The sequence below is a fragment of the Phyllobates terribilis genome, unplaced genomic scaffold (genome assembly GCF_046119375.1).
Source record: "Phyllobates terribilis strain yellow unplaced genomic scaffold, ASM4611937v1 Scaffold_1__5_contigs__length_1240528914, whole genome shotgun sequence".
NCBI classification, from domain to species: domain Eukaryota; kingdom Metazoa; phylum Chordata; class Amphibia; order Anura; family Dendrobatidae; genus Phyllobates; species Phyllobates terribilis.
Genome location: NW_027362761.1, coordinates 556,591,809 through 557,739,989, shown reverse-complemented (window position 1 = coordinate 557,739,989; position 1,148,181 = coordinate 556,591,809). Strand labels below are relative to the sequence as shown.

The 1,148,181-nt window shown below is 45.6% G+C and overlaps 4 protein-coding genes and 1 long non-coding RNA gene across 13 annotated transcripts; 2 read left to right on the top strand and 3 right to left on the bottom strand.

Moving 5' to 3' along the window:
* Positions 1–34,680: 34,680 nt before the first annotated feature.
* On the bottom strand, positions 34,681–78,586 carry ARK2N (arkadia (RNF111) N-terminal like PKA signaling regulator 2N). Of its 3 annotated transcripts, XM_073680455.1 has the most exons (5): positions 78,418–78,586; positions 64,746–65,570; positions 42,015–42,194; positions 39,416–39,542; positions 34,681–39,126 (listed from the first exon to the last, which is right to left on the bottom strand). In XM_073680455.1, exons 2-5 carry the CDS (start codon positions 65,473–65,475, stop codon positions 38,937–38,939), a joined length of 1,227 nt encoding a protein of 408 aa, XP_073536556.1. In that variant the 5' UTR covers positions 65,476–65,570; positions 78,418–78,586; the 3' UTR covers positions 34,681–38,936. The 3 variants fall into 3 exon arrangements, with proteins under 3 accessions (XP_073536556.1, XP_073536558.1, XP_073536557.1); XM_073680457.1 differs by lacking the exon at positions 42,015–42,194; XM_073680456.1 differs by lacking the exons at positions 34,681–39,126; positions 39,416–39,542; positions 42,015–42,194 and adding an exon at positions 56,972–61,648.
* Positions 78,587–78,661: 75 nt separating this feature from the next.
* FDX2 (ferredoxin 2) lies at positions 78,662–88,499 on the top strand. 3 transcript variants are annotated; one of them, XM_073680452.1, is made up of 6 exons: positions 78,662–78,788; positions 81,055–81,236; positions 82,809–82,860; positions 83,576–83,682; positions 85,283–85,370; positions 86,215–88,498. In XM_073680452.1, exons 2-6 carry the CDS (start codon positions 81,068–81,070, stop codon positions 86,369–86,371), a joined length of 573 nt encoding a protein of 190 aa, XP_073536553.1. In that variant the 5' UTR covers positions 78,662–78,788; positions 81,055–81,067; the 3' UTR covers positions 86,372–88,498. The 3 variants fall into 3 exon arrangements, with proteins under 3 accessions (XP_073536553.1, XP_073536554.1, XP_073536555.1); XM_073680453.1 differs by having other exon boundaries at positions 78,725–78,788; positions 81,018–81,236; XM_073680454.1 differs by lacking the exon at positions 78,662–78,788 and adding an exon at positions 78,789–78,880 and having other exon boundaries at positions 86,215–88,499.
* A 16,242-nt stretch (positions 88,500–104,741) lies between these two features.
* SIGLEC15 (sialic acid binding Ig like lectin 15) lies at positions 104,742–140,165 on the bottom strand. Its single transcript, XM_073655076.1, has 3 exons — positions 140,077–140,165; positions 105,529–105,912; positions 104,742–105,214 (listed from the first exon to the last, which is right to left on the bottom strand). Exons 1-3 carry the CDS (start codon positions 140,126–140,128, stop codon positions 104,808–104,810), a joined length of 843 nt encoding a protein of 280 aa, XP_073511177.1. The 5' UTR covers positions 140,129–140,165; the 3' UTR covers positions 104,742–104,807.
* Positions 140,166–272,156: 131,991 nt separating this feature from the next.
* On the bottom strand, positions 272,157–977,951 carry SLC14A1 (solute carrier family 14 member 1 (Kidd blood group)). Of its 5 annotated transcripts, none has more exons than XM_073680464.1 (9): positions 977,208–977,951; positions 297,838–298,000; positions 295,951–296,140; positions 287,396–287,524; positions 287,012–287,204; positions 283,789–283,936; positions 281,568–281,702; positions 276,631–276,680; positions 272,157–274,974 (listed from the first exon to the last, which is right to left on the bottom strand). In XM_073680464.1, exons 1-9 carry the CDS (start codon positions 977,829–977,831, stop codon positions 274,798–274,800), a joined length of 1,809 nt encoding a protein of 602 aa, XP_073536565.1. In that variant the 5' UTR covers positions 977,832–977,951; the 3' UTR covers positions 272,157–274,797. The 5 variants fall into 5 exon arrangements, with proteins under 5 accessions (XP_073536565.1, XP_073536564.1, XP_073536568.1 ...); XM_073680463.1 differs by lacking the exon at positions 977,208–977,951 and adding an exon at positions 776,411–776,722; XM_073680467.1 differs by lacking the exon at positions 977,208–977,951 and adding an exon at positions 354,241–354,441.
* LOC141270139 (uncharacterized) lies at positions 706,120–880,620 on the top strand. The gene is made up of 3 exons (XR_012321575.1): positions 706,120–706,247; positions 880,117–880,257; positions 880,352–880,620. It is a non-coding gene; the product is annotated as an uncharacterized lncRNA (long non-coding RNA).
* Positions 977,952–1,148,181: the final 170,230 nt, after the last annotated feature.

The window sequence follows — 1,148,181 nt, the reverse complement described above, 5'->3', positions numbered from 1 at the left end:
GCTGCACTCACTGTGTACATACATTACATTACTGATCCTGTACTGATCCTGAGTTGCATCCTGTATTATACTCCAGAGCTGCACTCATTATTCTGCTGGTGCAGTCACTGTGTACATACATTACATTACTGATCCTGAGTTACATCCTGTATTATACTCCAGAGCTGCACTCACTATTTTGCTGGTGCAGTCTCTGTGTACATACATTACATTACTTATCCTGTACTGATCCGGAGTTACATGCTGTATTATACCCCAGAGCTGCACTCACTATTCTGCTGGTGCAGTGACTGTGTACATACATTACATTACTTATCCTGTACTGATCCTGAGTTACATCCTGTATTATACTCCAGAGCTGCACTCACTGTGTACATACATTACTGATCCTGTACTGATCCTGAGTTACATCCTGTATTATACTCCAGAGCTGCACTCACTATTCTGCTGGTGCAGTCACTGTGTACATACATTACATTACTGATCCTGTACTGATCCTGAGATACATCCTGTATTATACTCCAGAGCTGCACTCGCTATTCTGCTGGTGCAGTCACTGTGTACATACATTACATTACTGATCCTGTACTGATCCTGAGTTACATCCTGTATTATACTCCAGAGCAGCACTCACTGTGTACATACATTACATCACTGATCCTGTACTGATCCTGAGTTACATCCTGTATTATACTCCAGAGCTGCACTCACTATTCTGCTGGTGCAGTCACTGTGTACATACATTACATTACTGATCCTGTACTGATCCTGAGTTACATCCTGTATTATACTCCAGAGCAGCACTCACTGTGTACATACATTACATCACTGATCCTGTACTGATCCTGAGTTACATCCTGTATTATACCCCAGAGCTGCACTCACTATTCTGCTGGTGCAGTCACTGTGTACATACATTACATTACTGATCCTGTACTGATCCTGAGTTACATCCTGTATTATACTCCAGAGCTGCACTCACTATTCTGCTGGTGCAGTCACTGTGTACATACATTACATTACTGATCCTGAGTTACATCCTGGATTATACTCCAGAGCTGCACTCACTATTCTGCTGGTCCAGCCGCTCCCTCTCTCCTCACACACATATTTTACATATATACACAATAATAACTACTTACACTACTGACTTCTGGTCCGGTTACCAAAAAAAAAATAATAACCACAAACAATAAATAAAATAAACATAAACAAAATAAACAATAGCTGACAAATATGTACAAACTTTTTTTTTTTAATTAATATAAAATAAATACTAACTATACAAATATATACAATACTAAACAAAATATCCCACACTCAAGCCCACCAGTCCCAACCCCGGCACTGACCTGAGAGCTGGTCCTGCGCCTCATGCCTCAGTCCATGTCCAACGTCCATAGGCCAGATCAGGCAGTGCCAGTTTTTCACCCAAATAATCAGTGTCCCAAAGCCCCACAAGATGAACCCACCTCCCCCCTTTTCCCACCACCCAACCTAACACCTACACCCAAATCCATATCCTTATATACAATATATACAGAAACAAACAATACAATAACAAACAATACAATAACCACAACTGACAAAGCCCAAGTTCGGCGCCTGCAGCCCTACATCACTGTCTACTGATCAAAACAAAACAAAAATCTATGGTGTCAGCGGCAGCCCACCACCAGGAGAGGAGATGACCAGACTAGGGCACACTAAAAGAAAAGCCCCTCCAGAGGAGAGCGGCCCTTCGTGTACCCAGTCGCTCATACTCCAGACAACGCACCTTCACCAGGTCACCGAGTATGGTCCTAAACACATCGTCCACTGGGAGGATTTTCCGTTGCGTCGATACTAAGCAACGTGCGTTCCACGTGTGATACCTAACCACTGCGCTAGAAATAAGATGCAGCGGTCCCGACCACCCAGGTCCCCGAATGCTCCATAGGCCCATTCCGCATAAGAGAGACCGGCCAGCCGGGGCCAGCCAATGGAGGCGCCCACCCTGTTGTACACCTCTGTGTTAAAGGGACAGCGAAGCAGGAAGTGGTCCATGCTTTCAAGCATGGTACCACAATGCTCCCGGGGACAGTTCCTGTCCTCAGAGCTCCTACACTTCAGATTATCCCTCACACACAGTTTCCCATGGAAGCAGCGCCAAGTCAAGTCCCAAAACTTCGAGGGGATCCTGAAAGAATTCAAAAGATGCGGACCCACCCCAAGATCCCGACTTGGGCAATCCCTGAGCGCCAGAGGCCTCTGAAAATGGGTCAACAGAACCCTTTTGTCAAGGAGCTTCCTTGGCAGAGTCCTGACCTCCCACATTCCCAGACCCCACCGGCGAATTACCTTCAGAACCACGGTAGCGTAAGCCGGGAGATGTCCATGCGGTGTGTGTAGATCCTTCACTTGCCCTCCTGTCTCCCATTCCTGGAAGAAAGGCTGAAACCATCCCCTACAGGAGAATACCCACGGAGGAGCCCTCTCTTTCCATAGGTTTGCAATATTGATCTTAATGAAGGTATTCACAAGGAATACCACAGGGTTGACCATACCCAACCCTCCTAGTATCCTCGTACGGTAAGTAACCTCCCTCTTGACCAGGTTCAGTCTATTCCCCCATAACAGTTGGAAGAACAAACTGTAGACCCGAGTCCAGAGAGGCTCTGGCAAGATGCACACACTGCCCAGATAGATCAGCAAAGGGAGCAGGTAGGTTTTAATCAGGTTTACCCTTTCCCTTAGGGTCAAAGACCAACCCTTCCATTGGTTCACCTTCTGAGTGGCGATCTCTAGCCTGCTGTCCCAATTTTGTTTGGGGTAATCCCCCTGGCCAAATTCGATGCCAAGAACTTTTGCAGAGACTTTGGGTCCTGGAAGGGTGTCCGGGAGATCAAAACCATGATCTCCTCCTCCCAGCCAGAGACTCTCACACTTATCCCGGTTGATCTTAGACCCGGATACCTCCGAGTAGCGATTTACCTCTGACATCAGCCATTCTGCCTCCCCATCAGAGGAAACAAAAACGGTGATGTCATCGGCATACGCCACCACTCTCAGAGTGGATTCTGGTGCTGCCCAGTCCATCCCGATCCCAGCCAACGATCCACGCTCCAGCCTCCTAAGAAGTGGGTCAATCGCAAACGCGTACAGCAGCGGGCTCAAGGGACAACCCTGGCGAACACCACATCCAACCTCAAAAGAGCTGCCAATCCAACCGTTCACAAGCGGGAAACTCTCTGCCCCAGCGTGCAAGGTCTTAAGCTAATCAACAAACCCCCCCCCGGCAGGCCATACCTCAGAAGGACAGACCAGAGGTACTCATGATTAACCCGATCAAACGCTTTTGCCTGATCCAATGACAGCATGTACCCCTTCCAGTGGCCAGCCCTACCCTGCTCCACAGCCTCTCGGACACAGAGTACAGCACTAATCTTACTGCGGCCCGGAACAGAGCAATGCTTGCCTCCCGAAAGGAGTCGGGGCACAAATTTCACCAGCCGATTAAACAGCACCTTTGCCAAAACCTTCCTGTCTGCATTGAGAAGCGCTATGGGACGCCAATTCTCAATGCAAAATGGGTCCTTACCCTTTGACAAGATGATCAGGGCAGACCTCCTCATTGACTTTGGCAGAGTGCCCGAGGAAAGACACTCATTGAATACCTCAGTCAAGAGGGGAACCAAGGCGTCCTTAAAGGTCTTATAGAATTCAGATGTTAAGCCATCTGGACCGGGAGATTTCTTTAGGGCAAGCCCTTCAATCGCCAACTTAACTTCCTCTTCCCTGATCATCTCTGTCAAAACGCCAAGAGAGGGGTCTATCCCTGGTTCTGGGATGGCTTCAGCCAGAAAAGCCGACATCTCATCCCAATCCAGATCCCTCTTCCCCAAGAGGTGCGAGTAGAAGGATCTGATGACCTCCAGGATCCCTGATCCGGATCTTTTCAGGGAACCCGCAGTGTCAACCAGTCCTGTAACAACTTTACTATTCACTGACATCTTGCAGTTTCTGTAAGGGTCGGGCGAGCGGTACTTCCCGTAATCCCTCTCAAAAACCAAAGATGCGTGTCTATCATACTGACACCTTATTAGCAAAGATTTCATTCTGGAGATCTCCTTGCGGCTACCTCCAGTTGAGACAATATGCTCGAGTTTCCTCCTCAGGCCCTGATACAGGCGGTACCTGTCCAGGCTCCTGAGGCTCGAGAACTGGCGGAAGAATCTCGCCACCCTTTTATTGAACATCTCCCACCACTCTGACTTACTACTACAAAGATCCAGTAAGGGTACCTGGCTCTGAAGAAAATCCTCAAAGGACTGTCTTATCTTCGCTTCTTCCTAGAGAGACGAATTGAGTCTCCAAAAGCCTCTTCCCATCCGGGCGGTCTCTGTAACATTCAGAGAAAACAAAATCAAACAGTGATCGGAGAACTCCACCTCAACAACAGATACTGCTGAAGAGACGGCTTTCTCCTTTAAATAAAACCTGTCTATCCTGGAGCTACAGCTACCTCTATGATAGGTGAACCCCTCGTGGCCTGCGGTGTGCCGGATGTGGACATCCACCAGGCGAGCCTCACTAGCTATACTATTAAGGGCGACTCTATCATAAGTCAGCTTGTCTCTGGAACCTCCTCTATCCCGGGGCCTTGTGACAGTGTTAAAGTCCCCTCCAAAGACGACCTGCCGATTCGTAAAAAGATAGGGCTTGATCCTCATGAAGAGACACTTCCGGTCCCACTTAGATTGGGGACCATAGATGTTAATGAGCCGGAGCTCTTGTCCCTTCATGAGGACATCTAATATCAGGCACCTCCCCATTTCTAGCTCAATAACCCGTCGGCATTCTACCGGTGCGGAAAAAAGACCGCCACGCCGCTATACGGCTCGGCCGCAAGAGACCAATAGGAGGGCCCGACTCTCCACTCCCTCTTAGCTATAAACACCTCTGCCATATTTGGCAGCCTGGTCTCTTGCAAAAAGAAAATGTCAGCTTCAACCCGGCTGAGAAAATCAAAGGCCGCAAATCTAGCCATATTTGACTTAATGCTGGCGACATTAATGGACGCCAGCGTCAACGGAGTGGGTACCGCCATCATTGGTGATTGAGTTAGATGGCTTTCTTCTTCTCACTCCTCTTATTCTCTGCTTCAGACGAGGAATCCTTCCTCCTCTTTAATGACACAGAGGTGTCCATTCCCACATTTTTCCTTTTTTTTTTGGTCCTCGTCTCCGGACTCTTCCCTGTAAGCTCCGCCGAAGCCGGAACCTCACCCTCAGCCTTCTCCTCAGAGGAAGAGATGTTATCAAGGGCTTGGAACCGGTTAGAAAGACCAACCAGAGGGGAGCCAGTTTTACCTGCCTTAGGTACCTTGGTCAGAGCGGGAGAAGATGTTTTATCTCTCTTCTTTCTCTTCTTTTTGGTGCCGAGCTCTTACGCTTGTTCTCTAGCCACCGCTTATTATCCTCATCCATACTTTCATAATGGGAGGATTCCGAGGCAGAGGCGGTTTCCTCCCTGTGGATCCTCCTGACCTCCTCATCCAACTCATTATCTCTCGGGGCCTCCGCAGCAACACTGGCATCCAGGACAGGGGCCGCCCCAGTAGCTCGGGGCTCGCCCCGCTCCCTCTCCTGTCTGCGCTTGTCTAGACGCCTCAGCTGGGCAGGCGTCTTTTTATTGCTCTTCCCTGGCCCCTCTGCTCCCCCACCCCTACTAGTCTCCTCCCCAGCAGAATCGGCCTCATGGCTTTCTCCCACCGGGGTCTTGACTGCATTAGCGAAGGAGCGAGGACAACGGCTGAATGGGTGACCTAACTCACCACACAGGTGGAACCTAATCTCCACACAAGAGGCAGCAAGATGGCCGACATCCCCACACAATGCACATTTCTGCACAGTGCAGTTTGCACTGAAGTATGTGGGGTCGCCGCACCTGTGACAGAGCTTCAGTTGCCCCTGGTAGAAGACCAGGATACGATTCCTACCCAGGAAGGCGGATGATGGAATGTGGGCAACCGTACCACCTGAACGTTTAAGTTTTACCATAAACGTCCAGGCCCCTGACCAGATACCAAACTCGTCGCGGTTTTTCTTTGGCATCTCCACCACATTTCTTCATACCGACCAAGCCACGTCATGATGTCATAACAAGAAAGCGACTCGTTACGAGTCATCACGGTCACTTTCTTGATCTGGTTTTGGCGAGACACTGCCTGAACGGCAAAGTCTCGCCAGCCGGGCTCATTTTTTGCCAACTCATAATTCGTCCAGAAGAGCTCAAGCCCCTCCGGCCGAACAAAGCTGACATCAAACTCAGGTGTGGAATAGGGATGTATCAAGGCGTAGATGTCAATCGCCTTGAAGCCCATCCTCAGCAGGAGCTCCACAACTTTAGACCTTGGAGGACATGCATCACTGCCCCTCCACCGAAGACGGACCACATTCCTACGCACACTGCCTAGCCCGGCTGTTGGGAGGGACCACACTGTATCTCCCCCTTTTTGCTTTCAGAAGGCCCCAAAGCCAAGCCTCTCTATCCAGAAGGATAGATCAACCTCTCGACCCTCTACCATTAGTGATCTCTCCCCCTTCTTTAGAGCCTCCAGAAGGCGCCGTTGCAACATGTCGTCCCCAAAGCCCGGAGATGAGGAGGATGCCCTATTTGCCCCGGAGGTGACACTGGCATAACTCTGGACAGGCGTTGCCACCCCCGGGGGGGCAACCGGACCAGTGACCACATCAGCCCCAACAGCATCACCATTACCCACCTCCATCTCACCCTCCACCAAACCAGCAACCACACCACTAGACAATGAATTGGCCTCATTCACACCCACCACCACATTCATTCCTGCTGGACCAGTAATAATGGTTGTGATGAATGCCGGCCGGTGGGTGCAGCTCTCTGGCGCCCCCTTACCTCTCAGGTGAGTCAAGGTACTGCACCTAGAGTAAATGGTGCCAGGAACCTGCTACCAGCGGGGAAAAACATGGTGGTGTGTTGTCCCTTACACGTCACCAATCCGTGACGCCACGATACAGGCACAACTCTCTGGCGCCCCCTTGCCTCTCAGGTCAGTCAAGATTCTGCACCTAGAGTGAGTGGTCGCCGGAGAGGCCATCCTGTAGCCCTCTGGGTATTTGAGGCCCTCTGCAGTGAGGGCGGTATATATATTCCCCTGGCTGCGCCAGTAATATATATCCACACCTCCGACCGTCACTGCCAGCCTTCCTCAAATCCCCCAGATGGTATGCTGCCACCAGTTCTCGTTTGATACAAGCCCGGTCCGTTAATAGACTTGTATCGGGTCAGGAACCAACCCAGTAGCGTTTCAGCCAAGCGTTTCCGGACCAATGGATTCGTATATGCAGAGTAAAGGATACAGCCCACGATTAATTTATGATTTAATCGATTATAAGAATACACTAGATTACAATGCTATACAATTAACTGTACAACGATATTTGGCCAGAATAAGAGCTATAACAATTTGAAATACAAAACACAGGAATAACAACGATAAATCAGTTACCGTTCTTGTGGTGCAAGGGAGGATTTGCGATCCCACAGGTTCAAGCTTAGTTGCAGTCGTCCAAGCCTCAGTAGCACATGGCAAAGGTGCTCCTCCCACTCAGAGACCTGGACCCGACGTTAGGAGTTGTTCACATCATCTCCTGGGTCAAACTGAAGGGGTTTCTGGCTGTCGGCTATACTAAAGTCCTGTCACGCCCACTCTTGGTGATGTCAGTCCCCCCACCAATGCTCGTTTTAGCTCCATTTTAGAAATGTACCCATAATTTTCCCTGGGGTGATCTCATCGTATCACCAGAGGTCTCGTCATGATCCTCCTCTTGTGGGGAAGCCATTGACTCTAAACATGCCTCCCCTGGGACCTTGTATATGGTTCTTCTAAATATCTAGCTTTCCAGGCCACTCATGGATTTATAAGTCCCATGATTGTGTCCGCGGGCACCTTCCTCACATGATACATTTTATTTGGGTTCCCTAACTTGTATCGTGTGGTTATGAATTGATAATGTATCTTGTAGCTTTTGGTGGCCATTTTCCACAAAGAAAGCACATGGTTCCCGGACAATGGAGAGGTTTGCAGGCTTGCACAAATGGTTTGCTTCTGGTTTCAAGTGACATCCAGGTGCTAATTACCCCCCTGGGGCCTAGCTGACTCTGTCCTGCTTGGACACAGCAAAAACTGGCCCATCTATTTACCATCTCAAAGGAGTTTCTGGAGACTGATCTCCAGAGGTGGGGGCGAATTGCTCTGTTTGCCAGGGGCTGCAGAAATGTGACATGGTAGAAGCTGTGTGACAATAGGGAATATCTTCAGGTATGACGTATCATATCTAAGATGGCGGCTAACTTTCATGACAATGGTGGATGACATTTTGACCTCCGCATCATCAGGCACAAGGGGCTCACTCACCTCCATAGAACTGGAGGCGACCTCACCCCTGGTCTTGTGCGTGCCCTCCACATCATCAGTCGGTAATTTCTGTTTGGCATTCGCTATAATGCGCCGGTGATCTTTAGCTGCTGTGAGGCGCCGCTGATCTTTAGCATCAGGATCTTCCGGACCAGCGACGCCAACACAAAATAGCACTTTCGGGGGAGGACTGGAACTTTCAGCCTCAGCAGCCCCCTCACACTGCCGCCGCTTCTCAACTAAGTGATCAGCGGCAACAGCATTCAGAGGCGCCGAGGTTACCGGAGCCGCCCCCAACACCGGGCTGCTCCCCCCTCCCACTGAGGAGCGCACCACAGCATCGTGGCCTGACCGAACGCCCGCCGCCTTCACTGTCCAGCCTCTCAGCTGATGCACCTTCTGCTGCGTCCCCGCTACTACAAGCAGAGACGGAGTTCTGCGCCTCACTACCACACTGTGTAATCTCCCCGCGCCTTTGCACCGGATCCACAGCAGAAGCCGGGCTGGGCAATGGGGCTTATACAGCGAGCTGACCCTGCTGCCGACTCAGGGGGTACAGGGAGGGGGCATATACGTATCTTACCGCTTCCTGCAGCTTTGGCTTGATCTTCTTAGCCTTTTTGTGGCCCCCAGGTGCCTCTTCTGGTAGATCGTCACCAAGATGGAAGTTTTGGAGGCACACTGGGGACTCCAGGAGCTTAATCTCGGCCATTAGCGCTCCTCCCTGGCCGCTGCTGTCACTGTCCTCCCCAGAGCCGGCAGAACTGCGACCGGATGTCATTGTCGCCTGTCCTGCAGGAAGCTCACTGGACGTGGCCTGCGGGTGACATTTTCAGGCTGCCAGGTGGGGCTTGCTGCTGGTCATCATCACTCTCATCATCCACCTGGCTCTCAGGCTGCAGCCCCATCTGCCTTTGCTCTCTGTTATCAGCCATTTCTCTGAAGCGGTCTTCATTAATTAGTTTTTCCTTAAATGGACCACTCTGCTCTCTGATGGTAGCTTTCCTAAGTTCCAGCACATTAATTTCAGATGTTAGCCTCTTTACCTCCGCCTGGAGTTTAACCTTCCTCGGTTTGGAGGCCCCTGCAGCTTTGGCGCTTGTGCAGCGCTGCTCCTCCCGAAGTCTCCTGACCAGCTTACTTGCATCTTCATACTCACGGAGGTGGATCATGACCCGGGAGGCATAGGTGGACACAGACTCCCGGGAACTTTGCAGCCCCCAACTTTCCTCAGTGAGTTCGGCCTCACCTCCGTTTCCTCCAGAAGGAGCGCCATCATGCATGCTGTCAGGCTTTTCCTCCATTCTGGAAGCCTTGCGGCTTCTAGGAGTCTCCATAGTCCCGGGGGGAGTAGGAGCCATATTGCTGCGACTCCTGGTGCAGCGTCTCACCCCCGTGTCCTCCGATGTGCAGGCTGGTTGCTGGTTTCTCCTGCCCCCCGCCGGCCTGGTTCGGGAAGCAGAAGCCTGGGACTTGGCTCCATCACTCATCCCAGGAAACCCACTCCCTCCCTGGGTAGGAGAGAGAGCAGATCCCCAGGTGGAGAGGTGTTGGTTCTCAGGAGAGCTGGAGCACACAGCAGGATCTGCAGCCACCACACCCGCAATCACCACAGTGAGCAACAGCTGATCAGAGCTGCACTCACTATTCTACTGGTGCAGTCACTGTGTACATACATTACATTACTGATCCCGAGTTACATCCTATATTATACTCCAGAGCTGCACTCACTATTCTGCTGAAGCAGTCACTGTGTACATAAATTACATTACTTATCTTCTACTGATCCTGAGTTACATCCAGTATTATACTCCAGAGCTGCACTCACTATTCTGCTGGTGCAGTCACTGTGTACATACATTACATTACTGATCCTGAGTTACATCCTATATTATACTGCAGAGCAGCACTCACTATTCTGCTGGTGCAGTCACTGTGTACATACATTACATTACTTATCTTCTACTGATCCTGAGTTACATCCTGTATTATACTCCAGAGCTGCACTCACTATTCTGCTGGTGCAGTCACTGTGTACATACATTACATTACTGATCCTGAGTTACATCCTGTATTATACTGCAGAGCTGCACTCACTATTCTGCTGGTGCAGTCACTGTGTACATACATTACATTACTGATCCTGAGTTACATCCTATATTATACTGCAGAGCTGCACTCACTATTCTGCTGGTGCAGTCACTGTGTACATACATTACATTACTTATCTTCTACTGATCCTGAGTTACATCCTGTATTATACTCCAGAGCTGTACTCACTATTCTGCTGGTGCAGTCACTGTGTACATACATTACATTACTGATCCTGCACTGATTCTGAGTTACATCCTGTATTATACTCCAGAGCTGCACTCACTATTCTGCTGGTGGAGTCACTGTGTACATACATTACATTACTGATCCTGTACTGATCCTGAGTTACATCCTGCATTATACTCCAGAGCTGTACTCACTATTCTGCTTGTGCAGTCACTGTGTACATACATTACATTACTGAACCTGAGTTACATCCTGTATTATACTCCAGAGCTGCACTCACTATTCTGCTGGTGGAGTCACTGTGTACATACATTACATTACAGATCCTGTACTGATCCTGAGTTACATCCTGTATTATACTCCAGAGCTGCACTCACTAATCTGCTGGTGCAGTCACTGTGTATATACATTACATTACTGATCCTGCACTGTTTCTGAGTTACATCCTGTATTATACTCCAGAGCTGCACTCACTATTCTGCTGGTGGAGTCACTGTGTACATACATTACATTACTTATCCTGTACTGATCCTGAGTTACATCCTGTATTATAATCCAGAGCTGTACTCACTATTCTGCTGGTGCAGTCACTGTGTACATACATTACATTACTTATCCTGTACTGATCCTGAGTTACATCCTGTATTATAGTCCAGAGCTGCACTCACTATTCTGCTGGTGGAGTCACTGTGTACATACATTACATTACTTATCCTGTACTGATCCTGAGTTACATCCTGTATTATACTCCAGAGCTGCACTCACTATTCTGCTGGTGGAGTCACTGTGTACATACATTACATTACTGATCCTGTACTGATCCTGAGTTACATCCTGCATTATACTCCAGAGCTGTACTCACTATTCTGCTTGTGCAGTCACTGTGTACATACATTATATTACTGATCCTGAGTTACATCCTGTATTATACTCCAGAGCTGCACTCACTATTCTGCTGGTGCAGTCACTGTGTACATACATTACATTACTGATCCTGTACTGATCCTGAGTTACATCCTGCATTATACTCCAGAGCTGTACTCACTATTCTGCTTGTGCAGTCACTGTGTACATACATTACATTACTGAACCTGAGTTACATCCTGTATTATACTCCAGAGCTGCACTCACTATTCTGCTGGTGGAGTCACTGTGTACATACATTACATTACAGATCCTGTACTGATCCTGAGTTACATCCTGTATTATACTCCAGAGCTGCACTCACTATTCTGCTGGTGCAGTCACTGTGTATATACATTACATTACTGATCCTGCACTGTTTCTGAGTTACATCCTGTATTATACTCCAGAGCTGCACTCACTATTCTGCTGGTGGAGTCACTGTGTACATACATTACATTACTTATCCTGTACTGATCCTGAGTTACATCCTGTATTATAATCCAGAGCTGTACTCACTATTCTGCTGGTGCAGTCACTGTGTACATACATTACATTACTTATCCTGTACTGATCCTGAGTTACATCCTGTATTATAGTCCAGAGCTGCACTCACTATTCTGCTGGTGGAGTCACTGTGTACATACATTACATTACTTATCCTGTACTGATCCTGAGTTACATCCTGTATTATACTCCAGAGCTGCACTCACTATTCTGCTGGTGGAGTCACTGTGTACATACATTACATTACTTATCCTGTACTGATCCTGAGTTACATCCTGTATTATAATCTGAGCTGTACTCACTATTCTGCTGGTGCAGTCTGTAAGAAATCCTGCCTACTGTATGAATTACAATGTTTCCCCCCTCCCCTGCATGTCACTGTGCCTGGATCTGGCTGCTGCAACTGCACATCACAGGGCACTGTGACATGCAGGGGAGGGGGGAAACATTGTAATTACCACAGGAGGCGGGGATTTCTTCCAGTCCCTGGAACTGGAACACATCAGAAACTTGTAGGAATAAAAAGACATTTCTTTGCAACCAGACCTCTAATATGAGGCATACTGGTAGGTATAGATTTACATTTCTATCACCTGTATGGCCATATTACAGGTCAGAGAAGTGTCAGGAGATGACCAATTCCTTTTAAAACCTCTCCTTGTGTGAAAGGACCTCAATGTGAATAAGGGCAGTGCAGGACAGGAGAAGACTGTTCAGTCACCTGTCCATGGGAAGCTATACAGATTAAATACTTGGCTCAGAATGTGGGGGCATGCCTCTGTTTGTACAAAATAATTAGAAATGAGTATGTGTAATGTGATTTATTTACAAATAAGCCTTTATGTAGATTTCTATTTTAAATTATCCATAATTCTAGATAGTGATATAATGTGTAGTTACAAGTGGAAATGTTTTTTTTATTAGATAGATGTGGACTCTAGTGAAATCAAACTCTCGGGGATAGCGACTGATGTAAAATATATTGTACGAACAGATAACCGGGTCATATAATAAATGTAGAGCAGAGAAGTGCAACTTCCACTACTTTGCTAGGAGTTGCAAGAAAGTTGAAAAACTTCAAGTTGCTGACGCCATTGCTATAGAGAATTTCTGTAATTGGTGGTTTATGTGGAGTAGATGAATGCAGCATCTGTGTGGCCGGACTAGCCAGATGGATGGAGCATGCCCCATAATATTAATCCATTGCCTGCCGGTTGACCCTCAACCAATACGTCCATCACCATATAAGACAGACACATGGACGTATAGTAGGACGGTTTAGTCATGTCTGAGTTTTGTTTTTTTTTACATTACCCTCTTGAGCCCCTACTCTACTTTAACTAATATTCAGACAATCCTCATACCTGTCTGACTTTTCTTAAAATAATTACTCCCGTTGGTGACAGTTTTCCCCGTTCCATACCATAAGATTATTAAGTAATTTCTTTACAGTGTGACAATTTATCTTGTACACCAGAGCTGCATTCACAATTCTGCAGACTTCACCGCTGAAATCTCCCAATATCTTCTGTCCATCAACTGCAGATGTGTGGGAGGTCGATCTGCAAACACTGTTCTCTAGACCCACAGTGAGCTGCAACTAATAAACTTTATCCAGATGACTGCATATTCCGCTTTACTTCCCCAACTCTTCCAGTCAGCAGCTTGAGGTAGATGACCAGATGGAAGCTAGCCAGTTTTTGCTCTTATTTTATTCCTGTTGCTCCCCTGAGTATTCCGATTTTTTTCTTTTTAAAAATCTGCCATTTTTACGCTCACCGGTGGTGCATGTGGATTAGTGGACCCACTGTGCCACAGGGCCAGGTCTGCCTAGGTAGGGGCGTAGCTAAGCGGCTACCTGGTGTTCATTGCAGCTCCAGATGGTGGAGACAGGCAGGGCTGCAGGTAGCCACCAGGTACCCCTCCTAGGCAGATGCCGGTACTGCATTAGCTGACCCCAGTGGTCAGGTTAGCTGACATAGACTAGGGCTCCGTTCAGACTCATAGGTTCAGTTCAGGATCACCGCAGAACGGTACTGACATGGAAATTCAGATAGAGACAATGTTCAGATACTGGCCGCACCGGGACCAGGGGACTTCGGGAACAGGACTGGCTGCAACAGGACCAGGAGATAATGTTCAGGCACTGGCCGGACCAGGGGACTTCGGGAACATTACTGGCCACACCAGGACCAGTGTTGTCCCACACCAGGGACAATGTTCAGGGCACTGGCCACTCCAGGACCAGGGGAGTTCAGGTTCAGGACCTAACCACACCGGAACTAGAGGACTTAACAACTCACTAGAAGGGGAGACTATATACTAATGAAAGCTGTTGCTTCGGCGACTGCCTAAGGCAGAGGGAGTCTTTTATACAGGATGACTCTCAGCAATAGGCTGAGAGCCATCCAGCAGGTAAACTCATTATACTAAATGCCTCTCAGCAACAAGCTGAGGGCATTTAGTATAATCAGCCACACTTTAAATAGAAACGATTCCTGTGTCTGCCTCTTTAAGAAGCCGAGTGAGTTGATCTACCCCATCTCTTGGATTTCCTTCTACAGCTCTCATCAGTCTGTGAATAATCTTTAATCGATGAGGGCAGAAAAACTGAACCCCATAACTGTAATAGGGAGAAAAATTATCCCTCGGGTTATATTTTTACCTTGCTGATCCTCACATTGTAAAAATCTGGCAGCGGTGCCCTTATCCTACCTGCTCATTAGTTATTAACATGGATCCAGCAGGTACTGTCCTATTGATCAGCTCTGGGTAACGCAAGAATCTGCAGGTATGAAAGCCTCACATCGTACCAGTAATTGCTGAGACAGCTGTCACCACCCACTTGACCAAAAATCCAGCAGAGGGTTAAATGATGAAAGCTCAGGTTAGGCCAGGTTCACACGTTCAGTATTTGGTCAGTATTTTACATCAGTATTTGTAAGCCAAAATCAGAGGAAAAGTTTAATAGAAACACGTCACCACTTCTGTATTTTTCACCCTCTCCTGGCTTTGGCTTACAAATTCTGATGTATAATACTGACCAAAAAAAAAGTTAAAATGTTCATTGCTTTCTTCCACATTCCAAAAATTCCTGTGAAGCACCTGAAGGGTTAATAACCTTCATGAATGTGGTTTTGAGCACCTTGAGGGGTGCAGTTTTTAGAATGGTGTCACTTTTGGGTATTTTCTGTCATGTAGACCCCACAAAGTCACGTCAAATGTGATGTGGTCCCCAATAAAAATGTTTTTGTAAATTTTGTTGGAAAAATAAGAAATCGCTGATCAACTTTTAACCCTTATAACTTCCTAACAAAAAAAATTTTGGTTCCAAAATTGGGCTGATGTAAAGTAGACATGTGGGAAATGTTATTTATTAACTATTTTGTGTGACATAATGTGAAGCCCAGCTGTGCTTGGTATTACAGACCCAGAAGGGTGTATTGAAGGATTCCCCCACAGGAGTCCCCCATAACCATTCACACATCTCCACCTTCCACCTCAGACCACCAGAGGGAGCTCCTTAGGGAGATATATAAGGGAAGGTGGAGCCAGGCAGCCATCAGTCTAGACTAGAACTGACAGAGAGTAAACCTGTTGAGAGAGTTCCTGCAGTGTAAAAGCCTGAGAGAGGTCGGTCTGCAGTGGAGCACGTTCTAGACTCGGTTGCAGCTCAGAGAGGTGAGCTTTAGGTGTGCCGGCGCCATAAGATCGGTGAATCGTGGCACGCTGCCGTTTGTGTGAGTAGCCTATTGAGGGCTTGAGTAGGCCGAAGGTGAAGGAGTAGAGAGTTAGTACATAGGGGGGCAGAGGAGCCTTACTAGCTCACCCCTAAGAAGAAGTTACCGGACACCGGGTCCGAAGCTTGCCGGGATCTCCACGACCCAGTAAGATAAACCGGAATCCCTGGAGAACTACAAGTCCCAGGATCGCTAAAGTGCTGATACGTACCAGAGCCAGGAGACACATAGGCCCCGTAAGTCGGGAGCGTGCACTCCAAGAGAAGGCCCTACCACAAGGTCAGCCAGCGCAGGACAGAGACAAAGTTAGGCCTAGCTCCAGGCAGGTCAGAAACTTATTACGCAGCAGCAAGAACCAGGAGGCCCAAAACCCGCTCATTGGGGAGGATCCGGACATACACCCTTCACCCTACAGTGCTCCGGGGAGTGCCTGATTTTCCATCAGTAAAAGGTACTGAAGTGACTTTTGTGTCCGTCCCTGTTCTTGCTCCAACTTGGCTGAGTCTCTTTGTCCAGCATCCCCATTCTTATACTGCCCTGAGGCCCAGCTCCACCTGTGGGGAGCCATACCATCTAGCTGCCTTATCACCGGCCTCAGTGGACTGCGCAGCGCTGGTGAATATCATCAGAAACCATAGGTGGCGTCACAAACATTTTTATAAACTTAACAGCTAACAACGCCTTTTTAAAGAGTGACCCCAGAGTACGGGCCCAGGAGCCGACTACTGCGACCATCTTAAGGCTAAAGGCCCGGGTAACCGAGTCATCCCCATCCCCTGGGCTTGTCATCTCTTCTGGCGTCACGAACAGGATTGCGTGCCCGCTGCAACGACGAAGTGTTTTGCCCGTTGCCACCGGGTACTGTGCGCCTTTATTTTGAACTGTGTACGTAAAGTTGTGGTGAAGGTAGCCGCCATTGTTGGGCCGTTGAGCGAGAAGAAGGGCGTAACCGCGGGAAAATAAGGGGCGTACCTGCAAAAGAGCGCGAAGTCCTGGACACGCCCCACGCCTTGACGTCAAAGCAGGAAGCGCCAGGTCCTGAAAGGAGCATCGCTGAACGCTCTGACGTAGGACACAAGCGACGCAAGGTCCTGAAGGCAACCGTCACCTGCGGAGCTGCGGCCTATCGGAAGAAAAACCAGAAGGTAGGTGACGGTTAACTAGGGGGGCGCTAAGATGTCCGTCGAGCAGCAGAACGCCGACCTACCGGTCAACGTCCCTGAAGCCCAGCCCGCACCCAATAATGGGCAGGCAGAAGCCGCCGCTCCACCAGCAGCGCCTATAACACCCGTTATCCCTATGACTTTACCGTACATTCCTGGAGCAAAGTGGCTCCCCCAGTACAACGGCAAACCAGATACCCTGTCTGGATTCAAACGCAAGATATGTGGTATTTTGAATATGTACTCTTTGACCGGCAAACAAAGAGCTGCCGTTGTATTAGGACAGCTGACCGGTGCTGCGGAGCGGGAAGTGGAAACATGGTCAGCCGCAGACCAGGAGTCAGTGTCCGCAATATTCCAAAAACTACAGACTGTATTTGAGGACCTTACTGAGGCGGACCTCCGGATGAGGTTCTACAGCTGCTCCCAACAACCAGAGGACAATGTTCGGGACTACGCCTGGCGTCTCCAAGGGGCCCTGCGGGCTCTGAACCAGGTTAGTCCGACCAACTTTGAGAATGAGAACAAAATGCTGAAGGAACAGTTTGTCCGGGGACTGAAGTCTCCAGAGGAGAGCAGGACTGTGCGTTGGTGGTCCCTGGATCATCCTGATGCTACCTTGGACAATCTTAAGGACATGGCTATAAAAGGACTGCAGCCCCTGGAAACTAATGTCATCCAACGTTACCAGGGTGGGGCTACTCCAGTACCTGCAACACCCACCTTTTCTCCAGTGGCAGCTGAAGTTAAAGACCCAGCAACGTCCCCTAAAGAACTGGACAGTCTGCGCTCTGAGGTGCGTCAGTTGAGCAAAACCCTGACCACTGTGCTGAGTGCTCTGCAGCTGCGGACGGAGCCCGAGGAAGAAGGGAAGATCCTGCTAGCCGACAGCCCTGAGGATGTCCCTTGGATGCGGAGAAGGAGGAGGCCAACACCACCCTCGCCAAGGACCAGTGACCAGCGCCGCCCACCAAAGGATCCGACCTGCTACAGATGCCGTAAGACCGGACACCTCGCCCAGAAGTGTCCTTTAAACGAGAAAACCCTGGGTCCGAGGGCCGCCACCCAGGAGTAGATTCACCAGGCCCATCAGACTGGTACAACAGGTTCGTCGGAGGAAGACCTTTCCTGTCCATTATGTTGGACGGGATCCCGACGCATGCCCTGCTGGACACAGGATCTCAGGTAACCATCATGCCTGAAGTCCTCTACAAGAGGTCCTGGTCCATGGACGATCTACGTCCGCCAGCTCCAAATTTGTCTGTCTATGCCTCAAATGGACTCCCCCTTAACCTACTCGGGGTTAAGAATGTGACTGTAAAAGTGGGGAGAGTGGAGCTGAAGGACCAGGGACTAATTGTAGTGGAGACTAACCCTGATGACAGCAACCCATATATGGTACTTGGCACAAACATTGTTGGTAACTGTTGGGAGAGGTTGTGTTCTTACTCCAACAGATCGCCAACACTGCCAAACCAGGACAGAGGAGGGCACTGCAGAAGGAGATCCGCGTCCTGATGTATCAACAGCAAGTAAGGTTGACAGATGGTGAAATCGGTAACGTGAGGGTAACAGACCCCATACCCATTGTCATCCCCCCAATGAGTGAAATGCTCATCTGGTGTAGAGCTGCCATAGGTCTTAGAGGACAGAGCTACCAGGCGGTAGTAGAACCCCTTTGCTCCGAGTATAGACCCACGCTCTTAACCGCCAGGGGAGTGGTAGATGTACGTAATGGGAGGGTGCCTGTCCGTCTCCTCAATTTAGGGGAAGATGAGGTCAAACTGCCACGTTATGCCACTGTTGCCAAATTACATGCTGTCAACAACAACTGCATCCATGAGGCAGAGTCCTTAACTTCACCAGAAGAAGTGGAGGATAATGACCCTGCAACCCAGGTGGAGGATTGGTGTCAACAGCTCCATGTTGGGACAGACACCACTCCTGCCCATCAAAAACAGGGTGTACACCGGGTGGTACAAGAATACTCGCAGGTGATCAGTAAACATCCACTAGACTTCGGGAGGATTAAGGGGGTTCAACATCATATCCCCACAGGCAACCATTCCCCAATTAAAGAACGTTATAGGCCTATACCCCCAGCTCACTACCAGAAGGCAAAAGAAATGCTGCATGACATGAGGAAGGCGGGAGTAATTAGGGATAGTTGTAGTCCCTGGGCAGCTCCCCTAGTGCTGGTTAGGAAAAAGGACGGGAGCATGAGAATGTGTGTAGATTACCGTCAAGTAAATCGCATTACACATAAAGATGCATACCCTTTACCACGCATAGAGGAGTCCCTAGCTGCCTTAAAGTCTGCAAATTACTTTTCCACCCTTGACCTCACTAGTGGGTACTGGCAAGTCGCTGTGGCTGAGGAGGATCGGGAGAAGACGGCCTTCACCACCCCGATGGGACTCTGCGAGTTCAATAGCATGCCGTTTGGACTCTGCAATGCCCCCGGAACGTTCCAGAGATTGATGGAGTGCTGCCTGGGACACCGGAACTTCGAGACTGTGCTACTTTACCTGGATGACGTAATTGTGTACTCCAGAACGTACGAGGACCACCTGAAACACCTGGCTGAGGTATTTGAGTCACTGTCCCGGTACGGGATGAAGTTGAAGCCCTCAAAGTGCCACCTGCTCAAGAAGAAGGTACAGTACCTGGGACACATTGTCAGTCCGGAAGGGGTAGTACCAGACCCGGAGAAAGTCACAGCCATCCAGAAGTGGCCGGAGCCGAAGAACCTCAAGGAGGTGCGTCAGTTCTTGGGACTAGTAGGATACTACCGGAGGTTCGTAAAGGACTACATAAAGAAAGCAGCTCCTCTGCAAGACCTCCTGGTAAGGCAGTCCCCCAAAGGCAAAAACCCTCCATTCCACTGGGGTAAGGAGCAAGCAGAGTCGTTTCAGGAGATCCTGACAGGTGATGAGATCCTAGCCTACCCTGACTGCAGCCAACCGTTCCTGCTGTATACGGATGCCAGCAACGAAGGCCTGGGCGCTGTTTTAAGTCAGAAGTAGAATGGGCAAGAGAAAGTCATCGCATATGCAAGCAGGAAGCTCCGTCCGACTGAGAGGAACCCAGAGAACTATAGCAGCTTCAAGTTGGAGTTCCTGGCCTTGGTCTGGGCCATCACTGAACGGTTCAAGCACTATCTGGCCTCCAGCAAGTTCACTGCCTTTACTGATAACAACCCCTTGACCCATCTTGAAACAGCTAAGTTGGGGGCTCTGGAACAACGATGGATGGCTCGGCTGTCAAACTACCAATTTACAATTAAATACCGGGCGGGCCGCAAGAACGCCAACGCCGATGCCCTGTCTGGGATGCCTCACCAGTCAGACACAGAAGAAGAAGTGGATGACCTGGAAGAGATAGAGCTACCTGCCTTTCACCGGAGTGGGATGATCCATGAGCAACGAGCCTCCAGGAAGCCGCGTGAAAAGACGTTAAACCCCCTTCCTCACCACAGCTGGAAAGAGACCCAGGACAGCGACCCGGTTGTCAGCCGCATCAAACAGCTGATAACCCAAGAAGGTGCCTCCCTGGAGAAAGATGCGTCTCTGCAAGCAAAGCAGCTGTGGAACGAGAGAAGCCGGCTGTTTATCTACCGTGAGAAGCTGTGCCGGAGGTACGTTAATCCAAGAACCCATGAGATGGTATGGCAGATAGTGGTCCTGAAGACAGACATCCAGATGGTATTAGAAGCTTACCACGATCAGGCGGGGCACTTTGGCTGGAAAAAGCTAGAGACCCTGCTGAAGTGTCGATTCTACTGAGTAGGAATGCGCAGCTCCATTGAAAGGTGGTGCCAGGACTGTGGACCCTCCGGCCTAAGAAGGAAAGACTTCAGCAGCCAGAAGGCGCCCCTGCAGCCTATCAAGACGACTCGTCCTCTGGAGATCGTGGCCCTGGACCATGTCAAGCTGTCCCCCAGCAGGTCAGGGTACTCCTATGCTCTGACTATGGTGGATCATTACTCACGTTTCCTGGTGGTCGCCCCTGTCAAAGACCTGACAGCAGAGACAGCAGCGAAGACGTTCCAAGCGTACTTCTGCAGACCCCATGGTTACCCTTAGCAGGTACTGACGGACCAAGGCCCGGCCTTTGAGGCTGAATTGTTCAAAGAGTTCTGCCATCTCTACGGGTGTAAAAAGATCAGAACTACACCATATCACCCACAAACAAACGGTCTCTGTGAAAAGATGAACAACATCATCATCGACCTACTGAAGACCATACCACTTGAGGAGAGAAACCAGTGGCCAGACCTACTACCTGACTTAGTGGATCTGTATAATCATATACCAGTCAGTTCCACCAACTGCACTCCGGCATATCTCATGCGGGCAAGGCCAGGAAAGCTGCCCATGGACTTGGAGCTTGGTGTTGTTGAACCTGAAGCTGATATGACCACTGAGGACTGGGACACCACCAGACAAGAGCAGTACAGAAGGGTACAAGCTTGTGTCAAGGACAGTCTTACTCGGGTGAGAGAAAAGCAGGAAATGCACTACAACAAAAACTCACCCGCAGAACCTTTCACACCTGGTGAAACCAGTACTAAAAAGGAAAAGACGCAACCACAAACTCGACGACCAGTGGGAAAAAGACCCCTACACTGTGTTACCGTCAAGGTTTGACAACAAAAAGACCTGTATAATTAGTCGTGATGGAGGAAAAACATCTGCTACAGTGTCCAGGGACCACTTAAAGTTGTGTCCAGATGTACTGAAACCCCAAGATGAAGTGTCTTTCACAACCCAGGAAGAACCTAAAGAAGCGGTGATACACACTGACCTAGGAGACTTCCCAGCGGATTGGCCTCAGATCGGAGGTGCAGTAATCATTCCAGTACTCCAATTCTATGAACAGCCAGAAAACCCTCCACAGCAAGTTGTACCTGTAAGTGCTGTAGAAGAGCCAGCTCAAGAAGCATCCCCGGATGAAGGATCCCCGGCAGGAGTGGAGCAAGAGGGCCCAGCCAATGGTAGACTTGCCAGTCCAAAAGAGAGGTTAAGGCAGTTTTACAACATGGTTACACGTAGAACTGGTAGAGTAACTGAGGATACAGATACTGATACTCCACCAACCACAGCACTACGCAGATCAGTACGCAGCACAAGAGGTAAACCTCGTGTTAGGTACACTCAGTAAATAGTCAAAGTTTCTGAAATATATATAGTTACCCCTGCAGTATTGTATATTAAATTGTGATGTACTGCATAATTGTGTGTTGTCATGCATGCTAATTAATTTGTGCTTTTTCCTATTTGAATAATGAACTGCGTGGCTGAGGACTGTGTGCAGCCCAAAAAACTGCTTTTGTATATAATTGCACTCCCTGCAGTGCACCTTTAGGTGACCTCAGAAGGAAAACCTGTCTGGAGTGGCACATGTGGAGGTCCAATTCAGATCTTCATGCCCTGTAGCCACCCCAGGGCCTACGTAGAGGGTTTAGGACAGGTCCCTCAAAACCACCAAAGTAGTCTACCTTGTGAGATGGACATCCTTGCTGGGAACCTCACCAAAGGAGACTTTGATTCCTGAGGACACTCTGTATTTGTTTTGGTTATGCAACGTTTAAGATTCGTGCCTCCCATAAAGGGAAGAATGTTCTAGTATTGCTTATGTTTACTATTGTTATTGTTTTTATAAAATGTACTTCAGCCCGGGAGTGTTGAGTTTAACTAGGGGGGAATGTGACGCCCAGCTGTGCTTGGTATCACAGACCCAGAAGGGTGTATTGAAGGATTCCTCCACAAGAGGCCCCCATAACCATTCACACATCTCCACCTTCCACCTCAGACCACCAGAGGGAGCTCCTTAGGGAGATATATAACGGAAGGTGGAGCCAGGCAGCCGTTAGTCTAGACTGGAACTGACAGAGAGTAAACTTGTTGAGAGAGTTCCTGCAGAGTAAAAGCCTGAGAGAGGTCGGTCTGCAGTGGAGCTTACCCAGATCAAGGCTCGGTGTAGCTCAGTGAGGTGAGCTTTAGGTGTGCCGGCGCCATAAGATCGGTGAATCGCGGCACGCTGCCATTTGTGTGAGTAGCCTATTGAGGGTCCGAGTAGGCCGAAGGCGAAGGAGTAGAGAGTTAGTACATAGGGGGGCAGAGGAGCCTTACTAGCTCACCCCTAAGAAGAAGTTACTGGACACCGGGTCCGAAGCTTGCCGGGATCTCCACGACCCAGTAAGATAAACGGGAATCCCTGGAGAACTAAAAGTCCCAGGATCGCTAAAGTGCTGATACGTACCAGAGCCAGGAGACACATAGGCCCCGTAAGTCGGGAGCGTGCACTCCAAGAGAAGGCCCTACCACAAGCTCAGCCAGCACAGGACAGAGACAAAGTTAGGCCTAGCTCCAGGCAGTTCAGAAACTTATTACGCAGCAGCAAGAACCAGGAGGCCCAAAACCTGCTCATTGGGGAGGATCCGGACATACACCCTTCACCCTACAGTGCTCCGGGGAGTGCCTGATTTTCCATCAGTAAAAGGTACTGAAGTGACTTTTGTGTCCGTCCCTGTTCTTGCTCCGACTCAGCTGAGTCTCTTTGTCCTGCATCCCCGTTCTTATACTGCCCTGAGGCCCAGCTCCACCTGTGGGGAGCCATACCATCTAGCTGCCTTATCACCGGCCTCAGCGGACTGCGCAGCGCTGGTGAATATCATCAGAAACAATAGGTGGCGTCACGAACATTTTTATAAACTTAACAGCTAACAACGCCTTTTTAAAGAGTGACCCCAGAGTACGGGCCCAGGAGCCGACTACTGCGACCATCTTAAGGCTAAAGGCCCGGGTAACCGAGTCATCCCCATCCCCTGGGCTTGTCATCTCCTCTCTGATTTAAGGGCATGGAAATTTAAAGTTTGAAAAATGTAAAATCGACAAATTTCCGATTTTTTTCACAAAGTAACGCAAGTCATATTAAATAAATTTTACCACAATCATGAAGTACAATATGTCACAAAACAAACAGTCTCAGAATTAGCGGGATAAGTTGAAGCGTTCCAGCGTTATTACTTCATAAAGTGACAGTGGTCAGAATTGTGAAAATTTGCCTGGCCATTACAGTGCAAAACACCTTTGGAGATAAAGGGGTTAAGCACACGGCAGGGTATAAAAAACCAAACAAAAAAACCCTCAGTGGCCCATTACAGCATATACACTTCTCAACATTGAAATTACTACACCAAGAAGGAGAATGGTCTGAGCCGGCAGAGATGAGTGTCAGGCAGGTAAACACCAACTACCTGCCTGTAGGTTCTTCACCCCTTAAGAGAAAAGATACAAAAGTCCTGGACAACCTCTTTATTGGTCGTCTGAGGAACCTTGTATCACGCTGGATGCACCTGGGCAAATCATCAAGATCTGCTGCTGGCAGCTCCCTATTCAATTGCTGACCAATGACGTCCAGATGTGCGTAGACGCTGCAGAACACGAGAGCATGTTTAGGCCACACCGGCTGCTTCCAGTAACATGAGTAACATGCGGCCCGATGTTGTGTTGGAAAATGGCTCGACACTTTGGAGAAATGGTCGCAGCACTGGTTCCACCACCAAATCAATGTAACGCCTATTTGTTAGTGCACCTGAAGACTAGAGGGGTCTACCATACATTATGCGACCCACCTAGGAGTAGAACCTGTGTGATGTTCCCTCATTAAGGAGTCTTCATGGTGTTACCTACGTGGTCTCCAAATGGAGACCAGAGGCAGGAATGGAGGTTTGTCCTCTTCAGCAGAGTTCCACTTTTATTTTAGATGCCATAATAAGTGGAGATTGGTCTGGAGACCACGTGGGCACCGCCATGAAGAAGCCTTCACACTGGTCCTACTCTCTGGAAATGTCTTGAAAATGTTTCCATTTTTTTTTATATTCTTACCATGTCTATCCATCCTGCGTCCTCCATAATTCCACGACTTCACCTTCATCATGTTGAAATGTCAATGTTGATGTGTTTATATAGCACCATCATATTCCGCAGCATTTTACAGACATCATCATCTCTGTCCCTATTGGGGCTCACAATCTAGTTTCCCTATCAGGATGTCTTTGGAGCGTGTGAGGAAACCGGAGAACCTGGAGGAAACCCACGAAAACACAGGGAGAACATACAAACTCCTTGTAGATGATTTTCTAGGTGGCACTTGACCCCAGAGTTAAAAAGTGTGTGTGTATAAATTATATATATACAGTATATATATATATATTTATACATATAGAAATTTCATTTTTCCATTTATTATTTGATGGCATCTCAGTTTTCATTCCATAATGCCATTAAAATGACCTTAGGTGTTCACATGATCGCCGCCACCATGTGCAATGCAGGTGCCGGAATGCAACGCACAGAGACACAAGACGAGAACAGTCAGGGGTCCATACAACCACTTTGTATGTATAACAACTATTCTACAAAGTGAGTTAGTAGCAAGGGTAATAAACAGCAACTTGGAATAGCAATGAGAAATATTTCAGTGAATAACAGTACAGTCCTTTGCAACAGTCGTGAGAGACACCACATGAGTTCTCTTTCTCTTTGTGTGGCCCTAGCGGGGGTCGCCGGTTATTCCCGTTAGGCCACAAGTCTCTTCCGTATAAAGTCTATCAGATCCCGTTTAGCCTCCCACGCACCAAATGGCCCCCACCCAGCCTGAGATCCTAATCCCAACTGTCCCCTGTACCATAGGTAACAGCTGGAAGTGACGGCTCTGTTCCCTTGCGCGGTTCCTCCGCTGCTGTCGCGTCTCTCCTGTCGCGGCCCTCTCAGCAATCTGGCACACACGACCTTTATACCCAGGAAACTCTCTTGGTCACATGATCAGGTCCATCACACAAAAGTGTCTGCCCCTGCAAAAACTGCTAGGAACATTTGGTTCCAGCTAGCACAATTCTTTGTTTACTTTCATTTTCAGTTTGTTCCAGCAGAGGGTGGTGTTCGCTTACAGTTACTTAGTTTCTCTTGTCCATCTCTCTACACATGTGCCGTATAAGCTTTGTACACACCGGAGAATGCGTCTAGCATGGGCCGGATGAACAGAATGGGTGACATTGGCTGCAAACAATTCCTTTGCACCCAATCAGAGGACCTTGATGGGGTGCATTATGGGTAGTGTGCCTACAGCCTTGGAACATCGTAATGCCTCATTGTGATATCTTCATAGGTTGGACATCCATTATTTATCTCCTGTGCTCCAGGCTTTGTACAATACTTTGTTGATAAATTTATTTTACAGAAAAAAATAACTTCATCTGCAAGGTGGAAGCAAATAAAAGAGCGAGCGGCCCCCAGCGGCAACCTTGTGGGGGTCAGGAGGATGGAGGCAAATAATAATCTCATGGGTAAGGCCATGTCTCTTGGTAATGTGTGCATGATGGGGAGGGCTCACTTTACACTGTAAGGCTATGTGCCCACGATGCAGAAATGCTTCGGATTTTTCCTGAGCGTTTCTGCATCTCCCTGGCAGAAAAAATGCATGCGGATTGTACATGCGGATTGTACATGCGGATTGTACATGCAGATTGTACATGCGGATTGTACATGCGGATTGTACATGCGGATTGTACATGCGGTTTCCTGCCAGGGACCTGCGGATGTGAAGCGTTCTTCACTTGCATTTCCGCATGCGGGTTGACAAGCGCTTTCCAAGAGATTTTAGCATCACTTGGAAAGTGCTTGACAACTTTGTCACACTATATAAATCCCTGCAACCGGCATGAATTTATATAGTGTGACCGAAAGAATGGTAAAAAATAAATCTATACTTACTTTCCAATGGCCCCCGCAGTCTTTATTCGCTCCGTTCTCCCTTGTCGTCAGATCGCGGTACAATGCACTGAAGGACCTGCTGTCACATGACTATGACGTCAGCGCAGGTCCTTCACTCCACCGCGATCTGCTGGCAAGGGAGGACGAGCGCACCGGGGGCCATCAGAAGGTAAATATAATATTTATTTTTTATTTTATTCTTTTTTTTACAGGTTCTTTGGTACCCAGGTCCGGAGGAGAGTCTCCTGTCCTCCACACCCGGGTACCATCTGCACATTGAAACGCGTGGAATGTACATCTACATATACAGTGATGCGTAATCCATGCGTTTCAATGCAAGTCAATGGCGGCGAAAACGCAGCGCTTCCGCAAAATAATTGGTTGTGCTGCGGATTTTTCCGCAATGATAATCCGCAGCGGAAATATCCGCAGCATGTGCACAGCACATGCGGATTATCATTGGGGAACATGGCAGACCTTCTACCAAGCGTTTTTTAAGCGTTTCTGCAGCGTTTTTCCTGCTGTGGAAACGCTTAAAAAACGCACCGTGGGCACACAGCCTTACACTCTGTTAAATGTGCATGCAGTGTGCTCCCCCTAGTGGTGGCCCAGGCAATTAACACTATATCCCTTAAAAGGTCTGTCTACCATCAGGGGCAATTTTTTTCTTTCTTTTAAGGTAAATGCATGTATTTGGGGTTAAAAAAAAATTGCAATCGGGTTTCATTAAAACGTTTGCACTGTTTGGCTTTTACATGCTCTTTGCTTCCCTGCGCATTTAACTTTGATGTGATCTGTGGTGATAAATCAGCTGAGAAGAGCTCAGAAAAACACAGATAAAAGATCTGAATGAGCTCACAGATGGAATCTCAGTTAACTCATTCTGCGGCCAGCGATAGACAGTGCAACACAGAGACTATAGAAGTTAAATGGTGCAAAATAGTTAATGAAACCCATTTACTACAATTATTTTTTTTTAGCACAAAATGCATGAGTAGATTATCATTATGAGATCGAGGGGGGTCCAAAATCCATCACCCCCACTGATTAGCTAAAAAACCCTCCAGTCGCAGAGTGAATGGGAGAAAAAGTGCAGTGCTCAACAATGGCCACTGAACAATGTACAGGGCTGCAGTTTTCAGCTGAACGGTGTACGGTGCCGGGTGTCGGACCCCCACTGATCTCATATTGATGCCCTATATATACTGTATAACCCCCTTTAAACAATAAAAGGATATATTACTAACGTAATGATACTCTCTAGTTCTCTGCCCACAATATGGCCATCACTGGAGTGTGATGGTGACAGAAAGAGCAAGGTTTATGTAAGGGCTTAAACATAACCAGAAATATTAGCAACTATACAGTATATACAGTACAGACCAAAAGTTTGGACACACCTTCTCATTTAAAGATTTTTCTGTATTTTCATGACTTTGAAAATTGTACATTCACACTGAAGGCATCAAAACTATGAATTAACACATGTGGAATTATATACTTAACAAAAAAGTGTGAAACAACTGAAAATATGTCTTATATTCTAGGTTCTTCAAAGTAGCCACCTTTTGCTTTGATGACTCTTTTCACACTCTTGGCATTCTCTTGATGAGCTTCAAGAGGTAGTCACCGGAAATGGTCTTCACTTCACAGGTGTGCCCTGTCAGGTTTAATAAGTGGGATTTCTTGCCTTATAAATGGGGTTGGGACCATCAGTTGTGTTGTGCAGAAGTCAGGTGGATACACAGCTGATAGTCCTACTGAATAGACTGTTAGAATTGGTATTATGGCAAGAAAAAAGCAGCTAAGTAAAGAAAAACGAGTGGCCATCATTACTTTAAGAAATGAAGGTCAGTCAGTCCGAAAAATTGGGCAAACTTTGAAAGTGTCCCCAAGTGCAGTTGCAAAAACCATCAAGCGCTACAAAGAAACTGGCTCACATGAGGACCGCCCCAGCAAAGGAAGACCAAGAGTCACCTCTGCTTCTGAGGATAAGTTTATCCGAGTCACCAGCCTCAGAAATCGCAGGTTAACAGCAGCTCAGATTAGAGACCAGGTCAATGCCACACAGAGTTCTAGCAGCAGACACATCTCTACAACAACTGTTAAGAGGAGACTTTGTGCAGCAGACCTTCATGGTAAAATAGCTGCTAGGAAACCACTGCTAAGGACAGGCAACAAGCAGAAGAGACTTGTTTGGGCTAAAGAACACAAGGAATGGACATTAGACCAGTGGAAATCTGTGCTTTGGTCTGATGAGTCCAAATTTGAGATCTTTGGTTCCAACCACCGTGTCTTTGTGTGACACAGAAAAGGTGAACGGATGGACTCTACATGCCTGGTCCCCACCGTGAAGCATGGAGGAGGAGGTGTGATGGTGTGGGGGTGCTTTGCTGGTGACACTGTTGGGGATTTATTCAAAATTGAAGGCATACTGAACCAGCATGGCTTCCACAGCATCTTGCAGCGGCATGCTATTTCATCCGGTTTGCGTTTAGTTGGACCATCATTTATTTTTCAACAGGACAATGACCCCAAACACACCTCCAGGCTGTGTAAGGGCTATTTGACCAAGAAGGAGAGTGATGGGGTGCTACGCCAGATGACCTGGCCTCCACAGTCACCAGACCTGAACCCAATCGAGATGGTTTGGGGTGAGCTGGACCGCAGAGTGAAGGCAAAAGGCCCAACAAGTGCTAAGCATCTCTGGGAACTCCTTCAAGATTGTTGGAAGACCATTTCCGGTGACTACCTCTTGAAGCTCATCAAGAGAATGCCAAGAGTGTGCAAAGCAGTCATCAAAGCAAAAGGTGGCTACTTTGAAGAACCTAGAATATAAGACATATTTTCAGTTGTTTCACACTTTTTTGTTAAGTATATAATTCCACATGTGTTAATTCATAGTTTTGATGCCTTCAGTGTGAATGTACAATTTTCATAGTCATGAAAATACAGAAAAATCTTTAAATGAGGCGTGTCCAAACTTTTAGGTCTGTACTGTATGTCTAAGAAAACAGCTCTTCCTCCTCTCTCACAGCATGCAGCCTCATCAAGGAACAGCAGCTACACCCCCCTCCGCTCCCAATTCACTTTAGACACATTTCAGTGGCGAGTTCTGAAGTGTCTGAACTTTTATAGAAAGTCCACAGAAAAAAGTTGAGGAAGATGAAACTCTAATATCACATAACCTTTTTATATTACCGCCCCGATTCATCGATGCTTTTGCGTCTTTTTTGTCTATTTTTTTGTCTTTTGCTCCATATTTATCTTTTTGATTGCATCATTTTGAAAGCCACTTTTTTATATGTTTCTCTGTTTTTTTTTCTACTAGTTTGTCAATTTGGGCTTCTCAGATATTTTTGCTTGATTCATTTGCAACTTTTTGAAAAGTGACAATGTTTTTTTTGCGCATACATATTTCAGACCCACCCTGGAGTGATTTTTACGCCAATTTTTTTACGACATTGTGCAAGTTACTGTTTGAGCTAAAATGTCTCAAAAAACCCCCCCAAAAAAACGACAACGAATTCCACAAGACAAAAAAGAAAAGTGGCTTCAAAACAACAAAAAGTAATAAATCGGGAACAATATGTACAATATATTTTGGTCCAAATGGGTTCCAAAGTGGAAAAGTCGCCCAGAGCTAAAATATGAAGGCTCATAGGAAAGCAGAGTTTTCTGTGCTTATTTTTCGCCTCTTTGGTCCCACCTGTTTTTCAAGGTTAATAAAAGCACAAATTTACACTGCACCATTTACTCGTAAATCTCCCCACAATTTATCATTATTTCCAAGATCTCTGCTTGTTGTCAACTTTTATGACTTCCATAGACTAGAAATTCAAAAAAAAAAAAAGTACACTGGAAATTTTCCGCCCAGGCCGCCGGTCTGAACGCGGAGTATATTAGACGGCTGTATTCTCAGACACTGCGCAGGTGGCAGGCTCTCCAGTTTTGTAGTCAGGTTGTGGCAGGGCGGCTTCTGCTTGCAGGCAGCTCTGGTGTCAGTGACATAGCGGGAATCCTTCTGGCTACAGATCTGCATTGCGGAGACTGAAGGATGAATCTCATCACGTCACTAAACTGAAATAATCAATGTAACCTCCCGGAAGAAGGGGGGTGGCTGATGCTGCCAGGGATCAATACTCCGTCTCTCTCCACAGACGGTCATCACTTTGGGTGTAGTTAGCGCTGCCTCATGTAGCACCAGGGTACAATTCTAACCAGGGGAAACCATCAACATGAAGTTTGTATGTTCTCTCCCAACCCCCCAAAATAGAGTAAGAGGTAGGAACGATCAAAAAGATTTACAGGACCCTGATCCGGCGAACTCCTCGGTAGCCCGTTGCAAATCTCCTCCCAAATGCCGGAATCCTCGGCGCTTCTTCTGACTTGTGATGGCGGCAGGTAGGAGGTGGATCGCAGGGCTAATGTCCGCTGGATCAGGGGCTAATGTCCGCTGGATCAGGGGCTAATGTCCACTGGATAACGGTCCTACGTATCTTTTTGATCATCTTCAGCAACTGGTTTCCGGTGACTACGCTCTTAGATTGCCATAGTTGGAGAAGAGGGCACTGTAAGTGGAATATGGTCACTTATCATTTCTGCTACTTGGCTCTTAAGGGCATCAATTCCTAATGATTCCACAAGTCCCGTCCTGTTATATTAGGCAACAGTTGCTCATCGGGGCCATGCCATGATGGGATCTCCCCGTAGTCACCTCTTCCAGGTGGACATCTTTGCCGCAAGAAACCAAAACTGAAGTCACGTTTTCTTCTACTGTAGATCCATGGTTTGTATCGTGTACACTCCAGTATCCCCCAAGGATCTACAACTTGCCTCACTTTATCTGGGCTGAGGCTTAGATATCGAAGGGTGAGATGCACATATTCCTTTTTGATAGCCTCTCTGTCTCCTTGGTGACTCACAGCAGGAAACCAACCACTGAATCTGTTCTGAAGGAGGATATTTTCAGATCAGTGCGTTGAGCGCAATTTGGCAGAGAAACTCCATATGAATAATTCATAATTTTATTTTAATCTTTAAATCTGTTCTAAGTGTTAAACCCCCAGGGAAAAAACTGATGAGAGATTTGCTTCATATGGCATTTGATTTAGTCATTTTTGGTCTTTTGACAACGCTGAGACTGATTGTAAAGAACTGCTCCTATGTACAAGAATATAACTACTATAATACTGCCCCCTATGTACAAGAATATAACTACTATAATACTGCTCCCTATGTACAAGAATATAACTACTATAATACTGCTCCTATGTACAAGAATATAACTACTATAATACTGCCCCCTATGTACAAGAATATAACTACTATAATACTGCTCCTATGTACAAGAATATAACTACTATAATACTGCCCCCTATGTACAAGAATATAACTACTATAATACTGCTCCTATGTACAAGAATATAACTACTATAATACTGCCCCCTATGTACAAGAATATAACTACTATAATACTGCTCCTATGTACAAGAATATAACTACTATAATTCTGCCCCTATGTACAAGAATATAGCTACTATAATACTGCCCCCTATATACAAGAATATAACTACTATAATACTGCCCCTATGTACAAGAATATAACTACTATAATACTGCCCCTATGTACAAGAATATAACTACTATAATACTGCTTCTATGTACAGGTATATAACTACTATAATACTACCCCTATGTACAAGAAAATAACTACTATAATACTGCTCCTATGTACAAGAAAATAACTACTACAACACTGCTCCTATATACAAGAATATAACTACTATAATACTGCTCCCTGTGTACAAGAATATAACTACTATAATACTGCCCCTATGTACAAGAATATAACTACTATAATACTGCTCCCTGTGTACAAGAATATAACTACTATAATACTGCTCCTATGTACAAGAATATAACTACTATAATACTGCTCCTATGTACAAGAATATAACTACTATAATACTGCCCCCTATATACAAGAATATAACTATAATACTGCCCCCTATGTACAAGAATATAACTACTATAATACTGCCCCCTATATACAAGAATATAACTACTATAATACTGCCTCCCATGTACAAGAATATAACTACTATAATACTGCCCCCTATGTACAAGAATATAACTACTATAATACTGCTTCTATGTACAGGTATATAACTACTATAATACTGCCCCCTATGTACAAGAATATAACTACTATAATACTGCTCCTATGTACAAGAATATAACTACTATAATACTGCCCCCTATGTACAAGAATATAACTACTATAATACTGCTTCTATGTACAGGTATATAACTACTATAATACTGCCCCCTATGTACAAGAATATAACTACTATAATACTGCCCCTATGTACAAGAAAATAACTACTATAATACTGCCCCTATGTACAAGAATATAACTACTATAATACTGCTCTTATATACAAGAATATAACTACTATAATACTGCCCCCTATGTACAAGAATATAACTACTATAATACTGCTCCTATGTACAAGAATATAACTACTATAATTCTGCCCCTATGTACAAGAATATAGCTACTATAATACTGCCCCCTATATACAAGAATATAACTACTATAATACTGCCCCTATGTACAAGAATATAACTACTATAATACTGCCCCTATGTACAAGAATATAACTACTATAATACTGCTTCTATGTGCAGGTATATAACTACTATAATACTGCCCCTATGTACAAGAAAATAACTACTATAATACTGCTCCTATGTACAAGAAAATAACTACTACAACACTGCTCCTATATACAAGAATATAACTACTATAATACTGCTCCCTGTGTACAAGAATATAACTACTATAATACTGCCCCTATGTACAAGAATATAACTACTATAATACTGCTCCCTGTGTACAAGAATATAACTACTATAATACTGCTCCTATGTACAAGAATATAACTACTATAATACTGCTCCTATGTACAAGAATATAACTACTATAATACTGCCCCCTATATACAAGAATATAACTACTATAATACTGCCCCCTATATACAAGAATATAACTATAATACTGCCCCCTATGTACAAGAATATAACTACTATAATACTGCCCCCTATATACAAGAATATAACTACTATAATACTGCCCCCTATGTACAAGAATATAACTACTATAATACTGCCCCCTATGTACAAGAATATAACTATTATAATACTGCTTCTATGTACAGGTATATAACTACTATAATACTGCCCCCTATGTACAAGAATATAACTACTATAATACTGCTCCTATGTACAAGAATATAACTACTATAATACTGCCCCCTATGTACAAGAATATAACTACTATAATACTGCTCCTATGTACAAGAATATAACTACTATAATACTGCCCCCTATGTACAAGAATATAACTACTATAATACTGCTTCTATGTACAGGTATATAACTACTATAATACTGCCCCCTATGTACAAGAATATAACTACTATAATACTGCCCCTATGTACAAGAAAATAACTACTATAATACTGCTCCTATATACAAGAATATAACTACTATAATACTGCCCCCTATGTACAAGAATATAACTACTATAATACTGCCCCCTATGTACAAGAATATAACTACTATAATACTGCTCCTATGTACAAGAATATAACTACTATAATACTGCCCCTATGTACAAGAATATACCTACTATAATACTGCCCCTATGTACAAGAATATACCTACTATAATACTGCCCCCTATATACAAGAATATAACTATAATACTTCCATGCAAATGATATAAGAATATAACTGTACCACCTCTCATTTACACTTGGGACTGTCCACATTACCGCCCACATGCCCCAATAACCACAAGGAACGTTTTTTAAATAATTCACTCTATTTTATTCGGTCTTAAAATAGTTGTAACTTTTATTCTACAGACTTGTTTGAAAAACAGAAGTTCTCATCTCGCACCAAAAAATATATGTATTTATAATAACACTCTTATTATCTCACCTCCCTGCCCCCGACGACCAAAACTAAAGAAAAAGTACAACTGAGGAAACGGTTAAAAGGAAAAAAGAAGAAAAAAACAACAAAGCACATTGTGAATTTTATACTTTAACCTCCTTAAATATTTATCGGGTGATAACGGGGCAGGAAATAGAGACTTTTCGACATTCCCTGAAATGTTGAATAAACCAATGTACAACGGATCAGCAAGACAGGAGAGCGAGGTCCATGTCTGGAGACCGGTGGGACGGGACAGCGAACAAGAGAAATGAGCGGGCGGACCACGGCAGCACTCCCTGAAATTTGATTGGTTACTGTGACCCAATTTTTACTTTGCCCCCCATGTTGCCCCCTCAGGTTGTCTCTAGACTGTAGATGCAGCCATAATGCGGACTAGAAAGGAGCAAAAATATCACCGTCACATACTGGGGCGAACTCATCTCTGTAAGTGCCAGAATTACGGTATCATTTTCACACACACAAAAAAAAATAAAAAAAATAGTCTTTCATGACTTGTGTCATTTTTATGATGATCCTCGTGGGCGTGACCTATCTGAAAAGGGGCGTGGCTTAGTGTGAGACAATGCACTAAAAAATACGTGGCACACAGTAAGTCAACTAATAGGTGGTGTAAAGCACCTATTGCGATAACTTTCCGATTGCTGGGGGTCCGTTCGCCGTGGCCTCCACCGATCCGGAGAAGGGTTCTGAAGAGCCTCGGCTGAATGGAATAGAGGTCGATCATGCACACTACTGCTCTAGGCTTTCTAATACATACATGCCAACCTCTGGCCCGCAGGGCGATTATATTTGGCCCAACAACTATGTGGGGCCCATTATACTGTATGGAGGACTATGTGGGGCATTATACTGTATGGAGGACTATGTGGGGCCCATTATTCTGTATGGAGGACTATGTGGGGCCCATTATACTGTATGGAGGACTTTGTGGGGGCTCATACTGTATACTGGTTGTTTTGGCCCTCTGTGTGTATGAGTTTGACATCCTTGTTCTAATAGGAGTGCTGAAGACCAGTCGAATGCTGCGCTCTGCAATCTTTCCGCACTCCCATTAGAATGAATGGAGCGGCGGATGCGTATGCTCAACATCTACTCCATTCAGCTGGGGCTCTTCGAAGACCTGCTTTTCTGAATCGGTGGGGGCCATGTAGGTCAAACTCTGAGCAATCGGAAAATTATCCCTATTATATATGACCAATATTGCCGGGTTTCGCCAACAGTCTAATGTGTATGGGGGCACTCGCTCCTGTGTATGGGAGAGATGGCCAAAATATGGATACCCTATAACCTCCCCCCTCTTTTGAGGGTCTGTTCAGGAAGAACAGCACCACCTTTAACCAGAGGCTGTGTCAGGTATTGCAGCTCCGCCCCATTTCATTTGGATGAGCTGCAACACCAGGCAAAAGCCCATGGACGAGGCTGGAGCTGTATATGGGGAAAAGAAAGTATTTTATCAATGGCCCATGTCTCGTCTTCCCACGAGTCGGCCGCTTCCCCTCCGAGCGCGCAACCACAGAACCGTTAAGTGCATTGACCATAGAGCCTTAAAAAGGGGCTAAAAAAAAAAAGATAAAATATTAGACAAAAAAATGTGTAAAATAATAAAAAGTAAAAGCTAGGCGTCATTTCTGTAGTTGTCCGGCCCCCGCGTATATCCAGTGATTGTGTCCGCTCGTCTACTACACTCTTAAAATGAATATAAAGTAGTGTCTGAAAGTTAAAAAAAAAGAAAAAGACTAAAACATGTAAAAATTCTGAAAGGACAAGAACAAGAGTTCCCGAGCCGGAGGAGCCTCTGTGTGCACAGCGCCAACCTGTGGTCACACCAGGCAACACAACCTGACAAGAGATTGGTCCGTCTGTCCACCCTAGAGGGACTGGGCGACTACAAACATGGCGTCGGGCCTGGGGGGCGATATAACCCATGAGCCGGTTTGGCATATGAAACAGAAAATTCCCCATAAATGTCAGTGGTTTTTTTTTTTTGAAAACTGTGGGACTTGGGGGCAATAAAGGAGGCGGCACTGCTATGGTAGAAGGGGCGAAATGTGTGGCAAGGATGAAGATACCGGTCACTTAAAATGCCTCTCTGCTAATAGTTTGGAGTGGCGGGGGGGGGGGGGGGGGGGTCCACCATTAAGGACCCTCATATGTATAAGCCAAAGTGGATAACAGCTACGAAGTCCCCCCCTTTGGAGGACCCAACAAATCCCTGCATTCCAAGGAAAGTTTACTGATGTGAACAAGCACCAAGTAATGCTTCATTTCCCCTCTGGAGGCGCTACAGGGAAACTAAACACTTGCTACCAGGTTCTCTAAGGGTCCCCATAAGTGGTGCACCCCCTCGTTGTAGACACTGATGACAGGAGAGAGGCGAGTGGTAGAGGAGCCATATTCACCAACAAGGAGCACCCTTATTTGAGGAAAATGGAGTAGACCACCACTAGCATTGAGGAGCTGTCATAAATTGGAAAGTAATTGCTTTTTGAGACCCTCACCCCTACTGGCAAGTCACAGCCCTTTAAGACCCCTTTTTGGATTTTTTTTTAATATATATATTTTTGTGCCTAAAATACAAAGGAAATATGTCATCTTTAACTTTAGGCCTTTTCGAGATCATTTCATCTTCAACTTGCTTAACTGTTCATAATAAGAGTCATTTTCGTCAGGGGTGCCCAAACTTTTACATGTCACTGTATAGTACGAGTGTCATCTAAACTACAGTGTGGTCTCCGGAAAAAGCGGGCGTCCAGTGTCAGACGATGTGCAGCAGGGGGGTGAGGATGGAGAAGACGACTCCCAGATGTAAGTTATGTTGCTTGTCAATGTAACCACACACCCCTAGGGGAACAATAACCGCCCGCCTGTACTACACTTCAGAGCTGCAGTCACAATACTGCACACTCAAGAGCTGAAATCTCTGAACAGTTTCTGCACATTCATTTCCTGTGGGACTCCAGATGTCATAAAACTACAACTCCTGGTGTGTCATGACATTGTGCCGCAGTCAGAGGATCACGAGAGTCATTCTTTCCCGATCTGGAGTGCCGCGGGTTGCCGATCCCTGCCCTGGTAACTTGTTCTTCTGGAAAATGTTGTCCATGAACCAGATGCTGTGGGACGATGTTATTAGTAGCTCAGATAAGGAAGGTAAAGAAGGCCAGCAGAAAAAGAAGGCCGGCAGAATTGTGAATACAGCTCCGGAGTACAAAACAGGCAGGAACCGATTTACACAGCTACTCCCATTCGCTTTCATGTAACATATACGAGTATAAACTGTTACAGATGGACATGCCCTTTAATTTCAGGCCCCGTGTGGTTTTCTTAAGCCTTTGCCATGAATGTATATACAGTATTAGGGAACTGTTATTTAAGCAATTGCTTAAAGGGATGATTTCTAATCAGATCTAAACTTCATATAAAAGGGGCGATGAGTCCTGGTGTAGTGGTTGTGATTGCAGCCGGCACGTTGGAGGCGACTACGTATGTGCTTGCGACTTAATTCAAGCTATAGCTTCCATCTCTCGGTCACGGCGGCCGCCATTTTTGTCAGCCCTACGTCCAGACTATCAATTCTGCAGTCATTACTGATCATTACTGGCAGTGAATAATGACTGCGCGCACAATGTGGCTACTTCCCCCTGGAATCAGGCTTGTGAATACTCCCTGGCCCGGCTTTCCTCTCTGCGGAGGGGCTCAGTATAAGTCTCCGGATCTAAGGATACAGTATAAATATTTATGCATATATTATTATTATTTTTTTTTTACCTTTTTATCAAAGAATTTAAATTAACTAAGCACAAAAAAATAAAAGATGAGGGAGGGAAGGAAATAAAAAACCCCAAAACAACAGAAAAAAACCCCTAAAATATGGAAAGTGCTTTATCTCATGATTTTTCTTTTTTTGGGATAGGTATCTCAATGGTGAGGGCAGGAAGCGATTTGGCTGGCCGCAGCCATGAATGATCGAAATAAAGTTACCCATGGGCTCGTTAATTCGAGATGCGTTTCTGGCCTCCTGGAAGAGAGCGACGGAAACTTCACAAGAGACGGTTGTGCCGTGGGGAAGAGGCAAGGACAGACCCGGGGAGGGGTCAATGTTACAGTAAGTATTTGCGCCTGGAGTCCTCGTCCAGCGTTAGGTCCACTACTTCTGGGGGTGAAGTCCACGTCTGCTGGGCGCTGACGTTTGTCCATGACGGAGTTTGGTGCGAGCTGTGGTACTGAGAGCCGGCGGCGTGCTTCCAGGAAGACACACTCTGTATGACGCCCCCCCGGGGATGGACGAACCTGTGTTGATAGACAACATACGGCAGCGTTATCCCCTGCGCAGACATGTTATGCATTGGACACTATGCTAAATCTGTATGCAATCAGCTCCCCCTAGTGGTGACTGCATGAAGTCACAATCCTATTATTTCACCCTCCAACAAAGAGGTGGGCAGCCGTCCAGATACGTGGAGCCTTTCCTCTCCTGTGGACGTCCTAATGACATCTGTGGGATCTACAGACTGACATGTAACGTTTCTGGCCATTTACCGGATGGATCACCGGCAGGTGTATGTAGTGACGGACGTACCTGGCTTGTTCCTGCACCCCCACAATCTCCACCTCGCTGCCGGAAGATGCAATGTTAATTTCATCATTGTTCTGTGCAGTCCCGGGGGGTAATTTATCAGAGGATGGCAGCCCTGAATCTATGTGACCTGCAAAGAAAAGAGAACATTATAAGGACCGATGTGTATGGACCGGCAAAGTAATAACCACGTAATACCAATAATCACAGCGTGGGTCACAGCGCGGCCGGTCAGCGACAGATCCTGAATAGGAGCTTTTCTCTGATGTGAGGTCCCCTGATTTCTGTAGTAGAACATTTCGGAGAAGGGTCTTATCAAGACTTTGCTGCTCAATCACATCACCATAGTCCAGAGAGGCACAAACTGCGACCTACAATGCCAGTTTGTGCGGCCCCTCAACTACCAGAACACAGACGGGATTGTTTTGCAGCAGAGGAGGCAAGAACTAATCACACAATGTCTGGCTCACACCAATGGAAATCACAGTGGGCTTGGTACTGATACGGGGAGCAAATCTGGTGTCTCCCACAGAAACGGGAGGTACTGAAAGCTTGGCACTGTTACACGAGGCAATGAGCGGCACCGGGAGCCTGGCACCGTTACGCGAGGCACCGGGCGGCACTGGGAGTCTAGCACTGTTATGTGTGGCACTGAGAGTCCTGCACTCTTACGTGAGGCACTGAGCGGCACTGGGTGTATGGCACTGTTACACGAGGCACTGATTGTCACTGGGAATCTGGAACTGTCACGAGAGGCACCGCTAGCCACCGAGTGGCACTGGCAGTCTTGGCACGGTTATGAGAGGCACAGAATGCCACTGGGAGTCTGGCACTGTTACTGAAGGCATCAAGTTGCACTGGAAACCTGGCACGGTTACACGTGGCACTGGCAGTCTTTAACTGGTATATGGACCAATGGATGTCAGGCACTGTTTTTGAGTGAGGAACTGTTGAGAAGGGGTGTAAAGGGGGAAAGCTGTTGTATCGTATGAATATGGGAAGGAACCTGGGTATTTGGTTGTGTCACAGGGAGTGGGGTGGTGTACATAAGCCCAATGCCTACCACAGTGACCGGAGGAACGATCGGGAGTCTGACATGATTAAAAGGGTCATGCTGCTCTCTCCACTGCAGTTTGTGAAATGCTGGGGAATTTCCTTTTCAGGCTGCATTCACACATCGGTGTGTCACTGTCCGTGATCTATGGACCGGCGGCGGTGTGTCTGTAGTCATATAAGAGGCTGCCCGGTGTGAACCTGGCCTTAGACTCTTGTAAAGCTGCAATTCATCACGACCACCGATGACCCCAGGGAGAGGCAGAAACTTCCATGAAGCAGAAGTCAATTTTCCAATGCCAAATCTGGCAATCTGAATTTAGACATACAAGTTTAGAATTTTTTTTTTTTAGCAATTCAGTGCGTACATGTCCAATGAGCTAGAATATATAATATATATATATATATGATCTGACGAGCAATATTACTATTAACCAGGCCCATATTGAACTGCAATCAGTGATTTCATCATTACAATTTCTAGTGTCACTGCTCTTACTGTAAAGATCCCTTCCATGTCTTTTCCTCTAGATGTGGAGGATGTTCCCTGGTTATATATAAAGTGTATATACATAGCGATTAGGCCACCACTCGGAGCTTGGACAACCCAAGGTAATGTAAGTGATGGGTCTCTACACTGGCGCATTATGGCCACCAGGACAGCCATGCTGCGAGTGTCAATGTGCCGACGATGGGCAATCCCACGAGCCGGTATCCAGCCATTGAGATTTCTCACTTTCTGGCTCCCGACAAACCAATATCTTGTTGCCAGCTGTAATCCTTTCCCGTTCTGACGGACAGGCGAGGGTCTAAGGGGCTAATAGTGGAGGGGGGCTTCTGCTGCAGTCAGTTGCCTTAAGGCCAGGAGGAGCTTCTATGTGAAGTTTTTGAGAAAAGGGAACGCCCGGCAATATTTAAGCACATATTGTAGACTTTAAAGGGAATCTGTCTTCTCTTTTTGTTTTAATTTCAACCTCCCTTGTCCAATTAAAGGGAATCTGCCTCCAGGTTTTTGCTATCTAATCTAAGAGCAGCATGATGTAGGGGCAGAGACCTTGATTCCAGCGATGTGTGCATTACTGGACTGCCTGATACAGTTTTGGTGATGTAGCAGTGCTATGAATGCTGAGCTGTGTATAACCCCGCCCACACCACTGATTGATTTGTCAGCAAGCAGCCACAGTGTACACTGGAAGCTGCCAGTCAGTAGTGGGGGCGGGGTTACAAAGCTGGACTCGTCTGCATGGGAGACCTAGTCCTGTAGTGATAATCTCCTGCTGATAAAACACTGATTGTATTGAAGCTCCAGCCCACAGCCTGATAAGTGAAACATTGCTGGAATCAGGGTCGCTGCCTCTACATTATGTTACTCTCAGATTAAATCGCAAAAACCTGCTGACAGATTTCCTTTAATAATTTCCATTTGGTCACCCCAAGACTACCCCCCCCCCTCAACTAAGCAACAAACCCCTTAAATGACATCCATGCGCCCTAATAGGGAAAACGGCATTAAAATCGGTTATCCCGGTAAATAGAGCCACAGGTGTACCAGAATCGGCGTTGAGTTCTTGAAGTAGCCCCCTTGTGCGCCATGATGCAAGGGGTTCCTGCTTGGACACAGAATTATGCTCCTTGACAACTGTGGCGGCCAGCATGTTGTCAACGTTCAGCACCTCTGGGTCGGAGTTTGTGTCGGAGATGTCATAATGGGTGACAACTGGTGGACCGTCTGTAACGAGAGAGGAGTATACAGTAAACCCAAGGGGCGCAGCACACTGTAAACCTCCGCCATATAAAATGCACATGACTGTAAATCCCTAATAACGCCCTGCAGGGTCAGCATCATACAGATCTCCAGTAACTGCATCTTGAATTCTAGTCGCATCCAGAGCAGCATTCATAATTCTGACACCCCCCCCCCGCCCCCCAATGCTGTCATACAATGTACTCTGGTGTAATGCATCTCCAACGATGCAATACAACGTGGCATATTACGTATGAAGACACTGAACCAGCAGGGAGATTTAAGCTTAGATGCCGGAGTAATCACTGTACGACAAAAAGTTGTGTCTTCACGCCATTTTCAAGATCTCTGTTTGCTGTCTGTGAAGTGTAGAATTCACGTTTACTTTTAAAGGATGAAAACTCTTCTTGGCCTAGAACGTCACGCAGCTGAGGGTGCGTTACAATTTCATCTGGTGTAAAGAGCTTTTTCTATCTTTTGATGAGTCCAAGATGGGGGTTCGATTGTATTTTAGGAGAACTTGATGTCATATTCTGAGGGTATACCACAAATGGTGGTCCCAAGAATCCCCCAGATCCAAGCTGCTCCATTCACTCTCCACCCCTGTGTACATAAATGGGGGGCTCTGAGGCTGAACTACTGATGGCAGATACTGGATTAAGGGGCTGCAGAGCTCTGGTGAGTGTCGCACCCCCCCATACGTCTTACTAGGAGCTGAACAGGCTCAGTCATTCTTTATGGGACAAGATTCAGCGGGTGGTCCTACTCGGTGATTGACAGCCATCTCGGACAGTCTTCCCTGTATGATTATGTATGCAGAGATAGCCGTCAATCATACAGGGAAGACTGTCAGATTTAGCTGTCAATCACCGAGTAGCGCCGCCCACTGGACTTGCATACAAACACCAGGGATTACAATGAATAAAAACGCAGGTTATACTGGATCTTTTCCCACAAACCTTTATATCCTTCTGCTCAGCTCCTTCTCTATACCGTGCTGTTCACAGATCGGGCTGCACACGCTATGCGGCAGGTTCCCTTTAAGTGACCATTTTAGGGGGAGAGGATCTGAATGGGATTTCGATGCAGCACCAGAACCTGCAATAACTGACTGGACAGACATGGTGCCTAGGAAACTATGAGGGGTGGACGCCTGCTGGAGCATCGTGGCCCATTATACAGCAGTTTGGAGGGAGTGCCAGGAGGTCACCCTTCACTGATCACTGATAGACCAGTCCTGGAATCTGCCAGCAGATTTTTACTATTTAATCTAAGTGTAGCACAATGTAGAGGCCGAGTCCCTAATTTCAAGTATGTGTCACTTATCGGGCTGTGTGCTGTAGTTTTAATACAATCAGTGTTTTATCAGCAGATTATCAATGCAAGACTAGGTGTCTCATGCCTCATGGTCCAGCCACGCCCCCATCACTGATTGGCTGACATGGCACAGGGTGCTGCCAATCAGGGGTGTGGGCGGGGTTATACACAGCTCAGCAGTCTGAGCATTGCTACTTCTACAGCAGAGAAAACAGGGATTGTATCAAAACTGCACTAAACAGCCCAGTAAGTAACACATTGCTGGAATCAAGATCTCAGCCCCTACATCATGGTACTACCAGATTACATAGCTGACAGATTCCTTTTAATTGGAGGTGAATAAGAGAAAAAAAAAACCTTCATACTCACCTAATGACCTGGTGCATCTGACTATTGCCCAGTAGGCTCCTCTCTTCCGGCAGAGATGGACGTCACGTGAACACTGCAGCCAAATCAGTGACTGCTGATAAGCTGCAGCTTTGACATTTTTTTTTCCTCTTCATTTTTCCACACTTTTGGCCTAATAAGCCAAAGTTGTAAATTTATGGACAACCCCATTAAGGATACTTTCCCCAGTCTAGAGGATTTGCTACAATGTATCAGAGCAGGTAAAAGAGGTCATCCCCCAAAATGGAGATCAAAGTAACTAGCTGCGGATACATTTAGATTTTTTGCGAACAAAATATTTTTCCATTTTGCTAACAGCAAGAAGAGATCTTAAAAGGTGGCAAGAAACTAAAAATGATTTCACAAAGTTCTGAAACTTTTCAGAATACAGCAAGTTTTTATTCGCATAGCAATAGAAATCCCCTTTAATTGCACAAATAATGGCGCCCCATCGTCAGGAAGAATTGTTACAATTTTTCATTAACCGATACCCTTGTGGTATAGTAATCAGTGCACATACATAGGATAAGCACATGAGCAGGGTCTATGATGTGGGTGGGGGGTCCGCGTACTATAATTTACGGTCCCATGATACGTGTCACCTCATTAATACACGATGCCCATCAGGTCAGACAGAAAACGAGACCTCGTTTAGCTCGTTACATAGGAAAAAAATAAAGACACCCACAATGCCTCAGTACAGAACATAAGAAAGCACATGGACACAAAGGAGAATATGACATGGGTCATTAGTGCAATACATAACATGATGTTAATACCACGGTCAAAAAAAAAAAAAAAAAGAGCCAACTCTGAGGTCAACGCCACGGCCGCACAATACTGGCACCCGGAGGGGGGTTTGATGATAGATATTGGAATTTGTACTGGTGACGGCTCAAGTGGAACAGGCAAATTTCAAGAACATTGTGCACTCATATTTTTCTTTCCTGCAGCTCCCCCGCAGGAAACAAAAGGTATAACCATAGGCAAATAAAATCTTTTTAAAGGGAATCTGTCAACAGTTTTTTGCTATGTAATCTGACATTAGAATGATGTAGGGGCAGGGATCCTGATTCCAGCGAGGTGTCAATTAGTTTACTGGGTGCAGCAGTTGTGACGGTCACATTTTTCTCTGCTGTGGAGCCAGCAGAGCTCAGTTGTGGGGAGCCAGCAGAGCTCAGTTGTGGGGAGCCAGCAGAGCTCAGTTGTGGGGAGCCAGCAGAGCTCAGTTGTGGGGAGCCAGCAGAGCTCACTTGTGGGGAGCCAGCAGAGCTCACTTGTGGGGAGCCAGCAGAGCTCACTTGTGGGGAGCCAGCAGAGCTCACTTGTGGGGAGCCAGCAGAGCTCACTTGTGGGGAGCCAGCAGAGCTCACTTGTGGGGAGCCAGCAGAGCTCACTTGTGGGGAGCCAGCAGAGCTCACTTGTGGGGAGCCAGCAGAGCTCACTTGTGGGGAGCCAGCAGAGCTCACTTGTGGAGCTCTATATAAGGCGCCCACACCAAAGCTTTCTTTCTGTATGGTATAGTTACATAAAGTTTCTAATCAGTGCTGGGGGCGCAGTTGGACTAATAGTCACAAGACACCTAGTCCTGTAGTGATAATCTCCTGCTGATAAAACACGGATAGTCTTGAAACAGCAAAACACAGCCTAGTAAGTGACACATCCCTGAAATCAGGGTCTCAGCCCCTACATCGGGCTGCTCTCAGATTACATAGCAAAAAACTGCTGTCAGATCTGCCTGGTGTGAGGGATGAAGGTTGGGGAAAGTTTATGATAAACTTTTTGGCAACATTTTGGTGAATGGATAAGCTGATTAGGAGGTTGACAAGAGGTCGTTAAAAATTTAAAATCTAAATCAATAAGACTGAAAAAAGAAAAATTGCTAACAAAAGAAGAACTTTTGGATTATTTTCTACCATCTGAGGCAACACAGATTTGTCTGCTCAGGTCCACTCTGGTCATCAAACCAGTCTTTTTTTGGCCCACCAACTCCATTTTGGAAACTTTCATTTTCTGCAAAATCACATGATCTACTCCGCTCACATCCAAAGCTGCATTCACAAATCTGCCATTGCTTTGACTTCTTGCAACCAATCAGCATGGAACCGACAATCATCAGCTCGGGGGCTGTAGTGCATCCCCCCAGGGAGAAGGTTTGTGCACATTTTATACTGTACATTGACATTGTTTTCTCCATTCAAGTCCAAAGCTAAACTGGCTTCTGGTTTGCAAAGCAGTGCATTGTGGGAGGTTAGCTGTTGGGTCACATGTCTGGTGGGGGTGGAGCTAAACTGCTGACCGTTTCCATGAGCTGCCAGCAGTAAGGTGAGAGCAGAAAAAAAATAAAAATTGACTCCTCGGCTGCAAATTTATGCCAATTATAACGAGTGAATATTCCAGAAGGGGAAGCTGCGTGCATTATGTGGCCGGATAGTGACTGCCGACCTCAGAATTGCCAATGTAAACTAGCGTTAACATCCAATACAGCGACATTAGCTCAGTGCAGAAGATACAAGGGTCAAGTACAATATTGACAATCCGATCGTGACTGCGGCGCCCGCCGTCTGCTCAGCGGTGTAGCCCCCCGACCTGGATTACAGGCTGCGGTTACACCTTACATGCAGGAATTTATTCTTCATTTTATAGCGAAGATTTGATAAATTCAGCGTCCTGAGTACGGAATTGATTGAGAATATTGGATTACTCTGCATGTTATATAGAAAAGGCAAAGATCAAGTCAAAATTGTACCACTCCTACATGTACAATCATGCAAAAGATGTATCCGAAATGTATATACATGCAGAGTGATTGAGATTTTACCACCTACCCAGAGGATAGACTCGGAAAGGGAGGGGGCTACGTCAAATCTTCATCAGTATTAACTGCACTCTGGTATCTTCCACACTCCCAAACAGAAAAGCTCATGACTTATCATAAATCACGTGTACAGAGGAAGCAGACACTTCTATACAATGCTATAACATGCGCCCCCCAAAGTGCAAGTTCAGGAAAAACATCAGAAAGTCAGGACCACGATCTCTGTGTAAACAGGGTTTAAAGGGCATGTCCACTTTTCAGAATTTTACAGATGAATAGCAGAGTAATGTGAATAATATAGTACCTAACCTATATTGTACTCTAGAGCTGCGCTCACTATTCTGCTGGTGCAGTCACTGTGTACATACAATACATTATTGATCCTGTACTGATCCTGAGTTACATCCTGTATTATCCTCCAGAGCTGCACTCACTATTCTGCTGGTGCAGTCACTGTGTACATACATTACATTACTGATCCTGTACTGATCCTAAGTTACATCCTGTATTATACTCCAGAGCTGTGCTCACTATTCTGCTGGTGTAGTCACTGTGTACATACATTACATTACTTATCCTGTGCTGATCCTGAGTTACATCCTGTATTATACTCCAGAGCAGCACTCACTATTCTGCTGGTGCAGTCACTCTGTACATACAATACTTATCTTGCATGCACACAGTGACATCACTAGGGGTTACATATAAATAACAGGTGGACATGCCCTTTAATGTTATAATTAAACACCATCTTTATAATCAATAATAGACATAATATATAACATTAATGCAGCAGATACAGCATCAGGATAGAATACATCATAACATTTGAAGACATTATTCTCGGTACATAAAATACAAAACAAGTGAAATCGTCCTCTAAGGAAATAGTCTAATCTGTAGTCATAAATAAAGCCACAGATTGTGGAGCACCGCTTTACAGGACGCGGAGCACCGCTTTGCAGGAAGTATCACTTAGATTAAGTCACATGTATAATGTTACACAGCCATGAATTATCACATCATAGAGCAGAGTTATAACCCATCATTATAATACTTCCAGGATTGTAATACACGGATGTGAATATTCAAGGATCTCTTAAAAAGGGTGTACCAACTATAGTGCTTTACGTCAAATATCTGATTGTTAGCTCCAGCTACTGCAGACCATGCTGCAGGGGGTCTGATATCAGCCATCATGTCCTAGGGAGCTGCTCCGTGCCTTCTCTGGGAAAGGTAAAGTAGCACTCCAGTAATGGCAAATTACCAGCAATAGTCTGACTTTGTGATTTATTTTATCCAAGCAGTCCCATTTTAACATTGCTAAAACTACATTTCCCAGCAGCACCCCTCTTCTCCTCAGTGCTGTACACTACTCCCTCACTCTACAGTGTGCTCCTGACAAGCCTCTCTGGATTGATGACTCAGAGCACACGTCTCCAGCACAATTCTGTTATATCTGCACCCATCACATATCTGGCACAATCAGCGTTTAATACACTCTATTCTTCTATCTGCTGTATGGTTCTGTACACAACTCTGCCTGACGGATATTATCTTCTGTCATATGTAACAGAATAAGCAACCTGTGAGGTCATTCTTTTAGTTCACAAGTCGTCAGACTGGCTACCTGTCTACACATAGAAGAAGCATGTACTTTGCTGCTCTGTTAATGCATATGGCAGAAGATAATCCTCTGCCATATGCTTTAAATGAGTAGCATTTGCAGTTCTGTCAGTACAAGGAATGAAACAGAGTTCATCCCTGCTGACATCAGCTCTATTGAATGCAGGACTGTTGATCTCTGCTGGAACCCAGCTGACAGAGCAATGATTTAAAAACACACAGGCTGCCATGTTGATGCAGAAGATAAAATCAGGCTTACAAACTACTGTACAGGACCATACATTACACAGAAGAATGAAGCATATTCCAAATAAAGAATACACCGGCAGATGTAGTGGTATGCTGGAAACTAGAACGACCCAGTGACAACTGGAGGGTAAAAAGAGCCTGAAGAGACACCATTGGAGAGGATGGATGGTGTAGGGTAATGTGTGCAAAAAGTAACAGATTTAACAATAAGTTATGTTCGCAAAAAATGAATATCTATAGATGTCCATTATTATAAGACCACATTGTGATTTTGAGAATTACTCTTTAAGGCTGGCTGTGTCAAGAGCTCTCCAGGCTGACCTCCAATCTGGTACATGCTCCTGACAGGAAGTCAGTCTCTAACTTCCTGTGAACTAAAAGGAGGACCTCACTTATGAAATCCCCCTAGCAGCTCTCTCAGGCTCCTACGTTTTCCACCCAGCTCCACATTCCCTGTTCTTCAGAAAGTTCCCATGCGACTGTAGCTCTCATTTCTACTCTCTCCCTACCTGCTGAGCTGACGGGGAGAAACCTTTCACAAGCAAGAGGCAGGGGAGAGAGACAAAAACTGGATCACATCACATACTGAGATTCAGTGGTGTGAAACAGCAACTCATAGGGTAGTCTGACACTAGGCAGTATGAGCATACATCATGTAGGAGGCCCTGAGACTGCAGATGATTGTTACTGATCTATCACTGTCTGCCACTAGATAGCAGCAAATACATGCGATATGACTCTCCCACCCTATGCAAAGCCAAAAGCATCATGGGAGGTTGTAATAAGCCTTAGATATGATGCAAAATGAAAGGGAAGTGTCACTTGCCACAGATATGTAATTACCCGCTGTAAATGCTGATGTTCTCCTGAATTTGGAGTAGTTTTTTCTTTTGTCCCTGTGCCTCTTCATTTCCGATACGGATGGGTCGTATGCAACCAATCCGAGACAAAGAGCCGACTCTCTGGTGGGAACAATGGGAGCAGACATCCCAGAAAGAGCCATTCATTTTCTAGGTAGTTTGTCCTAAAGAAATGTGTCACTTATTGACTAATAAAGGCCCCGTCACACTTAGCGACGCTACAGCGATCCCGACAACGATACAACCTGTCAGGGATCGTTGCTGCGTCGCTATGTGGTCGCTGGTGAGCTGTCAAACAGGCAGGCTCACCAACGATCAGGGGAGCAGCGACATCGTGGAAAGAATCTTTCCACGATGTCCTGCTCCTGGTTACCAGCCTGCTGAAGCAGGAGCAGGCTGGTAACCATGATAAACAGCGGGTTACTAAGTGCGCGTGTGGCCCTAGTAACCCGCTGTTTATCATGGTTACCAGCCTGATCGTTGGTCAAGCTGGTCACACACAGCGATGTGTGCTGACCAGCGGGAGGGCAAAGACCAAAAAATGGTCCAGGACATTTTGCAGCAATCAGCGACCTCACAGCAGGGGCCTGATCGCTGCAAAGTGTCACACATAGCGACATCGCTGGTGAGGTCGCTGTTGCGTCACCAAAACCGTGACTCAGCAGCGATCTCGCTATGTGAGACGGGGGCTTAAGCCACATTTCAACTATTCCCATCTCCTGCTCATCACTGGACCACTGGCAGCACGGATTTTTAACCACTTATTTCCAGCCTCACAAAAGAATGCCCTGCATTACTCTCGCTGGGAGCAAAATGATGGTGCTCGGAGGCCAAAACCCCACCCGAACCAAACCCCGCCAATACATCAATTTCAATTGCTGCAAGTATGTGGGGTTTTCGACTGCATTAAATTCATCTCAAATGTGTGTTCACCTATAGGGATTTATTTAGGATCCAAAAGAGACTGCTCTTTTTGGTGAGCGGAGCCCAAGTGATCCAGATCACCAAAAACAAAAGACTGTATCTATAGTTCCCAAGATCCTAAGATAAGTCAGAGACTGACTACTTGTCTACATATAGAAGCATGTATTTTGCCCTCTGTTGATGCATATGGCAGAAGATAATCCTCTGCCATATGCTTTACATGAGTAGCATTCCCTGTAAGCAAATCAGGTCACATAAGGGTGCTTTCACATTGCGTTCCGGCACCCATTCGGTGGCTCTGTCGAGGCTTACATCTGAACCCCAAGCAAAACGGGATTCAGATGTATGCACTGAGGGGGCCATAGACTATAATGGTGCAGGCAGAGTGAGTGAAAGTGTGCTCTGCCGTGAATCATTTTTGGACGTACTGGAGGCGGAAACCTAGACGCAGTCTACTATCTGAGTTTCCGCCTTCAGTAGGCATAGACACACAAAAGATGCACGACAGAGCACACATTCGCTCTGCTGGCACCATTATAGTCTATGGCCCCGTCAGTGTATATGTCCAAATCCAGTTTTGCAGGGAGTCTGAACATAAGCCCGGACGGGACCAATGAAAGGGTGCCATAACCCATTATGAAAGCACCCCAAGCCAAGGGGTGTTGTCCTCATGAAGACAACCACAGAAGAGTTGATGACTGTACCCCCCTAGGCTATTTACCTAGAGGAAAGAGGGGACTATATCTCAGGAACGGTGAGGCGCTAGAAGAAGAAAATGTCAAATTCAAGAGAACAGTGGCATTTAGACTAGACAAAAGAGAAACAACGGGGACATTTATGGCAGGTGACGGGTCCTCTTTAATTTTAGCCTTTACCCCCAAAAAAAAAATTGCTGGAGTGCTACTTTAAGCTTTAACTTGTCTTTATGAAAAAAAAAAAGGTTACGTGTACAATGAATGGATGGGTCAACAAAAACCAGGGATTCAAGGCTGACGTGCGGTGCCCCCTAGCTGCTGCTTGGTGCCAAACAGGTGGACCCACTGTTTTTGCCCTGGAATTCTGAATTACATAAGAAATAAAACAAACAAAAAAAAAAGGCAAAGAAGTGCAGAGCCCCTGCCAGAAAAGCACCGACACAATGCAGACACAATGTAGATTTCTTTATTTATACTAAGGTACACTCGTTACATTGTCACATGGCGGCAGGTTATACAATGGAAATGCATTAACACTTTCTTCTCCGGCAGATAATGTTAGATAGCTCCATTTTAACCCATTCTTCCCCTGATTTACACACAGCGTGGGAAGAGGAGGCAGTCATACTCAGCCCCCAGGACTGAAAGCTTCACACGTTTGCATTATTTTGTGATCCCCTTGGCAATGACGGGGTCAGCCAAGTCCAAGGTTGTATTGGTAATATATATCTATATTTTATTCCCCCCACCTTCCAAAAGTAAGCAGGTGTCTTGTTTTTGACGGAGGAGATCCACTACAATTTTTGGCATGGATATAACCAGGACTGATATAATGACTGTGGGAATAAGCCCTTAGGGGAGTTATCTGGTCGTGGAAGAAAAGTCTGCAGTCACTATTTCCTGATATTTCCTGAGTGGCTGGGAGGGGGGGGTCACATGACCACATATATGTGATTTGTGTACTTGCGGTCACATGCCGACTAGTCTCACCCCGCTTCTCTCAATAGAAGACAAGTGAAAGTGTCTAGTTGGCATGTGACCACGTGTGTGAAAAATCACACACATCTGGTCAAGTAATTGGGAGGGGAATACAAGAGAATCGTATCAGTGTGCGCTCTGCACACGGTCACGATTCAGCAGTCTACAGTAAGAGTATATTATTTATATATATATATATATATATATATATATATATATATATATATATATTTATTATATAATATTTTCACTCCCTGCAAATAGTACAGTGTATACGAAAGTATTCAGACCCCTTTAAATGTTTCACTCTTTGTTTCACTGCAGCCATTTAGTAAATTCTAAAAAGTTCATTTTTTTCTCATTAAAGTACACTCTGCACCCCATCTTGACTGAAAAAAAACAGAAATGTAGAAATTTTTGCAAATTTATTAAAAAAGAAAAACTGAAATATCACATGGCCATAAGTATTCAGACCCTTTGCTCAGACACTCATATTTAAGTCACATGCTGTCCATTTCCTTGTGATCCTCCTTGAGATGGTTCTACTCCTTCATTGGAGTCCAGCTGTGTTTAATTAGACTGATAGGACTTGATTTGGAAAGGCACACACGTGTCTATATAAGACCTCACACCTCACAGTGCAAGTCAGACCAAATGAGAATCAGGAGCTCAAAGGAACTGCCCAAGGAGCTCAGAGACAGAATTGTGGCAAGGCACAGATCTGGCCAAGGTTACAAAAGAATTTCTGCAGTATTCAAGGTTCCTAACAGCACAGTGGCCTCCATAATCCTTACATGGAAGAAGTTTGGGATCACCAGAAGTCTTCCTAGACCTGGCCATCCAGCCAAACTGAGCAATCGTGGGAGAAGAGCCTTGGTGAGAGATGTAAAGAAGAACCCCAAGATCACTCTGGCTGAGCTCCAGTGATGCAGTAAGGAGATGGGAGAAAGTTCCACAAAGTCAACTATCACTGCAGCCCTCCACCAGTCGGGCCTTTATGGCAGAGTGACCCGACGGAAGCCTCTCCTCAGTGCAAGACATATGAAAGCCCGCATAGAGTTGGCTCAAAAACACATGGAGGACTCCCAGACTATGAGAAATAAGATTCTTTGGTCTAATGAGACGAAGATAGAACTTTTTGGTGATAATTCTAAGCGGTATGTGTGGAGAAAGCCAGGCACTGCTCATCACCTGCCCAATACAATCCCAACAGTGAAACATGGTGGAGGCAGCATCATGCTATGGGGGTGTTTTTCAGCTGCAGGGACAGAACGACTGGTTGTAATTGAAGGAAACATGAATGCGGCCAAGTACAGAGATATCCTGGATGAAAACCTCTTCCAGAGTGCTCTGGACCTCAGACTTGGCCGAAGGTTCACCTTCCAACAAGACAATGACCCTAAGCACACAGCTAAAATAACAAAAGAGTGGCTTCAGAACAACTCTGTGACCATTCTTGACTGGCCCAGCCAGAGCCCTGACCTAAACCCAATTGAGCATCTCTGGAGAGACCTGAAAATGGCTGTCCACCAACGTTCACCATCCAACCTGACGGAACTGGAGAGGATCTGCAAGGAAGAATGGCAGAGGATCCCCAAATCCAGGTGTGAAAAACTTGTTGCATCATTCCCAAGAAGACTCACAGCTGTACTAGCTCAAAAGGGGGCTTCTACTCAATACTGAGCAAAGGGTCTGAATACTTATGACCATGTGATATTTCAGTTTTTCTTTTTTAATACATTTGCGAAAATTTCTACATTTCTGTTTTTTTCAGTCAAGATGGGGTGCAGAGTGAATTCTAATGAGAAAAAAATGAACTTTTTAGAATTTACCAAATGGCTGCAATGAAACAAAGAGTGAAACATTTAAAGGGGTCTGAATACTTTCCGTACCCACTGTATGTAATGTATATATGTATGTAGTCAGTATTATGCGCACACAAAAAAACAAAACACCACACTTCTTATACAAAGACTTTGTTCAAGTTTGCATTACTTAAAAACATATGGGATTCTCTATTTTATATTTATGTAATTTGGGCTAAAAACATTTTTTTGCAGTTGGGTTTCACATAAAAAAATAAATAAAATAGTACTGTTTGCCTTCATGTTGCACAGTCTATTTGCTGGCTGTAGAAGGACCCATCTAAGAATCCATGAGTGAGCTCGTTCTGACAAGGAGTTTTTAACGCTTGCCTTTCCTCAAGCTTCTCTCAGCTCATTTATGATCACAACTTTGAGGTGGTCCATGGTAATCAGCCGAGAAGCTTGGTAAAAAGACATAAGAGCTACAAACTCTTTTAGAACTCACTGAAGGATTCTTAGCCAACTCATTCTGCAGACAGCAACTTACAGTGGGAAAATAGAGTCTGTAGACGCCGAATGGTGCCAAATTTTTTTTTTACTGAAACTCAATGGCAAAAATTTTCAGTCCAAAATACATATATTTATTTAGGTAAAAAGCCCATGAGTGGGTCCAAATTGCTATATAGAGTACTGCTCTTGTCCTATACTGCAGCCACATCCAGAGCTGCGTTCACAACTACAATACAGACTGGTGCAAAGATGACACCTGCTCTTAAAGAGGTTGTCCACTTATGGAGATAGTTTTTTTTTTCTTCTTACTGAAACATATGTACCGTAATTGGGGCTTTCATTTAGCACCATTTGACTTTTAAAGACTCTTTGTTTCCGGGCACATTCAACTATGATGTGATCTGTGAGAGGAGGTGAGAAAAAGACAAGTACAAAATGGTTACAATCTAACTGGATCCTCAGAATGAGCTCACTGATGGATTCTCAGTTAACTAATTCTGCAGCCAGCAATAGACCGTGCAACACAGAGGCTGTAGAAGGCAAACGCTGCCTTTTTTTTTTTTTTTTTTAAATATATAATGGGACTCCGCTAGAAAAATGATTTAGCAAAAAAAAAAAAAAAAAGTCCTCAAAAGGGTAAAACCCCTCTAATACAATAGAGCATGAAATGGGGCTGAGATGCGGCTCTGGATCCATTGCATCATTATTAAGGACCTCTATAGGAGGGGTATTGAGAAGATTTTGGGATCGGCTTTTTGGGCTTGTAAACCCCTCCTTATCTGTCCACATATTGGATCCGTCAAAAGATTTCACTATACAAACTACATACACAACTAGATCTCGAAGTGTATTCAAGCCACGCTCATCCAGCCTCAACTGCGGCGTGTACGGAGCAGTGTGAGATCTCAGCAGCAGGGAGGAAGGACACGGAGGAGCTGCCAATCAGATCAGGTGGGCAGAAATTCAGCAGCAGGGAGGAGGGACACTGAGGAACCATCAAGCAGGCAGGGTAGGTGGATATTCAGCTAAAGGGAGGAAGGACACTGAGGAGCCGCCAATCAGATCAGGTGGGCAGATATTCAGCAGCAGGGAGGAGGGACATTGAGGAACAGTCAATCTGTCTGGATGGGCAGAGATGGAGTTTAAACTTTGAAAAAGTATTTCACAGCCATTCTTACATGGATTTTAACACCCAATTCAGTAGCTTCATCAAGTCCAAGAACTATATAATAATTTTTGCAGTTTTTATTATGAAATCTGGTGACAGATCCGCTGTAACACTGACGGCCTTTCCTTAGCATAGGTTATCAATATCTTGCCGGTGGGGGTGCGACACCCACAAACCCGCCAATCAGCAGTCGCCAGATTCAGGAACAGCTGGAACTGCTCATTTGAGAGGCACAGTTCTGTCAACTACATAGTGGCTGCAGCTGCCTTATTCGAATCAATAGGGGGGCAGATGTGCAGTACCTGACCGTGACCACTATTCCAATGATGGAGCGGTGCTGAGCACATCTGGTTGACGCCGGCACTGGAAACCACTGATCGGCAGGGGGATTTGGCTGTCGTTGATGATTCTAAGGACAGGCCATGAAGGTTAAAATCCTGGACAATCCCTTTAATATTCTGAGCCTCTTGGCTCTTCTCTGCTGGGCGGAAAGTCTGACTAGCAAATAAAGGTCTAAGAAATCAGGGATGTGGATTCCTTGGGGGACTCTAAAAAAAAAAATCTGCTTGTTACGCAATGTATTCCTAGACTGGACTGGGAGAAAAAAGAAAGAAAGAAAAAAAAAAAAAAAAAAAAGGGATTGCTGCCAAGAGAGACTGTCCTAATCATACTGCAGACTTCACCTATAAATGTGCAGCCATATTGTGCCTTCTTGTCTTCGGTTTTCTGGTAATACTGACATCAGGAGCTTGCCGGGATATTACATTGCCTAGATATAATAGCTTTTAGCTGTAGCCTGAATAAGCTCAGTTCATTGGACTCCATGCAGAAACAAGGACATTAAAGGGGAACTGTACTTTCAAGACACTTTGCCAGTGAATATGGGGAGGAGAGAGGAGCAGAGTAAGGAAACAGGCAGAGGGAGATAGATCGTGCTGAGCAGTCTAACAAGTCTCATCTCACTCCAGAGCTGGATTCACAGCTACACTGATCACTACTGCTGTGTAATGTCCTCCATGTTGTCGTTTCTCTCCTGTGCTAAAAAAAAAAACCCAAACTCCCTCTGTGTGCTGTGCATATGATGCATCATAACAACTAGTCTCCACTCACCAGCTCAGAGTGGATTGCAAGTTAGAGCCGGCAGAGGGGAAAACTGGTGAAAGTGCAAAATTCAAGTGATATAATGGCCAGAAATAGTGTTATTCCTCATGTATACAAAGTTTTTTTTTCTTAAAAAGTACCTTGTAAAGGACAGTTACCCTTTAATGCAAAGTTGATTCACTTTGTACTGACCACCAGTTATAGTCTCAGTAGCGAACCACGTAGTGTGTAGTTTCTTTTTCTACATCAGACTGCTGTAGTTCTGTTTTGGGGGGATGTGAGAACAAACTCCGCTAACACTTTCCAAAATAAAGCAGAGGTCTGTCCACCTTTACACAGTATTTAATAACTTTACGTAGATTATATTTATATAAAAAGTGGAGTTATTCCATAAATGTTTATATGAACCCTGAGTTACATCCTGAATTATACTCCAGAGCTGCACTCCCTATTCTGCTGGTGGAGTCAGTAAGTACATACATTACTGATACTATATTATACTCCAGAGCTGCACTCACCGAGCCAGCAAGATTAATATATAGGGACAAGTGCAATCATGACACTTTCCGAAAATTCAAGACACCAAAGCAAGTTAAACCAGCAGGAGATTTCAGCTCTGAAGACAGAGGAATTATGAATGCAGCTCTAGATCGCAGGCTTTAAAACGGATCGTGTATCTTATGAAGTGATGTCATAACACATCACATTAGGAGTAGAGGGGCCACAACACTTTTTCCTCCAGACAGTGGGCGCCCCACTCACCGCCTGTGTAAGGGTCACTTGACATGAGTCGACCTGGGGCACTACACAACCACTGATCAGCAGCTTGCTTGCAGATCAGCGGTTGTTTATTAGCCATTTACACCGGACGACCTGGATTCAGATCCATGCTGAATGATCTGCAGCATGAATCCTGTTTTACACAGGATGAATGTTTTTTTTTTTCCTGCACAGCACAAAAAAAAAAAAAAAAGCTTTTTTGTCAGGTGATCTGCGCCCTGTTTAACATGCTAGATTAATCGAGAAATCCCAGGAATGCTAGTTCACTATAATTTTGCAGTGAAAACGGACCTTAAAGGAAATCTCTCAGGAGTTTTTTTTTTGCTAAAGTAATCTGAGAGCAGCATGATGTAGGGACAGAGACCCTGATTCCAGCAGTGTCACTTACTGGGCTGTGTGTTGCTGTTTCAATGCAATCAGTGTTTTACCAGCAGATTATCACTACAGGACTAGGTGTCTTGTGCCTCCTGGTCCAGCCATGCCCCCAGCACTGATTGGCTGCTTTCTGTGTACGGCTGCTGATCAGTGATCAAGGTCTGAGATCAGCAGCAGAGAGAACTGTGAATGTGCAATTCCCGCAAAGTCAGGTGTGTTGCGGTGCAGGGAAAACTTCGAGAACATTAACGCTACACAAGTGATGGGACACCTTCATTCTGAGGATTCGACCGCCAGGAACCCTATACGTTAAAGAAGCTGTCCACTGCTTGGACAACTCCTTGTCATTCCCCACGCTTGGCCCCAATAAAATAAAAAAGCCTATACTCGCCTCCCGTGCTGGCGCCATTCCCGTTGTGTCAGCACTCTCCTCCCGTGCTGGTGCCGGTACCGCGAGTATAAGCTTTTTTATTTTATTGGGGCCAAACATTTTTTATCAAGAAGAGGTCGCCCTATTTATTAGTGGACATTTTAATCATCCTAATGATGTGCCAGATCCATGTTTTGTGGTCCGAGTGGTGTATGAGGCGGTCGAGATCGGGTTAGGGGAGTCGCGGCTGATCCGTACAGCACCGTCCAAGTACGGAGAAACATGGATGTGTGAATGGTTTTGTAGTTTATGGCTCCTGCACTGCAACATTTTGGGAGAGCAGTAGCGTAATTAAAGTCTTTTAAATAGGGACCTAGTATAGAAGTTATAGTACTATCTACACAGGGCAGCATTCCACTTGTATTCCACTCTGAAGTATGACAGGCATGAACATCAAGGGGGTATAAAAGAGAAAAATAACAGTGTATGGCGCTTGTAGCAAGTAGACAAGATGAGATGCATCTGTTCTCCCTTCTCCTGTCCGGCATACATATAAACATGCAAGCATGGCAACCTCAGCATGAATGTTTATGGAGGGTTTATTCAATGCTTCGCATTCTCCAACCTATCAAGAATGCGCATATATCTATAATAATCTATATTATTAAATTTTAAAAAAAAAGAGTCTAATTAACTGAAATATCTCTATCTCGAGTGTTAAAGTTTATCTAGCCTAGAACAAAGTAATAAAAGCAAATAAACAAAAGCTGCCCATACCATAATCAGTGTATGGTAGATCCGGGCATTCACACCTGATAGACAATGTTGTATAAGGATTTCTCGGGATCTACTTTGATTAATGGGTAAGTGGGTTAAAAAAAATAAATTATATCACAAATGGTGAGGAAACTAATGCAACTAATGGGAGGGGGAGCTCTGCTCAGACCACTGCGGGGGAGCTCTGCTCAGACCACTGCGGGGGAGCTCTGCTCAGACCACTGCGGGGGAGCTCTGCTCAGACCACTGCGGGGAGGGGAGGGGAGGGGGAAGGACAAAACAGACGTGTAAGGCCAGTCCAGTATGGGCTTTCCAGGACTACGACACTGATTACCTCTTTTTCGGATAGATCATGAAAGACGGGGCCCAACACCTGTGAGCAGCCAATACCCAGTGTTTGGATCTTCACCTACAGGGACCAATCATCGAGGGTCTGGCACCTAGAACACCCACACTCCGATAATGAGTGCCTATCCTAAAAATAGGTTGTTTTCTATATATTAAGGGATGAACAACCCCTATAAAGGTGTCTGCCAAGATATCGAAAAAGGGTTTAGTTCCCCCCTCCCCAAACACAGCACATTGGCCGCATGTAGTATTACAGCTCAGTCTCCTATTTTAACAGGGAAGAAGCTGCCATATCAGACAGCCCGTAGTCAAACTTTCCTTTACCAGGCAATATGGACATTGTATAAATGGAATCGGTCACCAGGTTTTTTGCTTTGTAATCTGACAGCAGCATGATGTAGAGACGGAGACCCTGATTCCAGTGATGTGTCCCTTACTGAGCTGTCACAGTTCTCTCTGCTAAGCTCAGAATACTGAGCTGTGTATAACTCCGCCCACACCACTGATTGGCTGCTGTGTACATTGTGCATAGACAAAAAGTTGCAAGTCAGTGGTGGGGGCGGGGTTACACAGCCCAGAAGGACTAGATGGCACGGGATACGTAGTACTGTACTGAATCTCCTGCTGATAAAACACACAGCCAAGTAAGTGACATTGCTGGAATCAGACTCTCTGCCTCGACATCAAGCTCCTCTCGGATTACATAGCAAAACCAGCTGACAGATTTCACTTACCAATATAATATCTGGCCCCATGACATGCCAGAAATGTTTGATTTTTTTTTTTTTTGGGGGGGGCTCCATCGCTTGTTACTCTCAGCTTGGTCATGGTCACATTAGAGGGACTCTCTTGATCTGTATGGGAATTCCAATTTTAGGAACAAGACAATGGAGAAAGTCCCTCGTGTTTTCCCATCTCTCCTTTCCTTGCCGCGTGCCATGGAGGCAGATGTGTGACCCGTTGTCGCGTCTGTAGGACATGTATGGTGGATACGCCATAAATGTCTAACATGGGAATGCCGCAGACGAGAATCCAGACTCGGTACAAGAGTAGGCAATCTGGCCGTATCTCCCACATGAGGCAGAACAAGCCTAATAGTAGCACACCGATGTCATGTCAAGTGCACCGATTTTGGAGGAAATGGCTGATGGTCACTTGGCTGGTGATGAGGGGAAGAAAAGGTTTCGCCCTGAATAGCTTCTTCAAGGGAACTGGGCTGCCGCCAGAAGGAGTCTGATAGGGGCTTACTCCTGAGAACACGTGCACCCACTGAGACTTCTCTGGCCATTTCTATAAACATTTACATGGAGCATAACCATTTCTTTTGTAGGTAGCAGAAAAATTACAGACAGTAAATGTGAGAAGAAAGCAGGTTACAGCATAGTCAGGAAATCCTTTACACAGGTATTTCTAATACAATTCATACAATTGTAAAAAAAAAAAAAAGAAAAAAAAAAAAAAGAAAAAAAAAAAGGGAGGCACACGCTGGGGTGAGGACGTCAGTGGGGGCATATAGACGCGTACAGCAATGCATGGCCCATACCCTACAGCACCCGGAGCATTATCTTGCATATAAATTATAATACTTTTGTAGGGTTTGAATTCTCTGCCAAAATATTACATCCGCAATATTAGAATAATAGCATATATCTGTATCAATAGTGTAAAAAAACAAAACATAAACAGGTTAATTCGCACCGATATATAAGATTGCTTTTCCCTTCCATCGGGTGGGCCGGCATGCAAAAGGCGCAGACAAGTATTGGACAATCAGCCAAGCAAAGGACTTGGTAATCATCGGCCTCAAAAAAAAAAAAAAAAAAAAAAAGAAAGGGCCCCCTCTTCCCCCAGTCTAGTGCATTTGGAGAAGAAAGATAATTCGGGATGGGATTAGGAGGGATTGGTTTCCTGGTCGGCTATGTTGTTACCGTTCTCTGGGAAGTTGTCGGGCAAGTTGTTGTTATTTAATGCAGATGGCGGGAACTCTAAGGTGTCGACGTTCTGGTAACTGACGTAGGAGCTGAGAGCTTGCTGGGGGAAGGTGGGACTGTCTCGCCCCGCCACGAATGTACTGGATGAGCTGCTTGGGGTAAAGGTCTGGCCGCCTAGACGGAGCTTGGTTTCGCCGGGCTCCAGCTGTTGCTTACTCTCCTCGTCAGTGTCTAGTCGGGTCAGTTTCTCTATCCACATGCGGAACTTCTCCTCTGTCTGTCTCTGCATCTCTGCAAAACAGTTCATAGCTTCTTCCAGGACATTGCCTATGCAGTTCCTATCCCACACGGTGCCCCTTTCAAGCAATCTCGGAATATCCCTGGGCGTTCCTGCAGATCCCCCAGCGCGGATGAAGCCAGCTTTAAAGACATTGAGGCCATTGGGTAAGAAAACATAAAAGCAAGCAAGCAGACAACATATCAAGCTGTGTATCCAGAGTAAGCATGCCTTAAGTACAGACACTGATGGGACGCACAGAGGGGGGGGTCCGCTTTGGGACATCAATTTCTCATGTGACACAGTCATAAAATGCAACATCTAAAAAGGCAATACTATAATAGACTCTAAGATGTAAGATCTCACAGCGCACAATGACGTTACGGACCGTTCACATCGCAACCGGTTCAGCTGAACGGACTGCAGAGTCAACCAACTGCATCCAGAGAGATGATAGGATCTGTTCAGGTTTTGAACAATTATGGGCCGTGCATAAAGACCACATACACCCGCACCAATCTACCCAACATGGCAAGCGGGCACCAGGTTTTCAGATAAGGTGGTACTTCCATAGAAAAGAACTGGGAATTTGTAAATGGCCATAGACTAAAGGCCTCCATACACATTAGACTACAGTCAGCCAAACCTGACGATATTTCCAGGTTCGGTCAACAGTCTAACATGTACGAGGGACCTAATGGATGATTGTCGGGGGAAAATGAGGGTCCAGCGTGTCCAATTTTGGACAGCTAATCCCTATGTCCTGTAAGACATAAGACGCCAGCAGTCTAATAGAGCACACCAGAGCGCTCGAGAGATCAAGTGCTACTGTGTATAAGGGCAGTATTATAGTAGTTATATTCTTGTACATAGAGGGTAGTATTATAGTAGTTATATTGTTGTACATAGGGAGCAGTATTATAGTAGTTATATTCTTGTACATAGGGGGCAGTATTATAGTAGTTATATTGTTGTACATAGGGCAGTATTATAGTAGTTATATTCTTGTACATAGGAGGCAGTATTATAGTAGTTCTATGGTTGTACATAGGGGGTAGCATTTATAGTTTCTGAACAAGTTATTAAATGTTGCATTACACATCTCAGCATGTAAACGTGCCATAACAGGTAAATGACGTCTGCAGGAGATGCAGACACGCTGTCTGGAATCTGGTCGCTCTGGTTGAGCGGCAGCATAAACAAGCAGCTATAAGTCATTCGGAGCCATCTTGTGTTACTAGACCTTTAAATTAATTAAATAATTACATTGTCACGTAATTCATAAACTCTTTTCCTGAGGCAACGTTTCACCTTGTCTATTGGGGCTTTGCATTTACTAGACCAGAGTGACACGTTTGCTATGTGACTGATTTTTCATTTTTTTGTTTTGAGAGCTTCGTTTAAATACTATTTTAGGGATTCGTCGGTACAAAAAGTCTCACGCTCTGAAGGACGTGGTCTCTGTTTTATCGCACGATGGGCAGTGAACCAACGCTGCAGGGCCAGACATCAGTCGTGACGGAATGAGAAGGAAAGGAAAGCGTATACCCTTCCTCGGCAGCGACACTTCAATTCCCCGGATGCCTGGGGAGTCGTGTAACGCATTCCTCATCGCTCACAGCCGCTGATGCAGATTGGAAGGCATTTTATTTAGCAAGTGCTCGAGTCCAGTCCTGTCTTACTGCCTCCATGAAGCCTACTTGATAGTAAGGGGGTCTTTTGTACCCACTCAACAGTCCTTTTGGACTAAAGTGGTCCCATATACAACAAGTTAATCTAATGCTTATAGAATATCATCTACTCCCCCCTACAGCATGGAAACGGTCTAACTCCAAGCTAAACTGATGAGGGGTAGGCACTGCCCATGCCTTCAACCATCTACAGAGAAGCTGCTGATTAATGGTAGTGCCATCAATATCTAAATACCGATCAACACCTTTAAAGGGAACCTATCATGTCGAATTACACCATTAACCTGCAGATATAGGGTTAATTGTGTTAGAAAGGTGCCCAGCCGCCATACTGAAAAAGTGTGCCACCCAGAAAAAAAATTAACTTTATTACTCCTGGGAGCCCCTGGCTTTCAGTCATGCAGGCGTGGCTACAGACAGGGCATGTGAGTGGCAGCTGTGCAACACCAGCTGTCAGTCAAAGTGCTAGGTAGTGCTTACCGGGACAGCTACAGTCACCGCTCAGTACTAAGCAAGTGGTGCCGGTAAGCATACCCAGTCTGTATGACTGAAAGCCGGTGATTCCTGGGAGGAATAAAGTTAGTTTTCTCCTGGGTGCCATGCTTCCAGTCCAGCCGCCGTGCGTGCGTATTGCTATTGATCTGCAGGTTAATAGCCTTATCTGACCTGATAAGGTTCCCTTTAAAGGAACACAAACCATTTTTTTTATTTCCCATTCATTCCATTTTTTAACGGCAGATGTATGAAGTTTCCTAATTGCATCCGCAGCACTGGGGAGAGGCTCCTGCTGCAGCCAGAAGCAGCTGATCTTCTGGGACACATACACTATTATTTTTTTTTGTACTTATTTGACCACAAATGACTAGAAAGTTGTTTTTTTTTTTTTTTACATTTGTAGTGATTGATAGTGTCTTTATTTAGTATCTGCCCCCCCCTCCTTTTTTTATTTTTCTACTGCCCAAGGCATTTCCTAATGCATTTAAGGAACTAATAGTAGCCTGAGGAAGCACGAGGTGATGGATTAGGGATGAGTGGACTGCTGGAAGTTCGGGTTTTGGTGCCGGACCCAAACTTTAAAGTTCGGTTCGGGTACTAGAACTTCAACCAGAACCCCAGTGCAAATAAAGGATGCCTGTACGCTGAAAGAAAATCTCTCTCGCTCAGGTGTAGTAAGAAGTAATGGCTGATAATAGTTGTGTCGTGGGCAGTACCATTAATTCCTCTCATTTGTTACTATATACGTGTGTCGGTCGTAGTGAGGAATGATCTCATCTTCGATGCAGACAGCTTATGGTGTATGGCCCTTTAAATGATTGGCGTCAATCAGTGGATGCAATATGGTTGAGGCAGCAAATAATCCGTTCAAGCGTGAAACCAATTTGTGAATGGGACTCAAGCGACCGGAATAAGACGCCAGTCGTCACTAGGCAGGAGAACGTGTTACCACCGGCCATCTCGATGCAATCAGACTAAGGGACATCGGCATAAACCATACAGGGTTAGATTGTCAGCTCTGCTGCCCAGCTGAGAAGCAGGGACATCATCTTACCTGGAATCTCCGCTGTGATTGTCTTACTGCTCCCTGAAACCTCTTCATCTTCGTCCGACGAACTGGTACTGGAGTCACAAGTGAGGTCGCTGTCGCTGGTACTACTGTCCTGCAGCAAGTTATACTTCTTCCGAGCGGCCGCCTCTCTCTTCTGCCTCAGCAGCCGGATCCGCTCTTTGTGCTTTTGGCTTCTGTGACCTTTGATCTTGGTGACTCGACCGTTCTGCTTATCGCTGGACTGGCGGTTTTTCTTGGCAGCCATAGTGGAGGTTTCGCTCTCTGATCGAGACCTCCGGGACTTGCGAGCCACTGCGGCTCCTTGGCTGGCAGGATCGCAGCCTTCGCTTATTGCTTCGGGACGTCGCGCCTGATTCTCGTCTGCGGAAGACAATGTGTCGGAGTCGGCCAGGTGTCCGCTGGAAGAAGGAGAAAGCATGCAGTGGTTAGAGGAGTCGCTCTCGTACACCCGGCCGCTCGGGGGTTTGTCGCTCTCGGTAGACGCCAGCTGGGACTCCGAGGAGTCTCTTCTCAGTTCCATCAGCAGGCAAGGCATGGAAGCAAGCCCGGAAGAGTCTGGGACGTCTTCGGCGCCATCTTTTAGCGAAGGAGACTGCAGGTCTAGGGCTCCTTCTTCTGCTTCAGCCTGAGAGTCCGCTTTCTCCTGGGCGACGTGAGGAGGCACTTCAGAGTCCAGAAGTTGTTCATCCTTGCTGACTGCCTCCATCTTCATGACAAATACACAAGTGTGTCCAGTTTTCAAAGCATGGAGTATGAGCTGGAAGACTTCTTGTCAGATTGCTCAGCAGCAATAAACGCGGGCATATACTAAAAAGAAGAGAAAAAAACAAGTTTAAATGCTTCAAAAGTAGAAAATAAATGTTCTTACATAAACCCATTTTCACCACCCCTCCCCCTACAAAAGGGAAATAACAGCGGGGATGGGGGGGTGGAGGGAATCCTCATCTCTTGGCCAAAAGCAGTGATGAGCGATGACGAGTGCGTCACTCTGTTATGCTCTACGTCACCTGTAGGGGCGCTGCAGGAAAACTGATCACCAGCTAATAATTTTAAAGAGGTCGTCCACTACTTTTACATTGATGACTTATCCTTAGAATAGGTCACCAATGTCTGATTGGGCAGGGTCCGACACCCTCGCTGGTCGGCGGGAGTGCCAGGTGTCGGACCCCACCCAATCAGACATTGATTACTTATCATACGGATAGGTCATCAATGTAAAAGTAGTGGACGACCTCTTTAATCACAGAACACAGCTGATAACTGGGTTTCCCAACACAAGACGTGCTGTCATGCGATCCATTTGGTAAACTAGGACATTCACTATGGGAATAACCCTCTAATTCTGCAGAATAAGTTACAGTCTAACTTAAATGGATGGTCTGTCACTGCAAATAGAAAATGGTTATTCAAAAAACAACTTAAGACATTAGGAGTAGTGTTGAGCCACCCCCGTAGTGTTCGGGTTCGGTTCGGTTCGTCGAACACCGGGATGTTCGAGGAACTGTTCGTCGAACTGTTCGTCGAACACCTTAGAACACCGTCGAACACCGTTAAAACCAATGGCAGGCAAACAAAAACACATAGAAACACATAGAAAACACCTGCAAAGGTGTCCAAAAGCTGACAAACTGCTCAGAAGACACTCTCTTTAAAAAAGCCGGCCGGCAAATTCAGCAGCGGCATACACCGGTACCCGACAATTTAGACAAGAAGGAATAGAGCATCACACATAGATTAGATAGATAGAAACATGTCAGTCACACATATAAGAAGCACAGTGACAGTGTTGGTTACTGCACTTGTCATTTAGTGTAAAGGATTTATTAAAAAAAATATTAGTGTTTTCATGCACCGTCTCTTTAAAAAAGCCGGCCGGCAATTCAGCATCTGTACCCGACAATTTAGAACAGAAAGAATAGAGCTTCACACATAGATTAGATAGATAGAAACATGTCAGTCACATATATAATAAGTACAGTGACAGTGTTGCTTACTGTACTTGTCATTTAGTGTAAAGGATTTATTTAAAAAAATAATAGTGTTTTCATGCACTGTCTCTTTAAAAAAGCCGGCCGGCAATTCAGCAGCGGTACCCGACAATTTAGAACAGAAAGATAGAGCATCACACATAGATTAGATAGATAGAAACATGTCAGTCACATATATATGAAGTACAGTGATAGTGTTGGTTACTGTACTTGTCATTTAGTATTAAAATAAAGGATTTATTATTAAAAAAATTGGCGTGGGGTTCCCCTTAATTTTAGGCTCTAGCGGAGGTTAAGCAGACGGCTGGGGCAGATGTTTGAAGCCTGGGAAGGGGGTAATACCCACGGAGCTTCCCAGGCTACTAATATCAGCCCCCAGCTGAATACATAGCCTTTACTAGCTATTAAAATGGGGGACCCCCCCAAAAAAATGACGTGGGGTCCCCCCTAATTTAATAGCTAGCAAAGGCTAGGCAGACAGCTGGGGGCTGATATTAATAGCCCAGGAAGGGAGCCATGAATATTGGCCCCCTCCCAGGCTAGAAACACCAGCCGTCAGCCGCCCCAGAAATGGCGCATTCATAGGATGCGCCAATTCTGGCACTTAGCCTCGCTCTTCCACGCTGCCCTGGTGCGGTGGCAGGGGGTAATAGGGTTGGGGTTGATGTCAGCTTATAATGCCAGCTGACATCAAGCCCAGGTTAGTAATGGAGAGGCGTCTATAAGACACCCCCATTACTAACCCCATAGTCAAAGTTAAAAAAAACACAAACACCCAGAATAAAGTCCTTTAATTGAAATAAAGACACAGTCCTTTATTGTTCTAAATTAAACCATACTTACCGTCACGCCCATTCCAGCTGAAGCCAACGATCTCCTGCAATAAAAGAAAAATAATAAAGCAACCTCATCCTTACCTTTCCATGGTTCCCACGACAGCTTCAGCTCTGCTACATCGAGATGACAGGCTGGACCGCAGCAGAACGCTGCCATCCAGCCTGTCATCCCGCAGACACTGAGAAGCGCAGGCTTGCTTGCGCTGCTCAGCGTCTCTCTGTGACGACATCCAGATGAGCCGAGTTCATGTCCAATGAACTCGGCTCACCTCATTCACGTCACTGACAGCGTGGGAAAATTCTCACGCTGAAGCGCTGATTGCAGGAGAATTTTCCCACGCTGTCAGTGACGTGCAGGAGGTGAGCTGAGTTCATTGGACATGAGCTCACCTCATGCACATCACTGACAGCGTGGGAGAATTCTCCTGCACTCAGCACTTCAGCGTGAGAATTTTCCCACGCTGTCAGTGACGTGCATGAGGTGAGCCGAGTTCATTGGACATGACCTCGGCTCATCTGGATGCCGTCACAGCGAGACAGTGAGGAGCGCAAGCATGCCTGCGCTTCTCAGTGTCTGCGGGATGACAGACTGGATGGCAGCGTTCTGCTGCGGTCCAGCCAGTCATCTCGATGTAGCAGAGCTGAAGCTGTCGTGGGAACCATGGAAAGGTAAGGATGAGGTTGGTTTATTATTTTTCTTTTATTGCAGGAGATCGTTGGCTTCAGCTGGAATGGGTGTGATGGTAAGTATGGTTTAATTTAGAACAATAAAGAATTGTGTCTTTATTTCAATTAAAGGACTTTATTCTGGGTGTTGTGTTTTTTTTAAATACTTTACTAGAAATTCATGGCGGTCATGTCTAATACTGGCGTGACCCCATGAATTTTGGGCTTGGGGCCAGCTGATAATACCAAGCTGGCCCTAACCCCTTTATTACCCAGTGAGCCACCGCACCAGGGCCCTGGATGAGTTGGGTACAGCGCCAGAAGATGGCGCTTCTATGAACGCGCCATTTTCCGGGGTGGCTGCGGACTGCAATTTGTAGCGGGGGGGGGCCCAGAAAGCTTGGGCCTCCCTGCGCTGCAGATTCCAGCCCCCAGCTGCCTAGTTGTACCTGGCTGGACACAAAAATAGGGCGAAGCCCCACGTACTTTTTTTTTAATTATTTCATGAAATTCATGAAATAATTAAGAAAAAAAGGCCTTCCCTATATTGTTGTGTCCGGCCAGGTACAAATAGGCAGCTGGTGGTTGGGGGCAGCCCGTTCCTGCCTGCTGTACCTGGCTGGACACAAATATTGTGCGAAGCCCCACTTCAATTTTTTTTAATTATTTCATGAAATTCATGAAATAATTAAGAAAAAAAGGGCTTCCCTATATTGTTGTGTCCGGCCAGGTACAAATAGGCAGCTGGTGGATGGGGGCAGCCCGTTCCTGCCTGCTGTACCTGGCTGGACACAAATATAGTGCGAAGCCCCACTTAAATTTTTTTAAATTATTTCAGGAAATTCATGAAATAATTTAAAAAAAATTGATGTGGGGCTTCGCACTATATTTGTGTCCAGCCAGGTACAGCAGGCAGGAACGGGCTGCCCCCAACCACCAGCTGCCTATTTGTACCTGGCCGGACACAACAATATAGGGAAGCCCTTTTTTCTTAATTATTTCATGAAATAATTTAAAGAAAATTGACGTGGGGCTTCGCCCTGTTTTTGTGTCCAGCCAGGTACAACTAGGCAGCTGGGGGCTGGAATCCGCAGCGCAGGGAGGCCCAAGCTTTCTGGGCCACCCCCGCTGCAAATTGCAGTCCGCAGCCACCCCGGAAAATGGCGCGTTCATAGAAGCGCCATCTTCTGGCGCTGTACCCAACTCATCCAGGGCCCTGATGCGGTGGCTCACTGGGTAATAAAGGGGTTAGGGCCAGCTTGGCATTATCAGCTGGCCCTAAGCCCGAAATTCATGGGGTCACGCCAATATTAGACATGACCACCATGAATTTCTAGTAAAGAATTTAAAAAAAACACAACACCCAGAAAAAAGTCCTTTAATTGAAATAAACACACAATTCTTTATTGTTCTAAATTAAACCATACTTACCATCACGCCCATTCCAGCTGAAGCCAACGATCTCCTGAAATAAAAGAAAAATAATAAAGCAACATCATCCTTACCTTTCCATGGTTCCCATGACAGCTTCAGCTCTGCTACATCGAGATGACAGGCTGGACCGCAGCAGAACGCTGCCATCCAGTCTGTCATCCCGCAGACACTGAGAAGCGCAGGCTTGCTTGCGCTCCACAGTGTCTCTCTGTGAGGGCATCCAGATGAGCCGAGTTAATGTCCAATGAACTCGGCTCACCTCATGCACGTCACTGACAGCGTGGGAAAATTCTCCTGCACTCAGCGCTTCAGCGTGGGAGAATTCTCACACTGAAGCGCTGAGTGCAGGAGAATTCTCCCACGCTGTCAGTGACGTGCAGGAGGTGAGCTGAGTTCATTGGACATGAGCTCACCTTATGCACGTCACTGACAGCGTGGGAAAATTCTCCTGCACTCAGCGCTTCAGCTTGAGAATTTTCCCACGCTGTCAGTGACGTGCATGAGGTGAGCCGAGTTCATTGGACATGAACTCGGCTCATCTGGATGTCGTCACAGAGAGACGCTGAGCAGCGCAAGCAAGCCTGCGCTTCTCAGTGTCTGCGGGATGAGAGGCTGGATGGCAGCGTTCTGCTGCGGTCCAGCCTGTCATCTCGATGTAGCAGAGCTGAAGCTGTCGTGGGAACCATGGAAAGGTAAGGATGAGGTTGCTTTATTATTTTTCTTTTATTGCAGGAGATCGTTGGCTTCAGCTGGAATGGGCGTGACGGTAAGTATGGTTTAATTTAGAACAATAAAGGACTGTGTCTTTATTTCAATTAAAGGACTTTATTCTGGGTGTTTGTGTTTTTTTTAACTTTGACTATGGGGTTAGTAATGGGGGTGTCTTATAGACGCCTCTCCATTACTAACCTGGGCTTGATGTCAGCTGGCATTATAAGCTGACATCAACCCCAACCCTATTACCCCCTGCCACCGCACCAGGGCAGCGTGGAAGAGCGAGGCTAAGTGCCAGAATTGGCGCATCCTATGAATGCGCCATTTCTGGGGCGGCTGACGGCTGGTGTTTCTAGCCTGGGAGGGGGCCAATATTCATGGCTCCCTTCCTGGGCTATTAATATCAGCCCCCAGCTGTCTGCCTAGCCTTTGCTAGCTATTAAATTAGGGGGGACCCCACGTCATTTTTTTTGGGGGGTCCCCCATTTTAATAGCTAGTAAAGGCTATGTATTCAGCTGGGGGCTGATATTAGTAGCCTGGGAAGCTCCGTGGGTATTACCCCCTTCCCAGGCTTCAAACATCTGCCCCAGCCGTCTGCTTAACCTCCGCTAGAGCCTAAAATTAAGGGGAACCCCACGCCAATTTTTTTAATAATAAATCCTTTATTTTAATACTAAATGACAAGTACAGTAACCAACACTATCACTGTACTTCATATATATGTGACTGACATGTTTCTATCTATCTAATCTATGTGTGAAGCTCTATTCTGTCTGTTATAAATTGTCGGGTACAGATGCTGAATTGCCGGCCGGCTTTCTTAAAGAGACGGTGCATGAAAACACTATTATTTTTTTTGATAAATCCTTTACGCTAAATGACAAGTACAGTAAGCAGCACTTTCACTGTACTTCGTATATATGTGGCTGACATGTTTATATCTATCTAATCTATGTGTGAAGCTCTATTCTTTCGGTTCTAAATTGTCGGGTACCGGTGTATGCCGCTGATGAATTGCCGGCTTTTCATGTTTCACTGTTGGCACTGTTCCCATCGATTTGGGCAATCACTGTAATGCCACAACCACCATGGCTGTGGCATTACAGTGAGTGGCAGACAATCCATGCAGGACACGCTTTTGGTGTACGAACAGTTATCGAACATAACCTCGAACAGCCGAATTTTTTGCAAATCGTTCGGGTTCGTCGAACAACTCGAACACCGCCCAAAACAGCTCGAATTTGAGATTGGCGAACAGTTCTAGTCGAACACCGCTCATCTCTAATTAGGAGCGATTGATATGCAAAGTATGATCATAGATCTCTGCCTGCAGTCAGTGAATGGACACATTCATTATTGTCAGACTATTCAGGAGGGCTCACACAGCTGCACTTTGTTACAATGTTTCATTGTATGTAGTGGGCTTGTAGCACTAGATACAGGATCTGTTACACCTCTTATGTCAGACTGTTCCCATCTAACCGATCCGAGACTCCCCAACAACTCCTGAGAATAAAGGGTGTAAGCGCAGCGTCCTCTTCACTTTCTTCGTCCTCCCTTGCGGCTCTTCAGCCGCCTAACGTGCGGGGAGCCGCAGTATGGCCGTCCAAGTGAATGTGGTCAGACGCAGTCGAGGAACAGAAAATAGATCTTCATGACATAAGATTTAAGGGGCGTCTGATCACACTGTAAGGCTATGTTCACACTGATACAGATTAGGAGATACTGAGGACATTGTGTGTGTGTGGGGGGGACACAATGCTGCTGGTGACCCTTCACAATCACAATCCTATCCTCATAATAGGTGACTTATTTCTAAGAGACACTTAAAACCTCTGTGCTGCTGTATGCTCTATCCTCCCTGCCCCCCACCCCCCCCATACATCAATATAATGCAGGATTTGCCTCGCTCGGCCGGTGGTGACGCAGGGCGCGCGGTGGAGCTGTTTGCATTATCCGGCACATGCTGCCGACTAATAGGACCAGAGATGAATATCTCCTCGGGGAAATGAGTCATCCGGTGACAGATGTGGGTTCTGCGCTCTCGGTAACGAGCAGAGATGTAGTGACAGGCTGAGACAGGGCGGGTGAATGTGTGCTGACACGCTCCGCGCACAACAGCCGCCTTATGCTTCATTACATGCAGAGATGATGCAAAAAACTGACAAGCCCTTGGTAGCCCTGCTGGTGGTCAGCAGTTCACCGGCCCCCTGTGATAAGCCATATACGGTGTATCTACAGGAGGTGCGGGACCTGCATGTATCTCACACATAGAACTGACTCAGGAGCAAGGTTTCCACTCTCCACCTTGAGACAGACGCCACCCGCAGGTATCGGACATGTATGGCATCTCCAGCGCAGGTGGGAAGAGCCTTTAAGGCTATGTTCACACGTTGCGTTTTTTCTCTGCAGGCAAAACCTTCTTTCTTGGCAGGAAATAAACTGCTTACAAAATGGACACTTTGCTGCGTTTTTCAGGATCCCATAGTTCAGCTTTCTTCCACCACAGATGCATGAACACAGGTCACCAATGCAAGACAAACTATTTTTGGAAAAAAGGGCAAATTATGTAATAGAAAATATTTTTATGTCTGAAAAAAAAAAAAAATAGTGACTATTCATGAGTTCATGAAAAAATACACAATTACAAATGTCACAGCAAGGGGAGGCGAATTGGTCGGGAATAGTTTACCTAAGACATCGACTAAGGCGCTCACTTGTTGCTTTCTATGGGTGAAAAAAAACACACTGCAAAAACGCTGAAAGAAGCGACATGCTGCAGTTTGCAAATATGCAGCCGTTTTCCAAACCATTCAGGAAAACAACCCAAAAACAACGTGTGCATGAGATTTCTGAAATCTCAGACTTTGCATAAAAAAACCACAGCAAAAACACAACGTGTGAACATAGCCGAAGAAGCTTTCCCAATGATCAGTTGATAATCAGGTGTCTAGATGATGGATCGCTTTATCAGCCACTAAGTGATTCGCCGTCAGGACTAACACAGTATATGGTTGTGCATCCTGGGGTCTCACTCTAAGAAACACGCACCCTAGGGGGGTCCCTAACATGTGTACATTGCGACAGTCTGGTTTACTGAGCACCAGTCAACAGTTGCCCACTTCGAGAATAAAAGGAGGGTCCTCAGTTGGTGAGACACAGGAGAGAACCTGCAGCTGCACCCCCCTCCTCTCCAGCTGCCATTTACGGATCTCCTCTAGACATTGTGAGGAAGGCCTAGTAATCTAGCTCCATGGGCAGCTCGTTGCTCTGGAGTCCTCCAAAGAACATTTTCCCATATCTCAGCTCTTCGGACCTCAGAGGATGGCATGGCTGGAGGCTATAAAGGGGTTAATTGGCTTCACCCCTGAATTCTTGGGGTTTACAGCAGAGTTGGCACCGAGCTGTGCAGTCTATGAGGACCTCCTGCAATATTCATGCACCCAGGTCTGTGCCCGGAGCGGCTCCATTGTGGGTATCACAGGCAGGGCGCCCGCCTCCCCTGGCAGCTGTGACTACAAGATACTGCATTTAGGCCTAGTGGGAACGCGAGAAGAGACCTAAGGTTACAGCGCTGGGTTTCATGAAATAAATACACTCCAGATACAGAAACTTCACAGCCAGAGGGACATTGCAGCGCGCCGCTCCTCCCAGCGCTCCCTTTATAAAACATTCAGCGGGGAGATTTTCATTGCAGTCCATGCACGGAGCGAAGCGGCCGCGGCTCAATTAGCTAATCTGCTTGGTTTCCTATTTTGAGATGTGATAGCTCCTGCTGCATGTGATGTTAAGCTGAGGCCAAAATGTCTACAAATGTGACAAATGCTATTTACAGCCGTAATATAGCAGAGCGGCCCCCCCAAGGGGATGACATATGGGGGCAGCCAGAGCCGAGGACGCTCAGTACCAAAGACATTTATTATATCGTAGGGGCTGATAGGGCTTTGCCACTTGTAGAAAAGGCAGCAGTTGTTTGTCACCTCTAGGTGGCGATCACTACAGACGAATCCCACCATTCACATAACCTGCCCCCCACTGGGACTGATCTAATGCCCCTTCCCCAGACTCACTGTAGGGCCAGTAGATGAATGGAGTATTGGGACAAACTGGAAAACCCACACAAACATGATGGATAAGTAACTCAGACCACCCAAACAATACTCAGCCCCCCCATCCAGTTTTTGTCTTGACTGTGAAACATTTCATCAAGGCCGCCCGATGTGAGATCTGCAATAAGTGTGAAAGTTACGGCCGGACCCCTGGGATGTGAAGAGATGTGGAAACTAAAACAGAGGGGTGTGGGCTTCCCCTCACAAGAAAGAAATATATGGAGAGGTGGTGTGTGCCCGATTCTATGGGAGGAACAGAATCAGCCAACTCCCACGCAGGCACAGCCGAGACCCCCATTTATCACCATGCAGGCAAAGGCGAGACACCCCACCCCCCCATTTACCACCACGTAGACACAGGCGAGTCCCCCCCCCCCCCATTTACCACCGCGTAGACACAGGCGAGTCCCCCCCCCCCCATTTACCACCGCGTAGACACAGACGAGACCCCCCCCGCATTTACCACCGCGTAGACACAGGCGAGACCCCCCCCCCCCCGCATTTACCACTGCGTAGACACAGGCGAGACCCCCCCCCGCATTTACCACTGCGTAGACACAGGCGAGACCCCCCCCCCCCCCCGCATTTACCACTGCGTAGACACAGGCGAGACCCCCCCCCCCCCCCCCCGCATTTACCACTGCGTAGACACAGGCGAGACCCCCCCCCCCCGCATTTACCACCGCATAGACACAGGCGAGACCCCCCCCCGCCCATTTAACACCGCGTAGACACAGGCGAGACCCCCCCCCCCCATTTACCACCGCGTAGACACAGGCGAGACCCCCCCATTTACCACCGCGTAGACACAGGCGAGACCCCCCCCCCCCATTTACCACCGCGTAGACACAGGCGAGACCCCCCCCCATTTACCACCGCGTAGACACAGGCGAGACCCCCCCCCCCCATTTACCACCGCATAGACATAGGCGAGACCCCCCCCCCCATTTACCACCGCGTAGACACAGGCGAGACCCCCCCCCCCCATTTACCACCGCATAGACATAGGCGAGACCCCCCCCCCCCCCCATTTACCACCGCGTAGACATAGGCGAGACCCCCCCCCCCCCATTTACCACCGCGTAGACACAGGCGAGACCCCCCCCCCCCCCCATTTACCACCGCGTAGACACAGGCGAGACCCCCCCCCCCATTTACCACCGCGTAGACAAAGGAGAGACCCCCATTTATCAGACACTTATGACATCTCCCACAATTTGATAAGTGTATGAGTGTCAGCAACTCCCTAATAACAGGGACCAGATCCCATATACAAGCGGTTTCCCACAACTATTAAGACTACAACTCCCAGCGGTAGAGTAACCTGTGAATGCTTAGTGGCTAGTGGATTGTGGTAGCCACGAGTCACCATGAAGTCCTAAATGATAGCCACATGCACTGGATCCATCCTTCCTGGTGATAAGGACAACTACACGGAGCAAATTCTGGGATTTTACAATCCACGTCAATTCCTGGATTCTCATTCCTCCACTGCAAATATGTTTTGCCTCCATTTCTGCTTATTAGAAGCAGGGCTGTGGAGTTGGTGTCCATTTTGGTGGAGTCCGAGTCGGTATAAAATGGACCGACTCCTAAAATATATAATAAATTGGGTACAGTAGTTCAATGCAGTTTGTGGGGAATATTTTTTCATAAGAATTTGGGAAAGTTATGAAATGTCCTATAAATGGCTGTCCTATTCCTGATCTAAGGGTCTGGACTTTTAGCTGAGATGAATCTGTGCTACAGTAAATTTATCACTTAAACATGAGCCATGTATGAGGGAGTCGGAGTCGTTGACATGGAAATCGAGGAGTCGGAGGTTTGGCTTACCGACTCCACAGCCCTGATTAGAAGTTGTCCCCCGACTGGCTCACAAGGTATGAAAATATGGCCTCCAATGCAATCACTTTCCTGAAAGCCTTGGATAAAATGATCCTACCATTTTGCGTTTACAGCTCCTTTGCAGGCCTATGACTACAGACGACATCATCCGATCCTGCAGTCTCAGGGATGGTTTACAGTGGCCGACGGGCTGCTGATAGCCGGCATAGAAGCCGGCTCACGGTCCTTTAGCAGCCGGTTTGCACTGATCGCTATGTCCTGTGCACATAGGCTGCCAGCAGCACAGATCCGGTTTGCACAGGAACAATGTGCTGCCGAGAACGATGACTCGTTTGCACAGGAACAATGTGCTGCCGAGAACGATGACTATCTTTAGACAAACCAAATGGTCATTTTGTTCATTCATTGGGCGATAGGAAACCTGATTGCACATTTACAGGAACGCATGTGCATGACCATCGGACAGTGTAAGGGCATCTTTGCTTCTTAGGTACTGGGGCATTTAAAATTGTTGCAAAGGCCTAGATTCCTATTACAATGGAAGAAATTCTGGGAAGACATCTGTGCACAGCCCAGCCAGGACCTTCCTCCTCAAGCACTAGCTCCTGTAGCACAGCGGGATTGGAGTACGGTCATTGTGGAAGGGTGACGATGGGAGGACACACATTAAGGCCAGTTTCATAAGTCCAACACTCAGAGACTGATGTCCGGACCGGCCGCGGGGCTCCTTATTGGAGACTCATACATGTAAGTGGGTCAGGAGACCCCCGTCAGATCCGGACATCGAGGGCGGTACTCAAGACAGTGGAGCTGGACTGTGTGGCAGAGCAGTGCGGGTCCAGCTGACATTCACGCAGGATTGCAGGCTGGGGAACTAGTCAGCAGACATAAGGGATACTGGGCAAAGCACACAGATTGGAGAAAAAGTACCCCAAACCTGAAAAAAACCGACCTTCTAAAGATTACAGCCATTCTCAAAGCTCCCCATAATATAACAATCCAATCTCATTAATCACTGGTTCTCCCCTTCCACACCACAGTTTCCCATAAATATGGCTCATTGGGCAGCTTTCCCGGTAGATACTGAATATTGTAGCCTCCGGCACGACAAACCCACCTACATACAGTGCCATAGGGGCAGATAATCAGATGGTTTGCAGGGGGGGGCGATAAAAGCCAGTGATGGAGGGGGGCAGCCGCCATAGTATTGAAGAACACAAAGACACTAGACGCCTGATAACTGGGCAAAATACTGCATTTAATGGCCCTTCAGCCCTGCGCTCCGTAACCTAAAACGGCTGATAACAGGGAGCACAAAACTGCACATCAGTCACAGTCAGCCATAACTTGGCCACATTGGCTGATAACAGGGAACGCTAGACTGCATCCACCTATCCTATAGTCAGCCATAACTTGGCCTAAGTGGCTGATAACAGGGAACAACAGACTGCCCTATAGTCAGCTTTTACCTAAGCAAAACTGGCTGATAACAGGAAACACCACCCTATAATCTGCAGCCCTACAGTCCGCCACCCCTAAACTGAAGTGGCTGATAACAGGGAGCAACAGACTGCACTCATCTGTCCTGCAGGCAGTCTGCTTTTACCTTGGCTGATAACAGAATAGTGGACTGTCTTATAGCCACCAATGATCTAAGCTTATTGGCTGATAACAGGGAACAACGGCCAGTAATCCGCTCTCCACTAGGCAGAAACGGCTGATAACAGGGGACAACAGACTGCCTTCCTCTGTCCTATAGTATGCCAATACCTTGGCTGCAGTGGCTGATAACAGAGAACAACACACTGCATCAACATGACCAAGGCAATTTTTACCGACACTAAATTGGCTGAAAACAGAATTGTGTCCCTGTAATCCCCATCTGGCTGATAACAGAGAACAGATTACGTGTGATCGCCGTCACCCTGATAACAGGGAGCAGCAGCTGTCATCCAGCAGAACAGTGTACGTGCAGCAGCCGCAGGCCCCTCCATCCTGTGTCATCCTCCCCCTCACTCTCCGCCCGGCTGAGGCCTTGACGCCGCCCGCTCTACAACTCACCGACTCAGGAGTCAGTCAGTGTCCAGACTCCTCCGCACACCGCCGGCCAGACGCATCTCCCTCCGCCACAGCCCCCTCCGGACTCTTAGCTCCGCCAAGATGTCATCGCACTGCCGCTCGATCCTCTCTAGCAGTCTCTTCCGGTGCAGAGGGAAAAGGCGGAGCTAGCAGGACGCCGTCCAATTAAATTACAGTAAGTGGGCGGGGCGTAGGGCCTTTCACCACAAAGGGCATTCAGGGACGACTGTCTCCAACTCTATGGTATTAACCGTCAAGTAAGACGCTTACGTTTGGATGACGTAAGTACGTTTTGGAAGGACGAAGGCGCCATATTGGAGGAGGCAAAGTAGAAAACCGGAAGTGATTCCTAGGTGAGTGCCGTATGTTATGGGTCTGACAACCTTTTTTTCCTGTTGTACGTCACTGTCTGTAGTCAGGACGGGGCTGCACCCTCACCCTGCGGGTAATGTGGCCCTTTCCCAGGCTATAGAGTGACCATTTAGCAGCGGGTCACTGCAGAGTCACGTGACTGCACTTCCGTCTGCTGCCGGTTCTGCACCTCAGGTCACGTGACGATGGAGAGTTTTGGGGGGTTTTCGATAAAAAAAAAAGTTGTGATAAAAATGAAATTTTAGTTCAAGAATGAAAAATATTAAAAAATTTCCCGAATTAAGTTCTGACCTCCACATCCCCCTCCAGGAGCTTTCCTAACCTCCCATCCTCCATCCATAGACATTAATATGGGGTCATCTTCTGCAGTTATAATGGCCCGCACTCTTCTGGGGAGGATTTATAAGATATTTGGGGAATTTTTGCCCCTTCATCCAGAAGATCATTAGTGGGGTGAGACCCTGATGTTGGGGGAGGCCGGGCTCATAATCTCCATTATAGGATGGGGCTGAGGTCCGGCCTCTGTGCGGCCGCTCATGTTCTCCCCCATGTCTGTATGGAGCTTGTGCACTGGGCTCAGTCATGGGGAACAAAAGGGTGAACCCCAAACTGTTCCCACAAAGCTGGAGGCTACAATTGTCCACAATGTCTTGTGCTGAAGGAATAAGATTTCCCTTCACTGGAACCAATAAGCTGAGGCCGCCCCCTGATAACAGCCCAGAGCATTATCCTCCTCCACCATCTGTACAGGGGCACAATGCAGTCAGGGGGGGAACGTTCTTCTTCACCAAACCCAGACTCCTCCATCAGACGCAGAGAAGTGTGATCCATCACTGCACAGAACACGTCTCCTCCAGAGTCCAGTGGTGGCGGCTTTACACCACTCCATCTGATGCTCGGCATTGTGCTTGGTGATGTACGGCTGCATGCAGCTGCTCGGCCATAAAGCTCCTGGCAGGGGCGCAGTGTTTGTGCTGATGTTATACCAGAGGAGGTCTGGACTCTGCAGTTATGGGGTCAGAGCGGTGGTGACGTTTCTGCCCTCTGCTTCTCAGCACTCGGTGACCCCGCTCTGTTTTGTGTCACATGTTAGTAAAGACAGACAGCATGGCGGGGAGCCTGATGTCTGGATAAAGAGAATTAAAGGGGTATTCCCAACTCCAAGATCCTATTCCAATATGTAGTAGGTGTAGTAATAATTGTATTAGCAAACACCTCCAATTAGAAATACATTATAGTTTTTCTGATTCGCTATGTCTCTTTCCTCATGTGCAGGCTTTGCAGGACTTTAGGTATCCATGGTTATGACCACTGATATAGTGACAGTTATCTAGTTGCTAGTGAACCTAACCATGGATACCTAAGGTCCTGCAAAGCCTGCACATGAGGAAAGAGACATAGCGAATCAGAAAAACTAAACTACATTTCTAATTGGAGGTATTTGCTAATATTATTTTTACACCTACTACATATTGGGATAGGATCTTGGAGATGGGAATACCCCTTTAATGTAAAACCTGAATTCAAAGATTAAGACATGCTGACCAATACTTTTCTCCATATAGTGTATATTGTATTACTTTTCCTTTATTGATTCTGAGTGCAGCTCTGGAGTATAATACAGGATGTAACTCATGATCAGTACAGGATAAGTAATGTAATGTATGTACACAGTGAGTGCACCAGCAGAATAGTGAGTGCAGCTCTGGAGTATAATACAGGATGTAACTCAGGATCAGTACAGAATAAGTAATGTAATGTATGTACACAGTGACTGCACCAGCAGAATAGTGAGTGCAGCACTGGAGTATAACACAGGATGTAACTCAGGATCAGTACAGGATCAGTAATGTAATGTATGTACACAGTGACTGCACCAGCAGAATAGTGAGTGCAGCTCTGGAGCATAATACAGGATGTAACTCAGGATCAGTACAGGATCAGTAATGTAATGTATGTACACAGTGACTGCACCAGCAGAATAGTGAGTGCAGCTCTGGAGTATAATACAGGATGTAACTCAGGATCAGTATAGGATAAGTAATGTAATGTATGTACACAGTGACTGCACCAGCATAATAGTGAGTGCAGCTCTGGGGTATAATACAGGATGTAACTCAGGATCAGTACAGGATAAGTAATGTAATGATATATAATAATTAATATCTTCCAATACTTTATTTTTTGTTGCACATCTGGATTTGTTGAAGGGTCTGGATCAGGACATTCACCTCTTTGCTCCCCCAGATCTGTCAGACACATGGCTGTCTCCCTGATAAGAAGAGGCATGAGAGCCGTCTGTGTGACATCCTGGTGCTCCAGGAGTAATGGAGCATGGAGGATGTCCCAGGTCTCTGCAGGTTTTAGGCAGCACAGTCCGAGGAATCTGCGGAGTGACGAGGACAGAGGCAGAATGGATCAGAGCACAGGTGAGATTTGTATTATTGAGTGTTTGGATCCCAGGATAACCCATCAGTGTGTAATTCGTGAGGGGTCTGACTTCCTGGGAGCTGCTCAGCAGCCCGATAGGGAATGAATGGAGAGGCAATTAGGTATGCGCACAGCTTTCTTTTTTAACGTGGATCAAAGCCCCCCCGTCTTGCCAATCGATGCGAGTCCCAGTGGTTGGACCACCAGTGATCAGTAAGTGATCACCCATCCTGTGGATGGAGTTAACTTGTTTTCACTGTAGAAGTCCTTTAACTTTATGAGATAAGAATGTCCTTTTAAATGGTGTTTTCGTACATGTAGGAGAATATATTATTACTATTTATTATTATAGCACTATTTATTCCACGGCGCTTTACATGTGAAAAGGGGGTATACATACAAGAACAATTACAATAATCTTGAACAAAACGATTGGTACAGGAGGAGCGAGGGCTCACAGTCTACAAGGCATGGGTGAGGATACAGTAGGTGGGGGTAGAGCTGGTCGTGCAGTGGTATGGTGGAGCGGTGGTTACTGCAGGCTGTAGGCTTGTCGGAAGAGGTAGGTATTCAGGTTCCTTTTGAAGGTTTCCACGGTCGGTAAGAGTCTGATGTGTTGGGGTAGAGAGTTCCAGAGTAGGGGGTGCACGGGAGAAATCTTGTATGCGATTGTGGGAAGGGGAGTAGAGCAGGAAATCTTGTGAGGATCGGAGGCTGCGTGCAGGTCTGTACCCGGAGACTAGGTCAGAGATATATGCAGGAGACAGGTTGTGGATGGCTTTGTATGCCAGGGTTAGGGTTTTGAACTGGAGTCTCTGGGCAATGAGGAGCCAGTGCAGGGATTGACAGAGAGGAGAGGCCGGGGAATAGCGGGGGGACAGGTGGATTAGTCGGGCAGCAGAGTTTAGGATAGATTGGAGGAATGCAAGAGTTGTAGAAGGGAGGTCACAGAGCAGGAGGTTGCAGTAGTTAAGGTGGGAGATGATGAGGGCATGCACTAGTGTTTTTGTAGATTCTTGGTTAAGGAATCTGCGGAACCGGGAGATATTTTTGAGTTGGAGTTGTCAGAAACTGGAAAGGGCTTTGACATGCTCACAAATGACAGTCCATCCCCACCGAACGGTCCAGTGGACTTTAGTCCTAAGCCAAATTCAGTAGTGACCCAGTAGGTCCATTCTCTCCAGACGCCTGACCCTGCTAATTGTGAGTGTAGTAAATTATTTACTTGCCTCCCAGGACACTAAACTTACACTGTGACTTGTAAGAAAAACTAATCTACCCTCTTGCTCCCCGGCTGTGTTACCTATAGTAACACAGTATCTATAGTATGGACAGTGGAGGAGTGAGCAGGGACTGTGCATTTCTATAGGACCTGGTTGACTCTGTGACTAAACGACAGCTCCGCAGCGGCTACAAATGGCTTCTGCAATTCAGCTACTAATTTTCTGACCCAAGTTTAAGTGAAGACGCGTTCTAATATTTATTATATGTACGGAATAAAAGGATCCGTCTCATTCTGATATCGTTTTGCCTTTTATAACTTCTTTTGACCCGAGTTATTTTCTGTTTAGCCGCCCCCCAGGCTGACGAGGAAGGAGCAGCAAAAGAGCCCAAAGAGGAGACGTAAGTAAAAAAAAAAAAAAAATTGTCAGGAGGAATAGTAATGGTTGATTTAGTTTAGATTCCCAGGAGGAATAACTGAGGAACGATACAGGAAAGATGCTCTGGTATTGGTACATGTGCTCAGGACCTGGAATCTGTTAAATCATAGTAACAATAGTAACTTTCTGCCCCGTCCTGGTTTATTAACTTTTTTTTCTTTAACCACCCTCAATTCTCTAATATAATAGTAAAGAAAATTCCTCACTGCTTATTTTCTAGCTTATTGGTTCAGGATGGGATTGTGACCGCTGCACCCAATCACTGACCGCAGTGGTGTATCGGTCACATACCCGTCGGGAAGCATGGAGACCTAAGTGTTAGAAGAGGAGTCGCGGGGGATTATTTAAGCCATTATACTTTATTATTTTTGGCCATTCTGAATGTTATAAAATTAAAAATAAAATAAAAAATCAATGGGGAACAGCCCCTTTAAGGCTACTAGTGAGGGGTCCGCGTCCCACCTTTGGCATCCAGACTCGACATGACTCCCTGATGCATATAGGAGACACAACTGGTCTGTAAGTATTAGGGACAATCACAACAACGTCACATGAAATATATGCCAGGTGCCATCCCTGGAGTCATAGGAAGTCAGCAGAATTATGAGTGCAGCTCTAGAGATGATGGGAGTATAAAATGCCAAAGTCTTGATATTCCGTATCCTGTGTAACCGCAGGGTGGATGTCATGTTTGTGGACCGGGAAGGCAAGAGAATCCCTGTGAAAGGGAAGATCGGGGAAAGCGTCTTATACCTTGCTCATAGGTACGGCATCGACTTGGAAGGTACGTATAAAACGTCCCAGAACTGGGGCGGACTGGGGTTATTGTTTTTTTTATCCCATAGTCCATAATACAGGAACGTTCCCACAGTCTGAGACGGATTATTCACTTCTGTCACATGGGCCTTTCTATGGTAGCAGAACTGTAATACCAGGCACGGCCATTAGGCAAAGGTGGCGCTGTTGCTGCTTTTATACTTTATAAACCGGGAGGATTATTTTGAGCCAACCATAAATAAGACACTAATTTTGCCAATTCTCACCCATTTTTCCCGCCATCATGCGACCTCTGCCCTCACATGCTATGGTGTATACAGTATATATGCTGCAGGCTATAACGGCACTACGGGTGAAAGGTCATTGCGGATCGATGGCAACTGGTACTCGCCACTACAGCGGTCATGTGATGACTATAGCGCACGTCACAGCTGCAGCCAATCACCGAGCTCAGCGGCCGGTGCCGTCTGAATCAGCCGAGCCACGGTTTAGTTTTCCCCCCACCCTTCTTCCAAGAGGCATGACCTTTGCGTTTCTTTTTTCCATCGACGTAGGACTTTTTAAAAAATAAAATTTTTACAGGACGGGTCGTAGTTTTGAATGACCCCGGCCGCTTTATCATATAATGTAGTGGAAAAATGTAAAAAAAAATCAAAGATGAAATGGTGAAAAATAAAAAAATAAATTCAATTGTTTTTTTTTTGGGTGGGGTTTATGGCATTCATTATGCCTGAAAAATGACCCGGTGACGTCACCCTCCAGGTCTGTAGATAGCGGTTAAAAAAAAATAATTTAGTAATTAAAAAATAATTAGATTGTGTCACCATTTTCTGAGACCCCTACTGGAAGGAGCAATCCTAAAAGTCAATATCGACCCTTTAACGAACCTTGCCAAACGAGAATCTCAATTTGCAGACACTGTGTTTCGGGGTACTGCTCCTCATTAGTGCAAAGTGTGAGGTCTGGTTTGGCTGGGTGAGAGGCGTCTGACAGAGTAACATTTCTCCTTGAAGAGGGACACATCAAGCCTGACATGCCAAGGTGAGGAGACTTTTTAAGCCTCTCACCCAGCCAAACCAGATCTCACACTTTGCACTGACGAGGGGCAATACCCCAAAACACAGTGTCTGCAAACTGAGATTCCTGGTTTGGCTTTTATCCTAAGTCATGTGGCTCACTAAAGGATCCATGTTGACTTTTAGGATTGCTACTTCCTATAGGTGGCGCTAGAGTTCTAGTCCTTCCTCTCTGAAGAGACAATTTGCATATTTAATTTCCCAGAGGAGCATTGCATGGCTTACGTCTCCTCACCTTGGTATGTCAGGCTTGACATGTCACTCTCCTCAAGGAGAAATGTTACCCCCTGGATCTGGGTAAATATAACAATGATTATTTTTTTTCTGAGCAGTCGGACCCCCTTATGTCCTTTGGAGGGGTGATAAGGGAGGCTGTTGGGAATAACCCCGCAGGCTCCGGCCGGCCTCGTACTCACCGCAGCCTTTTCCTTCTTATTCCTGGTTTCTGCTGCTTTTATTACAGTTCAGTTCCTTATTTTTGCTTCTTTCCTCTGCGCCTGTCCAGTAGCTTCTCCCTTGTGTCGCCCACAGGAGCCTGTGAGTCGTCTCTCGCCTGTTCCACCTGTCAGGTGTACGTCAGCACCGAGCATTACGATAAACTCCCCGATCCGGACGAAAGGTGATTCTTTTATATTAATACACGGGGTTGGGGGGGTACATGTATCATAACAAGAGACGTGGTCCTGAGAAATCCATTAAAGGATCCGTTCTGCCTCTTGAATTTATGGACAATCCCTTTAAGTTGCACTTTTTTATTTTTTTTTATTTTAGACCCAAAATGCACAATAAATAATAGCTGGGATCTGATTGGTCGCTCCACTTTTCCTTTGCATTTCTGTATTTGTCCCTGTCCTGAGAGATTGGATATTATTAGAATATACAGACGCGTGGTCCTGGGATGATCTTGGTGGAATGGCACCATCTTTACATGGGCGGCCATTATTTTGAAAGGTCAGGGTGTAATACTACATTTGTCCTGTAGCGGCCGCTGCAGCTTCAGAATTGAAGCGATCAGCTGATCACCAAAACCTCAGATGGAATAGTGAATACTGTAGCCAATCAGTGGCTGCTGTTTGGCTGCAGCGGTCACTTGATTGGCTGCAGCGGTCACTTGATTGCTGGGAGATTGGATGAAATGTACTGGTCTGGTAGGTAAGAATTTTTTTTTTTTACATTTTTGGGCTGGCCAGGAGTGGTCAACTCCTTCAATCGCTGAGGATCTCTCCTCTGGGACGTCCACTGCTCTTTGCGTTTCTTGCGCCCCTTTTCACTTGAATAGATCCCTGCGGCAGGTGGCCAAAAAGCCCCTTAAACAGGATATAGCGCCAAATTCCATTTTTTTGGGGGGACGGTTAGAACTATTCCTTCACTTGCATTGCACAAGCGCTCTCTAGTGGTGATAAGTGGAACTACATTCCCTCTGCACTAGCCACAAGTGTTTCACAGTCTTTCTGCTTTCTCAGGGAGGACGACATGCTGGACATGGCACCGATGCTCCAAGAAAACTCCCGCCTCGGATGCCAGATCATCCTCACTAAAGAACTGAATGGAGCGGAGTTCACGCTCCCTAAAATAACTAGAAACTTTTACGTGGACGGCCACGTGCCGAAGCCGCACTGAGGACGATCCAAATGGTTGATCCAGAACGTAACGCACAAGAGGAGATGTAGCTGGTGAAGTCTCTGCAGTCCGGGGAAGATGTTTTTCATTCATCCACCAGGGGGCGCCTTCATCATTATATTCCTCAGCTGACATTTTGCCTTTAACCAAAGTCATTTTTATTACCTACTGCCTAATTATCGACTACCTGACGACGCACAGATCGGTAGAGGAAAGTGCTGGACACCTGAATTTATTGTACACAATGTGAGAATAGGACCATCCTGCAGCTCATATGGTCGTTTCTTATTTATTAGGGGAATGCAGCAGTGTCATTTAAGGGTTGTCCACCTTATTTAATGCCTGTATTTAGGGCTAAAAAATATTAGAATTTTACACCATTTACCTTTTATAGCCTCAACGTTAACACCGTCTATTGCTGGCAGCAGAATGAGTTAACTGAGAATCCATCAGTGAGCTCCTTCATATTATATGACGGAAAGTTTGTAACTTTTATCTTTTTCTCCTAATTTATGACCACAGACGGTGTCAAAGATGAATTTTGCAGCCTGTAAAAGCCTAACGGAGCCAACTTTTCCAATGAATCTCAATTGCAAATATCATTTTAGCTACCAAAATACATGCTTTTAAGTAAAAAAGAAATGTCCCCAAAAGTGGATGACCTGTTTAATACTCCACTTTGGTAAAATGAGAACGTTTTTAATTGTATTAAAGGGGTATCACAGTCTATGTAGAGTGACAGGCGATAACTGTGAGCTCAGTGTGGATCCCGCTACTGGCAGTAAGACAGTGACTAGGAGAAGTGTCATGGAGCAGCTGGTCGCATGAGCATCCTGTCACTCCCTTGCATGATGCAGCAGGGCGCACAAGCAACCTGCTGCTTCTTTCAGTATCTCCTCTTGTGGCCAGGAGAGAACAGAGAATGGTTGGGTTACAGTGGTGGGACCCGCACCCATCTGTCCAGTGGTTAGCCAAGACCAGAATACCTCTTTAATATAAATAAATATATATATAATGTCTCACTCGTTTTTTGTATACAGCTCTTATGCAGGCGGATGTGTCACGATTAGAAAAGTACAAACAGGTTATTGAAGCTGCTTAAAGAAAAACAGATTCATTAAGGGGGGGGGGGGGGGGCAAATGTGCCACATTTTCGTAGATTGCTGCTCCTCTTTTCTGCTGTATTTTGGTCCAAAATCTTGGCGCCGAATTTCAGATTTATGTTTTGTGCCAAAGTAATAATTCTGTGTGCCGTACTCAACACTTTAGTTTTCTAAGCTCCAAAACGATCGGAATCACAATTTACATGAATCACCTTATTGGCGCTTTCCAGTTTTCTGGTGTGTAGTAGGTCAAAAGATGGCGTAAATCTGGCGGCTGCCCGGACATTGGTTTCCCATATTGCATGGACTATTGCAATGATTTTTCACTTTGGCCAACTTTCAAAGTAATCAGATCTCCCTCCCACCTCCTAATATGATGAGTGTGGAGCATAAGACATAATTAAAGGAAGTGGCAGAGATTTGGGAAAATGTCCAATTTTGGGAGAAAATATGAAAGAAACGCACCCGCTGATTTTCACCACTTTCATTACAATGAGGCTCTTTCTGGCCTCCCTTTTATGAGGCAGATACAAAAGGGCGGTCACATTTCTCACTCATCTGATTTGGAGGAAAAGCAAGTAGAATTAACACGTGACCCTTGGATCGGAGCATATGCATAGTTCAAAATTAGTTGTAAAATTGCTGCTTAGTTCCTATTAGATGCATCGAAGCAGTTAAAACCGTCTGCACTTGCCTACATACCCCCCCCCTTTTATTAAGCCATGGTAAAGCTTGCAGCATTAATTAACGGCCGCAGGATTAAAATCCCGCACCCCAGGTCACTTTCTGCACCTGGTGGATAAGATTTGGTGCAATTTCATCCACTTTGTAATGCCCAGCTCATCCGCCACGTGCTTTTTTTAGGGCTTATTACTGCCTTGACGAACCTCAGACGTCACTGTGCGGGGGATGGGATCACACTGAAATATTGTGGATGCCTAAATATGTGTTATAACTGTAAATATAACGCGTGAATAAGATTTCCGGAGGCTGCTAGACAGAATGGATACTGACTATTTTCTGTTTTAGACTTTTAGGTCACGGTGATGAATAAAGCTATTTTATGCAGTATGATAAGTGGTAGATAACAGCGATATCGTCCTTTGTATGTGCAGCTCCTATGCGCCGTATACCTGCTAGCTAGGTGACCAATATTCGCTGCCTATGATCTTTTTCAGTATATGGAGCATCTGCAATCCAACAGCACTGATCTCTTGTAAATGATAGTAAATTTGGCTGGGCTGGAAAAAACTCTGCCCATCCTATTAATGTCACATTAACCCTTTTCCAACATATGGCATAATAATACGTCCTACATCAGGTGCAGATGTATGTAGCAGGCACAGAAGGGTGCCAGCTACATTATACAGCCAGTACCTGCCTCTACTAAAAGTGACCGGAACTAGTTCAGATCGCTGCCGCCAGTCTCAGGAGGGTGCCAGCTGCATTATACAGCCAGTACCTGCCTCTACTAAAAGTGACCGGAGCTAGCTCAGATCGCTGCCGTCAGTCTCAGGAGGGTGCCAGCTGCATTATACAGCCAGTACCTGCCTCTACTAAAAGTGACCGGAGCTAGTTCAGATCGCTGCCGTCAGTCTCAGGAGGATGCCAGCTGCATTATACAGCCAGTACCTGCCTCTACTAAAAGTGACCGGAGCTAGCTCAGATCGCTGCCGTCAGTCTCAGGAGGATGCCAGCTGCATTACACAGCCAGTACCTGCCTCTACCAGCAGCCACCGGAACTAGCTCAGATCGCTGCCATCAGTCTCAGGCGGAAGCCATTTGCATTATAAAGCCAGTGCCTGCCTCTACCCGCAGCCACCGGAACTAGCTCAGATCGCTGGCGTCAGTCTCAGGATGATGCCAGCTGCATTACACAGCCAGTGCCTGCCTCTACTAAAAGTGACAGGAGCTAGCACAGATCGCTGCCGTCAGTCTCAGGAGGATGCCAGCTGCATTACACAGCCAGTACCTGCCTCTACTAAAAGTGACCGTAGCTAGCTCAGATCGCTGCCGTCAGTCTCAGGAGGATGCCAGCTGCATTATAAAGCCAGTGCCTGCCTCTACCAGCAGCCACCGGAACTAGATCAGATCGCTGCTGTCAGCCTCAGGAGAATGCCAGCTGCATTATACAGCCAGTACTTGTGTCTGCCAGCAGCAGACCGGAGCTAGTTGAGATCGCTGCTGTCAGTCTCAGGAGGGTGCCAGCTGCATTACACAGCTAGTACCTGCGTCTGCCAGCAGCAGACCGGAGCAAGCTCAGATTGATGCCGTCAGTCTTAGGAGGGTGCCAGCTGCATTTTACAGCCAGTACCTGCCTCTACCAGCAGCGACTGGAACTAGCTCAGATCGCTGCCGTCAGTCTCAGGAGGATGCCAGCTGCATTATACAGCCAGTTCCTGTGTCTGCCAGCAGCAGACCGGAGCTAGCTGAGATCGCTCCTGTCAGTCTGTGACCGGCATTTATATGAATGTGACGGGCTTGTGCACAAAGATTACGCATTGACTGCTGAAGGATCCAGTTGTCATCTTTACACTTTATATATGAGAACTACACCCAGCATACACAGCTCCACAATATATGTTACAAACCACTATATACACAGCTCCACACTGTATACTATGTGCGTGGACTATATTGCAGTATGTACTGTGAAGTTGTGTATATGGTATTCACGTCTGTAATGATATAAGTCTCTACAGGTTACATGCCAATTTGCAACTCAGAACTGATAACAGTCTTGATTTTCCAGGTGCTGAAGTGGTGTGAGGTTTGATAATGGCTCCAGTAGAATACAGAGCAGTCATCAAGTTCTTTTACTGGAAAGGCCGCACACCAAAGGAGATGTGCGATGAGATAAAAGAGGTTTATGGTGATGATTCCCCATCATATGATGTAGTCAAGAACTGGCAACGTCAATTGAAATGTGGTCGGACTTCGGTGAAAACAGCTCCAATTCCAGGGCGACGCCACTCTGCTATTGATGAACACACCATCCCGTAAGTGGAGGTCGCCATTTTGGAAAGTCGACACCTAGCCCAAAATGTCAAGATTAATGTAAGGTCAGTGGAAAAAATCCATGCATAAGGTATCCGCTCGCTGGGTTCCCCGGCTGCTCACACCATCCAGAAGCAGGAACGAGTCGAATGCTCTCAGGCCCTATTGATGATGTGTCATGGAAACCAGGAGGACTTTTTCAACAGACCAATCACACAGGATGACAGCTGGGTCCATCACTGTGATCCTGAGACTAAAGTCCAGTCGATGCAATGGAAGCATCATGACTCGCCACCTCCAAAGAAGGCCCATGCCCAACCCTCGGCAGGCAAGGTCATGCTCACAGTATTTTGGGACCAGCACAGAGTAGTATTCATGGATTTCCTAGCAAAGGGTACCATGATCACTGGGGCATACTATGCTTCACTGCTGCGGAAATTGCCAGAGGCCATCAAAACTAAGAGACGTGGCATGCTCACCAAAGGTGTCCACCTTCTGAAAGACAATGCACCAGTTCACAACTCACATGTTGCCCAAATGGAAGCTGCTCCTGTGGCCTTGAAATTCTACCTCATTCAGTTATTTTTGAAGGGCAAGCGTTTTCCAGATGAAGAGACTCTGATTTCCGAAGTCACAACGTGGTTTTTGGAGCAGCCTGTCGACTTCTACAAGCGAGGTGTTTACAGCTGCTTAAAGAGCTGGGAGAAGTGTGTGTTCCTAGGTGGCACCTATATAGAGAAGAACTAATAACTGTGCCAAGTTTCATTGCTCTCAGTTCACAGGAAGTGGGTCAGGGGAAATCTTTTATGAATGGTTTAATCCAGGGCATGAGGAGCACGTTATCCGAGGCAGTCACAGTCCTTGGGCGGCACCACTTGTCCTCGAGAGGAAGAAAGACAGGAACATGTGCTTCTGTGTGGACTATAGCAAGCTGAATAGAGTCACCCACAAAGATGCCTATCCCATGCCATGTATTGAGGAATCCTTCACAGCCTTAAAGTCTGCTACATTCTTCTCAACACATGAATTGACCAGCGGGTATTAGCAAGTGCCTGTAACCACAGAAGAATGAGAGAAAACAGCCTTCACAACACCAATGGGCTTGTTTGCATTTAATTGTATGCCATTTGGGTCGTGCAATGCTCCAGGGACCTTCCAAAGGCTAATGTAATACTGCCTAGGTCACAAGAACGTTTTGATCAGGGGTCTCAAACTCGGCTGGGTATATGGGCCGCACACGGAAAAAAATTTCATTTGGGGGGCCGCATTCTTTGCAGGACAAAGTGACATTTTTAGTGATACCATTTTTTTTTTCTATACACCTTTTGAACATTTTTGCTGTTTTATTTTTTATAGCTTGGGTCGTTATGGATGTGGCGATAATAAAACATGCCCTTTTTTTGTTTACTTTACTTTAGATATAAAGCAGCATTTTTAGTGGCAAAATATTTTTTCATGCTTTATTTTGAAGTTTTTCTGCCAAAATCTTGTAGTAATGTGCCCCACCCTGGTCTGCATCTTGTAATGTCCCCCATCTTTGTCCCCATCTTGTCGTAATATTCCATACTGAGCCCCCATATTGTCGTAATATCCCCATATTGTAGATATGTCCTCATCTTGTAGTAATGCCCCATCCTGGTCCCCATCTTGTTGTAATGTCCCCATCTTCTAGGAATGTCCCCATCCTGGTCCCCCTCTTGTAGTAATGTCCCCAGCCTGGTCCCCATGTTTTAGGACTGTCCCCAGCCTGGTCCCCATGTTTTAGGACTGTCCCCAGCCTGGTCCACATGTTTAAGGACTGTCCCCAGCCTGGTCCCCATATTTTAGGACTGTCCCCAGCCTGGTCCCCATGTTTTAGGACTGTCCCCAGCCTGGTCCCCATCTTTTAGGACTGTCCCCAGCCTGGTCGCCATCTTTTAGGACTGTCCCCAGCCAGGTCCCCATCTTTTAGGACTGTCCCCAGCCTGGTCCCCATCTTGGAGGACTGTCCCTTGTGCTGTTCTACACATACAAGAGAAAAAAAAAAAGATTCTTCTCACCTGTCCTCCGTTCCCTCGGCGTCCTTTCTGCATCTGTGGCCCGCAGGCACCATAGACCCCGATCGCGGCCCGGTCCAGGAGCTGCCGGCAGCTGTGCTTCAGTTTTTGAGACCCCTGGTTTAGATGGTCCTGATTTATCTGGATGATGTGATTGTGTTTTCCAGCACCTATGAAGAACATGTCAAGCACCTGTCAGATGTCTTCAAGGATCAACTATGGCCTGAAAGTTAAGCCCTCCAAGTGCCAGTTATTGAAGCCCAGAGTGCAGTATCTAGGCCACATAGTGAGCGCTAAAGGAGAAGGCTTGAATCTCTTTATATCTGACATCTCATTGACTCGCTTTTACAGATACAGGTTGTAAATTAACTGGTAAAGTGTCTAGCATTATTTATTTTGTTTGGGACATTTATGATTAACTCTTTAAAAAAATACCTATTTCCTCTGGAGGCCTTCTGCCCTGTCTTTTTAATTGATTTTTTTATATATATTAATAAAAATCATAATTTTAAATATTTGTCTTGAATCTCTTTATATCTGACAGCTCATTTACTTGCTGTAACAGATACAGGGTGTAAATTCTTTCAAAGAGGCCTGCTTGTGCGAAGTACCATTGACCTAGCTACCCATGAGTGAGTAGTCCTGATCATCGTACCTAGACAAGATGGCAACATTCTGTTAGGAGCCTATCAGGACCAATGCGGACATTTTGGCTGCCGAAAGACTGAGGCTGACATTCGAAAGAGATTCTATTGGATTGGGATGAGAAGTGATATAGAAAAATGGTGCCATAAATGTACCTTGAGAAGAGGAGAAAGTTTTGACCAGAAAGTACCTTTGCACCCAATAGTCCCTCACAAGCCTTTGGAGTTAGTTGTATTGGATCATGTGAAACTACAGCCTAGTGCAGCTGGAGTCTCCCATGCCCTGACTATCATCAACCACTATAGAAAATTTGTTGTTACAGTGTCAGTCAAAGACCTTACTGCGAAAACGACAGCCAAAATCTTCTGGAAGACTTTTGTCCAACTTTATGGATACCCAGAGAAGATCCTAACTGATAGAGGTGCTGAACTTGAACCCGAATTGTTCCAATAACTGTGTACCCTCTATGGCTGTGAGAAAGTGCGAACAACTTCATATCATCCACAGTGTAACGGCCTGTGTGAGCGGATGAACCAGACTATAATTGACATGTTGCGTGCCATACCTGCTCAGCAGAGAACTGATTGAACAAATCTTTTGGCAGAGTTGGTCTATCCCTACAATAACAAGGTCCATTGTTCCACCGGATCTGTGCCTTATTATTTCATGTTTAGTCGACAAGGAAGACTACTAGCAGATGTTGCCTTGGAGGTGCGAGTTTCAGAGACAGTCAACCCTCTACCACACACTGATTAGGTCACAGAGCATCAGTGATGGCTAGAAGAAGCTAATGTCATTGTGAAAGAGAGAATGAAATCCGTTCGTCAGAGACAAGAAGAGAACCACAACTTGAATGCCAAGGCGAAATCCCTGACTGTTGGAGATCGAGTCTGACTTAAAAGGAATCATCGCACCAGAAAATTAGATGAGAAGTGGGAGACTTGCCCATACATCATAGAAAGTTACCCCTCTGTCTGGAGTAGAAATCTACAACATCTCTCAAGACTACCAACATATAGAGCATGTACATTAAATATTAATTGCTAAAGATCTCTCTCAAGAATGAAGAGACAACCAAAGTGGTATACTGCAGGAAACTGAAGGTTTGCCTGACAGATGACATCCAAGATCCCTCCAGAGATGACAGCGGAGATGACGTCACCAACCATCCACAAGATGACTTCAGAGCTGATCCAAGGAAGAAACCTGCAGAGATGAGGTACCCCCTGACAAAAGGTTAGAGACAGCTTCAGGATGTAAAGGAAATATGTTTCCTGTTGGATGGCTATTTGGTCGTTGCTTGCAGTGATCCATCCTATAACCTGTTTACCCATAGTATAAACTTGTTGTCTTTCAGTCACCCCCCTGTTCTCTGTGTTCCTGTGTTTTATCTTTGTTGCCTGACCATGGACTTTGCCTGTGACCATCCGTTTGCCTTCCCCTTTTGTCTTGATTGGCTACCTTCCTGGAATTCTGACCTCGGACTATGACCTGACTACGCCTTTGCCTTATCCCTTTGTATATGATGAGCCCTCTTGGTATCTGCCCCCAGACCTCTTGACTACCCAGCCTCATGGCTTGTCCGTGAGTAACGTCACACTGAGGAAGCAGGTAGGAGGGCAGCCATAGCTCCTATATATGAGGAACCAAAGCCTCCGCTGTCTGCAGATAGTTGTGTGATAAGGATTGCGCATACAAGCAGAATGTGAAGCTGAAAAATCAGTGCACCTGATTTATATCTACATTACTCCACTGGATAGTAACTGTGATTGCTGGGTAAGGATTGAGACTTTGTTAAAGCTTCATTAATCTGGATGTACCTATGTAATCTTACAACAAGTAAATGTTATCAATTGCCCCTCTGGCCTCCCTGTTTTCTGGACTATTTGGAGTGCACCACACTGCAAGGAAGCAGAGATTAATTAAGTTCACCCTGTCGTCATAAACATTCTTTTCTTTCATTTTTGTCATTGCCATGGTGAAGTGGTAACTTCTGTACACCACATAGTACATGGTATTACAAAACAACCTCAATAATCAGAACCTCCCAGCCCTGTCTCCAGGACTTCTCTCATGCTGCTTCATTATCTGGAATGTATTACCCCAGACAATCTGGTTAAATCCCAATAGCCACAGTTTTAAGTGTATTCTAAAAGCACATATCTCAAGACTGGCCTATAACCTCACCTTACTAATCTAACTATTCCATGCTCTTCTTTCCTAAATTTTCATCAGAAATCTGGTTCCTTTTATCAAGTGTTCCCACTGCTTCCGTGCACCCAATTGGACATATACGGATACTGTCTGATGACTGGTTTCATGTAGAATTATGAGGTCTGAGATGCTTGCTTTGTGCGACCGGTCATGTTCTTATACACCAAACTCCTCCAATTATTTTTTATGGACCTTGTGCAAGGGGCACAGTCATGGGGAACAGAAGAGGGCATTTCCCCAACTTCCCACAAAGCTGAAAACTACAATTGTCCACAATGTCTTGTGCTGAAGCATTAAAATTTTCTTTCCCTGGATCAAAGGGGCCGACCCCTGAAAAACAGTCCCATAGTATTATCCCTTCTTTACCAAACTGTACAGCGGGCACAATGCAGTCAGGCAGGCAACGTTCTCCTCTACAAGACCCAGAATCATCCATCAGATGCCAGATAGAGAAGTGTGATCCGTCACTACACAGAACATGTTTCTTCCAGATTCCAGTGGTGGTGGCTTTACACCACTCCATCCGACACTCGGCATTGTGCTTGGTGATGTACGGCTGCATGAAGCTGCTCGGCCATGAAGCTGCCGGCAGGGGCGCAGTGTTTGTGCTGACATCAGAGAAGGCAGTTATGGAATCAGCAGAGTCAATATCGGCACAGATCAGCTGGGCTCCCTCTCCCACAGACCCCTGTGCAGATGACTTCTATCCTGCATTTTTAACCATTTTTCCTCTACAGGCTCTCTCTATAATTTTCAGTTGTCTCTCAGCCGGTGGGAGGAAAATAGCTGCTATGATGTCTCTCATACACAACACACACAGACATGAGGGATTCCTGCTCTCCGGTCTCTATGTATCACATGAAATAAAAAAAAATAGCATCCATCTGGGTTGCGAAAAAAGAAAAGGACTTTATTCCTCCAAATACATCACCACTATGTTTGATCCCAGAATACTGTAGGTCTTTATCAAGCTATGTGTTTATAAGTGGCAGTAACCTGTGGGACATTATACATCAGTACTGAGCAGTGTAGCTGTGAATCCAGCTCTGAGATGAGAAGACATTTACCAGAGAGCAGCAGCAAAATGTGTACATCGCTCTGCCTCTCTCTGACACTGTTTCTCCATCCTCCTCCCTCCTCCATAGATTTCAATATAAAGCTGTAATCTGATCCCTCAGTGAGCTGGCAGTCTGCCTTTTAGCTGTTTGTTTTTTTTAGAGTGAATGATTAATTCAGTAGAAGTGGCTCCTAAGTGGAGAAAGAAGCAAAAGTCTTTCATAAGCTATATCAAAAAAGTTTCTTATATTTGCTTGTACTATTGTACAATTTTGTTGAAAACACTATAGAGGAGAATTGCATGAACTTAAAGTGCTAAAAATATGAGATAACTGAAAAGCTGAAAAGGAAAAAAAAAATGTTAAGTTTTATCTCATATACAATATGGGTCTGGGTTGGGACCGGGTGATTGGCAAATGTTACTGTTGAGTTATGAAGATCACTGAGAAGTCTGGTTATAATTCTCATACGTGGACTCCTGTGTGTTCCTGCAAGACAAGAACCATTTCTTGTAGTATCATCACAAGTATAAACAGGAGAAACAACATCTGCTACAATGTATATACATAACAGTGCCATAATAACATTATCATTACAGACGAGTGAACATCCCCTAAAACGGTATTCACTATGCTCTGTGGTCTCTCCAGCTTCCAAAGCAAAGTAAATGGAAAGTAAGAAAAGGATAACAACATTTGTACAGTGCCTTGAAAAATTATTCATACTCAGTGAACTTTTCCATATTTTTTCACGTTACACCCTCAAACCTAATGTATTTTATTGGGATTTTATGTGAGATACCAACACAAAGTAACAAGTATTTGTGAAGTGTAAAGGAAATGATACATGGGTTTTTAAATATTTAAAAAATATAATTCTGAAAATTGTGAGATGCATTTCTATTCAGCTCCTGTAGTCTCATAATAAATTCCTGTGTGACTAATTGCCTCCAAAAGTCACATAATTAGTAAATTTAGTTCACCTGTGTGTACTTTGCAGTGTTTTGCAAAAGTTTTTACTCCACTTGGCTTTTTACCTATTTTGTTACATTACAACCTGTGTTTAAATATTTTTGTTATCCAATTTGTGTGTGATGTATCAGCACTAAATAGTTGGTGAAGTGACAAAAATATAGGTATAAATTATATATATGGGATCAAATAACTAAAAATTGGCATGTGCGTATGTATTCACCCCCTTTCAGCCCCCAAAAATCTCTAGTGCAAGCATTTATCCTCATAAGTCACAGTGACAGGAAGTTCACCTGTGTGCAATCTAAGGCTATGTGCCCACGATGCTGAATTGATGCAGATTTTTCCTGAGCGTTTCTGCCTCTTCCTGGCAGAAATTTTTTTTAAGCGTTTTTGCATGCATTTTTTCAAGCGTTTTTCCAAGCGATTTTGAGCATCACTTGGAAAAGAGCTTGACAAGTTGGTCACACAATATAAATCCATGCAACCTGCATGGATTTATATTGTGTGACCAACTGATGCTGCTTTAAATGCAGCATCAATAGTAAAAAAAAAAGAATTAAAACGTAAAAAATAATTAAAAAACAACAACATTATACTTACCTCTCCGGTGGCCCACGGTCCTCTTCCTTCAACAGTGGCGTGCTCTGTCCTCGGCATCCCGCGATGTTCAGAAAGGACCTGCGGTGACGTCATTTAGTCAGCTTACAGGTCACGCGACCGCCGACGTCAGAGGTCGCGTGACCATCACATGACTAAATGATGTCAGCGCAGGTCCTTTCTGAACATTGCGGGAAGCCGAGGACAGAGTACGCCACCAGAGAGGAGAATGTTTTTTTTTACGTTTTAATTCTTTTTTTACTAATGGTACCCGGGTCTGGAGGAGAGTCTCCTCTTCTCCAGAACCGGGTACCATCCGCGCATTGAACCACATAACATTCGCATGCGTACATGTATACATGCAGATGTTATGCGGTTCAATGCAAGTCGATGGCAGCGATTTTGCTGCGATTTCGCACAATAAATGGTAGTGCTGCGGATTTTTCCGCAATGATAATACGTAGTAGAAATTGCTGCAGCTTGTGCTCAGCACATGCGGATTATCATTGGGGAACATGGCAGACAACTTAACAAGCGTTTTTAATGCGTTTTCACGGCGGATCCGCATCGTAGGCACACAGCCTTAGCCAGGGGCGGACACAGACTGTAGTGGGCCCCTGTGCAAGAAATTTTTGGGCCCCCCCCCTGCCCTTCATAGGGCAACAAAGTTATGTAAACATAACCCCCCATGTGCATCTCTCATCCCCCCATGTGCAGCTCTCATCCCCCCCATGTGCAGCTCTCATCCCCCCCCGTGCATCTCTCATACCCCCATGTGCATCTCACCCCCCCCATGTGCAGCTCTCATCCCCCCATGTGCAGCTCTCATCCCCCCGCAACTCTCATCCCCCTATGTGCAGCTCTCATCCCCCAATGCGCAGCTCTCACCCCCCCCCGTGCATCTCATCCCCCTCGTGCATCTCACCCCCCCATGCATCTCATCCCCCCATGTGCATCTCATCCCCCCCATGTGCGTCTCATCCCCCCCGTGCATCTCTGATTCCCCCCACACCTAGTTAATTAATTGTATTTAAAAAAAATAAAACATGTTATTCTTACCCCCATGCGATCTCTGCAGAATCCTGGCGCTCCTCCACGTCGCTGCCACCAGGTTCTCCTGACTTCCGGCCATGTGACCGCGCCGTCACATGACCGGAAGTCAGGGGAATCATGAAGGCGCTGCCGCAGCAGCGCTGCGCGCCTACACAGAGGAGGCAGTGCTGAGATGTCCCGGCACTTAGCGCTCAGCATAGGGCCGGGGGCCCAGGGCCGGCTCCAGGTTTTTGTGGGCCCCGGGAAAAAAAAGAGTCCCTTTAACACATACCACGATTCATGATGCACAGATACCAAAGAGAAATATATATATAGTACAATGCAAAGATTTCACTTCTTACATTACATGAGTGATATCTATTGTAAATTCCACAATAGCTCAGAAACCAGCGAATCGCTCCACACAGTATACTGGCCCCCATAAAATGCTCCATACAGAAGACTGGCCCCCCAAAAATGCTCCATATAGAATACTGGCCCCCATAAAATGCTCCATACAGGATACTGGTCCCCATATAATGCTCCATACAGAATACTGGCTCCCATATAACGCTCCATACAGGATACTGGCCCCCATATAATGCTCCATACAGAATACTGGCCCCCATATAACGCTCCATACGGAATACTGGCCCCCAAATAACACTCCATACAGGATACTGGCCCCCATATAACGCTCCATAAGGAATACTGGCCCCCATATAACGCTCCATACAGAATACTGGCTCCCATATAATGCTCCATACAGGATACTGGCCCCCACATAATGCTCCATACAGAATACTGGCCCCCATATAACGCTCCAAACGGAATACTGGCCCCCAAATAGCACTCCATACAGGATACTGGCCCCCATATAACGCTCCATACGGGAATACTGGCCCCCATATAACGCTCCATACGGAATACTGGCCCCCATATAACGCTCTATACAGGATACTGGCCCCCATATAATGCTCCATGCAGAATACTGGCCCTCATATAATGCTCCATGCAGGCTGTTCCCCCCACATAATGCCACACGCAGGCTGTTCCCCCCACATAATGCCACACGCAGGCTGTTCCCCCCACATAATGCCCCACGCAGGCTGTTCCCCCCACATAATGCCCCATGCAGGCTGTTCCCCCCCATATAGGATGTCACCCCACCTTATAATGCCCCATGTAGGATGACACCCCCCCTTCCTTATAATGCCCCATGCAGGATGTCACCCCCCCCCCTCCCTTATAATGCCCCAGGCAGGATGTCACCCCCCCCTTCCTTATAGTGCCCCATGCAGGATGTCACCCCCCCCCTCCCTTATAATGCCCCATGCAGGATGTCACACACCCCACCCTTATAATTCCCCATGCAGGATGTCACCCCCCCTTATAATGCCCCATGCAGGATGTCACACACCCCACCCCCCTTATCATGCCCCATGCAGGAAGTCACCCCCCCCTTATAATGCCCCATGCAGGATGTCACACACCCCACCCCCCCTTATAATGCCCCATGCAGGATGTCACACACCCCCACCTCATCCCCCTCCCTTATACTGCCACAGGCCTCCATACAATAAAAAAAAAATCAAATACTCACCTCACGTCTCACCTGCTGCTGCTGCTCCGGACTCCTCAGCGTCGCCGGCCTCATTCCGCTCTGCGCTGTGACTGCTCAGGAGAGCCCGGTGTAAAGACATCACTGCGCCCTCTGACCTGAGATGTCACAGTGCAGCAGCCGCGGAGGATGCAGGAGCTGCTGCGGAGGCCCGGGTTGGGGTAAGTATTGTGCCGGGTGCCGGGGCCCTGAGCAAGCGGGAGGGAGCGGGCGCTGACACCGCTCTCCTCCGCTCACGGGTCCCATAGCGTGCGGGGTGCCCGACGGTGAGGGCCCCCTCGCCTGCTCAGGGCCACGGCATTTGCCCGGGTGCGCCGGGTGCTGACGCCGGCCCTGCGGGGGCCCCATGAGGGGACGCACAAGAGGGGGGCTCCGAGGGGGCCCCGACCGGCCGGACCCCATACTGGAGTCAGGACAGTCATGCCCTGATGGCGGCCCTGCTGGAGGCTGGAGGGGCCCCCTCTCCCTCGGGGCCCCCGTTCAATGAACGGGTTGCACGGGCGGTAGGTCCGCCCCTGGCCTTAGCGTCACATGGTCTGTCAGTATATACACTTCACCTTTTCTTAAAGGCCACAGAGGCTGCAACACCATTAAGCAAGAGGCACCACTAACCAAAGACCACCATGAAGAGAAAGGAGATCTTCAAACAAGTCAGGGACGAAGTTGTCGAGAAGTACAAGTCAGGGCTGGGTTATAAAAAAATATCCCAATCTCTGATGATCCGCCGGAGCACCATCAAATCCATTCTCATCAAATAGAAAGAACATGGTACCGCAACAAACCTGCAAAGAGAGGGCGCCCACAGTTGCAGAGTTCCCAAGCAGAGACTGGAGTATCTATCCATACGACCACAATAAGCCGTACACTCCATAGACCAAAATTTAACTTTTTGGCCACTAAGGTAAACGTTATGTCTGGTGCCAAACCAACACAGCTTATCACCCCAAGAACACCATCCCCACAGTGAAACATGGTGATGACAGCATCATGCTGTGGGGATATTTTTCGGCAGCAGGGAGAGGGAAAATGGTCTGAATCGAAGGGAAGATGGATGGTGCGAAATACAGGGATATTCTTGAGCAAAACCTGTTTCAGTCTGTCAGTGATTTGAGACTGGGATGGAGGTTCACCTTCCTACAAGACAATGACCTAAAGCATACTACTAAAGCAACACTCGAGTGGTTTAAGGGGAAACGTGTAAATGTTTTGGAGTGGCCTAGTCAAAGCCCAGACCTTAATCCAATGGAGAATCTGTAGTCAGAATTGAAGATCACTGTTCACCAGAGGAAACCATCTAACCTGAAGGAGCTGGAGCAGATTTGCCTTGAGAAATCCCAGTGGCAAGATGTGGAAAGGTGATAGAGACTTATCCAAATTGACTTGCAGTTGTAATTGCCGTAAAAGGAGGCTCTACAAAGTACTGACTTTAGGGGGGTGAATAGTTATGCACACTGAATTTTTCAGTTATTTTGTCCTATTTGTTATTTGCTTCACGATAAAAAGAAACCTAAATGTTCACAGTTGTAGGAATGTTCTTTACATGAACTAATGCAAACTTTAAAAAAAAAAAAAAATAGTGAAATTCCAGGTTGTGAGTTAGCAAAACACAAAAAATGCCAAGAGTGTTTAATACTTGCACAAGCCACTGTAGATATATCTCTTATACTCACCTGTCTCAGGCCTTCATATGACTTAATGCCACCTCCTTGGGCTTCTACTTCGCGTTTTTGGTTCTTCCAGTGCTGAGGCCAGTAGCATTCAGATAGGGGGGGGGGGGCGGCACTGGTCATCGACGTCAATGATGTATGAAGTCCTCCCACTTGACCACATGAGACCAGTCACTGGTGTCAGCACTGGAAGAACCAAAAGACCGGAGCAGAGGACCACAGCTTTAGGACTGGTGAGTAGAACATGTTTGTTTTATTCACAAGCTCTCAAAAGAATTTAGCAAAATGTTGGCCGTCGTTTTTATGGATCTCGATGAATCAAATTCCCAAACATTTTGGGGGAAATTCGGAACAAGTTTGATTCGTTATGGAAAGATTCGCTCATCTCCAATTATCATCTATTGTTATTGCCATGGAGGCATGGATCCTCATATAGGCATCACTAGTCCATACAGGGAGAGTTGTGTAGATTATTGGGCACCGGTATATAAGGAAGGACATAACTAAACGGTAACTTCTTAGGAAAATCACAGAGAACACATACATTTCCCATGTTACCATAATTTGAACCAAGTGACAAACTCAGCTCTACTACATCTGTGCAATCTCATTGACTGGCTACACTGGTTATATGAAAGTTATCAGAATTAATAGCAGGATGGATTTTCATGAAATGACAGAAGTTTCTTACCGTGAGGCATCAGCAATGGTTTTTCTATCATCTGTTAGAGATAGAAAAATGAGAAAAAGTTCAGTGTTTTCGGTGTCTTAACCCCTTATTGACGCCGTCAAGATTAATTTCTGTGCTTTCATTTTTTCCTCCCCTTCTCGTAAGAACCATAACTTTTTAATATTGAGAGCGTTCTTTTTTTAACCGGACAAATTGTAGTTTTAACTAGCACCATTCACTTTACCATATAATATCCTGAAAAATAGAAAAAAACAAAATTCCACCATTGTTTTTTTAGGTTTAATTTTTACAGCGATCATCAGACCAGGCAACAAGATTCGTCAGGTCAGTACGACTTCAGCAATACTAAAGTTAACGCTTTTCTTATTTTTTTTTTATATATATATATATATATATATATATATATATATATATTTATATTTATTTTAGTGGTTAGAAAAAATTCAAAATACTTTTTAAAAAAATAATTTGGTTTGTGTTGCCATTTTTCAAAACCCATTACTTTTTGGGTGTGATTTTGCAGTAATTCCAACATTTTTTATGTTTTTTTATTGCAAGTTTTGGACAATTTTTCCATTTTGACTTCGTTTAATTTGCATACATTTACTGTATGGATTAATTAATTTTATATTTTAATAACAAAAAACGTTTATGGATGTGGAGATATCAAATCTATTATTTTATTTATTTATTTTTTAAATTGGGAAAAGGAGAGGGGTGTGACTCTATGTGACTGCAGACTTTTGAATCGTCACTTCGCGCTCACCGCATGCTGTCAGGATTCTTCGGTGACGCCGGCGAGAGTGGGCGGTCATGTGATCGCAAGTATGGGATTTGTACGGCCACATTCCGAGTAGACATGCGCGGCCTCGCTCTATACATATGAATTGAGCGAGGTTTAACACGTCTAGTCAGCACATGACTGCATGTCTGCAAATACTTGCGGTCACTTGACCGCTTGCTTTTGTCATCGGCACTGGAGAATCCTGACAGCGAGTGGTGTGCTCGCTGTGAGAACTCAAAAGTGTGCAGTCACATAGAGTGACTACAAACTCTCATCTCAAACCCAAACAACCCCTTTAAAGGTAATCTGACACCAGGTTTTTGCTTCCCTAGATGATAGCAGCATAATGAAGGGGTAGAAACCCTGATTTCAGCAATGTGTCACTTACTGGGCTGTGTCTTGCTGCTGTTTTGATAAAATTCCTATTTTAACTACTGCAGTTCTCTGAATGCTGAGCTCTGCATATCCATTCCTCGCCCATACCACTGATTGGTAGTTTTCTGTGTACACCGTGCATAGGCAGAAAGAAGCCAATCAGTGGTGGGGGCAGGGTTGTAGAGAGCTCATGAATATGGAGAACTGCACAGTAGCAAGTTTACTAGTCCTCTAGTGATAATCTCTTGTGTAGTTTTTTTTTAAATCACTGAACTGTCCAGTAAGTGACACATCACTGGAATCAGGGTCTCTGCCCCTACATCATGCAGCTCTCAGATTAGGTGACAAAAACCTGGTGACAGATTCCTCCTGACAAATATCATTATTCAGATCTAAGTTTAGACCCCATAATTTCAAACATAGACCAGAACCTATAATTCAGACTCAAGATCAGACTCCCTAATTGAGACCTCAAGGCAGATCTCATAATGGAAGACCCATACAAACCGCAGACCCTATATTTTTGTGCGTAGTCCAAACTACAAAATTAAGACACAATTTTGCATTTGAAGGAGGCCTGGTAAAAAAAAAAAAATTGACAGGATGCCCCATAAACAATAGGAACAATCTCATCAAAGTCTGGACTATTGGCTACTATGAAATAGCGCACACTCACCTCTGCTGTAATAGCTGACCGCCCCAAACATCAGGAACAGCAGTAACAGTTTGGCTCCAAGTGCAGCGCACAGCGCAATGTACCCCATTCTGCTGCTGCCCCCCACCGCTATAAATTTAAAGAAATACACAGATCCTTCCACTTTTCCGTGACTATTTGTGGCCACACAGGTGTACTTTCCATCATTTTGGAGGTGTTGAAGTTCTGTGGTCCGCTGATGCCTTAAGGTGGTGCTTGTAAGAATTGGATCTTCATGAGCGTTCACCGGGTCAGTCCAGATCAAAGACGGCACAGGCTCCCCTTCAGCTGTACAGACCGCGTGGTACCCCCGAGCCTTATCAAATGCCACTGAGATATTAACAATCCTAGGAGGGGCTGGAAATATATAAATATTAATATACTGTATTTTAATAATATATTGACTTGTATTGTAAAGTATAGAGTGTTTTCAGCACGAAATGTGCCTGTAGAATGGACTGTTCACTTCTTTTAACTGCTTAGAATTTTTGAAAACCTGAAGCTGTTAAAAGATGCCCAAAAGACTGAACATAGGATCAGCCAGTTGTTTATATAAGAAATGGTTATGTTCATAATTTTCAGTGTTTAGCTAACGCTTTTTCAGGCGGTTTTCAAAGCGGAATCCGCCTGAAAAAGACATACCCTAAGGTCCAGTAATATGGACTTCTTACCAGATAAATGCAGAAAAGTGCCGGATTTTGTTTCATATTTGTCATGCTTGTCACTGGACAACTCCACCCGGCAGTAGTATCTGTTACTATCCTCCCAGGTCAGATTCTCAATGCTGATGGAGATGTTGTTGTTACGAAGGTTTCCAATCATTCGGAACTTGTTCATGTAGTTGATGGTAGTTTTACAAGAGTCACTGCTCGTGTCGCTCACACACTTAAAGATCACCGTGCCGTTATAAGGATGTTTAATTCTCCAAATAACTGTTAACCCGCTGTCATGGCTCTTGTGAGGGTGACTAAACCAACACGGCAAAGAGGCCGATTTACCAATCTCACCAGAAACATCTTTTGAAACTTGTAGAGACCAAGAATTTCCAAGCGTGCCTAAAATAAACCCAAAACCGAAATCGGTATCAACAAAAGCTGAAAAAGCAAAGGATTATTAAAGAGAGACAACGAAGTTCAGAATGTAGCCGCTTCTGATATCATCTGTGGAAAGATGCAGAAAGTTAAACATTCCCAAAGTGGCAGCTCTGTGTTAGTGGATGTGGTATATAGTAGCTATATAAAATAATAATACCTATAATACTGCCCCCTATGTACAAGAATATAACTACTATAATACTGCCCCCTATGTACAAGAATATAACTACTATAATACTGCCCCCTATGTACAAGAATATAACTACTATAATACTGCCCCTATGTACAAGAATATAACTACTATAATACTGCCCCTATGTACAAGAATATAACTACTATAATACTGCCCCCTATGTACAAGAATATAACTACTATAATACTGCCTCTATGTACAAGAATATAACTTCTATAATACTGCCTCTATGTATAAGAATATAACTACTATAATACTGCTCCTATGTACAAGAATATAACTACTATAATACTGCCCCCTATGTACAAGAATATAACTACTATAATACTGCCCCTATGTACAAGAATATAACTACTATAATACTGCCCCTATGTACAAGAATATAACTACTATAATACTGCCCCCTATGTACAAGAATATAACTACTATAATGATCTTTTTATTTAAAACTGACAACCAAATATTACAGAATAATTACATTAAAATCACAAAATAATAAATATTAAAGAAAATAAATGCTGTGTTGTTACATCACTTACACAATAACATTAGATAACATTGATAAATCCCGCCACATGAATGTTCCTCCAGTTCACATTATCTGAGTTAATCTTTATGTCCTTCTTATACACTGACTTGAGACTTTCCAGGATCTTATACCTGACACTATCACAGGACAGGACCTCCTTATTGATGAGCAGGCAGCACCGTGCACACCACAGATGATAGATGGTCACCACATTTATTACATATAGTGAGCTTCGGTTATACGCCCTGAGCTCAGGCTGGAAGTCTCCGTACAGCTGCTGACCATACGACTGTCCCACCAGGTGCGGTAACTTTAGGGACAAGGACACACACTCCCATACCTGCATACTAAAAGGACACTCTAGCAGCAGATGCTCCATAGTCTCCTGTATATGGGGGCACTCTTCTCTAGGACAGGATCTGTCTGATACATTCCTGCACTTTAGGTTGTCTCTGACGTACATCTTACCATGGAGCCCCAGCCAAGCCACGTCTCTCATATGAGGGGGAACTCTGGGATCTAGTACATTTTTTGCAGCCTGTTTTACATCTAGACTTGGGGCGCCCCTCAATTGAACATGGACACTAAAGTGAGATGACAGCACGTTCTTATACAACTCCTTCCTACTGAGCTGCCTGACGTCCTCATACAGGATCCTCCATCTAATAACCTTACTTATTACATGGACACCATACCAAGAAACATTATTCTTTAGTCGGCCTGAGATTCTCTTGATGGGGTCCCCTACCGACCACACGGACACAAACTGCTGGATCTGGCTCTTAAACAAACAAGATCATGGCGTCTTCTCTGAATTCTTACAAAAAGAGAAATTCTTCATAAGAAACATGAGATTAAAGAAGAGCTCAGGACAGGGCATGGAGAGACCACCCTCCTTATGGGGGAGATAGACAATGTTTCTCCTGACCACATTCACTCTGTTAACCCACAAGAAGTGAAAGAAGACATTGATAAGTCTGGGGAGTAACACATCGGGCACAGGGAACACCACACTGATATAGAGGAAGAGTGGCAGCAGGAAGGTCTTCAGCAGGCGGACCTTCTCGAGATACGTCAGCTTCCAGTGTCTCCAGCTCTGCACCTTCTGCTCACACACCACCAGCTTCTCCTCCCAGTTCACCTTCCCATCATCTACAGCAAAAAACACTACTCCCAAAATCTTTATCTGACCCTGAACTGTTCTGAAGGGCACAGAGAAGACATCACTGTCACCCCCCAACCATAACGCCTCGCTCTTCTCCATGTTCACAGAGGAGTTAGACACATTGGAGAAGGCCGTCATCTCCTGCTGTAGAGCCGCACAGTCATCTCTAGACGACACCACCACCGACACGTCATCCGCATAGTGTCACGGGTGTGTCGCCACGAAGATCGTCACGATTACACAGCCTGACTTCTCGCAGCTGAGTTTTTGGTGCTTTGTGTTTTTCGGCAGTGAGGGAGTTAACTCTCTCTCTCTCTGTGCTAGACGAGGTCCAGCCTCGCCCAGCTGCAATCAATGTTGCTGTAGTGGGACTCCTTCAAATGCCTGCCGGTCTGTTAGGGAAGTGTCGGTGAAAGCATTTCATGCAGACTAACAGAGCGGATCGTGGTATTTGGAGTTTCAGAGCTAAGTGTATTTGGAGTGTTTTTTCCCTTCCTCGCTTTATCATTTATCTCCTTTCCCATTGGTGTTCCCTCTGTTGTAGTTGTGTAGTTTTAGTATGCAAGGTGGTTTTGGTTTTACCCTTGTACTGTCTCGTTCGTCTAAGTACTGAGTGTGGGCATATTATTTCCTGTCCCCTTTTGTTGTGATCAGGGGTCCTTCTCAGGACTAGATTACTTAGGTGCAGGGATCCTCAGGAGGTAGGGGTTACGCTGGCGGCCTGGACCTCTGTACCTTTAACAGTACCTCCAGGTAGAGAGATTAGTCAGGGCCCCAGCTTAGGGTCAGCTTAGGCCCCCTACCTCCAGTACACAGAGACAGCGTGACATTTTCACCGACCACTTAGATTTTCTCCAGCTACCATGGATCCAGAAGCCGGTCTAGCTCGGCAGTTGCAGAGTTTGTCCATGGAGCTGGCGGACGTTAGGTCCAAGGTTTTGTATCCTCAGGAGCAAGCCGGACCAGAACCTAAAGTAGCTCTCCCTGACAGGTTCACTGGGGGGCGGGACAAGTTTTTTGTTTTCCGGGAGGCATGCAAGTTGTACTTTCGGCTGCGGCCTCGGTCATCGGGGAGTGAAGAACAAAGGGTGGGAATTGTCATCTCGCTCCTACAAGGGGACCCACAATCTTGGGCGTTCTCTCTTCCCCCGGGCTCCCCGGCTCTCCAGTCAGTGGATAGGTTTTTTGCTGCTCTGGGTCTTGTATATGATGACCCGGATCGGATCTCCCTTGCTGAATCTAAGTTACGTAGGATCCAGCAGGGAGATCGTCCGGCGGAGGAATTCTGTTCGGAGTTCCGTAGATGGGCCACTGACACCCAGTGGAATGACCCGGCTCTTAGGAGCCAGTTTTGTCAAGGTTTATCCGACCAATTACAGGATGTGTTGGCACAGTATGACTCTCCCGCGTCACTGGAAGCCGCTATGGCCCTTGCTATTCGCATTGACAGACGGCTTCGGGAGAGGTGCGGGATAACTCCACCCCCTGTGATGACTCCACCTCCTACAAGGTCCCCTCATATGGTGGTTCCCCTGGTCAGTCCAGAGGAGCCTATGCAATTAGGAGGGACATCATTTCGGGGGAGGGGACCGGTGGTGCGCCATAAGACAGGAAGGTGTTTCTTCTGCGGGAGAAAGGGACATTTTATTGGGGGTTGTCCATCCCGTCCCTTGCAGAGTGAAGAGTCGTCAGAAAACTGTTGATCCCAGGTTGTGTGGTGGACGGCAATCTGGGAGTAGGTATTTCGTCCCTAGGTTCGTCTCAGTTTCTCGTTCCGGCGGAGGTGGTGGTGGGTACGAGAACTGAGAGGATATCTGTTCTTCTGGATAGTGGGGCCGGGGCTAATCTGGTGGACGCTCGGTTTGCCCGGGTTCAAGGTATGCGATTGAGTGAGTTGGCTAAACCCATCCCCATATTCTCGATCGATGCCAGGCCTCTCGGTCAGGGAAGTTTTTTGCAAGCTGTGCATAACGTAAAACTTCAAGTGGGGGCGATACATAAAGAACTGTTGTCTTGCTTCGTGTTGGAGGGTCTTCCCACTCCTATAGTGTTGGGCCTTCCTTGGTTAACTAAGCATAACCCGGTTATTAATTGGCAATCCAGAGAGATAAGCCAATGGAGTAAATTCTGTAATAAAAACTGCATGAATACGGTCATCGGTGCGGTTACTCCTAGGGTCTTACCTCCATTTCTGGCGGACTTTGAGGATGTATTCTCGGAGAAAGGGTGTCAGGAACTACCTCCTCATCGCGAGTATGACTGTTCTGTAAAACTGCTCCCTGAGGCCAAGTTACCTAAAGCTAGGTTGTATAACCTTTCTGGTCCTGAGAGGCAGGCCATGAAGGATTATATTTCAGAAAGTCTGGCTAAGGGGCATATTAGACCTTCATCTTCACCGGTGGCCGCAGGGCTCTTCTTTGTTAAGAAGAAAGATGGAGGCCTACGCCCTTGCCTGGATTTCCGTGAACTTAATCGGATTACGGTCCGAGATCCGTATCCGCTCCCACTTATTCCCGATCTCTTTATTCAGATCGTGGGCGCCAAATGGTTCTCTAAGTTGGATCTCAGGGGGGCGTACAATCTGATTAGGATGAAGGAGGGGGATGAGTGGAAGACGGCGTTTAACACTCCGGAGGGGCATTATGAGAACCTTGTCATGCCATTCGGTCTGACTAATGCCCCGGCGGTGTTCCAACACTTTGTTAATGACATTTTTCGCCGCCTGGTGGGACAGTTTGTTGTCATATATCTGGATGATATCTTAATTTACTCGCCGGATCTGGTGTCTCATCAGAAGCACGTTAGGCAGGTGTTACAGATCTTGCGGGATAATAAACTGTATGCCAAATGGGAAAAGTGTGTGTTCGCCGTACAGGAACTCCAGTTTTTAGGCTTCCTGGTTTCAGCGTCCGGTTTTCGTATGGACCCTGGGAAAGTGCGAGCAGTTCTTGAGTGGGATCGGCCAGAGAATCTTAAGGCACTACAACGTTTCCTGGGGTTTGCTAATTATTACCGGAAGTTCATTCGTAATTTCTCGTCCATGGTTAAGCCTCTCACAGACATGACTAAAAAGGGGACGGATTTTTCTAGGTGGTCTGACAAGGCTTGTCAAGCATTCTCCTCCTTGAAAAAAAGTTTTGCCTCGGCACCCATACTCATTCAACCTGATGCGTCACAGCCATTCATTGTAGAGGTAGACGCTTCCGAGGTAGGGGTGGGAGCAGTATTGTCACAAGGTTCGTCCCCTGGTAAGTGGCATCCGTGCGCCTTTTTCTCTAAAAAATTGTCGTCCGCTGAGAGGAATTACGATGTCGGCAATAGGGAACTCTTGGCCATTAAGTTAGCTTTTGAGGAGTGGCGCCATTTTTTAGAGGGGGCAGTCCATCCGGTCACCGTCATCACCGATCACAAGAACCTGCTATATCTGGAGTCCGCGAAACGTCTGAATCCCAGACAAGCTAGGTGGTCATTGTTTTTTACCAGGTTTAATTTTGTCGTTACATATCGTCCTGGGTCAAAAAATGTAAAGGCGGATGCCTTATCTCGTAGTTTCCCTGGGGCCGGGAATACGGACGACCCGATTCCTATCCTTCAGGAGGGGGTGGTGGTTTCGGCAGTATGCTCTGAGCTTGAGGAGGAGGTATTGGAGGCTCAGGGGGACGCCCCTGTTGGACCTCCGGGGAGACTGTTTGTTCCAGATCAGTTGCGACAAAAGGTGATCGAGGCACACCATAACTCAGTTTTTGCAGGACACCCGGGGAGTAAAGCAACTGTGGATCTCCTCTCGCGTCGGTTTTGGTGGCCTAACTTACATAAGGAGGTGGTAACTTTTGTCGCGTCCTGTGGGGTTTGTGCGCGCTCTAAGACCTCACATACCCGTCCGTCTGGGGCCCTCTTACCTTTGAAGATCCCGGAGCGTCCTTGGACTCATCTGTCTATGGACTTTATTACGGACCTCCCTCCGTCTTCGGGTAAAACGGTCATACTCGTTGTAGTGGACAGGTTCAGCAAGATGGCACATTTTATCGCTCTTCCTAATGCTAAAACTCTTGCGCAGGTGTTCATTGGGGAGATTGTGAGGCTTCACGGGGTACCCTCCGAGGTGGTGTCAGATCGGGGGTCTCAGTTTGTGTCCAAATTCTGGAAGGCGTTTTGTACACGGCGGGGGATGCATTTATCGTTCTCATCGGCTTTTCATCCTCAGACCAATGGTCAGACGGAACGTATGAACCAGAGCTTGGAGACATATCTCCGGTGTTTTGTGTCAGAGAACCAGGAGGACTGGGCTTCTTTCTTACCTCTGGCAGAGTTTGCTCTTAATAATAGGCGGAGCGAGTCCACTGGTAAGTCCCCGTTTTTTGGGGCATATGGTTTTCACCCCCAGTTTTGTACTTTCAGTAGGGGGGGGCTCTTCGCCGGTTCCTGAGGAGGAACGATTTTCCTCATCACCCGCTTCAGTATGGAGAGGGGTGCTGAAGAATCTGAATACTATGGGGAACCGATACAAACGTATGGCTGATAGGAGGAGAGTGTCTAGTCCGGACCTAAGTGTGAACGATCGGGTATGGTTGTCTACCAGGAATATAAAACTTAAGGTTCCCTCCTGGAAACTGGGTCCCAGGTTCATCGGGCCGTACAGGATCCGTTCTATAATTAATCCGGTGGCATTCCGTCTTGACCTCCCCCCTACGTTTAAAATTCACAACGTGTTCCACAGATCATTGCTTAAGAGGTATGTGGCGCCGGTGGTACCGTCACCTTTACCTCCCCCTCCAGTGGTGGTCAATGGTAACTTGGAGTTCCAGGTATCGAGGGTCATCGATTCACGCTTTAATCACCGGTCCCTTCAGTACCTGGTTCATTGGAAGGGGTATGGTCCTGAGGAGAGGATGTGGGTTCCTGCGTCGGATATTAACGCAGACCGATTAGTTCGGGCCTTCCACACGACTCACCCGGATAAACCTGGCCCTGAGGGTCCGGAGGCCCCTCGTAGAAGGGGGGGTACTGTCACGGGTGTGTCACCACGAAGATCGTCACGATTACACAGCCTGACTTCTCGCAGCTGAGTTTTTGGTGCTTTGTGTTTTTCGGCAGTGAGGGAGTTAACTCTCTCTCTCTCTGTGCTAGACGAGGTCCAGCCTCGCCCAGCTGCAATCAATGTTGCTGTAGTGGGACTCCTTCAAATGCCTGCCGGTCTGTTAGGGAAGTGTCGGTGAAAGCATTTCATACAGACATACAGAGCGGATCGTGGTATTTGGAGTTTCAGAGCTAAGTGTATTTGGAGTGTTTTTTCCCTTCCTCGCTTTATCATTTATCTCCTTTCCCGTTGGTGTTCCCTCTGTTGTAGTTGTGTAGTTTTTGTATGCAAGGTGGTTTTGGTTTTACCCTTGTATTGTCTCGTTCGTCTAAGTACTGAGTGTGGGCATATTATTACCTGTCCCCTTTTGTTGTGATCAGGGGTCCTTCTCAGGACTAGATTACTTAGGTGCAGGGATCCTCAGGAGGTAGGGGTTACGCTGGCGGCCTGGACCTCTGTACCTTTAACAGTACCTCCAGGTAGAGGGATTAGTCAGGGCCCCAGCTTAGGGTCAGCTTAGGCCCCCTACCTCCAGTACACAGAGACAGCGTGACACATAGGAGCAGAACTTTACATCCTCCACTCTACTCTGCAGGCAACACTTCAGCCCTGTGAAACCTCTATGATCCTGCACTTTTCTGAGGAAAGGATCCAGACTGAAAACGTACAACAATGGGCTGAGAGGACAGCCCTGCCTCACCCCTGACATGATCCTGAAGGGCTCGGCCAAGTGACCATTAATCAGCAGCAGGCTTACAGCCTCCTTATACAGAACCTGCAGCCACTGCACAAAACGCACCGGGAGGCCATAGTGTAACAGCACCTGGAACAGGTAGTCATGATGGACTCTATCAAAGGTTTTACTCTGGTCAATATACGCCCCCACATTGTGCTGCTTAATGTACGTCACAGCTTCTCTCACCAGCAGCAATGAGTCCTCTATCGTCCGACCCTTCACACCACACGTCTGGTTGGCGATGATCAGCTCACCCGCCACCTCGCTCAGCCGATAATACAAGATCTTGGCCAGGATTTTATAGTCAGTGTTTAGCAAAGACAGTGGACGCCAGTTCTTTACATCTTTTAGATTTCCCTTCTTTGCTAAGAGAACCAGAACAGATCTATACTGGGACTGTAGGAGCTTCCCTGCAGAGAGGCAATCATTATAAACCTGCACCAGGTCCGGAGCCAACAAGTCCCTGAACTCTTTGTAAAACTCGCTGGTCAGGCCATCCAGTCCTGGGCTCTTGTTGGCCTTTAAGGAGTCAATGCTCCTGTTCACCTCATCCTCAGTTATGGGATCGGCCATACTATCTGCCTGCACCAGGTCTAACGTTGGTAGAGACAACCCCTTCAGATAGGCTTTAATGTCATCCTTATCAATATGAGCCCCTTTATACAGATCTCTATAATAATCCCCAATGATCCTGTGGACTTTCTCCGGCTCTGACTGCTCCACCCCATTCTCATCTAACAAGCCAGTGATCAGCTTCTTACTGACCCTGTTCTTACAAGCAATAAAGGGATCTGGGTTATGGACGCCCCAACTATCAAACTGTCCCTCTGCCTTGAGAGACTTGAGGCGATCGTACAGCAGCTCCCTCATCCGCTGCTTTATATGGCTGACGCTCCGTCCGTCCACCTCCTCACCACCATTCATCCTGCTGTATAGCCGGTTGAGGTGCAGTCTCAGGGCTGTGTATCTCATATAATCCATATTGCTACGTCTCCTGGCTGATCGTATAATAAACTGCTTGATGTCACTCTTCATGATCTCCCACCACTCAGCTGTGTCATCACACATACACTGGGTGGTCCTACGTTCATTATAGAATGTGGTGAAGGCCTCTCTGAACCGAGGATCTAGGACTACAGAGCTGTTCACCTTCCAGTACCCCTTTCCACAGACCACAGCTTGGGCCAGATCCAGCGTCACGCTCACCATACAATGGTCCGAATCCTCCAGGGGGCTGATCCTGTACTGAGAGCATCTCACCTCCCTCTTTATATACACCTGTTCTATCCTGCTGGCATTACCACCCTTATGGTAAGTGTACGTCTTACTGGTATGATGAGACCCATAGGGGTCTACTAGGTGGGCCTGCTGGACTATATTATTAAGGAACGTCTCATCATATCTTAGTTGCTTATGACTGCTGGATCTGTCCACATTACAGGACACATTATTAAAGTCCCCACAGAATATAAATACTTTAGATGTAAAGCACTATGGTTTCATGTGGTCAAATAGTTCCCTCCGCTCTTTCCTGGTCTGCGGAGCATAAATGTTTATCGCTCTATAATGGATGGAGTCCAATGTAAAGTCCAGCATCAGACAGCGGCCCAGACAGATCTCCAGGACTCTGTCCACCTGGACATTCATGGTATTAAAGAGGACCCCCACACCGTCATTTCTCTCCAGACCGAAGGACCAGTATAACGGCCCAAGTCTCCAGTCTCTCTTGGCTGCATACACATGAGCATTGCTCTTCAGATACGTCTCCTGCAAGAAGAAGACGTCAGATCTCTCATCAGACAAACGCTGGTAAATCGCCTGCCGCCGGCTCACAGTCCTCACACTTTTCACATTTATGGAGTTTATTCTCAGCCGCATCCTGATCACTTAGACTTTTTGGTCTTCTTACTCCTTCCACTGCTGTCACCTGTAGTGCCCCATCTCTTTGTGGACACGGGAGGGTCAGGATCCCCCTCATCAGAGATGTTTTCGAGGACACATGAAGGACTTTGCTCCATTTGTGACTCTTCATCTTGGTCTTCTCCCAGCACATTGTAACGTCCAGGACTTATCGCCAGCACTGGAGGTTCAGAGGTTTTCTGTACTGTTGTGACTTTTCTGGTGGGATCCACAGATGCATTTTTCCTTTTTACGGTCACAAAGCCTTCCTCATCCACACTGGACAGTGCAGGCAGATTAACTGCTTCCACAGATGTACTGGGCTGATGCTTGGTTGGTTTGGTGGCAGGCTTTCTGGACACCTTAGGCCTCTCTTTAACAACTGGCATTTTAGGCCCTACTTTAGTGGCTGATCGAAGCTTAGGTCTTATTATATTGGCTGATGGCGGTTTAGGTCTTTCTTTAGTGGCTGGTGGGCCTTTAGGTGGTTCTTCAGTGGCTGGTGGTCCTAGTAGTGCAGAATCTGTTAATACATGAGACTCTGGAGCAGGTTCACTGATACTGTGACTTCTGTCCTCATCCATACCGGCTTCTGGGACAACATCAGAACCTCTGGTGACATCTTCCTGTATAACTTCTGAGGAGGTCTGGCCATTATATTTATTTTGTTCTGCATGCCAGCAATCCCGGAACGTATGCCCTGGTTCTGAGCACAGATTACAGATGACGGGTCCCGTGCATTTGTCCTTTGTATGACCTGACTGTCCACATAATGAGCATGTGATACGAGAGCAGTTTATGGCGAGATGCCGGCCCCCACATCTATGGCACAGACGTGGCTGACCAGGGTAGTAGCAGATCCCCCTCTCTGAGCCCAGGTAGAAGGAGTGCGGCAGGTGTCTGGTCACACTGCTCTCTTGTATCAGCTGGATTTTCACTGTATATCTGCTATTCCATATCTGCTCCTCATCATAGATCTTGTCGGGATGACTTCTCACTATGCACTGCCGGTTCAGCCAGTGCTGCAGATCCGCCACCGCCACCACCTCAGACTGGAACAGGACAGTGGCCGTTATCTCCTGCGGCTTAGACAGCTGGATACAATGGAGGTGATCCCAGATCTTATCTTCTCTGGTGTCATTATAGATGTTCCAGAACAAATCCAGATTGCACTGGAGCTTAAAGCTGATGTCATAGATCCTGCTGGATGGGATATGGATCAGAGCGTAGACCTCAGACGCATTGAACTTCATGAAGTCTTTTAGGAGAACTTTCCCTATGTAAATTCTGGATGGGATGTTCTCCTCTGGTCCTGTGTATTTTATCCTGACTGCGTTCCTCCTCTGAGGTGGGGGGTTCACTGGTCTGGTGACATTAGAGAACAGTCTCCTGAACTGATGGTCAGCAGATGGGTCAGTGCCGGAGCTTTCACCAGCCGCAGATGGGTCAGTGCCGGAGCTTTCACCAGCCGCAGGTGGATCAGTGCTGGAGATTTCCACCGCTGCTGGAGGATTAGTGCTGGAGCTCTCCCTAGCTCCATGATTACTGACACCTGACTGTGCTGCAACAACACCCAGATCTACTACTGATTGTTGCACAGTATTGTCTCCATTCACTGACATGGATGGTTCAGAGTCCATTATAATATTTGTATTATCTGCTGTAGACAACATTCACTAGCACCAGTGAGTCTCACTCACAGCGCAGAGGGGGGTCTCACTCACAGTATCAGTATGACGCACCCCCTGGGCCATATTCTTTAGGGGGAATATCCGGAGCCGGATCAGATGGGAGTTGTAGTCTTCCGAGTGGCTGTGACCCGGTCTGTGCCCAGGGTGTCAAACTCAGTTGTATGTGGCAGTCCTACAGATGTTAATAAGTTCTTAATGTCGACTACGCCACCCGTTGTATTGCGGTCACTATGGCCGCCGCTGCAGCAGGGTCCGCTGAGGCTGGTGGTGTAGGTGCAGCTTTGGTGATATAACCCCCAACGGGTGGGGTATAGCCTCAGGGGGATCAGGTGCAGAGGATGGGAGTTGTGGTGATGCAGTGTAGACGGCAATCAGAGACAGAGTCGGGTTATGCAGTTTAGGATGTTTACTCACTGCTGATGTTCTGGTCACTCCAGCTTCGAGTGACCTCCCGAGCCGTGCTGCGTCCACCAGGTTCTGGATCCAGCCAACCCCCAAATAAGTCCGGAGCGTGACCCTGAGCTCTCCTTCTGTCCTTTCTCTGGCCGTCCCCACTATTGATCCACCCAGGTCCAGCTCCCTCGGGCCTTCTGTTGGGAGACCCTTGGCCTTGGGTTCCCTGACCCTCCACGTGGTATGCCTTCGTGGTGGATGTGGTGGGTGGCCGTGGCAGACGCTGCCCACGGCCTCCGGTCTCTGGCTGGGGTGTGTTTTTGCCCCCACCAGCTTGGGTTCCGGTACCCTGATGCCGACTCTTCACCCGGGGATTTAAGTTGGGTTCTTGGAGTCCTTTTCTTCTGTTTCCCCCTCTGGGTCTCTCTCTCTCCTCTCTCACTCTGGGTCTCTCTTCTCCTCCGCTCGCTGACTTTCTCTCTGCAACTGACCCTGTTCTTAGTTGGTGCCCACCTTATATACACCCTCTATGTGTGAGCTCAGGTGACCAGCACCCAATGAGCTCCTATCTTTACCCAGGCTGCTCCCCCTATCTGCCCCTACACTACTTGGGATGTACCACCCCCCTCCCACTCCAGCCAGGAACAGACTCGGTCGTACCTGCACATTTCTAAGTGGGAGTACCGTCGGTCTGCTCCTCGGAAATGGGATGTGTGTAGTGCATGCAGCCTACCGAGCTCAGTTTCACACTCCTTCCTTACCCGGGAGTGGAATATCACACCTCTGGGTTGAGGTGCAATACCCCTGTAGCAGCCGAATCCTCAGGGTGCTACAAGTACAGGGTGCACTTTCTTTCTCACTCTCAGGAGCTGTGCTCACTTCATTGCTGCATACAGAGGTCACTGCAGTTAACCCCTCGTTTGCTGGCACACTTTTCTCTGCAGCACTTTCTGCAGTCTCGGACCCCTCACATTGTGCCCCTGATATCAGCGCTGCACTTCTCACTGGGCTTCCTTGCTCCACAATGCTGTACACAGTTTTATATTTAATGTCCTTATTCCCTATGAAGCGTTTTCTGCTCACAGAAGTCTGGGCTCTGGATTCTTTTTTTTCTCTTTAGCTCAAGTCTCCTTTCTGGGCAGAGTTTAAACCTTTCTCCAGTTTTTCTTTCCTGATCAGCAGCTCTCGGCTGCAATCATCCAGACACTCGCACTTCATCAGTTTTACCTTAGGATCAGTCTCTTTCTTAATTTCTTCTTTTAGTTTGCTGATATGCAATTCCAGCTTAAATATACTTTGACTTGTTACTCTAGCATTTAATCCTCTAAAACATAACAAGCAAATTTAGAAGACTCACCAGCCACCATCTCCAGCTTTCCATTACCATCAGGTGCAGGCTGCAGGCCAGACTCCAGACCAGGGGCTTTCCCTGGATCATCAGCCCAGCTCCCCTCCCCTCCACCTGGGTCAGAAGCCATGCCTCCGCCCTGCTGAGAGCTCACAAGCACACGTCTATCCTCTCCTATGGACAAGAATAGAACTACTATAATACTGCCCCTATGTACAAGAATATAACTACTATAATACTGCCCCCTATGTACAAGACTATAACTACTATAATACTGCCCCTATGTACAAGAATATAACTACTATAATACTGCTCCTATGTACAAGAATATAACTACTATAATACTGCCCCCTATGTACAAGAATATAACTACTATAATACTGCCCCCTATGTACAAGACTATAACTACTATAATACTGCCCCTATGTACAAGAATATAACTACTATAATACTGCCCCTATGTACAAGAATATAACTACTATAATACTGCCCCCTATGTACAAGACTATAACTACTATAACACTGCCCCTATGTACAAGAATATAACTACTTTAATACTGCTCCTATGTACAAAAATATAACTACCATAATACTGCCCCCTATGTACAAGAATATAACTACTATAACACTGCCACCTATGTACAAGAATTTAGCTGCTATAATGCTGCTCCTATGTATAAGAATATAACTACTAAAATACTGCCCGCTATGTACAAGAATATAGCTACTATAATACTGCCTCTATGTACAAGAATATAACTACTATAATACTGCCCCCTATGTACAAGAATATAACTTCTATAATACTACCTCCTATGTACAAGAATATAACTACTATAATACTGCCTCCTATGTACAAGACTATAACTACTATAATAATGACCCTATGTACAAGAATATAACTACTATAATATTGCCTCCTATGTACAAGAATATACCTACTATAATAATGACCCTATGTACAAGAATATAACTACTATAATACTGCCCCTATGTACAAGAATAGAACTACTATAATACTGCTTCTATGTACAAGGATATAACTACTATAATACTGCCCCCTATGTACAAGAATATAACTACTATAATACTGCCCCCTATATACAAGAATATAACTACTATAATACTGCCCCTATGTACAAGAATATAACTACTATAATACTGCCTCCTATGTACAAGAATATAACTACTATAATAATGACCCTATGTACAAGAAAATAACTACTATAATACTGCTCCTATGTACAAGAATATAACTCCTATAATACTGCCCCCTATGTACAAGAATATAACTACTATAATACTGCCCCCTATGTACAAGAATATAACTACTATAATACTGCCTCTATGTACAAGAATATAAATACTATAATACTGCCCCCTATGTACAAGAATATAACTACTATAATACTGCCTCCTATGTACAAGAATATAACTACTATAATACTGCCTCCTATGTACAAGAATATAACTACTATAATAATGACCCTATGTACAAGAATATAACTACTATAATATTGCCTCCTATGTACAAGAATATACCTACTATAATAATGACCCTATGTACAAGAATATAACTACTATAATACTACCACCTATGTGCAAGAATATAACTACTATAATACTGCCTCCTATGTACAACAATATAATTACTATAATATTGCCCTTATGTACAAAAATATAACTACTATAATACTGCTCCTATGTACAAGAATATAACTACTATAATACTGCTTCTATGTACAAGGATATAACTACTATAATACTGCCCCTTTGCATAAGAATATAACTACTATAGTACTGCTCCTATGTACAAGAATATAACTACTATCATAGTGCCACATATGTACAAGAATATAACTACTATAATACTGCCCCCTATGTACAAGAATATAACTACTATAATACTGCTCCCTATGTACAAGAATATAACTACTATAATACTCCTCCCATATACAAGAATAAAACTACTATAATACTGCCTCTATGTACAAGAATATAACTACTATAATACTGCTCCTGTATACAAGAATAAAACTACTATAATACTGCCTCTATGTACAAGAATATAACTACTATAATACTGCCCCCTATGTACAAGAATATAACTACTATAATACTGCCTCTATGTACAAGACTATAACTACTATAATAATGACCCTATGTACAAGAATATAACTACTATAATATTGCCTCCTATGTACAAGAATATACCTACTATAATAATGACCCTATGTACAAGAATATAACTACTATAATACTGCCCCTATGTACAAGAATAGAACTACTATAATACTGCTTCTATGTACAAGGATATAACTACTATAATACTGCCCCCTATGTACAAGAATATAACTACTATAATACTGCCCCCTATATACAAGAATATAACTACTATAATACTGCCCCTATGTACAAGAATATAACTACTATAATACTGCCTCCTATGTACAAGAATATAACTACTATAATAATGACCCTATGTACAAGAATATAACTACTATAATACTGCTCCCGTATACAAGAATAAAACTACTATAATACTGCCTCTATGTACAAGAATATAACTACTATAATACTGCCCCCTATGTACAAGAATATAACTAGTATAATACTGCCTCTATGTACAAGACTATAACTACTATAATAATGACCCTATGTACAAGAATATAACTACTATAATATTGCCTCCTATGTACAAGAATATACCTACTATAATAATGACCCTATGTACAAGAATATAACTACTATAATACTGCCCCTATGTACAAGAATAGAACTACTATAATACTGCTTCTATGTACAAGGATATAACTACTATAATACTGCCCCCTATGTACAAGAATATAACTACTATAATACTGCCCCCTATATACAAGAATATAACTACTATAATACTGCCCCTATGTACAAGAATATAACTACTATAATACTGCCTCCTATGTACAAGAATATAACTACTATAATAATGACCCTATGTACAAGAAAATAACTACTATAATACTGCTCCTATGTACAAGAATATAACTCCTATAATACTGCCCCCTATGTACAAGAATATAACTACTATAATACTGCCCCCTATGTACAAGAATATAACTACTATAATACTGTCTCTATGTACAAGAATATAACTACTATAATACTGCCCCCTATGTACAAGAATATAACTACTATAATACTGCCTCCTATGTACAAGAATATAACTACTATAATACTGCCTCCTATGTACAAGAATATAACTACTATAATAATGACCCTATGTACAAGAATATAACTACTATAATATTGCCTCCTATGTACAAGAATATACCTACTATAATAATGACCCTATGTACAAGAATATAACTACTATAATACTACCACCTATGTGCAAGAATATAACTACTATAATACTGCCTCCTATGTACAACAATATAATTACTATAATATTGCCCTTATGTACAAAAATATAACTACTATAATACTGCTCCTATGTACAAGAATATAACTACTATAATACTGCTTCTATGTACAAGGATATAACTACTATAATACTGCCCCTTTGCATAAGAATATAACTACTATAGTACTGCTCCTATGTACAAGAATATAACTACTATCATAGTGCCACATATGTACAAGAATATAACTACTATAATACTGCCCCCTATGTACAAGAATATAACTACTATAATACTGCTCCCTATGTACAAGAATATAACTACTATAATACTCCTCCCGTATACAAGAATAAAACTACTATAATACTGCCTCTATGTACAAGAATATAACTACTATAATACTGCTCCCGTATACAAGAATAAAACTACTATAATACTGCCTCTATGTACAAGAATATAACTACTATAATACTGCCCCCTATGTACAAGAATATAACTACTATAATACTGCCTCTATGTACAAGACTATAACTACTATAATAATGACCCTATGTACAAGAATATAACTACTATAATATTGCCTCCTATGTACAAGAATATACCTACTATAATAATGACCCTATGTACAAGAATATAACTACTATAATACTGCCCCTATGTACAAGAATAGAACTACTATAATACTGCTTCTATGTACAAGGATATAACTACTATAATACTGCCCCCTATGTACAAGAATATAACTACTATAATACTGCCCCCTATATACAAGAATATAACTACTATAATACTGCCCCTATGTACAAGAATATAACTACTATAATACTGCCTCCTATGTACAAGAATATAACTACTATAATAATGACCCTATGTACAAGAATATAACTACTATAATACTGCTCCCGTATACAAGAATAAAACTACTATAATACTGCCTCTATGTACAAGAATATAACTACTATAATACTGCCCCCTATGTACAAGAATATAACTAGTATAATACTGCCTCTATGTACAAGACTATAACTACTATAATAATGACCCTATGTACAAGAATATAACTACTATAATATTGCCTCCTATGTACAAGAATATACCTACTATAATAATGACCCTATGTACAAGAATATAACTACTATAATACTGCCCCTATGTACAAGAATAGAACTACTATAATACTGCTTCTATGTACAAGGATATAACTACTATAATACTGCCCCCTATGTACAAGAATATAACTACTATAATACTGCCCCCTATATACAAGAATATAACTACTATAATACTGCCCCTATGTACAAGAATATAACTACTATAATACTGCCTCCTATGCACAAGAATATAACTACTATAATAATGACCCTATGTACAAGAAAATAACTACTATAATACTGCTCCTATGTACAAGAATATAACTCCTATAATACTGCCCCCTATGTACAAGAATATAACTACTATAATACTGCCCCCTATGTACAAGAATATAACTACTATAATACTGCCTCTATGTACAAGAATATAACTACTATAATACTGCCCCCTATGTACAAGAATATAACTACTATAATACTGCCTCCTATGTACAAGAATATAACTACTATAATACTGCCTCCTATGTACAAGAATATAACTACTATAATAATGACCCTATGTACAAGAATATAACTACTATAATATTGCCTCCTATGTACAAGAATATACCTACTATAATAATGACCCTATGTACAAGAATATAACTACTATAATACTGCCCCTATGTACAAGAATAGAACTACTATAATACTGCCCCCTATATACAAGAATATAACTACTATAATACTGCCCCTATGTACAAGAATATAACTACTATAATACTGCCACCTATGTGCAAGAATATAATTACTATAATACTGCCTCCTATGTACAAGAATATAATTACTATAATATTGCCCTTATGTACAAAAATATAACTACTATAATACTGCTCCTATGTACAAGAATATAACTACTATAATACTGCCCCTTTGCATAAGAATATAACTACTATAGTACTGCTCCTATGTACAAGAATATAACTACTATCATAGTGCCACATATGTACAAGAATATAGCTACTATAATACTGCCCCCTATGTACAAGAATATAACTACTATAATACTGCTCCCTATGTACAAGAATATAACTACTATAATACTGCTCCTGTATACAAGAATAAAACTACTATAATACTGCCTCTATGTACAAGAATATAACTACTATAATACTGCTCCCGTATACAAGAATAAAACTACTATAATACTGCCTCTATGTACAAGAATATAACTACTATAATACTGCCCCCTATGTACAAGAATATAACTACTATAATACTGCCTCTATGTACAAGACTATAACTACTATAATAATGACCCTATGTACAAGAATATAACTACTATAATATTGCCTCCTATGTACAAGAATATACCTACTATAATAATGACCCTATGTACAAGAATATAACTACTATAATACTGCCCCTATGTACAAGAATAGAACTACTATAATACTGCTTCTATGTACAAGGATATAACTACTATAATACTGCCCCCTATGTACAAGAATATAACTACTATAATACTGCCCCTATATACAAGAATATAACTACTATAATACTGCCTCCTATGTACAAGAATATAACTACTATAATAATGACCCTATGTACAAGAAAATAACTACTATAATACTGCTCCTATGTACAAGAATATAATTCCTATAATACTGCCCCCTATGTACAAGAATATAACTACTATAATACTGCCCCCTATGTACAAGAATATAACTACTATAATACTGCCTCTATGTACAAGAATATAACTACTATAATACTGCCCCCTATGTACAAGAATATAACTACTATAATACTGCCTCCTATGTACAAGAATATAACTACTATAATACTGCCTCCTATGTACAAGAATATAACTACTATAATAATGACCCTATGTACAAGAATATAACTACTATAATACTGCCCCTATGTACAAGAATAGAACTACTATAATACTGCCCCCTATATACAAGAATATAACTACTATAATACTGCCCCTATGTACAAGAATATAACTACTATAATACTGCCACCTATGTGCAAGAATATAACTACTATAATACTGCCTCCTATGTACAAGAATATAATTACTGTAATATTGCCCTTATGTACAAAAATATAACTACTATAATACTGCTCCTATGTACAAGAATATAACTACTATAATACTGCCCCTTTGCATAAGAATATAACTACTATAGTACTGCTCCTATGTACAAGAATATAACTACTATCATAGTGCCACATATGTACAAGAATATAGCTACTATAATACTGCCCCCTATGTACAAGAATATAACTACTATAATACTGCTCCCTATGTACAAGAATATAACTACTATAATACTGCTCCTATGTATAAGAATATATCTACTATAATACTGCCCCTATGTACAAGAATATAACTACTATAATACTGCTCCTATGTAGGTAGGAAAATATAGACCTGAACTGGTGGAACTAACCCTATAATACTATGTAATACTCTTTGGAATAAGTCATATAAAAAATAATGTGTAACATAGAACATAGAGGAATATTTAGCTCACCCTTGAAGGACTCCAGATGGGTTCCACAAATCGAAGCACAAGATCACGTCTCTGCCAGACGTAGAAGCAAGATGCACGAATCGCAGTAAGGATCAAGCTTCAGCGTGTAAAAATGTAAAGTCTTTATTAGAACAATTTAAAGCCAGTTCGGTTCTCGCGCCCATTTTTTGCACCTTCCATACCCCAACTACACCTAATCGGCGTGTCACAATAATGCTGCTGTTTTAAATTGTTCTATTAAAGACTTTACATTTTTACACACTGGAGCTGGATCCTTACTTTGATTTGTGCATATAAAAAAAGAATAGATTATCTAACAAGCAATTGGCTGCTGCGGTCACACATCTGTGTTTGGACACCATTGCTAAACCAGGAAGTGCCGAGATCAGTGAGAGAAAAGTCAGAACCAAAGTGCTGGGAACCAGTAAGATGAATATGACTTCTTTTGTTAGTTTGAAAAACTGTGAATTGTTTTTAAAGTATCCTTTAGCCCCTTCACGCCTGTTTTCACCTTGTTGACTTGGCCAAATTTTTTCAATTCTGACCAGTCTGTCTTCATGTGGTAATAACTTTGGGATGCTTCAACATATCTCAGTGATTCTGGTACTGTTTTTTTTTGTGTGACACATTGTACTTTATGAAAGTAGTCAATTTAGGTCTAGAGTATATGATGTGCGTTTTTTATGAAAATATCAAAAATTTCACAAAAATGTTGTGTGTAGTAATAGTCATATCGCACAAAATAATTAGTAAATAACATTTACCATATGTGAACTTTACGTCAGCATAATTTTTGAAACATTTTTTTTGTTAGGAAGTTAGAAGGGTTGAAAAATAAGCGGTCATTTTTCATTATTCTAACAAATTTTATAAATCCTAGTTTTTCAGGGACCACTTCACTTTTGAAGTGATTTTGACGATCCTATATGTAAACTGTAAAAACTGCATCCCTCAAGGTATTCAAAACCGCGTTCAGGAAGGTTGTTAACCATTTAGGTGCTTCACAGGAATAATAGCAATGCGGAAGAAAATAATGAATAAGTGTTTCTGAAGAATATTGGAGATTATAATCCCATGTCAATCATTGTATCCTATTTGGCAGCAGATTATCAAGCTATTCGGTGTACAGTGGTAACCGGACACTTTTGCAGCTGCAGGAGGAGGGAGAGGGCCAAGGGACAGTGAGTGACAAATATCTCACATAGCGGCTTCAAGCCAAGGCGTTACACCCCCACCAGCTAGCTAGTGGGCTGCAACAGGAAGACCTCCTGTGAATCCAAGCCATGCGACCTCCCTTTGTGTCAGATATCTATAATTCAATACTGAGTTATGGAAATACTATACAGTTATATGAAAAAGTTTGGGCACCTCTATTAATCTTAAGCATAATGTTTTATAAAAATTGGTGTTTTTGCAACAGCTATTTCAGTTTGATATATGTAATAACTGTTGGACACAGTAATGTTTCTGCCTTGAAATGAGGATTATTGTACTAACAGAAAATGTGCAATCTGCATTCAAACTAAATTTGACAGGTGCATAAGTATGGGCACCTCACCAGAAAAGTGACATTAATATTTAGTAGATCCTCCTTTTGCAAAAATAACAGCCTCTAGTCGCTTCCTGTAGCTTTTAATGATTTCCTGGATGAAGGTATTTCTGACCATTCCTCTTTACAAAACAATTCCAGTTCAGTTAAGTTTGATGGTCGCCGAGCATGGACAGCCCTCTTCAAATGATCCCACAGATGTTCAATGATATTCAGGTCTGGGGACTGGGATGGCCATTCCAGAACATTGTAATTGTTCCTCTGCATGAATGCCTGAGTAGATTTGGAGCGGTGTTTTGGATCATTGTCTTGCTGAAAGATCCATCCCCTGCGTAACTTCAACTTTGTCACTGATTCTTGAACATTATTGTCAAGAATCTGCTGATACTGAGTGGAATCCATGCGTCCCTCAACTTTAACAAGATTCCCGATGCTGGAATTGGCCACACAGCCCCAAAGCATGATGGAACCTCCACCAAATTTTACTGTGGGTAGCAAGTGTTTTTCTTGGAATGCTGTGTTTTTTTGCCGCCATGCATAACGCCTTTTTGTATGACCAAACAACTCAATCTTGGTTTCATCAGTCCACAGGACCTTCTTCCAAAAAGAAATTGGCTTCTCCAAATGTGCTTTTGCATACCTCAGCCGACTCTGTTTGTGGCGTGCTTGCAGAAACGGCTTCTTTCGCATCACTCTCCCATACAGCTTCTCCTTGTGCAAAGTGCGTTGTATAGTTGACCGATGCACAGTGACACCATCTGCAGCAAGTTGATGCTGCAGCTCTCAGGAGGTGGTCTGAGGATTGTCCTTGACTGATCTCACCATTCTTCTTCTCTGCCTTTTTGATGTTTTTTTTGGCCTGCCACTTCTGGCCTTAACAAGAACTGTCCCTGTGTTCTTCCATTTCCTTACTATGTTCCTCACAGTGGAAACTGACAGGTTAAATCTCTGAGACAGCTTTTTGTATCCTTCCCCTGAACAACTATGTTGAATAATCTTTGTTTTCAGATCATTTGACAGTTGTTTTGAGGAGCCCATGATGCCACTCTTCAGAGGAGATTCAAACAGGAGAACAACTTGCAAGTGGCCACTTTAAGTAGCTTTTCTCATGATTGCATACACCTGGCTATGAAGTTCAAAGCTCAATGAGGTTACAAAACCAAAAAAAGTGCTTTAGTAAGTCAGTAAAAAGTAGGTAGGAGTATTTAAAACAAGAAAATGATAAGGGTGCCCATACTTATGCACCTGTCAAATTTTATTTGAATGCAGATTGCACATTTTCTGTTAGTACAATAAGCCTAATTTCAAGGCAGAAACATTACTGTGTCCAACAGTTGTTACATATATCAAACTGAAATAGCTGTTGCAAAAACACCAATTTTTTATAAAACATTAAGCTTAAGATTAATAAGGGTGCCCAAACTTTTTCATATAACTGTATGTTCTAGTCCTTCATAACATACATTTTCGAGATCTCAAGAGAATGGGGAATGTCAGCCTGGCTCCCAGCCCAGTGAAACAAAAAGGGATGGGGAGATACCCGGCACAGCCTTTTGGAAACCCTTAGGGCCACTGTGTTTGGTCTCCACGCATAGCAGGGGCCCAGCGTCCATTAAGGAATTATAACCCATTTTAGTTTCTAGAGTTTATGGCTGGTGGAGGCTGATGGAGGCCAAGGGTGGATATTTAGGTCCAGCCCAGGGAACAGGAGGGGGTGACCCAGAGGGGTTAAATGCTCTTGCAGCTCTGGCCTTGGGCTTTCTCTCTGGGAGGGCGCAACGACACATCATGTGAGGGAAGTCACCTCAAAGAGGGACCCACAAGCCTCCCATGTGGCAGCCCCCACCCCACAAGCCAGGCCTTCCATCTGACTGGTAACTGACTCTTAATATCTGCTTATATCTTTTGTACCAATACTATTGTGTTTGCATCTCTGACCATTATGTATGTATAACCATTATGTATATAGTGTATTGTCTAGTGTGCCCTTAAGGCAATTAAATTTATAATTTAACCTTTGTCTGCTCTTTTATTTCGACCCACGAATCCGCACGTCCATTGCGTTGTTCGGTTCAACTAACACGCTACCGGGGCTGGTTTCTGGCCCAATATAATTACCGTTAACGTACCAGGGGCTTATATATAATAGAAACTGGTGGCAGCTCTACCAGGCTGAGAAGGTTCTGTTTCACTGAGGCTAGTAGAAGGAGCCTCTCAGCCTGTCAGGGGTGTGAGCGAGTGTAGTGCCACGTCAGTGGCTAAGTGGGCCACCTCTTCTCACTCCCAGTACCTTCCTGTACACATGTGGACAGGGGGGGTTCTGTGTAGAACTGTATCAATCTGACCGAGGGGGTGCAGAACGTCACGTTGGTGCAAAGTGCAGATCCGTCTCACGTGATTCGTCTGACATAGTTGTGACGTCAGGCAGGTGGCGAGGTGTGGATCCCTCACAGTGTTTTTCACAAAAATGTTGCTTTTGACAAGGGTAATAGGAGAAAATGGACCGTTCAATTTGTTGTGCAATTTCTCCTGAGTGCGCTGATGCCCAATATGTGGTGGAAAACTACAGTTAAGTCACACGGCAGGGCTCGGAAGGAAAGGAGCAGTATTTGACTTTTCAAGAGTTGATTCGGCCGGAATAGACTGCGGACACCATGTCGCTTTTGAAGAGCAACTATGGTGCCAAAACAGCAGAACCGCCCCAAATTGACCCCATTTTGGAAACTACACCCCTGAAAGAATTTATCTACCTGTGTGGTGACCATCTTAAACCCATAGGGACTTCCCAGAATTTTAAAACATTGGATGTAATAATGAAAAATTATGTTCTTTCCTCAAAAATGCTGCTTTTGCCCCAAATTTATCATTTGCAAAAGGCTAAAAAGTGAAATTGCACAACAAATTGGGTGTTCCATTTTTTCCTGAGTATCCTGATGCCCCATATGTGAGGTAAAACTATTGTTTGGGTGTAAGGCAGGGCTTGGAAGGGAAGGAGCACTGTTTGACTTTTTAAGCGTAGATTTGGCAGTGATAGACTGCGGATGCCACGTTGCATTTGAAGAACCGCTATGGTGCCAAATAACATAAACCCCCCAGACGTGAACCATTTTGGAAACTACTACACCTATTTAAGAATTAATCTACATGTGTAGTAAGCATTTTAAACTCACATTAAATTAACAGAATTGTGTGGCATTGGGTGTAGAAATGAAAATATATTTTTTTCCCACTAAAGTGTTGTTTTAGCCCCAAGTTTTTAATTTTCAAAAAGTCTGTAGGAGAAAATGGATCACAATTTTTACGCAATTTCTCCTGAGTGCACCAATATCCCATATGTGGTCGGAAATTTCTTGTCAGGCACAGTGCAAAGCTCAGAAATGAAGAAGAACCATATTAGGGTACAGATTTTTTGCTGGGATGGTTTGCGAGTACCATGTCACATTTGCAACGCCCATGAAGTGGCAGAACAGCAGAAACCCCTTCAAGTGACCCCATTTTACAAACTATACCCTTTAATTAATTCATTTAGGGGTGCAGTGATCAAATAGACACCACACGTGTGTCACTAAATTTTATACTATTGGGAAATGAAGTAAAAATAATTACATTTTTACCACTAAAATGTTGTTTTAGCCCCAAGTTTTTAATTTTCAAAGCGGGAAATAGGAGAAATTGTATGATTAAATTATGTAGTCTATTTTCACCGAATACGCCTATACCCCATATGTTGTTGGAAACTATTTTTCAGTAGGCAGAGTGCAGAGTTCAGAAGGGAAGGAGAGTCATATTGCTGTTATGGTTTGTGGGTGTCATGTCAAATTGGCAGAGTTCTTGAGGTGCCAGAACAGCAGAACCCCTCCATAAGTGACCCCATGTTACAAAATTTTTTATAACATTGGGTGTTGAAGAAATAATAATTACATTTTTATCACTAAAATACTGTTTCAACCCCAGATTTTTCATTTTCACTAGGATAAATGGGTGAAATAATTTAATCATACTTTGTTACATAATTCCTCCTGAATGTGGCAATACCCCATATGTGACTGTACAGTACTGTTTGGCTACACGGCAGGGCTCGGGAGGGAAGGAGCACTATTTGACTGTTGCGGCACAGATTTTTCTAGAATAATTTGTGGATTCCATATACTGAGCCTCTAAGTGCCAGAACAGCAGAAACCCCCTTTAACTGACCCCTTAGGGTATGTGCCCACGATCCTGAGTAGCAGCGGTTTGGACGCAGCTTACCTTTGCTACTCCAAACTGCTGCATTGTACAGTACAAGCACAGTGGATGGGATTTATAGAAATCCCATGGCCACTGTGCTTCTATTTGCCACGGCGTAAACTGACCAGCAGTGTGGCTTTAGGAGCTGCAGCATGTCAGTTACTGTTGCAGAGACACTAGTCTCAGCAACAGAAATTTCCACAATAGAATGGATAGGATGTGTTAAATCCGCATGGTTCAATGAACACATGGGGATTTAACTGCATGATTAGAACACAGCGCTTTGGACGCAGCGAATATACGCTGCTTCCAAAGCACGGCTACTTCCTGATCATGGGAACCTAGCCTTATTGCAATGTACACCCCTCTTGAACTTCATCTACTGGTGTAGTCACAATTTTGACTATCAGTATTTTCCAGAAACAAACATGCAGTGGAAGTTGCAGAGTGAAAATTGCAAATATGCCATTGTAGTGCCCAGTACATTGTAATGCCCAATACATTGTGCCCAGCTTTTGTTTTTGGAACCACATACCTGTAAATTAAGTGGGATCTCTTAACTACATTAATGGCAAACATGGGGACGCTAACTGCAGTTTAGGCAAATGGTGGGACATTTGGATTTTGGATTGCAGATTTCGCTGGATTTCTTTTCGTGGGAGTCATGTTGCTTTTCCAGAGGCTTTGTGCTACTAGTAACATGGACATCACCTATATTTCTGTTAATATGTGACGGACCCGAGTGAGAACTTGTTTTTTGTGGGTTGAGTTGAAGCTTTTATTGCTGGCATTTTGGGGTACAGAACATTTTGTATCAGTTCACATTTATCCTGTGCTCTATGCTGAGCACTTACATCAGAGTTTCCTTTATAAACCTCTGAAATATGTGTTTCAGATGAAACCCTCTACGGATCCATTCAATAATGAGGCAGCAGAGTGTTACGCTCGCTAACTAATTGGCGTGAGCGTGATTAGTGATCCCACTGGACCATGAACCGAGGAGTGCCTGGAGGGGCGTAACTAAGTATCAACCCGGTCCGACCAAGGTCGCACGGCAGCTCAGTCGACTCCGTGAACCAGTGAGGAACCGAGCAGAGGGACCAGGTGCTACTCCAGGTCAGACCCCGGTCACAGCTGTTGACCCACACCGGGGAATGCAGGAAAAGGCAGGTTAGCTGGTATGCAGATGGGTGGGTACTGGCAGGCATGGCTGGTATGACGGCAGGTGGGTACTTAGCAGGCACGGCTGGTATGAAGGCAGGTGGGTACTGGCAGGCACGGCTGGTATGCAGACAGGCGGGTGCTGACATTCACGGCTGGAATGCAGACAGGCAGATACTGGCAGGTATGAACGCAGGCTGGATAGGGACCAGTACAGACTGGGATACAGGAACAGAGCCGCAGGTGCGGTGGACTAGCAGAGCAAAACCGCAGGAGCGGTGAACAAGCAGAGCGGAGCAAAACCGCAGGTGCGGTGAACAAGCAGAGAGGATCAAAACTGCAGGAGCAGTGAACAAGCAGAGCAGAGCAAAACCGCAGGTGCGGTGAAAAAGCAGAGCGGAGCAAAACTGCAGGTGCGGCGAACAAGCAGAGCGGAGCAAAACCGCAGATGCGGTAAACAAGTGGAGCAGAGCGGAAACGCCAGAGCGGTGAACAAGCAGAGCAAAACAGAAAAGCAGGTGCGGTAAACAAGTGGAACAGAGCGGCACTGCCGGAGCAGTGAACCAGCAGAGCAGAACAGAACCGCAGGTGCGGTAAACAAGCGGAGCAGAGCGGAAACGCCGGAGCAGTGAACAAGTGGAGCAGAACAGAACCGCAGGTGCAGTAAATAAGCGGAGCAGAGCGGAACCGCCGGAGCAGTGAACAAGCAGAGCAGAGCGGAACCGCAGGTGCGGTAAACAAGCGGAGCAGAGTGGAACTGCAGGAGAGGTGAACAAGCAGAGCAGAACAGAGCAGAAGGTGAAGGCAGACAGGACAGGGCTCTGTTCACATGGAACAGACTGGAAAATACAGGAAGATGGTTAGAACAAAGGAGGTAGATACGGAGGCAGGGAAAGGGGACAAGCAGAACCAGATACACACAAAGTACTTACAATGAAGTAGCGAGTGGACACAAAACTCACAAACAGAAGTACAGAGATAACGAGTTGGAGTTAGGTGCAGGTTCAGACACCGCAGGAAAAGGGAAGGTACGGACATAGAGAGAAACAAGTAACGGGCTAGGACACTGTTCATACAGGAACTGAACCGGGAACAAGATACAGGAACGAGCCTGGGAACTCAGGCCCCAGGGTGGTGGAAACAGACTAGAAGTCAGAGATACAGGTAGCGGCCCTGGGTACTCAACCCCAGGGTGGCAGAACAGACTAGATACAGGACAGGACCTGGCAACTCAGTTGCAAAAGACAAACTGAGTGAAAGTGTTGTCCAGGCACCTCCTACTGGGTGGAGGGGGTTTAAGTATCCAGTGACTCACAGCAATAGGCTGGGGACGCATTAGGACTGTGCACACAGTAGCTATAAGAAACAAGCAGAAAGCCGCGCCAACGCCCTAAGCAATCAGACAAGAGACATGGACACAGCAGGTACTGGAGCCAAGAGTGCAGCATGGACTGACAGGTAAGATTGCGGTCTTGCATGGTGGGAGGTGGTGCACCATGCAAGCACGCCGCCAATGATGTTACAGTAGGTGGGTACTGGCAGGCATGACTGGTATGCAGACAGGCGGGTGCTGACAGGCACGGCTGGAATGCAGACAGGCAGATACTGGCAGGTATGAACGCAGGCTGGATAGGGACCAGTACAGACTGGGATATAGGAACAGAGCCGCAGGTGCAGTGGACTAGCAGAGCAAAACCGCAGGAGCGGTGAACAAGCAGAGCGGAGCAAAACTGCAGGTGTGGTGAATAAGCAGAGCGGAGCAAAACCGCAGGCGCGGCGAACAAGCAGAGCGGAGCAAAACCGCAGGTGCGGTGAACAAGCAGAGCGGAGCAAAACCGCAGATGCGGTAAACAAGTGGACCAGAGCGGAACCGCCGGAGCGGTGAACCAGCAGAGCAGAACAGAACCGAGGGTGCAGTAAACAAGCGGAGCAGAGCAGAACCGCCGGAGCGGTGAACAAGCAGAGCAGAACAGAGAAGAAGGTGCGGTAAACAAGTGGAGCAGAGCGGAACCGCCGAAGCGGTGAACAAGCGGAGCAGAGCGGAACCGCAGGTGCGGTAAACAAGCGGAGCAGAGCGGAACCGCCGGAGCGGTGAACAAGCAGAGCAGAACAGAGCAGAAGGTGAAGGCAGACAGGACAGGGCTCTGTTCATATGGAACAGAATGGAAAATACAGGAAGATGGTTAGAACACAGGAGGTAGATGCGGAGGCAGGGAAAGGGGGCAAGCAGAACCAGATACACACAAGGTACTTACAATGAAGTAGCGAGTGGACACAAAACTCACAAACAGAAGTACAGAGACAACGAGTTGGAGTTAGGTGCAGGTTCAGACACCGCAGGAAAAGGGAAGGTACGGACATAGAGAGAAACAAGTAACGGGCTAGGACACTGTTCAGACAGGAACTGAACTGGGAACAAGATACAGGAACGAGACTGGGAACTCAGCCCCCAGGGTGGCGGAAACAGACTAGAAGTCAGAGATACAGGTAGCGGCCCTGGGTACTCAGCCCCCAGGGTGGCGGGAACAGACTAAAAGTCAGAGGTACAGGTAGCGGTCTTGGGTACTCAGCCCCCAGGGTGGCAGAACAGACTAGATACAGGACAGAACAAATAAAGTAGCACACTGTAACACTGAGTATATAGATATGAAATATGAATAGCATAACTGCTGTAGAAAATAGAAATAAATGGAAAAGATTTTTTGAAAATTTTTTTAGCGCATGTAAATATGAAGTATGGAAAATGAATAGCATTACTGCTGTAAATAAATGAGAAATCTTAGCGCATAAATTGGCCAATTCATGTGTACTTGACAGCCGCGGTAAGGCGTTTCTCGATGTCAGGACCTATCAATGTGAATACCTCTCTAAGAGACCTCCGTCTACTTATGTGTGGGAAAGACAGATCCTGATGCATTTAAAACCACCTGCAGCATGGGGGTGGGGGTGGAGTGCTCAGTCAGCGCTGAATCTAGTAACAAAGAAAATGACGGCACTTCCACTACAAAAACTAGGTGTGAACAGGTGCTTACTAAGAGCAGCTACCTCCATATATAATGAACAAATAAAGTAGCACACTGTAACACTGAGTATATAGATATGAAATATGAATAGCATAACTGCTGTAGAAAATAGAAATAAATGTAAAAGATTTTTTGAAAATTTTTTTAGCGCATGTAAATATGAAGTATGGAAAATGAATAGCATTACTGCTGTAAATAAATGAGAAATCTTAGCGCATAAATTGGCCAATTCATGTGTACCTGACAGCCGCGGTAAGGCGTTTCTCGATGTCAGGACCTATCAATGTGAATACCTCTCTAAGAGACCTCCGTCTGCTTATGTGTGGGAAAGACAGATCCTGATGCATTTAAAACCACCTGCGGCATGGGGGTGGGGGTGGAGTGCTCAGTCAACGCTGAATCTAGTAACAAAGAAAATGACGGCACTTCCACTACAAAAACTAGGTGTGAACAGGTGCTTACTAAGAGCAGCTACCTCCATATATAATGAACAAATAAAGTAGCACACTGTAACACTGAGTATATAGATATGAAATATGAATAGCATAACTGCTGTAGAAAATAGAAATAAATGGAAAAGATTTTTTGAAATTTTTTTTAGCGCATGTAAATATGAAGTATGGAAAATGAATAGCATTACTGCTGTAAATAAATGAGAAATCTTAGCGCATAAATTGGCCAATTCATGTGTACCTGACAGCCGCGGTAAGGCGTTTCTCGATGTCAGGACCTATCAATGTGAATACCTCTCTAAGAGACCTCCGTCTGCTTATGTGTGGGAAAGACAGATCCTGATGCATTTAAAACCACCTGCGGCATGGGGGTGGGGGTGGAGTGCTCAGTCAACGCTGAATCTAGTAACAAAGAAAATGACGGCACTTCCACTACAAAAACTAGGTGTGAACAGGTGCTTACTAAGAGCAGCTACCTCCATATATAATGAACAAATAAAGTAGCACACTGTAACACTGAGCACTCCACCCCCACCCCCATGCCGCAGGTGGTTTTAAATGCATCAGGATCTGTCTTTCCCACACATAAGCAGACGGAGGTCTCTTAGAGAGGTATTCACATTGATAGGTCCTGACATCGAGAAACGCCTTACCGCGGCTGTCAGGTACACATGAATTGGCCAATTTATGCGCTAAGATTTCTCATTTATTTACAGCAGTAATGCTATTCATTTTCCATACTTCATATTTACATGCGCTAAAAAAATTTTCAAAAAATCTTTTACATTTATTTCTATTTTCTACAGCAGTTATGCTATTCATATTTCATATCTATATACTCAGTGTTACAGTGTGCTACTTTATTTGTTCATTATATATGGAGGTAGCTGCTCTTAGTAAGCACCTGTTCACACCTAGTTTTTGTAGTGGAAGTGCCGTCATTTTCTTTGTTACTAGATTCAGCGTTGACTGAGCACTCCACCCCCACCCCCATGCCGCAGGTGGTTTTAAATGCATCAGGATCTGTCTTTCCCACACATAAGCAGACGGAGGTCTCTTAGAGAGGTATTCACATTGATAGGTCCTGACATCGAGAAACGCCTTACCGCGGCTGTCAGGTACACATGAATTGGCCAATTTATGCGCTAAGATTTCTCATTTATTTACAGCAGTAATGCTATTCATTTTCCATACTTCATATTTACATGCGCTAAAAATTTTTTCAAAAAATCTTTTCCATTTATTTCTATTTTCTACAGCAGTTATGCTATTCATATTTCATATCTATATACTCAGTGTTACAGTGTGCTACTTTATTTGTTCATTATATATGGAGGTAGCTGCTCTTAGTAAGCACCTGTTCACACCTAGTTTTTGTAGTGGAAGTGCCGTCATTTTCTTTGTTACTAGATTCAGTGTTGACTGAGCACTCCACCCCCACCCCCATGCCGCAGGTGGTTTTAAATGCATCAGGATCTGTCTTTCCCACACATAAGCAGACGGAGGTCTCTTAGAGAGGTATTCACATTGATAGGTCCTGACATTGAGAAACGCCTTACCGCGGCTGTCAGGTACACATGAATTGGCCAATTTATGCGCTAAGATTTCTCATTTATTTACAGCAGTAATGCTATTCATTTTCCATACTTCATATTTACATGCGCTAAAAAATGTTTCAAAAAATCTTTTCCATTTATTTCTATTTTCTACAGCAGTTATGCTATTCATATTTCATATCTATATACTCAGTGTTACAGTGTGCTACTTTATTTGTTCATTATATATGGAGGTAGCTGCTCTTAGTAAGCACATGTTCACACCTAGTTTTTGTAGTGGAAGTGCCGTCATTTTCTTTGTTACTAGATACAGGACAGGACCTGGCAACTCAGTTGCAAAAGACAAACTGAGTGAAAGTGTTGCTCAGGCACCTCCTACTGGGTGGAGGGGGTTTAAGTATCCAGTGACTCACAGCAATAGGCTGGGGACGCATTAGGACTGTGCACACAGTAGCTATAAGAAACAAGCAGAAAGCCGCACCGACGCCCTAAGCAATCAGGCAAGAGCCATGGACACAGCAGGTACTGGAGCAAAGAGTGCAGCATGGACTGACAGGTAAGATTGCGGTCTTGCATGGTAGGAGGTGGTGCACCATGCAAGCACGCCGCCAGGGATGTTACACAGAGTTACTCCGGACTCTATTTGGCCTCTTTTCACTGGTGTTCTTCTTTTCGGAGGTGCACACAACTGTGGCTGACTGTAAACCCCAATGCAAGCGCTCAGCGCAGAGAGCAGGATAAATGTGAGCCGAGCCTTACTGCGATTTTTAGCAGACAGAATGAACAAACCAACAGCAGTTCAAGAATTGGTTTCATTTTAGTTTTTTTTACACCGTTAAACTTGCGGTATGTAATAAGACGACTGTATTCATTGGGTTACTACAATTACAGCGATACCAAATTTATATATTTTTTTTAGATTTTGTTACTATCACACACTAAAAACTAAAATAAATTGTTTCGCTATGTTCTGACTGCTGTAGCTTTTTTTTATTTTCCCCCTGCAATAGCTGTATGAGGGCTTGTTTTTCGTGAGACAAGATGACATTTTCAGTGATAACATTTCTATATACATACAGTATGTCTTTTTGATTACATTTAATTCTACATTTTGTTTAGCTGTATGATGATAAAACATAATTTTTGCTACATTTTTTAGTTATTTTTTTTACTGTGTTCACTGAAGGGGTTAAATAGTGTGCCAGTTTTATAGTTCACGTTGTTCCGGATGCAGCTATAAAAAAATATGTGTACTTATTTCTTTAGTTTTGTTTTTACATAAATATGCGTATTTATTGGCGGAATATTTTTTTAACGATTTTTTTTGTTGTCTATTTTGTGTTGTTTTATTTTTTTATTTAAAAACACAAACAAACTAATTTTTGTTTTTTTACTTAGTCCCTCTATGGGACTTAAACTTTTTACTACTTTGATTACTGTTGTAATGCCAACGCAATACACATGTAGTGCAATGCATTATAACTGTCAATGTTACACTGACAAAGCGCCTTTTAGACCATGCTCATGGCATGGTCTAACAGGTCACCATAGCTGACAGTCCAGGAGATCATTAATGGACCTTCTGCTGCCATGGCAACCACCGGGCCCCTGTGGTCACATTGTGGGGTGTCAATCAGGTGAGAGAGGGAGCACCCTCCCTCTCCCAGCTTTCCAAGTGCTGCATTTGCTATTGATCACATCATTTAAGGATTTAAACAGCAAGGCGGTGGGGGCACCTCCCCTGGCTGTGACTGCAGGGGCTCAGATATCATTTGAGCTCCCGGCAGCGATCGTGCGGGAACAGCTTATGTACCCGCATGATTGGTATGGCATACCGGTACGTCCATTTGGGGGAACCCCTTCTCGATCATGATGCACAGTTATGTCATATGTCATGAAAGGGTTAAAGGAGTCAATTATTTTCTCTTAAAAGTGGAGAATATAAAATACAAGTGAATGACAATAAAGCCATGATGTCTTTGTAGTAGTAAACTTTGTTTAAAATAATGTATTCATTAAATAAAGGTTTAATATGTCACTACCTTGCATCTGCTTTGTGGAGGGAGCTTGTTTGGGAGAAAGAGTTTAATCTTTTAAATGTTAAAATACTTGGGTATAAATACTCACTGTTAGATGGAAGACAGAGGCAACCAGCAAATAAGAGGAGTAATGCTCTCATCTTCTTTATTGATCAGACTTATGTGCAAGATAAAGTTTTTGGGAAAAAGGGAAGTAAGGATGATGTCGGAGGCCATGTGACGCTGCACTAGATGTGTTTAGGCGGCATACAAAAATGTTCCACTTGGTCATATGTTCCTGAGGAAGATGCCACAAATAAAGATAAATATTGTATTACTTGTGGTAATAAGTGTTAATATGGCTCTATCCATCATTTTATACTACCCCTGGGCAGACATACAGTATGGACACAAATAAAAAGCTACATTGATCTAAATAGGTGCAAAAGTAATTTCTTTCACTTTTATAGACCCATTGAACTGAGAAAATTTCTGCATATTTAAGAATATAACTACTATAATACTCTAAATACAAAAAATATAATACTGATCCTATGTACAAGAATATAACTACTATAATACTGCCCCCTATGTACAAGAATATAACTACTATAATACTGCTCCCTATGTAAAAGAATATAACTACTATAATACTGCCTCTATGTACATGAATATAACTACTATAATACTGCCCCTATATACAAGAATATAACTACTATAATACTGCCCCCTATGTACAAGAATATAACTACTATAATACTGCCCCCTATGTACAAGAATATAACTACTATAATACTGCCCCCTATGCACAAGAATATAACTACTATAATACTGCCCCCTATGCACAAGAATATAACTACTATAATACTGCTCCCTATGTACAAGAATATAACTACTATAATACTGCCCCTATGTACAAGAATATAACTACTATAATACTGCCCCCTATGCACAAGAATATAACTACTATAATACTGCCCCCTATGCACAAGAATATAACTACTATAATACTGCTCCCTATGTACAAGAATATAACTACTATAATACTGCCCCTATGTACAAAAATATAACTACTCTAATACTGCTCCTATGTACAATAATATAACTACTATAATACTGCCCCTATGTACAAGAATATAACTACTATAATACTGCTCTCTATGTAAAAGAATATAACTACTATAATACTGCCTCCTATGTACAAGAATATAACTACTATAATACTGCCCCCTATGTACAAGAATATAACTACTATAATACTGCTTCCTATGTAAAAAAATATAACTACTACAATACTGCCCCTATGTACAAGAATATAACTACTATAATACTGCCCCTATGTACAAGAATATAACTACTATAATACTGCCCCTATGTACAAGAATATAACTACTATAATACTGCCCCTATGTACAAGAATATAACTACTATAATGCTGCCCCTATGTACAAGAATATAACTACTAGTGTTGAGCGAGCACTAAAATGCTCGGGTGCTCAAAGCTCGGGCCGAGCTCACCGTGATACTCGGGTGCTCGACCCGAGCAACAAGTTCAATGTTAATCTATGGGAGACCCGAGCATTTTTGCAGCGGCACACCTGGCAGTCTGTAGAAAGCCTAAAAAGTGCCGAAAACGATAGCGACAGTGCTCAAATGACATGGGGACAGCATGGGGATCGCCCCAGGAAGCATTTCTGAACCCCAGGTCACTGCTGTCAACAACGTGGTCAGAGGTATTAAGCCACTTATACGGACTCACAATAAAACGTTCAAAAACGAAACTGAAACTTTTCCTGTGAAATATGTTAAGGAACTTCCTTTCCAGGGTAAAGACTTGTGTATAAGATAAAATAAATAACCAAAAACCAAAATACTCCTCTACACCTTGGGCTATGTTCACAAGGAGCATTTTTTATGCGTTTTTGCACTTTTGTATTCCTTTCAACCGTGACAAATGCATTCACCGGGAAAAGTCATTTTAACATTTTACAACCCTATCTGGCCATGTGCTGTGTGACACATGCATACAGTGCTGAAAAGACATGGGAACAGCATGGGAAAGACCCCTGGAAGCATCTCTAACACCCAGGTCACTGCCTAAAAGTGTGCTCATCAGAAGTGATCCTTGCCGCATCAGAAGATGCAGACTTGCAACTATCCTCGTGCAAGTCCTTGTCCCAGGGCAGTGTTCAATTGTACCTCCCCCATTCCTTGCAAAGCAAGCGCAAATATGCAGCCAACCACCCACCCACTCGCAGGCTGCAATACTATACTGCTAGCTTGCACTTGAAATGGGGCCTTTTTAGTTTGGAGGAGGCCGAAGCTGGCCACTACATCATGGCTGCTTCGGCAGCGAGGTCTCCATACTCAGTCCCCAGCCGCCACTATTTGTCCCGGGAACCTTCCCCACACTTTTCTTAGCCTGGCCTGCTTTAGGGCAGCATTGGACGAGCCCACCAGACAACCAGAGGCTTCTCCATCAGGGGAGTTGAGAGTGCTAAGGTGAGGAGCATGATGATAATGATAGTGACTCGCCCCCTGGGCCGTGGGGCACTCGGATCCGGGCAATAGGGGAACGATGGGGGTAGTTGTGGTGACCCGGTCCGTGGCTCAGGGTGGTCAGACCAGTGGTAGTCCCTTTATAAGTTTTAAGCGATGTCTGACTACGCCACCCGTGGATTGTGGTTATTAGGAACCGCCGCTGCAAGGCAGACCGCTGGGGCTGATGATGTATGCAGCTGAGATAGTGTGACTCCCCACGGGAAGAGTGCGGCCCCAGGGCAGTATAATGGAAGATGGGGGTGATGGTGTAGGGCGTCCCAGTACCGTTAGTGCTGGAGGAGCAAGGAGCACGCAGACAACAGGTTGCAGTCCAGGGTCTTTACTAGAACAGGTTAACTGACCCACAAACAGTCCCGGCTAGGAAGGGACCTGGATGTCTGAGAGCAATTGGGAAATTGGCCCTGGTCAGGGTGAGGGTGTAGGCCTACCGTGCTCTCTGCGCTCCTTCTGGCTATCTCCTCCTGATAGGGTAACAGCCCACGGTCCGAGCTCACCGTGTATTCTCGCCTGTATGGCCTGCAACGTGGGTCCCTTTCTACTCCCAGCCTGGTACGGCTTTGCTGGTCCCTTCTGTTGTGGCAGAGCCTCCGGGCTTCTCAGGCCAAGGAACATACAGTCCCCTGCGGACTGGTTATCTGCTGCAGGACGTGGAATCCTCACAGCCTCAGACACCAAAGTCTGGTAAAATGGAGTTCTTTGTCTGCCAAGACAGGCTCACTTCGCCTCTTGTCTCTGGCTTGTGGCTCTTCAACTGCCACACTTCCTCTTAGGGTGCAATACAACTGTCCCTCACTGCTCTGGGACACTTCTCTATCCAGAGACAGGTTGTCCAGTTCTCCCTAACCCTGCCCTCAGTTCCAGCTTTTATAGGGGCAGCCTGCTCCCCCTACTGGCCTGAGACAGGAGGTATTGCATGCTAATGTTCCCCTGACTAGAGAACCTCCCCCTTGCTCTCAGACACAGCTTTATTATATTTGTGGCATCCAGGCCAGGGTGACTCATTCCCCCCTAGTAAAATTTAGTACTCCGGGACTAAACAGCAAACAAAGACAATATACATGACTATAAAACATTATCAGGAAAGTGACGCACAGATTGAGTTCTTAAGGTCACAGTGTGGTCTGTGACCGGGTGTCCATCTCACCAACACAACGGGAAGCCTTAACCAGGTGGGGGTCTGTCCTACCCCAAGTCCTTTACAGTCTTAGTTCATTCCTTGGTTAGGCTCCGAATGCAGTCCATACAAAGTGCCGGTTATTAAAAGTCCATAACCTTTGAGTCCGTACGGTAACTGCAAGAAACTGAAATACACTATTAATAATCACGCAGGTAACTTGGCAAACATTTCAACACTTGGCAACAGGGTTATTTACAATTTTAGTGCACCCTATATTCTCCAGCGAGTGGGTATCTGCCCCTTTGTGGTCCTGGTTGACCTCCTTAACCCACTGTCTGGTGGTGGACCGACCTGGCTTTCCCCACTAGCGTTAGGGGTACAGCTACCAGCTGGACTTACAGGCAGGGCAGGCAGCTGTCTGCGGGTCCTTTGGCTTACCGCAGGCATGGCAGGCTCACTGTCAGCAGAGGGTTGACTCTCCTGGGCTGCTGGTACAGGCTCTTCTGCCTCTGGAACTGCTTGCTCTTCATCACCTTCCGGCTCTGGTGCAGGTTGTTGCTGAGTCGGTTGCAGGAAATGCAGGAAGGGTACCACTATGGCATCGTTTATTCAAGTCCAGGACTGAGGGAACTCTCCGAGAACGGTGCTGATCATTTCTTCCTTATCCTCTGCGGGTTCAAGGTCACTTTGATCCTCTTCTGCACTACGGAGTTGCTCGGGGCACCTTTTTAGGTGGTCTCTGGAGACGGTACTAGTGGTTTCTCCTCCGTCCTTGGTGATCACGCACACCTTCGGGTTGTCGTGATCAGACTGCAGTACGGTGTAGCGATTCCTTTCCCACTGGTCGTCCAACTTGTGAAGCCTTCTCTTTCGCTTCAGGACCTGCTCACCAGGTTCTAGGGGACCAGCAGGGGCATGTTGGTTGAAGAGTTTTTCTTGCTTCTCTCTCACCTGGGCCAGGCTCTTCTCCACACTCTCCTGTACCTTCTTGTACTGCAGTTGCCTTTCCGTATCCCAGTCCGCATCCGGGGAGGTGTCCTCAGGTGTTAGGACTCCCATCTCCAGGTCTACGGGCAGCTTACCTGGTCTAGCTCGCATCAGGTAAGCCGGGGTGCAGTTTGTAGCATTCACCGGGATATGGTTGTACAAGTCTATTAGGTCCGGCAGTTTTTCTGGCTACAGGCTGCGTTCCTCCAGGGGCAACGTCTTCAGGAGATCAATGACTATGTTGTTCATTTTCTCACACATCCCGTTGGTTTGTGGGTGGTAAGGCATTGTCCGAATTTTCTTACAGCCATAGAGGTTGCAGAACTCTTGGAAGATTTCGGCCTCGAACGCTGGACCCTGGTCTGTCAGGACTTGTTCTGGATACCCGTGTGGACGGCAGAAGTATTGCTGGAAGGCTCTGGCCGCCGTTTGGGCTGTCAAGTCTTTTACCGGGACCACCACTAGAAAACGGGAATAGTGGTCCACGATGGTCAGGGCATAGATGTATCCTGACCGGCTTGGAGCCAGTTTGACGTGGTCCAGAGCTACCAGCTCAAGAGGCTGCTGGGTGACGATGGGCCTCAAGGGTGTCTTCTGGCTGGCACGGTCCTTCCTCCTTAGGTGACAAGGGCCACAGTCTCTGCACCACTTTTCTACAGCCCCTCTCATGCCGACCCAAAAGAACCGTCCTCTTAGCAGGAACTCCAGTTTCTTCCAACCGAAGTGCCCCGCTCTGTCATGGTAAGCCCCCAGGACCATAGCTGCATCCTGCCTTGGGACCACGACTTGCCAGGTCAGCTCGTGCGTCCGGTGGTTGACAAGCCTTCTGCACAGCTTGCCTTCATAGAGGAACAGCTTGCTCTTCTCTTTCCATAGCTGCTTGGCTTCCTCTGGGGCATCCGGATCTAAGCGGGCATCTTCCCGGGTCAGCAGATCTTTCACCAGGCGGATGGCAGGGTCACTATCCTGGGTCTCGGCCCAGCTGTGGTGAGGTAGGGGATTGATCATAACGGTTGTTAGATCTTCCTCCTTCACGTGGTGGGAGTATTGAGCGGCTCCATACCGGTGAAACGCGGGGAGTTCTACCTCCTCCAGCTCTTCTGGGTCTTCGTTACCTTCAGGTAAGTGAGGCATTCTCGATAGGGCGTCAGCGTTGGCATTGGTTTTACCTGCCCGGTACTTGATCACGAAATCATAATTGGAGAGACGGGCCATCCACCACTGTTCCAGGGCACCCAGTCTCGCATTGTCCAGGTGTGTCAACGGGTTGTTGTCCGTGTACACGGTGAACTTTGCAGAGGCCAGGTAATGCTTGAAGCGTTCTGTTACGGCCCACACCACCGCCAAGAATTCTAGCTTGAAGGAGCTGTAATTCTCCGGGTTCCTCTCGGTGGGCCTCAGCTTCCGGCTGGCTTACGCGATCACCCTTTCTCTGCCCTGTTGGTTTTGCGACAGTACAGCTCCCAGTCCCACATTACTGGCGTCTGTGTGGAGAATAAAAGGCTGGCCATAATCAGGGTAGGCCAGGATCTCATCCCCTGTGAGGGCCATCTTCAACTGGCGGAAGGACTCCTCTTCCGGTTTATCCCACTTGAAGGGTGGCTTTTGGCTTCTGGACTTAGACTGTCCTATCAGGAGGTCCTGCATCGGAGCTGCCATCTTAGTGAACCCGGGGATGAACCTTCGGTAGTAGCCTACCAACCCAAGGAACTGCCTTACTTCTTTGATGTTCGAGGGGCTGGGCCAGCTCTTGATGGCCGTGACCTTGTCAGGGTCGGGGGCTACTCCTTCCGCACTTACCACGTGCCCTAGGTACTGGACCTTTGGTTTCAGCAGGTGACACTTCGATGGTTTCACCTTCAGGCCATAGCCTGCCAGGGCTTCGAACACCTCAGCCAGGTGCTTTAGATGGTCCTCGTAAGTCTTCGAAAAGACGATCACGTCGTCCAGGTAAAGGAGGACCGTCTCGAAGTTTCGGTGCCCTAGACAGCATTCCATCAGCCTCTGGAAGGTCCCTGGTGCGTTGCAGAGCCCGAAGGGCATACAGTTGAACTCGCTCAGTCCCATCGGGTGGTGAAGGTGGTCTTCTCCTTGTCAGCCTCTGCCACAGGAACCTGCCAGTACCCGCTAGTAAGGTCCAAAATAGAAAATAAGTTAGCTGATTTTAGTGCGGCTAAAGACTCCTCTATTCTAGGCAGCGGATATGCGTCTTTGTGGGTGATACGGTTGATTTGTCTATAGTCCACGCACATTCTCATGGTGCCGTCTTTCTTTTTTACCAGAACCAGGGTACTGCCCAGGGGCTACAGCTATCTCTAATGACCCCAGCTTCTTTCATTTCCCGCAGCATACCCTTGGCGTTCTGATAATGTGCAGGGGGTACAGGCCTGTGTCTCTCTTTTATTGGTGGGTGGCTCCCCATGGGGATATGGTGTTTTATCCCTTTTACTCTGCCGAAGTCTAGCGGGTGCTTACTAAAGACTCTCTCGTACTCCTGTACCACCCGGTAGACTCCTTGTTTTTGGTGCAGCGGAGTGGAGTCAGCACCCACATGGAGTTTCTGGCACCAGTCCTCCTTTTGTTTCTGGGAGCCATTGCCCTCCGCCTGTGGAGATGGAGGCAAAGGCTTCACGGCCCTGATAGCTTTGTGTTCGACAACAAACAGTTTGGCAAGTGTAGCGTACCTGGGTAAGTGTACCTCTCTCTCCCCAATGTTGAGGATGTGAACGGGCACCCTCCCATGACGGACATTAACCACCCCCCGGGCTGTCAAAATGGTGGGCCTGCTGTCCGAGTACATGGGTTCTACCATGGCTTGGTAGTCCCTATCTCTCAACCCGATTGCAGTCCGACACCAGATCATCATTTCACTTTTGGGAGGCATGGAAATGGGGAATGGGTCACTCAGTCTTACGCTACCGATCTCACCACCAGACAGTTCTACCTGCTGCCGTCTCATCAGGGCTTTTATCTCCTTGTTGAGGACTCTCTGTTGGCTGGAACTAGCATTCACCGCCACCTGTTGTAGAATTACAATTACCTCTGAAAGACAATTTTCAATCACGTTAGTACCCACAGTTATTTTAGGGTGACTCTCACGACGGTCAATGTCCGCAATAATTACTCCCTGTGCCGGTAGTTCAACATTACCAATTTTAATGGTCATCTCCTTGAACCCCATCTGCGGCACGGGTAAGCCATTACTGGCGATGATGCTCAAGTTACTGTCTGGATACCGTGTGATATCAGCATCAGTCCAATACTGCTTAAAAAGTACATAAGGGATAGTGGTTACTTGCGACCCGGTATCCAGCAAGGCGCTCATGGGGATACCATCCAGCACCACGGGTAAAACCGGGCGTCCCCCAACGTACTTATTGCGCCAATTGTAAGGGCCTGGTGATCTTATGCCTGGGGGTTGTCCCTCTGCCCCAGGTTGGACCCATTTAAATTACAGTACCTGGAAATGTGTCAGGGCTGGTTGCATCGACGGCAAATGGGCTGTCCATCCTCTGCGTAGCGGTCTGTGGGCCTCCCTCGGAACGACAGGATCCGACTCTGTTGATGCCACGGGACATCCTCCAGACTTGAAGCTAGCTCGATGGGTCTCGACGGGTCCACTTGTAACGCCTGGACGGTCCTGGTCAACGCCGCGACGCTCCTGGTCAGCTCCTGGACTTGGTGATGCAGATCTTTCGACTGGGCTTGGTTCAGGGCCTGTGCATCGGCCCCCACAGAGTCCATAGAGGAGGGCGCCGCCTCCTGGTGGTAGGTGAGAGCAGGGCGCCGGGGGTTTATAGCGCCACTTGTTGCGGGTTCACGGAGCACCCTTATGGCCCTGTCCTTAAATTGGGAAAAGGTCAGATCAGGGTTCTGAAAGAACATGAGGCGCAGTTGGGTCCTGTGGGCGCTAGACAACAGACCTTCTATAAACTGTTCTGTTAGTAGCTTATCCATATCCTGCACGCTGCCAGGGTCAGCTTGTTGGATGGCCCTCAAGGCTTCCTGCAAATTTAGGGCATAGTCTCTGATGCTGTCCTGTGCCCGCTGCTTACATCCATAGAACCTCATTTTAATTTCAGCGGAGGTACGTGTGTCAAAGGTACCCCGCAGCCGGGCCAGAATACCCTTCACAGTTCTTTTCTCCTCAGCGGGCCATGACTTTACCTCCCGCTGGGCTGCGCCAGTTAACTGCCCTGTCAGTATGCTAACCTTCTGTTCCTCTGTCAGGGGGTAAACTTGGAATAAACTGTACAGCCTTTCCTTAAAGTCAGTTAGGCCATGGGGCTCCCCTGAATACTTAGGCAGCCAGGCCACTCCAGGGATGTAAGGCAGGGAAAATGGCATCACCGCTGCTGCAGCTGCGTTGGTGGTAGTGGGCTCCTCCGTGTCCGACATCTTCCTCCCCCCTAGTTAAGCGTGGCCTACCTTCCGACGATCCTCATCTGTAGGCCGCGGCTCCGCTGGTGCTGCTCTGGACGAGGACCTTGCGTCGCGTCCTGATGACGTCAGCGTTGCTCTCTCTCCCTTCCAGGACCTTGCGCAGCGTCGGCGCGTGGGGCGGAGCTTCGGGTCTCGCGCGGTTTGGACATCCACGCCCCTCTTCTTCCCGCGCGGCATCCTGAAGATGGCGTCCGATGGAGGGAAAACGGCTGAAGATGGCGGGAACCGACGGAAGATGGCGGGAGACGGCTGGAAATGGCGGGAAACGGCTCCGGATGGCGGGAAACCTCTTTTCAGGTACGTGTACAGTCTTTTTCAGGCACGCAATACCCGTTTGTGGCGGGTTGGTCTCAATCCTGCCGACTACGCCAAAGCTGACTCGCCCCCTGGGCCGTGGGGCACTCGGATCCGGGCAATAGGGGAACGATGGGGGTAGTTGTGGCGACCCGGTCCGTGGCTCAGGGTGGTCAGACCAGTGGTAGTCCCTTTATAAGTTTTAAGTGATGTCTGACTACGCCACCCGTGGATTGTGGTTATTAGGAACCGCCGCTGCAAGGCAGACCGCTGGGGCTGATGATGTATGCAGCTGAGATAGTGTGACTCCCCACGGGAAGAGTGCGGCCCCAGGGCAGTATAATGGAAGATGGGGGTGATGGTGTAGGGCGTCCCAGTACCGTTAGTGCTGGAGGAGCAAGGAGCACGCAGACAACAGGTTGCAGTCCAGGGTCTTTACTAGAACAGGTGAACTGACCCACAAACAGTCCCGGCTAGGAGGGAACCTGGATGTCTGAGAGCAATTGGGAAATTGGCCCTGGTCAGAGTGAGAGTGTAGGCCTACCGTGCTCTCTGCGCTCCTTCTGGCTATCTCCTCCAGATAGCGTAACAGCCCACGGTCCGAGCTCACCATGTATTCTCGCCTGTATGGCCTGCAACGTGGGTCCCTTTCTACTCCCAGCCTGGTACGGCTTTGCTGGTCCCTTCTGTTGTGGCAGAGCCTCCGGGCTTCTCAGGCCAAGGAACATACAGTCCCCTGCGGACTGGTTATCTGCTGCAGGACGTGGAATCCTCACAGCCTCAGACACCAAAGTCTGGTAAAATGGAGTTCTTTGTCTGCCAAGACAGGCTCACTTCGCCTCTTGTCTCTGGCTTGTGGCTCTTCAACTGCCACACTTCCTCTTAGGGTGCAATACAACTGTCCCTCACTGCTCTGGTACACTTCTCTATCCAGAGACAGGTTGTCCAGTTCTCCCTAACCGTGCCCCCATTTCCAGCTTTTATAGGGGCAGCCTGCTCCCCCTACTGGCCTGAGACAGGAGGTATTGCATGCTAATGTTCCCCTGACTAGAGAACCTCCCCCTTGCTCTCAGACACAGCTTTATTATATTTGTGGCATCCAGGCCAGGGTGACACAATAGAAGTTAGCATCTGCTTTGTTTTCTTGGAATGCAAGCGTAAGTGTGCAGCCTGCTTTTGTGTTTTTGCTCTGCTCAGCTTTGTCTACCGCGTCTGCAGTTTCGCTCTGCTCAGCCTTGTCTACCGCGTCTGCGGTTTCGCTCTGCTCAGCCTTGTCTACCGCGTCTGCGGTTTCGCTCTGCTCAGCCTTGTCTACCGCGTCTGCGGTTTCGCTCTGCTCAGCCTTGTCTACCGCGTCTGCGGTTCTGCTCTGCTCAGCTTTGTCCACCGCGTCTGCGGTTTCGCTCTGCTCAGCCCTGTCTACCGCGTCTGCGGTTTTGCTCTGCTCAGCCTTGTCTACCGCACCTGCGGTTTCGCTTTACTCTGTTTGATTACCGCATCTGCGGCTCTGAACTCGTCTCCCAGTCTATAATGGACCCTACCCAGCCTGCACTCTAGCCTGCCTGTTCCTGTATTCCCCAGTGTGGGTCAACAGCCGTGTCCGGAGTCTGACCTGGAGTAAACCCTGGTCCCTCTGCTCGGCTCCTCCCTGGTGCACTGGCGTCGTATGCCGTCGTGCGACCTTGGTCGGATCGAGCAGATACTTAGTTACGCCCCTCCAGGCACTCTCCGGTTCATGGCACAGTGGAACCACTAAACACGCACACGCCAGTCAGTCCGGGCGTGTGCATTACAACGTGGAGGTCCCAGTGGAATAAAAAGACAATATCAATGCCCCTTGGAAGAGTGGTGGAGGTCCCAGTGGAATAAAAAGACAATATCAATGCCCCTTGGAAGAATGGTGGAGGTTACAGTGGAATAAAAAGACAATATCAATGCCCCTTGGAAGAGTGGTGGAGGTCGCAGTGGAATAAAAAGACAATATCAATGCCCCTTGGAAGAGTGGTGGAGGTCGCAGTGGAATAAAAATACAATATCAATGCCCCTTGGAAGAGACATGGAGGTCACAGTAGCTTAACAAACCAATTTTAATGCCCCTTGGAAGAGACGTGGAGGTCACAGTAGCTTAACAAGACGGTTTTAATGCCCCTTGGAAGAGACGTGGAGGTCACAGTAGCTTAACAAGACGGTTTTAATGCCCCTTGGAAGAGACGTGGAGGTCACAGTAGCTTAACAAGACGGTTTTAATGCCTCTTGGAAGAGACGTGGAGGTCACAGTGGAATAAAAAGACAATATCAATGCCCCTTGGAAGAGACGTGGAGGTCCCAGTGGAATAAAAAGACAATATCAATGCCCCTTGGAAGAGACGTGGAGGTCACAGTGGAATAAAAAGACAATATCAATGACCCTTGGAAGAGACGTGGAGGTCACAGTGGAATAAAAAGACAATATCAATGACCCTTGGAAGAGACGTGGAGGTCACAGTAGCTTAACAAGACGATTTTAATGCCCCTTACAAGAGCCATGCAGTACAGCATATTAAAAACATTATTCCCATTATTGGGGAGTGGGTCTCCCATAGTCTTTGCCTATGCCTTCCAAGCAAAAGCTGCCAAAAATTAGGACAGAGGAACTTGCAATGCTGGCAATACGGACCACGGTCACCCTGGTGGTATAGTGGTGGTGGAGGCTGAGGATAAAGAGAAGAGCAAAAAACAGCCGAAATGAGGAAGCGTATACCCATGTGTGGGTGTGAGGCGGTGCATGGGAATACACCTCCCGAAATAACACAGTGGATTTGACTTTATGTTACTCTGCTGTCATTTGGTGGTGATGAGAAGTCTGGCCCAATCCAGCCCTTGTTCATTTTGATAAGGGTCAGCTTGTCAGCATTGTCAGTTGACAGGCGAGTGCGCTTATCAGTTATAATTCCCCCAGCGGCACTAAAAACACGCTCCGATAACACGCTAGCGGCAGGGCAGGCCAGGACCTCCAAGGCGTACAGAGCGAGTTCATTCCAAGTGTCCAGCTTGGATACCCAATAATTAAAAGGCACAGAGGAATCACGGAGGACGCTGGTACGGTTGGCCAGGTACTCCCTCACCATCCTTTGAAACTTTCCACTCCTTGTGAGAGTACCCCGCGCCTCAGGGCCTGTAAGCTTGGCGGGTCTCAGAAAACTGTCCCAGAACGTTGACAGTGTTCCCCTGTCTCTGCTGGATTGGAGTTGCGTCTCTCTCGCCTGTACGCCTTGGTTGGGAAACGAACTGTGACCTCTGCCACTAACGTGTTCAGATGGGAATTTTTTTTAACAGTTCTGCAGCAAGGGCCTTCTGGTACTGCCCCATTTTTGTAGACCTCTCCACCTCAGGAATAAGAGAGTGAAAGTTCTCCTTGTAGCGGGGGTCTAAAAGTGTCACCAACCAGTAATGACTGTCACCCAATATTTTTACAACGCGAGGGTCACGGTTAACCCTTTCACAACAGACTGATTTTCCGTTTTTGCATTTTCATTTTTTGCTCCCCTTGTTTCCAGAGCCATAGCGTTTTTATTTTTTGGTCAATATGGCTGTGTGGGGCTTATTTTTTGCGGGACGAGTTGTACTTTTCAACACCATTACTAGTTTTACCATATCGTGTACGGGAAAACGGGAAAAAAATTCCAAGTGCTGTGAAATTGCAAAAAAAGTGCAATACCACAGTTGTTTTTTATTTATTTTTTTACCACGTTCACTGAATGCTAAAACTGACCTGCCATTATAATTCTACAGGTCATTTCGAGTTCGTAGACACCAAACATGTATAGGTTCTTTTTTATTTAAGTGGTGAAAAAAAATTTCCAAAGTTTGATAAAAAAAAAAATAAAAATAGCGCCATTTTCTAAGACCAGTAGCGTCTCCATTTTTCGGGATCTGGGGCTGGGTGAGGGCTTAATTATTGCGCACCGGGCTGACATTTTTATTGATACCATTTTGGGGTAGATCCGATATTTTGATCGCCTGTTATTGCATTTTATTGCAATTTTGCAGCGACCAAAAAACGTAACTCTGGCGTTTAGAATTTTTTTCTCGTTACGCCATTTACCGATTGGATTAATTCTTTTTTTATATTGATAGATCGGGTGATTCTGAACGCGACGATACCAAATATGTGTATGTAGGTTTTTTTTTAAATTATTATATTTTGAATGGGGCGAAAGGGGGGTGATTTAAACTTTTATATTTTTTTTAATTTTTTTAATATTTTTAAAAACTTTTTTTTTTTCACTTTTTGCATGCTTCTATAGTCTCCATAGGAGACTAGAAGTAGAAACTGTCCGATCGCCTCTGCTACATACAGGGGATCAGCAGATCCCCTGTATGCAACAGAAATGGTCCTGTGCTATGAGCGCCGACCACTAGGTGGTGCTCATAGCGACCAGCTCATGACAACCCCAGGCGTCTGATGCAGACACTGGGTTGTCATGGCCACCTATCGGTGACCCGCGATCACGTGACGGAGTCGCCGATGGGCACGGCTTAGTTGAATGCCGCTGTCAGAGATTGAAAGCGGCATTTAACATGTTAACAGCCGCGGGTGGATCGCGATTCCACCAGCGGCTGTTGCGGGCACATGTCAGCTGTAATAATCAGCTGACATGTGCCCGGTTCAGTGCGGGCACTGCTCTCTTCTGCTCACAAATCCTTTGCAACATGTGGAGGGTAGATTTCCAACGTGTGGGGACATCACACACCAGTCGGTGTGCCGGAAGCTGCAAACGCTGCTGCAACACAGCAAGGGTGGCGGAAGCTGTAGCCGACTGCCGAAAATGAGCTGACAGACGGCGTACTATGAAGAGCAGATCTGGCAACTCGGGGTACGATTTAAGAAACCGCTGAACCACGAGGTTAAGCACATGAGCCAGGCATGGTACGTGTGTGATCTTGCCTCGCCTCAGAGCCGCCACCAGGTTACGGCCATTGTCACACATGACCATGCCTGGATGTAGGTTCAGTGCTCTCAGCCACAGATCTGCCTGCTCTTTCACAGCTGTCCACAACTCACAAGCAGTGTGAGGTTTATCACCTAAGCTTATGAGTTTCAGCACAGCCTGTTGACGCTTGGCTGAGGCAGTACTGCAGTGCTTCCAGCTTGTAACTGATGTGGTGATATCTGAGATGGAGGCTGAACATGAGGAGGAGGATGATGCGCAGGAGCTGTACACTGTGGGGGCAACTCTGACTGACATAGCGCCCGCAATCCTTGGTGTGGGGAGGATGTGTTCCGTCCCATGGTCTGACTGGGTCCCGGCTTCCACTATGTTTACCCATTGTGCAGTCAGGGAGATGTACCGTCCCTGGCCACAAGCACTTGTCCACGTGTCCGTTGTCCGGTGGACTCTCCCAGTAACTGCATTGTTGAGGGCACGGCAGATGTTTTGGGACACGTGCTTGTGTAGTGCGGGGATGGCACACTGGGCAAAATAGTGTCGGCTGGGGACCGAGTACCGAGGGACAGCCACCGCCATTAGGTTCCGTCTCCACCAGCCTTAAAGGCAGCATTTCCAATGCAAACAGTCGTGAAATGTGCGAATTTAGGACTGTGGCCTGTGGGGCTTTGGCTGCGAATTTGCGTTTTCGTTCAAAGATCTGGGATATGGACAATTGAACGCTGCGGTGGGACGTGGAAGTGGACGTTGATGCTGTTTCTTGAGAAACTGCCATAACAAGTGAAGACTGAGAGGAGGGGGCATCTTTGCATGCAGTATGGACAGGGGATTGCCTTGTATGCACAACAGGGGGTTCTCTTACACGCACAATAGCGGAAGAAGCAGTGGTGACACCCGCTGACACTGGTCGTGGACCCTGGGGTTCACCCCACAAAGTCAGGTGCATTGCTGACATGTGCCTGATCATGCTGGTGGTGGTCAGGCTGGTAGTTTTGTCACCCCTGCTGATGCTGGTCTGGCAGGTGGTACAAATGGCCTTTTTGGGGTTATCAGCAGAGTCTTTAAAAAAATTCCAGACTATGGAAGACCTACCGGTTGTACTGGCAACGTCCCTCGTGTTGGTGTAACGGGGAACGGTTGCCCGCCTTCTGTCTGCGGCCACCACACTGCTTCTTCCTGCCTGTTGGGGTACTCTGCCTCCCTCCCACTGTGTGCTGCTGGCCTCGCTCTGCGTGTCCTCCTGCCACGTTGGGTCAGTTACTAGATCATCCACCACCTCCTCCCCTTCCACTTCCGCACCACGGTCCTCCTCCTCACTTCATGGCAATTGTGTCTCGTCATCGTCCACCTCTTGTGACAAATTGCCAGCGTCGCCTTCCTGTGGCCGTGGCTGTTCAAATATTTGGCCATCGCTACACGGGATCTCCTCTTCCACCACTTCAAGCGGAGCAGGCGAGGGGCCCAAATATGGAAATGGACCAGTGAACAGCTCTTCAGAGTGTCCAAGTGTGGGATCAGTTGCTGTCTGACGACACTCGGCATGGTGGGAGGAAGGAGCATCAGAGTGAGGAGGAGTATGCGGTCGAGACTCACGGCTACTAAAACTTGACCGTGTGGAAGACAGACTGGAGGTGGTGGTGCCCAGGTGCCTGGAAGTATTATCTGCTATCCAATTAATAACCTGTTCACACTGATCAGTTCGCAATAGTGGTGTTGTTGTGTGCTTCCCTAGTAATTCGGTCAAGAACTGGAAGCGAGAAGATGTGGCTGTTGGTTGTGGCACATTTTCACCTTGGCCACGGCCCCGTCATCTGCATGCATCATCACCAGAACGTCCAGTTCCACGTCCCTTGCCACGCGCCTTGCCCATTGGAAATGAAGTAAAATAGCTTACACTCGCACTATCAATGGCAAAAGGGTAATAAAAAGGAGATTAGAACCGTGGAAGAGGAAAACCACAGTTCTATTTCTCTGGCCTACACCAGAATCTTTTAAACAGATATATTTGTGTCTGAACAGTCAGCGAGACACTCAAACTGTTTTTTTTTTATGTAAAAAAGGCAAAAAGGTGGATTACACCCAGATTAGAGCCGTGGAAGAGGAAAACCATAGTTCTAGTTCTCTGGCCTACACCAGACTTTTTTAAATAGATATATTTGTGTCTGAACAGTCACCGAGACACTCAAACTGTTTTTTTTATGAAAAAAAGGCAAAAAGGTGGATAACACCCAGATTTGAAACGTGGAATAGGAAAACCACAGTTCTAATTTCCTGGCATATACCAGACTTTTTTAAATAGATACATTTGTGTCTGAACAGTCAGCGAGACACTAAAACTGTTTTTTTTTATGGGAAAAAATTCAAAAAAGTGGATAATACAGAGATTTGAACCGTAGAACTGCAAAACCACAGTTCTAGTTATCTGGGCGAAACCAGACTCTTTTAAACAGATATATTTGTGTCTGAACACTCACAGACACACTCAATTATTTTTTGGGGGGGGGGTGGAAATACCAAAAGGTTAATAAGACGGGTATTTGTACAGTCTGACTGAGGGAGAAAAAAAAAAAAAGAGGATTTAGATGTAAATGCAATGGACCAGGCAACTGTTAGGTGGATTCATAACTGGCTTAGTGATCGGACTCAAAGGGTGGTTGTAAATGGCTTCACATCCAGCTGGGTGAATGTCTCAAGTGGGGTACCACAGGGCTCCGTCCTGGGACCTGTATTGTTCAACATCTTTATCAATGATTTAGATGAAGGAATTGAGGGTAAACTGATTAAATTTGCTGATGACACAAAGCTAGGAGGGATAGCTAATACTAGAGAAGAGAGAGAGAGGATTCAAAAAGACCTAAATAAACTGGAGCAGTGGGCAGCAACCAACAGAATGGTTTTTAACAGGGAAAAATGCAAAGTACTACATCTGGGCAATAAAAATGAAAAAAGCATATACAGAATGGGAGGAATAGAGCTAAGCAACAGTACATGTGAAAAAGACTTAGGTATACTAATAGATCATAGACTGAACATGAGTCAACAGTGTGATGCAGCAGCAAAAAAGGCAAATACAATTCTGGGATGTATTAACAGAAGCATACAGTCTAGATCACGTGAAGTCATTATCGGTCTTTACTCCTCTTTGGTCAGACCTCATCTGGAATACTGTGTACAGTTTTGGGCACCACATTTTAAAAAAGACATAGACAAACTGGAGCAAGTTCAGAGAAGAGCGACCAGAATGGTGACTGGTCTGCAAACCATGTCCTATGAGGAACGGTTGCAAGATTTGGGAATGTTTAGCTTGCAAAAAAGAAGACTGAGAGGAGACTTAATAGCTGTCTACAAATATGTCAAGGGCTGTCACATTGTAGAAGGATCATCTTTATTCTCATTTGCACAAGGAAAGACTAGAAGCAATGGGATGAAACTAAATGGGAGGAGACACAGATTAGATATTAGAAAAAACTTTTTGACAGTTAGGGTGATTAATGAGTGGAACAGGCTGCCACGAGAGGTGGTGAGTTCCCCTTCAATGGACGTCTTCAAACAGAGGCTGGACAGACATCTGTCTGAGATGATCTAGTGAATCCTGCTTTGAGCAGGGGGTTGGACCAGATGACCCAGGAGGTCCCTTCCAACTCTACCATTCTATGATTCTATGAAAAAAAGGATTTTTCCTGGCACCTGAGACCTGGGGCTAAGTCTAGCAATTTGAGCAGCAGCAGCACACAGGACTGTAATGCAGTGTTTGTTGGTATAACCACTGCGTCTCCTATACAGCCTGCCTGATATCTGGGATGGATATTAGTCCTCAGTAGGACTGTTTGTTTGATTTTGCAGGCTTTAGAGACCCTACACTACCTATTTTGCACTATATATCTCTCCCTAGCTCAGCAGCGCTCTCCCTACACTGTCTGATCCGGAGCGACTGTGTCCAAGATGGCGGCGCCCGGTTTTAAATACTCAAGGTGACTCTGTGCGGCCAGCCAATCACTGTAATGCCCACAACCAACATGGCTGCGGCATTACAGTGACTGGCTGGCAATCCCTGCATGTTCATTGGCTCTGTAAAGAGCGCCAAACGTGCAGGGCGGAGACCCGAGCTCCCGCCCGAGTAATCCGAAAATGCTCGGTGCTCGCCGAACATCACAAGTAGTGAGATGCTCGGGCTAGTACCGAGCAGTGTCGAGCATGCTCGCTCAACACTAATAGCTACTTTAATACTGCTCCTATATACAAGAATATAACTAATATAATACTGCCCCCTATGTACAAGAATATAACTACTATAATACTGTTCCTATGTACAAGAATATAACTACTATAATACTGCCCCCTATGTACAAGTATATAACTACTATAATACTGCTCCTATGTACAAGAATATAACTACTATAATACTGCCCCTATGTACAAGAATATAACTACTATAATACTGACCCTATGTACAAGAATATAACTACTATAATACTGCCCCTATGTACGAGAATATAACTACTATAATACTGCCCCCTATGTACAAGAATATAACTATTATAATACTGCCCCCTATGTACAAGAATATAACTACTATAATACTGCCTCCTATGTACAAGAATATAACTACTATAATACTGCCCCCTATGTACAAGATTATAACTACTATAATACTGCCCCTATGTACAAGAATATAACTACTATAATACTGCTCCTATGTACAAGAATATAACTAATATAATTTTGCTCCCTATGTACAAGAATATAACTACTATAATACTGCTCCCTTTGTACAAGAATATAACTTCTGTTAGGCTATGTGCCCACGATGCAGAAATGAAGCAGAAAATTTCTGCAGCATTTCTGCATCTCCCTGGCAGAAACAACGCATGCAGATTGTGCATGCGTTTTTCCTGCAGAATACATGCGGAATACATGCGGATTCACATGCGTATCCACATGCGTTTCCGCATGCAGAATGACAAGCGCTTTCCAGGCGATAGCATCACTTGGAAAGTGCTTGACAACTAGGTCACACTATATAAATCCATGCAAACGGCATGGATTTATATAGTGTGACCGTAAAAATAAAAAAATAAAGCTATACTCACCCCCGATGTCCCGGCATGTGCTGCAGCTCTGCTTCCTCGCTGGTTCCTGGCTGCCGGCATATCGCGAGACAGAGCGGTGAAGGGCCTGCGGTCACATGACTGTGACGTCACCGAAGGTCCTTCAGCGCTGCCGGCATGCAGAGAGAGCCTTAGGAAAGGTGACTATAAACTTTATTTTTTATTTTATTCTTTTTTTACAGGTACAATGGTACCCAGGTCTGGATGAGAGTCTCCTCTCCTCCAGAACTGGGTACCATCCGCACATAGAGACGCATAGAATCCGCTTGTACAAATGTACAGACGCGCTTTCTATGCGTCTCAATGCAAGTCAATGGCGGGGCTTCCGCTGCGCTTCCGCAAAATTAATGAACATGCTGCGGATTTTTGTACGCAGCATAAACGCTGCGGAAAAATCCGCAGCATGTGCATAGACCATGCGGAATCCCCTTGGGGACCATGGGGTGCGGATTACCTAGCGTTTCACAAGCGTTTACGCTGTGGAAATTCCGCAGCATAAACGCTTGAAAAACGCTACGTGGGCACGCAGCCTAATACTGCATCCTATGTACAAGAATATAACTACTATAATACTGCCTCTATGTACAAGAATACAACTACTTTAATACTGCCCCTATATGCAAGAATATAACTACTATAATACTGCCCCCTATGTACAAGAATATAACTACTATAATACTGCCTCTATGTATGAGAATATAACTAATTTAATACTGCCCCTATATACAAAAATACAACTATTTTAATACTGCCCCCTATGTACAGGAATATAACTACTATAATACTGCCTCTATGTATGAGAATATAACTAATTTAAAACTGCCCCTATATACAAAAATACAACTATTTTAATACTGCTCCTATGTACAAGACTATAACAACTATAATACTGCCCCCTATGTACAAGAATATAACTACTATAATACTGCTCCCCTATGTACAAGAATATAACTACTATAATACTGTCCCTTATGTACAAGAACATAATTACTATAATACTGCCCCTATGTACAAGAATATAAATACTATAATACTGCTCCTATATACAAGAATATAACTAATATAATACTGCTCCCTATGTACAAGAATATAATTAATATAATGCTGCTCCCTATGTACAAGAATACAACTATTTTAATACTGCTCCTATGTACAAGAATATAACAAATATAATACTGCTCCCTATATACAAGAATATAACAAATATAATACTGCTCCCTATGTACACGAATATAACTACTATAATACTGCTCCTATGTACAAGAATATAACTATTATAATACTGCTCCTATGTACAAGATTATAACTACTATAATACTGCTCCCCTATGTACAAGAATATATCTACTATAATACTGCCCCATATACAAAAATACAACTATTTTAATACTGCCCCCTTTGTACAAGAATATAATACTATAATATTGCCTCTATGTAGAAGAATATAACTACTTTAATACTGCCCCTATATACAAAAATACAACTATTTTAATTCTGCTCCTGTGTACAAGAATATAACTAATATAATATTGCTCCCTATTAACAAGAATATAACTAATATAATACTGCTCCCTATGTACAAGAATATAACTACCATAATACTGCTCCTATGTACAAGAATATAACTACTATAATACTGCCCCCTATGTACAAGAATGTAACTACGATAATACTGTTCCTATGTGCAAGAATATAACTACTATAATACTGCTCTTATGTACAAGAATGTAACTATTATAATACTGCTCCTATGTACAAGAATATAATTACTATAATACTGCCCCTATGTACAAGAATATAATTACTATAATACTGCTCCTATATACAAGAATATAACTAATATAATACTGCTCCCTATATACAAGTATATAACTAATATAATACTGCTCCCTATGTACAAGAATATAACTACTATAATACTGCTCCTATGTACAAGAATATAACTACTATAATACTGCTCCTATGTACAAGAATATAACTAATATAATACTGCTCCATATGTACAAGAATATAACTAATATAATACTGCTCCCTATGTACAAGAATATAACTGCTATAATAATGCTCCTATGTACAAGAATATAACTACTATAATACTGCTAGTATGTACAAGAATATAACTAATATAATACTCCTCCCTATGTACAAGAATGTAATTACTATAATACTGCTCCTATGTACAAGAATATAACTACTATAATACTGCTCCTATGTACAAGAATATAACTAATATAATTCTGCTCCCTATGTACAAGAATATAACTAATATAATACTGCTCCCTATGTACAAGAAAATAACTACTATAATAGTGTCCCTATGTACAAGAATATAACTGCTATAATACCGCCCCCTATGTACAAGAATATAACTACTATAATACTGCTCCAATGCACCAGAATATAACTTCTGTAATACTGCATCCTATGTACAAGAATATAACTACTATAATACTGCCTCTATGTACAAGAATATAACTAATTTAATACTGCCTCTCTGTACAAGAATATAACTACTTTAATACTGCCCCTATATACAAAAATACAACTATTTTAATGCGGCCCCCTATGTACAAGATTATAACTACTATAATACTGCCTCTATGTACGAGAATATAACTAATTTAATACTGCCTCTCTGTACAAGAATATAACTACTTTAATACTGCCCCTATATACAAAAATACAACTATTTTAATGCGGCCCCCTATGTACAAGAATATAACTACTATAATACTGCCTCTATGTACAAGAATATAACTACTTTAATACTGCCCCTATATACAAAAATACAACTATTTTAATACTGCTCCCATGTACAAGACTATAACTACTATAATACTGCCCCCTATATACAAGAATATAACTACTACAATACTGCTCCCCTATGTACAAGAATATAACTTCTATAATACTGCCCCCTATGTGCAATAATATAACTACTATAATAATGTTCCTATGTACAAGAATATAACTACTATAATACTGCCCCCTATGCACAAGAATATAACTACTATAATACTGCTCCTATGTACAAGAATATAACAATTATAGTACTGCTCCCATGTACGAGAATATAACTACTATAATACTGCTCCCCTATGTACAAGAATATAACTTCTATAATACTGCCCCTATGTACAAGAATATAATTACTATAATACTGCCCCTACGTACAAGAATATAATTACTATAATACTGCTCCTATATACAAGAATATAAGTAATATAATACTGCTCCCTATAAACAAGAATATAACTAATATAATACTGCTCTCCATGTACAAGAATATAACTACTATAATACTGCCCCCTATGTACAAGAATATAACTACTATAATACTGCTGCTATGTACAAGAATATAACTATTATAATAGTGCTCCTATGTACAAGAATATAACTACTATAATACTGCCCCCTATGTACAAGAATATAACTACTATAATACTGCTCCTATGTACAAGAAAATAACTCTTATAATACTGCTCCTATGTACAAGAATATAACTACTATAATACTGCTCCTATGTACAAGAATATACAGTTATATGAAAAAGTTTGGGCACCCCTATTAATCTTAAGCTTAATATTTTATAAAAATTGGTGTTTTTGCAACAGCTATTTCAGTTTGATATATGTAATAACTGTTGGACACAGTAATGTTTCTGCCTTGAAATGAGGTTTATTGTACTAACAGAAAATGTGCAATCTGCATTCAAACAAAATTTGACAGATGCATAAGTATGGGCACCCTTATCATTTTCTTGTTTTAAATACTCCTACCTACTTTTTACTGACTTACTAAAGCACTTTTTTTGGTTTTGTAACCTCATTGAGCTTTGAACTTCATAGCCAGGTGTATGCAATCATGAGAAAAGCTACTTAAAGTGGCCACTTCCAAGTTGTTCTCCTGTTTGAATCTCCTCTGAAGAGTGGCATCATGGGCTCCTCAAAACAACTGTCAAATGATCTGAAAACAAAGATTCTTCAACATAGTTGTTCAGGGGAAGGATACAAAAAGCTGTCTCAGAGATTTAACCTGTCAGTTTCCACTGTGAGGAACATAGTAAGGAAATGGAAGAACACAGGGACAGTTCTTGTTAAGGCCAGAAGTGGCAGGCCAAGAAAAACATCAGAAAGGCAGAGAAGAAGAATGGTGAGATCAGTCAAGGACAATCCTCAGACCACCTCCTGAGAGCTGCAGCATCAACTTGCTGCAGATGGTGTCACTGTGCATCGGTCAACTATACAACGCACTTTGCACAAGGAGAAGCTGTATGGGAGAGTGATGCGAAAGAAGCCGTTTCTGCAAGCACGCCACAAACAGAGTCGGCTGAGGTATGCAAAAGCACATTTGGAGAAGCCAATTTCTTTTTGGAAGAAGGTCCTGTGGACTGATGAAACCAAGATTGAGTTGTTTGGTCATACAAAAAGGCGTTATGCATGGCGGCAAAAAAACACAGCATTCCAAGAAAAACACTTGCTACCCACAGTAAAATTTGGTGGAGGTTCCATCATGCTTTGGGGCTGTGTGGCCAATTCCGGCATCGGGAATCTTGTTAAAGTTGAGGGACGCATGGATTCCACTCAGTATCAGCAGATTCTTGACAATAATGTTCAAGAATCAGTGACAAAGTTGAAATTACGCAGGGGATGGATCTTTCAGCAAGACAATGATCCAAAACACCGCTCCAAATCTACTCAGGCATTCCTGCAGAGGAACAATTACAATGTTCTGGAATGGCCATCCCAGTCCCCAGACCTGAATATCATTGAACATCTGTGGGATCATTTGAAGAGGGCTGTCCATGCTCGGCGACCATCAAACTTAACTGAACTGGAATTGTTTTGTAAAGAGGAATGGTCAAAAATACCTTCATCCAGGATCCAGGAAATCATTAAAAGCTACAGGAAGAGACTAGAGGCTGTTATTTTTGCAAAAGGAGGATCTACTAAATATTAATGTCACTATTCTGGTGAGGTGTCCATATTTATGCACCTGTCAAATTTTGTTTGAATGCCGATTGCACATTTTCTGTTAGTACAATAAACCTCATTTCAAGGCAGAAACATTACTGTGTCCAACAGTTATTACATATATCAAACTGAAATAGCTGTTGCAAAAACACCAATTTTTATAAAACTTTATGCTTAAGATTAATAGGGGTGACCAAACTTTTTCATACAACTGTAACTAATATAATACTGCTCCCTATGTACAAGAATATAAATACTATAATATTGCTCCTATGTATAAGAATATAACTACTATAATACTGCCCCTATGTACAAGAATATAACTACTATAATACTGACCCTATGTACAAGAATATAACTACTATAATACTGCCCCTATGTACGAGAATATAACTACTATAATACTGCCCCCTATGTACAAGAATATAACTACTATAATACTGCCCCTATGTACAAGAATATAACTACTATAATACTGCCCCCTATGTACAAGAATATAACTACTATAATACTGCTCCTATGTACAAGAATATAACAAATATAATTTTGCTCCCTATGTACAAGAATATAACTGCTATAATACTGCTCCTATGTACAGGAATATAACTACTATGATACTGCTCGTATGTACAAGAATATAACTACTATAATACTGCCCCCAATGTACAAGAATATAACTACTATAATACTGTTCCTATGTACAAGAATATAATTACTATAAAACTGCTCCCTATATACAAGAATATAACTAATATAATACTGCTCCCTATGTACAAGAATATAACTACTATAATACTGCTCCTATGTACAAGAATATAACTACTATAATACTGCCCCCTATGTACAAGAATATAACTACTATAATACTGCTCCTATGTACAAGAATATAACTAATATAATTCTGCTCCCTAGGTACAAGAATATAACTAATATAATACTGCTCCCTATATACAAGAATATAACTACTATAATACTGTTCCTATGTACAAGAATATAACTGCTATAATACTGCCCCCTATGTACAAGAATATAACTACTATAATTCTGCTCCAATGCACAAGAATATAACTTCTGTAATACTGCATCCTATGTACAAGAATATAACTACTATAATACTGCTCCTATGTACAAGAATATATCTACTATAATACTGCCTCTATGTACAAGAATATAACTACTTTAATACTGCCTCTATTTACAAGAATATAACTACTTTAATACTGCCCCTATATAAAAAATACAACTATTTTAATAATGCCCTCTATGTACAAGAATATAACTACTATAATTATGCCTCTATGTACGAGAATATAACTAATAATGACCCATATACAAAAATACAACTATTTTAATACTGCCCCCTATGTACAAGAATAAAACTACTATAATACTGCCCCCTATGTTCAAGAATATAACTACTATAATACTGCTCCCCTATGTACAAGAATATAATTTCTATAATACTGCCCCCTATGTACAAGAATATAACTACTATAATATTGCTCCCCTATGTACAAGAATATAACTACAATAATACTGCCCTGTGTGTACAAGAATATAGCTGCTATATAACTACTATAATACTGCTCGTATGTACAAGAATATAAGTACTATAATACTGCCCCCTATGTACAAGAATATAACTACTATAATACTGTTCCTATGTACAAGAATATAATTACTATAATACTGCTCCCTATATACAAGAATATAACTAATATAATACTGCTCCCTATGTACAAGAATATAACTACTATAATACTGCTCGTATGTACAAGAATATAACTACTATAATACTGCTCGTATGTACAAGAATATAACTACTATAATACTGCCCCCTATGTACAAGAATATAGCTGCTATAATACTGCTCCTATGTACAAGAATATAACTACTATAATACTGCTCGTATGTACAAGAATATAACTACTATAATACTGCTCCTATGTACAAGAATATAACCAATATAATTCTGCTCCCTATGTACAAGAATATAACTAATATAATACTGCTCCCTATGTACAAGAATATAACTACTATAATACTGTTCCTATGTACAAGACTATAACTGCTATAATACTGCCCCCTATGTACAAGAATATAACTACTATAATATTGCTCCAATGCACAAGAATATAACTTCTGTAATACTGCATCCTATGTACAAGAATATAGCTACTATAATACAGCCTCTATGTACAAGAATATAACTACTTTAATACTGCCTCTATGTACAAGAATATAACTACTTTAATACTGCCCCTATATACAAGAATATAATTACTATAATTCTGCCCCTATGTACAAGAATATAACTACTATAATACTTCCGCCTATGTACAAGAATATAAATACTATAATACTGCTCCTATATACAAGAATATAACTAATATAATACTGCTCACTATGTACAAGAATATAACTAATAAAATACTGCTCCCTATGTACAAGAATATATCTACTATAATACTGTCCCCTATGTACGAGAATATAACTACTATAATACTGTTCCTATGTACAAGAATATAACTAATATAATACTGCTCCAATGCACAAGAATATAACTTTTGTAATACTGCATCCTATGTACAAGAATATAAATACTATAATACTGCCTCTATGTACAAGAATATAACTAATACTGCCCCATATACAAAAATACAACTATTTTAATACTGCCCCCTATGTGCAAGAATATAACTACTATAATACTGCCTCTATGTACAAGAATATAACTACTTTAATAGTGCCGCTATATACAAAAATACAACTATTTAAATACTGCTCCTATGTACAAGACTATAACTACTATAATACTGCCCCCTATGTACAAGAATATAACTACTATAATACTGCCCCCTATGTACAAGAATATAACTACTATAATACTGCTCCTATGTACAAGAATATAACTACTATAATACTGCTCCTATGTACAAGAATATAACTAATATAATTCTGCTCCCTATGTACAAGAATATAACTACTATAATACTGTTCCTATGTACAAGAATATAACTGCTATAATACTGCCCCCTATGTACAAGAATATGACTACTATAATACTGCTCCAATGCACAAGAATATAACTTTTGTAATACTGCATCCTATGTACAAGAATATAAATACTATAATACTGCCTCTATGTACAAGAATATAACTAATACTGCCCCATATACAAAAATGCAACTATTTTAATACTGCCCCCTATGTGCAAGAATATAACTACTATAATGCTGCCTTTAGGTACAAGAATATAACTACTTTAATAGTGCCGCTATATACAAAAATACAACTATTTTAATACTGCTCCTATGTACAAGACTATAACTACTATAATACTGCCCCCTATGTACAAGAATATAACTGCTATAATACTGTTCCCCTATGTACAAGAATATAACTACTATAATACTGCCCCTATGTACAAGAATATAATTACTATAATTCTGCCCCTATGTACAAGAATATAACTGCTATAATCCTTCCCCCTATGTACAACAATATAAATACTATAATACTGCTCCTATATACAAGAATATAACTAATATAATACTGCCTGTAACGGGTCCGGGAGGCGGACTGTAACGGGTCCGGGAGGCGGAACCTCTGAGCTACTATACAAGGGGGCGGCCCTTGTAAGGGAGCGGGTGGCAGTCTCTGGGTGAACGGACAGGGAGTTACGGCAAGTGATCAGGGCAGTCTCTGGGTAAGGGGTAGGTACGACCTGTGATGGCAGAGCCTCCGGGTAGGCTAGCAGGCAGGTGGTAGATGTGTGCTCCCAGGTGAGCAAGCGAGAGTCTCTGGAATAGCTGATGGTCACCGCACGTGACAACGGGACCTCCGGGCTGGCAAGCAGGCAGGTAACGGAGATGCGCTCCCAGGTGAGCGGGCAAGAGTCTCTGGAATAGCTGATGGTCACCGCACGTGACAACGGGACCTCCGGGCTGGCAAGCAGGCAGGTAACGGAGATGCGCTCCCAGGTGAGCGGGCAAGAGTCTCTGAGATAGCTGGTGGTCACAGCACGTGACAACGGAGCCTCCGGGCTGGCAAGCAGGCAGATAACGGAGAAGCGCTCCCAGGTGAGCGGGCAAGCTGGTCCATAGACAGACTGACCGGAGTAGTAAGGCAGACCGTCGGACCTCAGGCAAGCAGGCAGGTAGCTGACATGCGCTCCCAGGTGAGCGGGCAGGCTGGTCCTTAGACAGACTGACAGGAGAAGTAAGGCAGACCGTCGGACCTCAGACTGGCAGACAGGTAACAAGTATTCAGGCAGGAATCAGGCAGGTAACTGGCAGGTACTGGCAGGTAACTAGCAGGAAACTGGCAGGTAACTGGCAACGGGACCTGAGGGCTGAAGCACAGGTGAGACACAGGTGCAAACAACATTGCTCGGGCACCTCCATTTTGGAGGAGGTGCCTTATATATGATGAAGTCCTCCGGCCATTGGCCGGGGACTCTTTAGGGCGGCGCGCGCGGCCCCTTTAAGAGGAGGGGAGCGCGCGCGCGCGCGCCCTAAGCACAGGGGCCGGGAAGGAGCGCGCGCTGAGAGCAGAGCAGGAGGAGGACGCCGGGACGGAGCGCGCGCTGACAGCAGAGCGGGGGGAGGAAGCCGGGCACGGAGCAGAGCGGTGAGAGGAGCAGCGTCCCTGCCTAGCAGAGGGCAGGGACGCCGGCACTACAGTACCCCCCCCTTTAGGCCCCCCCTTTTTTAGGCCAGACAGAAATTTAGCTAGGATGAGAGGGGCATGGATGTTCTCCCGGGGCTCCCACGTTCTCTCCTCAGGACCAAACCCCTTCCAATCTACCAGGAAAAAGGTCTTTCCTCTTACCCTTTTGGTGGCAAGAATGTTCTCTACCTCAAACTCGTCCACAGCAGAAACCGGAGCAGGAGGCGTACCTGTAGACTTGGAAAAAGAGTTAAGTACCACAGGTTTGAGGAGAGACACATGGAAGGAGTTAGGGATCCGTAAGTTGGCCGGGAGTTTCAATTTATAGGCCACCGGGTTGATCTGACTGATGACCTCCAGTGGGCCGATGAACCGAGGCCCTAACTTATAGGAAGGGATCTTGAGCCGGACATATTTGGACGAGAGCCAGACTTTATCCCCAGGGCGGAATTGAGGAGGGTCCAGACGTTTTTTGTCAGCGTGTCTTTTCATACGCTCGGATGACAGAAGAAGTGCGGACCGGGTACTCTCCCATATGGAGGAAAATTTGTTAACAAGAGATTCCGCAGCCGGATTGTCCGCCGAGGTGGAGACGGGAAACGGGATCCGAGGATGCTGACCGTAGACTACAAAAAACGGGGATTTGGAGGAAGACTCGCTCTCGTGATTGTTGTACGAGAATTCGGCCCATGGCAGGAGATCCACCCAGTCAGAATGGTGGGCATTAACGAAGTGCCGAAGGTAACTGGTCAGGTTCTGATTGATCCGCTCCACTTGACCATTAGACTGTGGGTGGTAAGCGGAGGAGAAGTCCAGGGTGACGTCCAGCAATTTACAAGTGGCTCTCCAGAAACGGGAAGTGAACTGTACCCCACGATCCGACACGATGTGACGGGGCAGGCCATGAAGACGGAAGATGTGGCGGATAAAGTCTTTAGCCAGCTCGGGTGCAGACGGAAGACCTGGCAGTGGAATGAAGTGAGCCATCTTGGAGAAGCGGTCAGCGACCACCCAAATGACCGTACAACCGGCAGAGACAGGCAGATCAGTAATGAAGTCCATCGCTATATGCTGCCAGGGGGCAGCAGGTACTGGCAGAGGTAGGAGGCGGCCGGCCGGCAGGTGTCTCGGAACTTTGTTGCGGGCGCAGGACACACAGGCAGAAACAAAGTCTATTACATCCTTGTGCAGGTTAGGCCACCAGTAGTGCCGGGTAATAAGCTGGAGGGTCTTTTTCTGACCGGCGTGGCCAGCTAGTTTAGACGAATGACCCCAGTGTAGAATCTTCTCCCGATCAGGTACTGGTACGAACGTCTTACCAGGAGGAAGACGATTTAGACTCACGGGAGCCACCTGCATTACTCTGGCGGGATCGATGATATGTTTCGGATCCTCCTCGAGATCAGACACCAGAAAGGATCGAGACAAGGCATCCGCCTTGACGTTTTTGTCAGCCGGGCGAAAATGAAGGACAAAATCAAAACGAGCAAAAAACAAGGACCACCGGGCTTGGCGCGGGTTAAGTCTCTGGGCATGCTGGAGGTAAGCCAAGTTCTTGTGGTCAGTGTAAATTATTACCGGGTGAAGAGCCCCCTCGAGCAGGTAACGCCACTCCTCCAATGCCAGTTTGATGGCCAATAACTCTCGGTCTCCTATGGAATAGTTGCGCTCAGAGGAGGAGAAGAGTTTAGAGAAGAAGCCACAAGTTACCATCCTCCCGGAAGATGATTTTTGAGTAAGTACCGCTCCGGCTCCAGAGGAGGAGGCGTCAACTTCCAGGAAGAACTGCTTGTTGCCATCTGGGCGATGCAGCACCGGGGCGGAAGAGAAGGCCTGTTTAAGGGAAAGAAAGGCCTCCTCTGCTTCGGGTGGCCACTCTTTGGGATTAGTACCTTTACGGGTGAGCGCAGAAATTGGGGCCGTCCGGGAAGAGAAGTGTGGTATGAAGAGGCGGTAGTAGTTGGCGAAGCCCAGGAAACGCTGAATGGCCTTCAACCCCTCCGGTCGGGGCCATTTCTCGATGGCAGACAGTTTCTCAGGATCCATTTGAAGGCCGGTCTGAGAGATAATGTAGCCCAGAAACGGAAGCGAGGTCTGCTCAAAGAGGCACTTCTCAAATTTAGCGTAGAGATGGTTCTGCCTTAGCCTGAGCAGGACCTGACGAACGTCCCTCCGGTGAGTCTGGAGATCCGGAGAGAAGACCAAGATGTCGTCCAGGTACACCACTACGCAGGAGTAGAGAAGGTCCCGGAAGATGTCATTGACCAACTCTTGAAAGACGGCAGGAGCGTTACAGAGACCAAAGGGCATTACCAGGTATTCATAGTGGCCGTCCCGGGTGTTGAATGCCGTCTTCCATTCATCCCCCTGACGAATACGAACCAGGTTGTACGCCCCACGAAGGTCCAGTTTGGTGAAGATCCTAGCCCCCCTCAGACGATCAAATAATTCTGGAATGAGCGGAAGGGGGTACTTATTCTTCACCGTGATCAGGTTTAGGCCTCTATAGTCTATACAGGGACGGAGAGAGCCGTCCTTCTTTTTGACGAAAAAGAAGCCTGCTCCCGCCGGGGAGGTAGATTTCCGGATGAATCCTCTGGCCAGATTCTCCTCAATATATTCGGACATTGACCGGGTCTCAGCAGCGGATAAAGGATAGATACGCCCACGGGGAGGAGTAGTACCGGGTAGCAGATCGATGGGACAGTCGTATGGTCTATGTGGTGGTAATGTCTCTGCCTCCTTTTTATTAAAGACATCTGCATAAGACCAATAAGGAATCGGAAGTCCAGGTAGATTAGCTGGGGTAGGAGAGGGACGAACGGGATGGACGGGAACCAGGCAGGTCTTATGACAGTCTTGTCCCCAGCGAAGGACCTCTCCGGTTTGCCAGTCTAGCACGGGTGCATGTCTCTGGAGCCAGGGCAGACCTAGCAAGAGGGCGTGAGAGAGTCCAGGCAGAACATGAAAGGAGATACTTTCAGAATGCAGCATTCCCACCTGCAGGGTAATGGATTCGGTGATGAGTTGAATGGGGCGAGGTAAGAGGCCCCCATCCACGGCAGCGACAGACAAGGGTACAGCCAGAGGTTTGGTGGGGATGCGGTATTTCTCAACCAGGGACTGTGAAATAAGGTTCCCGGCTGCTCCAGAGTCAAGTTGGGCTAGTTCGAAATAACGGTTCTCCCCGTAGATGATCGAAACTGACAACAGCAGGGATGGAGAGGATTTATTCTTGTCTAGGTGGACCTCTCTGAGCGAACCTAGACACAGGCGTTTCCCGACCTCTCCGGGCAGGCACGGATCCGGTGCTCCTTACTGCCACAGTAGAAGCAGCTCCCCTCGGCACGGCGTGAGTCCTGACGGGTTTTGACCATCTTGGTCTGGTCGACCTGCATAGGCTCAGGAGAGTGTACCTGGGGAGAGATGGAGGGAATGACGGGTTTCTGGAAAGTAGGAGCTAAACGTGGAATCCTTCTCTCACGGGTGACCTCTTTGGCACGCTCCTGAAACCGTAGGTCAATTCGGGTGGCAAGAGTTATTAAGTCATCGAGAGTGGTAGGAATGTCCCGACCGGCAAGTTCATCTTTAATACGGCCGGACAGACCCTCCCAGAAGACGGAAACCAGAGCGTCGTTATCCCAGGCCAGCTCCGAGGCAAGGGTACGGAACCGTATGGCATATTGGCCCACGGTGAGACTCCCCTGACGGAGGCGTAGCAACGATGATGCAGATGAGGTCTTCCGTCCGGGTTCGTCGAAGACTTTCTGGAAAGCCGTGAGAAAAGCAGGCAAGTTGGACACCAGGGGGTCTCCTCTCTCCCATAGAGGATTCAGCCAGGCCAGGGCCTCCCCGGTGAGATGGGACATGATGAAGGCAATTTTGGCCCGGTCGGAGTTAAACTGGTAGGACAAAAGTTCAAAATGCAGGGTGCACTGATTCAAGAAGCCCCGAGCCTGGACGGGGTCGCCTCCGAAGCGAGGAGGTGCAGAAAGCCGGGGTCCGGGGTAGGATACCATAGTATTAGTGAGCAGCGGAGCCGCCGGATTGCAAGATATGGCACTGGCGGAGGTTGTTGGTGGATCAGACAGAGTGTTCAGGCGAGTATTAACATTCCGCAGGTGACCCAGGATGGCCTCCTGTTGGGACCTCTGACGGGACAGTTCAAGAGCGAGGTCCGAGAGCGAGGGAGCTTGGGTGCCACCGGGTTCCATGGCCCGAGCAAACTGTAACGGGTCCGGGAGGCGGACTGTAACGGGTCCGGGAGGCGGAACCTCTGAGCTACTATACAAGGGGGCGGCCCTTGTAAGGGAGCGGGTGGCAGTCTCTGGGTGAACGGACAGGGAGTTACGGCAAGTGATCAGGGCAGTCTCTGGGTAAGGGGTAGGTACGACCTGTGATGGCAGAGCCTCCGGGTAGGCTAGCAGGCAGGTGGTAGATGTGTGCTCCCAGGTGAGCAAGCGAGAGTCTCTGGAATAGCTGATGGTCACCGCACGTGACAACGGGACCTCCGGGCTGGCAAGCAGGCAGGTAACGGAGATGCGCTCCCAGGTGAGCGGGCAAGAGTCTCTGGAATAGCTGATGGTCACCGCACGTGACAACGGGACCTCCGGGCTGGCAAGCAGGCAGGTAACGGAGATGCGCTCCCAGGTGAGCGGGCAAGAGTCTCTGAGATAGCTGGTGGTCACAGCACGTGACAACGGAGCCTCCGGGCTGGCAAGCAGGCAGATAACGGAGAAGCGCTCCCAGGTGAGCGGGCAAGCTGGTCCATAGACAGACTGACCGGAGTAGTAAGGCAGACCGTCGGACCTCAGGCAAGCAGGCAGGTAGCTGACATGCGCTCCCAGGTGAGCGGGCAGGCTGGTCCTTAGACAGACTGACAGGAGAAGTAAGGCAGACCGTCGGACCTCAGACTGGCAGACAGGTAACAAGTATTCAGGCAGGAATCAGGCAGGTAACTGGCAGGTACTGGCAGGTAACTAGCAGGAAACTGGCAGGTAACTGGCAACGGGACCTGAGGGCTGAAGCACAGGTGAGACACAGGTGCAAACAACATTGCTCGGGCACCTCCATTTTGGAGGAGGTGCCTTATATATGATGAAGTCCTCCGGCCATTGGCCGGGGACTCTTTAGGGCGGCGCGCGCGGCCCCTTTAAGAGGAGGGGAGCGCGCGCGCGCGCGCCCTAAGCACAGGGGCCGGGAAGGAGCGCGCGCTGAGAGCAGAGCAGGAGGAGGACGCCGGGACGGAGCGCGCGCTGACAGCAGAGCGGGGGGAGGAAGCCGGGCACGGAGCAGAGCGGTGAGAGGAGCAGCGTCCCTGCCTAGCAGAGGGCAGGGACGCCGGCACTACACTGCCCCTATGTACAAGAATATAACTACTATAATACTGCCCCCTATGTACAAGAATATAACTACTATAATACTGCTCCTATATACAAGAATATAACTAATATAATACTGCTCCCTATGTACAAGAATATAACTACTATAATACTGCCCCCTATGTACAAGAATATAACTACTATAATACTGTTCCTTTGTACAAGAATATAACTACCATAATACTGCTCCTATGTACAAGAATATAACTATTATAATACTGCCCCCTATGTACAAGAATATAACTACTATAATACTGCTCCTATGTACAAGAATATAACTACTATAATACTACCTCCTATGTACAAGAATATAACTACTATAATACTGTTCCTTTGTACAAGAATATAACTACCATAATACTGCTCCTATGTGCAAGAATATAACTATTATAATACTGCCCCCTATGTACAAGAATATAACTACTATAATACTGCTCCTATATACAAGAATATAACTACTATAATACTACCTCCTATGTACAAGAATATAACTACTATAATACTGCTCCTATGTACGAGAATGTAACTACTATAATACTGCTCCTATGTACAAGAATATAACTACTATAATACTGCTCCTATGTACAAGAATATAACTACTATAATACTGCCCCCTATGTACAAGAATATAACTACTATAATACTGCCTCCTATGTACAAGAATATACCTACTATAATACTGCCCCCTATGTACAGGACTATAACTACTATAATACTGCCCCCTATGTACAGGACTATAACTACTATAATACTGCTCTACTACTATACTGTAATACTGAGTAAAATCGTAGAAATAGGTCAACTCACCCTTGAAGGAGTCCTGCGCCCGGAAGCATGAAGGTGCGTCATGGGATAAACAGAGAAATGGATAAATCCAGCGTCCAGACATCCTTCTTAAAAACCTGTCTTTATTAAATGAGTTCCATAAAAATCACATTCCAGTTAAAATGTCAGGGAGACGCGTTTCGGTTTCTCGACCTTAGTCATTGCAAGTTTGGCTGTTTGCACAAGACCGGTGAGTGGCAGCATTATTTCTTTCTCCATACACGGACTATGTGTTTCTTCTTATTGATGGTAAGCGCCTGGTCATCCTGAATACCTCTGTTGATCCGGATTTGATTGCTTAGAGCTGGGACTCGACGGTGCAGTGGTGCCGACTTTCTCCCTATTTTTGCTCTTTTATAAACTGATACATTGTATCTAATACATATTTGTCTCTGAAATATAATTCACACTTAAACTACTAGTCTTGGCCATACTGGCAAAGATACAAAAAAATATTCTATCCATGAATTAGCGGTGTGGTGGATACAGAATACGATGACCATTATGAGGCAATGGATGATATTCCTGCTCCGTATCACAAGCCCAAGTCAATACGAGATTCCAATTCTTTTTATATGATTCTAATGCCAGACACTTAGATACAAAATCAATATTTCACTCATTGAGCATCTAGTCATCCAATTGTGATACTTCATATAACGTAGAACCTCCAGATTATTGGATTTTATGGTATTTGGACCAGAACAAAAATAAGCATCCTTATTATTTTATGGATTTATATTATAGATGATCAAAAAGTTTTTTCAATATTCTGGTCTATCAATGACATCATTAGTCCACGGACAATGTATCAGTTTATTCCTGTTTTTCTTTTAATTAAAACAAATCAACAAATATTGCAATTCTCTATTGTAACCGCTAGAGGGAGACAAAACTCAAAGAATGAAGTTCATGTATCCCAGTGTCTACACCTGAGGCGTCAGCTCTTCAGACCATTAATTTACAACATGTAGCTGCTGGAATGTCGCTGCTCTGTATCTGAAGATGTTCTAAGATGTCATGTAATAACACATATAGCTGGAAAGCAGGGGAGTACTCTCCATAGTGGAAAGTCATACAGATGCAATTAGGTTTGTGAGTTGGGGGTACTAGGTGCCAAGTTGCACCACCCAGCCCATCTCCCATCGCCAGTTGCCATCTAAATGGTATCTGCATCCATAGGACAGTATGGCGGAATAGAGTGGTGCAGCAGGGAGCCCTCAGCTCTCTGTTCCACCATTCTGCCTGTGCGTCTGAGTGACTCAGTACAGCAGGTGTGATGGCGTCATTACACCGCGCCTCCTGTGCCGATGAAGCCTCAGTCGAGAGACTGAACCAAGGAAAAAAGGACGGATAGGTTCAGGCGCTGCAATGGAGGAATCCAGCCAGAGAAGGAGATTGAAAATCGTTTAAGGCACAATGCGTTTCTGGGATGGAGCCTCAGTTGGCACAGTGCACTGACAGTGGCAGACATTTGGGGGAATGGCAGAAAGTGAGTAGCTTGTATTTTTTTATTATTGTCAATATTTGTGAAGGACATGATACCTTGTTGGGGACCGTGATGGGGGTTGCAGGGACGCTTATACTGAATGGAAGTCTGCGGAGGCCATCATATTGTTCGCAGGGGCCCTCATACTGTGTTCAGGCCCCTAAACTGCATGTTGGGTCTGCAGGGGACATCAAATTCTGTGTGGGGATGTGGGGTGAATTCACTGTGGGGGTAGTATGGGGGGACACTAAGGAGCTCCAATAGTGGCATAATTACTGTGTACCTGCCAAAATACGTGTCCCTCTCCCTGATTTTAAAAATTGTGAGGTATGACCCTGCCTACTCGTTTTTTCCAGCACATCCCACAGATGATCGATGTGATTGAGCTCTGTAGAATTTGGAGGCAAGTCATCACCTTGATCATTCTGTCATGTTCCTGAACAGCATCTTGATAAGCCTTCACTTATCACACATATCAGTAAGTCATGACCACCCATGACTCTGTCGCCAGTTCATCAGTTCTTCATCCTTGTGTAAGGGGATGAAGGAGTAAAGAGACATACACAATAGCGCTTAAGCCGAGTGTCTCCGAGTAAACATCGCCATCTGCTGACCAAAGATAATAAGACTAGGGAACTCGAAGAGAATAACAATAGTAGGAACTGAAGAGCGAAGTACATGTCCCCTGAGGGATGAGATTAGAGGAGACACCAGGTCAGGTGACAGCTGTGGTACAGTTAATAATTACCCAAAAGAAGGGAGGAGATGAAAACCCAATTGGTAAAATATGATATTTTTTATTAGAAAATATATTAAAAAGGGAGAAAAATGGCAAGAAAAAATCCCTGGCATACACGACCAAAGAATAAATATATATAATCATTTGTAATATATTATCCACAACCTCATAATGTATTGAATAAATAATGAATAAGAGGAAATAAATTCTAATAGTAAGATGCACAGTTGCAATTCATAAATATGGTGTGGAAAAAAGAGCTAATCTACAGCCACAAAATGCATGGAAATATAATATGAAACAATATTGACCTCTGGTGGTCAAAGTGTGAAATAACAGTTTGTACTATGAAATATGAAACAAGTTCAATACAGCAATATAAGTACATCCATGACACCTAGTGGTCAAGTAAATAATTACATGCTGTGATGAGGTAGATGGACAACTAGTGCAGTATAGAATGTATAACGTACTTCAAAAATTGGTTACATGAACAAGTTTATCACATACATGGGACAGAGGTGATACAAAACAGCCCACCATACAAAAATTGATAATTGCTAATACAAAAAATGACAAGGATAAGAATAATATGCAAAGGAATAATATGCAAAGTGCATGTGGAAGTATAAATGAATGAGGGTGTTAGGGACATCAATGACCCAAGTATGCAACACTGTTGCGTGGCACATCTACTGATCATTCTAACCAATTTACATCATCAGATCACCTGTCAAAAGCCACCAAGGGGTACTAACACCCTTAACACACCCCTCATAAAAGTGGGGGGCGTTGGGGCATTTTGGACACATTCAGCATGGATTGTGCTGTGTAATGCATGCCCCACATTTTTGTGGCCCTACTGGCACCCCAACCCTCATTTTGGGGGGAGGAAACACAAAAATGACCCCAAATTTCAACCCCATGAAATTAAATTTCGTAATGGAGTGAAAATTTCTAAACTTGGGTCAAAAGGTGGTGTAAGCCTCCTCTCCATCCTCCCAATACCCCATTACTGTACGAAAGAAGAAACCACCCCTTGCAACTCGTTGTCATGTCCGTTTCTGCTGAACGTGCGATTTTAACCATTGTTTCAGGTGTCTGTTGGGTTTTCGTTGTTCTTTACAGATATACCTTAAAAAGAGTTGTTAGCCCTTGCACAGGGGTGGGAAAGGGCACAAAATAATATATACATAATCAGTGACTCTGTGTCCACCAAACTAACTATACCATGTGAGACATAGTCAAATGAATATAAAATTACCATTTATTGAATAATATAAATAAGAACAACTGAAAAATACAAAAAAAGGAAAAAATTGCCCAGTACCACGGCACCAGGGGATCGGCTGGTACAAAATCACAGGATGAATACAAAACAGATAACAACATACAAAATATAGTTAGGGGTGGGAAAGGGTTGAAAACCCCTTGGAAGCAATACCTACTTTCTTGGGGAGTTTTCTTGTTTTTTTTTGGCCAATATGGCAAGACTAGCATTCTGTCAGGTTGTCCTCGTGCATTCACATGAGCATTTGAACGTGAAAACATATTCACATTTTCCTGAATATCTCTGTGTGAAGAAATCCATCCTCTCCTTTGAAGATCCAGGTATCAAGGAATTCAGTACAGGACTGATTGTGTTTGCAGGTAAGATTAACATTGATGTCATTTTGATTGAGATGTTGAGTGAAGGAGAGTAGCTCTTGCTCAGTTCCCTGACAAATAATGAGAATATCATCGAATCCAGGTGGAAACCTTTACAATAAGGGGTACAGTGTTAAAAAGAAATATAGATCTTTCCCATTGGCCAAAAAGAAAGTTTGCATATGAGGGTGCAAATGCTGCCCCCACACAGGTACTTTGAAGTTGGAGATATAGGGTTTTTTTGAAAGTAAAGAAGTTATAAGTGAGGGCATATTCAAGCAGAGCCAGAAGAAACTCAATAAAGCGGTGGTCCAAGGAGGTCATCTACAAAAAAGTTCCAGATGATAGATGTATATAGTGGCTCGACATCTAGAGTTGCCAGCCACATATCACCCTCTAGAAGGATGCCTTTCATTTTCCTAAGGACATCTCCAGTATCCCAAACATAGGAGGGGAGAGAGTCTACCAAAGGTTTGAAGTGAAAATCTAGGTACTTACCTATGTGTTCACAGAGGCCTCTGTTCCCAGTAACAATCGGGTGGCCGGGTGGAGTGATTGATGATTTATGAATCTTAGGAAGCAAAAACAAACTTTCAGGAATCAATCCATTCATAATTTCTAAAGTGATGATACCATTGTAGAAGGCCCGTTCGACGATATCCTGTAGTCACCACTGAAAGAGAATGGTAGCATTGAACGACAGTCTTTTGTAACAATTCTGATCTTTTAATTGCCGTAAAGCTTCTCTATCATACAAGTAAACATTGCCATCTGCTGAGCAAAGATGATAAGAATAGGGAAAGCGAAGAGAATGACAATAGTAGGAACTGAAGAGCGAAGTACATGTCTCTTGAGGGATGAGATTAGAGAAGACACCAGGTCAGGTGACATTTGTGGCTCAGATAATAATTCTAAAAGCCCGGGAAGGCAGAGAAGGGCAGGAATCGGCGCCTAGACCTGCAGCAGGATGGACGTGTGAGCAGCAGAGTTGGCTTATAGCCGCTATTGCGAGAGGCCAGACTAGAGGGAAGAATCGAGAGACCAGACCAGAGGGAAGAATCAAGTAAAGACACCGAGACGAAGCCGCCACAGAGAGATGTTCGTGTGAGCCATTACTTCCAGCATAGATGTGCGGTACAGAGTGGGAACCGGGGCCGTGCTTCATGGAACGAAGGCGGCCAGTGTGACAGATGTCTGAATGAGACCTAAAGCTGTGTTATATGTTGCACTTTTTGTTGTTTCTTTTTTTTTAACGCAATGCTGCTGCGATGTGTGAATGCAGCCCAATTGAAAGCTAATCAGAAACCTTACAGTGTGTCTCTGCTGGTTAGTAATGGCTTTTTGCAAATAGTGAGTCTATTTGCACATAGGGTCCTTTGGGCATTGTCCGCCTGAAAAAGTGCCGCAAAAGTACCCCATAAATTGAACAAAATGCAAAGCAATGTCAAAACAATGTAATTTCTTTTAATTGCTTCAAGGTTTCCGAACCCTGAAGTGGTTAAAGGGAACCTGTCAGACTAGCCATACCTGTATGTCTCATATCTGCGGTCTTGTTCTTCAGAAATCATCTTTTAATCCTGCGTTCTTCTAGGCTCTAGCAAATGCGGTGCCCGGAAGGAAACTCGGCCTTCATTTGCATGCCTATCGCCTCCCATCAGCGTCACAGGGCCCTGTGATATCTAGTAGTTGTCCTGCGCTTGCGCCCTGCAATTGTGATATTCCAGATTACTTTTACGCCCTCCTATGGGCATTGGCTTCTTGTTTCTTCTGTGCAGGTGCCGGCGCCTACGAAAGAATTATGCAAATCCACTCTGACCATAGTCTGATCAAAGTGTGGTTTTAGTGTGATCTGATTTTTTCGGATGAGAAAATGGAGAAAAAAATGTCTCCATCTTCTCCATTCTGCAAGGCCGTGGAAATCAGACTGCACTCAGATGTCATCCGAGTGTGGTCTGATGATTTCCACGCACTCATTGACTTGCATGCCCGAGTGCGATCCAAATATCGTATTAAACTCGGGCATGGAGCGATTTTTTATTTTTTCGGAAAAACTTTGTTCGAGGAAAAAATCTGACATGTGCACGGCCCCATAGAATAACATTGGTCAGAGTGTGACCCGATGGTTTGTTGGATCGCACTCGGACCAAAAATATGGTCATGTGCACGAGGCCTTAGGCAAGTATTTTCCTCAAGATTATGGGGAAGTATAAGTTCAGTGTATCTGTTATTTTTTTAACTGAGCTATTCAGATGTATGCAGCAGAGCAGTACGGTCACTGAGCGTTTACCTGGGACTCTGGAACAATCATATGAATGTCAGGGATGGCCTTTTGGTGATGCAGCACAGCAGCTCACAAACTTAACGAAATGACCCTATTGGTGGGTAAACGAGTACTGCTCAGCAGAAGTTGGCACATGTGGAGGAGGGTGGGAAACCCTCCTAGGTAGAATCCAGCCCTGCTCTGAACCATGTGTCCACCTAGAGGATGTGTTAAGTGCGGGAAAATTCACATCAAGAAAGATTTCTATACCGTGATGTTCACTTTAAGAATCACCTGAGCATGATGGGGCCTCTCCCCAGAACACCTGTATACTCCGGTAGATTCCGCTTTACTGCTGTGGTGTCATGACACAGCTGTCGGGTGAACAGGGACTAGGGGCTCCTAACCTGTCCTTAACACTAGGGGGCGCAATAGCTTGCCCTATTCCCCGAGATACCTCTGAAGGTGAGGATGCTGGGGCCTCCACCCTTGCCCTAACTCCTGAGTAAGCCCTCCATCTGTTCACTCCCCACACCCAGAGAAGGAGGTGCTACTGTGCACCGTAGTACACCAACCCGACAAACAGGGTTACACAGACAGGGGTAAACAGAAAACTCCAGGCACATGAAATATTCACTCACACATAACAGAGGAAAGCACCGGGGTGTGAAGGTAGGGGAATAAACCAAAAATGGAGAAGGATAAGGAATTACCACACGTACAAACCAGACTACGGTCTCAAATTATTCCTTCAACACTCCTTCTCATAAGAACTCCTTTCATTCCGTTAGCCATGCAGCAAAAGCTAGCTCTGACAAGGATTTGTATCAGAGCCCAGATTATAAAGGGAAAAGGAGTGGCTAACCGAGCTCAACTGTGAGCACAGGAAATTCCAACATGGCCGCTTAACCCCTGTTTTGTCAGAAGAAATAAACACACATTTAAAATGACGGAGAAGTGCTTCTTCTCAGAGCTGGAGTAGGAGCCATCCGACGCTGAGGTCTTCTGGCTTCAAACTGTCGTGGTAACCCCATGACATGTGGTCTATAAAGCTCAGGAAGCCGAGTCTGATATACACTGGTGCTATCAAATGCCTGTATCTGCCTGTCTTAAGTTTGGCGCCAAACCAACTGTGTGTGCATGCACGCTCCACTGTGATCCCTGCAGTGGGCCTGAGTACAGGACTTACCGACCTGTGTCTGGTCGTTGTAACTTTGCAGAGTTGAGTCCGCCCGGCCGATGACTGTGTGAGCAGGGGATGGCGAGTCTCCAGCCGGCACGTGATAGCACTTCTGACTTGCTGGAGGGCCTGATACTGGCTCCTGGGGATTTCGGCTCCGCTCTCTCCTGCTGACGTCGTCACTGCAAACTTCTCACCTGTCAATCAAACTGGAACTGGATGGTATCCTCTGTCATCCGGTGCTGTCTTCACCTCCCTAGGACAAATGGCTCTGCAGATGGCACTGGATGGAGATGCAACACGTTCTCCCTCTTCTAGCTCTCACCTTCTTCTTTTCAAGATGACAACGATCAGCCCTTTCCTGTGATGCACTTCCTCCTTGTTGCTTGCACTGTCCCCCCTGCCCGGGCTCCTTGTTTTGCTGTCAAAGTACAGCCAAACCAACAGAACAGAGTCAGTTTAGCATGGCATAAGTCTCTGCCAACAGAGGAGCTGTATTTATGTCTCCTCCCTGAACTGGGTATATACAGTTGAAACCAAAACCTTACATACGCTATATAAAAAGACACATGCATGTCTTTCTCAATATCTGACATGAAATGAGAATAAACCTTTCCCGTTTTAGCTCAATTAGGATCACCATAATTTTTAATATTTGCCAAGTGCCAGAATAATGAGAGAGAGAGAGTGTTTTAAGGCATTTTTATTACTTACTGCAAAGTCAAAAGTTTCCATACATTTCATTAGTATTTGGTGCCATTGCCCTTAAACTGAATGACTTGGGTCAAACGTTTGGCATATCCTTCCACAAGCTTCTCACAATAGTTGGTTGGAATTTGGGCCCATTCCTCCTGACAAAACTAGTGTAACTGATCCAGTTTTGTAGGTTGCCTTGCTCACACCTGCCTTTTCAGCTTTGCCCATAAATTTTCAATAGGATTGAGATAAAGGCTTTGTGATGGCCAATCCAAAACACTCGTATGCATCTGCTTGACCACATCTCTTCCCTTCTTTAGCAATCACTGGTGTTTTGGACGCCACCCCCTGACGAAGGTGTGCCGAAACGCGCGTCGGGGTCAGGCGTGCATCACACGGAGTTACGAACCACCAGGAATTGAGACTCTTCTCCTTTCCATGCTGTGCCTATTCAGAGTTTTTGATTTATGCGACACAGCATATGTACCAACATGCACTAATATTTTACATACATTCATTTGGCTATTACACATGCTCGTATCATTACTCTGAGCAATTCATTCGTGGCTGCAGCACCTTATGTTTATGAATATTGCAGCATTACCTGGTCATTGACCTTATGTTTATTTTGAATAGTGACAGAGCTGCAATTTATTTTGGAGTAAGAGCATGTCTATACAGTATAAAATATGTGTTTATATTTTGTGTACAGCAGTGATGTACTATGGTTTAGCCTGGTCTTTTGTTAATTACTGATATTTCATACTGTTCATACTGATGTACTATGTATTTCATTTTGTTTTTACACCCTTGTGTGCACTTTTGTTTCAGTGCCACCAAGAACCATGGACTTTTTGAATAAAGGTTTTTTAGTTGGATACAATGTTTGGCTAGTTCTTTACTCTAGTTTTGTGACCAATGTGTTTGGTTTCTTTTGTTTTGGGTTCATGGTAATTTTCCGAATGGTCTTCCGTGTCTAGTGTCTGAGGCATGTATGTGTCATATATTGATCCCGTAATTACACTATATGGGGAAATTTACTGTGTGGACATATAATATATGCTGATTCCAAGAATTGTTCTAATGTCTCACACTGGTAACGCCTCTTTTCATTTAAAATAAGCAGGAATCTGGAGGCAGATTCTCAGGGAGATCTATGTCCAGCCCATAGATCTTAGCAGCTCATTTACATATTAAGAAAAATATGAATTTCTCGGGAATAAGACATCGGATCTCGGTTATGAATGTATCATTTTATTACGCTTCCTATGACCTACATGCCCATATAGACGGCTTAGGAGGGTCGATCTACTGACAGATTCCCTTTAAATGATAAAAACACAATTTATACTGGATCTTTTCTCAAAAAACTATGTATCAATCTGCTCAGCTCCCCCTACTCTATAACATGATGCCTGTAGATAGGACTGCATTATCATGGTGATAGGTTCCCTTTTACTTGGTAATGTTTTTGTTTAGGAGTTTTCATTTAACCCTCTCCTTATTTTATTAAATAATGTACTGAAAAATGGAAAAACAAATTGAAAGTGGTGTTAATTTTGTAGACAAACTGAAATATTATCATTTTTTTCTGGTGATACCAAATGTATAGAGGGTTTTATAATTGAACTACGTACAAGAACCAAACTTGCAAAACAAATGGGTATGTCAGTCACGAAATACTGCGAGCCATAACTTTTTTTCTTTTTCAGCGTATTTAGAATTGTTTTTTGCATGTTCACCGGAACTTTTTATTGATAAAATTTTGGTGTCCATAAGACTTTTCTGACCATTTTTTCGGGAGGCAAAGTAATTTTTTTTTTATCATTTCAATTTTGGTATTAACTTTATGGGATAAATATTTTAATATTTTATTACTAAAGGTCAAAATTCCGCACTCCAAAATATAGAATGGTGCTTAGAAGGAACAAGTAATAACTGTATAGTAGGAACCCTTCTGAAGGCTTCCTACCATACAGTTAATATTTTATTAGTTTGGATTATTACTCCTGCAGCAATACCAAATATGTTCATTTTTTTTGTTTTTCTCTATTCATTTGGTCTATTTGCAGTCTGCTGTATAATTAGTGGTCTTCTATGAAGCCCAGCCTCAGTCTGGTCTTTATAGGATTTTAGCATGGTAACCAGAAATAAGCACAGGGGCATAACTATAATAGGTGCATGGCAGGGGCATACATAGAAATCATGGGGCTCCATAGGAGAAGTTTTAATTGGGTCCCCCCCAACAAATAAATAAATAATTAATATTCGATGGGGTTACAGAAGAGCATATCTCACAACTCTGCAGTCCTAACAAAGTAATTTTCCCTGGATTCCACTTACATTGCACCCATAAAGTATGATGCAAACAAACGTGCCCCCAAAACAAAGTATGATACCCCCACAGTGAATTCCTCCACATGCACAGTATGATGGCCCTACTGTACCCCACCTCAACTCCCCTGGCAAGGTATGGTGACCCCAACACAGTATGATCCCCCAACTGTGACCCCCACACAGCCCTCCGTGCAGTATATTGGGCCTACATATAGTATAATGGCATCCACACCTTTCCACACTGTATAATGGCCCCCACAAGCCCTTCAAACAGTATAATGGCCCCCACACAGCCCTCCATGCAGTATGATGGACCCCACATAAACCGTCACATTGTATAATTGCTTGCATACAGTATAATGACCCCCACATAGCCCTCCATAAAGTATAAATACTCCCACATAACCCTCCAAATATTACAACAGTCCTCCATATAGTATAATGGGTCCCATAGTCTTCCATATAGTATGCTGAACCTCATAGTCCTCCATACAGTACAATGCACTCTCCATAGTCTTCCATATAGTATAATGCACTCTTCATAGTCCTCCATATGTTATAATGCACTCTTCATAGTCCTCCATACAGTATAATGCACCCCATAGCCCTCAATATAGTATAATGCTCTCCCGATAGACCTCCAAACAGTATAATGCACCTCATAGTAATCCATATAGTATAATTCATTCCCCATATACAATTCAGTATAATGCACCTCATAGTCCTACATACAATATAATGCACCCCTCATAGTCCTCCATACAGTATAATGCACTCCCCATAGTCTTTCATACAGTATAATGCACTCCCCATAGTCCTTCATATAGTATAATGCACTCCCCATAGTCCTCCATATAGTATAATGCACTCTTCATAGTCATCCATATCGTATAATGCACTCCCCATAATCCTCCATACAATATAATGCACCCCATCGCCCTCCATATAGTATAATGCACTCCTGATGGTCCTCCATACAGTATAATACACTCCCCATAATCCTCCATACAGTATAATGAATCCCATAGTCCTCCAAACAGTATAATGCACCTCATAGTAATCCATATAGTATAATTCACTCCCCATATACAATTCAGTATAATGCACCTCATAGTCCTCCATACAGTATAATGCACTCCCCATAGTCCTCAATACAGTATAATGCACACCCCATAGCCCGTAATACAGTATAATGCACTCCCCATAGTCCTCCATACAGTATAATACACTCCCCATAGTCCTCCATACAGTATAATGCACTCCCCATAGCCCGTAATACAGTATAATGCACTCCCCATAGTCCATAATACAGTATTATGGCCACCACAATGTACTCACTGATTTAAAAAAAAATACAATACTCACTTCTCCTCCTCGTTCTCCCGCTGCTCTGGTCTCTGCAGCGAGCATTCTGGATTGTCACACATTGGAGGGCAGCGAGCGCTAAGTAGTGACGATATCGCGCTCGCTGTACTGACACGTCTGACGCCATGGGGGAATGATGAGAGAGGGAGTGTCAGCTGATGCTCCCTCTCTCATCATTGCTTTCATCTGTATCCACATCCAGGATGAAAATACAGTTTAATGTACAATGATAGGTGGGGGGTGGTGCCAGCGCTAGCACCCCCCCCCTGGTTCACGGGCCCCATAGCAGCTTCATGGCCTGCCACCATTGGTGGTATGACACTGGTACAGGGGTTGCAATCTCACCCAGGCCTGGAGACTAGGGGGGACCCAAAGGTCCCTTTGCCCCATATGAAAAGACTATTACTATTGAAGACCTGTGTTAGTTGGGTGCCTTGTTGGAGATTTTGCATTGGGGCCCACAAGCTTCAAGTTACGCCACTGGTTAAGTAATTAATTTCTCAGCACCCAGGTATCCAGTAGCCAGGCCAGTTTCTTATAGCCGCTGGTCGGGAGCCCTGGGAACCACCTTCCAGCTACTGGCATCACCCAGCTCCTCTATTGTTTAGTTGGCCAAACACAATGTCCTATGTATCTCACACTGTAACCATGATGTCACTCCAAGATGACTAATCAAAAGGAGGAGCCGCGGATACCATCAGGTCAGAGTTGATTCTCAGTGCTCCCATCCAGCAGCCATGAGATACTGACCTGGCCACGGGACCAGGGTCCTGAAAATCAAATCACTTATTTCTGATGGCAAAATATCAGCACCCCATGATCTCATTGCATCAGGGAGTGATGGGCTCGGAAGTAACGAAAGACACGTTGGAGGCCTTCTAAACGCTATTGTCAGTATGCCAATATGAAACTTTTGAAGTATATACAGTTTAGGGAAGGCCCTTTTCTGTTCCCCATGACTGTGCCCAGTGCACAAGGTCCATAAGGTCATGGAGAGGGACTTTTGTTGGAAGAACATGACTGGCCGCACATGGCTTGGAACCCTACTCCATCTAAGATTGGGGAAACTGTGAGCCCGGTCTCCCCCCAACATCAGGGTCTGACCTCACAAATGCTCTTCTGGGATGAAGTGACAAAAACTCCCACAAACGCCTCCAAAATCTTGTAGAAATCCTCCCCAGAGGAGCGGGAACTGTTATATCTCCAGAGGGGTCAGCTCTTTATTAGTACTCAAAGTTTTGTGCCGATGCTGTACATGAGTATCACAGTCATTCCTCGTGGCCTGGTTTGCTGCAGTGTTTCAGTGTTTTAACCTCTCTGCTTGTTTTCAATAAAAGGGAACATCATGTCCAACTGTCTGAGGTCCATTTCCTTCATTTACTAGCCCAGCCTTGTACATTTTGCTTTCTTCAGATGCGGCTGTTTATTCACAGATGTCTCCATCCTCGACTGATACACGATTGTACATCTTTTGCGTGTTCTCTCTGCCTCTTGTTGACATAATAAGGAATTATGAGATTATTATGGAGGATATAATGAGAGGAGATAAGGGGTCTGATGATTTTACTACGGGACAGATTGTGAACATTTTGCTCAAGTTGGAGGTTACTCCTCAACCTTGGGGTCAATAAACTTAGATATAAGCATTTTTAAAGAGGGGAGTCAACTTAGTGGTCACAATAATGATGGACCATACAGTCCTGCTCATTGTTATTGGCACCCATGAAGTTTAAGTACATAATGTAGAATATCTCCTGAAAAAAACTAATCCAGTAAAACAGTTTTTTCTGTATAGAGCACTTGTGTTAAATACAAAAGAGCAAATGATAAACAATAATTTAAAACAAAAAACAATGGGAGGGAAAAATAGAAAAACCTAAAGCTTGCTGTGCACTGGTATTGGCACCCTTTATATTAATTAAGTATGGAAACACATTTTGACTCGCTTGTGGTAAATCACAAAAGAGATTCACCTGTGATTAATTGTCAGTGCCCATGTAACATGAATTAGCCAATGAATGATGACTTTAGTGTTTTAAAAAGCCACATGGTAGGCCCTGTTCTTTTGTCACAATGGTGAAGACAAAGGAGCTGTCTGAAGACATCAGAACTGCTATTATAAGCAAACACAAGACTTCCAAAGGGTATAAGGCCATCTCCAAAGACCTTGGTATCCCATTTTCAACAGTGCGAAATGTTATTAAGAAGTTTTCCCAGCATGGAACCATCAAGAACCTCCTTGGCCGTGGGGGGAAAGAGGAAAATTCATGAGACATGTATTTGAAGGTTGGTGGGAATGGTGGAAAAAACGCCACGTCAAGATATTTCATGGATATTTCATCTTCAAATGTTCTTTTTCACCTTACAAGCACATGCTATAGGATACAATAATATGTACAGTGTCTTGAAAAAGTATTCATACCCCGTGAACTTTTCCATATTTTTTCACATTACACCCAAAAATTTAAATGTACTTTATTTGGATTTTATGTGATAGACCAACATAAAGTAACAAGTATTTATGAAGTGTAAAGTAAATAATACATGTTTTTTAAAAATATTTTCAAAATATAAATCTGAAAATTGAGGACCACCTTTCGCTGCCAACACTGCTGCAAGTGATTTGGGGTATATCTCTACCACATTTGCACATCTAGAGGTAACATTTGTGCCCCTTCTTCTTTGCACACTTACTCTCGCCCAGTGAGATTGGATGAAGGTGTCTGTGAACAGCAATTGTCAAGTCTTGCCACATATTCTCAAGGGGATTTAGGTCTGGACTGCGACTGTATATATATATATATATATATATATATATATATATATATATATATAGTTATATGAAAAAGTTTGGGCACCCCTATGAATCTTAAGCTTAATGTTTTATAATAATTGGTGTTTTGCAACAGCTATTTCAGTTTGATATATGTAATAACTGTTGGACACAGTAATGTTTCTGCCTTGAAATGAGGTTTATTGTACTAACAGAAAATGTGCAATCTGCATTCAAACAAAATTTAACAGGTGCATAAGTATGGACACCTCACCAGAAAAGTGACATTAATATTTAGTAGATCCTCCTTTTGCAAAAATAACAGCCTCTAGTCGCTTCCTGTAGCTTTTAATGATTTCCTGGATCCTGGATGAAGGTATTTTTGACCATTCCTCTTTACAAAACAATTCCAGTTCAGTTAAGTTTGATGGTCGCCGAGCATGGACAGCCCTCTTCAAATGATCCCACAGATGTTCAATGATATTTAGGTCTGGGGACTGGGATTGCCATTCCAGAACATTGTCATTGTTCCTCTGCATGAATGCCTGAGTAGATTTGGAGCGGTGTTTTGGATCATTGTCTTGCTGAAAGATCCATCCCCTGCGTAACTTCAACTTTGTCACTGATTCTTGAACATTATTGTCAAGAATCTGCTGATACTGAGTGGAATCCATGCGTCCCTCAACTTTAACAAGATTCCCGGTGCCGGCATTGGCCACACAGCCCCAAAGCATGATGGAACCTCCACCAAATTTTACTGTGGGTAGCAAGTGTTTTTCTTGGAATGCTGTGTTTTTTTGCCGCCATGCATAACGCCTTTTTGTATGACCAAACAACTCAATCTTGGTTTCATCAGTCCACAGGACCTTCTTCCAAAAAGAAATTGGCTTCTCCAAATGTGCTTTTGCATACCTCAGCCGACTCTGTTTGTGGCGTGCTTGCAGAAACGGCTTCTTTTGCATCACTCTCCCATACAGCTTCTCCTTGTGCAAAGTGCGTTGTATAGTTGACTGATGCACAGTGACACCATCTGCAGCAAGTTGATGCTGCAGCTCTCTGGAGGTGGTCTGAGGATTGTCCTTGACTGATCTCACCATTCTTCTTCTCTGCCTTTCTGATGTTTTTCTTGGCCTGTCACTTCTGACCTTAACAAGAACTGTCCCTGTGTTCTTCCATTTCCTTACTATGTTCCTCACAGTGGAAACTGACAGGTTAAATCTCTGAGACAGCTTTTTGTATCCTTCCCCTGAACAACTATGTTGAATAATCTTTGTTTTCAGATCATTTGACAGTTGTTTTGAGGAGCCCGTGATGCCACTCTTCAGAGGAGATTCAAACAGGAGAACAACTTGCAAGTGGCCACTTTAAGTAGCTTTTCTCATGATTGCATACACCTGGCTATGAAGTTCAAAGCTCAATGAGGTTACAAAACCAAAAAAAGGGCTTTAGTAAGTCAGTAAAAAGTAGGTAGGAGTATTTAAAACAAGAAAATGATAAGGGTGCCCATACTTATGCACCTGTCAAATTTTGTTTGAATGCAGATTGCACATTTTCTGTTAGTACAATAAACATCATTTCAAGGCAGAAACATTACTGTGTCCAACAGTTCTTACATATATCAAACTCAAATAGCTGTTGCAAAAACACCAATTTTTATAAAACATTAAGCTTAAGATTAATAGGGGTGCCCAAACTTTTTCATATGACTGTATATATATATATATTTGTTTATATTTAACTTTTAACCCCTTCCTAGTCATGTAGAATTTAGCAAGATGGCAGTCACCATTTTTCTGTATTCTCATAGATGGAATTGCAAAAAAATTGTATTTCTAGTGAAAATTGGTTTGACTTAGGGCTCGTTCACACAATCGTATTTTCGGCTTGAGTGCTGTTCGTGGAACAAACGTACATGAGCGATTTTTTTCACTGACCGAATCTGCATGTGAAAAAAAAAAATCGCAGTGTGCACTACTTTCTTCCGTAACTCAGATGAAATTCATGTCTATGGGTGCACAAATGAAATCAGATGCCATACGGAGCCACAGTATAGCTTCCAATTTTTATGGATACATTGCAATTCTGGGACATAGGAAACTGTAAATGGCCTTATAAATCATTAATATCTGAAGCTGTAAAAAAAAAACACGGATTGTATATGGATGGCAAGTGAGAAAAAAATTGTCCCATGTTTCTCGATAAAACTCTGACCGATTTTTTTAAGACTCTCATGTGAACCTATCCTTAAACCGATTTTCTCATCATTGATAGTGTGGCGCCCCTGAGGGTTCGACCGCCACAGGAATGCTGCACTTCACCAATGGAGTGTGGTGTTCCTCCTCTGAGGTAAGGCCAGTGTGATGGTAGTGACCTAGCCTTTTGCATCCAACACCACATTTCCACCAGAGGGAGCTAGTATGCACTAGGTGCTGCTCCCCTGGTTACAGGGAGACTGGGGAACACAAAGTGGTAGGAACCAGTTAGTGGGTGTGGGTGGAGGAACACTAGTTAGTTACACTTCAAATTTCATATTTAATAGAATGCCAACTTTGATCTTGGTCCTTAGGTTCTTTTTGGTCTTTTCTGCTGGTTCTTCTCTGGTCCATCAGTCTAGCCCTTGCTAGTCTGTCGGCTGTCACTGTGCTGTCAAAATACTGTGTGCAATGTGACTTCCCTCCGGGAGCGCAGATCCTGTGTGGGCCTGCACCGGCATGGGACACAGCCCTCGTACCCCTATCTTTGGCATGAGAGGTAGGTTGCAGACAAGGAATGTCTCAACCCGGCCGAGGACCAGAATCAAGAAGGCCCGGGAGCTTTAGAGTGTGGCTCCCTAGCAAATGGGTCCCGGGGAGGATGCAGACGGAGCGGAGCACGCCACCTGTCCTCGCCTACCTGATCTATTCAGAGGGATTCCGGCTGCAAGAGGGGTACCGGCCCCCGACACCCGACCTCGTACTCTACGTCCAGGACGGGAAAGCCCGGTTAGGCCCTGAGGATCCCACCGGGCGTCGGATGGAGAGGAATTGCCACCCGACCCCTACACCTGAGAGGAGCTCAGAGGAAGACCCGACCTATCTACACACGCACAGACGGGAAAGGGTGAAGTCTGTAGTGCAGGAACACTCTGGTGCAGGGTCGCTACCAAACACTGGACTTCCTCGGAGGTAGTCGGACCCCCGTCCCTGGTGGCCGCAGGACTCCACGAGGAGCAGGGAGGCGCCTTCCCGCTAACATTTCTGAGTGAGTAAAGCCTTGGAAGTTCACCCCTATGGCCTCCGGACTGTTCATTACGCACCATACCACGCGACACGGTGCCCGTACTCCCCGCACTACTACCCCCCCTTCATCCTGTCTTGCCTGCCCTGAGGCCTTGCTCCGCCTGTGGGGAGCAGTGAGAACTTTAGCCGCCATGACACCAGGTCTCAGCGGACTGTAGCGGCGCTGGTGGCCCTTCACCAGACACCACAGGTGGCGTAGTCGTTAATCAGCCACTCAACCCGGAATAGCCCACACCATCTCTTTCTAATGTGACGGCCCTGAGCACGGGTCGGGCCCGGGCCACGGCTGCATCCCATCTCTTCAACGCAGAGCCCGACACCGAGTCCCCCAACACCCAGGGTAAAACACGGGCTTTCTGAGTAGAGGCGTCACAATAGTATTCACATTTTTTTCTTCTTCTTAGGCCACTGCCCCACTATCAGTATTCGGTCAGTATTTTTTCTCAGGAGTGGGAGCCAAAACCAGGTGAGGAACAATCAGAGAAAAGGTATAATAGAAACAAGTCACCAATTCTGCATTTATCACCCACTTTTGGTTTTGGCTCCCACTCCTGAGAAAAAAAAAAAGACCGAATACTGATAGTGGGGCCATGGTCTTACTGAAACATTCATCAAAAGTTGGAATAAACATCAATTATGAATGTGCTCTTGCTATTGGACCGAGTAACTTGACGTATTTCAGAGTTCAGTATATACACGCCTACTGGGCTGAATTTAGTCGCAGTTTTTGACCTTTTTAGGGCCTGCAATTACTTCTGAACTCTTCCTGTATTTCCTATTTGTAGCCACAAGATGGAGCGCTCTTCACATCGTTTTCTAATAGACGTGAGCAAAAAAATTCAAACTACCCATTTGTGATGCAATGCCCAAATGATGTTGCGGTGGCCTAGGAAGCAGCAGAGGATGCCAGACAGGGGATTGCTGGCACAAAGAGAACACTGAACTGGTCCGGCTGACAGAGAGGACCGAATTGAACACCAGAACAGGGTGATTTGAATCTTTTTGCTTTTCTCGGTTCAAAAATAAGAGATAACAAACATCAAAGACTTGATCTTCCCTGAACCGCGAGCCAATGTGCTTTAAGACAAATCCCTCACAGAGGTTTCACCTTTTTTCGAGAGTCATCTGAACATTTTGGGAAAGTTGGAAAGTTGGGATTAACATTAAGCTTAAAGGAGCCATCTGGCCTCATGGTACAAGTCTGCAGTCGCTCTATGTGACTGTAGACTTGTGAATCCTCATACTGCGCTCTGTGCGGATTTTCTGGTGCCGGCACTGGCGCAATTTACATACTTCCGGCCACATTCTGACTAGACATGTATATAGTGAGGCTGCACATGTCTAGTCGGCACATGATTACATGTATGCAAATCACATACTTGCAGTCACGCTACTGCCGCTCCCGGGGCCGCACTGGAGAATCCTCAGAGCGCGCAGTGCATATGACGTGAGGATTCACAAGTCTGCAGTCACACATAGTGTATCCTAAGGCTGGGCAACCCCTTTAAGGGGTGGGCATTTTGTGATGGTCATTTACTTAGGGATCATGTGAGAGGAAACAACAAAGGAGATAATATAGAGGAGCATGACTATAGGCAGAGATCTTCTGTAATTTTTATTTTTTTGCCCCTTCTGCACACTGACCGCAGCTCTGGAATTCTTTATCTTCTGCTTAGCAGCACGAGATTATTATCTTCAGCAGCAAAGGACCTGGTAAGTGAAGGAATGTATGATTTATAATTGTACTCATTTAATACATTTTTCCTCCTTTCCAGCACAAATGGTATACATTAATAGATTTTTTTTCTCTTTAGCTTGGCTGATGAAATCTTTCAGAGACAAACATCATAGCATTCCAGTAAAAAAAAAGTATGTGAAAAAATTATGTGTCAAAGATTGATGGATGGCCTACAAATGGTAAGGCATCTGTTGGACGTATTTTTTTTTCACATTTGATAAACTTCTCATGCCTTACATACTTGTGAATCCTCATAGATGTATCGGAATCGAAATGTACAGTAGATGTATCGGAATCTGATATCTTCCAGCAGAGAAAGAGTTAATCAGAGGACTAATGGCGAAATATATGTAGTCTTGTATCTTCCAGCAGGGATGCAGTTAATCAAAGGGACACAGAAAAGTATGTGCAGTCACATATTAGAAAAGGGGTATATACAAACTGGAACTTGCAGAACAGGTGTCATACCCTGATTGGTGTAACACCTACAGATGCTGGAATGAGTTTGAAAGTACACGCTGGAAGCTAAATTAAAGTCAAGAGTAGCTAGGAGATACACGCCATGCTGGATCTAGAGCATGGATGTGAAACTCAAACACACAGAGGGCCAAAATAAAAAACTTGGACAAAGTCGCAGGCCAACCAGTATACAGAATAATGTGCCCCACATAGTCTTCCATATAGAATAATGGGCCCCACATAGTCCTCCATACAATATAATGGCCCCCACCTAGTCCTCCATACAGAATAATGGGACCCACATAGTCCTCCATACAGTATAATGGGACCTACATAGTCCTCCATACAGTATAATGGGCCCCACATAGTCCTCCATACAGAATAATAGGCCCCACATAATCCTCCATACAGAATAACGGGCCCCACATAGTTCTCCATACAGAATTATGCCCCCCACATAGTTCTCCATACAGTATAATGGGCCCCACATAGTCCTCCATACAGAATAATGGCCCCACATAGTCCTCCATACAGAATAATGGGCCCCACATAGTCCTCCATACAGAATAATGGGCCCCACATAGGGGTGGTGATTCTGGTGTCAAGGGCAAGAATGTGACATGTGTGATCTAGAGCAATGTAGAAGGTAAAGCAACTCCTTAAAGCATGTGGTTCTTGAGAATAATGCTATCTCAATACTCAGACAACACAAGACTGCCAGAGCCAGCCCTAAAAGTCCTTTGGTGATGTTGACAGAGCTGTTAGCTGAGCTACCACTGTAACCCAGCATGGACTAGTACAAAAGTGGGCCATAGGGGAAGGAAGCAAGTGCTGGTGTCTGAGCCGGGACAGGTGAGTAACAGGTATAAATACATTTTATCTGTCGACTATGACAGCACCACGAGAGAGGGGACCCACCCACCAAGGACAGGAAACCTACAGGCTTAAAAGGGGCAGCCCTCTCTCCTGAGTTTGGTTTCCTGTCCTTGATGGAGGGATCCTATAGCAGGCTCATGGAAGATCTCTGCATGAAGCTGGATGTGGCGACGTGGCTGGACCAGCTTGAATCCCATCTGAAGAATAACACACCCAGGAAAGAGATTTTATCAGATATGTCACTTTTACAGGGGGCAGCAGCTTTCTTGGCGGATGCCTCCGCGGATTCAGTCAGGTTGGCCTCCATGTCCAACGCAGCCCGTAGAGCCCTATGGCTTAAATGTTGGCCAGGTGATATTCAGGCAAGAACGAGACTCTGCACTATACCGTGTGAAGGGGAACATCTTTTTGGGCCTGTTCTGGACGAGATTTTGGATAAAGCTAGTGACAAAAAGAAAGGGTTCCCTAGCTTGCCCGTTCCAACTTATAAACGTCCTTTCCATAGAAGAAGATTTCTACAAAAAAGACCGCAGAAGGGTCAGGAGAAGTGGGAAGACCGCAGGCCGAAAGGTAGAGGGCTCTTATTCGCCTCTTCTTCTTCTACTAGAGGGCCCCGGAAACCGAGACAATGACTCGTAGCCCAGGTAGGAGGGAGGCTGTTGGGCTTCTTACCTGCCTGGACAAAAATTTCTGCCAGTAAATGGATTCTTGATCTGGTAGGTTCGGGTCTGAGGTTCGAGATTCAGGAGATTCTTTGTGGGAGATTCATCTTGACCCCAGCCCATTCCTCAATGTTAGAGCAGGCGGCCCTACAAGTGGAAGTCCTGGACTTGGTTCGTAATCGTAAAGAAGTCCTGGTGGAAGTCTCGGCACCGGAAAGGGGGCTAGGTTTCTACTCGCCTCTCTCTCTGGTTTCTAAGCCTGATGGTTCACTTAGATGTATCATTAACTTGAAACCCCTTAATAAGTTTTTGCTAGTCCCCACCTTTAAGATGGAATCCGTAAAAGCAACAATAAAGTTGCTTTTTTCAGGCTGTTACATGGTAGTGTTAGATTTAAAAGATGCCTATTACCATGTACCTATACATAAGGATTTCTAGAAGTACCTTAGGATAGCCTTGATCATAGATGGAGAAATTAAACATTTCCAGTTTAGGGCCCTGCCGTTCGGTCTGGCCATAGCTCCCCGGGTATTTACTAAAGTTATAGCAGAGGTCATGGCTCATGTTAGGGAACATGATATTATCCCTTACCTGGATAATTTCTTGATAGTTGGAGACTCGGCCTCCCAATGTGATAAACACCTGAAACTAGTAACCTTCATGTTAGAGAATCTGGGCTGGATTCTGAATCTGGAAAAATCTAGGATAGTGCCTTCAAAAATTCAGCAGTTTTTGGGTATTATGCTGGATTCAGATAATCAAGTATGTTACCTCCCGGAAGCCAAAAAACAAAAGGTTAAGATTCTGGTAGGAAAAGCAATATCAAACCCGGTCATGTCCCTTAGAGCAGCAATGTCCTTGTTGGGTACCCTGTCATCTTGCCTTCCCGGGGGTTCTGTGGGCACAATACCACTCCAGGGTTCTACAGTGGGACGTTCTACATAATGAAGTTTTGTTAAATGGGCACTTAGAAGGATGAATATTCTTGTCACCCCGGTCAGTTGAGTCCTTACAGGGGTGGGTGAACGAAGCGAACCCATCTTGAGGGGTTCCCTGGGTGTTTAGAGTCACTAACATAATTACCACCGATGCAAGCTCCTGTAGGTGGGGGGCACATCTGGGGGATATGGTAGCCCAGGGGACCTGGTCAGATACGGAAAAGGGTCTTTCCTCCAACACTATAGAAATGTTAGCAGTGGACAAAGCGATTAATCATTTTCTGTTTTTCCTTCATGATAAAAACATTAAAATCCTTTCAGATAATAGGATTGCAGTAGTTTACGTGACCCACCAAGGGGGTACACGTTCAAGATCGCTGATGAGAGTGATGGATCATCTTTTTCAGATTTTGGAATGTTATCTCCTTTTCTTAACGGCCCTCCACAGCAAAGGAAAAGAAAACATAAAAGCATACTACTTAAGCTTCTATCCTCTGAGGCAGGGAGAATGGGAGCTAAAACAGGACATTTTTTCCCAAATAGTCCGAAGATGGGAGCCTCCGGTGGTAGACCTCTTTGCCACGAGACTAAATCGAAAGACAGAGTTCTTTTGTTCCCTAAATCCCAGAGAAAACCCCTGGCAGTGGACGCCCTCCAAGTAACTGGGGATTGCAGCCTGGCCTCTGCCTTTCCCCCGTTGAATCTTCTTCCCATGGTCCTAAGAAAGATCAAAGAGGACAAGGCGAGAGTTCTTCTGGTCGCACCCTTTTGGCCCAGGGGGCTCTGGTTCTCATGCCTGAGGAGCATGTCCATCTCCGATCCTTGGGTCCTGCCCGAGATTCCGGATCTCCTCGTCCAGGGCCCAATAGTCCAGCCTCAAGCTTCTGGCCTCCACTTGATAGTGTGGAACTTGAGAGGTCACTGTTAGAACGTAAAGGGTTCTCTCGGGACCTAGTAGCTACACTAATGCGTAGTAGAAAACCTATCACTACTAGAATTTATGCTAGAACTTGGAAGAAATTTTTATCTTTTTCAGGTTCTAAAGTTGGTGAGGGGGCACCAATTGGTAAAATTTTAGAGTTTTTACAGAGGGGCCTTGAGTTGGGGTTGGCGACAAGTATCCTAAAAGTCCAAGTCTCTGCCTTGGGTGCCATATATAACTGTCACTTGGCGGGCAATTACTCGGTTTCTCGCTGTATCAAAGCCGTGTTTAGATCCAGACCTGTTATCAAAAGCAATTTAGTACCCTGGGATCTAAATTTAGTTCTAAAAGCACTAACTAGTTCACCCCTTGAACCAATAGATTTAGCAACCCTTAAGTCCATCTCCCTTAAAAGGCGCTTCTAATAGCTCTAACATCAGCTAGGAGGATCAGTGATATCCAGGCTCTGTCTTCGGCTTCACCTTTCACTCAGATTCTGGACGATAGAATAATTCCTAGAACTGACCCAGCGTATCTTCCTAAAGTAGCTTCCCGTTTCCATAGACTCCAAGAAATAATCCTACCCTTGTTCTGTCCTAATCCGAGTAACCAAAAAGAGTTAGAATTTCATACTTTAGATGTAAGAAGATGTGTGATTAGGTACCCAGGCTTTCAGGAAAGATAGTTCTTTGTTTAGTTCCCTACCAAGGGGTTAGGAAGGGACTTAAGGTTGCTAAGTCCACCATAGCTAGGTGGATCAGGGAGGCTATTACTCTAGCTTATGGTTCCAGCGGTGAGGAAGCGCCACAGGGGTTGAAGGCTCACTCTACCCGGGCAGTGGCGACCTCGTGGGCGGAGAAGACGGGTGTCTCGTTGGAAGACATATGTAAGGCTGCTACCTAGTCTTCTCCGTCAGTCTATAGGCATTATAGACTGGATTTGGGTGTTTCATCTGACCTCACATTTGGAAGAAGGATGCTACAGGCTGTGGTCCCTCCCTAGACTTCTTCATCTCTGCAATTCTCTCATGGTGCTGTCATGGTCGAATGATAAAGTCATAACTTACTTACCGGTAACGGGATTTTTCGGAGACCATGACAGCACCCTTATATTCCCTCCCTTCACATTGAGGGATCACCCCTTATTTATTAATTAGAGATTTCACACTTAGTTTGTGTTGTATAAAAATATTGTTTTTATGGTTGTTTGCTATGTCTACTAACCTGGTGGTCCTCTCAATGCTCTGTAATCCAAATTTAGGCGGGAGAGAGGGCCGCCCCTTTTAATCCTGTAGGTTTCTTGTCCTTGGTGGGCGGATCACCTCTCACGTGGTGCTGTCATGGTCTCCGAAAAATCCCGTTACCGGTAAGTATCTTATGACTTTTTTTTTTATTAAGGACTAATGGTTTTGGGTAGAGTTGAAGGTGAAATTATCTCAAAATTAGATAGAATCTTAGAGTTTGGGTTAATAAACCTTCTACTTCTTTTGGCAAAATGAATAGTATAAAAATGTTAGTATTGCCAAGAATACTTTACTTTTTATAATTGTTTAGCAGTTCAACATTCAAGATTATGAATTTACAAAATTATATTATGAAACCCATTCAGGATTATACATTTTCCAAAGTATCAAGGAAAACAATGGTTCAGCATAACAGTAAAAGTTGTTTTTTGGCACAAAATTGGGAAAATTTTTATAAAGCAGCAGGCATATTGGAACTGGTAAAAATAGAAAAACCTCATGACACCATTTAGCTGGAGAGTGCTATAAGAGAGAAAATAAGTATACAACCCCCCTTCCCTTTGAAAAAATGTGAAAGCCTACAATTAGTCTGATTATAAAGAAACTATATTTGATTTTAAGAAGAAATAAATAAAAAGGTAAATTCAAATAAAAAATAAAAAACACCATGACATTAGAAATATTCCAACCTGTCAGAAATATTTTTTTTTTTTATAAAGTTGGAAACCATGGATATTTTTTAAGCGTTGGATTGAGTGTGTTATTCTGAACATGCAAATGCCTAATTCTAAGTAAAACTTTTAAGAAAAAAATATTTAAAAAAAAATGTAATTTCAGTCATTAATTGTCCAAAAGAAACCGATGCCAGTGAGCTAGATGTGACTTACAAACATTCAGTTTACGAGGCTGTCTTTACAATCCCACCTATCGCCGTGTAGAAAACACTAAATACAAAAAATCATGAAAAGAATAAAAACATAATAAAGTGGAGGAGGATAATGAGAGAACAATTGGTGCTGAAATGTATTTGTAAAATGAGTGTAGATAACAGGTCCTTAATTTTTTGAATAGCCTATAAACTGTTGTCAGACTTTGTGGCATGTGCTAATTAATTACAAAAAGTTTTCTCTCTTTATAGTGGATATACCTGATGGAACATCCAGATTTTATGCCAAGGATATAGAGGTCATTTTCGAAAAAACAAAAAAAAATTGTTGGCTGGTGATGATCAAATTACGTTATGGCCATGAAATACATTTTTGAAAACTGTTCCAACTTTTTGTTTGACGGTTGTTTCAGAAAATTGAAACTACACAGAAAGCAGTGAAAGTATTCATCATCAAAGCCCAAGTTATTTCCTTTCTTGTGCTTGTAAACCAAATGTAAACCATCAGAGTCAGATGTTTTTTTTTTAAAACCCATACACCATAAAGTTTAAGGTTGTGGTCACATCGACTTCAGGGTTTTTAATTTATACCTTCTTTCGAAAGTTCCATCAATCTTAAAGAGGTTGTTCTATCTTCTGTCTGCAGGAGCACACAGCCAACCAGCTTTCTGCTTGTTGGAGTGGGGGTGGGGACAATGCGTTCCTGATTGACAGTTCAGTCCAGCAGCATTGTCATCACTTGTCATCAACTTTGCCTCTGCAGCATCGGTAGATCACAAGTAACACCGAAGCTGACCAGATCCAGTAATGACATGATACATCAATATATCATATTTCGGCAAACTGAACTTGCTTTTATAATAATTGATTATAATTATAATTGATTGATGATGAATTACCATATTACAATGTGTAGCGCCGGCGTCCCTGCCCTCTGCTAGGCAGGGACGCTGTTCCCCTCACCTCCCTGCTCCGTGCCCGGCGTCCTCCTCCCGCTCTGCTGGCAGCGCGCGCTCCTTCCCGTCCACTGTGCTTAGGGCGCGCGCGCTCTCCCTCCCTCTTAAAGGGGCCGCGCGCGCCGTCCTAAGGAGTCCCCGGCCAATGGCCGGAGGACTTCACCATATATAAGGCACCTCCTCCAAAATGGAGGTGCCCGAGCAATGTTGTTGCACTGTTCACTACTCTGCTTCAGCCCTCAGGTCCCGTTGCCAGTTACCTGCCAGTTACCTGCCAGATTCCTGCCTGATTATCTGCTACCTGCCTGCTAGTCTGAGGTCCGACGGTCTGCCTTACTACTCCTGTCAGTCTGTCTAAGGACCAGCCTGCCCGCTCACCTGGGAGCGCACATCAGCCACCTGCCTGCTTGCCTGAGGTCCGACGGTTTGCCTTCCAACTCCTGTCTGTCTATGGACCAGCTTGCCCGCTCACCTGGGAGCACACACCTGCTACCTGCCTGCTAGTCTACCTGGAGGCTCCGCCGTCACGTGCTGTGACCACCTGCCTGTCCAGTGACTCCTGCTCGCTCACCTGGGAGCGCTCATCTGCTGCCTGTCTGCTAGCCTACCTGGAGGCTCTGCCGTCACATGCTGTGACCACCCGCCTGTCCAGAGACTTCTGCCCGCTCACCTGGGAGCGCTCATCTGCCGCCTGTCTGTTGGTCTTCCTGGAGGCTCCGCCGTCACATGCTGTGACCACCCGTTCATCCAGAGACTCTCGCCTGCTCACCTGGGAGCTCACGTCTATCATCAGCCGCCACAGGTCGCACCAACCCTTTACCTAGAGACTGCCCCGGTCACTTGCCGTGACCATCTGCCCGTTCATCCAGAGACTGCCCCGGTCACTTGCCGTGACCATCTGCCCGTTCATCCAGAGACTGCCCCGGTCACTTGCCGTGACCATCTGCCCGTTCATCCAGAGACTGCCCCGGTCACTTGCCGTGACCATCTGCCCGTTCATTCAGAGACTGCCCCGGTCACTTGCCGTGACCTCCAGCCCGTTCACTCAGAGACTGTCCCGGTCATCTGCTGTGACCTCATGGCCATCTTCCCTGGTCGCCACCCGCTCCCTTACAAGGACTGCCCCCTTGTATAGTAGCTCAGAGGTTCCGCCTCCCAGACCCGTTACAGTTTGCTCGGGCCATGGAACCCGGTGGCACCCAAGCTCCCTCGCTCTCGGACCTGTGTCATGAACTGTCCCGTCAAAGGTCCCAACAGGAGTCCATCCTGGGTCACCTGCGGAATGTCAATACTCGCCTGGACACTCTGACTGCTCCACCAGCAACCTCCGCCAGTGCCATGTCTCGCAATCCGGCAGCTCCGCTGCCCCCTAATACCATGGTATCCTACCCCGGACCCCGGCTTTCTGCACCTCCTCGCTTCGGAGGCGACTCCGCCCAGGCTCGGGGCTTCATAAATCAGTGCACCCTGCACTTTGAACTATTGTCCCACCAGTTTAACTCCGACCGGGCCAAAATTGCATTCATCATGTCCCATCTCACCGGGGAGGCCCTGGCCTGGCTAAATCCTCTATGGGAGAGAGGAGACCCCCTGGTGTCCAACTTGCCTGCTTTTCTCACGGCTTTCCGGAAAGTCTTCGACGAACCCGGACGGAAGACCTCATCCGCATCATCACTGCTACGCCTCCGTCAGGGAAGTCTCACCGTGGGCCAATATGCCATACAGTTCCGTACCCTTGCCTCGGAGCTGGCCTGGGATAACGACGCTCTGGTATCCGTCTTCTGGTAGGGTCTGTCCGGCCGTATTAAAGATGAACTTGCCGGTCGGGACATTCCTACCACTCTCGATGACCTAATAACTCTTGCCACCCGGATTGACCTACGGTTCCAGGAGCGTGCCAAAGAGGTCACCCGTGAGAGGAGGTTACCATGTCTAGCTCCTACTTTTCAGAAACCCGTCACTCCCTCCGTCTCTACCCAGGTACACTCTCCTGAGTCTATGCAGGTTGACCAGACCAAGATGGTCAAAACCCGTCAGGACTTACGCCGTGCCGAAGGGAGCTGCTTCTACTGTGGCAGTAAGGAGCACCGGATCCGTGCCTGCCCGGAGAGGTCGGGAAACGCCTGTGTCTAGGTTCGCTCAGAGAGGTCAACCTAGACAAGAATAAATCCTCTCCATCTCTGCTGCTGTCAGTCTCAATCGTCTGCGGGGAGAATCGTTATTTCGAACTAGCCCAACTTGACTCTGGAGCAGCCGGGAATCTTATTTCACAGTCCCTGGTAGAGAAATACCGCATCCCCACCAAACCTCTGGCTGTACCCTTGTCTGTTGCTGCCGTGGATGGGGGCCTCTTACCACGCCCCATCCAACTCATCACTGAATCCATTACTCTGCAGGTGGGAATGCTGCATTCTGAGAGTATCTCCTTTCATGTTCTGCTTGGACTCTCTCACGCCCTCTTGCTAGGTCTACCTTGGCTCCAGAGACATGCACCCGTGCTTGACTGGCAGACCGGAGAAGTCCTTCGCTGGGCACAGGACTGCCATAATACCTGTCTGGTTCCCGTCCATCCCGTCCGTCCTTCTCCTACCCCAGCTAATCTACCTGGACTTCCGATTCCTTATTGGTATTATGCTGATGTCTTTAATAAAAAGGAAGCCGAGACACTACCCCCTCACAGACCATACGACTGCCCTATCGACCTGTTACCTGCTACTACTCCTCCCCGTGGGCGTATTTATCCTTTATCCGCTGCTGAGACCCGGTCGATGTCCGAATATATTGAGGAGAATCTGGCCAGGGGATTCATCCGGAAATCTACCTCCCCGGCGGGAGCAGGCTTCTTTTTCGTCAAAAAGAAGGACGGCTCTCTCCGTCCCTGTATAGACTATAGAGGCCTTAACCAGATCACGGTGAAGAATAAGTACCCCCTTCCGCTCATTCCGGAGTTATTTGATCGTCTGAGGGGGGCTAGAATCTTCACCAAACTGGACCTCCGTGGGGCGTACAACCTGGTTCGTATCCGTCAGGGGGATGAATGGAAGACGGCATTCAACACCCGGGACGGCCACTATGAATATCTGGTAATGCCCTTTGGTCTCTGTAACGCTCCTGCCGTCTTTCAAGAGTTGGTCAATGACATCTTCCGGGACCTCCTCTACTCCTGCGTAGTGGTGTACCTGGACGACATCTTGGTCTTCTCTCCGGATCTCCAGACTCACCGGAGGGACGTTCGTCAGGCCCTGCTCAGGCTCAGGCAGAATCACCTCTTCGCTAAATACGAGAAATGCCTCTTTGAGCAGACCTCGCTTCCGTTTTTGGGCTACATTATTTCTCAGACCGGCCTACGAATGGATCCAGAGAAACTGTCTGCCATCGAGAAATGGCCTCGACCGGAGGGGTTGAAGGCCATTCAGCGATTCCTGGGCTTCGCCAACTACTACCGCCTCTTCATACCACACTTCTCTTCCCGGACTGCCCCAATTTCCGCGCTCACCCGTAAGGGTACTAATCCCAAAGAGTGGCCGCCCGAAGCAGAGGAGGCCTTTCTTTCCCTAAAACAGGCCTTCTCTTCCGCCCCGGTGCTGCATCGCCCGGACGGCAACAAGCAGTTCTTCCTGGAAGTTGACGCCTCCGCCTCTGGAGCCGGAGCTGTACTTACTCAAAAATCATCTTCCGGGAGAATGGTAACTTGTGGCTTCTTCTCCAAACTCTTCTCCTCTTCTGAGCGCAACTATTCCATAGGAGACCGAGAGTTATTGGCCATCAAACTGGCATTGGAGGAGTGGCGTTACCTACTCGAGGGGGCTCTTCACCCGGTAATAATTTACACTGACCACAAGAACTTGGCTTACCTCCAGCATGCCCAGAGACTTAACCCGCGCCAAGCCCGGTGGTCCTTGTTTTTTGCTCGCTTTGATTTTGTTCTTCATTTTCGCCCGGCTGACAAAAACGTCAAAGCAGATGCCTTGTCCCGATCCTTTCTGGTGTCCGATCTCGAGGAAGAACCTAAACATATCATCGATCCCGCCAGAGTAATGCAGGTGGCTCCCGTGAGCCTAAATCGTCTCCCTCCCGGTAAGACGTTCGTATCAGTACCTGATCGGGAGAAGATCCTACACTGGGGTCACTCGTCTAAACTAGCTGGCCACGCCGGTCAGAAAAAGACCCTCCAGCTTATTGCCCGGCACTACTGGTGGCCTACCCTGCACAAGGACGTAATAGACTTTGTTTCTGCCTGTGTGTCCTGCGCCCGCAACAAAGTCCCGAGACACCTGCCAGCCGGTCGCCTTCTTCCGCTTCCTGTGCCTGCTGCCCCCTGGCAGCATATTGCTATGGACTTCATAACTGATCTCCCCGTCTCTGCCGGTTGTACGGTCATTTGGGTGGTCGCTGACCGCTTTTCCAAGATGGCTCACTTTATTCCCCTGCCTGGTCTCCCGTCTGCACCCGAGCTGGCTAAAGACTTTATCCGCCACATCTTCCGTCTTCATGGCCTGCCCCTCCACATCGTGTCGGATCGTGGGGTACAGTTCACCTCACGTTTCTGGAGAGCCACTTGTAAACTGCTAGACGTCACCCTGGACTTCTCTTCCGCTTACCACCCACAGTCTAATGGTCAAGTGGAGCGGATCAATCAGAACCTGACCAGTTACCTCCGGCACTTCGTTAATGCCCATCATTCTGACTGGGTGGATCTCCTACCATGGTCCGAGTTCTCCTATAACAATCACGAGAGCGAATCCTCTTCCAAATCCCCGTTTTTTGTAGTCTTCGGTCAGCATCCTCGGATTCCTTTTCCTGTCTCCACCTCTGTTGACAACCCGGCTGCGGAATCTCTCGTTAGCAAATTTTCCTCCATTTGGGAGAGTACCCGATCCGCACTCCTCCAGTCGTCCGAACGGATGAAAAGACACGCTGACAAAAAACGCCTGGATCCTCCACAATTTCGTCCTGGAGATAAAGTCTGGCTCTCGTCTAAATATGTCCGACTCAAGATACCTTCTTACAAGTTAGGGCCTCGGTTCATCGGTCCTCTGGAGGTCATCAGTCAGATCAACCCGGTGGCCTATAAATTAAAACTCCCGGCCAACTTACGGATCCCTAACTCCTTCCATGTATCTCTCCTCAAACCTGTGGTACTTAACTCTTTTTCCAAGTCTACAGGTACACCTCCTGCTCCGGTTTCTGCTGAGGACGAGTTTGAGGTAGAGAACATTCTTGCCACCAAAAGGGTAAGAGGAAAGACCTTTTTTCTAGTGGATTGGAGGGGGTTTGGTCCTGAGGAGAGAACGTGGGAGCCCCGGGAGAACATCCATGCCCCTCTTATCCTAGCTAAATTTCTGTCTGGCCTAAAAAAGGGGGGGCCTAAAGGGGGGGGTACTGTAGCGCCGGCGTCCCTGCCCTCTGCTAGGCAGGGACGCTGTTCCCCTCACCTCCCTGCTCCGTGCCCGGCGTCCTCCTCCCGCTCTGCTGGCAGCGCGCGCTCCTTCCCGTCCACTGTGCTTAGGGCGCTCGCGCTCTCCCTCCCTCTTAAAGGGGCCGCGCGCGCCGTCCTAAGGAGTCCCCGGCCAATGGCCGGAGGACTTCACCATATATAAGGCACCTCCTCCAAAATGGAGGTGCCCGAGCAATGTTGTTGCACTGTTCACTACTCTGCTTCAGCCCTCAGGTCCCGTTGCCAGTTACCTGCCAGTTACCTGCCAGATTCCTGCCTGATTATCTGCTACCTGCCTGCTAGTCTGAGGTCCGACGGTCTGCCTTACTACTCCTGTCAGTCTGTCTAAGGACCAGCCTGCCCGCTCACCTGGGAGCGCACATCAGCCACCTGCCTGCTTGCCTGAGGTCCGACGGTCTGCCTTCCAACTCCTGTCAGTCTGTCTATGGACCAGCTTGCCCGCTCACCTGGGAGCACACACCTGCTACCTGCCTGCTAGTCTACCTGGAGGCTCCGCCGTCACGTGCTGTGACCACCTGCCTGTCCAGTGACTCCTGCTCGCTCACCTGGGAGCGCTCATCTGCTGCCTGTCTGCTAGCCTACCTGGAGGCTCTGCCGTCACGTGCTGTGACCACCCGCCTGTCCAGAGACTTCTGCCCGCTCACCTGGGAGCGCTCATCTGCCGCCTGTCTGTTGGTCTTCCTGGAGGCTCCGCCGTCACATGCTGTGACCACCCGTTTATCCAGAGACTCTTGCCTGCTCACCTGGGAGCTCACGTCTATCATCAGCCGCCACAGGTCATACCAACCCTTTACCTAGAGACTGCCCCGGTCACTTGCCGTGACCATCTGCCCGTTCATCCAGAGACTGCCCCGGTCACTTGCCGTGACCATCTGCCCGTTCATCCAGAGACTGCCCCGGTCACTTGCCGTGACCATCTGCCCGTTCATCCAGAGACTGCCCCGGTCACTTGCCGTGACCATCTGCCCGTTCATTCAGAGACTGCCCCGGTCACTTGCCGTGACCTCCAGCCCGTTCACTCAGAGACTGTCCCGGTCACCTGCTGTGACCTCATGGCCATCTTCCCTGGTCGCCACCCGCTCCCTTACAAGGACTGCCCCCTTGTATAGTAGCTCAGAGGTTCCGCCTCCCAGACCCGTTACACAATGTATGTCAAATATTGCAACTTTATGGTTCTCCCACAGAATTTCTTAAAAATGGGTATGTCCTAGCAGACAAAGGAGTGGTCAATCACAGCTTGATGAATAAATTAGAATTCTACTCTAATTTCTGATTCTGGAGCACAACAGCTATGAAAGATGTGTTAGTAAGTTTATTAAGGGACTTGCTCCTCTTCATGAATTTGGTGCTTCTTACTCTAGCGTCCTAGTCTTGAGGAATCCATTCTTTTGTTTTTTTCACTTATGAACATCAAAACCTGACAATGGCAATTGTATTAAACTCGGTGTGAAACGCCATTTTCAATTCACAACAGTCTTTGCACAAAAAATCCCGACGAGCCAAAACACTGATTAAGAAACCAGTCACTTACGTACCTTTTGAAGGATTTACATATACTTATATTTATATGATGTAAAAAGTCAAACAGGCAAAATAGTTAAAGACAGATTGATTTTCTGTATAGACCAGTCCTGTAGATTGTAAGCCCGCAAGGTCAGGGCCTTCTCCTTTCTGTACTATTATGTCATTGTTAGTTTATTCACTGTATTTTATATCTGTAACTTGTATGTAACCCATTCTCATGAACAGCACTATGGAATCAATGGTGGTCTAAAAATAAATAATAATAATATTAATAATAATATATGACTCCAATGTAGTAGCATATCATATTGTTTCCAGGCTAGATTAAGTAGACGCCCCCCCCCCAAAAAAAAGCAAGAAATAAAAATTAACATATGCCCTACAGCATGTAAATAAGTAAATAGTAATAGTATATGGGAATAGCATAGGGTACTTAGTTAATGCTATATTGATAAAAATAAAGCATAAAAGCTATCCCACCACGACAAGGCCATTGGGACAGTCCTAACCTGTTTCTAGTATTAAAACCTTACCATGTGTCAAACTAAATCAATCTGAATAAAGGCAGAGCAGGACAGGGCCCGACTGAGACACCCATCCACAGGAAGCTATACAGATGAAATATTTAGCTCAGAAAGCAGAGCCATGCCAAAGTACAAAAGATTGCAGCAAAACCAAAAAATTGAGCTGGACTATAATCTGGTATACGTGCAAAGTGTAAGAGGACATTCACACTGTGGCTATTTCACAGACAAATCCCAAGAAAAAAAAATATATAAATATAATCTAAAAATGAAAATTACATGTACAGAATCGGAGGAATAGAACTAAGCAGGTGCAAAATTTAAAGATGTGTCTGACAGGATATCAACACTCTTCAGACCTACAGATCACTACTAGTGTTGAGCGAGTATGTTCTATTAACCCTTTCGCCGAGTATGCTCCGGCCGAGCTCCGAGTATTTACAGCTGCTCGGTGATATGTTTAAATCGCTCCCGTGTGCATGATTTGCGACTGTTTGACAGCTTTATTAGATGTGAGGAATGTCTATTTCTTACACATTCCTCACATGTAATAAAGCTGTCAAACAGTTGCAAATCATGCACACGGGAGCGATTCAAGCATATCACCGAGCAGCTATAAATACTCGGAGCTCGGCCCAAGCATACTCGGAACAGAACATACTCGCTCAACACTAATCACTACCCATTCCTGCTAATACATGTGGGGACAAATGACACCGCAAGAAAGGACCTGGAAACCATCTGCAGTGACTTTGAAAACTTAGGCAAGAAAGTGAAAGAATTGGGAGCGCAGGTGGTCTTCTCATCCATCCTCCCAGTGGATGGCCATGGAACAATGAGGTGGAATAAGATTCTACAGGTGAACAACTGGCTACGTCGATGGTGCCATCAACAAGGATTTGGATTTCTGGATCACGGAATGAATTACCTATATGATGGACTACTTGCTAGAGATGGGGTGCACCTTACGAAGACTGGAAAACATGTATTTGGAAGTCGCCTTGCTATACTCATCAGGAGAGCTTTAAACTAGAACAATGTGGGAAGGGAAGCAAAAGGCCAGAAAAAGCCATACAGCTGACAAATACTATTGAGATCTCTGCTATTGGAAGTGGAAAGAGAGAACAAAGATAAAAAATTCTAAATAATAAAAATATGGGAGGAAGAGAAACCAATCACAAACTAAAATGTTTTTATACAAATGCACAAAGCATGGGCAACAAACATGGAGAATTGGAACTACTAACGCAGGAAAAGAAATATGATGTCATTGGAATCACTGAAACTTGGTAGGACGATACACATGATTGGAATACAAGGCTAAAAGGATACAACTTATTTGCAAGAAACAGACTTGATAAACGAAGAGGAGGTGTCGCTTTGTATGTTAGAAAAGCATATATCGGCACAGAGATTGAAGCTTCTGAGACTGGGAGTTCTATGGAAACTATTTGGGTAAGAACACAAGGAGAGAACAACGGAAAGGACACCATTGTAGGCATTTACTACAGGCCACCTGGGCAAACTGAAGATATGGATGAACTCTATGTATCAAATGACCAAGTTCTCCAAAAAATATGACGTAGTGGTCATGGGAGATTTCAAATATCCAGACATTTGTTGGGAATCTCTCTCAAGTAAAACTAACAAGTCAAGCAAATTCTTATCCTCTCTTGCTGACAACTTTATCTTCCAAAAGGTAGGGGAGAAAACAAGGGGATCTGCTACTTTGGATCTAATCCTTATAAACAGGGAGGAAATGGTTGAGGAGGTAAAAGTGGCTGGGACCCTAGGAGGCAGCGATCATGCTATTATAGAATTTTGGATAACTAGAGGAGGAAGACATGTGAAGACTCAAACTTCAAGGTTAGATTTCAGAAAGGCAGATTTTAAGCGACTCAGAAAGAGAATAGGAGGGATCCAATGGCTGGATGTCCTTAAGGACAAAAATGTCCAGGAAGGATGGGAAATTTTTAAAAATGAGATTCTCAAAGCACAATCGTTAACAATCCCGAAAAGTAGGAAGAATGGGAAGCATTTAAGGAAACAAGGATGGATGAACACAGAACTTAAACACATGCTAAAAAGAAAGAAAGAACTGTTTATCAAATGGAAAGAGGGAGGCATATCTAAAGAAGATTATAATGCAGTCTGCAGAACCTGTAGGGCAAGTATCAGGTTAGCTAAAGCTGACAATGAATTAAGGCTTGCAAGAGATGTCAAAAGCAATAAAAAAGGATTTTGGGGGTATGTCAAAAGTAAAAGAAAAGTCAAAGATGCTATAGAATTATTACAGGATGAAAATGGTGAAATGGTAAGAAAGGATGTTGAGAAGGCCGAACTTTTTAATTCCTATTTTGCATCAGTTTTCTCTCAGAAAAAAATGTAACATCAACTGATCTTCACTGTCCTATTAAAGGAATAGAAGAATCCAGGTTATCTGTAAACAGAAAGATTGTGAGGGAATATTTAGCTAACATAAATGAGTTCAAGTCTCCAGGTCCAGATGAATTACACCCCAGAGTACTGAAGGAGATCGTAGAAGAAATTTTAGAACCACTCTCCATAATCTTTGAAAATTCTTGGAGAACAGGAGAAGTCCCAGAAGACTGGAGAACAGCAAATGTTGTTCCTATCTTCAAAAAGGGGAAGAAGGTGGACCCAGGGATCTATAGGCCGGTGAGTCTGACTTCTATACCCAGAAAGATCTTTGAACAAATTATTAAACTACATGTATGTAAGTACCTGGATAAGAATGAAGTGATTAACCAGAGTCAACATGGGTTTGTAACTAACAAGTCATGTCAGACTAACTTAATTTCCTTCTATGACAGAATCACTGACTGGGTGGATCAGGGAAATGCTGTAGATATAGTAGATCTTGACTTCAGCAAAGCATTTGACAAAGTATCTCACACCATCCTTATTGAAAAAATGACCAAGTATGGAATGGACAAGGCAACTGTTAGGTGGATTCATAACTGGCTTAGTGATCGGACTCAAAGAGTGGTCATAAATGGCTTCACATCCAGTTGGATGAATGTCTCAAGTGGGGTACCACAGGGCTCTGACCTTGGACCTGTATTGTTCAACATCTTTATCAATGATTTAGATGAAGGAATTGAGGGTAAACTGATTAAATTTGCTGTTGACACAAAGCTAGGAGGGATAGCTAACACTAGAGAAGAGATCACGTGAAGTCATTATCGCACTTTACTCCTCTTTGGTCAGACCTCATCTGGAATACTGTGTCCAGTTTTGGGCACCACATTTTAAAAAAGACATTGACAAATTGGAGCAAGTTCAGAGAAGAGCAACCAGAATGGTGACCGGTCTGCAAACCATGTCCTATGAGGAACGGTTACAGGATTTGGGAATGTTTAGTTTGCAAAAAAGAAGACTGAGAGGAGACTTAATAGCTGTCTACAAATATCTCAAGGGCTGTCACATTGTAGAAGGATCACCTTTATTCTCATTTGCACAAGGAAAGACTAGAAGCAATGGGATGAAACTGAATGGGAGGAGACACAGATTAGATATTAGAAAAAACTTTTTGACAGTTAGGGTGATCAATGAGTGGAAAAGGCTGCCACGAGAGGTGGTGAGTTACCCTTCAATGAACGTCTTCAAACAGAGGCTGGACAGACATCTGTCTGAGATGATTTAGTGAATCCTGCTTTGACAAGGGGTTGGACCTGATGACCCAGGAGGTCCCTTCCAACTCTACCATTCTATGATTCTATGAAGCAACAGCACGTGTGAAAAAGACTTGGGTATACTAATAGATCATAGACTGTACATGAGTCAACAGTGTGATGCAGCAGCAAAAAAGGCAAACACAGTTCTGGGATGAATTAAGAGAAGCATAGAGTATATATCACGTGAAGTTATTATTCCCCTCTACTCCTCCTTGTTCAGACCTCATCTGGAATACTGTGTCCAGTTCTGGGCACCACATTTTAAAAATGACATAGAAAAACTGGAGCAAGTTCAGAGAAGAGCCACCAGGATGGTGAGCGAACTGCAATCTATGTCCTACGAGGAACGGTTAAAGGATCTGGGAATGTTTAGCTTACAAAAAAGAAGGCTAAGAGGAGACTTAATAGCTGTCTAAAAATATCTGAAGGGCTGTCACACTGTAGAGGGATCATCCTTATTCTCATTTGCACATGGAAACACGAGAAGCAATGGGATGAAACTGAAAGGGAGAAGATACAGATTAGATATTAGAAAAAAAACTTTTTGACAGTGAGGGTGATCAATGAGCGGAAGAGGCTGCCACGAGAGGTGGTGAGTTCTCCTTCAATGGAAGTCTTCAAACAGAGGCTGGACAGACATCTGTCTGAGATGGTTTAGTAAATACTGCATTGAGCAGGGGGTTGGCCACATTGACCCTGGAGATCAATTCCAACACTAACATTCTATGATTCTTTGATTCTATGATACTGTAGCTCCACTCCCCTCTGGTTCACAGCTGAATGCATTCTGTTACAAATATATTGTGAGCCAGGAGTCTGTGTCAGACTTTAGTCTGTGTCCATCACCTTAAGTGTCCATTGCTGAAGTGTGAGAAACATGAATTAATCCTGAATAATATGATGCATGCAGACTGTACCTTACCTGCCACCACCGCACTCTAATCAGCATCTCTGTTTATCCATTCCTCTTACAGGTACGTGACCCAACTTTCCTGTCCTGATTTCCATGCAGCCTTCTCTATACCTCTCTGCTCCTATTTACTAATGGTACGTGACCCACCTTTCCCGTCCTGACTTCCATGCAGCCTTCTCTATACCTCTCTGCTCCTATTTACTAATGGTATGTTCTTCAAGTTACACCAGCTACCCCCCACTTTCATTTATGACCTTGTTTACTTAGTCTTTGAGTATCCAGCATCTGGTTTAGCCTTAATCAGCTGATCAAGATGAGCACAGACCACTCCCCTCTGGTTCACAGCTGAATGCATTCTGTTACAAATATATTGTGAGCCAGGAGTCTGTGTCAGACTTTAGTCTGTGTCCATCACCTTAAGTGTCCATTGCTGAAGTGTGAGAAACAATGTTTGTGTTTGCTTTAACTCTCACCTCCTTAATCCTTCACCTTTTCCAACCACCCCTAATCCCTACACCTAGTAAGGAACTCTTCATCTCTCCCTCCATTCTCCCTACCCATCTCACCTCCTCCTCAGAGCTATTCCTCAACATACAATCCTTTGTCTCCAAACACAGACAGCCACTTCATGTCCTCTCCTGCTCCCACCTACTAACGCTTTCTCTGCTCCTCCTCACTGCCGGCGACATCTCTCCACATCCCGGCCCTCCTCACCACATCCCTACGATCACTTCCACCTCCTACCCATGATCTATCCCAAACTCTCGTAACCCTTCTAACCTTATACCCATCCGCCCATCCCCCTCTTCCCCAGTCACTCTAACAGGAGCTCTATGGAACGCTCGCTCCGTCTGCAGCAAAGTTTCCTACATTCACGACCTCTTCATCACTAACAAGCTTTCCTTCCTCGGCATCACTGAAACCTGGCTCACCCCCTCCGACACGGCCTCTCCTGCTGCACTTTCGCATGGCGGATTCCACCTCTCCCATACCCCCCGCCCCACCGGCAAGCACAGTGGAGGAATAGGTTTCCTCCTCTCAGATAACTGCTCCTTCACCCATATCCCACTGCCGCCCTCAATTACTCTCCCCTCTTTTGAAGTGCACTGCGTGCGCATCTACTCCCCCTCCAACTGGCTGTCATCTACCGCCCCCCACAATCAACCATCACTTTCTTTGACCACTTCACCACATGACTACTTCATTTCCTCTCCGTTGACATCCCCACTATCCTCATGGGCGACTTTAACATCCCCATTGACACTTCCCTCTCAGCTGCCTCTAAGCTTCTATCCCTCACTTCATCCTTTGGTCTTACCCAGTGGTCTTCCACACCCACCCACAAAGACGGCCACACACTGGACCTCATCTTCACCCGCCTCTGTTCCCTATCAAACCTCTCTATCTCACCTCTCCCTCTCTCTGACCACAACCTGCTTACATTCTCTACCCTCTCCTCTCCAGGGCATCAATCCCCACTCCACAAACTTGCACACCCTCACAGAAATCTCAAACACCTTGACCTACACTCACTCTCTGAATCCCTCCTCCCTCTTACAGACATCAGTTCCTTACATGATGCAGATGTTGCTGCCACTTTATACAACACCACAACAACTGCAGCTTTCGATTCGGTCGCCCCCCTCACACATTCCAAGGCTCACACAATCAACAGACAACTCTGGCACATCAGCCTTACTAAAGAACTGCGACGGGCCTCCAGGGTTGCTGAGCGTAGATGGAAAAGGTCCCACTCCAATGAGCACTTCGTCGCATTCAAACAGTTCCTCACTACCTTCAAGTCCACACTCACTGCAGCAAAACAAACATTCTTCGCATCTCTCATATCCTCCCTGTCTCACAACCCCATCCCTCTCCTCTTATTTCAGCCGAAGACTTTGCCTCATTCTTCAAGCAGAAGATTGACACCATTAGACACAGCTTTTGCCTAAAACCCCCACAGCCCCTCCCCACACCTACGCAACCCTCTTCCTCTTACTCTCCAAATCACACCTCACCACCTGTAAACTTGACCCAATCCCGTCCCACCTCATCCCAAATCTTACCACTATCATCATCCCACCCCTAGCCCACCTCTTCAACCTGTCACTAACAACTGGTGTTTTCCCCTCATGCTTCAAACACGCCTCAATCACACCCATCCTAAAAAATCCCTCCCTTGACCCATCCTCTCTGTCTAGCTATTGCCCCATATCACTTTTCCCCTATGCCTCAAAACTACTGGAGCAACACGTCCATTCTGAGTTGTCCTCCCACCTCTCCTCCTGCTCCCTCTTTGACCGCCTACAATCTGGTTTCTGACCGCACCATTCTACTGAAACTGCACTGACTAAAGTCACCAATGACCTACTAACCGCCAAATCTAAGCGACACTACTCTGTCCTCCTCCTCCTAGACCTGTCATCTGCCTTCGACACAGTAGACCATTCCCTCTTACTACAAACTCTCTCATCTCTCGGCATCACAGACTTGACCCTATCCTGGATCTCCTCATACCTAACAGACAGGACATTCAGTGTCTCCCACTCACACACCACCACCTCATCTCGCCCCCTATCTGTCGGTGTCCACCAAGGTTCAGTTCTAGGACCCCTGCTCTTCTCCATCTACACCTTAGGCCTGGGACAGCTCATAGAGTCTCATGGCTTTCATTATCACCTCTATGCTGATGACACACAGATCTACCTCTCTGGACCCGATATCACCTCCTTACTAACCAAAATCCCACAATGTCTGTCTGCTATTTCATCCTTCTTCTCTGCTAGATTTCTAAAACTTAACATGGACAAAACAGAATTCATCATCTTTCCGCCATCTCATTCAACCCCCCCAACTGACCTATCTATCAATGTCAATGGCTGCCCACTCTCCCCAGTCCCTCAAGCTCGCTGTCTTGGGGTAACCTTGGACTCTGAACTCTCCTTCAAACCACATATCCAAGCCCTTTCCACTTCCTGCCGACTCCAACTCAAAAATATCTCCCGGATCCGCACATTCCTCAACCATGAATCTGCAAAAACACTAGTACACGCCCTCATCATCTCCCGCCTTGACTACTGCAACCTCCTGCTCTGTGGCCTCCCTTCCAACACTCTCGCACCCCTCCAATCCATCCACCTGTCCCCCCGCTATTCCCCGGCCTCTCCTCTCTGTCAATCTCTTCACTGGCTCCCCATCGCTCCAGTTCAAAACCCTAACCATGACATACAAAGCCATTCACAACCTGTCTCCTCTATATATCTCTGACCTAGTCTCCCATTACATACCTGCACGCAACCTCCGATCCTCACAAGATCTCCTTCTCTACTCCTCTCTTATCTGCTCCTCCCACAATCGCACGCAAGATTTCTCCCGTGCTTCCCCCCTACTCTGGAACTCTCTACCCCAACACATCAGACTCTCGTCGACCGTGGAAACCTTCAAAAGGAGCCTGAAGACCCACCTCTTCCGACAAGCCTACAACCTGCAGTAACCACCGCTGCACGACCAGCTCCACCCTCACCTACTGTATCCTCACCCATTCCTTGTAGATTGTGAGCCCTCACGGGCAGGGTCCTCCCTCCTCCTGTACCAGTCGCTGTCACATTGTGTTCAAGATTATTGTAATTGTTCTTGTATGTATACCCCTTTTTCACATGTAAAGTGCCATGGAATAAATGGCGCTATAATAATAAATAATAATAATAATACTGTATTGTCATAGAGAAAAATTTAAATCCATAAGACATCTCTGGTGAGGGGACATATCACCCTCACATTGAACATATGGGATTAATTAACACCTCCACTTCCATTGAAGTATAGGTCTCCTGCAGTGACCAGGTAATTGCAACAGGATTTCTACTCTGGTGGCTATACACCAAAGCTGGGATTCATTTATTCAGAGGCGGATAAGCACAGGGACTTCCTCTGTTCAAAGAATTTTTCACAGATGTTTTGGAGCCAGTGGTCAGTGGTGTATATTGGAATTTGCAAAGATCTGATTTTTATGGGCGACATATTTTTGGCGTTGTAGCGAAGGGACGGACATAATGCATTCACTCACATCACCGTAAGGCTGGCAGAACCCCTCCAACTTAATATTGGTCTGATGGATGGTACTATCCATGCCATGTTTCATCTCTATAGACAGGAAACATGACTATATTATCTACAGCCTGGGACATCCAGGTGGCAAAGGTATCCTGTAAGTTGAGGATCACATAAAATTCAAAAAGACATAGCACATTCCACAACCAACTCCCACATGAGCTCACCAAGGTGAGGTATGTGGGAATAAGCTTGATTTAATAAAAATGAGAATTTGGGTGACTGTCTGTGTTCATTCTTGAAGACATAGTTCGCTGTGACAGTGTTCCATTTTCCAGAGTGCTTCCCTCCATAAAGATAAGGGCCATTCCTGCAAAATCGGGTTTAGCAATTTTCTTTTGTTATTCCCTTTTATCGTATGCAATTGTATATACCATATTGTGATGTTCCTAATTTGTATCATCTTTTTATATTTTTTTATAAACGCTGCCTACCGTTCCAGATTAGACATACTGTATAAAATTGAATAGCTCTGTAAACCGCACCCTTGATGCCATACGCTGCCTGTAACAGGTGTCTAATCAGCCTGAATAAATGATTGGTGGTGGCAGCTAGTATTTTTTTGTGTTATTGTGGAATTGACAGTGACCGTAACAGGGTATATATGTTCCATGAGCTGGAATCTGAGGAGTATATACCTTACGGTCACTGTGAGTTCTCCAATAACTGGCCTAATAGGGGAAGCAGCTGTGGCCTCGTCCATCACTCGTCAGTCAATTGCTTTATTGCCCTGACGATTGGAAGCAGTTGTGTTCCCTTGACAAATTGGCGATGGCAGTGGGATCTCTCCAGTGTCATCTTTGACATATTTATACAGTATGTTCATTTTTGTTTTTTTGTTTTTTTCTTGGGTGTCCGCAGGTGGACACATTGCTGAGGTACTGTAATCCACAGGGAGACAGTTGCTGAAGGACTGTAACCCACAGTCAGGCAGGTAACTGAGGGACTGAAAGCCGCAGGCAGATGTACTGGGGACTGCAGAAAGGGAACTGTGTACAGACAAAGTAAAAGTCTTAGTTCCACAACACAGGTCTAGGAAGCTCAACACGTGGGAGCACGCCGGGCTAAAACCTGGTGTGGATTACAAGATAGTTTAGCGGACCGTGATGTAGGGAGCAGAGCCCCAACAGGTATGTAGCAGTACCCCCCCTCAAAAGCACCCTCCCCAAAAAAGTCTGTAACCCACAGCAACGGTGTTGTTATTGCTGTGCTTTTGGGAGCCATGGTCTTGGTGTTTTGTTAAATTGGTCTCGCTAGATGAGGTGCATCCTGTAAGCCCAAGGTCCATGTGGGCACACAGGCCAAGGGCATCAAAGCAGCAGATGTGTGAGGTACGCAGGACACAGAAAGCAGACAAGAGACCATTAGTAGAGGTACTGAAGGCCACAGGCAGACAGGCAACTTAGGGACTGGAAGCTGCAGGCAGCTAAGAGACATCCTGGAGACCGCAGACAAGTTGCAGAGGTACTGAAAGCCGCAGGCAGCCCAGAGACATCTTGGAGACCGCAAACAAGTAGCAGTGATACTAGAAGCCACAGAAACACAGGCGATACAGTGGCTTGTGAAAGTATTCACCACCTTGGCTTTTTGCCTTTTTTGTTACATTACAGCCTGTGTTTAAATATTTTTGTAATCCAGTTTGTGTGTGATGCATCAGCACTAAATAGTCTAAGTTGGTGAAGTGAAATGAGAAAAATATAGGAATAAATTTATGGGATCAAATAACTAAAAATTGGCATATGCATGTGTATTTACCCCTTTTGCTATGAAGCCCCTAAAAATTTTTGGTGCAAGTGTAGCACCCTGAGGATTCGGCTGCTACAGGGGTATTGCACCTCAACCAGAGGTGTGGTATTCCACTCCCGGGTAAGGATGGAGTGTGGAGCTGAGCTCAGAAAGCTGCATGCACTACACACATCCCATTTCCGAGGAACAGACCAACGGTACTCCCACTTAGAAATGTGCAGGTACGACCGAGTCTGTTCCTGGCTGGAGTGGGAGGGGGGTGGTACATCCCAGTAGTGTAGGGGCAGATAGGGGGAGCAACCTGGGTAAAGATAGGAGCTCATTGGGTGCTGGTCACCTGAGCTCACACATAGAGGGAGTATTTAAGGTGGGCACCATCTAAGATCAGGGTCAGTCTGTGAGAGGTCGGTCAGTCTGTGAGAGGTCGGTCAGTCTGAGAGAAGTCAGCCTTTTGCAGAGAAGCCAGAGGAAGAGAGGAGAAGAGCAGCTCTAAGGCCCAGAGAGAGAGTGAGAGTGGAGCAAGAAAGACCCAGAGAGGGAGACAGAAGGAACTCTGAGAACCCACATACAAACACAGGGTGAAGAGTTGGCAATAGGGTACCGGATCCCAAACTGGTGGGGGCTAAAGCATACCTCAGCCAGAGACCGGAGGCCGTGGGCAGGATCTGCCACGGCCACCCACCACATCCACCCTGAAGGCAAACCACGTGTAGGGTCAGGGAACCCAAGGCCAAGGGTCTCCCAACAGAAGGCCCGAGGGAGCTGGACCTAGGTGGATCCCTGGTGGGGACGGCCAGACGAAAGGACAAGAAGGAGGGCTCAGGGACACGCTCCGGACTTGCTTAGGGGTTGGCTGAATCCAGGACCTGGTGGACGCAGCACGGCTCGGGTGGTCACTCAAGGCCGGAGTGACCGGAATATCTGCAGTAAGTAAACACCCTGAACTGCACAACCCGACTCTGTCTTGACTTATCATCTACGCTGCACCACCACAACCCCCATCCTCTGCACCTGACCCCCTGAGGCCATACCCCTCCCGTTGGGGGTTATACTATCTAAAGCTGCACCAACACCATCAGCCTCAGCGGACCCTGCTGCAGCGGCGGCCGTAGTGACCGCAATCCAACGGGTGGTGTAGTCGACATAAAGAACTTTGTAACATCTGTAGGACTGCCACATACTCTGAGCTTGACACCCTGGGCACTGACCGGGTCACAGCCACTCGGAGACTACAACCCCCATCTGATCCGGCTCCGGGTATTCCCCTAAAGAATATGGCCCAGGGGGTGCGTCACAAGCAATTAACTTCAAAAGTCACATGCTTAGTGAAAGGTAGTTCACCTGTGGGCAATCTAAGTGTCACGTGTCGTAGTATATACACTTTACCTTTTCTGAAAGGTCACAGAGGCTGCAACACCATTAACCAAGAGGCATCACTAACCAAACAACTTGAACTTTTTGGCCACCAAGGTAAATGATATGTCTAGCACCAAACCTGAGGTACTGAAAGCTGCAGGCAGACAGGTAACTGAGGGACTGGAAGGCCCATTCAGCCAGGAGACATCCTAGAGGCTGCAGACAGTGAAATGTGCAGACAAACTAAAATTCTTAATACCAAGACACAGGTGCGTGTCTTTGTAGGCCTCATATAGACCTAGGAATCTGAACACATGGGAGCACACCGGGCTACTTACAAAGCAAGACGTGGAACACAAGAAAGTATAGTGGAACGGGGTATATGAAGCAGAGGACAGGTGTGTATCAGAGAAGTAGTTAAAGCATAAATTTTACTTATAGAAAATAAACTAAAAGAGCTGTGTTCAATCCTATATAGTGTAGAAACAACTCAACGATTCGCTGGAGACCAGTGATCTGGTCCACATATAAACACAAAGACAGGTGATAAAAGTACTGATGAATCGTACTGTCCATCAGTGAGGTTCAAAAGACATTATAATTATAAGTAACATTAGTTTCCTTTTGACTTAATTAAAATATGTAAAACTAAGATTGTAGTCCTTTAGCATTATGAATACATTGGACATCTGAAAAAAAAGAAAGGAACTTTCTTACCTATCTCGGACAATCCATCACCAAATTTACCAATGCTCTCCCATAGGCATTTCTGTATCTCCACTACAATATCAGGGCGGTACCTACATATATGCCCCAAAATGGTTGGTGCAAGCTAACAAGCCCTAGGTTCCCTATTGACTCCCACCCTAATTAGGCCAGTCCCTAAAGTCTCATAATGTTCTTCCCGACATGTTTCCTCCACTCAGATTCATCAAAGGAGTCTATTGCACGCATCAATCTATAGGGCAACTTGAGCTACTGTGCTGAGGTTTCAGTTATGGGATGTACGCCTATAAAAATTGCCCCAATTAGTGTGGAAAGACATTTCATAGAATCATAGAATGTAGAGTTGGAAGGGACCTCCGGGGTCATCTGGTCCAACCCCCTGCTCAAAGCAGGATTCACTAAATCATCTCAAACAGATGTCTGTCCAGCCTCTATTTGAAGACGTCCATTGAAGGGGAACTCACCACCTCTCGTGGCAGCCTGTTCCACTCATTGATCACCCTCACTGTCAAAAAGTTTTTTCTAATATCTAATCTGTGTCTCCTCCCATTTAGTTTCATCCCATTGCTTCTAGTCTTTCCTTGTGCAAATGAGAATAAAGATGATCCTTCTACAATGTGACAGCCCTTGACATATTTGTAGACAGCTATTAAGTCTCCTCTCAGTCTTCTTTTTTGCAAGCTAAACATTCCCAAATCCTGCAACCGTTCCTCATAGGACATGGTTTGCAGACCAGTCACCATTCTGGTCGCTCTTCTCTGAACTTGCTCCAGTTTGTCGATGTCTTTTTTAAAATGTGGTGCCCAAAACTGTACACAGTATTCCAGATGAGGTCTGACCAAAGAGGAGTAAAGACCGATAATGCTCTGAGGTATCTCTAGACCCCATAGCTAAATAAACAGATGGGAAGATAGATGTAAAAAAATAAAAAAACACAGTATACTCACTTGTCCTGGGCCCTCACCTGACTCCTTACTTCATAGCTGCAGATCCCCAGTTCTCCTCGCTGGTCTTTGGGTTCTTCTGGCACTAAAGCCCGGGAGGTCACATGAGGAGCCCACTCTGTGACTTTTCAGCAGTGTGTGAAATAGCACTGGGTATTTTTCCTTTTTTTTTTTGCGTAAATCGAATTGCAAACGTTTCGATTTTGCGAGGAGCTACAAATTCGATCGTCTCCTGTAGCACTGTAATTTTGACGAATTTGTGCTGATGGAATTCTGAAAATTTTGTATTTTGAATAAATTAGTAAAAAATTTGATTTATTAGATTGATTCGCTCATCTCTGAAGAGAACACAGTACCTGAGGAGTCTCAGAGGTATCCCTGACTTTTCGGGATACTTTACATGCTTAAACCTTCATGAGAAGTATCTATACACATTGCTTGTCTACCAGATACTTGAATGTAAAAAAGTCAATAAGACAGAATCCCAAGTGCCTCATTATTTAAAATACATTGTCCTGCAATTCTAGAATAAGATTAGAAATTCCACTCGATTTTACACAATTGACCTTTTGGACTGGATGTTTGCTGAGAACTGACCTGCATTTTCAATTAACATGCTCAGGATGCCAATGTGACTTCCCTGCTGTAAATATCGAGTGTGACAGGGCCGCTGATTATTAATTTGGCTGTGAGACAAGTTTTGATTTCAAAGGCTTTTTAGGGGAAGTTTTGGCTTTGAATGAACAAACAGATGGAGACTAGTGATCTACAGAACAGCGGTCTAAGGCAATAATTTTATATTGTAGTCATGTTTCCTTGGTTTGTCACATAAACAGGAAAGCAGGTCATTTGGCCAAAATGAATGCTGTTTAAAATGGTTGTATTGTGTGAATTGAAAGGGTGGCGGGACCGGGCGATCTTGGCTTGGTCTTAGACCATCTTTGACTTTCATGTCATTTAGTATAACTGTCTGGATGATAATGACAGGGGTCTCAGAATGTGCCCCATACCAACGCTTAGGCTGTGTGCCCACTATGCTTTTTTAAGCGTTTCCGCAGTGGCAATTCCGCCGAAGAGACGCTTAAAAAAACGCTTGGTAGAAGGTCTGCTATGTTCCCCAATGATAATCCGCATGTGCTGTGCACATGTTTCCGCTGCGGATTATCATTGCGGAAAAATCCGCAGCACTACCAATTATTTTGCGGAATCGCGGCATTTTCGCCGCCATTGACTTGCATTGAATCACTTAATATCCGCATGACTACATGTGCACATGCAGATATTAAGCGATTCAATGTGCGGATGGTACCCGGGTCTGGAGAAGAGTAGAGTCTCCTCCAGACCGGGTTCCATAGTACCTGTAAAAAAAAAAAAAGATTTTAAAAATAAAAAATAAACATTATACTCACCTTCTGATGGCCCCCGGTCTCCTTAAAGATGCGTCCTGGCTCCCCAGCAGCTCGCAATGGTCTAAAAAGACCTTCCATGACGTCATTTAGTCATGTGACAGGTCACGTGACCGCTGACGTGGGCAGTCGCGTGACCTGTCACATGACTAAATGACGTCATGGAAGGTCCTTTTACACCACCACGAGACACCGGGAAGACCGGAGAAGGAGACCGGGGGCCATTGGAGGTGAGTATAATGTTTTTTAAAATTTTTTTACCATTGTTATTCTTTTTTTTAACTGACTTGGTCACACTATATAAAATCCATGCCGGTTGCATATAGTGTGGCCAAGTTGTCAAGCACTTTCCAAGTGATGCTAAAATCACTTGAAAAGCACTTGACAACCCGCATGCGAAATCGCATGCTAAAAACGCGTGACAAACGCTTGTCCCTGGCAGGAAAAAACGCATGTAAAATCTGCACGTGTTTTTTCTGAGATGGAGATGCAGAAACGCTCAGGAAAAATCCGGAGCATTTTTGCATCGTGGGCACATAGCCTTACACATACGTTAGGGTCACATGACTGTTTTCTCTCAATGTGAGAAAATCCATCCGATTATGCTAATCACACTCTGATCAGAGTTTAATTAAAGTGGGATCCAATTTTCTCGGACGTCGAGAAAAAAAAAGTTTCTCCACCTTCTCCATTATGTCAGTCCCTGAAAATTGGACTGCTAATTGTCAAAACCACGGATAGCATTCATCCAATTAAAAAGGTCGTCTGCACGAGCCCTTAGTGAAAGTTTATTCTATCACCAGTGCTTTGACAAGAAGGTTTCTTCAGACCTTGGTTCTTACTCCATTATCAGTAGTTAGGATAAACTTTTATAGGGAATGTATTACACACACATATATATATATATATATATATATATATATATATATATATATATATATATATATATATATATACACTGCACAAAAAAATAAAGGGAACACTCAAATAACACATCCTAGATCTGAATGAATGAAATATTCTCATTGAATACTTTGTTCTGTACAAAGTTGAATGTGCTGACAACAAAATCACACAAAAATCATCAATGGAAATCAAATTTATAAACCAATGGAGGCCTGGATTTGGAGTCACCCCCAAAATTAAAGTGGAAAAACACACTACAGGCTGATGCAACTTTGATGTAATGTCCTTAAAACAAGTCAAAATGAGGCTCAGTAATGTATGTGGCCTCCACGTGCCTGTATGACCTCCCTACAATGCCTGGGCATGCTCCTTATGAGGTTGCGGATGGTCTCCTGTGGGATCTCCTCCAAGACCTGGACTAAAGCATCTGCCAACTCCTGGACAGTCTGTGGTGCAACGTGACGCTGGTGGATGGAGTGAGACATGATGTCCCAGATGTACTCAATCGGATTCAGGTCTGGGGAAAGGGCGGGCCAGTCCATAGCTTCAATGCCTTCATCTTGCAGGAACTGCTGACACACTCCAGCCACATGAGGTCTGGCATTGTCCTGCATTAGTAGGAACCCAGGGCCAACCGCACCAGTATATGGTCTCACAAAGGGTCTGAGGATCTCATCTCGGTACCTAATGGCAGTCAGGCTACCTCTGGCGAGCACATGGAGGGCTGTGCGGCCCTCCAAAGAAATGCCACTCCACACCATAACTGACCCACTGCCAAACCGGTCATGCTGAAGGATGTTGATGGCAGCATATCGCTCTCCACGGCGTCTCCAGACTCTGTCATGTCTGTCACATGTGCTCAGTGTGAACCTGCTTTCATCTGTGAAGAGCACAGGGCGCCAGTGGCGACTTTGCCAATCCTGGTGTTCTGTGGCAAATGCCAAGCATCATGCACGGTGTTGGGCTGTGAGCACAACCCCCATCTGTGGACGTCGGGCCCTCATACCACCCTCATGGAGTCGGTTTCTAACCGTTTGTGCAGACACATGCACATTTGTGGCCTGCTGGAGGTCATTTAGCAGGGCTCTGGCAGTGCTCCTACTGTTCCTCCTTGCACAAAGGAGGAGGTAACGGTCCTGCTGCTGGGTTGTTGCCCTCCTATGGGTCTCTCCACATCTCCTGGTATCTGCTCCATGCTCTGGACACCGTGCTGACAGACACAGCTACCCTTCTTGCCACAACTTGCACAGGTGTGCCATCCTGAATGAACTGCACTACCTGATCAACTTCTGTGGGTTGTACTGTAGACACCGCCTCATGCTACTGTACCTCTAGGGGTGAGAGCAATGGCAAAATGAAAAAGTGACCAAAACAACAGCCAAAAAGGATGAGAACAGAGAAGTGGTCTGTGGTCACCACCTGCAGAACCGCCCCTTTATAGGGGGTGTCTTGCTAATTGCCTATCATTTCTTCCAGTTGTCTGTTCCATTTGCGCAATAACAGGAGAAACTGATTCACAATCAGTGTAGCTTCATAACTGGACAGGTAGATTTCACAGAAGTTTGATTTACTTGGAGTTATATTCTGTTGATTAAGTGTCCTCTTTATTTTTTGAGCAGTGTATATATATATATATGTGGCACCCCAGGGGTCTGGTTTCCACAGTAACAGCAATGTTATGTCTGAGAGCAGGTGGGAGGTCTCTTGGTCAGGGATCCTATGCATGCCACACCTCCTGCCCAGTCCTGGGAGGGGAAGAACTTCCCCTATATAAACCTGGGGCTGAGGCAGGGTTAGGAAGAAGAGTAGAGAGAAGAAGAGAAGCAGTAATAGGAAAGAAAGACCAGGAGCTCTGTGGGAATCGTGCTAAGAAGAGGTCAGGGGCTGGTAGCTGTAGAGCTCGCCCTGATCGAAGCTTTCTCACCGGACCCGGAGTCCGGGGCTGTGGGGACTAACTTTTACCCAGCAGCAGAATCCGTCAGGCAGGGGATTTCCGGTCCTCTGGCCAAGAAACCCGAAGGCACGGTCACACGCGTGGGACCAGCACCGCCATCGTGGAGCGGAAGCAAATAGAAGGCCCCGAGTCACCGGCCATACGGGTGAGCACCACACGGTACACTCAGGGACGTGGGCTACTTTTACCCGCCTCTAGCAAGGTAGCCAGAAGAGTACAGTTAGTTGGGAAGGCCTACAGCTCCGCCTGGCCAGGGGAAATCCCATCTGCTCAAGGACTGACCAGGCCCCATTCGCTAGCCAGTACTCCGGGAGGGTCTGTCTTTGTCACCAGTAAAGACCCTGAACTACACCGTACCGTCTCCGAGTGGTTCCTGCTACCCCCATCATCCACGTCGGCTGCCCTGAGGCCATACCCCTCCCGTTGGGGGTTATACCATCTCCGCTGCACAACTGTGTCACCGGCCTCAGCGGTCTGCCCTGCAGCGGCGGCTCCATAGCTGCATTCAACGGGTGGCGTAGTCGTCCAATATCTACTGCTACGTACACCGCCACTCAGTCTGACTCCCTGGGCACGGACCGGGTCACCGCCACAAGGACTACCACCCCTAATACATCCGGCTCCGGGTAACCCCTGCGTGCGCAACGCTACACCAGAAAGCAGGCCCAGGGGCGCGTCAGCTTTTGGCGTAGTCGCCAGGATCTCATGCCCGCAACCACCGGGTACTGCGTGCCTGAAAAAGAGACTTTTTAACTTACCTGTGGTGAAGATTCCCGCCATCCGGCGCCATCTTCGGCCTTCTTCCCGCCATCCGTGGAGTTTTCCCGCCATTGGACGCCATCTTGAGGACGCCGCGCGGGAAGAAGAGGGGCGTGGACTCCGAAAGCGCGCGAGAACTGAAGCCCCGCCTCACGTCCGGACGCTGCGTAAGGTCCTGGAAGGAGCCCAGCCGACGCCGACGTCACAGGAGCGCGACGGAAGGTCCTCAACCCTGACGATCCACTGCGGAGCCGCGGCCTACGGAAGAGGATCATCGCAAGGTAGGCCACGGTCCACTAGGGGGGAGAAGGATGTCGGATACGGAGGAGAGCTTCACCGCTCCAACCCCCGCCAGCGCCACCGCTGTTGCGGTCATGCCTTTCACCATGCCCTATATCCCGGGGGCAGCCTGGCTACCCCAGTACTCAGGGGAGTCACATACCCTGCATGACTTTAGAGAAAAGCTGGATAGCCTCTTCCAGGTGTACCCCCTCACAGAAGAGCAAAAAGTGAGCATTCTGGTGGCCCAATTAACCGGGGCAGCCCAAAGGGAGGTAAAGTCCTGGCCACCTGGGGGGAGGACTGTCGCAGGGATACTAACCCGGCTGAGGGACACCTTTGATACCCGCACCTCAGCCGAGATCAAGCTTAGATTCTACGGGTGCAAGCAGCGAGCACAAGAGAGTATAAGGGACTATGCTCTGAACCTACAAGAGGCCCTGAGAGCCATTAAGCAGACTGACCCTGACGGCGTGGGAGACGAGGACAGGCTGTTGACTGAACAATTTATAGAGGGTTTATATTGCAATGCCCACCGAACTCAGTTGCGGGCAATGGCCTTACAGGACCCTCATCTGGGATTTGCACAGTTCAAGGACAGAGCCATCCGGATGCTCCGAGAACCAGCACCAGGTGGCGTTGTGACCCACAGACGCCCCACTACCACTTACCACCAGGAGGCGGCGCCCTTGTCGGCAGGGCCTGTGGGAACTGATGCGCAGGCTTTGAGCAATGACCCGGCTCCAGACCTGCACCATCAGGTCCAAGAGCTAGCTAAAAGCGTTGCTGCGCTAACCCGAACTGTGCAGTCTTTACAGGTTTCCACTTCGGGGAAGATCCAGCTGGCATCCGGACCGGAGGACATCCCGTGGCGTCGACCAAGGAGGACCCCACCGGCCAGAGGAAGACCCAGCGACCGATACAACGAGGACGGACAACCCATCTGCCGCCGCTGCAATCAACCCGGACATATGGCAAGGTACTGTCCTTTAAACTGGCCCAACCTAGGGTAGAGGGCCAACCCCTAGGAAAAAGATCATCAGGCCCATCGAACTGGCGTGACAAATACGTGGGAGGACGTCCAGTCTTGCCTGTGGTACTGGATGGCATTCCTATGAGTGCCCTACTGGACACCGGGTCACAGGTCACCACCATCCCGTACGTGCTCTTCAAGCAGTACTGGAATGACTCGGATATAACCCGCTACCCTGACGACGACTTGAGTATCATCGCCAGCAATGGTCAGCCCGTGCCACAGATCGGATTTAAAGAGGTGACCATTAAAATCGGTAGAGTCGAACTGGCAGCACAGGGACTGATCATTGTAGACATTGACAAACACGAGAGTCACCCAAAGATAACTCTAGGAACTAATGTGATTGAAAATTGTCTTGCAGAAGTGATTTTCATTTTACAGCAGGTTGCCAAGAACGCCAGCTCCGGCGAGCAGCGAGTGCTCCAGAAAGAGATCCGGGCACTGATGCGACAGCAACAGGTGGAACTCTCCGGTGGTGAGATTGGTAGCGTGAGAATGTGTGACCCTTTCCCTATTGCCATGCCCCCAAAAAGTGAAATGATGATTTGGTGCCGGGCAGCTATTGGTCTGAGAGGTAGAGATTACCAGGCAATGGTAGAACCAGTTTACTCAGACAGTAGGCCCACCATTTTGACAGCACGGGGGGTGGTCAATGTACGCCATGGGAGGGTGCCCGTTCGCGTAGTGAATATCGGGAAGAGGGAAGTGTACCTGCCCAGGTATGCCACGCTGGCCAAATTGTATACCATCAATCGAAATTCCATACAGTCCATAGAACCCTTGCCTCCATCTTCTCCGGAGGAAGGTAACGGCTCTGAGAAGACAATGGAGGACTGGTGTCAGCAACTACATTTGGGTACTGACTCCACTCCCTCACACCAGAAACAGGGAGTCTATCGGGTGGTTCAAGAGTATGAGAGAGTGTTTAGTAAACACCCGTTAGACTTCGGGCGAGTCAAGGGGGTAGAACACCACATCCCCACGGGAGATCATCCTCCCATAAAGGAGAGATACCGACCCGTACCCCCTGCACATTACCAACACGCCAAGGGGATGCTCAGAGACATGAAGGAGGCTGGGGTAATCAGGGATAGCTGTAGCCCCTGGGCAGCTCCACTAGTCTTGGTTAAAAAAAAAGACAACACCATGAGAATGTGTGTAGATTACCGGAAAATCAACCATATCACACACAAAGATGCGTACCCTTTACCAAAGATAGAGGAGTCTTTGGCTGCTTTAAGATCTGCTAATTTCTTCTCCACTTTGGATCTTACTAGCGGGTACTGGCAGGTTCCTGTAGCAGAGGCGGACCGGGAGAAGACCGCATTCACCACCCCGATGGGACTTAGCGAGTTTACCTGCATGCCGTTCGGACTCTGCAACGCACCAGGAACCTTCCAACGGTTGATGGAATGCTGTCTGGGACACCGAAACTTCGAGACGGTCCTGCTATACCTGGACGATGTCATCGTCTATTCCAAAACCTACGAGGATCACCTGAAACACCTGGCGGAAGTGTTCGAAGCTCTGGCAAACTACGGCCTAAAGGTGAAACCCTCCAAGTGTCACCTCCTGAAACCAAAGGTGCAGTACCTGGGACACGTGGTGAGCGCTGACGGAGTGGCTCCCGACCCTGATAAGATCACCGCAATTAAGGAATGGCCAAGTCCCTCCAGTGTAAAGGAAGTGCGGCAGTTCCTAGGGTTGGTAGGCTACTACCGCAGATTCATTCCCGGTTTCACCAAAAAGGCAGCTCCTATGCAGGACCTCCTGATAGGCCAGTCCCGGAAGGCCAAGAACCAGAAGCCGCCCTTCAGATGGGAGAAGTTAGAAGAAGAGTCCTTCCGCCAGCTGAAGATGGCCCTCACGGGGGATGAAATCCTGGCATACCCTGATTACAGCCAGCCCTTTATCCTCTACACACGACGCCAGTAACATTGGGCTAGGAGCCGTACTGTCCCAGACCCAGCAGGGGAAAGAACGGGTAATTGCTTACGCCAGCCGAAAACTGAGACCCACCGAAAGAAACCCTGAGAATTACAGCTCATTCAAGCTGGAGTTCCTGGCAGTGGTGTGGGCAGTGACCGAACGCTTTAAGCACTACCTCGCCTCTTCCCGGTTCACCGTGTACACGGATAACAACCCGTTGACGCATCTGGACACGGCAAGGCTCGGTGCCCCGGAGCAGAGATGGATGGCCCGCCTGTCCAACTATGAGTTCACAATCAAATACCGGGCAGGACGCTCCAATACCAACGCGGACGCCCTGTCTAGGATGCTAAACCTACCAGACGAGGGTGAGGATTCAGAAGATTTGGAAGAGGTCGAACTCCCTGCGTTCCACCGTCATGGGACTGTCCAGTATTCCCACCGTGTAAGGGGTAAGCAAGCCGCTACGTTCAACCCCTTACCTCACTACAACTGGGCGGAAACGCAAGACAGTGACCCTGCCGTCCGGCTGGTGAAGGAGATGCTGACTGAGCCAGAAGCTCGCCTTGACCCGGACGCTCCGGAGGAGACCAAGCAACTGTGGGCTGAGAAGAGTCGACTGTTCCTTTACAAGGGGAAGTTGTGCCGCAGAATGGTTAACTCCCGGACGCATGAACTGGTCTGGCAAGTAGTGGTGCCAAGAAGGGACGCAGCTATGGTGATGGAGGCATACCACGACGGGGCTGGGCACTTCGGATGGAAGAAGCTGGAGTTCCTGCTGCGCGGGCGGTTCCATTGGGTAGGCATGAGAGGAACCATCGAGAGGTGGTGCAGAGACTGTGGCCCATGCAACCTAAGAAGGAAGGACCGTGCCAGCCAGAAGACCCCCCTTCAGTCCATCGTCACCCGGCAGCCGTTGGAACTGGTGGCCTTGGATCATGTAAAACTGACCCCAAGCAGAAGTGGCTACGTCTACGCATTAACCATCGTGGATCACTACTCCCGGTTCTTGGTTGTCGTCCCCGTCAAGGACTTAACGGCTCAAACAGCAGCTAGAGCCTTCTGCCGTCCACACGGCTACCCAGAGCAGGTGCTGACGGACCAGGGACCTGCCTTTGAAGCGGAGGTCTTCCAAGAATTCTGTACTCTGTATGGCTGCCGGAAGATCAGGACGACACCCTATCATCCGCAAACTAATGGACTTTGTGAGAAAATGAACCAGGTGGTGATAGATCTTCTAAAAACATTGCCCCTGGAAGAACGCAGTCTGTGGCCTGAGAAGCTGCCCAACCTGGTGGACCTATACAACTACATCCCTGTAGGTTCCACCAACTGTACCCCGGCTTACCTAATGAGGGCAAGGCCTGGTAAGCTACCTGTTGACCTGGAGATGGGAGTCCTGACACCCGAGGACACTTCACCGGAAGCAGACTGGGACACAGAGAGGCAGCAGCAGTACCGGAAAGTACAGGAGAGCGTGGAGCGAAGTCTCTGTCTGGCTAGGGAAAGACAAGAGAAAACTTACAACCAGTATGCCCCCGCTGTTCCCCTGGTACCCGGAGAGCAGGTCTTGAAGAGGAAGAGACGGCTCCACAAGTTGGACGACCAGTGGGAGAAGGACCCGTACACCGTACTGCCCTCAAGCCACGACAACCCAAAGGTTTGTACCATCAGTAAAGACGGAGGGGAAACCACAGCCATTGTATCCCGGGATCACCTGAAGAAGTGTCCTGAACAGCTACGGAACCCAGAAGGGGAACAAGAAGACCCTCGACCCGTAGAGGAAAGGGAAGATATGGTTAGTACTGTGCTCGGAGACTTCCCTCGGTCCTGGACTCAAGTCAATGGTGCAGTTGTGGTACCCGTCCTCACGTTCCTCCAACCAGCATCCCAAGTGCCTACGGAGCAACAGGTAGAGCTGGGAGAGCAGCCGGTCCAGGAGGCAAGAGACTCCACACAAGCAGAACAGGAGGATCAACCCTCTGCTTATAGTGAGCCTGCCGTACCCCTAGTGAGCCAAAGAGCCCGTAGACAGCTGCCCAGTTTACCCTTGACAGCTCCTACACCCTGTAGTTCAGGGCCAGACAGTCAGCTCCGTAGGTCCACTAGGGCCACTAGAGGCCAGTTACCCGCACGTTGGAGGATTTGAAGTGTTTAAATTGTTTTATTTGTGGTCACGTGTCTGTTACTTGTAAATAATTATGTGTTTCTAGTTATTTTTAGGAGTCCTTGGTGGATTTACCGGGAATCCTTGTACAATTGGTTGGAGCGTAACCTAGGAATGGACTAAAGACTGTTAAGGACTCGGGGCAGGACAGACCCCTACCTGGTTACGTCTCCCTGTTTGGTGAAATGGACACCTTGCTTTTCTTCAAAACTGCACCCGGTTGCGGACACGCCGTAACCATCTTTATGTGTTTTTCTTATTGTATTATTATTGTTTATACCTTGTTATGTTTTTCTAAAAATATGTTTAGTCCCGGAGTACTAAATTTCACTAGGGGGGAATGTGGCACCCCAGGGGTCTGGTTTCCACAGTAACAGCAATGTTATGTCTGAGAGCAGGTGGGAGGTCTCTTGGTCAGGGATCCTATGCATGCCACACCTCCTGCCCAGTCCTGGGAGGGGAAGAACTTCCCCTATATAAACCTGGGGCTGAGGCAGGGTTAGGAAGAAGAGTAGAGAGAAGAAGAGAAGCAGTAATAGGAAAGAAAGACCAGGAGCTCTGTGGGAATCGTGCTAAGAAGAGGTCAGGGGCTGGTAGCTGTAGAGCTCGCCCTGATCGAAGCTTTCTCACCGGACCCGGAGTCCGAGGCTGTGGGGACTAACTTTTACCCAGCAGCAGAATCCGTCAGGCAGGGGATTTCCGGTCCTCTGGCCAAGAAACCCGAAGGCACGGTCACACGCGTGGGACCAGCACCGCCGTCGTGGAGCGGAAGCAAATAGAAGACCCCGAGTCACCGGCCATACGGGTGAGCACCACACGGTACACTCAGGGACGTGGGCTACTTTTACCCGCCTCTAGCAAGGTAGCCAGAAGAGTACAGTTAGTTGGGAAGGCCTACAGCTCCGCCTGGCCAGGGGAAATCCCATCTGCTCAAGGACTGACCAGGCCCCATTCGCTAGCCAGTACTCCGGGAGGGTCTGTCTTTGTCACCAGTAAAGACCCTGAACTACACCGTACCGTCTCCGAGTGGTTCCTGCTACCCCCATCATCCACGTCGGCTGCCCTGAGGCCATACCCCTCCCGTTGGGGGTTATACCATCTCCGCTGCACAACTGTGTCACCGGCCTCAGCGGTCTGCCCTGCAGCGGCGGCTCCATAGCTGCATTCAACGGGTGGCGTAGTCGTCCAATATCTACTGCTACGTACACCGCCACTCAGTCTGACTCCCTGGGCACGGACCGGGTCACCGCCACAAGGACTACCACCCCTAATAGATCCGGCTCCGGGTAACCCCTGCGTGCGCAACGCTACACCAGAAAGCAGGCCCAGGGGCGCGTCATATATATATATATATATATATATATATATATATATATATAGTACATATATATATGTAGATATATATATTGTGACAAAGTCACTAGCAAAATACTAGAGGGGAGATGTGTAGCACTGAGGTTGTTAGCTTCAGTAATATAAACCTAGGAAAAATGATCGAGCAAACAAACTGCTGAGAGGGGTTAATCAGCCATGTTTAGTGTTAGGATGATTGGACAGCTGTAGAGTGGGAGGAGTTCAGAGGATAAATACCCAGCTTTCTAGAGTAATGTCTGTGGGGTGGACCTGGAGGTGAAAGCTCAGGAGCTGTATTGTCATGTGAAGAAAGCTAAACTTGTGTTTTTGTTCCTGAAGTGGGCGGTTACCTGTAGCAACAATGACTGTGCCATACATTATGTTTTGTTTTTCCTGTTAGGCAGGGAAGGCCGTGTTTGCTTTGCTAACATTGTTATGCCATTTATTCGTCATTGTTATTGGTTTATATAATAATCTTAATAAACCACCGGAAGATTTAAAGAAACAGTGTTTCTGTGTCCACCTCTATGTGCAGCCTAGTGAGCCGATCTACCACAATATATATATTTATATATATTTATATAAATATATATATATATATATATATATATATATATATATATATATATACAGGGTGGTCCAAAAGTAGGTGGACAGAAAGTGTAATAAGGTTATGAAGGGGGAGATTTATCAAACACTAAATTGCAGCCGCCTGTCTGGATCATCCTCCAATAAACCATGAATTAGACGTGGACGATAAGCTTTCCACCCAATAGATTTCAGGATTCGCATGATAGAAGCTCGTGAAATTCCCAATTCCAAAGAGGTTCTTCTGGGGACTTTTTTGGACTCTGAACAAATGTTTCAGCAACAAGTTGTTTCTTATCTTCTGTACAGACTGTTTTGGGTCGACCAGTTTTTGGAGCATTAAGGATTGAGCCAGTGGCATTGAATTTGTCATGAATGCGGTAAATGGTTTGTCTCTTTGGGGCTTGAGTACCAAATGTTTCAACCCAATTTGCTCTAACGGTTTCAGCATTTTGAGATTTCCAATATTCTGTTAAAATCCATTTTCTTTGATCTGTATTTAAATTATTTGCCCTAATGTGTTATCTGAATTATCTGAAAAGAAAACATATTTGGGGGAGATCTATCTGTGAAAACTAGATCTGTGAAACTGGCTCAGTTGCCCTTAGCAACCAATCAGATTCCACCTTTCATTTTCCAAAGAGTCTGTGAGGAATGAAAAGTGGAATCTGATTGGTTGCTAAGGGCAACTGAGCCAGTTTCACTTTACACCATGTTTGATAAATCTCCACCTTCATAACCTTATTACACATTCTGTCCACCTACTTTTGGACCACCCTGTATATTATTATTTTACTCACTTATATAGCGCCATTAATTCCACAGCGCTTTACAGACATTATGGGCACTGTCCCCATTGGGGCTCACAATCTAGATTCCCTATCAGTATATCTTTGGAGTGTGGGCGGAAACTGGAGAACCCGGAGGAAACCCACACAAACACAGGGAGAGCATACCGACTCCTTGCAGATGTTGTCCTTGGTGGGATTTGAACCCAGTGTGTATGTATATATACACTTCTCAAAAAAGTAAAGGGAACACTAAAACACCACATCCTAGATATTACTGAATGAAATATTCCAGTTGCAAATATTTATTCATTACATAGTAGAATACGTTGAGAACAATAAAATATAAAAATGATCAATGTAAATCAAAATTAATATCTCATGGGGGTCTGGATTTGGAATGATACTGAAGATCAAAGTGTAAAATCAAATTGCAGGCTGATCCAACTTCAGTGGGAATACCACAAGACAAGGAAATTATGCTCAGTAGTCTGTGTGGCTTCCATGTGCCTGTACGACCTCCCTACAAAGCCTGGGCATGCTCCTGATGAGCCGGCAGGTGTTCTCCTGAGGGATGTCCTCCCAGACCTGGATTAAAGCATCAGTCAACTCCTGGAAAGTCTGTGGTGCAACGTGGCGTTGGTGGATGGAATGAGACATGATGTTCTAGATGTTCTCGATTGGATTGAGGTCTGGGGAATGGGCAGGCCAGTCCAAAGCATCAATGCCTTCATCATTCAGGAACTGCTGACACACTTCAGTCACATGAGGCCTAGCATTGTCATGCATCACAAGGAACCCAGTGCCCACTGCACCTGCATATGGTCTCACAATGGGTCTGGGGAGCTCATTCCGGTACCTAATGGTAGTCAGGGTACCTCTGGCTAGCACATGGCGGACTGTGCGGACCTCCAAAGAAATGCCTCCCCACACCATTACTGACCCACTGCCAAACCGGTCATGCTGGAGGATGTGGCAGGCAGCAGAATATTCTCCATGGCGTCTCCAGACTCAGTCACGTCTGTCATATGTGTTCAGTGGGAACCTGCTCTCAATTTGCCAATCTTGGTGTTCTCTGGGAAATGCCAGTCGCCCTGCACGGTGTTGGACTGTAGGCACAACACCCACTTGTGAATGTCAGGCCCTCATACTACCCTCATGAAGTCTGCTTCTGACTGTTTGAGCAGACACATGTATGTTAGTGGCCTGCTGGAGGTCATTTTGCAGGGCTATGGCACTGTGCCTCCTGTTTCTCCTTGCACAGAGGAGGAGGTAATGGTCCTGCTGCTGGGTTGTTGCGCTTCTACGGCCCCCTCCATGTCTCCTGGTGTACTGGCCATCTGGTGTCTGCTCCATGCTCTGGACAATGTGCTGACACACACCCTTCTTGCCACAGCTTGCATTGGTGTGCCATCCTGGATGAGCTGCACTACCTGAGAAACATCTGTGGGTTGTAGACACCGCCTCATTCTACTGTACCTCTAGGGGTGAGAGCAATGACAATATGCAAAAGTGACCAAAACAACAGCCAAAAAGGATGAGAACAGAGAAATGGTCTGTGGTCACCACCTGTATTACCACTTCTTTGCAGGGGGTATAATATTTTTCAAGTAAAAACTCGATTTATCCACACCTAGACTGTCTATTTTGACTATAAATGTCTGGGCAATTCCACACACTTAACATTTACAAAATGTGAATTCAGAAAAAGCAGCTTGCAGGAAATAGTTCAGCTTTAGTGGTGAACAGTTTGGTGTCAGACCCAACCAGACTCCCCAGTGAGAAATGTGTTGGGAGGGACCAGCAGCTGCCATGTTAGACCCAGTCAGCTCTTCTATGCAGCCAGGAGACTGAACTTCCCCTGTAACTGGGGATATTATACCTGTCCCAGTTACAGAGGAAATCAGCAATAAAAATAATATATTATTATATTAAACTACCCCCAACATTCATTTAAGACCTTATGGGGGTACAGCATTTGAAATAAATGAATAGATAAATAAAAAAAAAAAAAATAATGAACAAGTCAATACCTAAAACAAAATGAAATAAAAGATATTGTCAATCTAAATTGATGTTTCTAACCTTGCTGTAACATCCCTGGTGGCGTACTTGCATGGCTTAACACCTCCCACCATGCAAGACCGCAATCTTACCTAGCAGGCCAGGCTGCACACTTTGCTCCAGTACCTGCTGTTGTATGTCTCTTGTCTGCTGGCTTAGGGCGGCGGCGCTGTTACTTCTTGATTCTTAAAAGCTACAGTGTGCGCAGTCCCAATGTGTCCCCAGCCTATTGCTATGAATCACTGGATACTTAAACCTCCTCCACCCAGTAAGTGGGGACTGAGCATCACTTTCATTTAGTGTGTTCTGTGCAACTGAGTTGCCCGGTCTTGTCCTGTATCTAGTCTGTTTCTGCCACCCTGGGGGCTGTTTACCCAGGCCTGTTACCTGTACCTGTGACTTCTAGTCAGTTTCCGCCACCCTGGGGGCTGAGTTTCCAGGCTCGTTCCTGTATCTTGTTCCTGGTTCAGTTCCTGTCTGAACAGTGTCCTAGTCCGTTACCTGTTTGTCTCTATGTCTGTACCTTCCCCTTTTTCTGCAGTATCTGAACCTGCACCTAACTCCAACTCGTTGTCTCTGTACTTCTGTTTGTGAGTTTTGTGTCCACTCGCTACTTCATTGCAAGTACCTTGTGTGTATCTGGTTCTGCTCGTTCTGTTTCCCTGCCTCTGTATCTAACTCCTGTGTTCCAACTATCTTCTTGTGTTTTCCAGTTTGTTCCATGTGAACAGAGCCCTGTCGTGTCTACCGCACCTGCGGTTTTGCTCTGCTCTGCTTGTTCACCGCATCTGCTGGTTTTGCTCTGCTTTGCTTGTTCACCGCATCTGCGATTTTGCTCTGCTCTGCTTGTTCACTGCACCTGCGGTTTTGCTCTGCTCTGCTTGTTCACCGCATCTGCGGGTTTTGCTTTGCTCTGCTTGTTCACCACACCTGCGGGTTTGGTCTGCTTTGCTTGTTCACCGCATCTGTGGTTTTGCTCTGCTTTGCTTGTTTACCACACCTGCGGTTTTGCTCTGCTCTGCTTGTTCACCGCATCTGTGGTTTTGCTCTGCTCTTCTTGTTCACCGCATCTGTGGGTTTTGCTTTGCTCTGCTTGTTCACCGCATCTGCAGTTTTGCTCTGCTCTGCTTGTTCACCGCATCTGCGGGTTTTGCTCTGCTCTGCTTCTTTACCGCACCTGCGGTTTTTCTCTGCTCTGCTTGTTCACCACATCTGCGGGTTTTGCTTTGCTCTGCTTGTTTACCGCACCTGCGGCTTTGTTCTGCTCTGCTTGTTCACCGAACATGCGGGTTTTGCTCTGCTCCACTTTTCTACCGCACTTGCGGGTTTTACTTTGCTCTGCTTGTCTACCGCATCTGCGCCTCTGTTCCTGTATCCCAGTCTGTACTGGTCCCTATCCTGCCTACGTTCCTAACTGCCAGTACCTGCCTGTCTGCATGTCAGCCGTGCCTGCCAGTGCCCACCTGTCTGCATACCAGCTGTGCCTGTCAATATCCACCTGTCTGCATACCAGCCGTGCCTGTCAGTACCCACCTGTCAATATGCCAGTCTAACCTGCCTGTTCCTGCATTCCCCGGTGTGGGCCAACAGCTGTGACCGGGGTCTGACCTGGAGTAGCACCTGGTCCCTCTGCTCGGTTCCTCCCTGGTTCACGGAGTCGACTGAGCCGCCGTGCGACCTTGGTTGATACTTAGTTACGCCCCTCCAGGCACTCCTCGGTTCATGGTTCAGTGGGATCACTAATCATGCTCACGCCAGTCAGTCCGGGTGCGAGCTTAACACTTGCCCTCATAAAAAAAATGTTGAATATATAAAAATAATTTCCACTTAAAGGGGAAAGCATTTTAAAATGTTTTTAACAGTTCTTTCTGGACCTTGCAAAAAATAAAAGAATGTTAAAAATTGTCGCATATTTCCTATTTTTTACATTTCCCCCTATTGCCAGTAGTGATGGGCGAGCACTAAAATGCCCGGGAGGTCGATGTTCGGGTCGAGCACATTGGAATACTCGGGTGATCGACCCAAGCAACAAGCCCAATGTAAGTCCATGGGAAACTCAAGCATTTTTCAGGCGGCTCCCCCCGGCGGTCTGCAGAGGGCCTAAAAATTGCCCAAATCGATGGGAACAGTGCTCAAATGACATGGGGACAGCATGGGGAAGACCCCTGGAAGTATTTCTGACTACCAGGTCACTTCTGTTAACAACGTTGTCAGAGGTATTACGCCACTTTTATGGACTCACAATAAACCATACCAAAACGAAACCAAAATGGATTTTCCTGGTAAATATGTTAAGGAACATCCTTTCCAGGGTAATGACTTGTATATAAAGCAAAATAAATAACCAAAAACAAAAATGCTCCTCCACACCTTGGGCTATGTTCACACGTAGCATTTTTGATGCGTTGTTGCACTTTTGCATTGCTTTCAACAGTGACAAATGCATTCACCAGGAAATGTCATTTTAATATTTTACAACCCTATCTGGCCATGTGGTGTGTGAAATATCATCAGACACATCGTGTTTCATTTATGAAGGCGGGACTCTGAAAGTCACAAAGCCTATTTTTATAGGGCCATCAGGCGGCCTTTACTATTCTTAAAGGGCCAGCAGTCGGCCCTCACTATTCTTAGAGAGCCATCAGCCGGCTATGTTTTATTGTTCCCATTACGAAAGAGTGGGTCTCCTATACTGTTATTGCGTATACAGTGAATGGCAGGGCTGCCCAAAATTTGGATGCACCCCAATACCCCTTTGAAGCGACTTAGAGGAGGGCCTCCTGAAAACAATGTTCCCATTATTAGGAAGTGAGTCTCCCATTGTGTTTGCCTATGCAGTGAATGCAAGGGCTGCCAAAAATTGGGAGGCACTCCAATGCCCCTTGGAAGAGACGTGGAGGTCAGAGGGCCTCCTCAAAATAATGTTCCCATTATTAGGAAGTGGGTCTCCCATTGTGTTTGCCTATGCAGTGAATGCAAGGGTTGCCAAAAATTTGGAGGCACTCCAATGCCCGTTGGAAGGGACGTGGAGATCAGAGGGCCTCCTGAAAACAATGTTCCCATTATTAGGAAGTGGGTCTCCCATTGTGTTTGCCTATGCTGCGAATGCAAGGGCTGCCAAAAATTGGGAGGCACTCCAATGCCCCTTGGAAGAGACGTGGAGGTCAGAGGGCCTCCTCAAAACAATGTTCCCATTATTAGGAAGTGGGTCTCCCATTGTGTTTGCCTATGCAGTGAATGCAAGGGCTGCCAAAAATTGGGAGGCAATCCAATGCCCCTTGGAAGAGATGTGGAGGAGGGCCTCATAAAAAAATGTTCCCATTATTAGGAAGTGGGTCTCCCATTGTGTTTGCCTATGCAGTGAATGCAAGGGCTTCCAAAAATTGGGAGGCACTCCAATGCCCCTTGGAAGAGATATGGAGGAGGGCCTCATAAAAAATGTTCCCATTAGAAAGGAGCGGGCCTCCTATACTTATAATGCCCATGCACTAAGTGTATGGGCTGACAAACATTTAACCCTGGGGGGTATACATGAACATACTGTATACAATTTTTTTTACGAGCATCATAAACACCCTTTAAAAAAATTATGTGGGTGTTGCATCACTTACCACGGTCACCCTGGTGATATGGTGGTGGAGAATGAGGAGAAGGAGGAGGACAAGAGCAAATAGCCAAAATCAGGAAGCGTATAGCTATGTGTGGGTGTGAAGAGGTGCATGGGAATACACCTCCCAAGAAAAGACACTGGATTTGAGTTTATGTTACGCTGCTATCATTCGGTGGTGTTGAGAAGTCTGGCCCAATCCAGCCCTTATTCATTTTTATAAGAGTCAGCCTGTCAGCAATTTCAGTTGACAGGTGGATGCGCTTAGCAGTTATAATTCCACCAGCAGCACTAAAAACCCGCTCTGATAAAACTCTGGTGGCAGGGCAGGCCAGGACCTCCAAGGCATAGAGAGCCAGTTCATTCCACGTATCAAGCTTGGATACCCAATAATTATAAGACACAGAGGAATCACGGAGGACATTGATACGTTCGGCAAGGAACTCCTTGTGAGAGTACCCTTTGCACTCCTTGTGACAGTACCCCGCGCGTCAGGGCTTGTGCGATGGCAGGGGCTGAGAAAATTCTCCCAGAACTTTGACAGTGTTCCCCTGCCTCAGCTGGATTGAAGTTGTGTCTCTCTCGCCTCTACTCCTCGGTTGTCCAATGAAGTGTGCCTTCTCCCACCAGCGTTTTCAGATGAGAATTTTTTTAATAGTTCCACAACAAGGGCCTTCTGGTACAGCCTCATTTTTGTAGACCAGTCCGCCTCAGGAATAAGAGATATAAAGTTCTCCTTGTAGCGTGGGTCTAGAAGTATCATCAACCAGTAATGACTGTCACCCAAAATTTTAAGAACGCGAGGGTCATGGGAAAGGCAGTGTAACATAAACTCAGCCATGCGTGCCAGACTACTAACAGGCAAGACTTCCGTGTCCTCACCAAGAGGATGACTGACCATGCTCTCCTCCTCCTCCTCCTCGCTGTCCTCTGGCCATCCATGCTGAACAGACGGTGTGACAGCTGTGCAGGTAGTACCATCTATAGCGCATGAAACTAGCTCCTGTTCTTCCTCTTCCTCCTCCTCTTCCTCATTGTCACTCAATCCACGTTGGGATGAGATGAGGCTGGGCTGTGTGTAATCACCCTGTATGGTTCCTTGCTCCATCTCATCGTGCTCTGCCTGCAATACATTCTCTTTGATTGTGAGCAGAGAGCGTTTTAGAAGACAGAGAAGCGGGATGGTGACACAAAAATATGGCGTCATCGCCGCTCACCATCTTGGTGGAGTCCTCAAAGTTTTGGAGGATAGTACATATGTCTGACATCCATGTCCACTCCTGAGGTCTTATGTGTGGAGTCTGAACTGAATACAGACGGCCTTGTTGATGCTGCCCTCTTCTGATCACAAATCCTTCCCAACATCTGCAGTGTAGAGTTCCAACGCGTCCGGACATCACACACCAGTCTGTGAGCCAGAAGCTGCAAATGCTGCTGAAACACAGCAAGGGCAGCAGAAACTGTAGGTGACTTTCTAAAATGGGCACACAGGCGGCGCACTTTAACAAGCAGATCCGGCAGCTCCGCGTAGGATTTGAGAAACCGCTGAACCACGAAGTTAAGCTCACGGGCCAGGCATGGTACGTGTGTGAGCTCGCCTCGCCTCAGAGCCGCCACCAGGTTCGGGACATTGTCACACACGACCATGCCTGGCAGTAGGTTCAGCGGTGTGAGCCACAGATATGCCTGCTCTTTCAGAGCTGTCCTCAACTCTTCAGTATTGTGCAGTTTGTCACCTAAGCATATTAGGCTCAGCACAGCCAGTTGCCGCTTAGACGAGGCAGTGCTGCAGTGATTCCAGCTTGTGACTCATTTCGGAGATGGAGGCTGAAGAGGAGGAGGAGGCTGAGGAGGATGAGGTGCAGGAGTTGTAGACCGTGGGGGCAACCCTGATTGACCTAGGGCCCTTGGCGTCGGGAGGATGTGTTCCGTCCCAAGGTCCGACTGGGTCCCGGCTTCCACTATGTTAACCCAGTGTGCCGTCAGCAAGATGTTCCGTCCCTGCCCACAAGCACTTGTCCACGTGTGCGTGGTTAGGTGGACATTGTTATGTTCTGCTACCAAAGCTAAGGAAAGAGAGGAGATCTGTCCCTACTATAAGACTCAGCTGAATCCCTACGATGTAACAGGGAACCTGATCCTGCGATCAGACCTGCTAAAGTCCTAATCTAGTCTGTACGGAGACCTATAGATGTGAGGAGGGAATCCCTACAAGTACTAAGGACTGGGAGGAATATGGGACACCTCCTAACAGAAATAGTAGCAGACAGACGAACAAACAAAATAGATAGAACATAGAGGTCCGTAGACCAAGCAAACTAACAGAGTTAGATACAGAGCACAGGCTAGCTAGAAAGTAGATATACAATGAAGTCCAGCAAAGCCAGAAGGGCGGAGCAGGATTAAATAGGCCAACAAGGTCATGTGACCAGCAAAGGAAAAAAAACCTAACAGCAAGGTTCTAACAGTACCCCCCCTTCTAAGAGGATCCTCCGGATCCCCTAGGACCAGGCTTATCAGGAAATCTCCTGTGAAACGCTCTGATAAGTCTGGACGCGGAAACATCATCTGACCTCACCCAAGAGTTATCCTCGGGTCCGAAACCTTTCCAGGCCACAAGATACTGCAAACTACCTCTATACCGTCTAGAGTCAAGGATGCGAGAAATTTCATATTCCCCCTCCTCCACCACCGGAGGAACAGAGGCAGAGGCGTCACCATCCGACACAACAGCTTTTTTTAACAGAGAGACATGAAAGACCGGATTAATTCTCCAGGAGGTAGGAACCTCCAACCTAACAGCAGATTGGTTGACAACCTGAAGCACCTTAAAGGGCCCTACAAACTTGGGACCCAATTTCTTAGAAGGAATCCTCAACCGCAGATTCCTAGAGGACAACCAAACCATGTCACCAACAGCGAACAAAACCTCCTGTCGTTTCCTATCAAAGTAGTCTTTAGATTTTCTGTTGGCCTCCTGAAGATTACCACGCACATCCGTCCAAACTCTTTCCAAATCACCGGAAAAATTCTCCTCCTCAGGCACGGCAGATCCCAACTTGGAGAACGACCCAAACGACGGATGTCTCCCAGAACAACAAAAAAAAGGCGAACAACCAGCAGAAGAAGATGTATGATTGTTCAGAGCAAATTCGGCAAGTGGCAGAAACTCAGACCACCCCTCTTGATTGTCTGCCACAAAACAACGCAAGAACTGCTCAACATCCTGGTTTTTCCTTTCTGTCTGGCCATTAGATTCAGGATGATATCCGGACGAAAACGACAAATGAATTCCCAACCTGTCACAAAAGGCACGCCAAAAACGAGCCACGAACTGAGGACCCCTATCAGAAACAATGTCAGTAGGAACGCCATGAAGTCTGACAATTTCCTTGACAAAGGCCTTAGCGAGAGTTTTAGCGCAGGGCAGTTTGACGAAGGGAACCAAGTGACACATCTTGCTAAAACGGTCCACGACCACCCAGATGACAGTAAAACCCTCAGAGGAGGGAAGGTCAGTTATAAAGTCCATAGCCAAATGTGTCCAAGGAGCACTGGGGACCTCCAAAGGACAAAGCAACCCCGCAGCAGGAGTATGTGAGGACTTAGATCTAGCACATATAGTACATTGGCGCACCCACTTAATGACTTCCTTCTGCCATCCAGGCCACCAAAAACTGCGACCCACCAGTCTCTTGGTCTCAGAGATTCCGGGATGACCTGCCAACCGAGATTCGTGACACTCAACAAACAAATCTCTCCTAAAGGTCCCAGGCACAAACAACCTCCCATGAGGAGTGTTAGATGGGGCATTCTCCTGTGCTTTAAGAATCTCATCTTCCAAAACGGAGTCTAAAGCAGCTATCACAACACCTTCTTGTAAAATGTTTTCCTCTTTCTCAGCACCGACTATGGGAGAAAAACTGCGAGACAAGGCATCCGCCTTAACATTCTTAGTACCAGGGATGTAAGTAACGGAGAAATTAAACCGCGAGAAAAACAGTGCCCACCTAGCCTGACGGGCATTCAGGCGCTTGGCAGCATCAAGATATATCAGATTTTTATGATCCGTAAGAACCTGAACGGGAAATTCCGCACCTTCCAAGAAGTGGCGCCAGTGTTCAAATGCGAGTTTAATAGCCAATAATTCCCGATTACCAATATCGTAATTCAGTTCAGTCTCCGAAAATTTTTTTGAAAAAAAGGCACAGGGATGTAATCCATCCCCGTTATCCTGAGACAATACTGCGCCAACCCCCACAGAGGAAGCATCAACCTCAACCAAAAACGGCCTAGTAACATCAGGCTGCATAAGGATGGGAGCAGAGGTGAACCTCTCCTTGAGATACACAAAAGCTTCAATGGCCTCAGAAGACCACTGAACCGCATCAGCACCTTTCCTGGTGAGATCAGTCAGAGGTTTGACAATACTAGAATTTTTTTTTATGAATTTTCTGTAGTAATTGGCGAAACCCAAAAACCTCTGTATCGATTTCAAACCAATAGGCCTAGGCCATTCCTGCACAGCCTGAACCTTAACCGGATCCATCTCAAAACCTTTGCTGGAGATAATGTAGCCCAAAAAACTAATTCTCTGTACAGCGAACTCACATTTCTCCAGCTTAGCAAAAAGCGAATTGTCCATTAATAACTGTAATACCTCACGCACGCTCCGCCAATGAGACTCCAGATCTGGCGAATAAATCAAAATGTCATCCAAATACACAACCACACAAGGTCTAAGGATGTCATTAATCAGATTCTGAAAAAATGCAGGAGCATTAGTAAGACCAAAAGGCATAACCAGATTCTCAAAATGACCCACAGGAGTGTTAAAAGCAGTCTTCCATTCATCACCCTCCTTCATGCGCAACAGATTGTATGCCCCCTTAAGGTCAATTTTAGAGAACCACTTGGCCCCCAATAACTGGTTAAACAGATCAGGAATCAATGGCAGTGGGTAAGGATTGCGTACCGTAATTTTGTTAATCTCACGAAAATCCAGACAAGGACGTAAACCGCCGTCCTTTTTTTTTACAAAAAAAATCCAACCGCCACAGGAGACTTAGAGGGCCTAATGTGATCGGCGGCCAAACTTGTCTGTATGTATTCCTCCAAAGCCTTCCTCTCAGGAATGGTAAGGTTAAATAAACGACTTTTAGGAAGAGTCGCTCCAGGGACAAATTCAATAGAACAATCATAGTCTCTATGGGGAGGCAAAACCTGCGATTCCTTCTCAGAAAAAACTCTCCAAAAATCCTGAATAGGAACAGGCAATTCTCCCCTATCCAAAGCTGCAATACGCCCGTTACAACACTTGTCATAACATTTATGGCTCCAGGATTTAATTTCACTGGTAGACCAATCCAGTACAGGATTGTGAAATTTTAACCAGGGCAAACCCAATATTACTGGAGAAGGCAAGTTATTCAACACTACCAAATCCAATTTCTCATGGTGAACACCATTAATAGTGAGAGGAAATTCACTGACCTTGAGAGTAATATTCTTCAAAGGGGAGCCATCCACAGAAACCACAGCAATGGGGGATGATAAAGGTTCAGGTTTTAAATTGAGTTTTTCCACGAATCCCCCATCAATTACATTCAGTGTAGACCCGCAATCAACAAACACCCGAAATTCCATTAATTTTTCCTGAGCAATCGTGGAAGCAGCTAAAAATATACCCTTGGAATTTAAACAGGCAATACGGGCGTGACTGACCATTTTTTTTTTCTTTCTTCATACGAAGCTCACAGCCTTTAATCAAATGACCAGATTTTCCGCAATAGAAACACAAGCCTTCTGAAAAACGACGGTCTTTTTCTTGAGAGCGAGGTGCCACCGATCCAATCTCCATCGGTTCACCACTGTTAGTACACACATTATCATAACCAGAAACTGACATAGCAGAGGATTTGCTCTCATTAACCCTAGCACGCAGTCTTCTATCCACCCGTATAGCTAATTGCATAGCCTGTTGCAAATCCTCAGGTGTAGGATAAGCAATTAGCAGGTCTTTAACCCTTTCACTGAGCCCAGCAAGAAATAGACTTTTCAGAGCAGAATCGTTCCACCCTGTTTGAGTGGACCAACGACGAAAATGAGTACAATATTTTTCGACATTACCTGATCCTTGTTTTAAACGTCTCAGCTCAGTCTCAGCTGATGCCACACGGTCAGGATCATCATATAATAGTCCTAAAGCAGAAAAAAAACTATCCACTGATCTGAAGCATGTATCACTAGGTTGCAAAGAAAAGGCCCACTCCTGAGGCTCTTTGCGCAAAAGTGACATTATGAACCCTACGCGCTGGGATTCATCCCCAGAGGACTTGGGTCTCAAACGAAAATACAATAAGCAAGCATTTTTAAATGAAAAAAATTCTCGATGTTCACCAAAAAATAAATCCGGCAAACATACCTTAGGCTCCAAGAAATATGCTCCAGGACAGTTACTCACGTGCTGACGGAGCTCGGCCACTTCCAGAGAGAGTCCCTGCAGGTGTTTAGCCAAATCCTGAACCGACACCATGATGGAACAAAAAAAAAAAAAAAAATCTTTCCTTAGAGAATTTGCAGGCTGGACTTACTGTTATGTTCTGCTACCAAAGCTAAGGAAAGAGAGGAGATCTGTCCCTACTATAAGACTCAGCTGAATCCCTACGATGTACCAGGGAACCTGATCCTGCGATCAGACCTGCTAAAGTCCTAATCTAGTCTGTACGGAGACCTATAGATGTGAGGAGGGAATCCCTACAAGCACTAAGGACTGGGAGGAATATGGGACACCTCCTAACAGAAATAGTAGCAGACAGACGAACAAACAAAATAGATAGAACATAGAGGTCCGTAGACCAAGCAAACTAACAGAGTTAGATACAGAGCACAGGCTAGCTAGAAAGTAGATATACAATGAAGTCCAGCAAAGCCAGAAGGGCGGAGCAGGATTAAATAGGCCAACAAGGTCATGTGACCAGCAAAGGAAAAAAAACCTAACAGCAAGGTTCTAACAGACATTCCCGGTAACTACATTGTTGAGGGCACGGCTAATGTTTTGGGACACGTGCTTGTGTAATGGGGGGACTGCACACAGGGAGAAATAGTGGCGACTGGGGACCGAGTACCGAGGGATGGCCGCTGCCATCATGTTGCGGAATGCTTCCGTCTCCACGAGCCTAAAAGGCAACATTTTGAGCGCAAGCAGTCGTGAAATGTGAGAATCTAGTAGTGTGGCCTGTGGGGCGTTGGCTGCGTATTTGGCCTTGCGTTCCAAGGACTGGGGTATGTACAACTGAACGCTGTGCTGGGACAAGGACGTGGACTTGCTTCCTGATGCTGCTACTTCAGAGTGTGCAACGACAGGTGCAGGGCAGGAGGCATCTTCACATGCACCATGGACAGGGGATTGGCTTGCATGCACAACAGCGGAAGAAGCAATGGTGCCACCTGCAGACACTGTTCCTGGACCCTGTGGTTCGGCCCACAAAGTCAGGTGCTTTGCTGCCATGTGCCTGATCATGCTGGTAGTGGTCAGGCTGGTAGTTTTGCCACCCCTGCTGATGCTGGCCTGGCAGGTGGTGCAAATGACCTTTTTGGGGTTATTGGCAGAGTCTTTAAAAAACAGCCAGACTCGGGAAGACCTAACAGTTGTACTGGCAACTTCCTTCGTGTTGGTGTTACGGGTAACTGTTGCCTGCCTTCTGTCTGCAGCCACCACACTGCTTCTTCCTGCCTGTTGGGGTGCTCTGCCTCTCCCCCCCCACTGTGTGCTGCTGTCCTCGCTCTGCATGACCTCCTGCGAGGTTGGGTCAGTTATTATATCATCCACCACCTTGTCTTCCACTTCCGCACCCTGGTCCTCCTCCGGACTTTCTGGCAATTGTGTCTCATCATCCACCTCATGTGACACTTTCCCACCATCGCCTTTGTGTGACCTTGGCTGCTCAAATATTTGGGCATCGCTACATGCAATCTCCTCTTGCCACGCTTCAAGTGGACCGGGCGAGAGACCCGAATCAATAAATGGAAAAGTGAACAGCTCTTCACAGTGTCCAAGTGTGGGATCAGTTGTCTCCGGGCACTCAGCATGGTGGGAGGAAGGAGGATCAGGGTGAGGAATATGCGGTCCAGACTCACCGCTACTGAGACTTGACCATGTGGAAGACAGGGTGGTGGTGGTGGCTAAGTGACTGGAAGCATTATCCGCTATCCAACCAACAACCTTTTGACACTGCTCTGGGTTCAATAGTGGTGTGCTGCGGTCCCCTAGAAATTGGGACAGGAAGGTCAGGCGAGAAGATGTGGGTGTTTGTAGTGACACAATTTCAGCTTGCCCACGGCCTTATCCTCGGCCTCTGCATGCACCATCACCATCACGTCCAGTTCTCCGTCCCTTGCCACGTGCCTTGCCCATTTTAAATGGAGGACAATATCTTCCACGCTCACTACAAATGACTGAATTTGGAGCGAACTTATATGTGATCCGTGTGATGGAGAAAACAGAGTTTTAAATACCTGGCCTGTAGGTAACTATTTGGAAAAGCAAACTGGTGTCAATTGTTTCACTGACAGACTGAAACAAATTTTTAATGGAGGCCAGAAATGGCAGTATTTCCTGAAAACGTATATGTGATCTGTGTGATGGACAAACCACAGTTTTAAATAGCTGGATTTTTAGCACTGTAATATGGAAAGGACCTAGCTGTATTCTGCAGTGCCAACAAGCAAATGGCGCAGAAAAATGGTGTTCTCTGGATTGCTTTTTAAGCAAATAATGAGGATTAAGATCCAAAAAAAGTATTCCTGGCCCCTGAGACCTGGGCCAGGAAATATCTGGGTCTATAAATATCTAACAGCAGCAGAAGGCAGAATTGGAATGGAGCCTCTTGTGCTATATGAACTGCAGTCTGCTATATACACTGCCTGCCTGCCTATATGCACTGCCTGCCTGATATCTCTGCAGATGGATTAGTCCTCAGAAGGACTGTTTGTTAAGATGGATATGTGTAATGTACTTGTTTTCTCCCTTCACTACCTAATACACAACCAAATCTCTCCCTATCTCAGCAGCAGCTCTCCCTACACTGCCTGATTCCGGAGTGACTGTGCCAGGTATGATATAGACCTGATGACGCTGTGCGGCCAGCCAATCACTGTAATGCCCACAACCACCATGGCTGCGGCATTACAGTGAGTGGCAGGCAATCCCTGCATGTTGATTGGCTCTCTAAAGAGTGCCAAACATGCAGGGAGGGGACCCCAGCATCCGCCCGAGCATCTCGCAAGTACTCGGCGAGTTCCGAGCATCTCGAGTACTGAGATGCTCGGGCGAGTACCGAGTACTTGCGAGTATGCTCGCTCATCACTAATTGCCAGCAAAAAATAAAGGAATATAAAAATGACGTAAAAATAAAGCCACATGTATTGGGAAAAGAAGATGCAAAACTGTTTTCAATATCTGAGCTAGAATTCTTTTTCGAGTCATTAAACCTCATGTACAATAGATGTCAGAAAAAGGGGTCTGGTCAGAAACGGGGACAAATTTGAGGTCGTTGCCCCCATACCATTCACAATACTGCTGTTATTTTCTGGACAAGTCTGGAATATGCAACCGAAAAGTGGTAATGTTTCCCAATCGCTTTGTGACTGTAGCAGTTGAAAGCATTTGATAACAATGAAATGTTCCACAAAGACTATTTTTTCCAGTATATAAGTGACCCCTGGATCATATTTTCAAGGATGTCACCAGTTTCTTGAGAATTGATAATCTTTGAACCGTTAGATTTTCCCTATTGTATAATATCCGCAGCTACTCTTTAATCATGTCTTGCTTGGACATAACCTAAAACCGTCTAGACAGCTCAGCACCAGTAATTGTATGAATGTTTTGAACATCAGTTTTTCCACATATTGAGCCAACTTCTCTATGGCTGTGACCTTTACATGGAGATGTCAGTAACTCCCCGCTAATGGGAAAAATGTGTCTACAGAAATAGATTTCTGTGTTTGGAGAAGTTATGTTATGTCACATAAATAGTTTTATCTAATAATATTCAGGTATTGCTCCATGATTTTGAAGTCGGTACTGACTATGAATTTAGGCTTTGTTCACATATGAGAAGTTTTTTAAGTGTTTTTTTTTTCCTGAAAAAGTTTTGAAAAATACCTGGTTGGAAAAAAAAAGTGATCCTTTTCTGCTGTCCTGTCATATTTATCACGGCTTACAAATATCACTAGGACATACATATAATACAAAAAAAACAAAATAAGAGGAACAAATCCCTATTGTGCCAATTTCGCTATTTAGAAATGGAGGATACAGCATGCAAAACGAAGCTAAAACATAACTTTTACTAGAATAAGTTAAAAAAGGCAAATATCTCATAAAATTTCTTATCACACACAACACACATAAATAAATCAAGGCCAAATCCCTGTTCAGGACTATTTTTGAAAGTGGTCAAACAATAAAGGGGCAATAATACCAATTATTATAATAATGTACTCATATAAAAACATGTAAAGTGTTTTTAGGTCCTCAAACCAACAATGCCATATATTGTACTGCTTATATGAAAAGAAGAAGTAGGTAAAGGAACAATCTCACCAGTTCTAGTAGTTTAAACAGAGAGAATGATGGTTACATTCACTAGCCACCAACTCCAAAGAAGACCTGGTTAATGCCCCTGTCAGTCCCTGTTGTACAGACTGACCCTGGCAACCCCAGACTCCTGCGCTTACAAGGGCAGTCCACAGCTTACTCTGTCCAACTAGGCAGCCCTGGACTAGCCCTATGTGCCTCCCAACATGTAAGGAAATAACTCTTCAAACCCTATTCAAAAGCAGCTTCAGGAAAATAAAAACTGAAGGGTATGGGCAGACAACGTCTTTTTCATGCTTTTTCCATAGCCTCGCCTGAAAAAGTGCAAAATAAATCCAAAAAATAATGAGTATATGCACTGCAATGTAAAAAAGACTTCGGTCTTTTGAGATTCTTTTAAGGACGTCAAGCTTCCAAAGTTGCAAAGTGGTTAAAACAAGTGACCTGAACAATGTTGCTTTGAAGTCTCTCACTATTTTATACATATAAATAATAATAATTTAAAAAAACACCCTGGTGGTAAAGCTGCAAAAAAAATTGACCGAAAAGAGGTAAAAAAAAGACATTTCAGGAAAAACATTGTGAGGAGCTGCCCACACATTAAAGACTATGAGACTTTTCCAGCACGGAGCACTGGTGCCATAGATATTATTATGTTTTATTTGAGATTTGCTTGCTGTGTTTTATTACTGTTCTGCTTGCTCGTCATTTTATGTACACTAATTTTACTTGTAAATTGTAATCTCGTTAGTATCTCAGGAGCTTCTAACCATTGCTCAAAAAGCGTCTAGGCCCATTGTGTGAGTGTTGAAAGAAGATCAGAATGAGCCATCACCACAGGGAGCCTCACATTGAGACCCAGATGATGGGTTTAAGAAAAATACCTCCATTAATGCACATTTAGCTTTGGGAGGGAGGGTGAGAGCAGGTCTGCCCATTCAAGGGGCTGATCCCAGGGAAGGAGAAAAGAAGCCACATGTTTAGTGTGGAGTTGGTGGAAGGACGCCGGAGGGATAGGATCGATGGTTGTGGATGTGGAGCCGAGGGATGGATGGCTTACTGAGTGTTGGAGATCAGTTACCGACTAAGCTGGATAAACATGCTACAGTTGTGGATATGTTGTTTGGATTTAAACTTTCTTAAAGGACTGTTGCTACTGGATATCTGTGCTTCCATTGTTTTATCTGTCGTCTGAAGGATCATGGACTGTGGCTACAGACTATACTGGCTAGAGATACGAAATCTGTGGGCCAGCCAAAAGTTGGGAGACAGTGAGTATGGCCTGATACAAAGTCAGTGGAACTACTGATCCCAGGTTGGAAACTTGAGGACTGAGACAACTGTATTTTGGTCATTTACCTGAAATTGCTGTATTACCATGGATGTGAGGATTAAAATATTGTTGCATTGTTAACCTGCCTAGGTGATTATTATAACCCACAACCTCAGATCTTCACAAACACCACCGGTGTTTTCTTGAAGCATCTTTTTCTTGAAGAACCCTGTGGACACCAGTGTATTCAAGACGTCATGCGTACATACCCTAAAAGCTCACTCACCAAAAAGTCAGAAGTTTCTGAAGTGGTTTTGTGACAACACAGCATTTCTTCTTAACCCCTTCGCAACCCTGGGATTTTCCGTTTTTGCATTTTCGTTTTTTGCTCCCCTTGGTCCCAGAGCCATAATGTTTTTATTTTTTGGTCAATATGGCCGTGTGAGGAATTATTTTTTGCGGGATGAGTTGTACTTTTGAACGACATTACTGGTTTTACCATATCGTGTACGGGAAAACGGGAAAAAAATTCCAAGTGCGGTGAAATTGCAAAAAAAGTGCAATACCACAGATGTTTTTTTTTTATTTTTTTTACCACGTTCACTGAATGCTAAAACTGACCTGCCATTATTATTCTCCAGGTCATTACGAGTTCGTAGACACCAAACATGTATAGGTTCTTTTTTATTTAAGTGGTGAAAAAAAATTCCAAAGTTTGCTAAAAAAAAAAAAAAAATGGTGCCATTTTCCAAGACCAGTAGCGTCGCCATTTTTCGGGATCTGGGGCCAGGTGAGGGCTTATTTTGTGTGCGCCGAGCTGAAGTTTTTATTGATACCATTTTGGGGTAGATCCGATGTTTTGATCGCCCGTTATTGCATTTTATTGCAATGTAATTCTGGCGTTTAGAATTTTTTTCTCGTTACACCGTTTACCAATTTGATTAATTCTTTTTTTATATTGATAGATCGGGCGATTCTGAACGCGGCAATATGAAATATGTGCATGTGTTTTTCTTTATTATTTTATTTTGAATGGGACGAAAGGGGGGTGATTTAAACTTTTATATTTTTTTAAACTTTTTAATATTTTTAAAAACATTTTTTTACACTTTTTGCTTGCTTCAATAGTCTCCGTAGGAGACTAGAAGCAGCAATTACCTGATCGCATCTGCTACACCTCTATGTAGCAGAAATGCTCCTGTGCTATTAGCGCCGACCACTAGGTCAGCACATGACAACCACTGGAGTCTGCTGCAGACCCAGGGTTGTCATGCCCATGCATCAGTGTTCCACGATCACGTGACGGGGTCACCGATGAGCGGGGTAAGTGACGCGCTTCCGGCGCGGTGATGTTAAATGCCGCTGTCAGAGATTGACAGCGGCATTTAACATGTTAACAGCCGCGGGTGGATCGCGATTCCACCCGCGGCTGTTGCGGGCACATGTCAGCTGTAATAATCATCTGACATGTGCCCGGTTAAGTGTGGGCTCAGCGCCGGAGCCCCCGCTGAACAGGGGGTGACAGCCTGGTGCGTACTATTACGTACCAGGCTGTAAAGGGGTTAATTATCCAGACATATAAATTCGGTAAACCAGGAGAAATATGCTCTAGGCACCATGGAGGACGTCCAAAATAGTCTGAGGATGTCTCAAGATGTGAAACAGTCTAAAAGATAAAGTATGATGTAGACATCACAAGATGAAAATAAGTAGAGATGAGCGAACAAATTTGAGCTGAAACGAATTTTACAAAAAATCGGAATTGCCCAAGCCCATTTTTTTTGTTAATCACTGCTGTCAAATCCCATAAAGTTGCGTCCGCTATCTGCTTTCTGGATCACAGAGAGACAAAAAAGAGTTAAAAAATGTTTACTTGTCTCTCCTTGGCCCTCCCCATACCTGTACCACTGCTGCAGGTCCTATGATCGAGCCGATCTGTATTATATCTTTTGTCTTCTATCTTCATTCAGGACCTCTTGTCACTTCCGGCCGGGTCCTCCTCTTACCAGTTTCATGCCAACATGAGGGGCTCGACACATGTGAGTGACATCCATCATGCCCCACATGATCACACATGGCATCATGTGACTTCCTGGAGCCTAGTGAATGGAAGACATTACCGGAAATGGTGGCAACCTTGAACGAAGGTAAATGACAGAAGGTAGAAGACAGAAGAACCTCTTGAAAGATATGTGGTGTGAGGGGGTCTGAGTAGAGATGAGTATAAGATTTGTTTCATGAAAATAGAAGGCAGAAGCTAGAAGAGCCGATCGGAAGTAGGATAATTGTACAGGTATGGGGATGGCTCGTTTTAACCCTTTTTTAACTCAAATTTACTCAATGCGAATTGAATTTCCCCATTGATTTAAGTAACTCTGCCCAAATCGAATTTCAGGAGATTCGTTCAACTCTGTAATGGTGTCAAAAATTATCCAAGAGTCAAACTTACAAAAAGAAATCAAACACGGCACAAATGGTCAAGAGCACAATGGCGTGAGGACAACTGGATACAACGCTGGACAAACTGATGCCTGGGTGAAATGCCATAATGAAAATATTAAGTGATAATAATGGTGCACGCATGAATATCAAGATGAATGAGTGAAACTTGGTTCTGGTTTTGATCCGCCGTCTGCTTTCCAAACTGCACACACTGTCTTCTTGGAAAACATCTCCAGTTGTTCTGGAAGCATTGAGTAAACGCAATTTTAATTAGTATTAATTCTTTAGCAAGTAAAGTAAGAGCTAGAGCGATAATTATTCTTATTGTGCAGTTATGTTTGCTATCAGTCACTCCAAAGTTACAAAAATTCCATAGTAATTACTAATCCTGAAAACATTTTCTATTTTTTTGTTATACTTTATTATATTTAATAATACATACAATAACAAGATGACATTAGTCCATTTTTCCACAATAAGACACTCAGAAGAAAAAAAGAAAAAAAAAAAACACTCAAAACTTTGCATAGTTAGAATTTCTCTCCTTTATAACCCCTCAAGAATTTTTAGATTATTTCTCTTACATTCTTTAAAGACTAACCATCTTTTAATTTTTATTTATTGTTTTCATAAATTATTAATACACATGAAAATAAGAAACTACACTCAGAACATTGCATGGTTAGAATTTCTTTCCCCTACTTCCTACATGGCCCCTCAATAATTTTTAGATTATTTCTCTTACATTCTTTAAAGACTAACAGTCCTTTTATTTTTTTTATTTATTTTCCCATAAATTAATAATACACATGAAAATAAGAAACGTTGTAATATATCTTATTAGAGAAATCTTCTTCTTTCTCCTCCTGGACTCATCTTTCATTCTCAAAATTCTCAATTCATAGGGAAAATGTGTCTCCAGTGATCACAGACTGTCCAATTACTGCGATAGGAAAGAATAGTTGGTGCTCATAAAGTTCTATGGAGAACTGCAACTGTCATTTCAGCAGAATATGCAGCAGAATGTTTGTGTCTGTCGATAGCTCCTCCCTCCTCCATGGAATTAAAAAGCACCAACTGTCATCTCCTATCTCAGTAATGGGAAAGTCTGTCTTCACTGAAAACAGATTTTAACCTTGAAATAAGAGTGACAGATCAATCCGGGAGGAGAAAGAAACTAATCTTTTCTGATAAAATATATTACAAAGTTGCTTATTTTCATGTGTACTATTGATTTATAAAATAAAAATTAAAACAATGGTTACTCTTTAAGTCAGGGATATAAATTCTTAAAAGCCTCAACAAAATTGTTTGGTTTCCATATTGTATCCATATCTCCAGACCTCCTTGCTAATCCATAGTTTAGAATACATTTCCTTACCAAAAAACGTAATTTCCTAATTGCCAACATTATATCTTTTTTTTTTTTACTATTTGCCAAAACTTTCATCTAGAAAGCAAGTTGTCTAATCCAGTTGAACCTTCAATTTATAAAGACATACTACAACCCAAAACCACACACCCTTGTTGATAATTTAATGACCCGTTTAGACAGGGAGACGCAATTCTATACACACAGAACAATTGTTAATGAAATCATTCGGTGTAGCAGAACACCATGTTATCTTCAGCACATCACCTTTGTATACAGAATAATGTATTGTCAAGAGAAAAGTTTCTTAAGTTTACTTAAAAATCATTTCACCCGACGAACGAGTATTTTGTTCATCTGGTGATTGCTTGCCTTTTTTTAGGCAGGCTTATGATCATGAAATGAACATTCCTGGAAAAATTTGTTCTTGATTATTGACTTGTCCCAATGGGCCCTAACTCATTCTTCCTTTCAGTTTTATCTAGGCTAGGGTTATACAGCAACATGTGTTGCATGCAGAGACGGTACAAAGGGATCTGTAGGATCCGATCACATCAGTAAACTGTGGTTGCTGGACAGAAGCACTGAGAAGCGCCTCCTACCTGCAAATATACAGTATATGCAGTGCTGAAAGTATGTATTTGATACATTGCCGATTTTGCAAGTTTTCCCACCTACAAAGAATGGAGAGGTCTGTAATTTTTATTTTAGGTACACTTCATCTGTGAGAGACAGAATAACGAAAGTTATATACAGTACAGACCAAAAGTTTGGACACACCTGCTCATTTAAAGATTTTTCTGTATTCTCATGACTTTGAAAATTGTACATTCACACTGAAGGCATCAAAACTATGAATTAACACATGTGGAATTATATACTTAACAAAAAAGTGTGAAACAACTGAAAATATGTCTTATATTCTAGGTTCTTCAAAGCAGCCACCTTTTGCTTTGATGACTGTGTGACGCCTCTCCTCAGAAAGCCCGTGTTTTACCCTGGGTGTTGGGGGACTCGGTGTTGGGCCCTGTGTCGAAGAGATGGGATGCAGCCGTGGCCCGGGCCCGACCCGTGCTCACGGCCGTCACATTAGAAAGAGATGGTGTGGGCTAATCCGGGTTGAGTGGTTTAATTAGTGACTGCGCCACCTGTGGTGTCTGGTGAAGGGCCACCAGCGCCGCTACAGTCCGCTGAGGCCTGGTGTCATGGCGGCTAAAGTTCTCACTGCTCCCCACAGGCGGAGCAGGGCCTCAGGACAGGCAAGGCAGGATGAAGGGGAGGGGGTAGTAGTAGTAGCGCGGGAAGTACCGGCACCGCGTCGCGTGGTATGGCGCGTAATGAACAGTCCGGAGGCCATAGGGATGAACTTCCAAGGCTTTACTCACTCAGAGATGTTAGCGGGAAGGCGACTCCCTGCTCCTCACGGAGTCCTGCGGCCACCAGGGACGGGGGTCCGACTACCTCCGAGGAAGTCCAGTGTTTGGTAGCGACCCTGCACCAGAGTGTTCCTGCACTACAGACTTCACCCTTTCCCGTCTGTGCGTGTGTAGATAGGCCGGGTCTCCCTCTGAGCTCCTCTCAGGTGTAGGGCTCGGGTGGCAATTCCTCTCCATCCGACGCCCGCTGGGATCCTCAGGGCCTAACCGGGCTTTCCCGTTCTGGATGTGGAGTACAAGGTCGGGTGTTGGGGGCCGGTACCCCTCTTGCAGCCAGAATCCCTCTGAATAGATCAGGTAGGTGAGGACAGGTGGCGTGCTCCGCTCTGTCTGCATCCTCCCCGGGACCCATTTGCTAGGGAGCCACACTCTAAAGCTCCCGGGCCTTCTTGATCCTGGTCCTCGGCCGGGTTGAGACATTCCTTGTCTGCAACCTACCTCTCGTCCCAAGATCAGGTTACGAGGGCTGTGTCCCATGCCGGTGCCGGCCCACACAGGATCTGCGCTCCCGGAGGGAAGTCACATTACACACAGTATTTTGACAGCACAGTGACAGCTGACAGACTATCAAAGGCTAGACTGATGGACCACAGAAGAACCGACTAACTAGGACCAAAAGACCAAGATCAAAGATGGCATTCTATTAAATATGAAATTTGAAGTGTAACCTACTAGTGTTCCTCCACCCACACCCACTAACTGGTTCCTACCACTTTGTGTTCCCCAGTCTCCCTGTAACCAAGGGAGCAGTACATAGTGCATACTAGCTCCCTCTGGTGGAAATGTGGTGTTGGATGCAAAAGGCTAGGTCACTACCATCACACTGGCCTTACCTCAGAGGAGGAACACCACACTCCATAGCAGAAGTGCAGCATCCCTGTGGCGGGTCGAACCCTCAGGGGCACCACAACTGCTTTGTCACCGGAAATGGTCCTCCAACAATCTTGAAGGAGTTCCCAGAGATGCTTAGCACTTGTTGGGCCTTTTGCCTTCACTCTGCGGTCCAGCTCAACCCAAACCATCTCGATTGGGTTCAGGTCTGGTGACTGTGGAGGCCAGGTCATCTGGCGTAGCACCCCATCACTCTCCTTCTTGGTCAAATAGCCCTTGCACAGCCTGGAGGTGTGTTTGGGGTCATTGTCCTGTTGAAAAATAAATGATGGTCCAACTAAACGCAAACTGGATGGAATAGCATGCCGCTGCAAGATGCTGTGGTAGCCATATTGGTTCAGTATGCCTTCAATTTTGAATAAATCCCCAACAGTGTCACCAGCAAAGCACTCCCACTCCTCCTCCTCCTCCATGCTTCACGGTGGGAACCAGGCATGTAGAGTTCATCCGTTCACTTTTTCTGCGTCGCACAAAGACACGGTGGTTGGAACCAAAGATCTCAAATTTGGACTCATCAGACCAAAGCACAGATTTCCACTGGTCTAATGTCCATTCCTTGTGCTCTTTAGCCCAAACAAGTCTCTTCTGCTTGTTGCCTGTCCTTAGCAGTGGTTTCCTAGCAGCTATTTTACCATGAAGGCCTGCTGCACAAAGTCTCCTCTTAACAGTTGTTGTAGAGATGTGTCTGCTGCTAGAACTCTGTGTGGCATTGACCTGGTCTCTAATCTGAGCTGCTGTTAACCTGCGATTTCTGAGGCCGGTGACTTGGATACACTTATCCTCAGAAGCAGAGGTGACTCTTGGTCTTCCTTTCCTGGGGCGGTCCTCATGTGAGCCAGTTTCTTTGTAGCGCTTGATGGTTTTTGCAACTGCACTTGGGGACACTTTCATAGTTTGCCCAATTTTTCACACTGACTGACCTTCATTTCTTAAAGCAATGATGGTAACTCGTTTTTCTTTACTTAGCTGCTTTTTTCTTGCCATAATACAAATTGTAACAATCTATTCAGTAGGACTATCAGCTGTGTATCCACCAGACTTCTGCACAACACAACTGATGGCCCAACCCCATTTATAAGGTAAGAAATCCCACTTATTAAACCTGACAGAGCACACCTGTGAAGTGAAAACCGGTGACTACCTCTTGAAGCTCATCAAGAGAATGCCAAGAGTGTGCAAAGCAGTCATCAAAGCAAAAGGTGGCTACTTTGAAGAACCTAGAATATAAGACATATTTTCAGTTGTTTCACACTTTTTTGTTAAGTATATAATTCCACATGTGTTAATTCATAGTTTTGATGCCTTCAGTGTGAATGTACAATTTTCATAGTCATGAAAATACAGAAAAATCTTTAAATGAGAAGGTGTGTCCAAACTTTTGGTCTGTACTGTATATATATATTACAGTGGCATGTAAAAGTTTGGGCACATCTGGTCAAAATTATTGTTGTGAGCAGTTAAGCAAGTTTAAAATGACATGTTTCCTTTGTATTTTAGGCAAAAATATATGTTTTGTCTTTGATATTTTAAAAATTACAAGAAGGAAAATGAGCCAATGCAAAAGTTTGGGCACCCTGCATGTTCAGTACTTAGTAGCACCAACTTTTGAAAGTATCACAGCTTGTTAACGCTTTTTGTACACAAACAAGTCTTTCTATTCTTGTTTGAGGGATTTTCATACATTCTTACTTGTAAAATTCTCCCAGTTCTGTGAGATTCCTGGGGCGTCTTGCATGCACTGCTTTTTTGAGGTCTAGCCACAAGTTTTCAATGATGTTCAGATCAGGGGACTGTGAGGGCCATTGTAAATCATTCAGCTTGCGCCTTTTGAGGTCGTCTATTGTGGATTGTAATGTGTATTTACGATCATTATCTATTAATAGAAGCCATCCTCTTTTCAACTGCAGCTTTTTTACAGATGGTGTTATGTTTGCATCAAGAATTTGTTGAAATTTCATTGAATCCATTGTTCCCTCTACCCGTGAAATGTTCGCCATGCCATTGGCTGCAACACAACCCCAAACCATGTTTGATCCACCTCCATGCTTAATGGTTGGTGAGATGTTCTTTTCCTGAAATTCTGTGCCCTTTTTTCTCCACACATACCTTTGATCATTGTGGCCAAAGAGATCTATTTTAGGCTATGTGCTTGACTCGCCCCCTGGGCCGTGGGGCACCCGGAACCGGGCTTCAGTGCGATGATGGGGGTAGTAGTGGCAACCCGATCCCGTGGCTCAGGGTGGTCAGACCAAATTGTGTGGCAGTCTATTTATCAGTATTTTGAATGTCCGACTACGCCACCCGTGGATTGCGGTCAGAGATAACCGCCGCTGCGAGGTAGACCACTGAGGCTGGTGTTGGTGTGCAGCACAGGGAAGAGTGTAGCCTCAGGGCAATGTAGGTGGATGCTAGGGGTGATGGTGCAGTTCAGGCCTTTTACTCACAGTTGTTATCCGAGTCACTTCCGTCGGCAAGGACTGCCTGAGCCGTGCTGCGTCCACCAGGTGAGGGGCTCGGCCAACCCCCAGGCAGTTCCGGAGTGTGGCACAGGACCCCCTTCTATCCTTTCTCTGGCCTCTCGTGCCCCACCAGTGACCACGCTTCTGTCCAGCTGCCTCGGGCCTTCTCTGGTAAAACTTGGCGCCAGTTTCCCTGATCCTATGTGGTGTCTTCCTAGCGGGTGTAGCAAGGGGTCGCACCAATAGATGATCACGACCTCCAGTTTTTGGCTGAGGGATGATTTACCTCCACCAACTTGGGAATCCGGTACCCTTCTGCGGCCTGACCCTTCACCCGATATAACGCGGGCTTGCAACGGTTGCTGTCCGTTCTGCTCTCTTAGGGTCCCTTCTGCCTTCTTGTTTCTGGAGCCTTTCTACTCCTCTGTCTCTCCTCTTTCCTTCCTTCTCCTTCTTCTCTCTTCCCTCAGGCTCCGGCCTCTGTGCTAGGCCTGCCCAGGGAGCAGAGCCCATGCAGCAGCTCTGCTCCCTGCCTTCTCCTCTTACAGAACTCCCTCCTAAGATGGCCCCCACCTTTTTATCTGCTTCTCTGTGTCTGAGCTCAGGTGACGTGCACCCAATGAGCTCCTTCCTATGCTCCAGAAACCGTCCCCTTCTGCTCCTACATCACTGGGTTCTCTCCCCCCTCCCCACTCCAGCCAGGGACATGGTTAGTTGTGCCTGCAATTATATGGGAGCACCGTCGAGCTGTCCCCCGGAAATGGGGAGTGTGTATGTGTGTGTATGCAGCTAACTGAGCCCTGGTCCACACTCCATCCTTACCTGGGAGTGGAATATCACACCTCTGGTTGAGGTGCAATACCCCTGTAGCAACCGAACCCTCGGGGTGCTACATGCCCTGAGCGTTTCTGCATCTCCCTGGCAGAAAAAAACGCATGCGGATTGTACATGATGATTGTACATGCGGATTGTACATGCGTTTTTCCTGCCAGGGACATGCGGAAATGAAGCGTTCTTCACTTGCATTTCCGCATGTGGGTTGACAAGCGCTTTCCAAGCGATTTTAGCATCACTTGGAAAGTGCTTGTCAACTTGGTCACAGTATATAAATCCATGCAAACGGTATGGATTTATATAGTGTGACCCCAAAGAATGGTTAAAAATAAAAAAATAAATATATACTTACCCTCCGATGGCCCCCGGTGTCCTGCTTCACTCCGTTCTCCCTTGCCGGCAGAGGTGGATTGAAGGACCTGCCGACGTCAGCGTCGCGTGACCCATCACATGACTCTGATGTCAGCGCAGGTCCTTCATTCCATCGCGAAGTGCCGGGAAGCAAGGAGGAGCGCACCGCGGGCCGCCGGAAGGTAAATATATATTTATTTTTTATTTTATTCTTTTTTTACAGATTTTTTAATGGTACCTGGGTGTGGATGAGATTCTCCTCTCCTCCACACCCGGGTACCATCCGCACATTAGAACGTGCCATTTACGCAAGTACAGATGCAGTCTTGCGGAATTGGCGCGTTCTAATGCAAGTCAATGGCGGCGAAAACGCAGCACTTCCGCTAAATAATTGGTAGTGCTGCGTTTGTTTCCACAATGATAATCTGCAGCGGAAATTTCCGCAGCATGTGCACAGCACATGTGGATTATCATTGGGGGACATGGCAGACCTTCTACCATGCGCTTTTGCCGCTGCGGAAACGCTTAAAAAACGCATCGTGGGCACACAGCCTAAACCTCATCAGTCCACAGGATTTATTTCCAAAATGCATCAGGCTTGTTTAGATGTTCTTTTGCATACTGACACTGAATTTTATGGTGAGGACGCATTTTCATTTTCAGAATGCTAGGCAGCTGCTTAGAAGAACCCATGGCTGCTGTTTTTTGGCATAAAGTTAGAGGAGGCTGGGATTTTATAAAGCTGGGACATTTGCATCACTTGGCCTTTCCAAACGATGGTAGTGAACAAGCCATAACCCTAACAGGCTAATTAAGGTCTGAAACCTTTGTCAAAGTTATCTGAGCACACAAATCTCCAAGGGTGCCCAAACATTTGCAACACCCATTTTCCTTTTGTAAATATATACTGTATATACATGTATATATATATTTTTTGCCTAAAATAAAAAGGAAATATGTTATCTTTACCTTTAGACCTTTTAGAGATCATTTCATCTTCAACTTGCTTAGCTGTTCACAATAACAGTAATTTTGACCAGAGGTGCCAAAACTTTTACATGCCACTGTATATATACTTAGGACTATAGAAGTGTAACCTTGCAGCTCTGGTGTTCTGGGTTCAAATCCCACCCAGGACAACATCTGCAAGTAGTTTGTACATTTTCCCTGTGTTTGCATAGGTTTCCTCCGGGTTCTCCGGTTTCTTCTCACACTCCAAAGACATACTGATAGGGAATGTAGATTGTGAGCCTCAATGGGGACAGTGATGATGACATCCATAGATATATAGACTTTAATTAATTATAAAAATGTACATTGATTCTGTTTCAGTGACAGCTTTTTAACAATGCACGCTATGTATTCAGTCTTTTGACTTGCACTTTGAATAAGTATTGATGGTGATAATGAACATCATATTCATTGCGATTGAGGACCGGCACTCATACTAGATAGACCGATTGACATGTCATTCAATACTTGTGGACATGTGGATGTATGAGTTCATGTGTAAAGGCAGATTGGTTGCAGAAGAGGAATCTCAAGCTTTTTAGACACCAGTTCCCTGTGATCCCTTGAGAACATCAGTATCTGGCGAAACATGTTGGTGACTGAGGCATTAGGTGCAGGTGTTTCAAGGTGTAGGTGCAGAGGAGGAATCTCTTTACTGACATCACACCAAAACTTTTATAAGCTCTAGATGAGCTTTCTGGACAACAGTGCCCTTTGATCCTTTGAGAACGTCAATACCTGGCGAAACATGTTGGTGAGGCATCAGGTGTAGGTATTTTAAGGCATCGGTGCATCTTTACTCACATTACGCCAGAAATGTTATAAGTTCTAGATGAGCTTTCTGGGCACCAGTGCCTTGTGAACCCTTCAGAATGTCAGTAGCTGGCGAAACATGTTGGTGAGGCATCAGGTGTAGGTGTTTTAAGGTGTCGGTGCAAAGGAGGAATCTCTTTACTCATATTACGCCATAAATGTTATAAGTTTTAGATGAGCTTTCTGGACATCAGTGCTTTTTGAACCCTTGAGAATATCAGTACCTGGCGAAACATGTTGATGAAGCATCAGATGTAATTGTTTTAATGCTTTCCTTTATTACACAATTAATGCTATCAATTGCAGTCACATCTAACATACAGAACTAGTGAGATTTTACATCCATCCATGAACTCTGCTCATTTATTTTAATAGCAACTAGATTAAGAGTAATAAGTCACAAATAGAGGATCCCAATGTTATTTATTTGCACTATTGCTTTTACTTATTTACTTACAGCAGGGTATATGTTCAATTTGTTTCTGTATTGGGTTAAACATTGGAGAAACTTGTGCAGCTGCAGAGGGTCCCAAGAGGTAAGGGGGCTCACGTCTACCTCCAATGAAGGAGGGATTGTGCATTATGATGAGCTATTAGACTGCAAAAGACCTAAATATAGTTCTTGCAAAAGAGCCCTTTTCTATTTCTCTCCGCCAGTAGATTACTCATATAGTCTCAATACATTTTCTTTTAACTATTTGCACTATATACTGTACATCAAGACTTTATTACTTAATTATAAAGTGTACAAAAGACCACACATGTATGTTAAATACCTAGAGGTACTTAATAAACACCATTTTTGTTAAAAAAAAAAAGTGTTAAAGCCATCCAACCAGCTTCCAGGTCTACCACAGTCGGGATGGCCTTAACCTCTAGTATTAAAACCTTACCATGTGTCAAGGTGACGTCAATGTGAATAAGGACCAAGCATGGCCGGTTCCCGAATGGATACCCAGCAAATGGGAAGCTATATAAACGTTATGTTCAGCTCAAAGAAAGGGAGGCCACACTCTTACTTGCACTGAATGCAGAAACCTGAAACTTAACCTTAAAAAATAAGCTGGAGTATAAGTTGGTATACATGCAAAATAGGAGCATGTTCACACTGGGCACTAAACAGACAAGACCTCATACAAAAACAATGCCCCAGTGATATGTCTGCCCTGGGGGTGATTTATTGCCCAAGTAGTAAATTGATAAATCGCCGTATAGGTTGACCTCGGTTTTTTACAATGAAATTGGATACATAAATAATTTTTTTCATAAGCAAAATATTTTAAAATCCATGTATAGTGATTTTTTTTCATTTAAAATTTTTATTGAACTGTAAATAATAGGACAAAAATTCTGCTCATACTTGTCAACTCTGTGTTACGATACTGGTGTAATACTGCTGGAAACCAATGGCAGAAGGAGAACAAGCAGGAACAGCAAGTGGTAGTAAAAGTTCTTGGAGTCAGCAAGGAGTTATAGGAAACAATCCATAGATGAATAGAACAGTCTGGGTAAGAATGTTCAGGAGCTGGAAACTGAAACTAGGCTAACAACTAAACACAATACTCAAACAATGAGTGAGAGATCCATGCAGCTTTAAGTAGGCCCAAGCAGGAAACCAGATGGATTCCATATATTCAGAATCCACCATCTTGGTAAAGGGCAATTACAGAACACAACAGCAGTCTCCAGTGGTAAGGAGTGAAACGACAGCACAATATTAAAGTGAACAATAGCGGCCACAAGTGGTCAAACTGTAGAAAGGCAACAGAAATCCTGACACTCTCCTGGACAAAAAGGTGACCTCGTGGACATCAATAAAAATTGTCAATCTCCTTGGGTACTGTAGAAGCCTCCCGTAAAGTCAGAAGAACTGGGTGCCAATCTAGTCTTCCCAGGAATCAATTATATCTTTCTCCTTAAAGGGAACCTGTGAGGTTGTACATGCAGTCTGATATGTGGAAAGCAAGGTGTAGGGAAGGAGAAATTGAGCAGAATAATATATAGGTTTGTTGGTTTAGTATAACTTGTATTTTATTCATTGAAATTCCTGGTGCTTTTGTACATAGTCAATGGTTGGTTCTACTCAGTGATTGACAGCTACTATATCTCTGCTTGCTCAGTGATAAGGGAAGATTGGCAATCACTGAATAGAACCGCCCACTGGACTCCTAAGCATCATCCTCAACATAAATGATTTCAAGGGATAAAATGCAAATTTTATTGACATTTTCCAACAAAAATATATATAATTCTGATCAGCTCCTCCTGCTCTATAACATCCTACCTGTAGATCAGATACCATTTTCAGGTATCTTTAACATGTCGATGCAATTAAATATGACTATTTTACTTAGTTGCCGTAGATCAATGTATAATTAATGGATGTGTGGTTCATGCCTTTTTTCTGCAGATATGTTATATGACATAGTCTGTCCCCTCATTTTTTCTTTAGTTTTCTTTGGTACCGACACTTGGTCCAGATGTTTTTGAATTAGCGGGAGACTACAAAAATGGTCCCTCCTATTTTGTTCAAGTTTGTTGTCTTGAACATGAAAAGTGAGTTTGCTAGATCAGTTCACTTGGTGTGGGTAATGACTGGTGGTCATTGTTGTTGGGGTGCTGTGTCCATAGGATGGTGTGACTCAGAAATGGTGGGGGTTTGACTGGTAGGATGTCATGGCAGTGGAGGTCATCGCTCAGCGCTGGAGGATCACCGTGATGTGGCAGTGGGCTTACACATTCTGATCAAAATCTTAGCTAAGTGTGGTCAGTTGTATATTCAGGGGCAGGTGTTGCTTGTTTTTTACGAGGAATGCATTTTTTTCACATTTTTTTAAGCTTTCATCTCACACTGTTGAGCCTAGAGAATAAGTAATAAAGGACACATCAATACTTATTGGATATCTAGAACATTTTATGAAATTGGCTAATGTATGTAAACAAAGAAGTTGGGGTTTGAATCGCTAATATCATGTGTGACTCTTCTTAAAAATTTCATTTTTTCAAAAAAAGTCGGAGCAACAATCCCAGACAGATCCTGCAGATGGGTGTAGGCTTGGACTGGCCGACAGGAAAACAGGAGAATCCTCCGGTGGGCCCCTGTGCAAGATTGGGCCACCATGAGTAGTTTAGCTACTTGTGGAGTAGAAGGGGCGGTTGCCTCAGGCTCTGCGCTCTGAGGGGCCCACCAGGAGCTATGCTAGTGCAACTGTATCAGCGTGCGCAACACGCCGATACAGTTACACTCTGGGGCAGAGCAGGGAGACTCGATGTCCCTGCATTGACACCCAGCCGCTATTGGGCCCTTGAACAGGAGGGTGGGAAACACCCAGTGCCAGCACCAAGCCCCCCACCGTCATTGCAAGTTCAGTGATAAGAGAGAGAGTGTGACGCTCCCTCTCCCATGAATCCCCCTCTGCGTCTGACGTCACTGACACAGATACTGACAGCAAGCATGGTGACATCATCATTTGGCACCCACTGATCTGAGATGTGCGGGTGCTCGGAGCAATGGGGGAACGAGGAGGAGAGGTGAGTATTGTATTTATTTATTTTATGAGGTGCATTATACTATATAGACTCTGCCTATGGGGGTGCATTATATTAGATAGAGTCTGCCTATGGGGTGCATTATACTATATAGAATCTGCCTATGGGGGTGCATTATGCTATATAGAGTCTGCCTATGGGGGTGCATTATACTATATAGAGTCTGCCTATGGGGGTGCATTATACTATATAGAGTCTGCCTATGGGGATGCATTATACTATATAGAATCTGCCTATGGGGGTGCATTATACTATATATAGTCTGCTTATGGGAAGTGCATTATACTATATAGAGTCTGCCTATGGGGAGTGCATTATACCATATAGAGTCTGCCTATGGAGAGTGCATTATACTATAGAGGCCTATGGGGAATGTATTATACTTTATAGAGGCCTATGGGGAGTGCATTATACTATAGAGGCCTATAGGGAGTGCATTTTACTATAAAGGCCTATGGGGAGTGCATTATACTATATGGAGGCCTATGGTGAGTTCATTATACTATATTGAGGACTGTCTGGTGCATTATATTATATGGAGGCTATTTAGGAAGCCATCATAATGTGTGGGGATTACAGTGAGGGCCATCATACAGTGTGGGAGATAATGTGGGGTCTTTGTACAGTGTGGGGGCCATCATACAGTGTTGGAGCCATCAGTTTGGGAGCTACAAAGGGGTCTGTATACTGTGTGGGGCTTACTATACAGTGATGGGGCATTATACTATGTATAAGAGAGCATCATACTGTGTATAGGGGAGCTATACTGGGGGAATGTAACATCCCTGGTGGCGTGCTTGCATAGTGCACCACCTCCCACTATGCAAGACCGCAATCTTACCTGTCAGTCCAGCCTGCAAACCTTGCTCCAGTTCATGCTGTGTGCATGTCTCTTGTCTGATTGCTTAGGGCGGTGGCCCAGTTACTTCCTGATTCTTATAGCTGCTGTGGGGGCACTCCTAATGCATCCCCAGCCTATTGCTGTGAGTCTCTGGATATTTAAACCCCCTCCACCCAGAAGGAGGGGCCTGAGCAACACTAACTATCAGTGTGCTCCTTGCCGCTGAGTTGCCAGGTCTTGTTCTGCTTCTTGTCTGTTTCTGCCACCCTGGGGGCCGCATACCCAGGCCTGTTACCTGTGACTTCTAGTCTGTTTCCTCCACTCTGGGGGCTGTATACCCAGGCCTGTTACCTGTGACTTCTAGTCTGTTTCCGCCACTCTGGGGGCTGTATGCCCAGGCCTGTTACCTGTGACTTCTAGTCTGTTTCCGCCACTCTGGGGGCTGTATACCCAGGCTCGTTCCTGTATCTCGTTGCAGTATCAGTTCCTGTCTGAACTGTCTCCTAGCCTGTTACCTGTTTGTCTCTATGTCCGTACCTTCCCTTTTCCTGCAGAGTCTGAACTTGCACCTAACTCCAACTCGTTGTCTCTGTACTTCTGTTTGTGAGTTTTGTGTCCACTCGCTACTTCATTGTAAGTACCTTGTGTGTATCTGGTTCTGCTTGTCCCTTTTCCCTTCCTCCGTATCTACCTCCTGTGTTCTAGCCATCTTCCTGCATTTTCCAGTCTGTTCCATGTGAACAGAGCCCTGTCCTCTCTGCCTGCACCTTCAGCCCTGTTCTGCTCTGCCTTGTCCACTGCACCTGCGGTTTTGCTCCGCTCTGCTTGATCACCGCGTCAGCGGTTTCTCTCTGCTCTGTCTTGCCCACCGCTCCTCCGGTTCCTCTCTGCTCTGCCTTGTCCACCGCACCTGCGGTTTCGCTCTGCTCTGCTTGCTTACCGCACCTGCGGTTTCGCTGTGCTCTGCCTTGTCCACCGCTCTTGCGGTTCCTCTGTGCTCTGCCTTGTTCACCGCACCTGCGGTTTCGCTCTGCACTGCCTTGTCCACCGCTCCGGCGGTTTCGCTCTGCTCTGCCCTGTCCACCACACATGCGGTTTCGCTCCGCTCTGCTTGCTCACCACGTCAGCGGTTCCTCTCTGCTCTGCCTTGTCCACCACACCTGTGGTTTTGCTCTGCTCTGCTTGCTTACCGCACCTGCGGTTTCGCTCTGCTCTGCCTTGTCCACCGCTCCAGCGGTTCCGCTCTGCTCTACCTAGTCCTCCGCTCCGGTGGTTTCGCTTTACTCTGGTTGTCTACCGCATCTGCGGCTCTGTTCCTGTCTCCCAGTCTGTACTGGACCCTTCCCAGTCTGCATACCAGCCGTGCTTGCCAGTACCCATCTGTCTGCATACCAGCCGTGCTTGCCAGTACCCACCTGTCTGCATACCCACCTGTCTGCATACCAGCCGTGCTTGCCAGTACCCACCTGTCTGCATACCAGCCGTGCTTCCCAGCACCCACCTGTCTGCATACCAACCGTGCCTGCCAATACCCACCTGTCAGTATGCCAGTCTAACCGACCTGTTCCTGCATTCCCTGGTGAGGATCAACAGCTGTGACTGGGGTTTGACCTGGAGTAGCACCTGGTCCCTCTGCTCGGTTCCTCCTTGGTTCACGGAGTCAACTGAGCCGCCATGCGACCTTGGTCAGATCGGGTTGATACTTAGTTACACCCCTCCAGGCACTCCTCGGTTCATGGTACAGTGGGATCACTAATCATGCTCACGCCAGTCAGTCCGGGCGCGAGCGTAACAGGGGAGGCTCGGGCCATTATTAAATGTTAAGTGGACACTTATTGTTATAGGGGAACTTAGGTTATTGTGATTGTCTAAGGGGCACACAGAGGGCATTATTACTTTCTAGGGGGCAAAATATGGGCACTGTTTTCCAGGACACTTGCACAGGACATTAATATATTCAAGATGTCTGTTTTACCAGAGGGCACACAATGCCACACAGCAGGTGCAGTAATAGGGACACATACGACAGCAGCCGCTCAGTATTGGGGTATTAGCAGGATGAGGAGTTTGTGCAGGTTGGGAATAGATGGGCACATTCCTTGGATTGTGCGAAGTCAGATGTGTCTATGCTATAATGTCTGCAGACGAGTCCTGGCTGGAGAAGTTGTTGTGTCGGTCTGGGCCAGATGGAAAAGATGGGAAAAGTGAATGACTCCATGAGAAAGAATGTCAGCTGTAAGTTACTATATATAACTGTACTGCAATCTCCTATATGTTCTGCAGGACTGATATCTATTAATATATGGTCACCATATGGCTGTAATAGCAGTGTTGGTCTTTATATAGAGATTTTTTTTAGTAACAGCCCGGTCATCTGCTGAGGATCTCCTACATCCACTATTAGGGGGCACCACCATATTTGTAATCAGGGTTACCTGGTTAGGAGCCCACTCAAAGTTTTGCACCCCCTGAACCAAAGCCCTAGCCACCACCCTCTTATATGAGCAGTACTTGGCACAATATGCTTGAATCAGTATGTACAAACAAAGGGAGAATCTTATTCATTTGACAATCTACCCAGATCATTATTATATACATTTGTGAATGAGGATAATGTCACATTTGTATGTAGTTGAAAATTGGGGCCCTGGAGTTGGTTACTGGTGGGCTCTTGGCACCCCAGTTCGACACTGCATGGGAGGTGCTATTTGTGGAAGAAAGCAGCCATGTTTTTCAAATCTTTGACAACCCCTTTAATATGAGATAAAGAAAGCAAAGCAAAACATCCAGATTGTTAAAAAATATTTTTTGTTATTTTTTTCAGTGCATTTCACACAAAATTAGTGAAAGTATACAATGTATTCTGCATGTACAGCACATAGCATTTTGATATAACATACATAGTATACAGTGTGAACACACACAAAAAAGTAAGTGGCATTCATTGGTCAAGTGTTTTAATTTATTTTTCATAAAATAAGCTCGATATACACTTGGCATCAGAATTTTCATTATTTTATCACACACACACACACTCACTATTTACATAAGTGCTTCAAGCCTTTTATATTTGACTGTTGATTTACTAAAAAATTTATTTGTCACAATTATATGACAGCACATAATTAATAGGACATTTATTTTAAATAAAACTTTGATAAAAGGAAATTACTTCTATTTTTTTAACTAATGAGTCCTTAAGTGAATCTGTCAACACATTTCACAACTCAAGCTGCATACATTATTAAATTGATTTCTTAGACCTCATGAGGCTGGTGACATTAATATATATATATACAGTACAGACCAAAAGTTTGGACACACCTTCTCCTTTAAAGATTTTTCTGTATTTTCATGACTATGAAAATTGTACATCCACACTGAAGCCATCAAAACTATGAATTATATACTTAACAAAAAAGTGTGAAACAACTGAAAATATGTCTTATATTCTAGGTTCTTCAAAGTAGCCACCTTTTGCTTTGATGACTGCTTTGCACACTCTTGGCATTCTCTTGATGAGCTTCAAGAGGTAGTCACCGGAAATGGTCTTCCAACAATCTTGAAGGAGTTCCCAGAGATGCTTAGCACTTGTTGGCCCTTTAATTTCACACAAAACCCCAAAAATGAGCTGGACAAAATTATTGGCACTTTTTCAAAATTGTGGGTAAACAACTTTGTTTCAAGCATATGATGCTCACTCAAACGCACCTGTGGCAAGTAACAGGTGTGGGCAATATAAAAAATGACACCTGTGTGGGCAATATAAAAACTGACACCTAAAACCAGATAAAAAGGGGAGAAGTTGACTCAATATTTGCATTGTGTGTCGGTGTGTGTCACATTAATCATGGAGAATAGAAACAGGAGAAGAGAACTGTCTGAGGACTTGAGAACCAAAAATGGTGAACAATATCAACAATCCCAAAATTACAAATCCATCCCCAGAGATATTTATGTTCCTTTGTCCACGGTGCACAACATAATCAAGAAGTTTACAACCCATGCAACTGTAGCTAATCTCCCTGGACGTGGACGGCAGAGAAAAATTGAAGAAAGGTTGCAATGCAGGATGGTCCGGATGGTGGATAAGCAGCCCCAATAAAGTTCCAAAGAAATTCAAGCTGTCCGGCAGGGTCAGGGTGCATCAATGTCAGCACAAACAATCCGTCGACATTTAAATTAAATGAAACGCTATGACAGTAGACCAAGGAGTAGTGTTGAGCGAATTTGTTCGGCATTTCAAATTCGGGTTATCTGTGTGACAGTGTGGCAAATCAGGGATGTTAATGGGCGGAGCCGATTTTTTGGCGCGAACAAGCTGGAACTCCGAACACGATCCTGAATTTGAAATGCCGAACAAATTCACTCAACACTACCCAGAAGGACCGCACTACTAACACAGAGACATAAAAAAACTAGACTGCAGTTTGCCAAAATGTACGTGAGCCAAAATCCTTCTGCATCTTGTGGACAGATTAGACCAAGACAGAGGGTTTTGGTAAAGGACATAATTCTACTGTTTAGTGAAAATGGAATGAGGCCTACAAAGAAAAGAACACAGTACCTACAGTCAAATATGGTGGAGGTTCAAAGATGTTTTGGGGTTATTTTGTTGCGTCTGTCACTGGATGTGATTTGCCTTTTTTTCAGGTTTTTTTTGTGTTGTGCCAATACACACAAAGGAAATAAACATGTATAAAAAAACATGTGTAATTGTAATAATTTTCTCGGAGAAATACTTCATTTTCTGGAACAATTTTAAGAGACCCAACACTTTTGGCCATGACTAGACAGAACATATGGGCAGGTGTGGTGCTATTACCAGTTGTTACTCCTGTATGTCCCCTTTACAGACACAACAAGCTGTATTTCACTCAGACCTCCGTAGAAAGTTCTATGGCTATTATTTATGATTTGTTATAATAGTCCTCAGTGGTAAACATATTGCTATGCCCTATGCTCAGGCTTCAACTTACTGGTGAAAGAGTGGGAAACAGAGCTAAAAACATAAAGGTGAAGCTTCCTGCATCTATTAAAGGTTTTGTTCTGTGATCCATCGGTTAAGGATATCATCTAGGTAATTCTTCCATTTTGTCCTTTTCGTCTAAGAAATAAATAGCTTTATGATTACATAGTCTTCGTAGATCAACTACCAATCTACATGCATCGATCCTGTAAACTGTACACCAGTCTACTCATTGCACCCACGTTGGGCCACCCAAGAGTCTTGGCATGTCTGACATAGCAAATGCTATACCAACATGGCTGAACGTTCTTGTACGATAAGCATTTCAGTGGATTTAGCTAGAGTAAAAAAGATTTTGTGACACAGGAAAATATTAAAAAAAATAGTAGAAACATCTGATTGTCCCTTCTTTGGAGTATTCAAATGTTACATTTCTCCTTTCTGTTCTTCTTCAGGTTCTGGAAATAGACTCTATTGACCTCTGGGTAGGTGACCTTCGATAAGGGCAGTTTATAAATGCCCGGATTGTTTGTAGTGATTAAAAGGAAGGTGAGCGCTGATAGGCAGAATGGCCAAGTACAACATGGCAGCCCGACCTACAAAAAGAAGAACATAGGATTATAAAAGTAATGAAACTAATAAAATATGGCCAAAGCAAACAGCTCTTCTGAGCCAGCCCTTTAAAGAGTAACTCAAAATATAAATAATTTTGATATTTTGCTAAAAGGGGTTGTCCGGCCTTAGGCTTTAAGTCTGAAGTCACTCTATAAGACTTGTGAATCCTCAAGTTGCACTCTCTGTTTGCTGTGAGGATTCTCCGGAGTAGCGGGCGCGTGACCGCTAGTAAGTGATTTCCATACATGCGATCACATACAGACTAGACGTGCACGGCCTCGCATAATGCAAGTGAGAAAGGCCGGGTACAGTCTAGTCGGTATGTGGGGGTTAAATGTGCAAATCGCACACTTGCAGCCACCGCTCCCGTCGCTGGTAGTACGTGCGATTTGAGGATTCACAAGTCTGCAGTCACATAGAGTTAATGCAGACTTGTAGCCCATGGCCGGACAACCCCTTTAAGCTCTTTTGATTGGAGGTGGTCCAGAGACTCCCACGAATTGCTCAAACCAAGGGGCGATGTATAAGTTCAATAGACTCTACAGGTCAATGCTCCACTCTGCTGAGTACTTCTGTCCCTTGCTTTGAGATATCAGGACCAGGACCCCCACAGATCATCAGTGTTGTCATGGGGCTACAACATATCAAAAAATAATTAAACGTTTAGTTACCATTTAAGCAAATAATTGTGCTTAAGGGGAGTCTGTCAGCCCAAACGGATAGTATAAACTAAGTACTTATTCTTATAGGGAATATGACCCTAAAAATATTTGCACATTAGTGTTTTAATTGCTGCCTTAGTTCTGCTAAACTGAAGTTTAATAAAATATGCTAATTAGGGTGCTCTGTGCACCCTGTGTGTGGCCAAGAGGCTCAGTGCATTGCTCCACCCACTTGTTTTCACTGGTCATTGACCGAACTGGCTTAAATGAGCTTTCTCTGTAGCTTTCTCTTTCTCTCCAGGCAGTGCTGTCATTCACCAGTGACAGAGGCGGTGCATACAAAACCAGAGGGTGGAGGGGAGCATTTCACTGAGCCTCTTGGCTACACCCAGGGCGCACCTAGTAACCTAATTAGCATTTTTTTAATAATTTAACTTCAGTTTCTCCAGAACGTGGATGCAATATTTATAGGGGCTGTATCCTATCCTGAAAAAATATAACTACCATATTTGAATAAAATTAGACTACAACAAGTAACTGCAATTAATGTTACTGAAGTCAAGTCCTAATGATCCCTTTAAAAGTTTTCTTTTCTTATGATATCTGGTGTATTCTATTTAAAATGTACCCTTTTAGGGCTAGCTCGCACTAAAGAACTATGTTTCTCCAAGTTACTGATTGACAAAAAGGTTTGGGATGTTGACTCAAAAGATCAATGTTACATGGATGGTGGCGCTGCTTGTATGATGACCATTGTAAATATAAAGTATGGTATTGTCAAAGTGGTAGAAAATGGCTCATGATATTCTGTATCCACCAGATCATCAGTACTATGGCCGTAGCCTAATATAGGGCTACACTGTGTCCTTGTAAAATCAATTTGATTGTGTGCACGTCAGGCCCTGGGCAAGTACAGGGTATTTTGGACTCTGGAAATAGATTCAGATATTTGTACATTTCTTTAAAAACACTTACCACAGACATCATGTTGCTCAGTGCAGCTCCTAAGTACGCACAAAAGAGAGCTGGGGTGGAAGTAAAAAGGGAAAGTAGAATAATAAATATTGAACATTGCATACATAGAGATGTCAAACTTTGTTCATCTAGGATTTGCAACCTATGAACAACACCTTCAATTTACATATTAATGGTATCTACATTACATTGTGAGCCACTTTGTACTATACCACATGCATATCCTAAGTTACATCTTGTATTTTACTCCAGAGCTGCACTCACTATTCTGCTGGTGCAGTCACTGTGTACATACATTACATTACTGATCCTGTACTGATTCTGAGTTACATCCTGTATTATACTCCAGAGCTGCACTCACTATTCTGCTGGTGCAGTCACTGTGTACATACATTACTGATCCTGTACTGATCCTGAGTTACATCCTGTATTATATCCCAGAGCTGCACTCACTATTCTGCTGGTGCAGTCACTGTGTACATACATTACATTACTGATCCTGTACTGATCCTGAGTTGCAGCCTGTATTATACTCCAGAGCTGCACTCACTATTCTGCTGGTGGTGTCACTGTGTACATGCATTACATTACTTATCCTGTACTGATCCTGAGTTACATCCTGTATTATACCCCAGAGCTGCACTCACTGTTCTGCTGGTGCAGTCACTGTGTACATACATTACATTACTGATCCTGTACTGATTCTGAGTTACATCCTGTATTATACTCCAGAGCTGCACTCACTATTCTGCTGGTGCAGCACTGTATACATACATTACATTACTGATCCTGTACTGATCCTGAGTTACAGCCTGTATTATACTCCAGAGCGGCACTCACTATTCTGCTGGTGCAGTCACTGTGTGCATACATTACATTACTAATCCTGTACTGATCCTGAGTTATATCCTGTATTATACTCCAGAGCTGCACTCACTATTCTGCTGGTGCAGTCACTGTGTGCATACATTACATTACTGATCCTGTACTGATCCTGAGTTGCAGCCTGTATTATACTCCAGAGCTGCACTCACTATTCTGCTGGTGGTGTCACTGTGTACATGCATTACATTACTTATCCTGTACTGATCCTGAGTTACATCCTGTATTATACCCCAGAGCTGCACTCACTGTTCTGCTGGTGCAGTCACTGTGTACATACATTACATTACTGATCCTGTACTGATCCTGAGTTACATCCTGTATTATACTCCAGAGCTGCACTCACTATTCTGCTGGTGCAGTCACTGTGTACATACATTACATTACATATCCTGTACTGATCCTGAGTTACCTCATGTATTATACCCCAGAGCTGCACTCACTATTCTGCGGGTGGAGTCACTGTGTACATACATTACATTACTGATCCTGTACTGATCCTGTACTGATCCTGAGTTACAGCCTGTATTATACTCCAGAGCTGCACTCACTATTCTGCTGGTGGTGTCACTGTGTACATACATTACATTACTTATCCTGTACTGATCCTGAGTTACATCCTGTATTATACCCCAGAGCTGCACTCACTGTTCTGCTGGTGCAGTCACTGTGTACATACATTACATTACTGATCCTGTACTGATTCTGAGTTACATCCTGTATTATACTCCAGAGCTGCACTCACTATTCTGCTGGTGCAGTCACTGTGTACATACATTACTGATCCTGTACTGATCCTGAGTTACATCCTGTATTATATCCCAGAGCTGCACTCACTATTCTGCTGGTGCAGTCACTGTGTACATACATTACATTACTGATCCTGTACTGATTCTGAGTTACATCCTGTATTATACTCCAGAGCTGCACTCACTATTCTGCTGGTGCTGTCACTGTGTACATACATTACTGATCCTGAGTTACATCCTGTATTATATCCCAGAGCTGCACTCACTATTCTGCTGGTGCAGTCACTGTGTACATACATTACATTACTGATCCTGTACTGATCCTGAGTTGCAGCCTGTATTATACTCCAGAGCTGCACTCACTATTCTGCTGGTGGTGTCACTGTGTACATGCATTACATTACTTATCCTGTACTGATCCTGAGTTACATCCTGTATTATACCCCAGAGCTGCACTCACTGTTCTGCTGGTGCAGTCACTGTGTACATACATTACATTACTGATCCTGTACTGATTCTGAGTTACATCCTGTATTATACTCCAGAGCTGCACTCACTATTCTGCTGGTGCAGCACTGTATACATACATTACATTACTGATCCTGTACTGATCCTGAGTTACAGCCTGTATTATACTCCAGAGCGGCACTCACTATTCTGCTGGTGGAGTCACTGTGTGCATACATTACATTACTGATCCTGAGTTACAGCCTGTATTGTACTCCAGAGCGGCACTCACTATTCTGCTGGTGCAGTCACTGTGTGCATACATTACATTACTGATCCTGTACTGATCCTGAGTTATATCCTGTATTATACTCCAGAGCTGCACTCACTATTCTGCTGGTGCAGTCACTGTGTGCATACATTACATTACTGATCCTGTACTGATCCTGAGTTGCAGCCTGTATTATACTCCAGAGCTGCACTCACTATTCTGCTGGTGGTGTCACTGTGTACATGCATTACATTACTTATCCTGTACTGATCCTGAGTTACATCCTGTATTATACCCCAGAGCTGCACTCACTGTTCTGCTGGTGCAGTCACTGTGTACATACATTACATTACTGATCCTGTACTGATCCTGAGTTACATCCTGTATTATACTCCAGAGCTGCACTCACTATTCTGCTGGTGCAGTCACTGTGTACATACATTACATTACTTATCCTGTACTGATCCTGAGTTACCTCATGTATTATACCCCAGAGCTGCACTCACTATTCTGCGGGTGGAGTCACTGTGTACATACATTACATTACTGATCCTGTACTGATCCTGAGTTACAGCCTGTATTATACTCCAGAGCTGCACTCACTATTCTGCTGGTGCAGTCACTGTGTACATACATTACATTACTTATCCTGTACTGATCCTGAGTTACATCCTGTATTATACCCCAGAGCTGCACTCACTGTTCTGCTGGTGCAGTCACTGTGTACATACATTACATTACTGATCCTGTACTGATTCTGAGTTACATCCTGTATTATACTCCAGAGCTGCACTCACTATTCTGCTGGTGCAGTCACTGTGTACATACATTACTGATCCTGTACTGATCCTGTACTGATCCTGAGTTACAGCCTGTATTATACTCCAGAGCTGCACTCACTATTCTGCTGGTGGTGTCACTGTGTACATACATTACATTACTTATCCTGTACTGATCCTGAGTTACATCCTGTATTATACCCCAGAGCTGCACTCACTGTTCTGCTGGTGCAGTCACTGTGTACATACATTACATTACTGATCCTGTACTGATTCTGAGTTACATCCTGTATTATACTCCAGAGCTGCACTCACTATTCTGCTGGTGCAGTCACTGTGTACATACATTACTGATCCTGTACTGATCCTGAGTTACATCCTGTATTATATCCCAGAGCTGCACTCACTATTCTGCTGGTGCAGTCACTGTGTACATACATTACATTACTTATCCTGTACTGATCCTGAGTTACCTCCTGTATTATACCCCAGAGCTGCACTCACTATTCTGCGGGTGGAGTCACTGTGTACATACATTACATTACTGATCCTGTACTGATCCTGAGTTACAGCCTGTATTATACTCCAGAGCTGCACTCACTATTCTGCTGGTGCAGTCACTGTGTACATACATTACATTACTTATCCTGTACTGATCCTGAGTTACATCCTGTATTATACCCCAGAGCTGCACTCACTGTCCTGCTGGTGCAGTCACTGTGTACATACATTACATTACTGATCCTGTACTGATTCTGAGTTACATCCTGTATTATACTCCAGAGCTGCACTCACTATTCTGCTGGTGCTGTCACTGTGTACATACATTACTGATCCTGAGTTACATCCTGTATTATATCCCAGAGCTGCACTCACTATTCTGCTGGTGCAGTCACTGTGTACATACATTACATTACTGATCCTGTACTGATCCTGAGTTGCAGCCTGTATTATACTCCAGAGCTGCACTCACTATTCTGCTGGTGGTGTCACTGTGTACATGCATTACATTACTTATCCTGTACTGATCCTGAGTTACATCCTGTATTATACCCCAGAGCTGCACTCACTGTTCTGCTGGTGCAGTCACTGTGTACATACATTACATTACTGATCCTGTACTGATTCTGAGTTACATCCTGTATTATACTCCAGAGCTGCACTCACTATTCTGCTGGTGCAGCACTGTATACATACATTACATTACTGATCCTGTACTGATCCTGAGTTACAGCCTGTATTATACTCCAGAGCGGCACTCACTATTCTGCTGGTGGAGTCACTGTGTGCATACATTACATTACTGATCCTGAGTTACAGCCTGTATTGTACTCCAGAGCGGCACTCACTATTCTGCTGGTGCAGTCACTGTGTGCATACATTACATTACTGATCCTGTACTGATCCTGAGTTATATCCTGTATTATACTCCAGAGCTGCACTCACTATTCTGCTGGTGCAGTCACTGTGTGCATACATTACATTACTGATCCTGTACTGATCCTGAGTTACATCCTGTAGTATACTCCAGAGCTGCACTCACTATTCTGCAGGTTCAGTCACTATATATATACATTACATTACCTTTGTTACTCTATGCCAACTTGGTTACTGCTATTGACTTAATCAATTTACAGAGAACCCAAGATAACAAAAGTTTTGAGCAACCTGGTGAATTTTAATGGCATTGTATTATTCATTACCCTACTAGGGGGAAAGGTGGCTGCTAAAATAGAGTACTGACTTTGTACATTACTGGGCTATTGGTATTAAACTTTTACCAAAATATAATCCCAAATAAATACGTACCACACGCTATAGCGAGCAAGTGAGTCTGCCAGGTGAGAGCATAAAACATTCCACCCACTGCAATACAAGCCAAAACCGAGTTATAGCCCCACAGCCCAAAGTAGATCTTCTCGAACGGAGCCGCCAGACTTAACCCTAAAAATGAAGAAGAAATGCGCTTAATAGATCCAAGAAGTCATGCAAAAGTTTTAAGACTGATCTTCAATGAATGAAATACAAATTATAGACTTGGTATTCCAAGTGGAGTGCCAAGTCTATAATTTGTATTACATTCGAAATGGAGCCCTACTGAGCATCCACCAGTGAAAGGAGTGCCGCGCTGCCATTTCTACTTCAATGAATGAAGACACCTAATATGAAGACATATTGATCTAGACAGGGCAGAGTCCTGGGTCAACTAGTATACAGTTTAATGGGCCTGACATAGTCCTCCATACAGTATAATGATCCCACATAGTCCTCCATACAGAATAATGGGCCCCACATAGTCCTCCATACAGAATAATGGACCCCACATAGTCCTCCATACAGAATAATGGGCCCCACATAGTCCTCCATACAGTATAATGGACCCCACATAGTCCTCCATGCAGTATAATGGGCCCCACATAGTCCTCCATACAGAATAATGGGGCTCACATAGTCCTCCATACAGTATAATGACCTCACATAGTCCTCCATACAGAATAATGGGCCCCATATAGTCCTCCATACAGAATAATGGGCCCACATAGTCCTCCATACAGTATAATGGGCCCCACATAGTCCTCCATACAGTATAATGGCCCCACATAGTCCTCCATGCAGAATAATGGGCCTCACATAGTCCTCCATACAGTATAATGACCCCACATAGTCCTCCATACAGAATAATGGGCCTCATATAGTCCTCCATACAGAATAATGGGCCTCACATAGTCCTCCATACAGTATAATGGGCCCCACATAGTCCTCCATACAGAATAATGGGCCCCATATAGTCCTCCATACGAATAATGGGCCTCACATAGTCCTCCATACAGTATAATGACCCCACATAGTCCTTCATACAGAATAATGGACCCCATATAGTCCTCCATACAGAATAATGGCCCCACATAGTCCTCCATACAGAACAATGGGCCTCACATAGTCCTCCATACAGTATAATGGGCCCACATAGTCCTCCATACAGAATAATGGGCCCCACATAGTCCTCCATACAGAATAATGGGCCCACATAGTCCTCCATACAGTATAATGGGCTCCACATAGTCCTCCATACAGAACAATGGGCCCCACACACGGGTGGTGGTTCTGGTGTCGAGGGCCAAATATAATCACTATGTGGGCTAGATCTGGCCCACGGGCCAAAATTTAACATGTATGATGTAGAGTGAGAATAATAGGTAATCAAACTGTAGTCAAAAGATTAGATAGAAAAAAAGGGGGGGGGGGAGTTGAAACTAGTGAACATAAATTCCCTTTAAAAATAGTTTTTTATTGAATATCATTAAAATTCACCAACGAAAAACCCCAAATGTGTAAACCAATAAATACCGGTTTCCCTTTTGTTAAAATTATGGAAAACACCTCTGACCTCAATGTGTCCCTAGTCCGTACGTAATGCTGATCCTGCCTGACAGCAGAAGTTGGCACCCTTGATCACGAGAATGGCGCCCCCGCTCCTCGGCGTCTCTCCCTTATGTCCCTGTCAATAATCTACTACTGATATTCAAATAGAGGTGAAAAAAACAGATATATAGGTTTCCCTCAACTTTAGACCACAGTTGGAGATTCTTGATGTGTTTGTTGATCTCTAATAGCTGTTTTGTGCCATTTTCTTTGGTTATGGCAGTTTAAGTCACAGCATTTTTAATGATATTTAATAAAAAGATATTTTTAAAGGGAATTTATGTTCACTGTAATCAAACTGTAGTTTATCTTTTGGTGCAGCTTGATGCCACCACACCCTTCCATACGGGACAGAAAAGTTCCAGAGATAGTTTAACTTTCCTTCCCTTGTTGGAAAAAAGTGCAAATGAGCCCACATTTGTTTACTTTGTAGTGCCCATGTTTTAGGAAATGCAAATACTGGCTCTGATAGGGCTAATCTGGGTGGATCCCTTCCACAGTGTCACAATGATACAAAACTTATTTAGTCGAGACCCATTCATTGAGAATGAGCTAACTCCATGGGGAACATGTCTATTAGCAAGAGAGTCCACCCAGTAACATTTACCTGCTATCATCCCCAAAGCTGATCCAATTGCCGCGTGCATGCAGATGATTGGGGAGGATACAAACAGAGCCAACAGGAAGATCCCTCCGGTCCAAGGGTTATCACATCCATACACTTGACCAACACCAACTGGGACGGCTTTCAATAGCTGCAAGACAAACAGGAAATGATGTTACATTGAATTAATCAGGCTCATGATATTTACACCCACAGGAACTCAAAGTACTAAGTATGGAAATAAAATAAGGCTTAGCTGGCACCATAGTTTAAAAGTGCTTATACATATTCAATAGCTCTTGGCCTCCTGATTCCTCTTGGGTTGATCGCATTTGTAATTATTTACTGTGAGGAGTGGGGATTTAGAGTCTCTTTACACTGGCCTACTGAGGCTGTTAAATGACCTCCGATCGTATACATGTAAGCCTGTTTAGAAAGGGTGACCACTCTTGTTTAATGCAATCTTTATGTGTGCATAGAATATCATCGGCAGCACCTGTTTACACAGGATGATGTTCTGCCAAGAATGATTATTTTTAAGCAAGCTTTAAAACGATTTAGCCAATGAACATGCATTTTGCTGGTTTGTCAGGTGATTGGCAACCTATTTAAACAGGCTGATCATTGGGAATGAGCATTCTTAAGAAATGATTATCGTCCAAGTAGAAGCACCTTAAAAAGTTTCCAGACACCTTAGTAGGCCGCTTAACTTCTCTTAGAACAAGTGGATTAGTTCACATGCCGAATCCTTCCCCTTCCACCCTTCCCCACATCACCGGTTAGGGTAGAATTATAACCTCTCCCATGAAATTGGCAGGTTCGGAGAACTTTAATATACATGGGAAATTAAGGCAGATCAGTGGGTCTAAGGAGAGGTGAAACATGATAAATGAGCTTTTAAAGTGCAGTAGACTGACCAAGAAGACTCCAGGGTCAAGAAAGGTATTTAATGAATTGGATTTAGCTTGATAAATATACTTAATTTTGAAAAATTATATGATTGTAACCCATCAGTAATAAGAGAGTGAATACAATCTAAATCATAGTGAAGTGCCACCAACACATAAAAGCAATATATTTTATCTTGTAAGTTTTATGATTTCTTCCTTAGAACTCAACGAGGCTGGCCTGTGAAGACAGTTCTGAAACACATATATTTTACTGCTTATGTTCAAAGCTGGGGAGTGACCGCGCCGTGTGAAAAACAAATCTGTCGTCATACTTTTTATGAGTTCTCAGCCCAATAAAGTCCACCACAAGCCATTTCAAATAATTGCTTTACTTTAAGACAAATGAATGAATGCCAGATGATAAAACCATCACAGTGCGAGACAAGCGATACATGGATGAGCGATATTTCTACATGGAATATACAGAAGATCTGAAAATTCATTATGTACCTGTATATACTGCGGGGAACACAGTTACAGTGAGACCTATAGACAATTAACTATGTAATAATAAAATATCCCAAAATCTAGAATTCTAGATAGTTTACTATTATGTCATTTATCATAGGCAGGGAATATTGCCTCCAGATCCAAAACGCAGTAGAACTTATTAAAGGAACATTAAACTCCAAAGATGCATACAACTTAAAAAAAACAATAGCTCAATAATTACTTCCTTTATCTTCTCTTTGCCTTTAATCCTATTTTGTAATAAATATTTCAACAAATGGTCTGTTTCAGGAGCACAGACCTGTCCTCCTCATCCTCCTCACTGCTCTGTGCCTGGCGATAATACAAATGGCTCCACCTCATGTTGCGCAGACTGGAGTAGCGCATCATGGGAATGGGGTTAGATGACTAGTTTCTTATTTATTTTATGAGTTGATACTTGTATGAGTCTGTGGGGGCCTTCATACTCTGTGTGGGCTATGGGGACTTCATAATGTGTGGGGGGTCACTATTGGGGTATCATTTTGTGTGTGGGACTGTGGTGGCATCATACTAAGTGGGTATCACATTGTGTGGGGGGACTGTCGGAACATCATACTGTGTTAGGGTCATTGGGGCCTCATAATGTGTGTCTGAACTGTGGGACAGAGGTCACTTTGGGCGCATCGCACCGTGTGTGGATGAATTTGTGAGCATCATGCTTAGTTATGGGCTGTGGGAAAATACTGTGTGTGGACGAAGTGTGAGGACATCATGCTGTGGGCACTATAGGGAAATCCAACTGTGTTGGGGCACTGTGGGACATTATATTGCTTTGGGGGCACTGTCGGGACATCATGCTTTGCTGGAGGCACTTTGGCATCATGATGTTGTGTTTTTGGGTGTACTCAGGGTTCATTCACTATTCGAGTATTATGCTATGTGTGGGGTAATTTTTGGGAACATCATACACTCTGGGGCCATGAAATCGGTATTATAGTAGGTGAGAGCATTAAATATTTCAATAGGGGAAAAATACTGTGTAATGCTGTAATACATGTCCCTCTCCCTGTCTTTAAAAGTTGGGAGGTTTGATCTAATGTGTCTAATGTCTAAAATGGCAGCTGGCATTTTTTTTGGGCAAATTACACTAATCGAGTCACAAATTGTTTGAGTTCGTCGGTATTTGTGAATTTCCTAAAATTCTTCAAGAATTCAATTCACATCAAGTCGATTTTCTCATCTTTCTAGAATATACATTATACACAGAGTGCCAGAAAAAAAACACATTATGATTCCTCCCAGATTACTCCTCATTGGTTAAATGGTTGATACAGTTGAAAAAAAGACCGATTCATCAAGTCCAACAACCTACAATGTTTATCCTGAGGAAGGCAAAAAATCCTTTGAGGAATGTACCGATGGGTATTAAATGTCCCATAAAAAAGGGAAATTCTAATCCAATTTCCCAGACACATGCTGACTAAGGATAATTACACAAGAAGAGAATAGACCAAGTCATTTTTGGGACATTTGGAAAGAATGAAAGGTGATAATAATGGTAACCATTGGGCCCAGATCTTGACATGGGGTCCAACTTGGACTGCAGGACATTCTGAGTACCCCTACATAAAATATATGCTTTATGCACATAATGTCCTGGTCATAGTGGTACTCTTGTCCCCAGCAGTTTAATCCTCTGGACCATCAGCCTTCCACCATGAAATTATCTTCTCTGGTCTCAGTCGAGTCAGCCATTTATTCTGTCTTTTAATTGTACATTAAAATTTTTATTAGTCCCCAAAAAGTTCACTTTTTTAACCTTACACATTTTCCATCATTCTTACCGAGGGTATTTGGACATCAGTCCAGGTGATGTTTGGAATAGCATCAATAGGTTGGATATCAACAGTAGGGAAGAATATATTGTAGGGACCGGTGGCGGCTATGTGCAGACATACCGCAATGTTGAAAGGCAGGGTGAAGACCGGCAGGTCCCATTTGCTGAAAATAGAGCCCAGAGCACTGGACAAGACAGGGCTGAAAAAAAAGATATAAAAAAAGACCAAAGGTAATCTAAATGTGATCATTAGGTAAAGAAGATTCAACATGTTGATTGTCTGACATATGAAGGACAGTATTTTAGCAGTGAAAAATTACCATGATAATTAAATTAATATTTAGTTTCATTTCTGGTATCAGTTTTAATAATTGTCAAAACTATGACTTACCAAGTCATCGACATGACAGTCACAGGGATAAGAAGCCACCAATAGTAATTGTCTTTCCCTGAAAACACAGCCATCAACAAGCCAACCAAGATCCCGTTATACCCATGTAACCCCGCAGCAATTGCAGATCTGTTGTATGAAAAATAGCTATGAGACACCAATATATCACACTAAATTATTATTTTATATACATTCTAAATACTAAAGATAAAATGTCTCATCATAATAGGCCCTAGGATAATCCATGAACAATAATATAAGTTTTACAATTCTTGTCAGTAGGATATAAATACTAGAATTCCACCTTCTGTGTCCAAGAATATAACTACTATAATACCGCCCCCTATGTGCAGGAATATAACTACTATAATATTGCCCCTATGTACAAGAATATAACTACTATAATACTGCTCCTATGTACAAGAATATAACTACTATAATACCGCCCCCTATGTACAAGAATATAACTGCTATAATACTCCCCCCTATGTACAAGAGTATAACTACTATAATACTGCCCCTATATACAAGAATATAACTACTATAATACTGCCCCCTATGTACAAGAATATAACTACTATAATACTGCCCTTTATGTACAATAATATAACTACTATAATACTGCCCCTATATACAAGAATATAACTACTATAATACTGCCCCCTATGTACAAGAATATAACTACTATAATACTGCCCCCTATGTACAAGAATATAACTATTATAATACTGCTCCTATGTACAAGAATAAAACTACTGTAATACTGCTCCTACAGTGCTGGCCAAAAGTATTGACACCCCTGCAATTCTGGCAGATAATACTCAGTTTCTTCTTGAAAATGACTGCAATCACAAATTCTTTGGTATTATTCTCTTCATTTAATTTGTCTTCAATGAAAAAAAAACAAAAATAATTGTCCTAAAGCCAAATTGGATATAATTCCACACCAAACCTAAAAAAGGGGGTGCACAAAAGTATTGGCACCCTTTGAAAAATCATGTGATGCTTCTCTAATTCGTGTAATTAACAGCACCTGTAACTTACCTGTGGCACCTAACAGGTGTTGGCAATAACTAAATCACACTTGCAGCCAGTTAACATGGATTAAAGTTGACTCAACCTCTGTCCTGTGTCCTTGTGTGTACCACATTGAGCATGGAGAAAAGAAAGAAGACCAAAGAACTTTCTGAGGACTTGAGAAACCAAATTGTGAGGAAGCATGAGCAATCTCAAGGCTACAAGTCCATCTCCAAAGACCTGAATGTTCCTGTGTCTTCCGTGCGCAGTGTCATCAAGAAGTTTAAAGCCCATGACACTGTGGCTAACCTCCCTAGATGTGGACGGAAAAGAAAAATTGATGAGAGATTTCAACGCAAGATTGTGCGGATGGTGGATAAAGAACCTCGACTCACATCCAAACAAGTTCAAGCTGCCCTGCAGTCCGAGGGTACAACAGTGTCAACCCGTGCTATCAGTCAGTGTCTGAATGAAAAGGGACTGTATGGTAGGATACCAAGGAAGACCCCACTTCTTACCCCGAGACATAAAAAAGCCAGGCTGGAGTTTGCCAAAACTTACCTGAGAAAGCCTAAAATGTTGTGGAAGAATGTTCTCTGGTCAGATGAGACGAAAGTAGAGCTTTTTGGGAAAAAGCATCAACATAGAGTGTACAGGAAAAAAAACGAGGCATTCAAAGAAAAGAACACGGTCCCTACAGTCAAACATGGTGGAGGTTCCCTGATGTTTTGGGGTTGTTTTGCTGCCTCTGGCACTGGACTGCTTGACTGTGTGCATGGCATTATGAAGTCTGAACACTACCAACAAATTTTGCAGCATAATGTAGGGCCCAGTGTGAGAAAGCTGGGTCTCCCTCAGAGGTCATGGGTCTCCAGCAGGACAGTGACCCAAAACACACTTCCAAAAGCACTATAAAATGGTTTGCGAGAAAGCACTGGAGACTTCTAAGGTGGCCAGCAATGAGTCCAGACCTGAATCCCATAGAACACCTGTGGAGAGATCTGAAAATGGCAGTTTGGAGAAGGCACCCTTCAAATATCAGGGACCTGGAGCAGTTTGCCAAAGAAGAATGGTCTACAATTTCAGCAGAGCATTGTAAGAAACTCATTGATGGTTACCGGAAGCGGTTGTTCGCAGTTATTTTGGCTAAAGGTTGTGCAACCAAGTATTAGGCTGAGGGTGCCAATACTTTTGTCCGGCCCTTTTTTGGAGTTTTGTGTGAAATGATCAATGATTTGATTTTTGCTTCATTCTCTTTTGTGTTTTTTCCTTGCAAGCAAATGAAATGAAGAGAATAATACCAAAGAATTTGTGATTGCAATAATTTTCAGGAAGAAACTGAGTATTATCTGACAGAATTGCAGGGGTGCCAATACTTTTGGCCAGTACTGTATATACAAGAATATAACTACTATAATATTTCTCCTATGCACAAGAATATGTACAAGAATATAAGTACTATAATACTGCCCCTATGTACAAGAATATAACTACTATAATACTGCCCCCTATGTACAAGAATATAACTACTATAATACTGCCCCTGTGTACAAGAATATAACTACTATAATACTGCTTCTATGCACAAGAATATAACTACTACAATACTGCTACTATGTACAAGAATATAACTACTATAATACTACCCCCTATGTACAAGAGTATAACTACTATAATACTGCCCCCTATATACAAGAATATAACTACTATAATAATACCTCTTGTGTACAAGAATATAACTACAATAATACTGCCCCCTATGTGCAAAAATATAACTACTATAATACTGCCGCTATGCATAAGAATATAGCTACTATAATACTGCTCCTATGTACAAGAACATAACTACTATAATACTGCCCTATGTAAAAGAACATAACTACTATAATACTGCCCCCTATGTACACGAATAGAACTGCTCTAATACTGCCCCTATATACAAGAATACAACTACTATAATACTGCCCCTATGTGTGCAAGAGTATAACTACTATAATACTGCCCCTATGTAATATAATATAACTACTATAATACTGCCCCCTATGTACAAGAATAGAACTGCTATAATACTGCTCCTATATACAAGAATATAACTACTATAATACTGCCCCTATGTACAAGAATATAACTACTATAATACTGCCCCTATGTACAAGAGTATAACTACTATAATACTGCCCCTATCTACAAGAATATAACTATTATAATACTTCCCCTTATGCACAAGAATATAACTACAATAATAATGACCCTATGTACAAGAATATAACTACAATAATACTGCCCCCTATGTACAAGAATATAACTACTATAATACTGCCCCTATGTATAAGAATATAACTGCTATAATACTGCCCCCTATGTACGAGAATATAACTATTATAATACTGCCCCTCTGTATAAGAATATAACTACTATAATACTCCCCCTATGCAAAAGAATATAACTACTATAATACTGCTCCTATGTACAAGAATATAACTACTATAATACTGCCCCTATGTAAAAGAATATAACTACTATAACCTTGCCCCCTATGTACAAGAATAGATCTTCTATAATACTGGTCCTAAATACAAGAATATAACTACTATAATAGTGCCCCTATGTAAAAGAATATAACTACTATAATCTTGCCCCCTATGTACAAGAATAGATCTTCTATAATACTGGTCCTATATACAAGAATATAACTATTATAATACTGCCCCTATGTACAAGAATATAACTAATATAATACTGCCCCTATGTACAAGAATATAACTACTATAATACTTCCCTTATGTACAAAAATATAACTGCTATACTACTACCCCTATGTACAAGAATATAACTACTACTATAATACTGCCCTTATGTACAAGAATATAACTACTATAATACTGCTCCTATGTACAAGAATATAACTACAATAATACTGCCCCCTATGTACAAGAATATAACTACTATAATACTGCTCCTGTGTACAAGAATGTAACTACTATAATACTGCTCCTATGTACAAGAATATAACTACTATAATATTTCCCCTATGTACAAGAATATAACTACTATAATACTGCTCCTATGTACAAGAATATAACTACTATAATACTGTTCCTATGTACAAGAATATTACTACTATAATGCTGCCCCTATGTACAAGAAGACAACTACTATAATAATGCCCCTATATACAAGAATATAACTACTATAATACTGCCCCTATGTACAAGAAGACAACTACTATAATACTGCCCCTATATACAAGAATATAACTACTATAATACTGCCCCTATGTACAAGAAGACAACTACTATAATACTGCCCCTATATACAAGAATATAACTACTATAATACTGCCCCTATGTACAAGAATATAACTACTATAATACTGCTCCTATGTACAAGAATATAACTACTATAATACTGCTCCTATGTACAAGAATATAACTACTATAATACTGCCCCCTATGTACAAGAATATAACTATTATAATACTGCCCCCTATGGAAAAGAAAATAACTACTATAATACTGCCCCTATATACAAGAATATAGCTACTATATTACTGCACCTATATACAAGAATATAACTGCTATAGTACTACTCACATATAAAAGAATATAACTACCATAATACTGCCCCTATGTACAGGAATATAATTACTATAGTACTGCCCCTATGTACAAGAAGACAACTACTATAATAATGCCCCTATATACACGAATATAACTACTATAATACTGCCCCTATATACAAGAATATAACTACTATAATACTGCCCCTATGTACAAGAATATAACTACTATAATACTGCTCCTATGTACAAGAATATAAATACTATAATACTGCTCCTATGTAGAAGAATATTACTACTATAATACTGCCCCTATGTACAAGAAGACAACTACTATAATAATGCCCCTATGTACAAGAAGACAACTACTATAATAATGCCCCTATATACAAGAATATAACTACTATAATACTGCCCCTATATACAAGAATATAACTACTATAATACTGCCCCTATGTACAAGAATATAACTACTATAATACTGCTCCTATGTACAAGAATATAAATACTATAATACTGCTCCTATGTAGAAGAATATTACTACTATAATACTGCCCCTATGTACAAGAAGACAACTACTATAATAATGCCCCTATATACAAGAATATAACTACTATAATACTGCCCCCTATGTACAAGAATATAACTACTATAATACTGCCCCTATGTATAAGAATATAACTGCTATAATACTGCCCCCTATGTACGAGAATATAACTATTATAATACTGCCCCTCTGTATAAGAATATAACTACTATAATACTCCCCCTATCCAAAAGAATATAACTACTATAATACTGCTCCTATGTACAAGAATATAACTACTATAATACTGCCCCTATGTAAAAGAATATAACTACTATAACCTTGCCCCCTATGTGCAAGAATAGATCTTCTATAATACTGGTCCTAAATACAAGAATATAACTACTATAATAGTGCCCCTATGTAAAAGAATATAACTACTATAATCTTGCCCCCTATGTACAAGAATAGATCTTCTATAATACTGGTCCTATATACAAGAATATAACTATTATAATACTGCCCCTATGTACAAGAATATAACTAATATAATACTGCCCCTATGTACAAGAATATAACTACTATAATACTTCCCTTATGTACAAGAATATAACTGCTATACTACTACCCCTATGTACAAGAATATAACTACTACTATAATACTGCCCTTATGTACAAGAATATAACTACTATAATACTGCTCCTATGTACAAGAATATAACTACAATAATACTGCTCCTGTGTACAAGAATGTAACTACTATAATACTGCTCCTATGTACAAGAATATAACTACTATAATATTTCCCCTATGTACAAGAATATAACTACTATAATACTGCTCCTATGTACAAGAATATAACTACTATAATACTGTTCCTATGTACAAGAATATTACTACTATAATGCTGCCCCTATGTACAAGAATATTACTACTATAATGCTGCCCCTATGTACAAGAAGACAACTACTATAATAATGCCCCTATATACAAGAATATAACTACTATAATACTGCCCCTATGTACAAGAAGACAACTACTATAATACTGCCCCTATATACAAGAATATAACTACTATAATACTGCCCCTATGTACAAGAAGACAACTACTATAATACTGCCCCTATATACAAGAATATAACTACTATAATACTGCCCCTATGTACAAGAATATAACTACTATAATACTGCTCCTATGTACAAGAATATAACTACTATAATACTGCTCCTATGTACAAGAATATAACTACTATAATACTGCCCCCTATGTACAAGAATATAACTATTATAATACTGCCCCCTATGGAAAAGAAAATAACTACTATAATACTGCCCCTATATACAAGAATATAGCTACTATAATACTGCACCTATATACAAGAATATAACTGCTATAGTACTACTCACATATAAAAGAATATAACTACCATAATACTGCCCCTATGTACAGGATTATAATTACTATAGTACTGCCCCTATGTACAAGAAGACAACTACTATAATAATGCCCCTATATACAAGAATATAACTACTATAATACTGCCCCTATATACAAGAATATAACTACTATAATACTGCCCCTATGTACAAGAATATAACTACTATAATACTGCTCCTATGTACAAGAATATAAATACTATAATACTGCTCCTATGTAGAAGAATATTACTACTATAATACTGCCCCTATGTACAAGAAGACAACTACTATAATAATGCCCCTATGTACAAGAAGACAACTACTATAATAATGCCCCTATATACAAGAATATAACTACTATAATACTGCCCCTATATACAAGAATATAACTACTATAATACTGCCCCTATGTACAAGAATATAACTACTATAATACTGCTCCTATGTACAAGAATATAAATACTATAATACTGCTCCTATGTAGAAGAATATTACTACTATAATACTGCCCCTATGTACAAGAAGACAACTACTATAATAATGCCCCTATATACAAGAATATAACTACTATAATACTGCCCCCTATGTACAAGAATATAACTACTATAATTCTGCCCCTATGTACAAGAAGACAACTACTATAATACTGCCCCTATATACAAGAATATAACTATAATACTGCCCCTATGTACAAGAAGACAACTACTATAATACTGCCCCTATATACAAGAATATAACTACTATAATACTGCTCCTATGTACAAGAATATAACTACTATAATACTGCCCCTATGTACAAGAATATAACTATTATAATACTGCCCCCTATGTACAAGAATATAGCTACTATAATACTGCCCCTTTGTACAAGAATATAACTACTATATTACTGCTCCTATGTATAAGAATATAACTACTATAATACTGCTCCTATGTGCAAAAATATAACTACTATAATACTGCCCCCTATATGTAAGAATATCACTACTATAATACTGTGCCTATGTACAAGAATATAGCTACTATAATACTGCTCCTACATATAGGAATATAACTACTATAATACTGCTCCTGTGTACAAGAATATAACTACTATAATACTGCTCCTATGTACAAAAATATAACTACTATAATACTGCCCTCTATATACAAGAATATAACTACTATAATACTGCCCTTATGTACAAGAATATAACTACTATATTACTGCTCCTATGTACAAGAATATAACTACTATAATACTGCTCCTATGTACAAGAATATAACTACTATAATACTGCCCCTATGTACAAGAATATAACTACTATATTACTGCTCCTATGTACAAGAATATAACTACTATAATACTGCTCCTATGTACAAAAATATAACTACTATAATACTGCCCCCTATATGTAAGAATATCACTACTATAATACTGCTCCTATGTACAAGAATATAACTACTATAATACTGCTCCTACATACAGGAATATAACTACTATAATACTGCTCCTATATACAGGAATATGACTACTATAATACTGCTCCTATATACAAGAATAGAACTACTGCATACCACTCACTATAATATAATTACTATAATGCAGCCCTCTTTGTACCAGAATATAAATACTGTAATCACATAGAGAGGAAAAAAGTCAGCTCAGCTTACTCAGAAATCAGATGCACCGAAGAGCCGGCAGTGCCCCGGGAGATAAACAGAAAAAAAACAAGGAGTGATCCAGCATCCAAAAGTCTTCTTTAAAATCAATAATCCTTTATTGAAAAAATATTTTAAAAATCATATGCAGAAAAGTCACAGCCCCCACGGGAGGAGGTGTGTAATGATTAAGGACCATAAGGTCTGAAACGCATCTGTACATGACCTCCTCCCTTGTGGGCTGTGACTTTTCTGCATATGACTTTTAAAATATTTTTCCAATAAAGGATTATTGATTTTAAAGAAGACTTTTGGATGCTGGATCACTCCTTTGTTTTTTTTTTACTGTAATCACATAGCCTCATTACATGGCTGTGTAACATTTCTACATACCTGTCTTGGCTGAGAACAAGCGCTGTGATGGTTGACACAACAGTCCCCAGGCATCCGGCAATCGCCCACCAGGGATTTTGAAGGAAAAGTCCAGCAATGATGAGGAGACCACTAATAGGATTACTGACGAACATCACTTGTGAAGTGCCACGTAAAACCCAGTCAATGAACTGGAATGGGACAGGTTTATCTGGAATGGATAGAATTGTTTTATAGCATTAGCTGATGGATATTCTATGTTGCACATTATACACTTTTGATCTGTATTACATTTACTTTTAGTTCTCTGAACCCTTTTGTGTAGAGTTTACATTACTTTGCTACCTTTAAAGATCTTCAACAAACCTACAATTTTCTGATTGGAAATTGACTTGCTGGGTTGATTTTAAAATGTGTATTGTCAATTTTTGGTGCAGATTTTACCCTTTGCCATCCAGAAGAGAGCAATCTGTGATGAATTATACTGCAAAATTACGAGTGAATTTTGTTATGGATTTACAGCATGTGCACAGGTACTTTTATCCTGGATTCTTCCCTCCTATCTGGACATGTCCTAATTTATTATGGCTCCATGTATTTTACTATCAGATGCTTTTGTTTGGAGCCCCCATGATCAGTCTTGGCTGATTTGACTTACAAAATAGTGCAATGATGGAAACTACAATGGAACCTGCAGTGGACCCCAATTATAAATCAGGGGATATGATGAATCTAGCAGAGCTTTGTGTCCTCCGCTCTAAACGTAAGTGACTAGACTAGTGAACATAGCTATACTGCTATCTGTGGTTCAACAATTCTGGTAACCGATAGTCTTCCAAAAGTAGCTTTAGACAAGAATGGAAAAGAATTCATCAGATTGCTTAGTATGAGAGAAATAAAGCCAAGAGTTTACAAAGTTTTTTGATATCCTGTGAGAATGAGATGCCATGATGGTGGCATAAGGGCCTGATGCCCAAAAGGTCCTGTGCTTATAGCTGAGCAACATGCAGCTTAATTTGTATGCCCTAGACAGTTCCAGAATTGGCCATTGGTTCAAAGATGAAAACAGGTTCAAATTGAGTCAGGACTCAGGAGAGGACATACCATTGGTGCAACCTAAGCAGCCACAAGGAGACCCAGATTTGAGGAGGCCCAATTCTATCCTCAAAACAGGTGTAATTGTGCATTATGATGAGCTATTGCACTGGCTAATTGATGGTCTGGGAAGGAACATTTTTGGACGTTGATACAAACCTTCACGTGATGGCCAACACTATCCTGGCGGCTGTTATATACTTGGAGAAAATCCTCAGAAACACTGGTGGTGGTCAATGTCCAGTCTCATGTGGCCAAAGTGTGTAGGCAGTTACTGGATTACTAAAGTATGGATGTCATTGACTAGACTTGATGTTCCCCAGACCTGAATTCAGTAGAGAACCTCTGGGACCTTATGCATCAGTTAATTCGATGCCATCAAGTAGCGCCACTGACTGTCCAGGAGGTCACTGATGTCCTAACCCAGGTCTGGGAGGAGATCCCTCAATATACCATCTACTGTGTGATCATTATCATCCCAGACATTGACAAGAGGGCATGCAGGTACCTGGGGGCCACACACACTAGTAAGTCACAACACGAAATTCACGCAAATTGGATCTCAATGTGACTTGAAACTTTTACTTTTATTTTCTGTGAAATTTGGAATCCAGCCCTCAATCGGTTGATGATTTTGGTTTCCACTGGTCATTGAAACGTCATTTGATTCTTAACAAATAACACCATTTTACGTTAGTAAAGATTTTGAACTTGAATCTTCTATTCATCGACATCCAAAGTGTGATTTTCGTGTTCCCTTAATTTTTGGAGTATTTTATGTGCAGTATATACCATATTATAGATGACACTCACCTCTCAACCAGTCTCCAAATTCCTTCATTTCTCCGGAGATGTAATGAAGGGCAGTGCAAAATATTCCAAGTCCATGGGAACAACGATCTGGACTCTCCTTCTCCTCTATTTCTGTCTTGTCCATGGTGATTTGACTTTCCATGGTTTTGACTCTTATATAATGCTAAAAGAAACACCAGACATTATTAATTTTTGGAAATGCCCAAGCTTTAGAGTGATTTATATATCAATTTTTATTCATTCAGATGCTGTTAGGAACAGAAATGAAACATATTTCTACCTGTAGGTGGAACAGACTGAATTAAGAAACTTGTGTAGGTTGTGCTGGAGTGATATTCTAAAAAAATATAATAAAAAAAGACCCATTGGGTGTGTGAAATGCTAGTCTCAACCTTACCACAACTTTGCTGAGTTTTCAAAAACTCAGTCCTACCAACTTACACCAAGCAACTTACATTTGTTGATCTTTCAGGCTAATGGTGGACTGAGCTCGGATATGTGATCTAACTTAGGTTTGCTATATGAGACAACCTGGAATTTAGTCTTCTATTACTCATCTCCATTTCTGACAAATGTAGGTCTGTTGCATGGACATTATACAGTCCCACTTCATCAGATGGCTCAGCTCTACTGCATCCACGTACGAATGTATTATATTGCCCTTACATGTGAGATGTCACGCGGATGCACAATCACAGTTTGATGCATGAATAGTCGCGTGCCAATAAAAGTATCACATGTAGCCATGCTAAGAAAAGTAAGGCCAACAAAATTGGACAATTTTCACATGAGCTATTTCCACAAGTAAAGAATACATGAATAATGAAATTTGATCAGAATATTGTATTTCTTTGACCCCTTCTTGCTCTCAATTTTCTTTTTCCACTCTTAATTTTTACTCAAGAAAAAAAAAACACTTAAAAACTCTTCCAAACTTCTACTAAAAACACTTCAGGAATAGAAAATATTAAAAAAACTCACAAAAAAGCAGCCATTCCAATGGGTATGTGCACACGGTGACTTTTAGACACCAGCATACCCGCTTTTCCAATAAGGAGACACTTCTGCTTTTTGTCCTGAAGTATCTCCTTTTGTGTCTTCTTGATCATTTCCTGAGCGCTTGTGTGAAGACCCGGGGTCTTCCGTGGGCGTAACGCTACTCAGACAACAAAGGGTGCGGGTAAAACAGCGTGGCAATACTTTATTGAACCACAAAGCGGACAATAAACACACAGAACAGTCCCAGCAAATACCCAAGATGGTGCGACATTACAGTCTCACCCTTCCGCTGACCCGCCTGGGATAGAACAGCTGTGACTTTGGAGACTTCCAGGGCCAACTACCTCAACCAGTGGCCCCCACTTCTGGCGGGCCCCCACAGAGAGGAGGTAGTGGCAAGCTTAGGAAGCTAGCAGTCCATCGAGGTACAAGACCAGGAGACCGGAGGGTCCCAACTTGGCCTCTCCGAGAGTTTCCATGGGGCCAGGCAACCGGTGGGTCCCTCCTGGCAACCCGAAAACAACATATCCATGGGGCCATGTGACTTCTTCGTCCTCTCCTGGTCTCCCCAAAATGTATCTGTAGCACCCCGAGGACTCGGCTGCTACAGGGGTATTGCACCTCAGACCAGAGGTGTGGTATTCCACTCCCGGGTAAGGATGGAGTGTGGAACTGGGCTCAGATAGCTGCATGCACCACACTCACCCCATTTCCGGGGGACAGATCAACGGTACTCCCACCAGATAGATGTGCAGGTACGACAGCTTCTGTCCCTGGCTGGAGTGGGGAGGGGGGAGGAACATCCTAGTGGTGTAGGAGCAGAGAGGGGAGGGACTCTGGGCAGAGGTAGGAGCCCATTGGTTGCTCGTCACCTGGGCTCGGGTGTCAGAAGGGAGTATATAAGGTGGGCACCATCTTAGATCAGGGTCTGTTCTGTGCAGAGAGGAGCTCAGCCAGAGAGGGCTGACAGGGAGCTGTGGCTCAGTCTGGGCCCAGCTCCAGAGTCAGGCCTGGATTGGAGGCCTGAAGCTGAGAGAGGGAGAGAGAGAGAAGTCAGAGGAAGAAGGAACAGAAACACCAGGAAAGGCCCAGAGACGCAAGAGAGAGGGAACCCTGAGATCCCACGGAATAACGGGTGAAGGGTTGGCAGAACAGGGTGCCGGATCCCAAACTGGTGAAGGCCAATTATCCTTAGCCAGGAACCGGAGGTCGTGGACAAGTTTTGGCGCGACCCCTCGCCATATCTACCAGGAAGGCATACCATATAGGGTCAGGGAAACCGGGAAAGGTTTCACCACCAGAAGGCCCGAGGGAGCTGGACAAAGGTGGATCCCTGGTGGGGACGGCCAGTAGAAAGGAAGAGAGGGGAGCTCAGGACCACGCTCTGGAACTGCCTGGGAGTTGGCCGAGTCCCGGACCTGGTGGACGCAGCACGGCTCGGGTGGTCCTAGCTGTACACAAGGGACCTGATAAAGAACTGTGAGTAAAGCTGTGAAAACTGCAATTGCACGTCTCTGAGCTTCCTTGTCACACCACCACTACCACTATCATCTTTTCCTGCTTCATCAGCTGCCCTGAGGCTATACCCCTCCCGTTGGGGGTTATACCATCCACGCTGCACATCCGTACCACAGGCCTCAGCGGACTGCCCTGCAGCGGCGGCTTCATAGCCGCATTCAACGGGTGGCGTAGTCGGACACTAATACCATCATATCAATAACGCCACTTAGTTTGACACCCTGGGCACGGACCGGGTCACCGCCACAAGGACTACTACCCCTATCGGATCCGGCTCCGGGTATTCCCCGCGTGCGCAACGCTACACAACATGGCCCAGGGGGCGCGTCATATCCATGTCTCTCTGATGGTCAATGGAGCAGATCCGAATCTTTCCAGTCAGGGCTGCTACCCTTAGACTAGAATCATGTAGAATGCAAATCTGTGTCTCATTGGATGCCATGCAATCCATCTACTTTCTTGAAGGATGTCTCTCATTCTCCTTCTAAGGTCTTTCTGATGTTCCTTGATTCTCTGTCACAAGTCTCATTCTGTCTCAGAAACACATGTCCCTTCTTAAATACACATTCACAGGTTAAGAATTAGGGATGATATTCTTCAACAGGACTTGAGTATCCACAGCTCATCCCCCAAGATTAACTGGCAAACACCCTACCATGGTGTTTAACATATCTAGAAAACATTCATTGTTCTACCTAATCTATTTACATAGTTGGTATCACAGGGGCTCTTGTAAATGCACATCATTGTTTCAGAATCAAAGAGCAGATAACATTCACGGTTATACAAATAATAGTCTGTGTTAATCAACTAAAGAAGTACATAGATAAAAGAGTCAACATAAAAATAAAGGTATGCTGCTCTTGCCACCAGAAAGTATGTCTGGCATAATTAAGATTTTACTCTGTATCGTCACAGCTTGCTTTGATGTTTTTAACCAACGGTTATTTCTACTGTTTTTTTTTGCATCATTAATGAGCCGTCTTTTTGTCTGGTGTTTTTCAGTATTTTTTTTCCTTCATTCTACAATGAAGAAACCAATAGAGGTTTATGAAGCAAAAACACTATGAAAACGGTCATAAAGATGCCCAGGCATTTTCTGGGGTCTTTCGATTCTTCCCACTGACTTGTGTTGTAAAGTATACAGTAGAGAGTCCTCAGAGTAGAACATGCCTGAAGAACGGTCAACTCACTTCTTTTAGCCGCTTGATGTTTTTTGAAAGTTCAAGCTGTTAAAAGATGCTTAAAATACTGAACATATAAGTCGTATTTACATAGAAATGCATATGGTCATTCTATTGATTATTTTCTGAGCGTTTTCTTAAAACACCGCTCCAGTATTTTTTTTTTATTAGCGCTGGCGTGGTGCTACTAATCTAAGTTCCCTGTCCTTAGTCTCATAATTACCAGCCACCGCCTTCATCTGTTTTTGGTGCCACTCTGGTCGTCTTCTGCAGGTTGTGACCTGCTGGATTGCTTCAGTGCTTGTTGGTCGATCTGGAAGTCTCAACTCAATGTAAGCCTATGAGAGCCAGAACAAGGCCAGAACAAAGATCTCATAGACTTACATTGAGAGCTTGAGACCGTTACCTCTGAATCTCTGTCAGTCAGAAGTTAGGGACACAATATGGTGGCGTGGGACCAGAGAGGCACCAAGAACAGCTGAAGACTGCGACTGGTAAGTATAATACTAGGGGCAAGGAACTTAGATTGGCAGCACCATTTAAGCACTAAAAAAAACAAACTCTGGAGTGCTGCTTAAGGGGTATTTCAGGCGAAATCCACTTCAACATAATGTTGTGTGCACAAGCTCAAAAGGTGGTTTCTGTTAGAAAGACTTGTCAATTTTGACCACATCTAAGAAAACCTCCATGTTAATCATAACCTGAATTGCCAAACAGGAGTCTTGGGTAACATATTGGGACTCAAACATTTAAGAAACCTAGTCCACATAAAGGGCAACCAATAAGAGCGCGGCTTTAATTATCTAACCTGCCCTGAGAAGGAATCTGCTTGGTTTTAATGGGCCAAGCTTATAAATTTTTTTCTGTTCAAATTGCTCACCTTTTTCCACATCTCTGCTTACTGGTATTGATGATGCCTACATACTTTGGGAACTAAACCATTTAAATATCACTGTCAGTAATTGACGGCAGCATCTAAACAGTTAGAAAACAGGGTTTAACTCCGATGACCACTGTTAGGTGAAGATTCCAGCTGTATAACACAGCCAGCACCTGCCTATTATGGAGTGAGCCAAGCTCATGAGCCCATTCCATACATACACTCTGTCTATGACATACTATTTATTTACGGTATGCAAAATGTAGATTTGGAGTTATAACTGCCATAATAGCCAGCAAATTATTTTGTGGCTTTTCAGTTTCAAGGGTAATGGCTACATCTTGCATGGATTGGAGACCAAATGAGCAGCCTGAAACAGGGCAACTCCTTGTAAAATAGGTTGAGTTGACATATCGGTATCTCTACAGCCCCTAGATCTACCTACTTGATCCGATTAACTTAAACACCATCAGATAAACTTGGAGATCAAAAAAAATTCATTGTTAAAGGAATACAATGCTTCTTGAAGACTGTTGGGATCTTCTAGGTCATAGGCCCCCACTTCAGATCTCAACATCACAATATTTTCCAAGATGCCCATACTCTTTAGAAAGTATGGCACTAAAAATATGGACCGGATTGTTGCAGAATGATGCAGGAGATTATGCCACAATGGATGGAGGAATCTCAGCTGACGTTTTGCATAAAATCATTTATGGCTGCCAGGCCAGCTTCTAGTTTCTAGAAACATAGATTTACAAACATATTCTTGTTCTGACTGGTCAACCTGTCAGATAAAGTAATGGTGCTATAAACCAATAAATTCATAGCATGAGAAGAGTCAGTAAAAATAGCTTTGTGTGAGTCTTGAGTAGAGGACCTGGTTATACAACATTCCTATTAAGTTCAAAGAAAGACCCAGAAAAGTCTTTATTTTAGCAAAGTTCATTCTATTAATTGCTTACAATGTGTAACCCAATAGTCCTAATACTGTGTATGGCAAACACCAGCAGTGAATCCACTTTACTGGTAGCTTTTGATGCTCAACCTTTAAATTGGTAGAGAGACCAACATTAGAGTTTTCCTGGATAAGGATCTAAATGAGGAAACTCAATGGTATCATTCTTCTGGATGACCTAAATCATATATGTATGAAGACTATGTCCATTTTTCCAAGATGTGAAAGTGGACGATGGTCCCAACAGCATTCTTGCATTGAAATTTTTGGGTGACCCAACAAATGGATTGTGGCTCTTCACTAAGGACTAGGCAAAGCTTAGGTGTATGAAGACTATGTCAACTTTTCCAAGATGAGAAAGTGGATGATGGTCCCAACAGCATTCTTGCATTGAAATTTTTTGGTGACCCAATAAATGGATTGTGGCTCTTCACTAAGGACTAGGCAAAGCTTAGGTGTATGAAGACAATGTCAACTTTTCCAAGATGAGAAAGTGGATGATGATCCCAACAGCATTCATGCACTGAAATTTTTTGGTGACCTAACAAATGGATTGTGGCTTTTCACTAATGACTTAGGTGTATGAAGACTATGTCCACTTTTCCTAGATGAGAAAGTGGATGAGGGTCTCAACAGCATTTTTGCATTGAAAATTGTGGATTCTGGCTCTTCACTAAGGACTAGGCAAAGCTTATGTGTATGAAGACTATGTCCACTTTTCCAAGATGAGAAAGTGGATGAGGGTCCTAACCGCATTCTTGCATTGAAAATTTTTGGTGACCTAAGACATGGATTGTGGCTCTTCAATAAGGACTAGGCAGCTTTGGTCAATAAGACATACTAGTAAAATGTGTTCAGTTGTGTGACTAATCACTAGAAACTATTCTAGATCCAAAAATATGGAGGTACTATTCTCAGAAGAGTGAGGTCTTTATGGATGACCATCCATGATAGAAATATAAAAGGGAGATATGGAAACAGCCAGGAGATCAACAATTTAAGAAGAATTCACGTCACCATGTTGGCATGGTGATATTTCTTGGGGTAGGTCCTGGATCGGACCAAATTCCAGGCTTTATGGCATCTATCACAAGCTGCACCCAAACTCAAGACTAATTACCATTACATACAACTGTGATTAGTGGGTAATTTTTTTTTCTCCAGGATGTAAGACTCCTATAAATCAGAATAAACTGCACATGGCTCCTTTAATATAAGGAGAGGCTCAAGTTAATTATTCTTGATTGATTTTGGTATTTTGTTTCAGTAAACACACAGACAATGTGGAGTCACCAAAAGGTGAAGTCTGCAATGCGTCACAAGGAACAGATGATATTTCAATATTTCTTTACCTTTTGTAAACCAGCTTTGCCCTCTTGCATGGCATTAAATATTTTGAAAGTTTTCCATATTGAGCCGAACGCACCCAGATTTCTGAATCTCATGTATCACGGTGATTTTGTATTGTATCCTAACAATAGAAGGAGTTTACTGGAAAGAAGAAACATTCCCGTAGAATACCAGAGAAATACGGGGGGAGCCACGCTGAATGGAAGACACTCAATTATTTACTTATTGTTGCCTTTTTTTTATTATGAGAACTATGGAAGTTGCCATTGAAGTCACAATCATTATGCAGACAGTAGTGTGCCGCTGCCTTGGCTCCCAAATTGGATAGGGAGAGGGGATAACCAGCCACATAGCAGACGGGTGCAGGAGCAATCCTTTAAGAACCCAGACATTTTTAATGTTTGAGACATAACTTTTTACTTATCCATTGACATATTTTTTATGCAGGACAAGTTATAGTTATGAATGGCTCCATTCAGCTCACGCACAGTGACGGAAAGACTAAGTGCAACACAAAGGGATGAGGGGAAGGATGCCCAGACACTAGGGAAAGGGGGAGTGGAGACTCCTAGGCCTATCTAATGACACCCTGCCTACCCTACCATTCCTATATTGGTTCCACACCAATCGCTGAGCAGGAAACCTAAGCCCTGGATATCCCTACAATTAGGCTCTACATAGGGAGGGGGTGAGCACTAGTCAGTCCCTACTACAAACTAAAGACAACACGGGAGACAAACAAAGGGGGAAAACTTAGCTTGAGCAGACACCAGAGAGATAACACCAAACGTTCTCCAAGGGCACCAGAGAGGAAGCTAGCCAACTACTGTAGCTCCAAGCCTTCACAAGGGGAATTATGAATATCACCGTCGACTCCCTGCAGCATACTGAGAGTTTATAAACACCCAGATCAGGTGTGTCAATCAGAGCAGGAGGGATGTTGCCGCTGGATCCAAAAGTGAGAGGGAATTAGGAAGACGTCTGCAATGCCAAGCGCAGTGACCTTCTGCAGCCAGATGCAGAGCGACTGTCTGTCACATCTGACACACCCGTGACAATTCATTTTACCATTTAATATACTGAAAAATGGGTAAAAATTTCCAAGTGGGGTGAGTTGGTGACAAAAAAACGCATTTCCGACTTTTTTTCTTCTGGCGTTCACTCTGCAGTAAAAATGACTAGGCAACATGATTCTCCAAATTCGTACTATTACTACAATTCCAAACGTATTTTACTTTTTTTTCATTTATTTAGTTTGATATATTTCTAGATATATTACTGCTTGAAAAAAATTCAGAACCTTGTAAAAAAAAAAAAAAAAAAAAAAAAAAAAGGTGTCACCATTTCTAAGATACGTAACTTTTTTATTTTTCTATTTATGGAGCTGTGTGGTACCAGTTTTTTGCGCACTGAGCTGACATTTTTTATTGATACCATTTAGAGGTGTATACAACATTTTGATCACTTTTATTGTATTTTCTTGGGAAGTCCAAAAAAATGACAATTTTGCCGTTTTGATATTTGATTTTCTTTTCAGCGTTCAACATACAGTTGAAAAAAAACATTGATTGGACTTTTCTGGACACAGCAATGCTAAATATTTTTATTTTTGAAACATTTTTTTTCAATTCTTTATTTTTAAAGCGGTTTGAGGGGTGATTTAAACTTTTATATATCTTTATTTTTAAATTAATTTTTTTTTCAAATATTTTTTTCATTTTATTCTTAGTCTGTTTAGGAAACTTGAATCATTCAATCTATTATATTATATACTGTATTTTGTATCAGTAATGACGCTTTACCGTACACGTATAAGTGAGCATGAACGGCTCGACCTGTGACTGTGCCCGTTTTGTTAACACTGTTGAAACGTTCACAGTATACTCTTAAAAATGGCGCAGGAGAAAAAAATTATTTCTAAAAATGACCCCTTTCTTGAAACACCTGCCCCCAAACATATGGCACTGAGGCCACACGGTCCTAGGACCAACATTGACTTACTGTGTCCTCCGCATTGGAAGATCCTTCAAGGTGCAGATGGCCGTGGCCAAGGAGTCAGTACTAGATGTGATGGCTCTTGTTATCTTGTGCTACATTCTCAGTATACAGAGCGGCTGGAGCTGCGCCAATAACTTAGCAAATTAGCAAAATCATCACCAGCTTTATAAAGTAGGCAGAAAAGACGTCACAGTACATCATCATCATCATCCTCCACCGCCTCTTAAGAAGTCACATGAATGAAAGACGGCTGCAGTCACTGAAATAGAGCGAAGTCCTGCAGCAGCTGTCATGTCAGTCACCCTGGAAAAGTATAGTAATATACAGCCGCTATGGACGCTATTATTATGTATCGTGATGGGGGGAGGGGAATGATCTGCGAGAAATAATAGGAAAACATCGGTCTCATTTCTGTTATTATGGATCCAGTTCTGCAGAGATAAGGCAGATCGTCTTATCTGCGTCTGACCGGCTGCTGTGGTCAAAAAAGATAAAGACGTGCTACAAAGTATAGCACACCCTAAAACACAAGCACACAAAAAATACATTATTAATGTATTTGCGTCTTCTTTTTTTTTTTAAATCCTTTTGTGGCTGTTCACATTTTCTGCAATTTTTTGTTTGCACTTTCATTTTATCCTCCCTTTGTTCCAAGAGTCATAACTTTTTCTTTTTTTTAAAAAAAAACAAACCTTTTTAAAGTAAAATCCAAATGCGGTGACTTGGTGAAAAAAAAAAAATAGATAAAAAAAATTATTTCACTTTTTTTTTGTGTAGTACAAAGGATTGGGCCATTTGATTCTCCAAGCAAGTACGATTACGGTGAAAATTTTTTTTTTAATATTTATATATAGTTTTTTTCTTATTTTATTGGTTTAAGAATTTCAAAAGTTTGAAACAAGGTAAAACATTTTGGTTTGTTTCTCCATTTTTTTTGAGACCAGTAGCTTTTTTTTTACTTTTCTGATGAGAGAACGGGGCTAGCTCCCAGTTATTGATACAATTTTGGGTGTTCATCCAATGTTTTCGATTTTTTTTTATTCTATTTTTTTTTAGGGTGGGGGGGAGAATGCGAGAAGACTCAAAAGTGTAATTTCTGGTGTTTAGATTTTCTTTTCTTATGTGACAAAGTCACTGGCAGAATACTGGAGGGGAGATATGTTTCACTGAGGTTATTAGCTTCAGTGATGTGAAATGTGGAAGTCTTCGCCTGCATGGTAGGTGCAGAGAGGGTTAATCAGCCATATTTAAAAGGACATGTTTTGTTGTGAATGGCCATAGTGCGGGCAGGAGGCCATTCACCATATCTCCACCCCAGGGTGTGGTCTGGACAGTAAATAGCCAGCTTTGGGATTCAGCTGTGGTGCAGTATCCAGAGAGGCTTTCTCTAGAGAGGAGCTCACATGTGTTGTGCTGAACCGTGTGTGGCTAACCCTGAGTGACCGGACCCCGGCTGATATATGGACTGTGCTGCATCTTTGTATTTTGTTTTGCCGTTATGCCGAGTGGGCTGTGTTTACTTTTCGAAGTCTAGGTTGGTTTATGATGTTTTAATAAACCAACCTGAAACTTAAAGAGACAGTTTTCCGTGTCTACCTCCGTGTACAGCCGAGCAAGCCGCTTTACCACACTTTGCAGCATTTACCCGTTAATTAACATTATAGCTTGACAGATCGGATGTGTGTCAATATATATATTTTTGAATTTCTGTAGTTTTAGATTGGGAAAAATAAAATAAAAACAGATTTAAACTTTAACTATTTTTGTTTTATTTTTTGTATTTTTAAAAACATTTTGTAGCACAGAATCACAATTTAGACCAGACTTCTTTCCCCATGCACCACACCTGCTCCTAACAGCAGTTTCTCCTCATACATAACTTAGTGGGCAGTCTCAAAAATAACTGTGAAAAGTAAACTATGGGACGATGTTACTGTCCAACCTGAGGCTTAGATCTCAGGCAGTCTTGGAATCCACTTGTGGCCTCCTTCCGGTGGTCCATTGTTAACGGCTCGGTTGAACTCATCGGATTGTGCTCCGCATTGTCTGACATGTTTATCAAGCGCTTATTATGCCAGAAGATGTACTAGCAATCATGGAAATCCCTCAGTGCCTCCAGCACTGACCATAAATATCTCCCCTTACTGCATAATTCACATATTATTCCAAAAATGTAAGGTTACACCTATCCACTCACATGTTTACTGCACGAAAGTAGTGCAAAGATTTCCTGTTCTTGGGGCCTTGGGTATTTCTAAATGGGGCCTTCTGAGTCCATGAAAGTTCAAGGTAAAGTTCTTTCAAGGATTACAAAAAATGGCCACCAAAAACCCCTCTACACATGCTCATAGGTTGTGTGTTGCATTGCACCTTAGCAGACACAAATCACGGGCAGTAGGAGTGGCTATGATTTTCTAATCTGGGACAACTATTGTATAATATAGAGTTTTCCAATTTTTTAATACAGTTTCTGTTTCAGTTTCTTATCATTTTCAAGATTCCTGTTCGCTATTTTTGAATGGAAATACTCTTCACGACTTCCAAAGAATACAATTTTATAAAATTTTATACTGGTACAACTTCTTAGTTAAAGACGATTACAGGGAAGTTCTCACCAAAAATGACTTACTGTTTGGACAACTGGAGACTGCAATATGTTCTCTCATCTGAGATAATCGAGTCGATTGTGTAACTGACACTCTGATCCGAGCGTGATCATAGTGTGATCCGATTTTCTTGGATGAGGAGAAAATGAAAAAAAAATGTCTCCACTTTCTCCATTGTGTCAGTCTGTGGAAATCAGACCATAATCAGATGTTATCCGAGTGCAGTCCAATGTTTTCCATGGACTCATTGACTTTCATGACTGAGTGTGATCCGAATATTGGATCAAACTTGGGCATGCTGCGATTTATTCCTTGGACCGGCTCTGTTTGGGGAAAAAAATTGGACATGTGCAAAGCTCCATAGAATAACATTGGTCTGAATGCGATCCGATGTTTTTTTCGGATCGAATGCGGAACGAAAATACGGTCGTCTGCACCTAGCCTTTAAATGAGGTTTTTTTTGTCTTACATGTGTTTTGTTTTGTTTTAAATCAAGCATTTTTTTAATAAATACTATATATAAATATAAATACATGTATGTGTATGTATGTATATGTATGTATGGGCATGTATTTGTATGTATACGTATGTATATCTATATGTATGTATGTATATGTATGTGTATGTATGTACGTCTATGTATGTACAGTGGGTACGGAAAGTATTCAGACCCCTTTAATTTTTCACTCTTTGTTTCATTGCAGCCATTTGGTAAATTCTAAAAAGTTCATTTTTTTTCTCATTAAAGTACACTCTGCACCCCATCTTTACTGAAAAAAAAACAGAAATGTAGAAATTTTTGCAAATTTATTAAAAAAGAAAAACTGAAATATCACATGGCCATAAGTATTCAGACCCTTTGCTCAGTATTGAGTAGAAGCACGCTTTTGAGCTAGTACAGCCATGAGTCTTCTCGGGAATGATGCAACAAGTTTTTCACTCCTGGATTTGGGGATCCTCTCCGATTCCGTCAGGTTGGATGGTGAACGTTGGTGGACAGCCATTTTCAGGTCTCTCCAGAGATGCTCAATTGGGTTTAGGTCAGGGCTCTGGCTGGGCCAGTCAAGAATGGTCACAGAGTTGTTCTGAAGCCACGCATTTGTTATTTTAGCTGTGTGCTTATGGTCATTGTCTTGTTGGAAGGTGAACCTTCGGCCAAGTCTGAGGTCCAGAGCACTCTGGAAGAGGTTTTCATCCAGGATATCTCTGTACTTGGCCGCATTCATGTTTCCTTCAATTGAAACCAGTAGTCCAGTCCCTGCAGCTGAAAAACACCCCCATAGCATGATGCTGCCACCACCATGTTTCACTGTTGGGATTGTATTGGACAGGTGATGAGCAGTGTCTGGTTTTCTCCACACATACCACTTAGAATTATCACCAAAAAGTTCTATCTTCGTCTCATCAGACCAGAGAATCTTATTTCTCATAGTCTGGGAGTCCTTCATGTGTTTTTGAGCAAACTCTATGTGAGCTTTCATATGTTTTGCACTGAGGTGAGGCTTCCATCGGGCCACTCTGCCACAAAGACCTGACTGGTGGAGGGCTGTAGTGATAGTTGACTTTGTGGAACTTTCTCCCATCTCCCTACTGCATCTCTGGGGCTCAGCCACAATGATCTTGGGGTTCTTCTTTACCTCTCTCACCAAGGCTCTTCTCCCGTGATTGCTCAGTTTGGCTGGACGGCCAGGCCTAGGAAGAGTTCTGGTGGTCCCAAACTTCTTCCTTTAAAGGATTATAGAGGCCACTTTGATTTTAGGAACCTTGAGTAATGCAGAAATTTTTTTGCAACCTTGGCCAGATCTGTGCCTTGCCACAATTCTGTCTCTGAGCTCCTTGGGCAGTTTCTTTGAGCTCATGATTCTCATTTGGTCTAACATGCACTGTGAGCTGTGAGGTCTTATATAGCCAGGTGTGTGACTTTCCAAATCAAGTCCTATCAGTTTAATTAAACACAGCTGGACTCCAATGAAGGAGTAGAACCATCTCAAGTAGGATCGGAAGGAAATGGACAGCATGTGACTTAAATATGAGTGTCTGAACAAAGGGTCTGAATACTTATGACCATGTGATATTTCAGTTTTTATTTTTAATAAATTTGCAAAAATTTCAACATTTCAGGTTTTTTTTCAGTCAAGATGGGGTGCAGAGTGTACCTTAATGAGAGAAAAATGAACTTTTTGGAATTTACCAAATGGCTGCAATGAAACAAAAAGTGAAAAATTTAAAGGGGTCTGAATACTTTCTGTACCCACTGTATGTGTATGTATATGTATGTATATATGTATGTGCATGTATGTGTGTATGTATATGTGTAAATGTATATATGTATATATGTATGTGTATGTAGGTATGTATATGTATGTATATTTATGTATGTATATATGTGCATGTATGTACAGTATGCATGTGTATGCATGCATGAATATGTGTATGTATGTATGCGAATGTATGTATGTGTGTGTATGTATGTGTGTATGTATATACAGTACAGACCAAAAGTTTGTCATCAAAGTCATCAAAGCAAAAGGTGGCTACTTTGAAGAACCTAGAATATAAGACACATTTTCAGTTGTTTCACACTTTTTTGTTAAGTATATAATGCCACATGTGTTAATTCATAGTTTTGATGCCTTCAGTGTGAATGTACAATTTTCATAGTCAAGAATATACAGAAAAATCTTTAAATGAGAAGGTGTGTCCAAACTTTTGGTCTGTACTGTATGTGCAATATTATAGTATTTATATTCTTGTACATAGGGGCAGTATTATAGTAGTTATATTCTTGTACATAGGGGCAGTATTATAGCAGTTATATTCTTGTACATAGGGGGCAGTATTATAATAGTTATATTCCTGTATATAGGAGCAGTATTATAGCAGTCATATTCTTGGACATACACACGTGGTCAAAACTGTTGGTACCCCTCGTTTAATGAAAGAAAAACCCACTATGATCACAGAAATAACTTGAATCTGATAAAAGTAATAATAAATTAAAAATCTATGAAAATGAACAAATGAAAGTCATACATTGCTTTTCAACCCTGCTTCCACAGAATTTTTAAAAAAAGTAAACTCATGAAATAGGCCTGGACAGAAATGATGGTACCCCTGAAAATAATGCGACAAAAGGGACATGTTAAATCAAGTTGTGTCCACTAATTAGCATCACATATATATATACATATACACTGCTCAAAAAAATAAAGGGAACACTTAAACAACAGAATATAACTCCAAGTAAATCAAACTTCTGTGAAATCAAACTGTCCACTTAGGAAGCAACACTGATTGACAATCAATTTCACATGCTGTTGTGCAAATGGAATAGACAATAGATGGAAATTATTGGCAATTATCAAGACACACTCAATAAAGGAGTGGTTCTGCAGGTGGGGACCGCAGACCACATCTCAGTACCAATGCTTTCTGGCTGATGTTTTGGTCACTTTTGAATGTTGGTTGTGCTTTCACACTCGTGGTAGCATGAGACGGACTCTACAACCCACAGAAGTTCCATAGAAGAAAAAAGCGATCAAGATCACCCAAAAGAATGTTCTTAATATAAAAGACAAATTTTATTGTATGAATATAAAATGAAAAATGCAATACACATGCTTGACAAAAATGGTGCAAATACATACACTATAAAAAATCCATTGTAATGTAGGACTGACGGGGTCCGTTCTGTGAGAATCACAGCAGCTCAGTGGCCATGTGCACTGTCATTAAGTGACCCACCTAGCCATACTAGAGTTCAAGTAAATGTACAAGTATTTAAAGATGTCCAGGAAAATAATACTGGTCTATAGTAAACAGTTCATTGAATAGTCACCAAATAGTTAAGCATCAAACTATCCACAAGAGATAGATGTATGGACAATTAATTCACACTTGGACATAGGACCATATGGTTTGGGAGCTCACAGAGGGGCCACGCGTCCACCCCAACGCGCGTTTCGGCGCTGCCTTCTTTAGGGGGCGTAAACCATCTCAGGAGGTGTGTCTCTTTAAATGATAGCCCAGCCAATGGGTGAAGATGGGAGGACCATGAGTGACGCATGTAGCTTCGCGGTTTCCGGGTCGACCCGTGACGTCGGCGTCATGCAGCGGATCATGAGAAAGTCACGTGGGCCCATGTGACTCCGCAGGTCCTTGCAGGTAGATGCCGAAGACCACGGGGCGCTGTGCCAGCCCGCAAAGCGCATGTGTGCAGGTCCTATCGGCCCCAAGCACTATCCCAGTGACAGTGACAGTGCACATGGCCACTGAGCTGTTGTGATTCTCACAGAATGGACCCCGTCGGTCCTACATTACGATGGATTTTTTATAGTGTATGTATTTGCACCATTTTTGTAAAGCATGTGTATTGTATTTTGCATTTTATATTCATACAATAAAATTTGTCTTTTATATTAAGAAACATTCTTTTGGGCGATCTTGATCGCTTTTTTCTTCTATGAGTCTTTATGGGTGGCTATTTACCCTCACTAGCATCCTCAGGTGTGAGTTATTTTGTCTCATTTAACATTTAATATGCACCAGTTGAGAATTATAAGTAAACACACAGAAGTTGCTCAGGTAGTGCAGCTCATCCAGGATGGCACATCAATGCGAGCTGTGGCAAGTAGGTTTGCTGTGTCTGTCAGCGTATTGTCCATAGACTGGAGGCGCTACCAGGAGACAGGCCAGTACACCAGGAGACGTGGAAGGGGCAGTAGGAGAGCAACAACCCAGCAGCAGGCCCGCTACCTCCGCCTTTGTGCAAGGAGGAACAGGAGGAGCACTGCCAGAGCTCTGCAAAATGACCTCCAGCAGGCCACAAATGTGCATTTGTCTGCACAAACGGTTAGAAACCGACTCCATGAGGGTGGTATGAGGGCCCGACGTCCACAGATGGGGGTTGTGCTCACAGTACAACACCGTGCAGGATGCTTTGTGTTTTCCACAGAACATCAGGATTGGCAAAGTTGCCACTGGTGCCCTGTGCTCTTCACAGATGAAAGCAGGTTCACACTGAGCACATGTGACAGACGTGACAGAGTCTGGAGACGCCGTGGAGAGCGATCTGCTGCCTGCAACATCCTTCAGAATGACCGGTTTGGCAGTGGGTCAGTAATGGTGTGGGGTGGCATTTCTTTGGAGGGCCGCACAGCCCTCCATGTGCTCGCCAGAGGTAGCCTGACTGCCATTAGGTACCGAGATGAGATCCTCAGACCACTTGTGAGTCCATATGCTGGTGCGGTTGGCCCTGGGTTCCTCCTAATGCAGGACAATGCCAGACCTCATGTGGCTGGAGTGTGTCAGCAGTTCCTGCAAGATGAAGCATTGAAGCTATGGACTGGCCCGCCCGTTCCCCAGACCTGAATCTGATTGAGCACATCTGGGACATCATGTCTCGTTCCATCCACCAATGTCACGTTGCACCACAGACTGTCCAGGAGTTGGCGGATGCTTTAGTCCAGGTCTGGGAAGAGATCCCACAGGAGATCATCCGCAGCCTCATCAGGAGCATGCCCAGGCGTTGTAGGGAGGTCATACAGGCACGTGGAGGCCACACACAATACTGAGCCTCATTTTGACTTGTTTTAAGGACATTACATCAAAGTTGGATCAGCTTGTAGTGTGTTTTGCCAATTTAATTTTGGGGGTGACTCCAAATCCAGGCCTCCATTGGTTAATAAATTTGATTTCCATTGATGATTTTTGTGTGACTTTGTTGTCAGCACATTCAACTTTGTACAGAACAAAGTATTCAATGAGAATATTTCATTCATTCAGATCTAGGATGTGTTATTTGAGCATTCCCTTTATTTTTTTGAGCAGTGTATATATATATATATGCATACAGTACAGACCAAAAGTTTGGACACACCTTCTCATTTAAAGATTTTTCTGTATTTTCATAACCATGAAAATTGCACATTCACACTGAAGGCATCAAAACTATGAATTACCACATGTGGAATTATATACTTAACAAAAAAGTGTGTAACAACTGAAAATATGTCTTATATTCTATGTTCTTCAAAGTAGCCACCTTTTGCTTTGATGACTGCTTTGCACACTCTTGGCATTCTCTTGATGAGCTTTAAGAGGTAGTCACCGGAAATGGTCTTCCAACAATCTTGAAGGAGTTCCCAGAGATGCTTAGCACTTGTTGGCCCTTTTGCCTTCACTCTGCGGTCCAGCTCACCCCAAACCATCTCGATTGGGTTCAGGTCTGGTGACTGTGGAGGTCAGGTCATCTGGCGTAGCACCCCATCACTCTCCTTCTTGGTCAAATAGCCCTTACACAGCCTGGAGGTGTGTTTGGGGTCATTGTCCTGTTGAAAAATAAATGATGGTCCAACTAAACGCAAACCGGATGGAATAGCATGCCGCTGCAAGATGCTGTGGTAGCCATGCTGGTTCAGTATGCCTTCAATTTTGAATAAATCCCCATCAGTGTCACCAGCAAAGCACCCCCACACCATCACACCTCCTCCTCCATTGTTCACGGTGGGAACCAGGCATGTAGAGTCCATCCGTTCACCTTTTCTGTGTCACACAAAGACACGGTGGTTGGAACCAAAGATCTCAAATTTGAACTTATCAGACCAAAGCACAGATTTCCACTGGTCTAATGTCCATTCCTTGTGTTCTTTAGCCCAAACAAGTCTCTTCTGCTTGTTGCCTGTCCTTAGCAGTGGTTTCCTAGCAGCTATTTTACCATGAAGGCCTGCTGCACAATGTCTCCTCTTAACAGTTGTTGAAGAGATGTGTCTGCTGCTAGAACTCTGTGTGGCATTGACCTGGTCTCTAATCTGAGCTGCTGTTAACCTGCGATTTCTGAGGCTGGTGACTCAGATAAACTTATCCTCAGAAGCAAAGGTGACTCTTGGTCTTCCTTTCCTGGGGCTGTCCTCATGTGAGCCAGTTTCTTTGTAGCACTTGATGGTTTTTGCAACTGCACTTGGGGACACTTTCAAAGTTTTCCCAATTTTTCACACTGACTGACCTTCATATCTTAAAGTAATGATGGCCATTCGTTTTTCTTTACTTAGCTGATTTTTTCTTGCCATAATACAAATTCTAACAGTCTATTCAGTAGGACTATCAACTGTGTATCCACATGACTTCTGCACAACACAACTAATGGTCTCAACCCCATTTTTAAGGCAAGAAATCCCACTTATTAAACCTGACAGGGCACAACTGTGAAGTGAAAACCATTTCCGGTGACTACCTCTTGAAGCTCATCAAGAGAATGCCAAGAGTGTGCAAAGCAGTCCTCAAAGCAAAAGGTGGCTACTTTGAAGAACCTAGAATATAAGACATATTTTCAGTTGTTTCACACTTTTTTGTTAAGTATATAATTCCACATGTGTTAATTCATAGTTTTGATGCCTTCAGTGTGAATGTACTATTTTCATAGTCATGAAAATACAGAAAAATCTTTAAATGAGAAGGTGTGTCCAAACTTTTGCTCTGTACTGTATATATTCTTATTTTTAAATATATTTATACTTTATAAAAAAACGAAACTTTTTAAAACTCATACTTCTTGTCTTTTCAAGAAAATTTTTCAATAGACTCATCATCATCTTGTTCTAGAACTCAGACCAGACTAGTGCTGGCTGAAATATTTGGCCAGCGCATGGACCAAAAAATACATTTGTTTTTTTCAGTGTTAGATTATATAGCAAAAGTTCTACAACTTTCTAATATACTTGTGTCCCGATTCATCAATCTTTTTGCGTTTTTTTATTTTTAATAAAATTTAGATTTTTAGGTATTCTAATTTTTTTTAACCAAATTAGTTTTCGTTATCCAAATGTTTTCGGCTAATACATAATTTTGAGACTTTTTGAAAGCAAATAAAGCAAAAGAGGAAAAAAAAAAAATGAAAAAAGTCTTTGAAATTTCGAAAAAAATCATCAAAAATTGTGTGCCATTTTGAGGAATTTGGTGCAAACTCTACTGACACAAACACAAAGACAAAATAATAAATAAATAAGCAATTTAATAAAAAATGCAAATTATGAATTGGGGCCTTACAGATTCAGGTCTCCACCATTTTCTTGATCTCTGTTTTCCATCGGTGAATGAGAAGACTTTTGCTTCCAATCAGTGGCAATAATCCCATACACAGCCAGTCCTGCTCTTGGCTGAGAAGTTGGTAGAGTGGCATCCAGTCTGGTCAATGCTCTGTGAGCTAAACTACCTGGACTGCAGATTGATACATTGTAGCAAACTGTGTTTAGCTCACAGAGCATTGTCTAACCCGGATACAATGAATCAATTTCAGAACCATTTACAGTTTCCTGTGTTACAGAATGGCAACGTATCCGTAAAAAATTGGATGCCGCACTGATGGTCCGCATGGAACCCAAAAACTTGAATGGGTGAGTGTCATCCAATTTTTGGAGGAAAATTGTGCATGCTGAGATTTTTTTTTCCCATGCAAATTTTTTTTCCCATGCTAAAAATTGCTCATCTGCACGGCCCCATTGACTAACATTGGTCCGAGTGTTTTTCGATTTTTGTAACAGACAGCACTCGGACCGAAAATATGGTCGTGTGAATGAGCCCTTATGGTTATTTGTATAAAACAGAGATGGTCACTAAACTCCAGTACATGGACCTAGGGTGACTCCTATATGGAAACAGCTCCAATGTCACAAAATCTGGCTCAAACTCACGGCATCCAGTCTACACATTATAGAGCCGTGAATGTCTGTGTGTGATAAAGGTGAGATGTTATAACTTGCAGAATTGCCGCCAGCAGTATATTTTCATTAGTATCTAAACTTGGTTTCACAAGGCTCATTGCCTGATACAATACGGAGAAACAATAAAATTTGCACCTTTTATTGTGGGTGTATAGCGGCAGCGAGACCACCTCCGAAATTCTTGCAATATTAGAATTAAAACTGTGTTCGAAGGAAAAAAAAAAATGAGGCAAAGTCCACACTGATTTTTTTTTACGTGAACTTTGGTTCAAGATTTGATTCAAAACACAAATCAAAAACCGCTTCAAATACTTTCTGGGTCGGTTTAGGTTACATTTAAAAGATTGTATGAATTTCATCTAGACAATCCAAAAAAACATCGGATCATACTGGGATCAATGTTATTCTATGATGCCGTGCACATGTCAGATTCTTTCCTCGGATTGAGCCGGACCGAGGAAAAAAATTGCCTGAGTTTGATCTTATATTCGGATCGCACTCGGCCATGCAAGTCAGTAGGTTCATGGAAACCGTTGGACTGCACTTGGAGGACATCTGAGTGCAGTCTGATTTCCACACACTGATAGAATGGAGAAGATGGAGACATTTTTCTCTCTGAGAGAATGTACGCTCGTCTGCACCTAGCCTTAAAGAGGGCGTCCGCTCCAAATCGATAAGTCTGCCGTCACTCTATGTGATTGAAGACTTATGAATCCCCCCACACAGAGTGACTGGAGACATCGATTTGGAGCGGAAAACCCTTTTAAGCTACTGAATTTCAGAATTTCTCAGAGTACAATCTAGGTATTTCTACATGGTATGTTCAGATAGTCAGAGCTGACCCCGCAGGTGCGGCAACAGGTAATTCTTACATCAGTATTACCCTTAAAAGACCCAATCCTATTTTTATGTCAAATTTGTTCCTTATTTTGTAATTTAATATGAATTTAATTATCTCTGCTCGCTGCAAGTGAAATTTTGTACACCCAGAGGCTGAAACCTATCCCGATCAGTCCTTGCTCCCATAGCACTACCTGAACAAGTTGTGGACTGAATGGGATTCCAGCGAGCAAAGATCTGGAAGTTGTTAAGGAATTGAAGCTCAGGATATATCAGAAGATTGCAGAAGAATGAATGAGCTTTATTTGCATAAATAAAGAAAGGAGAGGATATGACCGCCGTAAAATCACCTGAATGATGATATAAGAAGGTGGTAATAGATGTTATAACCATAAACGATATTTACTTATAATCATCACTACTTCTCTGCCTAGGAGCAGAGCGTTTTATACGTCACATCAGGATCGTAGTGACATTATAAAGTTTTGCATTGTGTTATTCCTCTGTTATTCTTCTGGGAAGTGTTTGAATCAGTTGACAATTGGGTATTACCATTCTCCTTGTCAATGGGGCTTGTCACATATACATTCTGACAGAGTCAGATCTGAGCCGGCAACGTCTGGCTGTGTGAGGTGAGGACACGCCATGTCGACAAGGGGAATCGTACAATCCAGGTGTCAACTTATGAAAGGTTTAAAGGAGGAATAACAAATGAACATCACATTGCAGAATTGTAAAAAAAAGATGCTCCAGAATTACTGATCTCATGGGGACTACAAGTATTTGCTAAACCAGACATGTCACGCCCCCAGAAGAAGCTTGTGGCAAAACACGCATCGGGGTGTGGAGACGTCGCAGTCATCCATCCTGACCCACACAGGGCCTGATTAACATTTGACTTATAATGTGATTAATAGTATATATTAGAGGAAACTGTGAATTACCATTTAAGTACCTTTACACTATTTTGTATGCTCTTTTTTTTGGGAGAATTGTAGTTAGCTGTGTCAATTGGTCTGTCCTCTATTAATACCATACCTGGTCTTAGGTGTCAGTATGCACTGCTGAAATTCTATTCTTATTTTTCTCTAGGATTATATTAACATAGTAGAGATTCTGTCTCTCAGTTGATTGCTACCAACTATATGAGGGGTCACTGGACAGGATCTATATAGAACCTCATCCTTTGTATTACATATTGTATTTAGGCAGTGGTCTTTTTGGCCATGGCGCAGTGGCGTCCCTTATACGAAGCACTCTGTATTTTTTTTATTTATTTTGTACTTGTTTTTATATTGACTCTAATAAAGATTTATCCACTTTTTAACTATGGTTCTCTTCTTTCCTGTGGCTAATCATCGTTGGCCAGGAATCGGATTTGTTAGATATGTTATATTAAGTGCAATTAATATGATTTATTGGACATTTGAGCTTTACTAAATGTCAGGGGAATTGACAGATCTTCTTCTTTAAAGTGCATCTGTCAACAGATTTAAAGGGGTTGTCCGGTGAAGATAAATTATCAACCATAACCAAGAAAGGTGATAATGTAAAGATCAGTGGGGGTCTGACCACTGGTACATGCACCGATTGTTAGAACTTTTTTCCCTATCAGAGCAGAGTTTGCAGTGAGCATGTCTGATTGCCGCTCCATTCCAGGCACTGGGCTTTTCCAGTGGCCCCATACAGAATGAATGGAGCAGCTGGCCAGCTGGCGGTCCCAGAGGTTGGACCCTCACTTTTCACCTATCCTGTGGATAATGTGATGACTTACTTTTACTGAACAACCCCTATAACCATACAAACTATATGTGTTAATAAATCTCTTAGAACTCATTAGATTTGAGCCCTTACTTTAAAAATCCATGTCAGAATGGCTGCGTTTGTTCATTTATATATTTTACTCACTTATACAGCGCCATTAATTACATAGCGCTTTACAGACGTTATCATCACTGTCCCCATTGGGACTTACAATCTACATTCCCTATCAGTCTTTGAATTGTGAGAGAAAATGGGAAAACCCGGATAATCCTTTTTTGAAAGTTTAACTCAATCTCCTCCCACCTGGTCTGATTGACAGCTCCTCAGTGACCCTCCTCCCTGCTGCTGCTGAAATCTCACAGTGCTCAGTACAAACTGCAGCTCTCAGTCAGACGTTGGAGACTGAAAACACTTGGATTTATGAGCTCTCTCACTCATCATTGTATTATCAGAATTATGCAGCCATTCTGACATAGATTCATAGTAATTATACCTGCCTCATTAGGTCTAAGATAGTTAGTTAGTATTTTATGTAGATTGTATTGTGGAATCAGGTGACAGTGGATAGTAATAATAATGATTGATAATAATAAATATCTTGTCAGTATTTGATTGGTAATACCCTATATTGCCCTCTAGTGGTTATTAGTGGAATTTTTAAAATTGAATTGCAAAAGCGGTGCCCAAAGCCAGTGCCTAAATAATAAGCCCATTCAGTGGGCAGAATTATTGGCAAGTGACTGGTTTAACCATTTGTTTTAAAGCCCTTGGATTTTTTCCATGTGTTCTGTACTCTTCTGGCACGCAGGCAAAAGTGTGTGTACCACTCTTTAGTCTGCTCAAGGGTGAACAATACTGTATTAATAGTGAGGAAATCCTCTGCCGTGTGTCAAGGAACTGATGTAATTCTTATGCAATAATCATGTTCTATTATATCCTGAGTTATGACTAACAAGCTCCGATTTGCTGCAGTGCTCAGGTGCCATTTCTGCCAGAAGAGAAACCAGAGACCCACGGGAGACCTGGGCCGAGCTATGGAGGTGAAGTGGAAGGACTGGTTTTTGGTCAAGAAAGGCCGGAGCCCCAGCCCTGACGTGGGCGGAGGCCGGAATGACGATGGGTTGGAGGGAGGCGGAGTTATTATCAGGCGGGTGGTGGGGTCAGGGTACAAAGGGTTTATATGGAATAAAAGGGAGTGGGGTTCTACATTATCCCGCTCTCAGGACTATTAACAGTCCCACCCTCCTTTATTTTGAGTGTTAGAGATTTGTGCTATCTAGGGACAATTTTGGGTCATGGTGGCTAATAGCGGTTGGGAGGGTCCTTGAAGTTGGCTCTAAATTGGTCCGGGGGATTCATTATGATATGGATTCCCCGATTGGCAAAAGTTTGGCCTTGGGTCTGCTAGTTTTTGGGGGGACTTGCGGCAATGTAAAGTCCGGTCCCCGGAAGTTTTGATATTGAAAGGAACCCTTTTGGTTATGGTGCTCCCAAGTCAATGGAGTAACAGCTGGGAGTTTTTATGGTTTCTGAGTTTCTTTTAGTAATCACCAGATTTTGGTGGCTTCAATAACCTTAACAATCTTATCATTGAACGTTTTGAAGTTTAATTATTTGTTTGCTTGAATAAAGGCTGCTGTGGCCAAATTATCCACATTTATGTGTCATGTCTTAATTGGGGTTTTTGGTAGGGGTGGAGGTTGGAGTGGAGGATAACGAGGGAGAGGGGATGCAGGCATTACTCTGGACTGATCAACAATGCCAGAGTCATGATTACATTGAGTCCAGTTTATATTAATAGGAGCTGCGCTACACCACCTAAATCCTGGGATGGAGCACTTCTGATTGGAGAGGGTGCCGGGTGTTGGACCTCCATCAATCTGATATTCATGACCTATTGTAAGGTTAGGCAAATTCATTTCAAAATAGTGGAAAAGTCCTTTAAGCTTTCCAATAGAAAAGGGATATTGTTTGGGAGATATATCCAAATTTTTTTAACGTTTTCAAAATTACCTTCTCAAATTGGAAAAAACATTTTACTTTTTTGAGGCTGAAATAAATTATCATTAAAGAGGTTGTCCAATACTTTTTCATTGATAATCTATCCTTAAGATAGGTCATCAATGTCTGATCGGTTAGGGTCTGACACCAGGCATCCCCGCCTAACAGCTGTTATTGTTGTCGGCAGCCACCAACTAGAACTGCTCGATTGTGGAGCTGCTCCGTCTTCTGGCAAATCAATAGGAGGTGAAAGTGCAGTACCAAACTGAGAATTTCCTGCCGCCGCCGGCACCAAGAGCAGCTACCTATAGGTAGCTATCCTGTTAGTCAGTGTCCAACCCATAACAGCGCCTTGAAGCAAGATGAGAGATATTAGCCAAACCAGAGTCTTTGCTAAAAGTAAGATATTTATATCTATAGGCATTTGTCACGGTATTGTTGGATATACTGGGGCTAGGGGTGCCTTCCCTATCCCTAAAGATAGGGTCACCCTAGCTATCCCTGCTCCTTGGATTTCTTCTGATTGTGAAGATGCCAGGGCCATGTGCCTTCCTGAGCTCCTAAGTCAGCCCTTATATGTCCCCTCCCCCACCCTGGGAAGTGGGAAGTTGTAATGTATAAGAATACACAAACCAGACTAACAAGGGAAGATGTACAGGGATAAATGAAAATACCAATCATACAAATAAGCACTCACAAACAACAGAGTGGAACACCAGGAAGCAAAGGAAGGAAACACCAAATATTAGAGGATGAGGATGTGCACACAGACAAATCACCAAACAACAGTCTTTAGAACAACACTCCAAACGCCTCCTCAAACAACCAACCCCTCCAACCCCAGAACCAGGCAGTATAAAACTAACACTGGCAATCCCTGATAGCCAGAGGCGAATATATATAGCAGAGGGGAGTGGCCAACACTGAACAGCTGAGATCATCAAAGCAGGAAAGCTCCAGGAGCTCTCAACCAAACAGATTAACTCTTGCACTGCTAGCAGAAACCTGCACTGTTTAATATGATGATGTAGTGCTTCTAATCAGTGCAGGAGTATGTGATATCAGACACCGCGGTCTTCTGGCCCCTCTCTGTCGTGGTATACACATGACAGCTTCAGGGTTATTCCCCTTTATCAGTACAAAGAAAAGGGTTTTTCTTGGCTGCAGATAAGTGAATCTTTCATTTGGAGTAGACTATGGTTGTGTTTTTTGGGTCAGACATTGACTTAGAAGGTAGCGACCTATAGATAGCACCAGAGATACAGTTGATTTCCTTATAGTAGGGAGCTACTTTGCATATCTTTCCCATTGAGCATTGCTGTAAGAATTTTTATGCCTGCTGGATTTCTAATCAAATAGATTTGGCGCTATTCTGTTTCACTTTTGACAGTGGGTGTTGAGGGGAATAAGCATCAGACATATTGGATTTTAACATGTCCAATCCTTTACACAGGAGAAAAATCCACTGCTAGAAAAGTCTGGCAGCAGCTTAGTCCTTATTTGCTAGGCTAGACTAGAATCAGGATGAGGTCCAGAGGAATAGCTGTTGGCTGAACAAGAAAGTGCTGAGTAGGGGCTTAGTGTAAATCACTTTTGTGATATTTATAGGAGATATCTACTTTACAAAGAAGGGAGGAAGACCGTGCTCTGTGTGTATTACACCAAGGCAAGAATGAGAAAATGCAATCTACCATACAGGAGCAGGCATAACTGTGTTATTGGGGCTATTGAAAATGTGAAGAGCCACAGATTGCAGACCACTGATATAAATGTATAAACTAATAATTGGTTACATCTATACAAAAAACATAAATAATACAGATATACAGTATAGACCAAAAGTTTGGACACACCTTCTCATTTAAAGATTTTTCTGTATTTTCATGACTATGAAAATTGTACATTCACACTGAAGGCATCAAAACTATGAATTAACACATGTGGAATTATATACTTAACAAAAAAGTGTGAAACAACGGAAAATATGTCTTATATTCTTGGTTATTCAAAGTAGCCATCTTTTGCTTTGATGACTGCTTTGCACACTCTTGGCATTCTCTTGATGAGCTTCAAGAGGTAGTCATCGGAAATAGTCTTCCAACAATCTTGAAGGAGTTCCCAGAGATGCTTAGCACTTGTTGGTCCTTTTGCCTTCATTCTGCGGTCCAGCTCACCCCAAGCCATCTCGATTGGGTTCAGGTCTGGTGATTGTGGAGGCCAGGTCATCTGGCGTAGCACCCCATCACTCTCCTTCTTGGTCAAATAGCCCTTACACAGCCTGGAGGTGTGTTTGAGGTCATTGTACTGTTGAAAAATAAATTATGGTCCAACTAAACGCAAACCGGATGGAATAGCATGCCGATGTAAGATGCTGTGGTAGCCATGCTGGTTCAGTATGCCTTCAATTTTGAATAAATCCCCAACAGTGTCCCCAGCAAAGCACCCCCACACCAACCCACCTCCTCCTCCATGCTTCATGGTGGGAACCAGGCATGTAGAGTTCATCCGTTCACCTTTTCTGCGTCGCACAAAGACACGGTGGTTGGAACCAAAGATCTCAAATTTGAACTCATCAGACCAAAGCACAGATTTCCACTGGTCTAATGTCCACTCCTTGTGTTCTTTAGCCCAAACAAGTTTCTTCTGATTGTTGCCTGACCTTAGAAGTGGTTTCCTAGCAGCTATTTTACCATGAAGGCCTGCTGCACAAAGTCTCCTCTTAACAGTTGTTGTAGAGATGTGTCCGCTGCTAGAACTCTGTGTGGCATTGACCTGGTCTCTAATCTGAGCTGCTGTTAACCTGCGATTTCTGAGGCTGGTGACTCGGATAAACTTATCCTCAGAAGCAGAGGTGACTCTGGGTCTTCCTTTCCTGGGGCGGTCCTCATGTGAGCCAGTTTCTTAGTAGCGCTTGATGGTTTTTGCAACTGCACTTGGGGATACTTTCAAAGTTTTCCCAATTTTTCGACTGACTGACCATTTCTAAAGTAATGATGGCCACTCGTTTTTCTTTACTTAGCTGCTTTTTTCTTGCCATAATACAAATTCTAACAGTCTATTCAGTAGGACGATCAGCTGTGTAACCACCTGACTTCTGCACAACACAACTGATGGTCCCAACCGCATTTATAAGGCAAGAAATACCACTTATTAAACCTGACAGGGCACACCTGTGAAGTGAAAACCATTTCCGGTGACTACCTCTTGAAGCCCATCAAGAGAATGCCAAGAGTGTGCAAAGCAGTCATCAAAGCAAAAGGTGGCTACTTTGAAGAACCTAGAATATAAGACATATTTTCAGTTGTTTCACACTTTTTTGTTAAGTATATAATTCCACATGTGTTAATTCATAGTTTTGATGCCTTCAGTGTGAATGTACAATTTTCATAGTCATGAAAATACAGAAAAATCTTAAAATGAGAAGGTGTGTTCAAACTTTTGTTCTGTACTATACATTAAAAAGACTCTCTGATTTAGACATAGTCATTGATATATTGGGTACACTTATTTTTCAGCACATTATAAAAGTCAGCAATTCCACTTTATAGATATTTCAGAGGGTAACGTGGCCCAAGTGCAGGTGTCATTTCACTATTATATATCTGGTTTTAGAGGCAGTTGTTCGAGACTTTTACATTGATGGACTATCCTCAGGATAGGTTATGAATGTCTGACTTGTGGGGGGTGCGACACCCGGCACCTCCGACGATCAGCTGTTTTCAGTGGCCGAAACTACTCAGTTCAGTACTACACATCCACCCCTTTTTGATCAGTAGCCAGCCACTTAAATTATACATGTTGCAGCTCCACAACTGAGCAGTTCCTACCGCGCTGCCAACATCGGGAACAGCTGATCGGCGTGGGTGCTGGGTGTGGCACCACCACCGATCAGACATTGAAGATGTGGCGCCCCTGTGGGCCCAGTTGCCACAGAGGTACTGCATCTCAGCCAGAGGTGTGGTACCCCACTCTCAGGTAAGGAGTCAGCACTACCCGGGACCCAACCGCGCACATCCAACACTACACCACTTCATAAGGGAAGGTCCAGATAGCTCCTAAGGAAGAGCACAGGCCTGGTCCCTGTTAGGAAGGTGGAACTAAGTAGAGGAGTTGGGTGGAGGAAGTAGTTTAGGGGAGCACTGAAAGAATAGTATAAATGGAGGGTGGAAACAGCTAGAAGTCGTCAGTTCTGCTCAGGGGAGCAAGGGAGGACCGTGTGGAGTAAGGTCCAGACGGCGAGGGGGCCCAGTAGGAGAGTGAGGAGAGAACATCGGAGCAGTGAGAGGGGCTCCACAGAGAGAAAGGAATCCTAGGGGCACGGGAAGTGCGGAGTCCACCCGTGCACCCGAGTTCACGCTGACCGTGAAGGGATCAGGCCGCAGTAGGGGACAGGCTTCAGACTAGTGGAGGTTGCTGTATCTTCATGTGCCATAGCCAAAATCCACACTCAATCGCTGAAAAGGTTGCCATATAGGACAAAGGGGACAGACAGGACATCGCCCAACAAGGCCCGCGGCCACTGGCTCGGGACACTGTGTGTGAGGAGCAGGGCAGGAGGGCGACAGCCTGCTCAGAGAGACGACCTGGAAAGGTACACAAGAAAAGGGTCCCGTTCAAGTGCACCTAAGTCATCTGAGAGTTGGCTGGATCACTTCCCCGGAGGACACAGGACAACGTGGGTGGTTGTAATCTGGCAATTGTAACCTGGAGCATCTTAATAACTGTGAAGGCTGCACCCCACTGTGTCCTTGACTTAATTGCTGCATCACCGGGCCTGCACTACACTGTCCCTGCCAACAACATCTACCTCATCAAGTCCTATATACTGCCCTGGAGCTTAGCTCTGCCCATGGAGAGCTGAACCATCTCTGCTGCGTCACCATCAGCCCCACTGGATCTTCACCGCAGCGGCGGCCCCCTTTTGCTGCATACCACGGGTGGCGTCACAAATTTTATCCCCAAAAACTTTATTCCCCAATTGACTTTTCTTTATTTGACCGCCCTGGGCCACTGCCACTGTGACTACCCCAAAAAGGACCGGCCCAGCTACTGAGTACCCCACGGCCCCAGGGGGCGCATCAATGACCTATCCTAAAGAATGTTAAAGTCCTGGACAATCCCTTTAAAGATTAACCGTCATTTAAATTTTTATTTCAGAAATCAATAAAACTCATCAAAAGAAGCAACTTTGTAATATATCTTATTAGAGAAACCTGCTTCTTTCTCCGCCAGGACTGATATTTCATTCTCAAAATTCTCAATTCACAGGTAAAATCTGTATTCAGTGAATACAGACTTTCCCATTATTGAGATATGAGGTGACAGTTTGTGCTCATTAGACTCTATTGTGGGGGAGGGTGAGGAGGAGAGAAGAAACAGAAGCAGAGCTCCTCCCTCTTCCTCCCTTCCTTCTACATAGAACTTTGTGAGCACCAACTCCCATCTCCCATCTGAGTATTTTACCTGTGATTTGAGAATTTTGAGACTGAAAGCTCAGTCCTGGCGGAGAAAGAAGCAGATTTCTCTGATCAGATATATTACAAAGTTTAATATTTTCATGTGTAGTATTGATTTATGGAATAAAAATTAAAACAACGGTTACTCTTTAAACCCCTCTAACACAAGGACCACAATTTAGACTACCGCCTATAGTACCCCTAGTTGTATCTTGATACTGATACAAGCCACTTCCCTGTGTGCTACATAAAAGCCGTATCAAATACATTGGTCTATTAATGCGCTTCTCCAGCCGATGCCAGAAGCTGTATACCTGCCAATAACTTCATTGTAAGGCTGTGGGAAGGAGGCCAGGAGCACGGCTGCCAAGACTTCTAAATAGTTTCCAAGATGAAGTGTAGCTGTGTTGGTTTATGTAAGCCGAGGGCCGAACAAGGTATTTTTGTGCTCCAAAAGATGAGGCAAATTGGGCCCTCCACTCTCGCCCCCCATCCATAGGAACATGCCTTCTTTCAGGATGGTGTTTCTTAGCATTTCTTTTTTCTGCCTTTGTTTTCCATACAGAAGCATGCATTTGTGGGTTTTTTTTAAATTTCTTTCTCTTTTTTTGTCTTGTTGTATTCATTACCGTAAAATTCTTCAACATTTCATACATTGTTCATGAATTTAGCGCAAAGTCAAAAAAAGTCTATATTTTTTATCTTTAACCTTTTTTTGTGACTCTTTAAGCTCAAAAAATAGCATTTTTTTTGCAAAATGGAGCAAAGAATGAAAAAAAAAAAATGGAGTAAAAAAAAAGGCTTGACAAAGGTTCACACTTTGAACCGAAACATCACCACATGGGTCATTAAAGTCCTATACTTTGCACTATTTTTGGAGTTCACAAAAAAGAATGCCATGCCATGACATATTTTTAGGTTCAAAACGCATAGGAGTTTTTGCAAGATGTGCACGACTCCGTTGTCGGGTATTCCGGGGCCAGTGGCTTCTTCCCTGTCCCTAGCGCTAGGGGCATCCTAGCTATCCCTGCTTCTCGGATTACTTCTAATGGTGAAGACGCCGAGGCCATGCACCTTGCTGAGCTCCTGAATCTGCCCTTAGTCTGTTCCCTCCCCACCACCAGGGAAGAGGGGAGCAGTAGTGTATGGTTATACACCAACCAGACTTACAAGATAATACGTACAGGGATAAAGGAAAATACCAATCATACAAATATGCACTCACAAACAACACCGGGGAACACCGAGAGTGACGGAAGGGAAAAATCAAAGTATGAGAAGAAGAGGATTTGCACACAACCAAAAACAAGCAACAGTCTTTAGATAAATCCATCAAACTCCTCCTCAAACAACAAAACTCCACCAACTCCTGAACAATGCAGCATGAAGCTAACCTTGGCAATGCCTGCTTGCCAGAGGAGAGTATATATAATAGAGGGGAGAAGCCAACACTGAACAGCTGAGAGCATCAAGCAGGAAAGCTTTCAGGAGCTCTCAGCTGAACAGATTAACCCCTGCATTGCTAGAAGAAACCTACATTGTTTAATATGAAGGTGAAGTGCTTCTAATCAGTGCAGGAATAGGAGAAATCAGACAGCGCCGTCTTCTGGCTCCTCTCTGTCACTGTAAACCAGTAACAGTGCTGTTTTTAAAGTTGTGTGTTTTTTGTATCTTTTTAAATGATCAATAAATCTCTTTTTTTATTTGGAAAATCTGGAGATTGAGTGTTCAACAAGATTATCGTTTTTTCACATGTCAACTATATTTGGAGTGCTGCTTCCATTTTTTGTTTCTGCTATTCAGGTTAAGATTATGTCTGGGAAGTCTTGCAGCCCCATTTGCTCTCTTTTTTTTGTTACTCAACTGGTGCTGCTTTTTTTAACTTTTTCTACTGGTGTAAAATATATATACACTGCTCAAAAAAATAAAGGGAACACTCAAATAACACATCATAGATCTGAATGAATGAAATATTCTCATTGAATACTTTGTTCGGTACAAAGTTGAATGTGCTGACAACAAAATCACACAAAAATCATCAATGGAAATCAAATGTATTAACCAATGGAGGCCTGGATTTGGAGTCACCCCCAAAATTAAAGTGGAAAAACACACTACAGGCTGATCCAACTTTGATGTAATGTCCTTAAAACAAGTCAAAATGAGGCTCAGTATTGTGTGTGGCCTCCACATGCCTGTATGACCTGCCTACAATGCCTGGGCATGCTCCTGATGAGGTTGTGGATGGTCTCCTGTGGGATCTCCTCCCAGACCTGGACTAAAGCATCTGCCAACTCCTGGACAGTCTGTGGTGCAATGTGACATTGGTGGATGGAGCGAGACATGATGTCCCAGACGTGGTCAATCGGATTCAGATCTGGGGAACGGGCGGGCCAGTCCATAGCTTCAATGCCTTCATCTTGCATGAACTGCTGACACACTCCAGCCACATGGGGTCTGGCATTGTCCTGCATTAGGAGGAACCCAGGGCCAACCGCACCAGCATATGGTCTCACAAGGGGTCTGAGGATCTCATCTCGGTACCTAATGGCAGTCAGGCTACCTCTGGAGAGCACATGGAGGGCTGTGCGGCCCTCTAAAGAAATGCCACCCCACACCATTACTGACCCACTTCCAAACCGGATGTTGCAGGCAGCAGATCGCTCTCCACGGCGTCTCCAGACTCTGTCACGTCTGTCACATGTGCTCAGTGTGAACCTGCTTTCATCTGTGAAGAGCACAGGGCGCCAGTGGCGACTTTGCCAATCCTGGTGTTCTGTGGCAAATGCCAAGTGTCCTGCACGGTGTTGGGCTGTGAGCACAACCCCCATCTGTGGACATCGGGCCCTCATACCACCCTCATGGAGTCGGTTTCTAACCGTTTGTGCAGACACATGCACATTTGTGGCCTGCTGGAGGTCATTTTGCAGGGCTCTGGCAGTGCTCCTCCTGTTCCTCCTTGCACAAAGGCGGACGTATCGGTCCTGCTGCTGGGTTGTTGCCCTACTACGGCACCCTCCACATCTCCTGGTGTACTGGCCTGTCTCCAGGTAGCGCCTCCAGCCTCTGGACACTACGCTGACAGACACAGCAAACCTTCTTGCCACAGTTCGCATTGATGTGCCATCCTGGATGAGCTGGTCTGTGGTCCCCACCTGCAGAACCACTCCTTTATTGAGGGTGTCTTGATAATTGCCAATAATTTCCATCTATTGTCTATTCCATTTGCACAACAGCATGTGAAATTGATTGTCAATCAGTGTTGCTTCCTAAGTGGACAGTTTGATTTCACAGAAGTTTGATTTACTTGCAGTTAATTGTTGTTTAAGTGTTCCCTTTATTTTTTTGAGCAGTGTATTTATATCAGGCATAATATTATTCTGGGAGACCCATAGACTTGTATTGGCACTTTTCATCTATGATACCAGAAAAAAAATGGACATGTCTATGTGAGTCTTGCACAGACACACGTTCCATGAAAAAAACAAAGACATGTGAACAACCCCATAGACTATAATGGTCTTCGTGTTCAATCTGTGAAAAACACAGAGAGAATATGTAAGTGCAACACTGTCGTCTGAATGAGTCCTTAAATGGTTGCCAATAATTTGTCTGTGGAAAATAAAAGGAGTCTGAAGTGATCTACATATCTGACCCAGATGTTACCTCTCTTTTGTCCAGAATCGCAGCTTGTCTATCAGCCATATCCTCCTTCTTCTCTTCTCGCTTTCTAAAACTCAATGTGGACAAAATGGAACTCATCATCTTTCCTCCATCTTACCTATCCCCCTATCCGATTTATCTATCACAATTAACAACACTAACCTTTCCGCAGTACCAGAAGTCCGCTGCCTTTGAGTTATCCTTGACTCTGCCCTGTCCTTCCAACAACACATCAAAGCTCTCACTGCCTCCTGTCACCTCCAACTCAAAACTATATCCAGAATACGTCCTTTCCTCAACCCTGAATCTACTAAAATGTTAGTGCATGCCCTCATCATCTCCCGCCTCGACTACTGCAACATCCTCCTCTGTGACCTCCTTGCTAACACTCTTTAATCTCTACAGTCCATCCTGATTGCTTAATTCTGCCTCCCGACTAATCCACCTCTCTCTGGCTAATCCTCTGCTTCTCCACTCTGCAAATCCCTTCATTGGCTCCCAATTCCCCAGCGTATCCAGTTCAAACTGCTAACTGCTGACCTAGAAAGCCATCCATAATCTGTCTCCTCCATATATTTCTGAACTAATCTCCCGATATCTTCCAACACGTAATCTCTAGTCCTTCCAAGACCTCCTTCTCTCCTCCACACTCATACGTTCCTCACCCAATTACCTCCAAGACTTCTCCTGAGTGTCCCTCCATCTTCTAGAAATCTCTGCTTTAATACATCCAACTATCCGCCACACTCGGAACTTTCAAGCAGAACTTGAAAACCCATCTCTTCAGGAAAGCTTACAGCCTGCAATGATCCCACTGCCGCCTCACCAACACCGGAGCTGCCGCCTCACCAACACCGGAGCTGCTGCAACTCCCCAACCTACTGTCTCCTTTCCCATTATCCTGTAGACTGTAAGCCCGCAAGGGCAGAGTCCTCTCCTTTCTGTACCTATCTGTCATTGTTAGTTTGTTCACCGTGTTTTATATTTGTATCCTGTATGTAACCCCTTCTCATGTACAGCACCATGGAATCAATGGTGATCTAAAAATAAATAATAATAATAATAAAGTAAATGAAACTGTCCAATTAGTTCTGACCCAGTGTATAATAATGAAGGATATATCCAGACAGTTCAGTCAGATCACCACAAAAGCAATGGTTTATGTGACGCTATGGCCAAACTAGCTCTAAGCAATATAGCTTTGGACCTCATTCACACATCTGTGAGTGACATGCGTGTTTTTCATGGATAGAACATATACCCACTATAGTCTATATTGGATGCTCACATTTTTTTGTTTTTTTTGGAGACCAAAAAATTATTACCCATTCAAGTCTATGGGTCTGTGAAAATAACTGACAGCGCACATTGTCATCTGTGAGCAACGTGATGATCCGGCAATGCGAATTGCACATCACAGGGCACTGTGATGTGCAGGGGAGGGGGGAAATATTTTAATTCAAACAGTAGGCGGGGATTTCTTCGTGTCTCCCGGACGGGAACATGTCATAAACTGGAAAGAATAAAAAGACATTTCTTTGCAACAAGACCTCTAATATGAGGCATACAGGTAGGTATAGATTTACATTTCTATCATGTGTATGCCCATATTAGAGGTTTGATAAGTGGCAGGGGCTGACAGATTCCCTTTAACATTTAACTTTTACATAGAGAATTGCTCTGTCATTTAAAGATAGTTTTCTAAGTAAATATTCTTCAATACATTGTGACAGAGTCACTGGTATGATCTATGAGAGGAGGTACAGTACAGACCAAAAGTTTGGACACACCTTCTCATTTAAATATTTTTCTGTGTTTTCATGTCTATGAAAATTGTACATTCACACTGAAGGCATCAAAACTATGAATTAACACATGTGGAATTATATACTTAACAAAAAAGTGTGAAACAACTGAAAATATGTCATATTCTAGGTTCTTCAAAGTAGCCACCTTTTGCTTTGATGACTGCTTTGCACACTCTTGGCATTCTCTTGATGAGCTTCAAGAGGTAGTCACCGGAAATGATGTGTCTGGAGAAAACTTTGGGACTGCTCAAGTTCGGAACCTGACCTTAAAGGGGGCGTTTGACCTGGTTACTGTATGTAATGGGGTTGCCCAAGAGCCCGGGGCCGATACCAGGTTCCCCCACTTTGCAGTTCAGGGGGAGTTGCTATATCGGGTGGCTAAATTAAGGGGCGGTGAGACAGTGGAACAGCTGTTAGTGCCAGAACCATACCGACGGAGGGTACTTGATACGGCACACTCACATATTCTGGGGGGAATAGTGAGGAGGTTTTATTGGCCAGGATGTTATCGGGAGATCTTAAACTATTGTAGGTCCTGCCCCACCTGCCAGATAACCTCACCCACCTCCCACTTCCGTAGCTCCTTAGTTCCCCTACCTGTGATAGAAGTTCCCTTTGAGAGAATTGCCATGGACCTTGTGGGCCCCTTAGTTAAATCGGCCCGGGGCCACCAATATATCTTGGTCATCATGGACTATGCGACCCGGTACCCGGAAGCGGTACCCTTAAGGAACTTGTCCAGTAGGAGCATAGCTCGGGAACTTGTCCACATCTTTGCCAGGATCGGCCTGCCAAAGGAAATCCTGATGGACCAAGGAACCCCATTCATGAGCAAGGTGATGAAGGAGCTGTGTAAAGTGCTTCGAATTACCCAGCTGCGAACCTCCGTTTACCATCCGCAGACCGATGGCCTGGTGGAGCGCTTTAATAAGACCCTGAAAGCAATGCTCAAAAAGGTCGTCGAGTATGATGGTCGAGACTGGGACTACCTGCTTCCGTTTCTACTGTTTTCCGTCAGGGAAGTTCCCCAAGCCTCCACTGGCTTCTCTCTGTTTGAGCTTCTGTATGGCCGGCATCCAAGGGGTTTCCTAGATATTGCCAAGGAAACCTGGGAGGCCGAAGTCACCCCCCACTGGAGCATCATCGAACATGTCGCCCAGTTACAGGAGAGAATGGCGAAAGTGATGCCCATCATTAAGGAACATCTCCTCCGGGCACAGGAAGCCCAGGCGAGAATGTATAACCAGTCGGCAAGGCTGAGACAGTTCCAGCCTGGGGATTGCGTCCTGGTTCTTGTTCCCACTATCGAAAGTAAATTCCTGGCCAAGTGGAAAGGCCCGTATGAGGTGGTGGAGAAACTCAGTGTAGTGAACTACCGAATCCACCAGCCTGGCCGAAGAAAGCCGCACCAAGTATACCATGTGAACTTGCTCAAGCCATGGCGGGACCGGGAAACTCCTTGCCTAGGAGCCGCACCTGAAGGCAAAGTGGAAGAGGTCACTATAGCAGAGACTCTATCGCCGGCCCAGAAGCAACAATGTCGAGAACTACTACAGCGAAATCGGAAGTTGTTCTCAGAGTTGCCGGGGCATACTCAGGTGATATAGCATGACGTACTTACAGAGCCACATGTAAGAGTGAATCTAAAGCCATACCGGATTCCGGAAGCACGCCGGAAGGTGATATCCGTCGAGGTAAAGAGGATGCTAGACCTCGGGGTAATAGAGGAGTCAAAGAGTGGGTGGTCGAGCCCAATCGTCCTCATGCCAAAACCCAACGGAGAGTAGAGGTTTTGTAATGACTACCGCCAGCTGTATGAGGTATCCAAGTGTGATGCATACCCGATGCCCCGCGTCGACAAACTCATAGAGAGACTTGGACCGGCAAGGTACATCACCACTCTTGACCTGACGAAGGGCTACTGGCAGATCCCCATGTCCCAGACGGCCAAGGGGAAGGCGGCTTTCTCGACACCTGATGGGTGCTTTCAATATACTCAGATGCTGTTCGGACTACAGGGGGCCCCAGCCACTTTCCAGAGAGCTATGGATCGGATCCTAGTCCCACATAAGAAGTATGCCACAGCCTATCTTGACGACATTGTAGTCTTTAGCCCAGACTGGGCTAGTCATCTATCTAAGCTGCAGGCTGTTCTGGATGCTCTAAGGAAGGCGGGATTTACTATAAATCGGAAAAGAGGAGGCCAAGTACTTGGGCTATGTCAAGTTAATAAAGTGGAGGCAATCCAGACCTGGCCGAAACCACTCTCCAAGAAGCAAGTGAGAGCGTTCCTGGGAATGGTGGGATATTATCGATGGTTTAACCCAAATTTTGCCATGATGGCCGCGCCACTGACGGATCTCCTAAAAGGCACCTGATCAACCATGGTGAAGTGGACGGAGGAAACAGAGACCACGTTTCAACTGTTGAAGCCAGCACTGTGTAATGTGTAAACAGCCGGTTCTGGTCGCACCAGACTTCAAGAAAGAGTTTGTGGTCCAGACAGATGCTTCAGAGGTTGGTCTAGGAGCCGTTCTATCTCAAGAGATAAATGGGGAAGAACATCCCATTCTCTATCTGAGCCAGAAGCTTTCGTCCTATGAGAAAAACTATGCAATAGTAGAAAAAGAGTGTTTAGCCATAAAGGGGGCCGTAGATACACTAAGATACTACCTGCTAGGCCGAAAGTTTAAGTTGGTGCCAGACCATGCCCCGTTGAGATGGTTGAGGGAAAAGAGGGGTAAAAATGCCAGTGTAACTAGATGGTTCCTAGCTCTTCAGGACTTCAACTTTCACGTAGAGCATAGGCCCGGGAAGTTACACGGGAACGCTGATGCCCTTTCTAGAATTCCCTGTCTGGTATCGGAAGGTGCCCTAACCCCCGGCTTTGGGCAGAGGGGGGGAATATGTGACAGAGTCACTGGTATGATCTATGAGGGGAGGTATGTGTCGCACAGGTTACTAGCCTGTGTGAACTGAAACCAATGGACTTTCTGCCAGCATGTTATATGCTGATGGGTTAACTCACTTAAAAGGCGTGGTTTTAGGGGAATGACATAGAGATGGGAGGGACGTCATTCCCCATACCTCCACCTCCGGGTGTGGCTGAGCAACATTTAAATGTTCAGTCCTGTTTTTTTTTCACTGAGTTGTGTTTGGAGAGGCAAGGTCTCCAGACTGGACAGCCATAGTTCAAGAGGGAGCTGAAGGCTGGACACGCACACACATATATGGACTGTGCTATAGTTTATGTTTTGTTTTTTAGCCAAGTAAGGCTGTGTTTATTTTGCTGGAGTGCAGAGCTTTATGCTGTTAATAAAGCCTGCAAAGAAAACCCTGAGTCAGAAGTGGCCGAGCGAGTCATCCTACCACAACATATATATACATATATATATATATATATATATATATATATATACATATATAGATACAGTCATATGAAAAAGTTTGGGCACCCCTATTAATCTTAAGCTTAATGTTCTATAAAAATTGGTGTTTTTGCAACAGCTATTTCAGTTTGATATATGTAATAACTGTTGGATACAGTAATGTTTCTGCCTTGAAATGAGGTTCATTGTACTAACAGAAAATGTGCAATCTGCATTCAAACAAAATTTGACAGGTGCATAAGTATGGGCACCTCACCAGAAAAGTGACATTAATAGTTAGTAGATCCTCCTTTTGCAAAAATAACAGCCTCTAGTCACTTCCTGTAGCTTTTAATGAGTTCCTGGATCCTGGATGAAGGTATTTTTGACCATTCCTCTTTACAAAACAATTCCAGTTCAGTTAAGTTTGATGGTCGCCGAGCATGGACAGCCCTCTTCAAATGATCCCACAGATGTTCAATGATATTCAGGTCTGGGGACTGGGATGGCCATTCCAGAACATTGTAGTTGTTCCTCTGCATGAATGCCTGAGTAGATTTGGAGCGGTGTTTTGGATCATTGTCTTGCTGAAAGATCCATCCACTTTGTAACTTCATATTTATCACTGATTCTTGAACACTATTGTCAAGAATCTGCTGATACTGAGTGGAATCCATGCGTCCCTCAACTTTAACAAGATTCCCAGTGCCAGCATTGACCACACAGCCCCAAAGCATGATGGAACCTCCACCAAATTTTACTGTGGGTAGCAAGTGTTTTTCTTGGAATGCTGTGTTTTTTTGCCACCATGCATAACGCCTTTTTGTATGACCAAATAACTCAATCTTGATTTCATCAGTCCACAGGACCTTCTTCCAAAAAGAAATTGGCTTCTCCAAATGTGCTTTTGCATACCTCAGCCAACTCTGTTTGTGGCGTGCTTGCAGAAACGGCTTCTTTCGCATCACTCTCCCATACAGCTTCTCCTTGTGCAAAGTGCCTTGTATAGTTGACCGATGCACAGTGACACCATCTGCAGCAAGTTGATGCTGCAGCTCTCTGGAGGTGGTCTGAGGATTGTCCTTGACTGATCTCACCATTCTTCTTCTCTGCCTTTCTGATGTTTTTCTTGGCCTGCCACTTCTGGCCTTAACAAGAACTGTCCCTGTGTTCTTCCATTTCCTTACTATGTTCCTCACAGTGGAAACTGACAGGTTAAATCTCTGAGACAGCTTTTTGTATGCTTCCCCTGAACAACTATGTTGAATAATCTTTGTTTTCAGATCATTTGACAGTTGTTTTGAGGAGCACATGATGCCACTCTTCAGAGGAGATTCAAACAGGAGAACAACTTGCAAGTGGCCACTTTAAGTAGCTTTTCTCATGATTGCATACACCTGGCTATAAAGTTCAAAGCTCCATGAGGTTACAAAACCAAAAAAAGTGCTTTAGTAAGTCAGTAAAAAGTAGGTAGGAGTATTTAAAACAAGAAAATGATAAGGGTGCCCATACTTATGCACCTTTCAAATTTTGTTTGAATGCAGATTGCACATTTTCTGTTAGTACAATAAACCTCATTTCAAGGCAGAAACATTACTGTGTCCAACAGTTATTACATATATCAAACTGAAATAGCTGTTGCAAAAACACCAATTTTTATAAAACATTAAGCTTAAGATTAATAGGGGTGCCCAAACTTTTTCATATGACTGTAGATAGAAATATGTGAGTGTGATGTATAATCAGTGCTTTAGGTGTGTAGCTTGCTGTACATGTATTTAAGTCATAAGTAAATAAATTAAAGAAAAGAATGGCATAGGATTACCCACAATTTTGTTAACCAGCTGAGGGAAAGCCGACAGCTGCGGACTGATGTTTATAGCCTGGGAAGGGAGTAATAAACATGGAGCTTTCCAGGCGATTAATATCAGCTCACAGCTGTATACTTAGACTTTACTGGTTATTTAAATGGGGGACCCCCCAAAAAAAATGATATGGCGTCTCCCCTATAATTACTAACCAGCAAAGGCTAGGCAGACAGCTGCAATCTGATATTAATAGGCTAGGAAGGGGCCAAGAACATCAGCTCTCAGTCGAGCCAGAAATGGTGCATCCATAAGATGCACCAATTCTGTCACTTAGCCTCCGCTCTTCCCACTTGACCTGCTGCGGTGGCAAGTGGGGTAAGAGTATTGGGGTTGATGTCAGCTTTGTATTGGCAGTTAACATCAAGCCCAGGGATTAGTAATGGAGAGATGTCTGTAAGACGCCCCCAATACTAACCCTGTAGTTAAATTGTAAAAAAACACAGCCAGAATAAAGTACTTTATTTGATAAAAGACACTAACACCTTTATTTGAAATAAACACTCAAACCTCCTTTTACCCATTTATTATTGTAAAATGCAAAATAATTAACAACCATATTCCTCACCTGTCCAACGAGAAGATAATACATTTGTTCTGGGATGAGTTTGACACTGCTACATCTAGATGCCTTACTGAATGGTGGTATGATGGGACCATTCAGCCTGGCATCCAGAAGAGACACTGAGCTGTGCCTGTTAGCGCAGCATCAGTGCCTAGCGGTGATGTGACTAAGGTGAGCGGAGTTCATAGCCAATGAACTCTGTTGACATTACTGACGTCAGCGCTAGCGGCATGAAAAAGTTCTCACGACACTAGTGCTGACGTCAGTGAGGTGAACAGAGTTCATCGGCTATGAACTCCGCTCACCTTATTCACATCATCGCAAGGCACTGATGCTGCGCTATCAAGCGCAGCTCAGTGTCTTTTCTGGATGCCAGGCTGAATGGTCGCATCATGCCACTGTTCAGTAAGGCATCTAGATGTAGCAGTGTCTGACTTGTCACGGGACAAATGGATTATCTTCTCATCGGACAGGTGAAGAATATGGTGTTTTATTATTTTTTATTTTTCAATAACAAATAGGTAAAAGGGCTGTCTTCCTAGCCTTTGCTGGTTATTAATTATAGGAGGGACCCCAAGTCATTTTGGGGGGTCCCCCATTTTAATAACCAGTAATGGCTAAGTACACAGCTGTGAGCTGATATTAATAGCCTTGGAAGCTCCATATTTATTACCCACTTCTCAAGCTATAAACATCAGTCCCCAGCTGTCTGCCTTCCCTCAGCTGGTTTTTAAAATTTCAGGGAATCCCACGCCATTTTTTCTTTAAGATTTATTATTTAAATACATGAACATTAAACTACACACCACTGCAATAATTATATATGTCACTTACATCTTTCTATCTATTTATTCTATGTGTATACTTTATCTCTTCTATGTATTTTATTCTGACGGGTCACACTGTGAATTTACTGTACTCAGCTAATGATATGCCATTTGAAATCGTTTTTTGTAGTATGGACAAAAAAAATGTGTTTATTATATAGGAACTCCGAGAAATATTGCATCCTAATAATCCATTCCTATGAATGTATAAAACAGTTAGGGCAGGTGTAGAAAACAGTTTATTCTGTCATCCAAGAGAATTGTGCCGATGATGAAAATCACCCTCTGATCAAGCTGTGATCAGTGTCAGCACAGTGTGATCCGATTTTCTCAAATGAGGAGAAGATGGAGAAAAAAATTGATTCTGTTCTGCTGAGATGGTGTTTCTACCCTGCTTTGCTAGTGTTTCTATAATGTGTGATTTTATCCTGCTGAGCTAGTTTATCTATAATGTATGATTCTGTCCTGCTGAGCTAGTGTATCTATTATGTGTGATTCTGCTCTGCTGAGCTGTTGTTTCTATCATGTATGATTCAGCCCTACTGAGCTGGTGTATCTATAATGATAATGTGTGATTCTGCACTGCTGAGCTGGTGTATCTATAATGATAATGTGTGATTCTGCACTGCTGAGCTGGTGTATCTATAATGATAATGTGTGATTCTGCACTGCTGAGCTGGTGTATCTATAATGATAATGTGTGATTCTGCACTGCTGAGCTGGTGTATCTATAATGATAATGTGTGATTCTGCACTGCTGAGCTGGTGTTTCTATAATGTTGATTCTGTCCTGCTGAGCTGATGTATCTATAATGTGTGATTAACCCATTTCTATGATGGTGTTTCTATAATGTGTGATTCAGCCCTGCTGAACTGGTGTTTCTGTTATGTGTGAATCAGCCCTGCTGAGCTGGTGTATGTAATTATATGTGTGATTCGGCCCTGCTGAGCTGGTGTATATGTATGTGTGATTCAGCCCTTCTGAGCTGGTGTACTATATTTGAACTGTCTATAATCTTAGGGTAGTTTCCCTCTAGCTTTTGGCATTTTTTTCTAACATATCCAAGTAAAGAAAAAAGCAGAAGGGAAAAGAAAGAGATCCCAACAGAAGACAAACAGAAACCCACATTTAAGCTATTTTTTAACATATCTTTTTGACGGATCGTTTACAAAAATGGAAACGTTGGGTTCCGTTTGCACCCACTATTGTTCCATTTTGAACACCTCTAGTCTCCTCGGCAAAATTACATAGACTTCAATTTATTGAAAAATGTGTCTGTTCTGTATGCTATCCATCTTTTAGGAAAGGAAAAAAATTGGGAAAGGAAAAAAATTGTGCATGTTTTTTTTTTGTCCATCCCCAAAAAATAAGAATAGGATACAGAATAGATGCAAACTGCTGACAGTTTAGAAAATGATGTGAGGTATCTAACCCATTAATATACAATATTACCCAGCTCAGTCCTCAGTCTTATTCTTTCCAGATTTTGGTAAAACAATATAATCTACACTTGACCCTGGAGCATTGCAAACATTTCCATGTGTCTCCCCCGCAGTATAGACCCTATAATACTATGCATTGTACTGATTATTATTATTATACTATTAAATCATGGTGCATTTTCTGCCTGATTTTGGACTACAACTTCTAGTATATGTTGAAAGTTGTAGGTGCAAAAAATTAGAGGGTTCAAGAACATTGCCCTTAATAATGATAAGGGCATTCAATAGCGACCAATTTACTCTAAAAACATAGAAATGAAATTACAAATGAGTGAACCTACAATAAACTGACAGTTATCACATAATAGTCCATGATGTAGTACCCTTACCTGGTGCGATGCCTTCGCTGGGACCTCAGGACCTCTCATCAGTTCTGAGCATATACTACAGTCCATAGGGACTTTATATAAGGGGATTGGAGATCAGTATCCCGCCCATTACTAGGGTCTGGTGATGGAGATGTCAGAAGCTCCTACCTCCAAAACAGGGGCAGGACTCATGCCAAAAATTCCTAATAAAAATGTTATAATCGAGTCTTATATGTGAAATAGCCAGAGGCAGAAGTGAGAGTCAGAATGTCCTGTACTGTACAGCAAAGCACGAACCTGCACCTCACAACATAGTATATCATCTATATATCATACTGTGCATAGTATAGTAAAAGAATATGTATAGTATATCATCTATCCATCATATTGTACATGGAAGGTAGTATAGCAAAAGAATATATATAGTATATCATCTAGTCATCATACTGTACCTGGAAGGTAGTATATAGTAAAATAATATGTATAGTATATCATCTATCCATCATACTGTACCTGGAAGGTAGTATAGCAAAAGAATATGTATAGTATATCATCTATCCATCATACTGTACCTGGAAGGTAGTATAGCAAAAGAATATGTATAGTATATCATCTATCCATCATACTGTACATAGAAGGTAGTATATAGTAAAAGAATATGTATAGTATATCATCTGTCCATCATACTGTACATAGAAGGTAGTATAGCAAAAGAATATGTATAGTATATCATCTAGCCATCATAATGTACATAGAAGGTATTATAGTAAAAGAATATGTATAGTATATCAGCTAGTCATCAGACTGTACATAGAAGGTAGTATAGTAAAAGAATATGTATAGTTTTTCAGCTAGTCATCAGACTGTGCATGGAAGGTAGTATAGTAAAAGAATACGTATAGTATATCATCTAGCCATCATAATGTACATAGAAGGTATTATAGTAAAAGAATATGTATAGTATATCAGCTAGTCATCAGACTGTACATAGAAGGTAGTATAGTAAAAGAATATGTATAGTATATCAGCTAGTCATCAGACTGTGCATGGAAGGTAGTATAGTAAAAGAATATGTATAGTATATCAGCTAGTCATCAGACTGTACATAGAAGGTAGTATAGTAAAAGAATATGTATAGTATATCAGCTAGTCATCAGACTGTGCATGGAAGGTAGTATAGTTAAAGAATATGTATAGTATATCATCTAGTCATCAGACTGTGCATGGAAGGTAGTATAGTAAAAGAATATGTATAGTATATAATAGTCCAATATAGACCAATATCATAGTACTGTATATAGTTTGTAATTTTCCAGCAAAGGTGGTCTCTCAAGTCCTGATCAAGGGCTCCCCTTCGAGGATGCAGCGGCACAGAAAATGCAGACTCGGTGGTACAGTAAAACAAGTTGTTATTTATTAACTACATACAGGTCAATAAGTAAGAACGCAATATCTTGTAGATGGTAAGTAGCAAGTTACTGACAATAAATTTCAGCACAGTTCTTGTAATCTTTCTGTGGTCTAACAGCTATCCTCTGTCCCTAACTCTACAGCCCTGGGCACTGCCCTATAAAATAATAAACCCGGTGCTACCGCACTTAGAGATGTGACATCGATAGGTGTTGACGAAGGATTCCCTAACTACACTCACACTATCAGTATGTGGTCAGTATTTCACATCAGTGTTTGTAAGCTAAAATCAGGAGTGGAACAATCAGAGGAAAAGTATAATAGAAACACGTCACCACTTCTGTATTTTTGACCCACTCCTGACTCCTGGTTTTGGCTTACAAATACTGATGTAAAATACTGACCAAATACTGAAAGTGTGAACGTGTCCTTATACAGAGAACTTATTTCTTTGTGCATTCACAAACTGGCTTATAAAACACAATTTGGGTCATTAACTTCAACAACATAATACACCGAGCGATATTGAGAAGGATATGCTGATCCGTCCACAGTCAGCGTCAGAGCTGAATCGATGGTCTTTACTGCAACAGGCCCTAATAGAAGCCAATTCCTCACTCCTGTCAGGCCACAAATCATGTACTGTAGTCTGTGGTCAGTTCCTTTCATTACTGACCTGTTCTCCTTGTCCCCTATTCCTACGATTCAGCTCAAGTCCTTTTCCTTTCCTATAACCAGGCCTCTGGGCCTGCTACTCATGCGATCGGGTGGTTCCCCTACCGTCAATATGGAATATGCGCCTTCTGCTCATTCAATAAGGTGGTTTCGTTAATCAGGCCTCCGTGCCTGCTGCTCACACGATTGGGTAGTTGAGTATTGTGGATCAGGCCTCCATGCCTGCTACTCACGTGATAAGGTGGTTCCACTAGGGGTAATCAGTCCTCCGTGCCTGCTGCTCACTATATCAGATGCTTTTGTTATTCAGGCCTCCATGTCACTCACAGTGTGGGAAAGACTGAGTGCAGCACGAAGGGATGAGGGGAAGGAAGCCCAGACACTAGGGAAAGGGGGAGTAGAGACCCCTAGGCCGATCTAATAACACCCTGCCTACACTACCGTCGCTATATTGGTTCCACACCAATCGCCGAGTAGGAAACCTACGCCCTATTCCTAGCGCGAGGCCCTAGATAGAAGGGGGAGAGCACTGGTCAGTCCCCACTATAAACTAAAGACAACAAGGGAGACAAACAAAGGGGGGAAATCTTAGCTTGAGAAGACACCAGAGAGATAACATCAAACATCCTCCAAGGGCACCAGAGAGGAAGCTAGCCGACTGCTATAGCTCCAAGCCTTCACAAGGGAAAATGAGAATATCACCGGCGACTTCCTAAAGCAGACTGAGAGTTTATAAACGCCCAGTCCAGGGTGTGTCAATCAGAGCAGGAGGGAGGTTGCCTCTGTGTCTAAAAGTAAGATGGATTAAGAAGGCGTCTGCAATGCCAAATGCAGTGACCTTCTGCAGCCAGATGCAGAGCAACTGTCTGTTACATCTGACACACCTGTGACACTCTGTGCCTGCTGCTCAAACGATTGAGTAGTTCAGTACTATTGATCATGCCTCCATGACTGCCGCTCACGCGATCAGGTAGTTCCCCTACCATTAATCAAACCTCTGTGCCTGCTGCTCACTCGATCAGGTGGTTCAGTTAATCAGGCCTGCGTGCCTGCTGCTCACACAATTGGGTAGTTCAGTATTGTTGATCAAGCCTCCATGCCCGCTGCTCACACGATCAGTGGTTCAATTACCGTTAATTAGGCCTCTGTGCCTGCTACTCACTCAATCAGTTGGTTCCATTAATCAGGCCTCCGTGCCTGCTGCTCACACAATTGGGTAGTTCAGTATTGTTGATCAAGCCTCGATGCCTGCTGCTCACATGATCTGTGGTTCAATTACCGTTAATCAGGCCTCCGTGCCTGCTGCCCACTCGATCAGGTGGTTTCATTACTTAGGCCTCCGTGCCTGCTACTAACACAATTGGATAGTTCAGTATTGTTGATCAGGCCTCATTGCCTGCTGCTCACACAATCAGGTGGTTCCCCTACTGTAAATCAGGCCTCCGTACCTGCTGCCCACTCGATCAAGTGGTTCCATTAATCAGGCCTCCGTGCCTGCTACTCACACAATTGGGTAGTTCAGTATTGCTGATCAGGCCTCCATTCCTGCTGCTCACTCGATCAGGCGGTTCCGTTAATCAGGCCTCTGTACCTGCTGCTCCCACGATCGGTTAGTTCTGTACCGTTATTTAGGTTTCCGTGCCTGCTGCTTACATGATCAGGGTGGTCCCGTTAATCAGGCCTCAGTGCTTGCTGCTCCCGCAATCAGGTAGTTCTATACCGTTAATCAGGATTCTGTACCAGCTGCTCACAACAATTAAAATTCCTTGTTCTTCAGAGAGGTTCTGCATTGGGTTTGACTGTAAATTAGTGCAGGCCTTACTCCACATGAGACTTGGTACAAGTCTGAGCAATCACTCAGCTCTGCCCCATGGGGCTTTTTGCATTTTCACGCCTCGTCGCTGCAGATCACATGTCCCCTGTTCATCTGGCTTCTCCATTCCTCCCTGCATTAACATTCCTCTCTATGTGGTTCCTAAGTCATTATTAGTTTCTACCCCATAGTCAGTGGTCGCTAGATAGCAGCATTTGTTCACACAAGCTTTAGGCTATGTGCCCACGTTGCGGAACTGAAGCATATTTTTTACGCTTCTCCCTGGCGGGAAAATCGCATGCGGATTTTACATGCGGTTTTCCCGCCAGGTAGAAGCATTTGTGAGGCGTCTTTGCAGCATCTTTGCATGCATTTCCGCATGCGGGTTATCAAGCACTTCTCCAAGTGATTTTAGCATCACTTGGAAAAGTGCTTGACAACTTGTTCACACTATAAAAATCCATGCAACCGGCATGGATTTATATAGTGTGACCAAGTAATAGTTAAAAAAAAAGAATCAGAATGGTAAAAAATAAAAAAATAAAGTTTATACTCACCTTCTGATGCATTCTCTGCCCCGTCCGGAGTCTTGAGCGGCTCACGCTGTTGTGTGCAGGACCTGCGGTGAAGTCATTGAGTCATGTGATGGGTCACATGACTCAATGACGTGGCAGGTCCTTCACACAACAGCGCGACGGAGGGAAAACATCAGAAGATAAGTATAAACTTTATTTTTTCTTTTTTTTACAGGTTATTTGGTACCCAGGTCTGGATGAGAGTCTCCTCTCCTCCAGACTTGGGTACCATCCGCACATTGATTCCGCATGCGGAAACGCAAAATTAATGAACATGCTGCGGATTTTTGACCGCAGCATATACACTGCGGAAAAATCCGCAGCATGGGCATTGACATTGCGGAATGCCATTGGGGACCATGGGGTGCGGATATACATGCGTTTTACAAGCGTTTACGCTGCGGAAATTCCGCAGCATATACGCTTGTAATACGCAACGTGGGCACGCAGCCTTACTGTGCATTCCTATTGTATGAGTCACTCCCTTTTTTACACTACAAAAAAAACATAAATCTGACCTTCACCTCCTAGCAGACTGAAGCAAATGTGAACAGGTGCAAGCTGCAGTGACTGCAGTATATACATACCAAAGAGGGCAGCAGACACTGTGTGCACTAAGATATATGCAAACATTGAATATATGAAATGTAAACTGCATTACTGCTCTGTAGACTGCACTTATAAAATTGAGGTACTTAACGTAGGAATTTGCCTATTTATGCTCTAAGTACCTTCATTTTATGAGTGTAGTCTACATATAATTTGAAGGAAGTATATGACTGTAATGTAAACTACAATGTCAATAGATAAACTGGTTAATATGCATCCATATATCGCCTCCACACAAAGGACATAGCATCTGCCTGCTCTTATGCAGGACTTAGGACCATAGGGGTCATCCTGGGAGCATGCTAGAGGTGTCGAATATGGCAGCTTCACAGAGCTAGTAGATGTTTGTAACTAGAAGGAATATTTTCTATTGTATGTATATAGAGAGGAAGGAAGGGGGAAGACACAGGTATTTGAAATGCCACAACTTGGCTCATCATTCCTTCACAGACAGCATCTTTAAAATAGACAAATCCTGGAAATATGAGCCTATGGTCAGGACTATAAAAAGCTGTGTGACACAAAGAGAAAGTATTCACATGTGGGGGCTGCCTAATGGCTGATGTAGTCCATAATTCACTTCTCCTTCCCTCAGGAAACAGGATAACTGCAGATGGAAATGTTTAGGTATTTCTGTTATTTTATAATTGCTTTGCATATTTGTGTGTCATTTTATTTTTACCTTTTTATATATTTATTGCAAGCACTGTATATTTCTATATTAAAGCTTAAAATCTTTAATAAGTTGATCCTTTGTTGCTCTAAAGAACCTATAGCCTTTAAGAGAGTATGTGACCTTTTTGATTGTCAGACAGTAACCTACATTGGGGACTCATCACTCCATGTGTTTGATGAGTGGTGGCAGTGAGTTAAGAAACCGAGGTGTGCTGAATGCCTCAGAGTGTGATTTATGCTCACTTTATAGCCTAAAACAGAGGTTGAGTGCTGGATTGAGTGAGAGGAGATAAACTAACTCTTGCATGCACACTCCACATCACGTGCTGAGAAGTGTGTACGTGACATATAATATATGCAATGTGTGCATAAATCTTGGCGCACGCAGTGCGCAGCTTAACTTTTTGATTGAATAAACAAATTATAGCACTGGACACATATTATAAAGTGCTTTACCCAATTCTACTGACCAATATGGCATTTGGAGCACCCTAGAAGTGGAAGTTATTTTTCAAAGTTTCCCTATGATATTACGTTTTGGAATGATCGGTCTAATTATATGCATAATAGGACTACTGTAGAAGACCTGCATTGCATAATATAGTAATATTTAATAATGAGCTAAAGTACAGTATATATAGATGGCTAGTATGGCATAAAGAATAGGATAGTATAATTTATAATATACAGATAGAAGTGGCGTAGCTTGGGTAGTGCCAGGAGGGGAGGGGCAGTTGCCTCAGCACTTTACCATGCAACCTGCATTTGTAAGCGAATAACTGCCTGCCTGGCACTGGTTATGCAAAGCGCAACAAGAGACATGAGTTTATCATCAGCTACTGTGCGCTGCATAGGCAACAGGCGAAATGACAAAGCTCAGTATAATGAAGTGAGTTTTGTCATCTGTCACTGTGTAAGGAAGTGAGTGACTCATACAATGCATAGTGAGACATGTGTGAATGGATGTTGCCATCTAGTGGCCAAAACAGAAGAGCTGGGAATTAAAACAACTTTGGAATCAAAGAAAAAGGATTGGTTACCCAGGATAAAATGTGAAGCCAGATGCACAGGGGCAAGTGATCTGCAGTGATGCAGCAAGAAAACATAAAATCCCCACGGCAACAGCTGAGTGATCACTCAAACTTGTACCAAGTCGCATGTGGAGTAAGACCTGCACTAGTTTACACTTGTATCAAGTAGCATGTGCAGTGTCACTTGAACTGGCTTACCGTTGAATGCTAGAAGAGTGTGACTAGAGACTTATGACTATCTGCGGTAGTGGACTTGTACAGTGGTGAAGATCCCCTTCAAGGAATATTGGGGGTCCTGATTAACGAGACTTCACAGAACTGCGCTCAGGTGAGCAGAAGGCCATGAGGCCTAGTTAACTGAACGGAATGCCGCTCGGGTGAGCAGCAGGCCAGGAGGCCTAATTAAAGGGAAGGAACTTTGTTCTGGTGAACAACGAGCTAGAAGGCCTAATTAAACAGACAGAACTTTGCTTGGGTAAGCAGTAGGCCAAGGCCAGGAAGCCTTATTTAAAAGAATGGAACTTCACTTGGGTGAGCAGTAGGCCAGGAGGATTAATTAAAGGGACAGAACTTCTCTCAGGTAAGGAAAAAGACAGGAGCCCTACTTAATAGGCCGGAACTTCACTCAGGTGAGAAACAGTCCAGGAGGCCTTATTAACTGCTTCACCACCGGGCCATTTTCCATTTTTTTTGTTTTAGTTTTTTCCTCCCCTATTTCCAAGAGCCATAATTTTTTTACTTTTCCTTCAATATGGCCATGTGAAAGCTTGATTTCTGTGGGACGAGTTGTACTTTTGAATGGCACCATTGATTTTAACCATATAGTGTACTGGAAAACAGCAAACAAATTCCAAGTGCGTTCACAGGAGTAGCTTAATGATAGGCACTGGGGTCTTCTGCAGACCTCCGGCTGTCATGACAACCCATCAGCGCCACATGATCACGTAACAGGGGCGCTGATGGCCGGCCGGAATGACGTGCTTTCGGCCGACGCGTGTTAAATCCCGCTGTCAGAGATTGATCCAGCTGTGGCTGTTAAAGGCACATGACAGATGATTAAATCAGCTGTTATATAAGGGAAAAATTGCGGGCTCAGAGCCGGAACCCACATTAAAGTAAGGGACACGACATATGACGTAAACATAATTAAAGGGACGGAACTTCTCTCATGTGAGCAGCAGGATAAGAGGCCTAATTTAAGGGACGGAACTTTTCTCGGGTGAGCAGTAGGCCCGAGGCCTAATTAAAGTGACAGAATTTGGCTCGGGTGAGCATAAGGCCAGGAGGCCTTGTTAACTATATGATACTTTGACCAAGTGAGCTAAAGGCCAGGAGGCCTGGCGAAAGGAAAGGGAATGGACTTGAGCTGTGCTTTAGCTATAGGAGACAGCAAGAACAGGTTGGTAGTAAAGGGGACTGGTCGCAGCCTACAGTACAAGACTTGTGGCCTGCCAGAGGTGCAGAGCTGACTCCTGTTAGGGCCTGTAGCGGTAACTGCAATTGGAAGACAGAGGCACTGGGTGAAAGCCATTATTGATGCAATTTGGATTCTGAAAGCCAAAGGATCAGAGCATCTTTCTCAATATCGCTCGGTGCATTATATTGTTGAAATTATTAATCCAGATTGTTATGTCTGTTTGCTAGTACACGAAGAAACAGTTAACTGTATTAAAGAACATGAGGGAATTTTAGTCTACGATTAGCCGATTGGTGTCACACTTCTAATTGCGTTAGTACCAGGTTTATTACTTTATTGCACAGCGTCTGTGGCCAGGGCTCTAGGGACAGAGGATAACGGTAGAGCAAATAAAGATATGAAAAACTGTGCAAAAATGTATTGTCTGTAACTTGCTGATTGCCAGGCATCCATCAGTTATTGCATTTCTACTTGCTGGCCTGTAAATAGTTAATAATAACTTGCTTCACTGTACTACTGAGTCTGCACTTTCTGTGCTGCTGAATTCTCGCACCTATCAGCTAGAACGCCATCAGCTAATGATAAACTCATCAGCACTGCTGCACTCGGAATAAGCAGTGAACGAGAGACTGAAGATTAGCACGTAATGAATCCACACGTTATTGAATCAAGTGCGGCGCACAATACGGTCTTTATTCATTACTAACAGCTGCTTTTACATTTTTACACTTCTTCTAAATAGGGTTAGAGTTAGAGATTGGGTTAAGCTTAGGGCTATTCTTAGTCTTAAGGCTAGGGTTGGTCTTAGAGCTAGCAATTGGGTTAGGTTTAGGGTTAGGGTTAGACTTAGGGTTAGGGATAGGGCTAAGGTAAAAATTACATAAAAAAAATGTAATAATAATAAAACGCAAAAAAATATATAACAACGTATAACTTTTTATTTTTTAAATTTTTATGTCCAGCAAAAATCCAGAAAAAAATCAATATGGTAAAAGGGCAAACTATAATTACGTTAGTTTTCCTTAAATTACAATTCATGTGATTGGAGATAAGGGCTTCAGTACTGGACGAGTGTAAGGAAATCTGGTAGCGTTAATGGTTCACAGTTTTGGGGGCGCAAAATACTTATTTTTCCCTGGGGACTGGCAACCTTCACTATGCCACTGATAGTAATGGCAAAGGTGATAGATAATAATGAAAGCCGTCTAGTATAGAATATAGACTACTTATATAAAGTATCACAATTAAAGGGTTTGTTTAAAAAAAAAAGAAAAACGGGCTGTACTTACCTTCCTCAGGTCCAAGTAACTGCTCCAGGTATGTGTTGTTAGCTGTGGTGCTGACAACAGGACAGCCAATCAGTCAGCTCAGCGGCTCTGATTGGGATACTCCAATGTAGATGGTAGCTGTTGAGCTCACTGATTGAGGTGACGTCAGAACAGCAGCCATCGACACATACCGGGATCAGTGAGTAGGACTTGTCGGTGGACCCAGGGAAGGTGAGTACAGCGCCGTTTTTTTTCTTTAAAACAAAATGCAGAAAGGGACGAATTATATTTAAAAGACAACAGCCCCTTTAAATATATGGGTACCAAATATACTAAAGTAAATTGGAGAGTTTTGATATAGTATTTTACAGTATAGTAAAGAAAAGGGAAAATAAGTTGTACATAGCACATAGTATAAACCCTATTTACAACGCAGTATCACATTAATGAATCATTAAAGTACATGACAAAGAGAAAAAGGCTAATATGTTGTAGGTGAAATGTTTTAATTTGTATCGTATAGTATCCGCTACAGAACAGAGGCGTATTGTATCACAGAGGATGGTAAATCACACAAATCCCTGCTATGTACACAGTATGGTGTCATATGTTATAGCATATTGTAAAGACTACTGTATTGTATATATACAGAGCTTGCAAAAGTGTTCACCTCTTTGGAATTTTCCTTGTTTTGCCACCTCACAACCTGGAATTTCACTGTTTTCTTTGAGGGTTTGCATCAGTTCATGTAAAGAACCTGCCTACAACTGTGAACATTTGGTTTTCTTTTTTTTTTGTGTTAAGCAAACAACAAATAGCACAAAATCACTAAAAACTTCATTGTGCATAACTATTCACCCCCCTAAGTCAGTACTTTGCAGAGCCTCCTTTTGTGGCAATTACAGCTGCAAGTCGCTTAGTATAAGTCTCTATGAGCTTTGCACATCTTGCCACTGCGATTTTTGCCCATTCCTCAAGACAAAACTGCCCCAGCTCCTTCAGGTTAGATGGTTTCCTCCGATGAATCGCAATCTTCAAGTCTGACCACAGATTCTCAATTGGATTAAGGTCTGGGCTTTGACTAGGCCACTCCAAAACATTTACACATTTTCCCTTAAACCACTCGAGTATTGCTTTAGCAGTATGCTTTGGGTCTTGTTGGAAGCTGAACCTCCATCCCAGTCTGAAATCACTGACAGAATGAAACAGGTTTTGCTCAAGAATATCCCTGTATTTCACACCATCCTTCTTCCCCATGACTAGAACCATTTTCACTGTCCCTGCTGCTGAAAAACATCCCCACAGCATGATGCTGACGCCATCATGTTTCACTGTGGGGATGGTGTTCTTGAGGTGATGAGCTGTGTTTGATTGGCGCCAGACAAAGTGTTTACCTTGGTGGCCAAAAAGTTCAATTTTGGTCTCCTCTAAACACAGCACCTTCATCCATACATTTGTGGAGTCTCTCTCATGTCTTTTGGCAAACTAAAAACGAGCCTTACAATTTTTGTGTGTAAGTAAAGGCTTTTTCTGCCCACTCTTCCGTAAAGGTCACAAAGGTCACCTCTATGGTGTATACGACTTATGGTGGTCGTATGGACAGATACTCCAGTCTCTGCTTGGGAACTCTGAAGCTCCTTCAGGTTTACCTTTGGTCTCTTTGCTGTCTCTTTGATTAATGCCCTCCTTGCCCGGGCTGAGAGTTTTGGTGGGTGCCCTCTCTTGGCAGGTTTGTTGTGGTACCATGTTCTTTCTATTTGATGAGAATGGATTTGATGGTGCTCCAGGGGATCATCAGAGATTGGAATATTTTTTATAACCCAACCCTGACTTGTACTTCTCGACAACTTTGTCCCTGACTTGTTTGGAGATCTCCTTGGTCTTTATGGTGTTGTTTGGTTAGTGGTGCCTCTTGTTAATGGTGTTGCAGCCTCTGTGGCCTTTCAGAAAAGGTAAAGTGTATATACTGACAGACATTTGACACTTAGATTGCACACAGGTGGACTTCCTTTCACTAAGTATGTGACCTATGAAGATAATTGCTTGCACCAGAAATTTTTAGGGTCTTCAAAGCAAAAGGGGTGAATTCATATGCACATGCCAATTTTTATTTATTTTATCCCATAAATTTAATTTTTGTCTTTATTTTTCTCACTTGACTTCACCAACAGACTATTTAGTGTTGATGCATCACACACAAATCGGATTCTAAAAATATTTAAACCCAGGTTGTAGTGTAAAAAAATGGGTAAAAAGCCAAAGGGGTGAATACTTTCTCAAGCCACTGTAGTATAGAAAACATATTCCATTACAATAGTATGGCATATACTATATCGTAGTATAATGCTAGTATAGTATAAGTTATAGGCTACATTAATGGGCCAGATAGTGATTCATACTATATAGTAAAAAAAATCTATCTATAATCTATCTATCTATCTATCTATCTATCTATCTATCTATCTATCTATCTATCTATCTATCTATCTATTATTCTACCATACAGAACACCATGAAGGAATCATACTATACTATATGCCACTATACATACCACAGTCTGCTATTTTTAATAGAGAACTCCTACCCCCAGCATTTTCTAGAGCCTTCAGGCTGGCAATGCCTGCTGGTGTTAGTAGTCCCACCAGCTTTAATTTTACAATAATCACCACACTACCATTCATTGATTATTGACCACATATCGATGACATTACCATCTGCAGTGATAAATACATGAAGTCACATCACCTCCTACCTGAACAGAAAAGTGACAAAACTTCCAGTAACTTTCTCAAACTTTCAGAGCAGTGATTATGATAGGGTCCATGGCTCCAGACCAGCAGAAGGTAAGGAATAACAGCTCTTCATTGATAAAATTCACTTCCTTCACTCACAGCCAGCCTTTTTAGGATTCCTTTTCACACTCTGTGCAGCGATGGAGAATTTCTTGTTACTGCCAAGTTTAGCTGCTCCTGTTACTTGATGTTTGGTAGAGCCGGATCACATGGCAGGCATTTCTCACCAAATCTCCAACAATGCACTGTTGTGCACCCAGATAGGAATGTGTCATCTGTCTCAACCAAAAAATCATAAAATATCTGTCACCAGGTATTATATCGTAAATTAATAGTTATTTTTTGGGTGCGTATGCTAGATATTGTAAAGGTAGATCATATTTTCTGAAAGAAGCCAAGCATCTCTCCTGTGATCATTAACATTTTTGTCATTCCAGTGATACGGAGCCTCATAAACATTGAGACTTGATAAAGATCTGAATGGAGACGTGAACAAAAAACTCAGATTGCTCTAAATCCTGTTATTAACTCTGAATGTGACTCCGACCATGCTTCAGTACCGACTAAGCGCTGGAAAGAGAACCTGTCATCAGGTCAAAATGGACCAGTTTTTGAACTTGTATTTTTTTTTAAATCCACCATGCACTTCCAGAGATATAGACTTATTATTATTACTACCCTATCATGACTTATTATTACCCTAGCGCTAGTGTTTGTGGTTAGGGATGAGCAGACCCATGGATGTTCAGGTTCATCAGGTTCAACAAAACTTTAGTCCAAAGTTAAGATCGGGTACCATAACTCTACCTTAACTTGTCTCAAACCCCTTAGAAGTCAACGGAGACCCGATTGGTGCTGTAAAATGGTCATAGTAAGAGCTAGGGGCAGAGTATTCCCACAGAATATCACGCTCTCCTTCCTCCGAACACTAAAAAGGACTTCCGGGAGAAGTTGCAGTTTGGGTTCGCCCATCTCTATTTATGATCTTTAAAATAGTGTGGCATGTTGGATTTTTTGGGGCCATGTCCTTGACCCACAAAGTCTTAAAAAGGCCATAGAAATTAGCACTAAATTAAAATTCCCATATTTTTGGTGAATAAAAAAAAGCAAATAAACAGAAAAATGGAATAATCACTGAAGAGGTAACATAAGATCAAAAACTGGCCACTTTTGAATCTGTCGCCAGGTTTTTGCAACCTAATCTTTTGCCACCTAAGCAGTATGATGTAAAGAGAGAGACCCTCATTCCAGCGATGTGTCACTTACTGGGCTGCTTGCTGTAGTTTTAATAGACAAAGAGGCTTAGTTGGGCACCATGAAAAATAGCGCATATAGTGCACAGGAAAGGGTGTATACTTAGAAGAAAAAGACCAAGAAGATACACTTACAAAAATCCTGGCACATCCAAAAATTTAACTTTTATTATTCAAAGAAAATTGAACAACAATGAAAAATCTCATTACAAACCTGAAAAATAGCAAATAACTAAAGAAATTTCTATTTTAGCAAAGGATGATGCCAAAAATTGGAAATTAACTCTTTATTAGCTCCACCACAGCTGTCCTGATTTGCTTTGTGCTTTCCTTGAGAAAGCCTCCCCTTGAGAAAGCACAACGCAAAACGCGCGTCGGGCCAGCTGTGGTGGGCTCATCAAATCCTCCCTTATCATGGGTAAGCGCTACATCATACATTGAACAGCATATGGCACTTTAGATCATGGTTACTCTTTTGCTATTATAATATGCATTTTTTTGTTTATTTCTATATGTCACTATTGGGAACTGATTTAAATGGTGCTTACTAATAGTATTTATATGTTCCGCATTGGATTTTGGTGTTCCCTCCAACCTTATCCTCCTCATTTGACCTCTATTGTATATTTCTATTGGTGATGAATTTTTTTCCCTGGATTGGCTCTGTCTGAGGAAAAAATCGGACATATGCATGGCTCCATAGAATAACATTGGTCCTAATGCGATCCGATGTTTAGTCAGATTGCACTCAGACCAATATAGTCATATGCACAAGCCCTAAAGTACTTGCCAAAATACCCAATCCTTGCCTATTGTCACTTTTCTTTTGCCTCTGAACATAATGGAATTTGAGCTGCTGCAATGTAATCTGTCCTTAACCAAGTTTCAAGTTTTTCAAGCTTCTGGACTTTCTTGTGGAGCATGTACAGCTGTACCCTCTGGATATACAACATCAGTACACTCTATATTTTTGGCAATTGTCTTGTAATTTTTTTGCTTTACATTTTCCCTATAGGATGTTGTTTAAAAAGTTAAAAGGTTTGCAACTCTGTATTCTTGCAGCCATTTTAAAGGGAAAGTTCCCAGAAAGTGATCACTCATTTAAAAGTATTTGTATGAAATATATATTTTATGTATAGTCATTTTTTCCACGTCAATATGTAAAAATCTATGTGAAATCTTTCAGTTTTCACTTTGACCACTAAACTTTTATGCTATTTTTGATCAAAAACAGTGTTACTAAGAACCCTATGTTATTTAAATTCACTTTTGCTTTTTACTTTTATAGTTACTGGAGGGTTTATGATCATTTTGTTTGTTGTAGGCGTTGTCTGTTTTATGGCCAATGTGAACAAGCGTTTATATGTTGCATGTATACCAGCTTATACTCCAGCTCAACATGTGTGATTTTTCTTGGATTTTTGCATTTTGTGCAAGTGAGGGTGTGGCCTCCCCTCTTTGACCAGGACATTACATTTAAAAAGCTTTCCAAGGATGAGGTGTCCAGAGTTGGAGACCCAGTCATTTATCTGCCCTTATTCACACAGGTCACTTCTGACATATGATACGGTTTTAATATTAGACAGGACTGTATAGGACCGTCCTGAATAGGGTCACCTTGTCGTGGTGGGACGGTTTTTGCGCTATTTTTGATCAAAAACAGTGTTACTAAGAACCCTAAATTATTTAAATGCACTTTTGCTTTTTACTTATTTAGTTACAACAGGGTGTATGTTCATCTTGTTTCTTGTAGGCTTTATCTGTTTTATGGCCAATGTGAACATGCGTTTATACAGTTAGGTCCATATATATTTGGACAGAGACAACATTTTTCTAATTTTGGTTCTAGACATTACCACAATGAATTTTAAACAAAACAATTCAGATGCAGTTGAAGTTCAGACTTTCAGCTTTCTTTTGAGGGTATCCACATTAAAATTGGATGAAGGGTTTAGGAGTTTCAGCTCCTTAACATGTTCCACCCTGTTTTTAAAGGGACCAAAAGTAATTGGACAGATTAAATAATTGTAAATAAACTGTTCATTTCTAGTACTTGGTTGAAAACCCTTTGTTGGCAATGACTGCCTGAAGTCTTGAACTCATGGACATCACCAGACGCTATGTTTCCTCCTTTTTGATGCTCTGCCAGGCCTTCACTGCGGTGGTTTTCAGTTGCTGTTTGTTTGTGGGCCTTTCTGTCTGAAGTTTAGTCTTTAACAAGTGAAATGCATGCTCAATTGGGTTGAGATCAGGTGACTGACTTGGCCATTCAAGAATATTCCACTTTTTTGCTTTAATAAACTCCTGGGTTGCTTTGGCTTTTTTATTTTGGGTCATTGTCCATCTGTAGTATGAAGCAACGACCAATCAGTTTGGCTGCATTTGTCTGGATCTGAGCACACAGTATGGCTCTGAATACATCAGAATTCATTCGGCTGCTTCTGTCCTGTGTCACATCATCAATAAACACTAGTGACCCAGTGCCACTGGCAGCCATGCATGCCCGCGCTATCACACTGCCTCCGCCGTGTTTTACAGATGATGTGGTATGCTTTGGATCATGAGCTGTACCACGCCTTTGCCATACTTTTCTCTTTCCATCATTCTGGTAGAGGTTGATCTTGGTTTCATCTGTCCAAAGAATGTTCTTCCAGAACTGTGCTGGCTTTTTTAGATGTTTTTTAGCAAAGTCCAGTCTAGCCTTTTTATTCTTGATGCTTATGAGTGGCCTGCACCGTGCAGTGAACCCTCTGTATTTACTTTCATGCAGTCTTCTCTTTATGGTAGATTTGGATATTGATACGCCTACCTCCTGGAGAGTGTTGTTCACTTGGTTGGCTGTTGTGAAGGGGTTTCTCTTCACCATGGAGATTATTCTGCAATCATCCACCCATGGGCGTATCCACGATCAAAACTAGGGGGGGGGGGGTGCAAGCCATGGTCACACATACCGAAGAGAAATATATATATAGTACAATGCAAAGATTTCACTTCTTACATTACATGAGTGATATCTATTGTAAATTCCACAGTAGCTCAGAAACCGGCGAATCGCTCCCCACAGTATACTGGCCGCCATAAAATGCCCCATACAGGATACTGGTCCCTAGATAACGCTCCGTACAGGATACTGGCCCCCATATAATGCTCCATACAGAATACTGGCCCCCATAAAATGCTCCATACAGAATACTGGCCCCCATATAACACTCCATACGGAATACAGGCCCCCATATAACACTCCTTACAGGATACTGGCCCCCATATAGCGCTCCATACGGAATACTGGCCCCCATATAACACTCCATACAGGATACTGGCCCCCATGTGATGCTCCATGCAGGATACTGGCCACCATGTAATGCTCCATGCAGGATACTGGCCCCCATATAACGCTCCATGCAGGATACTGGCCCCCATATAATGCTCCATACAGAATACTGGCCCCCATATAACACTCCATACAGGATACTGGCCCCCATATAATGCTCCATACAGAATACTGGCCCCCATATAACGCTCCATACAGAATACTGGCCCCCATATAATGCTCCATACAGGATACTGGCCCCCATATAATGCTCCATACAGAATACTGGCCCCCATAAAATGTTCCATACAGAATACTGGCCCCCATATAACACTCCATATGGAATACTGGCCCCCATATAACACTCCATACAGGATACTGGCCCCCATATAACGCGCCATACAGAATACTGGCCCCCATATAACACTCCATACAGGATACTGGCCCCCATATAATGCTCCATGCAGGATACTGGCCCCCATGTAACGCTCCATGCAGGATACTGGCTCCCATATAACGCTCCATGCAGGATACTGGCCCCCATATAACGCTCCATACAGAATACTGGCCCCCATATATTGCTCCATACAGAATACTGGCCCCCATATAACGCTCCATACAGAATACTGGCCCCCATATAACGCTCCATGCAGGCTGTTCTCGACACATAATGCCTCATGCAGGCTGTCCCCCCCCACATAATGCCCCACGCAGGCTGTTCGCCCCACATAATGCCCCACGCAGGCTGTTCCCCCCACATAATGCCCCATGCAGGCTGTCCCCCCCATATAATGCCCCATGTAGGATGTCACCCCACCTTATAATGCCCCATGCAGGATGACACCCCCCCTTCCTTATAATGCCCCATGCAGGATGTCACACCCCCCCTCCCTTATAATGCCCCATGCAAGATGTTACACCCCCCCTTATAATGCCACATGCAGGATGTCACACCCACCTCCCTTATAATGCCCCATGCAAGATGTTACACACCTCCCCTCCCTTATAATGCCCCATGCAGGATGTCACCCCCCCTTATAATGCCCCATGCAGGATGTCACACACCCCCACCTCACCCCCCTCCCTTATATTGCCACAGGCCTCCATATAATAAAAAAAAAAAATCAAATACTCACCTTACATCTCACCTGCTGCCGCTGCTCCGGACTCCAGCGTCGCCGGCCTCATCCCGCTCTGCGCTGTGACTGCTCAGGACAGAGCGTGGTGTAAAGACATCACCGCACCCTCTGACCTGAGACGTCACAGTGCAGCAGCCGCGGAGGATGCAGGAGCTGCTGCGGAGGCACGGGGAGGGGTAAGTATTGTGCTGGGTGACGGGGCCCTGAGCAAGCGGGGGAGGGTGGGCGGGCGCTGACAGGCCCCCCCCGCCTGCTCAGGGCCCCGGCATTTGCCCGGGTGCGCCGGGTGCTGACGCCGGCCCTGGTGTGCGGCTTGTGTGCCTGCTTCTAGGGGCGGAAGCTGCCCCCCCCTGCCCCATGCATCCACCACTGTTGTCTTCCATGGGCGCCCAGGTCTTTTTGCATTGATGAGTTCACCAGTGCTTTCTTTCTTTCTCAGGATGTACCAAACTGTAGATTTTGCCACTCCTAATATTGTAGCAATTTCTCGGATGGGTTTTTTCTGTTTTTGCAGCTTAAGGATGGCTTTTTTCACCTGCATGGAGAGCTCCTTTGACCGCATGTTTACTTCACAGCAAAACCTTCCAAATGCAAGCACCACACCTCAAATCAACTCCAGGCCTTTTATCTGCTTAATTGAGAATGACATAACGAAGGGATTGCCCACCTGCATTACACAGCCATCATTATAATACAAAGGGATATTCAAATAACGATGCATGAACCAGTCACCGGCCAGTTTCTTTATAAGTACAAAGTGCTATTAAGTGCATGGAGGGAGTAGGAATACAGAGAACATGGAATAGATATATTAGTGAGGTGCGGTTATAGGACTGTCTAAAGAAATATGTATTTTAAGGGCATGCATAAAACTGTGGCTACTGGGAATTAACCATATTGTTTTGGATAGTTTATACCAGAGAACTGGCTCAGCATAAGATACATCTTGGAGATGGTGTGGGAAGTTAAGATTATAGAGAATGTTACTCTTAGGCCATTATCTGAATGGGGAGCATGAGTAGGATGGTAGACAGAGATAAGAGTGTAGATGTATGGAGGTGTGTGACGACACAGCATTTATTCTTAATTATGGCAGACATATTTTCCAGTAGACCATTGTTCATATGAGCCTGAATATTGACTCTTGAATTGATGTTTAGCCTTTATAGACAGGGACGCAGGGTAACTGAACAATTGAAGTTTGCTAAAATGTTGATTACCCATTGTATCAGTCCCTGAAGCTTGTTGACCTGCAACATTGACGGACAAACTATGCAGATTGATTGTCGAACAATGAGAGTTGACCTCATCCCAGTTTCCCCTGATCTGTGGATGATGGCCAGAAGGACAAATGTGGGTGTAAAAAGGGACTGCTATCTTTCTGCAGAGTGACTCTACAGAACAACAGTCAGAGAACCATGGCTCAAACATACAGATTTGCTACTCTATAGGATGCTAGCTTAAGGGACCATAGCTCCAGCTGGAGGGATACAGATCTGCTCCATTGCCAAACACTGAACCCATGGAGATGTTCGGAGAAGCCAGGTTGGGCCCATCCGGTCACCTGAACCCATGGAGACGTATGGAGAAGCCATGCTGAGACAGTTAGGTCACCTGGCCCCATGGAGATGTTTAGAGAAGCCAGGTTGGGACAATCTGGTCACCCGGTTCCATGGAGACCTATGTAGAAGCCAGATTGGGACCATCTGGTCATCTCAACCCATGGAGAAGCCAGGTTGGGACAATAAGGTCACCTGGCCATGTACCTCAATGTACTGTCAGCTTCCTAAACTTGTTGTTACCTCCTCAAAAATGGGGTGCCACTGGTGGGGGCCCTGGAAGCCCTGAAGTCGCATCTGCTCTAATCTCGGTGAGCAAGCGGAAGGGTGAGACTCTGTCATTTACACTATCTTGTATATTGGCTGGCACTGTACTATATAATATTGTCTGTTGGTGGTTCAATAAAGTATTACCACACTGTTTTACCCTCACCCCTGTGTTGTCTGAGTAGTATTCTGCTCACAGTAAAGGGGTATGAGCATTCAGTGGGATGAGTCCTTACCCATCCGGTCTTTCTAAAGACAGTCGGGCCAGCGGATGAGAATACCCACTGACCCTCGTGTCTCCACAAGGTGCATAACTATGGAAAGCTTTGTGAGTGAGAGTGATAAGTTTATAATATACCTTGCAGCAGATAGGCAACCATTGCAATGACTGGTACAGAGTGGAGGCTTCAGTGTAGCCTGGACCAAAACATAACCCTGGCTGCTGCATTCAGTGTAGACCAGGTCCATATATTCCTATTTGTGCACTATTTTCAAGGTGCACTAATCTTGGGTGTGTACTACTAATATGCTTGTGTGTATATTAATTAGATTTCATTTTTCTGCCTAGATTTTTTTTTTCATTTTTAACTTAGAACTTAAAAGCCCTCTAAGTACTAACCTTTCACATACGTTAAAACAAAATTTCTTAATTGAGGTCTTTAGGGTACTGCCATGGGTATCATCATGTCCCCAAATCCCCACTTTATCCTAACAGGAACTACTATCAGAGTTACTGTCTATGAGGTTTTTTTTTTAATAACATATTAAATACTTTTCATTTAATTCCTTTTTATTAAGTTAAGTCTGTTACCATTCCAAGTTTACACTAAGATTGTCATGATTCTATAATCTGGCAGCAAAAAAGTACATTTTGTGTTATGTTTTCACAGATTTTATCTGGATTCTTTCAAAAATTTCCACTCCACAAAGCAGGCTTACATGACATGCTTAAATTGTTCCTAATGTGTACACACGTCAGGCTTCATTACAATAAGACTTTGCAACCTAAGCAAATACAGCATTTGAACAATTCAGTAAGAAAGTTTTGAATACATTTCATAGCATAAATGAGAGATGTCACATGATGCTATGTGAATAAATTCCTGTACAAAACAAGTCTTTCTAGGGGAAATGGAGCATTGAATTAAAATATTAAATTGAATAAAAAAAATGAATAATATACTTCTTCATGGTTTGAAGAGGGTTCGCAATATTTTTATATTTTGTGTGAATTGTAATTCGATGAGATTTTTAATCATATTTTTCATTCTTTGGCAAAATTATAGTTATTGTATATTTGCATATAGCCATCATCACATAATTTTATTTTATGAGGTAGAATTGAAATGTACCTGTGACATCCATGTTGGTGCCTGTCCCCTCTATTTCTGGTTCTGCCACCGGACAGCACTGTGCATTCATTGCGGCTAGAGCAGTGTGACAATGCTACTGTCCTGTGTATTCGCTGGGATTGTGGTATAGTCCCTACTATTAACCCTGAGCAGAGCTGCTAACTAGTTATACTTCTGAATCAGTATAATAGTATAAATCTTGGTAAGATGTCTGAATGGGCAAACACATGTCAGATAAGGTTTAATATTAATAAATGTAGAGTAATGCACTAAGGTTGGAGTAATCCTACTATTGCATATACATTAAATGGAAATATACTAGTTATTACAGAACAGGAGAAGGACTTGGGTATTCGGGTTACAAATGCAGCAGTACTCAATGTCAGGCAGCAGCTGCAAAAGCAAACAAGATTTTAGGGTATATAAAAAGAGAGATAAAATCCCATTACCCCCCTATAAATTACTTGTAAGGCCAAATCTAGAATATAGGATCCAATTTTGGGTTCCGCATTTTAGAAATTATATTCAATTGTCGGAGTCAGTTCAAAGGTGGGCAACTAGATTATTACATGGGATGGAGTACTCTCGTATGATGAGAGGCTAGAAAATTTGGGCTTGTTTAGCTTAGAAAAAAGACACCTAATAGGAGATCTAATTTACTGTATATGTATAAATACATGTGTGGTCAATGCAAAGGACTGGCACATGACTTATTCCTTCCAAAGACCATACTAAGGACCAGGGGGCACTAATTTCTTATTGAGGTAATAAGAAAGGGTTCTTTACAGTTAGAGCACTCAGACTGTTAGAATTCCCTACCACAAAAGGTAGTAATGGTAGATACTACGTCAGCATTTAAAAAAGGGCTAGATGCTTTTCTCACAACAAGTAAGATTGTGGGTTATAAATAATGTACTGATAGAGAATGTATAACTGGTGGAGAAACGTTGAGCTAGATGGATCTATGTCTTTTTTTTCAACATAAATAACTATGTAACTATATATGTAATAAATCCTTGTCTTCTCCGCCAGTTATAAACTCTGCTTGACCTGGTTTACACATGATTTTCAGCCTCTGCCCTGATTATTTTATCCCTGTTGTTAGACCTTGGTCTCTATATTGAACACATTTCTGCCTAATATTACCCCTGTTCCAAACCCCTTTTATTTATGTGAATTCCTGACCATTCTCTCAACCCACTCCACTGGATAGCAGATCTCTGTATAGAGAATAGAGATGAGCGTTGTTCTACTCGAACTGTTCGCCAATCTCAAATTCGAGCTGTTTTGGGCGGTGTTCGAGCCGTTCGGCGAACACGAACGATTTGAGAAAAATTCGGCTGTTCGAGGTTATGTTCGATAACTGTTCGTGCACCAAAATCATAACTGGATTTTTTCTCAGTAATGATGAAAATTAATGTTAATACGCAGTTTGAGTGTACAGCGGGGTGGGGGGAGGGGCAGGGGATGGATCTCTGCAGGAATAATGAAGATCTCCATTTTTTTTTCTCTTTCCCGCATTTGCAGTGGGGAGGTGCAGTCTGTCAGCCTATCAGCAGCGCACACACGGAGCGAACTGCTGTTTTTCACACAAGCAAGGGCATGTGTCATTGGCAGTGTATGTCACATGTCCTTGCCCTATAAGACCAAGCCATTTTCCCCGTCGCCACCATTTTCTCACTGCTGCAGCTGCGTGTTAGACGGCACCGCTGTTGCTGTGTGCGCTATACCTTGTTAATTTCAAGCCAATTTTCGCACAAATCTACAGATAGCTTGGGAGTAGGGAATAGTTGTGATTGCAGTCCTTTTAAGGACTAGGGTACAGCATTTCCTACGACTTTTATCAGGCAGGTCTGTGCTCTTAAATAGATAGATTGTGGGAGTAAAGACTAATTGTAATTGCAGTCCTTTTCAGGACTAGGTTACATCAGTTCCTATCAGTTTTTGCCAGGCAGGTCTGTGCCAGTGCTGTGCAAGTTTTTTTCACAGCATTTGGCTGAATCTAGCAAAGCTAATCCTTTTTGGCCTATTGCAGAGTGTGTTAGTCAGTGGAGTAGCCTATCTGTGTTGCAAGATATACCACCTGTGTATAGAATACCAATTTTTTTACTGCACCTAGTGAAGTAAAATCTTTTGGGCATAGCATCATTCTATTAGTCCATCTATACTGACCTCCATCAGGTTGCAAATTGAATATATTTTTTTTCTGCATCTAGCTCTGAAAAAATATTTGGGCTTCTAGCAGTGTGTGGGACTTGTTCTATTAGTCCATCTATACTGACCTCCATCAGGTTGCAAACTGAATATAATTTTTTTCTGCATCTAGCTCTGAAAAAATATTTGGCCTTCTAGCAGTGTGTGGGACTTTCTCTATTAGTCCATCTATACTGACCTCCATCAGGTTGCAAATTAAAAATAATTTTTTTCTGCATCTACCTCTGAAAAAATATTTGGGCTTCTAGCTGTGTGTGGGACTTGTTCTATTAGTCCATCTATACTGACCTCCATCAGGTTGCAAACTGAATATAATTTTTTTCTGCATCTAGCTCTGAAAAAATATTTGGCCTTCTAGCAGTGTGTGGGACTTTCTCTATTAGTCCATCTATACTGACCTCCATCAGGTTGCAAACTGAATATATTTTTTTTCTGCATCTACCTCTGAAAAAATATTGGGCTTCTAGCTGTGTGTGGGACTTGTTCTATTAATCCATCTATACAGACCTCCATCAGGTTGCAAACTGAATATATTTTTTTTCTGCATCTACCTCTGAAAAAATATTGGGCTTCTAGCTGTGTGTGGGACTTGTTCTATTAATCCATCTATACAGACCTCCATCAGGTTGCAAACTGAATATAATTTTTTTCTGCATCTAGCTCTGAAAAAATATTTGGCCTTCTAGCAGTGTGTGGGACTTTCTCTATTAGTCCATCTATACTGACCTCCATCAGGTTGCAAATTAAAAATAATTTTTATCTGCATCTAGCTCTGAAAAAATATTTGGCCTTCTAGCAGTGTGTGGGACTTTCTCTATTAGTCCATCTATACTGACCTACATCAGGTTGCAAATTAAAAATAATTTTTATCTGCATCTACCTCTGAAAAAATATTTGGGCTTCTAGCTGTGTGTGGGACTTGTTCTATTAGTCCATCTATACTGACCTCCATCAGGTTGCAAACTGAATATAATTTTTTTCTGCATCTAGCTCTGAAAAAATATTTGGCCTTCTAGCAGTGTGTGGGACTTTCTCTATTAGTCCATCTATACTGACCTCCATCAGGTTGCAAACTGAATATATTTTTTTTCTGCATCTACCTCTGAAAAAATATTTGGGCTTCTAGCTGTGTGTGGGACTTGTTCTATTAGTCCATCTATACTGACCTCCATCAGGTTGCAAATCGAATATAATTTTTTTCTGCATCTAACCCAGCCAATAGTTTTGGCCTAATACCACAGTTTGGCCACTCAGCTCTGCTCGGTTCCCATCCATTGTTTTTTTTGTGCAAACAACTCCAGAGTTGTGAATTAGTTAACCACCAAAATGAGTGGAAAAAGGCCTGCTGCTGGTGGAAAGGGGAATAGGCGTGTTGGGAAGGGGAAAAAAGGTTGTGTCCGTGGGGTAGGTGTTAAAGCAACAGTAACATCTGCAGAAGAAAGACCATCTTCCAGCCAAACTAAAATGTCTACTTCTTTTAGCGGACAATGTGATAAGATCCCTTTCTTACGGCCACGCCAATCGCTACAAATTCCAGATGAGGCACAAAAACAGCAGGTGCTTCAACGGATATCAAGTTCTCCTTTAAGTGGGCTCTCCTCCACATCAACTTCAACATCACAAATACTCCAGTCCTCAAAGGTGTCACCCCAATCGCACTTGCTTCCTCACAGCTCCCAAATCTCCAGCTGCCCATCTGAATATGAGGTAGAACAGATGGTTGAGTCTGCAGAGCTGTTTACTCATACTATAGCCTGGGAATCAGAGGTCGACTCCAGCGCTTCTGTGAATCCAGACGAGGAAATGATCTGCACTGATGCCCAGAATCTTTATGAGTCGGATCCAGGACCAGACGCAGAAGGTTCTGACCATAATGTAGACCCTCATTCCCAAACTGTAACTCCTGTTGGTGGAGACAATGAGGAAGATGATGATGAGACTCAAATACCTGATTGGAGCGACAACTTTAGTTTTTTGTCAGGGCAGGAACAGGTTGGCTCTGAGGACGACGGGTGTGATAACGCACAGGGTGATGATGATGAGGTTGGAGATCCCACTTACTGTCAACCCACAGTCAGCCAAGAGATGAGGTCAGCAGAGGAGGTGGAGGAAGATGCTAGTGACGACGAGGTCAGGTTGCGCCTTCCTGGACAGAGACGTAGTACTGGAAGCACGTCAACAACTGCATCCTCAAACACAACTCTGCCTCTCACCACAAGTCGTGGTGGCTCTTCAGGTCGCATGGGTGCTAAGCCTTGCATAGCCTGGGCATTTTTTCAGATCGATAAAGATGACCCAACTCGTGTTATCTGTAACATTTGTCAGCAAAAGCTAAGTAGAGGCCAAAAAATACATAGTTTGAGTACTTCATGCATGAACCGGCACATGGACATGAAGCATAAGTTGCAGTGGGAAGCTCAGTGTGCTACAATGCGGCCTAGCCGGCCGGGCCAACCATCATCTGCCATATCTTGTGCATCCGCGGCCTCTTCATCCTCTGTGACTGGGGGGACAGCAGTCACACCTGTTTTGGGGCGCAGACCTGCCACCTCTTTACCCGCAACAGCCAGCGTGATTGGCAGGTCATCATTTTCTTTGGAGGTGGTAACACCAGCTGGTGTTGAGCGCTGTCCGACATCGATAGCACCACCTTTGGATCAAGGCAACCTAACATGTCCGCCTGCATCTTCCTCACAGACCGGCAGTTTGCCGGGGACACCCTTATCAACCCCGTCTAAGCACAATAGCCAGCCCTCGGTCCCTCAGATGTGGACAAGTAAAAGACCATTTCCCCCTAGCCATGAGAAAGCTAAGAGGTTGAATTTCACCATCTGCAAGCTCTTGGCTACAGAAATGCTGCCTTTCCGCCTGGTTGACACAGAGGATTTTCGAGACCTTATGTCCGTCGCAGTGCCCCAGTACCAGATGCCCAGTCGGCACTACTTCTCAAAGAAAGGTGTGCCTGCGCTCCACCAGCATGTCGCACACAACATCACCGCTTCTTTGAGAAACTCTGTGTGTGACAGGGTGCATTTCACCACAGACACTTGGACGAGTAGGCATGGACAGGGGCGTTACATGTCGCTGACTGGGCACTGGGTAACTATGGTGACAGCAGGACAAGGGGCTGCTGTCCAAGTCTTGCCGTCCCCACGAGTTGTGCATCAATCCTCTTTATGTCAAAGTTCCTCCACTGCTTCTGCCTCCTCAACCTCCTCTCGGTCTTCCACCTGCACCCAAAGCCTGTCTGGTCATGCCACAAGCTTTCTAACTGCGCAGAAGGGATCCTGCACACCTCCTTACTATGCTGGCAGTAGGGCTCAACGTCATCAGGCGGTTTTTACTTTGAAATGTCTGGGAAATGTGAGTCACACAGCTGAGGAGTTGTGGTCAGCTCTGGAGAACCAATTTCATGAATGGTTGTCTCCACTGGACCTGAAACCAGGGAAGGCCGTGTGCGACAATGCTGCAAACCTGGGTGCGGCCCTTCGCCGGGGCAATGTCACACACGTGCCTTGTATGGCTCACGTGTTGAACCTGGTTGTCCAGCAATTTTTAGCCCACTATCCCAGACTAGATGGCCTTCTGCAGAGGGCACGGTCGCTGTGTGCTCACTTCCGCCGTTCGCATCCCGCAGCTCAGCGACTTACATCTCTACAGAAGTCGTTGGGCCTGCCACTTCACCGGCTAAAATGCGATGTTCCTACCCGGTGGAATTCAACTCTGCACATGTTGCAGCGACTGTGGCAGCACCGACAAGCCCTGGTGCAATACGTTCTGACCTATAGCCTGGGCCAACGAGATCCAGAGGTGGGGCAAATCACGCTGGAGGAGTGGTCTCAGATCAGGGACCTATGCACCCTTCTGCACAGTTTTGAAATGGCGACGAAGATGTTTAGTGCTGACGATGCCATTATCAGCATGACTATTCCGGTGATTTACATGCTGGAGCACATGTTAAACAGAATTCGGAGTCAGGTGGTGGCACAAGAGGAGGTGGAGGAAGTAGAGGAGGAGGAGTTGTATGCGGAAGGGCTAACATCTGCAAGGTCCAGACGGTCGGCAGCACCAAGGCGGCAGGCATGTGAGGGTGGGGGAGATGGTTTTAACAGGGTGCATGGTAGCAGCCAAGCTAGTGAGGAAGGTGCAGGAGCCCAGGAAGAAGTGGAGGACGAACTGATGGAAGACTCATCAGATGAGGGAGACCTTGATCACATTTCTGTTGTGCGAGGTTGGGGGGAGAGGACAGAGGAAGGAAGCATGATTGTTACCTCGCCACCAACACAACAGGGACTTGGTGCTCCTGGATGCGCAACACACATGAGTGCCTTCTTGCTGCACTACCTGCAACATGACCCTCGAATTGTGAGAATTAGAAATAATCCTGACTACTGGGTTGCCACACTGTTAGATCCCCGGTACAAAAGTAAATTTGCCGAAATTATTCCTGCCATAGAAAGGGATGCACGCATGCAGGAGTATCAGCAGAGACTGTTGCAGAATCTTACATGTGCTTTTCCACAAAACATCAGTGGTGCACGTAGTGAATCTCACAGTTCCAACTTGCCAACCGTGGGACCGTCAAGTGTTCAGCACTCAAACCGTAACAGAACCACAGTATCTGCTGGTAACATCAATTTTGCGGAATCATTTCACCACTTTTTTAGCCCATCCTTTGCAAGGCCACAGGAGACAAGAAGTCTGACACATAGTCAACGCCTAGAGACGATGGTACAGGAGTATCTCCAAGTAAACATTGAAGCCATGACTGTGTCACTGGACCCTTGCTCTTTTTGGGCTTCCAATCTGGATAAATGGCCGGAGCTAGCCACTTACGCCTTGGAGATCTTGTCATGCGCCGCAGCCAGCGTTCTGTCTGAACGTGTGTTCAGCGCTGCTGGTGGTGTGCTGACATATAAGTGACGCGCCCCTGGGCCTGTGTCGCGCTGCGTTGCGCACGCGGGAGCTTACCCGGAGCCGGATCTCTTGAGGGTTGTAGTCTCGTGGCGGTGATCCGGTCCGTGCCCAGGGAGTCAGACTAAGTGGCGCTGTATCAGCGCTAGATGATGGACGACTACGCCACCCGTTGAATGCAGCTATGGAGCTGCCGCTGCAGGGAAGACCGCTGAGGCCGGTGGTAGGATAGTGCAGCGTAGATGGTATAACCCCCAACGGGAGGGGTATGGCCTCAGGGCAGCAGATGTGGATGATGGGGGTAGCAGGAACCACTCGGAGACGGTACGGTGTAGTTCAGGGTCTTTACTGGTGACAACGATAGACCCTCCCGGAGTACTGGCTAGCGATTGGGGCCTGGTCAGTCCTTGAGCAGATGGGATCTCCCCTGGCCAGGCGGAGTTTTAGGCCTCCCAAACTGACTGTACTCTTCTGGCTACCTGGCTAGAAGCGGGTATAAGTAGCCCACGTCCCTGAGTGTACCGTGTGGTGCTCACCCGTATGGCCGGTGACTCGGGGCCTTCTAATGGCTTCCGCTCCACGATGGCGGTGCTGGTCCCACGCGTGTGACCGTGCCTTCGGGCTTCTTGGCCAGAGGACCTGAAATCCCCTGCCTGACGGATTCTGCTGCTGGGTAGGAGTTAGTCCCCACAGCCTCGGACTCCGGGTCCGGTAAGAAATCTTCTCAGTCAGGGCGAGCTCTGCAGCTGCCAGCCCCTGACTCGTAGTAGTATTGCTCCCACTGAGCTTCTGCTGTTTCTTGTCTCTACTCTCCTTGACTCCTGGCATGGCCCGGGAGCTGGGCCCAGCCGGAGCCACAGCTCCCTGTCAGCCCTCCTGGCTGAACTCTCCCTCTCAACTCTCTAACCCTGCCTCAGCCCCAGGTTTATACAGGGGAAGTTCTTCCCCTCCCAGGACTGGGCAGGAGGTGTGGCATGCATAGGATTCCTGACCAAGAGACCTCCCACCTGCTCTCAGACATAACATTGCCGTTACTGTGGAAACCAGACCCCTGGGGTGCCACATAAGCGCACGCGGCTCTCCACTGATAATATAGACAGACTCACGTTCATAAAGATGAACAAATCATGGATCCGAAACGACTTTTCTACCCCTGTGTCACCCTGGGGAGAGTAAAAGCTTGATGATTGGTTAAAATCACCCTACCAACCGTTTTAAGCTTTCAAATTACTAATCATGTTTATCTGTATCTTGGCTGGAAAATAATTTGGGCTTTGTAGCAGTGTGCAGCACTGATTCTATTAGGCCATCTATAATAAGCTCCACCAGATTTAAAATTACTAATCATGTTTATCTGTATCTTGGCTGGAAAATAATTTGGGCTTTGTAGCAGTGTGCAGCACTGATCCTATTAGGCCATCTATACTAAGCTCCACCAGATTTAAAATTAATAATAATTTTTAGCTGCATCTAGCCCGGAAAATAATTTTGGGGCTCCGAGATGCGCAAGACACATAAGTGCCTTCTTGCTGCACTACCTGCAACATGGCCCTCATATTGTCAGAATTCGAAGTAATCATGACTACTGGGTTGCCACACTCTTAGATCCCCCAAACTTTTCGATCAACCTTTTCATTTTAATAAAGACCAAAAAAATTGTCATTTTTGAAATTATAAGCATTAGCAGGTTATTAGAAACTGAAATCAAACAGTTTTCAACTCAAAACTTTATTCTAGGTGATGTTACATTTTCACATAGGACCCCTTGTTCGAAAGGAGCTTCTGAACTCTCTCGTCCATTGAATTTGTCAGGTTTTGGATGGTTTCTGCTTCAATTGTTTTGCATGAGGACAGAATACCCTCCCAGAGCTGTTGCTTAGATGTGAACTGCCTCCCGCCATCATAGACACTCCTTTTGATGATGCTCCAGAGGTTCTGAATGGGGTAGAGGTCAGGGGAGCATGAGGGTTACACCATAAGTTTGTCCCCTTTTATGCCCATATCAGCCAGAGATGCAGATGTTTTATGTGCAGCATGAGATGGTGCATTATCATGCAAAAAAATGATCTTGCTGTGAAATACACGGTTCTTCTTCTTGAACCATGGCAGGAAGTGCTGTTTGAGAAAATCCACATACATTATGGAGTTCATCTTTAGCGCCTTCAGGGATCCTAAAGGGGCTGACAATCTCTCTCCCCATGATTCCAGCCCAAAACATTACTCCACCTCCTCCTTGTTGGCGCTGTAGCCGTGTTTGCGTGGGGTGTCCATCAACCAGCCATCCTCCACTCCATCCATCTGGACCATCGAGCGCTGCACGGCACTCATCCGTGAACAAATCAGTTTTGAAATCAGTCTTCATGTAATGTTTAGCCCACTGGAGCCGTTTCTGCTTGTGTGAAGTGGATAGAGGAGGTCGACAGGATGGCGTATGCACAGCTGCAAACCTCTGAAGGACCCTGCATCTTGTTGTTTGGGGGACGTTGGAGGCACCAGCAGCTTCAAAAACTTGTCTGCTGCTATGACAAGGCTTTTTTGCCGCTGCTCTTTTAACCTGACGTAATTGCCTGTAGGAAAGAGTCCTCAATTTGCCCTTATCAGCACGCACACGTGTGTACTGTGAATCAGCTACATACTTCTTGATTGCCAAGACACTTCATCCTGATCATCGCACAATGTTGATTGTAGTCATGCCTTGACCTAAACACTCCACAATTTGTTGCTTCTCAGCAGCCGACACATCCTTTTTCTTTCCCATTTTGGCAGAAAATGTAGGCTGCTTAATAATGTGAGACAGCCTTCTTAAGTAGTCTTGCCTTTCATTGGACACACCTGCCAAACTAATTAGCACAGGTGTCTGCAATTGCTTACAGTGATATAAAGAGCCCTGACACACATCACCAACAATGAGTTTAACTGACAAACAAACAAATTCTTCCCTTATCACTCCTAAACACTTTTTGCATAATAATTTGGAACACAGTGTACATGTGCTTTTCCACAAAACACCAGTGGTTCACGTAGTGAATCTTACAGTTCTAACTTGCCAACCGTGGTCTGTATGGAGTTGTTCAATAAAGGGCCCAAAATTAAGATAACATAGATGGGAGAGGTCTCTATGAATAGGAATTCCTAAGTATTTGATACCCTGTGAGGGCCAGGCAAAGGGAAAGTTGGACTGGATGGAATCCTATATGGATTTGGGGAGGGAGACATCGAGGGCCTCAGACTTCGCTGCATTGATTTTAAAATTTGACCATGTAACAAAGTGATCTATTTCAGCCATAACAGCATGGATGGATATATGTGATTGAGTGATATATACTAGGACATCATCAGCAAATAGAGAGCACTTGTACTCGGTGCCTCCCTCCTCAATCCACCTAATATTGGGGTTATGGCGAATTGATGAGAGCAGGTGCTCCGTCACTAGGATGTATAAGAGAGGGGACAGAGGACATCCCTGCCTTGTCCCATTGGTGATTGTGAAAGGTGATGAAAATGTTCTGATGCACCCCCTGGGCCTTGGGACACCCGGAGCCGGACCCTTTTTGGTGGATGCTGGTGGTTGTAGTCTTCGTGGCGGCGACCCGGTTCCGTGGCTCAGGGTGGTCAAACCAGTGGCGGAACTATTTATGTGGTTTTGATGTTTAAATGTCTGACTACGCCACCCGTGGATTGCGGTCAGAGTGAACCGCCGCTGCAGGGCAGACCGCTGAGGCTGGTGTTGTGGGTGCAGCAGAACGTAGCATAACTCCCCACGGGAGGAGTATAGCCTCAGGGCAGTGTATGCGGAGGATGGGGGTGATGGTGCAGGGCAGCAGCAGTAACGACACGGAGTCAGTGATGCAGTCCAGGGCCTTTACTCACAGTTCTTATTATCCAGATCACGTCTGCAGGTAACGGCTGCCCACGTCGTACTGTGCTCACCAGGTGAGGGGCTCAGACAACTCCCAGATAACTTTGGAGCGCTTCACAGGACCCCCTTTGTGTGTCGTTTGTCTGGCCTTTCTTACCAACCCTTCTGTCCGGCTGCCTCGGGCCTCCTCTTGGTAAACTTGGCGCCAGTTTCCCTGACCCTATGTGGTGCCTTCCTAGCGGGTGTAGCGAGGGGCTGCGCCACATAAAATGTCACAGCCTCCGGTTTCTAGCTGAGGGTCGTTTCCTGCCTCCACTAGTTTCGGGGACCGGTCTCCCCCTTTGGCCTGACCCCTCCACGCAGGTGGATTCGGGCGTGCGGTGGCGACTCGCCCGTCCGCACCCCTGGGATCCCTTCATTCCTCATTCCTGGAGCCTTCTCCGCTCCTCTTCCTTCCTTCTCCCTCTTCCAGGCCTGGGCCTCTGTTACTAGGCCCGCCTCCGGAGCAGAGCTCATGCAGAGCCCCTGCTCCCTGCCACTTCTGCTCAGACTTCTCTGCACTGAACTAAGATGGTGCCCACCTTTTATACTCCCTTCTCAATGCACCCAGGAACTGCTTCCTCCCTGCTCCTGCACTACAGGGTTCCCCTTCCTCAGTGTTCTTTCCCCCCACTCCAGCCAGGGACAGGGACTGTCGTGCCCATCTCAGAGGCATATTGGTCGCCCTGCCCCACGGCAATGTGGTGTAATGCATGCAGGTGTCGGGTCCTGATCCACACTCCATCCTTACCTGAGAGTGAGATATCACACCTCTGGGTGAGGTGCAATACCTCTGTAGCAACCGAGCCCTCAGGGTGCTACAGTTCCATTTATCTTCAGCCTAGGTGACGTATTGTGATACAGGGCCGTGATTTTGGCTATAAAAGGGTCCCCTAGACCCCTACCCCAAGCTTTTTAAGAGAATCATATATGGCGTGTCAGGAGACTCTATGGAATGCTTTCTCAGCATCCAACGAGAGTATCTAATTACAAATTTTTAACTGCATCTAGCCCAGGAAATACTTTGTGCCTAGTAGCAGTGTCTGCTAGTCAGCGGATTATCCCGGCTGTTAAGCAAGCTACACCACCTGTAGTTTGGACACTTAATTTTTTCAAAGGAAATGCTTCGGGACCACGGGATACTCAGTGAAGAGCATCAGGAGGCACCCCAAGGCATAGGGGCTGGGACTGGCAGTAGGATGCCTTGCGGTGGACAGCCGAGCTCGATCCTTATAAAAGCTTTTTAACTGCAGCAGCTTTAGTGGACGCTACTGGAGCTGGAATTACGCGGCTGCTGGCATGAGACTTGCCCTCCAATAGATCCTTGTAAATGGATTTAAAGTGTATTCATTCAAATTAGAGAGACAATTTAAATTAAAAAGCTTAGAGCTGCCTCCACCACAGGGGGGCTCGCTCGACCCACCAGCGGACAGGCACCAGTATTGGGAGAGGGGGGCTGGCCGTCAGGGTTTGCCGTGGCTCTGGCACAAACCCGGCGACACGGAGGTGGCACGGGCAGGAGCGGACTGAACGTGTCGGCTTCTCACTTTTTGGATTTTAGAAGGGCATGACATGCCTATATCTGTGTCTCCCCCTCCTTTTACTCCTCCACCTCTTTTCTTTTCGCATGACTATATGTACTTGTCACTTTTCCATGTGTTAGTTGTGTCTTCTGAGCAGTTTGTCAGCTTTTGGACACCTTTGAAGGTGTTTTCTATGTGTTTCTATGTGTTTTTGTTTGCCTGCCATTGGTTTTAACGGTGTTCGAAGGTGTTCGACGAACAGTTCGACGAACAGTTTGGCGAACACACGGGTGTTCGACGAACCGAACCGAACTCGAACACTACGGGGGTGGCTCAACACTAATATAGAATAAAGGGGGAAAGCCACGACAACGCCTGGGATCTGGTAGATGGAGTGACTGGTGCTAAGCTTGTCCATGAAAACCCTATTTAGAGTTGCCAGGCTACCATGCACAATGCTTGGTGACTCTTGATGACACAGTAGCACTTTTTGTCATCATCAGACCACAAAAAAATTACATGACAGATAAAATACAACCTGATAAAAATGTATATTTCTTACTGTCACTCAGAGTTCTCTAAAAGTATATATAAGAGCTACCATCAAGGTAGGACAGGTGGTACTGCTATCTATTTATTGCTGTAATGAATGGGGCAAAGCTTTTGACCAACAGTTACCCCTTTAGTTTTCTAGGCATTTTCCAACCTACCGTATTTCTCAGACTATAAGACGCACCTAGGTTTTAGAGGAGGAAAATGGAAAAAAAAATGTAAGCAAAAAAGGTGGTCTTGATGCCCTTTTAAGGGGGAGGGGTTCTGCTGATGACACTGTTATAGGGGTAATGTCCCCCAATTCTGTTAATATCCTCCATCCTGGTATGTATGGCCCCCTCCTTCCTGTTATTCGTGGCCCTCATCCCCATCCTGATATGTATGGCTCCCCAATCCACCATCCTGGTATGCATGGCACCCCAATCCCCCATCCTGGTATTCATGGCCCCCTCATCCCTCTTCCTGGTATGTATGGCACCCTTCATCCTGTTATGTATGGCCCCCCTCACACCCATCCTGGTATGTATGGCACCTTAATCCCTCTTCCTGGTATGTATGGCACTCTTTATCCCTGTATGTATGGCCCCCCTCATCCTTCATCCCTGTATGTATGGCCCCCCTCATCTTGGTATGTATGGCCCCCTTCATACCTGTATGTATGGCCCCCTTCATCCCTGTATGTATGGTCCCCTTCATCCCTGTATGTATGGCCCCCCTCATCCTGGTATGTATAGCCCCTCTCATCCTTGTATGCATGGCCTCCTTCATCTCTGTATGTATGGACCCCTCATCCTGGTATGCTTAGCACCCCCTGATCCCCGTCACGCTGCACAGAAAAAAAATAAACAATCATACTCACCTCCTCTCTCCTCCACCGTTGTGTTCCGCTCTGTGCCGGAATAGTCACTGCTCCCCACGCCGGGACTGTGAGCAGTGACCATTCACTCTCCCTAATAGCACGCACGCTGTAGCCGCAGCACGGCTCCTGCTGCGCTCAGCGGTCAGCGTGCCTGCTATTAAAGGCCATGAATATTCACCACACCCATGGGTGTGGCAACCGGACCATGGGGCGCCACATTCCCCCCTAGCGAAGCACAGTATTTCCCGGACTGTAAAGACATAAGGGTGCAAGTTAAACAATGAACAATTTCTTCCCTTTTGGGGAGGCGCATTTCTTAAACGTTACATTATTATCAAAAATTCAAAAAGTACAAAAAAAATCTGAAAAATGCAAAATATAAACCATTCAACAGGGTGCCCGTGATAACGCCTATCTGGGGCGTCACCTCACAGGTTTGTAGTGCAGCTCGGTGGAAACCGCCCCAAACCACCTCAAACTTCGTCCCTGGGCGTGGCTACACGGCACAAAGACCATGGCTTGACCTGGTTCTTCGGACACGCCAACGTTTTTTTTGACGTCAGGGTTGGATGTGAACCCCCCCCTTTTTTTTCATTGTCCTGGCCACACCTAGTCCTATGGCCTAATTGTCCATTAACAGGTTAGTATGTACACTTATTCAATTTAGCTTAGAAGTTTATACAGTGGTCTCTGTAGGTAGTTTACGCGTAGTGATTACTGGGTCTCACATTACTTAGTCCGGGTGGGCACAAGCTTTTTCAACATTTTAACCTGATCATATGTACATTTACTAACTCTTATAATACTCTATAAACCATGCTTGTAATGAACTGAGGTCTGACCTAGTGTACTACGCTGCGATCTACGTAACACTGGTGGTTCTGTTGACCTTTCTTGATTTGAGGTGTCTACTGCAGGTGTAGTAGACTCACTGTGGACTACACTACGGTTAGTCTGACGTAGCACAGGTAGGCTTGGTAGTCTTCTACGACCTCTTTGACTCACCATGGGTACAACAGATTCACCACTAGCAGGGGGGAGATTCTCCTGATCCGCTTCTGATGATGCATCTGTTTCTGGGGTCGACTGGTCTTCACGAGGACCCAAGGTCTCTGCTGTTTCTCGTGTAGTAATCGGTGGAAATGTCAAGACTGGTACCACCACTGCCTGGTTTACCTGAGTCCAAGACTGAGGAAATTCTCCTAATACGGTGTGGACCTTCCCTTCAACCTCTTCTATCTGTTGAGAAGGGTCTTGACCTCTACCTCTTTCACGCAGTTGATCTGGGCACACCTTCAGGTGGTCTCTAGATACAGTCGCAGAAGTTCTCCCTCCATCTTTAGTAATAAGGCAAATCTTACTGTTGTCAAAGTGAGAGGGCAAGATGGTATACGGCTCAGCCTCCCACTGGTCATCTAGTTTATGAGTTCTCCGCTTTCTTTTCAGCACCTTTTCTCCTGGTGACAAAGGAGTGGCAGGGGCTTGCTGATTGTAATCTTTCTCTTGTTTCTGTCTGGATCGCAATAGACTCTCTTCCACGCACTGTTGGACTTTACGGTACTGTAGCTGTCTTTCAGTGTCCCAGTCTGTGTCTGGCTGTACTGCTGCTGGTGTTAGGACACCCATGTCCAGGTCGATGGGAAGTTTACCCATTCTTGCCCGCATCAGGTAGGCTGGGGTATATTTGGTCGAATTCACCGGAATGTGATTGTACAGATCCCCCAAGTCTGGTAACTTCTCTGGCCACCGGTTGTGCTCTCCCAGAAGTACGGTTTTCAACAAGTCAATCACCACCTGGTTCATCTTTTCGCACAGACCGTTGGTTTGCAGGTGATAAGGTGTTGTCCAAATTTTTTTACAGCCATACAGGTTGCAGAATTCTTGACATATATCCACTTCAAAAGCTGGGCCTTGGTCTGTTAGGACTTGCTCAGGATAGCCATGAGGTCGACTGAAGTGCTCTTGAAAGGCTTTAGCAGCTGTCCTTGCTGTCTGGTCCTTGACTGGTACAACCACTAGGAAACGGGAGTAGTGGTCCACAATCGTCAAGGTGTAGGTGTATCCCGACCGACTGGGAGACAGCTTCACATGGTCCAGGGCCACAATTTCAAGTGGTTGTCTTGTGATGATGGGTTGTAAGGGGGCTCTCTGGCTACCACGATATCTTCGTCTTAGATTGCATGGGCCACACACTCGACACCACCTCTCGATGGACCTTCTCATGCCCATCCAGAAGAAACGCTCACGGATCAGGACCTCCAACTTCTTCCACCCGAAGTGTCCTGCCCCGTCTGCACAATTTACCTTTATAAAAGAACAACTTGGCTCGCTCCTTCCACAGCTGCAAGGCTTCTGGTGGTGCATCCGGGTCTGGGGACAAATTAGCTTGGCTCAGCAGTTCTTTCACCATGCGGATGGTCGGGTCACTGTCCTACGCTTCTGCCCATCCATGGTGGGGCAATGAGTTGAAAGAGACTTCTTGAACGGTCGACTGCTTGTTTTTCACACAATGGGAGCATTGGGAAGCACCCTGGCGGTGGAAGGCCGGCATCTCAATTTCTTCGAGGTCTTCCAAATCTTCTCCCGAGTCTGGTAAGTTCGGCATGCGGGACAAAGCATCGGCATTGGTGTTCTTGTTTCCTGCCTGATATTTGATCACAAACTCGTAGTTAGACAGCCGAGCCATCCATCGCTGTTCTAGGGCACCAAGCTTCACAGTCTCCAGGTGCATCAGCTGGTTGTTATCCGTGAAGACTGTAAATCTGGCGGAGGCGAGGTAGTGTTTGAACCTCTCAGTCACTGCCCAGACTATGGCCAGGAACTCCAGCTTGAAGGAACTGTAGTTGGTGGGTTTCCTTTTGGTAGGGTGAAGCTTCCTACTGGCATAGGCGATGACCCTCTCTTTGCCTTTCTGCATTTGAGACAACACGGCTCCCAACCCAACGTTGCTGGCATCTGTGTACAGGATAAACGGCTGATCGTAGTCGGGGTAAGCCAGGATTTTGTCTCCCGTGCGAGCTAGCTTCAAGCGGTTGAAGGATTCTTCCACCCTGTCGTCTCACTCAATCGGAGGGCTCTTGGTCTTCGCCTTTTTGGAGTGGTCCACCAAGAGGTCCTGAAGGGGAGCGGCTATCTTGGTAAAGCCCTTGATGAATCGTCTGTAATAGCCAACCAACCCTAGAAATTGTCGTACCTCACGAACGGTAGTTGGCTTTTGCCAGTCCTTGATGACGATGACCTTATCCGGGTCTGGTGCTACGCCTTCTATGCTCACAACATGGCCTAGGTATTGTACCTTGGGTTTCAGGAGATGACATTTGGACGGCTTCACCTTGAGACCAAAGTTGGATAGGGCTTCTAATACCTCGGCCAGGTGTTTCAAATGGTCTTCGTAGGTTCTGGAATAGACTATGACATCGTCCAGGTATAACAGTACCATTTCGAAGTTCTTATGCCCAAGGCAACACTTCATTAACCTCTGGAACTTTCCAGGGGTGTTGCACAGCCCGAATGGCATACAGTTGAACTCGCATAAGCCCATTGGTGTAGTGAATGCGGTATTCTCCTTGTCTGCCTCTGCAACAGGAACCTGCCAGTACCCACTGGTGAGATCTAGGGTCGAGAAGCATTTAGCTGATTTCAGGGCAGCTAGCAACTCCTCGATATGCGGCAAGGGATAGGCGTCTTTATGCAATTGATCTGCTTATAGTTGACGCACATACGCATGGTACCATGCTTCTTTTTGACTAGTACCAAGGGGGCTGCTCAGGGGCTACAACTATCCCTGATTACTCCTGCCTCTTTCATTTCTCGCAACATGCTCTTGGCACACTGGTAGTGAGCTGGAGGGATAGGACGGTATCTCTCTTTAATGGGGGGTAGTCTCCCGTAGGAATATGGTGTTGGATCCCTTTTACTTGCCCAAAATCCAGGGGGTTCTTACTGAATACTCTTTTGTATTCCTGGACTACCCGGTAGACCCCATCTTTCTGATGTTAAGGGGTGGAATCAGTACCAATGTGCAGTTTCTGATACCAGTCCTCCAACCGTCCCGAGGAGCCGTTGTCCTCCGTCGTTTCAGACGGGTCCAAGGGTTCTACTACCTGGATTGCGTTATTACTAACAGTAAAGAGCTTGGCTACTGTAGCGTACCTGGGTAAGTTGGCCGCTTTTTCTCCACAATTTAATACTCGTATGGGTACCCTCCCCTTTCTGACATCCACCACCTCTCAGGCTGTTAGGATAGTGGGTCTGCTGTCAGAGTAAATGGGTTCTACTATGGCCTGGTAGTCTTGGCCTCTGATGCCCATGGCTGCCCTACACCATATCATCATTTCACTCTTGGGGGTAGCACAATGGGGTATGGGTCACTCACCCTTACGCTGCCAATCTCTCCACCGGACAACTCTACCTGTTGTCTTTGCATGAGTACTCTAATCTCTTTGTGCAGGACTCTTTGTTTTCCGGAGTTGGCGGTTTCAGCTACCTGCTGTAACAACACAATTATCTCACCAAGACAGTTTTCAATAATGTTTGTACCTAGGGTGATCATGGGATGGCATTCACGTTTATCAATATCCACAATTATCAAACCCTGCGATTCAAGTTCCACTCTCCCCACCTCAATGGTCACCTCTTTATACACCACCTGAGGCAAGGGCTGACCGTTACTTGCTACTATAGTCAAGTCACCATCAGGGCGATGGGTAAGGTCAGTGTCAGCCCAATATAGTTTGTAAAGGATATAAGGCATCGTAGTCACTTGGGAACCAGTGTCCAAGAAAGCGTTCAATGGAATGACATCAATCACGACGGGCAGGATCGGCCGTCCCCCTGCGTACTTGTCCCTCCAGTTGTGTGGACCAGGTTACTTTACTCCTGGTGGTTGGTTCTCTGCCCCAGGGGTCGTTCATTTAATGGACACCATGATGCGATGTAACCCACCTTGTCACAGTGTCGGCAGATGGGCCGCCCGGTCGGGTCGTAGCAGTCAGTGCCTCTTCCTTTGGTGCGGGTGGATGGGATCCTCTTCTGTCGTCGTCACGGCAGGTCATCCGGACTCGAGGCCAGCTGGATCTTCTCTGTAGGGGAAGATACTTGCAGAGACTGCACTGTTTTTGCCAACGCAGCCACACTTCTGGTTAGTTCTTGCACCTGTAAGTCTGCAGAAGGTTCGTTACTCAGTGTCAGGGCATCAGCCTCAACAGGTTCCTGGGGCAAAGACACTGCCTCCTGGTGTTAGAGTATTGCTGGGCGTTTAGTGGGAGCAGTATCGCTAGGGGTCGTCTCTCGTAGCACATGGATTGCGCTGTCCTTAAATTGAGCAAATTTCATGTCAGGATTTTGTAAGGACATTATACGCAATTAGGTCTTATGCATGGTAGACAGCAGTCCTTCTATAAATTGCTCTGTTAATAGCTTGTCCTCCTTCTGAACGCTGTCAGGATCAATCTGCTTAATGGCTCGCAGCGCCTCCTGGAGGTTGAGGGCATAGTCTCTCACACTGTCCTGCACCCTTTGTTTGCAACCAAAGAACCACATTTTATTTCTGCCACGGTGCGGGTATCAAAAGTGTCTTGTAGCTTTGTTAAGATGTGCTTGACTGTCCGTTTATCAGTGTCCGGCCAGGACTTGACTTCCATCTGCTCAGCACCAGTTAGCTGACCGATTAGAATGCTGACCTTCTGCCCTTCGGCCAAGGGGTAAACGCCAAATAGGCTACGCAGTCTCTCTTTGAGATCGCTAAGGGTATGCGACTCCCCTGAGTATTGTGGTAACCAGGCCGCTCCTGGGATATATGGCATAGACAGTGGCATTATGGGGACTGCGGCATCACCCGCTGTTGGATCTTCGCCTAAGTTGGGCAACCTTCTCCCCACCCTAGTTCACCCTTGCCGGGGTAGGACTCACCGCTCCAGATGCTTATGTCGTCGCTCCTTGCACAGCCGGTCGCCGAGACTGCTCTGCTGGTCACTATACAGCCGCACTCTTGCTGCACAGCTTCTCACACTTGTATTGTATTCACAGGGCTGCAGGAGCTGGGATCGTAGGATGGGTGGATGGATTACACAGCACAGGGCTGCAGCAGCTGGGTGGATGGGATCACACAGCACAGGGCTGAAGCAGCTGGATGGATGGGATCACACAGCACAGGGCTGCAGCAGCTGGATGGAGGGGATCACACAGCACAGGGCTGCAGCAACTGGATGGATGGGATCACACAGCCCTCTGCAGGGGGAGGCGACAATCTCCCCCCTTAGTCTGATACAAAGGGGAAGGCTGGCACCTTTCAGCCTGAGTGACAGACAACTCTGGTACAGTCTATTCAAGGGGGAGGGGCCTATGTTGGTGCCGTTTCTGAGGCTCCGCCCATGATGAGACACCCCACATATCATTAACTCCGCATGTGCTACAGTAATGGCTGCAGTTTATACAGTTATGCACAGTCTTTGCGGCACACAGGACCCTGTTAACGGGGTCCGTAAATCCTGTAAAGCCAGTTGCAGTGGCCGTAAGGGCCTAGGGTACTCGGTAGCCAGGCCGGCAGTCTTCCAGGGAGGTCACGGTGGCAGTGGCCCAGCTCGGTGGCCCTGGCCGAGCAGATGAAGGGAGTATTTACAGGGGATTCATAGTCTTTATGTGACGCCACCTGTGGTGCCTGGTGAGGGATTACCAGCGCTGCTGTGTGGACCCTGGGGGATCGATAGTATAGCAGCTGGGATGAAACACTTCCCACTGGTGAAGCGGGTCCCCAGGGATTGAGAAAGCTTATATGAAGGATGGCGGCGGGGGAAATAGGGTGCGGAGAGCAGGGCGGCAGCAGTTATGATAGCCGCGGTGGTAGCACAGCTGTGGGGAGGCACAGAAGAAGAAGACAGACACGAGGAATGCAGTCCGGTTACCTTTACTGCAGAGAAAGCTATGGAGTCTGGGGCACTGGTCACTAGGTCTAGGAGGGTCCAGTCAGCCTGGAAGCAATCGGAGTCCACCCCGTCAGGTGGGTTGGGAGACCTGCCTGCTGCGCTTCTCCATTGTGGGCCCCGCTGCCTGTGAGCTATCAAGCGGTCCCTTTTCTTCACTCCTGCCCTAAGCTCAGTACTAGCAGGCGGTGGGAACCTATAACGGGTATTGCCGTCTTGGGTGCAGCTCCGGGCTCTAGTTATGCCGCTGTGCTGCTGGGCCTCTGCTTGTGGCCAGGAAACTTGCAATCTCCTGTCCCCCATATTCGGTTGCCGGGACGTGCAATGCCCGTAAAACCCAGGACTCTGGCATCCTCTGCTCCGCTGCCTGGGGTGAGCTCTTCACTTGTTCTGCTCCCCAGAACTTTCTCCTTCTCCCTCTGCAGCTTTCTCCCCCTCTCCCTTCCCTCTCCCACTCACTGACTAACTCCTCCCCCCAGCCGGAAAAGGCAAATCTCAAGGTGGGAATCAGTCAAGGGGGACAAGGAGAGCTGGCCATGTCACACACTGTCAGCCGAATCAGGGAAGACAATGATGATGATAATTCTGTGGTGGACCAGACCTGGGAACCTGTTGGCAGCAGATCATTCAGGATACTCTCAAAGCGTGTTGACAACAGAACAAAGCTTTAATTAGCTATAAACAGGTTCAGATATGATAGGCTTTGTGGAATCAGGAATATACATATCTTAAGTGTCTCTGTGCAGCATCAGCAGGCTGCTTCTCCTCTCATGCACAGACACAGGAAACTGAACACAGTCACATGGTCTTTTCTGTGTGTGAGCCTCTGGGAGTTTTTTTTTCTTAACTTTATAGACAATACACAAACCTAGCAATAGAACATTTACATACACAGGAATGGAGTTGTTGCACTAAACATATTCCAACAGAACCAGACAAGGTAATGTCATCAGAGGAAGACAGTATTGGCCTTGGTGATACACAATGCAGGAGGCTACAAGAACCTCTGGGTCAAAATATGTTTGTTCTGATCTATTCTGAGTATCACTATTATGTTAAACAGGAAAGAAAAACGTTAAAATTAGCACTAGCTCTACCTCTGTGTTCAATGATTAGAAGCTGTGTACCAATGCACTTGTTGCCCGCGTACGTGAACTAATGTTAGTACAATAATGGGAAAATTGTACTCGTTAAAAATCACTGGGTAGAGCACCTTGTATCTACCTTGTATCCCCTAAAAATCACTGCGTAGAATACTGAAGCCTACCTCGTTCAGTGCGGTTCGAGAAATGGTCCTGATACAGAAGCAAATGCTTGATCCGGCAGTCCAAAGACAAATATGCAGGATATTCCTGCTTGATGTGCTTCACACTCTACAAGTTGTATAGACAGGGTGCTGGCCGGCCACGTCTGTGCTAACGCTGGCTTGAAAAGATCTGCCATTCTGTGTCTTTGTGACGTCACCAAACTACGGGCTCTCCTTACAATGCAAAAGAGTGCCAACAGTTCATCCAACGCGTTTCTGAGGTTGCGACCTCCTTCATCAGAGATTATTATTATTATTTATTGTTATAGCGCCATTTATTCCATGGCGCTTTACATGTGAAAAAGGAGTATACATTGTGGTAAAGCGACTTGCTCGGCTCTCCAGAGGCAGACACACGGTTTGGGTAAACTTCCTGCATGTTTATTGTGCGACATAAACTCCAGCAGAGTCCCATAAAAATAAACAGTCCCTCTTGGGGTTAACAGGAGAACAAAAGATGAAATATAACAGAGTCCTCTAGCCAGCAAGGCCTTTGCCGGCTGTAGATAGCCCTGAGAAGTTTCAGCAACACCAGTCCTCCGGTGTTGATCTCTGGCGTCAGCCACACACGGCCTGGAGACTTCAATCTCCAGACCACACACTCCACCCAGGAAAACAAACTGACTGAACATTTAAACCCCTGTTCAGTCACACCCTGAAGGGGAGGTATGGGGAATGACTTCCCTCCCATCTCTACGTCATTCCCATAAAACCACACCCTTTAAAAGAGGTAACCACCAGCATATAACATGCTGGCAGAAATTCCGTAGGTCTTAGTTCACACAGGAGAGCATCCTGAGTGACACATACCTCCCCTCGCATATAAAACCAGTGACTCTGTCACAACATACAAAATCAATTACAATAATCTTGAACAAAACTTGACGGCGACTTGTACAGAAGGAGCGAGGACCCTGCCCACGAGGGCTCACAATCTACAAGGGATGGGTGAGGATACAGTAGGTGAGGGTAGAGGTGGTCTTGCAGCGGTATGGTGGAGCGAGGGGTTACTGCAGGTTGAAGGCTTGTCTACATACTGTATCTCTAGCTTTCATGACTGCCAATAGTCCATGTTCAGCTGGGAATCTACTTCCTGTCCAACGTCATCTATACTGTAGTACTGCTGCTGCGGGGGCTGCTATTGTTGACTCTAAACTGCCACACATCTCCTGGCCGCTCTTGTCCTAATATTCTATTGTGTAGCTTCTGTCACTGCCACTGCACAGCCACACTAATCACAAATATCCTGGTTGCTCACTGTTCTTATAAAGCCATACTATACTTCTCCTGCTAGGGCTGTCCAGACTGGAGCTTTACTGCCACACATCTCCTTGCATGCTCTGTCCTAATTCTCTACCTTGCAGCTTCTGCCACTGCCATTGCCATGCCAAGCACACATCTCCTGGATGCCCACTTTGTTTAATAGTGCTAGCCAGTACTACTGCTGCTTGAAAACGTACTCTCACTGATACGCTTACCAGAGGCAAAGGCTAATTCTGACCTGCATTTGGCACTGCTACTGCTGATACAGTTGCTGCCAACAGTGCCCTTGGTGCTGCTGGTAGCTTTTATTCTCTTTCGCACTATTTGGTTTAACATACATTTTGGACACAAGTATAATGTTAAATTAATTTTAAAAATGTTTTACCATACTTAGCTAAGGAAGGAAAAATATGAAATTAGCGAGAAATTCCAGGCAGGGCCCATGTAATGAACATAAAGACTAATACAGCAAAAATCTGCCCATAATATTGGTGTGGCTTGTATGTGTCTCCAATTTGACAGTATTTAACAGTATAGTTATGTGTTGTACCATTGCTAAATTGGAATATTAAAACAGGTATGCAGAAAGAAAAATGTGTGTAGAATGTTTTTGCATTTTTAATTATTATTTTTAAATATTATTTTAAAATATGAAACCTAGAATGCTCCATTGGTTAGTAGGGCATGCATAGAAAGAAACTTGTGGCATAGACAGCAGTATTTTTGTGGCACGTTTGCTTCTTAAATTGCGCTACTAAACCATTTAACAAAAAATACCTTTTTTATCTTATTTTATAAACATTTTTTGTTTTAATTTTCCCCTTCCTTAAAAAAAATCCTAAATAACATAACCCAAAATGAACCCTTAAAACAATGTGACTATGTAGGTACACGCACAGAAAGTAAGTTGCTGCAACAACCAGCAGCATTTTTGTGACACACACGCTTGTTAAAGTGGACTAGTAAAATATTTGTGCAAAAACATAACTTTTTTTTAAATTTTTTTACATATATATTTTTATTTATATTGTCTCCCTTTTTAAAAAAAAATCTGTAATGCAAAAAGACTATATTTTTTGGTAGGTACATGCATGTAAAGTAATTTGTAGCAACATCCAGCAGTATTGTAGCACATACAATTGCTAAATTCGACTAGTAAAAGAGTTGCAAAACTTTCACTTTTTTTGTTTTTTATTTCTTTTTTTATATAGATTTTTTAAAATCATTCCTGTTTGAACAAAACTGCAAGAAGTGAGAGAAGTCTTGCTAAAACATCACAATAGAGAAAAGTCCTTCACGAATTTTATTGAGTGATCAAAAAATTATGTTTTACTTTAGGGGCAGCTGTCTGACACAAGGTCTAACCTTAAGCTTTCTCTTTCAAGGGGTTGTCCAGGTTTGGCAACAAAGTCTGCATCACTCTATGTCACTCCGATGCCATACAAGTGAATTGAGCGAGGCTCAGTCGGTATGTGACCGGAAGTAAGCATAACATCGCCAACACCAGAGAATCCTGACAGAGCGCATCGGGCATGCTGTGAGTGTTCAAAAGTCTGCAGTCACATGGAGTGACTGCAAAATTTTGTGCCAAACCTAATAAAACCCCTCTAAGGTTATATCTGGAGTGTCACCCAATTAAAAAGGGTATTTATTTTACATTAAAATATTATAAGATACATTTGTGAGAAACAATAATCTTATCTCCAAATTTCTTTTAGGACCATGAAAAACAATTCGAGAGAGATTTCTATGAAGAAAACCCACTCTTACAAAACATGACTACTAACTAAATTCATGCATATTTCCCTGGGTGCATTTGACTCGTCGTATTTTGTTTAATTTCACTGACTGCCAAAATGTGGAAGTCTATGTCGAGGCAACTAGAAGAGTTAACGCAGGGAGAAGTTTCTGTTATGTAGTTTGCTTTAAGCATTAATAGGATCTTTAAATCCCTTAAATATTTATTCCTGTGCTACTTTCTGCCACCTTTCTTCATGCTATATCAAAAAGCAGATCTGTAATTCGCCAAGTGGATAATTTATTAGGTACAAAACGCTATAAATTTCACAGCTATTGACTTTAAATAGGCAGGACAGACTTTATTCTGCCAGCAGAGATTTACAGCTCTGAAGATGGTATTTAAAGATAGCAGTGAAAGAAAGCAACACGAATACAAAGAACACGCGAACAGGAAAACAGCAGACGAAGTAAAGTAAAGCTGAGGTGAAATATCCTGGTAGCTTCCCTCTTTGATAAAAGGTGTTGATGATGGAGGGAGAGATCGGATGACTATGACCTCTTGACTATTGATATGGAAACACCATGTTTAAACAATTTCACTCATTAACTTACTGAGAAGTGTTACACCCAAATTGAACACTTTAGAAATTTGTATTTTATATCAACACCTGTTAGACTTGGATCCTACGTATATTAATCAGTTACTTTTATTTTCTTTATTACTTTGTACAAATGAAATCACTATTTGGTTTCCTTGGGTCATGATTTTACCTTGGAAAGAACAATCATGACCCAAGGTCATGATTGTTGACATGATTTTTGACAATGTCTGAGATGGTTTAGTGAATCCTGCATTGAGCAGGGGTTGGACACGATGACTCCGTAGGTCCGTTTCAACTCTAACATTCTACGATTCTATGAACAATATTTGCTGTTCAAGACAACTAGAACAATCTTAAACATTTGTTTGTTCTGCTTCTTGGTTACTAGTGATGAGCGAGCACTAAAATGCTCAGGTACTCGTTGTTCGAGTCGAGCAAATTGGAATACTCGGGTGCTCGACCCGAGCAACGAGCCCAATGTAAGTCTATGGGAAACTCAAGCATTTTTCTTGCGGCTCCCCCCGGTGGTCTGCAGAGGGCCAAAATATTGCCCGAATCGATGGGAACAGTGCTCAAATGGCATGGGAACAGCATGGGGAAGACCCCTGGAAGCATTTCTGACTCCCAGGTTACCGCTGTCAACAACGTTGTTAGAGGTATTATGCCACTTTTATGGACTCACAATAAAACATGCAAAAACAAAATCAAAATGGATTTTCCTGGGAAATATGTTAAAGAACTTCCTTTTCAGGGTAATTACTTGTATATAAGGCAAAATAAATAACCAAAAACAAAAATGCTCTTCCCCACCTTGGGCTATGTTCACACGTAGCATTTTTGATACGTTTTTGCACTTTTGCATTCCTTTCAACCAAGATAAATGCATTCACTAGGAAATGTCATTTTAACATTTTACAACCTTATCTGGCCATGTGGTGCGTGACACATCATCAGACACATACATACAGTGCTGAAATGACATGGGAACAGCATGGGGAAGACCCCTGGAAGAATCTCTGACTACCAGGTCACTGCCTAAAAGTGTGCCCATCATAAGTGATCCTTGGCGCATGTGAAGATGCTTCCCGCCATGCACCTGTTGTTGCAGACTTGCAACAATCACCGTCCACGTCCTTGTCCCAGCGTTCAGTTGTCCCTACCCCATTCCTTGGAATGCAAGCGCAAGTATGCAGCCAGCCACCCACCCACCCACAGGCTGCAATACTATACTGCCAAATTTTTGACAGCTGCTTGCACTTGAAATGTGGCCTTTTAGGCTCGTGGAGGCGGAAGCTGTCCACAACCTCATGGCGGCGGCGGCCGGGTGTCCATACTCGGTTCCCAGCCACCACTATTTCTCCCGGTGTCGTCTCCGCCTTCCACAAGCATGGGTCTCACAACATTACCCGTGCCCTCCCCAGTGGACTTAGGTGGGAAGTACCGCCTAACCACAAACACGTGGATAGGTGAATGTGACCAGGGATGGTACGGAACCAGTAAACATTAAAAATGCAGCCATAGAGTGTCCGGGATCCTTCCCAAACACATTTCTTAACCAGGGCTGCTTCTTGGCAGGGTTGGACGGACACACCAGAGAATCCTCAGGTGGGCCCTGGCTTCTCCATCACGAGAGTTCATGATAGCGCAAACCTTGCAGCTATGGGACTCTTGAGCGGGGTAGAAAGTTGAGCCCTCAGAATCAAATCCTCTGATGGGCCCAATGTTTTTCAGTTTGAAACTGCTTCTCAGTGGAAGTTGTATTTCACCACAGCCATATTCTTTAGCTCGGTGAAAGTACTGGCATAGACAGAAACTGTATCTACTCCGGCTGTCATTTCTCCATCACCACCAGGTTCCGCCCATTGTCACACATGACCATGCCTGGCTGTATGTTCAGCGGTGAGAGCCACAGATCAGGCTGCTGTGTTACAGCTTTCAACAACTCTGCAGTGGTGGGCGGTTTGTCACCTAAGCATTAAGCATGTTATCTTCAGCACAGCCTGTTGCCACTTGGCCAAGGCAGTGCTGCAGTGCTTTCAGCTTGTGACTGATGTGGTCATTTTGGAGATGGAGGCCGAACTGGAGGGGGAGGTGCAGGAGCTGAACAATGTGATTACATTGAGGTTACATTGGCGAGTCTGGTTTTTATACTAAACAAATATCCTACTGTGTTTTTATTATTTTTTTATTTTTATTTTTTACGTTATTTTTTAAGACAAATCCATTCACCGCGAAATGTCAATTTAACATTTTACAACCTTATCTGGCTATTTGGTGTGTGACACATCATCAGACACATCCGGTTTCATTTATGATGGAGGGACTCTGAAAGTCAGAAAGCCTATTTTTATAGGGTCATCAGGCGGCACTTACTATTCTTAAAGGGCCTACAATTGGCCCTCGCTATTGTTAGAGAGCCATCAACGACTATGCTTTGTTGTTCCCATTATTAACAAGTGGGTCTCCAATACTGTTATTGCGTATGTAGTGACTGCAAGGGCTGCCAAAAATTTGGACGCAACCCAATACCCCTTTGAAGAGACATAGAGGAAGGTCTCAGTAAAAAAATGTTTCCATTATAAAGGATCGGGTCTCCTATAGTGGTAATGCCCATACTGTGACTGCAAGGGCTGCCAAAATTTGGGGAAAACCGCACTAACAATTTAAAGACACATAGAGCTGGGCCACAGTAACGACATGTTCCCATTAGAAAGGAGAGGGTCTGCTATACAGTTAAAGGGTATGCAGTAAATGCAAGAGTTGCCAAAAATTTGGAGGAACTCCAATGCCCCTTGCAAGAGACATAGAGATTTGAGGGCCTCCTGAAATAATGTTCCCATTATTAGGAAGTGTGTCTCCCATACTGTTTGCCTATGCAGTGAAGCAACGGCTGCCAAAAATTTGGAGGAACTCCAATGCCCCTTGCAAGAGATGTAGATATGTTGATATGGTACATATGGTGATGATATGGTGGTGAAGGATGAGAATGCGGAGAAGGAGGAGGACAAGATCAAATAGACAAAATCAGGAAGCATATACCCATGTCTGGGTGTGAAGACAGAGGTGCCTGAAAATAGAGCTAGACCTCCCCAAAAAGCCCCACTATATTTGAGTTTATGTTACGCTGCTATCATTTGGTGGTATTGAGAAGTCTGGAGCATTCCAGCCCTTGTTCATTTTTATAAGAGTCAGCCTGTCAGGATTTTCAGTTGACAGGCGAATGCGCCTATGGGTTATAATTCCACCGACGGCACTAAAAGCCCGCTCTGACAAAACGCTAGCGGCAGGGCAGGCCAGAACCTCCAAGGTGTAGAGAGCCAGTTCATGCCACGTGTACAGCTTGAATACCCAATAATTATAAGCCACAGAGGAATCATGGAGGATGCTGTTACGGTCGGCAAGGTACTCCCTCACTATCTTCCGAATCTTTGCACTCCTTGGGAGAGTTTTCCACGGCTCAGGGCCTGTGAGATGGGAGGATCTGAGAAAACTGTCCCAGAACTTTGACAGTGTTCCCCTGCCTCTGCTGGATTGCATTTGAGGCTCTCTAGCCTGTACTCCTTGGTTGTCCAACAAATTGTGACCTCTGCCGCCAGCGTTTTCAGATGGGAATTTTTTAATAATTCCGCAACAAGGGCCTTCTCATACTGCACCATTTTTTTAGGCCTGTCCTGCAAGGGAATAAGAGACAGTAAGCTCTCCCTGTAGCATGGGTCTAGAAGCGTCACCAACCAGTAATGACTGTCACCCAAAATTTGGACAACGCAAGGGTCACGGGAAAGGCAACGTAGCATAAACTCAGCCATGTGTGCCAGACTGCAAAGAGGCAAGACTTCCGTGTCCTTACCAAGAGGACGACTAACCATGCTCTCCTTCTCATCCTCCATCTGTTCCTCCTCTGCCCTGTCCTCAGGCCATCCACGCCACATTGTGCAGGTAGTACCGTCTATAGCGCAGGAAACTAGCTCCAGTTCTTTCTCCTCCTCCTCTTCCTCATTGTTACCCAATCCACGTTGGGATGAAATAAGGCTGGACTGTGTGTAATCACCCTTGCTCCATCTCATCGTGCTCCGCCTGCAATGAAACCTCTTTAATTGCGAGCAGAGAGCATTTCAGAAGACAGAGAAGCAGGATGGTGACGCTAATTATGGCGTCATCGCCGCTCACCATCTTTTTGGAGTCCTCAAAGTTTTGGAAGATGGTACAGATGTCCATTTCTGAGGTTTTATGTGTGGATTCTGACCTGAATACCGACGGCCTTGTTGATGCTGGTAGTCAACAACTGCCCTCTTCTGCTCACAAATCCTTCCCAACATCTGCAATGTAGAATTCCAACTCGTGGGGACATCGCAGATCAGTTGGTGAGCTGGAAGCTGCCAATGTTGCTGAAGCACGCCAAGGACAGCGGAAGTTGTAGCTGACTTTCTAAAATGGGCACTCAAGCGGCATACTTTGACAAGCGGATCCGACAGATCCGGGTAGGTTTTGAGAAATAGCTGAGGTTAAGCACATGGGCTAGGCATGGTACGTGTGTGAGCTTGTCTCGTCTCAGAGCCGCCACCAAATTCCGGCCATTGTGACACACGACCATGCCTAGCTGTAGGGTCAGCGGTGTCAGCCACAGATCTGCCTGCTCTTTCAGAGCTGTCCACAACTCTTCAGTGTTGTGTGGTTTCTCACCTAAACATATTAGCTTCAGCACAGCCTGTTGCTGCTTGGCCGAGACAGTGTTGCAGTGCTTCCAGTTTGCGACTGATGTGGTAATTTCAGAGATGGATGCTGTAGAGGAGGAGGAGGTGCAGAAACTGTAGAATGTGGGGGCAACCCGGATTGACCGAGGGCCCGCAATCCTTGGCATCGGGAGGACGTGTTCTGTCCCAAGGTCCGACTGGGTCCCGGCTTCCACTATATTAACCCAGTATGCCGTCAGTGAGATGTACCGTCCCTGCCCACAAGCACTTGTCCACGTGTCTGTGGTTAGGTGGACTTTCCCAGTAGCTGCGTTGTTGAGGGCACGTCTAATATTGTGGGACATGTGCTCATGTAATGCGGGGACAGCACACCGGGAGAAATAGTGGCGGCTGGGGACCGAGTACCAAGGTACAGCCGCCGCCATCAGGTTGTAGAAAGCTTCCATCTCCACGAGCCTAAAAGGCAATATTTCAAGCGCAAGTAATAACCTTTTCACACTGTAATGTGTTCAATATTGGTGCTCTGTGGTCCCCTAGTAATTGGAACAGGAAGGTCGAGCGACAAGATGTGGGTATTTGTTGTGGCACAATTTCACTTTGCCCATGGCCACGTCCTCGGCCTCTGCATGCACCATCACCATCACGCACACTTCCCCGTCCCTTGCCACGCACCTTGGCCATTTTAAATGGAGAAAAATATTTTCAATGTTCACGAGAAATGGCTGATTTTGGAACGCAGTTATATGTGATACATCTGACAGAGAACCACGATTTTAAATAGCAGGTCTGTAATTTACTAATATTATTCTACACAGAGAAGTAGTGTGCATAGCTTCACCGACACACTGCAGCGGAATGAAAATGGAACAAATGTGTGATTTTTGAACAGTCTTTTAGGTGATATGTCTGACAGAGAACCACAGCTTTAAATTATAGGCCTGTAATTTACTAATATTATTCTACACGGAGACCTAGTGTGAATAGCTTCACCGACACACTGCAACGGAATGAAAATGGAAGAAATGTATGATTTTTTAAGTCTTTTCAGTGATATGTCTGACAGAGAACGACAGCTTTAAATTGTAGGCCTGTAATTTACGAATATTATTCTACACGGAGACCTAGTGTGAACAGCTTCACCGACACACTGCAACAGAATGTTAAAGGAGGCCAATATTTTCCACGTTCAGTCCAAATTTCTGGATTTTTATCACTGAAATATGGAACAGATCTGGCTTTATTCTGCAGTGAGCCGAAAAATGGTGCACTCTGGATTACTTTTTAAGCAAATATCCAGGATTAAGATAAAAAAAATTGCCTTTCTATGCCTAGAAATATCTGTAGTTCTTACAGAAGCATCAGACAGGACGTTCAATGGACCCTCTTGTGCTGCATCATACACTGCAGTCTGCCACATACACTGCCTGCCTGCCAAGCACTGATTATATTCAGCTGGATTAGTCCCCAGAAGGACTGTTAGTTCAGATGGATATATATATATATATATATATATATATATGTTGTGGAATACCTATAGTAACAGGACATTCAATGGACCCTCTTGTGCTGTATCATACACTGCAGTCTGCAACATACACTGCCTGCCTGCATTGCACGGATTATATGCAGCTGGATTAGTCCTCTGAAGGACTGTAAGTTCAGATGGATATAGATATATGTTGTGGAATACCTATACTAACTATCAAAAATTAAATCTCTCTCTGACGCAGCAGCTCTCCCTACTGATTCCGGGGTAGACTGTGATGAGCATGGCAGCGCCCGATCTTATATAGACCTGATGATGCTGTGTGGCCAGCCAATCACTGTAATGCCCACAACCAACATGGCTACGGCATTACAGTGTGTGTTCATTGGCTCTCTTTGAAGAGCGCCAAACATGCAGAGAGGGGACCTGAGTTCCCGCCCGAGCAACCCGGAAATACTCGCTGAGCTCCGAGCTCGTCGAGCACAGTGATGCTCAGGCGAGTACCGAACAGTGACGAGCACGTTCGCTCATCACTATTGGTTACAATTAAGTATCTGTTCTTATCAGTGGCCTTGACTTGGGCTGACTCAGGTTCTATGCCATCGTCTAATTTGTTTTAAAGCCCGAAGTGCTGAAGTACCACTTCACTTTCTTCCATTTTGAGAGCACATACCTCTATTTGCCTGAATTACTAACCAGGTCGATAGGAGGAATTTTTATGATTTTGATTTGATTTCTAGACCATCATCACGGTGCATAAACTTTTATTTTATTTTTTACATTCACTGCAAGTTTACTTGTCCACAGTTGTTTGTCACAAGTACCAAGCATCACCCAGTGCCTTTATGAGATGTCAATCCTGTGGTTTGGGGTGGGGATTTGTGCAGCTAGCAGGTCTACATCCTCCAGCAACTCCTTATTCTCTGCTGTTCTGTCATAGGTAGATAAAGGAGATTCTGAAGTCGTGAAAATGTCAAGACTCATGGAGAAAGTCTGTGAATCCTGTGGCTTCACTTGTCATAGAATAGGGGTTAATTAAGTATAAGTATTATCACATTTTAGAAAGCAGAAGAAGGGATATTTCTATTGACTGGGTATACTTGTAAAGGAGTTGGAGATGACTGACACGCCCTGAAGAGCTGTTTTTGCTAAACTCATTTTACAATCTGTTTAATTGTACTGTAGAATTGTGATTGTTAGTTCAGTTCAGTTCACTGGGCAGGAAGGACTTACAGCTGGCTCAATATGTAGTTAGGAGGGATTTTGTAAGCAAAAAAGGGGTACTACTGCTACCTGGTTATTGAGTTCAGTTGTAGTTGTGGTTAGCTGAAGACAGATAAGCAAGCCTGTAACTGAATTAAGAAGTGATGACAGAGACAGCCAGAAGATCCTTGACGTCATGGATCATGGAGTAGATAGAAAGGAGAGTTCAGGTGTAGTGGATATAGAGCCAGGAGCTTAGAGGGGTATACCTGTTGGTTTGTTGGTTTGTGGGGACCCTGCAACAGCAAGGGCAATGTTTGGGATTGAGGAAAATTGTAGGCCTGACCTTGAAGTGTTACTGAAGGAATACTGGATATTCCAGGCAGTGGCATGTGTACTGTATCGGGATGGGCAGTAGACAGTGGAAAGATAGCTGAAAAAGATGGTCCAAGTCATCTATGCTGTTGTAACAGGGTCACTGGCAATGTATATGAGGGGAGATGTGTTTCACTGCAGCTGTTAGCTTCAGTGAACTGAACCTAAAAGTTTTCTTCAACATGTTAGGAGCTGAAGAGGTTAATCAGCCATTTTGAGTCTGGTTCTTTGTGCATAGGTCTGAGATGGGCGGGGTGCCTACTCACCATATCTCTACCTCAAGGGTGTAGCTGGAAAAGGTAAATCTCCAGCAGTGTGCTTTTTTTCCAGTTGTGTGTGTTTGGAGAAGGGAGTCAGCTCAGGTGGAGCTGAAGTGTGCTGCAACCTAAGCAGGTGAATCCCACATACTATGGACTGTGCTATCGTTTATCTTTTGTTTTGCCGTTATGCCAGTGTGTCACCCTGGCCTGGATGCCACAAATGTATAATAAAGCTGTGTCTGAGAGCAATGGGGAGGTTCTCTGGTCAAGGACCATTAGCATGCAATACCTCCTGTCCCAGGCCAGTAGGGGGAGCAGGCTGCCCCTATAAAAGCTGGAGCTGGGGGCAGGGTTAGAGAGAACTGGACAACCTGTCTCTGGATTGAGAAGTGTCCCAGAGCAGGGACAGACAGTTGTGTTGCAGCCTAAGAGGCCGTGTGGCAGTAGGAGAGCCACAAGCCAGGGACAAGAGGCGAAGCGAGCCTGTCCTGGCAGATAGAGAAACTAATCTACCAGACTTTGGTGCCTGAGGCTGTGAGGATTCCAAGTCCTACAGCAAATAACCAGTCCGCAGGGGATTGTATGTTCCCTGGCCTAAGAAGCCCGGAGGTTCCGCCACAGCAGAAGGGACCAGCAAAGCCGTACCAGGCCAGGAGTAGAAAGGGACCCAAGTTGCAAGCCATACGGGCGAGAAGACACGGTGAGCTTAGGAACGTGGGCTATTACACCACGAGGAGGGAAATAGCCAGAGAGAGCGCAGAGAGCACGGTAGGCCTACACCCTCACCCTGATCAGGGCCAGCTTCCCACTTGTTCTCAGACATCCAGGCCCCCTCCTAGCCGGGCCTGTTTTTGGGTCGTTTCACCTGTTCTAATAAAGACCCTGAACTGTATAAGAGGCCTCCGTTTCCTGGCTATTGCGGTCGGAATCATCCCCTCCATCATCCATTATATACTGCCCTGGGGCCATACTCCTCCCGTGGGGAGTTGTACTATTCAGTGCTGCACCTTTACATCTGCCCCAGCGGTCTGCACTGCAGCGGCGGTTAGCCCTGACCGCAATCCACGGGTGGTGTAGTCGGACATTGCAAAACATATAGAAGACTGCCACTGGTCTGACCACCCTGAGCCACGGACCGGGTTGCCACTACTACCCCCATTATTGCCCTGTTGCCTGGATCCGAGTGCCCCACGGCCCAGTGGGCGAGTCAGCTTTGGCGTAATCGGCAGGATTGTGACCAACCCGCCACAAACGGGTATTGCGTGCCTGAAAAAGACTGTACACGTACCTTAAAAAGAGGTTTCCCGCCATCCGGAGCCGTTTCCCGCCATTTTCAGCCGTCTCCCGCCATCTTCAGCAGCTTCCCGCCATCTTCAGCCGTTTTCCCGCCATCGGATGCCATCTGCAGGACGCCGCGCGGGAAGAAGAGGGGCGTGGACGTCCAAACCGTGCGAGACCTGAAGCTCCGTCCTACGCACCAGGACGCGACGCAAGGTCCTCGTCCGGAGCAGCACCAGCGGAGCCGCTGCCTACAGAAGAGGATCGTCGGAAGGTAGGCCACGCTTAACTAGGGGGGAGGAAGATGTCGGACACGGAGGCGCCCACTACCACCAGCGCAGCTGCAGCAGCGGTGATGCCATTCTCCCTGCCTTACATCCCTGGATTGGCCTGGCTGCCCAAGTATTCAGGGGAGCCCCATGCACTAACTGACTTTAAGGAAAGGCTGTACAGTTTATTCCAAGTTTACCCCCTGACAGAGGAACAGAAGATCAGCATACTGACAGGGCAGTTAACTGGCGCAGCCCAGCGGGAGGTAAAGTCATGGCCGCTGAGGAGAAAAGGACCGTAAAGGACATTCTGGCCCGGCTGCGGGGTACCTTTGATACACGTACCTCCGCTGAAATTAAAATGCAGTTCTACGGATGTAAGCAGCGGGCACAGGACAGCATCAGAGACTATGCCCTAAATTTGCAGGAAGCCTTGAGAGCCATCAAACAAGCTGACCCTGGCAGCGTGCAGGATACGGATAAGCTACTAACAGAACAGTTCATAGAAGGTCTGCTGTCTAGCGCCCACAGGACCCAGCTGCGCCTCATGTTCTTTCAGAACCCTGATCTGACCTTTGCCCAATTCAAGGACAGGGCCATAAGGGTGCTCCGTGAACCCGCAACAAGTGGCGCTATAAACCCCCGGCGCCCTGCTCTCACCTATCACCAGGAGGCAGCGCCCTCCTCTATGGACTCTGTGGGGGCTGATGCACAGGCCCTGAACCAAGCCCCGTCGAAAGATCTGCACCACCAAGTCCAGGAGCTGACCAGGAGTGTCGCGGCGTTGACAAGAACCGTCCAGGCGTTACAAGTGGACCCGTCAAGACCCATCGAGTTGGCTTCAAGTCCGGAGGATGTCCTGTGGCGTCGACAGAGGAGGACCCCGTCGTTCCGAGGGAGGCCCACAGACCGCTACGCAGAGGATGGACAGCCCATTTGCGTCGATGCAACTAGCCCGGACACATTTCCAGGTACTGTAATTTAAACGGGTCCAACCTGGGGCAGAGGACCAACCCCCAGGCATAAGATCACCAGGCCCTTACAATTGGCGTAATAAGTACGTTGGAGGGCGCCCGGTTTTACCCGTGGTGCTGGACGGTATCCCCATGAGCGCCTTGCTGGATACCGGGTCGCAAGTAATTACTATCCCTTATGTACTTTTTAAGCAGTATTGGACTGATGCTGATATAACACGGTATCCAGACAGTAACTTGAGCATCATCGCCAGTAATGGCTTGCCCGTGCCGCAGATGGGGTTCAAGGAGATGACCATTAAGATTGGTAAAGTTGAACTGCCAGCACGGGGAGTGATTATTGTGGACATTGACCGTCGTGAAAGTCATCCTAAAATAACTGTGGGTACTAACGTGATTGAAAATTGTCTTTCAGAGGTAATTGTAATTCTACAACAGGTGGCGGTGAATGCTAGTTCCAGCCAACAGAGAGTCCTCAACAAAGAGATAAAAGTCCTGATGAGACGGCAGCAGGTAGAACTGTCTGGTGGTGAGATCGGTAGCGTAAGAATGAGTGACCCATTCCCCATTTCCATGTCTCCCAAAAGTGAAATGATGATCTGGTGTCGGACTGCAATCGGGTTGAGAGATAGAGACTACCAAGCCATGGTAGAATCCGTGTACTCAGACAGCAGGCCCACCATTTTGACAGGCCGAGGGGTGGTTGATGTCCGTCATGGGAGGGTGCCCGTTCACATTCTCAACATTAGGGAGAGGGAAGTACACTTACCCAGGTACGCTACACTTGCCAAACTGTTTGCTGTTGAACACAAAGCTATCAGGGCTGTGGAACCTTTGCCTCCATCTCCACAGGCGGAGGGTAATGGCTCCCAGAAGCAAAAGGAGGACTGGTGCCAGAAACTCCATGTGGGTGCTGACTCCACTCCCCTGCACCAAAAACAAGGAGTCTACCGGGTGGTTCAGGAGTACGAGAGAATTTTTAGTAAACACCCGCTAGACTTCGGCCGGGTAAAGGGAGTGGAACACCACATCCCCACGGGGAGCCACCCACCAATAAAGGAGAGGCACAGACCTGAACCCCCTGCACATTTTCAGAACTCAAAGGGCATGCTAAGAGAAATGAAAGAAGCTGGGGTCATTAGAGATAGCTGTAGCCCCTGGGCAGCCCCCTTGGTTCTGGTAAAAAAGAAAGACGGCACCATGAGAATGTGCGTGGACTATAGACAAATCAACCGTATCACCCACAAAGACGCATATCCGCTGCCTAGAATAGAGGAGTCTTTAGCCGCACTAAAATCAGCTAACTTATTTTCTACTTTGGACCTTACTAGCGGGTACTGGCAGGTTCCTGTGGCAGAGGCTGACAAGGAGAAGACCGCCTTCACCACCCCGATGGGACTGAGTGAGTTCAACTGTATGCCCTTCGGGCTCTGCAACGCACCAGGGACCTTCCAGAGGCTGATGGAATGCTGTCTAGGGCACCAAAACTTCAAGACGGTCCTACTTTACCTGGACGACGTGATCGTCTATTCGAAGACCTACGAGGACCATCTAAAACACCTGGCAGAGGTGTTCGAAGCCCTGGCAGGCTATGGCCTGAAGGTGAAACCATCAAAGTGTCACCTGTTGAAACCGAAGGTCCAGTACCTAGGGCACGTGGTAAGTGCAGAAGGAGTAGCCCCCGACCCTGACAAGGTCACGGTAATCAAGAGCTGGCCAAGCCCCTCAAACATCAAAGAAGTGAGGCAATTTCTCGGGTTGGTAGGCTACTACCGAAGGTTCATCTCCGGGTTCACTAAGATGGCAGCCCCTATGCAGGACCTCCTGATAGGACAGTCTAAGTCCAGAAGCCAAAAGCCACCCTTCAAGTGGGACAAGCCGGAAGAGGAGTCCTTCCGCCAGTTGAAGATGGCCCTCACAGGGGATGAGATCCTGGCTTACCCCGATTATGGCCAGCCTTTTATTCTCCACACAGACGCCAGTAATGTGGAGCTGGGAGCCGTACTGTCGCAAAACCAACAGGGCAGAGAAAGGGTGATCGCGTATGCCAGCCGGAAGCTGAGGCCCACTGAAAGGAATCCGGAGAATTACGGCTCCTTCAAGCTAGAATTCTTGGCAGTGGTGTGGGCCGTCACAGAACGGTTTAAGCATTACCTGGCCTCCGCAAAGTTCACCGTGTACACGGACAACAACCCGTTGACACACCTGGACAATGCAAGACTAGGTGCCTTAGAGCAGCGGTGGATGGCGCGACTCTCGAATTATGACTTCACGATCAAGTACCGGGCTGGCAGAACCAATGCCAACGCTGACGCCCTATCGAGAATGCCTCACTTAGCCAACGGAGGCGGAGACCCAGAAGAGCTGAAGGAGGTAGAACTCCCTGCGTTTCACCGGTATGGAGCCACTCAAGACTCCCACCGCGTGAAGGAGGAAGACTTAACCACCGTCATGATCAATCCCCTACCTCACCACAGCTGGGCCGAGACCCAAGATAGTGACCCTGCAAGCTGCATGGTGAAAGACCTGTTTACCTGAGAAGACGCCCGTCTAGATCCGGACGCTCCAGAGGAAGCAAAGCAGCTATGGAAAGAGAAGAGCAGGCTGTTCCTCTATGAAGGTAAGCTGTGCAGAAGACTCGTCAACCACCGGACGCACGAGCTGACCTGGCAAGTCGTGGTCCCAAGGCGAGATGCAGCTATGGTCCTGGAGGCTTACCATGACAGAGCGGGGCACGTCGGCTGGAAGAAACTGGAGTTCCTGATAAGAGGCCGGTTCTTCTGGGTCGGCATGAGAGGGGCTGTAGAGAAGTGGTGCAGAGACTGTGGCCCTTGTAACCTAAGGAGGAAGGACCGCACCAGCCAGAAGACACCCTTGAGGCCCATCGTCACCACGCAGCCTCTTGAGCTGGTAGCTCTGGACCACGTCAAATTGGCTCCAAGCCGGTCAGGATACGTTTAAGCCCTGACCATCGTGGACCACTATTCCCGATTTCTAGTGGTGGTCCCTGTAAAAGACTTGACAGCTCAAACGGCGGCCAGAGCCTTCCAGCAATATTTCTGCCGCCCACATCCGGAACAAGTCCTGACAGACCAGGGTCCAGCGTTCGAGGCTGAAATCTTCCAAGAGTTCTGCAACCTCTATGGCTGTAAGAAGATTCGGACAACGCCTTACCACCCACAAACCAACGGGATGTGTGAGAAAATGAACAATATAGTCATTGATCTCCTGAAGACGTTGCCCCTGGAGGAACGCAGCCTGTGGCCAGAAAAACTGCCGGACCTGATAGACTTATACAACCATATCCCGGTGAATGCTACAAACTGCACCCCGGCTTACCTGATGCGAGCCAGACCAGGTAAGCTGCCCATAGACCTGGAGATGGGAGTCCTAATACCCGAGGACACCTCCCCAGATGCGGATTGGGATACAGAAAGGCGACTGCAGTACAAGAAGGTACAGTAGAGTGTGGAGAAGAGCCTGGCCCAGGTGAGAGAGAGGCAAGAGAGACTCTTCAACCAACACGCCCGTGCTGGTCCCCTAGAACCTGGTGAGCAGGTCCTGAAGCGAAAGAGAAGGCTACACAAGCTGGACAACCAGTGGGAAAGGGAACCCTACACAGTACTGCAGTCTGATCACGACAACCCGAAGGTATGCGTGGTCACTAAGGATGGAGGAGAAACCATTAGTACCGTCTCCAGAGACCATCTAAAAAGGTGCCCTGAGCAGCTACGGAATGCAGAAGAGGATCAAAAAGACCTTGAACCCGCAGAGGACAAGGAATAAATGATCAGCACCATTCTCGGAGAGTTCCCTCAGTCCTGGACTTGAATAAACGATGCTATAGTGGTTCCTGTCCTGCATTTCCTGCAACCAACTCAGCAGCAACCTACACCAGAGCGGGAAAGTGAAGAAGAACAAGCAGTTCCAGAGGCAGAAGAGCCTGTACCAGCAGCCCAGGAGAATTAACCCTCTGCTGACAGTGAGCCTGCCATGCCTGCGGTAAGCCAAAGGACCCGCAGACGGCTGCCTGCCCTGCCTGTAAGTCTAGCCAGTGACTGTACCCTAAATGGTAGTGAAGAAAACCAGGTTAGACCACCACCAGACAGTGGGTTATGCAGGTCAACCAGGAGCACAAAGGGGCAGATACCCGCTCGCTGGAGAATATAGGGTGCACTAAAACTGTAAATAACCCTGTTGCCAAGTGTTGAAATGTTTGCAAAGTTACATGCATGATTAGTAATTGTGTATTTCAGTTTCTTACAGTTGCCGTACGGACTCAAAGGTTATGAACTTTTAATAACCGGGACTTTGTATGGACTGCGTTCGGAGCCTAACCAAGGAATGAACTAAGACTGTAAAGGACTTGGGGCTAGGACAGACCCCCACCTGGTTAAGGCTCCCCGTTGTGTTGGTGATATGGACACCCGGTCACAGACCACACTGTGACCTTAAGAACTCAACCTGTGCGTCGTTTGTCTTTACTTGCCTTGTAATGTTTTTATGGTCATGCATGTTACTCTTGTTTCTTGTTTAGTCCCGGAGTACTAAATTTTACTAGGGGGGAATGTGTCACCCTGGCCTGGATGCCACAAATGTATAATAAAGCTGTGTCTGAGAGCAAGGGGGAGGTTCTCTGGTCAAGGACCATTAGCATGCAATACCTCCTGTCCAAGGCCAGTAGGGGGAGCAGGCTGCCCCTATAAAAGCTGGAGCTGGGGGCAGGGTTAGGGAGAACTGGACAACCTGTCTCTGGATTGAGAGGTGTCCCAGAGCAGGGACAGACAGTTGTGTTGCAGCCTAAGAGGCCGTGTGGCAGTAGGAGAGCCACAAGCCAGGGACAAGAGGCGAAGCGAGCCTGTCCTGGCAGATAGAGAAACTAATCTACCAGACTTTGGTGCCTGAGGCTGTGAGGATTCCAAGTCCTACAGCAAATAACCAGTCCGCAGGGGATTGTATGTTCCCTGGCCTAAGAAGCCCGGAGGTTCCGCCACAGCAGAAGGGACCAGCAAAGCCGTACCAGGTCGGGAGTAGAAAGGGACCCAAGTTGCAAGCCATACGGGCGAGAAGACACGGTGAGCTTAGGAACGTGGGCTATTACACCACGAGGAGGGAAATAGCCAGAGAGAGCGCAGAGAGCACGGTAGGCCTACACCCTCACCCTGATCAGGGCCAGCTTCCCACTTGTTCTCAGACATCCAGGCCCCCTCCTAGCCGGGCCTGTTTTTGGGTCATTTCACCTGTTCTAATAAAGACCCTGAACTGTTTAAGAGACCTCTGTTTCCTGGCTATTGCGGTCGGAATCATCCCCTCCATCATCCATTATATACTGCCCTGGGGCCATACTCCTCCCGTGGAGAGTTGTACTATTCAGTGCTGCACCTTTACATCTGCCCCAGCGGTCTGTACTGCAGCGGCGGTTAGCCCTGACCGCAATCCACGGGTGGCGTAGTCGGACATTGCAAAACATATAGAAGACTGCCACTGGTCTGACCACCCTGAGCCACGGACCGGGTTGCCACTACTACCCCCATTATTGCCCTGCTGCCCGGATCCGAGTGCCCCACGGCCCAGGGGGCGAGTCACCAGCAGGGCCGTGTTTATTTCATTGAACCTGCAGTGCTTTTTGCCAATTTAAATAAACCTGCAAACGAAAACGTTCCTGTATCTATTTCTGGAAGCAGCCAAGTGAGTCAATCTACCACAATTGGTATGTCGAATTCATGCAAGATTCCAGGAACACGTGTAGCTGTCACAGAAAACTTTGTATTTCCTGGGTAAAGGCCGTCAGCCAGTGAGAGATGAGAGAGAGCTCATCAAGCATCTGGTCCAAAGACAACAACAGCAGCACCAGCAGCACCTGCAGCAGCTACAGCAGCACCAAGAGCAGCAGCAGAACCCACAGCACCTGCAGCAGCAGCATCGAGAGCAGCAGCAGGTACAGCAGGAGACAAATAAACTCCAGATGCAGCAGATCCTCAGCAGCAACGGCAGATGGAACTCCTAGCAGGGGATGTACGCAGCAGAGAAACCACCTGTCCCCCAACTCCAGGTGATGTCTCATACATCCGGAAGGCGGTAAGACGAGCTATGCAAAAGACAACCTCAGGTGATGATGTTGAGCCATTTTTGACTGTGTTTGAAAGGGTAGTGACTCGCCCTCAGGGCCGTGGGGTACTCGGCAGCCAGGCCTCTGGTTGCCGGGGGATATCACGGTGGCTGGCCCGGTCCGTGACCCAGTGTGGTCAGTGAAAAGGGGAAACTTCTATTGTATGGGGTTTTGGGTTTTTTCATTTGTGACGCCACCTGTGGTGTTTGGTGAGGATCACCAGCGCTGCAACAGTCCTCTGAGGCAGATGTCAGGGCAGCAAATGATGGAACAGCTCCCCACAGGTGGAGCAGGCCTCAGGGCAGTGTAGGGGATGTACTGGATGGTGGTGCAGGGGATAGACGGCTGGTCAGTCCCGGAGGAAGGATGGACACTCACACAGGGGTAAGCTTCAGTACCTTTACTGGTGATGCTGCAGGCACGGTCCAGGGTACTCCAGGTGAAGGGCACACTTCTGGACTCTCCCCAGTGAGCGGGTATAGGGCCTCCTGATCCGTTGCTTTACTCTCTAGGCTTCTGGCCTGCCTGGAACTAGGCCTAGCTTGGTTACTGTCTCTCTCTGCACCTGCTGACCTGGTGGTAGGGCCTTCTCTTTGGAGATCACTCTCCCTGGACGCTGGGACCTCTGTGACTCCTAGCCCTGGTACTACAATCAGCATTTGGTGGACCTGGGACCTGTAGTTCTCCAGGGGTTCCGGTGGTTCCTACTGGGTGTAGAGAGTCCCTATAGGCACGGACCCGGTGTCCGGTATATATATATCGGGGTGAGCTTACTATGCTCCTTTGCCCCCTGAGTTCCAGTCTCTCTTTCTCCTCGCCGTCGACCACACTCGGGGCCCTTACTACTTGGCAGCTAGCGTGCTGCATCTTCACCGCTCTCTGAGCGTCGGCACGCTCTCAGCTCACTCAGAGCAGTGTTCCTGTCTGGACACTCACAGACTGAACTGAAACTAAACTCTAACTGAGCTGCCTGGCTCCACCTTCCCTTTATTTATCCCTAATGGGCTCCCTCTGCTGGTCTGAGGTGGAAGGTGGAGGTGTATGAATGTAGTGAGGGCCTCTTGTGGAGAAGTCCATCCATGCACCCTTCTAGGTTCTGTGGCACCAATGCGCAGCAGGGGCGCCACATTCCCCCCTAGTAAAACTCAGTACTCCTGGACTGAAGCATTTTTTTCAAAAACAGGTTAACAAATAACAATTCTTCCCTTTATGAGAGGCACTTTTCTAAAACGTTACAGGTATAAAAACATAATAAATATATACAGATATAGAGCGTCCTAAGAGTCTTATAAGTTAATGGTGTCCATCTCACCGGTGAAAGAACATGAGGCACATGAGGGACCCGCCTGAAAACCCTCAATGTAGGCCCTGGGCGTGGCTACAGGGCATAGGTGATCCAGGTGCTGGACCACGTCTTCGGCCACGCCAAACGGGTTTTTGTTCTGTGATCAACTAAGGGGCACTCCAGGGAGTGCAACTACATACATAAGAGTTTTTGGGCTGCTCACAGTCCTCAGCCACTGAGTCCTTTATATATATACCCTTACGGGTAACTAATGTTCATATAAATTGTCCATTGTAAGGCAAAATACATTAATAATTAAATACATGAAAATCACACAAGAATAACATACCCCAGGGGCAACTATTTATACTATCATAGTTTTCCTTTCTTATTCTCTATATCTGACAGGGGTCTGACCTTGCGTGCTACGTGTCGACCTATGTAGTACTGGGATGCGTGTGGTACTGGTGTTTGTACTACCTCCCATTCTGTCAGTTCTAGGTGTGGAGGGGGTGCAAGACTGCCTTAACCTCTCTACGGGACTGGCAAGTGTACCATTGGCTGGGCCTTCTTACTCTTCTCCAACCGGGGATCCTTCTTCCGGGGATTCTTCCTGAGCAGGCTCTTCTGGGGCACTTACAGGTTCTACTTGCTGTGGAGGGTCTTCTGGCTGTTGGTAAAAGTGGATCACAGGTATTATCACTGCTCCATCCAATTGAGGCCAATCTGCCGGGAAATCTCCTAATTCAGTATGTATTACTGCTTCTTTAGGCTCCTCCGGTACGATGAGAGGCACTTCTTCCTGGGGCTTTAGCAGACCTGGACACAACTGCAGATGGTCTCTAGATACCGTTGCAGTCGTTCTTCCTCCGTCCTTGGTAATTAAACAGGTCTTCCTGTTATCAAATCTTGAATTTAACACAGTGTAGGGTTCCCTCTCCCACTGGTCATCAAGTTTGTGGTTTCTTTTTTTTTCTCTTTAGCACGATTTCTCCAGGTGCTAAGGGTTCTGCTGGCACACTCTTGTTGTACTGTGCTTCCTGCTTGTCTCTTACCCTATTCAGACTGTCTTCGACACAGGCCTGTACTCTCCTGTACTGTTCCTGTCGCGTCGTGTCCCATTCCTCAGTGGACATATCTGCTTCGGGTTCTACTACACCAAGCTCCAGGTCCATGGGCAACTTTCCGGGTCTTGCTCGCATGAGATATGCTGGAGTACAATTGGTGGAACTCACAGGTATGTGGTTGTACAAATCTACCAGGTCAGGTAGCTTGTCGGGCCACTGGTTTCTTTCTTCTAGCGGTAAGGTCTTCAACAGGTCGATGACGATGTTATTCATCTCTTCACATAACCGATTGGTTTGGGGGTGGTACGGTGTAGTCCGGATCTGCTTACACCCGTACAGATGGCAGAACTCCTTGAACAATTCGGCTTCAAAGGCTCAACCTTGATCTGTCAGCACCTGCTCCGGGTATCCATGGGGCCTGCAGAAGTATGCCTGAAACGTCTTCGCCACAGTTTCTGCCGTCAGATCCTTGACGGGGGCGACCACCAGGAACCGGGAGTAGTGATCCACCATGGTCAGGGCATAGGAATATCCTGACCTGCTGGGTGACAGCTTGACATGATCCAGGGCCACGATCTCCAAGCGTCGAGTTGTCTTGATAGGTTGCAGGTGTGCCTTCTGGCTGCTGTAGTCTTTTCTTCGGAGACTACAGGGTCCACAATCCCTGCACCATCTCTCTATGGAACTGCGCATTCCAACCCAATAAAACAGACCTTTCAGCAGGGTTTCTAGCTTCTTCCTGCCATAGTGCCCTGCTTGATCGTGGTAGGCTTCCAACACCATCTGGATGTCCGTCCTGGGCACTACGATCTGCCATACCATCTTATGGGTCCTCAGGTTGATGTACCTTTGGCACAGCTTCTCTCTATAGATAAACAACCGGCTTTTATCATTCCACAGTTTCTTGGCCTGTGGAGACGTGTCCTTCTCCAGGGAGGAACCTTCTTGGGTTATCAGTTCTTTGATACGGCTGACAACCGGGTCGCTGTCCTGGGTCTCCTTCCAGCTGTGGTGAGGCAAAGGGTTTAACGTCTTACTGCGATGCCTCCTGGAGGCTCGTTGCTCATGGACCATCCCATTACGGTGGAAGGCAGGTAGCTCAATCTCCTCCAGGTCATCCACTTCTTCTTCAGTGTCCGACTGGTGAGGCATCCTGGACAGGGCATCGGCGTTGGCATTCTTGCGGCCTGCCCAGTACTTAATGGTGAACTGGTAGTTTGACAGCCAAGCCATCCATCATTGTTCCATGGCTCCTAACTTGGCTGTTTCCAGATGAGTCAAGGGGTTATTATCAGTGTAGGCAGTGAACTTACTGGAGGCTAGGTAGTGCTTGAACCGCTGGGCCAGGAACTCCAACTTGACAGACCAGGGCCAGGAACTCCAACTTGAAGCTGCTATAGTTCTCTGGGTTCCTCTCTGTCGGGCGGAGCTTCCTGCTTGCATAGGCGATCACCTTCTCTCGGCCATTCTGCTTCTGACTCAACACAGCTCCTAATCCTTCGTTGCTGGCATCAGTGTACAGCAGGAATGGTTGGCTGTAGTCAGGGTAGGCTAGGATCTCTTCGCCGGTCAGGATCCCCTTCATCACCTCAAAGGATTCAGCTTGCTCCTTACCCCACTGGAACGGGGGGTTTCTGCTTCTCCTGGACTGTCCTACCAGGAGATCTTGCAAAGGCGCCGCTTTCTTGATATAGTCCTTCACAAACCTCCGGTAATACCCGACTAGTCCCAGGAACTGACGTACCTCCTTGAGGCTCTTCGGCTCTGGCCATTTCTGGATGGCAGTGACCTTCCCCGGGTCCGGTGCTACTCCTTCTGGATTGACGATGTGCCCCAGGTACTGTACCTTTTGCTTGAGCAGGTGGCTCTTGGAGGGCTTCAGCTTCATCTCATACTGGGACAGCGACTCAAATACCTCTGCCAGGTGCTTCAAATGGTCCTCGTACGTTTTGGAGTACACTATCGCATCATCCAGGTATAGCAGTATGGTCTCGAAGTTACGGTGTCCCAAACAGCACTCCATCAATCTCTGGAACGTTTCGGGGGCGTTGCAGAGTCCAAACGGCATACTGTTGAACTCGCAGAGTCTCATCGGGGTAGTGAAGGCAGTCTTCTCCCGATCCTCCTCAGCAACAGCTACTTGCCGGTACCCACTAGTGAGGTCAAGGGTGGAGAAGTAATTTGCAGACTTTAATGCAGCCAGGGATTCCTCTATACGGGGCAAGCGGTATGCATCTTTGTGTGTTATGCGATTTACCTGTCTGTAATCTACACACATTCTCATGCTTCCGTCCTTTTTCCTGACTAGGACCAGGGGAGCTGCCCAGGGACTACAGCTATCCCTTTCTACCCCTGCCTTCTTCATGTCGTGCAACATCTCCTTCGCCTTCTGGTAGTGTGCTGGTGGTATGGGCCTGCAACGTTCTTTGATGGGTGGATGGTCACCTGTGGGTATATGGTGTTGTACCCCTTTAATCCTCCCAAAGTCAAGTGGGTGTTTACTGAATACCTGCTCGTATTTTTGAATGACCCGGTGTACACCCTGTTTCTGATGGGCAGGAGTGGTGTCTGTCCCAACATGGAGCTGTTGACACCAATCCTCCACCTGGGTTCCTGGGTCATTATCCTTCACTTTGTCTGGTGAGGCTAAGGACTCCGCCATGTGTATGGAGTTGTTATCTACTGTGTACTGTTTGGCAACAGTGGTGTAGCTTGGTAATCTAACTTCGTCCTCCCCATAGTTTAGGAGGCATACGGGCACCCTCCCATTGCGTACATCCACTACCCCTCTGGCAGTCAAGAGTGTAGGTCTATGCTCCGAGCTAACAATATTTGTGCCAAGTACCATATACAAGTCTGTATCATCAGGATTAGTCTCTACTACAATTAGTCCCTGGTCCTTCAGTTCCACTCTTCCCACCTTTACTGCCACATCCTTAACCCCGACTAGGTTAAGGGGGGGGGGCATTAGAGGCATACACGGAAAGGTTGGGATCTGGCGGGTGAAGTTCGTCTATGGACCAGAACCTTTTGTAGAGGACATCAGGCATGATGGTTACCTGAGAGCCTGTGTCCAGCAAGGCAGGTGTCGCGATGCCGTCCAGCACAATGGACAGGAAAGGTCTTCCTCCCATGAACCGGCGGTACCAGTTTGATGGGCCTGGTTGGTCTACTCCTGGGTGTTGGCCCTCGGCCCCAGGGTTTCCTCGTTTAAAGGGCAGGTCCGCGTGGTGTGGCCTGCTTTATTGCAGCAGTAGCAGATGAAGTCTTCTGGAGGGCGTCGTTGGTCCTCCCACGGGGTGGCGTTGTCCTCCTACGGGGTGGCATTGTCCTCCTTCTTCTTCTCATCCAGGGGACATCCTCAGGGCTGTCGGCTAGCAGGATCCTTCCTTCCGGCTCAGGCTCCATCCGTAGCTGCAGGGTGCTCATGACAGTGGCCAGGGTTTTACTTAGCTGGCGCACTTCAGAGCGTAGGCTGTCCAGCTCACTAGGGGGCACTGTTTGCATCCTTGTTTCGGCCGTTAGTGAAGGAGCGGTGGGTGCTGCAGGCACTGGGGTGGCCCCACCCTGGTAACGCTGGATAGCAGTGTCTGTGTTTTCCAGAGGCAGCAGGCCCTTTATAGCCATGTCCTAAAGGGTGTCAAAGGTGGCATCTGGATGGTCTAAGGCCCACCACCGTACAGTTCTGCTCTCCTCCGGGGACTTCAACCCCCGGATGAACTGTTCCGTCAGCATTTTATTTTCCTCATGGATGCTGGCTGGACTAACGTGTTTCAGGGCCCGCAGGGCCTCCTGTAAGCGCCAGGCATAGTCCTGGATACTGTCCTCGGGTTTCTGGACACACTGGTAGAACCTCATCCGGAGATCTGTCTAAGTGCGGTTTTCAAACGCTGTTTGCAATCTTTTAAAGATGATGGACACTGATTCTTGGTCTGCGGCTGGCCAGGCTTCAACTTCTCGCTCAGCGGCACCAGTCAATTGTCCTAACACTACAGCGGCTCTCTGCTTGCCAGTCATATAATACATATCCAGTATGCCGCATATTTTCCTCTTGAATCCGGACAGTGTGTCCGGTTTACCATTATACTGGGGGAACCACTTCGCTCCAGGGATATACGGCAGGGCCATAGGGATCAACGGAGTTACGACCCCTGATGGTGGAGCGGCCGCTCCGGCCTTTGCGGCGCCGGGCGCAAGTTCTGCATCAGGAGCGTTAACCGGTGCTCCGGCGGCTTGCTGGTTGTCGGCCTTTGTTGCGCCCCCCTAGTGAACCGGAGCCTACCTTCTTCCACTGGTGGGCCGCAGCTCCGCAGGCGACGGTCTTCTTTCAGGACCTTGCGTCGCTTGCGTCTGACGTCAGAGCGTCCTACGGCTCCTTCCAGGACCTGACGCTTCCTGGTTTGACGTCAGGGGCGGGGCGTGTCCTCAACTTCGCGCGCTACTAGCGGTTACGCCTCCCAGGTTCCCGCGGTAACGCCCTTCTTCTTCCCGCGCTGCAGCGTGATAATGGCGGCGTTCCTCACCACAGTTTAACACACAGTTCAGTTCAATAAAGGCGCACAGTATCTGATGGCAGCGGGCACGCAATAATGTTCGTGACGCCAAAACATGACTCGCCCCCAGGGCCCTGGGGTACTCGGCAGCCAGGCCTCTGGTTGCCGGGGGATATCACGGTGGCTGGCCCGGTCCGTGACCCAGGGCGGTCAGTGAAAAGGGGAAACTTCTATTGTATGGGGTTTTGGGGTTTTTATTTGTGACGCCACCTGTGGTGTCTGGTGAGGATCACCAGCGCTGCAACAGTCCTCTGAGGCAGATGTCAGGGCAGCAAATGATGGAACAGCTCCCCACAGGTGGAGCAGGCCTCAGGGGATGTACTGGATGGTGGTGCAGGGGAGAGACTGCAGGTCAGTCCCGGAGAAAGGATGAACACTCACACAGGGGTAAGCTTCAGTACCTTTACTGGTGATGCTGCAGGCACGGTCCAGGGTACTCCAGGTGAAGGGCACACTTCTGGACTCTCCCCGGTGAGCGGGTATAGGGCCTCCTGATCCGTTGCTTTACTCTTTAGGCTTCTGGCCTGCCTGGAACTAGGCCTAGCTTGGTTACTGTCTCTCTCTGCACCTGCTGACCTGGTGGTAGGGCCTTCTCTGTGGAGATCACTCTCCCTGGACGCTGGGACCTCTGTGACTCCTAGCCCTGGTACTACAATCAGCATTTGGTGGACCTGTAGTTCTCCAGGGGTTCCGGTGGTTCCTACTGGGTGTAGAGAATCCCTGTAGGCACGGACCCGGTGTCCGGTATATATATATCGGGGTGAGCTTACTATGCTCCTTTGCCCCCTGAGTTCCACTCTCTCTTTCTCCTCGCCGTCGACCACACTCGGTGCCCTTACTACTTGGCAGCTAGCGTGCTGCGCCTTCACTGCTCTCTGATCGTCGGCATGCTCTCAGCTCACTCAGAGCTGTGTTCCTGTCTGGACACTCACAGACTGAACTGAAACTAAACTCTAACTGAGCTGCCTGGCTCCACCTTCCCTTTATTTATCCCTAACGGGCTCCCTCTGCTGGTCTGAGGTGGAAGGTGGAGGTGTATGAATGTAGTGAGGGCCTCTTGTGGAGAAGTCCGTCCATGCACCCTTCTGAGTTCTGTGGCACCAATGCGCAGCAGGGGCGCCACAGTAGCAGAGCGGAAAAATGAAGGAACAGTGGGCAGAGGTGCTGGCCCCCTATTTAACTGGTGAACCCCAAAAGGTTTATTATGACCTGGCCCTAAAGCATGCACAGGAATATGCCAATTTAAAAACTGAGATATTGACACGCTCATGAGTGACTATGTCTGTTAGAGCTCAAAGGGTCCACCACTGGGCATATGCTGGCTACAAACCCCTTCACTCACATGTTTGACTTGTTACATCTAGCGCAAAAGTGGTTACAGCTACAGTCGTCCACTCCTGTCCAGATGGTTGAGTGTGTGGTGATGGATAGATTCATCCACACTGTAACATCCCTGGCGGCGTGCTTGCATAGTGCACCACCTTCCACTATGCAAGACCGCAATCTTACCTGTCAGTCCAGCCTACAAACCTTGCTCCAGTTCATGCTGTGCGCATGTCTCTTGACTGACTGCTTAGGGCGGCGGCCCGGTTACTTCCTGATTCTTATAGCTGCTGTGGGCTCACCCCTAATGCGTCTCCAGCCTATTGCTGTGAGTCACTGGATATTTAAACCCCCTCCACCTAGAAGGAGGGGCCTCAGCAACACCTTCACTCAGTTAGTCCTTGCTACCGAATTGCCAGATCCTGTCCTGTTTCTAGTCTGTTTCCGCCACTCTGGGGGCTGCATACCCAGACCTGTTATCTCTGACTTCTAGTCTGTTTCCGCCACTCTGGGGGCTGTATACCCAGGCCTGTTACCTGTGACTTCTAGTCTGTTTCCGCCACTCTGGGGGCTGTATACCCAGGCTCGTTCTTGTATCTCATTGCAGTAGCAGTTCCTGTCTGAACTGTATCCTAGCCTGTTACCTGTTTGTCTCTATGTCCGTACCTTCCCTTTTCCTGCAGTATCTGAACCTGCACCTAACTCCAACTCGTTGTCTCTGTACTTCTGTTTGTGAGTTTTGTGTCCACTCGCTACTTCATAGGAAGTACAGTACCTTGTGTGTATCTGGTTCTGCTTGTCCCTTTTCCCTTCCTCCGTATCTTTCTCCTGTGTTCTAGCCATCTTCCTGTATTTTCCAGTCTGTTCCATGTGAACAGAGCCCTGTCCTCTCTGCCTTGTCCACCGCACCTGTGGTTTCGCTCCGCTCTGTCTTGCCCACCGCTCTGGCGGTTTCTCTCTGCTCTGACTTGCCCACTGCTTTGGCGGCTTCCCTCTGCTCTGCCTTACCCACCGCTCCGGCGGTTTCTCTCTGCTCTGACTTACCCACCGCTCCCGCGGCTTCCCTCTGCTCTGCCTTACCCACCGCTCTGGCGGCTTCTCTCTGCTCTGACTTGCCCACCACTCCAACGGCTTCTCTCTGCTCTGCCTTGCTCACCACACCAGCGGTTTCTCCCTGCTCTGACTTGCCCACCGCTCTGGTGGCTTCTTTCTGCTCTGCCTTGCCCACCGCTCCAGCGGCTTCTCTTTGCTCTGCCTTGCCCACCACTCCGGCGGTTCCGCTCTGCTCTGCCTTGTCCACCACACCCGCGGTTTCTCTCTGCTCTGCCTTGGCCACCGCTCCGGTGGTTCTGCTCTGCTCTGCCTTGCCCACCGCACCTGCGGTTTTTGCTCCGCTCTGCTTGCTCACCGCACCAGCAGTTCCTCTCTGCTCTGCCTTGTTCTCCGCTGCGGCGGTTTTGCTTTACTCTGCTTGTCTACCGCATCTGCGGCTCTGTACCTGTCTCCCAGTCTGTACTGGACCCTATCCAGCCTGCGCTCCAACCTGCTAGTACCTCCCTGTCTGCACTCCAGCCGTGCTTGCCAGTATCTCCCTGTCTGCATACCAGCCGTGCTTGCCAGTGCCCACCTGTCTGCATACCAGCCGTGCTTGCCAGTGCCCACCTGTCTGCATACCAGCCGTACTTGCCAATACCCACCTGCCTGTATGCCAGTCTAACCTGCTTGTTCCTGCATTCCCCGGTGTGGGTCAACAACTGTGACCGGGGTCTGACCTGGAGTCACACCTGGTCCCTCTGCTCGGTTCCTCCTTGGTCCACGGAGTCGACTAAGCCGCCGTGCGACCTTGCTCGGATCGTGTTGATACTTAGTTACACCCCTCCAGGCACTCCTCGGTTCATGGTACAGTGGGATCACTAATCACGCTCACGCCAGTCAGTCCGGGCGCGAGCGTAACACACACCCTTCCCAGGCCGGTGGGTTGCCCTGGGTGATCCTTGGAACACAAATGACCTGGTTGGACTAGTAGAGAGTTACCAGGTTGTCAAGGAATCCCTCGAGAAACTGAACATTGTCACTTCCCCGTACTGGAATACCAAGAGGGGGCCAGGCTCACCACAGAGGGGGTCTAGAGCCACAAACCGGGAGCGTCCCAATCCCGCTGAGAGTCCACCAAAGGCTGTCGTTAAAGACATGGTCTGTTGGCGATGTCACAATCCTGGACACATAGCTGCCCAGTGTCATATGTCCCCTGAAGCAATGGACTTCAGCCCAGGCCAAAATTGTTCCTATTACGCCTATCTGGCCTGAAGTGTGGACTGTCAACCTGGCGAGGGGCCGCAGGCCTGTGCCGTGTCCATTAATGGGGTGAAGGGTGCTTGGACTGTTGGACTCGGGAAGATGCCAATGACTACCCTGTGGCCATAGTATCTGTGGGAACAGACTGCGGTACCCAGTCCCATGAGGTCTGGTTAATCAAGGACTTGATACATCCGGTCATATTGGAGCGAGACATTTACTTGTTCTGGGATTTGTGGCAAAAAGGGGTCGTACTGAGTGTCTCTGACAAAAGCCAGATCCCTTGGGAAGAAATCACATCAGAAACAAAGATGGGGGAGTTTCCCCTGTGTGTCCTAGTCTGTGAGGAGGACAAGATAGTGACTGAGGGGGCCAACCTCCTTGAGTTAGAGGTGTCCGGAGAGAACATTGGGACTGAACAAATTCTGGACCTGACCTTAAAGGGGGCGTTTGACAATATTACTGTCTGTAATGGGGTTGCTCAAGAGCTGTGAGAAAGATATCAGATTCCCACACTTTGCAATAAATGGGGCGTTATTGTATCGGGTGACAAAAATGAGGGGTGGTGAGATAGTGGAGCAGCTGTTAGTCCCAGGGCCCTACCGGAGGAGGTTGTTAGACATGGCCCATTCACATGTACTGAGCGGACATCTGGGGGTCGAAAAAACTCAGGAGAGGATAATGAGGAGGTTCTATTGGCCCAGATGTTACTGAGACATCCTAGAGTATTGTAGATCCTGCCCCATCTGCAAATAACTGCTCCCTCCTCTCACCTCTCAGTCCTTTAGTCCCGTTACCTGTGATATAGGTCCCATTTGAGAGTATTGCCAGGGACCTAGTTGGTCCCTTAGTTAAATCAGCACGAGGGCACCAATACATCCTGGTGGTCATGGACTATGCGACCCGGTACCCAGAAGCGGTACCACTAAGGAACTCGTCAAGCAAGAGTATAGCCCGGAAACTTGTCCATAGTTTTGCGAGGACCAGCTTGCCAAAGGAGATATTGACAGACTAGGGAACCCCCTTCATGAGCAAGGTGATGAAGGAGCTGTGTAAGGTCCTCCAGATTGCCCAGCTGCGAACCTCAGTTTACCATCCTCACATGGACGACCTAGTGGAGCTCTTTAATAAGACCTTAAAGGCGATGCTCAAGAAGATCATTGAGAAAGATAGCCGAGACTGGGATTACCTGCTTATGTTCCTGCTCTTCTCCGTCAGGGAAGTTCTGCAGGCTTCTTATCTTAATCAGCCAGACATCTGGATTTGTTAAGCCAAGAGAAATACACCATAGTGTTTGAATTGACTTGTGAATGTATGTGTATTTTTTGGCTGGTTAAGAAGGACAGTGACTCAGTGTTTGGGAACAATGATGTTTGTTACTATGCTAATTGCATATTCTACTAAACCAGCTAGTTTATTTACAAGAGCAGGGGGATTAGCGCAAACAATGAGACCTGAACGCTGCACCTCTACTCCCCCCCACCTTTGACTGATGACCTTAGCCACATATGTAAATATAAAAAGGGTTTTATATCCTGCTGCAAGGAGAATCAGAGAATCAGAAAGACATTCTTCAGGACAGCAGATGGATAGCATGGCTCGATCCAGAGAGACACAGATTTGCATTCTACATGATTCCGGCTTAAGGGTATATGGCCCTGACTGGAAAGATATGGATCTACTCCATTGACCATCAGAGAACCCACGGATATGTAGCACCCTGAGGATTCGGCTGCTACAGGGGTATTGCACCTCAACCCAGAGGTGTGATATTCCACTCCCGGGTAAGGATGGAGTGTGGAACTGAGCTCAGTTAGCTGCATGCACTACACACATCCCATTTCCGAGGAACAGACCGACGGTACTCCCACCAGTTTATGTGCAGGTACGACAGTGTCTGTTCCTGGCTGGAGTGGGAGGGGGGTGGAACATCCCAGTAGTGTAGGGGCAGATAGGGGGAGCAGCCTGGGTAAAGCTAGGAGCTCATTGGGTGCTGGTCACCTGAGCTCACACATAGAGGGAGTATATAAGGTGGGAACCATCTTAGATCAGGGTCAGTCTGTCAGAGTTGAGTCAGAGAAGCAGAGCAGCTCAGCCAGCTCCAAGGCCAAGAGAGAGAGAGAGAGAGAGGAGAAAGAAGGACCCAGAGGGGGAGAAGAGGGAACTCCAAGAACCCAAAATTAGATCAGAGGGTGAAGAGTTGGCACAAGGGTACCGGATCCCAAGCTGGTGGAGGGCCCTAATCCTTAGCCAGAGACCGGAGGTCGTGGGCAGGATCTGCCACGACCACCCGCTAAATCCACCCGGAAGGCAAACCAAGAATAGGGTCAGGGAACCCAGAGACAAGGGTTTACCAACAAGAGGCCCGAGGGAGCCGGACTTAGGTGGATCCCTGGTGGGGAAGGCCGGAGAGGAGGACAAGTCAGAAAGGGAGCTCAGGACCACACTCCGGAGTTGCCTGGGAGTTGACCGAGTCCAGGACCTGGTGGACGCAGCACGGCTTGGGTGGTCACTGCTGTACACAGTGACCCGAGCAACACCAGTAAGTAAAACCCTGGAACTGCATTTTATGCCTCTGAGTCTCCTTGCTGCACCTTCACAACCACCATCCTCCACGGCTGACCCCCTGAGGCTATACCCCTCCCGTTGGGGGTTATACTACCGCAGCTGCACACACACCACCAGCCTCAGCGGACCATCTTGCAGCGGCGGCCTTTTGACCGCAAATCAACGGGTGGCGTAGTCGACACTAATAACATCTATAAGGACTGCAGCACACTGAGTTTGACACCCTGGGCACGGACCGGGTCACAGCCACTCGGAGACTACAACCCCCATCTGATCCGGCTCCGGGTATCCCTAACAACATGGCCCAGGGGGCGCGTCAGATACATTTGGGGAGACCAGGTTGGGATGGTGAAGTCACCTGGCCCCATGGATATGTTGTTTGGGGTTGTCAGGTGGGACCCTCCGGTCGCCTGGAACCCATTCAGGCATTCGGAGAAACCAGATTGGGACCAGCTTGTCATCTGGCCCCATGGATACTCTCGGAGAGGCCAGGGCAGGGTGGGACCCTTGGGTCTCCTGGCTTTGTACCTAGATGGACTGTCAGTTTGGTAAGCTTGCCGCTACCTCCTCTTTGTGAGGGCCCGCCAAAAGCGGGCAGCCACTGGGTGAGATAGTTGGCCCTGGAAGTCCAAAAGTCACAGCTGTTCTATTCCCAGGCGGGCCAGTGGAAAGGTGAGACTGTGTAATGTTGTACCATCTTGGATATTTGCTGGGACTCTTCCATGTGTTTATTGTTCGCTTTGTGGTTCAATAAAGTATTGCCACACTGTTTTACCCTCACCCTGAGTTGTCTGAGTAGTATTATGCCCACGGAAGATCCCGGGTCTTCACAGCCTCTACTGACTTCTCCCCGTTTGAGCTACTGTATGATCAACATCTGCGAGGGCTCCTAGATATCGCCAAGGAAACCTGGGAAGCCGAGGTTACACCCCATCGGAGCATCATAGAGCATGTCGCCCAAATGCAGGAGAGAATGGCGAAAGTGATGCCTATCGTGAAGGCGCATCTCCTCTAGTCACAGGAGGCACAGGCAAGGGTGTGCAATCAATCAGCAAGGCAGAGGCAGTTTCAGCCTGGACATGGTGTTCTGGTGCTTATCCCCACAGTCGAGAGCAAGTTCCTGGCCAAGTAGCAAGGTCCGTATGAGGTAGTGGAGAAGCTCAGCGAAATGAATTACCAAGTCCACCAGCCAGGACAAAGAAAGCTGCACCAGGTATATCATGTGAACTTGCTCAAGCCGTGGCGAGATCGGGCAGCTGCGGGAGCTCCTGGCCTGGGAGCCAGTCGTGAAGCCAAAGTGGAGGATGTCACAATAGCGGAGACTCTGTCACCAGCCCAGAAGCAACAGTGTCAAGAACTTCTGCAGCGGAACCGTGACCTGTTCTCTGAGTTGCCAGGGTATATGCAGGTTGTGGAACACGACGTTCTGACAGAGCCACATATAAGGGTGAACCTTAAGCCCTATAAGATTCCTGAAGCATGCCGTGAGATTATCTCAACTGAGGTGAAGAGGATGTTAGACCTCGGGGTGATCGAAGCATCAAAGAGCAGATAGTCGAGTCCCATCGTTCTCGTACCAAAGCCCGATGGGGAGTGGAGATTTTGCAGCGACTACCGCAGACTGAATGAAGTATCCAATTGTGATGCATGCCCGATGTCCCGCGTCAATGAACTCATTGAGAGGCTTGGACCTGCGAGGTACATTACCACCCTCGACCTGATGAAGGGCTACTGGCAGATCCCCATGTCCCAGAGTGCCAAGGAGAAGACTGCGTTCTTGACATCTGATGGGTGCTTTCAATACCCCAGAATGCCGTTCGGACTGCATGGCCACCTTTCAGACGGCCATGGATCGGATTCTAGAACTGCATAAGAAGTATTCCACAGCCTACGTTGATGACATTGTGGTCTTCAGCCTAGACTGGGGTATTCATCTACCAAAGGTACAGGCAATTTTGGACACTCTGAGAAAAGCGAGATTTACTATAAATCCGAAAAAAAGAGGCCATTGGGAAGGAAGAGGCCAAGTACTTAGGCTGTATTCTCGGGAAAGGCAAAATCAAGTCCCAGGTAAATAAGGTTGACGCAATCCAGAAGTGGTGTTACGGGTCCGGGTGGTGGAACCTCTGTGCCGTGGTGCAAGGAGGGACCCAGAGGGGCGTGACTAAGTATCAACTCAGACCGACCCTGATCGTACGGCGGCTAACGACTCCGTGACCAGGGAGGGACCGAGCCGAGGGACCAGGTGCTACTCTGGGGACGACCTTGTAAGAGAGCAGGTGGCTCCCACGGGTCAGATGACTGGGACTGACCGGTATAGCGGGTAGGCACGACAAGCAGGTAGAAGTCTCTGGGTTAGCTGACGGGTGGTCACGGCACGTGACGACAGAGCAGGCTAAAGTCTCAGGGTTAGCAGATGGGTGGTCACGGCAAGTGACAGCAGGAGCCTCCAGGTAGGCTAGCTGGTAACAGGCAGGTAACAGGCGAGTGCTCCCAGGTGAGCAGGCTAGAGACCGAAGGGCATCACACGGTATTCATAGTGACCGTCCCGGGTATTGAATGCCGTCTTCCACTCGTCTCCTTGACGGATACGGACCAGGTTATATGCTCCACGTAGATCCAACTTGGAAAAGATCCTGGTGCCTTTAAGGCGGTCAAACAACTCGGAGATGAGTGGCAGGGGGTATTTATTTTTTACAGTGATCTGATTGAGTCCTCTATAGTCAATACAGGGGCGTAGCGTGCCATCCTTTTTTTTGACAAAGAAGAATCCGGCTCCAGCCGGGGAGGTAGACTTCCGGACGAATCCCCTAGCCAGATTCTCTTCAATGTACTCAGACATGGCCCGGGTTTCGGCCGCAGACAACGGGTAAATACGCCCACGGGGAGGAGTGGCGCCAGGTACCAGGTCGATCGTGCAATCATATGACCTATGAGGTGGCAATGTCTCTGCTTCCTTTTTACCGAAGACGTCTGCATAGGGCCAATAAGGAGCCGGGAGACCGGGTAAATTAGCTGGGGTAGGTGGTGGACGAACCGGGCGAACCGGAACCAGGCAGGTCTTATGGCAGTCTGGCCCCCACCGGAGTACTTCACCGGATTGCCAGTTCAGCACGGGTTCATGTGTCTGGAGCCAAGGTAGGCCTAGCTATAGGGAGTGAGAGAGTTCGGGTAGCACATGGAAGGAGATTTTCTCAGAGTGCAGCATTCCCACCTGCAGGGTTATGGGTTCCGTGACGAGCAGGATGGTCACCGGAAGGAGTCTTCCATCCACGGAGGCGACTGACAATGGTTCAGCCAGAGATTTGGTGGGAATATGGTATTTCTCAAACAGGGACTGGGAGATGAGGTTTCCAGCAGCTCCAGAATCCAGGTGGGCGAGTTCAAAGTGACGGTTCTCTCCCCAGGAGATAGAGACAGACAAAGTCAGGGATGGAGAGGGCTTACTTTTGTCTAGGGCGACCTCTCCGAGCGGACCTAGACACTGGAGTTTCCCAGCCTCTCCGGGCAGAAACGGATTAGGTGCTCCTTACTGCCACAATAGAAACAGCTCCCATTGGCTCGGCGTGACTCTAGGCGAGATTTGACCATCTTGGTCTGGTCGATCTGCATAGGCTCGGGTGAGTACACCCGGGGATTGACAGATGAGGAGACAGGTCTCTGGAAAGTAGGAGCAAGGCGGGGAAACCTTCTCTCACGGGTGGTCTCTTTGGTGCGTTCTTTTAACCGGATGTCAATCCGGGTAGCTAGTGACACCAGGTCATCCAGGGTGGTAGGAATGTCCCGACCGGCTAGCTCGTCTTTAATATGACCGGAAAAACCCTCCCAGAAGACGGACACCAGGGCCTCGTTTTCCCAGGGAAGCTCAGAAGCGAGGGTGCGGAACTGTATGGCGTATTGGCCCACGGTGAGACTTCCCTGGCGGAGACGCAGCAGAGAGGAGGCTGATGAGGTCTTTCGTCCCGGTTCATTGAAGACTTTCCGGAAAGCAGAGAGGAAAGATGACAGGTCGGACACCAGGGGATCCCCTCTCTCCCACAGGGGATTTAGCCAAGCCAGTGCCTCCCCAGTGAGATGGGACATGATGAATGCCACTTTGGCCCGGTCGGAGATAAACTGATGTGCCAAGAGTTCAAAGTGCAGGGTGCACTGGTTTATGAAACCTCGAGCCAAGGCGGGGTCTCCACCAAAACGAGGCGGTGCAGAAAGCCGGGGACCGGGGCCGGATACCATGGTATTGATGGGCAGCTGTGCTGCCGGGGTGCGAGTCGTGCAACTAGAGGCGGGTACTGGTGGAGCAGTCAGTGTGTCCAGGCGGGAGTTGACATTCCGCAGGTGGTTCAGGATGGATTCCTGTTGGGATCTCTGATGGGAGACTTCGTGGTATAGGTCAGAGAGCGTGGGAGCTCGGGTGCCACCGGGTTCCATGGCCTGAGCAAACTGTTACGGGTCCGGGTTGTGGAACCTCTGAGCCGCGGTGCAAGGAGGGACCCAGAGGGGCGTGACTAAGTATCAACTCAGACCGACCCTGATCATACGGCTGCTAACGACTCCATGACCAGGGAGGGACCGAGCCGAGGGACCAGGTGCTACTCTGGGGACGACCTTGTAAGAGAGCAGGTGGCTCCCACGGGTCAGATGACTGGGACTGACCGGTATAGCGGGTAGGCACGACAAGCAGGTAGAAGTCTCTGGGTTAGCTGACGGGTGGGCACGGCACGTGACGACAGAGCAGGCTGAAGTTTCAGGGTTAGCAGACGGGTGGTCACGGCAAGTGACAGCAGGAGCCTCCAGGTAGGCTAGCTGGTAACAGGCAGGTAACAGGCGAGTGCTCCCAGGTGAGCAGGCTAGCAGGCACGGCAGGTAGCAGGCGGGTAACTGGCAGGTGCATCCTGGTAAGCAGGTGGGCTTGCCCATAGACAGACTGGCGGGTAGAGCGGAAGGCAGACTGTCGGGCTGGAGAGTAGTCAGGCTGGCGGACTGGAACAGTAGTCAGGCTGGCAACGGGACCTGAGGGCTGAAGCAGAGGTAATATACTGTGCAACAACTTTTGCTCGGGCACCTCCATTTTGGAGGAGGTGCCTTATATATGGGAGGTCCTCCGGCAATTGGCCGGGGACTCCTTAGGATGGCGCGCGCGGCCCATTTAAGAGAGAGGGAGCGCGCGCGCGCCCTAAGCACAGTGCCCGGGAAGCTGCGCGCGCCGATAGCAGCAGGAAGAGGAGCGCGGGAGGACGCCGCGCGGGGAGGTGAGAGGGACGGCGTCTCTGCCTGGCAGGGGGCAGAGACGCCGATGCTACAAGTGGCCACAACCACTCTCCATGAAGCAGGTGAGGGCGTTTCTGGGAATTGTGGGATATTACCGGCGGTGTATCCCAAATTTTGCCATGATGGCTGCAGCACTTACGGATCTTCTTAAAGGCACCAAATCAATGATGGCCAAATGGACGGCTGAAACGGAGACGGCGTTCAAAGAGCTGAAGCTGGCACAATGTAAGCAACCGGTCCTGGTCGCACCAGATTTTAATAAACAATTTGTGGTCCAGACAGATACTTCACAAGTTGACTGAGGAGCCGTGCCATCGCAAGAGATAAATGGGGAGAAGCATCGCATCCTATATCTGAGCAGGAAGCTCTCATCTTGTGAGAAAAATTATGCCATTGTGGAGAAAGAATGCTTAGCCATAAAATGGGCCATAGATACGCTGAAATATTACCTACTAGGCCGGAACTAGTGTCAGATCATGCCACTCTAAGATGGTTAAGGGAAAAGAAGGGTAAGAATGCCCGGGTGACTAGGTGGTTCTTAAGTCTCCAGGACTTTAGTTTTCACGTGGAACATAGACCAGGGAAGTTATACGGTAATGCAGATGCCCTCTCTAGAATTCCCTGTTTAGTGTCTGAAGGTGAAGTAGGTCTCAGATGGGCGGGATGACTACTCACCATATCTCCAACTCAAGGGTGTGGCTGGAGAAGGTAAATCTCCAGCAGTGTGTTGTTTTTTTCTGGTTGTGTGTGTTTGGAGAAGAGAGTCTCCAGACCGTGTAGAATTCTGGCTCAGGAGGAGCTGAAGTGTGCTGCATCCTAAGCGGGTGAATCCCACATACTATGGACTATTCTATCGTTTACCTTTTGTTTTGCCATTATGCCAGCAAGGCCGTGTTTATTTCATTGAACCAGCAGTGCTTTATGCCAATTTAAATAAACCTGCAAACGAAAACGTTCCCGTGTCTACTTCTGGAAGCAGCCAAGTGAGTCAATCTAGCACACGTATATAAGAAATGTTTCTTACAAGATATGTTCTGCCACATGTAACTGATAGGTCTGTTCCTCAGTTGAGTCCAGAAAATGATTAACGAGCAGTGTTGGATGGGGGTGCCAAGTTCCCACCAGTAACCAATTCCAGGAGCCCATTTTTCAACTACATGCAAATGTGACATTATCCTTAATCACTAATTTATATAACAATTGTTACGCCCAAAGGTGGTGCAAGTGGATTTGTTGACCCACTGTGCTACAGGGCCGGGCCTGCCTAGGTAGCTAAGCAGATACCTTGTGTTCACTGAAGCTTCTGATGGTGGAGACAGTCTGGGCTGCAGGTAGCCATCAGACAGAACCCGGTACTGACCCCAGGGATCATGTTAGCTGACAGTGATTAAGGACAAGGGCACTGTTCAGAAGAATAAGTTCTGGCTGATTTAGAGACTGATTTTAGCAGACTGGGATCATATGAACCGGGGGCCGCACTCAGACCAGGGGAGCAGGTTCAGTCACTGGCCACACACGGACCAGTGGAGCAGGTTCAGGATCTGGCTGCACATGGACCAGGGGAGCAGGTTCAGGCTCTGGCCGCACATGGACCAGGAGAGCAGGTTCAGGCGCTGGCCGCACTCAGACCAGGGGAGCAGATTCATACTCTGGCTGCACACGTATCAGGGGAGCAGATTCAGGCTCTGGCCGCACACTGACCAGGGGAGCAAGTTCAGGCACTGGCCGCCCAAAGACCAAGGGAGCAGGATAAGACTCAGGATGCACATGGACCAGGGGTGCAGGTTCAGGAACTGGCTGCACTTGGACCAGGGGAGCAGGTACAGGGACTGGCAGCCCTCAGAGCAGGGGAGCAGGTTCAGGCACTGGCCGCACTCGGACCAGGGAAGCAGGTTCAACTACTGGCCGCACACAGACCAGGTGAGAAGGTTCAGGATGCACATGGACCAGGAGTGCAGGTTCAGGAACTGGCTGTACTCAGACCAGGGGAGCAGGTTCAGCCACTGGCCGCACTTGGACCAGGGGAGCAGGTTCATGGATTGGTAGCCCTCGGACTAGGGGAGCAGATTCAGGCACTGGCCGCACTTGCACTAGGGATTCGGGTTCAGGACACTGGCCACATGAGGACCAGGTAACCTAACAAATCACTAGTAGGAGAAACGAAACAAATCACTAGTAGTAGAAACTAAACACTAATGAATATTGTTGCTTCGGTGACTCCCTAAAGGGGAGGGAGTCTTATTTACAAAATGCATCCCAGCAACTGGCTGGGAGCCACCCTGCAGGGGCACTCAGATACTAAATGCCTCCCAGCTATCTGCTGGGGGCATTTTACTATGTGCGCTCACTGCCCCTTCAAGAACGGGGGAGCGCATGCGCGCACACTAGGAGAGAGACATGGGGCTTGCACAAGCTGAAGACATGCCAGCAGAAGGAGACAACACTGCGGGGCCGGACCAGTGTCCTTGCATGGATGGGGTAAGGAAACCATGCAAGGGCGCTAGCAATAGTGTTACAACAATGAGCTGGGTAGATTGTAAAATGAATAAGATGCTGCCTTTGTCTGTACATAATGATTCAATTCAAGTATATTGTGCTAAGTACTGCTCATATAAGAGAGTGGTGGCAGGGGCCCACCGGAGGATTCTCCTGTTCTTCTGTGGGCCAGTCTAAGCCTGTTAACAAGTCATGTACCTGCTACCGAATGTATATAAGTTCCATCTAGTTCACAAATAAAATTGAGTTAACTTTTATAACCTGGACAAAATACTTCCTTGCCTATATGGTAAATCTGGGGTTTCTGTGTAATCAAATAAGGTGTGCCCCTACACGGAAACATCCAAAGAAAGAAACAGAGGTGCTCCTATGTGTGAATCAGTCCAGACTGGCCCACTGGAGCCCAATACTGTAAAGGCTCATCTGGAATTGGTGTGCAATCTCAGGCACAATTCTGATGTTAGCAGACTGCAGCCCTCGTCATCAGCTCCCAGATCCAAAATAAAAAATAAAAAAAAGACGATCCAATGGGGCTGTCACACCAATGAATATTTAAAAACAGTGTTTTAATTAAAACAATGTGTTTCTGGAGTGAACTGCTCTCTTCATCAGGTACAAATAAAAACATACATTCAAATTAACCAACATTCCTTATAAAACCCCCTAACCAGGTATGGGTATTCAAATCCTCTTATCATTTAATCCTTTAATCCTATCCCCACTGCTCTTTAGCTCCACAGCAAACGTGCCCCATTGTCAATGCAATGCATACAGTATCTTGACCCAAGTATGGCCCACTTTTCTTGTATATTGTATGGCAGCTTAGAAACTATTGGGTTTATCCGACGAACAGTGTCCAGGTAGCTGAGGCCAGGTAGGTGAGTGTCTGCCTTGCCCAGCCATAGCTTTAACAGTAGGTCACTGAGCTCTTGGAATTTTGAACTGTCCTGGATATTTTTGGAAAATCCTGTAGTCGCTTGAACAGTGCATTTTCTATGGCTGCTGAGCGGCCAAAGCTTCGTTCTAGTCTCTCCGATGCAGCCATGAGACCAGTCGCTGAATTACTGGTTTGGAGAGATCTGAGTCTCTTGACCCACTCTGTGGATTGTAGCCCGAGCCATCTGATCATCAAATCTAGAAATCTAGCGCTACAGCTTCAGCGATGCCAAGCTCACGAATTACGGATCTAACACCATATTTCCAACCTATATAGTTCTCAGGTTAATCATCCAACCTTGTGAGACCAATCTTAGCCAATATTTTGGCTTAATACATAGTCTCCTGTTAGATACAAAGGATCTTCTGTATCAAAATCACTTAAACTGATGCTGTCTCTTTGACTCCCATTGATAACTTGTTCCAGGACCTTTAACCTTTCCTTGGCTGTGGCATGCTCACATTCATTCTCTAGACGCTCTATTTCTGCCCTGCGTGCTGTGCTTGCTTCCATTTTCTGCCTTCTCATGCACTGCTTTGAACTCCATTTCTACCTTCTCACGCGATGCCTTGGCTGCTCCTTTTGCTTTTGTTTCTGCCTTCTTGCATGCTTGCACTATCTTAGTAGTCTCAGCTGCTCGCTGAGAGTTGAAGATCTCGAAGAGCATGATTTAAATGATCATTTTTACCGCTTGGTGGACCCAGAAATTTAAGATGATGTCTCTGGTATTTGTGTGTTTCTAGCCTCTGTCATAGACTTAATACCATGTACTATGCGGCTTTTCTCAGAATTAAGTTGCTTGAAACCTTGCAGTTCCTCAAGAGAATCATGTGTATTAAGCCTCTGCAGAGTTGTAATGTATTCATTTGCCTTTCTGGTACAAATCTCATAAACTGAACACAGTTTTCCTAGTGCCCCCTATAGTGTTTCATGAGGAGCAGGCTGAGAGATGATGTACAGGGTGGGCCATTTATATGGATACACCTAAATTAAATAGGAATGGTTGGTGATATCAACTTCCTGTTTGTGGCACATTAGTATATGGGAGGGGGAAACTTTTCCAGATGGGTGGTGACCATGGTGGCCATTTTGAAGTTGGCCATTTTGGATCCAACTTTATTTTTTTCAATGGGAAGAGGGTCATGTGACACATTAAACTTATTGAGAATTTCATAAGAAAAACAATGGTGTGGTTGGTTTTAACGTAACTTTATTCTTTCATGAATTTTTTACAAGTTTATGACCACTTCTAAAATGTGTTCAAAGTGCTGCCCATTGTGTTGGATTGTCAATGCAACCCTCTTCTCCCACTCTTGACACACTGATAGCAACACTGCAGAAGAAATGCTAGCACAGGCTTCCAGTATCCGTTGTTTCAGATGCTGCACATCTCGTATCTTCACAGCATAGACAACTGCCTTCAGATGACCCCAAAGATAAAAGTCTAAGGGGGTTAGATCGGGAGACCTTGGTGGCTATTCAACTGGCCCACAACTACCAATCCACTTTCCAGGAAAGTGTTCATGTAGGAATGCTCGGACCTGACTCCCATAATGTGGTGGTGCACCATCTTGTTGGAAAAACTCAGGGAAGGTGCCATCTTCAGTGCATAAAGAGGGAACACATCATCATGTAGCAATTTCATATATCCAGTGGCAATGAGGTTTCCATTGATGAAGAATGGCCCCACTATCTTCCTACCCCATATACCACACCATACCATCAAGATACGAGATGTGCAGCATCTGAAACAACGGATACTGGAAGCCTGTGCTAGCATTTCTTCTGCGGTGTTGCTATCAGTGTGTCAAGAGTGGGAGAAGAGGGCGGCATTGACAATCCAACACAATGGGCAGCACTTTGAACACATTTTATAAGTGGTCATAAACTTGTAAAAAAACTCATGAAAGAATAAAGTTATGTTAAAACCAAGCACACCATTGTTTTTCTTATGAAATTCTCAATAAGTTTGATGTGTCACATGACCCTCTTCCCATTGAAAAAAATAAAGTTGGATCCAAAATGGTCGACTTCAAAATGGCCACCATGGTCACCACCCACCTGGAAAAGTTTTCCCCCTCCCATATACTAATGTGCCACAAACAGGAAGTTGATATCACCAACCATTCCCATTTAATTTAGCTGTATCCATATAAATGGCCCACCCTGTAGATGTGACTCAGCAATTTTTGTCATAACACATTCAAGGTTTTCTTTAACCTTTCCATGTAAGCTTGGAAGAGCGTTTATCTTTCTCACTGGAATGTGGATTAAACTCTACAGACTCTTTGTCTGATTGTGGGTTTTACAAAGACCTCGTAGTCTTTCCCTCAGCCATTGTGACTCACAGGCAGAATGGATCTGTATAGTGATGACAGCTGCTGGATTCTAGCAGGGTGAAAGCTGGGGGAGGAGGCTGTGCAGGGTGGTAGTTATGGGTGAGGAGATGCTGTTCTCCCACACCCTAGCACCCCACAAATAAACAGTGTCCCAGTTCCCAAGTGCTATGGGTGTAGTGCATAACACTCATGTTTCGGCTGGAGGCCTCTGCTGTCTCCTCGATTCCGGATCCAGGAACAGCCACACATAAATCTGGGGACACTTGCTTCATAACCAACAGTTCAACTTTTCTTAGCAGTCCACGTTCAATTGATGTTACAGCACAGTATATTTCCATGTTCTTTGCACATTCAGCCTGAGCTATCCCTTCAGTTAATGGCTCCCGTGGCCCCTGGCATAATCCATCCGGCTCCGCAGCTCCCATGAGTCCCATGTCGTTTCCTTCATACGTCTCCCTATCTGGCTTCCCCTTGTGGGACAGGAATAAGACATACTTCTCAGTGTCTATTTCTGGCAGTAGGCCCCGAACATTGCAGGGAAGTCCGCAGAAAACAGTGGTTGACATTGTCATGCTGCCTGAACAGTCAGTACTTGTCGTGCCCTCTAGCCCTCTGGCCTTGAACTACTGCTATCACTTCTTCTATCTAATCTCCAACTCTAGCTCACTCAATCTCCCTAAAACCAGGACGTGCTCCCCTTAATAACTAACCCTTCCCCTTCCCATGTTGAGGCTGTTCCCGAACGTTTAACTGTATCCTAACCTGTGCAATTTAATTTCTATATCTAATATGCCTACAAGTGAATCTTTCCCTTCTATAACTTAATTCCTAAGTCCTATGCTAGACCTATGTTCTATACTCAACCCTAGACTTTCCCTATATGTTACACATAGAGAACATTATACATTCATCACATTAAAGTACATTAACTGCACACATTAGTGCCTATAAGATTCAATGGAGTTTCACATTTTACATTACTCATACAATATAATAAAACCATGTTCTAACATATATTCACATACAGTTCCTGCAGATGTTGTTTTTAGTGGGAGAGACGTATGACAGCTCCTGTCACACCCTTACATTGTGATGCTTTACACACACACACACTGATTACTTATATGCTGTGAAAAGACGTTCTGAAGACTGTGCTGTATATGTATAGGAGCTGTAATCTGGTTTATTGATGTATCTAGCAGAAGTCTTGTTTACTATTCAGACACCATGACTAGGCTGCAAGTGTGGGGGGCTTTGGGACACCGTTTCTAGGCTGCCTCTATGTACCATTTACTCACACAAAGTGACTTCATCAGATAGCTTGAACTCGACTGCAGGGGCATGTATGAAGATTCCAGAAGAAGGTTTATTTTCCAGCTGAATTCTTGTAGATATGCACAAATACAGTAGATAAAAAAAGACTTCTCTGAACAAGAGATGCAAACACATGAGATTTTATGATGGCTGACAGTGAATGAAGAAGAAAAATGAGAAAGAAGGGAGAGGTTACTGACATCAGAGTTACATCAGAGTCACATGGAGAGAGGGAGGGCAACTTCTAAAAGGGGCAAAGCCTATTGCAAGGCAGCAAAACAACAACACAATCAATAATACAATGCTGTCTCTATAATTCCTAAATCTAGGGTCATGACAGATATTCCAAGTCTTCAACACTCTTTATGGATTCTCTTCCCTCTCACTTTTAAATAGGAGTTAATAATTTAACATATCCTTCTACAAGGCTTCAGGACCCTTCTTAATATTGAATTTTCTAAAATTGGATGCCCCTTTCCACTTTATCTAAGGATAGATCTTGCCATCTAATGAACACAATGTAATTGTAATAATAGAAAGACTAAATACACTGGAGGATATGGAAATAATTGGATGAATAGAGGAGCACTATGTAAATGCTGGGGGCAAAACAGTGCATTGGTTTAGCACTTTAAGGGAAAATGTGCTACTTAATGTTTTTAGGGTTTTAGAAAAACTATAAAGTACACGTAGTAAAAGAAGAGTCAATTCTTGCAATTAAAGGGGTTGACCAGGCTTGGGGTGCACATATGCAGTCACTCTATATGACTGCAGACTAGTAAATCCTCACAGCGTGCAGTGCACGTGCTGTCGGTATTCTTCAGTACTGGCGCCAGGAGCAGGTGGGTGAATGACCGCAAGTATGCGATTTGCATACATGTGGTCACGTTCCGACTAGAAGTGCGCAGCCTCGCTCAGTGAATTGAGTGAGGCCAAGAACTTCTAGTCATAATGTGGCTGGAAGTATGCAAAATGTGTACTTGCGGCCACATGACCGCTCCCTCCAGGCACCAGTACCAGAGAGTCCTCACAGCTTGTACCCCAAGTCTGGACAACTCCTTTAAACTTTGCACACTTTGCAGGGCTGGATATGCCTGGTGGCCAAATGTTTTGCTGCTTATGTTAATACCAAAGTCTTATATTTTGTTATGGGCACTATTTGATGACATTCAGCACTTTGACATTTCACAACCTGTGCTAAAATCAGATTAAGACTGATTTCCATAATTTGGCAGGCACAGAAGCAATAACCTTAAGCCTGGGCTGATATTTCTTCATAGATTGACATAATTCTCAATTCAATACAAACATTGGTCAGAACATTTGGAACTGGACAGTGTCTAAGAAAAGAGAACACAGATTATATACATGTAGAATTGCATGTTCTAACTATGTATATAGTACAGGTGCATCTCAAAATGTGAAACTCATATATTATATATAGTCATTACAAACAGAGTGATCTATTTCAAGTGTTTATTTCTGTTAATGTTAATGATTATGGCTTACAGCCAATGAAAACCCAAAAGGCATTATCTCAGCAAATTAAAATAATTAACAAAAAACACCTGCAAAGGCTTCCTAAGCATTTAAAAGCGCACCTTAATCTGTTTCAGTAGGCTCCACAATCATGGGGAAGACTGTTGACTTGACAGATGTCCAGAAGGCAGTCATTGACACAGTCCACAAGGTCCCAGATTTCCAATTTTCATTTGGAAATCAAGGGCCTAGAGTCTGGAGGAAGAGTGGAGAGGCCACAATCCAAGCTGCTTGAGGTCTAGTGTGAAGTTTCCACAATCAGTGATGGTTTGGGGAGCCATGTCATCTGCCGGTGTAGGTCCACTGTGTTTTATCAAGACCAAAGTCAGCGCAGCCATCTACCAGGACATTTTAGAGCCCTTCATGCTTCCCTCTGCCGAAAAGCTTTTTGGAGATGGAAATGTCATTCTCCAGCAGGACTTGGCACCTGTCCACACTGCCAAAAGTACCAATACCTGGTTTACACACAACAGTATCACTGGGCTTGATTGGCAGCAAACTCGCCTGACCTTAACCCCATAGAGAATCTATTATAGAGAATCTATGGGGTATTGTCAAGAGGAAGATGAGAGACACCAGACCCAACAATGCAGACGAGCTGAAGGCTGCTATCAAAGCAACCTGGGCTTCCATAACCCCTCAGCAGGGCCACAGGCTGATCGCCTCCATGCACATTGCCGCATTGATGCAGTAATTGATGCAAAAGGAGCCCGACCAAGTATTGAGGGCATTTACTGAACATACATTTCAGTAGGATAACATTTTGGATTTTAAAAACATTTTTCAAGCAGGCGTTATAAAGTATTCTAATTTAATGAGATAATGCGATTTGTGTTGTCATTGGCTGTAAGCCATAATCATCGACATTAACAGAAATAAACAGTTGGAATAGATCACTCTGTAATGACTCTATATAATATAGGAGTTTCACTTTTTATATTGAAGAACTGAAATAAATTAACTTTTTGATGATATTCTAATTTAGTGAGATGCACCTGTATGTGTTCTTGATACTTTCTTGTAGCAGTAAGCATTGCAATGACCTCTTAAGCTAACTGTCAATGAGTGCAATGTTTTCACATTGTGACGATTGATATTGCAATATTCCATTAAACAGGAGGTCTCGTTTATGGGTGTATGGGTCTTCTGCTCAGGATTCTTATCTACTGGCTAGAGTGAAGAGCAGCTGAGGTGGACCAACAGTGTTATAGTGGTAGGCAATATAACAGGCATTTTCTTTTTTTTAGTTTTAGCATTAGCATTTTTTATGACCCTTTTAATTTCGCAAGTAAGAAAATTTACTTATTTCGTTGTCTTGACCGATTACTGTTTGGGTCACTTATGTGTCCAGCAGGAGAATACTTAATGATCAGTTTATAGACATGTGATTTTTCTAACAAGTAAGAATTGTTCAGTGTGGAGAACCCTGAGAATTATTTGAAGAAATTTGGGACATATTTCACAAAAATAACCTCTATAACCAATGCCAACTTGACAGACGTTGCATATTGACAGAATGACAGACATTCCTACACTATGCCAACACTATTTCATTATTGAGCCTTCCATAGGGAAAATATGGGAATTGAACAAAGCATGTAAAGACTGCCATATTAAAGGGAATTGTCATCAGAATTGACCAATTGTTTAAATCAGATTTTTGTGTTAAATGTTTATTTTTTCCATATCATAATTGGTATTAAAAATAAAATGTAGAGTTCCACATTGCCAACTGAAGCTTTTTTTAGACCGACTCCCTTTTGTTTCAGGATATTCATATTTACAGCAGCAGAAATAGACTGTTTCAGGCCCTATCTTTTATATACACTGCTCAAAAAAATAAAGGGAACGCTGAAAGAACACATCCTAGATCTGAATGAATGAAATATTCTCATTGAATACTTTATTCTGTACAAAGTTGAATGTGCTGACAACAAAATCACACAAAAATCATCAATGGAAATCAAATTTATTAACCAATGGAGACCTGGATTTGGAGTCACCCTCAAAATTAAAGTGGAAAAACACACTACAGGCTGATCCAACTTTGATGTAATGTCCTTAAAACAAGTCAAAATGAGTCTCAGTATTGTGTGTGGACTCCACGTGCCTGTATGACCTCCCTACAAAGCCTGGGCATGCTCCTGATGAGGTTGCGGATGGTCTCCTGTGGGATCTCCTCCCAGACCTGGACTAAAGCATCCGCCAACTCCTGGACAGTCTGTGGTGCAACGTGACGTTGGTGGATGGAGCGAGACATGATGTCCCAGATGTGCTCAATCGGATTCAGGTCTGGGGAACAGGCGGGCCAGTCCATAGCTTCAATGCCTTCATCTTGCAGGAACTGCTGACACACTCCAGCCACATGAGGTCTGGCATTGTCCTGAATTAAGAGGAACCCAGGGCCAACCGCACCAGCATATGGTCTCACAAGGGGTCTGAGGATCTCATCTCGGTACCTAATGGCAGTCAGGCTACCTCTGGCGAGCAAGGGAGGGCTGTGCGGCCCTCCAAAGAAATTCCACTCCACACCATTACTGACCCACTGCCAAACCGGTCATGCTGAAGGATGTTGCAGGCAGCAGATCGCTCTCCATGGCGTCTCCAGACTCTGTCACGTCTGTCACATGTGCTCAGTGTGAACCTGCTTTCATCTGTGAAGAGCACAGGGCGCCAGTGGCGACTTTGATAATCCTGGTGTTCTGTGGCATTTCTTTGGAGGGCCGCACAGCCCTCCATGTGCTCGCCAGAGGTAGCCTGATTACCATTAGGTACTGAGATGAGATCCTCAGACAACACAGACTGTCCAGGAGTTGGCGGATGCTTTAGTCCAGGTCTGGGAGGAGATCCCACAGGAGACCATCCGCAACCTCATCAGGAGCATGCCCAGGCGTTGTAGGGAGGTCATACAGGCATGTGGAGGCCACACACAATACTGAGCCTCATTTTGACTTGTTTGAAAGACATTACATCAAAGTTGGATCAGCCTGTAGTCTGTTTCTCCACTTTAATTTTGGGGGTGACTCCAAATCCAGGCCTCCATTGGTTGATAAATTTGATTTCCATTGATCAATTTTGTGTGATTTTGTTGTCAGCACATTCAACTTTGTACAGAACAAAGTATTCAATGAGAATATTTAATTCATTCAGATCTAGGATATATTACTTGAGTGTTCCCTTTATTTTTTTGAGCAGTGTAGAAACATCCAGGGCTGGACTGACCATCTAGAAATTCTGGCAAATTCCAGATGGGCCAGTCCGGCTGTTGGCCGCATCAGTTGCGACTCAGTTAACAGTATTGGTGTCCACTGTAAGACAGGATAGAACAGGAGGCAGCAGCTGCGATGGACTCGAAGGATGGATTAGGTGAGTATAATTTGTTTTTGTTTTTGTTTTTGTCAACTGTGGTGGCCATAATACTGTGAGGGGAAATCATACAGCTCTGGGGCTGAGATGGGGACCATCATACAGTATTGAAGCTGTGAGTGAACCATCATACAGTATTGGGGCTGTGAGGGGGGCCATCATACTGTATTTGGGCAGTAAAGGAGTTCATCATACTATATGGGGGCTGTAGGGAACCATCATACTTTATTGGAGCTGTGAGGGGGACCATCATACTGTATTGGAACTGTGAGGGAGACCCTCATAATATATGGGGCCTCAACATACTGGATTAAGACTATGGGGAACAATCGTAGTGTATTTGGGCTGTGAAGGGCTATGGGGGCCAACATACTGTATTGGTGTTTTCACACTATATGGGGGCTGTGGAGGAACATCATACAATATGGGGGCTGCTGGGGACCATCATAGTATATGGAAGGCTGTGTGTGGACAATCATACTGTATTGGAGATGTGGGTTACCATGATATTATTTGAGTGACTGTGGGTGGACTGTCACACTGTAATGGAGCAATTGGGACCATCATACTGTGTTGGGGCTGTGGGGGGACCATCAAACTGTATTGGGGCTGTGAGCAGCCATCATACTATGTTTGGAGGAACCATAATTCTGTGTGGGGGGTTGTAGAGACCATCATACTCTGTAGTGGACTGTGATGGAACCATCACACTTTGTGGAGGGCTGTGGAGAGCATCGTGCTGTTCGGGGACCATCATACTTTGGTGGAACCATAATACTGTGTGGGGACCTTTGAAGACCATCATACTGTGTGGGGTACTTTAGTGGGACCACCATGCTGTGTGGGGGAACCATAGTAACATAGGTTGAATAAAGACCTAGGTCCATCAAGTTCAACCTTTCTCCCCCAGTTGTACTCCCTACACTAATCTTACTAACATACTGGAACTAGGCCTCACTAATGAATTACCATTTTTATTATTACTGCACTATTACAATTACAAATGAACCAGTTTATAATTTTTTAATTAGTTTTATTTTTGTATTACTGTTATGATATTACTAAAATCCCTGTACCTAAATCTGTTGATCCAGAAGAAGGCAAAAAGCCCTGGACACATTCAGCCAATTTGCAATTCCTTCTTGACCCCGAGAAAGGCGATCAGTTCAAGAACTCTGGATCAATTATACTACTATAGGGGTAATATTTTGTCTAATTTAACTGTAACTCACAATGTTATGTGTATTGAGGAAGTCATCCAGCCCTTTTTTGAAATCTCTTCTAGTGTCTGCCATTACTGCCTCTTGTAGACGGCATTTCACAGCCTGACTGCTCTGACTGTAAGGAACCCTTTCCTGTTTAGGTGCCGGAATCACCTTTCTTCCACCTGTAATGAGTACCCCCTGGTCCTTAGTATAGTCTTTGAAAGGAATAAGTCATGTGCTAGACTTTTGTACTGACCACACATATATTTATACACATTATACTCTGTGGGGGACTGTGGTGGGACCATTATCCTGTGTGGGGGAACCATCATAGTGTGTGGGGGCTATGGAGACCCTAATACTTTGTGGAGGGCTGTGGAGACCATCATGCTGTGGGCGACCCATCATACTGTGTGGGGGGCAGTGGTGATTATCAATATGTGGGAGGACCATCATACTGTATTGGGGCTGTGGGGGACCATCCTACTATGTGAAGAGCTGTGGAAGGACCATAATACCATATGGGGGGCACCATCAGACTGTATCTGGGCTATGAGGGGACCATAATACTGTGTGGGGGGTTGTGGGGTAACCATTATACTGTTTAGGGGACTGTGTGAGAACCACACACAGTCCCCCACACTGTGGGGGGTTGTGGATACTATCATGCTGTGGAGGGACCAACATACTGTGTAGGGAGATATGGTAAACATTATACTTTGTGGGGGTCAGTGTTGGAAATAATAATGTGTGGGGGGCTGTGGTGGCCATCATACTGTGTGGGGATTGGATTGACCATCTTATTGTGTGAGGTTTGTGGGGCCATCATGCTGTGTAGGTGAAAAACAATGGAACATCATTCTGAATGGGGTATGTTTTGGGGCATCATACTCTATGGGAACCATTGAAGGGGTATCATAGTACTCGTGAACACTAAGGAGCTTCAATAGGGTCAAAATAACTGTGTAAGTCTGGCATCACATACCCCCCTATATGTCTTCAAAGTTTGGAGGTATGACCTTCTGTGATTGCGCCTATGAACTGTGATAGGACTTTTGCAAAGAGGTCCTGTATGTAAACCCCTTCAGAGAGGCATTATTATAAGGAGGCACAGTAGGGGGGGTTATAAGGAGGCACAATGGGGAATCATTATCATTATAGGGAGTGCGTAACATTGGAGTTCCTGCTTGCTTCTTCTCCCACCTTGCAGCAGGGACACAGTTATGCTCACTGCTCCGGCAACCTAGCCACATCCTTTGCTTTGGCTCTAGTGTCTCAGGGCCTGCACACGCCATGCAGGTCTCCTGACAGCTAAGAGACACTTAGTACTTAAGGCACCTTCACCTGTTGGAAGGTGCCTGAGCAACTTTAGTATATAGTTAGTTTGTACTTGCTTCTTTGTTGTTAAGTCCCTGAGTCCTTCCTGCCTGAATCTTATCCTGTACTGTCTTGTCAGAATCTGTTCCTGTACCTGACTTACCAGTTCCTAATCTCAAACCTGAAACTGCCTTGTCCAATCCAGTCTTCTATCCAGAAGCCGCACAGTCTGAACCCGTACCAGTGGCCATCCTGTCTTCTATCCAGAAGCTGCACAGTCTGTACCCATACCAGTGGATGTCCTGTCTTGTATCCAGAAGCCGCACAATCTGAACCTGTACCAGTGGCCATCCTGTCTTCTATCCAGAAGCTGCACAGTCTGTACCCGTACCAGTGGATGTCCTGTCTTGTATCCAGAAGCCGCACAATCTGAACCTGTACCAGTGGCCGTCCTGTCTTCTATCCAGAAGCCACACAGTCTGAATCCATACCAGTGGCCATCCTGTCTTCTATCCACTAGCCGCACAGTCTGAACCCGTACCAGTGGCCGTCCTGTCTTCTATCCACTAGCCGCACAGTCTGAACCCATACCAGTGGGCCATCCTGTCTTCTATCCACTAGCCGCACAGTCTGAACCCGTACCAGTGGCCATCCTGTCTTCTATCCACTAGCCGCACAGTCTGAACCCATACCAGTGGCCATCCTGTCTTCTATCCACTAGCCGCACAGTCTGAACCCGTACCAGTGGCCGTCCTGTCTTCTATCCAGAAGCCACACAGTCTGAACCCATACCAGTGGCCATCCTGTCTTCTATCCACTAGCCGCACAGTCTGAACCCATACCAGTGGCCATCCTGTCTTCTATCCAGAAGCTGCAGTCTGTACCCATACCAGTGGCTGTCCTGTCTTATATCCAGAAGCCACACTGTCTGCACATGCACACATATCCAGTCCTGTCTGGAACTTTGAACCTGAACCAGACCCTTGGGCTCAGCTGCTGCAGTTCTGGATACTGCACTGGAGTGGTACCTGACAGCTACCTGCATCTGAAGCCTGACCTCACCATCAGAGGCTTCAGTGAAAACCAGGTAGTCGCTTAGTTACGCCCCTCCAGGGTAAGCACTGACCATGGCACAGTGGGTCCAACATCCAACAGCGTGACAGACAGCACAAGATGCATTATGATTATAATATTGCACTGGGGAGTTTGTATTATTATAAAAAGGTTTGTGGTCATTGATATAAGGTGTCTAGGGGGATTATTATCATAAGGAGGCACGGGGGGGCACTCTTATTGTGTGGGGCACAAAAGGAGGGTACCATTACATAGGGGGCATTATTAATGTTTAGGGCACTGGTTATAGTGCTTTATGGTTTGTTAAGAGGTGGTGGAATGTGAGAAGGGGGCTGGAAATGTAGGAAGCCAAAGATTTCTCTATGTTACATCTTGCAGGGACAAATTAAGGATGGAAGAAGAGGTCATGGCGGTCTGAAAAAAGCAGATTATAAGACGCACCACCATTGTATTAAACATTTTTTTTCCTATTTTGCTTCTCAAAATTTGTGGTGCTTCTTATAATCCGCAAAATATAGTGGGTTTTTATTTTCTTTCTTTTTCAGAAAAAAAAGTATTTTATTTGTTTTTCAAAATCCGGTTCACCCCTAATATTGCCAAGGGCTCAGTTTACCCTTCCACCCACTTTCTCACCGTGTCATGCACCTCTCCTTATGTTGATTGACAGTGCTTGGCTGGCTGAGCTGAATTCCAGATCATGCATGTAATTTGCATGAAATATTTATTCCCTCCAAGTTTCAACAGATGTTTGACACTGAACGTTTGACATTTGCTAAGTCTGTTCTATGGATCCTTGTCCCTTCTTCTGTTGTGCCCTCTGCCTAATGAATTTTGATGACTTCTCTCTTCTTCACAACTAATTTTCATGGACATCCCCTTTCATTACCTTCTTTTTGTTTCTTTTTTTTTTCTTCTTATTTTTCTTGTATCTATGGCTCTCACTTTCTAGCCCCTGTATCAAGAGATGCAAATTGGTGATCCTAGTATTACTAAAGCTCTCAAACCATTTTTTACTCAAAAGTTTGAGTTGGGTTTTTCACATTTTTGTGATAAAAAATAAACATGGAAGTTCTAACTTTAACTTCCAATGACCCTCAATTCTCATGGAAAATGGACAACCCCAAGCAACAGGAGATAGATACGAGTATGTGTGTGACTATTTATAAATCTAGTGATGTTGCTGTCTAAATCTTCCATAAACTTTTGGGGAGAGGGCAACGCACATGGTTCAGGTTCTAGAGGTGGGTTCCCACCAAATTTTTTATCCAGGACTCTTAACTAACTCAAATCAATTTCTAAATATCTCCCTTTTTGTTTTGTTGGGAGATTTTTTCCCTTAGTATTTGCAGTGGTTTTAGAAAACTGCAAGTCTTTTGTACTACTTTGTGTTCCGCTGCTTTAATTCTTGGGGTCTTTGGGAGGATATACTCAGGCACAGCGCACATCACCCTTATGCAACTTGCCAGACTTGTACCAGTTGCTCTGATGTGGCACTACTCCAGTTCATGTTTCCAATACCCCATCTTTTATGGATTATAACTTTATAGACCCTTGACAGCTTGGCAGAATGGGCTGCCTTTTTTTTAAAGGAAAGCTCAATATAAGCTGCAAAAACAGTATCACAGTAGAAACCTCTTAGAACTGGATGTTTATTGAAAGCAGAGTGCAGAATAACTCTCATACAGTGGGTACGGAAAGTATTCAGACCCCTTTAAATTTTTCACTCTGTTTCATTGCAGCCATTTGGTAAATTCTAAAAAGTTCATTTTTTTTCTCATTAAAGTACACTCTGCACCCCATCTTGACTGAAACAAACCAGAAATGTAGAAATTTTGCAAATTTATTAAAAAAGAAAAACTGAAATATCACATGGTCATAAGTATTCAGACCCATTGCTCAGTATTGAGTAGAAGCACGCTTTTGAGCTAGTACAGCCATGAGTCTTCTTGGGTATGATGCAACAAGTTTTTCGCACCTGGGATTTGGGGATCCTCTGCCATTCTTCCTTGCAGATCCTCTCCAGTTCCATCAGGTTGGATGGTGAACGTTGGTGGACAGCCATTTTCAGATCTCTCCAGAGAAGCTCAATTGGGTTTAGGTCAGGGCTCTGGCTGGGCCAGTCAAGAATGGTCACAGAGTTGCTCTGAAGCTACTCCCTTGTTATTTTAGCTGTGTGCTTAGGGTCATTGTCTTGTTGGAAGGTGAACCATGTTTCACTGTTGGGATTGTATTGGGCCGGTGATGAGTAGTGTTGAGCGAATTTGTTCGGCATTTCCAATTCATGTTCGGGGTTCCGGCTTGTTCGCGCCAAAAAATCGGCGAACACGAATTTGAAATGCTGAACAAATTCGCTCAACACTAGTGATGAGCAGTGCCTGGTTTTCTCCACACATACCGCTTAGAATTATCACCAAAAAGTTTTATCTTCGTCTCATCAGACCAGAGAATCTTATTTCTCATAGTCTGGGAGTCCTTCATGTGTTTTTGAGCAAACTCTATGCAGGCTTTCATATGTCTTGCACTGAGGAGAGGCTTCCTTTGGGCCACTCTGCCATAAAGGCCCGACTGTGGAGGGCTGCAGTGATAGTTGACTTTGTGGAACTTTCTCCCATATCCCTACTGCATCTCTGGAGCTCAGCCACAGTGATCTTAGGGTTCTTCTTTACCTTTCTAACCAAAGCTCTTCTCCCACGATTGCTCAGTTTGGCTGGACGGTGTAGCGCCGGCGTCCCTGCCCTCTGCTAGGCAGGGACGCTGTTCCCCTCACCTCTCTGCTCCGTGCCCGGCGTCCTCCTCCCGCTCTGCTGGCAGCGCGCGCTCCTTCCCGGCCACTGTGCTGCTCTCCCTCCCTCTTAAAGGGGCCGCGCGCGCCGTCCTAAGGAGTCCCCGGCCAATGGCCGGAGGACTTCACCATATATAAGGCACCTCCTCCAAAATGGAAGTGCCCGAGCAATGTTGTTGCACTGTTCACTACTGTGCTTCAGCCCTCAGGTCCCGTTGCCAGTTACCTGCCAGATACCTGCCAGATTCCTGCCAGCTTGCTGTCTTATTCCTGCCTGATATTCTGCTACCTGCCTGCTAGCCTGAGGTCCGACGGTCTGCCTTACAACTCCTGTCAGTCTGTCTAAGGACCAGCTTGCCCGCTCACCTGGGAGCGCACATCTGCTACCTGCCTGCTAGCCTACCTGGAGGCTCCGCCGTCACGTGCTGTGACCACCTGCCTGTCCAGTGACTCCTGCCCGCTCACCTGGGAGCGCTCATCTGCTGCCTGTCTGCTAGCCTACATGGAGGCTCTGCCGTCACGTGCTGTGACCACCCGCCTGTCCAGAGACTTCTGCCCGCTCACCTGGGAGCGCTCATCTGCCGCCTGTCTGTTGGTCTTCCTGGAGGCTCCGCCGTCACATGCTGTGACCACCCGTTTATCCAGAGACTCTCGCCTGCTCACCTGGGAGCTCACGTCTACCATCAGCCGCCACAGGTCGTACCAACCCTTTACCCAGAGACTGCCCCGGTCACTTGCCGTGACCATCTGCCCGTTCATCCAGAGACTGCCCCGGTCACTTGCCGTGACCTCCTGCCCGTTCTTCCAGAGACTGTCCCGGTCACCTGCTGTGACTGCCTGCCTGGTCGCCACCCGCTCCCTTACAAGGACCGCCCCCTTGTATAGTAGCTCAGAGGTTCCGCCTCCCAGACCCGTTACAGACGGCAAGGTCTACGAAGACTTTTGGTGGTCCCAAACTTCTTCCATTTAAGGATTATAGAGGCCACTGTGCTCTTAGGAACCTTGAGTAATGCAGAAATTCTTTTATAATCTTGGCCAGATCTGTGCCTTGCCACAATTCTGTCTCTGAGCTCCTTGGGCAGTTCCTTTGAGCTCATGATTCTCATTTGGTCTGTCATGCACTGTGAGCTGTGAGGTCTTATATAGACAGGTGTGTGCCTTTCCAAATCAAGTTCTATCAGGATAATTATTGAAAATAACCTCGGCACTCAATGGATATGAAAGAATATGATATTTTAATATCAGGTAAGAGATACACCATCAAAGACTATTTTACATGCGACAGTTCATTTGTGGTCTATCTTATCAAATGCCCATGCGGCATGATCTACATTGGTGAAACCACGCAATCGGTGAAAGATCGTATCTCTAAACACAAATCTACCATAAGATGTAAAAATATGCTACTACCCATTCCCCACCATTTTATTACAAAAGGACACAATATCTCACAAGTAAGGTTCCAAGTTCTGGAACAGGTACCACCACCACGCAGAGGTGGTGATCGTATCACACTCCTAAAAAAGAGAGAAGCTTTCTGGATCCATGAGCTGGAATCCAGAACCCCTAAAGGCCTGAATAGGGAATACGATTTATCGGCTTTTATGTAAGATTGCATCCACTAGGCATAGTTTCCCTTTTTTTTCACACATCATTATAACCTTATATACAGCCCCCCCCTGGGATTTATCCAGGTATTATGATCATAAATTGGGAACTCCTTATTATTATGCTCCATTATTGCTGTTTTGACTTGCATAAAATGTTGCACAAATGCTGTATTTTCCCCGTATTATCTTATGTCAATATTACTGTACTCTGTCTACGATTTGCTACTGTATTGGTATGCATTTATTTATTCTTTGTTTCCTTCCCTCTTAGATCTCCTTGCCCTCTGTTCCTGCCCTCCTATCCAGTCCCTCCTCCGTTTCCACAGCGGCAGCGCACGCCCAGTTACTTCCTATTAGTGTGGTACGCAAGCCTCTGGACCGCACGCATCACCCATATCGTCACATCCAGTGACGTCACTTCCGCTTCCGCGCCGGCGCGCTCTGCAGCGTTCTATTCAATTAGTTTTGCCTCATATATAAACATGCCCTCCATACCTTATGGCAGCGCTCTCTACTAGCGGGGATACTGCGTAGTCCAGGCCATACACAAGTCACCGCTCAGGTATAGTACTCCTTGTCTCTCTCTCTTACACTTCAGTACTACCAGCCTCTCACCTTGGCATTTGTATGCTTCTAGGTAGCCTTAGAGACTCATTGTCCGGGCCGTTCAGCCACGCACACTTTCACTGGCAGTCTGGTAGGTCTCCCCTAGTTGCTTGCTTCCGCGATCATAGGCAGCACCCTATACCTTCTCCCATTCCCTTTTTTTCCTTCCCCTTTTTGTTCCCATCCAGCTCGATTTATGTTCAAATGTATGTTTTATTTAATCTCTATACTACATTACTTGTATTTTGCAGCAATACTGATGAAGGTCAATGTGGACCGAAACGTTTTAATTTGGACTGCATATTATAATAAAATATCATATTCTTTCATATCCATTGAGTGCCGAGGTTATTTTCAATATAGTATGGGTTCGGCCCCTACTCGTGCACCACTTTAAACAGCTGTGCAGTGTTTTTTGCTTCTATCAGGATAATTAAACACAGCTGGACTCCAATGAAGGAGTAGAACCATCTCAAGGAGGATCACAAGGAAATGGACAGCATGTGACTTAAATATGAGTGTCTGAGCAAAGGGTCTGAATACTTATGACCATGTGATATTTCATTTTTTCTTTTTTAATAAATTTGCAAAAAATTCTACATTTCTGTTTTTTTCAGTCAAGATGGGGTGCAGAGTGTACTTTAATGAGAAAAAAATGAACTTTTTAGAATTTATCAAATGGCTGCAATGAAACAAAGAGTGAAAAATTTAAAGGGGTCTGAATATTTTCCATACCCACTGTACATCCACTCCTAAATACAGGAATAATACACATAAACTTGCTTTTTTTTGACTTACAAAGTTCTGGATGACTTTGAATTGGTACCTTCACAATCCACACTACTAAGCAATAGCTTCCAATGCATATTAGTCTCTGTTTTTTTTCAGGGCAGCTGTACACAGCTTGGTCAGGCCCCATCTGGATTACTGTGTCCAGTTCTGGGCACCGCATTTGAAAAAAGACATTGAAAAGCTGGAGCAAGTTCAGAGAAGATCTACCAGGATGATGAGTAAACTGCAAACTATGTCCTACAGGGAACGGTTAGAGGATTAGGGAATGTTTCGCTTGGAAAAAAAGAAGTCTAAGAGGAGACTTAATAGCTGTCTACAAATATCTGAAGGGCTGTCAAACTCCAGAGGGATCATCCTTATTCTCAATTGGACATAGAAATACGAGAAGCAATGGGATGCAACTGAATGGGAGAAAATACAGATTAGATATTAGAAAAACTTTTTGACAGTGAGGGTGATCAATGAGTGGAACAGGCGGCCATGAGATGTGGTGAGTTCTCCTTCAATGGAAGTCTTCAAACAGAGGCTGGACAGACATCTGTCTGAGATGGTTTAGTGAATCCGGCATTGAGCAGGGGGTTGGACACGATTACCCCGGAGGTCCCCTCCAACTCTAACATTCTAGGATTCTGTAATCCTATGATTTTATGGAAATGAGAGGTTTCAGGTGCTTACCCGTCATTACAGCTTAGCATCTATCTGACCATCCATATATAACGAAACACAAGGAACCAGGCCAGCAAAGGCATCAAAGTATAGTATGTTAGATCCACCACGCAATCCAGCATTTCTTAAAATCTAAAGTACTACTTTATTTCTTTCCAATTAAAATATCATGTGCAGACAAAAATATTGTAAGAGGACATTCAAAAGCCTACGTGTTTCAATCTAGACATTTTTACTCATTGACACTCTGAACGAGCTTGAAAAAGTCATTGTCACAAAGAAACCGTCCTATAGTGTTAAAGTTGAATAGACCTGAAATAACCAAGTCTATGAATATTTATTACCTACCATGTCTCTTTAGTATAATAAACACATACAAGTTATACGATATATAAATACCGTAAATAAGTGAATTTAAATGTAAGCAAATATGAATGTCGATAAATATATAAAAATGAATTCTTGTAATTCATACGGAGGGCACCCTGTTGGCGAGACGTAAAATCCAGAATGCCTTTTTTTGCAAGGATTCCGTGTGGAATTGCCATCCCAAATTGATTTATGCACCTGTTCAATGCCAAAAATGCAAAATATTTTAAATGACCTTGCAATGTACTTCATTTAAATGCCTGGCAGCTCCAGATGCTATTAATTCTGTATTGATTTTTTTTTTATTACGTTCAGCTGTACATAGACCTGCTGATCTACATTGCACACAGCAGGTCCCTGGAGCACAACCTTTATTCCTTCCCTATGAATGAACACCGCGGTAGCTGCCACATAGAACTGGCAGCCATGAGATCAGGTTTTCAGGGGACACCACCAGCGGGCCTCGCAGCGCAGCCACATTCAGTGGTACCAGTCCACTGTGCACAAAGGCAAAAACATCAACGCATGGAACCAAGAAAATTGGGGCGTCAAGTGGGGATATAAGAACAAGGCAACAACAAAAACTCATAGATATTGTAAGGAATTTAAGAAATTAGATAGACACCTGTTTTCTACTCACATGCGAAAGTATCATTATCAGAATCATCATCACTCAGATATTATGGGAGACATTTGGGACTTACAAGCAACCATTTTCTGCAATTTCATCACAACATGGAGGAAATAATTGACAAAACCTATTGAAATGAGTCATACAGTACAGTATTAACAAGATCTAATAATTAAGACAGCTCCATCTGCTGTCAGCTCAATGCAGTCACTCTATAGCATAACCCTGCAGCTGTTGTATTCACCAACATAAATTTGAATGCCTTCTGTTGTACAATTTACAGCACAATAAATTGTGGCATATTGATCAATACTGTCTTATTTCTAGTGCAAACTTAAAGGGGTTATAGAGGACTATTGAATTTTTTACAATGTGCCTAAGAGCTAACAGGCAGGTTATTGCTACGTAACTGCCTGTTGTGCCTGGCGCCGATCTCTGCCGGCACAGAGCAGTCACAAACCACTTCTGCCAGCGATTTAGCGGCTTCTGCTGACGCCATGTTGACAGGGCAGCTACTTCTTTTCCACTCTTCTCTGTTGAGGGGGCGTGACTGCCGACATCATGCTGATTAACAGCTGACTCCCCACTGCCTAACTGCGGGGAGCCATTTGTCGATCAAAATAATATCAGCAGTTATGCCCCCTCAACAGAGCAGCCTGGAAGAAGAGCTGATCTGTTGAGGTGAAGCAGCAGAATCACCAGCAGGAGTGGTCATTGACCTCTCTGAGCCGACGCCGGTAAGAGCAGGCGGGTAGTTAGTTGCTTCTGTTAGTTTCTAACTGATTGTTAGTTTTTTAAGTGATAGTAAAACAAATTAAAATAGTCTAGGACAACTACTTTAAAAAGTAACATTTTTTTTTAGATATTAATTTAGAAATTAATAGTGCACAGGAAAATACAGTAAGCATCTTAAGCATCTTTGTAATACGTATGTTATCAGAGGAATTTGCTTTTTTTCTCCTCCTGGACTGATCTTTGCTGTTTCTCTTCAAGAAGTAAGGTCAGGTCTTTGATTCTCAACAAGAAGTAGAGGAAGGTCTTTGTCTCTCTATAGCACACATGTCAAACTCTGGCCTGCGGGGTGAGTATATTTGGGCCGTGATGCCAGTCGGGGCCATTATGCTGTATGGAGGATTATGTGGGGCCATTATTCAGTATGGAGCACTTTGTGGGGTTAATTATACTATATGGAACACTATGTGGGGTCCATTATACTGTATGGAGGACTATGTGGGGCCATTATTCTGCATGGAGGACTATGTGGGGCCCATTATTCTGTATGGAGGACTATGTGGGGCCATTATACTGTATGGAGGACTATGTGGGGTCCATTATACTGTATGGAGGACTATGTGGGGCCATTATACTGTATGGAGGACTATGTGGGGTCCATTATACTGTATGGAGGATTATTTGGGGCCATTATACTGTATGGAGGACTATGTGGGGCCATTATACTGTATGGATGATTATGTGGGGCCATTATACTGTATGGAGGACTATGTGGGGCCCATTATACTGTATGGAGGACTATGTGGGGCCATTATACTGTATGGAGCACTATGTGGGGCCATTATACTACATGGAGCACTATGTGGGGCCCATTATACTATATGGAGGACTATGTGGAGCCATAATACTGTATGGAGGACTATGTGAGGCCCGTTATTCTGTATGGAGGACTATGTGAGGCCATTATACTGTATGGAACACTATGTGGGGCCATTATACTGTATGGAGGACTATGTGAGGCCCGTTATTCTGTATGAAGCACTATGTGGGGCCATTAAACTACATGGAGCACTATGTGGGGCCATTATTCTGTATGGAAGACTATGTGGGGCCTTTATACTGTATGGAGGACTATGTGAGGCCCGTTATTCTGTATGGAGCACTATGTGGGGCCATTATACTACATGGAGCACTATGTGGGGCACATTATACTATATGGAGGAATATGTGTGGCCATTATACTGTATGGAGGATTATGTGAGGTTCATTATTCTATATGAAGGACTATGTGAGGCCATTATACTGTATGGAGCACTATGTGGGGCCATTATACTATATGGAGGACTATGTGAGGCCATTATTCTGTATGGATGACTATATGGGGCCATTATACTGTATGGAGCACTATGTGGGGCCATTATACTATATGGAGGGCTATGTGAGGCCCGTTATTCTGTATGAAGCACTATGTGGGGCCATTAAACTACATGGAGCACTATGTGGGGCCATTATTCTGTATGGAAGACTATGTGGGGCCTTTATACTGTATGGAGGACTATGTGAGGCCCTTTATTCTGTATGGAGCACTATGTGGGGCCATTATACTGTATGGAGCACTATGTGGGGCTATTATACTATATGGAGGGCTATGTGGCGCCATTATACTATATGGAGGACTATGCGTGGCCATTATACTGTATGGAGGGCTATGTGGGGCCCATTATACTGTATGGAGGACTATGTGGGGCCCATTATACTGTTGGAGGACTATGTGGGGCCCATTATTCTGTATGGAGGACTATATGTTGCCATTATACTGTATGGAGGACTATGTGTGGCCTATTATTCTGTATGGAGGACTATGTGTGCCATTATACAGTATGGAGGTTGGCCCTCGACTTTGTCCAAGTTTTTAATTTTGGCCCTCTTTATATTTTGAGTTTGACATCCCTGCTCTATAGGGAGTGAAGGCAGGTCATTTTTTTCTGTACAGGAAGTGGAGACGTGACTTTTCTATCTATTTTCCTGTTATAAGGTCTGTCATAGTGCAAACAGGCATAAAAAGAGGCAAGCTTTTAGATGAGGGCAGGAAATCCATTAGACAATGTCAGGAACAATGCATGGTGGAACGTGCAGAAATGAAACTTCCAGCACCAATAATGCTGGCAGAATGCTAATGATAATGAAACTCCCATGTAAAAAGAATGAATGGAAAGTTATATTGCATGAGAATTAGAACAGTTTCTGGAAATATTAGACTGGGATGTGCACCAAAATCCATTTTTAACTTGTGTGGGATGTGGCCATACCTCTACAGGTATTATGAGAGAGTACAAGAACACTATAAATGGTATTTACACAATTTCTCTGATCATTGCCATTGCTACCATGTTGTTTTAATCGCTATTTAACAATGTACGTGACAGTGCAGAAAGTCACATCTTGTCTTACATTTTGATCACTTCATTGTAGAGATAGAGAAAATTCCTTTTTATATGAGTGGGATGTTTTACAGCTTCTACGCGATATGAAGGTCTCAAGTGTAGAAATACTAGGAAGTAATCAGTTATAAGTAAATTTACTTAATGCTAATACCTAGAAGAAACATCAATCTGCATGACTTGAGGGTTAAGGAACCTCATCAGTGTTGCGGCTGCTGTTTCCTTAGGGTGATGCCCTTTTCCTTTGTGAAGCTTTTATGTTTGTGAACTCATTGTGTTCAGTTTCCTTATATTGCATTTAAGATAATCATTTCCATAGCACATACTAGGCTTGCAAGTCAAAATGAATATTTCATAGTATTATTTTAGTTGTATAATTAAAAATATTGAGCCATTCCAATCCAAATTTTACACGTTTAATTCAGTTTATTTAGGAATTGCAGAAATTTTAACCTGTCATGGTATTGAGTGCATTACAGGGCTACAGGAAAAGTGTTTGATGATATGTACCTTTCTCCTAGGTTCCTGTCTAAGGGCTCGAGCAGACGACCTTATTTCCGCTTTTAAAACAAAAAACAATGGGAGGAAAAAATAGAAAAAACTAAAGCTTGCTATGTCACTGGTATTGGCACCATTTACATTAATTTAGTATGGAAGCACATTTTGACTCACCTGTGGTAAAGCACAAAAGAGATTCACCTGTGATTAATTGTCAGTGCCCATGTGGCATGAATTAGCCAATGAATGATAACTTCAGTGTTTTAAAAAGCCACATGGTAGGCCCTGTTCTTTTGTCAAAATGGTGAAGACAAAGGAGCTCTCTGAAGACATCAGAACTGCTATGATTTGCAAACACAAGACTTCCATAGGGTATAAGGCCATCTCCAAACACTTTGGTATCCCAGTTTCAACAGTGTGCAATGTTATTAAGAAGTTTGCCAAATATGGAACCGTCAAGAACCTCCCTGGACGTGGGGGAAAGAGGAAAATTGACGAAAGTTGGTGTAAATGGTGGAAAAAACACCACATCAAACATCCAAAGACCTGAAGGCCAACCTGGAACAGTCTAGGGGAATTGGTTTCAACAAGTACCATATGCAGCAAACTAAACCAAGCAGAGGTTTATGGGCAAAGGCCAAGGAAGAAACTATTGCTGAAGAAAAAACATAAACAAGGTACGATTTATCTTTGCCAAAGAGTATCTTGACAAACCACAAATTCCTCCTTGGAAAATGTTCTGTGGACAGATGAAACAAAAATGGAGCTTTTTGGCAATGCAAAACAAGTTTGTTTACAGATGGCTCAATGAAGCTTATAAGGAAAAGAACATCTTACCAAAAGTTGAGCATGATGGAGGATCCATAATGCTGTGGGATTGTTTTGCTGCATCCAGAACTGGAGGCCTTGACCGTATCACAGGAAACATGAAATCAGAGAATTATCAAGATATTTTAGAGCGAAATGTCCTACATAGCGTAAGAAAACTTGGTTTGGGTCGAAGATTATGGGTCCTCCAGCAAGACAATGACCCAAAGCACACATCCAAAAGTACACATGATTGGTTGAAAAAGAAAAAATGGACTGTTTTAAAATGGCCGGCAAAGAATCCTGACCTCAATCGCAATGAAAATCTTTGGGGTGAGCTGAAATCTGCCATTGGGGAAAAAGAACCCTGCAAACATTCAAGAGCCTGAACAAACTGCAAAGGGAGAAAATTCCAACTGAGAAGTGCAAGAAGCTTATAGATGGCTACAAGAAACGTTTGAAGGCTGTCAGCAACGCCAAAGGGTGTGCAACCAAGTATTAATTAGGTGTGCCTTTATTGCTGCACATGCTGTTAATTCTGTTTTTTCTTTGGAATGTGAACATGGAAGTTGAAAAACAATGTTTTATTGTTGTATTACTTTGGACCACTAATTAAAAAATCTTGAGGATATAACTTTGGTAGATTTCCATTTATTTCTGAAGATATTGTACAGTACATGAAAAAAATGAAGGAGTGCCAATAATGGTGAGCAGCACTGTAGTTATATTTTTAATAAAGTGGATTTTCTTTAACCCCTTAATGCAATGTCGCATACATTTTACATGATTGCGGGACTGAACGCATGTGGAGAGAGCTCAGGAACTGAGATCTCTCCACACACAGCAGATAACGGCCATATTACATAGCCGGAAATTAGCTCAGGCCACTGCTGTTAACCATTTAAATGCTGCTATCAATCTCTGATAGCGGCATTTAAATTAAGCATGTATCACTGCTTGCAGTTACCGTCTTCCATTGGCTCCCTGTTATGTTATTGCGGGGTGCCAATGGGTTACTATGGCAACTGGGGGTAGCCGGAGGCCTGCTAAAAACCCCCGCTGCTGCCATCTTGGTCCTTGGCATATAGGTGAGCATCAGAAGAGACCAATATTTATTTTTCATACTGCAATACTGTGATATTGCAGAATATAGTATAAGCGAGCGGACGATTGCAGGTTCCAGCCACCTGTGGGAACTAACAAATAATGTAATAAATAAAAAAAAAGGATTTAAAAATATTAAAAAAATGTAAAAATATTTAAAAGTTTCACTCACCTCCCTTAAAAATAAGTTAATTAAAAACAAATAAACATATTTGGTATTGACGCGCCCCCTGGGCCGCGTGGGGAACCCGGAACCGGGCCTTTTTGTAGATGCTGGGGGTTGTAGTCACCGTGGCGGTGACCCGGTCCCGTGGCTCAGGGTGGTCAATATAGTGAATGTCCGACTACGCCACCCATGGATTGCGGTCAGGATGAACCGCCGCTGCAGGGCAGACCGCTGAGGCTGGTGTTGTTGGTGCAGCAGAGTGTAGTATAACTCCCCACGGGAGAAGTATAGCCTCAGGGCAGTGAGTGCGGATGATGGGGGTGATGGTGCTCGGGAATAATGACTCAGAGTCTCTGTAATGCAGTCAAGGGTCTTTACTCACAGTTCATTACTCCACGTTACTCCGGCCGGCTGTAACTTCCTGCGTCGCACCGTGTTCACCAGGTGAGTGGCTCGGCCAACTCCCAGATAACTTTGGAGTGTTTCACAGGACCCCCTTTGTGTGTCCTTTCTCGGGCCTGTCATACCCCGCCAGTGACCTCGCTTCTGTCCGGCTGCCTCGGGCCTTCTCTGGTAAACCTTGGCGCCAGTTTCCCTGACCCTATGTGGTGCCTTCCTAGCGGGTGTAGCGAGGGGCTGCTCCACATGAAATGTCACAGAATCCGGTTTCTAGCTGAGGGTAGTTCCCCGCCTCCACTAGTTTCGGGGACCGGTCTCCCCCTTTGACCTACCCCTTCTACGCAGGTAGATTTGGGCGTGCGGTGGCGACTCGCCGGTCCACACCCCTGGGGTCCCTTCGTTCCTCTTTCCTGGAGCCTCCTCCACTCCTCTTCCTTCCTTCTGCTTCCTCCAGGCCCTGGCCTCTCTCTTAGGCCTGCCTGCGGAGCAGAGCCTAGTCTGAGCCTCTGCTCCCTGTCTTCTCCTCTTACTCTCTCCTTGCTCTTTCAGTGCTGGCTGGGCCTCACAGGCTAGGCCCGCCTCCGGAGCAGAGCCCCATGCAGAGGCCCTGCTCTGTCACTTCTTCTCTCAGACTGCGCACTGTTCTAAGATGGTGCCCACCTTTTATACCTCCCTCTAGGTGCACCCAGGAACTGCTTCCTCCCTGCTCCTGCACTACAGGGTTCCCCCTTCCTCGGTGTTCCCTCCCCCCACTCCAGCCAGGGACAGGGACTGTCGTACTCTACTTGGAGCATATCGGTCACCCTGCCCCCTGAAAATGTGGTGTAATGCATGCAGGTGTCGGGGTCCTGAGCCACACTCCATCCTTACCTGACAGTGAGATATCGCACATCTGGATGAGATGCAATACCTCTGTAGCAACCGAGCCCTCAGGGTGCTACAGTATCACCGCATTTATAAAGGAAGGAAGTCATTAAGTCGTCAGCATGCGCAGTGTGCGTATGCTAAATGCTAAATAGCTATCCTTGTCTTAAGCATTAATGACAAATATAAAATATATAAAGAAATTGTATGATAGTATATACTGTACCATAAATGTCAAGAATACTTGTCAAGAGATCAGGGCCCCCAACCCATTTTATAGGGGCATTTACCTCTTTCGGGCTTATTATAAAGTTACAGCCAAAGGATTAGAGACCTCTCGTGACACTTATCTCTGGTGGCAAAATAATTAACCCCTTCATGCTGCAACCAATTTCCATTATTTGTGTTTTCGTTTTTTCCTCTCCTCCTTCCCAGAGCCATAACTCTTTTATTTTTCTGTCCACATAGACATATCAGAGCTTGTTTTTTTGCCGGACAAGTTGTACTTTTGAATGACATCATTCATTTTACCACATAGTCTACTTAAAAACAGGAAAAAAATTCCAAGTGCGGTGAAATTGTGAAAAATACACAATTCTGATATTTTTTTAGGAAATGTTTTCATGGTCTACATTTTATGGTAAAAATAACCTTGCAATGTGATTGTCCTCATAAATCAAATTATGGTGATTCCCAACATGTCCAGTTTTTGTTTATTATTTTAGTGACAAAAAAAAAATCAAAAATTTTCCCCCAAAATTTTTTGGGGGGTCATGTCGCCATTTTCCGACCTGTAACATATTTACTTTACGTCCGATGGAGCTGTGCGATGGCTTATTTTTTGCGGGGCTAGACATCATTTTTATTAGTACCATTTTTGGGATAGATGTGACTTTCTGATTGCTTGTTAAAGCATTTTTTGTGGAGTTACGGTGATCAAAACAACCTTAATTTTGGCGCTCTTGAATTTTTCCCGTTTACGGTGTCTACCGATCCGGTTAATTGTTTTTATATTTTGATAGAATGGACAGTTTTGAATGTGGCAATACCACATATGTTTATTTTTTCAATTTTGTTTAATATCTTTATTCTCAATGGGAAGAAAAGGGAGTGATTTGAACTTTAAGTTGTTTTTTTTTTTCATATTTACATTTTTTTGTTTTTTTTTACTGTTTTTGTTAGCCCCCTTAGGGGACTTGAAGAAGCAATAATCAAATTGCTTGTGCTATATACAGTGATGCCACAGCATCGCTGCATATAGCAGAAATCACGGTCTCCTTTGAAGCCCAGCCATAGGCAGGGTTTCAAAGGAGCTCCATAATGACTAGCATGGGGGTCATCAGCTGACCCCCGGCTCTCATGACAACACACGAGTGACCCACGATCACGTCACGGGCGCGCCGATGGGCGGAGTTAATGACACACATGCACATCGGCGCAGAGCATTGCTCCACCTGCGATTGTTGGGATAGGTCCTGGCTGTAATACACAGCCATCATCTGCTGGATATGGAGCGGGCTCGCTGTGAACATGCACTGTACATATACGGTGGATGTCATGAAGGGATTAAAAAGTGTAAAGTCCAATTATCATAATGGGGTACTCCATCGACAAATATGTAATGTATATTAACAGTTTTACAAATAAAGTGACGTAAAGGGGCCATTAGGCTTTACTTAGAATTTTACAAAGTGGGAGCAATACTTGCCCTCGGCATTTGCCCCTGGACTCATAGAGCCAATGAAATGAGTCTAAATGTATGAAGATCAGGAGCAGCAATTACGGTGTCAGCTTTGGATGCCCTTCAAAAATATTCTGATACTTTTCTTTATTTGTTTAGTACTAGCTGTTATCTGCCACTTATCTTCTTAACGGGCAGAATGACAGGAGACATTGTTCGTTATGATGTTTACCATACACAGAGCATTCAGACATTTATGAGACGGCGGCCGCTGCCGCGAAACATCTATAAAATGATTATATTACTGTTATTATGATGTATTATAAATGTTATGTAAAACAACCGTCAGATGGTTATCAGAGACATGATTATGTCTTGGCTACAAAATGTACTTCTGGGATCCCAGGGTTATTAATTAACGCCTATTAGGGTCATCCTTTGAAAAACATGTTATATCGGGGGACAATCATCACAGAGACCCCAGATGATCAATTGATGGCTGCACTCGGTTGTCTCTGTCAGTCCCATAAACATGTGGTTGACCACTGATCCATCCAAACTGGAGTCCTGTAGTAAGTAGATACAGGGGTCTTGAGATCCCTTTTATAGTGATTGGTGGGAGTCCGACTAGTGAAAACTAGATGGTTTTTGACGGATACCTCCTTCAAGAATAAAACCCATTTTGATGTGTTGACCAATATTGGAAAATATAATCTTTTTTTTTTTTATTTAGGGATAACCTGCTATACCAATTTGGTAATGTCGGATATAGAGACCTAATGGGTAAACTAAGATTTATGGGCTTAGAAAGTAAGGTGAGCAACTGCATCAAAAACTGGCTTTAAAACTGCACCCAGAGAGTTGTCGTGAATAACTGTTATTCTGAATGTTTTTTTAGAAGTAGTGACCACAAGATTCATTGCTACGAATGATAATATTCAACATATTATTAATGATATAGAAGATGGAATTAATAATATGGTTCCTATTTTTGCAAATGACATCAAGCTGAGTTTTATTGTGCTTTCTATGGAAGATTTTCATAACTTACAAGCTGACTTGAACAAACTGAGATTTGGGCATCCATTTGGCAAATGAGGTTTATTGTGGAAATATGTAAAATTATGCACCTGGGCAGTGTCGGACTGGGGTGCCAAGGGCCCACCAGTAACCAACTCCACTTTTCAACTACATACAATTGTGACATTATCTTCAATCACAAATTTATATAGCAATGAACTTGGTAGATTGTTAAATGAGTAAGATGCTGCCTTTGTCTGTACATAGTGAAGTGATTCATGTATATTGTGCCAATCACTGCTCACATAAGAGGGTGGTGGCCCACTCTTGCACAGGGGCCCACCAGAGCATTCTCCTGTGGGCCAGTCCAAGCCTGCACCTGGGTATTAATAATATACAAATGTGGCGCCCCTGAGGGTTCGATCACCACAAGTGGGGATACTGCAGCCTGTCAGCAGGTGTAGTGTCTCCTCACCCAGGTAAGGAAGGTGCACTGGTCAGGACCCTGAATCTACATTCAACACTACACACTCCTGACCTAAGGGAGGCAAGTATGCACCATAGTGCTGCCTCAGCAGGATCACAAGTGAGGGGAACCAAAAGTTAGGGGAACCAAGTAGTGGGTGAAGGGTAGAACACAGTTTTAGTTTGCACACATAGTTTCATATATAATAGCCAGCCATCTTGAGCTGGAGGTTCTTGACAAGGTTCTTGATTCTTAGTTCTTGGAGTGTGATCTTCACAGCTGACAGCGGCCTTGTGTAGGAGCCTGCAGTGTGCTGAAGATGCACGGTCCTCGTGCTCTGACCTTGACACGAGGAGCGGGTATGAGTTAACAGTGTCTCTATCCCGGTCAAGTTCCCTTGCTTAAGAAGGTCGGGAGCTATAGTGACAGCTCCACAAGCAAAAGGATCCCAGGGAGCACGGACGGAGCGGCGTACGTCACCTGTACTCTCCATTCTGGCCCTGCCAGACGGACTCCTGCTGCAAGAGGGGTACCGGCCCCCGACATCTGACTTTGCCACTTCACGTCTCTGTCAGAGAAGCCCGGTAGGCTTCAGTGGATCCCGTCGGGTGACGGGCGGAACGGAATTGCCGCCTTGCCCTATATCTGTGCATAGTCCAGAGGGAGACCCAGCCTTTGCACACACACGGACAGGAGAGGTTCAAAGGGGACTGTTAGGAACACTCGGAGGGTCCTGAACGAAGTACCTGAATACCTTGGGTGCGCTGAGCCCTCATCCCTGGTGGCCGCAGTGATCCGTGAGGAGCAGGGAGAAGCCTTGCTGCTGCTTAAAAGAACTGTGAGTAAAAGACCTGGAAGACTATCCCTATGGCCTCTAGTTCCTTCATTTCTGCACTGCACCACACAGTACCTGAGTGACCCAGGACTACTCTCCCCATCCTCCTGTCACATCTGCCCTGAGGCCCTGCTCCCCCTGTGGGGAGTTATAACATCGCCTGCTGCCGCTACATCCAGCCTCAGAGGACTGCTAGCAGCGCTGGTGGCGCATCACCAGACACCACAGGTGGCGTAGTCGATAAATACCACTCAACCCTGAAAGCCCTTACATCCTTTTTAATGCGACGGCCCTGGGCACGGAATGGGTCCAGGCCATGACTGCCTCCCCAAAATCTGACCCGGCTCCGAGTACCCCATTTCCCAGGGAGGGCTGTGAGCATCACACAGACATCACATGTTCTACAGGGATTAAAACTAGGAGAGTCACTTATAGAGAAGGATCTGGATGTACTTGTAGATCACAGACTAAATAACAGCAATAAAATGTGAATCAGCAGTTTCTAAGCCCAACAGGATATTGTCATGCATTAAAAGACTCATGGACTAACTGGACAAGGATTTAATACTGGCACTTTACAATGCGTTAGTGCGACCTCATCTGCAGATTAGTTCTGGGCACCAGTTCATAGAAAGATGCACTGAAGCTAGAAAAGGGACAGACAAGAACCTCAAAACTGATAATTGACATGAAAGATCTTAGTTTAAAAAAAGACTTAACCCCTTAGTGATCAGACCAATTTTTTTTTAAATCTGACCAATGTCACTTTATGTAGTAATAACTCTGGAATGCTTCAACATATCCCATTGATTTTGAGACTGTTTTTTGTGTGACACATGATACTTTATAATATTGGTAAATTTAGGTTGATATGTTTTGAGTTTATTTATAAAAATATCAGAAATTTGACAAAAATGTTTTAAAAATTGCAATTTTCAAACTTTAAATGACTGTCCCTTTAATCCCAATAATTATACCACACAAAAACATGAATAAATAACATTTCCCTCATCTCTGCTTTACATCAGCACCATTTGTAAAATGTTGTTTTATTTTGTTATCATTTTAGAAGGCTTAAAAATGTAGCAGTAATTTTTCATTTTTCCAAGGAAATTTACAAAACTTATATTTTTATAGGGACCTGTTCAGTTTTGAAGTGACTTTGGGGGTCCTATATGTTGGAAACCACACAAAAGTCATACCATTTTAAAAACCGCACCCCTCAACGTATTTAAAATTGCTTTCAGGTAGTTCATTAACCCTTCTGGTTCTTTTCAGGAAGTAATGGAAAGTGGCATGACAAGAATGAAAAAGTTTATTTTTAACACCTAAATTTTGATAACTTCTGTACAGGCTGCTATAACCGGCAGACTTTAAGGTCGTTATTTGGCCATTACCAGCTATGGCAAACAACAGGACCACACAATCAAGATCTCAGGGTGCCGATGAGGTTAAAGAGGAATCCCCCACACTCTGTTAACTATTTAGATTCTGTAGTCACTATTGACAGCAGAATCTAAGGGGTTAAACGTCCATGGTCGGTGCCAACACTGATGGTGGCTGATGCAGCAAGTTGTCAGCTATAATGTACAGGTGACAGCTACAGGATTGTCACCTGTCGGGAAATGCTAGTCTCTTATATCGCAGGTCAGTAAAAAGACGTCTAGTGGTCACTATGGGGTTAAATACTAAAATTTATTTAGAACAGATATTGATATGATTAACTTACCTAAATGGCCCATACAAAAAAAATGGTAGAAAGCTATTACTTGAGAAAAATCCCTCAAAAACAAGAGGATATTTCCTCTTTCTGAAGAAAAAAAAGGTTCAGTGTCTGTAAAAGACAGGCTTTCTTCACCATGAGAACTATTCATCTGTAAAACAACCTACCTCAGGTGTGGGTCAATGTGGGAACCATGGATGGTTTCAAAAAGGACTTAGATGCTTTTTTAGACAAAAATAATGTAAATACTTAAGAACTTAATGATGGGATGCATTAAAGGAGGCATAGATGCTCATGACAGGAACATAGTTTTGCCTCTATACAAGTCACTAGAGCAGACACACTTAGAATACTGTGTACAGTTCTGGTCTCCGGTGTATAAGAAGGACTTGAGCGGGTGCAGAGAAGAGCGACCAAGGTTATTAAGGGAATGGGCGGACTGCAATGCCAAGAAAGGTTATCAAAGTTGGGGTTATTCCGTTTGGAAAAATTAAGTCTTAGAGGCGATCTTATTACAATGTACAAATATATGAGGGGACAGTACAGAGATCTGTCAATGATGTCTTTACACCTAGACCTATGACAGAGACAAGGGGGCATCCTCTACGTCAAGAGGAAAGAAGGTATAATCATCTTTACTGTAGGAGCAGTGAGACTATGGATTCTTTACTGTAAGAGCAGTGAGAGTATGGAACTCTCTGTCACATGATGTTGTAATTAGAGATGAGTGTTGTTCTACTCGAACTGTTCGCCAATCTCAAATTCGAGCTGTTTTGGGCGGTGTTCGAGCCGGTCGGCGAACACGAACAATTTGAGAAAAATTCGGCTGTTCGAGGTTATGTTCGATAACTGTTCGTGCACCAAAATCATAACTGGATTTTTTGTCAGTAATGATGAAAATTAATGTTAATACGCAGTTTGAGTGTACAGCGGGGCGGGGGGAGGGGCAGGGGATGGATCTCTGCAGGAACAATGAAGATCTCCATTTTTTTTTCTCTTTCCTGCATTTGCAGTGGGGAGGTGCAATCTGTCAGCCTATCAGCAGCGCACACACGGAGCGAAGTGCTTTTTTTCACACAAGCAAGGGCATGTGTGATTGGCAGTGTATGTCACATGTCCTTGCCCTATAAGACCAAGCCATTTTCCCCGTCGCCACCATTTTCTCACTGCTGCAGCTGCGTGTTAGACGGCACCGCTGTTGCTGTGTGCGCTATACCTTGTTAATTTCAAGCCAATTTTCGCACAAATATACAGATAGCTTGGGAGTAGGGAATAGTTGTGATTGCAGTCCTTTTAAGGACTAGGTTACAGCATTTCCTACGACTTTTATCAAGCAGGCCTGTGCTCTTAAATAGATAGATTGTGGGAGTAAAGACTAATTGTAATTGGAGTCCTTTTCAGGACTAGGTTACATCAGTTCCTATCAGTTTTTGCCAGGCAGGTCTGTGCCAGTGCTGTGCAAGTTTTTTTCACAGCATTTGGCTGAATCTAGCAAAGCTAATCCTTTTTGGCCTATTGCAGAGTGTGTTAGTCAGTGGAGTAGCCTATCTGTGTTGCAAGATATACCACCTGTGTATAGAATACCAATTTTTTTACTGCACCTAGTGAAGTAAAATCTTTTGGGCATAGCATCATTCTATTAGTCCATCTATACAGACCTCCATCAGGTTGCAAACTGAATATAATTTTTTTCTGCATCTAGCTCTGAAAAAATATTTGGGCTTCTAGCAGTGTGTGGGACTTGGTCTATTAGTCCATCTATACTGACCTCCATCAGGTTGCAAATTAAAAATTATTTTTTTCTTCATTTAGCTCTGAAAAAATATTTGGGCTTCTAGCAGTGTGTGGGACTTGTTCTATTAGTCCTTCTATACTGACCTCCAGCAGGTTGCAAATTGAATATAATTTTTTTCTGCATCTAGCTCTGAAAAAATATTTGGGCTTCTAGCGGTGTGTGGGACTTGTTCTATTAGTCCTTCTATACTGACCTCCAGCAGGTTGCAAATTGAATATAATTTTTTTCTGCATCTAGCTCTGAAAAAATATTTGGGCTTCTAGCGGTGTGTGGGACTTGTTCTATTAGTCCTTCTATACTGACCTCCAGCAGGTTGCAAATTGAATATAATTTTTTTCTGCATCTAGCTCTGAAAAAATATTTGGGCTTCTAGCAGTGTGTGGGACTTGGTCTATTAGTCCATCTATACTGACCTCCATCAGGTTGCAAATTAAAAATAATTTTTTTCTTCATTTATCTCTGAAAAAATATTTGGGCTTCTAGCAGCGTGTGGGACTTGTTCTATTAGTCCATCTATACTGACCTCCATCAGGTTGCAAATTAAAAATAATTTTTTTCTGCATCTAGCTCTGAAAAAATATTTGGGCTTCTAGCAGTGTGTGGGACTTGGTCTATTAGTCCATCTATACTGACCTCCATCAGGTTGCAAATTAAAATAATTTTTTTCTGCATCTAGCTCTGAAAAAATATTTGGGCTTCTAGCAGTGTGTGGGACTTGGTCTATTAGTCCATCTATACTGACCTCCATCAGGTTGCAAATTAAAAATAATTTTTTTCTTCATTTAGCTCTGAAAAAATATTTGGGCTTCTAGCAGTGTGTGGGACTTGTTCTATTAGTCCTTCTATACTGACCTCCAGCAGGTTGCAAATTGAATATAATTTTTTTCTGCATCTAGCTCTGAAAAAATATTTGGGCTTCTAGCGGTGTGTGGGACTTGGTCTATTAGTCCATCTATACTGACCTCCATCAGGTTGCAAATTAAAAATATTTTTTTTCTGCATCTAGCTCTGAAAAAATATTTGGGCTTCTAGCGGTGTGTGGGACTTGGTCTATTAGTCCATCTATACTGACCTCCATCAGGTTGCAAATTAAAAATAATTTTTTTCTTCATTTAGCTCTGAAAAAATATTTGGGCTTCTAGCAGTGTGTGGGACTTGGTCTATTAGTCCATCTATACTGACCTCCATCAGGTTGCAAATTGAATAAAAAAATTTTCTGCATCTAGCTCTGAAGAAATATTTGGGCTTCTAGCGGTGTGTGGGACTTGGTCTATTAGTCCATCTATACTGACCTCCATCAGGTTGCAAATTAAAAATAATTTTTTTCTGCATCTAACCCAGCCAATAGTTTTGGCCTAATACCACAGTTTGGCCACTCAGCTCTGCTCGGTTACCATCCATTGTTTTTTTGTGCAAACAACTCCAGAGTTGTGAATTAGTTAACCACCAAAATGAGTGGAAAAAGGCCTGCTGCTGGTGGAAAGGGGAATAGGCGTGTTGGGAAGGGGAAAAAAGGTTGTGTCCGTGGGGTAGGTGCAGAAGAAAGACCATCTTCCAGCCAAACTAAAATGTCTACTTCTTTTAGCGGACAATGTGATAAGATCCCTTTCTTACGGCCACGCCAATCGCTACAAATTCCAGATGAGGCACAAAAACAGCAGGTGCTTCAACGGATATCAAGTGCTCCTTTAAGTGGGCTCTCCTCCACATCAACTTCAACATCACAAATACTCCAGTCCTCAAAGGTGTCACCCAAATCGCACTTGCTTCCTCACAGCTCCCAAATCTCCAGCTGCCCGTCTGAGTATGAGGTAGAACAGATGGTTGAGTCTGCAGAGCTGTTTACTCATACTATAGCCTGGGAATCAGAGGTCGACTCCAGCGCTTCTGTGAATCCAGACGAGGAAATGATCTGCACTGATGCCCAGAATCTTTATGAGTCGGATCCAGGACCAGACGCAGAAGGTTCTGACCATAATGTAGACCCTCATTCCCAAACTGTAACTCCTGTTGCTGGAGACAATGAGGAAGACGATGATAAGACTCAAATACCTGATTGGAGCGACAACTTTAGTTTTTTGTCAGGGCAGGAACAGGTTGGCTCTGAGGACGACGGGTGTGATAACGCACAGGGTGATGATGATGAGGTCGGAGATCCCACTTACTGTCAACCCACAGTCAGCCAAGAGATGAGGTCAGCAGAGGAGGTGGAGGAAGATGCTAGTGACGACGAGGTCAGGTTGCGCCTTCCTGGACAGAGACGTAGTACTGGAAGCACGTCAACAACTGCATCCTCAAACACAACTCTGCCTCTCACCACAAGTCGTGGTGGCTCTTCAGGTCGCATGGGTGCTAAGCCTTGCATAGCCTGGGCATTTTTTCAGATCGATAAAGATGACCCAACTCGTGTTATCTGTAACATTTGTCAGCAAAAGCTAAGTAGAGGCCAAAAAATACATAGTTTGAGTACTTCATGCATGAACCGGCACATGGACATGAAGCATAAGTTGCAGTGGGAAGCTCAGTGTGCTACAATGCGGTCTAGCCGGCCGGGCCAACCACCGTCTGCCATATCTTGTGCATCCGCGGCCTCTTCATCCTCTGTGACTGGGGGGACAGCAGTCACACCTGTTTTGGGGCGCAGACCTGCCACCTCTTTACCCGCAACAGCCAGCGTGATTGGCAGGTCATCATTTTCTTTGGAGGTGGTAACACCAGCTGGTCTTGAGCGCTGTCCGACATCGATAGCACCACCTTTGGATCAAGGCAACCTAACATGTCCGCCTGCATCTTCCTCACAGACCGGCAGTTTGCCGGGGACACCCTTATCAACCCCGTCTAAGCACAATAGCCAGCCCTCGGTCCCTCAGATGTGGACAAGTAAAAGACCATTTCCTCCTAGCCATGAGAAAGCTAAGAGGTTGAATTTCACCATCTGCAAGCTCTTGGCTACAGAAATGCTGCCTTTCCGCCTGGTGGACACAGAGGATTTTCGAGACCTTATGTCCGTCGCAGTGCCCCAGTACCAGATGCCCAGTCGGCACTACTTCTCAAAGAAAGGTGTGCCTGCGCTCCACCAGCATGTCGCACACAACATCACCGCTTCTTTGAGAAACTCTGTGTGTGACAGGGTGCATTTCACCACAGACACTTGGACGAGTAGGCATGGACAGGGGCGTTACATGTCGCTGACTGGGCACTGGGTAACTATGGTGACAGCAGGACAAGGGGCTGCTGTCCAAGTCTTGCCGTCCCCACGAGTTGTGCGTCAATCCTCTTTATGTCATTTTTCCTCCACTGCTTCTGCCTCCTCAACCTCCTCTCGGTCTTCCACCTGCACCCAAAGCCTGTCTGGTCATGCCACAAGCTTTCTAACTGCGCAGAAGGGATCCTGCACACCTCCTTACTATGCTGGCAGTAGGGCTCAACGTCATCAGGCGGTTTTTACATTGAAATGTCTGGGAAATGTGAGTCACACAGCTGAGGAGTTGTGGTCAGCTCTGGAGAACCAATTTCATGAATGGTTGTCTCCACTGGACCTGAAACCAGGGAAGGCCGTGTGCGACAATGCTGCAAACCTGGGTGCGGCCCTTCGCCGGGGCAATGTCACACACGTGCCTTGTATGGCTCACGTGTTGAACCTGGTTGTCCAGCAATTTTTAGCCCACTATCCCAGACTAGATGGCCTTCTGCAGAGGGCACGGTCGCTGTGTGCTCACTTCCGCCGTTCGCATCCCGCAGCTCAGCGACTTACATCTCTACAGAAGTCGTTGGGCCTGCCACTTCACCGGCTAAAATGCGATGTGCCTACCCGGTGGAATTCAACTCTGCACATGTTGCAGCGACTGTGGCAGCACCGACAAGCCCTGGTGCAATACGTTCTGACGTATAGCCTGGGCCAACGAGATTCAGAGGTGGGGCAAATCACGCTGGAGGAGTGGTCTCAGATCAGGGACCTATGCACCCTTCTGCACAGTTTTGAAATGGCGACGAAGATGTTTAGTGCTGACGATGCCATTATCAGCATGACTATTCCGGTGATTTACATGCTGGAGCACATGTTAAACAGAATTCGGAGTCAGGTGGTGGCACAAGAGGAGGTGGAGGAAGTAGAGGAGGAGGAGTTGTATGCGGAAGGGCTAACATCTGCAAGGTCCAGACGGTCGGCAGCACCAGGGCGGCAGGCATGTGAGGGTGGGGCAGATGATTTTACCAGGGCGCATGGTAGCAGCCAAACTAGTGAGGAAGGTGCAGGAGCCCAGGAAGAAGTGGAGGACGAACTGATGGAAGACTCATCAGATGAGGGAGACCTTGATCACATTTCTGTTGTGCGAGGTTGGGGGGAGAGGACAGAGGAAGGAAGCATGATTGTTACCTCGCCACCAACACAACAGGGACTTGGTGCTCCTGGATGCGCAACACACATGAGTGCCTTCTTGCTGCACTACCTGCAACATGACCCTCGAATTGTGAGAATTAGAAATAATCCTGACTACTGGGTTGCCACACTGCTAGATCCCCGGTACAAAAGTAAATTTGCAGAAATTATTCCTGCCATAGAAAGGGATGCACGCATGCAGGAGTATCAGCAGAGACTGTTGCAGAATCTTACATGTGCTTTTCCACAAAATACCAGTGGTGCACGTAGTGAATCTCACAGTTCCAACTTGCCAACCGTGGGACCGTCAAGTGTTCAGCACTCAAACCGTAACAGAACCACAGTATCTGCTGGTAACATCAATTTTGCGGAATCATTTCACCACTTTTTTAGCCCATCCTTTGCAAGGCCACAGGAGACAAGAAGTATGACACATAGTCAACGCCTAGAGACGATGGTACAGGAGTATCTCCAAGTAAACATTGAAGCCACGACTGTGTCACTGGACCCTTGCTCTTTTTGGGCTTCCAATCTGGATAAATGGCCGGAGCTAGCCACTTACGCCTTGGAGATCTTGTCATGCCCCGCAGCCAGCGTTCTGTCTGAACGTGTGTTCAGCGCTGCTGGTGGTGTGCTGACAGATAAGCGCACGCGGCTCTCCACTGATAATGTAGACAGACTCACGTTCATAAAGATGAACAAATCATGGATCCGAAACGACTTTTCTACCCCTGTGTCATCCTGGGGAGAGTAAAAGCTTGATGATTGGTTAAAATCACCCTACCAACCGTTTTAAGCTTTCAAATTACTAATCATGTTTATCTGTATCTTGACTGGAAAATAATTTGGGCTTTGTAGCAGTGTGCAGCACTGATCCAATTAGGCCATCTATAATAAGCTTCACCAGATTTAAAATTAAAAATAATTTTTAGCTGCATCTAGCCCGGAAAATAATTTTGGGGCTCCGAGATGCGCAAGACACATAAGTGCCTTCTTGCTGCACTACCTGCAGCATGACCCTCATATTGTCAGAATTCGAAGTAATCATGACTACTGGGTTGCCACACTCTTAGATCCCCCAAACTTTTCGATCAACCTTTTCATTTTAATAAAGACCAAAAAAATGGTCATTTTTGAAATTATAAGCATTAGCAGGTTGTTAGAAACTGAAATCAAACAGTTTTCAACTCAAAACTTTATTCTAGGTGATGTTACATTTTCACATAGGACCCCTTGTTCGAAAGGAGCTTCTGAACTCTCTCGTCCATTGAATTTGTCAGGTTTTGGATGGTTTCTGCTTCAATTGTTTTGCATGAGGACAGAATACCCTCCCAGAGCTGTTGCTTAGATGTGAACTGCCTCCCGCCATCATAGACACTCCTTTTAATGATGCTCCAAAGGTTCTGAATGGGGTAGAGGTCAGGGGAGCATGGGGGTCACACCATAAGTTTGTCCCCTTTTATGCCCATATCAGCCAGAGATGCAGATGTTTTATGTGCAGCATGAGATGGTGCATTATCATGCAGAAAAATGATCTTGCTGTGAAATACACGGTTCTTCTTCTTGAACCATGGCAGGAAGTGCTGTTTGAGAAAATCCACATACATTATGGAGTTCATCTTTAGCGCCTTCAGGGATCCTAAAGGGGCCGAAAATCTCTCTCCCCATGATTCCAGCCCAAAACATTACTCCACCTCCTCCTTGTTGGCGCTGTAGCCGTGTTTGCGTGGGGTGTCCATCAACCAGCCATCCTCCACTCCATTCATCTGGACCATCGAGCGCTGCACGGCACTCATCCGTGAACAAAACAGTTTTGAAATCAGTCTTCATGTAATGTTTGGCCCACTGGAGCCGTTTCTGCTTGTGTGAAGTGGATAGAGGAGGTCGACAGGATGGCGTATGCACAGCTGCAAACCTCTGAAGGACCCTGCATCTTGTTGTTCGGGGGACGTTGGAGGCACAAGCAGCTTCAAAAACTTGTCTGCTGCTATGACAAGGCTTTTTTGCCGCTGCTCTTTCAACCTGACGTAATTGCCTGTAGGAAAGAGTCCTCAATTTGCCCTTATCAGCACGCACACGTGTGTACTGTGAATCAGCTACATACTTCTTGATTGCCAAGACACTTCATCCTGATCATCGCACAATGTTGATTGTAGTCATGCCTTGACCTAAACACTCCACAATTTGTTGCTTCTCAGCAGCCGACACATCCTTTTTCTTTCCCATTTTGGCAGAAAATGTAGGCTGCTTAATAATGTGAGAGAGCCTTCTTAAGTAGTCTTGCCTTTCATTGGACACACCTGCCAAACTAATTAGCACAGGTGTCTGCAATTGCTTACAGTGATATAAAGAGCCCTGACACACATCACCATCAATGAGTTTAACTGACAAACAAACAAATTCTTCCCTTATCACTCCTAAACACTTTTTGCATAATAATTTGGAACGCGGTGTACATGTGCTTTTCCACAAAACACCAGTGGTTCACGTAGTGAATCTTACAGTTCTAACTTGCCAACCGTGGTCTGTATGGAATTGTTCAATAAAGGGCCCAAAATGAAGATAACATAGATGGGAGAGGTCTCTATGAATAGGAATTCCTAAGTATTTGATACCCTGTGAGGGCCAGGCAAAGGGAAAGTTGGACTGGATGGAATCCTATATGGATTTAGGGAGGGAGACATCGAGGGCCTCAGACTTCGCTGCATTGATTTTAAAATTTTACCATGTAACAAAGTGATCTATTTCAGCCATAACAGCAGGGATGGATATATGTGATTGAGTGATATATACTAGGACATCATCAGCAAATAGAGAGCACTTGTACTCGGTGCCTCCCACCTCAATCCACCTAATATTGGGGTTATGGCGAATTGATGAGAGCAGGTGCTCCGTCACTAGGATGTATAAGAGAGGGGACAGAGGACATCCCTGCCTTGTCCCATTGGTGATTGTGAAAGGTGATGAAAATGTTCTGACGCACCCCCTGGGCCTTGGGACACCCGGAGCCGGACACTTTTTGGTGGATGCTGGTGGTTGTAGTCTTCGTGGCGGCGATCCGGTTCCGTGGCTCAGGGCGGTCAAACCAGTGGCGGAACTATTTATGTGGTTTTGATGTTTAAATGTCCGACTACGCCACCCGTGGATTGCGGTCAGAGTGAACCGCCGCTACAGGGCAGACCGCTAAGGCTGGTGTTGTGGGTGCAGCAGAGCGTAGCATAACTCCCCACGGGAGGAGTATAGCCTCAGGGCAGTGTATGCGGAGGATGGGGGTGATGGTGCAGGGCAGCAGCAGTAACGACACGGAGTCAGTGATGCAGTTCAGGGCCTTTACTCACAGTTCTTATTATCCAGACCACGTCTGCAGGTAACGGCTGCCCACGTCGTACTGTGCTCACCAGGTGAGGGGCTCAGACAACTCCCAGATAACTTTGGAGCGCTTCACAGGACCCCCTTTGTGTGTCCTTTGTCTGGCCTTTCTTACCAACACTTCTGTCCGGCTGCCTCGGGCCTCCTCTTGGTAAACTTGGCGCCAGTTTCCCTGACCCTATGTGGTGCCTTCCTAGCGGGTGGAGCAAGGGGCTGCGCCACATAAAATGTCAGAGCCTCCGGTTTCTAGCTGAGGGTCGTTTCCTGCCTCCACTAGTTCGGGGACCGGTCTCCCCCTTTGGCCTGACCCCTCCACGCAGGTGGATTCGGGCGTGCGGTGGCGACTCGCCCGTCCGCACCCCTGGGATCCCTTCATTCCTCGTTCCTGGAGCCTTCTCCGCTCCTCTTCCTTCCTTCTCCCTCTTGCAGGCCTGGGCCTCTGTTACTAGGCCCGCCTCCGGAGCAGAGCTCATGCAGAGCCCCTGCTCCCTGCCACTTCTGCTCAGACTTCTCTGCACTGAACTAAGATGGTGCCCACCTTTTATACTCCCTTCTCAATGCACCCAGGAACTGCTTCCTCCCTGCTCCTGCACTGCAGGGTTCCCCTTCCTCAGTGTTCCCTCCCCCCACTCCAGCCAGGGACAGGGACTGTCGTGCCCATCTCAGGGGCATATTGGTCGCCCTGCCCCACGGCAATGTGGTGTAATGCATGCAGGTGTCGGGTCCTGATCCACACTCCATCCTTATCTGAGAGTGAGATATCACACCTCTGGGTGAGGTGCAATACGTCTGTAGCAACCGAGCCCTCGGTGCTACAGTTCCATTTATCTTCAGCCTAGGTGACGTATTGTGATACAGGGCCGTGATTTTGGCTATAAAAGGGTCCCCTAGACCCCTACCCCAAGCTTTTTAAGAGAATCATATATGGCGTGCCAGGAGACTCTATGGAATGCTTTCTCAGCATCCAACGAGAGTATCTACTTACAAATTTTTAACTGCATCTAGCCCAGGAAATACTTTGTGCCTAGTAGCAGTGTCTGCTAGTCAGCGGATTATCCCGGCTGTTAAGCAAGCTACACCACCTGTAGTTTGGACACTTAATTTTTTCAAAGGAAATGCTTCGGGACCACGGGATACTTAGTGAAGAGCATCAGGAGGCACCCCAAGGCATAGGGGCTGGGACTGGCACTAGGATGCCTTGCGGTGGACAGCCGAGCTCGATCCTTATAAAAGCTTTTTAACTGCAGCAGCTTTAGTGGACGCTACTGGAGCTGGAATTACGCGGCTGCTGGCATGAGACTTGCCCTCCAATAGATCCTTGTAAATGGATTTAAAGTGTATTCATTCAAATTAGAGGGACAATTTAAATTAAAAAGCTTAGAGCTGCCTCCACCACAGGGGGGCTCTCTCGACCCACCAGCGGACAGGCACCAGTATTGGGAGAGGGGGGCTGGCCGTCAGGGTTCACCGCGGCTCTGGCACAAACCCGGCGACACGGAGGTGGCACGGGCAGGAGCGGACTGGCCGTCTCGGCTTCTCACTTTTTGGATTTTAGAAGGGCATGACATGCCTATATCTGTGTCTCCCCCTCCTTTTACTCCTCCACCTCTTTTCTTTTCGCATGACTATATGTACTTGTCACTTTTCCATGTGTTAGTTGTGTCTTCTGAGCAGTTTGTCAGCTTTTGGACACCTTTGAAGGTGTTTTCTATGTGTTTCTATGTGTTTTTGTTTGCCTGCCATTGGTTTTAACGGTGTTCGAAGGTGTTCGACGAACAGTTCGACGAACAGTTCGGCGAACACACGGGTGTTCGACGAACCGAACCGAACTCGAACACTACGGGGGTGGCTCAACACTAGTTGTAATGAGTGATTCACTACAAAAGCTCAGGAAGGACCTGGATGCCTTTCTTGAAAAATGTAATGTTACAGGTTATGGGTGCTAGTTTCTATGATGGGACATTGATCCAGGGAACCAGTCGTATGTGGAGTCGGGAAGTTAGATTTCCCCTAATATGGAACAATTAGCATCTAGCTCATGGGGTTTTTGTCTTCCTTTGGATCAATATGTTAGGCTATAGGTTGAACTAGTGGGCTTAAGTCTACCTTCAACCTTAAAAACTCTAAAAATAATAATTATTTAAAAAATAGGCCCATGGTTGCCATGAATGGCGGGTAAGACAATTCCTTGTACAGTATGTGTCATCAGACCTATTGTTTCAATCAGGTTATTACATTAACTGTATTTTTTAAAGATACTCAGTTATATATATTTACAGTTGAAAACAGAAGTTTACATACACTATATAAAAAGACACATATGCAAGTCCACAATTCTCTTCCTGATATCTTGGCTGATTTCTTTAGACTTTCCCTTGATGCTACACAAAGAAGTAGTGTGTTTTAGGTGTGCATTAAAATACATCTACTGGTGTGTCTCTAATTAACTCAGATGTTGCCAAAAAACCTATCACAAGCTTCCAAACACATGACCTCATCATATGGACAGTCCCGAATTGTTTAAAGACATAGTAATCTCAATGTATGTAAACTTTTGACGTTGCAGTAAGTAATAAAAATGCCTCTCTCTCATTATTCTGGCATTTGGCAAATATTAAAAATAATGGTAATCCTAACTGACCTAAAACGGGAAAGGTTTATTCTGATTTCATGTCAGATATTGAGAAAAACCTGGATATGTGTCTTTTTATATCGTGTATGTAAACTTTAGATTCCAACTGTATGTATGATGAATACAGTACACAGCATAAATGTGTACACCCCAATAGATTTGTAAGGAAACCTTTAGTTTTCTTTCAGAATCAACATTTTTTTATGGGATCACATCCTAAATAAAGTATACTGTATACTCCCACCAAAGTGCGCCATTGATTACAAATAAGATGTGCTATTTTGCACACCCAAAAAGTATGACCATGTTGCACCGCAATGAAAGTCTTAGGAAAAAGCTAAAGTTTAGAATATAAAATTCAAATTAACAAGAAATCAGCCACAGGTAAAACTAATTGTTAATTAAACTGGTGTTCAGCAGACAGTTGTCCACAAATGAAGCCTCTAATAAGCCCATGCACAAAAATGCTTCCTACAATTTGCCAAGGCCCATGCTGAAAAATATGAAGAATACTGGAACTCTCTACTCTGGAGTGATGAGACCAAGATAAATGTTTTTGGAACTGATGGCTTCAAAACTGTATACTGTCACAAAGGTGAGGAGTACAAAAAAAAATGCATGGTGTCTATGTGGCACCCTGCTACCCACAGGTACCACAGAACCCAAAAGGGTGCATGGACGGACTTCTCCACAAGAGGCCCTCATTACATGCAGACACCTCCACCCTTCGACCTCATACCACCAGAGGGAGCCCTGTCAGGGATATATATATGGAGGGTGGAGTTAGGCAGTGAGCAGAAAGTGGGAGAGCGTGCTGACGCTGAGACCAGTGAAGGAGCAGCATGTCTGCTGCTGTGTTCTGAGGGCCCTGAGTGTGGCCGGAGGCAAAGAGGAGAGGAGAGAGGAGTTGAGGGGGTAGAGGAGCATCATAGGCTCACCCCAAGACACAAACCGGACACGGGGTCCGCGCCTACAGGGTCCTCTATACCCAGTAGGGACTACCGGCTTACCAGGAGGCTTCCAGACCCCTGGTCATCCTGAAGCTACCAGCAATAACTGGACTAGGAACCACGAAGGCCCCGGCGTCCAGGGATAGTGGTTGCCAAAGAAAGGTCCTACTACCAAGCAGTCAGGTGAGAGAGCAACACAGCACAGAAGCTAGGCCAAGTTTTAGGCTGGCTAGAAGCTTAGAGAGAGGGAGACACGGATCAGGAGGCCTTATACCCGCTCACTGGGGAGAAGTCCTGAAGTGAACCTTCCTAGCAAGTACCCTGGACCATACCTGCCGTTACACCAGTAAAGGTACTGAAGCAAATCCCCTGTGTGCGTGTCCGTCATTCCCCCTGACCTGGCCATCTCTCACCTGCACCCCTTCCATCTACACTGCCCCGGGGTCTCGCTCCGCCTGTGGGGAGCGGAAACATCCCAGCTGCCATACCATCACCCCCGGAGGTCTGCAGCAGCGCCGGTAACCATTACTGGAAGCCACAGATGGTGTCACGAAACAAACTTTACACTAAAGAGCGCCCTTTTTCAAGAGAGACCCCAGAGTACGGGCCCAGGAGCCGTTTGCCGTGACATCCTAAACAAAGTAAAAGGCCCGGGTACCGAGTCCCCTATATCCCCCTGGGTGACACATCTCTCTTCCTGGCGTCACAAACAGGATTTTGTGTCCCTTGCCACCGGGTACTGTGTGCCATAATTGAACTGTGTTTAAACTGTGGTGAACATCGCTGTCATTGCCGCGTCGCTACACGGGAAGAAGAGGGGCATAACCGCGGGAACCAGAGAGGCATGACTGTTGGTAGCGCGTGAAGCTCAAGCCCCGCCTCGTGCCTCGACGCCGAACCAGGAAGCGTCAGGTCCTGGAAGCAGACCGTCGTCTGCGGAGCTGCGGCCTACCCGAAAAAGAAAGAGGAGGTAGGCTACGGTTTACTAGGGGGGCGCAACCATGGCCGACGACCAGCATGACGCCGGAGCACCAGTTAACGCTCCTGATGTTCAACTCGCGCTCGGCGCTGCTCAGGCCGGAGCAGCCGCCCCACTAGCAGGGGTCGTGACTCCGTTAATACCCATGGCCCTGCCGTATATCCCTGGAGCAAAATGGCTTCCCCAGTATGATGGCAAACCAGACACCCTGTCTGGATTCAAAAGGAAAATATGCGGTGTACTGGATATGTACTCAATGACTGGTAAACAGAGAGCCGCTGTTGTGCTGGGACAATTGACTGGTGCCGGAGAGCGGGAAGTTGAAACCTGGCCAGCCGCAGACCAGGAATCAGTATCCATTATCTTTAAGAGACTGCAAACTGTGTTTGAAAACCGCACTGAGACAGATCTCCGGATGAGGTTCTACCACTGTGCCCAGAAACCTGAGGACAGTATCCGGGACTATGCCTAGCACTTACAGGAAGCCCTGCGGGCCCTGAAACAGGTTAGTCCAGCCAGCATACATGGTGAGGACAAAATGCTGACAGAACAGTTCATCCAGGGGTTGAGGTCCCGGCAGGAGAGCAGAACCATACGGTGGTGGTCCTTAGATCATCCAAATGCCACCTTTGACGCCCTGAAGGACATGGCTATTAAGGGTCTGCAGCCCCTGGAACCATCAGATACTGCTATCCAGCGTTACCAGGGTGGGGCCACCCCAGTGCCCGCAGCACCCACTGCTCCTTCATTAATGGCTGAAACAAAGATGCAAACAGTGTCCCCTAGCGAGCTGGACAGCCTGCACTCTGAAGTGCATCTGCTAAGTAAAACCCTGACCACTGTCCTGAGCGCCCTGCAGCTACAGGCGGAGCCCGAGCCGGAGGGAAGGATCCTATTCGCCGACAGTCCTGAGGATGTCCCCTCGATGAGGAGAAGAAGAAGGACAACGCCACCCCGTAGGAGGACAACGCAACCCCGTGGGAGGACCAACGTCGCCCTCCGGAAGAATTCATCTGCTACCGTTGCCACAAGGCAGGCCACACTGCGTGGAACTGTCCTTTAAATGGGCAAACCCTGTGGCCAAGGGCCGACACCCAGGAGTAGATCAACCAGGCCCATCCAGCTGGTACGACCAGTTTGTAGGAGGAAAGCCTTTCCTGTCCATCGTGCTGGACAGAATAACAACACCAGCATTACTGGACACCGGCTGACAGGCAACCATCATACCTGATGTCCTCTACAAAAGGTACTGGTCCATAGATGAACTCCACCCGCCAGCCCCGAACCTCTCTGTGTATGCCTCTAACGGCCTTTCTCTTAACCTAGTGGGGGTTAAGGACGTGACAGTGAAGGTGGGGAGAGTGGAACTAAAGGACCAAGGTCTAATTGTCATAGAATCTAACCCTGGTGATACCAATCCGTATATGATACTTGGTACAAATATTGTTGGTAACTGTTTGGGAGAAGTGTTGTTTTTACTCCAACAGATTACTGACACTGCCAAACCAGGGCAGAGGAAGGTGCTCCAGAAAGAAATTCGAGCACTCCTGTACCAGCAACAGGTAAAACTAACAGGTGGTGAGATTGGTAATGTACGGGTGACAGACCCGATACCCATTGTGATTCCCCCAATGAGTGAAATGCTGATTTGGTGTAGGGCAGCAATAGGTCTCAAGGAACAGAACTACCAGGCGGTAGTGGAGCCCATCAACTCAGAGCACAGACCTACATTCCTAACTGCTAGAGGGGTAGTTGATGAACGCAATGGAAGGGTACCTGTACGTCTCCTAAATTGTGGGGAGGAGGAAGTTAAATTGCCAAGATACGCCACTGTTGCCAGATTGTATACTGTGAATAATGATGCCATACACACATAGAATCATAGAATCACACAGTGGAATCCTTAACCCCACTAGACACAGTGGAGGACAATGACTCCGAAGCTCAGCTGGAGGATTGGTGTCAACAGCTCCATGTTGGGACTGACGCCACTCCTGTCCATCAGAAACACGGTGTTTACAGAGTGGTTCAGGAATATGAACAAGTGTTTAGTAAGCACCCACTTGATTTTGGAAGGGTTAAAAGGGGTACAACACCACATACCCACCGGTAACCATCCACCCATTAAGGAGCGTTACAGATCCATACCACCAGCACATTACCAAAAAGCCAAGGAAATGTTGCATGACATGAAAAAGGCAGGGGTAGTAAGGGATAGCTGTAGCCCCTGGGCAGCTCCCCTGGTCCTGGTCAGAAAGAAGGACGGTAGCATGAGGATGTGTGTAGATTATAGACAAATTAATCGAATAACACATAAAGATGCATACCCTTTGCCCTGTATAGAGGAATCCCTGGCTGCACTAAAATCTGCCAATTACTTCTCTACATTGGATCTCAAAGAACATAATACATAAGAATGCAAAGTTTATTGTCAATACAAAGTTAAAACTGACATACTTGTTAGACATGATGAGGCAAATACATTAGTAGTGGGCTATATAAAAAGATGCTCAGGGCTGAACAAAACACATGGTGCAAAGCTAGTATGAAAAATGATTTAGCATGAATATTTATATATTGTCTTATGTGCAAATATATCTATAATGTACATATATATTCATTCTATTTGTCTGATTAGGTTGTATATTTGCTTGTCTATATCGGATATTTAATTGGTTTTATTTCTCAATGCCTCTCTCTGTGGGGGCAAAGGTACCATTCCTCCTGCGGACAGTAGCATTCTAACATAGACATATGGTCTAACAATAATAGGATGTATGGGAGCTGTTACATAGTAAATATTAATATACCAATCCAATATAATGACATTGTGAGTGTGTTGTGTCTTCCTTATCATTTATTTATATTTTGATATACTATCTGTTTTTTTTATTTTTTGATTATCCGATTTTTCTATTATCCATAAGATATATGAAAAAATCATTGCTACCTATGGTCTAGTTCAATACTGCGTTATATGTGTAATTGTGGTTGTGACCACAAATTTGTATTTTTTTATTTAATCAGCCCCTTAGGCGTCAACTATGTCCACCCACCGCACCGCTATTATGCGCTTCTTATCTGGTCTTCCCCCTTTAACTATACTGCGATGACGTAGGGATTCCTGTCCATCTGATCTGGGGGTGTGACATATGACCATGTGATGCTGGGGGCGGCACCAATGACTTGCGATCACGTGATGCGAGGGGCGTTACCAGCTCCTCGCAATCACGTGAGGCGCGGGGCGATTTCTGTCCATCTGACCTAGGGGTGCTACACATGGCCATGTGATGCTGGGGGCGGCACCAATGATTCGCGATCACGTAATGCGAGGGACGTTACCAGCTCCTCGCAATCACGTGATGCGTGGAGTGGTTCCAATGTTGCGTTCATTCTGTGCATATGAACAGCAACATATACTTCCGGAGGGGAGGGTCCAACATGCGGATATGCGTCCATCTGTTAGGATGTATTATGATCAACGATTGGTCAGTTACTAAATTCACTTTGCATCCTTTATACTGATTGGGCTAATTGCACTATATAAATGATACCGGTCTTAGTATGTCATTACCCCCAGAAGAAGGCACAGCGCCGAAACGCGCGTAGGGGTGACGATACCTGGGCTGACATTTTTGACAACACATGTGAGTAATACTACCTTGTATGTATCTCTCTATGCTAAATGGTGATTGTCTTTTTTGTATTTAGCTATGCACTGTGCACTTTAGCGGCTCATTGGAGCCTTCCTGATAGTCTTTATACTACCAGTTTGGTTATGGTATATGTTTGACATACCCATACTTGCATATGTCCCATTTTAGCGATTTTTCATACTAGCTTTGCACCATGTGTTTTGTTCAGCCCTGAGCATCTTTTTATATAGCCCACTACTAATGAATTTGCATCATCATGTCTAACAAGTATGTCAGTTTTAACTTTGTATTGACAATAAACTTTGCATTCTTATGTATTATGTTCTTGTACATCATTTGCTCTATATGAATTACTATTGGAGATGTTGAACAGATTTGGATTGTCTGATATGTGACCTGGTTGGTCAATAACTTTGTCTCATTGGATCTCACTAGCGGATACTGGCAAGTCTCTGTTGCTGAGGAAGACCGGGAGAAGACAGCCTTCACCACCCCGATGGGATTATGCGAGTTCAACAGTATGCCGTTTGGGTTCTGCAACGCACCCGGGACGTTCGAGAGGCTGATGGAGTGTTGCTTAGGACACCGGAACTTTGAGACAGTGCTGCCGTACCTGGATGACATTATCGTGTACTCGAGGACGTATGAAGACCATCTGAAGCACCTGGCAGAGGTATTTGAAGCATTGTCCCAGTATGGGATGAAACTAAAACCTTCCAAGTGCCACCTGCTCAAACAGAAGGTTCAGTACCTGGGACAAGTAGTCAGCTAGGAGGGAGTAGAACCAGACTCAGAGAAGGTCACTGCCATCCTCAAGTGGCCTGAACCGAGAAACATCAAGGAAGTACGTCAGTTTCTGGGACTGGTCGGGTACTACAGGAGGTTCATAAAGGATTACACCAAAAAGGCAGCACCTTTACAAGATCTCCTGGTGGGACAGTCCAAGAGAGGTAAAAATCCCCCATTCCAGTGGGGTAAGGAACAGGCTGAATCCTTTGCAGTAATGAAGGAAGTCCTAACTGGTGAAGAAATCCTGGCTTACCCTGACTACAGCCAGCCTTTCCTGTTGTATACTGACGCCAGCAACGAGGGACTGGGAGCTGTGTTGTCCCAGAAGCAAAACAGCAGAGAGAAGGTAATTGCCTATGCCAGTAGGAAGCTTCACCCTACTGAGAGGAACCCGGAGAATTACAGTTCCTTCAAGCTGGAGTTCCTGGCCTTGGTCTGGGCTATCACTGAAAGATTGAAGCATTACCTAGCCTCAACTAAATTCACAGCCTTCACCGACAATAATCCCTTGACACACCTGGAGACAGCCAGGTTGGGAGCCATGGAACAGCGTTGGGTAGCCAGGTTGTCGAATTATCAGTTCACAATCAAGTACCGGGCAGGTCACAAGAATACCAATGCTGACGCCTTGTCAAGAATGGCCCACCAGTCAGACACCGAGGATGAAGTGGATGATCTCGAAGAAATTGAACTACCTGCTTTCCACAGAAATGGAATGGTCCACGAGCAACACGCCTCTAGAAGATGTCATGGTAGGATTCCAAACCCTCTACCTCATCACAGCTGGAAGGAGACCCTGGACAGTGACCCGGTTGTCAGCCTCATCAAAAGACTGATAACCCAAGAAGGTTCTCACCTGGAGAAGGATGCTCCCCCACAAGCCAAGCACCTGTGGAATGAGAGAAGCCAGCTGTTCATCTACAGAGAGAAGCTGTGCAGAAGGTATGTCAACCCCAAGACCAATGAAATGGTGTGGCAGATTGTTGTACCTAGGACAGATATCCAGATGGTGTTAGAGGCCTACTACGACCAAGCAGGTCACTTTGGCTGGAAGAAGCTGGAAACCCTTCTGAAGGACCGGTTCTATTGGGCTGGAATGCGGAGTTCCATAGAAAGGTGGTGCCGGAATTGTGGACTCTGTAGCCTCAGAAGGAAAGACTACGGCAGCCAGAAAGCACCCTTGCAGTCCATCAAAACAACCCAACCCCTGGAGATTGTCGCTCTGGATCACGTAAAACTGTCACCCAGCAGATCAGGCTACTCCTATGCCTTGACCATGGTGGATCACTATTCCCATTTCCTGGTGGTAGCCCCTGTCAAGGACCTGACAGCAGAAACTGCAGCAAGAACGTTCCAAGCCTACTTCTGCAGATCCCATGGATATCCGGAAAAGGTGCTCACCGATCAAGGCCCCGCTTTCGAAGCTGGAGCTATTCAAGGAATTCTGCCACCTGTATGGATGCAAGAAGATCCGGACTAAGCCATATCATCCGCAAACCAACGGTATGTGCGAGAAAATGAACAACATCGTTATAGACCTGTTGAAAACCCCTACCTTTGGAAGAAAGGAACCAGCGGCCAGAAAAGCTACCTGACCTAGTGGACCTGTATAACTACATACCCGTGAGTTCTACTAATGGTACCCCAGTGTACCTTATGACAGCAAGACCTGGAAAATTGCCCATGGACCTGGAGCTCGGAGTGGTAGAACATGCTGCAGATACGTCCACTGAAGATTGGGACACAAGTCGGCAAAAGCAGTACAGGAAGGTACAGGCCTGTGTCGAAGACAGTCTAAACAAGGTGAGGGAAAGACAGGAAGAGCAGTATAACAAACATGCACCAGCAGAACCCTTGGAACCTGGAGAGATAGTGCTAAAGCGGAAAAGAAGAGGTCACAAGCTCAATGACCAGTGGGAAAGAGAGCCCTACACTGTGTTAAACTCCAGATTTGACAGCAGTAAAACCTGCCTGATTAGTAAGGATGGAGGTAAGACAACCGCAACAGTCTCAAGAGACCACTTGAAGGTGTGCCCAGGTCTACTGAAGACAACGGAGGAAGAAGTACCTCCTATAGCACTGGAAGAACCCAAGGAAGATGTGCTTCACACAGTTCTAGGAGATATCCCTGCGGACTGGCCTCAACTTGATGGAGCAGTTATTATACCAGTAATACACCTCTATCAACCACAAGAAGAACCTGTGGGCACCCTAGAGGAACCTGCTCAGGAACAGGAAGAGTCCCCAGTCAGAGGAGGATCACCCTTTGAAGCAGAGCCTGAAGGCCCAGTAATCAGTGCACTTGCCAGTCCTATAGAGAGATTGAGGCAGTTTTATAATCTACCAGCACGTACACCTGATAGGTTAGCAGAGAGTGCATGCACAGACACCAGTATCACCCCAGTGCTACGAAGGTCCACACGCAGCACACAAGGCCAAATCCCTGCCAGGTTTAGGGATTAAAATACAAAATGCCTAAAGTATAAATAGTTACCCTGTTGGGTATTGCCTATTGTTTATTGTGTAAACTGAAATTACTGTGTGCCTGTAGTTACCCGTCAGGGTACAGAGACTTGTAGGTTGAGGACTGTGAGCAGCCAAAAACTGTCCTTGTAAATAGTTGCACTCATCAAAAGTGCCCCCCTTATTTGACCACTGAACAAAAACACGTTTGGCGTGGCCGAAGACGTGGTCCAACACCTGGATCACATATGCCCTGTAGCCACGCCCAGGGCTACGTTGAGGGTTTTCAGGCAGGTCACTCATGTTACTCATTTTTACGCTTTCTTCGGTGAAATGGACACCGGGTTACGGGACTTACTGTAACTTTATTATTGTTATTATAATTATTGTTATTGTTGTTACCTGTTTTAAAAATGCTTCAGTCCAGGAGTACTGAATTGTACTAGGGGGGAATGTGGCACTCTGCTACTCATAGGTACCACAGAACCCAAAAGGGTGCATGGATGGACTTCTCCACAAAAGGCCCTCATTACATGCAGACACCTCCACCCTTCTACCTCATACCACCAGAGGGAGCCCTGTTAGGGATATATATATGGAGGGTGGAGTTAGGCAGTGAGCAGAAAGTGGGAGAGCGTGCTGACGCTGAGACCAGTGAAGGAGCAGCATGTCTGCTGCTGTGTTCTGAGGGCCCCGAGTGTGGTTGGAGGTAAAGAGGAGAGGAGAGAGGAGTTGAGGGGGTAGAGGAGCATCATATGCTCACCCCAAGAAACAAACCGGACACCGTTTCCGCACCTACAGGGTCCTCTATGCCCAGTAGGGACTACCGGCTTACCAGGAGGCTTCCAGACCCCTGGTCATCCTGAAGCTACCAGCAATAACCGGACTAGGAACCATGAAGGCCCCGGCGTCCAGGGATAGTGGTTGCCAAAGAGAGGTCCTACTACCAAGCGGTCAGGTGAGAGAGCAACACAACACAGAAGCTAGGCCAAGTTTTAGGCTGGCCAGAAGCTTAGAGAGAGGGAGACACGGATCAGGAGGCCTTATACCCGCTCACTGGGGAGAAGTCCTGAAGTGCACCCTTCCTAGCAAGTACCCTGGACCATACCTACCGTTACACCAGTAAAGGTACTGAAGTGAATCCCCTGTGTGAGTGTCCATCATTCCCCCTGACCTGGCCATCTCTCACCTGCACCCCACCATGCCCTGGGGGCTCGCTCCGCCTGTGGGGAGCGGAAACATCCCAGCTGCCATCCCATCACCCCCGGAGGTCTGCAGCAGCGTCGGTAACCGTTACCGGAAGCCACAGGTGGCGTCACGAGACAAACTTTACACTAAAGAACCCCCTTTTTCAAGAGAGACCCCAGAGTACGGGCCCGGGAGCCGACTGCCGTGACATCCTAAACAAAGTAAAAGGCCCGGGTACCGAGTCGCCTATATCCCCCTGGTTGACACATCTACAGTGACACATGGTGGTGTCTGTGTCCTTATGTGGGGCTGCATGAGAGCTGCTGGTGTCAGGGAGCTACATTTCATAGATAATATAGTGAATTCACAGATATACTGCTCTAAATTGAAAGAGAAAATACTTCCCTTGGTAGACATGCACTTTTCCAACATCAAAATGATGCAAACACAAATCTAAGGCCATTGTTGCATTTCTGAAGAAGAACAGAGTGAAAGTGATTCAATGGCCAAGTGTCTCCTGATTTGAACCCTACCAATCGCCAATAGGGAATTCTGAAGAGACAAGTTGTCATCACTCTTCATCCAGCAACCAGGCTCTAAAAGAGGTCATTATTGAAGAATAGAAAAAGATAGATGTTGCAATACAGTATGTCTCCAACTTCACAAAAAAAAGAAAAGAAGAAAAAATGAAGAAGAAGAAGAAGAAGAAATAGTGCCTGCAGACCTTTAGTATTCAATTAATGCACAGGTGCACAAATACGTTAAGTGGCCAATATATTAACATATTAATACCCGATGCATCAGCACACTGTAATTAATTATTAATGAATACATAAGCTTCAATATTGCTGCAAACGTTAAAAACGTAAAGGTACTTAGTTAGCTTTTTTTGATCAAAGAGCGCCAAAGCCATACAACTAGAGATGAGCGAATGTTTCAATATTCGATTTGGATTACAATCGCCGAATTAGCGATATGAACCGATTTATTCGTCGAATGATCGTTGAACGTTGCCAAACGCAATAGGATTCAATGGAGGGACAAAAAAACCACATACACGACACTTTAAAACAGGTCCAAAAGCTGACAAAGCACATCAAATTAGGTGTAGACATCTGGAAAGTGCCATTAATTGACCCAGAGTACAAGTACTATAATTATTATTACTATTAGGCTATGTGCACACGATGCAGAAATGCTCAGGATTTTTTCCTGAGCGTTTCTGCATCTCCCTGGCAGAAAAAAACGCATGTGGATTGTACATGCATTTTCCTGCCAGGGACATGCGGAAATGAAGCGGTTACCCACTGACATTTCCGCATGTGGATTGACAAGCGCTTTCCAAGCGATTAGCATCACTTGGAAAGTGCTTGTGACAATTAGGTCACACTATATAAATCCATGCAAACAGCATGGATTTATATAGTGTGACCCGAGAGAGTGGTAAAAATAAAAAAATAAATGTATACTTACCCTCCGATGGCCCCCGGTGTCCCGCTCACTCCGTTCTCCCTTGACGGCAACAATGAATTGAAAGACCTGCCGACGTCAGCGTCACGTGACCCGTCACATGACTCTGACGTCAGAGCAGTTCCTTCAACTCACTGCAAAGTGCCGGGAACCAAGCAGGAGAGGTGCGCGGGCCGACAGAAGGTAAGTATACATTTATTTTTTATTTTATTCTTGTTTTTACAGCTTTTTTATGGTACCTGGGTGTGGAGGAGAGTCTCATCTTCTCCACACTCGGGTACCATCCGCACATTAGAACGCACCAATAACGCAAGTACAAATGCAGTCTTGCGGTATTGGCGCGTTCTAATGCAAGTCAATGGCGGCGAAAACGCCGTTTTTCCGCAAAATTAATGGACATGCTGCGGATTTTTGAGCGCAGCATAAACGCTGCGGAAAAATCCGCAGCATGGGCACAGCACATGCGGATTATCATTGGGGAACATTGCTGCCCTTCTACCATGCGTTTTTAATGTGTTTCCGCAGCGTTTCCACAGCTGCAAAAACGCTGCGGAAACGCATTAAAAACGCATCGTGTGCACACAGCCTTACAGCGACATTTATTCCGTGGTGCTGTCAAAAGGGATCACCGACGGGTACAAGTGGAGAGAGGACCCTGCCCGTGAGGACGCACAAACAATTTACAAGGGATAAGTGAGGATACAGTAGGTCAGGGTAAAGCTAGTCGTGCAGCAGTATGCTGGAGCGAGGCTTACCGCACATTGTACGCTTGTCGCAAAAAGTGGGTCTTCAGCTTCATTTTAAAGGTTTCCACGATAGGCGACAGTCTGATGTGTTGGGGTACAGCGTTATCACAGTAGGGGAGATGCACGGGACAAATCTGTCGAGAGCCTAAATCATGTTAAACTTCCAGGAGCACACAACTGAGCAGATTAACCCCCGCACCGATTAATATGAAGGCGAAAGGCTTCTTTTTAATGACTGCAGAAGTGGGAGGAATCAGACGCTGTGGTCTTCGGGCTCCTCTCTGTCACGGTAAACCCGAAAGCTTCAACACAATGTTCACAAGGTAGACAGCAGCGTTGGTCGGTCTCCTAGACAACGAGTAAACTCCTTTATGATGATAGAGGACAACATCCGCAAGTAGTTTATATGTTCTCCCCGTGTTTGCGGGGGTTTCCTTCAGGTTCTCCGGTTACCTCCTCAGTAAAAAAGCAGGCATGCTGGAGTGTTCACAGTTCAAAAAATTAGGGCCTTACACCACCATTTCCGTGGCCAACAGATTGGAGATGGTGGATTTCTACCTCTTAGCTTTATCATGTGTGGGAGGAAACAATCTTTTACGTGACCACAAATGCGGGACCGAGGGCTGGCTGCAGTGCTGAGAGAGGGCAGAGTATGGTGAAACGGACAAACTGCTGGACCGTGAGTGAGGTGCAGGGGGACATGTTACGGTGGATTGAGAAACATGTGGTGTGCTCAGTGAAACAAACACACCATGTGTAGCGCCCCAAGGGTTCGGCCGCTACAGGGGTATTGCACCTCAACCAGAGGTGTGGTATTCCACTCCCGGGTAAGGATGGAGTATGGACCAGGGCTCAGTAAGCTGCACACACACACTCCCCATTTCCGGGGGACAGCTCGACGGTGCTCCCATTAGTATGCAGGCACAACTGACTATGTCCCTGGCTGGAGTGGGGAGGGGGGAACCTAGTGATGTGGGAGCAGATAGGGGTTGGTTTCTGGGCATAGGTAGGAGCTCATTGGATGCAGGTCACCTGGGCTCAGACACAGAGGAGGAGGTATATAAGGTGGGCACCATCTTAGTTCAGTGTTCAGTCTGTGAGGAGAAGACAGGGAGCAGAGGCTCTGCAGGAACTCTGCTCCAGAGCCAGGCCCAGGGACTCGGGCAGGGCGAGAGAGAGAGGAGAAAGAAACAGAACAGAAAGAGAAAGGAACAGAACAGAAAGAGAAGGAACCAAGAAGTAGAAAGGCTCAGAAACACGAAGGTAGAAGGGACCCTAAGGACCCAGGAAATTACGGGTGACGGGTCAGGCAAGAAAAAGGTACCGGATCCTAAGTTGGTGGAGGCAAATAATCCTCAGCCAAGAACCGGAGGTCGTGATCATCTATTGGTGCGACCCCTCGCTAAACCTACTAGGAAGGCACCACATAGGGCCAGGGAAGCTGGCGCCAAGTTCTCCCAGAGAAGGCCCGAGGCAGCTGGACAGCAGTTTGGCCACTGGTGGGGCACGGCCATACTCCCTAATTGCCTGGGGGTTGACCGAGCCCCTCACCTGGTGGACGCAGCACGGCTCGGGCAGTCCTACCTGTACAGAAGTGACTTGGATAACAACTGTGAGTAAAAGACCCTGGACTGCAACACATTGTCTCTGTGTTTCTTACCGCGCCAGCACTAACGGTACTGGGACGCCCTGCACCACCACCCCCAGCATCCTATTACACTGCCCTGAGGCTACACTCTTCCCGTGGGGAGTTGTCCTACCCCTGTGCTGCATACCAACATCAGCCTCAGCGGTCTGCCTTGCAGCGGCGGTCATCCCTGACCGCAATCCACGGGTGGCGTAGTCGGACATTCAAAAACCCTACAAATAGACTGCCACAGCATTTGGTCTGACCACCCTGAGCCACGGGATCGGGTTGCCACTACTACCCCCAACATTGCACTGAAGCCCTCTTCCGGGTGCCCCACGGCCCAGGGGGCGAGTCACATGCATGTCCGCTTCCGTTACAGCTGAAGGGCTCTCACTCAGCCTGACTGGAGCAGGTAGAGAAGCAGAGGTTCTGCGGTGGGAGACCTGCGTGCCAATACTTGGCATGGTAACAGAGGAGGAAGAAGAAGCAGCGGATGCGGTTGATGGGGCAGCTGATGGTTGTTGAGGTCCGCTGGTCCGCATTTTATCAGTGAGATTGCCAGAGTAAAGCATGTTGATTGCGCATGTGAAGGTTCATGCATGTAGTAGTCAAATTATTGCACTTTTCCCTCTACTGAGTATTTTATCGCAAAGTTTGCAGACATGTGAGCTGGCTCATCCTTTGCTGTCCCAAAAAAGATCCAGGCTAAGCTGTCACGCCAGGTGTGGGAAAGACTTAGTGCAACACAGAAGGAAGTGGGAAAGGGAGCCCAGACTCTAGGGAGTGGAGACCTCCTAGTCTGGTCTAGTGTCACCCTGTCTCAACTACCATCCCTATATTGCCTCTTCAGCAATCGCCGCACGCGTGCCCCGCCCTGTCTTTCCCTGGCTTATGGCTAAGGGTAGGGATGGGAGGAGATGAGCACTAGTCGATCTCCACTAAACTCTATAGACAACAAGGGTAGACAAACAGGGGGAGATTGCTTAGCTTTAGATGACTCCAGACAAATGCGAACTCGGCCTCAAGCTCCAGTGAGGACGAAGTGCTGCTCTTGCTAAGCCTTCACAAGTAGAAATGAATATAGCCGGCACCTCCCTCTCAGACACACTAGATATTTATACACCCAGGCCAGAGAGCTAATTAGCCCAAGGGAGGTAGCTGCTGGGTCCTAAAGACAGCCTCTCATCTAAGAAGATGTCTGTAATGCTAAACTCAGAGATCTCCTGTTACCAACTGCAGGGCGACTGTCTGTCACTTCTGACATACCAGTGACATAGGCAACCCTTGCTGCCCCTGCGAACTGCATCACTGCGACCACTGCTGGTCACTGCCACGGTTGTGGCTAAGGATGCAGTGCTCCTCATGCTTGCATCACTCCGTGTCTGCACCATAAGACGCAACGTATCCTCCTCATCTTCCTCCTCCACCTCCTCAGTTGAGCAACTCAGCTCCGTGCCTCTGGGTTCACAGCAAGTTGGATGTGCAAACTCATCATCATCCAATGTGATATCCTATTCCTCGCTCTGAGAGTCACCCTCCTCTTCTTCTTGCCCTGACAGCACAGTACTGTTGAGGGTCAGGAAGCTGCTCGGACCCAACCTTTTTTTTCCCCGTGTGGAGAAGAATATCTGACCCAAACAATTTTAAGCTGAGATGCAGTCTGCTTTATATACCCATGTTGAGTTTATTGTGTGGAGAACAATACCTGCACCAAAAAATTATTTTCACTAGAGTATAACTATTGTAAAGGAGACCAAAACCTCTTCCACTGCAACCAACCCAGCACATGGAGACCCAATCAGGAGTGTTCACATTTCCCTAAATTAGGGCCTAATACCACTGAAGTGGTATTAATTTCAGTACAGTAGAAATAGTATAATTAGGACCGACACTTCTTCCTCTACAGCCAACCCAGTAGATGGATACCCTATCAGGATTCCCCACATTTCCAAAAATTACTGGCAGACACCAACAAAGTGTCATCAATTTCACTACAGTAGAAATTGTACAATTAGGAATGACACTTCTTCCCCTACAGCCAACCCAGTAGAAGGAGACCAAGTCAGGACTGTTCCCATTTGAAAACATTTAGGCCTAAAACCACCAAAGTGGCATCAATTTCACTACAGTATAAATAGTATAATGGGGACCGACACCTCTTCCACTACAGCCAACCCAATAGATGGAGACCCAATCAGGATTCCCCACATTTCCAAAAATTAGGGCCTAAAACCTGCAGCCGCAGCAAGAGCAGGCACATAAGACATATCACAGACTGCAATTCTGCAAGATCAATGCAGCACACTAAAACTACAACATTGCCTACTATGTACAGTCTGCAGTTGGCGTGCAAAAGTCTTTTGAGATCCATGACTTGTTCATCTTGATGAAAGTTAGGCGGTCAACACTTTCATGGGACAGCTGAGTGTGCTTATCAGTCAGGACACCACCAGCAGCAGTGAACACACGTTCTGAGAGAACGCTGGCTGCTGGCATGATAAAACCTCCAAGATGTAACAGACGAGCTCAGGCCATTCATACATTTTTGAAGGCCAAAATGTAAAAAGGTCAAAATCCTCACTGATGGTATTCGTATTGTGCTCTAGATAGTCCTCCACGTGTCAGACTTGTACTCTGTCATGCTAGTGCACGAGTTGGTCTAAAAAATGTGTGAAAGGATTCACAGTAATTGCTTCTGCCACTTACTCTGCTGCTGCTAATGTTTTGGCGTTGACAAACTGACGTGCGGGAGGTTGAAAGACTACAGCTGCGATGCACACTGTGTGCCTCACTCCTATATTGGAGAAAAGCTCTATTAAGGTTTCTTAAAAGCTTGTTTCGATACTCCACCATAAGCGGGTCCCTTTCTAGGGCGGGAGGCATCTGGAAAAATTTACTCTTATACGTGGATCAAACAGAGTGGCAATCCAGTAGTCAGCATTATTTTGAATCCAAACTATACGGGGATCATGTTGCAGAAAGTGCAGCAAGAAGGGACTCATATGTCGGGCTCCTCCAGGTGGTCCAAAGCCAGACTCTATTGTTGGCTGTGTAACACTGATGCATGTTTCACCCGTTCCCTCCTGCCAACCACGTTCAACAGAGAAGGGAGGATTATCCTATTCATCTTCTGACTGTTGCTCGCCCATCAACTCTTCCTCCTTCATTTGTTCCTCAGCTCTTGCACCTTCACTAACCGTATGTCTGATATCATCAAACCCCCTCGATCACAGGAAGCCACCGTCACTTGGCATCTGCCTGTGTGACAACAGTCTAGAACTTGAAGAAACACACAAAAGGAGGGCACCAAAGGTTCAATGAATATTCAATGAATGTTGCTTGCTCAACCCGTCACATACCCTGAAGGCAAGACCAAAGACATACAGCAAGAAAAAGTGGTATGTATAATTAGACAGGGAGCGTATGGATAAAAAATATCATAATTTTTATTGAGTGAATACAGAACTAGACACAACATAGAAATTTAAAAGCATTATGTTTCACTAGAAACCACATATCAATAGCTTCAGTTTTCTTTTTTATTATTATTTTTTTGTTCCTTTTTGTCAATTTTTCTACAGACTTGGCTTGGTATTGAACCAGTGTCTCTAGAGCACGACACAGTCAAGTCCTATACCTATACCTCTACTCCATTGCACTCTTGGGTAATAGAATGAGTCTGGTCTGAGCCTTTCCCTTGATATATGTCTTTGACGCAGCTGAGCACCTCCTCTAACATGCCACACATTGTGGCTCCCCGCAGCTGACTCCAATTCAGGTAATTACCACACTATTTAGAGTATAAATACAGGACTGGTCCAACTGTCCTCACACCACATCTTTTCCCCTGATGAAGCCACAGCGTTAGTGGCGATACGCGTGGGGCAATGGCCCTCTATTGATCCTCCCACCCTCTGCACACTGTGACAGCCCCTCTTCTAACCCACAGGCTGGATTTTTGGAGGTATTTATTCCTAACTCCAGGGATTTACATTCCCTTTATTTTTGGGTTTATTTCTTTAGATGCCCCCCCCTCTGTGAGTTTTTCTATTGAATTTAATAGAACCAGGATAGACTGGTAGCTTATTTTGAGAGCATAGAGGCGGACACGGGTTAATTTGCACTGATAGATGCACTTTAATGTTTCAGACACCCATTTATGGTATCTTTGCTTTGGGATAGGAGGTTTTACTATCATCATATTTTGGCTATTGTTGGTACATATTGATATGTGATACTTTTTTGTGGTTTCTACTGAAGCATCATGCTTTTTTAAATGCTTTTAAATTTCTATGTTGTGTCTAGTTCTGTATTCACTCAATAAAAATTATGATATTTTTTATCCATATGCTCCCTGTCTAATTATACATACCACTTTTTCTTGCTGTATGTCTTTGGACAGTCTGGAACTTTGAGACATTCTTAACCCTTCCGCATCCTCCTCTTCTTCTGGGACAACCACCTCCTGCCGCACGCTATTCAAAGTCTTCTCCAGCAAGTAGATGACCAGAATAGTGATGCTGATGATGGCATTGTCAGTGCTAACTAGTTTAGTAGCCATTTCAAAACTGTGCAGAAGGGTGCAGAGGTTCTGAATCTGGTCCCACTCCATAAAAGTGATATGCCCCACGTCCATACTGCGTTGGCTTAGGCTATTGGACATGACATACTGCATCAGGGCTCGCTGCTGCTGCCACAGTCTCTGCAAGATGTGCAGAGTGGAATTCCACCGCATCGGCACATCGCATATCAACCTGTTAACTGGCATGGAGAAAGACCTCTGTATCGATGCAAGTCGATGACATGAGGGATGCGAACGGCGGAAGTGAGCACACAGCTTCTGTACTTTCTGAAGCAGCTCATCCAGGCCGGGATAGTGGTGGAGAAATCGCTGTACCACCAGGTTGAGGACGTGAGCCATGCCAGGCATGTGTGTGAGATCGCCTCAGCGTAGGGCTGCCAACAGGTTCGCACAGTTATCGCACACGGCCTTCCCTGGCTCCAGATTCAGCGGAGACAGCCATTGCTGAAACTGAGCCTGGAGAGCTGTCCACAACTCTTCAGCTGTATGATTGCGATCTCCAAGGCATATTAATTTGACGACGCCCTGACTGCGCAATACGGAGGTGGTGTGGATTCGCTCTGCACTGTTGGAACTCGTGTCTCATTAAGGCAGAGATTAATTGCGCAGGTGGAGGCCCTAGAGGAGGTGGAGGTCGCAGAAGCAGTGGATGAAGTGTGAAATACAGAGGTTTGTTCTGCAAGCCTTGGGGATTCCAAGATTTGTGGAGCAGCCCCTTCCCTGCCAGTCCCCACAGCCACCAGAGTCACCCAGAGATGTAACGTCCTTGGCATGTCTGCTTCCGTTACAGCTGACGGGCTCTAACTCAGTCCGACTGGAGTGGATAGAGAACCAGAAGTTTTGCGGTGGGAGACCTGCTTGCCAATACTTGGCACGGTAACAGAGGAGGAGGAAGAAGCAGCAGATGCGGTGGATGGGGCAGCTGATGGCTGTTGAGGTCCGCTGGTCTTCATTTTAGCACAGTGAGACTCCCAGCATAATGCATGTTGTGTGCGCATGTGAACGTTCATGCATGTAGTACTCAAATCATTGCACCTTTTCCCTCTACTGAGTTTTTTATTGCAAAGAGTGCAGATAACGTGAGTTGGCTCATCCTTTGCGGTCTCAAAAAATGCCCAGGCTAGGCAACCCTTGCCACCCCTGCAAGCTGCAGACCCGTGACCACTACTGGCCACAGCCACAGTTATGGCTAAGGATGCAGTGCTCCTCGTGCTTTCATCACTCCGTGTCTGCGCCTTAGGGCGGAAGGTAACCTCCTCATCTTCATCCTCCACCTCCTTAGATGAGCTACTCGGTTGCGTGACTCTGGGTTCACACCAAGTAGGATCTTCAACCTCGTTATCATCCAATATGTTATCCCATTCCTCGGCCTCAGAGTGACCTTCTCCTCTTGTTGCCATTGACGCGCCCCCTGGGCCGTGTGTGGGGTAACACCCGGAGCCGGGTCTCTGTGTAATGCTAGGGGTTGTAGTCTCCGTGGCGGCGACCCGGTCCCGTGGCTCAGGGTGGTCAAACCAGTGGCGGATATGTTACTTGGTTTTGTAATGTTTAAATGTCCGACTACGCCACCCGTGGATTGCGGTCTCTGAGAACCGCCGCTGCAGGGCAGACCGCTGAGGCTGATATTGTGTGCGCAGCAGAGGGTAGTATAACTCTCCACAGGAGGAGTATTGCCTCAGGGCAGCGTCTGTAGATGGTGAGGGTTGTGGTGCGTGGGCGCAGCAGAAATGACTCAGAGTCCGTGCAGTGCAGTTCAGGGTCTTTACTGTTGGTAATGAAGAAGGCCCTGCCGGGAGTACTGGCTAATAATAGAGGCCTGGTCAGTCTGTGAGTGAACAAAAGTCCCCCTGGCCAGGTGGAGGTATAGGCCTTCCCGTCTGACTGCACTCTTCCTGGCTACCCTGCTGTAGTCGTGCAGTAGCCCACGTCCCTGAGTGTACCGTGTGGTGCTCACCCGTATGGCTGGTGACTTGGGGCCTTTGGTGCCTTCCGCTCCTCGATGGCGGTGCCGGTCCCTTGCGTGTGACTGAGCCTCCGGGCTTTTCTATGGCCAGAGGACCTGAAATCCCCTGCCAGGTGGTTTCTGCTGCTGGATGTAGATATCCCCACAGCCTCGGACTCCGGTGTCCGGTTCTCTGCGTCTTCTGCCAGGACGAGCTCTGCTCCAGTCCCTGGTCTTCAGCTCCTGGCTCCTACAGAGCTCCTTGCTGCTGCTCTGTCCCTTCTCTGGAACTAGACTCCTCTCTGCTAACCCCGTCCCAGATCCAGTTTATAAAGGGCAGGTTCCTCCCCTCCCTGGACTGGGGCAGGAGGTGTGGCTTGCAATATTGCTCCTGACCAGGAAAACCCATGCTCGCTCTCAGACATGGTATTTCTACCACTGTGGCAACCAGACCCCTGGGGTGCCACACCATGACTGCACAGTACAGTCCGCATGAGCCTCATGTATATGAGTCTCATCAGGATCACCTCCCTCTCCGGTGGTTAATGTCTGCTGATGAGGGTCAGGAACCTGCTCGGATCCTACTCCATCCTGCCCTGAATCCAACCTAAAAAAATTTTGGGCATCGGTGCAAATGCTTTCCTCCTCTTCTTGACTCTGTGAATGTCTGGAGTACACTTCTGATGCCCATGGTATAGAATGGGTGAACAATTCTACAGACTCGCCCATCTGTGGTTCGCTACAGTCAGTTGGGCGCTTCGACAGTCGTGACACAGGGGGAAGCAAGGGTAATAGGGGTGCCACCTCTGTGGACTGTACTGTGTGTGATGTTGTGGTGGAGGAAGAAGAGGAGAGGCCACTTGAAACAGTGCTTGCCATCCACTGGAGCACCTGCTCTTTCTGGCCCTTATCAACAAGGCGTACCACTGTGCAGCTGCCAAAGAAAAGGAGTGGAGTAACCCGTCCAGTAACAAGTTGTCAGTTGTCTTTGGATAGGACATAGAAAGAAACCAGCTCACCCACACACCTTGGCGTCCTGAAGCACAGAACCCAGCAGACCTCTTGCAGCAATGGAAAAACTAAAAATGTATTCCAGCTTCTTCGCTGTTTTAAACGCAGTCCTGCGTTCTTTATCAAAGCTTTGATAAAGAATGCAGGACTGTTTGCTATGCCCCCTATCCCCATGAAAATCCTTTTTATCCAATAAAGTATTTTTTTGCAATCTAAGAAGCTGGAACAAATTTTTAGTTACCCCACGTATACCTTGAACACCAAGCCTATTCCCCCTTCCACCACAACCTCTTTTTCCCACTCACGTTGCTCAGATACTGTAGTAGAAGCACGCTATTAGCAAAACAAAATTAGATTTTTTTCCTATGCAACAGCTCTGCACACACCTGAATTTCAGCGGCACTAAATGACAAGGTTAGATATGGCTTGCTGTATAACGTTGATAACCGAACAAAGTTTTTTTTTTTTTTTTTTTACTGTGGATGACGCCTATATAACATAGGAGATATTCTCCAAACTATTTCAAACTCAGATCTAGGCTGCTGTGTAACGTTAGGAACAGCAAAATATAGATTTTTTTTTGACTCTGCACAAGCTCTGAATACAGCTGAATTTTACTGCCACTAAAAGCACTAGGTGGCTTATAGTCGAGTGTAACACGTTTGCGAAAGAAAAAATATTTTTTGGACTCTGTCTAGCAACAGAAAACCCCCCAATTTTTTTTACTAAGAAAACAGATGAATTTCACCACCACTAAAAGCACTAGGTGGCTTATAGCAGAGTGTAACACGTCTGCGACACAAAAAAAATCTTTGGTGGACTGCGGCTAGCAACAGCAAAAAAATATTTGTATTACTGTGCATAAAGCTGATGTTCATCCACTAAAAAAATGTCAAACTGGGCTAACACAGCTTGCATTATCATATTAGCAAATGAAAAAAAAAAATTTTTGTGCTCTGCACTGACAAGCTCTGCAGATAGCGGAATTTCAACCCACACAAAAACAAAAAGTGGCCTACAAGGGCTTGCTTGCTTGCTTTATCACATTAGTAAGTGCAAAAATAGATTGAAGGTCTGCATGGAGCACAGTACAACTGATGCACAGCACTGTTCTGAGCCATAGGCCCGGCTGTTTGTGTCAGAATCTCAGTAATTGCACAAAAAAAGTGCTGCAAGTTCGATTGAACATGTACACAGCACAGGACTTATCTACACTATCTGACTTCCACAGAAGCACCCATCTATCTAGCTAATATATCTCATTACACAGGACACAGCACACACTCAGCAGCGTCTATCTCCTTCAGTGACATGCATAAAATGGTGCTGAGGATCATGGTCGGTTTTTATATGGAAAGTAAATGTGATTTCAGCAGCCAATTACAGAAGCCCTTGTGTCTGGGACATTGTGGATGCTTCCTGCGCTCTGATTGGCTAGCCACGCTTTCCTGAATTAAAGTTACCACCTAGAGGAAGAAAATGAAAAAAACAGCGCTCCGCTGATCTGACCTGTTCTGAGCTTTCACCAGCCCCCCCCACTCATCTGCCACTTCTCCCCGCTCATCATACGCAACCACTATGGTAGCAAAACTGTAAAAAACGCAGCAGTTGCCCCGCAATCACGTAACCACGTAAATTCGCTGAACGTTACCGATTTTTCCCGAATATAACAAATTTTGCTCGCCTTTCCGATCACGAATCCGAATATGCCACATTCGTATCGAACTTAACATTTGAGATCAGATTTCGAACATATTCGCTCATCACTAGTGTTGAGCATTCCGATACTGAAATATCGGGTATCGGCCAATATTCGCGGTATCGGAATTCCGATACTTAATTCCGATACTTTTGCAATATCGCATACCGGAATCGGAAGTTCCCATAATGCAATGAGCCAGTTTCATTTTATTCAGCCAATGAGGATCCTAAGAAGTGTGGGCACATCCTGTTAGGCATGTAGGCATCTTAACTAACGGCATGGCTGTGATTGGCTGCTGAAATGATGTCATGATGTACTATAAAAGCCGCCGCCGCCATTTTCAGCTCACTCTGCTGTGAATTCAGTTAGGGATAGGACGCTGTTGTTCTGAGGGACAGTTTTAGCTACCTATTTGGTCTATTCTGCTTTACCCAAGCTACTTTATAAATCGCTGTGCCTTGCAGCGCTAGTGCACAGTTCTCTGTGCTGTTCACCGCTTTCTGCAAGGTCTGTGTGTGTGAGTGCAGCTCACCCTGTAGTGTGTGCTTCAGCCACGTCTGGTTGTAGTGCACTCAGTGTGTGTCACTGCCTCATACATTGTCCTTTTTTGCCTATTCATAATTTTTCCTGATATCTCCTATTAGTGTGGTGGTTCCATCCGTATTCAGCTACATTGGTTCCAAACACACTATATAGGAGTAGTTAGAGGAGCCTTTCTGCAGCATTGTGCCCTGCAGCCCCAGCCAGACTTGTATTCGCCTATTTTTTGTAGCCTCATCTATTGCATTGTAGGTTACCTTCCTACATTGTAATAGCTACAAAAAGTTTGTGACAATATCGGTATTACATCTTTGGGCACATCCAGTGTCTTTTTGTGACAAAAAAAACCTAAATAAAGTTCACCAAACACTCCACTTTACAGTTGTGTAGGCCACATTAGCTCATATTAAAGTCTAGTCCACACTTTATAAAATTAGTGTTTCTTATACCTGTTAGCAGCTGTTCAGGAATAAGCACACTAAGCCCTTAGTACTTTTCTGCCTATCTTTATCAGTCTACGAAAAGATGAAGAAGGCAGGGAGTAAGGCATATGGTCGTGGGCGTGGGCGTGGAGTTTCTGCAGGGAGAGGACGTGAGGATTCTGTGCCTGCAGGGAGAGGACGTGGGGATTCTGTGCCTGCTGCGGGCACCAGTGACTCCGCATCCCCCAGTTTTACCAGGGAACAGTCCTTTTATGCGCAGCTTTGTAGGAGCTAGCCGTACCCCACTGCTGCGGGAGGACCAAATTGAAGCCGTTGTCGGATGGATGGCAGCTAACGCATCGACTTCAATTAGTTTCAGATCCTCTCAGGTCCTGAGCACTGAAGAGCACCCATCTGTCTCTTCACCACCTGCCAAATTGCCCAGGCAGTCAGAGAGCCCTGGACAGGAGCCATCTCTACTTCTGTTCTCTGAATCTCTTGGCTTGGAAAGAGGGGGGCCAGCCAAGCAGAATTCGAGAATTTGAAGAAGAGGTAGTATGCAGTGATGCGCAACCGTTTTGTCTCTCTGAATCTGAAGAGGCGGGTGGGCCAGTGCCTATGGTCAGCAGCACACCTCAGTATGCATCTGATGATGAGACTCAGGTGCCACTTTCTGGTGCGTACTGTGCTGTCGAGACTACCCAGGAGAAGCAGTTGTTTGAAGAGGGTGGTGTAGATGATGAGGTCCTTGACCCATCATGGTGTGAGGGACAGGAAGGTGGTGGGAGCAGCTCTGAGGAAGAGATTGCCCAAACAGCCCAAAAAGGAGGGAGAGGGAGGGGGCAGACTTGGTTGCCTGTAGCCTCCACTTCGGCACCCATTAAGAGCATGTCTCTTCCAAAATCCAAAGCGGGCGCTCCCAAGACTTGCAGTGCCTGGTCCTTTTTTGACACAGTTGCTGATGACATTTGCTTTGTCAAATGCAAGCTGTGTAATCAGAAGGTCAAAAGAGGGAAAAGTGTCAGCAACCTCAATACCACAAATATGTGGAAACATGTGCGGACCAAGCATGTGGTGGAGTTACAAAAACACACTGAAGACCTAGGCCAACCTACAGCGCCACCTACCACCTCTTCAGCTCGTGTTGTAGCCTCTTCCTCCAGCTCACACACAGCTGGTTCGGCTTCCTCACAGGATCGCCATGGAAGAATCTCTGGCACATGTGCTCAACTTGGTCGTGCAGAGTTTTTTGAGGGACTATCCGGATCTTGATGCACTGCTTCACAAGGTCCGCATAGAGTGCGCTCACTTGCGGCGTTCCAGCAACGCAAGATCACGCATTGCAGCTCTGCAGTGCCGATTACATCTTCCGGAACATCGCATCATATGTGACCTACCCACCAGGTGGAATTCAACGTTACATATGTTGGAGAGGTTGTGTGAGCAGCAGGCAGCAGTAATGGAGTACCAGCTGCAGCAGGCGCAAACAAGTCGCAGTGCGCGCCGTTCACACTTCACCACCACTGAGTGGGCCTCTATGAAGGACATTTGCCACGTTTTGCGTGCCTTCGATTATTCCACGCGGATGGCGAGTGCAGATGATGCACTAGTCAGCATGACTATCCCCCTTATCTGCCTGCTTGAAAAAACACTGCAAGCACTAAGGGACGAGGTTTTGGAAGAGGTGGAGGATGAGGAGTCACAAATGCCATCTGCTTCTCTACAGTCTGCGCAACGTGGTTCCTCACAAAGGCCTAGGCAGGGGACACTTTGTGAGGAGGATGAGGAGGAGTCAATGGATGAGGAAGACATCTGTCCAGAGGAGGGAGGTGCACAATGCTCTAGTAGTCAGTATCTAGAGCGAGGGTGGGGTGATGCAGAGCAGGCAGAGATCACGCCTCAAGCAAGGGACAGCGTTTCTTGGCCAGTTGGCAGTCTGCAGCACATGGTTGATTTCATGCTGCAATGCCTGAGAAATGACCGCCGCATCGCCCACATTCTCAACACGGCTGATTATTGGGTGTCCACCCTCCTAGATGCTCGCTACCGGGACAACTTACAAAGCCTCATAACACCGTTGAACCGGGAGCGTAAAATGCGGGAGTACCAAGACGCATTGGTGCATTCCATCATGTTCTCCATTCCAACCGAGAGCAGTGCTGCTAGTGCTTTACAAAGCAACTCAGTGCGTCGAGGCAGTGGAGGAAGCTCTGCACAAAGAGGGAGCAGAAGCAGCGCCTCAGCACAAGGCAAGACCAGTATGGCCGAAATGTGGCAAAGTTTTGTGTCCCCGCCGCCACAAATGTCTACACCATCACAGACGGCTCCAGTCAGCAGGAGGCAACGTTTCCGTCAGATGGTGACAGACTACATGTCTTGCCCTCTTAGTGTACTCCCAGATGGCTCTTCTCTCTTCAAGTTTTGGGTCTGTAAGCTGGATACATGGCCAGAGCTAAGTCAGTATGCATTGGAGGTGCTAGCTTGCCCTGCTGCTAGTGTATTATCGTCTTTAGTGCTGCAGGTGGTGTACTAACAGACCGTCGCATGCGACTATCCTCCGATAACGTTGACCGGCTTACTTTTCTCAAAATGAACAAGGCCTGGATCTCTCATGAATTTGCCAGTCCTCTTCCAGAATAAATAATTGGTTGGCAACAGTATCCAGGTCTCCTGTTGTGTTCATGTTTCTACCACCTGAACAGTAATCCGTGAGCTCCAACACCGCCAGTTGGCGCTCGGAAGTGCCGTCTGCACAGTCAACACTTGCTGCCGTGTTATTGGGGTTCAGTAACGTCAGCTGTTCCCCTGCTGTGCGGACGGCAATTTCTCCTGCTCTGTCCACATTCTCACCACTACAGATTTTAAAGTTGCTCCAATTACACCTCTGGCTCCTCTGTTTTCAGTATTATCCCTGAGCTCCAACACCGCCAGTTGGCGCTCGGAAGTGCCATCTGCACAGTCAACGCTTGCTCCAGTGTTATTGGGGTTCAGTAACGTCAGCTGTTCCCCAGCTGTGTGTCTGGCAAATTCTCCTGCTTTGTCCACATCCACTGTACTACTGATTTAAAACTTTCTCCAATTACACCTCTGGCTCCTCTGTTTTTAGTATTTACCTTGGGTTCCAGCACCGCCAGCTGTTTCCTAGCAGTGTCTTTGGCACGGGTACTCCCTCCTGCCCAGCCTGGTTCCAGCACGCCAGCTGTTTCCAGGTAGTGTCAACGTCACTTTGCCTCCAATGCATTGTCCTGTCGTGTTGCGGTCGGGTTAGCCGACTCTATGGTGCCTGCAGTTTAGGTGACTCCTATGTGGGCCGCGGGATCTGGCAATGAAGGCTGGTTCCATAGTGCCAATAGGACAAGCACCCCCTGTAGGACTGTGGGTTTTGGTAACTGCGGCCGGCTCGCGGTCTTGAAACTTTTTTTTTTACATGGGTACCTTCTGCTACCCATCCGGGTTCCAGTACCGTCAGCTGGTTCTCGGTAGTTCCTCAGCCTTCTTGTACCTTCTGCTACATTTCCAAGTTCAAGCTTTTGGAAATGGTTCTTGGTAATCACTCTGGATCTCCCTGACGAGGACCCTGAAGACCAACCCGAAGAAGACGACGACCCTGAAGACGAGGACCCTGAAGACCACCCCGAAGAAGACGACGACCCTGAAGACGAGGACCCCGAAGACGACGACCCTGAAGACCACCCTGAAGAAGACCAAGAAGATGACCCTGAAGAAGTTGACCAAGAGGACAAAGAAGAGAAGACAACCACCAAGATACAGAAGAACAAGAGACAGAAAACCAAGAAGCAGAAGTACAAGAAGCTGCAGAACAAAAAGCGGAAGAATATTAAGCATAAGACTAAAAATCAGAGCAAAAGATAATATCTAAATTATAAGCAGAAGATGACTAAGCAGTGTATGGGGGTGAGTCCGTTCCTCCTCGTGGTGCCCCTGGAAAAGACCTGCTGCTGCAGGCCAAACTGAACGCGGACAAATCCTGTTGTAAATCTTTTGTGACGGGCAGAACGAAAGGTGTAATGTTCAAACTTTTATAGATAGCAACTTAAGGAATGCCTGTCACAAATAAGAATATGATGAAGAAGAAGAAGATGAAGAAGTAGAATAAGAAGAAGAATAATAGTTGAATATGAAGAATGTAAAAAAAAAAAAAGAATAATACGAAGAAGGTGAAAAAGAAGAAGATGAAGAAGTTGATGAAAAAGATGCTGATGCTGAGTATGATGAAGGAGAAAGTATGGGAGAAGTAAAAAAGAAGGTGAAGAGCATGGAAGTAGTGAAACATAAATATCTGACAAAATATAAAAATACTTAACATAGTCAATATTTCCATAACTCAGAACGTCTTAAAAAAAATATTAATTCCTGCTATTCCATTTGATTGGGCTAAACCTCTATGCCTTTATTGTCTCCCCCACCTCCCCCAATACATTCTACATTATTCTTAGTTGTTTTCCTTCATGTAGAATTAACCTACAAGGAAAGAAAGGGTTTATTTTCATTCCGATATTTCTGTCCCATTGACTTGCATTGGTTTCCGGTATCGGAATCGGCGATATTCGATACTTTTTGGGTATCGGTCCGATCCAATCCGATCCGATATTTCCCGATATCGGAAGGTATCGCTCAACACTACTCATCACTACATACAACCACCATCCGACGCATTGTGTATTTATATGTTAATATATTTGCCACATAGCAGATTTGTGCACCTGTACATTAATTTCATACTATAGGTGTGCAGTCCCTATTTTTTCTTCTTTTCTTTTTTTGTAGTACATGTTGGGGTGTATATATACTGTGTTAAAAAAAAATGATGTGAGGGCTTGCTTTTTGCATAACATTTTTCTTAATACCATTTTGGGGTACAGAGAGTATGATGATTTGCTCCCATTTTCTTGCATTTTATTGGGGGATATGATTTTTCTTTCTCTATACATCATTTACTATATATTTTTGATAGATCAGATTTTTACTGACATATTGATATAAAAAATGCTTATTTCTTATATTTCTTTCTTCTTAAAATCGAAAAGGGGAGATTTATGAATTTTTTTTCTATTTTTAAAAACTTTTTTTATACAGTATATTTTTTACTTTATTTTTTAGTTCACCTTGAGCCTACCATCACTTGTTCTACTTAGTGCAACACAACTGTATTGTAGTTAATAGTCAAAATGGCGTTCTATGAAAACCAGGAAAAGGCTAAAATAACAATAACATTATTTTTTTAATATACAACTAATTATTTCCCATTTATTGGTGTGCAATTCCAGTTCTGGCATTTTTCTTTTTCTTTATCTCCATCATAGGAGGAGTGGAATGGCAGCAATGGGGACCTATCGTGTGGCACCCTGCTACCCACAGGTACCACAGGACCCAAAAGGGTGCATGGACGGACTTCTCCACAAGAGGCCCTCACTACACACAGACACCTCCACCCTTCCACCTCATACCACCAGAGGGAGCCCTGTTAGGGATATATATACTGGAGGGTGGAGTTAGGTAGGGAGAGAGTGCTGGCACTGAGACCAGTGAAGAACCAGCACGTGAGCTGCTGTGTTAAGGGCCCCGAGTGTGGCCTGAGGCAAGGAGAGAGGAGTTAAGGGGGCAGAGGAGCATCTAAAGGTCACCCCAGGACACAAACCGGACACCAGGTCCGCGCCTACAGGGTCCTCTACACCCAGTAGGGACAACAGGCATACCAGGAGGATTCCAGACCCCTGGTCAACCTGAAGCTATCATCATTTTACAGAACTAGGAACCACGAAGGCCCCAGCGTCCAGGGATAGTGGTAGCCGAAGAAAAGTTCTATTACCAAGCAGACAGGTGTGAGAGTGAACCAGCATAGAAGCTAGGCCTAGTTCCAGACTGGCCAGAAGCTTTAGAGAGAGGAAGAAACAAACCAGGAGGCCTACTACCCGCTCACTGGGGAGAGTCCAGAAGTGCACCCTTCCTACTAGGTGCCCTGGACCATACTTGCCATTACACCAGTAAAGGTACTAAAGCGAATCCCCTGTGTGCGTGTCCGTCATTCCTTCTGACCCGACCGGGCCACCTCTCACCTGCATCCCTTCCATCAACCCTGCCCCGGAGGGCCCGCTCCGCCCGTGGGGAGCAGAAACATCCCAGCTGCCATCCCATCAACCCCGGAGGTCTGCAGCAGTGCTGGTACCCATTACCAGGAGCCACAGGTGGCGTCACGAGTCAAAACTTTTAACAAACCCCTTTTAAAGAGTGACCCCTGGGTACGGGCCCAGGAGCCGACCGCCGTGACATCCCAAGAAGGTACAGGCCTGGGTACCGAGTCCCCCCCTCCATATCCCCCTGGGCGAGTCAACAGCAGGTCCCCGACTACCATGATAACCCATCAGCATCATGGTGGAGCCAGTGCATGAGTGCATTGGTATTTATGCCATTTAAATGCCGCTGTCAGTGACTGACAATGCCTGAGAAAAGAGAAAAAAGTGCTCCTAGTGCAATCAACAGACATAGGGAGGTGGAAAATGTGAGCTGTAAATTCACCTGGTAGTGTTGTGCTGCAGGTACAACATTGACATTGGCGTGGATGATCTCCCTCCAACGGCTGCAGCTGTGTCTGTGACGCGCCCCCTGGGCCGTTTGTGCACGTGTGTGGGTTACCCGGAGCCGGGCCTCTGGGGGGTTGTAGTCTCCGTGGCGGCGACCCGGTCCCGTGGCTCAGGGTGGTCAAACCAGTGGCAGTCTTTATAGGGTTTTTGTGGTTTAATGTCCGACTACGCCACCCGTGGATTGCGGTCAGGATGAACCGCCGCTGCAGGGCAGACCGCTGAGGCTGGTGTTGTGGGTGCAGCAGAGTGTAGTACAACTCCCCACGGGAGGAGTATAGCCTCAGGGCAGTGTAGAGTGATGATGGTGGTTGTGGTGCGGGGCGTCCCAGTACTAGTAGTGCTGACGCGGTGAGAAAGCACAGAGACAAGATGTTGCAGTTCAGGTTCTTTACTCACAGTTCTCATCCAGGTCACTTGTGCACAGATAGGACCGCCTGAGCCGTGCTGCGTCCCCCAGGCAATTCCGGAGTGTGGCACAGGACTCCCTTCTATCCTTTCGTCAGCCGTGCCCCACCAGTGGCACTACTTCTGTCCAGCTGCCTTGGGTCTTCTCCTGGGAGGACTGGGTGTCCACTTCCCTGACCCTATGTGGTGTGCCTTCCTAGTAGGTGTAGTGAGGGGTCGCACCAGTAAATGATCACGACTAACGGTTCTTGGTTAAGGATTAGTCACCTCCACCAACTTGGGATCCGGTACCCTGTTCTGCCAACCCGTCACCCGTAATCTCCTGGGTCCTTAGGGTTCCTTCTGCCTTCGTGTCTCTGGGCCTCTCTTGGTGTTCTGTTCCTTCTTACTTTCCTTTCTGTTCTCCTCTCTTCTCTCGGGCCCCGGCCTCTACTCTAGGCCTGGCCCTGGAGCAGAGCTCCTGCAGAGCCTCTCCTCACAGACTGCACCTCTTCTCTGCACGACTGAACTCTCTCTCACTAAGATGGTGCCCACCTCTTATATACCTCCCTCTCTGTGTATGAGCCCAGGTGACTTGCAACCAATGGGCTCCTACCTATGCCCAGAAACCGTCCCCTCCTGCTCCTACATCACTGGGTTTTCCTCCCCCCTCCCCACTCCAGCCAGGGACATGTTCTGTCGTGCCTGCATTACTGTACTAATGGGAGCACTGTTGAGCTGTCCCCCGGAAAAGGGGTGTGTGTGATGCATGCAGCTAACTGAGTCCTGGTCCACACACCATCCTTACTCGGGAGTGGGATATCACACCTCGCTACATCTGCAAAGCCCTTGATACATCCCCATGACTAAGAAAGGTAATGTGAGGAAGAAAAAAGTCACAGACTTGATGAGCGCTGCCAGGAAACTGACCAAAAGAGATTAGAGATGAGCGAACCCGAACCTAAAAGTTCGGGGTTCATACCGGACAGTTATTGTCCATAGCTAAACGTCGAACACGGACTTCTCCCAGAAGTCCGTTGCAATGTTTGGAGTTCCGGAGGAAGTCAGTTGCAGAAATAGAGAGTGAGAAAATTTTGCAGCTCAAAAGCCAGGGTTCCCATTATTTTTAATGTGGTTCGGGTTCTGGTTGAAGTTCGGGTACAGTTCTGTTACCCGAATCGAAATTTGGAATAAAGTTTGGGTTCTGGTACCCAACCTGAACTTTATTCAGTTTACTTCATCCCTGGTAAAGATAAAAACCTTTTAATCGGACTACGCGTTTCGAGGCCGATCTGGCTCCTTTATCTGGTATATGGTGACAGGATATTGATCATGACTTTTTTAAGGAGGTCAATGATGACGTATTAAAGTCATAAAACAAATAGTGAAACAATGTGAAAAATGAAAGACATACAGTACAGACCAAAAGTTTGGACACACCTTCTCATTTAATGATTTTTCTGTATTTTAATAACTATGAAAATTGTACATTCACACTGAAGGCATCAAAACTATGAATTAACACATGCGGAATTATATACTTAACAAAAAAGTGTGAAACAACTGAAAATATGTCTTATATTCTAGGTTCTTCAAAGTAGCCACCTTTTGCTTTGATGACTGCTTTGCACACTCTTGGCATTCTCTTGATGAGCTTCAAGAGGTAGTCACCGGAAATGGTCTTCCAACAATCTTGAAGGAATTCACAGAGATGCTTAGCACTTGTTGGCCCTTTTTCCTTCACTCTGCGGTCCAGCTCACCACAAACCATCTCGATTGGGTTCAGGTCTGGTGACTTTGGAGGCCAGGTCATCTGGCGTAGCACCCAATCACTCTCCTTCTTGGTCAAATAGCACTTACACAGCCTGGAGGTGTGTTTGGGGTCATTGTCCTGTTGAAAAATAAATGATGGTCCAACTAAATGCAAACCGGATGGAATAGCATGCCGCTGCAAGATGCTGTGGTAGCCATGCTGGTTCAGTATGCCTTCAATTTTGAATAAATCCACAACAGTGTCACCAGCAAAGCACCCCCACACCATCACACCTCCTCCTCCATGCTTCACGGTGGGAACCAGGCATGTAGAGTCCATCCGTTCACCTTTTCTGCGTCGCACAAAGACATGGTGGTTGCAACCAAAGATCTCAAATTTGGACTCATCAAACCAAAGCACAGATTTCCACTGGTGTAATGTTCATTCCTTGTGTTCTTTAGCCCAAGCAAGTCTCTTCTGCTTGTTGCCTGTCCTTAGCAGTGGTTTCCTAGCAGCTATTTTACCATGAAGGCCTGCTGCACAAAGTCTCCTCTTAACAGTTGTTGAAGAGATGTGTCTGCTGCTAGAACTCTGTGTGGCATTGACCTGGTCTCTAATCTGAGCTGCTGTTAACCTGCGATTTCTGAGGCTGGTGACTTGGATAAACTTATCCTCAGAAGCAGAGGTGACTCTTGGTCTTCCTTTCCTGGGTCGGTCCTCATGTGAGCCAGTTTTTTTGTAGCGCTTGATGGTTTTTACAACTGCACTTGTGGACACTTTCAAAGTTTTCCCAATTTTTTGGACTGACTGACATTCATTTCTTAAAGTAATGATGGCCACTCGTTTTTCTCTACTTAGCAGCTTTTTTCTTGCCATAATACAAATTCTAACAGTCTATTCAGTAGGACTATCAGCTGTGTATCCACCAGACTTCTGCACAACACAACTGATGGTCCCAACCCCATTTATAATGCAAGAAATCCCACTTATTAAACCTGACAGGGCACACCAGTGAAGTGAAAACCATTTCCGGTGACTACCTCTTGAAGCTCATCAAGAGAATGCCAAGAGTGTGCAAAGCAGTCATCAAAGCAAAAGGTGGCTACTTTGAAGAACCTAGAATATAAGACATATTTTCAGTTGTTTCACACTTTTTTGTTAAGTATATAATTCCACATGTGTTAATTCATAGTTTTGATGCCTTCAGTGTGAATGTACAATATTCATAGTCATAAAAATACAGAAAAATCTTTAAATGAGAAGGTGTGTCCAAACTTTTGGTCTGTACTGTATATAAAAAGGAAAAATAAGAAAAATATATAAGCAAGATATATGTACTGCATAGCATATGTGAGGTAAATTGTAAAAACTGTTTTTTTCCTTAATGCTAATACATATAAAAACACAGAGATGAAACACACCTCTCACTTGTTATTCAATTGAGAAAAAATGGACAAAAAAAAACTCCTTTTAGAATTTGTGTTTTCAATACACTCATTTAGACCATCAGGAATTAGTGTAGATAATTTAAAAATCCAATAGGATTCTATATTGTTAAGTTTTTGGTATCGACTAGGGGTGTTTTCTGGTATCTATTCTATTGTAATTCATTTTAAGCCAATGGGATCTTTGTGATGTTCTGTTAGTAAATATCTTGATAAACGATGATTAGTTACCCCATTTCGAATATTGTGTCTGTGGCTGTTCATTCTGTTGGGCGCTGCTTGAATGGTCCTTCCCACATATTGTAAATTACATTCGCATTGTAATAAATAAATGACATAATTTGAATTACAGTTGAGATATTGATTTATGTAATACATCTCCAGTGTGACTGCAGACCTAAGTTCCTTAGATTCTGGTACTATCATCTTGCAGCATAGACATTTTGCTCCCCCACACCGATACGATCCTACAATGTGAAGTGATGTCAATGATCTAACAAAAAGTGGATTAGATTTTATAATTGGTTTTATTTTACTTGGTGCAAGTTGGTTTTCCAAATTCATACTCCTACGGAATATGATATTGGGTCTCTCAGGTACAACCCCAGATAAAATGGGATAATTTTTTATGATGGATCAAAATTTAACTAAAATAGCCCTGATGACTTTGGGGCGTAGCCTTGCTGCTCTGAGGAGAAGACATACTCTCCATGAGCTCCTGCCTAAATATAGGAAAAATCAAATTTATTTCCTTCTAAACCCCCCAAAGTCTAGCTCGAACCCCTCAGTACCTTCTGGGAAAGACTCTGGGGTCATGAAAAGCATACCTCGGACTTTGCAGACTCCGGATGAGCTGAATAAAGAGAGCCCAAGGAGCAAGAGTAGACGCCATCTCCATCCCTCAAATCCTTGGCGGAGAAGATGACGGAGAGGAGACAGAGACTTTCACCGGACATTAAAGGTGCTGCCGCCGAATAATAATCCCAATCTCCCTCTCCCACACACCAGAACAACTATCCCCTCTCTCCTTCAGATCTCCAGTGACTGTGAGCCGGCAGTGCGGGCCCTCCCCGCGAGCCATCAGCCCCCTCCTGAAATAGACAGAAGTGCACACGCCACACTTAGTCTGGATGCTCTGGACCCTGTCACGGCTGGGACACGGGACATCTTCCCTTGCCGCTCCCCTCCTCCACTCCCCAGGGTGAGATATCGGGTTATCTGACCCGTGGCTACGATGTCCCGGGGTCCCTGCCTCCGGTCAGCGCCGTCTTGAAGAGCCAGGATCTGCGGCGCTGCGGGGCGCACCAGGTCCTGTCACCGCCGGGGCATGAGACATCTGCCCTTGCTGTCCCCGCTTCCTGGGACGGAGTACCAGGTACTGGACTTGCCTGATCAGCGCCCGGAGTCCCCTCCTTCCGGTCGGCGCCATCTTGGGGAGCTGAGACCGGCGGTGCGGTGGGGAGCTTGGTGCTTAGGCGAAGGGGTCCTGCACCCTGCTCTGTTACTGCAGGGGATGCGGGAAGCCTCGCACTCTCCCTGACTACGCCGAGCAGGGTGCCAAAAGAGAGAGGGGAGGAAGAAGATAAATTAAACTAAAAGAAGGGGGTGAAAAAGGAGAGGAGAAAAAAGAAAAGAGAGCCAAGAATAAATAAGAGAAATACAGGAAAGGAATAAAGAGGAAAAGACCCAAGACATATAAGAGATACTATACAGTTGAAGGAAAAAAAAAGAGAGAATTTTGAATAAAGAGGAGGAAAGAAACTCATTCAAATATTACACCATTTCTGGTCCTTATTACACAAATTGTCTCTTCAGAGAGGAAGAGGACTAGAACTCTAGTGCCACCTACAGGAGGTAGCAATACTAAAAGTCAATAGCGGCCCTTTAACGAACCTTATCACATGACTTAGGACAAAAGTCAATACCAGAAACTCAATTACAGACACTGTTTCAGGGTACTGCCCCTCATCAGTGCAAAGTGTGAGTTCTGGTTTGGCTGAATGAGAGGCGTCAGACCGGTATCGGGGGAGTAATATTTCTCCTTGCGGAGAATGACGTGTTAAGTTCGTCAGGTGAGAAGACTTTAAAACCATAAAAGCTATAGAAATGGGACAGATAGTGCACTCAACATCAGTTTTAACTGGTGCCTTACTATCTCTCTTCATATGCTGGAGAAGACTTTTAAAGCTGCAATGCTCCTCTGGGAAATATGCAATTTGTCTCTTCAGAGAGGAAAAGGACTAGAACTCTAGTGCCACCTACAGGAAGTAGCAATCCTAAAAGTCAACAGTGACCCTTTAACGAGCCTTACCACATGACTTAGGATAAAAGTTAATATCAGAAACTCAACTTGTAGATACTGGTCCTTATTGCACACTTCTAGTAAGCAATTGAGGCTTGAAGAGCTTGTAACCACTACTTAACCCTATCATTTCCACAGAACAAGTAAAAGGAACATTGCTGCCATCTACTGAACAGCTCGAGTATAGCAAGCACAGTTAGCCCTGATTCAATTATATCTCTTCATACGTTTTTAAATAAAATATTCTTTTATGTACATATGGCTAGAAGCGATAAGGAACATTCTATCTAAAAAAAACATATTCACAAATTTCCCCCAGTTCAATAATATTAAGACCAGATTTAACAATGGGCAAATCCATCAAACCAAATGTGGAAGAGGTAGTAATAATTACGAAAACTCCAAAAAAAACCGAGAAAGAGAAAAATCTAGAAAACAACTATCCCTTGACATGCAAATCAGCAAATCAAATAATTCCTCACAATCACAGGTACACACGAGATTACAAACTCTAGAAGATACCTGTGATCAAATATCTACACACTCTGAACATGTCACATAAATTCTAATTGATAAACAGAAGGAAAACATCCTCCAAAAAATCCACATAGATGATCTCGAAAATACACTGCTCAAAAAATAAAGGGAACACTTAAACAACAGAATATAACTCCAAGTAAATCAAACTTCTGTGAAATCAAACTGTCCACTTAGGAAGCAACACTGATTGACAATCAATTTCACATGCTGTTGTGCAAATGGAATAGACAATAGATGGAAATTATTGGCAATAATTGGCCACAGAACACCAGGATTGGAAAAGTCACCACTGGCGCCCTGTGCTCTTCACAGATGAAAGCAGGTTCACACTGAGCACATGTGACAGACGTGGCAGAGTTTGGAGACGCCGTGGAGAGCGATCTGCTGCCTGCAACATCCTTCAGCATGACCGGTTTGGCAGTGGGTCAGTAATGGTGTGTGGTGGCATTTCTTCGGAGGGCCGCACAGCCCTCCATGTTCTCGCCAGAGGTAGCCTGACTGCCATTAGGTACCGAGATGAGATCCTCAGACCCCTTGTGAGACCATATGCTGGTGCGGTTGGCCCTGGGTTCCTCCTAATGCAGGACAATGCCAGACCTCATGTGGCTGGAGTGTGTCAGCAGTTCCTGCAAGATGAAGGCATTGAAGCTATTGACTGGCCCGCCAATTCCCCAGACCTGAATCCGATTGAGCACATCTGGGACATCATGTCTCGCTCCATCCACCAACCTCACGTTGCTCCACAGACTGTCCAGGAGTTGGCGGATGCTTTAGTCCAGGTCTGGGAGGAGATCCCACAGGAGACCATCCTCAACCTCATCAGGAGCATGCCCAGGCGTTGTAGGGAGATCATACAGGCACGTGAAGGCCACACACAATACTGAGCCTCATTTTGACTTTTTTTAAGGACATTACATCAAAGTTGGATCAGCCTGTAGTGTGTTTTTCCACTTTAATTTTGGGGGTGACTCCAAATCCAGGCCTCCATTGGTTAATAAATTTGATTTCCATTGATGATTTTTGTGTGATTTTGTTGTCAGAACATTGAACTTTGTACAGAACAAAGTATTCAAAGAGAATATTTCATTCATTCAGATCTAGGATATGTTATTTGAGTGTTCCCTTTATTTTTTTGAGCAGTGTAGATCAAGGAGAAACAACTTAAGAGTCAAAGGACTACCCGAAAAAATACAAGATAAAAATGAGGCACCCCAGAAGGTCTGGTTGCCACAGTGGTAGTAATACCATGTCTGGGAGCAAAACAGGGGTTTCCTGGTCAGGAATACATGACATGCAACACCTCCTGCTCCAGACCGGAAAGGGGAGGATCCTGCCCTTTATAACTGGGTCTGGAGCCGGGGTTAGGTTAGTCTGGAGTCAGAGTCTAGTGATGAGTCAAGTAGGACATGAAGGAGCAAGGAGCTGAGGACTGGAGCTGACAGAGCTCGTCCTAGCCGGAGTACATACAGAGAACCGGACACTGGAGTCCGAGGCTGTGGGGATTGTATACCCAGCAGCAGAAACCGCACGGCAGGAGATTGTAGGTCTCCTGGCCCCATCAGAAGCCCGGAGGCTCAGCCACAGGAGAGGATCAGTGCCGCCACAGAGAAGCGAGGAATTCACGGGATCCGAGTCGCCAGCCATACGGGTGAGCACAGCACGTTACACTCAGGGACGTGGGCTACAACACGACTATAAGCAGGATAGCCAAAGAGTACAGTCAGAACGGCAGGCCTACAACTCCACCTGGCCAGGAGGATTCTAGGATTGCTCCCAGACTGACCAGGCCCTCATCCCTATCAAGTACTCCCGTTGGGGCCTATATAATTGCCACCAGTAAAAAACCTAGGACTGCACTGCAACAACTCCGTGTTGTCATTACTGATCCCGGCACTATCACCACCATCATCTATACACGCTGCCCTGAAGCTCCACTCTTCCTGTGGGGAGTCACATCACCTTGCTGCACCCACCATCAGCTTCAGTGGACTGCTCCGCAGAGGCGGTTCCCAATAACCGTGACGCGCCCCCTGGGCCTGTGCTGTGCAGGGGGATACCCGGAGCCGGATCGCTGGGGGTTGTAGTCCTCCGTGGCGGTGACCTGGTCCGTGCCCAGGACGGTCAAACCAGTGGCAGTCTATTGGTATTGTAATTGTCCGACTACGCCACCCATGGATTGCGCTGCAGACCGCTGAGGCTGATGTTGTTTGCGCAGCCGAGTATGGGATAACTCCCCACGGGAGAAGTATTGCCTCAGGGCAGCTAATGTGGATGATGGGAGTGATGGTGTGAGCGTCCCAGTAGTAATGGTGCTGGTGCGGCAAGGAAATCACAGAGACGTGTGGTGCAGTTCAGGTTCTTTACTGATGGTATAAAGCAGACCCTCCCGGGAGTACTGGTTAGCAGTAGGGGCCTGGTCAGTCTGTGAGCAAGCAGGATCTCCCCTGGCCAGGTGGAGTTGTAGGCCTCCCCGACTATCTGCACTCTTTCCTGGCTACCTTGCTCTATGCGGGTAGAAGTAGCCCACGTCCCTGAGTATACCGTGTGGTGCTCACCCGTATGGCCGGTGACTTGGGGCCTTCCGTCAGCCTTCGCTTCACGATGGCGGTGCTGGTCCCTTGCTTGTGACCGTGCCTTCGGGTTTCTAAGGCCAGAGGACATGGAATCCCCTGCCGGTTGGATTCTGCTGCTGGACCTGGATGTCCCCACAGCCTCGGACTCAGTGTCCGGGTTAGTGTCTTCAGCCAAGGCGAGCTATCTAGCTTCCAGCCTCTGGCACTCACTCCTGCTCCTACAGAGCTCCTGTTGTCACTTTCCCTGTGTCTGGAACTTCACTCCAGGCTCTGACTGACTTAATCCCGCCCCAGACCCGGTTTATAAGGGCAGATTCCTCCCCTCCCAGGTCTGGGTGGGCCGTGTTGCATGCTTAGGGCTCCTGACCAGAGAAACCTCCCACTTGCTCTCAGACATAATATCTCTATTACTGTGGTAACCAGACCCCTGGGGTGCCATATTCCCCCCTAGTAAATTTTAGTACTCCGGGACTAAACACATTTTTTAAAGAAACATAAATACAGGGTATAACAATAATACAATAACATATTTACAAGAAGCATTAGTTCTTTAAAGGTCACGGCGTGTCCGCAACCGGGTGTCCATATCACCCAAGGTGAAGCTTTAAGCGAAGTAGGGGACCTGTCCAAAGCAAACCCCTTGCGTTGTCCTTGGGCGTGGCTGCAAGGCTGGAGCTAGCTACTTTGGGCCGCAAGTAGGCCACGCCAGACAGGTTTTCTCTTCCGCGGCCATCTTCACAAGAGGCACCAAGGTGCAACTATCTACAAGAATGTTCCGGTTATCTAGTGTCCATAACCTGTTAGTCCATAAAAATCTGCAGGGTAACTGGAGAAAAATAATTAATAACAGGCAACAAACATAAACCATAAACATTTAAACAGATAAATTCACAGTGCATTAGTTTAGATTCTCCAGCGAGCGGGCATTTGACCTCTAGTGACTCTAGTGGACCTACGGAGCTCACTAACTGGTCCTGCACTACAGGGTGTAGGAGGTGTTATGGGCAAGCTGGGCAGCTGTCTGCGCACTCTTTGGCTCACTAGGGGCACGGCAGGCTCACTACTAGCAGAGGGTTGATTCTCCTGTGCTGCTGGTGTGGATTCTTCTGCCTCCTGGGCCGGCTGCTCTTCCTGCTCTACCTGGTCTTCTGTAGGCACTTGAGGGGCTGGCTGGAGAAAGGTGAGGACGGGCACCACGATAGCGTTGTTTACTTGTGTCCAGGACCGGGGAAAGTCTCCGAGTACGGTGCTGATCATTTCCTCCTTTTCCTCTACGGGTTGAGGGTCTTCTTGATCTTCATCCGTGCTTTGCAACTTCTCGGGGCACTTTTTCAGGTGGTCTCTGGAGACAGTGGCTGTGGTCTCTCCTCCATCCTTGCTGATGACGTACACCTTTGGGTTATTGTGGCTTGAGGGCAGTACGGTGTACGGGTCCTTTTCCCACTGGTCGTCCAACTTATGGAGCCGCCTTTTTCTTTTCAAGACCTGCTCTCCAGGTACCAGGGGAACAGCGGGAGCATGTTGGTTATAAGTCCTCTCCTGGCTTTCTCTTGATTGACAGAGACTTCGCTCGACGCTCTCCTGTACTTTCCGGTACTGCTGCTGCCGTTCTGTGTCCCAGTCTGTCTCTGGCGAGGTGTCCTCGGGTATCAGGACTCCCATATCCAGGTCAACAGGCAGCTTACCAGGTCTTGCTCTCATTAGGTAAGCCGGGGTACAGTTGGTGGAACCTACCGGGATGTGGTTATACAGGTCCACCAGATCGGGCAGTTTCTCAGGCCACAGACTGCGTTCTTCCAGGGGCAATGTTTTTAGCAGATCTATCACCACCTGGTTCATCTTCTCGCAGAGTCCATTGGTTTGGGGGTGATAGGGCGTTGTTCTTATCTTCTTGCAGCCATACAGGTTGCAGAACTCCTGGAAGACCTCCGCTTCGAAGGCTAGTCCTTGGTCCGTCAGCACTTGGTCCGGGTACCCGTGTGGGCGGCAGAAGTGCAGCTGGAAGGCTCTAGCTGCTGTTTGTGCTGTTAAGTCTTTGACAGGGACCACCACCAGGAACCGGGAGTAGTGATCCACGATGGTTAGGGCGTAGACATACCCGCTTCTGCTTGGAGCCAGTTTAACATGGTCCAGAGCGACCAGTTCCAGCGGCTGCCTGGTGATGATGGGCTGCAGGGGAGTCCTCTGGCTGGCACGGTCCCTTCTTCTTAGATTGCACGGGCCACAGTCTCTACACCACCTCTCAATGGCTCCTCTCATGCCTATCCAGTAGAACCGTTCACGCAGCAGGAACTCCAGCTTCTTCCATCCGAAGTGCCCTGCCCCATTGTGGTAGGCCTCCAGCACCATAGCTGCGTCCCGTCTCGGTACCACAACCTGCCAGAACAGCTCATGTGTAGTGTTGAGCCACCCCGTAGTGTTCGGGTTCGGTTCGGTTCGTCGAACACCGGGATGTTCGAGGAACTGTTCGTCGAACTGTTTGTCGAACACCTTAGAACACCGTCGAACACCGTTAAAACCAATAGCAGGCAAACAAAAACACATAGAAACACATAGAAAACACCTTCAAAGGTGTCCAAAAGCTGACAAACTGCTCAGAAGACACTCTCTTTAAAAAAGCCGGCCGGCAAATTCAGCAGCGGCATACACCGGTACCCTACAATTTAGACAAGAAGGAATAGAGCATCACACATAGATTAGATAGATAGAAACATGTCAGTCACATATATAATAAGTACAGTGACAGTGTTGGTTACTGTACTTGTCATTTAGTGTAAAGGATTTATTTAAAAAAATATTAGTGTTTTCATGCACCGTCTCTTTAAAAAAGCCGGCCGGCAATTCAGCATCTGTACCCGACAATTTAGAACAGAAAGATAGAGCATCACACATAGATTAGATAGATAGAAGCATGTCAGTCACATATATAATAAGTACAGTGATAGTGTTGGTTACTGTACTTGTCATTTAGTGTTAAATTATAGGATTTATTAAAAAAAAAATTGGCGTGGGGTTCCCCCTATTTTAATAGCTAGCAAAGGCTAGGCAGACAGCTGGGGGCTGATATTAATAGCCCAGGAAGGGTGCCATGAATATTGGCCCCCTCCCAGGCTAGAAACACCAGCCGTCAGCCGCCCCAGAAATGGCGCATCCATAGGAAGCGCCAATTCTGGCATTTAGCCTTGCTCTTCCCACTGCCCTGTAGCGGTGGCAGTGGGGTAATAGAGCTGGGGTTGATGTCAGCTTATAATGCCAGCTGACATCAAGCCCAGGTTAGTAATGGAGAGGCGTCTATGAGACGCCCCCATTACTAACCCCATAGTGAAAGTTAAAAAAAAACACAAACACCCAGAATAAAGTCCTTTAATTGAAATAAAGACACAATTCTTTATTTTTCTAAATTAAACCATACTTACCGTCACGCCCATTCCAGCTGAAGCCAACGATCTCCTGAAATAAAAGAAAAATAATAAAGCAACATCATCCTTACCTTTCCATGGTTCCCACGACAGCTTCAGCTCTGCTACATCGAGATGACAGGCTGGACTGCAGCAGAACGCTGCCATCCAGCCTGTCATCCCGCAGACACTAAGAAGCGCAGGCTTGCTTGCGCTCCAAAGTGTCTCTCTGTGACGGCATCCAGATGAGCCGAGTTAATGTCCAATGAACTCGGCTCACCTCATGCACGTCACTGACAGCGTGGGAAAATTCTCCTGCACTCAGCGCTTCAGCGTGAGAATTCTCCCACGCTGTCAGTGACGTGCATGAGGTGAGCTCATGTCCAATGAACTCAGCTCACCTCATGCACGTCACTGACAGGGTGGGAAAATTCTCACGCTGAAGCGCTGAGTGCAGGAGAATTTTCCCACGCTGTCAGTGACATGCATGAGGTGAGCTGAGTTCATTGGACATGAGCTCACCTCATGCACGTCACTGACAGCGTGGGAGAATTCTCCTGCACTCAGCGCTTCAGCGTGAGAATTTTCCCACGCTGTCAGTGACGTACATGAGGTGAGCCGAGTTCATTGGACATGAACTCGGCTCATCTGGATGCCGTCACAGAGAGACGCTGAGGAGCGCAAGGAAGCCTGCGCTTCTCAGTGTCTGCGGAAGACAGGCTGGATGGCAGCTTTCTGCTGCGGTCCAGCCTGTCAACTCGATGTAGCAGAGCTGAAGCTGTCGTGGGAACCATGGAAAGGTAAGGATTATGTTGCTTTATTATTTTTCTTTTATTGCAGGGGATCGTTGGCTTCAGCTGGAATGGGCGTGATTGTAAGTCTGGTTTAATTTAGAACAATAAAGAATTGTGTGTTTATTTCAATTAAAGGACTTTATTCTGGGTGTTTGTGTTTTTTTTTACTTTCACTATGGGGTTAGTAATGGGGGTGTCTTATAGACGCCTCTCCATTACTAACCTGGGCTTGATGTCAGGGCTGGGGTTGATGTCAGCTTATAATGCCAGCTATTACCCCACTGCCACCGCTACAGGGCAGTGGGAAGAGCGAGGCTAAGTGCCAGAATTGGCGCATCCTATGGATGCGCCATTTCTGGGGCGGCTGACGGCTGGTGTTTCTAGCCTGGGAGGGGGCCAATATTCATGGCACCCTTCCTGGGCTATTAATATCAGCCCCCAGCTGTCTGCCTAGCCTTTGCTAGCTATTAAAATAGGGGGGACCCCACGTCAATTTTTTGGACGGTCCCCCATTTTAATAGCTAGTAAAGGCTAGGCATTCAGCTGGGGGCTGATATTAGTAGCCTGGGAAGCTCCGTGGGTATTACCCCTTCCCAGGCTTCAAACATCTGCCCCAGCCGTCTGCTTAACCTCCGCTAAAGCCTAAAATTATGGGGAACCCCACGCCAATTTTTTTTTAAATAAATCCTTTATTTTAACACTAAATGACAAGTACAGTAATCAACACTGTCACTGTACTTCATATATATGTGACTGACATGTTTCTATCTATCTAATCTATGTGTGATTCTCTATTCCTTCTATTCTAAATTGTCGGGTACCGCTGCTGAATTGCCGGCCGGCTTTTTTAAAGAGACGGTGCATGAAAACACTAATATTTTTTTTTAATAAATCCTTTACACTAAATGACAAGTACAGTAATCAACACTGTCACTGTACTTCTCATATATGTGACTGACATGTTTCTATCTATCTAATCTATGTGTGATTCTCTATTCTTTCTGTTCTAAATTGTCGGGTACCGGTGTATGCCGCTGCTGAATTGCCGGCTTTTCATGTTTCACTGTGAGCACTGTTCCCATCGATTTGGGCAATCACTGTAATGCCACAACCACCATGGCTGTGGCATTACAGTGAGTGGCAGACAATCCCTGCATGATTGGTGCTCTAAATAGCGCCAGACATGCAGGACACGCTTTTGGTGCACGAACAGTTATCGAACATAACCTCGAACAGCCGAATTTTTTGCAAATCGTTCGGGTTCGTCGAACAATTCGAACACCGCCCAAAACAGCTCGAATTTGAGATTGGCGAACAGTTCTAGTCAAACACCGCTCATCTCTACTCATGTGTCCGGGAATTGACCATTCTGCGGCACAACTTCTCTTTGTAGAGAAACAGTCTGCTCTTTTCCGTCCACAGTTGCTTGGTCTCTTCCGGAGCGTCTGGGTCCAGGCGGGCGTCAGCCTGGGTCAGCATCTCCTTCACCAGACGGACTGCGGGGTCACTATCTTGCGTCTCCGCCCAGTTGTAGTGGGGTAAGGGGTTGAACGTAGCGGATTGCTGGCCCCTCACACGGTGGGAATACTGGGTAATCCCATGACGGTGAAACGCAGGAAGTTCGATCTCTTCCAATTCTTCCGGATCCTCCCCTTCGTCCGGTAGGTTTGGCATTCTGGACAGGGCGTCCGCGTTGGTATTGGAGCGTCCTGCCCGGTATTTGATCGTGAACTCAAAATTGGACAGGCGAGCCATCCATCTCTGCTCCAGGGCACCCAGTCTTGCAGTGTCCAGGTGTGTCAACGGGTTGTTGTCCGTGTACACGGTGAACCTGGAAGAGGCAAGGTAATGCTTGAAACGTTCGGTTACTGCCCACACCACTGCCAGGAACTCCAGCTTGAACGAGCTGTAATTCTCAGGGTTTCTTTCCGTGGGTCGCAGTTTTCGGCTGGCGTAAGCAATTACCCGTTCTCTCCCCTGCTGGATCTGGGACAGTACGGCTCCTAGCCCGATGTTGCTTGCGTCCGTGTGGAGGATAAAGGACTGGCTGTAATCAGGGTACGCCAGGATTTCATCCCCCGTGAGGGCCATCTTCAGCTGGCAGAAGGACTCCTCTTCCAGCTTTTCCCATTTGAAGGGTGGCTTCTGGTTTTTGGCCTTCCTGGACTGGCCTATCAGGAGGTTCTGCATAGGAGCTGCCTTCTTGGTAAAACCGGGAATGAATCTTCGGTAGTAGCCTACCAACCCGAGGAACTGCCGCACTTCCTTTATGCTGGATGGTCTTGGCCAGTCCATAATCACGGTGATCTTGTCAGGGTCGGGGGCTACTCCGTCAGCACTCACCACGTGTCCCAGGTACTGTACCTTTGGCTTCAGTAGATGACACTTTGAGGGTTTTACCTTTAGGCCATAGTTTGCCAGGGCTTCAAAAACTTCTGCCAGGTGTTCCAGATGGTCCTCATAGGTCTTGGAATAGACGATTACGTCGTCCAGGTATAATAGGACCGTCTCGAAGTTCCGGTGTCCCAGACAGCATTCCATCAACCGTTGGAAGGTTCCTGGTGCGTTGCAGAGCCCGAACGGCATACAGTTAAATTCGCTGAGTCCCATCGGGGTGGTGAATGCGGTCTTCTCCCGGTCCGCTTCTGCTACAGGAACCTGCCAGCACCCGCTAGTGAGATCCAAAGTAGAGAAGAAGTTAGCAGATTTTAATGCAGCTAAGGACTCTTCTATCCTTGGTAACGGGTACGCATCTTTGTGTGTGATACGGTTGACCTTCCTGTAGTCTACACACATTCTCATGGTGTTGTCTTTCTTTTTCACTAAGACTAGTGGAGCTGCCCAGGGGCTACAGCTGTCCCTAATTACCCCAGCCTCCTTCATGTCTTTTAACATCCCCTTGGCGTGTTGATAGTGTGCAGTGGGTACGGGTCGGTATCTCTCCTTTATGGGAGGATGGTCTCCCGTTGGGATGTGATGTTCTACCCCCTTTACTCGTCCAAAGTCTAGCGGGTGTTTGCTAAACACTCTCTCGTACTCCTGAACCACCCGATAGACTCCCTGTTTTTGGTGTGAGGGAGTGGAGTCAGTACCCAAATGCAGTTGCTGACACCAGTCCTCCATTGGTTTCTTAGAGCCATTACCTTCCTCTGGTTGAGATGGAGGCAAGGGTTCCATGGCCTGTACAGAGTTCTGGTTGATGGTGAACAATTTGGCTAGCGTGGCATACCAGGGCAGGTATACTTCTCTCTCCCCGATATTGATTATGCGGACGGGCACCCTCCCATGGTGTACATCGACCACCCCCCGTGCTGTGAAAATGGTGGGCCTACTGTCTGAGTAGACGGGTTCTACCATTGCTTGGTAGTCTCTACCTCTTAGACCAATAGCTGCCCGGCACCAAATCATCATCTCACTTTTTGGGGGCATGGCAATAGGGAACGGGTCACACATTCTCACGCTACCTATCTCACCACCAGATAGTTCCACCTGTTGCCGTTTCATCAGTGCCCGGATCTCTTTTTGGAGCACACGCTGCTGGCTGGAACTGGCGTTCTTGGCAACCTGTTGCAAAATAAGAATCACCTCTGCAAGACAGTTTTCGATTACATTAGTACCTAGGGTTATTTTTGGGTGACTCTCGCGACGGTCAATGTCCACAATGATAAGTCCTTGTGCCGGCAGTTCAACTTTACCGACCTTGATGGTCATTTCCTTAAATCCTATCTGTGGCACGGGCTGACCATTGCTGGCGATAATGCTCAGGTCGTCATCTGGCTAGTGGGTTATGTCCGAGTCATTCCAGTACTGCTTGAAGAGCACGTACGGGATGGTGGTGACCTGTGACCCGGTGTCTAGTAGGGCACTCATAGGAATGCCATCCAGTACCACAGGCAAGACCGGACGTCCCCCTACGTATTTGTCACGCCAGTTTGATGGGCCTGATGATCTTATGCCTGGGGGTTGGCCCTCTACCCCAGGTTGTGCCCGTTTAAATGACAGTACCTTGCCATATGTCCGGGTTGATTGCAGCGGCGGCAGATGGGTCGTCCGTCCTCGTTGTATCTGTCGCTGGGTTTACCTCTGGCCGGTGGAGTCCTCCTCAGTCGGCGCCACGGGACGTCCTCCGGTCTGGATGCCAGCTGGATCTTTTCTGGAGAAGAGACCTGTAAAGACTGCACAGTTCTGGTTAGCGCGGCAACACTCTTAGTCAGCTCTTGGACCTGGTGGTGCAGGTCTGTTGCCGGGTCATTGTTCAAAGCCTGCACATCAACTCCCACAGGCCCTGCAGACAAGGGCGCCGCGTCCTGGTGATAAATGATAGCAGGGCGCCTGTGGGTCACAGCTAGAGATGAGCGTTGTTCTACTTGAACTGTTCGCCAATCTCAAATTCGAGCTGTTTTGGGCGGTGTTCGAGCCGTTCGGCGAACACGAACAATTTGAGAAAAATTCGGCTGTTAGAGGTTATGTTCGATAACTGTTCGTGCACCAAAATCATAACTGGATTTTTTCTCAGTAATGATGAAAATTAATGTTAATACGCAGTTTGAGTGTACAGCGGGGTGGGGGGAGGGGCAGGGGATGGATCTCTGCAGGAACAATGAAGATCTCCATTTTTTTTTCTCTTTCCCGCATTTACAGTGGGGAGGTGCAATCTGTCAGCCTATCGGCAGCGCACACACGGAGCGAAGTGCTTTTTTTCACACAAGCAAGGGCATGTGTCATTGGCAGTGTATGTCACATGTCCTTGCCCTATAAGACCAAGCCATTTTCCCCGTCGCCACCATTTTCTCACTGCTGCAGCTGCGTGTTAGACGGCACCGCTGTTGCTGTGTGCGCTATACCTTGTTAATTTCAAGCCAATTTTCGCACAAATATACAGATAGCTTGGGAGTAGGGAATAGTTGTGATTGCAGTCCTTTTAAGGACTAGGTTACAGCATTTCCTACGACTTTTATCAGGCAGGTCTGTGCTCTTAAATAGATAGGTTGTGGGAGTAAAGACTAATTGTAATTGGAGTCCTTTTCAGGACTAGGTTACATCAGTTCCTATCAGTTTTTGCCAGGCAGGTCTGTGCCAGTGCTGTGCAAGTTTTTTTCACAGCATTTGGCTGAATCTAGCAAACCTAATCCTTTTTGGCCTATTGCAGAGTGTGTTAGTCAGTGGAGTAGCCTATCTGTGTTGCAAGATATACCACCTGTGTATAGAATACCAATTTTTTTACTGCACCTAGTGAAGTAAAATATTTTGGGCATAGCATCATTCTATTAGTCCATCTATACTGACCTCCATCAGGTTGGAAACTGAATCTAATTTTTTTCTGCATCTAGCTCTGAAAAAATATTTGGCCTTCTAGTAGTGTGTCGGACTTTCTCTATTAGTCCATCTATACTGACCTCCATCAGGTTGCAAATTAAAAATAATTTTTATCTGCATCTACAGTACCTCTGAAAAAATATTTGGCCTTCTAGTAGTGTGTGGGACTTTCTCTGTTAGTCCATCTATACTGACCTCCATCAGGTTGCAAACTGAATATATTTTTTTCTGCATCTACCTCTGAAAAAATATTGGGCTTCTAGCTGTGTGTGGGTCTTGTTCTATTAATCCATCTATACTGACCTCCATCAGGTTGCAAACTGAATATATTTTTTTCTGCATCTACCTCTGAAAAAATATTTGGCCTTCTAGCAGTGTGTGGGACTTTCTCTGTTAGTCCATCTATACTGACCTCCATCAGGTTGCAAATTAAAAATAATTTTTATCTGCATCTACAGTACCTCTGAAAAAATATTTGGGCTTCTAGCTGTGTGTGGGACTTGTTGTATTAGTCCATCTATACTGACCTCCATCAGGTTGCAAACTGAATATATTTTTTTCTGCATCTACCTCTGAAAAAATATTGGGCTTCTAGCTGTGTGTGGGTCTTGTTCTATTAATCCATCTATACAGACCTCCATCAGGTTGCAAACTGAATATAATTTTTTTCTGCATCTAGCTCTGAAAAAATATTTGGCCTTCTAGCAGTGTGTGGGACTTGTTCTATTAGTCCATGTATACTGACCTCCATCAGGTTGCAAATTCAAAATAATTTTTTGTATGCATCTAGCTCTGAAAAAATATTTGGGCTTCTAGCTGTGTGTGGGACTTGTTGTATTAGTCCATCTATACTGACCTCCATCAGGTTGCAAATTGAATATAATTTTTTTCTGCATCTAACCCAGCCAATAGTTTTGGCCTAATACCACAGTTTGGCCACTCAGCTCTGCTCGGTTCCCATCCATTGTTTTTTTGTGCAAACAACTCCAGAGTTGTGAATTAGTTAACCACCAAAATGAGTGGAAAAAGGCTTGCTGCTGGTGGAAAGGGGAATAGGCATGTTGGGAAGGGGAAAAAAGGTTGTGTCCGTGGGGTAGTTGTTAAAGCAACAGTAACATCTGCAGAAGAAAGACCATCTTCCAGCCAAACTAAAATGTCTACTTCTTTTAGCGGACAATGTGATAAGATCCCTTTCTTACGGCCACGCCAATCGCTACAAATTCCAGATGAGGCACAAAAACAGCAGGTGCTTCAACGGATATCAAGTGCTCCTTTAAGTGGGCTCTCCTCCACATCAACTTCAAAATCACAAATACTGCAGTCCTCAAAGGTGTCACCCAAATCGCACTTGCTTCCTCACAGCTCCCAAATCTCCAGCTGCCCGTCTGAGTATGAGGTAGAACAGATGGTTGAGTCTGCAGAGCTGTTTACTCATACTATAGCCTGGGAATCAGAGGTCGACTCCAGCGCTTCTGTGAATCCAGACGAGGAAATGATCTGCACTGATGCCCAGAATCTTTATGAGTCGGATCCAGGACCAGACGCAGAAGGTTCTGACCATAATGTAGACCCTCATTCCCAAACTGTAACTCCTGTTGGTGGAGACAATGAGGAAGAAGGTGATAAGACTCAAATACCTGATTGGAGCGACAACTTTAGTTTTTTGTCAGGGCAGGAACAGGTTGGCTCTGAGGACGACGGGTGTGATAACACACAGGGTGATGATGATGAGGTTGGAGATCCCACTTACTGTCAACCCACAGTCAGCCAAGAGATGAGGTCAGCAGAGGAGGTGGAGGAAGATGCTAGTGACGACAAGGTCAGGTTGCGCCTTCCTGGACAGAGACGTAGTACTGGAAGCACGTCAACAACTGCATCCTCAAACACAACTCTGCCTCTCACCACAAGTCGTGGTGGCTCTTCAGGTCGCATGGGTGCTAAGCCTTGCATAGCCTGGGCATTTTTTCAGATCGATAAAGATGACCCAACTCGTGTTATCTGTAACATTTGTCAGCAAAAGCTAAGTAGAGGCCAAAAAATACATAGTTTGAGTACTTCATGCATGAACCGGCACATGGACATGAAGCATAAGTTGCAGTGGGAAGCTCAGTGTGCTACAATGCGGCCTAGCCGGCCGGGCCAACCACCGTCTGCCATATCTTGTGCATCCGCGGCCTCTTCATCCTCTGTGACTGGGGGGACAGCAGTCACACCTGTTTTGGGGCGCAGACCTGCCACCTCTTTACCCGCAACAGCCAGCGTGATTGGCAGGTCATCATTTTCTTTGGAGGTGGTAACACCAGCTGGTGTTGAGCGCTGTCCGACATCGATAGCACCACCTTTGGATCAAGGCAACCTAACATGTCCGCCTGCATCTTCCTCACAGACCGGCAGTTTGCCGGGGACACCCTTATCAACCCCGTCTAAGCACAATAGCCAGCCCTCGGTCCCTCAGATGTGGACAAGTAAAAGACCATTTCCTCCTAGCCATGAGAAAGCTAAGAGGTTGAATTTCACCATCTGCAAGCTCTTGGCTACAGAAATGCTGCCTTTCTGCCTGGTGGACACAGAGGATTTTCGAGACCTTATGTCCGTCGCAGTGCCCCAGTACCAGATGCCCAGTCGGCACTACTTCTCAAAGAAAGGTGTGCCTGCGCTCCACCAGCATGTCGCACACAACATCACCGCTTCTTTGAGAAACTCTGTGTGTGACAGTGTTATGTTCTGCTACCAGAGCTAAGGAAAGAGAGGAGATCTGTCCCTACGATAGAACTCCGCTTAATCCCTATGATGTAACAGGGAACCTGATCCTGTGATCAGACCTGCTAAAGTCCTAAGCTAGTCTGTACGCAGACCTATAGATGTGGGGAAGGAATCCCTACAAGTACTAAGGACTGGGAGGAATATGGGACACCTCCTAACAGAAATAGTAGCAGACAGACGAACAAACAAAATATATAGAACATAGAGGTCAGTAGACCAAGCAAACTAACAGAGCAAGACACAGAGCACAGGCTAGCTAGAAAGTAGATATACAATGAAGTCCAGCAAAGCCAGAAGGGCGGAGCAGGATTAAATAGGCCAACAAGGTCATGTGACCAGCAAAGGAAAAAAAAACTAAGAGCAAGGTTCTAACAGTACCCCCCCTTCTAAGAGGATCCTCCGGATCCCCTAGGACCAGGCTTATCAGGAAATCTCCTGTGAAACGCTCTGATAAGTCTGGACGCGGAAACATCATCCGACCTCACCCAAGAGTTATCCTCGGGACCGAAACCTTTCCAGGCCACAAGATACTGCAAACTACCTCTATACCGTCTAGAGTTAAGGATGCGAGAAATTTCATATTCCCCGTCCTCCACCACCGGAGGAACAGAGGCAGAGGCGTCACAATCCGATACAACAGCTTTTTTCAACAGAGAGACATGAAATACCGGATTAATTCTCCAGGAGGTAGGAACCTCCAACCTAACAGCAGATTGGTTGACAACCTGAAGCACCTTAAAGGGCCCTACAAACTTGGGACCCAATTTCTTTGAAGGAATCCTCAACCGCAGATTCCTAGAGGACAACCAAACCATGTCACCAACAGCGAACAAAACCTCCTGTCGTTTCCTATCAAAGTAGTCTTTAGATCTTCTGTTGGCCTCCTGAAGATTACCACGCACATCCGTCCAAACTCTCTCCAAATCACCGGAAAAATTCTCCTCCTCAGGCACGGCAGATCCCAACTTGGAGAACGACCCAAACGACGGATGTCTCCCAGAACAACAAAAAAAAGGCGAACAACCAGCAGAAGAAGATGTATGATTGTTCAGAGCAAATTCAGCAAGTGGCAGAAACTCAGACCACCCCTCTTGATTGTCTGCCACAAAACAACGCAAGAACTGCTCAACATCCTGGTTTTTCCTTTCTGTCTGGCCATTAGATTCAGGATGATATCCGGATGAGAACGACAAATGAACTCCCAACCTATCACAAAAGGCACGCCAAAAACGAGCCACGAACTGAGGACCCCTATCAGAAACAATGTCAGTAGGAACGCCATGAAGTCTGACAATTTCCTTGACAAAGGCCTTAGCGAGAGTTTTAGCGCAGGGCAGTTTGACGAAAGGAACCAAGTGACACATCTTGCTAAAACGGTCCACGACCACCCAGATGACAGTAAAACCCTCAGAGGGGGGAAGGTCAGTTATAAAGTCCATAGCCAAATGTGTCCAAGGAGCACTGGGAACCTCCAAAGGACAAAGCAACCCCGCAGCAGGAGTATGTGAGGACTTAGATCTAGCACATATAGTACATTGACGCACCCACTTAATGACTTCCTTCTGCCATCCAGGCCACCAAAAACTGCGACCCACCAGTCTCTTGGTCTCAGAGATTCCGGGATGACCTGCCAACCGAGATTCGTGACACTCAACAAACAAATCTCTCCTAAAGGTCCCAGGCACAAACAACCTCCCATGAGGAGTATTAGAAGGGGCATTCTCCTGTGCTTTAAGAATCTCATTTTCCAAAACGGAGTCCAAAGCAGCTATCACAACACCTTCTTGTAAAATGTTCTCCTCTTTCTCAGCACCGACTATGGGAGAAAAACTGCGAGACAAGGCATCCGCCTTAACATTCTTAGTACCAGGGATGTAAGTAACGGAGAAATTAAACCGCGAGAAAAACAGTGCCCACCTAGCCTGACGGGCATTCAGGCGCTTGGCAGCATCAAGATATATCAGATTTTTATGATCCGTAAGAACCTGAACGGGAAATTCCGCACCTTCCAAGAAGTGGCGCCAGTGTTCAAATGCGAGTTTAATAGCCAATAATTCCCGATTACCAATATCGTAATTCAGTTCAGTCTCCGAAAATTTTTTTGAAAAAAAGGCACAGGGATGTAATCCATCCCCGTTATCCTGAGACAATACTGCGCCAACCCCCACAGAGGAAGCATCAACCTCAACCAAAAACGGCCTAGTAACATCAGGCTGCATAAGGATGGGAGCAGAGGTGAACTTCTCCTTGAGATACACAAAAGCTTCAATGGCCTCAGAAGACCACTGAACCGCATCAGCACCTTTCCTGGTGAGATCAGTCAGAGGTTTGACAATACTAGAAAAAATTTTTATGAACTTTCTATAGTAATTGGCGAAACCCAAAAACCTCTGTATCGATTTCAAACCAATAGGCCTAGGCCATTCCTGCACAGCCTGAACCTTAACCGGATCCATCTCAAAACCTTTGCTGGAGATAATGTAGCCCAAAAAACTAATTCTCTGTACAGCGAACTCACATTTCTCCAGCTTAGCAAAAAGCGAATTGTCCATTAATAACTGTAATACCTCACGCACGCTCCGCCAATGAGACTCCAGATCCGGCGAATAAATCAAAATGTCATCCAAATACACAACCACATTTTTACCGATCAAAGGTCTAAGGATGTCATTAATCAGATTCTGAAAAAATGCAGGAGCATTAGTAAGACCAAAAGGCATAACCAGATTCTCAAAATGACCCACGGGAGTGTTAAAAGCAGTCTTCCATTCGTCACCCTCCTTCATGCGCAACAGATTGTATGCCCCCTTAAGGTCAATTTTAGAGAACCACTTGGCCCCCATTAACTGGTTAAACAGATCAGGAATCAATGGCAGTGGGTAAGGATTGCGTACAGTAATTTTGTTAATCTCACGAAAATCAAGACAAGGACGTAAACCGCCGTCCTTTTTTTTTTACAAAAAAAAATCCAACCGCCACAGGAGACTTAGAGGGCCTAATGTGACCGGCGGCCAAACTTGTCTGTATGTATTCCTCCAAAGCCTTCCTCTCAGGAATAGTAAGGTTAAATAAACGACTTTTAGGAAGAGTCGCTCCAGGGACAAATTCAATAGAACAATCATAGCCTCTATGGGGAGGCAAAACCTGCGATTCCTTCTCAGAAAAAACTCTCCAAAAATCCTGAATAGGAACAGGCAATTCTCCCCTATCCAAAGCTGCAATACGCCCATTACAACACTTGTCATAACATTTATGGCTCCAGGATTTAATTTCACTGGTAGACCAATCCAGTACAGGATTGTGAAATTTTAACCAGGGCAATCCCAATATTACTGGAGAAGGCAAGTTATTCAACACTACCAAATCCAATTTCTCATGGTGAACACCATTAATAGTGAGAGGAAATTCACAGACCTTGAGAGTAATATTCTTCAAAGGGGAACCATCCACAGAAACCACAGCAATGGGGGATGATAAAGGTTCAGGTTTTAAATTGAGTCTTTCCACGAATCCCCCATCAATAACATTCAGAGTAGACCCACAATCGACAAACACCCGAAATTCCATTAATTTTTTTTGAGCAATCGTGGAAGCAGCTAAAAATACACCCTTGGAATTTAAACAGGCAATACGGGCATGACTGACCATTTTTTTTTTTCTTCATACGAAGCTCACAGCCTTTAATCAAATGACCAGATTTTCCGCAATAGAAACACAAGCCTTCAAAAAATCGACGGTCTTTTTCTTGAGAGCGAGGTGCCACCGATCCAATCTCCATCGGTTCACCACTGTTAGTACATACATTCTCATAACCAGAAACTGACATAGCAGAGGATTTGCTCTCATTAACCCTTGCACTCAGTCTTCTATCCACCCGTATAGCTAATTGCATAGCCTGTTGCAAATCTTCAGGTGTAGGATAAGCAATTAGCAGGTCTTTAACCCTTTCACTGAGCCCAGCAAGAAATAGACTTTTCAGAGCAGAATCGTTCCACTCTGTTTGAGTAGACCAACGACGGAAATGAGTACAATATTTTTCCACATTACCTGATCCTTGTTTTAAACGTTTCAACTCAGTCTCAGCTGATGCGACACGGTCAGGATCATCATATAATAGTCCCAAAGCAGAAAAAAAACTATCCACTGATCTGAAGCATGTATCACTAGGTTGCAAAGAAAAGGCCCACTCCTGAGGCTCTCTGCGCAAAAGTGACATTATGAACCCTACGCGCTGGGATTCATCCCCAGAGGACTTAGGTCTCAAACGAAAATACAATAAGCAAGCATTTTTGAATGAAAAAAATTCTCGGTGTTCACCAAAAAATAAATCCGGCAAACATACCTTAGGCTCCAAGAAATGTGCTCCAGGACAGTTACTCACGTGCTGACGGAGCTCGGCCACCTCCAGAGAGAGTCCCTGCAGGCGATGAACCAAATCCTGAACCGACACCATGATGGAACAGAAAAATCTTTCCTTAGAGAATTTGCGGGCTGGACTTACTGTTATGTTCTGCTACCAGAGCTAAGGAAAGAGAGGAGATCTGTCCCTACGATAGAACTCAGCTTAATCCCTACGATGTAACAGGGAACCTGATCCTGTGATCAGACCTGCTAAAGTCCTAAGCTAGTCTGTACGCAGACCTATAGATGTGGGGAAGGAATCCCTACAAGTACTAAGGACTGGGAGGAATATGGGACACCTCCTAACAGAAATAGTAGCAGACAGACGAACAAACAAAATATATAGAACATAGAGGTCAGTAGACCAAGCAAACTAACAGAGCAAGACACAGAGCACAGGCTAGCTAGGAAGTAGATATACAATGAAGTCCAGCAAAGCCAGAAGGGCGGAGCAGGATTAAATAGGCCAACAAGGTCATGTGACCAGCAAAGGAAAAAAAAACTAAGAGCAAGGTTCTAACAGACAGGGTGCATTTCACCACAGACACTTGGACGAGTAGGCATGGACAGGGGCGTTACATGTCGCTGACTGGGCACTGGGTAACTATGGTGACAGCAGGACAAGGGGCTGCTGTCCAAGTCTTGCCGTCCCCACGAGTTGTGCGTCAATCCTCTTTATGTCAAAGTTCCTCCACTGCTTCTGCCTCCTCAACCTCCTCTCGGTCTTCCACCTGCACCCAAAGCCTGTCTGGTCATGCCACAAGCTTTCTAACTGCGCAGAAGGGATCCTGCACACATCCTTACTATGCTGGCAGTAGGGCTCAACGTCATCAGGCGGTTTTTACTTTGAAATGTCTGGGAAATGTGAGTCACACAGCTGAGGAGTTGTGGTCAGCTCTGGAGAACCAATTTCATGAATGGCTGTCTCCACTGGACCTGAAACCAGGGAAGGCCGTGTGCGACAATGCTGCAAACCTGGGTGCGGCCCTTCGCCGGGGCAATGTCACACACGTGCCTTGTATGGCTCACGTGTTGAACCTGGTTGTCCAGCAATTTTTAGCCCACTATCCCAGACTAGATGGCCTACTGCAGAGGGCACGGTCGCTGTGTGCTCACTTCCGCCGTTCGCATCCCGCAGCTCAGCGACTTACATCTCTACAGAAGTCGTTGGGCCTGCCACTTCACCGGCTAAAATGCGATGTGCCTACCCGGTGGAATTCAACTCTGCACATGTTGCAGCGACTGTGGCAGCACCGACAAGCCCTGGTGCAATACGTTCTGACGTATAGCCTGGGCCAACGAGATCCAGAGGTGGGGCAAATCACGCTGGAGGAGTGGTCTCAGATCAGGGACCTATGCACCCTTCTGCACAGTTTTGAAATGGCGACGAAGATGTTTAGTGCTGATGATGCCATTATCAGCATGACTATTCCGGTGATTTACATGCTGGAGCACATGTTAAACAGAATTCGGAGTCAGGTGGTGGCACAAGAGGAGGTGGAGGAAGTAGAGGAGGAGGAGTTGTATGCGGAAGGGCTAACATCTGCAAGGTCCAGACGGTCGGCAGCACCAAGGCGGCAGGCATGTGAGGGTGGGGGAGATGGTTTTACCAGGGCGCATGGTAGCAGCCAAACTAGTGAGGAAGGTGCAGGAGCCCAGGAAGAAGTGGAGGACGAACTGATGGAAGACTCCTCAGATGAGGGAGACCTTGATCACATTTCTGTTGTGCGAGGTTGGGGGGAGAGGACAGAGGAAGGAAGCATGATTGTTACCTCGCCACCAACACAACAGGGACTTGGTGCTCCTGGATGCGCAACACACATGAGTGCCTTCTTGCTGCACTACCTGCAACATGACCCTCGAATTGTGAGAATTAGAAATAATCCTGACTACTGGGTTGCCACACTGTTAGATCCCCGGTACAAAAGTAAATTTGCCGAAATTATTCCTGCCATAGAAAGGGATGCACGCATGCAGGAGTATCAGCAGAGACTGTTGCAGAATCTTACATGTGCTTTTCCACAAAACACCAGTGGTGCACGTAGTGAATCTCACAGTTCCAACTTGCCAACCGTGGGACCGTCAAGTGTTCAGCACTCAAACCGTAACAGAACCACAGTATCTGCTGGTAACATCAATTTTGCGGAATCATTTCACCACTTTTTTAGCCCATCCTTTGCAAGGCCACAGGAGACAAGAAGTCTGACACATAGTCAACGCCTAGAGACGATGGTACAGGAGTATCTCCAAGTAAACATTGAACCACGACTGTGTCACTGGACCCTTGCTCTTTTTGGGCTTCCAATCTGGATAAATGGCCGGAGCTAGCCACTTACGCCTTGGAGATCTTGTCATGCCCCGCAGCCAGCGTTCTGTCTGAACGTGTGTTCAGCGCTGCTGGTGGTGTGCTGACAGATAAGCGCACGCGGCTCTCCACTGATAATGTAGACAGACTCACGTTCATAAAGATGAACAAATCATGGATCCGAAACGACTTTTCTACCCCTGTGTCATCCTGGGGAGAGTAAAAGCTTGATGATTGGTTAAAATCACCCTACCAACCGTTTTAAGCTTTCAAATTACTAATCATGTTTATCTGTATCTTGACTGGAAAATAATTTGGGCTTTGTAGCAGTGTGCAGCACTGATCCTATTAGGCCATCTATAATAAGCTCCACCAGATTTAAAATTAAAAATAATTTTTAGCTGCATCTAGCCCGGAAAATAATTTTGGGGCTCCGAGATGCGCAAGACACATAAGTGCCTTCTTGCTGCACTACCTGCAGCATGACCCTCATATTGTCAGAATTCGAAGTAATCATGACTACTGGGTTGCCACACTCTTAGATCCCCCAAACTTTTCGATCAACCTTTTCATTTTAATAAAGACCAAAAAAATGGTAATTTTTGAAATTATAAGCATTAGCAGGTTGTTAGAAACTGAAATCAAACAGTTTTCAACTCAAAACTTTATTCTAGGTGATGTTACATTTTCACATAGGACCCCTTGTTCGAAAAGAGCTTCTGAACTCTCTCGTCCATTGAATTTGTCAGGTTTTGGATGGTTTCTGCTTCAATTGTTTTGCATGAGGACAGAATACCCTCCCAGAGCTGTTGCTTAGATGTGAACTGCCTCCCGCCATCATAGACACTCCTTTTAATGATGCTCCAAAGGTTCTGAATGGGGTACAGGTCAGGGGAGCATGGGGGTCACACCATAAGTTTGTCCCGTTTTATGCCCATATCAGCCAGAGATGCAGATGTTTTATGTGCAGCATGAGATGGTGCATTATCATGCAGAAAAATGATCTTGCTGTGAAATACACGGTTCTTCTTCTTGAACCATGGCAGGAAGTGCTGTTTGAGAAAATCCACATACATTATGGAGTTCATCTTTAGCGCCTTCAGGGATCCTAAAGGGGCCAACAATCTCTCTCCCCATGATTCCAGCCCAAAACATTACTCCACCTCCTCCTTGTTGGCGCTGTAGCCGTGTTTGCGTGGGGTGTCCATCAACCAGCCATCCTCCACTCCATCCATCTGGACCATCGAGCGCTGCACGGCACTCATCCGTGAACAAAACAGTTTTGAAATCAGTCTTCATGTAATGTATGGCCCACTGGAGCCGTTTCTGCTTGTGTGAAGTGGATAGAGGAGGTCGACAGGATGGCGTATGCACAGCTGCAAACCTCTGAAGGACCCTGCATCTGTTATGTTCTGCTACCAGAGCTAAGGAAAGAGAGGAGATCTGTCCCTACGATAGAACTCAGCTGAATCCCTACGATGTAACAGGGAACCTGATCCTGCGATCAGACCTGCTAAAGTCCTAAGCTAGTCTGTACGAAGACCTATAGATGTGGGGGAGGAATCCCTACAAGTACTAAGGACTGGGAGGAATATGGGACACCTCCTAACAGAAATAGTAGCAGACAGACGAACAAACAAAATATAAAGAACATAGAGGTCAGTAAACCAAGCAAACTAACAGAGCAAGACACAGAGCACAGGCTAGCTAGAAAGTAGATATACAATGAAGTCCAGCAAAGCCAGAAGGGCGGAGCAGGATTAAATAGGCCAACAAGGTCATGTGACCAGCAAAGGAAAAAAACCTAACAGCAAGGTTCTAACAGCATCTTGTTGTTCGGGGGACGTTGGAGGCACAAGCAGCTTCAAAAACTTGTCTGCTGCTATGACAAGGCTTTTTTGCCGCTGCTCTTTCAACCTGACGTAATTGCCTGTAGGAAAGAGTCCTCAATTTGCCCTTATCAGCACGCACACGTGTGTAATGTGAATCAGCTACATACTTCTTGATTGCCAAGACACTTCATCCTGATCATCGCACAATGTTGATTGTAGTCATGCCTTGACCTAAACACTCCACAATTTGTTGCTTCTCAGCAGCCGACACATCCTTTTTCTTTCCCATTTTGGCAGAAAATGTAGGCTGCTTAATAATGTGAGAGAGCCTTCTTAAGTAGTCTTGCCTTTCATTGGACACACCTGCCAAACTAATTAGCACAGGTGTCTGCAATTGCTTACAGTGATATAAAGAGCCCTGACACACATCACCATCAATGAGTTTAACTGACAAACAAACAAATTCTTCCCTTATCACTCCTAAACACTTTTTGCATAATAATTTGGAACGCAGTGTACATGTGCTTTTCCACAAAACACCAGTGGTTCACGTAGTGAATCTTACAGTTCTAACTTGCCAACCGTGGTCTGTATGGAATTGTTCAATAAAGGGCCCAAAATTAAGATAACATAGATGGGAGAGGTCTCTATGAATAGGAATTCCTAAGTATTTGATACCCTGTGAGGGCCAGGCAAAGGGAAAGTTGGACTGGATGGAATCCTATATGGATTTGGGGAGGGAGACATCGAGGGCCTCAGACTTCGCTGCATTGATTTTAACATTTTACCATGTAACAAAGTGATCTATTTCAGCCATAACAGCAGGGATGGATATATGTGATTGAGTGATATATACTAGGACATCATCAGCAAATAGAGAGCACTTGTACTCGGTGCCTCCCACCTCAATCCACCTAATATTGGGGTTATGGCGAATTGATGAGAGCAGGTGCTCCGTCACTAGGATGTATAAGAGAGGGGACAGAGGACATCCCTGCCTTGTCCCATTGGTGATTGTGAAAGGTGATGAAAATGTTCTGACGCACCCCCTGGGCCTTGGGACACCCGGAGCCGGACCCTTTTTGGTGGATGCTGGTGGTTGTAGTCTTCGTGGCGGCGACCCGGTTCTGTGGCTCAGGGCGGTCAAACCAGTGGCGGAACTATTTATGTGGTTTTGATGTTTAAATGTCCGACTACGCCACCCGTGGATTGCGGTCAGAGTGAACCGCCGCTACAAGGCAGACCGCTGAGGCTGGTGTTGTGGGTGCAGCAGAGCGTAGCATAACTCCCCACGGGAGGAGTATAGCCTCAGGGCAGTGTATGCGGAGGATGGGGGTGATGGTGCAGGGCAGCAGCAGTAACGACACGGAGTCAGTGATGCAGTCCAGGGCCTTTACTCACAGTTCTTATTATCCAGACCACGTCTGCAGGTAACGGCTGCCCACGTCGTACTGTGCTCACCAGGTGAGGGGCTCAGACAACTCCCAGATAACTTTGGAGCACTTCACAGGACCCCCTTTGTGTGTCCTTTGTCTGGCCTTTCTTACCAACACTTCTGTCCGGCTGCCTCGGGCCTCCTCTTGGTAAACTTGGCGCCAGTTTCCCTGACCCTATGTGGTGCCTTCCTAGCGGGTGTAGCGAGGGGCTGCGCCACATAAAATGTCAGAGCCTCCGGTTTCTAGCTGAGGGTCGTTTCCTGCCTCCACTAGTTCGGGGACCGGTCTCCCCCTTTGGCCTGACCCCTCCACGCAGGTGGATACGGGCGTGCGGTGGCGACTCGCCCGTCCGCACCCCTAGGATCCCTTCATTCCTCGTTCCTGGAGCCTTCTCCGCTCCTCTTCCTTCCTTCTCCCTCTTCCAGGCCTGGGCCTCTGTTACTAGGCCCGCCTCCGGAGCAGAGCTCATGCAGAGCCCCTGCTCCCTGCCACTTCTGCTCAGACTTCTCTGCACTGAACTAAGATGGTGCCCACCTTTTATACTCCCTTCTCAATGCACCCAGGAACTGCTTCCTCCCTGCTCCTGCACTACAGGGTTCCCCTTCCTCAGTGTTCCCTCCCCCCACTCCAGCCAGGGACAGGGACTGTCGTGCCCATCTCAGGGGCATATTGGTCGCCCTGCCCCACGGCAATGTGGTGTAATGCATGCAGGTGTCGGGTCCTGATCCACACTCCATCCTTACCTGAGAGTGAGATATCACACCTCTGGGTGAGGTGCAATACGTCTGTAGCAACCGAGCCCTCAGGGTGCTACAGTTCCATTTATCTTCAGCCTAGGTGACGTATTGCGATACAGGGCCGTGATTTTGGCTATAAAAGGGTCCCCTAGACCCCTACCCCAAGCTTTTTAAGAGAATCATATATGGCGTGCCAGGAGACTCTATGGAATGCTTTCTCAGCATCCAACGAGAGTATCTAATTACAAATTTTTAACTGCATCTAGCCCAGGAAATACTTTGTGCCTAGTAGCAGTGTCTGCTAGTCAGCGGATTATCCCGGCTGTTAAGCAAGCTACACCACCTGTAGTTTAGACACTTAATTTTTTCAAAGGAAATGCTTCGGGACCATGGGATACTTAGTGAAGAGCATCAGGAGGCACCCCAAGGCATAGGGGCTGGGACTGGCAGTAGGATGCCTTGCGGTGGACAGCCGAGCTCGATCCTTATAAAAGCTTTTTAACTGCAGCAGCTTTAGTGGACGCTACTGGAGCTGGAATTACCGCGGCTGCTGGCATGAGACTTGCCCTCCAATAGATCCTTGTAAATGGATTTAAAGTGTATTCATTCAAATTAGAGAGACAATTTAAATTAAAAAGCTTAGAGCTGCCTCCACCACAGGGGGGCTCGCTCGACCCACCAGCGGACAGGCACCAGTATTGGGAGAGGGGGGCTGGCTGTCAGGGTTCACCGCGGCTCTGGCACAAACCCGGCGACATGGAGGTGGCACGGGCAGGAGCGGACTGGCCGTGTCGGCTTCTCACTTTTTGGATTTTAGAAGGGCATGACATGCCTATATCTGTGTCTCCCCCTCCTTTTACTCCTCCACCTCTTTTATTTTCGCATGACTATATGTACTTGTCACTTTTCCATGTGTTAGTTATGTCTTCTGAGCAGTTTGTCAGCTTTTGGACACCTTTGAAGGTGTTTTCTATGTGTTTCTATGTGTTTTTGTTTGCCTGCCATTGGTTTTAACGGTGTTCGAAGGTGTTCGACGAACAGTTCGACGAACAGTTCGGCGAACACACGGGTGTTCGACGAACCGAACCGAACTCGAACACTACGGGGGTGGCTCAACACTAGTCACAGCGCCACCTGGGGCTGGTTCTCGGAGCACCCGGATGGCTCTGTCCTTGAACTGTGCAAAGTCCAGGTCAGGGTCCTGTAAGGCCATTGCCCGCAACTGGGTTCGGTGGGCATTGCACAGTAGACCCTCAATAAATTGTTCGGTCAACAGCTTGTCTTCATTTCCCACGCTGTCAGGGTCTGCCTGCTTAATGGCTCTCAGGGCCTCTTGTAGGTTTAGAGCATAGTCTCTTATACTTTCATGTGCCCGTTGTTTGCACCCGTAAAATCTGAGCTTTATTTCGGCTGAGGTGCGGGTGTCAAATGTGTCTTTCAGACGGGCTAGTATTTCTCTGACAGTCCTCTTCTTCCCAGGTGACCAGGACTTTACCTCCCTTTGGGCTGCCCCGATTAACTGGGCCACCAGGATGCTCACTTTTTGCTCTTCTGTGAGGGGGTATACCTGGAAGAGGCTATCAAGTCTTTCCCTAAAGTCACTTAGGGTATGTGACTCCCCTGAGTACTGGGGTAGCCAGGTTGCCCCCGGGATATAGGGCATGGTGAATGGCATGACCGCTGCAGCGGTTGCGCTGGCGGCCGGTGTGGCGGTGGAGCTCCCCTCGGTGTCCGACATCTTCCTTCCCCCCTAGTGGACCGTGGCCTACCTTGCGATGCTTTTCTTCCGTAGGCCGCGGCTCCGCAGTCGATCGTCGGGGTTGAGGACCTGGCGTCACGCTCCGATGACGTCAGCGTCGCTCTTCCTTCCTTCCAGGACCTTACGCAGCGTCGGAGCGTGGGGCGGAGCTTCGGATCTCGCGCGCTTTCAGCGTCCACGCCCCTCTTCTTCCCGTGCGGTGTCCCGAAGATGGCGTCCGAAGGCGGGAAGCAGCTGCGGATGGCGGGAAGAAGGCAGAAGACGGCGGGAAACGGTCCAAGATGGCGTCTGATGGCGGGAATCGGCTCCGGATGGCTGGAAATGACTCCGGACAGCGGGAAACTTCACCACAGGTAAGTATAAAAGTCTCTTTTTCAGGCATGCAGTACCCGGTGGTTGCGGGCACGAAATCCTGCCGACTACGCCAAAGTTGACGCGTCCCCTGGGCCTGTGCTGTGCAGGGGGATACCCGGAGCTGGATCGCTGGGGGTTGTAGTCCTCCGTGGCGGTGAACCGGTCCGTGCCCAGGGCGGTCAAACCAGTGGCAGTCTATTGGTATTGTAATTGTCCGACTACGCCACCCGTGGATTGCGGTCAGTGGGGACCGCCGCTGCGCTGCAGACCGCTGAGGCTGATTTTGTTTGCGCAGCCGAGTATGGGATAACTCCCCACGGGAGAAGTATTGCCTCAGGGCAGCTAATGTGGATGATGGGAGTGATGGTGTGAGCGTCCCAGTAGTAATGGTGCTGGTGCGGCAAGGAATCACAGAGACGTGTGGTGCAGTTCAGGGTCTTTACTGATGGTATAAAGCAGACCCTCCCGGGAGTACTGGTTAGCAGTAGGGGCCTGGTCAGTCTGTGAGCAAGCAGGATCTCCCCTGGCCAGGTGGAGTTGTAGGCCTCCCCGACTATCTGCACTCTTTCCTGGCTACCTTGCTCTATGCGGGTAGAAGTAGCCCACGTCCCTGAGTATACCGTGTGGTGCTCACCCGTATGGCCGGTGACTTGGGGCCTTCCGTCAGCCTTCACTTCACGATGGCGGTGCTGGTCCCTTGCTTGTGACCGTGCCTTCGGGTTTCTAAGGCCAGAGGACATGGAATCCCCTGCCGGTTGGATTCTGCTGCTGGACCTGGATGTCCCCACAGCCTCGGACTCCGTGTCCGGGTTAGTGTCTTCAGCCAAGGCGAGCTATCTAGCTTCCAGCCTCTGGCACTCACTCCTGCTCCTACAGAGCTCCTGTTGTCACTTTCCCTGTGTCTGGAACTTCACTCCAGGCTCTGACTGACTTAATCCCGCCCCAGACCCGGTTTATAAGGACAGATTCCTCCCCTTCCAGGTCTGGGGGGGCCGTGTTGCATGCATAGGGCTCCTGACTAGAGATGAGCGGTGTTCGACTAGAACTGTTCGCCAATCTCAAATTCGAGCTGTTTTGGGCGGTGTTCGAGTTGTTCGACGAACCTGAACGATTTGCAAAAAATTCGGCTGTTCGAGGTTATGTTCGATAACTGTTCGTGCACCAAAAGCATGTCCTGAATGTCTGACGCTATTTAGAGCACCAATCATGCAGGGATTGTCTGCCACTCACTGTAATGTCACAGCCATGGTGGTTGTGGCATTACAGTGATTGCCCAAATCGATGGGAACAGTGCCAACAGTGAAACATGAAAAGCCGGCAATTCAGCAGCGGCATACACCGGTACCCGACAATTTAGAACCGAAAGAATAGAGCTTCACACATAGATTAGATAGAAACATGTCAGCCACATATATACGAAGTACAGTGAAAGTGCTGCTTACTGTACTTGTCATTTAGCGTAAAGGATTTATCAAAAAAAATAATAGTGTTTTCATGCACCGTCTCTTTAAAAAAGCCGGCCGGCAATTCAGCAGCGGTACCCGACAATTTATAACAGACAGAATAGAGCTTCACACATAGATTAGATAGATAGAAACATGTCAGTCACATATATATGAAGTACAGTGATAGTGTTGGTTACTGTACTTGTCATTTAGTATTAAAATAAAGGATTTATTATTAAAAAAATTGGCGTGGGGTTCCCCTTAATTTTAGGCTCTAGCGGAGGTTAAGCAGACGGCTGGGGCAGATGTTTGAAGCCTGGGAAGGGGGTAATACCCACGGAGCTTCCCAGGCTACTAATATCAGCCCCCAGCTGAATACATAGCCTTTACTAGCTATTAAAATGGGGGACCCCCCCAAAAAAATGACGTGGGGTCCCCCCTAATTTAATAGCTAGCAAAGGCTAGGCAGACAGCTGGGGGCTGATATTAATAGCCCAGGAAGGGAGCCATGAATATTGGCCCCCTCCCAGGCTAGAAACACCAGCCGTCAGCCGCCCCAGAAATGGCGCATTCATAGGATGCGCCAATTCTGGCACTTAGCCTCGCTCTTCCACGCTGCCCTGGTGCGGTGGCAGGGGGTAATAGGGTTGGGGTTGATGTCAGCTTATAATGCCAGCTGACATCAAGCCCAGGTTAGTAATGGAGAGGCGTCTATAAGACACCCCCATTACTAACCCCATAGTCAAAGTTAAAAAAAACACAAACACCCAGAATAAAGTCCTTTAATTGAAATAAAGACACAATCCTTTATTGTTCTAAATTAAACCATACTTACCGTCACGCCCATTCCAGCTGAAGCCAACGATCTCCTGCAATAAAAGAAAAATAATAAAGCAACCTCATCCTTACCTTTCCATGGTTCCCACGACAGCTTCAGCTCTGCTACATCGAGATCACAGGCTGGACTGCAGCAGAACGCTGCCATCCAGCCTCTCATCCCGCAGACACTGAGAAGCGCAGGCTTGCTTGCGCTGCTCAGCGTCTCTCTGTGACGACATCCAGATGAGCCGAGTTCATGTCCAATGAACTCGGCTCACCTCATGCACGTCACTGACAGCGTGGGAAAATTCTCACGCTGAAGCGGTGAGTGCAGGAGAATTCTCCCACGCTGTCAGTGACGTGCATAAGGTGAGCTCATGTCCAATGAACTCAGCTCACCTCCTGCACGTCACTGACAGCGTGGGAGAATTCTCCTGCACTCAGCGCTTCAGCGTGAGAATTCTCCCACGCTGAAGCGCTGAGTGCAGGAGAATTTTCCCACGCTGTCAGTGACGTGCATAAGGTGAGCTCATGTCCAATGAACTCAGCTCACCTCCTGCACGTCACTGACAGCGTGGGAGAATTCTCCTGCACTCAGCGCTTCAGTGTGAGAATTCTCCCACGCTGAAGCGCTGAGTGCAGGAGAATTTTCCCACGCTGTCAGTGACGTGCATGAGGTGAGCCGAGTTCATTGGACATTAACTCGGCTCATCTGGATGTCGTCACAGAGAGACGCTGAGCAGCGCAAGCAAGCCTGCGCTTCTCAGTGTCTGCGGGATGAGAGGCTGGATGGCGGCGTTCTGCTGCGGTCCAGCCTGTCATCTCGATGTAGCAGAGCTGAAGCTGTCGTGGGAACCATGGAAAGGTAAGGATGAGGTTGCTTTATTATTTTTCTTTTATTGCAGGAGATCGTTGGCTTCAGCTGGAATGGGCGTGATGGTAAGTATGGTTTAATTTAGAACAATAAAGGATTGTGTCTTTATTTCAATTAAAGGACTTTAGTCTGGGTGTTTGTGTTTTTTTTAACTTTGACTATGGGGTTAGTAATGGGGGTGTCTTATAGACGCCTCTCCATTACTAACCTGGGCTTGATGTCAGCTGGCATTATAAGCTGACATCAACCCCAACCCTATTACCCCCTGCCACCGCACCAGGGCAGCGTGGAAGAGCGAGGCTAAGTGCCAGAATTGGCGCATCCTATGAATGCGCCATTTCTGGGGCGGCTGACGGCTGGTGTTTCTAGCCTGGGAGGGGGCCAATATTCATGGCTCCCTTCCTGGGCTATTAATATCAGCCCCCAGCTGTCTGCCTAGCCTTTGCTAGCTATTAAATTAGGGGGGACCCCACGTCATTTTTTTTGGGGGGTCCCCCATTTTAATAGCTAGTAAAGGCTATGTATTCAGCTGGGGGCTGATATTAGTAGCCTGGGAAGCTCCGTGGGTATTACCCCCTTCCCAGGCTTCAAACATCTGCCCCAGCCGTCTGCTTAACCTCCGCTAGAGCCTAAAATTAAGGGGAACCCTACGCCAATTTTTTTAATAATAAATCCTTTATTTTAATACTAAATGACAAGTACAGTAAGCAACACTATCACTGTACTTATTATATATGTGACTGACATGTTTCTATCTATCTAATCTATGTGTGAAGCTCTATTCTTTCTGTTCTAAATTGTCGGGTACAGATGCTGAATTGCCGGCCGGCTTTTTTAAAGAGACAGTGCATGAAAACACTATTATTTTTTTAAATAAATCCTTTACACTAAATGACAAGTGCAGTAACCAACACTGTCACTGTGCTTCTTATATGTGTGACTGACATGTTTCTATCTATCTAATCTATGTGTGATGCTCTATTCCTTCTTGTCTAAATTGTCGGGTACCGGTGTATGCCGCTGCTGAATTTGCCGGCCGGCTTTTTTAAAGAGAGTGTCTTCTGAGCAGTTTGTCAGCTTTTGGACACCTTTGCAGGTGTTTTCTATGTGTTTCTATGTGTTTTTGTTTGCCTGCCATTGGTTTTAACGGTGTTCTAAGGTGTTCGACGAACAGTTCGACGAACAGTTCCTCGAACATCCCGGTGTTCGACGAACCGAACCGAACCCGAACACTACGGGGGTGGCTCAACACTACTCCTGACCAGAGAAACCTCCCACTTGCTCTCAGACATAATATCTCTATTACTGTGGTAACCAGACCCCTGGGGTGCCACAACCGCATTCCACAGGTAGCGTAGTCGGACTATATATAACAGACACCCATAGACTACCCTGGTTTGACCGCCCTGGGTCACGGACCGGGTCATCGCCACGGTGACTACAACCCCCAGCATCTACAAGCCCGGCTCCGGGTATCCCACGGCCCAGGGGGCGCATCAACTTTGGCGTAGTCGGCATGATTTCGTGCCCGCGACCACCGGGTACTGCGCGCCTTCACAGACTGTGTCGCATACCGTGGTGAAGATTTCCCACCATCTGCTGCCGTTTTCCCGCCATTGTCCGCCATTTTCGGGTCGCCGCGCGGGAAGAAGAGGGGCGTGATCGCTGAAAATGCGCGAAGTCCAAAGCTCCACCCCACGCACTGACGCAGCGCCAGGTCCTGGAAGGAGCCACCGCGAACGCTGACGTCAGACGCGTGCGACGCCAGGTCCTCAACGGAGACCATCACCTGCGGAACTGCGGCCTATGGAAGGAAAGAGAAGGAAGGTATGCCACGGTTCACTAGTGGGGAGGAAGACACCCGATATGGAGGGAACTTCAACCACCGGCGCTGCCTGTGCCGCCGTAATGCCATTCACCATGCCTTATATACCGGGGGCAGCGTGGTTGCCCCAGTACTCAGGAGAGTCGCACACCCTGAGTGACTTCAAGGAGAGACTAAGCAGTTTATTTAAAGTATACCCCTTGTCCGAGGAGCAGAAAGTGAGCATCCTTATAGGCCAGTTGATTGGTGCAGCCCAGAGAGAAGTAAAGTCCTGGTCAACCAGGGAAAAAGGGACTGTAAAAGAGATACTGGCCCGCCTAAAGGACACTTTTGACACCCGTACTACAGCAGAGATAAAGATGAAGTTTTATGGGTGCAAACAACGGGCACACGACAGTGTACAGGACTATGCTTTAAACCTGCAGGAGGCGCTGAGGGCCATCAAACAGGTAGACCCTGACAGTGTGCGTGATGAAAACAGACTGTTAACTGAGCAATTTATTGAAGGTTTACATAATGGCTCTGCAAAACCCTGATTTGGACTTTGCTCAATTTAAGGACAGGGCCATCCGGGTGCTACGAGAACCAGCACCAGGTGGCGCTACAGCTCACCGCCGCCCAGCTATCACCTACCACCAGGAGGTGGCACCCTTTTCCCCGGAGCCTGTAGGAGCTGATGCACAAACTCTGGACAATTCCCCGTCTACAGACCTGCATCATCAGGTCCAAGAGCTAACTAAAAGTGTAGCTGCATTAACCAAAACTGTGCAGTCCTTGCAGGTGTCTCCCAAAGGAAAGATCCAGCTGGCTTCCAGTCCGGAGGACGTCCCGTGGCGCCGACAGAAGAGGATTCCACCATCCCGAGGGAGGAACAGCGACCGCTACGACCAGGATGGACAACCCATCTGCCGCCGCTGCAACCAGCCAGGACACTGGATCCCAGGTGACCACCATCCCCTACATTCTTTTCAAACGGTACTGGACTGACTCTGACATTACCCGCCGTTCAGATGAACATTTGAGCATTTATGCCAGCAATGGTCAACCCGTACCTCAGGTGGGGTTCAAAGAAGTGACCATAAAGGTTGGCAAAGTCGAACTGCCAGCACAAGGACTGATTATTGTCGACATTGATCGCCGAGAAAGCCATCCTATGATAACTTTAGGCACTAATGTCATTGAAAATTGTCTTGCAGAAATAATTGTCTTGTTACAGCAGGTTGCGGAGACTGCCAGTTCCAGCCAGCAGCGGGTTCTACAAAGAGAGATCAGAGCCCTGATGAAAAGACAACAGGTAGAACTGTCTGGTGGTGAGATTGGCAGTGTTAGGATGAGTGACCCATTCCCTATTGCCATGCCCCCAAGAAGTGAAATGCTGATATGGTGCCGGGCAGCCATCGGTCTAAGGGGTAGAGATTACCAGGCCCTGGTAGAGCCCGTCTACTCTGACAGTAGGCCCACCATTTTGACAGCCAGGGGGGTGGTTGATGTCCGCCATGGAAGAGTGCCAGTCTGCATCCTGAACATTGGGGAAAAAGAAGTCCATTTGCCCCGGTATGCCACCCTAGCCAAGCTATTCACCGTCAATCAAAATTCTATAAAGACAGTGGAACCCTTACCTCCATCCAAACTGGCGGAGGATAATGGCTCCAAGGGATAGATGGAGGACTGGTGTCAGAAGCTGCATGTGGGCACTGACTCCACCCCTCCACATCAAAAGCAAGGAGTATACTGGGTGGTCCAGGAGTACAAAAGGGTCGTCAGTAAACACCCACTTGACTTCGGGCAGGTAAAGGGGGTTCAACACCATATCCCCACGGGAGACCATCCACCCATTAAAGAAAGATACCGGCCTGTACCGCCAACACACTACCAGAATGCCAAAGGGATGTTACGAGAGATGAAGGAGGCTGGGGTAATAAGAGACAGTTGTAGCCCCTGGGCAGCTCCATTAGTTCTTGTAAAGAAAAAGGATGGCACAATGAGAATGTGTGTAGACTACAGGCAAATCAATCGCAGAACTCATAAAGATGCATACCCGCTACCCAGGATAGAGGAGTTACTAGCTGCGTTAAAATCTGCTCCTTATTTCTCTACTTTGGATCTTACTAGTGGGTATTGGCAGGTTCCTGTAGCAGAGGCGGGTAAGGAAAAGACCGCATTCACCACCCCGATGGCCTCAGCGAGTTCAACTGCATGCCATTCGGGCTCTGCAACGCCCCAGGAACCTTCCAGCGGTTGATGGAGTGCTGTCTAGGACATAAGAATTTCGAGACAGTCCTCTTGTACTTGGATGACGTCATAGTATATTCCAAGACATATGAGGATCATCTGAAGCACCTGGCGGAAGTGTTTGAAGCCCTGGCTGGCTTTGGCCTGAAGGTGAAGCCATCAAAGTGCCACCTGCTGAAGCCCAAAGTACAGTACTTAGGACATGTGGTAAGTGCTGACGGTGTAGCACTAGACCCCGACAAGATCACCGTAATCAAGGACTGGCCGAGACCTTCCACTATTAAAGAAGTGCGGCAGTTCCTCGGGTTGGTAGGCTTCTACCGAAGGTTTATACCAGGCTTCACCAAGATGGCGGCAGCTATGCAGGACCTCCTGATAGGCCAGTCCAGAAAGGCCAAGAACCAGAAACCACCATTCAAATGGGACAAGCTGGAAGATGAGTCATTCACCAGGCTGAAGATGGCTCTCACAGCAGACGAGGTCCTGGCCTACCCTGATTATGGACAACCCTTCATCCTTCACACAGACGCGAGCAACGTGGGACTGGGAGCGGTGCTGTCCCAGATCCAACAAGGCAGAGAAAGGGTAATAGCCTACGCCAGCAGGAAGCTCCGGCCCACAGAAAGGAACCCAGAAAACTACAGCTCCTTCAAGTTGGAGTTCCTCGCCGTAGTCTGGGCCGTGACAGAGCGCTTCAAGCATTATCTAGCCTCCTCCAAATTCACCGTCTTCACGGATAATAACCCGCTGACACACCTGGACACTGCAAAACTTGGTGCCCTGGAACAAAGATGGATGGCCCGACTGTCTAATTACGAATTCACCATCAAGTACCGGGCTGGGCACAAGAATGCAAACACAGATGCGCTGTCCAGAATGCCTAACTTGCCAGACGGGGGAGACCCAGAGGAGCTGGAAGAGATAGAGATCCCCTCTTTCCACCGCCATGGGTTAAAGCAGTGCTCCCATTGTGTGAAGAACAGGTGCTCTGCCGAAAGAGAGGCCACATTTAATCCATTGCCCCACCATGGATGGGCCGAAACACAAGACAGTGACCCGGCTGTCCGCCTAGTCAAAGAGTTGCTGACCCGAGCTGATGCACACCCTGATCCAGAAGCTCCTGAGGAGACCAAGCAGCTGTGGAAAGAAAAAGGCAAGCTGTTCATCTATGAAGGGAAGCTGTGTCGAAGAGCCATCAACTCCCGGACACATGAGCTGGTCTGGCAGGTGGTAGTCCCGAGGCGGGATGCGTCAATGGTCTTGGAAGCGTACCACGATGGAGCAGGACACTTCGGATGGAAGAAGCTAGAAGTCCTGCTACGTGAATGGTTCTATTGGGCTGGCATGAGGAAAGCAATCGAGAGGTGGTGTCGAGAATGCGGACCATGCAACCTGAGAAGAAAAGACCGTGACAGCCAGAGGACTCCCCTGCAGCCCATCACCACCAAGCAGCCACTCGAACTGGTAGCCCTGGACCATGTGAAGCTATCCCCAAGCAGGACAGGCTATGTCTACGCTCTCACCATTGTAGACCACTACTCCCGGTTCCTGGTAGTAGTGCCAGTCAAGGACCAAACGGCTCAGACAGCAGCCAGAGCTTTCCAACAGCACTTCTGCCGCCCGCATGGTTATCCAGAACGTGTGCTAACTGACCAAGGTCCGGCCTTCGAAGCGGAGGTATTCCAGGAATTCTGCAACCTGTATGGCTGCAAGAAGATCCGGACAACGCCTTATCACCCCCAGACCAACGGGATGTGTGAAAAGATGAACCAGGTGGTGATAGACCTACTGAAGACATTGCCCCTGGAGAAACGCAGTCTGTGGCCAGAAAAGTTGCCAGACCTGGTGGACATCTACAATCATATCCCAGTGAATTCCTCCAACTGCACACCTGCTTACCCGATGAGAGCAAGACCTGGTAAGCTGCCCATCGACCTGGATATGGGAGTTCTGACGCCAGAGGACACCTCACCAAATGCAGATTGGGATATTGGACGGCAACAGCAATGCCGCAAGGTACAGGAAAGTGTTGAAAGAAGTCTGTCCCAAGCAAGAGAAAGGCAAGAGAAGACTTACAATCAACATGCACCTGCTGTTCCCCTGTCACCTGGAGAGCAAGTCCTAAAGAGGAAGAGGCGACTCCACAAGTTGGATGACCAGTGGGAGGAAGAGCCATACACCGTTCTACCCTCAAACCATGATAACACCAAGGTGTGCCTCATAAGTAAGGACGGAGGTGAGACAACAGCAACAGTTTCCAGAGACCACCTGAAGAAATGTCACGAGCAGCTGCAACACGCTAAAGAAGACCAAGATATCACTCAACCCGCAGAGGAAGCAGACACCCATAGACTACCCTGGTTTGACCGCCCTGGGTCACGGACCGGGTCACCGCCACGGTGACTACAACCCCCAGCATCTACAGGCCCGGCTCTGGGTATCTCACGGCCCAGGGGGCACGTCAAATACATCTCAGCAACTCTTACCAGAATATTTAATGATTTACTGGGAAAAGAAGACACAAATATTATAAGTTTGGAAAGAGCCCACAGAGTATATAGACCAAGGAACATAAACCCAGACAAACCCAGAGATGTACTTTGCTGCCTACAGAGCTTCAAGGTCAAAGAGGAAATTTATAATAAAGCCAGGCATGCTACTAAAATTGAAGATCTCTTTAAACTAACTCTTGACCTTAGAAAACTCCAACCTTTAGCAAGGATTCTGAGAGATAGAAACATAATCTACAAATGGATGTTCCTGTTTGTACTGGCTATCTCCTTTGATATTAAAACATTAATCATCAAAACTCCAGAAGATTTACCCTTTGTCCTTAACAAGCTGGACCTTCTTCAACTTCAAATCCCAGACTGGACATCAGCAGAGGACTCTCTTAGCCTTCCACCATTACCAAAACATGAGAAATGGACTACGGTTACACCAAACAAGCCCAGGAAAAGTAGAAGAATGAACTCTGACTCCAATAAAATTCCAGGCAAGACCAACAAAGGAGAAGAAGGCTGAGTCAACCCAATACATAAAGATGTTTTGATAAGTGGAAAAAGACTCTAGCAAAAAACCCCAAAAACCTTTGATTACCTAGATGGCCACTTGGTTATATTGTTCTAAAGTTCAACAAGCTACTCTTTGTAACAAAGAATTATTGTTTACATAGAATGACTTTCCGTCGGAATTATTCTTCTAGTTCATCTTTATCCGTAATGTAATTAGTCTAGTAATAAGGAACTTATGTTACATATATTTGCTACATCCTGGTTCTATCCCCTCTTACATTTAAGATTTAACTGGGGGATTGTTCCCTTACCTTCTTCCATCACTACTATTATTTTTTTCGACCCGCAGGTCCATGCCCCCACATGGATGTGTTGATCATACTTTTCTGCGACCCCTGGTTGGAAATAATACCAGCTTTCTTTTCCCAACCAGCTGCAAACAGAAAATTCCACCTAAAATGTGCTGCTTATGTTTGAGCACCCTGGAAAAAAATGTTCACCCTACCCATGCTAACCATAATTACCCCAACCCACAGGTTGAGTACCCATAGTCCTGTCGTGAGCCTTGATAAAAACCTATGATTACGAACCCAATTTATGGCCAACTTAAATATCGTAACGTTTAATGTAAAAGGCATAAACATTCCACAGAAGATATCTGGAAAAAAACAAAATTGATATAGCCTTTCTCCAAGAGACTCACTTTAAAAAAACATATACCCCTACAACCAAAAATCAAACATATACTAAATTGTACAACTCTACCTCCCCAGCTAAAAAAAACAAAGGAGTCTTCATCATCATTAATAAAAAACTCCCATTCACCTTAAAGGATATTGTGCATGATGAAGATGGGAGATATATCTTCTTGAAATGCATGATCCATAACACATTATATATAGTGATGAGCGAGCATACTCGCAAGTACTCGGTACTCTCCCAAGCATCTCAATACTCAAGATGCTCGGAGTTCGCCGAGTACTTGCAAGATGCTCGGGCGGATGCTCGGGTCCCCTCCCTGCATGTTTGGCACTCTTTAGAGGGCCAATCAACATGCAGGGATTGCCTGCCTCTCATTGTAATGCCGCAGCCATGGTGGTTGTGGCATTACAGTGATTGGCAGGCCACACAGCGTCATCAGGTCTATATCAGACCTGGCACCGCTGTGCTCATCACAATCACTCCGGAATCAGGCAGTGTAGGGAGAGGTGCTGCTGAGTCAGGGAGAGATTTGCTTGTGTATTAGGTAGTGTAGGGAGAAAAACCGTACATTACACATATCCATCTTAACAAACAGTCCTTCTGAGGACTAATCCATCTGCAGAGATATCAGGCAGGCAGTGTATATAGGCAGGCAGTGTATATAGCAGACTGCAGTGCATATAGCACAAGAGGCTCCATTCCAATTCTGCCTTCTGCTGCTGTTAGATATTTCTAGACATAGGCCCAGGTCTAAGGGGCCAGGAATACTTTTTTTTTGGATCTTAATCCTCATTATTTGCTTAAAAATCAATCCAGAGACCACTGTTTTTCTGCGCCATTTGCTTGTTGGCACTGCAGAATACAGCCAGGTCCTTTCCATATTACAGCGCTAGAAATCCAGCTATTCAGAACTGTGTTTTCTCCGTCACACGGATCACATATACGTTTTCAGAAAATACTGCCATTTTTGGCCTCCATTCAAATTTTTTTTCACTGTGTCAGCGAAATTTTTGACACCGGTTTGCTGTTCAAAATAGTTACCTACAGGCCAGGTATTTAAAACTCTGTTTTCTCCATCACACGGATCACATATACGTTTTCAGAAAATACTGCCATTTCTGGCCTCCATTAAAAATTTGTTTCAGTGTGTCAGTGAAGCAATTCACACCAGTTTGCTGTTCAAACTAGTTACCTACAGGCCAGGTATTTAAAACTCTGTTTTCTCCGTCACACGGATCACATATAAGTTTGCCCCAAAGTCAGTCATTTGTAGTGAGCGTGGAAGATATTGTCCTCCATTTAAAATGGGCAAGGGACGGGGAACTGGACGTGATGATGATGGTGCATGCAGAGGCTGAGGACAAGGCCGTGGGCAAGCTGAAGTTGTGCCACAACAAACATCCACATCTTCTCGCCCGACCTTCCTGTCCCAATTCCTAGGGGACTGCAGCAGCATACCACTATTAAACCCAGAGCCGTGTCAAAAGGTTGTTGGTTGGATAGCGGATCAAGCTTCCAGTCACTTAGCCACCACCATCACCATCCTTTCTTCCACACGGTTAAGTCTCAGTAGCCGTGAGGCTGGACCGCATATTCCTCACCCTGATCCTCCTTCCTCCCACCATGCCGAGTGCCCGGACACATCTGATCCCACACTTGGACACTCTGAAGAGCTGTTCACTTTTCCATTTATAGATTCAGGCCTCTCGCCCGGTCCACTTGAAGTGGGGCAAGAGGAGATCGCATGTAGCGATTCCCAAATATTTGCGCAGCCACAGTCACACAGAGGCGACGGTGGGAAAGTGTCACAAGAGGTGGACGGTGATGAGACACAATTGCCAGAATGTCAGGAGGAGGACCAGGGTGTGGAAGTGGAAGACGAGGTGTTGGATGATATAGTAACTGACCCAACCTGGCAGGAGGACATGCAGAGCGAGGACAGCAACACACAGGGGGAGAGAGGCAGAGCACCCCAACAGGCAGGAAGAAGCAGTGTGGTGGCTGCCGACAGAAGGCAGGCAACCGCTCCCCGTAACACCAACATGAAGGAAGTTGCCAGTACAACTGTTAGGTCTTCCCGAGTCTGTTTAGTCTGTTTTTTTTTTTTAAAGACTCTGCCAGTAACCCCAAAAAGGTCAATTGCACCACCTGCCAGACCAGCATCAGCAGGGATGGCAAAACGACCAGCCTGACCACCACCAGCATGATCAAGCACATGGCAGCAAAGCACCCGACTTTGTGGGACGAACCCAGGGTCCAGGAACAGTGTCTGCGGGTGGCACCATTGCTTCTTCCGCTGTTGTGCATGCAAGCCAATCCCCTGTCCGTGGTGCATGCGAAGATGCCTACTGCCCTGCACCTGTCGTTGCACACTCTCAAGTAGCAGCATCAGGAAGCACGCCCATGTCCTTGTCCCAGCGCACGCCCATGTCCTTGGAACGCAAGCACAAATATGCAGCCAACGCCCCACAGGCCACACTGCTAAATTCTCACATTTCACGACTGCTTGCTCTCAAAATGTTGCCTTTTAGGCTCATGGAGACGGAAGCATTCCGCAACCTGATGGTGGCGGCCATCCCTCGGTACTTGGTCCCCAGCCGCCACTATTTCTCCCGATGTGCCGTCCCCGCATTACACAAGCACGTGTCCCAAAATATTAGCCGTGCCCTCAACAACGCAGTTACTGGGAAAGTCCACCTAACCACGGACACGTGGACAAGTGCTTGTGGGCAGGGACGGTACATCTCGCTGACGGCACGCTGGGTTAACATAGTGGAAGCTGGGACCCAGTCGGACCTTGAGACGGAACACGTCCTCCCGAAGCCAAGGATTGCGGGCCCTAGGTCAATCAGGGTTGCCCCCACGGTCTATAGCTCCTGCACCTCATCCTCCTCAGCCTACTCCTCCTCTTCAGCCTCCATCTCCGAAATGGCCACATCAGTCACAAGCTGGAAGCACTGCAGCACTGCCTCGGCCAAGCGGCAACAGGCTGTGCTGAAGCTAATATGCTTATGTGACATACCGCACAATGCTGAAGAGTTGTGGACAGCTCTGAAAGAGCAGGCAGATCTGTGGCTCACACCGCTAAACCTACAGCAAGGCATGGTCGTGTGTGACAATGGCCGGAACCTCTGAGGCGAGGCGAGCTCACACACCTACCATACCTGGCCCATGTGCTTAACCTTGTGGTTCAGCTGTTTCTCAAATCCTACCTGGAGCTGCCAGATCTGCTTGTTAAAGTACGCCGCCTGTGTGCCCATTTTAGAAAGTCAGCTACGCTTCCGCCGCCCTTGCTGTGTTTCAGCAGCGTTTGCAGCTTCTGGCTCACAGACTGGTGTGTGATGTCCCCACACATTGGAACTCTACACTGCAGATGTTGGGAAGGATTTGTGAGCAGAAAAGGACAGTTGTTGAGTAACAGCATCAACAAGGCCATCGGTATTCAGTTCAGACTCCACACATAAGACCTCAGGAGTGGACATGGATGTCAGACATATGTACCATCCTCCAAAACTTTGAGGACTCCACCAAGATGGTGAGCGGCGATGACGCCATAATTAGCATCACCATCCCGCTTCTCTATCTTCTGAAATGCTCTCTGCTCACAATCAAAGAGGATGCATTGCAGGTGGAGCACAATGAGATGGAGCAAGGAACCATACAGGGTGATTACACACAGCCCAGCCTCATCTCATCCCAACGTGGATTGGGTGACAATGAGGAAGAGGAAGAACAGGAGCTAGTTAACAGGAGCGCTATAGATGGTACTACCTACAGCTGTCATACCGTCTGCTCAGCGTGGATGGCCAGAGGACAGAGAGGAGGAGGGGGAGGAGGAGGAGAGCATGGTCGGTCATCCCCTTGGTGAGGACACGGAAGTCTTGCCTGTTAGTAGTCTGGCACGCATGGCTGAGTTTATTTTATGCTGCCTTTCCCATGACCGTCGCGTTCTCAAAATTTTGGGTGACAGTCATTACTGGTTGGTGACACTTCTAGACCCATGCTACAAGGAGAACTTTATATCTCTTATTCCTGAGGCGGACAGGTCTACAAAAATGGGGCTGTACCAGAAGGCCCTTGTTGCGGAGCTATTAAAAAAATTCCCATCTGAAAACGCTGGTGGCAGAGGGCACACTTTGTTGGACAACCAAGGAGTACAGGCGAGAGAGACACAACTTCAATCCAGCAGAGGCAGGGTAACATTGTCAAAGTTCTGTGAGAATTTTCTCAGCCCCTCCCATGGCACAAGCCCTGAGGCGTGAGGTACTCTCACAGGGAATGCAAAGTTTGGGAAGATGCTGAGGGAGTACCTTGCCGATCGTACCAACGTCCTCCGTGATTCCTCTGTGCCTTCTAATTATTGGGTATCCAAGCTGGATACGTGGAATGAACTGGCTCTCTATGCCTTGGAGGTCCTGGCCTGCCCTGCTGCCAGCGTTTTATCAGAGCGGATTTTTAGTGCCGCTGGTGGAATTCTAACTGATAAGCGCATCCGCCTGTCAACTGAAAATGCTGACTCTTATAAAAATGAACAAGGGCTGGATTGGGCCAGACTTCTCAACACCACCGAATGATAGCAGCGTAACATAAACTCAAATCCAGTGTCTTTTCTTGGGAGGTGTATTCCCATGCACCTCTTAACACCCACACATAGCTATACGCTTCCTGATTTTGGCTATTTGCTCTTGTCCTCCTCCTTCTTCTCATTCTCCTCCACCATATCACCAGGGTGACCGTGGTCCGTGATGCAACACCCACATAATTTTTTTAAAGGGTGTTTATGATGCCCTTAAAATTTTTTTTTTATACAGTATGTTCATGTATACCCCATAGGGGTAAATGTTTGTCAGCCCATACACTTAGTGCATGGGCATTACAAGTATAGGAGGCCCGCTCCTTTCTAATGGGAACATTTTTTTATGAAGCCCTCCTCCACGTCTCTTCCAAGGGGCATTGGAGTGACTCCCGATTTTTGGCAGCCCTTGCATTCACTGCATAGGCAAACACAATGGGAGACCCACTTCCTAATAATGGGAGCATTGTTTTGAGGAGGCCCTCTGACCTTCATGTTTCTTCCAAGGGGCATTGATGTGCCTCCAAATTTTTGGCAACCCTTGCATTCACTGCATAGGCCAGCACTATGGGAGACCCAACATTGTGCTTATACAGGGCCGACTTGTGTATACTAATTTCTTGGGGTAGAGCATTCCAAAGAATAGGTGCAGCTCGGGAGAAGTCTTGAAGCCGGGAGTGGGAGGTACAGATTAGTGCGGATGTTAGTCGAAAGTTGATTGGGGGGAAAGGGTAGGCCGATAAACAGAAATGAGGGAAGAGATGTAGGGGGGTGCCACACTGTGGAGAGCTTTGTGGGTAGAAACAAGCTATTTAAATTGGATCCTATAATTCATGGGCAGCCATTGCAATGACTGGCACAGAGCGGAGGAGTCTGAGTAACGGTTAGCCAAATAGATGACCCTGGGTGCAGCATTAAAGATGGACTGGAGAGGGGAAAATTGAGTGAGGGGGAGGCAAATGAATAGAGAGTTACAGTAGTCAAGGCAGGAGTGGATCAGGGCAACAGTGAGGGTTTTTGTTGTTTCCAAGGTGACAAAGGGGCGGATCCTAGAGATGTTCTTCAGGTACAAGCGACAAGATCGGGCAAGAGATTGTATATGGGAGGTGAAGGAAAGATTGGTGTCAAACATAACACCCAGACAGCAAGCCTCCTGGCTCAGCGTTATTGTGGTGTCACACACGGAGAGAGAGATGTCAGATTTAGGAAGGTGAGTAGATGGCGGGAGCAGAAGAAGTTCAGTTTTGGAAAGGTTGAGTTTCAGATAGAGAGCGGACATGATGTTAGAAACTGCAGCCAGACAGTCACTGGTGTTCTGTAGTACAGTGGGGGTAAGGTCAGGGGATAGTTGTGTGTCATCAACATAAAGATGGTACTGAAAACCAAATTTGCTGATGGTCTGTCCAATTGGGGCTGTGCAGAGAGAGAAGAGGACCAAGGACTGAACCCTGAGGAACCCCAATATTGAGAGGAAGGGGGGAAGAAGTGGAGCCAGCGAACAATACACTGAAAGAGCGGTCAGATAGGTAGGAGGAGAACCAGGAGAGAACAGTGTCCTTTATGCCGATTGAGTGGATCATAGACAGTAGGAGGTGGTGGTCAACGGTGTCGAAAGCTGCAGAGAGGTCAAGAAGAATGAGTAGAGAGTAGTCACCATTATGTTTTGCTGTTAGAAGGTCATTGGTTACTTTGATGAGTGCAGTTTCTGTAGAATGTAGGGGGCAGAAGCCAGACTGTGATGGGTCTAGAAGAGAGTGAGGTAACTGGTAAGGCAGGAGTAGACCAGGCACTCCAATAGTTTAGAGATGAAGGAAAGATTAGAGACTAGTCTGCAGTTGTTTGTGCAGGAAGAGTCAAGGAAGGGTTTGTTTAATAATGGAGTAATGATGGAGTATTTGAAGAAGGAGAGGAAGATACCAGAAGAGAGGGAGAGGTTGAAGATTTTAGTTAGGTGAGTAGTGATGACTGAAGAAAGAGACTGGAGTAAATATGAGGGGATGGGGTCAGTGGTGCATGTTGTGGGATGAGAAGAAGAGAGGAGCCTGGAGACTTCTTCTGTGACTGGGTCAAATGTGGAGAGTGATCCAGAGGGGATGTGGGGAGGGATGGGAGTCATGGCACTTGGTGGCTGGGAGATGATTTCCTGACGACTGTTGGCTATTTTCTCTGTGAAGTAGGAGGCCAAGTCCTTAGCACAAATGTCCGTGATGGGGGCCTGGGCTTTAGGACTGAGGAGGGAGTGAAAGGTCTCAAAGAGTTTTTTGGGGTTGTTGGATAGTGAGGATATCAGGGTGGTGAAATAGGTCTGTTTGACGAGGTGAAGGGCAGAGTTAAATGATTTTAGCATAAATTTATAGTGGATAAAGTTTTCTAGTGTGCGAGTTTTCCTCCATAGGCATTTGCCACTTCTAGAGCATCGCTAGTGAAATCGGGTTTGCGGTGTGAGCCAGGGCTGTTTTACTCTGTGTTTAGACCTTTTGAGGGTGAGGGGCACTACTTGGTCCAGCGTGCTTCTGAGAGTGTCATTGTAGTGGTTTACTGCCAGATCAGGACACGAAAAAGAGGAGACTGGAGATAGTGATGAGTGAAGGGAGTCTGTAAGTGTATGAGGGTTAATGGCTTGTAGATTTCTGAATGTGTGATAGGTAGGAGTGTGCTAGGGTGGGCGAGGATTTGTGAGCGTGAAGGAGAGAATGTTATGATCAGAGAGGGGAAGAGGGGAGTTATGTAGGTGGGGGATTGAACAAAGCCGGACAAAGACCAGATCAAGGGTGTTTCCGTCTTTGTGTGTCTCAGAGGATTGAAAGCTGTGAGAGGCCAAGAGAAGTGGTTAAAGATAGAAGCTGGGATGCGGATGAGGAGAGGAGGTGGGGCTGTTTATGGGGATGGTGAAGTCTCCCAGGATAAGGGTTGGTAAATCTGAGGACATGAAGTGCGGCAGCCAGGCAGAAAAATGGTCAAGGAACTGGGTGGGTGAGCCTGGGGGACGGTATTCGACCGCTACTCTGAGGGAGTGGGGATGGAAGAGCCTGATGGTGTGGACCTCAAAAGAAGGGCATGAGAGTGATGGAACTGGGAGGATTACCTGGAAGGTGCATTATGGGGACAGGAGTATGCCGACTACACCACCAAGTCTGTTTGCAGGTCTCAAGGAATGGGAAAAATGCAAGCCGCCATGAGAAATAGTGGCAGGGGAGACAGTGTCAGAATCCTGGATACAGGTGAGGGCCAGCAAATTGAGAGAGTTGGTCAGAAAGTAATTGTGCAGGAAAGGAAGCTTGTTGCATACAGACCGTGGATTCCACAGTGGACAATTGAAGGAGGGAGATGAAGGAGTACAGCTGATGTTAATAAGGTTAGCAGGGTTTCGATGTGAGGTGGGGGAGAGGTTGAGGTTGGCGGAGGGTGGACCGGGGTTAGGAGAGATATCCCCTGAAATGAGTAGTAGCAGTAAAAAGAGAAAGAGCAGATAGTTTTTGGATTTGTGACATGGTTTCTTGTGCAATACATTTGGATGAGACAGAGTGAGATTTTTCAGGAAGTTCAAAAGAGCATCAGAGTTGTACATGGGAGACGGAAGGAGAGAGGGGCAGATATGGATGAGTGGTGATGGAGGGGGGATGGGGCGGTGAATGTGGATGAAGAAAGCACTCAGGCATATGGACGTAGGAATAAATACTATAACATTTTCAGAGAAGAGCTCTCTCCACATTTGATAAAATATTTAAATAACATAAACAAAACAAATCCCTTTTAAAAAAGAAGCACTCTGCCCACATCACACTTATTCCAAAAGAAGGAAAAGACCCGGCCCTGTGCGGTAGTTTCTGACCTATTTCTTTGATAAATAATGACATAAAACTTTATGCAAAAATTCTGGCCAATTCACACATTTGGACTAGTGTCAAACTTTAAAATAAGCTTTACCAAGTCTGAGTTATTAAACATTAACATAAAGTTGAAAAATTGGCTCCTCCTATCCAAAATATCCCCGTTTAAAAATAATTGTTCTCATATCACATACCTGGAGACCAAGATCAGTAATTCCATTGCATCTCTGTACGACCTAAACTTTATACCACTACTTCACAAGCTAGAACGTGACATCTCCTCGTGGAAAGAGGCCCCCATTTACTGGTTCGGTAGAATCAACTTGATAAAAAAGATTGCTCTACCCAAAATCTTATATTTTCTACAAGTTCTGCCTATCAACATTCCACAATCTTGAATTAAGTGTTCCACACGAATATCCCCACCTAAGAAACTATGGGTTAACCTGGACCTCAGCTCCTTTAATGGTAGCATTAACAACTATCTTTGGCCAACTCCATACAATAAATTCAAATATTGTGAAATAATAAATTTAGTTTGGTTGGTTAGTGAGTTTAAGTCTCTGGAACAAGACTAACAAAAAATATGATTTGATCCCTAATATTTGCATTTATACTCCCTTACTATACCTGATTCCAAATAGATACAGATCTATTAAAAATCAAATTAAATCCTCAGGAAAATCTTCTAGCATACAAATTGGCCAATTGATTCAGGAAAATAAAATTCTTACCACAAGCAAACTTAAATCTTTATTTAATGACATTAAACTGTCAGACCCTGAATTGTCAATTCTCAAAGAAACAGACAGAATTCACCTACCGGACATCTCTAATGAGTCAGTAGATAACCCAACACAAAATGTCTTTATAAAAATGAACGAAAATAAAAAAAGAATTTCCAAAATACACTGTGTTCCAAATTATTATGCAAATAATATTTTCTCAGATTTTCCCAAATTACCTATATGAATTGCAGTCATTGTAATTTTCCAGTCAAATAATTATTAGAGTACAATTGAAAGGTTTTTGTACAAACTGCCTATGATAACAGTATATTTTTAAAAAAATAAAAAACTCAAACTGCACTCAAAATGCATGTTCCAAATTATTATGCACAGCAGAGTTTTCAACCTTTTCATTTTAATAAAGAACAAAAAAATGGTCATTTTTGAAATTATAAGCATTAGCAGGTTATTACAAACTGAAATCAAACAGTTTTCAACTCAAAACTTTATTCTAGGTGATGTTACATTTGCACATAGGACCGCTTGTTCGAAAGGAGCTTCTGAACTCTCTCGTCCATTGAATTTGTCAGGTTTTGGATGGTTTCTGCTTCAATTGTTTTGCATGAGGACAGAATACCCTCCCAGAGCTGCTGCTTAGATGTGAACTGCCTCCCGCCATCATAGACACTCCTTTTGATGATGCTCCAGAGGTTCTCAATGGGGTTGAGGTCAGGGGAGCATGGGGGCCACACCATAAGTTTGTCCCCTTTTATGCCCGTAGCAGCCAGAGATGCATATGTGTTATGTGCAGCATGAGACGGGGCATTATCATGCATGAAAATGATCTTGCTGCGGAATGCACGGTTCTTCTTCTTGAACCATGGAAGGAAGTGCTGTTTGAGAAACTCAACATACATTATGGAGTTCATCTTTACCCCTTCAGGGATCCTAAAAGGGCCGACAATCTCTCTCCCCATGATTCCAGCCCAAAACATTACTCCACCTCCTCCTTGTTAGCGCCGTAGCCGTGTTTGCATGGGGTGTCCATCAACCAGCCATCCTCCACTCCATCCATCTGGACCATCGAGATCATTTCATGCATGATAATGCACATAAGAAAGTGGGGTTCTGACAGGTACACCCGAGCTGCCTGAGGAAGGATTGAACCCCTGCCCGGTGAACGCAGTGCGATGCGGGAGGCTTGCACCAGTACAGTGCACCTGTGGACTGTCTAAGAACTGTGAGTAAATCTTGGATGACTGCACTGAGCTGCCTCCGCTCCTTTATTTCGCCGGTGCCATTTCCATCCCTGCACTACAGCGCCCAGTGCACCTCCATTCATCTACACTGCCCTGAGGCCTGCTCCACCTGTGGGGAGCCGTTCCATCTCAAGCTGCCCTAACACCTGCCTCAGAGGACTGTCGCAGCGCTGGTGATCCTCATCAGACACCACAGGTGGCGTCACAACAAATCCCCTATAAATATCCCCTTTTTGCACTGACCGCCCTGGGTCACGGACCGGCCAGCCACCATGATATCCCCCGGCAACCAGAGGCCCGGCTGCCGAGCACCCCACGGCCCTGGGGGCGAGTCACTAGTATACCTGACAAGTGGACCCCTGCTTGCTTCCAGGCATGGCATCACCTCTTGTGAGGGAGGCAATGCCACTGTGGCAACCGGATCCCTGGGATGCCACAAATCCAATACTATATATTCATTCGAAAAACTTCGCTTAACCCATACCAAACATGGCAAGCTCCTTGAAAACTGGCACCAATGGTACGAATACCAAAACAAGATTATATTATAAAACATGGAAACAAACAATGATGTTTATGCTACATATACTTCTACTCATTTCTAGTTCCTCAACTGTAAAGGTGATTATTTGCTATTTCTCAATGGGACTTCCTTATCCTCATCCCTCCTCCCCATCTTTCCCTTTGATTACACCCTTCTTTCCCTTGTTTTTTTGCTCCCATACTCCCCAAGTATTTGTGGCTCATATATAAAACAAATGTTGTTCTCGCTACTATTTTTGCTGTAGCATTCAATGTACACACCTACTATTATATATGTGTGGCGCCCCTGAGGGTTCAGTCGCCACAGAGGTACTGCACCTCACCCAGAGGTGTGGTGCCTCCTTCTCTCAGGTAAGGAGGGGGTGCTGCCCGGAACCCCAACACCCGCATTCAACACTACACTGCTCCAGGCCGGCTGGAAGGACAAGATGCACTGTGTTTCTGCTGAGCCCTGTCCCTGGCTGGAGTGGGGGGAACCAAAGAGAGGGGGAACCAGTAGTGGGTGTGGGTGGAGGATATAGAGTAGGGGAGCACCATTGTAGGAGGTATATAAAGGGAAGCCATCTTAGGGAGGTCAGTCAGTCAGTGAGTAGTAAGGAGAGGAGGGGAGCAGAGTCTCTCTGCTCCATAAGTGGGGCCTAGTAATAGAGGCCCAGGAGGGAGCGGAGGAGAAAGGCTCCGTTTTACAGAAGGGATCCCAGGGGGTGCGGTGAGTGCAGGATGCTCTGAATCTGCCAGGTGTCAGAGGGATCAGGCCGCAAGAAGGGACCGGTCCCTGGCCCTGCCTTGTTACTCCAGGTCTCGGCTGGAAAAACCGGAGGCTTCTGCGCTTCCATGGTGCAGTCGCCACAGTCTCACCCTAGTCACCGTGAGGGTCAAGTAGGTCTGGGAACTCCAGGTTGCCCAGAGGGACTTCAGAGCACCCGATCGGGACAGTGTGTTGGAAGCGCAGGGCAGGAGGGAGAAGACCCAGCTCGAGAAGTCGGTCTAGTAAGGAACATAAAGAAAGTGGGGTTCCGTCAAGCGCTCCTGATCAATTTGAGAAAGGGCTGAACCCCTGGTCTGGTAGACGCAGTGCGACGTGGGAGGCTGACACCCGTACAGTGTACCTGAGGAACTTGAATAGAACTGTGAGTAAACTCGGATGACTGCACTCCCCTGCCTCCATCAGTTATTTCCGCTGCGCCATCTCTCTCTTCTGCACTGCAACGCCCAGCATCACAACCTGCACCTACACTGCCCCGGGGGCCCGCTCCGCCTGTGGGGAGCAGAAACATCCCAGCTGCCATCCCATCACCCCCGGAGGTCTGCAGCAGCGATGGTAACCATTACCGGAAACCACAGGTGGCGTCATGAGACAAACTGTACACTAAAACCCCTTTTTAAAGAGAGACCCAGAGTACGGGCCCGGGAGCCGACTGCCGTGACCTCCTAAACAAGGTAAAAGGCCCGGGTACCGAGTTCCCTATATTCCCCTGGGTGACACATATACCTGTGTTTTGCATTTCTCACATCATTCTTTAATAAAGAATTTACAAAACAAAATAGCCCTGATGCCTTTATGGGATTGATTGAAGGTGGTAATGATTATTTTGTCCGTTTCAGAATCTTGGCATTCATTTTTTCCTTTCTTACTGTTACCAGTTTTTCCATATAGGTGATCATTTTGGCAGAGTATTTTCATCTGTTTATATGCATCTTTAAAAATCTGTGAAGGGTATTTTTTCTCTTTGAATCTTCTTTGTAAATTCTGGCTTCTTTTTCAAAGTCATCATCATATGTACAATTTTTCCTAATGCTCCTGAATTGTCTATGGAATATTGTGAATCCACTTGGGATAATGCTCACTGAAATATTCCAGATAACTAATGACATATACAATCTTGAACTGAGTGCTGGTGACAATCTGGCCCTCTTCGGCCGTGATGAGAAACAGGTGCAAGAATTTGATTCTGGTTTCAGAGAAAAATAGAGAGAATTCTAAACCTTAAGGGTTATTATTGAGATTGTGTACAAATAGTTCTGCCTCATGGAACGTGCCTGTCATAGTCCAGAGCCCCTGCCAGCGGGCCACTTCTTCTGTTATAGAAGATACATTGATGATTTGTTCTTCCTCTAGACAGGGGGTATTATACCAGAATGGGGGACATTATACCAGGAAGGGGTCCCAGATGGGGGACATTGTTAGAGCATGGGGCCCAGGATGGCGGCATCATTACTGGAAAGAGCAAGGATGAGGGAGATTATTACAAGGAGGAGCCAGGACGGGGGACATTATTACATGGGGGGCGAACATGCATGTCTTTATAGGATCAAGAACGCTATAAGAGCCCATACATCTGCCCAACATGCAGGTGGGGGCCATGGTCCAAATTTAGCATCGGGGGCCATCAGAATCTACTTACATCACTCCCTACATGCCCATATAGATGAGTTAAGAGGGGTGAGCCTACTGACAGATTCTCTTTAAGATACAAATGTAAAAAAAATCAACCTGAATTTTTGACTTTGTAAATATTTTTCTGAAATCGTTTTGCAAAAAAAATGTTGGAGCTTGGATAGGGATTTTAACCTGGTCGCCAAAGCATAGGGATCAATTGGGGTTGATTTCTCCTCTCCTGCAGCAAACTGCCTACAAGCAAAAAACAGCCCCCTTCCTTTCTCAAGCTTCTTGTGTTTCACAAATTCAAACACAAGGCATGGCCAAAAAAGAAAAAAAAATACTTTTTTTTTATTGTAGAAAAGAATGTTTGTTGGAATAATATTACTTTTTTAACTTATGTGAAAGTCTTAGATTGCATGTCTTGGATTGTGGCTCCACCTGGTGCCATTTCCAAATCATAGCAAAGGAAATTTGTACAAATCATTAGCACAGTGTTTGCAAATAAGTTCATATAATTGCTTAATGGAATGGAGAAATAAAGCTTCTTTCTTACACACACAGCTCCACACCTGTCCACTGGTTCTGTCTGATATTGCAGCTCAGCTCCAGTTCTATTCACTTATTTAATGTTCAATCTACATTCACTGCAAATAGAATTATACATATTCATCTAGAATCAATGTCTTAGGTTGTATGTCTTACATTGTAGCTCCACTGAGTGCCAAATCTCAATCAAAACAATGTGTTACATTCTTTTGAATGAAATCTGTAAAAAGAAATGCAGTTGCTTAAAGCTGTCAAGGATTAGAGATTTACGACTGCTTTCTTCCAGAAACAGTGCCACATTGGTTCACTGATTGTTTCTGGTATTACAGCTCAGCACACCTCTTCAGTGGAGAGATCAGTTGCAATCTCGCACACAACCCATGGACATTTATGTCATCAAAAGTGGAAGGCGCAGGCACATTTTTCTAATTCTGTACAACCTCATGAATAATGGATATGTAGCACCCCGAGGGCTCGGCTGCTACAGGGGTATTGCACCTCAAACCAGAGGTGTGATATTCCACTCCCCTGTAAGGATGGAGTGTGGACTAGGACTCAGTAAGCTGCATGCACCACACACACCCCATTTCCGAGGGACAGGTCAACGGTGCTCCCACTAGACAGAAGTGCAGGCACGACAGCATCTGTCCCTGGCTGGAGTGGGGCGGGGGGTGGAATACCCAGTGGTGTAGGAGCAGATAGGGGTGGGTTTCTGGGCATAGATAGGAGCCCATTGATTGCTAGTCACCTGGGCTCGGGTGTTAGAAGGAAGTATATAAGGTGGGCACCATCTTAGGACAGTAGTCAGTTTGAGACAGTTCAGAGAGGAGTTCAGCCAGAGAGGGCTGACAGGGAGCTGTGGCTCAGTCTGGGCCCAGCTCCAGAGACAGGCCTGGAGTGGAGGCCAAAAACAGCAGAAAGAGAGAGGAGAAGGAACGGAAAGGAAAGTAAGAAAGGAACTGGAACAGAGGAGAAAGGAAGCAAGGAACACAGAGAAAGGCCCAGAGACACGAGGACAGAAGGAACCCCATATGCCCAGGAGATACAGGGTGAAGGGTTGGCAGAACAGGGTACCGGAACCCAAATTGGTGGAGGCAACAGATTCCTCAGCCAAAGACCGGAGGTTGTTACCACATCTTGGTGCGACCCCTCACTACATCCACCAGGAAAGCATACCGCATAGGGTCAGGGAAACCGGAGATAGGTTCCGCCAAGAGAAGGCCCGAGGGAGCTGGACAAAGGTGGGTCACTGGTGGAGATGGCCAGAGAAAGGAAAGGAAGGGAGCCCTGTGCCACGCTCTGGAATTGACTGGGAGTTGGTCGAGTCCCTTGCCTGGTGAACGCAGCACGGCTCAGGCGGTCCCTCATGTGCACAAGTGACCAGAATAACAACTGTGAGTAAAGCATTGGAAACTGCAATTACAAGTCTCTGTGTTTCATCGCCGCACCAGCACCATCAGTACTGGGACGCTCACACCATCACTCCCAACATTCACTCTAGCTGCCCTGAGGCAATACTTCTCCCGTGGGGAGTCATCCCATTCCTGGCTGCGCATATAACATCAGCCTCAGCGGTCTGCAGCGCAGCGGCGGTCCCCACTGACCGCAATCCACGGGTGGCGTAGTCGGACAATTACAATACCAATAGACTGCCACTGGTAAGACCACCCTGGGCACGGACCGGGTCGCCGCCACACGGAGACTACAACCCCCAGCATCTTACAGAAGGCCCGGCTCCGGGTATCCCCTGCACAGCACAGGCCCAGGGGGCGCGTCAGATACAATTTAAATGAGATATTGTTGGTAAATTTAGACCCTCTCAAAATTGGACAATTAGATTGTAACTCACGTGGTAGTGGAATCATTGTGCTGTGGACCAAGGAAAGCCTGGAAGGGCATCATTAGGCAAACACCTGACTCTTCGCTAGAGCCTCTGGTGGTGTGGTTAGACTTGGCTCCAGATGGATGCCAGATACTACTCCAGGACAGACCTTGGACACACAGCAGCTGACCCCCAAAGGGGAAGGAAGCTGGAACGGCCAGGAATGGATGGCACAGCAGGCACAGACAGGCATTGGACAGATACTTGCAGACTCGGCAGGTATACAGGTGGACATGGCTGGTACAGGGAAGCACAGATGATATTCAGGAAGGCACGGCAGATACGGACAGGTATGGTTGGTATACAAAAAAGGACAGACAGGTACACGGAGGAGCAGGCAGGGGTAGGCTGGTATACAGTAAAGGACAGACTAGGACAGGAAGGTGCACAAGAACAGGGGACCTGACAACTAGTAATTGTGCAAACAAGCATATAGCTCAGGCACCTCCCAACAGATGGAGGTGCCTTAAATAATCTGTCTCCCAGCTATTGGCTGGGTATACTTTAGGACAGTATGTGCTGTCTCTTTAAGAGACAAGAGGCACGACACGCATCCTAAGTGCAATGGCCAGGGATCTGTCAGACGTGTGCAGACCCTAGGAGACCGCAGCAGCATGAGGAAGCGTGGGGCAAGGGCTGGGGCGCTGAGTGAATCGGCATCCCTGCCGGGGTAAAGGAGGATGGGAATCATGAAGGGATGTCGGTGCTGCAGGAACCACCCCCTTTATTCCGCCTCTTCTTTAAACCCATAAAAAATCTCTCTAGCATGTGCGGGGCATGGATGTTCTCCTTGGGATCCCACAACCTCTCCTCAGGAGTGCACCCCTTCCAATCCACTGGAAAAAGTTTTTTCCACTCATCCATTTAGTGGCCAGAATATTCTCTACCTCAAAGACATCCTCAGAGCTGACTGGAGCTACCCTAATCCTTGAAGAAGGAGTTTAAGATGATAGACTTGAGAAGAGATATGTGGAAGGAGTTGGGGATAGTAAAGAGGCCGGGAGCTTGAGCATGTAGGGTACAGCATATCATGGCTCGTGGCTGGCTAGGGGGGTATCTCCTCTTTCCCTCGAGGGTTTGGGTAATGGAAAGCTGAACACTTCCATGGGACAGTGTGGAGATGGTCGGTGACACTGGTGGTGCTGTCATTTCCTCTTTTTGCAGAGAGGCAGGTGGCCCTGTTGATCATGAGTGGGAGAAAGAGGCTGAGACAACAGCAGAATAGGGAGCAGGAGGAGGCTTAGATCTGTTATGCTTTTTAAGGTGTGTACTCCTCTGCAACTCATGCTTGGAATTCAGATGCCTCGCCATGCACGTTGTGCTAAGGTTCAGAAGATTTATGCCTCGCTTCAGACTCTGACGGCACAGCATGCAAATGACCTGTCTCTTGTCATCAGCACATTCCCTGAAGAAATGGGGAGCTGCCTTTGGTGTGCTGACTTCAGGGGCGCGATGGGCAGAAGCAGCCGATGTACTGGCTAGGGGCGACCCTCTGTGCCTTTGCCCTATGCTTCCTCTTTTGTTGTTCTGCTGGAGCTGCATGGCCACCTACTCTTCCTCCAAACTGCGCACATCAATAGGATGGCCTCAGCTCTATGTGGGGTCTAGGACCTCATCATCCCCCACATCATCTTCCACCCACTCTCTACCCCTGCCTTCCTTGCCGGTCTGCACACTGCAGAAAGACGCTGCAGTTGGCAACTGTGTTTCGTCATCCTCTGACATGTCCTGTGCTGGTCCACTGACCATGTGCACTAGCCATCCCACGTACTTATCCCCCAGCCTAGCAAGTTAAGCATCAGTGCACTCAGTCTCTTCTTTTTTGGGGGCAGGGCCAGGTGGATGGACCACGGAACTCCAGCCAGCAGAGTCATCAAAAAGCAGAAGAGACTGATGCATAATTTGGGGCTCAGACTGCTTGGCTGATTTGCAAGGGGGTGAGTTGAAAGCAGTGGACTGGGTGGAAGATAATGTGAAGGAACTGGAGGTACTCTCAGCCATCCAATCTAACACCTTTTCAACATCTTGTGGCCTCACCATTCGTGCAGTGGTATAACGTACTGTCACCTGCGTGCACCAGAGGAAGGTGTTGTATTTGGGCACGTAGCAGGTACAGAATGACCACATCCTCTCCCTGCACTAGTTACACCACCACCACCATCAACAGGTACACCAGCACCACCACGACAATGTCCACTATGTGATGCTCTCCCCATTTCTGGAAGTGGGTTTTCTGCACACTACTAGAAAACACAAAGCAATCCAGAAAAATTATTTGTTATGGCAACGAGACGGCTGATGCAAATTATTTATTTGCCATACTACTAGAAAACACACAGTGGTCCAGAAAAATTGTTTGCTTGGCCTACGAATAGCAACGAGACAGGTGATGTGATTTATTTGCCACACTACTAGAAAACACACAGTGGTCGAGAAAAATTATTTGTTCGGCCTACAAATGGCAATGAGATGACTGATGAGTAGAATTATTTTTTATGCACAATGCTCGTACAGACATAGATACAGAGTACACACAGCTGCTTTTAGCACAGTACTCCCACAGGAAGAGTTGTTGAGTACACACAGTGGCTTACAGGAAGAGTACTACCACAGGCTGGGTTGCAGAGTATACATGTGGCGCCCCTGGGGGTTCGACCGCCACAGAGATGCTGCACCTCTTTAATGGGGTGTGGTAACTCTCCTTCGAGGTAAGGATGGTGCAATTGTCAGGACCCCACCTCTACATCCAACACCACACTTCTCCCACCAGAGGGGGGGCAATAGGCACCAGTGTGCTTCCCCAGCCGGGAAAATGGGAGATTGGGGAACCAAAAGATAGGGGGAACCATGTAGTGGGTGAGGGTGGAGGACGCACATATAGGTTACACTTAATAATTCATATTTAATAAACAGCCATCTTGGGCTTAGGGTCCTTTGATTGTGATCTTCATCGCTGAACGTGGCTTTCTGTGTGAACCTGCAGATGATGGGGACACGGTCCTCGTACTCTGGCCTTGAGTCGAGGAGCGGGTTCAAGTTAACGGCTGTCTCAACCCGGTCAAGGTCCCTACCCAAGAAGGCCCGGAGCTTAGGAGTCTAGCTCCACCGCAAAAGGATCCCAGGGAGATGCAGACGGAGCGGTATACGCCACCTGTCCTCGCTATTCTGGCCTAGTCAGAGGGATTCCGGCTGCAAGGGCGGCACCGGCCCCCGACACCTGACTTTGCTACTCTACGTCCTAGTCAGGAAAGCCCGGAAGGCTCAGTGGATCCCACCAGGTAGCGGGCAGAGCAGAGTTGCCACCCGTACCCTTGTTCTGAGCGTAGTCCAGAGGGAGACCCGGCCTTTGTACATACACACGGACAGGAGAGGACTCAGTTTGAAGTCTAGGAACACTCTGGTGCGGGGTCCTGACTAAAGCACTTGAATTACTCGGAGGTTGTCGGACCCCCGGTCCTGGTGACCGCAGAGCCCCGTGAGGAGCAGGGAGAAGCCTTGCAGCTGCATGCTCTACCGTGAGTAAAAGCCCTGGAAGTCAACCCCTATGGCCTCCGGACTCTTTATTTCTGCACCGCACCGCACGGCACCAGACCTCCTCCACTACGACTCCCTCCATCCTCGTCTCTGCCCTGAGGCCCTGCTCTGCCTGTGGGTAGTAGTATCAACTTCGGCTGCCACAACATCCCGCTTCAGAGGACTGCAGCACCACTGGTGGCCTTCACCAGGTACCACAGGTGGCGTAGTCGATAGTAACCACTCATCCCTGATAGCCCATTATTTTTAATGTGACGGCCCTGGGCACGGAGCGGGTCCGGGCCACGGCTACAACCCCACCAAACATCTGACCCAGCTCCGAGTACCCCCATCTTCCCAGGGAGGGCTGCGAGCATCACATACTTGGCGTAGTCGGCAGGATCGCGAGCAACGGAAGGAGATTGCCCATTGCTACCGGGTACTGTGCGCCTTTCACCTTAGACTGTCGTTTCCACTTAAAATGGCGCCCGCCCAAGAAGAACAGATGCCATAACGCGCAGAAAGGACAGTTTCCTTGCACATCCTATCGTGGGCCAGGCTCCCCCATGGCAACAAAAGAGCAGACCGCCCCTTCCATCAAAGACTATCCATGGGGTAGTGCCCGTCAAAACGGAGGGGATGTCCAAAGGGGTGCCTGTCAGCCCACTGTCCAGGAGCCGCCCCGAAAAGAGGAGGGAATGGAAAAACAACAAGGTGCGGCCATAACAGTCGGAGACTTACTATCCTCAGGAGTGGACATGGACGCTGCTGAGGGGAGTCTATCGGAGCCTTCCAAACCCGGCCCAGGTTCTTCTCCCATTGGCGAGGAGAGTGGCGTGTCCCTGACATCGGGAGATATAGAGTTTCTCCGCCAAGAAACCCCGGACCTTGCTCGAAGAGTGGCTTAGGCCCAGCAAGCGGCATCCGCTGCAAGGTGGGAAGAAATGCTGCAGTGCATCCGGGCCCGCCGCCAAGGAGCAGCAACTCAGGAGGAGGCAGCAACAGAGGTCGCGTGCAGCCCAGGAGCGGGTGAGTGTGATACCCCTGTCCCGGCTGCTGAGCCCACCGCGCACCTCCTGGATCTCATGAATTAGTACCTGTTACCTGGCGCAGTCACCTGGGAGCAGGTCTTTGCCCCGGAGCTAGAGGCCTCCGCTATTGGCGGGGACCTGCATTGCCTCCCGTCTCGGAAGAACCTGAGTCTGCTGGGGTATCCACCGACCTTAACCCGGACTGGTCTGCACTTCCGGAGGACCTGCAGCAGCCCCTGCTGTCACCACTGCCCGTGACCAGCCCAGGGGATGGGGATGACTCGGTACCCGGGCCTTTGCCTAGCCTTGGGGATGTCGCGGTGGTCGGCTCCCGGGCCCGTACCCTGGGGTCAGCTTTTAAAAGGGGATTGTTTGTTAATTTTATGAAAGTTTGTGACGCCACCTGTGGTTTCTGGTGAGAATAACCAGCGCTGCGGCAGTCCACTGAGGCCGGTGATAAGGCAGCTCGATGGTATAGCTCCCCACAGGTGGAGCTAGGCCTCAGGGCAGCGTGCGGAGAGGGGGATGCAGGACATACGAGACCCAGCTGGGTCAGAGCGAGAACGGGGACGGACACGGTAGTCACTTCAGTACCTTTTACTGATGGAAATTCAGGCACGTCCCGGAGTCTCTGCGTAGTACGTTTCTGACCTGCCTGAAGCTAGGCCTAACTTTATCTCTGTCCTGCACCGGCTGACGTTGTGGTAGGGCCTTCTCTTGGATTGCACGCTCCCAGCTTACGGGGCCTATGTGTCTCCTGGGTCTGTTACGTATCAGCTCTCTGGTGAACCTGGGACCTGTAGTTCTCCAGGGATTCCGGTTATGCCTTACTGGGTCGTAGAGATCCCGGTAAGCTCGGACCCGGTGTCCAGTATATGTTTCAGGGTGAGCTGGGTAAGCTCCTCTGCCCCCACTGATACTCACTTTCCACTCGCCTTCGGCCACGCTCGGGCCCTCACTAGGCTACTCACACTAACGGCAGCTTGCCGCTCTTCACCGATCTTATGGCGCCGGCACACCTAAAGCTCCCTATTCTGAGCTACAACTAAGTCTAGACTGGGCTTGCCTCTGCAGACAGACTTCTGCAGGAGCCGAATTGAGAACTCTGTCCCTCTCTGCCTGTGAGCAGGAACTCTGTTCTAGCTAGGCTGCAAACTGAAACTAGACTGAACTGCCTAGCTCCACCTTCCCTATTTATATCCCTAACGGGCTCCCTCTGCTGGTCTGAGGTGGAAGTTGGAGATGTGTGAATGTTTATGGGGGCCTCTTGTGGAGGATTCCATCAATGCACTCTTCTAGGATCTGTGGTACCAAGCGCAGCTGGGCGTCACACCCACACCTACAGTTACCTGGCTGGCAGCTGAAGAGTGGGCCTGGGATAACCAGGGGGGGACCTGATGGGCTTCCCCCGGGAGACCCGGGCTGAAGCGCGGAGGAGGAGCGAGCTGTGTCGCCAGCAAATCCTGCAGCTCGATCGGGAGCAACGACAAAGGGAAGTTCGCTGCGAGCGCCTCGAGGTGCGCGCCAAGGCTGCAAAGTCCAGGGCCCACCAGGAGGAGGTTGCCCGTCCAAGCCCCCGTGAGGAAGGGCAAGTTGTCCGCTTCCACCATGAGGTGGGATGGGGCTTCATAAGGAGTCCCCAGTTTGTGCAAGACGTCTTCGTCAGCCGGCGGGACGTCGAGTCGCGGCTGAAGAAGGGACACCCTGGCCGGAACCTCTTCCCAGGTGACTTTGTGTCTTACACCCGCCACCACGGGGTGCGGGGGTGGTACGCCTTGGATGTACATAAGGTGTCCAGGAGTGATGCCCCCTTGCGCTCGACAGTGGAGGACCGGTCAGCCTCCGTTGGGAGGAATGAGCCTTTTCCCCGGTGGGGACCCGTGGATTAAGCGACCCTGGCGGCTGTAACCTGTTTGCAGTTATAATGTTATGTTTTATGTTTACCATGTTTTCCTCCTGGATTCTAGAGACATTTGTGCCTGCGGACTTGCAGTAGGCAGACTCTTCCACTGTATATAGTTTGCATCTCTTCAGGTGCTCCTTATTGGTTTTATGTAAAACCGCGGCTATTTCTACCTCAGACCTCAGAAGAAAAACCTGTCTGGAGTGGCTCTCTTGGAGGTCCAACTCGGGATCTTCATGCCCTGCAGCCACCCCAGGGCGTACGTTGGGGGTTTGGGACAGGTCCCTCGCGCTTCTGAACTGACTCTTCTTATTTGTACTTTAACCCGTCTGTCTATGCATAATGTCTCTTGATGGTTTTATATTTTTATACTACCCATATTGGGAAGATTGTTAACTGTTATCAAAAATATAAAAAAAAAGCTGTACTAGCTTTTACTCTCTTTGCAGCCCGCGGACGTGCTGTGTTTCACCAGGGGGGAATGTGGTGCCCCTGGGGGTTCGACCGCCACAGAGATGCTGCACCTCTTTAATGGGGTGTGGTATCTCTCCTTCGAGGTAAGGATGGTGCAATCGTCAGGACCCCACCTCTACATCCAACACCCCACTTCTCCCACCAGGGGGGGCCAATAGGCACCAGTGTGCTGCCCCAGCCGGGATAATGGGAGAATGGGGAACCAAAAGATAGGGGTAACCATGTAGTGGGTGAGGGTGGAGGATGCACATATAGGTTACACTTAATAATTTATATTTAATAAACAGCCATCTTGGGCTTAGGGTCCTTTGATTGTGATCTTCATCGCTGAACGTGGCTTTCTGTGTGAACCTGCAGTTGATGGGGACACGGTCCTCGTACTCTGGCCTTGAGTCGAGGAGCGGGTTCGAGTTAACGGCTGTCTCAACCCGGTCAAGGTCACTACCCAAGAAGGCCCGGAGCTTAGGAGTCTAGCTCCACCGCAAAAGGATCCCAGGGGGATGCAGACGGAGCGGTATACCCCACCTGTCCTCACTATTCTGGCCTAGTCAGAGGGATTCCAGCTGCAAGAGGGGTACCGGCCCCCGACACCTGACTTTGCTACTCTACATCCTAGTCAGGAAAGCCCGGAAGGCTCAGTGGATCCCACCGGGTAGCGGGCAGAGCAGAGTCGCGACCCGTACCCTTGTTCTGAGCGTAGTCCAGAGGGAGATCCGGCCTTTCTACATACACACGGACAGGAGAGGACTCAGTTTGAAGTCTAGGAACACTCTGGTGCGGGGTCCTGACTAAAGCACTTGAATTACTCGAGGTTGTCGGACCCCCGGTCCTGGTGACCGCAGAGCCCCGTGAGGAGCAGGGAGAAGCCTTGCAGCTGCATGCTCTACCGTGAGTAAAAACCCTGGAAGTCAACCCCTATGGCCTCCGGACTCTTTATTTCTGCACCGCACGGCACCAGACCTCCTCCACTACGACTCCCTCCATCCTCGTCTCTGCCCTGAGGCCCTGCTCCACCTGTGGGGAGTAGTATCAACTTCGGCTGCCACAACATCCCGCCTCAGAGGACTGCAGCAGCGCTGGAGGCCTTCACCAGGTACCACAGGTGGCGTAGTCGATAGTAACCACTCATCCCTGATAGCCCATTATTTTTAATGTGACAGCCCTGGGCACGGAGCGGGTCCAGGCCACGGCTACAACCCCACCAAACATCTGACCCGGCTCCGAGTACCCGCATCTTCCCAGGGAGGGCTGCGAGCGTCACATACACAGTGCCTTTTTGGCACAGTACTCCCACAGGCGAGGTTGCAGAGTACACACAGTGGCTTTTTTTGCAGAATGTGCAGTCTAATTCTGTCCCTCACTCCAGCTGCATCCTGTACTTAAACTAATAAGAGCAGAATGGCGGTGGCACTCGTGATCCGGTCTTTATGCATGCTGGGTCACGTGGTTTCTTCGGCCAATCACAGCCATGCCAAGTAGGCATGGCTTTGATGGCTCCAAAAGTGTCCACAGTCTAAAAGCTTGTTGATTGGCTGCGCCATTCGGGTTCGCTCATCCCTATAAACTGGCACCTTTAAATTAATCAGATCCAAGACTAGAATTTAACAGGTAAGTTTCAGAAGCAAAAATGTCACAGTACTGATTCAACAATACTTTGCAAATCCTCTCAGTATCTGACCAGATTCAGCCACTCCATGTGAATAATCTGGATAGAAAACATTTACACCATTGACATTTTGGCTACAGTTTTTGTAAACTTTTATCAAACTGGAGTATACAAATTAGAAGCATTTACAATGAATTCAAATGAAAATACCATTCTCTAGAACACTGCTATCTATTTTTCTTAATTACTTATACCAAGGTGCTGATTTTGACTTTGTTCAGAACACAGTGGCCTTATCAAAAGAAGACGAGAGAGAGTGAGGAATGGTGAGATATGTCAGTCTAGCTCATTGCTGGCACATCTTTCTGTTGGGTTCACCTGGTGAGGTAGATCCACACGGAAGGCACATGGACCCTGGGTGTTGGTGCAGTAGGCAGGAAGGCACATGGGGAGCAAGGGCTTGGCACCGGAGACCACAGAAGGAGAGATGTAGGGGGGACACAGCCAGTCAGAGATAGGCAAATGAGCCACAAATCTAAAGCGTGGCTGAGAGTATAGTATGAACAAAGTCCAACAGTCTATGAGTTAGTGGGGTTTAAGGATAATCCAGAAGATGGCAAATGACAGGTAGCCGGCAAGGCCAAAGGTGTGCAGGAGCTTAGAGGTCTTGCAAAATTAGAGCACAGAAGGAAGAGAGAATGAAGCACACTAAACACAGGACTATGAGTCTAGACTCTTAATCCTAAAACACATGTGTGTGTCTTAGTGGGCCATAAATAAGCCTTGGAAGATGAAGTTATTGAGCCACATGCTGGGCAGCTGCATAACCTGATATGGAGCACAACAGAGGGCAGCGGCGCCAGAGGAAGTGAGCAGAGCCGGGACAAACACGTAACAATATCAAGCCTTCAGTTTTGTGAGATGGCTCCCTATGGATTCACCTACCCCTCATTCCTATCTTGGGTCTATTGATGGATGAACCCTCTTTTGTGGGTACATTCACCGTATTTTTTAGGTGTTTTCCCTGAAGTGTGTTTTCTGACCTATTTTTGTGTCAGTTTTGCCTCTGACATTTTGTTTTTTATTTCCATACATAACATAGTGGTGGCTTCCAAGAGGAAGCCACCAGTGAAATGGATTGGTCACTGCTTTTAGGCTTTGGAGGCCTGAGCAGTCAAAGTTGTGAAAAAAGATGGAACATATGCAAAGGAAGTCATTTGGAGATTACTGTACATATGTTCATTTTTTTGGAAGGTTCCAAACGGAATGCAATGCGCCTGGAAAAGACATTGTGTGCACATGCCCTAAGGAAAGCCACTTTATCTTAAGCTGAACATTTCCTTACAATTGTGCTATTTTTTTGTCATATATATTTTGCACCAATTCGATATTTTAATGTAAAACGCTTTAGCCGGAAACTTTTCCTTTCCCGTTTTTCTAAAGACATTTACGAGCAATGAGCTGATCATCCTAGCTTTAAATACATGCTTCAGGGCATATTATTTCCTGTTATTGCTTTTTTCTTGGGCTTTTGAACAGAGCTGTATTGTTGGCCTTTGCATTAGTAGATGATTTGAATGGCTGCTCTACAGTTTATTACTTATATGGTATAAAAAAAGATGAGGAAAAGGAAGATTAACCACTGGGATTTTTGACCTTGAAATGTGTAGAAGTTCATTTTATTGAATAATCCTTTCATACTTTATAACTTCCAGTAAGTGACAAAATCCATAAATGTGTAATAAAATGTTTGCGATGGCTGCTTTTATGTCTGCTCATTTGGCTTTATGGCTGAGCTTTTAAGTGTCCATTTCCATACAATTTAAAAAACATTGCAAGGGTAGACAAAGTGCTCGATCAGACCACAAAACTGCTGAAGGAAGTGTCAACAAGCGGTGGCTTGGGTCAATCATCACCGTTCACTAAACACCCACTGTCAAGTGCTCATGGAAAGGAGGCATTGATTATTATCCTTCTCTTGCAAGGTTACAGCCATCAAATCTATCACTGAGTAATAATTTTGGATGTTTTTGGTGTCATAGAAATGCCAAACTTGACATTTCATCAAAACCCTTCTTATTTGTCAACAAAAGCATATACTGTAGGTATGTGAAGGAAAGATTGAAAAATCCTTCTGAGGCTATTTATCTGAATGAGTTGGTGCAAATCGATTTGCAGGACTCAGTCCATTGGCCACATCAGTAATCTGTAGCCACCGGATGGAAGCATGAGAATCATTTCTTACGTGATGACATCTGCCGCTCTTCTTTATATTAGCCAGGCTGGATCAACTTTTTTATTGTGGAGTGGTCGCACATGTGATCTCGCGACAGCCATGTAATCAAAAGAAGATCCGCAGATGGCGTCAGGTAAGAGGTGGTTCTTAGGGCTTGTATCCAGTGACCACAGATTACTGATGTGGCTGATGGACTGGCTCATGCGAAGCAATTCGCACAAACTCTATCTGAATCAAACTCCATTGTTGATGTTCACTAGAAGTTTAGATTTTTTTTTAATACATTCAGTGTTCAAAACCTTTTGAACCCCAATTTATAAGGTATGCAAACGTGTTGGGTGCATGAGTGTATTTTCTTGAGATGATAGGAAGATACAATACGGTCATGTAGGAACGATCGAGATTAGTGAAGTGATTAGAGGTGAACCAAATTCACTTTGAATGTTACAAAGATTGGGATTAGACAAAGTTATTTGACCATCCAGGTCACATATCAGATAAACCAAATCTGTTCAACGTCTCCAACAGTAGTTCATATAGAGCAAATGACGTACAAGAACATAGTAATATAAAAAGTACAAAGTTTATTATGAATCCAAGATTAAAACCTGACATATATATCAAACATAATGACGCAGATACATTAGTAGTGGGCAATATAGTGGGGTATCTGGGGTAATCACTAGCCCCAAAAGAAGGCACAGGGCCGAAACGCGCGTATGGGTGACAGTACCTGGGCTTATATTCTTGACATCCACACATGTAAGTTTTACTATCTTGTGTCTATTTTTGCTGTTCAACGGAGATCATCTCTTTTGTATTTAGCCATGTACTGTGCACTTTAGCGGCTCATTGGAGCCTCCCTGATAGTTTGTACACTACCAACTTGGCTATGGTATATGTTTGACATATCCATATTCATATATGTCCCATTTCAGCGACTTTTCATTACTACTTTGCATCATGTGTTTGATTGAGCCTTGAGTACTCGCTTATATTGCCCACTACTAATGTATCTGCGTCATTATGTTTGATATATATGTCAGGTTTTAATCTTGGATTCATAATAAACTATGTACTTTTTATATTACTATGTTCTTGTACGTCATTTGCTGTATATGAACTAAAGATTGGGATTAGTCTGAAACAGAATTCTTTTTGTGATTTGATTTAGTTGAATGAAGCAAAATGGTAACCTGATGCCTGAACTGGTGCCATAACTCCTCTCTGAGTTCTCCACTGGCTTGTTCCCTCCAGCTCTGGCCTTCTCTTACATCTTCACTCTTTGTCGCCTCTGGCATTGACCTGGCTTCAAGTGACGTCATTACATCACAGCCTGATGCAGGACATGTGACTACTAAAGGCATAGTGAGTAACAGAAGTGTCGAAGAGTCAATAAAACTGGAGAATAGAGATGAGTGAATGTTTTAAAATTTGAATTCTCCAGATTCACCAAATTTTGCCGAGAACTTTGATTTGTGGCACATCGAAAGTACTCTAAAATCTCTAATTGCACTGAAAAACATGTATGATACTATTCTCTTTTCCTCATACACTAATATTTTTCACTAGTGTGCTTCACACACTATTTTTAGACTGTGTTCACACATTGCCACCTTGTTGTGCTCTTTTACTGCGATCATGGTAGAACTGAAATGTTTTTATGCAGTATTTTGTGTCTTTCACTCTCTAACTCTATGACTAAGTTGTGAGATGAGCTATTACATTCTCTCACTGTTAGGATTCACCCAAAAATAACTGCTGCATTCCCTACCTCTGCTTTTATAGAAGCCATGATAGTCTTTCTTGATTGGCTGCACTATATCATGTGATATGATAGCCAGAAAGCATTATGAGAAAGCCTACCCAAGGTCATGATATCCTTCTCTGACTGATGCAATATTCAGTCATTTTAGACAGTTCACACAAAGCGAATTGCAAATTGTTCAAATTCACTGTAAAATTTTAAATGAATTTGAGTCACATCTCACGATTTGCATATCTCTCCTGGAGACTGGAGACTAGAGCTGGAGAAAGGAAGTGAACAAGCAAAGGATCAGGTGGGAAATTGGACAGGGCAGGTAAGGGATGAGATGACTATAACATTTTTTACATTTTTAACCCTCTGTTCGGTTTAGAGACCTCAAAGTGTAATAACTGTCCTTTATTAGCGTTTTGAATTGTGTCAAATAAATTTGATGCAAATCAAATTTCGGCAGATTTGTTCATTTCTAATGGAGAATTTTCTTGACCACATAAAATCATATGAAGGTGTTTGGTGAAAAATGTAAAAAAGTAAGCACATCAAAAAGTTTATTAACTTTTTTTCACTTGTACAATATTTTAGAGTTTACTTGAATTTATAATGATTCTGTAATTCTGAGTTGCCAAGGCCTTGATTTATCAAATCATTTACACCATTATTCTTTATGGTATTGGTTTTCTGGTGTCCTTTTTTTCGGGCAAATAACCTTGTCTTGTCTTTGTCTATCCAGATCACATTGCTTTGGAAGTCATGATGATTACCTAGATGTTCATAGGAAATCTTTAGACTTGCTTTGATGTTCTTTTTTTCCCTGTGCCTCCTAGTCTGTGAAGCTAATTTGTGTTTAATTCCTTCCAGACATATGACATATTGGTATGTCATAAATCAGGTCTCTATCTTTCAAGCAGGCTCAGAAGCTGAGTCCACATCTTTCCCTGCAGATGATGGCAGTGTTAGTCAGCAATCATCTGTCTCTAATGGTGAAGCAAAGCTCCACCTTCTGCTGTTAACTCCTTAAATGTCATTATCAATCTCTGTCAGAACGTGACCAGGGGTTACACTGCTCCAAGTGCCCATCGTCACACCCCCATTACATGATCCCGGGGTGTCAATGAGTAGCCATGACAGCCAAGGGTTTGCTGAAGACATCTGTGACTTTCATGATGGTACTCAATATGAGCCTGTGGCTGGCTTTCACAGGAGACTGTGATTTTTACTATATACTGAAATACTGTGGTTTGATTGATGGTTCAAGTCCCCAAAGGGGATTAATATATAAAGTAAAAAGTGTAAAAAAAAGTTTTAAAAATATATGTTTATAAATATATAAAAAATGTTGAATCATCTCCTTTTTCCCTGATTAAAAATAAAGAAATTTTAAAAATTAAATAAACATGATTGGTATCTCCATGTCAGTAAAAGTCTATTTCATAAAAATCTAAAATTAATAAGCCTAATCGGTAGTGATGAGCGAGCATGCTCGTTACTCGAGATTTACGAGCATGCTCGGCTGTTTTCCGAGTATCTTCAGCATGCTCGGCCGTTATGTTTGAGTCACGCCGTGTGCATGATTTGCGACTGTTAGACAGCTTTAATACATGTGAGGAATGCCTGTTTCTTTGGCATTCCTCACATGTATTAAAGCTGTCAAACAGTCGCAAATCATGAGCACAAAGTGGCTAAAACATAACGGCCGAGCATGCTGAAGATACTTGGCAAGCACCCAAAAGCCCCTACCTGGCATTCATAGGAAATTGTGATTCTCCCTATACACAACAGTGCTGATGCACTTATATGTACAGTATAGCATGTAAGCGTTTGGACGATCACAGTTTCAAGTTCCCTAATGGGACTATTAAATACAGTTAAAAGTGAAAAAAATAAACGTTTTTAAAAATATGAAAAAAATAAAAAAAAAACACAAAAGTTCAAAAAACACATATGTGGTATCGCTGTGTTTGTAAGTCCGATCTCTAAAAATATAAATGAATCCAATTGGTAGATGCAAAATGTAAAAAAAAATGCAGAATTACGTTTTTTTTGGCCGTCGTAACACTGCAATAAAATGCAATAAGAGGCGTTCAAAATATCATATCTACCCAAAAATGGTATCAATAAATACATCAGCTCAGGGTGCACAAAATAAGCCCTCACACAATTCCATATGCTGAAAAATGAAAACATTATGGGTCACGGAAAATGGAGACAAAAGCAACATTTTTCCTTTCTTACACATTTATAAAAAATTTTTTACCACTTAAATTTAAAAAAAACTATGCATGTTTGATATCTGTGTACTCATAATGATCTGGAGATTCATATTACCTGATCAGTCTTGCCATGTAGAGAACATGGTAAATAAAAAAAACCAAAAACCATTGTGGATTTGCACTTTTTTGCAATTTCAATGCACTTGGAATTTTTTTCCCGCTTTCCATTGCATCACATGATAAAATCAACGGTATCATTCAAAAGTACAACTTGTCCCACAAAAAACAAGCCCTCATACGGCTATATGGATGGAAAAATATAAAGATATGGCTCTTGGAAGTAGGAAAAGAAACATGAAAATGGAAAAAAACAGAAAATTGCCCGGGGTGACGGGATTAAGAGCCTTCTTCAGGTGCCTATGTATATTTGATGGGTACCTGAATATGGTGGTTATATATTTTCTCTAGCAAAGACACACAATAGTTTTGAAATGATGGAAACAAGTATGATTATTTTTGCAACGTCTCATACCCATACCCAGGGGTGCAGGGGCATCAGTTGCCACCCTACTCTGAAGCATTAGTTGACCCAAAGAGTTTTGAACCCAGCTATAATGTCAGAAGACGCTATTATTTTAAATGGCATATGGTAGGTGGGGGGTACTGTTCATAGGGGCCTAGGACCTTCAAGCTTTGCCCACACTATATACAAAGTGGATCAATTTTGCAAGGACAGCAGTATGCTATTTGTGCCCTTCACTTTTGTAAAATATAGGTAAGAAAATGTTGTTCCAGGTTTACACCTTATAGGGATTAATGAGGATTAATTATTGTTTTTACTATGGTCCTAAGAAATAACAAGCAGGTAGTTACTGCCTACCTGCCTGTTGTGACCGGTGCTGATCGGTCACAGACCACTCGTGCCAGCGATTCATCGGCTTCTGCTGGCATCACGTTGACAGAGCGTCTTCTCTTCCATTCTGCCTAGTAACGTTCATGACTGATTGACAGTTGACTCCCTGCTGCCTAAGTGCGGGGAGCTGTCAGTCAATCAGCATGACGTTAGCAGTCATACCACGTAGACAGAGCAGCCTGAAAGAGGAAGAGCTGCTCTCAATGACCGTTCTGTGTCGGCACAGAGTATAACAGGTAAGTAGTTAGCAGCAGTTTTTAGGCCCGTAGTAAAATTTTTTGTTATGGATACACCCTTTGTTGCCCATTTATTAGAGCTATTTGTTTATAATTGAGACTTTCTCACTCCCATGGGGTGACTGGTGGATACCTGGTGGTTAAGTTTGGACCATATTTTTGCCCAGGACCTTGATATCAGTACCACCTGTGTTGACCTGGTGGATCCATTCATGGGTACATTGCCCCCAGCAAAAGCAATCGATAAATGAACCTTAGTTGTTTTTATTATTAAATTATTATTTTTATCAATCCTTTAAATCATTATTTTTTTTTACTATTGAAAAATAGTTATTTAAAATGATTTTTTTCCCCTAAAATAAAAAGTATTTTCTGTTAAATTCAATAATAATATATCTAATTATAAAAAATCTCTGACTCTATTTCCATCAAAAACACCATCAATAATCTGTACCACCATCATGTTGATGTTTTATATCTGTGTAACCTTTTTGTTCACAAACCGTGTGAAATTTAATCACCCAAAAATTGGAAAGATCCATAAAAGCTGTTCCTCATTGTTTGCTCCAAAGTAAACTTCAAGTTTAATGATGTGAATTATAGCTCAATAGGAAATGACCTAAGTGCATAAAACTCCAGATTTTCAGTTCTACTGGAAAGTGTTTTCACCCCTTTTCTTTTCTTTCCTTGATTTAAGCAGACGAGGAGAGTGGTCCCCCGGGAGATGAACTACCTTTCCACAACGCAGTCATCGAACTCCCTCCTGTGATTTAATTACGCTTGGGTCAGTAAAACAGCCATCTGAATTAAATTAAGCGAAAGAAACTAAAGACAACGTGGGCTGTCATGATCCGTTTCCTGACATGTAGCTGTGAATTGACAAGAAGCAAGAAAAAAAATTTTTTCAAAAATTCTTTCGACTCAAAGTGCAAAAGGACATTCGGCAACAAGTAAAACACAGCTCGGTTTATGTAACATTTCCAGTTAAAATCTATCTTTGTAGACAGTTAGGTGGAAAGTTAGTCTGGAAAAAAAGGAACGTATCATATATCATGAATTTAATAGGGTTTTTAGGATTTTCACAAAGTGCCTTGACCAGACTTGCACAGCTGGAGGCTTCGCAGCAGGAGATCGAAAACACTGTATCTGTGTTTTTGAAACTCTTGCCAAAATCTATTGAATTTGATCTGGAATGACTATGAATCTTGGGAACGTACATTCACTTTTCTCCATACTTATTCAAATAAAATATAAATAAATAAAAATCGTCCTGGGAGAATTCCAGATGGAAACACTAAAGGTGCTTTATTAAGGATTTCCTATGAACAAAATTATGGTCTAAGATTCTGAATTTCAACTGTAGTCTGAACAAAGGACCTTTTAGTAAATGTAAAAAAAAAAAGAAAAATCCCAGATTAATTTACTTATAAATCTATACAGTTCAGAATTTTTCTAAATGTTTTGCATGCCAAAGAAAAGCAGATATGAAGAGGAAACCGAACAAGCCTGTGCCATAAATCCATCGTTTATAAATATCCTGCATGACATGAAAGAGTTTTTAATTAGAAGCACATGTGTGCCGCAACAAATTCCCGGCAAAGCTGGTAAAGTTGTAATTTAATGTTATGATCTGAAAAAAAATGTTCTGTGCAGCGATCAGACTTTGTATAACACTTCTGTATGTCAGAGAGAGGTGGATTTTGTCTGTTTTAATGCAGTCATAAAATTCCAGGTTTACAAATTAATCTTTCATTCATTTAAAGGTTATTATTTTCGCTTCCATCAATGTGGAAATGAGGACAATGTATAAGTGATCTGCAAGGAGTGTAAAGAGCTCAGAGAAAAAAGACCTGTCATATGTTTCTCTACATGCATGGCTCATAAATGTAAATTACAGAGCAAGCCCAGTAATATAAATAATGTCCATAATTGGCAGTATTATAGTAGTTATATTCTTGTACAAAGAGGGCAGTATGACAGTAGTTATATTCTTATACATAGGAGCAGTATTATAGTAGTTATATTCGTGTACATAGGGGGCAGTATTATAGTAGTTATATTCTTGTACATAGGAGCAGTATTATAGTAGTTATATTCTTGTACATAGGAGGCAGTATTATAGTAGTTATATTCGTGTACATAGGAGAGCAGTATTATAGTAGTTATATTCTTGTAAACAGAGAGCAGTTGTCACGGGGTTACCGCGACACAGAGGTTCCAGAGAACTGCAGCTTCTGGGCTTAGTTCACACACACTGTGCCGAAGCTCCTCTCCAGTTTAATAACCTACTGCTTTTTGCCAGCAGTGCATGAGTTAACCTGGGTTGCTGGGTTTTCCTGATATTCTGGTCTCTCAGCTGATTTGGGTTAACTACTCTTCCCTTCTATATAGACTCAGCTCTGACTTCCTGGAGTGTCAGTGATCAGTTCTTCTGCCTGACTTGAGAGTGAAGGAGGAGCATTGTGTATAGGAGCTTGGAGGTTTACTTAGCTATTATTGTTGCTGTTTTGCTGCGTGTTTACCTGATTTCTCTCCTTTTTGGTTTCCCCTCCTTAACTCCTTTGTGTCTCCTCTGTGGCTAAGTGAGCATTTTGTATGACTGCTATTTCTGTTTACCCTGCCTATATTTCCCTGTCTTGTCACCGTATCATTATTTTGTACTGTGTTCCTCCCCGGGAGGAGAGGGGGTCACTGTCAGGACCTGCTCAGGAGATAAGGAGACGCTGGTGGCTCAGTCCTCCTCACCATCAGAGGTACCCCTGAGATAAGGGAGAGTCAGGGCCCCCCTAGTGTGGCAGGGACACGTGCGGGTCCCAACACTCAGCCAATTCCCGATTTTGCCGTTTACTGCGTGACAGTATCACTGACCTTTAAAAATTTTTAAGGCCCAAAATGGACCCCATTGCTGCTTTGGCTGGACAATTGCAACAACTCAGCTTAAAGGTGGCAGACCTCCGCTTGGCGATCAGACAGCGCCCCCCCCCCCCACAGCCACTGGGGGGGTTGTTACACCTCCACAAAATCTGGTGGAGCCTAAGATTGCTTTACCAGACAGGTTCTCTGGGGAGTGAGACAAGTTTGTAACCTTCAGGGAGGCCTGACAGGTTCTCTGGGGAGTGAGACAAGTTTGTAACCTTCAGGGAGGCCTGTAAGCTGTTTTAGGTTGCATCCCCACACTTCAGATTCGGAGGAGCAGAGGGTTGGAATAGTAATCTCGCTCCTACAGGGTGATCCTCAGGCCTGGGCATTCTCTCTTCCCACAGGCACCTTACTGCTACGGACTGTGGAGGAGTTTTTTCATGCCTTGGGTCATGTGTATGATGATCTTGGCCGCGTCACTCTGGCCGAATCCACAATACGCCACCTCCGGCAGGGAGACCGGCAAATAGAGCAGTACTGCTGAGTTTCGGAGGTGGGCCACTGATACGAGGTGGAATGACCCCGCACTTCACAGTCAATTTTATCAAGGACTGACTGCGAAGATGATAGAAGCCTTTGCTCTACAGGAGGCACCGGCCACACTGGAGGCAGCTATGTGTCTGGCGATCCGTGTGGACCATCGCCTGTGCCAGAGACATAATGAGGCGCTGTTGTTTAAGGGAAATTCGGATTCAGCAATACGGGAACCCGAGACCCCAGGGGAACCCATGCAACTAGGTGGTGCTATTCGTCTATTTGGGCCCACAGCAATACGGTGTAAGTGAATTACATGTTTTTTTCTGTGGCAGGATGGGTCATTATGCGAATGTGTGTCCTAGAAAACAGCCACCGGAAAACTGATGAGCCTGAGTTGTGGGGAGGCTGGCAACTGGGGTGTACTAGTTTCCTCCCTAGGTAGGCCGCAATTTTTTTTACCGGCCGAGATTCATCTTGGCGAAAGCAAGATCGTCATTTTGGCTATTCTGGACTCAGGTGCGGGGATTATTTAATAGATGTCGGGTTCATCCAGGCCCAGGAGCTTAAACCTCAGGAGTTGTCTAGGCCGATACCAATTATTGCAATAGACTCCGTGCCTTTGAGCCAGGGTACGTTCACTCAGATCGTCCGTGGGATGAGTTTACAGATTGGGGCCATGCATTCCGCATCTATTGATTGTTATGCGTTGGGGGGATTGCCATCTCCTTTTGTTCTCAGTCTACCCTGGCTCACGTTACATAACCCAGTGCTTGACTGGCGAACTCGAGAGGTGACTAATAGTGTTGAGCCACACCCGTGTGTTCGCCGAACTGTTCGTCGAACTGTTCGTCGAACACCTTCAAACACCGTTAAAACCAATGGCAGGCAAACAAAAACACATAGAAACACATAGAAAACACCTTTAAAGGTGTCCAAAAGCTGACAAACTGCTCTGAAGACACAACTAACACATGGAAAAGTGACAAGTACATATAGTCATGCGAAAAGAAAAGAGGTGGAGGAGTAAAAGGAGGGGGAGACACAGATATAGGCATGTCATGCCCTTCTAAAATCCAAAAAGTGAGAAGCCGACACGTTCAGTCCGCTCCTGCCCGTGCCACCTCCGTGTCGCCGGGTTTGTGCCAGAGCCGCGGTGAACCCTGACGGCCAGCCCCCCTCTCCCAATACTGGTGCCTGTCCGCTGGTTGGTCGAGCGAGCCCCCCTGTGGTGGAGGCAGCTCTAAGCTTTTTAATTTAAATTGTCTCTCTAATTTGAATGAATACACTTTAAATCCATTTACAAGGATCTATTGGAGGGCAAGTCTCATGCCAGCAGCCGCGTAATTCCAGTTCCAGTAGCGTCCACTAAAGCTGCTGCAGTTAAAAAGCTTTTATAAGGATCGAGCTCGGCTGTCCACCGCAAGGCATCCTACTGCCAGTCCCAGCCCCTATACCTTGGGGTGCCTCCTGATGCTCTTCACTGAGTATCCCGTGGTCCCGAAGCATTTCCTTTGAAAAAATTAAGTGTCAAAACTACAGGTGGTGTAGCTTGCTTAACAGCCGGGATAATCCGCTGACTAGCAGACACTGCTACTAGGCACAAAGTATTTCCTGGGCTAGATGCAGTTAAAAATTTGTAATTAGATACTCTCGTTGGATGCTGAGAAAGCATTCCATAGAGTCTCCTGGCACGCCATATATGATTCTCTTAAAAAGCTTGGGGTAGGGGTCTAGGGGACCCTTTTATAGCCAAAATCACGGCCCTGTATCGCAATACGTCACCTAGGCTGAAGATAAATGGAACTGTATTACCCTGAGGGCTCGGTTGCTACAGAGGTATTGCACCTCACCCAGAGGTGTGATATCTCACTCTCAGGTAAGGATGGAGTGTGGATCAGGACCCGACACCTGCATGCATTACACCACATTGCCGTGGGGCAGGGCGACCAATATGCCCCTGAGATGGGCACGACAGTCCCTGTCCCTGGCTGGAGTGGGGGGAGGGAACACTGAGGAAGGGGAACCCTGTAGTGCAGGAGCAGGGAGGAAGCAGTTCCTGGGTGCATTGAGAAGGGAGTATAAAAGGTGGGCACCATCTTAGTTCAGTGCAGAGAAGTCTGAGCAGAAGTGGCAGGGAGCAGGGGCTCTGCATGAGCTCTGCTCCGGAGGCGGGCCTAGTAACAGAGGCCCAGGCCTGGAAGAGGGAGAAGGAAGGAAGAGGAGCGGAGAAGGCTCCAGGAACGAGGAACGAAGGGATCCCAGGGGTGCGGACGGGCGAGTCGCCACCGCACGCCCGAATCCACCTGCGTGGAGGGGTCAGGCCAAAGGGGGAGACCGGTCCCCGAAACTAGTGGAGGCAGGAAATGACCCTCAGCTAGAAACAGGAGGCTGTGACATTTTATGTGGCGCAGCCCCTCGCTACACCCGCTAGGAAGGCACCACATAGGGTCAGGGAAACTGGCGCCAAGTTTACCAAGAGGAGGCCCGAGGCAGCCGGACAGAAGGGTTGGTAAGAAAGGCCAGACAAAGGACACACAAAGGGGGTCCTGTGAAGCGCTCCAAAGTTATCTGGGAGTTGTCTGAGCCCCTCACCTGGTGAGCACAGTACGACGTGGGCAGCCGTTACCTGCAGACGTGGTCTGGATAATAAGAACTGTGAGTAAAGGCCCTGGACTGCATCACTGACTCCGTGTCGTTACTGCTGCTGCCCTGCACCATCACCCCCATCCTCCGCATACACTGCCCTGAGGCTATACTCCTCCCGTGGGGAGTTATGCTACGCTCTGCTGCACCAAAAACACCAGCCTCAGCGGTCTGCCCTGGAGCGGCGGTTCACTCTGACCGCAATCCACGGGTGGCGTAGTCGGACATTTAAACATCAAAACCACATAAATAGTTCCGCCACTGGTTTGACCGCCCTGAGCCACGGAACCGGGTCGCCGCCACGGAGACTACAACCACCAGCATCCACCAAAAAGGGTCCGGCTCCGGGTGTCCCAAGGCCCAGAGGGCGCGTCAGAACATTTTCATCACCTTTCACAATCACCAATGGGACAAGGCAGGGATGTTCTCTGTCCCCTCTCTTATACATCCTAGTGACGGAGCACCTGCTCTCATCAATTCGCCATAACCCCAATATTAGGTGGATTGAGGTGGGAGACACCGAGTACAAGTGCTCTCTATTTGCTGATGATGTCCTAGTATATATCACTCAATCACATATATCCATCCATGCTGTTATGGCTGAAATAGATCACTTTGTTACATGGTCAAATTTTAAAATCAATGCAGCGAAGTCTGAGGCCCTCGATGTCTCCCTCCCCAAATCCATATAGGATTCCATCCAGTCCAACTATCCCTTTGCCTGGCCCTCACAGGGTATCAAATACTTAGGAATTCCTATTCATAGAGACCTCTCCCATCTATGTTATCTTAATTTTGGGCCCTTTATTGAACAACTCCATACAGACCACGGTTGGCAAGTTAGAACTGTAAGATTCACTACGTGAACCACTGGTGTTTTGTGGAAAAGCACATGTACACTGTGTTCCAAATTATTATGCAAAAAGTGTTTAGGAGTGATAAGGGAAGAATCTGTTTGTTTGTCAGTTAAACTCATTGATGGTGATGTGTGTCAGGGCTCTTTATATCACTGTAAGCAATTGCAGACACCTGTGCTAATTAGTTTGGCAGGTGTGTCCAATGAAAGGCAAGACTACTTAAGAAGGCTGTCTCACATTATTAAGCAGCCTACATTTTCTGCCAAAATGGGAAAGAAAAAGGATGTGTCGGCTGCTGAGAAGCAACAAATTGTGGAGTGTTTAGGTCAAGGCATGACTACAATCAACATTGTGCGATGATCAGGATGAAGTGTCTTGGCAATCAAGAAGTATGTAGCTGATTCACAGTACACACGTGTGCGTGCTGATAAGGGCAAATTGAGGACTCTTTCCTACAGGCAATTACGTCAGGTTAAAAGAGCAGCGGCAAAAAAGCCTTGTCATAGCAGCAGACAAGTTTTTGAAGCTGCTGGTGCCTCCAACGTCCCCCGAACAACAAGATGCAGGGTCCTTCAGAGGTTTGCAGCTGTGCATACGCCATCCTGTCGACCTCCTCTATCCACTTCACACAAGCAGAAACGGCTCCAGTGGGCCAAACATTACATGAAGACTGATTTCAAAACTGTTTTGTTCACGGATGAGTGCCGTGCAGCGCTCGATAGTCCAGATGGATGGAGTGGAGGATGGCTGGTTGATGGACACCCCACGCAAACACGGCTACAGCGCCAACAAGGAGGAGGTGGAGTAATGTTTTGGGCTGGAATCATGGGGAGAGAGATTGTCGGCCCCTTTAGGATCCCTGAAGGCGCTAAAGATGAACTCCATAATGTATGTGGATTTTCTCAAACAGCACTTCCTGCCATGGTTCAAGAAGAAGAACCGTGTATTTCACAGCAAGATCATTTTTTTGCATGATAATGCACCATCTCATGCTGCACATAAAACATCTGCATCTCTGGCTGATATGGGCATAAAAGGGGACAAACTTATGGTGTGACCCCCATGCTCCCCTGACCTCTACCCCATTCAGAACCTCTGGAGCATCATCAAAAGGAGTGTCTATGATGGCGGGAGGCAGTTCACATCTAAGCAACAGCTCTGGGAGGGTATTCTGTCCTCATGCAAAACAATTGAAGCAGAAACCATCCAAAACCTGACAAATTCAATGGACGAGAGAGTTCAGAAGCTCCTTTCGAACAAGGGGTCCTATGTGAAAATGTAACATCACCTAGAATAAAGTTTTGAGTTGAAAACTGTTTGATTTCAGTTTCTAATAACCTGCTAATGCTTATAATTTCAAAAATGACCATTTTTTTGGTCTTTATTAAAATGAAAAGGTTGATCGAAAAGTTTGGGGGATCTAAGAGTGTGGCAACCCAGTAGTCATGATTACTTCGAATTCTGACAATATGAGGGTCATGTTGCAGGTAGTGCAGCAAGAAGGCACTTATGTGTCTTGCGCATCTCGGAGCCCCAAAATTATTTTCCGGGCTAGATGCAGCTAAAAATTATTATTAATTTTAAATCTGGTGGAGCTTAGTATAGATGGCCAAATAGGATCAGTGCTGCACACTGCTACAAAGCCCAAATTATTTTCCAGCCAAGATACAGATAAACATGATTAGTAATTTTAAATCTGGTGGAGCTTATTATAGATGGCCTAATAGAATCAGTGCTGCACACTGCTACAAAGCCCAAATTATTTTCCAGCCAAGATACAGATAAACATGATTACTAATTTGAAAGCTTAAAACGGTTGGTAGGGTGATTTTAACCAATCATCCATCTTTTACTCTCCCCAGGATGACACAGGGGTAGAAAAGTCGTTTCGGATCCATGATTTGTTCATCTTTATGAACGTGAGTCTGTCTACATTATCACTGGAGAGCCGCGTGCGCTTATCTGTCAGCACACCACCAGCAGCGCTGAACACACGTTCAGACAGAACGCTGGCTGCGGGGCATGACAAGATCTCCAAGGCGTAAGTGGCTAGCTCCGGCCATTTATCCAGATTGGAAGCCCAAAAAGAGCAAGGGTCCAGTGACACAGTCATGGCTTCAATGTTTACTTGGAGATACTCCTGTACCATCGTCTCTAGGCGTTGACTATGTGTCAGACTTCTTGTCTCCTGTGGCCTTGCAAAGGATGGGCTAAAAAAGTGGTGAAATGATTGCGCAAAATTGATGTTACCAGCAGATACTGTGGTTCTGTTATGGTTTGAGTGCTGAACACTTGACGGTCCCACGGTTGGCAAGTTGGAACTGTGAGATTCACTACGTGCACCACTGGTGTTTTGTGGAAAAGCACATGTAAGATTCTGCAACAGTCTCTGCTGATACTCCTGCATGCGTGCATCCCTTTCTATGGCAGGAATAATTTCTGCAAATTTACTTTTGTACCGGGGATCTAACAGTGTGGCAACCCAGTAGTCAGGATTATTTCTAATTCTCACAATTCGAGGGTCATGTTGCAGGTAGTGCAGCAAGAAGGCACTCATGTGTGTTGTGCATCCAGGAGCACCAAGTCCCTGTTGTGTTGGTGGCGAGGTAACAATCATGCTTCCTTCCTCTGTCCTCTCCCCCCAACCTCGCACAACAGAAATGTGATCAAGGTCTCCCTCATCTGATGAGTCTTCCATCAGTTCGTCCTCCACTTCTTCCTGGGCTCCTGCACCTTCCTCACTAGTTTGGCTGCTACCATGCGCCCTGGTAAAACCATCTCCCCCACCCTCACATGCCTGCCGCCTTGGTGCTGCCGACCGTCTGGACCTTGCAGATGTTAGCGATTCCGCATACAACTCCTCCTCCTCTACTTCCTCCACCTCCTCTTGTGCCACCACCTGACTCCGAATTCTGTTTAACATGTGCTCCATCATGTAAATCACCGGAATAGTCATGCTGATAATGGCATCGTCAGCACTAAACATCTTCGTCGCCATTTCAAAACTGTGCAGAAGGGTGCATAGGTCCCTGATCTGAGACCACTCCTCCAGCGTGATTTGCCCCACGTCTGGATCTCGTTGGCCCAGGCTATACGTCAGAACGTATTGCACCAGGGCTTGTCGGTGCTGCCACAGTCGCTGCAACATGTGCAGAGTTGAATTCCACTGGGTAGGCACATCGCATTTTAGCCGGTGAAGTGGCAGGCCCAACGACTTCTGTAGAGATGTAAGTCGCTGAGCTGCGGGATGCGAATGGCGGAAGTGAGCACACAGCGACCGTGCCCTCTGCAGAAGGCCATCTAGTCTGGGATAGTGGGCTAAAAATTGCTGGACAACCAGGTTCAACACGTGAGCCATACAAGGCACGTGTGTGACATTGCCCCGGCGAAGGGCCGCACCCAGGTTTGCAGCATTGTCGCACACGGCCTTCCCTGGTTTCAGGTCCAGTGGAGACAACCATTCATGAAATTGGTTCTCCAGAGCTGACCACAACTCCTCAGCTGTGTGACTCACATTTCCCAGACATTTCAAAGTAAAAACCGCCTGATGACGTTGAGTCCTACTGCCAGCATAGTAAGGAGGTGTGCAGGATCCCTTCTGCGCAGTTAGAAAGCTTGTGGCATGACCAGACAGGCTTTGGGTGCAGGTGGAAGACCGAGAGGAGGTTGAGGAGGCAGAAGCAGTGGAGGAAAAATGACATAAAGAGGATTGACGCACAACTCGTGGGGACGGCAAGACTTGGACAGCAGCCCCTTGTCCTGCTGTCACCATAGTTACCCAGTGCGCAGTCAGCGACATGTAACGCCCCTGTCCATGCCTACTCGTCCAAGTGTCTGTGGTGAAATGCACCCTGTCACACACAGAGTTTCTCAAAGAAGCGGTGATGTTGTGTGCGACATGCTGGTGGAGCGCAGGCACACCTTTCTTTGAGAAGTAGTGCCGACTGGGCATCTGGTACTGGGGCACTGCGACGGACATAAGGTCTCGAAAATCCTCTGTGTCCACCAGGCGGAAAGGCAGCATTTCTGTAGCCAAGAGCTTGCAGATGGTGAAATTCAACCTCTTAGCTTTCTCATGGCTAGGAGCAAATGGTCTTTTACTTGTCCACATCTGAGGGACCGAGGGCTGGCTATTGTGCTTAGACGGGGTTGATAAGGGTGTCCCCGGCAAACTGCCGGTCTGTGAGGAAGATGCAGGCGGACATGTTAGGTTGCCTTGATCCAAAGGTGGTGCTATCGATGTCGGACAGCGCTCAACACCAGCTGGTGTTACCACCTCCAAAGAAAATGATGACCTGCCAATCACGCTGGCTGTTGCGGGTAAAGAGGTGGCAGGTCTGCGCCCCAAAACAGGTGTGACTGCTGTCCCCCCAGTCACAGAGGATGAAGAGGCCGCGGATGCACAAGATATGGCAGACGGTGTTTGGCCTGGCCGGCTAGGCCGCATTGTAGCACACTGAGCTTCCCACTGCAACTTATGCTTCATGTCCATGTGCCGGTTCATGCATGAAGTACTCAAACTATGTATTTTTTGGCCTCTACTTAGCTTTTGCTGACAAATGTTACAGATAACACGAGTTGGGTCATCTTTATCGATCTGAAAAAATGCCCAGGCTATTCAAGGCTTAGCACCCATGCGACCTGAAGAGCCACCACGACTTGTGGTGAGAGGCAGAGTTGTGTTTGAGGATGCAGTTGTTGACGTGCTTCCAGTACTACGTCTCTGTCCAGGAAGGCGCAACCTGACCTCGTCGTCACTAGCATCTTCCTCCACCTCCTCTGCTGACCTCATCTCTTGGCTGACTGTGGGTTGACAGTAAGTGGGATCTCCAACCTCATCATCATCACCCTGTGCGTTATCACACCCGTCGTCCTCAGAGCCAACCTGTTCCTGCCCTGACAAAAAACTAATGTTGTCGCTCCAATCAGGTATTTGAGTCTCATCATCGTCTTCCTCATTGTCTCCACCAACAGGAGTTACAGTTTGGGAATGAGGGTCTACATTATGGTCAGAACCTTCTGCGTCTGGTCCTGGATCCGACTCATAAAGATTCTGGGCATCAGTGCAGATCATTTCCTCGTCTGGATTCACAGAAGCGCTGGAGTCAACCTCTGATTCCCAGGCTATAGTATGAGTAAACAGCTCTGCAGACTCAACCATCTGTTCTACCTCATACTCAGACGGGCAGCTGGAGATTTGGGAGCTGTGAGGAAGCAAGTGCGATTGGGGTGACACCTTTGAGGACTGGAGTATTTGTGATGTTGAAGTTGATGTGGAGGAGAGCCCACTTAAAGGAGCACTTGATATCCGTTGAAGCACCTGCTGTTTTTGTGCCTCATCTGGAATTTGTAGCGATTGGCGTGGCCGTAAGAAAGGGATCTTATCACATTGTCCGCTAAAAGAAGTAGACATTTTAGTTTGGCTGGAAGATGGTCTTTCTTCTGCAGATGTTACTGTTGCTTTAACACCTACCCCACGGACACAACCTTTTTTCCCCTTCCCAACACGCCTATTCCCCTTTCCACCAGCAGCAGGCCTTTTTCCACTCATTTTGGTGGTTAACTAATTCACAACTCTGGAGTTGTTTGCACAAAAAAACAATGGATGGGAACCGAGCAGAGCTGAGTGGCCAAACTGTGGTATTAGGCCAAAACTATTGGCTGGGTTAGATGCAGAAAAAAATTATATTCAATTTGCAACCTGATGGAGGTCAGTATAGATGGACTAATAGAACAAGTCCCACACACAGCTAGAAGCCCAAATATTTTTTCAGAGGTAGATGCAGAAAAAAATATATTCAGTTTGCAACCTGATGGAGGTCAGTATAGATGGACTAATAGAGAAAGTCCCACACACTGCTAGAAGGCCAAATATTTTTTCAGAGCTAGATGCAGACAAAAAATTATTTTGAATTTGCAACCTGATGGAGGTCAGTATAGGTGGACTAATAGAACAAGTCCCACACACTGCTAGAAGGCCAAATATTTTTTCAGAGCTAGATGCAGAAAAAAATTATATTCAGTTTGCAACCTGATGGAGGTCAGTATAGATGGACTAATAGAGAAAGTCCCACACACTGCTAGAAGGCCAAATATTTTTTCAGAGCTAGATGCAGAAAAAAATTATATTCAGTTTGCAACCTGATGGAGGTCAGTATAGATGGACTAATAGAGAAAGTCCCACACACTGCTAGAAGGCCAAATATTTTTTCAGAGCTAGATGCAGACAAAAAATTATTTTGAATTTGCAACCTGATGGAGGTCAGTATAGGTGGACTAATAGAACAAGTCCCACACACTGCTAGAAGGCCAAATATTTTTTCAGAGCTAGATGCAGAAAAAAATTATATTCAGTTTGCAACCTGATGGAGGTCAGTATAGATGGACTAATAGAGAAAGTCCCACACACTGCTAGAAGGCCAAATATTTTTTTAGAGCTAGATGCAGAAAAAAATTATATTCAGTTTGCAACCTGATGGAGGTCTGTATAGATGGATTAATAGAACAAGTCCCACACACAGCTAGAAGCCCAATATTTTTTCAGAGGTAGATGCAGAAAAAAATATATTCAGTTTGCAACCTGATGGAGGTCAGTATAGATGGACTAATACAACAAGTCCCACACACAGCTAGAAGCCCAATATTTTTTCAGAGCTAGATGCAGAAAAAAATTATACTCAATTTGCAACCTGATGGAGGTCAGTATAGATGGAGTAATAGAACAAGTCCCACACACAGCTAGAAGCCCAAATATTTTTTCAGAGGTAGATGCAGATAAAAATTATTTTTAATTTGCAACCTGATGGAGGTCAGTATAGATGGACTAATAGAGAAAGTCCCACACACTGCTAGAAGGCCAAATATTTTTTCAGAGCTAGATGCAGAAAAAAATTATATTCAGTTTGCAACCTGATGGAGGTCTGTATAGATGGATTAATAGAACAAGTCCCACACACAGCTAGAAGCCCAATATTTTTTCAGAGGTAGATGCAGAAAAAAATATATTCAGTTTGCAACCTGCTGGAGGTCAGTATAGATGGACTAATACAACAAGTCCCACACACAGCTAGAAGCCCAATATTTTTTCAGAGCTAGATGCAGAAAAAAATATATTCAATTTGCAACCTGATGGAGGTCAGTATAGATGAAGTAATAGAACAAGTCCCACACACAGCTAGAAGCCCAAATATTTTTTCAGAGGTAGATGCAGAAAAAAATTATATTCAGTTTGCAACCTGATGGAGGTCTGTATAGATGGATTAATAGAACAAGTCCCACACACAGCTACATGCCCAATATTTTTTCAGAGGTAGATGCAGAAAAAAATATATTCAGTTTGCAACCTGATGGAGGTCAGTATAGATGGACTAATAGAGAAAGTCCCACACACTGCTAGAAGGCCAAATATTTTTTCAGAGCTAGATGCAGAAAAAAATTATATTCAATTTGCAACCTGATGGAGGTCAGTATAGATGGACTAATAGAATGATGCTATGCCCAAAAGATTTTACTTCACTAGGTGCAGTAAAAATTTGGTATTCTATACACAGGTGGTATATCTTGCAACACAGATAGGCTACTCCACTGACTAACACACTCTGCAATAGGCCAAAAAGGATTAGCTTTGCTAGATTCAGCCAAATGCTGTGAAAAAAACTTGCACAGCACTGGCACAGACCTGCCTGGCAAAAACTGATAGGAACTGATGTAACCTAGTCCTGAAAAGAACTCCAATTACAATTAGTCTTTACTCCCACAACCTATCTATTTAAGAGCACAGACCTGCCTGATAAAAGTCGTAGGAAATGCTGTAAACTAGTCCTTAAAAGGACTGCAATCACAACTATTCCCTACTCCCAAGCTATCTGTAGATTTGTGCGAAAATTGGCTTGAAATTAACAAGGTATAGCGCACACAGCAACAGCGGTGCCGTCTAACACGCAGCTGCAGCAGTGAGAAAATGGTGGCGACGGGGAAAATGGCTTGGTCTTATAGGGCAAGGACATGTGACATACACTGCCAATGACACATGCCCTTGCTTGTGTGAAAAAAAGCACTTCGCTCCGTGTGTGCGCTGCTGATAGGCTGACAGATTGCACCTCCCCACTGTAAATGCGGGAAAGAGAAAAAAAATGGAGATCTTCATTATTCCTGCAGAGATCCATCCACCCCGCTGTACACTCAAACTGCGTATTAACATTAATTTTCATCATTACTGAGAAAAAATCCAGTTATGATTTTGGTGCACGAACAGTTATCGAACATAACCTCGAACAGCCGAATTTTTCTCAAATCGTTCGTGTTCGCCGAACGGCTCGAACACCGCCCAAAACAGCTCGAATTTGAGATTGGCGAACAGTTCGAGTAGAACAACGCTCATCTCTAGTGACTAAGTGGAGTGAGTATTGCCAGGAACATTGCTTGGGCACTCAGATAGCCGGGGTGGGTGTCCATATTTTGCCGAAGTTCATTTCGGATTTTGGGGATGTGTTCTCTGAGGAGGGAAGTCAGGAGCTACCTCCACATCGCCCATATGATTGCGCCATAAGTCTTGTTCCTGGTGCTAAGCTGCCTAAGTGTAAACTATATAACATCTCTGGGCCAGACAGGCCATGAAGGAGTATATCACGGAGAATCTGGCAAAGGGTCATACCAGGCCCTCGTCATCACCCATTGCTGATGGGTTATTCTTTGTGAAGAAAAAAGATGGGGTTTTACGCCTGTGCCTTGATTTCCGTGAGTTGAATCAGATCACAGTCCGGGATTCATATCCCCTTCCACTCATCCCGAACCTCTTTAATCAGATTGTGGGAGCTAAATGGTTCTCCAATTTGGACCTCAGGGGGGCATATAATCTTATTCGCATGAAGGAGGGGGATGAATGGAAGACCGCTTTTAATACTCTGGAGGGTCACTACAAGAACCTTGTTATGCCTTTTGGATTCTGTAATGCCCCTTCTGTATTTCAACATTTTGTCAATGACATTCTTAGTCACCTGATAGGCAGTTTTGTGGTGGTATACCTCGATGACATCTTAATTTATTCTTCGGACATCGAGTCCCATCAGCTTCATATTAGGCAGGTCCTCTAGATACTCAGGGACAATAAATTATTTGCCAAACTTGTGAAGTGCATGTTCACAGTTCAGGAGATTCCTTTCTTGGGTTATTTCTTATCCTTCAAGGGTTTTCGTATGGATTCAGCTAAAGTCAAGGCAGTTCTGGAGTGGGATCGTCCAGAGAACCTTAAGGTCTTACAGAGGTTTTTAGGTTTTGCTAACTACTATCGTAAATTTATTAAAGACTTTTCTGTAGTAGCCTTACCTTTGACAGACATGACCAAGAGGGGTACAGACTTCTTTGTATGGTCCAGTGGGACCTGCAAGGCTTTTGAAACTTTGAAAAAAATGTTTTGCCACTGCTCCCATAGTAATTCAGCCTGACATCACACAGCCATTTGTGGTAGACGTGGATGCCTCTGAGGTGGGGATCGGGGCTGCATTGTCACGGGACTTCTCCAAGTAAGTGGCGTCCGTGTGCGTTCTTCTAAAAGAAATTGTCTCCTATCGAAAGGAATTATGATATTGGTAACAGAGAGCTGTTAGCAATTAAATGGGCATTTGAAGAGTGGCGCCATTTTTTTGGAGGGGACACTTCACCCTGTCATAGTGATCATGGATCACAAGAACTTGTTGTACTTAGAATCTGCGAAGCGTCTTACACCTAGGCAGGCAAGGTGATCTCTGTTCTTCGCCAGGTTCAATTTCTTCATTACATATAGGCTGTTAGAACCCTCCTGTTTGTTTTTTCCATCTTGTGCTTTGCGGTCACGTGACCATCTGCCTTTATATTCCAGCTCCGCCCTTCTGGCTGTGCTGGACTTCAGTGTTTGACTGTTTCTCTAGCCATGTGCTTCTGTGCCTTTCTCTGTCAGTTCGCTTGGTCCTTCCGGGACCTCTAGTACTTTTTTGTCAGTTTGTCTTTTTGTGTTCTGCAACTTCTTTTCTGTTTAGGAGGTGTCCCATTTTTGTCCCAGTCCTTAGTTCTTTTAGGGACCCCTCCCATTATGCTATAGGTCTTCGTTCAGACTAGCCAAGGACTAAGGCTGGTCTGTTCTCTAGGAACAGGCAGCCCGCTACATCGTAGGGATTCAGCTTAGTCTTACTGTAGGGACAGCTTTCCCCTATCTTTCCTTAGTTCATGTTGCAGATCATAACAGTAAGTCCAGCCCAAAAAACTAAAAGGAAAGAAATTCGGGGATCAGTATGGTTTCCGTCCAGGATTTGGCTCAACGTCTGCAGGGATTGTCTCTGGAGGTGGCCAAGCTTCAGCAACACGTGAGTAGCTGTTCTGGAGCGCATTTTGTCGAACCCAAGGTAGGACTGCCTAATGTTTTTTATGGTAAACAGCAAGATTTTTTTTCCTTTAAAAATGCTTGTTTGTTATATTTTCGTTTGAGACCTAGGTCCTCTGGGAATGAATCACAGCGCATTGGTTTTATTATGTCACTTTTGCGCAATGAACCACAGGGGTGGGCCTTTTCTCTCTAACCTAATGATCCGTGTTTAAGGTCTGTTGAAGAATTTTTTTCTGCTATGGGGCTGTTATATGACGATCCTGATTGAATCTCATGTGCCGAAGCAGAACTCTGGCGTTTGAATCAGGGGTCAGGTGATGTTGAAAATTATTGCACACACTTCAGGAGATGGGCCTCAGAAGTTAAATAGAATTATCCTGCGCTGAAATGTTTATTTCTTGCTGGTCTGAGTGAAAAGCTTAAGGATCTGCTAATTGCATTCCCTGCACCTGAGACTCTGCAGGATGCCATGCAATTAGCTGTTCGTGTGGACAGGAGGCTGAGGTGCAGGCTGAATGAGGTAAAGACTCCTGTAATGTCAGTTCCTAGTCCCCAGAAAATCTGCTCAGACGGCGGAGAATCGATGGAGGTTGGGGCGATGTTACTCCGCTCTCAGGAAAGAGACCGGAGGTTCGCCGAGGGATTGTGTCTTTATTGTGGTAAAGCTGACCATTTGATCAAGTATTGTGAGCGTCGTTTAAGTAAAGATAAAAAAAAGGTCAGTTACGCCCATATACCTCGTTTACGCTCTGCAGGAGTATTTCTTTCTGGGAGTACTACTTTGCAGGGAGATTTGATTGAATTTCAGGTATTTGTGGATTGTGGTTCAACACTTAATGTGATTGATAAAGGGTTTTTGGAAAACCTTAAATTGAAATCCAAACATTTGTCATCACCTATTTCTGTGATTGCAATTGATAACACTCCCTTTAAATGTATTACTCACAAGGTTGCTGCATTTCCCCTCACTATCAATGGAGTTCACCAAGAAATTTTGGACTTGGTTGTTTTAGATAATTTACCCTCTCTGGTTGTTTTAGGATTGCCTTGGTTAAAACTGCACAATCCTTTACTGGACTGGTCTACTAATGTGATTAAGTCTTGGAGTCCGAAGTGCTATAATAAATGTTGTAATGGTCGCATTGTGGCTGTGGAAAAAGGGGAATTACCTGTACCTATTAAAGATTTTTGGAGGGTTTTTTCGGAGGAGGAGTCGCAAGTTTTTCCTCCTCATAGGGATTATGATTGCGCCATTGAGTTTGTTCCGGGAGCTACTCTTCCCAAGAGTCGCTTGTTTAATCTGACTATCCCTGAAAGAAAGGCCTTGGAGGAATATGACGCACCCCCTGGGCCGTGGGGTACTCGGTGCTGGGCCGGTCGTTGCTAGGGGAGACGTCACAGTGGCGGTGACCCGGTCCGTGACCCAGGACGGTCAGTAAAAAGGGGATTTTATAGTTTTTATGTACAAAGTTCGTGACGCCAGCTGTGGTATGCGGCTAAAGGGAGCCGCCGCTGCGGAGCAGGTCCTCTGGAGCTGATGTTAGTGCAGCAAAGCTGGTGTGGCTCTCCACAGGTAGAGCTTAGCTCCAGGGCAGTGTAGATGTTATAGGTGATGCTGGGCATTGTAGTGCAGGGGTTGATGGCACAGCAATAATCAGTCCACAACTAAATGGCGGTTTCCTCTTATCTTTACTGGCGGTGATTAGGCAAACCGGGACTAGGGTACTGGCTAGAAGTGGAAGTTCGGACAGCCTGGAAGCAAGTAAGGAATCCACATCACCAGGTGAAGTTGGAGGCCTTCACTTTCCACTAATCTCTTTGGCCCTGCTGCTTGTAGCTGTGCGGTGACCCTCGTCCCTGAGTGCAACGTCTTTCTGCTCACCCGTGTGGCTGGCAGCTCGGGCCTTGCTGATGCGTCGCTCCCACGTGGCGGTGCTGGGCCCTGCGGTGCTGCTGAGCCTCCGGGTGTCTGCTGGGGCCAGGAGACCTGCAGTCTCCTGCCCTCCGGTTTCTGCTGCTGGGCCTTCAGTGCCCACAGCCTCGGACTCCCATTGTCCGGTTCCTCTGTGTTGGTTCCTTCTGGGGTGAACTGCCGCGCAGCTCCCCTCCCCAGCTCCTCTCTCGTCGACGTCCTCACTTCAACTCCTCACACTAAGTCTAACTAACCCTGCCCCCAGATCCCAGTTGCCAAGGGGAGGTGCTCCCCTTGCTGGTCTGGAGCCAGGAACGTGTTGCATGTTAGCATAACCTGATTAGAGGACCCCTGCTTGCTTCCAGGCATGGCATCACCTCTTGTGAGGGAGGCAATGCCACTGTGGAAACCGGACCCCTGAGGTGCCACAAATACATACAGACTAGCCTGGCTGCTGGTCACATTAGACCTTCTAAATTGCCTGTGGCAGTTGGATTTTTCTTTGTTAAAAAAAAGGACGGGGGTTTATGTCCATGTCTGGATTTTCGTTAAATTAATAAGATTACCGTACGCAATTCCTACCCATTGCCGTTAATTCCTGACTTGTTTAACCAGTTAGTGGGGGCCAAGTGGTTCTCTAAAATTGATCTCCGGGGGGCATACAATTTGTTACGAGTGAAGGAGGGTGATGAATGGAAAACTGCTTTTAACACCCCAGTAGGTCATTTTGAGAATCTGGTGATGCTTTTGGTCTTACCAATGCACCTGCATTTTTTCAGAACCTTATTAATGACATCCTGAGACCTTTGTTTGGTAAGAATGTGGTTGTGTATTTGGATGACATTTTGATTTACTCGCCAGATCTAGAGTCCCATTGGCAGAGTGTACGTGAAGTTTTGCAGTTATTGAGTGATAATTCACTCTTTGCTAAGCTGAAGAAATGTGAGTTCGCTGTGCAGAAAATTAGTTTTTTTGGGCTACATTGTCTCCAGCAAGGGCTTTGAGATGGACCCTGTGAAGGTTCAAGCTGTGCAGGAATGGCCTAGGCCTATTGGTTTGAAATCTATACAGAGATTTTTGGGTTTTGCCAATTATTACAGGAAATTCATTAAGAATTTTTCTGTAATTGTTAAACCTCTAACTGATCTCACCAGGAAAGGTGCGAATACGGTCCAGTGGACTACTGAGGCCATTGAAGCATTTGAGTATCTCAAAGAGAGGTTCTGCCCCTATCCTTATGCAGCCTGATGAGACCAAGCCTTTTTTTGTCGAGGTCGATGCTTCATCGATGGGGGTCGGAGCAGTTTTGTCTCAGGAGAACAAGGGTGGAGTACATCCTTGTGCCTTCTTTTCGAAAACATTTTCGGAAACCGAACTGAATTATGATGTTGGAAATCGGGAGTTGCTGGCTATTAAACTCGCGTTTGAACATTGGCGTCATTGTTTGGAAGGTGCTAGATTTCCTATTCAGGTTTTCACAGGTCATAAGAATTTGATCTATCTGGATGCTGTCAAGCGCTTGAATGCCCGTCAAGCTAGGTGGGCACTTTTTTTTTCTCTGTTTCATTTTTCTTTTACCTATATCCCTGTTACTAAGAATGTTAAAGCCGATGCTTTATCTCGCAGATTCTCTCCTACGGTCGGTGCCGAGGAGGAGGAGAGCATTTTACAGAAAGGAGTTGTGGTGGCGGCATTGGACTCCGTTTTGGAGAATGGGATTCTGAAAGCTCAAGATGATGCTCCATCTAACACTTCCCCTGGGATGTTGTTCGTGCCTAGAGCCTTTAGGAGAGATTTGTTTGTGGAGAGTCATGAGTCTCGGTTGGCAGGTCATCCAGGAATTTTGGAGACTAAGAGACTTATCAGTCGCAGTTTTTGGTGGCCTGGATGACAGAAGGAAGTCATAAAGTGGGTGCGTCAGTGTACTGTGTGTGCTAGGTCAAAGGCTTCACATACTCCTGCTGCGGGGTTGCTTTGCCCTCTGGAAGTTCCTAGTGCGCCTTGGACGCATCTCACAATGGATTTTATTACTGATCTTCCTGTGTCCGAGGGTTTTACAGTCATCTGGGTGGCCGTGGACCGTTTTAGTAAGATGTGTCATTTGGTTCCATTCATTAAGTTGCCCTGCACCAAGACACTCGCTAAGGCATTTGTTAAGGAGATTGTCAAGCTCCATGGCGTTCCCACGGATATTGTTTCTGATAGGGGACCTCAGTTTGTGGCTCGCTTTTGGCCTGCTTTTTGTGACAGGTTGGGAGTCCATTTGTCATTTTCATCTGGTTATCATCCTGAGTCTAATGGACAGACTGAAAGAACCAGGATGTTGAACAGTTTTTGCGTTGTTTTGTGGCGGACAATCAAGAGGTGTGGTCTGAGTTTCTGCCACTCGCAGAATTTGCGCTTAACAATCAAACATCCTCCTCTGCTGGGTGTTCTCCTTTTTTTGTTGTACTGGGAGACATCCGTCTTTTGGTTCGTTCTCCAAATTGGGGTCGGCGGTGCCGGAGGAGGTGAATTTTTCCGGTGATTTGGAGAGAGTTTGGACTAATGCACATTGCATCCTTCAAGAGGCTAACAAGAAGTCCAAGAAGTATTTTGACAGGAAATGTAAGGAGGTTTTGTTTTCTGTGGGTGACATGGTTTGGTTGTCCTCAAAGAACCTGCGGTTGAGGATTCCCTCTAAAAAACGGAGTTCTAAGTTTGTTGGTCCATTTAAAGTGCTTCAGGTTGTTAACCCGTCTACTGTTAGGTTGGATGTCCCTACTTCCTGGAAGATTAATCCTGTGTTTCATGTTTCCTTGTTGAAAAAGGCTGATGTATCTGATAGGGACGCCACTGTCACAGTTCCTCCTGTGGTGGAATACGGCGAATATGAAATTTCTCGTATCTTGAATTCTAGATGGCATAGAGGGATATTACAGTATCTTGTCTCCTGGAAGGGTTTCGGTCCCGAAGACAACTCCTGGGTAAGGAAGGAAGATGTCTCTGCTCCTAGGCTTGTTAAAGCTTTTCACAGGAGGTTTTCGGATAGGCCTGGGCCTGGAGGATCCTCATAAAAGAGGAGGTACTGTTAGAACCCTCCTGTTTGTTTTTTCCATCTTGTGTTTTGCAGTCACGTGACCATCTGCCTTTATATTCCAGCTCCGCCCTTCTGGCTGTGCTGGACTTCAGTGTTTGACTGTTACTCTAGCCAGGTGCTTCTGTGCCTTTCTCTGTCAGTTCGCTTGGTCCTTCTGGGACCTCTAGTACTTTTTTGTCAGTTTGTCTTTTTGTGTTCTGCAACTTCTTTTCTGTTTAGGAGGTGTCCCATTTTTGTCCCAGTCCTTAGTTCTTTTAGGGACCCCTCCCATTATGCTATAGGTCTTCGTTCAGACTAGCCGAGGACTAAGGCGGGTCTGTTCGCTAGGAACAGGCTGCCCGCTAAATCGTCGGGATACAGCTTAGTCTTACTGTAGGGAAAGCTTTCCCCTATCTTTCCTTAGTTCATGTTGGAGATCATAACATAGGCCATAGGAGGCACTATTATATTAGTTGTATTCTTGTCAATATAGGTAGCATTATAGTAATTATAATCTTGTACATAGGAGCAGTATTATAGTAGTTATATTCTTGTGCATAAGAGCAGTATTATAGTAGTTATATTCTTATAGATATGGGCAGTATTATAGTAGTTATATTCTTGTAGATATAGTTAGTATTATACTAGTTATATTCTTGTAGATATAGGTAGTATAGTAGTTACTGTATATTCTTCTGTATTATAGTAGTTCTATTCTTGTACATATGAGAGAATTATAGTAGTGTGGTAAAGCGACTTGCTCGGCTCTCACAGAGGCAAACACAGGACCCAAATCTTGGGTTAACTTCCTGCATGTTAATTAATATGCGGCATAAACTCCAGCAGGGTTCCACAAAAATAAAAGTCCTCTCCGGGATAGCGGGAAACAAAAAGATAAAGTAAAGCACAGTTCATAGGTGAGCGGGTTTCGCTCTCGGTATCACTAACAGTCCAGCAAAGTCCTTCAGTGGAGCTCTCTGGCCTCCACTCACAGCCTGGAGACTTCCTTCTCCAGACCAGACTGCCGAAAAAAAAAAAAAGTAACTGAACATTTAACACTGCTCAGCCACACCCTGAGGGGAGGTAGGGTGAATTACTTCCCACCCATTTCTATGTCATTCACACCAAACCACTCCCATCACTCCCAGGGTGATTAAAGCATCCAACATATAACATGCTGGGGAATTGCTGTAGGTTCAGTTCACACAGGCTAGCAGCCGTAGTGACACATACCTCCTGGTACATATTGAGCCATATTATAGTAGTTATATTCTTGTACCTAGGGGCAGTATTGTAGTAGTTATTCACTTGTACACTCATGGCATTCTCTTGATGAGCTTCAAGAGGTGTTCACCGGAAATGGTCTTCCAACAATCTTGAAGGAGTTCCCAGAGATGCTTAGCACTTGTTGGCCCTTTTACCTTCACTCTGCGGTCCAGCTCACCCCAAACCATCTCAATTGGGTTCAGGTCTGGTGACTGTGGAGGCCAGATCATCTGGTTTAGCACCCCATCACTCTCCTCCTTAGTCAAATAGCCCTTACACAGCCTGGAGGTGTGTTTGGGGTCATTGTCCTCTTGAAAAATAAATGATGGTCCAACTAAACGCAAACCAGATGGAATAGCATGCCGCTGCAAGATGCTGTGGTAGCCATGCTGGTTCAGTATGCCTTCAATTTTGAATAAATCCCCAACAGTGTCACCAGCAAAGCATCCCCACACCATCACACCTCCTCCTCCATGCTTCACGGTGGGAACCAGGCATGTAGAGTCCATCCGTTCAACTTTTCTGCGTCGCACAAAGACACGGTGGTTGGAACCAAAGATATCAAATTTGGACTTATCAGACCAAAGCACAGATTTCCAATGGTCTAATGTCCATTCCTTGGGTTCTTTAGCCCAAACAAGTCTCTTCTGCTTGTTGCCTGTCCTTAGCAGTGGTTTCCTAGCAGCTATTTTACTATGAAGGCCTGCTGTACAAAGTCTCCTCTTAACAGTTGTTGAAGAGATGTGTCTGCTGCTAGAACTCTGTGTGGCATTGACCTGGTTTCTAATCTGAACTGTTGTTAACCTGCGATTTCTGAGGCTGGTGTCTCGGATAAACTTATCCTCAGAAGCAGAGGTGACTCTTGGTCCTCCTTTCCTGGGGTGGTCCTCATGTGAGCCAATATTTTTGTAGTGCTTGATCTTTTTTGTAACTTCACTTTGGGACACATTCAAAGTTTTCCCAATTTTTCGGACTGACTGACCTTCATTTCTTAAAGTAATGATGGCCACTCGTTTTTCTTTACTTAGCTGCTTTTTTCTTTCCATAATACAAATTCTAACAGTCTATTCAGTAGGACTATCAGCTGTGTATCCACCTGACTTCTGCACAACACAACTGATGGTCCCAACCCCATTTATAAGGCAAGAAATCCCACTTATTAAACTTGACAGGGCACACCTGTGAAGTGAAAACCATTTCCGGTGACTACCTCTTGAAGCTCATCAAGAGTGTGCAAAGCAGTCATCAAAGCAAAAGGTGGCTACTATGAAGAACCTAGAATATAAGACACTAGATGGTGGCCCGATTACAACGCATCGGGTATTCTAGAATATGTCTCCCGACGGTGGCGTACTTATTTTAAATCTGCCGCCAATTGACCGGAGACCGTGTTTAAATTTGTCGCCACAATCGCAGATTGGTCGCGACGGACGGCCGTGAGCAATCAGCAGAGCGGTGTTTAAATTTGTCGCCAATATCGCTGATTGGTCGCGGCCAGCGGCTACGACCAATCAGCGAACCTTGTTAGTGAGGACCGGGGAGCATCCACCTGCCTTATAATGCCCCATGCAGGATGTCACTTCCCCCCCCATATAATGCCTCATGCAGGATGTCACATCCCCCCCCCTCCATTATAATGCCCCATGCAGGATGTCACTCCCCCCCATATAATGCCTCATACAGGATGTCACATCCCCCCCTCCCTTATAATGCACCATGCAGGATGTCACATCCTCCCCTCCCTTATAATGCCTCATGAAGGATGTTACATCCTCCCCCCATATAATGCCCCATGCAGGATAATGCCCCATGCAGGATGTCACATCCCCCCCTCTATATAATGCCCCATGCAAGATGTTACATCCCCCCTCCCTTATAATGCCCCATGCAGGATATCCCATCCCCCCTTCTCTTATAATGCCCCATGCAGGAAGTTACATCCCCCCTATATAATACCCCATGCAGGAAGTGACATCACCCCTATATAATGCCCCATGGAGGAAGTCACATCCCCCCCATAGTGCCCCATGCAGGATGTCACATCCCCCCCTCCCTTATAATGCCCAATGCAGGATGTCACTCCCCCCACCATATAATGCTCCATGCAGGATGTCACATCCCCCCCTCCATTATAATGCCCCATGCAGGATGTCAAATCCCCCTCCCCTCCCTTATAATGCCCTATGGAGGAAGTCGCATCCCCCCCTCCCTTATAATGCCCCATGCAGGAAGTCACATCCCCCCTATATAATGCCCCATGGAGGAAGTCATATCCTCCCCATAGTGCCCCATGCAGGATGTCACATCCCCCCTCCCTTATAATGCCCCATGCAGAATGTCACTACCCCCCTCACACCATATAATGCTCCTTGCAGGATGTCACATCCCCCCTCCCTTATAATGCCCCATGCAGGATGTCACTCCCCCCCTTTCTTATAATGCCCCATGCAGGAAGTCACATCCCCCCCCATAGTGCCCCATGCAGGAAGTCATACCCCCCTCCCTTATAATGCCCCATGCAGGAAGTCACATCCCCCCTATATAATGCCCCATGGAGGAAGTCACATCCCCCCATAGTGCCCCATGCAGGATGTCACATCCCCCCTCCCTTATAATGCCCCATGCAGGATGTCACTACCCCCCCACTATATAATGCTCCATGCAAGATGTCACATCCCCCCTCCCTTATAATGCCCCATGCAGGATGTCACTCCACCCCCTTCCTTATAATGCCCCATGCAGGAAGTCACATCCCCCCCATAGTGCCCCATGCAGGAAGTCACATCCCCCCCTCCCTTATAATGCCTCATGCAGGAAGTCACATCCCCTGCCATAGTGCCCCATGCAGGAAGTCACATCCCCCCTCCCTTATAATGCCCCATGCAAGATGTCACATCCCCCCCCTCCCTTATAATGCCCCATGCAAGATGTCACATCCCCCCTCCCTTATAATGCCCCATGCAGGATGTCACATCCCCCCTTTCTTATAATGCCCCATGCAGGATGTCACATCCCCCCCTCCCTTATAATGCCCCATGCAGGAAGTCACATCCCCCCTATATAATACCCCATGCAGGATGTCACATCCCCCCCATAGTGGCCCATGCAGGATGTCACATCCCCCCTCCCTTATAATGCCCCATGCAGGATCTCACATCCCCCCTCCCTTATAATGCCCCATGCGGGAAGTCACATCCCCCTTATATAATACCCCATGCAGAAAGTCATATCCCCCCCATAGTGGCCCATGCAGGATGTCACATCCCCCCCTCCCTTATAATGCCCCATGCAGTAAAGTCACATCCCCCCTATATAATACCCCATGCAGGATGTCACATCCCCCCCATAGTGGTCCATGCAGGATGTCACATCCCCCCTCCCTTATAATGCCCCATGCAGGATGTCACATCCCCCCCTCCCTTATAATGCCCCATGCAGGAAGTCACATCCCCCCTATATAATACCCCATGCAGGTGTAGAACGGGCAAGAAAGATTGTAAAAGAACTTCAGCATGACGTTTCAAGGATGGAGCGAGACTGCCATCTACTGGCCAGATACAGTCAAGCGGAACTAAAATATACAAAGGAAGTTGCATGGGGAGCTGGACCCGATCAGGTGACTTCCAGGAAGGAGTTCAGAGAGATAAGAGGCCAGCGCGCCAAACCTGAGGGGTCTTTGGCGCCAAGCAGCAGAGAGGAGCAGACGTGCTCCCTGCGTCCTGAGAAACCCCGCGTGGCAGGCCAAATCCAGAGGCCTGAGAGGTGCTCCAGCCGGGCACCGATAAAAGAGCTCCGGATCCCTCACAGTTGTGACCCGAGTGCTGTGCCTGCTGAGGATACTAGGAACCTGATCGCGGTGCTCAGTGAGTTCGCGGAACCCGACGTCGGCCGCTGACAGACGAGCCCTGGACCCCCCTATCCAAGGCTTGAGAGACTGCCTCCAACGGCCAAGCAGAGAGGAGCTGCATATGTGAGCAGGGCCGTCACTTCCACTGCTCACCCACGGTACCGGGGACAATTGGGTTTAAGTACTCAGGTTGGGAGGGGAACGGTTGGGGCTAAAGTAGCACAACGTGATTTAATTGAATTTATCCGGAAAGAGACTCACGGCCTAGTGGGAACAACCGGTGACCCCCCTAGGGCCAAATTCACGGTTAAAAAACTTGTGTGGTGTCTCTCATGCCTGAGGGCATCACCTTACTTTAAGAGACTGCGCCTTATTTTAAGAGACTGCGTCTTATTTTGAGAAATTTCGTATTTTTCTGATATTTCAAACCACTGTTCATTACCCTTGTTGCTAATCCCTTGTTTCAGTATACCTGTTGTATAAAACTGTTTACAAACATCTCTGACTGTTCTCGCCTTGTGTCTCTGTGCGTTGCATTCCGGCACCTGCATTACACAGGATGTCACATCCCCCCCATAGTGCCCCATGCAGGATGTCACACCCCCCCTCGCTTATAATGGCCCCTCCACGATGTCACACACCCCCACCCCACCATTTAATGCCCTATGCGCCCATACAATAAAAAAAAATAATCCAATACTCACCTCACTTCTCAGCTGCTGCTCCGGACTCCAGCGTAGCCGGCATCTTACCGCCATGCACTGTGACCGCTTAGGAGAGAGCGCAGTGTAAAGACGTCACCGCACCCTCTGACCTGAGACGTCACAGAGCCGCAGCCGCGGAAGACACAGGAGCTGCTGCGGAGGCACGGGGAGGGGTAAGTATGGCGCCGGGGCCCTGAGCAAGCGGGGGGAGGGGAGGGGAGGAGAGGGGAGGAGAGGGGAGGAGAGGGGAGGGGAGAGGAGGAGAGGGGAGGGGCGTCACACTTGCCGTCGGGAGATTAGCGGCCGTAGTCGCTGATCTCCCGACGGTAGCCGGCATGGAGGTCAGCGGCGCCTCCGGTCAGGGGACTTATGCTGCGAGCAGCCGGCTACATCTTCCGGCTGCATCGCCGCTGACCTCCATGCGGCAGATGGGCCGCTAACGGCCGCCATCTTTTTCTGAAAAACCAATCAGCGACGCGGGATTTCCTGGACAGAAGGACAGACAGACAGACGGGATAAGACAATTATATATATTAGATATTTTCAGTTGTTTCACACTTTTTTATTAAGTATATAATTCCACATGTGTTAATTCATAGTTTTGATGCCTTCAGTGTGAATGTACAATTTTCAAAGTCATGAAAATACAGAAAAATCTTTAAATGAGAAGGTGTGTCCAAACTTTTGGTCTGTACTGTAGGTAGTATTATCCTAGTTATATTCTTGTAGATATAGGTAGCATAGTAGTTATGTTCTTCTACATATAGGTAGTATTATAGTACCTCTATACTTGTACATATGAGAGAAATTATAATCTTGTACATAGGAGCAGTATTATATTAGTTATATTCTTGTACATAAGGGGCGGTATTATGGTAGTTATATTCTTGTACATAAGAACAGTATTATAGTAGTTATATTCTTGTGAATAGGAGCAGTATTATACTAGTTATATTCTTGTAGATATAGGTAGTAAAGTAGTTATATTCTTGTGCATATAGGTATTGTGCATATAGTATTATAGTAGTTCTATTCTTGTACGTAGGAGAGTATTATCTATAATATAATCGTCCAAGCGTCCCTCTGTCTGAAGCCTCTATAGACTGCGCAAGCGCGACATGCCTGCGCAGTCTGGTTCCAGACAGAAGAACGCGTGGAGCCGTTACAGGTAAGAGAAGTGTATGGCGCCGGAGATCACGGTATGTATAGACACTGAACTCATACCACAATCTCCAGCGCCATACTTACATACTTACCTGACCGGGAGGAGCATTGTTTCGGCTCCTCTCTTCTGGCTGGAGACCGGGGGCGGAGTGAAGGCGTCAGAATCGGCGCGTGCGCATAACGCTATCCGGCGCCATTTTACTGAAGACACATTTGCAGTGTGTCTTCAGCAAAATGGCGCCAGACAGCTCGGTGCTCCGGCGCCGCACTCCTCCCCCGGCCTCCGGCAGAACAGGACACAGCAGCGCTGGAGCACAGGGAAGAAAGGTGGGTATAAGTGTTTATATTTTTTGTATGTGTGCAGCGTGAAAGGGATGAGGAGTACCATGCATACCAGGATTGGGAGTGAGGGGTACCACGCATACCAGGATTGGGGGATGAGGGGTACCACGCATACCAGGATTGGGGGATGAGGAGTGCCATGCATACCAGGATAGGAATGAGGGGGCCATACATACCAGGATTGGGGATGAAAAAGCCATGCATACCAGGATGAGGGATTGGGTACCATACATACCAGGATTGGGATGAGGGGTGCCAGGTATATCAAATTTGGGATGGTGGGGTGCCATGCATACGAGGATTGGGGATGAGGGATGCCATGCATACTAGGATTGGGGGAAGAGGGGTGCCATGCATACGAGGATTGAGGATGAGGGGTGCCATGCATACTAGGATTGGGGGAAGAGGGGTGCCATGCATACCAGGATTGAGGGGTGAGGGGTACCATGTATATCAGGATAGGGATGAGGAAGTCATGCATACCAGGATTGGGGATGAGAGGTGCCATGCATACCAGGATTGGGGGATGAGGGGTACCATGCATACCAGGATTGGGGGATGAGGGGTACCATGCATACAAGGATAGGGATCTTGGGGGGCCATGCATACCAGGATTTGGATGAGGGGCCATGTATACCAGGATAGGGATGAGGGGTACCATGCATACCAGGATGAGGGATGGGGTGCCATACATACCAGGATAGGGATGAGGCAGCCATGCATACCTGGATGAGGATGAGGGGCCATGAATACCAGGATAGGGATGAGGGGTGTCATGCACACCAGGATAGGGATGAGGGGTGTCATGCATACCAGGATGGGGATTGCTGTGCCATGCATAACAGGATATGGATGAGAGGTGCCATGCATACCAGGATGGGGATTGCTGTGCCATACATATAATGCACCCCCTGGGCCGTGGGATACCCGGTGCCGAGCCGATTGATGCTGGGGGTTGTAGTCACTGTGACGGTGACCCGGTCCGTGACCCAGGGCGGTTAATTTATATTCATAGGTGTTAATGTCTGACTACGCCACCTGTGAAATGCGGCCAATGGAGACCGCCGCTGCGGAACAGTCCTCTGAAGCTGGTGGTTTTGCAGCAAGGGTGGTATAACTCCCCACAGGAAGAGTTAGCTTCAGGGCAGTGTGTGGATGATGGTGGTTGTGCAGGGTGTCAGTAATAACCACAGAGTCAGTATAGTGCAGTCCCAGGGTCTTTACTGATGACAATTAGACAAGCCTGGACTGGAGTACTGGCTAGAAGTAAGAGTCCGGTCAGCCTGGAAGCAAACATAGAGTCCTCCTTGCCAGATGGAGTTGTAGGCCTGCCCTTCTCACTATACTCTTTGGCTTTACTGCTTGTAGCTGTGTTGTAGCCCATGTAGCTGTGTTGTAGCCCATGTCCCTGAGTGTGACGTTTTGTGCTCACCCGTATGGCTGGCAGCCCGGGCCTTGTGCATGCGTCGCTCCTCCGTGGCGGTGCTGGTCCCTCTGTGCTGCTGAGCCTCCAGGCGTCTGATGGGGCCAGGAGACCTGCAATCTCCTGCCCTACGGTATCTGCTGCTGGGCCTGCAGTGCCCCACAGCCTTGGACTCCGGTGTCCGGTCCTCTGTGTATCTCTGCTAGGACGAGCTTCCTCAGCTCCAGTCCCTAGCTACTCTCTCCTCGATGTCCTAATCTCAACTCCTCACACTAAGACTCACGAACCCCGCCCCCAGATCCCAGTTGCCAAGGGGAGGGGACTCCCCTTGCTGGTCTGGAGCCAGGAAAGTGTTGCATGTGTAGTGTACCTGACTAAAAGGACACCTGCTTGCTTCCAGGCATGGCAATACCTCTTTTGAAGGAGGCAATACCACTGTGGCAACCGGACCCTCTGGGGTGCCACACATACCAGGATAGGGATGAGGGGTGCCATACATACCAGGATGGGGATTGATGTGCCATGCATACCAGGATAGGGATGAGGGGTGCCATGCACACCAGGATGAGGGATGGGGTGCCATGCATACCAGGATAGGGATGAGGGAGCCATGCATACCAGGATGAGGGGCGCCATGCATAACAGGATAAGGATGAGGGGGTCATGCATACCAGGATAAGGATGAGGGGGCCATGCATACCTGGATAGGGATGAGGGGTGTCATGCATACCAGGATGGGGATTGCTGTGCCATGCATACCAGGATAGGGATGAGAGGTGCCATGCATACCAGGATGGGGATTGCTGTGCCATGCATACCAGGATAGGGATGAGGGGTGCCATGCATACCAGGATGGAGATTTATGTGCCATGCATACCAGGATAGGGATGAGGGGTGCCATGCATACCAGGATGGGGATTGATGTGCCATGAATACCAGGATAAGGATGAGGGGTGCCATGCATACCAGGATAAGGATGAGGGGTACCATGCATACCGGGATTGGGGATGGGGGGTGCCATGCATACCAGGATTTGGAATGGTGGGGTGCCATGCATACCAGGATTGGGGATAAGGGGTGCCATGCATACGAGGATTGGGGATGAGGGGTGCCATGCATACCAGGATTGGGGGGTGAGGGGTGCCATGCATACCAGGATTGGGGGGTGAGGGGTGCCATGTATACCATGATAGGGATGAGGAAGCCATGCATACTAGGATTGGGGATGAGGGGTGCCATGCATACCAGGATTGGGGATGAGGGGTGCCATGCATACCAGGATTGAGGGGTGAGGGGTACCATGCATCCCAGTATTGGGGGATGAGGGTTGCCATGCATACCAGGATAGGGATCTTGGGGGGGGCATGCATACCAGGATAGGGATGAGGGTACCATGTATACCAGGATAGGGATCTTGGGGGGCCATGCATACCAGGATTCGGATGGGGGGCCATGCATACCAGGATAGGGATGAGGGTACCATGTATACCAGGATAGGGATGAGGGGTGCCATGCATACCAGGATTGTGGGTGAGGGGTGCCATGCATACAGCATTGGGGATGAGGGGTGCCTTGCATACCAGGATTGGAGGTGAGAAGTGCCATGCATACCAGGATAGGCATGAGGCATGCCATGCATACCAGGATTTGGGGTGAGGGGTGCCATGCGTACCAGGATTGAGGGTGAGGGGTGCCATGCGTATCAAGATTGAGCGTGAGGGGTGCCATGCGTACCCGAATTGGGGGTGAGGGGTGCGATGCATACCAGGATAGGGATGAGGCGTGCCATGCATACCTTGATAGGGATGAGGACAGCACATAACAGGATGGGGAACAGGATGGGGGCAGCACAAATTCCAGGATGGGGGCAGCACAAATTCCAGGATGGGGGCAGCGCAAATACCAGGATGGGGGCAGAACATACCAGCATGGGAGACCATATACCAATAAAAATGCTCGCCACCCAGGCATAGAATGGGCTCAATAGCTAGTAGTAACTATAATCTTGTACATAGAAGCAGTATTATAGTAGTTATATTATTGTATTTAGGGGGGCAGTATTATAGTAGTTATATTCTTGTACAAATTGGGCAGTACTATAGTTTATAGTAGTTATATTATTTTACATAGGGGCCGTATTATAATAATTATAATCTTATATATTGGAGTAGTATTATAATAGTTATATTCTTGTACATAATGGCAGTATTATATTAGTTATAATTTTGTACATAGGGGCAGTATATGTACATTGATTATGGTAATGTAATAATTATAGTATTGTACAAGAAGAGAAGTTTTACATTAGCTATATATTATGCTAAAATGAACAATATCATGATATATCTTAGAACCTTTAAAATCATGCACATTTACTTTTCCTTTTGAGCATTATAGATGTATATTGCGCTTTGGAATTGTCCCTTTTATGACTGATGTGGAAGGTTATATAAATTTTAACATGAGCCTGTCAATGAAAACAATTATTGGATCAATTTATTGTAATAGTTATTTTATATCCGAACATTGACAATTTTACTCTAGTGTTACTTGTACTCAAGAGAGTCAATCTTCATGTCAGTGCATCAAGCCCCAGAAACGAACATATAAACTCAGTGAATCTATACTATTTAGTGACATCGTTGGAGCAATAAAACTGGTCCATTTGTTAAATGGTTTCCTGATCCTATAAATCCTACTTTCCTCCACATCACTGTGAGAAAATTCTCTGCAATCTAAATGGAACCAGTTTTTTTGCAATTTTTGTAATTTTTCCCACAAAACCAACATTGAAGCAAATCAAATTCGCTTATAATTTCACAAAATATTTGCATTTGCCAGAATCTATTTTATTGCAAGAAAGTAGTGTGAGGCAGTGAGGAAATCATATATGAAGGTCATTATGTGTCCCCCAGGATGTGTATAGATGCATACTAAACCCGCTGGTGTGCATTGTAATTACAGCCACAGCTGTGGTTACAATGAAACATGAAAGCGAATGTGGACTTGGTCTAACTATTTGACCAAGTCAGATTTAAGAAAACCTGACATGGGCTTTAATTTTTGGGGAGATCTGTAGGATTGGTAGTGGGATGGATCTTTCCCTGCACTCCGAATCTTGGGAGTGGCCCAAGTCCACAAAACCCATTTAAACTTTCAGTTGAAATTTGGGTGGTGTGTCAGTGTTTTGTCTGCAAGCAGCAGAGCAGGAGGCTCTGTGCAGGACAAGTCTGGTTGAGTCTGGACTCAAGCCAGAGAAGGCTACTGACACATCCAGGAATGATACAGTGGTGTAGTCGTCCACAGCAAAGGACTATTCTGGACAATCCGGCTGCGAACCATAGGATAAAGTCCTGGATTTTGTTTGTGAGTTTGAAAATAAAGACATTTAAGTTGGACTAATCTGGGTCATTGCCTCTTTATCACACTGTCGTGAAAACCACTGTGTTACATATGGTGGAGAATGCGGACGGTGTAAACTAAGGCATACCCCTAAAGAAAATTGCATGTTGGTGGTCAAGCCTGCAAAGCTACAGCTCAGGCCTGCCGATAACATGGAGGAGCTACTAAGGCAGTTGGTCTTCACATAACAGCAGCAGCTGCAGATTCAGCTCCAACAGCAGAAGCAGGAGCAGCACCATCAGCAGCAAGAGCAGGACCAGCAGTACCAGCAGCAGACGAACAACCTGATTCCGCAGCAGATTGCGGCTCTGCAAGAGACACCCCCCATTGCTGACCCTGGTCTGTCCCGACGTCGGGACAAAGTCAGAGTGGCGCTGAGGAAAATGAGTCCAGATCAGGCCCTGGAAGCCTTCCTCACTGTCTTCAAAAGAATCGCGGGACAGGAGAACTTGCCAGCTGATCAGTGGGGTGAAGTGGTCGCCCCATTCCTGATGGGAGATGCCCAGAAGGCGTACTTTGAGCTCAGCTGCAAAAGGTGAGATTCTTGCCTGGATGGGTGTCAACACATATATACTGATGCAGTGGGTATATCAGTAGATCTTTTGTGGAGGCCCGACCCGCTAGGTCTCAGGCATTTGACTTATTGCACCTGAAAAAAAAATGGCTCCAGCCTGAGACCTTGACCCCAACTCAGATGATAGAGAGGGTGGGGGTCGAATGGTTTGTGAGAGCTTTGCCAGCAGTTGTACAGCATTGGGTGGGGCAAGGGGACCCGGGCAACCTAGACCAGGTGGTTAGCCTGATTGAGTGCTATACACCCAACCAGGACTTTGTACGAGACTCTTCTCCACTGCGGCTATCACACTAGCCACTACAAGCCCATTAGCCTGGAAAAGTGACACGACCCTCTGCTGGGATCAGTCAGAACTGAGTCCATACTGATGGGGTACCCCGGAGTGAGGGTGGCAGGAGTCCAATCTCCCACAAACCGGTCTCGGAAACTAGTGTTGCCGCTGATATCAGGTGCTGGCGGTGCCAAGGGCAAGAACTGGAGGCTGCCAATGACCCCTTGACTGCTAAATCCATGGACTAAGAGTTTAATTGCTGGGTATCAATGTATGCCCATCCCCCCAGAGGGTGAACCCCATCTGTGCCAGGTGTGCGTCAATGGACACCGGGCAGAGGCTCTCTTGTAATCTAGTGAGCCTAGTGTCACATGTCCATGGGTCATTGAGCTCCGGGTTAGAGCCCACTGGGGGAAAAGTCGGGGTCATCTGTATACACGGTGAACTCAGCAAGAATTCAATGGCAGAGGTTACCTTTTCCACTCCATGCGGGGAGGTTAAACATGTGGTAGGAGTGGTGAAGACCCTTTCTTAAGGGACTGTTTTTGGGAAGAAATTTGCCCCTATTCTGGTCCCTGTGGGAGAGTGAAATTAACCCTCCCAGGGTAAATGTCTGTCAAAGCGCAGATCCCAAAGATCCTGAGTCAGGAATACCTGCTGCAGGGGTCACTCTCATAGGGAAAGAGTGTAAACCCGACAGGTTTCCCCTAGAGGTGTTGGCAGGAGAGGTTGAGGAGACCACATCAATCCCGGAGCTAGAAGTCTCACACTTTAACTTTTGGGACAACCCAGCTCCAGGATCCCATTCTGACCCAGGCACGGGAAGGGTGATAGAGGTAAATAGGGTGGCTCAGCAACCGGGAGCAGAAGCGTTTTTTCCACGTATAGCGGTCAACCAGGAGTTGCTATATCGGGTTGACTAAATTTGGGACGAAGTAGTGGAACAGCTGGTAGTGCCCCAATCGTATCGCTGGGTGGTACTCGAGATAGCCCACAAACACAAGCTGGGTGGTCACCTAGAGGTAAAAAGACGTAAGAGCATATTTTTCAACGGTTCTTTTGGCCCGGGATTTATGCTGAGGTTCAGAGGTACTGTGAGTCATGCTCAGCTGACCACACCCACCTCAAATTTATGTAGTCCATTGGTTCCTCTGCCTATTATAGAGATACCTTTTGAGCGGATTGCTATGGTTCAGGTAGGACCCATAGTAAAGTCAGCCCATGGCTACCAACACACATTAGTGGTAGTAGACTATGCTACTCGTTACCTGGAGGCAATTCCGCTTCATCACACCTCGGCTAAACTTATTGCCTGAGAGCAGTTTTCCAAGTTCTGTCACCTTGGGCTACCTAAGGAGATCCTTATGGATCAGGGGACTCCTTTTATGTTCAAGGTGACAAAGGAACTGTACAAGCTGCTCCAGATTAAGCAATTGAGCATGTCGGTGTACCATCCACAGACCAATGGCCTAGTTGAAAGGTTTCACAAAATCCTTGAATCTATGCTCGAAAAAATGGTCTCCAAAGAAAGAAGGAATTGGGATATGTTACTGCTCTATTTAATGTTTGCCATCCAAGTGGTACAGCAGTCTTCATTGGGGTTCTCTCCATTCAAGCTTTTATACGATAGACATCCCAGGGACCTGCTTGATGTAGCCAAGGAGAAGAGGAAAGAGGAACCTACTCCCCATAACAGCACATGATAGAGCACGTGACGAGTATGCAGGTATTAGTTTTAGTGCCCACCACAGAAAGTAAGCTCATGGCCAAGTGGCAAGGGCCATATGAAGTCTGGGAAAAGGTTGGGGAAGTGAATTACAGAGTATATCAGCCCGGGAAGAGGAAACCCAAACAACTATATCATGTAAATCTGCTAAAAGCATCGAAAGACTGGGAATGTATGATTATGGATGCGACTCTGGTTGTATTGTCTGTGGACCCTCTGACACCGGCCCAGTAGGAGGCCGGGGGAGAGGTGAAGATAAGCAATGCTCTCTCTTAACAGCAGAGTTGGGAGGCTCGGAAATTGGTGCAGCAGAATACGGACGTATTCTCGGAACTGCCTGGCCGAACATTTGTAATCCAACATGACATTGTCACTGAGCCTCAGGTAAGGGTACTAATTAGTGTTGAGCGAGTGTGTTCTGTTAACCCTTTCGCCGAGTATGCTCGGGCGAGCATGGAGTAGTTACAGCTGCTCGGTGTTATGTTTAAATCACTCCCGTGTGCATGATTTGCACAGCTTTATTACATGTGAGGAATGATTGTTTCTTTTGCATTCCTCACATGTAATAAAGCTGTCAAACAGTCGCAAATCATGCACACGGGAGTGTCACTGATGATGCTTCATTTTAGGGAGGGGCAGAGGCTGCAGCAGTGACCCCAGGATCTGCCCTCTGATGACGCTTTGCTTGAGTATCCCAGCATGCACTGGTATTCTCAAATGAAGTGTCATCAGAAAGGAAGTAGTGAAAAAAAGGAAAAAAAGCAGTTAGTGTAGTGAGGGCAGGATCGGGAATTTTTAATGCAAGTATATTAGAATTAAGTTTAGATTATGGCACTAAATAGATAGGAAATTAGGATGAAATTTATTTTGACTTTGGACCACCCCTTTAAGTAAAAACTCAACACAGAATTTGAGATATATTTGATTATTATCATTGTGCACACAACTGGAATGTGTAAGCAATAGTAAATAGCTGTTCAGTATAGTGTTATACTGTATATAATGCAGCCTGAAAACAGTCAAAGCTGAATCATATGTGAAAATGTAGAGACTGTTTGAAAACCTCTTTAACTATTACCCCCCCTTCCTTTAAATAATTAAGTATATTATTAATTTAAAAAAAGTATAGTATATGGAGTTCCTGAACATTTGACCCTATAATACCCAGATATTTTGAATGACGGCCCATGGTAAGTTATATACTCATGGCAGATTTTAAGAATTTAAAATATACATAAAATTATAGGAAAAAAATTAAAATTCCTATACATGGATTTGTATATAAAGTCCAAAATATATCACCCCTAATCAACATTTCTGCTTCTATGGAGTGGTGCAGTACCTGAGAGTGACCACGAGGTGTCAGTATTTGACAATATTAATTATAGTATTATGTTCTGATGCAGAACGCGCCATAATCCTTTGATCAAATCATTGTAAGTTGATGAAGCTGGTATTTATTACACAGGAAAACTGCAGAATGGCATATGTCCTAACAGCAATGTTTGTTGATTTCTGAAATCTGTACACTGCCTTATTTTTCATTCTGTGCACAAACAAATGTGTTGGTTAAAGTATTTAAACATAGTTTGTGACAAGAACATATGTAGCAGATATGATTTTACATTAATCAATTCCTTTTTGCAACATATATTGTCTGAGGTGAGATAATATGCATCATACATTATTGTATGCATCTCCGAGTACTGATGAGGCTGGTGCACTTGCTTTAAACTACCTTTAGAATCTCTGAATTATCCTATAAAATTTTTCCTGCATAATAATAAAAAAAGAAATTGGGCAGCGTAGCTGAACTCTTTTTATGACATGGAATTTCAAAGTAAGTACACCAATTTCATCAGCTTTAACATATCTGTTTAATTATTTGCGCAGTATGTATTTTAACATCTAGTGACTACAGATGATTGGATCTTTTGAAATTCAAATTCAGTCTTGTCAAATTTTCCCCCAAATTCTGACTTGCTGAGAATACTGTTGCCAATCTCTAAACTGCAAAGCTTATAAGCAGCTAGGAAACTCTATAATGAGCCCCTTTTGTGCTCTTTAATGTAAACACTGCCTAATAATGTCCAAGTGACCACATCATATCTGACTGGGGTAAAACAGATGGTAACCAGTGATAACCTACAGTGTTTTTTGGGTGGCATGTACAGGTCCTTTAATTTTTTTCACTACATGTACACTCCGTGACGTAGGCTGTTGTGTTTCAGTGCTGGATATAGATACAGTGTGTGTGTGTACATATATATATATATATATATATATATATATATATATATATATAATTATATATATATATATATATATACATATATATAGTACAGACCAAAAGTTTGGACACACCTTCTCATTTAAAGATTTTTCTGTATTTTCATGACTTTGAAAATTGTACATTCACACTGAAGGCATCAAAACTATGAATTAACACATGTGGAATTATATACTTAACAAAAAAGTGTGAAACAACTGAAAATATGTCTTATATTCTAGGTTCTTCAAAGTAGCCACCTTTTGCTTTGATGACTGCTTTGCACACTCTTGGTATTCTCTTGATGAGCTTCAAGAGGTAGTCACCGGAAATGGTTTTCACTTCACAGGTGTGACCTGTCAGGTTTAATAAGTGGGATTTCTTGCCTTATAAATGGAGTTGGGACCACCAGTTGTGTTGTGCAGAAGTCTGGTGGATACACAGCTGATAGTCCTACTGAATAGACTGTTAGAATTTGTATTATGGCAAGAAAAAAGCAGCTAAGTAAAGAAAAACGAGTGGCCATCATTACTTTAAGAAATGAAGGTCAGTCAGTCCGAAAAAGTGGGCAAACTTTGAAAGTGTCCCCAAGTGCAATTGCAAAAACCATCAAGCGCTACAAAGAAACTGGCTCACATGAGGACCGTCCCAGGAAAGGAAGACCAAGAGTCACCTCTGCTTCTGAGGATAAGTTTATCCGAGTCACCAGCCTCAGAAATTGTAGGTTAACAGCAGCTCAGATTAGAGACCAGGTCAATGCAACACAGAGTTCTAGCAGCAAACACATCTCTACAACAACTGTTAAGAGGAGACTTTGTGCAGCAGGCCTTCATGGTAAAATAGCTGCTAGGAAACCACTGCCAAGGACAGGCAACAATCAGAAGAGACTTGTTTGGGCTAAAGAACACAAGGAATGGACATTAGACCAGTGGAAATCTGAGCTTTGGTCTGATGTGTGCAAATTTGAGATCTTTGGTTCCAACCACCGTGTCTTTGTGCGACACAGAAAAGGTGAACGGATGGACTCTACATGCCTGGTTCCCACTGTGAAGCATGGAGGAGGAGGTGTGATGATGTGAAGGTGCTTTGTTGGTGACACTGTTGGGGATTTATTCAAAATTGAAGGCATACTGAACCAGCATGGTTGCCACAGCATCTTGCAGCGGCATGCTATTCCATCCGGTTTGCGTTTAGTTGGACCATCATTTATTTTTCAACAGGACAATGACCCTAAACACACCTCCAGGCTGTGTAAGGGCTATTTGACCAAGTAGGTGAGTGATGGGGTGCTACGCCAAATATCCTGGCCTCCACAGTCATCAGACCTGAACCCAATCGAGATGATTTGGGGTGAGCTGGACCGCAGAGTGAAGGCAAAAGGGCCAACAAGTGCTAAGCATCTCTGGGAACTCCTTCAAGATTGTTGAAAGACCATTTCCGGTGACTACCTCTTGAAGCTCATCAAGAGAATGCCAAGAGTGTGCAAAGCAGTCATCAAAGCAAAAGGTGGCTACTTTGAAGAACCTAGAATATAAGACATATTTTCAGTTGTTTCACACTTTTTTGTTAAGTATATAATTCCACATGTGTTAATTCATAGTTTTGATGCCTTCAGTGTGAATGTACAATTTCATAGTCATGAAAATACAGAAAAATGTTTAAATGATAAGGTGTGTCCAAACTTTTGGTCTGTACTATATATATATATATATATATATATATATATATATATATATATATATATATATATATATATAATATATACATATGGCTTTCCTCACTCACAAATCAGGGAGCACTCTTTTTGGGACACACAAGCCTTGGCTTCAGGATTTTTCTTTAGTACCAAAACTAGAACATATGAGTATTAAACTGCTTTCTGTATTTGCAATGTATTGAAAAAATGCTATTATTAAGGTGCTGTTATTGCAGAATATCACAAATCTATCAATTCACAGTCACACTGACTATACAGGTACAGCACCTCCCTATGTCACATGAAATATCTTATCCACAAACTGAGGCTACCACTCCCATTTTCAATGTGATCAGCTCTGCAATAATATACCACTTTCAGATAAGTATTTTTGTATCCCTTTGTGCAATAAGCTGTGCAATCTGACCTCCTATCCCCATGCTATAAAATCCTAAAATGACTGCTGCATAGCTGGCCCTCATTTTTTTTGGTGGCTGTGATAGTCACCCCTGATTGGCTGCACTAGGCCTTGGGAGTTAATAGCTGCAAGGCATTATGTGCATGTCCGTGCGACTGCGCCTAATGTCATTAGTAGTGTTGAGTGAGCATGCTCGACACTGCTCGGTACTCGTCTGAGCATCTCACTACTCGGGATGCGAGCACCGAGCATTTTCGGGTTACTCGGGCGGGAGCTCGGGTCTCCGCCCTGCATGTTTGGCGCTCTTTACAGAGCCAATGAACATGCAGGGATTGCCAGCAAGTCACTGTAATGCCGCAGCCATGTTGGTTGTGGGCATTACAGTGATTGGCTGGCCGCACGGCATCACCTCGAGTATTTAAAACCGGGCGCCGCCATCTTGGACACAGTTGCTCCGGATCAGACAGTTTAGGGAGAGTGCTGCTGAGCTAGGGAGAGATTTATACTGTGAAATAGGTGGTGTAGGGTCTCTAAAGCCTGCCAAATCAAACAAACAGTCCTTCTGAGGACTAATATCCATCCCAGATAGACAAGGACTTGCACGGGGATAGTTTAAGTCTGCATCTTCTGATGGAGCAAGGATCACTTCTGATGGGCACACTTTTAGGCAGTGACCTGGCTGTCAGAGATGCTTCCAGGGGTCTTCCCCATGCTGTTCCCATGTCTTTTCAGCACTGTATGCATGTGTCACACAGCACATGGCCAGATAAGGTTGTAAAATGTTAAAATGACATTTCCCGGTGAATGCATTTGTCACGGTTGAAAGCAATACAAAAGTGCAAAAACGCATAAAAAATGCTACTTGTGAACATAGCCCAAGGTGTGGAGGAGTATTTTTGTTTTTGGTTATTTATTTTACCTTATACACAAGTCTTTACCCTGGAAAGGATGTTCCTTAACATATTTCACAGGAAAGCAGTTTCAGTTTCTTTTTGAACGTTTTATTGTGAGCCCTTAAAAGTGGTATAGCATCGGCGTCTCTGCCTCCTGCCCGGCAGAAACGCCACCCCCCTTACCGCCACGGTCCTGCTCCGGCGTCTTCTGGCCTCCCTGCAGCTGCTGCTGGTGCACGCAGCCTCCCCAGCTCTGTGCTTAGGGCGCGCGCACTCCCTCCCTCTTAAAGGGGCCACGCGCGCCATCCTAAAAAGTCCCCGGACAATGGCCGGAGGACTTACCCTATAAAAGGCACCTCCTCCCATGCAAGGTTGTAGCTTTGTGTGTGATACTCTGCTTCAGCCTTCAGGTCCCGCTGCTAGCCTGACTACTAGTCCAGCCCGCTAGCCTGACTTCAAGTCCAGTCCGTCTGCTTGTCTACTCTCCAGCCCGACAGTCTGTCTACAGTCCAGTCCACCAGTCTGTCTATGGGCTCTGTCCGCCTGCTTACCTGGAAGCACCTGCCTGTTACCTGCCGTGCCTACCTGCCAGCCTACCTGGAGGCTCCTGCCTGTTACCTGCCCTGCTTGCCAGCCCACTTACCTAGAAGGACCTGCCTGTTACCAGCCGTACCTACCTGCCAGCCTACCTGGAGGCTCCTGCCTGTTACCTGCCGTGCCTGCCAGCCCGCTTACCTAGAAGCACCTGCCTGTTACCAGCCGTACCTACCAGCCAGCCTTCCTGGAGGCTCCTGCTTGTTACCTGCCGTGCCTGCCAGTCCGTCTGCCCGGATCACCCGTCAGCCTGCCTGCCGTGCTCATCTGCTGTACCAGTCAGTCCCTGCCTTCTGACCCATGGGAGTCACCTGCTCTCATACAAGGTCGATCCCCAGAGTAGCACCTGGTCCCTCTGCTCGGTCCTTCCCTGGTCACGGAGTTGATTGTGCCGCCATACAGCCTTGGTCGGTCTGAGTTGATACCTAGTTACGCCCGTCTGGTCCCTCCTTGCACCGCAGCAGAGAGGTTCCACCACCTGGACTCGTAACAAGTGGCTTAATACCTCTGACCACGTTGTTGACAGCAGTGACCTGGGGGTCAGAAATGCTTCCGGGGGCGTACCCCATGCTGTCCCCATGTCATTTGAGCACTGTCACTATCTTTTTGGGCACTTTTTAGGCTTTCTACAGACTGCCGGGGGTGCCGCGGCAAAAATGCTCGGGTCTCCCATAGACTAACATTGGGCTCGTTGCTCGGGTTGAGCACCCAAGTATCACGGTGAGCTCGGCCTGAGCTTCGAGCACCCGAGTATTTTAGTGCTCGCTCAACACTAGTCATTAGCTCGAATCATTTTCTGAAATGGTACCGGTCATGTTTTTTGTTATCCTCGTAATTCAGATTAGAAATTGTTTGAATTTGCTGGAACCTGAAAATTTACTCTGCAGATTAATCCGCTTATCTCTTTTGAAAGATCAGATTTAAAGAATTTAAAGAGGACCTATAACCTCCTTAAATTTTTATGAAATGGAGCTAAAATGTAAAACCTTATTAAACCTTTCTGAACTACACTGTGTGCAGAAATATTAGGCAAATGCGTATTTTGATCACTTCGATACTTTTTATACATGTTGTCGTACTCCAAGCTGCATAGGCTTGAGAGCCAACTACCAATTAAGTAAATCTGGTGATGTGCATCTCTGTAATGAGGAAGGGTGTTGACTAATGACATCAACACCCTATATAAGGTGCTTAATTATTAGGCAACTCCCTTTCCTTTGGCAAAATGGGTCAGGAGTAGAGATGAGCGGTGTTCGACTAGAACTGTTCGCCAATCTCAAATTCGAGCTGTTTTGGGCTGTGTTCGAGTTGTTCGACGAACCCGAACGATTTGCAAAAAATTCGGCTGTTCGAGGTTATGTTCGATAACTGTTCGTGCACCAAAAGCGTGTCCTGCATGTCTGGTGCTATTTAGAGCACCAATCATGCAGGGATTGTCTGCCACTCACTGTAATGCCACAGCCATGGTGGTTGTGGCATTACAGTGATTGCCCAAATCGATGGGAACAGTGCTCACAGTGAAACATGAAAAGCCGGCAATTCAGCAGCGGCATACACCGGTACCCGACAATTTAGAACCGAAAGAATAGAGCGTCACACATAGATTAGATAGATATAAACATGTCAGCCACATATATAATAAGTACAGTGACAGTGTTGCTTACTGTACTTGTCATTTAGCGTAAAGGATTTATCAAAAAAAATAATAGTGTTTTCATGCACCGTCTCTTTAAAAAAGCCGGCCGGCAATTCAGCAGCGGTACCCGACAATTTATAACAGACAGAATAGAGCTTCACACATAGATTAGATAGATAGAAACATGTCAGTCACATATATATGAAGTACAGTGATAGTGTTGGTTACTGTACTTGTCATTTAGTATTAAAATAAAGGATTTATTATTAAAAAAATTGGCGTGGGGTTCCCCTTAATTTTAGGCTCTAGCGGAGGTTAAGCAGACGGCTGGGGCAGATGTTTGAAGCCTGGGAAGGGGGTAATACCCACGGAGCTTCCCAGGCTACTAATATCAGCCCCCAGCTGAATACATAGCCTTTACTAGCTATTAAAATGGGGACCCCCCAAAAAAAATGACGTGGGGTCCCCCCTAATTTAATAGCTAGCAAAGGCTAGGCAGACAGCTGGGGGCTGATATTAATAGCCCAGGAAGGGAGCCATGAATATTGGCCCCCTCCCAGGCTAGAAACACCAGCCGTCAGCCGCCCCAGAAATGGCGCATTCATAGGATGCGCCAATTCTGGCACTTAGCCTCGCTCTTCCACGCTGCCCTGGTGCGGTGGCAGGGGGTAATAGGGTTGGGGTTGATGTCAGCTTATAATGCCAGCTGACATCAAGCCCAGGTTAGTAATGGAGAGGTGTCTATAAGACACCCCCATTACTAACCCCATAGTCAAAGTTAAAAAAAACACAAACACCCAGAATAAAGTCCTTTAATTGAAATAAAGACACAATCCTTTATTGTTCTAAATTAAACCATACTTACCGTCACGCCCATTCCAGCTGAAGCCAACGATCTCCTGCAATAAAAGAAAAATAATAAAGCAACCTCATCCTTACCTTTCCATGGTTCCCACGACAGCTTCAGCTCTGCTACATCGAGATGACAGGCTGGACCGCAGCAGAACGCTGCCATCCAGCCTCTCATCCCGCAGACACTGAGAAGCGCAGGCTTGCTTGCGCTGCTCAGCGTCTCTCTGTGACGACATCCAGATGAGCCGAGTTCATGTCCAATGAACTCGGCTCACCTCATGCACGTCACTGACAGCGTGGGAAAATTCTCACGCTGAAGCGGTGAGTGCAGGAGAATTCTCCCACGCTGTCAGTGACGTGCATAAGGTGAGCTCATGTCCAATGAACTCAGCTCACCTCCTGCACGTCACTGACAGCGTGGGAGAATTCTCCTGCACTCAGCGCTTCAGCGTGAGAATTCTCCCACGCTGAAGCGCTGAGTGCAGGAGAATTTTCCCACGCTGTCAGTGACGTGCAGGAGGTGAGCTGAGTTCATTGGACATGAGCTCACCTCATGCACATCACTGACAGCGTGGGAGAATTCTCCTGCACTCAGCACTTCAGCGTGAGAATTTTCCCACGCTGTCAGTGACGTGCATGAGGTGAGCCGAGTTCATTGGACATGAACTTGGCTCATCTGGATGTCGTCACAGAGAGACGCTGAGCAGCGCAAGCAAGCCTGCGCTTCTCAGTGTCTGCGGGATGAGAGGCTGGATGGCAGCGTTCTGCTGCGGTCCAGCCTGTCATCTCGATGTAGCAGAGCTGAAGCTGTCGTGGGAACCATGGAAAGGTAAGGATGAGGTTGCTTTATTATTTTTCTTTTATTGCAGGAGATCGTTGGCTTCAGCTGGAATGGGCGTGATGGTAAGTATGGTTTAATTTAGAACAATAAAGGATTGTGTCTTTATTTCAATTAAAGGACTTTATTCTGGGTGTTTGTGTTTTTTTTAACTTTGACTATGGGGTTAGTAATGGGGGTGTCTTAGAGACGCCTCTCCATTACTAACCTGGGCTTGATGTCAGCTGGCATTATAAGCTGACATCAACCCCAACCCTATTACCCCCTGCCACCGCACCAGGGCAGCGTGGAAGAGCGAGGCTAAGTGCCAGAATTGGCGCATCCTATGAATGCGCCATTTCTGGGGCGGCTGACGGCTGGTGTTTCTAGCCTGGGAGGCGGCCAATATTCATGGCTCCCTTCCTGGGCTATTAATATCAGCCCCCAGCTGTCTGCCTAGCCTTTGCTAGCTATTAAATTAGGGGGGACCCCACGTCATTTTTTTTGGGGGGTCCCCCATTTTAATAGCTAGTAAAGGCTATGTATTCAGCTGGGGGCTGATATTAGTAGCCTGGGAAGCTCCGTGGGTATTACCCCCTTCCCAGGCTTCAAACATCTGCCCCAGCCGTCTGCTTAACCTCCGCTAGAGCCTAAAATTAAGGGGAACCCCACGCCAATTTTTTTAATAATAAATCCTTTATTTTAATACTAAATGACAAGTACAGTAACCAACACTATCACTGTACTTCATATATATGTGACTGACATGTTTCTATCTATCTAATCTATGTGTGATGCTCTATCTTTCTGTTCTAAATTGTCGGGTACCGCTGCTGAATTGCCGGCCGGCTTTTTTAAAGAGACAGTGCATGAAAACACTATTATTTTTTTAAATAAATCCTTTACACTAAATGACAAGTACAGTAAGCAACACTATCACTGTACTTATTATATATGTGACTGACATGTTTCTATCTATCTAATCTATGTGTGAAGCTCTATTCTTACTGTTCTAAATTGTCGGGTACAGATGCTGAATTGGCGGCCGGCTTTTTTAAAGAGACGGTGCATGAAAACACTAATATTTTTTTAAATAAATCCTTTACACTAAATGACAAGTGCAGTAACCAACACTGTCACTGTGCTTCTTATGTGTGTGACTGACATGTTTCTATCTATCTAATCTATGTGTGATGCTCTATTCCTTCTTGTCTAAATTGTCGGGTACCGGTGTATGCCGCTGCTGAATTTGCCGGCCGGCTTTTTTAAAGAGAGTGTCTTCTGAGCAGTTTGTCAGCTTTTGGACACCTTTGCAGGTGTTTTCTATGTGTTTCTATGTGTTTTTGTTTGCCTGCCATTGGTTTTAACGGTGTTCGACGGTGTTCTAAGGTGTTCGACGAACAGTTCGACGAACAGTTCCTCGAACATCCCGGTGTTCGACGAACCGAACCGAACCCGAACACTATGGGGGTGGCTCAACACTAGTCAGGAGAGAGATTTGATGGGCTCTGAAAAGTCCAAAATTGTGAGATGTCTTGCAGAGGGATGCAGCAGTCTTGAAATTTCCAAACGTTTGAAGCGTGATCACCGAATAATCAAGTGTTTCATGGCAAATAGCCAACAGGGTCGCAAGAAGCGTGTTGGCCAAAAAAGGCGCAAAATAACTGCTCATGAATTGAGGAAAATCAAGCGTGAAGCTGCCAAGATGCCATTCGCCACCAGTTTTGCCATATTTCAGAGCTGCAACGTTACTGAAGTATCAAAAAGCACAAGGTGTGCGATACTCAGGGACATGGCCAAGGTAAGGAAGGCTGAAAACGACCACTTTGAACAAGAAACATAAGATAAAACGTCAAGAATGGGCCAAGAAATATCTTAAGACTGATTTTTCAAAGGTTTTATGGACTGATGAAATTAGAGTGACTCTTGATGGGCCAGAGGCTGGATCAGTAAAGGGCAGAGAGCTCCACTCCGACTCAGACACCAGCAAGGTGGAGGTGGGGTACTGGTATGGGCTGGTATCATCAAAGATGAACTTGTGGGACCTTTTCGGGTTGAGGATGGAGTGAAGCTCATCTCCCAGACCTACTGCCAGTTTCTGGAAGACAACTTCTTCAAGCAGTGGTACAGGAAGAAGTCGGTATCGTTCAAGAAAAACACGATTTTCATGCAGGACAATGCTCCATCACATGCATCCAACTACTCCATAGCGTGGCTGGCCAGTAAAGGTCTAAAAAGAAGAAAAAATAATGATATGGCCCCCTTGTTCACCTGATCAGAACCCCATAGAGAACCTGTAGTCCATCATAAAATGTGAGATCTACAGGGAGGGAAAACAGTACACCTCTGGGAACAGTGTCTGGGAGGCTGTAATGGCTGCTGCACGCAATGTTGATCGAAAACAGATCAAGCAACTGACAGAATCTATGGATGGAAGGCTGTTGAGTGTCATCATAAAGAAAGGTGGCTATACTAATCACTAATTATTTTGGTTTTTGTTTTTGCATGTCAGTAATGTTTATTTCTAAATTTTGTGCACTGATATTGGTTTACCTGGTGAAAATAAACAAGTGAGATGGGATTATATTTGGTTTCTATTAAGTTGCCTAATAATTCTGCACAGTAATAGTTACCTGCACAAACAGATATCCTCCTAAGATAGCCAAATCTAAAAAAAACCCCACTCCAACTTCCAAAAATATTAAGCTTGGGTATTTATGAGTCTTTTGGGTTGATTGAGAACATAGTTGTTGATCAATAATAAAAATAATCCTCTAAAATACAACTTGCCTAATAATTCTGCACACAGTGTATATTGAGCATAATTAGGAAAAACATAAAAGGAATACTGTTTAATTAAGTCAATAAGCTCTGGCACTTTAAGAAGGGGAGCCGGGAGTTACGTGAAAATGGCTCCCCACTGTCTCACTATTGGGAGATTGTGAATGTGCAGCATGTAAACACAGGGGAGATCTGTGCTGCTGTCTTTTTTCATACTGGATACACTTACATAAGATGAAACTTAAGATGGATTCCTTGGTATTGTAGAGGACCAAGGAGAAGAGGAAAATACAAGCAGAAAAGAACAGATGTAAAGCCTGAAATTATTCTGTTCCCTTTATCTGTTAACTCTGTATTTATATAGGGAAAGACTCAGATTAACCGCTTATAGTCAGCTTTCCCTGTTTTTGCAGATTAAAGCTTTAGAAGCAGTTGTGTCCTCTTTTAGCAGAGTAACCATTTAAATACAGCTATATCTTCCATAAAAGGAACTTTTTAGTTGAACTCCTCCATTATCGTGGCTCCATAACACAAAGACAGATCTTATTACATGTCTGCTAGTGATGAGCGAATGTGCTCGCAACTGCTCGGTACTCACCCGAGTATTATGGTGCTCAACAAGTTCGGCAAGTATTTCCGGGTTGCTCGGGCGGGAACTCGGATCCCCGCCCTGCATGTTTGGCGCTCGTTAGAGAGCCAATGAACATGCAGGGATTGCTTGCTACGCACTGTAATGCCGTAGCCATGTTGGTTGTGGGCATTACAGTGATTGGCTGGTCTCACAGCGTCATCAGGTCTATATAAGACCTGGTGCCGCCATGCTCGTCACAGTCTACCCCGGAAGCAGGCAGAGTAGGGAGAGGTGCTTCTGAGTCAGGGAGAGATTTGCTTGTTTATAGTTAGTAAAAGTATTCCACAGCATATCTATATATCCATCTGAACTAACAGTCCTTCTGAGGACTAATCCAGCTGCATATACACTACCGCTCAAAAGTTTGGGGTCACCCAGACAATTTAGTGTTTTCCATGAAAGCTCATACTTTTATTTATCAAATGAGTTGCAAAATTAATAGAAAATATAATCCAGGAATTGACAAGGTTTTTTATTTGAAAGAATAATTTTCTCCTTCAAGCTTTGCTTTCGTCAAAGAATGCTCCCTTTGCAGCAATTACAGCATTGCAGACCTTTGGCATTCTAGCTGTTAATTTGCTGAGGTAATCTTGAGAAATTTCACCCCATGCTTCCTGAAGCCCCTCCCACAAGTTGGATTGGCTTGATGGGCACTTATTGCGTACCATACGGTCACGTTGCTCCCACAACAGCTCAATGGGGTTGAGATCTGGTGACTGTGCTGGCCACTCCATTACAGATAGAATACCAGCTGCCTGCTTCTTCCCTAAATAGTTCATGCATAATTTGGAGGTGTGCTTTGGGTCATTGTCCTGTTGTAGGATGAAGTTGGCTCCAATCAAGCGCTGTCCACAGGGTATGGCATTGCAAAATGGAGTGATAGCCTTCCTTATTCAAAATCCCATTTACCTTGTACAAATCTCCCACTTTATCAGCACCAAAGCAATCCCAGACCATCACATTACCTCCACCATGCTTGACAGATGGTGTCAGGCACTCTTCCAGCATATTTTCAGTTGTTCTGCATCTCATAAATGTTCTTCTATGTGATCCAAACACCTCAAACTTTCATTCGTCTGTCCATAAAACTTTTTTCCAATCTTCCTCTGTCCAATGTCTGTGTTCTTTTGCCCATGTTAATCTTTTCCTTTTCTTAGCCAGTCTCAGATATGGCTTTTTCTTTGCCACTTTGCCCTGAAGGCCAGCATCCTGGAGTCGCCTCTTCACTGTAGACGTTGACACTGGCGTTTTGCGTGTACTATTTAATGAAGCTGCCAGTTGAGGAGCTGTGAGGCGTCGATTTCTCAAACTGGAGACTCTAATGTACTTGTCTTGTTGCTCAGATGTGCAGCGGGGCCTCCCACTTCTCTTTCTACTCTGGTTAGAGCCTGTTTGTACTCTCCTCTGAAGGGAGTAGTACAAACCGTTGTAGGAAATCTTCAGTTTCTTGGCAACTTCTTGCAAGGAATAGCCTTCATTTCTAGCTCAAAGGAAGGTGAATTTTATAGCTTCTCAAATCAGCCAAACCGTTTTCAGCTGGGCTAACATTCTTGTGCAAGGGTTTTCTAGGGTTTTCCAAACATCCATTAGCCTTCTAACACATTTAGCAAACACAATGTACCATTAAAACACTGGAGTGGTGGTTGTTGGAAGTGGGCCTCTATAAACCTATTTATATATTGCAAAAAAAACAAGACGTTTGCAGCTAGAATAGTCATTTACCACATTAACAATGTATAGAGTGTATTTCTGATTCATTTAATGTTAGCTTCATTGAAAAAAAATGTGCTTTTGTTTCAAAAATAATGAAATTTCTAAATGACCCCAAAATTTTGAACGGTAGTGTATTCAGTGGTGATAGCAGGAGTTAGGCAGGCAGGCAGTGTATGTGGCAGACTGCAGTGCAAGAGGGTCCATAGTACGTTCCTGCTGCTGTTATTACAGATATTTGTAGACATAGCCCCATATATCAGGGGCCCGAGCAATTTTTTTTTATTTTAATCCTGGTTATTTGCTTAAAAAGCAATCCGGAGTGCGCCATTTTTCTGCTCCATTTGCTTGTTAACACTGCAGAATACAGCAAGACCTTTTCCATATTACAGCGATAAAAATCCAGAAATTTGAACTGAACGTAGAAAATATTGGCCTCCTTTTCCATTTCTTTGCAGTGTGTCGGTCAAGCTATTTACACTAGGTCTCTGTGAAGAATAGTATTGGTAAACTACAGGCCTGCTGTTTAAAACCATGGTTCTCTGTCAGACGTATCTTACATATAACAGCGTTCCAAAAACAGTCATTTCTGCCTTCTATTTTGTTGCAGTGTGTTGGTTAAGCTATTCACACTAGGTCTCTGTGAAGAATAGTGTTAGTAAACTACAGGCATGCTATTTAAAATCTTGGATCTTTGTCAGACGTATCTCACATATAACTGCATTCCAAAATCAGCCATTTCTGCCTTCCATTTCCATTTTGTTGCAGTGTGTCAGTCAAGCTATTCACACTAGGTCTCTGTGAAGAATAGTATTAGTAAACTACAGGCCCGCTATTTAAAACCATGGTTCTCTGTCAGACATATCACATATAACAGCGTTCCAAAATCAGCCTTTTTTAGTGAACATAGAAAATATGTCCTCCATTTAAAATGGGCAAGGTGCATAGCAAGGGACAGGGAAGTGGACGTGATGGTAGTGGTGCATACAGAGGCCGAGGACGTGGCCGTGGGCAAGCTGAAATTGTGCCACAACAAACACCCACTTCTTGTCGCTTGACCTTCCTGTCCCAATTACTAGGGGACCGCAGCACACTACTATTGAACCCAGAGCAGTGTCAAAAGGTTGTTGGTTGGATCGCAGATAATGCTTCCAGTCACTTTGCCACCATCACCACCACCACCACCACCCTGTCTTCGACACAGTCAAGTCTCAGTAGCCGTGAGTCTGGATTGCATATTCCTCACCCTGATCCTCCTTCCTCCAACCATGTTGAGTGCCCGGAGACAACTGATCCTACACTTGGACACTCAGAAGAGCTGTTCACTTTTCCATTTGTAGATTCGGGCCTCTCGCCCAGCCAGTTTCAAGCGAGTCAAGAGGAGAATGGCGCGTGTAGCGATGCCCAAATATTTTAGCAGCCACGGTCACACGAAGGCAACAGTGGGAAAGTGCAATTACTGTAGTATCGCAAGAGCTAGATGATGATGGTGAGACACAATTGCCAGAAAGTCAGGAGGAGGACCAAGGTGCGGAAGTGAAAGACAGGGTGGTGGATGATATAGTAACTGACCCAACCTGACAGGGGGACATGCAGATCAAGGAGAGCAGCACACAGAGGGAGGGACGCTTAGCACCACAATAGGCAGGAAGAAGCAGTGTGGTGGCCGCAGACACAAGGCGGGAAAGCGGTCCCCGTAACGCCAACACAACTATTAGGTCTTTCCGAGTCTGGTTGTTTTTTAAAGACTCGGCAGATAATTCCAAAAAGGCCATTTGTACCGCCTGCCAGGCTAGCATCAGCAGGGGTAGCAAAACTACCAGCCTGACCACCATCAGCATGATCAGGCACATGGCAGCAAAGAACCCTACTAAGTGGGCCGAACCCCAAGGTCCAGAAACCTTGTCTGCAGGTGACACCACCCCTTCTTCCGCTGTTGTGCGTGCACACCAATCCCCTGTCTACAGCTCAAAGCGAAGATGCCTCCCTCCCTGCACGTGTCGTTGCACACTCTCAACTAGCACCATCAGCAAGCACATCCACGTCCTTGTCCCAGTGCAGCGTTAAGTTGTACCTACCCCAGTCCTTGGAACGGAAGCGCAAATACACAGCCAATGCCCCACAGGCCACACTAATAAATTCACACATTCCGCGAATGCTTGTGCTCTTTATGTTGAGGCTCGTTTTAGGCTTGTGGAGATGGAAGCTTTTCGCAACCTGCTGGCGGCCACCATCCCTCAGTACTCAGTCCCCAGCCGCCACTATTTCTCCCAGTGTGCCGTCCCCGCATTACACAAGCACGTGTGCCACAACATTAGCTGTGCCCTCAACAACGCAGTTACCGGGAAAGTCCACCTAACCACAGACACGTGGACAAGTGCTTGTGGGCAGGGACAGTACATCTCGCTGACGGCACACTGGCTTAATATAGCGGAAGCCGGGACCCAGTCAGACCTTGGGATGGAACACATCCTCCCGACGCCGAGGATTGCGGGCCCTGGGTCTATCAGGGTTACCCCCACATTCTACAGCTCCTGCACCTCCTCCTCCTCGTCTTCAGCCTCCATCTCTGAAATTACCACATCAGTCAGAATCTGGAAGCACTGCAGCACTGCCTCAGTCAAGCTTCAACAGGCTGTGCTGAAGCTAATATGCTTAGGTGACAAACCGCACAATGCTGAAGAGTTGTGGACAGTTCTGATAGAGAAGGCTGATCTATGACTGATACCGCTGACCCTATGGCCAGGCATGATTGTGTGTGCCAATGGCCGGAACCTGGTGGCAGCTCTGAAGCGAGGTGAGTTCACACACGTACCATGCCTGGCCCATGTGCTTAACCTCGTGGTTCAGTAGTTTCTCAATACCTACCCAGATCTACCGGGTCTGCTTGTCAAAGTACGCCGCCTGTGTGCCCATTTTAGAAAGTCAGCTACAGTTTCCACTGCCCTTGTCATGCTTCAGCAGCATTTGCTGCTTCCAGCTCACCAACTGGTGTTCGATGTCCCCACGCGTTGGAACTCTACATTGCAGATGTTGGGAAGGATTTGTGAGCAGAAGAGGGCAGTTGTTGAGTACCAGCATCAACACTGCCGTCGGTATTCAGGTCAAACTCCACACATAAAGAGTGGACATGGATGTCAGACATCTGTACCATCCTCCAAAACTTTGAGGATCCCACTTTGTCTGGTCTGGGTAGGTCTCTGGGCCCCATACTTCGCCACCATACAGCAGTATAGGGGTGATGACGTTGTCAAGTATCTTGAGCCAGACTCTCATCAGTGGTTTAAGGTGGTATAGTAGTCTTCTGATGGTGTAGAAGGTTCTGCACACTTTTCTTTTCAGGGCTTTAGCTGCTTCCTTGAGGCTCCTGGTTTGGCTTAGTTCCAGACCGAGGTAGGTGTAACTGCTGTTCTTCTCCAGTGTGGAGCCATTTAATGTGAAGGAGGAGTGGGGTTTTTGTTCTGGTTCCTTCTCTGAAGCACCATGACTTTTGTCTTCTTTTGATTGATGGGCAGCACCCATGTGGTGCTGAATGTTTCCAGCACTATCAGGCTATCTTGGATGCCTCTCTCAGTTGTGGAGAGCAGCAGGAGGTCATCTGCATACAGCAAGAACTTCACCTCTTGGTCGTGCAGACTGAGGCCTGGGACGGAGGAGGATTCCAGAGCTGCAGCCAGCCCATTTATGTAGATGTTGAATAGGGTTGGGCTCAGACTGCATACCTATCTGACCCCGTGGTCCTGTCCGAAGAAAGCTGTCCTTTTCCCATTCACCTTCACCCTGCAGTGGTTCTCAGTGTATGAGCTCTTGAAGACATCATAGGTTTTGCCGCCTATTCCACTCTCTAGGAGTTTCAGGAACAGGCCAAGGTGCCACACTGAGTCAAAGGCCTTCTTGAAGTCCACAAAACATGAAAATATTTTACCTTGATTTTTGCTGTGGAAATGGGTCTTAATGAGGCTCTGCAGGGTCTGCTGATGATGTCATGCTGGGTGAGGAAGGTAGTCATCCTTTTATTAATGATGCTGTTAAACAGTTTTCCCAGAATGCTTTTGACACAGATCCCTCTGTAGTTTGCTGGATCGTATCGGTCCCCATTCTTGTAGATGGGTGTTATGAGATCTTGATTGCAGCTTTGAGTTCCCTGGCACTCAGGACGTGGGTGAATAGTTTTTACAGTGCTGCATGTATGTCTGGGAAACTGTATTTGATCATCTCTGGCAAGATGCCATCACTGCCCCCAGCCTTCTTGCATTTCATCAGTTTGATTCTGTCCATCACCATATCACCACCATATCTACCATACCACAATATCTACGTCTCTTGCAAGGGACATTGGTGTTCCTCCAAATTTTTGGCAACCGTTGCATTCACTGCAAAGGCAAACAGTATGGGAGACCCACTTCCTAATAATGGGAACATTGTTTTCAAGAGGCCCTCCAACCTCTACGTCTCTTGCAAGGGGCATTGGAGTTCCTCCAAATTTTTTACAGCGTTGCTTCACTGCATAGGCAAACAGTATGGGAAACCCACTTCCTAATAATGGAATCATTGTTTTCAAGAGGCCCTCTGACCTCTACGTCTCTTGCAAGGGCCATTGGAGTTCTCCAAAGTTTTGGCCACCGTTGCTTCACTGCATAGGCAAACAGTATGGGAGACCCACTTCCTAATAATGGGATCATTGTTTTCAAGAGGCCCTCTGACCTCTACGTCTCTTGCAAGGGACATTGGAGTTCCTCCAAATTTTTGGCAACCGTTGCATTCACTGCTTAGGCAAACAGTATGGGAGACCCACTTCCTAATAATGGGAACATTGTTTTTAAGAGGCCCTCTGACCTCTATGTCTCTTGCAAGGGACATTGGAGTTCCTCCAAATTTGGGGCAGCCGTTGCATTCACTGCATAGACAAACAGTATGGGAGACCCACTTCCTAATAATGGGAACATTGTTTTCAGGCGGCCCTCCGACCTCTACATCTCTTGCAAGGGACATTGGAGTTCCTCCAAATTTTTGGCAGCCGTTGCATTCACTGCATAGGCAAACAATATGGCAGACCCTCTCCTTTCTAATGGGAACATGTTGTTACTGTGGCCCAGCTCTATGTGTCTTTAAGTTGTTAGTGGGGTTTTTCCTCAATTTTGGCATCCTTTGGACTCTCTACATACCCTATAATTGTATAGCAGACCCTCTCCTTTCTAATGGGAACATGTCATTACTGTGGCCCAGCTCTATGTGTCTTTAAATTGTTGGTCGAGTTTTTCCTAAATTTTGGCAGCCGTTGGACCCACTGCATACCCTATAACTGTATAGCAGACCCTCTCCTTTCTAATGGGAACATGTCGTTACTGTTGGAATCTATTTTGTTTTACTATTGGCCATCTTGTTGTGGTTTGCTGGCTTCTAGTCTTTTCCTCTGGTCCTGTGTTTCTTGGTCACATGATCTCTGCACTCTTTATTACTCAGCACCTGGCTCCCATTCCCCGCTGGAAATCAGTGTTATGCACTGGCTAATTAGCCTTGTTTAGTTCTTTGGACAATTGTTATCTTGGGACTTCTTGCTCCACCAGTTTTTTTCCCTTTAATCTTCGTTTCTGCAACTAACTTTTCTGTTAGGAGGTCTCCTGCTTTTGCTCCCAGTCCTTAGATCTTTTAGGGAGCCCTCTTTCCCCTTCCTACAGGTCTTCGTTTGAGTTCAGTGCAGGAGTTTTGGTGGGGCTATTCATAAGGCATAGGGCACCCAGCCCAGCGTAGGGTTAAGCTGAGTCTCAGTGCAGGGACAGCTTTTCCCACCTATTCCTTAGTTCTAAGTTGCAGAACATAACAGTATGTCCAGCCGCGTTTAAAAAGAAAAAAAAAATAATTTTTCTTTTTATTCTTCTCCTCTCCTCTTCCTGGATTTTCTTCAGTATGAGTACCATCCAGGACCTTGCTCAATGCTTGCAAGGGTTGACTCGGGAGGTTGCCGGTCTTCAGCAGTACGTGAGTAAATACCATGCAGAACGCTATGAAGAACCTAAGGTAGGATTACCTGAGTGTTTCTCGGGCAAATGGAGTGGCCGATTCCTGAGGGTTTGAAGTCCGTACAGAGGATTTTGGGGTTTGCCAATTATTACAGGAAATTCATAAAGAATTTCTCTGTCATTGCTAAACCCATTAGAGATCTCACCAAGAAGGGTGCTAATACAGTCCAATGGTCCACTGAGGCTATTGAAGCTTTTGAGTATCTCAAGGAGAGGTTCAGCTCTGCTCCTGTTCTTATACAGACGGATGAGACTCAGCCATTTTTGGTTGAGATGGATGCCTCATCTATAGGTGTAGGGGCAGTTCTGTCCCAGGAGGGTGAGGATGCGGTGCATCCCTGTGCTTTCTTTTCAAAAAAATTTTCTGAGACAGAGCTCAACTATGATGTTGGGAATCGTGAGTTGTTGGCTATTAAACTCGCATTCGAGCATTGGCGACATTTTTTGGAGAGATCTCGACATCCTATACAGGTTTTCACTGATTATAAGAATTTGATTTATCTGGACACAGCTAAACGTTTGAATGCCCGTCAGGCTAGGTGGGCACTGTTTTTTGCACAGTTCGATTTTTCCGTAACCTTTGTCCCGGGGACAAACAATGTTAAGGCTGACGCTTTGTCTCGTAGCTTCTCTCCAGCGGTGAATGCTGAGAGGGAGGAGTGTATTTTGCAGAGAGGGGTGGTGGTGGCCGCATTGGATTCTGAGTTGGAGAATAGCATCCTAGGAGCTCAGAGTGTGGCACCAACTAACACTACGTGTGGTAAATTGTTTGTGCCTAGAGCCTTGAGGAGAGCGTTGTTTGTTGAATGTCATGAGTCTCGGTTGGCTGGTCACCCAGGGATTTTGGAAACTGGGAAATCTATCAGTCGGAGTTTCTGGTGGCCAGGGTGGCAAGGGGAAGTCATCAAGTGGGTGCGTCAGTGTTCTGTGTGCGCTAAGTCGAAGGCCTCTCACGCTCCGACTGCGGGGATGCTATGCCCCTTGGAAGTTCCTAGTTCGCCATGGATTTTATCACCGATCTGCCTTTATTGGAGGGTTTTTTTGTCATCTGGGTTGTTGTGGACCGGTTTAGTAAAATGTGTCATCTTGTTCCGTTCAACAAGTTATCTTGCGTCAAGACTCTTGCTAAGGCTTTTGTGAAGGATATTTTCAGGCTCCATGGTGATCCCACAGACATTGTTTCTGATAGAGGACCACAGTTTGTGGCTCGCTTTTGGTGTGCTTTTTGTGACAGATTGAAAATTAATTTGTCATTCTCAATGGGGTATCATCCAGAGTCCAATGGACAGACTGAAAGGAAGAACCAGGATGTCGAGCAGTTTTTGAGATGTTTTGTGGCAGATAGTGTTGAGCATTCCGATACTGAAATATCGGGTATCGGCCGATATTCGCGGTATCGGAATTCCGATACTTAATTCCGATACTTTTGCAATATCGTATACCGGAATCGGAAGTTCCCATAATGCAATGAGCCATTTTCATTTTATTCAGCCAATGAGGATCCTAAGAAGTGTGGGCACATCCTGTTAGGCATGTAGGCATCTTAACTAATGGCATGTCTGTGATTGGCTGCTGAAATGATGTCATGATGCACTATAAAAGCCGCCGCCATTTTGAGCTCACTCTGCTGTGAATTCAGTTAGGGATAGGATGCTGTTGTTCTGAGGGACAGTTTTAGCTACCTATTTGGTCTATTCTGCTTTACCCAAGCTACTTTATAAATCGCTGTGCCTTGCAGTGCTAGTGCACAGTTCTCTGTGCTGTTCACCACTTTCTGCAAGGTCTCTGTGTGCGAGTGCAGCTCACCCTGTAGTGTGTGCTTCAGCCACGTCTGGTTATAGTGCACTCAGTGTGTGTCACTGCCTCATACATTGTCCTTTTTTGCCAATTCATAATTTTTCCTGATATCTCCTATTAGTGTGGTGGTTCCATCCGTATTCAGCTAAATTTGTTCCAAACACACTATATAGGAGTAGATAGAGAAATTTTTTTGGTCTTGCAGCGCTAGTGCACAGTGCTCTGCACTATATAGGAGTAGTTAGAGGAGCCTTTCTGCAGCATTGGGCCCTGCAGCCCCAGCCAGATTAGTATTAGCCTATTTTTTGCAGCCTCATCTATTGCATTGTAGGTTACCTTCCTACATTGTAATAGCTACAAAAAGTTTGTGATACTATCGTTATTACATCTTTAGGCACATCCGGTGTCTTTTTGTGACAAAAAAAAACTAAATAAAGTTCACCAAACACTCCACTTTACAGTTGTGTAGGCCACATTAGCTCATATTAAAGTCTAGTCCACACTTTATAAAATTAGTGTTTCTTATACCTGTTAGCAGCTGTTCAGTAATAAGCACACTAAGCCCTTAGTACTTTTCTGCCTATCTTTATCAGTCTACCAAGATGAAGAAGGCAGGGAGTAAGGCATGTGGTCGTGGGCGTGGGCGTGGACGTGGAGTTTCTGCAGGGAGAGGACGTGAGGATTCTGTGCCTGCAGGGAGAGGACGTGGGGATTCTGTGCCTGCTGCGGGCACCAGTGACTCAGCATCCCCCAGTTTTACCAGGGAACAGTCCTTTATGCGCAGCTTTGTAGGAGCTAGCCGTACCCCACTGCTGCGGGAGGACCAAATTGAAGCCGTTGTCGGATGGATGGCAGCTAACGCATCGACTTCAATTAGTTCCAGATCCTCTCAGGTCCTGAGCACTGAAGAGCACCCATCTGTCTCTTCACCACCTGCCAAATTGCCCAGGCAGTCAGAGAGCCCTGGACAGGAGCCATCTCTACTTCTGTTCTCTGAATCTCTTGGCTTGGAAAGAGGGGGCCAGCCAAGCAGAATTCGAGAATTTGAAGAAGAGGTAGTATGCAGTGATGCGCAACCGTTTTGTCTCTCTGAATCTGAAGAGGCGGGTGGGCCAGTGCCTATGGTCAGCAGCACACCTCAGTACGCATCTGATGATGAGACTCAGGTGACACTTTCTGGTGCGTACTGTGCTGTCGAGACTACCCAGGAGAAGCAGTTGTTTGAAGAGGGTGGTGTAGATGATGAGGTCCTTGACCCATCATGGCGTGAGGGACAGGAAGGTGGTGGGAGCAGCTCTGAGGAAGAGATTCCCCGAACAGCCCAAAAAGGAGGGCGAGGGAGGGGGCAGACTTGGTTGCCTGTAGCCTCCACTTCGGCACCCATTAGGAGCATGGCTCTTCCAAAATCCAAAGCGGGCGCTCCCAAGACTTGCAGTGCCTGGTCCTTTTTTGACACAGTTGCAGATGACATTTGCTTTGTCAAATGCAAGCTGTGTAATCAGAAGGTCAAAAGAGGGAAAAGTGTCAGCAACCTCAATACCACAAATATGTGGAAACGTGTGCGGACCAAGCACGTGGTGGAGTTACAAAAACACACTGAAGACCTAGGCCAACCTACAGCGCCACCTACCACCTCTTCAGCTCGTGTTGTAGCCTCTTCCTCCAGCTCACACACAGCTGGTTCGGCTTCCTCACAGGATCGCCATGGAAGAATCTCTGGCACTGTTGTACAGAGACACAGTGTAATTCCACCCACAGCACCACTTTCCCAGTCATCCTCACACTCCCAGGCCAGTCTACAGCCATCGTTAGCACAGGCATGGGAGAAAAGGCGCCCATACTCGGCAAACCACCCCCGAGCACAGGCTCTGAATGCTGGCATTGCTAAACTACTGGCCCTTGAAATGCTATCATTCAGACTCGTGGAGACTGACACATTCTGTAACTTTATGGCATTGGCAGTCCCACAATACAACGTGCCCAGCCGATTTTATTTCAGCAGGCAAGCCGTCCCTGCCCTGCAACATCATGTGGAGGGAAAAATTAAACATGCGCTACAAAATGCCGTTAGTAGCAAGGTCCACCTGACCACCGATGCGTGGACCAGTAAGCATGGACAGGGACGACACCTTTCCCTCACTGCCCATTGGGTAAATGTTGTGGAGCCGGGTACAGATCTTGAGAGTGGCGCTGTACGTGTTTTGCCAACTCCAAGGATTGCAGGAATCCAGTCTGTACACATTGACTCCTCCTCATACTCCAGTTCCTCTGAATCAGCGCTGCAGGAGCCGTCACGGTCTACCTCCACATCGACCCGTGAACGGTTACCTGTTATGGTGACCAATATGAGCACAGCCGTGGTCAAACGTCAACAGGCCGTATTAAAATTAATTTCTTTGGGGAATCGAAGCCACACAGCGCAGGAGCTCTGGAATGCCATCAAGCAGCAGAGCGACGTGTGGTTTGTGCCAGCGAATCTCCAGCCAGGCATGGTAGTGTGTGACAATGGCCGAAATCTGGTGGCAGCTCTGGGCCTAGGCAACCTCACTCACATCCCATGTCTGGCACATGTGCTCAACTTGGTCGTGCAGAGTTTTTTGAGGGACTATCCGGATCTTGATGCACTGCTTCACAAGGTCCGCATAGAGTGCGCTCACTTGCGGCGTTCCAGCAATGCAAGATCACGCATTGCAGCTCTGCAGCGCCGATTACGTCTTCCGGAACATCGCATCATATGTGACCTACCCACCAGGTGGAATTCAACGTTACATATGTTGGAGAGGTTGTGTGAGCAGCAGGCAGCAGTAATGGAGTACCAGCTGCAGCAGGCGCAAACAAGTCGCAGTGCGCGCCGTTCACACTTCACCACCACTGAGTGGGCCTCTATGAAGGACATTTGCCACGTTTTGCGTGCCTTCGATTATTCCACGTGGATGGCGAGTGCAGATGATGCACTAGTCAGCATGACTATCCCCCTTATCTGCCTGCTTGAAAAAACACTGCAAGCACTAAGGGACAAGGTTTTGGAAGAGGTGGAGGATGAGGAGTCACAAATGCCATTTGCTTCTCTACAGTCCGCGCAACGTGGTTCCTCACAAAGGCCTAGGCAGGGGACACTTTGTGAGGAGGATGAGGAGGAGTCAATGGATGAGGAAGACATCTGTCCAGAGGAGGGAGGTACACAATGCTCTAGTAGTCAGTATCTAGAGCGAGGGTGGGGTGATGAAGAGCAGGCAGAGATCACGCCTCAAGCAGGGGACAGCGTTTCTTAGCCAGTTGGCAGTCTGCAGCACATGGTTGATTTCATGCTGCAGTGCCTGAGAAACGACCGCCGCATCGCCCACATTCTCAACACGGCTGATTATTGGGTGTCAACCCTCCTAGATCCTCGCTACCGGGACAACTTACAAAGCCTCATAACACCGTTGAACCGCGAGCGTAAAATGCGGGAGTACCAAGACGCACTGGTGCATTCCATCATGTTCTCCATTCCAACCGAGAGCAGTGCTGCTAGTGCTTTACAAAGCAGCTCAGTGCGTCGAGGCAGTGGAGGAAGCTCTGCACAGAGAGGGAGCAGAAGGAGCGCCTCAGCACAAGGCAAGACCAGTATGGCCGAAATGTGGCAAAGTTTTGTGTCCCCGCCGCCACAAATGTCTACACCATCACAGACGGCTCCAGTCAGCAGGAGGCAACGTTTCCGTCAGATGGTGACAGACTACATGTCTTGCCCTCTTAGTGTACTCCCAGACGGCTCTTCTCCCTTCAAGTTTTGGGTCTGTAAGCTAGATACATGGCCAGAGCTAAGTCAGTATGCATTGGAGGTGCTAGCTTGCCCTGCTGCTAGTGTATTATCGGAACGCGTCTTTAGTGACGCAGTTGGTATACTAACAGACCGTCGCATGCGACTATCCTCCGATAACGTTGACCGGCTTACTTTTCTCAAAATGAACAAGGCCTGGATCTCTCATGAATTTGCCAGTCCTCTTCCAGAATAAATAATTGTTGGCAAAAGTATCCAGGTCTCCTGTTCTGTTCATGTTTCTACCACCTGAACTGTAATCCCTGAGCTCCAACACCGCCAGTTGGCGCTCGGAAGTGCCGTCTGCACAGTCAACACTTGCTGCCGTGTCATTGGGGTTCAGTAATGTCAGCTGTTCCCCGGCTGTGCGGACGGCAATTTCTCCTGCTCTGTCCACATTCTCACTACTACAGATTTTAAAGTTGCTCCAATTACACTTCTGGCTCTTCTGTTTTCAGTATTATCCATGAGCTCCAACACCGCCAGTTGGTGCTCAGAAGTGCCGTCTGCACAGTCAACACTTGCTGCCGTGTTATTGGGGTTCATTAACGTCAGCTGTTCCCCTGCTGTGCGGACGGCAATTTCTCCTGCTCTGTCCACATTCTCACTACTACTGATTTTAAAGTTGCTCCAATTACACCTCTGGCTCCTCTGTTTTCAGTATTATCCATGAGCTCCAACACCGCCAGTTGGCGCTCGGAAGTGCGGTCTGCACAGTCAACACTTGCTGCCGTGTTATTGGGGTTCAGTAACGTCAGCTGTTCCCCTGCTGTGCGGACGGCACTTTCTCCTGCTCTGTCCACATCCACTGTACTACTGATTTAAAACCTCCTCCAAATACACCTCTGGATCCTCTGTTTTCAGTATTATCCCTGAGCTCCAACACCGCCAGTTGGTGCTCGGAAGTGCCGTCTGCACAGTCAACACTTGCTGCCATGTTATTGGGGTTCAGTAACGTCAGCTGTTTCCCTGCTGTGCGGACGGCAATTTCTCCTGCTCTGTCCACATTCTCACTACTACAGATTTTAAAGTTGCTCCAATTACACCTCTAGCTCCTCTGTTTTCAGTATTATCCCTGAGCTCCAACACCGCCAGTTGGCGCTCGGAAGTGCCGTCTGCACAGTCAACACTTGCTGCCATGTTATTGGGTTTCAGTAACGTCAGCTGTTCCCCTGCTGTGCGGACGGCAATTTCTCCTGCTCTGTCCACATCCACTGTACTACTGATTTAAAACCTCCTCCAAATACACCTCTGGCTCCTCTGTTTTCAGTATTATCCCTGAGCTCCAACATCGCCAGTTGGTGCTCAGAAGTGCCGTCTGCACAGTCAACACTTGCTGCCGTGTCATTGGGGTTCAGTAACGTCAGCTGTTCCCCTGCTGTGCGGACGGCAATTTCTCCTGCTCTGTCCACATTCTCACTACTACAGATTTTAGAGTTGCTCCAATTACACCTCTGGCTCCTCTGTTTTCAGTATTATCCCTGAGCTCCAACACCGCCAGTTGGCGCTCGGAAGTGCCGTCTGCACAGTCAACACTTGCTGCCGTGTCATTGGGGTTCAGTAACGTCAGCTGTTCCCCTGCTGTGCGGACGGCAATTTCTCCTGCTCTGTCCACATTCTCACTACTACAGATTTTAAAGTTGCTCCAATTACACCTCTGGCTCCTCTGTTTTCAGTATTATCCCTGAGCTCCAACACCGCCAGTTGGCGCTCGGAAGTGCCGTCTGCACAGTCAACACTTGCTGCCGTGTCATTGGGGTTCAGTAACGTCAGCTGTTCCCTTGCTGTGCGGACGGCAATTTCTCCTGCTCTGTCCACATTCTCACTACTACAGATTTTAAAGTTGCTCCAATTACACCTCTGGCTCCTCTGTTTTCAGCATTATCCCTGAGCTCCAACACCGCCAGTTGGCGCTCGGAAGTGCCGTCTGCACAGTCAACACTTGCTGCCGTGTCATTGGGGTTCAGTAACGTCAGCTGTTCCCCTGCTGTGCGGACGGCAATTTCTCCTGCTCTGTCCACATTCTCACTACTACAGATTTCAAAGTTGCTCCAATTACACCTCTGGCTCCTCTGTTTTCAGTATTATCCCTGAGCTCCAACACCGCCAGTTGGCGCTCGGAAGTGCCGTCTGCACAGTCAACACTTGCTGCCGTGTCATTGGAGTTCAGTAACGTCAGCTGTTCCCCTGCTGTGCGGACGGCAATTTCTCCTGCTCTGTCCACATTCTCACTACTACAGATTTTAAAGTTGCTCCAATTACACCTCTGGCTCCTCTGTTTTCAGTATTATCCCTGAGCTCCAACACCGCCAGTTGGCACTCGGAAGTGCCGTCTGCACAGTCAACACTTGCTGCCATGTTATTGGGGTTCGGTAACGTCAGCTGTTCCCCTGCTGTGCGGACAGCAATTTCTCCTGCTCTGTCCACATTCTCACTACTACAGATTTTAAAGTTGCTCTAATTACACCTCTGGCTCCTCTGTTTTCAGTATTATCCCTGAGCTCCAACACCACTAGTTGGCGCTCGGAAGTGCCGTCTGCACAGTCAACACTTGCTGCCGTGTTATTGGGGTTCAGTAACGTCAGCTGTTCCCCTGCTGTGCGGACGGCAATTTCTCCTGCTCTGTCCACATCCACTGTACTACTGATTTAAAACCTCCTCCAAATACACCTCTGGCTCCTCTGTTTTCAGTATTATCCCTGAGCTCCAACACCGCCAGTTGGCGCTCGGAAGTGCCGTCTGCACAGTCAACACTTGCTGCCATGTTATTGGGGTTCGGTAACGTCAGCTGTTCCCCTGCTGTGCGGACGGCAATTTCTCCTGCTCTGTCCACATTCTCACTACTACAGATTTTAAAGTTGCTCCAATTACACCTCTGGCTCCTCTGTTTTCAGGATTATCCCTGAGCTCCAACACCGCCAGTTGGCGCTCGGAAGTGCCGTCTGCACAGTCAACACTTGCTGCCGTGTTATTGGGGTTCAGTAACGTCAGCTGTTCCCCTGCTGTGCGGACGGCAATTTCTCCTGCTCTGTCCACATCCACTGTACTACTGATTTAAAACCTCCTCCAAATACACCTCTGGCTCCTCTGTTTTTAGTATTTACCCTGGGCTCCAATACCGCTAGTTGCTGCTCAGAAGTGCCGTCTGCACAGTCAATGCTTGCTTCAGTGTTATTGGGGTTCAGGGTTCAGTAACGTCAGCTGATCCCCTGCTGTGTGTCCGGCAAATTCTCCTGCTTTGTCCACATCCACTGTACTACTGATTTAAAACTTGCTCCAATTACACCTCTGGCTCCACTCTGTTTTTAGTATTTACTCTGGGTTCCAGCACCGCCAGCTGGTTCTCGGTAGTTCCATTTGCTCTTGTACCTTCTACTACCCATCCGGGTTCCAGTACCGTCAGCTGGTTCTCGGCAGTAGTGTTGAGCCACCCCCGAAGTGTTCGAGTTCGGTTCGGTTCGTCGAACACCCGTGTGTTCGCCGAACTGTTCGTCGAACTGTTCGTCGAACACCTTCGAACACCGTTAAAACCAATGGCAGGCAAACAAAAACACATAGAAACACATAGAAAACACCTTCAAAGGTGTCCAAAAGCTGACAAACTGCTCAGAAGACACAACTAACACATGGAAAAGTGACAAGTACATATAGTCATGCGAAAAGAAAAGAGGTGGAGGAGTAAAAGGAGGGGGAGACACAGATATAGGCATGTCATGCCCTTCTAAAATCCAAAAAGTGAGAAGCCGACACGTTCAGTCCGCTCCTGCCCGTGCCACCTCCGTGTCGCCGGGTTTGTGCCAGAGCCGCGGTGAACCCTGACGGCCAGCCCCCCTCTCCCAATACTGGTGCCTGTCCGCTGGTGGGTCGAGCGAGCCCCCCTGTGGTGGAGGCAGCTCTAAGCTTTTTAATTTAAATTGTCTCTCTAATTTGAATAAATACACTTTAAATCCATTTACAAGGATCTATTGGAGGGCAAGTCTCATGCCAGCAGCCGCGTAATTCCAGCTCCAGTAGCGTCCACTAAAGCTGCTGCAGTTAAAAAGCTTTTATAAGGATCGAGCTCGGCTGTCCACCGCAAGGCATCCTACTGCCAGTCCGAGCCCCTATGCCTTGGGGTGCCTCCTGATGCTCTTCACTGAGTATCCCGTGGTCCCGAAGCATTTCCTTTGAAAAAATGAAGAGTCCAAACTACAGGTGGTGTAGCTTGCTTAACAGCCGGGATAATCCGCTGACTAGCAGACCCTGCTACTAGGCACAAAGTATTTCCTGGGCTAGATGCAGTTAAAAATTTGTAATTAGATACTCTCGTTGGATGCTGAGAAAGCATTCCATAGAGTCTCCTGGCACGCCATATATGATTCTCTTAAAAAGCTTGGGGTAGGGGTCTAGGGGACCCTTTTATAGCCAAAATCACGGCCCTGTATCGCAATACGTCACCTAGGCTGAAGATAAATGGAACTGTAGCACCCTGAGGGCTGGTTGCTACAGAGGTATTGCACCTCACCCAGAGCTGTGATATCTCACTCTCAGGTAAGGATGTAGTGTGGATCAGGACCCGACACCTGCATGCATTACACCACATTGCCGTGGGGCAGGGCGACCAATATGCCCCTGAGATGGGCACGACAGTCCCTGTCCCTGGCTGGAGTGGGGGGAGGGAACACTGAGGAAGGGGAACCCTGTAGTGCAGGAGCAGGGAGGAAGCAGTTCCTGGGTGCATTGAGAAGGGAGTATAAAAGGTGGGCACCATCTTAGTTCAGTGCAGAGAAGTCTGAGCAGAAGTGGCAGGGAGCAGGGGCTCTGCATGAGCTCTGCTCCGGAGGCGGGCCTAGTAACAGAGGCCCAGGCCTGGAAGAGGGAGAAGGAAGGAAGAGGAGCGGAGAAGGCTCCAGGAACGAGGAACGAAGGGATCTCAGGGGTGCGGACGGGCGAGTCGCCACCGCACGCCCGAATCCACCTGCGTGGAGGGGTCAGGCCAAAGGGGGAGACCGGTCCCCGAAACTAGTGGAGGCAGGAAACGACCCTCAGCTAGAAACAGGAGGCTGTGACATTTTATGTGGCGCAGCCCCTCGCTACACCCGCTAGGAAGGCACCACATAGGGTCAGGGAAACTGGCGCCAAGTTTACCAAGAGGAGGCCGGAGGCAGCCGGACAGAAGGGTTGGTAAGAAAGGCCAGACAAAGGACACACAAAGGGGGTCCTGTGAAGCACTCCAAAGTTATCTGGGAGTTGTCTGAGCCCCTCACCTGGTGAGCACAGTACGACGTGGGCAGCCGTTACCTGCAGACGTGGTCTGGATAATAAGAACTGTGAGTAAAGGCCCTGGACTGCATCACTGACTCCGTGTCATTACTAGAGATGAGCATTGTTCTACTCGAACTGTTCGCCAATCTCAAATTCGAGCTGTTTTGGGCGGTGTTCGAGCCGGTCGGCGAACACGAACAATTTGAGAAAAATTCGGCTGTTCGAGGTTATGTTCGATAACTGTTCGTGCACCAAAATCATAACTGGATTTTTTCTCAGTAATAATGAAAATTAATGTTAATACGCAGTTTGAGTGTACAGCGGGGCGGGGGGAGGGGCAGGGGATGGATCTCTGCAGGAACAATGAAGATCTCCATTTTTTTTTCTCTTTCCCGCATTTGCAGTGGGGAGGTGCAATCTGTCAGCCTTTCAGCAGCGCACACACGGAGCGAAGTGCTTTTTTTCACCCAAGCAAGGGCATGTGTGATTGGCAGTGTATGTCACATGTCCTTGCCCTATAAGACCAAGCCATTTTCCCTATCGCCACCATTTTCTCACTGCTGCAGCTGCGTGTTAGACGGCACCGCTGTTGCTGTGTGCGCTATACCTTGTTAATTTCAAGCCAATTTTCGCACAAATATACAGATAGCTTGGGAGTAGGGAATAGTTGTGATTGCAGTCCTTTTAAGGACTAGGTTACAGCATTTCCTACGACTTTTATCAGGCAGGTCTGTGCTCTTAAATAGATAGATTGTGGGAGTAAAGACTAATTGTAATTGGAGTCCTTTTCAGGACTAGGTTACATCAGTTCCTATCAGTTTTTGCCAGGCAGGTCTGTGCCAGTGCTGTGCAAGTTTTTTTCACAGCATTTGGCTGAATCTAGCAAAGCTAATCCTTTTTGGCCTATTGCAGAGTGTGTTAGTCAGTGGAGTAGCCTATCTGTGTTGCAAGATATACCACCTGTGTATAGAATACCAATTTTTTTACTGCACCTAGTGAAGTAAAATCTTTTGGGCATAGCATCATTCTATTAGTCCATCTATACTGACCTCCATCAGGTTGCAAACTGAATATAATTTTTTTCTGCATCTAGCTCTGAAAAAATATTTGGGCTTCTAGCAGTGTGTGGGACTTGGTCTATTAGTCCATCTATACTGACCTCCATCAGGTTGCAAATTGAATAAAAAATTTTTCTGCATCTAGCTCTGAAAAAATATTTGGGCTTCTAGCGGTGTGTGGGACTTGGTCTATTAGTCCATCTATACTGACCTCCATCAGGTTGCAAATTAAAAATAATTTTTTTCTGCATCTAGCTCTGAAAAAATATTTGGGCTTCTAGCAGTGTGTGGGACTTGGTCTATTAGTCCATCTATACTGACCTCCATCAGGTTGGAAATTAAAAATAATTTTTTTCTGCATCTAGCTCTGAAAAAATATTTGGGCTTCTAGCAGTGTGTGGGACTTGGTCTATTAGTCCATCTATACTGACCTCCATCAGGTTGCAAATTAAAAATAATTTTTTTCTTCATTTATCTCTGAAAAAATATTTGGGCTTCTAGCAGCGTGTGGGACTTGTTCTATTAGTCCATCTATACTGACCTCCATCAGGTTGCAAATTAAAAATAATTTTTTTCTGCATCTAGCTCTGAAAAAATATTTGGGCTTCTAGCAGTGTGTGGGACTTGGTCTATTAGTCCATCTATACTGACCTCCATCAGGTTGCAAATTAAAAATAATTTTTTTCTGCATCTAGCTCTGAAAAAATATTTGGGCTTCTAGCAGTGTGTGGGACTTGGTCTATTAGTCCATCTATACTGACCTCCATCAGGTTGCAAATTGAATAAAAAAATTTTCTGCATCTAGCTCTGAAAAAATATTTGGGCTTCTAGCGGTGTGTGGGACTTGGTCTATTAGTCCATCTATACTGACCTCCATCAGGTTGCAAATTAAAAATAATTTTTTTCTGCATCTAGCTCTGAAAAAATATTTGGGCTTCTAGCAGTGTGTGGGACTTGGTCTATTAGTCCATCTATACTGACCTCCATCAGGTTGCAAATTAAAAATAATTTTTTTCTTCATTTAGCTCTGAAAAAATATTTGGGCTTCTAGCAGTGTGTGGGACTTGTTCTATTAGTCCTTCTATACTGACGTCCAGCAGGTTGCAAATTGAATATAATTTTTTTCTGCATCTAGCTCTGAAAAAATATTTGGGCTTCTAGCGGTGTGTGGGACTTGGTCTATTAGTCCATCTATACTGACCTCCATCAGGTTGCAAATTAAAAATAATTTTTTTCTGCATCTAGCTCTGAAAAAATATTTGGGCTTCTAGCGGTGTGTGGGACTTGGTCTATTAGTCCATCTATACTGACCTCCATCAGGTTGCAAATTAAAAATAATTTTTTTCTGCATCTAACCCAGCCAATAGTTTTGGCCTAATACCACAGTTTGGCCACTCAGCTCTGCTCGGTTACCATCCATTGTTTTTTTGTGCAAACAACTCCAGAGTTGTGAATTAGTTAACCACCAAAATGAGTGGAAAAAGGCCTGCTGCTGGTGGAAAGGGGAATAGGCGTGTTGGGAAGGGGAAAAAAGGTTGTGTCCGTGGGGTAGGTGCAGAAGAAAGACCATCTTCCAGCCAAACTAAAATGTCTACTTCTTTTAGCGGACAATGTGATAAGATCCCTTTCTTACGGCCACGCCAATCGCTACAAATTCCAGATGAGGCACAAAAACAGCAGGTGCTTCAACAGATATCAAGTGCTCCTTTAAGTGGGCTCTCCTGCACATCAACTTCAACATCACAAATACTCCAGTCCTCAAAGGTGTCACCCAAATCGCACTTGCTTCCTCACAGCTCCCAAATCTCCAGCTGCCCGTCTGAGTATGAGGTAGAACAGATGGTTGAGTCTGCAGAGCTGTTTACTCATACTATAGCCTGGGAATCAGAGGTCGACTCCAGCGCTTCTGTGAATCCAGACGAGGAAATGATCTGCACTGATGCCCAGAATCTTTATGAGTCGGATCCAGGACCAGACGCAGAAGGTTCTGACCATAATGTAGACCCTCATTCCCAAACTGTAACTCCTGTTGGTGGAGACAATGAGGAAGACAATGATAAGACTCAAATACCTGATTGGAGCGACAACTTTAGTTTTTTGTCAGGGCAGGAACAGGTTGGCTCTGAGGACGACGGGTGTGATAACGCACAGGGTGATGATGATGAGGTCGGAGATCCCACTTACTGTCAACCCACAGTCAGCCAAGAGATGAGGTCAGCAGAGGAGGTGGAGGAAGATGCTAGTGACGACGAGGTCAGGTTGCGCCTTCCTGGACAGAGACGTAGTACTGGAAGCACGTCAACAACTGCATCCTCAAACACAACTCTGCCTCTCACCACAAGTCGTGGTGGCTCTTCAGGTCGCATGGGTGCTAAGCCTTGCATAGCCTGGGCATTTTTTCAGATCGATAAAGATGACCCAACTCGTGTTATCTGTAACATTTGTCAGCAAAAGCTAAGTAGAGGCCAAAAAATACATAGTTTGAGTACTTCATGCATGAACCGGCACATGGACATGAAGCATAAGTTGCAGTGGGAAGCTCAGTGTGCTACAATGCGGTCTAGCCGGCCGGGCCAACCACCGTCTGCCATATCTTGTGCATCCGCGGCCTCTTCATCCTCTGTGACTGGGGGGACAGCAGTCACACCTGTTTTGGGGCGCAGACCTGCCACATCTTTACCCGCAACAGCCAGCGTGATTGGCAGGTCATCATTTTCTTTGGAGGTGGTAACACCAGCTGGTCTTGAGCGCTGTCCGACATCGATAGCACCACCTTTGGATCAAGGCAACCTAACATGTCCGCCTGCATCTTCCTCACAGACCGGCAGTTTGCCGGGGACACCCTTATCAACCCTGTCTAAGCACAATAGCCAGCCCTCGGTCCCTCAGATGTGGACAAGTAAAAGACCATTTCCTCCTAGCCATGAGAAAGCTAAGAGGTTGAATTTCACCATCTGCAAGCTCTTGGCTACAGAAATGCTGCCTTTCCGCCTGGTGGACACAGAGGATTTTCGAGACCTTATGTCCGTCGCAGTGCCCCAGTACCAGATGCCCAGTCGGCACTACTTCTCAAAGAAAGGTGTGCCTGCGCTCCACCAGCATGTCGCACACAACATCACCGCTTCTTTGAGAAACTCTGTGTGTGACAGGGTGCATTTCACCACAGACACTTGGACGAGTAGGCATGGACAGGGGCGTTACATGTCGCTGACTGGGCACTGGGTAACTATGGTGACAGCAGGACAAGGGGCTGCTGTCCAAGTCTTGCCGTCCCCACGAGTTGTGCGTCAATCCTCTTTATGTCATTTTTCCTCCACTGCTTCTGCCTCCTCAACCTCCTCTCGGTCTTCCACCTGCACCCAAAGCCTGTCTGGTCATGCCACAAGCTTTCTAACTGCGCAGAAGGGATCCTGCACACCTCCTTACTATGCTGGCAGTAGGGCTCAACGTCATCAGGCGGTTTTTACATTGAAATGTCTGGGAAATGTGAGTCACACAGCTGAGGAGTTGTGGTCAGCTCTGGAGAACCAATTTCATGAATGGTTGTCTCCACTGGACCTGAAACCAGGGAAGGCCGTGTGCGACAATGCTGCAAACCTGGGTGCGGCCCTTCGCCGGGGCAATGTCACACACGTGCCTTGTATGGCTCACGTGTTGAACCTGGTTGTCCAGCAATTTTTAGCCCACTATCCCAGACTAGATGGCCTTCTGCAGAGGGCACGGTCGCTGTGTGCTCACTTCCGCCGTTCGCATCCCGCAGCTCAGCGACTTACATCTCTACAGAAGTCGTTGGGCCTGCCACTTCACCGGCTAAAATGCGATGTGCCTACCCGGTGGAATTCAACTCTGCACATGTTGCAGCGACTGTGGCAGCACCGACAAGCCCTGGTGCAATACGTTCTGACGTATAGCCTGGGCCAACGAGATTCAGAGGTGGGGCAAATCACGCTGGAGGAGTGGTCTCAGATCAGGGACCTATGCACCCTTCTGCACAGTTTTGAAATGGCGACGAAGATGTTTAGTGCTGACGATGCCATTATCAGCATGACTATTCCGGTGATTTACATGCTGGAGCACATGTTAAACAGAATTCGGAGTCAGGTGGTGGCACAAGAGGAGGTGGAGGAAGTAGAGGAGGAGGAGTTGTATGCGGAAGGGCTAACATCTGCAAGGTCCAGACAGTCGGCAGCACCAGGGCGGCAGGCATGTGAGGGTGGGGGAGATGATTTTACCAGGGCGCATGGTAGCAGCCAAACTAGTGAGGAAGGTGCAGGAGCCCAGGAAGAAGTGGAGGACGAACTGATGGAAGACTCATCAGATGAGGGAGACCTTGATCACATTTCTGTTGTGCGAGGTTGGGGGGAGAGGACAGAGGAAGGAAGCATGATTGTTACCTCGCCACCAACACAACAGGGACTTGGTGCTCCTGGATGCGCAACACACATGAGTGCCTTCTTGCTGCACTACCTGCAACATGACCCTCGAATTGTGAGAATTAGAAATAATCCTGACTACTGGGTTGCCACACTGTTAGATCCCCGGTACAAAAGTAAATTTGCAGAAATTATTCCTGCCATAGAAAAGGATGCACGCATGCAGGAGTATCAGCAGAGACTGTTGCAGAATCTTACATGTGCTTTTCCACAAAATACCAGTGGTGCACGTAGTGAATCTCACAGTTCCAACTTGCCAACCGTGGGACCGTCAAGTGTTCAGCACTCAAACCGTAACAGAACCACAGTATCTGCTGGTAACATCAATTTTGCGGAATCATTTCACCACTTTTTTAGCCCATCCTTTGCAAGGCCACAGGAGACAAGAAGTCTGACACACAGTCAACGCCTAGAGACGATGGTACAGGAGTATCTCCAAGTAAACATTGAAGCCACGACTGTGTCACTGGACCCTTGCTCTTTTTGGGCTTCCAATCTGGATAAATGGCCGGAGCTAGCCACTTACGCCTTGGAGATCTTGTCATGCCCCGCAGCCAGCGTTCTGTCTGAACGTGTGTTCAGCGCTGCTGGTGGTGTGCTGACAGATAAGCGCACGCGGCTCTCCACTGATAATGTAGACAGACTCACGTTCATAAAGATGAACAAATCATGGATCCGAAACGACTTTTCTACCCCTGTGTCATCCTGGGGAGAGTAAAAGCTTGATGATTGGTTAAAATCACCCTACCAACCGTTTTAAGCTTTCAAATTACTAATCATGTTTATCTGTATCTTGACTGGAAAATAATTTGGGCTTTGTAGCAGTGTGCAGCACTGATCCTATTAGGCCATCTATAATAAGCTTCACCAGATTTAAAATTAAAAATAATTTTTAGCTGCATCTAGCCCGGAAAATAATTTTGGGGCTCCGAGATGCGCAAGACACATAAGTGCCTTCTTGCTGCACTACCTGCAGCATGACCCTCATATTGTCAGAATTCGAAGTAATCATGACTACTGGGTTGCCACACTCTTAGATCCCCCAAACTTTTCGATCAACCTTTTCATTTTAATAAAGACCAAAAAAATGGTCATTTTTGAAATTATAAGCATTAGCAGGTTGTTAGAAACTGAAATCAAACAGTTTTCAACTCAAAACTTTATTCTAGGTGATGTTACATTTTCACATAGGACCCCTTGTTCGAAAGGAGCTTCTGAACTCTCTCGTCCATTGAATTTGTCAGGTTTTGGATGGTTTCTGCTTCAATTGTTTTGCATGAGGACAGAATACCCTCCCAGAGCTGTTGCTTAGATGTGAACTGCCTCCCGCCATCATAGACACTCCTTTTAATGATGCTCCAAAGGTTCTGAATGGGGTAGAGGTCAGGGGAGCATGGGGGTCACACCATAAGTTTGTCCCCTTTTATGCCCATATCAGCCAGAGATGCAGATGTTTTATGTGCAGCATGAGATGGTGCATTATCATGCAGAAAAATGATCTTGCTGTGAAATACACGGTTCTTCTTCTTGAACCATGGCAGGAAGTGCTGTTTGAGAAAATCCACATACATTATGGAGTTCATCTTTAGCGCCTTCAGGGATCCTAAAGGGGCCGACAATCTCTCTCCCCATGATTCCAGCCCAAAACATTACTCCACCTCCTCCTTGTTGGCGCTGTAGCCGTGTTTGCGTGGGGTGTCCATCAACCAGCCATCCTCCACTCCATTCATCTGGACCATCGAGCGCTGCACGGCATTCATCCGTGAACAAAACAGTTTTGAAATCAGTCTTCATGTAATGTTTGGCCCACTGGAGCCGTTTCTGCTTGTGTGAAGTGGATAGAGGAGGTCGACAGGATGGCGTATGCACAGCTGCAAACCTCTGAAGGACCCTGCATCTTGTTGTTCGGGGGACGTTGGAGGCACAAGCAGCTTCAAAAACTTGTCTGCTGCTATGACAAGGCTTTTTTGCCGCTGCTCTTTCAACCTGACGTAATTGCCTGTAGGAAAGAGTCCTCAATTTGCCCTTATCAGCACGCACACGTGTGTACTGTGAATCAGCTACATACTTCTTGATTGCCAAGACACTTCATCCTGATCATCGCACAATGTTGATTGTAGTCATGCCTTGACCTAAACACTCCACAATTTGTTGCTTCTCAGCAGCCGACACATCCTTTTTCTTTCCCATTTTGGCAGAAAATGTAGGCTGCTTAATAATGTGAGAGAGCCTTCTTAAGTAGTCTTGCCTTTCATTGGACACACCTGCCAAACTAATTAGCACAGGTGTCTGCAATTGCTTACAGTGATATAAAGAGCCCTGACACACATCACCATCAATGAGTATAACTGACAAACAAACAAATTCTTCCCTTATCACTCCTAAACACTTTTTGCATAATAATTTGGAACGCGGTGTACATGTGCTTTTCCACAAAACACCAGTGGTTCACGTAGTGAATCTTACAGTTCTAACTTGCCAACCGTGGTCTGTATGGAATTGTTCAATAAAGGGCCCAAAATTAAGATAACATAGATGGGAGAGGTCTCTATGAATAGGAATTCCTAAGTATTTGATACCCTGTGAGGGCCAGGCAAAGGGAAAGTTGGACTGGATGGAATCCTATATGGATTTAGGGAGGGAGACATCGAGGACCTCAGACTTCGCTGCATTGATTTTAAAATTTTACCATGTAACAAAGTGATCTATTTCAGCCATAACAGCAGGGATGGATATATGTGATTGAGTGATATATACTAGGACATCATCAGCAAATAGAGAGCACTTGTACTCGGTGCCTCCCACCTCAATCCACCTAATATTGGGGTTATGGCGAATTGATGAGAGCAGGTGCTCCGTCACTAGGATGTATAAGAGAGGGGACAGAGGACATCCCTGCCTTGTCCCATTGGTGATTCCATCCAGTCCAACTTTCCCTTTGCCTGGCCCTCACAGGGTATCAAATACTTAGGAATTCCTATTCATAGAGACCTCTCCCATCTATGTTATCTTAATTTTGGGCCCTTTATTGAACAACTCCATACAGACCACGGTTGGCAAGTTAGAACTGTAAGATTCACTATGTGAACCACTGGTGTTTTGTGGAAAAGCACATGTACACTGTGTTCCAAATTATTATGCAAAAAGTGTTTAGGAGTGATAAGGGAAGAATTTGTTTGTTTGTCAGTTAAACTCATTGATGGTGATGTGTGTCAGGGCTCTTTATATCACTGTAAGCAATTGCAGACACCTGTGCTAATTAGTTTGGCAGGTGTGTCCAATGAAAGGCAAGACTACTTAAGAAGGCTGTCTCACATTATTAAGCAGCCTACATTTTCTGCCAAAATGGGAAAGAAAAAGGATGTGTCGGCTGCTGAGAAGCAACAAATTGTGGAGTGTTTAGGTCAAGGCATGACTACAATCAACATTGTGCGATGATCAGGATGAAGTGTCTTGGCAATCAAGAAGTATGTAGCTGATTCACAGTACACACGTGTGCGTGCTGATAAGGGCAAATTGAGGACTCTTTCCTACAGGCAATTACGTCAGGTTGAAAGAGCAGCGGCAAAAAAGCCTTGTCATAGCAGCAGACAAGTTTTTGAAGCTGCTTGTGCCTCCAACGTCCCCCGAACAACAAGATGCAGGGTCCTTCAGAGGTTTGCAGCTGTGCATACGCCATCCTGTCGACCTCCTCTATCCACTTCACACAAGCAGAAACGGCTCCAGTGGGCCAAACATTACATGAAGACTAGTGTTGAGCCACCCCCGTAGTGTTCGGGTTCGGTTCGGTTCGTCGAACACCGGGATGTTCGAGGAACTGTTCGTCGAACTGTTCGTCGAACACCTTAGAACACTGTCGAACACCGTTAAAACCAATGGCAGGCAAACAAAAACACATAGGAACACATAGAAAACACCTTCAAAGGTGTCCAAAAGCTGACAAACTGCTCAGAAGACGCTCTCTTTAAAAAAGCCAGCCGGCAATTCAGCAGCGGCATACACCGGTACCCGACAATTTAGACATGAAGGAATAGAGCATCACACATAGATTAGATAGATAGAAACATGTCAGTCAAATATATATGAAGTACTGTGACAGTGTTGCTTACTGTACTTGTCATTTACTGCAAAGGATTTATTAAAAATAATAATAGTGTTTTCATGCACCGTCTCTTTAAAAAAGCGGCTGGCAATTCAGCATCTGTACCCGACAATTGAGAATAGAAGGAATAGAGAATCACACATAGATTAGATAGATAGAAACATGTCAGTCACATATATATGAAGTACAGTGACAGTGTTGCTTACTGTAATTGTCATTTAGTGTAAAGGATTTATTAAAAAAAATAATAGTGTTTTCATGCACCGTCTCTTTAAAAAAGCCGGCCGGCAATTCAGCATCTGTACCCGACAATTTAGAACAGAAAGAATAGAGCTTCACACATAGATTAGATAGATAGAAACATGTCAGTCACATTTATAATAAGTACAGCGACAGTGTTGGTTACTGTACTTGTCATTTAGTGTAAAGGATTTATCAAAAAAAATAATAGTGTTTTCATGCACCGTCTCTTTAAAAAAGCCGGCCGGCAATTCAGCATCTGTACCCGACAATTTATAACAGACAGAAAAGAGCTTCACACATAGATTTGATAGATAGAAACATGTCAGTCACATATATATGAAGTACAGTGACAGTGTTGCTTACTGTAATTGTCATTTAGTGTAAAGGATTTATTAAAAAAAATAATAGTGTTTTCATGCACCGTCTCTTTAAAAAAGCCGGCCGGCAATTCAGCATCTGTACCCGACAATTTAGAACAGAAAGAATAGAGCTTCACACATAGATTAGATAGATAGAAACATGTCAGTCACATTTATAATAAGTACAGCGACAGTGTTGGTTACTGTACTTGTCATTTAGTGTAAAGGATTTATCAAAAAAAATAATAGTGTTTTCATGCACCGTCTCTTTAAAAAAGCCGGCCGGCAATTCAGCATCTGTACCCGACAATTTATAACAGACAGAATAGAGCTTCACACATAGATTTGATAGATAGAAACATGTCAGTCACATATATATGAAGTACAGTGACAGTGTTGGTTACTGTACTTGTCATTTAGTGTAAAGGATTTATCAAAAAAAATAATAGTGTTTTCATGCACCGTCTCTTTAAAAAAGCCGGCCGGCAATTCAGCATCTGTACCCGACAATTTAAAACAGACAGAATAGAGCTTCACACATAGATTAGATAGATAGAAACATGTCAGTCACATATATAATAAGTACACTGATAGTGTTGGTTACTGTACTTGTCATTTAGTATTAAAATAAAGGATTTATTATTAAAAAAAATTGGCGTGGGGTTCCCCGTAATTTTAGTCTCTAGCGGAGGTTAAGCAGACAGCTGGGGCAGATATTTGAAGCCTGGGAAGGGGGTAATACCCACGCAGCTTCCCAGGCTACTAATATCAGCCCCCAGCTGAATACCTAGCCTTTACTAGCTATTAAAATGGAGGACCCCCCCCAAAAAAATGACGTGGGGTCCCCCCTAATTTAATAGCTAGCAAAGGCTAGGCAGACAGCTGGGGGCTGATATTAATAGCCCAGGAAGGGAGCCATGAATATTGGCCCCCTCCCAGGCTAGAAACACCAGCCGTCAGCCGCCCCAGAAATGGCGCATCCATAGGATGGACACAACAATATAGGGAAGCCCTTTTTTTCTTAATTATTCCATGAATTTCATGAAATAATTTAAAAAAAAAATGCGTGGGGCTTCGCCCTATTTTTGTGCCCAGCCAGGTACAACTAGGCAGCTGGGAGCTGGAATCCGCAGCGCAGGGAGGCCCAAGCTTTCTGGGCCCCACCCGCTGCAAATTGCAGTCCGCAGCCACCCCAGAAAATGGCGCGTTCATAGAAGCGCCATCTTCTGGAGCTGTACCCAACTCATCCAGGGCCCTGGTGCGGTGGCTCACTGGGTAATAAAGGGGTTAAGGCCAGCTTGGCATTATCAGCTGGCCCTAAGCCCGAAATTCATGGGGTCACGCCAATATTAGACATGACCACCATGAATTTCTAGTAAAGTATTTAAAAAAACACAACACCCAGAATAAAGTCCTTTAATTGAAATAAACACACAATTCTTTATTGTTCTAAATTAAACCATACTTACCATCACGCCCATTCCAGCTGAAGCCAATGTCTTCTGCAATAAAAGTAAAATAATTAAGCAACCTCATCCTTACCTTTCCATGGTTCCCACGACAGCTTCAGCTCTGCTACATCGAGATGACAGGCTGGACCGAAGCAGAAAGCTGCCATCCAGCCTGTCATCCCGCGGACACTGAGAAGCGCAGGCATGCTTGCGCTCCTCAGTGTCTCGCTGTGACGGCATCCAGATGAGCCGAGTTAATGTCCAATGAACTCAGCTCACCTCATGCACGTCACTGACAGCGTGAGAAAATTCTCCTGCACTCAGCGCTACAGCGTGAGAATTCTCACACGCTGTCAGTGACGTGCATGAGGTGAGCTCATTCATGTCCAATGAACTCAGCTGACCTCATGTACGTCACTGACAGCGTGGGAGAATTCTCACGCTGAAGTGCTGAGTGCAGGAGAATTCTCCCACGCTGTCAGTGACGTGCATGAGGTGAGCTGAGTTCATTGGACATGACCTCGGCTCATCTGGATGCCGTCACAGTCAGACACTGAGGAGCGCAAGCATGCCTGCGCTTCTCAGTGTCTGCGGGATGACAGGCTGGATGGCAGCGTTCTGCTGCGGTCCAGCCTGTTATCTCGATGTAGCAGAGCTGAAGCTGTCGTGGGAACCATGGAAAGGTAAGGATGAGGTTGCTTTATTATTTTTCTTTTATTGCAGGAGATCGTTGGCTTCAGCTGGAATGGGCGTGACGGTAAGTATGGTTTAATTTAGAACAATAAAGGAATGTGTCTTTATTTCAATTAAAGGACTTTATTCTGGGTGTTTGTGTTTTCTTTTAACTTTGACTATGGGGTTAGTAATGGGGGTGTCTTATAGACGCCTCTCCATTACTAACCTGGGCTTGATGTCAGCTGGCATTATAAGCTGACATCAACCCCAACCTATTACCCCACTGCCACCGCTACAGGGCAGTGGGAAGAGCGAGGCTAAGTGCCAGAATTGGCGCATCCTAAGGATGCGCCATTTCTGGGGCGGCTGACGGCTGGTGTTTCTAGCCTGGGAGGGGGCCAATATTCATGGAACCCTTCCTGGGCTATTAATATCAGCCCCCAGCTGTCTGCCTAGCCTTTGCTAGCTATTAAAATAGGGGGGACCCCACGTCATTTTTTTGGGGGGTCCCCCATTTTAATAGCTAGTAAAGGCTAGGTATTCCGCTGGGGGCTGATATTAGTAGCCTGGGAAGCTCCGTGGGTATTACCCCCTTCCCAGGCTTCAAACATCTGCCCCAGCCGTCTGCTTAACCTCCGCTAGAGCCTAAAATTATGGGGATCCCCACGCCAATTTTTTTTAAAATAAATCCTTTATTTTAACACTAAATGACAAGTACAGTAATCAACACTGTCACTGTACTTCATATATATGTGACTGACATGTTTCTATCTATCTAATCTATGTGTGATTCTCTATTCCTTCTATTCTAAATTGTCGGGTACAGATGCTGAATTGCCGGCCGGCTTTTTTAAAGAGACGGTGCATGAAAACACTATTATTTTTTTTTTATAAATCCTTTACACTAAATGACAAGTACAGTAAGCAACACTGTCACTGTACTTCATATATATGTGACTGACCTGTTTCTATCTATCTAATCTATGTGTGATTCTCTATTCTTTCTATTCTAAATTGTCGGGTACAGATGCTGAATTGCCGGCCAGCTTTTTTAAAGAGACAGTGCATGAAAACACTATTATTTTTTTTAATAAATCCTTTATACTAAATGACAAGTACAGTAAGCAACACTGTCACTGTACTTCATATATATGTGACTGACATGTTTCTATCTACCTAATCTATGTGTGATTCTCTATTCCTTCTATTCTAAATTGTTGGGTACAGATGCTGAATTGCCGGCCGGCTTTTTTAAAGAGACGGTGCATGAAAACACTATTATTTTTTTTAATAAATCCTTTATACTAAATGACAAGTACAGTAAGCAACACTGTCACTGTACTTCATATATATGTGACTGACATGTTTCTATGTATCTAATCTATGTGTGATTCTCTATTCCTTCTATTCTAAATTGTCGGGTACAGATGCTGAATTGCCAGCCAGCTTTTTTAAAGAGACGGTGCATGAAAACACTATTATTTTTTTTAATAAATCCTTTACACTAAATGACAAGTACAGTAATCAACACTGTCACTGTACTTCATATATATGTGACTGACATGTTTCTATCTATCTAATATATGTGTGAAGCTCTATTCTGTCTGTTATAAATTGTCGGGTACCGCTGCTGAATTGCCGGCCGGCTTTTTTAAAGAGACGGTGCATGAAAACACTATTATTTTTTTTGATAAATCTTTTACACTAAATGACAAGTACAGTAATCAACACTGTCACTGTACTTCATATATATGTGACTGACATGTTTCTATCTATCTAATCTATGTGTGAAGCTCTATTCTTTCGGTTCTAAATTGTCGGGTACCAGTGTATGCCGCTGATGAATTGCCGGCTTTTCATGTTTCACTGTTGGCACTGTTCCCATCGATTTGGGCAATCACTGTAATGCCACAACCACCATGGCTGTGGCATTACAGTGAGTGGCAGACAATCCCTGCATGATTGGTGCTCTAAATAGCGCCAGACATGCAGGACACGCTTTTGGTGCACGAACAGTTATCGAACATAACCTCGAACAGCCGAATTTTTTGCAAATCGTTCGGGTTCGTCGAACAACTCGAACACTGCCCAAAACAGCTCGAATTTGAGATTGGCGAACAGTTGTAGTCGAACACCGCTCATCTCTAATGAAGACTGATTTCAAAACTGTTTTGTTCACGGATGAGTGCCGTGCAGCGCTCGATGGTCCAGATGGATGGAGTGGAGGATGGCTGGTTGATGGACACCCCACGCAAACACGGCTACAGCGCCAACAAGGAGGAGGTGGAGTAATGTTTTGGGCTGGAATCATGGGGAGAGAGATTGTCGGCCCCTTTAGGATCCCTGAAGGCGCTAAAGATGAACTCCATAATGTATGTGGATTTTCTCAAACAGCACTTCCTGCCATGGTTCAAGAAGAAGAACCGTGTATTTCACAGCAAGATCATTTTTCTGCATGATAATGCACCATCTCATGCTGCACATAAAACATCTGCATCTCTGGCTGATATGGGCATAAAAGGGGACAAACTTATGGTGTGACCCCCATGCTCCCCTGACCTCTACCCCATTCAGAACCTTTGGAGCATCATTAAAAGGAGTGTCTATGATGGCGGGAGGCAGTTCACATCTAAGCAACAGCTCTGGGAGGGTATTCTGTCCTCATGCAAAACAATTGAAGCAGAAACCATCCAAAACCTGACAAATTCAATGGACGAGAGAGTTCAGAAGCTCCTTTCGAACAAGGGGTCCTATGTGAAAATGTAACATCACCTAGAATAAAGTTTTGAGTTGAAAACTGTTTGATTTCAGTTTCTAACAACCTGCTAATGCTTATAATTTCAAAAATGACCATTTTTTTGGTCTTTATTAAAATGAAAAGGTTGATTGAAAAGTTTGGGGGATCTAAGAGTGTGGCAACCCAGTAGTCATGATTACTTCGAATTCTGACAATATGAGGGTCATGCTGCAGGTAGTGCAGCAAGAAGGCACTTATGTGTCTTGCGCATCTCGGAGCCCCAAAATTATTTTCCGGGCTAGATGCAGCTAAAAATTATTATTAATTTTAAATCTGGTGAAGCTATAGTATAGATGGCCTAATAGGATCAGTGCTGCACACTGCTACAAAGCCCAAATTATTTTCCAGTCAAGATACAGATAAACATGATTAGTAATTTTAAATCTGGTGGAGCTTATTATAGATGGCCTAATAGAATCAGTGCTGCACACTGCTACAAAGCCCAAATTATTTTCCAGCCAAGATACAGATAAACATGATTAGTAATTTGAAAGCTTAAAACGGTTGGTAGGGTGATTTTAACCAATCATCAAGCTTTTACTCTCCCCAGGATGACACAGGGGTAGAAAAGTCGTTTCGGATCCATGATTTGTTCATCTTTATGAACGTGAGTCTGTCTACATTATCAGTGGAGAGCCGCGTGCGCTTATCTGTCAGCACACCACCAGCAGCGCTGAACCCACGTTCAGACAGAACGCTGGCTGCGGGGCATGACAAGATCTCCAAGGCGTAAGTGGCTAGCTCCGGCCATTTATCCAGATTGGAAGCCCAAAAAGAGCAAGGGTCCAGTGACACAGTCGTGGCTTCAATGTTTACTTGGAGATACTCCTGTACCATCGTCTCTAGGCGTTGACTATGTGTCAGACTTCTTGTCTCCTGTGGCCTTGGAAAGGATGGGCTAAAAAAGTGGTGAAATGATTCCGCAAAATTGATGTTACCAGCAGATACTGTGGTTCTGTTACGGTTTGAGTGCTGAACACTTGACGGTCCCACGGTTGGCAAGTTGGAACTGTGAGATTCACTACGTGCACCACTGGTATTTTGTGGAAAAGCACATGTAAGATTCTGCAACAGTCTCTGCTGATACTCCTGCATGCGTGCATCCCTTTCTATGGCAGGAATAATTTCTGCAAATTTACTTTTGTACCGGGGATCTAACAGTGTGGCAACCCAGTAGTCAGGATTATTTCTAATTCTCACAATTCGAGGGTCATGTTGCAGGTAGTGCAGCAAGAAGGCACTCATGTGTGTTGCGCATCCAGGAGCACCAAGTCCCTGTTGTGATGGTGGCGAGGTAACAATCATGCTTCCTTCCTCTGTCCTCTCCCCCCAACCTCGCACAACAGAAATGTGATCAAGGTCTCCCTCATCTGATGAGTCTTCCATCAGTTCGTCCTCCACTTCTTCCTGGGCTCCTGCACCTTCCTCACTAGTTTGGCTGCTACCATGCGCCCTGGTAAAACCATCTCCCCCACCCTCACATGCCTGCCGCCTTGGTGCTGCCGACCGTCTGGACCTTGCAGATGTTAGCCCTTCCGCATACAACTCCTCCTCCTCTACTTCCTCCACCTCCTCTTGTGCCACCACCTGACTCCGAATTCTGTTTAACATGTGCTCCAGCATGTAAATCACCGGAATAGTCATGCTGATAATGGCATCGTCAGCACTAAACATCTTCGTCGCCATTTCAAAACTGTGCAGAAGGGTGCATAGGTCCCTGATCTGAGACCACTCCTCCAGCGTGATTTGCCCCACCTCTGGATCTCGTTGGCCCAGGCTATACGTCAGAACGTATTGCACCAGGGCTTGTCGGTGCTGCCACAGTCGCTGCAACATGTGCAGAGTTGAATTCCACCGGGTAGGCACATCGCATTTTAGCCGGTGAAGTGGCAGGCCCAACGACTTCTGTAGAGATGTAAGTCGCTGAGCTGCGGGATGCGAACGGCGAAAGTGAGCACACAGCGACCGTGCCCTCTGCAGAAGGCCATCTAGTCTGGGATAGTGGGCTAAAAATTGCTGGACAACCAGGTTCAACACGTGAGCCATACAAGGCACTTGTGTGACATTGCCCCGGCGAAGGGCCGCACCCAGGTTTGCAGCATTGTCGCACACGGCCTTCCCTGGTTTCAGGTCCAGTGGAGACAACCATTCATGAAATTAGTTCTCCAGAGCTGACCACAACTCCTCAGCTGTGTGACTCACATTTCCCAGACATTTCAATGTAAAAACCGCCTGATGACGTTGAGCCCTACTGCCAGCATAGTAAGGAGGTGTGCAGGATCCCTTCTGCGCAGTTAGAAAGCTTGTGGCATGACCAGACAGGCTTTGGGTGCAGGTGGAAGACCGAGAGGAGGTTGAGGAGGCAGAAGCAGTGGAGGAACTTTGACATAAAGAGGATTGACGCACAACTCGTGGGGACGGCAAGACTTGGACAGCAGCCCCTTGTCCTGCTGTCACCATAGTTACCCAGTGCCCAGTCAGCGACATGTAACGCCCCTATCCATGCCTACTCGTCCAAGTGTCTGTGGTGAAATGCACCCTGTCACACACAGAGTTTCTCAAAGAAGCGGTGATGTTGTGTGCGACATGCTGGTGGAGCGCAGGCACACCTTTCTTTGAGAAGTAGTGCCGACTGGGCATCTGGTACTGGGGCACTGCGACGGACATAAGGTCTCGAAAATCCTCTGTGTCCACCAGGCGGAAAGGCAGCATTTCTGTAGCCAAGAACTTGCAGATGGTGAAATTCAACCTCTTAGCTTTCTCATGGCTAGGAGGAAATGGTCTTTTACTTGTCCACATCTGAGGGACCGAGGGCTGGCTATTGTGCTTAGACGGGGTTGATAAGGGTGTCCCCGGCAAACTGCCAGTCTGTGAGGAAGATGCAGGCGGACATGTTAGGTTGCCTTGATCCAAAGGTGGTGCTATCGATGTCGGACAGCGCTCAAGACCAGCTGGTGTTACCACCTCCAAAGAAAATGATGACCTGCCAATCACGCTGGCTGTTGCGGGTAAAGAGGTGGCAGGTCTGCGCCCCAAAACAGGTGTGACTGCTGTCCCCCCAGTCACAGAGGATGAAGAGGCCGCGGATGCACAAGATATGGTAGACGGTGGTTGGCCCGGCCGGCTAGGCCGCATTGTAGCACACTGAGATTCCCACTGCAACTTATGCTTCATGTCCATGTGCCAGTTCATGCATGAAGTACTCAAACTATGTATTTTTTGGCCTCTACTTAGCTTTTGCTGACAAATGTTACAGATAACACGAGTTGGGTCATCTTTATCGATCTGAAAAAATGCCCAGGCTATGCAAGGCTTAGCACCCATGCGACCTGAAGAGCCAACAAGACTTGTGGTGAGAGGCAGAGTTGTGTTTGAGGATGCAGTTGTTGACGTGCTTCCAGTACTACGTCTCTGTCCAGGAAGGCGCAACCTGACCTCGTCGTCACTAGCATCTTCCTCCACCTCCTCTGCTGACCTCATCTCTTGGCTGACTGTGGGTTGACAGTAAGTGGGATCTCCAACCTCATCATCATCACCCTGTGCGTTATCACACCCGTCGTCCTCAGAGCCAACCTGTTCCTGCCCTGACAAAAAACTAAAGTTGTCGCTCCAATCAGGTATTTGAGTCTTATCATCGTCTTCCTCATTGTCTCCACCAACAGGAGTTACAGTTTGGGAATGAGGGTCTACATTATGGTCAGAACCTTCTGCGTCTGGTCCTGGATCCGACTCATAAAGATTCTGGGCATCAGTGCAGATCATTTCCTCGTCTGGATTCACAGAAGCGCTGGAGTCGACCTCTGATTCCCAGGCTATAGTATGAGTAAACAGCTCTGCAGACTCAACCATCTGTTCTACCTCATACTCAGACGGGCAGCTGGAGATTTGGGAGCTGTGAGGAAGCAAGTGCGATTGGGGTGACACGTTTGAGGACTGGAGTATTTGTGATGTTGAAGTTGATGTGGAGGAGAGCCCACTTAAAGGAGTACTTGATATCTGTTGAAGCACCTGCTGTTTTTGTGCCTCATCTGGAATTTGTAGCGATTGGTGTGGCCGTAAGAAAGGAATCTTATCACATTGTCCGCTAAAAGAAGTAGACATTTTAGTTTGGCTGGAAGATGGTCTTTCTTCTGCAGATGTTACTGTTGCTTTAACACCTACCCCACGGACACAACCTTTTTTCCCCTTCCCAACACGCCTATTCCCCTTTCCACCAGCAGCAGGCCTTTTTCCACTCATTTTGGTGGTTAACTAATTAACAACTCTGGAGTTGTTTGCACAAAAAAACAATAGATGGGAACCGAGCAGAGCTGAGTGGCCAAACTGTGGTATTAGGCCTAAACTATTGGCTGGGTTAGATGCAGAAAAAATTATATTCAATTTGCAACCTGATGGAGGTCAGTATAGATGGACTAATAGAGAAAGTCCGACACACTGCTAGAAGGCCAAATATTTTTTCAGAGCTAGATGCAGATAAAAATTATTTTTAATTTGCAACCTGATGGAGGTCAGTATAGATGGACTAATAGAGAAAGTCCCACACACTGCTAGAAGGCCAAATATTTTTTCAGAGCTAGATGCAGATAAAAATTATTTTTAATTTGCAACCTGATGGAGGTCAGTATAGATGGACTAATAGAGAAATTCCCACACACTGCTAGAAGGCCAAATATTTTTTCAGAGGTAGATGCAGAAAAAAATATATTCAGTTTGCAACCTGATGGAGGTCTGTATAGATGGATTAATAGAACAAGTCCCACACACAGCTAGAAGCCCAATATTTTTTCAGAGGTAGATGCAGAAAAAAATATATTCAGTTTGCAACCTGATGGAGGTCAGTATAGATGGACTAATACAACAAGTCCCACACACAGCTAGAAGCCGAATATTTTTTCAGAGGTAGATGCAGAAAAAAATATATTCAGTTTGCAACCTGATGGAGGTCTGTATAGATGGATTAATAGAACAAGTCCCACACACAGCTAGAAGCCCAATATTTTTTCAGAGGTAGATGCAGAAAAAAATATATTCAGTTTGCAACCTGATGGAGGTCAGTATAGATGGACTAATACAACAAGTCCCACACACAGCTAGAAGCCCAATATTTTTTCAGAGGTAGATGCAGAAAAAAATATATTCAGTTTGCAACCTGATGGAGGTCTGTATAGATGGATTAATAGAACAAGTCCCACACACAGCTAGAAGCCCAATATTTTTTCAGAGGTAGATGCAGAAAAAAATATGTTCAGTTTGCAACCTGATGGAGGTCAGTATAGATGGACTAATACAACAAGTCCCACACACAGCTAGAAGCCCAATATTTTTTCAGAGGTAGATGCAGAAAAAAATATATTCAGTTTGCAACCTGATGGAGGTCTGTATAGATGGACTAATAGAACAAGTCCCACACACAGCTAGAAGCCCAATATTTTTTCAGAGGTAGATGCAGAAAAAAATATATTCAGTTTGCAACCTGATGGAGGTCAGTATAGATGGACTAATACAACAAGTCCCACACACAGCTAGAAGCCCAATATTTTTTCAGAGGTAGATGCAGAAAAAAATATATTCAGTTTGCAACCTGATGGAGGTTTGTATAGATGGATGAATAGAACAAGTCCCACACACAGCTAGAAGCCCATTATTTTTTCAGAGGTAGATGCAGAAAAAAATATATTCAGTTTGCAACCTGATGGAGGTCAGTATAGATGGACTAATACAACAAGTCCCACACACAGCTAGAAGCCCAATATTTTTTCAGAGGTAGATGCAGAAAAAAATATATTCAGTTTGCAACCTGATGGAGGTCTGTATAGATGGATTAATAGAACAAGTCCCACACACAGCTAGAAGCCCAATATTTTTTCAGAGGTAGATGCAGAAAAAAATATATTCAGTTTGCAACCTGATGGAGGTCAGTATAGATGGACTAATACAACAAGTCCCACACACAGCTAGAAGCCCAATATTTTTTCAGAGGTAGATGCAGAAAAAAATATATTCAGTTTGCAACCTGATGGAGGTCTGTATAGATGGATTAATAGAACAAGTCCCACACACAGCTAGAAGCCCAATATTTTTTCAGAGGTAGATGAAGAAAAAAATATATGCAGTTTGCAACCTGATGGAGGTCAGTATAGATGGACTAATACAACAAGTCCCACACACAGCTTGAAGCCCAATATTTTTTCAGAGCTAGATGCAGAAAAAAATTATATTCAATTTGCAACCTGATGGAGGTCAGTATAGATGGACTAATAGAATGATGCTATGCCCAAAAGATTTTACTTCACTAGGTGCAGTAAAAAAATTGGTATTCTATACACAGGTGGTATATCTTGCAACACAGATAGGCTACTCCACTGACTAACACACTCTGCAATAGGCCAAAAAGGATTAGCTTTGCTAGATTCAGCCAAATGCTGTGAAAAAAACTTGCACAGAACTGGCACAGACCTGCCTGGCAAAAACTGATAGGAACTGATGTAACCTAGTCCTGAAAAGGACTCCAATTACAATTAGTCTTTACTCCCACAATCTATCTATTTAAGAGCACAGACCTGCCTGATAAAAGTCGTAGGAAATGCTGTAACCTAGTCCTTAAAAGGACTGCAATCACAACTATTCCCTACTCCCAAGCTATCTGTAGATTTGTGCGAAAATTGGCTTGAAATTAACAAGGTATAGCGCACACAGCAACAGCGGTGCCGTCTAACACGCAGCTGCAGCAGTGAGAAAATGGTGGCGACGGGGAATATGGCTTGGTCTTATAGGGCAAGGACATGTGACATACACTGCCAATGACACATGCCCTTGCTTGTGTGAAAAAAAGCACTTCGCTCCGTGTGTGCGCTGCTGATAGGCTGACAGATTGCACCTCCCCACTGCAAATGCGGGAAAGAGAAAGAAAAAATGGAGATCTTCATTGTTCCTGCAGAGATCCATCCCCTGCCCCTCCCCCCACCCCGCTGTACACTCAAACTGCGTATTAACATTAATTTTCATCATTACTGAGAAAAAATCCAGTTATGATTTTGGTGCACGAACAGTTATCGAACATAACCTCGAACAGCCGAATTTTTCTCAAATTGTTCGTGTTCGCCGAACGGCTCGAACACCGCCCAAAACAGCTCGAATTTGAGATTGGCGAACAGTTCGAGTAGAACAACGCTCATCTCTACTCGGCAGTGCCTTTGGATTAGGTGCCTCCTTCTCGGTATCCAAGTTCCACCAACGTCTGCTGGTCCTTGGTAGTGCTTTCTGGCACAGGTACCTCCTGCTTAGTAACCGAGTTCCAGTACCATCAGCTGGTCTTCGGCAGTTCCATTGGCTCTTGTACCTTCTGCTACCTATCCGGGTTCCAGTACCGTCAGCTGGTCCTCGGTAGTTCCATTTGCTCTTGTACCTTCTACTACCCATCCGGGTTCCAGTACCGTCAGCTGGTTCTCGGCAGTGACTTTGGCACGGGTACTCCCTCCTGCCCAGCCTGGTTCCAGCACGGCAGCTGTTTCCGGGTAGTGTCAACGTCACTTTGCCTCCAATGCGTTGTCCTGTCGTGTTGCGGTCGGGTTAGCCGACTCTATGGTGCCTGCAGTTTAGGTGACTCCTATGTGGGCTGCGGGATCTGGCAATGAAGGCTGGTTCCATAGTGCCAATAGGACAAGCACCCCCTGTAGGATTGTGGGTTTTGGTAACTGCGGCCGGCTCGCGGCCTTGAACTTTTTTTACATGGGTACCTTCTGCTACCCATCCGGGTTCCAGTACCGTCAGCTGGTTCTCGGCAGTGCCTTTGGATTAGGTGCCTCCTTCTCGGTATCCAAGTTCCACCAACATCTGCTGGTCCTTGGTAGTGCTTTCTGGCACAGGTACCTCCTGCTTAGTAACCGAGTTCCAGTACCGTCAGCTGGTCATCGGCAGTTCCATTGGCTCTTGTACCTTCTACTACCCATCCGGGTTCCAGTACCGTCAGCTGGTTCTCGGCAGTGTCTTTGGCATGGGTACTCCCTCCTGCCCAGCCTGGTTCCAGCACGCCAGCTGTTTCCGGGTAGTGTCAACGTCACTTTGCCTCCAATGCGTTGTCCTGTCGTGTTGCGGTCGGGTTAGCCGACTCTATGGTGCCTGCAGTTTAGGTGACTCCTATGTGGGCTGCGGGATCTGGCAATGAAGGCTGGTTCCATAGTGTCTATAGGACAAGCACCCCCTGTAGGACTGTGGGTTTTGGTAACTGGGGCCGGCTCGCGGCCTTGAACTTTTTTTACATGGGTACCTTCTGCTTCCCATCCGGGTTCCAGTACCGTCAGCTGGTTCTCAGCAGTGCCTTTGGATTAGGTGCCTCCTTCTCGGTATCCAAGTTCCACCAACTTCTGCTGGTCCTTGGTAGTGCTTTCTGGCACAGGTACCTCCTGCTTAGTAACCGAGTTCCAGTACCGTCAGCTGGTCTTCGGCAGTTCCATTGGCTCTTGTACCTTCTGCTACCCATCCGGGTTCCAGTACCGTCAGCTGGTCCTCGGTAGTTCCATTTGCTCTTGTACCTTCTACTACCCATCCGGGTTCCAGTACCGTCAGCTGGTTCTCGGCAGTGACTTTGGCACGGGTACTCCCTCCTGCCCAGCCTGGTTCCAGCACGCCAGCTGTTTCCGGGTAGTTTCAACGTCACTTTGCCTCCAATGCGTTGTCCTGTCGTGTTGCGGTCGGGTTAGCCGACTCTATGGTCCCTGCAGTTTAGGTGACTCCTATGTAGGCTGCGGGATCAGGCAATGAAGGCTGGTTCCATAGTGCTTATAGGACAAGCACCCCCTGTAGGATTGTGGGTTTTGGTAACTGCGGCCGGCTCGCGGCCTTGAACTTTTTTTTTACATGGGTACCTTCTGCTACCCATCCGGGTTCCAGTACCGTCAGCTGGTTCTCGGCAGTGCCTTTGGATTAGGTGCCTCCTTCTCGGTATCCAAGTTCCACCAACGTCTGCTGGTCCTTGGTAGTGCTTTCTGGCACAGGTACCTCCTGCTTAGTAACCGAGTTCCAGTACCGTCAGCTGGTCTTCGGCAGTTCCATTGGCTCTTGTACCTTCTGCTACCCATCCGGGTTCCAGTACCGTCAGCTGGTTCTCGGTAGTTCCTCAGCTTTCTTGTACCTTCTGCTACATTTCCAAGTTCAAGCTTTTTGAAATGGTTCTTGGTAATCACTCTGGATCTCCCTGACGAGGACCCTGAAGACGAGGACCCTGAAGACCAACCCTAAGAAGACGAGGACCCCGAAGACAATGACCCCGAAGACGAGGACCCTGAAGACCACCCCAAAGAAGACGAGGACCCTGAAGACCACCCCGAAGAAGACGAGGACCCTGAAGACCACCCCGAAGAAGACGAGGACCCTGAAGACCACCCCGAAGAAGACGAGGACCCCGAAGACGAGGACCCAGAAGACCAACCCGAAGAAGACGAGGACCCCGAAGACGACGACCCCCGAAGACGACGACCCTGAAGACCACCCCGAAGAAGACCAAGAAGATGACCCTGAAGAAGTTGACCAAGAGGACAAAGAAGAGAAGACAAGCACCAAGATACAGAAGAACAAGAGACAGAAAACCAAGAAGCAGAAATACAAGAAGCTGCAGAACAAAAAGCGGAAGAACATTAAGCATAAGACTAAAAATCAGAGCAAAAGATAATATCTAAATTATAAGCAGAAGATGACTAAGCAGTGTATGGGGGTGAGTCCGTTCCTCCTCGTGGTGCCCCTGGAAAAGACCTGCTGCTGCAGGCCAAACTGAACGCGGACAAATCCTGTTGTAAATCTTTTGTGACGGGCAGAACGAAAGGTGTAATGTCCAACCTTTTATAGATAACAACTACAGGAATGCCTGTCACAAATAAGAATATGATGAAGAAGAAGAATATGAAGAAGATGAAGAAGTAGAATATGAAGAATGTAAAAAAAAAGAATAATACGAAGAAGGTGAAGAAGAAGAAGATGAAGAAGTTGAAGTAGAAGAGGATGAAAAAGATGCTGAGGATGATGAAGGAGAAAGTGTGGGAGAAGTAAAAAAGAAGGTGAAGAGCATGGAAGTAGTGAAACATAAATATCTGACAAAATATAAAAATACTTAACATAGTCAATATTTCCGTAACTCAGAACGTCTTAAAAAAAATATTAATTCCTGCTATTCCATTTGATTGGGCTAAACCTCTATGCCTTTATTGTCTCCCCCACCTCCCCCAATACATTCTACATTATTCTTAGTTGTTTTCCTTCATGTAGAATTAACCTACAAGGAAAGAAAGGGTTTATTTTCATTCCGATATTTCTGTCCCATTGACTTGCATTGGTTTCCGGTATCGGAATCGGCGATATCCGATACTTTTTCGGTATCGGTCCGATCCAATCCGATCCGATATTTCCCGATATCGGAAGGTATCGCTCAACACTAGTGGCAGACAATCAGGAAATGTGGTCAGAATTTCTACCACTTGCGGAGTTTGCCCTTAATAATCATACCTCTTCCTCGGCTGGTTGTTCTCCTTTTTTTTTGTTGTACTGGTAGGTATCCATCTTTTGGTCCATTTTCCAAAGTTGGGGCTGCTGTACTGGAGGAGGACAATTTTCCTGGTGATTTGGAGAGGGTTTGGACCAGTGTACGCCTGAATCCCTAAAGAAGCTAACAGGATATCAAAAAGGTATTTTGACAATAAAAGAAAGGAGTCCTTGTTTGCTGTTGGGGATATGGTTTGGTTGTCCTCTAGGAATCTTCGTTTGAAAATTCCTCTTTAAAACTGCGGCCTAAATTTGTGGGTCCTTTCAAAGTGGTTCAGATTGTCAACTCGGCAGTGGTGAAGTTGGGCATTCCCTTGTCCTGCAGGATTAATTCTGTATTTCATGTGTCGTTACTTAAGAAGGCGGACACGCCTGATAAGCAGGCGAAGCCTACTGTTCCTTCTGTTGATGAGGATGGTGAATTTGAGATTTCTTGCATTTTGGATTCCAGGTGGCATAGAGAAAGATTACAGTATCTTGTGTCCTGGAGAGGTTTCGGCCTGGAGGATAATTCCTGGGTGAAGGCCGAGGACATCTCGGCCTGAAGGCTAATTAAGACTTTTCACAGGAGATTTCCTGGTAAGGCTCGGCCTAGAGGATCCAGAGGATCCTCGTAAAAGGGGAGGTACTGTTAGAATCTATTTTGTTTTACTATCGGCCATCTTGTTGTGGTTTGCTGGCTTCTAGCCTTTTCCTCTGATGCTGGGTTTCTTGGTCACGTGATTCTGCACTCTTTATTACTCAGCACCTGGCTGCCATTCCCCGCTGGACATCAGTGTTGTTACGCTTGTGCTCTGGCTAATTAGCCTTGTTTAGTTCTTTGTGCTTTGGACAATTGTTATCCTGGGACTTCTTGTTCCACCAGTTTTGTTCCCTTTAATCTTTGTTTCTGCAACTAACTTTTCTGTTAGGAGGTCTCCTGCCTTTGCTCCCAGTCCTTAGATTTTTTAGGGACCCCTCTTTCCCCTTCCTACAGGTCTTCGTTTGAGTTCAGTGCAGGAGTTTCGGTGGGGCTTATGATAAGGCATAGGGCACCCACCCCAGCTTAGGGTTAAGCTGAGTCTCAGTGCAGGGACAGCTTTTCCCTCCTATTCCTTAGTTCTAAGTTGCAGAACATAACAGTCACTATGACCCAGCTCTATGCATCTTTAAATTGTTATTAGGGTTTTCCTAAATTTTGGCAGCCGTTGGACTCACTACATACCCTATAACTATATAGCAGACCCTCTCCTTTCTAATGGGAACATGTCGTTACTGTGGCCCAGCTCTATGAGTCTTTAAATTGTTAGTGGGGTTTTTCCTAAATTTTGGCAGCCGTTGGACTAACTGTGTGTCACCCTGGCCTGGATGCCACAAATATAATAAAGCTGTGTCTGAGAGCAAGGGGGAGGTTCTCTGGTCAGGGTAACATTAGCATGCAATACCTCCTGTCTCAGGCCAGTAGAGGGAGCAGGCTGCCCCGATAAATGCTGGAACTGGGCGCGGGGTTAGAGAGAAACTGGACGACCTGTCTCTGGATTGAGAGGTGTCCCAGAGCAGGGAGAGACAGTTGTATTGCACCCTAAGAGGACGTGTGGCGGTAGGAGAGCCGCAAGCCAGGGACAAGAGGTGAAGTGCGCCTGTCCTGGCAGACAAAGAACCCAATTTACCAGACTTTGGCGTCTGTGGCTGTGAGGATTCCACGTCCTACAGCAGATAACCAGTCCGCAGGGGACTGTATGTTCCTTGGCCTAAGAAGCCCGGAGGTTCCGCCACACCAGAAGGGACCAGCAAAGCCGTACCAGGCCGGGAATAGAAAGGGACCCAAGTTGCAGGCCATACGGGCGAGAAGACACGGTGAGCTCGGGAACGTGGGCTGTTACCCTATAAGGAGGAAATAGCCAGAAGGAGCGCAGAGAGCACGGTAGGCCTACACCCTTATCCTGACCAGGGCCAATTTCCCGTTTGCTCTCAGACGTCCAGGCCCCCCCCTCCTAGCCGGGCCTGTTTGTGGGTCAGTTCACCTGTTCTAGTAAAGACCCTGGACTGCAATCTGTTGTCTGTGTGCTGGGATGCCCTACACCTTCACCCCCATCTTCTACTATACTGCCCTGGGGCCGCACTCTTCCCGTGGGGAGTCACACTACCCCAGCTGCATACACCATCAGCCCCAGCGGTCTGCCTTGCAGCGGCGGTTCGCACTGACCGCAATCCACGGGTGGCGTAGTCGGACATTACCAACAGCGCATGGCAGACTACCAATGGTCTGACTACCCTGAGCCACGGAACCGGGTTGCCACTACTACCCCCATCGTTTCCCGATTGCCCGGCTCCGAGTGCCCCACGGCCAAGGGGGTAAGTCAGCTTTGGCGTAGTCGGCAGGATAGTAACCAACCCGCCACAAACGGGTATTGCGTGCCTGAAAAAGACTGTACACGTACCTGAAGAAGAGGTTTCCCGCCATCCGGAGGCGTTTCCCGCCATTTTCAGCCGTCTCCCGTCATTGGACGCCATCTTCAGGACGCCGCGCGGGAAGAAGAGGGGCGTGGACGTCCAAACCGCGCAAGACCCGAAGCTCCACCCCACGCACCGACGCTGCGCAAGGTCCTGGAAGGGAAAGAGAGCGACGCTGACGTCACCAGGACTCGACGCAAGGTCCTCGTCCAGAGCAGCACCAGCGGAGCCGCGGCCTACAGAAGAGGATCGTCGGAAGGTAGGCCACGCTTAACTAGGGGGGAGGAAGATGTCGGACACAGAGGCGCCCACTACCACCAGCGCAGCTGCAGCAGCGGTGATGCCATTTTCCCTGCCTTACATCCCTGGAGCGGCCTGGCTGCCTAAGTATTCAGGGGAGCCCCATGCCCTAACTGACTTTAAGGAAAGGCTGTACAGTTTGTTCCAAGTTTACCCCCTGACAGATGAACAGAAGGTTAGCATACTGACAGGGCAGTTAACTGGCGCAGCCCAACGGGAGGTAAAGTCATGGCCTGCTGAGGAGAAAAGAACTGTGAAGGGTATTCTGGCCTGGCTGTGGGGTACCTTTGACACACGTACCTCCGCTGAAATTAAAATGAGGTTCTATGGATGTAAGCAATGGACACAGGACAGCATCAGAGCCTATGCCCTAAATTTGCAGGAAGCCTTGAGGGCCATCCAACAAGCTGACCCTGGCAGCGTGCAGGATACGGATAAGCTACTAACAGAACAGTTTATAGAAGGTCTGCTGTCTAGCGCCCACAGGACCCTGCTGCGCCTCATGCTCTTTCAGAACCCTGATCTGACCTTTGCCCAATTTAAGGACAGGGCCATAAGGGTGCTCCACGAACCCGCAACAAGAGGCGCTATAAACCCCCGGCGCCCTGCTCTCACCTACCACCAGGAGGCGGCGCCCTCCTCTATGGACTCTGTGGGGGCCGATGCACAGGCCCTGAACCAAGCCCCGTCGAAAGATCTGCATCACCAAGTCCAGGAGCTGACCAGGAGCGTCGCGGCGTTGACCAGGACCGTCCAGGCGTTACAAGTGGACCCGTCAAGACCCATCGAGCTGGCTTCAAGTCCGAAGGATGTCCCGTGGTGTCGACAGAGGAGGATCCCGTCGTTCTGAGGGAGGCCCACAGACCGCTATGCAGAGGATGGACAGCCCATTTGCCGTCGATGCAACCAGCCCCGACACATTTCCAGGTACTGTAATTTAAATGGGTCCAACCTGGGGCAGAGGGCCAGCCCCCAGGCATAAGATCACCAGGCCCTTACAATTGGCATAATAAGTACGTTGGAGGGCGCCCGGTTTTACCCTTGGTGCTGGACGGTATCCCCATGAGCGCCTTGCTGGATACCGGGTCGCAAGTAACCACTATCCCTTATGTACTTTTTAAGCAGTATTGGACTGATGCTGATATAACACGGTATCCAGACAGTGACTTGAGCATCATCGCCAGTAATGGCTTGCCCGTGCCGCAGAAGGGGTTCAAAGAGATGACCATTAAGATTGGTAAAGTTGAACTACCGGCACAGGGAGTGATTATTGTGGACATTGACCGTCGTGAAAGTCATCCTAAAATAACTGTGGGTACTAACGTGATTGAAAATTGTCTTTCAGAGGTAATTGTAATTCTACAACAGGTGGCGGTGAATGCTAGTTCCAGCCAACAGAGAGTCCTCAACAAAGAGATAAAAGCCCTGATGAGACCGCAGCAGGTAGAACTGTCTGGTGGTGAGATCGGTAGCGTAAGAATGAGTGACCCATTCCCCATTTCCATGCCTCCCAAAAGTGAAATGATGATCTGGTGTCGGACTGCAATCGGGTTGAGAAGTAGAGACTACCAAGCCATGGTAGAACCCGTGTACTCGGACAGCAGGCCCACCATTTTGACAGCCCGGGGGGTGGTTGATGTCCGTCATGGGAGGGTGCCCGTCCGCATCCTCAACATTGGGGAGAGGGAGGTACATTTACCCAGGTACTCTACACTTGCCAAACTGTTTGCGGTTGAGAACAAAGCTATCAGGGCCGTGGAACCCTTGCCTCCATCTCACAGGCGGAGGGTAATGGCTCCCAGAAACAAAAGGAGGACTGGTGCCAGAAACTCCATGTGGGTGCTGACTCCACTCCCCTGCACCAAAAACAAGGAGTCTACCGGGTGGTACAGGAGTATGAGAGAGTCTTTAGTAAGTACCCGCTAGACTTCAGCAGAGTAAAAGGGATAGAACACCACATCCCCACAGGGAGCCACCCACCAATAAAAGAGAGATACAGACCTGTACCCCCTGCACATTATCAGAATGCAGAGGGCATGCTAAGAGAAATGAAAGACGCTGGGGTAATTAGAGATAGCTGTAGCCCCTGGGCAGCCCCCTTGGTTCTGGTGAAAAAGAAAGACGGTACCATGAGAATGTGCGTAGACTATAGACGAATCAACCGTATCACCCACAAAGACGCATATCCGCTGCCTAGAATAGAGGAGTCTTTAGCCGCACTAAAATCAGCTAACTTCTTTTCTACTTTGGGCCTTACTAGCGTGTACTGGCAGGTTCCTGTGGCTGAGGCTGACAAGGAGAAGACCGCCTTCACCACCCCGATGGGACTGAGCGAGTTCAACTGTATGCCCTTCGGACTCTGCAACGCACCAGGGACCTTCCAGAGGCTGATGGAATGCTGTCTAGGGCACCGAAACTTCGAGACGGTCCTCCTTTACCTGGACGACGTGATCGTCTATTCGAAGACTTACGAGGACCATCTAAAGCACCTGGCCGAGGTGTTCGAAGCCCTGGCAGGCTATGGCCTGAAGGTGAAACCATCGAAGTGTCACCTGTTGAAACCGAAAGTCCAGTACCTAGGGCACGTGGTAAGTGCGGAAGGAGTAGCCCCCGACCCTGACAAGGTCACAGCAATCAAGAGCTGGCCAAGCCCCTCAAACATCAAAGAAGTGAGGCAATTCCTTGGGTTGGTAGGCTACTACCGAAGGTTTATCCCCGGGTTCACTAAGATGGCAGCTCCTATGCAGGACCTCCTCATAGCACAGTCTAATTCCAGAAGCAAAAAGCCACCCTTCAAGTGGGATAAACCGGAAGAGGAGTCCTTCCACCAGTTGAAGATGGCCCTCACAGGGGATGAGATCCTGGCCTACCCTGATTATGGCCAGCCTTTTATTCTCCACACAGACGCCAGTAATGTGGGACTGGAAGCCGTACTGTCACAAAACCAACAGGGCAGAGAGAGAGTGATCGCGTATGACAGCCGGAAGCTGAGGCCCACCGAGAGGAACCCGGAGAATTACAGCTCCTTCAAGATAGAATTCTTGGCGGTGGTGTGGGCTGTAACGGAACGCTTCAAGCATTACCTGGCCTCCGCAAAGTTCACTGTGTACACGGACAACAAGCCGTTAACACACCTAGACAGTGCAAGACTTGGTGCCCTGGAACAGCGGTGGATGGCCCGTCTCTCCAATTATGACTTTGTGATCAAGTACCGGGCAGGCAAAACCAATGCCAACGCTGATGCCCTATCGAGAATGCCTCACTTACCTGAAGGTGACGAAGACCCAGAAGAGCTGGAGGAGGAAGAACTCCCCGCGTTTCACCGGTATGGGGCCGCTCAATACTCCCACTGCGTGAAGGAGGAAGATTTAACAACCGTTATGATCAGTCCCCTACCTCACCACAGCTGGGCCGAGACCCAAGATAGTGACCCTACAATCCGCCTGGTGAAAGATCTGCTGACCCGGGAAGATGCCCGCTTAGATCCGGATGCCCCAGAGGAAGCCAAGCAGCTATGGAAAGAGAAGCGCAAGCTGTTCTTCTATGAAGGCAAGCTGTGCAGAAGACTTGTCAACCACTGGACACACGAGCTGACTTGGCAAGTTGTGGTCCCAAGGTAGGATGCAGCTATGGTCCTGGGGGCTTACCATGACAGAGCAGGGCACTTTGGTTGGAAGAAACTGGAGTTCCTGCTAAGAGGACGGTTCTTTTGGGTCGGCATGAGAGGGGCTGTAGAGAAGTGGTGCTGGGACTGTGGCCCTTGTAACTTAAGGAGGAAGGATCATGCCAGCCAGAAGACTCCCTTGAGGCCCATCGTCACCACGCAGCCTCTTGAGCTGGTAGCTCTGGACCACGTCAAATTGGCTCCAAGCCGGTCAGGATACATCTATGCCCTGACAATCGTGGACCACTATTCCCGTTTTCTAGTGGTAGTCCCGGTAAAAGATTTGACAGCCCAAACAGCGGCCAGAGCCTTCCAGCAATACTTCTGCCATCCACACGGGTATCCGGAACAGGTCCTGACAGACCAGGGTCCAGCGTTCGAGGCTGAAGTCTTCCAAGAGTTCTGCAACCTCTATGGCTGTAAGAAGATTCGGACAACGCCTTACCACCCACAAACCAACGGGATGTGTGAGAAAATGAACAATATAGTCATTGATCTCCTGAAGACGTTGCCCCTGGAGGAACGCAGCCTGTGGCCAGAAAAGCTGCCGGATCTAATAGACTTATACAACCATATCCCGGTGAATGCTACAAAATGCACCCCGGCTTACCTGATGCGAGCTAGACCAGGTAAGCTGCCTGTAGACCTGGAGATGGGAGTCCTGACACCTGAGGACACCTCCCCGGATTCAGACTGGGATACAGAAAGGCAACTGCAGTACAAGAAGGTACAGGAGAGTGTGGAGAAGAGCCCTGCCCAGGTGAGAGAGAGGCGAGAAAAACTCTTCAACCAACACGCCCCTGCTGGTCCCCTAGAACCTGGTGAGCAGGTCCTGAATAGAGATGAGCGTTGTTCTACTCGAACTGTTCGCCAATCTCAAATTCGAGCTGTTTTGGGCGGTGTTCGAGCCGGTCGGCGAACACGAACAATTTGAGAAAAATTCGGCTGTTCGAGGTTATGTTCGATAACTGTTCGTGCACCAAAATCATAACTGGATTTTTTCTCAGTAATGATGAAAATTAATGTTAATACGCAGTTTGAGTGTACAGCGGGGCGGGGGGAGGGGCAGGGGATGGATCTCTGCAGGAACAATGAAGATCTCCATTTTTTTTTCTCTTTCCTGCATTTGCAGTGGGGAGGTGCAATCTGTCAGCCTATCAGCAGCGCACACACGGAGCGAAGTGCTTTTTTTCACACAAGCAAGGGCATGTGTGATTGGCAGTGTATGTCACATGTCCTTGCCCTATAAGACCAAGCCATTTTCCCCGTCGCCACCATTTTCTCACTGCTGCAGCTGCGTGTTAGACGGCACCGCTGTTGCTGTGTGCGCTATACCTTGTTAATTTCAAGCCAATTTTCGCACAAATATACAGATAGCTTGGGAGTAGGGAATAGTTGTGATTGCAGTCCTTTTAAGGACTAGGTTACAGCATTTCCTACGACTTTTATCAGGCAGGTCTGTGCTCTTAAATAGATAGATTGTGGGAGTAAAGACTAATTGTAATTGGAGTCCTTTTCAGGACTAGGTTACATCAGTTCCTATCAGTTTTTGCCAGGCAGGTCTGTGCCAGTGCTGTGCAAGTTTTTTTCACAGCATTTGGCTGAATCTAGCAAAGCTAATCCTTTTTGGCCTATTGCAGAGTGTGTGGAGTAGCCTATCTGTGTTGCAAGATATACCACCTGTGTATAGAATACCAATTTTTTTACTGCACCTAGTGAAGTAAAATCTTTTGGGCATAGCATCATTCTATTAGTCCATCTATACTGACCTCCATCAGGTTGCAAACTGAATATAATTTTTTTCTGCATCTAGCTCTGAAAAAATATTTGGGCTTCTAGCAGTGTGTGGGACTTGGTCTATTAGTCCATCTATACTGACCTCCATCAGGTTGCAAATTAAAAATAATTTTTTTCTTCATTTATCTCTGAAAAAATATTTGGGCTTCTAGCAGCGTGTGGGACTTGTTCTATTAGTCCATCTATACTGACCTCCATCAGGTTGCAAATTAAAAATAATTTTTTTCTGCATCTAGCTCTGAAAAAATATTTGGGCTTCTAGCAGTGTGTGGGACTTGGTCTATTAGTCCATCTATACTGACCTCCATCAGGTTGCAAATTAAAAATAATTTTTTTCTGCATCTAGCTCTGAAAAAATATTTGGGCTTCTAGCAGTGTGTGGGACTTGGTCTATTAGTCCATCTATACTGACCTCCATCAGGTTGCAAATTGAATAAAAAAATTTTCTGCATCTAGCTCTGAAAAAATATTTGGGCTTCTAGCGGTGTGTGGGACTTGGTCTATTAGTCCATCTATACTGACCTCCATCAGGTTGCAAATTAAAAATAATTTTTTTCTGCATCTAGCTCTGAAAAAATATTTGGGCTTCTAGCAGTGTGTGGGACTTGGTCTATTAGTCCATCTATACTGACCTCCATCAGGTTGCAAATTAAAAATAATTTTTTTCTTCATTTAGCTCTGAAAAAATATTTGGGCTTCTAGCAGTGTGTGGGACTTGTTCTATTAGTCCTTCTATACTGACGTCCAGCAGGTTGCAAATTGAATATAATTTTTTTCTGCATCTAGCTCTGAAAAAATATTTGGGCTTCTAGCGGTGTGTGGGACTTGGTCTATTAGTCCATCTATACTGACCTCCATCAGGTTGCAAATTAAAAATAATTTTTTTCTGCATCTAGCTCTGAAAAAATATTTGGGCTTCTAGCGGTGTGTGGGACTTGGTCTATTAGTCCATCTATACTGACCTCCATCAGGTTGCAAATTAAAAATAATTTTTTTCTGCATCTAACCCAGCCAATAGTTTTGGCCTAATACCACAGTTTGGCCACTCAGCTCTGCTCGGTTACCATCCATTGTTTTTTTGTGCAAACAACTCCAGAGTTGTGAATTAATTAACCACCAAAATGAGTGGAAAAAGGCCTGCTGCTGGTGGAAAGGGGAATAGGCGTGTTGGGAAGGGGAAAAAAGGTTGTGTCCGTGGGGTAGGTGCAGAAGAAAGACCATCTTCCAGCCAAACTAAAATGTCTACTTCTTTTAGCGGACAATGTGATAAGATCCCTTTCTTACGGCCACGCCAATCGCTACAAATTCCAGATGAGGCACAAAAACAGCAGGTGCTTCAACGGATATCAAGTGCTCCTTTAAGTGGGCTCTCCTCCACATCAACTTCAACATCACAAATACTCCAGTCCTCAAAGGTGTCACCCAAATCGCACTTGCTTCCTCACAGCTCCCAAATCTCCAGCTGCCCGTCTGAGTATGAGGTAGAACAGATGGTTGAGTCTGCAGAGCTGTTTACTCATACTATAGCCTGGGAATCAGAGGTCGACTCCAGCGCTTCTGTGAATCCAGACGAGGAAATGATCTGCACTGATGCCCAGAATCTTTATGAGTCGGATCCAGGACCAGACGCAGAAGGTTCTGACCATAATGTAGACCCTCATTCCCAAACTGTAACTCCTGTTGGTGGAGACAATGAGGAAGACGATGATAAGACTCAAATACCTGATTGGAGCGACAACTTTAGTTTTTTGTCAGGGCAGGAACAGGTTGGCTCTGAGGACGACGGGTGTGATAACGCACAGGGTGATGATGATGAGGTCGGAGATCCCACTTACTGTCAACCCACAGTCAGCCAAGAGATGAGGTCAGCAGAGGAGGTGGAGGAAGATGCTAGTGACGACGAGGTCAGGTTGCGCCTTCCTGGACAGAGACGTAGTACTGGAAGCACGTCAACAACTGCATCCTCAAACACAACTCTGCCTCTCACCACAAGTCGTGGTGGCTCTTCAGGTCGCATGGGTGCTAAGCCTTGCATAGCCTGGGCATTTTTTCAGATCGATAAAGATGACCCAACTCGTGTTATCTGTAACATTTGTCAGCAAAAGCTAAGTAGAGGCCAAAAAATACATAGTTTGAGTACTTCATGCATGAACCGGCACATGGACATGAAGCATAAGTTGCAGTGGGAAGCTCAGTGTGCTACAATGCCAACCACCGTCTGCCATATCTTGTGCATCCGCGGCCTCTTCATCCTCTGTGACTGGGGGGACAGCAGTCACACCTGTTTTGGGGCGCAGACCTGCCACCTCTTTACCCGCAACAGCCAGCGTGATTGGCAGGTCATCATTTTCTTTGGAGGTGGTAACACCAGCTGGTCTTGAGCGCTGTCCGACATCGATAGCACCACCTTTGGATCAAGGCAACCTAACATGTCCGCCTGCATCTTCCTCACAGACCGGCAGTTTGCCGGGGACACCCTTATCAACCCCGTCTAAGCACAATAGCCAGCCCTCGGTCCCTCAGATGTGGACAAGTAAAAGACTATTTCCTCCTAGCCATGAGAAAGCTAAGAGGTTGAATTTCACCATCTGCAAGCTCTTGGCTACAGAAATGCTGCCTTTCCGCCTGGTGGACACAGAGGATTTTCGAGACCTTATGTCCGTCGCAGTGCCCCAGTACCAGATGCCCAGTCGGCACTACTTCTCAAAGAAAGGTGTGCCTGCACTCCACCAGCATGTCGCACACAACATCACCGCTTCTTTGAGAAACTCTGTGTGTGACAGGGTGCATTTCACCACAGACACTTGGACTAGTAGGCATGGACAGGGGCGTTACATGTCGCTGACTGGGCACTGGGTAACTATGGTGACAGCAGGACAAGGGGCTGCTGTCCAAGTCTTGCCGTCCCCACGAGTTGTGCGTCAATCCTCTTTATGTCATTTTTCCTCCACTGCTTCTGCCTCCTCAACCTCCTCTCGGTCTTCCACCTGCACCCAAAGCCTGTCTGGTCATGCCACAAGCTTTCTAACTGCGCAGAAGGGATCCTGCACACCTCCTTACTATGCTGGCAGTAGGGCTCAACGTCATCAGGCGGTTTTTACATTGAAATGTCTGGGAAATGTGAGTCACACAGCTGAGGAGTTGTGGTCAGCTCTGGAGAACCAATTTCATGAATGGTTGTCTCCACTGGACCTGAAACCAGGGAAGGCCGTGTGCGACAATGCTGCAAACCTGGGTGCGGCCCTTCGCCGGGGCAATGTCACACACGTGCCTTGTATGGCTCACGTGTTGAACCTGGTTGTCCAGCAATTTTTAGCCCACTATCCCAGACTAGATGGCCTTCTGCAGAGGGCACGGTCGCTGTGTGCTCACTTCCGCCGTTCGCATCCCGCAGCTCAGCGACTTACATCTCTACAGAAGTCGTTGGGCCTGCCACTTCACCGGCTAAAATGCGATGTGCCTACCCGGTGGAATTCAACTCTGCACATGTTGCAGCGACTGTGGCAGCACCGACAAGCCCTGGTGCAATACGTTCTGACGTATAGCCTGGGCCAACGAGATTCAGAGGTGGGGCAAATCACGCTGGAGGAGTGGTCTCAGATCAGGGACCTATGCACCCTTCTGCACAGTTTTGAAATGGCGACGAAGATGTTTAGTGCTGACGATGCCATTATCAGCATGACTATTCCGGTGATTTACATGCTGGAGCACATGTTAAACAGAATTCGGAGTCAGGTGGTGGCACAAGAGGAGGTGGAGGAAGTAGAGGAGGAGGAGTTGTATGCGGAAGGGCTAACATCTGCAAGGTCCAGAAGGTCGGCAGCACCAAGGCGGCAGGCATGTGAGGGTGGGGGAGATGGTTTTACCAGGGCGCATGGTAGCAGCCAAACTAGTGAGGAAGGTGCAGTAGCCCAGTAAGAAGTGGAGGACGAACTGATGGAAGACTCATCAGATGAGGGAGACCTTGATCACATTTCTGTTGTGCGAGGTTGGGGGGAGAGGACAGAGGAAGGAAGCATGATTGTTACCTCGCCACCAACACAACAGGGACTTGGTGCTCCTGGATGCGCAACACACATGAGTGCCTTCTTGCTGCACTACCTGCAACATGACCCTCGAATTGTGAGAATTAGAAATAATCCTGACTACTGGGTTGCCACACTGTTAGATCCCCGGTACAAAAGTAAATTTGCAGAAATTATTCCTGCCATAGAAAGGGATGCACGCATGCAGGAGTATCAGCAGAGACTGTTGCAGAATCTTACATGTGCTTTTCCACAAAATACCAGTGGTGCACGTAGTGAATCTCACAGTTCCAACTTGCCAACCGTGGTCTGTATGGAATTGTTCAATAAAGGGCCCAAAATTAAGATAACATAGATGGGAGAGGTCTCTATGAATAGGAATTCCTAAGTATTTGATACCCTGTGAGGGCCAGGCAAAGGGAAAGTTGGACTGGATGGAATCCTATATGGATTTAGGGAGGGAGACATCGAGGGCCTCAGACTTCGCTGCATTGATTTTAAAATTTTACCATGTAACAAAGTGATCTATTTCAGCCATAACAGCAGGGATGGATATATGTGATTGAGTGATATATACTAGGACATCATCAGCAAATAGAGAGCACTTGTACTCGGTGCCTCCCACCTCAATCCACCTAATATTGGGGTTATGGCGAATTGATGAGAGCAGGTGCTCCGTCACTAGGATGTATAAGAGAGGGGACAGAGGACATCCCTGCCTTGTCCCATTGGTGATTGTGAAAGGTGATGAAAATGTTCTGACGCACCCCCTGGGCCTTGGGACACCCGGAGCCGGACCCTTTTTGGTGGATGCTGGTGGTTGTAGTCTTCGTGGCGGCGATCCGGTTCCGTGGCTCAGGGCGGTCAAACCAGTGGCGGAACTATTTATGTGGTTTTGATGTTTAAATGTCCGACTACGCCACCCGTGGATTGCGGTCAGAGTGAACCGCCGCTACAGGGCAGACCGCTAAGACTGGTGTTGTGGGTGCAGCAGAGCGTAGCATAACTCCCCACGGGAGGAGTATAGCCTCAGGGCAGTGTATGCGGAGGATGGGGGTGATGGTGCAGGGCAGCAGCAGTAACGACACGGAGTCAGTGATGCAGTTCAGGGCCTTTACTCACAGTTCTTATTATCCAGACCACGTCTGCAGGTAACGGCTGCCCACGTCGTACTGTGCTCACCAGGTGAGGGGCTCAGACAACTCCCAGATAACTTTGGAGCGCTTCACAGGACCCCCTTTGTGTGTCCTTTGTCTGGCCTTTCTTACCAACACTTCTGTCCGACTGCCTCGGGCCTCCTCTTGGTAAACTTGGCGCCAGTTTCCCTGACCCTATGTGGTGCCTTCCTAGCGGGTGGAGCAAGGGGCTGCACCACATAAAATGTCAGAGCCTCCGGTTTCTAGCTGAGGGTCGTTTCCTGCCTCCACTAGTTCGGGGACCGGTCTCCCCCTTTGGCCTGACCCCTCCACGCAGGTGGATTCGGGCGTGCGGTGGCGACTCGCCCGTCCGCACCCCTGGGATCCCTTCATTCCTCGTTCCTGGAGCCTTCTCCGCTCCTCTTCCTTCCTTCTCCCTCTTGCAGGCCTGGGCCTCTGTTACTAGGCCCGCCTCCGGAGCAGAGCTCATGCAGAGCCCCTGCTCCCTGCCACTTCTGCTCAGACTTCTCTGCACTGAACTAAGATGGTGCCCACCTTTTATACTCCCTTCTCAATGCACCCAGGAACTGCTTCCTCCCTGCTCCTGCACTGCAGGGTTCCCCTTCCTCAGTGTTCCCTCCCCCCACTCCAGCCAGGGACAGGGACTGTCGTGCCCATCTCAGGGGCATATTGGTCGCCCTGCCCCACGGCAATGTGGTGTAATGCATGCAGGTGTCGGGTCCTGATCCACACTCCATCCTTATCTGAGAGTGAGATATCACACCTCTGGGTGAGGTGCAATACGTCTGTAGCAACCGAGCCCTCGGTGCTACAGTTCCATTTATCTTCAGCCTAGGTGACGTATTGTGATACAGGGCCGTGATTTTGGCTATAAAAGGGTCCCCTAGACCCCTACCCCAAGCTTTTTAAGAGAATCATATATGGCGTGCCAGGAGACTCTATGGAATGCTTTCTCAGCATCCAACGAGAGTATCTACTTACAAATTTTTAACTGCATCTAGCCCAGGAAATACTTTGTGCCTAGTAGCAGTGTCTGCTAGTCAGCGGATTATCCCGGCTGTTAAGCAAGCTACACCACCTGTAGTTTAGACAATTAATTTTTTCAAAGGAAATGCTTCGGGACCATGGGATACTCAGTGAAGAGCATCGGGAGGCACCCCAAGGCATAGGGGCTGGGACTGGCAGTAGGATGCCTTGCGGTGGACAGCCGAGCTCGATCCTTATAAAAGCTTTTTAACTGCAGCAGCTTTAGTGGACGCTACTGGAGCTGGAATTACGCGGCTGCTGGCATGAGACTTGCCCTCCAATAGATCCTTGTAAATGGATTTAAAGTGTATTCATTCAAATTAGAGAGACAATTTAAATTAAAAAGCTTAGAGCTGCCTCCACCACAGGGGGGCTCGCTCGACCCACCAGCGGACAGGCACCAGTATTGGGAGAGGGGGGCTGGCTATCAGGGTTCACCGCGGCTCTGGCACAAACCCGGCGACACGGAGGTGGCACGGGCAGGAGCGGACTGGCCGTGTCGGCTTCTCACTTTTTGGATTTTAGAAGGGCATGACATGCCTATATCTGTGTCTCCCCCTCCTTTTACTCCTCCACCTCTTTTCTTTTCGCATGACTATATGTACTTGTCACTTTTCCATGTGTTAGTTGTGTCTTCTGAGCAGTTTGTCAGCTTTTGGACACCTTTGAAGGTGTTTTCTATGTGTTTCTATGTGTTTTTGTTTGCCTGCCATTGGTTTTAACGGTGTTCGAAGGTGTTCGACGAACAGTTCAACGAACAGTTCGGCGAACACACGGGTGTTCGACGAACCGAACCGAACTCGAACACTACGGGGGTGGCTCAACACTAGTCCTGAAGCGAAAGAGAAGGCTTCACAAGTTGGATGACCAGTGGGAAAGGGAGCCCTACACCGTACTGCAGTCTGATCACGACAACTCGAAGGTGTGCGTGATCACCAAGGATGGAGGAGAAACCACTAGCACCGTCTCCAGAGACCACCTCAAAAGGTGCCCAGAGCAACTCCGTAGTGCAGAAGAGGATCAAAGTGACCTTGAACCCGCAGAAGACAAGGAAGAAATTATCAGCACCGTTCTCGGAGAGTTCCCTCAGTCCTGGACTTGAATAAACGATGCCATAGTGGTACCCGTCCTGCATTTCCTGCAACCGACTGAGCATCAACCTGCACCAGAGCCGGAAGGTGAAAAAGAGCAAGCAGTTCCAGAGGCAGAAGAGCCTGTACCAGCAGCCCAGGAGAGTCAACCCTCTGCTGACAGTGAGCCTGGCATGCCTGCGGTAAGCCAAAGGACCCGCAGACAGCTGCCTGCCCTACCTGTACACCAAGCTGGTAGCTCTACCCCTAACGCTAGTGAAGAAAACCAGGTCGGTCCACCACCAGACAGTGGGTTACGCAGGTCAACCAAGAGCACAAAGGGGCAGACACCCGCTCGCTGGAGAATATAGGGTGCACTAAAATTGTAAATAACCCTGTTGCCAAGTGTTGAAATGTTTGCAAAGTTACATGCATGATTAGTAATTGTGTATTTCAGTTTCTTACAGTTACCGTACGGACTCAAAGGTTATGGACTTTTAATAACCAGGACTTTGTATGAACTGCGTTCGGAGCCTGACCAAGGAATGAACTAAGACTGTAAAGGACTTGGGGTAGGACAGACCCCCACCTGGTTAAGGCTCCCCGTTGTGTTGGTGAGATGGACACCCGGTCACAGACCACACTGTGACCTTAAGAACTCAACCTGTGCGTCTTTTGTCTACTTATGTTTTATAGTCATGTATATTATCTTTGTTTACTGTTTAGTCCCGGAGTACTAAATTCTACTAGGGGGGAATGTGTCACCCTGGCCTGGATGCCACAAATATAATAAAGCTATGTCTGAGAGCAAGGGGGAGGTTCTCTGGTCAGGGGAACATTAGCATGCAATACCTCCTGTCTCAGGCCAGTAGAATAGAAAGGGACCCAAGTTGAAGGCCATACGGGCGAGAAGACACGGTGAGCTCGGGAACGTGGGCTGTTACCCTATAAGGAGGAAATAGCCAGAAGGAGCGCAGAGAGCACGGTAGGCCTACACCCTCACCCTGACCAGGGCCAATTTCCCGTTTGCTCTCAGACGTCCAGGCCCCCCCCTCCTAGCCGGGCCTGTTTGTGGGTCAGTTCACCTGTTCTAGTAAAGACCCTGGACTGCAACCTGTTGTCTGTGTGCTCCTTGCTCCTCCAGCACTAACGGTGCTGGGACGCCCTACACCATCACCCCCATCTTCTACTATACTGCCCTGGGGCCGCACTCTTCCCGTGGGGAGTCACACTACCCCAGCTGCATACACCATCAGCCCCAGCGGTCTGCCTTGCAGCGGCGGTTCGCACTGACCGCAATCCACGGGTGGCGTAGTCGGACATTACCAACAGCGCATGGCAGACTACCAATGGTCTGATCACCCTGAGCCACGGAACCGGGTTGCCACTACTACCCCCATCGTTTCCCGATTGCCCGGCTCCGAGTGCCCCACGGCCCAGAGGGTGAGTCAACTGCATACCCTATAACTGTATAGCTACCCACTCCTTTCTAATGGAAACATGTCATTAGTGAGGTCCAGCTCTGTGTCTTTAAATTGTTATTGTTTTTTTCCCAAATTTTGGCAGCCCTTGCAGTCACAGCATGGGCATTACCACTGTAGGAGACGTACTCCTTTATAATGGGAAATTTTTTTTACTGAGACTTTCCTCTATGTCTCTTCAAAGGGGTATTGGGGTGCATACAAATATTTGGCAGCCCTTGCAGTCACTGCATACGCAATAACAATATAGGAGACCCAGTCGTTAATAATGGGAACAACTAAGCATAGCCGACTTGTGACCCTTTAAGAATAGTAAGGGCCGCCTAATGGCCCTATAAAAATAGTGTTTGTGATTTTCAGAGTCCCTATTTCATAAATGAAACAGGATGTGTCTGATGATGTCTCCCACACCACATGGCCAGATAACGTAGTAAAATGTTAAAATGACATTTCCCGGTGAATGCATTTTTCACTGTTGAAAGCAATGCAAAAGTTCAAAAACGCATAAAAAACGCTACGTGTGAACATAGCCCAAGGTGTGGAGGAGCATTTTTGTTTTTGGTTATTTATTTTGCCTTATATACAAATTATTAGCCTGGAAAGGATGTTCCTTAACATTTCTCCCAGGAAAATCCATTTTGGTTTCGTTTTTGTATGTTTTATTATGAGTCCGTAAAAATGGAGTAATACTCTGACAACGCTGTTGACAGCAGTGACTTTGGAGTCAGAAATGCTTCCAGGGGTCTTTCCAATGCTGTTCCCAAGTCATTTGAGCACTGTTTCCATCGATTTGTGCAATTTGTGGGCCCTCTGCAGGCCGCCCAGGGGGGTGCCGGAAAAATGCTCGAGTTTCCCATAGACTTACACTGGGCTCGTTGCTCGGACCGAGCACTCAAGCATTTCAATTTTTCTCGACCCGAGCAACGAGCACCCAAGCATTTTAGTGCTTGCTCATTACTAATGTCTGCTAAATAGCAACATTCTTGATCTAGTAAAATTTAGGCTCATAGTGGAGTGTGAGTGAAATGTATGTATGATTTTCCCATCACTTTACTTTTGGAGAATATATAAGAAAAATAAATAAACTGATTTTTCCTTTTGTATTTTATATATTAGTGACTAGAGATGAGTGAACCCGAACTGTGAAGTTCAGGTCTCCCACCGGACACCTAGTCTCTGGTGCTGAACTCCAAACAAGGACTTCTCCTGGAAGTCCGTTTCACAGTTTGGGAGTCCAGGAAGAGAGAGATTTTCCAGCTACAAAGTTTGGGTCCCCATTGATTTCAATGGAGTTTGGGTTCAGGTTGAAGTTCAGGTCGAGTTTGGTCGGGTACCAGAACCCAAACTTCCACTGGGCCACTTATCCCTATAAGTGATTGTACAAAATAGGAAATCAAGCAAATTGACTTGATTTCATCCTAAATCTTCCTAGATTTCATCATTTTTGGATGATGAATTGAACAGTGCTCTTTGACATGTTCAGAGCTTGGGCTATTTTTTTATAACCTAACCCTGCTGTACTGTTCCCCACAATTTATCCCTGACCTGTCTGGTGTGTTCCTTGGTTTTCATGATACTGTTTGATCCTTGATGTTCTCAAACAAACCACTGAGGCCTTTACAGAACAGCTGTAGGTGTGCTGAGAATAAATTACACACAGGTGGACTCAATTTACTAATTATGTGACTTCTGAAGGTAATTGGTCACTCATGATTTTATTTAGGGCGATCAGATTACAGGGGGCTGAATACAAATGCACCGAACAATTTTCAGATTGATATTTTTAAAATATTTATTTTACACTTCACAAATACTTACTACTTAGTCTTGGTATATTACATAAAATCCCAATAAAATGCATTTAAGTTTGTGGGTGCAACGTGAAAAAATGTGGGAAAGTTCATGGGGTATGAATACTTTTTCAAGGTGCTGTATAGCAGTTATCAATATATATTATATATAAAGCAAGATTTCTGCTATATACAGAATTGTTTTAGTTAGAGATGAAATTTCTTCTCATGATAGAAACTTTTTTAAATGAATGGGACAAAATTAGTGGCAATTTTTTAAGTTTTTTTTGCAATTGGCTTTTCATTAAATATTTTGCACTGTTCAGCTTTAACAATTCAGCTAAATTTTGATATTATTCAAAGTAAAGAATTGCCGTATTTTTCGGACTATAAGACACACTTTTTTCCTCCAAAATTTTGGAGGGAAATGGGGGGTGCGTCTTATAGTACGAATGTTGGGGGGGTATATATTTATACAGTGGGGGAAATAAGTATTTGATCCCTTGCTTATTTTGTAAGTTTGCCCACTGACAAAGACATGAACAGTCTATAATTTTAAGGTAGGTTAATTTTAACATTGAGAGATAGAATATCCCCCCCAAAAAAAATCAAGAAAATCACATTATATAAATTAGATACATTTATTTGCATTTTGCAGTGAGAAATAAGTATTTCATCCCTCTGGTAAACAACACTTAATGCTTGGTGGCAAAACCCTTGTTGGCAAGCACAGCAGTCAGACATTTTTTGTAGTTGATGATGAGGTTTGCCCAGTGCAGTCATCATATCCCTTTGCAGAAAAGCACCCCCAAAGTATAATGTTTCTCCCACCATGCTTCATGGTTGGGACGATGTTCTTAGGGTTGTACTCATCCTTCTTCTTCCTCCAAACACGGAGAGTTGAGTTAAAGTCAAAGAGATCAATTTTTGTCTCATCTGACCACAGCACCTTCTCCCAATAACTCACAGAATCATCCAGGTGTTCATTGGCAAACTTCAGACGGGCCTGCACATGTGCCTTCTTGAACAGGGGGACCTTGCAGGCACTGCAGGATTTTAAACCTTTAAGGCGTAATGTGTTACCAATGGTTTTCTTGGTGACTGTGGTCCCAGCTGCATTGAGATCATTAACAAGTTCCCCACGTGTAGTTTTAGGCTGATCTCTCCCCTTCCTTATGATCAAGGATACCCCACGAGGTGAGATTTTGCATGGTGTCCCAGATCGATGTCGATTGACAGTCATTTTGTATTTCTTCCATTTTCTTACTTTTGCACCAACAGTTGTCTCCTTCTCACCCAGCATCTTAAGTATGGTTTTATAGCCCATTTCAGCTTTGTGCAGGTCTATGATCTTGTCCCTGACATCCTTAGAAATCTCTTTGGTCTTGCCCATGTTGTAGAGGTTAGAGTCTGACTGATTAATTGAGTCTGTGGACTGGAGTCTTTTATACAGGTGACTATGTAAGACAGCTGTCTTTAATGGAGGTAACGAGTTGATTAGGAGCGTCTACCTGGTCTATAGGAGTCAGAACTAATAATGGTTTGTAGGGAATCAAACACTTATTTCTCACTGCAAAATGCAAAAAAATTATCTAACTTATACAATGTGATGTTCTTGTTTTTTTCTGGATATTCTATCTCTCAATGTTAAAATGAACCTACCCTTAAAATTATAGACTGTTCATGTCTTTGTCAATGGGCAAACTTACAAAAACAGCAAGGGATCAAATACTTATTTCCCCGACTGTATATGTATATATATATATATATATATATATATATATATATATATCTATAATATAACCGGGGATGCGTGTCTCTGTCCGAAGCCTCGATAGACTGCGCATGCGCGACGCACAGTCTGGCTCCAGACAAAATCACGCATCCAGCCGTTACAGGTAAGAGGAGTGTGTATGGTGCCTGAGATCACGGTATGCGTAGACACTGAACGCATATCGTGCTCCCCGGTGCCATACTTACATACTTACCTGACCAGGAGGAGCGTTGCCGTGACGCCTCTCTTCGCCGGAGACTGGGGCAGGAGTGAGGTGTCGGATCGGCGCATGCGCATAGCGCTATCCGGTGCCATTTTACTGAAGACACATTTGCAATGTGTCTTCAGCAAAATGGAGCCTGACAGCGCGGTGCTCCGGCGCCGCACTCCTAGCCAGCAGAACAGGACGCAGCAGCGCTGGAGCACAGAGAAGAATGGTGAGTATAACTGTTTATTTTTTTGTATGTGTGTACAGTGTGAAAGGGATGAGGGGGCCAGACTTACCAGGATTGGTGTGTGAGGAGGCCACACATACCAGGATTGTGGGGTGAGGGGTCCATGCATACCAGGATTGTGGGGTGAGGGGATCATGCATACCAGGATGCGGGATACCACACATACCAGGATTGGGGGGTGAGGGGACTATGCATACCAGGATTGCGGGGTGAGGGGACCATGCATACCAGGATTGGGGGGTGAGGGGTACCACACATACCAGGATTGGGGGGTGAGGGGACCATGCATACCAGGATTGGGGAGTGAAGGGTACCACACATACCAGGATTGGGGGGTGAGGGGATCATGCATACCAGGATTGGGGGGTGAGGGGTACCACACTTAACAGGATTGGGGGGTGAGGGGACCATGCATACCAGGATGAGGGGTGCCACTCATAACATTATTGGGGGATGAGGGGCTCATGCATACCAGGATTGGGGGGTGAGGGGACATGCATACCAGGATTGGGGGGTGAGGGGACCATGCATACCAGGATTGGGGGGTGAGGGGACCATGCATACCAGGATTGGGGGGTGAGGGGACCATGCATACCAGGATTGGGGGGTGAAGGGTGCCATGCATACTAAAATAGGGATGAGGGGTACCATACATACCAGGATAGGAATGCGGGGTACCATGCATACCAGGATGAGGGATGGGGTGCCATGCATACCAGGATGAGGGGTATCATGCATACCAGAATAGGGATGAGGGGTACCATGCATACCAGGATAAGGATGAGGGGTGCCATGCATACTAGGATGAGGGATTGGGTGCCATGCATACTAGGATGAGGGATTGGGTGCCATGCATACCAGGTTTCTGGGATGAGGAGGCCATACATACCAGAATTGGGATGATGGGTGCCATGCATACCAGGATTGGGGATGAGGGGTGCCATGCATACCAGGATTGGGGATGAGGGGTGCCATGCATACCAGGATTGGGGATGAGGGGTGCCATGCATACCAGGATTGGAGGTGAGGAGTGCCATGCATACCAGGATTGGGGATGAGAGGTGCCATGCATACCATGATTGGGGATGAGGGATGCCATGCATATCAGGATTGGGGATGAGGGGTGCCATGCATACCGGGATTGGGGATGATGGGTGCTATGCATACCGGGATTGGGGATGATGGGTGCCATGCATACCGGGATTGGGGATGAGGGGTGCCATGCATACCGGGATTGGGCATGAGGGGTGCCATGCATACCAGGATTGGGGATGAGGGAGCCATGCATACCAGGATTGGGGATGAGGGGTGCCATGCATACCAGGATTGGGGATGATGGGTGCCGTGCATACCGGGATTGGGGATGAGGGGTGCCATTCATACTGGGATTGGGGATAAGGGGAGCCATGCAAACTGGGATTGGGCATGAGGGGTGCCATGCATAGCGGGATTGGGCATGAGGGGTGCCATGCATACTAGGATTGGGGATGAGGGGTGCAATGCATACCGGGATTGGGGATGAGGGGTGCCATGCATACCGGGAATGGGGATGAGGGGTGCCATGCATACTGGGATTCGGATGAGGGGCCATGTATACCAGGATAGGGATGAGGAGTGCCATGCATACCAGGATTCAGATGAGGGGCCATGCATAAAAGGATGGGGATGAGGGGTGCTATGCATACCAGGATGTGGGTGAGGGGCCCATGCATACCAGGATGAGGGATACCATACATGCCAGGAAAGGGATGAGGGATGGGGTACCATGCATACCAGGATTAGGGATGAGGAGTACCACACATACCAGGATTTGGGATGAGGGGTGCCACACATACTAGGATTGGGGGTGAGGGTGCCATGCATATCAGAATTGGGGGTGAGGGGTGCCATGCATACCAGGATAGGGATGAGGGGTGCCATGCATACCAGGATAGGATGGTTGGGACAGGATGGGGGCAGCACAAATACCAGGAGGGGGGCAGCACATGCCAGCATGGGAGACCATATACCAATAAAAATGCTCGCCAGCCAGGTGTAGAGCGGGTTCAATAGCTAGTATATATATATATATATTGTATAGGTATATATATATACATATACCTATACAATGGGGGGAGCGGGAGCGGTGGAAGAGCGGGGCACAGGAGGCAGCTGCCTGCTGCAGCCTACACTGTCCGGCTGCTAAAGAAAATTAATATTCACTGCTTTCCACGCCCATGGGCATGGGGAGCACTGAATATTCATTGTCCTCAATAGCCGGCACACAGTGTAGCCACAGCGCGGCTCCTGCTGCTGCCGGGCGATCCCGTGTGCCCGCTATTAAAGGGCATGAATATTCACCCCCTCTCAATGCCCATGGGAGTGGAGAGGGGTGAATATTCATGCCCTTTAATAGTGAGCACACGCAATCGCTTGGCAGCAGCAGGAGCCGCACTGCAGCTACCCTGTGTGCCAGCTATTAAGGAGCATTAAGTCACTGCTCCCCACGCACACAGTCCCGGCATGGGGAGCAGTGACTTTTCAGCAGCTGATCTCACCTTGTGACTTGTCACTGCCATGCGCGGCTCACATGGCAAGATCAGTGCGGGCAGACAGGACGCAGCGCTGGAGGAGAGAGAAGGAAGGTGAGCAGGAGTGTTTTATTTTTTTATGTTCAGCGTGATGAGGATTAGGGGTGCCATGCATACCAGGATAAGGATGAGGGGGCCATGCATACCAGGATAGGGATGAGGGGGCCATGCATACCAGGATGGGGATTGCTGTGCCATGCATACCAGGATAGGGATGAGGACCATGCATACCAGGATGGGGATTGCTGTGCCATGCATACCAGGATAGGGATGAGGACCATGCATACCAGGATGGGGATTGCTGTGCCATGCATACCAGGATAGGGATGAGGACCATGCATATGTGGCGCCCCTGTTGGTTCAGTCGCCACAGAGGTACTGAATCTCATCCAGAGGTGTGGTATCCCACTCTCAGGTAAGGATGGAGTACTGCCCGGGACCCAAACACCTGCATCCAACACTACACTACTCCAGACCAGCAGGAGGGGCAAGATGCTCTGCTCCTCTGCTGAGCCCTGTCCCTGGCTGGAGTGAGGGGAACCAAGAGAGGGGGAACCATGTAGTGGGTGTGGGTGGAGGAAGGAGTTTAGGGGAGCACTTCAACAGGTGTATAAAAGAGGTGGAACCATCTAGAAGGGTTCCAGTCAGAGGAGGACAGTGAGTGGGAGCAGGAGTTCTGCCGGAGCTCTGCTCAGGCGGAGTGGGCCTAGTGAGAGGCCCAGGAGGTGAGACTGACTGAAGAGAGGAGAGGAGCAGGAAGGAAGACTCTAAGAAGAAAAGAGGGGATCCTACGGGTATGGGAAGTGCTGGAGACCACCCATACGGCCGAATCTACCAGGATGTGGAGGGATCAAGCCGCAGAGGGGACCGGCCCCTAACTAGTGAGAACTGCAACGTTCAGCCAGAAACTGGAGGCTTCTGTACTTTTAGGGTGCAGTTGCCACAGCCACAATTACACCACCGAAAAGGTGGCCACAGAGGATCCAGGGGGACTGCAGGTCGCCTGACAAGATCTGAGGCAACCGGCTTGGGACACTGCTTGTGAGGTGCAGGGCAGGAGGGCGAGAGCCAGCACAGGAAGACGACTGAGAAAGCCACACAGAAGGGGGTCCCGTTATGTGCTCCTGAATTATCTGAGGGATTGCTGAACCCCTTCCTTGGTGAACACAGGATGACGTGGGCGGTTATAATCTGAAAAGTGTAATCTGAGAAATTTAAGAACTGGGAGTAAAACCCTGAAGACTGCACCCCACTGTCTATGTGAATAATTGCTGCGCCATCACCTGCCTGCGCTACACAGCACCCGTCACATCTACCTCATACAACATCTACACTGCCCTGGAGCTAAGCTCTACCTGTGGAGAACTGAACCAACTCTGCTTCTTTAACAACAGCTCAAGAGGACCTGCTCCGCAGCGGCGGCTCTCTTTAGCTACATACCACAGGTGGGATCACGAACATTATCTCTATAACCTTTATTCCCCTTTCTCTAATCCCCTTTTATTGACCGCCCTGGGTCACGGACCGGGTCACCGTCTCTGTGACATCTCCCCTAGCAACGACCGGCCCGGCACTGAGTACCCCACGGCCCAGGGGGCGTGTCATATTTTGGCATCACGAACAGGATATGAACCCACCCGTTATCAGCGGCTATTGTGCGCCTAGAGACTGTGCTCTATACTGAATGTGGCGCCTGCCCCAGAAGAACGGGCGCCATTATGTGCGTTATTAAGGACAACAAAGAACCTCCTATCGTGGGCCGGGTCCCAAAATGGCACCAAAAGCGCAACCCGCCCCATGCTCCTGTGGCCATATACCTGGATCTGTCCATCAGTCTGGGGAAGCCGCCCCAGGTGTGGCTGACAACAACAAGCAGCCATGGGACCGCCCCAGAAAGGGGAGAGGAGAGAAGAAACCTTGGAGACAGGGCGGAGTCTTCAGCAGTCTAGACAGAGCGCACCCGGCAGGCAAGATGAATGGAGGTCAGCCTGAAGCTCCATCTTGTGGCCTGCAAAGGAGTGCATCACCCCTCACCCTGGAGGGAATGCTGTTGAAATTGTCCCTGGAGGATACTGGATTCCTCCGGGATGAGATGCAGGAACTGGGCAGAAGAATGGAGGAGGCCCAGCAAGCTGCAATTGCCTTCTGGAGAGCGGAGCTAGTGGAGAAATTTGTGACCCGGCAACAGTCGGCGTTGCAAGTGACTGGCAGAGCGCCGGCCCCGGCAGAGCCGCACACAGACCAGGAGGTGTCAGTCGCGGGAGCAGGTAGGAGAGATCCCCCTGTCCCGGACGTGGCAGGCGCTGCTCCGTCCCTGGTCCCCCTGCCGGAACCTCCATCCCCGGGTGCTCACACCTCAGATCTGATCCTGGGCCCGGAACCATCAACCCTGGGTGCTGGTGATGCAGACCTGCTCTTGGGCCCCCTGCTAGAGCCACCTGCCCCTACACCTGAATGGGTGTATGGTCGCGCGGTCTGGGACTGGTTCACGGAGGTTGAAGACCAGAGCCTCACTTTACTGCCTGCTCCTGTGCCCTCAGTCACCCATAGGGAAGAGGGAGACCAGTTCCTATGGGATAACTCGGGGGGGGGACCTCATGGGTTTTCCCTGGGAGACTCGGAAGAAGGCTGCACGTGGGGAAGAGCACTGTTGGCGGTAGCTCCTGCAGCTGGAGAAGGAGCGGCGCACCCGTCGGGTGCGCTGGGAGAGAATGGAGGCAAGGAACATGGAGGAGAAGGCCTGCAAGGAAAAGTTGGCCACGCCCGCACCACGTGCTGAAGGAGTGGTGGTCAAGTTTGACCTGGATGTATGATGGTGGTTCATCCGTGAGTCACAGCTTGGCACTGACCTCTTCGTTAAACGGCGGGACGTGGAGTCCCATCTCCAACAGGGACATCCCGACCGAGACTTGTACCCCGGTGACCGAGTCACCTACACCCGGCACAGAGGGGAACGGGGCTGGTACGCTCTCCGTGTGCACCGGGTAGAGGAGGATATGCCCCTGCAGGTTGAGGCTGATGCCCCGGCTGGGTCAGCCTGCAGCAACCAGGTGTTTCCCAGGAGGGAGCACCACTATTGAACTCCCTGTTTAAAAATGTGTGTATATAATTACCCGGAAGGGTACAGCAGCAGTGCAGAGTTAAAAGTGTGTGTTTAAAAAGTTTATGCTTATTTGTTTAGTGTACCCGGTTAAGGTACATGGATTGATAGGTTGTGGACAATGAGCAGCCAAAAACTTTTAAACTGTAAATAGTTTGCACTTATTAACGTGCCTGTTATTGGTTTTATATAAAAGAAAGACCACAGAACAAAAACCCGTTTGGCATGGCCGAAGACGTGGTCCAAAACCTGGATCACCTATGCCCTGCAGCCACGCCCAGGACCTACGTTGAGGGTTTTCGGACGGGTCCCTCATGTTCATCAGGTTGCACCTTCTCCAGTGAGATGGACACCCGGTTATGGATCTCACTGTGTTGAGTTGAAAGATGTGTTTTATGAAAAAAAAAAAAAAGTGTTTTATAAATGTGAAGAAAATTGCTTTGAAGAAAGTTTTATAATGTTTTATAGAAATTAATAAGAAACCTGTAAAGTTTAAGAAATGTGCCTCCCATAAAGGGAAGAAAAAGTTTGTTTATGATCTTATATGCGAATGCATTCTAAAAATTGCATGTCTTTAAAATACTTTGTGTTTTTACTCTGTTTCAGCCCGCGGACGTGCTGTGTTTTACCAGGGGGGTATGTGGCGCCCCTGCGGGTTCAGTCGCCACAGAGGTACTGCAGCTCATCCAGAGGTGTGGTATCCCACTCTCAGGTAAGGATGGAGTACTGCCCGGGACCCAAACACCTGCATCCAACACTACACTACTCCAGACCAAAATGAGAAACCGCGAAAATGAGTAATGATGGCATAAAACAGCAAAGTTTATTAGTTAATTAGAAAGGGTATACAGAAGTGATACAAAAATTGTATAAATACTTATAAACATTAAGACAATGGGTAGATATTGGATCAAGACAGGGCCCCTGGTGGATGTCCTTTGTTCTCCTCTCTTTGCCCCACACACTCGGGAGAGTTAGCAATCAGCTTGGTGAGTGCCCTGACCTACCCATTACTATGGTCCCCCATTTGGGAACTACATTTAAGGGTTATATTACCTCGCCTCTCTGTTTGTGATCTAATACTCTCCTGTTGGTTCTACCCTTACTGTTTACTCTTGCTTGTCTTCTCCCCCTTTCTGTTTTATCCCTCTTTACTCTTCCTCTTGTGGATTATATTGGGACATATTGTACCCTGGTACATATATATCTAAGGGGGCTTTGAAGTTGTTATGGGAGTTTTTCCTGTCTTGATCCAATATGTACCCATTGTCTTAATGTTTATAAGTATTTATACAATTTTTGTATCACTTCTGTATACCCTTTCTAATTAACTAATAAACTTTGATGTTTTATGCCATCATTACTCATTTTCGCGGTTTCTCATTCTGTTTTCTGAGTAGGCAATTTTTCACTCACGGTCATGAGTGGTGAACCGGTCCTTGTTGTCACCACTGACCCGTGAGTCTCTGAATATGTTGGCCCAAGTGTTTTCTACTACTCCAGACCAGCAGGAGGGGCAAGATGCTCTGCTCCTCTGCTGAGCCCTGTCCCTGGCTGGAGTGAGGGGAACCAAGAGAGGGGAAACCATGTAGTGGGTGTGGGTGGAGGAAGGAGTTTAGGGGAGCACTTCAGCAGGTGTATAAAAAGGGATGGAACCATCTAGAAGGGTTCCAGTCAGAGGAAGACAGTGAGTGGGAGCAGGAACTCTGCAGGAGCTCTGCTCAGGCGGAGTGGGCCTAGTGTGAGGCCCAGGAGGTGAGACTGACTGAAGAGAGGAGAGGAGCAGGAAGGAAGGCTCCAAGAAGGAAAGAGGGGATCCTAGGGGTACGGGAAGTGCTGGAGGCCACCCGTACACCCGAATCTACCAGGATGTGGAGGGATCAAGCCGCAGAGGGGACCGGCCCTAACTAGTGAGAACTGCAACGTTCAGCTAGAAACCGGAGGCTTCTGTACTTTTAGGGTGCAGTTGCCACAGCCACAATTACATCGCCGAAAAGGTGGCCACAGAGGGTCCAGGGGACTGCAGGTCTCCCGACAAGATCCGAGGCTACCGGCTTGGGACACTGATTGTGAGGCAAAGGGCAGGAGGGCGAGAGCCAGCACAGGAAGACGACTGAGAAAGCCACACAGGAGGGGGTCCCGTTAGGTGCTCTTGAATTATCTGAGGGATTGCTGAACCCCTTCCTTGGTGAACACAGGGCGACGTGGGCGGTTATAGTCCGGAAAGTGTAATCTGAGGAACTTAAGAACTGTGAGTAAACCCTGAAGACTGCACCCCACTGTCTATGTGAATAATTGCTGCGCCATCACCTGCCTGCGCTACACAGCACCCGTCACATCTACCTCATACAACATCTACACTGCCCTGGAGCTAAGCTCTACCTGTGGAGAGCTAAACCAACTCTGCTGCATTAACAACAGCTCAAGAGGACCTGCTCCGCAGTGGCGGCTCCCTTTAGCAGCATACCACAGGTGGCGTCACGAACATTATCTCTATAAACTTTATTCCCCTTACTCTAATCCTCTTTTATTGACCGCCCTGGGTCATGGACCGGGTCACCGCCTCTGTGACATCTCCCCTAGCAACAACCAGCCCGGCACCAAGTACCCCATGGCCCAGGGGGCGCGTGACATACCAGGATGTGGATTGCTGTTGCATGCATACCAGGATAGGGATGAGGACCATGCATACCAGGATGGGGATTGCTGTGCCATGCATACCAGGATAGGGATGAGGACCATGCATACCAGGATGGGGATTGATGTGCCATGCATTCCAGGATAGGGATGAGTACCATGCATACCAGGATGGGGATTGCTGTGCCATGCTTACCAGGATGGGGATTGCTGTGCCATGCATACCAGGATAAAGATGAGGGGTGCCATGCATACCAAGATGGGGATTGCTGTGCCATGCATACCAGGATAAGGATGCGAGGTGCCATGCATACCAGGATAGGGATGCGGGGTGCCATGCATACCAGGATAGGGATGAGGGGTGCCTTGCATACCAGGATGGGGATGAGGGGTGCCATGCATACCAGGATAAGGATGAGGGGCCATGCATACCAGGATAAGGATGAGGGGTGCCATGCATACCAGGTTGGAGGGGTGCCATGCATATCAGGATGGAGGGGTGCCGCACATATCAGGATGGAGGGGTGCCATGCATTCCAGGATACGGATGGGGGCCACATATAATAGGAAGGGGGACATATATACCAGGATGGGGGATATTAACAGAATTGGGGGACATTACTCCTATACCAGTGTCAGCAGCTGACTCCCTCCCCCTTAACAGGGCATCGTGACCACATTTTGTGCTTAAATTTGTTTTTCTATTTTCCTCCTCTAAAACCTAGATGCGTTTTATGGTCCAGTGCGTCTTTTAGTCCAAAAAATACAGTACTGTCTAGTTTGGGAGTAAAATCATCTTCTCTTAAGAAATAGAGGATGGCTAAATGTCTACAAACAACAAGATCAATACACAAATATCTATACTACGGTCATAATTCAGCACAAAAAAAGTTCATAAAAAGAGAGGTCATTACATTAAACTCCCTGTCAGAACGAGCTCACTGAATTATTATTTATTTTAAAATGGAAAGTGCTACGGAATATGTTGGCGCTATAGAAATAAAAATTATTATTATTATTATTGGTTGACTCATGAAGGAAATCAAAGATCCTGTAAAAGCCAAATGGTGCAAAATGTTTAATGAAATTCACTAATATGTCCGCCGAAGATGTTCACTGGCATATTTTCACAATGTATAAAGCAATTGTGAAATACCTAATAAGGGCCTTTTCGTTTCTTTTGATCAACACCCTAAGATTTTTAACCATATCAACATGTAACCTTTTTAATTATGTGATTGTGTCATGTATGTTATACAGTATTTGCTTTTGCAGCTGCTGCTAGACTTTGAGTAAAGCTACTGTACATATCTAAGGCCTTGCTCAGATGGCAGCATGAAAAACAGATTGAGCCATCTCTTCCTAAAATTGCAAATTGGTCAGCAATATGAGCAAGGCTCAAGCTTTTCTACTTCTTTTCCTCTTGATCATCTTTTTGATTGCCTACAGCATTTTCAAGTAGCATCATCATCACCATGTACTGCTTTCCATACTGTAACTCATTTTCCTTCATTGCATTGTTATTTATCCATATGTGTTGTCAGGAAACATCAAATATTGAAAAAACATCATCAGAGAGGAAGAGGACTTCAACTTGTCCTTCAACTATTATAAGTAGCAATTCTTAATGAGCCTTGCCACATGACTATGATAAGAAGCCAAACCAGACACTTATATGCAGACATATGTTTCGGGGTGTTTGCCCCTCATCAGTGCAGAGAAGGAGATCTGATTTGGCTAAGTGAGAAACCTCAGACTTCAGGTCTAAGGGGGAACATTTCTCCTTGTGGAGAATGCTGAGCCGGCTTAATGAGACTTATAGACCATGCAATGCTCCTGTTGGAAACTAAATATTCTTGGAACTCTCCATAAGGAGAAATGTTTCCCTTAGACTCCCAGTCAAAGGCCTCTCTCCAGCCAAATCGGACCTCATGCTTTGCACTGAAGAGGGACTCCATGCGTGTTATGCTTCAAACACGTTAGAAAATGTGTCTACCTGTATCCTGTTTTGCTGCACAATGAAGCTTTTATGAAGAAACAATAATTAAGTTTTGGCCACATGGGAACGCTGGATTTTACTACTTTATTTGCTGGTTCATGTGGCTTAATCCTGGTTTGTCCAGGTGGTCTAAGTCTAATGTCATGTAGATGGAATTTGCATTGTTACCTGCTTAACAGCATAATATTAGTTATATTCTTGTACATAAGGGCAACATTATAGTAGTTATATTATTGCACTACATGCAGATATGGTTTGGTTCCAAGTTTATTCTGCAGAGCACAACGATCCCAACATCACAACCAATGCTGTTAAGAACTGTCTTCAGCATAAATAAAAACAATGAGTCCTGGAAGTTACAGAGCCCTGATCTCACATCATCCAGTCTGTCTGGGATCACATCAAGAGACAGGATGATGTGTGGAGAAGGAATCTATAGAAGATCTGTGGTTAGTTCTCCAAGATGTTTGGAACAACCTTGCTGACTTCCTTAAAAAACTGTGTTAGTACAAGAACCCAGAAGAACTGATGATATTTTGAAGGCAAAGGGCGGTCACCGAATATTGATTTCTCTTTTGTTTATTCAATTTGTATTCTGTTATTAAAAATAAGCTAATAATACTTCTCTTTATTGAAGCATTATTACTTTGCAGCATTATTTTCCCCTCCTGACGAAAATTTGTGCACAATAGTGTAGGTATTACCAATTATGTGTTTTGAACAAAAATCATTGTCCTTAGTTGTATAGTTATTAGTAACTACTAGTGTTGACCGAGCACTAAAATGCTCGGGTGCTCGAAGCTTGGGTTGAGCTCACCGTGATACTCGGGTGCTCGACCCGAGCAACGAGCCCAATGTTAGTCTATGGGAGACCCGAGCATTTTTGCAGCGGCACCCCCGGCAGTCTTTTAAAAGCCTAACAAGTGCCCAAAACGATAGTGATAGTGCTCAAATGACATGGGTACAGCATGGGGATCGCCCCAGGAAGCATTTCTGACCCCAGGTCACTGCTGTCAACAACGTGGTCAGAGGTATTAAGCCACTTTTAAGGGCTCATAATAAAACGTTCAAAAACGAAACAAACTGCTTTCCTGTGAAATATGTTAAGGAAGTTCCTTTCCAGGGTAAAGACTTGTGTATAAGGTAAAATAAATAACAAAAAAAAATAATACTCCTCCACAACTTGGGCTATGTTCACAAGTAGCATTTTTATGCGTTTTTGCACTTTTGTATTGCTTTCAACCGTGACAAATGCATTCACCGGGAAATGTCATTTTAAAATTTTACAACCTTATCTGGCCATGAGCTGTGTGAAACATGCATACAGTGCTGAAAAGACATGGGAACAGCATAGGGAAGACCCCTGGAAGCATCTCTGACACCCAGGTAACTGCCTAAAAGTGTGCCCAGCAGAAGTGATCCTTGCCGCATCAGAAGATGCAGACTTGCAACTATCCCTGTGCAAGTCCTTCTCCCAGAGCAGTGTTCAATTGTACCTCCCCCATTCCTTGCAATGCAAGCACAAGTATGCAGCCTGCCACCCACCCCCAGGCTGCAATACCATACTGCTTGCTTGCACTTGAAATTGGGCCTTTTAGGCATGTGGAGGCGGAATCAGGCCACCACGTCATGGCTGCGTTGGCGGCCTGGTATCCATACTCAGTCCCCAGCCGCCCGGCGGCCAGGTGTCCACACTTGGTCCCCAGCCGCCAGGGGGCGGCCTGGTGTCCATACTTGGTCCCCAGCCGCCCCGCGGCCGGGTGTCCACATGTAACATGTTGACATGTCTTTCTAGCAATGAGCTCATATTTATGACAGTGTAAATTTCTCCTGCAATGACTTAGTCCGGCCATTAGGGGTCAGCAAGAAACAAGTAAAGAAAAAGCCCGGGAAAAGACTGATCCAGGAAGTCCAGAAAGAAGGCGACGTGCGGACTGATGCTATTTTGACGTTGGAGAGCTTATACAGACTGGAGCCAGACTTTGTCTTCAAGGAGAAGCTGTGCCCTGTGAGTAACTGAGATATGTGACCGGTCACCAACTGTGTAGTCAGTTAGGGAAAGCTAGTAAGTGATTCCAGTGTGCTGAGAACTGCCTGGTGTATATCACTGCTGATGGACTGAGCAGGCTTGATCCAGAGATTGTGAAGGAACTGGTATACTAAGACTGTGCACGTGGATACTACTAAGGAGCCCTGTTGTGAACTACACTTTGAGACCTGAGATTGATTCTAATTCCTGCTTACACCCAGATGTGCTAGAGAGCTTGGTGAGAAGGAGAAGCTGATCAAACCCTGTGGCCGGAGATCAGAGTTTAGTTAAAGGTTTAGTTTGATAACTGTTTGCATATGTATTAAGTCTGAGAGATTTCTCTTTGCTCTTGTAAGAAGAGAAACTGTACACTGCATAGGTAATGCGTTGGTAAAATATATATGAGTGCTCTCTAAGGGGAAAACAAGGGTACCCAGATCTCATTGTATTAGTGTGGGAGGGGGGTGTTAGGTTATATTCCTGGGAGGACCACATGCCACGTCCGCCGTAACATCCTGGGTAGGCCCTGTACTGAATAAGTGTGGGAGCGGCATAACCCAGGGGTAGATTGGCTCATCCCCGCGAGATTGGCACTTGGGCTCTCTCGGGCTGCATAACTTGTATTTTGTGTTAGTGGCTGTTGTGGCCCATATTTTGTAGAATTGTTTAACCCTGTCAGTTTTGTGACCAGTAAAAAGAAAGTTATTTGCCACTATACAAAGGTCGGAGTCATTCATAGCAGCGCCGTATTCCTCATACACATTCGACCGGCATTCTGGTCGTTACACACACACGGTCCCCAGCCGCCTGGGGGCGGCCGGGTGTCCGTAAATGGTCCCCAGCTGCCCCTATTTCTCCTGTCACCTGCTTTAGGGCAGCATTGGACGAGCCCACCAGAGAACCAGACTCTTCGGGTAGGCCCTGGCTTCTCCATCAGGGGAGTTGAGAGTGCCAAGGTGAGGAGCATGATGATGATGATAGAAGTTAGCATCTGCTTTGTTTTCTTGGAATGCAAGCGTAAGTGTGCAGCCTGCCACCCACCCACCCCCAGGCTGCAATACCATACTGCTAGCTTGCACTTGAAATGGGGCCTTTTAGTTTGGAGGAGGCTGAAGCAGGCCACTACCTTATGGCTGCTTCGGCAGCGAGGTATCCATACTCAGTCCCCAGCCGCCCGGCGGCCGGGTGTCCATACTCGGTCCCCAGCCGCCCCACGGCCGGGTGTCCACACACGGTCCCCAGCCGCCTGTGGGCGGCCGGGTGTCCATAAACGGTCCCCAACCGCCCCTATTTCTCCTGTCACCTTCCCACACACTTTTCTTAGCCTGGCCTGCTTTAGGGCAGCATTGGACGAGCCCACCTGAGAACCAGACTCCTCCGGTAGGCCCTGGCTTCTCCATCAGGGGAGTCGAGAGTGCCAAGGTGAGGGGCATGATGATGATGATAGAAGTTAGCATCTGCTTTGTTTTCTTGGAATGCAAGCGTAAGTGTGCAGACTGCCACCCACCCACCCCCAGGCTGCAATACCATACTGCTAGCTTGCACTTGAAATGGGGCCTTTTAGTTTGGAGGAGGCCACTACCTCATGGCTGCTTCGGCAGCGAGGTATCCATACTCAGTCCCCAGCCGACATGGAGGTCAGAGGGCCTTAACTAAACAGTTTTTTCCATTTATAGCAACTATGTCTCCTGTACACTGTTGGTCTAAGCAGTGAATGGTAGGCTTTCCAAAAATTATGAGGAACTGCAATGCCCCTTGAAACAGATGTGGATTACAGCATACTAAAAACCTTCTACCCATTATTGGGGAGTGGGTCTCCCTTAGTTTTCGCCTTTGCATTGAAAAGCAAAAGCTGACTAAAATTAGGAGGAAATGCAATGCCCGTTGGAAGAGTCGTGGAGGTTAGAGGTAATTAAAAACAACATTTCAATGCCCCTTGGAAGAGCTGTGGAGTTCAGAGTGGCTTAAGAAGATGCTTTTAATGCCCCTTTGAAGAGACGTGGAGGTCACAGTAGCTTAACAAGACGGTTTGAATTCCCCTTGGAAAAGTGGTGGAGGTCACAGTAGCTTAACAAGACGGTTTGAATGCCCCTTGGAAGAGACGTGGAGGTCCCAGTAGCTTAACAAGACGGTTTTAATGCCCCTCGCAAAAGTGGTGGAGGTCGCAGTAGCTTAACAAGACGGTTTTAATGCCCCTCAGAAGAGACGTGGAGGTCCCAGTAGCTTAACAAGACGGTTTTAATGCCCCTTACAAGGGTCATACAGTACAGCATCTTAAAAATATTATTCCCATTATTGGGGAGTGGGTCTCCCATAGTCTTTGCTTATGCCTTCCAAGCAAAAGCTGCCAAAAATTAGGAAGGAGGAACTTGCAATGCCCCTTACAAGAGCCATGCAGTACAGCATATTACAAACATTATTCCCATTATTGGGGAGTGGGTCTCCCATAGTCTTTGCTTATGCCTTCCAAGCAAAAGCTGCCAAAAATTAGGACGGAGGAACTTGCAATGCCCCTTACAAGAGCCATGCAGTACAGCATATTACAAACATTATTCACATTATTGAGGAGTGGGTCTCCCATAGTCTTTGCTTATGCCTTCCAAGCAAAAGCTGCCAAAAATTAGGAGGAAATGCAATGCATGTTCGAAGAGTCGTGGAGGTTAGAGTTAATTAAAAACAACATTTCAATGCCCCTTGGAAGAGCTGTGGAGTTCAGAGTGGTTTAACAAGACGCTTTTAATGCCCCTCAGAAGAGACGTGGAGGTCCCAGCAGCTTAACAAGGTGGTTTTAATGCCCCTTGGAAAAGTGGTGGAGGTCCCAGTAGCTTAACAAGATGCTTTTAATGCCCCTTTGAAGAGACGTGGAGGTCCCAGTAGCTTAACAAGACGGTTTTAATGCCCCTTGGAAAAGTGGTGGAGGTCACAGTAGCTTAACAAGACGGTTTGAATGCCCCTTGGAAGAGACGTGGAGGTCCCAGTAGCTTAAAAAGACGGTTTTAATGCCCCTCGGAAAAGTGGTGGAGGTCGCAGTTGCTTAACAAGACGCTTTTAATGCCCCTCAGAAGAGACGTGGAGGTCCCAGTAGCTTAACAAGATCGTTTTAATGCACCTTGGAAAAGTGGTGGAGGTCACAGTAGCTTAACAAGATGCTTTTAATGCCCCTCAGAAGAGACGTGGAGGTCCCAGTAGCTTAACAAGACGGTTTTAATGCCATTGGAAAAGTGGTGGAGGTCACAGTAGCTTAGCAAAACGGTTTGAATGCCCCTTAGAAGAGACATGTAGGTCCCAGTAGCTTAACAAGACGGTTTGAATGCCCCTTGGAAGAGACGTGGAGGTCCTTGTTAGAGATGAGCGGTGTTCGACTTGAACTGTTCGCCAATCTCAAATTCGAGCTGTTTTGGGCGGTGTTCGAGTTGTTCGACGAACCCCAACGATTTGCAAAAAATTCGGCTGTTCGAGGTTATGTTCGATAACTGTTCGTGCACCAAAAGCGTGTCCTGCATGTCTGGCGCTATTTAGAGCACCAATCATGCAGGGATTGTCTGCCACTCACTGTAATGCATCAGCCATGGTGGTTGTGGCATTACAGTGATTGCCCAAATCGATGGGAACAGTGCCAACAGTGAAACATGAAAAGCCGGCAATTCAGCAGCGGCATACACCTGTACCCGACAATTTAGAACCGAAAGAATAGAGCTTCACACATAGATTAGATAGATATAAACATGTCAGCCACATATATACGAAGTACAGTGAAAGTGCTGCTTACTGTACTTGTCATTTAGCGTAAAGGATTTATCAAAAAAAATAATAGTGTTTTCATGCACCGTCTCTTTAAAAAAGCCGGCCGGCAATTCAGCAGCGGTACCCGACAATTTAGAATAGAAGGAATAGAGAATCACACATAGATTAGATAGATAGAAACATGTCAGTCACATATATAAGAAGTGCAGTGACAGTGTTGATTACTGTACTTGTCATTTAGTGTAAAGGATTTATTTAAAAAAATAATAGTGTTTTCATGCACTGTCTCTTTAAAAAAGCCGGCCGGCAATTCAGCAGCGGTACCCGACAATTTATAACAGACAGAATAGAGCATCATACATAGATTAGATAGATAGAAACATGTCAGCCACATATATACGAAGTACAGTGACAGTGTTGCTTACTGTACTTGTCATTTAGCGTAAAGGATTTATCAAAAAAAATAATAGTGTTTTCATGCACCGTCTCTTTAAAAAAGCCGGCCGGCAATTCAGCAGCGGTACCCGACAATTTATAACAGACAGAATAGAGCTTCACACATAGATTAGATAGATAGAAACATGTCAGTCACATATATATGAAGTACAGTGATAGTGTTGGTTACTGTACTTGTCATTTAGTATTAAAATAAAGGATTTATTATTAAAAAAATTGGCGTGGGGTTCCCCTTAATTTTAGGCTCTAGCGGAGGTTAAGCAGACGGCTGGGGCAGATGTTTGAAGCCTGGGAAGGGGGTAATACCCACGGAGCTTCCCAGGCTACTAATATCAGCCCCCAGCTGAATACATAGCCTTTACTAGCTATTAAAATGGGGGACCCCCCAAAAGAAATGACGTGGGGTCCCCCCTATTTTAATAGCTAGCAAAGGCTAGGCAGACAGCTGGGGGCTGATATTAATAGCCCAGGAAGGGAGCCATGAATATTGGCCCCCTCCCAGGCTAGAAACACCAGCCGTCAGCCGCCCCAGAAATGGCGCATTCATAGGATGCGCCAATTCTGGCACTTAGCCTCGCTCTTCCACGCTGCCCTGGTGCGGTGGCAGGGGGTAATAGGGTTGGGGTTGATGTCAGCTTATAATGCCAGCTGACATCAAGCCCAGGTTAGTAATGGAGAGGCGTCTATAAGACACCCCCATTACTAACCCCATAGTCAAAGTTAAAAAAAACACAAACACCCAGAATAAAGTCCTTTAATTGAAATAAAGACACAATCCTTTATTGTTCTAAATTAAACCATACTTACCGTCACGCCCATTCCAGCTGAAGCCAACGATCTCCTGCAATAAAAGAAAAATAATAAAGCAACCTCATCCTTACCTTTCCATGGTTCCCACGACAGCTTCAGCTCTGCTACATCGAGATGACAGGCTGGACCGCAGCAGAACGCTGCCATCCAGCCTCTCATCCCGCAGACACTGAGAAGCGCAGGCTTGCTTGCGCTGCTCAGCGCCTTGTGACGACATCCAGATGAGCCGAGTTCATGTCCAATGAACTCGGCTCACCTCATGCACGTCACTGACAGCGTGGGAAAATTCTCAAGCTGAAGCGGTGAGTGCAGGAGAATTCTCCCACGCTGTCAGTGACGTGCAGGAGGTGAGCTGAGTTCATTGGACATGAGCTCACCTTATGCACGTCACTGACAGCGTGGGAGAATTCTCCTGCACTCAGCGCTTCAGCGTGAGAATTCTCCCGCTGAAGCGCTGAGTGCAGGAGAATTTTCCCACGCTGTCAGTGACGTGCATAAGGTGAGCTCATGTCCAATGAACTCAGCTCACCTCCTGCACGTCACTGACAGCGTGGGAGAATTCTCCTGCACTCAGCGCTTCAGTGTGAGAATTCTCCCACGCTGAAGCGCTGAGTGCAGGAGAATTTTCCCACGCTGTCAGTGACGTGCATGAGGTGAGCCGAGTTCATTGGACATTAACTCGGCTCATCTGGATGCCCTCACAGAGAGACACTGTGGAGCGCAAGCAAGCCTGCGCTTCTCAGTGTCTGTGGGATGACAGGCTGGATGGCAGCGTTCTGCTGCGGTCCAGCCTGTCATCTCGATGTAGCAGAGCTGAAGCTGTCATGGGAACCATGGAAAGGTAAGGATGATGTTGCTTTATTATTTTTCTTTTATTTCAGGAGATCGTTGGCTTCAGCTGGAATGGGCGTGATGGTAAGTTTGGTTTAATTTAGAACAATAAAGAATTGTGTGTTTATTTCAATTAAAGGACTTTTTCTGGGTGTTGTGTTTTTTTTAAATACTTTACTAGAAATTCATGGTGGTCATGTCTAATATTGGCGTGACCCCATGAATTTCGGGCTTAGGGCCAGCTGATAATGCCAAGCTGGCCCTAACCCCTTTATTACCCAGTGAGCCACCGCATCAGGGCCCTGGATGAGTTGGGTACAGCGCCAGAAGATGGTGCTTCTATGAACGCGCCATTTTCCGGGGTGGCTGCGGACTGCAATTTGCAGCGGGGGTGGCCCAGAAAGCTTGGGCCTCCCTGCGCTGCGGATTCCAGCCCCCAGCTGCCTAGTTGTACCTGGCTGGACACAAAAACAGGGCGAAGCCCCACGTCAATTTTCTTTAAATTATTTCATGAAATAATTAAGAAAAAAAGGGCTTCCCTATATTGTTGTGTCCGGCCAGGTACAAATAGGCAGCTGGTGGTTGGGGGCAGCCCGTTCCTGCCTGCTGTACCTGGCTGGACACAAATATAGTGCGAAGCCCCACGTCAATTTTTTTTAAATTATTTCATGAATTTCCTGAAATAATTTAAAAAAATTGAAGTGGGGCTTCGCACTATATTTGTGTCCAGCCAGGTACAGCAGGCAGGAACGGGCTGCCCCCATCCACCAGCTGCCTATTTGTACCTGGCCGGACACAACAATATAGGGAAGCCCTTTTTTTCTTAATTATTTCATGAATTTCATGAAATAATTAAAAAAAATTGAAGTGGGGCTTCGCACTATATTTGTGTCCAGCCAGGTACAGCAGGCAGGAACGGGCTGCCCCCATCCACCAGCTGCCTATTTGTACCTGGCCGGACACAACAATATAGGGAAGCCCTTTTTTTCTTAATTATTTCATGAATTTCATGAAATAATTAAAAAAAATTGAAGTGGGGCTTCGCACTATATTTGTGTCCAGCCAGGTACAGCAGGCAGGAACGGGCTGCCCCCAACCACCAGCTGCCTATTTGTACCTGGCCGGACACAACAATATAGGGAAGGCCTTTTTTTCTTAATTATTTCATGAATTTCATGAAATAATTAAAAAAAAAGTACGTGGGGCTTCGCCCTATTTTTGTGTCCAGCCAGGTACAACTAGGCAGCTGGGGGCTGGAATCTGCAGCGCAGGGAGGCCCAAGCTTTCTGGGCCCCCCCCCGCTACAAATTGCAGTCCACAGCCACCCCGGAAAATGGCGCGTTCATAGAAGCGCCATCTTCTGGCGCTGTACCCAACTCATCCAGGGCCCTGGTGTGGTGGCTCACTGGGTAATAAAGGGGTTAGGGCCAGCTTGGTATTATCAGCTGGCCCCAAGCCCAAAATTCATGGGGTCACGCCAGTATTAGACATGACCGCCATGAATTTCTAGTAAAGTATTTAAAAAAAACACAACACCCAGAATAAAGTCCTTTAATTGAAATAAAGACACAATTCTTTATTGTTCTAAATTAAACCATACTTACCATCACACCCATTCCAGCTGAAGCCAACGATCTCCTGCAATAAAAGAAAAATAATAAACCAACCTCATCCTTACCTTTCCATGGTTCCCACGACAGCTTCAGCTCTGCTACATCGAGATGACTGGCTGGACCGCAGCAGAACGCTGCCATCCAGTCTGTCATCCCGCAGACACTGAGAAGCGCAGGCATGCTTGCGCTCCTCACTGTCTCGCTGTGACGGCATCCAGATGAGCCGAGGTCATTTCCAATGAACTCGGCTCACCTCATGCACGTCACTGACAGCGTGGGAAAATTCTCACGCTGAAGTGCTGAGTGCAGGAGAATTCTCCCACGCTGTCAGTGATGTGCATGAGGTGAGCTCATGTCCAATGAACTCAGCTCACCTCCTGCACGTCACTGACAGCGTGGGAAAATTCTCCTGCAATCAGCGCTTCAGCGTGAGAATTTTCCCACGCTGTCAGTGACGTCCATGAGGTGAGCCGAGTTCATTGGACATGAACTCGGCTCATCTGGATGTCGTCACAGAGAGACGCTGAGCAGCGCAAGCAAGCCTGCGCTTCTCAGTGTCTGCGGGATGACAGGCTGGATGGCAGCGTTCTGCTGCGGTCCAGCCTGTCATCTCGATGTAGCAGAGCTGAAGCTGTCGTGGGAACCATGGAAAGGTAAGGATGAGGTTGCTTTATTATTTTTCTTTTATTGCAGGAGATCGTTGGCTTCAGCTGGAATGGGCGTGATGGTAAGTATGGTTTAATTTAGAACAATAAAGGATTGTGTCTTTATTTCAATTAAAGGACTTTATTCTGGGTGTTTGTGTTTTTTTTAACTTTGACTATGGGGTTAGTAATGGGGGTGTCTTATAGACGCCTCTCCATTACTAACCTGGGCTTGATGTCAGCTGGCATTATAAGCTGACATCAACCCCAACCCTATTACCCCCTGCCACCGCACCAGGGCAGCGTGGAAGAGCGAGGCTAAGTGCCAGAATTGGCGCATCCTATGAATGCGCCATTTCTGGGGCGGCTGACGGCTGGTGTTTCTAGCCTGGGAGGGGGCCAATATTCATGGCTCCCTTCCTGGGCTATTAATATCAGCCCCCAGCTGTCTGCCTAGCCTTTGCTAGCTATTAAATTAGGGGGGACCCCACGTCATTTTTTTTGGGGGGTCCCCCATTTTAATAGCTAGTAAAGGCTATGTATTCAGCTGGGGGCTGATATTAGTAGCCTGGGAAGCTCCGTGGGTATTACCCCCTTCCCAGGCTTCAAACATCTGCCCCAGCCGTCTGCTTAACCTCCGCTAGAGCCTAAAATTAAGGGGAGCCCCACGCCAATTTTTTTAATAATAAATCCTTTATTTTAATACTAAATGACAAGTACAGTAACCAACACTATCACTGTACTTCATATATATGTGACTGACATGTTTCTATCTATCTAATCTATGTGTGATGCTCTATCTTTCTGTTCTAAATTGTCGGGTACCGCTGCTGAATTGCCGGCCGGCTTTTTTAAAGAGACAGTGCATGAAAACACTATTATTTTTTTAAATAAATCCTTTACACTAAATGACAAGTACAGTAAGCAACACTATCACTGTACTTATTATATATGTGACTGACATGTTTCTATCTATCTAATCTATGTGTGAAGCTCTATTCTTTCTGTTCTAAATTGTCGGGTACAGATGCTGAATTGCCGGCCGGCTTTTTTAAAGAGACGGTGCATGAAAACACTAATATTTTTTTTAATAAATCCTTTACACTAAATGACAAGTGCAGTAACCAACACTGTCACTGTGCTTCTTATATGTGTGACTGACATGTTTCTATCTATCTAATCTATGTGTGATGCTCTATTCCTTCTTGTCTAAATTGTCGGGTACCGGTGTATGCCGCTGCTGAATTTGCCGGCCGGCTTTTTTAAAGAGAGTGTCTTCTGAGCAGTTTGTCAGCTTTTGGACACCTTTGCAGGTGTTTTCTATGTGTTTCTATGTGTTTTTGTTTGCCTGCCATTGGTTTTAACGGTGTTCGACGGTGTTCTAAGGTGTTCGACGAACAGTTCGACGAACAGTTCCTCGAACATCCCGGTGTTCGACGAACCGAACCGAACCCGAACACTACGGGGGTGGCTCAACACTAGTCCCAGTAGCTTAACAAGACGGTTTTACTGCCCCTCGGAAAAGTGGTGGAGGTGGCAGTAGCTTAACAAGATGCTGTTAATGCCCCTCAGAAGAGACGTGGATGTCCCAGTAGCTTAACAACACGGTTTTAATGCCCCTTGGAAAACTGGTGGAGGTCACAGTAGCTTAACAAGACGCTTTTAATGCCCCTCAGAAGAGACGTGGAGGTCCCAGTAGCTTAAGAAGACGGTTTTAATGCCCCTTGGAAAAGTGGTGGAAGTCACAGTAGCTTAACAAGACGGATTGAATGCCCCTTGGAAAAGTGGTGGAGGTCGCAGTAGCTTAACAAGACGGTTTGAATGCCCCTTGGAAGAGACGTGGAGGTCCCAGTAGCTTAACAAGACGGTTTTAATGCCCCTTACAAGAGCCATACAGTGCAGCATCTTAAAAATATTATTCCCATTATTGGGGAGTGGGTCTCCCACAGTCTATGCTTATGCCTTCCAAGCAAAAGCTGACAAAAATAAGGACGGAGGAACTTTCAATAATGGCAACACGGACCACGGTCACCCTGGTGGTATAGTGGTGGTGGAGGCTGAGGATAAGGAGGATAACATAAAACAGCCGAAATGAGGAAGCGTATACCCATGTGTGGGTGTGAAGCGGTGCATGTGAATACACCTCCCGAAATAACACAGTGGATTTGACTTTGTGTTACTCTGCTGTCATTTGGTGGTGATGAGAAGTCTGGCCCAATCCAGCCCTTGTTCATTTTGATAAGGGTCAGCTTGTCAGCATTGTCAGTTGACAGGCGAGTGCGCTTATCAGTTATAATTCCCCCAGTGGCATTAAAAACACGCTCTGATAACACGCTAGCGGCTGGGCAGGCCAGGACCTCCAAGGCCTACAGAGCGAGTTCATTCCAAGTGTCCAGCTTGGATACCCAATAATTAAAAGGCACAGAGGAATCATGGAGGACGCTGGTACGGTCGGCAGGGTACTCCCTCACCATCTTTTGAAACTTCCCACTCCTTGTGAGAGTACCCCGCGCCTCAGGGTCTGTCCGAAGGGAGGGTCTGAGAAAACTGTCCCAGAATGTTGACAGTGTTCCCCTGCCTCTGTTGCATTGGAGTTTCTCTCGCATGTACGCCTTGGTTGGGCAACGAACTGTGAACTTTGCCGCTAGCGTGTTCAGATGGGAATTTTTTTAACAGTTCTGCAGCAAGGGCCTTCTGGTACTGCCCCATTTTTGTAGACCTCTCCACCTCAGGAATAAGAGAGTGAAAGTTCTCCTTGTAGCGGGGGTCTAAAAGTGTCACCAACCAGTAATGACTGTCACCCAACATTTTGACAACGTGAGGATCACGGTTAAGGCAGCGTAACATAAAGTCAGCCATGCGTGCCAGAGTGGTAACGGGCAAGACTTCCGTGTCCTCACCAAGATGATGACTGGCCATGCTCTCCTCCTCCTCCTCCTCCTCCCCCCTGTCCTCAGGCCATCCACGCTGAACCGGCGGTATGACAGTTGTACAGGTACTACCGTCTACAGCGCATGATACAAGCTCTTGTTCTTATACCTCCTCCTCTCCCTCATTGTCCCCCAATGCACGTTGGGATTTGATGAGGCTGGGCTGTGTGTAATCGACCGCTACGGCTTCTTGATCCATCTCATCATACTCTGGCTGCAATGCCTCCTCTTTAATTCTCTGCAGAGAGCGTTGCAAAAGACAGACAAGTGGGATGCTGACGCTAATGATGGCATCATCGCCACTCACCATCTTGGTGGACTCCTCAAAGTTTGTCAAGATGGTACATATGTCAGACATCCAGGTCCACTCCTGAGGTCTTATGTGTGGAGTCTGACCTGAATATCGACGGCCTTGTTGCAGCTGGTACTCCACAACTGCTCTCTTCTGCTCACAAATCCTTTGCAACATGTGGAGGGTAGAGTTCCAACGTGTGGGTACATCACACACCAGTCGGTGTGCCGGAAGCTGCAAACGCTGCTGCAACACTGCAAGGGCGGCGGAAGCTGTAGCCGACTTGTGAAAATGAGCTGAGAGACGGCGTACTTTGACGAGCAGATCTGGCAACTCGGGGTATGATTTAAGAAACCGCTGAACCACGAGGTTAAGCACATGAGCCTGGCATGGTACATGTGTGATCTCGCCTCGCCTCAGAGCCGCCACCAGGTTACGGCCATTGTCACACATAATCATGCCTGGATGTAGGTTCAGCAGTCTCAGCCACAGATCTGCCTGCTCTTTCACAGCTGTCCACAACTCACAAGCAGTGTGAGGTTTCTCACCTAAGTTTATGAGTTTCAGCACAGCCTGTTGCCGCTTGGCGGAGGCAGTACTTCAGTGCTTCCAGCTTGTAACTGATGTGGTGATATCTGAGATGGAGGCTGAACATGAGGAGGAGGAGGAGGATGATGCGCAGGAGCTGTACACTGTGGGGGCAACTCTGACTGACATAGGGCCCGCAATCCTCGGTGTGGGGAGGATGTGTTCCGTCCCAAGGTCCGACTGGGTCCCGGCTTCCACTATTTTTACCCAGTGTGCCGTCAGGGAGATGTACCATCCCTGGCCACAAGCACTTGTCCACGTGTCCGTTGTCAGGTGGACTCTCCCAGTAACTGCGTTGTTGAGGGCACGGCAGATGTTTTGGGACACGTGCTTGTGTAGTGCGGGGATTGCACACCGGGCAAAATAGTGTCGGCTGGGGACCGAGTACCGAGGGACGGCCACCGCCATAAGGTTGCGGAAGGATTCCGTCTCCACCAGCCTAAAAGGCAGCATTTCCAACGCAAGCAGTGGTGAAATGTGCGAATTTAGGACTGTGGCCTGTGGGGCGTTGGCTGCGAATTTCCGCTTTCGTTCAAAGGTCTGGGATATGGACAATTGAACACTGCGGTGGGACGTGGACGTGGACGTTGATGCTGTTTCTTGAGAAACTGCCATTTCAAGTGAAGACTGAGAGGAGGGGGCATCTTTGCATGCAGTATGGACAGGGGATTGCCTTGCACACACATCTGGGGGTTCTATTGCACGCACAACAGCGGAAGAAGCAGTGGTGACACCCGCTGACACTGGTCGTGGACCCTGGGGTTTGCCCCACAAAGTCGGGTGCTTTGCTGCCATGTGCCTGATCATGCTGGTGGTGGTCAGGCTGGTAGTTTTGTCACCCCTGCTGATGCTGGCATGGCAGGTGGTACAAATGGCCTTTTTGGAGTTATCAGCAGAGTCTTTAAAAAAATTCCAGACTCTGGAAGACCTACAGGTTGTACTGGCAATGTCCCTCGTGTTGGTGTTACAGGGAACTGTTGCCTGCCTTCTGTGTGCTGCCACCACACTGCTTCTTCCTGCCTGTTGGGGTACTCTGCCTCCCTCACCCTGTTTGCTGCTGGCCTCGCTCTTCATGTCCTCCTGCCACGTTGGGTCAGTTACTAGATCATCCACCACCTCCTCCTCTTCCACTTGCGCACCACGATCCTCCTCCTCACTTCCTGGCAATTGTGTCTCGTCATCGTCCACCTCTTGTGACAAATTGCCAGCGTCGACTTCCTGTGGCCGTGGCTGTTCAAATATTTGGGCATCGCTACATGGGATCTCCTCTTCCACCACTTCAAGCGGAGCAGGCGAGGGGCACAAATCTGGAAATGGACCAGTGAACAGCTCTTCAGAGTGTCCAAGTGTGGGATCAGTTGCTGTCTGACTACACTCGGCATGGTGGGAGGAAGGAGCATCAGGGTGAGGAGGAGTTTGTGGTCGAGACTCACGGCTACTAAGAGTTGACCGTGTGGAAGACAGACCGGAGGTGGTGGTTCCCAGGTAACTGGAAGTGTTATCTGCTATCCAATTAATAACCTGTTCACACTGATCAGTTCGCAATACTGGTGTTGTTCTGTGCTTCCCTAGTAATTCGGTCAAGAAGTGGGAGCGAGAAGATGTGGCTGTTGGTTGTGACATATTTTCACCTTGGCCACGGCCCCATCCTCTGCACGCACCATCACCAGAACGTCCAGTTCCACGTCCCTTGCCACGCGCCTTGCCCATTGTAAAGGAAGTAAAATAGCTTACACTCGCACTATCAATGGAGAAAGGGTAACAAAAAGTAGAATAGAACCGTGGAAGAAGAAAACCACAGTTCTATTTCTCTGGCCTACACCCGACTCTTTTAAACAATCTGAACAATCAAGGAGAAACTATTACTGTTTTTCTTTACGGAAAAAATACCAAAAGCTGAATAATAGAGATTTTTTGCCATGGAATGGCAAAACCACAGTTATTGTTTTCTGGGGTATACCAGACAATTTTAAATAGATATATTTGCAGCTGAACAGTGAGCGACACACTCAAACTGTTTTTTTTTAGATACAAATGGCCCAAAAGTGTATAATACAGAGGTTTGAACTGTGGAATTGCAAAACCACACTTCTGTTTCTCTGGCCTACACAAGACTATTTTCAACAGATATGTTTGTGTCTGAAAATCAGGGAGACACTATTAGTTTTTCTTTACAGCAAAAAATGCCAAAAGCAGGATAATACAGAGATTTGACCCGTGGAACTGCAAAACCACACTTCTATTTCTCGGGCCTACACCAGACTATTTTCAACAGATATATTTGTGTCTGAACAATCAGGAGACACTATTACTGTTTTTCTTTATGGCAATTAATGCCAAAAGCAGGATAATACAGAGATTTGACCCGTGGAACTGCAAAACAACACTTCTATTTCTCGGGTCTACACCAGACTATTTTCAACAGATATATTTGTGTCGCAGTAGCTTAACAAGACGGTTTGAATGCCCCTTGGAAGAGACGTGGAGGTCCCAGTAGCTTAACAAGACGGTTTTAATGCCCCTTACAAGAGCCATACAGTGCAGCATCTTAAAAATATTATTCCCATTATTGGGGAGTGGGTCTCCCACAGTCTATGCTTATGCCTTCCAAGCAAAAGCTGACAAAAATAAGGACGGAGGAACTTTCAATAATGGCAACACGGACCACGGTCACCCTGGTGGTATAGTGGTGGTGGAGGCTGAGGATAAGGAGGATAACATAAAACAGCTGAAATGAGGAAGCGTATACCCATGTGTGGGTGTGAAGCGGTGCATGTGAATACACCTCCCGAAATAACACAGTGGATTTGACTTTGTGTTACTCTGCTGTCATTTGGTGGTGATGAGAAGTCTGGCCCAATCCAGCCCTTGTTCATTTTGATAAGGGTCAGCTTGTCAGCATTGTCAGTTGACAGGCGAGTGCGCTTATCAGTTATAATTCCCCCAGTGGCACTAAAAACACGCTCTGATAACACGCTAGCGGCTGGGCAGGCCAGGACCTCCAAGGCGTACAGAGCGAGTTCATTCCAAGTGTCCAGCTTGGATACCCAATAATTAAAAGGCACAGAGGAATCATGGAGGACGCTGGTACGGTCGGCAGGGTACTCCCTCACCATCTTTTGAAACTTCCCACTCCTTGTGAGAGTACCCCGCGCCTCAGGGTCTGTCCGAAGGGAGGGTCTGAGAAAACTGTCCCAGAATGTTGACAGTGTTCCCCTGCCTCTGTTGCATTGGAGTTTCTCTCGCATGTACGCCTTGGTTGGGCAACGAACTGTGAACTTTGCCGCTAGCGTGTTCAGATGGGAATTTTTTTAACAGTTCTGCAGCAAGGGCCTTCTGGTACTGCCCCATTTTTGTAGACCTCTCCACCTCAGGAATAAGAGAGTGAAAGTTCTCCTTGTAGAGGGGGTCTAAAAGTGTCACCAACCAGTAATGACTGTCACCCAACATTTTGACAACGTGAGGATCACGGTTAAGGCAGCGTAACATAAAGTCAGCCATGCGTGCCAGAGTGGTAACGGGCAAGACTTCCGTGTCCTCACCAAGATGATGACTGGCCATGCTCTCCTCCTCCTCCTCCTCCTCCCCCCTGTCCTCAGGCCATCCACGCTGAACCGGCGGTATGACAGTTGTACAGGTACTACCGTCTACAGCGCATGATACAAGCTCTTGTTCTTATACCTCCTCCTCTCCCTCATTGTCCCCCAATGCACGTTGGGATTTGATGAGGCTGGGCTGTGTGTAATCGACCGCTACGGCTTCTTGATCCATCTCATCATACTCTGGCTGCAATGCCTCCTCTTTAATTCTCTGCAGAGAGCGTTGCAAAAGACAGACAAGTGGGATGCTGACGCTAATGATGGCATCATCGCCACTCACCATCTTGGTGGACTCCTCAAAGTTTGTCAAGATGGTACATATGTTAGACATCCAGGTCCACTCCTGAGGTCTTATGTGTGGAGTCTGACCTGAATATCGACGGCCTTGTTGCAGCTGGTACTCCACAACTGCTCTCTTCTGCTCACAAATCCTTTGCAACATGTGGAGGGTAGAGTCCCAACGTGTGGGTACATCACACACCAGTCGGTGTGCCGGAAGCTGCAAACGCTGCTGCAACACTGCAAGGGCGGCGGAAGCTGTAGCCGACTTGTGAAAATGAGCTGAGAGACGGCGTACTTTGACGAGCAGATCTGGCAACTCGGGGTATGATTTAAGAAACCGCTGAACCACGAGGTTAAGCACATGAGCCTGGCATGGTACGTGTGTGATCTCGCCTCGCCTCAGAGCCGCCACCAGGTTACGGCCATTGTCACACATAATCATGCCTGGATGTAGGTTCAGCAGTCTCAGCCACAGATCTGCCTGCTCTTTCACAGCTGTCCACAACTCACAAGCAGTGTGAGGTTTCTCACCTAAGTTTATGAGTTTCAGCACAGCCTGTTGCCGCTTGGCGGAGGCAGTACTTCAGTGCTTCCAGCTTGTAACTGATGTGGTGATATCTGAGATGGAGGCTGAACATGAGGAGGAGGAGGAGGATGATGCGCAGGAGCTGTACACTGTGGGGGCAACTCTGACAGACATAGGGCCCGCAATCCTCGGTGTGGGGAGGATGTGTTCCGTCCCAAGGTCCGACTGGGTCCCGGCTTCCACTATTTTTACCCAGTGTGCCGTCAGGGAGATGTACCATCCCTGGCCACAAGCACTTGTCCACGTGTCCGTTGTCAGGTGGACTCTCCCAGTAACTGCGTTGTTGAGGGCACGGCAGATGTTTTGGGACACGTGCTTGTGTAGTGCGGGGATTGCACACCGGGCAAAATAGTGTCGGCTGGGGACCGAGTACCGAGGGACGGCCACCGCCATAAGGTTGCGGAAGGATTCCGTCTCCACCAGCCTAAAAGGCAGCATTTCCAACGCAAGCAGTGGTGAAATGTGCGAATTTAGGACTGTGGCCTGTGGGGCGTTGGCTGCGAATTTCCGCTTTCGTTCAAAGGTCTGGGATATGGACAATTGAACACTGCGGTGGGACGTGGACGTGGACGTTGATGCTGTTTCTTGAGAAACTGCCATTTCAAGTGAAGACTGAGAGGAGGGGGCATCTTTGCATGCAGTATGGACAGGGGATTGCCTTGCACACACAACTGGGGGTTCTATTGCACGCACAACAGCGGAAGAAGCAGTGGTGACACCCGCTGACACTGTGTCACGCTGTCTCTGTATACTGGAGGTAGGGGGCCTAAGCTGACCCTAAGCTGGGGCCCTGACTAATCCCTCAACCTGGAGGTACTGTTAAAGGTACAGAGGTCCAGGCCTCCAGCGTAACCCCTACCTCCTGAGGATCCCTGCACCTAAGTAATCTAGTCCTGAGAAGGACCCCGATCACAACAAAAGAGGACAAGTAATAATATGCCCACACACAGTACTTAGACGAACGAGACAGTACAAGGGAAAAACCAAAACCACCTTGCATACAAAAACTACACAACTACAACAGAGGGAACACGAACGGGAAAGGAGATAAATGATAAAGCGAGGAAGGGAAAATACACTCCAAATACACTTATCTCAGAAACTCCAAATACCACGATCCGCTCTGTAAGTCTGTATGAAATGCTTTCACCGACACTTCCCAAACAGACCAGCAGGCATTTGAAGGAGACTCACTACAGCAGCATTGATTGCAGCTGGGCGAGGCTGGACCTCGTCTAGCACAGAGAGAGAGAATTAACTCCCTCACTGCCGAAAACACAAAGCACCAAAAAGTCAGCTGCGAGAAGTCAGGCTGTGTAATCGTGACGATCTTCGTGGCGACACACCCGTGACAGTACCCCCCCTTCTACGAGGGGCCTCCGGACCCTCAGGGCCAGGTTTATCCGGGTGAGTCGTATGGAAGGCCCGAACTAATCGGTCTGCGTTAATATCCGACGCAGGAACCCACACCCTCTCCTCAGGACCATACCCTTTCCAATGAACCAGGTACTGAAGGGACCGACGATTAAAACGTGAATCGATGACCCTTGATACCTGGAACTCCAAGTTACCATTGACCACCACTGGAGGGGGAGGTAAAGGTGACGGTACCACCGGCGCCACATACCTCTTAAGCAACGATCTGTGGAACACGTTGTGAATTTTAAACGTAGGGGGGAGGTCAAGACGGAATGCCACCGGATTAATAATAGAACTGATTCTGTACGGCCCGATGAACCTGGGACCCAGTTTCCAGGAGGGAACCTTAAGTTTAATATTCCTGGTAGACAACCATACCCGATCGTTCACACTTAGTTCCGGACCAGACACTCTCCTCCTATCAGCCATACGTTTGTATCGGTTCCCCATAGTATTCAGATTCTTCAGCACCCCTCTCCATACTGAAGCGAGTGATGAGGAAAATCGTTCCTCCTCAGGAACCCCCGAAGAGCCCCCCCTACTGAAAGTACAAAACTGGGGGTGAAAACCATATGCCCCAAAAAACGGGGACTTACCAGTGGACTCGCTCCGCCTATTATTGAGAGCAAACTCTGCCAGAGGTAAGAAAGAAGCCCAGTCCTCCTGGTTCTCTGACACAAAACACCGGAGATATGTCTCCAAGCTCTGGTTCATACGTTCCGTCTGACCATTGGTCTGAGGGTGAAAAGCCGATGAGAATGACAAATGCATCCCCCGCCGTGCACAAAACGCCTTCCAGAACTTGGACACAAACTGAGACCCCCGATCAGACACCACATCGGAGGGTACCCCGTGAAGCCTCACAATCTCCCCAATGAACACCTGCGCAAGAGTTTTAGCATTAGGGAGAGCCGGAAGAGCGATAAAATGTGCCATCTTGCTGAACCTGTCCACTACAACGAGTATGACCGTTTTACCCGAAGACGGAGGGAGGTCCGTAATAAAGTCCATAGACAGATGAGTCCAAGGACGCTCCGGGATCTTCAAAGGTAAGAGGGCCCCAGACGGACGGGTATGTGAGGTCTTAGAGCGCGCACAAACCCCACAGGACGCGACAAAAGTTACCACCTCCTTATGTAAGTTAGGCCACCAAAACCGACGCGAGAGAAGATCCACAGTTGCTTTACTCCCCGGGTGTCCTGCCAAAACTGAGTTATGGTGTGCCTCGATCACCTTTTGTCGCAACTGATCTGGAACAAACAGTCTCCCCGGAGGTCCAACAGGGGCGTCCCCCTGAGCCTCCAATACCTCCTCCTCCAGCTCAGAGCATACTGCCGAAACCACCACCCCCTCCTGAAGGATAGGAATCGGGTCGTCCGTATTCCCGGCCCCAGGGAAACTACGAGATAAGGCATCCGCCTTTACATTTTTTGACCCAGGACGATATGTAACGACAAAATTAAACCTGGTAAAAAACAATGACCACCTAGCTTGTCTGGGATTCAGACGTTTCGCGGACTCCAGATATAGCAGGTTCTTGTGATCGGTGATGACGGTGACTGGATGGACTGCCCCCTCCAAAAAATGGCGCCACTCCTCAAAAGCTAACTTAATGGCTAAGAGTTCCCTATTGCCGACATCGTAATTCCTCTCAGCGGACGACAATTTTTTAGAGAAAAAGGCGCACGGATGCCACTTACCAGGGGACGAACCTTGTGACAATACTGCTCCCACCCCTACCTCGGAAGCGTCTACCTCTACAATGAATGGCTGTGACGCATCAGGTTGAATGAGTATGGGTGCCGAGGCAAAACATTTTTTCAAGCAGGAGAATGCTTGACAAGCCTTGTCAGACCACCTAGAAAAATCCGTCCCCTTTTTAGTCATGTCTGTGAGAGGCTTAACCATGGACGAGAAATTACGAATGAACTTCCGGTAATAATTAGCAAACCCCAGGAAACGTTGTAGTGCCTTAAGATTCTCTGGCCGATCCCACTCAAGAACTGCCTGCACTTTCCCAGGGTCCATACGAAAACCGGACGCTGAAACCAGGAAGCCTAAAAACTGGAGTTCCTGTACGGCGAACACACACTTTTCCCATTTGGCATACAGTTTATTATCCCGCAAGATCTGTAACACCTGCCTAACGTGCTCCTGATGAGACACCAGATCCGGCGAGTAAATTAAGATATCATCCAGATATATGACAACAAACTGTCCCACCAGGCGGCGAAAAATGTCATTAACAAAGTGTTGGAACACCGCCGGGGCATTAGTCAGACCGAATGGCATGACAAGGTTCTCATAATGCCCCTCCGGAGTCTTAAACGCCGTCTTCCACTCATCCCCTCCTTCATCCTAATCAGATTGTACGCCCCCCTGAGATCCAACTTAGAGAACCATTTGGCGCCCACGATCTGATTAAAGAGATCGGGAATAAGTGGGAGTGGATACGGATCTCGGACCGTAATCCGATTAAGTTCACGGAAATCCAGGCAAGGGCGTAGGCCTCCATCTTTCTTCTAAACAAAGAAGAACCCCGCAGCCACCGGTGAAGATGAAGGTCTAATATGCCCCTTAGCCAGACTTTCTGAAATATAATCCTTCATGGCCTGCCTCTCAGGACCAGAAAGGTTATACAACCTAGCTTTAGGTAACTTGGCCTCAGGGAGCAGTTTTACAGAACAGTCATACTCGCGATGAGGAGGTAGTTCCTGACACCCTTTCTCCGAGAATACATCCTCAAAGTCCGCCAGAAATGGAGGTAAGACCCAAGGAGTAACCGCACCGATGACCGTGTTCATGCAGTTTTTATTACAGAATTTACTCCATTGGCTTATCTCTCTGGTTTGCCAATTAATAACCAGGTTATGCTTAGTTAACCAAGGAAGGCCCAACACTATAGGAGTGGGAAGACCCTCCAACACGTAGCAAGACAACAGTTCTTTATGTATCGCCCCCACTTGAAGTTTTACGTCATGCACAGCTTGCAAAAAATTTCCCTGACCGAGAGGCCTGGCATCGATCGAGAATATGGGGATGGGTTTAGCCAACTCACTCAATCGCATACCTTGAACCCGGGCAAGCCGAGCATCAACCAGATTAGCCCCGGCCCCACTATCCAGAAGAACAGATATCCTCTCAGTTCTCGTACCCACCACCACCTCCGCCGGTACGAGAAACTGAGACGAACCTAGGGACGAAATACCTACTCCCAGATTGCCGTCCACCACACAACCTGGGATCAACAGTTTTCCGACGACTCTTCACTCTGCAAGGGACGGGATGGACACCCCCCAATAAAATGTCCCTTTCTCCCGCAGAAGAAACACCTTCCTGTCTTATGGCGCACCACCGGTCCCCTCCCCCGAAATGATGTCCCTCCTAATTGCATAGGCTCCTCTGGACTGACCAGGGGAACCACCATATGAGGGGACCTTGTAGGAGGTGGAGTCATCACAGGGGGTCGAGTTATCCCGCACCTCTCCCGAAGCCGTCTGTCAACGCGAATAGCCAGGGCCATAGCGGCTTCCAGTGACGCGGGAGAGTCATACTGTGCCAACACATCCTGTAATTTGTCGGATAAACCTTGACAAAACTGGCTCCTAAGAGCCGGGTCATTCCACTGGGTGTCCGTGGCCCACCTACGGAACTCCGAACAGAATTCCTCCGCCAGACGATCTCCCTGCTGGATCCTACGTAACTTAGACTCAGCAAGGGAGATCCGATCTGGGTCATCATATACGAGTCCCAGAGCAGCGAAAAACCTATCCACTGACTGGAGAGCCGGGGAGCCCGGGGGAAGAGAGAACGCCCAAGATTGTGGGTCCCCTTGTAGGAGCGAGATGACAATTCCCACCCTTTGTTCTTCACTCCCCGATGACCGAGGCCGCAGCCGAAAGTACAATTTGAATGCCTCCAGGAAAACAAAAAACTTGTCCCGCCCCCCAGTGAACCTGTCAGGGAGAGCTACTTTAGGTTCTGGTCCGGCTTGCTCCAGAGGATGCAAAACCTTGGACCTAACGTCCGCCAGCTCCATGGACAAACTCTGCAACTGCCGAGCTAGACCGGCTACTGGATCCATGGTAGCTGGAGAAAAACTAAGTGGGTCGGTGAAAATGTCACGCTGTCTCTGTATACTGGAGGTAGGGGGCCTAAGCTGACCCTAAGCTGGGGCCCTGACTAATCCCTCAACCTGGAGGTACTGTTAAAGGTACAGAGGTCCAGGCCGCCAACGTAACCCCTACCTCCTGAGGATCCCTGCACCTAAGTAATCTAGTCCTGAGAAGGACCCCGATCACAACAAAAGAGGACAAGTAATAATATGCCCACACACAGTACTTAGACGAACGAGACAGTACAAGGGAAAAACCAAAACCACCTTGCATACAAAAACTACACAACTACAACAGAGGGAACACGAACGGGAAAGGAGATAAATGATAAAGCGAGGAAGGGAAAATACACTCCAAATACACTTATCTCAGAAACTCCAAATACCACGATCCGCTCTGTAAGTCTGTATGAAATGCTTTCACCGACACTTCCCAAACAGACCAGCAGGCATTTGAAGGAGACTCACTACAGCAGCATTGATTGCAGCTGGGCGAGGCTGGACCTCGTCTAGCACAGAGAGAGAGAATTAACTCCCTCACTGCCGAAAACACAAAGCACCAAAAAGTCAGCTGCGAGAAGTCAGGCTGTGTAATCGTGACGATCTTCGTGGCGACACACCCGTGACACACTGGTCGTGGACCCTGGGGTTTGCCCCACAAAGTCGGGTGCTTTGCTGCCATGTGCCTGATCATGCTGGTGGTGGTCAGGCTGGTAGTTTTGTCACCCCTGCTGATGCTGGCATGGCAGGTGGTACAAATGGCCTTTTTGGAGTTATCAGCAGAGTCTTTAAAAAAATTCCAGACTCTGGAAGACCTACAGGTTGTACTGGCAATGTCCCTCATGTTGGTGTTACAGGGAACTGTTGCCTGCCTTCTGTGTGCTGCCACCACACTGCTTCTTCCTGCCTGTTGGGGTACTCTGCCTCGCTCACCCTGTTTGCTGCTGGCCTCGCTCTGCATGTCCTCCTGCCACGTTGGGTCAGTTACTAGATCATCCACCACCTCCTCCTCTTCCACTTGCGCACCACGATCCTCCTCCTCACTTCCTGGCAATTGTGTCTCGTCATCGTCCACCTCTTGTGACAAATTGCCAGCGTCGACTTCCTGTGGCCGTGGCTGTTCAAATATTTGGGCATCGCTACATGGGATCTCCTCTTCCACCACTTCAAGCGGAGCAGGCGAGGGGCACAAATCTGGAAATGGACCAGTGAACAGCTCTTCAGAGTGTCCAAGTGTGGGATCAGTTGCTGTCTGACTACACTCGGCATGGTGGGAGGAAGGAGCATCAGGGTGAGGAGGAGTTTGTGGTCGAGACTCACGGCTACTAAGAGTTGACCGTGTGGAAGACAGACCGGAGGTGGTGGTTCCCAGGTAACTGGAAGTGTTATCTGCTATCCAATTAATAACCTGTTCACACTGATCAGTTCGCAATACTGGTGTTGTTCTGTGCTTCCCTAGTAATTCGGTCAAGAAGTGGGAGCGAGAAGATGTGGCTGTTGGTTGTGACATATTTTCACCTTGGCCACGGCCCCATCCTCTGCACGCACCATCACCAGAACGTCCAGTTCCACGTCCCTTGCCACGCGCCTTGCCCATTGTAAAGGAAGTAAAATAGCTTACACTCGCACTATCAATGGAAAAAGGGTAACAAAAAGTAGAATAGAACCGTGGAAGAAGAAAACCACAGTTCTATTTCTCTGGCCTACACCCGACTCTTTTAAACAATCTGAACAATCAGGGAGAAACTATTACTGTTTTTCTTTACGGAAAAAATACCAAAAGCTGAATAATAGAGATTTTTTGCCGTGGAATGGCAAAACCACAGTTATTGTTTTCTGGGGTATACCAGACAATTTTAAATAGATATATTTGCAGCTGAACAGTGAGCGACACACTCAAACTGTTTTTTTTTTAGATACAAATGGCCCAAAAGTGTATAATACAGAGGTTTGAACTGTGGAATTGCAAAACCACACTTCTGTTTCTCTGGCCTACACAAGACTATTTTCAACAGATATGTTTGTGTCTGAAAATCAGGGAGACACTATTAGTTTTTCTTTACAGCAAAAAATGCCAAAAGCAGGATAATACAGAGATTTGACCCGTGGAACTGCAAAACCACACTTCTATTTCTCGGGCCTACACCAGACTATTTTCAACAGATATATTTGTGTCTGAACAATCAGGAGACACTATTACTGTTTTTCTTTATGGCAATTAATGCCAAAAGCAGGATAATACAGAGATTTGACCCGTGGAACTGCAAAACAACACTTCTATTTCTCGGGCCTACACCAGACTATTTTCAACAGATATATTTGTGTCTGAACAATCAGGAGACACTATTACTGTTTTTCTTTACGGCAAAAAATGCCAAAAGCAGGATAATACAGAGATTTGACCCGTGGAACTACAAAACCACAGTTCTATTTCTCGGGCGTACACCAGACTATTTTCAATAGATATATTTGTGTCTGAAAACTCAGGGAGACACTATTAGTTTTTTTTTAACGACAAAAAATGCCAATAGCAGGATAATACAGAGATTTGACCCATGGAACTGCAAAACCACACTTCTATTTCTCGGGCCTACACCAGACTATTTTCAACAGATATATATGTGTCTGAAAAATCAGGGAGACACTATTAGTTTTTCTTTTCGGCAAAAAATGCCAAAAGCAGGATAATACAGAGATTTAACCCGTGGAGCTGCAAAACCTCACTTCTATTTCTCGGGCCTACACTAGACTATTTTCAACAGATATATTTGTGTCTGAACAATCAGGAGACACTATTACTGTTTTTCTTTACGGAAAAAATTGCCAAAAGCAGGATAATAGAGAGATTTGACCCGTGGAACTGCAAAACCATACTTCTATTTCTCGGGCCAACACCAGACTATTTTCAACAGATATATTTGTGTCTGAACAATCAGGAGACACTATTACTGTTTTTCTTCATGGAAAAATATGCCAAAAGCAGGATAATAGAGATATTTGACCCGTGGAACTGCAAAACCACACTTCTATTTCTCGGGCCTACACCAGACTATTTTCAACAGATATATTTGTGTCTGAAAAATCAGGGAGACCCTATTAGTTTTTCTTTATGGCAAAAAATGCCAAAAGCAGGATAATGCAGAGATTTGACCCGTGGAACTGCAAAACAACACTTCTATTTCTCGGGCCTACACCAGACTATTTTCAACAGATATATTTGTGTCTGAACAATCAGGAGACACTATTACTGTTTTTCTTTACGGCAAAAAATGCCAAAAGCAGGATAATACAGAGATTTGACCCGTGGAACTGCAAAACCATAGTTCTATTTCTCGGGCGTACACCATACTATTTTCAATAGATATATTTGTGTCTGAAAACTCAGGGAGACACTATTAGCTTTTTTTTAACGACAAAAAATGCCAAAAGCAGGATAATACAGAGATTTGACCCGTGGAACTGCAAAACCACACTTCTAATTCTCGGGCCTACACCAGACTATTTTCAACAGATATATATGTGTCTGAAAAATCAGGGAGACACTATTAGTTTTTCTTTTCGGCAAAATACAGAGATTTGACCCGTGGAACTGCAAAACCACACTTCTATTTCTCGGGCCTACACCAGTCTATTTTCAACAGATTTATTTGTGTCTGAACAATCAGGAGACACTATTACTGTTTTTCTTTACAGAAAAAAATGCCAAAAGCAGGATAATAGAGAGATTTGACCCGTGGAACTGCAAAACCACACTTCTATTTCTCGGGCCAACACGAGACTATTTTCAACAGATATATTTGTGTCTGAACAATCAGGAGACACTATTACTGTTTTTCTTTACGGAAAAATATGCCAAAAGCAGGATAATAGAGATATTTGACCCGTGGAACTGGAAAACCACACTTCTATTTCTCGGGCCTACACCAGACTATTTTCAACAGATATATTTGTGTCTGAAAAATCAGGGAGACCCTATTAGTTTTCCTTTATGGCAAAAAATGCCAAAAGCAGGATAATACAGAGATTTGACCCGTGGAACTGCAAAACTACACTTCTATTTCTCGGGCCTACACCAGACTATTTTCAACAGATATATTTGAGTCTGAAAAATCAGGGAGACACTATTATTTTTTTTTTACGGCAAAAAATGCCAAAAGCAGGATAATAGAGATTTTTTTACCGTGGAACAGCAAAACCACAGTTATAATTTACTGGTGTATACCAGACTTTTTTAAATGTATATATTTGCGGCTGAACAGTGAGCGACACACTCAAACTGTTTTTTTTTTATACAAATGGCCCAAAAGCAGGATAATACAGGTTTGACCCGTGGAACAGCAAAACCACACTTCTATTTCTCGGGCCTACACCAGACTATTTTCAACAGATATATTTGTGTCTGAAGAATCAGAGACACACTTTTTTTTTTTTTTCTGGTGGGGGGGCGGGACACCAAAAGGTTAATAAGACGGGTATTTGTACAGTGTGAAGGAGGAAAAAAAAGAGGATTTAGATGAAAAAAAAAAGGAGTTTTCCTGGCCCCCGAGACCTGGAGCTAAGTCCAGCAATTTCAGCAACAGGAGCACACAGGACTGCAATGCAGCATTTGCTGGTATAACCACTGCGTCTCCTATACAGCCTGCCTGCCTGCCTGATATCTGGGATGGATATTAGTCCTGAGAAGGACTGTTTGTTTGATCTGGCAGCCTTTACAGACCCTACACTAACTATTTCGCAGTATATATCTCTCCCTAACTCAGCAGCGCTGTCCCTACACTGTCTGATCCCAGCCCTCTGTGTCCAAGATGGCGGCGCCCGGTTTTAAATACTCGAGGTGACGCTGTGCGGCAAGCCAATCAATGTAATGCCCACAACCAACATGGCTGCGGCATTACAGTGACAGGCTGGCAATCCCTGCATATTCATTGGCTCTGTAAAGAGCGCCAAACATGCAGGGCGGAGACGTGAGCTCCCGCTCGAGGAACCCGGAAATGCTCGGTGCTCGCCGAACATCCCGAGTAGCGTGATGCTCGGGTGAGTACCGAACAGTGTCGAGCATGCTCGCTCAGCACTAGTAACTACCATTTAGTTGGAGTATATAGTATAATAATCACACATATCGCATACAATTAAAAACAATAATGGAGAACACCTGAGAAAAATTTACATAAATCAACCTTTCCATGGCCAAATCAACAGAGGATTTATTGTTGGATTTATTATGGGGTGTTCGTTTTAACATAAAGGAAAAGGTAAACATATATATTAAAAAACAACTGGATAATATACACCCACAAGACAAAAATAGAGCTCCATTTGGTAAAAAGAGGGAATAAGCTTTTTATTTTATCCCTAAGGTACACGGTTTTCAAGCTGGAAAAATACAGTAGGGTTCACTACTAATCAGTTTCCACATATGACCTCCACCTCTTAGGAGTTCTGACCTCATTTACCTTTACAGAGAAACCAAGACGTCTTGCTTTATGTACCACTATAAAGTAAAAACGTTATCATATGTTTCTGATTGATTGATACTATATATTCTTAACAGACATTAGTTAACAATAGCTGTGACTAAGGAAAACATTTTTTGTTCGAAACGTGCCAGTGGAAATACCTACTGCATGTCTGGAATGGATCTTAAAAGACTTTTAGAATTAAGACTGAAGAATTTTAGCTTCTAAACATTACTAATCCAGTTTTCTTTATGAACCAACTTGATAGAGTGTAATATTAGCTATAGTTGTAGAGAGCTATATTGTACATCATGGACATGCTTTATGCAGTTACATACAGTACAGACCAAAAGTTTGGACACACCTTCTCATTTAAAGATTTTTCTGTATTTTCATGACCATGAAAATTGTACATTCACACTGAAGGCATCAAAACTATGAATTAACACATGTGGAATTATATACTTAACAAAAAAGTGTGAAACCACTGAAAATATGTCTTTTATTCTAGGTTCTTCAAAGTAGCCACCTTTTGCTTTGATGACTGCTTTGCACACTCTTGGCATTCTCTTGATGAGCTTCAAGAGGTAGTCACCGGAAATGGTCTTCCAACAATCTTGAAGGAGTTCCCAGAGATGCTTAGCACTTGTTGGCCCTTTTGCCTTCACTCTGCGGTCCAGCTCACCCCCAAACCATCTCGATTGGGTTCAGGTCTGGTGTCTGTGGAGGCCAGGTCACCCCATCACTCTCTTTCTTGGTCAAATAGCTCTTACACAGCCTAGAGGTGTGTTTGGGGTCATTGTCCTGTTGAAAAATAAATGATGGTCCAACTAAACGCAAACCGGATGGAATAGCATGCCGCTGCAAGATGCTGTAGTAGCCATGCTGGTTCAGTATGCCTTCAATTTTGAATAAATCCCCAACAGTGTCACCAGCAAAGCCCCCCCACACCATCACACCTCCTCCTCCATGCTTCACGGTGGGAACCAGGCATGTAGAGTCCATCCGTTCACCTTTTCTGCGTCGCACAAAGACACGGTGGTTGGAACCAAAGATCTCAAATTTGGACTCATCAGACCAATGCACAGATTTCCACTGGTCTAATGTCCATTCCTTGTGTTCTTTAGCCCAAACAAGTCTCTTCTGCTTGTTGCCTGTCCTTAGCAGTGGTTTCCTAGCAGCTATTTTACCATGAAGGCCTGCTGCACAAAGTCTCCTCTTAACAGTTGTTGTAGCGATGTGTCTGCTGCTAGAACTCTGTGTGGCATTGACCTGGTCTCTAATCTGAGCTGCTGTTAACCTGCGATTTCTGAGGCTGGTGACTTGGATAAACTTATCCTCAGAAGCAGAAGTGATTCTTGGTCTTCCTTTCCTGGGGTGGTCCTCATGTGAGCCACTTTCTTCGTAGCGCTTGATGGTTTTTGCAACTGCACTTGGGGATACTTTCAAAGTTTGCCCAACTTTTCGCACTGACTGACCTTCATTTCTTAAAGTAATGATGGCCACTCGTTTTTCTTTACTTAGCTGCTTTTTTCTTGCCATAATACAAATTCTAACAGTCTATTCAGTAGGACTACCAGCTGTGTATCCACCAGACTTCTGCACAACACAACTGATGGTCCCAACCCTACTTATAAGGCACGAAATCCCACTTATTAAACCTGACAGGGCACACCTGTGGAGTGAAGACCATTTTCGGTGACTACTTCTTGAAGCTCATCAAGAGAATGCCAAGAGTGTGCAAAGCAGTCATCAAAGCAAAAGGTGGCTACTATGAAGAACCTAGAATATAAGACATATTTTCAGTTGTTTCACACTTTTTTCTTAAGTATATAATTCCACATGTGGTAATTCATAGTTTTGATGCCTTCAGTGTGAATGTACAATTTTCATAGTCATGAAAATACAGAAAAATCTTTAAATAAGAAGGTGTGTCCAAACTTTTGGTCTGTACTGTATACATTGCAAAACTATTAAAGAAATATTGTTCAAAGGAAGTAATATATAAGTATATATTATATATATATATATATATATATATATAATATCAATATATATACAGTACAGACCAGAGTGCCAGAGTGACACATCAACTCTGGCACGTCAAGGTAAGGAGGCTTATTCGCCATGCAATGCTCCTCTGGGAAATAAGCCTACTTACCTTGACATGCCAGAGCTGGTGTGTCACTCTCCATAAGGAGAAACGCTACCCTTTAGACCTCAGTCCAGAGCCACTCACCTAGCTAAATCAGTTCTCATACTTTGCACTGACGAAGGCCAACAGCCCGAAATACCGTGTCTGCAAATTGAGATTCTGATTTGGCTTTTATCCTACTTCATATTGCACGACTCGTTAAAGGGTTGATTGTGACTTGTAGGATTGCTGTTTCCAATAGGTGGCGCTGTAGAGTACAAGTCCTCTTTTTCTCTGAAGAGGCAATTTGCATGTAGAAATATGGAAATTTCAGAAGGGTTAATAAGTGAATAAGATTTGAAGAGGAAGCGAAATTCCTGTAGAGGGGAATGCTTTAAAATGTAGATGTTTATTCTAAATTCATAAAAAAAATCCTATCCAGCATGGTGAACCGCAGAAGCATTTCAGACTTAGTTTTTATTCATTGCATATATGATGTGATAAGCAATAAATAAAGACTAAGTCTGAAACGTGTCTGTGTTTCACCATGCTGGATTGGATTTTAATGAATTTGGAAGAAACTTCTATATTTTAAAGGTTTCTCTCTTTGTTGGATATTCTTTTCCTCTTACAAGTATACTTGCCATACTACGAGGTTTTGTGCATGTGGGATATCCTATTTTGGGCTAGCTTTTTTTCCATATTTTTCAATCAGATTTAAAGTTACATTGTTGAGTTAATTTTATTGTTAATGTCATGCAAAGTCTATTGTCTTTCTTCTTTTCACTTGTCCTCTTTCTTTTATTCAACTTTTCACTTTTTCCTACTACATAATTTGGAAGGTGGAAGAATGAAAAGTTAATTAGGAGAGGTTGACCACAAGGACTCCTTCTATTGGAATCCCATTATAGTTATGGAAATCTCTCTATTTTAGTTTTAGAGCCTAGATACTTCATAAATTAATTGATCAGATGCAGAAGAATATATTAAAACATCCAAAAAGACCCAAATCATTTAATAAAAACTTGTGATGGATGATGTTGTGGTCATAACAAGTGGTATGGGAATTAACATCAGTAAGAGTTCTTGCCAGAACTTCTTTCTTTGTGATGTTATGATGTTATTAATGGAGTTAAAATTCCAGTTTTTCTCAGAATTGGAAGTTCAAGTTCCCTTTAGGATATACACTAGAGTGATAGAGTAGAAGACCACCCAAAAGTGTTCTTGACATTTCCTGCTGTGTTCTTTCCAAAACCTATAAAAAGAGTACAGTTAATTGAATGTCAATTGGAGAGTAGATAAAATAATTTAGACTAAAAAATCTAGAAATTCTAGTGAAACTAGAATATCCTGACCCAGCACTAAGGTGCATTCCAACTGTGGAGTTCCTCATAGTAGATATTTAAGTAATATACAGTGCTCAGCATAAATTAGTACATCACCTTTGAAAAGTTAGATTTTAATCAATATCTCACTGAACAAGAAAAATGTTGAATGTTTTGAAAAGACTGAGTTTTACAGACATTTTTTAACACATAACATGAAAGTAAGGTTAATAGCATAATTTTCATTACAAAACCTTCAGTTTTACTCAAATTAGTTGATGAAAAAATGAATACACGCCACATCAAAAACCACTACATCTAGTGCTCCATGATTTTTAGAGACAACACCAAGTCTTCGAGGCCTGGAATGAACAAATTGGCGACATATTGCAACAACTATCTTTGTCCATTCTTGAAGAACGACCTCTTTTAGACCCTGGATGCTGGATGGAGAGCGATGACAAGTCGTCTCTTTAGAATTCCCCATAGATATTCGACTGGGTTCACTTGGTCACTGAATCACTTTCACCCAGTAAATCTCTGAATTTATGATACCATCAATGAGATGTACATAAGGACACTGCCACCACTATGTTTCACTGCATGTGTGTCACCCCAGGCCTGGATGCCACAAATATTAAAGGCTGTGTCTGAGAGCAGGAGGGAGGTTCTCTGGTTAGGGACCATTAGCATGCAGCACCTCCTGTCCCAGGCCAGTAGGGGGAGCAGGCTGCCCCTATAAAAGCTGGAACTGAGGGCAGGGTTAGAGAGACCAGGACCCACTTCTGAAGCATCCAGAAGGGTTCCCAGAGGAAAGGGACAGATCAGCAGCAGCTGAGGAGTCCGGGAGGCAGAGGAGGAACAGCAAGCCAGGGACAGAGGCGACGAGAGCCAGTCCTGGCTGAGAGAGAACTACACAACCGGACACTGGGGTCCGAGGCTGTCAGGGTTGCAAGCCCGGCAGCAGATAACCAACCCCCAAGGGATTTCAGGTTCCTTGGCCTAAGAAGGGACCGGTACAGCACGGAGAAGCAACAGGTACCTAAGGCCCGAGTCGCAAGCCATACAGGCATAGTACACGGCCAGCTCAGGGACGTGGGCTATCACACCACGAAAAGGGGGATAGTCAGCAAGGGCAGAGAGAGAAAGGTAGGCCTTCACACTCACCTTGACCAGAGGGGCTCGCCCGAATGCTCTCAGACGCCCAGGCCCATTCCTACCTTGTACTCCTGTTGGGTCATTAGTACTAACTACAATAAAGACCCTGGACTGTTTGAATCAGACTCTGAACCCTTATTGCTGCGCCTGCACCATCACCCCCAGCATCCTATTACACTGCCCTGAGGCTACACTCTTTCCGTGGTGAGTTATCCTATCCCTGTGCTGCATACCAACATCAGCCTCAGCGGTCTGCCTTGCAGCGGCGGTCGTCCCTGACCGCAATCCACGGGTGGCGTAGTCGGACATTCAAAACCCTACAAATAGACCGCCACAGCATTTGGTCTGACCACCCTGAGCCACGGGATTGGGTTGCCACTACTACCCCCATCATCGCACTGAAGCCCGGTTCCGGGTGCCCCACGGCCCAGGGGGCGAGTCATATGCACCATACATTTTTCTTTGTACTCCTCACCTCTGTGATGCCATACAGTTTTGAAGCCATCAGTTTCAAAAACATTTATCTTGGTCTCATCACTTCAGAGAATAGTGTACCACTAATCTGCATATTTTTCAGCATGGGCCCCGGCAAATTATAGGCTGGCAATTTTGTGCTTCGGATTTAGGAGAGGCTTCCTTCGGGGATGACACCCATACATTCTGTTCCTTTTCTTTGTACTCCATATTGTGTCACAGGAAACACTCACCCTGGTTTATCTTTTTACTTCTTTAGTTAACCGCAGTGAACTTGCATGTCAATTTTCTTCCACCCTTCTCATCAGAAGATGCTACATAACAAATCTTGTTTGCAATCAATGATTCACATTTATGGGAGCATTTTGTAGTATGATATATAATAGAAAATGTTGATTCTGTAAGAAATCTGTTGGGGTGTACTCATTTATGCTGAGCACTATATGTTATTTGAATTTTGAAGGTTCCTATAAAATACCCATCTGATTTATCTTACCAAATCTAGTATGCCGTCACAATTTGGCCAACATTCCAAGGAAATACATCTTTTCTGTATAGTTAAACCAGCTTCCCTTAGATTTTAAAGAACGTGTGGAAACGTATTCAATCCAAAAATTATAGCTTATTTGGTGAGAACTTGTGATGAGCGAGCACTAAAATGTTCGGGTGCTCATGATATGGGAACAGCATGGGGAAGACCCCTGGAAGCATCTCTGACTCTCAGGTCACTGCTGTGAACAATGGTGTCAGAGTATTATGCCCTTTTACGGACTCACAATAAAACATACATAAACAAAGCCAAAATGGATTTTCCTGGAAAAAATGTTAAGGAACATTCTTTCCAGGGTAATGACTTGTATATAAGGCAAAATAAATAACCAAAAACAAAAATGCTCCTCCACACTTTGGCCTATCTTCACGCATAGCATTTTTGCACTTTTGCATTGCTTTCAATGGTGGAAAATACATTCACCAGTGAATGTAATTTTAATATTTTACTACCTTATCTGGCCATGTGGTATGTGAGACATGATCAGACACATCCTGTTTCATTTATGAAGGAGGAACTGTGAAAAGTCACAAAGCCTATTTTTACAGGGCCATCAGGCGGCCCCTACTATTGTTAGAGGGCCAGCAGTTGTCCCTCACTATTGTTAGTGGGCCATCAGCCGGCTATGCTTTGTTGTTCCCATTATTAAGGAATGGGTCTCCTACAGTGGCTACTGAAAGAATTCAGACCCCTTTAAATTTTTCACTCTTTGTTTCATTGCAGCCATTTGGTAAATTCTAAAAAGTATTTTTTTTTCATTAAAGTACACTCTGCACCCCATCTTGACTGGAAAAAACAGAAATACAGAAATTTTTGCAAATTTATTAAAAAAGAAAAACTGAAATATCACATGGTCAAAAATATTCAGACCCTTTGCTCAGACACTCATATTTAAGTCACATGCTGTCCATTTCCTTGTGATCCTCCTTCAGATGGTTCTACTCCTTCATTGGAGTCTAGATGTGTTTAATTAAACTGATAGGACTTGATTTGGAAAGGCACACACCTGTCTATTTAAGACCTCACAGCTTACATTGCATGTCAGACCAAATGAGAATCATGAGCTCAAAGGAATTGCCCAAGGAGCTCAGAGACAGAATTGTGGCAAGGCACAAATCTGGCCAAGGTTACAAAAGAATATTTGCATTACTAAAAGCACAGTGGCCTCCATAATCCTTAAATGGAAGAAGTTTGGGACCACCAGAAGTCTTCCTAGACCTGGCCGTCCAGCCAAACTGAGCAATCATTGAAGAAGAGCATTGGTGAAAGAGGTAAGGAAGAACCCCAAGATCACTGTGTCTGAGCTCCAGAGATGCAGTAGGGAGATGGGAGAAAGTTCCACAAAGTCAACTATCACTGCAGCCCTCCACCAGTCAGGCCTTTATGGCAGAGTGGCCCGACGGAAACCTCTCCTCAGTGCAAGACATATGAAAGCATGCATAGAGTTTGTTCAAAAACACATGAAGGACTCCCAGACTATGAGAAATAATAATAATAATATTCTTTATTTATATAGCGCCAACATATTCCGCAGCGCTTAACAATTCACAGGTTCATGTACAACAGTCATAAGTAACATAGCTAAAGATAATACAATAATTACAGCAAAAATAATGACGACCCTGCTCCTAAGAGCTTACAATCTACAATGAGGTGGGGGTGACACAAAGTAATAAGATTCTCTGGTCTGATGAGATGAAGATAGAACTTTTTGGTCATAATTCTAAGCAGTGTGTGTCTAGAAAACCAGGCACTGCTCATCACCTGCCCAATACAATCCCAACAGTGAAACATGGTGGTGGCAGCATCATGCTATGGGGGTGTTTTTCAGCTGCAGAGACAAGACGACTGGTTGCAATTGAAGGAAACATGAATGAGGCCAAGTACAGAGATATCCTGGATGAAAACCTTTTCCAGAGTGCTCTGGACCTCAGACTTGGACAAAGGTTCACCTTCCAACAAGATAATGACCCTAAGAAAAACAGCGAAAATAACAAAGGAGTGGCTTCAGAACAACTCTGTGACCATTCTTGACTGGCCCAGCCAGAGCCCTGATCTAAACCCAATTGAGCATCTCTGGAGAGACCTGAAAATGGCTGTCCACAAACGTTCACCATCCAACCTGACGGAACTGCAGAGTATCTGCAAGTAAGAATGGCAGAGGATCCCCAAATCCAGGTGTGAAAAACTTGTTGCATCATTCCCAAAAGACTCATTGCTGTGCTAGCTCAAAATGGTGCTTCTACTCAATACTGAGCAAAGGGTCAGAATACTTATGACCATGTGATATTTCAGTTTTTCTTTTTTAATAAATTTGCAAAAATTTCTGCATTTCTGTTTTTTTCAGTCAAGATGGGGTGCAGAGTGTACTTTAATGAGAAAAAAAAATGAACTTTTTAGAATTTACCAAATGGCTGCAATGAAACAAAGAGTGAAAAATTTAAAGGGGTCTGAATACTTTCCGTACACACTGTATACTGTTATTACATATGCAGTGACTGCAAGGGTTGCCAAAAATTAGGATGCACTCCAATACCACTTTGACGAGACGTAGAGGAGGGCCTCATTAAAAAAATTGTTCCCATGATTAAGGAGTGGGTCTCTTATAGTGGTAATGCCCATACAGTGACTGTAAGGGCTGCCAGAAAATTGGACGCACTCAAATACCCCTTTGAAGAGATGTAGAGGAGGTCCTCATTAAAAAAATTGCTACTATTGTTAAGGAGTGGCTCTCCCATGCTGGTAATGCCCATTCACTAAGTGCATGGGCTGAAAAACATTTACCCCTGGGGGGTATACATGAAAATATTGTATAACACCCTTAAAAAAAATTATGTGGGTGTTGCATCACGTTCACCCTGGTGATATGGTGGTGGAGGATGAGGAGAAAGAGAAGGAGGAGGACAACAGAAAATAGACAAAATCAGGAAGTTTATATCCATGTCTGGGTATGAAGATGTACATGGAAATAGACCCCCCCCCAAATAAACAGTGGATTTGACTTTATGTTCCGCTGCTATCATCCGGTGGTGTTGCGAAGTCTGGCCCAATCCAGCCCTTACTCATTTTGATAAGAGTCAGCCTGTCAGCAATTTTAGTTGACAGGCGGATGCGCCTATCAGTTATAATACCCCCAGCGACACTAAAAACCCGCTCTGACCAAACACTAACAGCAGGGCAGGCCAGGACCTCCAAGGTGTAGGAACCAGTTCATGCCATGTGTCCAGCTTGGATACCCAATTGTTATAAGGCACAGAGGAATCACGAAGGACATTGGTACGGTCGGCAAGGTACTCCTTCAGCATCTTCCAAAACTTTTCCCTCCTTGTCAGAGTACCCTGCGCATCAGGGCCTGGGCGCTGGGTGGGTCTGAGAAAACTGTCCCACACCTTTGACAGTGTTTCCCTGCCTCTGCTGCATTGTATTTGTGTCTCCCTCGCTTGTACTCCTTGGTTGTCCAACAAACTGTGGTCTCTGCCACCAGCGTTTTCAGATGGGAATTTTTTTAATAATTCGCCAACAAAGGCCTTCTGGTACTACAACATTTTATTAGACCTCTCCGCCATGGGAAGGAGAGATAGAAAGTTCTCCTTGTAGCGTGTGTCTAAAAGTGTGACCAACCAGTAATTACAATGCGAGGGTCACGGGAAAGGCAGCAGAACATAAAGTCAGCCATGTGTGCCAGACTGCCAACAGCCAAGACTTCCCTGTCCTAACCAAGGGGACCACTGTTTATTCTCTCCTCATCCTCCTCCTCTTTCTCCCTCTCCTCAGGCCATCCATGCTGAACAGACGGTATGCATGTTGTGTGGATAGTACTGTCTGTAGTGCAGGATACCAGCTCCTGTTCCTCCTCTTCCTCTTCCTCCTCCTCCTCATTATCACCCAACTCATGTTTTACCATGAGATGAGGCTGAACTGTGTGGCATCACCCTGCATAGTTCCTTGCTCCATCTCGTCGTGCTGTGCCTGCAATGCCTCTTCTGTATTTGTGAGCAGCGTTCGTCTCAATAGACAGAGAAGTGGGATGGTGATGCTAAGTATGGTGTCATCGCTGCTCATCATTTTGGAGTGGAGTCCTCAAAGTTTTGGAGGATGGCACAGATGCCAGACATCCATGCCCACTCATCAGCTCTTATGTGCAGAGGCGGACCTGAATACTGACGAGCGTGTTGAAGCTGGTACTCAACAACTGCCCTCTGCTACTCACATATATACAAGGTTGAGTTCCAATGTGTGGGGACATCGTACACCTGTCAGTGAGCTGGAAGCTGCAAACACTGCTGAAGCACGATGAGGGCAGCAGAAGCTGTAGCTGACTTTCTGAAATGGACAGACACATGTCGTACTTTGACAAGCAGCTCAGGCAGATCCGGGTAATTTTTTAGAAACCGCTGAACCACTAGGCTGAGCACATGGGCCAGGCATGGTACGTGTGCAAGTTTGCCAAGCTCCAGAGCTGCCACCAGGTTCCGACCATTGTCACACACGACCATGTCTGTCTGTAGGATCAGCAGTGACAGCCACAGATCTGCCTGCTCTGTTACAGCCGTAAAAAATTCCGCAGCGGTGTGTAATTTGTCTCCTAAGCATATTATCTTCAGCACAGCCTGTTGCCATTTGGCCGAGGCAGTGCTGCAGTGCTTCCAGCTTCTGACTGATGTGGTAATTTCGGAGATGGAGGCTGAAGAGGAGGAGGAGGTGCAGAAGCTGTAGAATGTAGGGGCAACCCTGATTGACCCAAGGCCCGCAATCCTTGGCATCGGATGGATGTGTTCTGTCCCAGGGTCCGACTGGGTCCCGGCTTCCACTATATTAACCCAGTGTGCCTTCAGCGAGATGTACCATCCCTGCCACAAGCACTTGTCCATGTGTCCGTGGTTAGGTGGACCTTCGAGTAACTGTGTTGTTGAGGGCATGGGTACTGTTCTGGGACACGTGAGAAATAGTGGCGTCTGGGGACCGAGTACCAAGGGACGGCCATGAGGTTGCGGAAAGATTCCGTCTCTACGAGCCTAAACGGCAACATTTCAAGTGCAAGCATTCTAGAAATGTGGCAGTTTAGCGCTGTGGCCTATGGGTGGTTGGCTCCGTATTTGCGCTTGTGTTCAAAGGACTGGGGTAGGGACTAGAGATGAGCGGTGTTCGACTTGAACTGTTCGCCAATCTCAAATTCGAGCTGTTTTGGGCGGTGTTCGAGCCGTTCGGCGAACACGAACGATTTGACAAAAATTCGGCTGTTCGAGGTTATGTTCGATAACTGTTCGTGCACCAAAATCATAACTGGATTTTTTCTCAGTAATGATGAAAATTAATGTTAATACGCAGTTTGAGTGTACAGCGGGGCGGGGGGAGGGGCAGGGGATGGATCTCTGCAGGAATAATGAAGATCTCCATTTTTTTTTCTGTTTCCCGCATTTACAGTGGGGAGGTGCAATCTGTCTGCCTATCAGCAGCGCACACACGGAGCGAAGTGCTTTTTTTCACACAAGCAAGGGCATGTGTCATTGGCAGTGTATGTCACATGTCCTTGCCCTATAAGACCCAGCCATTTTCCCCGTCGCCACCATTTTCTCACTGCTGCAGCTGCGTGTTAGACGGCACCGCTGTTGCTGTGTGTGCTTTACCTTGTTAATTTCAAGCCAATTTTCGCACAAATCTACAGATAGCTTGGGAGTAGGGAATAGTTGTGATTGCAGTCCTTTTAAGGACTAGGTTACAGCATTTCCTACGACTTTTATCAGGCAGGTCTGTGCTCTTAAATAGATAGGTTGGGAGTAAAGACTAATTGTAATTGCAGTCCTTTTCAGGATTAAGTTACATCAGTTCCTATAAGCTTTTGCCAGGCAGGTCTGTGCCAGTGCTGTGCAAGTTTTTTTCACAGTATTTGGCTTAATCTAGCAAAGCTAATCCTTTTTGGCCTATTGCAGAGCGTGTTAGTCAGCGGAGTAGCCTATCTGTGTTGCAAGCTACACCACCTGTGTATAGAATACCAATTTTTTTACTGCACCTAGTGAAGCAAAACCTTTTTCCATCATTCTATTAGTCCATCTATACTGACCTCCATAAGGTTGCAAAATTGAATATAATTTTTTTCTGCATCTACCTCTGAAAAAATATTTGGGCTTCTAGCTGTGTGTGGGACTTGTTCTATTAGTCCATCTATACTGACCTCCATCAGTTTGCAAATTGAATATAATATTTTTCTGCATCTAGCTCTGAAAAAATATTTGGCCTTCTAGCAGTGTGTGGGACTTGTTCTATTAGTCCATCTATACTGACCTCCATCAGGTTGCAAATTGAATATAATATTTTTCTGCATCTAGCTCTGAAAAAATATTTGGCCTTCTAGCAGTGTGTGGGACTTGTTCTATTAGTCCATGTATACTGACCTCCATCACGTTGCAAATTGAAAATAATTTTTTTCTGCATCTAGCTCTGAAAAAATATTTGGGCTTCTAGCTGTGTGTGGGACTTGTTCTATTAGTCCATCTATACTGACCTCCATCAGGTTGCAAACTGAATATAATTTTTTTCTGCATCTACCTCTGAAAAAATATTTGGGCTTCTAGCAGTGTGTGGGACTTGTTCTATTAGTCCATCTATACTGACCTCCATCAGGTTGCAAATTGAATATAATATTTTTCTGCATCTAGCTCTGAAAAAATATTTGGCCTTCAAGCAGTGTGTGGGACTTGTTCTATTAGTCCATCTATACTGACCTCCATCAGGTTGCAAATTGAATATAATATTTTTCTGCATCTAGCTCTGAAAAAATATTTGGCCTTCAAGCAGTGTGTGGGACTTGTTCTATTAGTCCATCTATACTGACCTCCATCAGGTTGCAAATTGAATATAATATTTTTCTGCATCTAGCTCTGAAAAAATATTTGGCCTTCTAGCAGTGTGTGGGACTTGTTCTATTAGTCCATCAATACTGACCTCCATCAGGTTGCAAATTGAATATAATTTTTTTCTGCATCTAGCTCTGAAAAAATATTTGGCCTTCTAGCAGTGTGTGGGACTTGTTCTATTAGTCCATCTATACTGACCTCCATCAGGTTGCAAATTGAATATAATTTTTTTCTGCATCTACCTCTGAAAAAATATTTGGGCATCTAGCTGTGTGTGGGACTTGTTCTATTAGTCCATCTATACTGACCTCCATCAGGTTGCAAATTGAATATAATTTTTTTCTGCATCTAGCTCTGAAAAAATATTTGGCCTTCTAGCAGTGTGTGGGACTTGTTCTATTAGTCCATCTATACTGACCTCCATCAGATTGCAAATTGAATATAATATTTTTCTGCATCTAGCTCTGAAAAGATATTTGGCCTTCTAGCAGTGTGTGGGACTTGTTCTATTAGTCCATCTATACTGACCTCCATCACGTTGCAAATTGAATATAATTTTTTTCTGCATCTAGCTCTGAAAAAATATTTGGGCTTCTAGCTCTGTGTGGGACTTGTTCTATTAGTCCATCTATACTGACCTCCATCAGGTTGCAAACTGAATATAATTTTTTTCTGCATCTACCTCTGAAAAAATATTTGGGCTTTTAGCTGTGTGTGGGACTTGTTCTATTAGTCCATCTATATTGACCTCCATCAGGTTGCAAATTGAATATAATATTTTCAGCATCTAGCTCTGAAAAAATATTTGGCCTTCTAGCAGTGTGTGGGACTTATTCTATTAGTCCATCTATACTGACCTCCATCAGGTTGCAAATTGAATATAATATTTTTCTGCATCTACCTCTGAAAAAATATTTGGGCTTCTAGCTGTGTGTGGGACTTGTTCTATTAGTCCATCTATACTGACCTCCATCAGGTTGCAAACTGAATATAATTTTTTTCTGCATCTAACCCAGACAATAGTTTTGGCCTAATACCACAGTTTGGCCACTCAGCTCTGCTCGGTTCCCATCCATTGTTTTTTTGTGCAAACAACTCCAGAGTTGTGAATTAGTTAACCACCAAAATGAGTGGAAAAAGGCCTGCTGCTGGTGGAAAGGGGAATAGGCGTGTTGGGAAGGGGAAAAAAGGTTGTGTCCGTGGAGTAGGTGTTAAAGCAACAGTAACATCTGCAGAAGAAAGACCATCTTCCAGCAAAACTAAAATGTCTACTTCTTTTAGCGGACAATGTGATAAGATCCCTTCCTTACGGCCACGCCAATCGCTACAAATTCCAGATGAGGCACAAAAACAGCAGGTGCTTCAACGGATATCAAGTGCTCCTTTAAGTGGGCTCTCCTCCACATCAACTTCAACATCACAAATACTCAAGTCCTCAGAGGTGTCACCCCAATCGCCCTTGCTTCCTCACAGCTCCCAAATCTCCAGCTGCCCGTCTGAGTATGAGGTAGAGCAGATGGTTGAGTCTGCAGAGCTGTTTACTCATACTATAGCCTGGGAATCAGAGGTTGGCTCCAGCGCTTCTGTGAATCCAGACGAGGAAATGATCTGCACTGATGCCCAGAATCTTTATGGGTCGGATCCAGGACCAGACGCAGAAGGTTCTGACCATAATGTAGACCCTAATTCCCAAACTGTAACTCCTGTTGGTGCAATGAGGAAGACGATGATGAGACTCAAATACCTGAATGGAGCGACAACTTTAGTTTTTTGTCAGGGCAGGAACAGGTTGGCTCTGAGGACGACGGGTGTGATAACACACAGGGTGATGATGATGAGGTTGGAGATCCCACTTACTGTCAACCCACAGTCAGCCAAGTGATGAGGTCAGCAGAGGAGGTGGAGGAGGATGCTAGTGACGACGAGGTCGGGTTGTGCCTTCCTGGACAGAGACGTAGTACCGGAAGCACGTCAACAACTGCATCCTCAAACACAACTCTGCCTCTGACCACAAGTCGTGGTGGCTCTTCAGGTCGCATGGGTGCTAAGCCTTGCATAGCCTGGGCATTTTTTCAGATCGATAAAGATGACCCAACTCGTGTTATCTGTAACATTTGTCAACAAAAGCTAAGTAGAGGCCAAAAATACATAGTTTGAGTACTTCATGCATGAACCGGCACATGGACATGAAGCATAAGTTGCAGTCGGAAGCTCACTGTGCTACAATGCGGCCTAGCCGGCCGGGCCAACCACCGTCTGCCCCATCTTGTGCATCTGCGGCCTCTTCATCCTCTGTGACTGGGGGGACAGCAGTCACACCTGTTTTGGGACGCAGACCTGCCACCTCTTTACCCGCAACAGCCAGCGTGATTGGCAGGTCATCATTTTCTTTGGAGGTGGTAACACCAGCTGGTGTTTAGCACTGTCCGACATCGATAGCACCACCTTTGGATCAAGGCAACCTAACATGTCCACCTGCATCTTCCTCACAGACCGGCAGTTTGCCGGGTACACCCTTATCAACCCCGTCTAAGCACAACAGCCAGCCCTCGGTCCCTCAGATGTGGACAAGTAAAAGACCATTTCCTCCTAGCCATGAGAAAGCTAAGAGGTTGAATTTCGCCATCTGCAAGCTCTTGGCTACAGAAATGCTGCCTTTCCGCCTGGTGGACACAGAGGATTTTCGAGACCTTATGTCCGTCGCAGTGCCCCAGTACCAGATGTCCAGTCGGCACTACTTCTCAAAGAAAGGTGTGCCTGCGCTCCACCAGCATGTCGCACACAACATCACCGCTTCTTTGAAAAACTCTGTGTGTGACAGGGTGCATTTCACCACAGACACTTGGACGAGTAGGCATGGACAGGGGCATCACATGTCGCTGACTGGGCACTGGGTAACTATGGTGACAGCAGGACAAGGGGCTGTTGTACAAGTCTTGCCGTCCCCATGAGTTGTGAGTCAATCCTCTTTATGTCAAAGTTCCTCCACTGCTTCTGCCTCCTCAACCTCCTCTCGGTCCTCCACCCGCACCAAAAGCCTGTCTGGTCATGCCACAAGCTTTCTAACTGCGCAGAAGGGATCCTGCTCACCTCCTTACTATGCTGGCAGTAGGGCTCAATGTCATCAGGCGGTTTTTACTTTGAAATGTCTGGGAAATGTGAGTCACACAGCTGAGGAGTTGTGGTCAGCTCTGGAGAACCAATTTCATGAATGGTTGTCTCCACTGGACCTGAAACCAGGGAAGGCCGTGTGCGACAATGCTGCAAACCTGGGTGCGGCCCTTCGCCGGGGCAATGTCACACACGTGCCTTGTATGGCTCACGTGTTGAACCTGGTTGTCCAGCAAATTTTAGCCCACTATCCCGGACTAGATGGCCTTCTGCAGAGGGCACGGTCGCTGTGTGCTCACTTCCGCCGTTCGCATCCCGCAGCTCAGCGACTTATATCTCTACAGAAGTCGTTGGGCCTGCCACTTCACCGCCTAAAATGCGATGTGCCTACCCGTTGGAATTCAACTCTGCACAAGTTGCAGCGACTGTGGCAGCACCGACAAGCCCTGGTGCAATACGTTCTGACGTATAGCCTGGGCCAATGGGATCCAGAGGTGGGGCAAATCACGCTGGAGGAGTGGTCTCAGATCAGGGACCTATGCACCCTTCTGCACAGTTTTGAAATGGCGACGAAGATGTTTAGTGGTGACGATGCCATTATCAGCATGACTATTCCGGTGATTTACATGCTGGAGCACATGTTAAGCAGAATTTGGAGTCAGGTGGTGGCACAAGAGGAGGTGGAGGAAGTAGAGGAGGAGGAGTTGTATGCGGAAGGGCTAACATCTGCAAGGTCCAGACGGTCGGCAGCACCAAGGCGGCAGGAATGTGAGGGTGGGGGAGATGGTTTTACCAGGGCGCATGGTAGCAGCCAAACTAGTGAGGAAGGTGCAGGAGCCCAGGAAGAAGTGGAGGACGAACTGATGGAAGACTCATCAGATGAGGGAGACCTTGATCACATTTCTGTTGTGCGAGGTTGGGGGGAGAGGACAGAGGAAGGAAGCATGATTGTTACCTTGCCACCAACACAACAGGGACTTGGTGCTCCTGGATGCGCAAGACACATGAGTGCCTTCTTGCTGCACTACCTGCAACATGACCCTCGAATTGGGAGAATTAGAAATAATCCTGACTACTGGGTTGCCACACTGTTAGATTCCCGGTACAAAAGTAAATTTGCAGAAATAATTCCTGCCATAGAAAGGGATGCACGCATGCAGGAGTATCAGCAGATACTGTTGCAGAATCTTACATGTGCTTTTCCACAAAACACCAGTGGTGCACGCAGTGATTCTCACAGTTCCAACTTGCCAACCGTGGGACCGTCGAGTGTTCAGCACTCAAACCGTAACAGAAACACAGTATCTGCTGGTAACATCAATTTTGCGGAATCATTTCACCACTTTTTTAGCTCATCCTTTGCAAGGCCACAGGAGACAAGAAGTCTGACACATAGTCAACGCCTAGAGACGATGGTACAGGAGTATCTCCAAGTAAACATTGAAGCCATGACTGTGTCACTGGACCCTTGCTCTTTTTGGGCTTCCAATCTGGATAAATGGCCGGAGCTCGCCACTTACGCCTTTGAGATCTTATCATGCCCTGCAGCCAGCGTTCTGTCTGAACATGTGTTCAGCGCTGCTGGTGGTGTGCTGACAGATAAGCGCACGCGGCTCTCCACTGATAATGTAGACAGACTCTCGTTCATAAAGATGAACAAATCATGGATCTGAAACGACTTTTCTACCCCTGTGTCATCCTGGGGAGAGTAAAAGCTTGATGATTGGTTAAAATCACCTCACCAACCGTTTTAAGCTTTCAAATTACTAATCATGTTTATCTGTATCTTGGCTGGAAAATAATTTGGGCTTTGTAGCAGTGTGCAGTACTGATTCTATTAGGCCATCTATACTAAGCTCCACCAGATTTAAAAATAATAATATTTTTTAGCTGCATCTAGCCCGGAAAATAATTTTGGGGCTCCGAGATGCGCAAGACACATAAGTGCCTTCTTGCTGCACTACCTGCAACATGACCCTCAGATTGTCAGAATTCGAAGTAATCCTGACTACTGGCTTGCCACACTCTTAGATCCCCCACACTTTTCGATCAACCTTTTCATTTTAATAAAGACCAAAAAAATGGTCATTTTTGAAATTATAAGCATTAGCAGGTTATTAGAAACTGAAATCAAACAGTTTTCAACTTAAAACTTTATTCTAGGTGATGTTACATTTGCACATAGGACCCCTTGTTCGAAAGGAGCTTCTGAACTCTCTCGTCCATTGAATTTGTCAGGTTTTGGATGGTTTCTGCTTCAATTGTTTTGCATGAGGACAGAATACCCTCCCAGAGCTGTTGCTTAGATGTGAACTGCCTCCCGCCATCATAGACACTACTTTTGATGATGCTCCAGAGGTTCTGAATGGGGTAGAGGTCAGGGGAGCATGGGGGGTCACACCATAAGTTTGTCCCCTTTTATGCCCATATCAGCCAGAGATGCAGATGTGTTATGTGCAGCATGAGACGGTGCATTATCATGCATGAAAATGATCTTGCTGCGGAATACACGGTTCTTCTTCTTGAACCATGGCAGGAAGTGCTGTTTGAGAAACTCCACATACATTATGGAGTTCATCTTTACCCCTTCAGGGATCCTAAAGGGGCTGACAATCTCTCTCCCCATGATTCCAGCCCAAAACATTACTCCACCTCCTCCTTGTTGTCGCTGTAGCCGTGTTTGCGTGGGGTGTCCATCAACCAGCCATCCTCCACTCCATCCATCTGGACCATCGAGCGTTGCACGGCACTCATCCGTGAACAAAACAGTTTTGAAATCAGTCTTCATGTAATGTTTGGCCCACTGGAGCCGTTTCTGCTTGTGTGCAGTGGATAGAGGAGGTCGACAGGATGGCGTATGCACAGCTGCAAACCTCTGAAGGACCCTGCATCTTGCTGTTCGGGGGACGTTGGAGGCACCAGCAGCTTCAAAAACTTGTCTGCTGCTATGACAAGGCTTTTTTGCCGCTGCTCTTTTAACCTGACGTAATTGCCTGTAGGAAAGAGGCCTCAATTTGCCCTTATCAGCACGCACACGTGTGTACTGTGAATCAGCTACATACTTCTTGATTGCCAAGACACTTCATCCTGATCATCGCACAATGTTGATTGTAGTCATGCCTTGACCTAAACACTCCACAATTTGTTGCTTCTCAGCAGCCGACACATCCTTTTTGTTTCCCATTTTGGAAGAAAATGTAGGCTGCTTAATAATGTGGGACAGCTTTCTTAAGTAGTCTTGCCTTTCATTGGACACACCTGCCAAACTAATTAGCACAGGTGTCTGCAATTGCTTACAGTGATATAAAGAGCCCTGACACACATCACCATCAATGAGTTTAACTGACAAACAAACAAATTCTTCCCTTATCACTCCTAAACACTTTTTGCATAATAATTTGGAACACAGTGTACATGTGCTTTTCCACAAAACACCAGTGGTTCACGTAGTGAATCTTACAGTTCTAACTTGCCAACCGTGGTCTGTATGGAGTTGTTCAATAAAGGGCCCATAATTAAGATAACATAGACGGGAGAGGTCTCTATGAATAGGAATTCCTAAGAATTTAATACCCAGTGAGGGCCAGGCAAAGGGAAAGTTGGACTGGATGGAATCCTGTATGGATTTAGGGAGGGAGACATCGAGGGCCTCAGACTTCGCTGTATTGATTTTAAAATTTGACCATGTAACAAAGTGATCTATTTCAGCCATAGCAGCAGGGATGGATATATGTGATTGAGTGATATATACTAGGACATCATCAGCAAATAGAGAGCACTTGTACTCGGTGCCTCCCACCTCAATCCACCTAATATTGGGGTTATGGCGAATTGATGAGAGCAGGTGCTCCGTCACTAGGATGTATAAGAGATGAGACAGAGGACATCCCTGCCTTGTCCCATTGGTGATTATGAAAGGTGATGAAAATGTTCTGACACGCCCCCTGGGCCATGGGACATCCGGAGCCGGACCCTTTTTAGTGTATGCTGGTGGTTGTAGTCTCCGTGGCGGCGACCCGGTTCCGTGGCTCAGGGCGGTCAAACCAGTGGCGGAACTATTTATGTGGTTTTGATGTGTAAATGTCCGACTACGCCACCCGTGGATTGCGGTCAGAGTGAACCGCCGCTGCAGGGCAGACCGCTGAGGCTGGTGTTGTGGGTGCAGCAGAGCGTAGCCTAACTCCCCACGGGAGGAGTATAGCCTCAGGGCAGTGTATGCGGAGGATGGGGGTGATGGTGCAGGGCAGCGGCAGTAACGACACGGAGTCAGTGATGCAGTCCAGGGCCTTTACTCACAGTTCTTATTATCCAGACCACTTCTGCAGGTAACGGCTGCCCACGTCGTATTGTGCTCACCAGGTGAGGGGCTCAGACAACTCCCAGATAACTTTGGAGCACTTCACAGGACCCCCTTTGTGTGTCCTTTGTCTGGCCTTTCTTACCAACCCTTCTGTCCGGCTGCCTCGGGCCTCCTCTTGGTAAACTTGGCGCCAGTTTCCCTGACCCTATGTGCTGCCCTCCTAGCGGGTGTAGCGAGGTGCTGTGCCACATAAAATGTCACAGCCTCCGGTTTCTAGCTGAGGGTCGTTTCCCGCCTCCACTAGTTTCGGGGACCGGTCTCCCCCTTTGGCCTGACCCCTCCATGCAGGTGGATTCGGGCGTGCGGTGGCGACTCGCCCGTCCACACCCCTGAGATCCCTTCGTTCCTCGTTCCTGGAACCTTCTCCGCTCCTCTTCCTTCCTTCTCCCTCTTCCAGGCCTGGGCCTCTGTTACTAGGCCCGCCTCTGGAGCAGAGCTCATGCAGAGCCCCTGCTCCCTGTCACTTCTGCTCAGACTTCTCTGCACTGAACTAAGATGGTGCCCACCTTTTATACTCCCTTCTCAATGCACCCAATAACTGCTTCCTCCCTGCTCCTGCACTACAGGGTTCCCCTTCCTCAGTGTTCCCTCCCCCCACTCCAGCCAGGGACAGGGACTGTCGTGCCCATCTCAGGGGCATATTGGTCGCCCTGCCCCACGGCAATGTGGTGTAATGCATGCAGGTGTCGGGGTCCTGATCCACACTCCATCCTTACCTGAGAGTGAGATATCACACCTCTGGGTGAGGTGCAATACCTCTGCAGCAACCGAGCCCTCGGGGTGCTACAGTTCCATTTATCTTCAGCCTAGGTGACGTATTGCGATACAGGGCCGTGATTTTGGCTATAAAAGAGTCCCCTAGACCCCTAACCCAAGCTTTTTAAGAGAATAATATATGGCGTGCCAGGAGACTCTATGGAATGCTTTCTCAGCATCCAACGAGAGTATCTAATTACAAATTTTTAACTGCATCTAGCCCAGGAAATACTTTGTGCTTAGTGTCTTAGAGAGACAATTTAAATTAAAAAGCTTAGAGCTGCCTCCACCACAGGGGGGCTCGCTGGACCCACCAGCGGACAGGCACCAGTATTGGGAGAGGGGGGCAGGCCGTCAGGGTCCACCGCGGCTCTGGCACAAACGGAGGTGGCACGGGCAGGAACGGACTGGCCGTGTCAGCTTCTCACTTTTTGGATCTTAGAAGGGCAGGACATGCCTATATCTGTATCTCCCCCTCCTTTTACTCCTCCACCTCTTTTCTTTTCGCATGACTATATGTACTTGTCACTTTTCCATGTGTTAGTTATGTCTTCTGAGCAGTTTGTCAGCTTTTAGACACCTTTGAAGGTGTTTTCTATGTGTTTCTATGTGTTTTTGTTTGCCTGCCATTGGTTTTAACGGTGTTCGAAGGTGTTCGACGAACAGTTTGACGAACAGTTCGGCGAACACAAGTGTGTTCGACGAACCGAACCGGACTCGAACACTGCGGGGGTGGCTCAACACTAGTTGGGACAACTGAATGATGCAGACACTGTTTCTGGACCCTAGCGTGCGGCCCAACTAGTCGGGTGCTTTGCTGTCATGTGCCTGAGAATGCTGGTGGTGGCCAGGCTGGTAGTTTTGCTGCCTCTGCATGATGCTGGCATGGCAGATGTTACAAATGGCCTTTTTGGGGTTAACTGGACAGTCTTTAAAAAAGAGCCAGAAGCTGGAAGACCTAACAGTTGTACTCGCAACTTCCCTCATGTTGGTGTTCCAGAGGACATTTGCCCACCTTGTGTCTGTGGCCACTCCACTGCTTATTCCTGCCTGTTGAGGTGCTAAGCCTCCCTCCCCCTCTGTGCTGCTGTTCTTGCTATGCATGTCACCTTGCCAGGTTGGGTCAGTGACTTCATCATCCACCACCTTGTCTTCCACATGCGCACCCTGGGCCTCCTCCTGAGTAATTGCACTTTCCCACCATCGCCTTCATGTGACCATGGCAGCTCAAATATTTGGGCATCGCTACATGCATTCTCCTCTTGCCCCACTTGAAGCAGGCTGGGCGAGAGGCCTGAATCTATAAATGGGAAAGTGAACAGCTCTTCGGAGTGTCTAAGTGTTGGATCACTTGTCTCCGGACACTCGGCATGATGGGAGGAAGGAGAATCACGGTGAGGAATATGGGGTCCAGACTCACAGCTACTGAGACTGGACAGTGTGGAAGACAGGGTGGTGGTGGTGGCAAACTGACTGGAAGCATTATCTGCTATCCAACCAACAAACTTTTCACACTGCTCTGGCTTCAATAGTGGTATTCCGCGGCCCGCTACAAAGTGGGACAGGAAGGTAGAGTGACATGATGTGGGTTTTTGTTGTGCTCCCTCAGCAGGCACAATTTCAGCTTCCCCACGGCCTCGTCCTCTGCATGCACCATCACATCCACTTCCCCGTCCCTTGCCACGCTCCTTGCCCATTTTAAATGGAGGGTAATATTTGGCACAGTCAAAAAAATGTCATGATTATTACCGCTGCAATATCGGATCACGTCTGATGACCACGGTTTTACGCAGTGGCCTTATAGATGTGATTTTGGTCAGTGACCAAGCGTGAATAGGATGAGCAACACACAAGTGGCAGACTTTAAATGGAGGGTAACGCTCCTAAAAATGTCATGATTATTACCCCAGTAATATCAGATCACATCTGATGCCCACGGTTTTAGGCAGTGGCCTTATAGATGTGGTATTGGTCAGCGACCAAGTGTGAATAGGTTGAACAATACACAACTGGCAGACTTGAAATGGAGAGTAATATTTGGCATGCGCCAAAAAATGTCAAGACAGTAATATTGGCTCACGTCTGATGACAACGGTTTTGGGCAGAGTGTTAAGTGCCAAGAGTGTGCAAAGCAGTCATCAAAGCAAAAGGTGGCTACTTTGAAGAACCTAGAATATAAGACATATTTTCAGTTGTTTCACACTTTTTTGTTAAGTATATAATTCCACATGTGTTAATTCATAGTTTTGATGCCTTCAGTGTGAATGTACAATTTTCATAGTCATGAAAATACAGAAAAATCTTTAAATGAGAAGGTGTGTCCAAACTTTTGGTCTGTACTGTAGATATAAATGATCAAAAAAAGAGCAAAAAAAAAATTAGTCCTGATATCTAGCGCTATGGATATCTGTAACAACAGCAAACAGAATGTGCAATGGACCCTATTCTGCTCTATAAACTGTCCACAAACTCTGCCTGCCTAACTCCTGCTATCACCAGGAATAATATATGCAGCTGGATTAGTCCTTAGAAGATCTTTTAGTTCAGATGTGCATACATATATTGCTGTGGATGTGGAATACCTATACCTAGCTAATAAACCGCCAATTCTCTCCCTAGCTCAGCAGCACCTCTCCCTACTCTGCCTGTCTGAAGGGTAGACTGTAATGAGCATAAGGTCACGGGGTCTGATATAGATCTGATGATGCTATGCGGCCAGCCAATCACTGTAATGCCACAACCAACATGGCTGCGGCATTACAGTGAGTGGCAGGCAATCCCCGAATGTTTATTCGCTGTTAAAACAGTGCAAAACATGTGGGGCGGGGACTCGAGCTCCCGCCCGAGTATCCTGGAAGTACTCATCGAGCATCTCGAGCAGTGAGATGCTCGGGCGAGTATAGAGCAGAAGAGAACATGCTCGCTCATCACTAGTGAGAATACAATGTCTCCTGACATACTTCTCCAAAAGAACCCGCTTTAGGTAGATGTAGCAATAACAACCTCCTTAAAGGGAATCTGTCAGCAGGTTTTTACTATGTAATCTGAAGACACCATGAAGTAGGGGCTGAGACACATATTTCAGGGATGTGTCACTAATCAGGCTGTGTGCTGTTGTTTCCATACAATTAATATTTTATCACCAAGAGAATATCACTGCCTGGACTACAATTTGTGTGGCCCTGGTCATTCTATGCCCCCTTCTCTGATAGGCAGCTTATTGTCAATAGACAATGTACACAGAGAGCCTGGTGTGGGTGGGAGAAGCTTTTTAGTTCTGCTACATGCTAAATTTAAGATCTCTGATTGTGTCACGACTGGTGCACCCAGTAAACTAAGTGATTAATCGCTGGAATCAGGGTTTCTTTTCCTAAAACAAACATGAGAACATGTCCACCACAAAAAATTCAAAGCATATTGAAAGTAAAGTTAAAGCTTCACTTCCACATTGTACCCTCTTAAACACAAGAACCCTGGTGCAGCGGCTACGTTTACAGTCCCAATAGTTATGTGTATGACCATGCATTTGACCATGTGGAAGAAGTATTTGAATGGAGCAGTGGTTAAGCATGACTTATCTTTTTCCCATACACAAATGTATTTTTTTTTTTTGCTTCCCCAGGAAGAACCCCAAAACAATGACTGCACCTGTGCGGATAGACAGACAAAGGAGATTGGCTGCTTGCTAAGCATCTTTCCTGTTTATATCCCAATCATAAGTATATACCGTAAGCGTAAAGATCCATTAAACTCACTGAGGGAATTAAACCCTATAAAATAAATAAATCATTATTTATGAATTTTGCCGTAAAATATTTCTTTATTTATTTTGTTTTATTATTATTTTTTCCTCTTTTTCTTCTTCCAGCTGCAGCCGAGTAATAAACATTTTATATATCTCTGGTGATTGCATTAAAAAATCCCAGACAATGTGATAAAGCTTATGTCATCTGCATGTGCATCATGTAAAGCAGATGTTTCAATCATAAGGGTAAATACATTATATGAAGTTGAGGTCCTTCCTTGCACTTCACTTTATGAGGATTCACATGTGTTTACGCTAGAAAGAATTGAGATCATCATTGTGCTGTGGAATAGGAGACATTTATAGAACATCTGCTGTTACATGCAACTAAAAATTGAAAAGCTGAGGGAATATTATGGGATCCTTCACGTGCTGTTCAACGCCAATTTTACATCTACTTACACAGCTTACAGGCAACATGTGGATGAGTCAATATCCACCGTCTTTGCCAATCCTGACAGTAAATATCTTGTAGAATGAGCTGTCTGAAATCAATAAAGAAAATTGGTCTCCAAAAATGAACAATTTTGGTCCAATTTTGCCCATATAGTATTAGAAAGATAAAAACTATATATGAGTGTATGTATGTTATCATATTATAATATATATATATATATATATATATAGTAAAGACCAAAAGTTTGGACACACCTTCTCATTTAAAGATTTTTCTGTATTTTCATGACTATGAAAATTGTACATTCACACTGAAGGCATCAAAACTATGAATTATTATATATTTACACTGCTCAAAAAAATAAAGGGAACACTCAAATAACACATCCTAGATCTGAATGAATGAAATATTCTCATTGAATACTTTGTTCTGTACAAAGTTGAATGTACTGACAACAAAATCACACAAAAATCATCAATGGAAATCAAATTTATTAACCAATGGAGGCCTGGATTTGGAGTCACCCCCAAAATTAAAGTGGAAAAACACACTACAGGCTGATCCAACTTTAATGTAATGTCCTTAAAACAAGTCAAAATGAGGCGCAGTATTGTGTGTGGCTTCCACGTGCCTGTATGACCTCCCTACAACGCCTGGGCATGCTCCTGATGAGGTTGCGGATGGTCTCTTGTGGGATATCCTCCCAGACCTGGACTAAAGCATCCGCTAACTCCTGGACAGTCTGTGGTGCAACGTGACGTTGGTGGATGGAGCGAGACATGATGTCCCAGATGTGCTCAATCGGATTCAGGTCTGGGGAACGGGCGGGCCAGTCCATAGCTTCAATGCCTTCATCTTGCAGGAACTGCTGACACACTCCAGCCACATGAGGTCTGGCATTGTCCTTCATTAGGAGGAACTCAGGGCCAACCGCACCAGCATATGGTCTCACAAGGGGTCTGAGGATCTCATCTCGGTACCTAATGGCAGTCAGGCTACCTCTGGCGAGCACATGGAGGGCTGTGCGGCCCTCCAAAGAAATGCCACCCCACACCATTACTGACCCACTGCCAAACCGGTCATGCTGAAGGATGTTGCAGGCAGCAGATCGCTCTCCACGGCGTCTCCAGACTCTGTCACGTCTGTCACATGTGCTCAGTATGAACCTGCTTTCATCTGTGAACAGCACTGGGCACCAGTCCTGTTGTTCTGTGGCAAATGCCAAGCGTCCTGCACGGTGTTGGGCTGTGAGCACAACCCCCATCTGTGGACGTCGGGCCCTTATGCACATTTTTGGCCTGCTGGAGGTCATTTTGCATGGCTCTGGCAGTTCTCCTCCTGTTCCTCCTTGCACAAAGGCGGAGGTAGCGGTCCTGCTGCTGGGTTGTTGCCCTCCTACAAACCCCTCCACATCTCCTGGTGTACTGGCCTGTCTCCTGGTAGCGCCTCCAGCCTCTGGACACTGCGCTGACAGACACAGCAAACCTTCTTGCCACAGCTTACATTGATGTGCCATCCTGGATGAGCTGCACTACCTGAGCAACTTCTGTGGGTTGTACAGTCCGTCTCATGCTACCACGAGTGTGAAAGCACAACCAACATTCAAAAGTGACCAAAACATCAGCCAGAAAGCATTGGTACTGAGATGTGGTCTGTGGTCCCCACCTGCAGAACCACTCCTTTATTGAGTGTGTCTTGATAATTGCCAATAATTTCCATCTATTGTCTATTCCATTTGCACAACAGCATGTGAAATTGATTGTCAATCAGTGTTGCTTCCTAAGTGGACAGTTTGATTTCACAGAAGTTTAATTTACTTGGAGTTATATTCTGTTGTTTAAATGTTCCCTTTATTTTTTTGAGCAGTGTACTGTATATCTTCCATCTGGGATGTATTCACCTTCCATATCAGCAAATTAACCCACTGTGGCTTCCTCCTATCCTCGTCCACTGATGAACCCCAATTAAGGAGGGGGTGAAACGCTTTGGGAATAATGAATTTACTGGGACCATCAATGAGTTAATATCCGATAAGTCTGCTGGTTACAATTAATAATTTTCCACCTTCCTTGATTGAAATGTAAAGGTTAATTCATACATCATCTAGCTAGTATGGTTCATGCTGTATGGCAATTTGTATTGTATGTAATTGTTTGCTAGTTGTTGTGCCGGTATCGGCATCAAAGAAGATCCCCTGATATGAAGGCTCAAATGTCTGATTATATAGTGGTGAGGTACTAGGGGGTAATACCTCTTATAGCTGGCTATTGAAACATCACTTGGCCTTCTATAAGAACGTTCAATAAACTTGGCTGTCTCTCTTTGTATTTATTATAATATTGGGAACCCGGCACACGAGACAATCATTGAGAATCAATCTTGATATATATGATATATATTTCATACTTTATCTTCCCCTTTTTGCCAACATAATTGGTGCATGATTTTAAATAGATTTTTTCATTCAGCATATTAACTGTGACATGGCTGTCTGGTTATTCACTAGTTTGATATTTTTTCTGTGTGTGTATGTCTGCATAGGTGTGGATAGGGATAGGAAAGGAAAAGCCTCCGTGGAGCGGGGACACCACTTCGATTTGTTAGGGTGAAAACTCCTCTGTCAGGCAGGATATTAACCCCATTAGGGCTCTATAGGCTAAACCTAACTTTCTTTGATATTTTACCTTGTCAATCCTTCCTCCATACTTTTATGTGAATAATTGTCCCTTTATATTATTATTGATACCATGAAATATATCTATTAAAAGTTAAATTTTATAGGGTGTATATTATTTTCCTTGGTCTATGATTAATTGATATACCCGAGTCTTGTCGAATTCTAGTCTGTAGCTGTTGTTTTTTTCCTGTTACTAATACCATGCGCTGTTCTTTATCATGTACAGGTTCTATGCTAGGGACGAGCTGCACCTCAATGGGGATGGTGCAGCTGTGCTGGGGGAGAAAATGGCTAAAATGTTGGAGGAGTGTTTAAACCAGGGATTGGGGGGAGGGTATTCATTTTATAGGTGGGGAAGATAGTGCAGATAGTGACCTGGGCACAAATAAGGAAATTGGGGGTGGGGTTGGAACAATCAATATAGTAAGAAGGAGTACAGAGTACAGGAGTACAGAAGTACAGAGAGATACATAAAATGCATGTACACTAATGCCAGAAGCCTCACCAACAAAATGGAGGAATTAGAATTAATTTTGTTGGAAAATAATTATGACATGGTGGGGATATCTGGGACATGGCTGGATGAGAGCTATAACTGGGCAGTTAATTTACAGGGCTATAGTCTGTTCAGAAATGACCGTACAAACAAGCGAGGGGGGGTGTTTATATGTAAAATCATCCTTAAAACCCATCTCGCATGAGAATATATGTGAATCTAATGAAAATGTAGAATCCCTGTGGGTGGAGATAAGGGGAGGGGGAAAATAATAAATTACTGATAGGGGTTTGTTATAAGTCTCCAAAAATAATGGAAGCAGTGGAGAATATCCTCATAAAGCAAATAGATGAAGCAGAGACTCAAGGAGAAGTCATTATTATGGGGGACTTTAACTACCCTGAAATACATTGGGGAATAGAAACCTGTAGTTCCAGCAAAGGTAATATATTTTTGACAACTATGAGAGACAATTACCTTTCACAGATGGTTCAGGACCGAACAAGAAGGGGGGCACTGCTAGACCTAATATTAACCAACCGGCCAAACCACATATCAAATATACGAGTTGGGGGTCACTTGGGTAATAGTGATCACAAAATAATAAGTTTTCATGTATCCTTTAATAAGATGTGTAGTAGAAGGGTTACAAGGACACTAAACTTCAGGAAGGCAAATTTCCAACAGTTGAGAGATGGTCTTAGTACAATAAACTGGGACGATATCCTGAGACATAAAACTACACAAAGCAAATGGGAGACATTTATTAGCATCCTGAATAGGACCTGTGCACAATATATACCTATGGGAGTAAACATGCTAGAACTAGGAGGAAACCACTATGGCTAAATAGAGCTGTAAGGGGCGCAATAAGTGACAAAAAGAAAGCATTTAGAGAATGAAAGCAAGTAGGTAGTGATGAGGCATTAAATAAATACAGAAAATTAAATAAATTCTGTAAAAACCAAATCAAGGCAGCAAATATTGAGACAGAGAGACTCTTGCCAGAGAAAGTAAAAATAATCCCAACATATTTTTTAACTACATAAATAGTAAGAAACTAAAAATTATAGTGTTGGCCCTCTTAAAAATAGTCTGGGTGAAATGATGGATGAGGATGAGGAAAAAGCCAATATGCTAAATGATTTTTGTTTAACAGTATTTACGCAAGAAAATCACATGACAGAAAACATGATCAGTGATAACAAAAATTCTCCATTAAATGTCACTTGCTTAACCCAGCAGGAAGTACAGCGACGTCTAAAAAATCACTAAAGTTGACAAATCCCTGGGCCCGGATGGGATACACCCGCGAGTACTGCAGGAATTAAGTAATGTCATAGATAGACCATTATTTTTAATCTTTAAAGATTCCATAATAACAGGGTCTGTACCACAGGACTCGCGTATAGCAAATGTGGTGCCAATGTTCAAAAAGGGGACAAAAACCGAACTTGGAAATTATAGGCCAGTAAGCTTAACCTCTACTGTGGGTAAAATCTTGGAGGGTTTCCTAAGAGATGCTATACTAGAGTATCTGAAGAAGAATAACCTCATGACCTAATATCAACATGGATTTACAAAGGACTGTTCCTGTCCAACTAATCTGATCAGCTTTTATGAAGAGGTAAGTTCCGGACTGGACCAAGGAAATGCAGTGGATGTTGTGTATATGGACTTTTCAAAAGCTTTTGATACGGTTCCACACAAAAGGTTGATACATAAAATGAGAACAATGGGGACAGGGGAAAATATATGTATGTGGGTTAAGAATTGGCTCAGTGATAGGAAGCAAAGGGTGGTTATTAATGGAACACACTCAGACTGGATCACAGTTAACCGTGGGGTACCACAGGGGTCAGTATTGGGCCCCCTTCTTTTTAACATATTTATTAATGACCTTGTAGGGGGAATACAGAGTAGTATTTCAATATTTGCAGATGACACTAAACTCTGCAGGGTAATCAATACAGAGGAGGACAATTTTATATTACAGGAGGATCTATGTAAACTACAAGCTTGGGCTGATAAATGGCAAATGAGCTTTAATGGGGATAAATGTAAGGTAATGCACTTGGGCAGAGGAAATAAAATGTATAATTATATTCTTAATTGTTAAACACTGGGCAAAACTGTCACTGAAAAAGACCTGGGTGTATTGGTGGACGACAAGCTCACGTTTAGTGGCCAGTGTCAGGCAGCTGCTGCAAAAGCAAATAAAATAATGGGATTCATTGAAAGAGGCATAGACGCTCATGAGGAGAACATAATTTTAACTCTATACAAGTCACTAGTGCGACCACACTTAGAATACTGTGTACAGTTCTGGTCTCCGGTGTATAAGAAAGACATAGCTGAACTAGAGCGGGTGCAGAGAAGAGCGACCAAGGTTATTAGAGGACTGGGGGTTTGGCAATACCCAGACAGGTTATTACACTTGGGGTTATTTAGTTTGGAGAAACAAAGGCTTAGGGGTGATCTTATTACTATGTACAAATATATGAGGGGACAGTACAAAGACCTGTCTACTGATCTTTTTTACTCTGAGGCCAGAGACGGGGACAAGGGGGCATCTTCTACGTCTGGAGGAAAGAAGGTTTAATCATAACCACAGACTGGGATTCTTTACTGTTAGAGCAGTGAGACTGTGAAGGTTTCAGCAATTTAAGATACACTAGGTAACTGTTCTCTTCCAAATTAAAGATGTCCGAGTGCATGCAAAGAAGCTAATTAACCAAATCTGCTAATCTGGTTGAAAAACTTCACTCAGAGACTGAACCACGCAAATGGCATACTTTATTATGTAGACATGGGGTTAAATAGCATTCTCCTTTTGGTGGGATTAGTAAAATTTATTGCTCTTTTCTGATAACTCGGCACGCTGTAATTTGTTCATCCATGTATCTTTTGACCTTAGTAACGCCTTAGGAATTCTGATGGGAGGGGTGAGTTTGTCTCTCAGCGCCATCTTTGCCAACTCGACATGAATCTCTCTGTTATCAGCCATGCACATGCATACGTCATTCCCAGGAAATCATTTAGTTGTTCGTGTCTACAAATTAGAACAGAAGCTGTTAGTTATATATTCATTAACTATTAACATAATCCATGTGCATATACACATTTGCATACATACATACACATAGATTATTCCATCATCTCTATATTGATTCACACTGATTAGGTAATCTATTAAAAGAAACTAATTGATTTTCTATAAAATATATTTTACCTTGACAAGACTATGGAACTCTCTGCCGCATGATGTTGTAATGAGTGATTCACTACTAAAATTTAAGAAGGGCCTGGATGCCTTTCTTGAAAAGTATAATATTACAGGTTATATATACTAGATTCCTTGATAGGGCGTAGATCCAGGGGACTAGTCTGATTGTCGTATGGAGACGGGAAGGTATTTTGTTCCCCAATGTGGAGCTTAGTGTTTGCCATATGTTTTTTTTTTGCCTTTCCTCTGGATCAACATGTTAGGCTATGGGTTGAACTAGATGGACTTAGTCTTCCTTCAACCTTAAAAACGATGTCACTATGTAGGCAGAAGTGTTTCCCTCTCCTGTAGGTGGTGGTCCTCTGTTAGATGGGTGACATGGCACTTAAGAGAGCCTGCCTTGATGACTTATTGCTGAATGAGACCATCACTGGTCCGCTATTAGAGATGGGCCTAATGTGACATGACTTTATCACACAAAGAAAATTGTCACCGTGTGGGGCAAAACAATAGTTTATGTAAAGGGTCTTATTTTGGTGAACTTGTGGAATAAAGTGTTAACCTGTAAAGGGTAAAGTAAGACCAATGCGGATATGAATCAGAGGCCATGCTGGAGCTTCCATCATATTGCTGTATGCATACCTATAATGGCGGCAAAAAAACTGAAGTGTTCTTTGGACAACAGGTCTGGAGCAAGAGCCTCCCTGTCCTAGATGCACGGGGAAACTGGAGTGAGAGTTTCCCTGCATGCTGACTGTGAGGCAAGGCGGGTGAAGAATGGAGTCACCCCATGTTGTAAAAAGTGAGGTCTAAGAGATGAGTTACATTGGAATTGTTTGGGAGAACCAGCGTGTAATGGCCTAAAAATCATAATGACCTGAATGAGGAGGTTACAACAATGGAGCATTACAGTGTTTCAACTACACAGGAAGTATTTTGCCTCCCTGTGAGTACCACTATGCTTGAATACCTTCATGAGGTTCAACTTCTATGTTGATATACCTCATGGAAGTGTAATAATTTTGATTGTGTGGCTCATGGAAATGTAACTGATACTTTTCAGAGCTAAATGGAAGTGTAACCACTAAGCTTCTCTATACCTTATGAAAATGTAATCATTATGCTTCTAAGAACTAATACTGCAATTTGTAAGAACTTGGTGAAAGTGTAACCACCACTTAAGCTTCTCTTAGCTCCTGTGGCCAACAAAATGCCACTACACAAATATAGCCACAGCTTGGGTGCCCTACTTTGCTTTAGAGCCCCTACTTTTGTTAAGTCCAAGTGGGTTGTTGCATATGCCTTGGCTCTGCAGGGCTTCATCCCATTATCCTATGGCCACTGAATTCTGCTGTTCTCTATGCCGTGTTTTGCAAGTGGCCCAGCGTGCTCTCATGCATAGGCGGATTATAATGAGGGCAATCCGGGCTACCGCCCGGGGCCCCGAGCTTGCAGGGGACCCGCGGCTCCGGGCGGGGTGTCTAATGCCGGATTGCCCTCATTATATGTGCGGGCCGCTGCGGCACATACCGGTAGCAGTGGCAGGAGGGGGGCCCCGGACCGCTCCCCCAGCAGCGGCGCACGGCCGCTACTTCTTCATCGGCCGGGCCAGCACTGCAGCAGTTAACTTCCCTGTGCTGGCCCGGCCGCATCACTGCTAGGAGACACGGCCCTATGCGTACCCGTGTCTCCTAGCTGTGACGTCACGCAGTGCGTGCCCGGCCTGCACTGCTGCAACGGAGAAGTCAGAGCAGGCAGGAGGAATGGAGCCGGGGATGGTGAGTCTGTGTGTGTATGTGTGTGTATGTGTGTGTGTGTGTGTGTGTGTGTGTGTGTGTGTGTGCGTGTGTGCAGGCAGATATCATTATGTGATGTCTGTTTATATGTATTTTTGTGTTTCAAATGTGTTTATGCGTGTATGTATATGTCTGTATATGTTTGTGTGTGTGCATGACTGCATGAGTGACTGCGTGCAGCCTCCTGCTGAGTATAGTTGGCGCCATGCGGCCTCCTGCTGTCTCTGGGGGGGCGCCGTGCGGCCTCCCACTATGCATAGATGGCGCCGTGCGGCCTCCTGCTGTGTATAGATGGCGCCGTGCGGCCCCCTGCTGTGCATAGATGGCGCCGTGCGGCCCTCTGCTGTGTATAGATGGCGCTGTGCGGCCCCCTGCTGTGTATAGATGGCGCCGTGTGGCCCCCTGCTGTGTATAGATGGCGCTGTGCGGCCCCCTGCTGTGTATAGATGGCGCCGTGCGGCCTCCTGCTGTGTATAGATGGTGCCGTGCGGCCCCCTGCTGTGCATAGATGGCGCCGTGCGGACTCCTGCTGTGTATAGATGGCGCCGTGCGGCCTCCTGCTGTGTATAGATGGCGCCGTGCGGCCTCCTGCCGTGTATAGATGGCGCCGTGCGGTCTCCTGCTGTGTATAGATGGTGCAGTGCGGCCTCCTGCTGTGTATAGATGGCACCGTGCGGCCTGCTGCTGTGTATAGATGGTGCCGTGCGGCCTCCTGCTGTGTATAGATGGCGCCGTGCGGCCCCCTGCTGTGTATAGATGGCGCCGTGCGGCCTCCTGGTGTGTATAGATGGTCCCGTGCGGCCCCTGCTGTGTATAGATGGTGCCGTGCGGCCCCCTGCTGTGTATAGATGGCGCCGTGCGGCCTCCTGCTGTGTATAGATGGTGCCGTGCGGCCTCCTGCTGTGTATAGATGGCACCGTGCGGCCTCCTGCTGAGTATAGATGGCTACGTGCGGCCTCCTGCTGAGTATAGATGGCGCCATGCAGCCTCCCGCTGTGTATAGATGGCGCCGTGCGGCCTCCTGCTGTCTCTGGGGGGGGCGCCATGCGGCCTCCCGCTGTGTATAGATGGTGCCGTGCGGCCTCCTGCTGTGTATAGATGGCTACGTGCGGCCTCTTGCTGAGTATAGATTGCGCCGTGCGGCCTCCTGCTGTCTCTGGGGGGGGCGCCATGCGGCCTCCCGCTGTGTATAGATGGTGCCGTGCGGCCTCCTGCTGTGTATAGATGGCTACGTGCGGCCTCCTGCTGAGTATAGATGGCGCCGTGCGGCCTCCTGCTGTCTCTGGCGGGGGCGCCGTGCGGCCTCCAGCTGTGTATAGATGGCGCCGTGCGGCCTTCTGCTGTGTATAGATGGCGCCGTGCAGCCTCCCGCTGTGTATAGATGGCTACGTGGGGCCTCCCGTTGTGTATAGATGGCTACGTACAGCCTCCCGCTGTGTATAGATGGCTACGTGCGGCCTCTCGCTGTGTATAGATGGCACCGTGCAGCCTCCCGCTGTGTATAGATGGCTACGTGTGCTCAATATTGAGTCATACAATTAATGTAAGGCTATGTGCCCACGATACAGAAATGTTCCGAATTTTTTTTGAGCGTTTCTGCATCTCCCTGGCAGAAAAAACGCATGCGGATTTTACATACGGATTGTACATGCGGATTTTACATGCGGATTGTACATGCGTTTTCCTGCCAGGGACATGCGGATGTGAAGCGTTCTTCACTTGCATTTCCGCATGCGGGTTGACAAGCACTTTCCAAGCGATTTTAGCATCACTTGGAAAGTGCTTGACAACTTGGTTACACTATATAAATCCATGCAACCAGCATGGATTTATATAGTGTGACCGTAAAAGAATGGTAAAAAATATATACTTACCTTCTCCTTTTCAGACCATCGCGAGCTGCCGGCAAGCCAGGACGCATAGGATAAAGACACCGGGGGCCATCAGAAGGTAAGTATAATATATTTTTTTTATTTTATTCTTTTTTTACAGGTTCTATGGTACACGGGTCTGGAGTAGAGTCTCCTGTCCTCCACACCCGGGTACCATCCGCACATTGAAACGCATGGATTCCGCATCTACAGATGCAGGGATGCGGATTCCATGCGTTCTAATGCAAGTCAATGGCGGCGAAAACGCCGCGCTTCCGCAAAATAATTGGTAATGCTGCGGATTTTTCCGCAATGATAATCCGCAGCGGAAATTTCCACAGCATGTGCACAGCACATGCAGATTATCATTGGGGAACATGGCAGACCTTCTACCAAGCGTTTTTTAAGCGTTTCTGCAGCGGAATTGCCGCTGCGGAAATGCTTAAAAAACGCATAGTGGGCACACAGCCTAAAAAAAAATATTATAATTAATATTGTGCCAAATTAATTTCACGTGAACTATCACATGATCTATCACAGGGGATCATGTGACATGTCATGTGATAAATCAGGTGTGTGTGTGTGGGGGGGACCGCGCCTTCTAAACTGCCCGGGGCCCTTGCTACTCTTAATCCACCCCTGCTCTCATGTGATCATCTGCCTAGGCCTGTGACCTCCACTGGTTTAAGTACTTGCTTCATATTTGCTTTCCTGTGTCCTGTCTGCCTGCGGTTTCCAGTGCTTCAAATCCTTACTTCACACCTGCTTTCCAGTGTCCTGTCTGCCTGCAGCCTCCAGTGCTCGTTCCATATGTGCCTTTCTGTTGCTGCATCAATGCCTGGGATCCGTGTGTTCACCCAGACTCGGGAAGAAGCATTGGAGGGGAACCTTTTTCTAGCAAAGGGCCATTTGGATATTTAATCTATACCATACTTCGAGGGACATACAAAATTATCAATTTGAAATTTACCCTGCTATATTTGGCCAAACATTAAATTAACTCACCTCTAATGTGATGGCTGGAGCTGCTTCTCTTTGGTGTGGCGGTGATGCTAGGTGGTATGAATGATGTTGCTACTCATAACTGCTTTTCTAGATTTGTATTAGTCTGGAGCGCAGTGGACTCTTTGAGATAATAAGTTTTGTAAACAACTTGCAGCAGTAAGTTGTACAGAACACAGATGTATATTACACTGCAGGTCTCTTCACAGTGGGAAACACATAACTGATCACATTACATTTATAGAACTCAAGCAGTGGGAGATGTGCAGTATACATAACATAGGAGACACCTAGACTCCTGTATATACATCATATAGGAGACACAGAGAGAGTTGTATACATGACATACAGCGGGAGACATCGAAACTACTGTATACATCATATGGGTGACACAGAGTCTGCTGTATATACATCACACAGAAGACATCAAGTCTGGACTATATACATTACAGGAGATATGGGTGATGCAGTATATAACTCACATAGGAGACACAGGGGCTGGCGTATATACATCACAGTTAACATGGGGAGGCAGTAAATACATCACAGGAGACATGGGGCTGCAGTATATACGTCACAGAGGACATGGAGCTGTGGTATAGACATGACAGGAGAAATGGGGCTATGGTATAGACATTACAGGAAATGGTATGGCTGCCACTGCCACCTTCTTCTGTGGGATAGTAGCGCATCCTGTGCTAACGCTGCCCACAAAGTATGTTGGGACGTAATCTTTCATTACAAGTGCCGCAGCATTCAGTAGTGAAAATTGCGTGCACGTGCTCGCAGATCAAGAAGAAGTTAAAGGCCTGGCAGCTGTCTAAACAGAGCTGCAGGCCCAAGCCCAAGGACTGCAGTACCTCAGAAATCTGCCCATAAATGGCCCACTGGCCTGAGGTTTCCCACCCCTGGCTTAGAGGATGCATCTCACAAGGCCAGCCCATGGGTCCCAAATGTACAGTGGCTACAACATAGTTGACATTGGATATGGAGGATTTATCAGCACCAGTTTTGCAACTTGCCATGAGTCAATAGGAGCTTGTCCAGGCTATGCAGTGCCTCACAGCCCGTATGAACGCACTCAGACACCTGTAGCGCCACCACCAGTCCCTCAACACCTGCCACAGCCTAGTGTGCATCTGCAACATTTAGCTTGGGAAACATCACCACATTTGCCCAATCCTGCACATTTTGATGGAGACATTAAGGCCTCCTTGGGCTTTATAAGCCAATGCACTGTACATTTTTATTTATGTCCCCGGCAATTATTTTCTGACAGATACAAAATGGCATATGCTTTTCCTTTATTGTCTGAAGATGCCTTGGCATTGGAAAGAACGGGAAGACCTTATGATGCATTCTCTACCCTCTTTCCTGTCTGCGTTCCGTAAAAGCGTTTGACAAACTGGGTTGTGTTCACTCAACTGCTGATTCCATACTGCGACTCAGATAGAGGACTAACGCTGTAGAACTTTATGCCCTCCAGTTCCATACCATGTTTGCTGAATTGACCTGAATCAATGACGCTCTCCTGGCTGTTTTTTATGCAGGTTTATCTAGTTGGATCGAAGATGAAAGTGCAGGGTTAGATTTGCCTTCCACCCTTGAGGACTTGATTTCTCTTGTCATCCGAGTTGACTTGCGTCTTAAAGAATGGCCTAAGGAAAAAATGCTTGATGTCACATTCTGAAACGTCACCAAAATCTCCTCCCAGAATGACAGAACCGGAACCCATGAAGATCAGTTAGTAAAATTATCTCCAGCTGAAAGATTTCATTGCCTTACTGATGGACTCTATTTGTATTGAGGTGAACGGAATCATTATCTCACAAATTGTTACAAACTGAAGACCAAACAGGGAGAACTTCAGACCATAGGGGAAGATGGAGGTATCACCCTGGCAGGGGTGGATTAAGAGTAGCCAGGGCCCCGGGCAGTTTAGAAGGTGTGGGCCCCCCCCCAGGTACCAGATGTATCACGTGACATGTCACATGATCCTCTTTGATAGATCATGTGATAAGTCATGTGAGTAACACACAGATGGTCTGATCATATCTATAGACGGAAAATGACGAAATTATTTTTCCATTATGTACAACCCTATACATAATATAGCACTATATATAGCAGAGCAGGGGTGAGAGATTAATGTTCCTGAGGGGCCACATGATAGCCTGTGACTGTTGTGGAGGTTGAACCAATTGGCTGAAATTAATTCTGCTCAATATTAATATTAACAAAATAATAAAAAAAAATATATTAATTGTATGACTTAATATTGAGCAGAATTAAGTATTCTCACATCCTCCTATATACAGTATGAGTCCCCACATAACTCTCTATGCACAGTATAAGCTCCACATAGCCTCCTATATACAGTATGAGCCCCCAAATAGCTCCTTATATACAATATGAGCCCATACATAGCTCCCTTCTCTGATCGACAGTCAGTTACCAGCCAGCTCAGAGAATGGTCGAATCCCACTCTGGGGGCGGCAAAATGCAGCTACCTGGGAGACACCTCTGACCACCACATGAGGTGGTCCGAAGGCACCCCCCTGACGGCTGTACCTAGTCACATGCCCCTCCTCTTCCCCTAGGTACGGCCATATACAGTCTATATGAGAATTCATGACTGGTATCTACTGTATAATATAATCGGAGATGTGTCTGTCTGTTCGAAGCCTCTATAGACTGTGCACGCAATGTGCCTGTGCAGTCTGGCCAGAGACAGAGGAACACATCACACGTTACAGGTGAGAGGGAGGAGGATGAGGATAAAAGATTGTGATGTCGGAGAAGAGCTGACTGCATACCGCTATCTCCGGTGCCATTAGGACACATAACTTGATCTCCATTTTGTTGAAGACACTGTGTGCAAATTTGTCTTCAACAAAATGATGCCGGAGATCGCACTATGTGCAGGCACGAACTCTGGCGCCACACTCCTTCAGCCCCGCCCGAGATCGATGATGCACTGCAAGGGAGAGGGGAAATGGTGATGAGTCAGAGTGTTTTTTTTTAATGGATGGAAGAACAGCAGAACAGGCAGGATGGGGGAGCATATGCCAGGATGGGAGACCTGGATGGGGGAGCATATACCAGGATGGGGGAGCATATACTAGGATGGGGGACCAGGATGGGGGAGCATATACCAGGATGGGAGATCTGGATGGTGGAGCATATACCCGGATGGAGGAGCATATACCAGGTTGGGAGACCAGGATGGGGGAGCATATACCAGCATGGGGGAGCATATACCCGGGTGGGGGGCATATACCAGGATGGGAGACCTGGATGGGGGAGCATATACCAGGATAGAGAAGCATGTACCGGGATGGGAGACCGGGATGGGGGAGCATATTCTAGGATGGGGGACCTGGATGGGGAAGCATATACCAGGATGGGAGATCAGGATGGGGGAGCATATACCAGGATGGGGGAGCATATACCAGGATGGGAGACCTGGATGGGGGGGCATATACCAGGATGGAGAAGCATGTACCAGGATGGGGGACCCGGATAAGGGGACCATATACCAGGATGGGGGACCCTGATGGAGGAAAATATACCAGGATGGGGGAGCATTCGGTTTCAGTCATGGGGTCTGGTCCGGCGACGGTTCAGTAATTGCTTTGAGAATACAGAGCGGCCATGAAACCCCGGCCCTGACTGACAGTTGGCCTCCATGTAGAGCCAGTGTCAGTCAGTGCCAGGGGCTCGGTAACAGCGGACGCTCTGTATACTCAGAGTGGTGACCGAATAGTCACGCCCCCACCCCCATATCTGAAACAGAATGCTGGCGAGGAGAACAAAGTTCATTTTCTCCCCGCTGCATTCAGCTGCTGGGCAGCATAATAACGTTGTTAACCTGCAGATTAACTGTTATATATGCAGGTTAATAGCATTATTTCTGATGAAAGTATTTCTTTAATTTTGTAGCACAATACTTCAATGAAATGGTGCCGGAGTCAGCGCATGTGCTAAGAAAAAAGCTCGCCAACTGGGTGTAGAACGGGTTCAATAGCTAGTACGATATACTGTGATACAGACATTAGATGTTACATACTATACACATTGTTATATCCCATCTGATGTCTGAACCACAGTATACCATACAGTAATCTGTATAATGGATATGACACATTTTGCACAGGGATATACACTGTACTGATCACACCTGGACCTGCCTACAGAAGCTCACATATCATATATGGAGCAGTATAGTATGTGATGTCCTGTAGGGTCAGGGTTGATCAGTAAGTGTAGGATCCTGTTTGCTGATGTCTGTGGTCTCTGCTGGGGCTCAGTGTGATTTATTGCAGGACTTTGAATTTTCCTGCAGATCTGGTGATGATGGAGCCAATGACCTGGCACTGACAGCGCGACCTGATCTGCAGCAAAGGTCAGAGTCCTGCAATAACTTATACAGAGCCCGAGCAGAGCGGCAGCAGACCTGACAGTATGGAATCCTGTGTGCACTCATCAGGAGGGGAGCAGCGTCCTGCAGCCCCCTCCACACTCCAGACATCCTCCCCGGACCTCATATTTACCGCCATCCACTGAGGTCTGCTGCACGAGCTCCTCTCCGGCAGGTTGATGCAGTTCCAGGTACCGCTGTGTGATGTCAGTCCTGGAGATGCAGCACACAGCATGCAGTGCAGGGGGCGTGTCTCCCTCCCTGTGATGTCACCGGCCGGCGTCTAGCAGCATGTAGGTACAGTGCGGTCCTCCTGCCTCTGCCCTGCAGGAAACATTATAATGAGGGCAATCTGCCCAGGAGCCTCAGATCCTGGGCGGTAGCCCAGATTGCCCTCATTATAATGCGTCCTGGTATTAACGCTTTCCTCCAATAAAAAAAAATTACCCTATGTCCATTCTCCACAGTTTCTCTTTGTTCACTGAACAAGTTCTTATTGATTCCGAAGCAGCAGAAAATATAATGGACTTCTTTCTTGCCAAAAGGTTGAAAAATTCCTTTTGTTTATTTGTAGACGGACCTGAAGCTAACCATGAATAGCTCAACAATTGATGGTGGTCATATCCAATTCCGAAGAGTGAATATAACTCTTTGGATTGGTGCGCTACACTTTAAGGACATTTCTTTTTTTAGGTTTGCCACTTTCCAATGCACTGTTGATTTTGAGACTACCAAGGCTATGGCTACACGCTCCGGTCTACTTCAAAAGTTTACCTCAACTACCTTCTCAGAAACTCTGTTCTTCATCTGCTGACTCTAATATTCCTGCCTCCTCTGCAGATGTCTTCTCCAAGCATTGGGCCAAAGTGAACCGCAGGGAAGATGTGACTGAGAATGAGCGTGTCCTTGCTTCTGTTTCTTTGTTTTCCAATTCGCCATCTGCAGGTCATCGTCTGGCCTTCAGCAGTTCCTCTTTTACAGTCAAAAAGTTCCAGCTCTTGCTTCTGAACCAATCACATAGTATGAAATCATAGAATCATAGAATCATAGAAATGCAGAGGTGGAGGGGACCTCCTGGGTCATCTGGTCCAACCCCCTGCTCAAAGCAGGATTCACTAAATCATCTCAGACAGATATCTGTCCAGCCTCTGTTTGAAGATGTCCATTGAAGGGGTACTCACCACCTCTCGTGGCAGCCTGTTCCACTCATTGATCACCCTAACTGTCAAAAAGTTTTTTCTAATATCTAATCTGTGTCTCCTCCCATTCAGTTTCATCCCATTGCTTCTAGTCTTTCCTTGTGCAAATGAGAATAAAGATGATCCTTCTACAATGTCACAGCCCTTGAGTTATTTGTAGACAGCTATTATGTCTCCTCTGAGTCTTCTTTTTTGTAAGCTAAACATTCCCAAATCCTGTAACCGTTCCTCATAGGACATGGTTTGCATTCTGGTCACTCTTCTCTGAACTTGCTCCAGTTTGTCAATGTCTTTTTTAAAATGTGGTGCCCAAAACTGGACGCAGTATTCCAGATGAGGTCTGACCAAAGAGGAGTAAAGTCCGATAATGACTTCACGTGATCTAGACTGTATGCTTCTGTTAATACATCCCAGAATTGTATTTGCCTTTTTTGCTGCTGCATCACACTGTTGACTCATGTTCAGTCTATGATCTATTAGTATACCTAAGTCTTTTTCACATGTACTGTTGCTTAGCTCTATTCCTCCCATTTTGTATATGTTTTTTTCATTTTTATTGCCCAGATGTAGTACTTTGCATTTTTCCCTGTTAAAAACCATTCTGTTAGTTACTGCCCACTGCTCCAGTTTATTTAGGTCTTTTTGAAATCTCTCTCTCTCTTCTCTAGTATTAGCTATCCCTCCTAGCTTTGCGTCATCAGCAAATTTAATCAGTTTACCCTCAATTGGTTCATCTAAATCATTGATAAAGATGTTGAACAATACAGGTCCCAGGACCGAGCCCTGTGGTACCCCACTTGAGACATTCATTCAACTGGATGTGAAGCCATTTACGACCACTCTTTGAGTCCGATCACTAAGTCAGTTATGAATCCACCTAACAGTTGCCTTGTCCATTCCATACTTGGTAATTTTTTCAATAAGGATGGTGTGAGATACTTTGTTAAATGCTTTTCTGAAGTCAAGATATACTATATCTACAGCATTTCCCTGATCCACCCAGTCAGTGATTCTGTCATAGAAGAAAATTAAGTTAGTCTGACATAACTTGTTAGTTACAAACCCATGCTGACTCTGGTTAATCACTTCATTCTTATCCAGGTACTTACATACATGTTGTTTAATAATTTGTTCAAAGATCTTTCCTGGTATAGAAGTCAGACTTACCGGCCTATAGTTCCCTGGGTCCACCTTCTTCCCCTTTTTGAAGATAGGAACAACATTTGCTCTTCTCCAGTCTTCTGGGACTTCTCCTGCTCTCCAAGAATTTTCAAAGATTATGGAGAGTGGTTCTAAAATTTCTTCTACGATCTCCTTCAGTACTCTGGGGTGTAATTCATCTGGACCTGGAGACTTGAACTCATTTATGTTAGCTAAATATTCCCTCACAATCTCTCTGTTTACAGATAACTTGGATTCTTCTATTCCTTTAATAGTACAGTGAAGATCAGTTGATGTTACATTTTCTTTCTGAGAGAAAACAGATGCAAAATAGGAATTAAAAAGTTCGGCCTTCTCAACATCCTTTCTTACCATTTCACCATTTTCATCCTGTAAAAATCCCATAGCATCTTTGACTTTTCTTTTACTTTTGACATATTCCCAAAATCCTTTTTTATTGCTTTTGACATCTCTTGCAAGCCTTAATTCATTGTCAGCTTTAGCTAACCTGATACGTGCCCTACAGGATCTGCAGACTGCATTATACTCTTCTTTAGATATGCCTCCCTCTTTCCATTTGATAAACATTTCTTTCTTTCTTTTTAGCATGTGTTTAATTTCTGTGTTCATCCATCCTGGTTTCCTTAAATGCTTCCCATTCTTCCTACTTTTCGGGATTGTTAACGATTGTGCTTTGAGAATCTCATTTTTAAAAATTTCCAATCCTTCCTGGACATTTTTGTCCTTAAGGACATCCAGCCATTGGATCCCTCCTATTCTCTTTCTGAGTTGCTTAAAATCTGCCTTTCTGAAATCTAACCTTGAAGTTTGAGTCTTCACATGTCTTCTTCCTCTAGTTATCCAAAATTCTATAATAGCATGATCGCTGCCTCCTAGGGTTCCAGACACTTTTACCTCTTCAACCATTTCCTCCCTGTTTATAAGGATTAGATCCAAAGTAGCAGATCCCATTGTTCTCTCTTCTACCTTTTGGAAGATAAAGTCAGCAAGAGAGGATAAGAATTTGCTTGACCTGTTAGCTTTACTTGAGAGAGATTCCCAACAAATGTCTGGATAGTTGAAATCTCCCTTGACCACTACGTCATATTTTTTGGAGAACTTGGTCATTTGATACATAAAGAGTTCATCCATATCTTCAGCTTGCCCAGGTGGCCTGTAGTAAATGCCTACAATGGTGTCCTTTCCGTTGTTCTCTCCTTGTATTCTTACCCAAACAGTTTCCACAGAACTCTCAGTCTCTGAAGCTTCAATCTCTGTGCAGATATACTCTTTTCTAACATGCAATACGACACCTCCTCCTCGTTTATCAAGTCTGTTTCTTGCAAATAAGTTGTATCCTTTTAGCCTTGTATTCCAATCATGTGTATCATCCCACCAAGTTTCAGTGATTCCAATGACATCATATTCCTTTTCCTGCGTTAGTAGTTCCAATTCTCCTTGTTTGTTCCCCATGCTTGACCTGTTAGCTTTACTTGAGAGAGATTCCCAACAAATGTCTGGATAGTTGAAATCTCCCATGACCACTACGTCATATTTTTTGGAGAACTTGGTCATTTGATACATAAAGAGTTCATCCATATCTTCATATTCCTTTTCCTGCATTAGTAGTTCCAATTCTCCTTGTTTGTTCCCCATGCTTTGTGCATTTGTATTAAAACATTTTAGTTTGTGATTGGTTTCTCTTCCTCCCATATTTTTATTATTTAAATTGTTTTGTCTTTGTTCTTCCTTTCCACTTCCAGTAGCAGAGCTCTCAATAGTATTTGTCAGCTGTATATCTTTTTCTGGCCTTTTGCTTCCCTTCCCACATTGTTCTAGTTTAAAGCTCTCCTGATGAGTGTAGCAAAGCGACTTCGAAATACATGTTTTCCAGTCTTCGTAAGGTGCACCCCATCTCTAGCAAGTAGTCCATCATATAGGTAATTCATTCCGTGATCCAGAAATCCAAATCCTTGTTGACGGCACCATCAAAGTAGCCAGTTGTTCACCTGTAGAATCTTATTCCACCTCATTGTTCCATGGCCATCCATTGGGAGGATGGATGAGAAGACCACCTGCACTCCCAATTCTTTCACTTTCTTGCCTAAGTTTTCAAAGTCACTGCAGATGGTTTCCAAGTCCTTTCTTGCGGTGTCAATCAATCAAGTTTTGGACTGTAAAATGACTTGTGGTCCTGAGCAGAGATGCTGAGTGCATAAAAAGTACATAGATGCTCCAATTCTGCTTAAGAAATTTTGTGCAAAGCATTTTGTTCAAATATTACCAACTCATCTGGGAGCTGCTCTAAAAAGGAGGCTACTGTTACATATCTGCCTCGGCAGGGCTTCATCACCTTCTCCTGTGGTCATTGCTGACTGCTGTGCTCTATACTGGGTTTTGCAAGTGGCCCATCATGCTCCCCTGTGATCATCTGCTTAGGTCTATATAAGGCCCACCAAGACACACACCTGTTTCTTGGTGTTAAGAGTCTAGGTTCTGTTTGTTTTACTGTGAACCCCTACCTACTCCATACCTGTTTTTTTGTGTCCTATTTGGATGTGGCCTCCACTGCTTCAAGTTTTTTCTCCATACCTGCTTTACTATGTTGTGTCTGCGGCCTCCAGTGTTTCTAGTCCTCATTCAATACATGTCTTTCTGCTGCTGCATCAAGGCCCAAGTTCCATGTGTCCACCTGGAACTGAGCTTAGAATATGTACCGCACAACGTGAACCCAATAACATAGTTTTCACTGAGAACACATACATCTCTCTAAATATTGCCACATCTGTGGACAGGTAAAGTGGGAGGACAGGCAGTACAGCATAGGTGACTGTGCTATGAGAGGAGGAGAGCTGATAGAAAGATTTGTAATGTGACACATCTAAACTAAGCTGTGCTGCCCATTCCCCCAACAAAGACCTTATCTGAAAGGTTAACCAATATACTGTATTCTCATAGACAAGTTTTTTAAGTTGCCACTTAAAAAAAATTATGAACTAAATAATATAAAAATGCATATTTTTATTATTACATGATCAATAATTACGTGTTAGTTGCATACAAAAGAAAAGTTTTTGAAAGGAAGAGAAAGGTGGGCTAGATGGATCTAAGCCTCCTTATCATACAGCATACGTGTTGCACAAAAACACAAACTCCACATGCAGAACCTTATAAATGACAATATGTTATCTAGTCAATGATATAAAGTCAATGATATAAAGTAAATTCAGTATCAATGCATAATATATGTCAAAAACTTATATCGATGTGTGCAGCCACTGTTAATTATAACCAATAAGGTAGAATAAAAGTATCAGCAGTTTAGTATCATGATAACAATTCACATCATGATCACGTTGCACATCACGATCACGTTGCCCAAGGCCAGTTAACAAAAAGGAGCAGGGGATGTCATCAACTAAAAGTCAGTTCAGAGGACTCCTGTCTGGTGGCCACAGATTACTGACTTGGTCACCAGACAAGGTCCTGCGTATCAATTCGAGGTTTATCTGAAAGTTGTTAGTCACCTGTGCTTTCTAATCATGCAGGAGGTTAAAACAGGATTCCGTTCTGAATCATTACATCTCACACTGAGAAGCTTGCTCTAAGCAATGGTGGGGGTGTGTTCTTTCCTTTGAGTGTTGCTGCCTACTTATGATTGGTCAGCATCTTACAGGAGGAAGAATAACACACCCCCAGTGAAAACTGTCTGATAACACCCTTTTTGACTTAACAAAAATTAACTCATTAGGTGCTGTGACAAAGTCACTGGTAAAGTGGTGGAGGGGACATATGTTTCTCTGAGGCTATGGGCATCAGTAAATTGAAACAGTTAAGTTTCCTCCAGCATGTTATGTGCAAGGAGGGGTTAAGTCTCCATTTCCAAAGGGCGTGTTTTTATGAGAACAACCATAGAGCAGGTGGGAGGTTGTTCTCCATATCTACTCCCCATGGTGTGGTCTGGGGGAGGTTTAAATACTTGGTCAGCTGAGGCATTCAGAGTTCAATGTCTGGATAAGTAAGCTCCAGAAGGGAGCTTGTGTTTGAACCATATGGAATTGCTGAACTCTCAGCAGGTGAATCCCTGCTACTCCAAGGACTGTGTTCTATGTGTTACCATTTTTGCTTTGTTTTCCTGTTTTGCCCAGCGGGCTGTGTTTATTTTTATGGACTAAAGGTTGGTTTATGGAGCGTTAAAATAAATCAACCAAAGATTTAAAGAGACGGCGTACCTGTGTCTACCTCCGTGTGCAGCCGAGTGAGCGATCTACCACAGTGCCAAATATTTTGCTATTTGCAACGGAAAGGCAAGAAAAAAAAGTTTTATTCTGCTCTGCAGTCACTCTTACATCTTGTGTCAAGTTCAACATGAAAAAACTTGGTGAAATGTCTTCTTTCAATTCCTAATTATGTATTATAATATTCCAATGTGTCTGTAAAAAAATGTTGGCTGTCCTTGCTGTTTGGATAAGTTGTCCAGAAAAAATATAAAAAACAAACTGGCAACTCTTGCCCTAATCTTAGCTGTTATGAAAATATTCTTAAACAAAACTGCTGTCTCCTATAACAACCAGCAGTATTGAGATTGAAACTCTATAAAGCAGAGTGTAACTCAGGATGAGTAAAAAATAAATAATGAAATTTATTGAAAACTTCTATTCAATTCAAGCAGATTAATTCTCAATAGTTACAGATAAAACCTCCAATTTAGTCTCAAATTCTGGGTTGGTTGATTCATTAGCTATTACATCTTCAGAGGGACTGGATTTCGAATGGCAGTGGAGATCTTGGGCAGAAAAAGATCAACAGTTACGTCAGGACAAGTGTTGAGCGAATTTGTTCGGCATTTCAAACTCGGGCTCGTGTTCGGGGTTCCGGCTTGTTCGCGCCAAAAAATCGCTCAACACTAGTCAGGACTGATGAGAGGACAGTGGTGGTTATCTGGTTTGTGCACCATGTAAGCCAGAGCAATGTAGCCGGCATTTACTAGTTCATACCAAGACAAAATGAGTCTCTAAAGTGGAGCCAGAAGTTAGAGACTCCAAGGAGGGCCAATGTGGAAAGAGCAATAAAGAAACTACTGTTTATGTCAATGGAGGCGTCAAATAAGAAATAGGCACCTGGTGTACTAATGGTATGCTTAAAGGGACATCTATCAGCATGATTTTGTTATGTAATGTGAGAGCAGCATGATGTAGAAGCTGAGATGTGTCACTTACTGTTTTAATAAATTCAGCGTTTTATCATCAGGAGATTAGCACTGCAGGACTAGTGCCTCCTAGTCAACTGTTCTGTGTAACCCCACCCTAATAACTGATTGGCAGTTTTCTGCCAATGTGTAATATATGCAGAAAGTTGCCAATCTGTGGGATGGGCAGGGTTATACAAGGCTCAGCATTCTGAGCACTGCCAGATCTACAGCAGAAAAAATATTGATGCGGACCAACAAGTGACACATCGATGGAATCAGGGTCTCAGCCCCTACATTATGCTGGTCTCAGAAGACATAGCAAAACTTGCTGATGGATTCCTTTTTACTAAGACAGTAGAGACTGTGTTGACCTAATTGAGCACAGAGACAGTCCTATATAAAGATTTACGAAGTCATATTCAACTTCCCAGCCAAAGCAATCTGGAGTACGCTGAAAACACTCAGCTAAACCTAAAATCTACACCTGCGTGCAATAATATTAGAGGACTGGAAAGTTCAAGCATAATTCAATTCCATTCAAATATATTCGCCGATCTCTAATTAGCGTGGCATATGCCACTGGCCAGGAATGTTCAGAGTTTACCAAAAATAATAACCATTGGCATAATAGCCTTAGATAAGCACTCAGAGATCAATGGTCGATCCCGACCATAAACAATATTTTGGGAAATCTGACAAGTTAAATATTCATGCATTTTCATTGTGGGCAGGCAAAATGCCAGAGAAAAGTTTTATTTTATATTTGCATTTGTCTGATATACCTATGATAAGTGTAAGTCATAAAGAAGACTTCCTCCAAATTCTGAACAATGTTGACTTTCACCAAAGTGGGCATAATACTTTTATTACTACTTGGATCAAGTATAAGCTGCCAAGTCTCACCAATTACCACGTTGTATTACAGATCACACCTACAGAAAGTATTCATCAAAATCACAAAGCCTATTCACTAAAGTGCATGTTGTCCACCAAAGCAAAGTATTTACACAAGACTCTCCCAACCTCCTTCTTCTTCCAAAGCAAATCCAAGAACTCACAAATCTGTTTTCCTAGGATTCCATCCAAAATCATGATTTTTTTTTAACTTTATTTCCTAACATATTGCCTTAGTTTGACAAGATTTATTCTTAACATAGATTTATACTCCATGATGGCATATGATACAGTACACTTTTATGCTTCTCTAAAAATATTTTTTTGGGTTATTAAAAAGAACAAAAAAACAGTATTTTGTATGAAACTCCTGTACAAGCTAAATGCACCAGATGGATGCAAATGTTACTCCATTTCATGCTTAAAGAGACTGACTTATCAAAAAAATCTTTCAAATGTTAGTGATGGCATTTTCACCTGATCTAACCTTCCAGGATAAAGTACTGGCCATTACGGTTGGATGCACTAGGACTGGAATCGATGATGTCCATGACTGGAATGGGATGTCTTCTGTTGCACGTCCGGACAATTACTTTGATTCTTGTTGATGGCAGAAGTCCTCGAACATTCTGCGTTGCAATCCATCGGCTAAATTGGGCACCTGCTCAGCAAGTAAAGAACACAAAAAACCCAAAGTGATCACAAAGGTTTTTCAATAAAATAAATTGAATTAAAAGCAAACATTCTTTATTGTGCCTTCATTAAAATAGTAGCATGGGAATAGAAAAAATACTGACACGTTTCGAGTCTGGCTGATTCTTAATTGTAGGTTACCTATGATTAAGAATCAGCCAGACTCGAAACATATTAGTATTTTTCTGTGCAAATGCTACTGTTTTAATGAAGTCACAATAAAAAAGTTTGCTTTTAGTTTACTTTGCTGAATTGAAAAACCTTTCTTATCACTTTGAACAAAGCTGCTTGATACTTCAAAAGCCTTATCCATACACAGTGGAGTGGATTGCCCAGGAACCAGATTTAACAACATACATAATATTGGATGGGGTGAGCTGTAACCACAGGCTTTCTTATATCACAGAAGACCCAAACTTTGCCCTAATTACTTTAGGCTGATTACTTCTTGTAAGTGCTAAGAAAACTTACTACACTTTAAGGATGGCACCACTTCTGTTAGGAATCTGCTTTATATGGTGCTTTTTTATTCTTTTGAGGAGTTCCTAAAAATCTTTCAACTTCTTCCTTACTGAGACACACTATATGTAGCCAATGCAGATTATAACACATTCACCTACCGAGCAAGGCACTGCATTTTTTTTCCACAAAATTCAAAATCTTTCAATCAATTTGGTGAGCGAAAGCTAGGGAAAGGAAGGACAGATCAAAGTCTGTAGAGAAGAAACCTTTAGAAGAACCCTAATAGGGAGAGAGGGAAGAAAGACAAGTGCGGCGCTTCCTCTGAGCGTAATATGTTTTTACCAACAGTAAAAAATTATTTTCGTTGTGGTTATGCTCACCTTTAATCAGTAAGAAATGCACGTTGAGATTCTCAAGGAATGAATTCTTTGGGCACCTCTCCTCCATGTCTTGTATACTCAAATACGGTGTGCAGCTCACTTTGGAGAACTATGTACTGATCCTGATTAGGATCTACAAAGGTAGAAAATTCTGAGTGAAAAAAAAATGCCAAACGAATGTGGCGATAGTCACCTTAGGATTTCTTAAATACATCCAATTTCAGTGAAAAATCTGTTCCAAAAAATAAATTTAATTTCTCAGCTGAAAAAAGAATAAAAAAATGTTTGCATGAATCTATCCTGACAAATGATTTTCTACACCTTCCCTTGTTCATTCTTTATTCACTCATGTACATGAGTAAGATAATGCATTATCCATTTAGTTTCCTAACATGTGTCTTTGGTATCTGATATTTTTTCACTATTCTGCTCATGATTTTTGCCTTGTTCCTGGTCCCCACAGTGATCCTTTTCTTGATGCCCTGGGTGCCTAATTTGGCTACTTAAAGTTCTCAAACTGGTGCCTTGTTTCTGATTCTCTTCATGCTTGTCTTTATTGTTGCTAGGTTTTGGTCTTTTGATTGTTTCTACTGGAAGACTATTTGCTTCAGTTTCATATACAACCTAAATGTAAAGAGTCCACATTTCTGAATTATTCTGCCTTAGTCATATAGACACTAATAAGTCAGTTAGTCTGAAAATCCTCTTGGAGTTTGGCTGGAAGCTGGAAACCCACATGGGTACACCATACAAACCCCATGATTATGGTTGAATTTGAAACCAGGATACCAGTGCTACAAGGCAGTAATGCTAACCACTAAGTCACTATGGTGCCACAAAATAATAGAAAGTTCCCTAAAATTGATTTTCTTTGCAAATAGTATTGGAATTATTTACAAGATGTCTGCAAGAATTCTGCAATTTTACCAGAGTTGTATATTGGTTGTTGATGAAAAACAAAGACTTCCAACACCCTATTCATTGGCCAATATTGTCATCATATCACAATGTACGTTGGTTTGCATATCACACAAGTGTATACAATTAATCTATTAGCACACCTACACAACAGCTTTAATACTCCAGTTTCTTGGCATAAACTGTTTGATTAATTCTCCCCAAAGTTTTGGATGAATGTTCGATATGGATCTGAACCCTTGGGACAGGTTCCTGTTGCAATATATTATTGCTTGATTTCTTTGTTGCTTCTTTTATTTTCATCACTTGCTTTCTCTGCCATATCTGCTTGTGCAGCTGCAGGTATAGAGTTCAGTGGGCATTCCCTATGAAATTGCTCTTTCTCCTTTTCTCTACAGTCAAAAAAAGAAACTCCAAACGAATGTGGCGCTAGTCACCTTAGGATTTCTTAAATACATCCAATTTCAGTGTAAAATCTATTCCAAAAAATAAATGTAATTTCTCAAAGAAAAAATGTTAAAATACAGTACAACGCGTTTCGGCTGCTATTTTTACAGTGCAACCTTCATCAGGTAACAAAAACAAACAACATACAAAAAGCACTATAAAATAGTGTTACAACCTCAAAGCTTTCTTATTTATGAGGGTTCCCAGAAGGGATTAGCAGGGTGGGACCCAGAGGCTAACCTCCTCCCTGACAAATATCGACATAGTTGCTTCTAAAGGGACTCAGTTTCCTTAGATATATAAAATAAAGTGTTATGACAGTATAGTACCTGTATTCTATCCAAAATGAGCTTTTAAATACTTGGGGCTACATTGTTGCAAACAATCATAAAAATACTTAAAAATATAAATATAATATAATTCTAATACTTTCGTAAAAACACTACTATCATCTCTACATAAATCAATTCATCCCATTGGAAAGCGAGTGATTTTGTATGTTTACATATGTAAATTGCTATACTTTTAACTCGTTTTGTATTGTATATATTATTAGGTTCTAATCAAAATTTGATGAATTTTTGTAGAAATTTTGACTCTTTTTGCTCACTTTTTTTGACTCTTGGGATTTGATTTTTACTGTTATTTTTCAGTATTACTGTGAAGTTTATGTAGCAGATATGGTCCAGTTCACAACGGCAATGTGAAAAGTCAACATTTGTGGAAATGAACCCCTTCTGGGGATGACATACAAACCAATATTTAAATTATAATTTATATGATCTTATATGCTCCACCCTCGTTTCAACTTTGACCTCCCGCAAAAAGCCCCGAAATGTCCATTTTTATGCTATTAAAGGTATCACGTTTTATAGAGAGAATCACTAGTGGACACTCTGCAATATAACTTCATTTTTAACTCCCATTGAGCATATTATTTTTTAATCAGTGTTTCCTATCTGTCATGCCAGCTTATATAACTTTTCTCCCCTTTGATCCATTTAAGAACAGCTCTCCAGTCTGTGCAGGCATGTTTAACGTTGTTTCAAATGCTTGCAAAGATTGATTTTCCAGATGTGCATCAGCACAGGAAATAATTACACTTCTGATCACTTCCAGCTGCCCAAAAGCCTTGCCAGCATTTTCCCAGGAATGAGAGATTGTTTTGTGTTGCAAGAGCCCCGAAAACACTGTAAACTAATAATGTGTGACTCTACGTGCTATAGAAGGTCCGAAAAAATATGGACTCAATAACTGATGTAAAGCACCAATGAAGCCAATCATTGTGGTCAACATTGTACAAAAATGTCGCTTTCAAGAGTCTTTTATTTAATTGAAAGATTATGGAAAAATATAAAAAAAATTCAAGAAATGTTTTAATTATTAATTATTTAAATGATCGCATTACATTTTTCTTTTTTTCCATTATTAATAATAAATTTAAAGGAGATGTCCAGAACTGACTTCTCTTGAATAGGAGAAAAAGTGCAGTACTTAGGAACGGCCACTAAACAATGTACGGGGCTGCTGCACCCCTCCTGCACTTTGCATACATCCTGCCACTGCTATAGTGGTTTTCAGCTGATCGAGGGTGGTCCTTCATCTTAGACCCCCATCAAAATCATATTGATTCCTTATTCCATGGATATAATTTAAACAAAACTATTTCCAATAAAATAAAAAAAAATATTTTTTATTTTATTTATTTACAATTATTATTTTTTTATCAATTTTTTTTTTTACCACCAGTGTAGTCTTTTCCTACATAAATAAGTACATAAATTAATCAATAAATGTTATAAAATCAACATACTATTTAAAATAAAATATATATTTTGAACATTTTTTCATTATTAAAAATCAATTTTTTAAGTAATTTGTATTTTTTCCCTATAACTATAGGTTTACTTAAATGAAGAAATACATGAAATAAATAAATAAATAATTTCAACTAAAATAAAAAATATGTTTTATTTTCAAATTATTTTAATTAATTATTTATGTAACAAATTATTCTTTTCTTTTCTTTTTGCCACCATTATAGGCTATAAAAAAATAAATCGATAATAAAGAAACAAATGCTTGAATACATCAATAGATATTATAAAATAAACAAAATATAAAAAATAAAATAAATAAAAGTAAAATGATTGAAAACATTATTACAGGAAATGTTAAAAAACAAAAGATTTCAAATAAAATAAATGCTTTATTTTTTTTAATTATTGTAATGAATTATTTACAGTATTATTATTTTTTTTACTTTTTGCCACTATTGTTTGAATAAGATAAGCAAATAAATAAATGAGTAAATCGATAAATATTATGAAATAAACTAAGCATTAAAAATAAAAAAATAGTTTTAAAATAATTGAAAAGATTATTTAAAAAATATTTAAAATGTAACTGGTCTGAGAAAACGTATTTTGAGATATAAAAGCAAACGTTATTTTTCAAGATGCAAAACATCTGGCTCTTCGTTCTAAGTTTCCATTCACCTAACCCTCAGACGCTAATTCTCACCTAGTCTGTGTGTACTAAATTATGGACAGCCAGCTAGACAGATATTACACAAGCATGACAGGTTTTCAATTACTGTAGCTAATGGCTTTCGTCCAAGGAAAATTATTAAATGTAAATGTAAAAAAGTTTACCCCAAGACAATCAGTCTAAGGAAAAATCTATAACATTTTTGTATGAATTGTAAACATTAACATGAAATTGGTCTGAATATAATTAAATTCATATGTCCATTGAGTTGTCTTGGCCCGCTCATAACATCTGTATTTGCTTGAATAAACCTGGGGATTTAAAAGTATTTTGGAATTGAATCAAGCTGAGGCCTTTATGTGAGAACATAGTAGATTTTTAGAGAGATAGGCAATTATACATGGACTGAATTCTGTCTAGAACAACTATTTGTTTAGCTACCAATGGCAACGGAAGGTGTACGATAGCCAACATCATTTGCTGGCTGAACACAAATATAAAAAAAGTTTGCTTTTTTTTTTTTGGCTGTTACTTTGCCTGTTTTTTATTACCACACTTCTCCTAGCAAACAAGTCATCTTCTACATCTTCATTCCCCTGTAGTGAATATTTTTCACTTCCGGTCACATACAGGCCTGTGCTTGTCCTTTCTGTTTCCACTTAGGTCACTGGGAGGTGCCGTGCCTTTGTTGCAGGTAATCTGTGGTGGTGGGGTGGCGTTCATGTTTAATTCCTGGCTCTGTTGGGTGCTACAAAGTCCAGGAGCTATGGGGTTTATTTCTGGCTCCTTTCTATGAGTCCTGGGTGGGGCTGTCATCTATTTAAACATCTGAACCTCTGACTCTCACTGCCAGTTATACGGGGTGGGCCATTTATATGGATACACCTAAATAAAATGGGAATGGTTGGTGATATCAACTTCCTGTTTGTGGCACATTAGTATATGGGAGGGGGAAAACTTTTCCAGATGGGTGGTGACCATGGTGGCCATTTTGAAGTCGGCCATTTTGGATCCAACTTTATTTTTTTCAATGGGAAGAGGGTCCTGTGACACATCAAACTCATTGGGAATTTCATAATAAAAACAATGGTGTGCTTGGTTTTAACGTAACTGTATTCTTTCATGAGTTTTTTACAAGTTTATGACCACTTATAAAATGTGTTCAAAGTGCTGCCCATTGTGTTGGATTGTCAATGTAACCCTCTTCTCCCACTCTTGACACACTGATAGCAACACTGCAGAAGAAATGCTAGCACAGGCTTCCAGTATCCATTGTTTCAGATGCTGCATATCTCGTATCTTCACAGCATAGACAATTGCTTTCAGATGACCCCAAAGATAAAAGTCTAAGGGGGTCAGATCGGGAGACCTTGGTGGCCATTCAACTGGCCCACGACGACCAATCTACTTTCCAGGAAACTATTTCCAGGAAACCGAGTTTTTCCAACAAGATGGTGCACCACCACATTATGGGTGTCAGGTCCGAGCATTCCTACATGAACAGTTTCCTGGAAAGTGGATTGGTCGTCGTGGGCCAATTACTCTTCCACTTTTCTTGCAAAAAGAAAAATCGCTTATTATGAATTAGCCATTCAGTATAATTGAAGTGCCTGTTACGGAACCTGCAGGTTTTGTATTCTGCTTCTCCCAGGTAGAACTGTTTTTGTGCATTAGTGATATATTACAGTTTACTGGTTTATTAAACCACAGTAGTCCAACAAATAGCACAAGGCACAAAGTTAAAAAAAAAAACACAAAAAAAGCTAAGAAAAGCATCTGCAGCTCCCAGGATTAACAGGGCACTAAAAAAATCCAGAAATGTACATGAATGAAAAAATGTATTTATTATTGTTGATTACGAAATGAAATAAGCTTATTGAGGATGCTATTTATAAGGTTTAGAAAGGTTGTAGTAAAAAAAAAAAAAAAAGTATAAAATAAAGTTATAATCAAGAAAAATAACATAATGCAAGTTTTTTTTTTACCAGACCAGCATTAGATATTCACTTTGGGGCTGCACCAGAAACTGAACAGTAGTTTTCTGTTATCCAAGTAAAAGGTCCATATATATCTAGGATAATATGAAAAGAATAAAGTTGATTTACCAAGTATTGTTGATTCTACTACATCGTAAAACTGCCAATAACATTTGCTTTTTCTTCGTTTTTTGCTTTTCTTGCTGTAACAAAATAATGACAATATTAGACCTTAATGGAATACAAGTTCATTTTTTTTTACATAAATTCTATTTTAATTTATCTTTTAAACTCCTTTGGTTACTCCTGAGGCCCTTGGGTTAATTTTTCTTATTTTGAGTGAATAGAAAAAGGAAATTCTGTTAGAACCTTGCTCTTAGGTTTTTTCCTTTGCTGGTCACATGACCTTGTTGGCCTATTTAATCCTGCTCCGCCCTTCTGGCTTTGCTGGACTTCATTGTATATCTACTTTCTAGCTAGCCTGTGCTCTGTGTCTTGCTCTGTTAGTTTGCTTGGTTTACTGACCTCTATGTTCTTTATATTTTGTTTGTTCGTCTGTCTGCTACTATTTCTGTTAGGAGGTGTCCCATATTCCTCCCAGTCCTTAGTACTTGTAGGGATTCCTCCCCCACATCTATAGGTCTTCGTACAGACTAGCTTAGGACTTTAGCAGGTCTGATCGCAGGATCAGGTTCCCTGTTACATCGTAGGGATTCAGCTGAGTTCTATCGTAGGGACAGATCTCCTCTCTTTCCTTAGCTCTGGTAGCAGAACATAACAGTAAGTCCAGCCAGCAAATTCTCTAAGGAAAGATTTTTCTGTTCCATCATGGTGTCGGTTCAGGATTTGGCTCATCGCCTGCAGGGACTCTCTCTGGAAGTGGCCGAGCTCCGTCAGCACGTGAGTAACTGTTCTGGAGCACATTTCTTGGAGCCTAAGGTATGTTTGCCGGATTTATTTTTTGGTGAACATCGAGAATTTTTTTCATTTAAAAATGCTTGCTTATTGTATTTTCGTTTGAGACCCAAGTCCTCTGGGGATGAATCCCAGCGCGTAGGGTTCATAATGTCACTTTTGCGCAAAGAGCCTCAGGAGTGGGCCTTTTCTTTGCAACCTAGTGATACATGCTTCAGATCAGTGGATAGTTTTTTTTCTGCTTTAGGACTATTATATGATGATCCTGACCGTGTCGCATCAGCTGAAACTGAGTTGAGACGTTTAAAACAAGGATCAGGTAATGTCGAAAAATATTGTACACATTTTCGTCGTTGGTCCACTCAAACAGGGTGGAACGATTCTGCTCTGAAAAGTCTATTTCTTGCTGGGCTCAGTGAAAGGGTTAAAGACCTGCTAATTGCTTATCCTACACCTGAGGATTTGCAACAGGCTATGCAATTAGCTATACGGGTGGATAGAAGACTGCGTGCTAGGGTTAATGAGAGCAAATCCTCTGCTATGTCAGTTTCTGGTTATGATAATGTGTGTGCTAACAGTGGTGAACCGATGGAGATTGGATCGGTGGCACCTCGCTCTCAAGAAAAAGACCGTCGTTTTTCGAAAGGCTTGTGTTTCTATTGCGGAAAATCTGGTCATTTGATTAAAGGCTGTGAGCTTCGTATGAAGAAAGAAAAAAAAATGGTCAGTCATGCCCGTATTGCCTGTTTAAATTCCAAGGGTGTATTTTTAGCTGCTTCCACGATTGCTCAGGAAAAATTAATGGAATTTCGGGTGTTTGTTGATTGCGGGTCTACACTGAATGTAATTGATGGGGGATTCGTGGAAAAACTCAATTTAAAACCTGAACCTTTATCATCCCCCATTGCTGTGGTTTCTGTGGATGGCTCCCCTTTGAAGAATATTACTCTCAAGGTCTGTGAATTTCCTCTCACTATTAATGGTGTTCACCATGAGAAATTGGATTTGGTAGTGTTGAATAACTTGCCTTCTCCAGTAATATTGGGATTGCCCTGGTTAAAATGTCACAATCCTGTACTGGATTGGTCTACCAGTGAAATTAAATCCTGGAGCCATAAATGTTATGACAAGTGTTGTAACGGGCGTATTGCAGCTTTGGATAGGGGAGAATTGCCTGTTCCTATTCAGGATTTTTGGAGAGTTTTTTCTGAGAAGGAATCGCAGGTTTTGCCTCCCCATAGAGACTATGATTGTTCTATTGAATTTGTCCCTGGAGCGACTCTTCCTAAAAGTCGTTTATTTAACCTTACTATTCCTGAGAGGAAGGCTTTGGAGGAATACATACAGACAAGTTTGGCCGCCGGTCACATTAGGCCCTCTAAGTCTCCTGTGGCGGTTGGATTTTTTTTTGTAAAAAAAAAGGACGGCGGTTTACGTCCTTGTCTGGATTTTCGTGAGATTAACAAAATTACGGTACGCAATCCTTACCCACTGCCATTGATTCCTGATCTGTTTAACCAGTTATTGGGGGCCAAGTGGTTCTCTAAAATTGACCTTAAGGGGGCATACAATCTGTTGCGCATGAAGGAGGGTGATGAATGGAAGACTGCTTTTAACACTCCTGTGGGTCATTTTGAGAATCTGGTTATGCCTTTTGGTCTTACTAATGCTCCTGCATTTTTTCAGAATCTGATTAATGACATCCTTAGACCTTTGATCGGTAAAAATGTGGTTGTGTATTTGGATGACATTTTGATTTATTCGCCAGATCTGGAGTCTCATTGGCGGAGCGTGCGTGAGGTATTACAGTTATTAATGGACAATTCGCTTTTTGCTAAGCTGGAGAAATGTGAGTTCGCTGTACAGAGAATTAGTTTTTTGGGCTACATTATCTCCAGCAAAGGTTTTGAGATGGATCCGGTTAAGGTTCAGGCTGTGCAGGAATGGCCTAGGCCTATTGGTTTGAAATCGATACAGAGGTTTTTGGGTTTCGCCAATTACTATAGAAAATTCATAAAAAATTTTTCTAGTATTGTCAAACCTCTGACTGATCTCACCAGGAAAGGTGCTGATGCGGTTCAGTGGTCTTCTGAGGCCATTGAAGCTTTTGTGTATCTCAAGGAGAGGTTCACCTCTGCTCCCATCCTTATGCAGCCTGATGTTACTAGGCCGTTTTTGGTTGAGGTTGATGCTTCCTCTGTGGGGGTTGGCGCAGTATTGTCTCAGGATAACGGGGATGGATTACATCCCTGTGCCTTTTTTTCAAAAAATTTTTCGGAGACTGAATTGAATTACGATATTGGTAATCGGGAATTATTGGCTATTAAACTCGCATTTGAACACTGGCGCCACTTCTTGGAAGGTGCGGAATTTCCCGTTCAGGTTCTTACGGATCATAAAAATCTGATATATCTTGACGCTGCCAAGCGCCTGAATGCCCGTCAGGCTAGGTGGGCACTGTTTTTCTCGCGGTTTAATTTCTCCGTTACTTACATCCCTGGTACTAAGAATGTTAAGGCGGATGCCTTGTCTCGCAGTTTTTCTCCCATAGTCGGTGCTGAGAAAGAGGAAAACATTTTACAAGAAGGTGTTGTGATAGCTGCTTTAGACTCCGTTTTGGAAGATGAGATTCTTAAAGCTCAGGAGAATGCCCCATCTAACACTCCTCATGGGAGGTTGTTTGTGCCTGGGACCTTTAGGAGAGATTTGTTTGTTGAGTGTCACGAATCTCGGTTGGCAGGTCATCCCGGAATCTCTGAGACCAAGAGACTGGTGGGTCGCAGTTTTTGGTGGCCTGGATGGCAGAAGGAAGTCATTAAGTGGGTACGCCAATGTACTGTATGTGCTAGATCTAAGTCCTCACATACTCCTGCTGCGGGGTTGCTTTGTCCTTTGGAGGTCCCCAGTGCTCCTTGGACACATTTGGCTATGGACTTTATAACTGACCTTCCCCCCTCTGAGGGTTTTACTGTCATCTGGGTGGTCGTGGACCGTTTTAGTAAGATGTGTCACTTGGTTCCCTTCATCAAACTGCCCTGCGCTAAAACTCTCGCTAAGGCCTTTGTCAAGGAAATTGTCAGACTTCATGGCGTTCCTACTGACATTGTTTCTGATAGGGGTCCTCAGTTCGTGGCTCGTTTTTGGCGTGCCTTTTGTGACAGGTTGGGAATTCATTTGTCGTTTTCGTCCGGATATCATCCTGAATCTAATGGCCAGACAGAAAGGAAAAACCAGGATGTTGAGCAGTTCTTGCGTTGTTTTGTGGCAGACAATCAAGAGGGGTGGTCTGGGTTTCTGCCGCTTGCCGAATTTGCTCTGAACAATCATACATCTTCTTCTGCTGGTTGTTCGCCTTTTTTTTGTTGTTCTGGGAGACATCCGTCGTTTGGGTCGTTCTCCAAGTTGGGATCTGCCGTGCCTGAGGAGGAGAATTTTTCCGGTGATTTGGAGAGAGTTTGGACGGATGTGCGTGGTAATCTTCAGGAGGCCAACAGAAAATCTAAAGACTACTTTGATAGGAAACGACAGGAGGTTTTGTTCGCTGTTGGTGACATGGTTTGGTTGTCCTCTAGGAATCTGCGGTTGAGGATTCCTTCTAGGAAATTGGGTCCCAAGTTTGTAGGGCCCTTTGGGGTGCTTCAGGTTGTCAACCAATCTGCTGTTAGGTTGGAGGTTCCTACCTCCTGGAGAATTAATCCGGTCTTTCATGTCTCTCTGTTAAAAAAAGCTGTTGTGTCGGATGGTGACGCCTCTGCCTCTGTTCCTCCGGTGGTGGAGGACGGGGAATATGAAATTTCTCGCATCCTTGACTCTAGACGGTATAGAGGTAGTTTGCAGTATCTTGTGGCCTGGAAAGGTTTCGGACCCGAGGATAACTCTTGGGTGAGGTCAGATGATGTTTCCGCGTCCAGACTTATCAGAGCGTTTCACAGGAGATTTCCTGATAAGCCTGGTCCTAGGGGATCCGGAGGATCCTCTTAGAAGGGGGGGTACTGTTAGAACCTTGCTCTTAGGTTTTTTCCTTTGCTGGTCACATGACCTTGTTGGCCTATTTAATCCTGCTCCGCCCTTCTGGCTTTGCTGGACTTCATTGTATATCTACTTTCTAGCTAGCCTGTGCTCTGTGTCTTGCTCTGTTAGTTTGCTTGGTTTACTGACCTCTATGTTCTTTACATTTTGTTTGTTCGTCTGTCTGCTACTATTTCTGTTAGGAGGTGTCCCATATTCCTCCCAGTCCTTAGTACTTGTAGGGATTCCTCCCCCACATCTATAGGTCTTCGTACAGACTAGCTTAGGACTTTAGCAGGTCTGATCGCAGGATCAGGTTCCCTGTTACATCGTAGGGATTCAGCTGAGTTCTATCGTAGGGACAGATCTCCTCTCTTTCCTTAGCTCTGGTAGCAGAACATAACAAATTCTATATAAACACAGCTGGTGGAAGCCAAAAGGTGAAATAGTTTATGGTCACTGTGACAAAGCAACCACAATCCTTCAAACAAAATTTGTGAAAGGCTGTTTGAAAGTCCATAACTGAAAATTGACTGCTCTATAATTTACCTTTTAAATTGAAAAATGGCAAAAATGAATTTTCTTTTTGTAACTTTTTTTTGTAAGAATTTGCATTTTTTTCTCAATGAATAGACATTTAAAGGGGACTTGTCATTAGATCAAACATGGATAATTTTTGTTACTATTTTGTTCTCGCTGATCGTCTCAGTATTTCTAATGGAACCATATGGCAGATTTAAAGAAAAAAAAAGGAATGCTCAAGGTGGTAAAGGGGGTAAAATAATGGCAAAAATTGGCCATTTTTGACCTGGTGATTGGGCATCTTTAAGGATAAGTTTTGATGCCAGTTTGCACATGATTATTGCAAAATAGAAACCATGTGTAAAAGAGATCATTTATGCAAATGTAACCAGAGGGGCCCCATATATTATTATGGGGTTTTGTTTGATGTTTTCTTCAAAAAGGAAGAAAAAAGTTCTGTATGCACCTTTTTTTCTGTTTAAAAAATGGAAACCAAATTTAAATTGAGATGAAAGATATTTTAATTAGCGAGACCCCTGCGTTTCAGTTTGCAGATGCAACAAATCACCTAAAAACGAGCAGATAAACAGAATGTGTAATTCGGGCCTGCACAACATATGGCCCATGTTATGTTGCTGTCCGGGAGACGCAGCTCCCTTCTTCCTATATTTAGACACGAATACATGAATAATACTGCTCCGGCACTGGGGCAGAGCAGCGCGCGTCAGTCCCAGCGCTGACTTGCATAAGCGTGATGAGGTCCTCACGTTGATGACGTCATCACACTGCTGCCGGCGCTGGGGCTGCACAGACTTAGGAAACATTGGGCTGGTAAGAGCTCCACAGAGGAGTTGAAGAATTGTGGCGATGGAGGACATTATGGGGCATTTGGCATTGTGAAAAGGGGGATAGTATACTGAGGATCACGGGGGACAATATGCCGAGAGGCATTGTGGGGGAGATAGGGAAAGTTTGGGGTGATATTTTGGAGAGGGGTGTGGGGACTTTATTATATAGAGGGGCTTTGCGGGTGTATAACATGGAGACAGGCAATGTGGGGATATATAATGTAGAGGGGCTGTGTGAGGGTATATTATGAAGAGGAGCAGGGTGGGGTATATTATGGAGAGAGGCAGTGTGGAGGTATATTATAGAAAGGGGCTGTGTGGGGGTATATTATGGAGAGGGGCTATGAGGGTGGACTTGATGGAGAGGTGCAGTATAGATGTATAGTATATGGATGGGCAGTGTGGGGGATAATATAGAGAGGCGCAGTTGGGGGGATATTTTGTTAGGAAGCACAATGAGGGGCAATTATTTATTCAGTGGCGCAGCAGGAGATATTTATATTTATGAGGCAGTACAATGATACTTTTATTTTTAAGGGCACCATGTCGGCAAGTTCTGCTGAACACAGAGAAGAGGGAAGTCTGCAGAGACGCGCTTTGGGTATGAAATCTCATCATGGCATCTGAACAAAATGGAGAAGAAAAGAAGAACGATTTCAATCAGAATAGATTTCTCCTATAAGGTACCTGGAAGTAAATATGTGATACTGCCTGCGTTTCATCAGTAATGTCGTTCTTGTATTATGAGGAGGATTTGGCGAGTTTCATTTTAAGTTAGCGTGTGTTCACACTGATTTTATTTTAGCAGAAACTCTCGAAATCCTTCTCAAATACTCAAAACTTGGGCCTGGGGATGTATTAATGTACTAATGGTTGTTTTGGTGATGCATTCATGTAATTATGCGGCCCTTGGGATTGGTTCAGTATGGCAATATGTCCCTTGGACCAAAACAAATTGTGCACTCCTGGTGTAAATGGAAGTGTGAGAAAAAGCTTAAGAATTCAATAATGAAATTTTACTTTGAAACTTTACCTTTTTGGTTTGAAATTATTTTTTTTTCATTTTTGAGTAAAATGAACAATGAATAGGAATTTAATTTTACTAGTAGCTCATTCAGTGTTTGAAGAATTTTACTGATATTTTCAATTAACTTACATGGATAAAATCTGACTCCTTTTAATTTAATGTTAGTTCTTAAAATTTTTTGAAATAATATATCTGTAAAAGTGGAGAAATCGGCTGAACAAGATCTTTGTAGACTTCTCATATATACTCTTGTATTGACCTGCTGTTTTATGTGTCTTGTTTCATGTGAGCTGCAGTTTCCTGGTTATTTAAGGTAATGCCAGCCAAGGTTGGGAGGAGTTAAGTGGCCATATAGGAACTTAGTTCCTGTTTGATTAGTAGCTATTGAAGAGATAGGAGTCATTGTTGATTAGGAGAAGGCCACAGTTTGGAAAGTGTGTTTAGTGACATAAGTTTTAAAAAGAATAGCAAGTTCCAGAGCAAGTGTTCCGGCAAGTGATTACCTAGACGTCTGGAGTGCTGAGATTGGAGGAGGAATAAGAAGATTCCTTTCACTGTCAGTGAGTACCAGACTTAGAAATAACCAGAGTAGTGTGAGGCAGAATTCCCCTAGGCAGCTAGAAGGAGTGGGCTACACAAAGGCATTGAATATACCGGTTCTGTAGGTTTAGAGAAATCTTATTCTGACCAGGAAAGAACATGAGGTACCCAATGCAGTGAAGGATAAAGAAAGTAACAACAGAGCTTGAAAGATTGAAAAGTACTCTGCTACTATTGACTTGTACCTATACTATCGAAATGCCATATTTAATTATCGCAAAGAAGGAGCCTCTGCATGATGTTGAAGAAATGTATAGAAAGTGTTGTGCCGGCTATCAATTGTTGGGATCTTGTTTAAAGAGTTCCAGTAAAGAAGTTTTAATCTTTTTAAAATGGATCCTTGTCTCACTGATTTGTCACATATTTACAAGGTCCCCATACCATCAAATCACCTGTGAGCTAAAAACGGGTAAGCAACAAACCACCAGATCTCAAACACACACCCAGGGGTATAGTAAATGGGTGCTTTGGGACCACAAAGCAAACTTCACTGCGACAGTTCCCTTACACCTAAATTGGTGTAGTCGGCAGGATTGGTTTGCTCTTCAGGATAATCTTTTGGGGAAGGCATATGGTGCAGTAAAGATGATGCCTGAATAGTGTCAAAATGGTGAATGGTTTTGTACTGTGGAAAAAGAAGAACCACCTATCGTGGGAGTGGAAAGAGCAGAAGAGCGCAAAGATTTGCCAATTTAACTAGAAGTCCAGCTCAGAGAAAGAAATGCCATATGGAGGAAACCCAACCTGCTGTGGGAGGTGCAATTGAAAGAAAAGTCCTGCTCATAGGGATGTGATAAAAAAAACACTGGAAGAATAAAAAAAAGAGCCCCTGGGAGGGTGGAACCGAAGAAAAAAGACCGCAAGGAAGACAGAGTTGGCTTCATTACCCTGCTATATGTTGTGGAGGAAGTAGCACGTAATGTGAGGTCGTGATTAGTGAGGAGCGAGCACTAAAATGCTCAGGCACTCGTTGCTCGACTCGAGCAAATTGGAATGCTTGAGTGCTTGGTCCGAGTAATGAGCCCAATGTAATTCTATGGGAAACTCGAGCATTTTTCCGGCGGCTTTCCCCCAGCGGTCTGCAGAGGGCCTAAAAATTGCCGAAATCGTTGGGAAAAGTGCACAAATGACATGGGAACAGCATGGGGAAGACCCCTGGAAGCATTTCTGACTCCCATGTCACTGCTGTCAACAATGTTGTCAGAGTATTAAGCCACTTTTACAGACTCACAATAAAACATATAAATAGGAAACCAATATGGATTTTCCTGGGAAAAATGTTAAGGAACATTCTTTCCAGATGAATGACTTGTATATAAGGCAAAATAAATAACCAAAAACAAAAATGCTTCTCCACACCATGGGCTATGTTCACACCTAGAGTTTTTGATTCGTTTTTACACTTTTGCATTGCTTTCGACAGTGAAAAATACATTCACCGTTATCTGGTCATGTGGTGTGTGAGAAATCATCAGACACGTCCTGTTTCATTTATGAAGGAGGGACTCTGAAAATCACAAACACTATTTTTATAGGGCCATCTGGTGGCTCTTACTATTCTTAAAGGTCCAGCAGTCGTCCCTCACTATTGTGAGAGGGCCATCAGCCGGCTATGCTTTGTTGTTTCCAATATTAAAGAGTGAGTCCCCTATACTGTTATTGCGTATGCAGTGACTGGAATGGTTGCCAAAAATTTGGACGCACCCCAATACCCCTTTGAAGAGACATAGAGGAGGGCCTCAGTAAAAAAAATGCTCCTATTGTAAAGGAGTGGGTCTCCTATAGCGGTAATGCCCATGCAGTGACTGCAAGGGCTGCCAAAAATTGAGATAAAACCCCACTAACAATATAAAGACACATAGAGGTGTGCCACAGTAAGAAGTACAACATGTTCCCATTAGAAAGGAGAGGGTCTGCTTTACAGTTATAGGGTATGAAGTGAGTCCAACGGCTGTCAAAATTTAGGAAAAACCTCACTAACAATTTAAAGACACGTAGAGCTGGGCCACAGTAACAAGTACGACATGTTCCCATTAGAAAGGAGAGGGTCTGCTTTACAGTTATAGGGTATGCAGTGAGTCCAACAGCTGCCAAAATTTAGGAAAAACACCAATAACTATTTAAAGACATATAGAGGTGGGCCACAGTAATGAGTATGACATGTTCCCATTAGAAAGGAAAGGGTCTGTTATACAGTTATAGGATATGCAGTGAGTCCAACGGCTGCCAAAATTTAGGAAAAACCCCACTAACAATTTAAAGACACATAGAACTGGGCCACAGTAACGAGTATGACTTGTTCCCATTAGAAAGGAGAGGGTCTGCTATACAGTTATAGGGTATGCAGTGAGTCCAACGGGTGCCAAAACTTAGGAAAAACCCCACTAACAATTTAGAGACACATAGAGCTTGTCCACAGTAATGACATATTGACATTAAAAAGGAGAGGGTCTGCTATCCAGTTATAGGGTATGCAGTGCGTCCAATGGCTGCCAAAACTTAGGAAAAACCCCACTAACAATTTAAAGACACATAGAGCTTGGCCACAGTAATGACATGTTGCCATTAGAAAGGAGAGGGTCTGCTATCCAGTTATAGGGTAAGCAGTCCAACAGCTGCCAAAATGTAGGAAAAACCCCAATAACAATTTAAAAATGCAAAGAGATGGGCCTCAATAATGACATGTTCCTATTAGAAAGGAGTGGGTCTCCCATACTGTTCTTGCCTATGCAGTGAATGCAACGGCTGCCAAAAATTTGGAGGCACTCAAATGCCCCTTGCAAGAGACGTAGAGGAGGTTCTCCTGAAAACAATGTTCCCATTATGGCTGCCAAAAATTTGGAGGAACTCCAATGCACCAGCAAGAAACGTAGAGGTCGGAGGGCCTCCTGTAAAAAATGTTCCTATTATTAGGAAGTGGGTATCCCATATTCTTTGCCTATGCAGTGAACAGCTGACAAAAATTTGGAGGAACTCCAATGCCCCTCGCAAGAGACGTAGATATGGTGATGTGGTGATATGGTGGTGGATGATGAGGTTGAGGAGAAGGAGCAGGTAAAGAGCAAATAAACAAAATCAGGAAGCATATACCCATGTCTGGGTGTGAAGACAGCAGTGCATGGGTGTCACAAACCGATCGGAGCCACGTGCCCCTGATCCTTCCTCACAACTTCCGTGAGTTCCGGGTTTAGGATAATGTGAAGCGAGCTTATAAATTTTATATATTTATTTACTCAAAAGAGCGATGCTAGGTACAATATATACAAGCGGTTACAAGATATATATATATACAGTAGTCAGACAAATACAGTAAGGAAGCAGTAATACGATACAGTAAAATTAAAAGGAATAAAAGTGAATATACCACACTTTCATCAAACGTCTCTGGACACGGCAGGAAGGGTGCTGTCTTGGGTCCAGGGCGGTTCCTTGTGTCTTTCTGCCCATCTGTAGTGACAGGTGACCCTCAACAGAAGACCCCTCCTCTCTCACAGAGGGACACATTTATACGTAACTTGGGCAGGGCAGAAAATAGGCGATTTACATGTAATCTCCTCTTCCCTTCTATCAGACATTTCATAATCCATTTCCTAGCAATATTCTCATTGTAAGGTGCGCATGGTAATTGATCTAACACAGGAGATTCCCCTGACTTCAGAGGTAATTCAATTAGCTATTCCTCATTGCCATAATTCAATTAGCTCCCCCATACTCTTGTCAGGAATAGGCGTTTGCACTACAAAGGTATATATCCTAGCTGACCTGTATTCAATTCTCTCCTGGGCAATAGCATCCTTTTGGAAATTGCCTTTTGGAGCCGGCATAGCAATGTAATGATAATTAAGTCATATCCTGACTGTGGGGAATACACCATTTCCCCTGGGGTCCTTTGAAGTCAGACAGACTAGCATTCTTGCTGAGACCTTCATAACTGGGAATATGAATTTCCAGTCCCTGGCCTCACCACAATGGGAATAGAGTTAGACCTCCCAAAAAAGTGTTTCAGAATTCAGAGAAGTGGGATGGTGATGCTAATTATGGTTTCATCGCCGTTCACCATCTTGGTCTTGGTGGAGTCCTCAAAGTTTTGGAGGATGGTACAGATGTCTGACATCCATGTCCACTCCTGAGGTCTTATGTGTGGAGTCTGACCTGACTACCGATGGCCTTGTTGATGCTCGTAGTCAACAACTGCCCTCTTCTGCTCACAAATCCTTCCTAACATCTGCAAAGTAGAGTTCCAATGCGTGGGGACATCACACACCAGTCCGTAAGATGGACCTGCAAACGCTGCTGAAACACGGCAAGGGCGGCTGAAGCTGTAGCTGACTTTCTAAAATGGGCACACGCACACACTTTGACAAGCAGATCTGGCAGATCTGGGTAGGTTTTGAGAACCCGCTGAACCACGAGGTTAAGCACATGGGTCAGGCATGGTACATGTGTGAGCTCGCCTCACTTCAGAGCCGCCACCAGGTTCCGGCCAGTGTCACACACGACCATGCCTGGCTGTTGGTTCAGCGATGTCAGCCACAGATATGCCTGCCCTTTCAGAGCTGTCCACAACTCTTCAGCATTGTGCAGTTTTTCTCCTAAGCATATTAGCTTCAGCACAGCCTGTTTTCGCTTGGCTGAGGCAGTGCTGCAGTGCTGATGTGGTTCGGAGATGGAGGCTGAAGAGGAGGAGGTGCAGGAGCTGTAGAATGTGGGGACAACCTTGATTGACCCAGGGCCCGCAATTCTCGGCGTTGGAAGGACGTGTTCCCAAGGTCCGACTGGGTCCCGGTTTCCGCTATATTAACCCACTGTGCCATCAGCGAGATGTACTGTCCCTGCCCACAAGCACTTGTCCACATGTCCGTGGTTAGGTGGACTTTCCACAACATTTTGAGCACAAGCATTCGTGAAATGTGTGAATTTTGTAGTGTGGCCTGTGGGGCCATAGCTGCATATTTGCGCTAGCATTCCCAGGACTGGAGAAGGGACAACTGAACGCTGCACTGGGACAAGGACATGGACATTGTTGCTGATGGTGCTAGTTGAGAGTGTGCAACAATAGGTGCAGGGTGGGAGGCATCTTCGCATACACCATGGACAGGGGATTGGCGCGCACGCACAACAGTGGAAGAAGCAGTGGTGTCACCTGCAGACATTGTTTCTGGACCCTAGATTTCAGTGCACTTAGTCGGGTGCTTTGCTGCCATGTGCCTGATCATGCAGGTGGTGGTCAGGCTGCTAGTTTTGCTACCCCTGCTGATGCCGGCCTGGCAGGTGGTGCAAATGGCCTTTTTGGAGTTATCTGCAGAGTATTTAAAAAACAACCAGACTCGAGAAGACCTATCAGTTGTCGTTGCAACTTCCGTTGTGTTGGCGTTACGTGGAACACTTTCCCGCCTAGTGTCTGTGGCCACCACACTGCTTCTACCTGCCAGTTGTGGTGCTATGCCTCTTTCCCCCTGTGTGCTGCTGTCCTCGCTCTGCATTACCCCCTGCAAGGTTGGGTCAGTTACTATATCATCCACCACCTCATCTTCTACTTCCGCATCCTGGTCCTCCTCCTGACTTTCTGGCAGTTGTGTCTCATCATCATCATCCACCTCTTGCGTCAGTAATTGCATTTTTCCACCGTTACCTTCATGTGACCGTGGCTTCTCAAATATTTGGACATCGTTACACATGTTCTTCTCTTCACCCGCTTGAAGCTGGCCTGACGAGAGGCCCGAATCTATAAATGGAAAAGTGAACACCTCTTCTGAGTGTCCAAGTGTGGGATCAGTTGTCTCCGGGCACTCAGCATGGTGGGAGGAAGGAGGATCAGGATGAGGAATACGTGGTCCAGACTCATGGCTACTGAGACTGACCGTGTGTAAGACAGGGTGGTGGTGGTGGTGGCACAGTGACTGGAAGCATTATCTGCTATCCAACCAACAACCTTTTGACACAGCTCTGTGTTTAATAGTGCTGTTCTGCGGTCCCCTAGTAATTTGGACAGGAAGGTCGAGCAACAAGATGTGGGTGTTTGTTGTGGCACAATTTCAGCATGGCCATGGCCTCAGTCTGCCTCTGCATGCACCATCACATCCACTTTCCCATACCTTGCCATGCATCTTTTCCATTTTAAATAGAGGGCAATATTTTCCACATTCGCTTCAAATGGCTGGATTTGAAACGCAGTTATATGTGATAGGTCTGATGGAGAACCACGGTTTTAAAAAGCAGGCCTGTAGTTTACTAATACAATTGTTCACTGCGACCTAGTGTGAATAGCTTTGCTGACACACTGCAACAAAATGGAAGCCAGAAATGGCTGATTTTGGACCGCAGTTATATGTGATATGTCTGACGGAGAACCACGGTTTTAAAAAGCGGGCCTTTAGTTTACTAATACTATTCTTCACAGCGACCTAGTGTGAATAGCTTCGCTGATACACTGCAACAAAATGGAAATGGAAGACAGAAATGGCTTATTTTGACCGCAGTTATACGTGATACGTCTGATAGAGAACCATGGTTTTAAATAGCGGGCCTGTAATTTACTAATACTATTCTTCACCGCGACCTCGTGTGAATAGCTTCGCTGACACACTGCAACAAAATGGAAATGGAAGCCAGAAATGGCTGATTTTGGAATGCAGTTATATGTGATACGTCTGATGGAGAACCATGGTTTTAAAAAGCGGGCCTGTAGTTTACTAATACCATTTTTCACAGCGACCTTGTGTGAATAGCTTCGCTGATATACTGCAACAAAATGGAAATGGAATCCGAAATTGCTGATTTTGGACCGCAGTTATATGTGATACGCCTGACAGAGAACCACGGTTTTAAAAAGCGGGCCTGTAGTTTACTAGTACTATTCTTCACAGCAACCTCGTGTGAATAGCTTCACTGACACAGTTCAACAAAATGGAAATGGAAGTCAGAAATGGCTGTTTTTGGACCGCATTTATATATGATACGTCTGACGGACAACCACAGTTTTAAAAAGCAGGCCCGTAGTTTACTAATACTATTCTTCACAGCGACCTCATGTGAATAGCTTCACTTATACACTGTAACAAAATGGAAATGGAGGCCAATATTTTCCAAGTTCAGTTCAAATTTCTGGATTTTTATCACTGTAATATGGAAAAGATCTGGTGGTGGCAAAGTAACTGGAAGCATTAACTGCTATCCAACCAACAACCTTTTGACACTGCTCTGTGTTCAATAGTGGTGTGCTGCGGTTCCCTAGTAATTTGGACAGGAATGTCGAGCAACAAGATGTTGGTGTTTGTTGTGGCACAATTTCAACTTGCTCATGGCCATGGCCTCGGCCTTGGCCTCCGCATGCACCATCACCATCACATCCACTTCCCTGTCCCTTGCCATGCACCTTGACCATTTTAAATGGAGGGCAATATTTTCCACGTTCACTACAAATGGCTGGATTTGAACCGCAGTTATTTGTGATACGTCTGATGGAGAACCACGGTTTTAAAAAGCAGGCCTGTAGTTTAATAATTCTATTCCTCACAGCGACCTAGTGTGAATAGATTTGCTGACACACTGCAACAAAATGGAAGCCAGAAATGGCTGATTTTTGACCGCAGTTATATGTGATACGTCTGACGGAGAACCACGGTTTTAAAAAGCGGGCCTGTAGTTTTCTAATACTATTCTCCACAGCGATCTCCTGTGAATAGCTTCACCTATACACTGCAACAAAATGGAAATGGAGGCTAATATTTTCCAAGTTCAGTTCAAATTTCTGGATTTTTATTGCAGTAATATAGAAAAGATCTGGTGGTGGCAAAGTGACTGGAAGCATTATCTGCTGTCCAACCAAGAACCTTTTGACACTGCTCTGTGTTCAATAGTGCTGTTCTGTGGCCCCCTAGTAATTTGGACAGGAAGGTCGAGCGACAAGATGTGGGTATTTGTTGTGGCAAAATTTCAGCTTGCCCATGGCCATGGCCTCTGCATGCGCCATCACCATCATGTCCACTTCCCCATCTCTTGCCACACCCCTTGCCCATTTTAAATGGAGGGTAATATTTTCCACGTTCACTACAAACAGCTGGATTTGAACAGAAGTTATATGTGATGAGTCTGACGGAGAACCACGGTTTTAAAAAGTAGGCCCGTAGTTTACTAATACTATTCTTCACAGTGACCTAGTGGAAATGACTTTGCTGACACACTGCAACAAAATGGAAATGGAAGCTAGAAATGGCTGATTTTGGTCCGCAGTTATATGTGATAAGTGTGATGGAGAACCACAGTTTTAAAAAGTGGGCCTTTTTAAAACCGACCTTCACCGACCTATTCTTCACAGCGACCTAGTGTGAATAGCTTCACTGATACACTGCAACAAAATGGAAATGGAAGCTAGAAATGGCTGATTTTGGACCGCAGTTATATGTGATACGTCTGACGGAGAACCACGGTTTTAAAAAGCGGGCCTATAGTTTGCTAATACTATTCTTCACAGTGACCTCGTGTGAATAGCTTCGGTTAAACACTGCAGCAAAATGGAAATGGAAGCCAGAAATGGCTGATTTTCGACCGCAGTTATATGTGATATGTCTGACGGAGAACCACCTTTTTAAAAAGCGGGCCTGTAGTTTACTAATACTATTCTTCACAGCGACCTCGTGTGAAATAGCTTCGCTGACACACTGCAACAAAATGGAAATGGAAGCCAGAAGTGGCTGATTTTGGAATGCAGTTATATGTGATACGTCTGACAGAGAACCACGGTTTTAAAAAGCGGGCCTGTAGTTTACTAATACTTTTTTTCACAGCGACCTCGTGTGAATATGACTAGCCCAGGGGGATGGGGATGACTCAGTACCCGGGCCTTTTGCCTGACCTTGGGGATGTCGCGGTGGTCGGCTCCCGGGCCCGTACCCTGGGGTCACTCTTTTAAAAGGGGGGTTGATAAATAGAAGAAAGTTCGTGACGCCACCTGTGGGTTTCTGGTGAGAATCACCAGCGCTGCGGCAGTCCGCTGAGGCCGGTGATAAGGCAGCTTGATGGTACAGCTCCCCACAGGTGGAGCTTGGCCTCAGGGCAGCGTATGAAGGGGAATTCAGGACAGGAGAGACCCAGCTGGGCCTACGGAAATACAGGCAAACAAACAGTTCTCTTCAGTACCTTTTACTGGTGGTAATTCAGGCACAGCCCGGAGCACTGTAGGGTGAAGGATGCATTTCAGGATCCTCCCCAATGAGCGGGTGTAGGGCCTCCTGTTTCTTGCCTTTGCGCAGTAAGTTTCTGACCTGCCTGGAGCTAGGCCTAACTTTGTCTCTGTCCTGCACCGGCTGACCTTGTGGTAGGGCCTTCTCTTGGAGTACACGCTCCCAGCTTGCGGGGCTTATGTGTCTCCTGGATCTGGTACGTATCAGCGCTCGGGTGATCCTGGGACCTTTAGTTCTCCAGGGATTCCGGTTATGCCTTACTGGGTCTTGGAGATCCCGGTAAGCTCGGACCCGGTGTCCGGTAAATTCTTCGGGGTGAGCTGGTTAAGCTCCTCTGCCCCCTAAGTTACTAACTCTCCACTCGCCTTCGGCCTACTCGGGGCCCTCACTAGGCTATACAGACTAACGGCAGCTTGCCGCGCTTCACCTATCTTATGGCGTCGGCACACCTTAGGCTCACTAACCTGAGCTACAACTGAGTCTGGACTGTGCTCCACCGCAGCTAACTCCTCTCAGGCACGTTCACTGCAGGAACTGTCTCAACAGACTGCCCTGCCTAGCTCCACCTTCCCTATTTATATCCCAAATGGGCTCCCTCTGGTGGTCTGAGGTGGAAGGTGGAGGTGTGTGTATGCTGTGGGGGCCTCTTGTGGAGGAATCCTTCCATGCACACTTCTAGGATCTGTGATACCAAGCGCAGCTGGGCGTCACATTCCCCCTAGCAAAGCTCAGCACTCCCGGGCTGAAGTACATTTTGGAAACAACAATAATAAACATGAACAATAACAATCTTCCCTTTATGGGAGGTACCAAGCTTAAACGTTACATAACAAAACATAAACAGATATAAAGCGTCTTCAGAATTCAAGTCTCTTGTGGTGAGGTTCCCAGACAGGATGTCCATCTCACAAGATAGAGTACTTGGTGGTTTGAGGAACCTGTCCCAAACCCTCAACGTAGGCCCTGGGTTGGCTGCAGGGCATCAAGATCCCGAGTCGGACCACCAGTAGAGCCACTCCAGACAGGTTTTACTTCTGAGGTCACCTAAAGGGGCACTCCAGGGAGCGCAATTATATACAATAAGTAGTTTTTGGGCTGCACACAGTCCTCAGCCACGAAGTTCTTAGATAAACAATAAAGGAAGTTATTAAGCAAAGTGTCCATATCACTTGAACTGTTCAATAATAAAGCAAAGCACAAAATAATGTACATATACATGAAAATACACAATAATACAGTACAAAAATATACAATACTATATAATACCCCAGGGGTAACTTTCTACATTAATAGAGTTTTAACTATCTTACTGAGTATACCTGACAGGGGGTTGACCTTTAGTACTACTCGTGGACCTGCGGGGGACCGGAATGCGCGAGGCACTAGTAGTGCACTACTTCCCAATGTGTCAGGACTGTGTGTGGAGGGGCTACAAGGCTGCATTGACCTCTCTACTGGACTAGCAAGCATACCATTGGCTGGGACTTCTCGCTCCGCTCCTTCCGGGGATCCTTCTTCCGGGGACTCTGCTTGAGCTGGCTCTTCTTCAGCACTTACTGGTTCTTCTTGCTGTGGGTAGAAGGTGATTACAGGGATGACCACTGCTCCTCCTAGTTGAGGCCAATCTGCCGGGAAATCTCCTAAGTCAGTGTGTATCACTGCTTCTTTAGGCTCCTCCGGTACTGTGAGAGGCACTTCTTCTTGGGGTTTCAGTAGATCTGGACACAACTTTAGATGATCCCTGGATACAGTTGCCGATGTTTTCTCTCCGCCTCTACTAATTAGGCAGGTCTTCTTATTATCAAATCTTGACTTCAACACAGTGTAGGGTTCTTTCTCCCACTGGTCATCAAGTTTGTGATTTCTTCTATTTCTTTTCAATACTGTTTCACCAGGTGTGAAAGGTTCTGTGGGCGCACTTTTGTTGTAGTGGGCCTCCTGCTTATCCCTCGCTCGAGTGAGACTGTCCTCGACACAGGCTTGTACCCTTCTGTACTACCCCTGTCGTGTCCCAGTCCTCAGTGGTCACATCCGCTTCTGGTCCTACTACACCAAGCTCCAGGTCCATGGGCAACTTTCCTGGCCTTGCTCGCATGGGATATGCCGGAGTACAGTTGGTGGAATTTACTGGTATGTGATTGTACAGATCCACTAGGTCAGGTAGTAGGTCTGGCCACTGGTTTCTCTCCTCAAGTGGTATGGTCTTCTGCAGGTCGATGATGATGTTATTCATCTTCTCACAGAGACCATTAGTTTGGGGGTGGCATGGTGTAGTTCTTATTTTCTTACACCCGTAGAGATGGCAGAACTCTTTGAACAATTCAGCCTCAAAGGCCGGGCCTTGGTCCGTCAGCACCTGCTCAGGATAACCATGGGGTCTACAGAAATACGCTTGGAACGTCTTTGCTGCTGTCTCTGCCGTCAGGTCTTTGACGGGGGCGACCACCAGGAAACGTGAGTAGTGATCCACCATGGTCAGAGCATAAGAGTACCCTGACCTGCTGGGCGACAGCTTGACATGGTCCAGGGCCACAATCTCCAGGGGTCAAGTCGTCTTGATAGGTTGCAGGGGTGCCTTCTGGCTGCTGTAGTCTTTTTTTCTGAGGCCACAGGGTCCACAGTCCCGGCACCACCGCTCAATGGAGCTGCGCATTCCTACCCAGTAGAATCGACACTTCAACAGGGTCTCTAGCTTTTTCCAGCCAAAGTGCCCCGCCTGATCGTGGTAGGCCTCCAACACCATTTGGATGTCTGTCTTCGGGACCACTATCTGCCATACCATCTCATGGGTTTTTGGATTAACGTACCTCCGGCACAGCTTCTTACGGTAGATAAACAGCCGGCTTCGTTCATTCCACAGCTGCTTTGCTTGGAGAGACGCTTCCTTCTCCAGGGAGGAACCTTCCTGGGTTATCAGCTCCTTTATACGGCTGACAACCGGGTCACTGTCCTGGGTCTCTTTCCAGCTATGGTGAGGCAGAGGGTTTAACGTCTTCTCATGCTGCCTCCTGGAGGCTCGTTGCTCGTGGATCATCCCATTCCGGTGAAAGGCAGGTAGCTCAATCTCTTCCAGGTCATCCACTTCCTCTTCTGTGTCTGACTGGTGAGGCATCCTGGACAGGGCATCGGTGTTGGCGTTCTTGCGGCCCGCCCGATATTTAATTGTAAATTGGTAATTTAACAGCCGAGCCATCCATCGCTGTTCTAGGGCTCCTAGTTTGGCCGTTTCAAGATGGGTCAAGGGGTTATTGTCTGTGTAGGCAGTGAACATGCTGGAGGCCAAGTAGTGCTTAAATCTTTCGGTGATGGCCCAGACCAAGGCAAGGAACTCCAACTTGAAGCTGCTATAGTTCTCTGGGTTCCTCTCAGTCGGGCGGAGCTTCCTACTTGCGTATGAGATCACTTTCTCTTGGCCATTCTGCTTCTGGCTTAGTACAGCTCCCAGCCCTTCATTGCTGGCATCTGTATACAGCAGGAACGGTTGGCTGTAGTCAGGGTAGGCTAGTATCTCATCGCCCGTCGGGATCTCCTTCATCTCCTGAAATGACTTGGCTTGCTCCTTACTAGAGATGAGCGTTGTTCTACTCGAACTGTTCGCCAATCTCAAATTCGAGCTGTTTTGGGCGGTGTTCGAGCCGTTCGGCGAACACGAACAATTTGAGAAAAATTCGGCAGTTCGAGGTTATGTTCGATAACTGTTCGTGCACCAAAATCATAACTGGATTTTTTCTCAGTAATGATGAAAATTAATGTTAATACGCAGTTTGAGTGTACAGCGGGGTGGGGGGAGGGGCAGGGGATGGATCTCTGCAGGAACAATGAAGATCTCCATTTTTTTTTCTCTTTCCCGCATTTACAGTGGGGAGGTGCAATCTGTCAGCCTATCAGCAGCGCACACACGGAGCGAAGTGCTTTTTTTCACACAAGCAAGGGCATGTGTCATTGGCAGTGTATGTCACATGTCCTTGTCCTATAAGACCAAGCCATTTTCCCCGTCGCCACCATTTTCTCACTGCTGCAGCTGTTTGTTAGACGGCACCGCTGTTGCTGTGTGCGCTATACCTTGTTAATTTCAAGCCAATTTTCGCACAAATATACAGATAGCTTGGGAGTAGGGAATAGTTGTGATTGCAGTCCTTTTAAGGACTAGGTTACAGCATTTCCTACGACTTTTATCAGGGAGGTCTGTGCTCTTAAATAGATCGGTTGTGGGAGTAAAGACTAATTGTAATTGCAGTCCTTTTCAGGACTAGGTTACATGAGTTCCTATCAGTTTTTGCCAGGCAGGTCTGTGCCAGTGCTGTGCAAGATTTTTTCACAGCATTTGGCTGAATCTAGCAAAGCTAATCCTTTTTGGCCTATTGCAGAGTGTGTTAGTCAGTGGAGTAGCCTATCTGTGTTGCAAGATATACCACCTGTGTATAGAATACCAATTTTTTTACTGCACCTAGTGAAGTAAAATCTTTTGGGCATAGCATAATTCTATTAGTCCATCTATACTGACCTCCATCAGGTTGCAAATTAAAACTAATTTTTATCTGCATCTACAGTACCTCTGAAAAAATATTTGGGCTTCTAGCAGTGTGTGGGACTTGTTCTATTAGTCCATCTATACTGACCTCCATCAGGTTGCAAACTGAATATATTTTTTTCTGCATCTACCTCTGAAAAAATATTGGGCTTCTAGCTGTGTGTGGGTCTTGTTCTATTAATCCATCTATACTGACCTCCATCAGGTTGCAAACTGAATATATTTTTTTCTGCATCTACCTCTGAAAAAATATTTGGCCTTCTAGTAGTGTGTCGGACTTTCTCTATTAGTCCATCTATACTGACCTCCATCAGGTTGCAAATTAAAACTAATTTTTATCTGCATCTACAGTACCTCTGAAAAAATATTTGGGCTTCTAGCAGTGTGTGGGACTTGTTCTATTAGTCCATCTATACTGACCTCCATCAGGTTGCAAACTGAATATAGTTTTTTCTGCATCTACCTCTGAAAAAATATTGGGCTTCTAGCTGTGTGTGGGTCTTGTTCTATTAATCCATCTATACTGACCTCCATCAGGTTGCAAACTGAATATATTTTTTTCTGCATCTACCTCTGAAAAAATATTTGGCCTTCTAGTAGTGTGTCGGACTTTCTCTATTAGTCCATCTATACTGACCTCCATCAGGTTGCAAACTGAATATAATTTTTTTCTGCATCTAGCTCTGAAAAAATATTTGGCCTTCTAGTAGTGTGTCGGACTTTCTCTATTAGTCCATCTATACTGACCTCCATCAGGTTGCAAATTAAAACTAATTTTTATCTGCATCTACAGTACCTCTGAAAAAATATTTGGGCTTCTAGCAGTGTGTGGGACTTTTTCTATTAGTCCATCTATACTGACCTCCATCAGGTTGCAAACTGAATATATTTTTTTCTGCATCTACCTCTGAAAAAATATTGGGCTTCTAGCTGTGTGTGGGTCTTGTTCTATTAATCCATCTATACTGACCTCCATCAGGTTGCAAACTGAATATATTTTTTTCTGCATCTACCTCTGAAAAAATATTTGGCCTTCTAGTAGTGTGTCGGACTTTCTCTATTAGTCCATCTATACTGACCTCCATCAGGTTGCAAATTAAAACTAATTTTTATCTGCATCTACAGTACCTCTGAAAAAATATTTGGGCTTCTAGCAGTGTGTGGGACTTGTTCTATTAGTCCATCTATACTGACCTCCATCAGGTTGCAAACTGAATATATTTTTTTCTGCATCTACCTCTGAAAAAATATTGGGCTTCTAGCTGTGTGTGGGTCTTGTTCTATTAATCCATACTGACCTCCATCAGGTTGCAAACTGAATATATTTTTTTCTGCATCTACCTCTGAAAAAATATTTGGCCTTCTAGTATTGTGTCGGACTTTCTCTATTAGTCCATCTATACTGACCTCCATCAGGTTGCAAATTAAAACTAATTTTTATCTGCATCTACAGTACCTCTGAAAAAATATTTGGGCTTCTAGCAGTGTGTGGGACTTGTTCTATTAGTCCATCTATACTGACCTCCATCAGGTTGCAAACTGAATATATTTTTTTATGCATCTACCTCTGAAAAAATATTGGGCTTCTAGCTGTGTGTGGGTATTGTTCTATTAATCCATCTATACTGACCTCCATCAGGTTGCAAACTGAATATATTTTTTTCTGCATCTACCTCTGAAAAAATATTTGGCCTTCTAGTAGTGTGTCGGACTTTCTCTATTAGTCCATCTATACTGACCTCCATCAGGTTGCAAATTAAAACTAATTTTTATCTGCATCTACAGTACCTCTGAAAAAATATTTGTGCTTCTAGCAGTGTGTGGGACTTGTTCTATTAGTCCATCTATACTGACCTCCATCAGGTTGCAAACTGAATATATTTTTTTCTGCATCTACCTCTGAAAAAATATTGGGCTTCTAGCTGTGTGTGGGTCTTGTTCTATTAATCCATCTATACTGACCTCCATCAGGTTGAAAACTGAATATATTTTTTTCTGCATCTACCTCTGAAAAAATATTTGGCCTTCTAGTAGTGTGTCGGACTTTCTCTATTAGTCCATCTATACTGACCTCCATCAGGTTGCAAATTAAAACAAATATTTATCTGCATCTACAGTACCTCTGAAAAAATATTTGGGCTTCTAGCAGTGTGTGGGACTTGTTCTATTAGTCCATCTATACTGACCTCCATCAGGTTGCAAACTGAATATATTTTTTTCTGCATCTACCTCTGAAAAAATATTGGGCTTCTAGCTGTGTGTGGGTCTTGTTCTATTAATCCATCTATACTGACCTCCATCAGGTTGCAAACTGAATATATTTTTTTCTGCATCTACCTCTGAAAAAATATTTGGCCTTCTAGTAGTGTGTCGGACTTTCTCTATTAGTCCATCTATACTGACCTCCATCAGGTTGCAAATTAAAACTAATTTTTATCTGCATCTACAGTACCTCTGAAAAAATATTTGGGCTTCTAGCAGTGTGTGGGACTTGTTCTATTAGTCCATCTATACTGACCTCCATCAGGTTGCAAACTGAATATAGTTTTTTCTGCATCTACCTCTGAAAAAATATTGGGCTTCTAGCTGTGTGTGGGTCTTGTTCTATTAATCCATCTATACTGACCTCCATCAGGTTGCAAACTGAATATATTTTTTTCTGCATCTACCTCTGAAAAAATATTTGGCCTTCTAGTAGTGTGTCGGACTTTCTCTATTAGTCCATCTATACTGACCTCCATCAGGTTGCAAACTGAATATAATTTTTTTCTGCATCTAGCTCTGAAAAAATATTTGGCCTTCTAGTAGTGTGTCGGACTTTCTCTATTAGTCCATCTATACTGACCTCCATCAGGTTGCAAATTAAAACTAATTTTTATCTGCATCTACAGTACCTCTGAAAAAATATTTGGGCTTCTAGCAGTGTGTGGGACTTGTTGCATTAGTCCATCTATACTGACCTCCATCAGGTTGCAAACTGAATATATTTTTTTCTGCATCTACCTCTGAAAAAATATTGGGCTTCTAGCTGTGTGTGGGTCTTGTTCTATTAATCCATCTATACTGACCTCCATCAGGTTGCAAACTGAATATATTTTTTTCTGCATCTACCTCTGAAAAAATATTTGGCCTTCTAGTAGTGTGTCGGACTTTCTCTATTAGTCCATCTATACTGACCTCCATCAGGTTGCAAATTAAAACTAATTTTTATCTGCATCTACAGTACCTCTGAAAAAATATTTGGGCTTCTAGCAGTGTGTGGGACTTGTTGTATTAGTCCATCTATACTGACCTCCATCAGGTTGCAAACTGAATATATTTTTTTCTGCATCTACCTCTGAAAAAATATTTGGCCTTCTAGTAGTGTGTCGGACTTTCTCTATTAGTCCATCTATACTGACCTCCATCAGGTTGCAAATTAAAACTAATTTTTATCTGCATCTACAGTACCTCTGAAAAAATATTTGGGCTTCTAGCTGTGTGCGGGACTTGTTGTATTAGTCCATCTATACTGACCTCCATCAGGTTGCAAATTGAATATATTTTTTTCTGCATCTACCTCTGAAAAAATATTTGGCCTTCTAGTAGTGTGTCGGACTTTCTCTATTAGTCCATCTATACTGACCTCCATCAGGTTGCAAATTAAAACTAATTTTTATCTGCATCTACAGTACCTCTGAAAAAATATTTGGGCTTCTAGCAGTGTGTGGGACTTTTTCTATTAGTCCATCTATACTGACCTCCATCAGGTTGCAAACTGAATATATTTTTGTCTGCATCTACCTCTGAAAAAATATTGGGCTTCTAGCTGTGTGTGGGTCTTGTTCTATTAATCCATCTATACTGACCTCCATCAGGTTGCAAACTGAATATATTTTTTTCTGCATCTACCTCTGAAAAAATATTTGGCCTCCTAGTAGTGTGTCGGACTTTCTCTATTAGTCCATCTATACTGACCTCCATCAGGTTGCAAATTAAAACTAATTTTTATCTGCATCTACAGTACCTCTGAAAAAATATTTGGGCTTCTAGCTGTGTGCGGGACTTGTTGTATTAGTCCATCTATACTGACCTCCATCAGGTTGCAAACTGAATATATTTTTTTCTGCATCTACCTCTGAAAAAATATTTGGCCTTCTAGTAGTGTGTCGGACTTTCTCTATTAGTCCATCTATACTGACCTCCATCAGGTTGCAAATTAAAACTAATTTTTATCTGCATCTACAGTACCTCTGAAAAAATATTTGGGCTTCTAGCAGTGTGTGGGACTTGTTCTATTAGTCCATCTATACTGACCTCCATCAGGTTGCAAACTGAATATATTTTTTTCTGCATCTACCTCTGAAAAAATATTGGGCTTCTAGCTGTGTGTGGGTCTTGTTCTATTAATCCATCTATACTGACCTCCATCAGGTTGCAAACTGAATATATTTTTTTCTGCATCTACCTCTGAAAAAATATTTGGCCTTCTAGTAGTGTGTCGGACTTTCTCTATTAGTCCATCTATACTGACCTCCATCAGGTTGCAAATTAAAACTAATTTTTATCTGCATCTACAGTACCTCTGAAAAAATATTTGGGCTTCTAGCAGTGTGTGGGACTTGTTCTATTAGTCCATCTATACTGACCTCCATCAGGTTGCAAACTGAATATATTTTTTTCTGCATCTACCTCTGAAAAAATATTGGGCTTCTAGCTGTGTGTGGGTCTTGTTCTATTAATCCATCTATACTGACCTCCATCAGGTTGCAAACTGAATATATTTTTTTCTGCATCTACCTCTGAAAAAATATTTGGCCTTCTAGTAGTGTGTCGGACTTTCTCTATTAGTCCATCTATACTGACCTCCATCAGGTTGCAAATTAAAACTAATTTTTATCTGCATCTACAGTACCTCTGAAAAAATATTTGGGCTTCTAGCAGTGTGTGGGACTTGTTCTATTAGTCCATCTATACTGACCTCCATCAGGTTGCAAACTGAATATAGTTTTTTCTGCATCTACCTCTGAAAAAATATTGGGCTTCTAGCTGTGTGTGGGTCTTGTTCTATTAATCCATCTATACTGACCTCCATCAGGTTGCAAACTGAATATATTTTTTTCTGCATCTACCTCTGAAAAAATATTTGGCCTTCTAGTAGTGTGTCGGACTTTCTCTATTAGTCCATCTATACTGACCTCCATCAGGTTGCAAACTGAATATAATTTTTTTCTGCATCTAGCTCTGAAAAAATATTTGGCCTTCTAGTATTGTGTCGGACTTTCTCTATTAGTCCATCTATACTGACCTCCATCAGGTTGCAAATTAAAACTAATTTTTATCTGCATCTACAGTACCTCTGAAAAAATATTTGGGCTTCTAGCAGTGTGTGGGACTTGTTCTATTAGTCCATCTATACTGACCTCCATCAGGTTGCAAACTGAATATATTTTTTTCTGCATCTACCTCTGAAAAAATATTGGGCTTCTAGCTGTGTGTGGGTCTTGTTCTATTAATCCATCTATACTGACCTCCATCAGGTTGCAAACTGAATATATTTTTTTCTGCATCTACCTCTGAAAAAATATTTGGCCTTCTAGTAGTGTGTCGGACTTTCTCTATTAGTCCATCTATACTGACCTCCATCAGGTTGCAAATTAAAACTAATTTTTATCTGCATCTACAGTACCTCTGAAAAAATATTTGGGCTTCTAGCAGTGTGTGGGACTTGTTGTATTAGTCCATCTATACTGACCTCCATCAGGTTGCAAACTGAATATATTTTTTTCTGCATCTACCTCTGAAAAAATATTGGGCTTCTAGCTGTGTGTGGGTCTTGTTCTATTAATCCATCTATACTGACCTCCATCAGGTTGCAAACTGAATATATTTTTTTCTGCATCTACCTCTGAAAAAATATTTGGCCTTCTAGTAGTGTGTCGGACTTTCTCTATTAGTCCATCTATACTGACCTCCATCAGGTTGCAAATTAAAACTAATTTTTATCTGCATCTACAGTACCTCTGAAAAAATATTTGGGCTTCTAGCAGTGTGTGGGACTTGTTGTATTAGTCCATCTATACTGACCTCCATCAGGTTGCAAACTGAATATATTTTTTTCTGCATCTACCTCTGAAAAAATATTTGGCCTTCTAGTAGTGTGTCGGACTTTCTCTATTAGTCCATCTATACTGACCTCCATCAGGTTGCAAATTAAAACTAATTTTTATCTGCATCTACAGTACCTCTGAAAAAATATTTGGGCTTCTAGCTGTGTGCGGGACTTGTTGTATTAGTCCATCTATACTGACCTCCATCAGGTTGCAAATTGAATATATTTTTTTCTGCATCTACCTCTGAAAAAATATTTGGCCTTCTAGTAGTGTGTCGGACTTTCTCTATTAGTCCATCTATACTGACCTCCATCAGGTTGCAAATTAAAACTAATTTTTATCTGCATCTACAGTACCTCTGAAAAAATATTTGGGCTTCTAGCAGTGTGTGGGACTTGTTCTATTAGTCCATCTATACTGACCTCCATCAGGTTGCAAACTGAATATATTTTTTTCTGCATCTACCTCTGAAAAAATATTGGGCTTCTAGCTGTGTGTGGGTCTTGTTCTATTAATCCATCTATACTGACCTCCATCAGGTTGCAAACTGAATATATTTTTTTCTGCATCTACCTCTGAAAAAATATTTGGCCTCCTAGTAGTGTGTCGGACTTTCTCTATTAGTCCATCTATACTGACCTCCATCAGGTTGCAAATTAAAACTAATTTTTATCTGCATCTACAGTACCTCTGAAAAAATATTTGGGCTTCTAGCTGTGTGCGGGACTTGTTGTATTAGTCCATCTATACTGACCTCCATCAGGTTGCAAACTGAATATATTTTTTTCTGCATCTACCTCTGAAAAAATATTTGGCCTTCTAGTAGTGTGTCGGACTTTCTCTATTAGTCCATCTATACTGACCTCCATCAGGTTGCAAATTAAAACTAATTTTTATCTGCATCTACAGTACCTCTGAAAAAATATTTGGGCTTCTAGCAGTGTGTGGGACTTGTTCTATTAGTCCATCTATACTGACCTCCATCAGGTTGCAAACTGAATATATTTTTTTCTGCATCTACCTCTGAAAAAATATTGGGCTTCTAGCTGTGTGTGGGTCTTGTTCTATTAATCCATCTATACTGACCTCCATCAGGTTGCAAACTGAATATATTTTTTTCTGCATCTACCTCTGAAAAAATATTTGGCCTTCTAGTAGTGTGTCGGACTTTCTCTATTAGTCCATCTATACTGACCTCCATCAGGTTGCAAATTAAAACTAATTTTTATCTGCATCTACAGTACCTCTGAAAAAATATTTGGGCTTCTAGCAGTGTGTGGGACTTGTTCTATTAGTCCATCTATACTGACCTCCATCAGGTTGCAAACTGAATATATTTTTTTCTGCATCTACCTCTGAAAAAATATTGGGCTTCTAGCTGTGTGTGGGTCTTGTTCTATTAATCCATCTATACTGACCTCCATCAGGTTGCAAACTGAATATATTTTTTTCTGCATCTACCTCTGAAAAAATATTTGGCCTTCTAGTAGTGTGTCGGACTTTCTCTATTAGTCCATCTATACTGACTAGAGATGAGCGTTGTTCTACTCGAACTGTTCGCCAATCTCAAATTCGAGCTGTTTTGGGCGGTGTTCGAGCCGGTCGGCGAACACGAACAATTTGAGAAAAATTCGGCTGTTCGAGGTTATGTTCGATAACTGTTCGTGCACCAAAATCATAACTGGATTTTTTCTCAGTAATGATGAAAATTAATGTTAATACGCAGTTTGAGTGTACAGCGGGGCGGGGGGAGGGGCAGTGGATGGATCTCTGCAGGAACAATGAAGATCTCCATTTTTTTTTCTCTTTCCCGCATTTGCAGTGGGGAGGTGCAATCTGTCAGCTTATCAGCAGCGCACACACGGAGCGAAGTGCTTTTTTTCACACAAGCAAGGGCATGTGTCATTGGCAGTGTATGTCACATGTCCTTGCCCTATAAGACCAAGCCATTTTCCCCGTCGCCACCATTTTCTCACTGCTGCAGCTGCGTGTTAGACGGCACCGCTGTTGCTGTGTGCGCTATACCTTGTTAATTTCAAGCCAATTTTCGCACAAATATACAGATAGCTTGGGAGTAGGGAATAGTTGTGATTGCAGTCCTTTTAAGGACTAGGTTACAGCATTTCCTACGACTTTTATCAAGCAGGTCTGTGCTCTTAAATAGATAGATTGTGGGAGTAAAGACTAATTGTAATTGGAGTCCTTTTCAGGACTAGGTTACATCAGTTCCTATCAGTTTTTGCCAGGCAGGTCTGTGCCAGTGCTGTGCAAGTTTTTTTCACAGCATTTGGCTGAATCTAGCAAAGCTAATCCTTTTTGGCCTATTGCAGAGTGTGTTAGTCAGTGGAGTAGCCTATCTGTGTTGCAAGATATACCACCTGTGTATAGAATACCAATTTTTTTACTGCACCTAGTGAAGTAAAATCTTTTGGGCATAGCATCATCCTATTAGTCCATCTATACTGACCTCCATCAGGTTGCAAATTAAAAATAATTTTTTTCTGCATCTAGCTCTGAAAAAATATTTGGGCTTCTAGCAGTGTGTGGGACTTGGTCTATTAGTCCATCTATACTGACCTCCATCAGGTTGCAAATTAAAAATATTTTTTTTCTTCATTTATCTCTGAAAAAATATTTGGGCTTCTAGCAGCGTGTGGGACTTGTTCTATTAGTCCATCTATACTGACCTCCATCAGGTTGCAAATTAAAAATAATTTTTTTCTGCATCTAGCTCTGAAAAAATATTTGGGCTTCTAGCAGTGTGTGGGACTTGGTCTATTAGTCCATCTATACTGACCTCCATCAGGTTGCAAATTAAAAATAATTTTTTTCTGCATCTAGCTCTGAAAAAATATTTGGGATTCTAGCAGTGTGTGGGACTTGGTCTATTAGTCCATCTATACTGACCTCCATCAGGTTGCAAATTAAAAATTATTTTTTTCTGCATCTAGCTCTGAAAAAATATTTGGGCTTCTAGCAGTGTGTGGGACTTGGTCTATTAGTCCATCTATACTGACCTCCATCAGGTTGCAAATTAAAAATAATTTTTTTCTTCATTTATCTCTGAAAAAATATTTGGGCTTCTAGCAGCGTGTGGGACTTGTTCTATTAGTCCATCTATACTGACCTCCATCAGGTTGCAAATTAAAAATAATTTTTTTCTGCATCTAGCTCTGAAAAAATATTTGGGCTTCTAGCAGTGTGTGGGACTTGGTCTATTAGTCCATCTATACTGACCTCCATCAGGTTGCAAATTAAAAATAATTTTTTTCTTCATTTATCTCTGAAAAAATATTTGGGCTTCTAGCAGCGTGTGGGACTTGTTCTATTAGTCCATCTATACTGACCTCCATCAGGTTGCAAAGTAAAAATAATTTTTTTCTGCATCTAGCTCTGAAAAAATATTTGGGCTTCTAGCAGTGTGTGGGACTTGGTCTATTAGTCCATCTATACTGACCTCCATCAGGTTGCAAATTAAAAATAATTTTTTTCTGCATCTAGCTCTGAAAAAATATTTGGGATTCTAGCAGTGTGTGGGACTTGGTCTATTAGTCCATCTATACTGACCTCCATCAGGTTGCAAATTAAAAATTATTTTTTTCTGCATCTAGCTCTGAAAAAATATTTGGGCTTCTAGCAGTGTGTGGGACTTGGTCTATTAGTCCATCTATACTGACCTCCATCAGGTTGCAAATTAAAAATATTTTTTTTCTTCATTTATCTCTGAAAAAATATTTGGGCTTCTAGCAGCGTGTGGGACTTGTTCTATTAGTCCATCTATACTGACCTCCATCAGGTTGCAAATTAAAAATAATTTTTTTCTGCATCTAGCTCTGAAAAAATATTTGGGCTTCTAGCAGTGTGTGGGACTTGGTCTATTAGTCCATCTATACTGACCTCCATCAGGTTGCAAATTAAAAATAATTTTTTTCTTCATTTATCTCTGAAAAAATATTTGGGCTTCTAGCAGCGTGTGGGACTTGTTCTATTAGTCCATCTATACTGACCTCCATCAGGTTGCAAATTAAAAATAATTTTTTTCTGCATCTAGCTCTGAAAAAATATTTGGGCTTCTAGCAGTGTGTGGGACTTGGTCTATTAGTCCATCTATACTGACCTCCATCAGGTTGCAAATTAAAAATAATTTTTTTCTTCATTTAGCTCTGAAAAAATATTTGGGCTTCTAGCAGTGTGTGGGACTTGTTCTATTAGTCCTTCTATACTGACCTCCAGCAGGTTGCAAATTGAATATAATTTTTTTCTGCATCTAGCTCTGAAAAAATATTTGGGCTTCTAGCGGTGTGTGGGACTTGGTCTATTAGTCCATCTATACTGACCTCCATCAGGTTGCAAATTAAAAATAATTTTTTTCTGCATCTAGCTCTGAAAAAATATTTGGGCTTCTAGCAGTGTGTGGGACTTGGTCTATTAGTCCATCTATACTGACCTCCATCAGGTTGCAAATTGAATAAAAAAATTTTCTGCATCTAGCTCTGAAAAAATATTTGGGCTTCTAGCGGTGTGTGGGACTTGGTCTATTAGTCCATCTATACTGACCTCCATCAGGTTGCAAATTAAAAATAATTTTTTTCTGCATCTAACCCAGCCAATAGTTTTGGCCTAATACCACAGTTTGGCCACTCAGCTCTGCTCGGTTACCATCCATTGTTTTTTTGTGCAAACAACTCCAGAGTTGTGAATTAGTTAACCACCAAAATGAGTGGAAAAAGGCCTGCTGCTGGTGGAAAGGGGAATAGGCGTGTTGGGAAGGGGAAAAAAGGTTGTGTCCGTGGGGTAGGTGCAGAAGAAAGACCATCTTCCAGCCAAACTAAAATGTCTACTTCTTTTAGCGGACAATGTGATAAGATCCCTTTCTTACGGCCACGCCAATCGCTACAAATTCCAGATGAGGCACAAAAACAGCAGGTGCTTCAACGGATATCAAGTGCTCCTTTAAGTGGGCTCTCCTCCACATCAACTTCAACATCACAAATACTCCAGTCCTCAAAGGTGTCACCCAAATTGCACTTGCTTCCTCACAGCTCCCAAATCTCCAGCTGCCCGTCTGAGTATGAGGTAGAACAGATGGTTGAGTCTGCAGAGCTGTTTACTCATACTATAGCCTGGGAATCAGAGGTCGACTCCAGCGCTTCTGTGAATCCAGACGAGGAAATGATCTGCACTGATGCCCAGAATCTTTATGAGTCGGATCCAGGACCAGACGCAGAAGGTTCTGACCATAATGTAGACCCTCATTCCCAAACTGTAACTCCTGTTGGTGGAGACAATGAGGAAGACGATGATAAGACTCAAATACCTGATTGGAGCGACAACTTTAGTTTTTTGTCAGGGCAGGAACAGGTTGGCTCTGAGGACGACGGGTGTGATAACGCACAGGGTGATGATGATGAGGTCGGAGATCCCACTTACTGTCAACCCACAGTCAGCCAAGAGATGAGGTCAGCAGAGGAGGTGGAGGAAGATGCTAGTGACGACGAGGTCAGGTTGCGCCTTCCTGGACAGAGACGTAGTACTGGAAGCACGTCAACAACTGCATCCTCAAACACAACTCTGCCTCTCACCACAAGTCGTGGTGGCTCTTCAGGTCGCATGGGTGCTAAGCCTTGCATAGCCTGGGCATTTTTTCAGATCGATAAAGATGACCCAACTCGTGTTATCTGTAACATTTGTCAGCAAAAGCTAAGTAGAGGCCAAAAAATACATAGTTTGAGTACTTCATGCATGAACCGGCACATGGACATGAAGCATAAGTTGCAGTGGGAAGCTCAGTGTGCTACAATGCGGCCTAGCCGGCCGGGCCAACCACCGTCTGCCATATCTTGTGCATCCGCGGCCTCTTCATCCTCTGTGACTGGGGGGACAGCAGTCACACCTGTTTTGGGGCGCAGACCTGCCACCTCTTTACCCGCAACAGCCAGCGTGATTGGCAGGTCATCATTTTCTTTGGAGGTGGTAACACCAGCTGGTCTTGAGCGCTGTCCAGCGCTGTCCGACATCGATAGCACCACCTTTGGATCAAGGCAACCTAACATGTCCGCCTGCATCTTCCTCACAGACCGGCAGTTTGCCGGGGAGACCCTTATCAACCCCGTCTAAGCACAATAGCCAGCCCTCGGTCCCTCAGATGTGGACAAGTAAAATACCATTTCCTCCTAGCCATGAGAAAGCTAAGAGGTTGAATTTCACCATCTGCAAGCTCTTGGCTACAGAAATGCTGCCTTTCCGCCTGGTGGACACAGAGGATTTTCGAGACCTTATGTCCGTCGCAGTGCCCCAGTACCAGATGCCCAGTCGGCACTACTTCTCAAAGAAAGGTGTGCCTGCGCTCCACCCGCATGTCTCACCCAACATCACCGCTTCTTTGAGAAACTCTGTGTGTGACAGGGTGCATTTCACCACAGACACTTGGACGAGTAGGCGTGGACAGGGGAGTTACATGTCGCTGACTGGGCACTGGGTAACTATGGTGACAGCAGGACAAGGGGCTGCTGTCCAAGTCTTGCTGTCCCCACGAGTTGTGCGTCAATCCTCTTTATGTCAAAGTTCCTCCACTGCTTCTGCCTCCTCAACCTCCTCTCGGTCTTCCACCTGCACCCAAAGCCTGTCTGGTCATGCCACAAGCTTTCTAACTGCGCAGAAGGGATCCTGCACACCTCCTTACTATGCTGGCAGTAGGGCTCAACGTCATCAGGCGGTTTTTACATTGAAATGTCTGGGAAATGTGAGTCACACAGCTGAGGAGTTGTGGTCAGCTCTGGAGAACCAATTTCATGAATGGTTGTCTCCACTGGACCTGAAACCAGGGAAGGCCGTGTGCGACAATGCTGCAAACCTGGGTGCGGCCCTTCGCCGGGGCAATGTCACACACGTGCCTTGTATGGCTCACGTGTTGAACCTGGTTGTCCAGCAATTTTTAGCCCACTATCCCAGACTAGATGGACTTCTGCAGAGGGCACGGTCACTGTGTGCTCACTTCCGCCGTTCGCATCCCGCAGCTCAGAGACTTACATCTCTACAGAAGTCGTTGGGCCTGCCACTTCACCGGCTAAAATGCGATGTGCCTACCCGGTGGAATTCAACTCTGCACATGTTGCAGCGACTGTGGCAGCACCGACAAGCCCTGGTGCAATACGTTCTGACGTATAGCCTGGGCCAACGAGATTCAGAGGTGGGGCAAATCACGCTGGAGGAGTGGTCTCAGATCAGGGACCTATGCACCCTTCTGCACAGTTTTGAAATGGCGACGAAGATGTTTAGTGCTGACGATGCCATTATCAGCATGACTATTCCGGTGATTTACATGCTGGAGCACATGTTAAACAGAATTCGGAGTCAGGTGGTGGCACAAGAGGAGGTGGAGGAAGTAGAGGAGGAGGAGTTGTATGCGGAAGGGCTAACATCTGCAAGGTCCAGACGGTTGGCAGCACCAAGGCGGCAGGCATGTGAGGGTGGGGGAGATGATTTTACCAGGGCGCATGGTAGCAGCCAAACTAGTGAGGAAGGTGCAGGAGCCCAGGAAGAAGTGGAGGACGAACTGATGGAAGACTCATCAGATGAGGGAGACCTTGATCACATTTCTGTTGTGCGAGGTTGGGGGGAGAGGACAGAGGAAGGAAGCATGATTGTTACCTCGCCACCAACACAACAGGGACTTGGTGCTCCTGGATGCGCAACACACATGAGTGCCTTCTTGCTGCACTACCCGCAACATGACCCTCGAATTGTGAGAATTAGAAATAATCCTGACTACTGGGTTGCCACACTGTTAGATCCCCGGTACAAAAGTAAATTTGCAGAAATTATTCCTGCCATAGAAAGGGATGCACGCATGCAGGAGTATCAGCAGAGACTGTTGCAGAATCTTACATGTGCTTTTCCACAAAATACCAGTGGTGCACGTAGTGAATCTCACAGTTCCAACTTGCCAACCGTGGGACCGTCAAGTGTTCAGCACTCAAACCGTAACAGAACCACAGTATCTGCTGGTAACATCAATTTTGCGGAATCATTTCACCACTTTTTTAGCCCATCCTTTGCAAGGCCACAGGAGACAAGAAGTCTGACACATAGTCAACGCCTAGAGACGATGGTACAGGAGTATCTCCAAGTAAACATTGAAGCCACGACTGTGTCACTGGACCCTTGCTCTTTTTGGGCTTCCAATCTGGATAAATGGTCGGAGCTAGCCACTTACGCCTTGGAGATCTTGTCATGCCCCGCAGCCAGCGTTCTGTCTGAACGTGTGTTCAGCGCTGCTGGTGGTGTGCTGACAGATAAGCGCACGCGGCTCTCCACTGATAATGTAGACAGACTCACGTTCATAAAGATGAACAAATCATGGATCCGAAACGACTTTTCTACCCCTGTGTCATCCTGGGGAGAGTAAAAGCTTGATGATTGGTTAAAATCACCCTACCAACCGTTTTAAGCTTTCAAATTACTAATCATGTTTATCTGTATCTTGACTGGAAAATAATTTGGGCTTTGTAGCAGTGTGCAGCACTGATCCTATTAGGCCATCTATAATAAGCTTCACCAGATTTAAAATTAAAAATAATTTTTAGCTGCATCTAGCCCGGAAAATAATTTTGGGGCTCCGAGATGCGCAAGACACATAAGTGCCTTCTTGCTGCACTACCTGCAGCATGACCCTCATATTGTCAGAATTCGAAGTAATCATGACTACTGGGTTGCCACACTCTTAGATCCCCCAAACTTTTCGATCAACCTTTTCATTTTAATAAAGACCAAAAAAATGGTCATTTTTGAAATTATAAGCATTAGCAGGTTGTTAGAAATTGAAATCAAACAGTTTTCAACTCAAAACTTTATTCTAGGTGATGTTACATTTTCACATAGGACCCCTTGTTCGAAAGGAGCTTCTGAACTCTCTCGTCCATTGAATTTGTCAGGTTTTGGATGGTTTCTGCTTCAATTGTTTTGCATGAGGACAGAATACCCTCCCAGAGCTGTTGCTTAGATGTGAACTGCCTCCCGCCATCATAGACACTCCTTTTAATGATGCTCCAAAGGTTCTGAATGGGGTAGAGGTCAGGGGAGCATGGGGGTCACACCATAAGTTTGTCCCCTTTTATGCCCATATCAGCCAGAGATGCAGATGTTTTATGTGCAGCATGAGATGGTGCATTATCATGCAGAAAAATGATCTTGCTGTGAAATACACGGTTCTTCTTCTTGAACCATGGCAGGAAGTGCTGTTTGAGAAAATCCACATACATTATGGAGTTCATCTTTAGCGCCTTCAGGGATCCTAAAGGGGCCGACAATCTCTCTCCCCATGATTCCAGCCCAAAACATTACTCCACCTCCTCCTTGTTGGCGCTGTAGCCGTGTTTGCGTGGGGTGTCCATCAACCAGCCATCCTCCACTCCATTCATCTGGACCATCGAGCGCTGCACGGCACTCATCCGTGAACAAAACAGTTTTGAAATCAGTCTTCATGTAATGTTTGGCCCACTGGAGCCGTTTCTGCTTGTGTGAAGTGGATAGAGGAGGTCGACAGGATGGCGTATGCACAGCTGCAAACCTCTGAAGGACCCTGCATCTTGTTGTTCGGGGGACGTTGGAGGCACAAGCAGCTTCAAAAACTTGTCTGCTGCTATGACAAGGCTTTTTTGCCGCTGCTCTTTCAACCTGACGTAATTGCCTGTAGGAAAGAGTCCTCAATTTGCCCTTATCAGCACGCACACGTGTGTACTGTGAATCAGCTACATACTTCTTGATTGCCAAGACACTTCATCCTGATCATCGCACAATGTTGATTGTAGTCATGCCTTGACCTAAACACTCCACAATTTGTTGCTTCTCAGCAGCCGACACATCCTTTTTCTTTCCCATTTTGGCAGAAAATGTAGGCTGCTTAATAATGTGAGAGAGCCTTCTTAAGTAGTCTTGCCTTTCATTGGACACACCTGCCAAACTAATTAGCACAGGTGTCTGCAATTGCTTACAGTGATATAAAGAGCCCTGACACACATCACCATCAATGAGTTTAACTGACAAACAAACAAATTCTTCCCTTATCACTCCTAAACACTTTTTGCATAATAATTTGGAACGCGGTGTACATGTGCTTTTCCACAAAACACCAGTGGTTCACGTAGTGAATCTTACAGTTCTAACTTGCCAACCGTGGTCTGTATGGAATTGTTCAATAAAGGGCCCAAAATTAAGATAACATAGATGGGAGAGGTCTCTATGAATAGGAATTCCTAAGTATTTGATACCCTGTGAGGGCCAGGCAAAGGGAAAGTTGGACTGGATGGAATCCTATATGGATTTGGGGAGGGAGACATCGAGGGCCTCAGACTTCGCTGCATTGATTTTAAAATTTTACCATGTAACAAAGTGATCTATTTCAGCCATAACAGCAGGGATGGATATATGTGATTGAGTGATATATACTAGGACATCATCAGCAAATAGAGAGCACTTGTACTCGGTGCCTCCCACCTCAATCCACCTAATATTGGGGTTATGGCGAATTGATGAGAGCAGGTGCTCCGTCACTAGGATGTATAAGAGAGGGGACAGAGGACATCCCTGCCTTGTCCCATTGGTGATTGTGAAAGGTGATGAAAATGTTCTGACGCACCCCCTGGGCCTTGGGACACCCGGAGCTGGACCCTTTTTGGTGGATGCTGGTGGTTGTAGTCTTCGTGGCGGCGATCCAGTTCCGTGGCTCAGGGCGGTCAAACCAGTGGCGGAACTATTTATGTGGTTTTGATGTTTAAATGTCCGACTACGCCACCCGTGGATTGCGGTCAGAGTGAACCGCCGCTACAGGGCAGACCGCTAAGGCTGGTGTTGTGGGTGCAGCAGAGCGTAGCATAACTCCCCACGGGAGGAGTATAGCCTCAGGGCAGTGTATGCGGAGGATGGGGGTGATGGTGCAGGGCAGCAGCAGTAACGACACAGAGTCAGTGATGCAGTTCAGGGCCTATACTCACAGTTCTTATTATCCAGACCACGTCTGCAGGTAACGGCTGCCCACGTCGTACTGTGCTCACCAGGTGAGGGGCTCAGACAACTCCCAGATAACTTTGGAGCGCTTCACAGGACAACCTTTGTGTGTCCTTTGTCTGGCTTTTCTTACCAACACTTCTGTCCGGCTGCCTCGGGCCTCCTCTTGGTAAACTTGGCGCCAGTTTCCCTGACCCTATGTGGTGCCTTCCTAGCGGGTGTAGCAAGGGGCTGCGCCACATAAAATGTCAGAGCCTCCGGTTTCTAGCTGAGGGTCGTTTCCTGCCTCCACTAGTTCGGGGACCGGTCTCCCCCTTTGGCCTGACCCCTCCACGCAGGTGGATTCGGGCGTGCGGTGGCGACTCGCCCGTCCGCACCCCTGGGATCCCTTCATTCCTCGTTCCTGGAGCCTTCTCCGCTCCTCTTCCTTCCTTCTCCCTCTTGCAGGCCTGGGCCTCTGTTACTAGGCCCGCCTCCGGAGCAGAGCTCATGCAGAGCCCCTGCTCCCTGCCACTTCTGCTCAGACTTCTCTGCACTGAACTAAGATGGTGCCCACCTTTTATACTCCCTTCTCAATGCACCCAGGAACTGCTTCCTCCCTGCTCCTGCACTGCAGGGTTCCCCTTCCTCAGTGTTCCCTCCCCCCACTCCAGCCAGGGACAGGGACTGTCGTGCCCATCTCAGGGGCATATTGGTCGCCCTGCCCCACGGCAATGTGGTGTAATGCATGCAGGTGTCGGGTCCTGATCCACACTTCATCCTTATCTGAGAGTGAGATATCACACCTCTGGGTGAGGTGCAATACGTCTGTAGCAACCGAGCCCTCGGTGCTACAGTTCCATTTATCTTCAGCCTAGGTGACGTATTGTGATACAGGGCCGTGATTTTGGCTATAAAAGGGTCCCCTAGACCCCTACCCCAAGCTTTTTAAGAGAATCATATATGGCGTGCCAGGAGACTCTATGGAATGCTTTCTCAGCATCCAACGAGAGTATCTACTTACAAATTTTTAACTGCATCTAGCCCAGGAAATACTTTGTGCCTAGTAGCAGTGTCTGCTAGTCAGCGGATTATCCCGGCTGTTAAGCAAGCTACACCACCTGTAGTTTGGACACTTAATTTTTTAAAAGGAAATGCTTCGGGACCACGGGATACTCAGTGAAGAGCATCAGGAGGCACCCCAAGGCATAGGGGCTGGGACTGGCACTAGGATGCCTTGCAGTGGACAGCCGAGCTCGATCCTTATAAAAGCTTTTTAACTGCAGCAGCTTTAGTGGACGCTACTGGAGCTGGAATTACGCGGCTGCTGGCATGAGACTTGCCCTCCAATAGATCCTTGTAAATGGATTTAAAGTGTATTCATTCAAATTAGAGGGACAATTTAAATTAAAAAGCTTAGAGCTGCCTCCACCACAGGGGGGCTCTCTCGACCCACCAGCGGACAGGCACCAGTATTGGGAGAGGGGGGCTGGCCGTCAGGGTTCACCGCGGCTCTGGCACAAACCCGGCGACACGGAGGTGGCACGGGCAGGAGCGGACTGGCCGTCTCGGCTTCTCACTGTTTGGATTTTAGAAGGGCATGACATGCCTATATCTGTGTCTCCCCCTCCTTTTACTCCTCCACCTCTTTTCTTTTCGCATGACTATATGTACTTGTCACTTTTCCATGTGTTAGTTGTGTCTTCTGAGCAGTTTGTCAGCTTTTGGACACCTTTGAAGGTGTTTTCTATGTGTTTCTATGTGTTTTTGTTTGCCTGCCATTGGTTTTAACGGTGTTCAAAGGTGTTCGACGAACAGTTCGACGAACAGTTCGGCGAACACACGGGTGTTCGACGAACCGAACCGAACTCGAACACTACGGGGGTGGCTCAACACTAATACTGACCTCCATCAGGTTGCAAACTGAATATAATTTTTTTCTGCATCTAGCTCTGAAAAAATATTTGGCCTTCTAGTAGTGTGTCGGACTTTCTCTATTAGTCCATCTATACTGACCTCCAGCAGGTTGCAAATTAAAACTAATTTTTATCTGCATCTACAGTACCTCTGAAAAAATATTTGGGCTTCTAGCAGTGTGTGGGACTTGTTCTATTAGTCCATCTATACTGACCTCCATCAGGTTGCAAACTGAATATATATTTTTCTGCATCTACCTCTGAAAAAATATTGGGCTTCTAGCTGTGTGTGGGTCTTGTTCTATTAATCGATCTATACTGACCTCCATCAGGTTGCAAACTGAATATATTTTTTTCTGCATCTACCTCTGAAAAAATATTTGGCCTTCTAGTAGTGTGTCGGACTTTCTCTATTAGTCCATCTATACTGACCTCCATCAGGTTGCAAATTAAAACTAATTTTTATCTGCATCTACAGTACCTCTGAAAAAATATTTGGGCTTCTAGCAGTGTGTGGGACTTGTTCTATTAGTCCATCTATACTGACCTCCATCAGGTTGCAAACTGAATATATATTTTTCTGCATCTACCTCTGAAAAAATATTGGGCTTCTAGCTGTGTGTGGGTCTTGTTCTATTAATCGATCTATACTGACCTCCATCAGGTTGCAAACTGAATATATTTTTTTCTGCATCTACCTCTGAAAAAATATTTGGCCTTCTAGTAGTGTGTCGGACTTTCTCTATTAGTCCATCTATACTGACCTCCATCAGGTTGCAAATTAAAACTAATTTTTATCTGCATCTACAGTACCTCTGAAAAAATATTTGGGCTTCTAGCTGTGTGCGGGACTTGTTTTATTAGTCCATCTATACTGACCTCCATCAGGTTGCAAACTGAATATATTTTTTTCTGCATCTACCTCTGAAAAAATATTTGGCCTTCTAGTAGTGTGTCGGACTTTCTCTATTAGTCCATCTATACTGACCTCCATCAGGTTGCAAATTAAAACTAATTTTTATCTGCATCTACAGTACCTCTGAAACAATATTTGGGCTTCTAGCAGTGTGTGGGACTTGTTCTATTAGTCCATCTATACTGACCTCCATCAGGTTGCAAACTGAATATATTTTTTTCTGCATCTACCTCTGAAAAAATATTGGGCTTCTAGCTGTGTGTGGGTCTTGTTCTATTAATCCATCTATACTGACCTCCATCAGGTTGCAAACTGAATATATTTTTTTCTGCATCTACCTCTGAAAAAATATTTGGCCTTCTAGTAGTGTGTCGGACTTTCTCTATTAGTCCATCTATACTGACCTCCATCAGGTTGCAAATTAAAACTAATTTTTATCTGCATCTACAGTACCTCTGAAAAAATATTTGGGCTTCTAGCAGTGTGTGGGACTTGTTCTATTAGTCCATCTATACTGACCTCCATCAGGTTGCAAACTGAATATAGTTTTTTCTGCATCTACCTCTGAAAAAATATTGGGCTTCTAGCTGTGTGTGGGTCTTGTTCTATTAATCCATCTATACTGACCTCCATCAGGTTGCAAACTGAATATATTTTTTTCTGCATCTACCTCTGAAAAAATATTTGGCCTTCTAGTAGTGTGTCGGACTTTCTCTATTAGTCCATCTATACTGACCTCCATCAGGTTGCAAATTCAAAATAATTTTTTTCTGCATCTAACCCAGCCAATAGTTTTGGCCTAATACCACAGTTTGGCCACTCAGCTCTGCTCGGTTACCATCCATTGTTTTTTTGTGCAAACAACTCCAGAGTTGTGAATTAGTTAACCACCAAAATGAGTGGAAAAAGGCCTGCTGCTGGTGGAAAGGGGAATAGGCGTGTTGGGAAGGGGAAAAAAGGTTGTGTCCGTGGGGTAGGTGTTAAAGCAACAGTAACATCTGCAGAAGAAAGACCATCTTCCAGCCAAACTAAAATGTCTACTTCTTTTAGCGGACAATGTGATAAGATCCCTTTCTTACGGCCACGCCAATCGCTACAAATTCCAGATGAGGCACAAAAACAACAGGTGCTTCAACGGATATCAAGTGCTCCTTTAAGTGTGCTCTCCTCCACATCAACTTCAACATCACAAATACTCCAGTCCTCAAAGGTGTCACCCAAATCGCACTTGCTTCCTCACAGCTCCCAAATTTCCAGCTGCCCGTCTGAGTATGAGGTAGAACAGATGGTTGAGTCTGCAGAGCTGTTTACTCATACTATAGCCTGGGAATCAGAGGTCGACTCCAGCGCTTCTGTGAATCCAGACGAGGAAATGATCTGCACTGATGCCCAGAATCTTTATGAGTCGGATCCAGGACCAGACGCAGAAGGTTCTGACCATAATGTAGACCCTCATTCCCAAACTGTAACTCCTGTTGGTGGAGACATTGAGGAAGACGATGATAAGACTCAAATACCTGATTGGAGCGACAACTTTAGTTTTTTGTCAGGGCAGGAACAGGTTGGCTCTGAGGACGACGGGTGTGATAACACACAGGGTGATGATGATGAGGTTGGAGATCCCACTTACTGTCAACCCACAGTCAGCCAAGAGATGAGGTCAGCAGAGGAGGTGGAGGAAGATGCTAGTGACGACGAGGTCAGGTTGCGCCTTCCTGGACAGAGACGTAGTACTGGAAGCACGTCAACAACTGCATCCTCAAACACAACTCTGCCTCTCACCACAAGTCGTGGTGGCTCTTCAGGTCGCATGGGTGCTAAGCCTTGCATAGCCTGGGCATTTTTTCAGATCGATAAAGATGACCCAACTCGTGTTATCTGTAACATTTGTCAGCAAAAGCTAAGTAGAGGCCAAAAAATACAGAGTTTGAGTACTTCATGCATGAACCGGCACATGGACATGAAGCATAAGTTGCAGTGGGAAGCTCAGTGTGCTACAATGCGGCCTAGCCGGCCGGGCCAACCGCCGTCTGCCATATCTTGTGCATCCGCGGCCTCTTCATCCTCTGTGACTGGGGGGACAGCAGTCACACCTGTTTTGGGGCGCAGACCTGCCACCTCTTTACCCGCAACAGCCAGCGTGATTGGCAGGTCATCATTTTCTTTGGAGGTGGTAACACCAGCTGGTCTTGAGCGCTGTCCGACATCGATAGCACCACCTTTGGATCAAGGCAACCTAACATGTCCGCCTGCATCTTCCTCACAGACCGGCAGTTTGCCGGGGACACCCTTATCAACCCCGTCTAAGCACAATAGCCAGCCCTCGGTCCCTCAGATGTGGACAAGTAAAAGACCATTTCCTCCTAGCCATGAGAAAGCTAAGAGGTTGAATTTCACCATCTGCAAGCTCTTGGCTACAGAAATGCTGCCTTTCCGCCTGGTGGACACAGAGGATTTTCGAGACCTTATGTCCGTCGCAGTGCCCCAGTACCAGATGCCCAGTCGGCACTACTTCTCAAAGAAAGGTGTGCCTGCGCTCCACCAGCATGTCGCACACAACATCACCGCTTCTTTGAGAAACTCTGTGTGTGACAGGGTGCATTTCACCACAGACACTTGGACGAGTAGGCATGGACAGGGGCGGTACATGTCGCTGACTGGGCACTGGGTAACTATGGTGACAGCAGGACAAGGGGCTGCTGTCCAAGTCTTGCCGTCCCCACGAGTTGTGCGTCAATCCTCTTTATGTCAAAGTTCCTCCACTGCTTCTGCCTCCTCAACCTCCTCTCGGTCTTCCACCTGCACCCAAAGCCTGTCTGGTCATGCCACAAGCTTTCTAACTGCGCAGAAGGGATCCTGCACACCTCCTTACTATGCTGGCAGTAGGGCTCAACGTCATCAGGCAGTTTTTACATTGAAATGTCTGGGAAATGTGAGTCACACAGCTGAGGAGTTGTGGTCAGCTCTGGAGAACCAATTTCATGAATGGTTGTCTCCACTGGACCTGAAACCAGGGAAGGCCGTGTGCGACAATGCTGCAAACCTGGGTGCGGCCCTTCGCCGGGGCAATGTCACACACGTGCCTTGTATGGCTCACGTGTTGAACCTGGTTGTCCAGCAATTTTTAGCCCACTATCCCAGACTAGATGGCCTTCTGCAGAGGGCACGGTCGCTGTGTGCTCACTTCCGCCGTTCGCATCCCGCAGCTCAGCGACTTACATCTCTACAGAAGTCGTTGGGCCTGCCACTTCACCGGCTAAAATGCGATGTGCCTACCCGGTGGAATTCAACTCTGCACATGTTGCAGCGACTGTGGCAGCACCGACAAGCCCTGGTGCAATACGTTCTGACGTATAGCCTGGGCCAACGAGATTCAGAGGTGGGGCAAATCACGCTGGAGGAGTGGTCTCAGATCAGGGACCTATGCACCCTTCTGCACAGTTTTGAAATGGCGACGAAGATGTTTAGTGCTGACGATGCCATTATCAGCATGACTATTCCGGTGATTTACATGCTGGAGCACATGTTAAACAGAATTCGGAGTCAGGTGGTGGCACAAGAGGAGGTGGAGGAAGTAGAGGAGGAGGAGTTGTATGCGGAAGGGCTAACATCTGCAAGGTCCAGACGGTCGGCAGCACCAAGGCGGCAGGCATGTGAGGGTGGGGGAGATGGTTTTACCAGGGCGCATGGTAGCAGCCAAACTAGTGAGGAAGGTGCAGGAGCCCAGGAAGAAGTGGAGGACGAACTGATGGAAGACTCATCAGATGAGGGAGACCTTGATCACATTTCTGTTGTGCGAGGTTGGGGGGAGAGGACAGAGGAAGGAAGCATGATTGTTACCTCGCCACCAACACAACAGGGACTTGGTGCTCCTGGATGCGCAACACACATGAGTGCCTTCTTGCTGCACTACCTGCAACATGACCCTCGAATTGTGAGAATTAGAAATAATCCTGACTACTGGGTTGCCACACTGTTAGATCCCCGGTACAAAAGTAAATTTGCAGAAATTATTCCTGCCATAGAAAGGGATGCACGCATGCAGGAGTATCAGCAGAGACTGTTGCAGAATCTTACATGTGCTTTTCCACAAAAAACCAGTGGTGCACGTAGTGAATCTCACAGTTCCAACTTGCCAACCGTGGGACCGTCAAGTGTTCAGCACTCAAACCGTAACAGAACCACAGTATCTGCTGGTAACATCAATTTTGCGGAATCATTTCACCACTTTTTTAGCCCATCCTTTGCAAGGCCACAGGAGACAAGAAGTCTGACACATAGTCAACGCCAAGAGACGATGGTACAGGAGTATCTCCAAGTAAACATTGAAGCCACGACTGTGTCACTGGACCCTTGCTCTTTTTGGGCTTCCAATCTGGATAAATGGCCGGAGCTAGCCACTTACGCCTTGGAGATCTTGTCATGCCCCGCAGCCAGCGTTCTGTCTGAACGTGTGTTCAGCGCTGCTGGTGGTGTGCTGACAGATAAGCGCACGCGGCTCTCCACTGATAATGTAGACAGACTCACGTTCATAAAGATGAACAAATCATGGATCCGAAACGACTTTTCTACCCCTGTGTCATCCTGGGGAGAGTAAAAGCTTGATGATTGGTTAAAATCACCCTACCAACCGTTTTAAGCTTTCAAATTACTAATCATGTTTATCTGTATCTTGACTGGAAAATAATTTGGGCTTTGTAGCAGTGTGCAGCACTGATCCTATTAGGCCATCTATACTAAAGCTTCACCAGATTTAAAATTAAAAATAATTTTTAGCTGCATCTAGCCCGGAAAATAATTTTGGGGCTCCGAGATGCGCAAGACACATAAGTGCCTTCTTGCTGCACTACCTGCAGCATGACCCTGATATTGTCAGAATTCGAAGTAATCATGACTACTGGGTTGCCACACTCTTAGATCCCCCAAACTTTTCGATCAACCTTTTCATTTTAATAAAGACCAAAAAAATGGTCATTTTTGAAATTATAAGCATTAGCAGGTTGTTAGAAACTGAAATCAAACAGTTTTCAACTCAAAACTTTATTCTAGGTGATGTTACATTTTCACATAGGACCCCTTGTTCGAAAGGAGCTTCTGAACTCTCTCGTCCATTGAATTTGTCAGGTTTTGGATGGTTTCTGCTTCAATTGTTTTGCATGAGGACAGAATACCCTCCCAGAGCTGTTGCTTAGATGTGAACTGCCTCCCGCCATAATAGACACTCCTTTTAATGATGCTCCAAAGGTTCTGAATGGGGTAGAGGTCAGGGGAGCATGGGGGTCACACCATAAGTTTGTCCCCTTTTATGCCCATATCAGCCAGAGATGCAGATGTTTTATGTGCAGCATGAGATGGTGCATTATCATGCAGAAAAATGATCTTGCTGTGAAATACACGGTTCTTCTTCTTGAACCATGGCAGGAAGTGCTGTTTGAGAAAATCCACATACATTATGGAGTTCATCTTTAGCGCCTTCAGGGATCCTAAAGGGGCCGACAATCTCTCTTCCCATGATTCCAGCCCAAAACATTACTCCACCTCCTCCTTGTTGGCGCTGTAGCCGTGTTTGCGTGGGGTGTCCATCAACCAGCCATCCTCCACTCCATCCATCTGGACCATCGAGCGCTGCACGGCACTCATCCGTGAACAAAACTGTTTTGAAATCAGTCTTCATGTAATGTTTGGCCCACTGGAGCCGTTTCTGCTTGTGTGAAGTGGATAGAGGAGGTCGACAGGATGGCGTATGCACAGCTGCAAACCTCTGAAGGACCCTGCATCTTGTTGTTGGGGGGACGTTGGAGGCACAAGCAGCTTCAAAAACTTGTCTGCTGCTATGACAAGGCTTTTTGGCCGCTGCTCTTTCAACCTGACGTAATTGCCTGTAGGAAAGAGTCCTCAATTTGCCCATATCAGCACGCACACGTGTGTACTGTGAATCAGCTACATACTTCTTGATTGCCAAGACACTTCATCCTGATCATCGCACAATGTTGATTGTAGTCATGCCTTGACCTAAACACTCCACAATTTGTTGCTTCTCAGCAGCCGACACATCCTTTTTCTTTCCCATTTTGGCAGAAAATGTAGGCTGCTTAATAATGTGAGAGAGCCTTCTTAAGTAGTCTTGCCTTTCATTGGACACACCTGCCAAACTAATTAGCACAGGTGTCTGCAATTGCTTACAGTGATATAAAGAGCCCTGACACACATCACCAGCAATGAGTTTAACTGACAAACAAACAAATTCTTCCCTTATCACTCCTAAACACTTTTTGCATAATAATTTGGAACGCAGTGTACATGTGCTTTTCCACAAAACACCAGTGGTTCACGTAGTGAATCTTACAGTTCTAACTTGCCAACCGTGGTCTGTATGGAATTGTTCAATAAAGGGCCCAAAATTAAGATAACATAGATGGGAGAGGTCTCTATGAATAGGAATTCCTAAGTATTTGATACCCTGTGAGGGCCAGGCAAAGGGAAAGTTGGACTGGATGGAATCCTATATGGATTTGGGGAGGGAGACATCGAGGGCCTCAGACTTCGCTGCATTGATTTTAAAATTTTACCATGTAACAAAGTGATCTATTTCAGCCATAACAGCAGGGATGGATATATGTGATTGAGTGATATATACTAGGACATCATCAGCAAATAGAGAGCACTTGTACTCGGTGCCTCCCACCTCAATCCACCTAATATTGGGGTTATGGCGAATTGATGAGAGCAGGTGCTCCGTCACTAGGATGTATAAGATAGGGGACAGAGGACATCCCTGCCTTGTCCCATTGGTGATTGTGAAAGGTGATGAAAATGTTCTGACGCACCCCCTGGGCCTTGGGACACCCGGAGCCGGACCCTTTTTGGTGGATGCTGGTGGTTGTAGTCTTCGTGGCGGCGACCCGGTTCCGTGGCTCAGGGCGGTCAAACCAGTGGCGGAACTATTTATGTGGTTTTGATGTTTAAATGTCCGACTACGCCACTCGTGGATTGCGGTCAGAGTGAACCGCCGCTACAGGGCAGACCGCTGAGGCTGGTGTTGTGGGTGCAGCAGAGCGTAGCATAACTCCCCACGGGAGGAGTATAGCCTCAGGGCAGTGTATGCGGAGGATGGGGGTGATGGTGCAGGGCAGCAGCAGTAACGATACGGAGTCAGTGATGCAGTCCAGGGCCTTTACTCACAGTTCTTATTATCCAGACCACGTCTGCAGGTAACGGCTGCCCACGTCGTACTGTGCTCACCAGGTGAGGGGCTCAGACAACTCCCAGATAACTTTGGAGCACTTCACAGGACCCCCTTTGTGTGTCCTTTGTCTGGCCTTTCTTACCAACACTTCTGTCCGGCTGCCTCGGGCCTCCTCTTGGTAAACTTGGCGCCAGTTTCCCTGACCCTATGTGGTGCCTTCCTAGCGGGTGTAGCGAGGGGCTGCGCCACATAAAATGTCAGAGCCTCCGGTTTCTAGCTGAGGGTCGTTTCCTGCCTCCACTAGTTCGGGGACCGGTCTCCCCCTTTGGCCTGACCCCTCCACGCAGGTGGATTCGGGCGTGCGGTGGCGACTCACCCGTCCGCACCCCTGGGATTCCTTCATTCCTCGTTCCTGGAGCCTTCTCCGCTCCTCTTCCTTCCTTCTCCCTCTTCCAGGCCTGGGCCTCTGTTACTAGGCCCGCCTCCGGAGCAGAGCTCATGCAGAGCCCCTGCTCCCTGCCACTTCTGCTCAGACTTCTCTGCACTGAACTAAGATGGTGCCCACCTTTTATACTCCCTTCTCAATGCACTCAGGAACTGCTTCCTCCCTGCTCCTGCACTACAGGGTTCCCCTTCCTCAGTGTTCCCTCCCCCCACTCCAGCCAGGGACAGGGACTGTCGTGCCCATCTCAGGGGCATATTGGTCGCCCTGCCCCACGGCAATGTGGTGTAATGCATGCAGGTGTCGGGTCCTGATCCACACTCCATCCTTATCTGAGAGTGAGATATCACACCTCTGGGTGAGGTGCAATACGTCTGTAGCAACCGAGCCCTCAGGCTGCTACAGTTCCATTTATCTTCAGCCTAGGTGACGTATTGCGATACAGGGCCGTGATTTTGGCTATAGAAGGGTCCCCTAGACCCCTACCCCAAGCTTTTTAAGAGAATCATATATGGCGTGCCAGGAGACTCTATGGAATGCTTTCTCAGCATCCAACGAGAGTATCTAATTACAAATTTTTAACTGCATCTAGCCCAGGAAATACTTTGTGCCTAGTAGCAGTGTCTGCTAGTCAGCGGATTATCCCGGCTGTTAAGCAAGCTGCACCACCTGTAGTTTAGACACTTAATTTTTTCAAAGGAAATGCTTCGGGACCATGGGATACTTAGTGAAGAGCATCAGGAGGCACCCCAAGGCATAGGGGCTGGGACTGGCAGTAGGATGCCTTGCGGTGGACAGCCGAGCTCGATCCTTATAAAAGCTTTTTAACTGCAGCAGCTTTAGTGGACGCTACTGGAGCTGGAATTACCGCGGCTGCTGGCATGAGACTTGCCCTCCAATAGATCCTTGTAAATGGATTTAAAGTGTATTCATTCAAATTAGAGAGACAATTTAAATTAAAAAGCTTAGAGCTGCCTCCACCACAGGGGAGCTCGCTCGACCCACCAGCGGACAGGCACCAGTATTGGGAGAGGGGGGCTGGCCGTCAGGGTTCACCGCGGCTCAGGCACAAACCCGGCGACACGGAGGTGGCACGGGCAGGAGCGGACTAGCCGTGTCGGCTTCTCACTTTTTGGATTTTAGAAGGGCATGACATGCCTATATCTGTTTCTCCCCCTCCTTTTACTCCTCCACCTCTTTTATTTTCGCATGACTATATGTACTTGTCACTTTTCCATGTGTTAGTTATGTCTTCTGAGCAGTTTGTCAGCTTTTGGACACCTTTGAAGGTGTTTTCTATGTGTTTCTATGTGTTTTTGTTTGCCTGCCATTGTTTTTATCGGTGTTCGAAGGTGTTCGACGAACAGTTCGACGAACAGTTCGGCGAACACACGGGTGTTCGACGAACCGAACCGAACTCGAACACTACGGGGGTGGCTCAACACTACTCCTTACCTCAGTGGAATGGGGGGTTTCTGCCTTTGGGGCACTGCCCTACCAGGAGGTCTTGCAGAGGAGCTGCCCTCTTAGTGTAGTCTTTTATGAACCTCCGGTAGTATCCTACTGGTCCCAGGAACTGACACACCTCCTTAAGGTTCTTCGGCTCTGGCCACTTCTGGATGGCAGTAACCTTCTCCGGGTCTGGCGCTACCCCTTCCGGACTGACAATGTGCCCCAGGTACTGTACCTTTTTCTTGAGCAGGTGGCACTTTGAGGGCTTCAGCTTCATCCCGTACCGGGACAGTGACTCAAATACCTCCGCCAGGTGCTTCAAGTGGTCCTCGTACATCTTGGAGTACACTATCACATCATCCAGGTAAAGTAACACAGTCTCGAAGTTGCGGTGTCCCAGGCAGCTCTCCATCAATCTCTGGAATGTCCCGGGGGCATTGCAGAGTCCAAACGGCATACTATTGAACTTGCAGAGTCCCATCAGGGTGGTGAAGGCCGTCTTCTCCCAAACCTCCTCAGCCACAGCTACTTGCCAGTACCCACTAGTAAGGTCAAGGGTGGAAAAGTAATTTGCAGACTTTAAGGCAGCCAGGGACTCCTCTATGCGTGGTAAATGGTATGCATCTCTATGTGTAATGCAATTTACTTGACGGTAATCTACACACATTCTCATGCTCCCATCCTTTTACCTGACTAACACTAGGGGAGCTGCCCAGGGACTACAACTATCCCTTACTACCCCTGCCTTTCTCATGTCGTGCAGCATCTCCTTTGCCTTCTGGTAGTGAGCTGGTGGTATAGGCCTGTATCGTTCTTTGATTGGGGGATGGTCGCCAGTGGGGATATGGTGTTGAACCCCCTTAATCCTCCCAAAGTCAAGTGGGTGCTTACTAAACACCTGCGCGTACTCCTGAACCACCCAGTGTACACCCTGTTTTTGGTGGGCAGGAGTGGTGTCTGTCCCAACATGGAGCTGTTGACACCAGTCCTCCACCTGGGTTGCAGGGTCATTATCCTCCACTTCGTCTGGTGAGGCTAAGGACTCCGCCTTGTGAATGGAGTTATTATTTACAGCATATAATTTGGCAACAGTGGCATAATGTGGTAATTTAACCTTATCTTCCCCAATGTTGAGAAGACGAACGGGCACCCTCCCATTGCGTACATCCACCACTCCTCTGGCGGTTAAGAGCGTGGGTCTGTGCTCGGAGCTAAGGGGTTCTACTACCGCCTGGTAGCTCTGTCCTCTAAGACCTATGGCTGCTCTACACCAGATAAGCATTTCTGTCATTGGGGGATCACAATGGGTATGGGGTCTGTCACCCGCACATTACCAATTTCACCTTCTCTTAACCTTACTTGCTGTTAGTACATCAGGACTCGGATCTCCTTCTGCAACGCCCTTCTCTGTCCTGGTCTGGCAGTGTCAGCTATCTGTTGGAGCAAGAACACAACTTCTCCCAAACAGTTACCAACAATGTTAGTGCCAAGTACCATATACAGATTGGTGTCATCAGGATTAGTCTCTTCTACAATTAGCCCCTGGTCCTTCAGCTCCACTCTCCCCACCTTTACAGTCACATTCTTAACCCCGATTAGGTTAAGGGGGAGTTCGTTTGAGGCATAAACAGAAAGATTTGGAGCTGGCGGAGTTAGGTCGTCCATGGACCAGAACCTTTTGTAGAGGACATCAGGCATGATGGTTACCTGAGATCCTATGTCCAGCAGAGCATGCGTCGGGATGCCGTCCAGTCCAATGGACAGGAAAGGTCTTCCTCCCACGAACCTGTTGTACCAGTCTGATGGGACTGGGGAATTTACTCCTGGGTGTCGGCCCTCGGCCCCAGGGTTTTCTCGTTTAAAGGACAATTCTGGGCAGTGTGTCCGGTCTTGCGGCATCTGTAGCAGGCGGGGTCCCTCTGCAGACGGCGCTGGTCACTGATCCTCGTAGAGGGTGGTGTTGTCCTCCTCCTCATTCGCATCCAGGGGACATCCTCAGGGCTATCGGCTAACAGGATTTTCCCTCCTTCCTCGGGTTCCGTCCGCAGCTGCAGGGCACTCAGCACAGTGGTCAGGATTTTGCTCAACTGATGCACTTCAGAGCGCAAGCAGTCTAGCTCTCTAGGGGACATTGCTGGAAATTTGGCTTCAGCAGCCACCGGGGAAAAGGTGGGTGTTTCAGGCACTGGGGTGGCCCCACCCTGGTAACATTGGAAGGAATTTGTTTCCAGAGGCTGCAGTCCTTTTATAGCCATGTCCTTAAGATTGTCAAAGGTGGCATCTGGATGATCCAGGGACCACCAACGCACAGTCCTGCTCTCCTAAGGAGACTTCAGTCCCCGGACAAACTGTTCCTTCAGCATTTTGTTTTCATTGTCTATGCTGGTTGGACTAACCTGTTTCAGAGCCCGCAGGGCCCCTTGTAGACGCCAGGCATAGTCCCGAACATTGTCCTCTGACTGCTGAGAACAGTTGTAGAACCTCATCCGGAGGTCCGCCTCAGTATGGTCCTCAAAAACAGTCTGTAGCTTATTAAAGATTGCGGACACTACTCCTGGTCTGCGGCTGACCATGTCTCCACTTCCCGCTCCGCAGCACTGGTCAATTGTCCTAATACAACAGTGGCCCTCTGCTTGCCTGTCATAGAGTACATGTCCAGGATACCGCATATCTTCCATTTGAATCCAGACAGGGTATCTGGTTTGCCGTTGTACTGAAGGAGCCACTTTGCTCCAGGAATGTACGGTAGAGTTATGGGGATGACAGGAGTGACAGGGCCTGCTGGTGGGGCGGCTGCTCCGGCCTGCGCGGCATCGTGTGCGGGTTGGTTATCGGGGACGTTAACTGGTAGTCCGGCGTGTTGCTGGGCCTCGGACATTCTGGCGCCCCCTAGCGAACAGTGGCCTACCTTCTTTATTTTTCTTCCGGTAGGCCGCAGCTCCTCAGGTGACGGTCTTCTTCAGGACCTTGCGTCGCTTGCGTCCTACGTCAGAGCGCTCACCGCGGCTCCTTCTAGGACCTTGCAGTTACTGGTTGACGTCGATGCGTGGGGCGTGTCTGGGGCTTCGCACGCTTTTGGCCGGTACGCCCCTCAGTTTCCCGCGGTTACGCCCTTCTTCTCCCCGCACTACAACGCGACGATGGCGGCCATCTTCACCACAGTTTAATACAGTTTTTAATAAAGGCGCACAGTACCCGGTGGCAACGGGCATAACACTCCATCATTGCAGCGGGCACGGGATCCTGTTCGTGACGCCAGGAAAGATGACTAGCCCAGGGGGATGGGGACGACTCGGCACCCGGGCCTTTTGCCTGACCTTGGGGATGTCGCGGTGGTCGGCTCCCGGGCCCGTACCCTGGGGTCACTCTTTTAAAAGGGGGGATGATAAATAGATGAAAGTTTGTGACGCCACCTGTGGTTTCTGGTGAGAATCACCAGCGCTGCGGCAGTCCGCTAAGGCCGGTGATAAGGCAGCTTGATGGTACAGCTCCCCACAGGTGGAGCTTGGCCTCAGGTCAGCGTATGAAGGGGAATGCAGGACAGGGGAGACCCAGCTGGGCCTACGGAAAGACAGGCAAACACACAGTTCTCTTCAGTACCTTTTACTGGTGGTAATTCAGGCACATCCCGGAGCACTGTAGGGTGAAGGGTGCATTTCAGGATCCTCCCCAATGAGCGGGGGTAGGGCCTCCTGTTTCTTGCCTTTGCGTAGTAAGTTTCTGACCTGCCTGGAGCTAGGCCTAACTTTGTCTCTGTCCTGCACCGGCTGACCTTGTGGTAGGGTCTTCTCTTGGAGTACACGCTCCCAGCTTGCGGGGCCTATGTGTCTCCTGGCTCTGGTACGTATCAGCGCTCAGGTGATCCTGGGACCTGTAGTTCTCCAGGGATTCCGGTTATGCCTTACTGGGTCTTGGAGATCCCGGTAAGCTCGGACCCGGTGTCCGGTAAATTCTTCGGGGTGAGCTGGTTAAGCTCCTCTACCCCCTAAGTTACTAACTCTCCACTCGCCTTCGGCCTACTCGGGGCCCTCACTAGGCTATACACATTAGCGGCAGCTTGCCGTGCTTCACCGATCTTATGGCGTTGGCACACCTTAGGCTCACTAACCTGAGCTACAACTGAGTCTGGACTGTGCTCCACCGCAGCTAACTCCTCTCAGGCACATTCACTGCAGGAACTGTCTCAACAGACTGCCCTGCCTAGCTCCACCTTCCCTATTTATATCCCGAATGGGCTCCCTCTGGTGGTCTGAGGTGGAAGGTGGAGGTGTGTGTATGCTGTGGGGGCCTCTTGTGGAGAAATCCTTCCATGCACACTTCTAGGATCTGTGATACCAAGCGCAGCTGGGTGTCACAAATAGCTTTGCTGACACACTGCATCAAAGTGGAAATGGAGGCCAATATTTTCCATGTTCAGTACAAATTTCTGGATTTTTATATATGTAAAAAATATTTAACAAATAAAGAAACAAAAAGTTAAAACCATCCCTCGTTTTCCCTATAAAAAATAGAAAAATAAAAAATAAACATGTGACATTATTACATCCATAAAAGTTCAACCTATCAAATTAAAAAAAAAATTAACCCAATCGGTTAATGCCAAAATGAGAAAAATCGAACACCATGATTGCGTTTTTTTGGAAGCAATAACTTTGAAGCGAACATTAAAGATCTCAGCTCACCACAAAAAAAAAAAACAAGCCCATACACACATCTTTATCGAAGGAAAAGTAAAAATGTCGACAAATTTTCAATATTTTTACCAAATTCCGCATTTTTTTCATTACTTAGATAATAAAATAAATGATACTAGTTTGATATTGACTTAGTTTTACTGCCCTGAAGAATCATATTGCTAGGTCATACTTAGAGCACAATAAGAGCCATAAAAACAAAACTGCGGAATTGCTTTTTTTTATACCATTAAATGGTAAAATAAATGATGTCATTCAAAACTATAATTCATCCCACAAAAAAATGAAGCCCTATTTTGACTGAGTCAGAAGAAAAATAAAGTTATGGATAATGGAGGAAGAAGGCGAGTTAAAAAAGGAAGGGCAAGAATTGAAAATGACTGTTCGAGAACGAGTTAAAAATTCTTAAATGTGTTTCGCAATCAAGAACCCAAGATTCATCCTTCAAAGAATACTGAACACATGTTTTTAATTTGTGCTTAGTCCTTGTTAAAGGTTAACAAACAAACTTGTTTACATTATATGTTACATAATATCTATAATAGATGTAAATCTCTTAATCTGAATTTTCTCAATACCCGCCAAGATTTTGAGTTACGTGGTAAATACTCCCATCTGTATCAATCCAGATTTTATGAATATCATTTTAATGTTCTATTTTTAGTGAAGTTTTAGAATGAAAAATAGGTGATAATTAGAGATGAGCGGTGTTCGACTAGAACTGTTCGCCAATCTCAAATTCGAGCTGTTTTGGGCGGTGTTCGAGTTGTTCGACGAACCCGAACGATTTGCAAAAAATTCGGCTGTTCGAGGTTATGTTCGATAACTGTTCGTGCACCAAAAGCGTGTCCTGCATGTCTGGCGCTATTTAGAGCACCAATCATGCAGGGATTGTCTGCCACTCACTGTATTGCCACAGCCATGGTGGTTGTGGCATTACAGTGATTGCCCAAATCGATGGGAACAGTGCTCACAGTGAAACACGAAAAGCCGGCAATTCAGCAGCGGCATACACCGGTACCTGACAATTTAGAACCGAAAGAATAGAGCTTCACACATAGATTAGATAGATATAAACATGTCAGCCACATATATACGAAGTACAGTGAAAGTGCTGCTTACTGTACTTGTCATTTAGCGTAAAGGATTTATTAAAAAAAATAATAGTGTTTTCATGCACCGTCTCTTTAAAAAAGCCGGCCGGCAATTCAGCAGCGGTACCCGACAATTTAGAATAGAAGGAATAGAGAATCACACATAGATTAGATAGATAGAAACATGTCAGTCTCATATATATGAAGTACAGTGACAGTGTTGCTTACTGTACTTGTCATTTAGTGTAAAGGATTTATTAAAAAAAATAATAGTGTTTTCATGCACCGTCTCTTTAAGAAAGCCGGCCGGCAATTCAGCATCTGTACCCGACAATTTATAACAGACAGAATAGAGCTTCACACATAGATTAGATAGATAGAAACATGTCAGTCACATATATATGAAGTACAGTGATAGTGTTGGTTACTGTACTTGTCATTTAGTATTAAAATAAAGGATTTATTATTAAAAAAATTGGCGTGGGGTTCCCCTTAATTTTAGGCTCTAGCGGAGGTTAAGCAGACAGCTGGGGCAGATGTTTGAAGCCTGGGAAGGGGGTAATACCCACGGAGCTTCCCAGGCTACTAATATGAGCCCCCAGCTGAATACATAGCCTTTACTAGCTATTAAAATGGGGGACCCCCCCAAAAAAATGACGTGGGGTCCCCCCTAATTTAATAGCTAGCAAAGGCTAGGCAGACAGCTGGGGGCTGATATTAATAGCCCAGGAAGGGAGCCATGAATATTGGCCCCCTCCCAGGCTAGAAACACCAGCCGTCAGCCGCCCCAGAAATGGCGCATTCATAGGATGCGCCAATTCTGGCACTTAGCCTCGCTCTTCCACGCTGCCCTGGTGCGGTGGCAGGGGGTAATAGGGCTGGGGTTGATGTCAGCTTATAATGCCAGCTGACATCAAGCCCAGGTTAGTAATGGAGAGGCGTCTATAAGACACCCCCATTACTAACCCCATAGTCAAAGTTAAAAAAAACACAAACACCCAGAATAAAGTCCTTTAATTGAAATAAAGACACAATTCTTTAATTCTTTATTGTTCTAAATTAAACTATACTTACCGTCACGCCCATTCCAGCTGAAGCCAACGATCTCCTGTAATAAAAATAAAATAATAAAGCAACCTCATCCTTACCTTTCCATGGTTCCCACGACAGCTTCAGCTCTGCTACATCGAGATGACAGGCTGGACCGCAGCAGAACGCCGCCATCCAGCCTGTCATCCCGCAGACACTGAGAAGAGCAGGCATGCTTGCGCTCCACATTGTCTCTCTGTGACGGCATAAAGATGAGCCGAGGTCATGTCCAATGAACTCGGCTCACCTCATGCACGTCACTTACAGCGTGGGAGAATTCTCACGCTGAAGCGCTGAGTGCAGGAGAATTTTCCCACGCTGTCAGTGACGTGCATGAGGTGAGCCGAGATCATTGGACATGACCTCGGCTCATCTGGATGCCGTCACAGCGAGACACTGAGGAGCGCAAGCATGCCTGCTCTTCTCAGTGTCTGCGGCATGACAGGCTGGATGGCAGCGTTCTGCTGCGGTCCAGCCTGTCATCTCGATGTAGCAGAGCTGAAGCTGTCGTGGGAACCATGGAAAGGTAAGGATGAGGTTGGTTTATTATTTTTCTTTTATTGCAGGAGATCGTTGGCTTCAGCTGGAATGGGCGTGATGGTAAGTATAGTTTAATTTAGAACAATAAAGAATTGTGTGTTTATTTCAATTAAAGGACTTTATTCTGGGTGTTGTGTTTTTTTTAAATACTTTACTAGAAATTCATGGCGGTCATGTCTAATACTGGCGTGACCCCATTTTTTTTAGCTTGGGGCCAGCTGATAATACCAAGCTGGCCCTAACCCCTTTATTACCCAGTGAGCCACCGCACCAGGTGTTATGTTCTGCTACCAAAGCTAAGGAAAGAGAGGAGATCTGTCCCTACTATAGGACTCAGCTGAATCCCTACGATGTAACAGGGAACCTGATCCTGCGATCAGACCTGCTAATGTCCTAATCTAGTCTGTACGGAGACCTATAGATGTGGGGAGGGAATCCCTACAAGTACTAAGGACTGGGAGGAATATGGGACACCTCCTAACAGAAATAGTAGCAGACAGACGAACAAACAAAATAGATAGAACATAGAGGTCCGTAGACCAAGCAAACTAACAGAGTTAGATACAGAGCACAGGCTAGCTAGAAAGTAGATATACAATGAAGTCCAGCAAAGCCAGAAGGGCGGAGCAGGACTAAATAGGCCAACAAGGTCATGTGACCAGCAAAGGAAAAAAAAACCTAACAGCAAGGTTCTAACACCAGGGCCCTGGATGAGTTGGGTACAGCGCCAGAAGATGGCGCTTCTATGAACGCGCCATTTTCCGGGGTGGCTGCGGACTGCAATTTGCAGCGGGGGGGGGCCCAGAAAGCTTGGGCCTCCCTGCGCTGCAGATTCCAGCCCCCAGCTGCCTAGTTGTACCTGGCTGGACACAAAAATAGGGCGAAGCCCCACGTATTTTTTTTTTAATTATTTCATGAAATTCATGAAATAATTAAAAAAAAATTGACGTGGGGCTTCGCACTATATTTGTGTCCAGTCAGGTGCAGCAGGCAGGAACGGGCTGCCCCCAACCACCAGCTGCCTATTTGTACCTGGCCGGACACAACAATATAGGGAAGCCCTTTTTTTCTTAATTATTTCATGAAATAATTTAAAGAAAATTGACGTGGGGCTTCGCCCTGTTTTTGTGTCCACCAGGTACAACTATGCAGCTGGGGGCTGGAATCCGCAGCGCAGGGAGGCCCAAGCTTTCTGGGCCACCCCCGCTGCAAATTGCAGTCCGCAGCCACCCCGGAAAATGGCGCGTTCATAGAAGCGCCATCTTCTGGCGCTGTACCCAACTCATCCAGGGCCCTGATGCGGTGGCTCACTGGGTAATAAAGGGGTTAGGGCCAGCTTGGCATTATCAGCTGGCCCTAAGCCCAAAATTCATGGGGTCACGCCAATATTAGACATGACCACCATGAATTTCTAGTAAAGTATTTAAAAAAAACACAACACCCAGAAAAAAGTCCTTTAATTGAAATAAACACACAATTCTTTATTGTTCTAAATTAAACCATACTTACCGTCACGCCCATTCCAGCTGAAGCCAACGATCTCCTGAAATAAAAGAAAAATAATAAAGCAACATCATCCTTACCTTTCCATGGTTCCCATGACAGCTTCAGCTCTGCTACATCGAGATGACAGGCTGGACCGCAGCAGAACGCTGCCATCCAGCCTGTCATCCCGCAGACACTGAGAAGCGCAGGCTTGCTTGCGCTCCACAGTGTCTCTCTGTGAGGGCATCCAGATGAGCCGAGTTAATGTCCAATGAACTCGGCTCACCTCATGCACGTCACTGACAGCGTGGGAAAATTCTCCTGCACTCAGCGCTTCAGCGTGGGAGAATTCTCACACTGAAGCGCTGAGTGCAGGAGAATTCTCCCACGCTGTCAGTGACGTGCAGGAGGTGAGCTGAGTTCATTGGACATGAGCTCACCTTATGCACGTCACTGACAGCGTGGGAAAATTCTCCTGCACTCAGCGCTTCAGCGTGGGAGAATTCTCAGGCTGAAGCGCTGAGTGCAGGAGAATTTTCCCACGCTGTCAGTGACGTGCATGAGGTGCGCCGAGTTCATTGGACATGAACTCGTCTCATCTTTATGCCGTCACAGCCAGACACTGCAGAGCGCAAGCATGCCTGCGCTTCTCAGTGTCTGCGGGATGACAGGCTGGATGGCGGCGTTCTGCTGCGGTCCAGCCTGTCATCTCGATGTAGCAGAGCTGAAGCTGTTGTGGGAACCATGGAAAGGTAAGGATGATGTTGCTTTATTATTTTTCTTTTATTGCAGGAGATCGTTGGCTTCAGCTGGAATGGGCGTGATGGTAAGTATGGTTTAATTTAGAACAATAAAGGATTGTGTCTTTATTTCAATTAAAGGACTTTATTCTGGGTGTTTGTGTTTTCTTTTAACTTTGACTATGGGGTTAGTAATGGGGGTGTCTTATAGACGCCTCTCCATTACTAACCTGGGCTTGATGTCAGCTGGCATTATAAGCTGACATCAACCCCAGCCCTATTACCCCCTGCCACCGCTACAGGGCAGCGTGGAAGAGCGAGGCTAAGTGTCAGAATTGGCGCATCCTATGAATGCGCCATTTCTGGGGCGGCTGACGGCTGGTGTTTCTAGCCTGGGAGGGGGCCAATATTCATGGCTCCCTTCCTGGGCTATTAATATCAGCCCCCAGCTGTCTGCCTAGCCTTTGCTAGCTATTAAATTAGGGGGGACCCCACGTCATTTTTTTGGGGGGGTCCCCCATTTTAATAGCTAGTAAAGGCTATGTATTCAGCTGGGGGCTGATATTAGTAGCCTGGGAAGCTCCGTGGGTATTACCCCCTTCCCAGGCTTCAAACATCTGCCCCAGCTGTCTGCTTAACCTCCGCTAGAGCCTAAAATTAAGGGGAACCCCACGCCAATTTTTTTAATAATAAATCCTTTATTTTAATACTAAATGACAAGTACAGTAACCAACACTATCACTGTACTTCATATATATGTGACTGACATGTTTCTATCTATCTAATCTATGTGTGAAGCTCTATTCTGTCTGTTATAAATTGTCGGGTACAGATGCTGAATTGCCGGCCGGCTTTTTTAAAGAGACGGTGCATGAAAACACTATTATATTTTTTTTATAAATCCTTTACACTAAATGACAAGTACAGTAAGCAACATTGTCACTGTACTACATATATATGTGACTGACATGTTTCTATCTATCTAATCTATGTGTGAAGCTCTATTCTGTCTGTTATAAATTGTCGGGTACAGATGCTGAATTGCCGGCCGGCTTTTTTAAAGAGACAGTGCATGAAAACACTATTATATTTTTTAATAAATCCTTTACACTAAATGACAAGTACAGTAAGCAACACTGTCACTGTACTTCATATATATGTGACTGACATGTTTCTATCTATCTAATCTATGTGTGAGGCTCTATTCCTTCTTGTCTAAATTGTCGGGTACCGGTGTATGCCGCTGCTGAATTGCCGACCGGCTTTTTTAAAGAAAGCGTCTTCTGAGCAGTTTGTCAGCTTTTGGACACCTTTGAAGGTGTTTTCTATGTGTTTCTATGTGTTTTTGTTTGCCTGCCATTTCGACGGTGTTCTAAGGTGTTCGACGAACAGTTCGACGAACAGTTCCTCGAACATCCCGGTGTTCGACGAACCGAACCGAACCCGAACACTACGGGGGTGGCTCAACACTAGTGATAATTACAGATTCAGATTTAGAGTTACAGTTATGTAATATTTGATTGACAGCTCACAGGGGTGGGAGTTTTTTTTCGGTTGGAGCATCACATACTATGATCCTTAATTAATATATAGGATCCATTTAGGCCGGAACTATGACAAAAAAATCAGTCCTGGCATTTGTAAGCACACAGGTCCCCTACACTTTGCCAGATAGGGTCTCTATTACAAATATGACCCTGTCTGGAGGAAATCAAGATTTACTACAAGACCAATATTTCCAATAATTCCGTTATATAAGATCAAGTAATACTATTACGCCAGGACTACTAAACATGTGTATTTTTTTATTGTTTTATTTTGAATGGGGTAAAAGGGGGGTGGCTTGAACTTCTATATTTTTAATTTTGTTTTTTTATATTTTTAAAAACATTTTTTTCTACTTTTTACTTGCTTCAATAGTCTCCTTAGGAGACTTGAAGCTGTGATCTTCTGATCTCTTGTGCTACACATAGCAGTGCTTCATCATCATCATCATCATCATCATCATCTGCTATGAACGCAGGCCACGAGCTGGCGTTTATAGCAGGTCAGCAATGACAAGCATGGGGGGTCTTCTGCAGACCTCCAGTTGTCATGCCAATCCACTGGCGCCCAGCTGTCATGTGACACGGGCGCCGATGGGTGGGTCTTATGACGCACTTCTGGCGCGATCATGTTAAATGCCACTGTCAGAGATTGACAACAGCATTTAACATGCTAACTGCCGCGTATGGCTCGCAATTCCACCCTCGGCTGTTGAGGCCATATGACAGCTGATCAGATCAGCATGTGCTGGAAAAGGTGCAGGCTAGGGGGACGTATAAGACATACATATATGTCATAGGTCATGACCCTTTATAATACTGATATGTTCACCCTTATTTAATTTCTATATAATATTGGGACATGTTAGTAAAACCTTTGAAAATCTGCAATTCACATCACAACATCTGAGTGGCCATATACAAATGCATATAGCATAAACATTCCCAACAGAGTAATGCGAAATCATTTTTCCTTCACAGACATCTTTGCACTCATCCCAGGTAATGTTGAGCTAAAAGAAAAATGTTAGGGATAACACATCTGTATGTTGTTATGAATTGTAAAGCAATTCACAAACAGTGGGTGGCAACAAATAGAAACGTATTTCAAAAAGATCTCCCAACAGAGTATCGAAAAATAATATATTTTTTTTTAAGTTGATTTTTTGTAAGGAAGGACACATGTTTTCTGGTAAGGAAGGACACATGTTTATGTTACTGTGAATGATGAAGCTATTCACATCCACTAGATGTCAATAAATAGACACATGTAGCATAAATATCTCCTGACAAAGTACTGCAAAATATTTTTTTTTTCCAATGCTAGTCATCTTAAGTCAATATGTCAAACTAAGAGAAAAGGTAAGGAAGGACACCATACAGCTGTATGTTACTGTATATTATAAAGCAATTCATAATCAAGACACATGTAGCATAAACATCTCCCAACAGAGTATTGTCAAATCATTATTTCTTTTTAAAGCCATCTTGTGCCCCCTCATCTAAGGATATATTAGCCCAAAAGAAAGGATAAGGGAGGACACATCTGTATCTTATTGTGAGTCAGGAAGCAATTCACAACCACTGGGTGACCACTTCTAAAAACATATAGCATAATTTTCTCCTGAGTGTTCCACGTGTACCTCTCACTCCCATACTGAAAAATTATCATTAGATGGTTACAAAAATTCCAAACATAACATCCCTGCCTGTTATAAGCACAGAGCTGGAGCATGACATAGCTCAGTCACGCTGGATTTTCATCTTATTTCACAGTGTACTACCTATTAACCTTGTCAATTAATATCATCTTGTTTGGTTATTAACAAAGACAGAATTATGTAGTGACATTAAGCGAGGCCATTAACTGCTGTTTACTAATATTACATTTCACTTTCAAGACTTCAAAGGCAAATTGAGTCATTTACTCGTGATAAAAATATCACTGTGTCACCGGGAGTCATTAACAATTAGTGCGGCCTCTTCCCGTTCAAAACTCAATTAATAGAAAATACGATAATACAGAATTTCGTAATACAAGATTAATGACCTTACATTAGTCCAAGTAGTGTAAGAAGTGGAGCCGTGCCACAATATCGTATCTTTTTTATGTTTAACAGAACTTTATGTTTATATGTTACATTGTAGATTGAATTGACTTCAAAGAATTTAAGCCAAGTTTAATTTATCTTATATGTATTTAAAAACAAATTCAAACTTGGACGCTTTTTGGAAAGAGATACCTTAAAAAATAATTTCCTACTTAAAAAAAATTGATAAGTTATGTAAACATGGCAGAAGTGTTAAGCTAGAGTAATTGGTAAATCTAAATACTGCAACTGACCCTGCCGGTCTCTGTACAGACTAGAGATTCTGACCCCGCAGTCCCTAGTGGTTCCTACGTGAGCAGAGATCACCCTAACCACAGACTAGAAGATGGCAACTCAGACCTATGCTGCCTAAAAGACCATTGAGCGCATCACGTTCCTCTTAAAGAACAGGAGGGCAAAGCAGAGTGTGAATTACTTACAAAAGGGAAAGTATGCTGAAAAAAAAAGAAAAAAAAAAGATTCCAGAGTGAGTAAAATAAACCACGAAATACAAAATATAGTAGAAAGTACGTACTGTTAGAAAATATGTCTCCTACTTCCTAAAAAGGAACAGAAGGTAGGTGCAGAATAAAGAACAGAAACATCAAGGAGAAAAACCCTAGCTGGAATTTCACTGACTGTCTTTAACCCCTTCATGACCGGAGCATTTTCCATTTTTGCGTTTTTTTTTTTTGCTCCTCTTCTTCCCAGAGCCATAACTTTTTTATTTTTTCAGTCAATTTGGTCATGTTAGGGCTTATTTTTTGAGGGACAAGTCGTACTTTTGAGCAACATCACTGGTTTTACTATATCGTGTACTGGAAAACGGAAAATCCAAGTGTGGTGAAATTACAAAAAAAGTGCAATTCCACAGTTTTTTTTTTATATACCACATTCACTGAATGCTAACACTGATCTGCCATTATTATTCTCCAGGTCATTACGAGTTCGTAGATACCAAACATGTATAATTTTTTTTTTATTTAAGTGGTGAAAAAAAAATCCAAAATTTGCTAAAAAAAAAAAAATGGCGCCATTTTACGAGACCCGTAGCATCTCCATTTTTCATGATCTGGGGCCGGGTGAGAGCTAATTTTTTGTATGACGAGCTGATGTTTTTATGGATACCATTTTGGAGTAGATGCAATGTTTTGATTGCCCATTATTGCATGCTAGTGCTATACTGCAATGACCAAAAAAATGTAATTAGGGCGTTTAGAAATTTTTTCTCATTATGTTGTTTATCTATCAGATTAATTATTGTTTGATATTGATAGATTGAGCGATTCTGAACTCGGCGATACCAAATATGTGTATGTGTGTTTTTTTTTTACTGTTTTATTTTGGATGGGGCGAAAGGGGGTGAGTTAAACTTTTATATATTTTTTTATATTTTTAAAAACATTTTTTTTACACTTTTTGTATGCTTCAATAATCTCCATGGGAGACTTGAAGTTGGACTTGTCTGATCTCCTGTGCTACACACAGGCAATGATCACTTGCTATGAGCGCCGACCGCTGGGTGGCACGTATAGCAATCTGGCAGTCACAATCACAGTGGTCTCCTGTAGTCCCCGACCCTCGATCATGTGACGGGGTCAACAATGGGCGGGGCCAATGACGCACTTCCCGGAAGCACGAGTTAAATGCCGCTGACAGAGATTGGTTAACCCGCGATTCCACTCGCAGCTGTGGCAGGCACATGTCAGCTGTATAGATCAGCTGACATGTGCCAGGAAAGGTATAGGCTCAGCGCCGGAGCCCACACCAAACAGGGGCATCTGATGTGGGGCGTACTATTAATCTCCACGTCAGAAAGGCGTTAAGCTTCAGCAAAATGGCTGAACGTCCACAAGAAATTATCACCAGCAGGAAATGCCAGCAGGGGGACAGAATATAAAGCCGAACCCGAAAGGTGATAGGGCAGACAGATGAAAGCACCTGTGTTATGCTAAACAGACTGCAGCCAGAATAACAGAACCTAAATACCCATAGAAAAGGTGTGTCTTCTGTGGCTCGGCAGACAGAGAAATTGGCCACCAAACACATGCTCAAGGGTTCAAACCCAGGAGCATGACAAGAATGTTTTGTATCTGGAGGATCTGTCACCTCAGACTTGAAGCCCTTTGGTCTGTAAATGAACAGACTGTGAATATTTCTGCACTGTTAATTATTATTACTAGAAATCCTTTAGATTGGATGCACACAGTGTTTTTGTGAAAATCTCCCCATTTTTCATGTTTTTTTACAGAATTTTTTTGTTTTTAATCTCTACTAGTGTTGAGCCACCCCCGTAGTGTTCGGGTTCGGTTCGGTTCGTCGAACACCGGGATGTTCGAGGAACTGTTCGTCGAACTGTTCGTCGAACACCTTAGAACACCGTCGAACACCGTTAAAACCAATGGCAGGCAAACAAAAACACATAGAAACACATAGAAAACACCTTCAAAGGTGTCCAAAAGCTGACAAACTGCTCAGAAGACGCTTTCTTTAAAAAAGCCGGCCGGCAATTCAGCAGCGGCATACACCGGTACCCGACAATTTAGACAAAAAGGAATAGAGCCTCACACATAGATTAGATAGATAGAAACATGTCAGTCACATATATATGAAGTACAGTGACAGTGTTGCTTACTGTACTTGTCATTTAGTGTAAAGGATTTATTAAAAAATATAATAGTGTTTTCATGCACTGTCTCTTTAAAAAAGCCGGCCGGCAATTCAGCAGCGGTATCCGACAATTTATAACAGACAGAATAGAGCTTCACACATAGATTAGATAGATAGAAACATTTCAGTCACATATATATGAAGTACAGTGACAATGTTGCTTACTGTACTTGTCATTTAGTGTAAAGGATTTATTAAAAAAAGTAATAGTGTTTTCATGCACCGTCTCTTTAAAAAAGCCGGCCGGCAATTCAGCATCTGTACCCGACAATTTATAACAGACAGAATAGAGCTTCACACATAGATTAGATAGATAGAAACATGTCAGTCACATATATATGAAGTACAGTGATAGTGTTGGTTACTGTACTTGTCATTTAGTATTAAAAAAAAGGATTTATTATTAAAAAAAATTGGCGTGGGGTTCCCCTTAATTTTAGTCTCTAGCGGAGGTTAAGCAGACAGCTGGGGCAGATGTTTGAAGCCTGGGAAGGGGGTAATACCCACGGAGCTTCCCAGGCTACTAATATGAGCCCCCAGCTGAATACATAGCCTTTTCCAGCTATTAAAATGGGGGACCCCCCCAAAAAAATGACGTGGGGTCCCCCCTAATTTAATAGCTAGCAAAGGCTAGGCAGACAGCTGGGGGCTGATATTAATAGCCCAGGAAGGGTGCCATGAATATTGGCCCCCTCCCAGGCTAGAAACACCAGCCGTCAGCCGCCCCAGAAATGGCGCATTCATAGGATGCGCCAATTCTGGCACTTAGCCTCGCTCTTCCACGCTGCCCTGGTGCGGTGGCAGGGGGTAATAGGGCTGGGGTTGATGTCAGCTTATAATGCCAGCTGACATCAAGCCCATGTTAGTAATGGAGAGGCGTCTATAAGACACCCCCATTACTAACCCCATAGTCAAAGTTAAAAGAAAACACAAACACCCAGAATAAAGTCCTTTAATTGAAATAAAGACACAATCCTTTATTGTTCTAAATTAAACCATACTTACCATCACGCCCATTCCAGCTGAAGCCAACGATCTCCTGCAATAAAAGAAAAATAATAAAGCAACATCATCCTTACCTTTCCATGGTTCCCACGACAGCTTCAGCTCTGCTACATCGAGATGACAGGCTGGACCGCAGCAGAACGCCGCCATCCAGCCTGTCATCCCGCAGACACTGAGAAGCGCAGGCTTGCTTGCGCTCTGCAGTGTCTGGCTGTGACGGCATAAAGATGAGACGAGTTCATGTCCAATGAACTCGGCGCACCTCATGCACGTCACTGACAGCGTGGGAAAATTCTCACGCTGAAGCGCTGAGTGCAGGAGAATTCTCCCACGCTGTCAGTGACGTGCATAAGGTGAGCTCATGTCCAATGAACTCAGCTCACCTCCTGCACGTCACTGACAGCGTGGGAGAATTCTCCTGCACTCAGCGCTTCAGCGTGAGAATTCTCCCACGCTGAAGCGCTGAGTGCAGGAGAATTTTCCCACGCTGTCAGTGACGTGCATAAGGTGAGCTCATGTCCAATGAACTCAGCTCACCTCCTGCACGTCACTGACAGCGTGGGAGAATTCTCCTGCACTCAGCGCTTCAGCGTGAGAATTCTCCCACGCTGAAGCGCTGAGTGCAGGAGAATTTTCCCACGCTGTCAGTGACGTGCATGAGGTGAGCCGAGTTCATTGGACATTAACTCGGCTCATCTGGATGCCCTCACAGAGAGACACTGTGGAGCGCAAGCAAGCCTGCGCTTCTCAGTGTCTGCGGGATGACAGGCTGGATGGCAGCGTTCTGCTGCGGTCCAGCCTGTCATCTCGATGTAGCAGAGCTGAAGCTGTCATGGGAACCACGGAAAGGTAAGGATGATGTTGCTTTATTATTTTTCTTTTATTTCAGGAGATCGTTGGCTTCAGCTGGAATGGGTGTGATGGTAAGTATGGTTTAATTTAGAACAATAAAGAATTGTGTGTTTATTTCAATTAAAGGACTTTTTTCTGGGTGTTGTGTTTTTTTTAAATACTTTACTAGAAATTCATGGTGGTCATGTCTAATATTGGCGTGACCCCATGACTTTTGGGCTTAGGGCCAGCTGATAATGCCAAGCTGGCCCTAACCCCTTTATTACCCAGTGAGCCACCGCATCAGGGCCCTGGATGAGTTGGGTACAGCGCCAGAAGATGGCGCTTCTATGAACGCGCCATTTTCCGGGGTGGCTGCGGACTGCAATTTGCAGCGGGGGTGGCCCAGAAAGCTTGGGCCTCCCTGCGCTGCGGATTCCAGCCCCCAGCTGCATAGTTGTACCTGGCTGGACACAAAAACAGGGCGAAGCCCCACGTCATTTTTCTTTAAATTATTTCATGAAATAATTAAGAAAAAAAGGGCTTCCCTATATTGTTGTGTCCGGCCAGGTACAAATAGGCAGCTGGTGGTTGGGGGCAGCCCGTTCCTGCCTGCTGCACCTGACTGGACACAAATATAGTGCGAAGCCCCACGTAAATTTTTTTTTAATTATTTCATGAATTTCCTGAAATAATTTAAAAAAATTGAAGTGGGGCTTCGCACTATATTTGTGTCCAGCCAGGTACAGCAGGCAGGAATGGGCTGCCCCCAACCACCAGCTGCCTATTTGTACCTGGCCGGACACAACAATATAGGGAAGGCCTTTTTTTCTTAATTATTTCATGAATTTCATGAAATAATTAAAAAAAATTGAAGTGGGGCTTCGCACTATATTTGTGTCCAGCCAGGTACAGCAGGCAGGAACGGGCTGCCCCCAACCACCAGCTGACTATTTGTACCTGGCCGGACACAACAATATAGGGAAGGCCTTTTTTTCTTAATTATTTCATGAATTTCATGAAATAATTAAAAAAAAAATACGTGGGGCTTCGCCCTATTTTTGTGTCCAGCCAGGTACAACTAGGCAGCTGGGGGCTGGAATCTGCAGCGCAGGGAGGCCCAAGCTTTCTGGGCCCCACCCGCTGCAAATTGCAGTCCGCAGCCACCCCGGAAAATGGCGCGTTCATAGAAGCGCCATCTTCTGGCGCTGTACCCAACTCATCCAGGGCCCCGGTGCGGTTGCTCACTGGGTAATAAAGGGGTTAGGGCCAGCTTGGTATTATCAGCTGGCCCCAAGCCCAAAATTCATGGGGTCACGCCAGTATTAGACATGACCGCCATGAATTTCTAGTAAAGTATTTAAAAAAAACACAACACCCAGAATAAAGTCCTTTAATTGAAATAAACACACAATTCTTTATTGTTCTAAATTAAACTATACTTACCATCACGCCCATTCCAGCTGAAGCCAACGATCTCCTGCAATAAAAGAAAAATAATAAACCAACCTCATCCTTACCTTTCCATGGTTCCCACGACAGCTTCAGCTCTGCTACATCGAGATGACAGGCTGGACCGCAGCAGAACGCTGCCATCCAGCCTGTCATGCCGCAGACACTAAGAAGAGCAGGCATGCTTGCGCTCCTCAGTGTCTCGCTGTGACGGCATCCAGATGAGCCGAGTTCATGTCCAATGAACTCAGCTCACCTCATGCACGTCACTGACAGCGTGGGAAAATTCTCACGCTGAAGTGCTGAGTGCAGGAGAATTGTCCCACGCTGTCAGTGACGTGCATGAGGTGAGCTCATGTCCAATGAACTCAGCTCACCTCATGCACCTCACTGACAGCGTGGGAAAATTCTCCTGCACTCAGCGCTTCAGCGTGAGAATTCTCCCACGCTGTAAGTGACGTGCATGAGGTGCGCCGAGTTCATTGGACATGAACTCGTCTCATCTTTATGCCGTCACAGCCAGACACTGCAGAGCGCAAGCAAGCCTGCGCTTCTCAGTGTCTGCGGGATGACAGGCTGGATGGCGGCGTTCTGCTGCGGTCCAGCCTGTCATCTCGATGTAGCAGAGCTGAAGCTGTCGTGGGAACCATGGAAAGGTAAGGATGAGGTTGCTTTATTATTTTATTTTTATTACAGGAGATCGTTGGCTTCAGCTGGAATGGGCGTGATGGTAAGTATGGTTTAATTTAGAACAATAAAGAATTGTGTCTTTATTTCAATTAAAGGACTTTATTCTGGGTGTTTGTGTTTTTTTTAACTTTGACTATGGGGTTAGTAATGGGGGTGTCTTATAGACGCCTCTCCATTACTAACCTGGGCTTGATGTCAGCTGGCATTATAAGCTAACATCAACCCCAGCCCTATTACCCCCTGCCACCGCACCAGGGCAGCGTGGAAGAGCGAGGCTAAGTGCCAGAATTGGCGCATCCTATGAATGCGCCATTTCTGGGGCGGCTGACGGCTGGTGTTTCTAGCCTGGGAGGGGGCCAATATTCATGGCTCCCTTCCTGGGCTATTAATATCAGCCCCCAGCTGTCTGCCTAGCCTTTGCTAGCTATTAAATTAGGGGGGACCCCACGTCATTTTTTTGGGGGGGTCCCCCATTTTAATAGCTAGTAAAGGCTATGTATTCACTGGGGGCTGATATTAGTAGCCTGGGAAGCTCCGTGGGTATTACCCCCTTCCCAGGCTTCAAACATGTGCCCCAGCTGTCTGCTTAACCTCCGCTAGAGCCTAAAATTAAGGGGAACCCCACGCCAATTTTTTTAATAATAAATCCTTTATTTTAATACTAAACGACAAGTACAGTAACCAACACTGTCACTGTACTTCATATATATGTGACTGACATGTTTCTATCTATCTAATCTATGTGTGAAGCTCTATTCTGTCTGTTATAAATTGTCGGGTACAGATGCTGAATTGCCGGCCGGCTTTCTTAAAGAGACGGTGCATGAAAACACTATTATTTTTTTTAATAAATCCTTTACACTAAATGACAAGTACAGTAAGCAACACTGTCACTGTACTTCATATATATGTGACTGACATGTTTCTATCTATCTAATCTATGTGTGATTCTCTATTCCTTCTATTCTAAATTGTTGGGTACAGATGCTGAATTGCCGGCCGGCTTTTTTAAAGAGACGGTGCATGAAAACACTATTATTTTTTTTGATAAATCCTTTACACTAAATGACAAGTACAGTAATCAACACTGTCACTGTACTTCATATATATGTGACTGACATGTTTCTATCTATCTAATCTATGTGTGATTCTCTATTCCTTCTATTCTACATTGTCGGGTACCGCTGCTGAATTGCCGGCCGGCTTTTTTAAAGAGACGGTGCATGAAAACACTATTATTTTTTTTGATAAATCCTTTACGCTAAATGACAAGTACAGTAAGCAGCACTTTCACTGTACTTCGTATATATGTGGCTGACATGTTTATATCTATCTAATCTATGTGTGAAGCTCTATTCTTTCGGTTCTAAATAGTCGGGTACCGGTGTATGCCGCTGCTGAATTGCCGGCTTTTCATGTTTCACTGTTGGCACTGTTCCCATCGATTTGGGCAATCACTGTAATGCCACAACCACCATGGCTGTGGCATTACAGTGAGTGGCAGACAATCCCTGCATGATTGGTGCTCTAAATAGCACCAGACATGCAGGACACGCTTTTGGTGCACGAACAGTTATCGAACATAACCTCGAACAGCCAAATTTTTTGCAAATCGTTCGGGTTCGTCGAACAACTCGAACACCGCCCAAAACAGCTCGAATTTGAGATTGGCGAACAGTTCTAGTCGAACGCCGCTCATCTCTAATCTCTACATACAATGTGGATATTTCACTTTTTTGGAATAAAAGTTGCATGTTGAGCCATGCTGTCTAGTTGATAATATTCTTATGACTAACTGAACATTTTGTGTGGTTTTAAGTGTTTTTTTATCCTCATATGTCTTGTCTTTTGTAAGTAGGTATCTTGCTTTTCAATAAAGATCACAGTCTGAATTATGCACACTATTTTTGTATATTGTCTTCTCCTCTGTAGGGCTCATTAACAAATTTTTGGTTTGATTGCGGTCCGTGAAAATAATGGGCAGCACTCAGAAAAATGTTATTTATTGGGGCAGTGCAGATGAGAGAATTTTTTCACTGACCAAATCTGCGTATGAAAAAAATCGGTGTGCACTAGTTTCTTCCGTAAATCAGATGAGATTCATCAATTCAAGTCTACTGTATGAGTGTGAGAACAAGAACGGATGCCATATGGAGCCACAGTATAGCATCCAATTTTTATGGATACATTACAATTCTGTATCATAGGAAACTGTAAATGGTCCTGTAAATGATAAATAGCTGCTGTAAAAAAACAGATTGCACATGGATGAGAAGTGGGAAAAAAATTTTGCAACTATTCTGGATGAAAATCTGAACTATCTTTTATGCATTCATGTGAACCGACCCTTAGACCTCATTCAGAAATCTGTTTTTCACATACAAGTGCTATCCATGGTTTTCACAGATACCACTCATACCTTAGATAGTCTATGGGGCCATTCACATGTCCGTGATTTTCTGTGGACCGAGTGGTCTATGCAAAATCGGAGACCTGTCCAATTTTGATCCGAGATTCAGATCAGATTCGGCAATACAAGTCTATGGATTTGTGAAAAAAATCAGACAGTACTCAGATAAAACTGAGCGTGGTCTGATTTTTATGGACTGTCTGTCACACAGGAGAAGGTCAAAAAAATTATTTTTTTCCAAGAATCAATCAGCTGTTATTAGTGGAGGAGTTTTGGGAGGCCAGTGCTGGGGAAATGTACTATAACATGGGTGGTTAATAGAGATGAGTGGACCGATACACGGAGGATTGAGTTTGCGTCGAATTTCCTGAAACCTGTGGTTCCACGCAAATTCAAAAATTTTAAGATTTGATTTGCTGTTCACAAAAAAAACCCCTGCCATTTCCCACATTGCTGAAACATCATAGAGTGGGATAACATAATTTTCTGTGGCTGCTTTGGCCTTCCCGCAATGCCCTGCAGCTATGACATCTGGTGGATTATCAGACCTTGTACAGTGGTGGTCAGTACCTGGGCCATCACAAATTTGCGATTATCAGTGGAGCAAAGTTTGTACGGCAGAGACGCTTTACATCTCCAGAGTCACTAGGTAAGTCTCTCTCTCCTATAGAGTATAAGCTCTTATGGTCAGCGGGATTCTCTCTCACTCTCTCCTTTCCCCAACTTGTATTTTCCAAGCAATTATAATATTTCCATTATTGAGATTCATGTGAATGTATCACATTTTTGGTAAAATTCAGTGAATCAAAGTTCAAAAGATAAGCTCATCTCTAATGGCCATTGCTGGAGTTACACACCTGTCCCGGGCAGCCCCGGCTCACCTTCCATCCTCAAGCGCTGCTGCTCCTGCTGTTATACACCTACCTGTTTCTGGTATTCCCGGCTCTGCTTCCTTCCCCTTGGTCCGCTACCCTCTGTTCTGCTCCACATCACGTTTTGCAAGTTGCCTTGCATGGATCAGTGACATCATCTCCCTAGGCCATTATGGGTTCCCCTTCATCAGTCGTGCTGCTCCTGAAATTCCTGAGTATGCCAAGTTCTCGCTTCCCACTTGCCTTCCTGCTTGCTGCATCAACATTTGAGGATCATTTGCCAACCCTAACCTTAGTTTTAGTAGATCCACCTCCAATTGTGAACCTAACAGCTGGGTAAAAGTAGTATGGCATGGAGGATATTTAGATGTGCTGGGGCCATGCCATGCTGACTACTTCTGTGTGAAAGATGCTCTTTGTCACAACTGCTTGCTCTGGCAGCTAATTGACTAATGTAAAAGGGGGATACCTCCACTTTGACATCATTCATCAAGCTATGAAGTAACTAAGGCACTACATTTGAAAAGTCTGATCACTTTTGATTATCGTCAAGGTTACATCTGGATATAATGCTCACACAGTATTCAGAGGAGATCAGTACTGGAAGATGGTCATTTGTCTATAAATGTGAACCCAGCTGGGAAGTTTATAGTTGTGTCTGAAACTTTCCTTCTTTGTAGATACCATAAAAGGTCTCCTCTTATTTTGATCACCTCCTGTCATTTCAGAAGAGTAGACTAGTGATATAAACCATAAACTAAAGGAAACTTTATAAAGTCTTTTCTAGGTCTTGTTTCTAAGAATGAGCAGGTGTCACCTTAGCTGAAGAGATGAAAGTATATCCTTGCAGCCAGTAACATATTTCCAGAATGCTATTTTTCTTCTACCACATCCAAAGATCACAGAACGTTCATGTCGTGTGATAAGACCTCCTGAAGAGACTGAGATCAAACACTTGTTACCTGGATACATCACCTTCATTAGAACTTTCACTAAAATGAAAAGATTGACTCAGTGGTCGGCATTAGCAGTGTGGCCAGACTTTTTTGATGAGGTTACATTTACCCTTATCGTATTATCAAAAAGAGATGTATGGAGTAACTTAAAAAAAAAAAAAAAAAAAAAAAATATATATATATATATATATATATATATATAAATAAATGTGACACCCCAGGGGTCTGGTTGCCACAGTAATAGAGATATTATGTCTGAGAGCAAGTGGGAGGTTTCTCTGGTCAGGAGCCCTAAACATGCAACACGGCCCACCCAGACCTGGGAGGGGAGGAATCTGCCCTTATAAACTGGGTCTGGGGCGGGATTAGAGAGTGAAGCTGCAGACAGAGTCAGAGTCTGGAGAGGGAAAGTGAGATCAGGAGCTCTGGAGGAGCAGTAGCTGAAGTCCAGGGGCTGGAGCTGAGCAGAGCTCGCCCTGGACGAAGACACTAAAACCGGACACAGGTGTCCGAGGCTGTGGGGACTGATATACACCCAGCAGCAGAAACCAGCCGGCAGGGGATTCCAGGTCCTCTGGCCATAGAAGCCCGGAGGCTCAGTCACAAAGAAGGGACCAGCGCCGCCATCCAGGAGCGGAGGCTAACAGAAGGCCCCAAGTCACCAGCCATACGGGTGAGCACCACACGGTATACTCAGGGACGTGGGCTACTTGTAACCGCTGACAGCAAGGTAGCCAGGAAGAGTGCAGATAAACGGGGAGGCCTACAACTCCACCTGGCCAGGGGAACTCCTGCTTGCTCGCAGACTGACCAGGCCCCTTATACTAGCCAGTACTCCCGGGAGGGTCTGCCTTCTACCATCAGTAAAGACCCTGAACTGCACCTCCCGTCTCTGTGATTCCTTGCCACTCCTGCACCATTAGCACTGGGACCCTCAGACCATCACTCCCATCATCTTCCACATTAGCTGCCCTGAGGCAATACTTCTCCCGTGGGGAGTCATCCCATACTCGGCTGCGCGAACAACATCAGCCTCAGCGGTCTGCAGCGCAGCGGCGGTCCCCACTGACCGCAAATCACGGGTGGCTTAGTCGGACACTTATTCCAATACAAATAGACTGCCACTGGTTTGACCACCCTGGGCACGGACCGGGTCACCGCCACACGGAGACTACAACCCCCAGCATTCTACAACAGGCCCGGTTCCGGGTTCCCCTGCACAACACAGGCCCAGGGGGCGCGTCAACTTTGCGTAGTCGGCAGGATTTCGTGCCCGCAACCACCGGGTACTGCGTGCCTGAAAAAGAGACTTTTATACTTACCTGTGGTGAAGTTTCCCGCCGTCCGGAGTCGTTTCCCGCCATCCGGAGCCGATTCCCGCCATCAGACGCCATCTTGGACCGTTTCCCGCCGTCTTCTACCTTCTTCCCGCCATCCGCAGCTGCTTCCCGCCTTCGGACGCCATCTTCGGGACGCCGCACGGGAAGAAGAGGGGCGTGGACGCCGAAAGCGCGCGAGATCCGAAGCTCCGCCCCACGCTCCGCCCCACGCTCTGACGCTGCGCAAGGTCCTGGAAGGGAGGAAGAGCGATGCTGACGTCATCGGAGCACGACGCCAGGTCCTTAACCCCGACGATCGACTGCGGAGTCGCAGCCTACGGAAGAAGAGCATCGCAAGGTAGGCCACGGTCCACTAGGGGGGAGGAGGATGCCGGATACCGAGGGGAGCTCCACTGCCACAGCCACCGCCAGCGCAACCGCTGCAGCAGTCATGCCATTCACCATGCCCTGTATCCCGGGGGCAACCTGGCTACCCCAGTACTCAGGGGAGTCACATACTCTAAATGACTTTAGAGAAAGACTGGATAGCCTCTTCCAGGTGTACCCCCTCACAGAAGAGCAAAAAGTGAGCATCCTGGTGGCCCAATTAATCGGGGCAGCCCAAAGGGAGGTAAAGTCCTGGCCACCTGGGAGGAAGAGGACTGTCAGAGACATACTAACCCGGCTGAAAGACACATTTGACACCCGCACCTCAGCCGAAATAAAACTAAGATTTTATGGGTGCAAACAACGGGCACATGAGAGTATAAGAGACTATGCTCTAAACCTACAAGAGGCCCTGAGAGCCATTAAGCAGGCAGACCCTGACAGCGTGGGAAATGAAGATAAGCTGTTGACTGAACAATTTATTGAGGGTCTACTGTGCAATGCCCATCGAACCCAGTTGCGGGCAATGGCCTTACAGGACCCTGACCTGGACTTTGCACAGTTCAAGGACAGAGCCATCCGGGTGCTCCGAGAACCGGCACCAGGTGGCGCTGTGACCCACAGGCCCCCTGCTATCACTTACCACCAGGAGACGGCGCCCTTGTCTGCAGGGCCTGTGGGAGCTGATGCGCAGGCTTTAAACAGTGACCCGGCTACAGACCTGCACCATCAGGTCCAAGAGCTGACTAAGAGCGTTGCCGCGCTAACCAGAACTGTGCAGTCTTTACAGGTCTCTTCTCCAGGAAAGATCCAGCTGGCATCCAGACCGGAGGACGTCCCGTGGCGCCGACTGAGGAGGACCCCACCGGCCAGAGGAAGACCCAGCGACAGATACAACGAGGACGGACGACCCATCTGCCGCCGCTGCAATCAACCCGGACATGTAACAAGGTACTGTCATTTAAACGGGCACAACCTGGGGTAGAGGGCCAACCCCCAGGCATAAGACCATCAGGCCCATCAAACTGGCGTGATAAATACGTAGGGGGACGTCCAATCTTGCCTGTGGTACTGGATGGCATTCCTATGAGTGCCCTACTAGACACCGGGTCACAGGTCACCACCATCCCGTACGTGCTCTTCAAGCAGTACTGGAATGACTCGGACATAACCCGCTACCCAGATGACGACCTGAGTATCATCGCCAGCAATGGTCAGCCCGTGCCACAGGTGGGATTCAAAGAGGTGACCATTAAGATCGGTAAAGTCGAACTGGCGGCACAAGGACTAATAATAGTGGACATAGACCGTCATGAGAGTCACCCTAGAATAACCTTGGGAACTAATGTGATTGAAAATTGTCTTGCAGAGGTGATTCTCATTTTACAGCAGGTTGCCAAGAACGCCAGTTCCGGCCAGCAGCGTGTGCTCCAAAAAGAGATCCGGGCACTGATGAAGCGGCAACAGGTGGAACTATCTGGTGGTGAGATAGGTAGCGTGAGAATGTGTGACCCGTTCTCTATTGCCATGCCCCCAAAAAGTGAGATGATGATTTGGTGCCGGGCAGCTATTGGTCTAAGAGGTAGAGACTACCAAGCAATGGTAGAACCCGTCTACTCAGACAGTAGGCCCACCATTTTGACAGCACGGGGGGTGGTCGATGTACGCCATGGGAGGGTGCCCGTTCGCATCATAAATATCGGGGAGAGAGAAGTACACCTGCCCCGGTATGCCACGCTAGCCAAATTGTTCACCATCAACCAGAACTCTGTACAGGCCGTGGAACCCTTGCCTCCATCTCAACCAGAGGAAGGTAACGGCTCTAAGAAACCAATGGAGGACTGGTGTCAGCAACTGCATTTGGGTACTGACTCCACTCCCTCACACCAGAAACAGGGAGTCTATCGGGTGGTTCGAGAGTACGAGAGAGTGTTTAGTAAACACCCGCTAGACTTCGGGCGAGTAAAGGGGGTAGAACACCACATCCCCACGGGAGACCATCCTCCCATAAAGGAGAGATACCGACCCATACCCCCGGCACACTACCAACACGCCAAGGTGATGCTTAGAGACATGAAGGAGGCTGGGGTAATCAGGGACAGCTGTAGCCCCTGGGCAGCTCCACTAGTCTTAGTGAAAAAGAAAGACAACACCATGAGAATGTGTGTAGACTACAGGAAGGTCAACCGTATCACACACAAAGATGCGTACCCGTTACCAAGGATAGAAGAGTCCTTAGCTGCATTAAAATCTGCTAACTTCTTCTCTACTTTGGATCTCACTAGCGGGTACTGGCAGGTTCCTGTAGCAGAGGCGGACCGGGAGAAGACCGCATTCACCACCCCGATGGGTCTCAGCGAATTTAACTGTATGCCGTTCGGGCTCTGCAACGCACCAGGAACCTTCCAACGGTTGATGGAATGCTGTCTGGGACACCGGAACTTCGAGACGGTCCTGTTATACCTGGACGATGTCATCGTCTATTCCAAGACCTACGAGGACCACCTGAAACACCTGGCAGAAGTGTTCGAAGCTCTGGCGAATTACGGCCTAAAGGTGAAACCCTCCAAGTGTCACCTCCTGAAGCCAAAGGTGCAGTACCTGGGACACGTGGTGAGTGCTGACGGAGTGGCTCCCGACCCTGATAAGATCACTGTGATTAAGGACTGGCCAAGACCCTCCAGCATAAAGGAAGTGCGGCAGTTCCTCGGGTTGGTAGGCTACTACCGAAGATTCATTCCCGGTTTCACCAAAATGGCAGCCCCTATGCAGGACCTCCTGATAGGTCAATCTCGGAAAGCCAAAAACCAGAAGCCGCCCTTCAGGTGGGAAAAGCTGGAAGAGGAGTCCTTCTGTCAGCTGAAGATGGCCCTCATGGGGGATGAAATCCTGGCATATCCAGACTACAGCCAGCCCTTTATCCTCCACACGGACGCAAGCAACATCGGGCTAGGAGCCGTACTGTCCCAGATCCAGCAAGGGAAAGAACGGGTAATCGCTTACGCCAGCCGAAAGCTACGGCCCACGGAGAGGAACCCTGAGAATTATAGCTCATTCAAGCTGGAGTTCCTGGCAGTAGTGTGGGCAGTGACCGAATGTTTCAAGCATTACCTTGCCTCCTCCAAATTCACCGTGTACACGGATAACAACCCGTTGACACACCTGGACACTGCAAGGCTCGGTGCCCTGGAACAGAGATGGATGGCTCGCCTGTCCAACTTTGAATTCACCATCAAATACCGGGCAGGACGCTCAAATGCCAACGCGGATGCCCTGTCTAGAATGCCGAACTTACCGGACGTAGGGGAAGATCCAGAAGATCTGGAAGAAGTTGAGCTCCCTGCGTTCCACCGTCATGGGATTACCCTGTATTCCCACCGTGTGAAGGACAGGCGCTCCGTGACGTTCAATCCCTTGCCCCACTACAACTGGGCGGAGACGCAAGACAGTGATCCCGCAGTCCATTTGGTGAAGGAAATGCTGACCCAGGCCGATGCCCGTCTTGACCCAGATGCTCCGGAGGAGACCAAGCAACTGTGGAAGGAGAAAAGTAAGCTGTCCCTCTACAGGGAGAAGCTGTGCCGGAGAATGGTTAACTCTCGAACACATGAGTTGACCTGGCAGGTAGTGGCCCCAAGACGAGATGCGGCTATGGTTCTGGAGGCATACCACAACGGAGCAGGGCATTTCGGATGGAAGAAGCTGGAGTTCTTGTTGCGTGAACGGTTCTACTGGGTAGGCATGAGAGGAGCCATCGAGAGGTGGTGCAGAGACTGTGGCCCGTGCCACCTGAGAAGAAAAGACCGAGCCAGCCAGAAGACTCCCCTGCAGCCCATCATCACCAGACAGCCACTGGAACTGGTAGCCCTGGACCATGTGAAACTGGCTCCAAGCAGATCTGGGTATGTCTACGCCCTCACAATCGTAGATCATTACTCCCGGTTCCTGGTGGTGTTCCCGGTCAAGGACTTAACGGCTCAAACAGCAGCTAGAGCCTTCCAGCAGCACTTCTGCCATCCACACGGGTACCCGGACCAAGTGTTGACAGACCAAGGACCAGCCTTCGAAGCGGAGGTCTTCCAGGAGTTCTGCAACCTGTATGGCTGCAAGAAGATAAGAACAACGCCCTATCACCCTCAAACCAATGGACTCTGCGAGAAGATGAACCAGGTGGTGATAGATCTGCTAAAAACATTGCCCCTGGAAGAACGCAGTCTGTGGCCTGAGAAACTGCCCGATCTGGTGGACCTGTATAACCACATCCCTGTAGGTTCCACCAACTGTACCCCGGCTTACCTAATGAGAGCAAGACCTGGTAAGCTGCCTATTGACCTGGATATGGGAGTCCTGACGCCTGAGGACACCTCGCCAGAGGCAGACTGGGATACAGAACGGCAGCAGCAGTATCGGAAAGTACAGGAGAGCGTCGAGCGAAGTCTGTCTCAAGCTAGAGAAAGGCAAGAGAAGGCTTATAACCAGTATGCTCCCGCTGTTCCCCTGGTACCTGGAGAGCAGGTCTTGAAGAGGAAGAGGCGGCTCCACAAGTTGGACGACCAGTGGGAGAAGGACCCGTACACCGTACTGCCATCAAGCCATGAGAACCCAAAAATCTGCGTAATCAGTAAGGATGGAGGAGAAACCACAGCCATTGTCTCCAGAGACCACCTGAAGAAGTGTCCCGAGCAGCTGCAAAGCCCTGAAGAAGATCAAGAAAACCCTCAACCCGCAGAGGAAAGGGAAGAAATGATCAGTACCGTACTCGGAGACTTCTCCCGGTCTTGGACACAAGTAAACGGCGCTGTCGTGGTACCCGTCCTCACCTTTCTCCAGCCAGCCCCGCAAGTGCCTACAGAGGAACCGGTAGAGCTGGAAGAGCAGCCGGCCCAAGAGGCAGAAGAGTCCACACCAGCAGTACAGGAGGATCAACCCTCTGCTAGTAGTGAGCCTGCCGTGCCCCTAGTGAGCCAAAGAGTGCGCAGAAAGCTGCCCAGCTTGCCCATAACACCTCCTACACCCTGTAGTGCAGAACCAGTTAGTGAGCTCCGTAGGTCCACTAGAGTCACTAGAGGTCAGATGCCCGCTCGCTGGAGAATCTAAACCAATGCACTGTAAAGTTGACTGTTTATTGAAAAATGTTTATGGTTTTTGTTTGTTGCCTGTTACTAATTATGTTTCTCAGTTACCCTGCAGATTTATTTGGACTAACAGGTTATGGACACTGGATAACCGGAACAGTTTTGTAGATAGTTGCACCTTGGTGCCTCTTGTGAAGACGGCCGCGGAAGAGAAAACCTGTCTGGCGTGGCCTCCTTGCGGCCCAAAGTAGTTAGTCTACCCTTGCAGCCACTCCCAAGGACAACGCAAGGGGTTTGCTTTGGACAGGTCCCCTATTCTGTGCCAAGACTTCGCCTTGTTGGGTGACATGGACACCCCCTTTGTTTCATAAACTTCACCTTTGGTGATATGGACACCCGGTCACGGAAACGCCGTGACCTCTACAGACTAAAGTTTCTTGTGAATATGTTATTGTATTATTGTTATACCTTGTATTTATGTTTCTTTAAAAAATGTGTTTAGTCCCGGAGTACTAAAATTTACTAGGGGGGAATGTGACACCCCAGGGGTCTGGTTGCCACAGTAATAGAGATATTATGTCTGAGAGCAAGTGGGAGGTTTCTCTGGTCAGGAGCCCTAAACATGCAACACGGCCCACCCAGACCTGGGAGGGGAGGAATCTGCCCTTATAAACTGGGTCTGGGGCGGGATTAGAGAGTGAAGCTGCAGACAGAGTCAGAGTCTGGAGAGGGAAAGTGAGATCAGGAGCTCTGGAGGAGCAGTAGCTGAAGTCCAGGGGCTGGAGCTGAGCAGAGCTCGCCCTGGACGAAGACACTAAAACCGGACACAGGAGTCCGAGGCTGTGGGGACTGATATACACCCAGCAGCAGAAACCAGCCGGCAGGGGATTCCAGGTCCTCTGGCCATAGAAGCCCGGAGGCTCAGTCACAAAGAAGGGACCAGCGCCGCCATCCAGGAGCGGAGGCTAACAGAAGGCCCCAAGTCACCAGCCATACGGGTGAGCACCACACGGTATACTCAGGGACGTGGGCTACTTGTAACCGCTGACAGCAAGGTAGCCAGGAAGAGTGCAGATAAACGGGGAGGCCTACAACTCCACCTGGCCAGGGGAACTCCTGCTTGCTCGCAGACTGACCAGGCCCCTTATACTAGCCAGTACTCCCGGGAGGGTCTGCCTTGTACCATCAGTAAAGACCCTGAACTGCACCTCCGGTCTCTGTGATTCCTTGCCGCTCCTGCACCATTAGCACTGGGACCCTCAGACCATCACTCCCATCATCTTCCACATTAGCTGCCCTGAAGCAATACTTCTCCCGTGGGGAGTCATCCCATACTCGGCTGCGCGAACAACATCAGCCTCAGCGGTCTGCAGCGCAGCGGCGGTCCCCACTGACCGCAATCCACGGGTGGCGTAGTCGGACACTTATTCCAATACAAATAGACTGCCACTGGTTTGACCACCCTGGGCACGGACCGGGTCACCGCCACACGGAGACTACAACCCCCAGCATTCTACAACAGGCCCGGTTCCGGGTTCCCCTGCACAACACAGGCCTTATTTTTAATTACACCAAGATTAGAAGAGGTTGTGCTCTTACATTGATGCAATCGGTGAGAATCTAACGAGACATATAGGTTTATAAGATGTAGACACCCAAAAGATATAGAGACCAAGTAGATACAATGGTCTATAAGGTATAAAGGCCCACTTTATATAGAAGCCAATTAAATATAGAGACACTTCTCTTAGCCCATGAGTTCCACATCTTTTTGAAGAAACTAGGGAGTTTTTCTACAGAGCTGTTACCAGAAAATGAGGCAGGACACATGGCAGGTAAAATCCTTGTACTGAGGATGTCAGAGTTATGGAACTGTTCCCAAAGTAGAGACTTTACAAAAGGTAGAGCTTCAGAGGAGTTAGTAAAGAGCGCTGCAACTAATAAATAACACATTGGTGGCAGATTAGTTACAGAATGCTCCATTGGTGTTGTGATTGGGACATTTGATAGATATAACATGCCTGTGATATACAGATGGATCCTTTGACTCTTGACTTCATATGCTGTATTCCAAGATGTGTTCTTCACAGAGACTTGAGTGCTGGTCATCTGTTTGTAGTGTCAATTAGACCAGTGTTTAGTCTGTTTAAAATGGTTAGGCCTATCTGAAATTAGTTGGAGGCCTGACTGGGCTTGGGAATCAGAAAACATTGTTGTTCTGGAAGTGGTAGCTGCTTGTTCATCATAAGAGAAGTAGGGGCTGGTGGTCAACATAGGCTTATTCATTGTGATAGAGTGGGCAGCTAAAAACCTGTGAAGTAGTGGTCAAGAACTACGTATATGGACTGCCTACTTTTCTGACTGTGCACTCCACCCAACAACCCAAGGGTGCTTCTAATTAGTGCTGGTTCCTACCTGCCCATTGGCCTATTATAGCCCAAGAGTGGCATGAGGATAGGGACCCATCCGAATGAGGTCATCAGAAGGAGGTCACCTGGTTGATGGACATACATGAATTGGCCAATTTATGCTCTAAGAACCTTCATTTTTTGTAAGTACATTTTATTTAGCAACAATGCAGTTTAGATCTCAAGGTTCCAGTGTTTCCATATATCTTGGCCCATACAGGGTGCTGCTGTATTCTATTTTTGTATGTTATGCAGTCATTGCAGTGTGCACCTGTTCATACTATATGGAGGTGCTGGCTAGGTTTTTTGTTTTTTTCAGTTTGTCATTGGAGGTTGACTGTCTCCTTTTCTGACTGTGCACTCCACCCATAAGCCCAATGGTGCATCTAATTAGTGCTAGTTCCTACCTGCCCATTTAAAATTGTAGGCTTGTAGTGCTGCTGCATTCTCTTTTTGAAAACCTGCGTATATGCAGAGTACTGGGTCATCTAGCATGCTTATGGAGACCCAGAGGCATTCTATTAGATGCCACCTTGCATGGTCCTGCAGGATATTACTGGCGAATACACATTGAGTTCACAAAGGAAACCATTTCCTCTATGGGATATTAAGCTGTGAGCCCAAGCTTTAAAGGCCCAGATGGTTGTAGGCTTCATTGAGTGGACTGGGTGAGCTGTCAGCCTTAAAGTCGGTTATGGAGATTTTCATTGGGCTGTGAGAGGCATTTGTCAAAATAGGTGGGGTGATGCTAACCCCAAACCTGGAAGACCCTACAAGAGGCTGTGTGAGACTACAGACTGAGAGGGACTGATTACTGATGTATCCGAGGAGATTGGCTTTCCTGATGCCTGTAGTGTGTCTTGGACAGTTCAAACCAGATAGCTAATTTAAGTATTTTCCAATGTTTTACAGCTCTTTCATGTTTCGTACTTAGACTTGAGGTGCCACTAGAGAGATAGTTTCCTATCTTCATGAGGAGCGATTATTTGCATACAATTTTACACATAATTATTGGAGAGCTGTTGCAGGGGAGACCACAGCTAAGAATATCACATGCAGCTACGTAGCAGGCACACAGTTGGCAAAAACAAAACTAAGGTCAATTAGCTTTATCGATAAATGTAATTTATTAGATTCTTTCTAATAATTGTATGGCTCCCTTTGGGTTGATATATCAGCGTGTAAACTGACTGTGCTACATTTTTTCTCCTACAAAGCTGACATGCAATTACTTATGAGGACCTGTAGTCTGACTCTGGAGCTCAAGAGAAAAGTTTCACAACAAAGAACTTAGATCCTGTAGTCAGAGTGACTCCTACACACTTTCTGCTGATGTCATAATTACAAGGCCACACAGGAAAGATAATGTATGTTAGGTAGTGACTATTATGAACATGAGTCAACAGTGTGATGCAGCAGCAAAAAAGGCAACTACAATTCTGGGATGTATTAACAGAAGCATACAGTCTAGATCACGTGAAGTCATTATCGGACTTTACTCCTCTTTGGTCAGACCTCATCTGGAATACTGCATCCAGTTTTGGGCACCACATTTCAAAAAAGACATCGACAAACTGGAGCAAGTTCAGAGAAGAGCGACCAGAATTGTGACCGGTCTGCAAACCATGTCCTATGAGGAACGGTTACAGGATTTGGGAATGTTTAGCTTGCAAGAAAGAAGACTGAGAGGAGACTTAATAGCTGTCTACAAATATCTCAAGGGCTGTCACATTGTAGAAGGATCATCTTTATTCTCATTTGCACAAGGAAAGACTAGAAGCAATGGGATGAAACTGAATGGGAGGAGACACAGATTAGATATTAGAAAAAACGTTTTGACAGTTAGGGTGATCAATGAGTGGAACAGGCTGCCACGAAAGGTGGTGAGTTCCCCTTCAATGGACGTCTTCAAACAGAGGCTGGACAGACATCTGTCTGAGATGATTTAGTGAATCCTGCTTTGAGCAGGGGGTTGGACCAGATGACCCAGGAGGTCCCCTCCAACTCTACCATTCTATGATTCTATGATACCATGATATAGATAATTACAGGAAATGTATTTGCCGTTACTGTAAACCTGACAGTTAATAGAGAAATATGGAAGAAGTAAAACAAGAAGACCTGCTACATATGAGACCACATAGGTAATGATATCACACTAATAATAAATTCCTTGTAATTGATGCGAATGCTCCAAATTCATTCATGCGCTAATGGTTAGCCCTAAAGGAACCTGTCACCTCTGAAAATGCTATATATCTGCAGATATACACTTAATCTGCAGGTAGATCGCTGCCCGGCTGCCTTACTGAAAGTGCAGCTACCAGGAGAAAATAAACAATTTCCTCCCAGGAGCCATCAGCTTATAGTCATGAGGGCATGCATACGGTGGCTAAAGCACACTACCAAAAGCATTTCTCACTATATTTTGAGCAGCGGTTGTGAGCACACCCCTGCACTTTGATTGACAGCTTGCTCTGTACTGATGCCTTGAAGAGCCGGCTCTTAGTCAAAGTGCTGTGGATTGCTTTCAGTCATTACTCACAATCTAGTGAGCTGAGCAGTGAGTGGTGACTGTAGCCTCGATGCACAATCCTGTGACTGAATGCCAGCTGCTCCCTTGAGGAAATAAGTTCATTTTCTCCCGGTAACTGCACTTACAATGCTGCCCGGCCACTGGCTACAGGAAAAAAATGAGCCTAGTTCCTCCCTGGAGCCATTGACTTTCAGTTATGGTGGTGTGCATAGAGGCTATAGTCACTGCTCACAACTCTGCTCACTATATTGTGAATGGCAGTTGAAAGCATGCCCTGGTACTTTGAATGACAGCCTGCTTTGCAGTGCATCTGTACAGAGTGAGCTATCAAAGTGCCTGGCTACGTTTACATCCAATGCTAGTGAACTATGCCATCAGCAGTGACTGTAATCTCTCTGTGCATGCCCCCGTGACTGAAAGCCAGCGGCTGCCGGGACGAACGATGTTCATTTTCTCCCAGTATGTGTACTTTCAGTAAGGCAGTTGGGCAGCATTATAATGGTATTTTCCTGCAGATCATATCTATATCTGCAGACAAATATAATTTTCCTAGGTGACAGGTTCCTTTTAATGTGCAGTGTGTGAATTATTTTACTAGTCACTATACGCCTGACACTAAAAGAAGAGCTGCTGCAAGAGCGAATACAAAAATATTCATTGTAAATACTTCAAGTTAAATCATTCAACTGGTAGTTAACTTTAATTGCTTTTAGACAAGGTGCAGACGACAGTGTATTCTCTCATACGAGAGAATCGCATCGAAAGAATACACAATTATGCAAATCACACTCTGATGAAACTCTGGTCCTAGAGTGATCATAGTGTGATCTGGTTCTCTCAGATGAGGAGAAAATGGACAAAAAAATGTCTCAGACAGGCTCGGTCCATGTAAAAAATGTTGCACGGCCCCATAAAATAACATTGGTCCCAGTGCAATATGATGTTTTGACAGGTGGCACTCAAACAAAAAATATGGCCATGTGCACGAGCCCTAATCATGATTATCTGATAAAATTTTATGCTCAAATGATTATGAAACAACATGGGTTTCATATAACTTATGTAGCTAAACCAGGTGGGACTGGGTTATATTCTAGCACTGCAGTTCATGATTAGATGCACCTGACTAGCTTTGACTAAGAACCAGGGCCTGTGGTCACTAGATGAGTCAGTCTGCTGCTGCTGAGAGACCAGCCAGAATGTGAGCTCATGTAGGGAGAGAGACATGCCAGGGCTTCTTTCTGAATAGAGTCAGCTAGAAAAGCTGAGCAGTCTGTGTGTTGGAGCCGCAGAAGACCGTGTAGATGCTGCTGAACTGTGCCCAGAGTTGAAAACTTCTTAAAGTTTAAAGCTGGAAGTTTCTGTAGCTCAGGCTGAAGGGGATACTGAGATACTGGGATCCAGCCTCTTCTGTGTATGACGTTTGCTCGGAGAGAAAGGACTGTAATCTGTTCACGCGAGCCCGCACTGACATATATATGCCCTGCTAATTGAACTGTTTATTTGCTGTTGTACTATACCTTTGTGCCCACAAGAGGGTATTTTGGTTTTGAATCCCTTGGAGTTTTATGAAAGCAATAAAACTGCATCTGTTTGGACCAAACCGCATTGCCTGTGTGAACGCTACTTTATGCCTACCTGAGAGAGTGAAACCCCACAATGGGAAAAGTAAACTAGTCTTCTACAGCAGAACACAAACTAGTTTCCAATAGAGTTCTCAAAATAATGAGCTATACAAAAAGAGCTATAGGGAAGTCACAGATCATGTCTCCCATGCACTTTTCCCTTTTATAAAGATACAAAAAGTTACAAATGGAATTATTTTTTAACAATGCTAGAAAAAACATGAATGTTTGTGATTTGCTTACTTTAATTGTGTCCAAGGTTTTTCCATAGACAGTATGCGATTACTATACACCAGCAAGAAAAATTAATTAATAACTTCCTCGACTTCTTGGGATACAATTTCTTGGCAGCATTTTTTTATCAAGACTTACAAAATGCTAAATAGAACATGACTATTGTCTAGGTCAGTGGAGGTCTACAAGTTCGGAGCCAACTTATATAGTTCAGTTTACACAGCTTCAGCTTGTTCCATGTAACACAACTTACAGTACTGCTGCATTGATGAAGGCTGAAAACCTATCCCTGAAAATCCAGCCTAATGAAACATTAAAGAAAAACAAGATACAAACCAAGGAATCATCAATATACTTGTTGTAAAACCATGGTACATGGCACGGAAAAACCAAGCCCCATTACCCTGATTGTCAATGCACCAGGACAATGAAGTAGAGCTGAGGCGAAGCGCCAGAATTGGAGCATATCATGTGATGTGCCCCTTCCAGGGCGGCTGTGGCCTGGTGTTTTTAGGCTAGGAAGGGCACAATAATCAGGGACTTTCCCAGCCTGATAATAAAAACTCACAGCTGTCTGCTTTACATTTGCTGATTATCAAAAATATTATTATTATTTTTTTCATTTATTTATTATGTTAATCCATGTACAGCAACCTACACACGCAAGGCAAAAATTATATATCTCACGGATATCTATCCATTATCCATCTAAAAAAAAATAAAAAATGAAAAAAGAGGCAGCACTCCAAAATAATCAAAAAGAAAAAAGGACCTTTAATAGCCCATGCGGCGTAGCGGCGTTTCGGTTACAAAGAACCTTTCTCAAGACTGGCTTGAGAAAGGTTCTTTGTAATCGAAATGTCATCACGCCACATGGGCTATTAAAGGTCCTTTTTTCTTTTTGATTATTTTGGATTCCTGCCTCTTTTTTCATTTTTTATCTATTTTGTGACTAGATTTTCAATTGAGTGGCCATGCACCCTATTTTTTCTATAGGGTATTGGTGCTGTTTCACTTTTTCTATCTATCTATCTATCTATCTATCTATCATTCATTTACTTTATATCTATCTCTATGTTTGCACATCTTTAACACCTAAAAATCTGTAATTTCTATTCTGCATTCTATTCTCATATGTGTCACACGGACAGCACACGGATGTCACATAAATGGTACACACGTACCCATGGGCGGCATATGGATGAATTTTGGATGGTACACATGTACACACGGACATGGACGGCCAACAGAAGACCACACGGATAGTAAAAACGGACCGTCTCATGCATACATTTTTTTTAAGCGTGTGAAGGAGGCCTGACAGAAACACAATCCAGAGAAATTTCCATTAAGCAAGTGTTTAACTTTTTGGCTTTTATAAAGTCGAAATTATTTAAAATAACAATTTTCAAGTACAATAATTTTTACTTTTCTGATATTTATTTTGTCAAATATTTTTTTTATTTTAATAGAATGGAAAAAGCTGCTGTACTATTTTGTGTGGTCATTGACTCCATGTAGCAACACCTACTTTAAGAAAACAGAGCTGAGATTTTCTTTCTGCTTAGTTATTTAACAAAATGACAAAAGTAATTTAAACTGATTTCTGGTTTATGCTTCCACCTAGATAATGTAAGTCATCGTTTGTCTCCAATCCAGCTGCATATAGTTTACTTCTTCATCCATAAAATATTTTTGTTATGATGGGGGACACATGGGAAAAACACCAAAAACATGTTGCTTTTGATGTCCCCATTTAATGTTAGAATTCTGCCAAGTTTTAATATACTCCGAGATGTTTGCCAGGTTTCTTTGACTTAAGCAATAAATTCTTTAAAACAGAGAAAGGCTTCTTTATAAGTGGATTTTAAGATTTTTATTTTTGTTTTCTTTAGGCAATTCTCACGCAGTCAAAGAAAATAAAAGGAAAAAAAGAAAAAAGAAATAAAACAATGAAAAAACAAATAAAAAATGAATTCAACTGCAAAGACAAGTTTAATGTGCAAAGGCATAGGGAAGGAGAACTTCGTATTGAGGTGAATATCAGGTAGAACATGGTAGAGCAAGACATTTTTAAATGATATATATATATATAGTTTTTCTTTAATTCTCTGCTTATTAATTTCACAGTAATTTTTTTTCTGGTCCAAAAGTTAGAACTAAATAATGGACAATACATCAAGACTGAACTGGCATGGCAGAAACAATTGGGATAGTGAGAAATTGAATAAGTGAGTAATGTTTTTTATTATTGTTTTAAACTTTTCCTGCCTTTATCACTATTTTTAAAATCAATGACAAGCCCTGTTCACTTTTTTTACCTTTCCTTTTGGAAAAACATATCCTAAGATGAACGAAAAAAAGAAACTTGTCGGTGCAGTATGTGTTGATTTGTGGCCACCCAGCTGTTGTAATGTGATATAATATATTAAAGTTAAATTGAATTTGTATCGTGAGAAGTTTGAATCAATAAATGTGTTGCAGTTTGTATTTTTGTATTAATAATTATTGATTATATAATAATTTATATTTAAAAGAAAATTAAATGTTTTAACATTTATTTTTCCATTTATTATTTCTGCAGTTTCTGGGAGCTGCCTTTTTTTTTTGCTGGGGTATAAGTGTCTGAGCACAACACTTACACATCACAAATACTGTGGTTGATGACTTATCCTATTGTGGCTGTATCAGCTGTGAACAGGGCACACCTACTGGGCTGCCCAATTCACAACTGTGGGGGAAGCCAAGTAGTCTGCTCCTGACAGTTTGCTTCTGACAGTCGGCTCTGCTGAGCTACATGTCTCACACTGATTACGCCTCCTTTCATTTAAAATAAGTTCTAAAAGGCAGACTTTCCAGAAGATCTATTGACAACCCATAGATCTTAACAGCTCATTTGCATATTTAAAAAAAACATGGATTTCTTTGGAATAAGACATCAGATCGTATATATCAAGGTATCATTTTATTCAGCTTCCTAAGACCTACAAGTCCATATACATGGATTTATTAGGGTTGATCCTACTGACAGATTCCCTTCAATAATGCAGATCCTTTTTCCATGTGGATCCTGGCGATTTCATTACATAGACCAAGCCCAATGAGAAATCTTTGGAACTCCCAAAACAATGCAGGAATGTTGATTAAAGATTAGCAAATCGATTCATAACAAATCAAGATCATTATGAACCACTGAAAATTCTTGGGGAACCTGAAATTTTGGGATTTAATTTGCAGGAATTCAGTAAAACGGCAGCCAGACAATCACAATTTTACTAGATCCTTTCGAGGCACGGAAGGGATTAAAATATGAAAATTGCATAGGTATAACGTGCTTTGTCTGCCATATGACAGCATTGTCCTCAGTGCTGACTGCAGAAGAAATTAAGAGACTTGTGTGTAGAACAGGGGGGTCTGAGTGATGGTGAAAGCAGGACAGGTGAAAGCAGGACAGGTGATTATAGTGTTTTTTAATCACTTACCCTGCCTCTGTTTATGTTGCTTAAGGGTTTCGAGCAACCTCAGAGCATAATAACAGCAATCTGGGCACTTTAGTTCAGACTAAATTTTATTTGAATTGAATTGAATCTTTCATAAATAGGTTTTGGGAAGTCTGCATAATTTTGAATGTTAATCCCATCTGATGGCTACTTTAGGTTAAGAAATTTTTTTTTTTAAGACAGAGCGACTATTTCCCTCTGGTGTTTTTTGCCTTCCTCTCTGGCCTTCTCCCAATAGGAGGAAACAATGTAACACACATGGAAGATTTCTTCCATTTTCACATGCCAATATGTACAAGGAATGGATTCAGGGCCAGACTGTCCATTTGGCAAATCTGGCAAATGCTCAATGGACTGGTCCAGCCTTCAAAATTATTAACAGTGTCAGTGTCTAGGGATGCTGATACTGTCGACAACTGGAACAAGCAGAGAGTTATAGACTCCCTGCTCCACCAGTTACTCTGGAAGATTACAGACTACTTCTGGCCTTTGGCATGTTGGAGGGCAGCACCACACAGAAGACGTCAGGCAATGCGATGCTGTGATGTCATGGTGCCGCCAGATGTCCCGTGCATCAGCGCACAGACAAGGTAGAAGAGGAGATGGAGGCTTTTGAGGGGGTGGTTGAAGATTCCCACTCCACTCCCATCTAAAGCTGATTTTACTAGATATGATTACCTGTATAAACATAAGAGATGTTATTTGGGTTTTGGCCATTAGAAGGCAGCGGTTTGTGCAATCATACTATTGTCACCTGTGTGTCAGTTGGCACACAGGAAAATAACCGGTTTAAGCCTCCTTAAGCCACAGTTGAGAACTGAAAGATTTCTGAGAGTTGAAGGCAGCCATCTTTGAGCGCAGTTGTAAGAGACAGTTAATAGAGACAGAAGTGAGAGGGTTCCTGTCAGAGACAGACTGTTCCTGTAATTCCTGTCAGAGAAGAAAAAACACATTGAGGGGACGACTACGGTTGGATGCAGAGTTGAATTCCTCCCAAAAGCATCGGCTGTGACGTGAATGGTCTTCTGCTAGCCTGTCAGGCTAAAACTGTGCTGTGACAAGCCCAGGATCCACTTTGGTCTCCCAGCTAAAGGGCCGTTCGAATGATCAGAAAGCCTTTTCAGTGATCAGTTAATGGCCAGTAAGTCCTGAGCTCAGGCCCCACCACAGGGATCCCGGTGGGCATATGCATGCAGTCTGTAGAGAGAGTTTGGCGCCAAACATAAATTCTCATTTAGAGACATTGTTTGCCAATAGGGCTGTGTGAATATTAGCTTGATACTCCCCTCAGTGGGTGAGCTTGTGTATAGAGAGCATAACTGAATTGTAATTTTAGAGAATTTTTAAGTTTGTGAATCTCTGCACTGCACCACTGTAGGGGCTGCCTCTTGCACTCATCTAATTACACCCTTGCTCTGGGAGACTTCCTGTTACCGCATTAGGCATAACCACAGGTCAGGCAAATTATAATGTATCTGATAGAACATACTGGGCCTATCGGTTGTGCAGTGCAGGGGTCCTAGCTGATCTCTGCTAGGTGTATGTGATATTTATCTTTGTTTCTTTCTTACATTTCCGGGGTAACACTGTTTTTGTTAGTAAAAATTAGTTTCTTAACAAATTGCCTGGTCGTGTTCTTTGTGCTCAGCACGCTATATTCTGAGAGCGACCACCCTGGTACACGGTCTACAGGCTGATGTGAATGGACAGTAAATGATTGGGCGGGTATAATTTTATTATTATTATGGGGTTGGGGCCGGGAGTTGGGGAGAAGCCGTGAGGCATTATGCAAAGTCTAGGGGGCTGTGGGGTTCATAATATTTTGTATAGGGGGCTATAGCCATTATATTGTGTAAAAGAGATCTGTGGTGGCATCATACAGTATATGGGGGCTACGGGGACAATCATACTATGTGTAGGTGGGCTATGGTTGATCATACTATGTATATGGAGGCAATGGGACATCATACTGTGCATAGGTGTGCTGTGTGGTCATCCTTAGTGTTGAGCCACCCCCGTAGTATTCGATTTCGGATTGGGTTCATCGAACAACCGTATGTTCGCCGAACTGTTCGTCGAACTGTTCGTCGAACATCATCGAACACCGTTAAAACCAATGGCAGGCAAACAAAAACACATAGAAACACATAGAAAACACATAGAAAACACTTCAAAGGTGTCCAAAAGCTGACAAACTGCTCAGAAGACACAACTAACACATGGAAAAGTGACAAGTACATATAGTCATGCGAAAAGAAAAGAGGTGGAGGAGTGAAAGGAGGGGGAGACACAGATATAGGCATGTCATGCCCTTCTGAAACCAAAAAAGTGCGAAGCCGACACGGCCAGTCCGTTCCTGCCCGTGCGACCTCCGTGTCGTCAGGTTTGTGCCAGAGCCGCGGTGGACCCTGATGGCCTGCCCCCCTCTCCCAATACTGGTGCCTGTCCGCTGGTGGGTCGAGCGAGCCCCCCTGCGGTGGAGGCAGGTCTAATCTTTTTAATTTAAATTGTCTCTCTAATTTGAATGAGTACACTTTAAATCCTTTTACAAGGATCTATTGAAGGGCAAGTCTGATGCCAGCAGCCGCGGTAATTCGTCCACTAAAGCTGCTGCAGTTAAAAAGCTTTTATAAGGATCGAGCTTGGCGATCCATCGCAAGGCGTCCTACCGCCAGTCCCAGCCCCTGTGCCTTGGGGTGCCTCCCCGATGCTCTTCACTGAGTGTCCCGGGGGCCCGAACCATTTCCTTTGAAAAAATTAAGTGTCCAAACTACAGGTGGTGTAGCTTGCTTAACAGCTGGGATAATCCGCTGACTAGCAGACACTGCTACTAGGCACAAAGTATTTCCTGGGCTAGATGCAGTTAAAAATTTGTAATTAGATACTCTCGTTGGATGCTGAAAAAGCATTCCATAGAGTCTCCTGGCACGCCATATATTATTCTCTTAAAAAGCTTGGGGTAGGGGTCTAGGGGACCCTTTTATAGGCAAAATCATGGCCCTGTATAGCAATACGTCACCTAGGCTGAAGATAAATGGAACATTTTCATCACCTTTCATAATCACCAATGGGACAAGACAGGGATGTCCTCTGTCCCATCTCTTATACATCCTAGTGACGGAGCACCTGCTCTCATCAATTCGCCATAACCCCAATATTAGGTGGATTGAGGTGGGAGGCACCGAGTACAAGTGCTCTGCATTTGCTGATGATGTCCTAGTATATATCACTCAATCACATATATCCATCCATGCTGTTATGGCTGAAATAGATCACTTTGTTACATGGTCAAATTTTAAAATCAATGCAGCGAAGTCTGAGGCCCTCGATGTCTCCCTCCCCAAATCCATACAGGATTCCATCCAGTCCAACTTTCCCTTTGCCTGGCCCTCACAGGGTATCAAATACTTAGGAATTCCTATTCATAGAGACCTCTCCCGTCTATGTTATCTTAATTTTGGGCCCTCTATTGAACAACTCCATACAGAGTTAGAACTGTAAGATTCACTACGTGAACCACTGGTGTTTTGTGGAAAAGCACATGTACACTGTGTTCCAAATTATTATGCAAAAAGTGTTTAGGAGTGATAAGGGAAGAATTTGTTTGTTTGTCAGTTAAACTCATTGATGGTGATGTGTGTCAGGGCTCTTTATATCACTGTAAGCAATTGCAGACACCTGTGCTAATTAGTTTGGCAGGTGTGTCCAATGAAAGGCAAGACTACTTAAGAAGGCTGTCCCACATTATTAAGCAGCCTACATTTTCTGCCAAAATGGGAAAGAAAAATGATGTGTCGGCTGCTGAGAAGCAACAAATTGTGGAGTGTTTAGGTCAAGGCATGACTACAATCAACATTGCCAAGACACTTCATCCTGATCATCGCACAATCAAGAAGTATGTAGCTAATTCACAGTACACACGTGTGCGTGCTGATAAGGGAAAATTGAGGACTCTTTCTTCCAGGCAATTACGTCAGGTTAAAAGAGCAGCGGCAAAAAAGCCTTGTCATAGCAGCAGACAAGTTTTTGAAGCTGCTGGTGCCTCCAACGTCCCCCGAACAACAAGATGCAGAGTCCTTCAGAGGTTTGCAGCTGTGCGTAAGCCATCCTGTCGACCTCCTCTATCCACTGTACACAAGCAGAAATGGCTCCAGTGGGCCAAACAATACATGAAGACTGACTTCAAAACTGTTCTGTTCACCGAAGAGTGCCGTGCAACGCTCGATGGTCCAGATGGATGGAGTGGAGGATGGCTGGTTGATGGACACCCCACACAAACACGGCTACAGCGCCAACAAGGAGGAGGTGGAGTAATGTTTTGGGCTGGAATCATGGGGAGAGAGATTGTCGGCCCCTTTAGGATCCCTGAAGGGGTAAAGATGAACTCCATAATGTATGTGGAGTTTCTCAAACAGCACTTCCTGCCATGGTTCAAAAAGAAGAACCGTGTATTCCGCAGCAAGATCATTTTCATTCATGATAATGCACCGTCTCATGCTGCACATAACACATCTGCATCTCTGGCTGATATGGGCATAAAAGGGGACAAACTTATGGTGTGACCCCCATGCTCCCCTGACCTCAACCCCATTCAGAACCTCTGGAGCATCATCAAAAGGAGTGTCTATGATGGCGGGAGGCAGTTCACATCTAAGCAACAGCTCTGGGAGGGTATTCTGTCCTCATGCAAAACAATTGAAGCAGAAACCATCCAAAACCAGACAAATTCAATGGACGAGAGAGTTCAGAAGCTCCTTTCGAACAAGGGGTCGTATGTGCAAATGTATCATCAAATAGAATAAAGTTTTGAGTTGAAAACTGTTTGATTTTGTAGCGTCGGCGTCCCTGCCTCCTGCTAGGCAGGGACGCTGTTCCCCTCACCTCTCCGCTCCGTGCCCGGCGTCCTCCTCCCGCTCTGCTGGCAGCGCGCGCTGCTTCCCGGCCACTGTGCTTAGGGCGCGCGCGCCCGCACTCCCCCTCTCTTAAAGGGGCTGCGTGCGCCATCCTAAGGAGTCCCCGGCCAATGGCCGGAGGACCTCACCATATATAAGGCACCTCCTCCAAAATGGAGGTGCCCGAGCAATGTTGTAGCATAGTTCTTCACTCTGCTTCAGCCCTCAGGTCCCGTTACCAGTTACCTGCCAGTTTCCTGCCTGTTTCCTGTCTGATACCTGCCTGACTCGTGTCTATCTGCTGTTATTCCTGCAGTCCGACAGTCTGCCTACCAGCCCTGCCAGTCTGTCTATGGATCCGTCTGCCCGCTCACCTGGGAGCGCTCACCTGCTACCTGCCTGCTAGCCTACCTGGAGGCTCTGCCGTCACGTGCTGTGACCACCTGCCTGTCCAGAGAATCTTACCCGCTCACCTGGGAGCGCTCACCTGCTACCTGCCCGCTAGCCTACCTCGAGGCTCTGCCGTCACGTGCTGTGACCACCTGCCCGTCCAGAGACTCTTGCCCGCGCACCTGGGAGCGTCCACCTGTTACTAGAGATGAGCGTTGTTCTACTCGAACTGTTCGCCAATCTCAAATTCGAGCTGTTTTGGGCGGTGTTCGAGCCGTTCGGCGAACACGAACAATTTGAGAAAAATTCGGCTGTTCGAGGTTATGTTCGATAACTGTTCGTGCACCAAAATCATAACTGGATTTTTTCTCAGTAATGATGAAAATTAATGTTAATACGCAGTTTGAGTGTACAGCGGGGTGGGGGGAGGGGCAGGGGATGGATCTCTGCAGGAACAATGAAGATCTCCATTTTTTTTTCTCTTTCCCGCATTTACAGTGGGGAGGTGCAATCTGTCAGCCTATCAGCAGCGCACACACGGAGCGAAGTGCTTTTTTTCACACAAGCAAGGGCATGTGTCATTGGCAGTGTATGTCACATGTCCTTGCCCTATAAGACCAAGCCATTTTCCCCGTCGCCACCATTTTCTCACTGCTGCAGCTGCGTGTTAGACGGCACCGCTGTTGCTGTGTGCGCTATACCTTGTTAATTTCAAGCCAATTTTCGCACAAATATACAGATAGCTTGGGAGTAGGGAATAGTTGTGATTGCAGTCCTTTTAAGGACTAGGTTACAGCATTTCCTACGACTTTTATCAGGCAGGTCTGTGCTCTTAAATAGATAGGTTGTGGGAGTAAAGACTAATTGTAATTGGAGTCCTTTTCAGGACTAGGTTACATCAGTTCCTATCAGTTTTTGCCAGGCAGGTCTGTGCCAGTGCTGTGCAAGTTTTTTTCACAGCATTTGGCTGAATCTAGCAAAGCTAATCCTTTTTGGCCTATTGCAGAGTGTGTTAGTCAGTGGAGTAGCCTATCTGTGTTGCAAGATATACCACCTGTGTATAGAATACCAATTTTTTTACTGCACCTAGTGAAGTAAAATCTTTTGGGCATAGCATCATTCTATTAGTCCATCTATACTGACCTCCATCAGGTTGCAAACTGAATCTAATTTTTTTCTGCATCTAGCTCTGAAAAAATATTTGGCCTTCTAGCAGTGTGTGGGACTTGTTCTATTAGTCCACCTATACTGACCTCCATCAGGTTGCAAACTGAATTTATTTTTTTCTGCATCTACCTCTGAAAAAATATTGGGCTTCTAGCTGTGTGTGGGACTTGTTGTATTAGTCCATCTATACTGACCTCCATCAGGTTGCAAACTGAATACATTTTTTTCTGCATCTACCTCTGAAAAAATATTGGGCTTCTAGCTGTGTGTGGGTCTTGTTCTATTAATCCATCTATACAGACCTCCATCAGGTTGCAAACTGAATATAATTTTTTTCTGCATCTAGCTCTGAAAAAATATTTGGCCTTCTAGTAGTGTGTGGGACTTTCTCTGTTAGTCCATCTATACTGACCTCCATCAGGTTGCAAACTGAATATATTTTTTTCTGCATCTACCTCTGAAAAAATATTGGGCTTCTAGCTGTGTGTGGGTCTTGTTCTATTAATCCATCTATACTGACCTCCATCAGGTTGCAAACTGAATATAATTTTTTTCTGCATCTAGCTCTGAAAAAATATTTGGCCTTCTAGTAGTGTGTCGGACTTTCTCTATTAGTCCATCTATACTGACGTCCATCAAGTTGCAAATTAAAAATAAATTTTATCTGCATCTACAGTACCTCTGAAAAAATATTTGGGCTTCTAGCTGTGTGTGGGACTTGTTGTATTAGTCCATCTATACTGACCTCCATCAGGTTGCAAACTGAATATAATTTTTTTCTGCATCTAGCTCTGAAAAAATATTTGGCCTTCTAGTAGTGTGTGGGACTTTCTCTGTTAGTCCATCTATACTGACCTCCATCAGGTTGCAAACTGAATATATTTTTTTCTGCATCTACCTCTGAAAAAATATTGGGCTTCTAGCTGTGTGTGGGTCTTGTTCTATTAATCCATCTATACTGACCTCCATCAGGTTGCAAACTGAATATAATTTTTTTCTGCATCTAGCTCTGAAAAAATATTTGGCCTTCTAGTAGTGTGTCGGACTTTCTCTATTAGTCGATCTATACTGACCTCCATCAGGTTGCAAATTAAAAATAATTTTTATCTGCATCTACAGTACCTCTGAAAAAATATTTGGGATTCTAGCTGTGTGTGGGACTTGTTGTATTAGTCCATCTATACTGACCTCCATCAGGTTGCAAACTGAATATATTTTTTTCTGCATCTACCTCTGAAACAATATTGGGCTTCTAGCTGTGTGTGGGACTTGTTGTATTAGTCCATCTATACTGACCTCCATCAGGTTGCAAACTGAATATATTTTTTTCTGCATCTACCTCTGAAAAAATATTGGGCTTCTAGCTGTGTGTGGGTCTTGTTCTATTAATCCATCTATACAGACCTCCATCAGGTTGCAAACTGAATATAATTTTTTTCTGCATCTAGCTCTGAAAAAATATTTGGCCTTCTAGCAGTGTGTGGGACTTGTTCTATTAGTCCACCTATACTGACCTCCATCAGGTTGCAAATTCAAAATAATTTTTTGTATGCATCTAGCTCTGAAAAAATATTTGGCCTTCTAGCAGTGTGTGGGACTTTCTCTGTTAGTCCATCTATACTGACCTCCATCAGGTTGGAAACTGAATCTAATTTTTTTCTGCATCTAGCTCTGAAAAAATATTTGGCCTTCTAGCAGTGTGTCGGACTTTCTCTATTAGTCCATCTATACTGACCTCCATCAGGTTGCAAATTAAAAATAATTTTTATCTGCATCTACAGTACCTCTGAAAAAATATTTGGGCTTCTAGCTGTGTGTGGGACTTGTTGTATTAGTCCATCTATACTGACCTCCATCAGGTTGCAAACTGAATATATTTTTTTCTGCATCTACCTCTGAAAAAATATTGGGCTTCTAGCTGTGTGTGGGTCTTGTTCTATTAATCCATCTATACAGACCTCCATCAGGTTGCAAACTGAATATAATTTTTTTCTGTATCTACCTCTGAAAAAATATTGGGCTTCTAGCTGTGTGTGGGACTTGTTGTATTAGTCCATCTATACTGACCTCCATCAGGTTGCAAACTGAATATATTTTTTTCTGCATCTACCTCTGAAAAAATATTGGGCTTCTAGCTGTGTGTGGGACTTGTTCTATTAATCCATCTATACAGACCTCCATCAGGTTGCAAACTGAATATATTTTTTTCTGCATCTACCTCTGAAAAAATATTGGGCTTCTAGCTGTGTGTGGGACTTGTTGTATTAGTCCATCTATACTGACCTCCATCAGGTTGCAAACTGAATATATTTTTTTCTGCATCTACCTCTGAAAAAATATTGGGCTTCTAGCTGTGTGTGGGACTTGTTGTATTAGTCCATCTATACTGACCTCCATCAGGTTGCAAATTGAATATAATTTTTTTCTGCATCTAACCCAGCCAATAGTTTTGGCCTAATACCACAGTTTGGCCACTCAGCTCTGCTCGGTTACCATCCATTGTTTTTTTGTGCAAACAACTCCAGAGTTGTGAATTAGTTAACCACCAAAATGAGTGGAAAAAGGCCTGCTGCTGGTGGAAAGGGGAATAGGCGTGTTGGGAAGGGGAAAAAAGGTTGTGTCCGTGGGGTAGGTGTTAAAGCAACAGTAACATCTGCAGAAGAAAGACCATCTTCCAGCCAAACTAAAATGTCTACTTCTTTTAGCGGACAATGTGATAAGATCCCTTTCTTACGGCCACGCCAATCGCTACAAATTCCAGATGAGGCACAAAAACAGCAGGTGCTTCAACGGATATCAAGTGCTCATTTAAGTGGGCTCTCCTCCACATCAACTTCAACATCACAAATACTCCAGTCCTCAAAGGTGTCACCCAAATCGCACTTGCTTCCTCACAGCTCCCAAATCTCCAGCTGCCCGTCTGAGTATGAGGTAGAACAGATGGTTGAGTCTGCAGAGCTGTTTACTCATACTATAGCCTGGGAATCAGAGGTCGACTCCACGCTTCTGTGAATCCAGACGAGGAAATGATCTGCACTGATGCCCAGAATCTTTATGAGTCGGATCCAGGACCAGACGCAGAAGGTTCTGACCATAATGTAGACCCTCATTCCCAAACTGTAACTCCTGTTGGTGGAGACAATGAGGAAGACGATGATAAGACTCAAATACCTGATTGGAGCGACAACTTTAGTTTTTTGTCAGGGCAGGAACAGGTTGGTTCTGAGGACGACGGGTGTGATAACACACAGGGTGATGATGATGAGGTTGGAGATCCCACTTACTGTCAACCCACAGTCAGCCAAGAGATGAGGTCAGCAGAGGAGGTGGAGGAAGATGCTAGTGACGACGAGGTCAGGTTGCGCATTCCTGGACAGAGACGTAGTACTGGAAGCACGACAACAACTGCATCCTCAAACACAACTCTGCCTCTCACCACAAGTCGTGGTGGCTCTTCAGGTCGCATGGGTGCTAAGCCTTGCATAGCCTGGGCATTTTTTCAGATCGATAAAGATGACCCAACTCGTGTTATCTGTAACATTTGTCAGCAAAAGCTAAGTAGAGGCCAAAAAATACATAGTTTGAGTACTTCATGCATGAACCGGCACATGGACTTGAAGCATAAGTTGCAGTGGGAAGCTCACTGTGCTACAATGCGGCCTAGCCGGCCGGGCCAACCACCGTCTGCCATATCTTCTGCATCCGCGGCCTCTTCATCCTCTGTGACTGGGGGGACAGCAGTCACACCTGTTTTGGGGCGCAGACCTGCCACCTCTTTACCCGCAACAGCCAGCGTGATTGGCAGGTCATCATTTTCTTTGGAGGTGGTAACACCAGCTGGTGTTGAGCGCTGTCCGACATCGATAGCACCACCTTTGGATCAAGGCAACCTAACATGTCCGCCTGCATCTACCTGACAGACCGGCAGTTTGCCGGGGACACCCTTATCAACCCCGTCTAAGCACAATAGCCAGCCCTCGGTCCCTCAGATGTGGACAAGTAAAAGAGCATTTCCTCCTAGCCATGAGAAAGCTAAGAGGTTCAATTTCACCATCTGCAAGCTCTTGGCTACAGAAATGCTGCCTTTCCGCCTGGTGGACACAGAGGATTTTCGAGACCTTATGTCCGTCGCAGTACCCCAGTACCAGATGCCCAGTCGGCACTACTTCTCAAAGAAAGGTGTGCCTGCGCTCCACCAGCATGTCGCACACAACATCACCGCTTCTTTGAGAAACTCTGTGTGTGACAGGGTGCATTTCACCACAGACACTTGGACGAGTAGGCATGGACAGGGGCGTTACATGTCGCTGACTGGGCACTGGGTAATTATGGTGACAGCAGGACAAGGGGCTGCTGTCCAAGTCTTGCCGTCCCCACGAGTTGTGCGTCAATCCTCTTTATGTCAAAGTTCCTCCACTGCTTCTGCCTCCTCAACCTCCTCTCGGTCTTCCACCTGCACCCAAAAGCCTGTCTGGTCATGCCACAAGCTTTCTAACTGCGCAGAAGGGATCCTGCACACCTCCTTACTATGCTGGCAGTAGGGCTCAACGTCATCAGGCGGTTTTTACTTTGAAATGTCTGGGACATGTGAGTCACACAGCTGAGGAGTTGTGGTCATCTCTGGAGAACCAATTTCATGAATGGCTGTCTCCACTGGACCTGAAACCAGGGAAGGCCGTGTGCGACAATGCTGCAAACCTGGGTGCGGCCCTTCGCCAGGGCAATGTCACACACGTGCCTTGTATGGCTCACGTGTTGAACCTGGTTGTCCAGCAATTTTTAGCCCACTATCCCAGACTAGATGGCCTTCTGCAGAGGGCACGGTCGCTGTGTGCTCACTACCGCCGTTCGCATCCCGCAGCTCAGCGACTTACATCTCTACAGAAGTCGTTGGGCCTGCCACTTCACCGGCTAAAATGCGATGTGCCTACCCGGTGGAATTCAACTCTGCACATGTTGCAGCGACTGTGGCAGCACCGACAAGCCCTGGTGCAATACGTTCTGACGTATAGCCTGGGCCAACGAGATCCAGAGGTGGGGCAAATCACGCTGGAGGAGTGGTCTCAGATCAGGGACCTATGCACCCTTCTGCACAGTTTTGAAATGGCGACGAAGATGTTTAGTGCTGATGATGCCATTATCAGCATGACTATTCCGGTGATTTACATGCTGGAGCACATGTTAAACAGAATTCGGAGTCAGGTGGTGGCACAAGAGGAGGTGGAGGAAGTAGAGGAGGAGGAGTTGTATGCGGAAGGGCTAACATCTGCAAGGTCCAGACGGTCGGCAGCACCAAGGCGGCAGGCATGTGAGGGTGGGGGAGATGGTTTTACCAGGGCGCATGGTAGCAGCCAAACTAGTGAGGAAGGTGCAGGAGCCCAGGAACAAGTGGAGGACGAACTGATGGAAGACTCATCAGATGAGGGAGACCTTGATCACATTTCTGTTGTGCGAGGTTCGGGGGAGAGGACAGAGGAAGGAAGCATGATTGTTACCTCGCCACCAACACAACAGGGACTTGGTGCTCCTGGATGCGCAACACACATGAGTGCCTTCTTGCTGCACTACCTGCAACATGACCCTCGAATTGTGAGAATTAGAAATAATCCTGACTACTGGGTTGCCACACTGTTAGATCCCCGGTACAAAAGTAAATTTGCCGAAATTATTCCTGCCATAGAAAGGGATGCACGCATGCAGGAATATCAGCAGAGACTGTTGCAGAATCTTACATGTGCTTTCCACAAAACACCAGTGGTGCACGTAGTGAATCTCACAGTTCCAACTTGCCAACCGTGGGACCGTCAAGTGTTCAGCACTCAAACCGTAACAGAACCACAGTATCTGCTGGTAACATCAATTTTGCGGAATCATTTCACCACTTTTTTAGCCCATCCTTTGCAAGGCCACAGGAGACAAGAAGTCTGACACATAGTCAACGCCTAGAGACGATGGTACAGGAGTATCTCCAAGTAAACATTGAAGCCACGACTGTGTCACTGGACCCTTGCTCTTTTTGGGCTTCCAATCTGGATAAATGGCCGGAGCTAGCCACTTACGCCTTGGAGATCTTGTCATGCCCCGCAGCCAGCGTTCTGTCTGAACGTGTGTTAAGCGCTGCTGGTGGTGTGCTGACAGATAAGCGCACGCGGCTCTCCACTGATAATGTAGACAGACTCACGTTCATAAAGATGAACAAATCATGGATCCGAAACGACTTTTCTACCCCTGTGTCATCCTGGGGAGAGTAAAAGCTTGATGATTGGTTAAAATCACCCTACCAACCGTTTTAAGCTTTCAAATTACTAATCATGTTTATCTGTATCTTGACTGGAAAATAATTTGGGCTTTGTAGCAGTGTGCAGCACTGATCCTATTAGGCCATCTATAATAAGCTCCACCAGATTTAAAATTAAAAATAATTTTTAGCTGCATCTAGCCCGGAAAATAATTTTGGGGCTCCGAGATGCGCAAGACACATAAGTGCCTTCTTGCTGCACTACCTGCAGCATGACCCTCATATTGTCAGAATTCGAAGTAATCATGACTACTGGGTTGCCACACTCTTAGATCCCCCAAACTTTTCGATCAACCTTTTCATTTTAATAAAGACCAAAAAAATGGTCATTTTTGAAATTATAAGCATTAGCAGGTTGTTAGAAACTGAAATCAAACAGTTTTCAACTCAAAACTTTATTCTAGGTGATGTTACATTTTCACATAGGACCCCTTGTTCGAAAGGAGCTTCTGAACTCTCTCGTCCATTGAATTTGTCAGGTTTTGGATGGTTTCTGCTTCAATTGTTTTGCATGAGGACAGAATACCCTCCCAGAGCTGTTGCTTAGATGTGAACTGCCTCCCGCCATCATAGACACTCCTTTTAATGATGCTCCAAAGGTTCTGAATGGGGTAGAGGTCAGGGGAGCATGGGGGTCACACCATAAGTTTGTCCCCTTTTATGCCCATATCAGCCAGAGATGCAGATGTTTTATGTGCAGCATGAGATGGTGCATTATCATGCAGAAAAATGATCTTGCTGTGAAATACACGGTTCTTCTTCTTGAACCATGGCAGGAAGTGCTGTTTGAGAAAATCCACATACATTATGGAGTTCATCTTTAGCGCCTTCAGGGATCCTAAAGGGGCCGACAATCTCTCTCCCCATGATTCCAGCCCAAAACATTACTCCACCTCCTCCTTGTTGGCGCTGTAGCCGTGTTTGCGTGGGGTGTCCATCAACCAGCCATCCTCCACTCCATCCATCTGGACCATCGAGCGCTGCACGGCACTCATCCGTGAACAGTTTTGAAATCAGTCTTCATGTAATGTTTGGCCCACTGGAGCCGTTTCTGCTTGTGTGAAGTGGATAGAGGAGGTCGACAGGATGGCGTATGCACAGCTGCAAACCTCTGAAGGACCCTGCATCTTGTTGTTCGGGGGACGTTGGAGGCACAAGCAGCTTCAAAAACTTGTCTGCTGCTATGACAAGGCTTTTTTGCCGCTGCTCTTTCAACCTGACGTAATTGCCTGTAGGAAAGAGTCCTCAATTTGCCCTTATCAGCACGCACACGTGTGTACTGTGAATCAGCTACATACTTCTTGATTGCCAAGACACTTCATCCTGATCATCGCACAATGTTGATTGTAGTCATGCCTTGACCTAAACACTCCACAATTTGTTGCTTCTCAGCAGCCGACACATCCTTTTTCTTTCCCATTTTGGCAGAAAATGTAGGCTGCTTAATAATGTGAGAGAGCCTTCTTAAGTAGTCTTGCCTTTCATTGGACACACCTGCCAAACTAATTAGCACAGGTGTCTGCAATTGCTTACAGTGATATAAAGAGCCCTGACACACATCACCATCAATGAGTTTAACTGACAAACAAACAAATTCTTCCCTTATCACTCCTAAACACTTTTTGCATAATAATTTGGAACGCAGTGTACATGTGCTTTTCCACAAAACACCAGTGGTTCACGTAGTGAATCTTACAGTTCTAACTTGCCAACCGTGGTCTGTATGGAATTGTTCAATAAAGGGCCCAAAATTAAGATAACATAGATGGGAGAGGTCTTTATGAATAGGAATTCCTAAGTATTTGATACCCTGTGAGGGCCAGGCAAAGGGAAAGTTGGACTGGATGGAATCCTATATGGATTTGGGGAGGGAGACATCGAGGGCCTCAGACTTCGCTGCATTGATTTTAAAATTTTACCATGTAACAAAGTGATCTATTTCAGCCATAACAGCAGGGATGGATATATGTGATTGAGTGATATATACTAGGACATCATCAGCAAATAGAGAGCACTTGTACTCGGTGCCTCCCACCTCAATCCACCTAATATTGGGGTTATGGCGAATTGATGAGAGCAGGTGCTCCGTCACTAGGATGTATAAGAGAGGGGACAGAGGACATCCCTGCCTTGTCCCATTGGTGATTGTGAAAGGTGATGAAAATGTTCTGACGCACCCCCTGGGCCTTGGGACACCCGGAGCCGGACCCTTTTTGGTGGATGCTGGTGGTTGTAGTCTTCGTGGCGGCGACCCGGTTCCGTGGCTCAGGGCGGTCAAACCAGTGGCGGAACTATTTATGTGGTTTTGATGTTTAAATGTCCGACTACGCCACCCGTGGATTGCGGTCAGAGTGAACCGCCGCTACAGGGCAGACCGCTGAGGCTGGTGTTGTGGGTGCAGCAGAGCATAGCATAACTCCCCACGGGAGGAGTATAGCCTCAGGGCAGTGTATGCGGAGGATGGGGGTGATGGTGCAGGGCAGCAGCAGTAACGACACGGAGTCAGTGATGCAGTCCAGGGCCTTTACTCACAGTTCTTATTATCCAGACCACGTCTGCAGGTAACGGCTGCCCACGTCGTACTGTGCTCACCAGGTGAGGGGCTCAGACAACTCCCAGATAACTTTGGAGCACTTCACAGGACCCCCTTTGTGTGTCCTTTGTCTGGCCTTTCTTACCAACACTTCTGTCCGGCTGCCTCGGGCCTCCTCTTGGTTAACTTGGCGCCAGTTTCCCTGACCCTATGTGGTGCCTTCCTAGCGGGTGTAGCGAGGGGCTGCGCCACATAAAATGTCAGAGCCTCCGGTTTCTAGCTGAGGGTCGTTTCCTGCCTCCACTAGTTCGGGGACCGGTCTCCCCCTTTGGCCTGACCCCTCCACGCAGGTGGATTCGGGCGTGCGGTGGTGACTCGCCCGTCCGCACCCCTGGGATCCCTTCATTCCCCGTTCCTGGAGCCTTCTCCGCTCCTCTTCCTTCCTTCTCCCTCTTCCAGGCCTGGGCCTCTGTTACTAGGCCCGCCTCCGAAGCAGAGCTCATGCAGAGCCCCTGCTCCCTGCCACTTCTGCTCAGACTTCTCTGCACTGAACTAAGATGGTGCTCACCTTTTATACTCCCTTCTCAATGCACCCAGGAACTGCTTCCTCCCTGCTCCTGCACTACAGGGTTCCCCTTCCTCAGTGTTCCCTCCCCCCACTCCAGCCAGGGACAGGGACTGTCGTGCCCATCTCAGGGGCATATTGGTCGCCCTGCCCCACGGAAATGTGGTGTAATGCATGCAGGTGTCGGGTCCTGATCCACACTCCATCCTTACCTGAGAGTGAGATATCACACCTCTGGGTGAGGTGCAATACGTCTGTAGCAACCGAGCCCTCAGGGTGCTACAGTTCCATTTATCTTCAGCCTAGGTGACGTATTGCGATACAGGGCCGTGATTTTGGTTGTAAAAGGGTCCCCTAGACCCCTACCCCAAGCTTTTTAAGAGAATCATATATGGCGTGCCAGGAGACTCTATGGAATGCTTTCTCAGCATCCAACGAGAGTATCTAATTACAAATTTTTAACTGCATCTAGCCCAGGAAATACTTTGTGCCTAGTAGCAGTGTCTGCTAGTCAGCGGATTATCCCGGCTGTTAAGCAAGCTACACCACCTGTAGTTTAGACACTTAATTTTTTCAAAGGAAATGCTTCGGGACCATGGGATACTTAGTGAAGAGCATCAGGAGGCACCCCAAGGGCTGGGACTGGCAGTAGGATGCCTTGCGGTGGACAGCCGAGCTCGATCCTTATAAAAGCTTTTTAACTGCAGCAGCTTTAGTGGACGCTACTGGAGCTGGAATTACCGCGGCTGCTGGCATGAGACTTGCCCTCCAATAGATCCTTGTAAATGGATTTAAAGTGTATTCATTCAAATTAGAGAGACAATTTAAATTAAAAAGCTTAGAGCTGCCTCCACCACAGGGGGGCTCGCTCGACCCACCAGCGGACAGGCACCAGTATTGGGAGAGGGGGGCTGGCCGTCAGGGTTCACCGCGGCTCTGGCACAAACCCGGCGACACGGAGGTGGCACGGGCAGGAGCGGACTGGCCGTGTCGGCTTCTCACTTTTTGGATTTTAGAAGGGCATGACATGCCTATATCTGTGTCTCCCCCTCCTTTTACTCCTCCACCTCTTTTATTTTCGCATGACTATATGTACTTGTCACTTTTCCATGTGTTAGTTATGTCTTCTGAGCAGTTTGTCAGCTTTTGGACACCTTTGAAGGTGTTTTCTATGTGTTTCTATGTGTTTTTGTTTGCCTGCCATTGGTTTTAACGGTGTCCCCCTGGTGTCCAACCTGCCAGCCTTTCTCACGGCTTTCTGGAAAGTCTTCGACGAACCCGGACGGAAGACCTCATCCGCATCATCTCTGCTATGCCTCCATTAAAGAAATCTCACCGTGGGCCAATATGCCATACGGTTCCGTACCCTTGCTTCGGAGCTGGCCTGGGATAACGACACCCTGGTGTCTGTCTTTTGGGAGGGTCTGTCCGGCCGTATTAAAGATGAACTCGCCGGTCAGGACATACCTACCTCTCTCGACGACTTAATAACTCTTTCCACCCGGATTGACATCCGGTTCTAGGAACGCGCCAAAGAAGTCACCCGTGAGAGGAGGTTTCCACGTCTAGCCCCTACCTTTCAGAAACCTGTCACTTCTCCCGCTACTCCCCAGGCGCACTCACCCGAGCCTATGCAGGTCGACCAGACCAAGATGGTCAAGACCCGTCAAGAGTTACGCCGAGCCGAGGGGAGCTGCTTCTACTGTGGCAGTAAGGAGCACCGGATCCGTTCCTGCCCGGAGAGGTCGGGAAACGCCTGTGTCTAGGATCGCTCAGAGAGGTCGTCCTAGACAAGAGTAAACCCTCTCCATCTCTGTTGCTGTCGGTCTCTATCATCTGCGGGGAGAACCGTTATTTTGAACTAGACCAACTTGACTCTGGAGCTGCCGGAAATCTCATTTCTCAGTCCCTGGTAGAGAAATACCACTTTCCCACCAAACCTCAAGCTGTACCCTTGTCTGTCGCTGCCGTAGATGGGGGCCTCTTACCACATCCCATCCAACTCATCACCGAATCCATAACCCTGCAGGTGGGAATGCTGCACTCTGAGAGCATCTTCTTTCATGTTCTGCCTGGACTCTCTCACGCCCTCTTGCTAGGCCTACCTTGGCTTCAGAAACATGCACCCGTGCTTGATTCGCAGACCGGAGAAGTCCTTCGCTGGGGACACGACTGCCATAAGACTTGTTTAGTTCCCATCCATCCTGTCTGTCCTTCTCCTACCCCAGCCAATCTACCTGGTCTTCCGGTTCCCTATTGGTCTTATGCGGACGTCTTTAATAAAAAGGAGGCAGAGACATTACCCCCTCATAGACCATACGACTGCCCAATCGACCTGATGCCCGGCGCTACTCCTCCCCGTGGGCGTATTTACCCTTTGTCCGCTGCTGAGACCTGGTCCATGTCTGAATATATTGAGGAGAATCTGGCCCGGGGATTTATCCGGAAATCGACCTCCCCGGCGGGAGTAGGCTTCTTCTTCGTCAAAAAGAAGGACGGCTCACTCCGTCCCTGTATAGACTATAGAGGCCATAACCAGATCACGGTGAAGAATAAATACCCCCTTCCGCTCATTCCAGAATTATTTGACCGTCTGAGGGGGGCTAGAATCTTCACCAAGCTGGACCTCCGTGGGGCGTATAACCTGGTCCGTATCCGTCAGGGGGATGAATGGAAGACGGCATTCAACACCCGGGACGGCCACTATGAATACCTAGTAATGCCCTTCGGTCTCTGTAATGCTCCCGCCGTTTTTCAAGAGTTGGTCAATGACATCTTCCGGGACCTTCTCTACTCCTGCGTAGTGGTGTACCTGGACGACATCTTGGTCTTCTCTCCGGATCTTCTCACTCACCGGAGGGATGTTCGTCAGGTCCTGCTCAGGCTCAGGCAGAACCACCTCTACGCTAAATATGAGAAGTGCCTCTTTGAGCAGACCTCGCTTCTGTTCTTGGGCTACATAATCTCTCAGACCGGCCTACGAATGGATCCTGAGAAACTGTCTGCCATCCAGAAGTGGCCCCGACCAGAGGGGTTGAAGGCTATTCAGCGGTTCCTGGGCTTCGCCAACTACTACCGCCTCTTCATACCACACTTCTCTTCCCGGACTGCCCCAATCTCTGCGCTCACCCGTAAGGGCACTAATCCCAGAGAATGGCCGCCCGAAGCAGAGGAAGCCTTTATTTCCTTAAAACAGGCTTTCTCTTCTGCCCCGGTGCTGCATCGTCCGGACGGCAACAAACAATTCTTCCTGGAAGTGGACGCCTCCTCCTCTGGAGCCGGAGCGGTACTTACCCAAAAGTCGTCTTCCGGAAGAATGGTAACTTGCGGCTTCTTCTCCAAACTCTTCTCTCCTTCTGAGCGCAATTATTCTATAGGAGACCGAGAGTTATTGGCCATTAAGCTGGCACTGGAGGAGTGGCGTTACCTGCTTGAGGGGGCTCTTCACCCGGTAATTATTTACACGGACCACAAGAACTTGGCTTACCTCCAGAGCGCCCAGAGACTTAACCCGCGCCAAGCCCGGTGGTCCATGTTTTTTTGCCCGCTTTGATTTCATTCTTCATTTTCACCCGGCAGACAAAAACATCAAAGCTGACGCCTTGTCCCGATCCTTCCTGGTGTCTGATCTAGAGGAGAAGCCTAAGCACATCATTGATCCCGCCAGAGTAATGCAGGTGGCCCCCGTGAATCTAAATCTTCTCCCTCCCGGTAAGACGTTCATAACAGTACCTGATCGGAAGAAGATCCTACACTGGGGTCACTCATCTAAGCTAGCTGGCCACGCCGGTCAGAAAAAGACCCTCCAGCTTATTACCCGGCATTACTGGTGGCCTACCCTGCACAAGGACGTAATAGACTTTGTTTCAGCCTGTGTGTCCTGCGCCCGCAACAAGGTTCCGAGACATCTGCCAGCCGGTCGCCTCCTTCCTCTTCCAGTACCTGCTGCCCCGTGGCAGCATATAGCTATGGACTTTATAACGGATCTCCCTGTCTCTGCCGGTTGTATGGTCATTTGGGTGGTCGCTGACCGATTTTCCAAGATGGCTCACTTCATTCCCCTGCCGGGCCTCCCGTCTGCACCCGAGCTGGCTAAAGACTTTATCTGCCACATCTTCCGTCTCCATGGCCTGCCCCTCCACATCGTGTCGGATCGTGGGGTTCAGTTCACCTCACGCTTCTGGAGTGCCACATGTAAGCTGCTGGACGTCACCCTGGACTTCTCCTCTGCTTACCACCCACAGTCCAATGGTCAAGTGGAGCGGATCAATCAGATCCTGACCAGTTACCTCCGGCACTTCGTTAATGCCCACCATTCGGACTGGGTGGATCTCCTACCATGGGCCGAGTTCTCTTACAATAATCACGAGAGCGAATCTTCCTCCAAATCCCCGTTTTTTGTAGTCTTCGGTCAGCATCCTCAGATCCCGTTTCCCGTCTCCACCTCGGTGGACAATCCGGCTGCGGAATCTCTCGTTAGCGAATTCTCCTCCATTTGGGAGAGTACCCGATCCGCACTCCTTCAGTCGTCCGAGCGGATGAAAAGACAAGCTGACAAAAAACGCCTGGATCCTCCACAATTCCGTCCTGGAGATAAAGTCTGGCTCTGGTCCAAGTATGTCCGGCTCAAGATTCCTTCCTACAAGTTAGGGCCTCGGTTCATCGACCCACTGCAAGTTATCAAACAAATCAACCCAGTGGCCTATAAATTGAAACTCCCGGCCAACTTGCGGATCCCTAACTCCTTCCATGTATCTCTCCTCAAACCCGTGGTACTTAACTCTTTTTCCAAGTCTACAGGTACGCCTCCTGCTCCGGTTTCCGCTGAAAACGAGTTTGAGGTAGAGAACATTCTGGCCACCAAAGGGTAAGAGGAAAGACCTTTTTTCTAGTGGATTGGAAGGGGTTTGGTCCTGAGGAGAGAACTTGGGAGCCCCGGGAGAACATCCATGCCCCTCTCATCCTTGATAAATTTCTGTCTGGCCTAAAAAAGGGGGGGCCTAAAGGGGGGGTACTGTAGCGTCGGCGTCCCTGCCTCCTGCTAGGCAGGGACGCTGTTCCCCTCACCTCTCCGCTCCGTGCCCGGCGTCCTCCTCCCGCTCTGCTGGCAGCGCGCGGCCCCTAAGCCGGGAAGCAGCGCGCGCTGCCAGCAGAGCGGGAGGAGGACGCCGGGCTCTGCTGGCAGCGCGCGCTGCTTCCCGGCCACTATGCTTAGGGCGTGCGCGCTCCCCCTCTCTTAAAGGGGCCGCGCGCGCCGTCCTAAGGAGTCCCCGGCCAATGGCTGGAGGACCTCACCATATATAAGGCACCTCCTCCAAAATGGAGGTGCCCGAGCAATGTTGTAGCATAGTTCTTCACTCTGCTTCAGCCCTCAGGTCCCGTTACCAGTTACCTGCCAGTTTCCTGCTGGTTTCCTGTCTGATACCTGCCTGACTCGTGTCTATCTGCTGTTATTCCTGCGGTCCGACAGTCTGCCTACCAGCCCTACCAGTCTGTCTATGGATCCGTCTGCCCGCTCACCTGGGAGCGCTCACCTGCTACCTGCCTGCTAGCCTACCTGGAGGCTCTGCCATCACGTGCTGTGACCACCTGCCTGTCCAGAGAATCTTACCCGCTCACCTGGGAGTGCTCACCTGCTACCTGCCCGCTAGCCTACCTGGAGGCTCTGCCGTCACGTGCTGTGACCACCTGCCCATCCAGAGACTCTTGCCCGCTCACCTGGGAGCGTCCACCTGTTACCTGCCTGTTTGCCTACCTGGAGGCTCTGCCGTCACTTGCTGTGACCACCCGCTTGTCCAGAGACTCTTGCCCGCTCACCTGGGAGCGTCCACCCGCTACCTGCCTGCTTGCCTACCTGGAGGCTCAGCCGTCACTTGCTGTGACCACCCGCTTGTCCAGAGACTCTCGCCCGCTCACCTGGGAGCGTCCACCTGCTACCTGCCTGCTAGCCTACCTGGAGGCTTAGCCATCACTTGCCGTGACCACCCGCCTGTCAAGAGACTGCTCCGTCACTTGCCGTGACCTCCTGCCCTCTTACCCAGAGACTGTCCCCATCACTGGCCGTGATCTCCTGCCCTCTTACCCAGAGACTATCCCCGTCACTAGCCGTGACTGGCTGCTCGCCTTCCCTGGGTGTCACCCGCTTCCTTACAAGGACTGCCCCTTTGTATAGTTGCTCTGTGGTTCCACCTCCCAGACCCGTTACAGATTTCAGTTTCTAATAACCTGCTAATGCTTATAATTTCAAAAATGACCATTTTTGTGTTCTTTATTAAAATGAAAAGGTTGATCGAAGAGTGTGGGGATCTAAGAGTGTGGCCACCCAGTAGTCAGGATTATTTCAAATTCTGACAATCTGAGGGTCATGTTGCAGGTAGTGCAGCAAGAAGGCACTCATGTATCTGCGCATCTAGGGGCTCCAAAATTATTTTCCGGGCTAGATGCAACTAAAAATTATTATTGATTTGAAAGCTGGTGGAGCTTAGTATAGATGGCCAAATAGAATCAGTACTGCAAACTGCTACAAGGCCCAAATTATTTTCCAGCCAAGATACAGATAAACATGATTAGTAATTTTAAATCTGGTGGAGTTTAGTATAGATGGCCTAATAGAATCAGTACTGCAAACTGCTACAAGGCCCAAATTATTTTCCAGCCAAGATACAGATAAACATGATTAGTAATTTTAAATCTGGTGGAGTTTAGTATAGATGGCCTAATATAATCAGTACTGCACACTGCTACAAGGCCCAAATTATTTTCCAGCCAAGATACAGATAAACATGATTAGTAATTTGAAAGCTTAAAACAGTTGGTGAGGTGATTTTAACAAATCATCAAGCTTTTACTCTCCCCAGGATGACACAGGGGTAGAAAAGTCCTTTTGGATCCATGATTTATTCATCTCTATGAATGTGAGTCTGTCTACATTATCAGTGGAGAGCCACGTGCGCTTATCTGTCAGCACACCACCAGCAGCGCTGAACACACGTTCAGACAGAACGCTGGCTGCGGGGCATGACAAGATCTCCAAGGTGTAAATGGCAAGCTCCGGCCATTTATCTAGATTGGAAGCCCAAAAAGAGCAAGGGTCAAGTGACACAGTCATGGCTTCAATATTTACTTGGAGATACTCCTGTACCATCGTCTCTAGGCGTTGACTATGTGTCAGACTTCTTGTCTCCTGTGGCCTTGCAAAGGATGGGCTAAAAAAGTGGTGAAATGATTCCGCAAAATTGATGTTACCAGCAGATACTGTGTTTCTGTTACGTTTTGAGTGCTGAAAACTCGACGGTCCCACGGTTGGCAAGTTGGAACTGTGAGATTCACTACGTGCACCACTGGTGTTTTTGGAAAAGCACATGTAAGATTCTGCAACAGTCTCTGCTGATACTCCTGTATGCGTGCATCCCTTTCTATGGCAGGAATAATTTCTGCAAATTTACTATTGTACCGGGGATCTAACAGCGTGGCAACCCAGTAGTCAGGATTATTTCTAATTCTCACAATTCGAGGGTCATGTTGCAGGTAGTGCAGCAAGAAGGCACTCATGTGTCTTGCGCATCCAGGAGCACCAAGTCCCTGTTGTGTTGGTGGCGAGGTAACAATCATGCTTCCTTCCTCTGCCCTCTCCCCCCAACCTCGCACAACAGAAATGTGATCAAGGTCTCCCTCATCTGATGAGTCTTCCATCAGTTCGTCCTCCACTTCTTCCTGGGCTCCGGCACCTTCCTCAGTAGTTTGGCTGCTACCATACGCCCTGGTAAAACCATCTCCCCCACACTCACATGCCTGCCACCTTGGTGCTGCCGACCGTCTGGACCTTTCAGATGTTAGCCCTCCCGCATACAACTCCTCCTCCTCTACTTCCTCCACCTCCTCTTGTGCCACCACCTGACTCCGAATTCTGTTTAACATGTGCTCCAGCATGTAAATCACCGGAATAGTCATGCTGATAATGTCATCGTCTGCACTAAACATCTTCGTCGCCATTTCAAAACTGTGCAGAAGGGTGCATAGGTCCCTGATCTGAGACCACTCCTCCAGCGTGATTTGCCCCACCTCTGGATCTCATTGGCCCAGGCTATACGTCAGAACGTATTGCACCAGGGCTTGTCGGTGCTGCCACAGTCGCTGCAACATGTGCAGAGTTGAATTCCAGCGGGTAGGCACATCGCATTTTAGCCGGTGAAGTGGCAGGCCCAACGACTTCTGTAGAGATGTAAGTCGCTGAGCTGCGGGATGTGAATGGCGGACGTGAGCACACAGTGACCGTGCCCTCTGCAGAAGGCCATCTAGTCTGGGATAGTGGGCTAAAAATGCTGGACAACCAGGTTCAACACGTGAGCCATACAAGGCACGTGTGTGACATTGCCCCGGCGAAGGGCCGCACCCAGGTTTGCAGCATTGTTGCACACGGCCTTCCCTGGTTTCAGGTCCAATGGAGACAACCATTCATGAAACTGGTTCTCCAGAGCTGACCACAACTCCTCAGCTGTGTGACTCACATTTCCCAGACATTTCAAAGTAAAAACCGCCTGATGACGTTGAGCCCTGCTGCCAGCATAGTAAGGAGGTGTGCAGGATCCCTTCTGTGCAGTTAGAAAGCTTGTGGCATGACCAGACAGGCTTTGGGTGCATGTGGAGGACCGAGAGGAGGTTGAGGAGGCAGAAGCAGTGGAGGAACTTCGAGATAAAGAGGATTGACGCACAACTCGTGGGGATGGCAAGACTTGGACAGCAGCCCCTTGTCCTGCTGTCACCATAGTTACCCAGTGCCCAGTCAGCAACATGTAACGCCCCTGTCCATGCCTACTCGTCCAAGTGTCTGTGGTGAAATGCACCCTGTCACACACAGAGTTTCTCAAAGAAGCGGTGATGTTGTGTGAGACATGCTGGTGGAGCGCAGGCACACCTTTCTTTGAGAAGTAGTGCCGACTGGGCATCTGGTACTGGGGCACTGCGACGGACATAAGGTCTCGAAAATCCTCTGTGTCCACCAGGTGGAAAGGCAGCATTTCTGTAGACAAGAGCTTGCAGATGGTGAAATTCAACCTCTTAGCTTTCTCATGGCTAGGAGGAAATCGTTTTTTACTTGTCCACATCTGAGGGACCGAGGGCTGGCTGTTGTGCTTAGACGGGGTTGAGAAGGGTGTCCCCAGCAAACTGCGGGTCTGTGAGGAAGATGCAGGCGGAAATGTTAGGTTGCCTTGATCCAAAGGTGGTGCCATCGATGTCGGACAGCGCTGAACACCAGCTGGTGTTTCCACCTCCAAAGAAAATGTTGACCTGCCAATCACGCTGGCTGTTGTGGGTAAAGAGCTGGCAGGTCTGCGTCCCAAAATAGGTGTGACTGCTGTCCCCCCAGTCACAGAGGATGAAGAGGCCGCGGATGCACAAGATGTGGTAGACGGCGGTTGGCCCGGCCGGCTAGGCCGCATTGTAGCACAGTGAGCTTCCCACTGCAACTTATGCTTCATATCCATGTGCCGGTTCATGCATGAAGTACTCAAACTATGTATTTTTTGGCCTCTTCTTAGCTTTTGCTGACAAATGCTACAGATAACACGAGTTGGGTCATCTTTATTGATCTGAAAAAATGCCCAGGCTATGCAAAGCTTAGCACCCATGCGACCTGAAGAGCCACCACGACTTGTGGTCAGAGGCAGAGTTGTGTTTGAGGATGCAGTTGTTGACGTGCTTCCAGTACTACGTCTCTGTCCAGGAAGGCGCAACCTGACCTCGTCGTCACTAGCATCCTCCTCCACCTCCTCTGCTGACCTCATCTCTTGGCTGACTGTGGGTTGACAGTAAGTGGGATCTCCAACCTTGTCATCATCACCCTGTGTGTTATCACACCCGTCGTCCTCAGAGCCAACCTGTTCCTGCCCTGACAAAAAACTAAAGTTGTCGCTCCAATCAGGTATTTGAGTCTCATCATCATCTTCCTCATTGTCTCCACCAACAGGAGTTACAGTTTGGGAACGAGGGTCTACTTTATGGTCAGAACCTTCTGTGTCTGGTCCTGGATCCGACTCATAAAGATTCTGGGCATCAGTGCAGATCATTTCCTCGTCTGGATTCACAGAACCTCTGGAGCCGACCTCTGATTCCCAGGCTATAGTATGAGTAAACAGCTCTGCAGACTCAACCATCTGTTCTACCCCATACTCAGATGGGCAGCTGGAGACTTGGGAGCTGTGAGTAAGCAAGTGCGATTGGGGTAACACCTCTGAGGACTGGAGTATTTGTGATGTTGAAGTTGATGTGGAGGAGAGCCCACTTAAAGGAGCATTTGATATCCGTTGAAGCACCTGCTGTTTTTGTGCCTCATCTGGAATTTGTAGCGATTGGCGTGGCTGTAAGAAAGGGATCTTATCATATTGTCCGCTAAAATAAGTAGACATCTTAGTTTGGCTGGAAGATGGTCTTTCTTCTGCAGATGTTACTGTTGCTTTAACACCTACCCCACGGACACAACCTTTTTTTCCCTTCCCAACACGCCTATTCCCCTTTCCACCAGCAGCAGGCCTTTTTCCACTCATTTTGGTGGTTAACTAATTCACAACTCTGGAGTTGTTTGCACAAAAAACAATGGATGGGAACCGAGCAGAGTTGAGTGGCCAAACTGTGGTATTAGCCCAAAAGTATTGGCTGGGTTAGATGCAGATAAAAATTATATTGAATTTGCAATCTGGTTGAGGTTAGTATAGATGGACTAATAGAACAAGTCCCACACACTGCTACAAGCCGAAATATTTTTTCAGAGCTAGATGCAGATAAAAATTATTTTGAATTTGCAACCTGGTGGAGGTTAGTATAGATGGACTAATAGAACAAGTCCCACACACTGCTACAAGCCCAAATATTTTTTCAGAGCTAGATGCAGATAAAAATTATTTTGAATTTGAAACCTGGTGGAGGTTAATATAGATGGACTAATAGAACAAGTCCCACACACTGCTACAAGCCCAAATATTTTTTCAGAGCTAGACGCAGATAAAAATTATTTCGAATTTGCAACCTGGTGGAGGTTAGTATAGATGGACTAAAAGAACAAGTTCCACACACTGCTACAAGCCCAAATATTTTTTCAGAGCTAGATGCAGATAAAAATTATTTTGAATTTGCAACCTGGTGGAGGTTAGTAGGTCTTATAGGGCAAGGACCTGTGACATACACTGTGAATGACACATGCCCTTGCTTGTGTGAAAAAAAGCTGTTCGCTCCGTGTGTGCGCTGCTGATAGGCTGACAGACTGAACCTCCCCACTGTAAATGCGGGAAAGAGAAAAAAAAATGGAAATCTTCATTATTTATGCAGAGATCCATCCCCTGCCCCTCCCCCCGCCCCGCTGTACACTCAAACTGTGTATTAACATTAATTATCAGCATTACTGTGAAAAAATCCAGTTATGATTTTGGTGCACGAACAGTTATCGAACATAACCTCGAACAGCCGAATTTTTTTCAAATTGTTCGTGTTCGCCGAACGGCTCGAACACCGCCCAAAACAGCTCGAATTTGAGATTGGAGAACAGTTCAAGTCGAACACTGCTCATCTCTAGTCATCATATTGTGTATGGGTGGCTTAAGGGCATCAATATAAGGAAACACAAAGGAGGATCTTTATCATTATAGAGAAGCACAGGAATTTTATTGCTATAAGCAATCAAAGCGGGGAGGTTATTATTATAAGAAGGTATGGGCTATTAGTCTGATATAATAATCCCTTCTGTGAATTCTACTGTTAGATTGTGATTTACTACTTTGACCACCACTGGTTTATGATGTCCTGTGCATAGCAGCATTAAGATATATGTTGCATAGATAGATTTCTGCAAGCCCGCTAAAATGTACATGTTTGTAGCGAACAAGTCAGTCCATGATTCAAGTTGTTCATGGTTCGAGCAGCATGAATCTTTTGATGGGTTATTTTTAAATGTTAATGTTGCTGATTAGTGATGACTCTGAGTAGCGAGCCCAATGTAAGTCTGTGGGAAACTCGAACATTTTTCCGGCGGCTCCCCTCGGCGGTCTGCAGAGGGACTAAAAATTGCCCAAATCGGGGCAATGCTCAAATGACATGGGAACACCATTTCTGACTCCCAGGTCACTGCTGTCAACAATGTTGTCAGAGGTATTATGCTACTTTTACAGACTCACAATAAAACATGCAAAAAGGAAACCAAAATGGATTTTCCTGGGAAATATGTAAAGTAACATCCTTTCAAGGGTAAGGACTTGTATATAAGGCAAAATTAATAACCAAAAACAAAAATGCTCCTCCACACCTTGGGCTATGTTCACACGTAGTGCTTTTGATGCATTTTTGCACTTTTGCATTGCTTTCAACCGTGACAAATTCATTCACTGGGAAATGTCATTTTAACATTTTACATCCTTATCTGGCCATGTGGTGTGTGAAACATCATCAAACACATCCTGTTTCATTTATGAAGGAGGGATTATGAAAGTCACAAACACTATTTTTACAGCCTTACTATTCTTAAAGGGCCAGCAGTCGGCTATGCTTTGTTGTTCCTATTAATAAAGAGTGGGTCTCTTATACTGTTATTGCATATGCAGTGACTGCAAGGGCTGCCAAAAATTCGGACACAATCCAATACCCCTTTGAAGAGACATAGAGGAGGGTCTCAGTAAAAAAAATGTTCCCATTATAATGGAATGGATCTCCTATACTGCAGTGGTAATGACCATGCTGTGACTGCAAGGGCTGCTAAAATTTTGGAAAAATCCCACTAACAATTTAAACACGCATAGAGCTGAGCCACAGTAACGACATGTTTTCATTAGAAAGGAGAGGGTCTGCTATCCAGTTATAGGGTATGCAGTGAGTCCAACGGCTACCAAAATTTAGGAAAAACCCCACTAACAATTTAAACACACATAGAGCTGGGCCACAGTAACGACATGTTCCCATTAGAAAGGAGAAGATATGCTATACAGTTATAGGGTATGCAGTGCATCCAACGGCTGCCAAAATTTAGGAAAAATCCCACTAACAATTTAAAGACACATAGAGCTTGGCCACAGTAATGACATGTTCCCATTAGAAAGGAGAGGGTCTGCTATACATTTATAGGGTATGCAGTGAGTCCAACGGCTGCCAAAATTTAGGAAAATCCTCACTAACAATTTAAAGATACATTAAGCTGGGCCACAGTAATGACATGTTCCCATTAGAAAGGAGAGGGTCTGCTATACATTTATAGGGTATGCAGTGAGTCTAACGGCTGCCAAAATTTAGGAAAAACCCTACTAACAATTTAAAGACACATGGAACTGGGCTACAATAACAAGTACTACATGTTCCCATTAAAAAGAAGTGGGGCGCCCATACTGTTTGCCATGGAGTGAATGCAACGGCTGCCAAAAATGTGAAGAAACTCCAGTGTTCCTTGCAAGAGATGTAAAGGTCGCAGGGCCTCCTGAAAGCAATGTTCCCATTATTAGGAAGTGGGTCTCCCATACTGTTTGCATATTCAGTAAATGCAACGGCTGCCAAAAATTTGGAGGCACTCCAATAACCCTTGCAAGAGACGTAGAGGTCGGAGGGCCTCTTGAAAACAATGTTCCTATTATTAGGAAGTGGGTCTCTCATACTGTTTGAATATGCAGTGAATGCAACGGCTGCCAAAAATGTGGAGGAACTCCAGTGTCCCTTGCAACAGACGTAGAGGTCAGAGGGCCTCCTGAAAACAATGTTCCAATTATTAGGAAGTGGGTCTCCCATACTGTTTGCCTATGCAGTGAATGCAACAGCTGCCAAAAATTTGGAGGAACTCCAATGCCCCTTGCAAGAGACGTAGATATGGTGATATGGTAGATATGGTGGTAATAAGGAGAAGGATGTGGAGGATGAGGATGAGGAGTAGAAGGAGGACAACAGCAAATAGACAAAATCAGGAAGCGTATAACCATGTCTGGGTGTGAAGAGAGAGGTGCATGGGAATAGAGTTAGACCTCCCCAAAAAAAGATACTGTATTTGTGTTCATGTTATGCTGCTATCATTTGGTGGTGTTGAGAAGTCTGGCCCAATCCAGCCCTTGTTCATTTTTATAAGAGTCAGCCTGTCAGCATTTTCATTTGACAGGTGGATGCACCTATAGGTTATAATTCCACCGGCGTCACTAAAATCCCGCTCTGACAAAACGCTAGCAGCAGGGCAGGCCTGGAACTCCAAGGCATAGAGAGCCAGTTCATGCCACGTGTCCAGCTTGGCACAGAGGAATCATGGAGAAGGTTGGTACGGTTGGCAAGGTACTCCCTCACCATCTTCCGAAACTTTTCCCTCCTTGGTAAAGTACCCTGTGCCTCAGGGCCTGTGGGAGGGTCTGAGAAAACAGAACTTTGACAGTGTTCTCCTGCCTGTGCTGGACTGCATTTGTGTCTCTCTCGCCTGTACTCCTTGGTTGTCCAACGAACTGTGACCTCTGCCGCCAGCATTTTCAGATGTTTTTCGTAATGCACCATTTTATTAGGCCTGTCCTGCGCAGGAATAAGAGACAGAAAGTTCTCCTTGTAACGTGGGTCTAGAAGTGTCACCAAGCAGTAATGACTGTCACCCAAAATTTGGATAACGTGAGGTTTCACGGGAACAGCAGCATAACATAAACTCAGCCATGTGTGCTAGACTGCTAACTGGCAAGACTTCTGTGTCCTCACCAAGAGGACAACTGACCATGCTCTCCTCCTCCTCCTCCTCCCTGTCCTCAGGTCATCCACTCTGGACAGATGGTATGACAGTTGTGCAGGTAGTATCGTCTATAGCGCAGGAAATTAGCTCCTGTTCTTCCTCCACCTCTTTCTCCTCTTCCTCATTGTCACCCAATCCATGTTGGGAAGAGATGAGGCTGTGATGGGATGAGAATGCATGGCTCCTTGCTCCTTCTCATCGTGCTGCGCCTGCAATGCATCCTCTTTAATTGTGAGCAGAGAGCGTTTCAGAAAACAGAAAAGCGGGATGGTGATGCTAATTATGGCACCATCGCCGCTCACCATCTTGGTGGAGTCCTCAAAGTTTTGGAGGATTGTATATATGTCTGACGTCCATGTCCACTCCTGAGTTCTTATGTGTGGAGTCTGACCTGAATACCGACGGCCTTGCTGATGCTGGTAGTCAACAGCTGTCTTCTTCTGCTCACAAATCCTTCCCAACATCTGCAATGTAGAGTTCCAACGTGTGGGGACATCGCAAATCAGTCGGTGAGCTGGAAGCTGCAAACCCTGCTGAACCACGGCAAGGGCAGCTGTAGCTGACTTTCTAAAATGGGCACACAGGCGGCGCATTTTGACAAGCCGATCCGGCAGATCAGAGTAGGTTTTGAGAAACTGCTGAACCACGAGGTTAACTACATGGGTCAGGCATGGTATGTGTGTGCGCTCGCCTCAGAGAAGCCACCAGTTTCCGGCCATTGTCACACACTATCACGCCTCGCTATAGGCTCATCGGTGTCAGCCACAGATCTGCATGCTCTTTCAGAGCTGTCCACAACTCTTAAGCGTTGTGCGGTTTGTCACCTAAGCACATTAGCTTCAGCACAGCCTGTTACCGCTTGGCCGAGGCAGTGCTGCAGTGCTTCCAGCTTGCGACTGATGTGGTCATTTTGGAGATGGAGGCTGAAGAGGAGGAGGGGGATGAGGTGCAGGAGTGTAGAATGCGGGGGCAACCCTGATTGACCCAGGGACCGCAATCCATGGCTTCGGGAGGACGTGTTCCATCCCAAGGTCCGACTGGGTCCCAGCTTCCACTATATTAACCCAGTGAGCCATCAGCGAGATGTATCGTCCCTGCCCACAAGCACTTGTCCACGTGTCTGTGGTTAGGAGGACTTTCCCATTAACTGTGTTATTGAGGGCACGGCTAATGTTGTGGGACACGTGTTTGTGTAATGCGGGGATGGCACTCCGGGAGAAATAGTGGTGGCTAGGGACTAAGTACTGAGGGACAGCCACTGCCATCAGGTTGCAGAAAGCTTCCGCCTCCACGAGCCTAAAAGGCAACATTTCGAGAGCAAGCATTCGTGAAATGTGTGAATTTAGTAGTGTGACCTATGGGGCATTGGCTACGTATCTGTGCTTGCGTTTCAAGAACTGGGGTAGGATCAACTGAACACTGCCCTGGGACAAGGACGTGTACGTGCTTGCTGATGGTGCTAGTTGACAGTGTGCAGCGACACATGCAGGGCGGGAGACATCTTGGCATGCGCCATGGACAGGGCATTGGCGTGCATGTACAACAGGTACTGGTGTCAACCACAGACACTGTTTCTGGAGCCTTGGGTTCGGCCCACTTAGTCGGTTGCTTTGCTGCTATATGCCTGATCATGCTGGTGGTGATCAGGCTGCTAGTTTTGCTACCCCTGCTCATGCTTGCCTGGCAGGTGGTGCAAATGGCCTTTTTGGGGTTATGTGCAGAGTCTTTAAAAAACAACCAGACTCGAGAAGACCTAACAGTTGTACTGGCAACTTCCGTTGTGTTGGCGTTATGAAGAACGCTTTCCCGCCTTGTGTCTGCAGCCACCACACTGCTTCTTCCTGACTGTTGTGGTGCTATGCCTCCTTACCCCTGTGTGCTGCTGTCCTCACTCTGCATGTCCCTCTGCCAGGTTGGGTCAGTTACTATATCATCCACCACCTCGTCTTCCACTTCCGCAAACTGGTTCTCCTCCTGACTTTTGGCAATTGTGTCTTATCATCATCATCCACCTCTTGCGACTGTAATTGTAGTTTCCCACCATTGCCTTCATGTGACTGTGGCTGCTCCAATATTTGGGCATTGCTACACGTGTTCTCCTCTTGACTTGTTTGAAGCTGGCCAGGCGAGAGGCCCTAATCTACAAATGGAAAAGTGAACATCTCTACTGAGTGTGCAAGTGTGGGATCACTTGTCTCCGGGCACCCGGCATGGTGGGAGGAAGGAGGATCAGGGTGAGGTATATGCGGTCGAGACGCACGGCTATTGAGACTTGACCATGTGGAAGACAGGGTGGTGGTGGCAAAGTGATTGGAAGCATTATCTGCGATCCAATCAACAACCTTTTGACACTGCTCTGGGTTCAATAGGTGTGTACTGTGGTCCCTTAGTAATTGGGACAGAATGGTCGAGCGACAAGATGTGGTTGTTTATTGTGGCAAAATTTCAGCTTGCCTACGGCCACATCCTCGGCCTCTCCATGCACTGTCACCTGCACATCCACTTCCCTGTCCCTTGCCACTCACCTTGCCCATTTTAAATGGAGGACAATATTTTCCATGTTCACGAGAAATGGCTGATTTTGGAACGCAGTTATATGTGATACGTCTGACAGAGAACCACATTTTTAAATAGCAGGCCTGTAATTTACTAATCTTATTCTACACAGAGACCTAGTGTGAATAGCTTGACCGACACACTGCAACAAAATGGAAGGCAGAAATGGTTGATTTTAGAACACTGTTATTGGTGATATGTCTGACAGAGAGCCACAGTTTTAAATCGTAGGCCTGTAATTTACTAATACTATTCTTGACAGACACCTAGTGTGAATAGTTTTACCGACACACTGCAACAGAATGGAAAAGGATTCAGATATTTTCCACTTTCCGTTCAAATTTCTGGATTTTTATCGCTGAAATGTGGAACAGATCTGGCTGTATTCTGTAGTGCTAACAAGCAAATGGAGCAGAAAAATGATGTACTCTGGATTGCTTTTTAAGCAAATAACCAGGATTAAGATAAAAAAAATTGCCCAGGCCCCTGATATCTGGGGTTATGTCTACAAATATCTGAAATTATTACAGCAGCAGACAGGACGTTCAATGGACCCTCTTGCGCTATATGCACTGCAGTCTTCCACATACAGTACACTGCCTGCTTGGCTATCTCCTGCCTAGCACTGATTATATGCAGCTGGATTAGTCCTCAGAAGGACTGTTAGTTCAGATGAATATATATATATATGTTGTGGAATACCTATACTAACTATAAACAGGTAGACTGTGACGAGCATAGCGGCGCCAGGTCTTATATAAACTTAATGACTCTGTGCAGCCAGCCAACCAACATGGCTACGACATTACAGTGTGTGGCAGGCAATCCCTGCATGTTCATTGGCTCTCTAAATAGCGCCAAACATGCAGGGAGGGGACCCGATTTCCCGCCTGAGCAACCCGGAAATACTTGCCAAGCGCCGAGCTAGTCGAGCACCGTGATGCTTGGGCAAGTACCAAGTAGTGGCGAGCACGTTCGCTCATCACTATTGCTGATGACAAGGAGGGGTCACAGGGAGGTTTGTGGGTTAGTGCTACAAGCACAGCTATTGCCTTTTCAAGCATTAGAGGTTCGTATTTCCCCACTAGTTGTGGTCAAATAACCTGCAAACAGTGCAGCTTGCACCATAGCTAGCTAGCAAGTGTGATAAAGTAGCACTCATTATAAAATGTGTACTACTACCCTAAAACTTTAGATAGAGCTTAAAGAGGTTGTTCACTACTAGGACAACCCCTTCTTGAACTAATTGCTTGGTCCCGGAGCTCTCGTGTGGTGGAATGACACATGCGTGGTGCTGGGCTCCCCAATCAGCACTGGTGTCACTGTCTCGGCTTTGTACAAAATTGAACATGAAGAGGAAGTCATAGATCAGCTGCAGTCTGGACTTCCTCTTCATGTTCAAAACATATGAAGGTGGGGATAGTGACGCCAGCGCTGATTGGGCGCCAGATACCACGTGTCATTCCACTGCACTATAGCCCTGGGACCGCGAGTGCTGACACCCCTGGTACTGCGCCCGCATGGGCCAAACATTTAGTTCAAGAAGGGGTTGCCCTAGTAGTGGACAACCCCTTTAAGTTCAAGCTGTATTTCCAAACTACTTTCAGTAAGGAGTAAGTGAAGAGTAAGTGAGGAGAAGTGGGGAGTTTTGCCACCACACAGACAGTGAGGAGACTAGTGCCTGAGTGTGTGAGACTGATAAACAGAAACTGAGTAGATTGCAAGAGTGTGCAAGATTATCAGACTAGCTACAGAAGTACAATGCTAAATAAAAGAAATGAGCAGAAACACATGTTGGTATAAGTGCAATGTGTAGGTGCACATTCACACTGTTTCTATTTGACAGACAAAACCTAGGATAAAACAAAATGAGCAAATGCCCTGCATCAAGTATATAAATGAATACTAATAGTACAAGTAAATAACATAGAGTACTTAGTTGACACTATTTTGATTAAAAAAGCGTAAAAGCCATCCAACTGCAGCAAGGTGTTCCCAATCAGGATGGACCCTGACTCTTATAGTTCACCTCGTTATGTGTTAGAAGACCTCAAATGGCACAGCAGGATCCAGACATGACGGTTTTGCACTTGCCAGTGGAAACCTATATAGACAAGATGTACAGCCTAAAAAGAGGGAGCCATACCCCTGTATCTACAAAGTACCAAAAACAAAAGCAAAACCAAATAAATGAGCTGGAACATATGTCAGTATAAGTGCAATGTGTGGGTGCACATTCAAATTCATTCGTCTATTTTGAGGTCTGCTGACACGTAATGAGGTTTTAGCATAATGAGTTGTGAGGTGCATTGAGACTGAGTTGTACTGCTTTGAAAGTGTCATGAAGACATTGTCAGTGTAACAGAAGCAGCTGCTGAAGAGATTGCCAGCGGGCTGTATAAAGCATTCCAAGTGACTCTTCTAAAGATACCTTTGGAGACTGGAGGAAGAGAACAATCAGGTATTCGTGGCACTTCTGTATGGTTCCCTCTATAGAAGGAAAGGACAAGAGAAAAGTGTACAATGCTCTCCTGACTCCTAAGAAGACAGAAGTTAGAGGAAAGGGATCAGGCCCACCATTCCTGTGGGTGATAAGCCTGGTCTGGTGATAAAAATATTTTTTATTTATATAGCACCAACTTATTCTGCAGCACTTTACAATTTAGTATGTACATGTGCACATTATTAGACTTTACAGGGAAATAAACATAGACACCTATCTGAGTTATGTGTGCATATTAAAGCTGGGTTTTGGAGAAATCTGTCTGGCTTTTGGGTCCATGCACACAGCAAAGCCATGTGCACAGACCCTGATCAACAGTACACCAAGGGCCTGATTTATTGTTGCATTTGCCATCTGCTTTTTTGAGGACCTTTTGGTGTCTTGCGCCTTCTTTTTCATTTGAACCATATTCATTTTTGCACTTTTTTATGTCTATTTTATATGCGCTCATCTGTTTGTTTGTTTTTGTTTTAGTATGCCACTGTAGACGTTGTTTAGGGCTTTCAGATGTTTTTGTCTGATTCATCAATTTGTCACAAATGTCTTTCACTGGTGTGATTTTTACATCCGCCAGAAATTTCTGACTAATTTTTACAAATTTTTTTTTAAAAATGTGACTTTTTGCTCTAATAGTAACAAAAATGGCTAAATGCAAAATAAACATTATTCTTGAATTTTCTCCACATTCATAAACCATTTTAATAAAACTGGGGCAATAAATGTGAGCGAATACCACAAGATAAAAAAAATAATTACTTAACCCCTTCGCAACCTTGGGATTTTCCGTTTTTGCATTTTCGTTTTTTGCTCCCCTTGTTCCCAGGGCCATAGCGTTTTTATTTTTTGGTCAATTTGGCCATGTGGGGGCTTTTTTTTGTGGGATGAGTTGTACTTTTGAACGACATTACTGTTTTTTCCATATAGTGTACGGGAAAATGGGAAAAAAATTCCAAGTGCGGTGAAATTGCAAAAAAAGTGCAATACCACAGATATATATATATATATTTTTTACCACGTTCACTGAATACTAAAACTGACCAGCCATTCTTATTCTCCAGGTCATTACGAGTTCGTAGACACCAAACATGTATAGGTTCTTTTTTATTTAAGTGGTGAAAAAAAATTCCAAAGTTTGCTAAAAAAAAATAAATAAATGGCGCCATTTTTTAAGACCCGTAACGTCTCCATTTTTTGTGATCTGTGGCCGGGTGAGAGCTTATTTTTTGCTTGCCGAGCTGAAGTTTTTACTGATACCATTTTGGAGTAGATCCGATGTTTTGCTCGCCCGTTATTGCATTCTATTGCAATGTTGCGGCGACCAAAAAACGTAATTCTGGCGTTTAGAATTTTTTTCTCGTTACGCCGTTTACCGATTGGATTTATTCTTTTTTTATATTGATAGATCAGGCGATTCTGAATTTTTTTAAAAACATTTTTTTTCACTTTTTGCTTGCTTCTATAGTCTCCATAGGAGACTAGAAGCAGCACTTGTCTGATCGCCTCTGCTACATAGAGGTGATCAGCAGACCACTAGGTGGCTCTCATAGAGATCAGTACATGACAACCACTGAGGTCTGCTGCAGACCCAGAGTTGTCATGCCCACCCATCAGTGACCCGCGATCACGTGACGGGGCCACCGATGGGCGGGGTAAGTGACGCACTTCTGGCACGGCGATGTTAAATGCCGCTGTCAGAGATTGACAGCGGCCTTTAACATGTTAACAGCCATGGGTGGATCGCGATTCCACCCGCGGCTGTTGCGGGCACATGCCAGCTGTAGTAATCAGCTAACATGTGCCCGGTTCAGTGCGGGCTCAGCGCCGGAGCCCGCGCTGAACAGAGGGTGACAGCCTGGTGACTAATAAGCCCCAGGCTGTAAAGGGGTTAAAAAACTCAAATAGTGTTTTGCTTCCAAAGTGCCTAAGTATTCTGTGTGATACCATATGGTGCATCTATGTGATGCTATATTCTCTAGAAGCAATGCTTAAGAATCATTCTGTAATATAGCATCCATTAGAGAATGCTCCAATTTTCACATGGATTCTATATATAAATGTAAGAATAAACCTTGGTGTGACTCTGTAAAATATTGGTACAGTATAGATCCATGGATTTCTATAGACACCATATTATGGATTCTTATAACACAGACCCATAATACATCCAAGTATATGAGCTTTACAGGAAATCTGTCAGCAGGTTTGGCTATATAATCTAAGAGCAGCATAATGTAGAGCAGAAACCCTGATTCCAGCGATGTGTCACTTACTGGGCTGTGTTTTGCTGTTTCAATACAATCAGTGTTTTATCAGCAGGATATTATCACTACAGGACTAGGTGTCGTGTGCATCCTGGTCCATCCCAGCTCTCAGCACTGATTGGTAGCTTTCTGTCAATATACAGTGTACACAAAAAGTGGCCAATTTGGGGTGTGGGTGGGGTTATACAAAGCTCAGCATTCTGAGCTCTGCTAGATCTGCAGCAGAGGAAACTGTGATTCTATCACAACTGCAGTAAGTAGCCCAGTAAGTGATGCATCACTGGAATCAGGGTCTCAGCCCTTACATCATGCTGTCTTCAGATTACATAGCAAAAATCAAAAATGTCAGCAAGAAAAAGTGAGAACACAGTGAGAAGAAGCATTGACTTGGCTACAAGTGACATCATGTCATCAGAGTGATGCACGCCATGTCATTGCTTAAGGCTTAGTGACTAATGGAGGCGCTGAAGAGTCAATAAAACTGGAGACTAGAGATGAGGGAATGTTTTAAAATTTGAATTCTCCAGATTCACCAAATTTTCCCAAGAAATTTGATTTGTGACACATGAAAGTACTCCAAAATCTCCAATTGCACTGAAAAACATATATAATACTATAATACTATTCTCTTTCCCTCATACACTAATATTTTTCACTAGTCTGCTGTCACACAGTATTTTTAGATTGTGTTCACACATTTATCCGAAAAAAACAAATGAACTGGCGTATAAGTTGGTATACATGACCAAATATATCAAATATACGAGTTGGGGGTCGCTTGGGTAATAGTGATCACAAGATAATAAGTTTTCATGTATCCTTTAATAAGGTGTAGTAGAGGGGTTACAAGGACACTAAACTTCCTGAAGGCAAATTTCCAACGGTTGAGAGATGATCTTAGTGCAATAAACTGGGACGATATCCTGAGACATAAACCTACACAAAGCAAATGAGAGACATTTATTAGCATCCTGAATAGGACCTGTGCACAATATATACCCTATGGGAATAAACAAGCTAGAAATAGGAGGAAACCACTATGGCTAAATAGAGCTGTAAGGGGCGCAATAAGTGTCAAAAAGAAAGCATTTAGAGAACTAAAGCAAGTAGGTAGTGATGAGGCATTAAATAAATACAGAAAATTAAATAAATTCTGTAAAAACCAAATCAAGGCAGCAAAGATTGAGACAGAGAGAACCATTGCCGAGAAAGTAAAAATAATCCCAAAATATTCTTTAACTACTTAAATAGTAAGAAACTAAAAAATGATAGTGTTGGCCCCCTTAAAAATAGGCTGGGTGAAATGGTGGATGAGGATGAGGAAAAAGCCAATATGCTAAATGATTGTTTTCAACAGTATTTACACAAGAAAATTGCATGACAGAAAACATGATCAGTGATAACAAAAATTCTCCATTAAATGTCACTTGCTTAACCCAGCAGGAAGTACGGCGACGTCTAAAAATCACTAAAGTTGACAAATCCCTGGGCCCGGATGGGATACACCCGCGAGTACTGCAGGAATTAAGGAACATCATAGATAGACCATTAATTTTAATGTTTAAAGATTCCATAATAACAGGGTCTGTACCACAGGACTGGCGTATAGCAAATGTGGTGCCAATATTCAAAAAGGGGACAAAAACTGAACTTGGAAATTATAGGCCGGTAAGCTTAACCTCTACTGTGGATAAAATCCTGGAGGGTTTCCTAAGAGATGCTATACTAGAGTATCTGAAGAAGAATAACCTCATGACCCAATATCAACATGGGTTTTACGAGGGACCGTTCCTGTCAAACTAATCTGATCAGTTTTTATGAGGAGGCAAGTTCTGGACTGGACCAAGGAAATGCAGTGGATGTTGTGTATATGGACTTTTCAAAAGCTTTTGATACGGTTCCACACAAAAGGTTGATATGACTCGCCCCCTGGGCCGTGGGGCACTCGGATCCGGGCAATAGGGAACGATGGGAGTAGTAGTGGCAACCCGGTTCCGTGGCTCAGGGTGGTCAGGCCAGTGGTAGTCCGTTATGTGCTATTGATTATGTCCGACTACGCCACCCGTGGATTGCGGTTGTTAGGAACCGCCGCTGCAGGGCAGACTGCTGGCGCTGATGATGTATGCAGCTGGGATGATGTGACTCCCCACGGGAAGAGTGCGGCCCCAGGGCAGTGTAGTGGATGGTGGGAGTGATGGTGGTGAGAGTCCCAGTACCGGTAGTGCCGGAGGAGCGAAAAAGCACACAGACAACGTACTGCAGTCCAGGGTCTTTACTCACGGTTAATATCCAAGTCACTTCTGCAGGGAATGACAGCCCGAGCCGTGCTGCGTCCACCAGGTGAGGGGCTCGGTCAACTCCCAGGCAGTTCAGGAGCATGGCACAGGACCCCCTTTAATCCTTTCTCTGGCCTGCCTCACCAGTGACCCACTTTTGTCCAGCTGCCGCGGACTTGTGCGGGTAAACGTGGGCCCCGTCCTCCGCTGTCCTATATGGTGCCTTCCTAGCAGGTTTGATGAGGTGTCGCACCAATAAATGATCACGACGACCGGTCTTTGGCTGAGGGTAGTTTCTCCTCCACCAACTTGGGATCTGGTACCCTTAATCTGCCTGACCCTTCACCCTGGATTCTCGTGGGTTCTTAGGGTCCCTTCCACCTTCTTGTTCCTGAGCCCTTCTGTTTCTCTCTCTCTTCTCCTTCTTTCCTGTTCTGTCTTCTCCTCCTTCCCTTGGCCTCTTCTCCAGGCCCACTTCTCCTTCTCCTCTCAGGCTCAGGCCTCTTCTCTAGGCCTGCCTCTGGAGCAGCACTCAGCCTGAGCTGCTGCTCCCTGTCAGCTCTCCTCTCCTCACCGACTGAACGAACCTAAATCTAAGATGGTGCCCACCTTTTATACCTCCCTCTGACCATGAGCCCAGGTGACCAGCAACCAATGAGCTCCTTCCTACGCTCAGGAACCAACCCCTATCTGCCCCTACAGCACTGGGTGTTCCACCCCCCTCCCCACTCCAGGCAGGGACATAGTCGGTCGTGCCTGCACTTCTGTCTAGTGGGAGCAACGTTGAGCTGTCCCTCGGAAATGGGGTGTGTGTGCTGTATGCAGCTAACTGAGCCCTGGTCCATACTCCATCCTTACCCGGGAGTGGAATATCACACCTCTGGACTGAGGTGCAATACCCCTGTAGCGGCCGAACCCTCAGGGCGCTACAGATACATAAAATGAGAACAATGGGGATAGGGGAAAATATATGTATGTGGGTTAAGAACTGGCTCAATGATAGGAAACAAAGGGTGGTTATTAATGGAAAACACTCAGACTGGGTCTCAGTTAACAGTGGGGTACCACAGGGGTCAGTATTGGGCCTGCTCCTTTTTAACATATTTATTAATGACCTTGTAGGGGGCATACAGAGTAATATTTCAATATTTGCAGATGACACTTAACTCTGCAGGGTAATCAATACAGAGGAGGACAATTTTATATTACAAGAGGATCTATGTAAACTAGAAGCTTGGGCTGATAAATGGCAAACGAGCTTTAATGGGGATAAATGTAAGGTAATGCACTTGGGCAGAGGAAATAAAATGTATAATTATATGCTTAATTGGAAAACACTGGGCAAAACTGTCACTGAAAAAGACCTGGATGTATTGGTGGACGACAAGCTCACGTTTGGTGGCCAGTGTCAGGCAGCTGCTGCAAAGGCAAATAAAATAATGGGATGCATTAAAAGAGGCATAGATGCTCATGAGGAGAACATAATTTTACCTCTATACAAGTCACTAGTGCGACCACACTTAGAATACTGTGTACAGTTCTGGTCTCCGGTGTATAAGAAAGACATAGCTGAACTAGAGCGAGTGCAGAGAAGAGCGACCAAGGTTATTAGAGGACTGGGGGGTCTGCAATACCAAGACAGGTTATTACACTTGAGGTTATTTACTGTGGAAAAAAGAAGGCTTAGGGGTGATCTTATTACTAAGTACAAGTATATGAGGGGACAGTACAAAGACCTTTATACTGATCTTTTTACTCTGAGGCCAGAGACGGGGACAAGGGGGCATCTTCTACGTCTGGAGGAAAGAAGGTTTAATCATAATCACAGACGGGGATTCTTTACTGTAAGAGCAGTGAGACTATGGAACTCTCTGCCGCATTATGTTGTAATGAGTGATTCACTACTACAATTTAAGAAGGGCATGGATGCCTTTCTTGAAAAGTATAATATTACAGGTTATATATACTAGATTCCTTGATAGGGCGTTGATCCAGGAAACTAGTCTGATTGTCGTATGGAGTCAGGAAGGATTTTTTTTCCCCAATGTGGAGCTTAGTGTTTGCCACATGTTTTTTTTTTGCCTTCCTCTGGATCAGCATATTAGGCTACAGGTTGAACTAGATGGACTTAGTCTTCTTTCAACCTTAAAAATTATGTTACTATGTTACATGCAAAATAGGAGCTTGTTCACACTGGTCACCAAACAGACAAAACCTAAGACAAAAAAAAATGAACATATTCCCTGCTGTAAGTAAATAAGTAAAAGCAATAGTGCATATAAATAACATTGGTTACTTAGTAAACACTATTTTTGATAAAAAAAAAAGCGTAAAAGCCATCCCTCCAGTGTCAAGGTGTACCCAAATCTGGACAGTCCTAACCTCTAGTATTAGAACCTTACCACACATCATAGTGACATCAGTGTGAGCAAGGACCGAGCAGAACTCAGTTCCGAACGTGGATACCCAGCAAATGGGAAGCTATTTAAACGTAATGTCCAGCTCAAAGAAAGGGAAGACACACCGTTACCTGCACTAACTGCAATTTTTTTTCTGTCTTAGGTTTTGTCTGTTTAATGACCAGTGTGAACATGCTCCTATTTTGCATGCATACAAACTTATACTCCAGTTCATTTTTTTTTTATTTAGTTTCAGGTTTCTACATTTAGGGCAGGTAAGGCTGTGGTCTCCCTTCTTTTGAGCTGGACTTTACATTTAAATAGCTTCCCATTTGCTGGGTGTCCATGTTCAGGACCCATAAAAACATAGAAACATAATCCTGGTCCTACTCAGCCCTAATTCACACTGACGTCACTATGACACATAGGAAGGTTTTAATACTAGACGTTAGGACCATCCCGAATTTGGGTACACCTTGACGCTGGTGGGATGGCTTTTATGCTTTTTTGTTTAAATCAAAATTGGTGTTAACTAAGGATATATGTTTATTTTGTTTCTGTCTTAGTTTTTTTTTGTTTAATGGCCAGCGTAAACATGCTCATATTTTGCATGTGTACCAACTTATAGTCCAGTAAAAAAAAAAAATGGTTTCGTTTTAAATATCATATATAACACATTTCCTTATACAGTAGGTGCTCAGAAAAAAATCCCATTTTAAAGGAATTGTCCATTTTTCAAAAATGGACAAATATTATTGTATTAGAAAGACACTTCTTCACTCAGCATGAAATTATATTACACTTATATTACACTCTACATAGAAAAGGATCTTGCAGGTGTCCTGTATAACGCACAGTGATCTGTCATCAAATCCTCATCAGCATTTCCCCAAGTCCTTATCCAATTAATGTTGTTGAATATGAGCATTGTTCGCGTGTGACTTAATTTTTTGGGTGTTGCTGGAAAATATAAACTTTGTTAATTTCCAACCATCGAGGGGCCATAGAGCTCCACCCTTCAGTTCCTCCATATGTTTACTGTGGAGTCCTTGTGTTATGTAATAGTTTATTATATTGCACCTGCGACATATCTGTTTTCCAAGACGTGCAAAGAATAATCCACATTTTCGCATAAAGATACACCACAAGCGAATTTGTGCTGGGAATTTCAGTGGTAATCATGGCGGTTTTCTACTTTACGACATGTGAAGCACCAAAACCCTTTGACGTGGTGAGCATTTCCCGAATTTTGCACAGGAATGTGAATATCGTTTTCATTTGAAGTTGTCCTGGATTTATGCATTATTTTGCAGATCAAATAGGTTCCACAATTACAGCATGTAAAAAAAGTGTAAAAAAAAAAAAACATAAAAAAAAGCACTGGTGCAGATTTTGGATGTATCCACTGCTGATGAAAACTACAGAAGCTATGTGCTGTTGATTCACCTGCTATTATCACTGACCGCAAGGTCTATCAGGCAAAACAGCAGTTTCCCTGCAAAATTAAAGGGAGTCTGTCACCTTAAAAATACATTTTAAAAGGGCAATACAGTGTTTTAGGGGACTTAGTCCCTAGAACAACCTTGCTAGCCCTGTACCTGTTACTGGTACAGTGACTGAAAAAATAACTTTAAATTCATATGCAAATGACGAGGCTTTGGTGCACCCTTGGCATGGCTGAGAGTTTGGTGCACCGTTACACCTCGGCTGCACAATCACTTAAAGGAATGCATTTTAGATGGGCTATACAGTGTTGTAGAGGATCTAGCCCCTATAACAACTGTACTAGCCCTGTACCTGTTACTGGTAAAGTGCCTGAGAAAGTAACTTTTAATTCATATGGTAATGACGAGAAGGCTTTGGTGCACCCTTGGCATGGCCCAGTTTTGGTGCACCGTTACGCCTCTTCATTTGCATATTTTGGCACTTACATGTTCTCCTCTGTGTCCTTTCTTCTGAAACCATTGACTGCACTTACGGGTGTATTAGTGTAGTTAGCGGTGTCAGAAGAAAGGATGCAGGAAGAAGATCCCGCACCGCCATTGTGTGCCCGTGGCCGCAAACACGACGACAGCATTCAGTCAGTTCTCTCGGAAGCAGACCCCAAAAAATTGTTCCTAAGAACCAGCGTAGGGTATTGATTCTTTATTTACAAATTTCCATAAGGCAAATAAGCCCTAACTAAAGGTTCTGTTATTATTATTTGTCACCAACTACCAATGAGAAAGAACTCACAAATCATGAAGTGATTGATATGAGAATAAAAATAATTAATTAAAATCACATATGCGAACAAACATTAAAAATAAAAAAACAATGCAAGAGTCTGAAAGAACTTATTCATAATGGTACATGATGTCGTACCTTAAATTTAACCTTTAAAGAATCTAGTTCTCAACTCATTTTCTTTTTTGGATGTTTGAGAGTTGGTCCATACTATTTAATGAGGTGTTGGTCCATGGACACACCAATTACTGAGTGCTTTGTGATACTATAATCAGAGTGAGCCACAAAATAGGGGAAGCCAGTTATCTGATCAGATTACTAATATTACTAACCTTATGCACTGGTTATATAAGATCAGAGGCGTAGCTAGAGTTTTGGTTCAGGGGGGGTGAAACTTCTGAGTGGGCCCTTAACCAGGTAACCCTGATTACACCTATGGTGGCGCACCCAGATAGTGGATGTAGGAGATCCTCAGCAGATGACAGCACTGTTACTGAAAATAATCTCTATACAAAGACCAGCACTGATACTACCGCCATATGGTGACATATATTGATAGATGCCAGTCCTGCAGAACATATAAGAGATCACAGCACAGTTATATATATAGTACCTTACAGGTGATGTTCTTTCTGATTAAATTGTTCACTTTTCCCATCTTTGCCATCTGACCCAGACCGACACGACAACTTCTCCATCCAGGAATCAGAGTCTCAGGTCTGCAGAGATCACAACAAAGACACATTTGACTCCTTACATTTCAGGCCCCGTCCCCATCTATTCCCAACAAACCCCCCATCCTGCTGATAATTCAATACTGAGCCTCTGCTGTACGTGTCCCTATTACTGCACCTACTGTGTGCCCTCTAGATGGTAAAACAAACCTCTAGAATATAGTAATGCCCTAGTAAACATTGCCAACATTTTGCCCCCTAGAAAGTAATACTGCCCTCTGTGTGCCCCTTTGACAGTCACAATAACCTGGGTTCCCCTATAACGATAAGTGCCCACTTAAGATTTAATAATGTCCTGAGTCTCCCCCATGTACAGCTCCCCTATACACAGTATGATGCTCTCCAGGGGCGTACATAGGAATCAGGGGGCCCCATAGCAGAAGCTCTAATTGGGCCCCCCCTCAAAAAAAAAAATCTAAATAATTGTCAGGGTCACCAAAGATCAGATCTCACAACTTTCCATCCTTTACATAGTAATTTTCCTCCTGCTGACGTCCTAGATCTCTCTTTCATTGCCCCATAAAGTGTGATGCCAATAAAAGGGCCCCCCAAACACAGTATGAAACCCCCATGGTGAATTCCTCCACATGCACAGTATAATGACCCTACTGTACCCCATCTCAACTCCCAGGGTAAAGTATGCTGACCCCAACACAGTATGATCCCCCAACTGTAAGCCGCTAGAGAGGATGGTACATAATAAGGGTGTTATACATAATAAAAGAGGAAACTGTATAACTAAGGATGGCGCTATACATAATAAGTGAGTACACTATATACTAAGGGACTGTGCTATACATAATAAGGCTACATTCCTGCATCTGTGTGCAGTGTCGGTGTGGTGCCCTGTTTTACTGACGCATTGAGCATGTCTTATTCTGATCCTCAATATTGGATCAGAACAGGACATTCTCTGACCCTCTTAGATCTCATTCTCAGATCCGTGATTTTCATGGATGTGTGAATGGATCTATAAAACTGTACGAGTCCGTGGACCATCTGATAAAAAGATCTGGCAGCACACAGACATTTCACGCAAATGTGAGAATGTGGCCTAAGGGATTTTACAGATAACATTATCACTCCAAGTCACACAGTGCAGATACAGAATAATATTTACATCCAGGCACTTACCGCTGACGTCTCATCTGATCAGAGTCGGTTTCTGCTGCTTCTTCTCCATCTGGTCAGACCTTCATGTCGACATCTCCCAGACACGGCTCGTCTTGTCACGATGATCTCTAGCCTAGAAAATAACAAGGTCACATATTGTATGCATACATGTGTCTCCCCCGCTCTGCGTCCTCGAATACAGATATGTAACCCCCCTATTAATATACTATTAGCCACTTAGTAATCAAAATATAAAGTGATAAGCAGCACTGTGCCCCCCATTAACTATAATCTGCACCGGCCAATAATATAAATTACTCAGTCTCTGTGACTCTCCCCAATTAACTGTAAGGCTATGTGCACACGGAAAACATACAAGGTTTCACAGTACAAGCAAAGTGAAACCCACATAATTGCTGTCTCCCAGCACCCCCATCATTGCTCTCTCCCAGCACCCTCGTCATTGCTCTCTCCCAGCACCCCCATCATTACTCTCTCCCAGCACCCCCATCATTGCTCTGTCCCAGCACCCCCGTCATTGCTCTGTCCCAGCACCCTCATCGTTGCTCTCTCCCAGCACTCCCATCATTGCTCTCTCCCAGCACCCGCATCATTGCTCTCTCTAAGCACCCGCATCATTGCTCTGTCCCACCACCCCCATCATTGCTCTCTCCCAGCCCCCATCATTGCTCTGTCCCAGCACCCCCATCATTGCTCTGTCCCAGCACCTCCATCATTGCTCTCTCCCAGCCCCCCATCATTGCTCTGTCCTAGCACCTCCATCATTGCTTCTCCCAGCACTCCCATCATTGCTCTCTCCCAGCACCCCCATCATTGCACTCTCCCAGCACCCCCATCATTTCCTCTCAGCACCCCCATCATTACTCTGTCCCAGCACCTCCATCATTGCTCTCTCCCAGCCCCACATCATTGCTCTCTCCCAGCCCCCCACCATTGCTCTGTCCCAGCACCCCCATCATTGCTCTCTCCCAGCACCCCCATCATTGCTCTCTCCCAGCAACACGTCATTGCTCTCCCCTTCCCCACCATCCCCATCATTGCTCTCCCCAGCCCTATCAGCCCCATTATTGCTCTTCCCAGCCCCATCATTCCTCTCCCCAGCTCCATCAGCCCCATTATTGCTCTCCCCAGCCCCATCATCCCATCATTCCTCTCCCCAGCCCCATCAACTCCATTATTCCTCTCCCCAGCCCCATCAGCCCCATTATTGCTCACCCCAGCCCCACCATCCCATCATTGCTCTCCCCAGCCCCACCATCCCATCATTGCTCTCCCTAGCCCTACCATCCCATTATTCCTCTCCCCAGCCCCATCAACCCCATTATTCCTCTCACCAGTCCCATCATTCCTCTCCCCAGCCCCATTATTGCTCTTCCCAGACCCATTAGTCCCATTATTCCTATCCCAAGCCAAATCATTCCTCTCCCCAGCCCCATTAACCGCATTATTCCTCTCCCCAGCCCCATTATTGCTCTCCCAAGCCCCATCAACCCCATTATTCCTCTCCCCAGCCCCATCAGCCCTCTCTCCAGCCCCAATATTTCTCTCCCCAGCCCCATCATCGTTCTCCCCAGTCCCATCAGCCCCATTATTGCTCTTCCCAGCCCCATCATTCCACCATTGCTCTCCCCCCACCTCCCCTTCCCAGCATTTTAGCAAAAAACAAAAAAAAAAAAACAACTTACCTCAGCTCGCTCCCCTGCAGCAGCATCCTCTTGGTTGCCGGCAGCTTTCTTCCTGACCCAGGCGCGCGCTGCATGATGACGTCATCAAGCTGCGCGCGCCTTGGTCAGGGAGGAAGCAGAAGACGAACCCTCCAGCTCCGCTGCTATTCTCCGCCTGACAGCAGCGGAGCTGCAGGGATCGCTCCCTGACCGCCGCGTGCAGGGAGCAGCTGCACCTTGCGGGCCCCTTGGTGCAGCTGCATGGTGGGGACCTGGCACAGCTGCACTGGCGGCGGTATGTCCACCCCTGGACTGCTATGGGGCCCCCGCGGCTCACGGGCCCCATAGCAGTCTCGTGGTCTGCCGCCATTGGCGGTACGCCACTGATGCTCTCCTATACACAGTATAATGCCCCCTCACTGTATAGTACCCCCCACACAGTATACTAACCCCTTAGTAGCCTCCAAACTGATGTCTCCAACACTGTATGATGGTCCCCACACTGTACGAAGACCCCACATTATCTCCCACACTGTATGATGGCTCCCACACTATACAAAGACCCCACATTATCTACCACTCTGTATGATGGCCCTCACACTGTACAAAGACCCCACATTATCTCCCACATTGTATGATGGCCCCCACATTGTTCAAAGACCCCACTTTATCTACCACACTGTATGATGGCCCCCACACTGTGCAAAGACCCCACATTATCTCCCACACTCTATGATGGCTCCCACACTGTGGAAAGACCCCATATTATCTTCTTCACTGTATGATCCTAACTGTAATCCCCACACTGTGCAAATAGCCCACATATAGTATAATGCCCCCCATAGGCAGAGTCTGTAGTATAATGTCCCCCCCCTTCCCATAGGCAGAGTCTGTAGTATAATTATCCCCCCATAGGCACAGTCTGTAGTATAATTCCCTCCTCCCCATAGGCAGAGTCTGTAGTATAATGCTCCCCCCATAGGCAGAGTCTGTAGTATAATGTCCCCCTCCATAGGCAAAGTATGTAGTATAATGCTCCCCCCTCATAGGCAGTGTCTGTAGTATGTCCCCCCCTCATAGGCAGAGTCTGTAGTATAATGTCCCCCCCATAGGCAGAGTATGTAGTATAATGTCCCCCCCCACCTCATAGGCAGAGTCTGTAGTATAATGCTTTCCCCTTAGGCAAAGTCTGTAGTATAATGCCCCCCCTTCCCATAGGCAGAGTCTGTAGTATAATTCCCCCCTCCATAGGCAGAGTATGTAGTATAATGCTCCCCCCCTCATAGGCAGGGTCTGTAGTATGTCTCCCCCCTCATAGGCAGAGTCTGTAGTATAATGTCCCCCCCATACGCAGAGTATGTAGTATAATGTTCCCCCCACCTCGTAGGCAGAGTCTATAGCATAATTATGTCCCCCCCCATAGGCAGAGTCTGTAGTATAATGTCCCCCCCATAGGCAAAGTATGTAGTATAATGCCCTCCCTTCATAGGCAGAATCTGTAGCATAATGTCCCCCCCTCATAGGCAGAGTCTGTAGTATAATATCCCCCCTATATGCAGAGTATGTAGTATAATGTTCCCCCCCACCTCATAGGCAGAGTCTATAGCATAATTATGTCCCCCCCTCAGAGGCAGAGTCTGTAGTATAATGTCTTCCCCATAGGCAAAGTATGTAGTATAATGCCCCCCCTTCATAGGCAGAGTCTGTAACATAATGTCTCCCCCCTCATAGGCAGAGTCTGTAGTATAATGCCCCCCCCATAGGCAGAGTATGTAGTATAATGCTCTCCCCCTCATAGGCAGAGTCTGTAGTATAATGTCCCCCCCCATAGGCAGAGTATGTTAGTATTATGCTCCCCCCCCTTATAGGCAGAGTATGTAATATAATGCTCCCCCCTCATAGGCAGAGTATGTAGTTTAATGCTCCCCCCTCATAGGCAGAGTATGTAGTATAATGCTCCCCCCCACATAGGCAGGGTCTGTAGTATAATGTCCTCCCCCCATAGGCAGAGTATGTAGTATAATGTCTTGCCCCCCTCATAGTCAGAGTCTGTAGTATAATGTCCCCCCCCATAGGCAGAGTATGTTAGTATTATGCTCCCCCCCCTTATAGGCAGAGTATGTAATATAATGCTCCCCCCTCATAGGCAGAGTATGTAGTTTAATGCTCCCCCCTCATAGGCAGAGTATGTAGTATAATGCTCCCCCCCACATAGGCAGGGTCTGTAGTATAATGTCCTCCCCCCATAGGCAGAGTATGTAGTATAATGTCTTGCCCCCCTCATAGTCAGAGTCTGTAGTATAATGTCAGCCCCCCGCAAAGGCAGGGTCCGTAGTATAATGTCGCGCCCCGGCATAAAATGAATAAGCACAATACTCACCTCTCCTCGCGGCTCCCTCAGTGCACATTTTCAGCACAGCGGGCCGGCCTCCAAGTGATGACGCAGAGGGGGGACTGATGGGAGAGGGAGTGTCACACTCCCTATCTCATCAGTGAACTTGCGGTGACGGACGGGAAGGCCCGATGCTGGCACCGGGGGCCCCCCCTCCTGCTCAAGGGCCGCTTAGCGGCCGCCGGGCAGTGCAGGGACGAGTCTCCCTGCTCTGTCCCGGAGTGTAACTGTATCGGGTGCTGCGCACGCCGGATACAGTTACACTAGCGTAGCTCTGGGTGGGCCCCCTCAGAGCTCGGGGCCTGGGGCCACCGCCCCCTCTGCCCCCCTTGTAGCTACGCTACTGTATAAGATCCAAAGTCAGTATGATTGAGATTGATACTGAAGGAAAGATTCATTACTAGAAAGAGCTCAGTGCTAAATTCCTGTGAGACATTTGTCCATTAGGAGTTATTTCATACCAATAATATCTATCTCCTTCTCTGGCCATGAATTTCCCAATTGATCGGCTAATAGAAGTGTTAACTAAAAGCTTTAACCCTGTATTTGAAAATTGTTTCAAGGTAGGACCAACAAAAACTTGTGTTTTTAAACTGCACAAGCTGAGAAGATGATAAATAGATAATAAAGATTACCTTTTTAATGCTCTGGGAAGCAAGCACTGTCATTAAAAAGTGGGGTAAGGGCCCCAATATGCAATGAAGAGGTGTAACTGTGCACCAAACTCTTGGCCACACCAAGGGTGCACCAAAGCCTTCTCATTGCCATATGAATTAAAAGTTAATTTCTCAGGCACTGTACCAGTAACAGGTACATGGCTAGTATGTTTTTATAGGGGCTAGGTCCTCTACAACATTGTATTGCCCATTTAAAATGCATTTTAGGTGAGATGGACTCCCTTTAAGGCTTTGTTCAGTGGAAAAGTGATAACACAGTGGCATAGGGCTGCTTCGGTTTTTAGGAATGCAGCCTTACTATTGCGTGTGTGTCTTGCAAATATAATTTTAGAGCTAAAGTCTCAGTCATCGTCAAATCCGGAAGTCCTGGCCTATCGTGAAGAGGTCTGGAGATTTAACGCTCGGCAGTGGTCACAAGAGGAGCATAGGGATTGGAGAAGTGAGCAGTATGTTGAATATAAGTAGTTTTTTACCCTTTGATGGCCCTTTATTGTTTCGCAAATTCGCAGCCGTTTTGCTGAATCTACGTGGAAGCGAATTATTAAAATCAGCATTTTTGCCAATGCAGGTTTTTGTAATATGTGCGTAACATTTCACATGAATTTATTCACTCATCTCTAGTTATATGTTCTATCATCAAAAAAAACACGGAACACGTACAATAAAAATGGATGTCAGCATAGGGAATTATTACAGCATAAAAGATTACATAACCTTATAAAAAAATATATGAAAAAATTTAGATAATAAATATAAAATGTCAGAAAGTGAACATGAAAAAAATATAAAATCAATACCTGAAAGGAAAAAAAACTCTAAAAATTGCAAAACACTTCAAAAAAATGAATGACAAATTGTCTCATTAAACTAGACGGTGCAATAATGCGTCATTTTGATACATTTGGCGACTTTAAGACTGTCTACTTTAAGTTTGTGCTATCTAATGGTTAAGCAACTTGAGAAAATCAGTCCTGTAATTCTCCTGATAGGGAGTTTTTTTTTGCTGAGTATTTCCCATAGGCTTCGTTAACCCTTTACCACCTTGGGTTTTTCCATTTTTGCGTTTTTTATCTTTCCATCAATATGGCCATGTGAAGGCTTATTTTTTGCAGGCTTTTAAACGACACCATTGGTTTTACCATCTTGTGTACTGAAAAACGGGAAAAAACTTCCAAGTGCGATGAAATAGCAAAAAAATTCCACAATTGTTTTTTTTTTTACCATGTTCACTAAATGCTAAAACTGACTTGCTGTCATGATTCTCCAGTTCATTACGAGTTCATAGATACCAAACATGTCTAGGTTCTTTTTAATTTAGGTGTTTAAAAAAATCCAAAGTTTGTAAATAAAAAAAAAAAAGAAGAAAATGGTGCCATTTTCCGAGACCTGTACCGTCTCCATTTTTCTGGATATAGGGCTGGATGAGGGTTCATTTTTTGCGCGCTGAGAGGACTTTTTTATTGATACCATTTTGAAGTAGATACAATGTTTTAATCACCCGTTATTGCATTTTAATGCAATGATGTTGCTACCAAAAAAATGTACTTCTGGCTTTTTGACTTTTTTTTCTCGTTAGGCCGTTTACCGATCGGATTAATTCTTTTTATATATTGATAGATCGGGCGATTCTGCACACGGCGATATCAAACGTGTATTTTTGATTGTTTTTTAATTGTTTTATTTTGAATGGGGCAAAAGAGGGGTGATTTGAACTTTTATATTTTTTTATTTTTTTTATATTTTTAAAAACTTTTTTTTTACTTTTCACTGGCTTCAATAGTCTCCATAGGAGAGTAGACGCTGAGATCATCTGCTTCAGCCCTCCTATGTGTTATAAAAGTGCTCTTCTGCTATGAGCGCCGACCGCTGATCGGCTATGACAACTACAGGGGTCTCCTGCAGACCCCGAGTTGTCATGCCAACCCATTGACGACCCGCGATCATGTGACAGGCGCGCCGATGGGTGGGTCTTATGACGCGCTTCCGTCTCTGCCATGTTAAATGCTGCTGTTGGAGATTGACAGCATCGTTTAACATGTTAACAGCCGGGGGTGAATCGTGATTCCACCTGCGTCTGTTAGGGGCACATGACAGCTGATCAGAACATCTGTCATGTCTCCAGAAAGATGCGGGCTCATCGCTGGAGCCCGCACCAAAGAAAGGGTAAAGGGGTTAAAAGTCTTGAAAAACATCAACAAAAAAAAAACAGATTACGTGCTTGTAAAAAATTATGAAAAATATTTTAAATTGATCAGATCACCTTTTTTTGAAGATTTTAAAACTTATCTGTCACCAGATTTCATGATGCAAGCTACTGTACTGTACTGCCAAAAGCTTTGCGATTGACACAAATTTTGATTTTAACAAAGTTTACTGCTTCACTGTTTTTAAATCTTTTAGCTGGATGTTTCTATGGTTACTGAAGTACAATTAGAAAGATGCAATAAGTTTTTAATTATTTTTTTTTTTACAAATACATCAACTTTATGCAAAAACTCAATATTTGTAGTGAGCAAGAAAAAAGAAAAATTTCGTCACAATCATCCAGTAAAATCAATGTTCTTTATTTAAATTCCCAAAAGTTCAGATTTTTAAGTTGTCACACGGATCCTCTTGTTTTAATGGGAATTTAAATAACGTACATTGATTTTACCAGATGGATGTGCTGGAATTTTCCCTTTTTCTTGCTAATATTTTGACTGTGCTTCACCAGCTGGATTCGGCACCTACCGTTTGAAGATCTCAGTACATTTATCCTGTGGCAGGCGTGGTGAACTGAGTGACAGGACACCACTCCTGAGCTCAGCGCAGCTCCAGGGCCCCCTCGCTGGAGACGCGCATTCTCCCCGGCTCCTCTATGTCAGCTGTCAAAGGATTACAGTGGGGGACATCTCCGGACAGGTGGATTTTATTATTTTATTCTTAGTTTTACACATGGACACTGCGTGAGCAGACTACTACTCCCAACATTGTCCCTTGCTCGTGCTGATCGCAGCGTGAGCAAGGGACAATGATGAGGGCAGTGTTCAGCACCCAGCTAACAGTGCTAACTGTACACTGATTACCAGGCGCTGGTACATGTGTTCTTGACAGCACACGGACAGCACACGGTTGCCACATGTATGCCACACACGGATATCTCCCGTACGGGTTTTTCCGGTACAGGAAATATCAGGACGTGTGAAACTGGCCTAACAGTAAAGCATCCTGAGATAATTTATGTATGGCGGCTTTTCATCCATGGAGGGGGCTCACTCACAATTTTGCCAAAGAACACAGCCCTGGATAAAGAATGGGAGCTAACTAAACCTGCTCTAGGAGCAAGTTCTCCCAACCATCCAGGAACAATTTGGTGATGAACAATGCTTTTTTCAGCTGGATGGAGACCCTGTCACAAGGCAAAAGATATCACTAAGTGGCTCAGTGAACAAAACATTGAAATTTTGGGTCCATGACTAGGAACTGCCCAGATCTCAATCCGATTGAGAACTTGTGGTCAATCCCCAAAAATCGGAGGACAAACTAAAGCACAGAAATTGTGGTAAACTCAAAGCACTGATTAAACAAGAATGGGAGGTCATCAGTCAGGATTTGGCCCAGAAACTCATATCCAGCATGTCGGGACGAAGGGCAGAAGTCTCAAAAAATAAGTGAACCCTGTAAATATTGGGTCTTTATGTAAACTTGATGCATTTGTCAATAAAAGTGTAAAATCTAATGAAATGCTGATAACTGTACTTCAGTAACCATAAAAACATCCAAATAATAGATCCAAAACCACAAAAGCAGTGAACTTTGAGAAAAACAACACAATTTTTGTCAGTCTCAAAACGGTTGGCACAACTGTAAATACATTATTATATAAATCTCTTAACTCTGATGAGGCTGGTGTGCTTACCCTTGAGAAGGACCAAATGATCACCATTAAGCCATCTGATAAGGGTGGCAATGTGGTGATCATGAACACTGCCGACTATCATCGGTTATGTTATCAGAATTTTGCAGGATAGTGAATGCTATAGGACGTTACAGGCTAAAAGGCTGGTGTACTTCCTTTGATAATCCATGTCAGAATAGTCTTAAAAGTCTTATAATATAATGAGCATTTTATGAGTCGCGCTAGTCATGAACTCATAAAATACTCAATATAATATGAGTACTGCTATATGTTAATTTTGTTACAGAATTCATGAACTGCTCTGAACCGATGTTCCTTGTTACAGCCAATTGTAAGTTCCTCTAGAGATGTGCATCTAAAAATAGAGGAAAGCCATTGTCGCTGCCTCAGTTCTTCCTGTGGATTTTTTTCGGTTTTGTTCCCCTTCACATTTAGCGTAACATTGAATTGTTCCAGTGTTTCTGCGGCTTCGCACGCAGCTCGGACAGATGTAGTGTTAATTTATTCTTTACAAATCCTCTCCTCCGAGTTATTTCCTCCATGTACATTAGGATACGTTCTGCATTTCACACATTGCTTGTTTATTCCAGTAAAGCAGGAACACAATGGGACGACCTTGCCTCATATCTATCTACATCCGTGTAATTGCTTCGATGGCGCTTAGATTTTAAAGCATCTTTCAAACAACTGTATAATATGTATAATATGATTCCTCCATGTACGGAACCACATACAATGCGCGGGAAGAGGAGTTCAGCCTCAGTGACAGTGATAAAGAAATCTGAAAAGAAATGGAAATTATAATGAGAAATCGCACATGAGAATAAGGCATTGAAAAGACAAAAAAAAACAATCATTTAATGTTCATATGAAACATTCACAATTAATAATGTATTAGGATAGTACTAAGAGATAACAGCTGGTTCCGCTTCGAAGTGTTTGTCAGTTGGGGGCAAATATTGTATATTCTTGTACATAGGGGCAGTATTATAGTAGTTATATTCTTGCATATAGGGGGCAGTATTATAGTAGTTATATTCTTGTACATAGGAGCAGTATTATAGTAGTTATATTCTTGTACATAGGGGCAGTATTATAGTAGTTATATTCTTGTACATAGGGGGCAGTATTATAGTAGTTATATTCTTGTACATAGAGGCAGTATTATAGTAGTTATATTCTTGTACAAAGGAGCAGTATTATAGTAGTTATATTCTGTAGCATCGGCGTCTCTGCTTCCTGCCCGGCAGAGACGTCGTCCCCCTTACCACCGCGGTCCTGCCCTGGCCTCCCTGCAGCTGCTGCTGGTGCACGCAGATTCCCTGGCCCTGTACTTAGGACGCGCGCTCCCGCCCTCTTAAAGGGGCCGCGCGCGCCGTCCTAAGAAGTCCCCGGCCAATGGCCGGAGGACTTCCCCTATAAAAGGCACCTCCTCCAATATGGAGGTGCCCGTGCAAGGTTGTTGCTCTGTATGATAAACTCTGCTTCAGCCCACAGGTCCCGCTGCCTGTCTGACTACCAGTCTAGTCCGTCTGACTATCAGTCCAGTCTGCCAGCCTGATTACCAGTCCAGCCCGACAGTCTGCTTACAGCCCAGCCCGCTAGTCTGTCTATGGGCTTGGCCAGTCCGCTTATCCAGAGCCTCCACCTGCTACCTGTCTCCGCCAGCCAAGGACACTCTCCAGCCCGACGGTCTGTCTCCGGTCCAACCCGCCAGTCTGTCTATGGGCTAGGCTAGCCTGTCTACTTGGAGAACTTGCCTGTTACCTGGAGGCTCCTGCCTGCACCTGCTGTGTATACCTGACAGCCTACCTAGAGGCTCCCGCCCGTCACTTGCCGTGACCACCTGACAGCCTACCTAGAGGCTCCCGCCTGCACTTGCCGTGTATACCTGACAGCCTACCTAGAGGCTCCCGCCTGCACTTGCCGTGTATACCTGACAGCCTACCTAGAAGCTCCCGCCTGCACTTGCCGTGTATACCTGAGCCGCCGTACGACCTTGGTCGGTCCGAGTTGATACCTAGTTACGCCCCTCTTGTCCCTCCTTGCACCGCAGCAGAGGTTCCACCATCCGGATCCGTAACAGTTTGCATGGGCAATGGAACCCGGTGGCCCCCAGGCCCCTTCGCTTGCTGACCTGTACCAGGAGGTTTTTCGTCAGAGATCCCAACAGGAAACCATCCTGACCCACCTGCGGTCTGTCAACACTCGCCTGGACACGCTGTCTGTACCACCTGTGTCCGCCCCAAGTCGAGCAACACCCGCTCCGGCAGCGTCGCTACCTACCCATACCACGGCATCCAGCCTAGGACCTCGGCTTTCTGCACCTCCTCGTTTTGGCGGTGACCCCGTCCTATGTCATGGCTTTCTGAACCAGTGCACGCTGCACTTTGAACTTCTGCCACATCAGTTTCCCTCCGGCCGGGCCAAGGTGGCATTCATCATGTCTCACCTCACCGGGGAAGCATTGGCATGGCTTAACCCTCTATGGGAAAGAGGGGATTCCCTGGTGTCCGATTTTCCGGCTTTCCTCACTGCTTTCCGGAAGGTCTTCGATGAACCCGGACGTAGGACCTCTACTGCCTCCTCATTGCTCCGTCTCCTCCAAGGGAGTCTCACTGTGGCCCAGTATGCCATACGGTTCCATACCCTCGCTTCTGAGCTTGCCTGGGACAATGAGGCCCTGGTGTCCACCTTCTGGGAGGGCCTTTCCGGTCGGATTAAGGACGAGTTAGCTGGCTGGGACATTCCGACCACCCTGGATGACCTGGTGTCACTTGTAACCCGGATAGACATCCGTTTCCTAGAACGTGCTAAGGAGACTACCCGGAAGAGAAGATTTCCTCGTCTTGCTCCTACTTTCCAGAGACCCGCTTCCCAACCTGCATCTCCCCGGGCACGCTCGCCCGAACCTATGCAGATCGACCAGACCAAAATGGTCAAATCTCGCCAAGAGTCACGCCGAGCCGAGGGGAGCTGTTTTTACTGTGGCAGTAAGGAGCACCTGATTTGTTCCTGCCCAGTGAAGCCGGGAAACTCCATTGTCTAGGACCGCTCGGAGAGGTCGTCCTAGGCAAAAGTAAATCCTCTCCATTCTTGACTTTATCCGTCTCTATTTCCTGTGGAGAGAACTGCTTCTTTGAAACCGCACATCTGGATTCCGGAGCCGCTGGGAATCTCATATCCCAGTCCCTTGTAGAGAAGTATCAGATTCCTACCAAACCTCTGGCTGAACCATTGGCAGTCGCTTCCGTCGATGGAAGACTGCTTCCGGTGACCATCTTGCTCGTCACAGAGTCCGTAACCCTGCAGATGGGAATGCTGCACTCCGAGAAGATTTCCTTCCATGTGCTTTCTGGACTCTCTCACCCCCTTTTGCTAGGTCTACCCTGGCTACAGAAACATGAACCCGTTCTGAATTGGCAATCCGGTGAGGTGCTCCATTGGGGGCAGGATTGCCATGAGACCTGCTTGGTTCCGGTTCGCCCGGCTCGACCCCTATCTTCTCTGACTAATTTACCCGGTCTACCGGCACCCTACTGATCCTATCCTGATGTCTTCGACAAGAAGAAGGCAGAGACTCTGCCACCCCATAGGCCATATGATTGCCCTATCGACCTGATACCCGGTGCCACTCCACCCCGTGGGCGTATCTACCCGTTGTCGTTGGCCGAAACCCGGGCCATGTCGGAGTATATTGAAGAAAATCTGGCTAGGGGATTCATCTGAAAATCTTCCTCCCCGGCTGGAGCCGGATTTTTCTTCGTTAAAAAGAAAGACGGTTCACTACGTCCATGTATCGATTATAGAGGACTCAACCAAATCACTGTCAAAAACAATTACCCCCTGCCGCTCATCTCTGAGCTGTTCGACCGCCTTAAAGGCGTGAAGATCTTTACCAAGCTCGATCTTCGTGGGGCGTATAACCTGGTCCGGATCCGGCAAGGAGACGAGTGGAAGACGGCATTTAATACCCGGGACGGTCACTATGAATACCGTGTGATGCCCTTCCATCTCTGTAATGCTCCCCCCATCTTCCAAGAACTAGTTAATGACATCTTCCGTGACCTCTTATATGCTTGCGTGGTGGTGTACCTGGACGACATCTTGGTCTTCTCTCCGGATCTTCCCTCACATCGGAGGGATGTTCGTCAGGTCCTGCTTAGGCTCAGGCAGAATCACCTATATGCTAAATTTGAGAAATGCCTCTTCGAGCAGTCCTCCCTTCCATTCATGGGCTATATCATCTCTAAGACAGGTCTACGGATAGACCCCGAGAAGGTCTCTGCCGTCTTAAAGTGGCCCCGTCCGGAGGGGTTAAAGGCGATTCAGCGATTCCTGGGCTTTGCCAACTATTAGCGTCTCTTCATCCCACATTTCTCTTCCCGGACTGCTCCAACCTCTGCGCTCACCCGAAAGGGAGCAAATCCTAAGGAATGGCTGTCCGAAGTGGAGGAGGCCTTCCTCTCCTTAAAACAAGCCTTCTCTTCTGCCCCAGTGCTGCACCGTCTGGATTGCAACAAACAGTTCTTTTTGGAGGTTGATGCTTCCTCTTCTGGAGCCGAAGCGGTGCTCACCCAGAAATCTCCAACTGGGAGAATGGTAACCTGCGGCTTCTTCTCCAAGCTCTTCTCCTCGTCTGAGCGCAAATACTCCATAGGAGACCGAGAACTGTTAGCCATCAAACTGGCGCTGGAGGAGTGGCGTTACCTGCTCGAGGGAACTCTGCACCCGGTGGTCATCTATACTGACCACAAAAACCTGGCATATCTACAAAATGCCCAAAGACTCAATCCGCGTCAGGTCCGGTGGTCTTTGTTCTTCGCCCGCTTTAACTTTACCCTACATTACCGCCCGGCGGACAAGAACGTTAAAGCTGCCGCCTTGTCCAGATCCTTTCTGTCTTCTGATCAAGAGGAAGAGCCTATGCATATCATCGATCCCTCCAAAGTGATGAATGTGGCCCCCTTGGATCTGTCTCGTCTCCCAACCGGTAAGACATTTGTAGTGGTTCCGGATTGTAAGAAGGTTCTTCACTGAGGTCATTCATCCAAATTAGCCGGCCATGCCGGCCAGAAAAAGACCTTCCTGCTCATTACCCGGCATTACTGGTGGCCTACCCTGCGCCAGGATGTGGTAGACTTCGTCACGGCCTGTTCGTCCTGTGCCCGCAACAAGGTTCCCAGACATCTTCCTGCCGGCCGTCTCCTGCCTCTTCCTGTACCTGCTGCCCCATGTCAACACATTGCTATGGACTTTATTACGGATCTCCCTGTTTCTACCGGTTGTACGGTCATTTGGGTGGTCGCTAACCGCTTTTCTAAAATGGCTCACTTTATCCCTCTGCCTGGTCTCCCGTCTGCATCTGTGCTGGCTAAGGACTTCATCCATCACATCTTTCGTCTCGACGGCCTACCCCTCCACATTGTGTCTGATCGAGGGGTCCAGTTCACTTCGCGCTTCTGGAGAGCTACGTGTAAGCTGCTGGATGTGACGCTGGATTTCTCCTCAGCTTATCATCCACAGTCCAATGGCCAAGTGGAGCGTATCAACCAGATCCTTACCAGCTATCTCCGGCACTTTGTCAACGCCCACCATACTGATTGGGTGGAGCTCCTACCTTGGGCCGAGTTCTCCTACAACAACCATGAGAAAGAATCTTCTTCCAAGTCCCTGTTCTTTGTGGTTTACGGTCAACATCCCCGGATTTCCGCTTCTGTGGACAACCCGGCCGCGGAGTCTCTGGTCAGCGAATTTTCCACTATTTGGGAGGACACTAGATCCGCACTTCTTCAATCCTCCGAGCGGATGAAGAAGCATGCTGATAAGAGACGTCTGGATCCACCTTAATTCCATCCGGGAGACAAGGTTTGGCTCTCCTCCAAACATGTTCGTCTCAAAATACCCTCCTATAAGTTGGGTCCACGGTTCATCGGCCCATTTGAAATCCTCAAGCAAATCAACCCAGTAGCCTACAAGTTAAAACTCCCGGCCACCTTACGGATTCCCAACTCCTTCCACGTATCTCTCCTCAAACCAGTTGTGCTTTATTCTTAAGAACATTCTGGCCACCAAGAGGGTAAGAGGAAAAACTTTTTTTTGGTGGATTGGAAGGGGTTTGGCCCAGAGGAGAGAACTTGGGAACCCAGGGAGAACATCCACGCGCCGCTTCTCCTTAAAAAATTTCTTGCTGGCCTGAAAAAGAGGGGGCGTAAAGTGGGGGGGGGGTACTGTAGCACCAGCGTCTCTGCCTCCTGCCCGGCAGAGACGCCGTCCCCCTTACCGCCGCAGTCCTGCCCTGGCGTCTTCTGGCCTCCCTGCAGCTGCTGCTGGTGCACACAGATTCCCTGGCCCTGTGCTTAGGGCGCGCGCACGCTCCCGCGCTCTTAAAGGGGCCGCGCGTGCCGTCCTAAGAAGTCCCCGGCCAATGGCCGGAGGACTTCCCTATAAAAGGCACCTCCTCCAATATGGAGGTGCCCGTGCAAGGTTGTTGCTCTGTATGCTAAACTCTGCTTCAGCCCACAGGTCCCGCTGCCTGTCTGACTACCAGTCTAGTCCGTCTGACTATCAGTCCAGTCTGCCAGCCTGATTACCAGTCCAGCCCGACAGTCTGCTTACAGCCCAGCCCGCTAGTCTGTCTATGGGCTTGGCCAGTCCGCTTATCCAGAGCCTCCACCTGCTACCTGTCTCCGCCAGCCAAGGACACTCTCCAGCCCGACGGTCTGTCTCCGGTCCAACCCGCCAGTCTGTCTATGGGCTAGGCTAACCTGTCTACTTGGAGAACTTGACTGTTACCTGGAGGCTCCTGCCTGCACCTGCTGTGTATACCTGACAGCCTACCTAGAGGCTCCCGCCCGTCACTTGCCGTGACCACTGACAGCCTATCTAGAGGCTCCTGCCCATCACTTGCCGTGTATACCTGACAGCCTACCTAGAGGCTCCCGCCTACACTTGCCGTGTATACCTGATAGCCTACCTAGAGGCTCCCGCCTGCACTTGCCATGAATACCTGACAGCCTACCTAGAGGCTGCTGCTAGCTTCCTGCCGTGTCTGCCAGCCCGTCTGCCCGGATCTCTCGTCAGCCTGCCTGCCGTGCTCATCTGCTGTACCGGTCAGTCTCTGCCTTCTGACCCGTGGGAGTCACCTGCTCTCATACAAGGTCGGTCCCCAGAGTAGCACCTGGTCCCTCTGCTCGGTCCTTCCCTGGTCACGGAGTCGATTGAGCTGCCATACGACCTTGGTCGGTCCGAGTTGATACCTAATTAAGCCCCTCTGGTCCCTCCTTGCACCGCAGCACAGAGGTTCCACCACCCGGATCCGTAAGATATTCTTGTACATAGGAGCAGTATTATAGTAGTTATATTCTTGTACATAGGAGCAATATTATAGTAGCTATATTCTTGTACATAGGAGCAGTATTATAGTAGTTATATTCTTGTACATAGGGGGCAGTATTATAGTAGTTATATTCTTGTACATAGGGGCAGTATTATAGCAGTTATATTCTTGTACATAGTGACAGTATTATAGCAGTTATATTCTTGTACATAGGGAGCAGTATTAAAGTAGATATATTCTTGCACATAGGGGGCAGTATTATAGTAGTTATATTCTTGTACATAGGGAGCAGTATTATAGTAGTTATATTCATGCACATAGGGGCAGTATTATAGTAGTTATATTCTTGTAAATAGGAGGCAGTATTATAGTAGTTATATTCTTGTACATAGGAGCAGTATTATAGTAGTTATATTCTTGTACATAGGGGCAGTATTATAGTAGTTATATTCTTGTACATAGGGAGCAGTATTATAGTAGCTATATTCTTGCCCATAGGGGCAGTATTATAGCAGTTATATTCTTGTAAATATGAGGCAGTATTATAGTAGTTATATTCTTGTACAAAGGAGCAGTATTATAGAAGTTATATTCTTGTACATAGGGGCAGTATTATAGCAGTTATATTCTTGTATATAGGGGAAGTATTATGGTAATTATATTCTTGTACATATGAGAAGAATTATAGTAGTTATATTCTTGTACATAGTGGACAGTATTATAGTAGTTATATTCTTGTATATAGGAGCAATATTATAGTAGTTATATTCTTGTATATAGGAGCAATAGTATAGTAGTTATATTCTTGTACATAGGAGCAGTATTATAGTAGTTATATTCTTGTAAATATGAGACAGTATTAAAGTAGTTATATTCTTGTACATAGGAGCAGTATTATAGTAGTTATATTCTTGTATATAGGGGAAGTATTATAGTAATTATATTCTTGTACATATGAGAAGAATTATAGTAGTTATATTCTTGTACATAGTGGACAGTATTATAGTAGTTATATTCTTGTATATAGGAGCAATATTATGGTAGTTATATTCTTGTACATAGGAGCAGTATTATAGTAGTTATATTCTTGTACATAGGAGTAGTATTATAGTAGTTATATTCTTGTTCATAGGGGGCAGTATTATAGTAGTTATATTCTTGTACATAGTGGCAGTATTATAGTAGTAATATTCTTGTACAAAAGAGCAGTATTATAGTAGTTATATTCTTGTACATAGGAGGCAGTATTATAGTAGTTATGTTCTTGTACATAGGAACAGTATTATAGTAGTTATATTCTTGAACATAGGGCCAGTATTGTAGTCGTTATACTCTTGTACATAGGGGGGCAGTATTATAGTAGTTATATTCTTGTACATAGGGGGCAGTATTAAAGTAGTTATATTCTTGTACATAGGGGGCAGTATTATTGTAGTTATATTCTTGCACATAGGAGGCAATATTATAGTAGTTATATTCTTATACATAGGGGACAGCATTATAGTAGTTATATTCTTGTACATAGGAGGCAGTACTATAGTAGTTATATTCTTGTATATAGGAGCAATATTATAGTAGTTATATTCTTGTACATAGGAGCAGTATTATAGTAGTTATATTCTTGTACAAAGGAGCAGTATTATAGTAGTTATATTCTTGTACATAGGGTGTGGTATTATATTATTTATATTCTTGGACATAGGGGCAGTATTACAGTAGTTATATTCTTGTACATAGGGGGCAGTATTATAGTAGTTATATTCGTGTTCATAGGGGCAGTATGATAGTAGTTATATTCTTGTACATAAGAGCAGTATTATAGTAGTTATATTCTTGTATATAGGGGCAGTATTATAGTAGTTATATTATTGTACATAGGAGGCAGTATTATAGTAGTTATATTCTTGTACATAGGAACAGTATTATAAGAGTTATATTCTTGAACATAGGGCCAGTATTATAGTCGTTATACTCTTGTACATAGGGGGGCAGTATTATAGTAGTTATATTCTTGTACATAGGGGGCAGAATTATAGTAGTTATATTCTCGTATATAGGAGCAGCATTATAGTAGTTATATTCTTGAACATAGGAGCAATATTATAGTAGTTATATTCTTGTACATAGGAGCAGTATTATAGTAGTTACATGCTTGTACATAGGAGCAGTATTACAGTAGTTATATTCTTGTACATAGGAGCAGTATTATAGTAGTTATATTCTTGTACATAGGGTGTGGTATTATATTATTTATATTCTTGTACATAGGGGCAGTATTATAGTAGTTATATTCTTGTACATAGGGGGCAGTATTATTGTAGTTTTATTCTTGTACATAGGGGCAGTATTATAGTAGTTATATTCTTGTACATAAGAGCAGTATTATAGTAGTTATATTTTTGTACATAGGGGGCAGTATTATAGTAGTTATATACTTGTACATAGGAGGCAGTATTATAGTAGTTATGTTCTTGTATATAGGAGCAGTATTATAATAGTTATATTCTTGTACATAGGAGCAGTATTATAGTAGTTATATTCTTGTACTTAGGAGCAGTATTATAGTAGTTATATTCTTGTACATTGGGTGTGGTATTATATTATTTATATTCTTGTACATAGGGGCAGTATTACAGTAGCTATATTCTTGTACATAGGGGGCAGTATTATAGTAGTTATATTCTTGTACATAAGAGCAGTATTATAGTAGTTATATTCTTGTATATAGGCTCAGTATTTTAGTAGTTATATTCTTGTACATAAGTGCAGTATTATAGTAGTTATATTCTTGTACATAGGAACAGTATTATAGTGGTTATATTCTTTAGCATAGCGCCAGTATTATAGTCGTTATACTCTTGCACATAGGCGGGCAGTATTATAGTAGTTATATTCTTGTACATAGGGGGCAGAATTAAAGTAGTTATATTCTTGTACATAGGAGTCAGTATTATAGTAGTTATATTCTCGTATATAGGAGCATTATTATAGTAGTTATATTCTTGAACATAGGAGCAGTATTAAAGTAGTTATATTCTTGTACATAGGGGGCAGTATTATAGTAGTTATATTCTTGTACATAGGGTGTAGTATTATATTTGTATTCTTGTACGTAGGGGAAGTATTATAGTAGTCATATTCTTGTACATAGGAACAGTATTTTAGTAGTTATAATCTTGAACATAGGGGCAGTGTTATAGTCGTTATACTCTTGTACATAGGGGGGCAGTATTATAGTAGTTATATTCTTGTGCGTAGGGGGCAGTATTAAAGTAATTATATTCTTATACATAGGTGGCAGTATTATAGTAGTTATATTCTTGTACATAGGGGGTAGTATTATATTATTTATATTCTTGTACATAGGTGCAGTATTATAGTAGTTATATTCTTGTACATAGGGGCAGTATTATAGTAGTTATACTTTTGCACATAGTGGCAGTACTATAGTAGTTATATTCTTGTACATAGGGGCAGTATTAAAGTAGTTTTTTTCTTGTACATAGGGGCAGTATTATTTATATTCTTGTACATAGGAGGTAGTATTATAGTAGTTATATTCTTGTACGTAGGGGCAGTATTATAGTAGTTATATACTTTTACATAGGAGCAGTATTATAGTAGTTATATTCTTGTACATAGGTGGCAGTATTATAGTAGTTATATTCTTGTACATAGGGGCAGTATTATAGCAGTTATATTCTTGTACATAGTGACAGTATTATAGCAGTTATATTCTTGTACACAGGGAGCAGTATTAAAGTAGATATATTCTTGCACATAGGGGGCAGTATTAAAGTAGTTATATTCTTGTACATAGGGGGCAGTATTATTGTAGTTATATTCTTGCACATAGGAGGCAATATTATAGTAGTTATATTCTTATACATAGGGGACAGCATTATAGTAGTTATATTCTTGTACATAGGAGGCATTACTATGGTAGTTATATTCTTGTATATAGGAGCAATATTATAGTAGTTATATTCTTGTACATAGGAGCAGTATTATAGTAGTCATATTCTTGTACAAAGGAGCAGTATTATAGTAGTTATATTCTTGTACATAGGGTGTGGTATTATATTATTTATATTCTTGTACATAGGGGCAGTATTACAGTAGTTATATTCTTGTACATAGGGGGCAGTATTATAGTACTTATATTCGTGTTCATAGGGGCAGTATGATAGTAGTTATATTCTTGTACATAAGAGCAGTATTATAGTAGTTATATTCTTGTACATAGGGGCAGTATTATAGTAGTTATATTCTTGTACATAGGAGGCAGTATTATACTAGTTATATTCTTGTACATAGGAACAGTATTATAAGCGTTATATTCTTGAACATAGGGCCAGTATTATAGTCGTTATACTCTTGTACATAGGAGGGCAGTATTATAGTAGTTATATTCTTGTACATAGGGGGCAGAATTATAATAGTTATATTCTCGTATATAGGAGCAGCATTATAGTAGTTATATTCTTGAACATAGGAGCAATATTATAGTAGTTATATTCTTGTACATAGGAGCAGTATTATAATAGTTACATGCTTGTACATAGGAGCAGTATTACAGTAGTTATATTCTTGTACATAGGAGCAGTATTATAGTAGTTATATTCTTGTACATAGGAACAGTATTATAGTAGTTATATTCTTTAGCATAGCGCCAGTATTATAGTCGTTATACTCTTGCACATAGGCGGGCAGTATTATAGTAGTTATATTCTTGTACATAGGGGGCAGAATTAAAGTAGTTATATTCTTGTACATAGGAGGCAGTATTATAGTAGTTATATTCTTGAACATAGGAGCAGTATTAAAGTAGTTATATTCTTGTACATAGGGGGCAGTATTATAGTAGTTATATTCTTGTACATAGTGTGTAGTATTATATTTGTATTCTTGTACGTAGGGGAAGTATTATAGTAGTCATATTCTTGTACATAGAAACAGTATTTTAGTAGTTATAATCTTGAAAATAGGGGCAGTGTTATAGTTGTTATACTCTTGTACATAGGGGGGCAGTATTATAGTAGTTATATTCTTGTGCGTAGGGGGCAGTATTAAAGTAATTATATTCTTATACATAGGTGGCAGTATTATAGTAGTTATATTCTTGTACATAGGGGGTAGTATTATATTATTTATATTCTTGTACATAGGTGCAGTATTATAGTAGTTATATTCTTGTACATAGGGGCAGTATTATAGTAGTTATACTTTTGCACATAGTGGCAGTACTATAGTAGTTATATTCTTGTACATAGGGGCAGTATTATAGTAGTTTTTTTCTTGTACATAGGGGCAGTATTATTTATATTCTTGTACATAGGAGGTAGTATTATAGTAGTTATATTCTTGTACGTAGGGGCAGTATTATAGTAGTTATATACTTGTACATAAGAGCAGTATTATAGTAGTTATATTCTTGTACATAGGGGTAGTATTATATTAGTTATATTCTTGTACATAAGAGCAGTATTATAGTAGTTATATTCTTGTACATAGTGGCAGTATTAAAGTAGTTATATTCTTGTACATAGGAGGCAGTATTATAGTAGTTATATTCTTGTACATAGGAACAATATTATAAGAGTTATATTCTTGAACATAGGCCAGTATTATAGTGGTTATACTCTTGTACATAGGGGGGCAGTATTATAGTAGTTATATTCTTGTACATAGGGGGCAGAATTAAAGTAGTTATATTCTTGTACATAGGGGGCAGTATTATAGTAGTTATATTCTTGTACATATGAGGCAGTATTATAGTAGTTATATTCTCGTATATAGGAGCTGTATTATAGTAGTTATATTCTTGAACATAGGAGCAGTATGATAGTAGTTATATTCTTGTACATTGGAGCAGTATTATAGTAGTTATATTCTTGTACATAGGAGCAGTATTATAGTAGTTATATTCTTGTACATAGGAGCAGTATTATAGTAGTTATATTCTTGTACATAGGGTGTGGTATTATATTATTTATATTCTTGTACATAGGGGCAGTATTATAGTAGTTATATTCTTGCACATAGGGGGCAGTATTATTGTAGTTATATTCTTGTACATAGGGGCAGTATTATAGTAGTTATATTCTTGTACCTAAGAGCAGTATTATAGTAGTTATATTCTTGTACATACGGGGCAGTATTATAGTAGTTATATTCTTGTACATAGGAGCAGTATTATAGTAGTTATATTCTTGTACATTGGAGCAGTATTATAGTAGTTATATTCTTGTACATTGGGTGTGGTATTATATTATTTATATTCTTGTACATAGGGGCAGTATTATAGTAGCTATATTCTTGTACATAGGGGGCAGTATTATAGTAGTTATATTCTTGTACATAGGGGCAGTATTATAGTAGTTATATTCTTGTACATAGTGGCAGTATTATAGTAGCTATATTCTTGTACATACGGGCAGTATTATAGTAGTTATATTCTTGTACATAAGTGCAGTATTATAGTAGTTGTTTTCTTGTACATAGGAACAGTATTATAGTAGTTATATTCTTTAGCATAGGGCCAGTATTACAGTCGTTATACTCTTGCACATAGGGGGACAGTATTATGGTAGTTATATTCTTGTACATAGGGGGCAGTATTAAAGTAGTTATATTCTTGTACATAGGGGGCAGTATTATAGTAGTTATATTCTTGTACATAGGGTGTAATATTATATTATTTGTATTCTTGTACGTAGGGGCAGTATTATAGTAGTTATATTCTTGAACATAGGGGCAGTGTTATAGTTGTTATACTCTTGTACATAGGGGGGCAGTATTATAGTAGTTATATTCTTGTGCGTAGGGGGCAGTATTAAAGTAGTTATATTCTTGTACATAGGTGGCAGTATTATAGTAGTTATATTCTTGTACATAGGGGGTAGTATTATATTATTTATATTCTTGTACAGTACAGACCAAAAGTTTGGACACACCTTCTCATTTACAGATTTTTCTGTATTTTCATGACTTTGAAAATTGTACATTCACACTGAAGGCATCAAAACTATGAATTAAGACATGTGGAATTATATACTTAACAAGAAAGTGTGAAACAGCTGAAAATATGTCTTATATTCTAGGTTCTTCAAAGTAGCCACCTTTTGCTTTGATGACTACTTTGCACACTCTTGGCAGTTGAAGAGCTTCAAGAGGTAGTCACAGGAAATGGTTTTCACTTCACAGGTGTGCCCTGTCAGGTTTAAAAAGTGGGATTTCTTCTCTTATAAATGGGGCTGGGACCATCAGTTGTGTTGTGAAGTAGTCTGGTGGATACACAGCTGATAGTCCTACTGAATACACTGTTAGAATTTGTATTATGGCAAGAAAAAAGTAGCTAAGTAAAGAAAAATGAGTGGCCATGTATTACTTTAAGAAATGAAGGTCAGTGAGTCCGAATAATTGGGCAAACTTTGAATGTGTCCCCAAGTGAAGTTGCAAAAACCATCAAGCGCTACAAAGAAACTGGCTCACATGAGGACCGCCCCAGGAAAGGAAGACCAAGAGTCACCTCTGCTTCTGAGGATAAGTTTATCCAAGTCACCAGCCCCAGAAATCGCAGGTTAACAGCAGCTCAAATTAGAGACCAGGTCAATGCCACACAGAGTTCTAGCAGCAGACACATCTCTTCAACAACTGTTAAGAGGAGACTTTGTGCAGCAGGCCTTCATGGTAAAATAGCTGCTACGAAACCACTGCTAAGGACAGGCAACAAGCAGAAGAGACTTGTTTGGGCTAAAGAACACAAGAAATGGACATTAGACCAGTGGAAATCTGTGCTTTGGTCTGATGAGTCCAAATTTGAGATCTTTGGTTCCAACCACCGTGTCTTTGTGCGACGCAGAAAAGGTGAACGGATGGACTCTACATGCCTGGTTCCCACCGTGAAGCATGGAGGAGGAGGTGTGATGGTGTGGGGGTGCTTTGCTGGTGACACTGTTGGGAATTTATTCAAAATTGAAGGCATACTGAACCAGAATGGCTACCACAGCATCTTGCAGTGGCATCCTATTCCATCTGGTTTGCGTTTATTTGGATCATCATTTATTTTTCAACAGGACAATGACCCCAAACACAACTCCAGGCTGTGTAAGGGCTATTTGACCAAGGAGGAGAGTGATGGGGTGCTACGCCAGATGACCTGGCCTCCACAGTCACCAGACCTGAATCCAATCGAGATGGTTTGGGGTGAGCTGAACCGTAGAGTGAAGGCAAAAGGGCCAGCAAGTGCTAAGCATCTCTGGGAACTCCTTCAAGATTGTTGGAAGACCATTTCCGGTGACTATCTCTTGAAGCTCATCAAGAGAATGCCAAGAGTGTGCAAAGCAGTCATCAAAGCAAAAGGTGGCTACTATGAAGAACCTAGAATATAAGACATATTTTCAGTTGTTTCACACTTTTTTGTTAAGTATATAATTCCACATGTGTTAATTCATAGTTCTGATGCCTTCAGTGTGAATGTACAATTTTCAAAGTCATGAAAGTACAGAAAAATCTTTAAATGAGAAGGTGTGTCCAAACTTTTGGTCTGTACTGTACATAGGGGCAGTATTATAGTAGTTATATTCTTGTACATAGGGGCAGTATTATAGTAGTTATACTTTTGCACATAGTGGCAGTACTATAGTAGTTATATTATTGTACATAGGGGCAGTATTATTTATGTTCTTGTACATAGGAGGTAGTATTATAGTAGTTATATTCTTGTACGTAGGGGCGGTATTATAGTAGTTATATTCTTGTACATAAGAGCAGTATTATAGTAGTTATGTTCTTGTACATAGGGGCAGTATTATAGTAGTTATATTCTTGTACATAAGAGCAGTATTATAGTAGTTATATTCTTGTACATAGGGGCAGTATTATAGTAGTTATATTCTTGTACATAGGAGGTAGTATTATAGTAGTTATATTCTTGTACGTAGGGGCGGTATTATAGTACTTGTATTCTTGATCATGGGGGGCAGTATTATAGTGGTTATATTGTTGTACATAGGGGCGGTATTATAGTAGTTGTATTCTTGTCCATGGGGAGCAGTATTATAGTAGTTATATTTTTGTACATAGCGGGGCAGTATTATAATTGGTATAATCTTGTTACCTAGGGGGCACTACTTTGATAGAAGAGTGTATAATAGTAGTAGTTATCTTTTTTAAATAGTGGTCAGTATTATAGTAGTTCTAGTCTTGTACATAGGAGGAAGTTTTATATTACTATTTTTTCTGTACATGTCAATACTATAATAGCAAATGTCGCACAAAAAGCGAGAGTTTCAAATGCATAAGCAATGGTTTTGGTTTTTCGTTTTGTAAGTCCAAAATATTTATGAATTCTCAATGTTTCCTATGAATTTATATAGGACTACATGTAAACCTTCTATTTGTACATGAATGTATACAGATACTTTCAATGTTATGTGCCTATGAGAAGAGCAGTATTACCTGACAAAACAGTATATGTATAATGTAACAACAGTACCAAAAATTGTACACAAGATATCTCTGGAATAAACCTACCTGACTTCATTTTAATGAATAGCAGCAGAGCCCGATGGTTGGGAAAACAGGCTTATTGTCGGCTAAGAGGCTTCTTCAAACTGGACCTTAATAAGAAATCTGAAACTGAAGCAAGTAAACTTGCTTTTCCGAGCCACCTGGAGCTTTGAAATTATATTTTTTTCTCCTTATCAATCTTCAGGATGTGGTACCCTCCATATTGACTGACAGGCATGGTTGAGCCTCTGGCCTGAATTGAGCGCTCCTCCGATCTGCAAGCAGAGTATGCTTTGCCTCAGCTTCAGAGGAGCACAGGAACAATAAAGTTGGTCAGATCCAGCAAATGATCCAACTTAAGAGAGCACTTACAAACTCTCTACGAAGGGTTTATAAGCTCTGCACTCATTATGTAGGAAACTGGCAACCACTGATAGGCTGCAAAAATGTATATTGTAAATATATACCGTATATATATATATACAAACACATTACATATACCCCAGGCCTGGATGCCACAAACTTGTAAGGCTGTGTCTGAGAGCAGGAGGGAGGTTCTCTGGTCATGGACCATTTGCATGCAGCACCTCCTGTCCCAGGCCAGTAGGGGGAGCCGGCTGCCCCTATAAAAACTGGTACTGAGGGCAGGGTTAGAGAGACCAGGACCCACTTCTGAAGCATCCAGAAGGGTTCCCAGAAGAGAGGGACGGGTCAGCCGCAGCTGAGGAGTCCAGGAGGCAAAGGAGGAACAGAAAGCCAGGGACAGAGGCGACGAGAGCCGGTCCTGGCAGAGAGAGACTACACAACTGGACACTGGGGTCCGAGGCTGTCAGGGTTGCAGGTCCTGCAGCAGATAACCAACCCGCAAGGGATCTCAGGTCCCTTGACCTAAGAAGCCTGGAGGCTCCGCCACACAGAGGGACCGGTACAGCACGGAGAAGCTGCAGGTACCTAAGGCCCGAGTCGCAAGCCATACAGGCGTAGTGCACGGCAAGCTCAGGGACGTGGGCTATCATACCACTAAAGGGGGAGATAGTCAGCAAGGGCAGAGAGAGAACGGTAGGCCTACCCACTCACCCTAAGCACAAAAAGAGAGAAAAGACGATAAAGGGGCCACTAATTTGAAAAAGATATTAGCAAAATTTATTATAAATAGACCAGGTACATAATGAGGGTAAGGAAAGATACAATAGGAAGAACTTAAAAACAACCCACTCCACATGACAATCTCCATAGTAAGTCCTCTATTATACATAAATACATTATTAATCTCAGACAATAGGAGCAAAGAAAATGTCACCATGGGGAAAGAAATGGATAACAACTCTGTACTAGTTTCCCACAATGTTATATAGTAATGTCCTTATGACATGAAAAAAATGTATAGTCACTCACTCACTGATGTGTATACATATTCCCCAGAAAGTGTATGTATACAGACCTGGCCAGTGGAGCTCACCCGAATGCCCTCAGACACCCAGGTCCATTCCTACCCTGTACTCCTGGTGGGTCTGTGATAAGTTCTGCAGTAAAAGACCCTGGACTGCATTATTGGACTCTGTGTGAATACTGCGGCGCCTGCACCATCACCTCCAACATCCTATTACACTGCCCTGAGGCTACACTCCTCCCGTGGGGAGTTGTACTATTCCCTGCTGCATCCCCAACACCAGCGTCCTCCCTGACCGCAATCCACGGGTGGCGTAGTCGGACATTACCTAAAACATATAAAAGGCTGCCACTGGTCTGACAACCCTGAGCCACGAGACCGGGTCGCCACTACTACTCCCAGCATTGCCCTGAAGCCCGTTCCCGAGTGCCCCATGGCCCAGGGGGCGAGTCAGCTTTAGCGTAGTCAGCAGGATTGTGACCAACCCGCCACAAACGGGTATTGCGTGCCTGAAAAAGACTGTACACGTACCTTAAAAAGAAGTTTCCCGCCATCCGGAGCCGTTTCCCGCCATTTTCAGCCGTCTCCCGCCATCTTCAGCAGTTTCCCACCATCTCCAGCCGTTTTCCCCCCATCGGACGCCATCTTCAGGATGCTGCGTGGGAAGAAGAGGGGCGTGGACGTCAAAAACGCGTGAGACTGGAAGCCCCGCCCTACGCACCAACGCTGCGCAAGGTCCTGGAAGGGAGAGAGAGCGATGCTGATGTCACCTGGACGCGACGCAAGGTCCTCGTCCGGAGCAGCACCAGCGGAGCCGCGGCCTACAGAAGAGGATCGTCGGAAGGTAGGCCACGCTTAACTAGGGGGGAAGAAGATGACGGACACGGAGGGGCCTTCTACAACCAGCGGGGCTGCAGCAGCGGTGATGCCGTTCTCTATGCTCTACATCCCCGGAGCTGCCTGGCTACCCCAATACTCAGGGGACCCCGATACCTTAACTGACTTTAGGGAAAGACTGCACAGTTTATTCAAAGTTTATCCCCTGACAGAAGAACAGAAAGTGAGCATTCTGACGGGGCAGCTCACTAGTGCAGCCTAGCGGGAAGTGAAATCATGGTCAGATGATGAGAAAAGGACTGTAAAGGACATTCTGACCCGGCTGCGGAGTACCTTTGATACACGTACCTCAGGAGAAATCAAAATGCGGTTCTATGGCTGTAAGCAGCGGGCCCAGGATAGTATCAGAGACTATGCCTTGAACCTGCAAGAAGCCCTGAGAGCTATCAAACAAGCTGACCCTGGTAGCGTGCAGGACTCTGATAAACTGTTGACTGACCAGTTCATAGAAGGTGTGCTGTACAGCGCCCACAGAACCCAGCTGCGCCTCATGGCCCTACAGAACCCCGATTTGACTTTTGCGCAGTTCAAGAATCGGGCCATCCGGGTGCTCAGAGAACCCACAGCAGGTGGCGCTGTAGCTTCCCGACGCCCTTCCATCACTTACCACCAGGGGGCAGCGCCCTACCCCGCAGACCTTATGGGGGCTGATGCACAGGCCCTAAATCCATCCCAGCCTGCAGACCTGCACCATCAGGTCCAGGAGTTAACAAAGAGTGTGGCTGCATTAACCAGGACCGTACAGTTGTTGCAGGTGGAACCGTCAAGACCAATCGAGCTGGCTTCCAGTCCAGAGGATGTCCTGTGGCGTCGACAGAGGAGGATCCCGCCGTTCAGAGGGAGGCCCGCCGACCGCAACATTGAGGATGGACAGCCGATTTGCCGCCGTTGCAGTCAGCCAGGACACATAGCAAGGTACTGTACTTTAAATGGGTCCGACCTGGGGCAGAGGGCCAACCCCCAGGCATAAGGTCATCAGGCCCATCTAATTGGCATGATAAGTACATGGGAGGATGCCCGGTCTTACCCTTAGTGCTGGACGGTATCCCCATGAGTGCACTGCTGGACACCGGGTCTCAAGTGACTACCATCCCCTACGTACTTTTCAAGCGGTACTGGAGTGACGCTGACATAACCCGCTACCCAGACGATGACTTAACCATCATTGCCAGCAATGGCCAACCCGTGCCGCAGGTGGGGTTCAGAGAGATGACCATCAAGATTGGTAAGGTGGAACTGCCGGCACAGGGAGTGATCATTGTGGACATTGACCGTCGTAAAAGTCACCCTAAAATAACTGTGGGTACTAATGTAATTGAAAGCTGTCTTTCAGAAGTAATTGTGATTTTACAGCAGGTGGCGATGAATGCGAGCTCCAGCCAACAGAGGGTCCTCCAGAAAGAGATGAGAGCCCTGATGAGACGGCAGCAGGTAAAACTGTCTGGTGGTGAGATCGGTAGCGTAAGAATGAGTGACCCATTCCCCATTTCCATGCCTCTCAAAAGTGAAATGATGATCTGGTGTCGGACTGCAATCGGGTTGAGAGGCAGAGACTACCAAGCCATGGTAGAACCCGTGTACTCAGACAGCAGGCCCACCATTTTGACAGCCCGGGGGGTGGTTGATGTCCGTCATGGGAGGGTGCCCGTTCGCATTCTCAATATTGGGGAGAGGGAGGTACACTTACCCAGGTACGCTACACTTGCCAAACTGTTCGCTGTTGAGCACAAAGCTATCAGGGCCCTGGAACCGTTGTCTCCATCTCCACAGGCGGAGGGTAATGGCTCCCAGAGACAAAAGGAGGACTGGTGCCAGAAACTCCATGTGGGTGCTGACTCCACTCCCCTGCACCAAAAACAAGGAGTCTACTGGGTGGTTCAGGAGTACGAGAGAATTTTTAGAAAGCACCTGCTAGACTTCGGCCGAGTAAAAGGGATAGAACACCATATCCCCACGGGGAGCCACCCACCAATAAAATAGAGACACAGGCCTGTACCCCCTGCACATTATCAGAACGCCAAGGGTATGCTGAGAGAAATGAAAGAAGCTGGGGTCATTAGAGATAGCTGTAGCCCCTGGGCAGCTCCCTTAGTTTTGGTAAAAAAGAAAGACGGTACCATGAGAATGTGCGTGGACTATAGACAAATCAATCGTATCACCCATAAAGATGCGTACCCGTTACCTAGGATAGAGGAGTCTTTAGCAGCTCTAAAATCAGCTAATTTCTTCTCTACTTTGGACCTTATTAGCGGGTACTGGCAGGTTCCTGTGGCAGAGGCTGACAAGGAGAAGACCGCCTTCACCACCCCGATGGGACTGAGCGAGTTCAACAGTATGCCCTTCGGGCTCTGCAACGCACCAGGGACCTTCCCGAGGCTGATGGAATGCTGTCTAGGGCACCAAAACTTTGAGACGGTCCTCCTTTACCTTGACGACGTGATCGTCTATTCGAAGACTTATGAGGACCATCTAAAGCACCTGGCCGAGGTGTTCGAGGTGGAGGAAATAGAGCTCCCTGCGTTCCACCGGTATGGGGCCACTCAGCATTCTCACCGGGTAAGAGACAAGGACTTAACCACCGTCATGTTCAATCCCTTACCCCAACATGGCTGGGCTGAAACGCAAGATAGCGACCCTGCAATATGCCTGGTGAAAGACATGTTAACCCAGGAAGACGCTAGCCCGGGCCCGGACGCTCCAGAGGAAGCCAAGCAGATATGGAAGGAGAAAAGCAGGCTATTCCTCTACGAGGGTAAGCTGTGCAGAAGGCTTGTCAACCACCGGATGCACGAGCTGACCTGGCAGATAGTGGTCCCAAGGCGAGATGCAGCAATGGTCCTGGAGGACTTCTTTGACAGAGCGGGACACTTCGGGTGGAAGAAACTGGAGTTCCTACTGAGAGAGCGGTTCCACTGGGTCGGCATGAGAAGGGCCATCGAGAAGTGGAGCAGGGACTGCGACCCATGTCACCTCAGAAGGAAGGACCGTACCAGCCAGCAGACACCCTTGAGGCCCATCGTCACCAGGCAGCCTCTTGAGCTGGTAGCTCTGGACCATGTGAAATTGGCTCCAAGCCGGTCGGGCTACGTCTATGCTCTGACAATTGTGGACCATTACTCCCGGTTTCTGGTAGTGGTTCCTGTTAAAGACCTGACAGCCCGAACTGCGGCCAGAGCCTTACAGCAACACTTCTGCTGTCCACATGGGTATCTGGAACAGGTCTTGACAGATCAAGGTCCAGCGTTTGAGGCTGAAGTATTCCAGGAGTTCTGCAACCTCTATGGCTGTAGGAAGATTCGGACAACGCCTTACCACCCGCAAACCAACGGGCTGTGTGAGAAGATGAACAATATCGTCATTGATCTCCTCAAGACGTTGCCCCTGGAAGAATGCAGCCTGTGGCCGGAGAAGCTGCCAGATCTGATTGACTTGTACAACCACATCCCGGTGAATGCTACAAATTGCACCCCAGCTTACCTGATGCGAGCAAGACCAGGTAAGCTGCCGATCGACCTGGAGATGGGAGTCCTGACACCCGAGGACACCTCACCAGACGCGGACTGGGATACGGAACGGCGGCTACAGTACAAGAAGGTACAGGAGAGTGTGGAGAGGAGTCTGGCTCAAGCGAGAGAAAAGCAAGAGAGGCTCTTCAACCAACACGCCCCTGCTGGTCCCCTGGAACCTGGTGAGCAGGTCCTGAAGCGGAAGAGAAGGCTTCACAAGCTGGATGACCAGTGGGAGAGAGACCCATACACAGTACTGCAGTCCGACCACGACAACCCGAAGGTATGTGTGATTACTAGAGATGAGTGTTGTTCGACTCGAACTGTTCGCCAATCTCAAATTCGAGCTGTTTTGGGCGGTGTTCGAGCCGTTCGGCGAACACGAACGATTTGAGAAAAATTCGGCTGTTCGAGGTTATGTTCGATAACTGTTCGTGCACCAAAATCATAACTGGATTTTTTCTCAGTAATGATGAAAATTAATGTTAATACGCAGTTTGAGTGTACAGCGGGGTGGGGGGAGGGGCAGGGGATGGATCTCTGCAGGAATAATGAAGATCTCCATTTTTTTTTCTCTTTCCCGCATTTACAGTGGGGAGGTGCAATCTGTCAGCCTATCAGCAGCGCACACACGGAGCGAAGTGCTTTTTTTCACACAAGCAAGGGCATGTGTCATTGGCAGTGTATGTCACATGTCCTTGCCCTATAAGACCAAGCCATTTTCCCCGTCGCCACCATTTTCTCACTGCTGCAGCTGCGTGTTAGACGGCACCGCTGTTGCTGTGTGCGCTATACCTTGTTAATTTCAAGCCAATTTTCGCACAAATCTACAGATAGCTTGGGAGTAGGGAATAGTTGTGATTGCAGTCCTTTTAAGGACTAGGTTAAAGCATTTCCTACGACTTTTATCAGGCAGGTCTGTGCTCTTAAATAGATAGATTGTGGGAGTAAAGACTAATTGTAATTGCAGTCCTTTTCAGGACTAGGTTACATCAGTTCCTATCAGTTTTTGCCAGGCAGGTCTGTGCCAGTGCTGTGCAAGTTTTATCACAGCATTTGGCTGAATCTAGCAAAGCTAATCCTTTTTGGCCTATTGCAGAGTGTGTTACTCAGTGGAGTAGCCTATCTGTGTTGTAAGATATACCACCTGTGTATAGAATACCAATTTTTTTACTGCACCTAGTGAAGTAAAATCTTTTGGGCATAGCATCATTCTATTAGTCCATCTATACTGACCTCCATCAGGTTGCAAATTGAATATAATTTTTTTCTGCATCTAGCTCTGAAAAAATATTTGGGCTTCTAGCAGTGTGTGGGACTTGTTCTATTAGTCCATCTATACTGACCTCCATCAGGTTGCAAACTGAATATAATTTTTTGTCTGCATCTAGCTCTGAAAAAATATTTGGCCTTCTAGCAGTGTGTGGGACTTGTTCTATTAGTCCATCTATACTGACCTCCATCACGCTGCAAATTCAAAATAATTTTTTGTCTGCATCTAGCTCTGAAAAAATATTTGGCCTTCTAGCAGTGTGTGGGACTTTCTCCATTAGTCCATATATACTGACCTCCATCAGGTTGCAAATTAAAAATAATTTTTATCTGTATCTACCTCTGAAAAGATATTTGGGCTTCTAGCTGTGTGTGGGACTTGTTCTATTAGTCCATCTATACTGACCTCCATCAGGTTGCAAACTGAATATAATTTTTTTCTGCATCTAGCTCTGAAAAAATATTTGGCCTTCTAGCAGTGTGTGGGACTTTCTCTATTAGTCCATCTATACTGACCTCCATCAGGTTGCAAATTAAAAATAATTTTTTGTCTGCATCTAGCTCTGAAAAAATATTTGGCCTTCTAGCAGTGTGTGGGACTTTCTCTATTAGTCCATCTATACTGACCTCCATCAGGTTGCAAATTCAAAATAATTTTTTGTCTGCATCTAGCTCTGAAAAAATATTTGGCCTTCTAGCAGTGTGTGGGACTTTCTCTATTAGTCCATCTATACTGACCTCCATCAGGCTGCAAATTAAAAATAATTTTTATCTGCATCTACCTCTGAAAAAATATTTGGCCTTCTAGCTGTGTGTGGGACTTGTTCTATTAGTCCATCTATACTGACCTCCATCAGGTTGCAAACTGAATATAATTTTTTTCTGCATCTAGCTCTGAAAAAATATTTGGCCTTCTAGCAGTGTGTGGGACTTTCTCTATTAGTCCATCTATACTGACCTCCATCAGGTTGCAAATTAAAAATAATTTTTTGTCTGCATCTAGCTCTGAAAAAATATTTGGCCTTCTAGCAGTGTGTGGGACTTTCTCTATTAGTCCATCTATACTGACCTCCATCAGGTTGCAAACTGAATATATTTTTTTTCTGCATCTACCTCTGAAAAAATATTGGGCTTCTAGCTGTGTTTGGGACTTGTTCTATTAATCCATCTATACAGACCTCCATCAGGTTGCAAACTGAATATAATTTTTTTCTGCATCTACCTCTGAAAAAATATTTGGGCTTCTAGCTGTGTGTGGGACTTGTTCTATTAGTCCATCTATACTGACCTCCATCAGGTTGCAAACTGAATATAATTTTTTTCTGCATCTAGCTCTGAAAAAATATTTGGCCTTCTAGCAGTGTGTGGGACTTTCTCTATTAGTCCATCTATACTGACCTCCATCAGGTTGCAAATTAAAAATAATTTATATCTGCATCTAGCTCTGAAAAAATATTTGGCCTTCTAGCAGTGTGTGGGACTTTCTCTATTAGTCCATCTATACTGACCTCCATAAGGTTGCAAATTAAAAATAATTTTTTGTCTGCATCTAGCTCTGAAAAAATATTTGGCCTTCTAGCAGTGTGTGGGACTTTCTCTATTAGTCCATCTATACTGACCTCTATCAGGTTGCAAACTGAATATATTTTTTTTCTGCATCTACCTCTGAAAAAATATTTGGGCTTCTAGCTGTGTGTAGGACTTGTTCTATTAGTCCATCTATACTGACCTCCATCAGGTTGCAAACTGAATACAATTTTTTTCTCCATCTACCTCTGAAAAAATATTTGGGCTTCTAGCTGTGTGTGGGACTTGTTCTATTAGTCCATCTATACTGACCTCCATCAGGTTGCAAATTGAATATAATTTTTTTCTGCATCTAACCCAGCCAATAGTTTTGGCCTAATACCACAGTTTGGCCACTCAGCTCTGCTCGGTTCCCATCCATTGTTTTTTTGTGCAAACAACTCCAGAGTTGTGAATTAGTTAACCACCAAAATGAGTGGAAAAAGGCCTGCTGCTGGTGGAAAGGGGAATAGGCGTGTTGGGAAGGGAAAAAAGGTTGTGTCAGTGGGGTAGGTGTTAAAGCAACAGTAACATCTGCAGAAGAAAGACCATCTTCCAGCCAAACTAAAATGTCTACTTCTTTTAGCGGACAATGTGATAAGATCCCTTTCTTACGGCCACGCCAATCGCTACAAATTCCAGATGAGGCACAAAAACAGCAGGTGCTTCAACGGATATCAAGTGCTCCTTTAAGTGGGCTCTCCTCCACATCAACTGCAACATCACAAATACTCCAGTCCTCAAAGGTGTCACCCCAATCGCACTTGCTTCCTCACAGCTCCCAAATCTCCAGCTGCCCGTCTGAGTATGAGGTAGAACAGATGGTTGAGTCTGCAGAGCTGTTTACTCATACTATAGCCTGGGAATCAGAGGTCGACTCCAGCGCTTCTGTGAGTCCAGACGAGGAAATGATCTGCACTAATGCCCAGAATCTTTATGAGTCGGATCCAGGACCAGACGCAGAAGGTTCTGACCATAATGTAGACCCTCATTCCCAAACTGTAACTCCTGTTGGTGGAGACAATGAGGAAGACGATGATGAGACTCAAATACCTGATTGGAGAGACAACTTTAGTTTTTTGTCAGGGCAGGAACAGGTTGGCTCTGAGGACAACGGGTGTGATAACGCACAGGGTGATGATGATGAGGTTGGAGATCCCACTTACTGTCAACCCACAGTCAGCCAAGAGATGAGGTCAGCAGAGGAGGTGGAGGAAGATGCTAGTGACGACGAGGTCAGGTTGCGCCTTCCTGGACAGAGACGTAGTACTGGAAGCACGTCAACAACTGCATCCTCAAACACAACTCTGCCTCTCACCACAAGTCATGGTGGCTCTTCAGGTCGCATGGGTGCTAAGCCTTGCATAGCCTGGGCATTTTTTCAGATCGATAAAGATGACCCAACTCGTGTTATCTGTAACATTTGTCAGCAAAAGCTAAGTAGAGGCCAAAAAGTACATAGTTTGAGTACTTCATGCATGAACCGGCACATGGACATGAAGCATAAGTTGCAGTGGGAAGCTCAGGGTGCTACAATGCGGCCTAGCCGGCCGGGCCAACCACCGTCTGCCATATCTTGTGCATCCGCGGCCTCTTCATCCTCTGTGACTGGGGGGACAGCAGTCACACCTGTTTTAGGGCGCAGACCTGCCACCTCTTTACCCGCAACAGCCAGCGTGATTGGCAGGTCATCATTTTCTTTGGAGGTGGTAACACCAGCTGGTGTTGAGCGCTGTCCGACATCGATAGCACCACCTTTGGATCAAGGCAACCTAACATGTCCACCTGCATCTTCCACACAGACCGGCAGTTTGCCGGGGACACCCTTATCAACCCCGTCTAAGCACAATAGCCAGCCCTCGGTCCCTCAGATGTGGACAAGTAAAAGACCATTTCCTCCTAGCCATGAGAAAGATAAGAGGTTGAATTTCACCATCTGCAAGCTCTTGGCTACAGAAATGCTGCCTTTCCGCCTGGTGGACACAGAGAATTTTTTTCGAGACCTTATGTCCGTCGCAGTGCCCCAGTACCAGATGCCCAGTCGGCACTACTTCTCAAAGAAAGGTGTGCCTGCGCTCCACCAGCATGTCGCACACAACATCACAGCATCTTTGAGAAACTCTGTGTGTGACAGGGTGCATTTCACCACAGACACTTGGACGAGTAGGCATGGACAGGGGCGTTACATGTCGCTGACTAGGCACTGGGTAACTATGGTGACAGCAGGACAAGGGGCTGCTGTCCAAGTCTTGCCGTCCCCACGAGTTGTGCGTCAATCCTCTTTATGTCATTTTTCCTCCACTGCTTCTGCCTCCTCAACCTCCTCTCGGTCTTCCACCTGCACCCAAAGCCTGTCTGGTCATGCCACAAGCTTTCTAACTGCGCAGAAGGGATCCTGCACACCTCCTTACTATGCTGGCAGTAGGGCTCAATGTCATCAGGCGGTTTTTACTTTGAAATGTCTGGGAAATGTGAGTCACACAGCTGAGGAGTTGTGGTCAGCTCTGGAGAACCAATTTCATGAATGGTTGTCTCCACTGGACCTGAAACCAGGGAAGGCCGTGTGCGACAATGCTGCAAACCTGGGTGCGGCCCTTCGCCGGGGCAATGTCACACACGTGCCTTGTATGGCTCACGTGTTGAACCTGGTTGTCCAGCAATTTTTAGCCCACTATCCCAGACTAGATGGCCTTCTGCAGAGGGCACGGTTGCTGTGTGCTCACTTCCGCCGTTCGCATCCCGCAGCTCAGCGACTTACATCTCTACAGAAGTCGTTCGGCCTGCCACTTCACCGGCTAAAATGCGATGTGCCTACCCGGTGGAATTCAACTCTGCACATGTTGCAGCGACTGTGGCAGCACCGACAAGCCCTGGTGCAATACGTTCTGACGTATAGCCTGGGCCAACGAGATCCAGAGGTGGGGCAAATCACGCTGGAGGAGTGGTCTCAGATCAGGGACCTATGCACCCTTCTGCACAGTTTTGAAATGGCGACGAAGATGTTTAGTGCTGACGATGCCAGTACATGGAAGGAAGGGGACAAACGGAAAGGGGTTATATCACCGAAATGGCAACTAAGAAAACATGTGAATGGCCAAATCATAAATGTATATATATGTACATGGCAGTATGGAGAGGAAGATTCCCGTGTACTCCATGTCATTTAATAGTACATATACCCCATGCTTATCCATACAGTCCAAAGTAATCAGTGTGTAAGCCCAAATATAAAGTGTATCTACCTGCACAGGAGTCCAGTGTGTATAAATGGCATCAAGCGGCGCAGCCCCGACGCGCGTTTCGGACACACGTCCTTCGTCAGGGGGTCCTGACGAAGGACATGTGTCCGAAACGCGCGTCGGGGCTCCATACTGCCATGTACATATATATACATTTATGATTTGGCTATTCACATGTTTTCTTAGTTGCCATTTCGGTGATATAACCCCTTTCCGTTTGTCCCCTTCCTTCCATGTACTAACCTGCTTGATGTTTATCTATTCTTATTCATCTATATATCCTAGAGTCTAGTATATATTATAACATTGCTGTATGACTATTATAATGCGGCTTTCCTTGTGTATGTAGTGTCACTTTTACCATAATTTGAATAAAGGTATTTTTGAATTGCTTTTGTTGTATTGGACCTATCATTCGGTGGTTCTCTTATATTATGCAGGAGTATCAGCAGAGACTGTTGCAGAATCTTACATGTGCTTTTCCAAAAAACACCAGTGGTGCACGTAGTGAATTTCACAGTTCCAACTTGCCAACCGTGGGACCGTCAAGTGTTCAGCACTCAAACCGTAACAGAACCACAGTATCTGCTGGTAACATCAATTTTGCGGAATCATTTCACCACTTTTTTAGCCCATCCTTTGCAAGGCCACAGGAGACAAGAAGTCTGACACATAGTCAACGCCTAGAGACGATGGTACAGGAGTATCTCCAAGTAAACATTGAAGCCATGACTGTGTCACTGGACCCTTGCTCTTTTTGGGCTTCCAATCTGGATAAATGGCCGGAGCTAGCCACTTACGCCTTGGAGATCTTGTCATGCCCCGCAGCCAGCGTTCTGTCTGAACGTGTGTTCAGCGCTGCTGGTGGTGTGCTGACAGATAAGCGCACGCGGCTCTCCACTGATAATGTAGACAGACTCACGTTCATAAAGATGAACAAATCATGGATCCGAAACGACTTTTCTACCCCTGTGTCATCCTGGGGAGAGTAAAAGCTTGATGATTGGTTAAAATCACCCTACCAACCGTTTTAAGCTTTCAAATTACTAATCATGTTTATCTGTATCTTGGCTGGAAAATAATTTGGGCTTTGTAGCAGTGTGCAGCACTGATTCTATTAGGCCATCTATAATAAGCTCCACCAGATTTAAAATTACTAATCATGTTTATCTGTATCTTGACTGGAAAATAATTTGGGCTTTGTAGCAGTGTGCAGCACTGATCCTATTAGGCCATCTATACTAAGCTCCACCAGATTTAAAATTAATAATAATTTTTAGCTGCATCTAGCCCGGAAAATAATTTTTGGGCTCCGAGATGCGCAAGACACATAAGTGCCTTCTTGCTGCACTACCTGCAACATGACCCTCATATTGTCAGAATTCGAAGTAATCATGACTACTGGGTTGCCACACTCTTAGATCCCCCAAACTTTTCGATCAACCTTTTCATTTTAATAAAGACCAAAAAAATGGTCATTTTTGAAATTATAAGCATTAGCAGGTTATTAGAAACTGAAATCAAACACTTTTCAACTCAAAACTTTATTCTAGGTGATGTTACATTTTCACATAGGACCCCTTGTTCGAAAGGAGCTTCTGAACTCTCTCGTCCATTGAATTTGTCAGGTTTTGGATGGTTTCTGCTTCAATTGTTTTGCATGAGGACAGAATACCCTCCCAGAGCTGTTGCTTAGATGTGAACTGCCTCCCGCCATCATAGACACTCCTTTTGATGATGCTCCAGAGGTTCTGAATGGGGTAGAGGTCAGGGGAGCATGGGGGTCACACCATAAGTTTGTCCCCTTTTATGCCCATATCAGCCAGAGATGCAGATGTTTTATGTGCAGCATGAGATGGTGCATTATCATGCAAAAAAAATGATCTTGCTGTGAAATACACGGTTCTTCTTCTTGAACCATGGCAGGAAGTGCTGTTTGAGAAAATCCACATACATTATGGAGTTCATCTTTAGCGCCTTCAGGGATCCTAAAGGGGCCGACAATCTCTCTCCCCATGATTCCAGCCCAAAACATTACTCCACCTCCTCCTTGTTGGCGCTGTAGCCGTGTTTGCGTGGGGTGTCCATCAACCAGCCATCCTCCACTCCATCCATCTGGACCATCGAGCGCTGCACGGCACTCATCCGTGAACAAAACAGTTTTGAAATCAGTCTTCATGTAATGTTTGGCCCACTGGAGCCGTTTCTGCTTGTGTGAAGTGGATAGAGGAGGTCGACAGGATGGCGTATGCACAGCTGCAAACCTCTGAAGGACCCTGCATCTTGTTGTTCGGGGGACGTTGGAGGAACCAGCAGCTTCAAAAACTTGTCTGCTGCTATGACAAGGCTTTTTTGCCGCTGCTCTTTTAACCTGACGTAATTGCCTGTAGGAAAGAGTCCTCAATTTGCCCTTATCAGCACGCACACGTGTGTACTGTGAATCAGCTACATACTTCTTGATTGCCAAGACACTTCATCCTGATCATCGCACAATGTTGATTGTAGTCATGCCTTGACCTAAACACTCCACAATTTGTTGCTTCTCAGCAGCCGACACATCCTTTTTCTTTCCCATTTTGGCAGAAAATGTAGGCTGCTTAATAATGTGAGACAGCCTTCTTAAGTAGTCTTGCCTTTCATTGGACACACCTGCCAAACTAATTAGCACAGGTGTCTGCAATTGCTTACAGTGATATAAAGAGCCCTGACACACATCACCATCAATGAGTTTAACTGACAAACAAACAAATTCTTCCCTTATCACTCCTAAACACTTTTTGCATAATAATTTGGAACACAGTGTACATGTGCTTTTCCACAAAACACCAGTGGTTCACGTAGTGAATCTTACAGTTCTAACTTGCCAACCGTGGTCTGTATGGAGTTGTTCAATAAAGGGCCCAAAATTAAGATAACATAGATGGGAGAGGTCTCTATGAATAGGAATTCCTAAGTATTTGATACCCTGTGAGGGCCAGGCAAAGGGAAAGTTGGACTGGATGGAATCCTATATGGATTTGGGGAGGGAGACATCGAGGGCCTCAGACTTCGCTGCATTAATTTTAAAATTTGACCATGTAACAAAGTGATCTATTTCAGCCATAACAGCATGGATGGATATATGTGATTGAGTGATATATACTAGGACATCATCAGCAAATAGAGAGCACTTGTACTCGGTGCCTCCCACCTCAATCCACCTAATATTGGGGTTATGGCGAATTGATGAGAGCAGGTGCTCCGTCACTAGGATGTATAAGAGAGGGGACAGAGGACATCCCTGCCTTGTCCCATTGGTGATTGTGAAAGGTGATGAAAATGTTCTGATGCACCCCCTGGGCCTTGGGACACCCGGAGCCGGACCCTTTTTGGTGGATGCTGGTGGTTGTAGTCTTCGTGGCGGCGACCCGGTTCCGTGGCTCAGGGTGGTCAAACCAGTGGCGGAACTATTTATGTGGTTTTGTTGTTTAAATGTCCGACTATGCCACCCGTGGATTGCGGTCAGAATGAACCGCCGCTGCAGGGCAGACTGCTGAGGCTGGTGTTGTGGGTGCAGCAGAGCGTAGCATAACTCCCCACGGGAGGAATATAGCCTCAAGGCAGTGTATGCGGAGGATGGGGGTGATGGTGCAGGGCAGCAGCAGTAACGACACGGAGTCAGCGATGCAGTCCAGGGCTTTTACTCACAGTTCTTATTATCCAGACCACGTCTGCAGGTAACGGCTGCCCACGTCGTACTGTGCTCACCAGGTGAGGGGCTCAGACAACTCCCAGATAACTTTGGAGCGCTTCACAGGACCCCCTTTGTGTGTCCTTTGTCTGGCCTTTCTTACCAACCCTTCTGTCCGGCTGCCTCGGGCCTCCTCTTGGTAAACTTGGCGCCAGTTTCCCTGACCCTATGCGGTGCCTTCCTAGCAGGTGTAGTGAGGGGCTGCGCCACATAAAATGTCACAGCCTCCGGTTTCTAGCTGAGGGTCGTTTCCTTCCTCCACTAGTTTCGGGGACCGGTCTCCCTCTTTGGCCTGACCCCTCCACGCAGGTGGATTCGGGCGTGCGGTGGCGACTCGCCCGTCCGCACCCCTGGGATCCCTTCATTCCTCGTTCCTGGAGCCTTCTCCGCTCCTCTTCCTTCCTTCTCCCTCTTCCAGGCCTGGGCCTCTGTTACTAGGCCCGCCTCCGGAGCAGAGCTCATGCAGAGCCCCTGCTCCCTGTCACTTCTGCTCAGACTTCTCTGCACTGAACTAAGATGGTGCCCACCTTTTATACTCCCTTCTCAATGCACCCAGGAACTGCTTCCTCCCTGCTCCTGCACTACAGGGTTCCCCTTCCTCAGTGTTCCCTCCCCCCACTCCAGCCAGGGACAGGGACTGTCGTGCCCATCTCAGAGGCATATTGGTCGCCCTGCCCCACGGCAATGTGGTGTAATGCATGCAGGTGTCGGGTCCTGATCCACACTCCATCCTTACCTGAGAGTGAGATATCACACCTCTGGGTGAGGTGCAATACCTCTGTAGCAACCGAGCCCTCAGGGTGCTACAGTTCCATTTATCTTCAACCTAGGTGACGTATTGTGATACAGGGCCGTGATTTTGGCTATAAAAGGGTCCCCTAGACCCCTACCCCAAGCTTTTTAAGAGAATCATATATGGCGTGCCAGGAGACTCTATGGAATGCTTTCTCAGCATCCAACAAGAGTATCTAATTACAAATTTTTAACTGCATCTAGCCCAGGAAATACTTTGTGCCTAGTAGCAGTGTCTGCTAGTCAGCGGATTATCCCGGCTGTTAAGCAAGCTACACCACCTGTAGTTTGGACACTTAATTTTTTCAAAGGAAATGCTTCGGGACCACGGGATACTCAGTGAAGAGCATCAGGAGGCACCCCAAGGCATAGGGGCTGGGACTGGCAGTAGGATGCCTTGCGGTGGACAGCCGAGCTCGATCCTTATAAAAGCTTTTTAACTGCAGCAGCTTTAGTGGACGCTACTGGAGCTGGAATTACGCGGCTGCTGGCATGAGACTTGCCCTCCAATAGATCCTTGTAAATGGATTTAAAGTGTATTCATTCAAATTAGAGAGACAATTTAAATTAAAAAGCTTAGAGCTGCCTCCACCACAGGGGGGCTCGCTCGACCCACCAGCGGACAGGCACCAGTATTGGGAGAGGGGGGCTGGCCGTCAGGGTTCACCGCGGCTCTGGCACAAACCCGGCGACACGGAGGTGGCACGGGCAGGAGCGGACTGAACGTGTCGGCTTCTCACTTTTTGGATTTTAGAAGGGCATGACATGCCTATATCTGTGTCTCCCCCTCCTTTTACTCCTCCACCTCTTTTCTTTTCGCATGACTATATGTACTTGTCACTTTTCCATGTGTTAGTTGTGTCTTCTGAGCAGTTTGTCAGCTTTTGGACACCTTTGAAGGTGTTTTCTATGTGTTTCTATGTGTTTTTGTTTTCCTGCCATTGGTTTTAACGGTGTTCGAAGGTGTTCGACGAACAGTTCGACGAACAGTTCGGCGAACACATGGGTGTTCGACGAACCGAACCGAACTCGAACACTACGGGGTGGCTCAACACTAGTGATTACCAAGGATGGAGGAGAAACCACTAGCACCGTCTCCAGAGACCACCTAAAACGGTGCCCTGAGCAACTACAGAGTCCAAGTGAAGATCAAGATGACCTTGAACCCGCAGAGGAAAAGGAAGAGATGATCAGCACAGTTCTCGGAGAGTTCCCCCGGACCTGGACTCAGGAGAGTCAACCCTCTGCTGACAGTGAGCCTGCCATGCCTGCAGTAAGCCAAAGGACCCGCAGACAGCTGCCTGCCCTGCCTGTATACCCAGCTAGTAGCTGTACCCTCAGTGATAGTGGGGAAAGCCAGGTTGGTCCACCACCAGACAGTGGGTTAAGGAGGTCAACCAGGAGCACTAGGGGTCAAACACCAGTTCGCTGGAGGATATAGGTACAAGATCTAAATGTACCATGTATATATTTAATATGTTTGTTACCTGTAACTAATAGTGTTTTCTCCAGTTTGTCTATATATATGGACTGACAGGTTATGAACATTGGATAACCGGAACTACCTTGTAAATAGTTGCACTTGGTGCCTCTTGCGAAGACGGCCACGGAAGAAAAACCTGTCTGGCGCGGTCCCGAGTGGTCCAAAGTAGTTTGCTTCGCCTTGCAGCCACGCCCAGGGCCAACGTTTGGGGTTTGCTTTGGACAGGTCCCCGCACCGGTTGAGACTTCGCCTTATTGGGTGAAATGGACACCCGGTCACAGGCCATACTGTGACCTAAAGAACTCAATATGTGGTGTTGTTTGTTGTTTTCTTCTCTGTTATGTTTATGTTATCATTTATACCCTGTATCGTGTTTCTTGTTTAGTCCCGGAGTACTAAGCTTTTCTAGGGGGGAATGTGTCACCCCAGGCCTGGATGCCACAAACTTGTAAGGCTGTGTCTGAGAGCAAGAGGGAGGTTCTCTGGTCATGGACCATTTGCATGCAGCACCTCCTGTCCCAGGCCAGTAGGGGGAGCAGGCTGCCCCTATAAAAACTGGTACTGAGGGCAGGGTTAGAGAGACCAGGACCCACTTCTGAAGCATCCAGAAGGGTTCCCAGAAGAGAGGGACAGGTCAGCCGCAGCTGAGGAGTCCAGGAGGCAAAGGAGGAACAGAAAGCCAGGGACAGAGGCGACAAGAGCCGGTCCTGGCAGAGAGAGACTACACAACCGGACACTGGGGTCCGAGGCTGTCAGGGTTGCAGGTCCTGCAGCAGATAACCAACCCGCAAGGGATCTCAGGTCCCTTGACCTAAGAAGCCTGGAGGCTCCGCCACACAGAGGGACCGGTACAGCACGGAGAAGCTACAGGCACCTAAGGCCCGAGTCGCAAGCCATACAGGCGTAGTACACGGCAAGCTCAGGGACGTGGGCTATCATACCACTAAAGGGGCAGATAGTCAGCCAGGGCAGAGAGAGAACGGTAGGCCTACCCACTCATCCTGGCCAGTGGAGCTCACCCGAATGCCCTCAGACACCCAGGTCCATTCCTACCCTGTACTCCTGGTGGGTCTGTGATAAGTTCTGCAGTAAAAGACCCTGGACTGCATTATTGGACTCTGTGTGATTACTGCGGCGCCTGCATCATCACCTCCAACATCCTATTGCACTGCCCTGAGGCTACACTCCTCCCGTGGGGAGTTGTACTATTCCCTGCTGCATCCCCAACACCAGCGTCAGCGGTCTGCCTTGCAGCGGCGGTCCTCCCTGACCGCAATCCACGGGTGGCGTAGTCGGACATTACCTAAAACATATAAAAGGCTGCTACTGGTCTGACCACCCTGAGCCACGGGACCAGGTCGCCACTACTACTCCCAGCATTGCCCTGAAGCCCGGTCCCGAGTGCCCAACGGCCCAGGGGGCGAGTCACATACACACACAGGGCCTTAAAAAATAATTTATACACTGTGAACTTTTCCACATTTTTTCACGTTACACCCATGAACTTAAATGTATTATATTGTGATTTTATATTTTATGCGATACCAACACAAAGTTGAAAGTATTTGTGAAGTTTAAAGGAAATAATACATGGTTTTCAAATTATTTTAAAAATATAAATCTGAAAATTGCAACATGCATTTCCATTCAGCCCCCGTGAATCAATACTTTGTAGGACCACCTTTTGCTGCAATTACTGCTGCAAGTCTTTTGGGGTCTGTCTCTACCAGCTTTGAAGATCTAGTGGAGACATTTTTGCCCCTTCTTATTTGCACACTCAATGTCGCTCAGTGAGATTGGATGGAGGCGTCTGCCAACAACAATTTTCATGTCTTGCCTCTCACCTAGCCAAATCAGTTCTCATACTCTGCACTGACGAGGGCCAACAGCCCGAAACACCGTGTCTGCAGATTGAGATTCTGATTTGGCTTTTATCCTAAGTCAAATTGCACAACTCGTTAAAGGGTTGATTGTGACTTGTAGGATTGCTGCTTCCAATAGATGGCGCTGTAGAGTACAAGTCCTCTTTTTCTCTGAAGAGGCAATTTGCACATGTCTTGCCAGAGATTCTCAATGAGATTTACATTTGGGTCCAGAAATATTTGGATAGTGAGCAAATCTTTGTTATTTGGGCTCTGCATGCCAATATTTATTTTATTAAAATACAACAGTAATTGGAGAAATTAACATAAATAACATCATAAATAGTTTATTTTTAATACTTGGTAGAGAATGTGTGGTAGGCAATGACTGCCTGAAGTCATTGACTGACCAAGCCATGGACTGAACGCCGAATTTCCTCCTTTGTGATGACTTACCGGCTTTTACTGCAGCTGACTTCAGTTGTTGCTTATTTGCTGCTCTTTCGGCCTTCAGTTTTGTCTTAAGCATGTGAATGCTGCTCGATGGAGTGGAGATCTGGTGATTGACTCGGCCATTGCAGAATATTCCACTTCTTTGCCTTAAAAATGTCCTGTGTTGCTTTCCAGTATTTTTTGGGTCATTGTCCATCTGTACTGTGAAGTGCCGTACAATCAACCTTGTTGCATTTGGTTGAGTCTGAGCAGAAAGTACTGGCCTGAACACTTCAGAATTCATCTAGCTGCTTCTCTCTTCAGTCACATCATCTATAAACACGAGTGACCCAGTACCATTGGAAGCCATGCATGCCCATGTGTCATGCCAGGTGTGGGAACGACTTAGTGCAAACAGAGGGAAGAGGGAAAAGGAGTCCAGACACTAGGGAAAGGGGGAAGTGGAGACCTCCTAGTCTGGTCTAGTGTCACCCTGTCTCAACTACCGTCCCTCTATTGCCTCTTCAGCAATCACCACACACGTGCCTCGCCCTGTCTTTCCCTGGCGTATGGCTAAGGCTATGGATGGGAGGAGATGAGCACTAGTTGATCTCCACTAAACTCTGTAGATAACAAGGGTAGACCAACAGGGGGAGAATGCTTAGCTTTAGACGACTCCAGACAAATGCGAACTTGGCCTCAAGCTCCAGAGAGGACGAAGTACGGCCCTTTCTAAGCCTTCACAAGTAGAAATGAATATAGCTGGCACCTCCCTCTCAGACACAGTAGGTATATATACACCCAGGCCAGGGAGCTAATTAACAGAGGGAGGTAGCCGCTAGGTCCTAGAGACAGCCTCTCATCTAAGAAGATGTCTGTAATGCCAAACGTAGAGATCTCCTGCAACCAACTGCAGGGCGACTGTCTGTCACCTCTGATATACCCGTGACACAATGCCATCATTCCGCCTTCACCATGTGTTACTGAAAATGTGGTGGGTGGCTTTGGAGCCATCCCAAGCCTTCTCCATACTTTGTTCTTCCCATCATTCTGGTACAGGTTGATCTTAGTTTCTCATCTGTCCAGATAATGCTTTTCCAGAACTGTGTGGCTTCTTTAGATTTTTTTTTTTTTGGCAAACTCTAATCTGAAAATAAGTAAAAATATAGCCAATTAGTGCTGGGAGTAAGTGGGACATAAGGATCTCAAATAACCGGATACGCTGCTTTTTTGTACCGCTATTAGCCTTCACTAGGCTGACAATATTTCTATATAGAAATCATGGTACTTTAACATTGATCAACGAATTGTTAACTTTCACAAATTACTAGCAGAGAAAAGTTCCAATAATCAAGTCTATAGCCGGGTTTTGAAGTAAAAAGAAGAGAGGTATATGTCCCATATTTTTAGCTATATAAATATTATTGTTTGTGTGAATGAATCAAAAAATTCTATTAGCAGTATGTTCCAATGCAGATTGTGTTTGTCTGCACACGTAATGTATGGGTTTTACACATACAGTACAGACCAAAAGCTTGGACACACCATCTCATTTAAAGATTTTTCAATATTTTCATGACTATGAAAATTGTACATTCACACTGAAGGCATCAAAACTATGAATTAACACATGTGGAATTATATACTTAACAAAAAAGTGTGAAACAACTGAAAATATGTCTTATATTCTAGGTTCTTCAAAGTAGCCACCTTTTGCTTTGATGACTGCTTTGCACACTCTTGGCATTCTCTTGATGAGCTTCAAGAGGTAGTCACCGGAAATGGTCTTCCAACAATCTTGAAGGAGTTCCCAGAGATGCTTAGCACTTGTTCATAGAATCATAGAATCATAGAATGGTAGAGTTGGAAGGGACCTCCTGGGTCATCTGGTCCAACCCCCTGCTCAAAGCAGGATTCACTAGATCATCTCAGACAGATGTCTGTCCAGCCTCTGTTTGAAGACGTCCATTGAAGGGGAACTCACCACCTCTCGTGGCAGCCTGTTCCACTCATTAATCACCCTAACTGTCAAAAAGTTTTTTCTAATATCTAATCTGTGTCTCCTCCCATTTAGTTTCATCCCATTGCTTCTAGTCTTTCCTTGTGCAAATGAGAATAAAGATGATCCTTCTACAATGTGACAGCCCTTGACATATTTGTAGACAGCTATTAAGTCTCCTCTTAGTCTTCTTTTTTGCAAGCTAAACATTCCCAAATCCTGCAACCGTTCCTCATAGGACATGGTTTGCAGACCAGTCACCATTCTGGTCCCTCTTCTCTGAACTTGCTCCAGTTTGTCTATGTCTTTTTTAAAAAGTGGTGCCCAAAACTGTACACAGTATTCCAGATGAGGTCTGACCAAAGAGGAGTAAAGACCGATAATGACTTCACGTGATCTAGACTGTATGCTTCTGTTAATACATCCCAGAATCGTATTTGTCTTTTTTGCTGCTGCATCACACTGTTGACTCATGTTCAGTCTATGATCTATTAGTATACCTAAGTCTTTTTCACATGTACTGTTGCTTAGCTCTATTCCTCCCATTCTGTATATGCTTTTTTCATTTTTATTGCCCAGATGTAGTACTTTGCATTTTTCCCTGTTAAAAACCATTCTGTTGGTTGCTGCCCACTGCTCCAGTTTATTTAGGTCTTTTTGAATCCTCTCTCTCTCTTCTCTAGTATAAGTTATTCCTCCTAGCTTTGTGTCATCAGCAAATTTAATCAGTTTACCCTCAATTCCTTCATCTAAGTCATTGATAAAGATGTTGAACAATACAGGTCCCAGGACGGAGCCCTGTGGTACCCCACTTGAGATATTCATCCAGCTGGATGTGAAGCCATTTACAACCACCCTTTGAGCCCGATCACTAAGCCAGTTATGAATCCACCTAACAGTTGCCTGGTCCATTGCATACTTGGTCATTTTTTCAATAAGGATGGTGTGAGATACTTTGTCAAATGCTTTGCTGAAGTCAAGATATACTATATCTACAACATTTCCCTGATCCACCCAGTCAGTGATTCTGTCATAGACGGAAATTAAGTTAGTCTGACATGACTTGTTAGTTACAAACACATGCTGACTCTGGTTAATCACTTCATTCTTATCCATGTACTTACATACATGTTGTTTAATAATTTGTTCAAAGATATTTCCTGGTATAGAAGTCAGACTCACCGGCCTATAGTTCCCTGGGTCCACCTTCTTCCCCTTTTTGAAGATAGGAACAACATTTGCTCTTCTCCAGTCTTCTGGGACTTCTCCTGTTCTCCAAGAATTTTCAAAGATTATGGAGAGTGGTTCTAAAATTTCTTCTACGATCTCCTTCAGTACTCTGGGGTGTAATTCATCTGGACCTGGAGACTTGAACTCATTTATGTTAGCTAAATATTCCCTCACAATCTTTCTGTTTACAGATAACTTGGATTCCTCTATTCCTTTAAAAGGACAGTGAAGATCAGTTGATGTTACATTTTCTTTCTGAGAGAAAACAGATGCAAAATAGGAATTAAAAAGTTCGGCCTTCTCAACATCCTCTCTTACCATTTCTCCATTTTCATCCTGTAAAATTCCTATAGCATCTTTGACTTTTCTTTTACTTTTGACATACCCCCAAAATCCTTTTTTATTGCTTTTGACATCTCTTGCAAGCCTTAATTCATTGTCAGCTTTAGCTAACCTGATACGTGCCCTGCAGGATCTGCAGACTGCATTATAATCTTCTTTAGATATGCCTCCCTCTTTCCATTTAATAAACATTTCTTTCTTTCTTTTTAGCATGTGTTTAAGTTCTGTGTTCATCCATCCTGGTTTCCTTAAATGCTTTCCATTCTTCCTACTTTTCGGGATTGTTAACGATTGTGCTTTGAGAATCTCATTTTTAAAAATTTCCCATCCTTCCTGGACATTTTTGTCCTTAAGGACATCCAGCCATTGGATCCCTCCTATTCTCTTTCTGAGTCTCTTAAAATCTGCCTTTCTAAAATGTTGGCCCTTTTGCCTTCACTCTCCGGTCCAGCTCACCCCAAACCATCTCGATTGGGTTCAGGTCTGGTGACTGTGGAGGCCAGGTCATCTGGCGTAGCACCCCATTACTCTCCTTCTTGGTCAAATAGCCCTTACACAGCCTGGAGGTGTGTTTGGGGTCATTGTCCTGCTGTAAAATAAATGATGGTCCAACTAAACGCAAACAAGTGCTAAGCATCTCTGGGAACTCCTTCAAGATTGTTGGAAGACCATTTCCGGTGACTACCTCTTGAAGCTCATCAAGAGAATGCCAAGAGTGTGCAAAGCAGACATCAAAGCAAAAGGTGGCTACTTTGAAGAACCTAGAATATAAGACATATTTTCAGTTGTTTCACACTTTTTTGTTAAGTATATAATTCCACATGTGTTAATTCTTAGTTTTGATGCCTTCAGTGTGAATGTACAATTTTCATAGTCATAAAAATACAGAAAAATCTTTAAATGAGAAGGTGTGTCCAAACTTTTGGTCTGTACTGTATGTGTCAATATGTTGAGAGGAGTAGTTGTTCCTTCCTCCTCACCTCTGTTCCCGTGTGCTGTGGATCTAGCGGTAAATTTTGAAGCAGTGTCTCACGTCATGTAGGTAGGTATGGCACTGACCTTTAGTAGAGATGGTGAGGATTTACTTGTTCTTTCACTCGATGCTACGATAGTAGATGCGGTGCTGCTCACTTTCAGTATATTTCCTCCGAGATTCATGCGGCGCCCTGACCGGTGGCGCATGTCTGGGGTCAGGTCAAGCGGGGTTCTGTGTCTGGATTCTACCCAGATGCTAGGTGAGCTCCTGCAGCCTTGTTTGTGACGTCACCCTGGTGATAGTAAGAAAAAGTAGGATCAATTCTGACGCATTTCGAAAGCAAAACAGCGGCTTTCTTCCTCAGGGATGATCTTACTCCTGTTTACTTCAATGCAAACATTTATATTTCACAGTTTAATAAATTGGCTTTCAGCTGGAAAATCTATTCACTTTCTATTCCTGACATTTTCTTAACCCTCCGTGACATACAATATCGGTTCTAACGAGTTCACATACAATGTGACTGTCAGGCGCAGGCTAGAAAAATACCTATAATATCTAATGTTTGCAATTTCAGTGCTCTAAAAGTGATCATTGACCTTCATAGGGATGTAATAAAAGAGACTACACATAATCAGGTGCAAAAAAAAACCATTTACTTAACATAAAACTAATAACTCTGAAATACAAACATTTCAAAACTCCCGCCAAATAGTCCCCAGTTCGACTCTGTCAAAAAACTCTACAAAGAAAATTTATGGAAACAAACTTAATTTTAAGGTACCTTAAGTACTATTAAACACATATTCAATCAGAATTAGATCCTGAAGTTTCCCCAGAAAAATTACACTTGCAGAGCAAAGAGCAAGAATTACACATCATTTTTGCATGTGTCAGGCAGATTGCATTATGACATTTGTGACATTCATAATTAGAAAGCCTTCTGATTCTGCTTTCCGTGGTGCAGGTGGTGCATCTCCTTCTTTTGGGAGGTGGTGCAGGTGGTGAATTTTCACTATCATCTTCTGGGCGGAATCTTTTGAGCTGAACTTGAAGGCGAGAGGGGATACCGATTGTTTTCATACTTCTCCTGCGTAGCTCTCCAAGCACTAGTTCTTGGGCCAATTTTTTCAGATAGAATCGTCTAGGGATTGGTTCAAGCTTGTTTTCAAGGTAAATGACTTGTGAATTTATACCACCCAAATTCAACATAGCAAAAAATATGACCATTGGCCAGCGTTTGGTGTTTCTGCTGACGTTGAAAGTTGAGCACACCTGATCAGCTGTATCAACACCCCCTTTGGTTGCATTATAAAATGTAATTATCTCCGGGTTTTTTTGTGCCTCAGTCCCAGGATCGATGGCATCATCATCATGAAGTGTTGATAGAAGAAGTACAATTTTTTTTGCTTGTGGTACATAGGAAACCAAAACCTTTCCATTATGGAATGCAAACATACTGCTGTACTGCTGTCTCCCTTTCACACTTACAAACTGTGTAGGCAATTCTTTTTTACTTTTTCTTACAGTTCCGACATATGAAAGATTCTGCATTTTCAGATAATCAATCAGATCACTATTTGAAAACCAATTGTCAGCTGTTATATTGCGACCCGATCCAAATAAGGGCTCAGCCAGTCTTTTTACAACATCACTGGGTTTGTTGCTGACACAGTAAGGACCTTCTGGTTGTTTTCCTGCAAAAACTTCCAGGTTGTAAGTGTAGGTCTTACTGGCATCAACAAGGGCATACATTTTTATTCCATATTTGTTAGGCTTTGATGGAATATATTGATGAAAGGCACATTTACCACGAAAACCAGGGAGCATTTCGTCAATAGTGAGATTCTCCCCAGGGAAATAGCTTTTTTTACAGTTTTCAACAAATTTTTGGAATATATCACGAATTGGAGCAAGTCGGTCATGTGTTTTACGTTCGGTTCGGGTAGTTCTGTCGTCAAACCGAAGGCAACGAATTAGAAGCTTGAATCTGTTTACAGACATAAAAAGGCCAAATTTTTCAACTCCATCCCCATCTTTACTCCAAAGTTCCTCCAAACTTTGTCTATTTGCCCTATAAGCTCCTGCAAGGTATAATAATCCAAAAAAAGCACGCAGTTCTATTTCATCTGTGGCCTTGATGGTTCTGTTGCAGATGAACTTGTCCTTTATAATGTCTATATATTGGTTGGTATATGTGACAATAGAGTCCAGAATGTCATCTGTGAATAAACTATTCCAGCATTCAACTGTAGTTTTTGCATTACTTGCAGTTCCTATAACTGCAGGAAGGTGAGTAATAATGTTTTGAGGTTCCCTACATTTTTTCTGGAGTGGCTTCTTGTTCCATTGGTTTTTTTTATCTTTTCCCATACAATAAGATTCTACATCTTCATCCTCATCACTGTCACCATCTTGCTCTGTTTCAGAATCCACTTCACATACTTCCACCTCATCATGAGAATCAATCTCACTTTCCTCTCCTAAATCCTCATTCAGTGTGGGGTCTGCATCATCTAACAGCATGTTTGTTACTTCCTCAACATCAAGGTTTTTTGATAAATTGTACATTTTCCTCTCCATTTCAGCAGATAATCTGAAGCAAGAGAAGGAATATGTGTTAGGGAACTACTGTATATGCCTGAGCAGCACACTTTCTTTTTTAATCTGCCTTATTTCTATGAAATATCCTCACACTTTGTGCTATACATTCATAAAACAAGTTAAATAAACAATTGTGATGAATAAAAACATAAAATACCAACCTTATTGAGTGTGACGTGTTCACATACAATGAGCCTGAGAGATTAGCGCAGTTATATCTGTCCTCCTGAAGCTCTGCAATCTAACTGTGGTATGAGGTTTCACAGAGCTGCTAGAGACAGGAGACTACCTGGAGGGAGGGGATTTCCTCACAATCTGGTGAGGAAGGATAAATGAAAGTAAAAGAGATGTGCCTGTCAGGCCTATTGTATGTGACGGAGGGTTAATAAAATCACCTCCACGTTAGTCCTTTTGAATTGTTTGAATGCCTTACATAGTTGTACCCTTTAGGGATCCTCCATGTTTGGTTACATAATGCTTAGAGAGGGGATGTCCTTCAAATTTCTTTAAAATATTGCGTACATGCTCACTCACTCTTTTAGTGAGTGTTCTTTTTGTACAGCCAATATATTTTTTGTGACTCCTTTGGTTTGGCATGTAATGTGATCTTTAATAGTAAATTGTTCATTGTCATTAAAAAAGTCCCTTTTCTTTTTCGAAAATAGTATCTGACATGTTTTGCAACGATTTCAAGGAAAGAAGCCCCTAATGTCCAAAAATGATGTTTTTCTGCCTCATTTATGTGGTTCTTTTATGGTTGGGGCCACCAAATTTCCAATATACAAAGCATGGCTGATTTGGTAGAAAATCCCCTATGATTTTGTCTTCCTTGAGAAGGTTCCAATACTTATTAACAGTATTCATCAGAATTTTATTTTGGGGATCATATTGTGTAATAATTGGAATATTGAAGTCATTACATTCAACTTTATTAGCTGGGCTAGCTTCAAAAAATAAAACCCGACTATAGAGTTGATTAATGGAACTTTTCTCTACTAGTAATTTGTGAAAGTTACCAATTCATTGATCAGTGTTAGGGTATGTGCCCACGATGCAGATATTAAGCAGAAATTTCCTGAGCGTTTTTACCTCTCCCTGGCAGAAAAAATGCATGCAGATTTTACATGTGTTTTTTCTGCCAGGAAAAAGCATTTTTTAAGCGTTTTTACATGCTTTTATCCATGCGTTTTTTCAAGCACTTTTCCAAGCGATTTTGAACATCACTTGAAAAAGGGCTTGACAAGTTGGTCACACAATGTAAATCCATGCAACCGGCATGGATTTATATTGTGTGACTGAGATTTCTGCTTAAAATACTGCACCTATAGTATTATAAGGTAAAAAATAAAAAAAATATTCATGCAATGCACACCTCTCCGGCAGCCCCCGGTCTGCTCCCGGCGGCATCCTCTCACCTCGGTGGCCCGCGGTGTTCTGTCAGGACCTGCGGTGACGTCATTTAGTCAGCTTATGGTCACGCGACCCACACCTGACCGCTGACATCAGAGGTCGCATGACCATCAGCTGACTAAATGATGTCACCGCAGGTCCTGGCAGAACACCGCGGGCCGCCAAAGAGAGAAGACGCCTCCCGGAACAGACCGGGGGCCGCCGGAGAGGTGACTATGAATAATTTTTTTTTATTTTTTACTTTATAATTCTTTTCTAACTTGCAGGTACCATGGTACCCGGGTTGGAGGAGAGTCTCCTCTTCTCCAGACCCTGGCACCATTCGCGCATTGAACCGCATAACATCCACATGTATACATGTATACTGTACATGCGGATGTTATGCGGTTCAATGCAAGTCAATGGCGACGATTTCGCCGCGAAATCGCACAATAAATGGTTGTGCTGTGGATTTTTCCGCAATGATAATCCGCAGCGGAAATTTCCGCAGCATGTGCACAGCACATGCGGATTATCACTGGGAAACATGGCAGACATCTTAACAAACGATTTTAATGTGTTTCCGCGGCGGAAATACGCATTAAATTCTTATCGTGGGCACCTAAAAGTACCATGATTTTTATATAGAAATATTGTCAGCCTAGTGAAGGCTAATAGTGGTACAAAAAAGCCGCATATCCGGTTATTTGCGATCCTTATGTGCCACTTACTCCCAGTGCTAATTAGCTATTATTTTTACTTATTTTTAGTTTCCCTCTTTAAGCAACAAGTGGAGGTTGCTAAGCCAATAAGCAGCAGGGGATCGTTTTGGAAAAACGGTTATTTAAACCGAGCGCCAGTGCTATCACTTTTTAATGCAAAGTCTAATCTGGACCTTCTATTTTTCAGGCTGATTAATGGTTTTCATCTTGTGGTGAACCCTCTGCATTTGTCTTCATGAAGTCTTCTCTTTATGGCAGACTTACATGCCGAAACACCTACTTCCTGGAGAATGCTCTTCACGTAGGTGGATGTTGTGAAGGGGTTTTTCTTCACCATGGAAAGAATTCTGTGATCATCCACCACTGCTGTCTTCTGTGGACATACAGGCCTTTAAGTGTTCTCAGCTGCCCAAGTGCAATCTTTTTTTTGCAGAATGTACCAAACTGTTTATTTGGCCACTCCTAACATTTATGCTATCTCTTCTGGATGGATGGATTTCTTCTTTTTTTGCAGCCTGATGATGGTCTGTTTCTTTTCCATTGAGAGTTCCTTTGACCGCATGTTGTGGGTTCCAAATGCCACAACTAGAATCAGCTGCAGACCTTTTTCCTGCGCAATTGATGATGGATTAATGAGGGAATATCGCATATAGTCCATTAAGGAGCTTTTGAGATAATTTGAGATTACTTTTTGTTTAATTCCTTAACCCTCATTTTAATTAGGATGTGAATATCTTCAAATTAAAGCTGACAGTCTGCACTTTAAGCCTGTATTAATTTTATAACTGTATCTTGAATGTGTTTTGGTAAACAGCTAAAATGCCAAAACTTGTGTTACTGTCCAGATATATCTGGACCTAACTATAGGTCTTGGCTGTGACTGTGCCATAAGCACATGAATATGTTTTGATCTAAACCATCCAGTGTAGCTCTGGCAGTATGTTTAGGATGAAAGTCCTGCTGGAAAGTGAACCTATGCCCCAGTCTCAACTTTTTTGCAGTCTCTAACAGGTTTTCCTTCAGGATTGACCTGTATATAACTTAATTCATCTTCCCATCAACTCTGAGCAGCTTCCCTTTCTGTTCTGAAGAAAAGCCTCCCCACAGTATGATGCTGCCACCACCATGTTTAACAGTAGGGATTGTGTTTTCAGACTAATGTGCAGTGTTAGTTTTCGACCAGACATAGCATTTTATATTTAGCCTAAAAAGTCCTACTTTGGTATCATCTGACCAGAGCACTTTCTTCCATATATTTGCTGTGCCCCCTACATGACTTTTTGCCAACAGGACATCTTATGGCTTATTTTCAACAATGTCTTTCTTCTCGCCACAATTCCAGAAAGTCCAGATTTGTGCAGTATACAATTAATAGCTGTCCTGTGAAAAGTTCACAGGGTATGAATACTTTTTCAAGGCACTGTATATATACAATTTTTTGTGTGAAAACTGATAGAAAATTGTTTCTCTCATCTATATATTTATATATTACCTCTGACCTAATTTTTACTTACTCCGCCATACTTCAACCACATGGCTATAATCAGCTACAATACAATGAGGCCATCGTAGGGTAACTTTGCATTCCTTACAAATGCGTACAAAATGAGTATTTACTTTAAAGTTACAGAAAGATCTAAAAAGGAATGTTCCAGCTACATCTATATGTAATATGGCACAGATTAGACTGTATATGAATGATTGATTAAATGGTTTTTGTTTCCCTTATTTAGGGGGGAAATTATTTTGTAAGAAAAATATAATTAAAAAAAATTATACTACGTCTAGATATTGCTTTTATGTACTTTGTAGGATTCCCCTTCAGTGCTATAACTAGAGTCTTATGTAACCCAGGTTGAAATTTACAATTGGGCCCCTCGCACCCACCAGCCTTTTGCTAAAATACATGGGTCAGTGGCATTGCCAGAGCCTTTAAAGACATATTTATTCATTCCCATGAAAAAAATACAGATAAAATATATTGTATACGTCTCACAGAAAATGCAGCAATAAGATAATTTTCTAAGTTTTGCTTAATCATATCACTACCAAATATCAAACATCATTTCCATACTGTTACTGAGCAAAGTCCATTATACCAAGACCAATACACAAATTATACCACCATACTGATCAATAATAAAAACCACAGTACTAACACTAATATTACTGCCAATGACAGTTATACACTGGAGCTCTTTAGATAGTATAAGTGTATATAGTACAGGTAAATAAAGTGACCCCCAGTAACATTTCCAGTTGATGTTATTCGTTTCCCTTTTCATCCGTTGCAGACCGGTGCTCATCTCTGCAAATGACATACACAGACATATATGACAGATCACTTCTAGAGAACCGTTCTCACTTTTTCCTCCACGTCTATACTGCTCTGGATGGAGACGAAAGCTGACATAGTACCACCCTGGTGCCCTACACAATAACAGTACCTCCCTTTTGTTTCCTCCCCAGTGGCAACCCACACAGTAGTAACATTCACCAAATTGTAATAGTGTCCACCTTTTATGCCCTGTTAGTGTGGTATCATCCCCATTTTTGGCCCCATTCATTATTAAAGCCTCAATAAGGATCATCATTGAGGCCCCTTTTTGTCATTCCATGCATGAATAATAATAATAATAATAATAATAATAATAATATCTCGTCTGTCATCCCATACAACAATAATATCCAATCTGTGACCCTATACACTAAAAATGTCCCCCATTTGGCACCATTAAATAATAATATCCCCCATTCTGGCCCCCATATACTTATAATGTTCTTATTCTGGCCCCATTATAGCAAGTAGATCACCCATTTTTCCCCATATATACATCAACTATGCTTCTCACCTGTCTCCGCTCACATGATGAGACACGTTTTTTTCCTCCTTCATCGTCCAGCGAAGGTGGAGCAGTGAAGTGGAATCATTGCTCTGCCTGTGATGGCCTCTTAAAGGCCTTTGGCAAATGTAGATATTGCAGCACAGGGAGCTAGAGGCTGTCTGCGCAGCAATAGTTTTCAACTGGATGTGCATCTGAAGAAGCCGTTCAGGCGAAACATGCGTTGAGCATCCAGCGCATTCCTCCTGCGCTCCCACTCTAAAACAGCACTGTCATTGGCAAGCCCTCTCGTACTCCGGGCATGGTAACGGTCACATTGTCTTCTACCGTGATTGTTAGTCCCCTGTCCTTTTTTGATTTTCCTCTCAAATATTCCAGATATCTCAGTTCTATAGCATGAATTGTCATGTACACAGATGACGTAGTGAGTCATGCTATTATGCAGGCAGCTAATTAGGATCCACACACTTCTTCTTACCTGAGCTTTCTAATGGGGGTATAAAAAAAATTAGGGTCACCATACTCAGCAAGTAATAGCAATATCAAGACACGGGATTGCTGAAAAATGTAATTCAGTTGAAAAATAACAGAGAAACATAATGTGTTATAAATGTAGGGCATTGGAAACTACTAACCATCATAAGGCTATGTACATACGTACAAGTCTCCTCCAGGCAAATTCCGCATGGAACCCATCTAAAGAAGCGCTTCAAAAACTATACAAACAATGAACATATGCACTGCTATGTAAAAATGACTAGCTCTGCACACGTGCCATCTTATTTTAATTCTTTTAACCACTTCAGGATTTGAAATCCGTGAAGCAACAAAAAGAAGTGACCTGACCGTTCTTCAGGTGGCTCCTGCATGGAAGCTGCCACGATCTTGTATATGAAGCTTAAAAAAAAAAATTCTTGGCAAAAGACATCAAAGAAGATGCTACAGAAAAAACACCTCCGACATTTTCCTGACGCATTTTCTGCTTCGAAAATGAAGCTGTATGCACGTACCCTAAGTGTTATGGTGGTGAAAGAGGTATGCCCTGCAACCGGTTTTCCAAATTTGTCTGATATTGTTGAGGTCAATTCTCTGTGCAGCCACTCGAATTTCTCTGCATTAACCTAGTTGACCTTGATCTTTCCCAGACTGTAGATATAAAGTTCGAAGTTTATAATATCGATGCAACATTGACAATTACCTTTACTTGAAATTATTGGCCAAACCATTAAAAACAATCGGAAGGAGCATGGATTCATATATAACTTTTACTGTGCAATTAAAAACATGATGAGAAAAAAACAAAAAGATAAAAAAAAACGATCCATAAGTTTGCGCATTTCGGTTAAGCACTCTTTATTCACAACAATGAAAGTATATTGATTAGTGTTGAGCGATACCTTCCGATATCGGGAAATATCGGATCGGATTGGATTGGACCGATACCCAAAAAATATCGGATATCGCCGATTCCGATACCGGAAACCAATGCAAGTCAATGGGACACAAATATCGGAATAAAAATAAACCCTTTCTTTCCTTGTAGGTTAATTCTACATGAAGGAAAACAACTAAGAATAATGTAGAATGTATTACATGAAAAGCCGGCAATTCAGCAGCGGCATACACCGGTACCCGACAATTTACAACAGAAAGAATAGAGTATCACACATAGATTAGATAGATAGAAACATGTCAGTCTCATATATATGAAGTACAGTGACAGTGTTGGTTACTGTACTTGTCATTTAGTGTTAAAGGATTTATTAAAAGAAATAACAGTGTTTTCATGCACCGTCTCTTTAAAAAAGCCGGCCGGCAATTCAGCATCTGTACCCGACAATTTATAACAGAAAGAATAGAGCATCACACATAGATTAGATACATAGAAACATGTCAGTCACATATATAAGAAGTACAGTGATAGTGTTGATTACTGTACTTGTCATTTAGTGTTAAAATAAAGGATTTATTAAAAAAAAAATTGGCGTGGGGTTCCCCGTAATTTTAGTCTCTAGCGGAGGTTAAGCAGATGGCTGTGGCAGATGTTTGAAGCCTGGGAAGGGGGTAATACCCACGGTGCTTCCCAGGCTACTAATATCAGCTCCCAGCTGAATACCTAGCCTTTACTAGCTATTAAAATGGGGGACCATCCCCAAAAAATGACGTGGGGTCCCCCCTATTTTAACAGCTAGCAAAGGCTAGGCAGACACCTGGGGGCTGATATTAATAGCCCAGGAAGGGTGCCATGAATATTGGCCCCCTCCCAGGCTAGAAACACCAGCCGTCAGCCGCCCCAGAAATGGCGCTTCCATAGGATGCGCCAATTCTGGCACATAGCCTCGCTCTTCCCACTGCCCTGTAGCGGTGGCAGTGGGGTAATAAGGCTAGGGTTGATGTCAGCTTATAATGCCAGCTGACATCAAGCCCAGGTTAGTAATGGAGAGGCGTCTATAAGACACCCCCATTACTAACCCCATAGTCAAAGTTAAAAAAAGAACACAAACACCCAGAATAAAGTCCTTTAATTGAAATAAAGACACAATTCTTTATTGTTCAAAATTAAACCATACTTACCATCACGCCCATTCCAGCTGAAGCCAACGATCTCCTGCAATAGAAGTAAAATAATAAAGCAACATCATCCTTACCTTTCCATGGTTCCGACGACGGCTCCAGCTCTGCTACATTCACATGACAGGCTGGATCGCAGCCGAAAGCTGCCATCCAGCATGCCATGCCGCAGAGACTGAGAAGCACAGGCATGCTTGCGCTCCTCAGTGTCTGGCTGTGACGGCATCCAGATAAGCCGAGTTCATGTCCAATGAACTCAGCTCACCTCATGCATGTCACTGACAGCGTGGGAAAATTCTCCTGCTCAAGCGCTGAGCGCAGGAGAATTTTCTCACGCTGTCAGTGATGTGCATGAGGTGAGCTGAGTTCATTGGACATGACCTCGGCTCATCTTTATGCCGTCACAGCGAGACACTGAGGAGCGCAAGCATGCCTGCGCTTCTCAGTGTCTGCGGCATGGCAAGCTGGATGCAGCGTTCTGTTGCGATCTAGCCTTTCATGTCAATGTAGCAGAGCTGAAGCTGTTGTGGGAACCATGGAAAGGTAAGGATGATGTTGGTTTATTATTTTACTTTTATTGCAGAAGACATTGGCTTCAGCTGGAATGGGCGCTATTAATATCAGCCCCCAGCTGTCTGCCTAGCCTTTGCTAGCTATTAAAATAGGGGGGACCCCACGTCACTTTTTTGGGGGGGTCCCCCATTTTAATAGCTAGTAAAGGCTAGGTATTCATCTGGGGGCTGATATTAGTAGCCTGGGAAGCTCTGTTGGTATTACCCCCTTCCCAGGCTTCAAACATCTGCCCCAGCCGTCTGCTTAACCTCCGTTAGAGACTAAAATTACGGGGAACCCCACGCCAATTTTTTTTTAATAAATCCTTTATTTTAACACTAAATGACAAGTACAGTAATCAACACTATCACTGTACTTCTTATATATATGACTGACATGTTTCTATGTATCTAATCTATGTGTGATGCTCTATTCTTTCTATTCTAAATTGTCGGGTACCACTGCTGAATTGCCTGCCGGCTTTCGTAAAGAGACGGTGCATGAAAACACTATTATTTTTTTTAATAAATCCTTTAACACTAAATGACAAGTACAGTAAGCACCACTGTCACTGTACTTCTTATACATGTGACTGACATGTTTCTATCTATCTAATCTATGTATGATGCTCTATTCTTTCTGTTGTAAATTGTCGGGTACCGGTGTATGCCGCTGCTGAATTGCCGGCCCGGCTTTTTTAAAGAGACGGTGCATGAAAACACTATTATTTTTTTTTAATAAATCCTTTAACACTAAATGACAAGTACAGTAAGCTGAGCGCTGCCATCCAGCTTGTCATCCTTCAGAGACACTGCAGAGCGCAGGCATTATGGGAACTTCCGTTTCCGGTATTCGATATTCTAAAAGTATCGGAACTCAGTATTGGAACTCCGATACCGCGAATATCGGTCGATACCCGATATTTCAGTATCGGAATGCTCAACATTAATAATGATCCTTAATCTTTTTAACGTTTTTGTTTTTTTTCACCATGTTTTAATTACACAGTAAAAGTTATGTTTTGACATTTTTTTCATTGGTTCTGGAGCCCAGTCTTCATGGACCTTCTCTCCCATTTCTGACCTGGATACCAGCCTGGTTTGTCTCTACACTCCTTGCACCACACCCTGATCAAACAAGGTCTGCCAGGGTTCATATGTGAATTCAAGTGGTTTTCACTCTGAATTATCCTCACTGGATGGTGAGCTGATTACCATTTTTTTTCTTATGGGTTCCAGTAGATCATGTTTTCCAGCCATCTACCCAACCAATCTTCCTCCATCAGTCTGAAGATTTTTCACTGCAGGGAACACCTTTCCACTGTGTCAAAGTCTAGTAGTGCCATGCTTTAAGCTGTTCCTGCTGACAGCTGTCATTGTACATACTGATCTTGGGCTTTTGTGCAGCTGATGAACCAATGGAAGCAATTTCGTGAAGCATTTGACTGATATTTCTGGTGCTGATGTCACTTCCAGGTGTTGATAACAATTTTGCAGTGAGTGATACAGCAGAAGACAGACAATTTTTACACACCATTTTAGGAGTTTTCATGGTCTACCCCTTCATAGCTGAGTTATTGTTACCTCCTAGCAACTTACAGTCACCAGTGTAAATCAGAAATTTTACTTGTGCCAATGACAGTGCCATGCTGAACCTCAGTACAATCCACACTACCAGTGTTGTATATGAACTCAATACTTATTTGGGATGTCCAAATAATTTTGGCCTTATAATGTAGTTCCTAGTCCTAAATTTATTGTTTGGGAAGATCATTTTTTAGTGGTTGGAATCTGTACCTCCTACAAAGATTTCATGGAAAAGCAAGATCGAAGAAGAGAACAATCCTAATCTCTCCTTGCTGTCCACCCTTGTTTGTTACTCCAGACCTTATCTGATGACTACACCCAGTGTAAAACCTAAACACAATCCGAACTCTATTCAGAATGACAAGTTGAGCAGTTGGCAGAATTCAGCTGTACATTTCCATTCGGTGATTCGTTTCTGGTTAATGTTAATCTCGCATATTTATCTAAAAATAACACACATTTCTAAAACATAGGGATCAATCTCTGTATCTCTTGACAGAACTGGGCAGTAATCCAGGATCAAAAAGACATAAGGTCAAAAGGAACAGAAAATCCAACAAATTACATTTAGAGATTTATAAATGTCTTTAGTAGTATTTCATGCTCATGTACTGGCTCAAAGATATATCCCATAAATAGAAGTTGGTGAATTTGTTGCCTTAAATTAAAAAAAAAAAAATGGATTCAAGTTTTTGGTTATTTGCTTTGTGTAAATAGAGCAAGATGGATGCCAGCTGCCATTTTGTGGGACTATAGAAGACCAGAAAAGGGTTTTAAAATTTTTTAAAAAATTGTATATGCACTTTGCTCATAAACTGTCCCGGTGCTGCAGCTCCCCAGCCGGAACGTCACTGGCTCCCTCTTGCTCTATTCTGTTCAGGTCTTCAAAACATACAACATCCTTTTTGTCATTTAGCTGGATTGTTGAGGTCCGAGAAAAAGGTAAAAATTAAAAAAATAGTATACTCACCTCTCCGCTCACCTGTTCGGTTGCCTCATTTCTCTCTCCGTTCCTCCTCTGGCTCTGTTTTCTTCTGGTGTTTATGGCAAGCAACGTCCTCTTCTGTATTTTTCTTCGCTCTGCACCGATTCTCCCTGCACTGGATAGGCCTTGGGTGACACTTGTCTTGATGTCACGACAGCGGGACAGTTGAGTGAAGAGGTGTGTAAACATTTTTTTTTTTAACTCCTACATTTACTTTTCTCTGGGGTCTCTAAAAACACCCCAGAACATAATAAGGCACATCAAATAAATTGAATACAAATTGAATTTCTTGTCCAATATTGAGCTAAATTCAGAATTTGTATTTTGGCAGATTCTCCCATCATTCCTCGTAGTCAAAGAAAGACAGTGGATGATGGTATGGGCCTTCACTAGAGATGAGCAGATCAATCACTGGAGGATCGACTTCAAGATGAATTTCCTGAAATTTGCAGATGGCCACAGATTTGAACTCTATGATAAATAAACTATGATTGCAAAAAGAAATACCAGTGCCATTTCACAAGCTACTAAAACATTATATGCGAACTAATGATCTTTTGTACGCGGGCTTCCCGATAAAGCTCCGCAGCTGTGACATGACTTGATCTAGTGTAGTGACCCACTGCAATGCTGGAAAACATACACCCTCCCCTATAATGCAGAATATTGCCCACCATGATTCTAACCAAAATGCCCATCATATTGGCAAATAGGAACCTTCACTTGGCACTAATACAGTACAACAGCGCCTCACAAGAATGCTAGTCAGTGCTTCACCAAAATGGCAGAGAGCATTCCACCGCCATGCCGAATAGTCACCCACCGCAATGACAGATAGCACTCCAGTACAGTGCCTACTGTAATTACTTATCACCACAATGCTAGATAGTGACTGCAATAATAACAAGTAGCACCTCTATCACAATCCCAGAAAGTGCCCTACCACAGTGCCGAATAGTGTCCCACCAATACCGGTCACTGTAACCTACCATATGCCTAAAAAAAAAAACCCTCACATGGTACTAGCACAATAAAACAGTGTCCCATACCAATGCTAGTCATTACTTAATCAAAATGCCGGATAGCACCTCACCAAAATGTTGAAGCGCACCCCAATACAATGCCAGATAGTGCCCCACCACAAGACTAGAAAGCACCCCAATACAATGCCAGATAATGCCCCACCACAAAATCGGAAAGCACCCCCCCAATGCTAGATAATGCTCCACCACAAGGCCAAAAAGTACCCCCCCACAATGCCAGATAATGCCTCATCACAAAGCCGGAAAGCACCCCACCATAATGCCATATAATGCCTCACCACAAAGCCGGAAAGCGTCCCACCACAAAGCCACAAAGAACCCCATCACAATGCTAGATAGTGCCCCACCACAAAGCCGGAAAGCACCCCACCAGACTGCCATATAATGCCCCACCAAAAAGCTGGAAAGCACCCCAAGACGATGCCAGATAGTGCCCCACCACAAAGCCGGAAAGCACCACACTACAACGCTAGAGAGTGCCCCACCACAAAGCTGGAAAGCACCCCACCACAATGCTAGCTACAATGCCTCATCATCATATTTCCAAATAAAGAGCCCCCACATGATACTAATAGTGTACCACAGTGTCCCACAACAATGCTAGTCAATCCCTCTCCAAAACGCCAGAGATTGGCACCCCACTACAACTACAGTCAATGTGGCCTATTATACTGCCACATACACAGACCTCACCCTCCCACAAGCTCTACTGTCACCAGGCATGTAGAAAGGCAGACAGGAAGTGCACTGAGGTGAAGGGTACATTGCTGGAAAAGGAAAAAAAAAAAAAAAAAAAACTCTTTAAATCTCTTAGTTTGCGAGTGTGAACGAGCTGCGTGTGTCCGGAGCGTAAGTGCGAACGAAAGTAAGTGTGTGACTTGTTTTTCAGTGAAGAGGTATTTGGGAATCCTGCAGAAAATACCTGTGTGAATTGCGGTGAGTGCTGCATTGGGACCTGCTGAGTGCTTTTCTACCTGTTTAGATTTATTGGGCTTTTTAAAACCTATTTTCTCACTACAGTTTTAGTTTCTTAGTTTACTACCTGTGTATTTAAGGGTTAACTACATTGCACTAAAATCCTGAGGTGTAGATTTACTCACAAGGGGTTAATTAAGGGGAAGGGGTCATAATTAAGGGTTTATAAGGGGCAGCTGGTTGGACATCAAGTCCTTTGGAAGTGCACTGAGGTGAAGGGTACATTGCTGGAAAAGGAAAAAAAAAAACTCTTTAAATCTCTTAGTTTGCGAGTGTGAACGAGCTGCGTGTGTCCGGAGCGTAAGTGCGAACGAAAGTAAGTGTGTGACTTGTTTTTCAGTGACTTTGGATTCAGGGAGTTTGGAAGGGAGGACTTTGGACTGAATTGCTGTCTGTATTTCATCTTTCTTTACTTTACTTTTTACTTAATTAATCCACCTGACCTACTTATCTGATTCCCCCGTCCATACTTGATACTTAATTGATCCCCCGTCCATACTTTACTGATCCCCCGCCGATATCTAATTGATACACTTGCACATCCCTAATTGATCCCCGTCCATACACCTATATATAAATAATTGTGTTTTGTACTTGTATATATATACTGACTGTATCCCCATATTTAGAATGACGTCCATTTTGGCCGGAGCCGTGCAGTGTACATCTTGCGCAATGTATGCATTCCGTGAGCAACCGCTCGAGGATCCATACTGCTGCGAGAGATGTGAGCATATCGTGCACTTGGAAGCCCAAATTCTGGATCTAAGTACTCAGATAGCGGTACTGAGGAGCATCGACAACATGGAACGGAGTTTGCTGCTCACCGAGCAGACACTCAATGGGTCAATACTGGGGGTGGAGCATAGAGGGGAAGTGCAGGCTGAACAGGCAGGGAGCTGGATAACAGTTAGGAGGGATAGAGGGAAGAAGTATAGGAAGGCTGGTTCAGAACCGGCATTATTGGAGCACGACAGATCCTCTGACCGCCGGGGGAGTGTATGCTCCAGTAATGAGGGGGAGGGGGGAAGTGTAGGGCAGGCAAGACAGGTTCTGGTAGTGGGTGACTCTATTATTAGGGGGACAGACAGGGCAATCTGTCACAAAGACCGGGATCGCCGAACGGTGTGCTGCCTCCCTGGCGCTCGAGTCCGGCACATCGCGGATCGGGTTGACAGGTTACTGGGTGGGGCTGGCGAAGACCCAGCGGTCATGGTCCACATCGGCACCAATGACAAAGTGAGTGGTAGATGGAGGGTCCTTAAAAATGATTTCAGGGACCTAGGTAGGAAGCTTAGGGCAAGGACCTCCAAGGTAGTTTTCTCAGAAATACTACCAATCCCGCGAGCCACACAGGAGCGCCAACGGGAAGTTAGGGAGGTGAATAAGTGGCTAAAGAGTTGGTGCAAGGCAGAAGGGTTTGGGTTCATGGAGAACTGGGCCGACTTCGCGGTCGGCTGCAGGCTCTACCGTAGGGACGGGCTGCACCTCAATGGGGAGGGTGCAGCGGTGCTGGGGAAGAAGATGGCTAATAGGTTGGAGGAGTTTTTAAACTAGAGACGGGGGGGGGAAACCAAGGAAATAGGTGGGATGTGAGGCAAGCAAGGGGGAAGGGGAGAAGTGAATATAATGAGGGTGGAGAGGGGGGTGGGGATAGTACAGTTAGATCGTTAGAGAAGAATAGGATGCTAAATAACCCCAAAGTTTTATCTTGCATGCTGACCAACGCAAGAAGCCTGACCAATAAGGCGGATGAGCTGCAGGCGCTTATATCGGAGGAGAGGTATGACATCGTAGGTATAACAGAGACTTGGCTAGACGATAGCTACGACTGGGCGGTAAATTTATTAGATTATAGTTTATTTAGAAGGGACCGGAAACAGGGGAAAGGCGGAGGAGTCTGCTTATATGTAAGGTCATGTCTAAAACCCAGACTAAGGGAAGATATAGGAGAGGGAGAAGAGGGGGTCGAGTCCATGTGGGTAGAGATAGAGGGAATTAAAAATAATAATAAAATATTACTGGGGGTCTGCTATAAGCCACCCAATATAACAGAGGAGAATGAGAATCTGCTATTAGGACAAATAGACAAAGTAGCAAAACATAATGAAGTGATTGTAATGGGGGATTTCAACTATCCGAATATTGACTGGGAAACAGAAACCTGTAGATCTCAGAAAGGAAAAAGGTTCTTGACAAATATTAAGGATAATTATCTCTCCCAACTAGTGCAGGAACCAACGAGAGGGAAGGCCGTGTTGGACTTAATATTGACTAATAGGCCTGATAGAATAACTGAGGTACAGATAGGGGGGCACCTAGGTAATAGCGACCATAATATTATCGACTTCAAAATGCCCTTCAGTAGGGTTATCAATAAGGGAACAACAAAAACATTAAACTTTAGGAGGGCGAAGTTTGATCAGCTGACAGAAAGCCTTCAACTTATTGACTGGGACAAAGTTCTTAATCAAAGGAATACGAATAGTAAATGGGAAACCTTCAAAAGAATTCTGAATACTCAGTGCGAGAGATATATACCGTATGGGAATAAAAGGGCCAGAAATAAGAGGAAACCAATATGGTTGAACAAGAACGTAAAAGGGGCGTTAAATAGCAAAAAAGAGGCATTCAAGAGATTAAAACAGGAAAACAGTAAGGAGGCACTAATGTGTTACAAGGCAAAAACGAGAACCTGTAAAAAACAAATAAAAATAGCGAAGGAGGAAACAGAGAGACGTATTGCTAGGGAAAGTAGATCAAATCCCAAACTGTTCTTTACGTATATAAATAGTAAAAGGATTAAATCGGATAATATTGGACCGATAAAAAGTGAGGAAGGCAAAATCATAGAGAAAGATGAGGATAAAGCTAATCTATTAAATAATTTTTTTTCGACAACTTTCACAAAGGAAATAGAACTAACAGGAGAAATGAGAAGTGACAAGCTTAATCCTCCACTAAGTATGACAAATCTAACCCAAGCTGGGGTACAGAAACGCCTCAGTAAGATTAAAATAAACAAATCACCAGGACCTGATGGCATACACCCACGGGTACAAAGGGAACTAAGTAATGTGATAGACAGACCGTTATATCTTATATTTAAGGACTCTGTTGAGACTGGGTCTGTGCCACTTGATTGGCGACACGCAAATGTAGTGCCAATATTCAAAAAGGGAGCGAAAAGTGACGCCGGAAACTATCGGCCGGTGAGTCTGACGTCCGTTGTGGGCAAAATTTTTGAAAGCTTCATTAAAGAGGCAATTACGGAGCATCCTGATGCTAATAATCTTTTAATCCCGAACCAACATGGATTCATGAGGAATCGCTCCTGCCAAACAAACCTGATTGACTTCTACGAGGAGGTTAGCTCTCGAGTAGATCAGGGGGAACCAGTGGATGTCGTGTATCTCGACTTCTCAAAAGCGTTCGATAGCGTGCCACATAATAGGTTGGTATACAAAATGAGAATGATGGGGCTGGGGGAAAATGTCTGCAAGTGGGTAGCTAACTGGCTAAAGGATAGAAGGCAGAGGGTGGTTATAAATGGAATATACTCAGATTGGGTAAGCGTCACTAGTGGGGTACCACAGGGGTCTGTACTAGGCCCAATATTATTTAATATCTTTATTAACGACATAGTCAACGGGATAAATAGTAAAATATCAATATTTGCAGATGACACAAAGTTATGTAAAACAATTAATACAAAAGAGGACAGTGCAGACCTATAGAGGGATTTGGATAAGCTGGGTAGGTGGAGCATTAAATGGCAAATGAGGTTTAACGAGGAGAAATGTAAGGTCATACATATGGGAAGGAAAAATTGAAGTCACCAGTACTCACTGAATGGGAAATCATTGGGGAATTCAGAGATGGAGAAGGACTTGGGCATCTTGATTGATAGCAAACTAAATTGGAGTGCCCAAAGTCAGGCCGCTGCTGTAAGGGCAAACAGGGTAATGGGATGTATCAGAAGAGGTATAGCTGCAAAGGATGAGAACATTGTTCTTCCACTGTACAAAGCACTGGTCAGACCACACTTGGAATACTGTGCTCAGTTATGGGCCCCAATATATAGAAAGGATATAAATGAGCTTGAAAAGGTACAAAGGAGGGCAACAAAATTAATAAAGGGAATGGAGGGACTGCAATACCCAGAGAGGTTGGCAAAACTAGGACTATTCAGCCTGGAAAAGAGAAGGTTGAGGGGGGACATAATAAATGTGTACAAATATGTTAGGGGACAGTATAGAGATCTTGCCCAGGATTTGTTCAAAAGGAGGGATATTACGGTAACAAGAGGGCATTCACTAAGACTGGAAGAGAAAAGGTTTCAGCACCAGCATAGGAAGGGGTTCTTTACGGTAAGAGCAGTGAGAATATGGAATTCACTGAGTGAGGAGACGGTAATGTCGGATTCACTAAACCAGTTCAAGCGGGGACTGGATGCATTTCTAGATACCAGGCAGATTTCAGCATATACTTAAAAATAAAATAAAATAGTAGGTTGATACAGGGATTTATTCTGACTGCTGGTTTCAGAGTCGGGAGGGAATTTTTCCTCAGGTGAAGATTGGCCAAATCATTTGGGGTTTTTGCCCTCCTCTGGATCAACTTTAGCAATTACAGAACTAACAGGTTGAACTTGATGGATGCAAGTCTTTATTCGGCTTTACAAACTATGTTACTATGTTAGGATTATGTGGAATTATTTCCGAGAGAGATTTAGCTAGAAGGTTCTTGCAATTCAGTATCTGCACAGATAACTCTTCTTCGCGTACAAACTGTACTATTCTGCACGCTGGACAGTCAGTTTCACTGGTCTGTGTGCAGGATCTGACTGTTCAGTTATCAGATAACATAGAGATCTGTGCATACAGTACAGGATATGCTACTCCAATAAGTCTGCACTGCGGGATCACAGACAGCTCATGTGGGCTTTTATCAGTGTGAGTAATTTTACTGGTGGGCATTTTTCTGTTTGGGCACTATTCCAGATGAGCATTTTTCTTGTGTGCATATAAGACATTACATTTTTTTTCATTGAACAATTTTTGATACAGGATTTTTTCTTGTAAGTTTTTTTTTGGTTAACCCCGTAGCTATATTGGGACCGATTCATCAATGTTTTTACGACAGAAAACTAGCATAAAACACTTTGAAAAGTCACAAAGTGTTTATGCAATACGAACTTGTGCAAAACTTGTGCAACTTTTTGGTGTTTCCATGTCAGCTTGAAGCGCCTCCGCAAATATGGGTGGAGTTGGGGAGAAGCCATGGCAGGATGGGGAGTGGCTACACAAAGCTATGGCAGGATGGGGTGTGGATACACAATACCGGGAAACCCATTAATTGTGCCACAATCTCCTACTCCAGAAATGCTACTCCCATCTCTGACTGGAGAATCATTTCTCGGGAGGCACATGCCTATGAGAAGTTGTGCCCAATTTATTAAGTGAAGTGTGCCTCTTAATGAATTTGGTGCATCCTACTCCAGCGAGTCCTTCATTAACCTCGGTGTGCGTAACGTTAGTCTTAATACTCGTAAATCAGTCCCATTGTATTTAATTTGTGTAGTGAGAAAATAAAGTCCAGAGGGTTGAAAGCTGAAATAATGTGTAAGGCTTCCTAGATACACTGCTGCTGTGCTTCTCTCTTATATCTATCATCTGTCCATAAAATATTGTATTTGTTAATCTGTGAACAGGAGAAAGGGAGGAAGGTGCACGCAAGAAAGGCACAATGGTTCAGCTGAGCAAAAATTGATTTTTACTTGAAGTGCTTAAAGACAAGTATGACTTGTTACAGCGTCGGTCTGAGTCTTCCCAACCTATTTATGGACCTCAATTACTGCATAAGTGTTAGACAATTACTTCTTATCTGTATTTTATAATATTTTACATCCAGAGAACTGACAGGAAATGTTTTTCTTGTAATTAATTTGGTAATTTAGCCATGAGGTCAGTATTAAATTCACTGTCAATACATCATGAATCAAAATTTTTAATATGAGGTGCTACAGAAGGAAAATCACTACTGCAAAGGAGATACGAATGGCATACACATCTACAGGGGACACATTGATGGATATTACATTGACTGTCTAACCAGAATAAAAAAAAAACCTTTAAAGAGAATGTGTCACCAGGTTTTTGCCATCTAATCTGAGAGCAGCATAATGTACAGACAGATACCCTGATTCCAGCAATGTGTCACTTACTGGGCTGCTTGCTATAGTTTTAATAAAATCACTAGTAAACTTGCTGCCATGTAATCCTCCATATTCATGAGCTCTGTGTAACTCTGCCCCGCTACTGATTGACAGTTTCTGCCTATGCACAATTTACACAGAAAGCTGCCAATCAGTGGTGTGGGTGGGGTTATACACAACTCAGCATTCAGAGAACTGCTAGATTTGCAGCAGAGAAAACTGTGATTTTATCAAAACTACAGCAAGAATCCCAGAAAGTGACACATCAGTGAAATCAAGGTTTCACTGAAATCAAGGTGGCCCACTCAGTCACTGATGTTGCACCACACTCCCTCACACCGCTGACATTCTGAGAGGCCCCTTTCACAAGCCCCAGTGAAAGAGAACCTTATAAGCCCGGTAGAGCCACCACCAGTTCCTATTCGAAATAAGCCCTGGTCCGTTAACGGGAATTATATCGGGCCAGAAACCAGCCCCTGTAGAATAGGAATCAAACAGAACAATGGACGTTTGGATTTTTAGATCATGATAAAAGAGCAGCCCAAGGTTAAATTATATATTTAATTGCCTTAAGGGCACACTAAACAATACACTATAAACACAAGGGTTATATATATATAATGGTCAGAGATGCAAATACAACAGTGATAGTACAAAAGATATAAGCAGATGAATCATGTCAAGTACCGGTGACATCTGATCATGTGTGTGCTGGGTCTCATTGGGGCCGGAGCTTCCAGTGGGTTCCTCGGTACTTCGCAGCACGTTACAGGACATGAGCCCACCTATTTGAAGTGGCTGCATGCATCAGAGAGAGAGAGAGAGACACATGGCCTTACTCTAGCTTACATCTCATAAGAATACCTCCCCTACTTCCCTCTGGGTTGGACCTGAGTCCCTTCCCCAGGAGGTATGTAGCTAAATCTCCCAAAACCTATAAAAGATCATAGCTCCTTTAAGGATGGTCCTAGGGAAGCGGTTCTGGTGTCATTGGACCTAGCTGGGCCCCTGCTACACATGGAAACACAGCTGTACTATTGGTTTCCTAACAGCTGTTCTATGTATCTCCCTATCCCTATGTGCTAGACTGGGTCGAGACCCAGGCGGATATTCACCCTGTCCTGGGGATATCGGAAATATATTTGATGTATGGCTATGATGTGTGGCTAGGAGACCGCCTGGCTTGGATCCACAGGGGGTCTTCCTGTGGATCCAGCTGGTGGGGGTGTAAATCATTTGTTTGGAGCTGTCCAGGTGTCTTGTTACAACTACACATGCTTACAGGATGATTGTAAGCTGATATTGCATCCCCCCATCCTTCACAGTGCTCCACAAATAGATATACAAATGTTGAGATATGATTGTATGAGTGAAGGATTTGAATTCTTCCAAAGACATAACCCCAGTATCATACTCTACCCTCTGGAATAACATGGACTATCAGTTTTAGCCTAGGTCCCAGCAACAAACCTTTAGTTGCAGTAAAGTTACTAACTTCTTTCTAATTGAAGCTATCAACATTGATTCAAGGGCATCTGTCACCAGGTTTTTTCTACCCTGTCTGGGAGCATCATAATGCAGAGACAGAAACCTTGATTTTACTAATGTGTCACTTTCTGGGATTCTTGCTGTAGTTTTGATAAAAAGTTTTCTCTGTTTACATCCCCCATCCTTCACAAGCACTCTTAAGCCCTGCTCCATTCTGTAGAAGAACACCCACGGCCATGTTAGTAGTCCATGGTCGCAGGACCAATGCTCTGCCAACCCCATCATTACTGACGGCTTCTCCTTCACCTCTTTTATTTATTTGGCCCAACATGACATCATCATTCCCAGGTCTATTAATCAGATAAAGGACAAAGAAGCTGGCAGGTAGGAGGAGGCTCGCTGACCTCATGTACAGTGGTCATGGATTACCAACGCTGAAAAAGAGTTCTGAATATCTTTGTCCTCAATTGTATGGAGAATGCATGCCGATAAAGTGACCTTCTGTATTAGCTGATGCAAAAAAACCCTGTAAAAACTCATTTAAAATATATTAACTTATTAGAATTCTATAATAACTTATATATTGTGTCTAAAAATTGATGATGATTTACAAACTTCATTTTCAATAATCCTATTGGAAAATTCTGATTGTTTGGAGTGGATATTCCACCATTGGGTATCCTTACTTGTTAGCCACAGACTTTAAATGGATGAAGATCTCTTGCTCTAGATGACATGGCTGATCTGGGATATGTATGGCTGCCCTAAGTAGCCACCTTCCTCCATGGATAATAGGCATAAGAATGGTTGTTCATCATATTTTCCACCTGTGCTGCTGCAACAGGCAGGGCAGCTATGGGTCACATTCATGCCCCGTCACGCTAGAGAAAAAGAGGGATCCTGACTGTATGTGTGTGCTGTTACCCTAGCGATACGCCACTGTAGACCACATGTTACTGCTTGACATGGCAGGCCAGGACCCAATGAAGTAGAGATGAATGAGGGAGACCAAAATGTATAAATCAAGTTTTCTTGTACAGTATGTACATCAAGTAGCAAGCATTACACTTACATACATCGTCTTCTGTACAATCCAGAGGCAGGAACTTCACTGTTACATGTGGCCATACTTTTCTTCTGGTATATTTTATTATCAGGAATCGTTCTGTCATTTATTCTTTGTTTATGTTATGATCTGCAACATGTACTAAGGAAAGATAGGGGAAAGCTGTCCCTACAGTAAGACAAAGCTGAATCCCTACGATGTAGCGGGCTGCCTGTTCCTAGTGAACAGACCCGCCTTAGTCCTCAGCTAGTCTGAACGAAGACCTATAGAATTAAGGGAGGGGTCCCTAAAAGAACTAAGGACTGGCACAAAAATGGGACACCTCCTAAACAGAGAAGTTGTTGTAGAACACAAAAAGACAAACTGACAAAAATGTACTAGAGGTCCCAGAGGACCAAGCGAACTTGACAGAGAAAGGCACAGAAGCACCAGGCTAGAGAAACAATCAAACACTGAAGTCCAGCACAGCCATAGGGGCGGAGCTGGAATATAAAGGCAGATGGTCACGTGACCGCAAAACACAAGATGGAAAAAACAAACAGGAGGGTTCTAACAGTACCCCCTCTTTTATGAGGATCCTCCAGGCCCAGGCCTATCTGGAAACCTCCTGTGGAAAGCTTTAACAAGCCTAGGAGCAGAGACATCATCCGTCCTTACCCAGGAGTTGTCTTCGGGACCGAAACCCTTCCAGGAGACAAGATACTGTAATCTCCCTCTATGCCATCTAGAATTCAAGATACGCGAAATTTCAAATTCGCCATCTTCCACCACAGGGGGAACTGTGAGAGTGGCGCCCCTATCAGATACGTCAGCCTTTTTCAACAAGGAAACATGAAACACAGGATTAATCTTCCAGGAAGTAGGGACATCCAACCTAACAGCAGACGTGTTAACAACCTGAAGCACTTTAAATGGACCCACACACTTAGGACCCAGCTTTTTAGAGGGAATCCTTGTTCTTTGAGGACAACCAAACCATGTCACCAGTGGCGTACCGCCTATGGCGGCAGACAACGCGACTGCTATGGGGCCCGTGAGCCGGGGGTCCCCATAGCAGTCCAGGGGTGGACATACCGCCGCCGGTGCAGCTGTGCCGGGTCCCCACCATGCAGCTGCACCAAGGGGCCCGCAAGGTGCAGCTGCTCCCTGCACGCGACGGTCAGGCAGCGATCCCTGCAGCTCCGCTGCTGTCAGGAGGAGAATAGCAGCGGAGCTGAAGGGTTTGTCTTCTGCTTCCTCCCTAACTCAGGCGCGTGCAGCTTGATGACGTCATCATGCTGCGCGTGCCTGGGTCAGGAAGAAAGCTGCCGGCAACCAGGAGGATGCTGCTGCAGGGGAGCGAGCTGAGGTAAGTTGTTGTTTGTTTTTTTTTTTACTGAAATGCTGGGGAGGGGAGGTGGGGGGAGAGCAATGGTGGGGCTGGGGAGAGGAATGATGGGGCTAGGAAGAGCAATAATGGGGCTGATGGGACTGGGAAGAGAAATATTGGGGCTGGGGAGAGGGCTGATGGGGCTGGGAGAGGAATAATGGGGTTGATGGGGCTGGGGAGAGCAATAATGGGGTTGATGGGGCTGGGGAGAGCAATAATGGGGCTGATGGGGCTGGGGAGAGGAGTGAGGGGGCTTGGGATAGGAATAATTGGACTAATGAGGCTGGGAAGAGCAATAATGGGGCTGGGGAGAGGAATGATGGGGTTGATGAGGCTGGGGAGAGAAATAATGGGATGGTGGGGCTAGGGAGAGCAATGATGGGGCTGGGGAGAGGAATGATGGGATGGTGGGGCTGGGGAGAGCAATAATGGGATGGTGGGACTGGGGTGAGCAATAATGAGGCTGATAGGGCTGGGGAGAGGAATAATGGAGTTGATGGGGCTGGGGAGAGGAATGATGGGATGATGGGGCTGGAGAGAGGAATAACGGGGCTGATGGGGCTGGGGAGAGTAATGATGGGGCTGGGAAGAGCAATAATGGGGCTGATGGGGCTGGGAAGAGCAATGATGGGGCTGATGGGGCTGGGGAGAGGAATGATGGGGCTGGGAAGAGCAAAAATGGGGCTGATAGGGCTGGGGAGAGCAATGGTGGGGAAGGGGAGAGCAATGACGTGTTGCTGGGAGAGAGCAATGATGGGGGTGCTGGGAGTGAGCAATGATGGGGGTGCTGGGACAAAGCAATTGTGGGGGGCTGGGAGAGAGCAATTATGTGGGGCTGGGAGAGAGCAATGATGGAGGTGCTGGGACAGAGTAATGATGGGGGTGCTGAGAGGAAATGATGGGGGTGCTGGGAGAGTGCAATGATGGGGGTGCTGGGAGAGAGCAATGATGGGAATGCTGGGAGAAGCAATGATGGAGGTGCTGGGACAGAGCAATGATGAGGGGCTGGGAGAGAGCAATGATGGAGGTGCTGGGACAGAGCAATGATGGGGGTGCTGGGACAGAGCAATGATGGGGACTGGGAAAGAGCAATGATGGGGGTGGTGGGACAGAGCAATGATGCGGGTGCTGAGAGAGAGCAATGATGGGGGTGCTGGGAGAGAGCAATGATGGGGGTGCTGGAAGAGAGCAACGATGAGGGTGCTGGGACAGAGCAATGACGGGGGTGCAGGGACAGAGCAATGACGGGGGTGCTGGGAGAGAGTAATGATGGGGGTGCTGAGAGAGAGCAATGATGGAGGTGGTGGGAGAGAGCAATGACGGGGGTGCTGGGAGAGAGCAATGACGAGGGTGCAGGGAGAGAGCAATGATGGGGGTGCTGGGAGAGAGCAATTATGGGGGTTTCACTTTGCTTGTACTGTGAAGCCTTGTATGTTTTCCGTGTGCACATAGCCTTACAGTTAATTGGGGAGAGTCACAGAGACTGAATAATTTATATTATTGGCCGGTGCAGATTATAGTTAATGGGGGGCACAGTGCTGCTTATCACTTTATATTTTGATTACTAAGTGGCTAATAGTATATTAATGGAGGGGGGTTACATATCTGTATTCGAGGACACAAAGCAGGGGAGACACATGTATGCATACAATAAGTGACCTTGTTATTTTCTAGGCTGGAGATCATCGTGACAAGATGAGTCGTGGCTGGGAGATGTCGACATGAAGGTCTGACCAGATGGAGAAGAAGCAGCAGAAACTGACTCTGATCAGATGAGATGTCAGCGGTAAGTGCCTGGATGTAAATATTATTCTATATCTGCACTGTGTGACTTGAAGTGATAATGTTATCTAGAAAATCCCTTAGGCGACATTCTCACATTTGTGTGAAATGTCCGTGTGCTGCCAGATCTTTTTATCGGATGGTCCACGGACTCGTACAATTTTATAGATCCATTCACACATCCATGAAAATCACGTATCTGAGAATGAGATCTAAGAGGGTCTGAGAATGTCCTGTTCTGATCCGATTTTGAGGATTAGAATAGGACATGCTCAATGCGTCAGTAAAACAGGGCAGCACACTGACACTGCACACAGATGCAGGAATGTAGCCTTATTATGTATAGCACAGTCCCTTAGTATATAGTGTACTCACTTATTATGTATAGCTCCATTCTTAGTTATATAGTTCCTCTTTTATTATGTTTAGCGCCGTCCCTTATTATGTACCATCCTCTCTAGCGGCTTACAGTTGGGGGATCATACTGTATTGGGGTCAGCATACTTTACCCTGGGAGTTGAGGTGGGGTACAGTAGGGTCATTATACTGTGCATGTGGAGGAATTCACCATGGGGGTTTCATACTGTGTTTGGGGGCCCTTTTATTGGCATCACATTTTATGGGGCAATGAAAGAGAGATCTAGGACGTCAGCAGGAGGAAAATTACTATGTAAAGGATGGAAAGTTGTGAGATCTGATCTTTGGTGACCCCGACAATTATTTAAATTGTTTGTTTTTTTGGGGGGGGCCCAATTAGAGCTTCGGCTATGGGGCCCCATGATTCCTATGTACGCCCCTGCATGTCACCCACAGTAAACAAAACCTCCTTACGTTTCTTGTCAAAATACTTCTTGGACTTCTTGTTAGCCTCATGAAGGTTGCAACATACATTAGTCCAAACTGTCTCCAAATCACCGGAAAAATTCTCCTCCTCTGGCACCGCCGACCCCAATTTGGAGAACGAATCAAAAGACGGATGTCTCCCAGTACAACAAAAAAAAGGAGAACACCCAGCAGAGGAGGATGTATGATTGTTAAGAGCAAATTCTGCGAGAGGCAGAAACTCAGACTACACCTCTTGATTGTCCCCCACAAAACAACGCAAAAACTGTTCAACATCCTGGTTCTTTATTTCAGTCTGTCCATTAGACTCAGGATGATAACCAGATGAAAATTACAAATGGACTCCCAACCTGTCACAAAAAGCATGCCAAAAGCGAGCCACAAACTGAGGTCCTATATCAGAAACAATATTCGTGGGAACGCCATGGAGCTTGGCAATCTCCTTAACAAACGCCTTAGCGAGTGTCTTGGCACAGGGCAACTTAATGAATGGAACCAAATGACACATTTTACTAAAACAGTCCACGACCACCCAGATGACAGTAAAACCCTCGGACACAGGAAGATCAGCAATAAAATCCATTGTGAGATGCGTCCAAGGCGCACTAGGAACCTCCAGAGAGCAAAGCAACCCTGCAGCAGGAGTATGTGAAGCCTTTGACCTAGCACACACAGTACACTGACGCACCCACTTGATGACTTCCTTCTGCCATCCAGGCAACCAAAAACTGCAACTGATAAGTCTCTTAGTCTCTGAAATTCCTGGATGACCTGCCAACCGAGACTCATGACACTCCACAAATAAATCTCTCCTAAAGGCTCCCATGGGGAGTGTTAGATGGAGCATCATCTTGAGCTTTCAGAATCCCATTGTCCAAAACGGAGTCCAATGCCGCCACCACAAGTCCTTTCTGTAAAATGCTCTCCTCCTCCTCGGCACCAACCATAGGAGAGAAGCTGCGAGATAAAGCATCGGCTTTAACATTCTTAGTACCAGGGATATAGGTAACAGAAAAATGAAACCGAGAAAAAAAAAGTGCCCACCTAGCTTGACGGGCATTCAAGCGCTTGGCAGCATCCAGATAGATCAAATTCTTATGATCTGTGAAAATCTGAATAGGAAATCTAGCGCATTGCAAAAAATGATGCCAATGTTCAAACGCAAGTTTAATAGCCAGCAACTCCCGATTTCCAACATCATAATTCAGTTTGGTTTCTGAAAATTTTTTCGAAAAGAAGGCACAAGGATGTACTCTATCCTTGTTCTCCTGATACAAAACTGCTCCGACCCCCACCGATGAAGCATCGACCTCGACCAAAAAAGGCTTGGTCTCATCAGGCTGCATAAGGATAGGGGCAGAACTGAACCTCTCTTTGAGTTACTCAAACGCTTCAATGGCCTCAGTAGTCCACTGGGCCGTATTCGCACCTTTCCTGGTGAGATTGGTTAGAGGTTTAACAATTGCAGAAAAATTCTTAATGAATTTCCTGTAATACTTGGCAAAACCCAAAAATCTCTGTATAGATTTCAAACCAATAGGCCTAGGCCATTCCTGCACAGCCTGAACCTTCACAGGGTCCATCTGAAAGCCCTCGCTGGAGACAATGTAGCCCAAAAAACTAATTTTCTGCACAGCAAACTCACATTTCTCCAGCTTAGCAAAGAGTGAATTATCACTCAATAACTGCAAAACTTCACGTACACTCTGCCAATGGGACTCTAGATCCGGTGAGTAAATCAAAATGTCATCCAAATACACAACCACATTCTTACCAATCAAAGGTCTCAGGATGTCATTAATAAGGTTCTGAAAAAATGCAGGTGCATTGGTAAGACCAAAAGGCATCACCAGATTCTCAAAATGACCTACCGGAGTGTTAAAAGCAGTTTTCCATTCATCACCCTCCTTCACTCGTAACAAATTGTATGCCTCCCGGAGATCAATTTTGGAGAACCACTTGGCCCCCACTAACTGATTAAACAAGTCAGGAATTAACGGCAATGGGTAGGAATTGCGTACGGTGATCTTATTAATTTCACGAAAATCCAGACATGGACGTAAACCGCCGTCCTTTTTTTTAACAAAGAAAAATCCACAGGTGACTTAGAAGGTCTAATGTGACCAGCAGCCAGGCTAGTCTGTATGTACTCCTCCAAAGCCTTTCTTTCAGGGATAGTCAGATTAAACAAGCGACTCTTGGGAAGAGTAGCTCCCGGAACAAACTCAACGGCGCAATCATAATCACTATGAGGAGGTAAAACTTGCGACTCCTCCTCCAAAAAAACCCTCCAAAAATCTTTAATAGGTACCAGTAATTCCCTTTTCCACAGCCGCAATGCGACCATTACAACATTTATCATAGTACTTCGAACTCCAAGACTTAATCACATTAGTAGACCAGTCCAATAAAGGATTGTGCAGTTTTAGCCAAGGCAATCCTAGAACAACTGGAGAGGGTAAATTATCTAAAACAACCAAGTCCAAAATTTCTTGGTGAACTGCATTGAAAGTGAGGGGAAATGCAGCAGCCTTGTGAGTAATACATTTCAAAGGAGTGTTATCAATTGCAATCACAGAAATAGGTGATGACAAAGGTTTGGATTTCAATTTAAGGTTTTCCAAAAACCCTTTATCAATCACATTAAGTGTTGAACCACAATCCACAAATACCTGAAATTCAATCAAATTTCCCTGCAAACTAGTACTCCCAGAAAGAAATACTCGTGCAGAGAAAGCTATACGGGAGTAACTGCCCTTTTTTTTTTCTTTAATTGTTAGAACCTTGCTCTTAGGTTTTTTTTTCCTTTGCTGGTCACATGACCTTGTTGGCCTATTTAATCCTGCTCCGCCCTTCTGGCTTTGCTGGACTTCATTGTATATCTACTTTCTAGCTAGCCTGTGCTCTGTATCTAACTCTGTTAGTTTGCTTGGTCTACGGACCTCTATGTTCTATATATGTTGTTTGTTCGTCTGTCTGCTACTATTTCTGTTAGGAGGTGTCCATTTTCCTCCCAGTCCTTAGTACTTGTAGGGATTCCTTCCCCACATCTATAGGTCTCCGTACAGACTAGCTTAGGACTTTAGCAGGTCTGATCGCAGGATCAGGTCCCCTGTTACATCGTAGGGATTCAGCTGAGTTCTATCGTAGGGACAGATCTCCTCTCTTTCCTTAGCTCTGGTAGCAGAACATAACAGTAAGTCCAGCCTGCAAATTCTCTAAGGAAAGATTTTTCTGTTCCATCATGGTGTCGGTTCAGGATTTGGCTCATCGCCTGCAGGGACTCTCTCTGGAGGTGGCCGAGCTCCGTCAGCACGTGAGTAGCTGTCCTGGAGCACATTTCTTGGAGCCTAAGGTATGTTTGCCGGATTTATTTTTTGGTGAACACCGAGAATTTTTTTCATTTAAAAATGCTTGCTTATTGTATTTTCGTTTGAGACCTAAGTCCTCTGGGGATGAATCCCAGCGCGGAGGGTTCATAATGTCACTTTTGCGCAAAGAGCCTCAGGAGTGGGCCTTTTCTTTGCAACCTAGTGATACATGCTTCAGATCAGTGGATAGTTTTTTTTCTGCTTTGGGACTATTATATGATGATCCTGACCGTGTCGCATCAGCTGAGACTGAGTTGAGATGTTTAAAACAGGGATCAGGTAATGTGGAAAAATATTGTACTCATTTCCGTCGTTGGTCTACTCAAACAGGGTGGAACGATTCTGCTCTGAAAAGTCTATTTCTTGCTGGGCTCAGTGAAAGGGTTAAAGACCTGCTAATTGCTTATCCTACACCTGAAGATTTGCAACAGGCTATGCAATTAGCTATACGGGTGGATAGAAGACTGCGTGCAAGGGTTAATGAGAGCAAATCCTCTGCTATGTCAGTTTCTGGTTATGAGAATGTGTGTACTAACAGTGGTGAACCAATGGAGATTGGATCGGTGGCACCTCGCTCTCAAGAAAAAGACCGTCGATTTTTTGAAGGCTTGTGTTTCTATTGCGGAAAATCTGGTCATTTGATTAAAGGCTGTGAGCTTCGTATGAAGAAAGAAAAAAAAATGGTCAGTCATGCCCGTATTGCCTGTTTAAATTCCAAGGGTGTATTTTTAGCTGCTTCCACGATTACTCAGGAAAAATTAATGGAATTTCGGGTGTTTGTCGATTGTGGGTCTACTCTGAATGTAATTGATGGGGGATTCGTGGAAAGACTCAATTTAAAACCTGAACCTTTATCATCCCCCATTGCTGTGGTTTCTGTGGATGGTTCCCCTTTGAAGAATATTACTCTCAAGGTCTGTGAATTTCCTCTCACTATTAATGGTGTTCACCATGAGAAATTGGATTTGGTAGTGTTGAATAACTTGCCTTCTCCAGTAATATTGGGATTGCCCTGGTTAAAATTTCACAATCCTGTACTGGATTGGTCTACCAGTGAAATTAAATCCTGGAGCCATAAATGTTATGACAAGTGTTGTAACGGGCGTATTGCAGCTTTGGATAGGGGAGAATTGCTTGTTCCTATTCAGGATTTTTGGAGAGTTTTTTCTGAGAAGGAATCGCAGGTTTTGCCTCCCCATAGAGACTATGATTGTTCTATTGAATTTGTCCCTGGAGCGACTCTTCCTAAAAGTCGTTTATTTAACCTTACTATTCCTGAGAGGAAGGCTTTGGAGGAATACATACAGACAAGTTTGGCCGCCGGTCACATTAGGCCCTCTAAGTCTCCTGTGGCGGTTGGATTTTTTTTTGTAAAAAAAAAGGACGGCTGTTTACGTCCTTGTCTGGATTTTCGTGAGATTAACAAAATTACTGTACGCAATCCTTACCCACTGCCATTGATTCCTGATCTGTTTAACCAGTTAATGGGGGCCAAGTGGTTCTCTAAAATTGACCTTAAGGGGGCATACAATCTGTTGCGCATGAAGGAGGGTGACGAATGGAAGACTGCTTTTAACACTCCTGTGGGTCATTTTGAGAATCTGGTTATGCCTTTTGGTCTTACTAATGCTCCTGCATTTTTTCAGAATCTGATTAATGACATCCTTAGACCTTTGATCGGTAAAAATGTGGTTGTGTATTTGGATGACATTTTGATTTATTCGCCGGATCTGGAGTCTCATTGGCGGAGCGTGCGTGAGGTATTACAGTTATTAATGAACAATTCGCTTTTTGCTAAGCTGGAGAAATGTGAGTTCGCTGTACAGAGAATTAGTTTTTTGGGCTACATTATCTCCAGCAAAGGTTTTGAGATGGATCCGGTTAAGGTTCAGGCTGTGCAGGAATGGCCTAGGCCTATTGGTTTGAAATCGATACAGAGGTTTTTGGGTTTCGCCAATTACTATAGAAAATTCATAAAAAATTTTTCTAGTATTGTCAAACCTCTGACTGATCTCACCAGGAAAGGTGCTGATGCGGTTCAGTGGTCTTCTGAGGCCATTGAAGCTTTTGTGTATCTCAAGGAGAGGTTCACCTCTGCTCCCATCCTTATGCAGCTTGATGTTACTAGGCCGTTTTTGGTTGAGGTTGATGCTTCCTCTGTGGGGGTTGGCGCAGTATTGTCTCAGGATAACGGGGATGGATTACATCCCTGTGCCTTTTTTTCAAAAAATTTTTCGGAGACTGAACTGAATTACGATATTGGTAATCGGGAATTATTGGCTATTAAACTCGCATTTGAACACTGGCGCCACTTCTTGGAAGGTGCGGAATTTCCCGTTCAGGTTCTTACAGATCATAAAAATCTGATATATCTTGATGCTGCCAAGCGCCTGAATGCCCGTCAGGCTAGGTGGGCACTGTTTTTCTCACGGTTTAATTTCTCCGTTACTTACATCCCTGGTACTAAGAATGTTAAGGCGGATGCCTTGTCTCGCAGTTTTTCTCCCATAGTCGGTGCTGAGAAAGAGGAGAACATTTTACAAGAAGGTGTTGTGATAGCTGCTTTGGACTCCGTTTTGGAAAATGAGATTCTTAAAGCACAGGAGAATGCCCCTTCTAACACTCCTCATGGGAGGTTGTTTGTGCCTGGGACCTTTAGGAGAGATTTGTTTGTTGAGTGTCACGAATCTCGGTTGGCAGGTCATCCCGGAATCTCTGAGACCAAGAGACTGGTGGGTCGCAGTTTTTGGTGGCCTGGATGGCAGAAGGAAGTCATTAAGTGGGTGCGTCAATGTACTATATGTGCTAGATCTAAGTCCTCACATACTCCTGCTGCGGGGTTGCTTTGTCCTTTGGAGGTTCCCAGTGCTCCTTGGACACATTTGGCTATGGACTTTATAACTGACCTTCCCCCCTCTGAGGGTTTTACTGTCATCTGGGTGGTCGTGGACCGTTTTAGCAAGATGTGTCACTTGGTTCCTTTCGTCAAACTGCCCTGCGCTAAAACTCTCGCTAAGGCCTTTGTCAAGGAAATTGTCAGACTTCATGGCGTTCCTACTGACATTGTTTCTGATAGGGGTCCTCAGTTCGTGGCTCGTTTTTGGCGTGCCTTTTGTGATAGGTTGGGAGTTCATTTGTCGTTCTCGTCCGGATATCATCCTGAATCTAATGGCCAGACAGAAAGGAAAAACCAGGATGTTTCGCAGTTCTTGCGTTGTTTTGTGGCAGACAATCAAGAGGGGTGGTCTGAGTTTCTGCCACTTGCTGAATTTGCTCTGAACAATCATACATCTTCTTCTGCTGGTTGTTCGCCTTTTTTTTGTTGTTCTGGGAGACATCCGTCGTTTGGGTCGTTCTCCAAGTTGGGATCTGCCGTGCCTGAGGAGGAGAATTTTTCCGGTGATTTGGAGAGAGTTTGGACGGATGTGCGTGGTAATCTTCAGGAGGCCAACAGAAAATCTAAAGACTACTTTGATAGGAAACGACAGGAGGTTTTGTTCGCTGTTGGTGACATGGTTTGGTTGTCCTCTAGGAATCTGCGGTTGAGGATTCCTTCAAAGAAATTGGGTCCCAAGTTTGTAGGGCCCTTTAAGGTGCTTCAGGTTGTCAACCAATCTGCTGTTAGGTTGGAGGTTCCTACCTCCTGGAGAATTAATCCGGTATTTCATGTCTCTCTGTTGAAAAAAGCTGTTGTATCGGATTGTGACGCCTCTGCCTCTGTTCCTCCGGTGGTGGAGGACGGGGAATATGAAATTTCTCGCATCCTTAACTCTAGACGTTATAGAGGTAGTTTGCAGTATCTTGTGGCCTGGAAAGGTTTCGGTCCCGAGGATAACTCTTGGGTGAGGTCGGATGATGTTTCCGCGTCCAGACTTATCAGAGCGTTTCACAGGAGATTTCCTGATAAGCCTGGTCCTAGGGGATCCGAAGGATCCTCTTAGAAGGGGGGGTACTGTTAGAACCTTGCTCTTAGGTTTTTTTTTCCTTTGCTGGTCACATGACCTTGTTGGCCTATTTAATCCTGCTCCGCCCTTCTGGCTTTGCTGGACTTCATTGTATATCTACTTTCTAGCTAGCCTGTGCTCTGTATCTAACTCTGTTAGTTTGCTTGGTCTACGGACCTCTATGTTCTATATATGTTGTTTGTTCGTCTGTCTGCTACTATTTCTGTTAGGAGGTGTCCATTTTCCTCCCAGTCCTTAGTACTTGTAGGGATTCCTTCCCCACATCTATAGGTCTCCGTACAGACTAGCTTAGGACTTTAGCAGGTCTGATCGCAGGATCAGGTCCCCTGTTACATCGTAGGGATTCAGCTGAGTTCTATCGTAGGGACAGATCTCCTCTCTTTCCTTAGCTCTGGTAGCAGAACATAACATTAATTAAACGACGCTCACAATACTTAATCAAATGGTCAGCTTTACCACAATAAAGACACAATCCCTCAGTAAACCTCCGGTCTCTTCCCTGAGAGTGGAGTGACATCGCCCCAACTTCCATCGGTTCTTCGCCGTCAGAGCAGATTTTATGGGGACTAGGAACTGACATTACAGGAGTCTTTACCTCATTAAGCCTGCACCTCAGTCTCCTGTCTACACGAACAGCTAACTGCGTGGCATCCTGCAGAGTCTCAGGTGCAGGGAATGCAATTAGCAAATCCTTAACCCTTTCACTCAGACCAGCAAGAAATAAACATCTCAGCGCAGGATCATTCCATTTAACTTCTGAAGCCCATCTTCTGAAGTGTGTGCAATAATTTTCAACATCATCTGACCCCTGATTAAAACGCCTGAGTTCTGCTTCAGCAGATGAGATTCGATCAGGATCGTCATATAATAGCCCCATAGCAGAAAAAAATCTTCAACAGACCATAAACACGGATCATTAGGTTGGAGATAAAAGGCCCACCCCTGTGGTTCATTGAGCAAAAGTGACATAATAAAACCAATGCGCTGTGATTCATTCCCAGGGGACCTTGGTCTCAAATGAAAATATAACAAACAAGCATTTTTAAAGGAAAAAAAATCTTGCTGTTTACCATAAAAAACATCAGGCAGTCCTACCTTGGGTTCGACAAAATGCGCTCCAGAACAGCTACTCACGTGTTGCTTAAGCTCGGCCACCTCCAGAGACAATCCTTGCAGACGTTGAGCCAAATCCTGGATGGAAACCATACTGATTCCCGAATTTCTTTCCTTTTAGTTTTTTTAGGCTGGACTTACTGTTATGATCTGCAACATGTACTAAGGAAAGATAGGGGAAAGCTGTCCCTACAGTAAGACTAAGCTGAATCCCTACGATGTAGTGGGCAGCCTGTTCCTAGTGAACAGACCCGCCTTAGTCCTCGGCTAGTCTGAACGAAGACCTATAGAATTAAGGGAGGGGTCCCTAAAAGAACTAAGGACTGGCACAAAAATGGGACACCTCCTAAACAGAGAAGTTGTTGCAGAACACAAAAAGACAAACTGACAAAAATGTACTAGAGGTCCCAGAGAAACTGTCAAACACTGAAGTCCAGCACAGCCATAGAGGCGGAGCTGGAATATAAAGGCAGATGGTCACGTTACCGCAAAACACAAGATGGAAAAAACAAACAGGAGGGTTCTAACAGTTTAGTTCAGATCGTGGTATCCGAATATGGTCTCCTTTCTTTGCATATTAACCCCCTTTTCAGTGCAAGTCTGTTAACATTAGTGCCATTGGTCCTTCTCTGTTTACTACTGTTCCCTATCTGCCTCACAAACAGGAAACTGAATGCATTTTCTACACCCACTTAACTCCTCCCTTCATGGGCTGGCCCCAATAGCTAACTGTATCCACTGGTTATCTACGAGGGTCAGTCAATAAGTAATGCCTCCTATTTTTTTCTCCTTTTAATTGTCAAGAAATTCAAATGCAATTACATAGGTTGAAAACCACAACATTAACGATTAATTTGTCACTTTTCAATATAATCTCCATCCATTTCCACAGTCTTGGTCCACCCTTTAACAAGGGCATGTATTCCAGCATGGTAAAACGCATGGTCTTGCTTCCTAAGCCATTGACGTACGGATTTTTTCACGGCCTCCTCATTCTCAAAGTGAATCCCACGATGAGCTTCTTTTAGTGGCCCGAAGGTCACCACGAATGATGTCATCGACTCGCTGAATGTTGCTTGGAGTCACTGCGGTTACTGGCCTGCCACTCCGCATTTTGTCAGCCAACGGTGATAGCCCTTCAGCTGTGTTATAGCGACGAACCCATCGTCTAACAGTACTGACATCCACTGTTGCATCACCGTAGACATTTTTCAGTCTCTCATGAATTCGAATGGGCTTTTCACCTTCTGCATGCAAGAATTCAATCACAGAACGTTGTCTAATACGAACATCGATGTCAGCCATTTTGCAAACGGATACAGTCCTGCCACATGTTGGTGCAGGAAGTTGCAATTGTTGTGGATTGGAGAAGAAGGTTTGAGGAATTGTGCCAAATTCGAATATTTAACATAACTACCTTATTTAAGGAGAAAAAAAAAAAGGAGGCATTACTTATTGACTGACCCTCGTAAGAGTTGCAGGCCCAAAAAAATGATGAAAACAGCGTAACTCATTATATTATCACAACACTTTCAAGGGGGTTTCAAGGGCTTCTCCACTCCTTTACAATTCCTCTCCTTTAATGATGGCCATCATTGGCCATATAGAACCTACAAGACAATAAAAGCAACCACACCATAAAACACAGTATAATACCTTCTTAAACTTAGGAGGATCTGGAACATCTTCTTCTTTAAGGTGTATCAATCCTTATAGTTTATCTCATCCTTCTTAATATGGAGCCCAGAACATCAATAAACACAGTCCTTGAATTCAACAACAGTCCTTGGAATTGATCCAGTCCTTCTTGGTAAGGACTCCGGAAGAAAAAACATAGTCCTTGACATTGATAAAAGTCTATAAAGTGCAACATTCCTTTGTTGGATGTAGCTGAGAAAATAACTGAGGGTGTTGGACTCTCCAGCGATCTAAGTACCTGTGCAACAAGCAGAACAAAAATATAAAAACTAAATAAAAGTTCAGCCGTATGGCTTCTTAAGGGGTACCAGGCCATGAGGGTTTAAACTAACTTGATCCAGACCCTCAAAACACAAAAGCCCAGGTCAGCTCGTCCATCCTGTTTTTCGTAAATTCTTTTGCAAATTTCTTCTTCTCCACCATTTCAGCAAGCCAGTTGTCTATTTATGCGCCAATCAGTCTCTGGCGATAATGGCCCACCAGTTCGTCTGCCTTCAAGGTAGTGAGCTTATTTTCCCTTCCTTGGGCAACATACCAAGCCCGAGCAAATGGCTCCTGTTCAATCTTGGACCCTGTGTCTTGCCCTTCACTTGGAGATCAAGCGACCTTTTTTCCAAGCCAACTGGTTGAATCTCATCACAGGGCAGAAGGCTTTGGGCCCCTCCAACCCTAACACTGGTCAGACTGAGGGGACAAGTCGTCTCAGCAGGCTTTTTGGTCCGAGATTTTAGTGCTTTGCTAGCTATCCGATCAAGCAACCCTTTCATGGTGACTCTTTCCTACTCCCATTCCAGCTGCTTCATAAGTGGGCGGAAAAGACTGCAACCTTTGCCTGAAACAAGCAGTGATCCCTCATAGAACGTTGTGGCCGGCTCTTCCTCTTCCATCCCCAATTTGACGTCAGCCTCGGGCCTACTTCCATCAATTTTAATTTTCCGACCGCTAGTCGTTGCTACGACATCTTGAATGTGGTGGCTCAGTCTCCAATGTCTTCTCTGCTCATTGACTTCTGGCACAAAGCTGTAAACTCCTCCCTCAGTTCCATGATTGCGCGCAGATAATATGCCATAGTGTACTGATGATCTTTCTCTCCAACCGAATAGATCTGCTTCCTATCTTGCTCTCAATAGACTAATGGCATGGGCCTTCTTCTCACAGCGCTATTCCTGTGGTAACTCCACCCCTCCTTGTTAGTGAGTGGATAAATAGCTATTGAAGAGATAAGAAGCATTATTGTTTAGGAACAGAAGGCCACACAGGTTAGATTGTGTGTTCAGATACATAAGTTTTTGAAAAGATAGCAAGTTTCCACAACAAGTTTTACAGCAACAGATTACCTATATGGCTAGAGTGCAGAGTTTGAAGGAATATCAAGAAGGTTTCTTTCACCATCAGTGAGTATCAGCTGTATCAATAAACAGAGCCAAGAGAGGCAGAAGGAGTGGGCTTCATAAAGGCATTGTGCAAGCCGGTCCTGGAGGTTTAGAAAAGTCCTATTCTGACCAGGAATGAATACAGGGTACCCATTGGAGGTACATTTGTAGTTCTAGTGATGACTCATTCAGGGAAAAGACACTTCCTGTTCCTACATAGAGCTGAGAAGGATTCAGGTAGTCTGTTTTTAATTATGTGATGTCTTAAACCTAATGTAAAGAGAATAATTAACTGGATAGAAGGGCAAAATAGGCAATTGTAAATACACAGTTCCATATAATATGATAAAAACTTTGAAGGGAGTGCTTATTTATCTGCATTTGTGCAGCACATGTTCAGAACCAGTAGCAGAAGCATGAAGGATGTCATGCAGCAGTATTGGCAGTGTAACTGTGAATCCAGCACAAGTGTAAGATAAAACACTTACTAGGAAGCTACAGCACCCTCTTTCCTCTAATCCTGCCACCTCCTTTATCCCATCTCCATAGACATTTACAGGCAGCTGTAACGTGATCTCTCAGTTTTTTACATTTGTTTTTACCATTATGAAAAGCTTTTTCATTTGACAGTGACCATTTTAAGGATGGATTTGCAAATACAGATCCAAAATCTTGCCGTTTATCCAAGTCTCTCCTGCTTTTTTATTCTTGCATTTACCCATTGGGCGATGTCTTTGTTTTCTCACAACGGGGCTGTTTACTGTGGATGGGTAAATAGATATTATGGATTTATGTGAGATAAACAGAATAGAGGTAAAGCTGATGATTGCTGATGAACTTGGAAGCCTCGGTATCTGAACTGTTTAATAGCGTTACAGAGGTTTTGCTTGCGTTTGCAAATTAAATAAATGCTGACTAAATTGCAATGAGAAGCAAATTGTCTTTCTCATCAAGTGGGGTCTGGAAAGTTAGTGAGCTGCCCTAGTGCAACCAACATTATGCTGAATTACAACGTTCCTGGTATTTAAAAGCAATTTAGAAATCAATTAAAAGGATAGGATGAAATCCCTGATGTACACACATAAGTCTGCTGCGCTTCTTTTCTCCTACACATTTCTTCTAAGATGTTTTTCCGTTAATGTAAAACTTGCACGGATGCAATGAGATGTCCCTGCCTAATGGGGAGACCTCAGAGCCCATTTATGTCTGCGCTCACAGTGAAGATAACCACAGGATACTTCCCCTTCATGTGCTTACAGCTTACTTATAATTGCCACTTTATATATTTGTTTTAAATGGCAATTATGTGGTTTCCTTGATGATAGAATGTATCCCATAGATTGTGAGCTCTTCACTCCACTTGTTTGCACTGTTAATTTGTTACTACTAGGGATGAGCGGACCCATAGAGGTTCGGGTTCTGGTACCCGACCCGGACTTTAATTCAAAATTCGGTTTGGGTACCAGAACTGTACCCGAACTTGAACCAGAACCCGAACCACATTATAAACAATGGAGACCCGAACTTTGCATCTGTTGAAAAAAAAATCTCTCTCTTTCCTCCCTTTCTTCCAAGAAGAGCAACTTTTATTAAAGCAAAACTTTGGTTGACAGAGCCATATGAGGGCTTGTTTATATGCAGTTTTTATTTCCATTAATCACTATAGTATAAAATAAACTGAAAAGCAGGAAAACAATCCAATTAGGGTGACAAGGTGAAAATAACAAAAAAATAGCATTTCAGTTTTTTTCACTTTGGTTACATTCACATGATGAGTTTTTGATGCTGCATATTTTTTTCTACGCAAAAAAAATAAAGTTCTAGAAAACTGGAAGGATTAATAGAAATCTCATGCCCATTATGCTTTTTTTTATGCAGTGTAAACTGACCTGCGGTGGGCCATGTTCACACATTTAGTGTTTGGAGAATTTTATTACCTAAGTATTTGTAAGCTAAAACCAATAGTGGAACAATCAGAGGAAAAGAATAGAAACACTTCATCACTTCTGCAATTTTTTCCCACTTCTGGTTTTGGCTTACAAATACTGAAAAAAAAAAACTCACCAAATATTCAACATGTGAACGTGGCTTAATAGTAGTGTTGAGCCACCCCCGTAGTGCTCGAGTTCGGTTCGGTTCGTCGAACACCCGTATGTTCGACGAACTGTTCGTCGAACTGTTTGACGAACACCTTCGAACACTGTTAAAACCAATGGCAGGCAAACAAAAACACATAGAAACACATAGAAAACACCTTCAAAGGTGTCCAAAACCTGACAAACTGCTCAGAAGACACAACTAACACATGGAAAAGTGACAAGTACATATAGTCATGCGAAAAGAAAAGAGGTGCAGGAGTAAAAGGAGGGGGAGACACAGATATAGGCATGTCATGCCCTTCTAAAACCAAAAAAGTGCGAAGCCGACACGGCCAGTCCTTTCCTGCCCGTGCGACCTCCGTGTCGCCGGGTTTGTGCCAGAGCTGCGGTGGACCCTGACGGCCAGCTCTCCTCTCCCAATACTGGTGCCTGTCCGCTGGTGGGTTGAGCGAGCCCACCTGCGGTGGAAGCAGGTCTAAGCTTTTTAATTTAAATGGTCTCTCTAATTTGAATGAGTACACTTTAAATCCTTTTACAAGGATCTATTGGAGGGCAGGTCTGATGCCAGCAGCTGCGGGAATTCCAGCTCCAGTAGCGTCCACTAAAGCTGCTGCAGTTAAAAAGCTTTTATAAGGATCAAGCTTGGCGGTCCACCGCAAGGCGTCCTACCGCCAGTCCCAGCCCCTGTGCCTTGGGGTGCCTCCCGATGCTCTTCACTGAATGTCCCGGGGGCCCGAAGCATTTCCTTTGAAAAAATTGTCCAAACTACAGGTGGTGTAGCTTGCTTAACAGCTGGGATAATCCGCTGACTACCAGACACTGCTACTAGGCACAAAGTATTTCCTGGGCTAGATGCAGTTAAAATTTTGTAATTAGATACTCTCGTTGGATGCTGAGAAAGCATTTCATAGAGTCTCCTGGCACGCCATATATTATTCTCTTAAAAAGCTTGGGGTAGGGGTCTAGGGGACCCTTTTATAGCCAAAATCACGGCCCTGTATCACAATACGTCACCTAGGCTGAAGATAAATGGAACATTTTCATCACCTTTCATAATCACCAATGGGACAAGGCAGGAATGTCCTCTGTCCCCTCTCTTATACATCCTAGTGACGGAGCACCTGCTCTCATCAATTCGCCATAACCCCAATATTAGGTGGATTGAGGTGGGAGGCACCGAGTACAAGTGCTCTGCATTTGCTGATGATGTCCTAGTATATATCACTCAATCACATATATCCATCCCTTCTTTTATGGCTGAAATAGATCACTTTGTTACATGGTTAAATTTTAAAATCAATGCTGCGAATTCTGAGGCCCTCGTTGTCTCCCTCCCCAAATCCATACAGGATACCATCCAGTCCAACTTTCCCTTTGCCTGGCCCTCACAGGGTATCAAATACTTAGGAATTCGTATTCATAGAGACCTCTCCCGTCTATGTTATCTTAATTTTGGGCCCTTTATTGAACAACTCCATACAGACCACGGTTGGCAAGTTAGAACTGTAAGATTCACTACGTGAACCACTAGTGTTTTGTGGAAAAGCACATGTACACTGTGTTCCAAATTATTATGCAAAAAGTGTTTAGGAGTGATAAGGGAAGAATTTTTTTGTTTGTCAGTTAAACTCATTGATGGTGATGTGTGTCAGGGCTCTTTATATCACTGTAAGCAATTGCAGACACCTGTGCTAATTAGTTTGGCAGGTGTGTCCAATGAAAGGCAAGACTACTTAAGAAGGCTGTCCCACATTATTAAGCAGCCTACATTTTCTGCCAAAATGGGAAAGAAAAAGGATGTGTCGGCTGCTGAGAAGCAACAAATTGTGGAGTGTTTAGGTCAAGGAATGACTACAATCAACATTGCCAAGACACTTCATCCTGATCATCGCAGAATCAAGAAGTATGTAGCTGATTCACAGTACACACGTGTGCATGCTGATAAGGGCAAATTGAGGACTCTTTCGTACAGGCAATTACGTCAGGTTAAAAGAGCAGCGGCAAGTTTTTGAAGCTGCTGGTGCCTCCAGCGTCCCCCAAACAACAAGATGCAGGGTCCTTCAGAGGTTTGCAGCTGTGCGTAAGCCATCCTGTCGACCTCCTCTATCAACTGTACACAAGCAGAAACGGCTCGAGAGGGCCAAACAATACATGAAGACTGACTTCAAAACTGTTTTGTTCACCGATGAGTGCCGTGCAACGCTCGATGGTCCAGATGGATGGAGTGGAGGATGGCTCGTTGATGGACACCCCACTCAAACACGGCTATGGCGCCAACAAGGAGGAGGTGGAGTAATGTTTTGGGCTGGAATCATGGGGAGAGAGATTGTCGGCCCCTTTAGGATCCCTGAAGGGGTAAAGATGAACTCCATAATGTATGTGGAGTTTCTCAAACAGCACTTCCTGCCATGGTTCAAGAAGAAGAACCGTGTATTCCGCAGCAAGATCATTTTCATGCATGATAATGCACCGTCTCATGCTGCACATAACACATCTGCATCTTTGGCTGATATGGGCATAAAAGGGGACAAACTTATGGCGTGACCCCCATGCTCCCCTGACCTCAACCCCATTGAGAACCTCTGGAGCATCATCAAAAGGAGTGTCTATGATGGCGGGAGGCAGTTCACATCTAAGCAACAGCTCTGGGAGGGTATTCTGTCCTCATGCAAAACAATTGAAGCAGAAACCATCCAAAACCTGACAAATTCAATGGACGAGAGAGTTCAGAAGCTCCTTTCGAACAAGGGGTCCTATGTGCAAATGAAACATCACCTAGAATAAAGTTTTGAGTTGAAAACTGTTTGATTTCAGTTTCTAATAACCTGCTAATGCTTATAATTTCAAAAATGACCATTTTTTTGTTCTTTATTAAAATGAAAAGGTTGATCGAAGAGTGTGGGGGATCTAAGAGTGTGGCAACCCAGTAGTCATGATTATTTTGAATTCTGACAATCTGAGGGTCATGTTGCAGGTAGTGCAGCAAGAAGGCACTCATGTGTCTTGCGCATCTAGGAGCCCCAAAATTATTTTCCGGGCTAGATGCAGTTAAAATTTATTATTAATTTGAAAACTGGTGGAGCTTAGTATAGATGGCCTAATAGAATCAGTACTGCAAACTGCTACAAAGCCCATATTATTTTCCAGTCAAGATACAGATAAACATGATTAGTAATTTTAAATCTGGTGGAGTTTAGTATAGATGGCCTAATAGAATCAGTACTGCACACTGCTACAAGGCCCAAATTATTTTCCAGCCAAGATACAGATAAACATGATTAGCAATTTAAAATCTGGTGGAGTTTAGTATAGATGGCCTAATAGATTCAGTACTGCACACTGCTACAAGGCCCAAATTATTTTCCAGCCAAGATACAGATAAACATGATTAGTAATTTGAAAGCTTAAAACGGTTGGTGAGGTGATTTTAACAAATCATCAAGCTTTTACTCTCCCCAGGATGACACAGGGGTAGAAAAGTCATTTCAGATCCATGATTTGTTCATCTTTATGAACGTGAGTCTGTCTACATTATCAGTGGAGAGCCGCATTCGCTTATCTGTCAGCATACCACCAGCAGCGCTGAACACACGTTCAGAGAGAACGCTGGCTGCGGGGCATGACAAGATCTCCAAGGCGTAAGTGGCGAGCTCCGGGCTTTTATCCAGATTGGAAGCCCAAAAAGAGCAAAGGTCCAGTGACACAGTCATGGCTTCAATGTTTACTTGGAGATACTTCTGTACCATCGTCTCTAGGCGTTGACTATGTGTCAGACTTCTTGTCTCCCGTGGCCTTGCAAAGGATGGGCTAAAAAAGTGGTGAAATGATTCCGCAAAATTGATGTTACCAGCAGATACTGTGTTTCTGTTACGTTTTGAGAGCTGAACACTCGACGATCCCACGGTTGGCAAGTTGGAACTGTGAGATTCACTACGTGCACCACTAGTGTTTTGGGGAAAAGCACATGTAAGATTCTGCAACAGTCTCTGCTGAAACTCCTGCATGCGTGCATCTCTTTCTATGGCAGGAATAATTTCTGCAAATTTACTTTTGTACCGGGGATCTAAGAGTGTGGCAACCCAGTAGTCAGGATTATTTCTAATTCTCCCAATTCGAGGGTCATGTTGCAGGTAGTGCAGCAAGAAGGCACTCATGTGTCTTGCGCATCCAGGAGCACCAAGTCCCTGTTGTGTTGGTGGCGAGGTAACAATCATGCTTCCTTCCTCTGCCCTCTCCCCCCAACCTCGCACAACAGAAATGTGATCAAGGTTTCCCTCATCTGACGAGTCTTCCATCAGTTCGTCCTCCACTTCTTCCTGGGCTCCTGCACCTTCCTCACTAGTTTGGCTGCTACCATGCGCCCTGGTAAAACCATCTCCCCCACCCTCACATGCCTGCCGCCTTGGTGCTGCCGACCGTCTGGACATTGCAGATGTTAGCCCTTCCGCATACAACTCCTCCTCCTCTACTTCCTCCACCTCCTCTTGTGCCACCACCTGACTTCGAATTCTGTTTAACATTTGCTCCAGCATGTAAATCACCGGAATATTCATGCTGATAATGGCATCGTCAGGACTAAACATCTTCGTCGCCATTTCAAAACTGTGCAGAAGGGTGCATTGGTCCCTGATCTGAGACCACTCCTCCAGCGTGATTTGCCCCACCTCTGGATCTCGTTGGCCCAGGCTATACGTCAGAACGTATTGCACCAGGGCTTGTCGGTGCTGCCACAGTCGCTGCAACATGTACAGAGTTGAATTCCACTGGGTAATCACATCGCATTTTAGCCGGTGAAGTGGCAGGCCCAATGACTTCTGTAGAGATGTAAGTCGCTGAGCTGCTGGATGCGAACGGCGGAAGTGAGCACACAGCGACCGTGCCCTCTGCAGAAGGCCATCTAGTCCGGGATAGTGGGCTAAAAATTGCTAGACAACCAGGTTCAACACGTGAGCCATACAAGGCACGTGTGTGACATTGCCCTGGCGAAGGGCCGCACTGAGGTTTGTAGCATTGTCGCACATGGCCTTCCCTGGTTTCAGGTCCAGTGGAGACAACCATTCATGAAACTGGTTCTCCAGAGCTGACCACAACTCCTCAGCTGTGTGACTCACATTTCCCAGACATTTCAAAGTAAAAACCGCCTGATGACGTTGAGCCCTGCTGCCAGCATAGTAAGGAGGTGTGCAGGATCCCTTCTGCGCAGTTAGAAAGCTTGTGGCATGACCAGACAGGCTTTGGGTACAGGTGGAGGACCGAGAGGAGGTTGAGGAGGCAGAAGCAGTGGATGAACTTTGAGATAAAGAGGATTGACGCACAACTCCTGGGGACGGCAAGACTTGGACAGCAGCCCCTTGTCCTGCTGTCACCATAGTTACCCAGTGCCCAGTCAGCGACATGTAACGCCCCTGTCCATGCCTACTCGTCCAAGTGTCTGTGGTGAAATGCACCCTGTCACACACAGAGTTTCTCAAAGAAGCGGTGATGTTGTGTGCGACATGCTGGTGGAGCGCAGGCACACCTTTCTTTGAGAAGTAGTGCCGACTGGGCATCTGGTACTGGGGCACTGCGATGGACATAAGGTCTCGAAAATCCTCTGTGTCCACCAGGCGGAAAGGCAGCATTTCTGTAGCCAAGAGCTTGCAGATGGTGAAATTCAACCTCTTACTTTCTCATGGCTAGGAGGAAATGGTCTTTTACTTGTCCACATCTGAAGGACCGAGGGCTGGCTGTTGTGCTTAGAAGGGGTTGAGAAGGGTGTCCCCGGCAAACTGCCAGTCTGTGAGGAAAATGCAGGCGGACATGTTAGGTTGCCTTGATCCAAAGGTGGTGCTATCGATGTCGGACAGCGCTGAACACCAGCTGGTGTTTCCACCTCCAAAGAAAATGATGACCTGCCAATCACGCTGGCTGTTGCGGGTAAAGAGGTGGCAGTTCTGTGTCCCGAAAAAGGTGTGACTGCTGTCCCCCCAGTCACAGAGGATGAAGAGGCCGCGGATGCACAAGATGTGGCAGACGGTGGTTGGCCTGGTCGGCTAGGTCGCATTGTAGCACAGTGAGCGTCCCACTGCAACTTATGCTTCATATCCATGTGTCGGTTCATGCATGAAGTACTCAAACTATGGATTTTTTGGCCTCTACTTAGCTTTTGCTGACAAATGTTACAGATAACACGAGTTGGGTCATCTTTATCGATCTGAAAAAATGCCCAGGCTATGCAAGGCTTAGCTCCCATGCGACCTGAAGAGCCACCACGACTCGTGGTCAGAGGCAGAGCTGTGTTTGAGGATGCAGTTGTTGACGTGCTTCCAGTACTACGTCTCTGTCCAGGAAGGCGCTACCTGACCTCGTCGTCACTAGCATCCTCCTCCACCTCCTCTGCTGACCTCATCGACTGGCTGACTGTGGGTTGACAGTAAGTGGGATCTCCAACCTCGTCATCATCACCCTGTGTGTTATCACACCCGTCGTCCTCAGAGCCAACCTCTTCCTGCCCTGACAAAAAACTAAAGTTGTCACTTCAATCAGGTATTTGTGTCTCATCATCGTCTTCCTCATTGTCTCCACAAACAGGAGTTACAGTTTGGGAACGAGGGTCTACATTATGTTCAGAACCTTCTGCGCCTGGTCCTGGATCCGACTCATAAAGATTCTGGTCATCAGTGCAGATCATTTCCTGATCTGGATTCACAGAAGCTCTGGAGCCGACCTCTGATTCCCAGGCTATAGTATGAGTAAACAGCTCTGCAGACTCAACCATCTTTTCTACCCCATACTCAGACGGGCAGCTGGAGACTTGGGAGCTGTGAGGAAGCAAGTGCGATTGGGGTGACACCTCTGAGGACTGGAGTATTTGTGATGTTGAAGTTGAGGTGGAGGAGAGCCCACTTAAAGGAGCACTTGATATCCGTTGAAGCACCTGCTGTTTTTGTGCCTCATCTGGAATTTGTAGCGATTGGCATGGCCGTAAGAAAGGGATCTTATCACATTGTCCGCTAAAAGAAGTAGACATCTTAGTTTGGCTGGAAGATAGTCTTTCTTCTGCAGATGTTACTGTTGCTTTAACACCTACCCCACGGACACAACCTTTTTTTCCCCTCCCAACACGCCTATTCCCTTTTCCACCAGCAGCAGGCCTTTTTCCAAGCATTTTGGTGGTTAACTAATTCACAACTCTGGAGTTGTTTGCACAAAAAACAATGGATTGGAACCGAGCAGAGCTGAGTGGCCAAACTGTGGTATTAGCCCAAAAGTATTGGCTTGGTTAGATGCAGATAAAAATTATATTGAATTTGCAACCTGGTGGAGGTTATTATAGATGGACTAATAGAACAAGTCCCACACACTGCTACAAGCCAAAATATTTTTTCAGAGCTAGATGCAGAAAAAAATTATATTGAATTTGCAACCTGGTGGAGGTTAGTATAGATGGACTAATAGAACAAGTCCCACACACTGCTACAAGCCCAAGCCCAAATATTTTTTCAGAGCTAGATGCAGATAAAAATTATATTGAATTTGGAACCTGGTGGAGGTTAGTATACATGGACTAATAGAACAAGTCCCACACACTGCTACAAGCCAAAATATTTTTTCAGAGCTAGATGCAGAAAAAAATTATATTGAATTTGCAACCTGGTGGAGGTTAGTATAGATGGACTAATAGAACAAGTCCCACACACTGCTACAAGCCGAAGCCCAAATATTTTTTCAGAGCTAGATGCAGATAAAAATTATATTGAATTTGGAACCTGGTGGAGGTTAGTATAGATGGACTAATAGAACAAGTCCCACACACTGCTACAAGCCAAAATATTTTTTCAGAGCTAGATGCAGAAAAAAATTATATTGAATTTGCAACCTGGTGGAGGTCAGTATAGATGGACTAATAGAACAAGTCCCACACACTGCTACAAGCCAAAATATTTTTTCAGAGCTAGATGCAGAAAAAAATTATATTGAATTTGCAACCTGGTGGAGGTTAGTATAGATGGACTAATAGAACAAGTCCCACACACTGCTACAAGCCGAAATATTTTTTCAGAGCTAGATGCAGAAAAAAATTATATTGAATTTGCAACCTGGTGGAGGTTAGTATAGATGGACTAATAGAACAAGTCCCACACACTGCAACAAGCCGAAGCCCAAATATTTTTTCAGAGCTAGATGCAGATAAAAATTATATTGAATTTGGAACCTGGTGGAGGTTAGTATAGATGGACTAATAGAACAAGTCCCACACACTGCTACAAGCCAAAATATTTTTTCAGAGCTAGATGCAGAAAAAATTATATTGAATTTGCAACCTGGTGGAGGTCAGTATAGATGGACTAATAGAACAAGTCCCACACACTGCTACAAGCCGAAATATTTTTTCAGAGCTAGATGCAGAAAAAATTATATTGAATTTGCAACCTGGTGGAGGTTAGTATAGATGGACTAATAGAACAAGTCCCACACACTGCTACAAGCCGAAATGTTTTTTCAGAGCTAGATGCAGAAAATAATGATATTGAATTTGCAACCTGGTGGAGGTTAGTATAGATGGACTAATAGAACAAGTCCCACACACTGCTACAAGCCGAAATATTTTTTCAGAGCTAGATGCAGATAAAAATTATATTGAATTTGCAACCTGGTGGAGGTTAGTATAGATGGACTAATAGAATGATGCTATGCCCAAAAGGTTTTAGTTCACAAGGTGCAGTAAAAAAATTTGTATTCTATACACAGGTGGTGTAGCTTGCAACACAGATAGGCTACTCCACTGACTAACACACACTGCAAGAGGACAAAAAGGATTTGCTTTGCTAGATTTAGCCAAATGCTGTTCAAAAAACTTGCACAGCACTGGCACAGACCTGCCTGGCAAAAAGTGATAGGAACTGATGTAACCTAGCCCTGAAAAGGACTGCAATTACAATTAGTCTTTACTCCCAACCTATCTATTTAAGAGCACAGACCTGCCTGATAAAAGTCATAGGAAATGATGTAACCTAGTCCTTAAAAGGACTGCAATCACAACTATTCCCTAGTCCCAAGCTATCTGTAGATTTGTGCGAAAATTGGCTTGAAATTAACAAATTATAGCGCACACAGCAACAGCGGTGCCGTCTAACACGCAGCTTCAGCATTGAGAAAATGGTGGCGACGGGGAAAATGGCTTGGTCTTATCGGGCAAGGACATGTGACATACACTGCTAATGACACATGCCCTTGCTTGGGTGAAAAAAAGCATTTCGCTCCGTGTGTGCGCTGCTGATAGGCTGACAGACTGCACCTCCCCACTGTAAATGCGGGAAAGAGAAAAAAAAATGGAGATCTTCATTATTCCTGCAGAGATCCATCCCCTGCCCCTCGCCCCTCCCCACTGTACACTCAAACTGCGTATTAACATTAATTTTCAGCATTACTGAGAAAAAATCCAGTTATGATTTTGGTGCACGAACAGTTATCGAACATAACCTCGAACAGCCGAATATTTTTCAAATTGTTCGCCGAACGGCTCGAACACCGCCCAAAACAGCTCGAATTTGAGATTGGCGAACAGTTCGAGTCGAACACCGCTCATCTCTACTTAATAGATGTGGAAAATCCACAGGTGAAAACGCATGAGTTTTTGGTGCATTTCTGCTGCAGAAATGCACTAAAAAACTTATGTAATCAGCACATGACTATGTCAATAAAAATTTTTTCAAAGCCAAATACCAGGAATGATCAAAAACAAAGTAGCTTTATTTAAAACATGACATACCAAAAAGACACAAAAAATGCAGCGTGAAAACCGCTGGTGTAAAAAAAACGCATTCAAAAACCTAACTTTCATAACAGGTGAGAAACGCTGCAGAAAATCAGCAACATCAAAAACTCATAGTGGGAATGTCGCCTTTGGGTTATAGTTATAGGCATGCATTGTGAAAAAAATGACCCCACAACATGATTTGCTTGGTCTGGACAATTATATAATTTCTGAAATAGTATGATTTTTTCATACTTTAATTGTTAAAAAATTCTGAACTTTGTATATAAATTAACATAGTAACATAGTTTTTAAGGTTGAAGGAAGACTAAGTCCATCTAGTTCAACCCATAGCCTAACATGTTGGTGGTAACCATTTTCTGAGACCCATTGCTTTTCTTTTTTCATCAATGAAGCTTTGAGAGGGCTGTTTTTTGTATGCCGAGCTGTACAGTAGTTTTCATTGGAATCATTTTGGCATAAATTTTTTATTCTTATTTTTTCGGGATATAATGTAACCCAAAAACACAAATTTTACGCATTTCCATTATTTTTATTTGCAGCATTTACCTGAAACGTTAATTAATTTTAGAATTTCATAGGTCGTACTTTTGGGGAAACAGCTTTACCAAATAAGCTTTTTTTTTTACAAATTGGGAAATAAGGTTTATTTATACTTTCATATTTTATAATTGGTTTAATATTTTTAAAACCATTTTCTGTTAATTCAAGAGTAACTAAACTCCTCTAAACAGAAATAAAGGGACTACAACATGTAAATAATCTCCCAAAAGTTTAGTTGCTCTTTAGTTTTCTTTTATTTTTTTAGCTGTCTTGGGGGATTTGAACCTAAGATTGTTTGATCACTTCTATCAGGGCCGGGATGATGGCTTGGAAGGGTAAGGCACCCGCCTATGGTGTTACCTCCTGCCTCCCTGAGGAAGTGTAATATGAAAAAAAATATCACTAATTGTGCTGTGCCTGTGGTCGCGCAACCATCGACATTCAGTGCAGTGACAGTTGGAGTGCAGGCACACAGGTGAGCAGTGGCAGTGAGTCACTAGCACATCTACCCTGAGGCCATTCCCTTTCCCTCCCGGCATTAAATTGTGTTTGCATCTTTAAGATGCAAATACAAATGAAGATGTGAGAGACAGGTTCCTGTTCGACCAGTTACTCTGGCAGGCCACAGGCTACTTCAAGCCTCCAGCCTACTGAAGGCCAATGCCACGCAGGGGACGTCAATTGATTGACACAATGATGGCACTGCATCACCCTGACCATGCCCACTGTTGCACAAGATAAAAAAGGAGTTGGTAGCTGCAGTGGATATGGACCCTGGATTTAATTTTGCTTATACTATTTAGCCACTGTATGTGCGTCCGTAAGGCCATCATACTGTTTAGAGGATGTGGGGGACAACATACTGTGTGGTGGGATGTGGGGGCCTCAACCTATATGGGGGACTGTGGGGAGCATCATAATGCATGGGGGCTGTAGGGGCCAGTATAATGTATTGGGGTTGTGGTGATCATACCATATGTGGAGCTGTGGGGGACATTATACTACAGGGTGGGCCATTTATATGGATACACCTAAATTAAATGGGAATGGTTGGTGATATCAACTTCCTGTTTGTGGCACATTAGTATATGGGAGGGGAGAAACTTTTCTAGATGGGTGGTGACCATGGCGGCCATTTTTAAGGTGGCCATTTTGGATCCAACTTTATTTTTTTCAATGGGAAGAGGGTCATTTGACACATCAAACTTATTGAGAATTTCATAAGAAAAACAATGGTGTGCTTGGTTTTAACGTAACTTTATTCTTTCATGAGTTTTTTACAAGTTTATGACCACTTATAAAATGTGTTCAAATTGCTGCCCATTGTGTTGGATTGTCAATGCAACCCTCTTCTCCCACTCTTGACATACTGATAGCAACATCGCAGAAGAAATGCTAGCACAGGCTTCCAGTATCCGTTGTTTCAGATGCTGCACATCTTGTATTGCAATTACACATGTTTTGTTATACATAGGTTTATTTCCTTTGTGTGTATTGGAACAAAACAGAAAACATAGAAAAGAGGCAAATTGGACATTACATACAAAACATCCAAAATGGGCCAGACAAAATTGTTGGCACCTTTCCAAAATTGTGGGTAAACAACTTTGTTTCAAGCTTGTGATGCTCGTTCAAACTCACCTGTGTATGAGGTGTGAGCAATATGAAAATCACACCTGTAACCAAATAAAAATGGGAGAAGTTGACTCAATATTTGCATTGTGTGTCTGAGTGTGCCACACTAAGCAGGGAGAACAGAAAAAGGAGAAGAGAACTTTCTGAGGACTTGAGAACCAAAAGTGTTGAAAAATATGAACGATCTCAAGGTTATAACTCCATCTTCAGGGATCTTGATGTTCCTTTGTCTATGATGTGCAACATAATCAAGAAGTTTTCAACTCATGGCATTGTAGCTAATATCCCTGGATGTCAACGGCAAAGAAAAATGTATGAAAAGTTGCAAAATAGAATAGTCCAGATGGTGGATAAGCAGCCCAAATCAAGTTCCAAAGAAAATTCAAGCTGTACTGCAGGCTCAGGATGCATCAGTGTAAGCGCAAATTATCCATCAACATTTGAATGAAATGCTATGCTGATAAAGCACAGCATTCTTCTGTTTACCGAAAATGGAATGAGGTCTAGAAAGAAAAGAACACAGTACCTACAGTGAAACATGGTGGAGGTTCAAAGATGTTTTCAGGTTATTTTGCTGCCTCTCGCACTGGGTGCCTTGACTGTGTGCAAGGCATCATGAAATCTGAAGATTACCAACTTATTTTGGGTCACAATGTAGTGCCCAGTGTCACAAAGCTGGGTTTGCATTCCAACCATAGAGGCAGTCACCATCTCCAAATGCATGATAGATAGATTTGAGAGATAGATAGATATACAGTTGTGCTCAAAAGTTTACATGCTCCGGCAGAATTTTTCCTTTCTTGGCCTTGTTTCAGAGAATATAAATGATAACAAAAAAACATTTTCTCCAGTCATGGTTATTGGTTGGGTGAAGCCATTTATTGTCAAACTACTGTGTTTTCTCTTTTTAAATGTTAATGACAACCAAAACCTGGTGATTTTGGCCTGATAACATTCACATAATTTGACACAAATGGGTTTGAATGGCTACTAAAGGTAACATCCTCACCTGTGACCTGTTTGCTTGTAATCAGTGTGTGTGCATAAAAGCTGAGTGAGTTTCTGGGATCCAGACAGAATCTTGCATTTTTCATCCAACCACTGACATTTCTGGATTGTGAGTCATGGGGAAAGCAAAAGAATTGTCAACGGATCTACGGGAAAAGGTAGTTGAGCTGTATAACACAGGAAAGGGATACAAAAAAATATCCAAGGAATTGATAATGCCAGTCAGCAGCGTTCAAACTGTGATTAACAAATGGAAAATCAGGAGCTCTGGGAAAACCAAACCACAGGCAGGTAGACCAGCAAAAATTTCGGCCACAACTGCCAGGAAAATTGTTCGGGATGCAAAGAAAAACCCACAAATAACATCAGCTGAAATTCAGGACTCTGAACAGCACAGAGACAAGCCTCAAAACTTCTAGAACAAGGTAAGTTGGAGTGATGAGACCAAAATTGAACTTTTTGGCCACAACCATAGACGTTACATTTGGAGAGAGGTCAACAAGGCCTATGATGAAAGGAACACCATTCCTACAGTAAAGCACGCAGGTGGACCATTGATGTTTTGGGGATGTGTGAGCTACAAAGGCACAGGAAACTTTGTAAAAGTTGAAGGAAAGATGAATGCAGCACGTTATCAGCAGATACTGGAGGCAAATTTGCACGCATCAGCCCTGAAGCTGCGCATGGGACATACTTGGACATTCCAACATGACAACGATTCAAAACACAAGGCCAAGTCGACCTGTCATTGACTACAGCAGAATAAAGTGAAGGTTCTGGAGTGGCCATCTCAGTCTCCTGACCTCAATATCATTGAGCCACTCTGGGGAGATCTCAAGAGCGCAGTTCATGCTAGACAGCCCAGGAATTTACAGGAACTGGAGGCTTTTTGCCAAGAAGAATGGGCAGCTTTACCATCTGAGAAATTTAAGAACCTCATCCACAACTACCACAAAAGACTTCAAGCTGTCATTGATGTTAGAGGGGGCAATACACGGTATTAAGAACTGGAGCATGTGAACTTTTGATCAGGGTCATTTGTATGTTTTTGGTTGTGATTAAGATTTAAAAAGAGAAAACACAGTACTTTGACAATAAATTGTTTTACCCAACCAATAACCATGAGTGGTTATCATTCATATTCTCTGAAACAAGGCCAAGAAAGGAAAAATTCTGCCTAGGTATGTAAACTTTTGAGCACAACTGTATATGAGAGATAGATATATTTGATAGATAGATAGATGTGATATGATATGATAGATAGATAGATAGATAGATATATAGATAGATAGATAGATAGATAGATAGATAGAGTTTCATTTGTTTAGTGAGTATACAGGTTAAAAATACATGACATCTTTTAAAATATCTCAGTGTCATTATATGTTAGCTTTTAGTCCCAAAATATATTAATGTAATGACACAAGAAAGATGGAACAGAATGTACCGTACATGAAGCATATGCGTCGTCTGAAATGAATATAATGGCTTCTCTTTTATGCAGCAAAATTGTTCAGTTTAACTGAGTCATAGGAAAAACCTCAGTAAATTGATGTATTTCTATTCAGAAGATGAGGATTTCAGCACAAAGATTTCTACTTATCATCATTAGAGGAAATTTACTATTACAAATGCCTAGCTGGTTTTGAGGACTAAAACCTATGTGTCCCAGGAACCAACACATGAAAGAGTTAAAGGGTACCTGTCAGGTCTTATGACTGTCCCAACCACTACTATGTTAATTTTTGTATTCTGGTCATTTCTTTTATGAACCTGAGTACTGATTCTTCTCCAATTTATTAAGACTGCACCATATACAGTGGGTACGGAAAGTATTCAGACCCCTTTACATTTTTCACTCTTTGTTTCATTGCAGCCATTTGGTAAATTCTAAAAAGTTCAATTTTTTCTCATTACATACACTCTGCACCCCATCTTGACTAAAAAAAAACAGAAATGTAGAAATTTTTGCAGATTTATTAAAAAAGAAAAACTGAAATATCACATGGTCATAAGTATTCAGACCCTTTGCTCAGTATTGAGTAGAAGCCCCCTTTTGAGCTAGTACAGCCATGAGTCTTCTTGGGAATGATGCAACAAGTTTTTCACACCTGGATTTGGGGATCCTCTGCCATTCTTTCTTGCCGATCCTCTCCAGTTGCATCAGGTTGGATGGCGAATGTTGGTGGCCATTTTCAGGTCTCTCCAGAGATGCTCAATTGGGTTTAGGTCAGGGCTCTGGCTGGGCCAGTCAAGAATGGTCACAGAGTTGTACTGAAGCCACTCCTTTGTTATTTTAGCTGTGTGCTTAGGGTCATTGTCTTGTTGGAAGGTGAACCTTCGGCCAAGTCTGAGGTCCAGAGCACTCTGGAAGAGGTTTTCATCCAGGATATCTCTGTACTTGGCGGCATTCATGTTTCCTTCAATTGCAACCAGTCATCCTGTCCTGCAACTGAAAAACACCCCCATAGCATGATACTGCCACAACCATGTTTCACTGTTGGGATTGTATTGGGCAGGTGATGAGCAGTGCCTGGTTTTCTCCACAGATACCGCTTCAAATTATCTCCAAAAAGTTCTTTCTTCGTCTAATCAGACTAGAGGATCTTATTTCTCATAGTCTGGGAGTCCTTCATGTGTTTTTGAGCAAACTCTATGCGGGCTTTCATATGTCTTGCACTGAAGAGAGGCTTCCGTCGGGCCACTATGCCATAAATGCCCGACTGGTGGAGGGCTGCAGTGATAGTTGACTTTGTGGAACTTTCTCCCATCTCCCTACTGCATCTCTGGAGCTCAGCCACAGTGATCTTAGGGTTCTTCTTTACCTCTCTCACCAAGGCTCTTCTCCCATGATTGCTCAGTTTGGCTGGATGGCCAGGTCTAGGAAGACTTCTGGTGGTCGCAAACTTCTTCCATTTAAGGATTATGGAGGCCACTGTGCTCTTATGAAACTTGAATAATGCAGAAATTCTTTTGTAACCTTGGCCAGATCTGTGCCTTGCCACAGTTCTGCTTCTGAGCTCCTTGGGCAGTTCCTTTGAGCTTGTGATTCTCATTTGGTCTGACTTGCACTGTGAGCTGTGAGGTCTTATATAGACAGGTGTGTGACTTTCCAAATCAAGGCCTATCAGTTTAATTAAACACAACTGGACTCCAATGAAGGAGTAGAACCATCTCAAGGAGGATCACAAGGAAATGGACAGCATGTGACTTAAATATGAGTGTCTGAATACTTATGACCATGTGATATTTCAGTTTTTCTTTTCTAATAAATTTGCGAAAATTTCTACATTTCTGTTTTTTTTCAGTAAAGATGGGGTGCAAAGTGTACTTTAATGAGAAAAAAAACAAACTTTTTAGAATTTACCAAATGGCTGCAATGAAACAAAGAGTGAAAAATGTAAAGGGGTCTGAATACTTTCCGTACATGCTGTACATGTAAAGTCTGACCGAGGCCACAGGATCAAAAGGCTGTCTCGGACAGACTTGGCAGAACCCACACTTTCTGGCAGACTCCAGAGAAATCCCAATACCCTTTAACCCCTGTGCAGGGTTAGAGCCGAGAGGTCACGTCAAGGACAAAATCAGGATCCATAAGAAGAGTCAGAAACAAGCCGGCGTCAAAACAGGAATAGACTAAACATGAGCAGAAACCGCACACCAAGACAAGGGAACACTAAGCTATATGTGGCAACATCCAGCAGCAAGCCTTAGTAGAGTGTGGTGATCTCCATTTGGCTGGTACAGGGAGCTGATATAATTTGAGCTGGAAAGCACACACATCCATACTGCCAGACTGGACGGCACTACAGGTCTTAGAGAGTCTAACCTTAGTGGCTGGACAGAGCACACCTTCCAGAGCTGTTGGTTCTGACAACTCTATTACCAGGGCTGCCAGCAGAGAGAATACGGCAGAACCAGAATGCGACAGAAGCAGAAGTCACAGGAGGAGGTTCTGGTGGAGATGTGACAGTACCCCCCCTTTTATGAGAGGCCTCTGGACCCTTAGAATCAGGCTTATTAGGAAACCAAAGATGAAACTTCCTGATTTTTGGCATTGATATTGCTTTCTGGGACCCAGGATCTCTCTCCTGGGCCATAACCCCTCCCGTGCTCCACATATTGTATTGACCCTCTTACAATATGAAAATCCAGGGTTCTCTGCATCCCATACTCTAAATTTCCTTTAAGTAGAATAAGAGGAGGAGGATTTCTGACTGGGTGAATTGGGGAACGATATGGCTTGAGGAGGGACTTATGAAATACATTTTGTATCTTAAAAAATGGAGGAAGTTTCAGGCGGAAAGCACAGGGTTGATGACTTTGATTATCTCATAAGGACCAATAAATCTGGGATCCAGCTTGGCAGAAGGAATCTTAAGCTTGATATTTTTCGTGGACAACCATACCTTGACCTCAACTCCAAAGACTGGGCCACTAGATTGTTTCTTACTAGCAGCAGAGGTCTCCGCCCTCTTCAATTTCTCTCTGACTTTAGACCAGATAACCTTTAATTTATCTACAGATTTTTCAACCTCTGGAGTATCCAGCACAGTGGTTGAAAAGGAACCAATACAAGGATGCAATCCAAGATGACAAAAAATGGTGTCATTTTAATAGATTCTTGAAATTGATTAATAGCTAGCGGCAGATGTTTCACCCAGTCAGACTGATGATCAGACACATAACACCAAAGATATTGCTCAAGTGTTTGATTAGTACATTCTGTCTGACCATTGGTCTCTGGGTGGCTGGTAGAAGAAATAGACAACTCCAATATTAATCTTTTTACAGAATGCCCTCCAAAATTTGGAAATGAACTGAGTCCCCGGGTCGGAAACTATATTTTCCAGAACAGCATGTAATCTCACAATGTGATCAATGAACAACTTACTTACGGTGTCAGAGTTAGGCAACCCACACAGGGGGACAAAATGACACTGTTTACTAAACCTGTAAGCCACCACCCAGATAACAGTCTTCCCTTATGAGTGTGGGAGTTCAGTATTGAAGTCCATAGAGAAGTGGGTCCAAGGACTCCTAGGGTTGGGTAGTGGCTGGAGAAAGCCAGCTGGAGGGATTCGGGGCATATTGGCTTGAGCACAAGTTTCATAAGCGAGCACATATTCCCTACAGTCTTTAACTATGGTTGGCCACCAAAAATTCCTGGTCGGATTGCATTGTTTATACCAGGGTGACCTGCAAGCATAGAATCATGAGACTCGTGAAGAATACGTAGGCAAAACTGGGGAGAAACAAATTGTTTTTAGGTAGGAGTAGTGTCAGGGGCTTGCTCTTGGGAGCTACGAATCTCTTCTACAAGTTCTAAAGAAACAGATGACTCAACTATACCCTCAGCTAGAATCTGAACTGGTTCAGAGTCCTCAGACTGAGAAGGGCAGTAACTACTGGAGAGTGCATCAGCTTTTATGTAATTAGTACCTGGTCTGAAAGTCACCACAAAATCAAATCTAGAAAAGAACAATGCCCATCTACCTTGCATAGGTCTCTTAGCTGAATCCAAATAAGTCAGATTTTTGTGGCCTGTGATAACAGTGACTTTATGTTTGGCACCTTTGAGAAAGTAGCGCTATTCCTCGAAGGCCCACTTAATTGCCAACAATTCACAATTACTGATGTCACAATTCCTCTCTGCCGATGAAAATTTTTGTGAAAAGAAGGTGCATGGACAAAGTTGAGTGAGAGATTGGGGATCTTGCGATAACATCGCTCCAACTCCAACTTCAGAGGCATCGACCTCCACAATAAAAGGACGCTAAAGATTGGGCTGAACCTATAAAAGGTCAAGCAAAACACATTTCTTTAACTGAGAGAAGGTACGGATTGCCTCAAACTTCCAATTAACTATATTTTCCCACTTCATAATTTTAGCAAGGGTAAACCAAGATCATTTGCCACCTTGGCATCAACAAAATTTGCTGCGGAACCGCAATCAATAAAGGTCTGAAGCTGCAGAGATTTTTTTGTGCAAGATAAACAAACCGGTAACAATAATTTTGCAGAATTATAAAGAAATAACTGTGCACATAGGTGGGCATCCTCGGGCCCACCCAGATGCTGACGTTTTTCTGGTGGCGGTTGTCTTGTGTAAGAAGACCTCTAACGTCCAGACTCTCCACAATGTTTACCAAAAATCGGCTTGTGTAGCTTGATCCCTTGAAGTTGATGGAAGTGTGGCACCCCAATCTGCTTTGTTCTTCTGTGGGTAATACGTGTACAAGTCTTAGGAGAAGGTACAGAGACAGCATTGCATTCCTGTTTGCATTCACGCACACGTCTATCAAGACAGATAGTCAGGGACATGGCAGTATCAAGAGAGTCAGGAGAAGGGGACAGAACCAACATGTTGTCAACTTGGTCAGAGAGTCCAGAAAGAAACTGACAGCGAAGGGCATGGTAATTTCACTGTCAGTTTGTGGCCCAACGCAGAAACTCTGTACAGTAATCCTTAGCGGGATGACGCCCCTGACAAATAGCAGTTAATTTACTCTCAGCAAAAAGCTACTCGGTCAGGGTCGTCATACAGGAGCCTCAAAAAATGGCCTAAAAAATGAGTCTACAATTGAGAGTTCTGGGGAATCAAGGGGCAGGGAGAAGGTCCAAGCCTGGGGGTCTCCCTGCAGCAGGGATATGAGCTAAGAGGTCATGTCACAGACAAAATCAGGATCCGTAAGAATAGCCAGAAAGAAGCCGGGGTCAAAACTGAAATACATTAAGCAAAACAGGAGCAAAAGCCGCACACCTAACCAGGGGAACACTAAGCTATATCTGGCAGTCTCCAGCGGCAAACTGGAAGCCTTGGTTGGGTTTGGTGCTCTCCAATTGGCTGGAGCAGGGAGCTGATAACTTCAGCTGGAAAGCACAGATACACCCATAATGCAAGACTGGATGGCACTACAGGTCCCAGCCAGTCTAACCTTAGTGGCTAGTCAGAGCACGCCTTCCAGAGCTTCTGGTTCTGACAACTTTATCACCAGCACCACCCGCAGAGTGAATATGGTGGCGCCTGGCAACACAAGCAGAAGTTGCAGGAGCAGGTTCTGGTGGAGGTGTGACAATACATTAGTCTTAATGAATTTGATGTCACTCAAATGAACTCCGGTCACCTCACTGATGTCACTTTTTGCTGAACTTTCTTACGCAGTCAGCGGTGACGTTGGTGAGGTGACAGGAGTTCATTGGCTATGAACTCCAGCCACCTTACTGACGTCAGTGCTCGGCACTGAAGCTGCATTCTCATGCTCAGGTAAGTGTCTCTTGGATGCCGGGTTGAGTGGTGGCATTTTATGTCACTGCTCTACAATGCATCCAGATGTAGCTGAGTCGGGCTTATCATAGGATATATGGATTATCGGAGGATAGGTGAGGATTTCTTTGCTTTTTTAATTTTATTTGGATATTAATAAATGGGTAAAAGAGGGTTAGGGGAGTGTTTTTTTTTTCAAATAAAGGACTTTGCTCTGTGTGTGTTTTTTTACTTAAACTGATGGGGTTAGTAATGGGGATGTCTTATAGATGCCTCTCCGTTACTAACCCCTGGGCTTGATGTCAGCTGACATTACAAAGCTGACATCAACCGCAATACTATTACCCCACTTGCCACCGCACCAGGGTAAGTGGGAAGAGCCGAGGCTAAGCGCCAGAATTGGCGTCTCTAATGGATGTGCCATTTCTGGAGCTGCTGAGGGCTGATGTTATTAGTCTGGGAGGGGGCCAATATCCATGGTCCATTCCTAGGCTATTAATATTAGCCCACAGCTGTCTGCCTAGCCTTTTCTGGGGAATTAAAAATAGACAGTAAATAGTCAATAACCAGTAAGTAACCAATAGTTAATAGTTAATAACCAGTAAAGGCTAAGTAGACATCTGTTAGCTGATATTATTAGCCTGGGAAGCTCCATGGGTATTACCATCTTCCCAGACTATAAACATCAACCCCCAGCTGTCGGCATTCCCTCAGTTGGTTAGGAATAATATGGGGGACCCCACACCATTTTTTTTATTCTATCTATATATCTATTCTATTCTGACTGTTTACTCACTCAGAGAATTAACTATACTAGGCAGATGAAATGTCGGATTTCCTATGAGATGGGTGCGTAAAAATCGCACGGCAAACGCATGGTCCATGTGCCATGCGATATTTTTCTCGCACCCATTGACTTTCATTGGTGAGCCTTGGCCATTTTAAGGGGCCATACACAGCATGCTACGAATTTCTCCTCATCCTAATTCCAGGTGAGAAAAAACTCGTACATGAGCGCTGCCTAATTGACTAACATTGTTGCGAGTGTAATGGGAAGTTCTCTCACCGAGATTAAATGACGATGTGAGCGAACCCTTAGCCAAACAATACAGGAACTTTGAATTCATCAAACATCGTGCAATATTTTGATGAACATGGTGCAAAATCTGCTAGGGCAAAATCAAAAATGACTTAACTTTTAGGTATATTGTTCTTTTAACCGTGCTTGATTTTTATATTTTCTTTTTTCAATATATTGCTATATAATGTGGGTCACATTTTGGTCGCCATTTTTTCCAATCCACTTACCCCATGTTTCTGTAATAGAAAGGCTCATAAATGTGCTCCAGTGTTTTCACATAGAATGATTGTTCTTCGCTCAACATGGACTTTAAACTAAAACACAATATGCAGCAATGCTGAGAACAAAGCTCCGTTATATAGAAAATATCTCTATAAACTGCGCGTTTAATGATTTATTATTGTACCACGTTGGAACTTGACATGGCACAAAGTAGGGCAGTGAAATTCCTATGAATAGCGTTAAATGACACATTGTTACTTCCAGGACTTTTTCTCTATGGGTATGAGGGGGGTCAATGTACGTGTAAAACATAGACGGACAAGGTTTTCTAGCTCTTTCCTGCTGATGACAATTATACTAGTCTTGGCAGAGATCCCAGAAACCTGCCGTTTCGGCAACTGCCCCCTCCCCTTCCACCTCCTCTGCTCCGGGCCCGCTCCACGGAGCCAGCATCCTAAGAGGATCACTTGGTGCCATGCCCAGGAAATGACAAACAGAAAAGGTCACACATACTCCAAAAAGATATAGTGCTTGGCAAGTTTAATTGACATTGTGCAGCTTTTCAGCCATCCCTGCAGGCCTGCCAACATTTTACATATGCAAGAAGCGAACATCAGAAAAAAAGAAGGTGGGGGTGATATACAGATACATTAATTTTTAGTTATGACCATTTACTGTATTTACAGTCAGTCATTGTATTTTTCTTCTAAGCATCAGCCTATATTGCTTGTTTGTATTTTTAAGCATTTCATTGCAGAAGTAGCTAAACTCAAGAAAGGAAAATGTGTCTATCATTCTGGAGTTCAAAGTCATAAACGGTAGTGTAGATAGAGAACTTTGGAGTCAGGGTGGACATTGCTGCAACCTGTGTGGCCCAAGTGGTTAAGGAGTTCAGGTGGAATTGTACAGGGGCCCTTTTCTGTCTGTGCCTGCCAGTGGTTGGAGGTCTGGAGATGAATCATGTATACTCTCTCCCCATCCTCTGTATTTCTATAGCAGGTTCCAATATTTTCTTCTCTCTATCATTGGAAGAGTTGCCTTTGATGGATCCAGCACCGAGCACTCTGTTCTCCATGTGCAGCCATCTGCTGCCTCTGCTCCTCTGTGGTCTGACACACTCCTACTACAGCATTCTCTCAAGATATCTATTCTTACTAAGGCAGTGAGAAGACACCTGAAAAGCAGAGGCGTAGCTAGGGTTTTGGTTCAGGGGCGACGAAACTTCTGAGTGGGCCCCTAACCAGGTAACCCTGATTACAGCTATGGTGGCACATCCAGATAGTGGATGTAGGAGAACCTCAGCAGATGACCGCGCTGTTACTAAAAATAATCTCTATACAAAGACCAGCACTGATATCACCACCATATGGTGACCATAGATTGATAGATGCCAGTCCTGCAGAACATATAAGAGGTCAGCGCACAGTTATATATGGTGACTTACAGCTGACATTCTTTCTGATTAAATTGTTCACTTTTCCCATCTTTTCCATCTGGCCCAGACCGACACGACAACTTCTCCATCCAGGACTCAGAGTCTCAGGTCTGCAGAGTTCTCAACAAAGACACATTTGACTACTTACATTTCAGGTACCGTCTCCATCTATTCCCAACCTGTACAAACTCCTCATCCTGCTGATACCCCAATACTGAGCCTCTGTTTCTGTATGTGTCCCTATTACTGCACCTGCTGTGTGCTCTTTAGATGGTAAAACAACCCTCTAGAATATAGTAATGCCGTGTGCAAGTGCCTTAGAAAACAGTGCTGACAATTTGCCCCCTAGAAAGTATTAACACCCTCTGTGTGCCCCTTTGACAGTAACAATAACCTGAGATTCCCTATAATGATAAGTACCCATTTAACATTTAATAATGTCCTGAGTCTCCCCCATATGTACAGCTCCCCTCTACACAGTATGATGCTCTCCTATGCACAGTATAATGCCCCCTCACTGTATAGTACCCCCCACACAGTATCCTGACCCCTTAGAAGCCTCCAAACTGATGTCTCCAACACTATATGATGGCCCTCACACTGTACAAAGACCCCACATTATCTCCTACATTGTATGACCCCAACTGTAATCCCCACACTGTATAAATAGCCTACATATAGTATAATGCACCAGATAGGCCTCTATATAGCATAATGCACCTCACTGGCGGACTCCACATAGTATAATGCACCTCCAAATTGTATAATGCTCCCCCATAGGCCTCTATAGTATAATGCACCCACATAGGCCTCTTTAGTATAATGCACCCCCATAGGCAAACTATAGTATAATGCACCCCCATAGGCAGACTATAGTATAATGCACGCCATAGGCAGTCTATAGTATAATGCACCCACATAGGCAGACTATTGTATAATGCACCCCATAGGCAGTCTATACTATAATGCACCCTATAGGCAGTCTATAGTATAATGCACCCCATAGGCAGTCTATAGTATAATGCACCCCCATAGGCAGACTATTGTATAATGCACCCCATAGGCAGTCTATACTATAATGCCCCCCATAAACAGACTATTGTACAATGCACCCCTATAAGCAGTCGATAGTACAATGCACCCCATAGGCAGTCTATAGTATAATGCACCCCATAGGCCTCTGTAGTATAATGCACCCCACAGGCAGACTATAGTATAATGCACCCCATAGGCCTCTATAGTATAATGCACCTCCATAGGCCTGTATAGTATAATGAACCCCATAGGCAGTCTATAGTATAATGCACCCCATAGGCAGTCTATAATATACTGAACCCCCATAGGCCTCTATAGTATAATGCACCTCCATAGGCCTGTATAGTATAATGCACCCCATAGGAAGTCTATAGTATAATGCACCCCATATGCAGACTATTGTATAATGCACCCTATAGGCATTCTATAGAATAATACATGAAAAAAATGAGGTGGCACACCGATGTAATAAAATCTTCTTTTATTCCATTTCCATTAAAAATGCCGGGAAGCGGCACCTTCATAGGCCTGTATAGTATAATGAACCCCATAGGCAGTCTATAGTATAATGCACCCCATAGGCAGTCTATAGTATAATGCACCCCATAGGCAGTCTTTAGTATAATGCACCCCATAGGCAGTCTATAATATACTGAACCACCATAGGCCTCTATAGAATAATGTACCCCATAGGCAGTCTATACAATAATGAACCCCATAGGCAGACTATAGTATAATGCACCCCACAGGCAGACTATAGAATAATGCACCCCCATAGGAAAAAAAACCCCACAATACTCACCTCTCCTCCACGTTCCCCCGCTGCTCCGAGCTCCCACACATCGCAGAAGAGCGGGCGGGGCGCCAAGTGATGACTTCAGTGACGTCAGACGAAGAGGGGGACTGATGGGAGAGGGTTCAGTGCTCCCTCTCTCATCACTGAACTTGCGGTGATGGGCGGGAGGCCCGACACTTGCACAGGGCCCCCCCCTCCTGCTAAAGGGGCTGACAGTGGCTGCCGGCCAGGACAAGGACATCAAGTCTCCCTGCTCTGCCCCCGAGTGTAACTGTATCGGCATGACCACGCCGATACAGATACACCAGCGTAGCTCCGGGTGGGCTCTGAGTGTGCGGGGCCTGGGGCCACCGCCCCTTCTGCCCCCCCGGGTAGCTATGCTACTGCTGAGAAGTCAGGTATTTGGCTCCCTTACTTCTACTATGATCTATAGCCAGGTTTGCATTAAGACTCTCTGGCAAACCTAGCTCTACTGCTGAATCAACCCTGTTATATAGCTCCTTCAGTTCTCCCTAGACCTTGTAACAAACTCAGCTTTGTCCCTCTGTAACAAACTCAGCTTTGTCCCATTGCTGAATCTATCCTATTTCCTTCTAGATTGCACCTCATCAGGTGAGACATAAGAGGAAGCACTGCAGGTGACTGTGAACATTGGGAATATGGGGAATATATAAAGGATGAATGTGTGAAATTGTTGTTTAGCCCATTTGCTATGATAACTAACAATTCAAAACTGAGCTTCCATTGCTAGACTTGGCTCACCCTTTCACCCTTATACAGAGACATTTCCTTCACTACAGAGGCACCTGGTATGCATCCACGGAGTAGGTGCTGATCATTGCAGTGATTTGAGGACAAATTGGTAACCAGGCCAAATCAATATCAGAGGGAAAGGGACAATGACAAAAATTTTTAGCCAAATGCATGAACAATTGAATATCTAAGGTCAATTCTAGGGGTCAAGCAGAGATGTAAGGCAAAATAGGTGTAAACTGTCCAGGGTCAAATCCAATGAGACAACAAATTGAGTAATCAGCAGGGAAGTATATTCAGAACACAAAGGGTTAATTCAATATAAAGTTGCATAAAAGCAGAAAATTCAATGCAATAACAAGGGATCGGTGTCTCGTGGTGATTTAAATGGGTTGCCCTGCACCCCTGTTAGATGCCAAAACCATCCTGCTATTGGTCCTGCTATGATCTCTAGCCATTGGCCTGTCAGCAGGGCCTAATATACATAATGTTAGACCACAACTTAAAGTGAACCTGTTACCAGGCTTTCCCCATATAAAGTACAGCTGCCACCATTAGGGCCTCTTTTACAGCATACTGGAATGCAGTAGAAAAAAGTCCCCAATCCAGTCTGCAGAACCCCCCAAAAAAAGTTCCATTATACTCGCAGACTGCGCGATCTGGTCTAATGGGTGTATCTGGTTTTTATCCGGCACCTCCTCTCTTCTTACGATCGCCGTCTTCCTTCCGTGCTTCATGTGGATGATGCAACCTATGTCATCTACACAGTGTCTCCATCATGCTCCTATGCAGGCACACTTCTCCCTGCCGTGCTAAAGGCAGAGCAAAGTACTGTAGTGTGCATGAGCGGTGAAAGGCCAAAGAGTGCCGATGGCCTGTAAGTAAGGCACATGCTCACTACAGTACTTTGCTCTGCGCTCAGAGAGAAGTGTGCCGCCTGTGCAGGAGTGTGATGGGGACACTGTGTGGATGACGTAGGATGCTTCATCGACATGAAGCAAGGAAAGCGGATGGCTATCATAAGAAGAGAGGAGGCGCCAGATCAAGACTAGAAACACCCATCGGACCGGACTGCACTGTATGTGAGTATAATAAAAGGTCTTTATTGGGATCTTCAGACTGGATTGGGAACTTTTTTACAGAATTTCAGTATGCTGTAAAAGAGCCCCTAATGGTGATGGGCATACTTTATATGTTTTAGGACATGTGGTTCTCTGCCCCCATCTGGGAATGGAGCAAGTCCAGTGCTACCCTACTTTTGTCGCAAGCTCCGCCATTGTCCTGACCCTGGAGGGTCAGGAACACCATCCCAGTCTTATGGAGCATCACGTGCTGGTATTGTAGGATGTGTGAGGACGCCGTGTCTCTCACTGATTTCCCTGGTTGCCAGGCAACGCAGGACACTGCTGTGTCTGGTACTAGGCAGTGGTTGGATGTTGGCCATTCTGCTGTGCAAGCTAGCAGGGAGTGGTTGTCTGGGGATGATTGGGGGGTATTCAACACCTGATCATCAGGCGGGCTATTTAATTATATTCCCTGTTCAGTCCTTTGCTGTTTATTGCCGTTCCTATGTGCTGTGGAGGTGAGTGGTGCTAGCAGTAGTGTTGCTATCTTTTCAGGAGTTTTCTCATTTTCTCTTCTGGTTATACTTCCTGGGGTTCTTGCCGAGGTACTCACCTGGTTCTTGACTAGGCACCGACCGCATCACCAGATGCCAGCTGTCCGGCAACAGTGGACCTTGGAAGGGCTCTGCCAAAGTCCCTCTTCCATTTACTGGGAGCTGGGTGAAGAGTATTCCCGGCCCTCAAGGGCTCACCTAGCTGGGCAGCTTGCGCCAAGTGTGTCTGGGGCTGCACCTTTGCTAGTTTGGTGCTAGTCTTGCTGGGTTTCTGTGTAGTGAATAACAATATGGGAAAAACCTGTTGACAGGTTACCTTTTATATGAGTAAGCAATTCACAAACAGTGGTAAAAAGCATCGTGAGGTCAGGTGAGAATGTTCTACTGTCATCGTTAGTTTTGGCAACATTTTAATATCGTCCTTTACCTAATGATTGGTGTAATAATCGCTGGGGAAAGATAGTGTTTGAAGTAGAAGTTGTGGTCATAGTGATATAGGCAATGGTGGTAGAAGAGTAATGGTTACCATAGAGGTTTTCTCAGTTTGCACCTTAATTTCAAAGAATTAAATGTAGCTGGAAAAAAAAATGTTTATATATTTGCAATAAAATCAGTCAGAGATAAAGGGACTGTCTAGTTTAAAAGGGTATTCTCATTGGAAGAATCACCCATCCACAAGATAAAGGATAACTTCCATATCATTGGGAGTCTCACTGATCACCAGAATTGAAATTTTTATAGGATTTGTTACAACAAAGTGACAGTAAGCATGCTCTACCGTCCCTCTATTCATTTTCATTGAGACTGCTAGAGTGCTGTCCTCAGTTTTCTCCAGCCGTCCCATAGACAATGAATAGTGTGGCAGTCAAATATGCATGATAGCATATTTTTTAATGGAGATAAAAGTACCCCATTATGGTCATAATGGTTGGATTTCCACTGAAAATCATCACTTATTTCCCGGATAGGTGATTATTTCCTCCAACCAGCCTTTTAATTGTAATTAAAGGTATATACTTCTTTTGTGTATTGTCTGTATAAACAGTACAGCAGTGTGTGCTTTAAGGCAGCTGCAATGAAAGGGCGTAAATAATTAGATAAATATCAAATTAGTATAGTTTTTAGAAAACAATACCATATAAACCTTTTACCTAGAGACCAGTGAGTGGCAGGGAAAGTGAATGTAGAGTCTTATCTTTGTGTATAGTGCCACGATCCTTTCTTATGTAGGCCTCTATTAGAACAAAAGAGCTGTCATTACCTTGCCTTTACTCTAGTGATAATGAGATACCGTATTTTTCAGACTATAAGACGCACTTTTTTCCTCCAAAATTTTGGAGGAAAATGGGGGATGCTTCTTATAGTCCGAATGTTGCTGGGGGGGTATATATATATATATACTGTGCTGGGGGGAGCGGTTGCCGCGGAGGAGCGGGGCACAGGAGACAGCAGCCGCCTGCTGCAGCCTACACTGTCCCCACTGCTAAAGAAAATGAATATTCACTGCTCCCCACGCCCATAGGCGTGGAGCACTGAATATTCATGCTCCTTAATAGCGGCACACAGTGTATCAGCAGTGCGGCTCCTGCTGCTGCCAGGCGATCGCGTGTGCCCGCTGTTAAAGGGCATGAATATTCACCCCTTCTCCACGCTCATGGGCGTGGGGAGGGGGTGAATATTCATGCCCTTTAACAGCGGGCACACGCGATCGTCCGGCAGCAGCAGGAGCCGCACTGCTGATACACTGTGTGCCGCTATTAAGGAGCATGAATATTCAGTGCTCCACGCCTATGCTCCTATGCTGTGTGCCGGCTATTAAGGGGCATGAAGTCACTGCTCCCGCAGTGACTTCCGGCAGCTGATCTCTCCTTGTGAGCCGCGCATGGCAGTGACGTCATGCGCGGCTCACATGTAGAGATTAGTGGGGGCAGACAGGACGCAGCACTGGAGGAGAGAGAAGAAAGGTGAGTAGGAGTGTTTATTTTTTTTATGTGCAGCCTGATGGGGATTAGGGGGACCATGCATACTAGGATAAGGATGAGGGGGCCATACATACCAGGGTAAGGATAAGGGGGCCATACATACCAGGGTAAGGATGAGGGAAGCCATTCATACCAGGATAAGGATGATGGGGCCATGCATACCAGGATAAGGATGAAGGGTGCCATGCATACCAAGATAAGGAAGAGGGGTGCCATGCATGCCAGGATAGGGATGAGGGGTGCCATGCATACCAGGATAAGGATGAGGGGTGCCATGCATACCAGGATAGGGATGAGGGGTGCCATGCATACCAGGATAGGTATGAGGGGTGCCATGCATACCAGGATAGGGATGAGGGGTGCCATGCATACTAGGATAAGGATGAGGGGTGCCATGCATAGTAGGATAAGGATGCGGGGTGCCATGCATATCAGGATGGAGGGGGGCCATGCATATCAGGATGGGGATGGGAGCCACGTATAATAGGAAGGGGGGCATATCTACCAGGATTGGGGATATTATCAGAATTGGGGGACAGTACCCCTATTCCAGACCCGCTCCTCCTTAACAGTGCATCGTGACCACATTTTTTGCTTAAATTTTTTTTTATATTTTCCTCCTCTAAAACCTAGGTGCGTCTTATGGTCCGGTGCGTCTTATAGTCTGAAAAATACGATAACTCTGCTGATTCTGTCCCTGGCTAAACAGCAAAGCAGGTAAGTGATCTACAGAAGGTAGGAAGAGCCAGTTTATTGTGTTGGCTCTAATTGTCAGTGTGAGAACTGAACCCCTTCAGGATATGGATAGTCACAAAGAAACCCAAAACATAACAATAATGTTTATAATTAAAACCTAATTAAAGAATATTTCATTTTCTGAGTAGGATGCATTCTGTTTAATAGTATGAACAGCATCATAATCTCAATGATCACAGTAATAAAAACAAATGAATTCTAATTGCAATCGATTGAAGCCAATCATAAAGATCAAATGTAGTAGGGAGGGGGGTAGGAAAGCAAAAATAAACACAAAAGTATCATTCCCGCCGAGATGACGCTCCACAGTGGATTGAATTATTGTTCTCTTTTTTTTGCTCTCCCATTTTCTTAAAAGCAAATACATTTCATTGCTGGATTAATTAACAAAGTGGTCAGGGATCAATATTAATCTCTTCTTCAGAGTATGGCAAGATCTATGATTTCATCTATCTGAATAGGCCTTTTATTGGAAATGTTGTAAGAGACAGATGCCAGTAAAGCAGTCAGATGTAACGGTTGGATGGAAATGAAAAGGATAGGTGGATCAACCAGGGGAAAAGAGCAATCATCATTACAATTGAACATGACCGGTAGGCATTCGTCCGCAGCTTCAATGGTCATACGGATACAATAGCAATTTAATGAAACAGCAAATCTTTATCCGCTAATATGCAAGCCAGAAACCAACCACCGGGAAGGGTGTTGTGTATTACAACAGATGTAAAACCATTGTGAACATACCAGACCATTATCAATACAATATATTTATGGTAGAGAGGGGTGAGCAATTACATTCTAAAGAAATTAAATTAATTTCCCCCAAATCTTGAATTCAGGTGAATGGCCAACCACCAATTAATTGGATTCTGAGGATCTCCCTCAACCTGTCAAGTCTTTGCCGCTCCCATCTTGGTTCGAAAACAGCTCTTCATCCTTTTACTTCTACCTCTCAGTCTTTTGTGGTTGCTGTTGTTGCTGCTTGCACCCCATGCTGTAACATGGATCGTCTAAGCCTAGAGGAACGAAGGTTTAATCAAAATAACAGATGCAGATTCTTTACTGTAAGAGCAGTGAGACTATGGAATTCTCTGCCGCATGATGTTGTAATGCTTGATTCACTACAAAAGTTCACTATTTCTTGCATGTGTACCATCTTAGACCTCAGTTCACATTGCTTGTTTTTTTGTCTTGTTTGCATTCTGTACAAATTAAGCGTGTGGCATCCCCTTTGTTGAGCTGATTAGTATATATGTAGCTTACCACGGGCCTAGGTGGTCTGAAGTTGGGACCCGGTTCTATTTGTCTACCCTTTTATGTGCATTACTTCAACTTTGATATACAGTAAGGTTTTTAATATAGACAGTGTAGGTACCGTCCCAATTTAGGGTCACCTTGTCGCTGGTGGGACGGCTTGTATACTTTTTTTGATCAGAAATAGTTCACTAAGTACCCTATATTTAATATGCAACTTTACTTTACATTTATATATAATGATGGTAGGGTATGAGATATATTTTTTGTCTTTTGTAGTTTTTGCTTCTTTTTGCTAGTGTGAACATGCTCCTATTTCTTGCATGTGTACCATCTTAGACCTCAGTTCACATTGCTTGGTTTTTTTGTCTTGTTTGCATTCTGTGCAAATTAAGGGTGTGGCATCCCCTTTGTTGAGCGGATTAGTATATATGTAGCTTACCACGGGCCTAGGTGGTCTGGAGTTGGGACCCGGTCCTATTTGTCTACCATTTTATGTGCATTACTTCAACTTTGATATACAGTAAGGTTTTTAATATAGACAGTGTAGGTACCGTCCCAATTTAGGGTCACCTTGTCGCTGGTGGGACGGCTTGTATACTTTTTTTGATCAAAAATAGTTCACTAAGTACCCTATATTTAATATGCAACTTTACTTTACATTTATATATAATGATGGTAGGGTATGAGATATATTTTTTGTCTTTTGTAGTTTTTGCTTCTTTTTGCTAGTGTGAACATGCTCCTATTTCTTGCATGTGTACCATCTTAGACCTCAGTTCACATTGCTTGGTTTTTTTGTCTTGTTTGCATTCTGTGCAAATTAAGGGTGTGGCATCCCCTTTGTTGAGCTGATTAGTATATATGTAGCTTACCACGGGCCTAGGTGGTCTGGAGTTGGGACCCGGTCCTATTTGTCTACTATTTTATGTGCATTACTTCAACTGTGATATACAGTAAGGTTTTTAATATAGACAGTGTAGGTACCGTCCCAATTTAGGGTCACCTTGTCGCTGGTGGGACAGCTTGTATACTTTTTTTGATCAAAAATAGTTCACTAAGTACCCTATATTTAATATGCAACTTTGCTTTACATTTATATATAATGATGGTAGGGTATGAGATATATTTTTTGTCTTTTGTAGTTTTTGCTTCTTTTTGCTAGTGTGAACATGCTCCTATTTCTTGCATGTGTACCATCTTAGACCTCAGTTCACATTGCTTGGTTTTTTGTCTTGTTTGCATTCTGTGCAAATTAAGGGTGTGGCATCCCCTTTGTTGAGCTGATTAGTATATATGTAGCTTACCACGGGCCTAGGTGGTCTGAAGTTGGGACCCGGTCCTATTTGTCTACCATTTTATGTGCATTACTTCAACTTTGATATACAGTAAGGTTTTTAATATAGACAGTGTAGGTACCGTCCCAATTTAGGGTCACCTTGTCGCTGGTGGGACGGCTTGTATACTTTTTTTGATCAAAAATAGTTCACTAAGTACCCTATATTTAATATGCAACTTTGCTTTACATTTATATATAATGATGGTAGGGTATGAGATATATTTTTTGTCTTTTATAGTAAAAGTTCAAGAAGGGCCTGGATGACTTTCTTGAAAAATATAATATTACATGATATGACCACTAGATTCTGTGATGAGACGTTGGTCCGTGGAACTAGTCTAAGTGTCGGAAGTGGAGTCAGGAAGGAATTTTTCCCCTAATATGGAGCTATTAGCATCTGACTCATGGGGTTTTTGCCTTCCTCTGGATCAACATGTTAGGCTGTAAGTTGAACTCCATAGGCTTAAGTCTACCATCAAACTTAAAAAACTAAAGGAGAATTACATATGTCACATCCCATGTGATCATGTTGGCTTTGGCACATGTTATTGACCTGTTAAATCACAATGTTTCACTCCAGGGAAGTTTTTGGAAGATAAGAAGATATTAGTGAATTAGAAATATCACTCATTGGATAATTCTGTTTCAGCCCTTTGGCCTTCATCAGTGCAAAGCAGATATCTGAATTGCTATGTAAATTGATTAAAAGCACTCCTGTCCTTTTCACACATTACCTGTAGAAAAATATCGTCCTGCAATCCTCATCCCCCACAACAAGATAAAACATCATCTTCCATTTTCCAGTGGTTTTCCTGTCGTAAACTAAATGCCTGCCTCCCTGCTATGTTTGACAGATGGGAGAACAGAACAGAGCAGGGAGACAAAGACTCCTACAACTTCCTGCAGAAAGATAAATACCCAGCTCCACTTCCTGTTAAGATACAAAGACCCACCTTTACTACCTGTAATCTGTCTGGTGTCTCCCTACTAGTGACTGATTGTGAGGGTGATGAGGATGGCATCCCACTCCTCTGATATTTCTGTTGGTTGAATGTATTTTACATGCATATTACTGCTATGTATTTAATGGTTATTTCCCTGTGGGCTGCAGTGTTGACCGGAGGCCACAAGATGTCACTGTCTTTCTTTTCACTCTGGTATAGAATGTAAGCGAAAGGTGAAATCTGCTTAGTAACACAGAGGCAGCAGGCACAAAGACAGTTTGAGGGTTAATTACAAGTACAGCCCATAGTGGGAGGGAGTTATGTGGATTTCTGGGAGAAGGGATCCATTTTAGTCAGTCTAGAAGAGTAAGAGAAAGAAGGAAGACAGATTGTTTCTTGTGTGGAACTACAAGGCTCATGAGGAAAAGGACCTAGTTACAGAGGCAGCAGGATGACACAGGCAAGTGGGGAATCCTGCAGGAGAAAAGCTTATAAGTCCAGGAAGCGTACTGTCCAGTGAGAAAGGGGACCTTTTGATGAGATGGCACCCTGTTGTGGGTACTGAAGCGTACTGTCCAGCAAGAAAGGAACCTTGGGACAAGGCATAGCCCTGCTGTGGGTACTGAAACAGGGAGCACGTCTCTACGAGCGGCCCCTGGGACTGATATAAGCAAGGACACAGGGGATCAGGTCATAGTGAGGACACGTATGACTCTACCCCTAAGGAAAATGCAGGTGTTAAAGATCTCTCCTCACTACTGTGCTGTACTTGTTGCCAGAAACAAAGTGCAGACTGTAACTCTGAGAATGGAGCCTGTGTACTGTGTGGCAAGTGAAGAAAAATGCATAACCTGTTACTCTATTTTCACCTGTTTATCTGTGAATAAAAAAAAAAACGTTTATAACATGACACTGTAGTTATAACGTTAATGCCGGCGCCCCTACATGGTTCTCCTTCCCCCAGTATGCAGAGACGCCGATATACTCACCTGGCCACGCGGAGTTTCCTACGGCATGCTCCCTGCTTCCTGGTTCTCTGGTTTCCCGGCGGCGTATGCTGCCCTGTTCTTAAAGGGCCAGCGAGCACCTGCAAAATGGCCCCCAGCCTATAGCTGGGAGGCATCTTGTTTAAAAGGACCTTCCTTAATAGGGAGCTGCCAAAGCAATCAGATTCAGTATTGCGTTAGTAGTGCGACTAGTGAGTTGTTAGGTCCCCTGGTCCTGGTGTGGCCAGTGTCCTGAACCTGAAGTCCATGGTCCTTGCGTGGCCAGCTCTTAACCAGTAGTCCTTGGTCCTAGTTCAACCAGAGCCTGAACCTCGTCCCCTGGTCCCCGTGCGGCCAGTACCTAAATCAGTATCCGAGACCTGTGTGTTTAAACATGTGCCTATCCGTGTACTCTGTATATCCAGAATGCTAAAACCAGTCTCTGAATCATCCCTGTCTGAGACTCTGTGTCAGTTACCATTCTCCAGAGGATCCTGAACCTAGTAATCTGAACAGAGCCTGAGTCCGCATTTGTGACTGCATACCTGAACTCTGGGGTCAGCAGCTGCAGTACCAAGGACTGTCTAGGAGTGGTACCTGGCGGCTACCTGGTCCCTGCTGACCCCAGTCCTATCTGCGCTCGTAGCTGTGTTGGTAGTTGAGTTACCAGCGAGAGATCAAGGAAAAATTTTTGTTTCATCTGCAGACACTAGATGTCCGATTGGAAGCCCTGTCGACAGCTGTGCCTGCCCAAGTTGCAGTTCCTTCTGCTGTGCCTATTCAGCCTGAAACTGATGCTTCTGGAATGGAACCTGTCCTGTCTAATCCGAAACAATACTATGGGAATCCGAAGCAGTGCCTATGCTATGAAGTTTTGGGTCATCAGTTTTCTTCCGACCTTTTCAAAGTAGGATTCCTAATGTTCTACCTTGCCAGAGATGCCCTGGTATGGCTCAGCCACTTATGGAAGAGAGGGACTCCTATCACTTCAGACCTGCAGGCCTTCCTGGTGGCCTTCCGAAAAAGGTCTTCCCTTCCCATTTTTCAGAAGCAGACCAGAGAGGTGACGCTTGTATGGAAACTGTCATGCCTGGCTCTGTCCTTGCAAAGACAATCCATTCCCCAGCCTGTCGAGGCAGCTACCCATACAGAATTCATGAAGCTTGACTGTGTTTAGCTGGCTGAGCAGAAGTCCAAACTCAGTCGTGAGAAGGGTTTGTGGTAACACTGCGGTTGAGTGGAAAATCCTGATGGTCTTTGTCCTGTGGAGTTTAAAAAACTCCAAAGCGTTGGGCCAGTAGAAGAGTCTGTCCTTGGCAGGAGCATTTCCCTCTCCATCAATGACTGTGATTGTATCCATGGCAAGTGGAGGCTTCAGTTTGGTGGGAAAGTTCGTGCTGCAAGTCGTGAAGACTCGGTGTCAGATTCCCACCCGACAGCTCCAGACTCCAGTGAGGGTGTTGTCAGGTGAAGGATGAGCCCTATCCAGAAACAGTTAAGTCATTTCTAAGCAACTAGAGCTCCAGATTGGAGCATTGTATATGGAGAAGATCGCCTTCCATGTGCTGTCTGGTTTTCTTGTGGGTCGTCCAGAGCTGAGACCTCAAGTGCCCATTTTAGTCTGGAGACCTCATGTGGTGCTTCATTGGGGACAGTCGAGTAACAAGAGGAGTCTGGCCCCCATGAGTCCAGGTAAGTCATCATTGTTGCCAATTTCTCCGCCAGGTCTGCTAGTCGCAGACTCACTGTGCTGGTGTCTCAGAAGGAAGGGAAGCAGAGGCGATGTCCCCACACAGTCCCGACAATTGTTCCAATGATCTGTCCCCAGGAACATCCCCGCCTCGAAGATGTGTCATCTTGGAGACCAGGCTGAAGATTGAACCAGAGAAGGTATCTTCAGTTTCTAGGTGGTTGTTTGAAGAGAACGTCAAGGTAGTGGCATCTTCTAAGTCTCTGCTATCTACCAACTAGGAGGAGGAACTCCAGTTGGTCATTGAATCCTCTGGGCTGGTAGCTAATCCCAACGATCAGAGAGATACTTCCCAATACCAAGTTCCTAGTACTATGCCTTATTCGTCTTATGGTGAGGACGGTTTAATGGTGAGATGCATCCTAGTCGTGAATAAGGTGAGAGAAGTCTCTTTTCTTCTAGTGGATAGGAGAAGTTGTGGTAGTCCATGAATAAGAGTTGGCCTCCAACTTCTCTGTGGCATGTCATCGCAGGCATGAGAAAGAAGAGGGGGTACTGTAGTGTTGACGCTGATGCCACTAAATGGTTCCTCTTCTCCCTCCATGCAGGGAAACTGTCATACTCACTGCCCCTGCCGCGCGGTGTGTCCCTTGCTGCACCCCCTGCTTCTTGGATCTCTGGTTCCCCGGCGGCGCTCCTAGTGTGCATGCACACACTGCCATTAAAGAGCCAGCATGCACCTGCAAGATGGCCCCCAACCAATAGCTGAGAGGCAACTTGTTTAAAAGGCACCCTCCCCAATAGGCAGGTGCCAAAGCAATGAGTTTCATTAATGTCTTTGTGGTGCAACTAGTGAGTTGTTTGGTCTCCTGGTCCCTGCATGGCCAGCCCTAAACCCGTAGTCCCTGCTGCTTGCATGGCCAGTGCTAAACCCGTAATCCCTGGTCCTAGTGCAACCAGTGCCTGAAACTCATCCCCTGGTCTGTGTGTGGCCAGTATCTGAACCAGTATCTGAGAGACCTGTGTGTCTGAATTTGTGCCTATCCATGTACTCCTTATATCTGGGCTGCTAAAACCAATCTCCGAATCAGTCCTGTCTGAGACTCTGTGTCGGTAACCAATCTGCAGAGGATCCTGAACCTACTAGCACGGTGGCTCAGTGGTTAGCACTGCAGCCTTGCAGTCATGGGTTCAAATCCCACCAATGACAACATCTGACAGGAGTTTGTATGTTCTCCCCGTGTTTGCGTGGGTTTCCTCTGGGCTCTCCAGTTTCCTCCCCCACTCCAAAAACATACTGATAATGTATGTAAATCGCTGCGGAATATTTTGGCGCTACATAAAAATAAAGATTATTATTATTTATTATTACTAGTCTGAACGGAGCCCGAGTCCTTGTTCTGTCAGAACCTAGTAATCTGAATGGAGCCCAAGTCCGTATCTGTGTCCGTGTACCTGTAGTACCAGGGACTGCATAGGAGTGGTACCTGATGGCTACTTGCAGCTCAAGTCTGACTCCACCATCAGAAGCTCCGGTGAACGCCTGTCTGTCTAGCTGCTGTGCCTGCCCGCTTGCCTACCCGGATCACCTGTCAGGTTACCTGCTGTGTCCACCTGCTTGTCTACCCGGATCATATGTCTGGCTACCAGCCGTACCTACCTGCTTGCCTACCCGGATCACCCGTCAAGCTACCTGCCGCTGTACCTGTCAGCCTCAGCCACCTGACCCGTGGGAGTCGCCTGCTCTCACACAAGGTCGGTCCCAGAGTGGCACCTGGTTCCCCTGCCCGGTCCCTCCTTGGTTCACGGAGTCGACTTAGCCTTGTGGCCAGGGTTGGTCCGAGTAGGCGCTTAGTCACGCCCTGCTGGTCCCTCCTTGCATCCCAGCACAGAGGTTCCACCACCCGGACCCGTAGCAATCTGTACTTTAAGTCACATTAATGACAATTAATTGTTTAAAATACTTCCTTTTTGAAAATTGTAAATCAAGGGCAATGCCAGGGTCTTAAAAGATCATAGGTCCAAGCCCCAAAGTACATGTCATCCCATAGGGCCCTCTCACCCGCTGCTATTTAAAAGAGATTCTATGCATAAAGTATTTTATAACACTGCTGCTAATCCCAAAGCACAATATTATCAAACTATACAATTCCCAAATAATATCCTTACACAATGTCCACTACAATTACCACTACATTGTGAATACATAGTATTATAATATAACCATTACCACTACACAACAAAATACAAAGACCAAAATACCACCATACACAATGCCAATATACAGTATAATAACTGAATTACACCAAACTGTTACTAAATAAAAAAAGAAAACAGGAAAAAAAGCATTGTTAAAAAGACCAACATTACTCCAATACAGTGACCATATAGTGGTAGATACCAGCTCTGCCAACCATGTATGTGATTGGGACTCAGATATATATACAATATTACAGGTGATGTGATTTCTGATGGGTGCCATTTAATTTATATGTTTTTTTCCAACTGGCCAAGACTGACATGAAGACATGCCGTATTCCATCAATGCAGAGTTGATAATAAAGCACATTTGACTTCTCACATTTTCAGCTTCATCCCCACCTATTCTTAACTCAGAAAAAAACTCCCCTGCCTGTAACATAGAGCAGTGAAATAATGCTTAAAAAATTGTATAATTACTATGATTAACCCCACACCACCAAAAACATGCTACACAGACAGTGTACCTGATAGAGAGTGCCTCTAAAAATAAAAGTGTCCCAGAGAAATGAATAAAGGTCCCACTGTGCTACCTAGAAAGTAATTAGGCACTACCTGTTCCTTTGTAAGTTATAATGCTCCAAAATGCCTTCTTCAAGCAATGATAACCCCTGAGTGTCTCCTAATGTAACAACGCCCCTTAAAAAAAGTATAAATACCCAAAGTTCTCCCTAAAAAAGTAATAAAGTCCCGAGTGCCCAATCAAAAACAATCATTCCCCCATTTAAAACAATAAGGTCCAAGTGTCCCCACAGCTTCCTATATAGATTATGAAGGCCCAGAGCTCTCCTACATACAGAATGTTGTCAACACAGCCCCTTATAATTAGTATGGTGTACCCACAGCTCCCTATATACAGTAGTATGTCTCCACAGTCCCCCTATATGCAGTATAATGTCTCCGCAGTTCCTATACACAGTATGATTTACCTGTAACTTCCTATATACATTATGATGTACCTCCAGCTCCTTATACAGTGCATTGTGAAAGTATTTGGCCCATTGAACTTTTCTACCTTTTGCCACTTTTCTGGCTTCAAACATAAAGATATAAAATTCTAATTTTTTGGGAAGAATCAACAACAAGTGGGACACAATCGTGAAGTGGAACGAAATTTATTGGATATTTTAAACTTTTTTAACAAATTAAAAACTGAAAAGTGGGGCGTGCAATATTATAAATGATGCATGATGGGATGTAACAAAATACAATCTGGTATTGATACATTTTCTTTTTTCTAACCTTATTATCATTAGTTTCCCTCCGGAGGATAAGAACTGGAACTGGAGTTTGTCTTGAAGACTTAATGTGTATGTGATTCTTCTATGGCGCATATGTCTTTAATTCCGGTTGCTCTTCGTTTATGTATAAGACACTGATACATAATGATTATGGGTCATGGTTGCAGGATCAAAAGTTAGGAAGAGAGCAGTTTATGCATCAGTCATTTCCCTCATTATAGAGCAGAAGTAGAACAGATACCATGCTGAGCAGCAGTGATAAGACCCAGAGAGAAATTGATTAAAGTGGAGCATTTACACAGATGTTGCTTCGGAATACAAGCATTTAATGAGCCCAGACTTGTTTACTCGTTTGTTTTTATAGCTAAATTCCAGAAGACCACCCTGCCTCCGAGAGCGGCATAATGTGCACATTTCACCAAACTCGCTGATCACCGGGGGCTGATACATCAATTAATTGTAATACAGCTCTTTGTTTTTTCATTACTGTACATTACAAAAGGTTAAATGGATTCCATACATTTCTCTAGAGAATGCAAAACTAGTGGAACATATGCAGAGCTGTTAATACTCGATCGTAGCATGGGCTAAAGGGGCAAATGTCCTGAGGGTTCCATCATTAGCAGTGTAATGTTTAATGATGACACCAGCATTGGAAATATTTAAAGGGATTGCTAGGATTTTAATACTGACAGCCTATCCTTAAGATAGGTCATCAATATCAGATTGATGGGGTCCAACAATAAAAACCACCACCAATCAGCTGTTTGCAGGTCACAAAAGTTAATAGTGTACGGAGCAGAAACCCTACAGCTCTAAACCCTGTGTAGTAGAAGTTCCTAGGTCCTGCAGATCACAGCACATTCATTTCAATAGCATCTGAGTGGCAGCACCCAAGATTGACAACTATGCAGTGAATGGAGCCGTGATGTTTCAAACAAGAGACATGGTAATGGTACAATTAACAAAGGAAATACCCTTTAAAATTTAAAGGGGCATTCCCATCTCCAAGATCCTATCCCAATATGTAGTAGGTGATATAATTATATTAGCAAATACCTCCAATTAGAAATGTAGTATAATTTTTCTTATTCCAAACCATTTGCCCTCTCCAGTTGTTCTAGGATTGCCTTGGTTAAAACTGCACAATCCTTTATTGGACTGGTCTACTAATGTGATTAAGTCTTGGAGTCTGAAGTGCTATGATAAATATTGTAATGGTCGCATTGCGGCTGTGGAAAAAGGGGAATTACCGGTACCTATTCAGGATTTTTGGAAGTTTTTTTCGGAGGAGGAGTTGCAAGTTTTACCTCCTCATAGGGATTATGATTGCGCCATTGAGTTTGTTCAGGGTGCTACTCTTCCCAAAAGTCGCTTGTTTAATCTGACTATCCCTGAAAGAAAGGCTTTGGAGGAGTACATAGAGACTAGCCGGGCTGCTGGTCACATTAGACCTTCTAAGTTGCCTGTGGCAGTTGGATTCTTCTTTGATAAAAAAAAAGGACGGGGGTTTACATCCATGTCTGGATTTTCGTGAAGTTAATAAGATTACCGTACGCTATCCTACCCATTGCCGTTAATTCCTGACTTGTTTAACCAGTTAGTGGGGGCCAAGTGGTTCTCCAAAATTGATCTCCGAGGGGCATACAATTTGTTACGAGTGAAGGAGGGTGATGAATGTAAAACTGCCTTTAACACTCCGGTAGGTCATTTTGAGAATCTGGTGATGCCTTTTGGTCTTACCAATGCACCTGCATTTTTTCAGAACCTCATTAATGACATCCTGAGACCTTTGATTGGTAAGAATGTGGTTGTGTATTTGGATGACATTTTGATGACATTTTGATATATTCTCCATATCTGGAGTCCCATTGGCAGAGTGTACGTGAAGTTTTGCAGTTATTGAGTGATAATTCACTCTTTACTAAACTGGAGAAATGTGAGTTCGCTGTACAGAAAATTAGTTTTTTGGGCTACATTGTCTCCAGCAAGGGCTTTGAGATGGACCCTGTGAAGGTTCAGGCTGTGCAGGAATGGCCTAGGCCTATTGGTTTGAAATCTATGCAGAGATTTTTGGGTTTTGCCAATTATTACAGGAAATTCATTAAGAATTTCTCTGTAATTGTTAAACCTCTAACCGATCTCACCAAGAAAGGTGCGAATATGGCTCAGTGGACTACTGAGGCCATTGAAACGTTTGAGTATCTCAAAGAGAGGTTCAGTTCTGCCCCTATCCTTATGCAGCCTGATGAAACCAAGCCTTTTTTGGTCAAGGTCGATGCTTCATCGGTGGGGCTCGGAGCAGTTTTGTCTAAGGAGAACAAGGGTAGAGTGCATCCTTGTGCCTTCTTTTCGAGGAAATTTTCGGAAACCGAACTGAATTATGATGTTGGAAATCGGGAGTTGCTGGCTATTAAACTTGCATTTGAACATTGGCGTCATTTTTTGGAAGGCGCTAGATTTCCTATTCAGGTTTTCACAAATCATAAGAATTTGATCTATCTGGATGCTGCCAAACGCTTGAATGCCCGTCAAGCTAGGTGGGCACTTTTTTTTTCTCAGTTTCATTTTTCTGTTACCTATATCCCTGGTACTAAGAATGTTAAAGCCGATGCTTTATCTCGCAGCTTCTCTCCTACGGTTGGTGCAGAGGAGGAGGAGAGCATTTTACAGAAAGGAGTTGTGGTGGCGGCTTTGGACTCCGTTTTGGAGAATGGGATTCTGAAAGCTCAAGATGATGCTCCATCTAACACTCCCTATGGGAGGTTGTTCGTGCCTAGAGCCTTTAGGAGAGATTTGTTTGTGGAGTGTCATGAGTCTCGGTTGGCAGGTCATCCAGGAATTTTGGAAACTAAGAGACTTATCAGTCACAGTTTTTGGTGGCCTGGATGGCAGAAGGAAGTCATCAAGTGGGTGCGTCAATGTACTGTGTGTGCTAGGTCAAAGGCTTCACATACTCCTACTGCAGGGTTGCTTTGCCTTCTGGAAGTTCCTAGTGCGCCTTGGACGCATCTCACAATGGATTTTATTACTGATCTTCCTTTGTCCGAGGGTTTTACTGTCATCTGGGTGGTTGTGGACCGTTTTAGTAAGATGTGTCACTTGGTTCCGTTCATTAAGTTGCCCTGCGCCAAGACACTCGCTAAGGCATTTGTTAACTCCATCTGATGAAGGCAGCAGGACACTGCAGAAACGCGTTGTGGGCATTAGAACTTCAATAAAGAAGATTGTTTTATCCTTTTCCAGCACCTTATCCAGTTTCTAGTGCCCCACTGACCACTTCAATTTGCACACTGTTCACTTTTCCCTTGGGAGTTGTGGCTGGAGGCTGCAGAGAACTGGATACAATTTCAGCTGCAGGACCTGTAGGACCTGCGATGATGTCATCACCCATGTGACCCCACCCGGAATCACATGATTGGAAGCTCCATCTGCTAATCCAGAGGAGACACTGAAGGCATCGTGGCAGCGCTATCAGCGCCAGTAGCTGTTTAACCTGGGTTGTGCGGTCTGCACAACCCACTCAGGTGAGCAGACCACTGTATCTGCACGTATATTCTACTTCCATACAGGTTCACACAAGCACTGCGCTTTTCCACCCCACCCCCTTTTTTGTCTTTCAAGACACTCGCTAAGGCATTAGTTAAGGAGATTATCAAACTCCATGGCGTACCCACAGATATTGTTTCTGATAGAGGACCTCAGTTTGTGGCTCGCTTTTGGCTCGCTTTTTGTGACAGGTTGGGAGTCCATTTGTCATTTTCGTCTGGTTATCATCCTGAGTCTAATGGACAGACTGAAAGAAAGAACCAGGATGTTGAACAGTTTTTGCGTTGTTTTGTGGCAGACAATCAAGAGGTGTAGTCTGAGTTTCTGCCTCTCGCAGAATTTGCTCTTAACAATCATACATCCTCCTCTGCTGGGTGTTCTCCTTTTTTTTGTTGTACTGGGAAACATCCGTCTTTTGGTTCATTCTCCAAATTAGGGTCGGCGGTGCCGGAGGAGGAGAATTTTTCCGGTGATTTGGAGAGAGTTTGGACTAATGTACGTTGCAACCTTCAAGAGGCTAACAAGAAGTCCATGAAGTATTTTGACAGGAAACGTAAAGAGGTTTTGTTTACTGTGGGTGACATGGTTTGGTTGTCTTCGAAGAACCTGCGGTTGAGGATTCCCTCTAAAAAACTGGGTCCTAAGTTTGTGGGTCCATTTAAAGTGCTTCAGGTTGTTAACCCGTCTGCTGTTAGGTTGGATGTCCCTACTTCCTGGAAGATTAATCCTGTGTTTCATGTTTCCTTGTTGAAAAAGGCTGACGTATCTGATAGGGACGCCACTGTCACAGTTCCCCCTGTGGTGGAAGACAGCGAATTTGAAATTTTGCGTATCTTGAATTCTAGATGGCATAGAGGGAGATTACAGTATCTTGTCTCCTGGAAGGGTTTCAGTCCCGAAGACAACTCCTGGGTAAGGACGGATGATGTCTCTGCTCCTAGGCTTGTTAAAGCTTTCCACAGGAGGTTTCCAGATAGGCCTGGGCCTGGAGGATCCTCATAAAAGAGGGGGTACTGTTAGAACCCTCCTGTTAGTTTTTTCTATCTTGTGTTTTGCGGTCATGTGACCATCTGCCTATATATTCCAGCTCCGCCCTTCTGGCTTTGCTGGACTTCAGTGTTGTTTGACTGTCTTTCTAGCCAGGTGCTTCGGTGCCTATCTCTGTCAGTTCGCTTGGTCCTCTGGAACCTCTAGTACTTTTTGTCAGTTTGTCTTTTTGCTCTGCAACAACTTCTGTTTAGGAGGTGTCCCAGTCCTTAGTTCATTTAGGGACCCCTCCCTTAATTCTATAGGTCTTCGTTCAGACTAGCCGAGGACTAAGGCGGGTCTGTTCACAAGGAACAGGCAGCCAGCTTCATCGTAGGGATTCAGCTTAGTCTTACTGTAGGGACAGCTTTCCCCTATCTTTCCTTAGTTCTTGTTGCAGATCATAACAATTGGGGTATCAGCAGGATGAGGAATTTGTGCAGGTTGGAAATAGATGGAGACAGAGTCCTGGCCAGAGAAGTGGCCATGTCGGTCTGGGCCAGATGGAAAAGTGAATGACTCCATCAGTAAGATGGTCAGCTGTAAGTGCTATCTGTAACTGTACTGTCATCACTTGTATTTTCTGCAGCCCTGGTATCTACCACGGTAATATCAGTGTTGGTCTTTGTACAGTGACTTACTTTTAGTAGCAGCAGGTTCATCTGCTGAGGTTCGTCTATACCTATTATTAGAAGGCGCCACCATAGTGGTAATCAGGGCTATAGTATAGCAGTATATTGAACAAGCGATCAAATGATCACAGGAATGGAAAAAAATTGTGTAAAAAAAATCCTTTTACATATTGTGGTAATGCTCCTTGCTCAGCTCTCACAGAGTCAGACACAGGAAAACACGTCTTGGTTAGTGATGAGTAAGCACTAAAATGCTCGGGTACTCGTTGCTCGGGTCGAGCACATTGGAATACTCGGGTGCTCGACCCGAGCAACGAGCCCAATGTAAGTATATGGTAAACTTGAGCATTTTTCTGGCGGCTCCCTCCGGCGGTCTGCAGAGGGCCTAAATATTGCCCAAATCGATGGGAACAGTGCTCAAATGACATGGGAACAGAATGGGGAAGACCCCTGGAAGCATTTCTGACTCCCAGGTCACTGCTGTCAACAACGTTGTCAGAGTATTACGCCACTTTAACGGACTCACAATAAAACAGACAAAAACGAAACCAAAATGGATTTTCCTGGGAAATATATTAAGGAACATCCTTTCGAAGGTAATGACTTGTATATAAGGCAAAATAAATAACCAAAACAAAAATGCTCCTCCACACCATAGGCTATGTTCACACGAAGCATTTTTGATGCGTTTTTGCACTTTTGCTTTGCTTTCAATGGTAAAAAATGCATTCACTGGGAAATGTCATTTTAACATTTTAGTACCTTAGCTGGCCATGTGATGTGTGACACATCATCAGGCACATCCTGTTTCATTTATGAAGGAGGGATTGTGAAAGTCACAAACACTATTTTTATAGGGCCATCAGGCGGCCCTTCCTATAAGTGATGAGCGAATATGTTCAAAATCCGATCTCAAATGTTAAGTTCGACACGAAGGTGGCACATTCGGATTCGTGATCGGAAAGGCAAGCAAAATTTGTTAAATTCGGGAAAATCGGTAAAGTTCGGCGAATTTACATGGTTACGTGATTGTGGGGCAACTACTGTGTTTTTTACAGTTTTGCTACCATAGTGCATGAGTATGATGAGTGGGGGGGCTGGTGGTGAAAGCTCCGAACAGATCAGATCACCGGCGCACTGTTTTTTTTGTCTTCCTTCTTGTAGGTGGTAACTTTAAATCAGGAAAGCGCGGCTAGCCAATCAGAGCGCAGGAAGCATCCACAATGTCCCAGACACAAGGGCTTCTGCAATTGGCTGCTGAAATCACATGTCCTCTTCATATAAAAACTGGCCATGATCCCTCAGTGCCATTTTATGCATGTCACTGAAGGAGATAGACGCTGCTGAGTGTGCTGTGTCCTGTGTAATGAGAGATATTAGCTAGATAGATGGGTGCTTCTGTGGAAGTCAGATAGTGTTGATAAGTCATGTGCTGTGTACCTGTTCAATCGACCTTGCAGACTTTTTTTTTGTTTTTGTGCAATTACTGAAATTCTCACAGAAAGAGCAGGGTCTATGGCTCAGAACAGTGCTGTGCATCAGTTGTACTGTGCTCCATTCAGACCTTCAATCTATTTTTGCACTTGCTAATGTGATAAAGCAAGCAGGAAAGAAAGAAAGCCCTTGTAGGCCACTTTTTTTGTGGGGTTGAAATTCAGATATCTACAGAGCTTCTGTGAGCAGAGCACAACATTTTTTTTTCATTTACTAATATGATAGTGCAAGCTGTGTTAGCCCAGTTTGTCATTTTTTGATGGATGAACTTCAGCTTTATGCACAATAAAACAAATATTTTTTTGCTGTTGCTAGCCACAGTCCACCAAAGATTTTTTTGTGTCGCAGACATGTTACACTCTGCTATAAGCCACCTAGTGCTTTTAGTGGCAGTGAAATTCAACTGTTTTCAGAGTAAAAAAAATAGCTATTTTCGGTTGCTAGCTACAGTCCACCAAAGATTTTTTTTGTGTCGCAGACGTGTTACACTCTGCTATAAGCCACTTGGTGCTTTTAGTGGCGGTGAAATTCAGCTGTATTCAGAGCTTGTGCAGAGTCAAAAAAATCTTTTTTTGCTGTTGCTAACGTTATACAGCAGCCTAGATCTGAGATTGAAATAGTTTGGAGAATATCTACTATGTTATACAAGCGCCATTCTCAGTTAAAAAATACTTTGTTCGTTTCCTAATGTTATACAGCAGGGACATCTCAGTTTGAAATAGTTTGGAGAATATCTCCCATGTTATACAGGCCTCATCCACTTTGAAAAAAATACTTTGTTTGGTTCCTAACGTTATACAGCAGGAACATGTAATTTTGAAATAGTTTGGAGAACATCCAAACTCCTGATTGAGTTTCCATGTTCTTGGTTGGATGCAGTGGAAGAGGTTTTGGTCTCCTTTACAATACTTATACTCTAGTGAAAATAAATTTTTGGTGCAGATATTGATCTCCACACAGGGGTACACAGACCTGATAAACTCAACATGGGTATACAAAGCAGACTGCATCTCAGGTTAAAATTGTTTGGGGCAGATATTCTTCTCCACACATGGGAAAATAAAAAAGATTGGGTTTCCTGACCCTCGACTGTACTGTGCTGTCAGGGCAAGAAGGAGGAGGGTGACTCTGAGGGTGAGGAATGGGATATCACATTGGATGATGAGGTTGCACATCCGACTTAGTGTGAACCCAGAGTCACGCAGCTGAGTTGCTCATCTGAGGAGATGGAGGAGGAAGACGAGGAGGTTATGTTGCATCTTATGGCGCAGACACGGAGTGATGCAAGGACGAGGAGCACTACATCTTTAGCTACAACCGTGACAGTGACCAGCAGCAGTGGCTGGTCTGCAGATTGCAAGGGCAGCAAGGGTTGCCTAGCCTGGGCCTTTTTTTGAGACCGCAAAGGATGAGCCAACTCACGTTATCTGAAAACTTTGCAATAAAAAACTCAGTAGAGGGAAAAAGTGCAATAATTTGACTACTATATGCATGACCCTTCACATGTGCAATCAAAATGCGTTACTCTGGCAATCTTACTGCGATAAAATGTGGACCAGCCGACCTCAATAACCATTAGTTGCCCCATCAACCGCATCCGCTGCTTCTTCCTCCTCCTCTGTTACCATGCCAAGTATTGGCACGCAGGTCTCCCACTGCAGAACCTCTGCTTCTCTACCTGCTCCAGTCAGTCTAGCAAGAGCCTGTCAGCTGTAACGGAAGCGGACATGCATGCAGTGTTTGTTTCACTGAGCACACCAAACATTTCTCAATCCACCGTAACATGTCCCCCTGCACCTCACTCACAGTCCAGCAGTTTGTCCGTTTCACAGTACTCTGCCCCCTCTCATCACCGTAGCCAGCCCTCGGTCCCGCATTTGTGGTCAGGTAAAAGATTGTTTCCTCCCACACATGACAAAGCTAAGAGGCGGAAATCCACCATCTCCAATCTGTTGGCCATGGAAATGGTGGTGTCAGGCCCTAATTTTTTATTTGTGAACAATCTTGTATGGCTGCTTTTTTACTGAGGAGGTAACTGGAGAACCTGAAGGAAACCCCCGCAAACACGGGGAGAACAAACAAACTACTTGCAGATGTTGTCTTCTATCATCATAAAGGAGTTAGCTCGTTATCTAGGAGACTGACCACCGCTGATGTCTACCTTGTGAACATTGCGTTGAAGCTTGCAAGGTGTCACGGGTTTACCATGACTGAAAGGAGCCAGAAGACCACAGCGTCTGATTCCTCCCACTCCTGCAGTCATTAAAAAGAAGCCTTACACTTTCATATTAATCCGTGAAGCGGTTAATCTGCTTAGTTGTGAGCTCCTGGAAGCTTAACGGGATTTAGGCTCTTGACAGATTTGTCCCGTGCATCTCCCCTACTGTGATAACGCTGTACCCCAACACATCAGACTGTCGCCTACCATGGAAACCTTGAAAAGAAAGCTGAAGACCCACTTCTTGTGACAAGTGTACAATCTGCGGCAACCCTCTCTCCAGCATACCGTTGCACGACTTGCTGTACCCTGACCAACAGTATCCTCACCCATCCCTTGTAGATAGTTTGTGCGCCCTGGCGGGCAGGGTCCTCTCTCCTCTTGTACCAGTTGGTGACCCCTTTTGACATGCAATGCGCCACGGAATAAATGTTGCTATAATAGTAATAATAATTATAGTACTTGTACTCTGAGTCAATTGATGGCACTTTCCAGGTGTCCACCCCTAATTTGACGTGTTTTGGCAGCTTTTTGGCCAGTTTTAAGGTGTTGCGTATGCATTTTTTGTCCCCCCACTGAATCCTATGGTGTTCGGTAACGTTCGACGAACATTCGACAAATAAATTGGCGAATATCGCAAATTTGGCGCTCATAATCCAAATCACTCATCTCTACTTACTATTCTTAAAGGGCCAGCAGTCGGCTATGCTCTGTTGTTCCCTTTATTAAAGAGTATGTCTCCTATACTATTATTGGGTATGCAATGACTGAATTGGGTATGCAGTGAGTCCAACAACTACCAAAATTTAGGAAATACCCCAATAACAATTTAAAGACACATAGAGCAGGGCCACTGTAACAACATGTTCCCATTAAAAAAGAGTGGGTCTCCCATACTGTTCGCCTATGCAGTGAATGAAACAGCTGCCAAATATTTGGAGGAACTCCAATGTCCCTTGCAAGAGACATAGAGGTCAAAGGGCCTCCTGAAAACAATGTTCCCATTTTTAGGAAGTGAGTCTCCCATACTGTTTGCCTGTGCATTGAATGCAAGAGCTGCCAAAAATTTGGAGGAACTCTTATGTCCCTTGCAAGAGACGTAGAGGTCGGAGGGCCTCCTGAAAACAATGTTCCCATTAATAGGAAGTGGGTCTCCCATACTGTTTGCCTATGCAGTGAATGCAACAGCTGCCAAAAATTTGGAGGAACTCCAATGTCACTTGCAAGAGACGTAGAGGTTGGAGGGCCTCCTGAAAACAATATTCCCATTATTAGATAGTGGGTCTCCATACTGTTTGCCTATGCAGTGAATACAACATTGCCAAAAATTTGGAGGACCTCCAATGCCCCTTGCAAGAGACGTAGATATGGTGATATGGTAGATATTGTGGTGATATGGCGGTGGAGGATGAGGATGAGGAGAAGGAGGAGGACAAGGGCAAATAGACAAAATCAGGAAGCTTATACCCATGTCTGGGTGTGAAGACAGAGGTGCATGCGAATAGAGTTAGACCTCCCACAAAAAGACACTGTATTTGTGTTTTTGCTACGTTGCTATCATTTGGTGTTGTTGAGGTGTCTGGCCCAATCCAGCCTTTGTTCATTTTTATAAGAGTCAGCCTGTCAGCATTTTCAGTTGACAGGCGGATGCGCCTATCGGTTATAATTCCACCAGCGGCACTAAAAACCCGCTCTGACAAAACGCTAGTGGCAGGGCAGGGCAGGCCAGGACCTCCAAGGCGTAGAGAGCCAGTTCATGCCATGTGTTCAGATTGGATACCCAATAATTATAAGGCACAGAGGAATCATGGTGGACGTTGGTACGGTCGGCAAGGTATTCCCTCAGCATTTTCCGAAACTTTTCCCTCCTTGGGAGAGTACCCCGCACCTCAGGGTCTGTGCTATGGGAGGGTCTGAGAAAACTGTCAATGAACATTGACAATGCCTCTGCTTGATTGAATTTGTGTTTCTCTTGCCTGTACTCCTTGGCTGTCCAACAAACTGTGACCTCTGCCTCCAGCGTTTTCAGATGGAAATTTTTTTTAATAATTCTGCAACAAGAGCATTTCTGGTACTACCCCATTTTATTAGGCCTTTCCGGCAAGGAAATAAGAGACAGAAAGTACTCCTTGTAGCGTGGGTCTAGAAGTGTCACCAACAAGTAATGACTGTCACCCAAGATTTGGACAACGCGAGGGTCACGGAAAAGGCAGCGTAACATAAACTCAGTCATGTGTGCCAGACTGCAAAGAGGCAAGACTTCCGTGTCCTCACCAAGAGGAAGACTGACCATGATCTCCTCCTCATCCTCCTCTTCCCTGTCCTGAGGCCATCCACGCTGAAAAGACGGTATGACAGTTGTGCCGGTAGTACCGTCCGGGGGCGTATCTAGGGGGGGCAGCCGGTAGGGGGGCGCATTCGGACCGCCTAATGCGGCGGTCAGATGTGTCCCCTCTGGCGGCTGCGTTCTACTGCCCCCCGGACTGAGAGTTGGCAGTTATCTGAGCAGGGTGTCAAGCTGACACTGCGCTCAGAGAAGCTGCAGCGCGCTGGCTCCCAGCATTGAAGCTCTGATCACAGGGTCAGAGTGACGCCAGCAGCGTGATTAGGTCATGTGATCACGCTGCCGACGTCACTCACCAGCGCTGCAGCTCAGGCAGAGGCGGCCATTGGTGGAAAGTGCTCCACACTGGAGCTGAAGGCACCGAAGATGGAGGTAAAGATTAATTGTGGGGGTGATTTATGCTATGGCTGGGGTAGGGAGGATGATTTATGCTATGGCTGGTGGGTGATTAATGCTATGGCTAAGGATGATTTATGCTATGGCTGGGGATCATTTATGCTATGGCTGGGGGGGTGATTTATGTTATGGCTGTGGGAGATTTATGGTATGGCTGGGGGAGATTTACTATGGGCGCAGATTTATGGTACGGCTGGGGGGAGATTTACTATGGGGAGAGATTTATTATATGGCTGAGGGGGACATTTAGTGTGGGGGGAGGGGTGTGGGATATTTAGTGCATGTGTGATTGGTGTGGACACAGAATGGGGAGGATGGGTGCATACAAAATATGGGGAGCAAAGGAAGGGAATGTAAATGGACCCAGTATGAGGAGTTCTGGGTGATGTGATGGAGAATTGGACGGGATGTGTAAGGGGGTAAATATATGTGGAGACATTATGGTTAGCAGGGGGATGTGAAAGAAGACAGTATGAGGAGGAAGGAGAAATAATGGGGGGAGAAAAGTGTGAGTGGGCACAGAATAGAAATTGAGTAGTATGGGGGGACAGTGTAAGGTCACAGTCAGAAGGGCACAGTATGCCAAGGAGGGGGGAGTGTGATGAGGCGGCACAGTATAGAGACTGGGCCCTATAGAAGGGACACAGTGTGAAGAGGAGGCTCAGTATGGAAAGAAGAGGGCAGTGTGAAGAGCATGTACAATAAGAGGGCAGTGTGGAGGGCATGTACCATAAGGAGGACTGTGTGTGGGTCATATTTTGTGTAGTGAATATAGTGAGGGGCAATTATATATTCAGGGGCTCAGCATAGGGCTGATATTTTTACTCAGGAGCATTGTAATGACTCTGCTATCTTTAAGGGCATTGTGTGGGGATGTGCTGCAGAAGACCGGAGAAGATGGAAGTCAGCAGAGACGGGCTGTGGATAAAAAAACTCATCATGGCATCTGGGCAAGAGGAAAAAAAGAAAGAGAGAGTCAACATCATCTATAAGGTACCTCGATGTAAATGTTATTTGTGATACTGACTAATGCTCATATTTTTATTTATATTGGGAGCATTAAAGGTGTTGTCCACGTTTGTGATGAGTCTGCTGTCATTCTATGATTCTTTGTGACTGCAGACTTCTGACTTCTCACAGTGCGCACTGCACGCTGTCATGATTCTCTGGTGCCGGTGATTTGTATACTTGCGGTCACGTGCTGACTAGACATGCGTGGCCTCACTCAATGACAATGAATTGAGTGAGGCCGGACATGTATAGTCGGAATGTGGCTAGAAGTATATAAATCGCATACTTGTGATGACATGACCATCCACTCTTGCCTGTGAGAATTCAGAAGCCTGTAGTCACATATAGTGACTGCAGACTTTCATCTCAAACCTGGACGAGCCCTGTAATTATAAAATGAAGCCCTGTAGCCAATCCTAACAGTGTATTATATATTCGCTGTCAAGATTCATCTCTGCTTGCTGGTTCCAGCAGTCATCAAATGGCCACTTCACTCATATGCGATTTTCATACTTATGGTCACCTGACTATGGGCTTTTCTTCCTGCTTCTCTCAATTTTCACTGATCATTGAGAGAATTAAGAAGAGCAGCTCATCAGCCCGTGACTAACATGTCCTCTCCGGAATAACGGAAAACAAAAAGATAAAGGATTGAACAGTCCATAGGTGAGCGGGGTTTCGCCCGCTCCGGGTACAACAAAGAAGTTCCACCAAATACAAGTCCTTCTGTCGAGCTCTCTGGCTTCCACACACACCGCCTGGAGACTTCCTTCTCCAGACCACAACACAGAAAGAAAAACAGTGACTGAGTATTTAACTGCTCCCAGCCACACCCTCGAGACGGAGGTATGGTGAGTATTCGTCCCGCCCGTCTCTAACCTACTCACAAAAAAACACTCCCTTTGAATATGGTGATTTAACCCCTGGCACATAACATGTTGGAGGAAATTGTAGGTTTAGTTCACTAAGACTAATAACCATAGTGAAACATATATCCCCTCATATATTTTACCAGTGACTCTGTCACATATTCTCCACCTCTGCCCAAAGCCAGGGGTTTGGGCACCTTCAGACACCAGACAGGGAATTCTAGAGAGGGCATCAGCATTCCCGTGTAACTTCCCGGGCCTATGCTCCATGTGAAAATTAAAGTTCTGGAGACCTAAAAACCACCTAGTTACCAGGGTATTCTTACCCTTCTTTTCCCTCAACCACCTCAAAGTGGCATGGTCTGACATGAGCTGAAACTTTTGGCCCAGTAGGTAATATCTCAGAGCATCTATGGACCATTTTATGGCTAAGCACTCTTTTTCTACTATCGAGGTAGTTTTTTCGCAGGATGAGAGCTTCCAGCTCAGATACAGAATGGAATGTTCCCCCCATTTATCTCTTGAGAGAGCACGGCTCCTAGGTCAACTTCTGAATCGTCTGTCTGGACCACAAATTCCTTATTAAAGTCTGGCGCGACCAGGACTGGCTACGTGCAGAGTGCCAGTTTCAGCTGTTAGAACGCCGTCTCACTTTAACCTGTCCATTTAGTCATCGTGGATCTGATGCCTTTTAGGGCGTGGCCATCATAGAAAAATTTGGGATAAACTGCCTGTAATATCCCACAATTTCAATAAACACTCTCACCTGCTTTTTGTAGAGCGGTTGCGGCCATTTCTGGATTGCCTCGACTTTGTTTACTTCCAGCTTAATTTCACCTCTCCCGACAACATAGCCTAAGTTCTTGGCTTCCTCCTTTGCAATGGCACATTTTTTTTGATTCATAGTAAATCCTGCCTTCCTCAGAGCATCCAGAATCGCCTGTACATTTGGTAAATGACTAGCCCAGTCTGGGCTAAAGACCACAATGTCATCAAGGTAGGCCTCGGCATACTACTTATGTGGGGCTAGGATCCGTTCCATAGCCCTCTGGAAGGTGGCTGGGGCTCCCTGCAGAAAGAAAGGCATCCGAATGTATTGGAAATACCCATCAGGTGTCGAGAATGCCATCTTCTCCTTGGCTCTCTGGCACATGGGGATCTGCCAGTAGCCCTTCGTTAGGTCAAGGGTGGTAATATACTTCGCAGGTCAAACCCTCTCGATGAGTTCATCAACGCGGGGCATCAGGTAGGCATCACACTTGGATACCTCATGCAAAACCTCGACTCCCCATTGGGTTTTGGCCCGAGAACGATTGCACTCGACCACTCATTCTTTGACTCCTCTATCACGCCGAGGTGTAACATCTTTTTCACCTCAGATGAGATCACCTCCTGGCGTGCTTCAGGAATCCTGTAGGACTTCAGATTCAGTCTTACATGCAGCTCTGTTAACACATCATGCTTTACCACTAGTGAGGAGCGAGTATGTTCGGTTAACCATTTCGGCGAGTATGCTCCGGCGAGTACCGAGTAGTGTTGAGTAGAGATGAGCGTTGTTCTACTCGAACTGTTCGCCAATCTCAAATTCGAGCTGTTTTGGGCGGTGTTCGAGCCGTTCGGCGAGCACGAACGATTTGAGAAAAATTCGGCTGTTCGAGGTTATGTTCGATAACTGTTCGTGCACCAAAATCATAACTGGATTTTTTCTCAGTAATGATGAAAATTAATGTTAATATGCAATTTGAGTGTACAGCGGGGTGGGGGGAGGGGCAGGGGATGGATCTCTCCAGGAATAATGAAGTTCTCCATTTTTTTTTCTCTTTCCCGCATTTACAGTGGGGAGGTGCAATCTGTCAGCCTATCAGCAGCGCACACACGGAGCGAAGTGCTTTTTTTCACACAAGCAAGGGCATGTGTCATTGGCAGTGTATGTCACATGTCCTTGCCCTATAAGACCAAGCCATTTTCCCCGTCGCCACCATTTTCTCACTGCTGCAGCTGCGTGTTAGACGGCACCGCTGTTGCTGTGTGTGCTATACCTTGTTAATTTCAAGCCAATTTTCGCACAAATCTACAGATAGCTTGGGAGTAGGGAATAGTTGTGATTGCAGTCCTTTTAAGAACTAGGTTACAGCATTTCCTACGACTTTTATCAGGCAGGTCTGTGCTCCTAAATAGATAGCTTGTGGGAGTAAAGACTAATTGTAATTGGAGTCCTTTTCAGGACTAGGTTACATCAGTTCCTATCAGTTTTTGCCAGGCAGGTCTGTGCCAGTGCTGTGCAAGTTTTTTTCACAGCATTTGGCTGAATCTAGCAAAGCTAATCCTTTTTGGCCTATTGCAGAGTGTGTTAGTCAGTGGAGTAGCCTATCTGTGTTGCAAGATATACCACCTGTGTATAGAATACCAATTTTTTTACTGCACCTAGTGAAGTAAAATCTTTTGGGCATAGCATCATTCTATTAGTCCATCTATACTGACCTCCATCAGGTTGCAAATTGAATATAATTTTTTTCTGCATCTAGCTCTGAAAAAATATTGGGCTTCTAGCTGTGTGTGGGACTTGTTGTATTTGTCCATCTATACTGACCTCCATCAGGTTGCAAACTGAATATATTTTTTTCTGCATCTACCTCTGAAAAAATATTGGGCTTCTAGCTGTGTGTGGGACTTGTTCTATTAATCCATCTATACAGACCTCCATCAGGTTGCAAACTGAATATAATTTTTTTCTGCATCTAGCTCTGAAAAAATATTTGGCCTTCTAGCAGTGTGTGGGACTTTCTCTATTAGTCCATCTATACTGACCTCCATCAGGTTGCAAATTAAAAATAATTTTTATCTGCATCTAGCTCTGAAAAAATATTTGGGCTTCTAGCTGTGTGTGGGACTTGTTCTATTACTCCATCTATACTGACCTCCATCAGGTTGCAAATTGAATATAATTTTTTTCTGCATCTAGCTCTGAAAAAATATTGGGCTTCTAGCTGTGTGTGGGACTTGTTGTATTAGTCCATCTATACTGACCTCCATCAGGTTGCAAACTGAATATGTTTTTTTCTGCATCTACCTCTGAAAAAATATTGGGCTTCTAGCTGTGTGTGGGACTTGTTCTATTAATCCATCTATACAGACCTCCATCAGGTTGCAAACTGAATATAATTTTTTTCTGCATCTAGCTCTGAAAAAATATTTGGCCTTCTAGCAGTGTGTGGGACTTTCTCTATTAGTCCATCTATACTGACCTCCATCAGGTTGCAAATTAAAAATAATTTTTATCTGCATCTACCTCTGAAAAAATATTTGGGCTTCTAGCTGTGTGTGGGACTTGTTCTATTAGTACATCTATACTGACCTCCATCACGCTGCAAATTCAAAATAATTTTTTGTCTGCATCTAGCTCTGAAAAAATATTTGGCCTTCTAGCAGTGTGTGGGAATTTCTCTATTAGTCCATCTATACTGACCTCCATCAGGTTGCAAATTAAAAATAATTTTTATCTGCATCTAGCTCTGAAAAAATATTTGGGCTTCTAGCTGTGTGTGGGACTTGTTCTATTACTCCATCTATACTGACCTCCTTCAGGTTGCAAATTGAATATAATTTTTTTCTGCATCTAGCTCTGAAAAAATATTGGGCTTTTAGCTGTGTGTGGGACTTGTTGTATTAGTCCATCTATACTGACCTCCATCAGGTTGCAAACTGAATATATTTTTTTCTGCATCTAGCTCTGAAAAAATATTGGGCTTGTAGCTGTGTGTGGGACTTGTTCTATTAATCCATCTATACAGACCTCCATCAGGTTGCAAACTGAATATAATTTTTTTCTGCATCTACCTCTGAAAAAATATTTGGGCTTCTAGCAGTGTGTGGGACTTGTTCTATTACTCCATCTATACTGACCTCCACCAGGTTGCAAACTGAATATATTTTTTTCTGCATCTACCTCTGAAAAAATATTGGGCTTCTAGCTGTGTGTGGGACTTGTTCTATTAATCCATCTATACAGTCCTCCATTAGGTTTCAAACTGAATATAATTTTTTTTTGCATCTAGCTCTGAAAAAATATTTGGCCTTCTAGCAGTGTGTGGGACTTTCTCTATTAGTCCATCTATACTGACCTCCATCAGGTTGCAAATTAAAAATAATTTTTATCTGCATCTAGCTCTGAAAAAATATTTGGGCTTCTAGCTGTGTGTGGGACTTGTTCTATTACTCCATCTATACTGACCTCCATCAGGTTGCAAATTGAATATATTTTTTTTCTGCATCTAGCTCTGAAACAATATTGGGCTTCTAGCTGTGTGTGGGACTTGTTGTATTAGTCCATCTATACTGACCTCCATCAGGTTGCAAACTGAATATATTTTTTTCTGCATCTACCTCTGAAAAAATATTGGGCTTCTAGCTGTGTGTGGGACTTGTTCTATTAATCCATCTATACAGACCTCCATCAGGTTGAAAACTGAATATAATTTTTTTCTGCATCTAGCTCTGAAAAAATATTGGGCTTCTAGCTGTTTGTGGGACTTGTTCTATTAGTCCATCTATACTGACCTCCATCAGGTTGCAAACTGAATATAATTTTTTTCTGCATCTAGCTCTGAAAAAATATTTGGCCTTCTAGCAGTGTGTGGGACTTTCTCTATTAGTCCATCTATACAGACCTCCATCAGGTTGCAAATTAAAAATTATTTTTATCTGCATCTACCTCTGAAAAAATATTTGGGCTTCTAGCTGTGTGTGGGACTTGTTCTATTAGTCCATCTATACTGACCTCCATCACGCTGCAAATTCAAAATAATTTTTTGTCTGCATCTAGCTCTGAAAAAATATTTGGCCTTCTAGCAGTGTGTGGGACTTTCTCTATTAGTCCATCTATACTGACCTCCATCAGGTTGCAAATTAAAAATAATTTTAATCTGCATCTAGCTCTGAAAAAATATTTGGGCTTCTAGCTGTGTGTGGGACTTGTTCTATTACTCCATCTATACTGACCTCCATCAGGTTGCAAATTGAATATAATTTTTTTCTGCATCTAGCTCTGAAAAAATATTGGGCTTCTAGCTGTGTGTGGGACTTGTTGTATTAGTCCATCTATACTGACCTCCATCAGGTTGCAAACTGAATATATTTTTTTCTGCATCTACCTCTGAAAAAATATTTGGGCTTCTAGCTGTGTGTGGGACTTGTTCTATTAGTCCATCTATACTGACCTCCATGAGGTTGCAAATTGAATATAATTTTTTTCTGCATCTAACCCAGCCAATAGTTTTGGCCTAATACCACAGTTTGGCCACTCAGCTCTGCTCGGTTCCCATCCATTGTTTTTTTGTGCAAACAACTCCAGAGTTGTGAAATAGTTAACCACCAAAATGAGTGGAAAAAGGCCTGCTGCTGGTGGAAAGGGGAATAGGCGTGTTGGGAAGGGGAAAAAAGGTTGTGTCCGTGGGGTAGGTGTTAAAGCAACAGTAACATCTGCAGAAGAAAGACCATCTTCCAGCCAAACTAAAATGTCTACTTCTTTTAGCGGACAATGTGATAAGATCCCTTTCTTACGGCCACGCCAATCGCTACAAATTCCAGATGAGGCACAAAAACAGCAGGTGCTTCAACGGATATCAAGTGCTCCTTTAAGTGGGCTCTCCTCCACATCAACTTCAACATCACAAATACTCCAGTCCTCAAAGGTGTCACCCCAATCGCACTTGCTTCCTCACAGCTCCCAAATCTCCAGCTGCCCGTCTGAGTATGAGGTAGAACAGATGGTTGAGTCTGCAGAGCTGTTTACTCATACTATAGCCTGGGAATCAGAGGTCGACTCCAGTGCTTCTGTGAATCCAGACGAGGAAATGATCTGCACTGATGCACAGAATCTTTATGAGTCGGATCCAGGACCAGACGCAGAAGGTTCTGACCATAATGTAGACCCTCATTCCCAAACTGTAACTCCTGTTGGTGGAGACAATGAGGAAGACGATGATGAGACTCAAATACCTGATTGGAGCGACAACTTTAGTTTTTTGTCAGGGCAGGAACAGGTTGGCTCTGAGGACGACGGGTTTGATAACGCACAGGGTGATGATGATGAGGTTGGAGATCCCACTTACTGTCAACCCACAGTCAGCCAAGAGATGAGGTCAGCAGAGGAGGTGGAGGAAGATGCTAGTGACGACGAGGTCAGGTTGCGCCTTCCTGGACAGAGACGTAGTACTGGAAGCACGTCAACAACTGCATCCTCAAACACAACTCTGCCTCTCACCACAAGTCGTGGTGGCTCTTCAGGTCGCATGGGTGCTAAGCCTTGCATAGCCTGGGCATTTTTTCAGATCGATAAAGATGACCCAACTCGTGTTATCTGTAACATTTGTCAGCAAAAGCTAAGTAGAGGCCAAAAAATACATAGTTTGAGTACTTCATGCATGAACCGGCACATGGACATGAAGCATAAGTTGCAGTGGGAAGCTCAGTGTGCTACAATGCGGCCTAGCCGGCCGGGCCAACCACCGTCTGCCATATCTTGTGCATCCGCGGCCTCTTCATCCTCTGTGACTGGGGGGACAGCAGTCACACCTGTTTTGGGGCGCAGACCTGCCACCTCTTTACCCGCAACAGCCAGCGTGATTGGCAGGTCATCATTTTCTTTGGAGGTGGTAACACCAGCTGGTGTTGAGCGCTGTCCGACATCGATAGCACCACCTTTGGATCAAGGCAACCTAACATGTCCGTCTGCATCTTCCTCACAGACCGGCAGTTTGCCGGGGACACCCTTATCAACCCCGTCTAAGCACAATAGCCAGCCCTCGGTCCCTCAGATGTGGACAAGTAAAAGACCATTTCCTCCTAGCCATGAGAAAGCTTAGAGGTTGAATTTCACCATCTGCAAGCTCTTGGCTACAGAAATGCTGCCTTTCCGCCTGGTGGACACAGAGGATTTTCGAGACCTTATGTCCGTCGCAGTGCCCCAGTACCAGATGCCCAGTCGGCACTACTTCTCAAAGAAAGGTGTGCCTGTGCTCCACCAGCATGTCGCACACAACATCACCGCTTCTTTGAGAAACTCTGTGTGTGACAGGGTGCATTTCACCACAGACACTTGGACGAGTAGGCATGGACAGGGGCATTACATGTCGCTGACTGGGCACTGGGTAACTATGGTGACAGCAGGACAAGGGGCTGCTGTCCAAGTCTTGCCGTCCCCACGAGTTGTGCGTCAATCCTCTTTATGTCAAAGTTCCTCCACTGCTTCTGCCTCCTCAACCTCCTCTTGGTCTTCCACCTGCACCCAAAGCCTGTCTGGTCATGCCACAAGCTTTCTAACTGCGCAGAAGGGATCCTGCACACCTCCTTACTATGCTGGCAGTAGGGCTCAACGTCATCAGGCGGTTTTTACTTTGAAATGTCTGGGAAATGTGAGTCACACAGCTGAGGAGTTGTGGTCAGCTCTGGAGAACCAATTTCATGAATGGTTGTCTCCACTGGACCTGAAACCAGGGAAGGCCGTGTGCGACAATGCTGCAAACCTGGGTGCGGCCCTTCGCCGGGGCAATGTCACATACGTGCCTTGTATGGCTCACGTGTTGAACCTGGTTGTCCAGCAATTTTTAGCCCACTATCCCAGACTAGATGGCCTTCTGCAGAGGGCACGGTCGCTGTGTGCTCACTTCCGCCGTTCGCATCCCGCAGCTCAGCGACTTACATCTCTACAAAAGTCGTTGGGCCTGCCACTTCACCGGCTAAAATGCGATGTGCCTACCCGGTGGAATTCAACTCTGCACATGTTGCAGCGACTGTGGCAGCACCGACAAGCCCTGGTGCAATACGTTCTGACGTATAGCCTGGGCCAACGAGATCCAGACGTGGGGCAAATCACGCTGGAGGAGTGGTCTCAGATCAGGGACCTATGCACCCTTCTGCACAGTTTTGAAATGGCGACGAAGATGTTTAGTGCTGACGATGCCATTATCAGCATGACTATTCCGGAGATTTACATGCTGGAGCACATGTTAAACAGAATTCGGAGTCAGGTGGTGGCACAAGAGGAGGTGGAGGAAGTACAGGAGGAGGAGTTGTATGCAGAAGGGCTAACATCTGCAAGGTCCAGACGGTCGGCAGCACCAAGGCGGCAGGCATGTGAGGGTGGGGGAGATGGTTTTACCAGGGCGCATGGTAGCAGCCAAACTAGTGAGGAAGGTGCAGGAGCCCAGGAAGAAGTGGAGGACGAACTGATGGAAGACTCATCAGATGAGGGAGACCTTGATCACATTTCTGTTGTGCGAGGTTGGGGGGAGAGGACAGAGGAAGGAAGCATGATTGTTACCTCGCCACCAACACAACAGGGACTTGGTGCTCCTGGATGCGCAACACACATGAGTGCCTTCTTGCTGCACTACCTGCAACATGACCCTCGAATTGTGAGAATTAGAAATAATCCTGACTACTGGGTTGCCACACTGTTAGATCCCCGGTACAAAAGTAAATTTGCAGAAATTATTCCTGCCATAGAAAGGGATGCACGCATGCAGGAGTATCAGCAGAGACTGTTGCAGAATCTTACATGTGCTTTTCCACAAAACACCAGTGGTACACGTAGTGAATCTCACAGTTCCAACTTGCCAACCGTGGGACCGTCAAGTGTTCAGCACTCAAACCATAGCAGAACCACAGTATCTGCTGGTAACATCAATTTTGCGCAATCATTTCACCACTTTTTTAGCCCATCCTTTGCAAGGTCACAGGAGACAAGAAGTCTGACACATAGTCAATGCCTAGAGACGATGGTACAGGAGTATCTCCAAGTAAACATTGAAACCATGACTGTGTCACTGGACCCTTGATCTTTTTGGGCTTCCAATCTGGATAAATGGCCGGAGCTAGCCACTTACGCCTTGGAGATCTTGTCATGCCCCGCAGCCAGCGTTCTGTCTGAACGTGTGTTCAGCGCTGCTGGTGGTGTGCTGACAGATAAGCGCACGCGGCTCTCCACTGATAATGTAGACAGACTCACGTTCATAAAGATGAACAAATCATGGATCCGAAACGACTTTTCTACCCCTGTGTCATCCTGGGGAGAGTAAAAGATGGTTGATTGGTTAAAATCACCCTACCAACCATTTTAAGCTTTCAAATTACTAATCATGTTTATCTGTATCTTGGCTGGAAAATAATTTGGGCCTTGTAGCAGTGTGCAGCACTGATTCTATTAGGCCATCTATAATAAGCTCCACCAGATTTAAAATTACTAATCATGTTTATCTGTATCTTGGCTGGAAAATAATTTGGGCTTTGTAGCAGTGTGCAGCACTGATCCTATTAGGCCATCTATACTAAGCTCCACCAGATTTAAAATGAATAATAATTTTTAGCTGCATCTAGCCCGGAAAATAATTTTGGGGCTCCGAGATGCGCAAGACACATAAGTGCCTTCTTGCTGCACTACCTGCAACATGACCCTCATATTGTCAGAATTCGAAGTAATCATGACTACTGGGTTGCCACACTCTTAGATCCCCCAAACTTTTCGATCAACCTTTTCATTTTAATAAAGACCAAAAAAATGGTCATTTTTGAAATTATAAGCATTAGCAGGTTATTAGAAACTGAAATCAAACAGTTTTCAACTCAAAACTTTATTCTAGGTGATGTTACATTTTCACATAGGACCCCTTGTTCGAAAGGAGCTTCTGAACTCTCTCGTCCATTGAATTTGTCAGGTTTTGGATGGTTTCTGCTTCAATTGTTTTGCATGAGGACAGAATACCCTCCCAGAGCTGTTGCTTAGATGTGAACTGCCTCCCGCCATCATAGACACTCCTTTTGATGATGCTCCAGAGGTTCTGAATGGGGTAGAGGTCAGGGGAGCATGGGAGTCACACCATAAGTTTGTCCCCTTTTATGCCCATATCAGCCAGAGATGCAGATGTTTTATGTGCAGCATGAGATGGTGCATTATCATGCAAAAAAATGATCTTGCTGTGAAATACACGGTTCTTCTTCTTGAACCATGGCAGGAAGTGCTGTTTGAGAAAATCCACATACATTATGAAGTTAATCTTTAGCGCCTTCAGGGATCCTAAAGGGGCTGACAATCTCTCTCCCCATGATTACAGCCCAAAACATTACTCCACCTCCTCCTTGTTGGCGCTGTAGCCGTGTTTGCGTGGCTTGTCCATCAACCAGCCATCCTCCACTCCATCCATCTGGACCATCGAGCGCTGCACGGCACTCATCTGTGAACAAAACAGTTTTGAAATCAGTCTTCATGTAATGTTTGGCCCACTGGAGCCGTTTCTGCTTGTGTGAAGTGGATAGAGGAGGTCGACAGGATGGCGTACGCACAGCTGCAAACCTCTGAAGGACCCTGCATCTTTGTTGTTCGGGGGATGTTGGAGGCACCAGCAGCTTCAAAAACTTGTCTGCTGCTATGACAAGGCTTTTTTGCCGCTGCTCTTTTAACCTGACGTAATTGCCTGTAGGAAAGAGTCCTCAATTTGCCCTTATCAGCACGCACACGTGTGTACTGTGAATCAGCTACATACTTCTTGATTGCCAAGACACTTCATCCTGATCATCGCACAATGTTGATTGTAGTCATGCCTTGACCTAAACACTCCACAATTTGTTGCTTCTCAGCAGCCGACACATCCTTTTTCTTTCCCATTTTGGCAGAAAATGTAGGCTGCTTAATAATGTGAGACAGCCTTCTTAAGTAGTCTTGCCTTTCATTGGACACACCTGCCAAACTAATTAGCACAGGTGTCTGCAATTGCTTACAGTGATATAAAGAGCCCTGACACACATCACCATCAATGAGTTTAACTGACAAACAAACAAATTCTTCCCTTATCACTCCTAAACACTTTTTGCATAATAATTTGGAACACAGTGTACATGTGCTTTTCCACAAAACACCAGTGGTTCACGTAGTGAATCTTACAGTTCTAACTTGCCAACCGTGGTCTGTATGGAGTTGTTCAATAAAGGGCCCAAAATTAAGATAACATAGATGGGAGAGGTCTCTATGAATAGGAATTCCTAAGTATTTGATACCCTGTGAGGGCCAGGCAAAAGGAAAGTTGGACTGGATGGAATCCTATATGGATTTGGGGAGGGAGACATCGAGGGCCTCAGACTTCGCTGCATTGATTTTAAAAATTGACCATGTAACAAAGTGATCTATTTCAGCCATAACAGCATGGATGGATATATGTGATTGAGTGATATATACTAGGACATCATCAGCAAATAGAGAGCACTTGTACTCGGTGCCTCCCACCTCAATCCACCTAATATTGGGGTTATGGCGAATTGATGAGAGCAGGTGCTCCGTCACTAGGATGTATAAGAGAGGGGACAGAGAACATCCCTGCCTTGTCCCATTGGTGATTGTGAAAGGTGATGAAAATGTTCTGACGCGCCCCCTGGGCCTTGGGACACCTGGAGCCGGACCCTTTTTGGTGGATGCTGGTGGTTGTAGTCTCCGTGGCGGCGACCCGGTTCCGTGGCTCAGGGCGGTCAAACCAGTGGCGGAACTATTTATGTGGTTTTGATGTTTAAATGTCCGACTACGCCACCCGTGGATTGCGGTCAGAGTGAACCGCCGCTCCAGGGCAGACCGCTGAGGCTGGTGTTGTGGGTGCAGCAGAGCGTAGCATAACTCCCCACGGGAGGAGTATAGCCTCAGGGCAGTGTATGCGGAGGATGGGGGTGATGGTGCAGGGCAGCAGCAGTAACGACACGGAGTCAGTGATGCAGTCCAGGGCCTTTACTCACAGTTCTTATTATCCAGACCACGTCTGCAGGTAACGGCTGCCCACGTCGTACTGTGCTCACCAGGTGAGGGGCTCAGACAACTCCCAGATAACTTTGGAGCGCTTCACAGGACCCCCTTTGTGTGTCCTTTGTCTAGCCTTTCTTACCAACCCTTCTGTCCGGCTGCCTCGGGCCTCCTCTTGGTAAACTTGGCGCCAGTTTCCCTGATCCTATGTGGTGCCTTCCTAGCGGGTGTAGCGAGGGGCTGCGCCACATAAAATGTCACAGCCTCCTGTTTCTAGCTGAGGGTCGTTTCCTGCCTCCACTAGTTTCGGTGACCGGTCTCCCCCTTTGGCCTGACCCCTCCACGCAGGTGGATTCGGGCGTGCGGTGGCGACTCGCCCGTCCGCACCCCTGGGATCCCTTCGTTCCTCGTTCCTGGAGCCTTCTCCGCTCCTCTTCCTTCCTTTTCCCTCTTCCAGGCCTGGGCCTCTGTTACTAGGCCCGCCTCCGGAGCAGAGCTCATGCAGAGCCCCTGCTCCCTGCCACTTCTGCTCAGACTTCTCTGCACTGAACTAAGATGGTGCCCACCATTTATACTCCCTTCTCAATGCACCCAGGAACTGCTTCCTCCCTGCTCCTGCACTACAGGGTTCCCCTTCCTCAGTGTTCCCTCCCCCCATTCCAGCCAGGGACAGGGACTGTCGTGCCCATCTCAGGGGCATATTGGTCGCCCTGCCCCACGGCAATGTGGTGTTATGCATGCAGATGTCGGGTCCTGATCCACACTCCATCCTTACCTGAGAGTGAGATATCACACCTCTGGGTGAGGTGCAATACCTCTGTAGCAACCGAGCCCTCAGGGTAATACAGTTCCATTTATCTTCAGCCTAGGTGACGTATTGCGATACAGGGCTGTGATTTTGGCTATAAAAGGGTCCCCTAGACCCCTGCCCCAAGCTTTTTAAGAGAATCATATATGGCGTGCCAGGAGACTCTATGGAATGCTTTCTCAGCATCCAACGAGAGTATCTAATTACAAATTTTTAACTGCATCTAGCCCAGGAAATACTTTGTGCCTAGTAGCAGTGTCTGCTAGTCAGCGGATTATCCCGGCTGTTAAGCAAGCTACACCACCTGTAGTTTTGACACTTAATTTTTTCAAAGGAAATGCTTCGGGACCACGGGATACTCAGTGAAGAGCATCAGGAGGCACCCCAAGGCATAGGGGCTGGGACTGGCAGTAGGATGCCTTGCGGTGGACAGCCGAGCTCGATCCTTATAAAAGCTTTTTAACTGCAGCAGCTTTAGTGGACGCTACTGGAGCTGGAATTACGCGGCTGCTGGCATGAGACTTGCCCTCCAATAGATCCTTGTAAATGGATTTAAAGTGTATTCATTCAAATTAGAGAGACAATTTAAATTAAAAAGCTTAGAACTGCCTCCACCACAGGTGGGCTCGCTCGACCCACCAGCGGACAGGCACCAGTATTGGGAGAGGGGGGCTGGCCGTCAGGGTTCACCGCGGCTCTGGCACAAACCCGGCAACACGGAGGTGGCACGGGCAGGAGCGAACTGAACGTGTCGGCTTCTCACTTTTTGGATTTTAGAAGGGCATGACATGCCTATATCTGTGTCTCCCCCTCCTTTTACTCCTCCACCTCTTTTCTTTTCGCATGACTATATGTACTTGTCACTTTTCCATGTGTTAGTTGTGTCTTCAGAGCAGTTTGTCAGCTTTTGGACACCTTTGACGAACTCGAACACTACGGGTGTTGAGCCACCCCCGTAGTGTTCGAGTTCGGTTCGGTTCGTCGGACACCCGTGTGTTCGCCAAACTGTTCGTCGAACTGTTCGTCGAACACCTTCGAACACCGTTAAAACCAATGGCAGGCAAACAAAAACACATAGAAACACATAGAATACACCTTCAAAGGTGTTCAAACTAGTGTTGAGCCACCACCGTAGTGTTCGAGTTCGGTTCGGTTCGTCGAACACCCGTGTGTTCGCCGAACTGTTCGTCGAACACCTTCGAACACCGTTAAAACCAATGGCAGGCAAACAAAAACACATAGAAACACATAGAAAACACCTTCAAAGGTGTCCAAAAGCTGACAAACTGCTCTGAAGACACAACTAACACATGGAAAAGTGACAAGTACATATAGTCATGCGAAAAGAAAAGAGGTGGAGGAGTAAAAGGAGGGGGAGACACAGATATAGGCATGTCATGCCCTTCTAAAATCCAAAAAGTGAGAAGCCGACACGTTCAGTCCGCTCCTGCCCGTGCCACCTCCGTGTCGCCGGGTTTGTGCCAGAGCCGCGGTGAACCCTGACGGCCAGCCCCCCTCTCCCAATACTGGTGCCTGTCCGCTGGTGGGTCGAGCGAGCCCCCCTGTGGTGGAGGCAGCTCTAAGCTTTTTAATTTAAATTGTCTCTCTAATTTGAATGAATACACTTTAAATCCATTTACAAGGATCTATTGGAGGGCAAGTCTCATGCCAGCAGCCGCGTAATTCCAGCTCCAGTAGCGTCCACTAAAGCTGCTGCAGTTAAAAAGCTTTTATAAGGATCGAGCTCGGCTGTCCACCGCAAGGCATCCTACTGCCAGTCCCAGCCCCTATGCCTTGGGGTGCCTCCTGATGCTCTTCACTGAGTATCCCGTGGTCCCGAAGCATTTCCTTTGAAAAAATTAAGTGTCAAAACTACAGGTGGTGTAGCTTGCTTAACAGCCGGGATAATCCGCTGACACTGCTACTAGGCACAAAGTATTTCCTGGGCTAGATGCAGTTAAATATTTGTAATTAGATACTCTCGTTGGATGCTGAGAAAGCATTCCATAGAGTCTCCTGGCACGCCATATATGATTCTCTTGAAAAGCTTGGGGTAGAGGTCTAGGGGACCCTTTTATAGCCAAAATCACAGCCCTGTATCGCAATACGTCACCTAGGCTGAAGATAAATGGAACTGTATTACCCTGAGGGCTCGGTTGCTACAGAGGTATTGCACCTCACCCAGAGGTGTGATATCTTACTCTCAGGTAAGGATGGAGTGTGGATCAGGACCCGACACCTGCATGCATTACACCACATTGCCATGGGGCAGGGCGACCAATATGCCCCTGAGATGGGCACGACAGTCCCTGTCCATGGCTGGAGTGGGGGGAGGGAACACTGAGGAAGGGGAACCCTGTAGTGCAGGAGCAGGGAGGAAGCAGTTCCTGGGTGCATTGAGAAGGGAGTATAAAAGGTGGGCACCATCTTAGTTCAGTGCAGAGAAGTCTGAGCAGAAGTGGCAGGGAGCAGGGGCTCTGCATGAGCTCTGCTCCGGAGGCGGGCCTAGTAACAGAGGCCCAGGCCTGGAAGAGGGAGAAGGAAGGAAGAGGAGCAGAGAAGGCTCCAGGAACGAGGAACGAAGGGATCCCAGGGGTGCGGACGGGCGAGTCGCCACCGCACGCCCGAATCCACCTGCGTGGAGGGGTCAGGCCAAAGGGGGAGACCGGTCACCGAAACTAGTGGAGGCAGGAAACGACCCTCAGCTAGAAACAGGAGGCTGTGACATTTTATGTGGCGCAGCCCCTCGCTACACCCGCTAGGAAGGCACCACATAGGGTCAGGGAAACTGGCGCCAAGTTTACCAAGAGGAGGCCCGAGGCAGCCGGACAGAAGGGTTGGTAAGAAAGGCCAGACAAAGGACACACAAAGGGGGTCCTGTGAAGCGCTCCAAAGTTATCTGGGAGTTGTCTGAGCCCCTCACCTGGTGAGCACAGTACGACGTGGGCAGCCGTTACCTGCAGACGTGGTCTGGATAATAAGAACTGTGAGTAAAGGCCCTGGACTGCATCACTGACTCCGTGTCGTTACTGCTGCTGCCCTGCACCATCACCCCCATCCTCCGCATACACTGCCCTGAGGCTATACTCCTCCCGTGGGGAGTTATGCTACGCTCTGCTGCACCCACAACACCAGCCTCAGCGGTCTGCCCTGGAGCGGCGGTTCACTCTGACCGCAATCCACGGGTGGCGTAGTCGGACATTTAAACATCAAAACCACATAAATAGTTCCGCCACTGGTTTGACCGCCCTGAGCCACGGAACCGGGTCGCCGCCACGGAGACTACAACCACCAGCATCCACCAAAAAGGGTCCGGCTCCGGGTGTCCCAAGGCCCAGGGGGCGCGTCAGAACATTTTCATCACCTTTCACAATCACCAATGGGACAAGGCAGGGATGTTCTCTGTCCCCACTCTTATACATCCTAGTGACGGAGCACCTGCTCTCATCAATTCGCCATAACCCCAATATTAGGTGGATTGAGGTGGGAGGTACCGAGTACAAGTGCTCTCTATTTGCTGATGATGTCCTAGTATATATCACTCAATCACATATATCCATCCATGCTGTTATGGCTGAAATAGATCACTTTGTTACATGGTCAAATTTTAAAATCAATGCAGCGAAGTCTGAGGCCCTCGATGTCTCCCTCTCCAAATCCATATAGGATTCCATCCAGTCCAACTTTCCCTTTGTCTGGCCCTCACAGGGTATCAAATACTTAGGAATTCCTATTCATAGAGACCTCTCCCATCTATGTTATCTTAATTTTGGGCCCTTTATTGAACAACTCCATACAGACCACGGTTGGCAAGTTAGAACTGTAAGATTCACTACGTGAACCACTGGTGTTATGTGGAAAAGCACATGTACACTGTGTTCCAAATTATTATGCAAAAAGTGTTTAGGAGTGATAAGGGAAGAATTTGTTTGTTTGTCAGTTAAACTCATTGATGGTGATGTGTGTCAGGGCTCTTTATATCACTGTAAGCAATTGCAGACACCTGTGCTAATTAGTTTGGCAGGTGTGTCCAATGAAAGGCAAGACTACTTAAGAAGGCTGTCTCACATTATTAAGCAGCCTACATTTTCTGCCAAAATGGGAAAGAAAAAGGATGTGTCGGCTGCTGAGAAGCAACAAATTGTGGAGTGTTTAGGTCAAGGCATGACTACAATCAACATTGTGCGATGATCAGGATGAAGTCTCTTGGCAATCAAGAAGTATGTAGCTGATTCACAGTACACACGTGTGCGTGCTGATAAGGGCAAATTGAGGACTCTTTCCTACAGGCAATTACGTCAGGTTAAAAGAGCAGCGGCAAAAAAGCCTTGTCATAGCAGCAGACAAGTTTTTGAAGCTGCTGGTGCCTCCAACGTCCCCCGAACAACAAGATGCAGGGTCCTTCAGAGGTTTGCAGCTGTGCGTACGCCATCCTGTCGACCTCCTCTATCCACTTCACACAAGCAGAAACGGCTCCAGCGGGCCAAACATTACATGAAGACTGATTTCAAAACTGTTTTGTTCATGGATGAGTGCCGTGCAGCGCTCGATGGTCCAGATGGATGGAGTGGAGGATGGCTGGTTGATGGACACCCCACGCAAACACGGCTACAGCGCCAACAAGGAGGAGGTGGAGTAATGTTTTGGGCTGGAATCATGGGGAGAGAGATTGTCGGCCCCTTTAGGATCCCTGAAGGCGCTAAAGATGAACTCCATAATGTATGTGGATTTTCTCAAACAGCACTTCCTGCCATGGTTCAAGAAGAAGAACCGTGTATTTCACAGCAAGATCATTTTTTTGCATGATAATGCACCATCTCATGCTGCACATAAAACATCTGCATCTCTGGCTGATATGGGCATAAAAGGGGACAAACTTATGGTGTGACCCCCATGCTCCCCTGACCTCTACCCCATTCAGAACCTCTGGAGCATCATCAAAAGGAGTGTCTATGATGGCGGGAGGCAGTTCACATCTAAGCAACAGCTCTGGGAAGGTATTCTGTCCTCATGCAAAACAATTGAAGCAGAAACCATCCAAAACCTGACAAATTCAATGGACGAGAGAGTTCAGAAGCTCCTTTCGAACAAGGGGTCCTATGTGAAAATGTAACATCACCTAGAATAAAGTTTTGAGTTGAAAACTGTTTGATTTCAGTTTCTAATAACCTGCTAATGCTTATAATTTCAAAAATGACCATTTTTTTGGTCCTTATTAAAATGAAAAGGTTGATCGAGAAATTTGGGGGATCTAAGAGTGTGGCAACCCAGTAGTCATGATTACTTCGAATTCTGACAATATGAGGGTCATGTTGCAGGTAGTGCAGCAAGAAGGCACTTATGTGTCTTGCGCATCTCGGAGCCCCAAAATTATTTTCCGGGCTAGATGCAGCTAAAAATTATTATTCATTTTAAATCTGGTGGAGCTTAGTATAGATGGCCTAATAGGATCAGTGCTGCACACTGCTACAAAGCCCAAATTATTTTCCAGCCAAGATACAGATAAACATGATTAGTAATTTTAAATCTGGTGGAGCTTATTATAGATGGCCTAATAGAATCAGTGCTGCACACTGCTACAAAGCCCAAATTATTTTCCAGCCAAGATACAGATAAACATGATTAGTAATTTGAAAGCTTAAAACGGTTGGTAGGGTGATTTTAACCAATCATCCATCTTTTACTCTCCCCAGAGTGACACAGGGGTAGAAAAGTCGTTTCAGATCCATGATTTGTTCATCTTTATGAACGTGAGTCTGTCTACATTATCAGTGGAGAGCCGCGTGCGCTTATCTGTCAGCACACCACCAGCAGCGCTGAACACACGTTCAGACAGAACGCTGGCTGCGGGGCATGACAAGATCTCCAAGGCGTAAGTGGCTAGCTCCGGCCATTTATCCAGATTGGAAGCCCAAAAAGAGCAAGGGTCCAGTGACACAGTCATGGCTTCAATGTTTACTTGGAGATACTCCTGTACCATCGTCTCTAGGCGTTGACTATGTGTCAGACTTCTTGTCTCCTGTGACCTTACAAAGGATGGGCTAAAAAAGTGGTGAAATGATTGCGCAAAATTGATGTTACCAGCAGATACTGTGGTTCTGTTATGGTTTGAGTGCTGAACACTTGAAGGTCCTACGGTTGGCAAGTTGGAACTGTGAGATTCACTACGTGCACCACTGGTGTTTTGTGGAAAAGCACTTGTAAGATTCTGCAACAGTCTCTGCTGATACTCCTGCATGCGTGCATCCCTTTCTATGGCAGGAATAATTTCTGCAAATTTACTTTTGTACCGGGGATCTAACAGTGTGGCAACCCAGTAGTCAGGATTATTTCTAATTCTCACAATTCGAGGGTCATGTTGCAGGTAGTGCAGCAAGAAGGCACTCATGTGTGTTGCGCATCCAGGAGCACCAAGTCCCTGTTGTGTTGGTGGCGAGGTAACAATCATGCTTCCTTCCTCTGTCCTCTCCCCCCAACCTCGCACAACAGAAATGTGATCAAGGTCTCCCTCATCTGATGAGTCTTCCATCAGTTCGTCCTCCACTTCTTCCTGGGCTCCTGCACCTTCCTCACTAGTTTGGCTGCTACCATGGCCCTGGTAAAACCATCTCCCCCACCCTCACATGCCTGCCGCCTTGTTGCTGCCGACCGTCTGGACCTTGCAGATGTTAGCCCTTCCGCATACAACTCCTCCTCCTCTACTTCCTCCACCTCCTCTTGTGCCACCACCTGACTCAGAATTCTGTTTAACATGTGCTCCAGCATGTAAATCACCGGAATAGTCATGCTGATAATGACATCGTCAGCACTAAACATCTTCGTCGCCATTTCAAAACTGTGCAGAAGGGTGCATAGGTCCCTGATCTGAGACTACTCCTCCAGCGTGATTTGCCCCACGTCTGGATCTCGTTGGCCCAGGCTATACGTCAGAACGCTTTGCACCAGGGCTTGTCGGTGCTGCCACAGTCGCTGCAACATGTGCAGAGTTGAATTCCACCGGGTAGGCACATCGCATTTTAGCCGGTGAAGTGGCAGGCCCAACGACTTCTGTAGAGATGTAAGTCGCTGAGCTGCGGGATGCGAACGGCGGAAGTGAGCACACAGCGACCGTGCCCTCTGCAGAAGGCCATCTAGTCTGGGATAGTGGGCTAAAAATTGCTGGACAACCAGGTTCAACACGTGAGCCATACAAGGCACGTGTGTGACCTTGCCCCGGCGAAGGGCCGCACCCAGGTTTGCAGCATTGTCGCACACGGCCTTCCCTGGTTTCAGGTCCAGTGGAGGCAACCATTCATGAAATTGGTTCTCCAGAGCTGACCACAACTCCTCAGCTGTGTGACTCACATTTCCCAGACATTTCAAAGTAAAAACCGCCTGATGACGTTGAGCCCTACTGCCAGCATAGTAAGGAGGTGTGCAGGATCCCTTCTGCGCAGTTAGAAAGCTTGTGGCATGACCAGACAGGCTTTGGGTGCAGGTGGAAGACCGAGAGGAGGTTGAGGAGGCTGAAGCAGTGGAGGAACTTTGACATAAAGAGGATTGACGCACAACTCGTGGGGACGGCAAGACTTGGACAGCAGCCCCTTGTCCTGCTGTCACCATAGTTACCCAGTGCCCAGTCAGCGACATGTAACGCCCCTGTCCATGCCTACTCGTCCAAGTGTCTGTGGTGAAATGCACCCTGTCACACACAGAGTTTCTCAAAGAAGCGGTGATGTTGTGTGCGACATGCTGGTGGAGCGCAGGCACACCTTTCTTTGAGAAGTAGTGCCGACTGGGCATCTGGTACTGGGGCACTGCGACGGACATAAGGTCTCGAAAATCCTCTGTGTCCACCAGGTGGAAAGGCAGCATTTCTGTAGCCAAGAGCTTGCAGATGGTGAAATTCAACCTCTTAGCTTTCTCATGGCTAGGAGGAAATCGTCTTTTACTTGTCCACATCTGAGGGACCGAGGGCTGGCTATTGTGCTTAGACGGGGTTGATAAGGGTGTCCCCGGCAAACTGCCGGTCTGTGAGGAAGATGCAGGCGGACATGTTAGGTTGCCTTGATCCAAAGGTGGTGCTATCGATGTCGGACAGCGCTCAACACCAGCTGGTGTTACCACCTCCAAAGAAAATGATGACCTGTCAATCACGCTGGCTGTTGCGGGTAAAGAGGTGGCAGGTCTGCGCCCCAAAACAAGTGTGACTGCTGTCCCCCCAGTCACAGAGGATGAAGAGGCCGCGGATGCACAAGATATAGCAGACGGTGGTTGGCCCGGCCGGCTAGGCCGCATTGTAGCACACTGAGCTTCCCACTGCAACTTATGCTTCATGTCCATGTGCCGGTTCATGCATGAAGTACTCAAACTATGTATTTTTTGGCCTCTACTTAGCTTTTGCTGACAAATGTTACAGATAACACGAGTTGGGTCATCTTTATCGATCTGAAAAAATGCCCAGGCTATGCAAGGCTTAGCACCCATGCGACCTGAAGAGCCACCACGACTTGTGGTGAGAGGCAGAGTTGTGTTTGAGGATGCAGTTGTTGACGTGCTTCCAGTACTACGTCTCTGTCCAGGAAGGCGCAACCTGACCTCGTCGTCACTAGCATCTTCCTCCACCTCCTCTGCTGACCTCATCTCTTGGCTGACTGTGGGTTGACAGTAAGTGGGATCTCCAACCTCATCATCATCACCCTGTGCGTTATCACACCCGTCGTCCTCAGAGCCAACCTGTTCCTGCCCTGACAAAAAACTAAAGTTGTCGCTCCAATCAGGTATTTGAGTCTCATCATCGTCTTCCTCATTGTCTCCACCAACAGGAGTTACAGTTTGGGAATGAGGGTCTACATTATGGTCAGAACCTTCTGCGTCTGGTCCTGGATCCGACTCATAAAGATTCTGGACATCAGTGCAGATCATTTCCTCGTCTGCATTCACAGAAGCGCTGGAGTCGACCTCTGATTCCCAGGCTATAGTATGAGTAAACAGCTCTGCAGACTCAACCATCTGTTCTACCTCATGCTCAGACGGGCAGCTGGAGATTTGGGAGCTGTGAGGAAGCAAGTGCGATTGGGGTGACACCTTTGAGGACTGGAGTATTTGTGATGTTGAAGTTGATGTGGAGGAGAGCCCACTTAAAGGAGCACTTGATATCCGTTGAAGCACCTGCTGTTTTGTGCCTCATCTGGAATTTGTAGCGATTGGCGTGGCCATAAGAAAGGGATCTTATCACATTGTCCGCTAAAAGAAGTAGACATTTTAGTTTGGCTGGAAGATGGTCTTTCTTCTGCAGATGTTACTGTTGCTTTAACACCTACCCCACGGACACAACCTTTTTTCCCCTTCCCAACACGCCTATTCCCCTTTCCACCAGCAGCAGGCCTTTTTCCACTCATTTTGGTGGTTAACTAATTCACAACTCTGGAGTTGTTTGCACAAAAAAACAGTGGATGGGAACCGAGCAGAGCTGAGTGGCCAAACTGTGGTATTAGGCCAAAACTATTGGCTGGGTTAGATGCAGAAAAAAATTATATTCAATTTGCAACCTGATGGAGGTCAGTATAGATGGACTAATAGAACAAGTCCCACACACAGCTAGAAGCCCAAATATTTTTTCAGAGGTAGATGCAGAAAAAAATATATTCAGTTTGCAACCTGATGGAGGTCAGTATAGATGGACTAATAGAGAAAGTCCCACACACTGCTAGAAGGCCAAATATTTTTTCAGAGCTAGATGCAGACAAAAAATTATTTTGAATTTGCAACCTGATGGAGGTCAGTATAGGTGGACTAATAGAACAAGTCCCACACACTGCTAGAAGGCCAAATATTTTTTCAGAGCTAGATGCAGAAAAAAATTATATTCAGTTTGCAACCTGATGGAGGTCAGTATAGATGGACTAATAGAGAAAGTCCCACACACTGCTAGAAGGCCAAATATTTTTTCAGAGCTAGATGCAGAAAAAAATTATATTCAGTTTGCAACCTTATGGAGGTCAGTATAGATGGACTAATAGAGAAAGTCCCACACACTGCTAGAAGGCCAAATATTTTTTCAGAGCTAGATGCAGAAAAAAATTATATTCAGTTTGCAACCTGATGGAGGTCTGTATAGATGGATTAATAGAACAAGTCCCACACACAGCTAGAAGCCCAATATTTTTTCAGAGGTAGATGCAGAAAAAAATATATTCAGTTTGCAACCTGATGGAGGTCAGTATAGATGGACTAATAGAGAAAGTCCCACACACTGCTAGAAGGCCAAATATTTTTTCAGAGCTAGATGCAGAAAAAAAATATATTCAATTTGCAACCTGATGGAGGTCAGTATAGATGGACTAATAGAATGATTCTATGCCCAAAAGATTTTACGTCACTAGTTGCAGTAAAAAAATTGGTATTCTATACACAGGTGGTATATCTTGCAACACAGATAGGCTACTCCACTGACTAACACACTCTGCAATAGGCCAAAAAGGATTAGCTTTGCTAGATTCAGCCAAATGCTGTGAAAAAAACTTGCACAGCACTGGCACAGACCTGCCTGGCAAAAACTGATAGGAACTGATGTAACCTAGTCCTGAAAAGGACTCCAATTACAATTAGTCTTTACTCCCACAACCTATCTATTTAAGAGCACAGACCTGCCTGATAAAAGTCATAGGAAATGGTGTAACCTAGTCCTTAAAAGGACTGCAATCACAACTATTCCCTACTCCCAAGCTATCTGTAGATTTGTGCGAAAATTGGCTTGAAATTAACAAGGTATAGCGCACACAGCAACAGCGGTGCCGTCTAACACGCAGCTGCAGCAGTGAGAAAATGGTGGCGACGGGGAAAATGGCTTGGTCTTATAGGGCAAGGACATGTGACATACACTGCCAATGACACATGCCCTTGCTTGTGTGAAAAAAAGCACTTCGCTCCGTGTGTGCGCTGCTGATAGGCTGACAGATTGCACCTCCCCACTGTAAATGCGGGAAAGAGAAAAAAAAATGGAGATCTTCATTATTCCTGCAGAGATCCATCCCCTGCCCCTCCCCCCACCCCGCTGTACACTCAAACTGCGTATTAACATTAATTTTCATCATTACTGAGAAAAAATCCAGTTATGATTTTGGTGCACGAACAGTTATCGAACATAACCTCGAACAGCCGAATTTTTCTCAAATCGTTAGTGTTCGCCGAACGGCTCGAACACCGCCCAAAACAGCTCGAATTTGAGATTGGCGAACAGTTCGAGTAGAACAACGCTCATCTCTAGTACCGAGTATCTTCAGCTTACTCGGTGATATGTTTGAATCACTCCCGTGCGCATGACTTGCGCTGGTTTGACAGCTTTAATACATGTAAGGAATGCTTAAGAAACAAACATTCCTCACATTAAAGTTGTCAAACAGTTGCAAATCATGTACACAGGAGTGATTCAAATACAGTATATCACCGAGTACTCTGAAGATACTCGGTACTCGCCCAAAAATACTCGCCAAAAAAGTTAACCGAACATACTCGCTCATCACTATTTACCACCTGCGTATGCCCCGGCATGAGACTCTGAGAACAGGTCATGATTCCGCTGTAGCAGTTCTCGACACTGTTGCATTGGGTCGGTAATAGAGTCTCTGCTATAGTGACACCTTCCACCTTGCCTTCAGCAGCGGCTCCCAGGCAAGGAGCTCCCACAGGTCCCCAATCTCGCCACGGCTTGAGTAACTTGACATGATATATCTGGTGCGGCTTTCTTCGGCCTGGCTGGTGGACTTAATAATTAACTTTGCTGAGTTTATCCACCACGTCATATGGGCCTTGCCACTTGGCCAGAAACTTGCTCTTGAATGTGGGTATTAGAACCAGAACACAGTCCCCAGGTTTGAACTTGGATCGGTTATAGACCATTGCCTGGGTCTCCTGTGCCTGGAGGAGATGCGCCCTTTACGATAGGCATCACTTTCACCATTGTCTCCTGCATCTGGACGACATGTTCAGTGATGCTCCGGTGTGGTGTAATCTCGGCTTCTCAGGTTTCCTTAGCAATATCCAGGAGCTTCGCGGATGTTGTCCATAAAGTAGCTCAAATGGGGAGAAGTTAGTAGAGGCTGGCGAGATCTCCCTTACCGAGAAGAGTAGAAATGGTAGCAGGTAGTTCCAGTCATGACCATCCTTCTCTACGACTTTCTTGAGCATAGCTTTTAAGGTTTTATTAAAGCGCTTCACTAGGCCGTCTGTCTGCACATGGTAAACGGAGGTTCGCAGCTGGGCAGTCTGGAGGTCCTTACACAGCTCCTTCATTACCTTGCTCATGAATGGTTTTCCTTGATTTGTTAGTATCTTCTTCGGCAGACTAGTCCTGGCAAATATATGGACAAGTTCCCAGGCTATGCTCCTACTCGATGAGTTCCTTAGTGGTACCTCTTCTGGATACCGGGTCACATACTCCATGACAACCAGAATGTATTGGTGGCCCCATGCTGATTTAACTAAGGGCCCCACTAGGTCCATGGCAATCCTCTCAAAGGGGATTTCTATTACTGGCAGTGGGATTAGAGGACTACGGAAGTGGGAAGGGGGAGCGGTTATCTGGCAGATGGGGTAGGACCTACAATAGTTTAGGATCTCCCGGTAACATCCTGGCCAATAAAACCTCCTCAATATTCTCTCCTGAGTTTTCTCAACCCCCAGGTGTCCTTCCAGAACATGTGAATGGGCCATATCTAATACCCTCCATGGATAAGGCCCTGGAACTAACAGCTGTTCCAGTATCTCATCACCCCTTAGATGGGGCACCCGATACAATAACTACCCCTGACCTGCAAAGTGGGAAATCTGGTGTCGGAACCCGGCTCTTGAGCAACCCCGTTATATACAGTAACCTGATCAACCGCCCCCTTTAAGGTCGGGTCCCGAACTTAAGCAGTCCCAAAGTTCTCTCTGGACACATCTAACTCAGGGAGGCTGGCCTCCTCGGTCACCGTCTCGCCCTCGTCGCCGGCAGGGACACACAGTGGGAACTCATCCACTTGAGATTTCAATGGGGGTTCTTCCCTTGGGACCTGGCTTTTGTCCACGCAACTTAGTCCCGTTCCCTTCCCCCACAAGTCCCAAAACAAAGAAAAATCACGGCCCAATATGACGGGATGTATCAGGTCCTTGACCACCCCGACCTCGTGGGACTGGGCACCACAGTCTGTTCCTATTGTCACTCTGGCCACAGGGTAGTCCTTGGCATCCCCATGTATGCAGCAAACGCCCACAGTTTTGGCAGGGATCAACTGATGGGGAAGTTTGGCGCTGATTAGGGTCACCAGACTCCCGGAGTCCAATAATCCAAGCACCCTTACTCCATTAATGGACGCGGCACACGCCTGCAGGCCCTTGCTGAGTTGACAGTCTTCACTGCAGGCTGGATAAGCGTTATAAGAACAACTTCTGCCTAGGCTGCAGTCCATTGGCTCAGCGGACATATGACACAGGGCGGCTATGTGTCCAGGATTGTGACACCGCCAGCAGACCACATACTTAGCGACAGTCCTTGCGGCACCTTCAGTGGAAGTGGGACGCCTCTCAGTTGTGGCTCTAAAGCCCTTCCATTTTGAACCCTCCCCCTTTTGGGTATCCCAGTACAGGAAAGTGACTATATCCAGTTTCCAAGGGATTTCTCAACCACCTGGTACCTCTCTACCAGGCCGACGAGGTCGTCTACGTTCTAGGGGTCACCCTGGGCAACCCAAGTCTGTACAGACCTGGGAAGGGAGTGTATGAATCTATCAATAACCACCCGCTCGACCATCTGTGCAGTAGTGGAAGACTCTGACTGCAACCACTTCTGAACAAGATGCAGTAGGTCAAACATCTGCAAGGGAGTTTGTTGCTGGCATGCGCCCCAAAGGCGTGCCAATAACTTTGTCTTTAGTTTGGAATATTTCTTGGCATCCTGCAGTGCTAAGTCAAAATATGCCTTTTGGGGTTCACCCGACAAATATGGTGCCAGAACCTCTGCCCACTGTTCTGGTGGAAGTCTCTCCCGATCAGCCACCCTCTCAGAGACTGTCAGAAAGGCTTCTACATCACCCCTTGGGGTCATCTTCTGCATGGCCTACCTTACTGCCTTCCTGACGCGTTAGTCATCAGTAGCCCTGGGGGTGGGGCAGTCGGTCTGTCCTGGATGGCGTCCGCCAGAAGCTGTATCTGCTGCTAATGCTCCTGCTGGTGCTGCTGCTGTGCTTTCTGATGCAACTGGATCTTTTGTAGCAACAGTTTGGTTTGCTGCTACTGCAGAATCTGCTGCTGCTGTAGCTCCCAGTGCTGCTGTAATTGCTGCAGATGCTGCTGGTGTTGCTGCTGTTGGCTCTGGACTAAATGCTTGATAAGCTCCTCCATGCTGCCAGACATCTCTGGCTGGCTGACGGCCTTCACCAAGGACATCCACCTATGACAAGTACACGTGTTCCAGGAATCTTGCCAGCACTCTCACACCAACTGTGGTAAAGTGCCTTGCTCAGCTCTCACAGAGGTAAACACATGAAAACACGTCTTGGGTCAACTTCCTGGAGGTTTATTGGGATATGGCATAAACTTCAGCAGAGTTCCACAACATAAACATGTCCTCTCCGGAATAACGGAAAACAAAAAGATAAAGTATAGAACAGTCCATAGGTGAGCGGGGTTTCGCCCGCTCCGGGTAGCACAAAGAAGTTCCACCAAACAAGTTCCACCAAGTCCTTCTGTGGAGCTCTCTGACTTCCACATACACTGCCAGTAGACTTTCTTCTTCAGACCACAACACAGAAAAAAAACAGTGACTGAGTATTTAACTGCTCCCAGTCACACCCTCGAGGCGGAGATATGGTGAGTAGGCATCCCGCCAGTCTCTCACCTACTCACAAAAAAACACTCCTTTTGAACATGGTGATTTAACCCCTGACACATAACATGCTGGAGGAAATTGTAGGTTTGGTTCACTAAGGCGAATAACCATAGTGAAACATATATCCCCTCATATATTTTACCAGTGACTCTGTCACATATTCTCCAGCTCTGCCTAAAGCCAGGGGTTTGGGCACCTTCCGACACCAGACAGGGAATTCTAGAGAGGGCATCAGCATTCCTCCATTCCTCCTCAGGAACTCCCGAAGCTCCTCCCTCACTAAAGGTACCAAACTGTGGGTGATAACCATATGCACCGAAGAACGGTGACCTGCCAGTGGATTCTTGATGATGATTATTAATAGCAAATTCTGCCAGCGGTAAGTAGGATGCCCAATCCTCTTGATTTTCGAAGAAGAAACACCTGAAGTAGGTCTCCAAATTCTGATTGACACGCTCGGTCTTTCCATTTGACTGAGGGTGGAAGGGAGAGGAAAAGGACAGCTGCACTCCAAGTCGAGAACAGAATTCCTTCTAGAACTTGGAAACAAACTAGGTCCCCCGATCTGACACCACATTGGAGGGAACCCCGTGAAGCTTCACGATCTCATTTATGAACACCTGAGTAAATGTCTTGGCATTTGGAAGTGCAGGCAATGTGACAAAATGAACCATTTTACTGAACCTGTCTACAACCACCAAAACCATCGTTTTGCCTGTTTGAAACCAGTAGGTCAGTAATAAAATCCATGGACAAGTGTGTCCATGGCCTGCTAGGGATAGGTAGCGGAAGTAGAGTACCAGACGAACGGGTATGCGAAACCTTAGAACGCGTGCAAATACTACAAGCAGATACGTGTTCAATCACATCCCCATGCAACCCCGGCCACCAAAAATGATGAGAGAGGAGGTCCGCGGTTGCCTTACCACCTGGATGACCAGCAAGCACAGAGTTATGATATTCCTTAATTACTTTGCGGCGCAGATTAGATGGTACAAATACCCTTTCTGAAGGGCAGGAGGCAGGGGCGTCCCCCTGAGCCTCCAACATCTCACCCTCCAGTTCAGGATACAGTGCCGAAATGACTACCCCTTTCTGTAATATAGGGGCAGGGTTCTCATGGTCACCACTAGTGTTGAGCGAATTTGTTCAGCATTTCAAATTCGTGTTCGTGTTTGTGGTTCCGGCTTCTTCATGCCAAAAAGTCGGCTCCCCCCACGAACATCCCTGATTTGTCATGCTGTCACGCAGATGTTTTCTGCCAAGCATCTCGGTGACACATATTTGTCATCCAAGACCTTACCTCCTGCTTTGTTACAAGCGGTTGTGCCATTTCCCCTTTTCTTTTTCTTGTGGTCACAACAGCCATCCAAGCAACTTTCCAATAGCTTCTATATACAGACATGTCTTGATTCGGCACTGCACTCGGAGGTCACGTGAGCCTGCCAGCGCTGTTTATCTCTCTTCTGACGTCAGGTCAATAAGTCATATGATACACTGAATCCATCACATTGTCCTGGTAGATAGAAAGTTAGCACAGATGTCCCTCCCACTTGACATTGATTGACAGTCCATTCCTCTGCAATTTTCCTTTTGAGGGGGAAGAGAGTAAAGCAGGAACTAAACAGTTGGTGGGACAACATTGTGCGAGACAGTAGAACACATGGGAAACTATGAAACAGATGACGCGCCCCCTGGGACATATTCCGTTTTGAGGGGAATACCCGGCACCGGATCAGATGGGGGGGGTTGTAGTCTCCGAGCGGCTGTGACCCGGTCCCGTGCCCAGGGCGTCAAGCTCAGGGTTATGTGGCAGTCTTTACTGATGTTATTAAAGTTCGTTGTGTCGACTACGCCACCCGTTGTGATGCGGTCACTGTGGCCGCCGCTGCAGCAGGGTCCGCTGAGGCTGATGGTGAATGCGCAGCTTGGTGGGATAACCCCCAACGGGAGGGGTATAGCCTCAGAGGGGACAGGCGCAGAGGATGGGGGTTGTGGTGGTGCGGTGCAGCCGGTAATGATGACAGACTCGGGTAGTGCAGTTAAGGGTCTTTACTTACTGCAGATGTTCCTGGTCACTCTAGCTCCAAGTGACCTCCCGAGCCGTGCTGCGTCCACCAGGTCCTGGATCCGGCCAACCCCCAAACAAGTCCGGAGCGTGGCCCTGAGCTCTCCCTCTGTCCTTCCTTCAGCCGTCCCCACCAGTGATTCACCTAAATCCAGCTCCCTCGGGCCTTCTGTTGGGCAACCTTTGGCCTCAGGTTCCCTGACCCTCCATGTGGTGTGCCTTCAGGGTGAATGTAGTGGGTGACCGTGACAGACTCTGCCCACGGTCTCCGGTCTCTGGCTGGGGAATGTCTTTACCCCCACCAGCTTGGGTTCCGGTACCCTTCTGCTGACTCCTCACCCGGTGTTCTTATTTGGGTTCTTGGGTCCCTTCTTTGTCCCCCTCTGGGTCTCCTTCTTTACTCCACTCTCTCTCCAGGGCTGTTGTTTCTTTCTGCAGGCTTGTCCTCTGCATCTGACTTACTCTCTGCGTCTGACCCTGATCTTTGATGGTGCCCACCTTATATACACCCTCTATGTGTGAGCTCAGGTGACCAGCACCCAATGAGCTCCTATCACTACCCAGACTGCTCCCCCTATCTGCCCCTACACTACATGGGATGTTCCTCCCCCCTCCCACTCCAGCCAGGAACAGGCTCGGTCGCACCTGCACATTTCTAAGTGGGAGTGCCGTCGGCCTGCTCCTCTGGAATGGGATGTATGTAGTGCATGCAGTCTATCTGAGCTCAGTTCCACACTCCATCCTTACCCGGGAGTGGAATATCACACCTCTGGGTTGAGGTGCAATACCCCTGTAGCAGCCGAATCCTCAGGGTGCTACATTCCCCCCTGGTAAATCACAGCACGTCCTCGGGCTGCAAAGACAAAAACACCAAACATACAAATTTTTATAAACATATAAAACATATAAAATATTATATATATATAAACTTTTTCATATAAACATCATCATAACATTCTCGTCGTCTCTTTCTTTCTTCCTCCTCTGGTCACCGTGCAACTCGTGACCAGGTAAAGTGCGACAGTCTTTTGAAAAGCAGTTTCTTATAAAACCAGTAGGGGGGGCGCCTTAGGAAGCGCAACTATGTACAGGGAAATTTTGGCCGTTCTCAGTCCCCGGCCAGGTAAAGGGAAAGGGATGGCTGCTCACAGTCCTCAGCCTGGTATGAAAGGGGTCACACAGGTAAACAGTTCACTGGTCCCAACGGGGACTAAACTTTAAAGCAGCCACGGTTTCTTGTGTACCCCGACGGGTAACTATATACAGTCCTTTGTACTATTTCAGTCATAGTACCTTCTAGCCTTGAACCCGTCCGGGTCTTCTGGCTCTTCCTCCCTACACCGCAACTCCTCCTCTGTCAGGCGATGCACGTGGAGGGCGTAAGGTCCCTTGGCACACTTGTGCCGGGTGAACGTTACCTCATCACCGACGTAGAGGTCACGGCCTTTGTGACCCTCTGGCAGGTGGGACTCGACGTCCCGTCGAGTAACGAAGACGTCACCCATGGTGTTCCGGTCCCTTATGAAGCCCCACCCATGCTGCGCATTAAACTTTATTACCGTCCCGATGGTACGGGGACGATCTGCTGCATAGGGGTCCCTTCTGGTCCGACTCTTTTGCTCCGCGCTGCGGGTCTGGGCCCATTGCTCTCTGGCCCGCCTCTCCTCCCGCTCTCTCTTGAACTCTGCCAGCTGTTGACGGCAACACTCGGTACGCTCTGCTGCAGCTGCCCGAGTCTCTCCGGTGAACCCCATCAAATCTTCTCCCGTGGGGTCCCACACGAACTGGGCTTCCTCGAGTGGAGGCGAGACCCGAGTCACGGGCTTCGGAGCCGGGATTAGGGGCTCACACAAGGGCCCCAACTTCTTTTGTCGCTCCAGTTCCAAGAATTCTTTGGGCCAGATGAAAGGCCGCCCGTCCGGCCACGTTAGCTGGCTGAAGGGGTCCTCTCCCAGATATGGCACCCTTGGTGTTGCGGGTGCGGGCGCGATGGTGGGGGCACCCAGGTTGCCCAGGCCTTGCGGCCAGGCCGGGGGCATCTGGAAGGTAAATGGAACTGTTAGGACGGCGGCGCCCTGGGTTACCTGGCCTTGCGACCAGGCCGGAGGCTCCGCGGAGGTAGATGGCTCTGCTTTGGATGCGGCGCCCGGAAACGCTAGGCCCTGTGACCAGGCCGGAGGCTCTTCTTCCTGCGCCACGCTCCGGGTCACGACGCGTGACGTCACTGGGGTCGCGACGGCGGCTTCCGGTCGGGGCCTAGTCGGTGGCGGTGTCATGGCGGTCTCGGGTACGGCAGGGGGACTTTCGGGCTCTGCGACGGGGAGCTGGGGCAGGTGGGTGGTCTTCCGGTATGGGGTATAGGCATCCCCCTTACCTGCTGCCATACGTCTCGCTCCCTCTTCTGCGCCGTCTCCGGCCTTGGGTCCTCCCGCGTCATCCGCAGAGGTAGTCGGTGTCTTCTTCCAAGGGAGCGGGTTCCGTGGGCGGATTCCAGCTTGCTGGGCCATCTCCCGGCCCCACTCCGCCAGGATCTCCCTCTGCACTCGGGCCATCCTTCCCGCGAGGCCCTCCAGGGCACTCCGCGCGCACTCCCGATCTCGGGGAAGCTGCGCCAGGATCTCCGCTAAGCCTAGCGGGGTTGTTGACTCTAGCAGGCTCCTGACCATCGGGTCGGTGCTGCTCTGCTCTTCTTCCGGCAGGCTCCTGGCCAGCGGGCCGGTGCTGCTCTGCTCTCCTCCTTCTTCCTTCTGCAGGCTCCTGGCCAGCGGGCCGGTGCTGCTCTGCTGCCGCTCCATTCCCGGGTCTACTCTTTCTCTCCTCGACTCCGGGTGCTCTCGCTCTAGACACCTTGCCTCCGGGTGCGCTCGTTCTAGACTGCTCCAAGCGACACCCATCTTTTCTCTTTTCTTTCGTCTCCTCCTACTTCGAGGGCGGTCCCGGGGCAACTCGGTGACTGTCAGCTCCAGGGGTAGTTCTTTCACGCTGACAGACACCTCCAGCATCACAGTCTCTGTTGGTGGGGGCGGTTTCCACTTTTGGCGCCATTTTCTGTCCTGGCCCACGATGGGAGGTGGCCTCTTGCCCTCCTTTGGCACGCCCATAATGGCGTCCGCTGCTCTTCCAAGGCGGGAAATCTGCGGTTTTGGCGGGAATCGCTTCCCAGTGGCGGGAAACTCTGCAGATGGCGGGAACAAGCTGGAAATGGCGGACAATCGGCGGGAAACGACTGGTGATGGAGTCCGATGGCGTGGACCCTCCGGAACCGGCAGGAGTCTTCTTTCTGAGGTAAACTTGCACTTTTCTTCAGGCACGCAGTACCCGGGTGTTGCGGGCACGTAATCCTGCCGACTACGCCAAAGTTGACGCGCCCCCTGGGACATATTCCGTTTTGAGGGGAATACCCGGCACCGGATCAGATGGGGGGGGTTGTAGTCTCCGAGCGGCTGTGACCCGGTCCCGTGCCCAGGGCGTCAAGCTCAGGGTTATGTGGCAGTCTTTACTGATGTTATTAAAGTTCGTTGTGTCGACTACGCCACCCGTTGTGATGCGGTCACTGTGGCCGCCGCTGCAGCAGGGTCCGCTGAGGCTGATGGTGAATGCGCAGCTTGGTGGGATAACCCCCAACGGGAGGGGTATAGCCTCAGAGGGGACAGGCGCAGAGGATGGGGGTTGTGGTGGTGCGGTGCAGCCGGTAATGATGACAGACTCGGGTAGTGCAGTTAAGGGTCTTTACTTACTGCAGATGTTCCTGGTCACTCTAGCTCCAAGTGACCTCCCGAGCCGTGCTGCGTCCACCAGGTCCTGGATCCGGCCAACCCCCAAACAAGTCCGGAGCGTGGCCCTGAGCTCTCCCTCTGTCCTTCCTTCAGCCGTCCCCACCAGTGATTCACCTAAATCCAGCTCCCTCGGGCCTTCTGTTGGGCAACCTTTGGCCTCAGGTTCCCTGACCCTCCATGTGGTGTGCCTTCAGGGTGAATGTAGTGGGTGACCGTGACAGACTCTGCCCACGGTCTCCGGTCTCTGGCTGGGGAATGTCTTTACCCCCACCAGCTTGGGTTCCGGTACCCTTCTGCTGACTCCTCACCCGGTGTTCTTATTTGGGTTCTTGGGTCCCTTCTTTGTCCCCCTCTGGGTCTCCTTCTTTACTCCACTCTCTCTCCAGGGCTGTTGTTTCTTTCTGCAGGCTTGTCCTCTGCATCTGACTTACTCTCTGCGTCTGACCCTGATCTTTGATGGTGCCCACCTTATATACACCCTCTATGTGTGAGCTCAGGTGACCAGCACCCAATGAGCTCCTATCACTACCCAGACTGCTCCCCCTATCTGCCCCTACACTACATGGGATGTTCCTCCCCCCTCCCACTCCAGCCAGGAACAGGCTCGGTCGCACCTGCACATTTCTAAGTGGGAGTGCCGTCGGCCTGCTCCTCTGGAATGGGATGTATGTAGTGCATGCAGTCTATCTGAGCTCAGTTCCACACTCCATCCTTACCCGGGAGTGGAATATCACACCTCTGGGTTGAGGTGCAATACCCCTGTAGCAGCCGAATCCTCAGGGTGCTACACAGACATGACCTCTCTGTGGCGTTGATGTAAAGAAAACAAAGGGGAGGAGTCACAAGACCACCAGGCACAACGTGGGTGGGAGACTTTGGGTATAGGGACCAGCATTTGAAGGGTGATCAGTCTGCCATTTGTACAGCTACTTGGAAGATTTACGTTTCAGAAACATAAAGACAAAAAAACAGATTTATAGGCAATAAAAAACTCAGATGTAATAAATGTATAATAAATACATAGTAAAATAGCAGCGAAAAAGGTCAAATAAACAGACGAACAGAGCAGGAGGCCTCAGATCCCAATTTAACAAAAGCAAATTTTAAATCAATTTCCAGCTATTTTGAGCTCATGTTAAAACGGATGAAATCCTGTCACTTCTTTTCAAAAGACCTAACCTCCACAAGAGGATTAGAAGAAAAAAATATAATAATAAGGAACCCTGCCGCGTTATATAGAAAAAAAAAAAAGAATGTAACAATTGGCTAAATGCCCAGAAAATAAGAGACTCAAGAAAGGTCACACAAATATTTCTCCAAAGAATACAATTTCTAAGGTTAATTGACTGTGAGGTGAACTTCAATGAAGCATTGTCCTTTAAAAAACCTTGCACGTCCTCAAGCAAATTCTTCAAAATATCCTGGGTGCCTTTACAATAAAATATTGATTGCTTCAATTGGAACAAAGCACTTAGGAAAAAAAATATATGCCATTCCCTAATTGAACGCATTTGAAAAGAAAGATCAGTAATAGAAGCTCATCTGGTTCTCAGTAACATTGTAACCCAGACACAGAAGAGACCAAGGGTCCATTAAGTTGTTTACTTGTACTGAGAAGAATGGTCATTCAGCAGGACTGAAACATTGTGTCCTCAAATGGAAATTCACCTACATCAGATTATCATATTTTGGGATATTTTATTGTACTTTGCACTATCTATCTATCTATCTATCTATCTATCTATCTATCTATCTATCTATCTATCTATCTTTCTATCTATCTATCTACATATCTATTTGCATATCTATCTATCTATTCTCATATCTATCTATCTATCTATCTATATATCTATTATCTACCTATTTAACTGGTCAACAAATATTAAGTTTTTTTCTGTTTGCTTTTTTAATATATGTTATATTTATCAGTGATGAGCAAACGTGGTCACCACTGCTCGGTACTCGCCCGAGCATCACTGTGCTCGACAAGCTCGGCACTCGGCGAGTATTTCCGGGTTGCTCGGGCGGGAGCTCGGGTCCCCTCCCCGCATGTTTGGCGCTCTTTAGAGAGCCAATGAACATGCAGGGATTGCCTGCCACACACTGTAATGCCGTAACCATGGTGGTTGTGGGCATTACAGTGATTGGCTGTCCGCACAGCGTCATCAGGTCTATATCAGACATGACGCCGCCATGCTCGTCACAATCACTCCGGAATCAAGCAGAGTAGGGAGAGGTGCTGCTGCGTCAGGGAGAGATTTGCTTGTTTATAGTTAGTGTAGGTATACCACAACATATATATATATATCCAACTGAATTAACAGTCCTTCTGAGGACTAATCCAACTGCTTATATTCAGTGATGATAGCAGGAGTTAGGCAGGCAGGCTTTGTGGCAGACTGCAGTGCATGATACAGCACAAGAGGGTCCATTGAACGTCCTGTTAGTATAGGTATATATCCATCTGAACTAACAGTCCTTCTGGGGACTAATCCAGCTGCATATAATCAGTGCTAGGCAGGCAGTGTATGCGGCAGACTGCATTGTATGATACAGCACAAGAGGGTCCATTGAACATCCTGTCTGCTGCTGTTGTAATAATTACAGATATTTGTAGACAGAGCTCCAGATATCAGGGGCCAGGGTCATTTTTTTTTATCTTAATCCTGGTTATTTGCTTAAAAAGCAGTCCAGAGTACATCATTTTTCTACTCCATTTGCTTGTTCTCACTGCAGAATAAAACCAGATCGGTTCCATATTTCAGCGATAAAAATCCAGAACTTTAGACTGAACATGGAAAATATTGGCCTCCTTTTCTGTTCTGTTGCAGTGTGTCAGTCAACTATTCACACTAGGTGTCTCTGAAGAATAGTATTAGTAAATTACTGGCCTGCTATTTAAAACCGTGGTTCTGTGTTACGCTCGCGCCCGGACTGACTGGCGTGAGCTTGATTAGTGATCCCACTGTACCATGAACCGAGGAGTGCCTGGAGGGGCGTAACTAAGTATCAACCCGATCCGACTAAGGTCGCACGGCGGCTCAGTCGACTCCGTGAACCAAGGAGGAACCGAGCAGAGGGACCAGGTGCTACTCCAGGTCAGACCCCGGTCACAGCTGTTGACCCACACCGGGGAATGCAGGAACAGGCAGGCTAGACTGGCATACAGACAGGTGGGTATTGGCAGGCACGGCTGGTATGCAGACAGGTGGGTACTGGTAAGCACGGCTGGAATGCAGACAGGTGGGTATTGGCAAGCACGGCAGGTATGCAGACAGGTGGGTACTAGCAAGCATGGCTGGTATGCAGACAGGTGGGTTCTGGCAAGCACGGCTAGAGTGTAGACAGGGAGATACTGGCAAGCACGACTGGAGTGCAGACAGGTAGGTACAAGCAGGTTGGAGCGCAGGCTAGATAGGGTCCAGTACAGACTGGGAGACAGGAACAGAGCCGCAGATGCGGTAGACAAGCAGAGTAAAGCGAAACCGCCGGAGCGGAGGACAAGGCAGAGCAGAGCGGAACCACCGGAGCAGTGGACAAGGCTGAGCAGAGTGAAACCCCCGGAGCGGTGGACAAGGCAGAGCAGAGAGGAACCTCCAGAGCGGTGGACAAGGCAGAGCAGAGCGAAACCGCAGGTGCGGTGAGCAAATAGAGCAGAGCGAAACCGCAGGTGCGGTGGACAAGACAGAGCAGAGAGGAACCGCTGGAGCAGAGGACAAGGCAGAGGAGAGAGGAACCACTGGTGCGGTGAGCAAGCTGAGTGGAGCGAAACTGCATGTGCGGTGGACAAGGCAGAGCAGAGCGAAACCGCAGGTGCGGTGAGCAAACAGAGCACAGCGAAACCGCAGGTGTGGTGGACAAGGCAGAGCAGAGAGGAACCGCCGGAGCGGTGGGCAAGGCAGAACAGGGCTGAAGGTGCAGGCAGAGAGAATAGGGCTCTGTTCACATGGAACAGACTGGAAAATTCAGGAAGATGACTACTACACAGGAGATAGATACGAAGGAAGGGAAAAGGGACAAGCAGAACAAGATACACACAAGGTACTTACAATGAAGTAGCGAGTGGACTCAAAACTCACAAACAGAAGTACAGAGACAACGAGTTGGAGTTAGGTGCAGGTTCAGACACTGCAGGAAAAGGGAAGGTACGGACATAGAGACAAACAGGTAACAGGCTAGGAGACAGTTCAGACAGGAACTGATACTGCAACGAGATACAAGAACGAGCCTGGGTATACAGCCCCCAGAGTGGCGGAAACAGACTAGAAGTCAGAGGTAACAGGCCTGGGTATACAGCCCCCAGAGTGGCGGAAACAGACTAGAAGTCAGAGATAACAGGCCTGGGTATGCAGCCCCCAGGGTGGCAGAAACAGACAAGATACAGGACAAGACCTGGCAACTCAGATGCAAGGAGCACACTGAAGGAAAGTGTTGCTCAGGCATCTACTTCTGGATGGAGGGAGTTTAAATATCCAGTGACTCACAGCAATAGGCTGGGGACGCATTAGGAGCGCGCCCACAGCAGCTATATGAATCAGGAAGCAACTGGGCCGCCGCCCTAAGCAATCAGACAAGAGACATGCACACAGCATGAACTGGAGCAAGGTCTGCAGGCTGGACTGATAGGTAAGATTGTGGTCTTGCATGGTGGGAGGTGGTGCACTATGCAAGCACGCCGCCAGGGATGTTACAGTACCCCCCCTTTACGCCCCCTCTTCTTCAAGCCTTCAAGGGTCTTCTGCAGAGAATTTGGAGGCCAATCCTTCTCTTCAAGAGGATTACCTCTTCTGTCCACTAGAGGAAACAAAACTGGTCTCATCATCTTGGTGACTAGGATGCTTCCTCCTATCAAGCCATCCTCAGCAACAGATGAAGTGGGTGAAGTACCAGGAATAGCACACAGAAAAGTCTCTCTCCATTTATTATCAGGTAGCACCCTGGTGGATTCAGGAGACAACTGGAGGTACTCCGCCTGGTTGGAGGGGTGCAGAGACTCGGGGGTAAACATCGCCTTGACGTACACTTTGCCAAGCTTACTGGATGAAGTGGGCATCGTACCAGGTACCGGGTGTAGGAAAAACTCCCTTCGTTTATCAGGTAGCACCCCGGGTAATTCAGGAGAAAACTGGAGGTCCTCCGCCTGGTTGGAGGGGTGCAGAGACTCGGGGGTAATCACTGCTTCGAAGTACACTTTGCCAAGCTTACTGGATGAAGTGGGTGAAGTACCAGGTACAGGGTGTAGGAAAGTCTCTCTCCATTTGTTATCAGGTAGCACCCCGGAGGATTCAGAAGACAACTGGAGGTCCTCCGCATGGTTGGAGGGGTGCAGAGACTCGGGGGTAAACACCGCCTTGATGGACGTAAGACCAGATTTATTAGAGACGGAGGGTCCTTGCTTTAGGACCATCTTCAGTCTGGTTTCAGAGATGACATGTCTGTAAGGCGGGATGGTACCTGAAGCCAGATCATTGGTACAATCGTCGAGACTGTGTGGGGACATCGCCTCCGCTTGTCTTCCTTCGGAGACTTCAGCGCACAGCGAGTCAGCGACTAGCAGATCTTGTGAAGAAGAAGAAGAAACTGCTGACATTCCTGAAGATATGGGGACTGGACACCCCTTGTACCTTAGCAGTCCCCCAGGATACACCATACAGGATCTCCAGACCTGAGCGGGCACTAGATCTCTAGGCTCTGGATGACCTGTGGGTAAGCCAGTCAGCACCTGGAATGTGAACTTCTTCATGTGTAATGCTCCAATCTGGAGCTTAATTTGTACAGACATATTTTGACTGTTTCTGAGTAGGGCTCGTTCTTCTTCTGACAATGCCCAAACCGGCTTCTGGAGTTGTCGGACGGGAATCAGACACCGACTCTTCAAGGCTTTAAGCCCGAAACTTCCGGTTAATCTGAGGCCTTCACTTGCCACGGAGACAGTCATGGTCATCTGTGGAGAGGAAACACTAACGCCAAGGGCAGCCTCTCCTACAGGCCTAATGTCTTGGGATTCTCCAACCTTCGCTGGACAAAGACCATCAGAGGGTCCCAAACAACCGCAGCGGGACAGCAATCCGATTTTGTGACTGAGTTCTGGCCTCTGCTTTGCCTGACGAACATAGTCATCCTTCATGGATTCTGTGCGGGAAGCTGCCTCTACAGGCTGGGGAACAGGAGGTCTTTGGGAGGACAGAACCTGGCGTGACGGTTTACCTCTACGCCTTGCACGTCTGGACTGCCTCTTGAGGTTGGGAAGAGAAGTATTCTGTGGAGCATTGTCATTCTGCGTGGGTTCTGTGTGGGCGGCAGTCTCTTCAGGCTGGAGAACTGGTAGGCTACCTACACACATTACCCATCGGGGCTGCTCCGGGATATTGGGAAGGGAAGCTTTAGCAGAGGCTTCAGGATTAGGGTCATCGAAGACCATTAGAAAGGCCACCAGGAAGGCCTGCAGGTCAAAGATGATAGGATCCCATGCTTCCCATAGGGGGGTGATCCATTTCAAGGCGTCACCCGCTAGGTAGGACATCATAAATGCCACTTTAACCTGATCGGTAGGAAAATAGTTGTAACGGGTCTGGGAGGCGGAACCTCTGGGCTACTATACAAGGGAGCGGTCCTTGTAAGGGAGCGGGTGGCGACCAGGCAGGCAGTCACAGTAGGTGACCGGGACAGTCTCTGGGTGTACGGGCAGGAGGTCACGGCAAGTGATCAGGGCAGTCTCTAGGTAAAGGGTAGGTACGACCTGTGATGGCTGAACCTCCAGGTAGGCTAGCAAGGCAGATGGAGGATGTGTGCTCCCAGGTGAGCAAGCGAGAGTCTCTGGAATAGCAGGTGGTCACAGCACGTGACGGCGGAGCCTCCAGGTAGGCAAGCAGGCAGGTAGCGGAGAAGCGCTCCCAGGTGAGCGGGCAAGAGTCTGGAATAGCTGGTGGTCACAGCACGTGACAGTGGAGCCTCCGGGCTGGCAAGCAGGCAGGTAGCGGAGAAGCGCTCCCAGGTGAGCGGGCAAGAGTCTGGAATAGCTGGTGGTCACAGCACGTGACAGCGGAGCCTCCGGGCAGGCAAGCAGGCAGGTAGCGGAGAAGCGCTCCCAGGTGAGCGGGCAAGCTGGTCCATAGACAGACTGACCGGAGTTGTAAGGCAGACCGTCGGACCTCAGGCAAGCAGGCAGGTAGCTGATGTGCGCTCCCAGGTGAGCGGGCAAGTTGGTCCTTAGACAGACTGACCGGAGTTGTAAGGCAGACCGTTGGACCTCAGGCAGGCAGGCAACAGGAAATCAGGCAGGATTAGGACAGCAAGCTGGCAGGAATCTGGCAGGTAACTGGCAGGTAACTGGCAAGGGACCTGAGGGCTGAAGCAGAGTAGAACGGTGCAACAACATTGCTCGGGCACCTCCATTTTGGAGGAGGTGCCTTATATATGGTAAAGTCCTCCGGCCATTGGCCGGGGACTCCTTAGGACGGCGCGCGCGGCCCCTTTAAGAGGGAGGGAGGGCACGCGCGCGCGCCCTAAGCACAGTGGCCGGGAAGGAGCGCGCGCTGCCAGCAGAGCGGGAGAGGGACGCCGGGCACGGAGCAGAGCGGTGAGGGGAACAGCGTCCCTGCCTAGCAGAGGGCAGGGACGCCGGCACTACAGTACCCCCCCCTTTAGGCCCCCCCTTTTTTAGGCCAGATAGAAATTTAGCTAGGATGAGAGGGGCATGGATGTTCTCCCGGGGCTCCCACGTTCTCTCCTCAGGACCAAACCCCTTCCAATCTACCAGAAAAAAGGTCTTTCCTCTTACCCTTTTGGTGGCATGAATGTTCTCTACCTCAAACTCGTCCTCAGCAGAAACCGGAGCAGGAGGCGTACCTGTAGACTTGGAAAAAGAGTTAAGCACCACGGGTTTGAGGAGAGATACATGGAAGGAGTTAGGGATCCGTAAGTTGGCCGGGAGTTTCAATTTATAGGCCACCGGGTTGATCTGACTGATGACCTCCAGAGGACCGATGAACCGAGGTCCTAACTTGTAAGAAGGTATCTTGAATCGAACATATTTAGATGAGAGCCAGACTTTATCTCCTGGACGAAATTGTGGAGGATCCAGGCGTTTTTTGTCAGCGTGTCTTTTCATACGCTCGGATGACAGAAGGAGTGCGGACCGGGTACTCTCCCATATGGAGGAAAATTTGCTAACGAGAGATTCCGCAGCCGGGTTGTCCACAGAGGTGGAGACAGGAAAAGGAATCCGAGGATGCTGACCAAAGACTACAAAAAACGGGGATTTGGAGGAGGATTCGCTCTCGTGATTATTATAAGAGAACTCGGCCCATGGTAGGAGATCCACCCAGTCAGAATGGTGGGCATTAACGAAGTGCCGGAGGTAACTGGTCAGGTTCTGATTGATCCGCTCCACTTGACTATTGGACTGTGGGTGGTAAGCGGAAGAGAAGTCCAGGGTGACGTCTAGTAGCTTACAAGTGGCTCTCCAGAAACGTGAGGTGAACTGTACCCCACGATCCGACACGATGTGGAGGGGCAGGCCATGAAGACGGAAGATGTGGCGGATAAAGTCTTTAGCCAGCTCGGGTGCAGACGGAAGGCCTGGCAGGGGAATAAAGTGAGCCATCTTGGAAAAGCGGTCAGCGACCACCCAAATGACCGTACAACCGGCAGAGACGGGGAGATCAGTTATAAAGTCCATTGCTATATGCTGCCAGGGGGCAGCAGGTACAGGAAGCGGAAGGAGGCGTCCGGCTGGCAGATGTCTCGGGACTTTGTTGCGGGCGCAGGACACACAGGCAGAAACAAAGTCTATTATGTCCTTGTGCAGGGTAGGCCACCAATAGTGCCGGGCAATAAGCTGGAGGGTCTTTTTCTGACCGGCGTGGCCAGCTAGTTTAGACGAATGGCCCCAGTGTAGGATCTTCTCCCGATCAGGTATTGAAACAAACGTCTTACCGGGAGGGAGACGATTTAGACTCACGGGAGCCACCTGCATTACTCTGGCGGGATCGATGATATGTTTAGGTTCTTCCTCGAGATCGGACACCAGAAAGGATCGGGACAAGGCGTCTGCTTTGACGTTTTTGTCAGCCGGGCGAAAATGAAGAACAAAATCAAAGCGAGCAAAAAACAAGGACCACCGGGCTTGGCGCGGGTTAAGTCTCTGGGCATGCTGGAGGTAAGCCAAGTTCTTGTGGTCAGTGTAAATTATTACCGGATGAAGAGCCCGCTCGAGTAGGTAACGCCACTCCTCCAACGCCAGCTTGATGGCCAATAACTCTCGGTCTCCTATGGAATAGTTGCGCTCAGAAGAGGAGAAGAGTTTGGAGAAGAAGCCACAAGTTACCATTCTCCCGGAAGATGATTTTTGAGTAAGTACTGCTCCGGCTCCAGAGGAGGAGGCGTCAACTTCCAGGAAGAACTGCTTGTTGCCGTCCGGGCGATGCAGCACCGGGGCGGAAGAGAAGGCCTGTTTTAGGGAAAGAAAGGCCTCCTCTGCTTCGGGCGGCCACTCTTTGGGATTAGTACCCTTACGGGTGAGCGCGGAAATTGGGGCAGTCCGGGAAGAGAAGTGCGGGATGAAGAGGCGGTAATAGTTGGCGAAGCCCAGGAACCGTTGAATAGCCTTCAACCCCTCTGGTCGGGGCCATTTCTCGATGGCAGACAGTTTCTCAGGATCCATTTGTAGGCCGGTCTGAGAGATAATGTAGCCCAGAAACGGAAGCGAGGTCTGCTCAAAGAGGCACTTCTCATATTTAGCGTAGAGATGGTTCTGCCTGAGCCTGAGCAGGACCTGACGAACATCCCTCCGGTGAGTCTGGAGATCCGGAGAGAAGACCAAGATGTCGTCCAGGTACACCACTACGCAGGAGTAGAGAAGGTCCCGGAAGATGTCATTGACCAACTCTTGAAAGACGGCAGGAGCGTTACAGAGGCCAAAGGGCATTACCAGATATTCATAGTGGCCGTCCCGGGTGTTGAATGCCGTCTTCCATTCATCCCCCTGACGGATACGAACCAGGTTGTACGCCCCACGGAGGTCCAGTTTGGTGAAGATTCTAGCCCCCCTCAGACGATCAAATAACTCCGGAATGAGCGGAAGGGGGTACTTATTCTTCACCGTGATCTGGTTAAGGCCTCTATAGTCTATACAGAGACGGAGAGAGCCGTCCTTCTTTTTGACGAAAAAGAAGCCTGCTCCCGCCGGGGAGGTAGATTTCCGGATGAATCCCCTGGCCAGATTCTCCTCAATATATTCGGACATCGACCGGGTCTCAGCAGCGGATAATGGATAAATACGCCCACGGGGAGGAGAAGTACCAGGTAACAGGTCGATAGGGCAGTCGTATGGTCTATGAGGGGGTAGTGTCTCTGCCTCCTTTTTATTAAAGACATCAGCATAAGACCAATAAGGAATCGGAAGTCCAGGTAGATTAGCTGGGGTAGGAGAAGGACGGACGGGATGAACGGGAACCAGACAGGTCTTATGGCAGCCCTGTCCCCAGCGAAGGACTTCTCCGGTCTGCCAGTCAAGAACGGGTGCATGTTTCTGGAGCCAAGGTAGGCCTAGCAAGAGGGCGTGAGAGAGTCCAGGCAGAACATGGAAGGATATACTTTCAGAATGCAGCATTCCCACCTGCAGAGTAATGGATTCGGTGATGAGTTGGATGGGGCGTGGTAAGAGCCCCCCATCCACGGCAGCAACAGACAAGGGTACAGCCAGAGGTTTGGTGGGGATGCGGTATTTCTCTACCAGGGACTGTGAAATAAGATTCCCGGCTGCTCCAGAGTCCAGTTGGGCTAGTTCGAAATAACGGTTCTCCCCGTAGACGATTGAAACTGACAACAGCAGGGATGGAGAGGATTTATTCTTGTCTGGGTGGACCTCTCTGAGCGAACCTAGACACAGGCGTTTCCCGACCTCTCCGGGCAGGCACGGATCCGGTGCTCCTTACTGCCACAGTAGAAGCAGGTCCCCTCGGCACGGCGTATGTCCTGACGGGTCTTGACCATCTTGGTCTGGTCGACCTGCATAGGCTCAGGAGGGTGTACCTGGTTAGAGACAGAAGGAGTGACGGGTTTCTGAAAAGTAGGAGCTAGACGTGGTAACCTCCTCTCACGGGTGACCTCTCTGGCACGCTCCTGGAACCGTAGGTCAATCCGGGTGGCAAGAGTTATTAAGTCATCGAGAGTGGTAGGAATGTCCCGACCGGCAAGTTCATCTTTAATACGGCCGGACAGACCCTCCCAGAAGACGGAAACCAGAGCGTCGTTATCCCAGGCCAGCTCCGAGGCAAGGGTACGGAACCGTATGGCATATTGGCCCACAGTGAGACTTTCCTGACGGAGGCGTAGCAACGATGATGCGGATGAGGTATTCTGTCCGGGTTCGTCGAAGAATTTCCGGAAAGCCGTGAGAAAAGCTGGCAAGTTGGACACCAGGGGGTCTCCTCTCTCCCATAGAGGATTTAGCCAGGCCAGGGCCTCCCCGGTGAGATGGGACATGATGAATGCAATTTTGGCTCGGTCGGAGTTAAACTGGTGGGACAATAGTTCAAAGTGCAGGGTGCACTGATTTATGAAGCCCCGAGCCTGGGCTGAGTCGCCTCCGAAGCGAGGAGGTGCAGAAAGCCGAGGTCCGGGGTAGGATATCATGGTGTTAGTGGACAGCGGAGCTGCCGGATTGCGAGGCATGGCACTGGCGGAGGTTGTTGGTGGAGCAGTCAGAGTGTCCAGGCGAGTATTGACATTCCGCAGGTGACCCAGGATGGACTCCTGTTGGGACCTCTGACGGGACAGTTCATGACACAGGTCCGAGAGCGAGGGAGCTTGGGTGCCACCGGGTTCCATGGCCCGAGCAAACTGTAACGGGTCTGGGAGGCGGAACCTCTGGGCTACTATACAAGGGAGCGGTCCTTGTAAGGGAGCGGGTGGCGACCAGGCAGGCAGTCACAGCAGGTGACCGGGATAGTCTCTGGGTGTACGGGCAGGAGGTCACGGCAAGTGATCAGGGCAGTCTCTAGGTAAAGGGTAGGTACGACCTGTGATGGCTGAACCTCCAGGTAGGCTAGCAAGGCAGATGGAGGATGTGTGCTCCCAGGTGAGCAAGCGAGAGTCTCTGGAATAGCAGGTGGTCACAGCACGTGACGGCGGAGCCTCCAGGTAGGCAAGCAGGCAGGTAGCGGAGAAGCGCTCCCAGGTGAGCGGGCAAGAGTCTGGAATAGCTGGTGGTCACAGCACGTGACAGCGGAGCCTCCGGGCTGGCAAGCAGGCAGGCAGCGGAGAAGCGCTCCCAGGTGAGCGGGCAAGAGTCTGGAATAGCTGGTGGTCACAGCACGTGACAGCGGAGCCTCCGGGCAGGCAAGCAGGCAGGTAGCGAAGAAGCGCTCCCAGGTGAGCGGGCAAGCTGGTCCATAGACAGACTGACCGGAGTTGTAAGGCAGACCGTCGGACCTCAGGCAAGCAGGCAGGTAGCTGATGTGCGCTCCCAGGTGAGCGGGCAAGTTGGTCCTTAGACAGACTGACCGGAGTTGTAAGGCAGACCGTCGGACCTCAGGCAGGCAGGCAGGCAGGCAGGTAACAGGAAATCAGGCAGGATTAGGACAGCAAGCTGGCAGGAATCTGGCAGGTAACTGGCAGGTAACTGGCAAGGGACCTGAGGGCTGAAGCAGAGTAGAACGGTGCAACAACATCGCTCGGGCACCTCCATTTTGGAGGAGGTGCCTTATATATGGTAAAGTCCTCCGGCCATTGGCCGGGGACTCCTTAGGACGGCGCGCGCGGCCCCTTTAAGATGGAGGGAGGGCGCGCGCACGCGCCCTAAGCACAGTGGCCGGGAGGGAGCGCGCGCTGCCAGCAGAGCGGGAGAGGGACGCCGGGCACGGAGCAGAGCGGTGAGGGGAACAGCGTCCCTGCCTAGCAGAGGGCAGGGACGCCGGCACTACAATAGTGAGCATAGAACTTGAAATGCAGCATACATTGCTCCACAAACGCACGGCTACGTTTTGGAACCCCATAGTACCATGGTGGATCCGCAGGAATGAGTGCTGATAGCTCCATTTGGGCTGGTGCGTAAATCGCCGGGACCTCGGTTTGCGAAAAAATTTTTTCTTGATGCACGTATTCGCCAGACAAGGATTCAAATGTCTCTGAGAGCGAAGGGCCGTGGGGCTCAACAGGAACCATGGCCTGAGCAAACTGTTACGCTCGCGCCCGGACTGACTGTCGTGAGCGTGATTAGTGATCCCACTGTACCATGAACTGAGGAGTGCCTGGAGGGGCGTAACTAAGTATCAACCCGATTCGACTAAGGTCGCACGGCGGCTCAGTCGACTCCGTGAACCAAGGAGGAACCAAGCAGAGGGACCAGGTGCTACTCCAGGTCAGACCCCGGTCACAGCTGTTGACCCACACCGGGGAATGCAGGAACAGGCAGGCTAGACTGGTATACAGACAGGTGGGTATTGGCAGGCACGGCTGGTATGCAGACAGGTGGGTACTGGTAAGCACGGCTGGAATGCAGACAGGTGGGTATTGGCAAGCACGGCTGGTATGCAGACAGGTGGGTACTAGCAAGCACGGCTGGTATGCAGACAGGTGGGTACTGGCAAGCACGGCTGGAGTGTAGACAGGGAGATACTGGCAAGCACGGCTGGAGTGCAGACAGGTAGGTACTAGCAGGTTGGAGCGCAGGCTAGATAGGGTCCAGTACAGACTGGGAGACAGGAACAGAGCCGCAGATGCGGTAGACAAGCAGAGCAAAGCGAAACTGCCGGAGGAGAGGACAAGGCAGAGCAGAGCGGAACCGCCGGAGCGGTGGACAAGGCAGAGCAGAGCGAAACCGCAGGTACGGTGAGCAAACAGAGCAGAGCGAAACCGCAGGTGCGGTCGACAAGGCGGAGCAGAGAGGAACCGCCAGAGCGGAGGACAAGGCAGAGCAGAAAGGAACCGCTGGTGCGGTGAGCAAGCAGAGCGGAGCAAAACCGCAGGTGCGGTGGACAAGGCAGAGCAGAGCGAGACCGCCGAAGATGTGGACAAGGCAGAGCAGAGAGGAACCGCCGGAGCGGTGGACAAGGCAGAGCAGAGCGAAACCGCAGGTGCAGAGAGCAAACAGAGCACAGCGAAACCGCAGGTGCTGTGGACAAGGCAGAGCAGAGAGGAACCGCCGGAGCGGTGGGCAAGGCAGAGCAGAACAGGGCTGAAGGTGCAGTCTGAGAGAACAGGGCTCTGTTCACATGGAACAGACTGGAAAATACAGGAAGATGGCTAGAACACAGGATGTAGATACGAAGGAAGGGAAAAGGGACAAGCAGAACCACATACACGCAAGGTACTTACAATGAAGTAGCAAGTTGACACAAAACTCACAAACAGAAGTACAGAGAAAACGAGTTGGAATTAGGTGCAGGTTCAGACACTGCAGGAAAAGGGAACGTACGGACATAGAGACAAACAGGTAACAGGCTAGGAGACAGTTCAGACAGGAACTGATACTGCAACGATAGCCCCCAGAGCCCCCAGCCCCCAGAGTGGCGGAAACAGACTAGAAGTCACAGGTAACAGGCCTGGGTATACAGCCCCCAGGGTGGCAGAAACAGACTAGAAGTCAGAGATAACAGGCCTGGTTATGCAGCCCCCAGGGTGGCATAAACAGACAATATACAGGACAAGACCTGGCAACTCAGATGCAAGGAGCACACTGAAGGAAAGTGTTGCTCAGGCATCTCCTTCTGGGTGGAGGGGGTTTAAATATCCAGTGACTCACAGCAATATGCTGGGGACGCATTAGGAGCGCGCCCACAGCAGCTATAAGAATCAGGAAGTAACCGGGCCGCCGCCTTAAGCAATCAGACAAGAGACATGCACACAGCATGAACTGGAGCTAGGTCTGCAGGCTGGACTGATAGGTAAGATTGCGGTCTTGCATGGTGGGAGGTGGTGCAGTATGCAAGCACACCGCCGTGGATGTTACATTCTGTCAGACATATCACCTATAAGACTGTTTCAAAATCAGACATTTCTTCCATTTTCATTGTGTTGCAGTGTGTCGGTCAAGCTATTCACACTAGGTGTCTGTGAAGAACAGTGTTAGTAAATTTCAGGTCTGCTATTTAAAACCGTGGTTCTCTGTCAGACTTATCACCTATAAGAGTGTTCTAAAATCAGCTATTTCTTCCATTTTCATTTCTTTGCCGTGTGTCGGTCAAGCTATTCACACTAGGCGTCTGTGTAGAATAATATTAGTAAATTACAGGCCTGCTATTTAAAACCGTGGTTCTCTATCAGACGTATCACATATAACTGCAGTTCAGATCCAGCCATTTGTAGCGAAAGTGGAAAATATTGTCTTCCATTTATAGATTGTAGCAATGTGTCAGTGTACAGCATTTTACAGCTCCATTTTCTTGTTCGCAGAATACAGCCAGATTTTTTTTGTTTTAATCCTATTACTGTATTGTGGAAGCAGGGGAACTTTTTTCAATGATCAGACGCATGTGATCCATATGACTGCCGTAATAGTGCAGAAATTTTGTGGAGCATGCAAAATATTCCACTCCTTTTAAAGTCAGGCACCTGTGTTTTGTTGAACCAATTGACACTTGATCGCTGACAAATACCATACTATAAGGCATCTGCCTGAAACCGTGGCCATCAGACGTTATCCCACAAGACTGCCCTAATAATCTTGCAATTATTGTGAGCATGTCAAATATTCCACTCCATTTAAAGTATTGCAGTTGAGGGTTCAAACCTATTCTCAGTTGGCCGCTCACAAATAGCATATCTGTGAACAATGTTGTCAGAGCATTACGCCACTTTTGTGGACTGACAAAAAAAAAACATACAAAAAAAAGCTAAAATGGTAAAAATGTTAAGAAACATTCTTTCCAGGGTAATGACTTGTACATAAGGTCAAATAAATAAAAATAAAATAAAGTTATGGACTGTGGAAGACATTTATGCGACGAGAATGAACACTCGTGTAGCTGGTGAGCACCTAGCAACAGTATCTGTTCCTATTGTAAATGCATCTGACAGCGTTATCGATAGGGAATAGAATAGATTTTACATTTTTGGGGGGCAGCAACAGCAGCACGCAGTATAAGTCAATAATACCTGCGATAACTCACCCGTAAAAGAATTTCAGATAAGACGGTTAATATTCTAGAACATAGAATCTATTTGAAATGTCCTTCCCATTATTAACCACTTCGCGCCAGAGCCTGTTTTTGCCTTCGTGACCGGGCCAATTTTTTCTGACCACTGCCAGTTTATGAAGTAATTACCCTGGAACGCTTCAACGTATTCCCCTGATTCTGAGATTGTTTTTTCGTGACATATTGTACTTCATGATAGTGGTAAAATTTCTTCGATATCACTTGCGTTTATTTGTGAAAAAATCGGAAATTTGGCGAAAATTTTGAAAATTTTGCAATTTTCAAACTTTGAATTTTCATGCCCTTAAATCAGAGAGATATGTCACACAAAATAGTTAATAAATAACATTTCCCACATGTCTACTTTACATCAGCACAATTTTGGAACCCAAATTTTTTTTTGTTAGGGAGCTATAAAGGTTAAAAGTTGACCAGCGATTTCTCATTTTTCCAACAAAATTTACAAAAACATTTTTTTAGGGACCACATCATATTTGAAGTCACTTTGAGGGGTCTTTATGACAGAAAATACCCAAAAGTGACACCATTCTAAAAACTGCACCCCTCAAGGTGCTCAAAACCACATTCAAGAACTTTATTAACCCTTCAGGTGCTTCACAGGAATTTTTGGAATGTGGAAGAAAAAAATTAACATTTAACTTTTTTCACAAAAATGTTACTTTAGACCCAATTTTTTTATTTTCACAGGGGTAACATGAAAAAATGGACCCCAAATTTTTTTGTGCAATTTCTCTTGAGCGTGCTGATACCCCATATGTGAGGGAAAACCACTGTTTGGGCGCACAGCAGGGTTCGGAAGGGAAGGAGCGCCATTAGACTTTTTGAATGTAAAATTTGTCTGAATAATTAGCGGACGCCATGTTGCGTTTGGAGAGCTCCTGATGTGCCTTAACAGTGGAAACCCCCCACAAGTGACACCATTTTGGAAACTAGACCCCTTAGGGAACTTATCTAGATGTGTGGTGAGCACCTTGAACCCCAAGGTGCTTCACAGAAGTTTATAATATTGAGCTGTAAAAATAAAATTTTCACATTTTTCCCACAAAACCGTTTTTCATCCCTTAATTTTGCATTATCATAAGGGTAACAGGATAAATTGCACCATGAAATTTGTTGTGCAATTTCCCCTGAACACGCTGATACCCCATATGTGGAGGCAAATTACTGTTTGGGCACATGGCAGGGTTTGAAAGGGAAGGAGCGCCATTTGACTTTTTGAATGTAAAATTTGTTTGAATAATTAGCGGACGCCATGTCACATTTGGGGAGCCCCTAATGTGCCTAAACAGTGGAAACCCCCCACAAGTGCCACCATTTTGGAAACTATACCCCTTAGGGAACTTATCTAGATGTGTGGTGAGCACCTTGCACCCCCAGCTGCTTCACAGAAGTTTATAATATTGAGCCGTAAAAATAAAATTTTCACATTTTTCCCATAAAAAATGTTTTTCATTCCCTAATTTTGCATTATCATAAGGGTAACAGGATAAATTGCACCATGAAATTTGTTGTACAATTTCTCCTGAGTACGCCGATACCCCATATGTGGGGGAAAACCACTGCTTTGGTGTACGGCAGGGTTCGGAAGAGAAAGAAGCGCTATGTTGGCTGGGATAGGCAGCAGACACCATGTCACATTTGAAGAGTCGCTGACATGCCAAAACAGCAGAAACCCCCACAAGTGACCCCATTTTGTAAACTACACCTCTCAAGGAATTCATCTAGGGAAGTAGTGAGCATTTTTTAATTTTTAAATTTATACCATTGGGCAGTGAAAAAAGCATAATTATATTTTTACCACAAAAAAATGTTTTACCCTCAGATTTTACATTTTCACACAGGGCAATGGGTAAAAATGGTGCCGAAATGTGTCACACAATTTCTTCTAAAAGTGTCAATACCCCATATGTGGCTGTATCGTACCACTTAGCCATACGGTGAGATTTGAGGGGGAAGGAGCGCTATTTGACAATTGGAGAACAAATTATTGTAGAATAGGCATTTGGATTTGGGAGCACAAAATTTTCTGAATTTCTTTTGGGGGGCAAGGACCATTTTGCTTTTCCAGAGCCTTTCTGCTACCAGTAACTTGGAAGTCCCTTATGTTTTTAACAGATGATGGACCTGAGTGGGGACTAGCTTTTTTTGAGGACTGAGTTGAAGCTTTTATTGGGAACATTTTACGTAACATTTATCCGGCGCTCTAGGCTGAGCACTTACATCGGGGTTTCCATCTAATTTTCCAAGTGATGTAATTCAGATGAAACCCCTGCAGGATCCATTCACTGTAATGAGGCAGCAGAGTTACTCTGGACTCCGTCTGGCCTCTGTTTAGCGGTGTCCTTTTTTTCAGAAGTGCACAAAACTGTGGCCAACCGCACTTTTATGCACGCCTAAAACAAATGACACCGTGGGATCCCAGGCTAGACGGCATCCACAGTGGCCTATATCTGCCTCATTACAGGGAATCTTCCATCATGGGTTCTGGCTGAATCACGTATTTCAGAGATTTACACGGAAACTCTGGTGTAAGTGCTCAGCGCAGAGCACAGGATAAATGTGAGCAGAGCCTTACTGGGATCTTTGGGAGACATAATAAACAAATCAGTAGCAGGTGAATAATATTTGTTTTATTTATTTTTTATGCCGTTCCTAGTGTGATATAACTGATTGGATTACTTTATTCTTCGGGTCGGTGCGATTACAGAGATACCAGATTTATATCGGGTTTTTATGACTGACAGCTGTCACACACTAAAATACGCTTTTTTTGCAAAATCTAGTTTTTGCATCACCATATTTTGAGAGCTATAATTTTTCCATATTTCGGCCGATAGAGTCATGTAACGGCTTGTTTTTTGCGGGACGAGTTGAAATTTTTATTGGAACCATTTTTGGGCACGTGACATTTTTGATCGCCTTCTATTCCGTTTTTTGGGAGGTAAAGTTAACAAAAACAAACACTTCAGGAATTGTTTTTTGAGTTTTTTTTTATGCCGTTCTGCGTGTGGTAAAAGTGATCAGGCAGCGTTATTCTTCGGGTCAGTACGTTTACAGCGATACTACACTTACTGTATTTTTTTAATGTTTTGGCGCTTTTACACAATAAAACAATTTTATAGAAAAAAAAATATTTTTTTTGCATTGCTTTATTCTGAGCGCTATAACTTTTTTATTTTTTGGCTGATGGAGCTGTATGGCGGCTTTTTTTGCGGAACAAGATGACGTTTTCAGTGGTACCATTTTTATTTCTATTCTGCTTTTTGATCACATTTTTTTCCACTTTTTGTTTGGCGATATGATGAAAAAGCATATTTTTTTGCTCCGTTTTTTATTTATTTTTATTACGGTGTGCACAGAAGGAGTTAATTAGTGTGACAGTTTTATAGCTCGGGTTGTTTCGGACGCGGCGATACCAAATATGTGTACTTTTTTTGGTTTTGTAATAATTTACGGATTTATTGGTTTAATATTTTATTTATTTATTTTTATTTATTTTGTGATTTTTTTTTTTAATAGTTTAAAAACTTTTTTTTTACTTTTTTTTACATTTTTACTTAGTCCCTGTATGGGACATTAATTTTTATTTTTCTGATCACTGATCTCATGTAATGTAATACACATATATTACATTATATGAGATCTTCACTGACTGTTTCAGTCAGAGTCTCCTGTCTGACTTCAGCTACATACAAGCTGAAGCCAGACAGGAAGGACACCATATATGGCAGAGCTGGAGGCGGTCATGTGACCTCCAGCTGCCATAGCAACCCCAGGTCCTCAAACGAAACGGAGGTCTTCGGAGGTAAGTAAGACGACCCCCTCTCTTCCTGCTGTCTCCTATATGCCGCGATCACTATAGATCACAGCATATAGAAGACAGCAAAGGGTTAACATCACTGGGACCTGATCTAATCAGGTCCCGATGATGTACCCTGTCAGAGCTAACGCTCTGCACCGGAATCGCAGTGCTTGCAGGACCCTGGGGGTCCTGAGCACTGCGAGACCACCCACCGTTTTTAAACGTCGGCACTGCACAGAGCCCGGCAAGCGCCGACGTTTATCTACAGTGGGCGGTCGGGAACCGGTTAAGGAGTGTGTCTCCTATACTGTTATTTCATATGCAACAATTTCAAAGGTTGCCAAAAATTAGGACCCACTCCAATACACATTTGAAGAGACATAAAAAAAATAAATAAATAAAAACACAGTAGGATTTTTATTTAGTATAAAAACCAGACTCGCCAATGTAACCTCAATGTAATCGAATTGTTCAGCACCTGCACCTCCTCCGGTTCGGCCTCCATCTCCAAAATGACCACATCAGTCACAAGCTGGAAGCACTGCAGGACTGCCTTGGCCAAGTGGCAACAGGCTGTGCTGAAGATAATATCCTTAATGCTTAGGTGACAAACTGCCCACCGCTGCAGTTGTTGAAAGCTGTAACACAGCAGCCTGATCTGTGGCTCTCACCGCTGAACATACAGCCAGGCATGGTCATGTGTGACAATGGGCGAAACCTGGTGGAGGAGAAATGAGAGCCGGAGTAGATACGGTTTCCCTCTATGCCAATGTGGCACCCCAGGGGTCTGGTTTCCACAGTAATAGCAATATTATGTCTGAGAGCAGGTGGGAGGTTTCCTGGTCAGACATCCTATGCATGCCACACCTCCTGCCAAGTCCTGGGAGGGGAAGAACTTCCCCTATATAAAGCTGGGGCTGAGGCAGGGTTAAAGTTGAGAAAGAGCAGAGAACACAGACAGAGACACAGTCTGGTCTGTAGTGGAGCAGCTATAGGAAAGAAAGATCAGGAGCTCAGTGGGAGCAGTGCTACAAGGAATCAGGGGCTGGCAGCTGTAGAGCTCGCCCTGATTGAAGAATTATCACCGGACCCGGAGTCCGAGGCTGTGGGGACGAATCCTTTCCCAGCAGCACAAACCGACCGGCAGGGGATTTCAGGTCCTCTGGCCAAGAAACCCGAAGGCACGGTCACACGCGTGGGACCAGCACCGCCGTCGTGGAGCGGAAGCTACCAGAAGGCCCCGAGTCACCGGCCATACGGGTGAGCACCACACGGTACACTCAGGGACGTGGGCTACTTTTACCCGCCTCTAGCAAGGTAGCCAAAAGAGTACAATTAGTTGGGGAGGCCTACAACTCCGCCTGGCCAGGGGAAATCCCATCTACTCAAAGACTGACCAGGCCCCGATCGCTAGCCAGTACTCCGGGAGGGTCTATCTTGATTACCAGTAAAGACCCTGAACTACACCGCATCGTCTCTGAGTGGTTCCTGCTACCCCCATCATCCACGTCGGCTGCCCTGAGGCCATACCCCTCCCGTTGGGGGTTATACCATCTACGCTGCACAATCGTACCACCGGCCTCAGCGGTCTGCCCTGCAGCGGCAGCTCCATAGCTGCATTCAACGGGTGGCGTAGTCGTCCAACATCTACTGATAATACTCAGCCACGCAGTTTGACTCCCTGGGCACGGACCGGGTCACCGCCATGAGACTACTACCCCCAACAGGCCCGGCTCCGGGTAGTCCCCGCGTGCGCAACGCTACATCAAGTAGGCCCAGGGGCGCGTCACCAGTCCTTTCACTGAGATAAAGAATATGGCTGTAGTGAAATACAAATCTCACCGAGAAGCAATGTCAGTGAAAAACATTGGGCCCACCAGAGGATTTGATTTTGAGGGCCAACCTTTCTCCCCCACTCAAGAGCCCTGCAAAGTTTGCGCTATCATGAACTCTTCTGATGGAGAAGCCAGGGCCCATCCGAGGATTCTCTGGTTGGCCCGTAAAACCCTGCCGAGAAGCAGCCCTGACTAAGAAAAGTGTTTGGGAAGGTTCTTGGACACTCTATGGCTGCTTTTTTTTTTACTGTGGACTGTCTCCAGCAATCTATAAGATTGCAATCTATGATCCCTTCACTGGCTCCTCATTGGCCAGAGACTTCAGTTCAAGACCGTAACTGCGACACCCCAGGGGTCTGGTTGCCGCAGTAATAGAGATATTATGTCTGAGAGCAAGTGGGAGGTTTCTCTGGTCAGGATCCCTAAACATGCAACACTGTCCGCCCAGACCTGGGAGGGGAGGAATCTGCCCTTTTAAACTGGGTCTGGGGCGGGGTTAGAGCAGACAGAGTCAGAGCCTGGAGAGGGAAAGGAAGAACTAGGAGCTCTGTAGGAGCAGTAGCAGAAGTCCAGGGGCTGGAGCTGAGCAGAGCTCGCCCTGGACAAGGACACTAAAACCGGACACAGGAGTCCGAGGCTGTGGGGACTGATCTACACCCAGCAGCAGAAACCAGCCGGCAGGGGATTCCAGGTCCTCTGGCCATAGAAGCCCGGAGGCTCAGTCACAAAGAAGGGACCAGCGCCGCCATCCAGGAGCGGAGGCTAACAGAAGGCCCCAAGTCACCAGCCATACGGGTGAGCACCACACGGTATACTCAGGGACGTGGGCTACTTGTAACCGCTGACAGCAAGGTAACCAGGAAGAGTGCAGATTAACGGGGAGGCCTACAACTCCACCTGGCCAGGGGAACTCCTGCTTGCTCGCAGACTGACCAGGCCCCTTATACTAGCCAGTACTCCCGGGAGGGTCTGCATTGTACCATCAGTAAAGACCCTGAACTGCACCTCACGTCTCTGTGATTCCTTGCCGCACCAGCACCATTAGCACTGGGACCCTCACACCATCACTCCCATCATCTCTCACATTAGCTGCCCTGAGGCAATACTTCTCCCGTGGGGAGTTATCCCATACTTGGCTGCGCAAACAACATCAGCCTCAGCGGTCGGCAGCGCAGCGGCGGTCCCCACTGACCGCAATCCACGGGTGGCGTAGTCGGACATTTGCTATACATTAAGACTGCCACTGGTTTGACCACCCTGGGCACGGACCGGGTCACCGCCACGGAGAACTACAACCCCCAGCGATCCGGCTCCGGGTATTCCCCCTGCACAGCAGCAGCAGCACAGGCCCAGGGGGCGTGTCATAACCATGACATGCAAATTCATCCACAACCTGTCTGCTCCATATATCTATGATCTAGTCTCCCGGTACATACCAGCACGCAATCTCCGATCCTCACAAGATCTCCTTCTCTACTCCCGTCTTCTCTCCTCTTCCCACAATCACATACAAGATTTTTCCCGTGCATCCCTTCTACTCTTGAACTGTGTACCCCAACATATCAGACTCTCGCCTACTGTTGAAACCTTTAAAAGGAAGCTGAAGAACCACCTCTTCCGACAAGCCTACAACCTGTAGTAACCCTCCTCCACCATACCGATGCATGACCAGCTGTACCCTCACCTACTGTATCCTCACCCATCCCTTATAGACTGTTTGTGATTTCCAACACATAGTCACATCTCACACCAGTCGGTGAGCTCGAAGCTGCCAATGCTGCTAAAGCCCTGCCAAGGTGGCAAAAGCTGTAGTGGACTTTCTGAAATGGGCACACACGCGGCGTACTTTCACAAGCAGCACTGGCAGATCCATGTAGATTTTGAGAAACTGCAGAACCACTAACTTGAGTGTAGCATCAGCGTCTCTGCCCCCTGACAGGCAGAGACGCCGTCCCCCTTACCGCCCCGCTCCTGGCCTGGCGTTTTCCGGCCCTCCTGTTGCTGCTGCTGCTGGCACGCGCAGCTTCCCGGGCACTGGCCTCTTAAAGGGGCCGCGTGCGCCGTGCTAAGGAGTCCCCGACCAATGGCCGGAGGACTTCTTATAGAACAAGGCACCTCCTCCAAAATGTAGGTGCCCGTGCAAGGTTGTAGCTTTGTGTTCTAAACTCTGCTTCAGCCCTCAGGTCCCGCTGCTAGCCTGACTACTAGTACAGTCCGCCAGCCTGACTACCAGTCCAGTCCGCCAGCCTGACTACCAGTCCAGTCCCCCAGCCTGACTACCAGTCCAGTCCGCCAGCCTGACTACCATTCCAGTCTACCAGCCAGCCTACCTGGAGGCTCCTACCAGTCACCTGCCGTGCCTATCAGCCAGCCTACCTGGAGGCACCTGCCAGTTACCCGTGGGAGTCACCTGCTCTCATACAAGGACTGGCCCAGAGTAGCACCTGGTCCCTCTGCTCTGTCCTTCCCTGGTTCACGGAGTCGATTGAGCCGCCGTGCGACCTTGGTCAGTCCGAGTTTATACCTAGTTACACCCCTCTGGTCCCTCCTTGCACCGCAGCACTAAGGTTCCACCACCCGGATCCATAACATTGAGCACATGGGCCAGGCATGAAACATGTACAAGCTTGCCTAGCTTCAGAGCTGACACCATGTTCTCTGATACAGCTTCCAACAACTCTGCAACGGAGTGCGGTTTGTCACCTAAGTATGCAGTCCTGCTTATTGTTATTGCCACAGATGAATTTTAAGTAAATAATCTGGAATATGTCTTGAAAAAATGAATCAAGTGATGGAGATGGAGGCTGAAGAGGAGGAGGATGAGGTGGTGCAGGAGCTGTAGAATGTAGGGGTAACCCTGATTGACCCAGGGCCCGCAATCCTCTGCATCGGGAAGCTGTGTTCCATCCCTTGGTCCCATTGGGTCCCAGCTTCCACAATATTAACCCAGTGAAATGCGTCAGTGAGATGAACCGACCCTGGCCACATTCACTTGTCCATGTGTTTGCGGTTAGGCGGTCCTTCCCACTTAAGTGCATTGGGGAGGGCATGGGTAATGTTCTGGGACCCGCGCTTGTGGAAGGCGGAGACGATACCGGAAGAAATAGTGGCTGCTGGGGACCGAGTATGGACACCCGGCCGCTGCCGCCAAGAGGTTGTGGAAAGCTTCTGACTCCACGAGCTTAAAAGGCAACATTTCAGCTGCAAGTAGCTGTCCAGAAATGTGGAAGTTTAGTATTGCAGCCTGTGAGTGGGTGGCTGGCTGCATATTTGCGCTTGCATTCCAAGTAACAGAAAACTAAGCAGATGGTGGCCTCTATCATCATCATGGCCTCACCTCGACACTATGAACTCTCCTGAAGAAGCCAGGGCCCACCGGAGGAGTCTCCAATTCTCTGGTGGGCCCGTCCAACCCTGCCGAGAAGCAGCCCTGGCTAAAAAAAGTTTGTAGGAAGGTTCCTGGACACTTCATTGCTGTTTTTTTTTTTTTACTGTGGACTGGCTCCGTACCGTCCCTGGCCACATTCACCTGTCCACGTGTTTGTGGTTAGGCGGTCCTTCTTAGTAAGTGCACTGGGGAGGGCATGTGTAATTTTCTGGGACCCGCGCTTGTGGAAGGCAGAGACGATACCGGGAGAAATAGTAGCGGCTGGGGACTGAGTATGGACCCCTGGCCGCCGCCGGCATGAGGTTGTGAAAAGCTTCCACCACGAGCCTAAAAATCAACATTTCAAGTGCAAGCAAGCAGTCCAGAATGTGGCAGTTTAGTAATGTGGCCTGTGGGTGGGTGGTTGGCTGCATACTTGCACTTGCATTCCAAGTAACACAAAGCTAAGGAGATGAATGATCCAACCATCATGAATAATTTGGTCGTTGTCTAGGAGACCGAGCACAATATTAACCCAGTGACATGCGTTAGTGAGATGTACCATCCCTGACCACATTGACTTGTCCACGTGTTTGTGGTTAGGTGGTCCTTCCCACTTAAGTGCACTGGGAAGGGCATGAGTAATTTTCTGGGACTCGCGCTTGTGGAAAGCAGAGACGATACCGGGAGAAATAGTGGCGGCTGAGGACCGAGTATAGACACCTGGCCGCAGCTGCTTTGAGGTTGTGGAAAGATTCCGCCTCCATGATCCTAAAAGGCAACATATCAAGTGCAAGCAGTCCAGAAATGAGGCAGTTTAGTATTTCGGCCTGTGGGTGGGTGGGTGTCTGGCTGCATACTTGCACTTGCATTCCAAGAACTGTGGTAGGGACAACTGAACACTGCAAAGGAACAAGGAAGTGGACTGTGATGGTTGCAAGTCTGCAATGGCAGGTGCAGGGCGGGTGACATCTTTGCATGCGCCATGGACAGGGGACCGGCGTGCACGCACAACAGTGGAAGGGGTAGTGGTGTCAGACACTGTTCCTGGACCTTAGTGTTTGGCCCAGCTTGTCAGGTGCTTTGCTATCATTTGCCTGAGCATGCTGATGGTGGTCAGGCTGGTAGTTTTGGTGCTCTTGCTGATGCTGGCCTGGCAGATGTTGCAAATGGCCTTTTTGGGGTTATCTAAACAGCCTTAAAAAAATAACCAGACTCGGGAAGACCTAACAGTTGTACTGACAACTTCCATCGTGTTGGTGTTCCGGGGAGCAGTTGCCCGCCTTGTGTCTGTGGCCACCACACTGCTTGTTCCTGCCTGTTGTGGTGCTATGCCTTCCTCCCCCTGTGTGATGATTTCCTTGCTCTACATGTCCCCTTGCCAAGTTGGGTTAGTTACTTCATCGTCCACCGCTTTGTTTTCCACTTGCGCACAATGGTCCTCCTCCTGACTTTCTGTCCATTGTGTCTCATCATTATCCACCTCTTGCGACAGTATTTGCACTTTCCCACCATCACCTTCGGGTGACCATGGCTCCTCAAATCGCTACTACATGTGATTTTCTGTTGCCCTGCTCGAAGCTGGCCAGTCAGAAGGCCTAAATTATTGATGGAAAAGTGAATAGCTCTTGGGCAAATGACTAGTGTTGAGCGAGCATGCTCGACACTGCTCAGTACTCGCGCGAGCATCTCACTACTCGGGATGTTCGGCGAGCACCGAGCATTTCCGGGTTACTCGGGCGGGAGCTCGGGTCTCCGCCCTGCATGTTTGGGGCTCTTTACAGAGCCAATGAACATGCAGGGATTGCCAGCCAGTCACTGTAATGCCGCAGCCATGTTGGTTGTGGGCATTACAATGATTGGCTGGCCGCACAGCGTCACCTCGAGTATTTAAAACCGGGCGCAGCCATCTTGGACACAGTCGCTCCGGATCAGATGGTGTAGGGAGAGTGCTGCTGAGTTAGGGAGAGATTTATACTGCGAAATAGGTAGTGTAGGGTCTCTAAAGCCTGCAAAATCAAACAAACATTCCTTCTCAGGACTAATATCCATCCCAGATATTAGGCAGGCAGGCTGTATAGGAGACGGAGTGGTTATACCAACAAACACTGCATTACAGTCCTGTGTGCTGCTTTTCAAATTGCTAGACTTAGCCCCAGGTCTCAGGGGCCAGAAAAAATCCTTTTTTTTTCATCAAAATCCTCTTTTTTTTTTCCCTCAGTCAGACTGTACAAATACCGGTCTTATTAACCTTTTGGTATCCCCCCCCCCCCCAAAAAAAAAAAATGTAGTGTGTCTGTGAGTGTTCAGACACAAATATATCTAAATGCAAGAAACTATTCCAAAGATATAAGTAATATATACAGGCTGGAGATAGATAAGTCATATCTCCCCATTAAATTTTGCATAGACAAGACTATGTAGTGAATCCTCAATCATAGAACCTAAACTTGGAAAAGAATTTCCAAAATCCACTAGCAAGTATAAAAGTGACAATCTTTATTGATAAATAGTCATTAAAAAGATTTTTTCATTATCAAATAATCACAAAATCCACAGGATCATTTGAAAGAGGGAAAGGATGAAACAGACAAAAGAATCAGCACAAAGGGACACATATAATAATTCCATATAAAGTTTGGTCTCAGTTCCTATGGGTGATATTGCCTATGATGAGAAGGTGACTAGTGGTATGGGGATAATAATTCACATGATCTCTAGTAACAATAATCATGTAGATCAATCAAGTCATCTTGAAAATAGAGCGTTCAAACCCTCAACAAAACAATAACCAGATGGTTCACATCAAATAAGCATGCTGTAACTGATCCAGACCATTGAACTTACCCATAGGAATAGTCACTGAATTAGGTCCCGTGCCGTATGTGACGCCCCGACGCGCGTTTCGCACACTGAATGCTTTCTCAAGGGGAGTGTGATCAGGGATATGCATGCCTCACTATTTAAATACCCATCCATATCCGGAGTCCACCAATCCATGTGCCATGCGACAGAGAAACCAGAAGTTCGGGGTCCGGCTCTCCTTTTTGGCATGCACTGGGGAAATCCCCGTTTGACGTCGTATGTGCGTGCCGGAAATGACGGAGGCCTTAGCCCGGTATAGGATAAACTGTCGCAGTGCGCATGCGCCTACCGGCGCCATTTTTTGGGAGTCCATGCTCATATCATGTAGCAAGGGAAGCTTTTCCATCCTGGAAACCCACGACCCACAGATACAAGGATCCATAACATAATCAATATTATGGGGGGTCGTTTCCCAACATGAGACCAACCTTTATAGAAAAATAGAGAAAATGAATGGAATAATAAAGAGGTTACAGATACCTCACAGTGCTGATGCACCCAAAAAGCGCACAATGTGCACAAATACATGTGCATCAGTAGGTGAAATAACAGTATACAGATATAGGTAAACCGATGTGCACAGATGCATCAATATGCACAATTACCTAATGCAAAATTATACAATTGCAAAACATAGCAGTACACCCATATCAATACACAAAGTTACAAATATAACCAAATGCACAAAAAACAGATACACATTAAAATTTGGACAATTCAAAATACATAATTACAGGCACATCGGACTAACAATGCGCATAGTATACAGGTAAATAAATGTGCATAACCATCGAGGAAAAAAAAACAAAAAAAAACAAAACACACAAACACACATTTGTCACATCCTTGTATATCATGGTATATAAATCAATATAACAAATATCATTTATACTACGAATGCACATTTGAATACAAGAATGTCCAATGATGTGGAGAGAAGAAGGGTGGCTTCAAAAAAGCTGGTTCACTTGTTGGGGTTCAATGGTTGAATGAGAAACTTAGTTGAATGAGAAACTTAGTTTCTCACCCTTCCTATAATCTCTGCACTTTTAACTTTGATTTTAACCTTGTTTTTCTTTTTGTGTGATTTTAATTTTTCCCTCTTTATGCCTCCGCACTTTAGCATGAATGATTTGCCATTACTCCCGTTCTGTGATAATATGGGAAGCATCCAATTCTAATGTGTCTTGGACCTACCTTTATTTGGATTTCGTATCCATTGAACCCCAACAAGTGAACCAGCTTTTTTGAAGCCACCCTTCTTCTCTCCACATCATTGGACATTCTTGTATTCAAATGTGCATTCGTTGTATAAATGATATTTGTTATATTGATTTATATACCATGATATACAAGGATGTGACAAATGTGTGTTTGTGTGTTTTTTTTTTTTTTTTCCTCGATGGTTATGCACATTTATTTACCTGTATACTATGCGCATTGTTAGTCCGATGTGCCTGTAATTATGTATTTTGAATTGTCCAAATTTTAATATGTATCTGTTTTTTGTGCATTTGGTTATATTTATACAGTAACTTTGTGTATTGATATGGGTGTACTGCTATGTTTTGCAATTGTATAATTTTGCATTAGGTAATTGTGCATATTGATGCATCTGTGCACATCGGTTTACCTATATCTGTATACTGTTATTTCACCTTCTGATGTACATGTATTTGTGCACATTGTGCACTTTTTGGGTGCATCAGCACTGTGAGGTATCTGTAACCTCTCTGTTATTCCATTCATTTTCTCTATTTTTCTATAAAGGTTGGTCTCATGTTGGGAAACGGCCCCCCATAATATTGATTATGTTATGGATCCTTGTATCTGTGGGTCGTGGGTTTCCAGGATGGAAAAGCTTCCCTTGTTACATGATATGAGCACGGACTCCCAAAAAATGGCGCCAGTAGGTGCATGCGCACTGCGACAGTTTATCCTATACCGGGCTAAGGCCTCCGTCATTTCCGGCACGCACATACGACGTCAAACGGGGATTTCCCCAGTGCGTGCCAAAAAGGAGAGCCGGACCCCGAACTTCCGCTTTCTCTGTCGCAGCACTGGCGCACGGCACATGGATTGGTGGACTCCGGATATGGATGGGTATTTAAATAGTGAGGCACGCATATCCCTGATCACACTCCCCTTGAGAAAGCATTCAGTGTGCGAAACGTGCGTCGGGGCATCACATACGGCACGGGACCAAATTCAGTGACTATTCCTATGGGTAAGTTCAATGGTCTGGATCAGTTACAGCATGCTTATTTGATGTGAACCATCTGGTTATTGTTTTGTTGAGGGTTTGAACGCTCTATTTTCAAGATGACTTGATTGATCTACATGATTATTGTTACTAGAGATCATGTGAATTATTATCCCCATACCACTAGTCACCTTCTCATCATAGGCAATATCACCCATAGGAACTGAGACCAAACTTTATATGGAATTATTATATGTGTCCCTTTGTGCTGATTCTTTTGTCTGTTTCATCCTATCCCTCTTTCAAATGATCCTGTGGATTTTGTGATTATTTGATAATGAAAAAATCTTTTTAATGACTATTTATCAATAAAGATTGTCACTTTTATACTTGCTAGTGGATTTTGGAAATTCTTTTCCAAGTTTAGGTTCTACAAATATATATGTTTTAAAGAGTCTGGTGTAGGCCAGATAACTAGAACTGTGGTTTTGCAGTTCCACGGTTCAAATCTCTGTATTATCCACATTTTTGCCTTTTTTCAATAAAAAAAAATATTTTGAGTGACTCGCTGACTGTTCAGACACAAATATATCTGTTTAAAAGATTCTGGTGTAGGCCAGATAACTAGAACTGTGGTTTTCCTCTTCCACGGTTCAAATCTCTGTATTATCCACTTTTTTGCCTTTCTTCAATAAAAAAAAACATTTTGAGTGTCTCGCTAACTGTTCAGACACAAATATATCTGTTTAAAAGATTCTGGTGTAGGCCAAATAACTAGAACTGTGGTTTTCCTTTTCCACGGTTCAAATCTGGGTGTAATCCACGTTTTTGCATAAAAAAAAAACATTTTGAGTGTCTCGCTGACTGTTCAGACACAAATATATCTGTTTAAAAGAGTCTGGTGTAGGCCAGATAACTAGAACTGTGGTTTTCCTCTTCCACAGTTCAAATCTCTGCATTATCCACTTTTTTGCCTTTTTTTCAATAAAAGAAAACATTTGAGTGTCTCTCTGACTGTTCAGACACAAATATATCTGTTGAAAATAGTCTGGTGCAGGCCAGAGAAATAGAACTGTGGTTTTCCTCTTCCACGGTTCAAATCTGGGTGTAATCCACCTTTTTGCATAAAAAAAAACAGTTTCAGTGTCTCGCTGACTGTTCAGACACAAATATATCTGTTTAAAAGATTCTGGTGTAGGCCAGAGAACTAGAACTGTGGTTTTCCTCTTCCACGGTTCAAATCTCCTTTTTATTACCCTTTTGCCATTGATAGTGCCAGTGTAAGAAATTTTACTTCATTTACAATGGGCAAGGCGCGTGGCAAGGGACGTGGAACTGGACGCTCTGGTGATGGTGCGTGCAGAGGACGGGGCCGTGGCCAAGGTGAAAATGTGCCACAACCAACAGCCACATCTTCTCACTCCCAGTTCTTGACCGAATTACTAGGGAAGAACACAACAGCACCACTATTATGAACAGATCAGTGTGAACAGGTTCTTCATTGGATAGCAGATAATACTTCCAGTCACCTGGGCACCACCACCTCTGGTCTGTCTTCCACACGGTCAAGTGTTAGTAGCTGTGAGTCTCGACTTCATACTCCTCCTCACCCTGATGCTCCTTCCTCACCCAATGCCGAGTGTCGTCAGACAGCAACTGATCCAACAGTTGGACACTCTGAAGAGCTGTTCACTGGTCCATTTCCATATTTGGGCCCCTCATCTGCTCCACTTGAAGTGGAGGAAGAGGAGATTCCATGTAGCGATTGCCAAATATTTGAACAGCCACGGCCACAGGAAGGCGACGCTGATAATTTGTCACAAGAGGTGGATGATGACGAGACACAATTGCCATGAAGTGAGGAGGAGGACCGTGGTGCGGAAGTGGAAGAGGAGGAGGTGGTGGATGATCTAGTAACTGACCCAACGTGGCAGGAGGACACGCAGAACGAGGCCAGGAGCACACAGGGGGAGGAAGGCAGAGTACCCAACAGGCAGGAAGAAGCAGTGTGGTGGCCGCAGACAGAAGGCGGGCAACCGTTCCCCGTAACACCAACACGAAGGAACGTTGCCAGTACAACCGGGAGGTCTTCCAGAGTCTGGAATTTTTTTAAAGACTCTGCTGATAACCCCAAAAAGGCCATTTGTACCACCTGCCAGGCCAGCATCAGCAGGGGTGACAAAACTACCAGCCTGACCACCACCAGCATGATCAGGCACATGTCAGCAAAGCACCCGACTTTGTGGGGCGAACCCCAGGGTCCACGACCAGTGTCAGCGGGTGTCACTACTGCTTCTTCCACTGTTGTGCGTGTAAAAGAACCCCCCGCTGTCCGTGCAAAGCAATCCCCTGTCCATACTGCATGCAAAGTTGCCCCCTCCTCTCAGTCTTCACTTGTTATGGCAGTTTCTCAAGAAACAGCATAAACGTCCACGTCCCACCGCAGCATTCAATTGCCTATATCCCAGACCTTTGAACGAAAGCTCAAATTCGCAGCCAACACCCTACAGGCCACAGTCCTAAAATCGCACATTTCACGACTGCTTGCGTTGGAAATGCTGCCTTTTAGGCTGGTGGAGACGGAATCCTTCCACAACCTTATGGCGGTGGCTGTCCCTCGGTACTCGGTCCCCAGCTGACACTATTTTGCCCGGTATACCATCCCCGCACTACACAAGCACGTGTCCCAAAACATCTGCCGTGCCCTCAACAACGCAGTTACCGGGAGAGTCCACCTGACAACGGACACGTGGACAAATGCTTGTGGCCAGGGACGGTACATCTCCGTGATGGCACACTGGGAAAACATAGTGGAAGCCGGGACTCAGTCGGACCTTGGGACGGAACACATCCTCCCCACACCGAGGATTGCCGGCCCTATCTCAGTCAGAGTTGCCCCCACATTATACAGCTCCTGCGCATCATCCTCCTCCTCCTCCTCATGTTCAGCCTCCATCTCAGATATCACCACATCAGTTACAAGCTAGAAGCACTGCAGTACTGCCTCAGCCAAGCGGCAACAGGCTGTGCTGAAACTCATAAGCTTAGGTGATACACCTCACACTGCTTGTGAGTTGTGGACAGCTGTGAAAGAGCAGACAGATCTGTGGCTGAGACCGCTGAACCTACATCCAGGCATGGTATTGTGTGACAATGGCCATAACCTGGTGGCGGCTCTGAGGCGAGGCGAGATCACACATGCCTGGCTCATGTGCTTAACCTCGTGGTTCAGCGGTTTCTTAAATCGTACCCCGAGTTGCCAGATCTGCTCTTCATAGTACGCCGTCTGTCAGCTCATTTTCGGCAGTCGGCTATAGCTTCCGCCACCCTTGCTGTGTTGCAGCAGCGTTTGCAGCTTCCGGCACACCGACTGGTGTGTGATGTCCCCACACGTTGGAACTCTACCCTCCACATGTTGCAAAGGATTTGTGAGCAGAAGAGAGCAGTTGTGGAGTACCAGCTGCAACAAGGCCGTCGATATTCAGGTCAGACACCAAACATAAGACCTCAAGAGTGGACCTGGATGTCTGACATATGTACCATCCTGACAAACTTTGAGGAGTCCACCAAGATGGTGAGTGGCTTTGACGCCATCATTGGCGTCAGCATCCCACTTGTCTGTCTTTTGAAACGCTCTATGCAGAGAATTAAAGAGGAGGCATTGCAGCCAGAGTATGATGAGGTGGATCAAGAAGCCGTAGCGGGCCATTACACACAGCCCAGCCTAATCTCATCCCAACGTGCATTGGGGTACAATGAGGGAGAGGAGGAGGAGGAGGAAGAACAGGAGCTGTTATCATGCGCTGTAGATGGTAGTACCTGTACAACTGTCATACCGTCGGTTCAGCGTGGGTGGCCTGAGGACAGGGGTGAGGAGGAGGAGGAGGAGGAGAGCATGGTCAGTCGTCATCTTGGTGAGGACACAGAAGTCTTGCCCGTTATCAGTCTGACACGCATGGCTGACTTTATGTTACGCTGCCTTAACCGTGACCCTCACGTTGTCAATATGTTGGGTGACAGTCATTACTGGGTGGTGACACTTTTAGACCCCCGCTACAAGGAGAACTTTCACTCTCTTATTCCTGAGGTGGAGAGGTCTACAAAAATGGGGCAGTACCAGAAGGCCCTTGCTGCAGAACTGTTAAAAAAATTCCCATCTGAACACGCTAGCGGTAGAGGTCACAGTTCGTTGCCCAGCCAAGGCGTACAGGCGAGAGAGACGCAACTCCAATCCAGCAGAGGCAGGGGAACAACGTTCTGGGACAGTTTTCTGAGACCCGCCCAGCTTACAGGCCCTGAGGCGCGGGGTACTCTCACAAGGAGTGGAAAGTTTCAAAAGATGGTGAGGGAGTACCTTGCTGACAGTACCTGCGTCCTCCGTGATTCCTCTGTGCCTTTTAATTATTGGGTATCCAAGCTGGACACTTGGAATGAACTCGCTCTGTATGCCTTGGAGGTCCTGGCCTGCCCTGCTGCTAGCGTGTTATCGGAGCGTGTTTTTAGTGCCGCTGGGGGAATAATAACTGATAAGTGCACTCGCCTGTCAACTGACAATGCTGACAAGCAGACCCTTATCAAAATGAACAAGGGCTGGATTGGCCAGACTTCTCATCACCACCAAATGACAGCAGAGTAACATAAAGTCAAATCCACTGTGTTATTTTGGGAGTAGAGATGAGCGTTGTTCTACTCGAACTGTTCACCAATCTCAAATTCGAGCTGTTTTGGGCGGTGTTCGAGCCGGTCGGCGAACACGAACAATTTGAGAAAAATTCGGCTGTTCGAGGTTATGTTCGATAACTGTTCGTGCACCAAAATCATAACTGGATTTTTTCTCAGTAATGATGAAAATTAATGTTAATACGCAGTTTGAGTGTACAGCGGGGCGGGGGGAGGGGCAGGGGATGGATCTCTGCAGGAACAATGAAGATCTCCATTTTTTTTTCTCTTTCCCGCATTTGCAGTGGGGAGGTGCAATCTGTCAGCCTATCAGCAGCGCACACACGGAGCGAAGTGCTTTTTTTCACACAAGCAAGGGCATGTGTGATTGGCAGTGTATGTCACATGTCCTTGCCCTATAAGACCAAGCCATTTTCCCCGTCGCCACCATTTTCTCACTGCTGCAGCTGCGTGTTAGACGGCACCGCTGTTGCTGTGTGCGCTATACCTTGTTAATTTCAAGCCTATTTTCGCACAAATATACAGATAGCTTGGGAGTAGGGAATAGTTGTGATTGCAGTCCTTTTAAGGACTAGGTTACAGCATTTCCTACGACTTTTATCAGGCAGGTCTGTGCTCTTAAATAGATAGATTGTGGGAGTAAAGACTAATTGTAATTGGAGTCCTTTTCAGGACTAGGTTACATCAGTTCCTATCAGTTTTTGCCAGGCAGGTCTGTGCCAGTGCTGTGCAAGTTTTTTTCACAGCATTTGGCTGAATCTAGCAAAGCTAATCCTTTTTGGCCTATTGCAGAGTGTGTTAGTCAGTGGAGTAGCCTATCTGTGTTGCAAGATATACCACCTGTGTATAGAATACCAATTTTTTTACTGCACCTAGTGAAGTAAAATCTTTTGGGCATAGCATCATTCTATTAGTCCATCTATACTGACCTCCATCAGGTTGCAAACTGAATATAATTTTTTTCTGCATCTAGCTCTGAAAAAATATTTGGGCTTCTAGCGGTGTGTGGGACTTGGTCTATTAGTCCATCTATGCTGACCTCCATCAGGTTGCAAATTAAAAATAATTTTTTTCTGCATCTAGCTCTGAAAAAATATTTGGGCTTCTAGCAGTGTGTGGGACTTGGTCTATTAGTCCATCTATACTGACCTCCATCAGGTTGCAAATTAAAAATAATTTTTTTCTTCATTTATCTCTGAAAAAATATTTGGGCTTCTATCAGCGTGTGGGACTTGTTCTATTAGTCCATCTATACTGACCTCCATCAGGTTGCAAATTAAAAATAATTTTTTTCTGCATCTAGCTCTGAAAAAATATTTGGGCTTCTAGCAGTGTGTGGGACTTGGTCTATTAGTCCATCTATACTGACCTCCATCAGGTTGCAAATTAAAAATAATTTTTTTCTGCATCTAGCTCTGAAAAAATATTTGGGCTTCTAGCGGTGTGTGGGACTTGGTCTATTATTCCATCTATACTGACCTCAATCAGGTTGCAAATTGAATAAAAAAATTTTCTGCATCTAGCTCTGAAAAAATATTTGGGCTTCTAGCGGTGTGTGGGACTTGGTCTATTAGTCCATCTATACTGACCTCCATCAGGTTGCAAATTAAAAATAATTTTTTTCTGCATCTAGCTCTGAAAAAATATTTGGGCTTCTAGCGGTGTGTGGGACTTGGTCTATTAGTCCATCTATACTGACCTCCATCAGGTTGCAAATTAAAAATAATTTTTTTCTGCATCTAGCTCTGAAAAAATATTTGGGCTTCTAGCAGTGTGTGGGACTTGGTCTATTAGTCCATCTATACTGACCTCCATCAGGTTGCAAATTGAATAAAAAAAATTTCTGCATCTAGCTCTGAAAAAATATTTGGGCTTCTAGCGGTGTGTGGGACTTGGTCTATTAGTCCATCTATACTGACCTCCATCAGGTTGCAAATTAAAAATAATTTTTTTCTGCATCTAACCCAGCCAATAGTTTTGGCCTAATACCACAGTTTGGCCACTCAGCTCTGCTCGGTTACCATCCATTGTTTTTTTGTGCAAACAACTCCAGAGTTGTGAATTAGTTAACCACCAAAATGAGTGGAAAAAGGCCTGCTGCTGGTGGAAAGGGGAATAGGCGTGTTGGGAAGGGGAAAAAAGGTTGTGTCCGTGGGGTAGGTGCAGAAGAAAGACCATCTTCCAGCCAAACTAAAATCTCTACTTCTTTTAGCGGACAATGTGATAAGATCCCTTTCTTACGGCCACGCCAATCGCTACAAATTCCAGATGAGGCACAAAAACAGCAGGTGCTTCAACGGATATCAAGTGCTCCTTTAAGTGGACTCTCCTCCACATCAACTTCAACATCACAAATACTCCAGTCCTCAAAGGTGTCACCCAAATCGCACTTGCTTCCTCACAGCTCCCAAATCTCCAGCTGCCCGTCTGAGTATGAGGTAGAACAGATGGTTGAGTCTGCAGAGCTGTTTACTCATACTATAGCCTGGGAATCAGAGGTCGACTCCAGCGCTTCTGTGAATCCAGACGAGGAAATGATCTGCACTGATGCCCAGAATCTTTATGAGTCGGATCCAGGACCAGACGCAGAAGGTTCTGACCATAATGTAGACCCTCATTCCCAAACTGTAACTCCTGTTGGTGGAGACAATGAGGAAGACGATGATAAGACTCAAATACCTGATTGGAGCGACAACTTTAGTTTTTTGTCAGGGCAGGAACAGGTTGGCTCTGAGGACGACGGGTGTGATAACGCACAGGGTGATGATGATGAGGTCGGAGATCCCACTTACTGTCAACCCACAGTCAGCCAAGAGATGAGGTCAGCAGAGGAAGTGGAGGAAGATGCTAGTGACGACGAGGTCAGGTTGCGCCTTCCTGGACAGAGACGTAGTACTGGAAGCACGTCAACAACTGCATCCTCAAACACAACTCTGCCTCTCACCACAAGTCGTGGTGGCTCTTCAGGTCGCATGGGTGCTAAGCCTTGCATAGCCTGGGCATTTTTTCAGATCGATAAAGATGACCCAACTCGTGTTATCTGTAACATTTGTCAGCAAAAGCTAAGTAGAGGCCAAAAAATACATAGTTTGAGTACTTCATGCATGAACCGGCACATGGACATGAAGCATAAGTTGCAGTGGGAAGCTCAGTGTGCTACAATGCGGTCTAGCCGGCCGGGCCAACCACCGTCTGCCATATCTTGTGCATCCGCGGCCTCTTCATCCTCTGTGACTGGGGGGACAGCAGTCACACCTGTTTTGGGGCGCAGACCTGCCACCTCTTTACCCGCAACAGCCAGCGTGATTGGCAGGTCATCATTTTCTTTGGAGGTGGTAACACCAGCTGGTCTTGAGCGCTGTCCGACATCGATAGCACCACCTTTGGATCAAGGCAACCTAACATGTCCGCCTGCATCTTCCTCACAGACCGGCAGTTTGCCGGGGACACCCTTATCAACCCCGTCTAAGCACAATAGCCAGCCCTCGGTCCCTCAGATGTGGACAAGTAAAAGACCATTTCCTCCTAGCCATGAGAAAGCTAAGAGGTTGAATTTCACCATCTGCAAGCTCTTGGCTACAGAAATGCTGCCTTTCCGCCTGGTGGACACAGAGGATTTTCGAGACCTTATGTCCGTCGCAGTGCCCCAGTACCAGATGCCCAGTCGGCACTACTTCTCAAAGAAAGGTGTGCCTGCGCTCCACCAGCATGTCGCACACAACATCACCGCTTCTTTGAGAAACTCTGTGTGTGACAGGGTGCATTTCACCACAGACACTTGGACGAGTAGGCATGGACAGGGGCGTTACATGTCGCTGACTGGGCACTGGGTAACTATGGTGACAGCAGGACAAGGGGCTGCTGTCCAAGTCTTGCCGTCCCCACGAGTTGTGCGTCAATCCTCTTTATGTCAAAGTTCCTCCACTGCTTCTGCCTCCTCAACCTCCTCTCGGTCTTCCACCTGCACCCAAAGCCTGTCTGGTCATGCCACAAGCTTTCTAACTGCGCAGAAGGGATCCTGCACACCTCCTTACTATGCTGGCAGTAGGGCTCAACGTCATCAGGCGGTTTTTACATTGAAATGTCTGGGAAATGTGAGTCACACAGCTGAGGAGTTGTGGTCAGCTCTGGAGAACCAATTTCATGAATGGTTGTCTCCACTGGACCTGAAACCAGGGAAGGCCGTGTGCGACAATGCTGCAAACCTGGGTGCGGCCCTTCGCCGGGGCAATGTCACACACGTGCCTTGTATGGCTCACGTGTTGAACCTGGTTGTCCAGCAATTTTTAGCCCACTATCCCAGACTAGATGGCCTTCTGCAGAGGGCACGGTCGCTGTGTGCTCACTTCCGCCGTTCGCATCCCGCAGCTCAGCGACTTACATCTCTACAGAAGTCGTTGGGCCTGCCACTTCACCGGCTAAAATGCGATGTGCCTACCCGGTGGAATTCAACTCTGCACATGTTGCAGCGACTGTGGCAGCACCGACAAGCCCTGGTGCAATACGTTCTGACGTATAGCCTGGGCCAACGAGATTCAGAGGTGGGGCAAATCACGCTGGAGGAGTGGTCTCAGATCAGGGACCTATGCACCCTTCTGCACAGTTTTGAAATGGCGACGAAGATGTTTAGTGCTGACGATGCCATTATCAGCATGACTATTCCGGTGATTTACATGCTGGAGCACATGTTAAACAGAATTCGGAGTCAGGTGGTGGCACAAGAGGAGGTGGAGGAAGTAGAGGAGGAGGAGTTGTATGCGGAAGGGCTAACATCTGCAAGGTCCAGACGGTCGGCAGCACCAGGGCGGCAGGCATGTGAGGGTGGGGGAGATGATTTTACCAGGGCGCATGGTAGCAGCCAAACTAGTGAGGAAGGTGCAGGAGCCCAGGAAGAAGTGGAGGACGAACTGATGGAAGACTCATCAGATGAGGGAGACCTTGATCACATTTCTGTTGTGCGAGGTTGGGGGGAGAGGACAGAGGAAGGAAGCATGATTGTTACCTCGCCACCAACACAACAGGGACTTGGTGCTCCTGGATGCGCAACACACATGAGTGCCTTCTTGCTGCACTACCTGCAACATGACCCTCGAATTGTGAGAATTAGAAATAATCCTGACTACTGGGTTGCCACACTGTTAGATCCCCGGTACAAAAGTAAATTTGCAGAAATTATTCCTGCCATAGAAAGGGATGCACGCATGCAGGAGTATCAGCAGAGACTGTTGCAGAATCTTACATGTGCTTTTCCACAAAATACCAGTGGTGCACGTAGTGAATCTCACAGTTCCAACTTGCCAACCGTGGTCTGTATGGAATTGTTCAATAAAGGGCCCAAAATTAAGATAACATAGATGGGAGAGGTCTCTATGAATAGGAATTCCTAAGTATTTGATACCCTGTGAGGGCCAGGCAAAGGGAAAGTTGGACTGGATGGAATCCTATATGGATTTAGGGAGGGAGACATCGAGGGCCTCAGACTTCGCTGCATTGATTTTAAAATTTTACCATGTAACAAAGTGATCTATTTCAGCCATAACAGCAGGGATGGATATATGTGATTGAGTGATATATACTAGGACATCATCAGCAAATAGAGAGCACTTGTACTCGGTGCCTCCCACCTCAATCCACCTAATATTGGGGTTATGGCGAATTGATGAGAGCAGGTGCTCCGTCACTAGGATGTATAAGAGAGGGGACAGAGGACATCCCTGCCTTGTCCCATTGGTGATTGTGAAAGGTGATGAAAATGTTCTGACGCACCCCCTGGGCCTTGGGACACCCGGAGCCGGACCCTTTTTGGTGGATGCTGGTCGTTGTAGTCTTCGTGGCGGCGATCCGGTTCCGTGGCTCAGGGCGGTCAAACCAGTGGCGGAACTATTTATGTGGTTTTGATGTTTAAATGTCCGACTACGCCACCCGTGGATTGCGGTCAGAGTGAACCGCCGCTACAGGGCAGACCGCTAAGGCTGGTGTTGTGGGTGCAGCAGAGCGTAGCATAACTCCCCACGGGAGGAGTATAGCCTCAGGGCAGTGTATGCGGAGGATGGGGGTGATGGTGCAGGGCAGCAGCAGTAACGACACGGAGTCAGTGATGCAGTTCAGGGCCTTTACTCACAGTTCTTATTATCCAGACCACGTCTGCAGGTAACGGCTGCCCACGTCGTACTGTGCTCACCAGGTGAGGGGCTCAGACAACTCCCAGATAACTTTGGAGCGCTTCACAGGACCCCCTTTGTGTGTCCTTTGTCTGGCCTTTCTTACCAACACTTCTGTCCGGCTGCCTCGGGCCTCCTCTTGGTAAACTTGGCGCCAGTTTCCCTGACCCTATGTGGTGCCTTCCTAGCGGGTGGAGCAAGGGGCTGCGCCACATAAAATGTCAGAGCCTCCGGTTTCTAGCTGAGGGTCGTTTCCTGCCTCCACTAGTTCGGGGACCGGTCTCCCCCTTTGGCCTGACCCCTCCACGCAGGTGGATTCGGGCGTGCGGTGGCAACTCGCCCGTCCGCACCCCTGAGATCCCTTCATTCCTCATTCCTGGAGCCTTCTCCGCTCCTCTTCCTTCCTTCTCCCTCTTGCAGGCCTGGGCCTCTGTTACTAGGCCCGCCTCCGGAGCAGAGCTCATG

Excerpts from the sequence above, each read along its gene's own strand:
- ARK2N (XM_073680455.1), bottom strand. The coding sequence starts at position 65,475 with ATGAAGATGGAGGCAGTCAGCAAGGATGAACAACTTCTGGACTCTGAA. Across the intron at positions 42,195-64,745 it reads AATCACAGCGGAGATTCCAG|ACGGTCCACCAGTTGTCACC; the intron begins GTAAGATGATGT and ends CTCTCGTTACAG. Across the intron at positions 39,543-42,014 it reads AGAACTCAACGCCGATTCTG|GTCACATAGATTCAGGGCTG; the intron begins GTACACCTGTGG and ends TTTTCTTTGCAG.
- FDX2 (XM_073680454.1), top strand. The coding sequence starts at position 81,068 with ATGGCTGTCTCCCTGATAAGAAGAGGCATGAGAGCCGTCTGTGTGACA. Across the intron at positions 83,683-85,282 it reads GTACGGCATCGACTTGGAAG|GAGCCTGTGAGTCGTCTCTC; the intron begins GTACGTATAAAA and ends TGTCGCCCACAG. Across the intron at positions 85,371-86,214 it reads CTCCCCGATCCGGACGAAAG|GGAGGACGACATGCTGGACA; the intron begins GTGATTCTTTTA and ends CTGCTTTCTCAG.
- SIGLEC15 (XM_073655076.1), bottom strand. The coding sequence starts at position 140,128 with ATGAGAGCATTACTCCTCTTATTTGCTGGTTGCCTCTGTCTTCCATCT. Across the intron at positions 105,913-140,076 it reads CCTCTGTCTTCCATCTAACA|GCACGCTTGGAAATTCTTGG; the intron begins GTGAGTATTTAT and ends GGTTTATTTTAG. Across the intron at positions 105,215-105,528 it reads CACTTTTCTGCATTTATCTG|CCCCTCCTAGGATTGTTAAT; the intron begins GTAAGAAGTCCA and ends ATATATTTCCAG.
- SLC14A1 (XM_073680464.1), bottom strand. The coding sequence starts at position 977,831 with ATGAACACAGAACTTAAACACATGCTAAAAAGAAAGAAAGAAATGTTT. Across the intron at positions 298,001-977,207 it reads ACCCAGGGAACTATAGGCCG|CATTATATAAGAGTCAAAAC; the intron begins GTGAGTCTGACT and ends TGTTTCTTTTAG. Across the intron at positions 283,937-287,011 it reads CTGATGTCCAAATACCCTCG|CTATTGAAAGCCGTCCCAGT; the intron begins GTAAGAATGATG and ends TTTGTCTTGCAG.